This window comes from Ambystoma mexicanum, chromosome 14, assembly GCF_040938575.1.
Source record: "Ambystoma mexicanum isolate Mex_15411 chromosome 14, UKY_AmexF1_1, whole genome shotgun sequence".
Lineage (NCBI taxonomy): Eukaryota > Metazoa > Chordata > Amphibia > Caudata > Ambystomatidae > Ambystoma > Ambystoma mexicanum.
The window spans coordinates 392,086,638-392,992,236 of record NC_090940.1 but is presented as its reverse complement, the minus strand read 5'-3'; the positions used below and the strand labels follow the sequence as shown (position 1 = coordinate 392,992,236).

The following is a 905,599-nucleotide window of genomic DNA, read 5'->3' as shown; positions in this document are numbered from 1 at the left end:
GGACCACTCTGGTTATCCTTTAACATTAACATAAAGAGTTTGCAGCATTTATTAACCATTCTGTTGAAAGTATTTTCGAAATGGTCAATGACTTTTAAACTTTGGGTATGACGCCCTTACAATACTTGGGAGGCAACCACGTCCTTACAACAATTGTTACCTAGTTGTTACATGTTTAACATTACACAATCACCCCTGACATCGTGTTACCAACATTATAAACACAACCCCTTATAGGAACTTTTCAAAATTAATTTCACATGTGATGTCATCAGTGATGTCATCAATAACATTTGTGATGTCATCTTTGATGTCCTGGGTGTTCGTCTTAGCAGTGCACGGTGGTGGCACGAGTTATGGTTGCTTAGCTTACCATTACTGGCAAATTTCTGAGGTTTTTCGGTTTTACCTGTAACCACAACGTCCCCTTAACTAAGTTTTTTCATTGTGTATATATCCGACGAAGCCCAGGTTGGGGTGAAACGCGCTATTGTGAGTTTATACACAGGTGTACTCTCGGCTGTCCACAGATCTAAAGAATAAAGGACGGTTTACTATGGAGAAAGCACAGAAGTGTGGCATACTTTTTGGAGTGAAAGATGGAGGAGTGCCGCTGCGAACTGCTATCTTGCAGTTCGTTTTTTGTTATATATTTAGATGATACATTACTCACCGTAATCGTATTTCTGATGCTTGTATCTGCTTAGATTCACATGCTGTGCACAGGCCGACATCTAGTGGAAGCTGCAGAGTATTACAGTTGTTTTCGAAACTCAAAAAGGGATGTCTACAGGGCGTGCCAGTAATACTATCCCTAGTGTGACGTCTACTCTACCCATGATCCCTCACGCGTCGAGGTCCCTCAGATTATTTTTTCTGACATGAGGTAGCATGAGGTGTAGCGTGAGTGCAGTTGTATCGAAGCAGATACGTATTAGACAAGCTCATAAGCATTCATGCACCTTCTCTCCGAGGGGAGGAAGGGTGGGTCGCATGTGAATCTAAGCAGATAAAAGCATCAGAAATATGATTACGGTGAGTAATGTATCCCTTCTGAGGCTTGTGGAATCTGCTTAGTTCACATGCTGTGCATAGATTAGCAAGCAGTGGAAGAAGGAGGTGTGTTGTGAGAAGGTTCATGGGCGAATAAGTGTCTTAGAACCGCTCGACCCACCTGTGCATCTGTCTTGGAATGGGTGTCAATGCTGTAGTGCTGAGTGAAAGTATGAACAGAGCTCCATGTAGCTGCCTTGCAAATACTAAGGGAACATTTGCAATGAATGCCAGAGTGGCCCCAGTACCTCTCGTGGAGTGGGCCCTGGGTGTAAAAGGCAGAGTTTTATCTGATAGGGAATAACACAGTTGGATACATCGGACTATCCACCTCAAGATAGCGTTCTTAGAGATGCGATCCCCTTCTCTGCCTGGCGCTATGGAGACAAACAATTGATCTGTTTTTCTTAGCGGTCTGCTCTTGTCTACCTAGTAGAAGACGGCTCTTCTCACATCCAGTGTGTGGAGTTTTACCTCAGCAGAGCTCTTGGGCTCCTGGAAGAAAGCCGGTAGCTCAATTGACTGGTTTACATGAAATTAATTTAGGTGAGAACCTTAGGAGAGTATGTAAAACCAGCTTGTCCTTATGTATAATAAAGAAAGGATCCTGCACTGACAATGCTTGGATTTCGCTAACCCTTCTTATGCAAGAGATAGCCACTAAGAAGGCAGTTTTATAAATCAGGTGTTTGAGACTAAACTTGTGCATAGGCTCGAAAGGGGATCCCATGAGCTTAGCGAGTACCACATTGAGGTCCCAACCTGGTGATGGGTTAGAAATTGAAGGGTGGAGTCTCTTTACCCCTTCCATAAATGCTTTGATGACTGGTACTTTCCACCATGAGACCTTATTATGGGAAGTGGTGTAGGATGAAAAGGCTGCCATGTGGACTTTTAGGGAGTTGAACACTAACCCTGCATCTAGCAAGTGGAGCATATAGGTTAGAATGTTAGATGGAGTACATTCTGTGGGTTGATCTGCTTAGTCTGGCACCAAACTACGAATCTTCTCCATTTGTCAAAGTAACAGTGCCTAGTGCAAAACAAGGGGGGAGGAGGGGTGTCTGGGAATCTCTCTACCAGCATGAACACAGCCCAATGACTTGTTCTTGGGTGAGTAACGTGGACCCCTTGCTCACTGTTCTTAGAGAGGCGCAGCTTCACCTCACTGATGATGCCCAACAAGGCTGAAACATGTGTATGGGGTTGCTGTTGGTACTCTTGTTCAGAGGAGAATTGCCTAGTATTTCAGTGCTGGACGGCTGCCCCTGGGCAGGACAAAGACTGATATGCAGGGACATTTCTTCTCTGTGAAAGGGACAGTAAGCTAAAGACTTTCTAGAGTCTCTCCCAGGGGTTCCTCCCCAAGAACAGGTCATTGGGCTGTGTTCGTGCTGGTAGAGAGATTCCCAGACCCCCCCCTTGTTTAACAGTGCCTAGTGTTTGGTTTTCTGGATTCTTTCTGGATATCCATGCATCTTTGCGGCAGATTGAGATGCCTGAACTCTAGGACCTCAGGAGCCATGCTGCTAAGTTCATTGAGTGTGGTTGTGGGTGACTGTTAGTCCCCCGTGCTGGGTGAGTAGGTTGTACTGGCACTGGAGTTGGATGGGATCGCACATCGCCAGTTTGCGCAGATGTGGATACCATAGTTGTCTTGCCCACATAGGAGCAACTAGGATAAGTGTCATCGGTTCTTTGTGTAACTTGTTCACCACTTTCCTCATGAGAGGAGTTGGGGGGAAAAGTGTAAGCAAATTTCACTGACCAGCTCATCCATAGGGTGTTCCCCTTGGAGCCTGGCTGGGGAACCTGGACGTGAAGTCTGGGCATTGACGGTTTTCACTTGTGGCGAATAAGTCTATAGTTAGGAAAGCCCATTGAGAGAAGAGGTGTTCTACGACTCCTTCGTGTAGACGTCACTTATGTTCCTCTGGTAGGGGATCTATGCTCAATGAGTCTGCTAGAGCGTTGAGTTCCCCTGGAACATGTTGTGATGATAGGAACATGTTCCATTTGAGTGCCCATATCCAGATCTTTTGTGCAAGTTTGGACAGATTTGGAGAACGTGTACCCCCCTGCTTGTTGACATTAAACATTGCTGTAGTGCTGTCTGTTAGGATCTGCACAGACACGTTTGTTAAATGGGGTTCGAATGCCTAACGGGCTTTGAATACTGCCAGAAGTTCCAGCACATTGATGTGGTTCTGAGCTGCAGTGTGAGACCACAGACCCTGATCTGTGTGGTGAAGGTAGTGAGCCCCCCACCCTGCCAGTGAGGCGTCCGTTGTGACCACTGCCTGTACTTCTGGGTCATAGAAAGGTTTCCTTTTCGTTAGGTTTTCTCTTGTCCACCAGCGAAGATTTACTACAAGTGTTGGCGAAACGACCACTAGATCATCCCACTGACCACTTGCCTGAGACTACTGTTTCGCCAACCACTCCTGTATGGGACGCAAGCGCTGGCGCGCGCGAGGACCCAAGTAAATGCAAGATGCCATCATGCCCATTAAACCCATAGCTTTGCACACCCTTATCTGGCGGCCAGCCTGATAATGTGGTATTTGCAGTAACACATTTTTTACTCTTTCCTCTGAAGGAAAGACCAATCCTTTCTCTGTGTTTAAGACAGCTCCTAAGAACTGTTTTGAAGTGCTTGGCACTAGGCTTGATTTTTTCTCGCTGATGGAGAAGCCCAATTGAAAGAGGATGCTGATTGTTCTTTGAATGTTTTGTCTGCAAATTCGGAGGGACTCCCCTGTAATGAGCCAGTCGTCCAGGTAAGGGTACACTGGGATTGCCTCCCTGCGTAGGTGAGCTGCCACCACCACCACCACCTTTGTGAATATCCTTGGAGCAGAAGCTATTCTGAAGGGAAGCACATTGAATTGGTAGTGCTTGTTCGCTATCTTGAACGCAAGAATCTTCTGTGCTCTGGGAACATTGAAATATGAAAATCGGCATCTTTCATATCCAGTGTTGCCATGTAATCCCCTTTTTTAGTAGCGGGATTACCTCTTGTAGCGTCGTCATGCAGAACTTTTGTGGCTTGACATTTGTTTGCAGGGCGTAAATCTAATACAGTGCGCATTGTTAGATATTTCTTTGGCACAAGGAAAGTAAGTTGAATAAATGCCCTTGTTTACCTGGTTGGGCAGGACCACTTCTATGGCGTCCTTTGATAGAAGTGTAGATATCTCTTCTAGAAGGATCCGCTGATGTTCTTCTGAGTGCATTTTCTGTCGTGGGGGGTGGTTGTGAGGACGTTGAAGTAGTTCTATCCAGAAATCCGTCCCCCTACTGGGGAAGCATGGGAGGGCACCTGGAGCGGAATACCACTAGCTCTGAGGTGGAGTGCCACTGCCACCTCGAGCTGGGCCTCTGCCCCGACCACGACCTCTGCGTTGTCCTCTGGGGTAGCTTTGGAAGGCTTGTCCTTGATTACCTCCCCAGGAGGAGTCTTGGCCCCGATTGTAGCTGGATCCTCTTTGGTCCAGAAAACGGCGAAAATTACTGTTACCTCTCTGACCAGTAGGCTGGTTAGTGAGTTGACCTAAAGATTTTAGAGTGTCATACTCATCCTTTGCCGCTTTAAGCGCATCTTCCACGGCCTTACCGAAGAGCACGTTAGGTTCCACTTGCATATTTATTAGAGTGGCCTGTGTTTCTGGCCTAAAGCCTGACTGGCGCAGCCATGCATGCCTTTTTATAACCGTCCCCTCCGCAATGGCGCTTCTGGCATTGTCCGCCCCATCGAAATTTGATTTAAGGAGACAGGTAGATATAGCACTTCCATCTGCTGCTACTTGAGCTAGTTGTGATCTGAGCGGCTCTGGGACAGATGAAAGTAAAGCAGAAATCTCTTCCCACTTATGGCAATAATAACTAGCCAAGGGTTGCATTGTTGGCTATCCTGGTTTGATAGGCCACAGATGAGGCAACCTTTCTGCCCATGGCATAGATCTTTTTGCTTTCTTTATCAGGTGGAGCCTCGAAGGAATAAAGGGGTGTGCCTGCTATCTTTCTAGTTGTGGCGACAACTAAGGAGTCTGGTTTTAGTTGGCCTCTAATAAATAAAGGGTCTGAGGGTGCAGGCCTGAATAATTTCTCCACGCACAGGTTAACGGCCCGTGTGAGATTGGGTGCTTCCAAGGATGGCTGTATCCTGCGTTGCACTTAGTAGCAGGATAAACTGACCCACTTTCTTTTTGTCCCCTAGGATTTGTTCTGCAAAGTCTCTATCCTCCTGTACCTCTTGTGTGTCAATTTAGAAGTATTCCGCCGCTTTGGCTAACTCTTCATTGAGGAGGGGTTGATTATCCACATGGGAATCGAGAACTGGAGTGTCTTGATTAAGAGGGGAAATCTATGGAGTACATGTTAGCCTCTTGGTCTGCGTCATCCCCATAATAAGGTTCATCTGTATATACTTCATTAAGTTGAGGGTCAGATGCCTCCACAAAGGAGATATCTTCCTGGTCTTCTTGGTCTAATTCAGGGTCATATAAATCTATAACCGTACTTTGTAAGGGAACATTAGAGCAAGACCTCTTAGAAGGGGGTTGAGTAGGTAAGGCAGAGGCTTGAGAGCCAGAAGGGGCTGAGATGGGAGGAGTGGAGTGGAAACTCTGAAAGTAATCTGGGTTAATCTCGTAAAAATTGGCCATAAAAGGTCATTCTTCGCATTACTCTATCAATATCTAGGGAAGACCATTCCTTGGAACTTGGGAACACCATAGATTGAGGGGTAAGACCCAAGTCCTCATTAGTGGGAGTTATTACTTTAGGCCTAGAATCCTTAGGTTTTTCCTATGGGCTTGGATAATATAGGCTTTCCCTTCTGTGGTATTTTCTCCCAAGGAGGACTCTTGTCCCTATGAGGGGTCTTAGAGGTCTTTTTGTGATGTTTTCCCACACCCTGGGACCCATAGGAGTGTTTTACAGACTTCTTGGGGTCTGCCGATTTATCTGAGGTAGAGCGTCGAATTTCGGATGTGGGAGCCGAGGCGTCGTCCGAGGACGATCGACCTCCGGAAGGAGTTTTTCGAGTGACACCCTTGTTGTCCTTTGACGGTTGAACCCTGTCGTGTGGCGATCTTGACCGAGATTGCCCAGAGTACCGGGACTTGGTGGACCTTTCTCTGGGTGTCGAACGTTGTCGAGTATTCGACTCATGTGTCGTATCTCGACTAGGGCTTATGGTGCTTGGTGGTGTGTGCTTTTGTAGCGCTGCCGCCTGCGGGTGTAGTCCCCACAACATGGCCGCCGGCCTGTCCTACAGGGTTGAGGGTCTGTGCTAGAGTAGCTGAAGCTACACCGTCGCCCTCGCAGTCCAAAAGTACGGCGTTGGTGCCATCACTAAAGGTACCCTCTACCTCCATGTCCTCGAGTTGCCTGGCATAGTGGGCCCAGCGGTTCGTGGAACGTCCTTTAACGTCATCAGATTGAAAAGCCTGCACGCTCGACAAGAAGTTTCGAGGTAGTCTCTTGGAAGACACAAATTATAAACTGTTTGTCTAACGAGGGAATTTACGGTTACACTTTGGGCAAAACGGCTTATTTTCCATAATTATAGGTTATGGTTATGGCAGCAGGGCGAACAAGGTGTAGGAAGGGGAGAATATGCATTCTAAAATGGCCTCCCCCCTCTCTCGCTACTGTCTGGGCCGAGGCCTGGGGTGGCCTTTAAAAACCGAACGGTCTGTCGCGGTGGTCTCCGACGGGTAGACTTTGTCTTCATCGGCGTGGTGTTTCAGGAGGTCGGTAAAGGATAGAAATAAATAATATTGTTAATTGTGAAAAGTCAATGGCTTAGCACCGAAAGGAACTCCGCTACACGCGTCCATCTAGCATGGTGGAAAAAAACTATCTGAGGGACCTCGACGCATGAAGGATTATGGGTACAGTGGGCGTCACACTAGGGATTGTATTACTGGCACACCCTGTCGACTTTTGAAAACAACAACTTAATACTACGCAGCTTCCACTAGATGTCGGCCTATGCACAGCATATCTAAGCAGATTCCATAAGCCTCAAATATATATACACACAAATTATAGTGCAGCGGTCACCGCACTATAGTTAATGCCAGTATCAAGTTCCATAGGAAACCCAAAAATGTAAGTGCTAATAAGCTTTGACTCGCATGACAGATTTGGCTGAAAGTTTGGGAAAACAATTGTACTCAGGGGCCACCCAAGACTGGACATTCTGGGAATGATCTATTCAAAAATAAAAAAGTTATTAAGAAAGAAATAAATAAAGCTGTTTCGGCCTAATCCCCATTCCTTTTCCCATAGAGAAAACGTAAAAATTTTGCCCAAGCGCAGAGCCAAAACCGCTGCACAGAATTGGATCAGGTATGAAACAACTTGGGCACGAAGCAATGACTTGAGTTCGGGGGCGGGGGTTAAAATATTTAACAGAGAAGGGTGGCCCTTCTCCCAAAATGATAGATATATCTGCCATGGTGCTTTGCAGCAGACAGGTGTTTCAAAAATGAAAAAGCCGCCATCATTTTTTTGCCCCAGATGTGAGAGATATTCATGAATATTGGGGGTAATTATCAAGGTTATCCGAAAATAAAAAGTTGAAAAAATGCCACTTGGAGGAGGAAAAAGGAGGACATAATGTGAAGTTGGGGAGCTGGGGGAGGGGGGGTTGCTGGGGACCAAGTTCAGAGCCCACATTTTTCATATAGTCGAGGTTATTCCTTTCATATTGAGGTTATTTTGAAAGCTGTCACATGTAAAATAACTGCAAATATATGTGAAATATTCAGGGTTATTTGTAGTTCATTGCTGAAATAACCGCAGTTATGGGAAAAAACGTTACCATAAAAAGTAAGTTCCAACAATTAGATGAATGCAAAAAAAAATTGACTTTTACAGTGAGGTGTGGGGTAACGTATTGGGGCAACCTGTCAAGGGGTGCAATATGGCCCTGGCCAGTGTGCATGAAAACCGCGCTCACTGGCAAGGGCCAAAGGCCCTGCCTGCATAGTGGCCCCGAAAGACATGTAGAGGGTTGCAAATGTACACAACAAAACTCTTGAAATTCAGCAGATGTGGGAAGTCATGGCCAGCATAACTCGCCGTGTTCCCGTTGCAAAGCCCATGAGTACATACATACTATAAGAGAAGGATTCACAATGACATGCAAAATGGAATTATGGGGAACAAGGCATTATGGGGAACATCAATGGAAGTGTACCGAGTTAAGCTGGCTGTTCATGACGTCCCACATATGCTGAATTTCAAGGGTTTTGTTGCGTTAAATATGCGGTTTTCAGTGAGAAAAAAATACACACACACACACACACACACACACACACACACACGGTTAGTGGTGGCATGTAGGGTCACATATTATGGTGTCATCTGGGGCTTGCAGAGCCTTTATAGGATTTAAATCCATCAAACTGATTCTCATATTTTCAAATACTAAACCTTTTTGACTCTTAGCTCCCAGGATCTCACTCTGCTTTATAACTGGCATTTCCACTACCCTTGTGCACAATTTTATGTATCTTACCCATATTACAGAATTGCCGTTCAATCCTTGGAGCCTCCTTACATTAATGATGGTAATTCGCTTTTGGCCGCCTACCCGCATCCTTAGTAGGTCCTTTAAAGCCAGTGTTTCCTTTCTTGCCACTCTGATTGCTGGTACCCACAAATGTGATTGCATTTCCTCAATCCTCGCAGTCTTAAACCGTAAAGGTGCGTGAAGAGTGCGCAAGGAATTCATCTCGAGTAGGAGCAGCTGCTAACTCAGCACATGCCATGGCACAGGAATGGCTGGAACTGGGATGACTCCAATGAGCAAGAGGGCCAACAGCAACTCCAGGTAAGTGTTTCTATCTCCCTTGGGGGCATCAGTGAGGTGCAGCCAAGGTGCAATTGCCAATCAGTTATACCTCAATGAGGACGCCCAAGCAAGAACAAACATCTGGGTTGCAATTGGTACTCTTGCCAGGCGTCCTGACACTTCAGGCCTGATGAGACAGATACATATGATGATGAGACAGATATATATGGATGTTCTCTTTTAGTTATGTGTGAAACGGTCAGTAACCTGACCTTGTCACGAGGGAATAGAAACACGTCTCAGCCTGGGGCTGAAGGTCCACCGGGAAGAGCCAGAGCCAATCATACCCCAGTGGAGGATTGTGGCACTTGAGGGCCCCAAATCTCGCCCTCTTCCCAAGTGCCTGCTTATATATGTTTAGTACATACCTGTATTACCCTATACACCTCTGGAATTTTTTCTAGAGCAACAGATGAGGCAGTAACAGTGCAGAGAAACCACTGGTATCCCTGCAACCCATCAGTGCCACACAAATCCTGCCTACAGAGATCTGAGCCACAAGAACACCAGCAAGAGAAGAACCAGAGATGTTACGCAGCGTTTCCATGGTGCTGCATACCATTCCCCAGCGTCGGTGGGTGAAGCCGCAAATCTACAGCAGCCAACCTAGTCCACCAAGGACTTCTAATAGAGTGGCAACCGCTCAAAAAGACGTTAATTACCTTGGAGGAAGCCACGCCAAGGCCCCATAACATGAACTTAGACCCTTTGCATTGCTGCCTCACAGCTGTCACGCGCAGAGATAAGGTGTAGTGCTTAACCTGCCATTTCTAACTTCTACTGTAACACCTCCTGGGTGGGGGAACGCAGGACCAGATTGGCCACAGCCAGTAATAGAATGGGAGGGGGAGATCAGATGGGTAACAAGGAAACAGGAAGGTGTGGGTTTCTCGGGGGAAGTCAGAGGAGGGCGGCAGACCAAGAGACTAGCAGGAGGAAAGGCAGTGGACTGAAGTGGGGAGGTTAATTGAGGAAAAGGTCAGATGGTTAGTTGGTGAGAGTAAGTGGTACTATATGGCAAGTGTGAGCGCAAGGTAGGGGAGTGAGCGTAAGTAGGGAGCATGTGGACATGGTTTGCAAGAGTAAAAGGAGGGCGAGTAAGTAGGAGGTGGAGTGTAGTAGCAGTAATGTGGAGGAGGGAGTAGTAACAGCGAAAGGTAAAGTTGAGTAGAAGGAGTGAGGGACATCAGAAAGACAGAGGAGAAAGACATAAGGTGAAAAGTGGCTGGAGGTGAATGCAGAAGAAGAGAGGAGAGAATAGCATTCAGAGACTGGGAAAGCAACATCAGAACATGAGAGTACGAAGACGTCCGAGTTGGGTAGTTTCTCTGGAAGGCACAATCCCAAAACCTCTGGTAGTAACGAGCAACAGAAAGAGAGGAAGCTTGGATAGAGAAGGCAATTGCCTTTAGGTTCTCAATGTCGGCAAGCTAGAGACTAGAAGACTTCCACCCTCACTGCCCCAAGCATATGTTCCAATAAGCTGTCCCAACAGAGCAGTTCCACAGGAAAGAACTCCAATATCATTCCTGCCTGATCTGAAGAGAAACCTTGGTAAACATGCATCTTCAAATGTGTATATATTACTTTGTGCAACGAAATATAGATTATAAAAATAGTCTTTTTAGAACGCAAACATTTGTATTCAGTTAAAAAGTACCCTCATTTGGGAAGGGGGATTTCTTTTTTACTTCCTAAAAATAAATCTCACTGCTTCAAAAAAGACAGTCAAAAACTCCCACTTCAACATCAGATATGAAGACCTGTTTGCAGCACATAGAATACGTGGATTTCTCACATTTGTTGGCCTTTTCTAAACACATATCCAAAACTGTATCCCATCACTCATCAGCGTCTCTGCGGGGGCATACACTTGCAGTATACTGGTGCTCGCTTGGTCGATAGGCCCCAATGCAAGTGAACCATCACTGCCCACTGGAAGGGGCCTTCCTTAAGAGGCAAATGCAAACCTAACTCTTTTCAAAGGACAGAACATTTCTCAACTAGATTTGTATGAACACTTTGGTAGAATCAAAATCATGCTACTAGACCTGTTTCACCTGGGATTGTGAATGACTTTTTAAATACCCAGGCAAGGTGGGGACACTACTAGGGCTGCCGCACTGTGGGCAATCTAATGGAAAAGCCTGCTGTAGGGAGCTCCGAACCATACAGATCCCAGAAGCATACTGCTGGCACATGGAGCAGTGACATGTAGCTACAAAGCGAGTCTATGGGAGGCTCCTCGGTGTTGAAAATGCAGAGCCTTATCATGGGTGTAGCTGACTATTTGCAAAAGGTTTAACCCCCCCCAAGGCCAAAGTGCATTAAAAGTTCAGTAGTTGGTGGCTGTAGTCCCAAGAAGAGTGGATTGCCTATGCCTTTGGTCAAGTCCCTGCCTAATTTTATGGGAAGACCACTATAGCCACCTGGAGAGTTGGAAGCGGGTGAAGACACGAATGTGGCTAGTTTGTTGCAATTCCATGGAGCTTAGAGTTGGAGTCTGCTTAGTGCAGGCATGTATAAAGAGCGATGTCTAGTTCAACAGCTACCGGTGGATGGCACTAAATTAACACTTGTGGGAGACACAAGAAGCCACACTTAGGCTGAAGGGCAAACAGGTGAAGATAATATTGAATCCCAACCATGGAAAAGATATCTTCAGTGACTTTCACAATTCGCATTGTGAAATTACGCATCCTGGAGTTGCACATATTAAATGTCCTCCTTCAATTAAAAACAGTACATCGGCTAGAGTGACCTACTTTTCAATGTCAAGCAGTAGCCTTGAAGATCTAAAGGTGGCGAGTGCCTGGTTTTATCTTGGGGAAAGGTCAGAAAAAGACGCTTAGCACTCTTTTGGATCATCTACAGGCCATGGAGGAGCTTCTGAACCTCCAAGAAGCTCCGACTTGTCCATTTATTGCCTCGAGTGAAACCTCCTACATTTTGCAAACAGCTCAAAGGTCACAGGGATCCTGTATTAAACTGGTTAACCACTCACTTGATAAAGAGGCTTGACCCCCCCCCCCCCCACTTGAGTGGATTGCCCTTCCACCAATGTTACTAGTGGGTCAATAGCCATTACACATTGAATTCTGAAATCTATTATTGTATTAAAAGCTACTATGTAGTTTGATACATATCTTGGGTTGTAAACTTTTATATAGCAATTGCAAAGTACTATTTAAGTAGTATCTAAGTACATAATGGTATAAGGAGATGCACCCAATTTAAAAGAACAACTTCATGAATCAATATTTGTAGTGGACCCAATATTTGTTCACTTTCCCCTAAAATGGTCCTAATGTACCTTTTCACAGATTTCCAATAACACCGAGTAAATGCCACATAGGTATGGTGGTAGGGCTGGGCACCAGTTGGCTGTGGGAATTTTTGAATTTAGAAGCACTTATAAAAGCTCGCACAACAAACCAAATCGTAACCTGGTGCAGATGGAACAAAACAATAGAGCTCAGAAGGCCAGGAGGACCAACTGGGTAAAATGATACCATACAGACAAAAAGTAATCCAAAATCGCAAGTTTATTTAAAGAGATAAGTTTTGAGACCTGCTCTGAAAGTCATCAAGGAGTTAGCTTGTCATATATAAAATGGGAGACTATTCCACAATCTGGGTCCAGTCACTGAAAAACACTGATCTCCTCTAGACCTGTACTTCATCCTAGGAATTACAAGGAGGAGTTGGTCCTCCGACTTAAGGGTACGAGTGGGTTGGTATCGTTTCAATTTGTTTATTAAATATACTGGTGCCATATCATGCAGGCATCTATAAACCAGGCAACCAGTCTTTTTTTTTTAATAACATATTTTATTAGTTTTATTACATACAACTGCTGGTCCTTACCGGGCCAGTTCACATTAACAATAACGTTAACGTTCGATGGAATTTGTGCCCATACAGATGACATACATTACATAGCTTATCTTGCATTGAGTTCTCCACTGCAGAGTTCGTGTCTCCCCACCTATGATATCGAGGCATCAAGGTATGAGTTTATACCACGTCTTCCCATTGTTGCCAGATCTTGTCCACCTTTTCGGGGCAACCCCTGGCTCTATATACTCTTCTTTCGATGGCTGTGCAAATTTGTACATCCGTGATCCATTGGCCGACTTGTGGTGGTTCTGGTGCACCCCACAGTTGGGCTATATTCCTCTAGATTATTGCCGTTGCAGTCCTGAACCATAGTTTTTCATATCTTGACAAGTCTATTTCACTGTCTGCTCCTAATAGCAGTAGTTTAGGGTCTCTGGGGATTGTCTGTTGTAGGACCATCGTAAGGGTGTCGCAGCATTGCTGCCAGTATTGTCTGATGTTTGGGCATTCCCATAATATGTGAAAGAAGGTCCCCTCCTCTCCATGACAGCGCAGGCAGTTGGGTTCTGTTATCTTGCCCCAACGATATAGGGCTGCCCTCGGATAATATATCCTATGGAGTATTTTAAGTTGGACCAGCCGTAATCTAGTTGATATGGCGGTTTCTCGGGGGTACATTAGGATCGGGACCCAATCTTCCGGCATGATTTCCCCCACTTCGTTTTCCCATTTCGACTTGAGCCTAGTCAATTCTGGTGTGGCAGAGGAGGTGATAACATTGTACATTACTGTAGTGACTTTTGCCTGAATGTGGTCTGTGACTATGTTTCGTTCTAGTGGGGTACTCTCTGGCATGTTTGAAAGGACAGGGAGATGCTGTTGTAGTGCGTGTTGGAGCTGTGTGTGGTGGTATTGTTCCGTCTCTGGAAGGTTAGAGGACAGGATCAAATCCTCACAGGATCTGATAGCACCATTTACTATGATATCATCGACCTTCCTTGTACCACATCTCACCCAGTTGGGCCATTCCGGCAGTTTGGCCACCTCGGGAAGGTTCCTGTTGTGCCATAGTGGTTGTATCCGTGTGACCCTGTCCTCCCAATCTATGAAAGCATGCGACTCCCTCCAAATACGGGGCGTCTGTGTTGCCATTTTTCTGGAGCCTATTCTGGGTGTTGTAGCATATAGCTCTAGAGGGGGTGAGGCCCGTATGTGCGGCAGCGTAGCCTCTGCATGCATTACGTCATTTATTACTGACATTTGGCAGGCCCAGTAGTATGACTGCAGTCTCGGCAGGCCAATGGCGCCTTCCCATATCGACGTTTGCAGTGTTTGAAGAGATATTCTTGAACGACCACCTCCCCACAGAAGTTTTCTGAGTGTGCAGTCTATTTTTTGGAACGTTTTCCCCGGTATGTGCAGTGGGGCGTTTTGAAGTATATAGAGGTAGCGAGGGAGTGTTAGCATTTTAAACAGTGCAGCTCGACCCAATAGGGTCAGTGGCAGGGACATCCAATGCTGCACGTCCCTAGCAAAACGGTCTGTGATAGGTTGTAAGTTATTGGGCATGTAATCATTGAGGTTTCTTGTAATCCTAACACCCAGGTATTGGAAGTGGTCGAGGGCGATTTTGTATGGACAGGGTTCTTGGGTCTCCTTACCTAGTTGGTTTAGTGCGAATAATGTGGATTTGGACCAATTCACTTTCAGGCCACTAAAAGCTTCATATTTTTGGAGTAATCGTGTCACTACCTCACATGTCACCCTGGGGTCTCGCATATATATCAGTAGGTCGTCTGCGTATGTGATACTTTGTCTTCCCAATCTGCCCCCCCCCCCCGGGATGCCTTTCCATGTGGGTGTGTCTCTTAGGAGCTGAGCCAATGGTTCCATAGCAAGAGCAAAGAGAAGGGCTGATGGGGGGCAGCCTTGCCGCGTCCACCCACCCAGATCGAAGGGTCGAGACGTCCAGCCATTCACTCTGACCTCGGTCAGTGGTGCATTGTATAATAGTTGAACCCAGGATAGAAATTGCTCTCGGAACCCCATTTTACGCATAATCTCCCGGAGTGCCTCCCAGTGGACGGAGTCGAATGCCTTTTCAAAATCTATTGCTAGGACCCCCAGGGGCATGTTCAGGGTCTAGGCACGTTCAATTGCCAAGTGTATTCTCCAAATGATCATTCTTGTAGATCTACCAGGCATGAAGCCACATTGATCTGGGTGAATCAAAGATGGTATGACTTGCTGTAGGCGTATAGCTAATAGTTTGGCCAGTACCTTCGTTTCACTGTTGATAAGGGAGATCGGTCTGTATGAGCTACATTTATCTGGGGGTTTGTTTGCTTTGGGTATCACTATTATCGTAGCCTTTCTTAGATCCGCTGGCAGGCGTCCAGTGGTATGGGCCTGCTGATACATTTTGAGCAGGTGGGGGGCTAGCTCGTTACCTCCTATCTTTGTCCAGGTTTCTATGGGAAAGCCATTCAGTCCGGGTGTTTTACCGGATTGGAGCTGCATCATGGCTGTTATAATCTCGTCTTCCGTGATCTCTTTTTCTAGGGTAGCAGCTTGTTCGGCGTTTAGGGATGGGAGGGAGATGTCCTTCAGCATAGAGGTTTACAGGGGAGACACAGGTGCCTTATATAATTCTTCGGAATATCTTGCAAATTCCTCAGCTATCTCCGTATCCGTCAGTCATGGTTCCGATTGTTGGGATGTGATCGTTCTCACGTGGTTATGCCCCTCGTCTCTTCGCTCGAGCCAGGCAAGCATTTTCCCCGCCTTGTCACCCGTTTCATAGACTCCGGCTTTCTTTGCTGCATGTGCCTGTCTTGCGTTATCCAGAGCGATATTTTGCAGCTTTTTCTGAGCCAGTATCAGGGCTCTGTTCGTGTCAGGGCGGCTCTGGGTGAGGTGTAGTTCTTCAGCCCATTTTACATTTGCCTCTGCCTCCCTCATTGATTCCAGATGTTTTCTCTTTTGTGCTGTGGACCAGGAAATGATGTCTCCTCATATCACTGTTTTGTAGGCTTCCCATAATATGGTGGGACAATCTACCGACCCCTCATTTAATTCAAAATATGTTTTACTAGCATTTTGTAGGTGCTCTATCAGCTCAGGGGAGCCCAAATGATAGTTATTCAGTCTCCATATCGGTGGGGGAGTTGGTTTGCATGTCGTAATTGACACGAGCGGGGGGAGTGATCTGAGATGCCTCTTGGAAGGTATTCTGCTCGTATTGCTGTGTGTATTATTGCTGCTCGTACAAAGAAATAATCTAGGCGCGATAATGATGCATGTACCCCGGAGTGGTAGGAGTATTGCTGTACTTCAGGATGCAAATCTCGCCACACGTCTCTGATACCAAATGCTTCCACAAATGTGGCTAGGTTGGTTCGGCGGGTAGGGTCTCTGTTGCGTAGGTGTGTATGATCTTGTGTGCTACTCATGACGTCGTTAAAGTCACCCCCAAGGACCAGAACATCAGAGGTGTCGTTGGCCAGCAAGGGCGTTATATCCTCTATTAACATGGATTGTAGTGCCGGCGGGGCGTAAACCGCGAGTAGGGATATTGTTTTATTCCAGAGCGTGCCAGTGGTGTACGTAAATCTGCCAGCATTGTCCTGTATCGTTTTTGTGAGGGTGAGTGGCAGTTTTTTGTGTACCAGTATCAGTACCCCTCTGGCTCCCATCGTAAAGCCAACCTGTGTTGCAGTGCGATAATTGGAGCGATTGAAGAGTGCGATGGTTGTACCCGTTAGGTGAGTCTCTGTTAGGAAGGCTATGTCTGGACCATGCCTATTCAGGAACTGCCGAACTAGTCGTCTTTTCAGGCTGTTTCCTAGATCATTTATGCTCCAGGTGAGAAGCTTTAGGGCTCGGGTCTTGCCGTCTTGCAAAGTTACGTCAGCACTCGTGATTCTGGATGACATTGGAGCTTCCTGTGGTGGAGGGATTGCCTTCGCTTATCCTGTGGCAGGGAGCAGTGACCAGTGTTTGTCCAGGTTCTGCATTTTGTATGCATCGACATTCCGTTGAGCTTTTCCATCTTCTAAACATGTATCCAACTCCCCCCTCCCCATACTTCTTCCCCAACTGAAGCATCTGTCGTCCCTTTGTAACTTGACAACTAATTAACACAAAACTGGTTAAATCCTGTGTGGTCGCTTCCCTGTCAAAAAAAGGGGCGGGGGGGAGAGGAGGCTCTGGTTTGGCCGCCAGCCAATGTGTACTTTGTCATTCATGTTTCCGTTTGGAGCGGAGGCTCCGTTACATTTTAGCCTTCAGCGGGTGTGTTGTTACTGGTTGCTACTCGTTATTCGTTGCCTTGTGGCGGCATTTCTTCAGGTTGTTGCGTGGGTCTGTTGTCCGGTGGTCTCTCTGGATGTTGACTATTACGGCCGCCCCCTGTCTTCTTTTTTGAACTCCAATCACCTGCTATGTGCCTCTCCGCCCAGCTCCATGCTTCTTTCGGGTCTGTAAAATGCACTGTGGTTCTGCTATGGAATATTTTGAGCTGGGCAGGAAAGATTAATCCATATTTCGTTCCCAGTGTTTGTAATCGTTTTTTATGTGGGTCAAAACATTGGCGTGCTTTTTGCACCTCCCTGGTGAAGTCAGGGAAGAAAGCGATCTTAGATCCATTGTAGGTGATATTCACTTACAGCATCCCTATCCCTGTAATTCAGAAATATTGCGATGACTGTGCGTGTTGGCGCCCCCGGCATGACTTTGCCAGTCGGGATACGATGAGCCGGTTCAATGGAGAAGAATTTGGAAAAGGATTTCGCATCATATATGTCCGTGAGCCACTCTTCGAGGAAAAGCTCCATGCTTGCCCCCTCCGTCTTCTCAGGGAGGCCGAGTATACGGACATTATTGCGCCTGGATCTCCCTTCACTCATCTACTCTTGCTTCCAGGGTTTTGATGTGGTCTGGAATGCCGGACATGTGTCTGTTGACCCACCTTATACTGTCCTCAACCTCCGATATGCATGCCTCAGCTTCTCCGGTGTGCAAGGTCAATTTCTGGAGGTCGTGTCTCAGTAGGGACACGTCAGCACCAATACTGTCCATTTTCTTCTCCATTGACATTCTGGAGCTGGCAATGGCACACATCACGTCCCTGAGGGAGATGTTGTCCTCCATGTTGTCAGGATCCATTGATGCCGGTTGCTCCGGTGAGCGGGGCATTGATGTTGTTACGTATTGTTCTATTCTACTTTGCGTGGAGGTTTTTCTTGGTTTGTCTTTCCCCATATTGCTCCGGCGTCGTAGCGATAGGGAGGTTTCCTCCGTTTCAGGGGGGGTGCTCTCGCAGCACCGGAGCGCCAGTGCGGCTCAGAGTCTTGGGTCCTCGGTCTGACGGAGGGTGGTGCCGTGGAGTCACAGAGGGTGGGGTCTCATTTTGCTCTTAACCCTGTCGATATGAGTCTTTATAGTGCACAGGACTTTATATGCAGCTGTATTCTTTAGTTTTGAGCTTTGTCATGTAAGTTTCAGCCACTTACGTTGCTATGCCCTGCTTGTTTTCTCCCCAGTGCACTTAGTATCTGCAGTATAGGTTGTTGGCTATTTGTTGCAACAGGGCTCTCTGGGACTCCCAGTTGTCGAGCTGCTCACAAGCGATATATTTACCAGGGTATAGGGCGTGGACACATACACCAGGAAGTGGGGGTGATATCTTTTATTGCAGTTGGTTACACCCCGTGTGAATTTTATAAGGCGAGATCAGCTGCTGTGTGTATTGCCTCACTGTTCAATACTCTTGGATATCCGCTCGGTGTTCATGCGGTTTGTGCGGTGCCACGTGGGTTTGATCTTCTGGTCTTCGTGGTTTGCTCGGATGTAGCACCACTTGCGTTTACTACGATGGGTGGATGGTCTTGTTATGAGTATTTCCCCCCTCTAATGAAGTCTTAATATTGCATTTTCAAGGTTCGTTTCCATTTGGCCCTGTTAACGTTATTGTCTCTTTTTGTGCGTCATGCGGTTAGGGTCAGGCGGAGTGTCTATGTGCCTGTGCCGTTGTGGAGCTTTAATGTCAAAATCGTGTCGGGAAGGCTCGATTAATATTACGTTAAGGCAGGGGCATCTGGGGCCCACGGGGTCTCCGTGGTTTCGATGGTGCAGTGGCTTCTCCCATTTCCCTCCTCTCCCCCCTCTTACCGCTGGTCTCGATGGCGCCTCCACACCGCTCCAATATATAGTACTGTCACGTTGGGGGGGAGCTGGCAGGCGCTCTACGTGGAGCGGAGCGCCCGCGCCCGTTTCACAGGTCTTGTCGGTTGTCTGCGGGATCTTTTTGTCTCCTCGTTCAATTTTGCTACAGCGCGCGGGGATGGGCGCAGGCTGTCCACACAGGGCAGGGCGCGGCACACACAGTAGGGCCCGGGGCTGCAGAAATCACCCGCGCGCCCCCGGCGTCTCAGGTCACGTTCGCTCCCCGCTACCGTATGATGGCAGGGGGCAGAGTCACTCCTCCACACGGTGCACAAGGGGGGGTGGAAGTACCCGATGCTGCCTCGTGTCACAGGTGCGTTGATCCGCCACCGGGATGGGCGGGGTGGACCAGCTCTGCTCGCCCGCAGTCACTCTCCGTAACTGCCAGGTGGGGGCAAGGGCACGCTGCACTCCTCGCCCTTCCGATGTCATCGCCGCCGAGGACAGTCTCCTTTCTGTGCGGGCCGGGCCCCTCAGTTAGTCACTGCGCTCACCGCCTATTCCATATGCGCGGCGGCCATTTTAGGGGTTCTTTTCGCGGCCTGTCGTCTCAGTTTTCGATCACCGTAACTTCGGGAAAACACACCGGTTGTGGTCCGATGTGTTGCGATTTATTGCAGCAGTACTTAGCACTTCGCTGAGGCGTATTTAGATATCTCCAAAGTAGTTTTCACAGCAGGATGGGCACAGGATTAGGCTGGTGGCCCGGGAGCGAAGAGGAATCACGTCTTCATTGCACGCCCGTCGGCCACGCCCCCCAGGCAACCAGTCTTAAATGTAATCCAATCTTCGACCGTCAGCCAATGTAGTGATCGGCGGAGACCAGATATAGGAGTATTTTTAGATACACCAAACACCAGTCTGACTCCGGCATTTTGTGCTTTCTGGAGACGATGGATTTGATTACTCTGTGCTCCTGCCAGAAGTCCATTACAATAATCAAGGTTTGAATTGACCAGTGCCCCCACCACTACTGCACGATCTGCTTTAGGCGAATAGGGTAGAGCTTGGCACAAAAGGCGGATAATCTAGAATACGAACTGCACCTTGGCTGAGACCTGGGCATTACATCCCAGGTCACTCTGCCAAATGCAGCCTAGATTCTTTACCTTGGTGGAATATTTAAGGCTGGCTCCCAAAAACTGAGGACAAGAGGGACATGTTCCTCCTTCAAGAAGATATTTAAGCTCAAACAAAATCACCTCTTTTTTTTGGGTTCAATTGTGGGACTCTAACGTAGCTCCTGCTCTAGCTGCCAAGATAACCTGACCTTCTAAGCTAGTAAGAGACAACTAGTTCTAAACTCCCAGAAGTTTAAAGTGGCCCTGTTGTGAATCATTTTATTTCAAAACACTGAAATAATTACCAGTAACACCTATGGGAACACAGGCAGACTTGTACATATTTTAAATAGTTCAGAAAACAAGCCTCTGTTTACTCCCGGAGGTAGCCGTCTTTTCCACTGCCTCCGATCGGACCACAGCCCATGTTACAAAAGACCAGAAAAATAGTTGAATGATCACTGCAGGGCACTTTCTACAATTCAATAGGCAAAGCCTGCTATTACAAAATATCAATAATGGACTTGACTGAAGGAAAAAATGTTCAACCCTGAAGTGCAATTTTACAATTCTGAAACTGATAACTTGGAATTACACTTTGGACTTCCACCCATCTTTCTTTTCTTTCTCTTCTAGTTTCTATCATATTTGCTCTTCTTCACTTACATGGTGCTTTTCTCAATCCTTTCTTTCCTTGACTTTCATGCTCTATAATTCTTCCCTTTATTCCAACTATCAATTCCTCCTCCTTTTTCCTTCCTGCTCTCCGGCCATCTTTCTTTCCTCTCACTTTAACATGATTGGACCTATACTTTCTTTCATTCCCCATCTCTATCACTCTTTTGGTTGCTTTTCGTCTTGCTCCTTTCTTTGCTTCTTTTTACCCTTCTATCATTCCTTGTTGTTTCCTTTTTATTTCTTTTCAATCCCCTTCTTCCAACTGATACACTAGCTCCAACACATTAAACTTTCTTCCAGTTCATGTCACCCTTGCAACTGTATAGTGAATGATGGAATTAAAAATGGTATCACTATAGACTGAAATATTTAAAAAAGAAAATTAAAAAAAAAGATGACCAACCTCACTAGTATCACTGAATTTCAGGATCAGAGTAAACATGTATCAGTCCTTCTCGTGAATGATAGCAAAGTATTGTATGGGTACAGGAGTAAGGCTCAGACACAAAAGTGACATTGTTTTGGTTTTAAACTTTTATTCATAAAAATAAAGGGGTTGGAGAAAGGCCTTTTCCATCCTTTAAACTAAGAGGGGTTTCCCTGCCTCAAAGAAACCAAGGAAAACTGTCAGAATGTCCAAACTGAAAAGTGTTTGTTACTTTCCAGTTCCAAACCCCTACTTCTAACACCATTAACTAATGACTAACGTGTAAGGACTCCAAAGTAAACTAATAGTGACAGTTCTTGCCGCATAAATTATCGAACTCTCAATTGATCAAAGGAAAACAAGTTTTCTGTTTCTTAAACAATATTCCAGTGATCAGGGTTTCCACTGGCTAAAAGCTGGTTGCTATAAGGAACTTATCTTCTCCTTTTCAGTAATGGACAATATTTTCTAGCCGTAGGTTTACAGACCCTTTTATTCTCAGGCCTTCATATGGGCAAGGGTCCCAGACTCGCAAAGCTGTATCACAAAACATTGATTGACAAAACATATACTTCCTTCTGGACAGTCTCTGTTTCCCATACCCTCTTTATTTGGTCTTCATTTGGGTGCGTGTCCCAGACTCAAGGCTGCAATACCAGGTCTTGGTTTACTCTCCTGCCAAGTACTTGGGTCCTTTTCAAATGCTTTAGGAGTCCCAGACCCTCTTGTGGTTTTCAGAATTGATCTCCTACATGGGTTCAGATCTCAGACTCGCAATGTGGCAATAGCACGACTTGGTTTCCTCTCCTGCCAAGTACGTGTGCCATTTTCAAATGTCTTAATGCTTTTGAGGGTCCCAGACCATCTTGTGTTTTTGGAATTGGTCTCATATGGATGCGGGTCCCAGACTCGCAATACATGTTCACCACGGCTTGCTTCACTCTCCTGCCAAGTCAGTGGTTCACTTTCACTTCCTTCAGTTACTTTCTAGGTCCCACACCCTCTCATTCTGAGATTCTAATGGGGGCGCATTTCCCAGACTTGCACGCTGCTTTCAGGGTCCCCCAACCCTTCTCAAATGCTTTCCACACTTCTCCCCTGGCTTCCCCAGACATGCAGCCCTTCTCGGTATGTCCGTGCACCGTTTTCTTGGTTTGCGTCTTGCGAGGAACGGTGCCCTCCTGTGAAGTTCTGGCAGCTCGTGGGGACTTCGCTTAGTAGTTTGTGGCTTTGTTGCCTTTGGCGTCCTTCTCGCAGCGGCTCAGCTCCGTGTTGCAGCTGTTCAGTTCAGGGGGGGACAACAACCGAAGGTGGATTCAGATACTTGTTTGCACCGTGCATTCTTTCTGAACTACCAGCGGTGTACCTCATTCTTCTGTGCACAGCAAGGCATACATTCGTATTCAAAAATTGATTAGCAGAGCTTGCCAATTAAAGTGTTCTTGATTAGAAAACAAACCCATTTGATTAGCAATGTTGGATGAATACTTTTAATGGCACCAGAAGTTATTTGTACCAAAGACACAAAATGAGCAACAATGCAGCATTTTTGTGTACCGCTGAAGACATTCGTGAGATGAGTCAGGCCTTGCAAATTCTTTCAAATTCTGTTAGACCTGCAGGTCGAGTAACTTAATTTACCTACTTGATGACCTAATAGAAATGAACTTGACTGATGGCAACAGATGACAAAAAATGTAAATGCACTTTCTGTAAAAAGGTGCATGTCACCACAGACTCACTTTCTTTGGCACACTGCTGCCACCCAGAGGCCATGCACAGTGAAACCTTTATTTGACATTTACTACAAACAAAGAAAATGTTAAATATAGTTTCAAACATTCCCTGCAAATGATACCCTTTCAAAAAATCTACTCGACTATGCGAGTGGGCGAGTAGACTTTGCACATCCTGGATGAGTGTCTGTAAAATGTAAAAGGTTAGCTGCATGAATGGACACAAAAGATATTGTAAAAACAGGCTCTGAAAACAGCATGGCTAGCTGTCTCCTGGCAGGTGCCAATTTATAATGCAATCATAATCATAGAGCAAAGCGAGTTCTGGAATGCATGGTATTGCAGTAGATCTGTAGATGTACAGGCTGAATGGGACTATTAATCACTACTTTGTGTAAACATATAATTCGCTTTGTGTATTCATTATGTAAGAGGAAATAAAGTAAGAGACTATGCAGATTGGATGGTGAAGCAGAATATTGTACTTTGCAGTGTCTCACTTTCGGGATAGCTGGTATAAAGCAACAGTGTGATAAGATAGAATGTCAAGAAGTATGGGATCAGCTCAAGGGTTGTGCACTAGTTGCACACATATTTTCAACCAGCAGGTCACTGAACTAGGTTTGCCATAAAAACCATTTGGCTGTGTGATCATGTACATTTTCCAAAGTGTTCAATATACAAAATGAAGTATAGTTGACACCATGAGATTTAGATACACTAACCTAAACTTTACTGTAAACCATGGACGAAATGCAGTGTTTTACAGTAGCAATACTGTAATTATGCATTATGCAACAGATGAACAAGTTACTCTCTTACCTGGTAACGTTCTTCGATGGGATGGTCCGACGACGTATTCCATATCTTTGACAGTAATCACCGCAGCACAGCTGCAGTGATTACTGTCAATGATATGTAATACGTCGGAGGACCCAATCCCCTCGAATACATTTTTAGGAATGGAATTGCGTGACCGTCTTCCTACTGGTCTTTGCCAGACAGGACATAGTTAGCTTAATAAAAGTATCCTCACAATTTACTTCTGGTTTGCAATTATTTGAAAAAGAAAGACAAATCTTGTGTAGCAATCTCACATAGGCCTCTGGCACTTAAAGTGGAGGCAGTGATCCATGTAGGATTTTGGCATGAGAGTATTTTACTCCCAAATTTTAGAATTAGAGAGTAAATGCAATTTCAAGAGAGTAAAAATGTGTTTCCTCCTTCGCAAGAGAGTAAAAAGGTGTCTAACAACTATCCAATTTGTGTGTAGAATTAAACCTGTTTGAAAAATATTAGTGACAAAGAACTTGTGGATGTGTTACTACCCAGCTTCATCAAACTTGGAAACTAAAACTGTGTTAAGAACTACTATAGATGCCAGCTAGTTACATCATAAATCTAGTCCCTCACTCAACCAGCATCGCTTATCTGCCTCTCAGGCCTAGTGTTGCTGTATGGCACTACCTGCATAACAGCCACGTTTTAGCTCAATTTCTCCTTCCCTTATCTAATCCATTTCACTCGTCTCACTTTCTGATGTTCTGCCTCTCACCCTTAAGTGTTGATATGCCACGTGTTGAGGTATGTTGCCCCGTCACTCTGCCGCTTCCATCTCTGCATTCTATTATTACTGGTTGCCTCCTACATTGTGCTGTATCAGTTGATATAACTCCTTTTCTTCTCTCATGCCATTACGCTGGCTATATCTGTTTTTTATTCTTAATTTTTTCTGTTGTGGTTGCTACTCCTTTTGATGATCTTTCTTGCACTGCACCCCTTATGTTATTGACCTGCCTTGCTCTAGTCTAGATTTTCTATTTCCAGCTCTCCCAGTCTGCTGTTGATCCGTGTTTTCATTATTTTACTGTCTCCACATGTCTCTATATGTCTCTTTTGCTCTGCTTCCATCCCTCACATCTATTGTGTGCGTGTCTTATTTACCGGATTCCCCTTTCACTTTCTTTTTATTTGCTCTTATGTACCTCATTGGTGTCTCTTCCTGTTGCTCGAGTTCCTGTTTTGGATTTTCTAATACGTTATCTGTTTTTTCGGCCTGCCCTCCCTCTCCCCACTTTGTTCTCCTGTATTGCTTAGGTTCCAAGTTGCTCTTCCTCTCCTTTTTGTCTTTGGCACCGATACATATTCAAAAAGCTGAAAATGCCTTTTCCATTTACAAATCGAGTGCAGCTTTAATATTGAGTGCTCTTTTTTAGATGTGTGCAAACCTTCCTTTGGCCATTACGCTGCAAATATAGAGTTAGAGGTTTGTCTCACCAGATGCACTTGTTTGAATGCAAATGTTTTACCAGCACGGTTTGCCATTACAAGTATAAGAGCCCAGATGAGATGTGCGTGGTCTGGGTCATTACAAGTATAGCAGCCCTGATGAAATGGGCGTGTTCTCAATCACTGAATATTTAGTAGTCCTTTTTATAAGTTGGAAGCTAAATCAGCTGTTATAATTGAATATTACCTGTATCTTAAACAAATACCTCTGATGCAGACACATTAACTCCCTATCAACAAGATTTGAACTAATAGGCTACATTATAATCTCTGCAGCAGGGTTATTGACCCACTGAGCTACCTTTCCCAACAGGCTGTTGACTCAGAAAGGCACATAGGGTTAGGGTAATGGCGGTTCCATGTGAGGCTTGCCGGACATAACTGGCTTGTCAAAAGCCCTCCACTTGTTTGGACTATCCTGCATGAGTACGGCGATTCATAATGAGACTTTGAAACGTGCTAGATATTTGGCAGTGGAACTCCGTAATAGGACATGCAAGACTGAGGAGGAGGGATTGAAGTATATGACAGCAGTGCCATCTTCTCACACTGCCTGCCAGTGTGCCTCACACCAGCCCAGGAGTGGTGGGAAGGATCTATGTGAAAATACCGTGTTTTTTTCTGCGAAGTCGAAATTCTTGCATGTAAAACATTTTCTGTATTTTTAATGTGGGTGAGACCCCCCTAGAGATCCCCCTCACATCCCTCCCACTTTATCAAATACCCTGACCCCAACCCCCTCCACCTCAATGTTGCTCATGGAAGGTTTTCTAACTTGCAATAATGGGATTCAGTATTTTATAGTGATACAGGTGGGAAGAGCTCACTGTTCTTGCTCAGAATATGCCAATGCATGTACATGCTTTGTCATTCCAGCAGCTCTTTTAAGAAATGCAGATACTATCCCAAAATATAGCACTCCTGCTAAGAAATGTGGGCCTGATGCAATAAGCCCTGCTGTGAATAATTGGCATTGTCCATGATATATGTATAGCAGCTCCACTGATAAATTAGGCTACTTTGCCTGAATATATAGCAGTACTGTTGAGGGGTACGGTACAATCTGTGCCACTGAAAATATATACAGCACTGCTTCTACCTGCATCCATTAAATCAATTCGCGGTCGGTGGGTGGTCAGAAAAGGAGTTGCAGTAAAGTTCAGACCACATGCTCAGCTATCCCTTGCTCTCTAAAACAAACTACGTACAGTGCCCTTTCCTGCATGTGCATGTGCATGCAAGTGAACACAAGCAATCTTAAGACTAAGAAAACACATCTTCATATAGAAAACTCAAAAACTTTTCCTTCTCACAAATTTAAAAAAACTGCTTGCTGGGAGACTCTCCTGAAACTTCAAGACATCAAGAACCCCAAGCCATTAAATGCAATTCATGTACTTCTGTGATGAAATGAAAATAAAGTATGAATTGCCCATGCTGCTGAAACTGCGCTGTCTCTATTAAAGCGGATTAAAACAGAGGAAAATGAAGCAAAAATGCTGGACTAGTTTAAGACAATTTTCATTTTACACAATACTACATGTGTCCTAAAGCAATGTGAAATGCATGTTCATGATTCTAAATGCTTACACTGTAACCTACAAAATGCAGGCAGTTGAGCAAAGTGAGCAAAACCCAATTCCCTTCTACATTACTCAAAAAGTATTATCTTGATAGAATTATTAACAGAGGAGAGTGTTGAAAAAATAAACAGACCGGGACTCATACCAGTTGCTTCTTTTAATGAACTGTGTGGATTGCTAAAATGAAGAGTGGATTTGCAAGCTGCTGTTGGCCAGGCGGTCACCACTGAGCTCCATGATTTATGGTGGTGCCACTATAAATAGACTGTGTACGCAAGGAAGTATTAAAAGGGCCATATTGACAAGATTTTTGTGCGTAAAAAGGCCTCATACACACCTTATCTGGAGGGCTGAATGGAGGAGCAGATTACTGCTGCTCTCTCTGCCTCCACTAGCACTTTTAAACTTGCACAGAGAAAAGAGGGTGGGGAGAGAGTCCTGCGGGCAAGAGATGAATGCAGGGTGACCTGTGCTTTCATTGACCAGGGTAGCATAAATAGCTAGTTTTGCTGCACAAGTTTTAATTTAATTAGAAAACCTACAGAATTGCATAGCAAATTGCTATGCGATACAGCTTATTTTATGCCTTGCGCAGCATCTCTCCTTCTCTACCGGGCTTGCTGGTGTGATTCTTGCATCTGCTCGTTGGCTGCCAGATGTTCTCGACTCTCCTCCTCGCAGGGTAGCTATCTGTGTATCCCAACTGACAGGGATTTGAACTCCTGCGCTTCCCTGTTGGTTTGTTCTGGACAAATATTGCAGAAGACGAGACCATTCACTCAGATTCTCTGGAATGATCTGCATCCTCCTGGGCATCTTCCTCGTCACAGTACTTGTATACTCTTTATATGGAAAACCAATAATGTCCCCTGGTATTCTAGTCAGACCGGAGGTATTAAGTTGACTAACTACAACAAAGGATGTTGGCCCTACCTGAAGATAGGAAAGAGGGTTGGTCTTTGGTAGAGAGGGGGTAGGGTTTGAGATAAAGCAGCACTATACCACATTCTCTGGGAAGGGCTGTCCCTAGTCCCATAAGGGACTTCCACTCCCATGTGATCTTCGCCCTGTGTACCAACCCCAGAGGGACTATTGCACTGTGGACGCACCACACTGGCCGAATGGGAAATGTCTCCCCCAGGGGAGAAGGGACGACATCCTCAGATTCGTCACAGTATTCACACTCTCTCAAACTACAACAAGATGAAGACTGGATGAATTACATCTGAAGAAAGCCTAATATTTTCATATTTGTTTTCACACTTTTCATTCAGCCTTAGCGAATGGACATATGTTCTCCCTAACTGTTTGTGGTACAGCAGTTTCTTCCCTAAACCAGCATATACTACCAACCACACTCAACACAAACCTAGATTGAAAACCTCACTGTGGGAAGTTAGAAAATAACCTCCAAATGCCCAAACTACATACATAAGATGCAAATCAAGTGATGTAATACCAGAACACTTCATTGAAAGCCGTTATCTCCAACAAATATATCACAGAATAAATCGCTATCAGGCTCACAAGATGATGTAATGGTGAGCATTCATATACCGCACCACTAACTAAATCTTCTTTGGTGCTTATAACAGAGAAAGAAAAGCAAGGACAAATCGCAAAAAAGATGGACAGAACAACTGATGAGAAAGAATTTTGTTACAGTTTGAACTCTTGACTTATGGAATAGATGCTTCAGCAGTAATAATTCTAGCCATTGTGTCATTCCAAGATGGCAGAGCACAAAGATTTGCTGCAAGGCACAGGAAGAGCTGACAGGCAATTGCTCTGATCTCGTTCTTCAATAACAGTGGTCATCATTTATTGAAAAATAAAACTGGCAAAAAGTTGTGTTCCACTTGACAGATCTTCTAATGCACTATGGACTAAAAACTGCACAGGTGACCACAAATGGGAGAAAGTCGACTGCAGTAAAGCTTTGTTTATCATTTTAAAAATAAAAAAGCGGGAAAGACTACAAGGAAACAGAATGAAGAGAAAATGGGATTGTGTAAAAAATAGAAAGACGGAATAGAGGAAAGAAAAATGAAATGAAGAGTAAAAAAGATGGAATGAAGGGGAAATATGGAAGGAATTGAGGAAACAAACAGAAGATATGAAGAAAAGATAAAGTGAAAAAAAGAAATGAAGAAAGGGAAAGGTGGAATAAAGGAAAGTGATGGAAAGAAAAGGAAAGTAAAAGGAAAATTATGGAAAAATAAAAGAAGAAAACATTGAAGCGAAGGAAAGAATAATAGAGGGAAAGTGATTAATGGAAACAAAGAAGGAAAGGATAATCAGAAATACATACAGGATAGAAATAAATGAAGAAAAGGAAAATAATGCCAGAAAGGGGGAACATGGGAAGCAAGGAAAAACACAGAATAAACATAAGTAAGGCAACGTAGAAAAGAGAAGTAAACAAATGAAAGAAAAAGAAGGAAAGAGGAAAATATATATAAAAAAGCAAGAAGAATGAAAAATGGAAGCAAGAGAAAATTAAAAGTAAGAAGTAGAACAGAATAGGACATTTAGAAAAGTAAGAACAATGAAAAATAATGCTAGAAAGGAAACAGGAACGTAAAGAGAACAGAAGACATGCAGAAAGCTTATGCATAGCTGTACTTGTGAACTATTCAATTTCAGCAGGGATCAGTCAAGTTTAATATTGATACTTTATAACTTGGCCAAGATCCCATCCAGGAAGTGGAAAAGATGCCTGACTCAGGAGCCACCAGAAGGGCTAATTTTGTGAGTTATTCAACATTTTTTCCTAGCGTGGTAGCTTTCTCCAGAGTCCATCCAATTCCACTAGTAACTACTAGTTCTGAAATATTCATGACTGCACCCCTTTAAACGGAGACGAGCGATTGAAAGTGCTGGCCATTAGTTTCTATTAAGCTACTGCCTGTAGCCTAGACGTGCCCGTAAGCTTGACACCAAGCTGCTTATGACTACCCAGGACAACTAGGATCTAACAAATAATATACCTATGTGTCTTTACTTCTGTGCATTTGGGAATTTGAATTAAAAAGTGTGGAAACGTTTGAAAGACCAAGCATAATTGAGCACTTTAACCCGAGGGGGCAGGCCGATCCTGCCAGTAACGATCTGATGCCCAAGTTAAGGGCCCGAGCGAAGCACCCGTGTAGCCCATAATCGGGTGTGATGGGTGAGTTAAGCTTTGTTAAAAAATGTACAACAAAATTAATATTACCTTGTGGTGGGACGCTGCACGCTGAAGTGCGTTTTCTATGTTCATGACCATTACTTCGTCAAGAAGGAAACTATGCTGCACAGCCTCTGCTGCAAGAGAAGATTTCCATTTATGACATTTTAAAACACACCCATAGCACTAACGTGTGATGGGTGTAGGAATAGAGGAGTAGGGAAGGTGGCGCAATCCAGCAGCACTCGGGCTGCTCGGAACACAAGCTTAGACCAGCGACTACAGCTTGCGTTGCAAGTTTTACAATTGGCCAGTGCCAGCTTCCAGGTTGCTAATGTGTCATATGTAATTAACAAAACGTTTTTATTTGTTATCAGATGTGGATGGTGGGTTTGTGGCACGCGCAATATTAACTCCTTGTGCTCCAGGGCTATCTCCTGCTCACTTCTGTGTGCCTGATTGCATGAGCTTGCTCATGCAATCTTAATTTAAGTCCCTTTTAGATGGCAAGTGGAGGGAGGCACAAAGGAGGAAAGGTATGGGTGGCACCTGCAAAGAAAGTTTTATTTTATACACAAAGCTATTAGCAATTATCAACTACTGTACAGCATGAGAGTAGAACTAAATGTTATAACTTTCATACGCACACTGCCAGATGAATTCACTCTAGGCACTTGGGCTTCACTGCTGGTGAGGTTTTTAGGGTAGTGAAACCTAAATTCTCCAACACAAGTACCTCAGTCTGTCAGTCTTCCCCCCAACCTGAACAGGTGGACAAAAAGGGTGCTGTGATGAGACCATGCCAACAATAGAAGAGTTGAAGCCATCCTATTCACCCACCTGCCTTTCAGCCAGTTCACCAAATCCATACCGCACCACAGTTTCGAAAGGCCGGAGGAAAATCAGGAGTGAGGATGAGCCATAATCGGACATTCAAATGCAACACACATGGACGACCAGGACTCAGCTGCCATAGCTAGCATTTACGCGGCCATACAGACGTGGATGGCAGCAAATGTCTCAATGGAGAAAAAACAGAGATCCTCTTGGTAGGCACCAAAGACACACTCAAACTCGACCCCCAGTACAGGACCTTCAATATTGACAATACACCCATCACTGTAGCATCATCAGTCATAACTCTAGGCATTTTCTTTGACTCCTCCTCTTCTATGACGCGCCATGTCAGTGCCATTGCATTCTCGGCAGCCCTCACCACAAAAATCATTCACGCGGTCAAACCGTACCCGTCAACCATAAAATTGCCTCGCAATAGCTAGGGCTACAGTTGGTGCCAAACTCAACTACTGTAATGCCCTCCTCCAAAAACCTCCATAGGCAACAAGTCACGCAAAACATCTCCCCCAGAGCTGCATTGATGAAAGGGAAGACATCTCAGGCGAGAAGAGACGTGCACCGGCTGCTAGTCAAAGAGCACATTCTATTTAAAACCATGGCTTTTACACACAAGTGCCTAGCTCGCACTGCCCCTCCCTACCTATCTGAAAAGATTACCCTCATCACATCTGCCGGACCCATCAGAACGCACTACAACAAACAGATCCACGTCCCCTCCTCCAAAAGAGCTAAAGCAAAGCAGGTGGCTCCAGCTTCCTACATCCATCAACCAAAAACTGGAATGCCCTGCCCACAGCACTCAGAAATGAAGTATCATACACAGTCTTCAGTAAAGCACTTAAAACTAAACTAAACTAAAACGAAACTCTAACTAATGTAATGCTAAACGGCTCGCTAATAAATAACCACGGACCCATCATGTGATCTTGTTCCACTGTAACCAAGGAACATGTAATTTTGCCTGTTATTTTTTTCATTATTGTTTGCTTTGCTTTTACCCTGTACACACCTCGAACTAAGTTAGCCTACTGTAACAGTGCCACAATGCCCGAGGGCCGTTTGTGTGCTATATAAATTTAAATAAATAAACAAGCATCCTGAGAACTGCCAAGTCTTGCTAAATGCTTTGTGGCGCTTTTAAAATCTAAAAATCTAGACAGACCCCCTACAGATCATTCTATAATAAATCTGATTCCGGAGGGTGTATGGGTAACATTCATAGAGGAAAAAATGATATACTGCAATGACATGGTTAGACCTGTGCCTTATAACATCTGGCCCTAAATGCTTGAAGGGGAGACTGCTGTCTCCAAGGCAAGCCAAGGGCTGCTATAACAATTATTGGTGCAGCTGAGCACCTTCCTCTCTTTCTTGTGGTGTAGCTACATTGGCGCATTGATGCGCAGCAGAGGCACTTGGGAGTCATGACGGATTTTGCATACCGAGCGGTGACGCATCCTGTGAACCTTTGCCTACTTCTTGAATCATCTACAACCCCGCCCGGCAGCACATCACGGCAGAGAAGAGACTGTTGGGGCTGTTGGGGCTAGATGGCTGGCTGGCTGGCTGGCAGAGGACGACAGCTTTTGCCCGCTGTGAACCTTTTATGGTTACATCCGGTGGAGGATTTGTGAATTCACAGGTCTTGGAAGCGGGGGGAGGGAGCACGGATAGTGGAGCCAGCAGAAAGCTCTGGTTTAGCATGATTGGTGGGATTTTCTGATTGCCTCTACTCGGCTTGTGGGGCTGGGTTAGAAAAGTCTTTTTTACCAGAACTTCTGGTACTGGTTAGAGGTTCCAGGCATTGCTTCCGGGCAGTTACCGCTTTCAATGGTCTGTGGCCAAAAGAGACAAGCATGAAAGCACGTTACCTTGTGTTCTGGCAATGCGGCAGTAGTCTTTGTGCACTTTCCAGAAATGGTATACTTGCTGCTATTATTAATACAGCCTTATAGACTCGCAGAGGGCCATAAATTGGTGAAGAGTCATTAACCCAAGCAATAAGGACCCCTCCCGAGGTCTATAAAAGGGAGTAAAGTAAATCAATTAGACGCGGTTTTATGTTGTAGTATTTAAATAAAATGAGTTAAGCATTTTAATTGCAACGTGGTTAAACAGGTGCAGGTTTAATGTAAAAGTAAACGGTTTCTCAATAACGTTCAAGCATTTGTCAATGTTTTAGTTTTCTCTTGTATGCGTTAAGTAACCATAAAAAAGGTCCTCCCAGCGAGGAAGGGTCTTGCAGAAATAAATGTTGCCTGGAAATTGCATTGCTGTTTCCCGGCCTGCTTCTGAAGTCAGAATGCTCGGAATGCAGTGAATACAAGTAGTTATTGACTGCACCAGGCAGTAAGCTTCTTTGGAAGCAAGTATACAAATAGTTAGTTCCATTCTCTGCCAAAAGAGGTTGTCGGTGAGAAGAATAGAGTTAGAGCAGCGTGCACAGCGTCAAGGTCAAGATGAGTGAGAGAAGAAGGCAATGCTCTCCCCACTTGTGACCAAATACGAATGGCGAGGGAGTAAGATTTCTTGTACGCACGCGCACTCTGAATAGAATAGTCCTGCATGACCTGCGGAGAATCTGCCTGGACATTAAAAGCGGACATATTGACGGCCCTAGGGCCCGAGTTCCTCAACGCAAGCATTTGGCATTAGGAATTCGGAGAACGCAGATTGAACTGCCGTGTAGGAGGAGGTTTAATAAAGTACAAAAAGGTTTGTGTCAAACAGGAAATTAGAGAAATCAGCCTGGAATGCCAGCAGACGCGTGGGGTGGAATGTAAGTACTAAATCATTTTTGATGGATATTTAAGAGAAGTATCCAAGGTCTGTGAAAGAAAGACAGGTTGAATGTTCTCCCACAATACACAGAGGCCCTGCGTTCCCCCCTTGTCTCCACGCGCGGACTCTACACGTCTCGTTTACAGTTTTCGGCTTGTCAATCTTTATTCAGAGGAGTATCACACATGAACGCCTCCTCCCTGGTGTCTGGGGACATAGCTTTCCACGGCTTTTACCAGCAACGTGTAATATTTGGCCAACTTCTGAAGTGGGCCACCCGCTTTCTACATCTTTTCACAACATCGCGTTACACCTTAGAGTGTGTGGAACTGCGTTGTACATCATTATCTCAAAGTTCCGAGGCATGATTATGGACTTGGCATAAGATCTCAGACCCTTGGAAATGAAGGCAACTCCTCATGGGTAGTACAGTGTTTGGTAGTGCATACAATTCACATGGAGATTGGGAGAATAACGGTTGCTTCAGTTTAGGGGCAAAAAGTCGTCAGGCTGGAGACTTTAAAAAAAAGGCATTAATGGTACACCCTCCAGGCTATCAAACACTTTCCCCCAAATAGTGTAGAACTGGAGGTAATAATATATAATTATACCCTCCTAGAATATTTGGGGAAAGAATTTTGGTAACCAAAAAAAAGTCACCAGAACCTGACGACTTTTTCACAGCGACTTTATTACATGGATCCCAATTTACTTGGGGTGAAGGCCAGGGTCGGATTGGGGCATACAATTGAACTGGGCACCAATGAAAAAGTGGCTCACAGTAGCAAATAGCAATTCATTCCTTTTTTGAGTTGTTTTGGTCGCATGTGTTGCAAATTCTGAATTTTTAAGGATATAGGTACAATAACTGCTCAAAACTACTAGCCTCATAGTGGTGAACCTAATTGAAGTGGGCCACTCTGGCAAAAAAACGGGCCCCGTTTGACCCACAAAACTGGCCCACTCTAGCAAGTTGGGCATGCAATTCAGGCATTTCTCTATAGGCCAGTCCAACCCTGGTGAAGGCCGCATGTTAATGATTACTGGTGATGGGCCAAAGAGTATGCTCGCATGCACCCAAAATAACACCCCACTTCCATCATTGAACTAGCTCTCAAACCAATTCTTTTGCTGCGAGCATCTTTTTATATTTTTCCATCCTTTTCCTTACTCTTGCACTTACTAGAACAGTATCATTCTTTCGCAGTTTGCAATTCCAGAAACCGATCGCAAGAGAACGTACACCCAGTTGCATACCTGCACCAAGGTTGCACCACAGATCATGCTTTTGCATGCATTTGCAATGTGGAAGCAACCCACCCGCAGGATTATTAGGGGCTTTACATTTTCTGGAAAAAGCATGAACAATATTATCCTAATTAAGGAGCTGGAGATGTGCTATTAGACTTGTACGGATACAGGAATTTGTCAAACTCAATTGGGTGGCTATAAACATCTGTCAGGCGCAAGTTAACAGGACCACTGCCTTCACTATACTAATAGTGAACCATTTTGAAACTATAACTTTGCTTCAAAAAACATGGTTATAAGGCAGCCAGATAGAGGTTAACAAAACTAGAAACTAAGAGCAGCAAGGTTGAGAGAAAACACTCAGGCCCTCAATGAACATCCCAAATAGACTGAAAAGCATCATGGCTGAAAGTGCTCATCTCAAAACGTCATGGTCTCATGCTCAGTTCATCATTCTGAATGAATGAATTAATCAATGTGGTCTCTTTTGCCAGCTTGTAATTGAATGGATTTCTGGTATTAAAGGAGAGTTCCGGGACTTTTTTTTTATTGTCCCTACGGTTCGGCCATGTGTTTTTAAGCATAACTCGGTAGATCGTAGAAAACTTTCCTATGGACCTTACCCGACTTTTCGTCCATTAACGCACTCGAAATCAGCCGCCATTTTCTGATAATCCTATCATTTCCCCCCATCGCCCTGGCTCACCTGCTTTTGCGGCACTAAATCAAATCCCCCGCCCCTGAGTCTGACATCAGCAGACGCGTACCGCCCATTTCCCAACGCCAAAGCACGTTTCGTGTCAACAATCGCTGCGCCTCAGCTAATGAAGTGTCGCCATGGAAATGGCAGGACGCCTCTTTCCTCAATAAGTATAAACACACCGTTTCACAACACACAGTAGCAGATTTTCGATTCCATTACTCTCGCTGTGTTACTTTGAGTATTCTGTGACTCGTTTCTGTGCGCCGCTTCTAGGCCTGTACCATCTCTGTAAATTATTTTACTTTCTTTACCACACAATGGCTACAATAATGCCGTATATGTACGAGCCCGAGTACACCGAGGACGAACTACTGGAAAGGCAAGCACGCGAAAACGATGGGGATTCGGACGGCAGTTGGGAGGACCAGTCAACGGATGAAGAGCCTGGACCATGTCGCATGGACGGCGTCTCCACCTGGTGCACGTGCAATCGGTGCGAGCTAATGCCAACTGAGGAGGAGAACTGCTGCTGCCGTGAAAATTCCGGGTGCTTGGCCTACATTTCGGAAGGCGAGCCAAGTCCGCAATGCATCACCGAGCTGCCAGAGTTCAGGGAAGCCTGCCTCTCACGGACCGTGTTGAGGATGATGATAGTGCTTATGCACGAACTTCGCGGCACTGTTCGTCCGCGTAATCCGAGTAACGAGTAAGTATACTCTGGTTGTGATGTCAGTGATGCCACTACTATTTCATGGTCGTCTCCCACATATAAAATTACATCTACATATCATTCGAATGCATGTAAATTGGTTCCATATTGTGCATTTTCTAGATAGAATTTTTTTCAAAGCAGAATGACATTTTTTACCTGAATCGACAGTGATAAGAAAGTTTTGTCATTTTAATACAGTTTGCATCTTTCATTTTCACAGGTGGTACAGGCTGGTGGCCTATCGTTGCTTCACTTGGTGGCTTCACGGGAGGCTCGGACACCGCGTTCGGAGAGTAATACCTGCCTGTGCGGTACTTGCCATTAGACAACATTTCCCCAGCGACAGTGGACAATACCGCGGATTTTCCCTGGATGTGCTGCAACCGGAACTTTACAATGTGTAATGTTTATTATTTATGTTCTATTGAAATTAAGATCTAAAATAAAACCCAACATATATTTTAACAATGGTTGTTTTGATTTTTTTAATGAATCTAGTGTGTCTCCATTGAATAGTCTTCCTGTGCCTTGTCTTGTCACACCACATGTCTACGGCCAGCATCCTCCCTCACGCTGGCCGCCCACCTTCAATCCACATAACCGTTGAACCCATATGCAGCAGACATACATATGTTATTTTGCGGGTTGGCATCAAGCCTCCCGGCCTTGCCTCCTCCCCCAAAAATACTTACCACACCACTTTGTTCAAGCGTTGGCAATAAAAGGAAGGCCGTTGGATTTTATTGATACAAAACATGGTTATAGGTAAATAATCAATATGGTTGATCATGATAAATCATCCTTTTGGTCACCGGGTACAGAGATGACCCCCTCTGGGCCGTGCCGCCTTGCCACCACAGGCCAGCCTGCTGCTGACTAACTGCCTAGGCATCCAGGGTCTCCAGGGTGAACTGCACCCATATATTCTCCTGGGAGGCTGAGGTGTTTATAAACTCACCCCCCTGCCTTCCATGTACTAGATCCTTCACCCTGCCTCTTACATGCAGTGAGATGGCCTCTCCTTGGTGAGGCCCTGCGGCAAACGAGTCTTGTCTGCACGACCAGCGCCCTAATCCACACCCCCCCCCGCCCTATCAAAGGCAGTTCGCACCGGGGTACTTGTGCTGGCAAGTGGAGCTGTCAGGGAGCGATAAAGGCCAAGAGGTGCCAAACACCATGTACACTTCAAAGTGGTCTATAGAGCATGGGTTGTTGTTCCCATGTCTACCTCCAGACCCCGTGTCTCCTGCCAAGCATCCCCCCTCACGCTGGACGGCCCCCTGCAATCCACATAAGTGTGTCTCCATTCACGAGTCTTCCTGTGTCTTGTCTGCACGACCACCGCCCCAATCCACCCCCGCCCTATCAAAGGCAGTTCGCACCGGGGTACTTGTGCTGGCAAGTGGAGCTGTCAGGGAGCGATAAAGGCCAAGAGGTGCCAAACGCCATGTACACTTCAAAGTGGTCTATAGAGCATGGGTTGTTGTTCCCATGTCTACCTCCAGACCCCGTGTCTCCTGTCAAGCATCCCCCCTCACGCTGGACGGCCCCCTGCAAACCGCATAATGCCACGACATATACACGTCATTCATTCACAAACACACCCCTGTTTCGAATTCTTTATAACCCACTTCATATTTCTAATGTGAACTTCTTTGCGCTTTGCTAGTCAACCCGTGAAGGTGCTGGTTATCTGCTCTTCGTCTCTGTGAACTTCCGTGACCACTTCGAGGAAACTCGTCAGTTTGCAACCTCTGAACTGCTCCCTGTTCTACGACAAGAAACTACTCTGATCCCTGCATCTAACTGTTTGTTCGTCAAGGTAAGGCCATGTACCATAATCATTTTGCGTCCAATTTCTTTTCGTTCAAGACAGTACATGCAAGGAACTAGTCACATGTTCTGAGTTTACATTGGTATTCATAGAGAATTGTTGATCTTTACTTTTCAGAACTTTCCACAATGCCTGCCTGTTCCATTGGCGGTTGCCCTTCGAAGACCCATAATAAATCTGAAGGTACTATAATGCATGTTTTCCCTAAGACAATAGATCAGATAAGAGAATGGGTCCGATATTGCGGATATCCACCGTCTGAGCTTGAAAGTAGAGTCCTAGAAGTCTTTGCGGACAAGAGGGGTGATCGATACCGCATCTGCAGCAGGCACTTTAGCTCAGACATGTACTCCACATCATTGCTAATAAAGAAGAACACACCGCGAGCGAGGCGAAAATTGCTCTTAACCGCTATTCCCACTCTATTCGTCCACATCCCTTCACTGGTGAGTCAAGTTTACGTATTTATCTCTCGGCCTTGCGGTAGTGTGTAGCATTAGCTAACAATAATTTCCCCATTTATGTATCCACTCAATATGAAGGCGGAAGATTCTCCATCCGTGTCGTTATTGCAGTCATCAGCCACTTCAAGCGCCTATCGGGTAATCTTACTTGGCTATTCTGCCACTGACTTGTTTTAGGCATGTAAATCAATAGTTTTAATTTATCGTGTAATTATTTTACCTAATGGTACACCCTTGTACTCGTCCTCTAGTCTTCGTTTTCAGTTATAATTATTGTTATCCAAAATAATGCAAGTACTGTCTTTCAGGGAGATGCTGAGGAGTCCAACGTATTGACGACAACCGTTGATGTCACTCAGATGCTCGAGGTACGTTTCCGGACAGTTCCATCAATGGAGATCATCAGATCTTGCATTCTTGTAGCGTGATTGTTACACACAATGTTTCTTTCGTTTTTAGCCATTGATATGTCCTTCTGTCGTCGCCCTCCTATGTGTCTTCTTTTTTCAATATTGTGTTCATTACTAATGAAAGTCCTATGTCTCAGGGAGTCGATGGAGCATTAGTCCAAGAAGAAGGGGGAGCATGCAGTTACGGGTCTGCGCAACAGCTTGCAGAAGTGTGCACCGCAGTTACATCGTCCCTTGATGTTCTTATGCATTTCGAGGTATGGATACTGACAGTTCGATCAAGCGAAATCATATGACGTGATTACATCCGCTATACTTCCTTCTTTATTAACGCAAGTACTATGTTTCAGGGAGATGACGGAGCTTCTTCTACAAGAACATCACCCCTAGTAGTTGATGCAGATCTCTGGGTGGTGACACTTCCAACGATCGAGCAAATCGAATCATATTTACATATCCATTATTTATTTTAGACAACTGATCATTTGTGCAGGTCTATTTAGATGAGCCGTTGACGCCTGCACAAAGTTTATGTTCTTTTTAACAAAATAGAAAACCATACTAATGCAATTACTGTGTTTCAGGGAGTTACTGAAGCATCATCTTCAATAATATCATCAATGGAAGTCTATGAGGAGCCCGAGGTATGGATCTTGACAGTTCCATCTAACTAGATCAACAATGCGTGAATAATTGTCATTTGAATGTTCTACACAAAGCGTTCATTCGTGTTTTGCTATTGAGATGTACGTGGGTATTGGTCCCCAAGTACATTTTGTGTTTTCGATATTATTATACATACTAATGAAAGTTCTATGTTTCAGGGAGTCGATGGAGCGTCAGTGCGTGATGGATGTGCTTATCATGAAAATATAGTCGTTGCAGCGCAAGAGGAAGTGGAGACATGCACACACGAGTCGGAGCAACAGCGTCCTGATGTTGAAGTTCGAGGCAAGAAAGTTTCAAAGAGAAGAAAGCAAAAGAAGGTTAGTGTCCTGGTCACTATAATATGTTGTTTTTCACTGTTATTAGTTCAATACTGTAAGTTGTGTTTAAACTGAACATCCCTTTTCCAATCTGTCCTCTAGTTGCGAGTGGGTGTACGAACTAGATCTACACAGACAGTGAAGCGAACGAGAGATGTTGCTTGTCAAACCTTTTGGCAGGGACTTGAGACTGGAGATGCATCGTGCCAATGGGAAGAATATCAAGTGATTGACAACGGAGCTATACCACCACCAGCCATTGATAGTGAATGTCCTCCTGGTAGTTCGGATGCAGTCGGAGATCAATTCACAGAGTCCACACCCGCAAAAACTAAGACCGCGAGAAAGTTGAAGAAATTGTTTTATTCACCCATCGCCGGAGAAGGAACAGAAGATGCAATGGAAGAGAATGAAGTGGACGACAATGAAACACCATCAATATCACTGAACATAGCGGAAGACGATATCAGAGATTCTACCTTTCATGTGAGTGACATGTCCTCAACGTTACAGGCCGAACCAGCTGGGATGCAGAGTGACAGTATAAGGAAAGAGGCCAAATTCATTGTATTCGATAGTTGTTTGATTGATATTATTATTCGGATGAAATGTGGGCATTCGGTCGGTGGGGAAGTATGTGGGGAGCCATTGATTAATGTGACTCGTGCAATTCGAGGCACTAACCTTAAAATACATGCCACCTGTACAAAATATCATCCTTTCTCATGGTCTGCACAACCCATGCTGGGGCAACTGCCAGCAGGCAATCTACTTTGTGCAGCGGCTGCACTTTTTAGTGGTTCAAGTTTCAAAAAGTTAGAGTCTTTCTTTCAGTTCGTGGGAATCCATTTCATTGCGAAAACTCAGTTCTACAAATACCAAACCGATTATCTATTTCCAGCCATTAGCGAAGCTTGGAGAATGGAAAAAATGTCTATTGATCGTACATTCGCGGGCAAACGGTTCAGGCTAGCCGGTGATGGACAGTGCGACAGCCCAGGATTTTCAGCCAAGTACTGCACCTACCACTTTCAGGACATGGAAAGTAAGAAAATTGTGAGTTCGGTGGTCGTGCAGGTGTCACAAAGTACATCCTCAGTGGCCATGGAGAAAGTTGGCTTTGTAGCATCATTGCAAGAACTACAATCGCGGGGAATGGTGATCGACCTGATAGCCACGGACAGACACGTTTCAATTGCCAAGACAATGAGAGAAGAGTACAAAAATATAAATCACCAATTTGACGTTTGGCATCTTGCAAAAACAATCAATAAAAAAATGTCGGCTGCAGGTAAAAAAAAAAGATATGCAAGGTATTTCACAGTGGTCCAAGTCAATCAGCAATCATCTTTGGTGGAGCTCAAAAACATGTGGAGGGTCGTTGGAAATTCTACTGGAAAAATGGCGGTCAGTAATGCTACACTGTACCAACGTTCACCGTTGGAACACAAACCAACATTTCCACAATTGTGAACATGGCCATATGTCCACAGAGGAGGCACGGAAGAAGAAGTGGTCGATTCCTTCATCACCCACTCACAAAGCCATTGAAAAGATTGTATTTAATAAAACTATAACAAGAGATTTGAGGGGACTCACGGAATTCTGCCACACAGGAGATTTGGAGGTGTTCCACAATATGTGCCTAAAGTACAGGCCAAAACGATTGCATTTTGGCATGGAGGGCATGATAAATCGGACTCTTCTAGCGGTCTTGGCACATAACCATAATGTTGGCCGTCAACAAAGTAGGACGACCGGAACTTTAGGGACGCTTCGCTACAATAAGGCCTTCACTAAAAGAAGTAAACAATGGGTGATCAAACCAGTGTTTGAGGATATGCAATATGAGTTTATTGAGAGACTTATTGTGGATGTCATAGATAGGCACATACATGGAGTTGTGAACGAACCTGTGCAGGGGACAACTGCATTGCCACCCAACATTGCCTCTGTTCCGTGTCCACCTAAAGAAGAGCTCATTGACAAATACACATCACGGTTTAAATGATTGTAATTTGATTGTCTGTTCTCTCGAGTCTCCTCATGTTGCAGGCCCATTGAATATGTGTATCTATGTAATGTGTAAATAAAAGTGATTGCTCAGTGTACATGCAATGTGTCTCTCCACCCTTGCCCCTCCCTTCACCGTGCAGTAGTGCGAACCACCCGGATGTGACACCTGTGACTTTGCTCTCGAGTCTCCTCATGTCGCAGGCCCATTGAATATGTGTAGCTATGTATTGTGTAAATAAAAGTGATTGCTCAGTGTACATGCAATGTGTCTATCCAACCTTGTTCATTTGCGCATTAAATTAAACCAAACAGTAATATAAATCATTTTTCAAAAAATATAGAATGTCTCCGTATTTATGGTTCTCTGGGGCTGCAAAGCACGCATACAAAATGCAAAGATGGAGTGTAAATTTCAAGTCCTGTGAGATGGCCTTACACTGAATGTAGCTAACTAGGAATGTGTGCTCGTTCAAAGTGAAGGTCAGCTGCTTTGATTTTTTGCTCGGGTGCCGGAATGGCCCACGACTCAGTATAAGGTTCTATTGTTATTTGACCTTGACAGGCCGGGACCATCCCGAAAGACTTCTTTTTGGGGGTGTGGTGCAATAACGTAAGAAACGATAATGAATAAAATTTCAGAAACGATAGCCATTTAATGTTCGTTCATTACAAGAAATAACGTCGGCATAGAAGGAGTGGTATTTCGGGTCTGCCCTACGCACAGACACAATGGAAAATGCAAATATAATGTAAGTAACTCTTTAGATGAGTTTATACCGCAATTTAATTACTATACAGTAACTTTAAAGACGGGTTAAGTTGTACTTGTTCGTTCAATGTGGCATATTGTTTTGTACCGCGCACTATCTTGAGGAGAACAATCTCCTTTTACGGAATCACCTCAAAACCTTACTCTTTGCTTCTGCTTTCTCTCTCCCTCTTCCCTGCTACAACTGGTCCACTGTCAGCGACCTCAGTCCTGGGCTCTTCCACTCTCCACCTGCACTGCCTCCCTGTCAACCCCTGCACTGGGGGACTGTCCCAGTATCCTACAGCCCCCCCTTCCCAGCACTTGTTCTGCACTTACCTTGCACTCGCCACCAGCTGGCCCTATGTATTTATTATTTTATGCTACTTACCTTGTACTCCACTTCCCCCCTCCCCTTCCCCTTACCCCTGCACTTGCGCGATCTGAATGACACCTGGCCTAGTAGGATCGTTGTCTGTCTTCTCCTTGTTCCCCCCCCCTCCCTGCCTCGCCACCCCTTGAAACACTTGTGTATAGGCGCGTTGCAAATGCCATATTATATCATATCAGTGACGAAGTGGTCCACTGGCGCTCAGGCGGCTGTGAAAAAGGCGGAGGAGAGGCGGTGGGTTACTGGAAATCACGTATAATACCCAGTTGCACTGTCCTAGCTATGAAATAATTTCCCGACCTAATATATAAAATGAATAATTTTAATAAAGATCTGATGGTGAGACTAATTTCATTTTTTCTGTTTTTAAAACAGGTACATCACTAATTATTGTGTGTGTCACGAGTACCAGACACCGGCGGATGGGTTTTTTAACCGCCAGTTGCTTCTCCGCGTGAACAACGTTACCACCCTGACCATTTTATGGGACGATCGCCAAGTACAAGTATGCCCTTACGCGGTACTAACGGCTAGATGCAACATACATACCGTTGTGGTGGCCTAGTGCCTCGTTGTTGGAACAGCCATGCGATTATCAGTGAGACCGAAGAGCTTATTTTATCGTAAACCAACACCCTGTGTACTGCACACGAACATTGCTTGCCTCAAGACGAACTATTTTGGATCGAGAGCAAAGAAAAATGCAAATCGCTGAATATTCTCTAAAAATTTGATGTCCAATAAATGTACTTTGCCAAATGTACAATCTTGCAGTTTGCTTTTAAACCACAGTTTCATATTCCGAATTGTGGCGCTGTATTGTGAGATGATCTAAGACCCTGTGTACAGCAAAGAAACATCGCGTGCCTCAAAACGAACTTTTTGGAACGTGAGCAAATAAAAATGAAAATCGCTGAATATTCTCTAAACATTTGATGTCAAATAAATGTACTTTACCAAATTTACAATCTTGAGGTTTGATTTAAAAGTACAGTTTCATATTCCGAATTGTGGCGCGCTGTGTTGTGAGCTGATCTGTGTTGATTTCCGGGTTCTGTGTGGAGTCGCGTAGAAGACGCCTGGGCGCGTTTGCCTACGCAGCACAGTCACGTCATGGATAGAGGCGGGGAATATGAATGTTTTGATAAAGTCTGTTTCAGGGGCGGGGGATTTGATTTAGTGCCGCAAAAGCAGGTGAGCCAGGGCGATGGGGGGAAATGATAGGATTATCAGAAAATGGCGGCTGATTTCGAGTGCGTTAATGGACGAAAAGTCGGGTAAGGTCCATAGGAAAGTTTTCTACGATCTACCGAGTTATGCTTAAAAACACATGGCCGAACCGTAGGGACAATAAAAAAAAAGTCCCGGAACTCTCCTTTAAGTTATTGCTCAAACTGGAAGACATAAGGTGTGACGCATCTCATTTCTGTGCACAAAAAGGTATAATTTCTAAATTAGGACTATGCACAGAAATAAAATTGCAACGGTTTTGGGATTATACGTTACAAAAAATGTAACAGAACTTCAAAACAAAACAACAAAAATATGAGAAATTGATCACACATGGAAACTATCAAATCGATTTCACCTTTTGCTTGGACCTTTTGCCTATGCACTATGCAGAATTTCAATGATTGTGCTCTGAAAAATTGAAATTGAATATAATATAATGGGATGTTGTTTGGATGACAATGTCGCATTGGATGGAATTTAAAAGGCAGACCATCCAGGGAAATGAATCTCATGAGTTTCCATAATCTCCATAAAGAGGGTCAGGCTTTCCTGCTTAGATTACATCTCACTGGTTCTCGACTACCTCTCAAGAGTCCTAACCCACTATGAAGAAAGTACGCCACTATAACGACAAGCCAATGCGCTCTGAAACAACCACAATGGCGCAGTGTAAAAGCATAACAACACACAAAGACCTGTTAAATCGTGCCTGCATAAAGTACTTAACAACACTTCCATTTCAAATCAGACTAAAATGTACAGTTTTTAATTTAAACCATCCAAAATGTTTCACAATTCATTACAACTAGCCACGTGACCGCCATCGACCTCGATTCATAAATGTGCACCACTTGCAAACCTGACACATTCGATAAGCATCAGGTTTATTACTATGTTGCACACACTCAAATCAAGCTGAACTATCTTGGGACTTACTTGACCTAATGCTCAAAGCATTGGGCAAAAAAAGTGCTTCAATGGCCAGCAGACTCTCAGATCAGGCACTATGCTAAATAAAATGTCAACGGACACGCCTTAAAAGTAAGTTCTCTAAGCAGGTCAATACATACCTTAAACGTTGGCCAATCTGCCATTTACCCCCAAAAATAAAAAGTGTTTGTTACACTTTACAGATGAGTTATCACACAGGTAGACAGGACCACGAGAATTCTGCCAGATCATTCTATTAGCAGCCAGGGGAATGACACCAGTCAATCCTTAGACTGGGAACGCGGCCCACACCGGCAGTAGAATCCCTTCGAGCCTCCTACGGCACTTCCCCGGTGCCAACATTTCTTTTAGGCTATGCTGCGACAGGGACGTCATTTCACCCAACTGCCAGGGGTAGCGGAAGTGACATCACACGACCTTTGACCCCCTGATGACATCACAGGAAGTGATGTCATGTGACCCCACCCTGAAGTGATTTCGCGGGAAGCGATGGAACATGACCGTTCACCCTTTGACAAAAGAGGAAGTGGCATCACATAGCATTGTACACTACGAAAAATATGGTTACGATATCACTATAATGTGATGTACATATTATACAAGAATGGATCGCCATATGTATCGTTAAGATCAGTGTGTATAGGCCCATATTACCAAATGACTGTGAATGCAAGCATGCGTCCATGAACAACTGATAATGATGTGTTATTATATAGCACTTACGCTTAAGCACTTTACATAGAAGAAATATACACCCAATATCTTCCAACCTGTGTTGGTACCCATTTATCGACCTCAGAAGGATGAAAGGCTGAGTTGAGGCGTTTACGAACAGACTAAATCAGTGACTCACCCCCTGAAGTGTGCCTGAACTAAACCTTTGAGTCTAGCAATTATTGTATAGAGTTCCAGAAAGACACATTTTTTGGCATTCCTATTCTTTCTCATTTAGGGTCAGTGCTGAAAGTGTTAGACTTGTGGCACTCCTGTTCTTATTTTTCTTCTTTATTTAAGGGTCTGAACAAGAAATCTAGCCACTCCAGAATTAAAGAGCCACATACATGGTGCTGGCCACAGCCCAGGAGCTTGCATTACAAAAAAAAAAATTATATATTTTTTTCTTTTTTTTAGAAGTCACAAGGGAGACCACAGAGGTCGCACTTGCGACCTCTGGCGACCACCAAATGACGTCAGCTGCGATCTCGTTCGCCCCTCCATTTCCACCACTCCTCCCACCTCCAATACTTGAACCAACCCCTCCACTTCCCGAGTTATGGTCACACGCCACTCAGTGCCATCGCTGCCCTATCGGGCTACCATCAACAATGAAGGTAGTCAAGACATTTTCAATGTTGTTTGGTGGCCATCTTGCTTTTGTTCTTAAAGGCAAAATGCAATCGAGTTATCGCTCTAGTCATGCATTAGAGTCCCTTAAAATAAAAAGTGTGTATGTATGTATATATATATATATATATATACACATATACATATACATACATATATATATATATATATGTATATGCATATACACACACCCCAGAGGAGCCAGAGATGCTAATTGATCTGTGTATCTGGTAGGGGGTGTTTGGGCAGGAACTGCCTAAATCCTTCCATCTGACCCACCATCGCTCGGGCTAGCAGGCTTGACCTACATTATTGAAAGATGAATAACCACACATCCCTAACTCTATAGTCGATAATATGGAAAGAGGGTGTACTGTGAGTGCTTTTTATGGACCATTGCATGATTTTTGAAGATCAATTGGAAGAGTTCAACTTGAAACCAGAACCTTTACATGTCCATTAAACCTTGCCGGGCTACTGGTGTTCTCCCTCCCAAAACTGGGCCCTCGGTCATAACCAAGTAATGGAACTGGCCTATCAGATATGCACAACAACGCGTGGACTGTGGTCTTGGCTGCTGCCTTATGGATAAAGCAGAAATGTGAATAAGTAGAGCCCTTAAAAATATGCATCCTTGATCAGCGCGCTCACGTAGAAGCTAGCCAGAATACAGAAAAGGTGGGAATCTCCTCCAAGAAGCATGTGTGTTTTGACAAATCTTCGACTGTTGTAGCTAGATGAGGTGACATCCACCCGTTAAGGGATACATCGGCTATCCTTGGATCAGAGAACAAGCCACTGTATTTGTTTCTAAAAACTATCGGGATTTTGTGATCCAAAGACGTAAGCAGGGTCCCAGACATGCACCATTTAGGGTATTCTATAAACCCTTACGGATGCCATACTTAACTGTTTGACTCTGAGGAAGACAGGACAGTAAAGAAATAAACTGGAAAGAAGAAAACCTGTTGGTCTTGTGCTGTTTGCAAGATGAATAGTCTCAAAAGGCAATTGCTAAGCAAATGATTTATGGAAAACTAGAAAAAGCCATAGGTGCACCTAATGTAGTGTCACAGGGAAGAAGACATATTTCCATCTGGAAAATGACTATTTTTATTTCTTCACTTTACAGTATAATTTTTACTCCATGCAAATATATTGTTTGGGAATGTGCCAGCGTGTTGAATGATTAAGACACGAATGCTGGGTGAAACTTTTTTTTGTTCGCCAGGAATGGTGGTTATTCACAATTTCTTTTGATTTAAAAAAAAAAAAAAATATATATATATATATATATATATATATATATATATATATATCACACACACACTTCTGTTCATAACAGAGTTATCAAGGAATGATGTATAATGTTTATTTTAGGATGTCAGCGGCGATCACGCTGGGAATGGTAAGAACCTTTACGAAGAGGACCTCTAGGCGCTCCCAACGCCATCTTCAATGCCGCTTTCCAGGCCGAACGCCGCCTCCCATAATTACTTCAGCCCGTTCCCGGCCATCCATACTGCACTCCCTCATCCCAGCCAACCCTCCCCTGTTTGGAGCCTGCAGCTGGATCCTGTGACCTGCACTAGAAACCATACCCTCCCAGGACAGCCGGCAAAAGGCTCAGGTAAAGGGCACCTTCATTGGGCACCGCTAGCCCGGTTTGCCTGTTTGCCCTGTGTGCCCCAGGCCTGCCAGGTCTCGCTCTCACACTCTGCAGCTACAACCAGGTAGGAGACAAGGCCATTGCTGTACTGCTAAGTTTTGAATCCCACCGTTTTACTTATGTACATTGTGCCCCCACAGGGCTAGTATGCAGGATGTGCACTGTTGAATCTCTCGCTACTGTTTTACTCTGTGTGACGGATCAGAAAAAGGATGCAGACTCTTTGTAGACATTTCTAACTGCTTTATTAAATAATAGTCAGAAAGGACAAGTTATCCCCATTACTATGGGGTGTTCCCTCCCTAAAGGATAACTAAGGTGCCTATCAGTCGTCTTTTCCTCAATGTCCAACGACAATCTGTCTACCATCCACCGTCCAACCTACAGCTTTCTGACCCTATCGCATTCATAACAAAACAAAGGCAGGAGAATGACTGCCACTTGCCACTCTTTTCTGGCATCATACGTCCCAAAAGTTATTTCCGTATTTTAGACAACTGTCATTCCTCATTTGGTACAACTTGACTTTCTTCAACTTATTTTTGGATTTTTCTCTCAGATATATCACAGTCTTTCACTTTAGATATTTCATGTGCTTTCCCTTCTCTCCAGAATCGATTTATCTTCTATATATGTTTCCCTTCTTTTGGACTTCCCGTTTCTCGCTCTCCCTTATTTAATGTTATTATTTTTATTGGATTTCTTTCAGTATCATTCCTCTCCCTCTTTGGGAACATTATAATTTCATTTGCAGTATTATTAAAGTTCACTTTTAGAAACGATACTAGTTTTCAACTCTTTCACTAACCTTCATGTTTTTCGTACTTGTTTCTTCACCAGCTTAATATAATAACTCTTCCTACTTATCGGCACTGAGATTAGTCACTTGTCTTCTATGACACTGCTCATTGTTGTCCCTGTGCCTCCCTGGTCCCCCATTACCTTGCCTTGTCCTTGTGAACAGTCCTGGGACTCTTACTGGATTGGCGTCCGGTGGACTCCTTTCCTGCTCTTGTGGACTGGCTCTGTGGCATGTCTTGGCCATGGTCCTCGCAGAGATTCTGCTTGTCACGGTTTCCTAATAGGGAGCCGTGCTGATTGCAGCGGTCTCCCTTGTGCGATCTCGGCATCATTGCGGGGGCCAATTAACCCCCCCCCCCACTTCGCTTCGGGTCACACCACCACCTCTATCTGCTTCTCCGGTACAATGCTCTTTCAGCCTCTCCTCGGATGCCTCCCATCAAGGTTCAGATTTCGCAGGCTCTGCGTCCTGCAATGGTTCTGCCCCTTCTTAGGCGTAGGGCAGTATGGAACCTCCCCTTCTTGAAGAGGTACATCCCTCTCTCGCTCTCACTCTTACACTTTAAGCGCTTTGAAACACATTGTGTATAGGCGCTATATAAGCAAACTATCATATCAAACTATCATATCACTTCTCCACATAATGATTGTTCTTTTATCCATCCACTCATTCCAGCGGATTGGCCTCTTTTCCTTAAAGAGATGTTTTAAAAAAATGTTTTAAGAAGAACTGCATCCTTCAGCATCTTCTTTTGCCAGTCTTGGTTTTCAACTAGATTAGGTAGTCCCATGTATGCCATTGCATTGATGGGTGAAGGGAGTTCCTCACAGGAACGGAGTCCTTGCCCCCAAAAGGGGAGTTTTTCCCCATGAGGTCCCACTTGCCTCGACCCCTAGGCAGGGTGTTGCAGATCAGGCTCTTCTCCCTAGCCTCAAACTGGGGTGCCCCCCCCCCTTGGGAAGAAGGGACGAATTCCTTTGGTTCGTCACATCTATCAGATTGCATTTTGGTCCCATACAGACTGTGTTGGGTTTGTATTTTGATTCTCGCTGCTGTTTTCTTCCACTACACTGCATTATTCTCCAAATGGGATTTTGTGTTTGGTTTGCATTCCTGAAATCTCAATGCTGTTTTCTTCCACTACACTGCATTTTGCTCTCACTACACTGCATTTTTTCACTACACTACAATTTGCTACCACAGGGCTTGTGTGATGGGTTTACATTTTGATTCCTGCTGCGGTTTTCTTCCACTTCACTGCACTCTGTTCTTGCTGCGATTGCATTTTTAAAATCTCTCTGCCGTTTTACTCCACCACACTGCATTTCATTCCTACAGAGATTTTATTAAATGGGTCTCCACCTTTGAATCTTCTCCGACAGGGCCTCCTTGGACGGGCTAGCATAACTAAATTACCTTACTGCAGTGACCAACCGCATCACATTTCTATGCTTTCCTGGGGTGGGTTTATTTCAACCTTGCACCCTCCCACAGCTGCCACACCTATATCATCGGGGTGTGCTCCACAGCTGGATTGGGGTGTGGGTCTGAATACTTGGCTTCTGTCGTTGCTCTGCTGTAGCAGACCTGCACCGCCCCCTCTTAGGTCCAGAGTGTGGGCCTCTCACTGGGAGTAACAGCTCCAAAGTTAGAGGCGTATTGTGGCGCACCAGAAACCCCTCTGCTCCCTTGTACATGCAGCCCCAACCCATACATGCCACCTGACCCTTCTCCTCCTAGCACCCACAAGAGGAAACAACCCCTCCCCCCAGCCTAGATCCACCTCATCATGCATTACCCATTCGAGCATCCCCTAGCCTTGCCCAGGCTACCCTCCCAGAACCCTTCCCTCCAGCAAACAATTCCCTCTCTGCACCACTCCACTAACACCCCCTTGAGCACTCCAATCTCGCACATCACACCACCCTGACCAAACACGTGCAGTCCTTGCCTCAACCCCCCTGCTCTGCTGCCCCTTCAACTCTCACACACACACCACCTGCTCCCCCCAAAACTCTAATGAACATACACTGTGCCACCCAGGAATTCTCTATGCAACACATCTCCCTCATCTCACTTCCAGACCCAATTCACCCTCCCACATATACACCCTCCCAACGCAATCAAATCACTCCTCAACCTGCTAAATTCTTCGCCTGGCACTCAAACCAGACACCATTCCACTAGCTCCTCTAGAAGAAAGTTCCCAGACTCCCTCACCTGCCCCAGAAGGCTGTCACCAGACCTCCCCTCCCAACTGTAAACATGACTGTAAACCACATTCAAAGCCCTACATACTGTGACAAATGCTTGGATGTCATCCCTTCTCCCCTAGGGGAGCCCCTTCCCATGAGGCCAGGGAGGTAAGGCCGCTACCAGATAGTCCCTCTGGGGGTGGCACTCAGCAGGTGGGTCTCATGGGGAGGGATTGCCCCTTTGGGACTGGCGACGACTATATACAGGGAGAATGCCCCTATGGGACTGGGGACGACTTTATACAGGGAGAATGCCGTAAGTCCATGCTGCACCACAAACTCACTCGTCCTCCTACCCTATACAGGGTACACTAGTTCCCCACACTTCTATGTATTTGTGTTGGGACACTGAATGAGCATAAAAAACGAGGAGGAACTCGAAAGAGTGTTCGACCCTCCCTGGAGGAACCAGGATCGTGAGAGCAGGAAAGAAGAGGGACTCGAAGACAGTGCCTGGGACGCTTAGTGACCTGCTGTGAAACTCACTCACAGTTCGCTGAGGTTGGACGGTACAGAAGGCTAAGCGAGCCAACCTCCAGGCGATGAAGACCACTGGACGACGCGTTCAGAGGAAGACGCGCTGCCAGCGAGGAACAGAGTGCTGCGGAGCTGCCGCAGTATACTGTATGGCAAATGAAGATCACACAAACCGGACCAGAGGCACGACAAAGCCGCACACCATCCAGAGAGTGTAGGAAAAACCCTTGCAGGTACCTTTAATGCTGGGGCACCTGATGGGGCTTTGCAAGGGTGCAAGAAATCCAAAAGTCGGGTCCGGGACCCACACCCATTTCAGAAGAGCATCACAAATCCTCTTCTTAGGCACAGTACCTGGCAGAGGGGTGAGCCAGGCCGGCCAGACCAACCAGAAAGAACTACGAGTCTAGGACCCGCACCAAGTTGAGAAGAGCATTACAGATCCTTTTCTTCAGTGCAGCCTTGCAGGAAAGTGAACCAGGTATTCCATAGGAAAATCAGCAGAATCTTAGGGATCTGCAACCTGCTCTTACAGACCCATTGGCGTAACAGGGGCCCCCGCAACCCCCACGGTGCGGGGGGCCCCGCCAGCACATGTCCTGGGAGGGGCCCCCACTTGCAAAAAAATATATATATTTTTTCTTTTTGAATTCACTCTGCATTTATAAAGAAATTATTTCTGTAATAGAAATAATTTCTTTATGAAGTCAGAGTGACTTCAAAAAGAAATGATGGGCCTCATTACGGGTTTGGCGGCACCCATGCCATTGCTATCAGCAGGTTGCCGCCAGACCCGTACTGATTTACCGGCGCCCGACTTCCCGGTAACACCGGGGGATTACAACCCCGGCGGTCTGGGAAGTCAGGCGCCGGCAAATGATAAGTCCCCATTTCCATAAAGTCCTATCGGACTCTATGGGAATGGGGACCATAGAAGCACCGGCACCGTTGATAACGGTGCCAGAGCTTCCGTGAAAACTATGCGGGTGGGTGCCGTTCTGCCCGGCAGGTCTGACCTGCCGGGCAGGATGGCAACCGCCCGCAAAGCTGTAATATGCCGGCCCGGAAACAACAGTGCCAGTGAGCTTACCAGCACCGTTGTTTACAGTCCGGCATAGTTGTAATGAGAACCAATTTCTTTTTTAAGTGTTAGGGCTCCCCTCAACCCCATGATGTGTGCGTGTGTGAGTGTATGTTGAAAGAGTTCACACTTAAATGCATAGGTGGCTGCCTGTGCGAGTGTATGGTGAAAGGGTGCACACTTTAATATACGGGTGGCTGCCTGGGTGTGCCTGTAAGGTGAAAGTGTGCACACTTAAATGTATAGGTGGCTGCCTTTGTGAGTGTATGGTGAAAGGGTGCACACTTAAATGTATGGGTGGGTGCCTGTGTGTGTGCCTGTATGGTGAAAGGGTGCACACGTAATTTTATGGGTGGCTGCCTGGGTGTGCCTGTATGGTGAAAGGGTGCACACTTAAATGTATGGATGTCTGGGTGTGCGTGTGTGTATATGGTGAATGGTGTGTGTGCTTGCGTTCAGGGGCGCAACAAAACCTGCATTTCAGGGGCTAACCCTTCAAATGTTGGGAAGGGTGCCAACTTCATGGGCGGTGGGAGAGGGGCAAACTTATTTGTTTGGGTCATCTAATTTCTTTATGCATTTTTTTGAGACTATTCTAGTGCAGCTTCAATGTTACAAGCAGTTAACTCTCTCCTTTAAGGTTTAAAGCACCCACTTATGGACTGCTGTGAGAATGAGTGGTCTCCTGTTCCCTCGCTACCCTTCCAATCACTCCCCTGGCATGCAAGTATTAAACCCACATCACGATTTCAATTGCCTAAAAAATTTGGCATTTGAATGCAGATACTAACAGTGAATTGCTTTATGTTAGTAATTGGTGGGTTCTTGTTAACAGAGAAACCCAGGTGTCGTTTAACATCTGTGTCCTTTTCTGTCTGGCAACTGCTCTGAAGGTCAGCCAGGTCTGGTCAACATAGCCCAACATTTCAGGGGGGGGGGGGGTGCTGAATTCCAGTCAACTTAATGGTGTTGCACCAATACTTGTGTTTAATGCCTGGATTACTTATTGTAATCTTCATTACTCCTAGCCCTATTCTTCCTCGCCCCAGTGTGTATGAGACAGTACTTGTGTATAAGGCACTCTGCCTCATACACACGTACTGTGATGAGGTAGAGGTACATGGAAGTAATGCTTGATTTAGCTACATGTAATCTTCATTACTCCTAGTCCCACTCTTCCTCATCCCAGTACTTACCTATGAGGCAAGGAGCCTCAACCGTAAGTTCTGGGGCAAGGAAAAGGGACGTGGAGGTAATTCTGGGCCAAGGAGCTGATTTTGGAGGTTGGGGTGGGAAGGAGAGGGAATGTGTGGGGGGCAGGATTATACCACAAATTATAATGGCTGCCATGTACAGGCAAAGCAAGCATGATATGTGGTATTAGTGGCTAGAGAGGCATTTTGGTGCAGCCAGTCTAGTCATTCCTCAGTTTGGTATGACTTTTTTTTAATGGGGCATTTATGATAAAGCAGTCCTGCTAAGTGAATTACCTGGCTAGACTGCCATTTGGGTGCTGCCAGTCTGCCGTTTCTTACTGTAGCATTGTATATTTTTCTGGGCTTCTGTGATCAAATGATATGATATAAGTCATTTATAACGCACCTGCACACAAGTGTTTCTAGGCACGACAAGACAAGGGATGGAAGATAGAGGGAGGACAAGACAAACAATCTTACTAGGCCTTGCGTCATTCAGATTGTGCAAGTGTGATAACGATAAGCGCAAGGGGAAAGGGACGGGGGAAGTGCAAGGGAGAGGGGAGGGGGAAAAACAGGGCAGCAATGCTCTGAGTAAGTGCTGTCAGGGCAGCACAGCTCTGGGTAGTGCAAGGAGAACAAGGGACTGTAGGGTTACAGTTACAGCCCCCAAGTGCATGGTAGGACCAGAGGCAGTGCAAGGGTGACTGATCAAGAAAGAGTCTCGACTCAGTGAGACTCTGAGGGTAGCCAAGCAACCAGTCGGTACAGCAGACAGGTAGGTCAGGTAGGCCAGCAGGGGAGGGAGAGAGAGAAAGCAGAGGAAAAGAGGAAAGTTTTGAGCTGCTTCCAGAACTTCAGGTGGTCTACTAAAGCTTGAGAGGGGCAGGGAGGCTATTACAAAGGGAGGCACCTGTAGAGGAGAGAGATCTACCCCCACTCTCTTCCTGGAGAAGTGTCTGACCCTTAGCGAGTTGTAGGTAGCTGACCGAAGGGCTTGAGAAGGAAGATATTTTGGAAGAGAGCGTTGGATGTAGGGCGGGCCCCGGGCCCAGAAAGCCTCGTGGACAATGCAAAGGGTCTTGAACTTGATACTTGCAGCAACTGGGAGCCAGTGGAGAGATTTCAGGGCTGGAGAGATATGATCCCTGTGCTTGAGGCCAAGGATAAGTCTTGCAGTCTGAGAAGGAGCCAGATGGAGATGCAGACCTGAGCGTTTGTTAGAACTCTTGAGGAACCTTGTCCTTACCGTGGTCTTGGTGGGGGGACAGAGGGGGGAGGGGAATGGGGAGTTGGGTGTTTATTTCTTCCTGTCATTTATGATATGCTTTTCAGTCACGACAGATGATGTTTCTGTTTTTTGTGATACGGAAAATAATAAATATATTGCAACAAAAAAAGTCTTGCAGTCCTTTTCTGGATTAGTTGCAGGGGCTGGATAGTAGAGGAAGGCAGATTGAGAAAGAGGCTGTTGCAGTAATCCAGCCTAGAGAGAACCTGGGCTCTGCAGACAGTGAGCTTCTGGGGGAAAGTCAGAAAGGGAAGAGTCCCTTTGAGGAGGAGCAGCTGGTAGTGGGACTTCTTGGCAACGTCTGAGATGTGAGGAGAGAAAGAGAGTGGAGTCAAAGATGACACCATTGTAGTTTGCCTCACAGGAAGGTGAAGGAAGAGGGCCCAAGGCGGCCGGCCAGAGTGAGAGAGGGAAAGCAGGGGCAGGAGTCCAAATGAGAAGGATTTCCATCTTACTGACATTAAGGCAGAGATAGTTGGAGGCACACCAATCCTGAATCACGGATAGACAGTCGGGAATGAGCGAGAGATGAGAGGGGTCAGAGGTGAGCCTGAAGGAAAGCGGAGTGTCATCCGCATAACACTGAAAGTTAGAGGAGAATGTAGAGATCAGGTGGGTCAAAGGGGCCACATAGAGGTTGAAAAACGAGAGTGAGAGGATGGAGCGGGGAGAAAGGGACCAAGTTGGACCTGGTTCTCACAAGACCTCCAGCCCATTGTACACTTGTCTCCACGCTACAAGCTTATTGTGCATAATAAAACCAACAGAGCCAGTGGCAATGCCATCCTGTAGAAATCCCACCTCTCTATTTCACACTCTGAGCAACAAGCCCCCAACTCAAGACTGCAAATCCCTCCTGGTAACATTTCTGTGTTTATTTGTATTTATTAGGTTTATATAGCGCTTTACACCAACGCGCTTTACAAGAAACAACAAGAATACAATAGAATAAAATGGAAGCATTATTGTACAACATGAGACAAACCATCAAAAGCAATATATAGAACAGTGTTCAGAAGAATGTAAACAGAAACTGAACTGGGGAAGAGTAAGAGGGAATCAAGGTTAAGAGGAAGGGAAATGCAGAAGATGAGCTTTCAAGGAAGAACGGAAGGAGATGTAAGAGGAAATGGAGCGGATAGAGAGAGTTATAGTGTTCCAGTGTAGAGAGGAAAGTGGAGTGGAAAGGAACAGAAACGAGAACGGGCACACCTCATCACACTCACAGCTTCCTGATCATATACAGACCCCCGGGCTATAACAGATGACTTGCACAATCCCTTAGCGACTCCTTAGCAGCCATCTTGTTCTCTCCCCCCCTCCTCACAATACTGGGGGATTTCAGTAGCTGGTTTGATACACACATGACACCCCGACACAATCCCTTCTGGACAACCTGGAAACCCTACATCTAAAACAGCAAGTATCAGGCCCTACCAACTCTGCAGGTCATAACCTTGACACAATCTTCAGATCTCCAGACTGCATCACTGCACTGTCACCTCGCCTACTAATCTGGACGGACCACTCAGCCATCCTCTTCACTCTCTCGACTGTAAACGCCCCCTCCTCACCAGCAGCCCAGGTCCTCCTTCCTACTCTCCTCTCTGGAAGAAAGTCAAAGTAACTCCTGACCTAGCAGACTCCCTACTTACCTCCTTGACACCTTACCACTCTAGCAGGGTCAAATCACCATCCGCCACTTAAATCTTTGGCTCTCAGAAGCACTCTGACAACTTACCCCAGTTAGATCCTGCTCTCCCCCAAATGATTAACCTCACCTCTCAAAATGCTGAAATCCCAGAACCACAGCCTAGAACGCAGATGGTGTGCAGACTCTTCACCACCTAACAGAATAGCCTACACCCACCAGCTCAAAGCTTACCGGGCAATACGCAAGGCTAAATAATCCTATTACTGGAATACAATCAACAACGCTCCAAACCCTTCTAGGGAACTTCACAAGCTTAGCTTCAAATTCTGTCCCAGCATGCACCACCTCCGCCCCCACTGAAACTCTCTGCGACTCCCTCTTAGACCATTTCCACAACACTGCCCTAGACTGGAACTATCCCCAGTAAAATAGCGTGCCCTGCCCCTCCCCGGCGACCGCAACCTGGACTAAGACTTACCTTCAAGCCTCCCGCTCTTCTCTTCCTTTTCTACTCTATGACAACCTGAATTATTTAACAGCCACCATTCAGGATCCCATGGAGGCCCCTGCCCCCCTTCTCTACTAAAAGAAATCCTATCCTCAACCTCTGTCAGCGACATCACAGGATCTATTGCTAACACAGCACTCACTTCCAACACGTTCCAAGCAGAATTTAAGACCTCGTTCATCAAGCCCCTGCTCAAAAAGTCACCCGACCCACTTGTGGTGGCCAACTACAGACACATCTCAAACAACAGATTCATAGCTAAACCAATCGAGCTAACAGTCTACTCTCAACTATCCCATTTCACGGAATCCATCCAACTCCTCGACCCGGCACAATCTGGCTTCAGATCCCTAAAAGGAAATGAATCATACGTTGTCATCTTGGATGAAAGACACTGGGACCAATTCTGAGATGTTGTCACTTCCCCCGGGCGGAAGCCCCTTCCCATGAGGCCAGGGAGGTGAGGCCGCTACTTGATAGCCCCTTATGGGGTGGTACTCAGCAGGGGGATCTCATTGAGAGAGACTCCCCGTCTGGGAATCAGGGCGAACATCTTGGAAAAATGTGGTATTCCAACCCCACAACCACCTCCCATACATGCCACCTCCAGGTTACACACCTTCATGTATGTCTGTAAGACAGAGCTACACAACTACTGAGATGAGGAAGAGTAGGGATGACTCGACAAGAGCTTCCTTATTAAGTACTGGGATGAGGAGAAGGAGGAAGTGCGAAGGGCGTGCTAGTTCTAGTTGTAGTTGCCCATTCATTAAACAAAGCAAAGAAGGAGGTTGCCAGACCCTCCCAGGAGGATCCGTGAGTCTGAAGAACATCTAGCATGGAACAGAGAAGCTGCTGCTGACTGGGATGCATGTGAAGGAGCCGAGGCATCCCTATACGGTCTGCCGAGCCTGGGCAGACCAAGTAACTGCAAGAGCGGATGTCCTGGTGAAAGCAGTAACTGGACCGCACGGTCGTGGCAAAACGTGGAACCCGCCCAGAGAGAAGAGTTGTGGAGCCGCTGCAGACACCACAGAAGCAGCACAAGGGCACAAGATGCCAAACAAGACATCAGGGAAGCATGTGACCGATGGAAAAGAACCAAGAGAGTCCCAGAAGGTACACGGGCTGTCAGAACAGAGAAAAGGGGTAAGAGAAACCTCAATCCCAGGGTCTGGGACCCAGATATACCCAAGAGAATATCATAAGCAATTGGCCATATGATAGTACGTGGCAGGAGAGTGAACCAGGTATATCAGGAACAAAATACATAAGAGAAAACAGAGTTACGGACCTGCAATTGAGGAGGTGATCCTCACTAGCCATCTTCTTCGTAGTCATTCCCCCTGGTGAGAGATTTACAAACAGAATTGTGCAGTCCAGGAGGAGGGAGACATTCTCCTGTACCAAGAACATTGGTACAACTTTAGTTTAGTTATAAGTGTAAGGGGCAGAGATGGGGACATTGGATACAGGCCGGTGTACTCTTTAGTTGCAACGACATCCAGACAGACCCATTAGCACTTTTAGTTGAGGCAGGGAGACCCCCTCAGATATAGGGAGAGCTAGGTTTTCTCTTTATAAAAGTCTATAGCAATCACTATGCCACCTGTGTCAGTCTCCTTCTGCACCCTTACAACACACTGGCTCAGAAGGTTGTGCCGCACTAATTCTACTTGACCCCTCTGCAGCCTTCAACACCTTCCCACCCTCATGGAGAGACTCCACTCTCTTGGCATAAGGGATGCAGCCATGAGATGGATAACATCCTTCCTCTCCGACAGATCCCAAATAATTCATATGCTTCCTTTCTTCTCGACCCCCTCCCCAGACCCTATTACGAGTACCACAGGGCGCCTCTCTCCCCGGACTACTATTTAACCTCTACTTGAGCCCCCGCCCAGACTCATATGATTTTACGGCCTATCTTGCTAGAACTACGCACAGGGGAGGACTGGCAACATTTGGCCTGGAGGCAAGTTTACTTTTCTGGCCCACAGTGTAGAGACCCCAACTTCCAGAACAAGTAATCTCAATACCAACCTCTCCCCCTGACACCTGACACCCGAAGACTGTCCCACCACCGCTCGCAAATGCTTGCGCCACCAGATGAGGAGTGGGCATTCCAGTCTTGGCTCCCTCTCTGACCTCGGCTCCTCAGTCTGGGAGAACGCCAGCCTTCAGGCTTTGTTTCACCACTGGCTCACCCTCCTTGCTGCCACTGGCTCCATGGGCTAGCATGGCTTCGCCCCTTCAGGACATCAATGATGAAGATGCTTGCCTCTGCGTAGTGGATCTCTCTTCTGCGTGGGTGTTTCCTCTCTTATAAATGTCACATGAATATAAACAGAATGGTGTCCTCCTTTGGCGATCATGGTGTTTAGGCTGTGCTCAGCATTGCCTGTAGCCAACACATGTAAAGAAGTATCTTTGCAAAATATAGTAGTTGCAGGAGATATTAAAATCTTTTCCACATCCATTTATGCAGATATGGTGGTTTGCACTGGGAGTTCTACTATGGAATGGCTGTCCTTGTCCCCAAGAGGGGAGTCACCCTAAGTAAAGTCCCCCTTCCCCAGACCCCTAGAGAGGGTGTTGCTTAGCAGGCTCACCTCTCTAGCCTCACAGGTGGCGACACCCTTCTGTGGAGAAGGGATGAATTGTCCAGATTCGTCACAGGAGATGCCAAAGTAAGTCACACCAGCTCTTTGGTTATGCCAATGTGTGCTTTTTAATTGCCTTGTCTCTGTTTACACAGCTCCTGGCTTGAGAGGGAGGGGAGAGGTTAGTGAACACTTAACGAGGCAGCCCTGGCTGCTTTGAAGCAGGCCATCGGGCGAATACCTGAACTGATTAATAGCCAGTCTGCCCCTGTGGGTATGTATGCTCTTTGCAATGCGGGGTACATTGGAGAAATGCAAGATGAAGGTGGGAAAGAGCAGGCCCCCACGGGGGTAAAATTGGCTCCACACACTCAGAACTCATTAATTAACCCATTAATTAACCCAGTATTTTATCATCATGTTACCAGATCACTGTGGATGTTCTTGGGATGGCAGAACTATTTTTCTTAATGTAGAAACTAAGTAAATGAGATCAATTCATGTTCCTAGGTTACCAGTAGAAGAAATCAGGGCAGCCAGGTACAGATAGATCTTTTTAATTTAGCATAGTTGTATTCCAGTTTGCACACAGGAGGAGGCTTGGTATTGGCATATGTGTTTTTCAAAGAGGAGGGACTCTTATTTCAATGACATTTCAAGAACATTTATCTATAGGAGAATTTTGGAGACTGGCATTCTCATCCTCCCGTTAATAGGAGAGGGAGGGGGGCATCAGAACGACAATGGTACTTTCACACTCACTGGATAGAGGTGACATCCCCAAGCTTACTAGCAAATTATTTACCATTGAATAAAAAAGCAGTAAACCAGTAAAAAAAAAGTAGCTCTACATGATGTATTACGACAAAGAACTAGAGACAGCTAGATGGTAGGAATGGAAGTTATATTCTCCAAAGGGCAGTAGGTCCATCAGGGTGCAAACTTTGCACTTGCCACTAGCTTTGTATGGCTGGCTAGTAGCTTGGAACTTGAATTTCTGCCCCTTGGGTCCATCTACTTCATGCTATTAGTTATTTTTATACTGGACACGTCACCAGTGTAGAAGTTTAAAAGCAACGCATGTGTCCATAAAGAGGTGAAATGTGACACCAGCCAGAAAGGCAGACAGACCGTGATCTTTGGGTTGAAAAGCTAACTGGGCCAAGGGGAGCAGGAAAGGGGAAGCGTGAGAAAAAGTCAGGGAGAACAAAATCAACCAGATTCAACTTATAACATGTAGGGAAATCTAGAGATATGGGTGAGTGATAGTGATCGATGGGATGTAGGTATAGTGTTTGGTGTTTTGACCAAAGACTATTTAATCAAGAGAAGAGATGATAGCATCCCTTATTGGAAAGAAGAACTTGCAGGGAACCAATTACTAATGTGGCAGCAATATTATGTTGTCATGCTGTGGATGTGCAATGGTCTTGAGATGTGTTCAAATGTGCCTGGGAGTTGTGGGGGCTACTAAAGAGATCAACATATTGGATTCCCACTAGACCACTGCAGGGTCCGTAGAAGTGTCAAAACCATGAATGGTCTCTGTACAGAATGAGTGTTGGAGGACACGAAAGGGGTGTTTGACAAAATCTCCCCCACCCAGAGACACTCCATATTCGCTTTGAAAGGAGACTAGAGAATGAGTATCGTCTTTGTATGAAGTGAATTGAATTGGTTAAATAAGCCAATGGAAAGCAGAATGACAGATTTAAATTGGAGTGAAGGTTGTAAAATCGTTTATGACCGGCTAGCTAGGCCAAGGGAGGCATTCATATTATGGACAACACTATAGGAGGATAACTGTCCATTATAAGGTCTTTATGTGGTGACCGTTTGGCACTTAATGTACAGGCTCTGAGGCCTTCCTGCACTTCCTACGTTTGTTCAGCCGATGCAAAACACCACAGGAGAACACATACTCTCTGGCCTACTCTCAAGGCCATATTCTGTAGCCAAGAAAGCGGACATGAACAGACTCTTAAATGAGTGTGGGTTTTGATCTGCAGCTCCTCTAGGAGCAAGGCCCCAGACCGTGCTGCCTGCAAGGAGCTTTTACAGGGGTGGTAGTAGTGGTGCGGGAAGTTGGATTCCTTTTGGGCTGTGCCCGAGCTCCTCTGGGAGGTAATCTGTACAATCCAGCCTTCTCTACACTTCTCAGCCTAGGGCTACAGTTACCTTGTCCTGGTTGTTAGCGGGCAGCAGGGGAGTATTAGGTTCAGATGGATTGTGCTTGCCAGTTTACACTTGCAGTCTACTTTATCTGTTGTGGCCATTTTCATGAGGTGAGAGACACTTAATTGTTTTATTTATTTGGGTGTTTGTGGAATGTTAGATGTCACTTTCTAGATGATTCACAGCTTTCGACAGCCGTACATAAAGTGACACGCCATTGCTGTAAAATGGCATAACACAAAATATCATAATAACTTAATATAACAAAACTGCCATTATGTCCAACACACAAAGGCTGATAAACATACAAAACAAAATAAGTGAGCTAGACTCTCTTATAAATTAAAAATGGCCATCAGTAACACAATTGAAATTTGGAAGGCAGCATTCAAATTAATTGCAAGCATGGGAATAAGTGAAAGTCCAGTAGAAGAGTTTGTGGGGGGGGGTTAGAGAGTAATGCAGGACATCCCCATTAAGGCAGAAGGAAATGCAAGGTTGCAGAAGAAGGACTGACACACAGTTGGCATATTTTGGGTAAAAGACTTAGGTAGAAAAGCAACAGCAACCCCATCTTTCCCTATTCCTAAAAGGGGGATCCCTGCTTCGACTAAAGATCTATGGTGACTGTCATGTTATCTGTCAAAGTAAAAGTGTCCACCATCCCGTGTCAAGAAAACCCTACTTCTGACTCTATAACCTAAATAATAACGTAGTACTGTTCTGCTACCAGGTGAATGTCTCCATTCTCCTGTGTTATGGTTCAAGTCTCCATAATTTGTTTTCTTGGTGAGCCAGGATAATACCTCCCTTCTCCTGAGTCTCAAACAGCCTGGGGGAATCACCCCCCACACCCCCCCCCCCCCAAGGTCACAAAGTTTCAAAACAATATCCAACAATGTTCCCTTTTCGGTGGGCCAGTCTCTTTTCACCTGGTGTTTGGTCCTAGTCTCAAAAAAGACCTGGGAGAAAGATTCCCTTTCCCAGTCCTGTTGGACCTTATTCCTGGTCCACGTTACCAGGAGAATTACTCTGGTATTTGCCAAAACAATCTCTTACAACCAGATGTAATGACTCCCCTCCTGGTCTTCTCCTCATGTTTTCACACTTGCAACACCCAGCGACGTGCTACGACCCCAACAGAGGTAAGGGGAAGCACAGGAGACCTGGAGAGAACGGGGAGAGTACTGCATGCCGGCCAGACCAATTGCCCCACAGTCTCTCTGCCGACACTGGGCAGAGGAGACATACCAGAGTAGTGGGTGCCAAGAGCCACACTACAGTGGCAGGAATCGCCCTACGGAACAGCAGGCACAGGTTGTAGCCCCCCCCCCGCCACAGCATAAGAAAAACCGTAGAGGGGGATGTGGCACTTGTCTCCTCTGCCCAGTGTCAGCACAGAGTCTGTGGGGCAATTGGTCTGGCTGGCATGCGGTACTCTCCCACGTCCTCTCTCTGGGACGGTCTTCCCACTGATAGCCTCGGCTTGCTTGCCCTTTGGTTGCTTCCGTGCATGGGGCCGCTCCTTTGTGCCCAAAAAGACTCGACCATCCGCCAGCGTCTTCCGGACTCCCTCGCAGACCCGTTCAAAGCTCCTGCCTCCTGCACACTCGACGGGTGCAGCCTATTGGGGCTGAATTCGACACAGGAGACAATCCCTTCTCTATTTGTATACTTTGCGAACGTTTGTAACAATCAGATTCCTTTGTTGATTTCCCCTGGGTAATCCTTGGAACTTCACAGGGCCTCCTAGTCTCAGTACCGACATGGTTAGTACTCCATTTCTTCTTCGTTTCAGTGCTGACGATTGCCTTAAGAGGTTCTGTACAGCAATAGACAGCCTTAGAGGCAAAGTAAAGATTGGAACCAGCCAAAGGGGCTAAAGGAGGTAGCGGTGTGATGTGACTTGGTACGGTACCCCGTAGGTAGTCATCCTCCTCCTTAAGGGGCGGAGAGGAGTCCCTCCCCATGAGATCCTCCCTCATTATAACACCCCCAGGGGAACTATCGGGTAGCGGCCTCAGCTCCCTGGCCTCGGGAAGAAGTGACCGCATGTAGTGAATCATCACAGAAGGTATATATTAAAAAGCAGTGTTTCATGTTAACATTTCAGGCCAAGATGCATTCCTACACAAGAGACAGGAGTGGGGTAAAGAAGTACATACATACACATTTGAAATGGGAAAAAAATACTTAAAATGGAAAATGGTGCCCAGTAACAAAAAATGACATTTTAAGGAAGAATACAAAGAAAGCAAAAGGACGGAAAGGAGTTGACGTCTAACAGGTATGCTTGGCGTGGAGAGGTGGAGGAAGGTCTACATTAATAAGAATATGTTAACTTTTCTGTAAAATGTACATGGGCAAAAAAAATACATCTTAAAAGAGCATTGCATAGTCGCAACACACACACTCGGACTGCACATTTTTATGGCATGCTCATCTGCAGGTGGGCTGGGAACGTGAGAATCATTGACCAGCTCAAGTGAAGAGGAAATAACCTTTGACGCCTCTGCTCTATTTCACCCCAAGGCAAATGGCTATTGCCTTTTGGGATCACTGACTGTTCCTCTTTAAATCAAGCATTAAAGTTCAGGGCATTCTCATGATATGCTGACATTACAAAGAACCAGTGTACACCAACGCAGTCAATCTCCCTGGGTTTAATCAGCCATCCACCTTTACTTGAGATGTATAGAAATCCATAACTCTAAACCTTGGCCATTTCCATTGTCAGCTGAACTCCCCACAGATCAACTGTGAAAACTCCCAGGCCTGCAGAAGAAAGCTTAAAATCGTATCAAAACGAAAAACGTCCTCAAACATCATGCTTTGGGCAAGGCCTAGTTCACTTCACTGCTAAGCCTGGAATGGTGACACTACAGCAAAGCCAGCAGGGCACTGCCAGTGGTCTTACTTTGCAGGGACTGTGCCTCTAGCTTGGGGGTACATAGAACACGGCCCATGCCAAGCTGGCAGGTGAACTGTGCCCAAGGTTTAGGTGAAGGCCAGGCCCTTAGCACACACAGCAACAGTAGGCCTGGCTGCAGCATGTACTGGCCATTTTCTAAAGCCAGGCCCGCGTGGAATAGGTCTAGCATGGCCTCAGACAAGCTCTACCATAGTGGGCGTAATATTGGCACTCTCTAGCCATTCAGCTCGGGGAATGGCAGTTTGTCTTGCCCAAAGGTAGCACAGGGGTGTTGCTAGGTTTGGAAAAGATCTGGGGCTACACTAATGTCGGGATTGTCGGGACTCGGGGCTAGCAAGTCTTTTGGTTTTAGACCCAGATATTCTATCCGGGGCCACAACCAAAAGCCCCGGGGCTATAGCCCTCTAAGCCCCCCCGCCCCCCTAGCAAGAAGCCCTAAATGCAGTGCTGCCAGGCTGTGGCGTGCTGGGACGTACTGGGTGCAGCGGCATGAAATGCATGGCCTGTGACTACACCCTTCAGGCAGCACACCCGTGGGAACGGATTTTGGAAGCAGTAAACTTGAAGCATGGCCCTTGACAATATCTAGGGCACAGCAATCCGCACTGGAGTGCCAACTGGGTATGGTCCGTGGCCAGGCCATGCAGGCACGGACTCTGTAGGGCACACTGGTTAGAAATTGGTGCTTCGGGGATAAGTGAACTTTAAATGGGTTTCTTGGAATCCTAGGAATTTTTTGCCACATTTGCATTGAAGCAGAATGCAAAAATGTGCACACCTCGGACCACGGCGCACCAATCAGAAAAGAACATTTAGGAAGAAAAATAGGCTGTTTTACTGCTCTGCGAGAAGGAATCTTTTTCTGCACTTGCTTTTCATCTGCACTTTCTGCCAGGGTAGGATAAAACAAACTATTGCCAAAATGTAGAACTATGTATAGGACACAGATGTGCGTGTTCTTTCCGTAATGTGCCCAGAGAGATCTAAAGAGTGAAAGTCTCCGCATTTCTAATATCTTCTGCAAGCATCTTCTAACACTTCCTTTCTTTCAAATTCTCAGAGAGAAGCAGCCAAAGGAGGTCTGATAAACATACTCCAAATAACTGTAGGAATAAGTGATGTTTGGTGCTGGTGTTCCGTAGGGTATAATCAGAGTTTGTGTGTAATGACAGGCTTTATTACACCAAAGGCACAGAGAGAGGTTTCCCGTAAATGGAAGAAAATAAAAGTGTCATGAGATCATCTTCCTGCCGAGACAACCCAGAGTTGCTGCATTCCTTGCCTTATTAAAGCCCTTCGCAAAGCCTCCCTCTGGCCGCTCCTCCAGTCATTCGCCCCCCCCCTCCCCTCGGCAGGACTATGAGCTTGACCTTGTAGTTACTTTTGCCAGTGAACCTGCTCAAAGGTATTCTAGTACGGTCTCCGATTTACTTAGCCCTGACTTCGATACCAGTTAGACATTTTCTTTCTGTGATATCCAAGTGAGAGGACAAAAAGAAGAGCACCACAGGGTTAGAAATTGCTGGGATCCATTTAGCTCCTGCTGGTAGCCTTGGGGAGCCTGGTTAGCTTTACACCAACAGATGCCAGGAGATATGTCTGACTGCCAGGCCAATGTGTGCTATGCCTAAATCCTTTATACAGATTCCAGACATACAGAGTAAATACCATAAATGACATATGGAGGATATTGAAAGCATTAGTCATCATTATATCCTTGGAGATCCACCGCCAATACGAACATCCGATTACCCCCCAAAAAATCCTCCAATTTCGAAAAGAAGCTAGAAATCCATTAAGAGTGTAAGTAAATGCGAGACTGGAAGCCACAAAACCATCGTCACTCTAGACTCCACCAGCATAGAGGAAATAACAGACAATTCAAAAATGGATCACAAAAACACTGGATGGCATTGCAAAAGAACCACCATTCACCCCCTCACTAAAGAAAACAAAGGCAAGATGGTTCACACCCCACCTCAGAGCAATGAAAAAACTAACAGAAAACTGGAGCAAAAATAGAGGAATAGCTATGACCAGTGGAAGTAAAATGCATACCAAGGACCAGGGGTGTTACTAGGCCTGGAACAGATCAGGGGCTAAGCTAATGTCGGGACTGTTGGAGCTCGGGGCTAGCTAGCATTTTGGTTGTAGCACCTGAGCTTCTATCCGGGGCTACAACCAAAAGAGCTGGGGCTATAGCCCTCCGCACTAGCAACACCTCTGCCAAGGACAGATTAGACTATGCAAAGCCGAAATACTCAAAGCAATACAGGCATCTACAGCGAACGGATCACAAACTCAAGTAACACCCATAAACAAGTTAAGAAACCCAGCAGTGTGCAACAACCCAATCACAAAATCTATGCAATGACCTTTCAGACCCCTTCAAAAATAAAATTACAAACATCCAGCACATCATTGAGAGCAAGCCAACGGCACAATCGACCACCTCAACTAGCCAACACTGGAACTATATACCAGATAAACCACCTACCGCTGATCGACAGACAAATTGAACAGCCTTGTGAGTAAAAGCAACAGAGCCAGTCCTCCATCAGACCCCTGCCCACCAGGTGCCTACAACACTATACTCACCGAGAAAACACCTGCACAATATTACTTCAACCACTCACTAGCAACAGACACCATGCCACAAGCCTTCAAATCGGCATACATCAAGCCACACCGAGACCTAACCAACTACTGACCAATCTCAAACATCCCATACCCGGCAAAACTACTAGAAAGCTACGTCTACAAACACATCCTAGAACATGTAGAAAACAATTGGATACTAGATCAGGCACAAGTAGGCTTCGGACCCATGAGTGAAACAGAAACTGCATTAATATCTATATGGGATGTTCTAAAGATCAACACAGACTCCAACGTCAACTCAGCACTAATACTACTCGATCCATCAGCAACCTTCACCACGGTCAACCAGAAACACTCATCAAAAGACTCAAAGGTATTGGAAGTGGCAACACAGCTCTCCTCTGGCACAGCAACAATTTGGATAGCACCATTCAAGTCAGGACCTTGCAAAACATCATGTGGACTCCCACAGGGCTCAAAGCTATCACCACTACCCTTCAACATTTACATGATCCCACGATTCACCTCATAAAAAAACATGGCCTCAACTGCGCAGATGACACTCAACTCTACAAAATCAACGCCAGCGAAGAACAAAACCCAAAACTCAGCAACTTCCTCACTGAATTAAACCAGCGGATGAGCACCAACAAATTAAACCCAGACAAAACAGAGATCATGTTTGCACCCAAAAACCTGTTGAATAACCACCACATCCCATGGCCCACCGAGCTGGGAAACCAGCCAGAACCATCCAAAGTGGTCAAAAATCTCAGAATCCTAATGGACAACAAACTCACACTAGAGCAACAAATAACAGTAGTTTCAAAAGATTTTTCTACCTAAACACAATCAAGGGGATACTTACCTGCTTCACCTTCCCACACAGAACACTCATTGTCATCTTTCTCGTCATGTCAAGAATAGACTATGCCAACAGCACCCATCTCTGAATGCCAGAATACCTTTTGAGCAAACTACAACAAATAAAAAACACAGTAGCAAGACTTCTCAGACTCACAGAGAGCACATCACGTTAGTGCTGGCAACACTACATTGGCTAAGAGTCAAAAAACTATTCTTCTTTTCGGAACTGAAGCCACCAACAGCACATCAAAGCTCTCTTGCACCTTTTCCTCTCAATCACATTAACTAACCCATCCCAACCCCCATCCTTTTCAGATCTGCCTGGGCCCCTTAGACCCTGAAAATGGCAGCAGTGCACAGTATAAATCACAACAACATATAAAAGGCTAAACATTAATGTCTGCATCTCATGTGGAAGTTGGCTTTGCAGCGGGTTATGTACTAGCTCCCGGGTCCGTTGAGGTAGCTCCTGCCTACTAGACAATGCCCAGTACCCATAAGCCTGTTTCAACGGCTTCTTAGCAAATCTTAATTTGGATCCCTATGCCATAGTGTCCAGTGGCAGGAGATCACAGTGGTTGACTGCAGAATGGGCTTGCATCATGGCTGGCATGATCCCACATGATCTGAATGACACAAGGCCTAGTAAGATCGTTTGTCTTGTCCACCCTCCCTTGTCTTGTCGGGCCTGGAAACACTTGTGTACAGGCATGATATAAATGCCTTATCATATTATATATTGCAAGGGCCAACATTCTTCTAGCTATTGTCCAGCTTCACCCAGTTCACTAAATAGCTTGCACGACTACTTTTCAAGCAGAGTGTGACCCAATCAAACAACGCTCCTGACAAGCTTTCCAGCCCTCTTATGCCAAACTTTTTTTGCATCCGTTTTTGTTTTTCAGTCCCAGTGGTGGACTGGCCTATAGGGAACTCTGGATATTTCCCGGTGGCCTCTGCACCCTGGGCCTCTTTTGTGTGGTATTTTCAAAAGGTTCACATAGGAAAAGCATTGGGCTTGCTGAAAACGTGTCACATGGAGCCACTTTGAAAATTATTTGCAGGTCCTCCTTTGGTCCCCAGTTATTATTTCCAAGGCCTCTTTTAGTTCCCAGTCCACCCCTGTTCAATCCCATACCATAGCGTTTGTAACCCGGTATGGTAGAGAGACAGATCAATAACACAAGGACAGGGTAACTCATAGTTCTCATTAGGTTTAATTTCAGTCTCTGATCTACTCCTTTTCTCTGTTCGCAAGGTTGGCAATCTAGTGTCTTAATGCCGTTGAAAGGCTTTCAAATTTGTGTCCTTTCACTCTTCTCAGTGCCACTCTCAGTCTCTAGGTGTTTCCTCAAACTTCTCAGGAGGTCGTTCAAGCACCAGCTTCCCACGCGGCAGCCAGGAATTGAGCGTCAAAAGCAGTGATCATCAGTGCTGAGGAACAGCAGCTCGATGCAGGCTCATCCAGCTCCAGGCAATAACTTAATCTACTACAGCAACCCTGTGCTTATACTACTCCTCATGAAGCCCAATTGAGGGGGAGCTTCTCAACTTTATTTCAAATTCCATTGTATGGGAGTTGTAGGTCTGCCTCTTTTCCCATCCTGCTCTCATCAGCCACGTGATCGGAGAAAGTCAGTTTATAGAAAGAGTCGGACATTTTGGATGTGGTTAGTTACTGTATGTTTGGTGAAGACATATGAAGGAGCAGTTACTTTATGGGGCCAACAGAATGCATAAACATACATTTTGAAGTAGCCCCGTTTCATTTTATGGGATTCTAGGCGATTTAATCTAAAATGTTTTGAAAGAGCTTGGACACAGCCACAAACTGCTTTTTTGATAAAGTGCTGAGTTGCTACTCAGTCAATTCAATTGCCCGTGGTGGAGAATGACCATGTCACAGGCACTGGAGTCAATGCAAATGTTTAACTAAATTACCTTTAAGACAAGTCCAATTCTAATGAGGGGTTTGCAGAAACTTTTTAACCAAACGGTCTCCCAAATGGTCCTCTGGTAACACTATCTTTTGGGTCCTGCGTTTTCCAGCTATATATGCCGCAATTAGAAAATCACTTCCTGACACGTGTGTTCCATCCTACCTCTATAGGGCAAGACATCCTTCCGTTTTTCTACCTTTTAAACAAGGCACACTTGATGCTCATTTGTATATACCTGCTATGGTTTGGCCCACAAATGTAAATTCATTTAGTTACTCAATTGTGTACAAATCTATGGAAACGTTCAGTTACCCTTAGCCTTTTTAACTTCTGAAATTATATTCATAGTACTTATAAGATTATTTGTAAATAAATCGTAATTTTAAAGCATCCAAATCACAAATGAAATGTAACAAATTGGTGATTTACACACTTGTGTATGAGCTTGTGTATTCAAACACTTGTGTATGAGCGCGATCTAAGTAAAATATCATAACTAAGTTGACTTAGTGGCCTGCCTTTTCGTGTTTTGAGCATAGGATTGGAAGGTCCTGCTGAAAGTCTCCTGTACTCCATGTTTGGTCTGGCCAGTGTTCATCTTTCAGACGACAAAGCTAATGAGATAGACCAGCACAGCGAGTTGGTTAAAATAAGGATGTCAGAAAAAGGAAATGTTGAAATTTAAAAGAAAACCTATAGTACTAGCCGTTTCACAACACCTCATCCTCATAGGGAAATCCCTCTACTCTCCAGGTTGCTCATTTCTAGTTTGATGGACCTCGGAACTCCTCCTAGTCTGTGCCTCACCTTTTTTCCCCTTTTTTGGGGGCTGAGGGGTGGTGTTAACTGAGGTCTTTCCAGTTGGGATTGTCCATGTATCAGTTATCTATCAAAGACTTTGCTACCTAAAATTTCAAAACCACATTTCCCATGTACCAGCAACACACTGCCTCTTGCTGCCTGGCTCTCTTTGGGTTTGACAGCAGCTAACCACACTCTTGCTCTTCATTCTCGAGTTCACCATTCATTTCGGAGAGACAGAACCGCAACTCCTAGTGCAATTGGACTGGCAGCCCACCACTCGACATCTTTAGGGATAACTTTATTAGGAAGTGATAGAATCACAATTCCCAACAGGTATATCGAATGGCAGTGCACCACAGAGTCTTTTATAGTCCTCTTAGGTCATCGGGACGATAGCTCAGCTGCAACGTGCTCGCCTTGAAAGCAAGACGACACGGAGCAACACAGGTTCGATCCCCGGGTCTGCGCTTAGAAAACTGGGTATTAAGCACGTTATAAATAACCCTTCATATCACCATGCACTATCCTATTATCTTGGTTCTCTTCCTTGATGCAGTTTGACATTATTCGAGGAGTGACAGAACCACACCAAGGGACACCTCTTGGTCGAAGCAGCTCATGCTCTTTTTTAGACTTTAATTGGATCGTCAGGAGTATCATATGCAAGTAAAGGGCAAGTTGGCAGAAAAAGTCACGATCCACAGCGCTTGTAACTATCAATTAAACAAAAAGCATCAAGGCTGCAGGTATCTGGTTAGTGTGGATATACTGCCAGTATAATTCCACTGAGGTAAATACAAAGACAACATGTGCAAGTCCCAGTTTCGCTGCGCCAAGAATAGCAAATGAGAGTAAGAAGTCCAAGTCATTTATTTGAGGAACAGCCTTTGAAGTGCAAAGGATTGATTCAAGAAACAGCCTAACACGTGTGTTTCGAAACCGAGTATCATATGCAGTTTACTCTTTTTTTTTTACTCATGTTTAAGGAATACCATCAGTTGGAGAGGGAGAACCAGAATTCCTATTATACGCTTCTTTTGATCTCTTCCTTTGTGGCAGTTTTTTAACCCATTTTATTTTTTTTTTACATTTTATTGAGCATTTGTTAGGCGCTTATACAACTGAATTGTGTTTCAAAGCGCCACACCATGGCTGGTGAGATCAGATCATTAATGTGCTTGTGTTCTGCCCTTCTTGCAAACTACGTTTGGGGCTTCCCCTCTGTTCGAGTTCACGAGGCTTATGGATGGGTTTCTTCCTTTTGCAATGCTTTCCACCAATGGCTTTTTACTCCCTGATCTCAGGCTCCAGCAGCTCAACTGTTCCCTTCCCTCTGCGAGTCTTCCCAGCAGTGGCTATCCACAGAGGCTGCCACTTTGCACCCATGACTCAGATCAGCCACACGCTTCTCCAAGAGGATTCTCACCAATGGCTCCTCACTAAGATGATTCCTCTGCTTTTGGGCTCCAGCGGCACAGCTGCGTGCCCTTCAATCTGCAAAGCCTTTTGTCACCTGCTGCCAAAATCCTTTCTGCAGACCGGTTTGCACTTCCTGCTGCTCGACAGTTCTTCACTTCATCTTTACAAGTCGCTTCTGGAACATCCGTGGAGCCGCTCCAGCCACCGATGACTGGGGGAAAAATAAGACATCTGGTGGCCAAAGTGCCCATTGTGGTCAAGTCAATTTGTCACACCAAAATAAGATAGAAGACCATACTAGCTACATTTGTAAATCAAATGCACTACTTTAAAAACAGTGGCTTGTAGGCTGACAGTGCTGATGAATGGTGAGTAGTGTGTATGTTGGGGAAATTGATCCATGAGCTGAAAAAGTTGCTCCTCTTTAGCATTGGCTTCAGTAGTTTGTCATTTTGCAGAGCTATAGACCATTTACTAGTATTATAAAGCAATCAGACGCAGAAGGAAGGATGCAAGGCAGAGCGGGTGGAGGAGATCCTGGAGCAAGCAGTTACATCTGGATCCCCACAGTGCATTGTACAAGCACAAGGGTAAAACTATTAACCTGTGGAGCAACGGGAGTAGCCACCAGGGGAGTTAAACTCCCAGCAATGTGTGTGCTTGGAACTTCACAGTCTGAGAACCTTACAGGGCAAAGACATCTTGGTCAGAATTATGCAAGCAGGAACACAGTGGAAGTTGAGGATGCAAAGGATATAATTCTCAAAGGGAATCCATAGACTCCTGTTGATGACTGGAAACAGCTGAAATGACTAACGGGCATACCCATAGTGTTTTGCTCTATGGCTCTGAACTGAGATAAGCCTCTGGGGATGGCAACTGCGTGGCACTGTGGAGTGAGGGCATTTAACCGAATGGCCTATTTTACTCTCACATAGCATGGTAAAGGGGTGCTTTTCCATGCATTATTTTCGTGTTCAAATCTTTTTATTGAAATTTCAAGACCACCATTCAACAAATATTACCTCAGATGTTGCACACAACTATGAAGTTACAAACGCACTTATATCACAGCTCTTCAAATTAACTTATTATTTTATTATTTTTTGATTTGTAGAGCACACTACAGGCCACAGGCATCGAGGCGCTATTAGTAAATTTACGAAGGCTTGCTTGAGGGTTACAGGAAGCGGCCCATGAATAGATGCTTAAAGACAGTTTGATAGGTTACAGTTGCTCATAGATTACATTACATAGTAGAGTGAATGCGAAACTTCAAAACTGCAACTGCCTCCTTACCCCGTCCCACCCTCCCCCCCACACTCTTCCCCAACCCTCCCATGCCCACCCAAAGTACCATCCACAGCCCATCATCCTCTTTCCTTTCAGCTACTACCTTATCTTCTTTATTCGCTGTGTTTTACTAGCTTTCCCAATACCACGTGTTCAATAGTGCCAATGCCCAGAGCCACAGAGGACAGGGGCCTTCTTTCGTAGCCTTGACATATTGCAGAGATCCTTCCCACTTCGTAAAGAAAGGTGCCACTTTGTTATGTAGTGCATATGTCACATTCTCACAGAAAAGGAGCCGCCACATGCCACCTAGCCAGCCCTCAATAGACAGGGAGCGGGCGGACTTCCAGCGTGCTGCAGTAGCGTTTCTAGCCACTATTGACATCAACCTGAGAAGCGACATCGATTGAGTTAAGCAACCCTCCCCATGCACCTGCTGTGGTGCCCACCATCCCAGCAGGCGGACCTCCAGAGTACGGTCAATCAACAAGCCTCTGCTCTGCCTCATATACCCAACATCACTTCCCAATAAGACTGTAGCTTGGGGCAGCTCCACCAAATGTTTAAGTATGTGCCTGCCGCTCCACACCCTCTCCGCCATAGCCCAGATCTGCTTTTTCCCCCACGCGGGCCTCTCTTTCAGGAGAATACCCCCTTGCCAGCATCTTGTAACTTTGTTCTGCATATTGAGTGCTAACTGTCACCTTGGAGATTCCTCTCCATATATCTGCCCACTGTTTCCCATCCAGGTTCCTGTCTAGGTCTCTGTGCCTCCCTTTTAAATAGGTTGGGTGTCCCTCATGCGCATGAGCATTGTGGCAGTTATACAACAACTGCGGGATCAGTCCTGCCGAGCCACCCGAAGAGAAAACCAGCTTTTCAAATGAGGTTAATGGTCTCGTGGCACTTACCCCATTACCCACCTGAAGGACCCAGTGTCGAAGCTGTAGATACGTAAAGTGCCCCCCTTCACTTACTCCAAATGTGTCTTTACTGGCTGCAAAGAATCTGATTAATATTATGGTGGAATGGAGTTGCCAGACCCGGGAATGTTGTTAGTCCCGGCCTTTTCACAGCATCGTACCAGACTCCGAGCGTAGTGGCAGTGGACGGATGCTCGTACATACAAATAGGGCGACCATAGCAGGGAATCCATAGCATATATCTGAGCGGCTTCACGACTACTTGCTCCTCTGTCTCCAGATCTACTTCGAGTTCGGATCAACCCAGTCTCGCAATGCTCTCAACTGACAGACTGGTAATATGAAGTTGGGGTAAGGCCAGCCCACCTCGGTCTCTGAGCCTATATAACATTGCAGAAGCTACCCTGGCCAGGCGATTCCTCCACACAAATTTGCTAAGCTCCACCTGCAGGTTCTGTAGCGCTTGTTTGGGAAGCATCACCAGGAGGACTCAAGTACACTAGGTTTGGCAAGATGTTCATCTTTATCGCTGCCACTTTGCCCAATAGCAATAACTCCTGCGCACCCAGTACTTCGGGATAATTAGCATTGTATAATTCGTCCACATGAGCTGTAATCCAAAAGCCCAAATAGTTGATGCTCTTCTTCGCCCACTTAAAAGGGGAGATACCCTGCAGGTATCACACTCTGTCCTGCCCCAAAGACAAGTTCAAAGCTTTGCACTTGTACAGGTTCATTTCAAACCCAGATACTGCAATGTATTCTTCGAGGAAATCCAGCATTGAGGAGCCAACACTCTGGTTCAGACAAAGCCTAAACAATATCATATGCGTATAACTCTATTTTGTGATCGATCCCTTCATAGCCGATGCCCTTAACAACCTCCCTGGCCCTCACTCGCTCGGCCAGAGACTCAGACAACGCAAAGAGGAGAGACGAAAAGGGACAACCCTGCCTCGTCGCCCTTCTTAAGCAAAACCCCTGCGATAGCTGTCCATTCACCGACACACTCTCCCAGAAGGTGTTCCATACAGGGCAAATACCCCCCCTACGAAGCTCTCACCCAGATCAAACTTGCCCAACAATTCCCTTAAATAGCCTCACTCCATGCTGTCAAATGCCTTTTTCACATCTAAGGTCTAAGGCTACTAACATGGCTTTCTCCTGTGTGCAATATCGATCTGGTCTATCACCCGCATTGTATTATCCGCCACCTGCCTCTCCACGACAAATCCAGACTGATCTGCTGTTACCAATTCTGGAAATATTTGGTCCAAGCGTTCTGCTCGAACTTAAGCTTCTTATCAATGTTTAGCACCACAATGGGGGTTTACGAAGAGTAAAGACTCGGGCCCTTACCCTATTTAGGGATCACAGACACCCACACCTCCTCCATCTAGTTTGGGACCCTGCCCTCCCTCCAGATCACGTTTAGTAACAAGTGAAGCAGACCCAGAAGCGTGCTCGCACAACTCTTATAAATTGCTTTTAAGACCTCTCCCTTAATTATGTTCTTTCCTAACCCTTGCCTTTGAGTTTGTCGTATTCGGCAGATCACACTTCTTCAAAACAGCGCCTATCAACTCCTGAGATGGGCAATCAGATGGGTACAAATCCCTTTGGAATTGATCAAATGCCCATCGTTTCTCCAGTTCTGTTTGGGCAGTGCCCCCATCAGGTGCATGCAAGTCTCTTATTTGCTCTGGCCTTAAGCTTCTAGGCTAGCAAATTGCCTGCCCTATTTCCATGCTCGTAGTGTCACTGCATATTCTTCATCTGAGTGTACTCTACTCCGTTCCCCTCTATTGCATTGATCTGACCTCTTGTTGCCTGGAGTTTCCTATAGTCTTTCCATGAGCCGGAGGCCCGATACTGCCCCTCCAGCTCTTTCAGTGAGACAGCAGGTTCTCAAGCTCCACTCCCCACGATCTACGCAGCCCAGCACCTTTTGAGATTATTACCCCTCTTATGCAGGCATTGAATGCCTCCGACTGTATCCCTTCACTAGTCTCCCCTTAGGCATTCTCTTTAAAGTAACACTCAATGCTCTCACCAATCTCCCTCCGACATACTGGGTCATGCAGCAGGGACGGGTTCAGCCTCGAGTAGCTGGGCCTGTGTTCTCTGGGATGTAGATCCCATGTGATATACACTGGGGCATGGGCCAAATGCGTGATCATACTCATCTCTGCAGATTCTACACTTGAAAGAATCCCAGCTCCCACCAAGATATAATCAAGTTTAGAATACACAGTGTACGTGGGAATAGAAGGAGACGTCCAACACCCCGGGATTAGTATGCCACCAGACGTCAACCAACCCAGTTTCCTGCAGCCCCCTTAACAGAGCCCATGCATTTTTTTAAACCACCATAATATTGATGCGAAAGTGCTTTAATGCACCAATCACAAGGCCGATACCTACACCACAATGATCTCCTCTAATGAGGGTCAAAATATAATAATACATTATTTGTATAGCGCTTTTATCCAAAGTGCTCTACATAGAACCTATATACAAACATTATTATTACCCATTCGAAATTGGTACACACTTTATCGGCCATGAAAGGATGTAAGGCAGAGTCGACCTTGCTGGGATTTGAACCTGCGGATGGCAGATCAAATTCAGATCACAGCAACGAGCACTGAACCAGCTGAGCTATCTTACCAGCGTATGGGGTTGTCGCATCCATGAGTGCAGTTATCTTCAGCCGATAGAACAACACAAAATAACACTGCCTTATAATACCATGCCATTTATCCCAGTACCTAGAAAAAAATCAAGCATGTCATTTAATGTGCATGTCCATAGTGCTTTGCACGGAGACCCTGAACTGGAGAAATTCCGGAGATCCCTACTGGGTAGTTGTGCAGTATGCTGCTTATTAACGGTTTTGCACTCTACAACTTCAGAGAAAGTTTGCATCTGGAAAGCATTCATTATGGCATAAGGAAGAAGAGACTTAGTCCCACGATTCTGTACTGACTGGTATGACCAAAAGAGTTCTTCATACCGATAGAGTAAACTTTCAGTATGGCTGTTCCTTCTAAGAACTTATTAGAATATATATATATTTTATACCAAAGGAGAATGATATTCCAGGATCCTTGTTAAGTTATGCAACGATTGCAAAGAACACAAGAACACAAAGTAGAGTTCAATGCTTTATTGGAAAGATTTGTCAGATTGTCTGTAAATCTGTTTGGGTTTGTCACAAGAGCCATCCTCCTGCTGAGCCATCATTTGCTCACTGAACAATTTCTTAAATATCTCTGGGGTCTTGGACTTCAGCCTCCAGCATTCAACCCGTCTTCGTGAATGTATTTGAAAACTTTCACATGAAATCTCAACATATACTATATACAGATAGGTTCTTTGTGTGCTTTGGTAGCTGTCTTCTTTGGATCCAGCATGCATTATACTTCTTTTTTATGATGTCTCCCAGTACGGTCCACAAACTCTTCCTACTGGTTCCAACAGTCAGCATTTCTCCAAATACGTTTTAGCAAAATTTTTCCCACGTTCCAACAGGCAGCAGGTTTCCTCACATTCCCTTTCTCACGGGCATTGGGAACTGCTCCTCCAAGTTCCAGCTTTCACCTTTTAGGGCACTTTCCCACCACACTCCAAATGTCTTTCATTCTCTTTCCAGCTATCAGCATTTCTGCCCCCCTCCACAACCACGCCGTCTTCAGTGGCACTAGCCTTGAAGGCTTCCCTTCAGCTCTGTGGCCCCCTTGAGATCTCCTGTTTACCTGCAAGTGTCCGGGAACCTCTCGGGGCCCAGGGTTATGGTGCTCATGGTATCTCCATTCTACACCCCTTACCCTGGCCTTCCTCTCCTGACATGGAGTTCCCACAGGTAACCTGGTCTGTCCGTTGACCGAGCTTACCTTCTCTGCCCCGCACTGTTGGCCTTTTGCAAAGAGCTGCTCTGTGTCTGGCTTGGCTCGCTGTTGCAAATTGGGTCTGTATCCAACATACACTGACTCATCACCTCCAGATAGTTCCTCTGGGATTCGCCACAATTTCCCCACCAATTTTTTCACTCTACAGCTCGGTCGGGATTCCTTCTTTGCTCTTCAACTCAGCGCACTCCATAGGGCACAACACATTTGGTCATGGAGGAAATGCTGTTGGTCCCTCCAGTGGTTCATTTTTTCTGGCGGGCTGTGGGATGTATTAACCCATGTATGCTCTGCCCTGCGGCATCACTGTGTTCTGGTGTTGCCAGAATTATCAAAATGGCCGCAAAATCCCTGTGCACGCCAAAACCTATGGAAATCGCGCTTTACAACACGAAAAGATGGCTGCCAAATCTACCATGCATGTTGTCAGTGTGGAACGGAGATCTCATTCCTGAAACCTGTCACTGGGCTGCCCAACAAGTAAAATAAAGCCTGCATGAAAAGCAGTGCTTTGCTGAAAGAAATCCAAAACCTTGTTGTAAATCTTTTTTTTCTTGGTTTCTAAAACTGCAGAATGCCGGTACAAAACACCATTAAACATCCAATATTCTTGCTGGGTGTTACAAGTCACTTAGTTCAAGAAATCATTATGAACAGACAATGTCCTGAAAAGCTGAATTTGTCATCAAAACATTCACAGCAAAATGTGCCTGCTTGTGAAATCTGTCAAAATCTGGGTGGAGTACCCTTGGCCGCCTGTACGACAGCTGTCAGTAGATTACATCATAAGGATTTAAACTTTTACAACTGAAATCTAATGTCTGAAAACTAAGTGACCTGTTATTGAGTGTAACCTAGGTTGTAACTATTTAAATCCAGTGGTTTAGAAGCTGGAATAAGTGTTCTAGCTGCTTATTTTGAAATTGCAAGTTTGTTTTAAATCAAGAAAAAAAATTTAACAAAATGACATTGAATTTAGGCCTGCCTAAAGCAATTTAACCGGTCCAACAGCTTCCCCCACAGAGGCCAGGCATCTCCCTTTTGCTCACTCCACCAGGAAATCACACCTATGTGACGATTAGATTAGGGGAGGAGAATTTGGTCTGCCAGGGGAAGAAGACAATGGACTTCCTCCAGTCAAAGGAATGCTAATTGAGAAGGAGGCAGAGACAAACCACCATTTGGGGCTGGACATTCACAAAGAAACATTTTGTTAAATACATATAACTTACAACTGAAAATTGTTTAAATTACAAAAAATATTTTTTTTATTTGTGTATCTAAATTCTGACTGTACATTTTAAGAGGCAGCAAAACCGTGTGACATGTTCTAGAAGGAAACAGCGGAAAAGGTGGTTTTACACCAAATATACTTGTGCCAGAAGAATGAAACTTTATACCCTTATGCCCATGTTCAACACGCATATTTGTACAAATTTTCGGATAAACTGGACATTGTGTACCGGACAAAAGGGGTGAAATTCTGTCAAAAGCAGACACAAGATCCCACAGCGACGAGACTTGGAGGAGTATCTGCTGCACAAAATATATGATTTATATATGTTATTGTTCTAAAGATTGCACACATGTAAATATGTATTGTACCAAAAGTAGATTTTATGTTCAAAGGGACAAGGGGAGGATTCTCTGACTCAAACTCACACCATCATGATGACACTCTGTTTTCTCCTCCAATCAAGGGAGAGAAGAGATGCCAGCCAATCGCCTGCCTAAGAGGCACGCTTAGTAAACCAGCACACACCCCCTTTATTATAAGCATAAATAGAGACAGCTGAGGTCTTAGAAACACACACAGATTCACCCACTAACCGATTGCTGGCGGAGCACCCTGCTAGAGAACCATCCATTTTCGTTGCTCCAGACTCCAGAAACTTGGCAAGCAGAAAGGCCCATTCCATTAGTTGAACCATTTTCAACTAGGCCTTGAATTTCCAGAACCAGAAAGAGTCCCAGAGACCTAAGGGGAACCAAAGAAACAGCAGGGCTGTGCTGTAACTACTTGCCTGCTAAATAATTATCTTCAGAACCAAGAAGGGCAGATTAAACCCAATCCTGTGCCGTGCTGTGCCGATCCTGTCCAGTCCTGTTGTGGGGTGACCAGAGCGCCTGGCTGATTGCAGACCCTGTCCAGTCCAATGTGCCCAGCAGTCTGTCCCAGAACCAGAATCCCTGACGGTTCCGTTTGAAACATATAGTGAGTATCTATAGAATAGAACTGGGTCACTAGCATATGTACTATCCATAGTCTACCCCTATCTAAATTGATCCTATTTTGTCTTTAGAACCTGATATTGTTAGGAGTACTGTCTTTTTTGCGTTCAGTCTCTCATTTGTATTTAATTTCATAAATCATTAGGGTTGTGAACAAATAATTTGAATCTCAGAAAGAAATTGATTATGTTATGTTACTTTGCATTTATATAGCGCCTTATATACCATTGGTATGGTCTGAAGGCGCTGGTAGGTTGAACGCCCTTGGGAACCGGAGTTCAAGTCGTTAGAAAGAGTAGAGAGAGTCAAAAGGTGCGTGTGAGCACCGGATGTGTGTGCAGCTGGTGTGGCATTCGTGTAATAGCTGCTTCTTAGCGGTAGGTGTGGTGGTTGAGAGATCAGGAGTATGTGTTCGTTCTGGCAGGATTTATCCAGACCGAAAGTGGTTGCGTTAGGCCTGAGGAGAACGCCTGGCTGGGGGTTGGAGGGGGTGTAACCAGCAGTGTTTACTTAGAGTGATGGGGAGTATGCGGCAGATGTTGGTATCAGAACCGTTATACCGAATGGTGTCATAGTATCTGTGTTCTAGTTGAATGGTGGTGTAAAGAAAAGAGTAAGCGTGGTGATGTGATATGATGGGTTACATGCTCTTTCAAACGTTCCATGCACTCCAAACCATTCCATGTAAGTCACACAATTCTATGCACTCCAGTCCGCTCCACGCACTCCAATCCGTTTCATGCATTCAAATCGGTTCCATTTACTCCGATCCGTTCCGTGTAGTCTAAGTTGTTTTATGCACTTCATCCACATATTTCACCCGCACCATCTACATACTTCACACGTTCCATCCACATACGTCGCTCGTTCCATCCACATACGTCACCCATTCCATCCACATACGTCACCCATTCCATCCACTCTACGCATTCAGCGGCTCTGCTCACCCATCACGCTCCCCGCTCCCATCCGCTCTATGCACTCGTTCTTTCCACGCATTCAGCTGCTATATGCACTCATCAGCTCTACGAAGTCATTTGCTCAAACAAAGTCGTTTGCTCATACGCAGTCATCCGCTCTATACACTCATCGGCTCTATACACTCATCCGGTCCAGCGTTCTACACACTCTTCTGCACTCATCCGCTCTACACCCTCGTCCGCTCTACACTCATACGTTCTGCACATTCATCTGCTCTATGCACTCCCACGTTCTACACACTCCTCTGCACCTAGACACTTGTCCGCTCTACACACTCGTCTGCTCTACACACTCGTCCGCTCAGCGCATTCATCCGTTCCACATGCTTCATCCATTCTAACAATTTCATCCACTCCATTTACTTTGTTCATTCGTCATGCATTACATCCATTTCATTAATTTAAATCTCGTTACTGTTTTCATACGATTTATTTTTATTATCCACTTCACTGCTTTGATCTACTTTACTTGTTCTATTCCGTTTGTCCTTTTAGTTTATATTATCAGTTATTAGATGTTGATTTCGCGCATCTAGCAGTTTGTTGGATTGGTGTCATTGAGATGCTGTTATTCTTTTTGGGTTAGTTTGCGTATGGGTTGGTTTTAGGGGAAGGGCCAGGTTTTCAGTAGTTTGCGGAAAGACATTAGATCTTCAGTTAGGCGGATGTGGAGTTGGAGTGCGTTCCACAGCGTGCGGGCCAAGGCTGAGAATGATGATCCGCCTAACCTGACTGAGTTTGTCTTGGGTATGACTAGGAGGCCGGCTGAACTTGATCTTGGAGTACGTGGAGCAGTGGTCGAAGTGAGCGGGAGCGGTGCTCCTCTACTTTTTTTAATGACGTTTTACCGTTCCTATACTTTTATTTTAAATAGAAACCGTTCAGGAAGGGTTTCGTTTTAAAATAAATGAAAGTATAGGAAGAAGTTGAAACTTGCACTCTCACTGCAACGCACTGAACGATTCCTTAAGCAGCAGGTGCATGTGTTTGGGGGTTTGTATTGTGTCTGGGACGCGGTGTGGCAATGGGGTTTGTGGGGAGCGGGGGCAGGCCAGCAGGTAACATAGTTCCACTACTACTTTTTGTACACTTCGACCACTGACGTGGAGAGTGATAGGGTTTTAGCTTGTCTTGAAGATATTGAGGCCTGGTTTTATGCAATGTTCGATGGGAGATGCATAAGGTTTTGAAAGTCACCCTTCGGGCCACTGGAAGCCAGTGCAGAGTCTTAAGGGCTGGGGAGATGTGGTCTCTTGGGCCGAGCTCAAGTAGCAGTTTGGCTGCAGCGTGTTGTGCCCTTTGAAGTTTATTCAGTTGGTAAGGGTGGACTCCGAGGTAGAGGGGGTTTGCGTAGTCCAGTCTTGATATAACAATTGATTGGACCGCGGAGAGTCTGTTGGGAAAGGAGAGATATGGAAAGATACGCCTAAGGGTTTTAAAGGTGGTAGTGGCAGGACTTTGAGATGTTGTTGACTTGGCGTGAGAGTGTTAGGTCAGAGTCAAGGGTGCATCCAAGGTTTCTCACTGAGTTAGAGGGGGCCATGAGTTGCCCATGGCGGATGGCCAGGGTACTGTGTGTGGGGAAGAAGTTTGGAGTTGCCACATACCATGATTTCAGTTGTGGAGGGGTTTAACAAGAGGTGGCTTTGGGTCATCAGGAGCTTTATGTCAAGGAGGCAGGAGGCGAGGTCTGGGCGGCAGTTGGTTTTGAGTTCAGGAGTTTTAGAATTAGTTGAGTGTCATCAGCGTAGTTGTAACACAGGATGTTGTGTGAACGAATTATTGGTGGGAGGGTGATCAAGTAGATATTGAACAGGAGGGCAGATAGGCATGCTCCTTGTGGGACTCCCGTGTCGACTGGTTGGGCTTGGGAGGAATAGGTGGAGAGTATTGTCACCTATCTTTGAGGAATGAAGCTATCCATTTAAGAGCGGATCCACGAATTCCTAGGGAGTGGAGGAGGTCAAAGAGGATTGAGTGATTGATTGTGTCGAAGGCGGCGGATAGGTTAAGAAGAATTAAGTCTGCCGTCATTTTAAGGTCATCCCAGATTGAGGTTAGGGTGGTTTCAGTTCCGTGACGGGCTCTGAAACCTGATTGTGCGGGGTCTAGGAGATTGTTGGCTTCGACAAAGGCATTTAGTTGGGATTAGGCGGTTCGGTCAAGGAGTTTGGCAAGGAACCTGGTGTTTGGGATGGGGCGGTGGTTTTTGGGCTCGAGAGGGTCAAGGGAAGGTTTTTTTATTAGAGGTTTGACATGAACCATTTTGAATGCGTCGGGAAAGATACCAGAGGAAAGGGAGTCATTTATGATGGATCTTGCATGTTCTCCTGCGCAGGTGGAAGCGAACATTTCTTTGAGGGTTGTGGCCGGGCAAGGGTCTAGCGGAGAGCTGGATAGTTTGCGGGCAGATAGAAGTTTGAGAAATTGGTCTGGTGATATTGGACTAACTGCTTAGTATGTTTCTTCACGATCTTGAGCACCGGGCAAAACATCTATTATGGAGTACTATTGTGCAAATTCTTCAGAGAGAAATAGCACAAACACTTGCCACCCTCTATCCCACACAGTGAACCTGCAGCTAAACTGCAACATCCACACATGTCCCTACAAAATCCAACTACGTGAACCGACTTGCTTCCAGTCTTCTACACTGTGAGCAAGGGGCCAAATGATTTTTCAGCTTCTTTTTCGTCTGAAGTGATATGTTGGCAAATATGTCGACTATGAAAATCCAACCAAGGGGCCTGTATTCAGCGTCATGGTCAAATTCAACCATTATAGGACTCCACAAAGAAATCCCCAACAGTGCTGTAACTTCTTACAGACCAATCAGTCTAATATATCTAGATTGTACATGGTTTAGACACATCTTATTGACATAACTAAATACGTGTATTGGGGACAAGGCAATCCTGAACCACATTGTGGTTTTAGACCAGGGCCTTCTACGGTTGACCAGATTTTCATATCATCACACCCAACAAGAAGGACTTTGCCAAGACCATGGGCCTCATTACGAGTCTGCAGGTCCGAAAAGGGTGCCGATAGGTTGCTACCGGCACCCTTTCCAGACCGGCAGACTACAACTCTGCCTGCAGGAGCAGATGCACCCAGCAGGTAGCAGATGCGCCCAGCAGATCTGACCTGCCGGGCTCATCGGCCCCAGTAGGCAGAGATGTCACAGAAGCACTGGCACCGTTACTAATGGCGCTGGTGCTTCCGAGTCCCAATTCCTGGAGTCCTATCGGACTCCATGGGAATGGGGGCTAACAGTTTTCGCCGCTTGATAGCCTGGGCTGCCGGGACTTGTAATGTCCCGGTGGCACCGGGATCTCAGGCGGCAGAAACAGTGTTAAAAGTCCGGCCGCAACCCGGCAGACTTGGAATGAGGCCCCATCTCTTTTTTATGTTACTTATCTAGAATTTTCATCTGGCTTTGCCCTTATGGTAAGAGAAAGGCTATGGATTAAATTGGCAAAGATGGGTATTGACAAAACTATGTTAGATGTGATCAGGGCATTACACCTTAAAAATTCTCTTCCAAGTTCGTTTTGGATTCAATGGCCAACTTACTAAGAAGGTCCCGACAGCCCGAGTACAGTAATGACATGGCAACCAGTAACATTCCTTTTATCAATGGAAAGCCAGTCCTTATGCTTTTACAGGCGGGTGACTCAGTTTTACTTGCTCAGACACTGGTTTGACCTCAGAGCCTAATTGATAACAGGGTCAGGGTACTGCGAGAAAAATCACTTCATTTTAAACTAAGCAAAATCTAAAGTTAAGGTGTTCAACATCCAGTGCAGTAGGAAACCTGAGAAATGGTTTTAAAATTGAGGGTGAAATGTTTGAGTTAGTTAGTTTCACTTACCTGGGGGAACATGTAGGCAAATCCATCAGATTTGGCAACGATGGATTTGGCTACGAAAAAAGCAGCAGTGGGTGTGAGAGCAATTGCAAAGCTTTTGAGAAAACCCAATGATACCTTTGGGCCTGAAGTGGAGATGGTTTTTCAGGGGACTATGGTGGTGCAGTGGCATTTGGAGCTGAGGAATGGGGTTTAGATAAAAATGCTCTAGAGCGGGAGTAGGGGAAAGGATGTTTTGGAAACGGCTTGTACACCTACAGAAAGGGTTTCCGAATGCTGCCCTGCATGACAATCTGGGAGTCTTTTCACAACAGGCGAGGGTGATCAATTCTTCTGCTTGGTATGCAATTAAAAGGGCAACATTATGATCTAGGGAGACAATTGATTTAGCCTGACAGGGGCATCTTTTCTCAATGTATACAGACGCTGAGTGTAGGTCGTATTTTGGAGCCTAACGTTTATGCAGCTCATTCTTACAGGTCCCATTTAGTTAAGCTTAAAAAATAGTCAAAGGGAGAGACGGAGAGCTACCAGCCAGGGCAACCTGACACGCTTTGCACATTTGGGCTAGGTGGAGGTTTACGCAGGTGATACTGACCAACAACCCTCTTTAAAAGCTCCGACCAATCCAAAATGAGTAGCCTTTTGCAATGGCTAGATAGAGATGACAATCTAGCGCTGAGATGGAGCTGATTATCTAATTTAATATGTAGATTCTGCAGATGAATTTACATCATTTCTTTTTTGTCTGTCCGGCATACGAACATCAAGATTGGTACTGTAAGGATGCAGAAGGAGGAGACCGACACAGGTGGCAAAGGGTTTCCCTGCCTCCACTAAAATACTAAGGGTTGTATCAGAATGTCAAGTAATAGTCTACCTTCCTGTGTCAAAACCTACTTCTATCCCTTCTACTTGACACTAAACTAAAGATAAAGTCGGCCTTCTTGGTCCAGAAGAATGACTCCCTTCTTCTGGACTGGGGATCGTGGTTCACCTCCTGGTGATGAAAGTTCTTTATGCAAAAAAAAAACAAAGGTTCCAATGACTCCTTTGGTTGGTTCTTCAACAATAGAAAAGAAAGTCTCTTACACTAGCTTTCCAATTCACAGTCCCAGGGGGAATAACTCCCTTCCCCTGGTTTTCCACACACTGGGTTTAACAGCTCACCTCGGCCAAGGTGATGAATCCCTCCCGTCTGGCCCACAAATCAGAGAGAACCCCCTCCCCCTAACCTCCCCTAGGTTTCACAGGGCCAGGTTGAATGTCTACCTTTCCCTGGTCTATCTCAGTCTTTTGTTTTACAGTTCACAATGTCTGGGGAGCGAGGGGGGCAATACCTCCGTTCCCCTGGCCCTTCTCAGACTACTTGCAATGCCAGTGGGAATGACTCCTTTCCCCTGGCCGTTCTTAGGCTTTAGTACACCGTTTACAATACCAGGGGGAATGCCTCCCTGTCCCGTGAGCTTTCTCAGGCTTTCTGGTGCAGGTCCCAGACCCAGGTTTGACTCTCTAGTTTTGGCAGATCTGGTTCACTACCCTGCCAGACGCTCTCGGATGCCCTTCTTTATTGGGTGCCGGTCCCAGACCCATGTTTCCTCTTCTCTGGGTTCTGGCAAACCTGGTTCACTACTCTGCCAGGCACCACCACAAAGAAGATGGCTTATGGGGCCGCTTGAAATTTGGTTCGTCACCCACCCTTCGGGAATCACACTAACCATCCCAGCCACCCAGAGCTCTGCAGGGTGCTTACCAGCGTCCTCCCATTGTTTGTGGACTTCTCAGCCTCAATCGAGTTGCTCTCGGTTTCTCCAAGAGCTGCAGCCGCTCGGCCGTGTTCCCCTGTTCCTGGGCTGTTTGTCTCCAGCTAACAGCGCATACTAGCTCCCTCGGTCAGCTGGTTGCCTGTGGCTTCTCCTTTGCCGGTCCGTCCACAGTGGACCCGTCAGGGACACCTCTGTCGGGGGGTAAGCGTCCCGGTCTCCACTTTCCTGGCTTCTCGGAGATGTCCACCTTTGAATCTCCCGTTCCTTCAGGAAGGGTCCAACTATGCATCGAGTCCTTCTTCCCTGTTTATCTTACATTGGCTCTCAGCTTGCTCACATGGACTAGAGCACTTACTTTGGTTCCACTGGGCGCTCTTCATTGCTCCGCACCTCTTCTTCATTCCAGTACTGAACTTGAGGTCTTCCACTGAGTCAACTGGTTGCTTCTTCGCCTAATTACTTAAGGGATACTCTCAGTGATTGGGGGATAAGCGTCCTTTGAGGAGTTCACACTCTTCCTCGTCCCAGCACCTGCTGTACTGACAGTTGGGCATAAACACCTAGGGAAAGTGTTGGTCAGAGAGGAGTAAGAAGGTGTGTTAGGGTTAGATGGGTTATGGGGATACCATGTTCTCCCCAGGTCGTCACTAATCCCATAGGGGGTTTCCCTCCCATGAGATTCACCCTCCCCCCCGCACCTCCCCTGCTGAGTAACACTGCCAGGGGGACTATCGGATAGCGGCCTCACCTCCCTGGCCTGAGGGAAAGGGGCTCCCCTAGGGGAGAAAATATGACATCTGGGGATTTGTCACAATATGCATAATTCATCTTTTGTGGAAGGAAGGCCCTTTAGATCATTTTAAGGCTGCAATGTCTTATCTCTTGAGCAATTTCGATGAGAATATTACTAGGTCAACAACACTTTATTTATGGTGCTTGGAGATTGAGAACCACTAGGAGTTCAGGATGTTGTGCTTTTATGGATTTTGGTTCCTGCGAGTGATGGTTTTACATAGTATTTAACTCCTCTAGATTCATAATGGGCTATTAGGACTGCTATACATATTGCTCCTTTTATTCAAGGTTATTGATTTTACATTCTGTGTGGACATGTTGCACTGAAATGTTATCCTTTATGTACGTATTATGTATCCGATGTTGTATTGGATTGTTAGTTGCACAAATAACATAAAAGGTTAACATGAGCCAATGTACTAATACATTCTCCAAGACTTCATAAATTAGTAAGAGAAGCATTGGCATTTTGCCTGCATCGAGCATGAAGCAAGACGTTTTAGGTGGTTTCAAATGGGACTTCCTGAAGCTTCATGTAAAGGGCACATTGGGATCAAATGTTCTCAGGTCAATTTAAAACACCATTGCACTGGAAGTTTCAAGATCTTGTTTGGTTAGCCTCAATCTCCGCTACTCATGGGGCCAGGGCAAGCTTGCCAAAGTGGGTTATTCTGAAAAGCTTGCCCTCACTTTCTCATTCATAAGCTGTTGACAAATGCAGCTTGAGGACTGGGCCGAGTACAAGACAGAAACACATGGGCCCTCATTACGACCCTGGCGGAGAACCATGGTGCAATTTGCACCATGGTCCATGGCGCTAAGCTGCCAATTCCGCCATGGTGGTTGGCGGACTTACCGCCCCATCCCGACCTTGGCGGGGCGGTAAGTCCCCAATCCCCATTTTGCCCTTCCCCATTCCCATTCCTGCCCCATAGGGCATAATGGGAGTGGGGAAGGCGTTAATTACGCCACCGTAAATTACGGTGGCGTAATTAACAAGTCCCGTAGCGCCATGGATTTTTCCGCCTGCAAAAAGCAGGCGTAAAATATCACCATGGCGCTACGGGAACTCGTAGTCAGGCGGAAAGGTACGCCATGCTCTACGCCGGCGTAAATCCCTTTCCGCCAGGGTCCTAATGAGGCCCATGGTATTTAAAGCCGTGGGTGTATTCTGGTCACAGAACTGCTGAGATGTCCATGAAATCTTCCATCTACCTTCTTAACAGTTGGAACAAATGTGCCTCAATGACTCCATCCGAGGCCTCACAATCTACCATCGACAAATTGGAACCATTGAAAACATGGTACTTTCTTCAGGGATGCAACTTCAGATAATAATGTGATTGCACTAGGTTTGCTTACTTACGCCCTCTATGCCTACTATAATCCACCACAAATTCTTCACTACGGAATTAGCAATGATGTCTTGCAGGTGTCGGCATGCTTGTTTGCTTGATGCGCATTTCATTTGGGGTTCTTTGAAAAAGCCTCAGAGCTGGCAGGAAAAGGCATTGGTTGGATACTGCTGTAGTACAACAGCGCTTAAGAACTACTATACCCAATTGCCAAGTTCTGTGCTCGCTCAAAGTGGGAATGCCCTGATAGTTTGGGTACTAGACTGTTTTTTTTTTCATTGTAGCATATGATTAGCTCAATTACTGTGTAGCTCAATTGGGCTCATGTATAGAGACCACTGACTTCCAGGGATCTTCTGGTGTAAAAGATGGGATATTGTGATATTGACCTTGAGTCCTGGGCAGCTTCTTTTTGCTAAGCTGTGAGGCCAAAAAGATACATTTCAAAAGGGGGGGGTGTGGTTACAGCTCTGAGTTAGCTACTTTTGCACTCTAGTCGAATGAGGTAGTTGTGCCCTTGCATCCCAAGGCAAATACAAGCTCTTGTTCAAGATTTCCATGAACTGAAGACAATTTTATCAGCCTCTTGAACTGCCATCCCAGCTCAGAAGGCAAATTGCCTCCAACTCTGGCCATCAGAGATAGTTCAACTTGGCCCATGCCATCACCTTTTTAAAAAATGAGACTATTTTTTCATCCGATCAAAATGTGGAGCCTGATTATTTCATTGTCAATTGCAAGGTAAATGCACAATATAAATTGTCCACCAAAGAAGATAAGGTTAAGCTTGAGAATGGACGTGACCAACCTCCCTGTGAGGTGTGGGGAAGGTGACAGAGACATTACACCTTAAGTGGGTCTTTGAGAGCTCATAGTTATGGGAGGCTAATCGATGTTCGTGTTTTTGTCATGGGATCCGATCCTCATTCAAAATGCTTTTCGATCATTTGACACAGAAAGTGCTGTGCAATTGTAACATTGAGAGGGAAACCTTCCCCAATTTTAATGGCAGAACTATGGTGTAATGATTGATTCCAGGTCAGAGAGAGGACTGACATGTTGAAAACTCTCCACCTGTTTGTAGGATTAAGAAATAATCCGCTTGGGGCTGTCCACCAGTTGACAAACAAGTCAGTTACGCACGCCATTTGGAAATAGCAATACCATGTATACCATGTATGTCTGCATTTCGCACTCCTGAATTTCAATTAAATGAAGAGTGGTTTTAAAAGTTCCAGAGGAAATATTCTGTGGCTCCCTAAGAGGACAGCCCCGTGCAACACTGGTGCTGTAACAGATCTAATTTACAGAACAAAGTTCTCGGCTGTTTGTGGTTAAATGCTGGATATGTATCCAAAAAAATAATGCAATCAAGTGGCATTCACTACTATTGCAGTTAGACGAACGCAGTGAGGCGCACAGATACAAATTGTCACTAGACTGCAAAAATAAGGCAACCAACTATGGCATGCAAGGAAATAAGGGGGGGTGCAGGATGTGGGACAGAGGTTTTTCCCATTAATTCCCTCTCCTGATATCTGTAACCTAAATGGACCACTTCTCCTTGGGTCAGTAGATGGCACACGTTTACTATGAGTTGGGAATGTGAGCCTATTTTCCAGACAAGAGGAGCCACATCTTATTGCTGAAAATTCCATGAAGTATTGCCCTCATGAGAACATCTTTCTGCAAGTCTGATTCATCAACAAAGTTATTTTAAAAATAGTCCATTATAACTGACTGGCATTCGCTAGGTGCTGCATTTTAGAGGCTTACTTTTAACCTTCCACCAAATCTGCAGTGCTGAATAGCCAAGTACCTTAAGGTCACAGTAATTCACGACTAGAGGGGTAGTTTTTTCCTTGCAAGGTTGAGGTACAGGGAGAGAGGATGAACAGTCAATGCAAGTAAAAAGAAGCAGAAACCGCGTCTCCGTCCACGGCACTAGCCGAGGATTCCACAGCATGCAGCCACACCTAGGGGGCATGGATAAAAGAGCTGCGATAAAGCATTGAGAGGAATCAATGAGGGGCACTGAGAGGGGCATGAAGGGCCAAGCAGTGCAAGATGCTGCATGAGCAAAGTTTAGAGAGAGAGAGAGAGATGGACGGGATCTCCACTTCTTGCCTTTTCAGAAACGTGTCATTTTCAAAGTGGGAACCCTGGACGACCCACAAATGTGTTCACAGTGTTGTTCCCACCCATCTCATTGCGATTAACTAACAAAAAGCCGATCACATGCCAGAATTACAGGCGGACAAACAACCTCGTTAGATCTTTTATGGTCAAAGCCGCCAAGTTCCAGAATGCTCTACCGGCCACGTTAACAGCTGAACCTAATCTCTGAAATTTCAGGAAATCCCTAAAGACCTTACTTTTTAAGGAATTTTCTTGGCTCCTACATAACCTGTTCATCTGTGTGCCGTTCGTTGTGTATGTAATGGTGTGTAAATGTTCCTGCACCCCGATGCCTGCAGGCTTTCGGAGCATTACAAATAAATAAAAATGGTGGGGAGAGTAATATACTTGGCTCACTCATTCAGGGGAATGTAAAGCCACATTTACACTGAAAATGAGGTGAGGTAGTCATTAAATACGATGGGTAGTAATTGGCAATTTAATCTAAAGATCTAAAGCTGACTGAGAGGAGTTGTTAATTTGATGATAGCCTAAAGGGTGATGGAAGAGTACGAAAGCCATGAGGCTTCTAAGGAATTTCTGGTGACAAAAGCCAAATAGCGGTCAAGGATTAGGAAAGGGAATACTTAAGAAAGCTTCTGGAAACCTCAAAGAATGGCTGAGAAAGAAAAAAAAAAGTACATAGAGAAGCCCCGTTGCATGCCTTCTGCGGACATGCCCAAGAAAAAAAGCCTGTAAATTTACAACTACAGGACTAAATAAATCACCCCCAAGGAAGAAACCATCCAGGTGTCAAAGGAAAGCTAAGAGGCCAGAAGAACAAGTTCCAACAATCATAGTAGAAAAAAAGCAATGACCCAAAAACCCAAGAGAAAGGCACTGGCAGGTTATAATCAGGAAACTTGATGCATCTGTCGCTACCAAGAACTCCACAATAACCAGAAGAGGTGAATCCCCAGGAATACTCATGCCAGGCTATGATGAATCCTCTGGACCAAGGTTAATTTGAGAGACTCAAAGACTAACAGAAACCTGGTCACACTGGGATAAATAAGAGATGTTTTTACCTTTTTAATGACCAGACGATTTTCAAAAATTGGAAGACCCAAGAAAGGAGCAGGTCAAGACTATGACATCACATCGGCCGCAGCCACAAAGAGATCCCCATATGACTAACCAAACCACCTTCAGAGAGCAAGTTGAGGTTAACACTTCATTTCTCATCAATCAAGAGTGCAGCCAGGGTCCACTATTGCCTCCATCTCAGGTGCTTTCCAAAAATGAAGATAGATTAGATTGCTTTTGAAAGAACAATGATGGCAATTACTCAGCTGGTGTCCAATTGTCCCCATAGAGGTGTTAGTTTGTAAAACGACGATCGAGGTTAACCAATTAACATGTGCCCCATAGGTAGGCCTATACAGGAATAAGAATTCCTCGCCACTGCCAGAAGAGTATGGAGCACTCCCTACAGCTCCCTGGCTCTCCCCAGGGGAACCAGACACAAAGGAAGGCCCTGTCCATCATTGGAGGGACCCTAAACAGGGCAATACGAAGAAAAAAATGCAAAAGGCTTTCAAAGTAATACAAACAACTGAACCCATAATAACGGCACCCAGTGATTTCAGTGCAGAATATTAAGCACACACGTTTCAGTACTTAAAGATCACTGCAAAGAAAAACGCCTAAAATAGAAACATACCAATTACAAAGGAACATAGAGTATGTGTGGAAAAGGGGACAATGCTTTATTTTGGTGGCTGGGTTGGGGTCGCACTGGAGAGTAAAGTTTGAGGGCGGATCCTACCCCCATTTTGCTGCAACACTCACTTAAAAATGGTGAATAATTACAATGAAACATTTTGCACTGAAATACTGAGTGGTAAAAACCTGTGAAATCCTAATAGCATGAAATGAAGAAAAAAAACAACCGTCACAAAATCAAAAAGCAACAGCAAAATAATAAAATATAAACTGTATATTTTGACTTGTTAGCCAACTGCTTGTCGAATGGACTTCTGGAAAGCTGCCAGCGGGTTTCAGAGTCATGGATGCACACGGCTAGTCCTGCTCCTCATGGTTTTGTGGTTTTAAGAGCCTCGCATTTGCGTGGCTTTTAGGGTCCTCATAATGTGGGCTAGGTTAACAGTTACAAGATGGCTGCCAAGGTTTATCCTCTTTCCTTGCCGCTATTCCGATGGCTGGGATCAAGGCGTGCACACGCTTCCTTTCTGTTGAGCAATTACCTGGCTACATAAAGGGAAGCCGGCCAGGGGCGCCTTTCGTTATATGGCCGCCAGTGCTGGAAACGGAAATCGTTTACTGGGTGTTCCGATCAAAACGCAGGAGAAGCGTTTCATTTCCGATATTGTTGCAAGCAAAGTTTAAACCGTGTACTTTTAAACAAAACAACGGTTGCTACTTATTTGATTATTGTGTGCAGCTTACTATCCTAACTGTTAGGCTGCGATGTCCCGGAGCGCCCCGCACGTGGGGCTGGCTCCGACACAGTAGGCAGCACGGCCCGTGGCGCAGCGCCAGCTGGAGTGCGAACAAACACACACCACATGCTTCGTTGGCTTCGCCCGGAACTGCCTCCCGATGCCGGGGGCGGGGCTTTTATTTGACGGACCTACGTCACCGCGTAGCGGGACGTAGGGCGACTATAACATTCCTCCTTCATTTTAAATAAGCTTAACATAGATATAACCAATTTAACAAGAAAAACTCACTTCTACCACAGCCCCCTTTTCACACTGCACCAGCTCCCCCTTGTACAGGATACCTGGCAACCGTATACCAATTACCATACATAGTCATTTAGCCTCGCAGGCGGCCTCGTGGCAGTTCTCAGACCATACCGCTTCCCTTGGGGACTGTCCCCGCTCGGCTCAGGGATCTGCTCACCTTCACTGTGCATGTCCCCAATGTCCGGCGTGCTCGCTGATCGCCAGCTGCGGTTCCCTGCGGCTTCCTCCTCGGGGCCCTGCATAGGCTCCTCGACGATCTGTTGTTGGTTGTTGTCGTCTTGGGGGCACTCGCCATCCGTCCATAGATTGTATGGCACAGTCTTGAACCAGGAGGCATTCCTTGTCACTTTCCGGCGTCCCCGTGTCACAGTTATCATGGTCCCCCGCCGGTTGCTGACAGTCCATGGCAGTTCCTCGTACCTGGTGTCCAGCTTGGACTTTGTGGGGTTTCGTAGCATGATGACTTGGTCACCCACTTGATGATCTGACTGCCTTGCCCCTCTTTTGTCGCTCATGTGAGCATTCGCACTTTTCCTCCTTTCCATGCGTGGATCGTCAACCTCGTCAGGGGTCCTGTTTGGATGATGGGGAATCGAAGATCTGATGATTGTTCCAAACATGAGGTCAGCTGGCGGTATGCCCGTTGTGCTGTGTGGGGTGACCCGATAGTTCCGAAGGAACCGGTATAAGTCAACTTTCCATGGGCTAGCATTTGCCCTTGATATTCTTAACACCTTGTTGATGGTCCTCATGAAACGCTCGACGTCCCCATTGGCCTGGGGCCACCTTGGCATTAATATGTGATATTTTATGTTCAGTTCCTGTAGATATTGTCTGAACTCTACCCCTGTGAACGGGGGTCCATTGTCACTCTTGATAGCTGTGGGCAGGCCATGGGTTGCAAACATCTTTTCTATCGCCGGGATGACCACTTCCGCCGCTGTGGATTCCAGTATCTCGACTTCTGGATAGCGTGAATGATCATCGATTGCCACCAGCAGATGTAGGCCCTCTCTGATTTTGCAAAAATCAATGCTTATCGCTTCCCACCGTGCACGGCTGCGCTCGACCGACAGGATTGGTTCTGGTGGGGCCCCCGTTATTTGGCAGGGCAAGCATGTGCTTACTAGGACTTCGACACGATCATCGATGTGAGGGAACCATACCCTGTGTCTGACCCGGGCCTTTGTTCTTGCCAGTCCTTGGTGTCCTTCATGTGCTAGGGCGACTATCCTGTCCTGCAGTTTTGGGGGTATGATGAAGCGATCTCCCCTTAGCAACAGTCCTCCTTCGGTGATTGAGAGATCCTGTCGGACTGCGAACATGCCGGACAGGAGTGCCTTTGCCTCCTCTGTTCTGTTGCGGGTGTGCTTCAGGAACTCCTTCCAATCTCCTGACATGATCGCATCTTTCACCAAGTCACAGCAGGGATCTTTCTGCGTTTCTATCGCAATGTCCTCAATGTTTACAGCCTTGGACCTCATGCACGAATCACTTGGCATATGTGTTCCTCCGTTTCTTCAGCGACCAGGACTTCCTGCTGAGTGGCTGGCCGGGGGTGCCTCGAGAGGAAGTCCGCGGGGTTGCCACTACCCGGCTGATAAACGAGTTCGAAGTCGTATTGCTGGAGGTGGAGCAGCCACTTGGTGATTCTAGCTGGTGGGTGCGCCGATGACCCGATGAAAATGGGTAGCAAGGGTTTATGGTCAGTGATCGCAGTGAATCTACGCCCATACAGGTATATGTGGAAATGTCGACACCCCCATAACACGGCAATGGCCTCCTTCTCTATGTGGGAGTATCTTTGTTCTGTTACCGTGAGTGCCCTGGATGCGTATGCAATGGGTCTTTTTTCGCCCTCCTTTGTGACCTGCATCAGGATTGCTCAGAGTACTACTGGGTCCGTGTTGTAGTAAGCCATCTTAGTTTCAATCGACAGGGACTCTTTGATGCTCTCAAAAGCTTCCTGGCATTTCTGACCCCAGTCCCACCTGGTGCTGATCTTGGTTAGTTCACGTAATGGTTCAGATAGGGTGGCCAGGTTTCGAATGAACCTACCACAGTAGGTGGCCATGCCCAAGAAACTGCGTACTTCGGTGGGATTCACCGGCGGACTGGCAGCTTGGATGTCCGCTACCTTTTGGGGATCAGGTGAGATACCTGTACAGTCAAATTTGTATAAAAAAAAAGTGATTTCCGACTTCAGGAACTCGCACTTCTCTCGATGAATTGTGAGTCCGGCATCTTCCAGCCTGCCCAAAAGGGTCTTTAGTCTCTTGACGTGTTCCTTGGTGTCCGGTGTGTGTATCAGGATGTCATCGCTCACATTCAACACCCCTGGTATGCCTCTGATGACTTCCTAGATGGTCTGTTGAAAAACCTCCGCGGCCGATGAGATGCCAAAACTCAGGCGCTTATACCTCCGCAAACCCAGGTGCGTTGAGAATGTTGTGATATAGCGCGAGTCTCTGTGGAGCTTGAGTTGGTGGTACCCCGCCTTTAGGTCCACCTTCGAGAACACACATGACCCTGTAAGATCGGTGATGATTTCATCAATTGTTGGTGTGATGTGTCGTTCCCTTTTAATGGCCACATTGGGCAGGCGCATGTCAATGCAGATCCGGACTTTTCCGGGTTGTTTGGGCTTCCTGGTGACCACCATCGGGGAAACCCACGGTGTGGGTCCTGTGACCTCTTCTATGATGCCGGCAGCTTCTAGTGCCTTCAGCTCTTTCTCCACCTGTTCCCTCATGTGGAATGGTGTTCTCCGGTGTCTCACCGCTCGTGGTTGTACAGATTGATCAATGTGCAGTTTGACGGTTTTGCCCTTGAGACAGCCTATCCCCTTCAGTAGCTTGGGGTGTTGCATGAGAATGTCTTCAACTTCGGTTGCACTGTCAACCTGGCAGATGAATTTGACCACCCCCAGGTCTTCGGCTGCGTCTCCGCTCAGTAGGCTTTCGAGTCCTGCCTTTACGACATATTTCTTTGACCACACCTTATTTTTGCCATGTCCTAGGGTTGTGCGGAACCTCCCTATGACTGGCAAAGGTCTCTGGCTGCCGTATGCAAACAGACGGGTGTCTGTATTTTTGAGTTCAGGCGGTGGGCTTAAGGTTTGGAAGACACTGGATGGCATGATATTCACCGAGGCTCCAGTGTCGATGGTCATCAGGACGTTCTGGTCTTGGATGGTGACTACGCATTTTCGTCGCCTGACAGTTCTTGACGGTGGTTCCGGACCTTGGTTTAGTGTTGACACTAGGTATACCATCCGGCCCTTTTCCTCGTTTTCTCTGCCTACCGTTTGCCGTATGGCTGAGAGATCATCTCCTTCTTCTTCTGTCGAGGAGTTAACTGCTGCGACTCTCCTTGCGCTGGCTTGCTTCTTTTTCTTCAACGACCCCTTTTGCTGAGATCCTTGCAGAGGCTGTAACGGCATGTTCGCTGATCTGCACACTTTCGGGGGTGTTCCTTCCTGCCGCAAGCTCCGCACGTGGTGCCCTGTGCTGGACAGTTTCGTCTACTGTGTCTTTGGCCACCACACCACCCCCATTCCGTGGGCCCAGGGAGTCGAGGTTGCCACCTGTTCTGAGTGTGGCCGCCGCCAGCCTCGACTTTTGTGAATTGTCTGTCGGAGATCTGGGCGACCATTGCTGTGGAGAGAGAGATGGCTGTAGTTTCTGTAATTTAGCTTCCATGTTGGCGGCCCTGTAGTGGGCAAGCTCTCTCTGTCGACCCAGTTCCAGGATGCGTTGTAGAGGTATGCCTTTCTCGCTGAGTACTAGCCGCCTCAGCTTCTCCGAATGGATGCCATTTATGATCCGTCTCCTAATCTCCCTCTCAGTGTTCGTGAACTCACAAGACATGGCCATTTTCCTCAGTCGCGTGTGGTAGGCGTCCAACGTTTCATCGATGGCCTGGACGGTCGTGCAAAAGATAAAAGTCTCATACTCTGGATTCAGTTGTGGGAGAAAATGGGCCGTTAAGGCGTCCTTTGCGCTCAGGTATGCGCCTTGACCATCATCAATGTTCAGGGAGTTGAAGATGCGCAATACCTCGTCGCCCACGCTGAGAAGTAGATGAACTTTCATTTTTCTGGATGACGTGATGTCCTTGCACTCCATAGCCATCTCGAATTTTTGTAGCCATAACTGCCATCTGGGTCCACTGGATGAGGGGTCAGTGAACGGGTCGAAAGGTTGTATCAGCGTTGACGAGTTGCCCTGTGTGCGGGGTGGTGGCGACGCCATCGACAGATTTGCCGTGATTCTGGATGGCGTGGAGGGCCCAGGGGTTGATGTCCCAGCCGCCATGGCGTCACGTGCCTTTGACGCTTTATTTGTGCAGTCTTCGTGACCAGATGTTGTCCTGCCTCGTGGGCTTACATGTGCCTTGCTGTGGGAAACGTTTTCTGGTGGTAGATGTGCCCTCAGGCTCTTTCACAACGTCCGATGGGCTCCTTGTGGTACGTGCGCCAGGGAGAAAAAAATATCGACCCGGATGATAAAGGGCGAGAAAAACTTTTTTTTGGGGGTGGGGGTCACGTGGTCGCTGTGCCCCCCACCTAGTGTCCAAAAATTTGTTTGGGATGTCCGTGGGGCATCCGCGTGCTAGGCTCTCCTGAGCGCGTGATGACTCGAACACCTCCTCGTCACCATTGTTATGCTGCAATGTCCCGGAGCGCCCCGCACGTGGGGCTGGCTCCGACACAGTAGGCCGCACGGCCCGTGGCGCAGCGCCAGCTGGAGCGCGAACAAACACACACCACACGCTTCGTTGGCTTCGCCCGGAACTGCCTCCCGATGCCGGGGGTGGGGCTTTTATTTGACGGCCCTACGTCACCGCGTAGCAAGTCAATAACAGAGAAAATCTTGAAAACGTTTAAGTGGGGCAAACACACGGAAATACTGGAGGGTGCAAATAGATTTCCCACATGCAGCAAGACCATTTTTTGCAGGATTTCAGATCCGGGAAAATCCGGTCCAATGACCAGCACTGCACCATGGTTGATTGAATGATGGTGTCTTCCAGGAACTCTGCTGGTGAGATGTATGTGGTGAGTGCCTCTCCAAAAACTGCTGCCAACAGGATTTTTGGGGGATAATGCTTTTCTCTTGCCCGTGTTCCACTTTGCTTATCTCTTTGTACTACATAGAGGTAGGTTGCCTACTGGCTTGAGGAAGGATTGTGATGCACCCTGATTCAGTCATTGCAGACAGGTGTGCATTTTGTGGGTTTGAAGAAAATCTGATTTTTTTTGCTTATTTGTCAAATAAACCTCAGGACCATATAACTGCACACTAAGAATTTTTGGGGAAAGTAGGTAAGTAACGGATTAACCAGTTGAGAGTAATTGAGAAGATGCTGGATTGAAAACACCTGAATTATCCAAAATGTGTGAATTTTCACTAAATGTGATGGTGCCTTTGTGCAGCGATAGAAGTGTACCAAAAAAGTTGTGGAACTGTGACTCTGGCGAGGGGCAGAGTAGGAAGGAAGGGAGCAACGTGCAACACATTTATCAAGGGTTGCAGCCATGTTGGTTGACAGCCAATCGAGTTTAAATAGATTTCAGTTTAGCTGCAATCGATAACCGGTGGTCAAGTGGGGAAGTGTGCTTTAACTACACAAACAACAGTTCCGGGATGGTGAAAATGGTTGCAAAAAGTAGTGGAGCTTTTAACAGTAAAAAATAAAAGTAGTGGGACACCGCTCCCGACCGTTCCCACTCACTTCGACCACTGCCTGTGTGCGACCTCGAAGTGAAAAGCTTCTTTTGTTTTACTTGTTCGACATTTTGGGATACGTTGAACAAAGCTGCTTTTTCAGCATTCTTTTACCCTTATCAACTCACACAAATTGTACGTCTTCGTGGTCCACACTAGAGGCGTTACATTTCACCCCAATGGTTGTACTTTTATTTGACTTGGCACTGGCCTAGTAAATTACATTTACCCGAATTAAAATAGGGATCTGCCCTCGTGCCACTGGTGGATCAACCTCTTTCGAGCATTCCTGCTCTGATACAAGAGAGTATGGCGAGAAGGGTATGCAAGTGCATTGGTGGTAAAGAGGGGAATGTGGGGGAGGGAGTGAAGCAGGTGGCAGAGAGGGTAAGCAGAGAGCGAGGGAGCAGCAGGGTTGCAGTGGGACAGCAGGCTAGTGGAAGGAGGCCCTGGCAGCGGGCTTGGAACGCAAGCTTTCCCTGGTATGTCAATCGCATTGGCTGGCTCAATCTTTTGAGTCAATACAGGGAGGGGGCAATTCCTAATGGCTTTTTCTTGCACAAAGTAAGGAATGCGGTAGCGCATCCACTTTATTTGTGCTAGGAAAATGTGTCCTCTATTCTCAAAGGGCCTCTGCCAAGGCAAGGGCAGGCCTTACCCGCACGCCAGGCTTTCTGTGGTTGATGGAAATGGGTCTCTCCTCTGCTCAAGACACCTTGTCCATGGATGGAACCAACACCTAGCAAGGGGTTGGAGCCAAAGGGCGAAGCCTGACCATAGGAAATGTCAGGGAAGGGAAGAAAGTCTCTACTGATAATAGAGTCTGGTAGCAATCAGGCAGTAGAGAAAGCTCAAGCAGGTAGGGGATGACTGAATATCAGGCAGAAGTTGCAGGCAGACCAAGGGTGGTATAGATTTATTCCAAAATGTTCCAGACTGAAGAACAATGGGAAGAAGGTTTTGAGGCATAGCAGACTGGAGAGAAGACAAGTAGACAGACTGGTAAGGAGATATAAGGAAGAGCAAAAATGAGAGGGCAAGAAGCAGGAAACTGCATCTGGACTCGCGACTAGAAGATACACAGGAGCACCGATATAACGCCACTATTGCACTGCAGCATTTGAGTAAGAAAGCACTGCATTTCCTGTGAAGACAGGCCATCAAAACGGTTCTTTGCCATATTGTAATGGGCACACCAGTGCAGCGTCAACAATCACCCAATCTGCTAAAAGTGCGCTTGTTTGCTCTGCCCAATGCTGCCAGTTACCTGGATTGCTACCAAAGTTTCCAACAACAAAATCCTAAACATTTCTGATGCCCTTAGCGCCTCACCAAATGCACAACCATACAAAGCAGAGTGTAAGGAGACGGGAGTGTGCATTTGAATGCACATCCCGGATTCAGCTTAGAAATTAGCACATTCCAAACATTTGCAAGGGTGTGTGCAATGCTGGACATCAGTTGTCATGGATTTTTTTCTTAAGTGGAACAGCAGCCATATGAAAATATCGTTTTCGTAATCCCCACTGTAGGACTAGCATCCATGTGGGTGTCAGGAGGCTGTTACGATATGATTGGTTATTTATAACGCGCTTAATACCCAGAGGTTCTCTGGATCGAACCTGTGTCGCTCCATGTTGCCGCTGAGCTATCCTCGCGGGACTGCTATGCATTAGTGTCAATACCCGCAATGTTCAATTTTTTCTCAATTAGCATTGACTTTGATTATTGTATATTATCTAACGTACTTTGAAAAAGGGAACACAATGGCAACAAAATCGCAGCCCACTGCCAAACCTCGGACAGTCAAAGTAAATAAAGACTGGGTTACAGGATGTAATGTACAACATGTTTCGTTTGAGCGTCTCCATTGCAGACATTTTTTTGCACGTTCTATAGCCACTCAAATTAAAATCTGCGACGCCCACTCTTTCTTATGACAGACACCTCTATACACGATTTACTTGGGAATATGAACTGTAAACCGTTTAAGCAGGTGGTACAGTCAGCTCCGGGCCTTGTCGGTCCCCTTAACAGCCGGCAGGGGGCAGCACTGGGCTTTTCGCAGAGCACAGATTCCAAGGTTAGCGTGTATTCACTCACAGTCCTAACACATTCCAAACATCTAATTGCACATAACTCGTGCCATTTGTGTTAAAATGGCACGGCGAACGTCATGAAATGCAGGAGTTGGCACAAAGCTTGGCGATTTGCATTTTTAGAGCGCCTGTTCGGGTACTGCGGTCTCAAAAGCCTAGATTGGCACGCTGGATGCTCTATTGGTAGGCTGAAGAGAAACTTTAAAACATTTAAATTAATCCAGTGTTCTATTGCGAAGGGATCGAGCGACCATTCCAAGTAATTTTTCGGATTACACGGTTAAATACTCTGCGAAGTTCTCATCGCCGGCAGAAAGCGTGTCCCCTTGCCCCCTGGAGCTTCCGGCCCGAACGCACAGACAGCAGGAGCCGTGCTCCAAGCGCTTCCCACGGACCTCCCAAAGCGCCGACTAGAAACGCCCCCCTCTCTCGGATGACGTCCTCGAAGCTTTCCTCCGGGTTTCAGAATCACACATCACTCCCAGGGTGGAGCAGGGCCGGGGCTTCCGGCCACAGAGGAAAGAGCGGGGAGTTCTGGCAACGGCGGCACCCCTCGAGCTGTGAAATGGAGGCCGCGCAGGCTTCAGGCTGCTGGTGGAAGGTTCGTGTTTAGCTTGGCCACAGCTGGCGGGGCTCTTCCCTACCGCCTGAAGCACTTAGAAAGACAAATATTGGAAGGGCTCAGAAAACAAGCGGCACAGCTGGAGAAAACACGTCTGTAATTATCCTGAATCTACAGTATGCTTTCAATCCAGACTATTTACACGCCAACCGTGAAGAAACCCGAAGGGGGGCAAAGGACTCTATTTAATCACTTCAATAGGGTGCTGTTGCTAAAACAGCATGGGTCAGCCTTTGAAAGGCTGTCCGTGCAGTTTTAGCATCAGTGCCCTGTTTAAAGGAAATGCGCCCGCTCTCGTGCTTCCAAGAGTGGGTCGCATTTCTTTTCAATAAGGTGCTCTCGCCCAACAGGCAAGCTCAGGAGGGGCAGGTCCTTGAAAGACTCCACCGGGTTGGTGTCACAGGGCCAATGTGGCACCCTGGGGTGACCATCTAGGTTGCCCGAGCCTTAAGCCGGCCCGAGGGTATGCCTCGTTTGCCTCCACTTTGGTAGTATGGGTCAAGTGCTGACTATTCGCTTCGGATGTCTGGATCAGCAGCAGAAGTGGCTAAGAGAGCAATGGGGTAAGTGCCAAAATAAAAGGAATGTCCAAGTAATGCACTATAAAAAGAACCATAATTGTTAAAAACACAAACTCAGTATATACATGCTGAATACATTTGATAGGTAGACAAGTAAACTGGGAATTGCACTCAATTAGCACCCTTGGCGGGAGCCAGCAAGTCAGGAGGCTTGAAACACATGCTGAATCTCCCGATGTTAGCCTACGTTCCAAGCCATCCAATTGCCACCTTGCCCGCTATCTTCATCCCACCCCCTCACCCCACTTACCTCATGGCTCCGTACAGAGACCTGCCTTCTTTGAACAGTCTTTTCGTTCCTTGAATAGGATGATGGGAGGTGACCCATTCACGGAACGAAAAATACTTTCAACTAGGCTAGTCCCTGCCCATGGGACAGGTGTTACTGGCACTAAGCACCCGTCCCAAGGGCTGGGATGGGTGGTAATGACCCTGGGCCCTCGTTAAAAGCCCTTTCTTAGCTCAGGCCATTAACTCGCGCCGTTACTGTGATGTCATGTGCTTGCTCAATATAGGAGCAGCAGCTCTACGCCTTTTCAACGCAATCCCAAATAACAGCGATGCAAATAACTACAACGCTGCCAAAAATGCACTTACAAACAACTTCAAACCTGACCTCAACCCAGACTATGAACAATTCCACTTCTGTATGGCCAGACAGCGTGAGAGTGAGACAGTGGATACCTTCCATGCTCGCCTACGAGAGATCGTAGTCGGCTGCGAGTTCCCCGACAAGGAATTGGCCATCCACCTCCAGATAATCAATGGAATCTCATCAGAAAAACTGAGGAGGGCCATCCTATCAGAGAAAAACATGACACCGTCCCGCATCCTTAAAATAGGGCGTCTTCGAGAATGGCCAGGCAACCAGGGGTGGTTATCGAAGCCGCAATCCAACAATTTCATACGTGCCTAACCTCTGGATTTTCCCCAGAGACTCAGGAATTTTAGCCATTTCTCCGGGTTTCCGGGAAAGACCCTGGAATCTCAGGAATTTTGATGGGGGAAAGCTTTCACCGATTGCTTTTTTTGTTTTGTTATGTTTGCAGGACTTCACCGCCACAGACTCCATGCCTGAGTGTGGCTTTATCTCTGCAGAAATGTAACGCATCCAGCACATTGGCAAAAAGAATGCAGGTGAAGCAAAATAAGGCGCATTTTATTTTGCTTCACCTTTCATTCTTTTTTGCTGACTTTCAATGCAAACGCGTGTTTCTTTTGCTTCCGTTCATTTTGCCCAGGTTAGGGTGGTCTCAGCCCCATTGAACCACAGTCATCAGGTTTGCAGGCTGGACAACTCACCACTGCACTACATAACCTGATGAAATACAACTAGGGTGAAAAGTCCAATTTCGGTACTGCGAAATTCAGGGACAACCTTTGTATTGGTTCTCAGAGTTTACATGTGCACGTGTTGATTTTATGGAAGGCGAATGCCTTTCGTCCTATGCAATTTGGGTGGTTGTGAAAAGGCAATTTAATGAAATACGCATACTTCAATTTGAACTGCAAATCACATCACATTACGACAGAGTTTACCTTTTTGACATGTGGGCGGAGTTGTGTGACTGGGCGGGGCATAAATCTCAGGAATTTAGATTTTCAAATGTAGGCAGGTATGAAAGACTTCCACTAGACAACCCCAGGAAAATCAGAAGAGATTGCAGCCGTATCAAGACGCCAAAACACCAGGAAACGGGGAGAGAGAGGAGCGAACCCCCCCAAGCCCCACATGCCTCAAGGAAGAGAGAACACATGCAAGTGGTGTGGTGGTCCATGGCACAGAGGAGAAACATGCCCCGCATGGGGTGGGGGGTAGACCTGTCGCAAGTGCAATCGCCTACATTACGCAGCTGTCTGCCTACACCCACCAAGCAGGGGTGACCGTGAACAACCACCACGGAGGCCGCAAGAACACCCAAGGAAATTCGCTCCTCGAGAAACCTCTCACCAACCAAGCAGAAAAGGGAAGGCGAGAGCTGTAGACCGGACACAAGTGACAGCGAAGAAAGTGAGGACAGCGCATCCCCCAACAGACAAGACAAAGAAAGGCGAAGGAAGCACAGCAAGAGAATACACAGGGTAACCTAATCTCAGCAGTAGAACCCAAAAGGTACAAACAGCGGAAAAGACCATTGTGCATAGTCACTTGGGACGGAAAACCCCTAAAAGTAGTCATTGACACAGGCGCAACAGTCACCATCATGCCAGTGACAGCGTTTAACAAACTCCACCCAAGGCCGAGGCTCCAAGACAGAAGAGTCGGACTATATGCATACGGCTGTAAGAAACCACTGCCTGTACAGGGGTCATTCAGATCAGACTTTTCACACAACAACACCACGTGCCGAGCCCGCTTCTACGTTGTCGACGCTGGCTGTGAAACACTTTTAAGCTGCAAAACAGCAGAAAAACTACAACTTATACAATTTGCGTTCAGCATCCAACATTCAGAAATCAATGACCTAATAGAGAAGCACCAAAAAGTGTTCCAGGGCATCGGCTGCCTGAAGGGAAGATCCAACAAACTACATATTGACCCGACCATCTAACCAAAAGGCGGTAAGCCATTGCCGAGTGCCATTCCACATGAGGGAAGCCATAGAACAAGAACTCGACAAACTGGAAGAAGCAGGCATAATAGAGAAGACATCAGGGCCCACCCTCTGGTTGTCCCCCATGGTGGTAACGCAAAAGCCCAAACAACCCAATGCAGTATGAATCTGCATCAATATGCGGCTCCCTAATGCAGCCATCGGAAGAGAACGCCACATCACGCCGACCATAGACAAACTCATCGTCGACCTGACAGGAGGGACGATATTCAGCAAGCTAGACCTCGGGTCGGGATACCACCAACTCAAACTGGCGAAGCAGTCGAGGTACATCACCACCTTCTCCTCCCACCTCCGATTGAGGAGATACAAGCGTCTAACTTCGGAATATCGTCGGCTGCTGAAGTGTTTCAGCACGAAATCCGGAAGGTCCTCAATGGACTAGAAGGAACAACCAACATCAGTGATGAAATCCTTGTGTATGCAACAAACGACAAGGAGCATCACAAGTGCCTAGCAGCAGTTTTAGACAGACTGGAAGAGGCAGAGCTAACCCTGAATGCAGAGAAATGCGAGTTCTGAAAAGAAGAACTCTATTTCTTCGGATGCATCTTCAATGCGAAGGGAGTCTCGCCAGACCCGGCAAAAGTAAATGACATTAAAAGCACCAAAGCCCCGCAATCTGCCACAGAAGTAAGGAGTTTCATGGGAATGGCAACGTACTGCACAAGATTCATCCCAGACCTTGCCACCATAGTGAGCCCCCTCCACGAACTAACAGAAAAGGACCAGAAGTGGGAGTGGTCATCCACCCAACAACAAGCCTTCCACCTAATCAAAGACTCGCTGTCCGGCTACACAACCATGGCATTCTTCGACATTGAGAGACACACCGAACTCTTAGTCGACGCCAGCCCTGTTGGCTTAGGAGTGCAGCTCACCCAAATCGACAAGGAAAGCAATGTACACCCCATTGCTTTTGCAAGCCGTGCACTGACCAAAACGGAACAAAATTACTTACACATTGAGAAAGAAGCCCTCTCAATCCTGTGGGGATGCAGACATTTCAAGGTCTATATACTGGGAAAACGTGCAAAGGTATTCTCAGACCATAAGCCCTTCATCACGATATTCAAAGGCTCAGCACCACACCCCCCAGCATGCATCGAAAAGTGGATGCTGCAATTCCAGCCCTACAACAAATAAGTAGAGTACTGAGCAGGGGCGGACAACCCAGCCAACTACCTGTCCCGCCAGTGACCAGGAGGAACGACACATCACAGAGAAAAACGAACACGTGTGTCACATAGTCGCCTGCGGCCGACAAAGAGCCATTACCCTACGAGAAGTAGCCAATGAGACCGTGGCAGACACCATCCTGACCCACACCACTCTGGCCAGCCAATCTGGAAACTGGAAGAACTTCCTATCCTCCATGGCGCAGCGCACGAAATCCACCCAAGAGAAGTTGCAAGCACTCTTCGGGATCCGCCACAAACTTACCATTTCCCCCGAAGGAGTGATACTTAAGGGGCACCGAATCATACTCCCCACTACACTGGAAGAAAGTGCTCTCAAACTAGCCCACAGCGGGCACCAGGGAATTGTAAAACTACGCATACCTAAAGTCCTGGATGTGGATGCCCCACATGCAACAGCGAGTGATGGATCGCGTAGAGTCCTGCTTAGCATGCCAAACCACCAGGAGAGCTGAAAACCCAGAACCCATCATCAGCGCACCAAGGAGCAACCAACGGTGGGAAGCAGTTAGCATAGACTACTGCACCATCGCTGTAGAGGGCTACCTACTAGTCCTAGTAGACGAATTCAGCCGATACCCGGAGGTTGAGCACGTGACGTCCACCAACGCGGAGACAATGACTCTGGCCCTAGGAAAAATATTCGCAATACACGGCATCCCATCCAAAATCAAAAGTGACAATGGACCACCTTTCACCAGCCAAGAACTACGCCAATTTTTACAAGCCCTCAACATTCGACACAAAAGGATCACCCCAGGATGGCCGCAAGCAAACAGCGACACCGAACGATTCATGCGATCGCTCAACAAAGTTATCTGAATCGCAAAAGAACGAGGCCACTCCTGGCTGAAGGCAGTATATCTAAGGACACAGTGCCAGACCCTGCACTCATCGACAGGGATCAGCCCAGCCGGCCTTATATTCGGAGTACTGATACAAGCTGAACTCCACATCCACCCGAACTGGGTGGCACCTGACCCAGATGTGCCTGCCATAGAGGCAAGATGCGTCAAACGGAACGAACAAGAGAGTCACACTTGCCTTGCAAGCCACCGTAAACTGCAGCCGGGGGACACGGTAGTGGTCAAGAACCGGGCTCCGCAAAAAAGAAATGTCTCTAAACTTCAAATTCCGACCCTGGAGAGTTAGTTCAGTGAACCACAGCATGATCACAGCCATGAGAGGAAACAAGACAGTCACCAGGAACATATTGAACTTCCAGAAAGTCGCAGCGGCACTATGGAAAGAGGGCCCAAAGACCCCACGGAGAGAAACTGGATCACCCACTCAGCAAAGCGACCCCGAGCTGCACAGAGCACAGGACACGCCTCAAGAGGCAAGGACACCGGCTCCATGTGAGGATGAACCCAGGCCTGAAAGCCTCCCATCGGAAGAAACAGAGAGGTGTCATCCTCGGTACAGCCTGCGAGAAAAACCTCGACCTTCATCCCGCCTACCAGGGTACATCGTACAAGGAGTCTACCATTGATCGAGCCTGCATGATGCAACCTCCTGAGAGACTAGAATATACTAATCCCGTTTAAGAGGTTATTGATTATGACTGAGAAAAGGATTCCAAGTTTGGGAGGAATGTGATGTCACATGCCAGGGAAAAGCCCGGTCACGTGTCACGGGGCGGGATCAGGGAAATAAAGGAACCACCGGAACTGATGTGTGGGCACCAGTCCAGGTTTAAGCAGCCAACAGTGTGGTCGTCTTGTTCTTGCCGCGCTGCGCAGCATGATCAGGCATAATCAGGCCCCATCATCTTGCCGGCCCTCCGCCATGACGGAGCGCCCAACACAACAGTTACCACCAGTTCCAGCCCTTGGAACGAGTCCTTAACGCACATTAAAGGATACCAAAACTATGCAGATGTAGGAGAAGGGGAAACAAAACAAAAAGGTTGACTTTAAAATGCTTGCAAATACCTCAATCAGGTAGCAAAAGGGTTCCATGTGAAAATAGTGGATCCGCGTAATGCCCAATGTTAAAGAAAGCACTATTCTTTTTATCCCACTGTGACTTTACTGACTTATGTCTTCCAGAGCTGGTAAAATATCAACAAATTCTGGTCCTAGAATATGTGGGCCAGCGAGGTAGATGCATGTCCTGGTCAAATGGTGCTTAAGGTAGGCAAGCTTCAGATTTCTTCCAGCTGCGCTCTCTCCATCCCTCAAACTATTGAGAAAAGAAACGCTCTCTCCTTCACCCACAACAGCCTTAAAAAGGGGGCATTTATGCTGTAAAGAGGAAGTGTGATGGGCGAGCATCCCTTATATAGTTAAAGCCTAGCAGACGAGTGGTGCATTTTCAAGCCCTATGATGGCCTAGGAACCAGGTATTAAAGTGCCAACCCTCTTCTAGTGTAGTCCCCAGGGGCCTGCATCTCTGGGAAGTCTCCTGTAAGGAAGAACCGGATACACAGGAAAATCCAGGGTGTAAAATGGGATTCTGCCAGTCGGAGCAACCCGGCTGCCTTGGCTCCACACCATAACCTCTCCTGCAGACAAAAGGGTTACCTGTAATTTCCTTCCCCTGCAAGCTCGGCCGCATGGAGTGCTGGCCTCTATGGTCTGTGTACGGTGCGTCCCAATTCCTTGAAATCTGCCTGTCCCAGCTGGTCACAGAAAGAAGAACAAAGCGTTTTTTCCTCGGGCGTGGTTTAAGTCGCAGGCTATTTCCCCAGCAAACGCCGCTAATATGGGAACAGCAATAGGAGGGTGATACAATGGCTGTCAATACGAAATTAGCAAAATGAGTACGAGCACTCCCGATAACTCACTTTCTCTGCACACCCCTTTGCTGCTTTTCGTGAAGTGCTGATTAAACTTTATTTCAATCCAGGTTTGTATTGCTCATTTGCATTTACAGATTGTATACTGCTTTTGACCCACACAACAGAGGGCGACACCGCCCTTTTAACCCACATCCCCACAGCTGACACCTCAACATTTCCTTTTCCAAAAGATCCATCTATTTTTTTAAACGCTCAGTGATTTTGTATCTCCGAATATTCTGGACAGAGAAACATGTGCGATGAATATTCAGCAATAAAAGTCACTGGGCACCCACCCCAGCATCCAATTAGTAGAATACCAGCAACAAATGGAAGTGCCAATGGAGGTTACCATGCAGGTTTCAGAAACTGAAGTTATGTAAAGCACAGCCACTTCTCTGCAAACGTTATGTTTAATTGACTATGAATAAACAACATGCTCTCAAACCTATCCTTTCACAGGAGTAAAGTTGGAGAGGACAACAGAGCACATCCCTGAGGCTATTTAAATGGGTATGACATGAAACGTGGGTTCAAGTTTTTCCCTTTGTATATTTGAAAAGGTAAAAGTGAAATTGGCCAGAATTGCTTCTGTGAAATCACACAGCTAAATCCTTTGAGGGAAAGCGGATTCATAATGACACGGGTCTATCCACCCATGTCGAGGCTGCCAGTGCACTGCCAGCAGGCACGAAAGACAAGAAACCATGCCAAAAGGATTTCTACCTTTGAAACTGCTTTGTTCTAACGAGCCCCATTCTGCGACAGCACAGTGCTCAGCATAACAGTCACCTAAATGAACATACGTTCTCCAAATGGAAGCTTTGGCGCCGATAGGTGCAGGAGTGCCAAATGTCTATTATTTCAGGGTTCTCTGAAGGCCCGTTGGTGGTGTACAGAAAGTGCACAGATGCAGTTTCTGCATCCCATGTGCACACGTCCCTGCCGTACGCACTTTCCTGTTCGGCAAGTATGACCCAAGAATTGCTAGCATGTTAAATAAACAGTGCACAGCTGGAAATGTATGTAGGTGTCTTTATGTGGATGTAAGCGATTCCGTTGCGTAACCTATGTGCTGCCCCGCCCCCCTCCCCCCCTCCCCCGTAGAAATAACGAACAGCATTTTTTTTTACGGCAAGGAGTGCTTTATGAAAGTGAGGCTGTTTAGCAGACGCAACTTTCTTGCAGAACCCATTCCCTTGATCTCCTAAATTTGAACAAAACCCCTAGAGTTCTTCTAGCAGATTGAAATCGGTCACAGCAGCAAACTGGCACACACGCAGGCAGCCCCGCCAAGTCATCAATGCAAAGGAAATGCAAACAGGTGACAGTCACACTTGGTGGCATTCAGGAAAAAAGCGATATTCTTTGGTTTCCAGCCAACAACATAAGAAGGCAGGCTCCACAATGTGCACTTACCATGGACCAGCGACAATGAACTCTTAGGTGAGTAAGACATAGTGTGCTGTGTGCAAGTGTTTTGCAAGGTTTACCTTTGAGATGGCATACTATTGTGGCATGATGAAAAGTTGTGACAAACATTCTGCGCTTGCAGGGGACATCAAGAGCAGGAAACTGATCATATAGCAGAGAATGAAATACACCTGTTCATGAGCAGGATCTATAAGCGGCACCTGGTTAATAGACGTAACCCGCTAGGCAGGGAATACTCCTGGCCAAAATCCCAGTACACAGAGCTCTAGGTCTCGATCAGACAAGTGCTGCCACCTGGGATGCCACCCTGCGGACCTGCTTCACTGAAAGGATGCCAACCAGCCAGTGGAGATTCACCATGGATTGCATGTGTGTGACCCGATGACCCTCACCGGGATCAATACATGGCCAGTCACAGGCTTTCCTTTAACACACTAAAGCATTCAAGGAGTACTCATTGAAAACTCCCACCAAAAATGTGTTTAAAAGGAAAGCCTGGCAGCGGAGAGGGCCGCTTTGGTCCTACCACACCCACAAGGCAGACATGAAGGAGAAGAGACCCAAATGCTATTAATAAGAATAATTTAGCATTTATATAGCGCTACAAACCCTCAGGCATCTGAGCGCTGCGTATCATTACCCACGGTGTGTGGTGCTCATTTATCGACCTCAGAAGGATGAAAGGCTGAGTTTGGCCCTGCCGGGATTCGAACCTGCGTAGGCAGGCTACTCTACTCTACTCGCTGTGCTATCGGACCGGCATACTGATAACGAGACAGAGTTTTGCTGGGTTCAGTTGGTCATTCCAGAGAAAGGTCAGTAAGGCAATCCGGAGAGAAGGATGTACGTTAAAAGAACGTAGACGAAAGGCTCAAATTGCAAAATACTTAGGCACACTCTGCTGTATTTTGCAATCCATTCTTTTATTTTTGTCACCCGCATTGTTTCTTGTATGCGAGGGACCAGCCCCCAAACCCAAAAATACCAAAGTAGGAGTGTGGGGGACACCCCTGCAACCCCACTGACGTACCTCAGTATTTTCGGATTCGGTAGTTTATACCTATGCCGAATACGGCAAAACCGTATCTATGACCCTCTAGATATGATCTTTTCGGTCGATATCGGAGAGAACACTTAAATCATTATTCATCTTAATACTGGCAGGTCTTCGGTTCGGCCCACCTGCAGGAAATACCCCCAAAAATGCATCCATCAGGCCAGAAAAAGAGCCACTAACATTCCCAGAGAGGTGCTTTTCAGATCCTGGAATAAGGAGAACAGTGATGACAGGTCGATATATGTGTCCACCTATTCCAGTCTGTCAATCAAGATAAAGAAATGCACTGGAAATCATTGGCATCTCTTACAGAAAGGTCCCTCGTCTTCACCCCCGCCAGTTTCTGCTTTAAAAAAAGTCATAATATAAAAAGTATGGTAGTGAAAATTGATGCGTCTAAGACATTTGGAAACAGACCACCCACTTTACCAGAAATTTGAGGGCTGCCAAAACCCTCAGGGCACACACCATGTGGCAATTGCAGCTCATATAATTTTACTAAGTGCACCAATGGTGTGGATATTGGCATGGAACGTCCATGGGAGCAGCGTATATTCACTAACTGCAACTCTAAAATAGTCATTTACTGTATAGAATGACACTGTAAAAATAAATCTACATAGGCAGGACTACATGAAAAATAAAAACGAGAATTACGGAGCATTGGAGCTGCATTCAGCTGGGTAATGTGAATGCCCCTTTGGAAACTCATGTTGCTGAAGCTCAACATACAGAACATGATCTTTTTTGTACCAGGTTAATGCCAGGGCTCTAAGCCTATAGACATCCTGACAGGATGGGAACAGAAACTAATGTTTATGACCAACAGACATGAGACTGGACTAAATGAAGAGATCAACTGGCTGGTTTAAACCTTTAATCCATTGCACGATATAGATGAGAGAGTGTAGTCATCCTTACAGGATTGCTCTCATTCCAAGTACCCATACGTCAACATACTGATTGATGTGCTAGTGAGTCATGAATATACTCGGGTACATGGTGGGGTTTATAATTATTCAGTTAAAAATCTTCGGTTGTTTGTGTAATATCCCTATCTATCACACACCATTGGAGGTTCTCCAAATGGGGGTAGGTTGGTTTACTAGATACGGGAGATTAGTCAGTTCTAAATGTAAAGTCATTAATGAACGATAAAACAAGCGTTGTTCATAGTTACTTCAATATGGCATTGGAAGTGTCCGACACTGAAATCAAATAATTGTGTTTACCAGCGAAAGAATACCATTTCACGTGACTGCATGCTATACCTCAATATATGCTGTGTCATGTGGTCAGAGGCAGGAAAGCTAGCCTTCTGGATTTTCATTTTGGTGCAGGAATAGTACACCAAGTAGGTGAGTCAGCCCTGATGAGCGATAATTCACTCAATATTTACAATAACATAAACAACGCATTAAAAAAAGGGGGTGGAGTGTTCTAGAGGTCAGTGAGGAAGATCCAATGATGGGAAAAACATACCTTACACAGGGGGGTTTGGATATTCACCCGGCATCTTAATTACAGCCAGAGACGCTCTAGGAATTGCATCGCGCTAGCATAGCAGAGCGGGTGTAATATCTATTCTAACACCCATAGATCATTTGCGAGACTCAGAAATTCTAAATGAATCAGAAGGGGTAATACATTGGAAGGCGCTGGGTTAGTATTTATAAACGTAAGCAGTTGACCTTAGATACTATCCATTTCCCATGTATCAGTTTCCAGATGGGGGTGAGGTAATCAACCATCAAGAACCCGGACTCGGCTGAAGTACATGGATTAGTCTTTCTCCTGTACTGACCTTCGAATCTATACTAAAGTGGAGCATCAAAATGATGGTCTAATATATATTTGGCGAGAATAACAAGGTTAGTAACATGGGGCGCTTGGCTCGGTAGGTACGGTTTTCCATCCACTGAACAATATATTGGAATTTAGTATTTTTGGTTCATTCACAGGTCATCACCTATTTTCATAATCAAGGATCAGGTCTGCAGAAGTACCCGTCTAGAAGAGCGTTTTTGGAGGTAATTACATACATTTATAGTTGTTTTGTGACTAAGAAAGATAGGGTTGACATTCACTTCCAGGTAGTAAAGAGGTTATATTAATTATAGATTAAAGAAAAAAGAGACTTGTTGCATATGATAAAAGAAAACATTCCCATTAAATGGAGTAGTTGATTGGAATTAAATTTCACCCTGATGAATGTTCTGAGTAATGAAGAACAGAAACATGTTGGGGTCCAGGGACAGTATGATGAAACAAAAACATTGGGGGAGATGTCCTTAAATGATTGGTTTAGGAGTTTTTTGTTTAGGCACTAAGTCACTGGGTGTGGTGAAGGAGCTTCATGATCAGCTGTTAAAAACGTTGCATTAGTTGTATATAAATATGTGGTATGTCTTTTTGGAAGTTAATGATTCATGTCGAATACATTTCCTATATGGTTATATACAAACCATTTTTTCACATTACATAGATTGTATACTAATAAAATAAAAACCTTATATCTAATCATATGCTAAAGGGATTTGTTCCATTTGAACACGGAAGCCAGGAAGTTTTGAACGAGCCCACTGCTAGGGGATTTTTGCGTAGTTTGTCATTTAGTTTGGTCAAATGTACATATTATCTTGTTTTTTAAATTAATTTGTAGCTGTGGATCAAAGGTCGTTCTACATTTTAATGTGTGCGTTGTCATGTTTGCAATGTCGAGCATAGTAATGCAATCATTTATTTTGCAATATATTGAACTCCTCTTTTTTTAAACGTACATTCCTATTGCTAGGCATGGACCCTACCAGAAATACCTGCGATTAGCAGGATTCGCCCCCCCTCCTCGCTCCCTGCCTCCAAACCTATGAAGTTTCCCACATACCTCTCAAGCGAACCATTAACTAAATGACCTAGATTTCTCTTGCACATATATTTCCTAAACACTTATGCCAATTTACTTTCAAAAATCAATCAGCTGTTTCGATTCCATGGGTCTTCTTAAGAAGGTTATTTTTGAAGTGCTAACCAAATACTGCCGTTTAAAAGTTCATGCTGCATACATGAATCTACTTAAGACCACACAAGACAAGGGCAACAGGGAAAACCTCACCACAAGCTAAATGCCAAAAGCCACAAACTTCCTTGGCTGCAGAGCAACTGAAAAAGGCGTCTAAGAAATATAAAATGCCATCAGCATGTAGTGTGTTAAGCCTGGCAACAACGAAAACATCTTATGTTAAATGAAATCCATTGCCTTCAGTTTGTTTGGATTTCTTCTCCATTGTGTGAGCACCAGGGCTTGATGGGTCATTGGTACAGTCGCTGCGTGGCCATTAGAAATGCAGAAAGCCATAAAGGGGCTTTGTTCCTCTGCCACCCCCGCTGCTGAGCAGCCTGGACGGGCCTTCTAAACTAAATGGATGCAGTATCCTCCTGAAGAGCAAACCGAGTGCATGTGGTACTGTGGCCCACAGCTGCATGCATACCAGAAAATGCCACAGCATCCTCCGATGCGCAGCGGTGCTCCGTGGAATTCACACCCTGCTGGGAGTGGGACCAGGCCTACAGGCAAGCGGCATAGCAGCTACTTTCACTCGCTGAAGCAAGCAATTAGGGTGTAAAACTACTCCAAACATGAATTAGAATACAGACAAACAAGCGAGGAGTGTGCCCCTTACTTCCACCCACAAAGCTCCGTTGATATTTAATTTTTATTGAATATTTATAAGGCACACTATACAGCAAAAGGTGTTTCCAGGTGCCACAAAGCAAACAGGGAAGGGCGGGGGTGGGCTAGGGGAGAAACAACAATAGGGATCCTACTCTGCCCTGCGACATTCGGATCGTGTTAAGTGCAGTAACAAGAACTGAAGTGTGGGATTGCAGGGGGAGATAAGTGATGGACAGGTGAGGGTGAATAATATGCAGGTGGTGGGGGTAACAAGGAAGCGCCCGGGGCTAGGCAAGTGCTGGGGAGAGCCCAGAGGCGGGCAAGTGCCTGGGGCAGACCACCGTGTGAGTGTCAGGATGGGGGGTGGACCAGACTCGGAAAGGGGCCCGGAAGGGCAGTGCTGGTTTTGGCGGGTTTTGGTATGGACTGGTCAGGGAGGGCCTGGTGCACTGTGCGACTCAAAGGTGACCAGCCTGACAGTCGCAGCGTCAGAGGGGGCCTTAGCAAGGGATGGGGGGAGGGAAGGAAGTAGAGAAGCGCAGAGTCTTGAGAAGCTTCTGGAATTTAAGGAGGTCCGGCTCAAGTCAGAGAGGGTCAGGGAGGCCATTCCGGAGAGAGGCACCTGCTGAAGAGAGAGAGATCTATCCCCACTCTCTGCTTGGAAAAACATCTGATCTGCAGAGAGTTGGAGCTAGAAGACCAAAGGGCTCTAGCAGGGAGCTATTTACGGAGAGAGCGACGGATGTCGTGGGTCACAGGCCCCAGAAGACCTTGTGGATGATGCAGAGGTTCTTGAATTTGATCCTTGCAGCAACTGGGAGCCAATGGAGAGATTTAAGGGCTGGGGAGATGCGGTCCCTGGGCTTGGGCCAATGATAAGTCTTGCAGCCCTATTCTGGGTTAGTTTAAGAGGGCAGAGGGAGGAAAGAGGAAGGTTAAGGAAGAGGCTGTTTCAGGACCAGAGCTCTGGAGACATCTGGAGGAAGGGGAGAACGCCTTCGAGGAGGTGAAGCTGAAAGTGGGCCTTCTTGGCAAGGTCTGTGATGTGAGGGGAGAAGGAGCGAGAGAAGTCCAAGATGACACCAAGGACTTTACCCTGACAAGATGGTGAAGGGAGGGGACCCAAGGAGGGTGGCCAGAGAGCAGGATGGAAGCAGGGAGTCCCAATGAGAAGGATCTCAGTCTTATTGGCATAAAGGCAGAGATCACTAGTGATCTGCTCTGACCAGTGGTATGAGGAGGCCAGCACCATAGGAAGGAACGTTAATATAATTGATGTCTGATCTGAAAGGGAACTTAAAAGCAAAAATGCATTTTAAAAATGGATTCCTGTTCAAATAAAAAAATATTTACACGCCTAAAAATATCTCAATTACGAATGGAAATTCGTTTTTCAGATCCACAAAGATTTTTTTACGACCAACCACAAAAATCTCATTCATAGCCTTGAGTACAACCAATATTGATTCAACCACACCTAATAATCAAGCATTTGCAATGACACCGGTTTTGGCTTTTGTGTAGGCACGGGAAAGGCATTTGCCGGGCACTGCCGTAGTGATATTAGCTGGCCATTGATACCAACAGGTACATGTACCTGGGCATATAATATCAGTGCATGGCAAATGCCCAATACTTATACACAAGCCAAAACTGTTGGCTTTGCCTTTGCTAGTTTTTAACAGGACCTCAGTAAAGGCCATGCATAATGCTTATAAATCAAGTGGCTGAAAGCAGATCTGGTTAAAAAAATGATTATACAAGTAGCGCCTTCACAACTCAAATTAAGTCATTAAGTCTCAGAAGATTGCTTTGGAAAAACTGGGAGGTACTTGAGCACAAACTTTGATGAAAAGGCTTGATAAAGCTAGCTCAAACAGATCTCAGGATGTGTATTGGGTTGGGAGGGTCATGAAGTGGGTGGCATTGGCCACAGGGATTAGCAGGGCCATGAGCAGTCAATGGGTGGGTAAATAACCAAACCGCACATTCAAGCTTTGTGTACCTCCTCATATGCCAATTCTCCCTAACTGTACTTGAATGCAATAGTTTCGGCTTATAGACAGCAGTGCAGGCACCACCTTATAGCCAAAACGAACGACTACGGGGGAGGGTGTTGTGTTTAGGCATGGACGACAGGAATCCAAGATTTCATGAGCAAGAGCTCAAAGATACTCCTGGGTATCAGGCTTCAGCCAGTAAAACGGAGCTACCAATAGGCTTCGAGGAGCTGGTGCATAGCCCGCTGCAAATCACTTGCACATGAGATGCAAAATCATTTTTTCTGCTTTAGCAAAACCCATTGTGCTTTATATGCCCAAATGCCCGTTTATGTATATGATGAAATGGAGTGAATGTCACCTGGGGATGTCTGTATGGCACCAGTTGGCAGAATTGCTCCCAGTAGCTCTGGGCTTCATGCTCACCAGGCTCTCCTAGACAAGAAGAGTGAAATAGCTCCAACCCTGGACAGAGCTTCCATCATAAATGTTACCCATCAGGGTAGCACCGGCTTGCTTAACATGGCAACACTTTTACTCAACGGTACTGCTTTTGCTGAGCTCCGATTGCACCAGTGATGGCATACCCGTTCCACTTCATCCAGATACCCCGGGCAGACTGGGGGGTGGGGGAGGGGACTCCAGACACTCCAGGTAGACTGAGGGGGACTCCAAACATATTACTGGGTCTTTTCACAGCCTCACCGGCCACTACTGTAATGCAAGCAAGTTGAAAATAAGCAGAAAAAATAAATAACCCTGGTTCAGGGCAGCTGGAACCCTACAATGTATATGATTTTATGGGACTGGGCTTGATGCCATGCATCACTTCCATTTACATGGTCTCCAGGAGGGAGATGGATCTGAAATAGAAACAATAGGGTTACCTTAGTGGGGAGAGATGGAAAATGCAAGGGGCCTTTGCGGCTATGCGGGCAGACCGCAACTACCTGGGTACTCTGTGAGCAGCACTACAGATAAGCGGTGTATCGGCCACTTTTACTTCCTAGAAAATGGCAAATACTCCCAAAAAATAAAATAGGAAAAAGACATGTAAAATCTTGCACCCCCGCTTTCACCCTCTCAGCTCCATGAATATGTTTGGACCAGTAGTGCAGATAGTACCCTAGGGAGAAACTACTTCTTCCAATCTAGGGAGAAACTTTCTTCCAATCAGGCCGTTAAAATAGTAAACATGTATCTTTTAATTTGCATAAATAGCTAGGTGCAAAGAAAGGAATATTATGAAAACATTTGCGTTTTACAGTTAAACCTAGGTTTGCTCTCTTATAAAATACTCTCATTGGGAATTGGACTTACATTTTAACTCCCTAAAAAAATCGATTTGCTCCCAACATTAAAAAATGGTGAGTACAATACTGCCACTTCCAAATCTTATCTGGCGCACTGTCTGAGAGGGTCTGAACGTAGGTGGCCTGTGCCCACAGCATAGAGGCATGTGTGCCCCTGGGGTGGGGTGCATCGAGGGAACCATCCAGGAGGAGGGGGGAGAACTTTCCATGTTGGCTTTGATGATGAAGTTGCAGTAATCCATTCATGGAACAAGCCAAGACTCTGCGGCTCGGAACTGTTGGGAGCCATTTAGCTTCTGCTTGCATTCTAGAGAAACCGGGTGACTGGACTCCAAATAATACATGGAGCCATGTATGACCCTCAGGGGGCAGCTGGTGCCATATAAGTATGAATGTGGCATGATCTCATGGTTTGAGGATTTGTAAAAGGAACATGAGGAAACCTCTAGAAGACATTTAAGGCATATTGGGCCATAGCTAATGCTTACAACATAGGTGCTTATTTCACAAGCAAGTAACCACAAGTAACTAAGTTTCTCCAGGAAAGAGGCCAAGGGACTGGAAACTAACTCTGACTTATTCTGTTTTCAGTATTCAGTCAGTTACCTACCAGTAACCTCTTGTGGATCAGCCCAATAGTTTGCCTCTTGCGTAGAAGCTACATTGGCTGCACCCTACATATAGCTCCTGGTCATAAAGTATTTATTTAGATTCATGAAACATGCCAAATGGTGAGATACGAGTGGCTGATCTAGACCGAGGTATGAATTTATGGCAGGAGTCTGCAACCTGCGGCTGTCCAGGCATTTTCTAGTATGACTCCCATCACTCATCATCATTAAACCAGATGAATGGAGCTGATGGGAGTTGTAGTCTGAACTATAAGGAGAACCCAGACTCTGAGAATAGCCCAGATATGTACTTGTTCGCCTCTGACACGAGGCCTGCCTGCACATTGCCAGTTTGAATCCCACCCTTGCCAACTCAGCCCTTCATCCTTCTGAGGTTGTTACATTGAATATTATTAAATTGGATAGTAGAAATAGGTACTATCACAGTGCTTAGAAGTGCGAGTATTCCTAAATGAAGCACTATATAAATACTTGCTATTATAATAAACTCTAGTTTCCTTCCTCAAGGAGGCATGCTGTGATCTTCGGCAGAAGAAATGGGAGTTATTTGAAACAAAGGATTGCTATTATCCTCGTTCACCCCACAGTAAAAAGCTACAGCGATATTGGTGATTGGCCCTAGTTACACCTACACAACGGGCCACATGCAAAAGAGTCAAAAACCTTACATACCGTTTTAAAAATCATACTTAAGAAATGACTAATGCTTGGGAGAAGAATAACTAATGCCCTTAATCCACCAGCCCTTCATCAGGATAAGAAAAACAGAAGGTGTGCGGGGTCCACTGCTTATCCATTACCAGGTTAATCAAAGCATCGCTAGCATCATCTGGAAGCATGGGAGGACCCCTCATTTTTTGGGCATTTTTCCTGCAATTATCACAGATAACCTGTAATCATTGTGGGGATTATATGCCTTCTCCCCGCTTTTCTTGAATGTTCTAAATTCGGTCCCTGGGAGGTCTGATCGAGATTTCAGGTTTGGGCCCTCAAATGCAGGCACTCGGCGGCCAGTTGCTCATCAACCTGGACACAACCTCGGGGGACGATGCTAGTGTAGGGGGTGGCTCGGCTCAGTCATTAAATAGAGGACACGTGGCTTTGCATGAATGCAGGCATGCCAGAGATCCTCCTCACCAGCTTCCAGGCCCTGGCGCCCTCTCTGCGCTTGCCCAGTGTACTTGGCCACCTCCCTACCCCACACCCCACTGCTTTCTAATATTGCCATGCTCTTTTATTCCAGCACAAAACAATGCTGCCGTGAAAAGTGCTCACTTCCAGCTTAGCCTCATTGCCAAGTTGTGTTCCATGCTCAGGCCACCCAACAGGAATCTACTGGCCAGCGTCTGGTCCTTTATCGGCTATCGCTGCTATCGCTTGTGTAGTAGGACCACCAACAAGCTGCTGGACACAGGTCAGATGGTTCAAAATCGCGACGATAAAATGATCCAGAGCCTTTGTAGGTGTGGCCACGTGCCATCTTGCAGATCCAAACTTGGCTGGATAACCATCCATAAACAGGCAATACTCTGTCACTTTCCTACAAAAGACCCTCATGGCTTCCAGTCCCCACTCAGAATCCCACAGAAAGTTGGTACCACTGCCAGTCACAAGAAATTCATCTGGAGAAAAATGCCTCAAGTCTGGGGAGTGACTGTATGGAACTGCGTTGCCAGTATCAATACTTTTTGTATCCACCCAGTCATTATTTGTTTCTCATCAAGTGTTGTTTGCTTGATCATGGCTAAAAGTGTTTTTTTCCATCCGGGTCTCTGAATATTGTATGAATTGTTATTCATGCCTGTTAAATACAATTCACCCTTACGATACTTGATGGATATTGTGCACTCATTTTTAAAAAAAAAAAGTTAAACGAAGGGCCCGAAACCAGTTTGATTTCCCCTTCGCCATACTCTTGCCCAACTTTTGTTCTATGATATGGATGTTCACGGCTGGATTTAAGGGACACCCCCATGCATATTGCCTTTAAAACATTATAGTAACAAGCAGCTGACCCATAAAGAACTGTAATAGACTTGCACTAACGTCTGCATTCACCCAAACAAATGAATTCTGTCACTTGCCACTGAGCAGAGACCTTTCACAAAGAATCTCCCACACTCGGTTTTCTTCTCGGATTCCAGGGGCGGTTTTGTTCCACCATATTTGGCTTCACTACAGGAAATGCGCTCTTGAACTCTGAAGTGCAGCGATAAAGTTCAGAGTTGAAGAATCGACTTCCGGTGTTCAAGCCGAATACATCAAAGCAGAAAGCCGAGTGAGAGGGATTCATTGTGTATGAAATGGCAGGATATCGCTTTAAATTCAAACCTCTCCTTGAGCGCCCTCATCTTTTGAAAGAAGAAATTACAGACAGGCCGCCAATTGATAACACACTCCAGAGAGGTTCCTAACATTAAATGAGAGATCCACACCTGCAGAACATGCAACACGTTGGTGGGTTAATAAGAAATGTGTGAAAGTAGAAGGCAGCCGAGGCATAGACAGGGTAAGGCCCAAGCGGGCAAGCCCCACCCAAAATCTGTAAATGCCCACTCGGTAGCGCTGTGTGGGCATTTATAGGTGTTAATGTCACTGCGTGTGGACCCAACTACATTAGCTTCAGGCCTCACTTGTTAAACAATCCTGGCTACGCCTCTGGAAGGCAGACAATTAAGGTGAGGAAAGTGAACATCAAAATAAAAGCAGAAGTGTGTTTTTCCATATTCCAGTGCTGGCCACTAAGCGAGGTTTAGTTCCAAATATTAGAAATGATCCCCTAACTGCAATCACCCCAAACCTCCAAAACTAAAAATGAAAGACTAGGCATCCTAGGCCCGAACCCCTAAAAAACAAAACTCACATTTCTCAAATTCGATTAAAAATATATATATGAACTCGCCGATGTTTTAAATGTGTTTAAAAACTAGGCACATCTACATTGCATCATAAGTGCATGAAGAAATAAATACATTGGCTTGCGTTACACAGCTGTAAATATCACTGTCTTGATCAATGGAGTACACTAATGCCCTAAAAACGGAGCATGGAAAAGGGTCTCCCGGGGACAGGAAGTCATCCCGGGCATCCGTGAAAAAAGTGTCCCACAATCAGTACTTTTCGCAACAGATTGAGTATTGCACAACGGGGAATTTTTGGTAAAATGCATTGCACGCAGGGCATGTTGATGCCTGTTTAGTAACATTGGTTGAGAATAGGTCTGTAACTTGTCAAACTAGCCCACTTTGGCCCCAAACAATTGGCACACAGGCCAGCCCCGGCCTGTAAATAAGCAGGACAGTCATTTGCTGAGCGAGCGGGTAAAGATATCATGGCGTAAGGTGAGCTACATAGGGGATGCCATTTTGTGGAGCAAGGGAAGGGCCCAGGTAGCAGTGAGAACAGGACTTGCCATCGACGAACCTCGTGGCAGAGGAGAAGGGACCCGAGGCACTGAGGGCGAGGCCTTGAACCGAAGAAGAGCAAGGGAAGTGGAAACGTCGGAGGGTTTACAAGGCCTGACAGAGAGAGATGCTGGGAGTAGGAAAAAGCAGTAAAGGCACCGAGTGCTGATCATGTGAAATGCCACCGGACTGTTGTGTCGCCCCTTTAACTGGGGGCATGTTGCCCCATTAAGAATGAGAGTCATGACTGTCATTACCAGTGTTAATAAAAGGGGCCTCTGCGTGCACATGGGGACACTGCAGCAGAGACCCAGGAAGTGGCAACTCGTGTCCGAGTTTTCATTGTGTGACTAACAGCCTGTGTTCCAGCCTCGGCCTGTGTGCCCACAGAACAGAAGCTGCGGTCTGCTGGGTGTCGCCCATCACTGGTATATGGTCTGGTGCTCCAGACCCTGAACAGTGTCCCCTACGGTCCACTCTGCTGCGTGCTCGCAGCCGGACTGACTAACCAGGGGAGCCTGGTAACTGTGTCCCGAACCAGTGACCTGGAAGCAGGACACCACACTGACCAACCATTTCACAACTAAGATAAACTGAGTGAGGGCCCGATTCTGAGCTCTATGACACTTGTCTTATTTGTACCATATTCTTTATTATATAAACACAGACACAAAATAGGATTTAAATATACGATTCCATTAAGGAATAACCGTTTTGTTATTTTACATGGAGCTCAAACAGGCCCAAGTGAAACAGAAAAAAAAGTATAGGTCTAAAAAGGAAACATTTTTATTATTTTTCAAACGTTGGCAGGGCAGGCTTCATTCTCAGGGTCTGCTGCCAAGCAGTTAAGCGCCATAGAGTAAATATGTTGTAACCTAGAGTGATTTTACTAAATATGGTCAGCACTTTTATGTTAACAGAGTGTGATTTCTGCAGGGAGTGAACTTGGTCATTTATTTCGACAGGAAGGTATGGATAATGAATGAAGCACATGATGTGCCAGCGTGAGAGGTATGAAGAGGAATGTGCCTAACTACAGGGAGCCCATGAACCCGTCGTAGGGCACGAGCTGCCTAAAGATACTGGGGGACAGAAAAGACGGTCTGGATTCCGCCACCCAGGAAAATCCGCGAGTACCCACGACTTCAAAGTATTGCAAATTGGTCCGATGTTAGAGTGAAATTCTAAACTGCTCTGGTGAACAGAAGCGTAGGAGGCCACCCTTGTTAGTATAACAGGGAACACTTCTGGGAAGATAGCCAGACCAAGTCATGGTAGCTTGCAGAGCAGTCAAGGCGAAGCCACAGGAGGAGTGGGGGTGATCAGTCACAAAGTACAATTTCTAAGGAGCTGCCAAAGTTGGAGACAGGACTCTGAAGGGTGAAACCAGTTGTTCCAAGAGTCAGGGGAGAATCTGCTGCAATGAACAAAACTATTCCTATCAGAGGACTTTAGGAAGCAGAGACTACCCAAGCCACACTGAGGACCAAAAGGGATCCTACGTGCATCAAATACAATAGATGAACAAGAGGCCACCGGTAAGTGGAATCAGTACTCACCGCCCTTAGCTCGGTGAGGGTCCAAACTTGGTAGAGCTGGACTGGGTCACCAGAGGTTTGAATTTCCACCATTGATCCGACTTCAAAGTGCCCAGGCGCTACTGGTGCAGATGCTGGTCCGCTTTACAACAGGAGCTGTAGCTCTCGTCTCAGTTCAAGAACAAAGAAAACACCATTGCAGCTGGTCTCAGGGCACAAGAAGTAACGTGGGAAAACAGCAGTTAGTGACCGTCAATGATGCACAGTGATGCAGGGGCACCCAACTCTTGCAATCTGACACACTCTTCTCTCTCGTGGCTCAAAGCAGCTGGGACGACGACATTTGCTGAAAAGATGATTTGCACTGCAAGCTAGGATTCCCCCAAAGATGCAACAGCGCTCCTGCATGGGTGCCAAGGTTCAAGCTGGAGAGTCTAGTGCATGGCCCAGAACACTTCTGATCGAGCTCTTTTGCAGGGCAAACGGGATGCGTCGAGAGTGATTGGTGCCACCACGCCAAAGGTTTGAAGCACCTTCACAGGTCTTTGGAGATAGAGCACCAATCAGGGCTCTACCGGGACAACAGCGGGCTCCAGGTGCCAACCTGCTTCTGCATGGTTCCTGGGAGTCCTTGGCACTGCTCAGCTCTTCTGGATACTTGGCTCTATCTGCAGGTCGATTCAGATTGGTTGCTGATCTGCAGGTCTGCATTCACGACCCCTCCTCATATCCACAAGTCTGGTGAGCGTTTGCACCCAACCAGCCAATGAGGAGATCTGCCCCACCCATGCACGCCAGCTGTGGTCCAATCAGGGACCAATGTGGCCCTCATGCACACCAGACATCCTGACACCAGTAATGTGGATTGGGACCAGACTGTCCCAGTCCACTTCCTCGGTAGCCACACACGTGACCTGCACTGCAGTAGCCCGTGAAAGAAACGGCTTTCGTGGGCAAGTGCATGCCCAAATAAGGAATTCCCATGTCACAAAGGCCAGGGGGAAGGCCAATGGACAAAATGGCCAAAGGAGTAGACAAAAGACATTGTGGCAGTCATGAGCCAAATGCAGTAAGCGTGGCATGGCTCCATAAATTATAAAATTGAACGAAAAACCTTTTGCAGCCACCAGTCCACTCTTCGGCACATAGTTCAGTCACCAAAAATCCTTAGTGATGACTAGGGCCCAAAAACACAAGGACCCCCTTGCGTGGTACAGAAATGCACTTTACGCAATGATAAAATGTAACCATAAGTGGCAACAAAGTCAAAAGTCTAATAGAAACAAAGTTTCTCATTACTGACAGCCCGAAGAACGTGAGCGAAATCCCAGTGGAGTGGCAGCTGAAGGCTGTGCTACACTGGCAAAACGCAGGTCAGGATGCTGAAACAAAAGCAAAATGTTTTGGGGGGGTCCACAACTATAGAGGTAAATTAGTCGTAAGAGTTCTGTTCCCTAATATCTGACAATGCTCTGAGGTCAGTAGCCTGCTTAGGGAGGGGTAATAGCCACTCCCCTTCTTAGTTTGGGCATTTTCTTAAGGGACTTGCTCACCTTCACAGATGGCTCTCTTTTGCCTCCCCACAATCTAGATGTCGGCACTCGGGGGGGGGGGGGAGGGGGAAGGGTCTCGGGTGGTTGGTGTGAAAAACCCAATGGATTTTCATTGTACAGAACCTCGCGAAGCAGGGTAGGGGCACGCGATGATGAAATACGGTATCCCTTTCCCTTTCCCACCTCTTCTGCATCCTATTATACAGGAGTTACTTAATTCCCAACCCCCCCCTTCCCCAATTTTTCCATCAAACACTTAGACGAGGAGGAGAGAGAGATAGGGAGGATGAAGATTACCAACAGGGAATCACAGACACAGAAAACAGACTCTCCCCTTTCTACAACAGACTGTCCCATCAATGAGGCCAGGCTAAATCAGGCCTCCTAACTACTCATGCCCAACTTCAATTGACTCTCCCAGGCAGCATAAAAAGGTGGAACAGGAAAGCACACTTCGAGCGAGTTGGGGATGCTGGAAGATGCCGGGAAGCAGGAGAAAGATCTAGGGAGCTGCAGAGACCCTCCTCCTGGAGGAGGAGGAAACCACCCAAACACTGGCCCTGTAACTTAAAGGAGACTGCAGTTTGGAGGAGGGAACTATACCTCCAGAAGACCAGGGGCAGCTCGGGTTTCCTATCAGCTCCCACAGCAAAACTCCTCCCCTGGGCCAGGCAGGCGAACCCAGGTCTCTGCGAGGCAGGTGGAGAGACCCTGACCTCCGATTAACATCCCCTTTCAGCTCCTGCAGCACCCAACGCCAGAAAATGCTATTTCGGGGAGCGAAATTAGCAGAGTGCATTCTGGGACTAGAAGTCCCAAGACCTTTATTTGTGAATTTTGAAAGGAGGCTTGAGCCCGGCTGAGGGAAGTCTTTATTGTGAACCTTGAGAGCTTGAAAGGAGGTGAACCAAACCTGACCGAAAACCTTGCCCAACCAAGCAGTGTCAGAAAAGCACAGCCGATGAGTCGGAGAGACCGATACCAAACCAGCTTGTGTTTAGAACCAACATTTCAAGCGGCAAATTTGTATAAAGAGAACAGTGTGTGAGGCATTTATGAATACGCAATGTGAATATAATTGGAACCAAAGGAGTAATTGAACTTTACATTTGAACTTGGGGGGCCAACAAAAGATACCATGGAAAGTGGTCCGGAGCAACAAGGGCGCTCATTCGAAAGTCTCCAGGTATCCAACTCATTCTGACTGTGAGAAAAAAGAATATTGAAATTGAAGTGGTCATGCAACAGGTCAAGCTAATCCCTGTGCACATTCGAAAGACTTCGATTAAGGTACATCAAAATTGGTCAGAGCCTGGCTGAGGGCATCTAATTGGCTGAAAGAAAGGGATCTGAGCCCAGCAGAGGGGGATCTGGGGTGAAACACGAGTCACCTGAGAAAGAATCCTCTAAACATTGGTTTAAAAAGGGATCTGAGACTAGAAGCGAGGGATCGTATTTGGAACTTAAGAAAAAGATCTGAACGCGGCTGAGGGAGATCCAGGGTGAACAGCCAACTTGAATACATGTTAAAGAAGAAGAACGTTTGCGTGTTGTTTTTGCACAGTAGGCCCTTTTGAGTCAGGAGGCTTGCAAGAAGTAAAAAGGCTGCGACCCAGAAGGTCGTGAACTGTGAAGATTGAACTGTATCCTCATGCCGCAGAAGCCAGAGAATGCGATTTGCCCGAGTGAACCGCCTTGCCCTGTGCTGGAAACATGGGGAAAGGAGGCCAATGACACAATCAACATGACATATTTTGTGAACACTTCTTTCTTTTTCATGAACTTCTTCACCCCACACTATTTGTAAATTAGTAGTAAGGATTAGCAATAGATGTTTTTAGGATAGGCCGTTTCATGTTGTCAAGACTCCACTAGGACTGCCTTCTTTATTATTGGATGGTCATAGCTTGCTCCCATCTGTAGATTTAGGTTTAGATAGGCATTTATCACACCCTTGCAAAAGTTCAATAAACACCCTTGAACTGTGTTCACTTGTGTCTGTCTTACTATTGCCACCACGGGTTCCTTACAGTGGGGACACACAGACCATACACAGTGTTCTTGCCTGCATTACAGCCACATGATTGGCTGAGCGTTCTTCCCCAGGTGCAAATACAGATTATACTTCGCCACTGGGACCCTGCAATATGCTGTTTTTAATACAAAAGACTAGGTTTCCCCAGGTGCCATGCCACAGTGTGTTGTCTTCACCCTCACAAGCCATCGTCTTCACCCTCACAAGCCAGGTGTGGGTGGAGGATACCAAATACCTGCGACTGTCAGGTACTAGCATTTCAGAATACCCAAGTAAGTGGATCAGTGGTGTAAAAGGACTCTGTTTCAGTCAGTCCACTGTTGGTCATTTTAGCAGTGTTTCTATTTTGGCCAGCGCACACTTTCCAGTTTCTAGAACCTCGTTGCTAGATTTCCTAAATTGCTGAACCTCAAATGTGTCTGTTTAAGTTTGTGCTCCTATTGGGAGTGAGGGAGGGGGCGGGAGGGGGTCCGCTCTGGTTTTGTTCTCGAGCTTGCTGTCTTTTAAAGCACACTAGATCGTTTCGGCCCCAACTGCTGCCTTATAGCCCTCCTTCGACCTGTCCTGTTCTACAGTGAACTCATGTTTCCCAATCCTTTAGAGTGTTTGTTGATCTAGTTTCCTTCCCTTCTTCCATCGGTGGAGGGGTTTGATGTTGGTTACTGATTTTCCCTGTTCCTTTCCTTCTGTGGGTGGGGAGAGGGGTTTTGGCTGGATTTTTCGCTGCTGCCTTTCCTTGACTCCCTTGTGGGATTTGCGCCTAGCTTCATCCTGCTTCCCTTTCCTTGATTTCCTGCTGATTAATTGTTGTGTGTGGCTTCATTTGCTTTCCAGGATTTAGATGAATGCCTAGGGTTTCCTCGGTCCCTTCCGCGCTACCACTACTTCCTTCAAGGGTATTAAATATCCTTTTTTGTAGTTCATCCTTGCGGGGGTCCGGTTAGTGCATCAGGGTTTATGGGCATCAGTAACATCCCATGTGCTGTTTCTTGTCCTCATGCCATCCCTAAACTCTCGTTTAATGCCATCAAAGAGGTCAGCTCATAGGCCCTGAATTTGCTAGTCTAATTTATGGACTTGGCGCAAACAGTGACTGACAACTTTGGGTGAGGAAGTTACCAAGCATTCATGAAATCATGAAGAACTGGGTGCTTACCCCACATACCTTTGTATTATTATTATTGTTATTATAGGATATGTTGCACACAGTGGGTAGACTGTGTCCTGGATCCTGATGTTCTGCTTCGGTTTTAACTACCGGGGTGATCTTGGGCACATTACCCCTTGCCAATACCCACTGCCCGGTGTCGTCCATAGACATGCAGAGTCATATTACAAAAGTAATAATTCTCCACCCAGACGAGCAACGTAATTACCCCACTCATAAATAATGCTTGCACCTAGCAAACCCCAGAGCAGTGGGCAGAAGGGAGATTGCAAGGGGATTCTAGTATGGCAATCACCAGGATTCCCAGTGTGCCCCAGACTGGGGGAAGGTGAGGAGGGGCTCCAACTATTATGAATCCCTATACTATTTAGGGCGTCAGCCGTCAGGACGTCACAATGGCACCCCTCTAAAGCACTGCTCAAATGAATGACTGCCTGAGGTAGAGCTTCAGCCATACATCTTTTTTTTATAGTGCTTCCCAAAAAATGAACAGAAATATAAAACATTCTTGCATACCTCTCTATAAAATCAATAAACAAAACAGTGACAAAGGGTGTATCTTATCTTGGTGGGGCAAAATAAACAAAAGCGAATATGGACATTCTTCAAAGTAACGGAACTGAACAGGAAGAGCACTTCAGTGAACAGCAAAAACCTATACGGTTCTACATCTTTCCAATGCATCCAGCCAAGATGGCTTCCAAATTTGCCAAGTGGCACAGAGAACTTCTTGCTCATTTTCTTCCTTACTCATCCATAAATGTTGCCTCTTTATCCAAAGGAGGATAAGCCAAGATCTAGAAGGAGAAACAAGGGGTAGAAAGGATGCACATAAGGGCTTGACTTGAAGTGCCATGTGTTTTTCAGTGATGTTTCTGTTCGCGCAGAAGAGCAATGTGATCTTTCGGGATGCTGATGCTTCCCAACAGATGTAGTTTTGAGGTTATCCCAATCCTCTCCCAAGCAAGAGGAGTAAACCAAATCCAGTTCCCTTCCTGTCTAGCCTGGATTGTGGGGGCAGGGGGAGGGCATGGGGAGTAGAAAAGCACCGTTTTGCCCCATCTATACCATCACAATTTCAAGAATGGATAAGAACAACAACAACATGGTAGAGACATCATCATAGTAGGCGTGCCATATTTGTGACTGGGGGTGCGACAAACTGGGCGCGATGTTGCAATTTAATACATATCCAGTGTAGTTAATTGTGAATGGGATATTTTACCTTAGTGTTACTTTTAGTTTAAATGATTACATATTAGATTTGCACACCTCTACTAAGATAAAATGCTAAAACCGCCAAATTAAATATAAACGCGATTCGGAATGTGCTAGGGCGTGCACAGAAGCGGGCAGCGAGGAGTTTCTTAAATGCATTTGCGTGATGTCGTGAAGAATTTATTAAACATGCATGCACACAGAGGAACATACTAAGGACATTTATAAATCTGTAAGTAGTGAGCTTTTGTAAATTAATTTAGACCAAAAGTTTGCGCCGTGAATTTCAGATGGCTGGGAAAATGTAGTTATGCAGGATTGAAGTTTAAAGGAGGAACATTGGTTTACAGAGTAGAGGGTCAGCCGTCGAACAGGACACAATGTTTATGGCTTGTTAGTTCCGCAGGAGGCAGTTGTAATCTCCTTAAGTGCTTTGAAGTTTGCAGAGGGACCCAGCCATTTGTTCTGACCAGTAATAAATATGGGGTGAAGTAGCACCAGAGGCTAAAGTGATCGATACCTAGAAGTTTCAATTGTATTGTTTCATTGGAGCCAGTAAGCCCCGGCAGATGAGCAGCAATCGTCAATTCAAAGAGAACCAGTTTACTCAGCCTCCTTCATAACGTTTGAAGTATCTATGCGAACCATGTGCAATTATGTTTAAGGTTAAAGGGCTCAGGCCAGTTGTTAGTAGTAATGAATGTTAGCACACAAATGTTTACTGTTTGATGATGCCACAACCCATTACGGACAAATCCCAAGAAGGGGGTGTGCTATGGATAGGATCTGGAGATGGTAGTTAAGATAACAAGTGGCCAATGAGAAGAATTGGAGAAAGATGGGATTTCTTTGTAGAGCTTTTGTCCAATCACATATGGGGGGAGTGGGGGGATGGATTGTAATTAAATAGACGAAAGTGTTTAACTGTTGCACAAATGTATATAATGTGTCAACTTATGTTGTTCAGCGAGACTTGTGTTAGTTTGGCTCAATAGAGTCCTCTCGCTGCTTCCCGGATGATTGTACAATAAACTTGCTTTACGTACAAACATGTACTTGTTCATTAAGTGGAGGGCCCGCTTTGAGTTGAGGGGCATAGCGGCCTGCCCCTACACCATCCAGTTCATCGCTATTCACTTAGCATTGTGCATGTACACAAATTACTAGAAATAGAGCCCATAAAAAACAAAGATTGGCAAAGACAATTAGTTTGGCTTTTTTGAAGGCAATGGATAAGCCTTTTCATGCATTACCGTGATGGTACTACCTAGCCATAAGAGGCCAACAGCTAGAAAATTGTGCAAGTTCGTGAGCATGCAAGGACAGTGCCTGGCAGAAGCCTATTTAATGTCTAGACAAGAGCCACAACTGTTGGCTTTGCCAATGTGTGTGCTTAACGGGAATTCAGAGCAAGAAACTGATGCAAGGACATAGATTTGGCTAAAAAAATCAAGTGGCGAAAGGCACACTTGGTTAAGTCATGGTCATCAGACCAGGAGCTCATTTACAGCTGCAATTAAGCCACTACCTTTCAGAAGACTGCTTAGATATAACGTCAGCCCCAAAAAGTCCATGTTATATAGCTAGCGCACATAGATCCCAATAAGGTGTGTATTCGGCAGGGAAGGGACAGTACTATGTGGGAATTGCCTTATGGTATACCAAGGTCATGGGTGGGTAAACAAATACAACCAAAACCCATTGGTTGTGTGTCCTTCCTCACATCTAATCTCCCACCTTACTGAACTCATTTGTCAATAGTTTTGGTTCTGCAAGTGGTTTTCAATTACCACCCAACAGCCAAAATTAAATATAGGGTTCCTCCTTTGCCCATGTCTTTCACAAGTATAATGGCCAAAGCATGAATACCACTGCACTGGAATGTCTTGATGTCTTGGAGTGTTCAGAGCTTTTGTATAGTGCAGTGTTCCATGTAGTCTTTGTATCCTTCCGATGAATTGAGTACCACTCTCTGGGACGATAATGTCTTCCATTATTTGAGCACTCCGAGACCTATGGGTGTCTAGGGCTACATGAGAAATACATTATTATTATTAACCGAGGAATACTTAAGCTCATTATAAACCCTATGGGAGCCAACAGATTGCTAGACACAAAAAGTGAGCAAGAAAAATATTAATATAGTAAAAGAAGTCTGAATAGAGCCCTGGTGCGCACCATGCACAGGGCGCTTCTCAAGTACAGACTGCCCATCTGGTTACACCACATATCCAGCATATGGTGCCCTCAGGGGTGGGGGGTCCATGAACGGCCCACAGTCCCTAGGCACAGCAGCTCCTCTAGGTGAGAGGGAGCAAGGTCTGTATTGGTACAGGTGGCAGCAGGTGCAATTTAACTTCAAATCCCTTGGCACAAATGTCACTTTCTTATGGGTCAGGGCCATCAGTTCACCTCCAAGCAATGTAGAATTGACCCAAGGTAGAGACCAACCACACTATGCAGCAGAGTAGTGTTGTCATTAGCAATTGCTGCAAGCTTTGCATAACTTCAAGCGCGACGGATATCCAGGAGGCGAAAGGAGCATTTGCAAACCAAACGTTTTTCGTAAAATGGCAGATGGGATACAAGGGTCAAGAGTACCCTTTGGGGCAGGACAATGCTTGCCACTTACCTCCGAACCCAAAAGGACTGGACACATAGGGGTAAAAAAACAAAATACAGACAAAGAACCGTATACTAAATGATTGAAGACTTGCATTGTAAGTGCAGAGCTAAACACTTCAATATGGTTGAAGGAGTGGGATCTGAGCGCACCCTGTAGCCAGCCATAACTTTAGCTTGCAAGCCCCCCCCAAGTTGTATCAGGCACTTGGAGGTGGGGGGAAATCTACGGGTATAGAGGTGGGAGGATAAAACGCAATCGCATTTCTGTGCCCACACATGTCTTTGAATTGGCCCCTTTGTATTCTATGGCCTGAGCTGGACTGGATACATTAGCAGAAGGGGCTTAGCTCCGAGGTCCAACAGGATTCAACACCCGAGCACGCGTTTCCAGTGGGCTTCTTTACTAGATTGGCAAGAAGAGTTTAATAAGGACTCGAGGACAGGCCATCAAGGGGCTGCCGTTCTTTCATCGGCCGCAGGAGGCCAGGATCTTTTGGAAGAGCCAGTATAAGGGGAAGAAAGAAAGTCATGTGCCCTCGGGAGGATTGGCCTGGGATGAGACTGTGTTGGATAGGAAGAGCATTGAGAGAGTGCAAGTTAACTTGAAAAGTGTAAAACATATGAATGACTTCCAAAGGTTTTTTGTGAGCAAAAGCAGCCTCCGCAATCCTAGTGGCTACTAGAGGCCTTATCCCGTTTAATTGTGCGTTTGTAGAACCTGGATTGTTTCTGGTTTAGAAACTTTAGCTTCTGGAAAACCACGTCAGTGCCATTTTCCATGCATGCCAGCGTTGACCTTTTACTTTTGCCCGGTGTGGATTTAACCACAGTGCATGCGGTTACTTAAAGGATAAAGTAGAAGTCATTCTTTTTGAGGGGCTATTTGCGGGAGGGCATGGGAATCCATTGGTGGCCACTGGCCAGTAGCCCGTTCGGATCCGCAAGGCAAGCAGAGCTGTAGCACTCAGCCTTTTGAGTACTGGTTGGGTGGAAAACTACAATGGTTTTTTGGCGGTTGAAAGCCCATTGAAATACATGGATGGGTTAGGGGGTTCGGCGGCCGAATGGACATATTACATGGCGGGAGACACCCACTAAAAGCGTGCGAGTTGAGAGGTCAGGCTGAGCTCTACGGAACTTGTCCTGAGGCTTCCATTAAGGCCCGTGTCTCTCGAAGACACTTATTTATTGGGGGAGTGGAGGGTGAAGGCTAAGAAGTCTGGTCAGTGATCCAATTAAAAGAACTCCCTGGTCAGTGGCTAATGCCCCACTTCACACGAGCCGCCTGGCACGCCAGACAATCAGCAGTATTGAGCCACTCAGCTGGCATGCCTTTGGCTGGGTAAATGGGCACGACCTGGCATTAATCTCTTGAACTTAACATGTCAAGGTCCAAAGTATGAATGCTAGTATTTCCTTTTACAAGCATGTTAAGGTTTGAAGTATTAAATAATATGTTAAGCTCTCCGAGGGCCCAATTACTGCTTTATCTGGTACCCGTGCTGTCCCCGCATGAAGTAGGCCATTTGCTATGCCCTTATCTTCCGTTTAAAAAAAAACCAGCAACAGCCAGAATAGGGAAGTTAGTCGCATATTTGAGCACGCGCCATTGTCAACAAAGCAGACTTAAAAATAGCAGGTGACATCAGAGCGCAATATTTGATCAACTGAGCCAGGTTGGTCTTCTCGACGTTGCACTTGTGAAATTACACACACGGGTTTTTAGATGTGGCACCGAGGGGAGGGGCGGCCGTAACATTGAACTCTGCCATGCGAAAAGTGGGTGCCTTCCCAGAACTTGCTGCTCCACTCGCCCACCTCTTCTTTTGTGGCGTATGCCTCACACCAGGGTTCAGACAGCCTGTGCAGCCACTGCTGCTTCTTGTGGGGTGGAGGCGTGTACTCCACACCAGAGCACATAATAAATGCTCTCCTTTCACAGGGGATGCCGCAGCACCCTCCTCACAGAGGGCCGCGGCCATGGGTGGGAGATCACTGGCAGGGCTCCCTCACCATCTTTTCCCCCATCCTGACGGGGGTGGATGTAGCATTCACTCTTTAAGTGGGGGTTCCATCTCCTTGTCCGCGGCCGCCCGCTCCTATTTTTCTGCATGGCGGCGGATGCCAGCAGACACTCGCTGCCACCTGGCACACGGGATCTAGCCTTTACTGTGACCAAGCCCTTGCTTCTTTCCCTGGCGGGGGCACTTCTCCACCAGAAGACGTGGTAGTGCGCGGCAATGGTTGCCGTAGCTTCCTTTCCCTTGCAGCAATGGCCCTCCTCATTCTTTACCCCAGGGGTGCAGCTCCCTTCCTCCACCTTCTTAGATAAAGAGAAAGAAAGAAAACAAACCTAGAAACCGCAGGCACAGGGAGCCCCGCAGGGGATCTACTCCTCGTCGTCAATGTGGTAGAGGGGCCTGCTCTGGGCATCCAACCGGCCCCAGGGTGCTATGGGACATCAGCACCATTGAGGCCCAGCGCCTCTGGGGGTTGTGGCCTGCTATGGATATCAGCAGGCCCCATGGTCCTATGGGACATCAGAACCATCTGGAGTGGGGGCAGGGCAAGCCAAGCCCCTGACCATGCAGACCTCTGCCACCGTACTGGCACCAGGGTCCCACTGCAGCATGACCTGCAGGCCCGTGCTCACACAGTGTGGGCCTGCAGGCCTAATGAATGAGAGACGGACTCAGTCGTTCCTATTTGGGAGTCTGCAGCCGTTCTGGTGCACGTGTCTGCAGAGGCTCCTTTTATTAGCTTGGGCCATGACAGTCATGGCCCATGTTAAAGAGAAATACACAGGGGAGGGACACATTCCCTTAAAGGGGCAACACATTTGGGAGAGTCACACACGTAACATTGCCTCAAAGCAAGAGATTGCCAGAGGTGGAAGTGTACTATTTAAACAATAGAACCCGAGCGTCGGGCATGCCCCCGACCCGAGGATTCTATTGCTACTAGTACCCTGGCCTGCAAAAATTGCGTGACAAAAAAAAAAAAAAAAAGAAAATGGCCACCACCATGGAAAGGGAAAACGGGAGTCCGTTTTCCCTTTCCATGGTGGCCATCGGGAGCGGACACGCTGGGAAAGTTTTCCCAGCGCGTCTGCTCCTGAAAAAGGATCAAAAAGAAGGTAAGTGGGTTTGGGAGGGCGGGAGTGGGCCGGGGGAAAGAGGGAAAAAAAAAGAAAAGAAAGAAAAGTTTAAAAAAAAGTTTAAAAAAAAAAAAAAAACGTACCTGCGTCCCCGGCAGGGGCACGAGGGAAGCCCCCAGCCGTGTGGAGGCACGGAGCGGGATGGCCCCGCTCTGAGTCTCCTCACAGCTGGAGGCTTCCCTCGTCCTCCGCCGGGGACGCAGGACCAAGAAGGTAAGTTGGGGGGGTGTGTGGGAGGGAGGGAAGGGAATTAAAAAATAAATAAATACTTACCCGAGTCCCCGGCGGGGGGCAAAGGCAGCCTCTCAGCCGCGGGGAGGCTCGGAGCGGGGATGGCCCCGCTTCGAGCCTCCTCGTTGGCTGAGGGGTTGCCACGCCCCCCGCCGTGGACAAAGGCTGTGGAATCCCGACTGAGGGATTCCCGGCCGGGTAGGGACCTGGCGAGAGCCAATCAGAATGCTTGTTGCATTCAGATTGTCTCTCGCCGGGTTACTAATAATGATTGGTACACCGTACCACATTTTTTATTTAAATACATACAGTTAGTTCACAGGATCCTAAAACGAGTCCTGGATGAGTTTTATTTCTCTCATTCTGAGACAAACTGCATCCGCTCGGCTCTGCGGCTAGGGCAGTGAATCGAAGAAAGGTAACTGCCACCTTCTTCCCACATGGGAGGCCCGAGGGCATAAGCTGGGAGGTGGGATTGTGTGGGACCTTCCGGGGCAGCATCTTGTACGTGCTCGCCCCATTAGCATGCGGCACGGTCACCAATACAATGGTGACCCAGACAGCCGGTTGCCCGCCACGGAAGAGAGGTGGCAGGGGCAGGTGACGACAGGCAGTCCCTGCCCCCGACACCCACATCAAAGGCCCTGCTCCTACCCGGATGGGAGGGCCAGCTGATGCTTCAAAGGGAAAGGGGGCTGCCTGCCCTCAGGCCAATTCTTGCCTATATCTGGAGGAGGGCAGGCAGCCCCATGTCTTCATTTCACTGGCACAGCAGCACGGCAGGAGCACTGCCTCTGCCGCCGCCCTGCGACAGACGGGCAACAGTAAGTTAAAAAAAAAAAAAAAACTCCCTCCCACCCATTAGACACACTACCAACTTGTAAATAGTGGACAACAGGACAGGCACCAATGAGAAACTTAAAACTAACAGTTTAAAGGAGCTGGCAACAATCATAGGCATTAGTGCAAAAGAACGCTTGAAGAACCAAGTTACCACAGTCCTTACTGTTCAAGTATAAAAATGGTAGGCATCCATTAGCACTGACGCTGCTGTTGGCCACTTCAAAGAAAGTAAGTATAATAGCCCTCACGGGATATAATTAAATAAACTACAGGAGCAGGTTGCCCAACTCAAGGGGAGTTGTAGATAGCCGAAGCCCAGCACTCCACCTACAGGGAGGGGAAAAACACGAAATTGGCATAAAAGGCAAACGGTTGTGCGAAGCCGATAAAATGTTAAGATCAGGTAGGGACCTAGCTAAGAAACATAGGTTCACAGGAACATGCAAAGAAAAAAGTTATCATGTACCTCAAAGGAACCAAGCAAATAGACAAACCACTTGGGCAGAGTGCCTAACTTGATGTAGAGTTGTATGTATGCTGAGCCCACTAGATGCCCATCTAGTTTTTATCAAAATAACCAAACCACCTGGGCAGGTTGACAAACTCGAAGCAAAAGTGGAAGGAAGTCGAAGAGCAGTATAATGCCCCACTGGAGTCGGGTAAATATCCAAACCTAAGGGGAAGGTTACCAAACTTTAGGTAAAGTCTGAGGTAAGCAGAAGCCCAGTTATCCACCAGCAAGAGGTAAAGCATAAAACAGCAAGAAGGCTAACGCCTCACACAGCCCTCAAAAAGGGTCAAACAATAATAATATACAAATTCAAAGGTCTAGAATCAAGATAAACACGTTCAAGGGAACGAGAATTCAATATTAAAACTCAGGCTCAAAGACCCCACCCCCGAAGAAAAACAATGCAATAACAACGCATTGGGGGTTTCAAACACAAGTGGATCATGAGCGAAGCATAAGTCGAAAGGCTAAAACACTTTCAAATAAGGTGTCAAATTATACCAAAAAACAAATGCAAAGGCCACAAATGGCTTTCAACCCGCAAGGTAAAGTGAACTCAGTTATCAAAACCATGGCTCATAGAACCCACCCCCGAGGAAAATCAATCCAATATAAGCGCTTAGGGGGTTTCAAAACACAAGTGGATCATGAGCAGGGAAAATTCCTAGTAAGTCTCGAAAGAACCCACCCCGTTGAAAAACAATCCAATAATAGCGCATGGGGGTTTCAAAACACAAGTGGCTTGTGGGATGTATTTACCCATGCATCCGAGCCCTACCTCAAAACTGTGCAGTACTGACATGGAAAACATCATGATGGCCAGAGCTTCCCAGAAAATGCACAGGAAAATCCCATTTCGCCTATATTGTGAGCTCAGAGAGGCAATGCTGATTGCCAAAAGCAAACCCATAACTGTTGGGAATTCATTTTTCTTGAATGTCAAATATGGCAAAATCATGGGCACAGAATTACTTTACTGCAGAAACACACCAATGCCATCTCCTGAACATGGACAATATACTCCATGTAATATCACTTGCTGAAATGAATCAATCTAAAAAAAATCCCAAGGATGGATGCAGTAACCACAAAATCCTGAGGGTGGCGCTAGCGGTCTAAACTCTGACAGGAGAGCTGTCTTGCAAAACTGTCTAGTGCAAAGAAAGGGGTCTTATTCCATTAAAAGTTCAAAGGGGTTGCCTGTCCTGAGAACTCTTGACACTTCAGAACTCAACACAAGAAGCCAGGAAATCACAGGGTTCTGTTAATTAAATGCAAAGTGGCTCCCTGGCCTCCTGATCTCAGCTTCCCAGAGACCACACAATGGCCCCTCTCCTCTGAAAGGAATATGTTGATTTTTACTGTTTCCCGTCAACAAAGGCCAGCCTGCCCAGAGGATACATGTGACTGACCCACCCAAGTCTTGGAGGCGGACTCCAACACTCCGAGAACGGACTTGAAAGCAAAATATATATTTTACAAAAACACTGATAACTCTTTGTAATCAAATGACAGAAATGTATAACTTTAAGAGCCTTAATTTAAAAAATGTACCTTCAATTCAAGCCCAAACTCCAATTTGTGTGACGTTCTGGGGCAAAACCCTGCTAATTGTTAATATTACAGACACTGTGTTTAAGTTAGACAAATGAAAATTTACTGGAGTATGTATGGACAGGCCGTGTACATGTGTACAAATCTGGAGAAAAATCTGATGTTGCAAAACCACTAAAAAGGTGCAAATATTGCCATTTCTGAATGCAAGCCCCCAGGAAGAGCAAAGTTTGAACAGGGGATACCTCCTGTGATATGTGAGGGGTGCATGTAATTTTAAACAAATGTGTACCTGTGCAAATATGTCTTTTTTATCAAATATAGATTGTGTGCGATTTGACAGGGGAGTGTCCTCTCTGCAAGCCATAAAATGACATCACTCTGACACAACTTAGCTCCCCCAATCAAGTGAGAAATGAAAGCTTGACCAATTAGGAGCTGAGAGAGAGGCTGGCTCAGTGATGCTGCATACACACCCACTTTCAAAACACATAAAAGCAGAGAGTCAGGACAGATAGGGACCTTCAAATCCATTTGCTGCGGGACGCTCTGCTGGAAAATCCATACTTTACCTCCATCAATCTCTAGAGAAAGCTGTGCAGAAGGATCCAGACTTCAAATCTATCAATATCCAGAACCAGAAACCCAGACCAGACCAGCAGAGCAGAGCTGACCCAGATCACTGTGAAGTGCAGAGACCAGAGTCCAGTCTAAAACCTGACCAGATCCGTGATGAGGCCCATTTAATTCAAGAATATAGTGTGAGTACCTAGTAGAACTGTGCAGAACCAATCTCTTAGTTAAAATAATACAATTCAATCCTATTTTAATCTAAGTAGAACTGTCTCCTTACTGTCACCTGTCATTTGTAAAGCTGTCACTTGTCATTTTCTAGTTGCAAGCTGCACTTGTCTTTTTGAACTTTAAAATTTCAAATCTGAAAAACGACCTTTATTTAATCGCTCATATCTCCGTGACCGTTTGTCCTAGAGACTTGCAGTAACTTTCCTCAGAAAGCTTAGAATCGTGGCTTTCCTACGAACCTAGAACCGCATTCCTACCCCCTATAGTTTTGCCGCAATCGCGTAAAACGCACGCGCGAATTTTACCGCGATTTGCAAATTCCTCCACGTGTAAAAATCTGCAGCTGCTTGCCTTCCATTTGCCAGAAATTCGTTTAACCTGCTAATTATCCCTGAATCATTGCAAGAGTGAGCCTGGACTAATAATAACTAGATACCACTCACCCTGAACCGCTAGAGGGAATTAAAAGCATTTTAACATATTTTCACTCCATTGCCAGTACATATCAAAGCATTTTGCCTGTGTTGTAAACTTCTGTAGTCTAAGTTGCTGGGGTGAACTGAATCACATTTGATTGCATTTCTGAGAACTGTGTGCTCTTCATTCCATTTCCTTGCATTGCATAAAAGGGGGGGGTAAATTGTCCAAGAAAGTGATTACATTGTCTTTTGCTGAAATCCTATCAAGTGATTTTTTGTACTGCATTTCATTCAACATTGCATCCATTTGAACTCTATAAAGCATTCTCTATCACATTATTCTTCTGTCCCGATTTACCAGTGTGCTACCTTATCCATTTCATGTCAACTCCTTAGTGATTATAAAGAAGTGTGCTAGTGCCAGATTCTCCGTTGTTAATCTTTATCATATCAGATTAAGTGTGATATTCAATTATTAATTATTAAAAAGTGTGATAGATATATATTGCTTTACTTCTCAAATAAACCTTTTAACTTGCAAAACAGAACTACTTCTTGGCTCAGTGGGGTCAGGGTTATTCAAAGAGAGGGGTGTTATATAGGGGTAGTCATCCAGAACGCATGAACTGGACATAAAGATATCAATAAGGGTTTTCATTCAGTATTATAGACTAGGCGTTGACTTAGCTGTAGTGTTGAATTGAATCCTCTTACAAATTGGGGGCTCGTAGCCAGGATTCTGGGTTAGAATACCACTTGTGCAGCTTAATACAGTGTGCCAACTGACGGGATACATACATCCAGTCGGATCACCACGCTGCATCACGCTGTGAAGCATTCCTCAAAAGGGACACTCCAAGAAAAGTTCTGTTCTGCAAAAATAAAATACTAACTTCTGTAAGTCAGGACAGAGACCAATCTCTAGAATGACGACCTTAGTAGACATGAAAATAGCCAGAGAGCACTTCTTACATAAACTATTTGTGAGAGGTGAATGGGCTGAGCAGGGCCAGGATGCCTGGTTGCAAGCCATCACGCGACAGGTCACTGAAACAGGGTCAGACTTATGGAGAGATCAGGGTCCATTACATGTGGCCCTGAGTGAACTATATATGGCCTCTAAGGCCAAAGATGAACACGACAAGATTGTTAGGATAGCGGCATACCTGTACCTATATGTGGGAGACATACAGAATAAATGTGCTGAAAGCCAAAATCTGGCAAATAGGCAACAGATGGCGTTAGAGAAGGTCCAATCTGACCTGGTCTCTTCTGAGCAGAGGCTGCAGGGGAGCCAGGAGTCAGAAAATGATAGTAGGCAGTATATCATTAAAATAAAAGAGGATATGGACATCCTGCAACAGGAAAAGGCAGAACAGGATACCAGATTTCTGGCCTTGCAGAAGGAGTACCAAGAAGGTTTGGACTCCCTACTGCAGAGCCAGAAAAAGCTGGAGCAACAGCTAGGCTTCAATAGGGCATGTGCTGAGCAGGTAGTCACCCTGCAAGGCCACCTAGATAGAGTGAAGGCAGAGAACTACAAACTAATTCTGAAAGACCTGGATACCCAGGCAGAGTTTGATCAGGAGCGCCAAAAAGCTGGTGCCTTTCAACGGCAGAGGGACGACCTGGCAGCACAGATGCAGGCTCTCAGTCAGGAAAGAGACACTTTAGGCCAGGAAGTCTGCCACTTAAAAAAGGAAATTGAAGAAAATCACCTGGCCCTCCAGGGGCTGGGTGACCTCCAAAAAGAAAACCAGAACTTGGTAGAGCACACCAGAAGGGTGGAAGAGGCTCTGGCAAGAAAGGAGCAGGCCAGTAGGGATGGTACTCAGGAGGTAAACCTCCTGCAGCAAAGACTGGCCCAGTTCTCCAGGACCAACCAGGAAGCACAGAGGGAAAATGAGGCTCTCTGTCAACACAATGATAGGCTCGAACAACAGGTAGCGATGCAGGAGAGACTGATAGAGTCTAGTAAGGCCTTGACTGAGGAACTGAAAGCACAAATGCAGGCTCTTGCATTGCAACAGGGAGCAGGGGCGGATGGAGACCAGGTTCGCTGGGAAAGGGAAACTCCTGAGCATAACCTCAGGAGCCCTAGTACCAGAGGCCTTTATATCTCTCAGTCCCTGGACTCTGCCACCCCCATGTCCCCTGGCGCACATGAGCACAGGGCCACAGGGATGGCAGATTACTATCCAGCCAGAAGCATGGGGCTCATAGGCCAGTACCACCCAGGAATGGAGGGGCGGGCATCCGGGTATGGGCACCCAAGCACAGTGCAATTTGATGGGGAACCCCAGGAGAGTAGGCCCATTAAGGGCATTCTGAAAACCTCTGCCCAGTTAGGTCAGTGGGGGGGGTACCCAGCAAATCCTGGCAGCAAGGAGGGATCTGAGGACTCCTCTGAGCACCACAGGAAACAGGAGACCAGGTCCCCACATTCTGCCAGCCATTCCCAGGCTCGCAGAATCCGGGAAAACCTGGAAGAACAGACAGGAACCTCTGGGAGCAGTGCCTCTGAGTCAGAGGATGAATGGACAAGGGTTACCCGAACCAAAAAGGCCAATAAGGCAAAAAGGGCCTTGCTTAAGGACCCCTTAAAGCAGATTAAGGCGATCAGGAGCGTCATCACGCCTTACCATAAGAACGCTAAGTATTCTGTTTGGGAGCACTTAGAGTTGTTTGAGCAAATGATGGAGACTTTCCATTTGAAGGACAGCCAAAGCTGTATTCAATATGTAAAGTGGACCTTCTCCCCGGAATACTCCAGTTTCTTTGCGGGGCTGGAGGACCAAAATCATTTAAGATGGTCCACCTATAAGGCGGCCATCTTGAAACATTTTTCCATTCATAGAAATCCTCAAGAGGCTCGCAAGGCAGCCTACAATTTACAATGTGGGGAGGATCAGGCCCCACAAGAATTTGTGCAGGAACTGAAACGTGCTTTTGCGCAGACCACCAGAAGGGTGCGCACAGACAGTAGAGAATTCATTAATACATTTTTTCATGCCTTGCCCAAATACATAATGACCCAGCTCGTGAGGGATTTTCACGAGAAAAGATCTTTAGACTGGGTCATTGAACAGGCTACCCGGATATATGAGGTGCAGAAACCGGTAGATAGCAAAAGTAATGCCCAGAAAAACCCCAAAGCCAACAGCACCCCTGCTGCTGTCAAGGTGGCAGAGGTAAAGGTCACCCCCGTTTTGGATTTAGAGATGGGGGGGCCTAAAAACCTACCTGCACCTAATAATGCTAGGCCCAGGAGGTCCTCGGGTCAGTCACAGACAGGGAGCCAAGGAGGCAGACCCACAAATGGGGTCCCTCGCTCTCCTGATTATGTAAGTCCCCGTTACAAGGGAAATCGACCCATCCTGGGTTATGTGTGGACTCCCCCAGCCCAAGGGGGGGGATCCAACCGAGCACCGAACCCAGGGAACTTCCCTCCAAACTTCCCACAGGAGGGCAGAAATTTACCAAACCCTGGGCAGAACTTTTTCCCCAGGTATCCACCCAACTTTCAGCCCCAAAACCATCCATCCTTCTTTCCCCAATTCCCGGAGCCCAGACCACTGAATCCGGGAGAGGGGAGGCCAAGGGTGGAGGGGTATCCAAATCTTCCCAACCAGGGGTACTACCAAAGAAGGGATAGCTACCCTTCCCGGGATCAGCCCAGGGGAGAAAACAGGGCCGCGTATCAGCCTGAGCGGGTTTCCCAGTTAGAGCGCCAGGTTCAAAACATGGTGCGGGATCTGGGTCACATACTGAGGGCTCAGCAGAACCCTCAGATCGGCATGCCAGCGCAGAACGCACCCAACTCTGGACCTGGTGCTCCAGAACAATGACGGGGGCAGCACCCCGATAACTCACCGGTTCCCAGGGAGGAGGCACAAGGGGAAGGGGGGTGTAAAGCCTTGGAGGAAGCTTCCTTCCTCACTTGTAAACAGCCCCTGGAAACCCAGGAACCGGAAACAAAATCTCTTGCCCCTGAAAGTCTGCCTCCTAAGGAGCAGAGGGGGGGTAGGAGAAACAAAAGACCCAAACAGACTCAGTTTGAGGAGGAAGTACAGATCTTCCAATTTGAGGGAGAGGGATCCTCAGAGGATCCTGGGAAAAGGATCTTCTCCTTCAGAGAGGGGGGAACTCCTCCCAAAGAAAAATGGGTCCCTAGGGATGCAAATCCAGACTGGGGAGATGTGGAGACTGAGCTACCCTCGCCCACCATCTCATCCCAGAACCAACAGCAAGAAAATCCCCTGGTTCAAACCCATCCTGGGGACTGCCTCCAAAAAGGGGGGGGCGGCCCAGAACCGGAACCAGGGGAACCCACAATGGCTCTGATCTCCAGTTGCCAAATTTTTCTTTCAGATTCCCAAGGCTCTCCACAGAATTCTGCCCAAATTTCTTCTCTTGCGATGTCCAAAACCAGAAAGTTAGCCCACCAGTTGTCCAAAAATGTGCATTATCTGTGCCCCCTTGAGGAGAAGGAGGGAAGATACTATGCCCCGGTACAAGTACAGGGGCAGGGTACAATCTCGGCACTGGTGGACACTGGATCTCAAGCTACCCTTCTGTCCAGAAGGGCCTTTGACGAACTGAATGCAGGAAGGGGAGAGAATTACCAAATTCCTCTCACCTCTCTTCCTGGACAACTGCAGAACTTTGACGGGAAGGAAATTCCCGTCGAGGGGACGGCAGACTTGGACATTAAGATCGGGCGACACAAGGTGAAACACCCAGTCATAGTTGTGACCCCAGAGGGCACCCCTTGTTTACTAGGGAATGACCTCCTGAGAAGGTTGTCACCCCTAATAGATTGCGTAAACTAGGTCCTCTGGACCCAGACAAGCCGACCAATAAAATTAAAACAGTGTCAACCATGTTAGTTTAAACGGCACCTGCCACATGGTTGAACAAAAATCTGACCAAGTAGAGTTTCACTTCCAGAACAACCAAATTCCAGACGTGACAGTAATAGCAGTAGGACAACAGACTGGTGATGGGGGGTCCTCTCTATTTCTGAAAATCAACCTTCCTTCCAGTTTAAGGTGGTATTCCACACTGGAAGGAAACACCCTGAAATTCTATACTAATCCACAATCTGAAACTCCCACTCCTATAGTCCAGAAAGATGTGAAATCAGCTCAGAGCTTGGCTGATATTCAGCAAATTGGAGAGCAGTTGTTCATCCCTGTTCAGTTAAATGATGGGAAGGACTCTGTTCTCGCTCGAGTGTGCGTGAACAATGGTAAGAGCTTCATCAGCGAAGCCATGTTTCGCCAACTCCCAAAAGATCCAGCCATTCCCACATTCAAACTGATAGACAAATGGGAAATGGACCTGGAAGTACCTAATTCCAAACATCTCCTGCCAAGCAGGTGTATGCTCAAAATCTCCATTGGCAACAAGAGCATAGTCCACAATTGTTGGGTCGTGCGAGACGTCCCTGCCGCCTTTTACTTAGGCAGTGACATTCTCAATCGCTTTGCCATTAGTTTGGACCTAATAAACTTCAAAGCTTAGTCCCGATTAGCGGATAATCCCATGGGCTTTGATGATCCAGAAAAAGCATTTAGGTTAGCTCAATTGCTACCTTATGCAGTTGAAATTCAGATCAAAGGGGAAGTCACCATCCCAGAAAGGACCCGACAATTCTCCCTGGAAGTGAAAGCTAAAAGAGGACAACATTTGAAAAACCCTGATGCTTACATACATCTAAACGCTTCTCTCCAAAAGCAAGAGTTGGGGGTAAACCCAACACCATTAGTCAACACAGAACATGACACCATTCTAATAGAGGTGGATAACAGCGACTTAAAGAGTATTACTCTAGCCGCAGGCACCATTATTGGAATGGCGGTTGATGACCGACATTTTTCCATCGACTTAGTAAATGAACTGTTAGGACCAATCCCCAAGGACTGTTCTGACAGTGACAGTGAGGACAATACAACACCAGACAGGATTTTTACCCGGCATGGGGGGAACTTCCTGGTGTACACTTCCTGCCCCTATGGTAAGAAAGATGTGACTTGTGACTTCAGGAGGGATGAGGTGATTTTTCAGGTCCATGAGGGCTGCCTTTCCCACCTGAAGCCTCCGGTCCAAATCAGCACTCTGACCAGGGACTTCTCCACCCAGCTGGAGGAGGCCGCTGAAATAGCTAAACCAGAAGTCTTTCCAGGCTTCAGGCAGATGGTGGAAGAGAGAGTCAACCTAGCTGATGCCTGTGTGACCCTGGAACAAAAGCAAAAGTTGAAACAAGTTTTCTTGGATTTCCAAGATCTCTTTGCGGTAGACTCATATGACTGTGGTCACACCGACATCCACACAACAACAATCCCCAAGGACCCTGGCATGACTCCTGTGTTTGTGAAGCAATATCGCTTGCCTCTCGCATCAATGGAGTCCCTTACTGAAATAATTAAGAACCTTGAGTCCCGGGGAATAATCCGTCCAGTCCACAGCACCTTCAATAATCCGGTGCTGGGAATATTGAAGCCAAACGGCCAGTGGAGACTCTGCGCCGACCTCAGGGAGCTCAACAAACGGGTCCATACTTCCCGATGGCCTCTTCCCTACATTGACCAAGGGCTGGCCCAGATTCAGGGGTCACAGGTATTCACTGCAATAGACCTGACCAATGGATACTGGACTGTGCCTGTCAGCAGGGAGGACCAATACAAACTGGCTTTTACCTTTGGGGGCCAGCAGTACACATGGACCCGGACTCCCTTCGGATACCTTAACTCCGGCAATGAATTCAACATTTTCCTACATAAGGCCATGCCCGACCTGGGTGCGAGGGGTAACCTGGCTTATGTAGATGATGTCCTCATCAAAGGTTCATCTGTGGAGGAACACATAGCGCAGATCCGTTATGTTCTGACCCAGTTGAGGGCCGGCGGAGCAAAACTTTCCTTTCAGAAAGCACAGTGGTGTAGAACCCGTGTTAATTTCTTGGGGCATGAGATTACTCCTCAGGGTCTCTGACCCCAGGAAAAGAAAGTGGAAGCACTTCAAAAACTGAAAGACCCCACAACTCTGCGGGAACTAAGGAGCCTCCTTGGACTGACTAATTACAGCAGAAAGTTCATTGAGGGCTACGCAGAGATCACCAGACCCCTGATTCATCTCCTGAAAGGGGGGGGGGGGGTCAAGTGGGAATGGGGTCCAGAACAAGCCGAGGCAGTAAAACAACTCAAAAGAAGCCTCTCACAAGCGCCTTGCCTAGCTTACCCTGTCAGAAATAAGGAGTTCTTCCTAGAGACGGGGTTCTCTAATACGTGCTTGACGGCAGTATTATACCAAAAGCATGACAAGGTCAATAAAGTAATCTCCTATGCGAGCAAAACTTTATCCTCTGTGGAGGAAAAATTCAACGATTGTGAGAAGGCACTCCTGGCGACGGTGTGGGCATTGAAGAATTACCGCCAGTTTATCCAGGGGGAACACATCATAGTGGAGACTCCACACCAGCCTCTGCAATATCTCCAAAGTGACAGAATCCGGGCCGGAAATGTGAGTAATTCCCGAATTACTTCCTGGATTCTGTCAATGCAAGGCTTTCCTGTGGAGGTCAGATATGGCCAAAACAAGAAGAGTCCCCTCGCGCAAGGTCTGGCTGACTTGCATGATTGTGCCAGAGAAAACTGTCTCGAGGACGAAAGTCTAAAAATAAAGGACAACACGGAGGCATACCTTAATTCCCCACACAAAGTCTTTGAAGAGGACAAGTGTGAGGGAATGCCCACTGTCTATGTGGATGGATGCTCTTACCATGTTGACAACGACGGGGAGAAAGAACTGGTGGCTGGCGTAGGGAATGCATGGGTGAATGAGTCCCCAGAACCCTCCGCTGGATACAAAATTGGTCCCCGAAGTAGTCAGGTGGCAGAATTGATGGCTTTGCATCAGGCCATCCTCACTGCTGTCCAGCATCAACTCCACGAACTGGTCATAATCACAGATTCGGATTATGTACGGAACGGGTTCGTGGAGCACCTGGTTAATTGGAAAACCAGAGGCATGTTATGTGCTAACAACAAACCCTTGAAACATGGGAAGTTGATCCAAAACATTGATGATCTGGTCACATCGAATGGAATGACCATCTATTGGAAAAAGATCAAGGGTCATTCCAAAGTAGAGGGACCAGACAAAACTGGAAACGACTTAGCTGATCAGCTGGCCAAAACCGGGGCCATCCAAGGGGATCTAATTGAGATTGAGTCCCTGTTGGGGAAATCCAGGTCACTGCTATCACTAGGTCCCAGACAAATGCTCACAACGACCTCTCAATTGCACAATGGAGTAAGGAGACCCCTGATGCTGATTTGATTACTGCTCAGAAGGGGGATCCAATAATTGGTCAATTTTACCAGCACCTTGAGGACCCTGAGAACTTTCCCCTGACGGATACCGATTACATTGGGAAAGAGGACCTAAGAGTGTTGATGAAATGTCCAAAAATGTTCCGGATCCAAGACGGTTAGTTGGTAAGGAAATCCAAAGCTGGCCACGATCAGTGGGTGGTTCCTACCTCATTCCGAAGCCTGATGTTAAGTCACGCCCATGATGCGGCCACCGCCGGTCATAGGGGGTTTCACACAACATTGGAAATCTTAAGAGAGGTTGCATACTGGCCACACATGGGGCAGGACCTCGACCAGTACTTGAAGGGGTGTCTTGTGTGTGCACAATTTCAGCCATCATCCCTCACGCACCGTGCGCCTCTCCAAAAGAGGGGGATGACACTGCCATGGTCAGATTTACAAATTGACTTTGTAGGCCTTGTGATTCGCTCCGCTAGGGGGAATAAGTACATGTTGACTGTGACATGCTTGTTTACCAAGTGGGTGGAATGTCTCCCAGCCCCAAATTGCAAGGCAGAAACTGCAGCTGCCTTGATGATTAACCACATCTTTTCCCGTTTTGGTCTACCTCAAAGGATCGAGTCAGACAGAGGTAGCCACTTCACCAGTGAAGTAATGACAAAGATGTGGGAGATACTGGGGGTCAAGAGAAAGCTGCATATTGCTTATAGACCAGCTTCTTCTGGGGCAGTAGAGAGATATAACCGGACAATTGTGAGCATATTAAAGAAGTTTGTGGCAGATTCTGGGCCAAGTTGGGATATCCGATTACCTCTGGTCCTAATGGCCATCAGATCTACCCCTTCATCTGCAACCAAAATGTCACCATTTGAGTTGATGACTGGGCGCAAGATGGTGCTTCCGCAGCATTTGCTCTACAGGACCCAAGAGCAGACACTGATAAATGCCTCCACTACTCATGAGTATGTGGAGAATTTAAGGAAACACCTTCAACATGCTTTTGCTTATGCTCAGCGGAATCTAGAAAGATCGGCTGATAGCATGAAGACCCACTATGACCTGAAGACTTCCAGGAAGGAATATCAGGTGGGGGACCGGGTCTATCTATACAACTTCCAAAGAAACCATGCAAAACAGCGCAAATTTTTGCCTACATGGAAGGGACCCTTTGAGATCATCGACAAGATCTCCCCTGTGGCCTACAAGATCCGCATCCCCAAAGGCGGTTTGGCAGAGGGGGAAGACAAGTGGGTCCACATAAACCAGTTGAAATGTTGCCATCCCAGGCACACTCTGCAACTGGAGGAATCCTCTGGAATCCTAGCGGGTACTGTCTCAGACTAATTCAGTTCCAACCATAAAACATACCACATCTAGTCTCTAAAATATTGTGATTTGCATGAAACTGTCTCTTAGTTATACTGTTTCTTTTTCAAAATAAGAATGTAATGTTTCGTTATGATGAAATGCATATGCTGCCCCACTATCTCAACAGTGGTGGAAAAATGTCTATGAATAGGTATTGCCGCTCTTCCTTTGTCGTCCTAGGAGAAAGAAAACCTGGAGACGGGACAAGGAGGACGATCCGGAGACTGGGAGGATGACGCAAGGGGGCCCAGTGTACCGCCCAATACTCCCATCAGGACCGGCGAGGAGAACCGATCGATCAGTACCGGATGGAGGAAAAGATGCTGAACTGTGCCATCTATTGGAAGAAGATGAGGAAACATCCCAGGTCTTGCGAGTCCCATCAGTGAAACTGAATGGCCATCGCAAGAGGGGGGCTTGTGGGATGTATTTACCCATGCATCCGAGCCCTACCTCAAAACTGTGCAGTACTGACATGGAAAACATCATGATGGCCAGAGCTTCCCAGAAAATGCACAGGAAAATCCCATTTCGCCTATATTGTGAGCTCAGAGAGGCAATGCTGATTGCCAAAAGCAAACCCATAACTGTTGGGAATTCATTTTTCTTGAATGTCAAATATGGCAAAATCATGGGCACAGAATTACTTTACTGCAGAAACACACCAATGCCATCTCCTGAACATGGACAATATACTCCATGTAATATCACTTGCTGAAATGAATCAATCTAAAAAAAATCCCAAGGATGGATGCAGTAACCACAAAATCCTGAGGGTGGCGCTAGCGGTCTAAACTCTGACAGGAGAGCGGTCTTGCAAAACTGTCTAGTGCAAAGAAAGGGGTCTTATTCCATTAAAAGTTCAAAGGGGTTGCCTGTCCTGAGAACTCTTGACACTTCAGAACTCAACACAAGAAGCCAGGAAATCACAGGGTTCTGTTAATTAAATGCAAAGTGGCTCCCTGGCCTCCTGATCTCAGCTTCCCAGAGACCACACAATGGCCCCTCTCCTCTGAAAGGAATATGTTGATTTTTACTGTTTCCTGTCAACAAAGGCCTGCCTGCCCAGAGGATACATGTGACTGACCCACCCAAGTCTTGGAGGCGGACTCCAACACTCTGAGAACTGACTTGAAAGCAAAATATATATTTTACAAAAACACTGATAACTCTTTGTAATCAAATGACAGAAATGTATAACTTTAAGAGCCTTAATTTAAAAAATGTACCTTCAATTCAAGCCCAAACTCCAATTTGTGTGATGTTCTGGGGCAAAACCCTGCTAATTGTTAATATTACAGACACTGTGTTTAAGTTAGACAAATGAAAATTTACTGGAGTATGTATGGACAGGCCGTGTACATGTGTACAAATCTGGAGAAAAATCTGATGTTGCAAAACCACTAAAAAGGTGCAAATATTGCCATTTCTGAATGCAAGCCCCCAGGAAGAGCAAAGTTTGAACAGGGGATACCTCCTGTGATATGTGAGGGGTGCATGTAATTTTAAACAAATGTGTACCTGTGCAAATATGTCTTTTTTATCAAATTTAGATTGTGTGCGATTTGACAGGGGAGTGTCCTCTCTGCAAGCCATAAAATGACATCACTCTGACACAACTTAGCTCCCCCAATCAAGTGAGAAATGAAAGCTTGACCAATTAGAAGCTGAGAGAGAGGCTGGCTCAGTGATGCTGCATACACACCCACTTTCAAAACACATAAAAGCAGAGAGTCAGGACAGGTAGGGACCTTCAAATCCATTTGCTGCGGGACGCTCTGCTGGAAAATCCATACTTTACCTCCATCAATCTCTAGAGAAAGCGGTGCAGAAGGATCCAGACTTCAAATCTTTCAATATCCAGAACCAGAAACCCAGACCAGACCAGCAGAGCAGAGCTGACCCAGATCACTGTGAAGTGCAGAGACCAGAGTCCAGTCTAAAACCTGACCAGATCCGTGATGAGGCCCATTTAATTCAAGAATATAGTGTGAGTACCTAGTAGAACTGTGCAGAACCAATCTCTTAGTTAAAATAATACAATTCAATCCTATTTTAATCTAAGTAGAACTGTCTCCTAACTGTCACCTGTCATTTGTAAAGCTGTCACTTGTCATTTTCTAGTTGCAAGCTGCACTTGTCTTTTTGAACTTTAAAATTTCAAATCTGAAAAAACGACCTTTATTTAATCGCTCATATCTCCGTGACCGTTTGTCCTAGAGACTTGCAGTAACTTTCCTCAGAAAGCTTAGAATCGTGGCTTTCCTACGAACCTAGAACCGCATTCCTACCCCCTATAGTTTTGCCGCAATCGCTTAAAACGCACGCGCGAATTTTACCGCGATTTGCAAATTCCTCCACGTGTAAAAATCTGCAGCTGCTTGCCTTCCATTTGCCAGAAATTCGTTTAACCTGCTAATTATCCCTGAATCATTGCAAGAGTGAGCCTGGACTAATATTAACTAGATACCACTCACCCTGAACCGCTAGAGGGAATTAAAAGCATTTTAACATATTTTCACTCCATTGCCAGCACATATCAAAGCATTTTGCCTGTGTTGTAAACTTCTGTAGTCTAAGTTGCTGGGGTGAACTGAATCACATTTGATTGCATTTCTGAGAACTGTGTGCTCTTCATTCCATTTCCTTGCATTGCATAAAAGGGGAGGGGGGGTAAATTGTCCAAGAAAGTGATTACATTGTCTTTTGCTGAAATCCTATCAAGTGATTTTTTGTACTGCATTTCATTCAACATTGCATCCATTTGAACTCTATAAAGCATTCTCTATCACATTATTCTTCTGTCCCTATTTACCAGTGTGCTACCTTATCCATTTCGTGTCAACTCCTTAGTGATTATAAAGAAGTGTGCTAGTGCCAGATTCTCCGTTGTTAATCTTTATCATATCAGATTAAGTGTGATATTCAATTATTAAAAAGTGTGATAGATATATATTGCTTTACTTCTCAAATAAACCTTTTAACTTGCAAAACAGAACTACTTCTTGGCTCAGTGGGGTCAGGGTTATTCAAAGAGAGGGGTGTTATATAGGGGTAGTCATCCAGAACGCATGAAAACTGGACATAAAGATATATCAATAAGTGTTTTCATTCAGTATTATAGACTAGGCGTTGACTTAGCTGTAGTGTTGAATTGAATCCTCTTACAGGATCATGAGCAGGGAAAATTCCTAGTAAGGCTCGAAAGAACCCACCCCGTTGAAAAACAATCCAATAATAGCGCATGGGGTTTTCAAACACAAGTGGATCATGAGCAAAGTAAAACACCAATTTAACACCAAATTGGGATACACAAAGGCTAAAACGCCTTAAAAAAATAGTCAAATAATATACAAATGCAATGGCTCAAAGAACCCACCCCAAGGAGAAACAATGCAATAACAAAGCATAGGGGGTTTCAAACACAAGTGGATCATGAGCCAAGAGAACGGAAATACTTCACCCTGTGTGAGCATGGAAGGGCACAAGCCCCAAACCCAGGGCAGGTTGGCTGCAGGTGGAAACACAAGAACCCACCGCTGAGGAATCAAGTTGGCTGCAGGTGGAAACACAAGAAATCTTTAAGATTGCAACACTTTGCATTCTTTTACATGTTGTCCTGCATTTATGACGAGGACAATCGAAACTAAGTACTGTACAGGAATGCAAAATGATGCGGGCTAAACCATTTCACCGCAGATCATTGTGGACCTGGCAGGGGACAACCTGGAAGCTGAGTATTTGTATTCATTTGAAGAACAGGATGTCAATTTAGATCAGGAAAGACTTCCAATGCCACATTAAGAGATGGCTGAGTAAGGTGCCTCTACAATAGTACGAAGATGAGATCAAGTGGTGAGCCAGTGTATGAGGGTGTGAACAAAGTGGGAAATAAACCAGAGACAAAACAAAAAACAAGGGCAGAAAACTTAAACGATTCATAGTGTTTTTTTTTTTTAAATGAGACCGTGAGAAAAGTGTGCAGTGGTTTATCCGTGTAATAGACGTTATTGGGGGGTTACAGTTCCGTTCTTAGTGGTGACGTAACATTCGAGGTAACCCCCAATCCATTTAATCGATTTAACTTTTCAGGGATGTAGGTTAATTCCCCATTCCCAAACTACTTGTTGAAATTATGATCATGCCTACTCACAGACCAGTCATTTGGAGTACTTACCGTAATACTACAAACATCTTGGTTGATAGTTGGGATTAGAAGTTAACGGGGAGCACAAATGCAACATGGAGTATTCTGACAGGCCGGTTGGGATGGGCTTGGGTCATTGGCATACCAAGATCAAGAGAGTGTGACTGACCCAACCCAATGAATACGGACTGCAAAAGGCACCAGAATGGCTTTTGAATACTCAAGTGAGATTTGCTAATGTGATGAGGGGGAGACTTTAAAGGCGGGGGGCGTGGTACCTTTACTTGTTGGCCGCTAGTGCTGCTCCTGCCATTGAAGTGATCATTATATGCAGGTGCACTTGCAGTGCTAATGCAGCAACTTTGCTCTTTTGTAGGTGGGAATGTAGAAGGCAGGTGTTGGAGGGTGCTATGAGCAATTTACTGCTCATAGCAGGTATTTCTAGTGGATTTGTCACGACTGTGCCACTGGCGCATTAATTGGCACCAATCGTGGACTATTTAAGACTGAATCAGCATAATCCTCCCTGGTCAATACCCATTTATTTGATAAGTTTGTCTTTCCTTTCCATTGGAAAGACTTTAGTACTTCCTTATTTAATTTCACAGACTACATATCCTTTAATGCACTTTGTGGCAGTTTTTATTCCCTGGCTATTCCTATGCAGTAGTCATAGAACTACAATCCCCAGAGCCTCGGAGATCAGTGCTGCTTTCACTTTCGCTTTCACGTTCTCAGGACCAGAAAGGGAGGAGGCAGATTACTTTCAGGCGTGATGCTTCAGGTGCTGCCAATGAGCTGGTTTCATCATAGGGCAGATTAGGTATTTAAGCAGCTGCCCAATGGAGCACAGGGCACTTGCATGGAGTTCGCGGTCAGCCCCTCATGCTTTGATCCTTCGATTTCTGCTGTCTCCTGTTGCTGCGGATTCTAGAACCTGCTCCTAATGCAGTGTCCTGTGTTCCTTGCAGCCCGATACTCTGCCTGCACTCCCCTGCCTTCTGCCCTGCTCCCATGCTTGCAGTCCTCTGTTCCATATCTGCAGCACCTTGCTCTCTCAAAATATAAGCTTGAGACAGAGCTAGAAATACAGGTTATGCCCACTAGAGTTTGCAAGTAGAGGGGGACCAGTCACATCTAAAAAATTACAACACTTTCTTTAATATTAGATCAATAAATATAGTTAAAAACATAATTAAATCATATAGTCCACAATGACAAACAATACTTCACAGAAAACATAGGAATGCGTGTTAAGCTATTGATGCTAAATAATACATATTCAGAAAAAAACCAGTGTACACCTTGGGAAACCTAGTGTGTAACAAAATCCATTTGGGTCAGTGTAACATATTGTTAAAACTCTGTTAATGATCCAGAGAGTTGTCTCAACATATTTCTGTTCACAAAACACAAATAACGAACATTCATCAGGAGAATACAATTACAACGAAAAACCTAGTTCCTATAGATTCACTGAATGAGTCTGGGCCAGTTTCATGTAACCTTAAACTGGTGCTTGTGAGGGCTCACAACTTCTATAAATCAGTTGGAGTAGGTTGAAGAATCAGTCCTGCCAATAAGAGTAGAGGCAGGTCGTCAGCGGGCTAGGATTACAGCCTTTAACCACAGTCCGCCGTTTATGGAGTGGCGATATTAGACTAGCAAGGTATAGCCCATCACAAAAGGTCATATGTCCTTAGATGGGTGCGCCCCTTAGATGATGAGTAGAACTCGTATTGAGTCAAGTTGATTCCTTTGTTCAGAGTTTGGCTACTGTGTTTCTCAGCAGGCAATCTCTGCCCCTTTCCTTTGTCGCGTTTCAGTACTGTACTTTGTGCCACATTTTTAACAGTGTGTTGATTCCTTGGTTCCTGTTTCAGGAGGCAGTCACTGTGCAGTTCCTTATGGACCCATACAGGCTTCAGTCTTTCAAGTACCTTATCCTTGTTTGTGCCTTAGAGTCCTGACACAGACACACTCCTGCTGCTCAGAGTGGGGTCCTGTAATAGTAACCAGCTCAGAAGGCTAGAGTTTTCCCTAACCCTGTGGGGAACACTTCCCCCATTCTGTGTACACCCCAATTGGGAACCTAATGTTTTTGTCTTACTTGTACTCCCTGTCCCTTTTCTGTCCACTGCCTTTGTTGCCCGTCTGTAGTTATTGCCTTTCTTGTCTGCACGATTTCTCACACTCCTGTCTCTTGCACACTTTTCTCCCCTGGGGCTTGCAGGCATGTCTCTGCCCTGAAGCCCCTGACAGGATTCAATGCAGCATTCAAACTGGTGATTATAATATATTTACAGAAGCGCACAGGAACGTGAATCCTGACACATACAACTAGTGCATCTCAATGGCAATGGGCACTCAGCAAAAAAGTTGCAATGAAGGAATAAAAGCCAAGATACAACACAAGTCATACAAGCAAAATATAACAGAGCATTTGAAAGGTGGAACTATAAAAAGAACAACAAAGAAGAAATTATGAGATGTATCAATGTGACCACCTTGAACTTGCAGCAAGACTTACTTCTTTTCTTTTAATTTTTTTTTTATTTAAACAGCACTGACAAAAAGGTGAAAAATCAAGTTACCATGTTTTCAAGAACAAATAGGAAGATTAGGATATACAAAGTATAGTGGTATGGCTGGTTAGGTGCTGGGATAGAAGCAATTATTGAGGCTTCTGCAGAAGGAGAGGATGGAAGGTGCAGCACTAACGTGGGCTTCCAAGCTTTGGCTCACCATTGGGAGGAGGCCTAGTTGTGTGTCCAAGTTAGCTAGCAGAATGGAATGTGTAGGAGATTCTGGTTGGCTTGTTTGGCGTTTGTGTGGGTGATTGGTTTCAGGCTGTTGGGAAGGTAGGATGGGGTTTGGAGGTGGATAGCCTTGAAGGAGACGCAGAATCCATTAAAAGTGAGTCTATGGGGCATTGGTAGTTGATGGAGCCGGGAGAGCGCTGGGGTGATGTGCGAGTGTTTGGGCAGATGTAGAATGAATCGTGTTGCCGTGTGCTGCATGGTTTGCTGGGGGGTTGCAAGAAACTTTAGAGAACCCAATGAGGAAAGTGTTTTCAGAGCCCAGCTGGGAGAGAACTAGTGCCCAGAGTGCTTTATGGGAGTTGTCATGGGGAAGAATGAATGGGTTACCTTGCATAGGAGGTGTAACTATGGGTTACATGTTTTCGTGACTGTGATTATGTGTTGTGTGAAGGCTAGGGGGGCGTCAATGGAGATCACCAATGGAACCGCAACCATTGCTATAACAAAGTTACACAGCGGGGGGGGGCAAGGCGGCTGAGGTTGTTTCTGTGTGCCCATGGCATTGCAAGTGCCAACTCACTGGCAACCCTGGTGAAAGATACTGGCAGCCCTGGTGAAAGATGGGGTAACACTGTGAAACAGATACAACCAAAAGAGAACGTGGACTGGGAATTACTCCTGAAGCAGTGGAGAAGCTGAATGGGAATCTATGACCGGTCTCTCTAGAGTCAATGACTGGGACAAAGGTACCTAAATCAGGGGGTTAAAGAGTTAAAGATACCGAACAGAGAACTGCACTGACATCAGGAAAAGAATAAGCAAAACAAGTTTAGATAGCCAAGCTATCTCCCACTCTGGAACTAACACTAATGAAGTGGGAGTCAACACTAAAAACGTTGGCACCGACACAGACACCTGAAACTACACTAGAAGCAGACTGATCTGTCATGGAGCATGGTTATTCACAATAGCCAAGTGAAAAGAGACAGGAGTCAACACATGGAGATTGGCTAGTCAGGGAACAGAATGGGGCCCCAATACCTACAAACTGGAAACATGAAAGCGGTGCAGCCTGGGAGACTGCACAGCACAGGAATCAGCACGACACATAATCAGCAAGGATTCCACCTGTGAACACGCTGCTTGCAGGTCGATGATTGAAGCTGGGAAGGGAGTGTGCATGCCAGAGTTCAGCCTGGGAAACAGCGACTTTGCAAATCAGGACTCAGGCTGGAAAGGAGTGCAGCTGGCTCCCCTAATCTGGAACCAGGTGGAACAAGCCAGCCCAAGGCTCGTGATCGGGTGCTCACAGGTGAAAACAACAGGCAGATGACACAGCTGCAAGCACTTGGGGCTGCAAAATCTGAAACGGATTATGGACTGGAGTTTGGTTATGCATTTATTTTGATTATTGAGGCCTGTTGTGATGACTCAATAGACTGAATGCAGAATCAAAACACAGCCCTTGCGTATGGAGATGTTCCAAGATTTCAAAAAGGCAAAGACCGCCATTCTGGCTCTACAAGAGGTGGAACTGGTTTACCCAATGGATTGGATTACGGATTTCAAACTGGAGATGTATGGATTGGTGCCACTACAAGTGATCAGTTAATGAGCAAAACCAGCTGGTGTCTGAACCCCCACAGGCCCTTCGGAGCAAACCCTGCTAGTAACATGATAGGATCATGTCCGTTTTAGTCCCAGCATGCCACTTTTGCTGTCCCACCGCTTCCCTTAACACCTGTTTTTGTACCGGCCTGTTACTTTCCATCTTGGGAAAGCAGCCAATTGTGGGGCAGTCCTGTCATCCACACCGGTTTACATAGCTCTCACTCACACGCTTTTGGCGGGTGTCACCCGCCTTGTAAACAGCTGACTCACTCGCCAAGCCTCCTGCACGCCCATTCATTTCAATGGGCCTCTCACCCGCCAAAAATAAAATCGGGTGTTTTCACCCACCTTTACAACACAAATGGTTGAGAGCTATGGATTTATAGAGTTTGTCCTACTGAGTACAAACGTAGTTGAGGGAATTATCTGTTTCCAGAAACCCCTGACAATTTAAACCTCCTTCTATTCGGCCTCCGAACGAAAGGGGGGGGGGGGGGTGACGACGCTTCCATTGCCTCGCGGAAGGTTTCACTCACCTCAAAATATCCCTGGGCCCAGCCTTCTAATCCCCTCTGATCAGCAGTAAACTAGTCTCTTGGAAGACTGCTCGGGCAGGCATTTTTGCGGGCACGACATGGCGCCCCAGCTTCCAACAGACACCGCCGGAGCCCGCGTATTTCCAAGGCCCCGCTCTCAGGGGGCGCGCGCGTGTAACTTCCTGCTCTCAGGGCCAGACGCACTTGGCCCACTTTTCTCACACAAGCGTTACAATTCCTTGTGAATCGATGCCACCTCTCTCCGAGGGAAAGGCGTTATCCTCTTACAGGTCATAAGCCCCGGAGCTCCACCCCCAGCACACCCGAGGCAGTCAGTCAGACTATGCCCAGGTTGGGGATTTCCAGAACGGGCAGTGCCCAGAACAGAAAAGGCCTCGTCAAATAATTCGCCAGAGTCACCTGGGAAACAACCTTGCAATTTCCCAAGTCACTTATAAAGTTGAGTATTTAAGAATTTCGAGCCGGAGGGTAACGCTGTCACGTGTCTACAGGTTTAATGACTGTTTTTCTCCCTGGGGCTTTTAATCCTAATAATGTGCCTCTTTCGTGTGCATGTCGAACAAGTCGGCGGTTAATCGGCGCCCTCGATACTAACACATACGTTTTATTAAACTATTTATTGCCAAACAGCCTGTTGTCCTATACCTTCAGGTTTCGAGTAAGGAGAGCAAAGCACAGCTCCCTGCTCACTGCTGCAAGGTCAGATAAGCTCGTCTCCCACCGACTCGCCGTCAGCCGGAGAGGCGCCCACAGGCAGTTAGAGGCGGCCCGGGGAACGTGGCAGTGGAGGCCTCATCCAGCTATTACAGGCCAATGTTGACATGGAAACTTAGAGACACAAACGGCATGCATTTTTTTCCTTTTGTTACTGAAACGGAGGTCACCGATAGAACTCGCCGTTTTTTGTCATGTCATTAAGCGGTTCCTTTTCAAATTATAAGACTAAAGGTGTTCGAAATATGTGTTACAACAGCTTTTTGTTAGCCCCCCTGAAACAATATCCGTGACTAGGGGCGGGCAGCTCACGTATTCTTTGAACAATCCATTTAACATCCCACATTTGAGATTAGTGGCGACAACCCTTAGTCTCCCAAACTGGAAATAATAGCATCCTTCCCTCCATTTGTAGGTTCCTTGCATTTTGATTCGCTAAAAAGATGCACATTCTGCATTTATCTTCGTTTGCAACTGGCTGCCCAGAATGCCAATTTAATGGAGAGTCCCACATGTTGGAGGCTTGACAGAATAGTGCTGGTAAGACTCTACTTTTTAGTTTTAAGTATCTGCCGGGTTTTTTGTTAGTACTTTACTATTTACTGTGTAATGGTGTAACATGTTTTCTTGTCCTTTAGTTTTGGTAATACGTTAATTGGGGCATTTGGGGATTCAATAGAAATGAAAGCCAGAGGCCTAGACCGGGTAGGGCCTGAACAGGCAAGGCCCAACCAAAATCTGTACATGCCCACTCTGCAGTGCTGCACTGTCACTGCAATGGGCCCAACTATATTAGTTTCAGGCCCAACTTGTTAGACAATCCTGGCTCCACCTCTGATGAAAGTCAAACCCGATTGCCTTTTTTCTGCGGGCCCATTGACATAACTAGTCTGCAGTTTTAACGTCGATTAAAAACTGAAGAGAGGTTGCTGTTAATCAGGCCCTTCTATTTTCCCCATACAAACCCCTCCTTTTGGTCAGACACAAGACCGCAGTGGTGGCCAGAAGGGGACACTGGAGTGTCACCTCCTACCCTTGTCTGGGATTCCTGGTAGGAAGCACAGAGCCATTCCTAAGGTGGTTCACCATCTCCAGGTGTGCCTACTTGAGACTGTACCAAATCAAGAGATACGGGTGGTCGTGGCCACCATTAGTCACCTCCTCCCGTACGCCTTTACAGGATTATCTATTCTGTGCCTTTTAGTCTTCTGGGGCTTTGGGGTGGTGAAGGGAACTGATGCAGGGATCGAAGGCTGAGGGGGTTGGGGGGGATAGCAGGGTTACAAATTGAAGGGAGCGAGGAACTATTTAGGTTCTGCTTGTAGCCCCCAAAAGCCTGGCTAGCTTGACACCAACAGCTACCAGGAGCTACTTTTGGCTCCCCACACCAACTGATGCCAAACACACCCATGTGAATTTAACTCTGCATTTGAATACTATAAAAAGAACATCAGGACGGATTTATAGGACACTTAAAGCATAGGAGGTCATAAATGATCAACAAAATGATAGGTTTCCATCTTATGTGGCAGTCAGGTTTGTGTAACGCTATGTACTAGCTCCTTTTCCCAAGTGGTAACTCCTGCACCCTGATTACTGCTGTTTAACAAGGAGCTGCTTATCCAATCTTAATTTCATGCCCTGAGCTAGTGATACAGCAATGAGGTTTAAACTCTCTACTCTTCTTGTGAAGGCTTCTTGCTGATCAGTGTTACTGAGGTTGTCCCTCCTGCCCTGCTTTTACACTTGGTGCTTTGGTTTCCGATATGCGCATCCAGCAAAAATGAGTAAAGTCAAAGGCCTCATCACGAGTTGGGCGGTATCCCGGCTGGAATACCGCCCAACTTTAATTGCGTTAGCGCCACCGGGTCCGGCGCTATTCGCTCCGGATCACAGGTTGGGCGTGTTATGCTTGATTTATGCTGGATTCAAAATGGCGCGGGTGTGCAATGCATTCTGGGAGCGCTCAGAGCCATGTTGGATATTTACTTCACACCGCAGTGAAAGGCTGCACACATTTTGCTGAAGTGTTAGATTCACAGTGCTGAGATAAACATGCTTTTCCAAACCTGGTATGCGGTCAAGGCCATTTCTGCTGGGAAAGCTAACGTTGTTATGGCTTGCTACTGTTCTCCGTGGGACGTGTTTTTAGAGCAGGGAGGCCCTGCGTTCCTTGAGGGGAGCTCTCGATTGACCCAGCTGGCAACCGACGGCTGTTCCTCAACTGTGTCAGATGCAAGTTGCCCACGTCGTGTAGCCGATGAGTTCTTCCTCCTGATGGAACCCTCTGGCTCCAGAAATAGACAGCCAGAGCGATCAATCAGAGGAAAGAAAGGATGCCAGATGACACCCAGACGACCCAGGTGAAGACACGTGCCGCAGGAGTTGTTATCGGTGAAGCCAGGGTGGTACGAGTGGCCGAGGACAGGCGTTGGATCTGTAAGTGGGGGGTTAACACAACACAGAAAGTATAACCAACCGCCCTTCTGACCAGACCCGCGCACAACAGTTAAAGAATTCAATACGTGTTGGTCAAATTCTAACAACAACCCCCTTCTCATGCAAGACTATGGCTTACCGTGTTTTTATCCTGATCAACGCCGGAGAGTGTCAGGTGGAAAAAGGAAGGGAAGCAAATCCGAAGTCCACAATCCAGAATCCAAAAGGAGCCCAACCACCTATCCCACCGGCACGAGGACGCCTAATACACACTTGGCAGTTTTGAGTTAGTGTACGTAGCAAGGAAATCCAAGTTTCAAGTTTGAACAATCCACAAAGTTCGAAAAGTTCCAAAGTTCCACAATCCAAAAGTTCAAAAAGTTCCAAAGTTCAACAATCCCAAAATTACCCAGACGCAATCCAGGTGAGTGAGGATCCAGAAGACAAACGAAGAGTAACCAAAACAAATGGGCTAAGGCAAAGATGTCAGTGAGCAGTCCGAGGTCGAAGCACGATACAGGCAGCATACAAGAACAAGGCAGTCCAGAATCAAAGCCAGGTAACGGTCCGGGTCGAGGAAACGAGGCAATCAGGAACACAGGAGGGAAAGGAGAGGAGGAGGGGTACTGCAACAGAGGTTCAAGGGAACAGGATACAATGCTCAAGGTACAAAGCACCACCAATTCTCAATCAGAAGCACCGATACGAAGTGAAGGCGGTGCCTAAGAAGGAAAGGTCACATGACAGTGTTCCGCGGCTTCCGACGTCGGCCGTAGGAAACAGAAAGAGGACGCCAGCGTTGCCATGCCAACTTCCAGGCACCTGGTTGCAGCGTCCTTAAAGGGCTATGCAGCCGTTTCTTAGCACTGCTTGCACGCCTGTACATGACAGTATCCTCCCTCAAAGGGGGTCTCACCCCCCGAGCAGACCAGAAACGAGACAAAAGGGCCGGAGCATGGATGTTCACCGCAGGTTCCCACGTACGGTCTTCGGGTCCATAACCCTTCCAATCGACCAGATAGAGACGCCTGCCCCTTCGAACTTTGGTATCCAAGATCGCACCCACCTCGAATTCATCAAAACCGTGCACCTTAATCGGCCGAGGACAAGCAGGTAGCCTGGTAGATGGGTGGCATGGTTTCACCAGAGAGACATGGAATACCGGATGTACCTTCCATTTAGTAGGAAGGACCAATCGGACGGCAGCAGGGTTAATAACCTGCAGAATGCTGTAGGGACCCAAAAACCGAGGTAACAAGGCTCGTCGACCAGGCAAGCGTAGATTCTTTGTGGACAGCCAGACCTTCATCCCCGGTCGGTAGCTAGGAGCTGGGGAGCGATGTGCATCTGCAGAAGACTTAGTACGTGACTGGGCCTGTAGTAACTGGTTCTTGACCATAGCGTGGGTATCTGATAGATTCCTAAGACAACCAGAGGCAGCCGGATTGTGTAACGGCCAATCAGCAATACTGGGCAAAGAACGGGGGTGTTGGCCATACAAGGCAAAGAATGGAGATACACCAGTCGCCGTGTGCAGAGAGTTGTTGTAGGCGAACTCCGCCAGTGGTAGAACGGAAACCCACGTATCTTGGCGTTGGAGGGTAAGACATCGGAGATACTACTCCATAGAGGCATTCAGCCTCTCAGTTTGCCCATCAGTTTGTGGATGGTATGCACTGGAGTACCTGCCGTCTATACCCAGCGTCGTTGTCAACGCTCTCCAAAAGCGAGAAGTGAACTGTGGTCCCCGGTCAGTAACGAGAATGGAGGGCAGACCAAACCTTCGGTAGACGTTCTTCAAGAACAACTCTGCCAAAACAGGAGCAGAAGGAATCCCCTGGCAGGGTACAAACAAGGCTGATTTTGTGAAGTAGTCCACGACCACCCATATAGTGTCGTAGCCGTCGACTACTGGAAGCTCTACTACGAAGTCCATAGAAACCATAAGCCAAGGTCTATCTAGTATAGGCATGGGTTGTAGTAGGCCCACAGGTTTGCCCGGTTGATGTTTGCACTGCGCACAAGTGGCACAAGAGACAATGTATTCCCTAACGTCGTGTGACATGGAGGGCCACCAGCACCACCTTCTCAAAAGGTCGATAGTTTTCCCAGTACCTGGATGTGCAGCTACCGCTGAATCGTGACACCATTGTATGGCTATGTGTCTTGTGTCGGAGTCAGGTACATATATTTTACCCTTTTTATAAGGCAATGAATGGATGATCTCCAATCCCAGGCTAGCAATCTCGGAGGGAGTGTTTCTCACCCACTCTTGGATCCTTGTCTTCAGAGAGGGACGCAAGGTACACCCACACACCACTTGATTAGGTTATAGAAGGGTGCCCTTGAGCTCAGATGGTTCAGGAACTCCATGGATACGGGAGAGAGCATCCGCCTTCGAGTTCAGAGACCCAGGACGATAGGTAATCGTGAAGTTGAACATGGCAAAAAATTCAATGCACCTGGCATGGCGTGCCGTGGTACACTTCACTGATTGCAGCGCCAAGAGATTTCGGTGATCAGTAAACACTTGAACTGGTTCGGAAGACCCCAAAAGATGATGTCTCCATACCATAAAGGCGTCCCTCACTGCTAACAATTCCCGTTCTGTGATCGTATAGTTCCTCTCATAAGAGGTGAGTTTTCTGGAGTGATACGCAACAGGATGTAATCCAGTGGACTCTGGACAAAATTGGGACAGGATGGCTCCCAGTGCAACATCTGATGCATCTGCTTCTACAATGAAAGGCAAAGACGGATCCGGATGTTGAAGGACGGGAGCAGTGGTAAAAGCAGACTTTAAGGTCTCAAAAGCCTGTTGAGCGTCCTCGTTCCATTTAAACAAGCTTTTGGTGCTGGTTAGTTTGGTAAGTGGAGAGGCAATGGCTGAGAAGTCTTGGATAAACCGCTGATAGAAATTTGCAAAACCTAGAAAGGATTGCAGGGCCTTCAAAGTACTAGGACACGGCCACTCCAATATCGCGGTAACCTTAGACTGGCTCATCTGCACTCCCCGGCTAGTAATATCATAGCCTAGGAACTCCACCTCAGTTTCATGAAACTTGCATTTGTCCAACTTGGCATACAAGTGGTTCTCCCTTAAACGTTGCAAAACGTTAGAGACATGGACGACGTGAGTGTCAACTGAAGGAGAGTAGATCAAGATGTCGTCTAGATAAACAACTACATATTGGTCTAGCATGTCATGAAATACCTCGTTGATAAAGTATTGGAAGGTCGCTGGAGCGTTACACAGGCCAAAGGGCATAACGCAGTATTCAAAGAGGCCATATTTGGTTTTGAAGGCAGTCTTCCACTCGTCGCCTTCGCGAATCCGTACGAGATTGTAGGCCCCCCTCAAATCCAGTTTAGTGAACACCTTAGCTGCACCCAATTGGTCCAATAAGACTGAAATCAGAGGTATCGGATATTGATTCCTGATCGTGACGGCATTCAATGCACGGTAATCGATGCAGGGACGGAGGTCCCCCTCCTTCTTAGGGACAAAGAACATGGGGGAGGCAGCAGGTGAACGGGAAGGACGAATAAAGCCAGTACTCAAGGATTTGTCAATATATTCCTTCAAAATCACGTCCTCCTTAGGGGTCAGTGAATATATCCACCCAGACGGAATCTTGGCTCCAGGAATCAGTTCAATGGGGCAATCATAGGGCCTGTGTGGCGGAAGTACCTCTGCCCTACGTGCGTCGAATACGTCCTGATATTCCCTGTACACCATAGGAAGGACAGTGTTGACTACTGCCCCCACAGTACGGGTAGTTTCAGCGAGAGCATGACTTGGACTGGTGGTCTCTGAACTGATAGTTAGGCACTTATTTTCACAGTATTCCGAGAGAAAACATACCTCCCCAGAATGCCAATCCACAGAGGGATTATGCAATTTTAACCATGGTAAGCCAAGAATGAATTTGAACTGTGGTGCCGCAATTAGGTCAAAATATATGCTCTCTTGATGACCGCAGTCTGTGATCATGGTGAGATCAGTGGTCCGCTCCGTCACTAACCCAGAGACCAAGGAAGAGCCATCCACTGAATTCACCACTTCAGGACATGTCTTATGCACAACCGGCAGACCCTAATCCCAGGCATAAGCGGCATCCACGTAGTTCCCCGTGGCTCCTGAGTCCAAGACCATCATCACGGCCCATTTCTCGGAACCGGGGAACGACAGGGAAACAGACAGACAATAAGGACTGTAAACTGTGGGATCTATCGAAGAACCACCCGGCAGCTGGACCCCTTCAGTCACCGGGTTTTGGCGTTTCCCTGTTTCTTAGTGGGTTTTTTGGTACATTCTCGGAGTAAGTGATCTGATCCTCCGCAGTAGAAACATAAGCCGTTCTTCTTCCGGTGTTCCCTAACTTCTGCCGACAAAGGAGTTCTAAGTGCCCCGATCTGCATGGGTTCTGTGGACCCAGCGGCAGGTAAAGGAACGGAGAGAGCAACAGGAGGAGCCGTTCTCTTTTCACCCCACCGTGCTGCTTGTCGGGAATCGATTTGGAGAACCAAATCCAATAATTCCGAAAAAGCTGTAGGGATTACCAGGACGGTGGCCAGTGTATCTTTTAGGGAGTCGGATAGCCCCTTATAGAAGAGAGAGGCCTTCATTTCTTCGGGCCAACCGGTTTCCGCCACCAGCTGATTGAACTTGGCTAGATAAGACAAGAGAGGCGAACTGCCTTGTTGGAGACCGAGCAGTTCCAAATCAGTAGCTTGTGTGGCGTAACGTGTGTCGAACACACGACTCATAGCCTCAATTAGGGCATCACAATTGTAAAGAAGATGGCTGCCATCTTCCAACAACGGATTGGCCCAAGCAGCCGCGGTACCCCCTAAATGGGATAACAGAAACGCCGCCTTGGTAGTGGAATCCGGAAAAGAGGCAGGACGGCAAAGAAAATGCAGTCTACATTGGTTCAAAAAGGTCCTATAGGTCTTGGGGTCTCCATTGAACCGTTCTGGCGGAGCCAAAGGGAACTGGGCAGTCATATAAACTGGTCCAGAACCCTGTTGGGGAGGACCAGCACCTGCCCCAGAGACACTAGCCAAAGGAGGCGCAACTGCCCCAAGGGGTTGAAACCCTGCAACTCATCAATGCGTCGCTGCATGGCTGAATGAGCCGCAGTCATGTCATTGCGTAAGTCGCCCACCAATTGTAAAATATTGGTCAACGTCTCATTGGCATCCATATTATGGCTTCTGATTATGTCAGATGCAAGTTGCCCACGTCGTGTAGCCGATGAGTTCTTCCTCTTGATGGAACCCTCTGGCTCCAGAAATAGACAGCCAGAGCGAACAATCAGAGGAAAGAAAGGATGCCAGATGACACCCAGACGACCCAGGTGAATACACGTGCCGCAGGAGTTGTTATCGGTGAAGCCAGGATGGTACGAGTGGCCGAGGACAGGCGTTGGATCCGTAAGTGGGGGGTTAACACAACACAGAAAGTATAACCAACCACCCTTCTGACCAGACCCGCGCACAACAGTTAAAGAATTCAATACGTGTTGGTCAAATTCTAATAACAACTGCCCTTCTCATGCGAGACTATGGCTTACCGTGTTTTTATCCTGATCAACGCCGGGGAGTGTCAGGTGAAAAAAGGAAGGGAAGCAAATCCGAAGTCCACAATCCAGAATCCAAGAGAAGCCCAACCACCTATCCCGCCGGCACGAGGACGCCTAATACACACTTGGCAGTTTTGAGTTAGTGTACGTAGCAAGAAAATCCAAGTTTCAAGTTTGAACAATCCACAAAGTTCGAAAAGTTCCAAAGTTCCACAATCCAAAAATTCGAAAAGTTCCAAAGTTCAACAATCCCAAAATTACCCAAACGCAATCCAGGTGAGTGAGGATCCAGAAGACAAACGAAGAGTAACCAAAACAAATGGGCTAAGGCAAAGATGTCCGTGAGCAGTCCGAGGTCGAAGCACGATACAGGCAGCATACAAGAACAAGGCAGAATCAAAGCCAGGTAACGGTCCGGGTCGAGGAAACGAGGCAATCAGGAACACAGGAGGGAAAGGAGAGGAGGAGGGGTACTGCAACAGAGGTTCAAGGGAACAGGATACAATGCTCAAGGTACGAAGCGCCACCAATTCTCAATCAGAAGCACCGATACGAAGTGAAGGCGGTGCCTAAGAAGGAAAGGTCACATGTTAGCGTTCCGCGGCTTCCGACGTCGACCGTAGAAAACAGAAAGAGGATGCCAGCGTTGCCATGCCAACTTCCAGGCACCTGGTTGCAGCGTCCTTAAAGGGCTATGCAGCCGTTTCTTAGCACTGCTTGCACGCCTGTACATGACAAACTGCGCAGGTGCAATTTCCAGAATGTTTGAGAATTAACTCCCCATTGTCGAGTGTGTATACATGCGGAAACCTGGAGGGGGTCAGGTGAGACTCCAGCCAGAGAAGGATGCTCCGTCTGGCCTTCCTGTGAGCTGTGGTACTCTCGGCCTGGCTGTCCCCGGGGTCTTCCAGTCGCTTCTGGACGAGATGAGGAATTCTATTACGCTCACAGTGATGTATTTCTTTTTGACTTCTTTACTTCTTCTGTGATTTATGTCCTTATTATTTTTATGAGTTATTTCTATGTACTTGTAAGCTTTGAATAAATAGCCGTGAAGAGCTGATTATCTTCTAAGAGTGCGTGGCTGTGAGTTATTGCGTCTGTCTGTTTATGGGTTGAAGTATTTGCTCTATAATTGCATTGGTGATTTATGGTTGTTCGTGCACTTTTTGAGGGAGAGCAATACATTTTTGGCGTCACGAACAGGATTGCTCGTGATGAATTGTTCCGAGTGTCCAAGATTCTGTTGAAACGTAGATAGGATTTGGTTGTTGTGTAAGTGAAGTTTTTGAATAGTGAAGTTTTTTTTCCTCCTTGTTTAACTGTTTGAGTGCCTGTGGGAGTGATTGCAGTCTGGAGAAGAAAATATATAGGTTCAATGAGGTTTTGCTTTGCTTGCGATAATGAATAGTTTGTTCAAGAAGAAGAACGTTACCGCGGGCGGTGACTGTTCTGATGTTGTTATTCCAGGTTGGACTAAGGGTCCGTATGATAAGTTGGCTCAAGCGTGGGCATGTGGTGCCGGTTTAAGTGAAACTTGGGATCAAGGATTGGGGGATGCCGATCCGACTGATGTAATTGCATGCTTGCAACAAGTTCCAGTAGAACGTGGTAAAGAATGTGCGGCATTAGGTAGGTGAGGTTGGGTTCTTTTGCATGCTTAAAGGAAAATACATCAGATGAAAATGGACATAAAAAGGAGGTTTTGCAATTAGAGAGAGAGCTAGCTGCAGAACGGCAGACTGCGTTAATGCAGCAGATTCAAATGAAATTGTTTAAAGATAAGGCCGACACAGATCAGGCGGTGGCCGAGAGGGCAGCAGTCAGAGTCGCTCGATATAAGTATAGGAAGAGACGGGGAGGGGTCAACAAAAGAAAGGTGGCAACTGTAATCGCTACCGCTGGAGTAGACTGGGATCCGGACAAACGGGATGGTGATATTTTTGATTCGACTAGTCTAGAAAGTAGTTCTGCAGAGGAGTCTGACCCCAAACCAGAGGCGAAACAGAAAACAGTGGCGGCGAAGCCTGTTAGAAGGCGGCGAGCCGGACCACACCCGCAGAATCCTGGTGGTGGTATGGTGGATTTAAGCACTTTTGAAGATTACACACAACAGGAGGTTGGGGAAATGATTACCCGTTTGAGGCAAAACTCAGGGGAAGCTTTATTGACATGGATGGTGAGATTGCTGGACGGGGGTGCTGCAGGGTTGTTGGTAGATTCTACTGATTCACCGCGTTTTTTACCCCTGTCAATTGACACCAATGTACAGGAGGTCTTAAGAGCAGGACCGCCCCCTGACGCAAATGGTCAAGATACGAGACACAAGCATGTAACCGTAAATACCCTATTACCACAGACTGGCTTAGTGAAGAAACAAAGTGGTATACGTTGAGAGAAGCAATTCAAAAAGTCAGAGAGCATGCTATGAAAGAGGCGATTCACATAGATGCTCCTGATCACATGGGAGCCGTGCAGCTCTCAGTTTCAACTCGAAACATGGGGATTAGAAATGCGCCACCCGCATACAAAAGTGTCATTATGACTTTGCTCGTAGGCATGACGGGCAAGGATACTGATGAGGTAGCAGATGCCATTCGGCAACTTGCAGATTTGGGAGAGTGGGATAAGAGCGATAACAAGCCATGGGGGAAGAGAGGGGCATAGTGAGAGAAGAACCGAAGGCAGGCGGCAAGATAGCAGAGACTCCCGAGTGTCCCGAAAAGACATGTTTTTGGCGTTACTAAAAGATGGTGTGCTACATGAAGAAATTGATGGCAATGAAACCAGAGTAATGTATGAATTATACAAAAAACGAGGACTTGCAGCAAAAGAGCGCTATAAACAGGTTAAGAAGCAAGTAGTCACCACGCCACAGGGGTATACCTCACCTTCTGCTACCCCTGCGGAAGAACAAGACGAAAGGTCTATGGGGACACCTTCCCAGTACCAGCCAACATACACTGATTTGAGAAAGGTGGTGAGTGCGATGCTAGAGGCGGAGTCGAGTCACACTCATTCGAAGTTTGACTAGGGCTTCGGCCAAGCTCCGGCAGTGTCTGCCCGCATAAAAGTGGATAGGCGGCCTCATGTTGATGTTAAGATTTTTTGGACGCCAGGAAACATACAAGGGGTGCGAGCATTGATAGACACCGGGGTTGAGGCCTCTTTGATTCATGGTAATCCGACACGATTTAAAGGCAAACAGTTTACTATTACAGGTTTAGGGGGAAAGGAGACCCCTGCAGTGCAAGCGCGAGTGGAGATGCAAATAGGCAATTTAAAGAGGCAGAAATACCAAGTGTTGATTGTCCCGATACCCGAGTATATAATTGGCTTTGACATTTTGGAAGGGCTAACCTTGGGACTTGGCGGTAAAACATACCAGTTTGGGGTGAGTGCATTAATTTGTACCCCCATTACTGTAGGCAAATTGAAGATGCCCCCAGTGCAAGTGCCAGTTGCAACCAAGCGGGAAGCCATGAAACAATACCGCATTCCTGGGGGGCACAAGGAAATCTCAGACACTATTAAAGAGTACGTGGAGGCGGGTGTATTACGCCCTATTACCACCTCATGGAACAATCCGCTCTGGCCTATTAAAAAGGGAGATGGGTCGTGGAGGATGACGGTGGATTACAGGGAGTTGAGTTAGTGCCCGCAGTCCCAGATGCTATTACATTGAATGAAAATGTCCAAAAGTTTGAGGGGACTTGGTATGCAGTGATCGATTTAGCTAATGCATTTTTCTCTGTGCCAATTGCTGATGAGTGTCAAGAACAGTTTGCATTTACGTGGGGTGGACGTCAGTACACTTTCACGAGACTACACATGGGGTACATGCACAGTCTGACTATCTGTCACCGGCTGGTGGCAGAGCACTTAGACAAGAAACCATGCAAACCTGACATACAAATCTCTCATTACATTGATGATATTTTGATCCAAGGCAAGGATGAGCACAGTGTGCAAAGTCAGCTAGATGTCCTTATGGAAGAATTGAAAAAGGAGATTAATCCGAGTAAAATTCAAGGTCCAGCTGAAACAGTAATATTTCTAGGGATTCAGTGGCATCATGGGCATCGAGAAATGGTGCCAAAAGCTCGACAGAAAATACTTGAATTCACCACTCCAACGAACAAAAAGCAAGCTCAACAGTGTATAGGACTGTTTGGGTTTTGGAGACAGCACATTCCGCATTTAGGGCAGATATTGGCCCCCCTCTACAAGGTGACACGAAAGAAATATGAGTTTCAGTGGGGGGAAGAGCAGCAGAGAGCCTTTGAGATGGCGAAAGACACCGTGCAGCAGGTGCTTGATTTATGGCCCTTGAAGGAAGGCGAAGTGGAATTAAATGTGTCTGTGCAAGACAATTATGCTAACTGGAGTGTGTGGCAGAAACAAGACAGGAAACGTGTGCCATTAGGGTTTTGGAGTCGTAAGTTGCCCGATGCTGGTAACTCCTATACTCCATTTGAGAAGCAATTGCTGGCATGTTATTGGGCTCTTGGTGATACTGAGCAGATGACGGTGGGTCACGATGTATTTATGCGACCTGAAATACCAATCATGCAGTGGGTACTGAGCTCTCCTAAAACGCATCGTATAGGACATGCTCAAGAAGCCAGCATAATTAAGTGGAAATGGTATATTCAAGACAGAGCCAAATCAGGAAAGGGTGGAGTGGCAAAATTACACGAGCAAGTAGCCAACATACCGCCCTCAGATTACATACCACCGGAGGTACCTGAAAAACATGAGTCTCCCGTGAAATGGGGAGTCCCTTACAGTGATTTGACCGTGGAGCAAACAGAGCATGCTTGGTTCACGGATGGTTCAGCTCGATACGTGGGAACTGAGCGGTACTGGAAAGCAGTGTCGTAAATCCCAAAACAAAAAAGATGTTGACAACGACAGGGAAAGGGAAGAGCAGTCAGTTCGCAGAACTTTACGCAGTTTACCAAGTGTTAAAACAAGAGACCCCTGGTCAATGTCATGTGTACACAGATTCATGGTCAATGGCGAATGGATTGGCAGTGTGGTTGCCGACTTGGCAAAAGAATGGATGGAAGATTCATTCAAAAGAGTTGTGGGGAAAAGAACTGTGGAAAGATATTGCAGAGATGTTGTTACAAAGTGAAGTCACTGTATATCATGTGGACGCGCATTGTGCCACAGATTCATTAGAATGTTGATTTAATTCTGTTGCAGACGAACACACCAAGATTGCGACAATGGATGCAGAGGCTCGGGAAGACGATATGGAGGGTTTGGCCAAATGGGCCCATCAGAAAAGTGGGCACCTTGGAGAAAAGGCTACTATCAGGTGGGCACAAGCTCAAGGCATCAGTCCTCCCTTAGAAATAGTGAAAACAATATTTTTGCAATGTCCTGTGTGCCAACAGCAATTGCATAGACCTATACCTCAGATTGTTTGAGGCACATTGAAAAGAGGAAAATTACCAGGTCAAATTTGGCAGATTGATTATATCGGTCCTATGCCAAATAGCAGAGGTTGTCAGTATGCATGCACTATTGTGGATACCCACTCGGGATATTTGATGGTTTTGCCGTGCAAACGTGCAAGCCAATTGAGCACCATCAGGTTGTTAGATCAGATCATATTACATTATGGAGTGCCTTTGCAGATTCGAAGTGACAATGGGTCACATTTCAAAGGCAAACTAATACAAGAATTTTGTCAGGAAAAGAGCATTGAGAGGATTTACCACATCCCCTACCATTCAGCTGTGGCAGGGATAATTGAACGAATGAATGGATTACTGAAAGAACAGTTGCGCAAATCTGGAGACGGCAGTTTGGCAGGCTGGCGTGATCGTGTGTTTGATGCGGTGCAAGTGTTAAACAATAGGCCTGTGTATGAACATGAAACTCCTTTGATGCGATTAATGACTCCTACTTTACAGGTTCAACCCAATTCAGTCAGAGAAACATTGTTATACTGGGAAGTCACTCCAGGTTCTTTAGCTCCCTATCGAGCAACTCCAGAGTCAGCAGGGGTAGACTTGCATTCCAATGAAGAAATCAGATTAGATCCAAGAGGAATAGTTGTAATTGAAACGGGAATTGGAGTACAGATTCCCCCAGAGCATATGGGATGGATTGCCCCTAGACCTAGCCTAGCATTAAAGGGAGTTCAAGTATTGGGAGGGGTAATTGATGCTGATTACCAAGACGAGATTAAAGTCATCCTAATGAATAGTGGGGATCAATTGTTATCAATCCACAAGGGTGATCGAGTGGCCCAATTGATAGTCATTCCCATTAAATTGTCCATGATTAAGAAAGGGGAGCCTCCTACAGTATTAACTACCCGTGGGGATCGCGGTTTTGGCTCTTCAGACAGTATGGTACCGGGTGCAAAGGTGTGGGTGGAAAAGCCATGTGGCCCACCAGTGCCAGCAGATGTCATTGCATCAGTCAAAGATCAAGTGGTTTTAGTAATGGAGCCTGGTAGGAAGAAATGGCAATATGTACCCGCAGACAAATGTTACCTCAGAGAGTGATGTGCAACACTGATATCTCTTTTCTGGGTTTGCTTTGTAGATCCTGGGTCTGGTTGGTGTAACTGTGGCACTAAATGGACTCCATTTGGGCGAATTAAGCGATCTTCTGTTACCAGCGACAAATGTCACATCTGTGCCAGTGATCAAGGGGATACTGATAGTGATGAATAATGTTGTCCCCAAGCAGCCCTATGCCAGTGCCGAAAAGCCCGCCAGACCGAAGACATGGATCCATGAAATGCGACAAAACACATCAGGAGCAAGTGAAAACAACCTTGATGCCAGCCGTGCAGGAGACCTTTGTAGGAAGGAGGAAGCACTCTCCTATGATCACCCAAGAAGAGAATATGTGGATATATCTGGCACAGCAAGTACTGAACATATCACACTTTTGTCTTACTGATGTGCCCAATGCTAAAGCGGTTTTAAAGCATATCTTCAGAGTCACACATAATGATTCTTTAGTTCAAGACTCCGACATTAGACAATCTTTTTCAGTTTATGAATATTGTCGGTTCTGCCAAGAGACTGACAAGAACTGGAGAAATTTGACACGTGTGATTACGTACAACATAACCCAAGGTGATGTGTGTTATATTATGACGTGCAAGGCACAAGAAATTGGTAAATGCCGACAAATAGAGCTGACCAATCAGTACAATCACACTACATTCGAGAGGAGACTATGTTCACGAATGTCACGCAAATGCACCAGTGTAAATAACACTATGTCTTGCAATCATACAGTGATAACTGCTAGTCATTTGAATCATGTGAAACTTCCAACAGGAGGGCTCTTTTCATGTGGTAACATTACATATACTTATATTCCAGCTAACATTTCTGGAGGTCCATGTGCTTTAACTCGATTAGGACTAATGAGGTTTCCTTTACACCCAGCGATAACTCGAGGTAAAAGGTCAACTTTTGAATCTGTAGGGCTATCTCCTGACTGTGATTCACATGTACATTTGCTATCAGAAGCTGAGGTTCTAGCATTAACCCTTTCATTAGTGGGTGTTTGGGGTTTAGCTGCTGGAGGTTACAAATCTTTGATGAAATTAGCGTCTTTAGTAGTTAAAAGCCTTAATCATACTTCGCAGGCTTTAGAAGAATTACTCCTTGATAGTCAAGTTATTAGAAAAGCAACTTTGCAGAACAGATCTGCTGTTGATTACCTATTGCTGAAACATAATTTAGGGTGTAATGCCTTTGAAGGTATGTGTTGTTTCAATTTAAGTGACCACTCACGATCTATTGAAAGTCATATTCGAGGTTTGAGGGATCTCATTTCTCAAGTGTCTCAAGATCGTAACAGAAACTGGTGGGATTGGTTATTTTCATGGATACCTGATATTGGGGGTACACTACGTTACATTTTTGCTTGCATTTTTATTAAACTGTCTATTATACTTGCTTGTTGTTGTTGCATTCAATGTATTCCCAATTTAGTTTTAACATTTCGTAGGTTTCAGAGACCGGTTCCTGTGCCACCTGGCTACGGAAGATAAATATCCGAAGGGTGGAATTGTTATGCTTGATTTATGCTCGATTCAAAATGGCGCGGGTGAGCAATGCATTCTGGGAGCGCTCTGAGCCATGTTGGATATTTACTTCACACCGCAGTGAAAGGCTGCACACATTTTGCTGAAGTGTTAGATTCACAGTGCTGAGACAAACATGCTTTTCCAAACCTGGTATGCGGTCAAGGCCATTTCTGCTGGGAAAGCCAACGTTGTTATGGCTTGCTACTGTTCTCCGTGGAATGTGTTTTTAGAGCAGGGAGGCCCTGCGTTCCTTGAGGGGAGCTCTCGATTGACCCAGCTGGCAACCGACGGCTGTTCCTCAACTGCGCAGGTGCAATTTCCAGAATGTTCGAGAATTAACTCCCCATTGTCGAGTGTGTATACATGCGGAAACCTGGAGGGGGTCAGGTGAGACTTCAGCCAGAGAAGGACGCTCCGTCTGGCCTTCCTGTGAGCTTTGGTACTCTTGGCCTGGCTGTCCCCGGGGTCTTCCAGCCGCTTCTGGACGAGATGAGGAATTCTATTACGCTCACAGTGATGTATTTCTTTTTGACTTCTTTACTTCTTCTGTGATTTATGTCCTTATTATTTATATGAGTTATTTCTATGTACTTGTAAGCTTTGAATAAATAGCCGTAAAGGGCTGAATATCTTCTAAGAGTGCGTGGCTGTGAGTTATTGCGTCTGTCTGTTTATGGGTTGAAGTATTTGCTCTATAATTGCATTGGTGATTTATGGTTGTTCCGTGCACTTTTTGGGGGAGAGCAATACAGGGCGTCAACAGTAAATCCTGATTCCCCTAGGGTATTTTCAGCACAGATACCATGCGCTAATACAGCCAGCGGTAATTGCGCTAAAAGGAATTTTCACCTCCAGAAAAAAGCTGGAGGTGGCCCAGCCCATTTAGAACCCAACTTGTGATGCAGTGGTATTAGCGTCACCACCACAATGAAGGGCTATCACCAAACTCGTGATAAAACCCAGAGACACCCTTATGGGAGGGTAAAAAAGGCACATGCATTGATGCAAAAAACAAACAGAAAATCTTTCCCCATTTTATAAAAATCATAAATAACAGTCCAGGATATTATATAGTGTGCTGGTCAGGCTAGTAACCTGCCATCTAGCCGTTGATAACAAGCACATTCCTTATTGATCAATTAATCATGTAGTGCTACCAATTTTCACTATAGTGCATCTCGGGAGGATAGCCTAGGGGCAACGTGCTCGCCTTAGAAGCAAGACGACATGGAGCAACACAGGTTCGATCCCCGGGTCCACGCTTAGAAACCTCTGAGTATTAAGCGCGTTATAAATAACCTATCACATCACACAGTTTTTGTGTTTACTATAGTAGCATTTTATAGTTCTTAATTGGATTTTAATTATGTTACTTGCCCATTTGTATTTTTTCACAATTCTATTTTGCACATTGAATTAGAGAGAGTTTGACACTTGAATTTTAGATCAGAATCTTTGCAATTGCCTTAGACTTTGGGACCTTTTTTTTGTTGTTGTTTCTCCAAGGAAATTTGTATTGTGTTTGTAAAAAAAAAAATGTTCTGTACCATGTATGATCTCAAACTCGTTTGTAAAGGTTTTCTAATAAACCAAATTCAAATAAAAAAATACCCCCAAAAAAAAAAATCAAACATTTTCACATTTTTGTGGACAATATTGATCACTTTCAAAACCGAAGTTGAATTGAAATGCATGAGTGCCACTGTGATTCAGAAGGTAGCTCCGTCTTTGTTCACATATCAGATGTGTAAGGAAGGCATGGTATCAACAGTAAAACAGACAGAAGTGACCACAGTTCAAGGATGTTTATTGAACTTCAATTGGGTATGAAAAACGCATATCTAATCCAAAATCTAAAGATCGGAGCAAGCTAAGACCATCAAAAAATAATAACGCAGTCCTAGTGGCGTCTTGTCAAAATAAAAGGGCCTATACGAATAAACCTATTGCCAATCCTTACCTCTAAATACAAATAGTGTGGGAAACTATGTTATACAAATGAAAAGTGTTCAAGAAATTATATGTCGGGATATTGAAGCCGTTGGCTTCCCTGCCCCACCTTATCAGCACGGGATAAGGCGGCACACTCAAGCTTAGCACAGTCTCTGGCTTCTATAGCATGAGGGTGCAGTTCAAAACTTCAACATCACGGCCTTCTGTGCAAAAGTCTCTTTGTCGTTCAAAGTCTTTTCTTTCAGAGGGCCTGATGCAACAAGCAAATAATAAAGTTCCTTTCCTTCCAGGATTCTCCTACGCACACTTTTCTCAGGTGATTTACTGTTCACCTTGGACCCCCTCCACCAGGCTCAGATTCACTTTAACACAAAGTTTGTATTTTCACATATACACAATTTTTGTAGGATTTCCAAGTCTCCAATTTCTCGGGTGATTAATGGTTCACCCCGGATCCCGCTCTGCCGGGCTCAGATCCGTTCTAACACAACATCTTCAAACAGTCTCCCTCTGCCTGGCTCGGACATACCCTCCTTGTGATCTCCTTCAGTTTCGCCGTCTTTTTCCTCGTGTTAAACTGCCATCTTGGAACTGCTGTTTCCTTGTGTGCTTTGCCTCGCTCAGAGTGTGCTCTCGTACGCCGCCCCTTATCCGTGTGGGGAAGTGTAATGGAAATCAGGTGTGCATGTGGTCAGTAATTGCCTGGCCCTGCCTGAACAGTGTATTAGTATACGGCTCAGGTGTTAGTCCATTTTCTCTCATAGCGGGCTGTCTGTGAGAAAGTGTTGTTTGTTTTGTGAAAGGAGGGGGGGGTTGAGTTCCTAAGTATCCTACCTGGTAGGATGGGGTAAAGGTGTTTGGGATACTGTGTCTCACCATCCGGTGGCCCACTCCCCCGAAAACCCGTCACCCATGTGATCCTCTTAAACTGGTCCACCCCCGAGAACTGGATCCAAAAGCGATGGCCATGTCCTGGCCACCTGGATGACAGATCCCAGGAGACTAGTGGGTGAGACGCCTTCTGGTTTCTCACAGATCACAATACCACATTCTGGCAAATCCTGCTCCGACTTTCCTATGTCTGAGGTTGATAATCTTGCATGTACATATACTTTGTTTTGTAACGCAGTAGGTGTCGGCTTCCACAGAGTACCTGCACTAGATCGCACTAGCTAGGAAAAAGAATATAGCATCAGCTTTGAATACTTCAAAAACTCTGTTCCACCTGAAGAGGGTTGTAAAAGCTGTGTGCAAACCCCAGTCAAGGGCATAAAATGTTAGTCAGGAGAGGGGATTAGGTAGCCAAATTCCAGACTGGAACCAAAAGTGTTAAGGGTCATATTTCGGGTCATATTTCGGCTTTACCACAAGCCAATACATTTATCCTGGACAAATCATGTTTTTTTTCCTCCATTTTATAGTACAGTGTTGTCTTCTATGAACATTTTTCTTTTGCCCTCCCACACAATCTGGGCAAATGGTTTAGGCCATTGCCTGATCTTTCCTTTTATGTAGGATATTTGACTGCGAGAGGTCATATCCAGAAAAGAGCCGACTCAATCTGAAAGGATTGTGGCAAGCTTATTTTTAGGTCTGCTTAATTGTCAGAAAAACGGTTTGCTTTTTTGGTACAATTTGAAATGTTCTTCTGCACATTGTGAATAACAATCCACAAGTCTGTCTGTTGGGTGTATTCAAACGCTTTAAAATACAATGCAATGGAAAAACCCATATGAGATTTTATAGGCTTGCATCAATAAGCATTCTGTTACTTGTATACTTCCCTTGTTGATGGAGCAATGTAAGCTAAACCCATTCACCTTTAACATAACATGCACCTATAAAGTCGTATTTTGAAATGTTGGTTTATTATGTGATTTGTGTACTTTCCAAGTCCGGTCTACAAAACAGTTTTTTTTTTCGTTCATGAAAGTTAAGCATTCACAAATATTTGCACTTTTCTACATGACAAGAACTGTAACACAGTTTGGTCAAGTGCAGAAATTGCACACCGAGCTCAAATCCCAGCTTCACCTCTTAATTAAAAGTGAGTGATCCTGGGCAACTGAATGAACACGTCACATTTGCCACTACCCAAATATTTCAAAATGCTCAGCCCCCAACAGCAATTTAGTTCTCAGGGTACTCTTTAAAAAAAAATGGATTTAACGATTTATGGTCTTGCTTCATATATAACAATAGTGACCATTGATATATCGCACAAAAAAAGTTGCTGGTTTGTTACAGCAATAGCACTTGAAAACCCTGGCCCTCGTCTGATCTCAGTCCAAGTCCTGATATGTGCAACTTCCTTGTAGCTTCATATCTGTATCCACCGTCTATGCTATGGTACATGTACCGTTCTCGTTTCTTCCCATTCTGTTACTTGTATAAGTCCCTTGTTGATTGAGCAATGCAAGCTAAACTCATTCAGCTTTAACGTAACACACTTTTGTATTCTGTGAGGCTGCCCATGATGGAGTATATTTTCCTTTTTCCTTCAACTACTGATGTGTGCGCTGCATTCATACTACAGTGGGTATATCTTTCCCATGACTGTTACTTGAACACAATCACACTGGTCGTGAACTGCTAATGTTGCCCTGGAAATGCCCACTTGTTGATTATTCTGATTCCAATAAGGATGAAGAAGGCAAGGTGGTTTAAGGCTGTGCACTTGCTTATTGAATTACTTGAGATTCTGGATCGCTTAAGTCCTTTAGTTCGAGAGGGGTGCTGGTCCCCAACATTCCTCAACATGGACCTTTGTAAAGATGGTGCAACACTCTTCTTCTGTCAATTAGCACATATGACTGTGGAATTCTTCAGGACATCTAGGTAGATTTCAGGGTGGCAAAGGCGACTTGTGTGTAAACGATTCATTACTGGGGTGTGGGGTGATCTGGGCTCATGGTAGCCCAACTGGGCAGAAAGCCTAGGGTCCGACCCCTCTGTTGTCCACTGGGGGTTGCGTGAAGGTGACCTGTGTTGGTCCCTGCTACTACTCATGCGCTCAATTGATTGTACGCTGGATGGTATGTGTGCCCATATGGTAGCTGCATGCAGTGTGCTGGGTGAGGTCAACGCCAGGCTGCCAATACGTGTCCCAATTTATTGTAAATAGTATTGCCATATGTTGTGTTTCCAATAAAGGCAAACAAGGCCTTTTCCTTTACCTTGCTCGTTTTCTGTCGAGACAATACTGGCTTCTTGGCAGGTGCCGACAGGGCCAGCCTCAGTAGCAGCGCCATGGCAAATTGGCACCTGCCTACCCGGGAAGGGGCAGGAGCACCACATTTTTTTCTGACTCCCCGCTCGGACGCCTGACAGGGAGTTAATCACTGGAATAGGACGCTAATACATGAGCGCCCTATTCCAATGAAAACCACCTTGCTCCCGCGTGGGAGCGGCGAGGTAATCATCTGAATAGGGTGCTGACCAATTGGTGTTAAATGCGCGCCACCGCCACAGGCACATATAATAACAAAAGGACGCCTGACGAGCTTCTCCCACTATGCCAGCTCGCGGGAGCCCTTGAAAGATTCCCCCGTGCTGGCGTGGCAGGGGGCTAATGGCAGCCTGGGTGGGCAGACGTCCAGGCACGCTCAACCCTAAGGCCGGCCATGGGTGCAGAAGCCTACCGGGAAATCTCCAGAGTTCCCAATAGGCCAGTCCACCTCTGCTTCTTGCATCACACCTATGGCTCAGGCAGGCAGCGCCACCCCCATCATTCACAAAATGTCCTTCTACAAAGTCAAGCGATGCTACCGAACAGCCTTCCAATAAAAAACAAATGCAGAGATTTCTCCTGCAAAAAAAGTGGCTAACACCCCTTGAAGCAGCCTGTGCCGAGACGGCTCACAATAAAAGGGGAGCTTGTAATCCACCACCTCTCACCTCGAAACTGTAGAAGCCCATGACCCTTTCTCTACTTTAGGAAAAGGTAACAATTTATAAAGCATCCAAATGCAGACAGAGCTCATTGTTATCCAGACAAAGATGAAAGCCTTAAGGGAGCCTGGCCAGATTCCAGCGCCGGAAATCTCACACCCTTGACTGCACAGCGGCCTTTTCCATTATCAGAACCTGGAGATGTAATTACAGGTCGAACCGCAGAGCATGCGTTTATCTCTACTGACAAAGCATGCTATGTGGAGATAGACTATGGTAACCTACAATTTACTGCTCCGCATGCCTGCAATTGCCTAAGAGGAAGGAGGAAAAGACCACTGGCATAGACAGCACAGATTGCTCTACAACCATGTATCTACTCATGGAATGGAGGCAAGCCATCAGCTCAACCCGCAGCATCCATCACTACCTGTCGCGAGATTGGGTGGACGAGTGCACGCGAGAGGTGGCCAATTGAAACACTCAATACTCTGGATCACCAAGAAGGCTACGGGTAGGCCAGTGTGACATTTAACATAAACGTGGACTGCAGTTAGGGACAGTAATTGCATGGAATAAAAGATCAAACTCATGTAGGTCAACACACCAGTCCCCGATGCGTTTTCTTTTCATACTGTATTTTTCGTTGCAATTAAACACTCTGAATATGCTGAATCAGTTACTGACTGACAAAAAGGACTACTAAATACGTATGGATTAACGCAATTACAGAAGGTGGGTCTGCATTTATTGACATTATCGAATGTAAGACAGATTGGTCAGAAAGCTATGAGCAATTGGTTATACAATTAAAAATTAGAGCCAGATGCTGGGATTTTTATATTACAGGGCCTGCGGTAGCGGCCGTGTAGTTATGGTTAAGTTGCTCAACCCATAGGAAGAGCACTTTTAGGGTGGTTTATAACTTTGCCCCCCCCCTGGAGAAATCCTCATGAACCTTTGCAAAAAATAAGTATATGGCCCCGTCAGATTGATTCAGCGAAGTTTGGTGAGGTTTCATCCGGGGGGGGGGGTGAGAGGGGGCAAAGTTATTGGGGGGGCTCAAAACATGTGGTTTTTCCCATAGAGACAATGGAAAAAAATGTGCTTGCGCCTACAGATCCAACTGCTGGACAGATTTTCACCAAATTTGCGGCAGGAGTGACAGATTGGCCCCAAAAGCGTGCTTATGTACATTTGATGGAAATCCGTCCAGTCGTTTTTTTTTTTTAAACACAAAAAGTAGGTCCAAAAAAATGTGTGATATCTGGATGTGGTCCACAGACTCACTTCCCTGTTCGGTCTGCGGATGGGCCTCCGATTGGCCCAGAGGGCAGCATGGGATCCACGGACATCGACGCGCCCGCTGACTGGATGGTGAAAAGCGTGGTGCATCATATTTTGGGGACACGCCCACCATGTTGAATCACAGTACGGCGCTCGTTGTTCGTGAACATTGCAGTAAAAACATTAAAAAACACAACATTGCACTTGCCAAACCAATGAGACAATCTCTGGGGAGGTGAGGGGTGATAGGATGGAATGGGATATGGCCATAAGAAGCCATAAAACAGGTGTTTTTCATCTCTGAATTCCACAAACAGTCCGGATATTCGGGGACATCCATGCCTATTTCTGAATTACAGGGTTGGTGAAAAGCAGTTTTTGGATGGGTTAAATTTTTGGCGCCACTCAATGAAACTGCATGAAATTCTGCAATATCATTCTAGACCTGACCCCGAATGGTTCTGCAAAGTATAATGCTGTTTTTCCAAAAGGGAGCAAAAGTAGAGGGGGTCCCAAAATATTTGAAAGGCTTTTACATTTGGTGCCATTTGACGAATCTGCACAAACGTTTCCAAAAAGATCTTAGACCCAGATTTAAATGGATTTGCAAAGTTTGGAGGGATCTTGTCACAAGGTGTCAACGTTAGAGGTGGGGGGCTCAACATTTTTAGATGGCTTATAACTTTGTTGCCATTTGATGAATGTACACACGTTTGCAGAAAAATTATAGACCGAACCTTGAATGCGTGTGCAAAGTCTGAATGGATTTTGTCAAATGGGGGTTAAGTTATATGACTATTTTATGTACGTACATTTTGACACTTAAAAAAAAAAACATGGATGGATTTGCAGCAAACTTGTGGAAGGAATATTAGCAAGGACCCGAAAGCATGGTTTTGCAATTGTGTCACTGTTTTATTTTTTGAAAAGTGTCATAATGTAGGTACAAATAAATTGTGATATATCTTTGAGGTAAAGGCTGTGGCCATGGTCAGTGGCCAGATTGTCTGGGCCATGGCAGCCAGACCCGCACAATCTGGCTACTCACCATGACCACGAGGGACTTGCAATGGGATTAAAGTGGGCATGGCCACCAGGGACCAGCTGTGTGGTAACGTTTTTCGAAATCGGTATAGGTTTGAATGGGAAAAACATTTCTGCTTCTGGCTACAGCCTGTAAGTGCTGGACAGGATTGCAGCAAACATTCACGAGGAGCATCAGCAAGGACCTCCGGGCATGGTTTTGCAAATATGCCCTGTTTTTTATTAAGGGTCAAAATGTAAGTACAAAAAATTGTAAATTGTGATATAACTTTGGTTCCTGGGCAACAGGCCTAGCCCTGAGCAAGGACAAATGTGTACTCCGATTTGCTTATTGAGGTATGCGGCATGGCCGAAGCCCAAGCCCCATGGATTGTGAGCACTGTCCATTGGTTAAATTATGAGGGTATAGTGAACACTGAAATGGAGGGTAGGTGCAGTGGATAACGGGTGGTTTGGAGGGGCTGGGGTCATGGTCAAGCCTCTTGCCCAAGGCAATTCAAGCATGATTTACATGCCCAGCATGCGCTGCTGATAACGACTCACATAAGTATGCGTTGCAGAAAATATGTTTGTTAAAGGAGGTTTACAGTTCTTTCATACATGTTAAAAGAGGAATTGTTAATAACTTACTCACAGTGATGTAACATAATGAAACATTTTCACTCATAAAAACCTATGAAATTCACAGAAAAAACGTTGTTAAAAAGGGAAGTTTTGGTTAAGTTGCACTAACAAGACCACATGAAATTTTTAAAGAGACGTTATGGTTACAAGTAAAACTGAAATTCACCAGTTATGGTAAGCTAAGCAACTACCTCTGTGCACACCCAGGACAAAGATGACAATCCCAATGACATCACATATGAAATTCATTTTGATAAAAAGTCTATAAAGGGGTTGTGTCAGGGGTGATCGGGAGACCCATTATGTGCTACTTTATTAAAGAATGTACTCCTCTAAACAAAACATGATATTGGAGTGTTGTTGTTAATACAGGAACATAATTATACATCCACATCGGCAATGGCTGCAGCATGCAACATGGAAGCAAAATATTTTTTATCTGGTAATTTTGAATAGTAAAATAACCTTATGAGAGCTTTGAGAAATGATGAACACGGAATAAATAGCTAATAATGCAAGATTTACTACATACTTATGTTACTATAAACAATACATATGAAGACCCACAATGCATACATATCTGAGGCACATACAGGGAAACTTCAGTAAGGAGGAAAGAAACACTACCATCAAAACAGCACAGTGACATTAGACTTAATGATGAAGTACAAAAATGAATTGTGTGCTTGAGGCTTGGTTATTTTTCTCCATGTATGTGCACCATGAACTGAGGCCAAATGCTAAGGAAAGTGCCTTTACAACATACAAGGTTAATATCTACATATGTAAGACCTTTTGTTTTTTAAAATGGTCTCCATCATTGAACAAAACCATGTGGCCTAGATATGTCGGTGAACAAAAAGAAGTGGCCCAGATATTATGTAATTGGTGATGTCATCAATGACATTTGTGATGTCATCTTTGATGTCCTGGGTGTTAGTCTTAGCAGTGCAGAGTGGTGGCGCGAGTTATGGTTGCTTAGCTTACACCATAACTGGCGAATTTCAAGGGTTTTTCGGTTTTGCTTATTGCCATAATATCTCTAACATTTTTTAATCAAATTTTATGGGTTTTTGTTAGTGCAACTTAACCATAATGTCCCTTTAACAAAGTTTTTTCAGTGAAAATATATACTTTTTATTTCTTCGAGAAATTGCTCTTACCAGAAAAATTCAACGCAGGAGTTGGTAGCCAGGACATATGTAGCAAGCAAGATGCAGCCATATCTATTCATTTTTCCTAGCTCAACCATCATGCAATTATTTATGAAACTGAGCTTTAATCAGTTGCCATGCTTAGCCTTGCTTGGCCATGGGATGAGCCGACCTCTGGAAGACATAACGTAGGTTATGTGGTGACAGGGGACAATATGTATCGGCGAGACCCCGCTACTCTGTCTGGGGCTTGCGGTGGGGATAGGATGCGCCACCTAGGAAGATTTGTACACTGCCCCTCATTCCTGGACACATGAGGGTTTCTGGATATGATGTCTTGTTGGCAGCAAGTATCATTGGTGGTGGCACTAATGAAAGTTTGGATGATTATAGAAACATCCAGTCTAAAGAAAGATCACGTTAGGAGTGTGAGACATGGTAGAAATTCTGCAACTTCATTTTAAATAAGATATAGTAGACAAAGGGCCTCATTACGACCCAGGCGGTAAGTTACCGCCTGGGTCGTACCTTTACCACCATGGCGTAAACTACGTTTACGCCATGGTGGTTGGCGGACTTACCGCCCCATTCCGAGGTTGGCGGGGCGGTAAGTCCCCAATCCCCATTTACCCTTCCCCATTCCCATTTTTGCCCCATAGGGCATAATGGGAGTGGGGAAGGCGTTAATTACGCCACCGTAAATTACGGTGGCGTAATTAACATCAAGGTCCCTTAGCGCCATGGATTTTAACACCTGCTAAAAGCAGGTGTTTAACCTCCATGGCGCTAAGGGACCTCGGAATCAGGGGGTAAGGGTCGGCGCTGTTTACGCCGCCGTAAACCCCTTACCGCCTGAGTCGTAATGAGGCCCAAAGTATAACATCGTTTAGCAACTAGAGATGAGCAAGAAGGGATCTAATAATTTTACTGATTTTAATATGGCAAAGTTGCATAGATAAATAATGTTATGAATTTAGGAACTGATCTAAAGGGATATGTAAGGAGTGATACATTGTATGTGATTTGATGTGTGTTAAGTTTACATTTTAAACTATTTTCACACTTTGATAATGTTCTATCTGATCATTATTGCATTGTTGTAACGAATATACTATTTTGTAAAAAATCAATAAAATGTTATGAAAAAAAAATTAAAAAAGGAACTACTGCTCTGCAGTAGTGGCTAACGCGCTTCCTCATCCCTCATCCCTAACTACTAATAAAACGGCAGTGCTCGCAATAATAAAGGTAAAACGGGCACAGGCCAACACGTATGGTCCTACGCCGATTAGGGCAGTCTATACTGCGGCACCAAAATAAAAGAATGTCCAAACAAGGTTCTATACAAATAAAACCATTAATCAAAACGAACAGAATGAACACTAATAAAAAATACTACTGGCCCACCACTGTAAGGGAAAACACAGAGAAAGCAGACTTTAAAATGGCTATGTAGAGGGCGGTGCTTGGGCAAACATTTCAGCAGCAAAACATCAAAGCTATTGGATATTCTTTCCAAAAAGGTAGCAAAGAGGGCTCAAAAGCCATTAGGATCCTTCAAGGAGGGACAGAGCCACTTCTAATACATATAGTTCTTGTCTTTCGGGGCTCAACTACGTTGGGCCAGGCTTTTTTGCTTCAAACCAGGCGTCTGGGCGCTTGGGATACAGAGCCGGGTCAAGTCGGGAAACAACAGTGACTTGGTCCACCGATGCAGTGCTGGTCAGCAGCCACAACTGTTTGTGGGTCAAAGACAGTGGGAATGGTAGGCAATGTCAGGTGGGTGGTCCTAGAAGAGTCGCTGGCCTAGGCTGCGGATAAACAAGGATTTGCCTTCAGCAGCAAGCAAGCTTTAATGGCTCAACTAGGCATTGGATTACTGCAGCACCGACAGTTTAGAGCTTAAAGAAGCTGGTAACCCGGCAGGAGGCGTGCATTAGGGGAGGCTAGAAGACTCAGCGGGTCTCAGATGCAGAGAAAGCAGATCTTTGGCGACAAGTAAATCTTAGAAACGAGGAGGTGGGTGAGCGTTCAGTTCAAAAAGCACATCAGAGGTTCCCTCGCCGGAGCTTAGATGGTGTCAAAGATACCCAAACCGGCACTGAGGCAGTTCAGATATGTAGGCGAAACCAGGGGTCGTGTCCTAAATTATTTGGGGGCTGTGGCACCCAGTTCATGGATTTAGGGGCAAGGCAAGTCCTTTCTTCAGCCTTTAAAGAGCACTTGCAGGGTGCAGTCCCCTCCAGTGAGTAGGCCCCTTGGTACCATGGGGTCAGGTTTAGTAGGCCTTGTCCAGCCAGCTGGTCATCCCAAATAGGCCATTGGGATGGTTGGGGAAAAGAGCTTTCCTCTTCCCTGGAGCTCCTGGTCTCCACCCCTCCAACAGAGGACTTTGGAGTAAACTGTACTCCCAACCAGGTTCCTTCAAGCAGCGTTCAGAGATGAACTAACGGGAGGGTCTCCTCCTCCTTACATGGGCAAAACGTCACAGCAGATGGGTCCACAGCAAGCCTGTTAAGGGCGCAGTCCTGGCTGTTGAAAAGAGTGTCTTTGCCTTCTGACGTCATACTCAGAGTGCCTTACCTGCAGGAAGTTGGGAGGGTGAAAGGAAGTTTTGGAGCACTAGCAAAATCAAAAGAGATCTCTCTCTTTGGCTAAACAAACTCCCCCTTCCTCTGTCTGCCCACATCAAACTTGTAATCTGCACTCTGGTGTAATGTGGCATTAGCCTTTGAAGCACCAGTTCCTAGATCACAGAGAGGCTTCCTGGGTTGTAACAAACGTGTTTGTTTTGGGTACACCTAGGCCAGCCATCTGGATAGCACCAGGCCCTGTCAGGAATGAGTCACCTTCTACCAAGCTAACGATAAAATGGCATCCAATGCTTGTGGCTGTGTACTTGTTTAATCACAGTAGCCACCATCTCAAAACCTGACATGGTTTTTAACAACTGCCACCAGACTTCGGAGATACACAATGATGACCTTTTGAACCAGAGGTGCATACAGTTAACAAGTCACTCTTGCTAGTATTAACTTTGGGTTTCAGCAGCAATTGCTTTTCAGGAATGCACATTGGACCTTTAAACCAGCCCTTCTGCCTCTACAGGGCAGCTGCTGGGGGTGTCAGGAGACTGTCACAGCAAGGTACGTAGTTGCATAATGCTTTCTGGCATGGAGCCTTATGAAAGTTTGGTTTGATAGCAGATTCCCTTTTGGAAAAAGAATTACCCACATCATTTTCTAATTAGAAATTTTAAAAAACCTAGCGCTGTCCTGCCCTAAACAGATGACATACTATCGAGCATCAACAAATATATTTTGAAACTAAACGATTTCCCTTTTCAAAATACTGACTCCCTCCAATACTCCCCACCCACTTTAATATCAATATTAATCGGTGAAGACCATTCACGACCATCATTAATAATATGTCTATAACATGTTACTTTACAACAGTTAAATTAAAATACAGTAATCCATGAAGCAATTCAAAGTCATACATAACCTCAAGGTCTCAGAGGGTTATCATGAGAGGGATAGAGTGCATTATGAATAGCTAAGTTCCATTCTGTAACACCGTCCACTCCCGCATTATGCCGATGCTGCAAGGTTTGCATTAAAGCAGCTTTCTTTGCCATTAGCCATTTCTGAAAATCAACTATCAGCATTTCAAAATGAGGGCCTTTTGCTTTCCTGCCCACCACTATCAATAGCCTGTACGACAATACTAGTGCCAAACCCACCAATCTGTTCAATTGCTTAATAAATGCCCTACTTGCATACACTCCAAACATGCACATCCATGGACCTGTTATCCACCTCACTCCCAGGTCTTTACTTTTCTGTAGTAAACAGTTGCAGACATAATGTACATCAGGACAATATCAGAACATGTATAAAATGCCAGCATTTTGACATGTACTCCAGAAACAATAAGTATGTGTAGAAGGGAAAATCCTAGTAGGTCGTTCAGCAGTTAATTATTTCACCTGAAGAATACAATATTGTGTCAGTCTGAATCACGCATTTCTGGACAATTTGTGGGTACATCAGTACCTGGTTTCAATGTGAATCTGAATATCACTCCCATATCCACTGCCCACTCAGACCCACATTTAAGGTCAGATGCGTACAATGGGTGTAATACCTTGTGGTGTATGTATGCTAGACACCAAGTTGGTCCCATCTCCAAGTTCATATATTTGACACAATAAGTACCCGATTCAGGTCCCTGGGTAAGGATACACACTCCTTCCTAGCTCTCTAGTCATACTAGTGCAAGCCAGAAACTAGCCCCAGAATATTATACCAGGTCTGGAGATGAGTCAATGAGATTAGTAGTCCAATTCTGAACTCCCCCCTGTGTCAACAATCCTCTGTTATCCCCATGCAGAGTGAATAACTCATTCACTCTCCTAAAATGCAGCGGGATTTTAGGGGAGTACAGTGTTTTAATATTCAACTTCTTAATAGTTCAGTGCCATGTAGTAGTGTGGCCTAACGCTAGCACCACTATCACCTGCCTATCCGTAGGTTTTATCCATGGAACATCCGTTAGTACATATGGTTTAAAGTAAATAGACAAGAGTCAATGCTCCAGAGTCTCCTCGTCTGCCCACCACATATTTCGTTGTGAAGCCAGGAAATGCGATTCATAATCAGGCAGGCACTTGTAATCGACTCAGACCATAGGGTTTCGGTAGAGTTTTCAAAGCTATTCTTTGGTATATTATAAGACCCAAAGTCTAACTGGAGTTTTCCCAGATTTTGGTATCGCTATAAACACTTCTCAGCAAAATACCCTGCTCCCAGATATGTTATACAATGTGGAGGCTTCTAAAGTGCTTCTAAAGTGCTGTGCCGCCACAAGTGGCCTCCTATTGCTAGCTAGCTAGCTAGCTAAAAGGACCGACCAATTACAACCAACAGTGAGATGCTAAGAGTCAAAGAGTTTGGGGGAAAAAAAATTGAGCCTCCTTATGAATTTCAAGTAGACAGGTGTACACTTGTGTGGTCATCAAGAGAGTCCTAGAGGCGGAGGGAGCTAGCTTGAGAACGCGTCATCCATTTGCAGTCTGCAACATGTAGGCTCCGCCATTAGAAGTGCGGATGATGATCGCTGTGTTTGATGGGGACGGGAAGGGGGTGTATATTGACTCAGCTTATGAAGAATGAAGGGGCATGACAGCCACAAATATGCTCAATAAGCAACACAAATAATCAATTCAAGCAGACACCGAGAGCCAGTGTAAAGCTTCAATAGGTTCCCATCGACTAGCACCTAACAGCACATGCTGCCGCATTCTCAGGATGCTGAATTGTGCCCAAATACTCCATTGGCATAATCACTTCTGGATATAGCTAAATCAAGAACAAACACGATGTTGTGTTGCTGCTCCAAGAGTGAGAATATAGGTTTTACTGTTCTAAGGTGCCAGAATTCGGCATGCAGGACTGCTCTTATCGAAGGCATGGAGAGTAATTCATAATTAAAACCAACCATAGATTCTTAACCAGTTGTGAAGGTAGAGGGAAGTTACCTAATTCGGTGGGCCAAAAGGAGGCGTTCCAAAGATTGGGACGAGACCCCACAATGAACATTTCAGACGTTGATGAGTTTAATGTTAAAACGATTGTTATTCAGCCTTTTATTAATGGACAGTAAGGGCGTTGAGTGAAAGGCTGTGGGGCACTAGGGTTGGATAGAAGCAATACGACCCTCCGAAAGGGCATCATAGTATTTAGCGAATGCATTTACGTTGACAAACTAGTGTTACTTTTTTTATTTCTAAATGCAATTTATGTTTGAAATAGGTGAGCAACAACTGAACAAAATAGTGGTTCAGAAACAGTGAAATTGCAGCTGGCAGTATTTCACATGCCATGCAATGGTACACATAGGCCCACTGACACGCAGAACCAGTGGCTCTTACCAGTGCTTAATTTGTAAAAAAAAAATAAGTACCAGGTCTCAAATTATTTCACTGCACTCCTGTGATGGTCAGTACGGATGGGCAGTTCCCCACTACTGCTGCCACCACCCATAGCTGCTCCCCAAAGTGTCGACATATTAGGGGTTCCACCACAGCTCACACCTGCTCATGTGGTTCATGGATGCACGGACTATCACCACTTCATAATTATAGTGAGTCTGAGACAAGAAGTGCCAGGGCACAGAAATAAATGCCAGGGCTGACCTCTAGCGCACAACCCCACAAATTTAAGCACCGGCTGTTACCTGAAGCACAGATGTTGACGGGCTGCAGACAACCGCAGTAGCAAATCAATAGCTTGGTTTCTGGTACTGCGTCGTCCCCATGCAGGACAGTCTCATTCTGTCCCAGTAAGCCCCAATCCACTATACTTTTGTATTTCTTTTTTGTATTTTATTTGTCTTTTATTAAGCGCCTTACGCCAAAGCGCTGAACATAAAAATGAGAAACAGTACAATAAAAAGTGAATAGGTAATTAGGTCCATGAAACGATCACTCAGGAATGAGGAAGTAGAAGAGATTTTAAAGAACCACAGAAGAGAGAGTAGACAGAGATAGAACAAAGAGAAAGTAGAAGAGTATTCCAGTGAAGGGGGGCAACAAGTTCAAAAGATCGAAAACCAGACTGAGCACAGGGAGGACAAGGAGCTAATAGTCGGAACTGAGAAGAAGACCAAAGAGAGCGAGAGGGAATGTAAAAAGATATTAGTGAACCAAGGTATCTAGGGGCAAGACCATGGAGGTACTTGAAAACAAGACAGAGAAAATGTTATTTAATTTCAGAATGAAAGGACAGCCAGTCGAGTGCTGCAAGAGAGGAAGATATAGAATCCTGGTAAGTGAGAAGACACAGTAGACGAATAGAAGAATTAAATACTGATCTAAGAGGAGCAAGACAATAATTGGAGAGCCCAAAAAGAGCAGTAGAACAGAAGCAAAGTTAGGAAAAGATTAAAGAGGCGATTAAGAGTTTAGATGCTTGAAATGTGAGAAACGGGTGAGCCTTACGGATGTTGTGAAGATGAAAAAGACAAGAGCAAGAGCTTAGAGAAATGCAATGAGAAAAGGAGAGATTTGAGTAAAAGTAGAGCCCAAGATTACGAGCCGTAGTTGAGATTGGGAGCTTAGAAGGAGGAAAAGATAAGAAAGAAGGTGGAAGATGGGGAGGAAGAGTGTGAGCAGGAAAAAACAGTACTTCAGTCTTCCCAACATTAAGAAATAGAAAGTGGGAAGACATCAAAGATTTAATAGCAACTAAGCAAGCCGAAAGAGTGTGATGAATTTCAGGAGAGAAAAAGAAGAAACGGATAGAAAAATGTCAGTGTCATCAGCATAAAAGCAATGAGATAAGCCAAAAGAGGAAATAATGGCCGAGAGATACGATATGTACAAAGAGAAGAGAAAGTGGCCCAAGACCGACACTTTAGGGGCAAGCGAGAGGGACGTAGAGGACTTGCCCGCCAAGGAGACCGAAAACGTTTGATTAGACAAATAGGATTGAAAGCAAGACAAAACAGAACCTGTAAGACCGAAAGAAGAAAGTGACGCCAGAAGTAAAGAGTGATCCACAGTGTCGAAAGCAGCCAATAGATCTAGAAGAATAAGAAAAGAGGAGTGCTTAGAATAGCGAGCAGAGGGAAGAGAATTTAGTACAGTAAAGAGCAGTTTCTGTAGAATGAAAGGAACCAAAACCAGATTGAAAACGAGGAAGAAGAGGAGAATTAGAAACAAATGAAGAAATCTGGTGTAGACAAGGCATTCTAACAGTTTAGAGAGGTATGGTAAGAGCGAAATAGGATGAAAGTTGGAAACAGTCAAAGGATCGGCGGTGGGTTTCTTTAGGATGGGGATAATATCTGGTGATGGTTCAGTACAAGCTCATTGGACATCGTTATGAATATGGCGGTATCCTGGTGGATTCTTAACACCAAACTGTATCAGCATTACCACTTGGTCTGGTGGAACTACCACTGCATTACAAGTGGTGGTGTTAGCCCACATTTACCACCAGCAGTAATTCTGCTGAAGTTGCAGTTATTTTGGCAGTAAGGTAGCAGAATTACCTCCAGCATTTTGCAGTGCGGTATTGCGGCAGTAATGCAGTGGTAACTGTTACCACTGCATTACCACAGTTTTTGGCCACACCGCCCAACTCACAATGAGGCCCATAGTACCGTATCAGCAGGTTTCAAGAGGGCAGAGAGATCGGCAGCAGGTGGTGAGCAGCGATGTGTGGCAAATTTGAGGGAAAATTAGAAGGTGTCAGACCATCCAAGGAGCACTGTCAATCAGGCCTTTACTCCTTCGGGGCAAAAAAGCAGACTCGTCCCTTTTCCCATCTAAGTATAATCACGTGCGGGTAAAACCAAAGCACGAGATGTTCTGCCACACGCAACGGTGGATATCATCTTGGTATAGTCAGCCGGATTGTGGCAAAACGTCAAAAAGAGTGTGGTTTCTTTTTTTTTTGTTTTAAACTGCCCTTTAATCCATCTCCCTATGAGAAAGAAGGTTCGAAATTTGAAGCTCACTGGTCCAGCAAGGCTCGAGGATGTCTTCATGCAACAGACACTGACTTCGGTGAATGGAATTCTTGGGGGCTATGCAATGGGTTGGCACTACATGGGTCGATTAGGTAAAACGCGTGCTTGGGCACATGCAGAATCAGCTTCGTTGGGGCCTCATAGAAGAGGCTGTCCCTTGCTCATCCTGAGACAACCAGGACGGACGAGAATCCCTTTATGATACGATAGGTTATTTATAACGCGCTTAATACCCAGAGGTTTCGAAGCACAGACCCAGGGACTGAACCTGTGTTGCTCCGTATCGTCTTGCTTCCAAGGCGAGCGCGTTGCCCCTGAGCTATCCTCTCGAGACTTGTGTTAAGATACCACAGCAAGCTGGTTCTCTGGCTTAGATGCACCCATTCCAATCTACAACTTCTGGAGTGATGTCTCAATAACCCTCAGCTGTGGCACCGACTCACCATAGCAAACCCAAGAGCTCACCGTGCTCTACAAGGGAGATCCATGCAAATCCACCAACCCTCACGGAGAACCCGCGCAGTGGAGCTGAAAATAGAAGGAACTTTGCAGCAGTGATCATGACCACAACCATTTCTGAAATGAAAAAGAGGTCCTGGCCCACAAAGTGCTAACTCAGATGAGTTGCAAGGTTGGCATCTCAAATTTGCATACATGTTTTTGCATATATGCGATGACCGGAGCGTGCTACATCCCAGCATTGGAGCAGACTGGGATAATATTCTTCACTGCCTAGGATATAGCAGACCCTTAACCGCTTTCTAATGCCATATAGAGAGTGTCTATTTACAAGCCCTACAGCACAGCAACTTTATCTTTCCATATATTGGGACTTTCAACTTCCATTGCCCCTTAACCCAGGTCCAATAATAAGTGCGGTGGGAGGAAGAGGGATATGTCTGGGAAAAGGTCCGGATCAGATTAGCATATTAAGAAAACTCCAAATGGAATCCACAGAATGGCAGTCTCCTCTCAGTAACTTTCTCCAAAGTGGTATTGGGATTCAAGAGATTATGTGTGGTATTCTGGGCAAAGTGGATGTGTGTTACTCCCAGGAGGCATGCTTCCCCGTTAGAAAAGAAATACCCGTCTATTACCCTCTTATTGAAGGACCAAAAGGAAAGAAAATGATTTCACTGCACGAGGGTAGGAAGAATAAAAAGGACGAAACGGAGTCCAAGAAAGATCGGCCAGGGAATCGGGAGCACAAAACTGGGGCCTGGGAGGAATTTCACAACATCAATAGTAGCTGGCAGGAGGGGAAGGAAAGCACCAAACATCTGAGCCCTCCCCGAAGGTCGTACATTGCAAATGTGGGAGTGTGGGATTCCAGCAAGTGAGAAGAAGGCGCATACACACCCCTTTGCAGGGGGGGCCTGTGCAGGAATGGGCGGGTCCTCAGACACCCTACACTACCTCCAGCCCTGGATAAGGAAGTAGATGTCTATCAAGCGAGGGCTGGAACTCGAGGGGGCTCAGGGGAGAAGGATGAAAATGTACAGTTGCAGAACATACCTGGCCATGTATGGGCAAAAGGTGGATTCTGTAGAAGGAGGACAAGAGGAGGAAGAATCAGGAGGCGACCAACCAGAGAGGAGCAAGGAACGAAAGAGGAATGCATTGGGCACGCTGGGAAGCAGAGAGGCTGCCAGTGCAGCCAAGGCCTGAACTGGAATGCATCTTGCCACTGAAGCAAAGAGGCCATCAGGGGCCAGCATGGAGCAAAGGGAACGTGCAACGACTGGCCTCAAGGGAAGCCAGACTCTGCACGGCAGCTAAACAGTGCTGGCTGGAGAAGAACTGAGAAAGCAGAGCATAAAAGACATGGCACAAGGAATCTGCTATGCGGAAGCCCAGGAGGGAACTCAAATGCACAAGCAGCGATGGACAAGCCAGAGGTTTCTCAAGAGAGTCACGTGATGATCAACACCTCCTGCTGTGGAGCGGGTTGCTGAGAGTGAAGATGTGCACGTGGGGGTGGGCTCAATCTGGGGGAAAGGAAGAAGACCGAGTTAGGGAACAGAAGGAGTATACAAAAAGTGCTGGTCAGCATTTAGCAGCGTATTGCACTAGAAATTTGAGAAGCAAATAATAAACTATCAGAAAACATGGACATGGAAATGAGTGCAATGGAGATTGGAAGCAAGGTGTATACATTTAGCTGGGAAACTGTGCTCAACAGTAGATTTTGTTCAGGCTTCCTACCTTCAGCCCACGATTTGCATCTTTCACAGGCGAGGTAAACAACTTCACTCTTTTTCTGAACACTGAAATGAGGGCAGGTTTTTCTGCCTGGCCCGGATCTTGGAGCACTTATTTAAAGACTCGAAGTTCTAGTAGATATCCCTACACATATCCAGTCCGTCACTTAAAATGTGAGTATCTTTTCTCCCCGCCTCTGGGGAACCAAAAGACAATTCTTCTTGCTTGATCTCATTCTTTGTTTACCACTGGCTGAATACATAAGGAACCACTTAGCCTTTACCAGTAGTAAAATCCTGTTTTTCCATGTATTCTTCTTTGCTTTACTTTGTGCGTCACTGGGACTCCCCAAACTCCTGTGGCTATGTGATAGGTTTGATAGCTCTCAATACAAACCCTTGCTATACATTTCTTGGCTTCCCCATCCTCGATACAATCACACATATTCCTTTAACTCCCTGCTCCAGAAGACGTGTGCCCATATAAATCTCTCACTTTCTGATACGGCCCATGGCTTCCCCACTCTTCATAGATGTTGCACTGGTCTCGTTCAGCCTCTTTACATGGGGCTGCATGCTTGTTCCATGCTTTTAGGCTTTCACGCTCCCAGTGCTTTCTCCAGCATTTGTATGGAATTTTGCAACATACTCATTCCAGATTACCTGGGTTTTCTGCTCACTTCGGTTTCCTAGTGTTTCGTACCAGGAATGGTTCTGGCAGTCTCTGACCCCACAGCTTGTTGCCTTCACTGGCGTTCTCACAAGGGGAGCATTTCCATTCCCGTTTGTTCTCGTCCCACTTGGACCAGCACTCTCCTTGTGGCTCCTGCAGGCTCGGGCTACATGCTGGTTTCTGGTTTTGGCAATGGTTGCTGGGCGCCTGGTCCACCATTAAGCTTTCGTGGTTGCGCCACCAGAAATGATGGTTTGCTTTCCACCTGGACTCCTTTCTTGCTTGGAGCCTCCCTCTTGATCAGAGTACTCACTTTGCAGCTAGCGGGCTATGCTGCGGTTACGCTACCCCTGACTTTGCGGTTAGACGTAGCCCGCCCCCCAGGATGCGTTTCCCCCAGGCTCATCTCCAAGTACCGTGCATTCTTCTCTGTACGTAGAAGTTGCACACGGCTTTCCCAGTCTCTTTACATTCACAATTCTTATTCTGTACACGTACATGATCAAGGCCAGAAAAGGTGTGTCATTCCTCCTCTTCGGCATCCCTCGGATAACAATCACCATTACTTGAAACTAATAGGTTGGAAGGAGACTTGCTGGTACTTAATTCTTCCTTTATGGCGGTCCTCAGATAACCGTCAGCATTCATCGCAAGCAAATACGGTGGAAGGAGGCTTGCTAGTATTTGTAGTAGAAATCTGAGAACACTCCATTCTGTACAGCCCCATGTATGTGGCCATGGTAGTCCTTTCAGGGAGGTCCTTTTTGTACTGGAATGGTTTGTACTTGAGGGGAACCACTCATACCTCCTAGGGAGGATGTTACGGAGCAGGCCAACCTCCCTAGCCTCACATGGGGGGTCTCCCCTCTGGGGGGGGAAAGGGCGAATTGTCCAGATTCATTAAACTTCCTTCATGCAGATCATCAAGGCCTCAGATGAAGTTTGGTTTCAAGTTCCGGAAGCCAAGTCATCAAAATGATCAAGACAGATGGAAGCCTCCCCCAAAGTAGAGCTACCGAGATCGAGCACAGTCTGCATCGGAGATACCCTAAAAGGAGACAGAAACACCAGAGGAGAGCAAGGACAGCAGAGATACGACAGAAAAAAAGAAACCTGCAACAGCAAATTCATCGAAGACCCCATTGTTCAACAAAAGTCACTGAAAAAAAGGATCACTGCCTTCAAAGAGGGGGATCTGCTTGGGAAAGCCATACCAAAAGACCTAGGATAGAGGAAAGTCATCGAAAATATAACTGGGCACCCAAAGAATCTGCTGTCACATTAGTAAAGGAACTGGGCAGAGAAGCCTGGCCCCTGATGACCTCATTTGCTGCCATGTTATTATGCAAATCTCTGCAATGGCCGGACTCACAAAAACCGGCCTCTGTCACATAGAATTAAACTAGTGCATGCACTAAGTGTTTGAAGGCATGCGGCTCAGCTCGTTTGCAGACTAATGAGTCTGCTTTCTCAAAGAAACAATAACTTTTTGAGAGAGAGTGTGGGGGGGGTGTCCTGCTCAAAAGAAATTCCGCCGGCTTCTCTGAAAATGTACCACCATTACAAAAACAGATGTGTGCTGCTATAAATAAAATAACTTTGACATAAATAAGGCTTTGCCTGCATTTCATGCTTTCCCAAGCACACTGTGCAACCCCAATCATATCTTGTGTTGCTGCAGCCATGCTTTTGCAAGTGATGGCACCCAGCAGTCTTATCGCGTGTTGCAACATCCTGTAGATATGCGGATAAAGAAATGCAGATACTGTGAATACTTCACTTCGAGATTTGTGAATTCGGCCTTCTCTCATTTGCCCCTCTCCACTAGGCGACTCAGTCTTACAACTCCACTCTGTGATGGAAGTCCCCTGCGGGGCACTGGGGACCTCAGGACAGAGGGCCCTCAGAGGGCAGGGTGCCACCCCAAGCCAGTAGATGTCGGGCCTGGAGGCACTATGAGGAGGATGCCTGGTCCCGTTTAATTTGTCCTCATCATATGGCAGAGGTCAATCGCATCAGCTCAGCACAGGCCAGCATGGAGGGCCTGGCCTTCTCCCACAGCACAAGTCCAAGGGAGGTTAGCTTCAGGCTCCCCCAAACCACTGTTGAGACCTGCAGGGTCTGTAGGTGTATGTATCCCCCACACCCCGCCGGGAGAACCTAAAGTTCCTTCTCAACAAACCCAAAGTTTCAAAATGGAAGTAGACAGTCTTCCCTCTTAAGTACTGAGGGCGAGTATGTTCGTCCTATATGCATAGACATGCATAATATCCCAGCAATTAAGGGACAAAACCTCTCTTCAACCGACAGCAACGAGTGATTTGCTACAGTTACGGCTTCACTCAGTATAAGCACGGGTCATTGCACAAGGTTATGGTATGGTATTGTATTGTTTAATTATATACCGCCTATAGACAGGCAAGTGTTGCAAAGCGCTCAAGGAGTGTGGGAACACAGGGGAAAAACAGTCACTCAGAACCCTTGAAAATTTGAGACGATAAGTCTGCACAGAGCAAGAGCATAAAATATATTTAACAGTATGGGATATAGCAAATATGCCTGACGGCGATTCTGCAAATTTAACAGTACAATTAGGGGTGAAGACAGGGGAGAAACAGACAGACGATCTTCAGGCGTGGCGAGTACGGATCATGCAAGTGCACAGAGGTTCACAGGAGGGGGAGAATCAAGTGAACCCTGTCGGTTGTGCAGAGAGAGCCACTCTTGGGTTAATTTCTCAGTGCATTGAGTGTCGGTGGGGTGTAGGGCCCTGAGGCAAGTAAGAGAGAGGACTGGCAGGGGCACTAGGGACCAGTGAGACTCTGAGGTACACCAGGCGGCCAGTCAGCAAGCTGTAAGGGTTAGGAGGGAGAGATGGAAAGGACAGAGAATTGGGGTAGCAGGGTAGCGGGAGAGAGAAGGAGGAGGAAAAGAGGAAGGTCTTGAGGAGTTTCCGGAATTTCAGGAGATCCGGCTCGAGACATAGGGTGGCAGGGAGGCACCTGCTGAGTATTAGGATCTCCCAACAAATCTCTGCTTGGAGAACCGGCTCACTCGCAAAAGGTTGGAGGAAGATGAGCGGAGGGCTCGTGAGGGACAGTATTTAGGCAGTAAGCGTTGAAAGTAGGAGGGTCCCTGGCCCCAGAACGGCTTGTGAGCAATGCAAAGGCTCTTGAATATGATCCTTGCTGCCACAGGGAGCCAGTGAAGGGATTTCAGCGCCAGAGAGATGCGGTCCCTGTGCTCGAGGCCAAGAATACGTCTCGCGGTTCTGTTCTGGATGAGTTGCAGAGGGCGCAGTGCATAAGAAGGGTGGTTGAGGAAGAGGCTGTTACAGTAGTCCAGCTTGGAGAGAACCAGGGCTCTGGAGACAGTGAGCCTCTGGGGGAAAAGTGAGAAAAGGTACCTCCGAGTACCTTTTGTAGCTGATAATTAGACTTTTTAAAGATATCTAAAATGTGAGAGGAGAAGGAGAGAGTGGAATCAAAGATGACCCCAAGGTTTCTTGCTTCGCAGGTGGGTGCAGGTGCAGGGCCAAGGGAGGCCAGCCAGAGTGAAAGTGGGAAAGCAGGAGCAGGGGTCCCAATGCAAATGATCCCCGTCTTAGTGGTGTTGAGGCAGAGGTCATTTGCAGCACACCATGAATGAATAGCAGACAGACCGTCAGATATGAGTGAGGAGGAGGAGGCGACTGAGGGTAGCTTGAAAGATAGTTGCCTGTCATCCGCAAAGCACTGGGAGTTAGAGGTGAAGGTGGCAATCACTGTGCCAGCGCAGCCATATAGACGTTGAAGAACCAGGGGGATAGGTTGGATTCCTGGGGAACGCCACAGGTTGAGAGAGTTATAGTCGGGTGAAAGGCTCAGAGTTCAACCTGGGATGGGTGGTCGGAGAGGAAGGAGGTTAACCACCCCAGAGCATGACCTGCGATTCCCAGGGTGTCACGGAGACATGCGATCAGGATGTTGTGGTTAACCGTGTCCAAGGCAGAGGAGTGGTCAAGGAGAATGAGGACAGAGGGAGAGTTAGAATCAAGATTTGAGAGCAGGTCTTTACATGGTATTCAGAAGAGCAGTTTCAGTGCCTCTGGATGATCTAAAGCCAGATTGAGGGTCATGGAAGCAACCAATAAATTCAGTGTGTAGAGTCATCTGAGAGAGAGCCAGTTTCTCCAGGAGTTTGCCCAGGAAGGGAGTGATGGAGATAGGGTGGTAGTTTGCCAGAACGGAGGGGTCGTCAGATGTTGTATTTAGCAGAGGATGCACAAGGGAGTGCTTCGGTGCAGTTGGGAAAACTCCATTGGAGAAGGAGAGATTGCAGAGATCAGCCAAGGCTGGGGCGAGGCAGTCAATATTGTCTTTAATGGTTTTTGAGGGGTTGGGATCCATCTGTTTAGATGTAGCCTTCATAGATTGAACCCATCTGGTAACCTCATCTGATGCCACAGGTGAGAGAGAATAGAGGGTAAGTGGAGGGGGGCCAAGGGAGGATCCGGTGTTGGTGTATGCTGTGTTGTGGAAGAGATGGTGGAAATGATGTCTTGGGTTTTTGTGGTGAAGTGTGCAGCCAGGAACGAGCAAGTAGCAGGACTTGCACTGAAATCCGCAGTTCCATGGAGTATAATGTTGGCAGTTCTTGAATTCCCAAATGCAGAAGATTCTGTGTCGGAATCAAAGTTTGCAAAACTATAGTTCTCTGGCAAGAGTTTCCCATGCCCAGGATGCATTGTTTGCGTTTCCAGGGTCTTACACTGCTAGATGAACGACTAAGAGCTCAGAAGGCCCAGTGTGTTTCCAGATTCTTATGCACACACTGGAAAGGCTAAAGCCTTCAGCTCAGCATACGTAGCACCAGGGAGGGTCAACCGAGAAAAACTAACAATTCAAGATGCCAGATAGGCCATATATAAGCTTGATCCAGCCCCTTGAGTCTAAAGCAGTCATGGGTGCACTCGGGGAGAATACAAATGGCAGCCCTCATCAGATTACAAGACACAGGTGCAAACCTGCACTGAAAGTCCCACCTAAAGGCAAGAGTCACTTGTTGTGTGTTGTAGGAGGAGGAAGCCCATGTTTGGGGATAATGGGTGAGGGCTGAAGAGCTGTGGAAAGAGCAGAGGTCAGAGAGTCAGAGGGGAGAGGGCAGTGGAGAGCAGAACGAGTTGGTGAGCACCAAGAAGTTCAAGGAGGAGGTGGCGACAGAGGGTAAGAGTGGACCAAAGGAGGCTGTTGTCAGTTAAGAAGGTGAAGGAGGTGGTGGTAAGTACATAGACATGGTCAGAAGGAGGTGGTGAGAATTAAGGGAGACACAGAATTGATGTTAACGTCAGGACAAGGGTGATTGCAGGAGGAGGTGGTGAAACAAAGGGGAACGAGGAGGTGCTAACACATAAGAAGGTTGAAGTGACACAGAGGAGGGAACATCAATGTGAGAGTGACATAGAGGAAGTGAGTGGAAGGAACCTCCCAAGGGGAAGGTGATAAGGAGTTTGGAAGTGTAACAGCAGCAGGAGAAAAGGATATCCCAGAAAAGGCAACATTGGAGGCAGTGGCTTAGAAGTAATAACGACATGCACAGAGGCCAGAGCGGGCTGAGTGGAGTGGGTGGGCAGGGGGTATTACCCTAAGAGGTGGAAACTTAGACAAGAACATCAGATGGCAAGGATGACACCCAGTTGTGATGAAAGGACTTCTGTTCTGCAGGTGTACAAGGACGAATGGTGGCTAAACCCCCTACTCAGCCCCCACACTTCGATACACCAACAGTGATCCTAATCATAGAGGTAAAACAGGCACACCTAGGAGATACACCAACTTTGCCTTTTGTGGTAAAGCGGGCTGATGGAAAGCCATACTCTCCGAAGGGGTGTGAATGTGAGACACTAGCAACCAAAACAGTGATTGAACAACAGTTCAAAAATAAAGAATGTTCAATCAAGGTTGTATAAAAATATATACTTCAATTAAACAAATCAATAATACAACCAACTATTAAAAACACCATTAAAAACCCAACCCTGCAAAAGAAAACCAAAGATGCAGAACAGAAATGTTTAAGCACTCTGAATTTTTTGTCAGGGAGGAAAACAGGCAAGAAATGAAACAATGTTGTACAAAATGATAGGTCTTGATGGAAAAGGGATGCAACCAGTCTCTAGGACCCCAAAAGGCGGGCCAGATCACACGAAAGTAGCAGATTTCAATATTGGGTGGTTTGATGGTCTTCAAGCATGCTTTCAAGGTGCAATAAATGTGAGTCAAAGCAGGTTCAAATATGGCATGGCATAATGGTAGAAGGGGCAAGCTGGCATCGAGCTGGTTCGTCAGATGTCATACCCAGAGTACCTTGTTCCGCAGAAGTAGAGAAGTGGAGAAAAGCTCACAGAAAAAGATCCCTTAAACCCATTTATGCTCCCAGACTGGCTGCCCCTTTCCAAGCCTGCAGCTTCAATGGATCTCTGGTGTGCAGTGTCCTAGTGTGAGGCAGGCCTTTGTCATGGAGTTTGCTCTTTGAAGCCAGGTTTTCAGGGTGTCAAAATCTGGGAGATCTGAAGCCTGACAATTGGAGGGGGGGGGGCTGGGGCGAGTTACATTTGCTCGCAGAGTCAGAGGAATGATGTGATATGGCATTTATAACGCGCCTTTACACAAGTGTTTCTAGGTGTGACAAATGCATCCTGCCCTTTTGTCTAATTCACTGGAATGCAGACAGGCAAGTACCTGAAATCCACATAGTGTCCTATAGAAGTTTGAGTTCACTGGGATGACACTGGTATGCTGCATCAGATATAGCTTTAAGAATGATGTGAACTACCAATCACCTACTAAAAATCAAGGTATGGTGTATATTCCAGATTGTACAGCCACCAGGTTCATCGTTTATCATAATTATCATTGTTTGGGAACAGAGGTGCATACTAAAATGCTATGACTTTGCTATCACAGCAGCTGTTAAACAGGGCACCTGTGACCTCTGAATCTCCACTGTGCCACTGAGGAAAGGGAGATGCATACTGATGCAGCAGGGCACAGGCGTACATTATGCTTTTAGCATCGAGTTTAATGAAAGGGGGGGGGTCTGCATCAGCATCATTGTATTATTTAATAAAAATAAAAAGCCAGGGCTTTTACACCCTTGGCAATTTGCAATTCCTCATACCAGTAGAAATAAAATCAATACTAAATAGCTACGCAAGTGTGTTTTGGAAGCTAGAAGGAGGAATGAGATTATTATGAGATCAGAGAGTTGTGGCAAGAGAAACCAGAATGAAGCCTAGACCAAGCCATTCAAGCAGTACTCTTTTGTAGCCGTCTCTGCTTGCTACAGCCACTGACCCATCCACTTGTGAGTCGTGGGGTAGGGAACCCCGAAAAGTCTGTATTTAGTTCAGACCAAGAAGAAGGGTTTGGGTCACACTAAAGCCCACAAATCCAGGCAGGGGCTAGTGAGGAAACCCTTTTAAAAATCCACAAACGGGGACACTCTTGACAGTATTGCTCCATTTAAACTTCGGATCAGTAAACCCAAAAAGCATTTGAACTCATGGTTTACACCCCACCTAAAAAACCTAAGACTACAGAAGAGAAAATGCGAAACAGCTTGGAACGGACATCCGACCGCTGAAAATAAAACTAACCTAATTAACATCTCCTCGCAATACAAAAGAGACATCATCCTGGCCAAACAAGAAACCTATAATAATAGGATCTCCCAATCCAACTCCAGCATGTAGGAGCTATTCTCCATCCTAAAGGAATTGGAAACTCCTATCACAGTACAGGATGACTCCATCAAAGACAAAACTTGGTGCACAGACATACAACTGGCACTAACCAACAAAGTATCCAACCTCCAAACAAAAATTGCCCTAAAGAAAGCCTCTCTGCCAACTCAACCTCTGATAGTCAAAATTCCCTCATCCAACAACCCAGAATCCACCCAATTCCGTTTCTCCAAGGTCTCAGTAATTGAGGTAGAGAAGACCATTTTGACCCTCAAACCTTCTAATTGCAAAGGCGACCAATGCCCCGCACAACTGATCAAGGATGCGGCTAGGGATTTAGCCCCCTTTATCACAAAACTTATCAATGCCTCCTTTACTACGGGCACCATCCCCCGCAATCTAAAGGAATCTTGGGTACTCCCCCTCCTAAAAAAGCAAACATTGGACCCCAACATTCCTACTAACTACAGGCCCATCACCACGGTTCCCTTCCTACTAAAAATATTAGACAAGGTAGCATACACCCAAATCCAGAACTTCCTTGAGATGAACCATCTCCTCGGCACCCGCCAATCCGGTTTCCGTCCGCAACACGGCACAGAGACTGCCCTTATCGACCTAAAAACCCAAATAGATTCACTCAGAGACGAGGGAAAACTAGCTCTCCTCCTCCTTCTAGACCTCTCAGCCGCCTTTGATCTGGTGGACCATAAAGTCCTATGTAATCACTTGGACTCGGCTGCCCACTTCTCAGAGGAGGCTATAGTCTGGATTCAATCATTTCTTAGTGACAGGACCATGAGGGTGTTCTCCCCCGCAGCGGCAGCAGACCCTATCCCAATCACTTGCGGAGTGCCCCAGGGATCCTGCGTCTCGCCGACACTCTATAACATCTTCACCAAGCCACTCTTTGACGATCTTGATAATCTGGGTATCACCTACACTAACTATGCAGATGATACTCAGATTCTCTTACCACTTACTGGGGATTACGTCGAAGATCTGGCTCTGGTGAATAGAGTCTACAGCATCGTTCAGGCATGGATGGCCAACCATGGCCTATGCTTGAACGATGACAAAACAGAGCTCATCATCCTGGGCACGGTAGCCCGTATCTCCAAACTTAACCAAAACTACTCCGCCTTCATCATCGATGGCAACACTATCAAGGTCGCCAGAGAAGTAAAAACCCTAGGTTTTTACCTTGATGCGACACTATCTTTCACCAAACAGGTGAACTCACTGTCATCATCCACTGCCTATACATGCAAGTTAATACGAGCTGGGAAACCATTCCTTTCAGAGGACAGCTGTCTTATTCTAGCTAGAGCCCTCATTTTATCGAAACTAGATTATTGCAACGCCCTCTACATAGGGACTACCAAACAAATCATCCACAGAATCCAAGTGCTCCAAAACAATGCACTTAGAGCGGCCCTAAGTATCCCCAGAAGTGCACACATTTCAGAAATAAGACGAAAACACAAATGGCTTTCCACCCAAGAAAAAATCAACCTTAAATCTGCGTCCCTTATCCACAAATGCCTAAACAACAAAGCTCCCCGATACCTCTCAGAACGCTTCAACAGGAAAAATCCAACGAGACTCACAAGGACAGCCAGCCCCAACTGCCTCCTAGTGCCCAGATTCAAACTAGCCACCATTGGAGGTTCCAGCTTCCCAGTTAAGGCAGCACAGTTATGGAATTCCCTACCCCTTGCACTCAGATCTGACCAAACCTTCAATAACTTTAGAAAGAACACCATAAAATGGCTTATTGAGAATGCGACATAGCGTATGTCACTTTATACGTAACGTCTTCTTATAATGTTTGTACTAACCTGCTCTTACTGTTTGATCGCCATAGATTTGACTGTTTAGCTACGCCTTATCTGCACTTGCACTTGCCCTACCCTGCAGATTCGAAATGTCCACTATGCCTGTAACCTGTAACGTTAACTAATCTGTAACCTGTAAACGTTAACTAAGCTGTAAACCTCCTTGTTCTCTTGCGCCCTGCTACCCTAGGGTCTGGTGCGCACAATAAATAAATAAACAAACAAACAAACAAACACTTGCTTCCAGGACCGGGAAGGTCCAAGTACCGGCATCCTACAAAAAAGACATTGGACACAGAAAGGGTCTTAGAGGTGGAAAGAACCCAGTTCCAATTTGTAAAGAACAATCCTGGCTACTGTTTGTTTCGGGGAAATGCCATTTTTGGTCGAGTTGCCCGTTCTTTTAAAATAGCCCAATAAAATGAGTGGCTAAAGCATAGGTGTTTGGCACCGGTTTTTAGTCGCATATGGAACCCTGTGACAAGTTTACTCCAATTACAAATGCATCTCAAAATATGTTCTCTGCTCGTTGGACTGTTCTTCAATGTTTCGCCCTTAGCTCGCCCACCTTTCCCGTAACCCTGCACGGTTTCCTGTCCTCTTCCTGCTGGCCTTTCTTAAACTTAGTAACTTCGAAGCTTCTAAACTTCTAAGAAATCAGTCTCCTTCCTGCCGAGGTGGGTTTAGTAAAATAATGGCTATTTTCTAGTAAGTGAAGTGGAAATGTTTTGACTGATTAAAGACCCCAAGATTTCTTGCTCAGAAGGACATTTTAGGTGATTTGATGAGTTTAGTCAAAGTTCAACACGATGGGCTCGCCCAAAATTTACAGCTACTTAATTCACATGTGTGCCTAAACAACACACAAACACACACCTTTAGCAGGTTTATAAAAAGTTGTAGAGATTAACCAAAGGCTCAAATAACATATTTAACATACCGGAAAGGAAAGTATATTTAGAACTCTGACACATTATGGAAAATTGTGTTGAAATTATAACAAATTCTCCGAGACTTGTGCACAAACCCATAAAGAGTGCATATGCATAATGGCGGTTAGCATCCGTTTAATGGGTTTGCACCAATTACTAAGTTTGGAACGCCTGCATCAATGCGCTGCATAGCTGCACACTGGGCAGGAACGCCCAGGCATTCACCACACTAAGGGCCTGATTCACAGCAGCGTTTTATAATGGCGCAATCCTATAGGAAAATGCTCTGTGAATCAGGCCCACAGTCTCGGGCCATACAGGAATATTCAAGGCCTGAGCCCTTGTTAACTGCACTTGCTTTGCTCTGGCCTGAACTCTGGCTTCTGTGCTTTACCATTTGCTGTTCCTCACAGCTTCTGCATTTAGTAAACTCCCAGATCCCAGCATCTGAATTGGGAGGATAGCTCAGTGACAATGTGCTCACATTGGAAGCAAGACCACACGGAGCACGACAAGTTTGATCCCTGGGTCCACGCTTAGATACCTCTGGGTATTATATAAAAAACCTATCATATCTCTAGGCTTCATGGGGTCTGCAGCCTGTGGTTCTACAGATGTTTTTTGGCTACATCTGCCATAAGAGATGCATCTCCCCAGCCCTAAAATCTCTCCATTGGCTCCCGGTTGCTGCAAGGATCAAATTCAAATCCCTCTGCATCATCCATAAGGATGTCTGGGGCCAGGGACCACGCTATCTATGATATGCTCTCACCAAATACTCTCCCTCTAGGTCCGGTCTTCCAGCTCCAACTCTGTGTATCAAGCACTTTTCTAAGCAGCGAGCTGGAGGCTGTTCCCTTTCCTCAGCTGGCTCCCTCCTCTCAAATAGCCTCCCCTCCATCTCCATCTTGAGCCAGATCGCCTCAAATTTCAGAAGCGCCTTAAGACGTTCCTCTTCACCTCCTCCTTCCCCTCCCATGCTAAATCCCTCAGTCACCGAGATTGGTGGCATTGGCCCTTATGTGTCCTCCTGGGTCATAGGCAAAGAATTCTTTTACCGCTTAAAGACCCACAAGTTGGCCAAAACTGAAGCCCAAAGAAAATAAATTTAGCCAACCCTATGGACAGAGGATCAGTTTAGACATACCTATCCGTACAGGGAACCAAGGGAATCTAACTAGAAAGGAACTTCCCACACACTTGGGGGCAGCTACAGTTTGAGTTTCCCCCTAGTTTTGTTGTGTGTTTTTTTTCTTCCCGTATTTGTCATTTGACTGTGTTTAGAAGCACACTTGTTGTAATTTTAACCCTTGTTTGCCAAGTTGCTCTAATGTTTTGAAACAATTCATTTATGTTTTTTCTATCACTTCACACAATGAATCATGAAATTGAATGATCTTTGTTATGCGTATCTATGTATTATACCTTGAAGAAATCAATACAGAGTTTTTAGAAAATGTACAAATGTTTTGGACTAAATTACTTTTCCGAAAGAGTACTTTATCTATGATTTTGAATCTTTCAATGACTATAGGTCAACACAGGACTGTTGTTTTCACCCTCCAACCAGCTCAATTTCACTAAGACGAGGACAAATGTTAGTGAATTGAGACAATTTATAGCACTCTTGAAAAGAAATCATCGTTTGCTTGCTCCCCCAGAATTTACTTTAAATTAGACTGAATCAAGAGGGTAGGGTACACTTATGGTTTATGGATTCCTCCTGGCTCATAGCCATTTTACCAATCACCTGCACCCCCCCACCCCCGCCCCACTGCACTTGCCCTTAGGCACCCACTGGTCTGTGTTCCCTCACAGGACTGCATTTTGTATCGGCAGATGACCATTCTTCTATGCGACCCCTGCCAAGCACTTTACCAGTACCCGGTAACTCGCCCCATGGCACTTCGTCTCCCCCTCCCCTCAGGGAATCTCCTCAGCACTTACTCCCCACACCTCTTTCTCTCTGCACTTGCACAATTCAAAGGCTTCACACGGTCCAGTACGACCACCTTTATCCTATTCATTATTGTATTCTACTGCCCTAGTCCCATTGTTCCCTCCCTTTGCCCTGTGGGCACTTTGGAACACAATGTCTTGCTGTATAAGCACCTTACAAATGCACAATAAAATAAATAACCCCTCACAATTGACTACGATAGCTGAGGCTGATGGGAGCTACAGCTTGGGGTGATACCTAGCTCTCAGGTGTGCTACTACAATCACAGCCAGGTCTCACGATAAGTGGGGTGCCTGCCTAATTTATTCCCTAAATATCAGGCCCATAATCCAAACAAACAAAAATCTGGACTAACACAGCACACCGATCAGACCCTTTATGCCTATGCCACTTGCACTGCTCTGTAAAGTGTTAAGACAAGAAGCATGAGCGGCGTCTTCTCTCTGCTATAGTGGTTCCAACGGAGGACGGCCTACACAACAGAAATGCTTTGTTTTATTCACAAACATCCTAGATAATCTATCTAATCTAACAACATAATAAAAGGCCAGATGTATGTGTGTCCCTGTACGTTTGTCTGATGCAGGCATAGATTTGCACGTTGTCACTGCTAGAGGGAGCAGTTGCCTTACGATATATAGGGGTCCTACTGTGTTAATGAAAACCTGCACTTTGGCTCGTGTACACGGGCCTCTACACTATTATATTAATAAAAGATGAAGGATGTATGTGAAAGCTTCAGCCCCTACGCACAGACACCTCGTGGGACTCGGAAAGGATGGGAAGCAGGAGGGGGATCTCGAGCAGAGCACGTGGCAAGGAACAGAAGATACCTATATTGCTGGGCACGGAGAGGAGACACGCTATGCACAGGAAGGAGGAAAAACAACGGGCCCCAAGGAAAGATGGAGAAGGGGAAACCCGGAGTGGGCTCCAAGGAAAGGCACAGGGCAACAGATGGTAAAGCAGAGCACGAGGCATGGAGAGGAAGAGGGATAGCAGCACGAGACCTAGAAATGCAGGTGTGGTGGGGGTGAAGGGGGGAAAAAAAAAAAATCAAATGGCAGTACACGGACACTAGTCACAGGACTGCCACCTAAGCCCCCCCCCCCCGCCCCCATCCCCACCAAGCACTGTCCGCACACAGCACCCTCTGGATAGCTGCAATAGGCCGGGAGTCAGACAGGACGACACACGCAGGCCAGGCTGCACACTGGCCACATCCTACTAGATCTGTGTAGGTTATGCCATAGGAAACTCTTAACTGTTTAAAAACATGACAGGAATGAGAATGGCAGTTACTCCCTCAAAGTTTTTCTCCCATTCCCAAAATAAGGAGTTAAATATGCTCACTTCAAACTGTAGCCCGGACTGCATCCTTCAGTTTTGTCAAATACAGAGATGAAGCATCGCCCAATTGTGCATGCTCTGTTACTATATACCTATGGAGCACCCCTTGCGTTACAGGGAATCGAGAAATAGGTTCACTTCCACTACAGGTGTAAAAGCCACAGGGCTGCTCCAGTCAACATCAAGCAGAGCACTGACACACACATCACCCCAGTACCTCAACTTATCCATATTGGTCAACTTTTTGAGTTACCAAAGAGGGTGAAAAAACAAGAGACTGTTTTAACGGGCAAGAGCTCCATTGGCACCTATGAACATGCAAGGGGAGTGGCGGGTGAGTGAACTGACACTATGGTACGTGTCATCCACCAAAAGGGGCTGAGTTGACAGATATGTTATCACTGTATTGAACGAAGCCTGCATTTGGCTATTCCCCTTGTGACCATGTTCTCTATGTAACCCCAAGATGCATGGTGACATGCATCAGTCTCTAGGATGACCCAGAGTTCCCCAGCACAAAGCTTTATGCACTGTTGCTTCTATTCAATCCTCCTCAAACAGAACTACTTCTCACCCCCAACCTTCTCTCCCTGACCTTCCAACACACAGCATCACCAGGGTTCTCTACCCGTCGTGCATCTTGCTTTGTGATGCCTGTGCAACTCCAACAAATGATCATGTAACCAACCACCTTGATCAATTTCCCTGTACGGTTTACTTACTCTTCATGAACTAAATGCAAGGCCTTCACATGGCTGCCACTATAAATAACCCTTGTCCCTGATTTGAAGCCAAAAAAGCAAGGGTACAACAGCAAGATGCATGCATGCATGCATGTATGTACGTACGTTTCGTGTATATCACTTATCCCCATCATCTGGCTTCTTTAATTGTCATAGGGGAAGAAATGCAAGTGGAGATGGGAAACATAAGTGAGGGCAGAGAAGGAAGCAAAGTAGGTGTTGATGGAAAAGAAAATGTCGGAACTTAGAGCACAGTAGGGTTTGAAATTAAGATTCAGTGAGCAGGAGCTAAGGCCAGCTCCTGTGTGTCAGGTACCACCCAGTAGGCAGGATCTACCACCGGGGAACCAGGAACGAGAAAACGGGGCACTGCAAATACAGCTTCCACGTGAGATGCACACTTTAACTTTTTACCCATTATGTATGATCCATTATATTTGTATGTGTCCTAGATGATGTGATGAATTCTGCAGATCCCTCACTAAACCCCTGCCTAAAGACAACTCCAAGGTGGCAAGGCAGACCTGACCTTGGGGGTGGTGTTCTGCGCAGGGGTCAAGTCCTAAAGATGAGGGACTCATTAGCACACAAATTGAATGTGGTGTCACCAGAAATTAGCATATCAAGGTGCCCTCTGAAAGAAATGGGGGGACGCTGCCCACCCGTGTGAACCCTCGACTTGAGCCCTGGTTCTGCGGGAGGATTGCCTGGGAGTTGAAAAGTCTCAGGGAAGGCGGAGGAATCCATAGGGCGAGACACAGTATTTATCTTCCTCTAGGGAAGATATTTGTTTGTTTATTCATTTATAATGCGCGCCTAACCCAGAGGCAACAGGGCGCAGCAGTACAGAATATGCAAGGCTTAGGTTACAAGGTGACATAATTGAACAGCAGAGATGTATATACATGGCAGTGGAAGGTCAAATCAATAGATACACATGAGAACACATACATAATAGACAAAAGGGTACATGTGTATGTACAGGGAGTCATGTGTGCACTAGTGTGGAGCTAACTGTCCAGCGATTTCAGCCAATTTATATAGTTAGTTCTGAATTCAAGGTAGGGCTGATCTTCTCTTATAGGATGTGGCAGGGAGTTCCAAAGTTGTGCCGCTCTAACTGGGAAACTTCTACCCCCGGCCTTAAACAACTTAAATCTCGGTATGATAGGGCTATTGATATTAACTGTTCTCGATGGTCTGGTGGAAATTCTCCTCTGGAATCTGTCCGTGAGATAACCAGGGGCTGCGTTGTTCTGAGCTTTGTGAGTAAGGGATGCAACTTTAAATTAATTTTATTTCGGGTAGAGAGCCAATTTTTTTGGCGCCTTATCATGGATATGTGAGATCTTTTAGACACGCCTAGAGCCGCTCTCAAGGCATTCATTTGAAGGATTTTAATCCTATGGATGGTGGATTTGTTGGCACCGATGTATAAAGCATTACAATAATCTAGCCTAGATAGAATAAGGCTCTGGCCATATATAATATATATATATATATATATATATATATATATATTACAAATACCAAATTTATATAATCGTATGTTGCCACATTAACCCAGCTGTTCCACATGTTGAACCCCTTAAAATGGGTGAAATCAACCAGAAATCCTGTGCTGTAAAAAGGAATAAAACCTCTTCTCAAACGCAGTGAGCTAGAAACCTCCCCAACTCAAAATGGGGTAATGAAAGGAGGTTAGTGAATAATAACGTGTGGGTATAATTTCAGCCACAGAATGACAAACTAAAAGGCCAAACTAGGCCTCACATGCATGATTTAAGCTGACCGAGTAAAAAGACCCATTGGAACATGCAGGCCAGCCCAAACCCATAATAGATAACTGAGACCCAGGGAATGCGAAAAGTGGGCCTCACTGAACATTGCCCAAATGGAAAAGCACCCAGGTGAAGGAAAGTGCGCCTTAGAACTGTAATACTGCTGAACGTGCCCAATGTATTCCTGAAAGGCGTGTTTCTGCAGATGCTGACTTCATGTATAATGGGAAAAGGCACATGCTGACTAAGAAAGACAAACAGCAGCATGTTACATTGTAATCTATGCAATACAAGACTGTGATCCAGAAATCTAAGTGAAATTGTGGATATCAAAAAGCAAAGCCAACCAACATATTTCATTTGAAACAAATAAAACACTTACTTTCCAACACACAAACTGCCATTATTTACATGGGAAGGCCTACTTGATTTTAAAATGGACACTGGTTTACCATATTAAATAATGGCCTATGTGTGGACAATTCAGAAGGAACACTTATGTCTTTTTAACCGTCAGATTAAAGAAATATATTTACACATGCACAGAAGGCCCAGATGTGATGTAAAATGTTACATGTAAAATACATTGCTTGCGATTTAAACAGACATTTTCAGAATTGTGCATGTGGCTTTGCCTTGCAGCTTCCCCCTCAACTGTTAGATGGACTGTGTTATATGCTTATGAACCCCGGAGACCTGCTCCATTTTCCTCTAAATGCAAAGAAATACAGCATTTTCAGATGGGTCTGTATTTCCTGATCTGCCCCGACATCTTGGACTGTTATGGCTCCAATATAAACTGGCTCTCCGCTTCAAACAGAGAATTCTAATGGAACTTCAATAACTGTTACATAAACAGCCGAAATGGATAAGCAGATATGTGACTTTAGAGAAACGAAACTGCCTAGGCTGTGCAACTAAAGACTTTTAATGTATTGCTATGGAATAACATGGGACTCACTTTCCTTAATAAATAGAGAATCAGGCATTGAGCTCATCTTGGACACCTATTAAAGAACACAAAAAGCCTGTCCGTTCCATGTATACTTCCTGTGATGTGTGGAATTTGAGTGATAGGGTGATTGTGGTATTTCTATAAATGACCGAAATGTGAAATTTGGTGGTGATGGAAAGCAAAATTCATGTGTTCTGTGATGTTTGATGTTCATAACTATTTGGGTGTATGAATAAACTGCAACATTGATAGCTCACTCTAGGAAGGTTGTGCCATAATCATAGTTGTGTCCCCAGATCCGGAAACCGCTGAATCCATATATAAATATATTTTATGGTGGTGATCTGTAAATTGAAGAAAGTTGTCATGTTGCGACTTTTAGAGAGATATAAATGCAACTTTAAATGTCATTTTTAAAATATTAAAATATGTATTTCTCTCCTCCCCTATGTATCCATAATCCAGACCTCCAAAACTCCTCACCCTATCGGCTGACAGAGGCTTGGCTGTGGGAGGGAGAGGAAAATAACTGTCCAATCCAATCCAATGTGTGGAAATATTCATAATGAGGATGGTGTTAGAGGTCCTATATATATGGTTAATGTCCTATGAAGCTGGGACAGAAAGACAAACCCAGAGAGAGAAAGAGGGGAAAATACAAAGAAGGAGAAAAGAGGCGTAGACAGATACTTGGACTCTTGCTGAAGACTTTTGCTTGGATAGCTGTGAGCCCTATCTGTGGGAGACAGCCTACAAACCTGACTGGGCCCTGCTAAGAATAGCTGAGCTGTCCATACCTGTGGTGTGAGCTGACTCCTACCTGTTCCCAAAAGAGGTTCCTAAAACCTGGCTAGCCTCCTGAACTAATAACAGATCTCCCATGCAAGTAGACATATCCCAATGCTATTAGATGTGTGAGGGAACTACCCATCTTAATAGTTTCCCTTAATTGTGGGTGTGGAAAAACTGTGCACATCCTTAGCCCATTTGATTACAAATAATTCAGTTAATTCCACTATAGAAAGATCACAGAGTGATTCTTGTTAAAATTCAAAATTAACAAATCTCATTCCCAGTGTACGTTAAAGGACTGTAGCCTACAAAGTAATTGGGTAACTTTAGTTTTCCATTCAACCCCAGACTTCCTTGAAAGAAAGGGGTCTCTTTGCCTGTAAACGAAATTGTCTACTGTTATCCCTTTCTCTGTGAACAAAGGGGTCCCCTGGCCCAAAACAAAACTCCCAACACCCTGCATTCCTTTTGAAAGTGAATTGACCCAAAACAAATGTTCCCATTTATTCCAATTCCCCCCAAACCTTGCGTTTCATTTGAATGGGCTGTGTTCCCAAACATATTTTCCCCATTGATTCCATTTCCCAAACCCTGCCTTTCAAATAAAAAGCAAATGAAATTCCCAAGATATTCCCAGTCCATAAAACTTGCCTTCGAACCAAGGGGTGTCACATGTAACTGATGCCCGGGTGGGCTGCTGAGAAAAAAGAGCATTTTCAGTGAAGACTTTTGCAGAGGGAAGCAGATGTAGCAAGGGAAGTGTGCCTTCTTTAGAGGTTTCAGGTGGCTGGGTTGCACCTGACCCTCTCCGGAGTGGAGGAAGCTCAATTTCTGAGTCGCGCAAGCAGAGATGGCCATTTGTCAGATTGTGGCGAGCCACAACGGAAGAAGAACTGCGAAGACTAAGCGGAGCATGAGCGAACAACTTACCCGGTGAGTTCACAGCTTTCAAGTGACTCTAGAGTGCTCAGATGTTGTCTGCGTGTTCACGGCAGGCAGTTTCACTCGCGTGTGAGAAAAGCAGAAATCATAATTTTGAACAATGAAATATTTAAAAACACAGAAAGTTACACTTATTGAATCAAGGTGACAATGCAAGCAAGCGTGCGAGTTGGTGGAAGGCCCAGAAACACTGTGGGGAAGGTTTAGTAGAAAAAAAATCCTACAAGCAGAACCCAAGCCAAGAGTTTATAAAAACAAAAAATCAGCAATACCAATACACGTATTGCTCAAAGCGTGAGGGGAATATTGGGAAACCCAAGGGTTGTAAGACTTGCTGCTTAGGTGTTATGAAATACAGATCAACAGATGACAAACGTGTATTGCCAAAGCCAAGACAGAAGCAGAGTAAAACCATATCTTGGTCACTATTTGGTTGTTGGTGTAGAGGGGAAAGAAAGGTGGCAAATAAGCTGCCCTTCTTGAAAAGAGTATCCTGAGGAGGAGGAGCATGGTTGTCAAGGAGTCCTAAAGAGCACTAATGTGAGTCCTTGTTTTCCCGGAATTGGTTTAAACTTTGATGCCAACAAAACTCTGTGAAGTTGTTGTTGTTGTTCTAAGTTAAAGTCACCAGTAAAGCACATTTTATTCTTTTGAGAAGAATTGAGTGGGGAGGAGAGTACACCCCATATGGCAAGTTGTTGCTGTAGAAGGCCTGGTATAGGAGTCAACCAGGTAGTGGTTGATAAAAGTGCTGAACTGTGGTTCTAACAATGACAACTCATTAATTGTGGCATTGAGAGAACAATTGGGTAAACTGTTGGGATGCATGTTCAGACCACCACCCCTCCCGAATGATCATATTGCGGAAAATATATTAAACTTGGAGAATGTGCAGAGGATGGTGTATGTGGGAAGGGAGATTACATGGGTGGAGGTTGTTGATGAGACACATGTACTTTAGAAGCTTATAAACCGTTGTGTTGCAATAATGTTATTTAGAATGCATTGCATGTGCGCGACATTCATAACATAAACTAGGGCTATATTTAAGGGAAGGCCTGAATCCTCGCAGGCGGTGTCGGAGACACAGAACAACAAGGCCTCATCTGTTGCTCGATTTTCACATTTCATGAAAGATATCTTAAAAAATGAGGAGATATCGATAGAAAGGTTGATAAATCGCCCACAAGAAGCCGAACGGAAAATTATGCGAAATTACTGGATTAAAACTATGAGAGAAAAGTCAAAATATCTTGAAAACCTCACACGCGAAATGGATGTTAGAGCTTTAAACCAACTACCCATGTATATGAGGATCTTTCCGGATATCTTGATCAGGAATTCCTTTATGAAACTTCGCTTGAATACTTTACCAACAAGATCCAGAAAAATGATAATGAAACAACGTCTGTTGTCTCAACAGTTTTGTAGATTTTGTAAGAATTTAGGAAGCATTGAAACCCTTCACCATTTTATCATGGAATGCCCCGACCTTCAACAAGAGAGAACCTTTTGTAGGAATTATTTCAAAATTGATGACAAAGGGCACAATGCCGAATCAAGATGGACACAGATCTAGCTAGGCCATCAGAAGAACTTGATATACATCATCATCCAGTTTTGGAATAAGGTAATGAGAAAAGTCAGGTCTCTTGAATGAAAAATAAGATAATTATTAACTATGAACAAAACAAGATAATGAATGAGTAATGTATAAAATGAAAAGTTTCAATTGTAAACTATACCATTTTAATTAAAAAAAGATAAAAAAAAGAAAAATTCTATTGCCAGGCGCGGAATGGAAAATGCACATACACCCACATATAAGTGTATGAAGTTAGCGCCTTGAACAATTAGGTAGGAATGTCAGAAGTTGAATGGGAGACGGGCTGCAGCCCAGCACGAAGGCCATACTCATCGGAGCCGGGGCAGAGGTTTCGATTTGCCAAAACAGGAACTGAGATTTAGGGCACTAGCGCCCCCCAGTAGAATGGTCATTCGATTCCAACTACCAGATGTACGGGAATAGTGCTCTTATATCCTTCTTGAATTGGATGGATTAGTGGGCCATCAGGTCTGTTTTCCGGGAGGAGTAACTGGTCTAGGGCGGAGTAGAGCAAAACAAGGTACGTGATTTGTACCAGGGAGAGCAAAAGGTGATGCCAAGTTATAAGATTACGACGGGGAGGCATGATGGGGCGCCTGTGTGTCTGGCATGAGAAAAGAGTTGCCTTGTTCATAAGAACCAGACTGACCTCGAAGTTATCTGCTGAGTTCATGTTGATGACGAAGTGCACATCATGCAGTTAAAAGTGTAGATAGGATGTTGCCTTTTTAAGTTTATCCAATTACCTTGCAGTGCGCTAAGGTGAAGCATTCGTCACCCACGTGGGGAAAAAATTGTGAAGACGACATCACCAATCGGCAAAGGGGCAGTATGTAACCATTAGCATGTATATAGGTGGCAGCCAATGAGGGTGGGTGATTAACAATGTATATTGAATGCATCATGAGTGACCATGTTTTTGCTTATAATGCAGACTCCATGTTGACAAGGCAGAGAAAGCTCTGTGGCAGTATAATACCAGTGCCGCCAATTTTCTTTTGTATATAAAATAAAGCTCGTTACACTTGTGTATAGGCGCCCTACGAATAAAATATATATCTTCTCAAAAAGGAAGCACTTGCTTTTTTCCCCTATCGGGTTTTTTTATATGTCTGGTTGTTTGGAGTTACCCTACAAGACCTGTTGTGGAGGAGTTACATTTCATCAGAAATCAAAGTTTGTGGCAAAACATCCTGACAAAGACAATTGTTGTTTGTTTGAAGAAGACAAAGGTGAAACATGTTTTTGCTCCAGGAGGGGTTTGAACATACCATTTCTTTTGGTGCATTAGAACAAAAGGAACTGTGTTGGAACTTTGTGGAAAACTAGGATTTCCTCATTTCTTTTTGAACTGTGGAGTAAAACCTTGCTCAGATCTGCAGAAGGGAATTCACCCGGGTTATGAGAAGAGACAGTGATCATATTGTGAAATTGATTGTATGTTATATATATATATGTTGAATTGAACTGCCATGCATTTCCTTGTTACTTTATTGAATGTGGAAGCGTGAGGGACAGATATCCATTCGTTATATTGTTTCTTTACGTTTATTTAAGGCAGGGAAATCCTCGCCAGGTTAGGGATAGTGAGGTGTTTATCCAACCTTTTTATTTAAGAAAATGGCTAATTTTGAAAACTCTTTACAAAGTTGTCCGGCTCACATTTCTGACCCCTCACAATGTGTCCTAATTCTTCTTTAGATAGATTCTCAAACACTCAAAAGGTAATGTTTGTAAGGCACCAGTTGGCCTGGGGAGCCAAAAACAGCTCCTGATAACTTATGGTTTTAAGCTAAATGGCTTGCAGCAATTTCAAACCCTGTCCAGTGAGACACGGACTACAGTTCTCTTCTTTACCCCCCCACACCCTTCAATCAGCAGTGTCGGCAGACAGGTCCTCGCTCTTCTCTCGGTCTCTGATTGACAAGATGCATTTACCTAGGGGCCCAGAGCTTTAGTGAGTGGAAATAAGAGCCATGGGCCCTACCAAATGCACATTCTGTAAATAACTTAGGCTGGCAGGGCTTCTAGGAAGGCAAAGATCAGTGGCAGATGGTCCACAGTGGGTTGCTTGGTACTGCCCCTCTCCATTCCGTGACCCTCTGGATCATGCAAAACTCTTTCATTTGAATTATGCAACACGTATCTTTCAGTCACTTCATAATGCAAAGGGAGTTTGTTGTGAATTCCATTTGCAAGAGTGTTCACCTAATCGATTCTTCATAAATGCAAAGACTGGTGCGTCCCATCCCCTTGCGCAATCCTGTGCATGGGCCCGAGCTGGGCCTATTGCAGTCCAGCCCAAACAGGACACATGCACAGCACCGTACAGTGTGTCAGACAGACCCGAGCATCAGTGTTGGCGATGTTATGGTCTGCATTGTGTTGAAGGCCTCTAACAATTGCAGCCACAAAAAAGGTCTCTTCACACCTACCTCTACCTGACTGACTGAAGCTTGCAGTGGGTGTAGAATGCAGAACATCTCCCAGCCTGAATTCAAAGCAGGGAAAGGGAAGGTGTGAAGTGATGCCCCATGCCCCTCATCCCTGCGTGCTGCCACCAAGAGGAGCCAATGCAGGTAGGAGGGAGAGGGAAGAGAGAGACAGAGAGAGGGAAGAGAGAGAGAGAAGAGAGAGGGAAGAGAGAGAGAGAGAGAGAGAGACGGACGGAGAGAGGGAGAGAGGGAGAGAGGGAGAGAGATCCCATCAACTTTTCACAAGGCAAGATCGTGGAGGTGTGAATACGAGAGCATGAAAATGTATTCTTAAAGTAGCAAAATTACAGCATGAACTTTCTTTAAAGTGGCATGGCGAAATATTGGCCAACTGCAGCGTCACAATGTTTTCACAGTGGGATGATTAGGACAAGTTTGACATCTGCATAAAGGTGGAGTAACAAAACACGACAAACAGCACCACATGACATGAACATCACAACCAAATATATAAGGTGACATTTTAGAGGTCCAAACAGAAGTCACCATCAGCAAAATACACTGATGAGGAATGACGCCTCATCTCTCTGCAGAAAGGCAACACTTCCCCCACACCTTCCCCTGTTGTATTTCAACTAGCTGCTTACAGGCGAGCCAGTACCTTCCTGACTCCAAGACACCTCCTATGGGAACAATGCACAGCTTGTGCATATGGCCTTACAGCCCCCATCTCTGGAAGAAGGTATTTTGCATCCCTGCTTTTGGCCAGAGTCCTCATTTTAGTTCTTGTGCAGAAATATCCAATGAGCTCTAGCAGAGACCAGTGCCTAGCAAAGGGAACGGAGATCCAGCAAATTCGAGATTGCCGAGTTGCTAGAATACCCATACTCCCACCAAGCTGATTCCTTGCACTATCGGCATGCTTTTCTTCACCTTCCTGCAGCCACAGCACCCCCGTTAGCTATAGTACTGTTGCACACTAGATGAGGAGAACGTGTGGGGGAAATCAGGGGTATTCATTTGTGGCCTATGGCCACGTGGGTTGTGTGAGAGGGGAGTGTGCCTGTTGGAGACATTGTGGTGGATTTATTGGAGAAATTACCAGGATTCCGTACTCGGCCCCAATCACTGTATGTTTCCCTTATGGGCATGTGTCCCAGCAACCCCACTTAGCAAGATAAACTGGGGTTTGAGAATGTGCTAAGCCTTCCTACCGGCATATTAAGAAAAGCGAAATAGGTACAGGGGGGTTACACATGTTAGGCAACCCTTTTGCTGAACCAAATTTGGATACCTCCCATTATCCTAGCACTTTAGCTTACAGTCTCCAAACTGCTCCAAGGCAATATGTACCGATATTGGCGAGAGAAAGAGAGAAACAAGAAAGGAGAAAAGGGAGAGACACCACTTCACCCAACGTACATCAACAGCTCCTGCCCATACGTCCTAGCATCATTGGCATATTAGGCTTTCTATCCAGACAGAAATATATCAATTCTCTTGACACAAAATACCTAGAAACAAAGCCACATGCAGAGCTCATGGTAATTCTGGCCTGCACACAGCACAAAACAGCAAAGCTATCTTGCATCCCCCCCTCCCCCGCCACTAACTTAACCTTCTGCTCCCTTTCAGACCCACCAGAGCACCTGAAGTCTAAGCAAATTGCAGCAGAGCATGGTATAAATCGCACGAATATAGAATACCATGTTGCCATATATGGAGCACAGGCAGCAAGAACATGTGGGCAATGCGGGCCTACATTGTAGATACAACGTTTTTTCTGGACACGGCCAACATGAGTGTTAAAAAATACCCATGATCACTGTTGGTACCCTGGAACCCATTGTGGGTTTTTTTACATTCCCCTATTGAGCCAATTGTAAATTGTATGCCTTTTTTACCCATAGTTTTCTGAAAACCTTTCTATAAAATCCATCATTTCAACCCATTATCTAAAAAAAAAAAAAGTCTAGGGTAGAATGGTCTCTGCCCCCAGCCCTGCCCCCCAAAACCCTCCTCTAAGGCCAACACTGGCTCACTGCTCTCGCTCAGGCCAATGTGTGGAAAACATGTCCCTCCACTCAAATATTCACCACTGATGATAATAAAAAGGCCATCCATGTTCAAGGGAGGGGACCATTCCTGGGGTGACATGGAAAAGACTTCAGAAATGTACTACCACGGGTGTCTAGCTTCCTAGGCCAGACCCTCACCTGGGATGAGCGGGGGGCGGGAAGGAGCTGCTCTTGGGATGACTGCTGCACCATAGAGGTTCCATTGGAGACGCGGCTGGGGTCACTTTTGGGATCATAAGGGGAACGTGGAAGGCGCGGTTAGCAGAACTTTACCTGTTTCGTACCAGGAACAGATCCTGCCTGTACAAGGGAAGAGCAGCAAATAATGGTACTGAGATTGGACATTGTAACTGGAGGGCAGGATGACAGGTAGAGGAAAAGGGGGGGTTGCCTGGCTTTGGCATAAAAGAAACCTGAATATACACAGATTTAGAGGCTTAGAATGAACAATGTCAAATTACACTAACTGTACTTTCTTTGGCTGTATGTGGTGCAAGGTGGGGATGGGTCAAGAAAAGACCCAATTGTCTTTTGTTGGCAATCTTCATTGGCTTGTTTGGGGATTTTATAATAAAAATGAGGATTTGAATAAATAAAATGAACATATCTTCTTTTAGCCATGTGCAGTTTATTCAGCCTAAAAGATTCAGCGCAGGAAATCGAAAATTACAATTGTGGGACATAGAACTACATGAATTTTAAAGGACTGTAAGATTTCATTTGCCTAAAGTAGCCTTATGAATCCTGAGACTAATCAAGTTTACCATTCAATACATTGACCGGTGTGGATGTACTTGGAGCACTTGAATTAGAAATTTGAAATGACATTCCTGAATCTGGTGATGAACATTGTAATTGAAAACGTCTGCGAAACAGAACGGGATACACTTTGTGCCTTTGCGTTGCAAGCATGGCCTAGCCCAGAAAGTTAGAATCAGATACACGAAGAGCACCAAGGTTTATGGCCCAGTTTGAACCGGTTAGAAAATGGATTACGTACAATGGTTAGCCAGATGGCTTTTTTTATTTATATTAGCTGAATTTGATCAACCTTTCAAAGTTTTTATACATGGAAAAACGAAGAACAGATGGCTTTTAGAGCACACCAAAATGCTCCTCCATTGTATGCAAAGGAGATGTTTAAACAAGATACACATCACAACCGCACTAAAAATACATTGGCTACAAATAAAACAACAAATGAAATTCAAATCAATGTGCATCACAGAGCAATAAACAACCAAGGCGCTGAATTCCTGAGGGATAAATTATGCATACATCAGCCAACAAGCCCGCTCAGATCAAGCAACGACATCCCCCTGGAACCAAAACACTACAACAAAAGAAAACTTGGAGGATCCTCTTTCTCTCACCGGGAAAACTTGGAATGACTTACCAAAGGATATACGGAAGACAAGAAACAAACTAATATTCAGGAAACTGCTCAAATCCTGGCTCTTCAATGCGTAACCAGAAGACCACCCACAAGAACACACACACACCGCTAAAACAACGATGAATGTAGAAACCAATCCCGGTTCCCAACAAGCAATCAAATACAAACAGAGTCTAAGGAACGCACTCCACAACATACCATATGACATAATGAGAGACACCCACAAGAGGAGGACAGTGAAGACTGAATACATACTTGGTTACGAACACAGCTGGTTAGAGTTGTGGAAATTGACAAGCAACTATGAATGGTGGCAGGTGCCAAGTTTGGACGTGGTTGTGGATGTTGGCCCGCACCGCATCTCGGTTGGATGGTGGATGTTTGGCAGGTGCCACGCTTGGATGGAGTTGCAAGGGTTGGCAGGCGACACACTTGGAGTTGTGAATAGTGGTATATGCAGCATTGGATGGAGTGGTGAATGTTATTGGATGCCACACTGGGATGGAGTTGTGGCTGCTGGACTGTGTCGCATATGGACGGATTTGCAAATATCAGCAAGTGCATTATATGCATTGTGATGCCTGGCCCTCTCCCCCATCCGGCAAGAGTCTGGATACGGCTTCCGTCTGTCCGTCTTATGGTGGAGCCTGGACCTCTCTCCCACTGTGCAAGACTCTCGTATCTGGGGATAGCCTCCATCTTTGAATACTGTATGGTGAAACATTGTTTATTGTGAAGTCCAGACCTCTTCACGACTTTGCGGGACACTCTAATCTAGGTATGGTATACGCACCTGTCAATTGTATACTAAAACAGAGCTTACTGTGGGACCAGGGCCTCTCCCATCCATGAACGATTCCCGAAATCAAGGCATTTAGGCATACTGTGAAGATTAGTTGCAAATCATATAACCCACTAACCAAAAAGCTCAAACTTTCTGCATACTTAACTCACTCAAGAACTCACACAATCACCTCTCGCACTGCAAACCACATGCACTTCACCACACTGCAACACATAAGCCACACCAACAGCACATGATGTATACCGAGCTGAAGCTGCCAACAGAACACCACCCCTCTCACTATCCTACTCCCTTCTCCACCTTACTAACTCATCCTGCATTTTTGTTTGCAGATCCGCCAGAGCACCTGGGGACCAACTCCATTGGTGATGGTGCGTGGTACAAATACCTTTAACATTTAAGACAACACATTCACTTAAAGCAATCCCTCATTAACACAAGGCTTCATTTTCAAAGACAATCTGTAACCCAGTTCATCCCCTATCAATGTCAAAGATGCATTAGCTATAAGAGGTCAACAGAAGAGGTAAATGGCATTCAGATTAACTGCGCACACACACACATGCTGTGGATTATTCAACGTAAAAGGTAACAAAATATGTATACAAAGTGAATTCTACTTTGAATAAGAGGTGACACGGAAAGGGAATATTTAGGCAAAGTGTCATTTCTGCCCTCTTGAGAACTGCTCCAATAGGACACCAAAGAAATAAATGCATTTAAAAGGAGACGAATAATTAACATGTGTAAAAACAAAGATCAGAGGTACATCGAAATGAAAGCTCCGATTGATTTGACATTTAGACAGTTTGTAGATCAGAGTAGTACCTGCCAGATTATGTAAAAAATAAATTGGGGGTAGTCATGTTTAAATTACCCGAAAATGGTGAAAAACATGCTAAATCATCAAAAATTATCAGAATCTAATTCCACATTTCTAAATGTTCATCCCGACTTGACAGAATCTGAAAATATGTTTTTATCAATATAGCAAATATGGGTCAAACGATATAAGAATAATGACTGCCATGATTAGTACAGAATCCCTCCCACCTTTGTAGTCAAGTGGTTGGAAACCACACCTCTGACAAACCAGGTGTGGTATTAGATGGAAATAAAATGGGATACCCATAGGAAGGAGATGGAATATGTATTTGGTTGACGACTAAGAAAGGGAACGAACTGGAGATTGGAGAAAAAAAAGGCTGATTTACCTAGAGGGAAGAGTTGTCCATTGATAAAAGGTAGCCAGAGCAGTCTCTAAATGGATGACCAGTCTAAGCAGGGGAATTGAATTCCAAATAAACCACCTGAATTGAGGGTTTGCTGATGAAGTGATGCCTGTCTGACTGGGTCCCTTGCTGGCTTTCCCAAGATCAGAAGTGCACCTTAAAAGGTAAATTAAAAAAAATCCCTACAAAGTCCCTAAATTCCCCAACTTGATCAGAGTGAAAGGACTGCAAGAAGGTACAATTCGAAAACAGGGACACAGATGCCAATATCTGGATATTCTGTGTTCCTTATTCAGATCCAATAAAACGTGAGATATGGTTTCTTTCAGGCCTATTCCACTTTACGGAGAAAAACAAAATCGAAATATGAAAGCATTTTGGCTGCCACTTTAAAGTGGGATAGCTTTTTGTAAAGCTTTAGTATTATTTGTGAATATAGTTAGTGGTTTAAACCTTTGCAGACATTTATAAAAAAAAAAAAGAAACAGTGGTCCTGTCAGGTGGAACTAACCTTGAATTAATACATTAATGCTAGACAGTCCTCCATAACGGGCACAGAGAAAAAGCTCAATCAGACCCAAATCTTAAGAAACATTTGAAAAAATACACAGTTTTATTTTATAAGTGAATAGATAAAAGGCATATTAAATATATTGTGGATCATAATGCATATCTGGTCTTACTCAATATAAATACAGTACATACAAATTATAGTGCTACATTTGTAATAGCCCATAATGCACACTCTGTCTATCCAGTATGAATGAAAAGCATACAACAAACACACCTGGTTAGAGTTTGCAGAATCATGATGGGTCATTGTCCCGTGCCAAGTACCACCGCCTGGGTTGGCATTGTGCATTTAATGAAGCCGGGGAAAGCCAGAGCATAGACTGGAAGTTTGCATCAGAGAATGCATGCTGAAAGGATTCATTCTATTAATTGAGAACTGTGCGAAGTACACATCCGCTGCATTCCCTTGCCATGAATGCATAGGCAGAATCGGGTGCAATGTGGGAGGGAAGAGCGTCTCTAACTCAATATCTGTTACTGGAGAATAGTACCTCTCCAGCCCAGAAGTCTAAAGAAACTGAAAGTATTACAAACAGGCCATTTTAAAACTGTGCAGGCATCTGGATAGAAAGGGATGCCTCCATATTTAAAGAAAGCCACTCTCTGTCACACACATAAAGAAGCAAAGCCATGTTTACTGAAATTCACATACACACGACTATGGAGAACTGCACTCAGACATTCCTAAAATGTAGGATACATGTGGACTCGGAACAGAACATATAGATTCCCAAGATTTTGAACTATGAATTCAATCTTACATGAGCCAATGCAAACAAGTCACCTTTTGCATACACATGGTAATCCTATGCGAGGCCTTCAGCGTCTATTTGTCAAGTGGCCTCTGCATAGCTAATACATTCACTGTTGCATGCCTGTAAAAGGGTGGGGGGTGGTGGAGTAGAAATCTATGATTGCCTTTTTATTTCTTTAACTTTCTCCGGTACCAGATCTTGATGCTGGAGCAAATCAAATGTTTAACCATATTTGCATTATGTAAAGTGTGCTAGTAAGAAAATAGTGATGTTGACAAAAAACGCTGAGCAGAAATGTTAGAATGCCTAGTGTCTTTTAGATCATGATATTTGGTGGAAACTTTGTGTTTGAAAGGGAAGGCCTTTGTGGACTTGTGATAGCAAGATTGAAATAGGCAGGCAAATTGATCATTGTTTTGTATACTGAAGTGATCTCCAGGGTAATACTGGAGAACGACTTGGTTTAAGTTGCTTTTTTTTTTAAAAAAAAGACATTACAATTTTTCACTACCTCGCGGTCTGTTCTTTGGCCCAGAAGCATGGAGATGAGAGTATATAAATGGGAGCAGGAGCCTGGTATGTCACATCTGCGTGAGCCAATATTAAAATACATTAAATTACTCAACGGGCTAAAAAGGATCTAGTGGGAAAGCTGCTTGCCTGAATGACTGATATTTCTCAAACACACGAATATATGTACTTTTCAAGAAAACTGCTATATTGAATCATTGAATCTTTTTGGGAGTCTCCGTAACCAATACAGCTTTGGAAAGAGTATCACATTTCAACGAGGTCCACAGCAACGGACAAACTGATTGACTTCAGCGCAGCAAAGTCCCAAATTAACCTTTTTCTTGCAATTTTTGACTCCCAAACACCAGGGATATAGATGTATTCTTTTGTGATGTCCAGCAGCATAGACGTCATCAAGAGCGCAGCACCAGGTTAAATGCTTTAGCATATTCACCCTTTGTATCAGTATTTCTGAAAGATGTTCATCAATCAAAAGACATGCTACCCTCTCTCCCATTGATTAGGGTTTGTCACACAAAAAAAGTCAAACACTTTCCCTAACCTAACATTGCTGCCAGGCAGACCACACCCCTCTTCTTCAATGAATCCCAGTGAAGTAGCATACGGAGTCAATGTGCATTGCGGAGATCTGCCGCTTTGCAGTCGCTTCTCAACTGAGGAGCCAGCCATGGTAGTCAAAATGGGCTGAGCTTGACTAGCGAAAAAACTGAAACAAGCGTTGGCAATGCAACAGTTTTGGTTTTTATGTAGACATTGGAAAGGCATTTGCCAGGCATTGCCTTTATGGTACCAGCTGGGCAATAATTTTAGCAGCTGGAAAATGGTCCCATGACATGCAAATTCCTATCTAATACCTATATACACAAGCTGAAACTGTTGGCTTTGCCAAGGCTTAACATGACCTTAGTGAAGGAAATGCATATTGCTTATAAATCAAGTCACCAAAGGCAGACTTGGTTAAAACATTTTTATTACACCAGTAGCGTGTTTACTGCACCAATGAAACCAGCTTTCAGAATACTGTTTTGAAAAAAATCTGTCAGGTCCTTTGAGTGCAGAGTTTGATTTTAAGGCTTGGTAAAGGTAGCTCAAAGAGATCCCAGGAGGGTGTGAGAGATCCCAGGAGGGTGTGTTTTGGATGGGAGGGTCGGTAAGTGGGTAGGAATGGCTATAGGGATTAGCATGGCCATGAGCAGTCCATGGGCGGGAAAATAACCAAACAAAGCCTAGAAGCATTATGTCTCTCCTCATATGCCATCTCTCCCTGGCTGTACTCCAATGCTTTCGTTTCGGCTTATAGGTGGCACTAAAACGCCTTCTTTTAGCCAAAACTAAATGTGCTCAACCCCATTGGAAGTTTTTGATGATCCAAACCTGAACAATCCAAACTTACATTTAGTAATATCTTTAGTAGATTCCTACAAGAAGGATGGAGCTCAAAAGTGAAACGCTCCAGGAATTTGACTTTGGAAGTAATGGACCAGGATGAACCTGGTTCAAGAGCCTTTGTGCAAAGGCTCGGCCCAGCATTCCGCAACCCCATCACCACTGGCTGCCCGGCCAGTCTATAGGAGCAGAAAAAATAAATAAATACATGTCTTTTTAAAGAGAGTGTCGCTCACACACACTGCCATCATCAGACCAATCTTCCAGAGCCAAAGATGCCAAGGCCCCCCATCACGTCATGTGTGACACCTTTAAGCAGCTCTAGCAGTTCAGCTAACAGCATTTTGCATCCTGTACTTGAAGCTTTGTTCCTCGCGCCCTATCAAGAATGATGGGCCTGCAAGTCCATGTATGTATAGTGCTACTCTTAAAAAAAAAAAAAACACAGGAGATCTGACTAAAGGCATCATTCGGCAAACAGGTCAAATACTCTGCCAAGCATTGAAACGAATTTAAAATAAGCGCTTTCCCTGGTATCAACAACAAGCATTGGCAATGCCAACAGTTTGGGCCTTTGTGTAGGCAAGAGAAAGATACTTGCCCGGCACTGCCGTAGTGGCATTAACTGGCCATTGATGGTAGCAGGTGCAAAATGGTGCGGGCACATGGGCATCTAATAGCAGTGCCTGGCAAATGCCTGATACTTACACACACGCCAAAACGGTTGGCTTTGCCAATACTTGTTTTTAACGACTTCAGTGAAGGACAAGCATAGTGCTTATAAATCAATTGCCTGAAGACAGACATGGATTAGACATTTTTATTATTCCAGTAGCATGTGTATAGCTCCAATTAAGTCATTAACTATAAGAAAACTGCATTGAAAACACAGTTGCAGACACTTCGAGGGCAAAGTTGATGGTAAGGCTTGATTAAAGCGAGCTCAAAGAGTTCCCATGAGGAGGCGTTTTGTGCTGGGGGGAATGCCCAGGATTAGCATGGCCGTGGACAGTCAATGGGTGGGCAAACAACACTTAAAATATTTGTGGTGGTCCTATATCCTCTCTCCCTATCTGTACTCTTGCCACCTCATAACTCAAACTAAACAGAATGTCACGGCATCCATCGCCGGTTGGAAGCAGAGGAAAGTGAGAGTGGAGACCCACAGACTGTTTTGAAAGGTGAGTGGAGTTGCTTAACTTTCATTGGTAGCAGTCGCCCGCAGAACACACATTGGCAAATATACACAGAGCACTCTTGAGTCACCAGTGTCTCGGGCTATGCAGAACAGTGAACACAGCGTGCGCGGTACCTCGGGGTGGCGCTGTTGGAAGAATCAAGATGAAAATTCAGCAATGCACCTGTCATCGTGCAGGAATGCAGAATTCGGCTTCCAACCCGCTGAGGTAGCTGCCGGGTTCATGGGGAGAGCAGGCAGCGGAGCGGGCTTCCAGGAGGTCGAAGCACTTCACAGCCTGGCCACTTCCAATAAAACATCTGCTTCCTGGAGCCAGCTGCGTAAACCACCCCGTGCTGGTTAAGGGATGGGAAGGTGTTGACTGTGCTAACAACACTTCCAAATGACCCCAAAACCACAAGTGCACTGCGTAATTGGAGATGTTTTAGTAGCCCCGTATAACATGGCTGCAGTTCATCCAAGCTTGTTTTCCCCGTGCATTCTGGGTCTGGTGGTTTGGTTCCCCTATTATAATGCGGGACATGTCCCAGAATTCGAAAACAAACTGTGCTGCATAGTCAATTCACATGTGGAGAAACTGTGTGAAATCAGTACTCAAATCAGCCGTCAGACGACAGCAAATGCAACATTTCGGAAAATAAAACGTCCAACTTTTGCCACACTCTAGCATTTCCAACCCCCCTCCACCATTATCAATAGCAGGTTTGCAGAATTAGGTTAAGGTACCTTCAAACATTTGGGTGAGCTGTCAGACCCCCCCAGGGAGCGATGAGATGTCACGCGGAATTATAAACAGCTGCAGGCGTGCATGCTCCGATCCCAGGGTATAGGAGATGAGCGGCTTCTCATGTGCCTGTGGGACGTCCAGAGGAAGTTGGGCTACACGAGGAAAGTTAAAAATATCCCACTCGCCGCCTCCCGCCTTCACCAAGTTCCGCTTGGCAGGACTCGGATGAGTCCCAGGAAGCCGCCCGGACGGAAGAACCTGATGCAGCACTGAAGCCCGGAGGAAGAGTCCTTTGAACGGCTTCTGCAGCAGCGCGGGAGTGGGGCTAGCTCAGCCCTGCTCTGGCAACACTCTGGGGTGGGGAGGAGGAGGAGGAGGAGGGCGGACCTCAGGCACCCGGCGGGCGGGGAAGACGATCCCAGCCAGAAAAAGCCTCTCGGAGATGGCACTACAGACGGAACCAAAATGGCCCTCCGAGCAGGGCAACATTAAAAGTAAACATTTCGAGTAAATCTGTGGTTGCGTTGCACATGGAGAGGATAATGATTAACACAGCGAGAAGTTCCGAGAGTGCTGTGGCACACGCAGCGACAAGGCGGGGACCCAGAAGCCTACAAACAGTGCTTGGCAATGTAGCTATTTTAGACCATCGTACAGTTAAGGAAGAGTGGGGCGGGGTGCTTGCCGATATGCCTGTTAACTCAGTGATAATGTACCTACCACTGTTAATGTCTAGGAAACGCAGGTCGCCGTCAGCTTTGGCGGTCATGTTTAAAACGGGCCGTATTTGAAAGCTACATCAGATGTGGACTCGTGGTGTTTACTGCATGTGGTATTCCTGTAGTAAATACCCTATGGCAGGAGGTAACATGTCTCCTGAAAATACATACCTTTTTTTTTTTTACCTCCACCTAAAGTTAAATATGTGAGAACCCCCCCCCAGATCTCAAAACCGTGTTTTCCTTATATGAAGGGGTGATCGAGCCCCTCACTGCACATATGAAAAAAAGATGAAGGCAGTAGGGGGTCCCCTTCTGTGTGTGAAAAAGTTGGCACCTCAAATGCCGATGTTCGTGCCCCCTTTCCCATAGAACTAACAGTTTTCAAGTTTAGTGCGTGAGAAATCCATCCAGTCAGGATTTTTGGTGTGGAATTCTGGGGTTGGACGTATTGCCTTCTTCATTTAAATCTAGTACTACAAAAAACCACAACTCGGACATAAAACCGTGCAGGATCGCTTTGTCAATTGTCCTACATGAAATGTGGAAACGTCAGAGGTGTGAGTGCACAGACGGGCCATTTTCTGACATTATTGCACGCAACTGCGCTTCATCCATTACCATCCCACGAATTGGAATGATATTTATTTTTGGGTGTTGGGAGGGGTACTAAAGGTGACATGCAGATTTTCAGAAATATTGCATGCAGTATTTTTGAAAATCTGCATGCATTACTAAATAGCACGTGGGCATGCGCGAGAAGGCCATATAGTGCTGCGGTTGCATGGACTTCTGGGATTAGTAGTTTTCCTGAATTTCAAATGGTAAAAAAATACAAGTCCCAGATTTTTATGGGGAAAAAACAGGAGCTCTGTGTAAAATTATAATCCTGCAGGATTTAAAATGGCTGAATGTCCTAGAGGGCCATTACTGGGGCACGGTACTGGGACTAGGCCCTTCCTGCTCGGTACAGTTTTTGTGCCTAAAGTTGGGTCTCATTTCTCTGAGAGGTATGGCACTACGAGCGAGAGGCATATTCTATCTGAAAACGCACTCCGCTCCCTCGTGTAAACTGCTGGGGTTGGCCGGTGTCAATTATGATTCTGAGAGACACCCGCAGGGGTACAATTTTAAACAACTAATTGAATCCCTCTTTGAGGAAATTGGATGGTCTTATGATGACAGGAAGCGCATGACCTTTATCCACTTAAAAACATCTTTTGAACAAAAACTGAACAGATGGGATTGGAGCTTGAACTCTATTCACCTGGTCAAGCTAAGTGGATACAAGGCTGTGTCACATGTTATCCACAGATTTTGAAAGCCCCAGCCTTATCTGGTGCTATGCCCGGCACCAGAGGTGAGACAATTCATCTTAAGGCTACAGATAAATCAACTCTCGGTCCTGGCAATCACTGGCTCTCGCTTGAAGGTGCCGCGTGAGTCCAGGTGTTGCCGAATATATCAATCCGTAGGGGTGTTGGAATCAACTAGACATGTCCTAACTCTTGCCCCAAATTAGTGTACATTTGGGAAATGGGACCACATCCACAAATCAATAACCGAGGTAGCCTTTTGGGATCTATGTTTAAATTCCGAATCTTTGGGTCTCCAACCTGCACTCTTTCAAGTGTGGTCCCATGTTAAAACTTTGCTTCCGGACTAAACACGTATGGATAGTGGCTATGGCCTGTTACCTGACTTGAGATTATGGAGAGGGTACCAAATTGGGTACTCAAAGTGGAACCACCTTCTCACTTCCCTATGCACACTTGATTTGCTTCTATATACTTTGGCGAATATGTGCCCAGCAATGGTGACTGGCTTGAGATCTGCCCCTGGCACTTCTCAATAAAATGCCGTTGACATCTGCCCTGTGGACCCAAATTGGATAGTCTATGTAAAGATACATGTTTGCTTGTGTTCGCGCTACAAACTGATGTTTGCATCATTATTATTATTACTCCTATTTTGGATTTGATTGATTTTACTTATATTGATCATGATTTGCTAATTTATTGTCTAATTGTCTATCTTTGCTAGACTGATTTTATCATTGTATGCACATTTGTATTTTTTCGGTTTTTATCTTTGTACAGAGTGCTATTGTCACATACGAATATGAACTTGTGTAAAATCCTAATTTAGGATTGTATCACAATAAAGTGAAATATATATAATCCTGCAGTAACCCCGAGATTGCCACATTTGTTAAAAGCAATTACTGCATGTGGTGATCGATTCCTCTCAACTTGTATGCTTTGGGCGGGTGTCACAGTCCATGGGCTCACTTGGATCTTACCTGCCCATAGTCATAAATTGGCTGTCACCCGTCGAATACAAAATCCTGCTTGGTGACTTAATAGGTCTAGCGGTCTGGGTAATCAAGGGCCAGAATTCTCAAAAGTAATAATGTGGCCCACATTGTTGGCTGCTTAGTTGCCAACCTGATTAGCTTTCAAGATACACTCCGAATCACACAAGGCAAGCAAAGGAAGTGTCCTGTCCCACCTATAGGGAATTTAGGTGGGCTCTCCACACCCCATTACCAATAAAAAAAGATGTCCAAGTAATGGAGGCAAAGGGTGCATTTCACAGCACAGTTACTCAAAGATTGTACGTAAAAAGCATAGGATTTTCAGGCTGGGGTGAATGGGTAGACACAAGATATTCCCATATTTCAGAGGTCAGTTGGCCACAGAAGAGCGCTTTGCTGCACCGCCAAATAATGTCTGAGCTCTTCAGAAAAAGTGGATGATCAGCAGGCAATGCTCAGATTACTTACCAGTAATCTTCATTACTCCTAGCCCTTCTCTTGCTCATCCCACCTCCACACAGGAACTCTCGGACTACTTCTAATTTCCTCAGGCCCCACCACCACCACTTCCCACCCTTGGGCATAACGGCTCGCCTTCCCCAAGACCCAACAGTTCTTTACACTGCCCAATAGGCCCATTCAACACGGGGAAGGGTGAGGCGGGAAAATTATACTGGGCCGAGGAAGAGAAGGACTAGGAGTAATGAAGATTGCCGGTAAGTAATCTGAGCATGACCTCCACGTCCACTCCCAGCACTTTTCAATGGGGCGTACCAACTACAGAGAGCGTGGGCTGAGCACAAAGAAAAACACCAAAAGGCAAATGGAAAAATGCAAGCCGACCAACACCAATTTATTGAAATACACATATCCAGACAGCAGAAACAAGGTATTTCACAAGAGCGCCACACTCAACACACCCGCCCCAAAGGCCCCCGCCTTCCGGTGGTGAAGATTCAAACGATAGTGGGTAATGAAAGTGTTTGGATCAGACTAGGTGGCGGCGCAGCAAATGTCCTGGATAGGAACAAAGCAGGCCTCAGCCCAGGGCGCAGCCACCCCCCTCGTGGACCTGCACTGTACACCAGATGGAAGGGGAGACCCCACAGATGAGTAAGCCAAAGCGATAGCATCCCAGAGCCCACAGCTGATGGTGGACACAGACGTCTTCCGCACTGCGACCTGCCCCCCAAAGGTAACAAAGAGACTAGGGGTGAAAAGAAAAGCCCTAGTGTGTTCCAAATAGAGCAGAACCGCTGTCCGCACATCTAGAGCGGCCCAACGAACCCCCCGAGGAGGAGGAGGGAGAGGGGGGAAAAAGGAAGGAAGAACAATCTCCTGGGCAAGATGAAACTTAGAAACAACATTAGGAAGAAAGGAAGGGTGGCACTTAAGAAACAACGCATTGGGGGAGGGAGCCTCACAGGAGAGGGCACACAGGTACCCCAACCGCCGCGCCGAAGTGGTAGCCACCAGGAAAACCACTTTCAACATGAGGACCGGAAGGGAAACCTCAGACAAAGGCTCAAAGGGAGAAAACAGCAGAGCCCGAGGGACTAGCGAGAGATCCCAGAAACGAGGACAAACCGAGCAAGAGAAAAACTCTCGAGCAGGCAACCCACCAAGGAGTGACCACCCACAGCCGGACCCCCAAATGCACAAATCACAGCCCACTAAGCCCTCAGGGTGGAGACAACCAGACCCAAGTTAAACTCATCTTGAAGAAACTGTAGCACAGGAGTCCCAGAACCCAAGTTGGAAGAACCACCTTGACTCAGACACCAGGACATGGCATGCCCCCAGTGCCTCTCATTGGCCCTCAAGTTAGAAGGACGCCAGTCCTGCTGAATGTGAGAAACCACTTGTCGGAGAGCCCCCCAAAAACTAGGCGCGCCCTTACAGTTTCCAAGCCCCCAGACCAAGTTCTTGGGACCCTTTACCCCTAAGATCCAGATTCCCAGCGAGAGGCAACATGGGGGCGAGGGCCAAGTCCAGGAGAAGGGGAATTCGGCACCTGCGAGGCCAAAGCAGAGCAAAAAAGATCACCACCGTCTGAGAGTCCTGGATGCGTAGCAACACCTTCTGAATGAGAGGGAGGGGTGGAAAGGCATACAGGAGCCCCGGCGGCCACTGGGAGGTCAGAGCATCCACACCCCATCGGAGGGGAAACGGGAAAAAAAACGGGGGACCTTCGCAGACAGAGGAGAGGCAAAAAATCCACCCAAGGAGTCCGCAGAATCCTGCAGACCCTCCGGAAGACCACCTCATGCAGCACCCACTTCTCCAAGGGGAACACACGGCTGAGTTCATCCACCAGCACACTGTCCGGCCCCTGATGTGACAAGCAGAGAGCAAAAGAAGACGGGACTCCGTCCAAGTGTAGAGGAGAAGAGCAAGAGACCCCAAAGACCAAGACAGGGAGCTCCACTGGCAGTAGATACATGCCACCGTAACAGTATTGTCAGAGCGCAGGAGAACAGCCTAACTCACCAAGACCAGGCGAAAGGACTTCAGAGCCTTGAAGGCCGCTAAGAGCTCCCTCCAGTTGGAGGTTCTGGCCACGTCCCCCTGGTACCACTTCTCCTGCAGCTCCCGACCTGGGGCCACCGCCTGTTAGGAAAGATTTCCATCATGTGTAATTTCCCCTTCAGTTGTAAACCCACCACCGTTTTGCTTTTACTTTATTACGGATAAACTGACATGCCCTTAAACGCAGTCAGTACTGGGAGACTTTGTTTCCCTTAGTCCTTTTCAATGTTGCAACTTTTCTGCAACATGTAACAAGTGTACAATGTACCTTACAGTACAGTGCACTTGGGTCTAATAGTCATTTACAAAGGCCTTAGATACTCTCGAAGGATTTTTTAGGAGATGTGCAGATGTGTTTTGGACTGGGCTGGTGGCAAAGAATCTTTTCTTATATTTTTAACCCTTTCCTGCCAAGTAAAATGCATTAACTGCGTTTGGCACGAACAGGTGGCCTGGCTCCAAAACGTCCAGGCCACGCCACGCGGTTCTTTGTGGTGTCCTTTGACATCTTGCCCCTTCACCTTCCCCATGTCGAGCCGACCTGCGTCAGTCCTTATTTGGGCATGCATTCTCCCGCGAAACACCAAGCTTTTGCATGCCTTGGGTGTGTGCCTCCTGGATGTGGGCTGGGGTGTCTGTCCACAATACACATCCTGGGTGCCAGAGAGTCTGGACTGCTGTGAATGCTTGGGACCGCTGTGGTCCGTGATTGGTTCACATATGGTATGACTGAATTTGAGCAGAAATCTCCCATTGGGTCCTCTTCGTTTTGGCGCAAAGGAGATTCTAGATAAGAGAAGGGCCCACACAGTCATACCATGTCGATCTCTGGAGTTCTCACTGAACGAAGGAAAGGATCCAAGTATCCTGAAATCAAAAAGTTGAGGAACTGCTGGTGACCCGCTGGAAGGTTTGGCACCCTGAGCCCGCTGTTGTCCCGCTGGACCCTTCTGCATCTGGTCTCCTAGAAGGTCTGTGAAGACACTTCGGCCCATTGGAATAGTGGGACCAGCTATTCTTGGCACCTTCATCAAAACCTGCAAGTAAGCCTTCAAGTAAGCCAGGTACCTGCTCACCCTGCCACCCTCCCGCACTGCCTCCGGGCCACCCCTTGCACTGGGGTCTGTATCTGTACCCTTACAGCACCCCCCTTTTTCTTCCTGCACTTATCAGACCTACCCTGTCTGCTACCTTAAACCTAGCACTTGCAAATTGCTGACTTCACTAAAACTGTTTGTTGCCTGTATTATTTATTTATTGTTATTTATCTGTTTCTGCTCTGGACTTTCCACTTCTCCCCCCTTCCATGCACTTCTCCCCTCCCCCTCTCCCATGCACTTGCACATTCTCAATGTCACTGGGCCTAGTAAGATCGATGTTTTGTTCATCCCTGTCCCCCTCCCTTGCCTTGTTGTGCTCTGAAACACTTGTGTACGAGCACGATAGAAATAAAATATCAATTCTCGGAAATGTCCCTGGGCCAACCAGTGGACTGAGCAGCTTGCACAGCAGTTTTGCCCTGCTACCGCTGCCGTTTTGAGGAGGCCCTTGAAACGTGGTGTGTCGCTAGCTCTGTGTTCACGGCACACTCACATCGAATTTCGTACACTTGGCATTCCCAGGTCTGGAGTAAAGTGATTGCACCCGAACCAGAGTATACGTGGTTATCGTGTTGCCCAGCCATGGTGACAAACTTTGCACGTGCACAGATTTTGTGCCCCTCTTACCCCTGAAGCCTGATGCAGTGAAACTGGCTTATCCATCCACGAGGAGCGGAGAAATCGCCACTGTCCCGTTTGGGAATCATCACTGTACCTTGCTGCTGAAAGCCACAGAGCGGCCTAATTGCTGCACTTGATCCTGCAACCGAAGTGGACTCGGCTGCCAAAATTTGGTCTGGAGAGCGCCGGGGGGTCGTGAGTAATTACAACCCTAACCAGTGGCCCCTAGCGCCTCCATCCATTTTTACACACAAGTGGCCCCTGAGGGCCCCTCTCCTTTCCTTTCCTTTCCACTGCTAGTGCAAACTAGCAAACTTTTCCCAACTCTTGTAATCGACTCTGCCCTCAAGTGGAGGCCCTCCTCGAATAGTGGGAATTCTTCATCGCCTCACCCACCTTCCTGAGCTGTTACAGACCCTTGAAGAGACCCCATTCTGCCCATTCCAGCGTGTGCCAGCATTGCAAGTACATTTGAACATTAGGCTCCACTCTTCTTGGGGATTAGGCTGCCTCTCAGTAAGGGTTGTGTTGAATGCAGAAAGGACTAAAGATTATTTGCACTGCCTGTTTCGTTCCCCTTTTGGTGTATGGACCCATTTCGTGCATTAACCCTTTAGACCCCATTAGTCTTGTATATATGTATTTAGATAGGATTGTGTTGGCTTAAACGTATTACTGTGATTTGTGTGTTGAACCTCAAAGGCCTTGAAATAAATGTATTTGTATTTTTAATATATATACACCTGACTAGGAGTGATTTGTAAGTGTCCTTTACTCTGTGTGCTCATTGAGGTCTTTCAGTCACCCTCACCCCTCCTGAGACCTAGTCTTGACCGCTGCCAAGCTACCTTGATTGGTCTGGCATGTCCAGAAGGGTACCTTGGTCCAAGAAACTAGGCTGGCCTTCTGAACCTCTGCCCACTAGGTCAGAGTTCAGAAATCCATCTTAACACCGCCCCCCCATCTACCAGGCTAGTGTCTGTGGTACGAATGATTGGAGAGGGCGGACAAAGCGGGAACCCCACCAACAGATTGGGCAGGAGCACCCACCAACAAAGCTGGCCCCCGACGGAAGGACCCACAGCGATCGGAGTCTCAAAGGCCAGAGACGACTCCTTCCAGAACCAGAGGATATGGAGCAATAGGGGACTTAGGTGAAGTCTTGCCCAGGGAACAAGGAAAACACACGCCGCCATGTACCCCTGAGCCTGAAGAAAGTCCCTGGCCGGTGCCGACTCCAGAGCCAGAAGATGCACCAGGCAGTCCTGCAGCCTCTGAGCTCTGACAAGCGGGAAGAAGAACACGCCCCCCAGCAGTCCAAAGTTTTGTAGTATTCATAATGTGTCAACAACCGCAATCATGCCTGTACCCTGTAACCAAGTTATTGCAAGTAACAGCGCCGTAATGCCCCTGGGCTGCTTGCGCGCTATATAAATATAAATAAAGAAATAAATAAAACCTGGCCCCAATGAACCGAAGATCCTTGCGAGAGCTGCAGATGAGACTTTGTCCGGTTTATGAGAAACCCCAGCGAGGTCAGCAGAGCACAAGTAGACTCCAGGTGTCGCAGCAGAAGAACACTCAACCGAGCCTTCAGGAGCCAGTCGTCGAGGTATGGGAATACCTGAATACCCCGGAGGTTCAGAGCTGCGACAACAAGCCCTAGAACCTTGCTGAAGACCCTGGGAGCTGACTTCAGACCGAAGGGAAAGGTCCAGAACTGGAAATGATCCTTGCCCACCGCCCAAGATCCCGGAGCACCTGTAGCATAGCCATCCTCTTAATAGGGCACCTGGGCAGGGGCGTCAGGATCAGACCAGACTTAACAGGAGGGGAGACTAATTCCAACTTGTACCCCCATCTCACCAGAAGATTGACCCAGGCATCCCCCCGAGAGCCGAGACCATTGCTTCCAAAAGAACGTCACGCGTCCCATGACAGGCCTAGCGTTGGGACATCTGGCGAGGGGGGAGACCGGACCCAAGCGCCACTTCCACCCAGGCACATGCCCAGCCAGGCCCCTAGGGCAGGGGTGAGCCCGCTGGGGAAAGGGCTGCCGGCCCAGCAGAAACCCTGCAAGCAGGGGCAGACTTCATACACAGCTGTCCAGCATGTTTGTCCGCCTTGAAGACCTTATGGACCTTCTCCTCTAGGGAATCCCCAAACAGCATCTGTGCTTCAAAGGGAATCTTCATGGCAGTAGATTTCTGTCGGGCGTCTGTCTTCCAATCCCTTGTAAGAACGTGCTGACTACCCCCCACGATGGAACCCATGCACATGGCAGCAGCCTTCACACCATCATACGCCAAGTCGGACAAAAACTCCACCTGAGACTTGACGGTCTGTAGAAGGGGTGCAGGATCCGAGCCCTCCCCTGCCACCTGCAGGGCGGACTTCAAACTCCCAAGGGCAGCTTCTTCCATGTACAAGGCCAAATAAGCCCCACCATAAGTCTTCCTGGGGAACTCACTGGTTGTTGCACACGTGTCAGCTCGCACTGCTGCCACAGTGTCTTCTGCTTCCTCTGCCTCCTCCCATGATGGCTGGGAAAGGAGTTTTCCTTGCTCCAGGAACACTCCGGTACTTGCCTGCCAGTGGAGCACAACTTACAATGAGCAGTGCCTATCTCTCCTGGGGGGCAGCTTTTTATAACAATTATAATGCTTCCTGCCACGTCACCTCTGCATTCAAGGCCATCACAGTTGGAGACCCTCTCGGGACCGTCATCTGCTCTGTAGATAGCGGCGGTTCCGGCGTCTCCAAATTCCTTCTTCCTCTGCTGCCTTTGCAACGTGGAGTCAATGCAATCACTCCAATTTATACTTCTGAGGGCTTGCACCTGGGGAGGGTCTTATGTATTCATATTTCCCACTCAAGTGTGGGTCATTAGACCCACTAGACTGCACCTTGCAGTTTAGTGCCTCTGAGTCCCTCTTCCTTGTCCCAGTACTTTTTCACCGTGGGGCTTGAAGTCCCCAATGTTCAGATTACTTCTTTTGTTCTTAATATTTTCCTCAACCTTACTTACTTTAGTTATTTCATTAATTATACCTTCAAAAGGAGTTTTAAAAGGGCTCAATGGTTGGTTTGCATTTAAAGGAGCGTTCGTTTCATCAGAAATTATGTTATTAATGTTCTGATATCCACCTCAATTATTCTTCTGTTGCTTACAATATTTTTCAATATCATAAATGTGGGCAACTTTGTGAAGGGAAGTCTTACCCTTGATAAAATATTGATTCAGCTTCCTATGTTGATAATGCCAGTTTTCTCAACCAACAAGATGGATAGCTTTGGGAAAGGAAACCTCACTCTGACAACAAGCCATTACATATTCTGGCGATACTGAAATATCTCCCGCTGAGGAAGACAGATGCTATGTCTCTCCCAATGGAGTACGTCTATTCCGTTGGGGCCCTTCTCCTCCCAGGTGATCCTCTCGGCTGATACCTCCCCCAGGCTCAGGATCAGGTAGCGGCTGCCTTCCCCTGGCCAACTGCAAGGAGTCTTTATGTAGGGTCTTTGTGAGGACTCTGTCGGATTCATCACATAGCCTTCCCCTAAAGACCTTACCTCCCGGTCCAGGTTCTTTTCCCCCCTTCTAAACCACCAGTCTTCCCCACATTCAGAGAAGGTTCAGGTGTTTCCCAATTCCACACTGGCCCTACTGAGAATTTCTCTTCTTGCATCCAAGACTTTCAGGGAGAATAAGAGGAATACAAAGGTCTACTTGCATTCTTTTTAATGTTCCAAAATTTGCAAAGTCTGTTCCAATAATAATGTCCTGGGAGCTATGGCAGCATTTATCCAAGTCAATTAAAAAGAAAAGGGAGGAAAGAAGGGTAGATATCATACAGATAAATGATCAAAAATGTCTAATCTAATATTTCCAAATTGCTGCAAGTCGCTGGCTTCAGCACATGTATGTTAAAAAAAACAATTGGTCGGTACATATTAGATACAACACATGAGGTACATGGAAAAAGGCAGAAAAGACAAAATGACAAATTGTGGAGAGGTTAGGGGATAGAACATAAAAAGTAAGTTGCATAAATGCCCTAAGCTGTTCAATAGGGCTCTCAACAAGATACTCCTTTTGAATCACAATCTAAACTATGGATACCGGAATATAGTCAACCACAGAGGTCCGGTCTCATGTGGTAACCATCAATGGTTTCCAATTGGTACAGCGTAAATCGAAATCCAGTCATATGCAGTAGATTATATCATATGAAGTCTATGTGAGACAATATCAAAACATTCCATTTGTTGTCTTCCATTCATAACGATATCAAGCTCAAAGTCTCCTAGTTTCAACTAAAGCCGTGGTTGGGTTAGTTTTCTTCAGGAAGGGGTTTCTTGTATGTATAACAAATGAGAGGAAGTGCATGTAAGGAGCCAGATTGTAAGATAACAGCAGTGCTGAAAGAGTAGGTAAAACACAATTAGAAGAGTAAACCACATAAGGCACTTACTTCATGGACTCTGAAGCTATGTGCAGGGAAAATCTGTAGGAGTCAGGAGATCACCCACATGGCCCTGGGAACAACAAATGGCTGAAAAACACTGGTAGTGGTTACAGATTGGCATAGATAGATTCACTTTGCTTGGTGTCAGAGGGAGGGATAAACATACTCGCACTCCAAGAGGACTAAATGATCCTAAAGATTTAAGCCTGGAGAGTCCAATGGCTCATATGCTGCAGACTAGGTGGATCCGGTGGTTCAGGAGCAGGAAAGGACGGTCAAGCCGAAGGCAGGAGACAAAAAGGAAAACGGGAAACACATGGTAAGTGTCCAGGGGTTAAATGCACGGCAACAAAATGCCTCAGCAGCGGAAAACTCTGCTTGGGGTCCAGTTGCCACGATGTAAAATTAAGCGCAAGACAAAATGGTGAACAGGGACAGTACCTGGCAGTTCAGTGGTGTCTGGATAAGGCTGCAGGCGCAATGTGCATGCGCGATGAAGCCTTTCCTTAAAGAAACACGCTGTTACTTTTTCCATGACAACGTCTCACGGACGTAGTCTTGGGTTATGTGGTTGCCTGGGCGAGGACCAATTAGCGTGACAGGTGGTGGGACACACCTTTTGGAGCTGTTGGGCGGGTTCCTGAAAAGCCCCACACAGTAGGGAAGTAACCATGGAGATGGATGTAAACACCAGTGGGTGTAAGCATGAGAGGCAAGGAAAAAACCTCTCCTGGAACCAAACCGTAGGTGCCGTGTCCCTGACAATGCCTCGTGAAAATGGTCACGTGGTACGTGGTCGCGCGGGCGAGGCTCAATGACAATGGAAGAAAATGAGACACCCCTAGTGGTGCCGGAGGTGGGTTCCTAACACGCCCACTAAAGTAAGGAAAGTAACCATGAGGCTGGCCACACACAACAACAGGTAAGAAATTGAATCGAACGGGCTGGAACCATTCAAGGACATGGGAGCCGCTGCCTAAGCGGGTGTCCAAGGTGACGAGGAGGCACACATTTGGAAAGGCACTACTGGGTCCTAAGAGCAATAAACTCGTAGGATTAGAGTATCCCCAATGGCTGCCATTCATCTTGGAGGTTGAGACCTCAGTTGAACGAATCCAATTTATAAAGTCAGAATTGTTCCTTTTTGGACAGCATGTGTTTGATTTGTCTGGTGTTGGTTCCATTGATTTTATCCACCACCTACCAATTTATCTCATCCTCACTGTGGTTCATGGACACAAAATGTTCGACCAAGGGTGCAGTCATTGTCTTGATTCTAATTTTGGAACGTGTTCAATGATTCTTACTTTGACCTGCCTTGTGGTTTTTCCTATTTTTGTCTTCTTACATGGACATTGAATCACATACACTACACGTTTGCTTTTACAAGTGCTCTGAACATTAAAAAAATAATCTTTGTTGTTGACTTTGAAATCTATAGTCTTCATGGTAAATTTGCAAAACCGTGCAACTACCACATGGGTAGTGTTCCTTGATGGGGGTAGTCACATGAATGATCTCAAATTAGTGGGACGTTGGATGGAACAATTGTCCGCTGATACTAGATATTGTTTCAAGTTTTTTCCTTTTTTAAATGCAAAAAGGGGGGTTCCCAATCAGGGAAGTTTATTTGGAGGATGTGTCTATTTTAGAGAATACGTTTCTTTAAGGCATTGCTGTGTGGATTAAAAATGGTCACACATACAGTATTGTTTTTTTTTTTTTATTGTTCAATGTTTCATCCAAGAGAATGGGTCTGTCAGCAAATCTTGCCCTCTTTCTGCACTCTTTGAGAGTGTGTCTGGGGTAACTCCTGTTAAGGAATCTCTTAAGTACAATGTCAGATTCTTTCTTGAAATCCTGTGTAATGGTGCAATTTCTAAAGACTCAAAGGAATTGTCCCTGAGGGCCTGGGGAAGGAACATCTGATGGTGTAGTATGGTGTTACGGTCAGTAGGTTTTCTGTATAAACACGTCCCCGAGATGCCATCAATCTCTTTAATAGTAAGGTCTAAAAAGGGGATATGTTTGTTGTCTTTGCATATTGTAAATCTCAGGTTGGGGTTGAGACTGTTGATCCATTTATGGAACATGTCCATTTTTGCTTCTCTGTTGTCCCATACTATGAGGATATTGTCAATATATCTTTTGTATAGGACCAATGCCGCCTGAAGGGGATTGTTGGGTGTCAGAATAAACAATTTCTCAAATTTAGCTACATATAGGTTAGCCAATTTGGGGCAAAGGAGGCTCCTATGGCTGTTCCTTTGTACTGGGCAAGAAATGGACTATTGAAATGATAAACGTTTTGTTTAAGGGCTACTTTGAGCATGTCTAAAATGAAGTCTGTAGGAATTATATGCGGTTCAATTAATTCATTCAATTAGTCTTTGACCACTCATTTGGCCCCACCTTGTGGGATGTTGTAGTATAAGGATACCACATCTAAGGTCACCAAAATAAAATGGTTGGGTTCAAAGGGTAATCCCTCAATTAGATTGATGACATCTGTGGTGTCAGACAGGAACGCAGGAGTGGCTGCTGCCAATGGTTTGAGAAAATGATCTATACATTTCCCTATGGGCTCTAGTACAGTTCCACACAATAATAGAATGGGCCTGCCTGGAGGTTTTGCCACATCTTTGTGTATTTTGGGCAAAATGTAAAACAATGATGTCCTTTGGTTGTTCGGAGTAAGGAATTCAAACTATTTTTGGGTAATAAAACCTGATTCTTTTCCCGATAGCACAATTTTTGAGATCCGGGCGAGAATATTTGAGGTAGGATCACCTTGTAGGAGCTTATACGTGTCCATTGCAAGTAGAATTCTGTATGCCTCCTGTTCATAGAAGTCGCTGTCCATGATCATTATTCCACCTCCTTTATCAGTGCTTTTTATCGCAATATTGCTATCGTTCATGAGGTTTTGAAGGATTTGTTTCTTTCTCAATCCAAAGTTAAAGTCTCCCAGACCAATAGTATCCTTGAAGATGGCCTCAAACCCTTTCAGGATGACTTTTTCAAATGTGATGGTTTCTGTTGAGACCATGTTGTTGGTAGGACTAAAGGTGGATTTGGGTCACAATGGTGTGTTGGACGTATCTGAATCCAAATCAATTTGACCTTCAAAAAAATCATGGAGTCAATTTTGCGGAAGAAATGCCTTAGTTCAATCTCACATCTTGGAGCCTGTGGACATGGGTACAATGGATAAACCTAGTTGTAAATCGGCTTCTTCATCTTTTGTCAAGACCCTTTTGGAAATGTTGAAGACTGAGGAGTTTTTATCTCCAATGCACTCTGTTCCTGGTTTCCATCCCGTGGAGTTGTTGGGGCAGTGGTATGACTATTGGGGATGGTGGTCCCATGTCTGCTTGTGGGGGTTTAAGGAAGATGTCTTGGAATTCCCCCCTCTTCTTTGCCTTCATTGACCTCTCCCTGAAAAAGGACACCCAAAATGTCTACACCTTTCCATGCTCCTATCCCAGTATTGGTTTTGATCCCTGTCAAAGATGAATCTGAGAAGGTAACCAATTTTCTATGGTTGCCCCCTCTTTGATCTCTCTGGCCTGGAGTGGACATCCACGGAGGCAGGCCGATATAGTCTGCCTATAGGTAGACATATACTTTCTGTATATCGAAGTTCAACAAGTCCTTTTTGAGTGTATCTATTTTGCTATTGGTCAATGCTTTGACAAATTCATCCTGTTGCTTTTGTATGGCTTCTAGCTTATCTTTCGCGTTTTGGATTGTGCCGTCATTGAGGAAGGTCAGTTCTGCTTTATTTTGTCACTCGCATTCAGTGCTTTGTTGATTGTCAAGACTATCCAATCACGACTACACTTCATCGAAATATGTGTTGAATCGAATGATCAAATATATCGAAATCATCAACCAAGAATAAACACCTTCATTCTTTACTTGTAATCCCACTGGGATGATGTCACCTCTGAGATATTCTTTCAGTAAATGGCTGTGCATTACTGTCGGAAGTATTTCTTTTTGAGTTTGAGTACGGAGTCACTATTGATTTTGGTGCAATCAGAGTTGTCTGAGAGTTCTATGTCAAAGAATGAAGGATCGCTGATCGCCTCAGCAAGTTGTTCATTAGTGTAAGACAGCACATCCATAGTGGCGTGTGTGTGGGAAAGAATCACATAGACACCTGGGGTCAAAGTGAAATTGTGGTCCAAAGGATAAAAAGGAGTTGATCACTTCCCCTACTTAGCCCAAATGGCTGCACTAATAATTGGACCACAAAAGGTAAGTAGGCACTTAAACCCTGATATCCTGGGCCAAATACATATCAATAAAAAGGGGGTGGTGAAAGCAGGGCAGATATCATACAGATAAATGATCACAAAAGTCTAATTTAATCATTTCAAATTGCTGCAACTCGCTGGCTTCAACACATGTATGTTAAAGAAACTATTGGTCAGTACATATTGGATACAACACATGAGGTATATGGAAAAAGGCAGAAAAGTAAAAATGACAAATTGTGGAGGGGTTAGGGGATAGAACAAAGCCTTTTTGTTTTTGTTTTTTCTTTTACCAAACTGTGTCAACTGGTGCATTATTTCGTATGTATTTTGATGTTTCTTCATTGTTCCTTTTTGTTTATTTTTATATTTTTTGTAATTATTGTTGTATATGATAAAAACCAATAAAAGCAAATTAAAAAAATAAATAAATAAAGTAAGTCATATAAATGCCCTAAGCTGTTCAATGGGGTTCTAACCAAGATACTCCTATTGAATCACAATCTAAACTGTGGATACTGGAATATAGTCAACCACAGAGGTCCGGTCTCATGTGATAACCATCACTGGTTTCCAATTGGTACAGCGTAAACAGAAATATAGTCATGTGTAGTAGATCCAATCATATGAAGTCTAATAGGTGAGACAATATCAAAACATTCGATTTTTATTTTTTGTCTTCCATTCAAAATGATCTCAAGCGCAACGTGTCCTACGTTCAACTAAAGCCCTGGTTGTATTAGTTTTCTTCAGGAATGGGTCTCTTGTATCTATAACAAATGAGAGGAAGTGTGTGTAAGGTGCCAGATTGTAAGATAACAGGAGTGCTGAAAGAGTAGGTAAAATACAATTAGATGAGTAAACCACATAAGGCACTTACTTCATGGACTCTGAAGCTATGTGCAGGGGAAATCTGTATGAGTCAGGAGGTCACCCACATGGCCCTGGGAAGAACAAATGGCCAAAAAACACTGGTAGTGGTTATAGATTGGCATAGATAGGTTCACTTTGCTTGGTGTCAGAGGGAGGGATAAATGTACTCACACGGCAAGACGACTAAATGGTCCTAAGGGTAGATGCCAGGAGATTCCAATGGTGCATAGGCTGCAGTCTAGGTGGAGTTGGTAATTCAAGAGCAGGAAAGGACAGTCAAGCTGAAGGCAGGAGAGGAAAAGGAAAACAGGAAACACATGGTAAGTGTCCAGCTGTTAAAGGCGTGGCAACAAATTGCCTCTGCAGTGAAAAGCTCTGCTTGGGGGCCGTTTGCTGTGTTGTAACAATAAGCGCAAGCCGAAATGGTGAGCGGGGGACAGTACCTGGCAGTTCAGTGGTGTCTGGATAAAGCTGCAGGCGCAATGTGCATGCACGATCAAGCATTTACTTAAAGAAACGCTGGTACTGTTTCCATGACAATGTCTCGCGGACGTTATCATAGGGTATGTTGTTGCCTAGGTGAGGATCAATCAGCATGATGGGTAGTGGGTTACACCCGTTGAAGTGTTCGGGGTGAGTTCCTGAAAGACATCGCGCAGTAGGGAAGTAACCGTGGAGATGGCCGTAAACACCATTGGGTGTACGTATGAGAGGCCAGGAAAAGACGTCTACTGGAACCAAACCGCAAGGGCTGTGTCCCTGACAGTACCTCATGAAAATGGTCACGTGGTACGTGGTCACCTCGGCGATGCCCAATGACAATGGAGGAAAACAGGACATCCCCAGTGGTGCCAGAGGTGGGTTTCTTAACATGCCTATTAAAGTATGGAAAGCAACCAAGCGGAATTGCCACAAACACCAATGGGTAAAAAAGTGGATCGAAACGGCCGGAACCATCCAAGTGCGTGGGAGCCGATGCCTAATAAGGGCGTCCAAGGTGATGAGGAGGCACACATTTGGCACGGCACTACGAGGTCCTAAGAGCAATACACTGGTAGGATGAGAGTATCCCCAATGGTTGCCATTCATCTTGGAGGTTGAAACCTGAGCGGAACAAATCCAATTTATAAAGCCAGAATTGTTCATTTTTGGACCGCTTGTGTTCGATTTCTATGATGTTGGTTGCATTGATTTTATCCACCACCCACCAATTTATCTCATCCTGACTGTGGTTCATGGATACAAAATGTTAGACCAAGGGTGCAGTCACTGTCTTGGTTCAAATTTTGGAACAGTGTTCAATGATTCTTACTTTGACCTCCCTCATGGTTTTTCCTACATTTGTGTTCTTACATGCACATTGAATCACATACACTATGTTGTTGCTTTTACAAGTGCTGAGAACATTCAAAAAACAATCTTAGTTGTTGACTTTGAAGTCTATAGTCTTCATGATCAATTTTCAAATCGTGCAACTACCTGATGGGTAGTGTCCCATGACAGGGGGTAGCCCCATGAATGATCTCAAATTAATGGGATGTTGCATTGAACAATTGTCCACTGATACTAGATATTGTTTCAACTGTATTCCTTTTTTAAATGCAAGAAGGGGGGGGATTCCCAGTCAGGGAAGCAGATTTGTAGGATGTGGCAATTTTTTGAGAATGTTTCTTTACGGCATTACTGTGTGGATTAAAAGGGGTCACGCATACAGTCCTGGGTTTTTGTTCTTTTTTATTGTTCGCTGTTTTAACCAGGAGAATGATTCCGTCATTAAATCTCACCCTCTTTCTGTACTGTTTGAGAGTGTGTCTGGGGGTAACCCCTGTCAATGTATGTCTTAAGTACAATGTTAGATTCTTTTTAAAAATCCTTTGTAAGGGTGCAATTTCTATGGACTCGAAGGAATTGTCCAATGGGGATATTGTCCCTAAGGGCCTGGGGATGTAAACTCTGATGGTGTAGTATGGTGTTACGGTCAGTAGGTTTTCTGTATAAAATCGTCCCCAAGATGCAATCGATCTCTTTAATGCTAAGGTCTAAAAAGGGGATATGTTTGTTGTCTTTGTATTTGGTAAATCTCAGGTTGGGGTTCGGACTGTTGATTCGTGTGTGGAACATGTCGATGTTTGCTTCTCAGTTGTCCCATACTATGAGGATATCATCAATATATATTTTGTATAGGACCAATGCCACCTGAAAGGGATTGTTGGGTGTCAGAAGAAACAATTCCTCAAAAGTAGCAATAAATTGTTAGTCAAGTTGGGGGCAAAGAAGGCTCCCATGGCTGTACCGTTGATCTGGGCAGAAAATTGGCTATTAAAATGAAAACAGTTTTGATTAAGGGCTACTTCGAGCATGTCTAAGATGAAGTTTGTAGGAATCATGTGCAGTTCAATTTGTTCATTCAAATAGTCTTTGACCACTTGTATGACCTCACCTTGTGGGATGTTGGAGTATAATGATTCCACATCTAAAGTCACCAAACGGAAATGGTTGGGTTCAAAGGGTAATCCCTCAATTAGATTGATGACATCTGTGGTGGTGGACAGGAACGCTGGAGTGGCTGCTGCCAATGGTTTGAGAAAATTATCTATTCATTTTCTTATGGGCTCTAGTACCGTGCCACACAACAATAAAATGGGCCTGCTTGGAGGTTTTGCCACATCTTTGTGTATTTTGGGCAAAATGTAAAACAATGGTGTCCTCGTGTTGCTGGGAGTAAGGAATTCAATTTTTTTTTCAGTAAGAAAACCTGCTTGTTTTCCTCATAGCACAATTTCTGAGATCCGGGCTAGAATATTTGAGGTATGATCACCTTGTAGGAGCTTATATGTGTCAGTTGCAAGTAGAATTCTGTATGCCTTCTGTTCATAGAAGTCGCTGTCCATGATCACTATTCCACCTCCTTTATCAGCGCTTTTTATCGCAATATTGCTGTCGTTCATGAGGTCTTGAAGGCTATGTTTCTTTCTCGATCCAAAGTTAAAGACTCCCGGATCGGTATTTTCCTTGAAGATGGCATCAAACACTTTCAGGATGACTTTTTCAAATGTGATGGTTTCCTTTGAGACCATGTTGTTGGTAGGACTAAGGGTGGATTTGGGTCAGAATGGTGTGTTGGACGTGTCTGAATCCAAATCAATTTGCCCTTCAAACAAACAATGGAGTCTAATTTTGCTGAGGAATTGCCTTAGTTCAATCTCACAGTTCATCTTGGAGCCAGTGGACATGGGTACAAAGGATAAACCTAGTTGTAAAACAGTTTCTTCATCTTTCAAGGCCCTTTTAGAAATGTTGAAGACTGAGGAGTTTGTTTTTATCTCCTGGTTTCCATCCCGTGGAGTTGTTGAGGCAGTGGCATGACTATTGGGGGTTGCGCTCCCATGTCTACTTGTGGGGGCATAAGGAAGAAGTGCTGGAATTCCCTGCCTCTTCTTGACCTCCATTGGCCTCTCCCTAAAAGGGGACACCTAAAATGTCTACGCCTTTGCACGTCTGAACCTGAAGATGAATCTGAGAAGGTCACCCTTGTTTTTACAGTTGCACCCTCTTTGACTTCTCTGGTCTGGAGTGGACATCCACTGAGGTGGGCCCATATAGTCTGCCTGTAGGTAGACATATGCTTTCTGTATATTGAAGTTCGACAAGTCCTTTTTGAGTGTATCCATTATCCAAGTAGCTTTTCCTTGAATCCCAATGGTGACACAGGGTCTATGATAAACTTCTTCCTCCTCATGTACACATGTAACACTTATCAGATGGATCTTTTTATAGCTTTTAAGAGTAATTAAGTTAGGTCATATAGTTATCTGTTTACTTCCTGAATCAATTAAAGCCTTAACTTGGATTCCAATTGACTAAATCTGTATCATGTGTCTTAAAGCTTTAATTTCCAAGAAACAAATTATTTGTTTTCTGCTTCCCCTCTCTATACCTCTTCTTCTTCCCGTGCATCTCCTATCATACCCAATCTCTATAGGATTCTCTTTCTTGTTGGAGGCACAATGGTGGGCTAAATGACCTGCCTATCCACATGACAAACACAATACAGTTGTTGATTTTTGACCTCAGGTTTCTTTAATTTTGAATTCACCCTTTCCTTTGGAGAGAATAGTTTTCCTATCTCCGCCTGTATTTTATTCAGTTATTACCGTCATTCTTGGTCTTAGTTGCCACATGAGGAGAATGATGGGTACTTTTAGATTCTCTCCTTATCACTTCACCTTTTTGCAAATTTTTCACGTGACCATTAGCTTCCATAACATTTTGAGCGGTCTCAATGACCAAGACTAAATTAGGTTTGTTTACTTGTAATACAGCTCTTTGTAAATGAGAGGGGAACGAATCAATACATTGTTTTATGGTTTGAATTTCCAGAACTTCTGCACAAAAAAAATTCCTAACCATCAATAAAACATGTTTTGAATTCAAGCAGATAATTCTACAGGGGTTTCTTCAGGATGCAATTTAATGTTCTTACGTTTCTGTTTATAGAAGTTTTCTGTTTGACCTACTTTTTCAATAGCCCTTCTTTGATTTCAGAAAAGGGTGTTATTCCTTCTGGATTTAGAAGATGATATAAATTCTGAAGTCCTCCTTTTAGTAGAGTAGCCAAATAATATGTGTTTAGTTTAGGGCTCCGGTTTAATTGATGAGGCCCAACAAGGCTGAAACACGTGTATGGGGTTGCTGTTGGTACTCTTGTTCAAAGGATGTTTGCTTGGCATTTCGGTGCTGGACTGCCCTTGTCGGCGGGAAAAAGACTGATATGCAAATGGTTATTCCTCCTTTGTGAAAAGTACACTGAGCTAAAAGTGATTGCTGCGGACTCTCAAAGTGGGAAAAAAAACACAGAACAGGTTATCATGCCATGTTCTTTCTAGCGAGGGGCGCCTGCTACCTTTTTTGTATAATTGATGGGCTAACCACTCAAAATTTTGAAAAACATATTCTAGGTCCTCCCACTCCTTATAGGGTTGTAATACTCCCTGTGATATTATTGGTCTTTGGGAGGTAGCACATATTCTATCCAACCCCTCCTTAAACCTTGCCTCGGCCTGTATTTGGTGTTCTGCCAATTTAACTAGTAGGTCATCTAGCGTAGTCATTGTGACTTCTTCTGAAGAGGTCTCAGACCTTTTACGTGAGATTTAACTGTTATTCTCCTGGAGAGGTTTGAAATGCTTCACTTTCTTCTTATTCAGATAAGGAATCTATGTCTATTGGTTCATTTGCTTCTGCCAACTCGGTGGAGACTCATCTGATTTCGGGGAGTTTGGGTTTAATATTTGAAAAGGAAGATGAAGATCCGGTCCTAGTTGTGAGTATCAGAGTCATTCTACTTTATGAATTTAAACTATAATCTAATATTGTTTTTAGGTCTGATAATGGTTTTTGGTGAAATATGTACCTCTGGTACTTGCTTTGGCCTCCCGGAACGGAAGCGAAAGGTCACCCATATCTGGTACAGTTAGGTGTCCACATTTGGAAGAGAACCTGTATGATCATGGGATGGGAAGATCCGATTTCTCCACAGATCCCCATTGCGGGGACTATGGAGGGTAGGACATGGGCAGCACAATGGTACGGACCAAATGGGAACCCTGCGGTATTGCCACATTGGGGGACCTACGTGCGGAAAAAGGGCTACTGACATTTGCTTAGTTACAAGAGATATCTGTTATGCTCACCTGGCTCCCACAGAGGCGTCGATCGGAACTGGACAGCTGCGGTCTCCACCAATGTGACGTGTAGGGCCGAGATGACGGACTGGACTGGCCCACCTAGATTCGTTTGCTTGGCCCGTAGGAATATTCTTCTGCAAATGGAGAAAGGGAATTAACCACCCGTGGAGCTGAGCGTAAATCCCCCCACCCCCGCTGTTCTCCCCACAGATCACCTTTGATGTCCCCTCTTATAGTCTCACCTGATGGTTTGAAAAGATGAGCTCTCCTTCCTGCATTGAGCGCAGGGACGCGTTGATAAACAGTTGCTTCACTGGCACGAAGGAATTGGTGAGTTCCAGAACAATATTGACTCCGAGATTCCCGCAAGACGCCGTAAGTTTAAAGTTCGTAAGAGTTCAAATGCCTGACTTTCATTCTTGTCCGATTCCTTGCAGGTTGCAGCTTGACCCTAATGAAGAGTTCCTCGTGGCAACCATTAGTATTGTGGTAAGGATTTGTATTTTCCAACACAGTTCGATAAAATAATGTCAATATGTAACCTGTTGCTTTCTCCCTTATTCAGGCGCTGAGAGAAAGTATGAAGTCTCGGGGAATAATACCTCCGGCGGTAAAATCAGGTAAGTCTATTGTGGTGAGGAGGGTTCCCCTTGTTAGTCCCTTTGTTTCACCTTGCTGTCCTTTTGTTTCCCCTTAGGGGCCGGGGTTCGGCGAAGATGCAGTGGAAGCTGCGCCGACCCGTGAAGAGGAATAGTACCCCCGGTGGTAAAATCAGGTAAGTCTATGGGGGGGTAACTAATATTCCTCTGTGTATTCCCCTGGCTCACCTTGCTGTTCTTGTCTTCTCCTTAGGTGCTGGAGTGCGGTGGGAACATGCAGGAGGATGCGGTGGAATGTGAAGATGCTGCGAAGGCCGGTGAGTTCAGCGCAGCGCTGCAGCAGGCGAGGCGACGCGCATAAATAGCTTCTTTCTTCCAGCTCGAAGGCGCGATGGATCGGGAATTCAGGTAAGAATCAAAGGTATTGCTCTTGTTGTAACCTTTTCTCCTTCTTTCTCCCTTTTTCTACGAGCTCCAAACTCGAGGTGGGCGTGGCAGAAGGCTGGATGCAGACTTGCAGGCACGATGAGCGTTTCGCTGCTGGATGCAGAATAACGCGAAGCGTGTGCTGCTTTCGGGCGTGGTTTAAATAGCCTCCAAAGTAGTCCCAGGTAAGTATTCCTCCACAGCCCCGCCCGAGTAAAAAATAGTCCCTAAGTAAAGTAGTCCCTTCCAAGCCTCTTTTGGCTTGGAGCTCTTGCAGCATGGTCTGCATCAGGTAAGTTTGCAGAATGGTCTGCATCAGGTAAGTTTTAATCTATGAGCCTGGTGCCTATGGCACCAGGACTGACTCTCCATATGAGCCTGGAGCCATAGGTGCCAGGACTGGACCCAAATAGCCCCTAGCAGGGGTTGTTGGGCTTGCTTGGGATAACTTGATGCCTGCTTCCGGGGTTGCTGGACTTGGTCTGGGTCCCCGGGGGTAAGCATTATGACAGCACTCCCCCCCCCAAGGCCCCTCCTAAAGTCGTTCTTCCCTGTGGTTTCGGTTTGTCTGGGAAATTTCGGTGGAATTTTTTCACCAATCGGGGTGCATGAACATGGTCACTAGGTTCCCATGACCTTTCCCGTGGTCCGTAACCTTTCCAGTCGATTAAATAAAAGAGTTTTGACTTTATCAGCTTGGAGTCCAGGATGTTCTTAACTTCAAATTCGGGTTCTCCATCTACAGGGATAGGGTCTGGTGGCTTGGTTAGTCTTGTCCCTGGTTTCACTGGCTTCAAAAGTGACACATGAAAGACGGGGTGAATTTGCATATTAGCAGGTAAGTCCAACTTGACAGCCACCGGGTTGATAATGGCCTTAATAGAGTAAGGTCCCAAATATCTGGGGTTAAAGGTCCGTGTTCCCTTTAGAGGTATATGTTTTGTGGCTAACCATACTTGGTCCCCTATCTGGTATTGTGGAGTATGACTTCTATGCCGATCAGCATCTTTCTTGTATTTTTCTTTCGCCTGTTTTAAATGTGTAGTTGCTTCCTTAAAGGCTTGTGTAATCATAGCGTGCAAATGGTCCACTGCGGGCATTTCTGAGTCTTGGGGTGAGTCAAGGTCTGAGGTTCGAGGATGGTGCCCATATAAGGTATAAAAGGGGCTTTGTCCAGTTCCAGAGTGTACTGAATTATTGTATGCATATTTGGCCATCCAAAGAATGTCTTTCCAATTACTCTCAGTCTGATGTAACATACAACGCAGGTATTGTTCAAGAGTCCGGTTGGTCCTCTCCGTTTGACCATCGGTCTGGGGGTGGTGACTGGTCGATAACCTCACATCAATTTGCGCCAATTGACAGCATTTTTTCCAAAAATGTGAAACGAATTGACTGCCCCGGTCAGAGACCAATATGGACAGAAATCCGTGTATACGAACAATGTTTTTGAGGAACTCCTTGGCCAGAATTGAAGCTGAAGGTAATCCCTTTAAAGGAATAAAGTGGGCCATCTTGGAAAAAAGATCCACAATAACTAGAATGGTGTTAAATCCATTGCATGGGGGTAGATCAGTAATAAAGTCTAACGATAAGGTATGCCATGGTATAGGCGGAATGTCTAAAGGTTGTAAGAGTCCAGCTGGTTTTTTCTTTTGACTTTTGTTTTGGGCACAAATGCCACAAGACATCACAAATGATTTAATATCCTTTCGCCAGGTGGGCCACCAGAATTGTCTTTTAATTTTAGCTTCAGTTTTTGCAATACCTAGGTGCCCCTCCATTAGGGTATCATGATAACGGGAAATGACTAGCTCTTGTAGTTCCTTGTGTGGCAGAAATAGCCGCCCTTGGTAATAAGGCAGATCATTGGTGACAGAGTAGACCAGGCCTTTTTTTACCGAGTCCTGCAGGGCTGTAGGATCAAATAGTTGCTGGATCTTTACCTGAATGTCTTCTAGTGTCTGTAGAGTAGTCATGCCAAGAATTCTTTGTTCGGAAATGATCGGTACTGGTTCTGGGTTCACTTCTGCCTCTCCCATCCCTATTCGGGATAAGGCGTCTGCTTTACCATTCTTACAACCTGGTCGATAGGTTATTACGAAATCGAACTTGCCAAAGAACAATGCCCATCGGAGTTCACGTGATGATTGGGCCTTGGCTGTCTTTAAATACTGTAAGTTCCGGTGATCGGTGATCACAGTAATGGTATGCCTGGCACCGAGAAGATAGTGCCGCCAAGCCTTGAAGGCGGATTTAATGGCTAATAACTCCTTGTCGGTAACCGCATAGTTCAACTCGGGTGCCGAGAACATTCTGGACCAAAATGCTACTGGATGAAGCTGGCCAGTTTCAGGGTCCTTTTGAGACAGGACAGCATCAAGACTGGATGCATCAGTTTCCACTATGTATGGAGGTTCAGGGCGCGGGTGCTTTAATACAGATGCAGACGTGAATTTCGCTTTCAGCTCTTGGAAGGCATTTTCAGCTTCTTCAGTCCACATAAAGCATTTATCTTTTCGTAAGAGTGCTGTGATGGGATGTACAACATGTGAAAAATCCGGGATGAATCTGCGGTAGAAATTGGCAAAGCCGAGCATGCTTTGTACTCCTTTAACTGAACTTGGTGATGGCCACTTAGGGATTGCATCCACCTTTCGTGAGTCCATTCGGACTCCCTTTGGGGTCAGGATAAACCCAAGGAATTCAACTTCTGTGGCATGAAAAATGCATTTTTCCAGTTTTGCATATAGTTTGTGCTGGTGCAATTTCTCAAGGACTGCTCGGACGTGCTTCACATGGTCAGATTCTGAAGAGGAGTATACTAGAATATCATCGATATATACAACAACACAAACGTCAATGAGTTCACGAAGGACATTGTTCATGAAGTACTGGAAGGCTGCTGGTGCATTGCACAACCCGAAAGGCATCACCTGGTATTCGAATAACCCATACATAGTGCGGAAAGCAGTCTTCCATTTGTCGCCTTCTTTTACACGTACCAGATGATATGCCCCCGGAAATCTAATTTAGTGTATATACAAGCGTCCTTCACTTGGTCTAGTAGTTCAGGGATAAGAGGCAATGGGTATCGGTTCTTAACAGTTATCTGGTTCAATGCGCGGTAGTCTATGCACGTTCTGAGGTCACCTTCCTTTTTGGTCACGAAGAACAAAGCTGAAGATGCAGGGGAATTGGATGTGCGAATAAAGCCATTGGCAAGGTACTGGTCTAAGTATTGTCGTAGGTGAAGGTTCTCAGGTTCCGTAAGGGCATAGATCCTGCTACAAGGGGGTTGTGCACCAGGTATGAGATCGATTTGACAATCGTACGATCTGTGAGGAGGTAAGGTGTTTGCCTGTTCTTTTTGGAAGACATCCTGGAATTCTTGGTATTCTGGAGGTAGTTGCATGACTGCTGTGGTTACTGTGGCCAGGCCTGCGTTCTGATTTTTCTTTGGGTAACAGGTTTGTGCACAATCCGGGAAGGTTATTCTCTTCTCTCGCCAATCAATACAAGGATTATGTGTTTCCAACCAAGGTATCCCCAGTATTATTTGGAACTGTGGGGCTTTGATTAGATCAAACACAATAGTCTCTCGATGCCCATCCTGACCGAATAGTGTCATCTCTGCGGTGGAATGAGTTACAGGCCCAGAGGCAAATTCAGTTCCATCGACTGTGGTGATGACATCTGAGGTGGTTTTTCAGCAGAGAGGTAGATTCATCCTGGAAGCCAATTCATAGTCCACATGGTTTCCTATGGCCCTGCTATCAATGTATGCCCTTACTGTGTGCATACGCGATGGCTGCCCTGGATCTACGAGGACCATTGGTATGATGAAATGCGAGGTCTGAGTATCCTTCTTCAAGCTCGGCAAGCGGACCTCTATGCTTGTCGGGCGTGGTCGTTTCCCGAATCTGACTCCATATGGCTTTTATCAACAGCTCCTACCACCTTATTGGGTGGTTTTACAGGGCAATCCCGTAGAAAATGCCCAGAAGTTCCACAATATAGACACAATTGCATTTGCCGTCTCCTTTCTCTTTCCTTCTGGGTTAAGGATCCTTTAACCCCTCCGATTTGCATGTGTTCTCAAGCATCTGCTCCTTTGGGGTTAGCGTGGGTTTTGACCAACACCCGATTCTCAAACTTGGCTCGATCAGCCTTTCTGTTCTGAAGTCTGTGATCTAACTGGACCACTAAGTCTATATATTCAGCGCAGTCTTGAGGTGGGTTCACGACTTGAGCCAAGACATCCTTGAGTTCTCCTCGAAGCCCTCGATGAAATACTGTGATTCGTTTTACCTCAGGCCATCCAGTTTCCACTATCAACCTATTAAAGGTTGCGATGTAGGATAGAAGGTCCTGGTTACCCTATCGTAGGGACAAAAGTTCGTTATCCAGGGCCTGCCCTTGGGAGTGCTGGGCAAATAGTCTTTCCATGCTCGTTTGAAAGCCCTGAAAATCCCGAAGAACTGGGTCATCCTGAGTAACTAGTGGAATTGACCAATCAGCTGCACTGCCGCTGAGATATGACAATACAAAAATACAAAGGCTACCTTGGCTTGATCGTTTGGGAAGGCTCCAGGTCTGCATAAAAAGTGCAAGCGGCATTGGTTCATAAACACGGCGAACCTTTTGGGATCTCCGGCAAAGCGTTCGGGTGGAGCTAATGGAATATTTCTTGGTAGGTTTATTTGCACAGGGTTACTCAATAACACAGGAGCTGGATTTCCCCCGGAACCAGGTAGGGGTGCTTGTCCAGCCTGGCTTTGCAATAGTTGCCTAGCAAGGTCATCAGTTTGCTCCTTTGACAAAATCAGTTCTCTCCTAAGAGAATTGGTTTCTTGATGGGCGGAATGCACTTCAGCCCTCAGTTCCCCTAGTAATTGGGCCAATTGGTCAGTCTCTGAGGTATCCATAACACCCGGGTGGGAATTTGTGGGTAGGCTTCGTGTTCTGTTACGCTCACCTGGCTCCCACAGAGGCGTCGATCGGAACTGGACAGCTGCGGTCTCCACCAATGTGACGCGTAGAGCCAAGATGACGGACTGGACTGGCCCACCTAGCTTCGTTTGCTTGGCCCGTAGGAATATTCTTCTGCAAATAGAGAAAGGGAATTAACCACCAGTGGAGTTGAGCGTAAATCCCCCCACCCCTGCTGTTCTCCCCACAGATCACCTTTGATGTCCCCTCTTATAGTCCCACCTGATGGTTTGAAAAGATGAGCTCTCCTTCCTGCATTGAGCGCAGGGGCGCGTTGATAAACAGTTGCTTCACTGGCTCGAAGGAATTGGTGAGTTCCAGAACAATATTGACTCCGAGATTCCCGGCAAGACGCCGTAAGTATAAAGTTCGTAAGAGTTCAAATGCCTGACTTTCACTCTTGTCCGATTCCTTGCAGGTTGCAGCTTGACCCTAATGAAGAGTTCCTCGTGGCAACCAATAGTATTCTGGTAAGGATTTGTATTTTCCAACACAGTTCGATAAAATAATGTCAATATGTAACCTGTTGCTTTCTCCCTTATTCAGGCGCTGAGAGAAAGTATGAAGTCTCGGGGAATAATACCTCCGGCGGTAAAATCAGGTAAGTCTATTGTGGTGAGGAGGGTTCCCCTTGTTAGTCCCTTTGTTTCACCTTGCTGTCCTTTTGTTTCCCCTTAGGGGCCGGGGTACGGCGAAGATGCAGTGGAAGCTGCGCCGACCGTGAAGAGGAATAGTACCCCGGTGGTAAAATCAGGTAAGTCTGTGGGGGGGTAACTAATATTCCTCTGTGTATTCCCCTGGCTCACCTTGCTGTTCTTGTCTTCTCCTTAGGTGCCGGAGTGCGGCGGGAACATGCAGGAGGATGAGGTGGAATGTGAAGATGCTGCGAAGGCCGGTGAGTTCAGCGCGGTGCTGCAGCAGGCGAGGCGACGCTCATAAATAGCTTGTTTCTTCCAGCTCGAAGGCGCGATGGATCGGGAATTCAGGTAAGGATCAAAGGTATTGCTCTTGTTCTAACCTTTTCTCCTTCTTTTTCCCTTTTTCTAGGAGCTCCAAACTCGAGGCGGGCGTGGCAGAAGACTGGATGCAGACTTGCAGGCACGGTGAGCGTTACGCTGCTGGATGCAGAATAACGCGAAGCTTGTGCTGCTCTTCTGGCGTGGTTTAAAGAGCCTCCAAAGTAGTCCCAGGTAAGTATTCCTCCCCAGCCCCGCCAGAGTAAAAAATAGTCCCTAAGTAAAGTAGTCCCTTCCAAGCCTCTTTTGGCTTGGAGCTCTTGCAGCATGGTCTGCATCAGGTAAGTTTTAATCTATGAGCCTGGCGCCTATGGCGCCACGACTGACTCTTCATATGAGCCTGGCGCCATAGGCGCCAGGACTGGATCCAAATAGCCCCTAGCAGGGGTTGTTGGGCTTGCTTGCGATAACTTGATGCCTGCTTCGGGGTTGCTGGACATGGTCTGGGTCCCCGGGGGTAGGCATCATGACAATATCAGGCATACACGTAGGGCAATTTCTGTTACATGGGGCAGTGCTTGGAGTGGTTGCTAGGAGGTGGCCCTGTATCACTGATGAGGAGATAGAATGCAAGGACGCTGAGAGCCTGCTCAGTACCGCGGAGGGCGGACGTGAAATCTCCATAATTTATTAAGTATTACTTGGGAGCAACTCGAGGGACGATCTAAAGTGTAAGGGGAGGTGGGAAGCTGAACTGGGTAAAGGTTTTGAAGAAAAGTATGGGATGCCATAACTATATACCATAAGAAGGTCTCCAGAAACGCTAAACTGCAATTGATACAATTCTATATTACAAACAGAGCATACCTTACGCATGTGGCAATTTCAAAATTTAGAGATGCAAGTATACAAGAATGCCCAAAATGCAGGGAAGTGGAGACTGGGATGACCCGCATGTTCTGGGGGTGCTGGGTTATACAGACGTTCTGGGAGCAGGAAGCCCATAAGGCTGTCCAATGCAACGCAAGTCTGGACATACAAGCCCCTGAGGCATGCATACTAGGCAGGAACAAGAGGAGCTTGAAGAACAAACCATTGAATAAACTTAAAGATTTAAATGTACATACTGGCCAAACGTTGTACAGTGATGAAGTGGAGAGATGCTAAAGGGCCGAGCATGGCTCGCTGGTGGGTGGACTTGAAGAAATGGGTGGCGGCCGAAACTGGGGTGTGGGAGAATGCACAACGGGAACAAAAATTGGACATTAGCACAGACATACAGCAGTGGATTGCCTTGACCGTGATTTTGTTCAGCTCGGACACATTGGAGGTTGCTGCATCAGAGGATGCAGGTCCAACAAATGGCGAACTATGGACTCAATGTAGAGCACTAGAAAGCGTACACACAAGGTGTAAGGGGAGTTGGGAAGTTCTGGGGAAGTGATATTGGATAACTTTGAAATAATACATATGAAACATTGTTGTGACGTGTTGGTTATTGAAAATAAAAAAAGAAATTAAAAAAATGAAAGAAAAAAAAAAAGATAATGGTTTTTGGTGGTGTGAGAAACCTGAGGGTATCCTCACTCCTACTCCCCCTGGATCCTCTGTTCAGGTGCCAGAGAAAGGCTATCACTCTTGGATCCTGACCCTGGGGGTGGAGAAGCGATGGAGGATCACCTGAGTAGCGGGTCCTTGGGGATTGATAGTGGGGTACCCACAGGAGAGACATGGTATCCCCTTTTCAAACTGATTGTGAACCTAACCCTTCCCGGTCCTTAAAGGCACTTGTGGGCCCTTTCCCTCTCCTCCCCTTTACAATCAAAGTTCAGAACATGACTTTGGTACTGGGACAAAGAAGAGGATAAAAAACAATTCTGGTACTGGCATGCGGAAGATGGACTTTGAGTACCAACGGTACCGTAATCAAAGATGGAAAGAAAATGACCTGCCCCTGTGTAAGGCTGGGTGGGATAGATATCTCCCTCATGTGCAGATCAAGGAGAGCAAGGAAGGAGAGAGAAATCCAGGGAACATGCCAAGAAGCCGTACAAAGAGGTACGTGATAGGGCAGGAGACCTGATCCATGCAGTGGGGCGCGAACGCTGAGGCGAGTGGCTGTCCCGAGAGGCTGCCATAGGTCTGAGACAGAGACCTGCGTGTGGAGAAGCCCTGAAGGCTAGCGAGTGCAAGAGATGGCTTGGGAGCGAAGAAAGCTCCCCTTTTCACTGGTGCCGACGAGCGGCGAAGGAAACTACATCCCAACAAGGAAGATTGGGAGAAAGAAAACCAGAGAGAGAGTGATTGAGGGATAAGCGACGTGCAGAGGTGGAGAGCCCAACATACCCAGTGAGTGCATTGTGTGTTTATGGCCCTGTAGTGTTCCCTCCTCGACTGCGCATGAAAGCAAGTTGGTCTGCAGCTCATGACTGGTCGCGTGTGAACAAAATTGTATCGAAAAGCATTTTTTAATTTTTCCGCTCTGCTACAAAATACAAAACAATACTCGCAAGCCTTGCAGAGTGTTGCAAACAATAAAGCATTCAAGAATAAACAAGGAACGTTATAAGAATGTATGGGAAATAAATCCCTTAAGGAAAGAACATATAACAGGAGAAAACAAGCATTGGCTAAAGCAAGTATGTACATTGTCAAAAGACCCACAGGGATCCCCAAGACAAAGCCCTAGGAAATATATGAAAGTGCAACATGCAAGATAAGGGCACAAGTGTGAGAGGGTGCAACAGAACGATGGGGAAGACATAGTGTTGGAATTGAAATGATATTATGCCTCCTATCGCAGTATTTGAATGTGTGTTGGCCTACGCCAAGTTGTCTAAAATATCATGTAAATAGACTCCGCGGCAAGGTCTTGACCTTAACGAAGAAATTGTGTAAGTCGCCATCTTGGATTTAGCCGCCATTTTAGGTTCTCTTGTAATGTGGAAGTCACCCTGAACATCAAAATGGAGGCTGAATGACATTCTGAGTGAGACTTTGGCCGTTGTGACCTCCGCACACATGAATAAGTAATATGCCTGCAGGCCACTTGTCGGGGTCGCGAACTGAGACCTTGTCCTATCCCTGACCTATGTGTAAATGAACAACTGTATCAGCGGAACTGATCAAAATGCATACATTATGGGATTGACCTGGCAAGGAACCCTAGGCCTGGTCCCAAGAATGGTTAACCCACGAGGGGGTTGGCCAGGGCTGAATTAAGAATATAAAAGCCCAAGTATTCCAATGTACGGTCTCTCTACTAATGCATCGAACCTTCGTTGAAGTTCCTTATGTTACTCTGAGAGCCGAATAGCTATCCGTTTGTCAATTGACATTTTGGTAATTGTTGTAGCTTTTAAATAAAGCACTTTGTATGTCCTTTGTAACCTGTGTTGGTGTGTTTCCTTTGGGCTTCCCAGCCTCATATCAATTTCTTTGTTTTCACAGTTGGCGCCAGAATAGGGACCCTCAAGATTGATGCCGGATCATTGAAGGTTGACGCAGACTATCGAACCGGGATTGGACGGTGTGATTCTGCGGGCCCGACCGAACAAGACGCGATACCTCGGCAGCACTGCACGATCCGATCCTTGGACGATAGTCGCGTGGTCTGACATGGCATCTTGACGAGGGTCCATTTTTGAGGCAGGCAGATTTGTCGAAACCGCCAAACACAAGGTAAAATTCGTTAGGTAAGTTCTTTGATAAACCGTACGGTCCTCCTTAGGTTTGGTCAGGTGCAGTCGTGACCCGGCTCTTAATTTAACCCTGACAATTTGAATTTGGTGTATTGTATCTGCAGACACAATTATTGACCAGGTAACACCAATTTTTTGTGAAATGCCTGGGAAATTGTCTAGCTGCTTTAGGGCTCTGTTCCGCAGCGATCGACAATCTTTGGAATTTAGCCGCCCGGCACCACGGAGGGGTCGCCGGCATGTACTATGTACTGTAAGTATGGCATTGGTAGTATAGCATTTAATGATATTTGGCACAGACATACCAGACATGCCTCCGAATTTCAGTGGCCAATCAACGGTAGTTTTGAGATCCCCCGTATTGAATACTTAGAATCAGTCTTGCTAAAAAAGAAGGCTAGACCTGCAGCCTTTGATGTTTTACAGAATTGGAAAAAAGAAGCGTTACAGCAGCTTAAAAGTAGGGACAAACATGCATACCGTCATAAAACAAACGCCGAAAAAGCGTTGTTATATGATAAAGAAAAACATTCGAAATCAGTTTAAAATATGGATAGGGCTTTTTCACTTGGAATCCAGAAAATTTACCCCTCTAAAGATTTCCATGTTTCCGAAGAATTTATTGAGAAATTGTTAAACGAACGCAGGCCTGGTGCCTCTGCGCCACCTCCGTATGTTCCTATTTTGGGAGCTCTGCCCATTCCTGCTGTTGCTCCTGCTGTTATTCCTGTTCCCCCTGTACAACCTATTGTTCCTAGTCCTCTAGTTGTTGTTCCTCCACCTATCGCACCGCCCCTTCCTTCTGCACCTATAGTTGCACCTTTATTAAATTTACCTGCACCTCCGCTTCCGAGTGGTCCCGTATTGACTGAAGTTGATCCAGGTGCAGGATCAAAGATCGTCACTCGTAATACTGTTTCTGCAGGTAAGAAACAGGAATTGTTTGCATGGGCTAAGCATTGTATGGAGAAAGGTGATCAAGTTAATGTTTTTTCCACATTATCTAATTTCAATAGTTTTCCCGAGAAAAATGTTTTTATCGAAGGTTTGGGGACTCATTTATGTGTGATGTGGGGTAGATTACAAAATTCGGATCTTCCACAAGGAGTGAGATATCTGAATGCTTTGGCACTTTCGAGGGACACAGAGCAGAAAGTATATGGGCATGTTGAAAATTGTTTGAGTATAGGAAAGACTTTGAAAAGTCACGAGATGAGGATGATGAAGACGATAGAATATATGTACAGAAACGGTTCCTTCCGTGTCGTAGATCGGCACCTGAGGAAATACGAATTTGTACCAAAGATGCGATTCGATGGATCTCGGATTCATCGATTCCGCCAGATGAAGTATAGTCAGTATACAGTAGAAATGCAAAGAAAGGTAATTCAGGTAATGGTACAGTACCTGCAAGAAGAATGTGTAAGAAAGAAGGTTAGTTGCCCCATAGAATTATTGGGGATTTGTAAAAGGGCTTTTTCGCCCGACACTTCTTCAGCTGCCTTAGCGCTCGACCTGGCTCTGTTGCTTAGTAAGCGGCCGGAAGTACCTATATCTCAGTTGCCTATGAGAGAGGTTCCTCCGACCTTCGTCCCAAAAGTTGAGATCCCTGCCGACGCTGGGACTGGTGCCCCCGCTGTGGATATCCCTGCACATTATGTATCACAATTCGTTCACGTCCCGTTTTCACGACAGGAAGTGAACACTATTAGACAATCAGTTCCCGATATCAGGAAAAACCCAACGGGGTTTTACAAAGAAATAGAGTCCGTCTTGCAGTCCTCTGTGTTCACCTTGAGTGATATTGACTTTCTATTTCCTGTACTCCTACCAGTAGATGTATGGAAACAGGTTCGGACAGTAGATGATGTGCCAGGGTTGGGAGATACGTGGGCTAATATGATTAGGATTGATGGGGAAAGACCAGCTGGTGAGAAACCACCACAGGTAATACTTACTTTGCCTGATAGAATTGTCGCAAAATTAAAAACTATAATTCCAGAGAAAAGAATTATTTGGGACAAGTTTACAGCCTGTGTTCAAGGAAAAACTGAAGGCGCCACCGAATTCTTTAACAGATTCGAGCAGGTATTTTCTGACTTCAGTGGACAGGATTTGGGTACAGAGTCTGGGAAAAGGTTGTTTGTGGACAAATTTGTACGTGGATTGTTGCCTGACATCCAGTCACAGATTATGTCCTCTGAGAGCGCTTGGCAGGCAAAATCTCAATCTGAGGTTTTGCACATGGCTCAGTATTATGAGAACCGTGTTAATAATGAGAAGGACAAAATTGAAAAGGGGAAAGGAGATTTGAAAACCAAAGTATTATTACAGCAAATTGTTAGAAACCCCAGAGGAGGCACGACAGACCAGAGGTCAGTATGCCCCAAAAGGAAATGCTCCTTTGGGTCTTGTGAATATTAATCAATGTGCTTATTGCCGCCAGGAAGGTCATTGGCGAGCACAGTGCCCCGTCCTTCGACAAAGGTCAAACAGTGCATTTGGGAGTATGGGTAGACGACCTAGGGGCCGCCCTGGAGCAGGGGGCCCTGATAGAGGTCAGTTTTTACAAGATCGTCAGCAACCTTTTTCACGGGAAAATCAGACCTCGAGTGTGGACTCGAGGAACATATTTGATCACCCTTCTGCTGCCTACCTTTCACCTTTCTGAAGAGCTTCCTTCTGAAGATACTCTATTTCATTAGGACGGCCCGAAGCAGGGTTTGGAACCTTCACCTATTCCCGTTAATCAGAAAGGCCCCTACGTTGAATTATTAGTAGGGAATAGGAAACACCAGTTTTTGATAGACACTGGAGCACAGAAGTGCTCCATTGATCATTCTCGGGTTCCAAACATTCCACTGTCAGGGTAAACCAATGTTTCTGTAGGGTTTTCTGGTATACCAATTGTCTGTCCGGTTTCTTCACCGGTGTCTGTTTCTTTGGGTCCCTTTACGGACCATTGCCCTTTTCTTCTCACTTCGAACTGTGGAGAGAATTTGCTGGGGTTGAATTTGTTAAAAAAATTGAACGCAGTAATTCATTGTTCTTCTGATGGAGTACGGCTGACGGTTTCACCACAGCAACTTCCTAATTCTCAGTTTCTGATTCGACCTTTACCTCCTGAGTTTAGCATTGTCCCGGAATGTTTATGGGCGGTTGACGACAATGATGTCGGGGTATTACAGATTGAGCCCGTTAAAATAGTTTTGAAACATGGAGTGAAACTACCACGCATTCCGCAGTATAAAATATCAATTGAGGGCGAGCGTGCTTTGAAATGCATTGTCTCTGATTTTGTGCATCGCGGGGTGATCAAGGAGATTACAGGTAGTCTGTGTAACAGTCCGATCTTGCCTGTATATAAGAAAGGCGACAATGCAATTCCATACCGGTTCATAATTGATCTTTGTGCTATTAACAGAGTTGTCGCCCCACAATTTCCAATTGTGCCTGATGTGACGACGATATTGACAATGATCCCTGCTACGGCTACGCACTTCAGCGTTGTGGATTTAAAAAACACTTTCTTTAGCATTCCTATACATAAGGAAAGTAGATATCTGTTTGCGTTCACCTTGGGGGGACGCTCATTTACATTTACCAGGGCACCTCAAGGGTATACTGAAAGTCCAAGCATTTATAGTAGAGCTTTGAAAGAGCAGCTCGACACCCTTGAATTGCCACCTACTTGTACACTGCTTCAATATGTCGATGATTTGCTTTTGGCTGCAGACTCTGAGAGTGCTTGTAAAGAAGGCACTGTACTGTTGCTTGTTCATTTAGCTAAAAATGGTCATAAAGCTTCGCTCAAAAAATGTCAATATTGTTGTCAGGAGGTCGCCTATTTAGGCTACCTCCTGTCAAAGGAGGGGAGAAGATTGACACCTGAAAGAATAAAACACATTTCTGGCATGTCTGTTCCAAATACACAGAAGGAAGTCAGAGCCTTAATCGGTATGGCTTCTTACTGTAGGTTGTGGATCCCGAACTTTTCGCTAGTGATAAAACCGATGTTGGCTTTGACGAAGAAGGGCATTTCTCTGCCACTGCCATGGAAATCGGAACATCAACGATCATTTGAGCTTCTCAAAACTGCGTTATGCTCTGCACCGGTTCTGGGTACTCCAAATTATGACAAGGCCTTTGTGTTGTTTGTACATGAATGTGATGGATGTGCTTTGGCTGTGTTAACACAGGAACACGGAGGGAAGAATAGGCCGTGCGGCTACTACTCCTCCGCCCTTGATCCTGTCGCATGCGCTTTGCCAAGATGTTTGCGAGCTGTCGCTGCTGCTGCCGCGTCTGTAAAACAGAGTGAGGGAATGGTCCTAGGCCATGATTTGATTTTGATGGTATCTCACTCTGTAGATATCCTATTGAATAAAACCCAAACGCAACACCTTACCTCTGCGCGGTTTACAAGGTATGAATTAATTCTGTTTGCCCCTCACATCCAAATTAAGAGGTATTGTGTTCTTAATCCGGCTGAACTCTTACCTTTCCCGCAAAACACTGTTTGCGGTGACGAAGAATTACATGACTGCCTGTATACCACTGAACAAGAAACGAAGGGCAGGATAGATCTCATAGATACTCCTTTGGATAATGCAGAAGGGGAGCTGTTTTGTGATGGCTCCTGCTTCAAATTTTCAAATGGTACATCTACAGCTGCTTATGCAGTTACTACATTGAGTAAAGTTGTTGAAACTAAGAGAATTTCACATAACTCCGCGCAGGCCGCAGAGATTATAGCGTTGACCCGAGCTTGTGAACTCTCCCAAGGGCGTATAGTAAATATATATACTGATAGCCAGTACGCATTTGGGGTGGCTCACAACTTTGGAAGGCTCTGGTCGGAAAGAGGGTTCCTGACCTCACATGGGACCAAGATCTAGCATGGCCCCTTGATAGTGCAATTACTCTCGGCACTCTCACTCCCTAAACAGTTAGCGATCATGAAATGTGCAGCACATCGTAAGGTCATAGATGATGTGGGCAAAGGGAACGCTTTTGCGGACCTGATAGCCAGACAAACGGCCACAGACCTTAGCACGGACATGTATGCTTTGAGGGAAATGAGAGATGCTTATATAATGGATGAAGGTATTGGGTCTGTGCGAGATATTTAAACTGATGCCACAGTAGAAGAATCTAAAAGGTGGGCTGAAGGAATGGGGAAACTGGATGATGATGGGTTTTGGGTGGATACATCTGAAGGAAAATGGTTGCTCCCTGACTCATATGTATTGGCAATGGTTACAATGGCACACGGTCCTACACATGTGTGTGCCCAGCAGATCACGAAAATGTTAGAACAAGTTTGGGTGAATAGCAAGATTCTGGAGACTGCAAAAAGACATGTCCGAAATTGCATGATCTGCTTACAGCACAATGTGGGTAAGGGGACAGTAACTCCAAGGGGAAGCTTTGGGCCCCCTTCGAGGTCATTCACTTTGATTTTATTGAGATGGAGCGATGTAACAATCTGAAATATGTTCTTGTAATTATTTGTGCCTTCAGTAAATGGGTCGAGGCTTTCCCTGTTAAAGATGCTACCGCCATGACCACTGCAAAGATTATGGTAAAAAAACTCTTTCCTCGATTTGGGCTCCCTAGGGTAATTTGGTCGGATAATGGTCCTCATTTTGTTGCAGCAGTAATTTTGCAGATATGCACAGCCTTACGTATTGAGAAACGATTTCACTCAGCTAGACATCCTCAAAGTGCTGGGTTGGTGGAAAGACACAATGGTATCTTAAAGAATAAGCGTGCGAAAACATGTGCCGATACCAAGCTGAAATGGCCAGATGCCTTACCTATTGTATTAATAGCTATGCGTACCACACCTCAAACTAAGACTGGGCTTTCTCCATTTGAGGTAGTGATGGGGAGACCTGCTAACATTTGGGGTCTCCCAAAACCTAAAGCCCTGAGAGAGGTGGAAAATGTATCGCTTGTAGACTACTGTAACCAGTTAACTAAAAACTTGTATTTCATTTATCACCAGGTGCACTCAGCTTTACCTGTACGGTTCACGGGCCCAGGACACGATATACAGCCTGGAAGTTGGGTCCTAGTGAAGGCCTACGAGAGGTCTTCCTGTCTCGCGCCTCGCTGGCGGGGACCCTACCAGGTGTTGTTGGTCACCCGGACAGCAGTGCGGGTGGCGGGGAAGAAACACTGGATCCACGTGACGCATGTCAAGAAACTTCCTCACCCGACGCCACACGTTACAGAAGAAGCAGAACCCCTTGCTGATGCTACAGTCTCTGATCTTGGAGTAGCAAACAGCGCTGTGAGTGCGTCGGAGAATTTCTCTGAGCCCGAGGAGCTTGGGGGACAGTCCATTTCGTCTGTGCACTCTCTTGAAAAATCACTTCCGGAAAATACTGTTTCAAGCTCTGCGACTTCCGTCGCCTCCGATACGTCGCTTCCCTCAGGAAGTGACGACACTTTATTTTCGGACCAGACAATCTTGGGTACCACCAGGTACAACCTTCGACGAAGAAAATAGAACTACGGCACGGGTTTTTCGTGCATCTGGAAAAGGGAAGTGATTGGAAGTTTTCTTTTGTATAAGAAAGTTTCTGTTGAACAAAAGGGATTCTGCTGGCTAGGGTTGGGAAGGACTAAGAAATCGCGCGACCGTAGCGTCGCCAGCAACGAACATTGGGGTCGTCGATTGAGGAACTACAATGCCTGCCACCTCCACTGCTGCTCCCCGCACTGGACTTGTGAATAAGGGGGGGACCAACTTGGACAATGAACAATGCGCCTGGGCCCCGAAAAACGTACTGCTGTGTTTTGATAATGATAATTGTTATTTTTGCAACTACTGCTGTAGGACTTTGGTACTTTGAAGAAATCTATCCTCTGAAACCTTTACTACCGACCGAGATTGTACCAACTGCTTTGACTCCCTCTGTACACCTTCACACTCAGTCCCCTAGAGACTCCCAACATAGACAAAAGTATCATAATAACACTCTAATGATAGTAATGCATGCAACGCATGCCATTTTTAATAAGAGAAATTGTTGGATTTGTACTCATTTACCGCAACATGGGAACAAGGGACTGGGATGGTATATTCATCCTTTACCTTTAACTACTGCTTGCTATGCCTCTCTTAGAGCATTATTCTTTGGCCGTTGGAATGATAGCATCTCAGGGAACTTTGATGGAACTAATTTGAATGATTTCGAGAAACATGAACTAACTCCCCTGGGATGCTCGCTTTTTGCAAATAGAAGTAAACCCAATGTCGCTTCTATTAGGCCGTCTGATAAATTATCTCTTCCTTTTCAAACTCTAATTTCCTTTAAAATGGCTCCGATAGGCAATAAGGACGCCGTACCTCCTTCTTACTCTATAAATCATAGCCCTGACTCGGTCCCCTTTTGTGTACAAAGAAATGGCACTCGGCCAATGGGAGATTTTGAAGGTTGTAAGAACATTGTAAATTTGACTGGAGAAAACAGGCCACTGTATGTAGGGGGGCCTGTTTATTTTGTTTGTGGTAGTTTAGCATTTCCCTGGTTGCCCAAGGATTGGCAGGGGACCTGTTATTTAGGAATACTGTTACCCGGGGTATTTATAGCTAGTACATTGGAGGTTTCTAAGGCTCGCCCATGGCGGGACAAGAACGGAGATACCCCTGGGCAAGTATTGGGAGATATAGCGAAATCAGTTGTGCCCTTCTGGGGACAAATAACAAACTCTGAGAACATTAGGGGATTAGCAAGGGTACTGGAGAGAACGATCAACCGGACCACGGACATACTTTACAATATGACCTTAGAACAAAAAGCAATAAGATTGGTAGCACTCCAAAATCGGATGGCATTAGATGTCATTCTGGCAGAACGAGGTGGAGTATGCAAATTAGTGGGGTCCGCTTGCTGTGTTTTCGTACCAGATTCCTCACCGACAATTTTTAAAGCAATACAGAACTTGCATACTCTTAGTGCTGAAGTACATATCCCTGTAGGAGATTGGAATCTTAGCACCTGGTTCTGGGATTCTTTATGATCTTGGGGTTGGAAGGTGCTTTCTGTTATTCTAGTTATTTTGGGGATCCTGCTATTCCTTTGCAGTGAGCACAATAGGGCATAGAATATATGCCCCAGATACAGCATCTAAAGAGTTTGTATTACAAGAGGTTCTGAAGAACGACCTAATGGCTATAGATATTACAGACAATGATTCGGGATGTATGGATGACAACACATGGAGTTGTTTGCAAAAGTATTAGAAATGATATTAGCACTGGCATAGGGCAAAAGGAGGGTCTGTTGAAATTGAAATGATATTATGCCTCCTATCGCAGTATTTGAATGTGTGTTGGCCTACGCCAAGTTGTCTAAAATATCATGTAAATAGACTCCGCGGCAAGGTCTTGACCTTAACGAAGAAATTGTGTAAGTCGCCATCTTGGATTTAGCCCTCATTTTAGGTTCTCTTGTAATGTGGAAGTCACCCTGAACATCAAAATGGAGGCAAATTACATTCTGAGTGAGATTTTGGCCGTTGTGACCTCCGCACACATGAATAAGTAATATGCCTGTAGGCCACTTGTCAGGGTCGCGAACTGAGACCTTGTCCTATCCCTGACCTATGTGTAAATGAACAACTGTATCAGCGGAACTGATCAAAATGCATACATTATGGGATTGACCTGGCAAGGAACCCTAGGCCTGGTCCCAAGAATGGTTAACCTGCGAGGGGGTTGGCCAGGGCTGAATAAAGAATATAAAAGCCCAAGTATTCCAATGTACGGTCTCTCTACTAATGCATCGAACCTTCGTTGAAGTTCGTTACGTTACTCACAGCCGAATAGCTATCCGTTTGTCAATTGACTTTTTGGTAATTGTTGTAGCTTTTAAATAAAGCACTTTGTATGTCCTTTGTAAACTGTGTTGGTGTGTTTCCTTTGGGCTTCCCAGCCTCATATCAATTTATTTGTTTTCACAATAGGACCACCTCAAAGAAAATGTAATTAATGGAAACAGTGTGGCAAGGCCAAAGACTGGCATAGGACATGGGACATCTAATGGCAAGGTCAAGAGACTAACCAGGAGAGTGTGAACATACATATAAAGCCAAGAGGACAACACAAGGAGCTAAGTGAATGTGAATCTGTACACAGGGGCACCAACAGAAGTACCTGTGTGTGCTGAAGAACCTAGGGCTCCTGGTTGCACAACATGTGATGTGTGCACTGTGTGGTCTGGCAACTGCACCTAGATTAGGAAGCCCTGAAGGAGTGTAAAGTTGACCTGAAATTGTGGTGAACCTTGAAGATGGAAATTAAGTATATGTTGATACATTTGAATCTTTCGGAAGGGAACCCTAAGACTTGGTGAGCTATAATACTGTTTTGAGGACAGAGCCCTCAAGACTCTTTTGTGTGGAATGGTGTTGCCTTGAACTTGGGGGAAGGGAACCCCAAGGAATTGTGGAACTGTTTGAACTTGAGAAATGGCAATATTGAGACTTATGCTGAACTTTCTTGAACTTGGGGAAGGGGAGCTGAAAAGGAAGCTAAGAGCTGGAAGAAGCTCATAACTTTATGTTGATCACCATTTCTTTCATTATTGACATCACTACACATTGTTTAGCTTTATTTGTGAGGGCAAGGATATGTTTTGGACGCAGACAGACTTTTAAGATCAACTCTTTGACTCAGACTTTCCTTAATTTTGTTCAAGTAGTGTTAAACCCACCTTATTATAGTGCAATTTAGGCCTTCTAGCTTCCTGATGTTTCATTTAATAAACCAGGACTAAAAGCTCCTAACAGTATTATAACTACATCTGTGGTAATGTGTACTTCAAACAGTTTGGTAAAGTCTTCTGAATTTCAACAACATCAGAACTGACGACTTCTTCTGGGAAGACATGATACACATTGGTGCTGTTAGTTCTACTCTTGTGATTGCCACATGCAATGCAGGTTATACTCCTGTCCTCCTGAATACCTTCTATCAGGAGGGCTTCTTTCCTGCCACTCTTGTTTTCCCACTCTTACATCAACCAAATGCTGATAATGGTTCTCTATCACACTTGCTTTTCTTTGGCTTAGACAGTGCTTGTTGAGATCTTTTCCAACTATTGCCTCTTTCTCACTCTGACAATATGGGTTATGCTTAGCCTGCTTCAGAATTGACTTCCCTTGGCTTTGGCAATGATGGTTCTTGTTAAATTGCTTTAGTATTGCCCTCTCCTGACTTTGGGAATAATGGTTCTTGTTAACTTATTTTAGTATTGCCCTCTGTTGGCTTTGGTAATGTATTTAACCTTTATAAGTACAAATATAACCTTCCTGTCTGTTCACAAAGCTCTTATTCTGCCACTTTAACTTGTATACTTCAGTTTGGCATTCAAAACTACTATTATCAGCACCCAGATGCCCCTGGGTTCGGCACGCTTTATAAATGTATAAATAAATAAATAATTGAGGCCAGCAGGTGATTACGGACCGTACCAGGGTTACCTAATAATGGTGAACTTACCAGTTTCTGCATACGCATCTGTTTGCTCCGCTGCCACAGTGTCTTCTGCTTCCTCCACCTCCACCTGCAAGGTAAACTGCTTCGCTTCACTTCCCGCCCACACCAAACAGGAAAGGAGCGTTCCTTGCTCCAGGAACACTCTGGTGCTCACCTGCCACTGGAGCACAACTTACAATGAGGAGAGCCTCTCTCTCCTGGGGTACAGCTTTTCATAACAACGCTTCCCACTGTACAACCTCTACATTCAAGGCCATCACAGTTGGAGACAAACTCTGTAAGGTCATCCGCTCTGTAGATAGCGGCAGCTCTGGTGGCTCAGTTTTCCTTCTTCCTCTGCTGCCACTGCAACGTGGAGTCTCTGCAATCACTCCACCTTCTACTTCTGATGACCTGCACATGAGGGGGACTTCTATATTCAAACGACTCGCTCAGGTGTGGGTCATTTGAACCACTAGACTGCTCTTTGCCACTTAGGGCTTCTGAGTCCCTCTTCCTCGTCCCAATACTTTGGGCATTGTGGGACTTGAGTCCCCAATGTTCAGATTACTATTTTGTTCTTAATATTTTTCTCAACCTTACTCACTTCACTCTTTTCATTAATTACACCTTCAAAGGGAGTTTTAAAAGAGCCCAATGGTTGGTTCAAATTTAAAGGAGAGGTTGTTTTATCAGAAATTGTTATTAATGTTCTGATGTCACATCTATTATTCTTCTGTTGATTACAAGATTTTTCACTATCATAAATGTGAGCAAATTTGTGAAGGGTAGACAACAAGCCATTACATATTCTGGTAATACTGAAATATGTCCCTCTGAGGAAAACAAATACTGCGTGTCTTCCAATGGAGTCCTTCTATTCCCCTAGGGCCCTTCTCCTCGCAGGTGATCCTCTCTGCTGAGACCAGCCCCAGGGTCATGATCAGGTAGAGGCTGCCTTCCCCATGCCACCTGGGAGGAGTCTTTATGTAGGGTCTTTGTGAGGACTCTGCAGGATTCATAATACATCACATCAACTCTGTCATAAAAACCTGTTACCTACACTTACACTTTCTCCGATGCATCTTCCCCTGCCTGACCTTCCTACACAGAATCTCAGCGATCGTGGCTATCACCCTCCCACACACAGACTATGCTTACACCCTATACTTGGAGGGCCGCTGCATCACAACTCAGAAAACTCCAACAGTTACAAAACACTGTAGCAAGGTTCCTTCTTGCTCTAGGCCCTAGAGAACACATCACACCTGCCCTCTGTGTCCTTCACTGGCTGCCGACCAGGTGTTGATCCACCTTAAAGGCAATTTGCATCACCCACAAAGCACTGCACAACACAGGACCAGAATATTTGCAACACAATCTCACACCCAACAGGCCCACCAGAAACCTGAGATCAGGCACAGCTCTCCTTGTCATCCCAGTCGCAAAATCAACCAGAATAAGGGGATTTTATTTCTCTGTCCAAGCTCCCACTATCTGGAACTCTATACGATTTAGCATTCATCGCATAGAGGATCACCTTGCTTTCTCAAAGGCTCTCAAACCCTGACTCTTCCCTTCTGCATCCTGACTGACCTAGTCCACCTCCTGGGTGAACGACCACCCCTGACAGGAAGGTGGGGCTGCCCAATGAGTCACCTGAGGAGACAAGAAGGTGGTACCTCGCCTGCGTGGATTCACTGGTACGTATAGCACTCCATCACAATGGAACATAGTGGCATCCCTACTGCGGCACAGCCACCCACCCGCATACATTAGCAATAATCACTACTCAAATTCTGAACACAGATCACCACTGCCATTAGAATGCAGCGGAGTCCCACAAAATAATGTGGTCCAGCTATGCACATAATCAGTCTCCTTGACTTGCCTACTCTCCTGACAGTCTATCACAGCACCCATCCACTATCCAGATTTCCATGGGTCGCTATCAGGGTCTTAGCAACCCCCAACCAACGTAGTGCTGCCTAGACACACACACACACATTCTAGAATGCCCCTTCAAATATCACATCTTGGACCTCGTTCCTCCAAGGGCGTTCCCCCCACAGAGCCTTGATGCCATACAAATGGCAGTAGCTGCTATACAAATATATAACATAACATATCATGACACCAAGAAGGTTAGTCAAGTCTTGGAATTGATCTTACAGGTTTATTTATCAAGCTATGAGGGGCTCAGACATATCCTCTTAAATATTTTTATAGAAATGAAAGACTGACCTTCCCCACATAACAGAAATTATAGCAATACATGAAGCAGTAGAAGGGATGGACCCTTTATACAGGATACAAAAATCCAAAGAGTGTCAGGACATTTTCTAATAATCATCCTTTCCCAACAACGTGATATTTACCTCAACGTTATTGAACTTGATATAATTATTCTGGGGATTGTTTTTCCTGATATACTGTGGTGAAGCAGAAGGTGGTCTCTTACAAATATGGGTCATGTTTAAGAGTTTTATTAAAATAAAAAGGATCAAAATGCCTAACTTGCCCTATTTCTGGGAGGGAAGTTCCCTACCTAACAGAACAAAAGCCAAGGATGGATGTTCGTCCAAAATTAAAGGTCTCTAGTCTTAATCCTATCCAACTAACTGGCCCTGCCACTTTAGAAAACTTCTAACGAGAGCCAGGGCACGGCCTTTAGGGAAGGCTTCTGCTGGGTCCAACATAGGGATTTTATGGTTTGTTCAAAGAAAGTTCTTCAAAGTTCTGTTAACACAACAGGATATCTTTCCCAGTCGGTGTATCAAGTTACGGGTTTCACTCTCCCCTTATAGCAAAGAAGTTCTCTTTTTGTGAAGATTCCCCTTCCCCTAGGATTTCTTGAAAACAAAAATACTTCTTGCTTTACCTCCTTCAAGGCATTGGAACTCCCTGTTAGTCTTGTAATCCTCAGACAGGTTGTTTTTCTTTCACACAAGGTTTTTTACACAGGGCGGCTGTCCACCCTTTTTTTTGTCTGAGTTCAAAATAACTTCTGTGGCTTTTTTGGCATCAATTTAAAGTGTTTATATTTCTTTCTTTCATATGATATTTGTACATTTGGGTTTCTAAGGCTCCCGTAACATAGATAGTTTCCCATCTGTTATTCACAGTATAATTACTTTTTCTAAGATCCCCTTTTTATAAGATTTTTCAATTTTCAGGTTTCTCAGTTTCCCGTAACCTTGATAGCTTTGCCATTGATTTCTCATAATGGTCTTGTTATTCTCAATCCCTGTTTCATAGGGTATTTGCGCATTCGGGTTTCTCCGGGTCCTGTAACCTTGATAGCTTTCCCAGCTTGTACTCGCAATATGCGTACCTTGCAACAATAGGCTATCTGTTGGGTTTCTCAGGCTGCCGGAACCTCGTCGACTGTCATAGCTTTAACTCAATGGGCCTCCTTACGAGTCCGGCGTTAACCGAGGCGGTAAAACCGCCTGGTTAACGCTGGACTCGTATTACCATTCCGCCTCTGTGATTCCCGGAATTACCGGGGCATTACAACCCCGGATTTCCGGGAATCACGGAGGCGGAATGGTGTAAATCCCCATTCCCATTGAGTCCTATGGGACTCGATGGAAATGGGGCTCATGGGCACACCGGCAGCATCTCGTAATGCTGCCGGTGTTTCCTCGTCCGCCTGCATGCGGGAGGTGTTAATCCCGCCAGGTCAGACCTGGCAGGAACATCACCTCCCGCCTGCAGGGGTCGGACTCAGGCGGTCCGTAAACAACGGTGGCGGCGTGTTTACCGCCACCGTTATTTCCGGACCGCCTGGGTCGTAATGAGGCCCAATGTCTCTGTTGGGTTTCTCAAACTCCCTTAACCTCGCCGTCTCTCCCCTTTGCTACTTGGCTTGGTAGCTCCGGTCTGACATATGAGGAGCTCCCTCAGGCAGTCTGGTCTCGGCGTCTTTTACAGGCCCACCAGAGGGTCTTCGTGCTCGAGCCACCAGATGAGACGGTTGTGTTTTCGTCTCTGCCTCTCCTCCGACCTAGGCTTCTCGGTTAGGTAGAAAGCCAACCCTCCTGCTTTCATCTAGTGCTTTTCTCACCATCCTTGCTGCCACAGGGTCCATGGCCCTGCGTGGCTCCGGCCATCCAGGATTTCCATTCTGTAGAGACTCGCCTCTGTGTAACAGTTCTCCTCCCTCGGTAGGAGTCTCTTCGCCTCACAATCTGTCCTCTTCTTATACAGGTCACAAGGATAAATGGAACAGTGTCCTTCTTCGTTGACGGTGGCGTTCAGGGGAGATCCAGCATTACCTGATGGTAAAAAGATAGAAGTGTCACTGTTTGGTGGTTTCAAAACAGGAGTATTCAAAACAGAAGTAACAACAGTCTTTCCAAGTATCATATATGCAGACAATGTATGCTGGACAGCCTCGCATATATTTTATAATAATTGTTACCATTACAACAAAATGTAAATTATTTTATTTCTTGAATGTTATTGACCTGTCAAAATGATGACCAATTATAAGAGAAATGCTAATTTAATGAATTGATGATTAAATATTTAACATATTCAGCCTCATTACAACTCAGGCGTTAAGGGTTAACGCTGTCGTTAACCCTTAACGCCTGATTCCGATTTTAACGGCTGCTTTTAGCAGCCGTTAAAATCCATGGCGCTAAACCGCCTTGGTGCTAATTACGCCACCGTAATTTACGGTGGCGTAATTAGCGCCTTCCCCACTCCCATTATGCCCTATGGGGCCAAAATGGGAATGGGGAAGGGTAAAATGGGAAATGGGGATTTACCGCCCCACTCACCTTGGAATAGGGCGGTAAATCCGCCATCCACCATGGTGTAAACATAGTTTACACCATGGTGGTAAAGTTGGCGTACTTACCGCCTGGGTCGTAATGACCCCCATTGAGAGTTAAAGAAGTGTTGTGAAAAGGTGATTCTCGCTAAGATTGCTGGAGACTGTGAAGACATCATGAAGAAGGACACAGACAACAGATTCAAACCTTAAAATTAACATTTTTATTAACTTAAATGTCAGGATGGAAAAGGCGTAACTTGCCTTATACTAAGGTAGGATTCCCCTACCTAAAGAAAACTAAGGAACCTCTGAGTCAAGAAGAATCTGTGTCCAAAACCTATACTTGTCCTCACAAATAATTCTACACAAAGTGTAGGGATACCAGCAGCCAAAAGAAAACAGTGTTTAACCCCCAAAACATAAAAAAAAATACGAATTTTAGATTTTTGAAGAGCCTTAGATCTAGTCACCCTGAGTTTCCCAGGGTCATCCAGACGTGGACCCCTTGCTCACTGTGCTCAGAGAGGCACAGCTCCATCTCACTGATGATGCCCAACAAGGCTGAAACACGTGTATGGGGTTGCTGTTGGTACTCTTGTTCAGAAGGGAATTGCCATAGCATTTCGGTGCTGGACTGCCCATGTGGGCGGGACAAAGACTGATATGCAAATGGATATTTCCCATCTGTGAAAGGTATAGTGAGCTAGAGTGTGGCAGCCGACTCTAGAGTGGGGACCATCCCAAAGAACAGGCCATTTTTGCCTTGTTCATTCTCATAGAGGGGCGCCCATGACTAATTTTTGATTTTTAACCCCCAAAGTTCTATGCTACTTCCAGCTCGCAGCTTCTGTTCAACCCTCTTCCCCAAGCGTCAACATGGTTATATAACAAAGTCTCAAAATTATCCTTTGAAAACCATGGAAAAAAGGAAATAGTTTGAATTATGACCTGGGGTTTTCTTCCCTGAGCTTAAAGCTGCTCGCCAACAAAAGCATTGGGGTTCCCTTCAGCCAGTTCAAAATACTTTGCACTGTCAGCACTGGGGCTCCCTTCCCCAAGTTCAGAGTAGTTCACAATGTAAGCACTGAGGTTCCCTTCCCCAAGTTCAGAGTAGTTCACAATGTAAGCACTGAGGTTCCCTTCCCCAAGTTCAGAATAGTTCACGGTGTAAGTTATGGGGTTCTCTTCCCCAAGTTCAGGAGACTTCACATTTAAGCACTGGGGTTCCCTTCAAGTTCACAGCAGTTCACAATGTAAGCTCTGGGGTTCCCTTCCCCAAGTTCAGAATAGTTCACAGTGTACGTACTGGTGTTCCTTTCCCCAAGTTCAGGAGAGTTCACAATGTAAGCACATTCCCTTCGCCAAGTTCAGAATAATTCACAATGGAATGACTGTTTGCCTGTAGTACTTCAATTATAGTTGCAGTTGGTTTTATCCTCTTCACTGTGTTCAATGGGGTTCCCCTCCCCATCTTTTTTTCACTCTGATATTTAGGGAAAAGCCATCTACTTTGTTTTGATTCAATTTGAAGTTTAAGGAGGTTAAGTATTTTATAAAGTTGAGCCATGAAGATTTTCACCATTGAAATGTTTGTTTTCCCAGAGCGGAACCATGCAACACTGCTTCTCCTCTTTCTTTAAAATGCATGGTCCCTTTAACAGTTTATATAATGGTTAATTTCAATGAGCAGTTCAAATGAAGATTTTCGAGAACGTGTTCTGTTCTATTCAGATCCACGCAACCACTCTGCTACAATATATTTGTTCACAATTACTGGAGAATGGTTCACAGTGCTTGCGGTTAGTTTCACACCGCGTTTCCTGACTTCTAAAACTCACTGGCTTCCTCTCAAGGCTTTCGGCATACCGTGCTGAACTTGCTTCGATTTGGTTGTCTCCAGGGTTCTTTCCTCTGCCCGCAAGACATTCCTGCGCCACGGGAGAAAGAGCACTCTGCTTCTTTATTAGAAGGCCGGCCATCCAGCATGCCCTTTTCCAATGCCATGCATTTGCGGCAGAGAACTCCTGTTTTCGCACCATCCCGGTTCAGATCGCTAGCTCTTGCCACCTCTGGTATTCTGACTCTTGTTACACTGCAGCTCTGCATCCAACGGCTCCCAGCAGTGTCTCGCCTTTCTCTCCCTCTCTCTGCTCTTTTGGTTTCACAGCTTTTATACACATGTGGTTTGTGAATGAGCTGCAGGTGTGAGCCCTCTCTTTCAATTGCCAGACTGTAGTTAGGCAATAATAATAGTGAGACGTGCCTGATCTTGATAATGGTATTCCTTTTAGGCTCTCTTCCTCATCTCAGCACCAGAGTGGTGTAGTTGCATGCTAGTGTGTATGACTCCTAGTTGCCTCTTCCTCGTCTCAGTACACACTTGATTGAGACAAAATAAGGGAAGCTGGTTTACAATATCCCATAAAGGTTGGAGAATGACTGGGTGGGCTGTCATTAGGAAAAGGGGGTTATCATGTCTTGCCCAAGGGCCCGCCACTCCCAGTCCCCAAGGACCCTCCACGCAGGTGATCCTCCCTCTCTTGTCCACCCCGAGGGACAGGATCCAAAGGCACATGGCCTCCCCCAGCCCACCTGCACAGAGGTTTCGAGGAGAATAGAAGTGAGAATACCCCCAGGTTTCTCATAGGACACAGTGATTTATTTCACTGTGAATTCTAAGTTAATACCCATACATTGTTGAGGCTCGAGAACAGGTCCATTGCCCCATGCACCAGAAATACTTGATTTATTTTGTATACATTTAGATATAACAATGAGTGCACCTGATACAACTGGTTCACCCTTGCCACGTTGGTCATCATGTTTAAGAGCCTCATCTCCATTACTGCAGGGTAGTCCAGTTTCAACCCCATTCCAGTCCACTATGTTGTCAAGTAAAGTGTGTACGAAATTGGCTTTAGATAAGTCTTCCTCATCACGCTCCTCTTATCAAGTCTGGATCAGTATTGAGTTGTTGCTACTAAGGGGACTGGTCTACCATGGGAGTAGGCAGGGTCACCAGCGATACAATTGAAGTGCCTGGAGTCCACAAAATTGCAGGTGCTTTTGGGGACATGAAGTCTTTCATTGCATCTGAAGGCCTCTACTTAACGAAGGTGCGTTAAAGAATTGCTTCTGGAGATACTCTCAGTATGTCTAGGGTAAGCGTGCCAAGGGCTCAAGAGAAATAAATACCCATCCCTGGCCTCAGACGTTAAGGCATCTCTCACACTGCAGTGCAAGGCCTCAGAAAAGAGAATCCTGCCAGGAAGGAGATCAGAGGTAGGCATCACCAACAATACTAGAGGCAGATGCCTGACTAGAATGTGTGTGAAATAGAAATCAGGCTCTTCCAAAATGGCTGAGTGGAATCAGGGAGCTCAAATCGAAGATCATCTGCTCAAAGTTGCAGAGGGTAATATGTTCCAGGATTGATGCATACATAACTATTGGAAAATCATCCAAAAACAATGGTCAAGGAACTGATATAAATCAAGTGGCTGAAAGTACACTTGGCAAAGACATTTTTATTACACCAGTAGCTGTTTAAATCTATTAACTCCATGCAGATTGCTTAGAAATAAAACTGGCAGGCCAAAGCATGGTGTTATTGCTTGATAGAGTACCTCAATGAGATTCCGAGATCCCAAGAAGGTGTGTTGTGGATGGAGGGGCAGGTAGTTGGTGGGAATGACCATAGGCATTAGCATGGCCATGCGCAGTGAATATTGGTGGGCAAATAACCAAACAACAACCACAAGCTATGTGTGCCCCCTCATACACCATTTCCCTTCTGACTGTACTCCAATGAAATAGTTTCAGCTTATAGATGGCGCTAAAGCAACACTTAATAGCCAACACTAAAACATCAATGAGGAAGGTACTAAGGGAAGAAAAAGGTCCCAAACACAAACATTCAAATCAATTTGAAAGTAGAAGTGTCAGAACAAACTGCAACTCTGCTAGAAGACTCTGACCAGTCTACATGGAGAGAGAGAAAGAACTAAAGCACACAAGGTGAGGAGTGTTTGAGGGGGGTTGTTTATGCAGACAGGCACAGCGGTTTCTGCACATTGGCTTCAATTTTACTTACACTATGTGAGAAATGCTGTTCACTTGGTACCAAGGGTATGGAAATGCATGAGTCGTGGGTGTCAGGGCATGCAGGTAAAAAACATAATTTCTCTTTTGCAGCAGTGTGTAGCTTTGTGTTCCTTGTGCCAGTGGGGAATATCTCACGAGAAGCTCCTGAAGTCTGCCTTCGCTGGCTGCACCTCGAACTGGTGGCAGAGTCAGCACAAGTTAATTAAACGCAGCCTTGTGTAGCTGTGTGTTCCCGGTGACAGACGTCAGGGCTAAACCAAACCCTGCAGTGATGAGTTTCAATATCACACTCCTATCCTGATAAATTAAGAATGAATTTGAGAAGCCATGTTAAAGTTGGCAAGACTGACTTAGAAGCAGGAGAAAACTCCCTCCCCCAGTTGGGAACGGAACAATTAAGAACAAAACATGACTTTGTGCCAAATCGCAGATCAAGTCTGATATTAACTCTAATGCAGCTGCCAGACCTACCTTGGAGGACCCCTTTGTGGGAAAAAACAGTTTGGATTTTACACTGAATGCTCCACCATGCAAAGCAAAATAGGGGAATTCTTCCAACATAACAACGTGGGAAAGACTGATGTTCTGGCTTTAATTCCAGATCAAACACCTAGGGAGCAGAAGGTGAAAATGACGATCCGTGGAGACCAGTTCACTGAGAAAATGGAGATGAGACCAGGGTGCCTTATATAGACACTTTGTTGAATTCTCTGTCCAACACCGGGACCTTTTTTCGATAACCCTATGGAAGATCAGATACAGATTGAACGGGATCAAACGTACTATTCAAATTTGACGGACTACTCAAACCCCCACAGATACGAAATGGCTGCCCTGGCCCTTGAGCACTAAATGATGTCCTAACCTTCCTGGTGAAAGTCTATGACATACTCAAGGAGGAAACTAGGAAAAATTCAGAGCAATTGACCACCCTTGTTACAATTGTGTGGTTGGTACAGAGACAGGAGGAAATAAAGTCCCTTCCCAAAAATGAAGGCTGGCTCTGGAAATCAGACTGAAAAATGTATTTCCAGGAACTCTCTCAGCACACATTTTAAAAACAACTCTGAACAGAAGGCTTGTGAGGGTCCACAATGCCCTTTGGGAGCGTAGCCTCGATGACCATTCGTTAGCAACTCCTCTGGACTTGCCCCAACACGGGAAGAATATCCACCGCATTCTAGCCCAAGTAGCAGAGGGAAAAGTGAATCCCTGTGGGCGGTTGTGATGGGGGCTAATTCCTCCCTCTTTGACACGGCCCCGGACACGGCAACTATTGAAGAATTCTTACAGTTGGGGGGAGATAAAGGAAGACTGTGGCTTGGTGATTACGATTGATGATTCCGCAGGTACCCCATCACCCAGATAGGTGAAAGGCCCAAGAAAAAGAAGGCTAAAAAACAAAACTGGCAAATGACCCCGAAGCAGGATCCGGCAGTTAGGAAACCAAAAAATCAAAGATCCTAGAAAATAAACGGCAGCAGCGCGAGGAGTTTTGGCAAGTCCTTAATGATCTCTCAGGAAAACCATTCCCCTAAAGGAAAAGCCCTACCTAAAGAGGTTTTGAAAATGGCTCTGATTTTCTGTAAGCAAGGCCTGGCGAGAATGACCATTCTCCAGACAGAAAGGGCTTCGCAATATTCATTAAATGACATTGAAGGAAGAGGGTTCTATTATATTATATTATAAGTAATCCATCCCCTGGGGGTCCGTCTTCGCAACTAGCCAACTGTGTGAGTCCACTCCACCTAGACTTAGTCGGAAGGCTGTCGCAAGAAACACCCGGGACGCTAAAAAAAGATCCATTGCCACCCTTAAAGGCATACTCTAGTAAAACATTTTATTGTCCATGTTTTTTTAAGGCTAAGTGGCTCGATTTTAGAAAACTTTCCTATGGACCTTACCCGAGTTTTCGTCCATTAAACGCACGCGAAAACAAGCACCTGGGAGCCGCCATTTTCTGATAATCCTATCTTTTCCCCGATCGCCCTGGCGGACCTGCTTTTGCGGCACTAAATCAATTCCCCCGCCCCTGAGCCTGACATTATCAAAACATTCATATTCCCCGCCTCTCCCTGTGTCGTTACTGTGCTGCGTAGGCAAACGTGCCCAGTCGTCTTCTGCGCGACTCCACACAGAACCCGGAAACCAACACAGATCAACTCACAACACAGCGCGCCACAATTCGGAATATGAAACTGTACTTTACAATGAAACAGCAACACGGTACATTTGGTAAAGTACATTTATTTGGCATCAAATGTTTAGAGAATATTCATATGAACTCCGGAAGACATTTATTTTCTTTTATCTGTATCCACAATAACTGTTCCGTTTCATCTTGGGTCATGCGCTGTTCCATTATGGCACACAGGGTGTTCATTTTCGTAAAAAGAATCACTTTGGAAGCACGGTGAACCACAAGGCTGTTCCATCAACTAGGCACTAGTCCAGCCTAAAGGTTGGTATGTTGCTTCTAGCCACTAGTACAGCGTAAGGGCATGTGGGCCCTTGGCGATCGTCCCATAATATGGTGATCGTGCTCCAGTTGTTGACACGAAGCTGCAGGTGTCTGCTGAAGAATCCGTCCGCCGGTGTCTCAAACAGGTGGCAGTTGCAGAACGGGATCAAATACCTGTTAAGAAAACAAATAAATGATAATTAGTCTCACTAGCCGAACTTCATTAATATTACTGATTTCATTCATTACGGCCGATCAGAAACTATTTGCTTGCAAGGGTAGTTCAATGGAGTATGTTCTTCTCTAACATAAATGCGAAAAGTAACGAGATAAATCTAGGGCAACACACAATGATAAACGACACTCTACATGCATGAGGAATGATATGATATATGATATGCCATTTCTAAAGCGCGTATACTCAAGGGTATAGTGATACTGAGTGTCAAGTGTATACTGATCGCGCATGGGGATGGGCTGTACAAGGATAGTTGAATACAAATTAAATAATAGGGCCAGCTGGTGGCAAGTGCAAGGTAAATGCCGGGACAAGGGGCTGAAGGATACAGAGACAGTCCCGTAGTGCAGGGAAAAGTGGCTGGGCCAAGGAGCGAGATCGGTGACACCAGTGAACCTGCATGCCCATGTGCCCACTACGAACAGTTTTAACATCTTTTGCAGTCTTCATTCATTCATTTATTCATGCATCCATTCACTAAATCTTCATTCCGGTATAAAAGCGTGTAAAGATTTACTTACATTATATTTGAAATTTCCATTGTGTCTCTTCGTAATGCAGTCTGTAAAACGGACCGTGCTCTTGACAATGATTTTTCGTATACTGACCTAAAACTGAAAGTCGGTCTAGTTTCTGAATTTTCTGCCTTATCGTCTCTTACGTTATTGCGCATTCCCTTCAAATGTAGTTCTTTCGGCATGGTCCCTGTCTCAAGGTCAAAAAACAATAGACCCTTATACTTCCAGTGCGACTTGTGGGCCTCATCTGCGCACTGTCCTTCGCATTCTTTATTTGCAACATCACGTAGTATAGGCATCTGTGAGAACTTCAAGTTTAGAATCCGTCTATGTAGTGCGCCTCAATGTGCAAATGCGAACTGGCTTCTCTCCCAAATGCCACGGCCTGCTTGGCTGGCGCGTTCTAAGTGCCCCAATTTTGTCCCCGTTGTCTGCGAGCTTTGCAGCCCAAATTGAGACATTTAATTTTTGGCGGAAGGTCAGGGAAAGCATAAAGTACCACAGGAGTTGAGTTAAAAGTGAGATTTATTGTTTGTTTGTTTTATTTTTTGCAATACGCAAGCCTCCCCTCCGTTAACAGTGCGCAGCATTTACATTTACATGAGATGAGACATGAGAAAAATATATACATACACATATGTGAGGTGAATAGAGAGAATTCAAAGATGACACCCAGCTCCTTCGCCACCCATGATGGTGAAGTTGGGGGTTAGGTTTACTGGTACACTGTACAATAACATTTATTTACAAAAATACAATCCTATTGCAATTATTTAAACCGCGATTTGTACTTTACAATCAGCTGTGCATCGGGTGGGCATGGCACAGTCGCAATGTTTGGTGGCAATGGATCACTGCTCTGTACAGAAACGTCCAAAATTCCATATCTGTGCTTCTCTAACACAGCAACAATAAGGCCTTTCACAAAGTCGAACTGCATTTCATCATAGACTGGTTTGATCACCCATTGCTTACTTCGTTTTGAAAACACCTTGGTGTAGCGAGGCATCCTTACTTTGCCCCTAGTCCTAGATTGTTCACGTCCGACATTGCTGTTATGGGCCAAGACGGCTAGTAGAGTGCGATGTTTCATGCCCCGAAAGCTAAAAAGCAAGCGCTTTGGCCTGTACTTTAGGCACATATTGTGGAACACCTCCAAATCTCCTGTGTGACAGAATTCTGTCAGTCCTCTCAAATCTCTTGATAGAGTTTTGTCGAAAAAAAATCTTCTCAATGGCTTTGTGTGTCGGTGATGATGGAATCAACCACTTCTTCTTCCGTGCCTCCTCTGGGGACAAAGGGCCATGTTCACATTGGTGGAAATGTTCATTTGCTGTCCAGCGGTGAACGTTGGTACAGTGGTGCATCAGTGACCACCATTTTCCTAGTAGTATTTCCAGTGACCCCTCGCAAGTTTTTGAGCTCCACCAAAGATGGTTGGTGATAGAATGTGACCACTGCAAAATACTTTCAAAACCTTTTTTTTTTCCTGCAGCCGAGATTTTCTTATTGATAGATTTAGCAAGATGCCATACGTCAAATTGATGTTTAATATGTGGGAACTGCTCTCTCATTGTCTTGGCAATTGAAACGTGTCTATCCGTGGCTATGAGCTCGATGTCCATCCCCCTCGATTGTAGATCTTGCACTGATTTTATAAATCCTAGTTTCTCCATGGCCACTGAGGATGTACATTGTGTTACCTGCACGACCACCAAACTCACAATTTTCTTACTATCCATGTCCTGAAAGTGGTAGGTGCAGTACTTGGCAGAAAACCCAGGACTATCGCACTGTCCATCGCCGGCTAGCCTGAATCGTTTGCCTTCGAATGTACTTGCTAGAGACAATTGTTCAATTCTCCAAGCATCACTAATGGCCGGAAACAGATAATCATGTTGGTATGTGTAGTACAGCGCACTAGAAATGAAATGGAGTCCCACAAACTGAAAGAAAGCCTCTAACTTTCTAAAACTGGAGCCACTAAAAAGTGATGCAGCTGCACACAGTAGATTGCCTGCTGGCAGTTTCCCCAGCATCGGTTGTGCAGACCATGAGAACCTATGATTTAATCTACAGGCGGCATTTATTTTGACGTTAGTGCCTTTCATTTTACGAGTCACATTAATCAATGGCTTCCCACATACTTTCCCTCTAACGAAATGCACACATTTCAGCATACTTATAATTTCCATCAAGCAACTGTCGAATACAATGTATTTGCTCTCTTTCATTAGACTGTCATCCTGCGTCAACGTTGTTTCAGCTGTTGACGCTGTGGAGATGTCAACACATTGGAAAGTATTATCGCTGCTATCAAGTATTGTTGCATCTATGGATGCTGCGGCTGGTTCATTCTCTCTCATTTCAACATCTGCTAATTCAACATTGATGGGAGAACACAACAATGTCGACATGTTTTTTGGTGGCAATTCTTTGGCTGGTGTAGATTGTGTAAATTGATCTGCAACTACTTCAGAGCTATCTCCAATACATTCAATAACATCTTCTTGTAGTGGTCCGGTCGCACAGTAGCTATGGTCCAATGCAACTTTGCTGTAGTCTCCAATCAGAGCTAATTCATGTTCTGGCCATTGGACATGAGCATCTCGAGCCTGAACACGCCTCGCCTCAATTAATAGTTCCTCCATAGGGTACATGGTCTGGCAAGCCACATCTCTCATTCGCTTCACTGTCTGTGTGTGTATAGTTCTGACGCCCACGGGTAACTGGAGGAGAGATTGGAACAGGGATGTTCAGTTTAAACACAAGATGGAGTGTAGTAGAATTGACTAGAAAAAAACATAAAATAGTCCCCATCACAAAACATTTTTTAAAGTTATTAACTGTTTGTAACTAACCTTTTTTTGTTTTTTTTCTTTGCAACTTTTTTGACTCGACCTTCAACATCTGCACGCTGTAGCTCCGATTCGTTTCCGCATGTCCTCCCTTCCTCTTGCGCTGCAACGAGTATATTTTCTGTATCCGCATAGACAGCAAGGAATGAGGCTCCATCGTTTCCCTGAAACATAGTACTTTCATTACTATGTATCAAAATATTGTTAGCATAAAACACGTGAGGACGAACACACAGGTACATCTCAATAGCCAAATACGATTTAAACATTGTGTGCAACAATCAAACGACAAGTATTCGACCAGTGATGATCTATTTCGATGGAACTGTCAGTATCCATACCTCCGGCTCTGCATGGACAGCCATGAATGGTTGTATTGGAGAGGAGGCATCCGCATCTCCCTGAAACACAATACTTGCATTAGTACGCTTTTCAATATTGGAAACATAACACACACTTGGGGTCGAACGCACAGGTACATATAAAGAGATAACCGCGAAAGATGCATTGTCCAAAAGAATCAAGGAAAATCCAAATATGATCACATTTCATCGACTTATTTCAACGATTCCTTTACATCTGCATCATCTAAATGAGATGTTGTGATTGGGGTGGAAGCTCCGTCGTCTCCCTGAAACACAGCACTTGGATTAGTATGGTTTTCAATATTGGAAACATAACACACACTTGGGGTCGAACGCACAGGTACATATAAAGAGATAACCGCGAAAGATGCATTGTCCAAAAGAATCAAGGAAAATCCAAATATGATCACTTTTCATCGACTTATTTCAACGATCCCTTTACATCTGCATCATCTCAATGAGATGTTGTGATTGGGGTGGAAGCTCCGTTGTCTCCCTGAAACACAGCACTTGGATTAGTATGGTTTTCAATATTGGAAACATAACACACACTTGGGGTCGAACGCACAGGTACATATAAATAGATAACCGTGAAAGATGCATTGTCCAAAAGAATCAAGGAAAATCCAAATATGATCACATTTCATCGACTTATTTCAACGATCCCTTTACATCTGCATCATCTCAATGAGATGTTGTGATTGGGGTGGAAGCTCCGTCGTCTCCCTGAAACACAGCACTTGCGTTTATAGGGAAGAAAGTATAGCAAATGGAATCACGTTATATGATCACGCATGATGGAGCTGTCAGTATCCATACCTCGTGCTGCTGAAGAATATCTATGGATGTTGCAAATGTAGTGCGCACTTCCGAAAGCTGTTGCGCCGATTCGTATACTTGAATGTCAGGCTCTGCAACAAGTGTAGGGGTTGACGCTCCATCGACTGCCTGAAACATAGTACTTGCATTAGTGAGGATTACTATTGTGAAAACATAACATACACCTGGGGTCGACAGCACAGGTACATATCAACGGCTAACCACGAATGAAACATTGTGTAGAACAATCAAACGACAAGAATTCCAGCTCTGATGATGACGCTCGATGGAGCGGTCAGTATCCATACCTTCTGCTGGTGAGGAACATCTAGAAACGTTGTAGATGTGGCGGACGCTTCAGCATCTCCCTGAAAGACAGTACTTGCATTAGTATGGATAACACTAATTATAACTGAAAACAAACACCAGTGGACGATAACTAAGGTGTATATCAATTGGAAAGCAGTAACCAAACATTCGGTAAAATAATTACACGATAGAATAAAACTATTACTTGACATGCATAAAACAAGTATGTAGCGGATTAGCCTAATAAGATTACCTGATACGCGCTAGAAGTGGTTGATAACTGCGACCACGTCAAGGATGTAGACTGTTCTTGCTTCAGATTCAAGGGATAGTCAAGAAGTTGTAAAGGTCAATTAATGATTGATAATGAAATGCCAATATTAAAAATAGCCATGTAAGCCGACAGAATACTTGAAAAATGCTCAATACAGCACAGTTCCCTGTCCCCATATATATATACATTGCGTTTGTGGGTTATGAAATCGAAAAAGAATATATTGATAAATGTCATTATTCAAAAAACTATACACTCATATCAATATCGAAATTATTACAAGGGATAGAACACCTACAATATCAATTAATCCATTTGGCTACCTACACACTACCGCAAGGCCTAAAGCTAAATCCGGACACTTGACTCACCGGTGGCGGAATGTGGACGAATAGAGTGGGAATAGCGTTTTCGAGCAATTTCCGTGTCGTTCGCCGTTTATTCTTCTTTGTTACCCAAGATGTTGTGTACATGTCCAAGGAAAAGTGCCGGCTGCAGATGCGGTATCGATCGCCCCTCTTGTCCTCTAAGACTTGTTGGACTCTACTCTCCAGCTCATCCAGTGGATATCCGCAATGTCTGACCCATTCTCTTATTCGATCGACAGTTTTCGGGAATACATGCATTGTAGTTCCTTCAGATTTCGCATGGGTCTTCGAAGGGCAACCGCTAATCGAACAGGCAGGCATTGTTGATAAATCTGAAAAGTAAATATCGACATTATTATACAATGTTCAAGAATAAAGATTTGATACAAAAGTAAATGAATCATACAATGATCAATGCAAGGTTTGTTTTGGTCGCAGGAACTGTACCAGTTCATTATGTGCAGCTTAGTATTTGCATAAATTGCAGAAATGTATAAATGATGAGACTAAAATCTGAACATGTGACTCATCCCTTGGATGTTCTGTATTGCACGAGAAGGAAACATGCTTACATCATAGACTGGATCCCCTAAGGATGCAATTCGATGACAATAGACACAGATGAAAATAAATGGATCTATTGATAGCGTAGCAATGGAAACTATAGTCAATAGCAATGAGACCAATGAACATAGCACTATTGTGTACTCTACTCGCAAATAGATAGAAATTTAAAAATCTGCGAAATATGACTAGGATACATGGCCTTACCTTGACCAACAAACAGTCGGATTCAGCAAGCAGAGCAGTATGTTGCAGGAGAATAGGTGGGTGGCCACAGGTAACACACTGATGGGTTTGCTCTAAGCGGTCACAGAAGTTCACGGATAGCACGACGACGACCAGATTAGCGTAGATCTCGGTGGTTGCCAGGTAAAACGTTCAGGAGTTGACTTGCAAAGCACAAAGATGTTCTCATGAGACATATCAAGTGGTTTATAAAGTATTTGGAACAGGGGTGTGTTTGTGAATGAATGACGTATGTATGTCGTGGTTTTAGGGGGGCGGCCTGCTTGAAGGGGAGGCCTGGCTGGAGACACGGGTTCTGAGGAGGCCATGTAAGCGATGGCCCCTGGGCATGGGATACCTTTTGAAGTGTACATGCTGTTTGGCATCTTGGCTGTTTGCGCCCGTCACAGCCCCCCATGCCAGCGCTCATCCCCGGGTGCGAACCGCCTTTGATAAAGGGGGTGGGATGGATGGGACTGGGGCGTGCAGATAAGGCACAGGAAGACTGCTGAATGGAGACACACTTATGTGGATTGCAGGGGGGCGGCCTGCTTCAAGGGGAGGCCTGGCTGGAGACACGGGGTCTGAGGAGGCCATGTGACCGATGGCCCCTTGGCGTGGGACACCTTTTGAAGTGTACATGTTGTTTGGCACCTTGGCCTTTCGCGCCCCGGACAGCCCCCCCCCCATGCCAGCGAGCATCCACCGGCGCGAACCGCCTTTATATCAATATACAGTATATCGCCTTTATATGAATGATAGTATATCGTTGCTTATCAATAACAAATGCCACATACCGCAGATTCTTGTGAGCCCAGACCCACACTTCAACCAGTGTATTATAGTGGCCAAGACCCGAAGGTGTGTATAATCCAATGGTAATTGATAGTATAGATATATGTGATTCATTTAAAAAATCGAGACAAACGTGGTTAAAATAAATGTGGTGTTTTATTTTGTATCTTATTTTCATGACACAAAAATACAAGACTTTAAAGATTATACAGGTCAGGTTGCAGCACAGCGAGAGAAAATCCCCTGTACTGACCGCTGTCACTCGGGAACGTTTCTCTAATGGCACGAACGGCACAGGCGGGTATCACTCTTCGAACGCGGTGTCCAAGCCTCCCGTGAAGCCACCATGTATAGGAACGATAGGCCACCAGCCTGTACCACCTGTGAAAAGGAATGAAACAAACTGTTTTTAAATGACCCAGAGAGAGGAATGGAATCGAAAATCGGCTGCTGTGTGTTGTTAAACGGTCTGTTTATACTTATTGAGGAAAGAGGCGTCCTGCCATTTCCATGGCGACACGTCATTAGCTGAAGCGCAGCGAATGTTGACACGAGACGTGCTTTGGCATTGGGAAATGGGCGGTACGAGTCTGCTGATGACAGGCTCAGGGGCGGGGGAATTGATTTAGTGCCGCAAAAGCAGGTCCGCCAGGGCGATCGGGGAAAAGATAGGATTATCAGAAAATGGCGGCTCCCAGGTGCTTGTTTTCGCGTGCGTTTAATGGACGAAAACTCGGGTAAGGTCCATAGGAAAGTTTTCTAAAATCGAGCCACTTAGCCTTAAAAAAACATGGCCGACCCATAGGGACAATAACATTTTTTACTAGAGTATGCCTTTAAGCAAGACCACAATGGAACTTGTAAAGGGTGGAATGGAACAAGGGGGGGGGGTTGGAGGACTCTATGGTTTCACTAACTGGAGGTAGGGGGGGAAGAGTACGCAAGAAATCCTGTACTGTGGGGCTCTATAATGGTATCGGCCATTAACCTGGAAAATACCTGCATGGGTGGTAACAGTAAACTGTTGGAGTTTGATTCCCTACAGAAGCCTTCCATGAGCAGTTTGGCCAATTTAATAGCATCCTTCCCAAGTGATCAAGACAATGTGGGAATAAGCACCTCCTGTAGGGTCCAGGAGGTTTGCTCCACCTGTGAGGGGACCAGGGCTGATAACTTGGACCCCCTGTACTGAAACCTCAAGGCAACAGGGGGGGGGGTCTTACCTCAGACAGGAGAGCAACGGGGTCCCGAACTCCAGGAAAAATGACCCAGAACTAATAGATCCGAAGTCTTGGTGCTTGTACATGATATTCCTAGTCTTGAAAAGATGGTCCCTAATGACACTCATAGAATCGAGTTTAGCAATTTAGAAAGGTGGGCTGTTGTGTGTCTAACTGTGAACTCCTGGTTAGTTAAAGAGGGCATTCATTCCGCAATCAATCAAATCCACCAGAGAGGCTTTGACGTGCACAATAGGGCATCTCTGCCTGGGCTCTCCTTGCGGAAGGCCACTTGCAGTCCTCAGAGGTATTAACATTTCCAATCAAATGATCTAGGCAGCTCTAACGGGGGAGACCCTCTGGGTGAAGCAGGGAGGGGGAGCCCCTAAATGACCCGGCAATAAGAAACAGTGAGTGGCGTTGGCTTCTCCAGCCCCAGGAATACCTGACGGGTCCTCAAGAGCTCAGGTCTGATTTTTAGCATCTGCTCTTGGAACACCCGGGGGTTCCAGCACTTGCTCAACCCTGAAGAAAGTTGTAATTCCTTAAGAGGATACGGCCTGGTGATCCTGCAAGAGATGTTTTTCAATAGAAAGGTTTTATGGATGCTACTTAACCCTCCAAAAACTAGCTGTACTGGTGCCAGTTGGACGTCCCAAGAGTGGCCTCTTGATAGGATTTCAAAAAGAGCTACTCGTCTCTCTGTTAACACTAGATGATACACCTTATGACGTATTAACGGTGCATGCTTTTATGAAGGTAGAAGAAGAGTATAATAAATGTATATTGCAGTTATGCTGATAGGCCTTTAAAGATCCCAAAGGAACATATTGACGTGATCGTGATGGAATGGAGGGAAAAACAGCCATTAGTCTTGATAATAATTACAGGTGATTTTAACACAAACTGCCTGGACCCCAGATCTTACTCAGAATATCAATAAGGCTAAAACAAAAATATCCCTCAGGACTATAAAGGGAAAACATGGTGGGACTTCTTTGAACGGTGGAACATGACAGTGCTTCGTCTTGGGAGGATCGCTCAGGGGCAGCACACTCACCTTAGAAGCAATGACGACACAGAGCAACACAGGTTCGATCCCCAGGTCCGTGCTTAGAAACCTCTGGGTATTAAGTGCGTTTTAAATAACCTATCAAATCCTAGAGCCACACAAGGAGGGGGCCATAGGCATATGTGGTTCAGTGAAAATAAGGCTACTATGATTGATTTTGTTTTCCTCTGGGAGGAACTTGTCACTAAAGAATACAAATACGCAACATCCAACCGTTTTCCGAGTGACCACTGTTGGTGTTGTTATCAATGCCCAGGCAAGCTCCTTCCTCTTTAAATCTGTAAAGAAAATGTGCGGTGTAACTGTCATGCTGGGTAAAAACAAAGTCATTTGAGCGGAGAACGATACAAGGAAATTCAACAACGGAGTAGAGGGCTAAATCCAGGACGATAGGAGAGCCATACAGGATGGTAGGGATCTAGTAAAATTTTTTCAAGCTTCCATAGAAAACTCTCTATGGCCGAGGAACAACATAACTGACTATAAAAGGTTAGACTACAACTCCACTATCCAACAATGCAAAAGAGACTATAGAAGTGGATTAAAAAAGCTCATAAGAGCAGGTAGGTTTGGCTCTCAGTACGAAGTGGCATGGAAAAAATTGAAACAGGCATATAAAAACAAAATTAAATCCTTGCAAGCTGTGTCCTCCCAAAAAGAAAGTGAAAGCATGATCTCTACTATATCCTGTTTCATTTTTCTTTCTTTATTACTTTTATGGGACTTCGTTTTGGTCCTCAGTTTTTCCTTACATACAATGACAAAAAAACTTCAAAACTCGACGGACATCTTGAAGGAAAACATAACATAAAACTGTTCCTCGGTTTTTAGAAAATCAGTTGGAGCAGAATAAAACTCCTACTATATATAGTGCACACAAAGCAGAATATTAAAGGTTAAATGTTTCCTACGTGCATACAACATAAAAAGATCAATGGAGCATCACAAACATGTATTGGTGTATGATGTAATCTGTTTGTCCAGGCTGGAATTTTGTTCGAACCTGTGTTCCTAATTTTAGTCTGGGGCCCAAATAAATAGTGGGTCAGAGTGACCGGACCTTTATACTTCGCAACTGGTGTGGGTCACCTGACCAAATCTTGGTCAACGTCACTTATAATTAGTGTAAAGTGAGGACAGAGAGTGGTTGTCTTTGTCTTGGACGTTTCGGCAGTTCATGATTTAGTCCGCCTTCATCTGGACCTTAAGACTGTGTGACTCCTAGAATGGGAAAATCAAACATTATGGTTACTGTTTGCACAGAGGTGGGGGTGCTGAGAAAACATAAAACATATTGTACACATGTGGAGGGAAGGAGGAGTATCCCAAAAGAGGACTGACCTGGAGAGAAAAATAAGCTTTTGTCCACTGGTTGGTCAGAGGTGTGTTATACTTGTGGCATCGTTCAGGGGAGGAGGCATCTACTGCATTAGAGACGGCTGCAATGCACGGTGCATAGTGTGTGAGAAAGCCTGTGCAGGCTTAATGGTATGATTCACACAAACCAGTTGAAGAGAAGAATGGTGAATATATGTGCCGTTAGTATTTAAGGAGATGCAGGATAAGTGATGTCCTGGAGTGGGGGCTCAAGTGTTGAATGGGTTTGTATTTTTTGTATTTTATTTATTTGTATAGCGCACAAGGCCCAAAGGCAACCAGGCGCATTATTTAGTTACAGGCAAGTTACATGCAGACACAATATTTATCTTAAGGTATACAAGATATACATAGTTACAGATACAGTATTTACGAAAAACTATACAAAGTATACATAATACATAAGTTAAATGACGGTGTGTAGTTTACAAAGGCTTGAGCAATAGGTAAAGTCAAGCTAAGAAGCAAAGGCAGGCTAAAATGCTGGGATGAATGTTCCAATCAGGTCATGCCTAGTCAAGGGTGGACAGCCAGGCTTTGGCTATACGCTTGAAGGCAGGGAACGAAGGTTCAGCTCTGAGTAGGTTGGGTAGAGTGTTCCACAGTTTAGCTACAAGGACTGGGAAACTACGGCCTCCAGATTTTTGGAGGTTGAAGCGAGGGATAACAAGGCAATTGGCGTGTGCGCTTCTAAGAGTTCTTGCAGCTGACTGAGTTGTGAACCTGTTAGAGAGGTAACTAGGAGCTTGGTTCGCGATACTTTTGTGTGTAAGTGTCAGCGCTTTAAGGGAGATTCTTTGGGTAACTGAAAAACAGCTGAGGTTTCGTCTGTGTTCTGAGATGTGTGAAGTCCTAGGGATGTTAAGGGCCGCTCTAATAGCATTATTTTGGGTAATTTGGAGTTTTCTAATATTGCATTGGTTGGTGCCTGGATAGAGGGCATTGCAATAGTCAATTTTAGATGGGACCAAGGTCCTTGCTAGGTTGGTGCAGTTGGCTGGTGACAAAAAGGGGCGGCAGGCTGTGATGAGCTTGCATGTGTAGGATGCTGTTGAGACGACTGCATTGTTTTGTCTAGTTAAGGAGAGTGTGGAATCAAGGTACATACCTAGAGTCTTAGTGTCCTTGGGCACTTTGATGGAGTTACCATCGATAGTGAAGGACTTGAATGAGGGGTCAAGATTACTGAGTTTATTGGGCGAGCCTAGGATGAGGAGCTCAGTTTTCTCGTCGTTTAAACATAGTTTGTGCTGCGCCATCCAGGCTTGGTTGAGTTGGTAAATGGTGTTAATAGCTAGGGAATCAGTTTTGTAGTTGCCTGTAATGGGAATAAGTATTTGGGTGTCGTCAGCGTAATTAGTGTAAGTGACGCCGATGCGGTCCAATATGTCAAATAGAGGTTTTGTGAAGACATTGTAAAGTGTCGGGGACACACATGATCCTTGGTTGGGGGAGACCACATGTGACAGGGGACGGTTCTGCAGTGGCGGAAGGGGAGAAGACCCTCATGGATCTGTTATCCAGGAAGGAGGTAATCCAGGCTGTGGCTTTCTCAGAGAAGTTGGCTGCAGTTTTGAGGTGGTGGCAGAGAATTTGATGATTGACTAGGTCGAATGCTGCGGAGAGGTCTAATAAGAGTAGGAGCGCCAGTTTTCCATTGTCTTTTAGATCTTCTATTTGCGTTTTTAGGTCTAACAAGGCAGTTTCAGTACCGTGGCGAGGGCGAAAGTCCGATTGCCTTAGACCCAGGATGTTGGTCTAAGGTAATCTTGGATCTGCAGATATGCCACTCGATCAAGAATTTATAAATGAAATGGCATGATGGGCCTGTAATTGGTAGGAATATTAGCGTCCAAGGTAGGTTTTTTCAGAAGAGGAATAACCCAGGCATCCTTAAGGTTATCCGGGACGATCCCCGTCCTGAAGGAGGAGTTAATAAGTGTGGTGATGAAGGGTGCCAAGTTGTGAGAGGCCTCCTTGATAATGGTGGCGGGGCAGGCGTCTCCATGACAATTAGAGGGCTTAAGGGTGTTGATGATGCGTTCAACTTCAGAGGTGGAGAGGGGGACAAAGACATAGACCCACAAGTCAGAGTAATAAAGCATGCATGGCCATGTGTGAGAATCAAAATCACTTTCGAACATAGAATTGAAAGGGTAGCATATGTGAAAGTCCAAATCAGTTGTTCAACAGTACCTGGAAAGTATCATGTGTCCTGGTACCAATCGGGCCGCCAATCAGAGTCTGGGACCGTCTGCGAGGAGTAGGGAAAAGGGCATCCAGTGTTTGGGGAGATTGTTGAGCTTGGCAGGGCTGTGCTATGTGGGTGGCATGGTCCGCTGTTGGCTTGTGCTAGTTTCTGCAAGAGATTGATAATGTGATCTAGTATGGCTGCCAGCGGTATTTCAGTGGGGTCTGCTGGCGAGATCAATAGAGTTATATGTAGGGGGGGGCAGGAGGGGTTGTGTCTTACCTGAGTCGCAGTTTGCGTGAGTTTTCAGTTTGCCTGCGGTGACACGCCAAAGTCATCCGTGTCTACGAGGGACTGCAAGTACTCAACACTGAAGCGTTGCCATGGTAGCTATTTCAAACATAGCACACGTACTGCGATTCCCTCCAGTTTCATGTTATCTGCAGGGACTCCTGGTCTTCGGAAAAGGACCTCTTTGCGGGCACACTCTCTGCTCTCTCCGGCACAGTATTACTGGTGAGTACTTTGTGGAGACATGTGCTCGCAGCCATGCGCTGGTAGCCCGTCCTCCTCTCTGTCAAGTGTGTAAGTATGGAGATCTCACGGTGCCTATAAAAAGGAAGCCGTCCACCACAGAAATCATATGCCGAGTCCAAACTTTGGACCTGGAGTCTAAAATATAGGTTCCTTCATCAGGGTCTGGTGCATTTTGGATGTGAAAGTTTGCCTTTCTCTGAGGGGGTAGCATGTGTCAAGCTGCTGTAGCCTCTGTCGCAGTTTATGCTATAAAATGTTTATGGCCATTGCAGGTGAGCTTTTTCATTTCTTAATTTTTTTTCAGGATCACCTGCGTCTAGGTCACCTCAAGGAGGAAAAAAAAAGATCAAGCGGTTGACTTTGAGTGTGCACTCACTCTATAAGCAACTTGGTGTGCAACATATTAACACACATGGGCCTTTATTACAAGTTTGCCGGTCTCCTGCCAATAATTCTGGTGGGATACCACCAAACTGCCCCTACCCTTACCAGCGCCTGTTATCCCGATATTAGCAGGATTGTCTAAGTGCCGGCAACGGCAGTAAATCCCCATTCCGGGGAGTCCCATAGGAATCCATGGAGGGGATTTCTGGAATTACTGCCACCGGTAATGCTGGCAATTCCTGCATTTATTTGCTAGTAGGGGCCTTATTTACCTCTAGCTCCAGGCTGGATGTTAATCAGTGCCCCACCGGCAAACTTGTGTTTTGCCGGTCCAGTAAAATTGCTGGTGCCGGAATTAGCAGCAATTTTACTGCCATTTTTTTCAGCCTGTCAAAACTATAAGGACCCCCATGGTCTTAGGGAGACATAGGAGCTTAGGAAGAGTGTTTTCTAAAAACATAACTACGAGTAGGAATATAGTGCACAGAATATTGCATGCAAATATTCAGCACCAATGCCGTAGAAAGCCTGGTGAACCATACACATGGATTTAAACATAATCCTAGCCTCCACCGGGAGCCAATTGAGTTGTCTCAGTAGAGGGGACATATGTGTACCAAATGATGGGTGAAGAACCGAGCTTGCTGCTGCATTTTGAAGAAGTTGCAGCCGCCAGAGCAAGTACAGGGGCTGACCTATATAGAGTGAGTTGCAATAATCAACTCCACTTAAAATCAGGGCAGCAACCACAGGTGTACGGCAAGCAGTAGGAATGAATTGCCTACTGCCCACATCGACCTCTGTAAGCAGTCTTTTTGGACCATAAGATCAGCGACACAGACGCTGTCAAACGATTCATTACATGGCAAGTTAGTGTATTGGAATTTCTGTCCTGTGAATGCATGAGTGGTGGGGCTGCACCAAAGTGGACCAAATGTGCAAAGCGTCAGGGAGCCAGAAAATCTTCATCATGTGTCTGAATTTCTCTGCAATGTCCTGCAAAAACCAAACAATCACTTAAGTTTCAATAGGTAATGGTTGCTGCACACTGTTCCTGAAAGCAGTGTTCTTCAAACTGTGGTGCTGGTTCAATTGGGGGAACCGGACGGATGTTCAGGTGGGCGCAAGGCTCTTTAAAAAGGGGTTACAGTGACTGCTTTAATAGAAAATATAAACAGTTCTAGATTGTGGAGGGCCTAGAAACAATATTTGTACCCCAGGGAAAGGGGACGGGGGGGGCCTAAAAGTTAGAATTTATTTATTTATTTGTGTTTGTATAGCGCACTTACAGCCCAGAGCCATCGAGGCGCTGTTACAAGAATTTTTGGACGAAATTTTGATTAAGCAGTATACCAAGTGGTCTCTTAGTTACAGGAACATTAGTCATAGCATGATTACATATAGAGCAGGTGCATACATAGGTTTTACAGCGCTGAGATGCTTGCATCAGTAATCATCTACACCAGAAATGAATACAAAAAGCTTAGTTTTGATTGCTTTGCAGAATGCTTGGTGGGACTCAATCAATCTAAGGTGAGAAGGAAGGGCATTCCAATGTGAAGCAGCCATAGTGGGAAAGCTCGAACCCCCAGCACGGACCCTTCGTGTCTTAGGGGTAAGAATCATGTTGAAGTAATCCTTTCTCAGAGGTCTAGTGGCAGTGTGTTTGGAGATTCTTTGGACAAGGTACAGAGGTGCAAGATCATGAAGGCATTTGTGTGTGAGGGAAAGGGTTTTAAAGATGATCCTTTCTTTGACCGGGAGCCAATGGGCCTGTCTTCTGACCTCAGAGATGTGGGCTTTCCTTGAAGTTCTTGTGGCTGCCCTGAGGGTGTTTTTCTGAACCAGTTGGAGTTAAGCCAGATTTTTGTCAGAGGTCCCTACGAGGAGGGCGTTATAATAGTCAAGCCGTGACCCAATTATTGCCCTGGCAAGGGTAAGGCAGTTCTGACGGGATAGGAAGGATCTGGCTGCGTTGAGAACTTTAGAATAATAGGCAGACGAGGATGCAATGGCATTAACCTGTCTGTCCATGGTCAAATCTGAGTCTAGGTAGACTTCAAGTGTCTTGACATTATAGGATACTTTGATAGGAATGTTATCAATGGTGAAGGACGTGTATTGCTGATCAAGGTTGTCCAGGGTGATGGGTGAGCCGATAAGCAAAAGTTCAGTTTTATCACTGTTGAGGCATAGCCAATTGTCCGCCATCCAAGATTGGATGGTGGAGTAGATAGTGGTGAGAGTGTTCATATCTGCCTCGTAATTGCCAGCGAGTGGAATAAGCACCTGTGTCATCCGCATAATTTGTCTACGAAATGCACAAGGAATCAAGGATGCTGGACAGTGGCCTCATGAAGAGGTTGAAGAGGTTGTAGAGCGTGGGCGCAATGCATGAGCCTTGTGGCACTCCACATTTGATGAGGCTCGGGGTGGCGGATGCTGCGTCGGAGAAGACTTTCATGGCCCTCTCTTGGAGAAAAGATGTGATCCAGGCACATGCTTTAGGGGAGAAGTTGGCCATAGTTGCTAGATGGCGGCATTGGGTGCAATGATCCACCAGGTCGAATGCTGCAGATAAATCGAGGAGCAGAAGGAGCACAGGTTTGCCTGTGTCTCTGAGATCTACCATTTTATTTTTTAAGTCTAGGAGAGCTGTTTCGGTGCCATGCCGTGGGCGGAAACCAGACTGCCGCAGGCCAAGGAGACAGTTATCCTCGAGGAATTTTTGGACCTGCAAGTAAGTTGCTTTGTCCAAGATTTTTAGTATAAATGGGACAGTGGTGATGGGCCTATAGTTCCCTGGGACCGTAGGGTCAAGGGACGTTTTTTTAAGGAGTGGGCGTACCCAGGCTTCCTTAAGTTCAGTAGGCATGTGTCCTGTTTGGAAGGATGAGTTAATGAAGGCGGTTAGAAAAGGGGCCAGGATGTGTGCAGAGTCTTTGATGAGTTGGATAGGACATGCATCCCCCTTACAATTTGAGGGTTTGATGGATTTGAGCAAAGCAATAACTTCCAGTTCAGACATATCTTTAAATTCAAAAGGTAAGGAGGATTTAGATTTAGTGGCATCAGGTGAGCTACTATGCAGTTTGGCTATAAGTAGGTTAAGTGCCTTTTGATGGCCCTGGATTTTAGTTTGTAGGGTATTGAGTTTGTCTAACATAACAGACTGAATGCTGTTACATCAATTTTCGTTTTTGAGGAGGGTAGGCGGAGGAGTGGATGGTTTTTCCAGCGCTCTAAAGATGGAGAACATTTCTTTGGACCCTGATTTCGCATTATTAATCCTTGAATTGAAAGAGTCAGCTTTGTCCTGGGTAATATTAGCTTTGTAGGTTTTGTTAATGGCCTTAAAGGCACCTCTGGTGACTTCGGAGGGGTTGGCTTTCCATGCAGAGAGGGCAAGCCTTTTCTTAGATCATTGGGCGGGCACCTCTTTAGAGAACCAGGCGTTAGAATGTTTGACTCTTTTAGCTTTCTTGAGTGCGAGTGGGGCGATGGCATCCACAGCTTGGGTGACAGTGAGTCTAAAGGTGAAGGCTAGTATTTCTGGGTTTTTGGAGAATGGTGCCTGGAGGGCGGGCACCGCTAGAAAGGGTGCAATATTTTCGGCCGTTAACTGACATGAGCTTCTCACAAAGGCTGCTGGATATGGGGTAGTGAGTGTGTGGGTTCCTTTTTAGTAGCGAGTTTGAATTGAATATAGTGGTGGCCTGACCAAGGGATAGGAGAATCGGCGGTGATTTGGATAGCACAGTTGTGGTGACTAATCCAATCCAGTGTGCGTCCTTTGATATGGGTAGGATCAGAGATAGATTGCGAAAAACCCAAGGTGGATAGGGCTTTGTTAAGAGTTTTGGTGCGGGGAGCCTTAGGGTCGTTGAGGCCTAGGTTCAGATCGCCCAGGAGCACTTCTTGGGATGTCTTCTTAATGTTATCAGATAGGGAGAGGATGAGGGTGTCCTGGAAATCTGTAATGGGACCCGGCAGTCGGTAAAAAATGTGGAAAGTAATGGTACAGTTGTGGGAGGGGTTGATTTTGAGTGGGAGGTAGTCGCAGTTGTGGCCAAGTTGTCCTTCAACTTCTCTAATGGCGATGGTTTCCCTGGCAATAAGGGCTACTCCCCCCTCCTCTCTGGTGAGTACGGTCTCTTTCTGAAGATCGTATAGCCTCTTGGTATGGCGAGTGAGAGTGCTGGGCCCGAGCTTTCATTGAGCCAAGTTTCTGTGATTATCAAGAGGTCGAGTTGATCCTTGATGATGAGGTCATGGATGTCGAGGGCATGAGCAGGTACTGAGCGTACATTGACCAGAGCACAACTAAGAGTAGCAGTCACTAAGGGTGTGGAGGCAGGTAGTGGCATGGGCACGGCAAGTGGAGTAGGGGTGCTAGGCTTGTTCGGGTCCAGACAGTCTAGGGATGGCAGGGATGTGGCAGCTGGCACAGTAGGCATAGTGCTTTAGTAGTACAGGCAGTGGTGGCAAAGGCACGGCAACTGGCGCAGCAGGCATAGAACATAATGCATTGGTGGTACAAGCAAGTGGTGGCAAAGGCACGGCAACTGGCGCAGCAGGCATAGAAAATAATGCATTGGTGGTACAGGCAAGTGGTTGGTACATTGCATTGGTGGTACAGGCAAAGGCAAGGCAACTGGCGAAGCAGGCATAGAACATAATGCTTTGGTTGTACAGGCAAGTGGTGGCATGGCCATGGCAACTGGCACAAGCATAGAAGGCAAGGACAAGTCCGTGGGGGGAGTCGAATGCATTGGCACATAAGAGGTTGCAGGTGTAAGCACAGTCCATGTTCTAGGGGCTTGGGTATGCGTGCTTGCTGCGAGCGATGCAGGCAGGGCTAAACAGGAGCTAGAGCTTGGAGTCCGTTCATGGCTGTGCGCTCGTCCTGGTGGTGTGGACTGCACGACGGCAGACGCTGAGATGCAGGGTGAGACTGCTACTGTGTTAAGCGTAGTAACGGCACCTGTGGCGGTCACAGATTGTGGTTGAGGAATGATGGGGCAGTGTGAGAAGGGTTAGGACCTCGCACCAACCCTCATATTGCGGTCGCTGGCGCTGGGACAGTAGGATGGAGGTGTAGAGGGGCGGGTACGTGCCCGGAGTCGTGTGTTCCTTTCATGAATGGTGGGGAAGCGCGGGGTGAGGGAGTTGTGGCCTCTGCATTGAGACAGTTTGTAGGACGTGCTACTTTCAAGGGGGCTTATGGTCTTACCTTGAGTATGACGGCAGGCGGCCTTGCATGTCGTCGAGCAGCGGAGAGCTGCATAGAGGGAGAAAGGCCTTTTCCCACGGCCTTCTCCCTGCGGCTTTGCCTGCGGGTCTCCTCCTCCTCCATTTAAGGCAGGAGGGGAGGAGCTGGCAGGGTGTAGTGCCCAATGGGGATCCACTGCAGGTCCGATGATTTTTGCGGGCATGTTCCCGCTCTGGGCAATGTTTATTACGGTTGCCTGGGCAACCAGCACGGCCTTCTCGCGGTTCTGTGCAATTTCAATTTCGGAAGGCAGCAATGTGGATTGGGGCGGCGGCGGCCGTCTGGGGCTGTCTCCTGAAGACCGGGCGGCGCAAACTTGCTGCTGGAGTGTGTTCCCTAGCAGCGGAGCTGAATGCCACTGCCTTCCATATAATAATGTCCCCTCAAAAATATCGCCATGCAAAAATAATTGCTGAAAAATTGCAGTTTTTTGTGGGGACATTATTACATGGAACATGCGGGGAACAGCCCCGCAACCCCCAAACCCTTTTTTATTTTTCATGGGGAGTGGGGGACACCCCCAAAACCCCCGCTGCCCCTATCCCTATATGTATGGTCAGCTATATAATGTTGCCACAACCTTTTCCCGGCGACATTATATACGGCGACCATACATAGGGATATTATTACCCGATACCCTTCAAGGAACATATGTACACTTGTGTTGGGACTCTCCCCAGGCGATCTCCTTTTTTACTAACAAGTTGATTTTTATTTAAATGGTGATATATGTAAAACGTTGGAGGGATTAACCCTTTAAAACCCTATTAATGAGCCACCATACGGTACATTGGTAAAGCTGCCAGTGCCACGCACATGTATTCTAAACAGCAGCATGCAATGCGTGCCTTTAGTTCCCCCACGCTGCAGGCTTGTAACCCTGCTGCAGGGGCGTGCGTTTCTGAATCAAGCACACACTTTCTAATGCACTACATATTTCGCGCGCCTGTCACCATTGTCGCGGCCCAGTCACTGATCAACCACTGGCTGCGCCTATCAGTTTCTATGAAATGGTTCACACCTGGACACATCCCATGTGACCAGATAAGTACAAAGGTGCTCGGGCGCGGCCACCTGTGCAGGACGACCCCAGCCCCGGCTTCAGTTTAACAAAGCACTGCCATGCGCTGCATTAAGTGAATGCATTTCAGTGGCAGCGAATCAAGCCTCAGACTGCACTGGTTTCTAGTTTGCCACATTGCACCCAGGGCTGGAAAGACATTTAATGTCTAGGTGATGCAGTCCCCCTCGCCTCTTTTAGTCGGACTTGCCCTGTCGTCCTTTATTTGGTGCCATTAGTTCCCCTTCTTTGCGTACATTACAAATTGGAAGCCCCAGTGGGGACAGGGTTGCCTTTTTTTCAGACACGCATTGGTGATCTGGTGAAGTAGGCAATACATAAACTTGATAACCTCATGAAGTCATGGGCCATGTTTAGCTTCATTCTGGCTTCTTCAATGGAAGGAAAGACTACAGCTCCAAGAACGCGTCGTTTGATAAATAAAAACCAGGGGCCTGGAAACTGTTGATGCTGGATTCTTAGATCAATGTGGCCACTCTCTAGACGCGATCTCCATTTTGAGGCAAACTGAAACTTGAGAAATGGCCGCCGGCTAAAGCTGGCTTAATCATACAAAGAGTGCTGCGGCTTGTACAAGGCAAGCAAGCGTGCAGAGCGCCCGTGCTGAGTAAAGGAAGGGCGCGCTGTCCCATGACGACCTCTGCCGCTCCTTAATCCGCCTCTAAACTCGTCCGCATCAGCTGAGCCATTAGCTGCGCGAGAAATAGCCGCAGCATCTCGTTAGCATCAAGGCACGGCATGGGAGGAAGGCCGCTGGAGCGTAACGAACGGGCAGTGAAATTCACAACGGAAGCAGCGTTCTCCCCACAACAAACGGACTGTCAAGAGAAGTCCAAAGCGGCCACTAAGGTGTTTTGGCTAAATGGTTATAATTAAAATGATAATTGTTCTTTTATAACGCGCTTAATGCGCGACCCAGAGCGGGATTAAAAACTGTGCTGCTATCCATTGTCTTGCTTCCAAGACCAACGAGTTACCCTTGAGCTAGGGTGACTACTGCAGTGGTGTCCATAGGGTGGGGCCAGGCGGGGCATGGGCCCCTCCTCTGAAATTCTGTGCCCCCCTCCCTGGGCTACTCTCTCTGCAGTGCTGGCAGTTTAACTTTGGACCTGCACTGGCTCACAGAGCCATGGAAGTAGAGGTGTAATGCAATAAGCATTGGGATGTGGTTAGGGGGGCAAGCAATGAAGGGACAAAAGGTGCTCTGATCACCTTCCTGATGGTGACCAGTGGCAGCGCCCGCTTGCCCCGTTGGACAAAGAGGTTTCAAAGGGAAACCGCTGACAGGCTAAAGGGGCTCTCCACTCCCACGGAGGAGTATGGGGGTGGGTAGGCTGCGTAGGGATGCCGGCCAGTCTGAGGTTGGCCAAAAGTTTTAACACCTAGAAGCCAAACCGGCCTGGCCTGGGGTGATTTCTAGCGAATAAAAGGCAGCTTTCTGCCAGAGGGCAGGAACAGGTTTTCAGCTGTGCCCCTAACGGCGGCAAGCTGATCGGAGCTCAAGTTCTTCTTGCCCACCCTCCTCTCCCATGCTCAAAAGAAAAACAAATGTGTTAAAAAGAGTAACTAGAAAAAGGTGTTTGGAAATTAAAGGAATGGTTTGGTCAGAAATATTATTGTCCCTATGGTTCGGCCATGTGGTTTTAACCATAATTCGATCGATCGTACAAACATTTCCTATGCACCTTACCCGAGTTTTCGTCTGTTGAACACAAGCAAAATCAGGCAGCAGGGCGCGGCCATCTTGTGATAATCTTATCACTTGCCGCATCGCCCTGGGTGACCTGCTTTTGCGGCAGTAAATCATATCCCCCGCCCTTCAGCCTGACATCACCAAATCATTTATATTCCCCGCCTCTCTCTGTGACGTTGCTGGGCAGCGTGGCCAAACGCGCCCTGTCGTCACCTACGCGACTAGACGCGGTACTCGGAAAACAACACACATCATCTCACAGCGTAGCGCATCACAATTAGGAATATGAAACTGTACTTTAAGAGGAGACAACAAGACTGTACAATTGGTAAAGTACATTTATTTCACATTAAATGTTTCGATAACAATCAGCGTGTGACCTAATCAATTAAAATAGAACTTTTTTTCTTTGCTCTCGTTTAATAAATCTGCAAATGTTTATCGTGAGTCACACGCTGTTCCTTTTGGGTACAAAGGGTGTTCGTTTTGGGTAATCGAAGCACTTCGGCCACACAGTGAATTGCAAGGCTGGTGCTTCAATTTGGCACTGGAGCACCGTAAAGGTTGTTATGTTGCTCCTAGCCGCCGGTACCGCGTGCGGACAGATTGGACCTTGTCTGTCGTCCCAAAATACGGTCAAGTAGATCCAGCGATTGACATGTAGCTGCAGCTGGCGGTTGAAGAAGCCATCGGTCGGGGTCTGGAATAGATGACAATCGCAGAACGGCACGATGTACCTGTTTGCAAAAGATAAAAATCGAAAAGCGTCTCAGCAGCCGATCTTCATTACAATTATTCATTTCCTTTATTAGCGCAGAGGTGACACAATGTGAACCGAGAGAATACAACGTGAAATATCAAAGTACTCTGCTATTTGCTTCCGCGGATAGTGCGAATGAGAATGTTGAGCACTAACCGTAATGCTTAACTGTGGCAAGAATTTGAGGTGCAAAAACAATGTAATGATTTCATAGCGTAGAGCCAGGGAGAAACGAGTGGTGGTCTACATGCGCCTCGATGCTGGCTTGCCCCTGTTGCCAGAGGTGTGGCCAGGATTGTCTAACAAGTGGGGCCTGAAGCTAATGTAGTTGGGCCCACCACAGTGACATTAACATCTGTAAATTCCTACACAGTGCTGCTGAGTGAACATCTAGAAATTTTGCGTGGGCCTTGCCCCTCAGGCCCTACCCTGTCTACACCTCTGCCTGTTGCCCGGTAGATAGAAGTACTAGCACTTCATTGCAATATGCCAAACAGAACAAACAAGTACAATGTCACCCATCAGTAACAGTCAGCTATTCATATTTCGATTAGTTCTGGTATGAAATCGTCTAAAGAGAAACTTGCATTATATTCGCAATTTCCATTCTCTAGGCGTAATGCAGACCGTGATGCAGAATCCTCCGTTCATGTCAACGTTTTCTCAAAACGTGAACTTATATGTAACTAGGTGCAGTTTCGGAATTGGCAACCTTATCATATCATACGTTATTACACCCCCCTTCAAATCAATCCCTTTCGGAATGGTCCCTGCCTCTCAAGGTAAAAAAACAATAGAACCTTATACTGTGCGAGGGACGCGTGGGGCCTCACAGCTCCCAAGCCGAAATTCAAAGCTGGTGACCTTCACTCAAAAGGAACGTACATTCTTGCTTTGCAACATCCCGTGTCAACGCATCCATGAGAAAATGAATTTGGAAACACGGGCTCAGGAATAGGGGTCCACTCGCTGTTTGTGGCGCTTCTCAGCTGTAGGTGAAATTTGCCAATAGGGCCACCTCTGCTTATCGCATGGCCTCCTACCCCATGGCATGTTTTCACAGTCAGTACTTCTTGTCTTGCGTGCCTAGAATGTTTTGTGGCCTAGGTCTAATCCCTTTTGTAGGTCCAGCAGTTATTCAGCTTTTTGCGGAACTTTATTGCAAGTCAACTGCCCAAACCCAAATATTCTTACACATTGTTCATTAACACGAAAAATGAAAGTCCCACAGTATCTCAACTAAACTGTGAAATGTGAAAGCAAATCGTAATAATTGTAATATATTTTTAAGAAAAGGACTGAGAGGATAGATTTCAAAAGACAAAATGCATACTTTATTTATACAGATTATAGAAACATTTTATGCAAAAATAAAAACAGATGGTCATCATTTGAACCGGGATTTGAACGATTTAACAAGCTCTGCTTTGGGTGGACATGGGATGCTGGCAATGTTTTGTGGCAATGTATGTGTGCTCTGAACAGATTTGTGCGCGATTCCATGACTATGCATCTCGACGACATTAACAATGAGATCTTTCACAAAATCGAATTCCATTTCATCATATACTGGCTTGACCACCAATTTTTTGCTTCTTTTTGTAAAGGCCATATTGTAGCGAAGCATCCCTAAGCTTCCAGCTGTCCTAGATTGTTCACGGCCCACATTCTCGTTATGCGCTAATGCCGCTAGTAAAGTCCTACATTTCATCCCCTGGATGCCAAAATGCAATCTCTTTGGCCTGTACTTTAGGCACATATTGTGGAACACCTCCAAATCTCCTGTGTGACAGAATTCTGTGAGTCCCTTCAGATCTCTTGATAGAGTTTTATCAAACACAATCTTCTCAAGGGATTTGTGTGGAGCTGAAGATGTTATCAACCACTTCTTCTTCCGTGCCTGCTCTGGGGACAAAGGGCCATGTTCACATTGGTGGAAATGTTGGTTTTCTGTCCAGTGGTGAACGTTGGAACAGTGGTGCATCAGGGAGAGCCATTTTTCCAGTAGAATTTCCACAGACCCATCACATGTTTTGGAGCTCCACCAATGATGGTTGCTGAAAGACTGGGACCATTGCGAAATACTTTCAAAACCTTTTTTTCCCCTGCAGCCGAGATTTATTTATTTATTAATTTGGCAACATGCCATACATCAAACTAATGTTTAATATTTGGATACTGCTCTCTCATTGTCTTGGCTATTGAAACATGTCTGTCTGTGGCTATGAGTTCGATTTGCATTCCCCTAGATTGTAGATCGTCCAGTGATTTTATAAAACCAAGTTTCTCCATGGCCACTGAGTATTTACATTGGGATACTTGCACAACCACCGAACTCACAATTTTCTTACTTTCCATGTCCTGAAGATGGTAGGTGCAGTACTTAGCAGAAAATCCGGGGCTGTCACACTGTCCATCGCCGGCTAGCCTGAACTGTTTGTCAGGGAATTTACTTTCAATAGCCAATTGTTCAATTTTCCAAGCATCACTGATGGCAGGGAATAGATAATCACGTTGGTATTTGTAGTATTGCGTTTTGGAAATGAAATGGAGTCCCACAAACTGAAAGAAACTGGATAATTTTGTGAAACTAGAGCCACTGAAAAGTAAAGCTGATGCACACAGTAGATTGCCAGCTGGCAGTTTCCCCAGCATCGCCAGCATCGGTTGAGCGGACCATGAAAATGCTTTGTGACTTTTCACCGGTGGCATGTATTTTCAGGTTACTGCCTTGTGTTAGACGAGTCAAACTCACCAATGGCTTTCCACATACTTCCCCTCCCACTGAATGCACACATTTCACCATCTTTATAATCTCCATCAAGCTGCTGTCGAATACTATGTATTTGGCCTCTTTTATAATACTGTCATCAGGCAACATTGTTGTTTTGGACTGAACCCTGGTGGACATCAGCAATACAGGACATATTATAGTCGATATCTTTATCTGTTTCGTCGGTCAATAGTCTTGATGCTTCAGTTTCTGTCATTTCAACATCTGTTACTTGACGATGGATAGGAGAAAACATCACAGTACACTGTTTTTTGGGAGGCGTTTTTTTGGCGGGTGTCGATTGTGTCAAGTGCTCATCGAGTAATGTAAAACTATCTTCTATAAATTCAATTGCACCTTCCTCTGGCGGAGCGGGCGCATTGTAGCAATTGTCCAAGAACACTTTGCTGGAATCGCCGGTCTTATTAAATTTATTTTCTGGACATTGGATATAGGCATCTCGAGTGTGAACACGACGCGCCTTAATGAATAGTTCCTCCATGGTGAAAACAGTTTGGCAAGCAGAATCTGTCATTTGTATCGCTGTCTGTGTCTGCATAGTCTGTACTCGATTCGGCAACTACAGGACAGATAGGAAAAGGGATGTTCAGTGTAAATCCAACATATAGTGTTGTACAAATGACATTAAAAAAAGCATATAATGAAGGCCTTGGCACAAAACTTTTGCCAACAATAGAAAGTGTTTATAACTAACCTTATTTTTATTTCTTTTCTTTGAAACCTTCTTTCCTCTAACATCAGCAAACTGGTGGACCGACTCTGATACACGTTCCTCCGGTTCAATATACAGATCTTGTATACACCCCTACAAAAAATAGCATCCATTTAAAATAAGTCATTGGCATTACACATCTAATTAGACCGACTTTCTTTTATTCGATGGTACTGTCAGTGCGCATACCTCTGGCTCCGGAGCAACTGTATGGTCTGGTTCCGGAACACCCACAATGGATAATGTAATTGTAGAGGACGCTGCAGCATCTCCCTGGAACACAGTACTTGCATTAGTAAGGTCGAAAAGATTAGAAATGGGACAAAGACGACAAAGGTACATATCAACAGTAAAGTGGCAAAGAAACATTGTGCAATGCAATGATACATTGCGAAAATATGATCAGATTACATCGTCCTATTGAGCTATGATGACCCATACACCTGACACCGGATCTACTACGAGGGGTGTTCGGATTGTAGTGGACGCTTCACCATCTCCCTGAAACACAGTACTTTCATTAGTGATTTCGAAAAGATTGGAAACGGGACACACAATTTTGAAAGACCACATAGGTACTTATCAACAGTAAAGTGGTAAAAAAAACATTGTGTAATGCAATTATACGTCGCAAAAATATGATCACATTATCTAGAATTCCGTACATAAAACCAGTCTGGAACAGAATAGCTAGGTAAGATTACCTGATACGCGCTTGAAGTGGTTGATGACTCCAGGCAAGACATGGATGTTGAATCTTGTTCCTTCATATTCGGTGGATAGTCATGGAGTGGTAAAGGGAAAGTATTATTCGATTTAGAAATTCCAACATTACAAAATGGCATGTAAGGAGACTGAATAAGAGATAATGACACTTATTGAAACGCATAATATAGCATAGTTATCCATCCCCATAAATCATTTTTCTAAGTGGGTTCTACAAAACAAGGACTGATGTTTAGCAAAAAAAGTCATTATTTCAACAGCTATTCAATCACATAAATATTGAAAGTACTATAAGTGGCATTTACACTGAAAATACGTAAAGCGTAAAGCTAAATCCGGAAGCGTGACTCACCTGTGGCGGCATTTTCATGAGTAAAGTCGGAATAGCGTTTGGGAGCAATTTCCGAGTTGTTGTCGGTTGATTCCTCTTGGTGTACAAGGATGTGTCATACATATCCAGTGAGAAGTGCAAGCTGCAGATGCGGTATCGATGACCCCTCTTGTCCTCCAAGACTTGGTTGACTCTACTTTCAAGGTCTTCCAGTGGATATTTTTATTTTTTTTATTTTTACATTTATAAAGCGCTCACACAGCCCGCAGGCATCGAGGCGCTGTTACAGGAATTGTTAGCTTTTTTTTTTCTTAGTTGTGTAATTGTGTTTTTTCTTTGTCTTAGTTACGTATTTATAACGCGCTTAAACACTCAGAGGTTTCTAAGCGCGGACCCGGGGATCGAACCTGTTGTTGCTTTGTGTCGTCTTGCTTCCAAGACGCGCACGCTGCCGCTGTGCTATCCTCCCGGGACATATCTGCAACGTCTGACCCATTCTCTTATTCGATCAACAGTCTTAGGGAATACATGCATTGTAATGCCTTCGGATTTGTCCTGGGTCTTCGAAGGGCAACCGAAAATAGAACATGCAGGCATTGTTGTAAATTCTGCAAAATAAAGGTCAACATTATTAGAAAATTATTTTGCATAAGCAGGTGCGAAAGAATGAATTGGACCATACATTGTTCGATGCATCCTTTCTTTTGGGCACCACAGCAAAACCAGTGCAGCGTGTGCGGTTGTATTATAGGATAAATTTCACAAACGATTCATTGATGTGTTGAAAATCAGAACATGTTACTCGTCCCATGAATGTTCTATCATGCACGAAAATGAAACATGTTTATACTATAGGCACGGTCCGCGAAGGATGCAATACGATGCCAATTGACAATGATAAAAATGTATATACCGATAACATAACAAAAGAAACTCAAGTCAATAGCAATGATACAAATTAACATAGCACTACAGAGTTAGATACTTCCGAATAGATATAAATTTACAAATGAAGGAGATATGATTAGGATACATGTCCTTACCTTGACCAACAAACAGTTATATTCAGCAAGCAGAGTAATTAGTGGTAGGAGAACAGGGAGATGTTCACAGGTAGCACACTGACGAGTTCACTCGAAGCGGTCACAGAGTAGCACGTTCACAAGTTTACTTGCAGTGCTCAAGGATGTTCTCATGGTAAATATCCAGTGGTTTATAAAGAATAACAAAAAGGGGTGTGTTTGTGAATGAATGACGTGTATATGTCGTGGCATTATGTACATTGCAGGGGCGCGGTCTGCTTCGGGGGAGGCCTGCCTGGAGACACGGCGTCTGAGGAGGCCATGTGAGCAATGGCCCCTGGGCGTGGGATACCTTTTGAAGTGTACATGTTGTTTGGCACCTTGGCCATTTGCGCCCCTGACAGCCCCCCATGGCAGCGCACATCCGCTGGTGCAATCTGCCTTTGATAGTGGGGGGTGGGATGGATGGGCTGGGAGACGTGCAGACAAGGCACCGGAACACTGCTGAATGGAGACACACTTATGTGGATTGCAGGGGCGCGGTCTGCTTCAGGGGAGGCCTGCCTAGAGACACGGGGTCTGAGGAGGCCATGTGAGCAATGGCCCCTGAGTGTGGGATACCTTTTTAAGTGTACATGTTGTTTGTCACCTTGGCCGTTTGCGCCCCTGACAGCCCCCCATGGCAGCGCACACCCACTGGTGCGAACTGCCTTTGATAGTGGGGGGTGGGATGGATGGGCCGGGAGGTGTGCAGACAAGGCACCGGAACACTGCTGAATGGAGACACACTTATGTGGATTGCAGGGGCGTGGTCTGCTTCGGGGGAGGCCTGCCTGGAGACACAGGGTCTGAGGAGGCCATGTGAGCAATGGCCCCTGGGTGTGGGATACCTTTTGAAGTATACATGTTGTTTGGAACCTTGGCCGTTTGCGCCCCTGACAGCCCCCATGGCAGCGCACATCCACTGGTGCGAACTACCTTTGATAGTGGGGGGTGGGAAGGCTGGGCCGGGAGGCGTGCAGACAAGGCACCGGAACACTACTGAATGGAAACACACTTGATTCACTTAAAAACTGAAACAACCATTGATAAAAAATATGTTGTGTTTTATTTGGTTTCTTATTTTGATGGCACAAAAATACTACACATTGTAAAGGTCTGGTTGCAGCTCAGCGAGGGAAAATCCCCTGTACTGACCAATGTCACTGGGGAAGGTTTGTCTAATGGCGCCAACGACACAGGCGGGTATTACTCGTCGAACACGGTGTCCAAGCCTCCCATGTAGCCACCATGTGTACGAACGATAGGCCACCAGCCGGTACCACCTATGAAAGAGATAGATACAATCTGTTTTTAAATGCCCAAGATAAGTGTATTAAACCTTGGTTGTCAATGACAATTCTTGTATGCAATGGCATTTTTGCCAGGACAAATGCTAACTTGACACTGCACAATATTGAACGACTTTTATGCGACTATTACTAGAGAATTGCAAGACTAAACGGATATGACAACGATATCTTGAAGTTACGAGAATATAGGGGACAACTGTGAAATAGCAGTGGCCTAACTGACATCACAACCAGAATCACTTACTCGTTACTTGGATTACGAGGGCGAACTGTTGCGCGAAGTTCGTGCATAAGTACCATCAAAATCCTCAACACGGACCGTGTGAGACAGACTGCCGTGAAGTCTGGCAGCTCGGTAACACATTGCGGCTGTGGAACGTCTTGCGATATGTAGGACAAGCATCCAGAGTTTTCTCGGCAGCAGCAGTTCTCCACCTCGGTTGGCATTAGCGCGCACCGATTGCAGGTACACCAGGTGGAAACGCTGTCTATGCGACTAGGCCCAGGCTCTTCATCTGTTGAAACGTCTGCCCAACTGTTGTCCAAAACCCCATCGTCTACAGAGCTTGCTCTTTCCAGTAATTCCTCCTCGGAATACTCGGGCTCGTACAGGTAGGGCATTATTGTTGCCATTGTGTGGTAAAGAAATGAAAATAATTTATAGCGGTCGTACTGGTATCTGTTCACACGGGCTACAAGCAACAAAGGTAGCTGACCAGAGCACAGAAACGAAGAATACTCAAAGAAATACAGTGAGAGGAATGGAAAAGAAAATCTGCTGTTGTGTGTTGTGAAACGCTCTGTTTATACTTGTCGAGGAAAGAGGCTTCCTGCCGTTTCCATGGCGACACGTCATTAAATGAGGCGGAGAGAATGTTGACACGAGACGTGCTTTGGCGTTGTGAAATGGGCGGTAGGCATCTATTAATGTCAGGCTCAGGGGCGGCGGATATGATTTAGTGCCGCAAACGCAGGTCACCCAGGGCGATGCGGCAAGTGATAGGATTATCACAAAATGGCTGCACCCTGCTGCCTGATTTTGCTTGTGTTCAACAGACAAAAACTTGGGTAAGGTGCATAGGAAATGTTTGTACGATTGATCGAATTATGATTTAAAGCACATGGCTGACCCATGGGGACAATAATATTTTTTGACCAAACCATTCCTTTAAGAAATCTCCACAAACCTCCAAAGTGAGGGACAAGTGCTAAAATATTCGGATATCAATGAAGAGAAGAAGAAGAATTGATAAGACATCCGGCAAGCCTAATAAAAACGGCGAGGGGATTATGGCAAAAACAAATGGTACAAAGCAAAGGTCAGGCCATTGGGCATAGGTGGAGCAGAAGATACAAACTATAAGAGCAAAGTCGCAGGCTCAAAGGGACCCATAAAAGGTATCCCAGTCCAGGGCAGAGGAAGCCCTCCGTGGGTAAGAATGGAGCACCACCCAGAAATGAAAGAGTGGACAAAGCGCACGCAGACCCGGTCCCGCTTACTGATCACTAAGGGGACCTGGGCCAAATAGCCTGGTGTTTGAATGGCTGAAGGGAAGTGGGGGTTTCCTCCCCTCGTGTTCGCGTGGTGTCCAAAAGCACCTGTTGGGTCCATTTTTAAAAAATGTGTTTATTTATAATTCAACACACAGGAGAGCTTATACATTCACATTGCTTATAGCTTCTCAGAACATATAAGGCACAAAATCCCCTCCTCCCGCCCCATGTGTTCCTCAGTGGGCATTGTTCTCGGGCCACATTCGGCCTGGTCCGGCGGCGGTGCCGGATCGTCCATAGAATGAAGGGCTCTAGCAATCGGGCGTGGTTTTATATGTCAGGGCCGGATAGTTCTGATCATAGTCCAGCACCAGTGCCCAAGTGTCCATAAATCGGTGAAGCAACCCCGCTTTAGCTGCGTTATCCTTCTCGGCTATCAGAATGTTCCAGAGTTTGACCCAGCAGAGGGTCATCAAGGGCCCTTCCGTGGATTTCCAAGTGCGGGCCACCGTGATTTTGGCTGCCAGCAAAAATTGGAATACTAGTGTTGCTCTCCTCCCTGTTCTCCGGTATGAGTCTGGCAGCGGGATCCCTAGCAGGACATGCTCGGGCATTAGCGGAATGGTCACCTGGATGACATCTTTTATAGTGGCTAGGCAGTGGGTCCAGAACTCCTTTACTCCCAGGCAGGTCCACCGCATATGGAAGTAGGATCCTGGGAGGCCACAGAGATGCCTGCAGTGAGGGTCCAGGGCCTGTTGGAAGTGATGGAGGCGCAGGGGGGGGTGGTAATTTCAGCGCAGAAGCAGTTTGTGGGTGTACTCCCAGTTGGTGATGCAGCGGGATGCTCTGCGTGTTCTGGTCCAGATGTCCACCCACGTGTGATCTTCTATAGCGTGCCCAAGGTCCATTTTCCATTGAGACATATAGGAGGGCTTGGAACGAAAAGGGTCATCTTGTAGCAGTTTATAGAGGGCTGATATCTTTCCCTGGGCTGGCAGGTCATTCACTGTTAGCTCTAGTGGAGTAAGGGGTCTTGTGGCCGCCGCTCGTGTCTGGGGGCGGGAGCACCAGTGTCTGAGTTGGGTGTAGGTGTATCGATCTGTCTCCGCTAGCTGGAATGTCATTTTACAGCGTTCAAAGGTTAGGGGGGAATCCCCTTCAAAGAGTTGCCCCAGCGTTTCAAGGCCTCCTGCGACCCAGTTCCTAAAGTTACTTGGATGAGCTCTGGGGGAAAAGGCTGGGTTGAGGAAGATTGGAGAGAGTGCACTCAGGTCTCCTGGAACACCACAATGTCTGCGGGCCCACTCCCAAGCCTTTGTCGATTGTTTCGTGGCAGTCAGTACTCCCGGCCAGCTCCGGCGTAAGGCAGTGGGGAGAAACGGGAGGAAGCGGAGGGGGAGATGGAGGCACGATTGTTCAATCTACACCCATTTCGGCCGCCCTGTGGCGAGCCCCCATGCTTGGAGGTGGGCCAGCTGCACTGCCATTTGGTATTTACGGAGGTCAGGCACCCCTAGTCCACCTAGTCTCGTGCTGGCCATCATCGATCTTCGCGGGATACGTGCTTTTTTCCCCTTCCAGATGAAGTCAAAGGCGCAGGCATAAAGAAAGCGAGGGAGAAGGTTCATTTTGCCTGTCGTGATGCGGCCTAGCAGGGAGATTTCCTGCGACTGCCAGCGGGTCAGGTCCTTTTCCAGTTCCTCAAAGAGTGGCGGAAAGTTAGCCTGATAGACTTTCGTTGGGTGAGCGAGGATCTGGACCCCCAGGTATGGGATCGATTGGGTGCTCCATTGAAACGGGCCTCGCTCCTCTAAGGCCTCTCGTTCAGCTGGGGTCAGGCCCACTTCAAACGCCGCTGACTTTTGGAAGTTAATGGCGAATCCCGATGCCCTCCCGAAGTCGTGGATTTCAGTCAGGGCAGTCCTCATGGACCCTTCGATGTTTGTGATGGTTAACAGAATGTCGTCTGCGTAGAGGGCAACTTTATGTTGCGCGGAGCCGATCTACTGATCCGGGGGTTTCTGCGAACTCCTGGGCTAGCGGCTCCATGGCCAGAGCAAAGAGCAGCGGGGATAATGGGCATCCCTGTCTCGTCCTGCATGTGAGAGGGATTGGGTCTGATAGGCGGTCGTTGACTCGCAGCCTGGTCTTAGGGGCCTGGTAGTTCACAAGTATCATCTTCCCAAAGGTCGGGCCAAAGCTGAAAGCCTCTAGAGTGAGGAGCAGGTAAGACCAGTCCACCTTGTCAAAAGCTTTGGTTGCATCTAGCGCCAGAAGGGCCAGTTGTTGGGAGTCCCGATTGGCGATCTCTATTAAGTCCAGTGCCCTGCGGATGTTGTCTTGTGTCGACCTGTGATTTATAAACCCCGTCTGATCCGGGTCTATGATGCTCGGAAGGATAGGTGCCAGGCGATTGGCCAAGATCTTAGAGTATATATTGGCATCCAAATTCAACAGAGAGATGGGTGTATACAAACTGTTTTCTTGGGGATCCTTTCCAGGCTTGAGGATGAGGACTGTGATGGATTCCTGCATCGTTGGGGTGACCGTTCCAGTGGCCGCGAATGAATTGAAGAGGCGGGCCAGAGGGGCCACAAGTTGGGGCCGGAAGAGTTTGTAGAAGCGGGTGGAGAATCCATCCGGGCCTGGGGCTCTAGATTTTAAGCTTTTAATGGCTGCCACCACTTCCTCGGTTGTAATAGGTGCTTCAAGTTCTTCCCTGGCCATCAGAGTCAGATGCGGGAGAGACGCCTCTTGGATGTACAAGCGCTGCTCGTCCGGGTCCCTCGGGCTGCCATCATTATTTTTGACTGGTGTGCGACCACCAGGCGTAGTTTCTCGTGGTCCGCCTAGTGGATCGCCCCCTGCGGGTCGCAAAAGCCCAGGATGGTGTTTCTGCTCTTCTCCTTGGCCAGCTTGTTAACCAGCAGTTTGTTAACCTTATTGTTATGGACATAATACCATTGCTTGGTTCTAGTTAGTAGGTCCGCTGTGGCGTCGGCGTAGTGCGCTTCAAGCCTCTTCCTTGCCATTTGTAAGACCCTGTAAGATTTCGGGGCACAGCCCTTTCTTTTGTGGGTGTCTTCAACTTCACGGCCTTCGGCTTCAAGGACAGCACGGGTCACTTACTTTCTTTTGTGGAATGCGGCACCTTGGGCGTTCAGTTCCCCTCTGAGCACTGCTATCATGGCGTCCCAGGTGTTGGCCGGGGAAGTGACCTCATCACGGTTCTCCGCAAAGAAGTTTTTTATTGTTCTGGCGATTGAATCTCTCACTGCCATGTCCCCCAGAATGGGGTCATATAGGCTCCACTGGTGGCGAGGAGGGGAGTCCGGGTCATGGGACCGCAGGGTTAGTGTGACTGGAGCGTGGTCCAAGAGGTTCTGGGGGCCAATCGCCACATCGTCTGTGAAGGTCAGGATATGGGGGGAGGTCAGGAGCAGGTCAATCCTGGAGAAGGTGCGATGCACGTATGAGTAGAAGGTGAAATCTTTCTCTTCCGGGGACAATACCCTCCAGGAGTCCACAATGTTCAGCGTGCGGAACAGGTGAAGCAGGCCTGTGGCCAACTTCAGATCTCTAGGGGAGTCTTCTAGGTCTTGGTAGAAGCCTTCTTGGTGTTCGTTCGGAGTGTAGGCCGAGATGAGGGTATAAAGTTGACCAAGGACGGTGCATTTGATTGCGATAAAGCGACCATCCTGACATCGTAGCGAGTCCAGGATCTGGGGCTTCAGGTCTTTTGCGAATAGGATACCGGTGCCTCCTTTTTTGGTTCTGTTCGAAGCAAAGAATTGTAGTGGGAAGAGTCTGTTTCGCAGGCGGGAAAAGTCAGCTGGGATTAAGTGTGTTTCTTTCAGTAAAGCGATCGGGGTCCCATAGATTTGTAGCCTTTGCAGAATGGATTTTCTCTTCGGGGGGGAAGTTCAGGCCCCTAACGTTCAGGGTGGTGGACTTAAGTTTTAGATGCGGGGGCTGGCTCAAAGAATTTGCTTGCTGTGGGGGGGGAGGATTGTGGGGGGATTAAGTCACCCATGGCTGTGAGAGCATGGCTATTTCAGGTTCTCCTGTGGTTGAGGGTTTTAAAAATAGTCTCCAACGGGAGATATGAGCATTCATCAACGGCCTCCAAAGGGAGGTCCAAACTGCGACCCAGGGGGGCCGATTTTGAACTATCGGCGCGTCCTCTGGCCGCCCAGGCTGTTGTCCGACAGAATAACCAACATGGTTGAAAGTCTCTCCAAGGGTAAAGTGGTGGCATCCGCCTTGGAAGAGGGTATGGACCGCATGGGGTCCGCGGCAAGCTCAAAAGATTTAGGTGGTTCCAGTGCTATGGATCCTGCACTGGCGTCCTCGCTTGTCATTTGGGTTAGCTGTTTTTCTGCACTCTTGACCAGGGAGCCCGTTTCGGCTTTGGGGAGGTTGTATACGGAGCCGGGCTTGTTCGGCCAGGGAAGGATGGGTCTGAGAGCCCTGGGGAGTCTGGACGGAGAATTGATGCTGCATCGTCGAGGTGGCTGATGGTGCGGGGGTGCCTTTGTAGGAGAATTGTAGTGCCGTGGGAAAGAGCCACCGGTAGCAGATCTGCTGGTCTCGGAGGAAGAGCGAGAGTGGCCGGTTAGTGCGGAGAGGTCCTGGAAGATCTGTAGTGGGGTGCCCTGGAAGGAGAGATCGCTCCTTGAAGCTCCTATCGCTGCGATGGCCTCCTTGGTGGTGTAAAAGTGAACCCTTGTAATTATGTCCGGGCTTGTTCGGCCAGGGAAGGATGGGTCTGAGAGCCCTGGGGAGTCTGGACGGAGAATTGATGCTGCATCGTCGAGGTGGCTGATGGTGCGGGGGTGCCTTTGTACGAGAATTGTAGTGCCGTGGGAAAGAGCCACCGGTAGCAGATCTGCTGGTCTCGGAGGAAGGGCGAGAGTGGCCGGTTAGTGCGGAGAGGTCCTGGAAGATCTGTAGTGGGGTGCCCTGGAAGGAGAGACCGCTCCTTGAAGCTCCTATCGCTGCGATGGCCTCCTTGGCGGTGTAAAAGTGAACCCTTGTAATTATGTCCGGAGGGGGGTCTGTGTCTATACCCCAGCGAGGGCGCAGTCTGTGGGTTCGAACCAGTAGGAGCTGGGCCTCATCCAAATCCGGTAGGAGAGACTGGAAAAAGGTGCTGACGTATTCAGGGAGCTCCTTGTCAGATTGAAGAGGGCACCCCTCGGATGCGCAGGTTATTGCGGCCAGGTCGGTTTTACATGTCTTCCTGTTTGTATTCGAGAATTTCGGTTCTCTCCATTAATGAATGGACGGCGCGTTGTATCTCCGTTAGCGAGTTGGAGTGATCCGTGGTCAAGTCCTCGACCTCCCCCACCCTCTTTGCTCGATGCTACGGACCCTTTGCTCTGTTTGCTCTAGCTTGGCGGTGAGTTCTGTCATACAGGTTCTGAATTCTGATTTAATGTCGGACATGAAGGCCTGGAGGTCCTTTTTGGTTGCGAGCGTCCCTTTGTCGTCGGACGCCTTCTGGGGTGTAAGTTTAGGGGGGTCTGTTTTCTTTTCCTTCTCCGAGGCCTGCAACATGGTAGAAATGTCAGCCATTTTGGAGGGCTTCAGTGCTTTAGTAATGGCTCCGGGGTGAGGGGGCGCCTTCCGGGGGCTCAGCCCAGTGTCCACGTCCTGCGGGATCTGAAGAGGCGGCGGTCGGGAAGGTGTGGGGATGGATTGGGCCGGGGCGCCCCAGGAGGTTGTATAGGTGGGCAGTGCTTCTAGGCCCTCAGGGGGTGGTGTGGTTTGCCGTGGTGGAACAGTCTTGCATGGTAGGGTGGCTACGGGCTTCTGAGTCGCCCTCTGCAGTAGGGGACCATGGTGAAGAGGTGGGCAGGGGTACCCCAGGAAGCCGAGGGAGGCGCCACACTCTGTATTGGGGGCCAACAATTGGGAGATTCAGGGGCCCTCGCAGGGAGGGGGGCCAGCATGGTTCAGCAGGCTCCCGGGGGGGCTGTTGCAGCGGGCACCAGAGCAGCTAGGGGGAAGGCTGGTGGCGGGTAGGGCCGGGGCAGGAGGCAGGGGGCCTCTGCGCCAACGGGGGAGGAAGAAGAGGGATCCCCAAAGCGCTCCAGGCAGGAGTAGGCGGGGCCCGCCCCTTATGTTGGGGGGCAACTGGGCTCACCTGAGTGGTGTGTGACCCCCTTTCAAGAGCCAGGGACCACGCTGTAGCTGGTAGGCGGAGGCCCCCCTTCCAGGAGGGTGCTCAGCGGTTGTCGGGTTGCTGCCCCAGGTATCCGTGGGCAGGTGCGCTGCTGGCGAGGCACGTTGGGGCTCTGGTCACGGTCTATTGACGAGCTTCAGGCAAGGGAGAAGGGGGGGGAAGCGTCTGCCGCGGGATCCTACGGGCTGGGAGGCCTCAGTGCATCAAGAGCCTGGAGATGCCTGGTCACGGTGGCGGGTGGGGGCGCTGGTAGGGAGAGGCCCGTTCAGGGTTTCCCGGGCTCATGGGAACGGGGCCAGCTAGGAGCGCGGGCAGCCCCCATCCGGATGCGAGGTGAAGCTGGCGGACAGGCGGCAGCAGGTGCCGTCAATGCACTCCTAGTACAGGCCTCAGAGGATCCGGTCCCCAAAGTCTGCTGCGCGCCGGATGCGGGTTCGGCACAGCGGCTGCCATCTTGGGTTGTGGCACGGGCTGCCGGAGGAACATTCCTTCACTGTGTTAGATGTGATCCTGGGAGCGTTAAGCTCCCAGGTTGCGGCCGGTGGTGCGGGGGATGTTCCGCTGCAGCATCTCAGCAAAAGGTTGCGTCTGCCATACCAGGAACCATGTGGATTTCAATCGTAGTCGCGGACCCATGCAGTCCCATGCAACCCATGTAGTCGCTGGCGCTCCATGCCACGCCCCTCTTGGGTCCATTTTTTAATTTAGTCATATATGAATGTATTAGTGGTTTCCTGTCTTAGGTATCTCAAATGTTTATCCCGGGCCGAGCCCCCTGCTTCGCTGAGGGAAGAAGAGGGCCCGGTGAACAAATCGGCTGTCCTCCTTTCCCCAGCCATCATTGAGTTTTGCTTAGCCTGTATTATTTCTTCTGGCCTGAAAAGGACACACTGCCCTCTAGACATCAGAATGACTCAATTTTAGGGTGACCAGACGTCCCGGGGTTTTCCTGGGACAGTCCCAGGAAATCGCCCTCCGTCCCACGGTCCTGGTAGTTTTTTAATTTTATAAACCCCGTCCTGGGACTGTAAGGGTGGGTGGCTAAGGTCCTGGTTTTTGCAGGGACCCGATTTTGAAATCCCGAAATCAGGCCTGGCACGACTCTTCCTGCGCATGAATGGGGGCGTGAATGCTTTTCACGCCCCCATTTCCTCCCCCTTCCGCTCCTATGCCGCTCTCCACCAATGAGAGGAGTGTGCCTGTGAGCAGCTCCCCCGCGCAACAGGTGTTATTTGTGTTTACTTAAGTCCTACTTCCATGTCTATGGCCTGTCCTGTTTTTTTAATCTGGTCTCCCTTCTCCACCTCTGTAGAAGACGCTGCTTTAAAGGATCATATTGTGTCGCTGTTTGACCGCTGTTATAGCGTGCACACTAAAACCCACTATGCTCCTCTAGTTCACATGTCCGCTCTGGATATTCTCAGTGCTCTTGCTACATTTGCACTATAAAATGTCCACACAAAGACATTGCTGAGAAAGGAACCCACAGCCCCAATTGCGATCTGTACAGACCTTCCAGAAAAGCACCTGCAGCCAGATGCGAGATGCACAAAAAGGCATTGCGAACCGTGGGTATTAATAGCACACTTGAGAAAGGCCACCTACAGCAGATGCGATCGGGACACAATATGGACATTGTATCATTTCAAAGTGACTAAAATGGCAACATGTGAACAAATTTCACATGAAGGACCCGAAACCACGAGTGAATCTAACTGGTGCTGTGTGTTTGCTTTTAGAACAAAAATGTCTCTTTGCATTTCTTAACACAGAAACATTAAGATCGTCTTGTCCAAAAAATTGTCTCTTAAATGGGCCATCACTGGTAAATCGCTCCCACTTGAAATGCTCTTTCAGTTGAAAGTAAGTGATAAGCAGTCATTAAGGGCTCCGTCTCAATTCGCCCAACAGCGTCTGCCTATAGGCGGGGGTATTTGTCTTTAGAGAGTCATGGGTAGGGCTGGGCGATATATTGCGTTTTGGAGATATATCGATATATATTTTCAAAACCGATATCGGATGAGACAACATCATTAACATCAAGATTTGTACATATACACAACAGAATTGCTTGCTGTATAAATGCATGATTTTAACCTCACCCGGGCCACTTTGGACTACTTTGCCCGCATCAATTTGGGAAAACCATACGCATTATTTATTTTATTTTTTAGATTTGTAAAGCGCAGTAGCAGCCCAGAGGCATCGAGGTGCTGTTGCATGAAAGTGTCATAGTTACAAGAAAAATGCTTTGCTCATGGTTAGAGTGGCGTATAACTTTACAGTGTACATGTAGGATACATGGGGAGGTTACAGGCTACAGTATCATACAATCAAGGTGATAGTTACACCATAGGAATAGTGGCATACAGCACAAACGAAAGCTATGCAGCAGGCGAGGGCCCCTTAAAAAAAACAGCATCGCTTTTATAACTTTCCGGTACACTAGGTGTGAATTTATGCTTCTGAAGTGGGGTGGTAGGGAGTTCCAGTGGGTCGTGGCCATGACAGGGAAGCTGAATCCTCCTGCACAAACCCTCAGTGTCTTGGGAGTAGTGATTCGGTTGGTGTAGGTGGTTCTGGTGGGTCTGCCTGTGATAGGTTTGGTGATTCTCTGTGGTAGGTACAGGGGGGCAGTGTTGTGGATACATTTGTGCGTGAGGGCGAGAGTTTTAAAGATGATGCGCTCTTTGATGGGAAGCCAGGGAACTTGTTGAGATGTGATCCCTTTTGGAGATGCCAGTGGCGGCCCTGAGGGCATTTTTTTGTACGGTCTGGAGCTTATTGATATTTTTTGTGGAGGTGCCTGCTAGGCGGACGTTACAATAATCAAGCCTAGACCCGATAATGGCTCTGGCTATGGTGAGGCAGTTCTGCTCGGAGAGGAAAGGTCTTGCTGCGTTGAGTAACTTAGAGTGGTAGGCTGCAGCGGACGCTATGGCGTTGACCTGTCTGGTCATTGAGAGGTTAGAGTCTATGTAGACTCCCAAGGTTTTGACTGCTTGGAAGACAGGGATTTCAGTGTTGATCGTGAAGGCGCTATACTGTTTGTTGAGCTTCTTTAGAGCTACGGGGATCCAATTAGCAGTAATTCGGTTTTCTCACCGTAAAGGCACAACCAGTTTTCAGCCATCCATGTTTGGATAGTGGAGTACATGGAATTGAGGGTTACCGTGTCAGACTCATAGTTGCCGGTGAGGGGGATGAGGACCCGAGTGTCATCAGCATAGTTGGTATAAGTGATGCCTAGCGCATCAAGGATGTTGAATAGTGGTCTCGTGAACAGGTTGTGAAGGGTGGTGATATGCAAGAGCACTGTGGGACTCCACATTTGATGAGGGCTTGGGTGGGCACAGGCTTGGCCAGAGAAGACTTTCATAACTCTTTCTTGGAGAAAGGAGGTGATACAGGCTGTGGCCTTGGGGAGAAGTTGGCAGCGCAGGAGAGATGGTGGCAGAGGGTTTTAAGTTAAAGGTCGCTGACAGGTCAAGGAGTAGGAGAAGGGATGGTTTGCCTGCGTCTCTGAGATCATCCATTTGAATTTTGAGGTCTAATAGTGCGGTTTCCGTGCCGTGGCCTGGACGGAAGCCAGACTACCGGAGACTGAGAAGGTTGTTAGCCTCAAGGAATTTTTGTACTTGCTGTTAGGCTGCTTTGTCGAGGATTTGTAAGAGAAAATGGACTGTGGTGATAGGTCTGTAGTTCCCTGAGATGGTTGGGTAGAACGCAGGTTTTTTAGGAGAGGGCGTACCCATGCTTCCTTGAGGCAGGTTGGGACATGGCCCATGGCAAATGAGGCGTTGATAAAAGCTGTAAGGAAAGGGGCAAGGGTGGAGGCACACTCTTTAAGGAGCTGGGCAGGGCATGCACCCCCTTTCCAATTTGAGAGTTTGATGGACTTAAGGAGGGAAACGACTTCCTGTTCATTGCTTTAAAGGCAAAGGAAGAGGAGTCACAGGAGCTGTTGATGTGGAGGTTAGCTATTTGGTGTTTGAGGGCCTGCTGGTGGGAGAGGAATTTACTTTGAAGGGTGTTTAGCTTGTCTAGCATGGCGAATTGGATGCTGTTGCACCAGTCTTTGTCTTAAAGATGGCGAAGATCTCCTTAGTATTTGATTTGGCGTTGGCTATCCCACTGTTGAAGGAGGAGACTTGAGCTTTAGTTATGGCTGATTTTTATTCTCTGGAGATATTTTGGAATGCTAGTTTGGATGAGCCGCTCGGTTGACTTTCCAGGAGGAGAGGGCTGCCCTTTTCCTCGAGCGTAGCGCAAGGAGCTTTGAGGAGAACCAGGCTTTGGTGTGCTTGGTACGCTTGGCTTTCCTTTGGATGAGGGGGGCAATCGTGTCTACCGCTTGGGTGATGATGGTGTTGAAGGTAGATGCAAGAGTTTCCAGGTCTCTGGAAAAAGGGGGTCTGAGGGCAGGCACCGAGAGGAAGGGGGTGAGCCTTCCTTTGGTGAGCTGACGGGAGCTCCCAGAGAGGGCGGGGGAGGAGAGTCTCTTGCTTGGGGGTCCTGTTGGTGGTGTTAAGATCAAAGAGGATGGCATGGTGGTCTGACCAGAGAATGGGTGGTGATATTGAGATGGCAGTTGTGGTGGGCAACCCAGTCAAGGGTGTGTCCTTTGATGTGGGTGGCTCTGTGTTGGCCTGTTTGAAGCCTCGGCATGGGCGTAGGACATGGGGGGAACAGGGGGGACAAATCGCCCCCCACAATTTTAAGTGGGGGGATGTAATGTCATTTATCCCCCCCAGAATATGTGTTTGGTGTGTCGTGCAGGGATCTGTTTTTGAAGTGGGGGGAGGGGCTGCTTACTATGTAAGCTGCCTTCTTCCCCTGGCCCACAAAGCATGGGGGCAATACCCTGAGGGCAGATGGGTGATCATCTGCCCCCAGGGAAGGGGGGCAAACAAAACAAAAATTATATATTTTTTAAAACGTAGTTTTGGGTGGGTGTGTGCGGGTGGGACCACTAGCCACCAGGGATTTTTGCAAGGGGGGTGGCACTCTCCCCCCCACCCTAAGTGGATGGGGGGCACCTTATATAGCCCTCCCTGGGGGTAGAATTCTGCCCCTAGGAAGGGGTACATGAGATGCCCTCCATCCATTTGGGGTGGGGGGAGAGGCCACTGCAAATATTGGCAGATCCACCCCTCCCAAGCCTTGGGCAGTACGTTTTGACCCCCCCTGGGGGCAGATGGCCACACATATGTGCCCATCTGCCCCTATGGAAGGGCAAAACAAAAATATATATATTATAACTTGGGTCGGGAGGGGGGCCCACTAGACCACCAGGATTTTTTGTGTTTGAAAGGGGGACGGCCCTCCCCCCCCACCCTAAGTGTATGAGGGGGCACCTTATGTAGCCCTGCCTGGTGGCAGATTTCTGCTCCTAGGAACGAGTACATGAGATGCCCCCATCCATTTGGGGTGAGGCCACTGCAAATATTGGCAGAGCCACCCCGCCCCCCAAGCCTGGGCTAGTATGTTTTGCCACCCCCCTGGGGGCAGATGGTCACACACATGTGCCATCTGCCCCTAGGGAAGGGCAAAACAAAAATATATATATTATAACTTGTTTTGGGTGGGGGGGCCACTAGGATGTTTTGTGCTTGAAAGGGGGGTGGCGCTCTCCCCTCACCCTAAGTGGATGGGGGCACCTTATGTAGCCTTCCCTGGGGGCAGATTTCTGCCCCTAGGAAGGGGTACATGAGATGCCCCCATCCATTTGGGGTGGGTGGGAGGCCACTGCAAATATTGGCAGAGCCACCCCCCAAGCCTGGGGCAGTACGTTTTGCCCCCCCGGGGGGCAGATGGCCACACACATGTGCCCATCTGCCCCTAGGAAAGGGGCAAAACAAATTATGACTTGTTTTGGGTGGGTGTGGAGGGCCATTGAACCACCATGGATGTTTTTAGTGGAAAGGGGGTGGCCCTCTCCTCCCCACCCCAAATGGATGGGGGACATCTCATGTAGCCCTCCCTGGGGGCAGATTGCTAGCACAATCTTCCCCTAGGAAAGAGGCAAAACAAAAACAAAAATAAAACAAATGATAACTTGTTTTGGGTGGGTGTGGGGGTCACTAAACCACAATGGATGTTTTTAGTGGAAAGGGGGGGTGCCCACTGGTATCTTCTTTTCGGAAATGCATGGAGTTCTCTGTTTTCCTTGGTGGCTTCGACACCCTAGGCCCAAATCTGTAGGTTGTCCACATGAGCAAAATCTGCTTTGCCGAAAGGCTTGCGGTTATCAGTGGGTTAGCCTTTTCCCTTTGCGCCGAGGTAGGTGCATCCACACATGTGAGGTACCGTTTTCATCGGGACACCTGTGGGAATGCTGGAAGGTAGGACATCTGTTGTTGGCGTTGTGTTTCGGTGGGTGGGCAGAGGGAAATGTCTCTGCAATTTGGTAGAAAAAAACACAATTTTGTTTTTTCCACCAAATTTCAGACTTTGTCAGGGATTGTGGGCCATAAATTATAGGGCGATTCGCGCATGTCAGACCTCTGTGGATTCCCACGGGTGTCTTCTTTTCGGAAATGCATGGGGTTCCCTGTCTTCCTTCGTGGCTTCGACACCCTAGCCCCAAATCTGTAGGTTGTCCACATGAGCAAAATTCCTGAAAATCTGCTGTGCAAAAAGACTTGGGGTTACCAGTGTTTTAGGCTTTTCCCTTTGCACCCAGGTAGGTGCACCCACACATGTGAGGTACCGTTTTCATCGGGAAACCTGTGGGAACGCGGGAAGGTAGGCCATGTGATGTTGGCTGCTTGTTTCGGTGGGTGACCAGAGTGAAATGTTCGGAAATTGTGTTTTTTTCCTGTCATTTTCCTGATTTCCCTCCAAACTATGGAATCTTTCCCTACATAGTTGTTGCCTGATCTGTGTAAATCACCCCTTCCTAAACTTGGAATATTGTATACTTTTCAGAAATGTATGCCTTTCTGGCTTTCCTACCGTTTTCTTCCATTCTGTCCACGCATGTCCTATTGGACAAAAAAACACCAAAATCGCCTACCTCTCAGAAAACGGCTGATTAGCATATAAAAATATGTTATTTTGGTTTCCACTCAATCTGTTCTTGAAAGCCTGGAAAATGGTGCATCCGGCACAGCAAACCATTTGTTCCTAGCTCTTACATGGAAAACACCACAGGCTCTATGTACAACATTTTATTGGCATTTTCTGAAAAAACACCAAATGTTCTGCTTTTTGGTTATTTTATCTCACCCCCCTACAGCAAACTAGGATTCCTGGGTGGCGTTACGACCGCCTACATGTAGAAAAAAAGGGGCCAACTTTGGCCGAGTTATCTCATGCAACCAAGAAGTTACAAGGGATTGAATGGCGACATACCGAAAATACCAAAATCACCAAAAAAGGCCTTGGCACTGGGGGGAAATACCCATGGCAGTTAAGGGGTTAAGACAGTAAAGCCCCAGAGGAGATATCATTTGTAAGGTAGCTCAGTTAGTTAATTCTCCAAATGCAGATTGCGCACAGGAATATATAACACCTGTGTTCAGCACCTGGCTTAATCTTCCGGTGGGATAATAGGCAGAGTGAATGCATTCAGCTTCCGATGCAACACAGCATTTTCCAGGTCAACTGGTTCAGAAAAAGTGGTGGAAAACACTATTACTGTCGCTTTTTCTAATTGGCCAGATTTTCATGCATTTTCTGGGTGGAGTTCGGGAGCCGAGTGGACACACCATGACCCCCTGTATTTCCCGCTCCACCAGACAAATGCGGCCTTACTGCCAGCATGGATTCTCATGCTGGAAAAAGGAAAGGGATTCCTCTGGGATCTGCTTGGAAATGAAACCTGGTAAAAGCGGGTGGAGTCCAGAGGAAGCCATTGTCAATTCCGCCAGCAATCGCTAATTGCGTGAGGTATTTACACTCTTCCAAAGTGGAAAAGCAATGTGATTTCACCTGCCTTTTACGCTAAACTCTTCCATTTTGTGGTGGAAAAGTAAAAATGTGCGCCAATGGAAGTGGTCCACTCCATGCAGTTTACTTTGCTCCTTGATGCTTGGGGGTTTTGCGTGATGCTACACATGTGATTAATAAATAAATATATTTAACATGACCCCAGATAAATGCCAATTTCGTGATCAGAATGAGTGAGCATGGCATGTCGCTGGTAAGAGGTGTCCTGTGCTTCTTGAGTGTGTTGGCAAATGCCCTTAATTGCCATCTCGCGTTAAGCAGGTGCTGAAACCCATCAGTGTGGATTGCACAATAATAAGCCGACAGAGGTATTTCTAATGGCCAATTTTGTTCTTTGGGTGACATTGTCAAAGTGGGAGAATGTTGCCCAGCACGTGCCACTTTCTCTGCGGAGTGAATGAAAAACCTACAAGGGCACTGTGCCCTGCTCTTTCTGTGTGTGTCTTCCCCACAGGACGACAGATGCCGACTCAGACATGGGTAAGTCTCAGGTGGCAAGCCTGCACCCTAGTTGATGTGGCAAAGGATTCCAGACTTCTGAGGCTGATAACATTGGTAGCATTGAGTTACATGCCACCTGACAGGTATGTGTGATAAAGTTGCAAAGCAGAGCTGTTAGTGGACTAAAGCAGGAGGCAATGTCTGCCCACCCTCAAAGGGTACGTACAACCAAATGTAATAGGCCCCTCCCCCCATCATGGCTGTAGGGGCCAGGCTCCAAAACGGGGCAAGAATGCCCTCCAATCATCCATGCCCACGAGTAGGGGACCCCTCATGCTCCAGGAACCCTGTTGAGCAACCCCTGTGCTTTCCAGGTGATACTAACGTTAATTAAAGCCAGAAGTCTAAAAGGTAATCGCTTAATTGCAGCTGGAAATTAGCTCCTGGCGTGATCAAAATGTCTTAACCAAGTGTGACATCATCCCCTTCCTTTATAAGCAATATGTGTGCTCTCGCGTTTCTTCATCCACTGAATTACTGTTAGAAACAAAGGCAAGAGTTGTGTCTGTTGTGTAGGCATTAAGAAGACAGTTGCCAGCCTCTGGCATAATATGCCCATGTTCTTCCAATATTGGCTAGCTGTTGCCCTCTTATGTCCAGGTAGAACCATCATGGCAGAGACTGGCAAATGCCTTTCCCCTGCAGACAGAAAAGTGGAAATAAGAGGCCAATTCAAGACACGGAACAAATAGAAGTTAAGACAGACTGCAGCTGCCTTTACTGTCTTTGGGAGAATATGTTGAGTGTTCAAGCAAGGAGGTATGTATTAAGCAAGCAAGCAGTGAGACAAGGGAGAGGCAAAGAAAGGCCAGAGGGGCTCTTTGAATAATGTAACAGGGCAGAGGACCCATGCTCTGCCGTCCTAGTAACATATGAGAGAATCAAATAGATCAGGCTTTGCAGCAAATGTTAAACGAGAAAGGAACAGAGTCCAGCTCTGCATTCAGAATAACAAACGCAAAGAAAGGCTAGGCTCTGAAGCCAGCATGAGATGGAATAAGAGGGACCAGACTCATCGTGAGAGGCTGGCCCGGCCCTCACAGGGGTGCAAGAGGGGCAGCCCACATAGCGGGCTGCCCCTCTGGCCACCCCCTGGGTCCACATACCCCCCACCTACAAGGCATCGCCCGGGTCCGACACATCCGGCCACGGACCTGGGAAGTGCTTATAAGGGGGTGGGTTTGCGATCGCTCATCCTCCTTGTTTGCTGTACCCCCCCGCCCCCCCCAGAGGACAGTCAAAGCAGCAACATCACACACCTGGTCCCTCTACTCCCATAACAGGGCTTACTCAGAGGTACAAACAAGATTTCCTCTTTCTTTGAAACCCCCATCTTTCCATTCGAAGAGACACACACGTCTCCTAGCCCCACACAAAAAAAGTAGCAACTTGCAGTTGGTAGAAAAGGCTTCAACTCCTTTATTTGGCAGGAGTCCACTTACAGGTGATCTGCCTCTTAACGAGCTGGCGTCCTAGCTGTGGCCCACTGGAAGTAATTGTTATTTCCTCTCTCTTACCATGAGATCATAGTCAGATGAAAAATCCAGAAATGCAACATACAAAGACATGTTCTTTGCTGCTGCATCCTTTAATTTTCTTGTTTTCTTTTCTTCTTTTCTCTTGTTTTATACAGAGATATTTGTAATTTAATACGTACTGCTATTTTAATTCTAATTTTGTGAAAAGTCGAGTTCTTTGACTAAAACACAATAAATAAATAAATAAATAAATAAATAAATAAATAAATAAAGCAAAGTCCCCAAGATGTCCCCTGTCCCCCCCTAGATTTTCTGTGTCTCCTATGCCCCTGAGCCTAAGGTGGATAATGCTTTAATCGAGCGTGGCTGCTTGGGAGTCGTTGGGGTCATTAAGGTCAAGATTGAGGTCTCCTAGCTGGATGGCTTTTGTGGATTTATTTTAGATTATCGGACAGGGTGTGTGTGAGGGCATCTTGGAAGTCTGTGACAGGCCCTGGAGGTTGGTAGATGATGTGGAGAGCAATAGTACAGTTAGGGGAAGGGTTGACCTTGAGGAGAAGGTAGTCACTATTATTCCCAAGTTCCCTATCCACTTTCCTGATTGGTATGGTCTCTTTAGCTATGAGAAAAACCCCTCCTCCTTTCTGGAGGGGGCGGTCTTGCCTGAAAAGAGTGCAACCATGAGGGATAGCTAGGGCAAGAGCAGGGCAGGATGCTTCGTGGAGCCAGTTTTAGCTGATTATTTGTAGATCAAGGTTGCCACTGATGATTAGGTCGTGAACGTGCAGAGAATGGGCCGGGAGTGAACGAGCATTGATAAGGGCGCAGCTGAGAGGAGGAGCAGCGGGTTTGCCGGGCTTAGAGAGGGGTGGGGAGTGGGTCAAGGGAGGGGGGCTGGCATCAGATTCAACAGAGGGTAGTGTTGTAGGTGCACGCATGGCAGGGACATGGGCTATCGCAGGTACACGCGTGGCAATATCCATAGTAGGTGGGAGCGAGGATGCATCCCGTGCAGAATCATGGGAGAAGGCAGACAAATCAGTTGGTGGGCACATGGGTGCATACAGTGCATTCAGTGCAGAGTCGTGGGCCAGGGCAAATGGGTATTAGCTAGCACAGGCGAGGCAAGGCTGCAGTAACAGTAGGTGGTATAGTAGGTCCATACAGTGCGCAATCCTGGGAAATAGGCACAGCCAGGGCATTAGTAACAGTAGGTGGAGGCATAGGTGAATACAGTGCGCGATCATGGGTAATGGCAAGCACAGGCAAGGCATTAGTAACAGTATGTGGTAGCATAGGTCCATACAGTGCGCGATCATGGGTAATGGCAAGCACAGGCAAGGAATTAGTAACAGTAGGTGGAGGCATAGGTGAATATAGTGCGCGATCATGGGTAACAGGCAAGGCATTAGTAACAGTATGTGTAGCATAGTTCCATACAGTGCGCGATCATGGGTAATGGCAAGCACAGGCAAGGCATTAGTAACAGTATATGGTAGCATAGGTCCATACAGTGCGCGATCATGGGTAAAGGCAAGCACAGGCAAGGAATTAGTAACAGTAGGTGGAGGCATAGGTGAATATAGTGTGCGATCATGGGTAACAGGCAAGGCATTAGTAACAGTATGTGTAGCATAGTTCCATACAGTGCACGATCATGGGTAATGGCAAGCACAGGCAAGGAATTAGTAACAGTAGGTGGAGGCATAGGTGAATATAGTGCGCGATCATGGGTAACAGGCAAGGCATTAGTAACAGTATGTGTAGCATAGTTCGATACAGTGCGCGATCATGGGTAATGGCAAGCACAGGCAAGGCATTAGTAACAGTAGGTGGAGGCAGAGGTGAATATAGTGCGCGATCATGGGTAATGGCAAGCACAGGCAAGGCATTAGTAACAGTATGTGGTAGAATAGGTCCATACAGTGCGTGATCATGGGTAATGGCAAGCACAGGCAAGGAATTAGTAACAGTAGATGGAGGCATAGGTGAATATAGTGCGCGATCATGGGAAACAGGCAAGGCATTAGTAACAGTATGTGTAGCATAGTTCCATACAGTGCGCAATCATGGGTAATGGCAAGCACAGGCAAGGCATTAGTAACAGTAGGTGGAGGCATAGGTGAATATAGTGCGCGATCATGGGTAATGGCAAGCACAGGCAAGGCATTAGTAACAGTATGTGGTAGAATAGGTCCATACAGTGCGCGATCATGGGTAATGGCAAGCACAGGCAAGGAATTAGTAACAGTAGATGGAGGCATAGGTGAATATAGTGCGCGATCATGGGAAACAGGCAAGGCATTAGTAACAGTATGTGTAGCATAGTTCCATACAGTGCGCAATCATGGGTAATGGCAAGCACAGGCAAGGCATTAGTAACAGTAGGTGGAGGCATAGGTGAATATAGTGCGCGATCATGGGTAATGGCAAGCACAGGCAAGGCATTAGTAACAGTATGTGGTAGCATAGGTCCATACAGTGTGCGATCATGGGCAATGGCAAGCACAGGCAAGGCATTAGGTGGAGGCATGGGTGAATATAGTGCGCGATCATGGGTAATGGCAAGCACAGGCAAGGCATTAGTAACAGTAGGTGGAGGCATAGGTGAATATAGTGTACAGTCATGGGAAATAGCAGGCCTGGGAATGGCAGTATTAACAGTAGGTGGTGGCATAGGTGCATACAGTGCACAATATTGGGTAATGGCAGGCACAGGCAAGGCATTGCCCTCTTTTAGGTGGCCCCTCTACTTTTGTCTGTGGGACCCCCTCCGTGCCCCCCCCCCTAAATTTGATTCCTGAAGATGCCACTGGTGACCAGACATCCTGGAATTTGGAGCTCTGACCCCCTGAGCTATCCTCCCGACCATGTTATGAAATGTCCTGCTACTAAGCTGTGGTAAATGCGGTCATGGGGCCAATAATGGCTGGCTCTGCCTGCTGCTAGATGTCCAGAAGCGCATTGTTTGAATATTGGTGCCACATTAAACGAGCATTTGTAATGCCAACAGTTGGGACTTTTGTGTAGTCATGGGAAATCCTTTTGCCAGGCACTGCCGTAATGGTATTAACGGGCCATCAATAGCAGCATCTGCCAAATGGTGCAAGTACTTGGGCACATAATAACAGTGCCTTGCAAATGCCTAATACTTATACACAAGATAACATTTGGCTATGACAATGTTTATTTTTAACAGGACTTTAATTAAAGACACACATAGTGCTTATACATCGAGTGGCTGAAGGCAGACCTGCTTAAGACATTGTTATTACACCAGTAGTGTGTGTACAACTCCAACTACGCCCTTAAATCTCAGGAGACTGCTTTGAAAAAACACTGGCAGGTATTTCGGACACAACGTTTGAAGATTCAGCTTGATAAAGTTAGTTCAAATCGATCCCAAGAGGATGTGCTCTGGACGGGAAGGGAAAGGACGTGGGTGGAAACGGCCATAGGGATTAGCACAGTCATGCACAGTCAAGTGGGGCAAGCAGGGGAGGACATGGGTGGGTGGGAGGAAGCAGGCGCGAGTGTAGTGGGTTGTGGGAGTAGTGGAGAGCGTTTGTGGGAGCAGGGGTGAGTGCGTTTGGGAGCGGGGTAGTGCATAAGTAGGGGAGAGCGTGGATATGTGAGACCAGGGGGAGAGCATAGGTTGCAGGTAAGAATATGGATGGGTTGGAGCAGGTAGTGGAGAGAGTGTGGGTGGGTGAGTGTTAGCAGTGGAGAGCGTGGGTGGGCAGGACAAGGGAAGAGAGTGGTTTAGCAGGGGACAGCATGCGTTGGTGGGGACAACGTGGATCGCGTGGGTAGTGGGTTGGAGCAGAAGACCACATGGGTTGCAAAGGACAGTATAGGTGGGCTGGAGCAGGGGACAGCATGGGTGGGAGTCTGATGGGAACAGAGGAGAGCGGTATTGGGTGGCAGCAGGCAATGGCATTCGTGGGTGGATGTAGGGGTGAGTGTGGGCTGCAGGTGTGCGTATCGGTGGGTGTGCGCAGGGAGAGAGTGGGTGGGTGGGGCAGGGAATAACATAGTTGTGTGGGAGAGAGTGGGTGGGTGTAGGAGAGAGTGTGGGTAGGGTGATGGGTGGGAAAAGGTGACAGCATGGGTGAGTGTGTGGGACCAGAAGCGAGCCAGGGTGTCTGGGGGGAGCAGGAGAGAGCTAGGATTGGTGGATGGAATCAGAGTAAAGCCAGTCAGGGAGCAGGAGGCAGCTAGCAGGAGAGGGCTAGGGTGGATGGATGGGAGCCTGTGACAGCCATGATGGTTTGGTCAGAGTGGGGAGCACTAGGGTGGGTGGGGGAGCAGTGGAAAGCCAAGGTGGGTGAGTGGGAGCATGGGGGAGCTAGGATGTGTGGCAGCAGAGGAGAACTTGGGTGTGTGGGTGCGCGCGCGCGCGTGTGTGTGTGTGTGTGTGTGAGCAAGCAGGAGTGAGTGGGTCGGAGGGGGCGGCAGAGAGGTAGCATTACAGAGGATAGCTCAGGGTGCAGAGGAGAGCTGGGGTGGGTGGTTGGGCAGTTGATAGGTAGCAAAGGAGAGATGTGGTGAGTGGGTGGGAGGGAGCCGGGGAGAACTGAGGAGAGTGGGTCAGAAAGCAGCAAATATAACATGGGTGTGTGTAATCAGTAGTTTCATTGGGCGAGTGGGGGTTAAGGCGGGGCCTGAGGTCGTGTGGGTGGGAATAGGCAATTATGGGTAGCAATAAGGAGAGGTAATGGTGGGCAGAGGTGCAATCAGGTGACTGCGAAGCGCTGTGTGAAATCAATGGATTGGAATTAGGTCCATAAGGGTCGGGTGCGTGAGGGTGAGGTCCGGGTATTGCTGTGGTTGAAGTCAGGTGGATGGGGGTGTTTGGGGTTATGATAAGATGAGCAGATATGAAAGATGGAGAGTGGGAATAAGGGAGAATGTGAGTGTCGGGAGTTAGGGTGGGTGGGAGTGAGGGTGGGTGGTTGGTAGGGTAGGTGACAGGGAAGGTGGTGGATTGGGTGAGAGAGTGGTTGGGTGGCTGAGAGGGATGGTGGGTGGATAGGTGTGTGGGTAGGGAGAGGGCGATTGGTTGTGTGGGTTCGTTAGAGGGAGGTTTGTTGGGTGGGAGAAGGATGGTGGCAGGGTGAGAGGAAGGGTTGTAGGGTGAGAGGGTGGTTGGATAAGGTAAGGGTGGTTGGATGGGTGAGTTAGAGTGTGGGTAGGAGAGGGGTGTTGAAAGGTGGGTCAAAGGGAGGGTGTTGCACATTGTGGATGAGAGGGTGGGTGGTAGAGTAGGTGTGTGGGTGAGAGGGGTGGCGGTATGAATGGGTAGGTGAGAGGGAGGGTGGTAGGGTGGGTGAGTGAGAGGGAAGATAGTAGGGTGGTTATGTGAGGGGGTGATGGTTTGGGTGGGTGAGATAGAGGGTGGTAGTGTGGTTGGGTGAACAGGAGGGTGGTTGTTTTGGAGGGAGAGTGGCACAAAGAAGGTGGGAGAGTAGGTGAGTGGGTGGTAGGTTGAGAAGGCAAGCAGGAAGGTGATAACTTGGATGGGTTGGAGGGAGAGTGGTAGGGTGGATGGGTGAGGGAGTGTGTGGTGAATAGGTGAAGGAGTGAAGGAGTGGGTGGTAGGTGGGGTGGGGCAGGGCAAGGATATTGGGCGGGAGGGTGGTGAGGTAGGTGGGTGATAGGGAGGTTGGTAGGGCCGGCAGGTGGGGGAGATGGAGGGTGGTAGAGTTGGTGGGGGAGAGGGAGGATGGTAGTGTAGGTTTGTTAAATAGTGGGTGGTAGGGTGAGTGTGTGAGAAGGAGGGTGGAGTGTGACAGTGCAAGTTAGTGTGGAATAGTAATCGGAATGGTGGTAGACTGTGTGATGGGGTAATATGGTGAATGGGTAGGTGAGAGGATGGTAGTGTGGGTGGGTGAGATGAAGGGTGGTATGATGAAATTTGCAGCTTCTCCAGTCCATAACACCTGTGGCAAGTCAGAAGAAGAATGCAGAAACTCTATGGACATGGTTGACACATTTTTATTAATGCCTAGCTTTCCCTATCACTAGTCTCTTGTGACTTCATGGATTGGCCTTTGTAATTCTTCAAAGGGACTACTGACTTTTCTCAGTTCCTTGGAAATCACTTTTGGTGATCTTTTGTAGAACCTTTATCCAGGTTACTGATTTCACTGTGTTCTTGGCTTGTATCAGTCATCCGACAGCCTTCCTCTCCTAGATGATTATTATTCATTTCATTCTGGCCCATTTGGTTTGGCACATATTTCAATTGGTTAGTTACTCTGAACCCTGCTGCATAAGGTTCTTTCTCTTTACTATTCTGTATTTCATATAGATAATGCTGATTGCTTTACCCTTTTCTCAGGGTATTATCATCCACTCTTCCTTTCTCTACAAGCTTAGATTATTAGAATGTGTTTCTTTTGTGTCACAGTCTTTAAACTTCATTAACTTCTTTTCTAACTTAGTCTCCTCACTCCTACTGGGACGAGTTACTTGCATAGTATAATGATCCCAATGGGTCCTCCTGTGACTCTCGTTCTCCCTGTTATCTTCACGTATGCTGGAGAACGTCCTCGGGAGTCTCGCACCTCGGGAGCCCTGTGCCTGTCGTCAGCATTCACTGCTTCAGGTTTCCTTCTCCACATACGTTCTCTGTCTTTCGGGGATGGGCTGGATACTGCACTGTAAGGTTTGTCCGATAGTCTCTGCAAGGTTTTGGGGTTCGGCTGTCCACCACAGCCACCTCTCTACAGTGTCCTGCACCTTTTGGTTGCTTGCCCTTGGGATTAACCATAGCGTTGGGGATTCCTTCTGCAGCAGCAAGCGAGTTTGACGTTTGCGGGCCTGATGGCCTGTACACTTCTCTCTCTCTCTAGTTATGTAGCTTGGCATCCTCTTGTGTCTGTGTGGCTTTCTCTCTCTCCAGATCTCTCTCCTTGCATGTTACGTAGTTCAGGCTCTTCCCGTGCCTATGTGTGGTTGTCTCTCGCTTCCGTTCTCTCTCTTGTCAGGTGTTGCTGAGTCAGCATTCTTCAATGTATTCATCCCAGTGGAATTGACGTTTTGATATAAAGGACATGTTCCTCTTATTGATAATAATGACGTCTATGGCGTGTTTCTTCGTCCTAGTCTTGATCATTAGTAATCTTTAGTATTGTAGGGCATCCTACATACGCCATGGTATGCATAGCTGTAGGGAATTCCTCACAGGAACAGGATTCCTTGTCCCCAAAGGGGGAGTCTCTCAAGGTGAAGTCCTGCTTGTCTCAAACCCTAGTCCGGATGTTGCGGAGCAGGCTCAGCTCCCTAGCCTCACAGGGGAGGGGCTCCCCCTTGAGGAGAAGGGACGAATTCCCTTGATTCATCACACACCTCAGACCTCAGCAGATGTGATGGGGTGGGTGGGTAGGTGTAAGCAAGGAACACTTCTCGACTGGAACTCAAATAGCATCAAATGTGATATCACCTCATTTTTTCCACTCTCTATTCTGGCAGTCTACAAGCAGAGAGATATGAGTTCACATTTTTTTAACCAAATAAATGCATCCAGAAAACACAGTGGATTCTGCCTGAATCCTAGTGCTAACAAATTCCTGAATACATTTGTATAAATAGAAAACAGAGAATCTAATGTTTAGGTGGTTAAGACTTTTGACCTCTTTGCATGATTATAATGCACCAAACTATGGTACTCAATTTCAAAGAAGATAAGATATAGATAATGCTTGTAGGTGGGTGGGTGAGCAGCGAGATTTGGTAGGGAGGGCGGTTGATTGGAAGGTATGGTGGTTGAGTAGGTGAGTGGGTGGCAGGTTGGGTGGGCGAACAAAAGGGTGGATGGATGATAAGGAGGATGGTTGGGTGCATGGGTGAGAAGGAGGGTGGTATCACGCTGATGGAAAGCAAGGGTGCTAGGGTTGGTCGGTAAGAGGGTGGGTGAAATGGTAGATGGGTGGAGAGAGGGAGGGTGGTAGATTGGGTGAGCTGGTAGGGTGGGTGGGTGAGAGGTGGATGGTAGACTGGGTGGGTGAGAGCAAGGTGGTAGGGTGGGTGGACAAAAGGGTGGGTGGTAGGGTGGGTCTGCAAGGCAGAGTGGCAGTTTGGAAGAGTGAGAGGGAAGGTGGTAGGCTAGAGAGAGGATGGTAAGGTGGGTCAGTAGGTGAGGGGTGGTAGTTTGGGCAGGCGAGATGTGTGGTAGTGTGGGTGGGTGGTGGGATGGGTGGGTGAAGGGGTTGGTTTTCAGGGAAAGTGATGGGAGGTAGGGTTGTAGAGTAGGTGCGTGGATGATAGGTTGGGTGGGGAAGCAGGTGCATGGTAGTGTATGATGGGTGAGAGGGAGGGTGGATGGGTGAGGGAGAGTGTAGGGAGAATAGGCGGGTGTGTGGCATGGTTCTAGGGTGGGTGGGTGAGGAAGAGGAATGTTGGTAGGGTGGATAAGTTGGGGGAGACGGAGGGTGGGTTTACAGGGGAAAGGGAGGACCATATGGTAAGAGGGTGGGGGAGAGAGAGGAAGGTAGTTTGGATGAATGGATGGCTGGCAGGGTGGGGGAGAGGGAGGATGGTAGGGTAGGTTTGTGATATGGAGGGTGGTTGTGTGAGTGAGTTTGAGGGAGGGTGTAAGTGCGGAGTGGTAAGAGGGAGGGTGGTAGGGTGGGTGGGAGTGGGGGTGCTAGGAGGAATGAGTATGTGTCGGTGAGATGGAGGGCGATAGTGTGGATGGACTAGACATGGATCGAGTCAAGCCAAAGATTTGACGCTTCCTCCAAGAGCCAAAGGCCGGGCCGAGCCAGTGAAATCTCAGCAGTTTAAACATGCAACATAAGCATTTTAAAATAGAAATCAAAAGGAGCCAAGCAGCACATTGATACAGAACGTTTGTATTAATTTCCTAAATGATATGCGACAGGACTCCCTCTTCTCCCTATGTGAATTGGTCAACTTTGGACGGTCTGGGGGACTGAAACATCTGCATGTAGTGCCAGGTGAAATGAAGGTCAGAATTTGAGTTAAAATGTAAACAGTTTCTTAAATATCATGTCACAAATGAAATGAATTAACACAGGTTTTAAGATTCTCAAATAGGTGAGTGCTATTCAGTTATTGCACAAATGAAACTGATGTTGCATTCATTTAATAACAAAATGCTATTCAAAAAGTGGCTAGCTATTGAAAGCCCCCAAACAGCACCAAAAGCGCCGCACGATCTGGAAAAGAAACTGGAATATCATCAAAAGTAGTAACTTAAAAGAACAACTGGAATCCTCAAAATCATCAACCGCAAGCCTGGACAAAACCGACCTAGACGAAAAAGCAGACCTAATTCAGGAAAGGATTGCCAAAACTATAGATAGCATCTCCCCTGGAAAACCCTTCATCCTTTCACAAAAGAAAGCAGTGGCAAGATGGTGCACACCCCACCTCAGTAGAATAAATAAATAAAAAAAACCTGAACTTGAATGGGGGAAAAACTACAACCATGCAAAAAGAATAAATTATCAAAAACAAATCAGAGAATGCAAAAAGGAAATTCTCAAAGCCAAAAAGAAATGCTACGGCAGCCGAATCACAATAGCTGCCAACACTCAAAAAGAACTATTCAACAGGGGAGTTGCTAGGTCTGGAAAAAGACCCGGGGCTAAGCTGCTGTCGGAACTGTTGGGACTGGGGGCTAGCTGGTCTTTTGGCTGTAGCTCCTGAGATTCTATCCGGGGCTACAACCAAAAGATCAGGGGCTATAGCCCCCTTAGCCCCCCCTAGCAATGCCCCTGCTATTCAACATCATAAATGAGATGAGAAACCCACCTGGATGCAACAACACACAAGTACCTTCACAAAAACTATGCAACAACCTTGCAGACCACTCCAAAAATAAAATCACTGACATACATTGGATCATACAAAGCAGACAAATTAACCAAACCGTGCACCATGCCCCACTTACCCTGGAACCACAGGTCAACCTGCAAAGCTTTACACAAATATCACATGAGAGATTCAGCAAGCTGCTGAAACTTAGCAATAAAGCAGGCTCCCCAATAGACCCATGCCCACCGGACATCTATATATCAATCCTGACATAAGTCACGCCATTGGAATGCCACAGAAACCTCTTCAACCAAACGTTCTCAGTGCGGAGAGTACCGCTGTCTTTCAAATCTGCGTTCATCAAACCACCCCTCAAGGATTCTACGGGGGCAGTGTGGAAGACCTTGCAAACTACAGACGGATGTCAAACATTCCCTATCCGGCGAACTGCTAGAACCTATGTCTATGAACAAACACTGGAACACATAGAAATACACCAACTATTGGACCAGGCACAAGTCGGCTTCAGACCTATGAGAGGGACAGAGACGGCACTTCACTCTATCAGGCATGACCTAAAGACCAAAGCAGATTCCAACACAAACTCGGCACTGATACTACTTGACCTCTCTGCAGTGTTCGACACAGTCAGCTAAAACATCCTTATCAAGAGACTGGAAGAAATAGGGATCACTGATACAGCACTGCTCTGGATGAACTCATTTCTATCTGAAAGAACAGAAACAGTATGGATAAAACAATTAAAATCTGCGCCGCAGAAGCCCACCTGTGGGGCACCACAAGGATCCTCCCTTTCCCGACTCCTCTTCAACATCTACTTGACTCCACTAATCAACCTCATAAAAAGGCATAGCCTCACCTGCTAGACTACGCAGATGACACCCAAATCATCTACAAAATTGAATATGTATGAGAGGAGAACACAACGCTCAAACTCAAACCGGGCAAGACATAAATCATGATTATGTCCAGAAACCAGGAAAGCAACCAATATATCCCATTCCCATGGAGGGCCCTATCAGAGGCTAACGAGAGAGATGGTAGCATCCTAGGTTGAACCACAGACAGAGGGCATAAGAGTTGAATGGCAAAGAGTGGCGACCAAACAGATAAACCACAGGCCCCAGGTAGCTCAAAAGCACAGAGAAGAGGCCCCCCGCTCAAGGAGCCCCAGGGAGGCGATGGCAGTTGTACACCAGGATGTGCCAGGGGCCAAAGTGGTGCAGACATCCATTAGTCTGAACAGGGGATGGGGGTGGAGTCATCACCCCTAAATAGCCGTGCAGACAACCCACAACCCGGCACAGACCATAGGAGGGAGACCCCCCAGCACACCACAATACGCGCATTGGCAGGGACGCGTACCACAGGTAGCCAAAGCAGAGGAGGTACGATAGAGCGCCATCACTATTCAACCCACTAAACAACTCATCCCTCTGCCTACACCTCTGAAACTCTAAACAAAGCACAACCATACCTATATTGCACAACAAACCACACACACTTCACTACACCGCGACAGCAAAACCAACCACACATATCCTCACATACAGCACATGACAACTACAGACTGAAAAATCACACCTACGCTCATCTAACGGTGTAAACCGAAATGAAGCTGATAACAGCACATCACAGCTCTCTTGCGCTTTTTACTGCAGAATCCTACTATCTTACAGTACCCTCTTGCTTTTCAGATCCGTCAGAGCGTCAGGAGACCACTCCGGTGGTGACAGTGTGCAGTATAAATATCCTTTAACATAACATAACATAACATTAAAAAAAAATAAGTGGAGTTTTTCAGCTGTGAAATGTATGAACTTACATAAATGAAGTCATTAAAGGAAAGAAGTTACATTGTGAGTGCCTGGCTCCATTGCCCCGAACAAACCAGCACATTTAGCAGAATGGCTGCAATCACTCAATTATTGATAATGGCACAGCTAGTTATGAGAGGCAAGGGAACTTTGGAATTTGCGGAGTAATGACATGTTTGAAGGATGCAAACAAAATTGAATTACATAGAAACGTGTCGATCTCATCACTGCCCCTCCCCCTTATACAAATAGGCCACTGCTGTAATGAAAAGCTTAAAACTAAAATAAATGAGTGGAACGTCCCCGATTCCACACATGTTTGTACATACAGGGTCTTTTTTACAAAGCGTTTTTCAGTGGGATTTTCAGGCCAACAGTGTTTATTCCCTTCCAAGGCAGAACAGCATGGTGCTTCGTCTCGTGCCCTAGCGCTGCATTTTAAGAGCCACACTCCAGCTACTTTCTAAAGTTGAAAGGACAACTGGGGAGGTGTGCCTGGCAACCTGGCCTACTAAGGCGTTTGCCCACCAACTCCACAGGGTAATTCTGTCCACTCTGATCCGTTTCCAAGCTTATCCTAACATTCCCGTTGGGATTAGTTAGAGGCTGACCGGCCCCCGCAGGGGGCGCTAGAGGGACAGCCTACATAGTGGGCTGTCCCCTCTGGCCGCCCCCTTCCGGTTGCTGGTCATGCCTCTCCTCTTCCTCCCCCCCTTCAGCGAGGCGGAAGAGACGTCCCCGGGGACCTGGCTTCCGGCCGGGTCTCCCGGGGACACTTATAAGGGCGGAAGCTGCTGGCCATCATTCTTTTGGCCAGCAGCTCCCGCCGTGCAAGGATAAGGAATTTCCAGGAGAGATCGATTGGTAAGTATAGGGGGGAAGGGGCCCACTCGCTGGCCGCCGCGTCAGCTTGAGAGGGCCTCAAAGCAATCGTACGGGGGAGCATGTATACATCCTTGGCCGCCTGGCCGTTTGTTTGTTTTATGCATGCGGAGGTTGAGTAGTGGCCGCCGTGCCCGTGTAACGTGTAACGTGTGCATTGTTTTAATGCAAGTGGGGGCCGCCGTGCTCTTGTGTCTATGAATTGTGCGTGGTTATTAATCATTTGGGGCCGCCGTGCCCAGATGTATATATAAGTGCGTGTGATAAAGGTGTTGGGCCCGCCGTGCCTATGGGTATAGGAGTGGGTTCGTTTTCAATAAATTGGGGCCGACGTGACATTGTGTGGCCGCTGTGCCTGTGTCTGTAACGTGCGCATTGTTTTAATTCAAGTGCTCTGGTGTTTATCAAGTTGGGGCCGCCGTGCCCAGATTTATATAAAAGTGTGTTGTGCTAAAGATTTTGGGCCTGCCGTGCCCGTGTCCATAACATGTGCATTGTTTAAAATCAGGTGGGGGCCGCCATGCTCTTGAGTTATAAATTGTGCGTTGCTATTAAGTTCGGGGCCGCCGTGCCCAGGTTTATATAAATTTGCATTGTGCTGAAGATGTTGGGCCCGCGGGCCTATGTGTATTTCAGTTGCGTCGTTTTAATTGAGTTGGGGCCGACGTGACATTAATTGTATGGTCTTTCGTTACGGCCCCTTATTTGTATTCCCCGCGTGTGACGGCAAAGTCATCCTGGGTGTAGAGGGATGCATGGCCGCCGCACCGGGGTTCTTGTTGTTTAAATTGCTTAACGTGCCTTTCAACCACCCGAGCTCGATAAAAGAGCACCACTTCACCGGGGGTTATATTAGCGGCCCACAGATAATACTACATACCATTATTATGTCGTGTATGCGGCCGCGAGTGCCGCGTGTTGGAGGGGACTATGAACGGGCGCTTTCTACATCGAGTGGAGTCGCTTAGGCGTTCTCGATGCGGCCTCGCAATGTCTAGTGCTTTTGGGGCTCGAGTGCGCTTAGCGCAGCCCCCAGTGGCTCAAGCAGTAAGTGCTTGGTACTGGCATGCTGGAGACCTGAGTTCTAAACCAGTGTGCGGCATGTCCTGGGCCGCCGGGCCGTTTGTTTATTTTTTCATTATGCACGCGGATGCTGAGTTGTGGCCGCCGTGCCCGTGTCCATAAGATGTGCATTGTTTTAAATCAGGTGGGGGCCGCCGTGCTCTTGTGTTATAAATTGTTTTTCACAATTTTCCAAACAACGCGGAGGGTTGGGGGGGGAGGCCTTTAATCAAGCCCGTAGCACGGAGGCCCGGGCAAATACCAGCCCGGGATGACCCCCCCCACTCCCCCGCCCGCCTGTTTAGTGAAGGGGGGACCTTGGTTTACGCTTATTACTGATATTGTCTCCCAATGTTGTGTGGACGATTTTGCAATTTATGCGCATTTCTGGGGCCAGTACATTCCTTTATGACCCTCATGCGCCTTTTTGATATAAAATTAATGATTTTTTAATGGTGTGGTTCAATTGAGCAGCGGCTAAGAGGAATTTAGTGATATTCACCACAAAGAAAAAGAAGTGGGGTAAGGTATAGGTCAGGAGTCTGCAAATGTGTGAACATTAGTCTTGGCAGGTGCATTAGTCAGCACCCGCAACCTGGGATGCAGTAAAGTCGGGTAGTAACGTGAATTTTCATCCCATTAGGATGTCGTCGGTGGAGGACTCACAAGATCTATTCCACTCGATTGAGGAAGTGCCCAACACCCGGGGTCAAGTGAGGAAGAGGACGAAGGGGCCATCTGGGCGCTGTTCCAAGAGAGGATGCGCAGTGAGGGGAAGGGTTGGGCTATGAAAGTGTTAGCCAAAAAACAACCAGAGCCACCCAAACAATTTGTGGTGGACGCCCAGATCTGTCCACCCCCCGTGGTAGATACTCCCCCACCGAGCGCAACCGCACTAAAACCTTTACCTGCCAAGAGAAAACACCAGCAAAAGGGTAAGAAAGCGGCTGAAATGTTGCAGGTGGCGCCCACGGTACAAATAGTCAGCGCGGGGGCGCAGGTTGGGCCAGGCGCCACAGCTTTGCCATCTGTAACATCTGCAGGTGTAGCGAGTGTGAGCGAAACGTAATTGTGTCCCATTGCACCCCCCCATGTTACAGGTTTCAGTTGAAAAAACAGGTGTGTCGCCACCAGTCGGGGGTGCAGTAGGTAATGAAAGGTTTGTGTTGATTTTGGAAGAATTATTATTGTTGCTCAGGGGCAATGGGGCTCCTGCGGCTACTGTGGCTACCCTACCGGTAGCTAGGAGTGTGTGGGAGGGGACCGGTGCGAGCACCACTGATATCAACTTGCCCAGTATACCCGTCCCCCCTGCCCCTTCGACGGGCACGGCCCCCACCATCAGCACCCCCATCGCCTCACTCGCATCACCTTTAGCGCCTTTAGGAGCGGAACAGCCGGTGACGGTTTCCCCTCTGTTATCAGGCAGGTCATCCTTAGCCTGGCATATACCCCAGGACGTTAGAGAGCAAATATGGGCCAGGAAGAATATTGACATATTCAGCCTTTTGGCAATAGAAGACGCTGGTCCCAATGTCACGCTAAGCACTGAAGAGAACAATAAGAGGCATCGTAAGTATCATCCGGAAGAGAACATAGCCAACTGGGAGAAGGCATTTGATATAATGTCAGTTTTGGTGATGGAAAAGAACCCCGAGCAGGGGCCAGGTTTGATCAAGTACAGGGAATCAATTGTAGAAGAAGCTAGGCTGTATGGTTCTACAGGATGGATTGATTATGACAGACAGTTTAGGCATATGATGGAACACTGCCCCTCAATGTCATGGGACCAGAAAATGATGGACGGCTGGGTCACTTTTATGGGGGGTAAGCCTAGGAAGAGTATTGTCTGGAATGATATTTACAAAAGCGGGAAGAAGAACGGGTACGGTAAGCAAAACAATGGTGGTAAGGGGCAACCCTTTCACAATACCCCCCAGGGACGGTGGGCCAAGAGTCGGGAACCACAGGATCTGGTACCTCGAATGGACCACAAGAGGAGAAGAAGGGAGCGAATAGGGCATGCCGGTTTTTTAACAAGGGCAGCGGTAACTGGGATCCCAAGTGTAAGTTCAGCCACGAGTGCGGGAAATGCGCGGGGAACCATCCCTTGGTCAGATGTTTCAAGCGGGAGGGTGGCTTCGAGGGTAGGGGCCAGAGAAAAGGACAGAAAGGTTCACATACTCACTCCCCCCCCCCCCGGCAACAAGCATGGCTACACGGAATTTGGATTTATTTAGGAAGGGTCCCTCTCCAGTGAATTTGCAGGTGTTAGTGGACCATCTAAGCCATTATCCCAGAGAGCGGGAGAGGGATTTGTTATTTCGGGGTTTCACAGAAGGATTTGTTATTCCTTACGAGGGTCCCCTCACCTGCCGTTTTGCTAGGAACTTACCTTCGGCGAGGGATCTGCCTGAGGAAGTTGATAAGAAATTGAAAAAAGAACTAGAACTAGGCATGATTGCTGGACCATTTGATGCCACCCCTCTCCCCAACTTCATTGTGTCACCTCTGGGCATAGTTCCCAAAAAGGAGAAGGGCAAGTACAGGCTCATCCACCACCTTTCTTACCCGAAAGGCGAGTCAGTGAACGACTGGTTGAGCCCTGAAGTATGCTCTGTTCACTACGCATCTTTTGATCAGGCTATGCCGGTGGTGGCCAATATGGGAAGAGGGGCTTTGATGGCTAAAGTGGATATTGAGTCTGCATTCCGCTTATTACCTGTGAATCCAGCCAGCTTCCATTTGCTGGGTTTACAGTGGAAGGAGGGTTTCTATGTAGACAAATGTATGCCTATGGGATGCTCAGTGTCCTGTTCCTTTTTCGAAACATTCAGCACGTTCCTTGAATGGGCGGCACGCAGAAGGGAGCAGCGGGGGGCAATGGTTCACTACCTAGACGACTTTCTATTCTCTGGCAAGGAACGGTCAGAGGACTGTGCAATAGCAATGTCTGTGTTTCAACAATTGATGGGAGAGTTGGGTGTTCCCTTAGCCCCTGAAAAAACAGAGGGCCCTTGCAGGGTTCTGATATTTCTTGGCATTGAGATAGACAAGGTCAGGGGCACTTGTAGGTTGCCCGAGGATAAAGTGAAAGGTTTGAAGGAAGAAATATCGAGTAATTTGTCAAAAGACAGGACCACTCTTGAGAAAATGCAGTAACTTCTTGGGAAACTGAATTTTGCGGCCAAGATAATCACGGCAGGCAGGGTTTTTGCTCGTAGGCTGGCAAGGGCGACGGCAGGTGTGGTTCAGAAGCAACACCATATTAGATTAAGCACTGGCCTCAAAGAAGACTTAAGGATGTGGTTCAGATTCTTAGACAGCTTTAACGGGGTACAAATCTGCCGAACTCCTTGGGAAACCAACACCGAACTACAGTTGTTTTCAGACGCTGCGGGAAGTGAAGGTTTCGGCGTAATCCTGAGGCCAGAGTGGTGTGCTCAGAAGTGGCCACAGCAGTGGCACAAAAAAGGGAGAACAGAGAACATAATGGTATTGGAAATGTTCCCCATTGTGGTTGCACTGTTGTTATGGCCTACGGGTTTTGGCCAATAAGAGGGTTCGTTTTTGGTCCGACAACAATGCGGTAGTGCAAGCCATTATCTTACAGTCCGCATCATGTCCTGCAATGTTGAGCTTGCTCAGGAAACTAGTGGAAGTATGTCTGTATCACAACATTGAATTTAGGGCCCGACATGTGCCGGGAACTGCCAATATTGCTGCTGACGCTCTTTCTCGCTTTCAGTGGTCCAAGTTCCGGAAGGCCCACCCAGAGGGCAGACTGGAGGGAGCGCAGTTCAAAAAGGAATGGTGGCAGCTGGTGGTGTGGACAGGGTGCTCGCCGAGTTGAGTGAGCGCTCACTCACGCCCGGAGTAAGATGTAGATACCAGCAAGGTTATGGTAAGTTTAAGAACGTGATCTCTCATCTACAAGGTGAGAAAATGACTGCGGAGGAACAGGTGCGCGCCTTTGTGGTCTGGGGACACACGGAGGGCATGTCAAAGAGTTGGGCAGCATCACATTTAGCAGCAGTTGCATTCCACTTCAAATTGGAAGGGAAGGGCGATCCCACAAAAGGGTTTTTGGTGCGTTCTGCATTGAAAGGCTGGCCCGTTCGGAGCCAAGGTCTAAGGATGTGCGAAAACCTATTGACTTCGAACTATTGGGGAAATTGTTGGCCACGTTACCTAGCATATGCTTCAGCGAATACGAAGGGGCGCTATTCAGGTTGGCATTCGCATGGGCCTTTTTTGGGGCATTTAGGATTAGTGAGCTAGTTGCTGCGTCTAAAAATGACACATCTGGGAGGGCCATTGCTTTGGGTGATGTATCTCTGTTTCACAAGGAAACAGGAGAAGGGGTCAGTATATTATTGAAGAAAAGCAAAACGGACCAGCAAGGGAAAGGTTATAACATAGTATTACACGCGGCACCCCTTTCTGAATGTTGCCCGGTACTCCTTTTTAAGCTCTTTGTACAGTTACGGGCCACAAGTGCCGGCCCCCTGCTGATTCACGCTGACACTTCCCCCCTTTCTGTATTCCAATTCCACAAAGTGTTGGCAATGGCATTGAAGGCTGTGGGCATCCAGGAGGAAGGCTGGTCCACGCATAGTTTTAGGATAGGTGCAGCCACCACAGCGTTTCAACAAGGCATGTCCCCGCGGGCGATCACGAAAGTGGGGAGGTGGGAGTCTGGCCGTTATCGACTTTATGCCCGCCCCCAACACAGTGCATGCCTAGGACAAGACTAGATAGCAAGGGCACTGAGGGGACGGGGCAGGGAATCGGGTCGGTGTGGTTACAGGCAAGTCAGAAACTGATGGAATGTTTTGTTTTCCCCATAGATGATGCGGTGTGGCTGATCGGCCATTCATTTGTGACACGGGCGGAAAAAAGGGCTAGGCAATGGACGATAGGACAAAACTTGGGATTCAAGAGTACCGAATGTGTGTGGTTCGGCACTCCTGGGATGAGGTGGCATTCCTTGCTGCCGGCCATTCACTGGCGATTACAGTGGAGGCGTGCACCAAGGTGGTTAGTGATTCATTTGGGGGGCAACGATCTGGCTAAATTGGGCCGCGGTTGCCTGCTGGCCCAAATTCAGGTGACTTTGCGCATTACAGCACATGAGTTACCAGGCACAGAAATACTCTGGTCAGAGATGGTGCAAAGGCGGTGTGGAGAGACGCCATCTCCCTGCCTGGCATGGAAAAGTCCAGGAAGCGCCTCAACAAAAGTGTGGCAAAATTCACAAAGGCAGAGGGACTGGGGTTCATAGGGCATTGCTGCCTAAGCTTCTTGCCTTCTCATTTTGATGCAAATGGGGTACACTTATCTGACAAGGGCAACAATGTTTTCCTGACAGCTATATTGGGCGAGCTAAGGAGGTCTGGCTGCAGGTGAACTAATGGTGTGCATGGAATGCTAGGAGAGAAGTAAGGGCCTACGGTTTGGGGGCATCGATGGCAGCGGGAGCCTCCATCAAAGCATGGTGGAGTATCGGGGCGGTCCTAGCCGATGAGGGACTTCACGCTGCAGCTGCAGCGGCTCGGTATTGGCCGGGCTCGAGCCGATCCCTCGACGGGCACTGACTCCCTTCCTTAGGGCGATAGGCCAACAATCTCCTGGTCAGTGCCCGAGTGTCCCACTGGTGTACCAGTGTAGCTGGAAGTAAACAGCGGTTTTGTCAGTTTGGCCAGTGGCTAAAGAGGTGACAGGGTTCACCTGTATCTGACTGTTTTGTAATGTGGCTGGGACCGTCCCAAGTTTTCTTGCTCCTAATAAACCTGTGACCCTGTGTTTTCCAAACTTTAAAAAATTGTCTTGGTATTTATTTCATTGTGTGATGTTACAGACCAAAGGAGGTGGGGGTGTCCAATGGGGATCTCCCCGCTAAGAGGCTGACCGGCCCCCGCATAGCGGGCTGTCCCCTCTGGCCGCCCCCTTCCGGTTGCTGGTCATGCCTCTCCTCTTCCTCCCCCCCTTCAGCGAGGCGGAAGAGGCGTCCCCGGGGACCTGGCTTCCGGCCGGGTCTCCCGGGGACACTTATAAGGGCGGAAGCTGCTGGCCATCATTCTTTTGGCCAGCAGCTCCCGCCGTGCAAGGATAACCCACCCACCCACGCCAAAATGGAATCATGGGGCTCACATGTGGAAAGTTGGCACGAAATTAGGTATTCGGTTAATTTGTACAGATCAGTTATGAGAGTAGAACCAGGATGATGCGGTCGCATCATAAGTGTGACTTTAGTGTGCACATAGAAAAAGTTAGTGAAGATAAAATAATGTGTTGTTTGATTTGTGTTTAATTTTATTGTTTTTGTTACAGGTGGAGTATCGGGGCGGTCCTAGCCGATGAGGGACTTCACGCTGCAGCTGCAGCGGCTCGGGATTGGCTGGGCTCGAGCCGATCCCTCGACGGGCACTGACTCCCTTCCTTAGGGCGATAGGCCAACAATCTCCTGGTCAGTGCCCGAGTGTCCCACTGGTGTACCAGTGTAGCTGGAATTAACCAGCAGTTTTGTCAGTTAGGCCAGTGGCTAAAGAGGTGACAGGGTTTACCTGTATCTGATTGTTTTGTAATGTGGCTGGGACCATCCCAAGTTGTCTTGCTCCTAATAAACCTGTGACCCTGTGTTTTCCAAACTTTAAAAAATTGTCTTGGTATTTATTTCATTGTGTGATGTTACAGACCAAAGGAGGTGGGGGTGTCCAATGGGGATCTCCCTGCTATGGCTGTGTGCTTACCTGAACCGTGTGAAGTTCGTCTTTTATGGAACTTATTCCTGTCGTCTCGTCGTTGTCTTCCTGTTTTGTGTGCGCCCTTAAGCCTCAGGGTCAATGGTGCGCATTATAAGCATATACAGCCTAAGATCAAACAACTGCCCTCTGTTAACTACCCCCGCCTGCAGGTTATCACAGGTGAAAACTGGAGCATTTTGCTCAGCGGCACCCATTTATTGGAACTGTCTGCCCATCATGCTCAGAGAGGAAACCTCTAGCAGAGTAGTTAGAAAGGGCTTGAAAACACACCTGTTTAACTAAATGCCTCCCCCGATTCCTGGATCCCCCTAATCTCTACCTGGTATCACTGGCTCTTGGCTATATGTTGTCTCCTGTCAGCTCCCTTATGCCCCCGCGTCAGTGGCTGCGCTATATAAATGATAAATAAACAAATACAATATTAAAGTAAAGGCTTCACCCCGCCAGGGCCAGAGAAAGGAACTAACAAGCCCCAGGCACCAACATGAAACAATAGTCAAAAGAATATTCCCAAGGTTTTTAAGGAATCTGCATGTATCGGGAAAACAGCGTTTGTTTGTAATGCACTCACGGTGTAACTTCATTTCATTCTTGGACACAGTTTCTCATAAACAAAATGGTGAAAATGTCTGTGATTGTTGAACATGTTTGCTCGTCTTTGGATGACGATTACATTGTTAAAGTAATACTGCCATTAAGTTGTGACACTATTTGAACATTTCTGTGTGGAACCTTCAGGGCCGGCCTTTAGCGGTAGCAGCACCCTGGGCGAATTGGCGTCCCCCCCTCGCTGCGCGCCCCTGGTCAACGTGGGGGAAGGGGGGCAGGTGCAGATCTTTTAATTTTTTCTATCTCTCCCCGCTCCGGCGCCTGGCAGTTAATCACTGGAATAGGGCGCTCGTGTGCCCTATTCCAATGAGTGCCCTATTCCAATGAGAACCTCCTCACTCCTGCGTTGGAGTGGGGAGGTATTAATCTCAATAGGGTGCTGATGCATGCCTTTGAAAGACTCCCCCGAGCTGGCGTGGTGGGGGACTAATGACGACCTCGGTGGGCATAGCGCCCCAGGCGGTCATCCGGCCCGTCCTGTCCTAAGGCCGGCCCCCCTGGGAACCTTGTATGTTAAACGCGGTTGGCCCCGCCCCTTTGAATACCCACATCAGCTTTCCGTACACAACTATGGGAGGAAACCTCCCAAAGGCTGCAGTGGTACACTAGCGGTGTAAATCGAGTGCATACTCGTTTTCTATACATTACCAAAAGGATTTGCTCTGCAGTCAGAAGGAAGACTACCTCACCAGAAAGATTGAACACCCAGTGGAAGGAACAGTGAATCTGGTTCTCACGGGTCTTGAAGAAAGGCCACTGCGCTCCTCATGGCACAAACACATCCAGTAAAAGTGTTTGCACTTTGCAGAGCTGCTTACACACTAGCCTGGCACACACAGGACTGGATGAGTGGGGATGCCTTTTATATTTACCCAGTCCCACCAGCAGATGCTCCACTGTTAGAATAAGAAAGGGGGAACTACCAAACCCAGCGGAGGTCTGGACGGGGTACACATAGGGCACATCTCTCCAATTACCCCACCCAGGCATAACTACGCCGAACACCACCTTTATTTATTTGCTTTCAGTGGTTTTATGTGGCACTGTACGTGCCAGAGAGTGGTAGTCAGGTCTGATTCTCACCAGTACCAAGTTAAATTACAATCTCATTACATACATTGAGTCATAGACATGTTTTCATGAGATTATGTAGTTCAATCTGTGGGAGAGAGTGGAGGAAGTAAGATTGAAATGGATGAGTCAGGCATAAGGAATCACATTGGGTGCCCACGATATAAGGCTAGCCTGTAGAGTCTAGCTGCTATGTTGACTCAAAAAGCATGAGGATAACCGCAAGAAATGTAAATGTATAATGCACTAAATGACGAAGGTCCCATCTCTCCATGCCTATGAACGAATGTATGTAATGAGATTGTGATCTCACTTGATACTGATGAGAATCAGACCCCAACTCCGCTGATACATTTGTAAAGACAGATATGTGTGCAGGCAGTGACATGCAAACAAGGTTCAGATGTAATGGGATACACATCTCAAATGAATTGTTAACATGTTGAATGATTAGCAAATTAAACAGGGATACAATACTTAGCCTAGAGAAAACCAAAGGATTGGCGAAACATTTGTCACATGCGACAAATGGTAGTTGTAGGCTAATCCATCAGGTTGTTGGAAGTGAATGGGTTACGTTCATATGGTTGCATGTAGACAACTGAACATGACCAAGTGTTTAGATTAAACTCAATTGAACCAGTAAGTCTTCATCACACTTGTTATGGGCAATTTATTGATACTGAGCACACGACTGTGGGGAGATAAACCTGCTCATTGCAATTTCTCAATTGACTGGTAGGGTGTTGCAGCCCTCTCCCCACCCGATGCAGAGAGTATAGCCTAGCATATACAAATACATCTAAATGGAGGTAGGGTTGGCGCTGTGACACTCAACCACAACTCCAAGCGACAAAGAATTGCTGGTGTTTGGGGGAAAGTCTGATTCCTGCCACACCTGCCACTATTGCACTGCAGAATTATTCATGACTATTGCCACTTACTACCACAGGAAGCACCACCCTGCTCTCTACATTGCCACCTCTCTACTGATGGCAATTCTCTCGGGCTCCTCATTGACAGGAGGCAAACATGCCTCACTTCCTGCACCTCCCCATACTGCCTCCTTGTATGCTTGGTGTGGCCCACACTAATATTTAGCAGCACAGCCCCACTCCCATTTGAGTACTTCGGCGCCATGGTTACCATGGCTACCAATACAGCAGATGTTGCCTTCTGAGTTTCCAAGCTAAGAGCAGACGAGCTGGGCCCTCAAACATATACACCTCCTCAACTCATTTACATAGGTTCTCCTGTCACAGCCGGGGGATGAAAACACAACTCTGGGCCAGTCACACGTCTTTACTATTGTGGCAAAAACTGGATTAGGGCCGTGAAACAGTTAAACAATCGAAAAACAAAAAGACGGTCCTCACGTGGCTCTTAAGGACCACTGTTCCCGGTCCTTCACTCTCTTTCTAGAGCAGGGGTTCAGCGTGTAGGATTCCAACAGTCACTTAGACAGTCTCAGATTTTACGGCGTCCTACACGTTTCTCTCTCTTGGTCTCTCAGATGCATCAGAATGTCGCGTTCGTTCTCCTGGACTTTCCATGCGCCCCTCCCTCCCACAGATACCCTTGGGGCGTGTGGTAGTCACCAGAACAGTGGCTACCCAGGGTACTGCTGCATTTACGTCCTGTGGGTAGCTGTTTTTCGAACCCAGCCCTTGACAAACATTCCTCACCTTTACTCTCTACTGGCATCTTATCTCTGGCCCTTCCAGCCCTCAGGCTGTAGGAATAAGCTGCCTCTCATGGTCCTAGGGATCCGGGTTCTGGACCTTAATGGACCGCCAGTTCCACCAGTTCTGAAGCATCTGCTTGGCCCAATTCCTTAAACAGCCATCCTTCCTTCCCTCATCCTCTCTCCTCTCTTACACACCAAATCTTCTGCATGTTCATCTTCCGCTCTCTTTCCCTCTCCCTGCACGTCCTTTCCCTTCTCTCTCTGCTGCGTTCCAGCTCCTCAGACTTTCCTCCTAGTGTTATTCCTCCTGTTTTTGCACTCTTTAGAGGTGTTTTCTTCCTCCTCCTCTCTTTGCTTAATCCTCAGACAGACGTTTCTCTTCCTCTCCTCTCTCCAAATGTTCCTTTCTCTGATCTTCTTTTTCCTCACCCCTCTGAGTTGTCTCCTGCGCCTCTCTTCTGCCCCCCTCCCACCTCTCGTTCTTCTTCTCCTCCCAACCCTCACATGGCACCAACCTCTTCCTCCTCTCCTCTGTATTCTTCTCTCGCCTCTGTCTGTGTGCCAAAAGTCACCAAACTAGAACACTCCGCTCTGGCTGGGACCTCCTTTTATACTGAGAGTGGTAACCTCAATGGCAGCTAAGCGACCATGTGGAGTGAGGCTTCTGGTTGGCAGGGACATGTAAAGACATGGGACAGCATACAGGAAGACCTTCCGTCATGACGTATGACTCCACGACAGTGCCATCGAACAATGCTGAACCTAGGTTACCAGGCTTGTGTGAGTCTCTGCATTGCTGATCTAACACAGGTTTTTTGGATCATGTGTGAATCAAGATTGCACACCTGTCCCTCACAGGCACCTGGCAATGGTCCAAGATTGTCCATGGTTCACCAAGCCCACTAACATGGGCTCGCAAGTCCTATTTGCATAGTTCCGGATGTCTTCCCTTTCTAGCTGCATGCTGGGAATTGAGAACTATGTAGGGGGGGCTATGTCTGGCTGATTACGCGGAACACATGAGGCTAGGGGTCAGAAGACGGGCCTGGCGTAAGGGCCAACCCCTGAACCAGATTCAAACAGCTAAAACCTGGCAGGAACCACTAGCGGGGAGAAGAGTACCCTTTCCTCACTTAGAACCCAGGGAGTCTAAAACTATTGTCCACATCATTTCACAAACCCCACATACCAGTTCACAACACAGCTCCCAAAATGCAACGTTCTCACAATCCCAAAACCTCGACCAGAATCTCTATAGGTTACAGGTTTTCCCAAAACAAATGTACATCCTAGCCCCACTCACTACTAAACCACTGGTGACTATCACTCCCAAAATACATCTGTTTACCATGAACAAAACCTAAACTGCATTTGAAATAATGAACAGAACAGCAGAGAAAATCGACAGGGACGATGGAGAACTGAGAAGAACCTTAAAGTCGTTGCTAGGATCTTCCCAGGGACCTTAGGAAACCCCAAGTCAGACCCCTTCTTAGGAGAGGGTGGATTCCTGGTAGCTGGTGTGGGATTATGCACAGCATGTGTTTATCCAACCACATGACTCCTAACCGATAACCCAGCCTTCAGAATCCTTCCCTCAACGAGAGATTCTTGAGATGAGACCGCGCTCTAACCTTTTCCATTAGAAATGATTTATTCACCACAGTAAAAACGAAGTTTACAAGAGGCATAGACATTTTCTGACTACTGAAGGGTCTAAAGTTACAACCTACAAGGAGATACGCCCTGACCCCAGCAACCCCCTAGAAGCATCATTAAAGCTACAGGGCTTACTAGAAAAGTTCCATGAATGGGGAGAGGAAGGGGGCAAGAAAAAAGCATCCATACCAAACACTAACTGGGAAGCCGAGATAGCTGCCCCATTTCTTGAAACCGTTGCTCCTCCATGCTTATCTGTACAACTGACCAATCAGGATAAGGACCAGTCCCCTTTCTCCCACTTGCTGACAGCTAGGCATAGCCCACTCATAAAAGGGAGCAGGAGCTTCCAATGTTTGCCTTGATAAAAGCACGGGGGACTGCCTGGAGAGAATGGAAGGAGAGAGGTGGAGAGCTGTTAAAGCCTGGGAGGGGGAATGCTGACCAGAAGGGCCCAACAGTTCCTCTCAAGTCCTTGAGGGGAATTGAAAAGCCAGAGTCAAAGGTTTTCCACTAGCGTCCTCTAAGAATGGACTGAGGCCAGTGGCAGAAGCGCATGAGAATATTGGCTGCCTGAAAAGGACCTTAAAATCATTCATTTAATTAGCACATCCTGACAATGCTTTATACAGAAGTACTTTTTCAGTTTATTTTTTTTTATTTAAAAAAAAGATTACTGGTAAAATAACAATAACCTTTAATAAAATATAAAATAAATCCAAATTCCAACCGTTTAAAGTAACATATTATCAATACACAATTTCTTCAGATTAATTAAAACTCTATCCATTCACCAACACAGTTTCAAAGGTTCAAAAAGTTTATAAAGTTCAAAACCGCTATCACAATATCCCACAGAGTATCGGGATCAATAGCTTGTAGACACTTCCGAGGTTTCATAAAGGCCTGTCCCCTTTTCCCGGAAAGGGAGGCACAGCCAGTCATCAGATGTTTTTCTCTCTGGGTCCTCACTTGGCAAAACCTACAATATAGCAGAACAGTATACTCAAGGCCATAACGAAATAAGATTTCCTTGGTATGCAAAATATTCATGTGAAATCTAGGAACTGGTTCCGAGCACCCCTCCCAGGATATATTGCTAGATATGGTGCCAAAATGCCCTGTCTCTTATGATCTTTACGGAGGTGCTCCATAGAGGGATATCTATGAAATCCTCAACTGTTAGGGCCCAATACCTGTCAAACAACAATTTCTTGGCCCTGCACAGATTACCGACCAGCTCCTGAAGAGAGCTACCCATTTCTAGTAAAAGATGGCCAGAGTAGTCCGCCAACTCTATCAAGATCTTTGAGCTTTTGGTCTGGAGGATCATTTTGAGATCAGAGTTCAATGAGACTCCCTCTGAGACAGTCATCTTTCTATATTGAGCCAGAAGTTTCCACTGGGCTCTGGCCAAAACTGAGGTCAGCCCCAATTCATACATGACCATAGCTGCAGGGAGTGAGGGCGGCAACCGGAGGACACCCCTCCAAATATAGGACTCCAAGACAGGAAGATGGCTAAGGACCGATAGTTCATACACTTCGGTACCATATAGTATTTTGGGAACTATTTTTGACTGATAAACACGAATATAGACCTGGAGTGAGAATTTCCCAAATTTCGACTCAATTCTTAGTAGTTGGTTCACCAGATTCACTGTTTTCGTTTGAAGCCATTTCTGAGTTGTCAAGCCCGATTTGTTCTGATTGATCAGGAATCCTAAGTAAAGGAGGGCATCCACCCTCTGCATCCTCTCTCCTCGCACATCCCAATGGAAAGTAGACCTTTTCCTTATGAGAAAATTGAATTACTTTGGTCTGGGTGGGATTGATTGTCATTGAGTCAGCATCCACAAACTCAAGGAAGCCATCCAATAAGTGTTGCAAGGATATTGGTGTACTGTTGAATATCAAGGAATCATCAGCGTATGCTTGCCACAGGGGGCAGAGATGTTATAGTTTAGCAGTGGCCATAGCTCGGGGTTGCAAAGAAGAAGCTATGTCCGCCATGTAGAGATTGTAAAGGCATGGTGCAAGTACACACCCCTGGTGGATGCCTGTGGCCGACTAATGAGCTGTGATAAAGGTCCCTGCTGATCTGAGTACACCTGGATCATTGAGTTGTTATGCAGGCCAATCAGTAGTCTCAATCAGTAGTCTTAACAGACCATCGGGAATGCTCCACGACATGCAGTTTTCACGAGAGTAGCGAGCAATTAACTCTGTCAAACGCTGCCGTCAGGTAAATCGAGGCTACATTGAATTGATTGCCACCCTTACACCAGGCCAGATGTTGTATGCATTTTAGAAGTATGCCATTGAGAGTGGTTCCCATCCCTTTACGGAATCCTGTCTGCCATTTACTAAGAATTCCCTTACTCGTAGCCCATCGCTCACGATGCTCAAGCAAAAGTGATGCAAATACCTTAGAGTCTACATCTAACAATGCTATTGGGCGATAATTACAAGCAAGAGCTTTTGCGCCCTTTTTATATATGGAAATTACTAATGCCTGACTCCATGTTGGTGGAAATCTTTCCGTCCTTACTATGTCTATGAATACTGTTGTTAATACTTCTGACCAGAGTTTTAAGTTGGATTTAAATAGGAAATTCGAAAGCTTGTTGGGGCCCAGGGCCAGGGAAATACTTAATCCCTGAATGAAGGACTTCTGGGTTGATTTCTATTTCCCCTGGCCCTCTCCAGGAGGTGTACACCAGGACAAAATCCTTGGTGGAGGATTCCACCGGTGCATATAGTGCTTCGAAGTGGGTGACCCAGTCTGGTTCGGGGACAGCATTAACAAATCTTCCCGTCTGCAGTTCCATTTGCCCATTAATTAGAGCCCAAAAGGATTTATATTTTTTTATTGACTAGAGCAGCCAACATTGATTTTGCATCTAGTTGTATTGTTAAAGCTCTCAAGACTCGCCGCCAGTTTTTATGAGACTGCCACACTCTTTTCTCAGAAGCGATCTTCTCACTTGGAATATGTTGGGATCACACTTAATCTCCCGTACTTGGGCTCTAAGTTCTTTCCTCCGAGTGACAAGAGCTGTATGTATGCATGTTGGTGGATACTGGGAACATTGCCTAATTTAACTGAACACAAAGTGGCAGCATTAATTGTCTCTTTAATAAAGCAGTTGAAACTACCCGATGCAAGGAGGTCATACCTGTCCTCCGAGTATTTTTTTTGTCAAAATCTTTTTTATTGAAACATCAAAACATTGAATTCATTAATAAATCAAGTCAGTGGCAATTTAGGTTGATTAAAACAAGGCATCGGTCAGCCGCTCCACTGGCGCCTGTCCTTAGAATCACTTACTCAATTCATAAAGTTCATAATGATCAACGTTTGCCACTGTTCATTCATCTTCAATTAGTTCATAGCAATGCATAAACATTTCATTTTCACATCTTTATGATTCTTGTCAATAAATGTGTATCATAGGTATCCTTTGGGGAATGATATTACAGCTTTGTGTTCCGTAGCGTGCTTGGTTAAAGAAAAGGAGAGGAGAAGAGAAAAGAAAAAAAAACCCACAATATTCATTTAAGTCACCACCTTCACCGGAGTCACCGTTAGAGGCGGATCGGTTCCGTTAAGATTACTCCCTTCCTCGGGTCCATCATTAGTTCCAGGTATTGTCCTCAGTATCCCTCAGGATCCCCCTTCTCTTGCCCACAAACCTGTAGGTCTACCCATTGTCCCTGGCATGTTCAGGGTTGAAGGAAGAATTTAACCAGTTTGGGTTGGAAGAACATGTGTTCCTTTTCCTCCACATGGTCCAAGAATGGGCCCCAGAAGCTCTGAAATTTGCCTATTCTGTTTTCCATAGCAGCCGTTAGTTTCTCTATTCCCAGAATATCCCAGACTGTGACCCACCAATGTGCGATATGGGGACCCTCCCGCTCTTTCCAGAATCGAGCGCGCGTGAGGCGTGCCGCCATTAATAATTGTGTGATTAGTCGCGCTCTGGGACCAGATTGTGGGTAGGATACCATTATTAGTGGGTCCAAGGGGAGAAGAGTGCCACAGATATCCTTAATTTTGGACCTGATCTCTAGCCAGAAGGATTGAATGATCGGACAATGCCACCACATGTGCCCCAGATCTCCCTTAGCCCCGTAGCCATGACAGCAATCATCAGGGTAATCTACATTCATTGCATGCAGTCTCTGCGGCGTGAAGTACCATCAATAACATATCTTAAGTGCGCACACCCTAATAGTTGTGCATCTAGAGGACCTATGCGCTCTATCCCAGATTCTCCGCCATCATTCTGGAGCTATCTCTCTCCCTAGCTCCCTCTCCCACGCCACCATGTAAGACAGTTTTTCTTCCTCCGGGACATTCTCTAGCAGGCGATAGCAGGTTGCCACTTTGTGTAAGCGTTGTCCCTCTGTGACTGTTATTTCTAGGCCCGTGGGATATCTGGTGGCCACCTTTTTAACAGTCGGGTTGATGACCCAATGTCTGAGTTGCATGTATCTGAATCTCTCCATTTCTGGGAGGTTGAATTTTTCTTTGCACTGGGTGAAAGTTAGGGGGTCATTATCGGTATATAACTCCTGTAGTCTTAGGGTCCCCGCTCCCGACCAGTTAAGGTATGATCTAGTTTGGAGCCCTGGGGTGAACAGTGGGTTCTGCGTAATCGGGGTTAGAGGGCCTAATCCCGGGGTGATTCCTCTTAGAGTTGTCTGCCTGTCCCAGCATCGGAGCGTGGAGCTCGTAGTTGGGAGGAGGGGCTTCCGAGAACCCCGTGTTTCCCATGACAAAAAGGGGAGGTGGGAGAGAGGCGCCCCGGCAAATGTCTGTTCAATGTCTACCCATTTGGGGGGATCTACTTGGGATGCCCAACTCAGGATGGGAGCAATTTGCACTGCTCTATAATATCTTAAGATCGAGGGGAGCCCCAGGCCTCCCAATTGCCTACTTCTGGTGAGGATCCTGCGCTGCATTCTGGGTGTTTTACGCTGCCAAATAAATCTACCTATTTCTTTCTGCAAGTTGTGTAGCTCCCGTTCAGGGATATGAACTGTGAGTGCCTGAAATGTGTAAAGCAATCGGGGTAGTAAAGTAATTTTAATGGCTATTACAAGCCCCAACTAAGATATCTCCTGCGGGGCCCATTTTAGCAGCGAATCCTTCGCATCTTTTATCAGGGGATGGATATTGGCTCTCGCTAGTCTCACATATATTGGGGTTAGCTGCACCCCAAGGTATGTTATTTTGGAGTTTTCCCAACTAAGTGAAAAGGTGTTCTGTAGGACGCTTAGTGCCTCTGGTGTTTCAGAGAGATTCAGACCTTTTGACTTGGCCATATTTATTGTGAAGACCGCTATCTGCGCAAACCTTCCCAACAGTTCCATGAGCGGAGGGACCGAGGTCTGGGCCTAATTCAGGAAACAAAGCACATCGTCCGCATATAGCGCTACTTTGGGGTTTTGGCCTCCCAGCTCGAACCCTTGAATTTCAGGATGAAGACGGATGTGTTGGGCTAAAGGTTCCATGGCTAAAGCGAAAACCAAAGGCGATAGGGGGCACTCCTGCCTCGTTCCTTTGCCAAGCCTGTAAGAGGATTCAATTCAGCACTACAGCCAAGTTAACGCCTAGTCTAGAATACTGAATGAAAACCCTTATGGATATATCTTTAGGTCCAGTTCATGCGTTCTGGATGACTACCCTTGTATAACACCCCTCTCTTGGAATCCCCCTGACCCCACTGAGCCAAGAAGTAGTTCTGTTTTGCAAGTTTAAAAGGTTTATTTGATAATTGAAAATATATATATCTCACACTTTATAATAAATTAATACTTGAATAGCACACTTAATCTGATATGATAAAGATCAACAACGGAGAATCTGGCACTCGCACACTTCTTATAATCACTAATGAGTTGACATGAAATGGATAAGGTAGCACACTGGTAAATAGGAACAAAAGTATAATGTGGTAGAGGATGCTTTATGTAAGCTCAGGTGGATGCAATATTCAATGAATGCAGTACAGAAAATACGCAATATGATTTCAACCAAACAATGTAATCACTTTTCTCTGGCTATTCACTCCCCCCCTCTTTATGCAATGCAAGGAAATGGGAGGAACGCACACAGTTCTCAAAGATGCAATCGATGTAATCAGTCCACCCCAGCAAGCTTAGACAACAGAAAACAGATAGGAGTTTTGAAAACACAGGCCCAAATTGCTTTGATATGTGCTGGCAATGAATGAGAAATATGCTGGAAACGCTTTTAATTCCCTTTCAGAGGTTCAGGGTGAGTGGTATCTAGTTAATATTAGTCCAGGCTCACACTAGCAATGATGCAGGGATAGTTAGCAGGTCAAACGAATTTCTGGCAAATGGAAAGCAAACAGCAGCAGTTTTTACATGTGAAGAAATTGCAAATCGCGGTAAAATTCGCGGATGCGTGTTCCGCGATTGCGGTAAAACTATAAGGGGTAGGAATGCGGTTCTTTGTGCGATTCAAAGCTACGATTCTAAGCTATCAGAGGAAAGTTACTGCAAGTCTCTAGCCCAAACAGTCGCGGAGATATGAGCGATTTAATAAAGGTCGTTTTTGGGTTTGCAAATTTCAAAAGCTCAAAATGACAAGTGCAGCTTGCAACTAGAAATGACAGGTGACAGCTAGGAGGCAGTTCTACTTAGGTTAAATAGATTGAATTAGATGAATTTAAACTAAGAGATTGGTTTGGTACAGTTTGGCGGTACTCACAAGAGATTTTAAACAGGAAAGCGACTTGGTCACGGACTTCAGTCTGGTCAGGTCTCTCTGGGTACAGCACTGCTTTCTCTCTGGTCTGGTCTCTGCTAGGCACAGCACTGCATTCTCTCTGGTCTGGTCTCTGCTAGGCACAGCACTGCTTTCTCTCTGCTCTGGATAGATTGAAGTCTCTAGTTTGGCTTTCTGGAGGTTGATGAATTTGAAGTCTGGATCTTTGGATGTTGTAGTGTCCGGCAGAGTGCGTTGCAGCAAATGGAATTGAAGGTCTCTATGTGTCCTGACTCTCTGCTTTTATCTGTTTCTGAGAGTGGGTGTGTGTTTTTGCATCACTAGACTTGCCCCTCTCACTCGTCATTGGTCAGGCTTCCATTCCTCCGCTGATTGGCGAACTGAACTGTGAGTCAGAGGGATGTCATTTTATGATCTCTTGAAACAACCTTCCTTATCATCTGTGCACCCAAATCTATATATGATCAAAATACATACTTCAGAGTTACACAGTTGTTTGAAATTACATATACATGGTGTGGCTGAATTTAGCCATGTCTCTGTCCAAATCTGCTCATTCTAGGAGCTTGCATTCAGGGAGGGTACATAATTGACTTTTTAACTGCTTTTTCAATTTCTGACATGGACCCAACTTTACATACATGTGTGCAGGGGGTAGGGACATTAACTGATGAAGTTTCAGATTTTTAACATGCACACATTTAGAGTAATATCCACTTTTCCGCTAAAACCCCCCTGAACATACCACCGGTTCCTACCACGTCTTAAACTGTGGGCAGAAAAATCACAAGAATTATGGTATCATTTATAAAATTTTCACATGTCCGCACTATGAATTATCCCCCTTTTTATAAAACCATATCCTTGCTGCAGGGGTGTGTCTTTTCAGGTCACATGGTACAGAAACCAGTCTTTCCAGTTTCTGCCAAGCCAGCTTGCTTCTCACAGGCAGTGCCCCTCCCAGCTTCTCCAGGAGGAAGCCACTTTTTACGACGTCTGTAATAAAAACCTTTGCCTGAGTGGAGAGGGCTTTGTTCACTCTCTGGCAGAGCACAGGAAATTCAATTATCAGATAGATGGCATATCCTTAGTGTGGGCAGCAAAAGGAACATTGGCCTGGGAACATAGTTGTGACTCAAGTTTCACTCCTGATGGGATCCGTTGCTAGGCAAAATCAAGTTCCTTAAGCCAGACCTTCAGCTAACTTTTTGTTGCTTTTAAAATAACTTGTAATTTTACACATGCAGCTAGAATGCTGATTCTAAGTGCAAAACTATGACATTTCAACAGTTACAAAGGCATGTGACACCAAACATAGGTCACTCATTTAATCTAAACATTTTCGATTTTAGTGTCTTTAAATCCAGTGCAACTTAAACTGCTGCAATCCACAGCTCAGCCAGTCTTGTTATAAACCTTGTCTTATGATCTTCATTTCCCAGATTCTGTAGGCACACAAAACTCCATTCTGCCAATGTCTGCTGGTGTTCAGTAAATATTTTGCACATGTTGCAAGGTTTCAAATAGGCATTTTGGCTTGCCTTCAGAAACACACAGAGTGGTTTTAAAACGCCGGCTTTTGGATAGTGGTGAGTACTGGTACTGCACCCATTTTTGGGATTTAAGAAATGAATTCCCCACACTTCTAGGTTGCATTTGGCAATCAGCATTGCCATTCCCAATGGTTTCAGACTACTGTGCGGGTAGTCCAATGGTGGTTTTAAAGCGCTTTGAAGCTAACCGGCGCTACTGTTTTTCCTTTGGCAACCCATTTCCCTCATGGCAACCCGGCCTTTCATTCTCGCACTGGTGGGTGGCAAGTGAGGCAACCATTTTAATGTGCGCGCAAACTGCGCAGCTTTCCTGGATTTCGGCGCACATGTGGGTTTTCCGCCATCTTGAATTTCCTAAGCCCACAGCACCAAATGTTGTAGCAGGATAGCTTAAACGTGGGTCAGGACCCCCAACAAGTCCCCCCCACGCGACTGTACTTGAATTTGAGACGATGGGGAGTCGCGTGCACAAGGGTTTTGACCCATGCACCGGTCTGTCCGCATAATCTTCTTCCTCTTCGGTAGATGGCACAGTTCAGCATCTTCTTCTCCATCCGGTACTGATCGATGGGTTCTCCTCGCCGGTCCTGATGGGAAGATTGGGCGGTACCCCGGGCCCGTTGCGTCTCTGCTCCCGGTCTCCGGATCGTCCTCCTTGGTCATCCTTCATGGTTTCATCTCTCCTAGGATGATAAAGCAAAAGCGGCAATATCTACTCATAGACGATTTTTTTCCACCACTGTTGAGATAGTGGGGCAGCATATGCATTTCATCATAACAAAACATTACATTCTTATTTTGAAAAAAAAACAGTATCACTAGAGACAGTTTCATGTAAATCACAATATTTTAGAGACTAGATGTGGTATGTTTTATGATTGGAACTGAATTAGTCTGATACAGTACCCGCTAGGATTCCAGAGGATTCCTCCAGTTGTTGCAGAGTGTGCCTGGGATGGCAACATTTCAACTGGTTTATGTGGACCCACTTGTCTTCCCCCTCTGCCGAACCGCCTCTGGGGATGCGGATTTTGTAGGCCACAGGGGAAATCTTATCGACGATCTCAAAGGGTCCCTTCCATGTAGGCAAAAATTTGCGCTGCTTGGCCTGGTTCCTTTGGAAGTTGTATAAATAGACCCGGTCTCCCACCTGATATTCCTTCCTGGAAGTTTTCAGGTCATAATGGGTCTTCATGCTATCAGCCGATCTTTCTAGATTCCGCTGAGCATAAGCAAAAGCATGTTGGAGGTGTTTCCTTAAATTCTCTACATACTCATGAGTAGTGGAGGCATTTATCAGTGTCTGCTCTTGGGTCCTGTAGAGCAAATGCTGCGGAAGCACCATCTTGCGCCCAGTCATCAACTCAAATGGTGACATTTTGGTTGCAGATGAAGGGGTAGATCTGATGGCCATTAGGACCAGAGGTAATCGGATATCCCAACTTGGCCCAGAATCTGCCACAAACTTCTTTAATATGCTCACAATTGTCCGGTTATATCTCTCTACTGCCCCAGAAGAAGCTGGCCGGTAAGCAATATGCAGCTTTCTCTTGACCCCCAGTATCTCCCACATCTTTGTCATTACTTCACTGGTGAAGTGGCTACCTCTGTCTGACTCAATCCTTTGAGGTAGGCCAAAACGGGAAAAGATGTGGTTAATCATCAAGGCAGCTGCAGTTTCTGCCTTGCAATTTGGGGCTGGGAGACATTCCACCCACTTGGTAAACAAGCATGTCACAGTCAACATGTACTTATTCCCCCTAGCCGAGCGAATCACAGGGCCTACAAAGTCGATTTGTAAATCTGACCATGGCAGTGTCATTCCCCTCTTTTGTAGAGGCGCACGGTGTGTGAGGGATGTCGGCTGAAATTGTGCACACACAAGACACCCCTTCAAATATTGGTTGAGGTCCTGGCCCATGTGTGGCCAGTACGCAACCTCTCTTAAGATTTCCAATGTTGTGTGAAACCCCCTATGACCGGCGGTGGCCGCATCATGGGCGTGACTTAACATCAGGCTTCGGAATGAGGTAGGAACCACCCACTGATCATGGCCAGCTTTGGATTTCCTTACCAACAAACCGTCTTGGATCCGGAACATTTTTGGACATTTCATCAACACTCTTAGGTCCTCTTTCCCAATGTAATCGGTATCCGTCAGGGGAAAGTTCTCAGGGTCCTCAAGGTGCTGGTAAAATTTACCAATTATTGGATCCCCCTTCTGAGCAGTAATCAAATCAGCATCAGGGGTCTCCTTACTCCATTGTGCAATTGAAAGGTCGTTGTGAGCATTTGTCTGTGACCTAGTGATGGCAGTGACCTGGATTTCCCCCAACAGGGACTCAATCTCAATTAGATCCCCTTGGATGGCCCCGGTTTTGGCCAGCTGATCAGCTAAGTCATTTCCAGTTTTGTCTGGTCCCTCTACTTTGGAATGACCCTTGATCTTTTTCCAATAGATGGTCATCTCATTCGAGGTGACCAGATCATCAATGTTTTGGATCAACTTCCCATGTTTCAAGGGTTTGTTGTTAGCACATAACATGCCTCTGGTTTTCCAATTAACCAGGTGCTCCACGAACCCGTTCCGTACATAATCCGAATCTGTGATTATGACCAGTTTGTGGAGTTGATGCTGGACAGCAGTGAGGATGGCCTGATGCACAGCCATCAATTCTGCCACCTGACTACTTCGGGGACCAATTTTGTATCCAGCGGAGGGTTCTGGGGACTCATTCACCCATGCATTCCCTACGCCGGCCACCAGTTCTTTCTCCCCGTTGTTGTCAACATGGTAAGAGCATCCATCCACATACACAGTGGGCATTCCCTCACACTTGTCTTCTTCAAAGACTTTGTGGGGGGAATTAAGGTATGCCTCCATGTTGTCCTTTATTTTTAGACTTTCGTCCTCGAGACAGTTTTCTCTGGCACAATCATGCAAGTCAGCCAGACCTTGCGCGAGGGGACTCTTCTTGTTTTGGCCATATCGGACCTCCACAGGAAAGCCTTGCATTGACAGAATCCAGGAGGTAATTCGGGAATTACTCACATTTCCGGCCCGGATTCTGTCACTTTGGAGATATTGCAGAGGCTGGTGTGGAGTCTCCACTATGATGTGTTCCCCCTGGATAAACGGGCGGTAATTCTTCAATGCCCACACCGTTGCCAGGAGTGCCTTCTCACAATCGTTGAATTTTTCCTCCACAGAGGATAAAGTTTTGCTTGCATAGGAGATAACTTTATTGACCTTGTCATGCTTTTGATATAATACTGCCGTCAAGCACGTATTAGAGAACCCCGTCTCCAGGAAGAACTCCTTGTTTCTGACAGGGTAAGCTAGGCAAGGTGCTTGTGAGAGGCTTCTTTTGAGTTGTTTTACTGCCTCGGCTTGTTCTGGACCCCATTCCCACTTGACCCCCCCCCCCTTCAGGAGATGAATCAGGGGTCTGGTGATCTCTGCGTAGCCCTCAATGAACTTTCTGCTGTAATTAGTCAGTCCAAGGAGGCTCCTTAGTTCCCGCAGAGTTGTGGGGTCTTTCAGTTTCTGAAGTGCTTCTACTTTCTTTTCCTGGGGACAGAGACCCTGAGGAGTAATCTCATGCCCCAAGAAATTAACACGGGTTCTACACCACTGTGCTTTCTGAAAGGAAAGTTTTGCTCCGGCGGCCCTCAACTGTGTCAGAACATAACGGATCTCCGCTATGTGTTCCTCAACAGTTGAGCTTTTGATGAGGACGTCATCTACATAAGCCAGGTTACCCCTTGCACCCAGGTCGGGCATGGCCTTATGTAGGAAAATATTGAACTCATTACCGGAGTTAAGGTATCCGAAGGGAGTCCGGGTCCAGGTGTACTGCTGGCCCCCAAAGGTAAAAGCCAGTTTGTATTGGTCCTCCCTACTGACAGGCACGGTCCAGTATCCATTGGTCAGGTCTATTGCAGTGAATACCTGTGACCCCTGAATCTGGGCCAGCCCTTGGTCAATGTAGGGAAGAGGCCATCGGGAAGTATGGACCCGTTTGTTGAGCTCCCTGAGGTCGGCGCAGAGTCTCCACTGGCCGTTTGGCTTCAATATTCCCAGCACCGGATTATTGAAGGTGCTGTGGACTGGACGGATTATTCCCCGGGACTCAAGGTTCTTAATTATTTCAGTAAGGGACTCCATTGATGCGAGAGGCAAGCGATATTGCTTCACAAACACAGGAGTCATACCAGGGTCCGTGGGGATTGTTGTTGTGTGGATGTCAGTGCGACCACAGTCATATGAGTCTACCGCAAAGAGATCTTGGAAATCCAAGAAAACTTGTTTCAACTTTTGCTTTTGTTCCAGAGTCACACAGGCATCAGCTAGGTTGACTCTCTCTTCCACCATCTGCCTGAAGCCTGGAAAGACTTCTGGTTTGGCTATCTCCGCGGCCTCCTCCAGCTGGGTGGAGAAGTCCCTGGTCAGAGTGCTGATTTGGACCGGAGGCTTCAGGTGGGAAAGGCAGCCCTCATGGACTTGGAAAATCACCTCATCCCTCCTGAAGTCACACGTCACATCTTCCTTACCATAGGGGCAGGAAGTGTACACCAGGAAGTTCCCCCCATGCCGGGTGAAAATCCTGTCTGGTGTTGTATTGTCCTCACTGTCACTGTCAACACAGTCCTTGGGGATTGGTCCTAACAGTTCATTTACAAGATCAATGGAGAAATGTCGGTCATCAACCGCCATTCCAATAATGGTGCCTGCGGCTAGAGTAATACTCTTTAAGTCGCTGTTATCCACCTCTATTAGAATGGTGTCATGTTCTATGTTGACTAATGGAGTTGGGTTTACCCCCAACCCTTGCTGTTGGAGAGAAGCATTTAGATGTATGTAAGCATCAGGGTTTTTCAACTCTTGTCCCCTTTTAACTTTCACTTCCAGGGAGAATTGTCGGGTCCTTTCTGGGATGGTGACTTCCTCTTTAACCTGAATTTCAACTGCATAAGGTAGCAATTGAGCTGACCTAAATGCTTTTTCTGGATCATCAAAGCCCATGGGATTATCCGCTAATCGGGACCAAGCTTTGAAGTTTATTAGGTCCAAACTAATGGCAAAGCGATTGAGAATGTAACTGCCTAAGTAAAAGGCGGCAGGGACGTCTCGCACGACCCAACAATTGTGGACTATGCTCTTGTTGCCAATGGAGATTTTGAGCATACACCTGCTTGGCAGGAGATGTTTTGAATTGGGTGCTTCCAGGTCCATTTCCCATTTGTCTATCAGTTTGAAGGTGGGAATGGCTGGATCTTTTGGGAGTTGGCGGAACATGGCTTCGCTGATGAAGCTCTTACCGTTGTTCACACACACTCGAGCGAGAACAGAGTCCTTCCCATCATTTAACTGAACTGGGATGAACAACTGCTCTCCAATTTGCTGAATCTCAGCCAGGCTCTGAGCTGATTCCACATCTTTCTGGACTATAGGAGTGGGAGTTTCTGATTGTGGATTAGTATAGAATTTCAGAGTGTTTCCTTCCAGCGTGGAATACCACTTTAGACTGGAAGGAAGGTTGATTTTCAGAAATAGAGAGGACCCCCCATCACCAGTCTGTTGTCCTACTGCTATTACTGTCACGTCTGGAATTTGGTTGTTCTGGAAGTGAAATTCTACTTGGTCAGATTTTTGTTCAACCATGTGGCATGTGCCGTTTAAACTAACATGGTTGACACTCTGTTTTAATTTTATTGGTCGGCTAGTCTGAGTCCAGAGGACCTTGTTTACGCAATCTATTAGGGGTGACAACCTTCTCAGGAGGTCATTCCCTAGTAAACAAGGGGTGCCCTCTGGGGTCACCACTATGACCGGGTGTTTCAACTTATGTCGCCCGATCTTAATGTCCAAGTCTGCAGTCCCCTCAACGGGAATTTCCTTCCCGTCAAAGTTCTGCAGTTGTCCAGGAAGAGAGGTGAGAGGAATTTGGTAATTCTCTCCCCTTCCTGCATTCAGTTCGTCAAAGGCCCTTCTGGACAGAAGGGTAGCTTGAGATCCAGTGTCCACCAGTGCCGAGATTGTACCCTGCCCCTGTACTTGTACCGGGGCATAATATCTTCCCTCCTTCTCCTCAAGGGGGCACAGATAATGTACATTTTTGGACAACTGGTGGGCTAACTTTCTGGTTTTGGACATCGCTAGCGAAGGGATTTGGGCAGAATCTTGTGGAGAGCCTTGGGAATCTGAAAGAAAAATTTTGCAACTGGAGATCAGAGCCATTGTGGGTTCCCCTGGCTCCGTTTCTGGGCCGCCCCCCCCTTTTTGGAGGCAGTCCCCAGGATGGGTTTGAACCAGGGGATTTTCTTGCTGTTGGTTCTGGGATGAGATGGTGGGCGGCGGTAGCTCAGTCTCCACATCGCCCCAGTCAGGATTTGCATCCCTAGGGACCCATTTTTCTTTGGGAGGAGTTCCCCCCTCTCTGAAGGAGAAGATCCTTTTCCCAGGATCCTCTGAGGATCCCTCTCCCTCAAATTGGAAGATCTGTACCTCCTCCTCAAACTGAGTCTGTTTGGGTCTTTTGTTTCTCCTACCCCCCCTCTGCTCCTTAGGAGGCAGACTTTCAGGGGCAAGAGATTTTGTTTCCGGTTCCTGGGTTTCCAGGGGCTGTTTACAAGTGAGGAAGGAAGCTTCCTCCAAGGCTTTGCAGCCCCCTTCCCCTTGTGCCTCCTCCCTGGGAACCGGTGAGTTATCGGGGTGCTGCCCCCGTCATTGTTCTGGAGCTCCAGGTCCAGAGTTGGGTGCGTTCTGCGCCGGCATGCTGATCTGAGGGTTCTGCTGCGCCCTCAGTATATGACCCATATCCCGCGCCATGTTTTGAACCTGGCGCTCTAACTGGGACACCCGCTCTGGCTGATACGGGGCCCTGTTTTCTCCCCTGGGCTGATCCCGGGAAGGGTAGCTATCCCTCCTTTGGTAATACCCCGGGTTGGGAAGATTTGGGTACCCCTCCACCCTTGGCCTCCCCTCTCCCGGATTCAGTGGTCTGGGCTCAGGGAATTGAGGAAAGAAGGATGGATGATTTTGGGGTTGGAAGTCGGGTGGATATCTGGGGAAAAAGTTCTGCCCAGGGTTTGGTAAATTTCTGCCCTCCTGTGGGAAGTTTGGAGGGAAGTTCCCTGGGTTAGGTGCTTGGCTGGATCCCCCCCCTGGGGCTGGAGGAGTCCACACATAACCCAGGATGGGTCTGTTACCTTTGTAGCGAGGACTTACATAGTCAGGAGAGCGAGGGACCCCATTTGTGGGGCTGCCTCCCTGGCTCCCTGTCTGTGACTGGCCCGAGGACCTTCTGGGCCTAGCATTATTAGGTGCAGGTAGGTTTTTAGGCCCCCCCATCTCCAAATCCAAAACGGGGGTGACCTTTACCTCTGCCACCTTGGCAGCAGCAGGGGTGCTGTTGGCTTTGCGGTTTTTCTGGGCATTGCTTTTATTTTCTATGGGCTTCTGCACCTCATAGATGCGGGTAGCCTGTTCAATGACCCAGTCTAAAGATCTTTTCTCGTGAAAATCCCTCACGAGCTGGGTCATGATATATTTGGGCAAGGCATGGAAAAACGTGTTGATAAATTCACGGCTATCCGTGCGCACCCTTCTTGTGGTCTGTGCAAAAGCCCGCTTTAACTCCTGCACAAATTCTTGTGGGGCCTGATCCTCCCCACATTGCAAATTGTAGGCTGCCTTGCGAGCCTCTTGAGGATTTCTGTGAACAGAAAAATGTTTCAGGATGGCCGCCTTATAGGTGGACCATCTTAAATGATTTTGGTCCTCCAGCCCCGCAAAGAAACTGGAGTATTCCGGGGAGAAGGTCCACTTTACATATTGAATGCAGCTTTGGCTGTCCTTCAAATGGAAAGTCTCCATCATTTGTTCAAATAACTCTAAGTGCTCCCAAACAGAATACTTAGCGTTCTTATGGTAAGGCGTGATGACGCTCCTGATCGCCTTAATCTGCTTTAAGGGGTCCTTGAGCAAGGCCCTTTTTGCCTTATTGGCCTTTTTGGTTCGGGTAACCCTTGTCCATTCTTCCTCGGACTCAGAGGCACTGCTCCCAGAGGTTCCCGTCTGTTCTTCCAGGTTTTCCCGGATTCTGCGAGCCTGGGAATGGCTGGCAGAATGTGGGGACCTGGTCTCCTGTGTCCTGCGCAGTTCAGAGGAGTCTTCAGATTCCTCCTTGCTGCCAGGATTTGATGGGTACCCCCTCCACTGACCTAACTGGGCAGAGGTTTTCAGGATGCCCTTAATGGGCCTACTCTCCTGGGGTTCCCCATTGAACTGTACTGTACTTGGGTGCCCATACCCGGATGCCCACCCCTCCATTCCTGAGTGGTACTGGCCTATGAGCCCCATACTCTTAGCTGGATAGTAATCTGCCATCCCTGTGGCCCTGTGCTCATGTGCGCCAGGGGACATGGGGGTGGTAGAGTCCAGGGACTGGGGGAGATGAAGGCCCCTGGTGTTAGGGCTCCTGCGGTTATGGTCAGGAGTCTCTCTTTCCCAGCGGACCTCATCTCTATCCGCCCCTTCTCCCTGTTGCAATGCAAGAGCCTGCATTTGTGCTTTCAGTTCCTCTGTTAAGGCCTTACTCGACTCTATCAGTCTCTCCTGCATCGCTACCTGCTGTTGGAGCCTATCATTGTGCTGGCAGAGAGCTTCATTTTCCCTCTGTGTTTCCTGATTGGTCCTAGAGCACTGGGCCAGTCTTTGCTGCAGGAGGGTTCCCTCCTGAGCTGTGTCCCTATTGGCCTGCTCCTTTCTTGCTAGAGCATCCTCCACCCTCCTGGTGTGCTCTAACAAGTTCTGGTTTTCTTTTTGGAGGTCGCCCAGCCCCTGGAGGGCCAGGTGATTTTCTTCCATTTTCCTTTTTAAATGGCAGACTTCCTGGCCTAAGGCGTCTCTTTCCTGACTAAGAGCCTGCATTTGTGCCGCCAGGTCGTCCCTTTGCCTTTGGAAGGCACCAGCATTCTGGCGCTCCTGATCAAATTCTGCCTGGGTATCCAGGTCTTTCAGAATTAGTTTGTTGCTCTCTGCCTTCACTCTATCTAGGTGGCCTTGCAGGGTGACTACCTGCTCAGCACATGCCCTATTGAAGTCTAGCTGTTGCTCCAACTTTTTCTGGCTTTGCAGTAGGGAGTCCAAACCTTCTTGGTGTTCCTTCTGCAAGGCCAGAAATCTGGTATCCTGTTCTGACTTTTCCTTTTGCAGCACATCCATATCCTCCTTTATTTTAGTAATGTACAGTCTGCTGTCATTTTCTGACTCCTGGCTCCTCTGCAGCATCTGCTCAGAAGAGGCCAGGTCAGATTGGACCTTCTCTAACACCATCTGTTGCCTATTTGCCAGATTTTGGCTTCCAGCACATCTATCCTGTATGTCTCCCATATATAGGTACAGGTATGCTGCTATCCTGGCAATCTTATTGTGTTCCTCTTTGGCTTTAGGAGCCATATATAGTTCACTCAGGGCCACATGTAATGGACCCTGATCTCTCCATAGGTCTGACCCTGTTTCCGTGACCTGTTGCATGATGGCCTGCAACCAGACTGTTTGGTCCTGGTGAGTCCACTCACCTCTCACAAATAACTTATGTAAGAAGTGCTCTCTGGCTATTTTCATATCTACCAAGGTCGTCATTCTAGAGATTGGTCTCTGTCCTGACTTACAGAAGTTAGTATTTTAGTTTTGCAGAACAGAACTTTTCTTGGAGTGTCCCTTTTGAGGAATGCTTCACAGCGTAATGCAGCGTGGTGATCCGACTGGATGTATGTATCCCGTCAGTTAGCACACTGTATTAAGCTGCACAAGTGGTAAATCTAACTCAACGTCTCGGCTCGAGCCCCCAATTTGTAAGAGGATTCAATTCAGCACTACAGCCAAGTTAACGCCTAGTCTAGAATACTGAATGAAAACCCTTATGGATATATCTTTAGGTCCAGTTCATGCGTTCTGGATGACTACCCTTGTATAACACCCCTCTCTTGGAATCCCCCTGACCCCACTGAGCCAAGAAGTAGTTCTGTTTTGCAAGTTTAAAAGGTTTATTTGATAATTGAAAATATATATATCTCACACTTTATAATAAATTAATACTTGAATAGCACACTTAATCTGATATGATAAAGATCAACAACGGAGAATCTGGCACTCGCACACTTCTTATAATCACTAATGAGTTGACATGAAATGGATAAGGTAGCACACTGGTAAATAGGAACAAAAGTATAATGTGGTAGAGGATGCTTTATGTAAGCTCAGGTGGATGCAATATTCAATGAATGCAGTACAGAAAATACGCAATATGATTTCAACCAAACAATGTAATCACTTTTCTCTGGCTATTCACTCCCCCCCTCTTTATGCAATGCAAGGAAATGGGAGGAACGCACACAGTTCTCAAAGATGCAATCGATGTAATCAGTCCACCCCAGCAAGCTTAGACAACAGAAAACAGATAGGAGTTTTGAAAACACAGGCCCAAATTGCTTTGATATGTGCTGGCAATGAATGAGAAATATGCTGGAAACGCTTTTAATTCCCTTTCAGAGGTTCAGGGTGAGTGGTATCTAGTTAATATTAGTCCAGGCTCACACTAGCAATGATGCAGGGATAGTTAGCAGGTCAAACGAATTTCTGGCAAATGGAAAGCAAACAGCAGCAGTTTTTACATGTGAAGAAATTGCAAATCGCGGTAAAATTCGCGGATGCGTGTTCCGCGATTGCGGTAAAACTATAAGGGGTAGGAATGCGGTTCTTTGTGCGATTCAAAGCTACGATTCTAAGCTATCAGAGGAAAGTTACTGCAAGACTCTAGCCCAAACAGTCGCGGAGATATGAGCGATTTAATAAAGGTCGTTTTTGGGTTTGCAAATTTCAAAAGCTCAAAATGACAAGTGCAGCTTGCAACTAGAAATGACAGGTGACAGCTAGGAGGCAGTTCTACTTAGGTTAAATAGATTGAATTAGATGAATTTAAACTAAGAGATTGGTTTGGTACAGTTTGGCGGTACTCACAAGAGATTTTAAACAGGAAAGCGACTTGGTCACGGACTTCAGTCTGGTCAGGTCTCTCTGGGTACAGCACTGCTTTCTCTCTGGTCTGGTCTCTGCTAGGCACAGCACTGCTTTCTCTCTGGTCTGGTCTCTGCTAGGCACAGCACTGCTTTCTCTCTGCTCTGGATAGATTGAAGTCTCTAGTTTGGCTTTCTGGAGGTTGATGAATTTGAAGTCTGGATCTTTGGATGTTGTAGTGTCCGGCAGAGTGCGTTGCAGCAAATGGAATTGAAGGTCTCTATGTGTCCTGACTCTCTGCTTTTATCTGTTTCTGAGAGTGGGTGTGTGTTTTTGCATCACTAGACTTGCCCCTCTCACTCGTCATTGGTCAGGCTTCCATTCCTCCGCTGATTGGCGAACTGAACTGTGAGTCAGAGGGATGTCATTTTATGATCTCTTGAAACAACCTCCCTTATCATCTGTGCACCCAAATCTATATATGATCAAAATACATACTTCAGAGTTACACAGTTGTTTGAAATTACATATACATGGTGTGGCTGAATTTAGCCATGTCTCTGTCCAAATCTGCTCATTCTAGGAGCTTGCATTCAGGGAGGGTACATAATTGACTTTTTAACTGCTTTTTCAATTTCTGACATGGACCCAACTTTACATACATGTGTGCAGGGGGTAGGGACATTAACTGATGAAGTTTCAGATTTTTAACATGCACACATTTAGAGTAATATCCACTTTTCCGCTAAAACCCCCCTGAACATACCACCGGTTCCTACCACGTCTTAAACTGTGGGCAGAAAAATCACAAGAATTATGGTATCATTTATAGAATTTTCACATGTCCGCACTATGAATTATCCCCCTTTTTATAAAACCATATCCTTGCTGCAGGGGTGTGTCTTTTCAGGTCACATGGTACAGAAACCAGTCTTTCCAGTTTCTGCCAAGCCAGCTTGCTTCTCACAGGCAGTGCCCCTCCCAGCTTCTCCAGGAGGAAGCCACTTTTTATGACGTCTGTAATAAAAACCTTTGCCTGAGTGGAGAGGGCTTTGTTCACTCTCTGGCAGAGCACAGGAAATTCAATTATCAGATAGATGGCATATCCTTAGTGTGGGCAGCAAAAGGAACATTGGCCTGGGAACATAGTTGTGACTCAAGTTTCACTCCTGATGGGATCCGTTGCTAGGCAAAATCAAGTTCCTTAAGCCAGACCTTCAGCTAACTTTTTGTTGCTTTTAAAATAACTTGTAATTTTACACATGCAGCTAGAATGCTGATTCTAAGTGCAAAACTATGACATTTCAACAGTTACAAAGGCATGTGACACCAAACATAGGTCACTCATTTAATCTAAACATTTTCGATTTTAGTGTCTTTAAATCCAGTGCAACTTAAACTGCTGCAATCCACAGCTCAGCCAGTCTTGTTATAAACCTTGTCTTATGATCTTCATTTCCCAGATTCTGTAGGCACACAAAACTCCATTCTGCCAATGTCTGCTGGTGTTCAGTAAATATTTTGCACATGTTGCAAGGTTTCAAATAGGCATTTTGGCTTGCCTTCAGAAACACACAGAGTGGTTTTAAAACGCCGGCTTTTGGATAGTGGTGAGTACTGGTACTGCACCCATTTTTGGGATTTAAGAAATGAATTCCCCACACTTCTAGGTTGCATTTGGCAATCAGCATTGCCATTCCCAATGGTTTCAGACTACTGTGCGGGTAGTCCAATGGTGGTTTTAAAGCGCTTTGAAGCTAACCGGCGCTACTGTTTTTCCTTTGGCAACCCATTTCCCTCATGGCAACCCGGCCTTTCATTCTCGCACTGGTGGGTGGCAAGTGAGGCAACCATTTTAATGTGCGCGCAAACTGCGCAGCTTTCCTGGATTTCGGCGCACATGTGGGTTTTCCGCCATCTTGAATTTCCTAAGCCCACAGCACCAAATGTTGTAGCAGGATAGCTTAAACGTGGGTCAGGACCCCCAACAAGCCGTATCTGTGGTGTCCATTGGGCATTGACTCGTATTCGAGTAGAGGGGATCTGGAAGTTGGCCAAGACTAATTTGGAGAAAAGTGGGCTGAAACCAAAACCCTTCAATACCAGGCGCAGGTAGTCCCATGACATGCTGTTGAAGGCCCGGTGGGCGTCTAGGGAGAGCAAAGAAAGGGGGCCTTGTATAGAGGGGGCTATGGCTATTAAATCTATTGCTCTCCAGATATTATATCCTCCGAGGATTTATCAGCTAAGGAGACAGCTGCATAGTTATTGACCCGCCTTGCCCGATTAAAGGTCCACACAATTTGATACCCTGTGTATTAGAGGCTAGAGTGATTCTGGGTATTTTTGCCACCAAATTGTTAGGACCTATCAGGATATCAAAGTGTGCTATGAGCTTTTCATGGTCACTTGCACTCGATCCCTCTATGGTGAACTGAATACAATGATCATGTGTCCACTTATCCAAATAGACATAGTCCAATGTAGACTTGGAAGTTCCATTGAACCAGGTGGAGCAAGGGGGCATGTCCCCTCTGACTGTTCCATTGGCAATCAGCAACCCCAGGCCTAAAAGGTGTTCATTCCACAGCTGTCCATACATTAGTTTATGTCCAGCCGTTGGAATGGGAACCCCCAGACTCGGCACTTCTTGCCCATGCAGGCAATCTGAATTTAGATCGCTGCCCAAGAGAATATGACTGCTAGGCTCATGGTTGTACCAATTCAGTATGAAAGATGATATTAGGTCTAGTGCCTCGATAAGCTGGCACAAACCCTGATGCCTATAGATGTTTACGAGGAGAATGTTGAGGTCCGTCTGGCTGCCCACTCTAATGGGAGTCGCCATTGCTCCAAAGAAGATTGTTGAGTTACATATCATTGATATGTGTGGATCTGATTTTATCATTGTCATAGTCCTCCAAACGGGCGCCCGCTCTCCCCTTGACATGCGGGTTAAGCTAGCGTCAAATAGCCATCAAACGAGGGTTGAGATTTTAGCCACGTTTCCTGAAGAATAATAAGGCTGGGTTGCCTAAATAGTCCAGATAGATCGTTGCTGTTAAACAAATGGTAATTATCTCTGGAGTTGAAGGATTGAGGCGAGGGCTATTATGATCCTCTGGTAGGCTCACCTGGGGCCTCTGCCCAGAAGTCTAGGACAAAGCCATGCCCTGGAGCCAAGACCAATCTTCACTTTCTTTGGAGGAAAGAATTGTCCTCTTTCGCATCAAAATCCACTCCTCCCTGAACTCACAACTCCCTTTCTGGAGTGATTGTTTACTCTGGAACAGTGGCATCTTATTGGAAGCGTCACTTCCCTTCCCAAAGATTTGGTCGCTACATGGCGTTAGATCAAAACCCATTCGGCAAAGTGAATCTTTTTCGTTCAGGAGAATATCCATCACTATCTTCAAGTTTAAAGTCATCAGAACTCGATCTAGACACTGTCGAACAAATAAAAAAACCCTTGAGTTGATGCTGGATAACGAAGGACTTTTTCTTAACAGGTGCAAAATGTTAGTCCTATTCATTGTAATCTGGCACGTATCTGGCATCACACTTTCAATTAGAAGGTTGTAAGATTGTTCTTTCTCTTTCATAATTGGGGGAAAGACTGATTATGAAATTTAGAGTCCAGAATAGCTGGGTGCAAAGGGTAGGGACGTGTTGTCTTCTTTGTTGTAATGCGTTTTACACAGAGCCAGATGTAGTTGCAGATCGAGAGGGCAGCGACCCCCAAATCGATTGATTCGTAGCAACCTGTCGAAGCTGGAATCCTGAGTTGTCAGATGGAGCCGTCTGTCTTTTGGCAGAAGCAGTAGGATTTGTGACTTGTACAATGGGGCACTCACACTCAATGCCAGTTCACCAATGCATAATGCTTGCTGGTGGTTCTGCGTTTTTTGCTGTACGGTCCCACTCCCATTCTATTGGGATGATACGTTCCCTAGTTGCTCTATGATCAGGGCTATTGTGGTTGCTACATGACTTGCTCCCTGTTGAATCTTTGGATCCCTGCTAACTGTTGCTGAATCCATGTGAACAAAGTTATTTAGATGTGGCCACAGCAGCATTATTGGCTTGGAGCATAGCTGTCTGCACCATTGGCTGGGAAAGTAATGTGCACATGAATTGGTTGCTTTTTTACTGTCCTCTGGGTAATATATTTAGACTTCTTCTATTGAAGGCTCAATTTTTTGTTATAACGGGGAGGATGGTTCTTTGCTCCCTTTATGGGTTCCATGGGCAGGGTTCCCATTAATATGATTGAGTCTTCTTCCCCAGATAGTACTGTTATCGGGGGGAGTGGGGCACTGTTTCCTCCAGCTGGGGCTCATCAACACTGCATAGACCAGGCATGGGTTGTCGCGTGGAAGGCACCGCTCCCTCCACAGGCATGTTCATTTTCCCATCCAACCCTTGCATCCCTAGGTTCTTATCGATCACAGTTACCTGGCACATGGGTGCATGGTTCTTGATTTGACATGGTGGCAATGGCTTTGTGGCACCCTGTAGGGGTGGTGCTAAAGTAGATATCTCATATTTTGTTCTTTGGCCCCCCCTTAAGATAAGACTACCATATTGGGGTTCACCTGCTTTCGACCTCCCTGTTTGTGTGGAATTTTGGCCGGACAGGAATTCTTTTGCTGCCAGATGTAGCTTTACATGCTCACATTTAAATAGAATAGATTCCAAAAATGCTGTGTTCGACTTGGTTTCTCTTTGCAGTCCCTCATATAGAGAAACCAAGATAGAAAGAACTTGGTTTATTTCTGTCAGGCATCCCTCTCGATCTTCTTTTGCACCATCCTCCATTTTACGCATTACTGTGGAAAGCCTTCTAGGGGAAAGGGGATTCGGCGAGGGGACCTGTGATGATTCAAAAAAGTCAGTTCCTGAAAGGTGGTGATAGTTTGGGTGATAAGCTCAAGTCCAAGGGTGTGTCATCCATTTGCATATTTAGAGAGTCAAATTCAGAAGAGCAGTGGTGAGGCATGTCAGGGTCACCTGCCTACATGCTGCTGCCCTCCTTGTCGTCACCCAAGGACCACCTCACCCCCTGCCAAGGGTACAATCAGTATTCCTGAGTAGACCCCCGTCTCTCTGATTGGCGTGTGGAAGGAGGTGATTAATTTGGGCCCCCAGCCTCTGGGGTTCACCCTGACGATGAACAGGAGTCGTGGGATTGCAGCGCTGATGGGCGCTGCCCAGAGACAATTTTTGAAGCGCAGGCCATGCAGTGAGTGTGGGTGACCCAACGTGGTAGACGGAGTTACCCAGAAGAATGAACAGGAGGGGGGCAGGCCCTGGATCCAACAGAGGCCACGGCCCCAGTCAGCCAAGGCTGACACCACCATGGACAGCACCACAGGTACTCTAAAGGGAGTGACTGACTGCAGCATTCACCCCATTGTAAAATAATGTTTATACGTTTAACTTTGCCTTTCATATGTATAGTATGTCATTCTTGTCTTGATGTTTATTAATGTATATATTTAAATAAATCATATATGTTAAGTAGTGTAGTGTAAATAATGTACAAGTAATATAAATGTTAAGTAGGGGAGAGTAGAGTGGGAAATTAATTAGGGGGAACGTTAATTAAGAATGTTAAGTAGGTATAGGATGTTTAAAATATATAAGGGGCAGAGGAGAGGTATAAAATCCACTCTGTTGTCTGACTCCATTAGTAAGGTAAGAACTCAGGGTGCAGCAATTTTATTTACATGTGTAGTTCCCCTCCCTATCCAGTGGGTCTAGGGGGTGTGGGTGGTGGTTTCCATGGGGACAGTGTCTGCTTGAAGAAGGGAAAAGTACATCGTTCCATGGACCAGGGCTGGAAAACAGAGCCTACGTTGGTATGCCTTCAAGGCACATAAGTATTGTCTATAATGGACCTCTTGACCAGACACTACGAGCTAAAACATGGCCCACGCTCTTGATAAATCATCACATACTGCTCCCATGTGGTTTTTCACCAGTACAAACACCTGAGTGTTGGTGAATCATTGCCAGCAGAATGAAGAAGAACTGAATACTTCTAAAGGGGTGGGGGCGGCAGTTTTTTTTTCAGTGCCAGCAATCACAATCTTTTCTATGCTGACGTGGTTAAGGCTATCATAAATTGTTGATTGCAGTGTTTCAGCATCTCATATATGCTGCTCATGTGGTAAATATGAATGAGTTACTTTGGGTATGTATTATCCTGCATTGTGATTTCAGCCGAACACCCAAAATTTCAACATGAAGAAGTCTCAAATTAAACAAACTCAATACTTTGGAAAGGGGAGGTCTTATATTGGGCATGCGGTTGTCAAGATAACCACCGGGAATAACAGAAAGGTGTGACACTTTAAAGTATAACAAAATATCCCTTCTAGTCAGGATCCAAACAAAAGGAACAATAATGCACTAGGGCTCTATTTGGGACTCTCCAAGGTGAAGCACCTTGATCTGCAGGCTCTCCACCGAGTCTCTGCCACACTAAAAGGTTCACCGAAGTGTAGACTTTCTTGGAGAGGTCCTGAATCTCCTGATGCTGTGAGCAGATATCAGTGGGATTGCTACCCAATTCCAGGGTTGGGTCCAGATGCCAAGTCCTAGTCTTTCTTTTGGTGGGGATGTTCAGTCTTTTCCTGCTCTGCTCCAGCAATGGTGGGCTCCTTAAGGAGCATGATTTCTGATACAGGAGGGAGTGGTTTACATGCCCAGACCCATGAACTGTCTCAGTTCTAACCTCCTCACTGACCCACTTCACATTTGTACCACCTCCCATTTCAGATCAGCTCCTCTTCCCTAACCACACCCTTGCCTCTCATGAGTCCCTTCCTTCTCCCTGACTCTACTTGTCCCTCCGGTCTTCCTACTTAACTGCAAACTTCCAAAAATCTCCATCCCCTCTCCAATCATTACTACCATCCTTCTCACCCTTTTGGTCACTTCCACCCTCCTTTTTATTCCCTTGTTCCTCACTCTGGTGTTCCACTGTACTTTAACTTCCTTCTAACTTCCTTCTTCTCTGCCCCCAACCATCTTTCAATCAACTCCTATTCAAACTAATGTTTCTGAGCCTCCTTTCCAAATACCTCTTCTACCTTCTCATTTTTTACCACCTCCTCCTCCTCATACTTCTCTGCAGCCACCTTCAACTCCTTCCTCTGCCCAACGACCTTGAACATATCACCCTTCTCCTCAGCTCTGCCGCCTTCTTTAATATCTTCCTCTTCCTTTCCCAGTGCTTCCTTAAATTCACCCCTGCTCTCAATTTCTCTTCCTTTCACTCCCTAATACTTTACCACCTCCTTGAGTCCCACCTCCTCTCTAGATACCTCTTCCAGCCTTTAAGTCTTAATGACCCCTTTTTCTGCCTCGTCCAGTTTCTCAAACTCTTTAACTCCACCCCCGTTCTTGTCTCCTTCTACCCCCTATGAACAACCTGTCAAGCTACTTCTTTATGTTCCTCAACACCACCAACAATTACTGTACCTCAACTCTAGACCTTCCTTCCTCTTCCAACAAACGTCATCCTATACACTTCCAAACTCCTCCAACAATTCCTGCACCTTTTGCCTGGATCTACCAACTCTTCCAACAAGATCCCTACTACCTACTCTGATGACCTCCCACCTTTCAACCCCAAATCTCTGTGTTCCAAATTCAATAAGTCTCCTCTCCTAGCTCTTTTTATTTTAATCTTTCTTCAGCACTTTGGTGAAATCACTATTCATATTCAATAAAATACAAATCTAGCAATACTTTGCCCTGCTCACCTTCAATTAATGCTTTGCTCACCAAACCTCATCTACCCCTCGTCCTCCTTAGCATCTCCACTCCTTTCACTGCTCCTCCAGCCCCCTGCACTGGGACCCAGGCAAGGTTCCCCAGCTCTCTTTTCATGCAATCGTCTCTCCTCATCAGCTCTCCACCAATTGAAAGTGCTGTAAGCTTCTTTTAAACAGTAGTAATTCCTCCCCTGAACTAGCATCCAGGGCAGGGTTCTGTTCTGATAGGCTGGTTGTAATTCCTTACTGTGCCTGCTTGAGAATGGGTCCCGCAAGGATGGAGGCTATAAGACACGGGGTGGCCATTTTGGCTTCCACTGCCGTATCCGACTGCCCCCTGGTTTGCCTGCTGATTCTACAGGGATTGTGGCCTTTGATGCCAATGCTCAAAACAGAGGTGGAAATGCACAGTTTTTTCAGCATCATCAATGATGGCAACCCTTTCATTCAAGACCATGCCAAATGCACACAGTTTCTCCATGGTCTTACTAAAAGCTTTTGCTTGCAGGGCCAGGACCGAGGAAGGCCAAAGGTCCCTTGAGCATAATAAGAAATGCCTTCACAGAAATGTCTGAGCTGGTACTAAACAATCCAGGTCAAAGCATGCAATGATTTGTTGATGACAACCCTGTTTGACCTTTTTACAGTCTGAGGTGAAATGCCAACATCAACACTTGTTGAACTATCATGCCCACTGAGCAGGGAGATTCTAAGAAGGACGAGGTATCCCGGGCCATATTGTGGGCTGTTGCCTCTGCGTTGAAATCCCCTGCTTGGCAGGAGGCACCAACAGTGCATTGGTCTTAGGTACCTGGCACCCCCCCATGTGATCCAGGATCGTTTCTCTGGAAGAGATGTAGGAGGGAATCCCCTGAGACTTCGCACTGTAGCCCCCTCACTTAGCAGGGGACTGTCACAAGACTACACCTCCCGCAATCCCACTCTACCCAAATTACAGCGATGTACTATACTATCCTGTAACTAGAAAACCTTTAGAGAAATGACTAGAGAATATAAGGAACACGCCCTTTACCAACAGGGAATTTACATAGGCCTCCTTAAATCTGAAGCAACCAAATGTAAAGACCAGAATGCGGCAAAAGCACTTCTTCAGGCTTCTTTTAGCATCATAATGCTGTGGGGGCTCTGGCGACCCATTGTAGATTCTGCAGACTGCCAGACAGAGAAAGTAAAGATTTTCCAGCCCTTTTCCAGCCCTTCGAGATATTTCAATCATAGGCCAGATATGTACACCACTGGGTTACTGAACTTTACTGCCAACAAATGAGAAGTTTTCCTTTGAATCCCCAAAACCCCAGGAAGACATTTGCAAATCCCCAGGAGATTTTTTCACGAATGCACTAACCCATTCAACTTACTGCTAGGAACTGCACTGCAACTTGCAAATAGACAGCAAAACCCTCCAGATTGGCCACCCCACACACCCCATGCCCGTTGTCTCAGTAGACACTCCCACGTGGAACTCAGTAGAAACTAGCCAATCACAGCTCGGCTCGCCTAGAAAATCCAGGTGTATCCCATTTGCCAGACGGCCCGCCTATTGGAGCAGCCAAGAGACGATTAAAAGACCACAGCCACAATCATAGTGTGAGTTGTTAGAGCAGAGGCAGTAGGTAATTCGGAAAGAAGGGAGGAGTGGTAAAAGAGGATGGACGAGACAGAAGGAGCAAAATGTAGTGGACAAGAAAGTGTATTGGAGGAGGTTGGGAAACATCAGAAGGAGGACGTTGGAGATTTATTAGAGGAGGAGGAAAAACATCAGAAGTAGGAGGAGGTTGGGGATTTGCTGGAAGAAGGTGGGAAGGGATTTGAGAAAGTTGGGAGAGATCAGGAAGTCGAGGTTGGAGAGCTACTGGAGAAGGTTGGAGAGTTATTGGAAGTGGTGAAGGAAGATCAACAGTGAGGAGGAGCAGTAGGAAGAAAAGGAGGAGATGACGACAAGGGGGCATGCAGATATGATACAGCCAGAGAGGAAGAGGAACCCAGGAGAGGGCTCTAGGTTAAGATAGAGACCCATTCTGAAGGGGTGGATCAATCCCGGGGAGTTAGGGAGGAGCACAATGCGGCGGTGAAGGTAGCCCTCATCCTGATCAAAATCTAGGCAGGTCAAAGGTTTCCCAGATCAAGTGACTCCAAGCTTGATATCCCTATCTGAAGAGCCCAGAGTTACTCACCGGCAATGGAAGAGCTCTCTAAAGAGTGTATGCAGGACACTAGTGACCTAGCATTCCAGACTGATCAGGCTGACAGCTTGCAAGCACTCCATCCTGGGTGGGGGAGGAGGGGCTGATGGGACTTCGACCAGGGACAGAGAGCCTTTATACAGAAGACGTGCTCTTCAGTGTAAAAGTTGGAATTTGTGTGTATTTCAAATAAATTATATGTAATGCAGAAGGCACAGCAAAACAAAAGAGGTGATGGCTGGAAGGTTTAGAATGAAGCTTAACCTCTGGAAGCGCGCTGGGCAACTCTTCAGAGCATCATTCTTCGCCTGTCTAGCCATTACAGAAAGGGGAAAGACAATATGCAAATCAGGCGTGATCCTACCTCAAAAGGGGCAGTCCGGCCTGAACGGTCCAAACAGGTTTATAAACTAAAGAGACGATTGGGAACATGGTGACGCCTATTCTCAAATGACACAGTCAGTTTATGTCAATATGGAGTCCTTTAGCAAATGATAACCCTGAAGGCAGTTGATCTTGTAGTATATTGTAGTATACATCTAATATGTCATCTGAATTTTTGGAATCTGCCCAATGAAAAAAAAAAGATGCCCCAAAAATGTGTAGGTTCTTCTGAGAAATCTAGGATTGTACTCCTCTGTGGCCCAACAAGCCCATTGACATGCAGGTCTACAACTACTCTGTTATGAAATAATATCTCAGTTACTATAAAGCTACTTTTAAAACACTTGCAGTGTGGAACTGCTTGCCCCACTAGATAAAATAACATTTTGGCTCTGGTGTACTCTTCCATAAAGTCGAACCTTTTTCGTCCCTGCCCAGAAATTCAGAATAGTTGTCCAAGCAGTGGCCATCTCCCACCTGGATGGTGGCAATACCCTATTCGAAGGAGTGCCAGTTGCCTCCATTCACCCATCTGAAATCCGTCCAGCTTGCTGCCGCACCCCATTCTGGAAGATAGAATTAACTTTAAGGTGGCTTGCTTGATTTGTCAAGAGCCTGAAGGGTCTTGCCCCCCCTTATCTGGGGGAAAAATGTAGTCAGTACCAGCCAACTAGGATGTTACGTTCAGGGGGTCAACTGTTGTTGACAATCCCGTTCTCTTGTTGTGTCTCAAGGGGAGATAGAAGGTTTTCTGTCTACGGCCCAAAACTGTGAAACAGCCTCCCTAGAGTATTCAGAACACTTGAATCCATTTATCAGCTTCGGAGAGCTCTTAAAACCTTTCTCCTCAAATAAAGGTAAGGTAGAGGATTTTAGAGGCTTGGCATCGGTACATCTGCTTGGTCAACTGTCTGTTGGTTTTGTTTCTGTTTCTCCTGCACAACATTTGTGCCTTTATATGATTCAGTTCGTTCTGCGCGCATTTACAAATGTTTCAAATCAAATCACAGGACCAAGAAAACTCAACATCAGCCCCATCCTTAAAGAGCTGCAATGACTACCCCTTGCAGCATGCATCACGTTAAAGACAGCAGGCATCATCTACAATGCAGTCACAACCAAAATACCACTCTACTTGTGCAAGAAACTCACCATCTCTGGAGGCAAAAGCACCACCATGAACCGCAACATTGCTAGGTTGATAACCAATGCAAGAGGGGAATAAAGCAGGAAACAATCCACTTCCTGCTATACAGCCTGTCTCTGTAAAAAGTTGCCAACACAGATAAGACTGTCCCCCACCAGCCTTCACTTCAGGAAGGACCTGAACACACTCCTCTTCAAAGAACATCTCATCAATTTGTGATTGTTCCACTGAACCGTCATTCTCTCATTTTGGAGCTCCCACTCCTGCTTCCTCCTAGTCATCACAACTCCCCTGCAAACAAGTGTGATGAATCCTATGGATCCCTCACTAAACACCTGCCTAAAGTCTCCTCCCAGGTGGCCAGGGAAAGGCAGACGCTTACTGACCCCAACCTTGGGGGTGGCGTACTGAGGGAGGATCACGTGGGAGGAGACAAGGCCCAGGATGGTGAGGAGATCCCGTGGGATGAGACAAGGTATTTGTCCTTTAAAAGGGAGAACCTTTTAAAGTTGGCAAAACAGGTGAAGGCTTATTATCATTATGATGTATCTGAACCACATATAAGATCTGTGGCTCTGGGTAAAAGTTGCATAAACCCTGCACAAGCCTTAACAACAGAAAGACCATTCAAGATACTTCAGGATAAACATCCTCCTTACCCCCAAAAGTGTAATGTAACGGAATTTAGAAATAGTGCTTTAAATAAATTAACTTCCTTTGTAACAATGAATTCTAATGGTTAATCCTGGAATGTTTCAAAAAAGGTAGCTGGCGCTCCTCTCCAGAAAGAACATGGCATGATAACCTGTTCTGAGGTGAGAGTTTGCAGCACACGCTTTTTGCTCACTGTGCCTTTCACAGATGGGAAAAAACCATTTGCATATCAGTCTTTGTCCCGCCCACATGGGCAGTCCAGCACCGAAATGCTATGGCAATTCCTCTCTGAACAAGAGTACCAAAAGCAACCCCATACACGTGTTTCAGCCTTGTTGGGCCTCATCAGTGAGGTGAAGCTTTGCCTCCCTATGCACAGTGAGCAGGGAGTCCACGTCTGGTTGCCCCCAGGTAACTCAGGGTGACCAACCCCAAGTTTCTTACAAATATTTCAAAAACGGTAGCTGGCACTCCTCTCCAGAAAGAACATGGCATGATAATCTGTTCTGAGGTGAGAGTTTGCAGCACACGCTTTTTGCTCACTGTGCCTTTCACAGATGGGAAATATCCATTTGCATACCAGTCTTTATCCTGCCCACATGGGCAGTCCAGCACCGAAATGCTATGGCAATTCCTCTCTGAAAAAGAGTACCAAAAGCAACCCCATACACGTGTTTCAGCCTTGTTGGGCCTCATCAGTGAGGTGAAGCTTTGCCTCTCTGAGCACAGTGAGCAGGGAGTCCACGTCTCGTTTCCCCCAGGTAACTCAGGGTGACCAACCCCAAGTTCCTTACAAATATTTCAAAAAAGGTAGCTGGCGCTCCTCTCCAGAAAGAACATGGCATGATAACCTGTTCTGAGGTGAGAGTTTGCAGCACACGCTTTTTGCTCACTGTGCCTTTCACAGATGGGAAATATCCATTTGCATATCAGTCTTTGTCCCGCCCACATGGGCAGTCCAGCACTGAAATGCTATGGCAATTCCTCTCTTAATAAGAGTACCAAAAGCAACCCCATACACGTGTTTCAGCGTTGTTGGACCTCATCAGTGAGGTGAAGCTTTGCCTCTCTGAGCAATCCTGGAATGGCCTTAAGGGCAATACATCTACCCTTAAACCCAAAAAGTTGCTGAAAATAACTAACTTTTTTGTTGAGGACTACAATTCCTATAATCCCATAAGTACTGGGATGAGGAAGAGGACTGAAGGTCATGCTGTAGTAGTAGTCAAGCAGCTAAGCCTTATAGCCCACACTTGAGGGGAGCTGAGAGACTTAAAAGGCCCCCTCAGGTGCAGGCATTTGAAAGGAACTGGAATTGTGGCTGGAGTGTATGCAGTAGTAGCAGAGGCTGAAGGGAAAAGGCAGAGTGTTGGCAATCCAGGCAGAAGAGGGAGAACCGAGGTGGGAGAACCAAAGGGACGCTGGGACTCTGATGCATCAGATGCCACATGCTTATCCTGTGAGGGTCCCGTTCTCCAATCTGTGGTGTGCAGACGCTGCACAGCGGAAGGCATGCCGGAAGACTGCCTTTCCCCATGTGAGCCTAATTGCAGTGATTGTGCAGCAAAAAGCGTGTTGGAGACTGTGGCGAGGAGCTGTTGCAAAGCCATGGGCCTCAGGAGCAAGAGGTGCTCCTTAATTGAGTGGCCAGACCAAAGACACCTTCAGCAAGGAAGCGTGTGGGTCCCAAGTGAATCCTGAAATTATAGAAGTTGTGCAACAGGTGGAGAAAGGAATACAGAAGCCGGTGAGTTAAACCTGGCGTTCTGATTCCTTCTGCCAGCACTGCCGTCAATAGTGTCCACCTTAATAATCACTTGCGTAAGAGTAGAAGTGATGCAAAGTTGTTAGTTGAGTCTTTAACAATGGGACTCTTGAAAAGTAGCACTCATGTGTGATCTGTATTTTCTCTTTCACTCAAGTGAAGAGCAACCGCTATGAAAAGCAATTGTTAAAGTTAAAATCTTTGTAAAATACTTGAAGAAGTGGTTGTGTGTGCCTGATTACGCTTCTCAGAGGAAGAGTGACCTATGAATCATTATTCAGGCAGACACTTGCTACCAAAGAGAAGTCAAGTGTTTAAACATTGTATTTGAAGTTAGAGAGAGCAAGCATTGCCCAAAACAAGAGTGAACCAGGTATTCCCCAATTGAGACTGAGACCAGCCTTTGCCAAAGCCAGAGAACAGTTTACACAGTACTGTGAGCCTAAAAGAATGTTACCATTACCTAAGATACAAGTGTGCAAGCATTACCTGAAGTCAAGAGAGTAGCCCAAAGATTCTGGGTAATTATTTTGGCTAACTGTAGGCAGAGGGAGAAAGGCATGGTTGGAGAAGGGAAACTTGCTGCTTATAAATATTCTTTGAAGTTGATATTTATTTTAATTTATGACATTTATATAATGCCCAAACCCTGGGATATCACTGCATTTGTTACAGAGAAGAAAGGTTACAACGATTGTCAAATATCATTCATATTTGTCCAAGAGCCACATTTTTACACTTTTTTTAATGCATCATACGATGGTTCATTTCCGATAACCACAGGGAGGGCGTTCCTGAGGAAAGGTGCAGTGACCACAAAACTAGAGCCTCCAGCCCTTTTGCTTCTAAAGCGGGGTGTGGCCAAGGAGATACAGGAACTGGATTTAAGCACTCGACTTGGAAGTTTCTTGGAGAATGTGTCGTTGAGGTAGGTAGGTGCCTCTTTATAGATGCACTTGTGAGAAAGAGATAGGGTTTTAAATGTGAGTTGTGCTTTAATTGGCAGCCAGTTGACTCCACTCTGATGGCAGAGATATTGTCCGAACGCTTTAGCCCAAGTGCAGCTCGGAGTGCTTTATTCTGCAGTAACTGTAGTTTGGCTAAGTTAGAGGCTGAGGTGCCCATCAGAAGAACATTAAAATAATCCAATTTGGAGAGGATGAATGCACATGCGAGCATGAGGCAATTGTTGGGAGCCAAGAATTGTCTGCTCAGAGATATGAGCCATGAGGTGTAAGCCGAGGCGCAGGACAGAGCATTTATGTGTTGGTTCATAGTTAGTTCCGCTTCTAGATTGACTCCCAGGGTTTTTACGTGTTTAAGGATAAGGATGGTGGTACCATCGATGCAGAGGGAGGCAAAGGAGGGGTCCAGGTTTTTTAGGCAGTGTGGGGAGGCCAAATTGTGTGTGGCTATTCAATTTTGTATGGTGTTGTAAATGGAATTGATTGTGTTGGTGTCCTGCATGAAGTTACCTGTGATAGGGATGAGTATTTGGGTATCATCTACAGAATTGGTGTAGAGGACACCCAAAGAGTCTTGAAGGTCGAGGAGAGGTTTAGTATATGTATTGTATAGAGTGGGTGAGATGCAGGATCTCTGTGGTATTCCTAGTGGGATGGAGATGGAATCAGCAGCAGCCTTCCCAATGAAGACTCTAGTGGGCTGGTCACTGAGGAAAGAGTGTTTCCAAGCAGTGGTGTCCGGGGAGAAGTGGAAATGTTGGCTTGAGTGCTGACAGAGAGTGCTTTGGTCGACTAAATGAAAGGCAGTAGATAGGTCTAGTAATAGAAGAATGCCTAAATTGCCTGAGCCCCTTATGGTATCCATTTGTTTTATTAGATCCAGGAGTGCTGTTTCTGTACTATGTTTAGGGCGGAAGCCTGATAGCCTCCTTCCAAGCAGATGATTGAGCTCTAGGAATTGTTGGACTTGTGGATAGGCAGCTCAGTCTAGTGTCTTGAGGAGAAAGGGGACCGTGGTGATGGGACAGCATTTGGTAGGAATGGGTGGGGCAAGGGATGTTTATTTTTAGGAGATGGATGATCCATGCTGAATTGGGAAGGAAAGAAGCATTGACAAAATCTGTGATAATAGGTGATAGACTGGGAGCACAGAGTTTCACTATATGGGCCGGACAGCAATCACCTTTACAATTTGTAGGTTTTAATGTGAGGATGGTGGCAAGCACTTCCTATTGTGTGACTTATTAAACTTGAATGGGGCAATAGCAGTGGGGTGGGCCTCCATGGGGAGGTTGAGTGGGGTGGGTGTTTTAGTGGCAAGACTGTCTTTCTTGGCACTAATTTTCACGTGCAGGGGAGTGATTTTGCGTGCTAGGGTGTCTTGTATGGCAGTACACCAGGTTTTGTCTGCGAGGGTGGGAGTTGAGATGGGACTGGGACTCTCAAGCTCTCTCAGGATGGAGAAGAGTTCTTTAGTGTTGGAGCCTGTGTTGTTAGTCCGGTCATTAAACGAGTTTGCTTTGATGACGATGACTGCACACTTGTAGTTTGTGAGGCAGTGGCAAGGGTACTGCAATTGCTAGGAGAGGGCTTCTTTTTACAAAGATGTTGAAGGGCAGGGGTGCTGTTGAGCAGCACGAAGATGAGGACATAACCCTTGTTGCTCCGCTGAGGTCGCTATATATCCTGAATAAAACATGCTGTATTCGGCTGCTGGTTGCTGAAAATGTCAGTAAATATGTGCTCTGAAGATTTCCTCTGTGGGATGAGCACCCTGACGGTGAAAAAAAAGCAACTTGACTGCGAAATTAGCCCGGAGCGAAAGACATCCAGTGCCAGGCACCTTCTTGTTTAGTTAACCATGAAGAGACAAACTGCATGCTCCGCCACACAAGGAACCCCCATTGGAATATTGGAGGGACAGCGTTGCAAGCACCACAACAGGGGCAGACTGCCCATTCCATGCATTGGAGCCCTTCGGCGTCGTCTGCGGTAGTACATCATATCCCGACGGGAAAGAATCATCCAAGATACCGCGAGGGATGACCCCCACCATGTTGGTGATCTGATCACAGTGGGACTTGACCCTCGAGGGACCCAGGGACGTGCAGCTCACAGGTGAGGAGCAGCACGGAGCGGTGAGAAAAGACATTAGAGAGGCGATTCTTCACTTACAAGGCTAACGGTGATAGAAATAAGTCTGGAAAGATAGCCGGACCAGAGGGAGAACCGCAGACAAGAAACTGGCGAGACCGCTATCAGGACTGAATGAGGAAATAACAGCCATGCGGGCCATGGTGTTGATCACGGCGGGCCTTGATGCATAAGAGCAAGGGAAGTAACACCATCCATCACACGGAAGGCTCCCAGATAATACGGCCAACAGACTATTATGTATAGCGGATGTAGCAGCAACAAGGGAAACATGCTCCCAATCAAAAGAGGCCAGACTGGGAATGAACAAGTACCCTCACTCGGCGAGACACTCGTGAAGCAGGCGCACAAGTGGAAGAAACCATTTGAAGCATTACCGGCAGGATCACATGGGTAACATAATGTGCACACATTTTGAGACCTGAGATACACGTGAAGGACCCCCAAAAGTGGGAAAGCAGGTTGGAGGGCACCCCCCAGAAGGCCAAGGTAGGAAAGCAATACTGTGACGAGACCTGGGGTGACCCACAGCTATCAAGGGAGGCCCAAAGACATAAGAACTACTATAAAGCATGAGATACACCTTGTGGAATAGATAGGCGCAAGAAGAAACAGCAAGGACCACTTGAAGCACTTGAGAGTATATAGTGTGCAAACAGCTAAACGCTAAGGGGGTATGAGTGCAGATCGGTGGAACCCCAGGATCAGTGAAGCAAACTGAGGTGCAGTCCCCAGAACGTCAAATGGGGAGCGAAAGAAGGCTGCGAGACCAGGAGTGACCCACAGCTGTCGAGGGGGGTCCACAGAAAGAAGGACAATTATACAACCCACGGCGCACACTAAGGAACAGACGTGTGCACAAAGGAAGAAACAGTAAGGCAGAGGACCAAGACGCTGCCATACCGGGGAGGCACAAAAAGAAGAACTGGGCAAGGCACCGGTCAAGAGGGTAGGGGATACATCTACAGGAATCAGCCAGACGCCCTCTCACAAAATGGTGAAAGCCCAACAGAAGATGGAAACGTACATTGGCGCCAAAACCAAAATAATCAAGCAGGCCCAGGACCAACAAGAGGGAGACCCAAGCACACCGACTGAGACGGGTGGTGTGACTTTGGAGAACCTCATGATGGCTATTCAAGAGACGCGGAAGTCACTGGAAACCAGGATCCAAGAATTAGGGGTAGACGTATCACTGGTACAAGCGGACCTGGGAAAGGTGAATGAAAGAGTGGTGTTGGAAGAGCAGCGGATAAGTGACCGGGAGGATATGGTAGAAACCATGCACAACAAAATTCTGGTCCTCGTGGGGGCAACAAGGACCCTCGAAGGCAGAGCAGAGGACGCTGAAGGATGCTCAAGAAGATGCAGCATACGATTGGTGGGGTTGCTGGAACGGATGGAGGGGAACAGCACAGAACTCTTAGGTTTTTATTTTTTATTTATTTATAGTGTAATTGGTTAATTAAAACCTTAAACACTTATACAAATATGATGTCATTTAAACAGATACACCTTAAAAACATTTAAACATATAGGTATATATAAACTGTAGTCTAAGTCAGTTGATCAAATTATGTGACAAAGTGCAAATGCTCAATTTCATTTTACATAATCCACACATAAATATATAATCTATAATCTAATCCTGAAGTACCTAAAGTCCTAAAATAGAGGCATTGGGGACACTTTATAAAAACATTATAAAAGCATTATAAAAGCATAGGGGCATTACAACATTATCCTTATCATAGATTTCCAGCAAAGATTAGGTTGTGCAACTGATCAATTTCAATTTAGGCCTCTAAGCTTCCAAACTCATTAGGTGAGCCAGAGTATGATTACTCAAGAAGCTGTAACATTCTCCCATTTCTTAACAATCTCTTTCTAAATATAGAAAGCCGCACCTACATACATCAAAGAAGAGGCCATATAAATACTAGACCAAAACTGATCAGTTGCTATCATCCTTAGATCACTAGCCAATTCTTTGTATCCCCTATACTATAGCTACGTTAATTTGTTACAATTTGTAAGTAGGTGTCTGATAGTTTCCACCTCATCTTTACACATCCTGCATATCCTTTTCTCCCTTGGAATTCCTGTCCCTCCTTCTACATACTCCAAGCATGGGAGTTGGTTAAATCTTAATAACATAATAAATCTAGACAATTCCATATTAGCAACTTTAAGGATGTAGCTGCTAGGTATAGAGGCTTCCAATCTTTGTAGACAGTATTCTGTAAATCGCTTCTTGTTACCCAGGGAGTCTAAGTTATTGCACATATCCCACCGTGTGGCTTTCTTTTTCAAAATTTTTATGCTAAGTTCTGGCTTAATCATTTCGCCAGGGAGTGTAACATTTATGTCCTTTAAAAAGCTAGTGACAGTATGTAACAAGTCTTTCATAAAACAATTATTATTATTATTCTTAATCATACTGCTGCCCACCAATTTTAATAAACCATCTTCCTTTAGGGATAGCATTCTTATATAAAGCTTGCAACAATTTAGCTTCCATAGTGTAGTGAGAGAGGAAAGACCTAGTTCACATCTTATAGCGGCCATAGGAGTAGCTGTAGGGAGTCTCAATGCTGGTTTCCACAATTTGCCTTCTATTTTTTCCAAATCCACCAAGAATCTAGAAGGCAAAGATTCTAGGGCATACAACGCGCCCGGTATAATGCAGCTTTTATAGATTTCCAATAGGCCTTCCACTGAATAACCACCTTTAGTGGAAATGTATGATCTAACCACATTCCATTTCCTGGAGAGCCTATCCGCTATCATCTTATGATAGTAGTTGGTAGAGGGTTTTTTGCATATTGGCATGCCCAAGTATGGGTAAGCCTCTACAATTTCGATGGTTTGTGTATCAATTTTCCATTGATATTTAGTTTGCCTACACTTTAGTTTTCCCAACATTTATCTTAAGATTGTTTTCAGTCGCATACCCTTGTAGTTCATCCAACAGCCTCTGCAGGCCAATCGGCGTCCTGTCCATCAGCACAGTGACATCTCCATAAGACAGCCAGCAAATTTGACAACCCTCAATTTTTGGTGGAAAATTTCTTACATCATCGAATCTCTCTCCCATATCTGCTACATATAAATTATATAACTCCGGAGAGGTGGCACATCCCTGTTTAAGTCCCAGGTTAGTGGATATAGGAGAGGACCGGATAATACCCTTGTTCTAAAAGATGGTAACGGAAGTATATCTATACATTTCCCGTAAAAGATGTAATACTAGCAGATTCATATTCCATTTAGCTAGTTTGCTCCATAGTCTATCCCTATTCACACAATCATATGCTCTGGAAAAGTCTATAAAACAAGCATACAGTTTAGATTCTTTATTTTAGTTAGTTTCTCCTAGAATGCAATTTAAGGCTATCATGTTATCCAAGGTGCTAAAGCCTGCTCTAAAGCCAGTTTGGTAAGGAGATAGGAGCTTATTATCTTTAATCCAACCATTGATAATAGACAATAATAACGAGCAGAAGATTTTACAGCTGGAATCCGTCATAGCTAATAATCAATAATTATTGCAACAGTTTCTATTCCCCTTTTTATATATAGGGATAAAGAGGGCTTCTCTCCAGCTATCTGGGATTTCGCCGCTTTTCCAGATTTGGGTAAACAGGAGCAACAATATCTTGACCCATTTCAAAGGATTTCTCTTAATCACAATATTAGCTCATTTATCCGGGCCAGGAGCCCTTGATGCTTTCATCTTCTTAATAATGACCAATATATTATGTAAATTGAACGGAAAGATTCTGTCCTCCCTAGATGACCCCATTTCATGTCTAATATTAGGTACATTTTTGACAAAATATAGGGCTTTGATATGCTTGACCCATAGGTCCAAAGATATGGTGTTAACAAATAATCAGTTTCCTCAGTGAGATATTGTCTATATAGATACCAAAACCTTTTCAAATCTTGGGTGCGACATAAGGACAAGATCATATTCCAATTAGCATTTTGTAAACAGCTTTTGTGCGACCTAATCCAATTTTTATATTTTGTACGCAGATTTCTAACAGACAATGTTTTTTCTGTATTCTGAATGTCCATGTCTTTTTAATTTTGTAAATGACCTTCCTCAATAACATTTTCTTTTCTTGGATATGACACTCATAAAGGTTCTTATGTTTCTTTAATTTGTTTCTCTTAAATTGGGTCAGTATGATCCTGTTTGTTTTCATCACCAAATTTAAGAGATCACCAATCACCTTAAGGCCATTTAAAGTGATCTCCTGGCCCAATATAGGTAAATAATCAAACAGCTCATCGAATCTATTTAGCTTCTTTTCTGTCCAACAAATACGATTAGAGGCTCCATTTGTACAGTCAGGTTTTCGCCTGCCATAGCCTTGCTGTCCCTCTTGCCTCTAAAAAGGCATTTTTAACACCCTGTGATCACTTAACAGGGAGGGGACATGTTCAAACCTTATTACTTTATTTTTCAATCTTTGGTCTATAAACATATAATCTGGTCTATAGCTCACACCTCCATTGCTCCAAGTATCATAGTCCAAATTAGAGGGTTCAACAAACTGTAAATACCAGTACTGGAGTAAATTCAGCCAGGCAATACCATTCTTAATTTGAGGCATAACTTTAAAGCCCAAATTCCCAATAATGGTAGGGGGTATAGCCTCGTGTATACCACATTTTTCTGTCCAATCCATCATTTTTTTCAGGGCCATATCACAATAACTATTTAGATCACCCACCAACATAAATGCCTCTCAGCCGAATTCACCTTCCAATCGTTAATTGTCTGTCTAATAACATTTCCTATGCTTTCAAAATCCTCCCCTCCAGGCCTAGCGTAAACATTTATTATAAGTAGGTCTTTCCCTGCAATGATTTTTTTAATAATCGCACACAATACCCAGGGCGAGGGAGCCAGCAGCTCATATATTTGAATATTATAAGTGGATTGTACCCCAATGCAAAAACCCCCCATTGGTCTCCCCCTATCTGCCGCTAATGCTGGTTTCATTATAATGTTGTAGCCATCCATCACTATGGTACCAAGAACCCAAGTTTCTTGCATAGTGAATATATCACTGCTCTTTAAAAAGAGGATACTTTCTTTCTGTAGGATAGAGCGGTAACCTCTGCTATTCCATGAAATTACTGTAATTGTAGATTCCTCTGCTCAATTTCCCAAGCTATAATTTTCATCGGGAATCCAAAAGGCAGGTTTAGAGGATTTGCCTAAATTGGTAGTTGTTGTAGTATTATATTCCCTTGGACAAGGTTCAGTATTGCTGGGACTTCTGATTTATTACATAGTATAATTTCATATTCGTCATTCCAGATCTCTCCTGCATATACTCTAAGTAATTCAACAATAACAGCTGTGCCAAATTGAACAAATGCCCAGTTTTTCCAGCTGCCTACCTTTGGTAGGAATACTCTTTCTATATCCGATGATTTTATACTATGAAACTGTGGTATACTCCCAAAACGTTCCAGCAACCATTTTCTATTTAAATAGGGGCTATCCTCTGTAGGCTTTTTCTCAATAATTTTTATACTTTTGCCCCTGTTTTTTTGACAATAATTGTTTATCCCATCTCATTTCCTCATATAATTGCTCCTTGCTCCTTCTATTTCCACTCATGGCCAATCTTTCCATTTCCTTATCATATATCTCCCTATCTCGAGGTTTCAATCCCCCTCTTTCTGAGTTTACCTATATATCTAGAAATCTCACTGTCGGTTCCTTTTTCTCAGTGTAAAGATTAGTATCGTCAGAGTCACAATTTTCTTCAATACCTATGATATTAGCCTTTGGTTGAGGATCTACTATTTCCTCGCTAGTAGGCATATTATTCTTGCCATTAAGCCAATTACTCAATATTTTAGGCTTAGATGGTTTTTTATTAACAATGCTAACTATAGGCGTTCTCTTTTAATTTAATTCAAACCTATTTGCGATCTCTATACATTCTATATCATTAAGAGTGGTTTCTGCAAGTGCCAGCCTATTCTTTCTGATAGAATCTTTCTTTCTAGCTTTAGCCGGTTTACCGTGTTTATTTTTGGCACTCTTCTTATAATTTCTTTTCCGATGCAGTATACGTCTATGTCCTTGAGACTGTTCAGCAAACATCTCCATAGCTAGTTCCTCCCCTCTCCCACTTGATGGCAGCTCCTCTATATCGGTGTTGACTGTGATGTCCACTGCAATATGGTTCTGGTCAACCTTTTCCTCATTTACCAATTGGCAGAGTTCACTCAGATCACCCCCAATTTCATCATTAGAGCCTTTTTGATCACATATATTATTTTGTTTCAGCCTCTCAGCAGGGGTCACAGTAAGCAGTTCTTTCGTATTTTCAGTAACCATCTTTACTAGGTCTTTCATAATTTGTTGTTCATTTATCAGCCTGGTGCAAATACCTAAAATAATGTCTACTGTGACAATTAATTAATCAATTTTTCCATTCATTGTAATAAAATGATTACCCTCCATTAATTCAGAATCATTCCAGGCATCATGTATCTCATCCTCCGGTAAAGAATCAATATCCTCGTGTGCTATTTTTTCTAAATCAGGAGTCATGGATAGATTGGTGCCAATAATGTAGTTCATACTGCTGGTCACTTCTATGCTTCTTTTAAGTTGGGAGGGTAGAGAGTCTACTTGGATACCCATGGACTGACATCTGAAATCCTGGCACATATTCAGTAAGAAGTTATTATCAATCATAGAACTGTTACCAGGCATAGGAATGATATTTCCCCTGGGGAAGTCTATGGCAGAGTCGACTTTTGTACTTTTCTGTACTAAAGAGAACACTATAGGAGGCTGAGATTTAGAGTTTTCAATGTCACCCTTCTTCCAAGCATTTTTATTAGATCTCAGTTTTGGGGCCATCTTCGAAGAGCGAGATAGCTAAGAGTCATTCATATAAAGTAGTATATAATATATCACTTTTCTAATATAAAAGGCAACAGGTAAGGTAGACTCAGAATTACAAGATAAAAAGTTCCTGGTAAAACAACAGTAATCAGCTACAAAATACATCTAAAATAACCAAAACAATGCAATATTAAATAAGAGCCTCTATACCCAAAAAATAAAAATCGCCGTAGTTCAGGTCCTTTATGGGTCAGAGGGAGGCAGAGGAATCCTCGCAGCCCTCCACCTTATCCACTGAATATTTAATCAAAATTGTAACCACAACATAACCCAGAGCATAAGAGAAGAAGTTCTGATACTGTTTATAGCTGTGTAAATTAGAGGAAAGTTAGCAGGGTGAGGAACGCCCAATAGCTTGGGGAGCCGCCAGAGTCCGTCTCTCCACCCCACCCTGTCTAATAACACTTTTAGAGTAAGCTGATATTATGCTATGATTAAATAGCTTAAGACCGGATAGCCGCCAAGATAAGTTAAATTAAAATATCAAACTCGCCCACTTTTAGGTATATAATCAAATACCTAGTTGGTTTCCATCAGCCAGTGGGAGGGCATGTACGCCAGCTGAGGGGAGCTTCTCAGATGCAACGCTCACGCACCAGCGCAACAGCTCAACAGTTGGATCGCGCCCTTTACCCCTCGTTGGCTTAACACCACAAGGGTAATGGCCCGGCACCTTTATTTTCAAAGTGGAATAATAGAGCAGCAGGTTTCTGAGCTGCAAATGCGGCGTCCAGGAACTCCAGTCAGTATTAAAGTTAACAGCAAGCCTCAAGAGCCTGGCACCTTTATTTTCAAAGTGGAAGTGGGCGGGGCCAAGTGCTGTCACATTGTGGCTCTGCAGAATAATAGAGCAGCAGGTTTCTGAGCTGCAAATGCGGCGTTCAGGAACTCCAGTCAGTATCAAAGTTAACCTTAGTGGAAAAATAGTACTGGAAAAACTGCAGCCCCACGCCTCTCTGAAAATTGTTTATGGTAGAGAGGGCACACAGGGTGCCCAGTCGCCCCTCCCCCAAATCCAGGGGCCCACCTACGGGCATAATTGCTAAACCGCTTAACTTCAGGGACCGAAATGCGATCCTGCAAGATGCTCGAAAATCGGGGAATATACAGGTAGAGAGTGCACGGATCCTGATATTCCCGGACTTTACCCAAGAGGTACAGAGACAGAGGCGGTCCTTTGACTCGGTGAAAAGGAAACTCCGGGAACAGGGCCTACGATACATGACGTTCTTTACGGCCAAACTGAAGGTGCTGACAGATAACCAGTCACATTTCTTCCTCACACCCGCTGAAGCCTGGACCTGGATGGAATCCAAGTATGGTCAGACAGCCAGCTCAGAAACGCAGAATGACAGAGAAGAATAAAAATGATAAGGAGTCAATTAACAGAAACACAAACTCACTGATGCACGGGACACATTCTCGCCTAGATTACTTATTCACGAACGCAGAGGGCGCACATAGATTTTCTCAGACGGAATACATAGGGAAGTGATCTCTGACCAATCCCCACTAGTCACGGTACTGCAGAAGGTATGTCGCGGCCCAGCGATACCAACCTGGAAATTAGGAGTTGAGTAGCTCAAAGACAGAGCCTTTAACACAACCAGTCTCCTTTCAGAGGAATAACGAAGGATGAGTAAACAAGGTGGGTGTTCTATGGGAAGCCCTTAAGGCTACAGTGCGAGGGCCGTGTATATCAAAAGTGGTGGGGATTAGGAATACTCTGTCTTGGAAGCTGAAAGATTCGGAGGGTGCAATTAGGAGTCTGGAGATCGACTTGGGGAAGGGGGAAAAGGTGGTGCAGGACCTAGCAGAGGCCATCAAGACCCAAACCATACACCAGTAAGCCCTAGCCAAATTTTACAGGGACCGTTATACCAAAAGGGTACATGGTGAGGGGGATAAAGTGGGTCGGCTACTAGCGTGGTTGATCCGTAAAGAGCATCGGAGAGGAGCAATCACACAAATCAATGACAACGCGGGATTCAGATTAGCCCCACAGCAACAGATTAACAGGGTTTTTCAGGAATATTACACATCACTGTACTCGAGCGAGGGAACATTCTCAGAAGAGGAGGCTTCAGACCTACTAGAAATACCTTGCTGACCCAAATTGACAGCACCTCAGAGGGAAATGCTGGAAGCACCCATAGAGATCGAGGAAATCTAATGGGCACTAAAAACAATGCAGAAAGGGAGGTCCCTGGGGACAGACGGTCTTCCGGTAGAGTACTACCTAGAATACGCTGATATATTGCTTCCAGTGTTAGAGAGTCTATAGTGATGCCTTCACTCGGGGGATTCTTCCTGAATCGATGAGGGAAGCACTGATTACAGTTATTCTATTTCAAAAAAGACCCAACTCACTGTTGATCATATAGACCCATATCACTCTTTCTTCTCTCCTCCTCTTCTCAACTCTTCCTACTGGGTGATCTCAACATTCATCTCGACTCACCTGATTCCTCAGGAGCCTTTCGCAAACTTCACGGCTCTCTCTCTCTCTTTCCATCTTAAAAGACACACACACATGTGCCTGCACTACTTTGCGCCAATGATAGTTGAAAGAAAAAGTTCTTATTCCAATCAGTTGTTTTTGTCCATTTTTATTCTTATTCTGTTTGAAAATCAGAAGTTTTAGCCCTATTGGATGACACGTGTTTCGGTGTTCATGTTCTGCCTTTTTCAAATCCGGGTTATTTTCAAAAGCAAATACAAACATACAAAACACCAAAAATAAATTACAGACCTTCTGTTCTTTTAAAAGTTCACCTTAACACAAAAATCCCGTGACTTTTTTGTGCTTAAAATCAACATTTTTGATAGTACAATGCCATTATATGAGACACAGTTCGTGAACAACCCCAATCTCATTTCATGCATCTTGCATGATCCTTTATATCTCTGGATATATATTTTGACTTATAAGTTGACACGTGAGGGGAGTGTGTGTGGTGGGGTGAAAAGGGAAGGTTAAATTACGGATGCGGATTGGGGAGGAGAGTATGTTTCCTTATTTAATAAGTAATTACAAATTATAAGTCATGGGTACGTCTTACCCTTTTTAAGATTCATTTGTCCTGTAAGGTTTAGCCAAGTCCTGGGTTCAATCCCACCTACATGAAAAAAGGACATATTTGTATTTGTTTTATTTTATCTTTTCATTACTGCTTTGCGGTTTTAAATTAAATCGCATTACGAAAATATAATCCATTCAATTCAGTATTTTCCACGAGTCTGTAATGTTTTACCATTTTGCCATTTGCTTTCCTAGCTTAATTCAAAAAAGACTTACACAGAAAACGTATATGCACGAGTCTGTAGTGTTTTATCAATTTCCCATTCACTTTCATGCTTAATTCAAAACGGCAAAATCATTAGTTTCTAAAGATGTAAAACCGAGCCCTGATGGCAATTATTTACTTTAAATCCTTTTAGTCCCACGCATCGCGTGTGTCACTATCAGAAACCCTGGTTATGAATGCAGCACGGAATTAAGCGTGTCTGCAGCCAAAGGTGGGCTTCCCACCTAAATCCAGGGCTTACCTGAAAATTATGGAGTTCCTGCCTCAAGCGTCGCGGTCGTTTCTCTCTCGAGGGTCCCTGAGTGAAGGCTCTGCCCTTATTTCCCCGTTTGTCCATCTTCAGTTTTCACACCCTAACGGTGGCGGCCATGTTTTGGGATGTAAAATACACACTTGCTAGGTTACAGATTGTCTTGTGTCCCATAGTACTGTGTTGACTCGTTTTTACTAAATCGAATTTGACCACGATTTCTTTATCATTGGTCTTTAAAAGGACGGTAGGCACAACGTGTCTTGATATTCTATGAATAACACACCGTATTTGGTTGACAAAATGATTATTTGGTTCATTAGCATTCTGGTGCAAACTTCATTCCGTCGCATTGGATTATGGGTAATGTTTTTGTTGCTAAACGTCACTTTTGGGGCATTTAGTTTTTATACTTTGACAATTAAATTGTCCAATTTAAAATGCATTTTAAGTTTATCACCAAAGTTATTTTCCTGGGTGTAATTTTATTTTGTTTTAAGGTGAGATACTGGTATTATCTATCAGGACATGGTTGGTCTCTACATGGATTGGTTTCTGCCACGGGCTTTATATGTCCTTACTGACTCCATGCTGAAGCGAAAAAAGGAGGGGAGGGGGTGTAGTCCCTTTCCTTGCGGTACTAATCCGTATAACATGACTCCTACATGTATAATTTCAAACAAAAGGCATTTGGCAAGATAACACTTCAATTCTTAAACTTGTACAAGTATATTGGTTGCCCAGGTACTTTCACACTGCATCATGTGTACATTATGTTCCCACTCATTGTTATTTTAAAGAAAGTGTATCATTTCATTATCTGAATTCAAACCATACTCTACAGTTTGAAAATGGCAAATAAGTCTGGCTTCCTCTTGTCTTAGGCGTAGTTCCTGGTTCCCTCCACGTTTGCCCAACTCGATTTTCTTCAATCCCACAAATTTAATGTCTTTTTTGTTGTGTAGTTGGTGGCGGTTCTGCCAGTGCTGCGCCAATGGGAGGTTTTTATCCTGACTCCCAATTGTGGAAAAATGCTCTCTGATTCGTGTTCTGAGCTCCCGGATGGTGCTTCCAATGTAGATAAGATTACAGACACATAGTATTGCGTATATGACGTATTTAGATCTGCAATTGATCTGTTCGTTGATCCGGGTTTTTACCCCATCTTGATTTGAAAAAACATTAGTGTCATTTATTGCATACTGGCACATTGTGCAAAAACCACATTTCCTGAAACCAGACCCTGGTTGAGGTAACCAGGTCTGTGGTCTTATTTCCTCCTGCTCTGGCAGCATTGACGGACTTAAGATCATTTTCAGGGTTTTGGCTCTTCTGTAAACAATCGTTGGGTATTCTTGAATGTATTCTTTAACATGTGGGTCTAATTTCAATAGATACCAATTTCATTTTAGTACTCTTTTAATCTCCTTGTTATTTGCACAGTACATCGTAATAAATTGAATCTTGTTTTCTGGTTGTATTTGATTCGTTCTTTGTTTCAAGGTAGATTCTCTTGTCATTTTCTGTGCTTTCTGCCTTGCCTTGGTAATTGCTTTCTGAGGGTACCCTCTAGCTGAAAAACGTTCTGTCAGTAGATTGCATTCCTTGTCGAAAATTGCTGGTTCTGTACAGTTTCTTTTTGCCCGTATAAATTCCCCTTTGGGAATATTCAAAATAACTGGTTGATGATGACAACTGGTTGCAAACAATGTTGAATTGACTTCTGTCTCTTTTCTGTATGTTTTGGTATATAGTTGATTGTTCAGGACATAAATGGTCAAATCCAAAAAGTTTATTTCCGACTGGCTGCTTTGTCCAGTGAACTCTAGCCCATATTGGTTGAGATTGACTTGTTGTTATAGCAAATTTAGTTCTTCTGATGTTCCGTTCCAGACAATGAATACATTATCAATGTATCTTGACCATTTAATCATGTTCTCTTTGAAACCTTGCAGCTGATAAATGTACAAATCCTCGAACATTCCCATCACGAGGTTCGCTAATGCTGGTGCATATTTAACACCCATCGCAACCCCACGGGCTTGACAATAGAATTGGTTATCAAAAATGAAAATATTATTTTCCAAAGTTGCCAAAAGCATCCCTTTCAGCATGCAAACATAGTTAAAATGGGAAGCAGACTGATTCTTGAATGTATAGTCAATTGCATCTAGTGATACTTGATGTCCAATTGATGTATAAAGTGCTTTTACATCCCAGGTGGCTAACAGATAGGTATGCTGCCAGTCTATTCCTTCCAGTAATTTAATGACAGCAGTTGTGTCTTTTAGGTAAGCTTTAATTTTGACTACTTCTGGTCTTATTGCATTGTCATTGTACTCTGCCATTGGTTCTGTTGCCCATCCTATGCCACTTAGGATGGGCCTGCCTTCCGGAATTGTGTCGAAGGTTTTATGTACTTTTGGAAGAAAATATATAGTTGGAATTATTGGTTTGGTTACACTAAGGTGAGACTTCTCTTCATCTGTGATTAAACCTTGTTGGTGCCAGGCATCAATTGCACTTTTTAGATCCTGTATCACTCTTGTTGTTGGGTTAGTTGGTAATTTTTGATAGCAATTTGGTGTCTCCAGATGGTTTCTGGCCATCTTGATGTAGTCTTCTCTATTCATTACTATGATATTACCTCCTTTGTCTGCCTCGTTGATAACTAGATTTTTATTTACTTGTAAATTCCGTATAGCTGTTACTTCCTTTTGAGTGAGATTGTTAAAAGAACCTTTTCCTTTTGGTTGGGGTTTTTTTCTCAGGTGATATAGATCATGTGTCACTGCTTTATAAAAGGCATCCACCATTTTGTCCGGTGATAATTGTGGTGTAAATTTCGATTTTGGCTTGAGTTCTTTACTGGTTAAGCTGGCCGGTTGTATGTCCAATTCTTGTATTGTTTGATGCATTGGGTAATCACCTTGTTTCTGTAGAGACCTGATTAAATGCACATTGCTTAATTCTTCAATTGTAATATCACTTTTGATCACATCTCCTGATTTTGTTTTCCTTTTGTCTACTTGCGTTGCAAAAAACTTCTTTAACTTTAATTTTCGCACAAATTTGAAAAGGTCTACATGTATGTCTATTGGTTCGAAGAGGGTTGTAGGGGCAAATGATAATCCTTTGTTGAGTAGGCTTATTTCATCTTTGCTTAACGGTTGACTCGATATGTTCATCACTAAGTCTTTCATTTCAGTTTCCTTGCTGCTTCCCGTGATGCTGCTCTGGTTAGGCGCCGGTAAGCGTCTAGCCCGTCTGGGTTTTCTGCATCCTCCTGTTCCTCTCCTGCCTCTACTTCGACTGTTTTTTGTGATGTGTCCGGTATCTTGTTGCTCTGAAAACGGACTTGTTTTGTCGGGACATTCCTATTTCCTTTTTTGAAACGTCTAATTTGGTTCAGGAAGCCCTGTCCTTTGGGGTTACTTGTCCCCTGTGCTGCATATGTACTTCCCTCCGGTTCTTCCTCTGCCTCTGAGCTTGCTGATGAGGTATTGGGAGTACTCTCTCTAGACACTTGTTTGGTAATTTTATTATATTTCTCTTGAAACGTGTACACTCTGTCATCTTGGTAATCTCTTTCATCACAGTAACATTTTCCGTAATTTTATGTCATCTTGGTAATCCTTAAGAATTTAGTACATTTTCAAAACATTTTTTTCCTTTGTTACATCTAGAGCTTTGGCTTCTTTGATTTCTTTTTTGATATTCTTTATCTGTTCTGTCACTCTTTTGTGTTCTCTTTGGGCATGTTCAATTAGCATTCCTAGTAATTGTCTTGAGCACTGATTAAGGCTTGTTTCCCAATTATCCGCTAGATCTTTGTCATCCTCTTTATTAAAATCTGGAAAAATCAGAATGCGAAGTCCTCTTGGGATCTGGTCTTTGGATAAGTAGTTCTTTAGAGAGATTATTTCCCAATATTTGTCGATTTCCTTACGAGCGGCTCTCTATAATTTCACAAATTTGTATCGTAAATCTTCTCTTTTAGGGGTACTTGAGCTGAAAGCGTGCGTGTTGTTACCTCTTGGTGAAAACAGGTTATTGGCTTCTTCCTCCCTGTTTTCCAAATATTCCGCCATTTTTAGGGGAATTTTATTAGTGTTTATTTGTTTATTTTAATCTTAATCAAAAATAGTCTGCGCGGTACTAGATATCAGAAAGAACTAGTCTTGAGTTGTGAGGAACTTTTCTGTATCGATATCTTGCATTTGGACTTTCTTCAGAAAACGTGTGTGTGTCTTTCAAGTTTACAAACAGAGTAGAGGAACTCAATGTCTCCGTATCAGCCTACACTCATGCGACAAACAGCTACATAAGGAAAAAAAGAGATAAAAGAACAAATATTTAAGTGATAACTACAAGCAAGACTTGTACAAATGAGGTCGCGAAAGTACAAATGCAAGATATCGATACAGAAAAGTTCCTCACAACTCAAGGCTCTTTCCATCTTACCCTCCGGGCCAATGCACATCGCTGGCCACATCTTGGATGCTCTCATCTCAACTGACATTCCTCTATCTATCCCTCTCACTACGTCTCCGTCCTGGACTGATCACTCTCTTCTCAATTGAAGCTCTCTTCTCCTCTTGCATCGGTAAGCCAGGCACTGCCCCCTGTCTACAAGGTCATCCGACCCATGAAAAGGGTGCCAGTAGCTGCCTTTGCCTCTACCTACTCTGCTCCTTCTACTCCTGCGGCTGATTCCCACAATGACACAGCCCTCTCTAACTTAAAAAAAAATGTATTAGTTTTACTGATGCATAACATGAAACATATCTCTACACTACCACACACAGCGTCTACAGTAGTGCCATCCTAACGCATAATCAGTTCCCACACTACCAACCCCTCTAGCCCCCCCCTTCCCAACTCCCTCCCTCGCCCTTTCCTGTAGTGCCATTGTTCTCATTTCTCAGTATCCTTTGCATGATTGGAACACCACTTTTCTTCAATGGAAAATCATTCACCTTCCCTTCGTTCGCAACTGCCATAGTGAACAAGGTTTGCACCAAGACTTCCCATTCCATGACTCCTGTTGTGGTCTCCCCCCTACAACCCCATACCGCCCCCTCCATGCCGCAGATTCAGCCCATGCCCACTTCTCCAAATCCCGCCACCATTCCTTTACATCTGAGCCCTTGGGGGATTTCCATGTGATCCTGAGTTTGGCTAGGATATACCGTAAATCCTTAATTTTACTGATATGATCTGCTCTTTTGGGATCCGGAAAGTGACCTAGCAGGCATGCCCTTGGGGAAATAATAACTAGTTGCAACTCTCCTCTATACAGTCTGGCCGCCACTTCCTGCCAGTATTGCCCCACCACCGGACATGCCCAGAACATATGTAGTATCTCTGCATCTGCCACCTTGCACATGGGTATCTAAACGTGGACGTTTTCCATTGCAGAGCAAGGACTGGCATCTCCCTTTGTTCTAACCTGTGTAATCCTGCTATCAGGAACAGGGCTGACCTGTCTGTACTGATTGTGATCCCTGAAGGTTTCTCAAACAACGCCAAGACCTCTAATAGCAGCTATACATTGTCCTCTGGGTTCTGAATGTATAGCAATGCATCATCTGCGTACAATGATATCAGATGTCTGGTCAAGTCTATCTCCACACCTGCCCCTATATATTCTGCCCTAAGTCACTGTGCTATCGGTTCCATGGACAGGATGTAAAGCTCATGTTTTAAATGATGGGTAGGGTGGCTCTACTGAAGATGGTAGTACTGCCTAGACTGCACTTCTTCGTAAATGTCCTGGGGCTCGCTACTACCTGACGGAACTAGTATGGATCATTAAGCCCAGAGGTGATCCATACTAGTTCCTTCAGGTAGTAGCGAGCCCCGATGGGCTGCAGCATTAGTGTATCCGGAGTTAGATTGTCTGCAAGCCAGTCCACCACAAATTGCAACTGCCCCGCTATGTAGTATAATTCAAAATGTGGGGTCCTGATTACCCCTTCCTCATGTGGCATGTGTAGTGTCGATAACGCAATCCTGTTCCTGTCGTTTGACCACAAAAACCCTCTACACATGCTGTCCAATATCTTAAAAAATGTTTTGGGTATGTAGAATAGGACATTTACAAAGAAGTGCAGCAGTCTAGGCAGTACCTCCATCTTCAGCAGAGCTGCCCTACCCATCATTGAATGGGGCAGCTTAGCTCAGAACTTCATTGAGCTTTTGATGCCCCCTTAGACGTTCAACGTATTATGTGCATGTTCTTTTGCTGGATCATGGTATACATTGACCCTCAGGTATCTAACCGTGGACGTTTTCCATTGCAGAGCAAGGACTGGCAGCTGCCTTTGTTCTAACCTGTGTAATACTGCTATCGGGAACAGGGCTGACTTGTCTGTACTGATTGTGATCCCTGGCAGTTTCTCAAACAACGCCAAGGCCTCTAATAGCAGCTCTAGATTGTCCTTGGGTTCTGAATGCATATCAACGTATCATCTGTGTAAAATGATATCGGATGTCTGGTCCTGTCTATCTCCACGCTTGCCCCTATATATTCTGCCCTAAATCACTTTGCTATCGGTTCCATGGACAGGATGTAAAACAACAGGGATAGTGGGCAGCCTTGTCCTGTTCCTTTTTCCAATTCCCATGCCTCTGAAATGCATCTGCCCATTTTCCCTCGTGCCATCGGTCTTGTGTACACCAGTTGAACCCACTTAATATATGTCTTCCCAAAGCCAAACCTACGCAGAGTTGCATAAAGCCAGTCCCATCTTACTGAATCGAATGCCTTCAACGTGTCTAGCGTGGCTATGGCGCATGGGGTCTCCCAGGATGCTGTGCTGGCTATCACATGGTGTAACCTCCTCAGATTCCATGTCATGCTACGGCCTGGCACATAGCCAGTTTGGTCTGAGTGTACCAGGGTATGTATCACCTTTTTCAATTTATTTGCAAGTATGAACGTCAGTATCTTGTCCTGGTTGAGCATAGAGAGGGGCCTATAGGACCCACACTCCATTGCGTTTTATGGGGCTTGAGGAGTGGTTTAATAATGGATTCCCTCAAACTGAGGGGAAGGACGACTGCCTCATAAGAATCTGTGAAAGTGCTGAGCAAGTGTGGGGCCAGCTCCTGAGCATATTCCTTATAGAATTCACTGGGCAGTCCGTCCAATCCAGGAGTCTTTCCTGTCGGCAATGCTGTGATTGTGCTTTGTATGTCTTCCAGGGTGATAGGTTCCTCGAGGCTGTCTCTCGCTTCCTGACTTAGCCTGGGTAATACCATTTCTCCTAACACTCACTCTAAATAAGCCCTTGATGTCGGAGGCCCTTCCTCGTAGTGATTTTTATAAAATACTTGAAAAGTCTCGTTAACCCCGGTTTGGGTGTGACACACGTCCTCCTGTCTTGTACATATTGAGTGGATAGGGTCCTGTTTCTCCGCTTTTTTATATAGCCATGCTAGCAGATGGCCGGGTTTACCCCCTCTTTGTGTTGCCTCTCAATGTATTTTGCATAGCTATGCCTAGCCAGCCTCTCCCAACAGTCCATACATGTCTGTTTCAGCTCCATAATCCCTGCGTTCTCCCCTGATAACTTCTCCTGGGACTGCTCCAATTTCCTCAGTGGTTCCTCCGCAGAGGACAATTCTCTGTCTATGGTTGCTTGGACTCTGCATGACCCCGCAATAGCAGCCCCCCCTGATTCCTACCATTAGCGCTTCCCAAAAGGTTCCTGCTCTAGGTACACTCCCTACATTATATGAGACATAGTCTGTGATACTGTCCTTTATGCAGTCTCGGAATGGGGGATCTTTCAGGGATTCACTTCCAAGTCTCCACGTAGGAATTGCAGTTCTTGGGGGTACATATTGCCACTGTAGGCTGAGCGGGACGTGCTCAGACAGGACCCTTCCCTTATTTTGTGCCAGCGTGATGAGGTGTGCCAACTCTCGTCCCACAAAAAAGTAATATATTTGGGTGTGCACTGTGTGCAGTGGTGAGTAGTGCGAGTAGTGTCTAATATCCAGGTAGAGTACTCTCCATATATCCACTAAGGCAAATGAGTCTAGGAGCGTCTGTAATGTTCTGGCCGGCGGAGCCGGTTTAATGTATTTGGCATCAGATGTATCTAAGAACGGGTTTAACGTGCAATTAAATTGCTCCCCCACATGATGTTACCATCCCTATAAGGGCCCAGCCGGTGGCATTGTGACCGGAAGAACGTGACAACGTTCTGGTTGTGGGCATACGTATTGACCAGGCAGATGTCCACATGTTCGAGGAGTCCCTGCACTAACAGTATCCTGCCCTCGTTATCAGTTTTTATATGAGTGACCTCAAAAGGTACCGTGGGTACAATCCATATCAGGACGCCATGGGCGTAAGCTGAATACAGAGAACCAAATACCCGCCCTCTCCATTTATTTGCTAGCATTGTTTGTTTTTCGGCTGTAAGGTAAGTTTCCTGCAGCATGGCAATATCCACTTTGCACCTCCCTAGGTATTACTACATTCTTTTTCTCTTAACATAAGCGTTCAATCCCCTTACATTCTGGGTAATTACATGTACAGTTCCAGCCATAAGCTCATGTCTCTTTCCAACAGACCACCTGCATCTGCATTCAACCCAGCAGATGCTTTTTCCTGCTCCTTATGCGGTGATCCAGTCAAAATTACAGTGCTACCGCTTTTCTTTATCATGCATGCAGGCAAGACACCATTGTGTTTAACTTCCCCAACTAAAAACAACAGTCCAGCATCCTTGTCCTTGCTCGTGCATATCCGCTTCTCGCATAAACCCCCAGTGGGCATACTGGGAGCTGATGCACAGTGGGTGGGCACAAAAACAAGTGTTCCTAATAAGTGAAACTCGGAGGTCGTGGCAGCTTCAGCCATAGGTCTGATCTTCCCGTGTGACAGCGATGACCATTAGTAACCCGCCATTTAGTTAAGGCTTAGATTCGTCTTATCTCCTCTAAGAAAGAAATATCCTCTGCACAGGAACCCTTTAGTCCATATGCTTATTGGACTCATGAGCCGGTGTGTCAACCAGCGGATTTGTGAAACCAGTCAACAGATTTGTGTGCCCAACTAGCCTCCAGAATTGCATGCTTTACTTGTGTCTCACATGAGCATCGGCTCTGTCCCCTTCGCAGCGGCTTATCTTTTCCTTCTCCATCCATGTCTGCGACTTCTCCGGTCGGTCGAAAAACAGGGCCCTGTTCTTATGTATGACTTTGAGGTGAGCTGGATAGATCAGCATGTATTTCAGTTCTGCCGACCGGAGCCTAGCTTTAGCCACTAAGATTTGTGTTTGGTTCTTCTACACCTCGAAGGTATAATCCGGGTAGACTTCTAGTTCGGCCAAAGCTCTCTTCAGTATCCCTCCCTGTCTGGAGTATGCTAATATTTTTTCCCTGTCCTTATAGTTTAGGACCTTTGCGATTATCGGTGTTGGGGGCGCCCCAGGAGGGGGGCGCCTGGTCAGCGCTCTATTTGCCCTCTCGATTGTAAAGCCCTGCGTAAGGTTCCCGGGCCCAATTTCCTAAAGTAACATGTTCTCGATGTAGGTCGTAGGGTCCGAGCCTTCTTCTACTTCTGGTAGGCCTACTATGCAGATATTGTTTCTGCAGGCCCGACCCTCTGTTTCTATAACTCTGTTTTCCAGCAGGTTGACCTTCTGCTGCAAGACATAGACATTAGCATGTGTCTCCTGGATCTCGCCCGTATTCTCCTTCACCTGGGATTCAAGAGTAGAAGTGTGCTCTGCCAGACTGCGCACATCTTGGCGCAGCAGTCCAACGTCTATTTGTACTGCTGCAATATTTGTCCCCAGTGAGGCCTTTAAATCTGCTATGGCTTGCAGCACTTGGTTGTGTAGGTCCATGGCTTCACCCCCTTTTTCCTGTGCAGGGTCCATGTTTCCCCCCAGGGCCTGTTGTACAGCCCTAGCGTAGCTATCCAGTGTCGGTTGGCCTGCTTTTGTTTTGGCCATTTTGGGAGGCATTCAGTCCACCTGTGTCGAGCCGCAATTGTTATTCACCCAGGGCCCTGCTTTAAGAGACCCAGGCCCAATTTCTAGTAGTCGTAGTTGCGGCTGCCAGATTGCGCAAGCTTCAGGCGGGTGTTCTTCCTGCTCGTGCAGTTACCCATATCAGGGAGAAGGGGGAGGCTGTTAGCGTTGCCCGCTCTCCTCTGTTTTCCACCCCCTTTTGTTCTTTGGTCACCGTTCCCGAGCGAACATGCCCTATGTCAAGTCCCTTCTCCTGGGGCCTCCCAGTTATGGCTTTAGACTTGACAAGCCTACAGTCGTGTATCTTCTGCTCCTTTTGGAGCCCCAGGACCCAGGGGCACTTCCCCGAAGTCACCACTCAGCCCGGCTTTGCTTCCTTCAAATCGCTGATGTCCTGGTCTTCTGTCGGGCGCCAGGTGCATCGGGGGAGGGGGCTGTATGTAGCCAAGCCTTACCGGCTCCTTGTTGTGCCACAGGACCAGGGGATGTAGCCTCTGACTATCACCGCCCACCCAGGCTCACCCATGTGTGCTCCCGCTGCTCCCCCTCCATCCCTGAGTATCAATCTGCCTGTGGGGAGCCGTGTGCATCACTTGCCTTCCTCACAACTTGATGTCGGGCCCCGTCAGCTTTCTCTGTGCTCCTCGACGGGGGCCGGCAGTCACGTCCCTCTCTGCGGCTCCTCGTAACTGGCCTCATCAGTTCTGGCGCGCACCTCTTCCTCTACTTACACTCTTCTACGATGCTTGCAGCGACGCTGTCCCTCACCGCCTCACCTCCTCTTCGCTTGACTCATCCGAACCTCCTCTGCTTTCCGAGCTTCGCTCACCCAGCAGTCACTGTCCTCAGACTGCAGTCGGTATCTTGTATTTGGGTGCCATCATCAGCCGTCTCTTTCATGCCTTGCGCTTGATGGCTGGCCTGGGCTCCGCTCTTCCTCGTTCAGCTGTACACTCCAGATGGTTTCTGCTACTGGCCCTCTTTTTTCCGGGTGCTGTTATGATAGTTAATCTAGCTTTTCAGTCAGATTCCGTGGAATCAGGCGGGAGCAGTCATCGCAGTCGACCTACCTCATGGCTGCAAGCCACGCCTCCCCACAGCCCTCTCTAACTTTAACCTCTCTGTTTCCAACACTCTTGATATTCTTGCCGCTGTCATGAGGGTTTGACTGGAGCCTACCAAAAAGTGCAACTCTTGGTATGATTCCAAACTGGCTGCCCTTAAACGCAAGTGCCGGGCAGCCGAATGGAAATGGGATTCCTCAGGCACACCCTCTGACAAACTGCCCTGCCGCCACCTTCAAAGGCAGTATAGATTCTGCATCCGCTCCAAGAAAAGAGTCTTTAATCAAGCCTGCATCTCCATGGCATTAATTACCACGGCCAAACTTTTCAAAGTCTGCAAGGAACTTGCCAACCCTACCGCAGCCTCCTCCATCATTGCACCCAATCAGGCCCTTTGCCAGCCCTGGCTGCACACTTCACCTCAAAAACACAGGATATCCTATCCTCTCTCTCTTCCTCACCACCTCATGCACCAACATCTCTTGTACCGCCCTTGGCCTCCTCCATCCCTCTCCTTCTTCTCCCTTCTCTCTCCCCTGTCACACCTGAGGAGGTCACTAGACAAGTCTGATCTATGAAAGCCTCCTCCAGACAGGTGGACCCCTGCCCCTCCAAAACCATCAAGGACAACATTGACTCTCTTGCCCCAGCCTTGGCTGACCTCTGCAACCTCTCCTTCACCACTGGAGTTTTCCCCACTGCTCTTAAGCACTCGTTTCTGCACCCTCTGCTCTAAAAAGCTTCTGCTGACCCTTCCATTCCGGCAAACTATCGACCGATCTCTATCACTCCTTTCCAGGGCAAACTCCTGCAGAATTTGGCTAATTCTCAGCGTACCCTCCACACTGAATCGGTTGGTTGCTTCCATGACCACCAGCCTGGCTTTATAGCAGCCAGAGGCTCAGAAACTGTTTTTCTGAACACCTGTGAAGATCTGCTCTCAATTCTTGATTCTAACTCTCCCTCTGTCCTCATTGTACTCAACCTCTCCTCTGCCTTCGATACAGAGAACCACACCACAACACCCTGATCACAATTCTCCATGATAGCCTGGTCATCACTGATCAGGCCCTGGCGTGGTTAACCTCCTTTCTCTCCGACCGCCCATCCCAGGTGGAATTGGGGTCCTTCCCCTCCCCTATCTCTCTCTATGTGCGGTGTCCCGCAGGGATCTAACCTATCCCCCAGGGTTTTCAATGTCTACATGGCCCCTTTGGCCCACATGAGCTCTGCCTTCACCTCCAACTTTCAGTGTTACGCGGATGACACTCAGCTCTCCTTGAGGCTACCCATGGTCTCCTCCTCTTCCTCACTCATACCTGGCTGTCTGTCTGCAATTCAGTTGTGGTGTACTGCAAAGAACCTCTGCCTCAATACCAGCAAGACAGAGATTGTCCTCATTGGGACCCCTGCTCCCGCCTTCCCTCTTTATCCCTGGCTGGCCTCTCTTGGCCCTGTGCCTCCGCATACCAACGAGGCAAATAATCTGGGTGTCATCTTCGACTCCACTCTCTACTTCTCGTCTCACATCACAGACATCTCTAAAAAGTCTCACTACCAACTGCACCTTCTCAGAGGTATTCTACTTTTCTCACCTTCCCCCAGAGACTCACCGTCTCCAGAGCCCCGGTCCTCTCTAGGCTGGATTACTGCAACAGCCTTTTTCTCAACCTTCCCTCTTTTACCCTCCGTCCTCTTCAACTCATCCAAAATAGAACCGCACGACTTATCCTTGGACTCAAACCTAGGGACTGCATCTCTTCAGCGCTGAAATCCCTTCTCTGGCTCTCTGTGGCTGCAAGGATGAAGTTCAAGACCCTTTGCATTGTCCACAAGGCTTTATTGGGCCTGGGCCCACTCTATCTGCAAAGCTCTCTTCCTAAATACTCACCTTCGCTCGTCTTCCTCCAACTCTCTGCAGGTGAGCCACTTCTCCAAGCAGAGAGTTGGGGGCGATCTCTATCCACTGTAGGTGCCTCCCTCTGGAACAGCCTCCCTGCCTCTCTCTGTCTTGAGCCGGATTTCCTTAAATTCCGGAAATTCCTCAAGACCTTCCTCTTCGCCTACCTACTCCTTCCCTTTCCCTCTCCCCTTCTAACCACCTTTTTCTGCTCTCTCGTTCTGTCCCCTCTACTTCTGCTCAGTTTCGCTGACTGGTTGCATGATGTACCTTCAGCGCCTCAAAGGTCCCAAGCTCTCCTCGCCAGTCTCCTGCACTTGCCCCGGGCCTTGCACTTGCCTTTCACTACTGCACTTTGGTTATGACCCATGAGAGTGGTATCCTTCTGTACTTAAACTATGTTCTGATGGGACTGGGCGCACTTGGTCCCAATTACCCCCCCACTCCTCCACACCCCACGCAATTCCTTTTCTGTTCACCTGCATAATCTGAATGTACCATGCCTAGTAAGATCGTTTGTCCTGTCTTCCGTATGTCTTCCCCTCCCTTGCATGGTTGCGCTTTAAAACACTTATGTGTGTATAAGAGCATAATAAATAAATAATCAATCAATCAATCAAGAAATCGATGTAATAGAAAAGTTTGAATAACCAAGCTTGTAGGGTTGCCATGGGGCCAGATAACAGGCAAGGCTACGCTGATGAATGAGCACAGTCAAAAGTCCTAACAATTAAGGATAATGGCGGGCCAGGCGGAAGTGAGTGGGTCTGCCTATCAGGTTCTCTGATGTTCTTAGTGCCGCTCCAGCTCTTTGTTTGAATGGCAAGCGCAGTGGAACTGTGCCAACATAGGTTGGGAGGGTGTCCCAAAGCACCACCGCACAACAGAGGAAGGTTTCGTCACTGTTTTTTTTCTTCAACATTCTTTTGTTTCGAGTTTCTCAAGCTTACGGCTCGTGGAATGACGCTGCCCACCAGAGAGGATTTTTCCCGGCTGCATAAGGCGATGTTTGAGTTGCCACTCCTTGTCTGTGATGGAGGCTGGTCATATCAGCTCTGGCACCTGAGTATTGCCCATATATGTGTAATGGTCTTTGTGGCTGCGACATCGTCCAACTATGAATGCGACAGAAGGTCTACTGGGCTCCCATGTAAGGCTACCTGTAGACTTGCCTAGGTGGCCTGCAGCATTTCACAACTTCATGGCTCTGAGGAGACCATGCTCGCCAAACATGAATTGCAATGATTAACCATCACAAAAAGTACTCACTTCAAATAACTGGGGCTACTATATAAGCTACTTCAAGGAAAGCCCCCCCCAGATATCATAGTATTTATTGTTCGCTTGGTAGGTACCTATACGTCAAGTAAATACTGATTCAAAGTGCCCACAGGGCAACAGGCAGGGGACAAGGGATGAGAAACAATTAAAATACATACAAATATATATATATATATTAAATACAGTGGGGATGATGACAAACCTAGTATGCCTTGTGAGTTCAGAATGTGCAAGTGAAGAAGGGAGAGGCAATGGGATAAGTGCTGGGTGCTCATGGGTTAGCAACAGGTGAATTGCAATGTAAGGTAAGTGCGAGCCTCCAAGGGTGTAGGGTGAGCCGAGGCAAGTGCTGAGGATACACAGAAGCTGGGGGCGATTGGTATGGGAGATCAGGGCCCCGAGGATGCATAAGGGCCCGGAACACCAAACAAGCAACTGTGAAATTAGCAGAGGACAGAGGGAGGGAAAGAGGTAAAGAAGAAGGTCTTGAAGATCTTCTGGAATTTAAGAAGGTCCTGCTCAAGACAAAGAAGGAGGGGGAGGCTGTTCGAAAGAAGGGAGCCAGCTGAGGAAAGGGATCGGCTTCCTGCACTCTGTTTAGCGAAAGGCGTTACACACAAGGAGTTGGTGCCAGTGGAGTGCAGAGGTCTAGAGGGGGAATATTTAGTAAGAGAGAGTTGCAGATAGCATGGTTCCCGGCCCCTGGCATCCTTGTGGATGATACAGAGGCATTTGTATTTAATCCGTGAAGTAACCGGGAGCCAGTGAAGACTTTTTAGGGCAGGAGAGATGCGGTCCCTGGGCTTGAGGCCAAGGATAAGTCTTGCTGCCCTATTCTGTATTAGCTGGGATGTTAATGTTAACGTTAAAGGATATTTGTGCCGCCCACTATCACCACCAGAGTGGTCCCCTGGCGCTCTGACGGCTCTTAAAACAGGGAAGGGGGGTGAGTTAGTGGGAATAAGCTGGAAAAGTGCAAGAGAGCAGTGATGTGCTGTTGGCAGTCTCAACCCGGTTAACACAGTTGGCTGGACTTGGGGTGTTTTCCGGTCGGTAGCCGTTGTGTACTGTTGTGCGAGTCTGTGTGTGGTTTGTTTTATTGTTGCTGTTTAGTGAAGTTTGTGCAGATTGTTGCATTTATAGGCTTGTTGTTGTGTTTGGTGAGAGTTTGAGAGTATGCAGAGGGTTGAAGTTGTTAGTGGATTGGTTAATTGGCATAGCTAACATTCACGTTTCTAACTAAGTGTGGAACATGCTAACATTCACATTTCTATGTAAGCGTGGCACATGCTAACATTCACATTTCTATCTAGGTTGGGCACATGCCGACATAGTCACAGTTCAATTCAGGTGTGGCATCTGCCACCATCTTTAATCCTATCTAGATGCGGCTCTGGCTAATGTTCACAATTCCAACTGAGTGTGGCACATGCTATCATGCCCCATATCATCTAAGTGTGGCCTATGCTGATATTCACCATCCTATCTAGGTGTGACGCATGCTAATGTCTAAGATCCCATCTAGGTGTGGGACATGCTAACATTCAAAATGTGGAAATGGTAATATTCCTAATGCAGTCTATATGTGGCAATGGCTAGTATTCGCTATTCTATCTAGATGTGGCACTGGCTTCCGTTCCTTATCCTGTCTAGATGTGACGCAGGCTAACATTCACTATTCTATTTAAGTGTGGCACTTGCTATCATTCACAATTCTGTCTGGGTCTGCTGCTAGCTAATGTTTACAATTCTATCTAAATGTGGTACTTGCTAACATGCACAATTCTATCTAGAAGCGATGCTGGCTACTGTTCACGATTACATCTAGGGAGGGTATTTGCTAACATGCACAATTCTATCTAAATGTTGTACTGGTTAACAATCACAATTCTATCTAGATGCGACACGGGCTAATGTTCATAATTCTAGCTAAATGTGGTATTTGCTAACATGCACAATTCTGTCTAGAACCGACGCAGGCTAATGTTCACAAATTCTTCTTAATGTGGAATTGGTAGCATTCACAATTCTGGCTGGGTCCAGCGCAGGCAAATTTCCACAATTCTGTCTAAATGTGGTACTTGCTAACATGCCCAATCCTATCTAAATGTGGTACCAGCTAACATTCACAATTCTATCTAGATGCGACACGGGCTAATTTCCACAATTTTATCTGAATATGGTACTTGCTAACATGCCCAATCCTATCTAAGTGTGGTACTTGCTAACATTCACAATTCTATCTAGATGCGACACGGGCTAATTTCCACAATTGTATCTAAATGTGGTACTTGCTAACATGCCCATTCCTATCTAAATCTGGTACTAGCTAACATTCACAATTCTATCTAGATGCGACATGGGCTAATTTCCACAATTGTATCTAAATGTGGTACTTGCTGACATGCACAATTCTATCTAGAAGCGACGCAGGCTAATGTTGACAATTCTACCTAATGTGGTATTTGCTATCATTTGCAATTCTGTCTGGGTCCAGCGCAGGCGATTGTTCACAATTGTAACTAAATGTGGTATTTGCTAACATGCACAATTCTATCTAGAAGCGACGCAGGCTAATGTTCACGATTACATCTAGGCGTGGCGCATGCTGACATATACAATTCCATTAAGTGTGGCATATGCTAGCATTCACAGTTCAGAGGTAGGTTAATGTAGAGTGGCAGGGCTTTCTGGAGTAGAGTAATTGCTCTACTCTCCACCCATGCCACACTTACTTTAGTGGTTGGTGATGGTTGACGGCTGGCCACTGGCTTCCCCGGCGGACACCTGCTGACACTTTCTGGAGCCGCCTCTGTGGGAGCCGCCCTTCGCCTTGGGCCATTAGCCGCAGGGCTGCCGGGCAGAGGGCTGCCCTGAGAAGGTAATTTATGGCCGTAGAGCTCTCCAATTTGGGTGTTAGGGGGCTCGGCACCGGGGAAGGGAAATGCCCAATCAGGGACGGTGGGCGGGTTGGGAGGCGGGAGGGAAGCACACGGAAAATGGGGGTTGTGGCCAAGACGTGCTGCAAAGGTGGCCTGGGGGCTCAGGGAGCAGCCAAATGGGGAAGATGGAGGACCATGAGGGTCTCACCATTGGCCTGGCTCACCTGTGGTCCAGAGAAAATGAACAGCCCGGTGGAGGAGCAGGTCGCTGCACCGAGCAGACCTGTGCAGAATTGCCCAATCAGGGACGGTGGACGGGTTGGGAGGCGGGAGGGAAGCACAGGCAGGAAATGGGGGTCAGGGCCGAGACACGCTGCAAAGGTGGCCTGGGGGCTCAGGGAGTGGCCAAACGGGGAAGATGGAGGACCATGAGGGTCTCACCATGGGCCTGTCTCACCTGTGGTCCGGAGAAAATGAATCCAGATTAGGGCATCCTTAACAAGGATTTCTCCACAGATGTGCCAACCAGATGCCCAGGGTCCCAGAGGGCGTGTAAATGGCAGAGGTACTCTGTTCAAATGCCACATTACATAACACCCCCTAGCCAAAATGAAGTGGGTCAAGATTCGTCCTGGAAGTCTGTCCCACTTAATCTCAGTCACCTAGAAGAATTCCTGAAAAGCTCAGACAGCAACCTGAGAATCTAAATTTTCACCATTGCATAGCATGTGGGGGTGGCATACACGCTCCAAAGGCTACTGGACTGGACTGGGCCCTCAATGCTATCGGAATAGCGCAGGGGTGGCATGCTGAGTCTACCATCCCATCAGAGCGCTCTGAAGTGTTAGAACAGAGCACAAGCACAACAAATAAAAACCTTAGTCAAGGATTTTGATCAAGATAGTTGTTGGAATCGTTAGGTGTGACTTTACTGAATTTTTGAAAGCACAATATGTGCAAATGTTTCCAATGGGTGTTAAACAATGATCCTTGAATCACTAATACAAATGCTAATACAAATTATACAAACGCACCATGGACTGGTCCTGCAGAGTCAGGATGTACAGTAAATGTGTATATTGAATAGGACAACTACTATTTCCAATAGGAACTCTGTTATCGGAGTGCCTGTGTTAAATGTTTGGCTTGCAGAAGGGCCAATTCAAAGGAAGCCGACCAAGGCCCTGGCGCCAACGCAAGAGACAGGAAAAGGGCCTCCTTCCTGGCAAGAGCACACACCAGCGGAAGCGCCCAGGTACCTCTGCAGACAGAGACTTAACGACTGAAAAATGACCGTCTGCAGACATCCGCACCCGTTGTAGTAAGCCGTGCCTTGCCCCACCACGACAGCTGGAAGCTCACAGGCGCTGTGTCGTGGAATGCAGTCTAGTCTTCTTTCATCTCGGATCAGCTGTTTGCATCAGGTGTCATGCTGTTCGAGGATGGCACGCGGAACATACCCACAAGCATGACGATTCCTTTGCATAGAGCTGTTTTAAAAGAAACGACTCAAATAAGCAGTACCTAGAGCAGGGCTGACCACGCCTGGCCCCTTGTGACCCCCAACCGCACCATGTTTCCTGGATAAGAAGTGTGTATAAGTAGTGAGTATGTAAATACCTCCCATTTATTTACTGTATTGAAATACGGAGTGTGGACATCTTGAAAATAAAGATGGGGGTGAGAATGCCCCCCAAAGCCGGGGCCATCCTGCCAGCATTCCAAACGGCGCTCTGATCATTGCTGTGGTGAATAACAGCAGCTATCCATGCCGCTGGTGCACAGACAGTACTGTGTTTCTTTTGTGAGGGTCCCCCTACACCAGTGGCATTCAAACTTTCTTTATACGAGCCCCCCTTTAGTAGAAATAGTGTTGCCCCCCACCCAGGTGCTATATCTGCTCATATTTACTATTGAAAGCAGTCACCATACTCACTTTTTGAAAAGTCTTGCGCACACTGGCCCCCCCTAGGGTGGCCAGACCCACAGTTTGGAGACCACTGCCCTACACGCTTGTATGTCCGCCACATCTCTCTTCCATCACTGCAACCCGAGATCCCCTCCATTTACCCCCAGCCCCGACTGGTCCACCTTTGCTTGTTGTCATCCCGCTACACCTTCCACCGCATCATCTCTTCATGCACAGTGTCCATGTAGCTTTTCTCCCCCTGCAGCATTCTGCATGCGGACCCATTACAGAAGACAATGGGGGATATTACGAGTTTGGCTGTATATGTTAAAAGTGGCGGTGATGGAATTACCACCACATTTACTGTTCCGCTGAATTATGAGTCAGTGGTAATACCGTCAATGGTAATTCTGACGACTATACAGTCGGTGGAATTTCCACTGAGAACACAAAAGTTGTATTACCGTTTTATGACAAGTTTGGACATGGCTGTAATATCTCCAAAATGCGGCGGTAATACTGCTGAAAACACAGTGCAGTTACCTGCACTTTTCAGGTGGAGGTACATGTAGTCAGGTGCTACAAATGAAGCCACAGGTACACCCAATCCACAAGCCACATAATGCACACACGTTCCCCAAACACACTTTCTAACACCATGCTGCCACTAGCCATTGCGACCTGGGATATGGAGCTGGTCACACTGCGCATGGACCTAAAGAGGCAGGAAAATCAGCCCAGGGCACAGGTTGCAGAGAGGAGGAGGAGGAGGAGGAGGCGATGCTATGGAAGGCGAGCGCCCATACCCAGGGTCAGGCTCTCACCCTGGACCCTTACAGACATCCAGCTGGTAACCCTGTACAAGCTCAACAGGGAGACCACAGGTGAGCTGCTCACCATAATCCCAGGAGACATTGAGAGCAGGATTAATTTCAGGACAGCTTTGCCCCCACTGCTAAAGCTAGTGTCCGTCCTGCAATTCCTGGGAACTGACACCTTTCAGCAGTCTGTGGCCATGCTGCACGGCATGACACAGCCAACATTTTCAATCATGCTTGGGGAGGTGCTGGAAGCCCTCCTGTGCCATGTGTCATGGTATATCTCTCTGCCCACTGCGCCAGCACAGGAGCATGCCATGAAGGCATGGTTTTATGCTGTGGCACACATGCCAAACCTCACTACAGCCCTGGACTGCACCCGTGTCATTGGTGGTCCCCCAGGCACATGAAGTGGTGTACCGCAACAGGAGGAAGTACTACTACTCACTGAACGTCCAGGTGACCTGCGATCCAGACCTCTACATCACACACTGATGTGTCCACTTCCCTGGTTCCACCCACAATGCCATGGTCCTATGCAATATTACACTACTTGGATACATTGAGAGGCACAGAGCACAACGGACATGGATAGTGGGGGAGTATAAGTGCCATCACACAATGTCAATGTGCTGCACTACAGAAAAGCATAGTGAGGGGGGGCTGCATGGGCACAACAGCAAAATGCATGCCCTGACAAGGCCATGTACATGCAGAACCTGCCCTTTCACTACACACATGACAGCCTACAACCCACAGGACTTGGACATGATGGACAATGAAGTATGACTATGCATATTGGCACAACAGCCTACCAACACACACACATACAGGTACCACAATGCAACATGATACATCCCAAATCATTGAACAACAAAGTGCAACACAGCACCAAAGAACAGTAACATTGGCAGTTGTTCAGCCAAGTACTTCGGTACATGACGCCATCATGGAAGAGACGCAGACAACCTGAAAAGGTCAGCAAAATTGTGCTGTCTGCGCCATGCTGCACAATATGTGCCTCAGGAGGATAGTCCCTTTACCTCCTGATGTGGATATGCCACCCCCTGAGGAGGGAGATACACTGCCTGTGGCTGAAGCAGTTGCACGTAGTGACCGGGATGAGGTCTGAGCTGGACGAATGGTCCGTCAGGAACTCATGGACAATTTATTCTGGGAACATTTCTTTCACATACCATGCACCACTGTATATGGTGTCACATTAAGGATTAAACACACATACCCAAAAAAGTAATGTCCTGGCATTGCTTTAGGTGAACTCATGTTTAATGTGAAACTGTGCAGACACCCAGCACACCGTCCTCCCTTCCCCCTCCCCACAACACCATCCCCAACACCACCCCAACACACCCTTCCCCTCCCCACAACACCATCCACAACAACCCCCTACCTTCCCGTTCCCCACAACATCATCTCCAAAACACCCTCCCCTGTACCTATTATATACAAATGAACAGTCACTTGCGTGACCTCTTGCCGTCACTAGTGTCCCCCAGCACCTTCCCAGTCAGATTGCACATAGAGCGGTGCCTTGGGGTACTAGGCAGTGATCCCTCTGGGGGGGGGTGACAGAGGTGGATGGACTGTATTCAGGCCCTAGGCTATGTTGCATTGCCAGGAGCATGCTGGCCTGCAATGCCTCTACAAAGGTTGAGATGCCGTGTGTCATCTCCGTCATCCTCTGCCAATAACAGTTAGGGTGGCAGATGTTGTGACTGACTGCCGTTGGCCTAGCTCCATGTCCCTCACTATCCTCCATGAGTCTTCCTGTATGCAGTCACGGATGGCCTGTAGATGTTGGACCTGTGACTCTGCAAGGGTTTCTAAGCACACCTGGCGTTGCTCTATGTCATTAAGCCTCCTCCATATGGCTTCCTGTGATGATGGGCTGAGGGCTATGCGAAGGGCTGGGGCTGAAACAGGGTCACCCTCTGACTCCTGGCCATGCTGACCAAGATGCTGGGTGTGCCACTCAGGGGTTGTGGGGGTATCAAGTGCGAGGTGGGTGGGTGGCTGCGTGCTCAGTGTCCTCTGTGTGCCTGCAAGCATGTGGCTTCCACTCTCACATCCCCAATGGCTGGCTGTTGGGGGGCAGTTGCAGGTTCCGTGGGTGCAGTACCTGCAGCAGTCTCATCAGATGATGTGCCAGCGCTGGCATGTGTGGCGCTGCTGGGCCCTGGTGTTGTGATCTTGTCCTTTCTCTTACCCTTCCCATCGCTGGCCAGTGCTGGGTTGGTGTCTGTTGGCATTACCGCGAATGCCCGGCCATGTGATGTGGATGTGCCTGCATCCTCATCCTGATACATCACCTGTGAACCTGTTGGGTGAACAATGACATGCTGTTACTCAACATACATATTTGTACTTGGGCTTGCTAGTCACACATGCTGCATGGTTGAGGGACATCCTACACATGTGGTGTGAGGGATATGGTTGATTGCAGGACCGTGCATGTGGCCACTACAAGGTGGGGGTATTGTCTGCTGAGGGTGTACTACCCATTGGCATATGTTTGCAACTTTCCCTGTCCATTGGGCCCATCTGTACTGAGGGACACATGCTTGGGATGTTCAATTGGGCAGTGTAATGTCAGGACAAGGTGGGGGGCATTCACACTCACTGGATCCAATTTGGCTGTTGGCCCGGCCTCTGCAATCCCAACTCCCTCAATATCTTCCAAGTGGAGGATGGAACTCGCTTTCTCCTCCCACTGGGTCAGGACTATGGGGTCCATTCTGCCACCTAGCATATTGCATATTGTTTAATTACTTCTCCCACTTGAGGCCAGCAGAACTGCACGATCCACGGAGAACAAACAAAGAAAATCATGGCCGTGGCCTTATTCTTCGAGTCCCGAGGACCGTTGCTATAGAAACAACAAAGCTGGCCGCCGCATTGAAGCTAATCAGCTGATTGGCTGCTGCTAGCTTTTCCTCGCGCTGCCCGCACCGGAGGCGGAAGCTGGCCCTGATCTCAGAAGGCATGAATCAAAAAGCCCTATCCCGAGCCATTTTCCATCAGAGGAGCTCAGAGCAACGAGGTATAGGGCAGGAGCCCTCTTCTCCACCACAGAACCTCGCCGGAGAAACACAACCCACCAGGAGCAGCCCTGAGGGGAAAGGAGCCTCGGCTGCTGCGACCATGTAACCCCCATGCTGCCGCTGTATCATATTATTTAATTACTTCTCCCACTTGAGGCCAGCAAAACTGCACGATCCGCGGAGAACAAACGGAGAAACACATGGCCGTGGCCTTATTCTTCGAGTCCCGAGGATCGTTGCTATACAAACAACAAAGATGGCCACCGCATTGAAGCTAATCAGTTGATTGGATGCTGCTAGCTTTTCCTTGCGCTGCCCACACCGGAGGCGGCAGTCGGCCCTGATCTCAGAAGGCCCGAATCAAAAGGCTGTGTCCCGAGCCTGTTGGAGCCGGGAGGGCTGGAGGGCTACTCAATAACTCTGCTTTCCATCGCAAACTTTGCTGCTCTTCCACCGCAGTACCACAAAATCATTGCCCTACTCCCGAGTGCTACTACATTCAGCACATGGTAAGTCTGCTTTACTGTGAGCCGTCTGAGAGAAGCACTGACTCCATGATCTTCTGCATGAATATATGGTGAGTTACTTTTAAAAGCTCATAATCTTCAATCCACACCATACGGGATCACTGCAGCCGCTGCTGCTCGCTATGATCAGCTGTTTCCCCTCCCAAGATGGCCGGCGCAACGTCTCGTTTCTAGGCAACAACTGCCTATTTGAAATCATCACTTCCGCTGGCAGGCGGACAAGGCAGTGATAAGGCTCTGTTAGCCTCTGTTCGCGTCTGGCCGCGAGGCCAAGGCCCCATCACCAACACCCTTGCCATCTGCTACCCTGGCAAGCTTCTTCTCCTATGCTCGACATGTAGGAAAGTGCTCTTTAAAGCTGCCGCATTGATGCACATGAGGAAACACCATTGAAAAGATGGCCGCCCTGCCTCCTCATCACATCGGAATGTCCCAGCCTGTCCTGAGCCGTCTGGACCGTCGGCCAGACGCGCTGCCTGAACAGCACCTCTCTAAGAGCTTGGTAAACACTGCAAATCCAAATACCTTGATTGACGCCCCAGTTATCCCCAATTTCACCCATTATGACCCTAAGAGTCTGTGGCGCTATGCCTTCCCCCAAACCACTGACTCACTTGAGACTCTCTGCATGCCCCTCATTGTACTGCATGTGATATGCCCAGTGTTCTAGCCTGATAGAATGCCTATTGTTGTTATTGCCCGCAAACTGCTTGCTGCACCAAATCACTTCGTGTCCACCCAACAACGATCTACACCCACTAGGAAGTGCACACACGCCTTACCGTTACCTATATATATAATTGCCTACATCTAGCATCGTAGCCTATATCATGGAAACTGTACCCAGTTATACTATGAAGTGAGCCAACCCACATTTTTGAAATTGTACTTATTGTACCCCAGTGCACACGGTGATCTTTGAATTCAGGTGAACCCCTACTGCTGAAATAGCACCTACCTGTTTGCACATTGCATTTTTAGCCTATACTGTGATTTTTGAATTCAGTTGAACCCCCCACTGTTGAAATAGCACCTACCCGTTTGCACATTGCATTTTTAGCCTATACTGTGATTTTTGAATTCATTTGAACCCCCTACTGTTGAAATAGCACCTACCCGTTTGCACATTGCATTTTTAGCCTATACTGTGATTTTTGAATTTTGGTGAACCCCCCACTGCTGTAATTGCACCTACCTGTTTGCACATTGCATTTTTAGCATATACTGTGATTTTTGAATTGAAGTGACCCCCCCACTGCTGTAATTGCACCTACCTGTTTGCACATTGCATTTTTAGCCTATACTTTGATTTTTGAATGCTGGTGAACCCCTACTGTTGAAATTGTACCTACCTGTTTGCACATTGCATTTTTAGCCTATACTGTGATTTTGTAATTTAGGTGACCCCCACTGCTGTAATTGCACCTACCTGTTTGCACATTGCATTTTTAGCCTATACTGTGATTTTGAATCCAGGTGAACCCTTACTGCTTAAATTGCACCTACCTGTTTGCACATTGCATGTTTAGCTTATATTGTGATCTTTGAATTCAGGTGTTGAAACTAGACACCTGCACACTGCATCTCTAGCCTATACTGTGACTCTGTAATCTAGGTGAACCCCACTTTCAAAACTACACTAACCATCTGCACATCGCTCTTTTTAGCCTATATAGTGACACTCAAACCTAGACATTGCCCCTCAGTGACACCCTACGCCAACTGTAACTAACTGATAGCGTTAGCGAAGCACTCACTGCTTACAAATACCCTGCCTACCATGAGTAAAAACATAAATACACAGACCTTCCTACTCACGATTGGTCTCCTCACAATCATGGCCTCTGCTACCTCTAGCACATGCCCACCCATAGACAGAAACATGAGACTTAGGGCAAGACTACCCTGCATTTATGAACCTAAAAGAAATAATATAAACAATACCACTGGACTCCTCTATACCCATGACTACCTGGATAAGTGAGCACAGGCAACTAAAACAGACACCCCAAACTCTGTGCCTGCCCACTCTTACATAAAGAAGCACCCGAGTCAAAATAGATACACAATCAAACCCTCAAACAATCCTAATTCTAAGAGTACTTTGACGTTAACTGGGTCGCTCATTAACGCCAGATCCATGGTAGCCCATGCCACCGAAATTGCAGACATCCTAAGCAACGGTAGTCTGGACCTACTTGCCATAACAGAGACCTGGCTCCATTAGGCAGCAGGACCTACCCTGATGTTAGCTGTACCTGACAGCCACCAGATCCTCAGAGTAGATAGACCCAATGCCAAAGGCGGCGGCTTAGCCATCATCTCCAAAACTACCTTGCCATTAGGCTTGCCACCTCACCTCCTTGCTCATCCTGTGAAATACTCACAGCTAAACTGTCATTATCCAATAACCGCACACTGACCATCCACTTGATTTACAGGCCCCCAGAACCATTAGGAACTTTCGAAGATGACCTTACTAGTCTCATAGCGAATAATACTCAAAACCACTCCCAAACCTTGCTGTTGGGCGATTTCAACATTGGCCTCAATGACCGAGACAACAAACATGCCCACTCAATAACAGCCCTGCTTAACGACCAAGGGCTCACCCAAAAAGTCCTCTGCCCTACCCACGTCAAAGGTAGAACACTCAACTGGGTATCCAATCTCAACTGTAACATTGCCATCACCGACATCTTCCCACAACCTTGGACGGACCACTATTTAATAAACTTTACCGCCACACTTGATCTCCTCAGCCCTAAATCCATCAGTATGATAGCACCCCTCCCTACCAGAAGTAAAAAAGATATTACTGCCGAAAAACTCATCCCTCTCCTCCTGCCTGCTATTAATGGCCTGGAGAATAACACTGATCCAGACACTTTAGTGGACACCTTCAACAAAGCTATGACCACTGTACTAGACACCATCGCACCAACCAAACTGCGCAAAGGCAAGCAGGAAGTGCACATGAATGCCTGGTTCACACCCCAACTCAAGGACCTAAGAAAGCAGAAAAGAAAGCAGAAAAGAAAGCTTCAAGCTATCTGGTGCAACTCGCCTACCGACAACAATAAAGTTAAATTAGCCCAACTATCCAAACTCTATAAGAAAGAAATTATTAACACAAAAAGAAAATCTATTTGCCGACAGAATCACAAAAGCCAAATCAAACACTAAGGAATTCTTCTCCATCCTCCGGGAAATGGAATCCCTACAACCAGTAGACACTGTCCCCAAGGACAAGATATGGTGTACTAAAATACAAAACGCCCTATCAAATACACCATCCAACTTCAAATAACGAAAAAATAGGACTCTCTGCCCCTCTCTGATCAACAAACACCATTGCCCAATGAGCCCAATAATATCCCACCCTTCAGCTTCAAAACCATCTCAATCATTGATACTGAAAAGGTAATTCTCTCCCTGAAACCCTCCAACTGCAAGGGCGACAGCTGGCCAGCGCAAATAATAAAGGATGCAGTGAGGGATTTAGCCCCTTTTATCTCGAAGCTCATAAACTCTTCCTTCAAATCAAGCACAGTACCTACTAACCTGAAAGAATCTTGGGTCCTCCCACTACTTAAAAAACAAACCCTCGACCCATCCATCCCAACTAACTACAGACCCATCACCACTGTGTCATTCCTACTCAAAATTATTGACAGAGTAGCCTACTTACAAATTCAAGACTACCTGGAAGCCAACCACCTGCTAGGCTCTCGGCAATCGGGATTCCGCCCCCTCCATGGTACCGAAACAGCCTTGCTAGAATTTAAGACAAAAGTCGAGGAGTTAAAGGATAGTGGAACAACAGCTTTTCTACTTCTACTGGATTTGTCAGCAGCCTTTGACTTCGTGGATCACGCAGTCTTATTCAGCCACCTCAGGCTCGCTGCCAACTTCAGATGGGAAGCTATAGCCTGGGTCCAATCCTTTCTAGCCAACCGGACTATGAGAGTTTTATCTACCTCAACCTGCGCTGATCCTATCCAAATAACATGCAGAGTCCCACAGGGATCATGTGTCTCACCCACCATGTATAACATTTTCACCAGGCCACTGTTTGACAAGTTGGACAGACTGGGCATCACCTGCACTAATTATGCAGATGACACCCAGATCCTCATACCCCTTTCGGGCAACTATGAAGCGGACTTGGCTTTGGTGAACAAGATAAACATCCTCATTCAGGCATGGATGGCAACCCACGGCCTCTGCCTGAATGACGATAAAACTGAGATTCTGCTCCTTGGATCTGACTCTAACCTCAAAAAACTAACCCCAAACTATGCATCCTTTAACATTGACAACAATATCATTAAGACTATGCCTGAGGTAAAAACCCTAGGATTCTATCTAGACTCTTCTCTCACCCTTAAGAAGCAAGTCAACTCCCTCTCCTCCACAACAGCTTACACTTGCAAATTAATCCGAGCTGCCAGACCATTCCTCTCCAGTGCCAGCTGTATCACCCTGGCCAATGCGCTTATCATGTCTAGACTAGACTATTGCAATGCCCTGTACTCGGGAGCCAACAAGTATGTCACAGACAAACTTCAAAGATTGAAAAATAATGTCTTAAGAGCAGCGCTGAACATACCATATAGAGAGCACATCTCTAAATTCCGGAAAGAGGCCCATTGGCTAAAAATAAAGGATAGAATCCTCCTCAAAACTATCTCGATCACTTCCAAATGCCTAAACAATCTAGCACCTCCTTACTTATCGGAAAAAATCTCCAGGAGATCTACAACCCGACCCATGAGATCTGCCAATACATTCATGCTCGAAATCCCTAGATTTAAACTGACCATGGCTGGAGGAACTAGCTTCCCTGTCAAAGCTGCGCAATCATGGAATACACTCCCAATTGACCTCAGACGTCCCCTAGCCTACGCCATATTTAGAATCAATGCTCTCAAATGGCTTCGCACCAACGACCCATAACCACCTCTCCCCCTATTGCCACTATACCCTCTTGACACTTCCCCGACAACCACTGCACTTAACATCACTACTGCAACTTATACACCGGACATGCTTGTCCATAGCTGTAGGCGTTCCCTAAATAAACGCAATGTTAAGCCTGATCCTTGTCATGTATCTGATCAGATATACCATCTATGCTCCTCGAATGGCAAATGTCTGTACTGTATTCTATACTGTATTATACATTGTATTCACATGTATGCACCAGCCTGTGACAGGCACTGTAACTAAGCTACGAGACTTCTTGTACTGCTGCGCCCAGCTGCCCAAGGGCTTGGTGCGCATTATCAAATTAATAAACAAACAAACAAACCTCCTGTAGGCAATGAATCCTGCCGATGTCTGGACAGGAAGAGGCGACCCTGGCCTTGCAGTCATTCCACCTCTTCCTGCAGTCATCTCCACCCTCTGGAACTGCCCCAAACTGTCACCTTCTCGCAGAATTCCCCCCTGTTGGCGGCATTACTCTGCACTGAGGTTTTGCGGTGGCAGGAGCCATAAAAATCCTCTGCATGGGTCACCACCTCATCAACGAGGACCTGCAGCTCCGCCTCGCTGAATTTTTGTTTTTGGAACCTGTGATCAGGCACCTTCCCCTTTGCTTTCTCCTGTCACATCTTTTCCCTCTCCTGTGTGTTTCGGATGGCAACAGGAAATGGGAGATTGAGAGTGGATTGTACTTCTAAAGATGGCTGCCACCATGCTTCCCGTTCCGGCGATGATGCTATTTCTGTCAGTGGGATTACCGGAAATAGTGCAGACTGTATTGCAGTAACAGTAATTCTGCCGAATATGGCAGCCAATTCTGCCGAATATGGACAGAATTACCATCTTGGACCCGGTTTTTAAAATATTTACTTTAGTGGACATTTGTATGGTGCCTATACACACCTGTTTCCAGTTGCCACAAGACAGGATGGGATGGGGGGGTCATGGGAATCACAAAAGATGGCGGGGTCATGGGAATCACCCTGCCAGTCCAACCGCCTAACCATCCCACCCTATAAACTGCAACGAGGTGGGGGCACCAGCTTCCCCGCCATTGCCACCGAAAACTGGAACAATCTCCCACACAAACTGTGAACAGAACCCTCACATGGGGTCTTCCGCAAGCAACTGAAAACCTTCCTGTTCCCTAAAGACACCTAACCTAGGACCCCTACCCCACTATCCTCTCTACCGCACCGCCTGCAATGCTACCATCCTCATACCGCTGCAGCTGTATCTGACATGTACATATCCCTGCACCTGCAGCACTAATATATACCTGTTTCCCCTACATGTCTCCCTATACCTGTACCTCCCTGTATCTGTCTCATGTAACCAGCGCTCTAATGCCTCGCGGTTTGGCACGCTATACAAATGTTAACTAAATAAATATATATTTTAAAACCGGTTATATTGGCTTTGTGACAATCCTACCGTGCATGTGCATGACAAGATGGTAAGTGCAAGGGGGGAGGGGCTAGAGGGAGAAGTGTAGGAGTTGGGTGCCCCCAAGGGTGGGTGCGGGCAAGTGCTGGGCAGACCAAGGCAGCAAGTGCCAGGGGAAAATGGGGGAAGGGAGAATGAGTGCAGTGGACAAGGAAAACCAAGTTGGACTGTTCTGGGAAAGGGATCCTGAGGGCAAGTGCTGGCAAACGATGCAAGAGGAATTTTCAGCAGTAATTCCGCTGGGCAGAATAACCGTTAACGTCAATGGTGTGTGTGTGCGCCTGTGAAGGATTCCAATCGGCGTCACACACCGGACCAGGACACTTGGTCTCAGCCTAGGATGTAGCGCTTAATGAGAATACTTTTTCTTTATTTTCTACGATTTCGAATTGAGCTTATACCCAACCCGTCTCACACCCCCTTTTACAAATACCCCGGGTCACAATGGACCATGAACCAGGCCGGTGAGTGGTAATATAATATTTATTTATTTTAATTTCAAAGGAAATCACACAATTTTTATATTGGGCAGTAATCACCAATGAGGTGATAATTACAATGAAAACCACTGAAATACACTTGGGTACCCTTCTACAAGAACATATCCAAAGCACACATGAATAGGAGCACTTTTTCTATTCAGGTAGATAGCACCCGAGTTAAGGTTTTCCCCTGCAATGTTCCCTCAAACCCCAATTAATGGGGGTGACAGAGGTGGATGGACTGTATCCAGGCCCCAGGCTATGTTGCATTGCCAGGAGCATGCTGGCCTGCAATACCTCTGCAAAGGTTGAGATGCCCCGTGTCATCTCCTTATCCTCTGCCAACAACAGTTAGGGTGGCAGATGTTGTGACTGACTACCGTTGGGCCCGCTCCATGGCCCTCACTATTCTCCATGAGTCTACCTGTACGCAGTCACGGATGGCCTGTAGATGTTGGACCTGTGACTAAACGCACCTGGCGTTGCTCTGTGTCATTAAGCCTCCTCCATATGGCTTCCTGCGATGAATGGATGATGGGCTGAGGACTATGCGGACGGCTGGGGCAAAACAGGGTGACCCATATGACTGGCCATAGCAGTCACCCTCTGACTCCTGGCCATGCTGACAAAGATGCTGGGTGTGCGAGTCAGGTGATGTGGGGGTATCAAGTGCCAGGTGGGTGGGCGGGTGCGTGCTCAGTGTTCTCTGTGTGCCTGCAAGCATGTGGCTTCCCCTCTCACATTCCCAGTGGCTGGTTGTTGGGGGGCAGTTGCAGGTTCTGTGGGTGCAGTACCTGCAGCAGTCTCATCAGATGATGTGCCAGCGCTAGCTTGTGTGGCGCTGCTGGGCCCTGGTGTTGTGATCTTGTCCTTTCTCTTACCATTCCCATCGCTGGCCAGTGCTGGGGTGGTGGCTGTTGGCATTACCGCGGATGCCCGGCCATGTGATGTGGATGTGCCTGCATCCTCATCCTGAAACATCACCTGTGAACATGTTGGGCGAACAATGACATGCTGTTACTCAACATACATATTTGTACTTGGGCTTGCTAGTCACACATGCTGCATGGTTGAGGGACATCCTACACATGTGGTTTGAGGGTTTGGTTGATTGCAGGACCGTGCATGTGGCAACTACAAGATGGGGGTAGTGTCTGCTGAGGGTGTACTACTCATTGTCATGTGTTTGCAACTTTCCCTGTCCATTGGGCCCATCTGTACTGAGGGACACATGCTTGGGATGTTCAATTGGGCTGTGCAATGTCAGGGCAAGGGGTGGGGGGGGACATTCACTCTCACCGGATCCAACTTGGCTGCTGGCCCCAGCCTCTGCAATCCCAACTCCCTCAATATCTTCCAAGTGGAGGATGGAACTCGCTTTCTCCTCCCACTGGGTGAGGACTAGGGGGTCCATTCCGCCACCTCCTGTGGGCAATGATTCCTGCCGATGTCTGGACAGGAAGATGCAACCCTGGCCTTGTGGTCATTCCACCTCTTCCTGCAGTCATCGCCACCCTCTGGAACTGCCCCACGCTGTCACCTTCTCGCAGATTTCACCCCCGATGGCTGCATTACTCTGCACTGAGGTTTTGCGGTGGCAGGAGCCATAAAGATCCTCTGCATGGGCCACCACCTCGTCAACGAGGACCTGCAACTCCGCCTCGCTGAATTTTTGTTTTTGGAGCCTGTGATCAGGCACCTTCCCCTTTGCTTTCTCCTGTCACATTTTTTCCCTCTCCTGTGTGTTTCAGATGGCAACAGCAAATGGGAGATTGAGAGTCGATTGTGCTTTTAAAGATGGCTGCCACCGTGCTTCCCGTTCCGGTGATGATGCTGTTTCTGTCAGTGGGATTACCGTTGGTGGAAATAGTGCAGACTGTATTGCAGTAACGGTAATTCTTCCGAATATGGACAGAATTACCATCTTGGACCCGGTTTTTAAAATATTTACTTTATTGGACATTTGTATGGTGCCTATACACATCTGTTTCCAGGCGTCACAAGACAAGATGGGGCAAGGGGGGTGAGGGGTTTATGGGAAACACAAAAGATGGGGGGGTCATGGGAATCACCCTGCCAGTCCAACCGCCTAACCATCCCACCCTACAGACTGAAACGAGTTGGGGGCGCCAGCTTCCCCGCCATTGCTACCGAACACTGGAACAATCTACCACACAAACTGCGAACAGAACCCTCACATGGGGTCTTCCGCAAGCAACTATAAACCTTACTGTTCCCGTTTAGGACCTTTTATTACTTATTTCCCTTTTTCAGCCTTTCCTACTTTCATTTTGCTTACCTGCTTTCCTTCTTGACTGTTCTAACCCATTTCGCTTTCTTACCTTCTTTCTTGTCCCTTCTTCCCTGCTCCGCTTACCTTCTTCCCTCGTCACTTCTCTTCCTGGATCCCCTATCGCCGTTACCTCACAGTCCATCTTTGGGAATCCGCTGCCTTCCTTGGTCGCAATCCGCTGCCTTCCTTGGTCCACATCTGTTGCCTTCCTTGGTCCAACGGCTTCTTCAGTACCAAGGAGCTGGTCTTGCATTGGAAACAAGCATAGTAATCTGCATACTGATCCCGCATAAGACTCTTCAGGGTTTTTTGTGCCTTTTAAGGCTTTTTCCCTGGATTTGGGGCGAGCTCCCTTGGGTCCACCTGACGGTTATAGATCACAGTCGAGGTGGCCTCAGGTGGAGAGCATCCTTTTCACTACGAAAGAAAGAAGGGGAAAAAGCCAGAGAAGATTGAAGAGGATCCTAAACTTCGCAAGAAGGGAAGGAGGAGAGATAGAGAACCAACCAAGACTCACACACCGGAAACTTCAGGTGAGGAAACACAGGGGGAGGTACTTGCAGACTTTGACAAATACTGCGATTTGTCCAGTGAAAAAAGGAAAAGGGGGTCTTGGAGACTAATTCAAGATTTATGCCAGATAAACCAGATTGTAGAGGCCAAGTTCCCTCTAGTTCCTAATCCGGCTACAATCATTTGTAATATACCTGTTGAGGCACGATATTTCACTGTGATTGATTTGAAAATTGTGTTTTTCTCAATCCCTTTGCACAAAGACTCGCAGGATCTGATGTCATTTACGTTCAGACAAACTTGTCTGAAAAGCACTCATTTACCACAAGGGTATTGTGAGTCTCCATCGATTTTCAATAGAGTCTTACAGATGGACTTGAGCAATATTAATTTAAAAAGCGTTGTGTTGCAATACATATCTGACATTTTCGTTTGCAGCACTTCAGAGGAGAGTGCACACACAATTCCGTTCAGCTGATGATTACACTTGCTGACAAAGGATATAAAATTGACAAAGAGAAGTTACAGTATTGTCAACATGAAGTGTTGTATATAGGCCAATTGATTTTACATGAAGGAAAGAAAGTTATTCCTGAAAGAGCTGGCTCTATTTTAAAAACAGTAAAGCCACAGATAATAAAACACATGCAGAGGTTTCTGGCATTATGGAACTACATCAGAGCATGGGTCTTTGACTATAGCTCATATATGAGGCCTTTATTACAGGCTTTAAAGAATGCACAGGGAACGCAAGAGAAAATCATGTGGATTGAGGAAATGGAAGAAGGGTTTGACGAATTGAAAAAAGCTATTTGCACAGCTCCAGTTTTAGGGATTGCTAATTATGCTGAGGAATTCTTTTTATTCTCACATACAGATGGTACTGTTGGGGTACAAGCCCCTTGCATATTACAGTTGGATTTTAGACCCAGTAATTAGGGGTCATTTTCCGTGCGAACAATCTTCAGCAGACGCGTTCGCCATAGAGAAGGATGCATGCATAGTGATGGGATGCTCCATGATGTTATTTGTTGAGCATGCATCGTTTGCTATTTTAGAGAAACCAAAAGGCACTTTGACATCTCAAAGGGCTTCTGCCTATGAGGTAGTCATATCGAATCCAGCGATTAAAATAGTCTGATGCAAGATAGTGAATCCTGCCATGTTCGTAGCCGAGCCAATGACAGACGGAGAGCCTGTACACGATTGTGTGAATTATGAAGAGTTCTATGATGAAATCCTTACGATAAAAGAGAATGCTTTAGCAGGGGGAGAGATTGTTTTCATTGATGGTTCTTCAAGGATCGATCCGAATGATGGGGAGAGATATACAGGTGCCGCTGTGGTGAAGCACACGGCTGATGGGGAATTCCAGGTGTGTATAAGTACTCGATTGCCATCTCATTATTCAGCTCAGGCTGCAGAATTATTGGCGTTGATACTCACGCTCGAGAATCATGCAGACCAGGATGTAACAGTGTACAGTGTCTCTGCCTAAGTGTTCTAACTTGATGGGTCCGACTTGATGGTCGTGCAGTTATGAAATGCCTCCGTCCCCAAGTACCGCTCGAGCAGAATATAAACACTGCCCGAGCAATCTTTGAGGCCACAGGAAGGAGTGTTGTCGTCAGCCTGGTATTGAGAACGCCGGAAGGACCCCTGAGCGCTATAAGGCAAAAGGTTATAATCAGGAATACACTCTATAATGGCAATGGGCAATTGATAGGAAGAGTTAAACAAGATGCAGTGACACCAGCTTACCTAATAGAGATGGAATGTAGGTAGAAAACCTACGCAGGGAAATCCACGGCAAGCTGGAATGGTGTAATAGGCACTCCTTCCCAGTACCTCGTGGAGTGTGGCAAGATCTGTAGCAAGGCTTGAAGCAATCCGAAGGTTGCAAAACAGAAGGGCAATCCAAGAGTAAGTCCAGAGTATACCAGGGGTCGGAGGTCCAGAAAATCAGAGAGCACGCCAATATCCAAGGGTAATCCAATAGCAAATCCGAAAAGAGTTCCAAGGTCGAAGCAAACAAGAGCAAGGGTAATGCGTGACAGTCCTCCGTAGAAGTTGAAGTAGCTGTGAAGCAAAGAGTCTTGTTTGCCGGCCTCTTTTGAAGGGGCGAGCGGTATCACGTGACGTATCACGTGACTGCTCGCGTACGTTGCATGGAGCGCAACGTGGCCAGTGATTGGAGCCGCCGGCACTTCCTGGTATTCTGACGTTGCCGGCTGTGCAAGAGGCGCCATGGCAGACGCCAACGCGGAAAAGGACGAAACGAGGCAGATCCGCCCAACATGGTATTCCGCCTGCCGTGTTTTCCCTGCTGGTGGTGTGAACGGGAAATACTACGGCGAGAGGCGCCTGAGGAGGAGAGATGTGAAGAGGGAAAGGACGTGTGAGAGGGCGTGACAGAGCCCCCCCTCAAAGGCCCACGACCGCGTGGGCTGGAAGGATGCTCTCGATGAAACTTGGCCACCAGGCGAGAAGCGTGAACATCTCGAGCAGCAACCCAGGAGCGATCTTCAGGGCCATAACCCCGCCAATCCACCAGATACTGCAGCCCACCCCTGTGTATACGGGAACCCAGTATTCCCTGGACCTCAAAAACATCAGGAGAAGAGACAGAGACCGGAGCAGGAGGGGCAACTAATCGGGTAGGACCAGGGCAGGGCTTAAGCAGGGAGACATGGAAAACTGGGTGGATTCGCCAAGCAGGAGGTACCGCCAGACGCATAGCCACCGGATTCAGAACCTTGGCCACCTTGTAAGGACCCACAAAGCGAGGGAGAAGCTTGCGACAACCAGGAATGTGTAAATGCCGAGTGGAGAGCCAAACCCTGTCCCCCACCTTGTATGCAGGAGCCACTGCCCTCTTCCTGTCAGCTGTGGATTTCATGGAAGATTGGGCCTCACGCAAATGGATCAAAGTCTGGGCATGTACTGACACTAAATCCCTAGCGCAGGCCGAGGCAGCGGGGGTATCAGAAGAGGAGTGATCTGGCAGAGGAAGAGTACGAGGATGTTGGCCATAGAGAGCGAAGAATGGTGAAAAACCAGTAGCAGAATGCAAAGAGTTGTTATAAGCAAATTCGGCAAGATGCAATAAATTAAGCCAAGTGTCCTGATATTGTAACGTTAGGCAACGTAGGTATTGCTCCAATGACTGGTTAACCCTCTCAGTCTGCCCGTCACTCTCTGGATGGTAAGCAGAGGAATAATGAGCATCAATTCCCAACAGAGAGGTGAGGGCCCGCCAGAAACAAGAGGTGAACTGTGTGCCTCGATCGGACACCAAAACATGAGGCAGGCCAAAGAGACAGAAGACAGACTTAAAGAAGTGCCTGGCCAAAACCGGGGCTGAGGGTGCTCCCTTACATGGTACAAAACGAGCCATTTTGGTATAGGAGTCGACAACAACCCATATAGTATCGAAACCCTGTGTGCGTGGCAAATCAGTAATTAAGTCCATTGAGACCGTGTGCCAGGGACGTGGAGGAACCGGGAGAGGAAGAAGAAGACCCAAAGGCCGGCCCCTACGTGACTTGCCCTGAGCACAGACTGGACAGGTATTGACATAATTCTGTACGTCTCGTTTCATAGCCGGCCACCAACACCATCGTTTGAGTAATTCTAGGGTACGATGCTGCCCGGGGTGACCATTAATGGCAGCATCATGAGACCATTCCAACGCCAAATTCCTGGTTTCACTCGTGGGAAGAAAAAGCTTCCCATGTACAAAGGGCAGCCCATCCTGCATAACGGGATCCCATTCTGCTAGTGACTGTGGATATCGGGAGACCCATTGTCGTATGGTGGACTGCAATGAAGGTGATGGTGTGCAAACACAAACTACGTGAGACTCACTCAACAGGGTTTCAGGGAAGGATGGTAGAACTTCCCCCCCAGGAGAACGAGACAGGGCGTCTGCTTTCCCATGCCCTACACCAGGTCTATGTTTGACCACGAAGTCGAACGCGGCAAAGAAAAGGTGCCAACGTACTTGTCGACTATTGGTACATTTCAAGGAGGCAAGGTCTTGGAGATTCTTATGGTCTGAGAACACCACCGTCTGGTGTTTTGCACCTAGAAGGTGATGTCTCCAGGTCTGTAAAGCGTCCTTAATGGCCAATAGTTCTTTTTCTGTGACTGTGTAGTGTAATTCACTTGTTGTGAACTTGCGAGAGTGAAATGCTACCGGATGTAGCCGACCAGTGGCAGGACATGGCTGGGACAGTACAGCTCCAAGTGCATAAGAGGATGCGTCTGCCTCAAGGACAAACGGGAGTTCAGGGTCAGGGTGTTGTAACACCGGAGCAGTAGTGAACATAGTTTTCAGAGAATCGAAAGCATTTTGTTGTTTTTCGGACCAGACATAGGGAACTGAAGGACTAGTGAGCGCAGTGAGCGGTGCTACAATAGAAGAAAACCCAGCTATGAACCGTCGGTAAAAGTTGGCAAAACCCAAAAACGACTGTAATTGCTTGAGTGTGGTCGGAATCGGCCAATCGTTTATTGCCCGGACTTTGGACTGATTCATGGAGAGGCCTCCAGGAGAGATATGGAACCCCAAGAACTCAACCTGGCTGGTATGGAAAATACACTTTTCAGGTTTAGCAAATAGTGCATTGGCTTGCAGACGTAACAACACTTCCTTGACATGTTTGATGTGTTCATCGAGAGAGGAAGAGAAGACCAATATGTCATCTAAATACACTACTACGTATGTGTTCAGGATATCGCCAAATATGTCATCCATGAAGCGCTGGAACGTAGCAGGAGCATTACAGAGACCAAACGGCATAACTGCATACTCAAACAGCCCTTGTCGTGAGCAGAAAGCCGTCTTCCATTCGTCTCCCTCTCGTATGCGTATGAGGTTGTATGCACCCCGTAGATCCAATTTGGTGTAAATTGTGGCATGAGTAAGTTTGTCCAACAACGGGGTAATAAGGGGAATAGGATAGCGTTTTTTTACCGTGATGGCATTCAAACGCCTGTAATCAATGCAGGGACGGAGATCCCCTTCCTTCTTTGGCACAAAGAAGATGGGACTTGCAGCTGGAGAGGTTGATGGGCGAATATGACCTAGACGCAGAGCCTGCTGTATGTAATCCTGAAGGACTCGCTCCTCTGTTTGGGTTAAGGAGTATATCCGCCCCTTTGGGATAGAGACGTCTGGGATTAAATCAATGGGGCAGTCGTAAGATCGATGTGGAGGAAGGCCTTCTGCAGAGCCTTTGTCAAACACTGCCCGAAATTCATAATACTCAGGAGGTATGTTATTTGTGACCGCCCCTATCATGTGTGAGTCTGGGGAATCGGACCTGTCTTCTATGTCTAATGAAGCGACTATCCCTAGGATGTCTGCGGGACTGGAAACCTGAGGTGCCTCAAGCAGGCAGTAGTATTGACATGTTTCGGATTCAAAGAGTACCTGACCTGTACCCCAGTTAATCAAAGGATTATGCCTCTTTAGCCAAGGAATGCCCAGGATAACACCAAACTGAGGCGTAGCTATGAGGTCAAAAGACATGGTCTCTCTGTGGACTTCCTGTATGACTAATTCCAGAGGGGCTGTCTGGTGTAAGATCGGTCCAGAGGTTAATGACGTCCCATCTACTGCATGAACTGGTTCGGGGTGTTTCTTTTGGACCAGAGGTAAGTTTAGAGCATTGGCTAGCGCTATGTCTATAAAGCAACCAGTAGCACCAGAGTCGATCACTATTTGTATTGCATGGGAAACTCCTGCAGCTAGGTTTAAGGAAGCTTGCACCACCACAGGTCGAACGGGACCAAAAGCAAGATCAGAGGTATTAGGTATAGGACTCGCCCCAACCCCTGATCTCAAGGGCGAGTCTTCGGAAAACCCGGAGCTTTGTTTCTTGGTCGACGGGGACACTCCTTTACAAAGTGCCCATTGAGTCCGCAGTAGTAGCAAGCGTTGTCTGCCCTCCTGCGCTCCCGTTCGGCATGTGTGATAGGACTGCGTACCCCGCCGATCTGCATGGGTTCAGGTAAGGTGCTAGATGAGGTTGAAGGTGAGCTCTGGGATATCCCTGCTTCCCCCTTACGTTCTGCCCGTCTGGAGTCGATTTGCAAGGTTAAATCTACCAGATCAAGATAAAGTGTGGGAAGGGAGGGCACTACAGACAAAGCATCCTTCATGGAACCACACAGTCCCCGATAATAGATCACTGCCTTCTTATTCTCTGGCCATGAAGTCTCGGTGGCGAGTTGATTAAACTTGGTAATATACTCAATGAGAGTAGATCGACCTTGAGTGAGATCCAAGAGCTCCATGTCTCTGGATTGGGCTTTATATCTAGTGTCAAAAACCTTAGCCATTTCTTGAGTCAATAATTCGAAATCGTACAGAGCGGGATGATTGCTCTCCAAAAACGGATTGGCCCATGTGGCTGCTACACCTGACAAATGGGAGAGTAGAAAAGCCGCTTTAGAGACTGGGTCAGAGAAAGCTTGAGGTCGGCATAAGAAATGTAGTTTGCACTGATTTATAAAAGTGCGATATTTCAACGGATCTCCCTGGTACCTCTCAGGGGCTGCTAGGGGAAATGGAGTCTGAACCACCACAGACGGGACTGGCAGAGTAAGTGGAGTGATGGGGGTGTTATGAGATGAGGCAGCATCGCCGAACTCAGCGTCAGCAGGTAAGGGATGTCGGGTGCTTTGCATGGCATCAAGACGATGGTTCAGTGCAGTGGTGGCAGAGGCTAAATCAGTGCGGAGGGCAGTGGTAGCAACTGCCATATCTGTCCTAAGCGATGTCACTGCTTGCATTAAAGCAGTCACAGGGTCCCCGGCTGAAACATCCATAACTAGACGACCATAAGGCTTCACAGTCTGTTCTAACTTGATGGGTCCGACTTGATGGTCGTGCAGTTATGAAATGCCTCCGTCCCCAAGTACCGCTCGAGCAGAATATAAACACTGCCCGAGCAATCTTTGAGGCCACAGGAAGGAGTGTTGTCGTCAGCCTGGTATTGAAAACGCCGGAAGGACCCCTGAGCGCTATAAGGCAAAAGGTTATAATCAGGAATACACTCTATAATGGCAATGGGCAATTGATAGGAAGAGTTAAACAAGATGCAGTGACACCAGCTTACCTAATAGAGATGGAATGTAGGTAGAAAACCTACGCAGGGAAATCCACGGCAAGCTGGAATGGTGTAATAGGCACTCCTTCCCAGTACCTCGTGGAGTGTGGCAAGATCTGTAGCAAGGCTTGAAGCAATCCGAAGGTTGCAAAACAGAAGGGCAATCCAAGAGTAAGTCCAGAGTATACCAGGGGTCGGAGGTCCAGAAAATCAGAGAGCACGCCAATATCCAAGGGTAATCCAATAGCAAATCCGAAAAGAGTTCCAAGGTCGAAGCAAACAAGAGCAAGGGTAATGCGTGACAGTCCTCCGTAGAAGTTGAAGTAGCTGTGAAGCAAAGAGTCTTGTTTGCCGGCCTCTTTTGAAGGGGCGAGCGGTATCACGTGACGTATCACGTGACTGCTCGCGTACGTTGCATGGAGCGCAACGTGGCCAGTGATTGGAGCCGCCGGCACTTCCTGGTATTCTGACGTTGCCGGCTGTGCAAGAGGCGCCATGGCAGACGCCAACGCGGAAAAGGACGAAACGAGGCAGATCCGCCCAACATGGTATTCCGCCTGCCGTGTTTTCCCTGCTGGTGGTGTGAACGGGAAATACTACGGCGAGAGGCGCCTGAGGAGGAGAGATGTGAAGAGGGAAAGGACGTGTGAGAGGGCGTGACACTAAGTGACATTAATGGTGCATGCAGGATTAGCATGTTGGAAAAGGAGGGACTACCTCTGAGCGGATGGCAAGCCAGTGCAGCACGCCGCCTTATTGGACAGGCTCATTAAGGCACTACAACTCCCAGTAGGCATTGCAGTCGTTATATGCGCAGCTCATACTAAAAAGGGCAGATTTTATCTCACGTGGAAATCAAGCAGCAGATGATGAAGCCAAGCACATAGCAATTGCAGATAAAATAATGATGAATAGCGAGACGCCTGATGTAAATGAAAAAAATTGTTGTTATAATGACTGTACCTGAAAGTTACAATAACCTGTCAAAGACACAGCTAGTAGAGGTCCAGGGGGAAGCACCTCAAGATGGGAAGAATTTATGGACACAAAGAGGGTGTTCTTTAAACCCCTCTGAAGCATTGTGGCGACAAGATAGCACTGGTAAACCGGTGATGTCTGTAGCCTTATTAAGGGTGGCGCTGAAACAGCTACACTACCCTGCGCACACAACTCGGGAGAATCTTGCTGCAACTATTGCTGAGGATTGGTTTGTACCAAATCTGTTAGAGCATGTTGCATTCTATGTAGTGAATTGTATAGTGTGTCAAAACTTCATGGCTGGGCATACACTGCGCACAGTTAGGGGAGTTATTCCGAGACCTCATGACCCTTTTCAGCATTTGCATATCGACTATGTCGACATGTTGCAAGTATATAATGGATATAGATACATGATTGTAGTAGTGTGTCCATTTTCAAGAAGGATTGTACACACCCAGACTCTACCTGTGCAGCAAAACTCTTAGCGCGGGAAGTCTTTCCTAGATGGGGAATATGTGAAGTAATGAGGTCAGTTAATGGTCCTCATTTTGTGAATCAGATATTTGAACAGATAAGCTTGTTGCTTGGTCTAAAGCACAAGCTTTCTTTGGCTTATCATCCACAAGGAAATGGGATTTGTGAATGGCTCAACCGTTTGCTTAAAGAAAGAATAACCAAGTTGAAGCTTACCTTGAAGAAAGAGTGGTTGCATTGCCTACCACTGGCATTATATGCATTAAGGAACCAACCGGGTCCTGACCACTATCTCACCCCCCATGAGATAGGGACAGGGAGGCGGATGAGGACACCCCTCACGCCTCCATCCAGAGTTAGAAGTGATGCTCAGCCAACTGCAAAAGTGTTAGGAATGGAGCTACGTGATTATTTGAATTGTATGACTTCAAGTATCTCTGTCATTTCAGGTCAGCTACAGCGACAAGCGTTTGGAGCAGTATGGAACACAGAAGGAGATGCTTCAACAGACAAATCTAAAGAACTTCGTGTTCCCCAACTTCTCCCTGGAGATTCAGTCCTAATGCGCAATCACACAAGGAAGAAGTGGGACGAACCCTGCTTTAACGGTCCTTTCATTGTGGAAGACGTCACGCCATCAGCTGTCAAAGTGCAGGGCAGCGTGCTTGGATTTTCCTAGGCAACATCAAGATTTATGCTGGAGAAACCCCTCTGCCCCCACCCCTACCGGAAGCAAGCACAAGCATCGGGGAAGAACCACAGCACGTGCAGACGAGATCTATGATGAGGACGAAGGATGCAGAAGCTGTCAAGTGAAAGACAAAGAGTTCATTGGACTGTGGCTTGTTTTCAAAATACTCTGTGCAGTCATTGCAGGGTTAAGGAAATAGCTTGGTTCTTAAGCCACAGGAGCTCGTTAACTTTGGACTGAGGCATGTTTAAGCCTTGATAAGAAGAAAAATATGCCAAATTCTGTGTTCATTTTCGACAATTGGAAGAAGTTGCAGTACCCTGATTCATTTCACACTGAGTTTCTGTTTGGATTTGCCCATGGTGTTACCCAATGACAACCTTTCAAGGATCATATTTGAAGTTTTTCTCTTTATTCTGCACTCTTATCCGGCTATCGTTGGGGGAACTTCTAGTGTTTGTATTTTCCTGCAAGATCCTAAGAATGGTCCCATTGTAAGGAGACTACTCGCAGCAATCATCGAGCAAGTTGTGCAGCTTCCAGAGTATAGTGGGGATAGTGCAAATGCCCCTATCAGTGGATAATGCACACATACTGGTTGGCCTTATTTTCTACTACCTGATTGAAGAATGTCCACAGCTATTTAATAGACATACAGATGTCAGGTCATTCTTAAGGGATCCGAGAAATAATGCAGCACTGAATAAGATCTTGAGGGACATCATAACTCAAGTGAACGCATATTCCGAGCAAACTCTGAGGTCAGAGTAAAACTTTCCTTCAAGGGACAGATTGAGAGGTTGCTGTTGAAGAAAGACTTTTGTTTCATGCTGAAAGAAATTCATCATCTCATGTGGTCTGAAGCAGATTCGAGGCATGGACTGGGAATTAGTATATGTAGTTGAACTTATCTAGACAGTTGAAGCAGATGACAACATTCTAAAAGGAGACTTTCTGGAGAAAACGTCTTGAGTACATTTGGTGAAATCGTTTTCTTTCTTCATGCTGAGGAGACAGTTGCATTTCACCTAATAAAGGCTGATACAAGGAGATTGTTGAGGGTCTTGTTCTTATCATTTAGTAAACAGACAGTTGATCAAGGACAAGGTGCAGAGTCAAGTCAACGGTTTCCAGAAGCAGTACATGATGTTGCAGTATTAAAGTTTGTTTTTTCCTTCCTTAGGCAATAAAATGGGTATTGTTAGTAGTAGCATGGTTATGCCGGATGCTGAGAGACACCCACAGTTTTTCACAAAGCAGATGCTGTAAGATTTCGTACCTATGCATAATTTACCTTTGCATTTTGTTCATAATTGTGCTGCTTTCACTCTCAGTATGCACATCGTACAAGATATACATGGAGCTAAGACTCCTGAATCTTCCTGAGCAGAAGGAAGGTATAATCGTGGCAACTACTAGGCAATCAAGACCCTACGTAGTCATTCCTGTTCCAAAGAAAGATGATAAATAAATTGCCTGAGTCTGAGACAAATGTCACTAACAGTCATTCACGTGCAAGAAGTGTTGTAGAAATTCTTTTTGGACATCAGAAACAGGCTTTGCAAGAGAGACAGAGAAAATGGTTGCTAGAAGGTGAGCCTCCATATGTAATGCATGCAAACACACTGGTCCTCTGATAAATGACCTCAGGTTAGATCCTAAAAGAAAGTCACACATTTAGATTTTGCAAGACATTTACATGCCTAAAAGGTATGGTGAGAGAATGAATCCTGCTCAACTTTTTCCTACTCAGGTAGCACAGATGAATGTATCCAGACCACTAGTCAATGTTCCTATGATTGATCCTATGAGGAAGAGTTATGCTGACGTACTTCATGAAATGATCATAGAAGGTCACAAGAGAAGAATGAGGCCTAAGAGAAGTACCAAGGAGGATGATTTCGAGCTGACTGATTACCTGGACAGCAGAGCACATTTGGGAAAAAAACATATGGTACCAACATACAAAGGAAGTAGGAAGAAGAGTACCAACATACAAAGGAAGTAGGAAGAAGAACCTCAAAGGAATGATGCTTTGTGTGTGCACTCCTGCATTACCGTATCGGGAAATCCAAGCTTTTTTCTAGCTATTGAAATTGATGTCCAGGCAGCACATTGCCTGTCGCAGGTAGCACTTTGCTGAACAAGAGACCAGTTCATGGGCCGAGATGCCTATCTCAAATGGGCTACTGAATGGGCAGACCCAGATGAAGATGATTATGTGCAAGATACAAAGACAAGAGACAGAGAACATACCAAGAATCATGTGATCAGATATGAGAAGCCTGATTGGTCTCATCTCCCTTCTTGTAGACCGTGACCAAAACCGATTGTCTCCAACTATCCGAAATATCTCCAGTTGTGATGATATTTAGATAGAGACAACATAGGGTATTGGCCCAAAATGTCGGGTTGGCTTTAACAACGGCATTGGCGATACCATCTGGTCCAGGGGCTCTAGAATTCTTCAAACTCCTGATTCTATAGAGAATATTGTCAATGTCAAAGTCCAATAATCCTTCCAGTTTAGGTCAAAAGAGCAGAATAATGCTACAGTAAGTATATTTTGTTTTTTATTGCGGCTGCACAGCAAGATTCCGGGATGACATTATCCTCCAATGGTGTGAAGCTGACTGTATAAGATCTAACCATAGCCCAAAACCTCTTATTATCATTAGTGTGTAATAGGTTAAAGAGAAGTATCCAGGATAGTCACTAGGGGGCGCCCTGATGGTTGGTCCCTGATTGTGTGTCTCTCCCGTAGCAGACCAAAAAAGTGGAGGGAGCCTCCAATTTTCACCTCCCCCCATGGTGTAATCAAGCCCGCAGCATGGAAGACCTGAAGACCCCCCGACCTGGAGGGCGAAACAAAGGAGCGAATCCCTTCATTACTCGATGAGCAGGGCCATGGAGAGGTGCCAGCCGAAATCGAAAGTGCTCTGTCCCACCTGGGACATAGAGCGAAGCAACAGCGTGAGGCCGCCCAGCCCGCGTGAGGTCTGCAGAGCAGAAGAAACAAGCTGACAGGTGACAAAGAGGTGGGTAAACTCCCCCCCCAGCCCTGGCACTGCTCAAAGCTCTGAGCCCACATATGCGCATTTAAGGAAATACTCAGGACGCTGGATTTTGCCAGGACACTGCCGGAGTGCCCAAATGTTGACCAGAGCCGCACCCCCGAGGGTGAGGAATTGGGAAGATCTCTGCCGGGGGTGCACACTGGCCCCACAGATCTTTCCAGAATCGTGAGGAGTGTGGGTCTGCAACACACACACTCGCCCTCCTCTCCTGGCAGAGTCATCTGGTGAAGGGTGGAGGCTCTGTGGCGTAGGAGCACTCAGCCACACGGAGGGCACCGCAAGAAGGGAAGGAGGCCCAGGGAGCGTGAGGAGTTTTTTGGTGGCACCCAGGAACCTGCCAGGTTCAAGAAGGCTTCTGGGGCCGGAGAAGCAACAGGGAGGTGTGGGCCCCCTACCCAGGGCAGTTTGCCTGCCTCCCCACCTGGACATACAATAGTGTGGGCCTGGGTCACCCTGGCCTTGGTACTATACCCTGGATGGCAAAGTGCCACAGTAGGCTTGTGGGGCCAAAGCAGCAACGGGGAGGTGTGGGGCCCCTACACAGGGGTGTGTACCCACCTCCCCATCTGGACAAGCAGTAGTGGGGGCCTGGGTCAGTCTGGCCTTGGTAGCATACCCCGGATGGCAAAATAGTGGCCTTGGTGTCACGGCCCATGGGGTGAGGTTGCAGCTCATCCAAGATAAAGTGGTACTTGGGGGATTGCCCTGGCTGACAAGCTACACAGGAGACCAGAGACGAGTCTCACACATGGACACAGAGTCTGCCTGCGTCCTGGCAGCCCCTACTATACAAGAAGGTAGATCTACCAGTTAACTTCAGCAGGGTCACGACTCAAGCTCGAGTACACAGGCTGAAGAGAGAGGTGGCACATGGACGCAAGATTGAAATTAGCCAACTTTGAATACTCCCCAGAACCGACGGAGGAGGAATAGCCACATGGGACACCATATCTTTGGTGTAGGAGGAATATGCTGCCACCAAAAAAGATGTAGCGGCACTAATGGTGGAGATTAGGAACATGAGAGCGGACATTGGGGCTAGGGTCGATAAAATTACTCAAAGGATCGACAAAATAAAGGAAAGACTGGAGGAGGTAGAGCATAACCAGTCCTCCCTTGATACTTTGGAGACCCAGATGGATGTGCGTCTCTCGCAGGTGGAGAGGAGAGAGGAGGAGATTATGCTTAAAATGGATGACCTTGAAAATCACAAAAGGCGCAACAATCTCAGAATCCTTGGGATTCCAGACAAAGAGGGAGAGAAGGACTTGAGAAGAACCCTGTATGAAATTACGAAACTCATCTTTCACAATGACACGATTGATCAAGCAAAGATTGATCGGATCCATAGGGCCGGGGGCGTGGCTGAGGCCCCAGGACTGTCCTTGCCTGCTTCCACAATTTACAGCGACAAACTCAAGATCCTGGAGAGAGCAAGGAAAAGGGGCCCAGTGTTGTACAAGATGATGAAGGTTATGGTTTATCAGGACTTGCCCCCTGTAGCTCTCACCAAAAGAAGGCTTTGCTCACCCCCTCACTAAGTGGTTACATGAGAAAGGGGTCAGATACAGGTTGGAGTTCCTGTTCTCCATCACTTCTGAAATGGTTGGGCACAAATACAGGCTTGTCATGGAGGAGGACATTCACAGGGTCACCAGGGAGCACACGGGAGAAGCTGAGGCCCCACACACCTCAAAGGAAAAGGCAGCAGTAGGGCTCCTAGGTGGCAAGAGGTGAGCTCCCGAACAGGGATACCGTGATGGCTACAGTGGAGATGGAACAAACATAGATCCTGTATACGTAATAACAACAAAACTTTCGGCTGTGGCAAGACACTGGCATGACAAAAAACATAACTTGGCACAGATTCGATTTGCTATCCTTGAAATAGTGGAAAAGAGAGATCCACACGAAAATTTCCAGAAAACAATGGATCAACGAGAAACATTTTGGACTGACCGTTTGAGTTCCCTGATACCCAAGGGAATGAACGAGGAGATTAATTTCATGTGTTTTTTGTAAACAAGAAGTCCTGATTTTGTATAAACACCCACAGAAGCCACCATATTTGATAACCAAGTCTGGATCCCAATCATTGATGCATGAGACTGACAGATTTTGACACTTGGAGCAGGATTTATTTCTAGCTGTACAAGCATTGCGTGTTTGATTGTTTAAAACATTGTTTGGGTGAATGTTTTCTGCTTGTATCTTTAGATGAACGACTTTTATATGATTTATTATTCAAATTTTTGTTTAGGTGAACAATCTTTGGTTGCACTTATGCTACACATCTGAATATTTACACTTGTGCCTTTTAGATTTAAACCAACTGCTTTTAGCTCACAATTTATGTACCCGTAATTGGTTTACATAGATACAATACATAATAAGCAAATGGCTGTTAGCTTTGTGTACAATCAGCAAGAATTTGTTTGTAGACACCAAAGAGGTAAACAGTATATAGATTAAGTAGGAATAGCGCAATTCATGAATTACTTAACACACGGATCCCACAAACTTATTTAAATGCACTCAGATTTAGATGAACAGACAGTGCATATAGGTTTAGACATAGCTACTCCACAACAAGTGTTAATCACATGAGAAAGGCTTTGACAGCTCGGCTACCCACACATAGTGGAACAGAGGTTGTCATGGAGACATCCCCGCCCCAGGGCTAACACCCGGGGGTGGGGTGCGAGGCGTACGTGCTCCAGCAATCCTGTTGGACCACGGCACCTCACTACCGTCTCCATGACATAGCTACTCCGAAAGAAGTGTTAACCACACGAGATTGGCTTCCACAGCTCGGCTACCCCCACATAGTGGAACAGAGGTTGTCATGGAGGCATCCCCGCCCGAGGGTTAACACCCGGGGGTGGGGCGCGAGGCGTACATGCTCCTGATATCCTGTTGGACCATGGCACCTTGCTACCGTCTCCATAACAACCTTTAAATAGAACTCAGAAACATGCGCGAGCACGTCTCTCCACAGAAGGCAGCACTACGCTGGAACTCAAGGTAAGCATCGGCGAATACTCGCCGTTTGATCTATAAGAAATATGAGAATGGCTGCCTAATCGCCTGTTTCTCTAACAGAGACACGATTGACATATGCGTTTTGCTACGCATCCGAAACACAAGTGGCTGTTAAGCCATGAGCGTCGCAGCACGAAATATAGGAACATAAGCTCCTAGGGCTTGTAATACATTACAGAGATAGCGCATTCAAAGCAATCAGGTAGGACATGTTTCTGTCCTTGATAACCCATGCATATAGAGTTCATAACGCTGAAACTAAATGGCAATTTCTGTTTTTCATTTATTTTTTCTGGCGCAACAATTGAATATTCGTGGGACAAACCTAATGGTATGTGCGAATTTGTGAATGTATTGTATATATACCACGTGATGTATTCAAATTGACAAATATATTACAATGTTAAGATTGATGATGTAATCAAGTGCCCATGTACAGCCCTGATGAAGGTTCTTACCGAAATGCATTGGCAGAATGTATATTGATGGCAAAACATGATCGCCCAACACAGTATACTGAAAATGAATATTACTGCAAAAACGGGAATGTAAATAAAACATTCCTGGCCAAAACTACATGGATATAATTGAAGTTTTGATTAAACTAAAATATTGGAGAGAGAATTACACTTCTGGAAATTTGCAGCCCTAATTAGGGGCCAACTGAGATGCGCCAGTTATAATAAGGCAAAGTTGCCTTATTTCTTTTTGTGGTTTATCGAGGTCCTTGTGTTATAGGACCAGTTTTGAACTGGCAGCTCCAGGTTAAAATTATATAAAACTGACTGAGAGATCTGTACACTTAATTAAAGCGAGTAAATATTGTGGTGCCCACCACTCCGGTATTTCTACAGTGGAGATAAGACAACGGGACGACCAATTAAGGGTGGGCACTTTGAATGTGAAAGGAATGAGCTCACCCACGAAAAGATCACTGGTCGCAAGGGAATTTCCAGAGGTCGGAATTAGACATCCTGTTCCTACAGGAGACCAGATTTACTAAGGGTGAAGAAAGAAGGATCCCAAGTTGATTAGTCAGCCGTGAATACTTGTGGTTCAGGTCTTCTAAGGAAAGCAGGGGTGGGTATTCTTGTGAGTAAGGCACTCAAGATGGAACTGATCAAGGTCTGGTCTGATGTGGAGAGGAGGGCTCTGCTGTTCTTGGGCACAATCAGGAAGGTGCGCTTCACGTTTGCCAGGTCTATGTCCCAAACCAGGGACAGTTAAGATTTCTGAAAGATACACTTGCAAAAATATTGTTAGAAAGCACAGGGCTTCTTATCACAGGAGGTGACTTTAATATGTGGGCGGATATTGAGTTAGACAGACATGGGTGGAATGACAGGAAATGGGACCTGCCAAGACTAGGTTATCGGGAGTTCCAGGAGTCATTGGAGGGGTATGGGTTGAGAGACACATGGCGCCACTCCCACCTACGGGGAAGAGGTTATACCTTTTATTCTCCCCCACATGGAACCTGCACCAGAACGGATTATATCAATATTTCTAAAGACCTATGGGAAGAAGCACAGGGTTCGGCGATTATTCCGATTTCCTGGTCCGTCCATGATATGGTGACAGTAGACTTACCCTGCATAGGCCTGAACCTCAAAGGTGCGGAATGGGTATTGGCCAATTGGACCATTTCTTTTTTACCGTATGGCCCATTTCACTGAATTTGGGCTGTCCGAAATGATCGTACAACCAAACATTCGGTGAAATGGGCCATACCATTCCATTATAGCGAACAAGGGGAACAGGGGTTGCGGGGGTGTCCCCTGCCTCCAGTACATTGGAAGCGGGGGACTTAAAAAAAATAATAACCCCCCCAAAAAAACAGAATAAGGAACCCTTCGGCATCAGTTCCAACCTGCTTTGCAGAACAGAACTGACGCCGACAGTGAAAGGTAAGTGGGGGGAGGGAGGTGGGGATGTATTGGGGGTGGGAGGTGGGGATGTATTGGGGGGAAGCAGGAAAGGGGGGTGGATTGGTATGATTTGCCCATGGCAAAATTGGGTTCGTAGTGAAATTGACTACGGTCAAATCCGCTGCAAACAATTATGCCACGGTCAAATCATACCAATCCGTGACATGGAGGTGTAACGAATCCCTGTGGAAGAACCCTGTATTCCATTTGGAAATAGGCAAGGAAAATGTGTAATACTTTAAAATAAATCACACAGTTGAGGTAGAGAAAAGAATTGTGTGGGAAGCAGGGAAGGCTACCTGGAGAAGGATCCTGATCAGAGAAGGGGCGAGGAAGACGAGGGAATGGTCACAAGTTGAAAGTAGGCTGAGGGAAGAGATAATTAATTGGACAAAAGGGCACACAAGCTGTCAGAGAAGAGAGAGGAATGCATACTGGAGGAAATGGGAAAAGGGTAGAGCTGCGTTTTGTGGAGGAGGGGAAAATAACTTGCAACCTACAATTTCTGAAACAGAACTTTTATGAGAAAGGGGATAAAGTAGACGCACTCTTGGTGGCTAGATTAAGGGGGCAGCAGGCAGAAAGATGGGTCACAGAAATCAAAGGTGTGGAACCGTCGGTGGAAGGAATTTCAGAGGCCTTTGTAGTCTTCTATGAAAAACTGTGCGATTCAGAGGTGGAACCCAAGGCAGGCGACATAGACATATATCTAGCTGGTATCCAACTGCCCAAATTCTCTGTGGCAGAGACTAGTGTACTGGAGGCCCCCATAATGGAAGAAGAAATTAAGAACGCAGTGGCGAGACTACCACTGGGAAAGACCACGGGTGAGAATGCGTTCTCTGCATGGTTTTATAAGTCATATCGACCTGGGAGGATAGCTTAGGGGCAATGTGCTCGCCTTCGAAGCAAGACGACACGGAGCAACACAGGTTCGATCCCCGGGTCCGCGCCTAGAAACCTCTAGGTATTAAGCGCGTTATAAATGACCTATCATATCATATCTCTCCGCTTTACTCAAATTCATGACGGACCTGTTTAACGATATACTCAACACCGGACCAGCCACGCAGTCCTTCGGGAGGGCGCTTATCACAGTGATACATAAGAAGGGTAGGGATCCCCGAGTGTATGCAGCCTATCGCCTGATCTCCCTACTTAACGTAGACACTAAGATATATACCTGAGTGCTAGTGACTAGATTAGAAGGGTACACTTGCTGGGGCTGATCCACCCAGCTTCCTGAACTTCTGGGATCCTGAAATATGTCTCCTTCTTGAGCCCTTAGTCTGCCAATGCCCTTCATCTGCCACCTTGAGGTGTGCAGGGTCTCAGCGTCTCCTGTCAGCTCCCTGGTGACCCTTTCGCGATTTTCGAGCTCATCCATTTTAAGCATAATCTCCTCCTCTCTCCTCTCCATCTGCGAGAGAAGCACATCCATCTGGGTCTCCAAAGTATCAAGGGAGGACTGGTTATGCTCTACCTCCTCCAGTCTTTCCTCCATTTTGTCGATCCGTTGAGTAATTTTATGACCAAGTGGGCTTCATTAAGGGTCACCAGGGAGCGTACACTATGAGGAAAACCTTACACCTCATACATGCAGCCCAAAGGATAGTTGGGGACCCAAACCTCCTGTCAGTGGATGTAGAGAAAGCATTTGATAGGGTGGAGTGGTTGTGAAGTTTGGAATAGGAGAAAGGCTTCCCAGAGGCATAATGGCAGTCTATGGAGCCCTAACTAAAAGCGTGTGTTATGGTTAATGGTGGGTACTTGCGCTGGTTCAAACTGGGAAGGCGAACTAGGCAGGGTTTCCCCCTCTCCCTGACATTACTCACAGTCTTGATAGAACCTCTCGCCCAGAAGATCAGAGCTAACCCAGGTGTGGTGGCATTCTCAGTAGAGGGTGGACAAAGTCGCATTGTATGCAGACGACATGCTTCTACACATAAGGGATCCCCTGAACACGATACCGGCAGCGATTCAATTCATCGAGCAGTATGGCTCCATGGTGGGACTAAAAATCAATAGATTCAAATCGGTTCTTTTCACCCAAGACAGGAAAATTGATGGGGAAATAGAGAGGTTTACATCACAAGGGGTGCAGGTTAGCCTGGACACACTGAAATACCTGGGCATAAATGTCACTGGGGATATTGAAAACGTATTTGAGGCGAACTCCACCTCCCTCCCCCGATGGCTAAACTACAGGAAGAATTGTTAAAATTGCAAAAGCTAACGATATCTTGGCTGGGCCGCCTCAATGTACTGAAAATGATGGTCCTCCCGAGGATCCTCTATGTCTTTCAAATGCTCCCCATCCAGATCCCAGATTCATTCTTTTGAGAGATAAAGGACTCCCTTCTGAGGTTCCTGTGGCAGGGGAAAAAGGTGAGGATTCCTAGTGCTGTAGTGGTAATACCCAAGGAGAAAGGGGGAGTGGGCCGCCCAGACATGAAGCTCTACTACAAAGCACCTCAAGTAGAGGGCTATGTGCCAATGAACGACACACACGCCCAGTAACTCCATACCAAGAGTTCTGTGGAGCTCTGCTCAATACGAAAAAATATTATCGTAATGACACACACTCCCGACAGCTCCGATAGTTCAATAAAAAAAGAGGAAAGGATCAACCGTGTAGGTTATGGATAATAGCAAGTCGGCATTAATTGTTTAGCAGGAAATACTCACCTGCGGCACTTCTGATGAATGGCTTATGACTCCTCTGGCCCCCGGACTCCTCACACAAAACACCTAACACACACTGCTGCCGCACACTGTGCTGCGCTGCGCGCAGGTCCATTAAATATATACAGAAGACCTTCATCCTTGATGAAAAGCCAGAGATCGAGATAAGACTGCAGATTGGAAAGTTCAAAAATCCACAGGAAAAAGGAAAATTGCTTCTGACGCTGTCACACACCTAACACACACTGCTGCCGCACACACTGCTTTCCAGCACTTCTCCTATATGTAAACTGCAGATTCGGCTGTGACACTAAGCATGTTAAAAACAAAATATCTTTTGCTGTGATTGTTATTAGAGGCTTTGCAATGCTGGTTTCTTATCCAGTCTTGGAGGTGCAATCAGTACATGTATGTGACTGTGACCAGAAAAGTTGCCGGTTCGGGCCTACCTTGTGGTAGCAGAGATGTACGTGACAAAGGTAATAAGGGGAAGCTAGTGAACTGTTTATTATCTAAAAATATCACCTTGATTTGTGGCATTTCTGCAGTGGTCACCCTCCCTTTCCTAAAACCAGGAGAGGTTTTTTTTTAACTCATACAAACTCTCAGGATGAGAGACAGTGGGCCTAATTCCAGGACAGTGTGGGCAAAACCGGGATGTCTGGTCATCCTACTCTCAGTTGGGCAGCTGCAGAAGGGCCGTTCTGTCCCAGCGCATACGCGTGCTGTGTAGGGTGGGGCTCAGCCTCAGTGGTCCGTGGGCAATGATATGCAGTCTTCTTTGTCCGCCATCAATAGATCACAGGCAGAAGACTGTTAACTGAGTTTGGTAGCCTCTGTCTGGTTGGATAGCACATGAGTCAAGCCAGAGGGGGGGCTAAGGGGGCTATAGCCCCTGGTCTTTTGGTTGTAGCCCCGGATAGAATCTCTGGAGCTACAGCCAAAAGGCTAGCTAGCCCCGAGTCCTGACAGTTCCGACATCAGTGTAGCCCCGGCTCTTTTCCAGACCTAGCAACACCCCTGAGTCAAGCACTTCTGCACTTCAGAAGTTCGAAACCTCGAATGGCCAACTCAGCCGTCACCATTTTGAGGTTGATAAATTGAGTACCATTAAATTGAGTAATAGTAACTTCTTTTATTCCAACGCTTAGAAGCAAGAGGGATATGGCATGGAGTGCTATATAAAAGTAGTATTATTCTTATTTATATATAACACATAAAATGAGCCTGTGGGCATGGTAGCGCAAGACAAAACTAACAAAGCCATGAAAACACAGGGAAATATAACAAAATAGCAATCAGTCCGTGTTCATGGCAATCAATTAAACATACGAGATTCTAGTTCTTGTTTAAATTTCATAAGACAATGACATCATCCATCTCAGTTGCAGGGGTAAATAATTCCAACTTGTCGAGCAGCATAAGTGAAGGAGCCCTGAGCCACAATCTTCTCTCTCCCGTCAAAAACCTCCTAGAATATCAGCAATTACAGTCTAAGTGGACTCTGGGTGTGCATTAGGCAGAACCACATAACAATCACAATACAAGCCACATGATTGTGACTATAAAGCAGCTATTTTGACTGCTGAATACAGAACACATTGTCCGCCAAGCGCACGCGCGACTGGGAAAGTCAACTGTGCTCCTCACAAACACAGAGCGATTGTTTGGACAGCTTCATTGAATGTCCAGCGCTCAGCAAATATTGCGCCACTGTTCTTCCCCTCCCATGGCGAAGGCGCAGTACTCTCCCTGTCTGCAGAGGACCATATTTCTACACGAACTATCACACTCAATTCAGTCTTCCGAACAAGTGGTGGGTCCACCTCAGACAAAACAAATACAATGGGGAAGGCAGTTTCGCCAAGACATCTCACTTGTGGCCCACGGTGGCACGTGCGTGGTTTGAATAAAAAGCAATAGCCACACTAGCATGTGCTTCTGCCAGGCACCGTGCTCCACTTCTCTAGTCCTGCAAGCATTGCTTGAGCGGCTCCAGGTGTCTGTAGTGAAGCCCTGTGGCATATCATGAGGCAGCAGAACCAACACTGGATGTCCCCTAGTTCAAGCCTGGCTGAAGATGTGTGTGGGCCATTTCAATATGATGGTTGGGCCCCCCTTTCCCCCTTATTAGAGAGGAAAGAATTCTGAGGCACCCATGGGGGGCATGCATTATAATGGAGATAAAGATAAGGTTAATAGCTGCCAATTATCCCAAGATGACGAGCCAGCAGGGTGATGAAGCACAGAATGTCAGCTGAATAGCTATGAATCCTTCTAAGTGGCTGGCATGGAGGAATCTGTGTTAAAAGGCAGCAAGGTGATAACACTTCTGCTATCTTCAATGGAAGTGACAGCTCGACGAGCACCAGCAAACACAGCTTGTAAGGTGAGCGATGTAAAGTGCAAACTGTAAGCCCCAGAACGTAAGTAATATACAAAGGAATATATTGTCGTGTTATTAGACTGCTGACTGGAAACATGGGGGCAGTTGCTGGGGCCCCTGCTGAGTATCAAGGCCCCTTTCATTGGAAAAGTTTGAAAGGCTCCAACGCCGTCCCTAGTCCCCATGGTGGCGGCTGCACTGGATATCCCCATGTAGGGCTGGAAGGCTCATGCTGTCCTACCCATGCGGCGGTGGTGCATGCAGCGTGTCCTAGCTTTAAATATCTCATAACACACTAAGAAAACACACAGCGTATGCATTTATTTTAAAAACTGTGCTACTGTCAGTCCTTGAAAGTATTGCACTCCAAAGGTCAAGCTGACATGAGGCCCACATGAAAAGACCAGCATCTCTGGGTAAGGAGCTGCTAATATATGGAGAATTGTAAATCCAGCTGGCATGTGCAAGGCAAACTAGAATAACATTTTGTTACATATATAATATGCCCCAATATGGTTTAAAGATCTTTTATGTTCCCAGTGCTCTCTGAGAGATACCTTTTTACCTTTTTCTGAATTGCATTTTGGTATTTGTAGTCTTCCAGTCAAGATGGGGGGAATAATGGCACAATTGTACACTTTTTGTCTAACTTAGTTCTATAACAATGTATATATTTGAGTGACACTATTGTATGTGTACTTTTCAAGGTATCTTTATAAGGCAGAGTGGTATCCAGTTAAAAAGTCAAAAACATTTGGTCGAATGCAAAAATGTTGAAAAAAAAATGTCGAAAAAAATGTCGAATGTGTTTTTTTTTATTTGTATGTTTTTTGGGGTTTAGCTAGTAGAAATAAATTGCACATACAAGAAAAAATGTGGGGTTGGAGGGGAACCCCCCCATTAAAAAAACAAAAAAACATTCACATTTTTTTTTCAACATTTATTTTCTCGACGTTTTTGCATTCGACATATTCACTATAAACCAAGCAGAGTATTGTTGAAAGGCAGACATGGGGGCGAGGAGTGGAAACGATGAGAGGGCAGGTAAGCCATGAGTATTTTCTCAGGATGTGGCAAGAGAGTTTGCAACCCTGGACACTGGTGCAGTTATTTTCTCCTGATTGTGGCTGCTTTTCAGGGCACCAGTAAAGGACACAAGTGGGTGGACAGTGTAACTTTTTTTAGAGGTTGGATGCTACACCTTGCTTTTTTTTAAGTTGGCAAGCTGGCTCAAGTGTTTGGCTACCAGGATTTTACTCAGGTTGTCATTTTCCCAGTGCAGACCCTTACCCACAAGACCACCAGCCCTTGTCTCATATTGGGATGTTGTTTTCCAGGGAATATTTCACTACAGATTGCTGGCTTTTAAAAGGTGAGCACCTTTTATACTTTGCCAGAATATTTATTGGAACATTTTCTCTCTCAAGTTATTTTTCTGGTGTTCATCACTTATTTTAAAAGTGCAATGTTATTTTATCTTGCGCACTTTCTTCTAAGGGTAATGTCACTCGAACTACATTTGTATATTTCACTTTAAGATAGAGGTACACTTACTGTGCATATATTCATGGATGCCAGCCTTTGATTTTCGCTATGGGGCAAAAGTATCTGGGCAGCTGATCATTTTCTTCCCTTTTCTGCACTACTTAAATGCAGTTAGTTGGGGTTCTGCGATGTGTCACAACAGTAACCAAGAGACCGGCCATAAAACAAGGGGCTTGTAGCATGCTACTTAACCAAAGTGTGTGATCCTTGGCAAATAATGGAATATCAGTGCCATTGCCTAAATAAAATTGTGAGTTCTCAAAGCCTGCCATCTTATATACATATAAATTCCACTGTCAAAACAGGTCAAAAGCAGTCTGTGATTGGTTGCAAGTGTTTTAAAACATAGACTGGGCACGGCGAAAGGGCGTGCCCACTGGCCAGGGCTAGTGGTCTGGTTGTGTTTTAAAATGGACAATGGGCACGGGCGAAGGCCGTGGGCACTGGTGCGGAAAAAATCTGGGGAATAACAAAACCCTTGAAATTGAATGAAAAAACATTGTTATTGATCAGTTAAGGTAAGAAGCTTATTGCAACATAACCTGAAATTCAACGCATTCGGGAACTCAGGACCGGCTTAAATCAGCACATCAGTAACGTATTTCATTGAATATATATATATATATACTGTGTGTGGGCGTGCGTCCATGTGTGTGTATGTGTGCGTGTCTTTTGGTTGTCCATAGATGTATACATGTGTCAGTCTGTGTGTGTGTTGAATGGACATGCTGCCTGTGTGGTTTACTGTTGGATGTCCTGTCCGTCTCTATCTATTTAGTGGATTAATGTTCCCTCTGTAATTACCTGTCTCTGAATCATAGTGGGGGTGGCCCCTACAAAGGCCCCTTGTGATGGGAAACGAATAAGTGACACCATTAAGTTCAGTAAAAATAGGCCACAATTTGTTCCATAAGTGAAACTACAAGTGACCCCACCACTGCCTGGTTCCCTGTGAACCAGGCTCCAACCATTGCTTCTGGGTAGCCCTTTGCCATTCCTGGGCATCAGCATTCAGGGACATGCATCAGTTCCGGATTCAAATACTTCCAGGGTATTTGTCTTCCCAGGCATTTACATCCGGGTGAGGTTTCACGTCACTTCCTGGCTACTGAGGACAATCTCTTGACTCCATACTCTGTATACCCTGTATGGTGCCTAACCAACTAAAATTTACATTGGCATGACACAGAGGAAGGCAAAACAACGGATTAGTGAACATCGGAGCTGCATTAAAAATAAGGTTTTCTAGCACCCCTTGTTCCTCACTTTTTGACTATGGAACATGCCAGCGACACATTGAAATGGACCATCTTGTGGCAACAAAATAGAACAAATGACAGAGCAGGAGATGCGAAGAAATTGTTCTTTAGAGAACAATGGCTTATATTTCTTACTAAAGCATCAGAAACAGGTTTAAATGATATGATTACTTGGAATAGCTTCTCAGGAAGTCAAGAGAGCCATTTGAAGACTTAGTGGTCACTTTTATGTGACTAGCAAGAAGCCCGCTCTTGATCTTTCGCGAGCCTAATTTAATATGTTGTGTTATATGCTACCATTTTACAACACCGTCCATTACATCCATCACACAGATATCTTAATAGCCAATAGCAGACCATTCATATTCAGCCTTTGTGATATCTGAGCTGGAAGTTCATGTCAATTAGAAAGGCTGACAATTGAAATGAAATCAAACGACTTTCCCTTGTAAGAGGTCGTCTGTTCACAGCAAGGGAGTAATGTTCCACTCAAGAATTTTATGCAAGAATATGTAGGCAGTTTTAGTATACAACGCCACAGATGGCGTCAGCGCCAAGCTCCTAGGCAAAGGGATGGATTACATACCTCGACTCTCCGCGTCTTCATTTGTTTACATTTAGGCATGCGAGGCATGTACATCACGGCTTCGTGCGCCGGTGACCCAAGGTGGACAAGTGTACGTACGCCCAGTACAGATGAGGCCACGCCCATTGGTTTAATGAACGTAAGGCGTAAGCACACGTCATCACGTAGGATGCAGATCACGCGAACCCCATAACCTGGTATTTTACGAGATTCGCATTCCGTTTCAGGCAGCACACAGCGCGTTGGAGTCAGCCCGTCCACTTCGATCCGAGTTGATACAGTATCAGCAGAAGGAAGCAACGGCGTGTTCCTGAGGTTGCAGAGCACCCATTTCGGTGAGTTAGCTTTTGGATGCACTAGGGTCCGGGGACTAGATAGACACAGAAGCCCTAGTGGCTCTTTGCTCTCCTACTCATTGTACACTCCTCCTTCTCTTCCACAGTGGAAGTTGCTAACAGTTCTGTTCTACCAGATGGCAACACAGACCTGAGTCAAGATATCATCTAGCACAAGGATATCTGAATCAAAGTACCACACAGGTAAATAGAACTTATGACCTGTTTTTACATACGAGATAGGAAGCTTTTAACCTTCAGGGTGTTTCTGTAAGCATAGCAACATAATTGCTAGTTCCTGCACCCCTAATATGATTAAGGTCCCTTCCAGCCATCATATATACTTTTGTTGAGAACTGAAGCATGTATATTTATACATCCATTATAAGACAGCATGTAACAAACTTTGGATGAAGGAATAAGTTCACGCTAGACTATAGTATAGCCGTGATTATACTCAGCACCAGGCAAATGAACGACATGAGACCGTTCCGTAACTCATGCTACAGAGACGTTATTAGACGGCCGAACAGACCAGACTGATATTTGTATGTCATTAACTCTTTCTCTTTAGTTCCATTTGTCTTTCTCTTTTTCTCTAATTGTAGAGTGGTTATTGTCTATTGAAAAGACTCGATACCAAATTGATTCCTGTGCCCAAAGGGAGAATTTATACCTTTGCTGACACGTTAAGCCCATTGTGAGGAATATAACACACTGCTAGGGTAGCAGGTAGCATTGAACTTAGAATCAATACTAATGGCCTGTTTTTCATGTTTTTTTCTCCTCCTCTCTTCCCTCATTTCTGGTTCATCGTTTCCGGTGGTCCCCCCTAAGGTTTGATGGTGGGACTCCAAACAGCCACACTTCACATGGCGTGAAGAATAAGAATATAAGCCTAGTCTGGAACAGGCTAAAGTTAATGTTTGAGGCTGTTTTCTGTTTTTTATACAGTTGTTTGTTGTTGGTTCCCCTGAAGAAGTCTACAGACGATTGCTAGAATTAGTTGTTGTGAGATAGACGAAACAAGTTGGCTTATACACACTGAAAAATAAACAGTGTTGAGAATTGTTATTAGGTTGAAACTTAAGTCCCCTCTAGGCAGAATAAGGGAGACTGTAAAGGACAGATTCTTCTGGTGAGGAACCCTCAAAATAGAGGATGTGTCTTTTGCTGCCCAACCAATTGTATAGCACTTTATTAGCGAATTTGCACATTAACATTGCACTGTGAAATGAATTGGTGATAACACTACACTATTGGTTTTAGTTTTGTATAGGAAGGGTGAGGTTTTATGAATATTTTATGTATGTGTTTTTTTACTTACTTTGAATCATTTTTACGATGAATTTTAGAATATGCAAGATGTTAATATTGTAAAATTGTGCCTCGGAAAGTGGTGTGTTTGTAATATTCGTATATATCAATTTTCACAATATATGTGTGTCCGTTGAGACAAAATAAACAAAACATAGTCTAAAGAAATTTTATGACTCAGGACCTATTTGGTACATGGCCCCAGTTAGGTAAATGATGGACTGAAGAAGAGAGGTAGGAAGACTGTGCTGTTCTTTAGTTTTGGATTGTCCATAGGCAGATCGAGGGCTGAAACGAGCGGTCTATAAATTAGCCCGATCAAGTCTCTCTATTGTTTGATGTGGTGCCCAACCCACGCCACTCTGCAGTTGCTGAAGAGTCCTTCTGTTCTTATGGGTGAGAACTCTCATCACGCCACACCAGCCTCCATGGCCAAAGGACATTAATTGCAGCTGCCAGCCACTACATAGTTCCTCTTCAGCTAGGACTGGCATGTAACTCTGACAATCTGAAGAAAAAAAAATATATGTAACATCATACATGTCCTGTCATAACCTGTCCTCAACTATCCTATCCTATCTTTGCCTTTTCACCCTTTCTTTCGGTCTGGGTGGCTTGTTGAACCCTTCCCTGCCGCCAATGCAAAAAGAGACCTTGCTGGGGGCGGCAGGGAATTTGAAACCATGCATGCTGGAAGTTGCCCACTATGCTAGCTGCACTTCTATGTTCCCCCCACTGGAGTTCGGGTGCAACCTCTTATTAGGGCTAGTCGCTTCCAAGGCCACTTATGGGGGATACTAATAATTGACACCAAAGATGAGTTGAGTAAAAACAGGCCAGAGTTTGCATTCCCGGGCATTTACATGCAGGTGAGGTTTCATGTCACTTTTGGGCAAAAATGTGTCAGGGTTAAAACCCACCTCCGGCAGTCCTTACTATTGGAAAGAATCTGTTGACTGCCATGGCCTGTGTGGAGCGCAGCCCAAGGCACTCTACATTTTTTGAGGAGTCCAACTGTACTTATGAGTGGGCTCGCCCATCACACCACACCAGACTCTGTGGCCAAAGGTTAGTCATCACGGTTACTAGTCGCGGCATTGTTCCTCCTCAGATAGGATCCCCCTGTGACTTCCCCATGCGTGTTTTTTCCCCTAGACTTCCTACCGGGACCCACAATGCCCTACTATTAAGGGCTTTATCCTGCCTTCCTATTCTTTGGCAACCTTGTGCCTGCCTCAGTAGTCTGGCGCCAACAGCAGCAAATTGCCATTCCCTCGGCCGATACATGCAGCGTGTTCCTTTTCAAATCTTGGGGCTTATATACTCACCTCAAAGAACCGGAAGGACAGGAGGACCCGCAGGAGGACCCGCACAGGGGACCAGGGAAGAACCAAAAAAGCAACAGAAAAAAGAATACTGAACTGAGAGACAGGATGAAACACTCCAAGCAAATGCAGAACCCCTACTACACACCAGTGTAACTTCCTGGTACCTCAGACCCACTGAAGTTTTCTCTCTTGCAAAGCAAGAAAAAGGAAAAATTAAATAATCTTATGCATATATTTGCAAGCCTGTGAAACATTGACGTGTGTCATAAACCAGAAATATACACACTGAATTGTAAAGTGTAAAGTGTAATTACGAAATTGACACACAACACAGAGTAAAGAATGTGCCTTGACAAAGCCCAAGAAAGGGCGAAAGAGCAGCACGTGCAAAGAAATGTTGGCACAAATGTTTTTTGTAAATAAACAACCCATTTCGCAGTAACATGAATGCTCTATATAAGAAATAACACACCTATCACCAGAAAAAGTCACAATTTATGTCACGAATAATTACACTAAGTGTAACAACTTGAGTGATACTGATATTTGTGGAACAAAATGGGACAAACACTAAGTGAATTAAGTTATGTTGATGATATGAATGAAAAATATATGAAATAAACTGTCTAACCTGTATAAAAAAACACTAACAAGTGTGTACCTCACAAATTATTATATATTTTGGAAACCTGTGGGGACACTTGAAATCCAAGCGCAAAGGCTCACATAGGAAAAGTACCCCATCCCTCTTAACAAACAGATCGACAGGTGAATATCGGTCCCTACTGAGCCATGAAGCCACTGACCCCCAACTAAATGTGGACAGGTCAGTTACGAATAACACTGAATAAACTAAACTAAAATTACGGGGAGAGTGCACAGACTGACACTATTCACCCAAACAAGAAACCTTATATACTCACCCCCCAACTCTTTCGTAACCTTGTGCCATTCTCCATGCTTCAAAGGTCTACGTAAGCATTGTCATTCCTTGGGCAGAGATACCAGTACATGCCACTCCTTGAACTTCTACCCGCTATTGGTAATCCACCTCACTCCAACTGGCATCCTTCATGATCCGGCACTACCCTAACCCCCATCCCCAACCTCCGAAAACCCTCTGGGGAATCTTTAGTCAATATTATCTTAGTGCACTCAGTTAGTGCACACTATCACAAATACTTGGTCCTAGTATTTTGTACATTGCACAAGTGGAGTGGTAGGCGGGAGGTTCGGGGGGGTATTGCTGTAATGTCAATTGTCCCTAAATGTATCATCAGGGTTGGGACCTCCTACAAATCTTTTCATGGGGAGCAAGGGGCCAGATCATTAGTGTCATGGACACCCCAGCGTCCATCTAACCACCTAACAGTAAGCCATCTGTCCTGCAAGTGTCCATGAGCTGTCACATATGCCATACAAGGGGCATGGTCACATATTACATGACACTTTCCAAATACACACAGACTAGTGGAGTTCTAATGGTCAACATGTAGGTGCATGTCTTTTTGGTGGATACAGCGTAACCACCATTTCCAATACCTTGTACATTTGTGTACATTTTCGATGTGCATCTCGAAACATACAACGTATTATTTCTTCTGTGCATATGCATACACTGTGAGCACCTTGCAGCATAAGGAATACAGTGCAAAACAATACGTTGTACTGTGCCTTCATGCATCGGTATACCCGTATGCAGTAGACAACGTACTTCACAGAGAAGGTACAATAAACACTCAGGAAAACATGACTCCGCCGCAGATGTTAAAACACCACTATTCAACAAGTCAATGCCTCAAGTTTGGCAAATCCAAGTTTGCATGTTTGTTAAACTTTCACAACCTCTTAAAGTTTACTTATGCCAAATCAGAACAAAATAAAAGAGGACAATTTTAAGGTTCCCGTGGCCAAACATTCCTGTTACTAATGGGCATCTCCATTCAATGTAACTTACAAAATTAGCTTTAATCAAATTCTTTGAAACTACTGCATGGATTATTAAGAAATTCAGGATAATTGATAGGCTACATTAAGACCAATTTCATCAAATGGTTCTAAAGTTAAAGGAAAAGCATTTTCACACTTTTCTATGTAACCTTAAGAACAGAGTCGTAAGCATGTCTATGATAGGATAGTACAAGATAGGACTGCTAGGACTGGATAGGTTAGCATTACCCATATCTTTCTCAATTCCTTTTGACCCTAATTATGATAAACTCAAAACCAATGTTGTGTTTTTGCCCTGGAAAAATAAACACACCAAGAAATAGCCTAACCTGTTTGAAACTGAAATTTAAGACAGGTTTTGATTTACATTGTCCAGAGTTAATCTGGAATCAATGACAGCGCTGTGTCTATGAATGAAAGATAGACACGCTGCATAGCCACAGTTGCATGATATTGCTGGTTCTATGTTATTAGATTGGCAGGATTTTATGGTGATTTTTTTTAATATTTGGGGGGCCGAACCCCCAAACTCTCCTTCCCTATTTTGTAGTCCCTATAACCCACACACCCCTACCCCTTATATGTCCTTACCCACCCTCCCACCCCCTATATTTTTCTATAGTTTTCGGCCGGAAATGTATGGCAAAAAACTCTGCAAAAAAAATCCTGGCGATGTCATAAAGTCTTACCGATATTGCTATGTTCATGCACTTTGATGATCTGGGGCACACAGTGCTTGCTACAACAACTTGGAGCAGATTGATTTTGATCTGGCGCCAAGTCCTTTTGTTTTCAAAAATACATCCTTCAGGCAGCAAGTATGCCTTTCACAGAAGTGATCACTCCAGACCTATGCAGCCTGCAGATTTTTACATCCCTTCCATCCGTTTATCTTAGTCTGTCCTCTAAAACCGGTGGCGGTCGCTGCCATACATGGCTAACCCCCTCTGGCATTCCTTTTTCCTCCTATCCCTGCTCCACTCTGATATCAGCGGCTGTCTCTAGTGTATGCGGCCTGTCTGTTCTAGACCCTCTTCTGGGCCGACTTCTATAATTCGAGCAGAAAGCCACTGGAATATGCAGTCCACCTCTGAAGTCTCCTTCCACCCTATAAGACCATGTATAGTGTGTGTGTTTGTGCACAAGATGAGGGACACAGCATGTGTGTGGCTCCATTTGACTTCCTCTTTTCTATCTGGCCTACGAGCTGCATTAGGGCAGCCCCGTCTGTTTAAGGGCATTCTTCTATCTGTAACGCTCACCTTGTATCCACAGGGATGCCCCTCGACTGGCCCGGAATACTTCTGGGACTCTGCACCTTCTCTGGAGTTCGTGCTGCCAGGGATCAGTTCTAGAAGACAGGAGGTGGAATTTAGCTGCTATTCTTTCCCTCGCGACCCACCTCCCGGTGTTCCCCTTGCGGTTCCCCTTGGGGCTTCTGTCACCTTGATTTCTGTGAAGATGCGCTCTCCGTCCTGCTGTGCTGGGCAGGGGCGCTTTGTCAGAGGCACCGTTCCGCTGAGTTACTTCACTGGCGAGGGCCTGGAGTCCAGACCGGCTGCGACTCCCCCTTTCTGGTAAGACTTTTGTATTAAGAATAATGTCTGTATTGGTTGATGCACTAAATAACCTTCTCCGCTTAACTTGCAGATGCTGTTGGGCAGCGAGCGGATACTGGAGGCAGAGTTCGAAAAGGTAAGGATGGATGCGCAATATGCGGCGCTGAGAGCGTCCTTAAATTGGCTAATCTGTGCTGTTGTTTCTTGCAGGTCGTGGAAGAATCCGGAAAGATGGGATCAACCGGAACCCAAAGCCGATGGACGATGTTCGGGTGGCGATGGCCTTCCAGATGGGCTGGGTAAGTAAGCTTACTTGATGTCTCTTTAAACCCCTTCTTTCCAGGGATGTTGCTGGAGGAAGATGATGATGACTGGAAGACTTCGGTTGGATGGAAGCTGAAGCTAGGCAGGTAATGAGGACTGTGGTTCTATGTCTTCTCTCGCCCGTGCAGGCCAGGATGCTGAGCAGGACCCGGTGAACGTAATGCTGCTAGAGCAGAATAAGGCGAAGCAGGTGCCTCGAGTCGGGCGTGATTTAAATATCCAGCAGGTATCCCAGGTGCCTTCGGGGTGGGCCCCGCCCTGGATGCTAGACTGCTAGTTGTAGTTCCCTATTGGTACTTGTGGGGGCAGCCATGTTTGTCCATTGCCCATTGAAAACCGCCCCTGAAATGTGAGTCTGATGCCAACGGCGCCAGGACTGACTCCAAGGGACCCAAGAGGGGCAAAATAGGACTTTTCACGGTCCCATTAACATACAGTGGTGATAAGGTCGTGACAGCACTCCCCCCTAAGGCCCCTCTCAAGGTGGTGCTTCTGTCTGGCCCTGGCTTAGAGGGATACTCTCGATGGAAACGCTGAAGCAGGCGTGGAGCATGAATGTACTCGCTGGGCTCCCATGTCCTGTCCTGTGGTCCATACCCTTTCCAGTCCACTAGATAGTAGTGTTTCGTTCTCACATACTTGGAGTCCAGGATGTCCTTTACTTCGTATTCGGGTTCTCCATGAACGATGACAGGCCCTGATGGAGTGGTTATTCGAGTTCCCAGCTTGACTTCAGAAGAGATATGTGGAACACTGGGTGTATTTGCATGTGGGCTGGCAGTGTCAGCTTTACAGCTGCTGGATTAATTATGGATTCCACAGGGTATGGTCCTAGGAACCGTGGGCGAAATGTTCAAGTCCCTTTTAAAGGTATATGCTTAGAGGCTAGCCACACCATACTTCCTACTTGGTAGTCAGGGGCCTTGGTGCGATGTTCGTCCGCATACCTTTTCTGGCGTGTCTGTCATGATGCCTACCCCAGGCATCCGGACCAAGCCCATCAGCCCCGGGAGCAGGCATCTAGACATTTAGTAAAACCTCAGCAGCCCCGTCCAGGGGCTATCTGGGCTCAGTCCTGGCGCCTTAGGCGCCAGGCTCATAGTAGAAATCAGTCCTGGCCCCTAAGGCGCCAGGCTCATAGTCATTACTTACCTCAGGCAGACCATGCTGCAAATGACTCCAATCCAACATGAAGCCTGAAAGGGACTATTTTACTACAGGGACTATTTTTTACTCGGGTGTGGTTCTAGGGACTTCTTACCTGGGACTACTTTTGAGGCTATTTAAACCACGCCCGACCAGCAACACACGCTTCGCGTTATTCTGCATCCAGCAGCGTAACGCTCACCGTGCCTGCAAGTCAGCTTCCAGACCTCTGCCACGCCCGTCCTGAATCCGGAGCTCCTAGAGAGGAAGGAAAGTAGAGGCAAGGTTAGAAAACAAACTTTATTCCAGTTTCTCACCTGATTCCAGAACCATCACGTCTCAGCACCTGGAAAGGACATTCTTTCTACACGCGTCGCATCGCCAGCTGCAGCGCCGTGCCATACTCACCAGTCCTCACAGCACCTTTCGATTCGGCGCTGCCTCCATCATTTCTTCGCCGGGCTCCGGCATCTGGGGACAAAAGAAATAACCAGGTGAGCCGAGAGAGCCAACAAATACAATCTCTCTTACCACCATAGACTTACCTGATTTACCACTGGAGGCATTATTCTTTAGCTCTTCACATCTTCAAACGCCGCATCTGAAAACGGAGAGAAAACAACACGTTAAATACATGCATCATTTACCGGACAGCATCGGGTAATACAGACTCTTACCTGAACGCCATCCACCGCCACGAGACCATCTTTTCTCGAATTACACTGCGAGATAAGAAAGGAATGGGACAGGAGAGAACATCGGACATATTGAACTCTATGAACTCTATACTTACTGGTCTTCGCCAGGAACCCCAGAGTCAACTCTTGTCCGGAACTCCCCAACGCCTTTTAACCAGTGAAGCAACTGGTGTCTACGCACCCCTGCAATCCACGCAGGATGGAGAGCTCATCTTTCAAGAATATAAGGTGAGAGTACTGGAAGGGGATTTCGGAGGTGATTAGTGGGGAGAGCAGGGAGGTGCCATCACTAGATCCACGGGTGGCTAAATTCCTCTCTGCACTTGCAGGAGAATCCTTCTACGGGTCAAGCTGACGAGATTAGGAGAGCCAGTCCAGTCTGTCATCTCTGCACTACGCATCACGTTGGTGGAGGCCGCAGCAGTCCGGGTCCGACCGACGCCCCTGTGGGAGCCAGGTGAGCGTAACAGAACGCAAAGCCAATCTACAAACACCTACCCGGGCGCCATGGAAACCTCAGAAACGGACCAACTAGGCCAATTGTTAGGGGAATTTAGGGCTGAAGTGCACTCTGCGCGCCAGGAAACTAATGCCCTCAGGAGGGAACTGATCATGTCAAAAGAGCGCACTGATGATCTTGCTAGACAACTGCTGCAAAACCAAGCTGGGCAAACACCGCTACCTGGACTCTGGGGGAATCCAACTCCTGTTTCATTGAGCAATCCTGTGCAAGTGGTCCTACCAGGGAGCATTCCTTTAGCTCCACCCGAACGTTTTACTGGGGACCCGAAAATGTTTGCTGTGTTCATGAACCAATGCCGCTTGCACTTTCTATGCAGACCTGGAGCTTTCCCAAATGATCAAGCTAAAGTAGCCTTTGTACTATCATACCTTAGTGGTAGCGCAGCGGATTGGTCAATTCCACTAGTCAACTAGGATGACCCTCTTCTTCGGGATTTTCAGGGTTTTCAATTGAGCATGGAAAAACTATTTACCAGACATTCACAAGGACATGCCCTGGATAACGAACTTTTATCCCTACGACAAGGTAATCAGGATCTGCTAACCTATATTGCAACCTTCAATAGGTTAGTAGTGGAAACCGGGTGGCCAGAAGAAAAACAAGTCACATTATTTCATCTTGGACTTCGGGGTGAACTCAAAGATGTTTTGGCCCAAGTTGTGAACCCACCTCAGGATTGCGTAGAATATATAGACTTAGTGGTCCAGTTAGACCACCGACTTCAGAATAGAAAGGCTGATCGAGCTAAGTTCGAGAAGCGGGTATTGGTTAAAACTAATGTTAACCCCAAAGGAATAGATGCATCATAACCTATGCAGATCAGGGGATTAAGGGACCTCTAACTCAAAAGGAAAGAGAAAGGAGACGGCAGATGCAATTGTGTCTGTACTGTGGGTCCTCAGGACATTTTCTACAGGATTGCCCTATAAAACCATCCAAGAGAGTAGTTGGAGTTGCTGTTAAAAATCAAACTGAGCCTGAGTCGGGAAACGGCCACGCCCGACAAGCGTAGGGGTCCGCTTGCCGAGCTTGAAGGCCACGCAGACCTCGCACCTAATCATACCAATGGTCCTTATTGATTCAAGGCAGCTATCAGGTATACACGCAGTAAGGGCATACATCGATAGCGGGGCCATAGGAAACTATATGGACCACAAATTGGCTTCTAGGATGAATCTACCTCTCTGCAAAAAGACCACTTCGTATGTCATCACCACAGTCGACGGAACTGAAATTGCTTCTGGGCCTGTAACTCATTCAACTACAGAGATGACTTTGCTGGGTCAAGATGGGCATCGAGAGACTATTGTGTTTGATTTAATCAAAGCCCCGCAGTTCCAAATAATACAGGGGATACCTTGGTTGGAAACACATAATCCTTGTATTGATTGGCGAGAGAAGAGAATAACCTTCCCGGATTGTGTGCACACCTGTTACCCGGAAAAATCCTTGAACACAGGCCTGGCCACAGTCATTAATCCAGTCGTGCAGTTACCTCAGGAATACCTAGAATTCCAGGACGTTTTCCAAAAAGAACAGGCAAACACCTTACCACCTCACAGATCATACGATTTTCAAATCGACCTCATACCCGGTGCGTAACCTCCATGGAGTAGGATCTATGCCCTTACAGAACCCGAAAACCTACACCTACGACAATACTTGGATCAATACCTCGCTAACGGCTTCATTCGTCCATCCAAGTCCCCTGCATCCTCAGCTTTATTCTTCGTACCTAAAAAGGAAGGTGACCTCAGAACGTGTATAGACTACCGTGCATTAAATCAGATTACGGTGAAGAACCGATACCCATTGCCTCTGATCCCCGAATTACTAGAACAAGTAAAGGATGCTTGCATCTACACTAAATTAGATCTCCGAGGGGCATATCATCTGGTACGTGTAAAAAAAGGGGGACGAATGGGAGACTGCCTTTTGTACCAAGTACGGATTATTCGAATATCAGGTGATGCCCTTCGGGTTGTGCAATGCACCAGCAGCCTTCCAGTATTTTATGAACGATGTCCTTCGTGAACTCATTGACGTCTGTGTTGTCGTATACATCGACGACATTCTAGTATACTCCTCCTCGGAATCAGACCATGTTAAGCACGTTCGCGCAGTCCTCGAGAAACTACGTCAGCACAAGTTATATGCAAAATTGGAAAAATGTGTTTTTCATGCTACAGAAGTTGAATTCCTTGGATTTATCCTGACTCCAAAAGGAGTCCGAATGGACTCTCGAAAGGTGGATGCCATTCTTAAATGGCCATCATCCAGTTCAGTTAAAGGGGTACAAAGCATGCTTGGATTTGCTCATTTCTACCGCAGATTTATTCCTGACTTCTCACATGTTGTACACCCCATCACAGCACTTTTGCGAAAAAACAAACGCTTCTTGTGGACAGAGGAGGCTGAAAAGGCCTTCCAAGAGCTGAAATTGAAATTCACGTCGGCACCTGTCTTGAAGCATCCACGCCCCGAGCTCCCATATGTAGTCGAAACCGATGCATCCAGTTTAGCCATGGGAGCTGTCCTGTCCCAGAAGGATCCTGAAACCGGTCAACTTCATCCAGTAGCATTTTGGTCCAGGAAGTTTTCAGCCCCCGAGTTAAACTATGCGGTTACTGATAAAGAGTTGTTAGCCATCAAATCCGCCTTCAAGGCTTGGCGGCATTATCTTCTCGGTGCAAGGCACACCATTACTGTAATCACCGATCACAGGAACCTGCAGTATTTAAATACAGCCAAGGCCCAATCATCGCGTCAACTTCGATGGGCATTATTTCTTGCCGAATTCGATTTCGTGATCACTTATCGACCAGGATGCAAGAATGGTAAGGCAGATGCCTTGTCCCGAATAGGGATGGGAGAAGCATATTCGAACCCAGAACCGGTGCCTATAATTCCAGAACAAAGAATTCTTGGTATAACTACTCTACAGACTTTAGAAGATATTCATTTAAAAATCCAACAACCTTTCGATTCAGCAGCCCTGCAAGATTGGGTGAAAAAGGGCCATGATTATTCAGTCATCAATGACTTACCTTCCTATCAAGGGCGTCTATTTCTACCACTCAAGGAACTACAAGAACTAGTCATCTCCAATTACCATGATGTTCTGATGGAAGGACACCCAGGTATTGCAAAGACTGAAGCTAAAATTAAAAGACAATTCTGGTGGCTCACCTGGTGAAAAGACATAAAATCATTTGTGCTGTCTTGTGGTATCTGCGCCCAAAACAAAAGTCAAAAGAAAAAACCAGCCGGTCTTTTACAACCTTTGGATATTCCACCTGCACCCTGGCACACTTTGCCTTTAGACTTTATTACAGATCTACCTCTGTGTAATGAGTTTAACACCATTCTGGTTATTGTTGATCTTTTTTCCAAGATGGCCCACTTCATTCCTTTAAAGGGATTACCTTCCGCTTCAATTTTGGCCAAAGAATTTCTTAAAAGCATGGTTCGAATACATGGATTTCATTCCGTATTGGTCTCTGACCGAGGTAATGAATTAATTTTGCAATTTTGGAAGAAATGTTGCCAATTGGCGCAAATCGACGTGAGGTTATCAACTAGTCACCATCCCCAGACAGATGGTCAAACGGAGAGGACCAACCAGACTCTTGAACAATACCTACGTTGCATGCTACACCAGACCGAAAACAATAGGAAGGACATTTTATGGATTGCTGAATACGCATACCATGTATGGACATCATCCTCGAACCTCAGAACTCGATTCACCCCAGCACTTGGAAATGCCGGCAGTGACCCATCTGCGCTCTACTATTACACAGGCCTTTAAGGAGGCAACTGAACATTTGAAACAAGCAAAAGAGAAATACAAGAAAAATGCTGATCAACATAGAAGTGACACTCCCCAATACCAGATTGGAGATCAAGTTTGGCTGGCTACGAAACACATACCTCTAAGAGGAACTCGAACTTTTAATCCTAGATATTTGGGACCTTACACCATTAAGGCCATTATCAAATTAGAACTACCCTCTAATATGCAGATCCATCCTGTCTTTCATGTTTCACTTCTAAAACCAGTTCAACCCGGAACAAGATTAACCAAACCACCGGACCCCATCCTGATAGATGGAGAACCTGAATTCAAGGTAAAAAATATCCTGGACTCTAAGATGGTTAAATCAAAACTTTTTTTATTTAATTGAGTGGAAAGGTTACGGACCACAAGAAAGGTCATGGGAGCCCAGTGACCGCATTCATGCACCTCTGTTGGTGAAAATATTCCATCGGAACTTCAAACCAGGGTCCAGGGGAAGAACAACTTTAGGAGGGGCCTTGGGAGGGAGTGCTGTCATGATGCCTACCCCCAGGCATCCGTACCAAGCCCATCAGCCCCGGGAGCAGGCATCTAGACATTTAGTAAAACCTCAGCAGCCCCGGCTAGGGGCTATCTGGGTTCAGTCCTGGCGCCTTAGGCGCCAGGCTCATAGTAGAAATCAGTCCTGGCGCCTAAGGCGCCAGGCTCATAGTCATTACTTACCTCAGGCAGACCATGCTGCAAATGACTCCAATCCAACATGAAGCCTGAAAGGGACTATTTTACTACAGGGACTATTTTTTACTCAGGTGTGGTTCTAGGGACTTCTTACCTGGGACTACTTTTGAGGCTGTTTAAACCACGCCCGACCAGCAACACACGCTTCGCGTTATTCTGCATCCAGCAGCGTAATGCTCACCGTGCCTGCAAGTCAGCTTCCAGACCTCTGCCACGCCCGTCCTGAATCCGGAGCTCCTAGAGAGGAAGGAAAGTAGAGGCAAGGTTATAAAACAAACTTTATTCCAGTTTCTCACCTGATTCCGGAACCATCACGTCTCTGCACCTGGAAAGGACATTCTTTCTACACGCGTCGCATCGCCAGCTGTAGCACCGCGCCATACTCACCAGTCCTCACAGCACCTTTCGATCCGGCGCTGCCTCCATCATTTCTTCACCGGCTCCGGCATCTGGGGACAAAAGAAATAACCAGGTGAGCCGAGAGAGCCAACAAATACAATGGCCCTCATTACAAGTCAGGCGGTGGACCATGGTGCTATTAGCACCATGGTCCATGCCGGATTCCGCCATGGTGGATGGCGGAATTACCGCCTCATTCCAAGGTGAGTGGGGCGGTAATGCCCCATTCACCATTTGCCCTTCCCCATTCCCATTTTTGCCCCATAGGGCATAATGGGGATGGGGAAGGCGCTAATTACGGCACCGTAAATTACGGTGCCGTAATTAGCACCAAGGTCGCTTAGCGCCTTGGACTTTAACGCCTGCAAAAAGCAGGCGTTAAAGTGTGAATCAGGCGTTAAGGGTTTAACGGCGCCAACGCTCTTTATGGCGCCGTTAACCCCTTAACGCCTGACTTGTAATGAGGGCCAATCTCTCTTACCACCATAGACTTACCTGATTTACCACCGGAGGCATTATTCTTTAACTCTTCACATCTTCAAACGCCGCATCTGAAAACAGAGAGAAAACAACATGTTAAATACATGCATCATTTACCGGACAGCATCGGGTAATACAGACTCTTACCTGAACGCCATCCACTGCCACGAGACCATCTTTTCTCGAACTCCACTGCAAGATAAGAAAGGAATGGGACAAGAGTGAACATCGGACATATTGAACTCTATGAACTCTATACTTACTGGTCTTTGCCAGGAACCTCAGAGTCAACTCTCGTCTGGAACTCCCCAACGCCTTTTAACCAGTGAAGCAGGTGGTGTCTACGCACCCCTGCAATCCACGCAGGATGGAGAGCTCATCTTTCAAGAATATAAGGTGAGAGTACTGGAAGGGGATTTCGGAGGTGATTAGTGGGGAGAGCAGGGAGGTGCCATCACTAGATCCACGGGTGGCTAAATTCCTCTCTCCACTTCCAGGAGAATCCTTCTACGGGTCAAGCTGACGAGATTAGGAGGGCCAGTCCAGTCTGTCATCTCTGCACTACGCATCACGTTGTTGGAGGCCGCAGCAGTCCAGGTCCGACCGAAGCCCCTGTGGGAGCCAGGTGAGCGTAACAGCATCTTAGCTTGTTGCAGGTGTTCTTGAGCTCTTGTGAAGGCCTGTGAGATGGTCGGGTGAAGGGTCTTGACGGCCGGCATTTCTAGGGTTGTTGGGACGTCTAGCTCAGAAGTGCGTGGATGTCTTCCATACACCGTAAAGAACGGCTTTTGTCCAGTACTGCTATGCAGAGAGTTATTATAGGCGTACTCGGTGATCCATAGAAGGTCTTTCCAATCCCCTTCCAACTGGTGGGGCATGCAGCACAAGTACTGCTCGAGAGTCTGATTTGTTCTCTCCGTTTGACCATCAGTTTGGGGGTGGTGACTAGTGGACAGTCAGATATCTATTTGGGCCAAAGAGCAACATTGCCTCCAGAAATTGGATACAAATTGGGTCCCCCGGTCCGATATTAAGGGCCTCATTACACGGAAGGCGGTGAGCCATGGCACTATTAGCGCCATGGCTCATGCCGGTAAAATACCGGCACCGCCTTGGCGGAAAGGGGATTTACCGCCCCATTCCAAGGTTGGAGGGGCGGTAAATCCCCCTTCCCCATTTCCATTTCTGCCCCATAGGGCTCTATGGGAATGGGGAAGGCGCTAATTACGGCACCGCAATTTTACGGTGCCGTAATTAGCTCCGAGGTCCCTTAGCGGGTTGGTTTTTAACGCCTGCAAAAAGCAGGCGTTAAAGCACCAACCCGCTAAGGGACCTCGTAGTAAGGCGGTAATGGTTAACGGTCACCGTTACCATTAACGGTGGCCGTTAACCATTACCGCCTTCCGTGTAATGAGGCCCTAAGACTGAAGGGAATCCATGCAGGCACACTACATGTTCAAGGAAAGTTCTGGCGAGACTGGATGCATTAGGCAGACCCTTGAACGGGAAGAAGTGAGCCATTTTGCAAAACAGGTCCACGATTACCAGGATGGTGTTGTAACCTTGACATGGAGGGGGGTTGGTAATAAAGTCTAATGATAGTGTGTGCCATGGGGCCGGCGGAATGTCCAAAGGTTGTAGGAGCCCGGCTAGTTTTTTCTTGGAGGACTTGTTCTGGGCACAGATACCGCAAGAAGAAATAAACTCAATTAAATCTTTACGCCATGTTGGCCACCATTAGCTTCTTTTCACCTTCGCCAAGGTCTTTGCAATTCCCGGGTGGCCTTCAATGAGGGAGTCATGGTACTCTGAGATGACCTGTTCTTGCAGCTCTTTCACCGGCACGAAAAGCCGGTTCCTGTAATACGGCAATTGGTTCTTAACACAGTAGTGCTCCCCTCTGGAACCCCATTCTCGTAGTTGCTCCTGGGTTAAAACTTGCCGGACTTCATATAGGAGCTCGTCCTGAGTCATGGGGGTTGTGACACCTAGGGTTCTGTCCCCCGGAATGATGGCCACAGGATCCGCAGGTATGTGAGCCACCTCATTGGTATCCATGCGGGAGAGGGCGTCCGCCTTGCCATTTTTAACCCCTGGTCGGTACATGATCACAAAGTCATACTCCGCAAAAAAAGGGGCCCAGCGCAGCTGCCGAGATGATTGAGCCTTTGCATCCTTTAGATATTGGAGATTTCGGTGGTCTGTTATCACGGTGACGGTGTGTCTGGCTCCCAACAGGTAGTGTCGCCAGGCCTTGAAGGTGGCCTTAATGGGCAGTAACTCTTTGTCTGTGATGGCGTAATTGAGCTCCGGTGGCGAGAACTTCCGTGACCAAAAGGCCACTGGATGTAGTTGGCCGGTTTGTGCGTCCCTTTGTGACAAAACTGCACCCATTGCCAAACTAGATGCATCTGTTTCCACAACATAAGGGAGGTCTGGGCATGGGTGTCGCAAGATTGGAGCAGTGGTAAACCTCATCTTGAGTTCCTGGAAGGCTTTCTCAGCTTCCTCTGTCCAACGAAATGTCTTGTTGCATTTCCTCAACAATGAAGTAATCGGGTGCACTATTTGGGAGAACCCGGGAATAAAACGGCAGTAGAAGTTCGCAAAGCCCAACATACTCTGGACCCCCTTGATTGAATTCGGCACTGGCCAGTTGAGGACGGCGTCGACCTTGTGAGCGTCCATTCGTATGCCCTTAGGTGAAAGGACGAAGCCTAGTAATTCTACTTCCGTAACATGGAACAAACACTTTTCCAGCTTGGCGTAGAGGTGGTGTTCTCGGAGCTTGGTCAGGACTGCCCGTACATGCCTAACGTGTTCTTGGTCGGATGTTGAATACACCAGGATGTCATCGATGTATACTAGAGTGCAGACATCAATGAGTTCTCTAAGAAAATCGTTCATGAAGTATTGGAATGCCGCTGGGGCGTTACATAGGCCAAACGGCATCACTTGATATTCATATAGGCCGTACTTTGTACGGAATGCCGTTTTCCACTCGTCCCCTTCTTTAATGCGCACTAGGTGGAAGGCATCTCTAAGATCCAACTTGGTATAAATCTGGGCTTCCTTGACCTGGTCTAATAACTCCAGGATCATCGGCAGAGGGTAACGGTTTTTGATGGTGATTTGGTTTAATGCACGGTAGTCAATACACATACTCAAATCACCATCCTTCTTCGGTACGAAGAATAACGGAGCCACGGCCGAGGACTTGGATGGCTGGATGAAACCGTTGACCAGGTGATGTTTCTGGTAAGTCTTCAGGTGTTGGTTTTCAGGTTCAGTGAGTGCGTAAATGCGCCCACATGGAATCCGGGCTCCGGGTAGCAGATCGATCTGACAATCGTAGGGCCTGTGGGGTGGTAACGTATTTGCTTGCTCCTTTTAGAAAACATCTTGGAAGTCCTGGTAGTGCATTGGCAGAGAAGCGACCCCTCCAAGGACACTTACCATTTCCCCATTACCAGGTGAGCTTGCACATTTCCCCTTCCGTCCTTTTGGGTAGAAAGTGTGTGTGCAGCCGGGGGCGAAAACCAATTCGCGAGCACGCCAGTTGATCCGTGGGTTATGTGCGACTAGCCATGGCATTCCCAAGATCAGCCGGAACTGCAGTGCCTTGATCAGATCGAAGGTGATGATTTTGCGGTGACCATCTTCGCACAGGAGGGTGAGTTCACTAGTGCATTCTGACACAGGACCCGAGGCGATCTCGGTGCCATCAACTGTGGTTACAGTCTCAGCTGTTGGCTTAGGGCAGAGAGCTAGCCCCATCTTTGCTGCAAGGTCCTGACCTATGTAATTTCCCACAGCTCCGCTATCAATATAGGTTTCCAGAGAGTGCATTTTAGATGGCTGCTGGTGGGTGATTAAGATCACAGGTAGAGCAAAATGGGAGGTCTGTAGTAGAATTTCCTCACTCGACAATTGGACCCCTACAATTGCCGGGCTTGGCAGTTTTCCGACTCCTCACCGGAGGTTTCCTTATCTGTAGCTCCAACGGTTCTTCTTGGCGGCTTGACAGGACATTCCTTTAGGAAGTGGCCGGCTTTTCCACAATACAGGCACAACTGCAGCTCCCTCCTCTTTTCTCGTTCGGCTTTTGTCAAAGGAGGCCTGACTCCTCCTATCTGCATGGGTTCAATGGCTCCTTCGGATCCCCGGAGGCTTGATCTTTGGGTTGTACGAATAAGGGACGCAAATCCAGCTTACTACGGTCATTTTTCCTATCTTGCAGACGCCGATCCAACTGCAAAACCAAGCTGATGAACTCAGCGCAATCCCGGGGTGGGTCCACCACTTGGGCCAAAACGTCTTTTAATTTCCCTCGCAGACCCCGGTGGAACAAGGTAGTCTGTTTGTCCTCTGGCCAATCTGCCTCGACCGCCAGTCTATTGAAAGTGGCGATGTACGCCAGCAGGTCCTGGCTCCCTTGACGAATGGACAAGAGTTCATTATCTAAAGCCTGTCCATGGTGGCGTCGAGCGAAGAGTTTTTCCAGCTCCTGCTGAAACCCACCAAAGTCCTGTAACAGGGGATCATCCCGGCTGATAAACGGCACAGACCAATCTTCTGCACTTCCACTCAGGTAGGATAACACGAAGGCCACACGTGATTGGTCAGTGGGAAATGCCACAGGCCTGCACAAAAAATGGAGGCGACACTGGTTCATGAAGGTCGCATATCATCAGGGGTCCCCCGAGAATCGCTCCGGAGGAGCTAGTGGTACTGTTCCAGGTAGGTTGATCTGGACCAGATTGCTTGCTGGAGTTGGTGTTGAAGGGCCGATTCCAGGCAATGGGGCTTGACCGGCTTGTGATTGAAGGAGCTGCCTGCCAAGGTCATTGGTTCTTTCTTTGGCCACAATTATTTCTCTCTGCAAGGCGTTAGTTTCTTGCTGCGCTGAGTGGACCTCTGTGCACACCTGCACCAACAATTGGGCCAACTGGTCTGTTTCCGAAGTTTCCATACCAGGCGCCCGGGTGGATTATTAAGTTTTTGGGCTTTGCGTTCTGTAACACTCACCTTGTATCCACAGGGACACCCCTCGACTGGCCCGGAATGCTTCTGGAACTCCGCACCTTCTCTGGGGTTCGTGCTGCCAGGGATCAGTTCTAGAAGACAGGAGGTGGAATTTAGCTTCTATTCTTTCCCTCGCGACCCACCTCCCGTTGTTCCCCTTGCGGTTCCCCTTGGGGCTTCTCTCACCTTGATTTCTGTGAAGATGCACTCTCCGTCCTGCCGTGCTGGGCAGGGGCGTGTTGTCAGTGGCACCGTTCCGCCAAGTTACTTCACTGGCGAGGGCCTGGAGTCCAGACCGGCTGCGACTCCACCTTTCTGGTAAGTCTTTTGTATTAAGAATAATGTCTGTATTGGTTGATGCACCAAATAACCTTCTCTGCTTATCCTGCAGATGCTGTTGGGCAGCGAGCGGATACTGGAGGCAGAGTTCAAAATGGTAAGGATGGATGTGCAATATGCGGCGCTGAGAGCGTCCTTAAGTTGGCTAATCTGTGTTGTTGTTTCTTGCAGATCGTGGAAGAATCTGGAAAGATGGGATCAACCATAACCCAAAGCCGATGCACGATGTTTGGGTGGCGATGGCCTTCCAGATGGGCTGGGTAAGTAAGCTTACTTGATGTCTCTTTCACTCCCTTCTTTCCAGGGATGTTGCTGGAGGAAGATGATGATGACTGGAAGACTTCGGTTGGATGGAAGCTGAAGCTAGGCAGGTAATGATGACTGTGGTTCTTTATCTTCTCTCGCCCGTGCAGGCCAGGATGCTGAGCAGGACACGGTGAACGTCACGCTGCTAGAGCAGAATAACGCAAAGCACGTGCCTCGAGTCGGGCGTGGTTTAAATACCCAGCAGGTATCCCAGGTGCCTTCGGCGCCCTGGATGCTAGACTGCTAGTTGCAGTTCCCCATTGGTCCTTGTGGGGGCAGCCATGTATGTCCATTGCCCATTGAAAACCGCCCCTGACATGTGAGTCCGATGCTAACGGCGCCAGGACTGACTCCAAGGGACCCGAGAGGGGCAAAATAGGACTTGTCGGGTCCCGTTAACATACAGTGGTGATAAGGTTGTGACACTATCTCTGCATCATCTGCTTTGCTTCTATATTTCTTTTTGCCTTGTCCCTTTAGGCTTCCATTCCATCTACAGACCCTGTGAGCCTGGGATCCTGGTCAATGCTCCTGTAGGTGGGTCTGCCTGCCCGAACCACCCCATTCGGTAGGTTCTGTGACAAGGCTGTCTATGGAACCAGGGATCAAGGTAGCAGGGGTTTTATCAGCCCCAAATAACATTCTTAATGCTCTCTCTTTTGTTCCTGCTGCCCCACTAGCACATTGGCCACTCCATTGGCCACTCAGGTGTTTCGCTCTGCATCAGGGTCTTCCAACCAGTTGACTGGTTGACTTTGTTGCTTTCTGCTCAACAGACATTCCTGTCGCAGTTTCCGGCCCTTGGGTAGACTACACCTCTGTGTGCTTCGGGTAGGTGTGTTCGTGCCCGGGGGTCTGGATGCTGTAGCATCGACTTCTGTGTGAAGCTTGGTGAGTCAGTTCCTCCCAGTGAGGTGAAGCCCCTCTGAGGAAGTTAGGTTGTGTATAGATGTCCTCTTTGATACGGTGTGAGGTTACAAATATAGTAAGCCTTGCCCATGCACAACTTTAAAGGCCATAATGAGCAGTTTGATGATGTGGGATCAAGAGTACACTAGAGATAGAGTACCTTTCAACGCTTTCATTAACTTCATTAACTCAGGATAGGGTGGGTAAAGGCTGTGGGAGAAGATAGTAGGCATGGGCTATGTCATGTGAAACTCGTTTGTTGGATATATCATATAGTCAAAGTGTAGAAATTAATGATGGCGATTCTGGTCATCATTTGGCTGGCACTTGCTCGAAGGATCAGGTCAAGTAAAGAATGTGTAAGGGGCATCTGCATCGACAACAGCTTCTGAATGATAATAATAATTAATTACAATGGCAGCACTTGATGTGACACGATGGACTCTTGATAAGCTTAGTGTTTTTATTCATCCCTGTCATGTGCCTGATCCCGACGCTGCTGGGCACTGGTTCTAGATGGACGCCTCAGTATGGACTTCGACCTGACCTTTCAAGCTGATCCAGAATCACTAGACAGTGCTGGCACTGTAATAGAGTCAAACCTTCCCCTCCCCTCACATGTGGTGTAGACACAGGGACCGACTCCCAACAATACAGTGCGGGTTCCTGGAGTAACGTGGTGCTGGGACAGTGACAAGCGCTGTACCGGGAAGCTGAGTTGCTGCCAAGGCAGTGAAATGACGGCCAGCAGATAGTCAGGGCCGGGATGGAAGACAGGGAGCATAACTAGGCGGAAGCAAGCCAGACAGGCACAGCAAGGAGGCAAGCTAGAGAGTCAGGTAAGCACAAGTCAGAGGCAGGCAGGAACTAAACAGGCACAGACGCGAGGCAGGCATGGGAGCAAAGCAAGCACAGGCAGGAGGAAGGCAGGGGTGTAGCTAGGTTTGCAAAAGCTCCGGGGCTACGCTAATGTTGGGACCGTCGGGACTCGGGGCTAGCTAGCCTTTTGGTTGTAGCCCCTGAGCTTCTATCCAGGGCTACAACCAAAAGACCCAGGGCTATAACTCCCCTAGACCCCTCTTAGCGACGCCTCTGACAAGAATCACTAAGCCCCTGAGGGGCAGGAGGAGGAACAGAAAAGCAGATGGTCTGGAGAGGAGGAACGAAGAAGAAACAATGCTGGGGTACAAGGCCAGGGGCAGGAAACACACAGAGGGTGTTAAGACGCACTGTGTTAACTTTAATGTTAAAAAAATGTGGGCTTTTCATTTGTTAACAAACAGTGGACCAAGAAAGCCTTCCTTGGTACTGGGTGGAACCATTCAGTGTGTATCACACTGCCACAACCAGTAGACAAAATTGCAATCTGCCATTTAAAATAGTTCTGAAATGTTTGTTCATATACACATCCAATTCGTTACAAGACCACAAACAGTTAAATTATTTCCAATGCATTTATGATCGTATTGATTTTTCACCAGGAAACCATCTGTGTCTTGGATGCATAAGATAAGTTTTTTAAAAAAGTGGCCATCTAAGCCCCACCTCACTCTGTTTGATGTCAATTCTGAAAAAAGCTTTTGTTTATTGTCACATGATTTGTATTATTTCAATTAATAAAACACAGTTTTAATTGTTTACTTTTTATGGTTAATTGTTTTTGTGATTAATTCCTTTAATTATTAGTAGTTGGCCGCTATGAGATGTATATTTATGTGTTTTGCTTGGTGGTTAATTATACTTATCTGTATTTTCCCTAAATTGTCTATTTATATTTAAATGATCTTAAGTATTTTCCTCTTAAGTGCTGAGGACGAGTATGCGTGTCTTATTTGCATAGACATGCAGAATAGTTCAGCAGTTAAAGGGTTACATTTCAATTATACCATGTATGATTTCTGATGGATTGGGTTTGGTGGAGAGTTACATCTTTTGCATGTATGTCAGCTACTCTCTGTCCCTTTGTATGTTCACAGAATATGAGAGTCAGCCTTTTTTCGATGTTCAGCTTCTGAACTGGACTGTGGATGAATTATATTTCTGGAAGGATCTGGGGTAACTTTCATTTTAGGTCACATGGATTTAACCTATAAAGATGGAGGTCTGATCTGTGTCAAGTGGTTGCCGGATGTTTCGGGTAGAGAAAAGGGTAGCTCTGTTGTTTGTCTTGCAAGACAATGCTATGTTGTTATGTTAAGTTGCCTTATTCCGCAAACCTTTGCCATTGGCATAGTCTCCAGGTGCTCACGTTGCACTGTAAGAAAGAGGGGTTGGGGGAGGTTAATGAGGACAGAGGGACAGGATAGGGGTTGTACTCTTCTGTTGATGCTTGTAGTACCAGGAGAAACTGGTGTCTATGCGTGTCAGCTTTCTAAATGAGTTTGATTGTGGGCACTGGCTCATTGTATCCGGAAGGGTAGGGCCCAGTGTCTGCGATTGTTTGTTTTTTGCAAGTGTTTGTTATGTTGGATGTGTGTTTTGTGTGTTTGGTGTGTAGTTTTGCTGGGCCTTGGGTGTGTGCGGTACTTGGGAGGTATGCTGGATGGGAACAGGAGCTGGGGTGGTTAGTGCATTTGCCACTGACAATTCTTCTGAGTGTAATGCGTCAGCTAGCCCTCACAAACGCTTCTAAGTGCTGTATATTGGTTAACCCTCACAAACTTTCCAAGTGCGATGCATTGGCCACCCTCCAAGATTCTTCTAAGTGCAGTACGTTAGCTGACCTTCACAGTTCTTTCAAGTGCACATTGGTTAACCCTTACAATTAATATATTTGTTAGCCGTTGCAATATTTCTAAGTGTGATGTCCTAGCTACCCTCGAAGATTCTTCTAAGTGCAATAGTTTGGCAAGCCTTCACAATTCTTTTAAGTGTAGTACATAGACTAACCTTCATAATTCTTGAAAGTGCAATACATTGGCTAACCTTCACAATTCACCTAAGTGTAATTCCTGGGCTATTCCTCACAATTCTTATAAGTGCAATCAAGAGGTTACTGACTTTGCTGCTATCCAAGAATGTTTTTGAGAGCATGGTTCCTCAGACAATGGCAACAGGGTAACAACACAATAGGATGTCCTCTTCAACTTTACTATGGGCCTCATTACACGGATGGCGGAGAACCATGGCGCTTTTAGCACCATGGTTCATGCCGGTAAAATACCGGCACCGCCTTGGCGGAAAGGGGAATTACCGCCCTATTCCAAGGTTGGCAGGGCAGTAATTCCCCCTTCCACCATTGCCCTTCCCCATTCCCATTTTTGGCCCATAGGGCTCAATGGGAATGGGGAAGGCGCTAATTACGGTACCGCAAATTGCGGTACCGTAATTAGCTCCCTGGGTCCCTTTGCGGGTTGGTTTTTAACACCTGCAAAAAGCAGGCGTTGAATCCCCCAACCCGCAAAGGGACCTCGTAGTAAGGCGGTAAGGATTTACCGGTACCGGTATTTTACCGGTACCGGTAAATCCTTACCGCCATCCGTGTAATGAGGCCCTATGTTTTTAATTATTAAGTCCCTTCTCCTCAGCCGCTGTGTGCACTGTGACTCTGATCCAAACTACCAAAATCAATAATGTGTAAACACTAATCCAACAGACTTCTAAGGTCAGCAAGTTCTAACATACTCACCTTGAGGCCTTTCAAGAAGTAGAGGCTTCATTGGATGACTTTGGAGTCTTCAGGAGCTGTTTTATGGAATGATCTGCTGATCTCCCTCGGAGGAATTGAAAGCAAAAAAGGCATTTCAAGGAGAGTTTCAAGACCTGCTGGTTTGATTGCTAAACCCGCATTGCATCCGATTCTTCAGCTTAATATGGGATTGGAATGCTCCTCATCCACAAGTCCACCCTTGTGGCTCCATCTGACTTTGCACTTGAAACATGGGAAACTTCCTATTTGTATTGCTGTTTTGCATTTGCATTTGTCTGCCTGTACTATTGTTTTCTTTATCATGCACTGTACCAGCACTTGTCGGTTCCCGCATCCACTTCAGCACTTACCTGATCTCGAATGTTGCAAGGCTGTAAATAATCAGTTCCCCCTGGACTCCGGCTTTTCAACTCACCCTTCCTTTAATATTGTGGGTGCTATAAAGTGACTATATTTGTAGATTATGCCATATAAATTGCCAGTAAATAAATGTGCTCAGGAAGTGGATATCTTCACGTAAAAGGGGGGACAAACTGGACACGTATGCTATTCATTCCCTCCTTTCACTCTCATAGTGAGGATTGCGATGAATTCTGCAGAGTCAGCACTGAACCCTAGCCTAAATGATCCTCCCACGTGGCCAGGGAAAGGCAGCTGCAACCTGATCTCCTAACCCTAGTGGTGGCATCACGAGGGAGGATCACATGGTAGCAGTTGGCTATCAGGGTAAAGTGGGGACTCCTCTGGGAGAGACACGCTGTTCCTCTTCTTATGAGGATGAGGACCCTATAATTCCCAAATGTTTAATGGCATGCTGTTACTGCACAAGTCCCTCCCTTGAGATAACCCAGAGGACATTTTATGAAAAGTCACCTAAACGGAATAATCTTTGTAACTTGGGAATTCCAGAGTCAGATGTGACATCCTCTGATTATCATGATTCTATCTTAGGTAGAAGTACTAACCCAAATGTCAAAGCACATATCATTCACATAAAATCTCCTAGCTCTGACATCCTTCAGTTCACAAATCAATCAAAACTAAATAATTATGGAAAACCTAAAACCATTATAGACATCCTATGATCCACAATGCCTATGGTACTTGAGGAAGCGGAGCAAACAATTAATGACGAGTAGTGGTGCCACTGAGAAGACTATGCGGTTTAGTTGTTTCAATTCACATCCCTAAAGCGGGATATTTAAATGTCTGAATGATCCACATGTGAAAGAAGGAATAGCAGAAGCAGTCAGGAGAGAAGCTGTAGCAGTTGGAGCTGAAGCAACAGAGGAAGTTCCAGCAGAAGCCGACACAGGACAGAGAAGGCGTGTGATTTTGCAGAGTACGTTCAGCAGGAAGCAGTGTCAAGGGAGGCAGGGGGGGGCAGCTGTTTGGGAGACGTGTTCTCGATCAACGTGAGTGACTCAGGTATGCTGAAGGACACGGAGACCAGACGGAGCCTATGGGGCTCCTGAGAAGGACTTTGCAGAGAGCGGCTGTCACAGGAGGGCTGTCAGCGATATTGCCGGACTGCAGAGTGTTTGACGCAGCATCCAGGAGTGACGCTGAGATGCCAAACGAAACCTGTGAGTTGGACCTAAGAGAGAGGTAAACCCGGGGCACTCTGAGCAGAAAAATGTACAATAAAAGACACTTTTGAATACAGAACAAGTAGAATAAAAGGGTAAAACTGGCACAAATGTCCTTTCATGAGATATCGGCTTGGGGAAACCGGTAGCCCACATTGCCAAGAGCCAAGAAACTATAAAGGTGAGACAAGAAGGCAAAACGGGTACAATTCTCCTTTCATATGAGACCAGTTGGGGGAAATCTGTAACTCGCATTGCCAACAACCAAGAGACTATACAGACAGGCAAATATTGTGTAATCCTCCTCACATTGGATAATGGTGTGGAGAAACTTGGAACAAATATTGCCACTAAAAGAAGAGACCATTCATAGATGTAAGAGTTTTTCTTCCGGCAGGTGAGTAAACCAGAAAAGGGATCAGTTGTGGTTAGTCCTGGCAGGCGAGTGCACCAGGGAAGGAACAGTTGTTTTGACGAAATTTGGCTGTGGTAAAAATGTGTTTTTAAAAGAAACTATTAACTTTATCATCCTGACAAACTGATGTATAACAAAATACATTTGTGGTGCTATCCTGACAGAAGTATTTCACCAGAAGATGAATTGTATTTGTGGAAGAAACAGTTGGTTTGGTTTTTGAACAAGTGTTTTGTGAAAGAGACATTTACTTTTACCAAGTTGAAGGACGTACTGAATGGAAAAGACATTTCTCATTGAACGAATAGAACTATGTTGAGCCAGAACCTTTTCAAAGGTCTTCGTGAATTGATCCAGGGGAAGGGAGCCAAACCCTGGTCACAAGGAATATTTTGTGAGAATGATAAGTTTGAACTTTTGCACAGTTTTGTTGAACTGAAACCAGATACATTTACTTTACACACTTTAACTGTATAAACTTGTGTATGAGCGCAATAGAAATAAAATATCAATATCAATATATGTTGGTGTGAGGGTCAGATACATTTGGATACAAGGTCATTTTTCTTGTTTGAGTTTTGTAGGGTGGAACATTCTCTTTAGGATAGGGACAAATAGGCGTTTATCTCACCCCTCTTTACTTTTAATAAATATGGCAAACATTGAAACCACTACAACTTTGTGACCGTCTCTCATTTCTGACCCCTCACAGGATTCAGTAACTTTTTAGGTTAGCTTTTTGGGTCAGGCAAACAGCTGGTTGATCTCATGTGTGGTCTAGGTCATTTCCCTACAATTCAAAAGGGCCAAGATCTTCAAAGGTGTTGCAATGGGATAATAAACTAAAATGAGCAAATGAGTGTTCAGTGTGAGTTGTTTACAACAATTATTTCATTGTTCCAATGCCAGATAATGAAAGGAAGCCCAAAACCATGTGGTTATCCCACTGCACGGTCAAGAATAAGGCAATGGAATAATGAAATAATTGGGATATTTATAAGTACATGAAGATTGAATGTGCTGAATACAGATAAATAAGCTTTGTAATGAAAATAAGGAATTACAAGCAGTACAAAAACAGGAAGGTTCATTATAAAATTCAAATGAATGGATATGCATAAAGGAAATTGAAGGACATACCGAAGAGCCCTGAAGAAGCTCACATAAGGTCCACATATAGGATAGTGGACTAAGAGTGAAACACCTGTAGGCATTTATTGAAATGGAATTTTGGAGAAATATAACCAAGAAAATGAATATTGTCTTTGGATGAACAATTTCTGAGCTACTATGTATAGGTAATAAGATTTGCAACATTGAACATATGCACTAAATGAATTACAATGAATTTTGAATACAATACATTTTATAGCCAGCGCATAGCTGGGTAAATCGTGTTTTTGATAGACAGGTAGAGTATCTGAATTTACCACATGCAGCTAATGTCTATTATCTTTGGTAAATATTTATAGCATCTAGTCATTAAAAGCACAACCTGGATCATAGTAAACTCCTGTACATACTTAATCACCTTCCCAGGGCCGTCACAAGGGAGAGTACCAGAGGGCTAAACGCCCAGGGCCTCGCAGGGTGGGGGGGGGTTCGCAGGGTGAGGCAGATGCACTGCCTACCTGCCTCTCCATTTTGGCAGTCAGGTTTAACAAGAACATATTTACATCCTTCTCTGTGTGCAGGTCATAGCTGGCACCATCAGGCAAGTGCCCATTAGCACATCAATCCTCCAGCAGCAAGGTGCTGGCAGATTACAAAAGGAGCGTATTATAGGCAGCTCCCATCGTGACCTGCGTTCTGCACATTGAAATCCCAGCTCTATTACCGGAAGTCAACTTCTCTTTGAAAAATCGTTTTGTAAATCAAGCCCTATGCTGTTTCAAGTACTTGATGTCCGTGGCGCATGCACAGAAGTAGATTCACTTTTGTATTTTTTTTAACAAAGACTTAAACAAGTCACGGTAATGTATTTCTCTCTAATAAGGTTATGGCAACTACGTTTGCATCTCATCAATTTAATCTGTAATGCATTCTTGTTCACTGCATTACATCCATTGTGTGCAATCACCAAAGCACAACCTATGCTGCATTTGTATCTTTCTTTGGCATATACTGATCACATGTAATAACAATGATCACATACAATAACCAAAGTTGAAAAGCATTTTGATAGGTTTGAGCGCCAACATGTTTAAGAAGATAGCCCAGCGAGTTAGGCACTTGCTGCAGAGAACTCCAACCAAAAGGCTGTCAGGACTATACTGCACTGATAATCCTTAATAAGGGTGAAACCAGGCATGTAGTTGTCCTGGCAGCCTAGCAAATGTCTGTCTTGGGTTGATTAAGCTATGTATAAAGTAGCACTGCCCTCATAGACAAAGACAATTTCCTGGAGAAAAAGGTTTGCATTTGAGCTCATTTGCAAACCCACAATGCCTTGCTGTTGTGGCTCAGAACTGGAGGTGCACTTCCAGCAATGGCTACTAGGTGGCATTGTGGAATGTTTCACTTGGCTCAAATGAACTTTCCTACTTTCACATTTCAGGTGAAAGTTTTTTTTCAAACCTTTTTAAACCCACCATAACTTTCCTGGTGTTGTGTGTGTGTGTGTGTGTGTGTGTGTATATATAGGATACATTACTGACCGTAATCGTATTTCTGATGCTTGTATCTGCTTAGAGTCACATGCTGTGCATAGGCCGACATCTAGTGCATGCTGCGGAGTATTATAATTTGTTTTTCAAAACTTGAAAATGGGCGTCGACACAGGGCGTGCCAGTAATACTATCCCTAGTGTGACGTCCCCTGTACCCATGATCCCTCACGCGTCTAGGACCCTCAGATTGTGTTTTTTTCTGATATGAGGTAGCATGAGGAGTAGTGTGAGTACAGATAGTCCAAGCAGATAGAAGGTAGAAAGGTAAGACTACAAGCATCCATGCGCCTTCTCTCAGAGGGGTGGAAGGGAGGGTCGCATGTGAATCTAAGCAGATACAAGCATCAGAAATACGATTACGGTGAGTAATGTATCCCTTCGGAGGCTTGTGGAATCTGCTTAGATCACATGCTGTGCATAGATTAGCGAGAAGTACCTGAAGAAGGAGGTGGGATGTGAGAAGGCTCATGAGCAAATAAATGTCTTAGAACCGCTTGTCCCACTTGTGTATCTGTCTTGGAATGAGTGTCAATGCAGTAGTGCTGAGTAAAAGTGTGAATAGAGCTCCAAGTAGCTGCTTTGCAAATGGAGTCAAGGGGTACATTTGCAATAAAAGCCAGGGTGGCCCCAATGCCTCTTGTGGAGTGGGCCCTAGGCGTGAAAGGCAGAGTCTTTTCAGAAAGTGAGTAACACAGTTGGATACAGTTAACAATCCACTTAGAGATGGCACCTTTAGAGACGCGATCCCCCTCTCTGCCTGTGGCTACGGAGACAAACAGCTGATCTGTTTTCCTTAGCGGTCTGGTCTTGTTTACCTAGTAGAGGACCGCCCTACGCACATCTAGTGTGTGTAGTTTCACCTCAGCCGAGCTTTTGGGGACTTGGAAGAAAGCCGGAAGCTCGATGGACTGGTTTACATGGAATTTAGAAATAAACTTAGGTGAGAACCTACGGTGTGTACGTAAAACCAGTTTATCTTTATGGACAGTAAAGAAGGGATCTTGCACTGACAGAGCCTGAATTTCACTGACCCTTCTTATAGAGGTAATAGCTACGAAGAAGGCAGTTTTATAAGTCAGGTGTTTGAGACTGCTCTTATGCATGGGCTCGCATGGGGGGCCCATGAGCTTAGATAGCACCACATTAAGGTCCCATCCTGGAGGTGGGTTAGAAATAGGAGGGTGAAGTCTCTTTACTCCTTCCATGAAGGCCTTAACTACTGGTACTTTCCACCACAACACCTTGTTATGGGAAGTGGTGTATGCTGACAGGGCTGCCAGGTGTACCTTCAGTGAGTTAAAAACCAGTCCCGCATCCAGCAGGTGGAGCATGTAAGTAACAATAGTGGAAGGAGTGCAATCAACTGGGTTGACTTGCTTACTCTGGCACCAGATTACGAATCTCTTCCATTTGTCAAAGTAGCAGTGCCTCGTGTTGGGCTTCCTAGCCTCTTTTAGGATGTCCATACACCTCTGTGGTAAATTGAGATGTCCAAACTCTATGACCTCAGGAGCCATGCAGCCAGGTTCATTGAGTTGGGTTGAGGGTGCACTGTTTGACCTTGGTGCTGGGACAATAGGTTGTACCAGCTCGGAAGTCTGATGGGTTCGCACACCGCCAGTCTGCGTAAGTGTGGGAACCACGGTTGTCTCGCCCACATGGGAGCAACCAGGACGAGCGTCATCGATTCTCTGTTCATCTTGTTGACCACCTTCCTGATTAGAGGAGTTGGTGGAAAAGCGTACGCAAACATCCCTCACCAGTTCATCCACAGGGCGTTCCCCTGGGAGTCTGGTTGGGGGAACCTGGATGCGAATCCTGTGCATTGTCTGTTTTCGCTTGTGGCGAATAGGTCTATAGTGGGGAAACCCCACTGAGAGAAGATATCTTCTACGACTTCTCTGTGTAGACACCACTCGTGTTCCTCTGGGAGGGGGTCTCTGCTCAGAGCATCCGCTAGGGAATTGAGATCCCCTGGAACATGTTGCGATGACAGGAAGATGTTCCGTCTGAGTGCCCATATCCAGATTTTCTGGGAAAGCTTGGACAGATTTGGCGAGCGAGTCCCTTCTTGTTTGTTCAGGTAGAACATGGCTGTAGTGCTGTCCGTCCGGATTTGCACTGATAGGTTTAAAAGGTAGGGTTCGAAAGCTTGAAGCGCTCTGAATACTGCCAGAAGCTCTAGCAGGTTGATGTGATTCTTGGCCACTGCGTGAGACCAGAGACCCTGAGCTGTGTGGTGGAGATGGTGAGCTCCCCACCCCGTCAGGCATGCATCGGTTGTGACTACCGCGTGTATCTCGGGATCGTAAAAGGGTTTCCCCTTGGACAGATTCTCTCTTGTCCACCAGTGAAGGCTTTGTACCAGTGTTGGCGAAACGACCACTAGATCGTCCCACTGACCACTTGCCTGAGACCACTGTTTCGCCAACCATTCCTGCATGTGACGCATGCACAGGAGCGCGTGGGGGACCAGGTAAATACATGACGCCATCATGCCCAGCAAACGCATTGCTTTGCGTACCGTTATCTGGCGACCGGACTGGTATTGCGGAATTTGCAGCAGTATATTCCGAATTCTTTCCTCTGAAGGAAAGGTCAACCCCTCTTGAGTGTCTAGGATAGCTCCTAAGAATTGTTTGGATGTGCTTGGAACTAGACTTGACTTTTTCTCGTTTATTGAGAAGCCCAATTCGAAGAGGAGGTCGATAGTCCTTTGAATGTTTGTTCTGCAAATTACTGGGGTTTCCCCCGTGATGAGCCAGTCATCCAGGTAAGGTACACCGGGATTGCCTCCCTGCGTAGCTGTGCTGCTGCCACCGCCAGTACCTTGGTGAATACCCTTGGGGCCGAAGCTATCCCGAAGGGCAGTACCTTGAACTGGTAGTGCCGACTGTCCACCTTGAAGCGCAAGTATTTTCTGTGCGCTGGGAACATGGAAATATGAAAATAGGCATCTTTCATGTCCAATGTTGCCATGTAATCCCCCTTTTTTAGGAGGGGGATTACCTCTTGGAGAGTTGGCATGCGAAACTTTTGGGGCTTGACATACTTGTTGGCAGGCCGTAAGTCCAATACTGGGCGCATTGTCAAATCTTTTTTTGGCACAAGGAAGTAAGTTGAATAAATACCCTTGTTTACCTGGTGTCCCAGGACGAGTTCTATCGCGTCCTTTGCTAGCAGATTGACGATCTCTTCTAGGAGGATCTTCTGGTGTTCCAAAGAATGTATTTTCTGTCATGGAGGATGGTCTCGGGGATGCTCTAGTAGTTCTATACAGTACCCCGCAGATACTGTTGACAGCACCCATCTGTCTGATGGGATCCCTTCCCAAGCTTGGGTGAAGTTGGAAATGCGTCCCCCTACTGGGGTTGCGTGAGAAGGGACCCTGAACGGAGCGTCACTGTTTCGGTGGAGGCGTGCCGCCTCCTTTATTGGGGCTGCCTCTACCTCTACCACGTCCTCTCTTATTACCCCTGCCGTAACCCTGGGTAGACTGCTGGTTATTATTGTTCCACTGTGTACCCTGCCCCTGGGAATAGTTAGAACCTCTCTGGGAATTTTGGCCGCGTGGGCGACGAAAATTGCCATTCCCTCTCTGATTCGGGGGTTTAGTGGTTAGCTGGCCTAGGGATTTGAGTGTTTCATACTCGTCCTTAGCATTCTTTACTGTGTCCTCGACCGCCTTACCAAACAACAGATCCGGCTCCACCGGTTTGTCCAATAATGACGCTTGTGTTTCAGCCTTGAAACCAGACTGGCGTAGCCAAGCGTGTCTCTTAATAACAGTTCCTTCTGCTATTAATCTGCCGGCGTTATCCGCGGCATCAAAGGTTGCCTTTAAAATGCAACCGGACACGGCTCTTCCCTCCGCTGAAACTCGTGCCAATTGGCTCTTTAAGGGTTCTGGTGCGGAGTCTATGAGTGCCGCGACCTCTTCCCACTGATGGCAGTTGTAGCTGGCCAACAGGGTGGTGGAGTTGGCAATCCTTGCCTGGTAGGCGGAAGTGGATGCCACTTTCCTGCCTAACCCGTACAGTCTTTTGCTCTCCTTGTCGGGAGGAGCCTCGGACGATGATAAGGGTGTTCCAGCCCTCTTACGGGTGTTAGTAACAACCAGGGAGTCCGGCTTCAGATGCCCCCTTATATATAGTGGGTCTGATTGGGCCGCCTTGAAAAGTTTTTCAATCCTAGGGTTCACTGCTCTGGTAAGGTTAGGATTGAGGAGTGACGGGTCTATTCTTCTTTAAATAGATTTTAGGATAGGGATGGCCTGAGCAACAGGCCTCCTCTCCCCCACTAATTCTTCTGCGAAGTCTCTTTCCTCCTGGGCACCCTGGGTGTCAATGTGGAAATGTTCGGCTGCTCGAGACAGCACTTCATTCAGGAGTGGCTGGTTGTTGACAGGGGAGTCGGTAACCGGGGCCTCTCTTTCTACTGGGGAGTCTACCCTGTAGGGGTCTTCCTCCTCCTCATCTTGATCCTCATCATCCCCATAGTAGCCTGTCCCAGTTTGTTCCTCCACCATGCCCAAATCTGGATCCTAAACAAAGGATGTCTCTCCCTGGTAATGAGAGTAGGGCTGGATGTAGAAGGGGTCTGAAGACCCTGTTGGTGTCTCAAAGTGGGACCTTGTACTTGGAGGTATAGGATCCTTGGAGCCAGAGGGTGCTGACCCGTCGGGAGTATAAGCAAGAAAGTGCTCTGGGTTTTTTGCATAAAAATCTGCCAAAGATGACATTCTTGACATTACCCTATCTATGTCAACTGTGGGATGTATTTACCCATGCATCCGAGCCCTACCTCAAAACTGTGCAGTATTGACATGGAAAACATCATGATGGCCAGAGCTTCCCAGAAAATGCACAGGGAAATGCATGAAGAATAGGCTGCCACTCATTTTTGCCGATGTTATGGGCACAGAAGGACGCTGCCTAAAACCACCATTGGACTACCCACATAGTAGTCTGAAACCATTGGGAGTGGCAATGCCGATTGCCAAAAGCAAACCCATAACTGTTGGGAATTCATTTTCTTAAATCCCAAAAAGGGGTGCAGTACCAGTACTCACCACTATCAGAAAGCCGGCGTTTTAAAACCACCAGATTTTATTACTTTTTGTAGAAAACTGAATAAATGAACCCAAGGCAAGCCAAAGAAAGACTTACTGAGAGGTGGATCCAATGTAAAGTTATATTCTGAAGTGACTTGAAGGTTTATAACAAGACTGGCTGAGCTGTGGATTTCAGCAGTTTAAGTAAATTTGGACTGAAAGACACTAAAAAAATCTAAATGTTTAAATTGACTGAGTGACCTACTTCTGAGTGTCACATAGGTTGCAATTGTTTAAATGTCATTGTTTTAAACTTAGAATCAGCATTCTAGCTGCATATGTAAAAATTGTATTGACTTAAACTGGGTAACAAAAAGTGACATTTTATCTGAAACCTGGCTTAAGGAACTGGATTCTGCCCACCAGCCACCCCCATCAGGAGTGAAACTTGAGTCACAGCTGTGTTCCCAGGCCTATCTGCCTTTTGCTGGCCACACTAAGGATATGTCATCTCTCTGATAATTGAATTAAGGGGAGCCCCCACAGAATACAGAAGCTCTGAACAAAGCCCTGTCCTGACCCAGGCAGATGGTTTATTGCAGATGTCGAAAAAGTAGCTTCCTCCTGAAGCAAAGGGGAGGGGCACTGCCTGTGAGAGCAAGCTGGCTTGGCAGAACTGGAAAAACCAGAAATTCAACCTTGTGCTGGAGGAAAACCACACCCCTTTGGGGCCAGAACATAACTCTAAAAAGATGAATAACTCATAGTACGGACATGTGAAAATTTTATAAATGATACCATAATTCTTGTGATTTTTCTGCCCACATTTTAAGAGGTTTTTAGAACCGCTGGTATGTTCAGGGGAGTTTTAGCGGAAAAGAGGATATTACTCAAAATGTGTGCATGTGAAAAATCTGACACTTCATCAACTAATGTCCATACTCCTTGCGCACATGTGTGTAAATTTGGGGTAATGTCCGGTATTGCAAACCAGTTAAAAAGTGCAAAATATTGCCATTTCTGAATGCAAGCTCCCAGGAAGAGCAGAGTTTGAACAGGGTATACCTCCTGTGATATGTGATGGGTGCATGTAATTTCAAACCACTGTGTAGCTATGAAATATGTATTTGGTTCAAATCTAGATTTATGTGCAAGTTGACAGGAGGAGTGGACTTTCTGCAGGCTGTAAAATGACATCACTCTGACACAACTTAGCTCCCCCAATCAGGGGAGAAATGAAAGCTTGGCCAATGATAAGTGGAGAGGGGCTGGCTAGTGATGCTGCTCACACACACCCATTTTAAAAACACATAAAAGCAGAGAGACAGGACAGATAGGGACCTTCAAATCCATTTGCAGCTGGAAGCTCTGCCGGGAAAATCCATACTTTACCTCCCTCAACCTTCAGAGAGCAGACATAGAGACTTCAAATCTATCAAATCTTCAGAATCCAGAGAGAGAGCTGATCCAGACCACTGTTAGCAGAACCAGAGAGAGCTGACCCAGATCACTGTGAAGTGCAGAGACCAGAGTCCAGTCTAAAACCTGACCAGATCCGTGGCGAGGTATATTTCTAAATATATTGTGAGTACATAGTAGACTGTGCAGAACCAATCTCTTAGTTAAAATAATATAATTCAATCCTATTTTAATCTAAGTAGAACTGTCTCCTAACTGTCAACTGTCATTTGTAAAGCTGTCACTTGTCATTTTCTAGTTGCAAGCTGCACTTGTCTTTTTGAACTTTAAAATTTCAATCTGAAAAACGACCTTTATTTAATCGCTCATATCTCCGCGACCGTTTGTGCTAGAGACTTGCAGTAACTTTCATCTGGAAGCTGAGATCCTAGGCTTTCCTAGGACCCCAAAACGATATTGCTAGCCTTTGTAGTTCCTCTGTAATCGCGCCAGACGCATTCGCGAATTTTGCCACGATTTGAAAATTTCTCCACTTGCAAAAAGATAGCTGCTTTTGCTTTCCTCTGAAAAAAATCGTTTGCCTCATAAAAACTATCCCTGCATCACTGCTAGAGTGAGCCTGGACTAATATTAACTTGATTTCACTCACCCTGAACCTCCTAGAGGGAATTAAAAGCATTTTAGCATATTTTTTTTCTACATTGCCAGCACATTTAAAAGCATTTGGGCCTGTGTTTTCAACTTCTGTAGTCTAAGTTGCTGGGTGAACTGAATTACGTTTGAATTGCATTTCTGAGAATTGCGTGCCTTCCTTCCATTTCCTTGCATTGCATAAAAGGGGGGGTGAATTGTCCAAGAAAGTGATTACATTGTCTTTTGCTGAAATCCTATCAAGTTATTTTCTGTACTGCATTTCATTCCACATTGCATCCATTTGAAACCATAAAAGTATTGTTGCTACCTTATCCATTTCATGTCAACTCCTTAGTGATTATAAAGAAGTGTGCTAGTGCCAGATTCTCCGTTGTTAATCTTTAGCATATCAGATTAAGTGTGATATTCAATTATTAATTATTAAAAAGTGTGATAGATATATATTGCTTTACTTCTCAAATAAACCTTTTAACTTGCAAAACAGAACTACTTCTTGGCTCAGTAGGGTCAGGGGGATTCTGAGAGAGGGGTGTTATATAGGGGTAGTCATCCAGAACGCATGAACTGGACATAAAGATATATCAATAAGGGTTTTCATTCAGTATTCTAGACTAGGCGTTGACTTGGCTGTAGTGCTGAATTGAATCCTCTTACAAATTGGGGGCTCGTGCCGGACGTTTGGGTTAGATCTACCATTTGTGCAGATTAATACAGCGTGCCAGCTGACCAGATACACATATCCGGTCGGATCACCACGCTGTGTTACGCTGTAAAGCACTCCTCATAGGAACGCTCTAAGAAAAAGGTCTGTTTTGCAAAAATAAAATACAAATTTCTGTAAGTCAGGACAGAGACCAATCTCTAGAATGACGACCTTAGTAGACATGAAAATAGCCAGAGAGCACCTCTTACATAAACTATTTGTGAGAGGTGAATGGACTGAACAGGGCCAGGATGCCTGGTTGCAGGCCATCACGCGGCAGGTCACTGAAACAGGGTCAGACCTATGGAGAGATCAGGGTCCATTACATGTGGCCCTGAGTGAACTATATATGGCTCCTAAAGCCAAAGATGAACACAATAAGATTGCCAGGATAGCAGCATACCTGTACCTATATATGGGAGACATGCAGGATAAATGCACTGAAAGCCAAGATCTGGCAAATAGGCAACAGATGGCAGTAGAGAAGGCCCGATCTGACTGGCCTCTTCTGAGCAGAGGCTGCAGAGGAGCCAGGAGTCAGAAAATGATAGTAGGCAATATATCATTAAAATAAAAGAGGATATGGGCATCCTACAACAGGAAAAGACAGACCAGGATACCAGATTTCTGGCCCTGCAGAAGGAGCACCAAGACAGTTTGGACTCCTTACTGCAGAACCAGAAAAAGTTGGAGCAACAGATCAATTTCAACAGGGCATGCGCGGAGCAGGTAGTCACCCTGCAAAGCCAGCTAGATAGAGAGAAAGAGGAGAGCAATAAACTGATTCTGAAAGACCTGGATACCCAGGCAGAGTTTGATGAGGAGCGCCAAAAAGCTGGTGCCTTTCAACGACAGAGGGACGACCTGGCAGCACAGATGCAGGCTCTCAGTCAGGAAAGAGACACTTTAGGCCAGGAAGTCTGCCACTTAAAAAAGGAAATTGAAGAAAATCACCTGGCCCTCCAGGGGCTGGGTGACCTCCAAAAAGAAAACCAGAACTTGGTAGAGCACACCAGAAGGGTGGAAGATGCTCTGGCAAGAAAGGAGCAGGCCAGTAGGGATGGGACTCAGGAGGTAAACCTCCTGCAGCAAAGACTGGCCCAGTTCTCCAGGACCAACCAGGAAGCACAGAGGGAAAATGAGGCCCTCTGTCAACACAATGATAGGCTCCAACAACAGGTAGCGATGCAGGAGAGACTGATAGAGTCTAGTAAGGCCTTGACTGAGGAACTGAAAGCACAAATGCAGGCTCTTGCATTGCAACAGGGAGCAGGGGCGGATAGAGATGAGGTCCGCTGGGAAAGAGAGACTCCTGACCATAACCTCAGGAGCCCTAACACCAGGGGCCTTCATCTCTCCCAGTCCCTGGACTCTACCACCCCCATGTCCCCTGGCGCACATGAGCACAGGGCCACAGGGATGGCAGATTACTATCCAGCTAAAAGTATGGGGCTCATAGGCCAGTACCACTCAGGAATGGAGGGGTGGGCATCCGGGTATGGGCACCCAAGTACAGTACAGTTCAGTGGGGAACCCCAGGAGAGTAGGCCCCTTAAGGGCATCCTGAAAACCTCTGCCCAGTTAGGTCAGTGGGGGGGGGTACCCAGCAAATCCTGGCAGCAAGGAGGGATCTGAGGACTCCTCTGAGCACCACAGGAAACAGGAGACCAGGTCCCCACATTCTGCCAGCCATTCCCAGGCTCGCAGAATCCGGGAAAACCTGGAAGAACAGACAGGAACCTCTGGGAGCAGTGCCTCTGAGTCAGAGGATGAATGGACAAGGGTTACCCGAACCAAAAAGGCCAATAAGGCAAAAAGGGCCTTGCTTAAGGACCCCTTAAAGCAGATTAAGGCGATCAGGAGCGTCATCACGCCTTACCATAAGAACGCTAAGTATTCTGTTTGGGAGCACTTAGAGTTGTTTGAGCAAATGATGGAGACTTTCCATTTGAAGGACAGCCAAAGCTGTATTCAATATGTAAAGTGGACCTTCTCCCCGGAATACTCCAGTTTCTTTGCGGGGCTGGAGGACCAAAATCATTTAAGATGGTCCACCTATAAGGCGGCCATCTTGAAACATTTTTCCATTCATAGAAATCCTCAAGAGGCTCGCAAGGCAGCCTACAATTTGCAATGTGGGGAGGATCAGGCCCCACAAGAATTTGTGCAAGAACTGAAACGTGCTTTTGCGCAGACCACCAGAAGGGTGCGCACAGACAGTAGAGAATTCATTAATACATTTTTTCATGCCTTGCCCAAATACATAATGACACAGCTCGTGAGGGATTTTCACGAGAAAAGATCTTTAGACTGGGTCATTGAACAGGCTACCCGGATCTATGAGGTGCAGAAACCGGTAGATAGCAAAAGTAATGCCCAGAAAAACCCCAAAGCCAACAGCACCCCTGCTGCTGCCAAGGTGGCAGAGGTAAAGGTCACCCCCGTTTTGGATTTGGAGATGGGGGGGCCTAAAAACCTACCTGCACCTAATAATGCTAGGCCCAGAAGGTCCTCGGGCCAGTCACAGACAGGGAGCCAGGGAGGCAGCCCCACAAATGGGGTCCCTCGCTCTCCTGATTATGTAAGTCCCCGTTACAAGGGAAATCGACCCATCCTGGGTTATGTGTGGACTCCTCCAGCCCAAGGGGGGGGATCCAGCCAAGCACCTAACCCAGGGAACTTCCCTCCTAACTTCCCACAGGAGGGCAGAAATTCTCCAAATCCTGGGCAGAACTTTTTCCCCAGGTATCCACCCAACTTTCAGCCCCAAAATCCTCCATCCTTCTTTCCCCAATTCCCTGAGCCCAGACAACCTAATCCGGGAGAGGGGAGGCCAAGGGTGGAGGGGTACCCAAATCTTCCCAACCCGGGGTACTACCAGAGAAGGGATAGCTACCCTTCCCGGGATCAGCCCAGGGGAGAAAACAGGGCCCCGTATCAGCCTGAGCGGGTTTCCCAGTTAGAGCGCCAGGTTCAAAACATGGTGCGGGATCTGGGTCACATACTGAGGGCTCAGCAGAACCCTCAGATCGGCATGCCGGCGCAAAACGCACCCAACTCTGGACCTGGTGCTCCAGAACAATGACGGGGGCAGCACCCCGATAACTCACCGGTTCCCAGGGAGGAGGCACAAGGGGAAGGGGGGTGTAAAGCCTTGGAGGAAGCTTCCTTCCTCACTTGTAAACAGCCCCTGGAAACCCAGGAACCGGAAACAAAATCTCTTGCCCCTGAAAGTCTGCCTCCTAAGGAGCAGAGGGGGGGTAGGAGAAACAAAAGACCCAAACAGACTCAGTTTGAGGAGGAGGTACAGATCTTCCAATTTGAGGGAGAGGGATCCTCAGAGGATCCTGGGAAAAGGATCTTCTCCTTCAGAGAGGGGGGAACTCCTCCCAAAGAAAAATGGGTCCCTAGGGATGCAAATCCAGACTGGGGAGATGTGGAGACTGAGCTACCGCCGCCCACCATCTCATCCCAGAACCAACAGCAAGAAAATCCCCTGGTTCAAACCCATCCTGGTGACTGCCTCCAAAAAGGGGGGGGCGGCCCGGAACCGGAGCCAGGGGAACCCACAATGGCTCTGATCTCCAGTTGCCAAATTTTTCTTTCAGATTCCCAAGGCTCTACACAGAATTCTGCCCAAATCTCTTCGCTAGCGATGTCCAAAACCAGAAAGTTAGCCCACCAGTTGTCCAAAAATGTGCATTATCTGTGCCCCCTTGAGGAGAAGGAGGGAAGATACTATGCCCCGGTACAAGTACAGGGGCAGGGTACAATTTTGGCACTGGTGGACACTGGATCTCAAGCTACCCTTCTGTCCAGAAGGGCCTTTGACGAACTGAATGCAGGAAGGGGAGAGAATTACCAATTCCCTCTCACCTCACTTCCTGGACAACTCCAGAACTTTGACGGGAAGGAAATTCCCGTCGAGGGGACGGCAGTTTTGGACATTAAAATTGGGCGACACAAGTTGAAACACCCGGTCATAGTTGTGACCCCAGAGGGCACCCCTTGTTTACTAGGGAATGACCTCCTGAGAAGGTTGTCACCCCTAATAGATTGCGTAAACAAGGTCCTCTGGACCCAGACTAGCCGACCAATAAAATTAAAACAGAGTGTCAACCATGTTAGTTTAAACGGCACCTGCCACATGGTTGAACAAAAATCTGACCAAGTAGAATTTCACTTCCAGAATAGCCAAATTCCAGACGTGACAGTAATAGCAGTAGGACAACAGACTGGTGATGGAGGGTCCTCTCTATTTCTGAAAATCAACCTTCCTTCCAGTCTAAAGTTGTACTCCACGCTGGAAGGAAACACCCTGAAATTCTATACTAATCCACAATCAGAAACTCCCACTCCTATAGTCCAGAAAGATGTGAAATCGGCTCAGAGCCTGGCTGATATTAAGCAAATTGGAGAGCAGTTGTTCATCCCTGTTCAGTTAAATGAGGGGAAGGACTCTGTTCTCGCTCGAGTGTGTGTGAACAACGGTAAGAGCTTCATCAGCGAAGCCATGTTCCGCCAACTCCCAAAAGATCCAGCCATTCCCACCTTCAAATTGATAGACAAATGGGAAATGGACCTGGAAGCACCTAATTCCAAACATCTCCTGCCAAGCAGGTGTATGTTCAAAATCTCCATTGGCAACAAGAGCATAGTCCATAATTGTTGGGTCGTGCGAGACGTCACTGCCGCCTTTTACTTAGGCAGTGACATTCTCAATCGCTTTGCCAGTAGTTTGGACCTAATAAACTTCAAAGCTTGGTCCCGATTAGCGGATAATCCCATGGGCTTTGATGATCCAGAAAAAGCATTTAGGTCAGCTCAATTGCTACCTTATGCAGTTGAAATTCAGATTAAGGAGGAAGTCACCATACCAGAAAGGACTCGACAATTCTCCCTGGAAGTGAAAGCTAAAAGAGGACAACATTTGAAAAACCCTGATGCTTACATACATCTAAATGCTTCTCTCCAACAGCAAGGGTTGGGGGTAAACCCAACTCCATTAGTCAACATAGAACATGACACCATTCTAATAGAGGTGGATAACAGCGACTTAAAGAGTATTACTCTAGCCGCAGGCACCATTATTGGAATGGCGGTTGATGACCGACATTTTTCCATTGACTTAGTAAATGAACTGTTAGGGCCAATCCCCAAGGACTGCTTTGACAGTGACAGTGAGGACAATACAACACCAGACAGGATTTTTACCCGGCATGGGGGAAACTTCCTGGTGTACACTTCCTGCCCCTATGGTAAGGAAGATGTGACTTGTGACTTCAGGAGGGATGAGGTGATTTTCCAGGTCCATGAGGGCTGCCTTTCCCACCTGAAGCCTCCAGTCCAAATCAGCACTCTGACCAGGGACTTCTCCACCCAGCTGGAGGAGGCCGCGGAGATAGCCAAACCAGAAGTCTTTCCAGGCTTCAGGCAGATGGTGGAAGAGAGAGTCAACCTAGCTGACGCCTGTGTGACTCTGGAACAAAAGCAAAAGTTGAAACAAGTTTTCTTGGATTTCCAAGATCTCTTTGCGGTAGACTCATATGACTGTGGCCGCACCGACATCCACATAAACACAATCCCCACGGACCCTGGCATGACTCCTGTGTTTGTGAAGCAATATCGCTTGCCTCTCGCATCAATGGAGTCCCTTACTGAAATAATTAAGAACCTTGAGTCCAGGGGAATAATCCGTCCAGTCCACAGCACCTTCAATAATCCGGTGCTGGGAATATTGAAGCCAAACGGCCAGTGGAGACTCTGTGCTGACCTCAGGGAGCTCAACAAACGGGTCCATACTTCCCGATGGCCTCTGCCCTACATTGACCAAGGGCTGGCCCAGATTCAGGGGTCACAGGTATTCACTGCAATAGACCTGACCAATGGATACTGGACTGTGCCTGTCAGTAGGGAGGACCAATACAAACTGGCTTTTACCTTTGGGGGCCAGCAGTACACATGGACCCGGACTCCCTTCGGATACCTTAACTCCGGTAATGAGTTCAATATTTTCCTACATAAGGCCATGCCAGACCTGGGTGCGAGGGGTAACCTGGCTTATGTAGATGATGTCCTCATCAAAAGTTCATCTGTGGAGGAACACATAGCGGAGATCCGTTATGTTCTGACGCAGTTGAGGGCCGCCGGAGCAAAACTTTCCTTTCAGAAAGCACAGTGGTGTAGAACCCGTGTTAATTTCTTGGGGCATGAGATTACTGTTCAGGGCCTCTGTCCCCAGGAAAAGAAAGTGGAAGCACTTCAGAAATTGAAAGACCCCACAACTCTGCGGGAACTAAGGAGCCTCCTTGGACTGACCAATTACAGCAGAAAGTTCATTGAGGGCTACGCAGAGATCACCAGACCCCTGGTTCATCTCCTGAAGGGGGGGGTCAAGTGGGAATGGGGTCCAGAACAAGCCGAGGAAGTAAGACAACTCAAAAGAAGCCTCTCACAAGCGCCCTGCCTAGCTTACCCTGTCAGAAACAAGGAGTTCTTCCTGGAGACGGGGTTCTCTAATACGTGCTTGACGGCAGTATTATACCAAAAGCATGACAAGGTCAATAAAGTAATCTCCTATGCGAGCAAAACTTTATCCTCTGTGGAGGAAAAATTCAACGATTGTGAGAAGGCACTCCTGGCAACGGTGTGGGCATTGAAGAATTACCGCCCGTTTATCCAGGGGGAACACATCATAGTGGAGACTCCACACCAGCCTCTGCAATATCTCCAAAGTGACAGAATCCGGGCCGGAAATGTGAGTAATTCCCGAATTACTTCCTGGATTCTGTCAATGCAAGGCTTTCCTGTGGAGGTCAGATATGGCCAAAACAAGAAGAGTCCCCTCGCGCAAGGTCTGGCTGACTTGCATGATTGTGCCAGAGAAAACTGTCTCAAGGACGAAAGTCTAAAAATAAAGGACAACACGGAGGCATACCTTAATTCCCCACACAAAGTCTTTGAAGAGGACAAGTGTGAGGGAATGCCCACTGTCTATGTGGATGGATGCTCTTACCATGTTGACAACAACGGGGAGAAAGAACTGGTGGCCGGCGTAGGGAATGCATGGGTGAATGAGTCCCCAGAACCCTCCGCTGGATACAAAATTGGTCCCCGAAGTAGTCAGGTGGCAGAATTGATGGCTGTGCATCAGGCCATCCTCACTGCTGTCCAGCATCAACTCCACGAACTGGTCATAATCACAGATTCGGATTATGTACGGAACGGGTTCGTGGAGCACCTGGTTAATTGGAAAACCAGAGGCATGTTATGTGCTAACAACAAACCCTTGAAACATGGGAAGTTGATCCAAAACATTGATGATCTGGTCACCTCGAATGAGATGACCATCTATTGGAAAAAGATCAAGGGTCATTCCAAAGTAGAGGGACCAGACAAAACTGGAAATGACTTAGCTGATCAGCTGGCCAAAACCGGGGCCATCCAAGGGGATCTAATTGAGATTGAGTCCCTGTTGGGGGAAATCCAGGTCACTGCTATCACTAGGTCCCAGACAAATGCTCACAATGACCTTTCAATTGCACAATGGAGTAAGGAGACCCCTGATGCTGATTTGATTACAGCTCAGAAGGGGGATCCAATTATTGGTAAGTTTTACCAACACGTTGAGGACCCTGAGAACTTTCCCCTGACGGATACCGATTACATTGGGAAAGAGGACCTAAGAGTGTTGATGAAATGTCCAAAAAATGTTCCGGATCCAAGACGGTTTGTTGGTAAGGAAATCCAAAGCTGGCCACGATCAGTGGGTGGTTCCTACCTCATTCCGAAGCCTGATGTTAAGTCACGCCCATGATGCGGCCACCGCCGGTCATAGGGGGTTTCACACAACATTGGAAATCTTAAGAGAGGTTGCATACTGGCCACACATGGGGCAGGACCTCGACCAATACTTGAAGGGGTGTCTTGTGTGTGCACAATTTCAGCCATCATCCCTCACGCACCGTCCGCCTCTCCAAAAGCGGGGGATGACACTGCCATGGTCAGATTTACAAATCGACTTTGTAGGCCCCGTGATTCGCTCTGCTAGGGGGAATAAGTACATGTTGACTGGGACCTGCTTGTTTACCAAGTGGGTGGAATGTCTCCCAGCCCCAAATTGCAAGGCAGAAACTGCAGCTGCCCTGATGATTAACCACATCTTTTCCCGTTTCGGTCTACCTCAAAGGATTGAGTCAGACAGAGGTAGCCACTTCACCAGTGAAGTGATGACAAAGATGTGGGAGATACTGGGGGTCAAAAGGAAGTTGCATATTGCTTACAGGCCAGCTTCTTCTGGAGCAGTGGAACGCTACAACCGGACAATTGTGAGCATCTTAAAAAAGTTTGTGGCAGATTCTGGGCCAAGTTGGGATATCCGATTACCTCTGGTCCTAATGGCCATCAGATCTACCCCTTCATCTGCAACCAAAATGTCACCATTTGAGTTGATGACTGGGCGCAAGATGGTGCTTCCGCAGCATTTGCTCTACAGGACCCAAGAGCAGACACTGATAAATGCCTCCACAACTCATGAGTATGTGGAGAATTTAAGGAAACACCTTCAACATGCTTTTGCTTATGCTCAGCGGAATCTAGAAAGATCAGCTGATAGCATGAAGACCCATTATGACCTGAAGACTTCCAGGAAGGAATATCAGGTGGGGGACCGGGTCTATCTATACAACTTCCAAAGAAACCAGGCAAAACAGCGGAAATTCTTGCCTACATGGAAGGGACCCTTTGAGATCATCGACAAGATCTCCCCTGTGGCCTACAAAATCCACATCCCCAAAGGTCCTTTGGCAGCGGGGGAAGACAAGTGGGTCCACATAAACCAGTTGAAATGTTGCCATCCCAGGCACACTCTGCAACAACTGGAGGAATCCTCTGGAATCCTAGCGGGTACTGTCTCAGACTAATTCAGTTCCAATCATAAAACATACCACATCTAGTCTCTAACATATTGTGATTTGCATGAAACTGTCTCTTAGTTATACTGTTTTTTTTTTTTCAAAATAAGAATGTAATGTTTCGTTATGATGAAATGCATATGCTGCCCCACTATCTCAACAGTGGTGGAAAAATGTCTATGAATAGGTATTGCCGCTCTTCCTTTGTCGTCCTAGGAGAAAGAAAACCTGGAGACGGGCCAAGGACGACGATCCGGAGACCGGGAGCAGAGACGCAACGGGCCCAGTGTACCGCCCAATATTCCCATCAGGACCGGCGAGGAGAACCGATCGATCCGACCGGATGGAGGAAAAGATGCTGAACTGTGCCATCTATTGGAAGAAGATGAGGAAACATCCCAGGTCTTGCGAGTCCCATCAGTGAAACCGAATGGCCATCGCAAGAGGGGGGCTTGTGGGATGTATTTACCCATGCATCCGAGCCCTACCTCAAAACTGTGCAGTATTGATATGGAAAACATCATGATGGCCAGAGCTTCCCAGAAAATGCACAGGGAAATGCATGAAGAATAGGCTGCCACTCATTTTTGCCGATGTTATGGGCACAGAAGGACGCTGCCTAAAACCACCATTGGACTACCCACATAGTAGTCTGAAACCATTGGGAGTGGCAATGCTGATTGCCAAAAGCAAACCCATAACTGTTGGGAATTCATTTTCTTAAATCCCAAAAAGGGGTGCAGTACCAGTACTCACCACTATCAGAAAGCCGGCGTTTTAAAACCACCAGATTTTATTACTTTTTGTAGAAAACTGAATAAATGAACCCAAGGCAAGCCAAAGAAAGACTTACTGAGAGGTGGATCCAATGTAAAGTTATATTCTGAAGTGACTTGAAGGTTTATAACAAGACTGGCTGAGCTGTGGATTTCAGCAGTTTAAGTAAATTTGGACTGAAAGACACTAAAAAAATCTAAATGTTTAAATTGACTGAGTGACCTACTTCTGAGTGTCACATAGGTTGCAATTGTTTAAATGTCATAGTTTTAAACTTAGAATCAGCATTCTAGCTGCATATGTAAAAATTGTATTGACTTAAACTGGGTAACAAAAAGTGACATTTTATCTAAAACCTGGCTTAAGGAACTGGATTCTGCCCACCAGCCACCCCCATCAGGAGTGAAACTTGAGTCACAGCTGTGTTCCCAGGCCTATCTGCCTTTTGCTGGCCACACTAAGGATATGCCATCTCTCTGATAATTGAATTAAGGGGAGCCCCCACAGAATACAGGAGCTCTGAACAAAGCCCTGTCCTGACCCAGGCAGATGGTTTACTGCAGATGTCGTAAAAGTAGCTTCCTCCTGAAGCAAAGGGGAGGGGCACTGCCTGTGAGAGCAAGCTGGCTTGGCAGAACTGGAAAAACCAGAAATTCAACCTTGTGCTGGAGGAAAACCACACCCCTTTGGGGCCAGAACATAACTCTAAAAAGATGAATAACTCATAGTACGGACATGTGAAAATTTTATAAATGATACCATAATTCTTGTGATTTTTCTGCCCACATTTTAAGAGGTTTTTAGAACCGCTGGTATGTTCAGGGGAGTTTTAGCGGAAAAGAGGATATTACTCAAAATGTGTGCATGTGAAAAATCTGACACTTCATCAACTAATGTCCATACTCCTTGCGCACATGTGTGTAAATTTGGGGTAATGTCCGGTATTGCAAACCAGTTAAAAAGTGCAAAATATTGCCATTTCTGAATGCAAGCTCCCAGGAAGAGCAGAGTTTGAACAGGGTATACCTCCTGTGATATGTGATGGGTGCATGTAATTTCAAACCACTGTGTAGCTATGAAATATGTATTTGGTTCAAATCTAGATTTGTGTGCAAGTTGACAGGAGGAGTGGACTTTCTGCAGGCTGTAAAATGACATCACTCTGACACAACTTAGCTCCCCCAATCAGGGGAGAAATGAAAGCTTGGCCAATGATAAGTGGAGAGGGGCTGGCTAGTGATGCTGCTCACACACACCCATTTTAAAAACACATAAAAGCAGAGAGACAGGACAGATAGGGACCTTCAAATCCATTTGCAGCTGGAAGCTCTGCCGGGAAAATCCATACTTTACCTCCCTCAACCTTCAGAGAGCAGACATAGAGACTTCAAATCTATCAAATCTTCAGAATCCAGAGAGAGAGCTGATCCAGACCACTGTTAGCAGAACCAGAGAGAGCTGACCCAGATCACTGTGAAGTGCAGAGACCAGAGTCCAGTCTAAAACCTGACCAGATCCGTGGCGAGGTATATTTCTAAATATATTGTGAGTACATAGTAGACTGTGCAGAACCAATCTCTTAGTTAAAATAATATAATTCAATCCTATTTTAATCTAAGTAGAACTGTCTCCTAACTGTCAACTGTCATTTGTAAAGCTGTCACTTGTCATTTTCTAGTTGCAAGCTGCACTTGTCTTTTTGAACTTTAAAATTTCAATCTGAAAAACGACCTTTATTTAATCGCTCATATCTCCGCGACCGTTTGTGCTAGAGACTTGCAGTAACTTTCATCTGGAAGCTGAGATCCTAGGCTTTCCTAGGACCCCAAAACGATATTTGCTAGCCCTTGTAGTTCCTCTGTAATCGCGCCAGACGCATTCGCGAATTTTGCCACGATTTGAAAATTTCTCCACTTGCAAAAAGATAGCTGCTTTTGCTTTCCTCTGAAAAAAATCGTTTGCCTCATAAAAACTATCCCTGCATCACTGCTAGAGTGAGCCTGGACTAATATTAACTTGATTTCACTCACCCTGAACCTCCTAGAGGGAATTAAAAGCATTTTAGCATATTTTTTTTCTACATTGCCAGCACATTTAAAAGCATTTGGGCCTGTGTTTTCAACTTCTGTAGTCTAAGTTGCTGGGTGAACTGAATTACGTTTGAATTGCATTTCTGAGAATTGCGTGCCTTCCTTCCATTTCCTTGCATTGCATAAAAGGGGGGGTGAATTGTCCAAGAAAGTGATTACATTGTCTTTTGCTGAAATCCTATCAAGTTATTTTCTGTACTGCATTTCATTCCACATTGCATCCATTTGAAACCATAAAAGTATTGTTGCTACCTTATCCATTTCATGTCAACTCCTTAGTGATTATAAAGAAGTGTGCTAGTGCCAGATTCTCCGTTGTTAATCTTTAGCATATCAGATTAAGTGTGATATTCAATTATTAATTATTAAAAAGTGTGATAGATATATATTGCTTTACTTCTCAAATAAACCTTTTAACTTGCAAAACAGAACTACTTCTTGGCTCAGTAGGGTCAGGGGGATTCTGAGAGAGGGGTGTTATATAGGGGTAGTCATCCAGAACGCATGAACTGGACATAAAGATATATCAATAAGGGTTTTCATTCAGTATTCTAGACTAGGCGTTGACTTGGCTGTAGTGCTGAATTGAATCCTCTTACACAACACTGGTCCATTCTCTGGAACTGGGAATTACCCTTTCTGGGAGTTTTTCAAATTTATCCTGACTAGACTTGGTAGCCTGTGCAGGGGTTTTGGTGTTATCAGAAGACCTGGAATTGTCTTTCTGTTTTTGAGGAGTGGAGTGTTCTACGGGCTTGGAAGTGGGTAGAGACTGCTTCCTTTGCTGTTTCCCTCCCTCCCCGTGACTGGAGGAGTGTTTCCCGTGTGTTTTAGGGCCCTCTGAGCTTTTCGACGCCTGGCGTCGAGGTTCGGGGGTCTTGATCCTATCTTTCGAGCGTGGAGGTAGGGGTTCGGGATCTGTAGTAATTCGGTCTGTGGGCGCCGACTCTTGGAGTGCGGCCTGAGGGTGGAAGTCGGCTTCGTCTTCCGACGATCGAGCTTCCGTGACCTTAGGGAGCGAGGCACTCTTGGCAATAGTGGATGTTTGCCTGGTGTCGTGTGGCGATCTAGATCGAGAGCGCCCAGAGGACGCCGATTCGGACCATTCTCTACATGCCTCTTTCCGAAAACTCGACGTGCGCGTCGAGTCTCGGTTTGGACTTTATGTGCTTTGTGAAAGTATCATGGGAAGCGCTCGTGTCGCTGGGGGTGTTCCCCATAGCCGGCCTGCCGGTCGACCTTCCGAGGTCGGGGACTTGCGCTTGGCTGTCTTTCGACGCCATAAAGCCCTCCCCGTCCGAAAGTACGGCGTCGCTGCCATCGCTGAAGGCGCCCTCCGCTGCCATGGCATCTTGACGCCTGGCGTGGTGGGCCCAACGCTTGATTGAACGGTCCTTAAGTGTTTTAGGCTTAAACCTACTACAGGCTCTGCAATTTGCCTCGGGGTGGTCCCTCGGCAAGCAGAGGTTGCACGTGTCGTGACTGTCGACCCAAGGTTTTTTTGCAATTGCACTTGGGGCAGAATTGGAAAGGGGTACCCTCCATACGCACCTTGTGGCAGCGGGCTGATGAATGTAGGAATATATAAGTGTATCTATATATTTCAAGAGTGTAGAGTATGACCACCCCCCACTCTCCCTACTTGCAGGGCCGAGGCCAGCGGCCCAGGCCCGGGCCGAGATGGAAGCCTCAAGGCCCAAATCCGTTGTGCAGTCGACGGTCGAAATCCTCTCCGATCCGGCGTCGAGTGTAGAAATTCGGTATCTCGACGTTGGGGTGGAGAAAGGGGTAAAATTATCAATATTTTGCAAAATTATGGCTTAGGCCAGGAACTCCGCAAAATGCTTCTGACCAGTATGGTGGAAAAAAACAATCTGAGGGTCCTAGACGCGTGAGTGGGCATGGGTACAGGGGACGTCACACTAGGGATAGTATTACTGGAACGCCCTGTGTCGACGCCCTTTTCCAAGTTTCGAAAAACAAACTGTAATACTCCGCAGCTTCCACTAGATGTCGGCCTATGCACAGCATGTGATCTAAGCAGATTCCACAAGCCTCAGAAATATATATATATTCTGTGAAGAAGCGCTATGTAAAGCGCGAAACGCGTCAAACCAGGACATATGCCACTGGTGTCCTGCCTCTGTTGCTTGTTGTTTTTTAAAAACGTTTTACTTGTTAATAAACTTGTCAATTGAGCTCAGGTTTTTTCTTTGCTGTGGGGCTTTCTGGTGTTTTTCACTGCTTGGAGTACAGGTTTGCCACTTCGGCGGCTCCTCTTTTCTGTGTGTATATATACAGCAACCAGAATTCCCTGAGGCCATCATTGGTATTAACCATTAACACCTGAACAGACTGCCTCCCTGATGATTGCAAGAGGCAAGAAAGCGCTAGGAGGAGAAGATCTACTGGACTGTGGAAAGGTACACCTAGCTGGGAACCAGAGTGCGCCCCTCACCTCCTTTCTGTCAAATGTTTTTGGGAGTCCCGGGCTCCAGAGGTGGCGGGACCGGGGTGACATATGCCCCTACTAAGGAGAGCCACACTGTTGGTTTTCCCCCCTCCCTCAATTGGGGATTTACACTGTGTAATTGGAGGGTGAGTTGGTTCCTGGCTACTTGAATTGACTACAGCAACCAGAATTTCCTGAGGCCATCATTGGTATTAACCATTAACACCTGAACAGACTGCCTCCCTGATGATTGCAAGAGGCAAGAAAGCGCTAGGAGGAGAAGATCTACTGGACTGTGGAAAAGTACACCTAGCTGGGAACCAGAGTGCACCCTTCACCCCCTTTCTGTGAAATGTTTTAGGGAGTCCCGGGCTCCAGAGGTGGCGGCACCGGGGTGACATATGCCCCTACTAAGGAGAGCTACACTGTTGGTTTTCCCCCCTCCCCCCAATTGGGGATTTACACTGTGTAATTGGAGGGTGAGTTGGTTCCTGGCTACTTGAATTGACTACAGCAACCAGAATTCCCTGAGGCCATCATTGGTATTAACCATTAACACCTGAACAGACTGCCTCTCAGATGATTGCAAGAGGCAAGAAAAGCGCTCGGAGGAGAAGATCTACTGGACTATGGAAAGGTACACCTAGCTGGGAACCAGAGTGCGCCCCTCACCCCCTTTCTGTCATATATATATATATATATATATATATATATATATATATATATATATATATTCTGTGAACAAGCGCTATGTAAAGCGCGAAACACGTCAAACCAGGACATATCCCACTGGTGTCCTGCCTCTGTTGCTTGTTGTTTTTTTAAAAACTTTTTACTTGTTAATAAACTTGTCAATTGACCTCAGGTTTTTTCTTTGCTGTGGGGTTTTCTGCCGTTTTTCACTGCTTGGAGTGCAGGTTTGACACCTCGGCGGCTCCTCTTTTCTGTGTGTGTATATATATATATATATATATATATATATATATATATATATTACACGGCCCGTGGTACCGGGCGAGTAGTTATGGTTAAGTTGTTTATCTCATAGGAAAACCACTTTTTGGCCGGCTTATAACTTCACTAGGGAAGTTGGTTGAGGTTTCCTGGAGGGGGGCAAAGTTATAGGGGGGTGTCAACATTTGTTTCAGGTGTTTGGGTTCTGCCAATTGGGTCCTTTACTGTACTATGATGTATTGGTTATCAATATATAATACAGTTGGGGATGTAGGGGCAATGTTTGCAAGAGTTTGTGGTTTGCTTGGAAGTAAAATAATAGTATGTACTCGTAAGTGCGTAGGGGTGCTGGAAGTTGTGCTATGTTTGTGGGTATTACTAAGTGGCTACATGTTTGCATGCATGTATTGCAGTATTATGTTTTGGGGTTTGGTAGGGGTGTCAGTGCCTCTGTGATGTTTGCGGATTGTGTTAAGTGGCAAGATGTTCACATGCATGGCTGCATTGCATTGTAGTGGGTGTTGCCAAGACCTAACCTCTTGGTGCATGGTGACAGGGCAGACCCTGCCGGACACAGCGATCACGGTAAGCAAGCCGTAACAGAAGCACCGGCATCCGTGTTCCCCATTCCCATTGCGTCCTATCGGACTCAGTGGGAATGGGGAATTACAGAATTACTGGCACCTGACTTTCCGGCTGCCGTGGTCGGAATACCCCGGTGTTACCAGGAGGTCAGGCACCGGTAAAGTTCACAAGTCCGGCGGCTACCTGCTGGTTTTACCGGCACGGTTACCGCTGGACTTGTGATGAAGCCCAAAGTAACTGGAAATGCCTTAAAACTTACTATGATGGAGGAGCATTTCCAAAGGGTATATGATTCGTCAAACATAGGAATTGTTGCCCAATCAGTGTTTTCAGAGAATGATGTGATCATTGGACATTATGAATCCAGTTTCTTGGCAAGTGGTTTTTACTACTACAGCTCTGATAGTTATGAGCCAAACCACTAACAGCCCTACTCCTATTGTAGAGTGTGCATCTACCTAAGCGCTTTGCCTCAGCTTTTTCACTGCCAGAATTCTCTAGAGCCATAATTATTGAGAAGGACCTTTCCCTGTTAATGTGATTCTCAATAGCAGAAAACAATTTCGAAATGAGAAGAAAGGCCTCTGGAAAAAATCTAAATATATGCCGCCAGCTAAGCTTAATGGGCGCAATTCCTCCTTAAAATGGTTACGACAGTTACCAGCGGTTGATGGTATAATAGACCTTAAGACTCAGGGAACCCTTGATAGGGTGTCAAATCTTGAAATTGGATCTTCAAGGCAAATGCAAGACCCATGTTTGACGTCAGTGATATGTGAGAGTGAACAAAATATTGCATCCTACAATGATGAGTGATGAATCGATTTATGGGCACAGACCTATGTTTTGATCCCCCTTTATGGAAGACAGGGCCAAGATATTACTGACAGTAATTTCTTTGCCAGATTCTTGGCAACTATCTTCAGTGTCTACCTTATAGCATAGGGGGTTCCAACAAACTCAACAAAATAAAATTACCTCCTTTCTCTAATCCACAAAAAAACGAACCCTGTAACGGTGGTGACAAATCAAACTTCTCAGAATGAGGGTAATGAAGGTCAATGCCCACTTAGTATTTCCATTCACACTGTTATGCCAGATAGTTGGGTATCCACAGTAACAGATAAATCAATCAGAAGCAAACTCACCTCTCGGAATAGGGACACGTTTCATTCCAATGAGTTGATGCATGCTATTCCTGAATGCTATACTTCAAAGATTGTGGGGTGGTGTGAGAAACCAGAGGGTATCTCGCCCGCTAGTCCCCGCAGATCTCTCTCTCAAGTGGCCAGGGCACAGCCATCACCTTCAGATCCAGACCCTGGTGAGTGTACCAGTGCGGGAGGATCACTTGGGTGAGGGGTCTTCAGGGAGTGGTGGTGAGATAGCTGGCGGTGAGACGCATAATCCCCCCTTTTTTGTTCATCTACCCCATTCTATTTTTTAGGATTTTCCGAAGTTCCAACTGCCCCCTTTCTACACAAACACTGTGCCAAGGAAGAGAGTGACTGAGAGTAACCAGACTTAAATCCCTCACATTGTGCTGGACATGTCCCGTTAATCGGGTCAGGCAAAGGTATGCACTTGCCCTAAGTGCATACACCTGACACAAATTAGCTCTCATCGCACAAATAAAAGCCAACACCTAAAGATGCACTCTGAATGAGACGGAACACTAGAACAAGCAGAAATTCCGGGACGAAGGCACACCTACTGGAGCAGAGCAACAAACCAAGGGACGAAACTAGCATGCCGGAAACCCCAAGGCTTCCCTGTTGGAGGTTGGTGCCTTTGAGAGGCCGTGAAAGACTTGTGGAGAAGGTCAGATCCCACAAGTGAACATTGCATTGTGTTTCAAGGTAAAGAAGCCAGCGTCCCTCCCAGGTGAACGGCAGAGTTGGGGAGGCGAGGTCAAGCCTGAGGTAATAACCTTGACTCGAAAATCGGAAAACATCAAATGAGAAAGAAGCGCACACAGCTGGTGAGTTGGCAAGCGACCTGAGAGACCGGTGTGTGTTAAAGTGAATGAAGTAGCAACATCATATCACAAGGGAAGGCTGCACGCATGTGGATGAAACGCAGAAAAAGGCAGACCCGTGAATGAATTTTAAAGTGAAATACAGCTGCAAGATAAGCAATACTGTCACGAACCTGGGTTATTGGCGTCTATGGAGAAGGTGGAGACTTGTCCGCCATTGAATGTGCCATTACGTTCCCTTGGAAACGCCTTTCCGCTGTCTAGTTTCTTTCCAACATGGCTGCCGCCGAGTGTCATTTATTCACTCCGCACTCAGCTTTTCGGCGCGTTGCAACTTCCTGGATTTTCTCCTTATTGCCTGCGCTGCGTGTGATTTCGCATTGCGGCGATTTGCACATCCTTCTATTTTCAATCTGCTTTCTCTTGTTCCCTCTTTCCTTCTATACCGAACTTCACTCCTTGCCTGCTATTATTGCTCAAACCTTACCTAGCTTGCGCTGCGCCTGGCGCTCCTCGCTCTGGCGTATTTCCTCTCAGTTGCTCCGGGCCTCTGTGGTTCCCCTTTCCACAGTGGTGGTTTCCCTAACTTCCAATCTAGGGATTCTCTTATTCCAGCGCAGTGTTATTTCATCGGATCTTGTTTACAGTCCTTCCTCCTTCTCCGGCACTACATCGGTTCCTTGCAGACCGACGTCATACCATCCGCGTCCTTCCTACCTTTGGGTTTTTTTTCCGCCAGAGGCTTTTTCCCCTACAACGTTTTTTCCGGCTACTTCGGAAGAGAAGTCACTGGACTACCAAGACTTGGGTCACAGTGGCTTCCTCTCGAGGTAGACCATACCTTCATAAGAAAAAAAAAGGAGAAACTCTTAAGAGGAAGAAGGAAAGGATTGGAATCTTCACAAATTTTCTCAGGTGAGGAGGAGGAGAATATATTGTTATCCTCAGATGAGGAGGAGGACATAACAGATCAATCTGATAGCTTGCAACGCCAGACTGAAACTATGGCCACTCCACAACAAATCCACGAGTTGGTGGCAGCAGTTCAAGCCTTAAACTTGAAGCACAAACACTAAAGACAGAAAATGCATCCCTACAGCAAAGGGTCGCTGCCAGAGAACAACAGACCTCTGATCTCCCCCCTATGGCACTTGTATCAGGGAAGTTTGATGGATCCGCTAAGAAAGTAAAAGAATTCTTAGAGGCCTGTAACATCCATTTCGCCTTTAGAACAAGTGCTTTCTCTTCTGACCATGCCAAAGTAGGGTTTATGATCAATCACATGACCGGAAACGCTCTGGCTTGGGCCACCCCATTGGTATCCCAAGCTGCTTTCAAGACTCTTCTACAGCAGACTTTCCAAAGAACTGAAAGCGCCTTTGTAGCAAGCGAAGACCTTGTCTGGAGATGTCTGCCAAGGTGGCTCTGAGTTGCTTTCGTATATAACAACCTTTAAGCAGTTGGCTACAGAAGCAGGTTGGCAGGAACATGCCCAGTAAACGATCTTTCGTAGGGGATTAAGAGAAGATTTAAAAGACGAGCTTGCTTGGATCCCTCGCCCCGCCACTTTTGCAGAACTTCTTACTGCAGTGCTTCGTATTGATTTTCGGATGACGGAGAGAAGGAATGAAAAAAAGAAGAATCGTGGCACCCTGCCTTACACAGAACCTAGCCCTTTACCCTCCTTATCTGCTTCACACCCTGTCAGAGACAAACCTATGCAATAGGAACAACGCGGGCTCCGTTGACTCCGGAAGAGAGAAAACGAAGACGAGAAGGAAGTCTCTGCATGTAATGTGGTGCTTCTACCCATCTTTTGAGAGACTGTCCAGATGTACCCCCCAGAAAGGCGGGAAACGAACGCCCTTGATAGTTGATGGGACGAGCTATCGAGGGGCGTCCTTCAGTCCATATATCACAATTTCGGTCACCTCCGCTAATAAGTCTGATGATTCTCACCTCATGGTTATCACGGTCAAGCTCCATTTCAGTGGTAAGGTAGTTGAGACCCAAGCCATACGTGACTGTGGGGCAGCCGGGAACTTTGTAGACACCCTTTGGGCTGATAAGGTGGGAATAAAGCGTATCGCCAAGAAAGAAGATCAAAAGGTCGAAAGGGTGGATGGAACACCTTTGTGTTCGGGACTCATTACTCATACCACGGAAGAAGTAGAAGTCCAAATCCAACAGCATTCTGAACGGATGACGTTTGACATCATTCGTGCCGCTCACTTCCCTGTTATTCTGGGCATCGGATGGCTTCGAAGACATAACCCCACCATAGACTGGACCAACAACCTATTGAGTTTCCACTCTAGTTATTGTAGAAAGGAATGTCTACCAGAACCCAGATTCGAAACTGTCAAGACAGTCAGTTCTGCAGAAACCAGTGCCATCCACTGTATACCCAACTACCTGACTGAGCTTGCAGATGTATTCGAAGAGAGGATCATAAGGAACACGTCAAGGAAGTTCTACGTAGACTACAGTCCCATCATCTCCTGGCCAAACCTGAAAAGTGTTATTTTTTCCAATCTACTATCTCTTATTTGGGATTCATTCTGTCTGACCAACGGGTTACCATGGATCCAAAGAAAGTAGAAGCCATCCTAGAGTGGCCGACTCCCACCTCAGTCAAGGACATCCAGAGTTTTTTTGGATTGGCAAATTTCTATCGAAAGTTTATACTTGAATTCTCTCAGATAGTGTTACCAAATACCTCCTTGCTAAAAAAATCTTCCTCTCCATTTCTTTGGACTAAAGACGCTGAAGAAAGCCTTTCCCAGCTCAGGCAAAGATTCTGCTCTGCACCCATATTGAGACAGCCTGACCAACTTCAACCCTTTATAATGAAATGGATGCTTCTGCATCTGCTGTAGGAGCAGTACTTATTCAATCCTACAAAGGTATTGAACATCCAATTGCATACTATTCAAAGCCTCTAAACCCCAGTCAGAAAAACTATGCGGTAATCGAACGGGAGCAATTAGCTATGAAACTAGCCTGCCTCGAATGGAGGCATTTGCTGCAAGGAGGTCTTCATCCCTTCCAAATACGCACCGACCATAGGAACCTACAAGTGCTAAGACAACTGGAATGTTACAATACCCGTCAGGCCAGATGGGATAATTTTTTTGCCCAATTCCATTTCAACATCACTTACATCCCGGTGTCCCAAAATCAGATAGCTGACGCCTTGGTCTCGCTGTATCGACCAGGATACATGTTCCACTCAGAAAAAGGAACTTATGTTTTCCCATACAAGGATCATCTCCACGGTCTCCTCTTTCTTGCAGCAAGTCCGGGAAGCCTCGCTTGGACTGGAAGAACCCCTAGTATTTCAAAGGAAATGTCCCACCTTAAAGAAAGAAGGACTCTATCTGGTACAGGGGAAGCTGTATTTACCCACTCCTGAGCTCAGACGAGAGGCTCTTACTTGGTGTCACGACTCCAAGGTCGCCAGGCATCGGGGTTTAAGAGGTACTCTAGATCTACTTAAGCGTTCCTTCTATTGGCCAAACATGACTACAGAGCCACTCAAACATATCCAAACTTGTATAGTCTGTCTCCGGAGCAAGCAGCAAACTCAGAAGCCCTTGGGACTCCTTCAAACGAGTCTAGTACCTCCGGGGCGCTGGACTCACATATCAACAGACTTCATTGTGGATCTGCCCGTCTCTCAAAGCTGTTCCTGCATAATGGTAACAGTGGACTCCTTCACCAAGTTAGCCCATTTTTCTCCCCTGGCCAGAGTTCCATCAGCCTCTGTAATGGCGGACGTTTTTCTGAAGGATATTTTTAGATTGCATGGTCTTCCTCAGAAGATAGTATCCGATCGAGGTAGCCAATATACCTCCCAGTTCTGGAAGACCTTATGTGACAGACTAGGTGTCCAAAGAGCACTATCTTCTGGGTTTCATCCTCAGGCTAATGGTCAGACTGAGAGACTCAATGGGACACTGGAGCAATATCTCCGTTGCTTTATCAACCAACAACAGGACAATTGGGTTTCTTTGCTTCCCACGGCAGAGTTTGCATATAACACCTCTGCACACTCTGGCCTGGGGATAAGCCCTTTCTATTGTACCTATGGTATACATCCTATATCCATATCCCCTTCATTCTCAGTAGGGTCTAACATTCCCTCCATTGAAACCACTCTTAATCAAATTCAGGAGGCTCACAATACGGCTAGAAAGAGCCTGCAAGCGGCCTGTGATCATTACAAAGGCCAAGCCGATAAGCGCCGAAGATAGGTTCCAGAATGGGATGTTGGGTCAAAGGTCATGCTGTCCATGAAGTTCCTACCTCGCTGGGTACATCCTTCCAAATTGTCTCCCCGATACATAGGTCCTTACAAAATACTTTCTAAGATTAATCCAGTGGCTTTTCGTCTTAGACTCCGTCAGAGTCTACGACGCGTACATCCTGTATTTCATACCTGCCTCTTGCGACCTTGTTTACCAGACACAAATACCCGGGTGACTTTCCGGTTGGAACCACCTCCAAATTCCTCCCTGGAAGAATACGAGGTATCCAGGATTTGGGATTCTAGATACCATAGAGGTCGTTTGGAGTATTTGGTACACTGGAAAGGGTACCCGGATTCAGAAGATTCTTGGGAACCCTGGTCACACATCCAAGCCCCTCTTTGTTTGAGAAAGTTTCACAGACTCCACCCTGGCAAGCCGGGAGGACGAAGCCTTCGGAGGAGGCATACTGTCACGAACCTGGGTTATTGGCGTCTATGGAGAGGGTGGAGACTTGCCCGCCATTGAATGTGTCGTTACGTTCCCTTGAGACGGCCTAGTTTCTTTCCAACATGGCCGCCGCCGAGTGTCATTTATTCATTCCGCACTCAGCATTTCGGCACGTTGCAACTTCCTGGATTTTCTCCTTGTTGCCTGCGCTCTGTGTGATTTCCCTTTGCAGCGATCCACACATCCATCTATTTTCAATCTGCTTTCTCTTGTTCCCTCTTTCCTTCTCTACCGAACTTCACTCCTTGCCTGCTATTATTGCTCAACCCTTACCTACCTTGTGCTGAGCCTGGCGCTCCTGGCTCCGGCGTATTTCTTCTCAGTTGCTCCGGGCCGCTGTGGTTCCCCTTTCCACAGTGGTAGTTTCCCTACCTTCCAATCTAGGGATTCTCTTATTCCGGTGCAATGTTATTTCATCGGATCTTGTTTACAGTCCTTCCTCCTTCTCCGGCAATACATCCGCTCCTTGCAGACCGACGTCACACCATCCGCGTACTTCCTACCTTCGGGGTTTTTTTCCGCCAGAGGCTTTTTCCCCTACAACGTTTTTTCCGGCTACTTCGGAAGAGAAGTCACTGGACTACCAAGACTTGGGTCACAGTGGCTTCCTCTCGAGGTAGACCATAGCTTCATAAGAAAAGAAAGAAGGGGAAACTCTTAAAAGGAAGAAGGAAAGGATTGGAGTCTTCACAAATTTCCTCAGGTGAAGAGGAGGGGGAGGAGAAGATATTGTTATCCTCAGATGAGGAGGAGGACATAACTGATCAATCTGATAAATACTAAGTAACAGAGTGGTCCGGTGAAAGGAAGTAGCCCATTCGAAAGTCTCTGTGAAAGGTGTATTGTTTGAAACTAAAGGATGAACAAACAGCAAGGGTGAAAGTAAATAGTGAACGTTGATTCAAAGTGGTCCTGTGATCAGGAAAGCCAAACACATTCTAAAGACTTTGACATCCGAATGTGGTCTGAGCTCGATTGCGGGACCCGATATATATATGAAGCTTGGGGAAGGGAGCCCCCTTGCAACTTTGTGTGTGAACTGTATCATGAGAGGTATGAGCCCAGCAGAGGGGGACCTATGAGAACTGTGTGGTGAAAGGTCTGAGCCCGGCAGAGCGGCACCTTTGTGAACGTTTTGGTTGAAACATCTTGAAAGCCAGAGAAAGGACCTGTAAACGTGGAAGGCCAGGCACGCCTCGATCCACAGGTGTGAACTGTTACTGTGTTGGAAGCTGAGCCAGAGTGTGTCATCCTGCCTACAAGGATCGTCTTACTTTATGAGGCCTAACGTGGGGAGGAGAGCTGGTTCAGCCACATTATCATTTGAACACTGACTTTTCCTTTTGCATACATTTTCTCCTTTTTACACTTTATGTACAAGCGATAGGGCATGCATTAGGTTTCTGTTAATATAGGCCATTTTGATTTGACGGACTCCACTAGGACTGTTTTGTTTAATGTTTGATTGTCGAGACTACTCCCATCTTAGTTAAAGGGCAGAAAAGGAGTTTTTACAACCCAACATTATCAATAAAGGTTTTACAAATTGTATCCAGTGGGTCAGTGTCAATACTTGTGATACCTTACCTTCCCTACAGGTGGGAAACTAACACACAAATGAATGGCTTGACACAGGTAAAAAGGACCAAACTGTTGCATATTTTCCAAAAGATTCCCTCTTTGAGGTCCTTTCAATTCTGAAGACATAGACACGATAACATTGCTAATACTAAATAACAACCGTATGGCATGCTATTTTCACTCTGAGATAGTTTCCAACTTGGTATGTGAGCAGCGGGCACATTTTCAAACATTAAGGTATGATTTATATTTAATTAAATCACTGGATGGGGCTAAGTCTTTTATAGCAATACATCTACAAGGGGTGAACGTGATGGAAGAAGATTCTAATTCAATTAACACGGTAGTGTGAGAAGCCTGAGGGTGTCTCACATGCTAGTCCCTAGGGATGTGTCAAACAGGTGGCCAGGACACGGCCATCGCTATTGGATCCAGTTCCTGGGGCTGGACCAGTTTGGGAGGATCACCTGGATGAGGGGTCTTTGGGGAGTGGAAGTGGGACACCAAAGAGTGAGACACAGTATCCCCTTTCAAGTAACACCTTTTCTCCATCCTACCAGGTAGGATACCTGGAAGCCCAGCCCCCCTCCCCTTTGCTAACAACAACACTTTCCCACGGACAGTTAATCGGGAGCGAAAATGTACTAACACTAACACTAAAATACTTATTTATTGTGTCTATAGGTTAAATATTCTGAGTGATATACCACTCATATCACACCCTTCTCAAAATACCCCCCAGGTCACAGTGGACCAGGAATCAGGCTGGTTGGTAAATGTACTATTTATTTATTTATGAAAATTCAAATCAAACACTCATTAATATATATGGGGCAGCAATCACCAATGTGGTGACAAAACAATTCAGAAAGTAAGCAAAGCAATTGAATTCACTTATAGCAATACAGAATAGAAAACACATGAAAAAGAACAGTTTGGGCTTGTGAAAAGATAGCGATTAGGTTAATATTTCCCCCTGCAAAGTTCTCAATTCAGAAATGAGCAATTCTACACAGATGTAAGTAAGTAGCAGGTATGCAGGAATGTAGAGTAGAACAGAATACAGTGTTTGAATATAATCTTCCCTCCCCAAACAAGAGAGAACAGCGTTTTTGGGAAATTGACACTTTTTAAAATGACGGTTGAAAATGGCTTAGAAAAACAATGAAAAGTGTGCAAAAATCCTTACATTGATGTAAATTCCTATGAGAGCAACACTGAACAGATTCTAACCAATATGAGCTACAAGATGAGCAACAGAACACACTTTAAATGAGAATGGAAGTTAAGAAACACTTTGAATGGGAAACAATGCGTGTAAAACTTTGCAAAAATGCAAATTTGCGCCTAAATTTCGCTATGCGATGTTTATTAAAAACGGGTCAAATACACTGTTATGCAGTTTTGGTTGTGGATGTAGCTACAGGTCATAGATTTAAGTGAGAGTTGAAATTAAGTCTCTAGCTATAAAATTGAAGAAGTTATGTAAGTTTAATGAGAGGCGTTTTTGAAAAATAGAACAGAGAAAAGCAGAAATTCGGTTTTAAAATGACAGATTGGTTTTATTTAAACTATATTAATGAATAAGAAAAAGAGAATGCCACCCGTGAATCTCCACAGTTACGCAAGGCCGATTGTAACCCTTCATGTGGTGGATACTCTGTTTTTCAGGATGGGAATTACTTTATTTAACCAAATCACTAATGGCTTATGGTCTAGTAAAACAAATGAGAAAAATCAGCGCTAACACTCGCGATTACAAACAGGGTTGCAAAAATGGTTCTGACAATATTGGAGGTTCTTAAATTAACTTCTGGTGGAATTGGATCAGCTGGGCGGTTCTGGTCAATGGGGCTGCACCTCAGGCTGGATTGGATTGGATTGGCCCTTCTGGTCACTGGACACTGTAGATTAGCGGGATGGCGAGTTTCAGCAGGCAAGCATGAATGGTAGCAAGCCAAACTGGATCAGAATTATTTCCCTAAAGTTCTTTATATTCAGTCCGCACTATCTCTCCTATCGTCTCCGGGGAGGCGAACATATAATCTAACCGTGTGTACAAATTATGTGAGGCCGAGTAGTGCGAGTAATGTCTATCATATGGGTGGTGTAGCCTCCACATGTCTTCTAGCTTAAGGACTCTCAACAGGGTCTTCAAGGTTTTGGCTGCTTGGGTGGGTTTGTCTAATTTCCCGTCTGACCTGTCAACCCTGGGATCCAGCATACAGTTAAAGTTGCCTCCCCATATGGCCGCACCACCCAGGTTCATGGCTTATTTTAATATATAAGGTCTTAAAGTAGGCCACAGTATCTTGGTTCGGGGTATATGTGTTAATAAGGCACACTTCTCTGTTTTCTATCAGTCCCCGTACCGCTACCATCCTCCCATCCGACTCTCCCGCAGATTGTAATAACTGAAAGGGGACATGCAGTGCTACCCAGGTGATTACCCCTCTGGCATATGCCGAATACGTTGCCCCCACGGTGGTTCCCTTCCATTTCTTCCTTATCACCTCTTCTTTTTCCTTCTTTAGATGGGTTTCTTGTAGTAAAGCGATATCTATTTTCTGCCTCCTCAAGTACATTATGATCTTATTTCTCTTCAGGTAGCTGTTGAGCCCCCTAACATTCCAGGTAACTATCTTAAGGTCTCCCATCTTTCATCCATACCCCGTCCCGCCACTGTCCCCCCTTGTCGCCTGTATCTTGCGCAGCGGCACATGGAATACATGGAGTCTCTTGATATGACATGTGCATTTGACTGTGTTATACAATCTATTCTGTGGACAAAAATGTTTAACTATAATATTCTATCTAAATTGGTTCAGCTGTTGGCTTTACTGCACAAGAATACTTCCCTAAAAATGTATTTTACTCAGGAAGGTTCTTTTTATAGATCCATTTCATTTACGTTTGGTTTAAAGCAAGGATGCATTTTGGCGCCTACACCTTTTAACCTATATGTTAGTGACATCAATAAGTTGTGTCAGGCTTGTAACATCTCGCCTATGAGGCTATGCCACCTAAGGTTATATTGGTTAGCCTACATTGGTTAGCCTTTGCTGATGATTTTCATATTTTGGAGTAGAACGGCCTTGGGTTTTCAAAATAAACTAAATTAGTTTTTACAATATGCTTCTATTAACAATGTACAGGCTAATGGAGCCAAATCAAAAGTTGTTATATTTTCCAGTACTACTAAACCAAAAACCAATGGCTGGGTTTTGGGATCGGAAAGAGTAGATTGGATACCCACTTTAAGATATTGGGGTTATAACCTTTCCAACACTTCCTCTATCTTAATATGGAGGGCTACTTTGAAAGCCAAACTCTGCCCTCTCCCTTCACATATGAAACGTTTCTTCTTTAAAGTGTGTAAGTCTCGATTCTCCCAATTTTAAGATATTATCTAATGAAGATTGAGTCCGTTTTGTTATATGGTCTAGACATGTCTCTTGTTGACCTTGGCAATTATTTGAATGTTGACCAAGGCCATCTGTGGAAATAAGGTGTTTGGCCCATCTCTTACCATACCAAATTGAATAGCTCATCACAAGATGAGCTTAATATCTCTACAGTCCCGTTACTCGTGGAGACAGTTAATGAACCATGCTAAGTTCATACAGCCACCTGAAAATCCACTTTATTGCCACCTGAGTAGAATTACAAAGGATGCAACTATTCAATTGATTAATTTGTTCAAACTTAAGATGCAGGGTCTTCTAAATGAGATAGGTCCATCTGAGGAACAATTACTCAATCGTCCTGTTGGTGTAAAATCTAAGCTCTTTAGACATGATTGAATGTTGACAATTGATTCAATCAAAACATATTCCTTATATACAGAATATGCACAATTTCTACGGAAAAGAGAACATTGAATTTAATATGTTTTCCGTGTAATAAAGTGTGTGCATTGTATATGCGTTTTAGATTGAATCCGTTGTCTACTAGAGAACGGACGAAACATTGGAATTCTTCTAAGGCACTAGGCAGGTTGACCAATTGCCTTTTTTGCACTGTGACAGACTTGTTAGAAACTTTGCGGAATTGTGTTACTGTCTGCTCCCATTTCCGCTTGTCCAGAATGATGTTTTTTAAAGGTCTTGACTGTTCAGACTTTTAATTTTTGATCAATTTGTTGTGGTCTATCTTGATATGGGGTGAAAATGTTTCATTAATTATTGCACTTAATCACTTTTTTTTTTTTTTTAAACTGTCTTTATTTGCATTTTACAACATACAATAAACATTACGCAACAGCAAACTAACGAAGAAACCCCCTCAACTAAATGCCACAGAGAAACAAAACCCCCCTGTGGCCCACCCCACCCCACCGCCCTCTACCCAAGCATATTGTTAGCAAATTACTTTAGCACCAAGGGAAGGAAAACCATTTAAATAAGAGCAGATACAGACAGAAATTTAACCAAGTTACAGTACCACCGTCCTTAAATTGTGACCATAACATTTCACAGACCGTGTAGACTGGGGCACCCCCCCATTGACTACATGTCCGAGCCCGCTTCCAAATCATCCTCCCTAGCCATATAGCTCCTGAAAGGGCCCCAATAGTCCTTAGGTTTGCTGGTAGGCAGAAGTGTTAGATTGTACTGAGTCTCTCTGTGTTCACAGCAAGCCATAAGGTTTAGCCAGTGCTGGAACGAGGGCGGCGCTGGGGCTCCCCACTTCTGTGCCAGTAGCGACCTTACCACAACCGAAGCCATGCCCACAAGACGCCTCTGGCAAACGGAACCAAAATCCATCAGCGCCAACAACCAGCATTCAGGGGTAAGAGGAATAGAAATGTCGATCATACTCTACATAGCTTCTGCTATAATCGACCAAAGAGCGTAAACCAGGGGGCACCACCACACCACGAGAAGGAAGTCAGCAAGGGTTTGACATCTCCTCTTACAATCCGGGGTCTGAAGAGGAAACATCTTGTGTATTTTTAGGGGGGAAAGATATGTTTGATGTAAAAATGTAAAGTGTATCAAACGAAATCTACAGTTGACAGAGATGGCCCTGGTCTGAGCACAAATCTGTTTCCACTGCCCTTCAAACAACACTTCCCCCAGGGCGTCCTCCCACCTACCCCTATAGCAAGTACGAGATGAAGGCCGAGCAGCCTGGGCCATACCGTACAGGGTTGAGATTAGCTTCTTAGTGGATGCTGGCTCAGTGGTGTATGAACTGAGAGGGGAAGGGGGCGGGGCGTTTGGAAACTCACTCCACCTGGCTCTCAGCAACTCCCTCAACCGAAAATATGAAAGCTGTGTTATAGTGTTCCAAGGGCCCCTTGCCGGGAGATCCTCCCAGGGCACAAATTTACTGTCCGGTGCGACATCACCCAAAGTATGAATCTGAAGGTTAGAGAAGTGTTGTATGAACACCGCCTCGAGTGTGAGCGGAATGCCCCGAACGTGGTATATGGCCATCGCAGGAGCTTACCACTGGGACAAAACGACCCACTCTGCGAGCCGATGCCAGGCTCTGATAGTGAAGTCAGTAGGTTGGATTTCAGTTCTGGGACATCTCTCCCGTGGGGCCCATAGGAGACCTCTAAGATCCTCAGGATACGCAATGGCCTTCTCCAAACGAGAATGTGGTAGATCAACCGAGGGGGACCACCACCACGCAGCGTACTGCGCCTGAGCTATCAGAAAATATAAATAAAGATCCGGCACGTCCATTCCCCCCTGGGAATAGGGTCGGCACATAGTTTCCAGGGAGACGTGAGGATGTTTCTCACAGCCCATAGCAGTTTAGTCATCATGGTCTTCACACGTCGCCAAAAAGATACAGGAGGCCAAATCGGTACATTATTGAACACATATAACAACTTGGGCAAGACCACCATCTTAGACAGTGAAATGCGAGCGGCCTGAGAAAGGGGGAGGCAGACCCACGTGTCCACTCTGTGCTCCAAGAGTTTTAAGGCTGCAAGATAATTCTCCTTGTAAAGCCTAACGGGGGGATGTGGACACACGGATACCCAGATAATGAATACCTAGTGGACGCCACGCAAAAGAGTCCCCAACGTCTATAGGGGAAACGCCGGGGGTAAGTGGAAGCACCTCAGATTTTGCCCAATTGATACAATGACCAGATAAAGCCCCAAACTCCAAGATCTCCTCTACCACGGGATTCAGATTAATTCACAGGTTTTTTATGTAGATTAACATGTCATCCGCGTACAGGGAAACAATAGACTTACGGGACAAAAGTGAAACCCCCCTATGGGCATGATAGTCCCTAAGAGCACAGACTACTGGCTCTATGGCTAGAGCAAATAGGATAGGGGAAAAGGGACAGCCCTGCCTATTGCCCCTTCGATGGAAAGATGGGCGCAGACTGGATGCCGTTAGTATATACCAGGGCCCTTGGGGCTGTGTACAACAAGCGGATCCATTGTAAGAACGTGGAACCCATCCCAGCCCTCCTGTGGACCTCGAAAAGAAAGGGCCACTCGACCGAATCAAATTCCTTTTCTGCATCGAGTGCTGCCACTGCTATAGGCACCTCAGGGTTAACGTTGTGCATCAAAGTGAACAGTCTACGTAGGTTGTTCCGTGTAGATCGGCCAGGTATTAAACCCGCCTGCTCCGGAAGAACCAAGGCTGGCATAAGAGGTAGAAGCCCATCTGCTAACAGTTTAGCAATAATCTTGTTATCCGTATTTACCAACGACCGTGGCCTATACGATGCACAATGTCTGGAATCCTTATCTGGTTTAAGCAGGACAGTCACCAAAGCTGTCCTAGTGGTCTCGGCGAGAACTCCAGATGAAGCAGATGCTTCAAACATATTATGCAAATGAGGGATTATTAAAGAAGGCAATGCCTTATACAGCTCGGCAGTGATGCCATCTATTCACGGGGCTTTACCATTAGGAAGAGATTGGATAACTTAAAGCAATTCTTCATCCGTGGGAGATTCGTTCAGCAGTGCCCCCACTGCTCGGTCTAGCCACCCCAGTGCTACCCTGTCTAAGTATCGAGTGATGTCATCATGAGACGCCCTAGTGTTAGAAGTATACAGCGTATTATAGTACCCCCGAAATGTTTCATTAATCTTACCACTATCCCTAGTGGACTCACCCTCTGTAGTTACGATTTCCACTATAGATTGTAGATGACGTTCCTGCCGAATAGACCACGCAAGCATTTTTCTAGGACGATCCCCCTCCACAAACCTGGAGGCTATAATCGGATCTCCCAAAAATCTGTCCTCGTCGGCTAATAGAAGACGTAAGTGAGTTGTGGAAGGTGAGAGGGCACCAGTCTCTGTCCCTTTCACATGTGCCTGGTTGAAATTGCAAAGTAGTACCTTTGCTTGCCCAATAGCTATGGTACAACATGCTGGCCAGTGTTTTTACTCTTGACATGCAGGGTGGCTGAGAATAGGATTCCTTGCGAGAGAAACTCAATTGTACAGCTCATCAGCGTGAGAAACGGCGGCAAACAGAAAACCAGCAGAACATCAGTGAATACAGACTGGCTATCAAGCTGCTCCTTCAACAAACTCTGAAATTGACTTTGTTTATAGAGCGCCACTATTGCGGACCGCCGGTTGACCCTCGTTCAGAAAGGGTGTGGCGTTTAATGGCTGCTTCATGGGTTTTCTTTCTGTAATCTGTCCCCTGGGGAGAGCAAGGCAGAGATTGTCCCAGGGAATCAGCTGAGGCAGAGAACCAATGGAAGGGAGAGGTGAAAGAGAGTAAAAGAGGGTAAGAAGGAGAAGAGAATGTCAGCTGTACAGGTGAGGTCAAGGGAGAAGGCGGCGACCGAGAGACCAGGTAAAGGAAGAACGATGGAGCGGAGCATGGTGTAGAATTACAGGGAGCATATGCAAGGTAAGGTATTGGTTAGTGGGAGAAAGTGGTACTTGGGTGTGAGGGTGCATGTATGATGAGTGACTAGGGTTAAGTGCAAGAGTAGGGGGAGCAAGCAAGAGTGAGTGAGAAAGCATGAATGACAGAGCAAAAGAAGGGTGACTGTGTGTGAAGCAGGAGTGGAGTGTAGGGTATTGTGGGAGAGTAGAGAGAAGGAGAGAACAGTAGAGAGTAGTGGAAAGAGAGTGAAGTGGAGATTAATGGGAGGAGAGTTGTGAGTAGTGGTAGGGGGTAAAAACTAGAGTGTGGAGAGTAGAGAGTATTGGGAAGAGAATAGAGTGGACAATAGTGGAGGTCAGCAGAGTGTAACAGTAGACGGAATACCATCTGAGTGACGGGCAGAGGATGAGAAAGAGGAAAACGGGAGAAATAGAAGGGAAGAAAGTGCGAGAAAGGGAAAGGAACAAAAGAACTTCAGGGTGAGAGTACAAGAGCATGGTATAGAAAGATAGAGTGATACCTGGCTGATTGGAAGGCACCACTTATTGAGATCATTCTTCTTGTGGGACCCAGATGAGGATCCACCGGAGGGAGCAAGAGAGATAAGGCATTCACTTTAGGCATTCACCACTAACTAGTCAGATCTTATTCAGTGAAGGTTACTGATCTCTAGTGACCATCTTGTGATTTAGGGAGGTCTGGCTACGGTGTAGGGAGGCCCAAAGAAAACGAGAGAGATGGACGTCCATTAGTGGAATACTATTAAAATATTTAATAAAAACCCTTGAACCCTCTTCAAGAGTTGGTGTGTTCTTGAGGCCATCTGTGACAACTTCAAAGCATTATGTACTGATGTGGCTTTCGTTCTTGAAACACACTTGATGACAATGAAGCAAAACAGAGGAGATGGATTGGGCAGATGTTCCATGCTACATATTCCTGCAGGAAACAGGTATCTCCATTTTAGTGGCTGAACTCATTCCCCTGCAACCCAAAAAGGTTCTCGAAGATGTGGACTGTCACTTTGTACTCATTATGGGCATTCTATGGAGAGTAAGTGTATTCGTTCTTAATGTATATGGCCCGACCCCTGAATCTATGGCCTTCTTTGTTAAGCTAATAGAGAAATGTACCTCATACATTCAACTTCCCCCACTTTAACTTGGGGAGGAGGGGAGGAATGAAGTTGTCAACTTCATGGTTGACCTGGCGGTGGTTAGACCTCCTTCCCAATACCTCTGGGGAATACCTCCATGCTGCAAGGGTCTTACATGGTCTTTTGGGTAGACTAAATTATACTTTTGTAGGAAGGGCAAAACACAGTGATAGGAGAGATTTCACTTTTTTCCTCCAGTACTCATAACATCTATTTCCACCTGAGCCTCTGGAGGATGAGCATAAAGTCACATGGTTCCCCACTGTGCTAGGGGCTTTAACACGTGCACAAGCAGACTTGAGCATAACATGTTGAGAGTACATACAAGTGTTTCATCAAGTGGGCAAAAAAAGAACTATTTTGTAAGTAAGATCAGAGAGGCTGACAATCAACTCACACTAGATAATCAACATCTTTGCAGAAGTCACCAATCCAGAAGCTATTAGGATGGCCCCCAAGGTGTCTAAACAATATGAGGACCGTTTTGTTTCTTTGAGGCTAAAACTGATAAAATGAAAGAATCTATGCTCAGTTAATGTAAAAAGCCGCTGCCCCCAGACATTCAGCCCTCTCCTGCAGTCAGACTTAACAACCTTCAACCTCATGGCAACAGAAGAGATCCTGAACTGGGCCTTAAAGATGAAAGTATCTTATATATGTAGTGACCCATGACCAGCAGCCTACATGTAAAGGTTCAACCCAATGCTTGTGATGAACATCACTGGTTTGAACAACACATTGGTAACAATGGATATAGTCCCCGGCCCCCTCAAACATGCCATCATTACTCCCCTATTTAAGAAACCAAGTGCTACCCCAAAGATTCTAGAAAACCTCTGGCCAAGTTCCAACCTCAATTTCTCTAACAAAATCATGAAAAGAGACTTAACCAGAAAAAAATGATAAAGCACATGGAACTTAACTGCTTATTGGATAACCACCAATCAAGGTCCAGACCCGTCAGGGGAACAGAAATTGAATTGGCTGACATCTGTGAAGAACTCTTCACCACTCTCGATAAGCATGAGACTGGTTGTCTTGAATTCAGCCACCCATAATACTGTTAAGCATAGGGTCTTCATTGATAGACTGAGAGACTTCAAGGGGGAACATGCACAGCCATAGACTGGATCAAGCCCTCCCTTGACAACCAAATCCAAAAAGTCTGGATGGGCCCAACCATATAATAATCACATTAGATATACTGTGGTGCACCTCAGGCATCGTCTTTCTTCCCTCTTCTATTCAGTATTGACACGCTCCTGGTGGCACCGACCCTCACAGTAACAGATTTGTAGGAAAATGTATGTAGATAACATACAAATTATCTTCGAACTGACTAACGCAGAGGGTCTGAAGAACTCCATGGCATGTTGCCTAGGTCACATATACCACTGGATGAAAGTGTTGCCTTTCTCTGTACAAGACAAAGATGCTCCTTCACAGAAAGACTTTGGCCAATTCATTACAACTCGAATGGTCTAGAAGTCTGTGGTCACCCACGGCCATGGCACTGCATAGCCAAGAGTCTGGGGGAAGTTTCCAATGCAAACCTATCATTTGCTCCTCTGATCAATGCTGTGGTAAATAGTATGAAAGTATGGTTGTGCACTCTTTGGAAAGCCCTTTTCTTCAAGCATAATATGGAGTGTACTTACCAGAGCCCTGGTGAAGGCCGCTTCAACTTTTACCTCTTGATATACAGGTCCTCGAAAGAAACTCCTTGACAGAGTACAGAGACTCCAGAACTAGTCTGTCAGACACTGCCTAGACGCGAGGAAACAGGACCAAATAAAGCCAGCCCTCAAAATATTTCATTCAATGCCGATGGTTCAGTGAATCAAATTCAAAACGATCTACTTCATTTCAGAAAGCATACTAGGGTAAGGGCCCAGGATACTGCCTGAAAACAACCCATCACCATATTCAATCAAGATTGCTACACTCATCCAGCTCAAACTAGCACCAGCATCAGTCTTTCCAATACCTCAAATACCGAGCCATGTCATTGGGTGTTCTGGGCACTCTCTTAAACCTGACCTGAGAACAGACGCTAATCACATGCTTTTTAGAAAACTACTGAAGTACAAGGTCTATGATTGACCTCTGTATATTACAGGCAACCAAGGACGAATGTCGGATAGAGGAGCCCTTGTCTCAGACTGGACTTTAGCTTTTCTTGTTTATTCAAGGCATTGTTATTCTTGTTTATTCAAGGCATTGTTATTTCTGTTGCTATTTCTTCCTATCTACTTTTCCTTCTTTTCTTTAGTGCTTTGAAGTAAAACTATATGGGAAGTAGTGAAATAGAAATTACAACCAATAAATAAGTCTTGGCATGGGTTCTTTGAGGAAGGTGACAACACTTTGAGGCTTCTTGCATACTCCCTGAAATGTTGTCAACAAAAGAATATATTTCCGAAATTATATGTGTACGGCAAACACATTTACATACATCAAGATTTTCAATGACCAGTTTATCTCTTTTGACAAACATTTTATTGTAATATTATGTTATCTTATGTTATGTTATCTTATATTTGTATAGAGCCTCCTGCCATATGTATTTGCGTTGAAGCACTGTCGAAAGCATGGCACTTCGACAGACCATGGTCTGAAAATACGATAAAGAGGAGCAATGCAATGCAATGCATGTAGTTTAGGCACTGTACGGAAAGCAGAAATGTCTAGTGTGGAGGCTTTCAAAGACGAAAAGTGGAGCGGCAATGACTTTATTGAAGATCATAGAGACTATGTGACATCTGGATTGAATTATTGTGGCAGGACTCAGCTGTAAAGCTATGGGTGCATCGCTAATAGAGGAAAGTAGCAGGAATGTCAAGTGTATGACCCCCTAGTGCAACTGTTTACAGTTGAGGACTCTTATATTGTCTACATGCAATGTACATGCATACTGATGAGCCTATCAGACAGCTGGACTGAATTTTCTGTGGGACTCAGATGTTTGCTATGGGACGCAGTGCTACATTCAGTGTATGTGCACAGTGAATGATATGACGTCACATGAAATAGATACTGAGCTGATCTCTTACCATGGCCCAGCAGCACTTTTGCAGCACACCTTACCATCGTTCTGCTTCAAGCTCCCATTTTGATCTCCCATCGCTGAGCACCCAATACTCAGAGGCATGGAAGTCATCCCGCCACACCAGTCAAGTCACTCCACTGTTCTCATGGAAGTCGACACCTGCGCCAGACAAAGCCGTAGGCACCGGAGCCTGATGTAGCACTCTGGCACCTCCCATATCGTCTTGTTGAGCGTCTGCCAGTAGTAGCCTGCTTTCCCCAACATCTTGAACAGCAACATCGGTGCTGGTCCCCACTGCACTGAGCAGAGCTCTCAGGTGCTGCCACGCATCTAAGCTTCTCATCCACCTCTATTCACAGGGAAGAGCCCAAGATCTGATAGACTACAGCATTTTTGGCCTGGTTTACAGCTGATGTTGCAGAATGCAATAGGGCTAAGGAGGAGAACTAAGCTGTGGCTCGATTAGTGCTTAGTGCTTAGTGCAATAGGGCTAAAGAGGAGAGCTAAGGAGTGCTAGGCCTATGGTGCACATCTTTGAGGGGTGTGTCTGTGTAGTGTAAGGTGGTAGGAGATCTCAGAAAGGAATTGGTTAGTCGGAGGAAGAGGGGAGTGGGCCTTACAAGGCAAAACAACCTACAACTCTGTACTTCTAGCCCGGCCATTTATAGACATGCCCCAGTTCTCTCGCTCCCAATATCACTCTTCTCTTTCACGCTCTCCATCTCTCTCTCTCTCTCTCTCTCTACCTCTGTCTCTGTCTCAATAGATACATTATACCCCACAAAGAACAAAGCAACCATCTGCGAGTTGGCATATGAGGGAAAGCGGCAGTGTGAAAACTGGGACATTACCATGAGCTATCTACTAAGAGTTATTGGAGCAAGAACTTTAGATTCAAAGGTAGGGCTGCTTGAAATTTGAGGACTGCAGTCACCCATGTCACCTTCTTTAGTATGTTGGTTAGCAAACAGAGATGTCGGGCATTGGACAGGGCAGGGGCGAGACTCTCTGCTCATTTCTCCCAGTGGTCTACCATGCTGCCATTGGCTAAGGCAGAGGCTAGAATCCCTGCTTGTTTCGCCCAGAGGTCTACCCTGCTGTCTCCCACAAGACCCCAACTCTTCTCACACAGTCCAAAATGATGCCCCCACCAACACCCTCCCACCAACAACCACAAATCACCACGTTTTTTTTGATGCAACAGGCCTTCGGAGTGATGCTGCAACCCTGTCAGAGGGTTCTTCATGATGAAACAAGGAGCAGAAAAGATGGAAGTTGGAGTGGGGATTCCTATAAAAACAACTGTGCACCACCTTGGCCTAAAAACGGGAACAAGTGTGTGACAGTTACAGGATGGTGAAGTGGCAGTGGCCGACAGGGTTGATGCGGGGGGTTCATGGACTTTCCAATAAAACTGAAATCTCGAGTTTACAGTTTCCCTTGCCCCATTCTAGGTAAGGGGTGTCAGTGGGGTTTCTTATGACACTGCTAAAGGAGGGAACCAGGGCAAAAACAGCCATGCTATATTGATCCAGATTTTAAGGGGTGTCCCTCCAAGAGTAGGAAGGGGCTGTCAGGAATTAACATATGCACAAGGAGTGAGCTGTTCCCCATAGGTGTTCTCCTGGAGCCAGGGAAGGTACCGCCTCTCTCATTAACAGCTATTTACACTACAGAAAGGAGGAAGGGAAATATAGGCATTTGGACTGCCCCTCTGAGGTACATAGTGTGTTGACTGACTTGTGCTCTTGCATTTATAACCTTCACACAACTTGGTAAGATATCTAAGGAAGAATGTCTGCGAAGGTAGCACAAGTAGCCCACACTCGCTCCGAAACTGTGTGTGCCCTCTGTGACCACAAAAGCAATGGTGCATAGTCTTCCCTCAGTCTCATGCTAAACCACCTGAGAAATGTAATCAGAGGATGTGAAACTCAAAGAAGAAGCTTTTAGGTCCCTGAGAAGGGAGCAAAATGGCATCTGTGTGGGTAGAATCAGTCATTTTATATGTGCCTGGGCTACTCTGCAAACTGTCTATGGTAGTAGAATGCTGCCTATAGGAGTTCCTTTAGTATACCCTGCCCAGTGTATAGACCGATATACACATATACACATGCAACACAAAAAAGAAGCCTGTAGGTACCTGAAAAGTGAGAAAAAAGGCATCTGTTGGGGTAGGATCAGCCATTTCGTAGCCTGGGCTACTGTGAAAGCTGGGTCTAGGGTGGAAGAATGCTGCCTGTAATATCTCCTTTAGTCTATGATGCCCAGTCTATAGACCTATATACAAACACATATATATATATGCTTATATATATATTTATATTACTTATGTAAAATTAGCCACATTATATGCTAAAGGAATGACCAAGTAAGGATGTGGAATATGTGTATCATGTTTGTAATATTGACTATATGATGGCGAATAGGGTTCTTCAATTGCATATCACATGGGTTATTTTAACTAGCACCTGTGTGAGGGCCAGTTGTTGTGATCAAGCGGTAAGAATACCGCAAAACGCGTAAACGCTGCTGAGTTCGGGCCATACAATATGGGAGAGCTACATTCTGTTTGGCTTTCACTGCTTGCTGTGATGTTGCACATCATCGTTTGAATAAAGAAAATATTGCACTAATGGTTTCCGGAGGATTTGTTTCCATGTTGAGGAGTGCTCCTCATTGACTGTTCAAGAATCAGTTCAACAAACATATATTTATATGTACTGTGGCGAGCCAGAAGAAGGACTCGGACCACCGACTGACATTTTAGTAGGATCTTCATTTAAAAGTAAAAAAGACCTCCTAACTTGACTTATTTCTATGAGGGAAGTTCCCTATCTAAAACTAAAACTAATGGTGCTCGTCAAAGAAAACAGTCCTTGGTTCAAAATCCTATCCAACTATTCTGGCCCTACTACTTAGGAAAACTGAACTAAAAAGAGAGGCTGGAGCAATGACCTCTTTCTCCAGCTTGTGCCTGGCCCAATCACTTGGGTGCTCTGCAGATGGTTACCAGTTTGTTATCATACAAAAGCCAAGTTCACAGCTGTGTTGTAGACTTTGTTAGTCCAAATAAAAGTTCCTCCTTGTGGTTCCCTCTTCCTCGGAAAAACAAGAGTTTTTCTCAAGACCTCTGCAGGGTCCCTTTTACCACAGTTCTCTTTATAATGGTTTTTATGCCTCTGAGATGCCCCAAAGTCCCACAGCGTTCTAATAGACTTGCGTTCTCTCAATTCAGGTACTTCAGACAGGGTGCATGCCCACTCAGGATTTCTCAGGCTCCTGCAACCTCTTCGTTTTTCAAAACCTTGGCACACAATGTTTGTATATCTTTCACTCTGGTTCTGCTTGCCCACTCGAGTTTCTCAGGCTCCCGTAACCTTCCTTGCTCTACCAGCCTGGATTTAAAGTATTCGTGCCTCTTTCGTTCTGAGGCACAAGGGGTGGTTTCCTGCTCAGGTTTCTCAGGTTCCCGTAACTTTGCCGGCTCTCCCAGCCTGAATTTGCAATATTCGTAGCTCTTAACGGAAATCTCTCCATGGGAGCGTTCACCTCCCTGTTGCTGCTGTGCACCACATTTAACGTCCTTCATGTGTAGTGCTCTGGAATTTGGGCTCTCCCCATCCAGCTGGTCTCAGCGCTGGTTACTGGGCTTCGAGCCCACCACAGCCTGTCCATGGTCACACCATCCGAAGACACTGATGCTTCTCCATTACCGCCTCCTTCCCTAACCTAGACTTTACAGACGGTGAAAACACCAACCTTATGGCCTCTGGCTAGCATTGGCTTCGCTCCCCATGCTCCAGCGGGCTCTGCCGCCCAGCGCGGCTTCGCCCCTTCATGACGTCGCCCCAAGAGGGCTCGCCTCTGCATAGGGATCACACACACCCCTATGCAGGAGTTTCCTTCTCTCCATTCACTGTTCCTCTCCTGTTTAAGCCCTTAAGGGCTAAGGAAGAGTATGCCAGGGACATCATTTAGGGGTTGCCAGAGGTGGCAAGAGCGACTACAGCTGATTGGCCAGTGACCTCTGTCAATCTCTTGCGACCTCTGGCCTTTTGTCCAATCAGAGGAGGTGGTGTGGCCACAGCCATGATCATGCCATGCTGCGTGCTTGTGGTCCTCTATTTTGCATGTGGTTTCTTGCAAGAAGATGCATGGTCCTCCTGTGTCCAGAAGGCCCGGGGCTGGTGTGTGCAGCGTGTGCTGCTGGGTGGGTTGCTGCTGAGACGTGTGTGTGTGGTGGGACGGTGGTGCCCTTGTGGCCGTGGTGCTGCCGCAGCCTCAGGCCCAGGCTGAGGTCGGGTGCAGGTGTGTGTGCTTACTGCTTCGTGCCCTGAAATTCGCCTGCAGCGGCCGCAGTGCTGCCACAGGCCCTGGCCTGTGGCCTGGCCCACCGCTGGCAGTTCCAAGCCAGTCACGAAGTCAGCCGCAGGGCGGGCGCTCGCCTGTGGCCGTGGCAGGCCCAGGTTGACCTCACCTGTGTACTTCAACTGAGCCAGTTCAGTTGAACTCGCCTGCGGCTGACTAACTTTACTGCACACCTCCCCGGCTGAACAATTTTGTATTCTCACCCGACCCGTTCCAACTGTGCCACAGTACCTGTGCGCACTCAGGCATGCCGTGCCGCGTTTGCGCCGTACTTTGCCCATGCACCCAGAATACTGTATGGTCACCGGGAGAGGATACGGTAATTCTAAAGTGGTTTGTGCAATTCACGGTGCAACCCCTCTTTTCTGCAACAAGTAACAAGCACGTACTCTGTTGGAGACTATCCCTCTCTCCCACCCCATGCCCTCCGTGAACGTGTTTGTGCCCCCACCCACCCCCATGACTGTGTTTGTTGCCACCCACCCCAATGACCGTGTTCGTGCCCCCCAACCCCGTGACTGTGTTTGTTGACCCCCACCCGCCCCACGCCCTCCGTGAACATGTTTGTGCCCCACACCCACCCCATGAACGTTTTTGTGCCCCCACCCACCCCATGACCGTGTTTGTGCCCTTCACCGGCCCCTATGACTGTTTGTTGCCCCCCACCCCATGCCCTCAGTGACATTGTTTGGGCCACACACCCACCGCCATGACTGTGTTTGTGCCCCCCACCCACCCACATGCGCCCGTGACTGTGATATGTTTGTCAACATTCCAATCAGATTAAAAACAACGATAATTACCATTTTGTTAGAGATATGTTGAAGTTAAGAACTGTAATCTGCTAATGGAGGAAAGATTGGAGTCTACATGTGCTCTATGAACGATAACAATAGTGAGGCATGTGTTAGGGTGCTTGCATGCAATACAAAAGGATGATGTGGCGTTAGTAGGAATTCTGGTTATGTAGACATATGCCAACGAGATGATATGATAGGTTATTTATAACGCGCTTAATACCCAGAGGTTTCTAAGCGCAGATCCGGGGATCGGACCTGTGTTGCTTCACGCTGTCTTGCTCCAAAGGCGAGCAATATTGCCCCTGAGCTATCCTCCCAAGATGAGAGACACTACTCTGCCTGCCAAATTTGTTCAATATGTTGCTAGCATGGATTGCGTAGCCTGCCGGTTGTAGACGGTCATCAAAGTGGTGTAATTGTCCATAAACCATGTTTCAGTTAGCCACAAGAAGTCAATATCAGGCTCTTCCAACGAGTCATGAATGTTTGTTTGCTGAGTCTGCCTTTAGGGTGCAAATATTGAAAAGGGATCTGGGTTGGATGTGTTCTTAGGGAGCGATGGTGATTATGAGAGAGTGATTAGAATTTAAGAGCGCAAGTGTGCAAGCAAATTCAGTGGGTTGTGTATAATGGTTCTGGGTTCCGAAAGGCATGGGCGGAAGTGGGTTGCCTACGAGACTCATATTGTTGGTAGAAGACTATTAAAGAGTTGGTGATGTAGCTGGAGTACCATGCTAATGTGACTGGTGGGCAGCTTAGAGAAAGAGAGTAGAACATAGTCAAGGCAAGGAGATTCCTGTGGCTCACTTGGTTAAGATAGTTAATTTTTTTATACATGTTTATCACCAGTTTCATGCAAGGTGGCAAATCATGATAGACATATTACTTTGACATCTCGCAGAAGGTAGGCATTCCTTTCACATGGAGAAGGATGAGAAACATTTTTAAATGATTTGCCAGCCTCAGTCTTACACGCTGAGCAGGCAGGAGAGCTGTGCCCTTCAAAGGCAGTGGTCTACAGCAATAAGAGAGGGAAAGTCATTTCCAAAATGGTGGACAGGCCAAATAAAGTCTTCATCTGACCTCTCAAGCTTAGCACATGCTCTGGTGAGCAAATTAGTGACAGCCTATCACAGCCCTGTCACCAATTCCAGGTCACAGGTGCAGACATTGCATGGAATCCAAAGCTTAGGCCCTGCAGGGCTATTTTAACCCAGACCTTCAGCCAGGATGGGTGTTTGGAGTAGGAGCTTGAGACCATAAAATGAAGACACTCAGGAGTTTGTTTGGAGAAGGTTGGAGGACAAAGCAAGATCCAGGAGACTAGAGGAGACATCCAGGAAGTGGGCAATACTGAGAACTGGGAGCTAGAGGAGAGACCCAGAGTGCTATACCATGGAGTCAAGAGAACTAGAGAGAAGATGCAAGGAACAGCAGTGTGGTGACCAAAGATGGTGACATTATGAAGAAAGGTGGTGACACGAGGGGACAGGTGTTGGGGTTGGGAGAAAGAAAGGAGCCCGAGGAGTTAAGAAGGGAGGGACCTAAGACAAAACCTTTGAGTTCGAGAGTAGATATATTTACAGTGTTGACCAAAGGAGCAGAGAAGGTACCAAGAATTGTGAAGTAAGTTAAAGAGGTCTAGGAATCCATGAGCGTGAAAGTAACAGAGGTTGGGGCACTTTGAAGATGATCAGGTAGCAGTATTTGCCAATGCACTAATCAAACCCATTTTAAACTTAGCTCTGGGTTCTGAAGGTGATGCAAATCGGAGACGTCTGGTTGTTTTGTGCAGGAGTAATGAAGCCCATGAAAGAATACATGTTCTCTGGTGAAATATTCTCCCTCTCCCCTTTTATTCTGTCTTTCCCCTATACCCATAACCGCCTATCCGCCCCTATCCCCACCGAATGTGATTTCGCTCTGTAGTCCTGTTGAAATAACAGGGCGGATCCACATAAAGAGGGAATTTGGGATCATGCATTTCCCGTGGCAACATGGACCTTAACACTGCTACACATGATGATCCATTCTTGTATGAAATGTCACAATACAGTGATATCGTAACCATATTTTTCTTAGTGTACTGAGGGATCCTGGTTTATAATAACACTTCCTGTGATGTCACGTGGGGGCAAGGTCAAATGAAATCACTTCCTGTGATGTCACCAGTGGGAGCGTGGCATTGTGATATCACTTCCGCTATCCCTGGCATTTTGGTGAAATGACATCCCTGGTGTATGCTTGTCCTTTTTGCAAAGACTTGATTGAAGTTCAGCAGTTAAAGGGTTAAGCATGTCATGACAAACAACAAAGGTGTCTGTCCTCCTTTTGTGTCTTTGCCGTTCAGATGAAATCTAGCATTGCCACAAGACAACAGGATGGAAGGATTAACACGGGTTGGAGCAGTCAAAGCAGGAATGAAAGTAGGCTGTACAAGTCCCATCTAGGCTGACTATGTATTCCGGTCTAGAGGTCTTTAATGGACTAGGAGTCCTTGTCCCTGAGAGGGGTCACCCCAGTGAGGTCCCTCTTACCCAAACCGCTAAGGAGGGTCTTGCGGAGCGGGCTCTCCTCCCTAGCCTCACAAGGGGTGGCTCCCATGTGGGGAGAAGGGACAAATTGGCCAGATTCGTCACAGTACAGACACGTACACACTCACACACATAAACATATACATAAAATTAAACACACATACACACAAACACGCACCACCCAAGTGGCCTAAAAGTGCCTAGGCTTTGTGCCTTATGGTACAGCATCCGGGGGCTGAAAGACATTACAAATAAAGTACTGAGACACCCTCAGATCTCTCACAGTGCATCAGAATCCACACCTAGAGCATGTAATGGAATATCCATACTATGGCCCGCTAAGCGCTCTCACAATATACCTCTCCCACACTTACATCATGTACTAGTATGCTCCTACTGTATTGAGACACCTGCAGAGGCATTGCAGTATATCTTTATCCACACATATAATATATATTTGTATACACACACAATAGAAAGACTCCCTCAGACCTCTCGCAATGCATCTCAATGCACATTTACAGCATGTAATAGTACACCGATGATGAGACACCCTCAAGACTATTGTCATGCACCTCTATCCACAACTACAGCACATAATAGTATACCCATACTTAGGCACACTCAAAGCTCGCACAATGCACCTCTGCCACACTTACTTCATGTATAGATATGCCCATACTCTAATGTAAGTGGTCTTGTATAGTACTATTCTGCCACTATTAGTGGTTTCGCCGTGCATGGCTCTGCACAAAAAAGGATGTGAGGGGGCGATTAGTGGGACAGTGGAAGATGCAAAGCCTGTGGTGTTGATGGGTGTAGGTCAGGAGTATTGGGCTCCTGTGTGCAATCAGCTTTTTTGTGCGTTTTCTGGTTGAACTTGGGAGTATGTTATCCATATGAAAGAGCCCAAGATTTGATGGACTACAGCACTTTGGTCCGGTTACCCGCTGATTGTGAAGAGTGTGATTGGACTAAAGAAAAGAGCTCAGTTAGTCATGGTTCGTTAGTGTTGATGTGCTTTTGGTTAGGCATCTGGCAGTCATCTGTGTGGGCTTTGTCTTTGTAGAGTAAGGTGCTAAGAGATATAAGCAGCGAGTCAGTTAGTCGGGGGAAGTGGGGAGTAAGCCTTACAAGACACAACAACCTACAACCTTGCACTCCTACCCCTGACCATTAGAAGACAGGTCCCATATGTATACCTCACAATGCCACCTGTCAATCCCCTCTCTCGCTCTCTCTGTATCTATGTCATATAGATACATTGGGCCTCATTACAACTGTGCCCGTCTGGAAACAACAGTGCCGGTAAGCCTAACGGCACTGTGGTTTCCGGACCGGCACAGTACAACTCTGCAGGCGGGTGCTGTCCTGCCCGCCAGGGTCAGACCTGCCGGGCGGGACGGCACCCGCTGCAGGGTTCTCACGGAAGCACCGGCACTGTTGTTAACGGTGCCAGTGCTCCTGTGTCCCCATTTCCATGGAGTCCTAGAGGACTCCATGGGAATGGGGACTAATAAAATTACGGAATAGCCCGGTGGCACCGGGCAGTCAGGCACTGGTAATTTCTTCCGGGTCAGTCGGCAATCCGTCGGTTTTACCGGCTGGATTACAGCTATACCCGTAATGAGGCCCTTTGTATACCATGAGGAATAAAACAACCATCTGCGAGTTGACAGATGAGGGAAAGGGTCAGTCTAGAAGCTACAGCCATTACAAAGCGCTTCCTGCTAAGGGTTATAGGAGGCAAGAACCTTTGTTTCAGAGGAAGGGCTGATTGAAATCTGAGGGCCTCAGTCATCCATTTTACATTCATTAGTGTTGTTTGGCAGGCTGAGTGATGCCTTAAACCTCACTTTGATATGATCAGGTGCTGTGCACAGTGGCCTGCAGGGACTTTTGCCAATTGATGCTGGGCAAGCCCTTTGTCAGGCGTTTGTCAGCCATTGGTCAGGGCAGGGGCCAGAATCCCTGCTCCTTTCACGCAAAGCTTTACCCTGCTGCTTCCCACAAGCCCCAAACTAAGGTCCAAAATGACCAAAATGAAAACGTAACCCCACCATCCCCAACATCCACAACTCACCAGGTTTTGATGCATCACCAGGACTTTGGTATCAGAGTGATACTACAACCTTGCAGGGGGTTCTTTACGACGAAACATGGAGCAGAAAAGATAGAAGTTGGAGCATGAATTCCTTAAAATGTGCAGCACCTTGGCCTAAGGGGAGGGGTGGTTGCAGTGAAGCGGCTGCAGGATGGTGAAGAGCAGTGACAGAAAGGAGTCTGGGTGGGGGGATAGGATTTAATTTTAAATAACAATGCAATCTCTATTTTGCAGTTACTCTGGCCCCTCGCTAGGTAAGGGCCTCAGGGGGATGTGAGAAATTGTTGAGGACATTTCAGTGCATTCCAGTTATTGATGAAGCAAATTACAAAGTAACATTATTATTATTATTAACATCTCATTTCTAGTTAATGCCCCCAAAAGTGGTGTGGAGAATTGGCATTCCGTCCAGAAAGGACCTAGGGATAAATGACCCCCAGCCTCAAAGCTAGTGCATAAGAGAAGTGTTTTGTTGGGGTGGCCTGGATAGCTACTACAGACCACATTCCCAATGGAGTTCCTTTTCTTCAGTACGTGGTGGCTGTGAATCTGACCAGCAGGCGCTTTCCTGGGGGTCGTATTTTATTGCTAGACATGCCTGCAGGAAGCACCTTGGATTTTGCCATCAAGGTCTCTGGCAAAATATCATGCCACTGCTTAGGATATCACATGTGACCAAAGCCCTTTTTGAAATCAGTGTCATTTTATGTGGCCATATTATGCCCCCTTGTACAACCTGATGAGTGTTACTTTAGCCATTGTTACACTTAAAAATGATCACATCGTCTCTCGTGTATCTAGCACCAGTATTTTAGCACTGGCAGCATTCACACCACCAGCTGTTTTGAGATGTGTACACAATCCACCACCTGGCTGCATTGCATCATAACCCTTGGAACACAGGCTGACCCCTCAACTCCTGCACTCCCACTTTGGGATGCACCGATGGGATACACTCTGTTTCCTATGCGTCACCCCTAGCCTGATCTGTGGGAAAATGCAAGAGAAATAAATACTAACCAGGACCTCTCTTAATCCCAGTGACGGATAAAGCCCTGCAGTCATCACATTCACATCTTCCCTTTACTCAGCCTGAAACTTTAACTATTTCAAAAAGGGGCTAAAGGCTATGCAGGAATACATGACCCACACAGGAACATAATTCATCCCTTGGATATGTAATGGTATGGTGAATGCAGTGAGGAACACTGCCAAAAATCCCCCACCAAATGAACAGTGCCAATACTGCTTTCGGATTCTTTTATTATAACTGGGATATTGCACTGGCTGTCTTTGTGTCGCTTATACTGTTCCTTCGAGGCTTCAGAGAGCGTTCTATGGAGTGGTAGAAGATCCTTCGAATACACACAGAGTATATTCTTCGAAGCACAAAATATTCCCCCCAATATGGTGCGCTCGGTTCAATAGAATTCATCAATGGACAATACAAGTATAGGTATACTGGATAGACTGGTTTATTCAATCCGTGAAAAAGCGTCCTCTCCCATGTGTTCCACATCCGCCCTAGCCCAAACTTGTACATAACGATGTGGAAAAACTGGAAAGTCCCAGCATAATAGATGGTGGACTGGGACATCTGATTATCTGCCAGTATTCTGCGGCCTCATGCTGTGCATGAGGACAGCTGGGGGCTGCAGTGTTAAAAGGGACAGTGGCCCCAAAATGGGCCCACATGGGCTGTATTGCCCTTGATTCGTATGTAAAGTGAATCACTGTATATTATAGTGATCAATGACTGTTACACTCTTCACATTAAAGAGTATTTTTGAAAGCGCACTGCAAATTATTTTTGGGCTGGAGGTCCACCTGCTGATGATCAGTAAAGCCAAATTATGGGTAAACTGTATGACACACAATTTAGACCGCAGCACCTATTGGATCCTTACTATGGTGAAGGGTCTGGTCTCCAGTAGCCATAAAGATGATGGACTGTAAGGCGATGTTTGCCGTCAGAATTTACAATGTGTAAATGCAGAAGCAGTTGAATCAGGACCGGGCCTTTCTGATCATCAGCAGGTGGACCTCCGGCCCACAAATAATTTGCAGTAAGCTTTCAAAAATACTCTTTAATGTGAGGAGTGTAATAGTCAATGGTCGCTATAATATACAGTGATTCACTTTACGTACGAATCAAGGGCAATACAGCCCATCTGGGCCCATTTTGGGGCCACTGTCACTTTTAACACTGCCGCACCCTGCAGTCCTAATGCACAGCATGAGAACGCAGAATACTGGCAGATAATCAGATGTCCCAGTCCACCATCTATCACGTTGGGACTTTCCAGTTTGTCCACATCGTTATGGGCAAGTTTGGGCTAGGGCGGGTCTGGGACACATGGGAGGGGAAGTGACGTGGGAAAGGGAAAAGGGACAGTTAGAAATAAACAGGAGTTGAGACCGGGACGCTGAATCCGTGTGGGCCTCCTTATTTCAGCACGGCACAGCTACGGAGCGGCTCAGCCGTCCCGCCCAGAGCAGCAAGCTCAGTATAACACTAGCGACCAAGGTGGCAGACCAAGCGTGTTCCTGCTGAAGCTTTTCTTCTTCCACGCGGCATGAAAGTGGGTGGCAAGGCCCGCCACCACTGCGCGCATACATCTGGGCCCTGCAGTGTTGATACTGCACCTATACTGAGACCGAGGAACACAGCGTTTCTCACGGCATACTCCCACCTGGGCCCCAGTGGTAAGCTTCTCTGACTGAAACGGCTCTCACAGCTCCCCCTGGTGGCCGCGCAAGTTACAGCCGTGCAATGCAGAAAGTGGGGTGTGTCCCACCCACACACGCTACCAGCAGGGACAGGATAACACACACGTGCTACCAACTAATCAAGGCAAATGTTGGAAGAAGACATCCCCAGCACAGTGCCTGCAAGGCTCTCAGAAGCATTTGCACGTGGCCAGAGAGACACTACCCCATGGCAACTACCCCAGGCATTCGATCATAGGGACACAGGCAATCTGGGACCCCGGTGGGTCAGATGGATGAATGATTTCAAAGTATATGTGGGGGCTATGCGTCATATGGATGAGTAAAGGAAAAAGAACATCCTTACGTTGGCAGTGGGAGCGGCTGTGAAAGACATCCTCTATGAGCTGGTTGATACAGAAAAGGCAACATACCAGGAAATCCGAGAGACGCCTGACACCTATTTCGCCCCACACACCAATGTAGACTATGCGAGACATATCTTTCACACAACCATACAGGAGAACGGAGAAACCATGCACAATTATGTTATGAGACTTCGCATCCGCATGAAGCACTGTGCTTTTCACCGGTACTCAACGACGAGGCCCTACGCTCCCAGTTTATCGTGGGGTGCAAATCCGCTGATTTAAAATGGAAACCACTCTAGAAACAGAGCACCCTTGACGAAATACTAGCGAAGGCTGGCACCGACTCGGCAGTCACTCAACAGGTGGTGGGTCTAGGATGGGTGAAGATATCATCAGACGCCAAAGATCAGGAGAACATTAGGAAATTGACATCAGCCCAGCATGACAAACCTACACACTCGGCAAAGTCGTGCTACTGGTGCGGCTATGAGCTGCCCCATAAAGGCACATTCCTAACCATCGACCAGAAGTGCGCAGCATGCAGGGGTGATGACCATTTTATGGCAGACTGCAGAAATGCTCCTACACCAACTGTCCCGACAACCTCACTGAGGAACAGCAGACGCCACCCCGCTCACCGGCAAGAAGACAGGAGAGCGAGTCATGAGCGTAGAAGGTATTGCCCTGCAGAGACTGAGAATAACCGCCAATCCTCCAGAAGATCACTCCGGTCCCCTCACAGGAGAACCTCTCCCAGCCCCCGGAGGAGTGTTTGCTACGTAGAGATACGATCACAATCAGGGAGTGATTCTTCCTCTTCACACGATAGCCAAAGGAGGAAAGGATACATATGGGCACTGGTGAACGAGATAGTAAAAGAACATAGCCCCATCCTTACACTCCAAGTACAGAACACGCCGACAGAATTCCTCACTGACACGGGCGCAACCGTCAATGTCCTGAGCGAAGAGGCCTAAAATCGCCTGCCTCACCGGCCAAAACTGCGGCCGGCTCAAGTCAACATTTTTCACCACGGCTCCAACACACCTCTCTTGGGCAAAGGAACTTTTACCATGGTCTGCGCACACAAATCGCACACGACCCGAATACAACTTCATGTCCTCTCCACAGAAGCCAACAGCGGTTGCATCCTGAGTTTCAGGATGGCTATTGACATGGGACTTGTCCACATCCTATATAAAATGATGGCCCACAAATACATGGCCCTCGAAGGCGATGTCACAAAAACGTACTCAAACCTCTTCAAAGGCTTGGGCAACCTGTGCGACTGCAAAGTGAGACTCCACATTGATCCTGAGGTCAAGCCAGTTGCCCAATACTACAGGGGCATCCTGATAAACATACAAAAGCAGGTGGAAGAAGAATTGCAACATCTGTTAGATCTCCACATCATCGAGCCAGTGGTGGGACCCATGCCATGGGTCTCCCCGATTGTACCAGTACCCAAGAAATCATCTGTGGTCATCTGACGGTTACTTTCATTTGCGCCACCCTAACATGGTCATACAGCGAGAGCGACACCAGGGTCCAAGAATAACGGACATGATCCACCTCCTCAATGGTGCAACTGTATTCTCGAAGCTCAACCTCAACAAGGGCTACCATCAGCTGGAACTAGCACGGGAGTCCCGGTACATCACCACGTTTGTAACCCACATTGGGCTTTTCCTTTATAAACGCCTAAACTTCGGCATATCCTCGGCGGCGGAAGACGCTACAACAAGAATCAGTAAACGATCCAGTACTGGCCCTCCTTGCCCAGTTTATCAGCCAAGGCAAACTGAAGCATGCAAGAGAATGAACGAAACACCTAGAAGAATCGTTGCAGGGGGATGTAAAGGCAAAACTGCTAGTCCAAGAGAAACTCACTATTACAGAAGACCAAATAATCATGAAGGGCTGTCGAATCATCCTGTCCCAGTCACTGCACCAATAAGTGGTTGACCTGGCCCACGAAGGACACAGAGGCAACTGCTCGACAAAAAAAACTGCCGAGACAGAAAATCTGGTTTCCACGGCTGGACAAACAAGTGGAAGACACCTTAAAGAACTGCGCAATTTGCAGCACCAGAAGCACCAGCACCCCACCCAAACACTCTACAGATATCACCACTACCTGGGGGTGTATGGGAGGAACTGGCTGTCAACTTCTTTGGACCCCTACGGAACGGCACATATGCCGTAGTGGTGGTTGGCGAATACTCGAGATACCCAGAAGTACAGATTATACCATCCATGGCAGCAACAGCGGTCATCCCTGCTCTGGACCGCATCCTCACGGCCTACGGCATCCCTCAAACAATAAAATCGGGCAACAGCCCACCGTTCACCAGCCTGCACTTTGCAAATTTCGCACAATACATGGGTTTCAAACACCGGAAAATTACAACTCTCTGGCATGGCTGAATGCTTCATGGGTAATCTCAAGAGAACACTGCAGGGGCGCATCTGTCCCACTGACCTTTTGAACAAATGCTGGACCAGCTCCTCCGTGATTACCGCTAAACCCCCCACAACACCACCGGCAAATGCCTGGCCAACTACCTGTTTGGTCGGAGATTGCGGACATGGCTGCCGTAAAGACCGCTGGAGGGCAACACCACACTGGAGGATGACGAAGTGAGGGCGAGATACGCCGAAGAAAAACAAAAAATGAAGAATGCGGGCAATGAGAAGGGAGGTCCCAGAGAACACAATTTCAAAGACACTGACAGAGTGCTGGTACATCAGACCCAAAGACGGAAAGAAGACTCCTGCTTTGCACCCAGCCCCGTCACAGTCACCAAAGTTAAAGGCACCATGGTCACGGCGGTGGATGCAGACGGGCAGACAATCACAAGGAATGTGTCACACTTCAAAGAATGTGGGGGGGGGAGTGGCGCCCTGGGAAGACTCAGAGGAGGAATAGGAGGGATGTGACGACCAAGGGACGTGGACTGAATCTGAGGACCCTTACTGGGGAGATGAGGAGGTGTCCGGCGGAGAGATCACAGATGAAGATGGTGAGTGGCTCACAGAAAGACCTCCCTGATTCAGCCCAGAACTGCAAAGGGAAAGCCGCCCCATCCAGGCAAAGACCAGACCCATACGACTCATTGAGGAGATGGTTTAGCACCCGACTCCATATTTAAAAAGGGGGAAGGTTGTCATGTTGGGACTTTCCAGTTTGTCTACATTGCTATGTGGAAGTTTGGGCTAGGGCAGGACACATGGGGAGGGGAAGTGACGTGGGAAAGGGAAAAGGGGCAGTTAGAAATAAACAGGAGTTGAGACCAGATGCTGCATACGTGTGGGCCTCCTTATTTCAGTGCAGCGCAGCTACGGAGCAGCTCAGCCGTAACTTTGAAGAAGAATTAACCATATTAACCTTAACGCATCTTGGCAACACCGCAATGCAGAATCAAACGATTACACTATGCTTGTGTGCCTCCTAATGGAGGAACATGCGGCAACGAATAGTGTTCGCATTGCACGCATGAACAATGTCAACATAGCGCGATGATGTCACAGTGTTGTGACATCATCACACGAACGTGCAGTTCACGCTCACTGCATTTATATGCTTTTCAAGATGGTGGCGGCATCGGCAAATGCGGAATGCAGCCGGCATCTTGAAATAAACTTGCTCACTACGATTGAAGGTAAGGAATGGGACAATACAATCACCACCAGATAGAAAACATTTATGATATGTCTCTGCAAGTATTACATGACTCGATGTATAACATTTTCTCCAGGTGGTACCATGAAATAATTAATCTACCAAGCCAGAAAGAAAACGTTTAACCTCTTCTGTAGGTATGGAATGGGGTGAATCGTGAGCACCATTGCATGAAGTATAAATATAATACACTTTCAGGCTGTACACAACCTGGATCTGCACTATTTTCTTTCAGGTGGTCCTTTGAAAGAAAAGACTCTTTACCTCCTCATATCAAGGAAGCATCTGAATGGAACACACTGAAAGGTGCGGTTCTTCATGCTATGTTTGGACACTTCCTCACCTAAACAGTAGGATTTAAGTACCAATTACACTCATGGACACTATGGGGGTCATTATGACCTTGGCGGTAAGGGGTTAACGGCGCCAGTAATGGTGCCGGAGCCGTCAGCCCTTACCGCCCCATTATGAGTCTGCTTGCGGGACCTGCAAAGGGCAACGGGTAAAACCAGGTGCCCTTAGCGGGTCCCGCTAGCAGACCAGGGAGCTATTAACGGGCCCGTTGTTAGCTCCTGCCCCATTCCCATTGTTCCCTATGGGGGCTCGAATGGGAATGGGGATGTACAGGGTCCGTGTTCCTTGAATGAGGAATTACTGGGTCCTCCAAGGTTGGAATGGCCCGGTAATTCCTCATTCAAGGAACCCGGACCCGGTACCCGGTAAGGGGGTAACCATGCTGCAAATTGCAGCATGTTACCTCCAAGGTCGTAATGACCCCCTATGAGTTTAATGATAGCACCTTAACTACTTTTCCCAATAGGTGGTGAATTTCACTTATACAAGGCATGGGTGATTGATGTCTTAGATATTAAGAATCAAAGGGCCTCATTACACGGTAGGAGGTAACCATGCCGCTATAAGCGGCATGGCTACTCCCTTACCGCATAACGTGTCCAGGTAGGCGGTATGGGGACTTACCGGGTCATTCCGACCCTGGAGGACCCGGTAAGTCCCCATGCCAAATACCATTCCCCATTCCCATTCGAGCCCCTATAGGGCTCAATGGGAATGGGGAAGGAGCTAATAACGGTACCGCAATTTGCGGTACCGTTATTAGCACTGAAGTTCCTTAGCGGGTCCCGTCCTTAACACCTGGTCAGACCAGGCGTTAAGGACGGGACCCGCTGAGGGACCTCGTAGTAGGGCGCTAAGGGATTATCGGCACCGGTGCCCTTACCAGTGCCGGTAACCCCTTACTGCCTACCGTGTAATGAGGCCCAAAGATGCACAGAATGTGATGTAAATCAGGATACAGACACAATTGTGTAAAGACACTGATTAGCCACAGGTAATACATATCCGTGCTTACTTTGGGCCTCATTACACGGTAGGCAGTGAGCCATGGGGCTATTAGCGCCATGGCTCATGCCGGTAAAATACCGGCACCGCCTTGGTGGAAAGGGGATTTACCGCCCCATTCCAAGGTTGGAGGGGCGGTAAATCCCCCTTCCACCATTGCCCTTCCCCATTCCCATTTCTGCCCCATAGGGCTCTATGGGAATGGGGAAGGCGCTAATTACGGCACCGCAATTTTGCGGTGCCGTAATTAGCTCCGAGGTCCCTTAGCGGGTTGGATTTTAACGCCTGCAAAAAGCAGGCGTTAAATCCCCCAACCCGCAAAGGGACCTCGTAGTAAGGCGGTAAGGATTTACCGGTACCGGTATTTTACCGGTACCGGTAAATCCTTACCGCCATCCGTGTAATGAGGCCCTTTGACTTTAATATTCTCCACAGATGTAGATTATCCACAATGGGAGGATGGTGAGAATCCCACTTATCTTACATGTTGCTCTTGTAGGCCAGTTCAATTCTGGAAACCATTCCCAGAGACGGCTGCAAATGTAATCCTGTGATTACCACAGGGTACAGAAATGGAGAGCTATATCTGGTTGCTTCTTGATTTGAATTGAATAAGTGTTAGGCTCACACTTAGGGATTTGAGCACTAACAACAGAGGGTGGAATCTCACAATTAACTTTCATTGAATGTGCACATTTCGTGTGGCCCGGTGTGTCTCCCTCCCCCCCCCCCCCCCCCCATCAGAGACGCCATGTCACTTCATGCCTCACTGGAGTGCTCCTAGGTGAGGGTCACTCACGCTTTCGCACAGGACAGATGTATTACATATTTGGTATGGAATGGATGTTTGTCATTTCTCTTTCTCCTCCATATGCTCTCGAACAGGTGGAATGCCATGACCCAAACATTGGGTCACTGACTATCAAGAGCTGTCTCAAGAATATATGAATAGGATGATGTCATAGACGAGCAATCCCATGTCTAGCCTAGATGAAGCCTCTACGGCGAAACATTGGCACATGCACCAATGGGTAGTGTAGGCACACTTTGCTTTGTGGAAAGGGAATACGCATAGACAGATTGAATAGTCTAATAAGAATACCTACGTTAGTGTGTTTTTGATGAATACATTGAACTGAGCGCACAGGTTCACTGCAATTCATCAATAGTGAATACGTTTTCACGGATTGAAGAAACCAGTCTAGCCAGTATACTTATACTTTTATTGTCCATTGAGGAATTCTGTTGAACTGAGCGCACCATATTGGGGGGAATTGTTTGTGCTGGTTGTCCCCCTAGGGCTGGTTCAGGTGTAAAAGCCCTTTCTCCCTCATGAGTTGCTGACAGTTCGCTACTATTCTCCACTAGTTTGAATTAACAAAGTATATACTCATGTGCAACACTTAAGCTGCTAGGGTGGCGCTTCACAACTCCAACACTGTTCTTTAGTCCTTTTTCTTATATTCTTCAGAGATTTTCCGGGTTCATATTGTTAAACGGAATGCCTTTTTTTTAAACGCTTTCAGACATTAAGGTAATTCATGTTCTATTTTATTAGGATTATGTACTGTAAATAAAATGAATCTTTTTTTACAGAAGTGTACTTAATGCACTATAATACAAACGTTTTAAATCAAGGTAAACACAGGCGTCTATATGGCAAGATAGCCCGTAGCAGCACACTGCATACATTTCCATTGACTAAAGCGTATCTTTTTGTCATGGTGTGTCCCAAATACATCTCTCTCTTCTGCCACAAAAGAATGCTTATATCGAATGGAGGAAATAAACTCGCTGTGTCGCAGTACAAAAAGACGAGTTCGGTGTTCGGGTAGCGGCACCTCAGCTCTCTAGCAACAGGACTTTGGAACATGTCCTCATTGGAAATGCAAACAAACTACAACCCAATCAGTTTCAAGGAAAACCTCAGCTGTTGGCTGAAACAGAGGTTGCCGCTTCCCCCATATCACCTCCCACTTAACTTGCTCCACTTTCTACCAATCAAATGAACTCCACTTCCCCCCGTATCATCGGCCCTGTGACTTATTGATATTCTGCCTATATATCTTCACCTAGCCGTATGCTTAGGACGGATCTGCTCATTTAATGATAAGTCATTTATAGTGCTGTACAAAGAACATATTTACATACAATTTTCACCCAACAGAATTTGGTGTTCATTTATGGACAAAAGGCTGAGTTAGCCGTATCAGATTCGAATCTGCAGATCACACACAGCTGGCAGCAGTGATTGCTCAACCCACTGAGCTATCTCACTGACTACATAACCGGCTGTATCTGGAATTCTATTTTTTTCTAATGCAAGCATGTTTACCAGAAGTTTGTAATGGCCTCCGCTTTCTGCCCAAGCTGGTTTAAGTCACTGACCATGAACTTGATTCCAAAACTACAAAACATGTATTGCTACTAACACCATGTGCTAATACCCTTATAGACCTCGGGAGGGTCATTATCAACTTCGCTTTAGGCCATAACTTGGTGGCAGGTCCTTATCCCGCAATAACGACCTCTGCCCTCAGTATATAAGACTATCGTATTAAAGCATACAGATAATGACAACCATCCAATCTTTGAAAGAAAATGAATCTGCACCAGGCACCAGATCTTGAAGAAAAGATTCTGGAGTCCACTAATAACAGACATCATTTTAATTGGTCATCTAATCAATTAATATCACACAATATGATAGCATCAATAGCCCAGGCTGCCATCCAAACATGCCTTAACCCCCTCCATGTCCCATGGATTAGGTGCAAGGCTTTTGGCAAAGTAATGCAGATTACTCAAAGCAACATGGTCAAAACCTCATCCATTTGTCAGGAGGTTGTAACAAGAGAAGCTGGTCGAACAATATAAGTGAAGAATACAAAAATTACCTTCGGGGCACGCACAATGATACGGCTAGACCCCAAATGCTAAAACAATCAAGGGTTAATGATAAGCAAGCGTTGAAACATGGAAGGGTGATTTAGTACATCAGACTTGGGAAGAGATGCGGCTGATTGCCATGGGAACCTGCAAAACCTTTGGAGAATTGTCAATACACGGAGTGGCCGTCAACCAACTCACTGGGCGAGTTACTTTTCTGAACTCTATGACATCCAATCTGGTGAAAATAAAGGTTTGGGGCTTGTACGTGTATGTACTGAAGCTCCCGATCAACCTCATGGCCCTGAAGGACTCAACACACCTGAATCAAATAGTGTAGTGCCCGGTGGACGATAATTGTTGAATACATTAATATCCAGATACAGAAACTGTGGCTGCTTTGACCAACCAGCAAACCCATAAAAGCCCAGGGCCTAACTGGGCCCGTTATAGGTTTAAGCTTTTCTGAAATTTTGGAGAACGCTATTGGCTGCAGTTTTTAGTCTTTTTGGTCCTCTGCGCTATTGCCGTTGCATCTGGAAAACAGGCTATGATCTTCCGGATTTATAACAAGCTGTGGCAAAGCCAATAGTCCCAGCATTTTTGTTTATAAGTGTGAGTAGGTGAGTGGATGAACAAGTACTGCATGGGTGGGTGGATGCATAGGCGTAATTTTAGGGTGGGACAAGGGTGTTTGTCCCCCCCCAACTTTTGTGGCACACCATTGTGTCACACTCATTTGGCACGTGCCACTTTCATTTAAATTCCATGTGCCCCCCAATATTTTCAGAAAAGTTACTCCACTGGGTGGATGGAAGAGTGGACAAATATTCTTGGATGGATCACTGGGTGAAAATGGTTGTATGGGTAGATGGATGAATGGGTGATCTTATTTGGCTGGGTGGATGGATACGTGGGGTTCATGGGTGTCCTATTTGTGGTCTGAATGCCATGAGTGTAAAGACAGACACACAAAACAGCGTTACGCGTGTGCCAACCCCGGCAGCCTCCAGACCACAAACGGGGGACTTGGTAAGTCTCGAGAAAGGAGACGCAGTGGCATGATGGCGGGAAAGGAGGGTTGGAGAGGGGGAGGGACACATCACAGTGTGAACTTGGGTAGAGAAGGGGGGGAACCCCAAGAAGTCATGCTGCCAGAATAAACCTGGCAGTTGGCGGCCTTCCGCAACACTATGCTTCTGACAGAGCTATTTAGACATAGAACCGGGTGGCTGAGTGCGTGAGTAAGCAAGAGAGATGGATGAGTGGGTGAACATAGTTATAAGGTATGTGAATCGATTCATATGATTGGCTAGCTGGATATATAGACGGATGAGTGGATGAAGAAGCTATCACTGGATGGATGAGTGGGTAAATGGATGGATGACTGGCTGGATGGCGAGTCAGTGAATATAATTGGATGAGCAGATGAATGAGTGGGCTCATAAGGGTAGACGGATGAGTGGATGAATAAGCGGTTGAATATGGGTGGATGACTGGGTGAATATGGTTGGATGGATGAGTGGATGAATATGCTTGCATGAGGGATGGATCAGTGGGTGATGGTTGAATTAGTGGCTGAATGCAGTCGGTCAGTTTCATTCAAACAGTCACTTTAGGGTCGCCACTTTCCCCTTGAATGAACTTCATGAGAAAAAACAGTTTTGGCATAATGATAAAGTTCACCAAACCGAAAGTAGCCCCCCTAACGTGGACTAACGTGGATAATTGTTTGATTGGATTTTTATATCAATAACACGTGCCAGTAATGACTGAAACCGAGAACCTTTTGTTCTTATACGACAGGCTGCGTGATTAAACTCTATAGGAGTGATTGGTTAGAAACAACTACATGAAACTGTTATTGACCCCCTCTTCAGACAATGAATGTTGTGCTATTGATCCAGTCATGTGCCTTGCTCGTTCCCCGAGCACTAGGAGTGAAGTATAACTGAGCTGCACTAGTTCAATTAAATATATTTGAGAACTGCATCCTTTCTGTACTTGAAATATTGAATGGAACAGTGTGAAGGCAACATGAAGTGGACACAGACAACAGGTTAATGTTTTGTTCTCAAATGCTATATTCATTTAAAATGTAGGTTGGAGTAAGCCATAACTTGCCCCATGCTAAGGTGGGATTTCCCTACCTGATGAAAACGTAGGATAGTCAGTGTCAGGAAGTCCAAATTAAAAGTCTGTATGTGTTCAAAACCTACACTTGCCCTCACAACTAACTGTATACAATGTGTATGGATATCAGCATCAAAATGAATAGTGTTCAAAATAAATTTCAGAGCCTCTTCTAGCTCTTGGCTTGTGATCAGCTTTCCCTTCCCCAAGTTCAAAACAGTTCTCACGGTATTGGGGTTTCCGTCCCCAAGAGGTCAAATCTTCCAGCTTTTGAAATAAACAAAACAGATCCTTAGCACAATTCCCAGCTCTCTGGATATCACTAATTCACATAGGCAGTTCTTTTTCTTTACTTCAAAATCATATAACAGGCTGTTGTCAAACCTAGGCTTTATGGATACTTTCATTGGCTTCTCCACACACGGCACTCACTCTAGACCAGTGGTCTTCAAACTTTTTGACCCCGAGCCCCCCCTAAGAAAAAGTTCTCCGGCCCAGGCCCCCCCTATAAACATGGACTCCAAAATTGTACTCAGTTGTGAACGGTTATCGCGCGCTGGAGTAGAATGGTGCCCCTAACGAAGGAGTGAATGCCAAACACCACGTTGTTTCAAAATCATTGCTTGCAATGATTCAAATCAGATTAGAGGACAAATATTTGTGAACAAAGCATTCCGATTTTGCTACAATACAGAGGACTCAACTAAAAATAGTGTTGGATATTTATTTCACAAAAACGAAAACACCCAATATTGCTGTCCTGTAGTAACATTTGCTTTGCAAGTGCTGTAACAATTTGTTTCTCAAGTACAAAAACGTACTGTCAATGCTGTCACTTGCAAGTTGGGCAGTGGCATACTGGAGAACTAGTGTGAAGGGTGGGCCTGCCTTTCACCAGCCAGCCTGTCAATATTGGGTTCAATTTTTCCAATAGCCAACTGCAGGCTTTCTTCCACCTCCAGCTTTGACCGATATTTTGTCTTTAGGGCTGCAAGTGCAGAGAACCCAATTTCGTACAGGTATGAGGTGCTGAAAGGTAACAGTACATTGACTGCACATTTCGATAAAGTTGGAAACTCTGCAGACACATGTTGCCAAAATGCACCCAAAGACAATTTTCTCAATTGGCTCTCTAGTAGGCGGTCACTTTGGAACTCCATTAGTTCCTCCTGGAGTTGTATTGGGAGATGGGCACCTACGTCAGCTAGGAAAGGCTGAACCACCCAGTCATTCATGTTGCAATTGTCGTCAGGAAAGTACTTTTCGAGACTGGTTCTGAGAGCATTTAAATGGTTTCCAATTACTTCAGAAACACATGAAAGATCATACTCTGTCTCCTCAAGAGCATCTTCTAATAATGGGAACGCATCGGCTATGCCAATATCAACCCTCCTCCTCCAAAGCTCCAGCTTCTTCTTGAATGCCGATATTTTTGCATTCATGGCAAATTATGTGGTTTCTGTGCCTTGCAGGGAGAGGTTTAGAAAATTTAGCTTTTCAAAGATGTCGCCAAGGTAAGCCAACACTATAAGCCAGCGTGGATCACACAAAGGCTCTGCTTTTGTCTGGTCTAACTCCAGGAGAAAGTGTCTCACTTCGTTTCTGAGTTCATAGATGAGATTTAAAACCTTTCCCCTGGATAGCCACCTGACCTCTGTGTGAAACTGCAAAGCATCATGGTCAGCTCCCATTTCTGCATATAAGGTGGCAAACAGACGGGCTCTTGTGGGGTGCATCTTGATAAAATGTACGATCTTTACAACAGAAGTCAAAACCTTTGTCAGTTCATGCCCCATATCGCGCACAGCCAAAGCTTCTCGGTGTATCATGCAGTGTGTCCACACAATATGTGGAGCTACTGCCAATACTTTTGCTTTTAGCCCAGCTCTAGCACCACACATTGAAGGAGCACCATCCGTGCAAATACCAACACACGCCTCCCACTTTAGGTAGTTGGAACTTAGGAAGTTGTTTAAAATTTCAAAGAGTTCAGGTGCAGTTGCTCTGCCCTTAATCTGCTTACACAACAAGAAGTCCTTCAACATCTCCTTTCCGTGGCAGTACCTCACATAGGCAATCAAGTGAGCTTCTTTTGATATGTCAGTGGCCTCATCCAACTGTAGGGCGAACTGGCTGTCTTTCAAGCGCGATATCAATTCTGTACTGATATCAGAGGACAGATCAGCAATACGGCGGCAAATTGTTGTGTCTGACATAGGGATACTTTTGCATTTCTCTGCTGCACTTTCACCAAGCATTACCCGGTTGACAGCGAGAATGGTTGGGAGAATCACTTTCTCAGCATCTGTAAAAGGTTTCTTGTTTTTGCCAAGAAAGTACGCAATATGGTAAGAATCTTTCAAAGCATTTGCAGGTACAGATGCCACACTTTTAACAGTCTCCTTTTGCATTTTTCATGCCTTGCAGCTGCCGTACAAAGAAATCCCTGGTCTTTTTTGCTAAATCGCATGTTTGGTTTCCAAATGCCGCCTTAATTTTGTTGGCTTCAGACTGTCATTTGCTAATGTAGCACCACAAATCAACACATTGCGGCTTCACTTCCCCAGCGACTGTGATGCATGTGAACCCAAAGTCCAAATAAGAGTGATCATATTTCCGTGTTTTTGCATTTCTTTTGTCTGTTCCCTCCTCTCCTTCCGCTTTACGTTTCAGATCCCTACCATCTTTGGGCACTAGAAAACGATCCATCGAGAAAAGGAGCCTGAACCTGTCGAAACATTGCAAACGGTTTAAAAAAAGTAAAACTGCACCCCCAAAAAAGCGTAAACATGGCAAACACAACATTCAAAGAGTTAAACTGAGCCATGTGAAAAGGTTGGGGTTGGTGCGAAACACCCCATGCAAAAAAGGGTCAGAAATATGGGGTGGGGAAAAAAGGACAGGCGATTTTTAAAAAGCAAACATTCAGCAAAAAACAGGCTGAAAAGTTTGGTAGTGGGGGAGGGAAGCCCCACAAAAAAATGGGTTAGAAACACTCGTTGGATTAAAATACATTGGTACAAACCTCAGAAGAATTACTATTCAGATCATGCAGGCCTAGCTCTAATTTTCTTTTGCAGTCTGGCCCCGGACTAGGTTGCAGGTGCAACCTTGCACAGGGTGGATATAAAACATCAGCATATTTACGCATCCAATGGCACACAGGGAAAATAAATCCTTACCTGCGTGACTGGGGCAAGTGCTTCACTGGGATTTTCTTGCCGGAACACAGGTGGTTTGGTTGATCGACTGACGCTTGGAGCAATGCTGCTGCAATGAAAACAGAACAGTTAGTCAAGGTTACATGGAGCAATACTGCTGCAATGAAAACAGAACAGTTAGTCAAGGTTACATGGAGCAATGCTGCTGCAATGAAAACAGAACAGTTACACAAGGATATATGGGTCTTCCTGAGACTTCAAATTAGGATTAGATGAGCAGGGGCTAAACCCAGCTCTTGGGTAAAATGCATCAGAGATAGGTACAGCCCCAGAAATAGATAAGTTTGAAATCCCTGATTCAAATACATGACCCGCATGGCGCTGCCACCCCTGTCCCCCAGACGCCCTTCCTACCTACTCTCAAATGGCACTGGCACCTACCAGGGAAATACGAAGATCGGACGACGGGCAGGAAAGATCCGTCAAAGTATGGGAAGGCGAAGGTCCTCTGGCGCAAGTGCTGCAGGTCTGGGGGGAGGAGAGAAGGTGTTAGAGCAGAGGTGGGGAGGCATCACTGTTAAAGACAGGCTTTTAACATGCAAACACAACACCGGCAGATCTGAGGAGTGACTAGTAAACATTGTGTATAGCGTAGGCTCGTGCCATCGACATATTAAAAATTAAATGGCTGTCACATACAACACGTAACCGAGGCAGAGGCAAGGGTAACACAGGCAGAGGCGAGGTTAATACAGGCAGAGGCGAGAGCAGAGCAGTTTCAGTCCCCCACTTGCCTCCATGGGCGTAATTTTAGAGGGGACAGGGGTGTTTGTCCCCCCCACCCCAACTTTCATGTCACACCATTTTATCCCCATTCATTTAGCTGGGGAAACATTTCAGCAGATGTCATGTCCCCCCCAATATTTTCAGCAAAGGTACTCCACTGCTTGCCTCCTCTTCTCCATGGGGCATGGGGTGGGGGAGTGAAGCTGCAAAAAATGAGTTGTCCAAATTGCACACCACTTGTTAAGAAAAAAAGAAAGTATTGCTTAAGGTGGTAAAGACATTTTAGAAGTATAAAAGTGCAGGGGAGAAGACAACAACCCTGGCACAAAAATTGTAAATACAAAAAAGTCACAAGAAATGGTCTCCAAGAATAAAAGATATTCCCGTGCCCTGCACACTAGGATACTTCTTCAGAGTAAATTCTCGAAAGAGGTAAGGATCATTAGAGCAGAGCGGTAATGATCATCACAATATGATAAATTTGAATGAAATATATCATACATTTTGTAAGGATTTTTAGGTAAATAATCAACTTCTTAGCGCTTCAAATGATTTGTAGATGGGCTTCAAGAAGAAACAGAATTTATTCTGCTTTTCCCGCTCAAAGCGTTGCCTTCATCAACAGCATTACTATTCAATTTTTCAGAATCCCAAAACCTGCTCGCCTCCTCTCCCCATGCCCCCTAATGTGGGGGGTTGCAGAGGGGAGAGGGGTGCAGGGGGGACCGGTGCTGAATTAATAACGCAGCTCCTTCATGGCAGATTGCTGTCTGCCATGGGGGAGCTGCGTTATTAATACAGCACCGGCAGAGCAGTTTTGGTCCCCCGCTCGCCTCCTCTCCTCCATGCCCCCTAATGTGGGGGGTTGCAGAGGGAGAGGGGCGCCTGGGGGACCGGTGCTGCATTAATAACGCGGCTACCCCCATGGCAGATTGCTGGGCTCCAGCAATCTGCCATGGGGGAGGCCGCATTGTAAAAAACGCCGGCAGGGTAGTTTCAGTCCCCTGCTCCCCTCTCCTCCTCCGTGCCCCATGGAGGAGAGGAGGCGAGCGGGGGACCAAAACTGCTCTGCCGGTGCTGTATTAATAACGCAGCTCCCCCATGGCAGACAGCAATCTGCCATGAAGGAGCTGCGTTATTAATACAGCACCAGCAGAGCAGTTTTGGTCCCTCGCTCGCCTCCTCTCCTCCATGCCCCCTAATGTGGGGGGTTGCAGAGGGAGAGGGGCGCCTGGGGGACCGGTGCTGCATTAATAACGCGGCTCCCCCCATCGAAGATTGCTGGGCTCCAGCAATCTGCCATGGGGAGCCGCGTTGTAAAAAAACACTGGCAGGGCAGTTTCAGTCCCCTGCTCGCCTCTTCTCCTCCATGCCCCATGGAGGAGAGGAGGCGAGCAGGGGACCGAAACTGCTCTGCCGCTGCTGTATTAATAATGCAGCTCCCCCATGGCAGATTTCTGGGATCCAGCAATCTGCCATGGGGGAGCTGCGTTATTAATACAGCACCGGCAGAGCAGTTTTGGTCCCCCGCTCCCTTCCTCTCCTCCATGCCCCCTAATGTGGGGGACGCAGGAGGAGAGAGGCGAAGGGGGGACTGGTACTGTATTAATAACGCGGCTCCCCCATGGCAGATTGCCACGGGGGAGCCGTGTTGTAAATAAAGGGTCACTTACCTCTCACAGGCGGCGGCAGCAGGAGCAAGGAACACAGGACACCACAACGCAGCCTGGACGCGCGATCCAAATTCAGGAAAGCGCGCGTCCAGGCTGCGTTTATTTCCTGTTTCATGGCCACGCCCCCAGCACATCCCACTGGCTGAGCATGTGCATGGGAGCCAGTGGCTCCCCATTGCACATGCTCAGTTCAGTGCAGGAAATAAATAAATAAATAAATAAATTTAAAAAAAAGTGTTACTCTTCTTCTGCGCCAGGCATCACGCGCCCCCCCAGGCATGGTGGTGCGCCCCCCAAGGGGGGCGCGCCCCACAGATTGAAGACCTCTGCTCTAGACACAGTTGTCAGACCACACAGTCAAGAGAGGGCAGAGAGGGAGAAAGGAGGGAGGGGGAAGTGCCAAGGAAGGGGAGTGGTGGGAAGAGAGCAAAGTAATCAAAAGAAACAACAATAACAGTTACGAACACAGCTTCAGGGACCTTGGTCCAAAAGACCGTCGAATTTAACATGGGATGACTTCATGACACAGGGTGTTCTTAACAGAGTCATAATTTCCCTTTCGGTGGGTCTCACACAGCCTCAGCGGCTACAGGGTCGCCCTTGGCCTTTAGCCATCCTCTTCCCATCTTCTCCATATTTTCCCTGCCTTTTGGGGGCACCCTCTTGCTTTATACACCCGGTGCTCCATTACCACACATATGTCCACGTCCGTGACCCACTGGTCATAGCTGGGTGTGCGCTCCGAGCCCCACAGTTGTGCAATGTTCCGCCTAAGGACTGCAAACGCGGTTGACCACAGCAGTTTCTCATAGCGAGATAAGTCAGTTTCCCCGGAGACCCCCAGGAGCAATTGTTTCGGGCACCTCTGTATCGCCTTTCCCAGAACGTTAGACAGTTTATCGCAGCATTTCTGCCAGAGCAATTGAATATTACTACATTCCCACAAGATATGAAAGAAGGTACCTTCCTCTCGCTTGCAGCGTAGGCACCTTTTGTCCGCGGTCCTGCCCCATCGGAAGAGTGCTACTCTCGGGTAGTAAGTGCGATGCAGGATCTTCAACTGGACGAGTCGGAGTCTCGAAGAGATGGTGGTTTCACACGGGTACATCAGGGATTCCGTACAGTCTTCCGGGAGGAGTGGGCCCACGCCTCTTTCCCATTTTGATTTCAGGCTGGATAGTTCTGATGTTGCGAAGGAAGTTATTACAGTGTACATGGTGGAGGTGACCTTCCGCTCTACCCGATCCAGACTATGTTTCGTTCAAGCGGAGAGCTTTCGGGCAGGTCTTGTATGGTCCATCGGTGGGTCGTCCAGGCGTGATTTAGCTGCATGTGGTGGAACCTTTCTGTGTCCGGCAGGGAGAACCTCTCTTGCATTATCTCGAATGTTGCCAGGTTGTCTTCCTGTACCACATCTCCAACGGTAGTGATTCCACGCTGGGTCCACTCGGGCCATTTCGGCAGTTTTCGTACTTCGGGAAGGTTGCAATTGTTCCACAACGGTTGGGCCAATGTTATTTTCCCGCCCACCCCAAGAACCGAAGCGCTTCCTTCCAAATTCTAGTTATGTAGGATGCTATGTCAGATTTCGGAGGGCGGTCCAAGTCTCTGTAGAGGTGCTCTATTGGCTTATTTGTAGTGTTACAGTGGAGGCCCTTGATGTGCGGGGGGCTCCCGTCACCGTGAAGCATGTCGTTTACCACCTCCATCTGGCTGGCCCAGTAGTATGATTGCATCCTGGGCAGCCCGATCCCCCCCTCCCAGACGGACCTCTGAAGGGTGGCAAGAGCAATTCTCGGGTGGCCTCCTTTCCAGAGCAGTTTCCGGAGGGTGCATTCGATTTTGTGGAAGTCCCGTTGGTCGATATACAATGGCACATTTTGCAGGATGTATAGACATTTAGGGAGGGCGATCATTTTAAACAATGCTGCCCTACCCATCAGTGTCAGTGACAAGGAGATCCAATGGCGGGTGTCGTCCGAAAAGTTTGCCACCAAGGGGGAAAGGTTCAGGGCAGTATATTCAGTAAGGTGCATTGTGATGTGTATCCCCAGGTATTTGAACTGTTCCTTCTCGATCTGGTAGGGGCCGGTCGCCAGACTCACCAATGGGGTATTCCCTATAGGGAAGAGGATGGACTTGGACCAGTTCACGCGTAGTCCACAGAATGCCTCATATTGGCCCAACAGTTGGACGACTCTGGGGCAGGAGGTGTTTGGGTCCTTCAGGTAGATGAGTAGGTCATCCACGTAGAGGGATATTCTGTCTTCCCAGGTATCGGACCACCGGAAACCTTCCCAGGTTAAGTCGTTTCGCAGCAGGATCACCAGGGGTTCGATCGCAATAGCAAAGATCATGGCCGATAGTGGGCAGCCCTGCCTTGTACCCCTTCCCAGACCAAACAGTTCTGATCACCAACCGTTGACCCTGGTCCTAGCAACCGGGGATTCGTATAGCAGCCTCACCCAACTCATGAAGTTCTCGCCGAAGCCCATGCGGCGCATTATGGTACAGCAGCCTCCCATCTCACCGAATTGAAGGCCTTTTCAAAGTCAATTGCTAACAGGGCCAGTGGCCCCTGTATGCTGTCGGCTCTTTCCAAAGCCGCGAATAATCTGCAGAGGTTCATGTGAGTTGATCTTTGTGGCATGAAACCGCACTGGTCCGGGTGAATCAAGGAGGGAATTACCTCTTGTAGGCGGTCCGCTAGAAGCTTCGCCAGTATTTTAGTCTCAGAGTTGATGAGTGAGATGGGCCTGTACGAGCTACATCTTTCCAGAGGCTTGTCCGGCTTTGGGATCACTACTATCGTTGCTTCTCGGAGATCTGGAGGGAGAATGCCCTTTTCACGTGCATGGAGGTACATTTGCAGGAGCTGGGGGGCTATCACGTTGGTACCCACCCTTCGCCATAGCTCTACCGGGAAGCCGTTTGGACCAGGAGTCTTACCGGTCTGGAGGCCAGAAATGGCAGCTAGGATCTCATACTCAGTGATCTCCCGCTCCAGTCATTGCCGCTGCGCCTCATTCAGGGTAGGGGTTTCAATTCGGTCCATAATCGTAGCCTCCATCGGGGTTGCGGAATCACTGTATAGCTCTGCGTAATATTCCGCGAAGCCCTGGGTTATTTCCCGGTCCGTCACCCTTGCGTTCGATCCGTCCGCTTCGAGTCTCCGGACATGGCTGTGTCCCTGCTCCTTCCCTTCCAGCCATGCCAGCATCTTGCCGGCCTTGTCACCCGTTTCATAGATCCTTGCTCTCATTGCAGTGTGCGCTTGGCGCGTATTGTCCATCGCTATGCTTTGCAATCTTTTTTGTGCTAGTAGCAACGTCCGGTTAGAGGCCGGCATATTTTCGTTTACGTGCCTCTCCTCTGCCTGCTTAACCTGGAGCTCCGCTTCAAGAATCTTGCTCATGTGCAGCCTCCTTTTGGCCGCCGGCCATGATATTAGTTCGCCCCTTAGCACCGTTTTATAGGCTTCCCATAGCATTTCAGGGTTCGTTGCCGTCTGTGTGTTTAATTCAAAGTATGTGTTGGTGGTCTCCTGTAGTTTGTCTACCAGCTCAGGATCTCCCAGACAGTAAGTGTTCAGGCGCCAACATGGCGGTGGGAGCCTCTGGGACGTTATGAGTAGCATTTATAGCAGAGAGTGATCAGAGATGCCTCTAGGCAGCATGTATATTTCCTGTGCCCTATATAGGTCAGTTGCGGGAGTGAAGAAATAGTCCAATCTGGAGAGCGAGGCATGGGCCCCCGAGTGGAAAGAGTACGCTCTAGCGTCTGGGTGAAGTTCCCTCCACACATCGCACAGGCCGAGTGCGTTGGCGAATGTAGCAAACCTAGTGGGGACTTTGGGGTTCCTATTTCGTATGTGCGATCTGTCCAGGGTAACATTCATGACTTCATTGAAGTCACCACCTAGTATCAGGCAGTCGGAGGTATCATTAGCGATTAACGGGGTAATGTCAGTGAGCAGTGATTCTAGAAGGGTCGGTGGTGCATAGATAGATATCAGTGCAATGGATTGCCGCCATAGGTCACCCGTCACATATATGTATCTGCCGCCTGTATCATGGGTCACCGTGTAGAGGTGGAGGGGCAGGTTTTTGTGTATCACGATCATGACGTCTCTTGAGCCCTTCGTGAAGCCTGAGTGAAATATCATCTTATAGTTTGTACGCCTAAATAGGGTGCATTCTGTACCTGCAAGGTGTGTTTCGGACAGGAACACTATGTCAGCCCCCCGTCTATTCAAAAATTGGCGCACCAGGCGGCGCTTTATTGCATTGCCCAAGCCATTGACGTTCCACGACATGAGCCTCAGTGTTCTGAGAGTATCGACATTATTATGATACTCTGCCATGTGAGTATGTGTTGGTGGCTGCCCTAATTGTCACCGGCAGCGTTGTGCGCTTGTTGGGAATATGCCCGTGGTGTACTGACAACCTTTCTGGCCATGTTCCTCTATTGGTTCGACATGTCCCCGATGAAGCTTTGCTTAACAAACCGAAAACCCCCCACCCCATGCTCCTCCCAACTAGAAGCATTGGTCGCCCAAACAAAGAATCTGTGCTGTCAACTGGACACCTAACATGCACTGAACTTAATAACAAATAAAAGTGGCCTTCCCCTAAGAGGAACCCGGGGGGAAGGTAATACTCCTCTAAAGGTGGTCCCGGAGGGAGCCCATGTGTGTGCTACGCCTGGAATTTATTTCACTCTCCTTCTATTGTAGGGCTTGGGGCATACCGCGGCCGCTACAGGTGGATCTATGCTGCCTATTATTGTGTGTTTGTGTGCGCTGTGGGAAGATTTGTGATCTGATTTGAGTACCTCAGTGTGGTCACAGGATTTGTCAGCCAGGGTAAGGGGTTATCATCCCCCCTAGGTCTTCTGGTGGGTCCTGCGGTGGTGGTCGGCGGGGTTCTCGCCGTTGGTTTGGTGGAAGTCTTCGATTTCTTCCCCTATTTTCGCAGGGGGCGGACCAATCTCCCTCTATGTTTTGCTCGGCCCAGCGCCAGGCCTCCTTAGGATCACTAAAATGGACTGTTGTGCCCTTGTGATAAATCTGAGCTGTGCAGGGAAAAGCAGGCCGTATTTCGCGCCCATCGTGTTTAGCTGCCTTTTCAGGGAGTCGAAAGATTGCCTTGCCCTTTGCACTTCCCTCGTGTAATCCGGGAAAAAGGCGATTTTAGAGCCGTTGAACATGACCGCCCCATTGGCGCGCGCATGTTGCAGCAGGGCGTCGCGGTCTCTGTAATTTAAGAATCTTGCTATTACAGTTCGTGGAGGGGCACCAGGCGGTGGTCTGCCTGTGGGCTCCCTATGTGCCCTCTCTATGGAAAAGAACTTGGAAAAGGCATCGGGCTCGTACAGGTCAGAGAGCCATTGTTCTAGAAAGAGTTCCATGCAGGCGCCCTCTGCCTTTTCGGCTATACCCAGGTTGCGCACATTGTTGCGTCTGGACCTGCGCTCTCCCTCTTCAATTCTGTCTTCAAGCACCTTCAATTTGGACATTGTGTTATGGAGCTTCTGTTGCACGGTGTTCATTCTGTCCTCTGTGTTGGAAATGTGCTGCTCCACCTCCCCGGCACGTGCCGTCAGTTTTTGGAGGTCGTGCCTGAGGAGGGAAACATCCATGCTAATTCCGTCCATTTTCTGCTCCATGGACGTGCGGGAGTCGGTAATGGCGGCCATGATGTCTTTAAGCGATATTCCTTGGTCCGTCTCCATGTCGTCTGATAATTGCGGGTGGTGTTCAGTGGGCTGGGGTGGAGGGATGGTGTACTGGTCCATTTTTCTTTGGGCATGAAGCTTCCTTGGCCTGTCTTTCCCCATGGCACCCAGACCACCTTGTACGCTGTATGGGCCGATGTGGGCGCCCGTCCATCCAGCTTTTGCCTGAGCACCACGCTACCGGGTGTGCCTCTTCTCTCTTTTACCTTGTTGGCAAATCGTACCCTCTGTTGCTGTTGTGCCCCAGGGATATGCCCTCACTCCAGGGCCGGCGCAACCGCCAGTTACCCAGCAGCAGCACGCTTCCCGGGGCAAGGCGTGTCCCTCGTTCTCGCACTGGCGCGTATGCTACTGGGGCAGCGGCACCCGCAGGGGCGGAGAGGCGGAAGGGCCTGTTTCTCCGGGCCTCCCCGCTCCCTTATTATCGGAGGGCAGGGCTCACACGGGTGCACGATCCTCTCTCCCCCTGCAGGCCTTCTTGACTTCCCGGCCACTGATGGTGCTCCGGTCGGGCCCCGGAGGGGCGGGAGCCAGCACGGGGGGCCTAGGCGCACTTTTCGGCAGGCTCTCCCGCTGCTCTCTTGTCTGTGCTGTCCTGCAAGAGCGTGTCCGCCGAACGGGGCCTCCCCGGGACTCCGCTGGGCCTGCACCTTTCTTCCGCTGTGATCGACCAGTTCGTTGCAGTTTGGACACCATCTCAGCGCGGCCTCGCTGAGTACGCACAGGACGTTCAGCTGCGTGCGCCTGTGGCCATTGTGAAGACGGGCTGGTGGTTGTCGCCACAAAACTTCACATGGTCGTCTCCGGGGAATCCGACCGCGGTTCTCTTCGATCTTCGCTCCGGGTGTGCCCAAGTATGTTCGCTGTCACATCGGAGTATTTCCAGCTCTTTTTACCCCCGAAAAGAGGCTTTTTTATAACAGGATGTTAGTGCGGCCGCGGGAGCCGAGCAGGCGCACGTCTACTGCATCCTGCGGTTAGCCACGCCCCGCCTTATTATAGCTTTGAGTTCATTCGGTATTCAAAGGTACCTATTTGCACATTTAAAATTACTTGAAATGATTTTCAGTTTGTTCAGTATTCAAAGCCACTTGCTTCAGCATTCAAAGTACTTGTAATGACTTTCAGTTTGCTCGTTTTTCAAAGGGTACTTGTTCGGGCATTCAAAAAGTACTTAGAACCACTTTCAGTTCGTTCGGTATCCAAACAACAATGTTCAGTGCCTCACCGCCTGCAAACCCTGTGCTTCCTATTCACTCACCGGTCGGAGCTTACAGTATTATGAGGTCTCTACCGCTCGGGTTCTCGCCTGATCGAGCAAGACCGCGCTCCACCCCCAGCAGCTCTTCATGGCGTTGATCCACAGCAATGCTCTGCCTGCAGCCCAGGACTTCTGTGACCACTTTGTTCGGTCACGCCGGATTTCCACATGCCATCTGCTACCGGCCTCCTGCTTTCATTAGCATTGCTTTCTGGTGCATAAACTTTGCATTGGCAACCGGGTCTCGAGCGCTTCACTTGCCACTCCACTGCTTGGGAGTTGCTTCCCCAGCTGCTGCCTCTGCCTCCTCGGCTCACACTCCACAGCAGACTCCATTTCCAAACAGAGTTTGGGTTTAAAGTGTTCACCACCATAATGATCCCAGGAAAGACTAGACCGCTCATCATCAGAACGGTAGTTCAGCTTTATATGTGTTGTCCTACTCCTCATCCCAGTACACAGCTGATGCGGATAAATGTTTGTTTTAACAAAAGGATGCTGACACGTGTCTGCATTAATAAAAGGGGCCTGATATGTGTTTGTCTTAATCAAATGAAGATTTGTCTTCCTAGTTGGTCTCTTCCTCATCCCAGTGTTGAGGTGATGTTTCTAAAGGGGCCATTTTGAAGGGAGGAAAAGGGAAAGTGTTGACAGTAGCCTACAAAGGCTTGAGGGTTCAAGGGTTCAAAGGGAAAAGGGAAAATGGGATACCATCTCTCACCCAAGGACGTCCTCTCCTCACTCCCCAAGTTCCCGCCACCCAGATTATCCTCCCTTGCATATCCACCCCCAGGGTCAGGATCCAAAAGCAATGGCCTTTCCCTGGCCACCTGAGAGGAGTATCCAGGGGGAAAAGAAGTGAGGATGCCCTCAGGTTCCTCACAACAAAAGACCACAGCTGTTCTGACTTGCATTGGCATGTGCGACTATGACTTCTTTTGGTTGAAAATTACAGAAGTAGCAGTGCAAGAGCTGCGGCTCATAATTGATTGGCATTTGAAAATGGACTGTTTTCCAATAATGTTAACAGAGTACCTTACAATCTCCGGTTCCCTTTGCAGCTATTGGCAGTGAGCACTATTTCCAGGGCCACACAATTTGTAATGACAACCTGGAATGCATATGTTACAATAATTTGAATTTGTTTACTGAATATTTTTATAAACACACTTTAAAAAGAAGCACATATGTAATATAAAGTATCCTCGAAACTGAAGTTGTGGCAGAACTTGCCTTGGGAAGAACACATTTAGAACACTGCAAGATCGCTGCCATAGTATGTGGTCGTCAATGAGGAGTATGGAGAGCAAAAACTAAAGACAGACTGTATTCAATGAATGTGACCTTAGTGCCTTGTCTTCCATTCTCCATCCCGACGAACAAGCAATATCCTGATCTCAGCCACAAACGATTCTTCCCAGGCATAGTATATTGCAAGTGTCACTGTGTGGTGGGCAGGAAAGGGCCCTATAATGTAAAAAAAAAAGCACATTTAATAAATCTCTTCCCAACTTAAACAGTGCCACGTGCTCTTACAAAATGGCCCCTCTAATTGGGATGCACTGGCTATGCACAATGGAGCAGCCCACTGCAACCAGGGCACCAGCCTATTATGCATCTTCATGAGCTCTAGTGAGCAAAGGTTGACCTAGCCAGACCTAAAAAACTAGAAATGTCTTGCCCAGAATCTTACCATCCCATCTCAGCAAGCTCTATGGTAAGTTGATAGTTGAATCCTGAACTGGTTATTGACAATAAATATCAAGACCGATATACAGCACAGTTTCCGGGAGCATTTGGCGACTATTTCACAGTGTGCAAACTTCTGGCTAGTGCTTTCTCATATATGTAAGTCCACGGAGGCTTTACCATCTAGCTTTCATGGACCTGTCCACTGCTTTTGACTGTGTGGGTACAACTAGTCTGTGGGCAACCCTTTTAGATATGGGACTTTCTAAGGGTTCATCGCCGTCCAGATAGAATAGCACCATGATAAGCGGGAAAGGTAAAGTATGGATATGAAGGTGAATTAACACCCTCCTTTCATTTTAAAAAGGGGGGGTGATCAAAAGATGCATACTGGCTCCTTTACTTTTCACCCTCTACAGAAATTCCTTGGTATTAACTTTGGAAATTGAAACTCTTGATATCCCATGATTAAGGCTTTCCAACAAGCTTGTATGGTCCTTTAGTAGGAGAACATTAATGTAATGTATAAACAGGCGAATAGAGCCATTTTGTAATGTTCAGCAAAGCTAGGAAGGCAAATTATTGGGCTAATCACTGGGATTTATAACACTCAATAGATTATCGTAGCATCCTACAGGACGCAGTATGGGGGATGGTCTCACCCGATATGTTAAATGTTTCTGGGAACAACTTCCTGAAGCATTTGCTGGGGGTACTCCATTGTGCGCCATCATATATAATAGTGAACTGTGTTGTAATGTGTCTTACAAGCTGAGTGGATGACATCACTGCTGAATGGAATCTAGTGATGTCAGTGTGAGAGGAGTGTTGGTGTGTGGGGGTTCTATGCTTGGCAGTTGGAGTTATGCTGACTTGGAAAGGACATGCCAATGTTTTGTTCCTGGCTTTGAACTACAATAAATCTACTTAACAACTTACCTGCTGGCTCGGGTGTCCATCAGCTTCCAAGTTATTACAAACTGGAGTACGCTTTATTTCGGACATTGTAGCTAACCTCCTTGAATGTTGCACTTCAATTAGTGTCCCAGAAGTATTGGACCAAAACTAAAGCTATATTAACTGATGGGTAACAAAGTAAGATCATTAAACAGGTCGATTGGATCCAATAGGTTAAAGGTCACTTAAAGTGCTTAAAATTGACAGCATAGTTTACTGATCAGAATTCTATACTGTTAAATGCTAATACACAAGTACCTAAGAGCCTGTGCTAACTATTTAGTTTGATCCTCAAAGAAAAGGCACCTGGCAAAAATGTTTGTGAAAGCTTTATCTACCTTCAGTGCCAACCAGATGGTTTTATCCTTTCAATATACACAGAATTAAACAGGCAGTGTTAGCGATCAGATGTAGGATAGGGTTCCTCTGATTAGACATTCTCACAGCAGATGGATGACGACAATCATCATGAAATTATATCCTTGTCCGATAATCATTCAGTTAAGACAATCATGCATTTCTTGTTTTATTGCTCATTTTTATTGCTCACTTAAAGCTAATACCAGCATACCATTGCTGGAAGAGTATATTTTCCAACAAAGTAACCTTGTGTCTTTTTATCGGATATTCATACCTGTTTTGCTTTGGACACATGCTTACAAGTGGTATTGGCTTTAAAAGCAAAGTGCCATGTTTCTCCCACAAACATTGAATTGCAAAACCCTAAACTCACTTCTGCAGGACCTTAAATGGGTGCTTGTTGTCAACATGGCTTCCAAGAGTGCAAACCCTTGCAAAACAGATTAAAGGAAAAAATAGCCGTGGTATGGTCTAGGCAAGTTTGGACCTCCAGGCACCAGCTCAACATCTTTTTTAACGTACGTGATGATACACTGGAACACATCTTTTGAGATGCTGAGTCACCAAACACTCTTGCTCCACCATGGCATAACCTAAATGGCAGCCATGTCTCCTATACCTAAAGCAGAGGCCTGCTCTTGGCCAATGAATGAGGCTTGCTTGTGAGCCTGCATGGACACAGACGTGTATGAAGGGTTACAGACTTGAAGTCAGGCTCAGACTGGCCTATAGGGCAATAGGCCGAGGGCCGAACCAAAAACGCAAAATGCTGGTTTGGGTCCGTTTTCTTGGTCAAAGTGGTCCACTTTTTTGGGCCAATGTGGGCCAGTTTGATGAGTTACTTCACAGTGTTGCTGATAAATATTCTTTAAAATGTACAATTTGCAACACATTTTATTTTTAAAAAACTCCCCCTTGTGTACTACTCCAACACAAAAGGACTGAAGAGACATTTGCAACTGTGGGCCAATACAGTTGGGGAAGCTAAATGGGTTTCACATTTCAGCAACCTATATAAACTTCCAACGTCATCAAAGAATGAACCTTCGACATGCACAAAGTGTTATTGGGGGATACCGGACGGCACAGAAACATTTTTGTCCAAAATTAAGAAATTGTCAAACTCAAGAGCTCCTGGCCCTGATGGTATATCTGATCTGGAACTGAAGAAATATCCAGAAGCCTGGGCACAACTCATGAGTGAAATCTTTAAGAGATGAAACAAAGCAAGAGAAATACCAGCCTCATGGAGAAAAGTTACAGTAGTTCCATTTTTCAAAAGAGGTGCAAGAGACGATCCGGGTCAATATCGTCCGATTGCTTTACTGGACGTAATCGGCAAGGTTTTCGGGTCTCTTGCCCTGGATTTCTCAGAACTGGTTAAAAGCCGCCGATTTGGCCGATCCATTCCAATCAGGATTTACAAAAAACATGGGGACCACAACAAACCTCCTTCTGGTGAGCGCCATAAAAGCAAGAACCCTCCAGGGTGGCCCCACAGTGTACTTAGCACTAATAGTTCTTGTGCAAGCGTTTGATCAGGTTAGTAGAGAAAGGCTGTAGAAGAAACTTGAAAACAACAATTGCCCAGAGGCAATAACTGGGCCAATCTGAGCATTGTATCAAGATGCTACAATCTGAGTAAGATTGAACAAAGTGGGGGACCTATCAGATGAGATAAAAATGGCTAGGGGCGTGAAGCAGGGGTGCCAGTTGGCCCCTGCTTTGTACAACGCTTATATAGCTGATTATGTGGACTCTGAGAAAGAGTTGAGAATTTTTCCACCTACAGTAGAAGTGAAGGTCTCCAGAATTCTCTACGCCGATGATATCATCCTCCTTGATTTAACGCTGGTGGGTCTTCAAAGGCAGATAAACAATCTGGCAGAATACCTGGAAATTAACAACTTAGAAATTAACAAAACAAAGACTAAGATCTTGGTTTTGGGAAAAAAGAAAAAACAAGGCGAGAAGTACAGATGGACTGTAAATGGTACCGCCTTAGAAAAAGTAGAGGTCTTCAAATACCTGGGAGTGACGTTAAGCAGCACAGCTTTGGAACAACCTATGCAAGAGGCACTCTTTGCAAAAATACAAACTTTAACATCGCAAGCAAAAGCTATCGACAATAAATACGGTCGATACTCCCTGATCCCAGTGATCGACTTCTACAAGTCTAAAGTAACAGCAAGCATAATATATGGGTTGGACGCAATGCCACAGCTGCCACGACTTATCTGGGCCAAAATAGAGAGCTATGTCTGGAGGAACATCCTCGGTCTGTCGAAAACCACACCCATGACGCTGATTAGAAGAGAATTGTGTCTTTCATCTCTATCGGCAACGGTGGCGCGAAACACATTGATGCTCTACAGGAAAGCCATCATAGAGCCGAAATCAAGGGTAATGCACATCATTAACGCAGAAATGGAGAGCGGAAAGAACATCGTCATGTCTAAATGGGCAGCAAAAAACAAGCAAATGCTGGTAGACTTTAACACCACAGCTGAAGAACTATCTACAAATCCCAATAAAGTTAATAAAAGATTAATAGAAATGGACTGGATTGCGACCTTGGACCTGGCAGAACAGTATAAAACAACAACAGATATTCCAACCATCCCAGCGAAAGTCAACACAGTGAGAAACTATTTGGCTAAATTTCCACACAAAAAACTGGTCAGATTGTTCCTGAGGTTTAGACTAAACCAAATTTTGACAAATTAAGTAAAAGCAAGAAGGAACCAAGCAGCTACAAATAACTACCAGTTTTGCAGAGAAAATGAAATGAAAGAAACCTCTCGCCATTTGCTACTAGCCTGCCCAGGGACTAACCTGCAGAGAGCACAACATCTGACTAAAATCTTGGCAAGCAAGGCATCTTACGATGCAGAGACATGGTGGAATGCCCTGGTAGGTGGGGCGAATACACGATGGGCAACGGGGGTAGCTCTATTCTTTAGATCCTTGAATATCGAACAGTTCGATGAACACTTGGAATGAGAAAAACAAGAACAATGGCTGAAGGATTACATGAAACTGTTTCCAAGATTTTGTAAAAATTGTAATACAATTAAACAAATAAATAAAAATAAAAAAAAAATAAAAATAAAACTGTGGCCCACTTTTTGATTGGTGCCCGAGACAATTTTATGGCTCAGTCCAACCCTGCTTGAAATGTGATGGAAACAGGAGCAAGTGGAATGGCAGAGCGGGTGTCCTCATTTCAAGGTGGCTGCTGTGCATCCTCTTCCTGGTTTTGTTCATGTTAGAGTTTGAGCAGGCTCATGTGTGGGCCGGATGCCCAACTAACCACCCGTTCTGGGTGGAATTAGGTGGTGCTTCAGAGTAACGAAAGAGAGTATACCAGGAAGGCGTGTGGCCCCTTAAGAGGTAGGCGGCCGCAGCAGAGGACATACTGTAGGTTTCCACAGAAATCAAATCCCTGCATGAAAGAATAGAAACTTCTGTACTGCCCCAATCGACTGGAAACACCCTCTAAAACAAAGCAGAAGAAGTACTAATTCCCACCAGGAATATTCCCAGTCCAGAACACTGGAGTCAGAGTGGAGTCTTGAGGTATAGATGCTCCTCAGAGAAAAAAGAAACACTGTTCCACCAGATGCGCCGCGTGAAAGGTCAGAACTTGTGGAATCACTAGATGCCACTGAGGCGAAAGCTAAAGCACTCTGCTCCAGGGCTGCAAAACAAATTTTAAAAAATTAAGAAGTCGAACAGCAGGTGGCCGCCATGCAAAAGAAAGTGCACAGGTCTGTCAGACCGACCCCAAAGAGATCTATTCCTGAGATTCAAAGTGAACCAACTTGAAACAAAAGAAATTCTTAAACAAAGGAAAACAAGTGGTGTAAATGACATAAAATGTAGACTATGCCAAACACTGATGAAAATTTAAAACATCTAGTGCTTTATTGCCCCGCCCTTCGTGACATGAGACTAAACCTGTTTGGAGCTGAAATCGAAAAAAGATTGACTTGGGATGGTGAACAATGGTGGGCCGCAATATTCGAAGGTGCAAACAACAAAATAACCTTCCCCCTCATAAACTTCCTGAAAATTATATTGGTAGAACTTCAGAAGTAGATCGTGTTAACTGATCATACCAGTACATTCTGATCCTGGGACGGAGACGACATTGAGATAGAGAACTCAAAAATCAATCAAGAACTGCCAATAGAACTTGATTCCACTCATTCAAAAGAGCGGAAGGAGAGCATGATGCTTGTTAAAAGCATAACATTTGAAATCTTCCATGAAGTGTTTCTTGTGTTTTAGTCTTATGTTTTGGCATTGCATATGGTCCTCTTTTTTTAAAGTTTGTAACAAACTGAATAAAAATAATTTAAAAAAAAGTAATAAAAAAAAAAAACAAGTCTGCCAAACCTCAGCAGAAGTTTACAGACATTTCCAGAGTCTTCCACTAGCTCTAATGAAAGAGCAGTTTCAAAGGATGGAATTATTCAGAAAGTGACTAAGGTATGAGTCATGGGTCTACTGCTAGCAAGCTGGGCTGGACTTCATGGAACTTTTCCTAGTGGGAAACAGGATTCCCACTACCCAGGCAGTCGCGCGTCCAGTCTCTTTTGACTGGGGTGGCCCAAGTGTGGCACTGACTCAGGCAGGGGTGGCATGAAGTATGATCGCACACACACACAATGATCATAGTTTAGGATAATGGGGTGGCCCCTAGGGTGGCCAATCAGATTGCAAGTGTAGCACGTGCCACCCCAGGCCACTCCCTGGACACGCCACTGTTCCCAGGATTTCCAGCATCATTACCAAGGTTTTTATGCCTCGTGAGTGGGGGAGTAACCCAGGACCAAAAGGAGCGAGCATAGTGCTGACTAGCCGAAGGGTTTAGGTGGAAAGGATTCAAATGTGAAGGATGCCACATGGAAAAACAAGCATTGGCTAAGCCAACATTTTTGGCATTTGTGTAGGCAAGGGATAGGCCGCCCTCATCCATCTCCTATCTGACAACCTCAAAAAACATTCGAAAGCCATTCTCCTTGGGGACCTCAACTTAGGCCTCCAGGATAAAAAGGACCCAGCAGCCAAATCCTTTGACTTAGCCCTAACAACACTAGGCTATAAGAACACCATCTTTAGCCCAACGCACACTCAGGGCAGAACACTCGACTGGATTGCTCAGCACAACTGCCCACTCATCATCACTGGAAACACTCCCACCCCATGGTCTGACCACCATATCATCACATTTAGCATCCTCACCACCAGCTCCTCTACCCCGCCACCCCAACCCCTACCACTTTGCCTCACAAGAAGCTCCCGCCAGCTCACTAAGGAAAGACTACTGCCCTTCCTACAAGGCCCAGCTTTCAGACCACCTTTCTCCGCAGACCCAGAAACTCTTGCATCAACCTACGATGCTGCCATTAAAGCAGCTATCAACTCCATTGCCCCACTAAAACCCCGTAAATACAAACCCACCACCCACTCTAACTCCTGGTTCACCCCAGACTTACTCGCACTCCGAAACGAGAAAAAGGCAGCACTTACTCAGTGGCAAACGTCCCACACTGACAAAGACAAGCTGATCTTTAAAGCCTGCTCCACCGAGTACAAAAAAGCTATCACCCGGGCAAAATCCAAATCCTTTGAATCCAGAATTTCGGAAGCCCAATCCAGCACAAAAGAAATCTTTGCAATTTTTAGGGAGCTAGAGACTCCTACTCCCACCCCCCAGAACTTCACCAAAGACAAAGCCTGGTGCGATGAAATTCAAACGGCAATGCTAACTAAACTGAGCCGCCTCCAAAGCAAAATACTAGCTACCAAACAAGCCCTGCCCAATACTCATATCCCTGTCCCACCACCAGCCCAAGACCCTCCCCAACCCTTCTCCTTCAAACCCATACAGGAAAAGGACATCATTAACATAATGAAGAACATCAAAGCATCCAACTGTAAAGGTGATGCCTGCCCAGCCACTCTCATCAAGGACTGCACTGAAGCACTTGCTCCCTTCCTGACAGCATTTGTTAATGCCTCCTTCTCAACAGGGAAAGTCCCCACCTCCCTCAAGGAAGCATGGGTCCGCCCCCTCCTAAAAAAACCTACTCTCGATCCCACCTCCCCCAACAATTATAGACCCATCACCACTGTCCCTTTCCTCCTCAAAATACTCGACAAAGCAGCCTATCTGCAGGTTCAGCACTACATCGAAGAAAACAAACTCCTGGGACTCCGCCAATCTGGCTTCCGCCCTAGACATGGGACTGAAACCGCCCTACTTGACCTGAAAAACCAAATGGACGATGCCAGAGACATGGGCAAATCAGCTCTTCTCCTACTCCTTGACTTATCTGCAGCGTTCGACCTCGTAGATCATGACGTCCTTTGCCATCATCTCTCCTTCACTGCCAAGTTCTCCCCTGACGCCACAGCATGGATCAAATCCTTCCTACAAGACAGAACCATGCAAGTATTCTCTGACCTAGCCTCTGCCTCACCCACTACCATACTCTTTGGCGTGCCCCAAGGCTCATGCCTCTCCCCCACACTCTACAACATCTTCACACGACCCCTCTTCCTCATCCTCGACGCTATGGGTATATCCTACACTAACTACGCGGACGATACCCAGATCCTCCTTACCCTCACAGGCAACTACGATACCGACTCCATGACCCTTAACAACCTCTACAACACCATCCAAGCCTGGATGGCAGACAATGGACTATGCCTCAACTCTGACAAGACAGAACTCCTACTGGTAGGTTCCCCCGAAACGCTAAAAAAACTTGACTCCCAATTCAGTCACTTCACCATCGACACCATCAAAATACCTGTTTCAGACTCAGTCAAAACTCTTGGAGTCTATCTAGACTCTAACCTCTCCATGGACAGACAAGTCAACGCCATTGCCTCCTCAGCCGCATATCATGCTAAACTGATCAACGCAGTCAGGCCTTTCCTCTCCAAAGAGAACTGCACAAACATAGCCAGAGCCATCACCGGCTCCAGGCTAGACTACTGCAACATACTCTTCCTAGGAACCTCAAAAAAAAACCTGGAGAGGCTACAAGTCATCCAGAATAGTGCTCTCCGAGCAGCCCAAGGTATTGCCAAAAGGGACCACATCTCGGAAGCCAGAAAACTAGCCCACTGGCTCCCAATAAAGGAAAGAATAATTTTCAAAGCGCTCACACTGACACACAAATGCATCCATCTCACTGCCCCCGATTACCTCTCACAAAGAATCCACTCCGTCGCCTCTACAAGACCAACAAGATCACCCTACACCAACATGCTCTCTGTGCCATTAGTAAAAAGATCCAGAGCAGGGGGATCCAGCTTCCCCTATCTCACACCCACTCACTGGAATGCCCTACCTCCCACCATCCGCGGTGAGCCCTCCCTCCTAGCCTTCCGCAAAGCACTGAAAACCACCCTCTTCTCATAAGGTCCCTCGCAGCTGCATAATACCAACCATATGACCCACTGCCTAATTTGTATTGACCAACCGCATAAGCTGTAATGATAACCTTGCTTGTTCCTATCTGTATTACGCCTCTTACTGATACCATGCCTGTGACTAAGCTCTTGCAAGTAACAGCGCCTCAATGCCCCTGGGCTGCTTGCACGCTATACAAATTTAAATAAATAAATAAATAAAATAAATAGGCGTTTGCCACGCACCTCATATGATGGCAGTGCCTGTCAAATGCTTATCTAAATGCCTACACACAAGCCAGTACTGTTGGCTTTGCTAGTGATTGTTTTTGCCAGGACTATTGTGCAAGAAACAGATGTGAGGCCACACATTGGGCCTCATTAAAAGTTTGGAGGTAGCCATGGCTGTAATCCAGGCAGGCTACCTCCCAACTTGTGAAAAAATCCGGCACCCACGAATGGGCAATTACCGGGGTATTCCGGCCCCGCCGGACCCTATAATTGCACTTTCTCGGGAGCCGGAATCGGGTGATCCTCATTTGAGCCCGATAGGGCTCAATGGGAATAGGGATGCCTGTAGCACTGGCACCAATCATTATGGTGCCTGTGCTACAGGCATGCTGTGTTCACGGGTGACTTTCATTCCGCCAGGTCAGACCTGGCGGAATGAAAGGCACCCGCTCTTAAGATGGATTTCTGAACTCAGACCTGGAGGGGCAGAGGTTCAGACGGCCAGCCTAGTTTCTTGGAACAGGGTAGCCTCTGGACAAGCCAGACCAATCAGGGTAGCGATGGCGGCAGTCAAGACTAGGTCTCAAGAGGGGCGAGGGTGACTGAAAGACCGCAATGAGCACAAAAAGCCAGGACACTTACAAATTACTCCAGACAGGTGTTATTAAAAATATAGACACATTTATTACAAGACCTTTGTAACATCGACCATAGCAAAGAATCACAATAATACTAAAGTAAACCAACATATCACAATCAATACAATATATATACAAGACCGAGGGGACTAAGGAGTTAGGAGCACGTAATATGTGGACCACCGAGATGGGGAGGAAAACAGGCACTGCAAGTAATCATCAGACCCAGTTCAACATCCGAAATGCACCTAACTAGGAGGAAGTCCGAGCCCTACGAAGAGAGGAGCCTTATGCTCAAAAGTACCTGGATGCGCTGGTGCCAATGGACAAAAGAGGGCCTCTTCAAGGATATCAGGCAGTTCAGGAAGGTGAATGAAGCGATGCAGAACAAGTCCCCACTACTCAAGCAAGGCCTCCACTTGTGGGCAGAGGCAGGGTGAGAGTGTGGGATAGAGTCGCTATATCACAACAGCGGTAGAAAAGAAACGGGCTCCTGCACGAGGGGCCACCGGTTGGGGTATCGACTACTCACCAGTCCCTGACGCAGGCAGACCCAGACTTCTCCAGTTCAGTTCACGTTGCTGGCAGGTTCAGCTGCGATGATCAGGACGTCTCGACACCGTGTAGATTCTGCATAGCAGGATGCAGGGTCGAGGGTGTCCCAAATGCAGCGGACGTGCACGGGTTGTTACCACAGCAGGGCAACATGGTAACTGTTTACTCTAGTCCGGGCACACTAGTCTAACTTCAGACCTGGGAATGCCAAGTGTACGAAATTCGGTGTGAGGGTGCCGTGGACGCAGAGCAAGCAGTAGACCAAGTTTCGAGGGCTTCCCTGAAACGGCGGCAGTGACAGAGCAAAGCATCCTGCGTAAGCTGGTCAGCCCACTGGTTGGCCCAGGGACACTTCCGAAGAGGCTTACTTGAAGGGTTTGATGAAGGTGCCGGGAATAGTTGATCCCACTATTCAAATGGGTCGAAGCGCCTTCGCAGACCTTCTAGGACGATCAGATGCAGAGGGGTAGGACGACAGCAGTTCAGGGTGCCAAACCTTCAGCGGGTCCCCAGCGGTTCCTCGACTCAGCTTCTTGTTGCAGGATACTTGGCTGCTTATCCCTTGTTCGGTGTGAACTCAGGCGATCGACATGGTAGTGGTGTTTTCAGCCTCCTCTTATGCAAAGTTCCCTTCGCGCCAAAATGGAGTGGGCCCAATGGGAGATCTGCTCACAAACACTCACACCATACGTGGACCTAACACGGACCACTGTGGTCCCAGGCATTCAGGACACTCCAGACTCTCTGGCACCCAGGATGTGTGTTGGGAACAGACATCCCAGCCCACATCCTGGAGGCACACACAATGCATGCAGAAACCCGCAAAAGCTTTGGGGTTTTGCGGGAAAGTGCATGACCAAATAAGGACTGACCCGGGTCGGCTCGACCTGGGGAAGGTGATGGGGCAAGACGGTCAGCGGACAGGACAAAGAACCTCGTGGCATGGCCATTTTGGAGCCAGGCCACTCATGTGTGCCAAACGCGGTAAGCGCGGATAACATGGCGAAAAAGGGTTCAAACCACAAGAGAAACGATAGCTGCCATAAGTCCTGTCCGTGACACACTTGCACCGTTCATAATAAGTCCAGCGAGAGTTTCTAGGGCCTTTGGAATGACTAGAGACCCAAGAGCGGGGTAAAGTAAGTTACAGTGCACTCTTGTTTCATGTTGCACAAAAGCTGCAACATGAGAAAAGGACTAAGGGAAACAAAGTCTCCCCGTACTGACTCTCTTAAGGGCATGTCAGTTTCCCCATAAGAATTGAGCGAAAGCCCAGAGGAATGCAGCGGAAGGTTGCGTTTCTCTGACAAAGTCTAGATCAGGGTGTAAAACAGCAGCAAAAAGTTTGGGGGTTGCCACATGGAGGGAAAATTACAGACAATATGACATTTTTCCTAACACTCGCCCCTCCCAGATGAAGGACAGGGGGAACTAATCCACCCCTGGATGAGTTTCTTGTTCAGGTCGGTTAAACATTCTGGACAACCCATCAGCATTGCTATGTTGGACACATGGCCTATGCTCAATAGTGAAGTCAAAGCCTTGTAGACTTATAGACCACCTAAGCAACTTTGGATTCTCTCCCTTCATGTTCATCAGCCACTTTAAGGGCTTATGGTCAGTTTGCACAGCGAAGTGGGTCCCATAGAGGTAGGGCCTCAGCTTCCGTTTGGCCCACACAACAGAGAAACATTCTTTCTCTACTGTGGACCATCTGAGCTCTATGTCCTTAAGATGGCGACTAGTGAAACCAATAGGGTGTTCCTTACCCTTGTCATCTACTTGTGATAGTACAGCTCTTATCCCAGTGTCAGAGGCATCTGTCTGCACAATAAAATGTCTTTGGTAATCAGGGGTCCTGAGGACAGGGGCCTGGCACAAGGAGTCTTTTAAGCCATTGAACGCCTTCTCACACTCTTCAGTCCAAGTTACCTTCTTGGGTTTCTTCAGAGTGGTGAGAGCAGTCAGAGGGGCAGCTATGGTGCCATAGTCTGCCATGAAATTTCGGTAATACCCCGTGAGTCCTAAGAAGGCTCTCACTTGGGTCTGTGTAGTGGGGGTAGGCCAGTCTTGTACTGCTTGTACTTTACTGGGTAGGGGTTGTATCCTCCCTCCACCTACTTCATGTCCAAGGTAAACCACTGAGCCTTGTCCAATCTGGCATTTACTGGCCTTTATGGTCAAGTAGGCTTTCTGAAGAGCCTGTAACACAATCCAAAGGTGTTTCACATGGTCTTCCCAGGTGGATCTGAAAACTGCTATATCATCCAGATATGCAAGACAGAATTCATCCAACCCATTCAACACATGATTGACAAGCCTCTGGAAAGTGGCAGGTGCATTCTTCAACCCAAAAGGCATTACCCTGAACTGGTAAAGACCTTCTGGAGTTGAGAACGCTGTCTTCTCCTTGGCATGTTCTGTGAGGGCTATTTGCCAATAGCCTGCAGTGAGGTCAAACGTGCTGAGGTACTTGGAGGCACCCAAGGTATCCACCAGCTCATCTGTTTGAGGCAAGAGGTGTGCATCTGTCTTGGTGACAGCATTCAGAGCCCTGTAATCCATGCAGAACCTCAATTCAGAAGTACCTGCTTTTGGAACCAAAACCACAGGGCTGGACCAAGGACTACTGGAGGGTTCAATCACCCCAAGATCTAACATTTTGTTGACCTCCATCTTAATGTAAGACCGTACTTTGTCTGACATCCTGTATCCCCTACCTTTGGTAGGTACACTGTCTCCTGTGTCTATGTTATGTTTGCACTAAGGTGTCAAACCAGGGGACTGTGAAAACGGGGGGGAAAATTGCCTAAGCAAACTCTTCACCTCAGCCTGCTGATCAGAAGTCAGGTGAGGGGCCACTCGGACACCCTCAAAGGAGCTATCTGAAGGACTGCTTTGAAACAGGTCAGGGAGAGGTTCAGACTCCTCTTCCTCAACATCGGAAGCCAATAGCAGTGCTGCGATTTCAACTCTTGGGATGAAAGCCTTCAGCCTATTTACGTGGAACACTTTTGGAGCCTGTCCAGGCCTTCCAAGGTCCACTAAATAGTGGACCTCACCCAGGGGCTCCACCACTGTGTAAGGGCCCGACCACTTATCCTGTAAAGCTCTAGGCCTTATGGGATTCATGATCAGGACTTGCTGACTAGGTGTGAAGTTGATGAGGGAAGCTTTCTGGTCATACCAATGTTTCACCAGGGCTTGTCCTGCCTTCAACGTATCACTAGCCGGACCCATCAGGAGTACCATCCTTTTTCTGAGCCCTAACACATAGTCTACTATGTTGGTAGTGATAGGGGGACTGAGCATCTCCCATCCCTCCTTGACTATAGCTAAGGGTCCCCGCACAGGGTGACCAAACAGAAGATCGAAGGGTCTGAAGCCAACACCCTCCTGTGGTACCACTCTGTAGGCAAACAGTAAGCATGGTAAAAGAAGATCCCATTTTCTTCTCTGAGGCTCTTCCAGAGCCCAAGCATACTTTTTAAGGTCCTGTTAAACCGTTCCACCAGACCATTGGTCTGGGGGTGGTATGCGGAATAAAATTTGTAGGTGACCCCACATTCTTTCCACATAGCCTGCATATACTTCGACATAACGTTGCTGCCTCTGTCAGACACAACTTTTTTAGGGAAACCAACCCTAGTAAAGATGCTGAGTAAAGCTTTTGCGACTGACTTGGCAGTCACAGTTTTCAATGGGATGGCCTCAGGATATCTGGTGGCATGGTCGACCAATACCAGGATAAACCTATTGCCTGAGGATGTTTGGGGGTCAAGGGGACCAACTATGTCAATCCCTACCCTCTCGAATTGTACTCCCACAACTGGGAGTGGTACCAATGTAGCTTGGATTGTTGAACCACTCTTACCAGATAACTGGCAGGAGGCACAACTCCTGCAGTGACTTTCTACTTGCACCTCAATCTTGGGCCACTAGAAGTGCATGGATAACCTTTGCTTGGTCCTTTTAATACCAAGGTGACCAGCAAGGGGTACTTCATGCACCAGCTCCAGGAGGAAGGGTCTTACAGCAAGGGGAACCACCAACATCCTATGGTCTCCTTCTGTAGACTCTGTGGTCTCACTATACAGGAGTCCACCTTCCCAATAAATCCGATGCTTCCTAGGAGGTTCACCCTCAAGCTGGGAGCAGGCCTGTCTCCTTAGGCCTTCCAGAGATGGGCACTCACATTGGCCTTTACTGAATTCTTCCCTGTCAGGACCACCTTCTACTAACAAATCGTTTAGTTCAGGATGGTCATTGGGGTCAAATACTTCTGGCATCACCACCTCCTCGTCAGGTCCGGGTGATTGACCAACTACCTCCACCGCAGTGGTAGGCGAGTTAGGGTGAATATTTTCTTTCCCTCTTTGGTTTTCTGACTCCTTTAGCCTTGGGTTTCCCCTTTGGCTGGGGCAGGGCATTGGTCTTGGCCAATGCTGCCCTCGTTTGAGACCTTGTGCAGGGTCTGTCAGCAGTATCTCCCACAAGCCCTAAAGCTCTGAGATCATTGCCCAACAAGACCTTTCCTGGGACACTCCTCTGAATGCTCACTGGAATCCTGACTGCTCTACCATTAATAGTAAGATTTACAGGTATTACTGGGAACATGAGAGGTGGGCCGTCAGCCAACTTAGTGGGCATCAGAGTAGCTCTGGCAACTTCCTCTGGGTCTACCAAGGTAGAATCCACTACAGTTCGACTGCACCCACTACCACTAAGAGCTGGAGTATCTACTCCATTGATCAGCACACTGGGCCTCATTCCGAGTACGGCGCTAACCAATGGCGCTATTAACGCCTTGGTTGACGCCATACCCGGACCGGCAGCGCCTTGGTGGATGGCGGAATTACCGCCCCATTCCAAGGTTGGCGGGGCGGTAATTCCCCATTCACCAAGGCTCTTCCCCATTCCCAAATGAGCCCCCTTAGGGCTCAATGGGAATGGGGAAGATGCAAATAACGGTGACCGTTCATTACGGTCACCGTTATTGGCTTGGAGGCCCCTTTGCGCCCTCGACTTTAACACCTGCTCAAAGCAGGCGTTAAGGGCGAGGGCGCTAAGGGAACTCAGAGTATGGCGGTAAGGGATCACCGCCACCGGTCTCGTTACCGGTGGCCGCTATCCCTTACCGCCATACTCGGAATGAGGCCCACTGTCTTTAAAGTAGTGCTTGGTGTTATCTGGAATCCTAGAATAAGCCTCTGCAACTTTAGGCTCCCAGGAACCCAGGGAAACTAAAACTACCTCAGCTTCTATCCCACTGTGGAAGGAGTCTGAGGAGAAGGATGCTCCAGTAATCTCTTCTTCCTCGTAGGAGGAAAAGGCCATATTAGCAGAGTGGACCCAGAAAGGTTTTGACCTTACATCTGAGATCCCCCTTCACGTGGTCAGTTGCTCCACAAGCAAAACAAGATCCATTGGGTCTGTTTACATAGGGAGGCTTATTATAACCAGAGTTCTGTTTCGCAGGCTGACCTCCGCTACCCTGTGAGTTCTCTTGTGTTTTACCCTTATTTTTCTTTTTGTGGCCCTTTTGGGAAGACGATTTATCAGTTTCCCCACCCTCCTTATCTTTGGCCTTTTTTCCCTTCCTCCTGCTTACCAGGATGATTCTTGTCCTTATGAGACACTCGATGTGACACCCATAAATCTGCTGCAATGGCAGGTTTTTTAGGATCTATCTCCTTTGAATCTGCCAAATGCTGCTTAAGCTCAGGGGAAGAAGATGTAAAAATATGTTTCAGCATGACAAGACTTCTCATACCTTCAAAGGTAGAAACCTTATAACCTTCGACCCAGCCAGTCAAGTTTTTTAAGGATTTAGTTACATAAGATACCCAAGTACCACCTTCTTTTTTCTTATACTCTCTGAATCTTTTTAAGTATTGGGCAGGAGTCTTTCCAAACTTTAAAATGAGAGTCTGCTTCAACATTGCAAAATCTGCTCTCTCAGCTTTCGACATTTCCATAGTGGCACTGCAGCCAGAATGGGGAATTATGCTAAGAAACCAGGCAATTTTATTAGCATTGTCAACTTGTTGAACTTCACATGCATACTCAAATGTATTCAGCCAGTCCATAATGTCATTCTTTTCCTCATACACACTGAGCAGATCTTTTGGAAACCTTGGATCAGAGGAGGCCCCAGACCCATGTCCAGGACCCTTGGATCCATTGACAACTTGAAGCTTGGCCAGTTCCAACTGGTGATCCCTGTCTTTCTGTTTTTCTGCCTGTTCGATTTTTAGTTTGGCCATATTGAAATCAAGCTCCTTCTGCCTAAACAGCAGCTCTTACTTCTTGAATTCAAGTATGGCCTCCCCATCAGCACTGGCAGAGGAAACATTGGACATTTCATCCTCCGTGTCCTCATGGTCGCTGTGTACCAGTGCAGCGGCAGATCTTTCAGTTCTACCAGTGAGAGCAGCCCCACCTCCTTCTGCAGTGTCCTCTGAAGCTATAGCGCTAAGCTGAGCTTTTTGCCACGCCATGATTCTTTGGATCATTTCCATTTTGGTGCCTTGAAAGGAGACACCTCTCTCAGCACACATCTTTTTCAGTGTTTCGGATTTAGAAGCATTTAAAGTTAACAAGGAACTTGTTTCCATACTGTTAGGTAGGACTATGGCCTTTAAAAAGTTATACTACGATAATTCACTATGTGTCCTGGTAGGAATAACTTGAAATGTCTTCGCTCGTGCGCAACACTGAATACCTTCAGTCGTATCCCACCGCTGTACACCAATTTGTTAAGATCGATTTCTGAACTCGGACCTGGAGGGGCAGAGGTTCAGACGGCCAGCCTAGTTTCTTGGAACAGGGTAACCTCTGGACAAGCCAGACCAATCAGGGTAGAGATGGCGGCAGTCAAGACTAAGTCTCAAGAGGGTTGAGGATGACTGAAAGACCGCATGAGCACACAAAGCCAGGACACTTACAAATTACTCCAGACAGGTGTTATATTAAAAATATAGACACATTTATTACAAGGCCTTTGTAACATCGACCATAGCAAAGAATCGCAATAATACTAAAGAAAACCAACACATCACAATCAATACAATATATCTACAAGACTTAGGGGACTAAGGAGTTAGGAGCACGTGTAAGTGACTTCAATCCAGCAATCCAACTAAGTCAATGCTTAGGATGGGATGCCCAATGGAAGCCCTTATTTTTATATTTTTATGTCAAAGTTCTTTAAATCTGGATGATGAACCCTTATATAATGCCCCTCTCTTTGAATCCCCCTGACCTCATTGAGCCAAAAAGTAGGTTTGTTTTGCAAATTAAAAGATTCATTTGAAGAATTAAACAATATATATATCACACTTTACGAACCAAATAATATCTGAATAGCACACTTATGAATATGGACGGTAATCAACAATGGGTAATATTACAAAGTTGACACTCTCTTTAATCACTTAGGAGTATGGGATGGAAGATACTGTAGCAGAGAATACTTTATGTAATTCAAGGAAATGCAATAAGGGGAAAGAATGCAAAACAGAAATAAACCTTGATATGATTTCAATCAAAAGATAATATGGTCACTTTTTCCCCAGTGACTACTCACTCCCTCCCTATGCAATATGAAGCGATGGAAATGAGGGCACACAGGTTTCAGGAATACAATCAAGAATGCAGTTCAATCACAGTTCCCCCAGCAAGCTTAGAGAAACAGGTATGATTTTAAAACAGGCAAAAATACTTTTAAATGTGATTGCAGTGAAAGTGAAAATAGGCTAAATTGATTTTAATTCACTAAAAGAGATTCAGGATGAGTGATAGTTACTTGAGATTGGTTCAGGTCAACACTAGCAATGATTCATGAATGATTATAACATTGAAAACGAATTTCAGCAATTGAGAACAAGGAGCAGCTATTTTGACAGAAAATGAAATTGAGCCAAATTGCAATTCACAGCAATTTTTCTGCGTGCGTAAATCGCAATTACGGAAAAACTATAATGGAATATCATCTTGGGTTTGTTGGAAAGCTTAGGATCTTAGCTTTAAAATGACAGTTAAATTTCGCTTCTAGGACGTGCAGTTCGAAAGTTACAGAGGTTTTTGTGAAGGTAGATTTTGCAGAAATAAAGTCAAGATTTCAGAAATGACAGATGCGTTTTACAGATTTGAAATCAACAGGATGGACACAAGATTCTATAATGCAGTTCTGGACAGGTTAAAATGGTTGGAAGAGGATTACTTTAAACTAAGAGATTGGTTATGGACAGTTCTAGACTAGATACTCACTCCTAGCTTTGGAATGGAATGGGCCTCGTCAAAAATCTGGTCAAGGAGTTTGACTTCACTCTCGCCACCGGATAGGTCTCAAGCACTCTGGGTTCTGCTCTCAGCACTGCACGGCGGTCTGGGTCTCTTGAACTGGAGCTGATGGGTCTGTATACAGCACTGCTCTCTCTGGGTCTGGATCTGGGTTCTAGCACAGGCTGTTGAATGGTTTGGTTAGGCCCCTTGGAAGTTTTGGGGTTAGAATCAGGTTGCAAAAGATTCTGAAGGCCTGCTGAGAAGGGTTCACCTTGTGAATTCGGCCTCTCTGCTTCAAGGTTCTAGAGTTTGGGGTCTATAGTTCTGGTCTCTGGATCTAGATCTAGAGTCTGGAGTCTCTGTCTGGATATTGTCTGGATCTTGTCTGGCAAAGTGCTTCGCAGGAATCGGTGAGTAGTGGAAAAAAGAGTGTTTTATCTGGGTCTCAGCAGTTCCTATTTATGTGTTTCCAAAGTGGGTGGGTAGGCTGATTCTCTATGCCCAACCCCCTAAGGATTTGATAAGTTAGAGGATTCTCTGTCTTTTGACTGGAGAAAGGAGCAGCGTGTCATGAGGTGTCATCATGATGCTATCATTTACCCCCTAGGGAAGAAACTCCCCTTTGCTTTTACTTAGAAAATCAATTTTTCATAACAAACATATTTCCAAGGTGCACAACTTGTTCATAATACATACACACATCACAGATTAATTAAGGCATGTCTCTGTTCAAGTCCCATGTTCCTACGAGCTTTAGTTCCGAAATGACAACTTATTTGCCCTTTTGGTGAGTTTCCCAATATTGGTTCTGCACCAAATTTGAAACATGCATGCATCTCCTCTCTGGGCATATTACTGTAAATTCTTAGGTTCATAGCAACAACACTGCAGCTGTGATATTAATAATTCCAGGATTTGGTCTCAGAACATCACACAGCGTCCAGCTTAGTCTTAAATTGTGGGTGAATTTTTCATTTTAAGAATCCCAGAGTTTCATATGTTTGTCAGCTTGGGAAAATTTGTTATACGCAATTTTATAAAACATATATTTTCTGTCAATTCAATTCACATCTCAGTCTGGTCCGCCCCCAGAGCTGGCTGACTCAGAGGGTCACATGTCCTTCTTCCTGGCAGAGCAGTTGTTGACCAGTCACACCCAAATTAGCATTTTCTATTCAGTTGAAAGACTCTATTGTCTCTTTCCTCCTTCCAGCAGAGGAATCTCCTCCCTTTTGATTAACATGTCCATGCAACATCCTCTCCTGTTGGTGGGAAGGCCCAAGTGTCAAGGGTTCTCATGGACAGAAGGCCTCTTGAAGTTTTAACTGCATCACGTTACTTTCTGATCAATTGTACATACTTCTTGTGAAAAATAATATAATATTTATAAACTTAAAATAAGCAACATATCTTAAATCAAGTCTTTTTCCACATTAAATCAATGTGTGGCACTCTATATGGCATTTTGATGGAATTCTCTTCTTTGGCATATTTAACTTCTAAAACACAGCTCTCCTGTCAGAATTATGAATCGCCAGCACCTGACAGAGGCGAGTAACGGTGCTACACCCATTTTGACAGCTGTCTTTCCATCAAATATCTTTAAAATAGGGGATTTTAGTGTGAGAACATATGATTCTTGCTGACATTGTATTGATGTGGATTCTTGCTGTAGAGTAATGTGGAACACCCAACAAAGAGGTTGGATCTTTTAGGTGCTTTGTGAGCCATGATTTTAGCACATTTTTGACAATCAAGAAAACGGATTCCCAACAGCTCTGTGTTTCTTTTGGCAATCAGCATTGCTATTTCCAAGTGGTTTCAGGCTACTTGGTGGATAGCTCAATGGTGGTTTTGGCTAGTGATCTCCTGTGCTCACTAAGATAGGCAAAAGTGGATGGCTGTCACAGATTTCCCCTTTTCGCACCTGTTTTCGCTGCTTGCTGGAATCCTTGGGAGGAGTTTTCTTCTTTACGGTTCGGGTTTTGTACAACCCCGCTCGGCCGTCTTCGGCTTCAAATGTTCGTTCAGCTTCTATGTCCGGGATCAATAGGAAACTTCCAGGAAGTCCAGGATACGAAGAAGTGTACTCGGAGGCGGGTACACGGAGTCCAGGAAGAAAGCAGGATAAGAAGGAAGGAGAATAGTAGGAGAAAGCAGAGGGTCCGGAAACCAGAAAACAACAGAGTTCCGTGAAGGCGAACTACGGAGCACACGTCTAGCCACAGCAATCAGTAGCATTGAGACGCGCGGGGCCTGGCTACTTTATAGGACGTGCTGCATCAGACGTAAAGGCTGGGAGGCAGCGTTTGGTGCTTAACGGCCATGTTGGAAGTACCACAGAGTGTAAGCCCCGATGTGTCAAGGACCAGGAGGTCCAGAAGGGGCGTGTCCGAAGGTTCATAACAGCATGCCTCCTCCGAAAACCCATCCTGCCGGGTTTGCCCGGGTGTATGAGATGGAACCTTCTGAGTGACCTGGGGGTATTTAGGTTTGAGATTGGTTCCCAAGTGCATTCACTGGGAGGGTATCCTTTCCATTCTACCAAGCACTGGAGCTGACCACGATTATATCTAGAGTCACATATTCTGGACAATTCATATTACAGTTTGTCATTGACAAGTACAGGATTGGGTCTGAGGTTAGTCCGGGAGGTCTGGATGTATGGTTTCATCAGAGATGTATGGAAAACTGGGTGAATTTTCTTCAAGGAATCTGGTAATTTGAGTCGAAAGGCCACTGGGTTAATGATTTATTTTATGGGAAAGGGCCAATAATATCGGGGAGCCAGTTTATTTGGTCGTAGATGTCGGGGCAGTACTCTTGAGGATAGCCATACCTTATCTCCTACTGCGTAGGAGGGGCCTGGTCTTCTTTTGGAATCCGCATAATGCTTGGTATGAGTCTGAGCCCTTTCTAACTGCTCTTTGGCTTCTCTTTGTACATTGATGAGTGTTTCAATCCAGGAATCAATGGTAGGAGCAGGTGTAGGATGGGGGAGGACGGAAGGTGGCGCTGAAGGGTAAAAACCTTGACTGCAGAAAAAAGGGCTGGTCTTGAGAGCCGAGTGATCTGAATTATTATAGGAGAATTCAGCCAGAGGTTGTAGAAGTGACCAATCGTCCTGGACCTTGGTAGTGAAACAACAGAGATATTGTTCCAGGGTTTGATTCACACGTTCGGTAGCCCCATTAGTCTGTGGTTGATATCCTGAAGAGAGGGGACGTTGTATTCCCAGTATTCGGCAAAGGTGTTTCCAAAATTGAGATATGTATTGAGGTCCTCTGTCTGATATGATCTTGGGAGTCCATGGAGTCTAAATATGTGTTCCAGAAACATTCCAGCAAGTTCTGAGGAAGAAGGGAGTTTATGTAATGGTGTAAAATGAGCCATATGAGTGAATAAATCTATGGTGACCATGATAGGGTTGTATCCCCTGGAAGATGGTAGTTCCATAATGAAGTCCGTAGCAATAATTTCCCAGGGCCTTGTTGGTAGTGTGGGCTGAAGTAGGAGGCCCGCCGGTCTCTTATTGTCATGTTTGTTTTGACTGCAGACTGCACAGGCTTGAATTTACAGTCGTACGTCAGTTTTAATTCTCGGCCACCAAAATTGTCTTTGTAGAAGATGGAGGGTGTTTGTGATGCCACGATGTCCGGAGTGAAGGGTATCATGACAGAGGTTTGATATCCTTTGCTGTAGTTTCTGTGTGGGGATGACTAAACGTTTATCCTTGAAAAGATATCCATCCTTAGGTCTGAGATTCCATCGGTTCTTTCCTGAAAATTCTTTCCATAGTTCAGAGGACTGTGTTTGTATCCGAACATTGTCCAGGCGGCTGTTTGCTTGAGCCATGAATATCATGTGTGGGAACATTTTAGGGAATGACCGGTCTTCAAGGGGTTCGTAGTCGGGATGTCGAGATAAGGCGTCAGCAATTATATTCTGTGTTCCAGGGACATGATGAATTTGGAACTGGTATTGGGCAAAGAAGAAAGCCCAACGGGCTTGTCGGCTATTCCTACATTCCAGGGCCTGTAATACTTGAAGATTTCGATGGTCCGTGTGGACCTGGACAGGATGTTTTGCTCCTAGAAGTAAATGACGCCACTCTGTGAAGGCTTGGCGGATGGCTAGCAGTTCTTTTTCTAAAACAGAGTAATGGGTTTCACTGGGAGTTAATGTCTGTGAAAGATAAGCAATACGATGTTCCAGGCTATCGTTGAATTCATGTTTTAGAACTGCTCCAATGGCGTAGTTAGAGGCATCTGTCTCCACTAGGAAGGGTCGGTTGATATCAGGTTGAGCCAGGATGGGAGCTTGTGTAAACTCTGTTTGTAACCGTTGGAATGCCTCCTCTTGGGCTGTTGTCCAACAAAAGGGAGCGTCTTTTTTCAACAAGGCTATGATCGGTTGGACTATCTCGGAAAAGGAAGGTATGAATTTCCGATAGAAGTTAGCTAACCCCAGGAAGGATTGAATCTGTTTCACAGTGGTCGGAATTGGCGAAGATAGTATGGCCCTTACCTTGGATTGATCCATTCCAAAACCTTCTGGGCTAAGGACAAATCCTAGATAGTGAACAGTAGAGACCTGAAAAAGGCACTTCTCGGGTTTTGCTAGGAGCTTGTGTTCACGTAGCCGTTGTAACACTGCCTTAGCATGTTCTTCATGCTTAAGATGGTACTTAGAGAATATCAAGATATTGTCCAGATACACAATGACGAAGAGGAATAGCATGTCTGAAAACACCCGATCCATGAAACGTTGGAAGACCGCTGGGGCATTTGCAAGTCCGAAGGGCATGACCAAGTACTCAAAATGACCAAAAGGTGTTCTTAAGGCTGTCTTCCATTCGCCTCCTTCTCTAATACAGATCAGATGGTAGGCACCTCTGAGATCCAACTTAGTGAAGATTACGGCTCCTCTTACTGCTTCCAAGATATCTGAGATCAAGGGCAATGGATAGCGATCCTTAAGGGTGCACTGATTTAAACCTTGATAATCAAGACAAGGCCTGAGCTCATTGGTTTCCTTTTTTGGAACAAAAAACTGTGAGGATCCGGCTGGGGATTTGGATGGTCGTATGGTGCCATTTTCAAGGTTAGTATCTAGGTACTCACGGAGGGCCTTTTTTCAGGTTCAGATAAGATGAACATCCTTCCAAAGGGAATCACAGCTGAAGTTTCTGTATCAATAGCACAGTCTTCTGGTCTATGAGGAGGTAAGGCTTGAACAATAGCAGAAGAGAACACATCGGAGTATCCCTGATAGATTTTAGGAACCTGGATGATATTTGAGACTGTGAGCAGGCCTTGATGATCTGCTGAAACTCCTTCCGATGGTGTCGGAGGGGGATCCAGGAGAAAGCAATGAGACATGCAATGTTCGGAACCCAGGAACAAGGATCCTGCTGCCCAATTGATGTATGGGTTGTGTCTTTGTAGCCAGGGCATTCCCAAAACCATTGGGTAATGGGCGGACTTAATGATGTCAAACTATATCTTCTCTCGATGGTGGTTTATTCCAAGCTCAATTTCCTTGGTTTGAAGGGTTATGGGTCCTGAAGAAAGGGGTCTTCCATCAATTGCTTCTACAGGCTGCATGATATTCCGGGATTTGTATGGAATATGGTGTCTAAAGACCCAATCTTGATCTATGAATATTCCCATGGCTCCACAGTCCACCAGTGCCAGAATGGGGTAGGTTTCCTTCTTGGATGGCGATAGAAAGGCCTGTAAAATTACCTGATTGCTTTGTCCAGGAGAGTTCAAGGATGGAATAGATGTGGAGCAAACATCTCTCTCCCGAAACTGTGCTCCATCTAGGATCGGGAGCTGGCATTTCCCGAATGCCGAGGAGGGGCTATAGGACTCTCTCTCACTAAATGTTTGTCCGAGGCGCAATACATGCATAAGCCTGTATGGATCCTTCGCATCCTTTCTTGGGGGGATATGGGTCCACGGAAGGCCCCTAGTTGCATGGGTTCGGGTTCGTTACTAGGGACAGGAACACACTCGGTCTTCGAGGAGGTCTGTATGGGGTTCTTCTGGAAGGGTAACTTGGTCTTGTTTTTCTCTGCTTTCCTTTCCTGGATGCGGAAGTCAATCTGCAGAGCGAGATCCATAAGGGCTTGGAATTAACTTGGGCGAGCCACTCTGGCTAGTTCATCCTTCATTTAGCCCTCTTCGAAAGAGAGTGAAGCAGGCTTCTGAGGACCAATCTGCTTCTTTAGCCAATTTCTTAAATCATGTTACATATGTGAGCATGTCCTGGGAGCCCTGTTGGAAATCGAGTAGACGTTCCTGAGCAGTATAGACCTGTTCTGGGCGGTCAAACAAGGTCTTAAGGGCTTGAATGAACCCGTCATAATCATCCAGGAGGGCATCTCCGGCATTAACTAAAGGTGTGGCCCAGGTTAATGCATTCCCGGAAAGGTGCGAGATAATAAAGCCCACCTTAGCCCTGGGGGTAGAAAAATAATAAGGCTTAAAGGTAAAGTGGACAAAACAGGAATCAAGGAATAAACAAAGGTTTTTTGTAGAGGCATCGTATTTGTCTACAATGCCGCCCAATAGTACACTTTCCTTCGTGGCAGAGTCGCTGGATAAGACTAATTGCTTTAATGCAGCATTTTCTGCATTTAGGTTTTGTACTTCGGTCGTTAATTCTTGCATGCCGCGCATAAGATCTTGAATGGCCGCCTCCATGTCTGTATTGACTTTAATTAGGTGGCATCTCAATCTGTCACAGGTTTCCCCTTTTCTCACATGTTTTCGCTGCTTGCTGGAATCCTTGCGAGGAGTTTTCTTCTTTACGGTTCGGGTTTTGTACAACCCCGCTCGGCTGTCTTCGGCTTCCAGCGTTCGTTCAGCTTCTATGTCGGGATCAATAGGAAACTTCCAGGAAGTCCAGGATAGGAAGAAGTGTACTTGGAGGCGGGTACACAGAGTCTGGGAAGAAAGCAGGATAAGAGGGAAGGAGAATAGTGGGAGAAAGCAGAGGGTCCGGGAACCAGGAAACAACAGAGTTCCGTGAAGGCGAACTAAGGAGCACACGTCTAGCCACAGCAATCAGATCGGTTCTCCTCGCCAGTCCTGATGGGAGTATTGAGCGATACCCCGGGCCCCTCGGATCTTTGCTGCCGGTCCCCGGGTCGTCCTCCTTGGTCAGTCTCCATATTTTCTCTCTCCTAGGATGACAAAGCAAAAAGGCAACAACATATTCATAGACATTTCCCCACCACTATTAATGTAGTGGGGCAGGCATATACATTTTGTAAATCAGGAGACATTTGCATTCTTATTATTGTTTTTTCTAGACTATGTGTGGAATGGTTTTAGAGTTGGAATTTTATTGATCTGGAGTGGCCCCCTCTGGGGTTCCAGAGGACTCCTCCAGTTGCTGCAGAGTGTGCCTGAGATGGCAACACTTTAGCTGATTAATATGGACCCACTTATCTTCCCCCTCTGCCAAACTACCTTTGGGGATGCAGATCTTGTAGGCGACTGGTGAGATCTTGTCTACAATTTCAAAAGGTCCCTTCCAGGTAGGCAGAAATTTTCGCTGGTTGGCCTGATTACTTTGGAAATTGTATAGATAGACCCGGTCTCCTACATTGTATTCTTTCCTGGTAGTCGTCAAGTCATAGTGGGTCTTCATGCTATCGGCTGATCTTTCTAGATTTCGCTGAGCATAGACAAAAGCATGTTGAAGGTGTTTTCTTACATTTTCAACATACTCATGAGTTGTGGAGGCAGTGATCAATGTCTGCTCTTGGGTCCTGTAAAGCAGATGCTGGGGAAGCACTATCCTGTGTCCAGTCATCAACTGAAACAGTGACATTTTAGTTGCAGATGAAGGGGTAGATCTGATGGCCATTAGGACAAGAGGTAATCGGATATCCCAACTTGGCCCAGAATCTGCCACAAACCTTTTTAAGATGCTCACAATGGTCTTGTTGTAACGTTCTACTGCTCCACTAGAGGCTAGCCGGTAAGCAATATGTAGCTGTCATAAAATACCAAAGTATTGACTGAAAAGGATACGGTACTCAAAAGGATACAGATGGTAGGGTCTTCCGGATCCCTGTTCACACGATTTGATAGTTGTGAAGTCAAGTTTAGACCTTCCAAATGATACAACTCTCTGACTGATAAAACAGGCAGAGAGATGGATCACTGGAAAGGGCGTGGGTAAGGTATAGGAAGTCAGCCTAGAACAAAATAAAGTATCATAAGAAACTGCCCCAAATTGACTATGATAGAACAGTATTTGACATTAATGCACACACTGACCTTATGTCTAGGGCAGAAGAATCCAGCAGAAGTCTATTGAGGAAAATCCAGAAGTAGAACAAACGACAAGGAAGGGAAGATTAGTAAGGGAGACTTATCCCGAACGGAACGAGGCTCACGCTAGATACCGGGTTGATGCACAACAGGATAGCGTCCAAAGTACTGTTCACTGTCACCTTCCAATAATCCTTGAAAAGCTTCCTTCCCACGTAGAGAAAAGTATAGAAATGAATCAATCCCCCTGTTAATATCACAGGTGCAGGAGTTGGAAATAGCGCCCTTTATGGTATAAACAAAGTGCACGCGGTTCTGAACAGCCGCGAAGAAAATAGTGTGCGCGTGTGGAATTACACGCGAATAGGATTCACGCAGTCTTGAAGCCGCGCTTGAAGACAACGTGTGCGTGTGGAATTACACGCGAACAGAATTCACGCAGTCCAGGCCAATCGCGCTTGAAGATAGCGTGCGCTTGTGGATTTGCACGCGAACAGGATTCACGCAGCCCAGGCCAGCAGCGCTTGAAGACAACGTGTGCGTGTGGATTTACACGCGAACAGGATTCACGCAGTCCAGGCCAGCCGTGTTTGAAGATAGCGTGCGCTTGTGGATATGCACGCGAACAGGATTCACGCTGCCCAGGCCAGCAGCGCTTGAAGACAACGTGTGCGTGTGGAGTTACACGCGAACAGGATTCACGCAGTCCAGGCCAGCCGTGCTTGAAGATAGCGTGCGCTTGTGGATTTGCACGCGGACAGGATTCATGCAGCCCAGGCCAGCAGCGCTTGAAGACAACGTGTGCGTGTGTATTTACATGCGAACAGGATTCACGCAGTCCAGGCCAGCCGCGCTTGAAGATAGCGTGCGCTTGTGCACGCGAACAGGATTCACGCAGCCCAGGCCAGCCGCGTTTGAAGACAACGTGCGCGTGTGGATTTACACGCGAACAGGATTCACGCAGTCCAGGCCAGCCTCGCTTGAAGATAGCGTGCGCTTGTGGATTTGCACGCGAACAAACAGCTCCAGGAATCAGCGTGTGGCGGAAAACACGCTATAGAAGGCCCAAGAAGCAGCTGAGGAAAACTGCAAGGACGCAGATCGGAGGTTCAGCTACACAACGCCAAATGATTCGATCAGAAGCAGCGAGTGAAGTTTCCACGCTGCTTATATACGTAATGCCGTAGTTCACGTGACGAAGCAGAATACACCTGAAGTTAGCGACGTGAAAAGTGCAGACGTCGTTTTCCCGGCAACGTATCGAACAACCGCCATTTGGAATAGAACGGTCTAGCTGTTCTATGAGCGTAAGAGGTAGAACCACATCCAGCATGCATGACAGTGCCATCCCCCAAAGGAGCAACCTCTCCCCTTCTCGTGTGAAAATGCTTCAATAAAGCAGGAGCATGTATATTGGAAAGAGGTTCCCAGGACCTATCTTCGGGACCATAGCCCTTCCAATCCACCAGATAAAACGGCCTACCGTAACGTAGTCTCATATCCAGTATGTCCTGTACCTCGTATTCATCGAACCCCTCACAGAAATAGCAACAGGCCGTACAGGCAATCTGGTAGCTTCAGAACACGGCTTAATGAGCGACACGTGGAATACGGGATGCACTCGCCATCGTGTTGGTAAAGCCAGACGGACAGCAGCCGGATTAATTACTTGGAGTACTGCATACGGACCAATGTATTTAGGCAATAATTTCTTTTTGCCTGGTATCCTCAAGTTCTTAGTGGACAACCATACTTTCATACCAGCCTTGTAGACAGGTGCGGGTACTCTATGAGCATCGGCATAGAACTTGTCGCGTCTTTTAGCTTGCTCCAATTGCTGCTTCACTTTCCTCTGTAGATTCTTCAGATCACGAAAAGTATGGCCTGCGGCAGGAGTATCCAAAGACAAACTGGAATCCAAAGGTATTGATCGGGGGTGTTGTCCATAAAGAGCATAGAAAAGTGAAGTGCCTATGGCACTATGATAGGAGTTGTTATAGGCGAATTCTGCTGCCGGCAGGACCTTGAGCCAATCTGATTGAAACTGCAGACACAAACACTGCAGATATTGTTCCATAGTGCTATTGACTCTTTCGGTCTGTCCATCAGTTTGAGGGTGATAAGCACTGGACATTCTTTCATCAATCAGTAATGCTGAAGTTAGTGCTCTCCAAAAGCGTGACGCAAACTGTGAGCCCCTGTCCGTAATGATTACTGACGGTAGACCAAAGAAACGGAATATATGTTGAATGAATAGGTCAGCCAGAACAGCAGCGGTTGGTAAACCAATACAGGGAATATAAAGAGCCAATTTAGTGAAGTAATCCACTACAACCCATATGGTATCGTACTCCTGGTTTTGTGGGAGTTCTACCACAAAGTCCATAGATATCATGTCCCATGGTTTGTTAGGGACAGGTAGGGACTGGAGTAAGCCCACTGGTTTACCAGGAGTGTTTTTGCATTGGATGCATACAGAACAAGTTGATACATGATTTATGACATCTTTTGTCATGGATGGCCACCAGCACCATCTTTTGAGCAGCTCTAGTGTTTTCTTACGTCCAGGATGGGCTGCGATCAAGGAATCATGATTCCACTTGAGGGCCTTATTCCGCGTCGAAGACGTTGGTAAGTAGAGCACTCCTTGTGTGAAAGGTAAACCGTTATGTACGTCCAGATTCATATCCTGGATAACTTGTGGATGATTTTTCACCCACTCTTGTACTTCGGTTTTTAAGGATGGTTGAACAGAACAACTACATATTACATGATCTGCCAACAACTGATTTTGCACTTGTGCTTCTTCCTTCGCCTCCTCACCAATACGAGACAACGCGTCCGACTTAACGTGTTCTCTGGCAGGACGATATGTGACCTGGAAATCGTATTGGGCAAAAAAGACATGCCATCTGGCCTGTCGAGCCGTAAGGCATTTCATAGATTTGAATGCTTGAAGATTTCTATGGTCAGAGTACACCAACACCTGATGTTTGGCCCCAAGAAGATGATGTCGCCATTCTCGGAAAGCATCCTTGATAGCCAGCAATTCCCGCTCAGTGACGGTGTAATTTCGTTCATATGGGGTAAGTTTGCGAGAGAAGAAAGCCACTGGGTGCTCCTCCTTGGTTTCTGTGCAAACTTGTGAGAGTACCGCTCCAGTAGCGACACTGGATGCATCCGCTTCAACAATAAACTGGCGATCTGGATCTGGATGTTGAAGCACGGGTGCAGTGGTAAATGCTTCCTTTAACATTTCGAATGATGCTTGGGCATTCTGGTTCCAACAGAAAGGAACTTTGGAACTAGTTAAAGCCGTCAAAGGAGCTACTGTTTTGGAGAAGGAACGAATAAATCTGCGATAAAAATTCGCAAAGCCTAGGAAAGACTGTAATGACTTGACATTGTGTGGAATAGGCCAATTCAATATGGCCTTCACTTTGGAACGACTCATTCGAGCACCTAGATTGGTAATGTCGTAACCCAGGAATTCCACTTCCTGTGAATGAAAGACGCATTTCTCGGCTTTCACAAAAAGAAGGTTCTCCCTGAGTCTTTGTAAGACTGTAGAAACGTGTTTGACATGTTCCGAAAAAGATGATGAATAGATCAGAATATCATCCAAATAAATCACCACGAACTGGTCCATTATATCCCTGAATATATCGTTCATGAAGAACTGAAAAGTAGCGGGAGCGTTGCACAGACCAAAAGGCATCACCAAATATTCGTAAAGACCATACCGTGTCTTGAAAGCGGTCTTCCATTCATCGCCCTCACGAATGCGAACTAGATTGTATGCTCCTCGCAAGTCCAATTTGGTGAAGTACCTGGAAGTACCTAATTGATCCAATAGAACGTTTATCAGCGGTAAAGGATATTGATTTTTTATGGTGATGTCGTTAAGTGCCCTGTAATCAATGCAAGGCCTTAGATCTCCCTCTTTCTTCGGAACAAAGAATAGAGGAGACGCAGCAGGTGATTGCGATGGCCGTATGAATCCCATCGCTAAAGCTTTGTCGATGTATTCTTTCAACACAACGTCTTCTTTTGGAGTCAGTGAATATAAACGACCTGTAGGAATTTTAGCTCCAGGAATCAATTCAATCGGACAGTCATACTGTCGATGTGGAGGCAATTGTTCTGCCTGGCCTTTATCAAAGACATCAGCGTACTCAGCGTATTCGCATGGTATGGTAGTATCGCTTTGATGTACCACACTAATAATTGAAACTCCCCCCATAGAGGCCAATATATGTTGATTGTTTGACACCTCCTGACTGGTAAAGCAATGTTCATTGCAATAAATTGAAGGATACTGGAGCAATCCCGAAACCCAGTCAATGGCGGGATTATGAAGGGTTAACCAGGCAAGACCAAGTATGATTTCGTACTGCGGAGCAGCTATGACATCGAAGACGATTTCTTCCGAATGATTATTCGATAATGTCATCTGAACAGGTACCGTCTCCTGGGTTACCATACCAGAAGTCAAAACAGATCCGTCCACGGTATTAACCGTTTTAGGTTTGTTCTTGTTTACAAGGGGTATGGAACAATTCTTGGCATATGTGATTTCTATGTAATTGTTGGTGGCTCCGGAATCAACCATGGCCTTGGAAACCAATTCTCGGTCATCACAATGTAACGTCACCTCAACAGCTATGGGTGCGTGATTAGGAATGGTACTGGAGTCCGATGAAACACTCGACACAGGGACTCCTGCTACTGTCAAGTTTTGGCGTTTCCCGAACGCTTGATGGGTTTCTTAGGACATGTCGCTAATAAATGCTCGGATGAACCGCAATACATACATAAATGGTTCTTTCTTCAGTTCTCTTTTTCTGCATTGGACAACCGGCCTCTCACGGCGCCAATCTGCATTGGTTCAGGGTCGTTCGAGGGGACTGCCGGTGCCTCTGAACGAACCGAGGCTTGTAAGAAGGGTTTTTTCTCTCCTTTCCGAGCATTTCTTCGGGCATCGATTTGTAGAACCAAATCGAGCAACTCTGTGAATCCCGTAGGAACCACCGGAACCGTAGATAAGGCATCTTTCAGTTCTTCTGAAAGACCCTTGTAGAAAACAGCCGTTTTCTTGCCTTCAGGCCATTGAGTTTCGGCTGTTAGTTGATTGAATCGGGCAATGTAAGGCAAAAGAGGTTGACTGCCTTGTTGTAGATTAAGTAACTCCAGATCCATGGCTTGAGTAGCATAACGCATGTCAAAGACTTTACTCATAGCAGCCAAGAGATCGTCACAGTCGTATAACAAAGGGCTATTTGTTTCCAACAAAGGGTTAGCCCAAGCAGCAGCTGTACCCCCTAAATGGGAAAGCAGGAATGCTGCTTTTCTGGTTAGGTCAGGAAATGATGTAGGACGACAAAGAAAATGGAGTCGGCACTGATTAACGAAGGTTCTATAGGTTTTGGGATCACCAGTGAACCATTCCGGGGGTGCCCAAGGGAAACTGAGTGGGCATAACCACATTAATAGTTTCCTGTGGGGGTGTCATAGTCCCAGATCCAGATGCAGTGGCCATTGGAACCTGTGCTCCCTGAGGACTAGCGTGCATGACGTCTTGCATAACGTCCATACGGTGCCGTAACATGTCCTGTGCCGTAACCATTTCATTTCTCAAATCGCTGATCAACTGAGTCAAAACAGCTAAAGGATCCGTACCCTCCATGGCTTCTGATTCTGTCATAAAATACCAAAGTATTGACTGAAAAGGATATGGTACTCAAAAGGATACAGATGATAGGGTCTTCCGGATCCCTGTTCACACGATTTGATAGTTGTGAAGTCAAGTTTAGACCTTCCAAATGATACAACTCTCTGACTGATAAAACAGGCAGAGAGATGGATCACTGGAAAGGGCGTGGGTAAGGTATAGGAAGTCAGCCTAGAACAAAATAAAGTATCATAAGAAACTGCCCCAAAATGACTATGATAGAACAGTATTTGACATTAATGCACACACTGACCTTATGTCTAGGGCAGAAGAATCCAGCAGAAGTCTATTGAGGAAAATCCAGAAGTAGAACAAACGACAAGGAAGGGAAGATTAGTAAGGGAGACTTATCCCGAACGGAACGAGGCTCACGCTAGATACCGGGTTGATGCACCACAGGATAGCGTCCAAAGTACTGTTCACTGTCACCTTCCAATAATCCTTGAAAAGCGTCCTTCCCACGCAGAGAAAAGTATAGAAATGAATCAATCCCCCTGTTAATATCACAGGTGCAGAAGTTGGAAATAGCGCCCTTTTATGGTATAAACAAAGTACACGCGGTTCTGAACAGCCGCAAAGAAAATAGTGTGCGCATGTGGAATTACACGCGAATAGGATTCACACAGTCTTGAAGCCGCGCTTGAAGACAACGTGTGCGTGTGGAATTACACGCGAACAGGATTCACGCAGTCCAGGCCAGCCGCACTTGAAGATAGCGTGCGCTTGTGGATTTGCACGCGAACATGATTCACGCAGCCCAGGCCAGCAGCGCTTGAAGACAACGTGTGCGTGTGGATTTACACGCAAACAGGATTCACGCAGTCCAGGCCAGCCGCGTTTGAAGATAGCGTGCGCTTGTGGATATGCACGCGAACAGGATTCACGCAGCCCAGGCCAGCAGCGCTTGAAGACAACATGTGCGTGTGGATTTACATGCGAACAGGATTCACACAGTCCAGGCCAGCCGCGCTTGAAGATTGCGTGCGCTTGTGCACGCGAACAGGATTCACGCAGCCCAGGCCAGCCGCGTTTCAAGACAATGTGCGCGTGTGGATTTACACGCGAACAGGATTCACGCAGTCCAGGCCAGCCGCGCTTAAAGATAGTGTGCGCTTGTGGATTTGCACGCGAACAAACAGCTCCAGGAATAGGCGTGTGGCGGAAAACACGCTATAGAAGGCCCAAGAAGCAGCTGTGGAAAACTGCAAGGACGCAGATCGGAGGTTCAGCTACACAACACCAAATGATTCGATCAGAAGCAGCGAGTGAAGTTTCCACGCTGCTTATATACGTAATGCCGTAGTTCACGTGACGAAGCAGAATACACGTGAAGTTAGCGACGTGAAAAGTGCAGACGTCGCTTTCCCGGCAACGTATCCAACAACCACCATTTGGAATAGAACGGTCTAGCTGTTCTATGAGCGTAAGAGGTAGAACCACGTCCAGCATGCATGACAGTAGCTTCCTTTTAACCCCAAGTATCTCCCACATCTTTGTCATTACTTTGTTGGTGAAATGGCTATCTCTGTCTGACTCAATCCTTTGGGGTAGTCTAAAACACGAAAAGATGTGATTGATCATCAGGGCAGCTGCTGTTTCTGCCTTGCAGTTTGGGGCCAGGAGACATTCCACCCATTTAGTAAATAAGCATGTCACAGTCAACATTACTTATTCCCCCTAGAGGAGCGAATCACAAGCCCAATAAAGTCGACTTATAAATCTGACCATGGCAGTGTCATCCCCCTCTTTTGGAGAGGTGCACAGTGTGTGAGGGATTTTGGCTGAAATTGTGCACACACAAGACACCCCTTCAAGTATTGGTCGAAGTCCTGCCCCAGGTGTGGCCAGTATGCAACCTCTCTTAAGATTTCAAGTGTTGTATGAAACCCCCTATGACCGGCTGTGGCACCATCATGGGCGTGACTTAACATCAGGCTTCGGAATGAGGTAGGAACCACCCACTGATCATGGCCAGCTTGGGATTTCCTTACCAACAAACTGTCTTGGATTCAGAACATTTTTGGGCATTTCATCAACACTCTGAGGTCCTCTTTCCCAATGTAATCGGTATCCGTCAGGGGAAAGTTCTCAGGGTCCTCAATGTGTTGATAAAACTTACCATTTATTGGATCCCCTTTTTGAGCCATAATCAAATCAGCATCCGGGGTCTACTTACACTATTGTGCAGTTGAGAGATCATTGTGAGCATTTGTCTGGGACCTAGTGATAGCAGTGACCTGGATTTCCCCCAACAGGGACTCAACCTCAATTAGATCCCCTTGGATGGCCCCAGTTTTGGCCAGCTGATCAGCTAAGCCATTTCCAGTTTTGTCTGGTCCCTCTACTTTGGAATGACCCTTGATCTTTTTCCAGTAGATGGTCATCCCATTCGAGGTGACCAGATCATCAATATTTTGGATTAACTTCCCATGTTTCAAGGGTTTGTTGTTAGCACATAGCATGCCTCTGGTTTTTCAGTTAACCAGGTGCTCCACAAACCCGTTCCGTACATAATCCGAATCTGCGATTATGACCAGTTCGTGGAGTTGATGTTGGACAGCAGTGAGGATGGCTTGATGCACAGCCATCAACTCTGCCACCTGACTACTTCGGGGACCAATCTTGTACCCAGCGGAGGGGTCTGGGGACTCATTCACCCATGCATTCCCTACGCCGGCCACAAGTTCTTTTTCCCCGTTGTTGTCAACATGGTAAGAGCATCCATCCACATAGACAGTGGGCATTCCCTCACACTTGTCTTCTTCAAAGACTTTGTGTGGGGAATTGAGGTATGCCTCCATGTTGTCCTTGAGTTTTAGACTTTCGACCTCGAGACACTTTTCTCTGGCACAATCATGCAAGTCAGCCAGACCTTGCGCGAGGGGACTCTTCTTGTTTTGGCCATATCTGACTTCCAAAGGAAAGCCTTGCATTGACAGAATCCAGGAAGTTATTCGGAAATTACTCACATTTCCGGCCCGGATTCTGTCACTTTGGAGATATTGCAAAGGCAGGTGTGGAGACTCCACTATGATGTGTTCCCCCTAGATAAACGGGCGGTAATTCTTCAATGCCCACACCGTTGCCAGGAGTGCCTTCTCACAGTCGCTGAATTTTTCCTCTACAGAGGATAAAGTTTTACTCGCATAGGAGATTACTTTATTGACCTTGTCATGCTTTTGATATAATACTGCAGTCAAGCATGTATTAGAGAACCCTGTCTCCAAGAAAAACTCCTTGTTTCTGACAGGGTAGGCTATGCAAGGCGCTTGTGAGAGGCTTCTTTTGAGCTGTCTTACTGCTTCGGATTGTTCTGGACCCCATTCCCACTTGACCCCCCCCTTCAAGAGATGAATCAGGGGTCTGGTGATCTCTGCTTAGCCCTCAATGAACTTTCTGTTGTAATTAGTCAGTCCAAGGAGGCTCCTTAGTTCCCGCAGAGTTGTGGGGTCTTTCAGTTTCTGGAGTGCTTCCACTTTCTTTTCCTGGGGACAGAGACCCTGAGGAGTAATCTCATGCCCCAAGAAATTAACACAGGTTCTACACCATTGTGCTTTCTGAAAGGAAAGTTTTGCTCCGGCGGCCCTCAACTGTGTCAGAACATAACGGATCTCCGCTATGTGTTCAACAGTTGATCTTTTGATGAGGACATCATCTACATAAGCCAGGTAACCCCTCGCACCTAGGTCAGGCATGGCCTTGTGTAGGAAAATGTTGAATTCATTGCCGGAGTTGATGTATCCGAAGGGAGTCCGGGTCCATGTGTACTGCTGGCCTCCAAAGGTAAAAGCCAGCTTGTATTGGTCCTCCCTACTGACAGGCACAGTCCAGTATCCATTGGTCAGGTCTATTGCAGTGAATACCTGTGACCCCTGGATCTGGGCCAGCCCTTGGTCAATGTAGGGAGGAGGCCATCAGGAAGTATGGACCCGTTTGTTGAGCTCCCTAAGGTCGGTGCAGAGTCTCCACTGGCTGTTTGGCTTCAAAATCCCCAGCACCAGATTATTGAAGGTGCTGTGGACTGGACGGATTATCCCGCTGGACTCAAGGTTCTTAATTATTTCAGTAAGGGAATCCATGGAAGTGAGAGGCATGCGATATTGCTTCACAAACACTGGAGTGATGCCAGGGTCCGTGGGAATTGTTGTTGTGTGGATGTTGATGCGACCACAGTCATATGAGTCCACCGCAAAGAGATCTTGAAAATCCAAGAAAAGTTTTTTCAACTTTTGCTTCTGCTCCAGGGTAACACAGGCATCAGCTAGGTTGACTCTCTCCTCAACCATCTGCCTGAAGCCTGGAAAGACTTCTGGTTTCGCTATCTAAGCGGCCTCCTCCAGCTGGGTGGAGAAGTCCCTGGTCAGAGTGCTGATTTGGACTGTGGGCTTCAGGTGGGAAAGGCAGCCCTCATGGACCTGGAAAATCAACTCATCCCTCCTGAAGTCACAAGTCACATCTTCCTTACCATAAGGGCAGGAAGTGTACACCAGGAAGTTCCCCCCATGCCGGGTAAAGATCCTGTCTGGTGTTGTGTTGTCCTCACTGTCACTGCCAAAACAGTGCTTGGGGATTGGTCCTAACAGTTCATTACATAGATCAATGGAAAAATGTCGGTCATCAACCGCCATTCCAATAATGGTGCCTGCGGCTAGAGTGATACTCTTTAAGTCGCTCTTATCCACCTCTATTGGAATGGTGTCATGTTCTATATTGACTAATGGTGTTGGGTTTACCCCCAACCCTTGCTGTTGGAGAGGAGCATTTAGATGAATATAAGCATCGGGGTTTTTCAATTTCTGTCCTCTTTTAACTTTCACTTCCAGGGAGAATTGTCGGGTCCTTTCTGGGATGGTGACTTTCTCTCCAATCTGAATTTCAACTGTATAAGGTAGCAATTTAGCTGACCTAAATGCTTTCTCTTGGTCATTAAAGCCCATGGGATTATCCGCTAATCGGGACCAAGCTTTGAAGTTTATTAGGTCCAAACTAATGGCAAAGCGATTGAGAATGTCACGGCCTAAGTAAAAGGCGGCAGTGACGTCTCGCACAACCCAACAATTATGAACTATGCTCTTATTGCTAATAAAGATTTTGAACATACACTTGCTTGGCAGCAGATGTTTGGAATTGGGTGCTTCCATGTCCATTTCCCATTTGTCTATCAGTTTGAATGTGGGAATGACTGGATCTTTTGGGAGTTGGCGGAACATGGCTTTGCTGATTAAGCTCTTACCGTTGTTCACACACACTCAGGCGAGAACAGAGTCCTTCTCTTCATTTAACTGAACAGGGATGAACAACTGCTCTCCAATTTGCTGAATATCAGCCAGGCTCTGAGCTGATTTCACATCTTTCTGGACTATAGGAGTGGGAATGTCTGATTGTGGATTGGTAAAGAATTTCAGAGTGTTTCCTTCCAGTGTGGAATACCACCTTAAACTGGAAGGAAGGTTGATTTTCAGAAATAGATAGGACCCCCCATCACCAGTTTGTTGTCCTACTGCTATTACTGTCACGTCTGGAATTTGGTTGTTCTGGAAGTGAAATTCTATTTGGTCAGATTTTTGTTCAACCCTGTGGCATGTGCCGTTTAGACTAACATGGTTGACACTCTTTCAATTTTATGGGTCGGCTAGTCTGGGTTCCAGAGGACCTTGTTTACGCAATCTATTAGGGGTGACATCCTTCTCAGGAGGTCATTCCCTAGTAAACAAGGGGCGCCCTCTGGGGTCACTACTATGACCGGTGTTTCACCTTGTGTCGCCCAATTTTAATGTCCAAATCCGCAGTGCCCTCGATGGAATCTCCTTCCCGTCAAAGTTCTGAAGTTGTCCAGGAAGAGAGGTGAGAGGAATTTGGTATTTCTCCCCCCTTCCTGAATTTAGTTCATCAAAGGCCTTTCTGGGCAGAAGGGTAGCTTGGGATCCAGTGTCCACCAGTGCCAAAATTGTCCCCTGCCCCTGTACTTGTACCGGGGCATAGCATCTTCCCTCCTTCTCCGCAAGGGGGCACAGATAATGCACATTTTTGGACAACTGGTGGGCTAATTTTCTGGTTTTGGACATGGAGAGAGAAGTGATTTGGGCAGAAGTCTGTGGAGAGTCTTGGGAATCTGAAAGAAAAAGTTGGCAACTGGAGATAGGAGAAGTTTTAGGTTCCCCTGGTTCCGGTTCTGGGCCGCCCCCCCCTTTTTGGAGGCAGTCACCAGGATGGGTTTGAACCAGGGGATTTTGATGTTGTTGGTTCTGGGATGGGATGATGGGCGGCGCTAGCTCAGTCCCCACATCTACCCAGTCTTGATTTGAATCCCCTGGGACCCATTTTTCTTTAGGAGGAGTTCCCCCATCTCTGAAGGAGAACATCCTTTCCCCAGGATCCTCTGAGGATCCCTCTCCCTCAAATTGCAAGATCTGTATCTCCTCCACAAAATGGGTCTCTTTGGGTCCTTTGTTTCTCCCACCTCCTCTCTGCTCCTTGGGTGGCAGACTTTCAGGGGTAGGAGATTTTGTTTCTGGTTCCTGGGTTTCCAGGGGCTGTTTACAAAAGTGGGGAAGGAAGCTTCCTCCAAGGCTTTACACCTCCCACCCCTTGTGCCTCCTCCCTGGGAACTGGTGAGTTGTCGGGGTGCTGCCCCCGTCATTGTTCTGGAGCACCAGGTCCAGGGTTTGGGGCATTCTGTGCCGACATGCTCATATGAGGGTTCTGCTGAGCCCTCAGCATGCGACCCAGATCCTGTGCCATGTTTTGGACCTGGCGCTCGAGCTGTGAAACCCGCTCAGGCTGATACAGGGTTCTGTTTTCTCCCCTGGGCTGATCCTGGGAAGGGTAGCTATCCCTTCTCTGGTAGTACCCCGGGTTGGGAAGATTTGTTTACCCCTCCACCCTTGGCCTCCCCTCTCCCGGATTAGGTGGTCTGGGCTCAGGGAAGTGGGAAAGAAGGATGGATGGTTTTGGGGTTGGACATTTTGTGGATACCTGGGGAAAAAGTTCTGCCCAGGATTTGGTGAATTTCTGCCCTGCTTGGGGAAGTTAGGAGGGAAGTTCCCTGGGTTAGGTGCTTGGTTGGATCCCCCCCCTTGGGCTGGAGGAGTCCACACATAACCCAGGATTGAGCAGGGACTTACATAGTCAGGGGAGTGAGGGACCCCATTTGTGGGACTACCGCCTTCGCTCCCTGTCTGTGCCTGGCCCGAGGGCCTTCTGGGCTTAGAATTATTCTGTACAGGCAGGTTTTTAGGCCCCCCATCTCCAAATCTAAAATGGGGCAACCTTTACCTCTGCCACCTTAGCAGCGGCAAGGGTGCCGGACGGTTTGGGGCTTTTCGGAACATTAGTTTCATTTTCTATGGGCTTCTGCACCTCATAGATTTGGGTGGCCTGTTCAATGACCCAGTCTAGTGACCTTTTCTCATGAAAATCTCTCACTAGCTGGGTCATGGCGTATTTGGGTAGCGCATGGAAAAACATGTTAACAAATTCTTTGCTATCCGTGCAAACCCTTTTGGTAGTCTGTGCAAAAGCGCGCTTCAACTCCTGACACATTCTTGTAGGGTCTGATCCTCCACACATTGTAAATTGAAGGCTGCCTTGCGAGCCGCTTGGGCATTTCTATTAACAGAAAAGTGCTTTAAGATGGCCGCCCTATATGTGGACCATCTTGAATGATTTTGATCCTCCAGCCCTGCAAAGAAACTGGAGTATTCTGGGGAGAATGTCCATTTTACGTACTGCATGCAGCAACTGCTGTCTTTCAAATGGAAAGTCTCCATCATTTGCTCAAAGAGCTCTAAGTGTTCCCACACAGAATACTTGGGGTTCTTGTGATAAAGCGTGATGACACTCCTTATTGCCTTAATCTGTTTTAAGGGGTCCTTAAGCAAGGCCCTTTTTGTCTTATTGGCCTTCTTGGTTCGGGTAACCCTAGTCCATTCATCCTCTGACTCAGAGGCACTGCTCCCAGAGGTGCCCGTCTGATCTCCCAGGCTTTCCCGGATTCTGTGAGCCTGGGAATGGCTGTAAGAATGTGGAGACCTGGTCTCCTGTGTCCTGGGGTGCTCAGAGGAGCCTTCTGATTCCTCCTTGCTCCCAGGATTTGAGGGGTACCCCCCACTGACCTAACTGGGCAGAGGTTTTCAGGATGCCCTTAGTGGGCATACCCTCCCGGGGTTCCCCACTAAACTTCACTGTACTTGTGTGCCCATACCCAGATGCCCGCCCATCCATTCCTGGGAGGTACTGGCCTATGAGCCCCATACTTGTGGCTGGATAGTAATCTGCCATCCCCGTGGCCCTGGGCTAATGTGCACCGGGGACATGGGGTTGGCAGAGTCCAGGGTCTGGGAGAGGTGAAGGCCTCTGGTACTAGGGCTCCTGAGGCTATGCTCAGGTGTTTCCCTTTCCCAGCGAACCTCATCTCTATCAGCCCCTGCTCCCTGTTGCCATGCAAGAGCCTGTGCTTTCAGTTCCTCAATCAAGGCCTTACTAAACTCTATCAGTCTCTCCTGCATGGCTACCTGTTGCTGGAGCCTATCACTGTGCTGATAGAGAGCCTAATGTTCCCTCTGTGCTTCCTGGTTGGTCCTGGAGTACTGGGCCAGTCTTTGCTGCAGGAGGGTTACCTCCTGAGTCCCGTCCCTACTGGCCTGCTCTTTTCTTGCCAGAGCATCTTCCACCCTCCTGGTGTGCTCTAACAAGTTTTGATGCACTTTTTGGAGATCACCCAGTCCCTGGAGGACCAGGTGATTTTCTTCCAGCTTCAATTTTATGTTACAGACTTCCTGACCTAAGGTATCCCTTTCCTCAGTAAGAGCCTGCCTCTGTGCCGCCAGGTCGTCCCTCTGCCTTTGAAGGGCGCCAGCTTTCTGGCACTCTTCCTCAAATTCTGCCTGGGTGTCCAGGTCTTTCAGAAATAATGTGTTTCTCTCTGCCTTCTCTCTATCTAGGTGGCTTTGCAGGGTGACTACCTGCTCTGCGCATGCCCTATTGAATTTAGCTGTTGCTCCAGCTTTTTCTGGCACTGCAGTAGGGAGTCCAAACCTTCTTGATACTCCTTCTGCAAGGCCAGAATTCTGGTATCCTGGTCTGCCCTTTCCTGTTGCAGGATACCCATGTCCTCTTTGATTTTAATGATATAGTGCCTACTTTCGTTTTCTGACTCCTGGCTCCTCTGCAGCCTCTGCTCAGAAGAGTCCAGGTCAGATTGGGTCTTCTCTAATGCCATCAGTTGCCTACTTGCCAGATCTTGGCCTTCAGCACATTTGTCCTGTATGGCTCCCATATATAAATATAAATATGCCGCTATCCTGACAATCTTGTGCTCATCCTTGGACTTCGGACCATATATAGTTCACTCAGGGCCACGTGTAGGGGACCTTGATCTTTCCAGATATCTAACCCAGTTGCAGTGACCTGTTGTGTGATTGGCTGCCACCACACATTCTGGTCCTGCTCAGTCCACACACCTCTCACAAATAACTTATGTAAGAGGTGCTCTCTAGCTATCTTGATATCTACCAATGTCACCATTCTGGAAACTGATTTCCTTCCTGACTTACAGAAATTTATTTTATTTTGCAAAACAGACCATTTCCTTAGAGCGTTCCCTTTTGAGGGGTGCTTTTACAGTGTAACACAGCGTAGTAGCCCAACAGGATTTATGTATCCTGTCAGTTAGCACACTGTATTAAGATGCACAAGTGGTAGACCTAATCCAGAATACCCGGCTACTGAGCCCCCATCTGTAAGTGACTTCAATCCAACAATCAAACTAAGTCAATGCTTAGGATGGGATGCCCAATGGAAGCCCTTATTTATATCTTTTTATGTCAAAGTTCTTTAAATCTGGATGATGAACCCTTATATAACGCCCCTCTCTTTGAATCCCCCTGACCTCACTGAGCCAAGAAGTAGGTTTGTTTTGCAAATTAAAAGATTTATTTGAAGAATTAAACAATATATATATCACACTTTATGAACTAAATAATATCTGAATAGCACACTTATGAATATGGACGGTAATCAACAATGGGTAATATTACAAAATTGACATTCTCTGTAATCACTTAGGAGTATGAAGATGGAGGATACTGTAGCAGAGAATACTTTATGTAATTCAAGGAAATGCAATAAGGGGAAAGAATGCAACACAGAAATAAACCTTGATATGATTTCAATCAAAAGATAATATGGTCACTTTTTCCCCTGTGACTACTCACTCCCCCCCCTATGCAATATGAAGAGATGGAAATGAGGGCACGCAGGTTTCAGGAATACAATAAAGAATGCAGTTAAATCCCAGTTCCCCCAGCAAGCTTAGAGAAACAGGTATGATTTTAAAACAGGCACAAATACTTTTGAGAACAAGGAGCAGCTTTTTTGACAGAAAATGAAATTGAGCCAAATTGCAATTTGCGGCAATTTTTCAGCGTGCGTAAATTGCTATTACAGAAAAACTATAATGAATTGGGTTTGTTGGAAAGCTTAGGATCTTAGCTTTAATATGGCAGTTACATTTCGCTTCTAGGAGGTGCGGTTTGAAAGTTACAGAGGTTTTTGTGAAGGTAGATTTTGCAGAAATAAAGTCAAGATTTCAGAAATGACAGATGTGCTTTACAGATTTGAAATCAACAGGATGGATACAAGATTCTATAATGCAGTTCTGGACAGGTTAAAATGGTTGGAAGAGGATTACTTTAAACTAAGAGATTGGTTATGGATAGTTCTAGACTAGATACTCACTCCTAGCTTTGGAATGGAATGGGCCTCGTCAAAGATCTGGTCAAGGGGTTTGACTTCACTCTCGTCACCGGATAGGTCTCAGGCACTCTGGGTTCTGCTCTCAGCATTGCACGGCGGTCTGGGTCGCTTGAACTGGATCTGACGGGTCTGGATACAGCACTGCTCTCTCTGGGTCTGGATCTGGGTTCTAGCACAGGGTTCTAAGCTAGAAGCAAACAGCGCAGCCCGGCTGTTGAATGGTTTGGTTAGGTCACGTGGAAGTTTAGGGGTTAGAATCAGGTTGATTCTGAAGACCTGCTGAGAAGGGTTCAGCTTGTGAATTCGGCCTCTCTGCTTCAGTTTGGTTTCTAGAGTTCTGGTCTCTGGGTCTAGCTCTGGAGTCTGGAGTCTCTGTCTGGATATAGTCTGGATCTGGTCTGGCAAAGTGCTTCGCAGGAATCAGTGAGTAGTGGAAAAAAGAGTGTTTTATCTGGGTCTCAGCAGTGTCTCATGTGTTTCCAAAGTGGGTGGGTAGGCTGATTCTCTATGCCCAACCCCCTAAGAATTTGATAAGTTAGAGGATTCTCTGTCTTTTGACTGGAGAAAGGATCAGCGTGTCATGAGGTGTCATCATGATGCTATCATTTACCCCCTAGGGAAGAAACTCCCCTTTGCTTTTACTTAGAAAATCAATTTTTCATAACAAACATATTTCCAAGGTGCACAACTTGTTCATAATACATACACACATCACAGATTAATTAAGGCATGTCTCTGTTCAAGTCCCATGTTCCTATGAGCTTAAGTTCCGAAATGACAACTTATTTGCGCTTTTGGTGAGTTTCCCAATATTGGTTCTGCACCATATTTGATACATGCATGCAGCTCCTCTCTGGGCATATTACTGTAAATTCTTAGGTTCATAGCAACAACACTGCAGCTTTGATATTAATAATTCCGGGGTTTGGTCTCAGAACATCACACAGCGTCCAGCTTAGTCTTAAATTGTGGGTGAATTTTTCATTTTAAGAATCCCAGAGTTTCATATTTTTGCCAGCTTGGTAAAATTTGTTATACGCAATTTTATAAAACATATATTTGCTGTCAATTCAATTCACATCTCAGTCTGGTCCGCCCCCAGAGCTGGCTGACTCAGAGGGTCACATGTCCTTCTTCCTGGCAGAGCAGTTGTTGACCAGTCACACCCAAATTAGCATTTTCTATTCAGTTGAAAGACTCTATTGTCTCTTTCCTCTTGCCAGCAGAGGAATCTCCTCCCTTTTGATTAACATGTCCATGCAACATCCTCTCCTGTTGGTGGGAAGGCCCAAGTGTGAAGGGTTCTCATCGACAGAAGGCCTCTTGAAGTTTTAAATGCATCAAGTTACTTTCTATCAATTGTACATACTTCCTTGTGAAAAAAATATAACATTTATAAACTTAAAATAAGCAACATATCTTAAATCAAGTCTTTTTCCACATTAAATCAATGTGTGGCACTCTATATGTCATTTTGATGGAATTCTCTTCTTTGGCATATTTAACTTCTGAAACACAGCTCTCCTGTCAGAATTATAAATCGCCAGCACCTGACAGAGGCGAGTAACGGTACTGCACCCATTTTGACAGCTGTCTTTCCATCAAATATCTTTAAAATAGGGGATTTTGCTCTGAGAGCATATGATTCTTGCTGACATTGTATTGATGTGGATTCTTGCTGTAGAGTAATGTGGAACACCCAACAAAGAGGTTGGATCTTATAGGTGCTTTGTGAGCCATGATTTTAGCACATTTTTGACAATCAGGAAAACGGATTCCCAACAGCTCTGCGTGTCTTTTGGCAATCAGCATTTCTATTTCCAAGTGGTTTCAGGCTACTTGGTGGATAGCTCAATGGTGGTTTTGGCCAGTGATCTCCTGTGCTCACTAAGATAGGCAAAAGTGGATGGCAGCCTATGTTTCAGATTTTTACTGCACATTTTTGGATGATTTTGAGCAAGCAGCATGCTTTCCAATGGCCATTCTGATGTTTCTGCTGCCAGCAATGCCTAGTGATGTTGCAGGGCTTGAATGCGTGGGTTAAGAGATCCCACACACGTAATATGTAGACCACCTAGATGGGGAGGAAAACAGGCAGTGCAAGTAATCATTAGACCCAGTTCCACATCCGCAATGCACCTAACTAGGAGGAAGTCCGAGTCCTATGAAGAGATGAGCCTTATGCTCAAAAGTACCTGCACACGCTGATGCCAATGGACAAAAGAGGGCCTCTTCAAGCATATCAGGCATTTCAGGAAGGTGAATGAAGCGATGCAGAACAAGTCCCCACTACTCAAGCAAGGCCTCCACTTGTGGGCAGAGGCAGGGTGAGAGTGTGGGATAGAGTCGCTATATCGCAACAGCGGTAGAAAAGAAATGGGCTCCTGCACGAGGGGCCACCGGTTGGCGTATAGACTACTCACCGGTCCCCGACGCAGGCAGACCCAGACTTCTCCAGTTCAGTTCATGTTGCTGGCAGGTTCAGCTGCGATGATCAGGACGTCTCGACACCATGTAGATTCTGCGTAGCAGGATGCAGGGTCGAGGGTGTCCCAAATGCAGCGGACATGCACGGGTTGTTACCATAGCAGGGCAACACGGTAACCGCGTTTACTCTGGTCCGGTCATCTCACTTCAGACCTAGGAATGCCAGGTGTACGAAATTCGGTGTGAGGGTGCCGTGGACGCAGAGCAAGCAGTAGACCAAGTTTCGAGGGCTTCCCCAAAACGGCAGAGGTGACAGAGCAAAGCGTCCTGGGTAAACTGCTCAGCCCACTGGTTGGCCCAGGGACACTTCCGAAGAGGCTTACTTGCAGGGTTTGAGGAAGGTGCCGGGAATAGTTGATCCCACTATTCGAATGGGTCGAAGCGCCTTCTCAGACCTTCTAGGATGATCAGATGCAGAGGGGTCTCGCAGGACGTCAGCAGCTCAGGGTGCCAAACCTTCAGCAGGTCCCCAGCGGTTCCTCGACTCAGCTTCTTGTTGCAGGATACTTGGCTCCTTATCCCTTGTTCGGTGTGAACTCAGGAGATCGACATGGTAGTGGTGTTTTCAGCCTCCTCTTATCCAAAGTTCCCTTTGCGCCAAAATGGAGCGGACCCAATGGGAGATCTGCTCACAAACACTCACACCATACGTGGACCTAACACTGACCACTGTGGTTCCAGGCATTCAGGACACTCCAGACTCTCTGGCACCCAGGATGTGTATTGGGAACAGACATCCCAGCCCACATCCTGGAGGCACACACAAGGCATGCAGAAGCCCGCAAAAGCTTTGGGGTTTTGCGGGAAAGTGCATGACCAAATAAGGACTGACCCGGGCCGGCTCGACCTGGGGAAGGTGAAGGGGCAAGACGGTCAGCGGACAGGACAAAGAACCTCGTGGCATGGCCATTTTGGAGCCAGGCCACTCATTTGTGCCAAACACGGTAAGCGCGGATAACATGGTGAAAAAGGGTTCAAAACACAAGAGAAACGATAGCTGCCGCCAGTCCTGTCCGTGACACACTTGCACCGTTCATAATAAGTCCAGCGAGAGTTTCTAGGGCTTTTGGAATGACTAGAGACCCAAGAGCACGGTAAAGTAAGTTACAGTGCACTCTTGTTTCATGTTGCACAAAAGCTGCAACATGAGAAAAAGACTAAGGGAAACAAACTCTCCCCATACTGACTCTCTTAAGGGCATGTCAGTATCCCCATAAGAATTCAGCGAAAGCCCAGAGGAGTGCGGCGGAAGGCTGTGCTTCTCTGGCAAAGTCTAGATCAGGGTGTAAAACAGCAGCAAAAAGTTTGGGGGTTGCCACATGGAGGGAAAATTACATACAATATGAAATCTTTCCTAACACCCGCAAGCACAATGGCTAATCGCCCACACTAACGTGAGATGAGGGTTTAGATTCTATTAAAGACAAGGAGGCAAGTATTATGCATTACAATATTTACTCTGAAACCACAGCAGCAAAGAAAAAACTTTTACAAACAAAAAAAGTTGTAAAGAACAGAACTAAATAGAGTTCAATGTCAATGTAAGGGAGCTCCCCAATCCATCATAGAGGACAGGTCATGCCCTGCAGGAGACCAAAGAGCAGGGACCCTTCCTTATATATGTCCATTACTCTAAACCCAACTCCTCTTTCTGTAGCTGTCTTGAACCAGACGTCCACTGTACAGATCAGATGATAAACGATTATGACAAATCCAGTGAAGCTCTCGTACCATGCACTCCACATCTTGTAACTGTGATCCACACTCCTGATCAGAACCTCAACCCGTAGCTGTAAGAACAACAAGCAAGAAGGGTGGGTGGATGGGAAGAACAACAAACCAAAGAATGTTCTCTCTTGAAATACATGTGTATATGCATGTTATAACTGCCATATCATATCATATCAAGGGTGGGTGGGTGGGATAATACTCGCCTCCTTGTCTTTAATAGAATCTAAACCCCCATCTCACGTTAGTGTGGGGGATTAGCCATTCTATGACAAGACAGGAGGCTCATATTATGCAAGTTTGAAGACCTTGCATCCCATTAGTACAACATGATCAATACAATAGTGACTATATAATACAAATAATAGGAGAAGAAATGTTTTTAAATGTTTTCATTTGATCAATCAGCTGACCTCAAGAGTATTGCCCAAAGCTAGGCTGGCCGAATAACTGTTTTATAAGGCATTGCCAAACACACTGCAAAAAAAACAACTGGAAGATGTGCCAACTCCAGCGTTCCTTACAGGCCACCGAAACCAACTGGTTAAAAAGAGAGGGGAAAAACACTGAACACAGTTTTCCTATACTAATAGGTTAGGAAAAAACCCATCGGAGTAATAAACTCCCCTGTTGTCCAATCAAACATTTAAAACACTTAAATTCATACCATCTTTGGGAACCTAGATAGCAAACAAAAGAAGATAAACACTTAGCTCTCCTGGAGATAAAGAAAAATACCCCTTAGGGGGTGAAAGCTTTGTAGGTTCCATCCCATGCGTTAAAGGAAGATATTGCATTAGAAACAGGACATGTCACATAACTACACTGGGGAACCAAGTGGGAAAGACAAATCCTCATAAAAGGTAAAATGGGAGTAAAAGGTCATTTTATTAATTTGTAATAGGAGAACCTACCCTGAGCATAGCTGAAGCAATAGACTTAACACACAATTGTCCACAGACATATGTGTATACTAAGAAAGGTATGTCTTCTGGAGGCAGAAGCAGAATGGAAGAGAGGGGTCCCACCTGAAAAGTTAAACCTGCCAAACCGCCAAGACGGAGACCAACAGATCTCCCGAGCTCTTGAAGGACTCTGCTACCCTGACAAAAGGAAGATATTTACAACCCCTGACCCTTAAGAGACCGAACTTGGTAAGGAGAAAAAATGTATCTTACTTCCAATCGCTACCATTATAGTGATATCTGAACCCCTTTGTAGATGTGCCAGGTGCTTGGACCTTGTTCCCTCCTCCATGGTTGATAAATCCCCTAGAGGATCATAAACTAAACAAAGGAGGACCACTAAATTCCATAGTCTTAGCAAAGACTCTAAACTGCAAAGAACTGATCACTAAACAGTTAAAATGAAGTTTCTCACCAGAAGAAGACTAACCTCTACCTTACCCAATCTGAAGAACCTTGAAGCCCCCAGCACCCTGTGCTGGCACCTTATTGCAAAACAATCTCCCGTGAAAACCCAAAAGGTCTACCTGCCATGCAGGTGACTAGGAGAAACAAGTCAATAACTAAATATATATCCCAGCCTTCTGGAGATGGCACTGACAGACACCTTCTGAGATAGATAACGTAGAGACATTGGAACGCCTTGTGATAGAGGGCCGTAATAACTTGGATGGAAGATGAGTAGCACTCCCAGACCATTCTATCCCACCAAGGGATATTGTGCCTTCCCAAAGGAGGAGAAAACCTCCCCCACTTATCTAAGGAAAAACCTTGCAACCCAGAAGAAGGCTACCCTGAGGACCACACTAAAGCCCCTCTTTACACCCTTAAAATAAATACACTCTTACACTTCTAACCAACACCCTGACAGTGGAAGGGGGCTCCGCTTAACTTAGTGAAATACCAGGAAGTAGTGCAAAGGAAAGTAAACTGACGGGAGGGAAATGCTCAGTGCGAGTCTGCACTGGTCATGAGCCAGTACTCCTGTAAAAGGAAAAACGGAAACCATCAGTTGTTACTCCAAGAGGTGTAATATTATGATGCCATCTCCCTCATGGATGGCGGGAAGGGGAATGAGGGGGAAAAAGACTTTGGGATAATTATCATGCCCCGTAAATGAAAGGCTGTGAAAGAATACTGGGACCACTGTCCCTCCAAACACTGCGGTCTGAGTCTCTGTATGCATGTGAGGCTGACTGGCCACTATGGGGATCTGGGGAAGGAAACAATTAAGCACAATTCCCACAGCAAAATAGCCCTTATATAGTGCTACGAACCCTCAGGTATACTAGTGTTGCTCATCACTACTACCAACGGTGTGTGGTGTGAGGTGTTCACTTATCGGTGTCAGCAGGATGAAAGACTGATTTAGACCCTCCCAAATTAGAAACTTGCATCAGTAGGCTCAGCACAGATCTGAAAGCCAGCACTCTATTTGCTGCACTGTAGAAAAACATATATATATAAAGAAAGAAAGAGGCTAAACAACTCTCTTGAAGTTACAGATGCCTGCTTGTACTCCTCGAGCAGAGGAGAAATTGTAACATACTGCTAGACGGATAACTGAAAACAGGCCAAGCCTTGGGAGGAAAACCATGGGGCAGGCGCCAGAAAGATATTATTTGGTGACTCGTCCCTCTGATACCAACAAGTGTTTCCAAACACTCCATCCAATTAGAACATGGTTGCCCAACTTGCCTTGCAACAAAACTGAACAGATACCCCCGAGCTGACCTTGTCTCCACCAGTAGTCTAAATAGTATAATGAATGTCATAATGGGACAAATAGTAAGGGAAACACGTCACCCACTAAAGAAAGCATCAAGTCCTGCAGACCTCAATAGGGGCATAACGCCTCATTTTTTCTTCCTCATGTCGAGAGACAATTCTGAAGCTTAATCAGCACGGGTATTGGGTGGAGCAATTGTTATTGGGGAAAGCAAAACCTAAGGAAAGGACTGAGTTGTCCTGAAACTAACTAAGGTAAAAGGTGACAGAATTTTAACTAAAAGACGAAGGTTAACACCGGAGTGATGGCTAGAGAGGAAGGTACAACCTCCCACATGGGTCTGTTTACAACTACCTCCACACACTCTTTTCTTTAAAGTACTTAATAAATAAATAAAATAATATAAAATATAAAATATCCAAGGAAGAGGGGTTATGCCCTCACAGGGGTCCAAACCCCGGCCCTTATAGAAACTGATACCTACTGAGCTATTCGGGCTTCTGACAATTCTGAAAACGCAAATGTGTTCCAGGCATCACTTAAACATATTGTTTAGCAAAAGAGTACACTGAGCAAGTGCACCTCAACCGCTCACCCTAGCAGGGTGTGGAACCAGCAGTATACGAGGGGTTCACCTTGCAGAAGAACTGAGACAAAGCCTGCCACCGAGCAGGTGACAGCACACCTACAGGGAGGATAATGACAACTGCCACTTGCAGCACCTAAACAAAACAAAGCTGCCGACTTTAAGGGAGGAATACACTGAGCAAGTGTACCTCCAACTGCTCGCCTGAGCAGGGCGTGACAACCAGCAGTACACGAGGGGGTAACCTCGCATTAGAACTCAGGCAGAACCTGAAACCGAGCAGGTTATGGCACACAAACAGTTAAAATAATCCCAATGCCATATGCAGCACACAAACAAAGTTGCCGACTTTAAGCAAGGAATACACTGAGCAAGTGTACCTCAAACTGCTCACCCTAGCAGGGTGTGGAACCAGCAGTATATGAGGGGTCACCTTGCAGAAGAACACAGGCAAACCCTGCCACCGAGCAGGTGACGGCACCCTTACAGGGAGGATAATGACGTCTGCCACAAGCAGCACCTAAACAAAACTGCCAAGTTTAAGGGAGGAATACACTGAGCAAGTGTACCTCAAACTGCTCACCCCAGCAGGGTGTGGTAACCATCAGTACACGAGGGGTTAACCTCGCATTAGAACTCAGGCAGATCCTGAAACCGAACAGGTTATGGCACCTACAGTGAAGGCAAATCACCTATGCCGCGCTTAAATAAATAAATAAAACAGCAGATTGGCAGCGTATGAGGCTCTTCAGTAGGCAAACTAGTGTCAATATAGTTGAAGATATAAATTTAAAAACAAAATAAAAAGTCAAGTTTTTAAATATATATATATATATATATAAATACATATATATACATGTAAATACATATACGCATCCATATGTGTACACTGCCAATGGCGCAAAGCAAACCCAGGTCCCTCTGCATGGTAAACCTGCAGCCTCCTTATGGCGCCATCTCGCTTATGTGCAGAAACAGAAGCCTTCCTTATACTTCCCCACAATTAAGGGCCAATTTAAAGCAAAAACAATATACCCATATACATATAAATAAAGAAAAAACATCGAACCCCCAACCTTTCAGGTACAAGTCACAAAGCTTACTGGTTGTGTCACTGACAAAATACGTACCAAGAAATGAAAACAAATGAAATGAAATGGGGCCACGCACTGGGACTGAAGCATAAGCTTCTCATGGACCAGACCTAGTATTCCACAGTGTCTCCTAACACAAGGAGGCTTCCTGAAAAAACAAAGGCCTGTGAGCACCTTTTCTGAAGCAGTAGCTTCCTATGAGACCAGTGCGCACCACAGGCCCAGCCTTCAGCACCTGGAATTCCCAGGACAGTAATTAATCTAAGAGGCCTGCACGTGCCTGGAGAGAAGCAGAAGCTTCATTAGCCCAGCTTGTGCGGGCTAAATAAACACTCAAAAGGAAACATTATCAAAACAGGCTTAATAGCCAGAGGCATACCAGCGCGAGCACTACATTGTGAAAAGAAAATACATTAGCAAAAGTAACGGCCGCACACGGCCTTTCCAGATACAATGACAAAACCATAAATATTCCTCACATGATAGAGGAACCCAATAAAAATTAAGAAATACATTATATTTACTCATTTTTAAGGCCTAATGTACTAACAAGGCCCACTACTGACTAACATGCAAGACACAACGAAAAGTAGTGGCTTAGCTGTGGTGTCAGCAGCAAAGAAAGAGGAGTTGGGTTTAGAGTAATGGACATATATAAGGAAGGGTCCCTGCTCATTGGTCTCCTGCAGGGCATGACCTGTCCTCCATGATTGTTTGGGGAGCTCCCTTATATTGACATTGAACTCTATTTAGTTCTGTTCTTTACAACTTTTTTGTTTGTAAAAGTTTTTTTTTGTTGCTGCTGTGATTTGAGAGTAAAGATTGTAATGCATAATATGAGCCTCCTGTCTTGTCATAGAATTCAGAGTATGCCGGTCCGGATACAACGGAACCGGCAATCTTTCCGGTACCGTTGTATCCAGACCGGCAAACTCGTAATGAGGCCCTGTTGTCTTTAAATCAATTAGCTGAGCGCACACTTGGTTAAAAACATTTGTATTGCACCACACGCTCCTTTACAGCTGCAATTAAGCTATTAACTCTCAGTAGACTGCTTAGAAGTTACACTTGCAGCCCCTATACAGCACAAAGTTTGATGTTGCTGTGTGACAAAGCTAGTTTAAAAGCGATCTCAGGAGGGTGTGTTTTCAGCATGGATGGGCAGGTATTGTGTGGGAATGGCCCCATGAATAAGGATGGTCAGGGGTGGTCACTGAGAGGGTCAAAATCCAAACATCCATAAGCTATGTTTCCCTCCTTATACCCTATCTCCTTCCGAACTGTACTTAAATGCAGAGATTGTGCCTTATTGGTGGCAGGAACACACCACTTAATAGCCAAAACTAAAAATATGCATAGAGGGGAAAACCGACTGTCAAGCTTCCTAGGATCAGCCCAGAGGCCACTAAAAAGAAAAGTGAAACCTAGAATCTCCTCAAGCCTGGTGCAGCTGCTCTGAGGGTATTCTAATGCTCCCTGCATCTGCCTGCACATCCTAGGGTGCCATCCCTTTCTCTACTTAGACAGGTGACCTTGGCTAAGTCATTCCTAATGCAACCAGAAAGAGCTGCTCTATGACTTCACTTTGCAATGATCTGGTGAAGTAAATGTGTTGCTCCCTCCCACACCTCACCCACAGTTCCAGTGGAGAGGCCAGGATAAAAGAGAAGTCCAGCCTATATGCAATGATCACCGCAGATGCTGTGTGATGGTGGGGCCGTAATAGTGGTCAGCCCTTGGGCTTACTTTTATTTATTCTTCCTGGTCCCTCTAGGGAAGCACTGTAGTGTTAGTGGAGTTGGACTCTGAACTGACTTACAATGACACCAATTACTTATATTATTTATAGCATTCTAACAGCAGAGAGGTCGATAGTAATATTGTAGGTGTATGTAATTAACTGGATTGTTTAACTTGTGAAATTAAAACGACATAATCAATAAATAAAAATACGGTACTTTGAACAACACTTTTAAACAAGTTTTTCAAAATGGCGTTTTCACTCAATTCTATATAACGGAGCAGGTAGCCTAAAAATACCAATGCGCAGAATGGCCAATTGCATTTATCGAAGTTCTATAGACGTACAGAAAACTTTAGGTTTTGGGGAGGTCTGATTAACGTACGTCACGCACGGCCCGATCTCAGCGTCCGGGTCAACGCTCAATTATTATGTTTACGTAAAACGCTTTACCTCAGCGCGAATGTACAACCAACGGCAGGCCAGTTCCCGGGACTTGCGTGGACACCTCTCCCAGTATTCCCGCCGTCGCGCAGCTGCTTCCTATTTCATAAACTTGGCCCTCACGTTTTATGAGCGCAGGTCACTTCTTCCAAAACACGAGCTCGCACCTGGCAGCAGTACCAGGTCTTTGGACTATACCTCACAGATTCCCGGAAATCTGCCTCATGACGATTGCGAAATTACTCTTGAAGCAGCATCCATCTCCACTGACAAGCGACCCGCTGAATACAAAACACACACACGCAGACACGTCTCAAAGTCTCTTTCCTCGACATTCTGAGGGCTAACCCTCAGTGTTGAAACCAAGACCCCTAAAGCAGCAGTTTGACAAAAAGCCCGGTATCCCAGCATCCCCTGGGCCTTCCAATGCCAGGGGGCTTCTGAGATGCCGTGTTCGGCTGATGGGCCAGTGTTAACAAAGAAAACAAATATTGCACTGAGGTCCGCGAGACGTGGAACCTGTCAGACGTGTCTTTTCCAGGCGCGTGTGCAGGGGACCGTCATTATTTTACTCACAGATCAATGAAAGTGGGGGCTTGCTTTGTAACTGGCGCTGAATCTCGTGGTTGCGGCCAACCTTCCACCTGCCCCATGCGCCACACCTGAATGGGTCTACGGCCGCACAGGTCCGCCCAAAAGTACCTTCACATGCAGCCTCACTCTTCTAGGGCATTGTGAAAATGTGCAGAAAATACTTCAATTCCCTTTTTTGACTGTTGTGCCGCATCATTGTGAAAGAGCTGGGGATCTCCTAATGTTATTCCTCCATGTCTAATATACCTCAAGCACTCGCCCCGGCAAAATGTGGCTATAGTTTTGTTCAATTTTTTTTTGGCTATTTTTATTGCCTTGTTGGAAAGGGCCCTCACCAATGCCTTCTGTGCAACATCTCAGACATAAAAATGTCTGGGGCCCTCCAACCTTGCGATATCCCCTTCTATGTTTCCTCCCTAATCTGTCCAAATCGTTTCCTCCCAGATGTACAACTAAGCATTCATTAGATTCCCTGAAACTGACTAGGCCAGCCATCACGATTGTCTTGCCAGAGCATGCCAGGCACTCGCCACCATGCCATTATTATCTTTGTAAAAAATCACTCCTGTTGGGTGTCCTCCAGCCATCTTCATGTCCTTGACACAAAGGAATGCCCTGCAATCCAGGCGGACACGAAAGAGCTGCTGTCAACTTCCCCCCAAAAAATGATATATTAGATTAGGTCCTGTTTTATGTACCTTATGTAGCATACAAACCTCCAGCCCCCAATCTCTTTCGTTTTTTTGTGGGCCACGCCCCCCGCATCCAAGCTGATGTTGCCACCCCTATGCAAAAAGAGAGGGTGCCAAATTCCACTGGATCCCACCCTGCCATTGTGATGGCTTTTTCATGACTGCCTGAAATTGGAATCTGCTGAGGGTTCACCCATCCTTGTGGATCAGAATTTGTCCTTCCACTGATGGGCAGACCTTGAAAAAAAAACCCTTTGATGCATGTTGGACAGCTTTTATTGTCATCTATGCAGTACAATTGGACGAGCCTACCGTTATTTATTTATTTTCATTTATACATTTATATTGCACTGAAGCCCACAGGCATTAGGGGGCATACATTTACACAAGGAAATAACATACTGGAGATAGGACGGCTAGATGCTTTGTTATGTTATTCTTGGGAGGATAGCTCAGGGGCAACTTGCTCGCTTTGGAAGCAAGACGACACAGAGCACCACTGGTTCGATCCACAGTTCCACGCTTAGAAACCTCTGGGTATTACGTGCTTTATAAATAACCTATCATATCATATCATATTCTTCGGGAAGCTGTAGTAGCTATTTAAAACAGGGCTGTTTTAAGGGCCTTCCGGAAAGCCAGATAGTTCCCCTTTAATCTGTTGGTATTGGGTAGTCCTTTCCATGCTTGGCCTGCCATTACTGGGAAAGATCTCCCCATCCCATTAGTGTGTTTGAACGCTGGGCAGACAATCTGGCCCCTAGATTCTGATCTCAATGATCGGCCCAGTATGTACGGCAGGATCAGATCTTTCAAATAGACTGGGGATTTCCCGTGGATGCTTCGATGGACCAAAGTCATGGCTTTGAACGTAATGCATTAGTTAATTAACAGCCAATGTAGGGCTCTTCTGTCTGACATTATATGCTCCCTTCTAGTTCTCTTCCGATGATTCTCACTGCCCTGTTCTGGATAATCTGACATCTTGCAATGCAGCCCTTGTTTGCTCCTAGCATTAACGCATTTCCTTAATCCAACCTGGATAGGATAATGGCCCTAGGAATAGTGGTGTTGTTCTGTTCATTCACAAACGGTCTGATTTGACTGAGCAGACACAAGTAATATTGGCAACTTTTGTTTAAGCTGGAGACATGGGACTCTGCGTTAAGTGACGCTGTCAAGGTAATGCCCAAGGTCTTCACCTTTCCTTGGACCTTGACAGTGGAGTCTCTGATCTGAAAGGTTTCGTATTCGTGACATAATTTAGCTCGTGCCTGCCGTGAGCCAAAGATCAGCAACTCTTGTTTTGTTCCCATTCAGACACATCTACGCCTCTTTGTTGTTGTGCATTGTCTCAAGGTTATGGGCATCTGTCTTCTAGTTACCACTCCGTTCCATCAACAGCTGAGTATCATCAGCGTAGTTCGTGAAGAACACTCCCGTGCCTTCGAGGACTGTGCAAAGTAGCCCAAGATAGAGATTAAAAAGTAGCGGAGACAAACTGCCCCCCTGTGGTACTCCACAATCAATAGATGCCAATGCCGAAAAGGCATTTCCCCAATGAATTTTCGATCTTCTGTTGATAAGAAAGGATAGTACCTATCTGGTTGCCTTTAAGAAAAATCTGCCCACATGCTCCAAAGACCAGAGAAGTTGTTCATGGTCTAACAGGTCAAAGGCTGCAGAAAGGTCTAGTAGCACCAACATGCCCGACCTGCCCTTGTCCATGATACTGAGCATATGGGTCTGGAGGTCGACCATAGCTGTTTGAGTGCTATGGGCCGGCCTAAAGCCAGATTGTGGCCTATGCAGGATGTTATTAGCTTCCACGTATCCTTGCAACTTCAGTGTAGCGGTTTTATCTAGGATCTTCAATAGGAACTTGCAGTTAGAAATTGGTCGCAAATTGCAGGGTTCCCTGTGGCCCAAGCCTGGCTTTTTGACCATTAGAGTAACAGTAACAATTTTGATAGATTCTGGGATGTGACAGTCACGAAAGCATGCACTTACCAGACGTGTAAGGAAATGTGTAAAAAATATCTCAATGTTCTAAGATAGGGGGTAGGATATTCTCTGCACAGGACGTTGGTCTCATGGTGGATAAAAGGGACCTCATGACCGTGTTGTAATGATTGAACATTCAGATATTTCTGCCTCCCTCTGCTCTTGCTGGTTAATCCAGGGATTTTAACAGGAGTGCAATGGGAAATGCGTGGTCTTGATTGTTTCTCTTGCCTTCAAGATATTGGCTTTGAAGGCCCCCTGTACTTTTCGGCAGTCACCCTGGAAGGTTGGGCCAAGGGCGATAATGCCTTAGGATTTTCTTAAGATCTCAGAATTTCAAATAGCTTGCGCATTGACTTTGATGCTCTGGCAATTTGCTCATTATAGAAGGATTTCTTGGATTCTATGATGTTTTGTTTATACCGTAAGTCTGCTTCCTTACACTTGTTCTTGTTCTCAGTGTTTTGCCTTTTTACCCATCTAAGTTCTAACTTCCTCTTCTCTCTTTTTAAGCTAGTCAGTAGTGGGGTGAACCATTTCTGATGCTTTGAATTTGCCCTGACCAGTTTCCACCTCGCAGGAGCTGCCTGCTCTACCAGTTCTTGAACTGATGTATTATACACAGAGACCAAAGTTTCGCAGGAATCAGCATCTGTTGTTTGTGTCATTATCTCATTCACGCACTGAGCTAACTCTGCAATGAAGATTTTGTTGAAGTTTCTATTCAGGATCCTCTTGTGCTCATTCCTGGCTTTGGGCATTGGCCCCTGGGGTGTTATGGAGAAGTCCACCTTTCTCTTGCTGGCCTATTTTGGATTTCTTTAATAAAAGTGATAATCTTGTCTTACCCATGTGGACATCTACTATGGCTAGCCCATCCTCTGTTGTACTTCTGGCTATACGTTCGCTAACTCTAAACACCCCAAAGTATGCCAGCGCAAATGTTGCTTGTAAAAACTTTTTCTCAGAGCTAGTGTTACATATGCCATCCAATGTACCCAGCACTATTCAATGTTTTTTTAAAATTCAAAGGGCGCCTCATGTCTCTTTTGTTACCTTCAAACCTAGCCCACCCATTCAGGGCATATTATATTAGTTCGCTGTGTTGGATCCGCACACCCTGTTAATTTTTTCAAAATATGCTACTGCTGAAAGGTGCTATACCAGCCAAGATTTCTTCTAAGGGTGTTGAAACCCCATTCCAAAAATCTATGCACATCTTTTCCTTTATTTAGTGTTATCGCTTTAAATGTAATGATGCACTTTCTGTATTGCCGGGTTGTTTTTGAGGTTAAAGTGTTGTTGGCCTGCTCCATTAACACCCCTTTTGGTGCCCCATGCAAATTAAAACTAGCTGCATGTGGCCACGCCCCCCTTACGTCTCACGCTACAAATTGAATCCTGGCACGCACCAGCGCCCACGCACCATGAGCGAGTACGGACAAGTACTGTCAGCTGATCTGCTGCCGACTCTGTCAAGATTGTCTGCTACCTTCAGCTACTGTCTACAGCCTGGAAAAATCCTTTGGGTACATCTGATGCCTCCTCTACTTTAAGATAAACTTAAACTACTTAAGGCTTTTATTGAGGACTTTTAATAATAGCGTTACACACTAAAAAACAAATAAACTCTCTTGTATCCTTGTAGTGACGACCCCCTTATGTTTCACGCTACAAAATTGAATCCTGGCGCGCATTAGCGTGCGCTCACCATGAGCAAGTACGGACGAGTACTGTCAGCTGTCCGCTGACCGCTGTACTTCTATGCCGTGTTAATCCACACTTTTTATTCATAGTGCGTGGAGGTATTTCTCTGTATCCAGGTGAGAGAATTAATAACGCTTTCCATCTTGTAGTTCACCACAACTAAAATATCCATTCTCGAGTGTTGGCGGAAGCCCACCGTCTATGTAGCACACCCTTCAAGTCACCAAAAATGATCGCTCGTATGTGGGACCTGTTATAATCTCTCTCAGCAATTGTACGGTGTATTTTGCCCGAGCGCTCTGTCAGTCCTAATTCAGTTGACTCCTTCATCCAATGTTGATTCAAATTAACTAGAAAGGAGAGCTTTGCACATACTAATTTTGCCCCTGAATTGTTATTTGGTTGATTGAAGGTGCGTACACCTAAAGCTGTAGCATCTAACGATTACACCACCCTGTGGTATCTTGAAGGGTTTGTTTGACTTAGCTTATCAAGGATCCCTTTGTTCGCTGTTTCGCCTGTGTGCCCTTGCTATAACGCCCTTTTTACCTACGCGAGGCGGTTTTTGCTGGCCCTTGATTTTGCTCCTCTTTGGGCAATCTCTGTCATAGTGCGACTTAATAAAAAGTGGGGGGCGGGGGAAAATATAAAATATTATTAAAAAAACAAAAAGAATTAACCAACTTTCCCGACTAAGTTTCTCATCTGCCTTCAGGCATATTTTGTTTCAAAATGATGCAGCTTTCAACTGGCATGCCGCTGTGCCACTCTTTTCGCATGCCATTAAATTTACGGCCTGGGTTTCACCTTTCCTCTATGGTGGATGGCCCTCATAGGCCTTCTGCCCCAAGATTCCCATTAACCACTAATCAAGGAGCATCCAATGCGCATTTTACCGTGCCTATTAAAGAAATTACTCAAGTCCATTTTCTTTCGGATCACACCATGCACGAATATGCATCGGAACAAATAGCTAATCAAGAGGAAGTTAGTGTCCTTGATGAAAATGGTGCTCCTATGCACTCAAACGAGGCTTATCTAGGTTCATCTCAATCTATCATTCCTCCCACTCCTTATGCCCTCTATTCCCAAGTCTTGAGAGGGCCTGTTGCCCCGGTTGAACCAGTTGACTTGGGCAATAAATTTGAACTTCAACCGTTAAAACTGGCCCCTATTCTGCCACGGCCTGTAGCACAATCAACTCAATTACCTCCTTCCAACATTCCTCTTACTATTGAGGACTTTGCCTCGAGGCGTATGGTTTCTAGACTATCCATATCACCAGATTTGTATCCTACTGAACGTCCCAACGATATAATCTCCCCACCTGGCTCAAATGTATTGGTTGCTCTTTCTTTTGCTAAACCGATCCCTCGTCTGTCATTTGGCTTTCCCTCAGTTTCCAACCCTACTTTGGAGACGGCTCTTATGGCAATCAATACATCCATTTATACGCTTACAGAGCTTTTTGAAACCCTTGAAACTAGAGCCTCTGCTTAAGAAATCATGCTGTTAACTCTCACCAACAAGTTGGACTGGTTGATCCTAAATTTACCTAATATGTTGAAAAATGCACTGCCTTGCTCGTCTCCAGGTGTTCGGCCCAGGAGCATCCAGTCTCTATGCCTGCGTTGCGCCATCTATTGAGCTAATGCCGTCCCCAATGATCAAAGAAGCGATAGTCCCTCCTGAAGTCGTCTCTGATAACAATTTGCAATCACCTAATGATCAACGGAATGATGTTGATTTGCCTGCTCAATCCAATACAGAGGTACCACTCTATGATGTTTTCTGCCAACCTTCTCAGAACATGCGCAGAAGATGAAAACGGAATAGGAAGAGGACTTTTGTTTGGGTTTCAGCTTTAAACTCTTCAACCGAACAGTCCAAAAAGAAAAAAGAGAAAAACATGCCTATTCTGAAAAAAAATAAGACAACAAAACCCAAAACCTAAGCCTTTGTGGCTAACCTTTCTGTCTCTGAACCTCAGCAGGATCCTCCTCATCTTCCTGACTCGGAAAGGTCTGCTAAGTCATTCCTATTGACTTATGCCCTCTTTCTCCTGGGTTGGCTCGATTTGAAGGTAAGACACTGGAAGTTCCAACGTCCAATCCTGTGATTGTGAATATACCATCTGTCGATTATGGTACTGTGGAAGATACTATTTCTCAACAACAAATGATGAACTATTCAGTTTATTCACATAATAATGTATCTATGCAGGATATCATTTACCAACGTTTGCATGAAAACATCTCAGCCCCTTCTGCCCTAAGTCCCACGTTTTGTGTGAATTTAAATTATGATAGTTCATCTTTCAGAACCCTTGAACAAAAGTAAAATGGCTTTATCAAACGATTACCTTTTGTCAATTCCCCCTCTCCCAAGCCTGCTGAATGCGATATGAGTGAATCGTCACACTCTAAATCATCCTCTATAGACTCTAGTGAACCAATTCATGAATGTACTCCGCTTCCTGTAGAGGATGTCCGTAGTCCTCTGAACAACTTGCAGGACGAGACCTTGAGAATTACCATGATAGACAGAATTCACTCCGACCCTTTCCCAAGTAGAGCCACCCTACTGGTGGTCTTTCAGCTTATTCCAGCCTTATGACATATAAACTCTAATGATAACCATAGGGTATCTTATCCAAAACCAGCTTACCAGGACATAGTTGACATTGTGGTACCTTCATTAATAATTAAAAATGATGTCTGGCAGCAGAGACATATTCTACTTGAGAAAGGCTTATCTCTTGAAACTGTTGTTCCACTGATTCCAGTGCAAAGTATTAAAAATAAAACTTCCCAGTCCCAGTTGTGCTTGAACAGTGATCCAAGCAGTAACATTAAGTCTGATACACACCCATGTTGCAACTGCAAGTCAGCGCCCCCTGAATCCTGTTCAAACCTTACCCTCAAAGTGGGCATGGTTATCTCGCGCTGGTGACAAGAATGTCATAAACCATTAGCTAACTTCCATGTTGGCTCTCCATGAATGTTCCATGGCTTCTTGGAATACCCGTGGGTTTTCTCATTTATTGGCATTAAAACCGAAGTTACTGAATCAGTATGACCTAGTCCTACTTCAGGAAACCTGGATGATGTCTCCCCCGGTGGGGCCTGATCATCATGTCACCCTGGTTCCGGCTTCTAAAGCTGCCAGGGGTAGACCGGCAGCTGGTCTAGGAATCGCTGTATGTATTGATGCTCAATTATCCATCAAGCCGTTTCCATCCCCTGACCATGGCATTAAACCTGTGATTATACGGACTGCTAATAAAAATCACCCTTTTTTCCAATGATGACGTTATTAAACATATATTGGAATCTGTTATCGCCAATAGAACCGCAGTTTATTAACAAAATTGAGAAGATATTGGATCAAACTCTGTTAAATCCTAATAATTCAATGACCATCATTGATGGTGATTTCAACATGAATTTAATCACAAATTATATTCCTGGCTCTAACTCCAGGTCAGATAAATGGTTAACCCTGATGGAAGTAAGACAATTCTCTTCCTGAATGGGACTTCTAAGAATGATTCCTCGCCTCGCGTGACCTGGTCAAGAGGTATTCTCCACTCTATCCTCAAATACTTATTTATTTCGAATAATGCTAACAAGCTTATTCGCGCATTTGAAGTAATTCCTACTCAAGCTAGTGATCACAATCTGCTTGAAGTACGCTGGTCGCCTTACCCTATTGAATCAGCGTCATACTTCAAAGGGGTATTTAAGACAAATATTGTGCAGAACCTTATTAAGTGGAATTTGAAATTAATTTCGTCCTTACATCAGAAAGTTGTGGACATGGCTCAAAATAAAGAAACAAATGCTCAGACATTTTATAACGATTACATTCAGATCATCTCGCAATCAACTAGCGTGGGTAACAAGCCAATTTTTAACTACAAACATAGATGGAATCCATTCATCCATAACCTTAAAAAAGATTTACGAAGGGCATTAAGAACATTGCCAAAAATGTGAATAATACAGTTAAAACCTCTTTGAAAACTACATACAGAAATAAAATTAAACAGATTGTATTTATACAAAAGCTGTCATGAACCACTGATTCCGGCCCTTCTGGACTTTGTGGTCCATGATGCACCGCAACATCAGGTCAGTGATTCTTCCAACATGGCCGACGGCCCAGAAACGCTGCGCTCTAGTGTTTACACGCAACGGTCTGCTTCCTAGAAAATGGGCACGCCCCCGCGGATCTGCTCGTCTCAATGCAACTGCTTAGAGTTGTTAGGCATGTGTATCGAGTCCTTGACCGTGCTATTTCCAGTTCCTTACCCCTTTTTTCTCCTTCCTGGAAGCCCCTTCCTAATTCCTGCCTTGCATCTGCTAGCTTTATCACCTTTATCCCGGATCCTGTCTCGTACTCGGTGCCGCGGTCTTCCCGGCACTCTCTGAGCATAGGATGCCTGCCCCCTCTCCTTCCTGGATTCTGTCCAGGAAGGTGCTCCCAAAAGGAACAAAAACAAGGAAAAATAGGTGAGAAAGAAAGAAGGGTGTGACAGATTGAGATGCCAAAAAACTGATATTGAAGTAGACATGGAAGCCGCAGACCAAGACCTCATGAGAGGGATGCAAGAATTAACCACAGAGGTTCAAAATCTCAAGGCCGAAAATGCAGCATTAAAACAGCTTGTCTTGTCCCGGTATTCCACATTCAAAGAAAGCACCCTGGTAGGGGGTATAGTGGACAAATATGATGGCTCTTCCAAGTCCCTGCGTTCCTTCCTTGACTCCTGCCTGGTGCAGTTCACGTTCAAACCCTACTATTTTTCCACACCTCGGGCTAAGGTAGGGTTTATAATATCTCACCTCACGGGCAATGCCTTAACTTGGGCGACTCCCCTAGTCAATTCAGGAGACCCACTCTTGGATGATTACGATGGATTTATCGAGGCCTTTAAGGCCCTGTTTGATCGACCAGAACTTGTCTACAGTGCACAAGAAAGACTTCTCGAATTCCAGCAAGGAAGTCAGGATATGCTTACTTACGTGACTCGTTTCAAAAAGCTAGCTAAAGAAGCCGATTGGTCTCAAGAAGCTAGTTTTACCCTAGTCCAAAGAGGATTGAATGACGAAGTCAAGGATGAGTTAGCCAGTGTAGCCCGTCCAAGTTCCTTCCAGGCCTTAATGGACCTTTAATTACAGATTGACTTCAGAATCCAGGAGAGAAAGGCAGAGAAAAGAAAATCAAAGACAACATTCCCAAAGACAACCGTAGAATATCCTTGCCTCAAGGAAGCTCCCACTCCACGTTCCTCAGATCCTGAACCTATGCAGTTGGGTGCCTTCCGAGGACCAATTTCTCCACAAGAAAGGATCAGTAGGATCAATACTGGACTTTGTATGTATTGTGCCTCTGATAAACATCTTGTGAGAGAATTCCCAATAGCACCACCCTGGCGTTCGGGAAATGCCAGCTCCCGATCGTAAGTGGAGCGCAGCTTCGGGAGAGAGATGCCTACTCTGCATTCCATTCCTTCCTTGAATACTCCAGGACAAAACACCTTAGTTATTCTCCAGACAATCTTGTCACCTGCTGAGAAAGAATCATTCCCTATCCTGGCCCTACTGGACTGCGGTGCCATGGGTGTTTTCATAGACCATGACTGGGCTGCGAGTCACAATATTCCTCGAGAACCCAAAGAAATAATACAACCTGTCGAAGGAATTGACGGGAGACCATTATCTTCCCGGCCCATTACTCACCAAACCAAAGAACTACTACTTTTGATAAACAACCACCAGGAAAAGCTCAGTTTTGATATCATAAATTCCGCTCACTACCTCATGGTTTTAGGCATGCCCTGGCTTCAGAAACATAACCCATACATCAACTGGGCAGCCAGATCCCTATTTCTAGGTTCTGAATTCTGCCTGTCCCATTGTTTGTCTCAAGACTCATTGCAAAACCCTCCTGTGAACTCCCGGAATCTCAAACAATCGCCCTTATGTGTATCCAACATTTCCCAAGTACCTGAGATTTAGCAACCATATTTGGATGTGTTTTCAACAGCCATTGTTCAAGCTCTTCCACTCCACAGACCTGAGGATTGTGCCATTGACACAGATGCTTCAGCAGTGATCCCATTTGGCAGAATGTTCATATTATCCGAACCCGAAAAAAGGACACTACGAGAATACCTGGATACCAACCTGGCAAAAGGGACTATTCGTCCTTCGAAATCTCCAGCCGATGCTTCTCTATTCTTCGTTCCAAAGAAAGACACCAAAGAACTTCGACCCTGTTTGGAATACCATGGTCTCAACCAATGTACTCTAAAGGATCGTTATCCTGTACAACTTATTTCTGAAATCCTGGAGGCAGTACGGGGTACTGTCATCTTCACTAAACTCGATCTTCGGGGTGCTTATCACCTCATTTGGATAAAGGAAGGCAACGAATGGAAGACGGCCTTCAGAACCCCTTTTGGCCATTTTGAATATCTAGCAATGCCTTTCGGTCTCGCCAACGCCCCTGCGGTCTTTCAACGGTTTATGGATAGAGTCTTCTCAGATATGCTGTTCCTTTTCGTCATTGTGTACCTGGACAATATACTGATTTATTCCAACGACCCCCAGATCCATCAGGAACATGTAAATGCAGTTTTACAACGTCTATGAGAACACAAACTCCCGGTCAAACCAGAGAAATGTCTCTTCCATGTCCAGACCGTTCATTATCTTGGATTTGTGCTGAGCTCCAAAGGAATCGGAATGGATCCTGCCAATGTCGACTCCATACTCTCTTGGCCAGCACCTACTACTGTAAAACAGATTCAATCCTTCCTGGGACTTGCACATTTCTACAGAAAATGTATCCCTATGTTTTCTGACATAGTGCATCCCATAGTAGCACTCCTAAAGAAGGACACACCGTTTAAATGGTCTACTGCTCAAGAGGCGGTCTTTCAGGAGATGAAACAAAGTATTACTCAAGGGCCTATCTTGGCCCAACCCTAGACAAATCGTCCCTTTCTGGTGGAAACAGATGCATCAGACTATGCCATTGGTGCAGACTTAAAACAAGAATTCGAAGACATGGTGGAACATCGTATTGCCTACCTATCCCGCACATTGACTCCCAGCAAGAGCCACTACTCTGTCCTTTAGAAGGAGTCATTGGCCATCCGACTAGCCTTTACCGACTGGCGCCATCTACTCTTGGGTGCTAAACATCTAGTACAAGTACGGACAGATCATCGAAAATTTGCAAGTCCTACAGTCCCTGGAATGCAGAAACAGTCATCACGCCCGTTGGGCCTTCTTTTTTGCCCAGTACCAATTCCATATTCACCACTTTCCTGGAACTAATAACATTATAGCAGATGCCTTATCCAGGCGTCCTGACTACGAGCCTGTCGAAGCTCGTGCCTTCCGAAGATGTTTCCAAACACTGTGTTTGTGGCACAGGCGAATTCCCTCCTGGAAAACGTCTGAGCCGAAACACCCTCTTCCGATCTCTGGAAGGATTACATCAGGACTAATCAATGAACCTAGTTACAAAAGATGGTTATTTCTTCAAGGACAAATGATTGGCAATACCCACACAAAAACTGAGAGACAAGATCATGAGTCTATGTCATGATACCTTCCATTCGGGACATCGTGGCATCATTACCACTCTCCGCCTCATTCAGAGACAATTCTGGTGGCTGAAGATGATTGCTGATGTAAGAACTTACATCCAAACCTGCGCAGTGTGCAGTCAAAACAAACATGATAACAGAAGACCTGCAGGGCTCCTACATCAACCCGCATTACCAACACGCCCTTGGGAAACTATCTCCACAGACTTCATCGTGGAATTGCCCCCATCCAGAGGATATTCAACCATAATGGTTACCATCAATCTGTTTACCCATATGGCTCACTTCACACCTTTGTTCAAACTACCATCCTCACTTGAATTGGCTGGGATATTCCTAAAACATATATTCTGACTTCATGAATTACCTTCCAAGATCATCTCCGACCAAGGACCACAGTATATATCCCAGTTCTGGAAACAACTATGCCAAATACTAGGCATCCAGCGTGCATTATCTTCAGGATATCATCCTCAGACTAATGGAGCAACGGAACGTGTAAATCAGACCCTGGAACAGTACCTCCGCTGTTTTGCAACCAAGGTCCAGGATGATTGGTCAAATTTGGTTCCTGGAGCTGAATTCGCTTACAACAATTCAGATCATTCGGCTATCAAGACAAGCCCATTCTTCTGCAGTCAAAGATTTCACATTTCAGTTCTGCCATCTGTCCTACCACATCCTACCCCGGTTCCCTCAGTTGATTCCTGGATTGAAACACTAGTAAACATACATAGGGACGCGAAAGAGCACCTGGAGAAAGCCAGGATAGAAGTCAAGAAATATACAGTTGCGAACCGGAGACCTAGCCCTTCATATGAAATCGGGGATAAAGTTTGGTTATCCTCAAAACTTCTCCCTCGACATCTACAGCCTACTAAACTGGCTCCCAAGTATTATGGACCTTTCTCCATTAAGGAAATCATTAATCCAGTGGCCTTTCGACTTCAACTTCCAGAATCCTGTATGAGAATACATCCGGTCTTCCACACTTCCTTATTGAAACCGTATGCACGGTCCACCAGAACTACTCCTAGACCTAGCCCTGTGCTTGTCAATGACCAGATTGAATTCGAGGTCTCCAGGATATGTGATTCTAGATACAGATGGGATCAGCTCCAATATTTGGTGGAATGGAAAGGATACCCCCCCAGCGAACGCACCTGGGAACCTGTCTCAAATATGAATGCCCCACGTCTAGTACAAAGGTTCCATCAAATCCATCCAGGCAAACCCATTGGTGCTGGGTTTAGGAGGAGGCATGCTGTCATGAACCACTGATTCCGGCCCTTCTGGACTTTGTGGTCCATGATGCACCACAACATCAGGTCGGTGATTCTTCCAACATGGCCGATGGCCCAGAAACGCTGTGCTCTAGTGTTTACACACAACACTCTGCTTCCTAGAAAACGGGCACACCCCCACAGCTCTGCGCATCTCAACACAACTGCTTAGAGTTGTTAGGCGTGTGTATCGAGTCCTTGACCATGATATTTCCAGTTCCTTACCCCTTTTGTCTCTTTTATGGAACACCCTCCTGATTTGTGCCTTGCTTCTGCTAGCTTTATCACCTTTTATCCCAGATCCTGTCTCGTGCTTGGTGCTGCGGTCTTCCTGGCACTCTCTGAGCATAGGACGCCTGCCTCCTCTCCTTCCTGGATTCCGTCGCTGAACATTCCTGGATACTGAACGCTATCCTGATTAAGGCAGTCGGCTATCCTCACACTGGAATCCGAAGATTTGCTTCCCTACCTGTACAAGTCTCGATCAGTGAGGAAGAAGGAAGGTGCTCCCAAAAGGACCACAATCAAGGAAAAACAGGTGAGAAAGAAAGAAGGGTGTTACAAAAACAAAAGGACGCAGAATCAATGCTCAAAGCTTTACTCTCGAAGTCTTTTAGAGAGATATGGCGAACTATAAACTCTGTCTCTGGAAATGCCAGCTGTCTACACAACTAAATGGCATTGACGAGCCAGCTTGGAGGTCTCACTATCAAAAATTACTTTTTAAAAAAGATATTATTCCTCAAGTTATAGATTGTGAAATATCTGATCTAGCTAAATTCAAGTTTGATTCCATAGACATTCTAATAATAATCAAAACACCTAGCACGTCTAGAGCACCAGAGCCTGATATGCTTACGAATTGTATAATTAAAGCACACCCGGAGGCATGGGCTGAAGTATTAAACACTATATTTCAAAATATTACCAAGACTAAGATTATCCTGCCCTCCTGGCACCCAGCTATTATAATGCCAAATTTTAAACAAGGAGATAGAGCTAATCCTTTTAATTATCGCCCAATTACGCTTTTAGATTCCCCAGGCAAGATTTTAGCAAAGCTTTTAATACGTGATTTTACCAAATGGCTCATTGAGGAAGATTTAATGGATATACACCAATCCGGGTTTGTTTCAGGTACTGGCACAGCGCTAAATCTTATAATAATTTCAGCCATTAAAGCGTAAGCAATTAAGAATAAACATCCAGTATACGTGGAGCTAGTGGATTTCAAACAAGCTTTTGACTCTGTATCGAGACACATTTTATGGAATAAACTCTTAAAATGTAATTGCCCGTCGTACATTATTTATTTAATTTATCAATTTTATTCCAATACAACAATTAAAATAAAACTCTCAACTTGCCTTTTGTCTGAATCTATTGAGACAAATATAGGCCTGAAACAAGTTGTCCCTTTGCTTCCATCTTATTTCATTTTTATATTAGTGATTTTTATAAGGCTTTGAAGACCGTCCGCTGGTTCTCACCGCGGTTAGGTACTTATCATGTTCCATATTTACTACATGCTGACGATCTGGTCCTCTTTGACAACACTCTGATTGGTCTCCAGAGAAAGCTCACAGCACTGACAGTGTTCGCATGAAGATAATAATCTAGAGATAAATACTAAGAAATCTAATATCCTAGTATTTAATCATTTCAACAAAAAAGATAAATACAGATTTACCTGGAAACTTGGCAAAAAATCTCTAGCGCAAATAAACTATTATAAATACTTAGGAGTTAATATGAACGTTCATCTGCTAGAGAGACCGTACAAAGAGGAACTCATATAGAGAATGAGAATGTTGGCAATTCAAGCAAAGGCCTTAAAGCGAAAATACGGGAGATTTTCATTACTGCCTGCCCGTATGTTTTATCTTCAAAAAGCCATTCCTGTTATAACCTATAGCAGCCAAACAAAAATTATGGACAAGGCAGTCAGATGGGACATTTTAGAAGGCATATTCTGGAAAACTGTTTTACCAGTTCCCGCAAGTACCCCAATCTCCCTCATTCGGTATGAAATGGGCCTAGTCTCTCTTCAAGTAACAGTCTCTTGGTCAATGATAGCACTTTATAGGAAAGCTCATTTATCTACAAACTCATCAAAAAACCTATTTCCGGTAGTAAAAAATCTACTAGTGAGTGTGGTCCACAGTCCATTAATGAAATGGAAAAATCAAAGTGAAGAAATTCTTCAGGAGGATGACATCTCCATGGAACTTCTAATGCAATTCCCTGATAAAGCAACATTGAAGCTACATAGGAAAGACTGGATTGTTACAGGTGAAAGATGCTTCTGCTACCACGTTTATAAAGCAGGTTCTTTTCTAATTAAAGCACTAAACAAGGTACCCTTGTACATCCAAATCTCCCCTGATCGGATATATGCCGACATATTTTTACGCTTTCTATTCAATCTATTACGAACAAAATCTAAAATTGCACTATACTCCAAAGAATCTGGCCAGTCCACTTCATGTAGATTTTGTAAATTACCTCATAAACAAGAGACTACTGCTCATCTAATCACTGAATGTGAAGTTCTAGTTGAACTGAGGAAAAGTTATTTTTTGAAGTACTTTAAAGAGAGAGCTATGTTAACTATGGTGTGGCTATTATGGAACAGAAGGATAGGGGTGGCCCGTTGGCAAAGAGGTGAGAATGGGAGACAATGGGCGAAGTACTGGGAAGGGATAGTTTGCGAATGCCCCATCCAGCTAATTAAGGAGTAAGGAAGAGGAAGAAGACCAAGCATACAGATGTAACACATGCAGTGCCATTTAAGGTTGGAGGTTAAAGATGTATTTTAAAAAGGGGAGTTGTGGATCTCTGGGAATTGCTGCACAAGGAGTGGAGGGCTTAAGAAGGGGCCAAAAGAGGGGGGCGGGGTGGAAGGCGAGAGCCAGAGTCTGGGGAACATAAGGTAAAGTGGATCTCTGGGGTTATACATACAAGTGTTAAGTTGGGAAATACCAGAGAAGATTGGGGCACTAGTTAAAGACATGGATGTCCTCAGGAAGTATTTATGCATTTCAAGGAATTGGGGAGGGGTGCGGACAATGAAGATGCCTTAGAAAGGTTAGGGGAGGGGAAGAATGTGATAAGAAGAATAGATGGATACATGGGACTACAGGGGAGGGTGCATAAGGGCTTGGCCATGTCCTTACATATGGCAAGGTTTTTTTTACTCTGACGTTTCTGGCCTCTTTCATGGCCATTTTGCCCAAAAAGGGTGGTGGTGGGGCAGTTGACAGGGGTAAGGAGTTAATACAGGATGTTGGAGTATAATGAAGTATTTGCTTCTGGAGCAAAGGCAAGTTCTGATGAAAGTGCAGTAGGTGCGCGGGATGGCAACTTGTCACGCATTGTGTGTGGCTGGGGATCAGAAGGGGCAAGGGCCTGGAAAGGAAGTAGGAGTAGGGGCCAGTTAAAGTGGGGACCAGGCTTGAATGGTTAAAGGGTTACCCCGAATAAGGGATAGTTTAAGGTAGGGGGAGGAGAGGGGGACGAGCTTAAGGGGGGGATTCGGGTTGGGCTAAGTGCGGTCCTAAGGTAAGAAGGTGTGCAGGGAGAAGTTAGGGTATCTAAGGAGTGGCGTCAAACAATGAAGTGGTACGTGGTAGAAGAGGACACGTTGGGGAGACATGATTAAAGATGTGATTATCTTGAGGTTGCAATGTGTCACAGTTGGCAAAGGGATAATATTATGTATTTATTGCAGCAACAGTGCAGCATTAAACAGTAGCAGGAGAATTACATGGTTGGCTGGGATAGAAGAGGGCAATATGTGAAAGGAATTAGGGGAAACAGATTTTTAGTGCAGTTACAATTCTAATACAGAGGGAGGGAGCCCCAGCATTTGGAGGAATGGAATGGGACAAGCAATTAAGCAATATGCCCCGAGCGGCAGGCGCATTACTGACTCAGGTAAAGCCTCGGGGCCTATAGTTAACGAAGGCCTCGGGGCATTACCTGTGTCGGTAATGCCCCCGCCACGAGGGCCATATAGCTATTAGTACCCCGGCTCGCAAGATCTGCATGACAGGGGCACTAAAAGCATTTTTTTGTCCCAAAACGCTGCAGCGTTTCGGGACAGAAAAAAGAAGAAAAAAAACGACCAAAAAAATGACTGCTGGGAAAGGGAAAACGGTGTCCATTTTCGCTTTCCATGGCAGCCATCGAGAGCGGATGCGCTGGGAACAGAAGCAATCCCAGCGCGTCTGCTCCCGGAACAAAACAAAGAAGGTAAGTGGGGTTGGGAGTAAGGAAAGGAGGGAACATTTTTTTTTTCAAAACAACGTACCTGAGTACCAGGCAGGGGACGATGAATGCCTCCAGCCGTGTGGAGCGGGGATGCCCTGCTTCGAGCCTCCTCATTGGCTGAGGGGCTGCCACGTCCCCCGCCATGTAAAAGGTGGCTGGAATCCCAGCCAAGAATCAAAGGATTCTGGGTTGGGTAAAGCCCCGGCGAGGGCCAATCAGAATGCTTGTTTCATTCTGATTGCGCCCTTGCCAGGTACTAATTAAGGATTAATTTACATATTTACGTTTACAAATTACATAGGTGTTGGGGATTTCAGGTTATTGGATGTGAGGGCTATCAGAGGGGGAAGGAGCTGTTGATGGAAGAGATAAGTTTGGCGAACAAGGGTTTGGACATAATGGTTAGAAGGGGAAAATTAGCTAAAGGAAGCGGGGGTGGTTTACGTTGAAATGGGGGCTGGCAGAATTTGTTACTGTCAAGGAAGAGGGGGGTGGACAGGAGCGTGACAGCCATTTGGCAGGACCAGATTGTAGTAATAGAGAAAGGGGATGGTAAAAGTGGAACAGCCTCAGGGAATGTTTTCAAAGGTGTTCGTGGGGAAGAAAGGACAGTTTTTGGTTACACTCCTTTACAATAGGAGAGGTACTCCACGAAAGGAGTTTTAGGTATAAAGGAGCAGGAGAATTATAGTTTGGGGCAGGGAAGTTAGGTTAAGTATAGGGAATATCAGAGAGACAGGCTGAGAGGAGTAGTAGAGGTGGCATTTGAAGTGGGTAGGGGTATGTAATAATATGTTTCTCATGATTTGTTTCTTTCTGCAGATGTGGTACAGTAGAAGAACGGTATTACCCAATTTGATTGTTTCGAATTGATCGTATGGAACATCTAGCCGAATGTGACCAGTACCATTCGATCGATTCGAAACAATAAAATTGGGTAATCACTACCAAACATGGGGAGTGGGGTGTCTCGCTCCCCATGTTCGGTAGTGATGGCTTTTGGGGGTAGCAGGGTTGTCACCCGCTTCCGGAGGTTTAGAGGCAGGGGGCAGGAAAAAAAGAAGAAAGGCGGACCCTGCAACATCAGATCTGACCCACGTAGGAGGGACGGAACTGATCCCGCAGGGTCAGAAGAAAAGCGGACATCAAAAAGGTAAGTAGGGGATGAGGGGGGATGTATTGGGGTCGTGGGGGGTTAATGTTTTGCCAAATTTGGCTGTGGCAAAATTGTCTTCGTGGGAAAATTGACCATGGTCAATTGGGCCATGAAGAATTCTGCCAAAAGCCAAATTGAATACACCCTTGAAGAACGACAAAACGGTGATACGGATATACAAATATTTTCTGTAAAGTGGCTGCCACACAGACAAGTGTGGAGGAAGGTTTTTAGTACACAGGGGGAGGAAGCCAGGAAGATGTTTCGGGAAGGTGAAGAATGGGGCGTTATGGGAGGGTTAAACAGTTACTGATGGGGGTAAGGTGAGGGAAGAGGGACATGCGCGCCAGAGCATTTGTAAAGTAGTTGGGGAAAAATAACCCAGGTAAGGTTTCTGGGATGGCTCTCTTGGAGCAAATGAACAACTTGGTCAGCTAAGAAGGGGTCTGGCCAGAGGTACGGGTACATTGGAGCGAGGGGCTGCCATGAAGAATGTAGGGGGGCATACGGTCAAAAGGGATAGCGTTTAATGGTAAAGAAAGGATTTCATGGAACAAATGTTGATGGTCGGTAGAGTGTGGCATACCGGAGAAATACATTTTCAATGGAAGGTGTGAAGAAGGAAACTTGTCAAGGAAGACGTTGATATGCAGCTTGGGTGGGGGGACGAGTACGAGAGGATAGAACAGCAAGAACTTGGTGGGAAAGTGCAAAGGAAGGGGGGGTTCTTCTGTGTGCTTGGGACACAGTCAGTTAAAGGATGGTTGGTGGAAGCCGAAGGGTTATTTTTGGCGGTAAATGGTATTGTTAGCTCTGTTAAGATAAGACAGGCCAGCCCGGATTTGCAAGAAATGGGAAGAGGAGTGAAGAAGGATGGGTGTTGGCTCGGGGAGAGGAGAGGACATGAATAAAGATGGGAAAGATGGTGGTGAGTTGAAGGGGAAAGGAATATTGAAGGGAGGGATTAGCATGGTATGGGGGTTAATATTAGATGTGTGAATGGTTTTGGTTAGTCTGCAAGGCCAAGGAGCCAGGTTAGTGATGTTAGTAAGCGGTGGCCTGTCACATTAAAGCAACCTTTTCCACTTAAAGTGAGTCTGGGAATTTTTATGCAGTTTAACCGAAAGGGAGCTGATCGCATCTTGTGAGAAAGCTGCCTGCCAGGGGGGTGGGCAGCTCAGTAGCGTGTGAATTGGTTACCTGCACGTGGGGATGCATATGGGGGAGGGAGAGGGCTGCAAGGAGTTCATGCCATATTTACAGAACAAAAGGACGGTGAGAAAATCACCTGCCTCTCAAGCAGAGCCTGAAACGTCTTTAAACAGAGAGATTGCGTCTAGTTACAGCTGAATTGCAAAACGGAAAATGTCTGTTTCAAAAGACGCACATTTTAAAACTGTTTTCTTCCCATGTTCCTTTTGCTTTAAGGGGAATCTCATGTACAATATACCTAAATGGGTTACTGCAATAATTTGGGCGTGAGGCAGAAATTATTTGGTAATTTCCTTGCCGGGTTAGTTGGGGCACATGGTGAAGATATGTCATAAGTCTCAATCGTTTATCCTGGTCGGGGACTTATCAATGCATCTGCCCCGTGCAGCAGAATGACGTCAGGCATGGAGTTAGGAGGCATTGGTGTTAAGATGGAGGGCAGCAGAGGAAACGGATGACAGAGAAGGGGGGTGAAGAGGTCGACCGCTGGCATGCACCCACCACCCTATAGTCGATGGGCAGTGTGATGTCCCGCTTCCGGATCACCGGAGCGGGACACAGTTGCTGGGATCACCCAGAAACGAGGACAGGCTGCCTATACCTTCTCAACTCCCCAAACTCTTCTGCACCCCCTTACTCTTGCACCTCCCTCTACCCTGTCTAAGGCTGGGATGACTGGAACCTTTACCCCCCACTCTTCCTGACTACAAACCCGCTACCCATCACTGACCGCCCTGCGGCTCCCCCGCGCCAGCTCCCACCCCTAATGGGAATGGTAGGGCTTGACTGCATATACCAGAGTAGAGAGGTGCACAACTATTACTATAACTAAAGGCAGTGGTCAGAGAACTCAAAACGTTTTCACATAAATAAATGATTTTTCAGGTGCAGACGGGTGAAGTCCCTTGACCGTACAGGACACAATAAAGACAAAAAAAGACAAGCCTGTTGTTGCAAAGCGGTGATCCCGAGTGCATTCCTGTGGGACTAATCCCTGGGATATCTACATGTAGTGTCTCACACACAAATGCGGACAGAGTAGCCACTCATTCCATAAGTCACTCACTTGATTCGAAAAATATTTAGTGTAGCAAAAACCTTACTACATCAAAAAAGTAAATTCATAAGAAGGGGAACCAATTAATAACTGTGTTTTCAAATCTCACACACCGATTCCATTAATAGAAATTAAGCACATGGTTACAAACAAAAGCAAACGGATTACATTTGTGTTCAGTTTTACAGATTAAGGTAAAAAATAAATCTTTCATCTACTGATGAATGAACAGTCCTAATACAATTTAGAACAAATCACTTCAAAACATCAAGCAGTTTAAACATGGAGTGTCCAATAAAAATGTTCACATTTGCGGGTGAGACACTACATTTATATATTCCAGGGAATAGTCCCACAGGAGTGCACTTGGGTTCACCGCTTGGCAACAACGGGATTGTCTTTTTTGAGTCTGCATATTTTATATTTATTTATTTATTTTATTTATACCGCGCACAAGACAAAGCCCGGAGACATAGGGGCGCCAACAATACAATACAACCCAAAGATGAATCAGAAGAGCAAGTGGAGATCAGGGGGAAGCAGAAAATCTAGGATGGTCAGAAGTTTGCTCAAATAAGTACGTTTTCAACCTACTTTTAAAAAGCTGAAGACTAATGCAGGCTCTGAGATCCAGTGGAAGGGCGTTCCACATCCATGGGGCACCATGAGGAAAGGATTTGTGCTCTACATAGGAAAGATGAGATCTTGGCGTTTCTAGAAAACAAGTGTTGTTAGATCCCTGTACTCTGCACGCTTGCCCTGAAATACAATTGTGCGTAATGCACATCACGCAATGGGCAATACGGCTGCGAATGGGAAGCCAAAGTAATGCTCTCCTATCCACCGTGACGTGTTCTCTCCATTGCAGACCTGCTACAATGCGCACTGCATTGTGCTGAATCGCCTGCAACTGGGTCACGTCTTGTTTGGAGATTCCTAGCAGTAGACTAGAGCAGTAGTCATATACATATAGACATATCCCATCATTCCCCTTAGTAAATGAATGATGTATATATGTACACGATACTGCAGTCAAAGATTTCACATTTCAGTTCTGCCATCTGTCCTACCACATCCTACCCCGGTTCCCTCAGTTGATTCCTGGATTGAAACACTAGTAAACATACATAGGGACGCGAAAGAGCACCTGGAGAAAGCCAGGATAGAAGTCAAGAAATATACAGTTGCGAACCGGAGACCTAGCCCTTCATATGAAATCGGGGATAAAGTTTGGTTATCCTCAAAACTTCTCCCTCGACATCTACAGCCTACTAAACTGGCTCCCAAGTATTATGGACCTTTCTCCATTAAGGAAATCATTAATCCAGTGGCCTTTCGACTTCAACTTCCAGAATCCTGTATGAGAATACATCCGGTCTTCCACACTTCCTTATTGAAACCGTATGCACGGTCCACCAGAACTACTCCTAGACCTAGCCCTGTGCTTGTCAATGACCAGATTGAATTCGAGGTCTCCAGGATATGTGATTCTAGATACAGATGGGATCAGCTCCAATATTTGGTGGAATGGAAAGGATACCCCCCCAGCGAACGCACCTGGGAACCTGTCTCAAATATGAATGCCCCACGTCTAGTACAAAGGTTCCATCAAATCCATCCAGGCAAACCCATTGGTGCTGGGTTTAGGAGGAGGCATGCTGTCATGAACCACTGATTCCGGCCCTTCTGGACTTTGTGGTCCATGATGCACCACAACATCAGGTCGGTGATTCTTCCAACATGGCCGATGGCCCAGAAACGCTGTGCTCTAGTGTTTACACACAACACTCTGCTTCCTAGAAAACGGGCACACCCCCACAGCTCTGCGCATCTCAACACAACTGCTTAGAGTTGTTAGGCGTGTGTATCGAGTCCTTGACCATGATATTTCCAGTTCCTTACCCCTTTTGTCTCTTTTATGGAACACCCTCCTGATTTGTGCCTTGCTTCTGCTAGCTTTATCACCTTTTATCCCAGATCCTGTCTCGTGCTTGGTGCTGCGGTCTTCCTGGCACTCTCTGAGCATAGGACGCCTGCCTCCTCTCCTTCCTGGATTCCGTCGCTGAACATTCCTGGATACTGAACGCTATCCTGATTAAGGCAGTCGGCTATCCTCACACTGGAATCCGAAGATTTGCTTCCCTACCTGTACAAGTCTCGATCAGTGAGGAAGAAGGAAGGTGCTCCCAAAAGGACCACAATCAAGGAAAAACAGGTGAGAAAGAAAGAAGGGTGTTACAAAAACAAAAGGACGCAGAATCAATGCTCAAAGCTTTACTCTCGAAGTCTTTTAGAGAGATATGGCGAACTATAAACTCTGTCTCTGGAAATGCCAGCTGTCTACACAACTAAATGGCATTGACGAGCCAGCTTGGAGGTCTCACTATCAAAAATTACTTTTTAAAAAAGATATTATTCCTCAAGTTATAGATTGTGAAATATCTGATCTAGCTAAATTCAAGTTTGATTCCATAGACATTCTAATAATAATCAAAACACCTAGCACGTCTAGAGCACCAGAGCCTGATATGCTTACGAATTGTATAATTAAAGCACACCCGGAGGCATGGGCTGAAGTATTAAACACTATATTTCAAAATATTACCAAGACTAAGATTATCCTGCCCTCCTGGCACCCAGCTATTATAATGCCAAATTTTAAACAAGGAGATAGAGCTAATCCTTTTAATTATCGCCCAATTACGCTTTTAGATTCCCCAGGCAAGATTTTAGCAAAGCTTTTAATACGTGATTTTACCAAATGGCTCATTGAGGAAGATTTAATGGATATACACCAATCCGGGTTTGTTTCAGGTACTGGCACAGCGCTAAATCTTATAATAATTTCAGCCATTAAAGCGTAAGCAATTAAGAATAAACATCCAGTATACGTGGAGCTAGTGGATTTCAAACAAGCTTTTGACTCTGTATCGAGACACATTTTATGGAATAAACTCTTAAAATGTAATTGCCCGTCGTACATTATTTATTTAATTTATCAATTTTATTCCAATACAACAATTAAAATAAAACTCTCAACTTGCCTTTTGTCTGAATCTATTGAGACAAATATAGGCCTGAAACAAGTTGTCCCTTTGCTTCCATCTTATTTCATTTTTATATTAGTGATTTTTATAAGGCTTTGAAGACCGTCCGCTGGTTCTCACCGCGGTTAGGTACTTATCATGTTCCATATTTACTACATGCTGACGATCTGGTCCTCTTTGACAACACTCTGATTGGTCTCCAGAGAAAGCTCACAGCACTGACAGTGTTCGCATGAAGATAATAATCTAGAGATAAATACTAAGAAATCTAATATCCTAGTATTTAATCATTTCAACAAAAAAGATAAATACAGATTTACCTGGAAACTTGGCAAAAAATCTCTAGCGCAAATAAACTATTATAAATACTTAGGAGTTAATATGAACGTTCATCTGCTAGAGAGACCGTACAAAGAGGAACTCATATAGAGAATGAGAATGTTGGCAATTCAAGCAAAGGCCTTAAAGCGAAAATACGGGAGATTTTCATTACTGCCTGCCCGTATGTTTTATCTTCAAAAAGCCATTCCTGTTATAACCTATAGCAGCCAAACAAAAATTATGGACAAGGCAGTCAGATGGGACATTTTAGAAGGCATATTCTGGAAAACTGTTTTACCAGTTCCCGCAAGTACCCCAATCTCCCTCATTCGGTATGAAATGGGCCTAGTCTCTCTTCAAGTAACAGTCTCTTGGTCAATGATAGCACTTTATAGGAAAGCTCATTTATCTACAAACTCATCAAAAAACCTATTTCCGGTAGTAAAAAATCTACTAGTGAGTGTGGTCCACAGTCCATTAATGAAATGGAAAAATCAAAGTGAAGAAATTCTTCAGGAGGATGACATCTCCATGGAACTTCTAATGCAATTCCCTGATAAAGCAACATTGAAGCTACATAGGAAAGACTGGATTGTTACAGGTGAAAGATGCTTCTGCTACCACGTTTATAAAGCAGGTTCTTTTCTAATTAAAGCACTAAACAAGGTACCCTTGTACATCCAAATCTCCCCTGATCGGATATATGCCGACATATTTTTACGCTTTCTATTCAATCTATTACGAACAAAATCTAAAATTGCACTATACTCCAAAGAATCTGGCCAGTCCACTTCATGTAGATTTTGTAAATTACCTCATAAACAAGAGACTACTGCTCATCTAATCACTGAATGTGAAGTTCTAGTTGAACTGAGGAAAAGTTATTTTTTGAAGTACTTTAAAGAGAGAGCTATGTTAACTATGGTGTGGCTATTATGGAACAGAAGGATAGGGGTGGCCCGTTGGCAAAGAGGTGAGAATGGGAGACAATGGGCGAAGTACTGGGAAGGGATAGTTTGCGAATGCCCCATCCAGCTAATTAAGGAGTAAGGAAGAGGAAGAAGACCAAGCATACAGATGTAACACATGCAGTGCCATTTAAGGTTGGAGGTTAAAGATGTATTTTAAAAAGGGGAGTTGTGGATCTCTGGGAATTGCTGCACAAGGAGTGGAGGGCTTAAGAAGGGGCCAAAAGAGGGGGGCGGGGTGGAAGGCGAGAGCCAGAGTCTGGGGAACATAAGGTAAAGTGGATCTCTGGGGTTATACATACAAGTGTTAAGTTGGGAAATACCAGAGAAGATTGGGGCACTAGTTAAAGACATGGATGTCCTCAGGAAGTATTTATGCATTTCAAGGAATTGGGGAGGGGTGCGGACAATGAAGATGCCTTAGAAAGGTTAGGGGAGGGGAAGAATGTGATAAGAAGAATAGATGGATACATGGGACTACAGGGGAGGGTGCATAAGGGCTTGGCCATGTCCTTACATATGGCAAGGTTTTTTTTACTCTGACGTTTCTGGCCTCTTTCATGGCCATTTTGCCCAAAAAGGGTGGTGGTGGGGCAGTTGACAGGGGTAAGGAGTTAATACAGGATGTTGGAGTATAATGAAGTATTTGCTTCTGGAGCAAAGGCAAGTTCTGATGAAAGTGCAGTAGGTGCGCGGGATGGCAACTTGTCACGCATTGTGTGTGGCTGGGGATCAGAAGGGGCAAGGGCCTGGAAAGGAAGTAGGAGTAGGGGCCAGTTAAAGTGGGGACCAGGCTTGAATGGTTAAAGGGTTACCCCGAATAAGGGATAGTTTAAGGTAGGGGGAGGAGAGGGGGACGAGCTTAAGGGGGGGATTCGGGTTGGGCTAAGTGCGGTCCTAAGGTAAGAAGGTGTGCAGGGAGAAGTTAGGGTATCTAAGGAGTGGCGTCAAACAATGAAGTGGTACGTGGTAGAAGAGGACACGTTGGGGAGACATGATTAAAGATGTGATTATCTTGAGGTTGCAATGTGTCACAGTTGGCAAAGGGATAATATTATGTATTTATTGCAGCAACAGTGCAGCATTAAACAGTAGCAGGAGAATTACATGGTTGGCTGGGATAGAAGAGGGCAATATGTGAAAGGAATTAGGGGAAACAGATTTTTAGTGCAGTTACAATTCTAATACAGAGGGAGGGAGCCCCAGCATTTGGAGGAATGGAATGGGACAAGCAATTAAGCAATATGCCCCGAGCGGCAGGCGCATTACTGACTCAGGTAAAGCCTCGGGGCCTATAGTTAACGAAGGCCTCGGGGCATTACCTGTGTCGGTAATGCCCCCGCCACGAGGGCCATATAGCTATTAGTACCCCGGCTCGCAAGATCTGCATGACAGGGGCACTAAAAGCATTTTTTTGTCCCAAAACGCTGCAGCGTTTCGGGACAGAAAAAAGAAGAAAAAAAAACGACCAAAAAAATGACTGCTGGGAAAGGGAAAACGGTGTCCATTTTCGCTTTCCATGGCAGCCATCGAGAGCGGATGCGCTGGGAACAGAAGCAATCCCAGCGCGTCTGCTCCCGGAACAAAACAAAGAAGGTAAGTGGGGTTGGGAGTAAGGAAAGGAGGGAACATTTTTTTTTTCAAAACAACGTACCTGAGTACCAGGCAGGGGACGATGAATGCCTCCAGCCGTGTGGAGCGGGGATGCCCTGCTTCGAGCCTCCTCATTGGCTGAGGGGCTGCCACGTCCCCCGCCATGTAAAAGGTGGCTGGAATCCCAGCCAAGAATCAAAGGATTCTGGGTTGGGTAAAGCCCCGGCGAGGGCCAATCAGAATGCTTGTTTCATTCTGATTGCGCCCTTGCCAGGTACTAATTAAGGATTAATTTACATATTTACGTTTACAAATTACATAGGTGTTGGGGATTTCAGGTTATTGGATGTGAGGGCTATCAGAGGGGGAAGGAGCTGTTGATGGAAGAGATAAGTTTGGCGAACAAGGGTTTGGACATAATGGTTAGAAGGGGAAAATTAGCTAAAGGAAGCGGGGGTGGTTTACGTTGAAATGGGGGCTGGCAGAATTTGTTACTGTCAAGGAAGAGGGGGGTGGACAGGAGCGTGACAGCCATTTGGCAGGACCAGATTGTAGTAATAGAGAAAGGGGATGGTAAAAGTGGAACAGCCTCAGGGAATGTTTTCAAAGGTGTTCGTGGGGAAGAAAGGACAGTTTTTGGTTACACTCCTTTACAATAGGAGAGGTACTCCACGAAAGGAGTTTTAGGTATAAAGGAGCAGGAGAATTATAGTTTGGGGCAGGGAAGTTAGGTTAAGTATAGGGAATATCAGAGAGACAGGCTGAGAGGAGTAGTAGAGGTGGCATTTGAAGTGGGTAGGGGTATGTAATAATATGTTTCTCATGATTTGTTTCTTTCTGCAGATGTGGTACAGTAGAAGAACGGTATTACCCAATTTGATTGTTTCGAATTGATCGTATGGAACATCTAGCCGAATGTGACCAGTACCATTCGATCGATTCGAAACAATAAAATTGGGTAATCACTACCAAACATGGGGAGTGGGGTGTCTCGCTCCCCATGTTCGGTAGTGATGGCTTTTGGGGGTAGCAGGGTTGTCACCCGCTTCCGGAGGTTTAGAGGCAGGGGGCAGGAAAAAAAGAAGAAAAGCGGACCCTGCAACATCAGATCTGACCCACGTAGGAGGGACGGAACTGATCCCGCAGGGTCAGAAGAAAAGCGGACATCAAAAAGGTAAGTAGGGGATGAGGGGGGATGTATTGGGGTCGTGGGGGGTTAATGTTTTGCCAAATTTGGCTGTGGCAAAATTGTCTTCGTGGGAAAATTGACCATGGTCAATTGGGCCATGAAGAATTCTGCCAAAAGCCAAATTGAATACACCCTTGAAGAACGACAAAACGGTGATACGGATATACAAATATTTTCTGTAAAGTGGCTGCCACACAGACAAGTGTGGAGGAAGGTTTTTAGTACACAGGGGGAGGAAGCCAGGAAGATGTTTCGGGAAGGTGAAGAATGGGGCGTTATGGGAGGGTTAAACAGTTACTGATGGGGGTAAGGTGAGGGAAGAGGGACATGCGCGCCAGAGCATTTGTAAAGTAGTTGGGGAAAAATAACCCAGGTAAGGTTTCTGGGATGGCTCTCTTGGAGCAAATGAACAACTTGGTCAGCTAAGAAGGGGTCTGGCCAGAGGTACGGGTACATTGGAGCGAGGGGCTGCCATGAAGAATGTAGGGGGGCATACGGTCAAAAGGGATAGCGTTTAATGGTAAAGAAAGGATTTCATGGAACAAATGTTGATGGTCGGTAGAGTGTGGCATACCGGAGAAATACATTTTCAATGGAAGGTGTGAAGAAGGAAACTTGTCAAGGAAGACGTTGATATGCAGCTTGGGTGGGGGGACGAGTACGAGAGGATAGAACAGCAAGAACTTGGTGGGAAAGTGCAAAGGAAGGGGGGGTTCTTCTGTGTGCTTGGGACACAGTCAGTTAAAGGATGGTTGGTGGAAGCCGAAGGGTTATTTTTGGCGGTAAATGGTATTGTTAGCTCTGTTAAGATAAGACAGGCCAGCCCGGATTTGCAAGAAATGGGAAGAGGAGTGAAGAAGGATGGGTGTTGGCTCGGGGAGAGGAGAGGACATGAATAAAGATGGGAAAGATGGTGGTGAGTTGAAGGGGAAAGGAATATTGAAGGGAGGGATTAGCATGGTATGGGGGTTAATATTAGATGTGTGAATGGTTTTGGTTAGTCTGCAAGGCCAAGGAGCCAGGTTAGTGATGTTAGTAAGCGGTGGCCTGTCACATTAAAGCAACCTTTTCCACTTAAAGTGAGTCTGGGAATTTTTATGCAGTTTAACCGAAAGGGAGCTGATCGCATCTTGTGAGAAAGCTGCCTGCCAGGGGGGTGGGCAGCTCAGTAGCGTGTGAATTGGTTACCTGCACGTGGGGATGCATATGGGGGAGGGAGAGGGCTGCAAGGAGTTCATGCCATATTTACAGAACAAAAGGACGGTGAGAAAATCACCTGCCTCTCAAGCAGAGCCTGAAACGTCTTTAAACAGAGAGATTGCGTCTAGTTACAGCTGAATTGCAAAACGGAAAATGTCTGTTTCAAAAGACGCACATTTTAAAACTGTTTTCTTCCCATGTTCCTTTTGCTTTAAGGGGAATCTCATGTACAATATACCTAAATGGGTTACTGCAATAATTTGGGCGTGAGGCAGAAATTATTTGGTAATTTCCTTGCCGGGTTAGTTGGGGCACATGGTGAAGATATGTCATAAGTCTCAATCGTTTATCCTGGTCGGGGACTTATCAATGCATCTGCCCCGTGCAGCAGAATGACGTCAGGCATGGAGTTAGGAGGCATTGGTGTTAAGATGGAGGGCAGCAGAGGAAACGGATGACAGAGAAGGGGGGTGAAGAGGTCGACCGCTGGCATGCACCCACCACCCTATAGTCGATGGGCAGTGTGATGTCCCGCTTCCGGATCACCGGAGCGGGACACAGTTGCTGGGATCACCCAGAAACGAGGACAGGCTGCCTATACCTTCTCAACTCCCCAAACTCTTCTGCACCCCCTTACTCTTGCACCTCCCTCTACCCTGTCTAAGGCTGGGATGACTGGAACCTTTACCCCCCACTCTTCCTGACTACAAACCCGCTACCCATCACTGACCGCCCTGCGGCTCCCCCGCGCCAGCTCCCACCCCTAATGGGAATGGTAGGGCTTGACTGCATATACCAGAGTAGAGAGGTGCACAACTATTACTATAACTAAAGGCAGTGGTCAGAGAACTCAAAACGTTTTCACATAAATAAATGATTTTTCAGGTGCAGACGGGTGAAGTCCCTTGACCGTACAGGACACAATAAAGACAAAAAAAGACAAGCCTGTTGTTGCAAAGCGGTGATCCCGAGTGCATTCCTGTGGGACTAATCCCTGGGATATCTACATGTAGTGTCTCACACACAAATGCGGACAGAGTAGCCACTCATTCCATAAGTCACTCACTTGATTCGAAAAATATTTAGTGTAGCAAAAACCTTACTACATCAAAAAAGTAAATTCATAAGAAGGGGAACCAATTAATAACTGTGTTTTCAAATCTCACACACCGATTCCATTAATAGAAATTAAGCACATGGTTACAAACAAAAGCAAACGGATTACATTTGTGTTCAGTTTTACAGATTAAGGTAAAAAATAAATCTTTCATCTACTGATGAATGAACAGTCCTAATACAATTTAGAACAAATCACTTCAAAACATCAAGCAGTTTAAACATGGAGTGTCCAATAAAAATGTTCACATTTGCGGGTGAGACACTACATTTATATATTCCAGGGAATAGTCCCACAGGAGTGCACTTGGGTTCACCGCTTGGCAACAACGGGATTGTCTTTTTTGAGTCTGCATATTTTATATTTATTTATTTATTTTATTTATACCGTGCACAAGACAAAGCCCGGAGACATAGGGGCGCCAACAATACAATACAACCCAAAGATGAATCAGAAGAGCAAGTGGAGATCAGGGGGAAGCAGAAAATCTAGGATGGTCAGAAGTTTGCTCAAATAAGTACGTTTTCAACCTACTTTTAAAAAGCTGAAGACTAATGCAGGCTCTGAGATCCAGTGGAAGGGCGTTCCACATCCATGGGGCACCATGAGGAAAGGATTTGTGCTCTACATAGGAAAGATGAGATCTTGGCGTTTCTAGAAAACAAGTGTTGTTAGATCCCTGTACTCTGCACGCTTGCCCTGAAATACAATTGTGCGTAATGCACATCACGCAATGGGCAATACGGCTGCGAATGGGAAGCCAAAGTAATGCTCTCCTATCCACCGTGACGTGTTCTCTCCATTGCAGACCTGCTACAATGCGCACTGCATTGTGCTGAATCGCCTGCAACCGGGTCACGTCTTGTTTGGAGATTCCTAGCAGTAGACTAGAGCAGTAGTCATATACATATAGACATATCCCATCATTCCCCTTAGTAAATGAATGATGTATATATGTACACGATAGAGCCATATATAAATACATATATATTTAATGTATTTATTTATTTTAAACTATATATTTATTTTATTATTTATTTTGTGCATAAACCCTGCTAGCCAACGTTCTGACATCTATCTCTCTATTCCCCTGCCCCACGACAAGCCTCGGCAGGTGTCTGCCCTGCCACCTGCTGGACAGAGAATGGAACCATCCCCCCACCACGCACCAATAGGGCCTGAGGACAAAAAGTCCTCTATAGGGTAAGGAGGATCTCGATGAACTGGTGTGGCAGCCCCCTTTCCTCTCCACAAGCACTGCAAGCAGAACTCCAAAGTGCCCCCCGTCGTCTCATCTGCCGCAGTGCCTCCTGGTCTGGTGCCAGCATCCCTAGTGGACCGCTCATCCTTCCTGCAGGCTGCCGTGCTCCGAACCGAGCTCCTGCAGTCCTGTCACAGCCCCTCCTACCCAGCCTAGGGCCTCCGTAACGAAGCCTCCATGACGCCAAACCAGCGAAGGTTCGGCAACACGTAAGGCATCAAACCGCCAACTGTCCTTGAACCTTTGCCGGCCTTCTATAAATAGAGTGATGGGCACTCTGTTCCCTAATGTGGCTCTATGGACACCTGTGCAGCATCCTAATATACCCAAGGGGGGATACGTTCTGCCCCTACTCTGCTGATAGATCCCACAGCAAGCGTTTTGCTTGTGTAAATCCCCTCTAGCACCGTGCGTGCACAGGAGACTACAGGCCTGCCCTGTAGGCTACAAGTCAAGTGGGGGACTTACAGAGAGTTCAGGGTTGCTATATTATAGACTAGGGCTAATGGGGGACATATGGGAGCCCGAGCAGAGCCCTGGTTCAGAAGACGTTTTTGCAGTTTGCCCACTTAAAAGTACTTCTGTAAATGCTTAGGGTCCTCGACCTTCTGCTCTAGTCACATATCCAAGGGTTTTATCACCTCATGTATTTTCTCAATGTCCCTTTATCACTCCAGGCATTATGGGTCACCCTGCTGATTACAACTAGCAAGAGTTGACCACAACCAGAGACTCCACCACCCAATGGGCGACATTGTACGTGGACTACTAGCATCCGAACAAGGCTGCCATAGAGTCAGTCTACATCAGCTTGTCTTTCACCCAGACTGCCTAGTTTGCCCCTTTCCCTTCCAATATGTACCCAGCATGAGGTGACCACACATCCTGGTTTTGCCGGGACTGTCCCAGGATTCGGTGCTCCGCCCCGTCCCCGTACGTTCTTCGGTGGATGCACTGCAGTCAGTAATCACCACGATCTTTTCAACGCCCGTTTTACAAATAGATCCATTCATTTATTTGCTGTACATTAAATAAATAATATCATTGGCGTTTTACTTTAACATCTATAGCCAACCCCCAGAGGTGGGCATGAACCACCAACCACCACTTAGCGCCCATGGCATAACCTATTGCATCACAGGCACTGCTTGGAGAAACTGTTCTCCAAACAGGCCTGGATTATCAATCTGAGCAAAAGCGACTTTCTATGTAGTGTCTCCAAAGTCACAGCTACATCCAGTAAATCGCAGGAAATGTGCACAGTGAATGCCTGGAATTCCCCTTCCCCTCCTCCTTTTTCCCTCTACTGGAGTATAATCCTAGCTGTCAGTCTCTGTCAAAAGGCAGTCCTACCTTTATGTTGTTGGCCTGTGCCGGTTTTTTATTTTGAAAATCTGGTCACCCTAACACAGCAGCCAATTGGGAGAAGGGTAGACACCAGCCAATTAAAACATTAAAAGGTTGATAGAAGGGAAGTGATGTGCAAAATACCAGCGACCTGAAGAAAGTCCCAAAGAACAGTGCCATGGAGTGGAAATGCACGAGATGGGTATTATGAAAAGAAAACAGGCTTAGTTCGTCAACAAGTTCCTGCTTCTATTACATGGAAATGCACGCATTCATCATGGCACTGCAAAAGTTGAATCCTTTCTACCAATTCCTGGAAAACTGGATCACCAGTTTGCTTCCTGGTTTTTTTGGAGCGCTGTCTGTTACTGTAAATAGAAACCAGTTAGCCTCCTAGTACAAAAGGTCCCTTTCTGTGGCACGAGCAGACAATAGTGTTTGGCTGCTTCTCAACGTTTACTTTCTGAAGCAGAGAAGTTATTTCTTTGAAGACACTGCTCTCCTTAGAAGGAAGATAACTTTCTCCTATAACCTAGCCCAGTGGAAAACAGTGCTGCGAATAACACAAAGAGTTCCTTTGGGATGAATCATAGGAGTAAGTGTACTTCATTTTGTCCAAATCTTGTTTCGTTGTCTTCTCAATTTTGAGAGAGTCCCTGGTATGTGGCGATATTCCATTTAATGCTGTGCATGTTTCAATACACATATTTTCCAGTCAATCAGCCGACACAGTTATTGTGACAAAATGACTACTGCTCTGAAGGAGTACAAGGATGAGTGGTGGCTAAACTGCCTTCTCAGCCCCACACTACTACAAACCAACAGTGATCACAATCATAAAGGTAAAACAGGCAAAGCCACAAGATACACCTAATTCATCTTTTGTGGTAATATGGGCAGAGGGAATGCTATATATATATATTCTTTGAAGGGGTGTGAATGTGAGACAGTAGCAACCCAGACAGTAAAAAAACAAACGATACAAAATAAAAAATGGTCTATTCATAATTCTATAAATATATACATACTTTAATTGTACCGATCAGTCCTAGAACTAATTGTTAAAACCCTATAACAACCCACTCCAGTAAGAGAAGACTGAAAATGCAGAAAAAACATGTGAAGGCACTCTGGATACATTAGCAGGATGGAACAAGGCAAGAATTGTAATAATGTTACTCAAAAGCATATGTTGTTTAGGAAAAGGGTGCAACAAGAGCCTCAACCAGTCTCTAGGCCACTGAAATGGACAAAGGAAACAGGAGATCTTGATAGTACCTGATTCCAGATCTTAGGCAGCTCGACAGGGTTGAACCACGCTGCAGGAATGCAATGCTTGTTGGCTGAACCACGCTTGAAGGCAGTGAATCATGTTGATCCTGAGTCAGCATCGAGTTGGGTTTTAGCAGTATTCTGTGTGGTTCACAAGCAGCACTGGGCGATGCAGGTTGATGGATCAAAAGGAGAGGTTTGAGAAGTGTGGTTCGAAATGATGAGTATCGCTGGTTCGGACCAATGAGTGGTGCGATGCTCCAGCAGTTTGAGGCAGGCTGCGATGTGAAGTCTTGGCAGTTCATTGACGTGGGCATTTGAAGTCATCTGAACTGTGTGCTGGTGCTCAAGCTTGTCAGGTGGTAAGGCTCTGTTGAGGTAATGCAGCGTTGAGCCGGATCGATGAGGCAGCAACAGCGGTTCCATGCCGAGTGCCAAAGGCATCACTGTGAGTCTTAGTGGTTCGAAAGCATCAAACACAGTTCAAATGTCATTCAAAGATATTCGAGTGATGAGAAAAGGCGTCCTGCCTGCTTTGGCCCTCTAGATCCAGTGAATCCTACTGTATGGGGGCTCTAGGGTAAAGTGTGCCCTTTTCAGTCTCTGCTCTCCCATACTAGGGGGTTTGGCTAGTGGACTGGAAGGCCTTGGTCCCCAGCAAAGTCGCCCCTAATGTACCATGTGGATGGCTAGGGAGAAGTGCCTTCCTCTGCCTTGGAACACCTGTCTTTACCTCTGGCAGAGGGCTTTGGAAAAGACTGCTCTCCCAACAGGGCCCAAACAAATTATTCCCGATGTCCATGAAGGTCCAAATGTGAACCAAAGAAGGAGTCGGAGACCCTCTCTTTTATAGGTAATAGGCCACAGGGTATTCGATGAAAGAAATCCTGCTTTATGGGGTCCATTCTCTCCTCTTGAGACAAGTAACCGTTGCTTCCTGATGTCATACCCAGAGTGCCTTGTTCCACAGGAAATGGAGGAGACAGATGGGAAAGACCCACAGTAAAGTAAGATGGAGGAACCCTTCCTTAATATTACTTGTGCTCTCTGACTGTCCTAACTCCGCCCCTTGCTCTTGTTGGCAGCCACAAAGGCTCTTTGCAGTGCCACCGTCTACTGTGAGGCAGGGTTTTGATATGTAATTTCCTCTTTGAAGCCAAGCTCTCCAGGGATCTCATGTTGGGAGCTCGTGGGCCTGACAGGGAGGAGTTATTGGTTATTCCCTGAGAATCAATAGAGGCAGGCATCCTGTCTTTTTTCTCATTCAATGAACTGCAGACAGCCAGGCTGCCTGGAATCCACATAGCCTCTCATAGCTGGTCTGAGCTCACAGGGTTCACACATGAATGCTACAAATCAGATCTGACTTTATTAATTATGTGTACTACCGGCTATCATACCAAAAACGAGCCATGGTTTATATTGCAAGGTTATCCTGCCACCAGGCGATAGTTTAGCATCATTATTATGGTTTCAGAACAAAGGCACAGACATAAATGCAACCTCTCCACTGCAGTGACTTTGCTGTCAAGCATCTGTCAAGCAGGGTACCTGTGCCCACTGAACCTGCTATGTACCACTGGAGAGTCGGAGCTGCAGATCAGGATACTGATGTGGCAGGCCACAGGTGTACACTTTTCATTTTGGCGTGGAGATTTCTGAAAGAGGGGGAGGTTTAATTGGCAGACCACCCTTTCCGAGATGGAATTATCTGCATCATTTATTATTTAATTTTAAAACAGTGAGGGCTTTTACACCTTACCAGATGGCAATTGCTCACAGTCATCATGCATTTCTTTGTAGTCTGATGGCAAAGGCAAGTTGCTCTGCAGTGTATAATGCAGGTTGTCACATCAGCTGTTTCCCCACAGAGACAAAGTCAATTTTAGAAGCTCAATAGTGGTCTTTTTTGCCTACGAAAACTAATCCATTTATCTGATAGCAAATGGCTGTCGTTCTGCATGATTTGTTTGCAGGTTTTAGAAAAGATGAGTTTTCAAGGAATTGCAGAAGGGGAAATTTATTTGATATATACCTTAAAGCTTTTGTTAAATGCATGTACTACTGCGAATAAATCTCATTTCAGAACTGCATGGTGCCACTCAATCCCCTCATTAGGGACTGCAAGGCAATACATCAATTACTCCACTCTGTTATCTGGTTGCATGCCGGCACTGTTGCTGGGTCTGGGGCTGCCTGGTCCCTCAAGGACTACGAGGCTCGCACTCCGATATTCAGTCTTCTTTTGATTTCCATCCCCCAGTCACTTGGAGAAGCAGTCCCTTCTCTCTGCCTTGCTGCATGGGGAGGGGGATTGATTTCTTTTGAGCTTTTAGCTCGAGTTTGCCTAGATGCTGGTGGACACACACCGTGAGGCTTTGCCCCGGGTGGCTTTTGCTACGCTTCTGTTATTTTACTGTTCATTTGGCTTCTTTTAGGCATGGCCACTGTCCTTTGCCACGGCGTGTGACAGGACACTGCATACTTTCCACACACGCTATGTTTTTTAGCAGTTTTATTATTTAAATTATTATTGATTTTTCCTTTTATTCTTTTCCTTGTATACTAGCACTATTGCTGGGTCTGAGGCTGCCTGGTCTCTCAAGGACTCTGAGGCACGCACACGAATCTTCAGTCCTCTTTTGATTTCCATCCCCCAGTCACTTGGAGAAGCAGTCCCTTCTCTCTGCCTAGCTGCAGGCGGACGGGTATTGGCTAAGGTTATACCATGTGTCTATATAGAAATCTAGAGCACTGTCGGCGCAGCAGTGGAGTGGAGTGGGACAGAGGCCATCGCGCCAAATTTGCGCCATATTTAAGCCTATCTGTGCCCGTCCGGGCTGCGGACGGGCTGGGCGGTTTGTCCTCTGCTGTACGGGTACGTTATCCAAGACAGACCTTGGTGAGCGTAGCGCCAGTGCAGACGGTATTTCCCACAAACTTTAATGAAATAATGCTACCAGTTGTAAAGCATGCTTTTAAGGCTTTTTTATTAAACACACGTTCCTTAGTGGCACATGCTGTTTCGACCTTTGAGTTTACGTGATCATTCTCCGGAGGTGCTGTGTCTCACAGAGATATGGCTGACTGACAGTTCGGTGCCTACCTGTACTGAGGCATTTCTGGATGGTTACAATATACTTCATCTTGAGCAAACTGCTCTTCACCAGAAGTTGCAATTATCTTTGCTTGTACGTTGGTTTGCATAATTGGTTAGTACTCGGCGAGGGTCAATCAGAATGTAACAAACAATCTGATTGGCCCTCGCCGGTGAATTACCCGACCGGGAATCCCTCGCCTGCGATTTCTTTCCTTTGTCCCTGGTGAGGGGCGTGGCAGCCACTCAGCCAATGAGGAGATTTGAAACGGGGCAATCTTCGCTCCGAGCCTCCACACGGGTCGAGGCTGCCATCCTCCCCCACCAGGGATTCAGGTAAGTGTTTTCTTTCTCCCCCCCCTGCAAACAATCCCTTCCCCACCCTCCCAACCCACTTACCTTCTTTTTTCTCCTTTTTTGGGAGCAAACGCGCTGGGAATACTTCTGTCCCCAGCATGTCCGCTTCCGATGGCCACCATGTTAAGGGAAAACGGACTCCGTTTTCCCTTCCTCAGCAGCCATTTTTTAAAACTTCTTTTCTTTGTCTGTTCCGAAACGCAGAAAACCAATGCTTTAGTACCCTGGTCTTGGCTCGGGCCTATAAGTATGGGCCCCAGAGCATTACCTGACTCTGGGCTTATTGCTTAATTATTATCCGGGGTCTTACTCTGCTTTTTAAATTCCTTTTCTAGATTTGGTGGCCTTGTGTCAAGTTAGGTTGCCTTACCTAGTAATGTTAGGTGATTTTAACATCAGATGTAACGCTCCACTGGTCCCTATATTGGACCTGTTTTTTTTAATTATCTTTGGTCTTCAGCACGTTGTACTTGAAGCCACCCATATTTTGGGTGGCATTCTTCGTCTTATTTTTTCTGCTGAATACACTATTTCTGTGGCTGCAGTTAGGCAAGTGCTTTGGTCTGATCACTGTCTAATTCCTTTTGAAGTGCACTGTCCATGTCTTGCTGCTACTACTACTACTACTCCTGTGACTGTTTTGAAATGTAACTGACGTACCGCTGTTCTCCCTCTTATGGCCTCCTTGATTAATATGGAGTGTCAGAGTACCACACTGCTGGACTTATCTTTTATATCTAAGACCTTGCAGGATGCCACCGATTTGGTGGCTCCCTCTAAAGCCACCCGCCTGAAAAAACATCCATCTGCACCCTGGTTTTCGGATGAACTCAGAGCAGCTGGCTTGAAGCAAAGGCAAGCAGAATGTAAGTGGCATTTGGCTTTATTGTCAACTTACTCGTGAGTATCACGCATCCATTCAGATTGCTAAGCAATCCTTTTTACATCAAAAGTGGAATCTGCACTCAATCAATCTAACGATTTCTTTTCCTTTTCCTCGTCCTCGTGTTTTACACCCACTGTGACGCCTATTCAACATCTTTGCAATTCATTATCTGAGTTCTTTTTAAGAAAGATTACTGATATTCGCAACTGTATTGCATCTAGCGCCCCAAGTCCTGCCAGTACTATTGAAACTGACTTTGCCATCTCAGATTCTTTACCTTGGTCTCACTTCCCTGATTTTTCCATGGAAGAGGTGTCTAGGGTGGCAAGTCTATTGAAGTCAGCAGCCCCTTCTGAACCTGTGCCACTAAAAGTATTGAAGGAGATGCTGCCTTCTATCACTCCTTGGCTCAGGGCAGCAGTTAACCGCTCCTGCCAATTGGGCATTCTTCCCAAAAACCTAAAGCAGGCAATGGTTATCACGCTTCGTGGGAAGCCATCACTTGATGCTTTGGCTAGCTATCACCCTATTTCTCTTCTCCCATTTTTTATGAAGTGGTAAGTATCTTCAGTAGCTCCACTTCTTCCCTCTTTTCTAGAGTCTTTGTTCTTCTTTGACGCCTTCCAATCGGGCCCCCGTCCTGGGCGTGGAACAGAGAGTGTCCTGGTGTCAGATGTTGATGATCTCGCCATGCTGGTTGATCAGGGTGGATTGGGAGCACTGATATTGTTAGATCTGTCAGCAGCGTTTGATGCGGCCGATCACTCCATTCTTGTGTCCTGCATGGCCTCTCTGGTCCCGCCCTAGAGTAGTTTTCATCTTTTTTATCTGACACGGGTGAATCACTCTCTTCCCCCATTTTTTACGTCCTCTTTTTCACTTTCGTGCTGTGCTCCACAGGGCTCCGTCTTGTTCCCAATGTTATTTAACATCTATATTCAGGCATTCATTCATCTCATCCGCTCCCACGGCTTTCGGTGCTACTGCTATGGCGACGACACCCAGATCCTGGTACATTTAGATCTTGACCGGACTGTGATGTCCTCTTCACTGTGTGAGTGCCTGCTGGCCGTGAGGGGCTAGATGGGCAGCAATTGGCTGAAACTCAATGGGGACAAGACGGAGATCCTGGCGGTGGGTTCTTCTCCTGACCTTTCTCTCTGGTCCCCCCCTTTCTGGCCCACTGCCCTTGGTGTTTTGCCTATTCCAGTGACAGTGGTTAAGAATGTAGGGGTTCATCTTACTTTGTCCCTTTCTAAGAGTGCTCAGGTGAATTCAGTTTGCAAAACAGGTCACTTCCTGCTACGTATTCTTCGTGGGATATTACCCTATTTGCCTATTCATCTAAGCCCTGAAGTTGTTGCTGCGGCCGTCGTTAGTTGAATCGACTACTGTAATGCTTTGTTTTTGCCTCAGCTGCTTGGCCTGATCAACTGGTTGCAGCGTTTACAAAACCTGGCTGCTAGGGTGGCTACCTCTACCCCCTACATGTCCCATATGAGCCTGGTGCTTCGTGCCCTCCACTGGCTTCCAGTGGCAAAAAGGATTGAATTTAAGTCCTTGTGCTTGGTGCATAAAGCATACCATCATCAAGGTGCTGACTATTTGCAAGATACATTTCAGCCGTATGTGCCAGGTCGGGGTCTCCGGTCGCGCAATCCATATTTGGTGGTCGTCCCGAAATTTCATCGTCTGAGAACTGGGGGCCGTGCTCTTTCTGTCTCAGTGGCCAAACTGTGGAACAGTCTGACCACCTTTCTAAAACGGGATGAGAACCTCTTGCACTTCTGCCGTCTTCTTAAAACTTGGCTATTCTAGGCCTTCCTATGGCTCCAGACTGCTGTGTTCCTCTTTGCGCCATGATGCGTTATAAATATTGTGAACATAACGTAACACATTCAGATTGCCTCTTGTGAATCCCACAGATTTATGCTCACGAACAGTATACAAAATGTTGGAGGGTGGCATGGATGTCATTTGGGGGTAGTCGGTAGCAGCTGCTGCCCGGGGTCCTCTTTGTTACCCCCTGGTTAAATAGCCACCATTAGTGTTAGTTAGAAATGTGTTGCTCTCCTGGTCATCCACCTCAATGTCGTTAAAACAGAGAAGGATCTAAAATCTGTTTTAGGGAGCAACGCATGAATCGCTTGAAATGCTAAATGTCGCAACATGCAGTGTTATTTAAAATGTGTAATTTTCAATAAAGCTCAAATTTTCAAACGTCTTGAATGTGGAGCAAAATACATCTTTCGGACTCATTTTTAGACATGGAATTGTTGTTGTTTTAACATGATTTAGGGGCAATCTTTATTTTCCCAGAGTAATTTAGCGTAATACTAAAATGAAAGGATTTTGACATTCGTGTATGGAATTAGAAAACTGCTTTTTAAGTTGTTGCTTCCTAGCACTTGTTGTGCATCATGGATGCTATCACACCTGGCGCGGGACAAATGAAGGTGTCTGGCTTTCATTCCCATTGAATATCAATGCAATAGCTTATATTTTCCAGAAAAAGATTTTTAAAGAGTGCAAAATTGCAAATATTCAATAACAATATTTAAACTTGAAGAACCAGGCTTGCATAAAGCAGTGCTTTAAGGAAAGGTTTAGTTTCCCACACCAGTAGTTGGGCAGGCCAGATATTTCAGTGCCTGCCTTAGAGATGTGTGCACAGTCTGGAGTCACACAACAGAACCTCAAGCTTATTATACCCAGGGTGACAAACTGAATATCATTCAAATATGTATCAATCCCACCTACTATTTCAGCACTTAGAAATGAACGACCTCTATTATCCAGAATTATATCAAATGTTGCATTACATTTAGCAAAATCGAAGGTCTGTAACATATGTTACTATTGTGGCATCATGAATGCGAGAGGAACTATGCGCACAGGCCTAATGGAGCCCCTGATATTGAGGCACAGCCTCTTAAGAGAAGAGGGGCACACATTTCAGGTCAGACTGTATCTATGCAAAGGGTGCCCACTTGATGTCAAGATGACCTGTCTATCCTGTGCTGCAAGTACAACACCGGGCTTTACCATGCAGCACTTGCAGTGTGGCAAAGGACTGCGCTGAGGGGAAAGGTGTGTGTCTCTGTTTACATTAGGGGGTGGTCGGAAAGTGGGTGGGTAGGGGCATTTGGTGACGGGCGAAGAAGGGATGGGTCAGGCGTGGAAGTGGAGGAAGTGGACTCGAGGAGGGAGACTCTGGTAAGTGTGGTGCGGCGGTTGGGGGTACGGGATTAAAGGACGGGTGGAACCACCACTGTGTGGGTGCTAGAAGCAGGGGTTGAGGGGGAGGTAGTGGACCCCACTTCGAAGAGGTGTGTTGGGGCGGGACTGCAGGGAAGGAGCTTAGATGTGTTTACTGCCTGGGAAAGACCTGCACAGCAAATGCAGCCTACTGAAGACATCGCACCAATATCAAAGCCTGAATGTGGGGGGCTGAACCTTGTATCTGAAACCATATAACAGCACTGTGAGGCTATCAATGATATACGACGTGTGGCTATAACTACCATATGATGACATTACTTATCCAAATGGGGTTAGATTAGCATATGGAGGCAGTGACCCTCATCTATGATGGTTCTTCTGGGCATGTAGTTGGCATATCATAAGTGCACCCATGGCATATCAAGGCAGGACCTTAGTCAATAAAAGGCTAGTAACCACAATAACTTTTGTTCTACTTTAGAAACATTATTTTTATTCATGTCTGCTTATTGTCAGTTTCTTACATTAGTGATGCCACTTCCTATGATATCATCAAGGTCAAATGTCATGTGGCAAAACTTCCTGTGATGCAATTGATGTCACAGTGAATGTGATGTTACTTCCTGAGATCTTATCGGGTGAGTGATGTCACTTCCGTTACCCATGAAATGTTGAAACCATGTTCCTGGTTGGGTGTGTGGGCAATGTGGGCACAGTGTGTTAAAATGTGTAGACCTAAGTTATTGTTCTGTACGTTTCTCATAACCATTTTTGTAACATCAGTGAGGTGTCTTTCTTGCTTAGCATTTGGTGCAAAACAGGCATGTGATGTACATAACTTTTGCCAAGATACAGTTAGAGTGGATTGGTTTGGAAGGGTGTGGCACCAGTATGCGTGCCGGTATCTTATCATGTTCTCAGAACAGTGACACAGACACAAGGTTATGATTCAGGACTATGATTACCCTCTTGCTGTATGGCAACACCAAAGTAGAAGATGTGACCGTGATGTAACGCAATAAGAAATGGATAAGTATGATCCTGTCTCCAAGTGTAAGGATGTAACTTGAGGGATGGGCCCAATCTCTCTCCACCTGTGAATCCACAAAAAAGGACCCCTCCTCTCTTACTGCAAAGGGGGTCCTTCATAGAAATGGTCATGCTAGCCAAGTTCTAGGAAACAAACACACCAGACCAGGAGGCCGGAATGGAGCAACATGTTCCAAAGTTCCTCCAGTGTTCCAAGTTCCTCTCCACAAAAGATGAAGGGGCAAATTAAAAGGTTCCCTTCTCAAGGAACATACCATTGTACCTACCAGTGTTGCACTGGTGGGGGTCATCTGGTCCTTCAAACTTTAGCTTGAGGCTTAGATTTTCTCCAGCCGCAGCCCCATGGTTCTCAGGCAGCAAAGTGTTTCAAGGTCCTCCTGCTCATTGCCTCTAAAGGGGTTTCTGTGGGGCACGCCCCTTGCAGGCTGGCAACCACTTCCTACCAAGTTGCCACTTCTGAGTAAATCGGTGCATTCTGATGGGGTTCAGTGGCGAAGCATGTTCCTGCTCTCACCTTTTGCCCCCCTGCTCCTTTCTGGATTTCACTTTGGCCATTTCTGCCCTGCCTACTTCTGGGCTTTCCTTGCCTCCCAGAGCAGCCGTCCCCACTCTCTCCTATACCCATTTATATACCTTCCCTTGGGAGAACGTGGTCTTCTGGAACCTTCCTGTCTTCTTTATCTAAGTGGCAGGTCTCTCCTGCTTCATCTTCTCTGCGATGGTGTATGCCTAACCCTCACTCTCTAGGCTTTCAACCTCTTCCAGACTCTTTTGGTGGGAACTCTCCTTCAACACCAAACTCTCTTCTAACCTCCTGTCCTCTTCTTGCTCTTCCTCACAACAATCCTCTCCTCTTCCAAGGTCGTTTCTCTTCTTTTCCCAGAGGGTATCCTCCATACCTATCTCAACAATAATCTCTGCCTTGTATCTCTTCCTTTGTTGTCTCCTTCTGTCTCCTCTTCCACAATATCTCTCTCCTCATTTTCCAAGAGGTTTCTGCCTTCTTTCTTCCATACACCAATGTTCAGTGCTGCTTCCTTTCTAATGTTCTTTCCTTCCTGTACTACCAGCCTCGCTTCCTCTTCCCAAATGATAAGCCTCATTTCCCTGTGACCGGTGGTATCCCTCTGTTGCTGCTCTCAACTACACACGCTCTGCACTTGATTCCAATGCCCACTTCTGCTCCAATTCAGTACTTTTCTTCTCAAACAGATCTTTTCCTTTCTTCCTAAAGTCGCAGCTCGTACAACTCTACTAAACACAACTCTCCACATCCTTCTCTCACCAGACCGGGCACCAGTTCATCCATCCAAGGCTCCACGTTTGGCTTCTCCGTCCTGCAAGTCTCCACAGATGGGGTATTGCAGGGTCTGATCTGCTTCCATTTCTCCCAGGGACTGGCAATCGCCGCCTTGCCTGGCATCTTTTTAATGGCCTGTCTCTCCTCCCCTTGTGTGTTGCTTCAAAGTATTGCTTGCACCTGTGCTCCAGGGGCGGGACTGTCTCTTGATTGGGCCATGTGCTCAATGACATATGGTCTGCCAGGGGGCCAGCCGAAAGTCATATGTAAGCTCACAGCCATTTTGAATTCACGTGTGGCACTTACACAAAGAGAAACAGTCACCTGCCTGCATATACTATTGATGCTTTGTTTGGGGATATAGGTGTTTGAAAGGGGATTCCAGACGGTTTATTTCCTTGTTTTATTTGTGTTTGTAGTTTTTTTGTTTCCCCATGACCCAAAGGTGTCAGTGAATCCCGAATGTGAACACCCAGACTGATGAGCAAAACCACACTTGCCAGAAAAAAGGCATTTCTGGCTCTGCAGGCATTCGGGTGACTGGGAACTCCAAAAGGGCCCCTGGTGCTCACAATATAATGCCCTCATTACAATAGGACTGGACCTTATCACAAAGGATATTGCAGTAGGTTTCACTGCTCATGGTTGCTAAAGGCAAGTGGTCTCTAAACACCATAGAGGCCCCAAAGGGTTTATATCCAGACTCACTTGGGGGTGTGTGGGGGGGATAGAGAGAGAGAGAGAGAGAGAGAGATAGACAGAGAGAGAGATATAGACAGAGAGAGAGAGAGAGATAGACAGAGAGATATAGACAGAGAGAGAGAGAGAGAGAGAGAGAGATACTAATAGTAGTAGTAGTATTCAAATATGATACAAATGCAACAATCAGTTCCCCAAGTGGCATCCCTCCTACGTTCAGAATACATCTGCGCCTCACTATACGTTGCCATTTTTAGGTAGGCGTCCTTCCCTGAATTCCAGAATGGCAGCCTTGTTACCTCTCAGTTGAAGCACATCAGGTTTGGCAGTACTCTCTTTCTGTGAGTTTGATTTCATGTGTTAGTGCGTGTGGAACAACATTTATTTCTTGCAGTTACCCCAGGCATGAAAGTACTCATAAATCACTCAAAGCGCAATCGCGTATCGTGGTGATGGGGTGTAGTAAACATCTGCGTAGGTCCTTCATCTGCAAAATCGACAAGGTCCAAAAACAACCTGATGAGATTACACTGATTTTGTCAATTTCAAATGTGGCTTCTTCCTATTCTCTAGTCAAAACATGTCAAATGACGTGACGTGGCCGATCAAACACATTGCTGGTAAAACAATGGTAGGATGCAAAGTTACTCCTGTATGGGTTTTGTAGATCATAGATACATGTTTCCTCAAGTTCATTGAAATATATGTGAGATACATTTTGGGAAGAAGTAGCCCCCTTATTGCCAGGCCTAGACTTTGCCACAAATTGGGTCCATTGATCATTTCACCATCCTTTCGGAGATAGCACAGCTCTTAAGGCCACCTACCTGCTATCTCAAAATTCCCACAAGTCTCCCCAACCAGCTTCAGACTATTCTTTCAGACTCAATGACCAATCACGGGCAAATCACTTCTGGCACACTACCCAATCACTGCATCTTGTCTGGGCCCATACAAAAAGCATACTTCAATTGGAAGATTTATCGCAAGTACCTGCCCAGTTGCCAGATCCTGGCTCAGCCCCTGGCACATAGCCATTCTCAGCACAGATGGTGAAGGAATTCGACCATCCGCACGGGAATGTGCGCTCGCCTGGACTTTTTACATTTTTTTGTAAGAAATAGAATGAGGGGAGATCAAACTCAGAAAATGGGTGGGGCTAATCCACACACATTTTCCTATGCTCGCCACACAACAAACACATAGTCAAGTGTACTCCAGGGACACACAGCCTACAGGTGTAGTCCTCCCTGTCACATTTAGCTGGTATGTGACAGCCTCAGATACATCAAAGCATCTCAGGAAGGAGGAAGGCAACACCTTCCTACTGCCATGGCAAGCCTAAATAATATCAACTAAATATCAAAAGCTCCATGGATCCGCCCTGTTTGATTGCCTAAGTTCTGTGTGGTGGCAGCGCATACTGATGAGAGTTAAACGAAAGCAGTTCTGTGAAGATGCCTGGTCAAAGAAATAACACAAGGGACAGGAACTAACACCTCTTTGATATGCAAGGTGTCAACTTGATGCTAGCTCCCACCCATCTGTATGAAGGCCAGTAGGCAACCCCTGCAGAGAACCCCCTTTCAGAGGGAAGAAGTATGTGATTAGATGGAGGCAGAAAGTCTGTTCTCGCCACAAACTTCAAGGGAGACCTGCGCTTTGCTCAAGAGTCACAGAGAGCTCAATTAACCAGAGAGACACTTTGATTCACAACAGACAGGAAGATGGGTGGGACTTAGTAATATATGTTGTCAAAATGTACCTTTCCTGTTGCAAAGCACTCTGGTTATGACGTCACGCATAACAGAAGATTGTTGGTGGACACCCAGGATTAGTTAATTAAGGTAGGCTTAGCCTGCATCAATCACTGGGGCCCATTTGGTTTTAAAAAAGGGGGTTGAGTCCCTCTTTTGGAAGATCATCTGACGACTTCAAAAGGAGTAAGAAGGACTCATTTGGACCCTTACTGAAAGTAAAGTCTGCCTTACAGCTTCCACCAGTGAAGGAAGGCGAGGATTTCCAAGAGGGAAGCAAGATCCCTCCCCTAAACATCTCCCAGGGAACAGAGAAAGGTACATGCTATGTTCTGCCAGCAAGCTCTCCAGGTGGGAAGTGCCAGAGAGTCTCTGAACAAAGGACAAGGCCTTTTCCTGCAAACACTTTCCTCAGCTATGGGGCATCCACCTTGAAAGGCGACACATGCCCAGCGAAGAAGCAAGGAGGAGTCCCACATCAAGCATCAACCATCATCCATCTTTTAAGGACATTTTCGAGGCAGTCGAGCCCTTGAACTGCGACCGGCTGCACCACTGACTGTTGTCACGCTGTAGTCACTAAAGCCGTCTGAGATGCCTCGACCAGCGTTCCAGATTCGCCAACCAGCAAAGAGGCAACGATTTTTGACCCCGGTGCCGCCGTCCATCCAGCCTCGCTTGCTGAACTGCCTGCCACCTGATAACCGCAGCTGTCTCCTGTCTAGAAATCTGTTTCAGGAGCTGCAAAGCGTTCTGGAACCGACTCAACGCTTTCGAGCATCAAGATCCTCTCAAGCACCAGGCACATTGTCTGTCCTCTGTGTCCTTTACAGGGTGGGCTGTATTTGGAGTGTGCTAGAACTGCCTGTTGTAATAATAATAAAGTAGATATTTGTATACAACCTTGACTGGACTGTCCTTTTATAATTGGGTAATCATTTTTGCTGTGTTGCAACTAACCAACGATCCCTGACCTGGCGGAGATAAGCCTGCCGTTCCGTACACGTTACCAAAATTGGACAAGAAGGTTTATAATTTACTTGTGTTTCCAATCTGTTCAGATCCCTTCTGGTGTACTAGATGTGTGGGGCTGATTGATGGTTTAGAAACCGATATTCATCCCTGGACCACTGGTGCCCCAGAAGTTGATTTGTCACAGTAATAGCGCTTAAAACCAGAGTTAGGCATAATTTTGTTACAAGTACTTCTTTCACAACACTTCTGTGACCTCTCACCGCCACTGAAACACCCCGCTGTTAACCCTAACACATACTTTACTTCTACATCACCCAACAATGCATGTCCACCATAATCCTCACTAATATCCATTAGTCAATAAGTCATTGGAACCACACGCCTCTTATCTGTGGCTCATCTGCATACTTGCCAACATGATTCATTCCAGTGTGTAGGTGCGTATCCATCCTCGATTATTCTTTGTATTCTAGGACTTGTAGTTCCACTTTCCCTATAATAAAGGGCGGACTACAATTCCTAGAATGGAAAAAACAGGACTGGATAAGCACCTGAACATTGGAATGGGTCATGTTGGCAACTATGCATCTGCTAGCACAGCAGAGTGCTCAGTAACAGAGATATATACTACCCCTCAACCTTTTTTCATACAAATACCAAATTTCGACTACTGCAGCTCGACAAACATTCATTTGCGTGCTCCGAAGCAAGAGCCCCCTCTCCTGCATGCAGTGCATTCAATAAGATACAATAAACTGAACACCCGGTGCGTCTATTTCGCTGCAAAAAAACACTGCACTTGATAAAAATGCTGTCTGAGCTGACACCACCAGACTTTGGAAATGAGCAAATATTGATGCCACTCTGATCCCGAGATAAAGAACCAAGGCACCCGACTGGGTGTATTGTCTTCTACGCTTTGGAACATGAAATAGAAACTCTTTTTTTCCCCACATTTTTCCATGTAATGTGGTACTTTACATTTTCCTTCCCAAACATAGTATTACCCAGGAAACGCTTCTTAAAATAGCTGCTTTTCTTTTCCAACAGAGCAATTTTCTCAAGCCTATTTTCATCTCAAGAAATAGGACCATTATCCAATTAGAACCACTGAAGGCTAAAACGGAGAGTGCGCAGCTATTTATAACAGCGCTTGAAGTTAAAATACCCGGGTCATACGTCTGAGGTTACAAAAACTCGCAAGTACGGAGTTGCTTGAAAGCCTGAGCCATGAACTCGCTGCACTCAAAAAAAGCACTTTCAGGAACAAACATTTCCACAAAATTCAGAAAAGAATGTTTATCTCCATAATATTTCCTACTTCTGAAGAAGACTACAAACTGATGGTGAAATAGCTGGAAAAACCTGCTGGACAGAAGTGCCAGGCTCGCGAGGACCAACTCAACTTTCCATAGTTCTGAGATCGTTAAAATGATTACCCCAGAAACTGTTAAGAATACAATCTGTAATTAAAAGACGCGTTGGTATTAAGAGTAGAATTTAGGCCACAAAACAGAGGACCCTATTATACCTCTCTTTTCTTGTTTATCTGTATTTTAGCAGCAAGATCAACTACGTAGGGGTGCCGCTGAGCAGCCATCAAGATGGCCGCCAACTTTCGGGCATGTCTAAGAGATCACAATGCTTACAAAAATGTCCTGACACGACTCGTTGCAACCATACTCTGTCGCCTGTTTGCCTGATTCATCACCACAATGGTGTGTTCGGCCATTGCGGACGGCCTGTATTCATTTCAATATTTGATGCGATCCTGGCTCCAGTGGAGTAGACTTCAGAGTGGGACGCTTAACCCATGGACAGATTGCAGACCTACGGGCGGGATGACACAGGAGGCCTCCCAAGGTGTTGTCCTGCCTGCGCTGGTGATATACTGTGGGCCTCTTGTAGCAGTCCACTGAGATGAGGCAAGCGGTGTGGTGGCTATTGGTCAGTCTCACGACATCTCCTGCGCTATTCAGCCACACCCGCAGGCCTGATTCGCTACAGATGTACAGTCCCTCTGTACCCATTTGGAGGATTCTGGTCACGTGGCCCGCCAAGGTTGGGGCATCTGCTGCGGCTGTGGTGTGCAGATGGGGATTGGCCTTAGCATCTGCCAGCTTCAGGTTTACCTTCAGTTTACGTGGTGCCATTTCCCTGATCCCTGGTCTGCGTGAGTCTTGCTGCAGCTACTCTAGTGCCAGATAGTTGGAGGCCTAGCGTAGCTTGCACATTTCCCAGGCCACCGCTGCTGACTCATCTTCACCCTCTGCAGCAGGCTCAGTATGATTACACTTTGCGCCGCGTGCTTATTGCACTTTGTGCCTCTTTCTTGCCAGCCTGCCTTCGTTATGGCACCTTGGCACTATGACTTACGGTACTACTGAAGGAACATTACCCTAATCTCTCCTACAAAGTCTCCATATTTATGTGTAGAGTAGAAATATGGTAGTTGCCCTGGGTCCTACTTGGAAGTGGTGCCATAGGCTGCTGGATGCCCTTTGGAGATGTTAACTCTTTCAGGGCTTCATTTTGGGGCTAACCATCTTTGTTTGTGGTTTGACCTCAGTGCTTCACGCCTCGTTTCCTGCTTATATACATAAGCATGTGTGCTTCTAATACTCTCCTGCTACTGATGATGATTGTATTCTGTCCTTCTTCACACTTAGATGCCCAATGTTTACGTCATGACCATGAGTGCTAGAAAGCAAGGCCTCATAGATACATTTAATAACACACTGGCAAAGTGCGCCTCAGCAAATGGATGGATGGGAGGCAGCCACTCTATGTGAGCAAACCGCCCCTTGCATTGCGTGTGAACTTCAGCAAGTTATACGTGAGATTCATGAATGCTTCCCTCCATCACTACAAAAATGGACAATCTCATGGCCAGAGTAGGCTCCCTCAAGAATAATTTGGACAAGGAGAGTGGAAGGATAGCAGAGGCTGTAACTAGAAGAGCATGGTTGAAGACAAGGTTTCATAGCTCACTTCCCCTGTGAACATGCTGCTGAAGGGTCACCAAACATGTGTGTGATGACTTGGAGTGCAGATCACTCCACAATAACATGTATATACTTGGAATCCCGGAAATGCTATTAAAGGCAAAACAGAGCTGTTTGCGGAAGATCTTCTGAACTAAATCCTGGATAACCCTTTAATTTCAGTTTGGACTATTAGGTGGCACTGTGCCACCTACAAGCCACAACTATTGCATTAGAGTACAGATAGGGAGAAATGGCATATGCGGAGAAACACACAGCTTGTAGGTGCTGTTTGGTTATTTGCCCACCCAATGACTGCCCATGGCATGCTAATTCCAATGCCCATTTCCACCCAGTTCCTGCCCCTCCCCGTCCAACACACCTCCTCATGGTAACTCTTTGAGCTCGCTCTAATCAAGTTTTACCATCAAACTTTGCCCTCAAAGTGCCTGCCATTGTTTTTTAAAAGCAGTCTTCTCAGAGCAAATGACTTGTTTGGAGCTGTAAGCATGGTCGGACTGGGAAACAAATACGCCTGTGCAGCCAAAAAATAAGTGTCCCACAACAAAACAAAATGTGGCATCCACGTCTGTAAATTCCAGTGATTTATGACTTTTGGCAGCACACAGTCTGGAAAGATGCTGGAAGGGCATATCCAATTCAATCTCAACTTCTTTATTTGTAAAGCGCGCCTTGCCCTCGGGCATCTGGGCGCATATTTTGTGGTTACAGCAGGCATATAAATGGGCAGCATTGTACATCATATAAGGAACGTATAGTCTCTATTTACAATAATTTACAATATTTACAGACACGTCATATGCTGGGTGGCTAAGTTGGCAGTGCAGACATGGGACAGGAAGCAGTGCTAGTTGTCACTGTTCTGGAGCCACAGTTTAGTATTGCGTTTGAAGGCATAAGGGGAGGGTTCGGACCGGAGTGTGGGAGGCAGAGTGTTCCAAAGTTTGGTTGCTAGAACAGGGAGGCTACAGCCGCCCGCTTTCTGTCGCTTACATTTAGGGAGGGTCAGGCAGTTGGCTTGTGCAGATCTCTGCGGTCGAGTGGAGGTGCGAGGTGCAAATCGATTGGAGAGATATGTTGCAGCCTGGTTGGAGAGGCACTTGTGGGTAAGTGTCAAGGTTTTGAGGGAGATTCTTTGGGTTACTGAGAGCCAGCCCATGTTGCGTCTATTGACTGTGATGAAGTTGTTTCTAGGGATGTTGAGGGCTGCTCTGATGGCATTGTTCTGAGTGACCTGCAGCTTGTTTCGGTTCCTTTGGCTAGTACCCAGGTAGAGCGCGTTGCAGTAGTCGATCTTGGACATGATATGGGTTCTGGCTAGGATGATGCAATTGGCCATGGAGAGGAATGGGCAACACACAGTGATCAATTTGCATGTATATGCAGAGGCAGATGTGACTGAGTTGGTTTGTCTGGAGAGGGACAGAGTGGAGTCAAGGTAGATCCCAAGGGTTTTGGTGTCTTTACAGACCTTGATGATGTTGCCATCAATGGTAAAGGACTTGAAAGCAGGATCCAGTCTGCTGAGGTGGTAGTGTTGGCCGAGGATGAGGAGCTCCGTCTTATCGTCGTTAAGACATAGCTCATGTTGAGCCATCCAGGTTTGTATGACCAGGTAGACGTCATTCAGTGATTTAGTGTCAGCCAAGTAGTCTCCAGTGATAGGGATGAGTATCAGGGTGTCATTGGCATAATCATCGGCATAATCCACGCAGATTTGTGGTTATTACATTCAATGCTTACAAAGAGTGAACATTGTGGAAAGCAAGGGTTTAAAAATGATTGATCTGCCGGCATAAAGATTGCTACAGGACCTGCAGCAATCCACCTAAATGTTCTGCTCCCTTCTTTTTCACCCTATGCTGCAATTGCACAGCTATTGAGAATACCGTTAGCAATGTGATACATACGGAGACCACACACTGAAAGTATACATATTACAGCAGGGTTTAATGTCATCAACCTGTAGTTAATATTGTGTATACCCATGAAAATGTTGCCCTCCAAAAGAGATTAACAGATGAAAAAATAAGTGATCAATTCATGCAAATCAACCTACCAACTTCAAAATGAATGCCCCCCAAAGAGATCAATGTTTTGTTGTTCAAGAGAACACTGAGTATTTCTAAAACACATACACAGTAATCATAATATGATGAATCTGATGATGTCATCACTCCTTTCCCTTGGATAGCCTCTCCCCATGTGGCCAGGGGATGGCAGCTGCTACCTGATCATGACCGTGGGGGTGGCTACTTGAGGGAGGATCACATGGGGGGGAAATGTCCCTCAAGGGGATGACATGACATCATCAGGTGAGACATGGTATCCCCCTTTCCCTTTTAGGGATATTTCCTCCATTCCTCATGCCCTAATGGCATACTGGCATCATCCCCTTCAACAACTTGACAACTCTACTGACAGTACTCCTCAATATCAGATAGTGAATAGAATAACAAAACCTGAGACGATGTAGAGGCAAGGAACAATGATGATTACTCCTAATGAAAACCAACACCAGCAGTCTAGTAGCTTGAAGAATCTGATTGGCTCGACATGGTTTAAAACCATGCCAAGAAGAGAAGTATGGAGTTTGTCGTCTTCTTACCCAGCTGTGGTGAGGACAGCCGAGCAGAGGGACTGGGCGTACAGTGGCTGCCAGCGTCACAGCAAACTCACCACTTCCGGCATGTGTCGGAACAGCCAGAAGAAGCAGACAGTCTTGCCAAGTCATGGAAGGCCGGGAAACGTCTTGCAGAGAAGCTCCGGGTCAAAGCACTGCCACCAGGACGCCGAGAAGAGAAGAAGCTGCCAAAGGGAGCCAGAGGCGTGGTGGGCGGCTGACGAGTGAACAAAGTGTTCTGCAGACTCGACAACAAGCCGCAGACCGACATGGGAGATACGAGGGACTCCAAAGCCACTGCTGAGAACCAGAGTGACAGGGCTGCTGCGGTGCTTTGGTGGGTTTACTGCGTACCAAAGGAAACACAGTGCCAGAGCTGGGGAACCCTGAGCAGAGTAATAAGGCCCCTGGGACATTTGATTGCAAGATAAGAAGTCCACGAGAAAGGGTCTGAGATCCGTAACCACATTGGAAAATACATGTGGGGGAAACAATGTGGCAGAAAGGATGTAAGTGAAGTGAATATTAAAAGACCTGGCAGGAGAGTATAACAGGAAAAGCCAAGTGAGTGAAGTGGCCTACAGTGAATGTGGAATGGAACCTGGCAGGAGAGTATACAAGGTATTTCATGTGTTAGAGAATCCCAAGGAAGACCTATGCCCTACGGATTCTGAATTGCATTGAATGTGGATATGAGAAAACCTGGCAAGAGTATACCAGGTGTCCTGAGAGTCCGGGACCTGCACCCAAATTGTATCAAGGAACTATATGAAAGAACCTGACAGGGGAGTATACGAGGTGTTGTTGTTTTTGAGTAAGGGAATCCCAAGGAAGATTCCGGGCCTTAGGATTTATGGATCACGTTTAATGTGAAAAGGACATGGGGAAGGGAGACATTTACCCAGAAATAAAATGCAACATCAAGAGGGGAGCAGATACCCTCTTGAGCTACAAAGAACTAGGTTAATCTTTTGAACTTTTGTTTTGGTGGAGAGAATTCTGGGGACGGGAGTCATTCCCTGGAACTGTGGACATTATTCATTTGGAACTTTTGTTGGACATTTACATACTTTTCAAGTCAGACACATTAACCTTAGCACCTTAGAGTTACTGTTAGAGTGTGAGGGCTAAGATAGGATTTCAGACCCGAGACATTTTTGCATTGGACATCTTGACGCACAACAGGCCCTTAGTTTTGGTCGAGGAAGGGAAATACCGCCTAGATTAAGGACAGCAAGGCATTTTCCAACCCCTTTATTATGTAATAAAGGTTTATGACAAACACCATGAGTCTTCTGTGTCCGCGTCGCATTCCTGGCTCCTCTCAATAATTACACTTCAAAGTAAAAAAATGATACATTAGGCCTGCTGTCAGCAAAACACATTTCCTAATAAAATGATGGTTTTCATGGTATTTATATGCCACCTTGTGTGTCCTACTGGATTCAGGGCATTTTAAATGCAGGTCCCGAAGAACAAATGTTGCGTATGCATTCAATCAAACCTGCAGTAATCTATAGAGGTTGCCTAGAAATGTCCATGCGCTAAAATAAATAGATTGGTTTTCATTTTCCATGTGCATCAGACTCCACTACTTAACATGTTTTGTGGCCTTATTCTAACCTAACTGTGAAGGGTGCAGTGAGCTAAAAAGTGGTTATAGACCCTGCAGAGTGGCCGAAATTCCATAGAACAGGGTATTTGAACTAACTCCTTTGTAACTTATTCTAAACTACCAGATAAATGTTTCATGGTAGTGCCACCCTGGCCGTATTGCATTGTATGGGCAGTGGATTGACAATCTCAACCTATTTTTTTATAGAAAAGTTGTATTTCACCATATTTATATTATTTGGTAGAGTTAATCCTAGAGTGCAAGGGTCTGAATGCAATGCAGAGATGCCAGAAGAAAAGGCTTGCAACTTTTATTCTGGCATCTCTACATTACATTCAGACTCAAGCACTCTAGGATTAACTGCTAACAAATAATATAGATATGTGGTGGAATAGAACTCTTATGCTTTTTATTCCTGCGGTTTATTCTTTTTTTAAATTCTGGGCAACTGATTTGTTAAAGGAATGTGCAGGTTATAGTCTCTACTGACTCATGCCCAGAAAGACCTCTGCCCCATGCAACATATGCCCTCTGTGATGTCAAATCTGGTGAGATTAGTGCTTTTAAATGTTGGCTTGTGTACCTGGTGTCAAAACCTGCAAAACAATCAGACTCCACATAAGAGCTATTAATTTCCTTTCAATACAGAGCGTAGGTCTGGTCAACAGATTCTTGGGTCTCTAACACACCTCACTGTGTGCAAACCAGTAAAGGAAACCCTTCTTAGGCGCTAAAAAGCATTCACGTGTGCATTCGCGTAGACCTTAACTACACTATGGGCCCGATTCGGAGCGCAATGTAAAATAAGAAGACTGTCATTCCTTGACGGAAAGACACTTTTCTCATTGCTCTAGGTATAGAATATGGACGTACATGGCAGCATGCCCCATTACACTTGGGAGATGCTAGTACAGTCCTGGTTTTAACCTTACATTCTGGGACTCGTAATCCTGTGTTTACAATGAAGAAATCCAGAACTCCAAATCTCAGAATGCAAAGTTAAAACAAGAACTGGATCAGCATCTCCCGCACGGAATGGCATATGTTGGCATGTATGTATAGAGCAAATAAGAAAAGTGTTGTTCCCCAATGCAACAACACTTTGCTAATTTTGCATGGCGCTCAGTTTGAGGCTCCAAGTGTAACATACAGTCCTTTCCTCGGAAAGTAGAATACATCCCCAAGTTTTACTATCAGATTAAACCCCTGCTCTGGTCTGCATCGCACCAAGATAATTACTCCTATCTGATTAAAAAAACATGGTTTGCACTCAGGTTGAAGGAACGTTTTCCATTCCTTTTACCAGCCCGACCAACGTCTTTCTGTCACTTGAACGGCAACACAATAAACCTACTAATCTTCAGACTTTTTGTTTTTCACGTGGCTTTTTTTGGTCAGTGCAAATTGGACTTTTTCCAAGATAATAGTACCACTTACGAATACTGCATGCCCGAACCTGCCAATGAAGCAGCTTCTTCTGTGCTACCATCTGACCTCCCGCTCCTTAGTGCCAGGCTGATTATTAGCTGAGTAAGTTTGGCTCACCCTCCCGGACCTTTCATTACCCCCCCCCCCCCGTGGCTTGGAGCGTAGGCATAGAGACTCTGATGTCTCGCCCTGCTCCTGAGCCCATACAGGCTCAACCAGTGCTTTAGATTTTTTATTTTAGATCTGCTGGGCTGGCCTTGGCGTTGCACGTACGAGGCAACGTATGTGTGCAATGCCTTTGATCTATCATCTATGGACGTTGTTCCACTTCCGTAGTGCCTGGCTAGTGCATGGATATTAATAAGCTGCACGGAGTGAGAACTCGAGTGAGAAGCAGTCTGTGCAGTCTGTGCAGTATGTGCAGTCCGTGCATTCCCGGGCCACAAGTCACGAGCTACTGCATTTAAACCCTTTTTGGCTGTACAACACCAACATAGCAGTGTCAGCCCCCATTGGTGCCCCCCCCCCTTCCCTGACATGTGAGGATGACATACCTTGGGAACCAAAACCTGAGCTGTTAGTAATAATAGTCAGACAATAGTTTACATTTTGGAAACCCAGATCACATTTTATTGGAGCATACACCACAGGGGGCTGTCCCAGCCCTAAGGCATCATGGTTCACGACCATCTATACCAAAAACCTAACCCCAAAAAAGTGGGGCAAAACATCTGAATGTTCTGGTGTCCCCTTGCGGCCCAATGCTATCTCTACGTCCATTAAGTACGGGTCACAAGCTAATTGAAAGTTGCCGTGCTAAATCACAAGAATAGCACATAGTATTCTAATTGCTCACATCTGCGTACTCTCTCGACGTTTCGAGGGGCTGAATAAATCCTGTATTTCTCTCGTATTTGAAATATCTTGAGTCAAATTTTGTGGCCAGTGTATGTTTTCACAGGACATCTGATAGAATAGCAGTTAATGCTGCTGGCATGTCTACTCCCCCGCTCCCCCGCTCTCCTGTTATGCAGAGGAGTCTCAATTTGTGACTCGTCCTTGGACTTATAGCGTCCTGGCAGCAGAGGTTCTATATTGCTCAGGACTTTGGGACAACGTTACTGTCAAAACTAACAACTTCCCCTTTCTTTATGCCCAACTCCTCCTCACCTGAGTCTCCGGTGGATCCCGTAGAAGTCGACCAATCCTGTCTTCTTCGATACCTTTTCGATTCCGTCTTCTCCTTGGTCTTTTTTAGACGTAAATAAGGACGTGACTCCTCGGAGGCCACCCTGACCGGATGGGAACCAAGTCCGGTGATTCCCCAGGAGCCAGTCCCCAAAACTTCAGGGAAAAAGCCGTTTGGCAAAAAACCCTGTGTAGCAGGAGTATCCGATCTATTGTTTGTGAATTCCGCTGTGGCGAAAATGTCTTTAAAGGTGGATATATTCTGAAGACTTTGAGGCAGTTATGTAGTATGGAGAAACTACAAGTTCCAGCAGGCACCCCAGGAGACAGGCAACCTTTTGAAGAGTACTGATACCCAGAAGACGCCGTAGAAGGCAGACGTTGTCTGGGAAAACCGCAAGATCCTAACGGCACCGCAGAAGGTAGAAGATGCGTAGGTCCAGCGGCTCCGTGGAGGCTGCGGTAACCGGGGCTTCGGCACAGAACTATATTTATAGCAGAGAAAGAGAACAGCGGAAACAGAAGAACTGGAAGCAGACAGATATTCAGACAGGCGAGAAGGGAGCAGGAAATGTGAAGGTAGGAACAGACAACCGAAGAAAAATAGAAAAGAAACTCCTGTGAACTTACCAGAGTAAACCGCTGTTGAGTATACACCTGAGAGGGGTAACACCACGAGTGAAAGCAGAAGGGTAGAAAAAGGGTAAGGCCAGGATAAGGAGGTAAGGTCTTTCTGTAAAACAGAGTAGTACGAGCAAGTGGCAATGAACAAAGTTAGAATACAACGATGATACAACGCACCGTTGTTACTGTGCGTGATTCGTATATACGATCCGGCCGCCATCTTGGTGGGAGGCTAGACCGTTAATTAGACATAGAAGGCAACCATGCTAGGTGTATCTCCACCTATACCATAACTTCCATGGCTGGCGCATAACAGTATGCCCCCTTTTATGCCGGAACCCTCCCGGCTTACCGGGAAACAATCTGTGGAACTTCTTGATTAGTTCTGGGGCATGTAAATGTGATCTTGGTTCCCAAGTTCTATCGGAATTTGGGTAACCCTTCCAATGGACCAGATATTGCAATGTTCCCTGTTTGTAACGTGAATCCATCAATCTGGCTACCTCATACTCTTCAGGAATCAGAGACGTCTTGATGTCCTTCTTCCTAGTTCTTCTGTGAAAAGGATCCTCAATATGTTCTTTCAACAAGGAAGTGTGGAATACTGGTTGTATTCTACTGAAACGAGCAGGTAGCTTTAGTTTGTATGCCACAGGATTGATCTTAGTCTCTATCCGAAAAGGACCTATATATCTTGGGGTGAATTTGCCTAGCCTCGCCCACCTGGGTAAGTACCTGGTGGATAGCCAGACTAACGACCCTGGACCCCATTGAGGGACTGGTCTTCTTTTCTTGTCCGCGTACTTCTTGGAGTTTTTTCTGCTCTCTTCCAAGGTATGTAGAGCAGAGGTATGTAATTGTTGGATCTCAGCCAAGGCTTTATCCACAGAAGGTGCCTTGGTATCGATAAATCCGATCTTGGGGAAGGAGTGAGGATGATAGCCGTAAGTACACAAAAATGGACTCATACCGATAGAGGTGTGATAAGTATTGTTGTAAACAAACTCTGCCATGGGGATCAAGGAATTCCAATCGTCCTGTTCCTTATTACAGAAACAACGGAGGTACTCTTCAAGAGTGGCATTGAGTCTCTCCGTCTGTCAATTTGACTGCGGGTGATAACCCGACGACATGGCTCTATGAATTCCTAGCTCCTTACAAAGTATGGACCAAAACTTTGAAGTGAACTGTACGCCCCTGTAGGAAATGATCACTCGAGGTAGTCCATGTAGTCTTACTATATCTCTAAGAAACACCGAGGCAGTTTCTGCTGCCGAGGGTACTCCTTTCAGAGAAGAGAAATGGGCTTGTTTGGAAAACGAATCAATCGTTACCATTACTGCTGTTCTTCCCTGAGAAGAAGGTAGGTCCACAATAAAATCCATAGAGATGTTTTCCCAGGGGCGAGTGGGAAGCTCGGGTTGTTGTAGTAAACCGATGGGTTTCTGCCTAGATACCTTTGCACTGGCACAAACTGAACAAGACCGGACATATGACTTGACGTCAGAATTCACCGAAGGCCACCAAAAACTTCGAGTAAGTAGCTCATGTGTGGCCTTTTGTCCTCTATGTCCAGCCAGAGGAAGATCATGACATAAACTGAGTGCTTGTTGTTGAAGCTCTGGAGAAGGTAGAAAAAGAGCTGACTTGTAGAACCATAACCCTTTTATCTCTTGTAGATCCGTGGAAGTAGGTGTCTGTTTAGTGCATGTTTTATATCCCTCCTGTACCTTTTGGAGATAAAGATTGATCATGGCTATGAATCGTTGTTTGGGTAACAACTTCTCTACATTGACCAACGCCGTCCTTTCCTGTCCGGATTCAGGCCAGCTTCTGGAAAGAGCATCAGCCACTCCGTTCAATGTACCTGGTATGTAAGTAATCTGGAAATCAAAAGTCGAAAAGTAATAGGCCCAGCGAGCATGACGTGAGTTATGACATTCCATCTGCTGAAGAACCTTTAGATTTCTATGGTCGGTACGTATGAGGAATGGATTGGTTGCTCCTTGTAAGAGGTTTCTCCACTCTTCACAAGCCATTCTCATGGCCAACAACTCTCGCTCGAGCACAGAATAATTTCGCTCACTGATGGTAAGCGTTCGTGAATAGTAGGCGATAGGGTGTTCCTGTCCTTCCTTGTCTTCCTGTAAGAGTACCGCTCCCAGAGCGCCACCAGAGGCATCAGTCTCAACTATGAAAGGCTTCGACTGATCGGGTTGTATCAGAACAGGTGCTGTGGTAAACAGTTCCTTTAGTGTGGCAAATGCCTTCTGGACAGCAGGATTCCAGGAAAAACGAACACCCTTCTTAAGGAGTGAGGTAAGGGGTAACACTATCTCAGAGAAATGTGGTATAAAGCGGCGATAGAAATTCGCCAGACCGAGAAAGCGTTGAACCTCCTTGACCGATGATAGACCAGGCCATCTGAGAATGGCCTTAACCTTATCTGGATCCATCCGTATACCTGTAGATGAGATTATGAATCCAAGATAAGGTATCTCTGTAACCTCAAATGAACACTTCTCAGGTTTGGCGAACAGATCGTTCTCTCTTAGCCTGCGAAAAACCTCTTTAACCTGGGTACGGTGTTCATGTAGTGAGCTGGAGAATACCAGGATATCATCCAGATAAACTACAACAGATATGTTCAGCATGTCTGAAAATACCCGATCCATGAATCTCTGGAACACCGCTGGGGCATTAACAAGACCAAAAGGCATTACGCAATACTCGAACAACCCCAACGGTGTTCGAAAGGCGGTCTTCCATTCATCGCCATGACGTATCCTTAGCAAATGATAGGCTCCTCGTAAGTCAATCTTAGTGAAGATTTGTGAGTCCTTAACAGCCTCTAGGTTATCCCTGATGAGGGGCACAGGGTATCTGTCCCGAACAGTAATACTGTTCAATCCACGATAATCGATACAGGGACGGAGCTCTTTGGTACCCTTCTTAGCTACAAAAAACAAAGATGCACCGCCTGATGACTTTGACCGTCTTATCAATCCGTTGCTGAGGTTGGATTCGAGATATTCCTTAAGTGCAGTCCGTTCCAGTTGGGACAATGGATACATTCTTCCAAAGGGCAAGGGTACGTCTTCCTTCAGTTCGATGCTGCAGTCCTCAGGGCGATGAGGTGGGAGGAGTTTAGGCAGGACGTCTTCAAATACATCTTCGTATTCCTTGTATTGCATCGGAATAGCTGAAATCGTCAACTGAGGTTGAACTACCAAGTTGGCGGATTGTACCTCTGGGTACGGAACCTTGATACAGTCTTTGCTGCAGAATTCGGAATCGAAACTCAGTCGGTTGGTACTCCAGTTGATGCACGGGTTGTGAAGTCTCAACCAAGGTATTCCCAGTATGAGAGGAAAGTGTGCTGCTCGAATCACATCGAAAGTAATCTCTTCGTGATGGTTACCCATAGATACTCGCATGGGTAGCGTTTCCATGGTGATAGGTCCAGAGGATAAAGGACAGCCATCAACTCCCTCTACTGGTATTGCCTTCTTCTTGGGTTGGAGGATGATCATATTGTTCTTAGCCCAGGTAATGTCAATAAAGTTGCCTGCTGCTCCGCAGTCCAACATGGCTAGAACCGAAATACAACTTCCAGTTGTTATGGTTAGTGATACTTGGAAAATCATTAGACTGTTGTTCTCTACTCCTTTCCCAGATCCTGTGGGGTTGCAAGGACTTGTGCTACTCTCCCCGTTACCTCCCTTGCAGAGGGACGAGGCAGAGCGTTTCCCGAACGTCGGGAAGGAGTCTCGGTACAATCCTTCAATTGATGTTTGGGAGAACCACAGTACATACATAAGTTCAGTTCTCGCCTGCGTCTTCTTTCGTCTGATGTCAAAGGTCCACGAGTAGCACCTATCTGCATTGGTTCCTCGGTGGAGGATCTTTCCCTTGAAATTGAAGGAGGGTTAGAGTTCAGCTGGCCTCCTCGTGCTCTCTTCCTCTCATGGCGTCTCTCATTAATTCTGTATTCGATCCGTAGAACCAAGGTTACTAGTTCCGCAAAAGTATCTGGTCTGGCTACTCGAGCTAATTCATCCTTTATCTCATCTTGGAGACCTCTACGGAATAATGTCTGCTGAGCCGTTTCCGGCCATCCAGCCAAGGTAGCCAACCCTTGGAATTGAGATACATAGGATTGTACATCTTGATTCCCTTGTCTAACATCCAACAGTGCCTCATACGTTGAGTACTGGACCTCTGGTCTTTCAAAACGTGTCTGTAAATTGCGAACAAATAAGGCATAGTCGTTCACTGACGGATCGTCAGCCGTCACCAAAGGTGTTGCCCATTTTAAGGCATTGCCTGTCAGGTTGGAAATTAAGAACCCTACCCGGGCTCTTCCGGACTCGAACGTTCTTCTTCTAAAAGAAAAGTACACAAAGCAAGAATCCAGGAAATCCTTTAAACTCTTTGGGTTTCCGCGTACTTGGGCATGGAAAAAGGCATTGCCGGTAATTCACCTCTTCCTTCATCCCTGATTGCGGCTTGGTTACGCAATGTTTGGTTTTCAGCCTGGAGTGCTTGCATATCGACTCGTAGGTTTTGGATGGCATTACACATCTCCTGTATCTGTTCTGGAGTAGCCATCTGGGTACTTTCTTGGCGTTGTATACTGTCAAAACTAACAACTTCCCCTTTCTTTATGCCCAACTCCTCCTCACCTGAGTCTCCGGTGGATCCCGTAGAAGTCGACCAATCCTGTCTTCTTCGATACCTTTTCGATTCCGTCTTCTCCTTGGTCTTTTTTTGACGTAAATAAGGACGTGACTCCTCGGAGGCCACCCTGACCGGATGGGAACCAAGTCCGGTGATTCCCCAGGAGCCAGTCCCCAAAACTTCAGGGAAAAAGCCATTTGGCAAAAAACCCTGTGTAGCAGGAGTATCCGATCTATTGTTTGTGAATTCCGCTGTGGCGAAAAGGTCTTTAAAGGTGGATATATTCTGAAGACTTTGAGACAGTTATGTAGTATGGAGAAACTACAAGTTCCAGCAGGCACCACAGGAGACAGGCAACCTTTTGAAGAGTACTGATACCCAGAAGACGCCGTAGAAGGCAGACGTTGTCTGGGAAAACCGCAAGATCCTAACGGCACCGCAGAAGGTAGAAGATGCGTAGATCCAGCGGCTCCGTGGAGGCTGCGGTAACCGGGGCTTCGGCACAGAACTATATTTATAGCAGAGAAAGAGAACAGCGGAAACAGAAGAACTGGAAGCAGACAGATATTCAGACAGGCGAGAAGGGAGCAGGAAATGTGAAGGTAGGAACAGACAACCGAAGAAAAATAGAAAAGAAACTCCTGTGAACTTACCAGAGTAAACCGCTGTTGAGTATTCTCCTGAGAGGGGTAACTCAACGAGTGAAAGCAGAAGGGTAGAAAAAGGGTAAGGCCAGGATAAGGAGGTAAGGTCTTTCTGTAAAACAGAGTAGTACGAGCAAGTGGCAATGAACAAAGTTAGAATACAACGATGATACAACGCACCGTTGTTACTGTGCGTGATTCGTATATACGCTCCGGCCGCCATCTTGGTGGGAGGCTAGACCGTTAATTAGACATAGAAGGCAACCATGCTAGGTGTATCTCCACCTATACCATAACTTCCATGGCTGGCGCATAACAGTTACCTTCTCTGTTGAATAAAGTACAGTTTTGCCTAGAGCCTGGAATTGGATCAATCACCAGCACGCCAGCCTGGGGACTGCGGGTGAATAGCCTTTGGCCCAAGTGCTGAGCCCTTGGCTCTAGGCCCTAAGTATGTTTACGTTTAAGACTGCAGGTACAAATCAGAGACGTAATAACACTACACCTTCAACATTTTAATTCTGAACACAAAAATGTCAAAAATGTATAATCTTCGGTGTGCCCTACAGGATACTGGCATATCAGTCTCACCCTCGAATCATGATCCAGTTTCAAGCCGTACAAGCAAGCCGGTCAAGAATGGCACATTCAAGCGCTATAAATCGAGGGCGGCGTTTTAATTCCACCTCAAAGTGTCTACCCAATAGATTTTCAACGCCCCACAGGTTCGGGGCTCCCAGGTGCTTTAGCACATGTAAGACCTCAAGTTGGAGACTCTACCCCACTAAGTCATCCCATAGGTGACCTGCTCCCAGCCAATTTGAACTACACCTTAACTACGACCACGTTAAAGAAAACTATTGGGAGAATGTTCCAATTAAGACCAGTAGATTTGATGGAATCGGAAGAGGGAATTCATACTGAGGATCTTGCAATTCCCCTACAGTCCGGGGAACATTTGGAAAAGGCTTCAAATAATATTGATTTGCTCAATGAAGAACTTTTGGAATTGGAAAATTGAGCTTTAATTGAATCATCATATGAAATTAATCCTTTATCAATGACGTGGGGAAATGATCCCAGTTCAAAAATCTTGCATGTGAAATCGCTGGGGAAAGCAAGAAGTCCTGTGGTTAAAATAAATCCACTAGAAGTGATGAAGTCAAATGAACTTGCTGCCCCAACTATAATGGTTCTTAACTTTGAATTAAGTTCATTGGTAAAAGTATTAAAAAATTTGAAACTTGAAGTACAGCAGCAATCGGGCCCTCTATTGGAAATTACTAAAGAACTGGAAATGCGTGAAATTACCATGGTTGCCATAAGAACAGCCTTCAATGAGTCTGTGATTGAGATGCTGGGTGAACTGCGCTCAACATCCATAGCCCGATCTTCCAAATTAGATAATTTGACGGAACAGTGGGTAGGGACCAAGGAAGAAATGAGGTCCCTATCTGAGAAAATTGACTGTCTGTCCCATCTACCACCTGAGGTTATTCTCTTGCCTCCAAAGAATATAAATCCGGTTGATGAGATGAATGACACCCCCCTCTCAGCTTCCGTAATGGAGGAGTTTCTCCGCTTAGCACAAGTGGCTGAGACAGAACAACTTTGTAATAGTCCTGAAGAGGTGGTGGAAATTAACATCTCTTCAGCTCCAGATTTAGTGGTGCAGCCCCGTAAAAAGAAATCTAATGGGAAAACCAAAAAGCGGAAGAAAAAGACGAACAAGGGTCTAACGGAATCCTTAGTCTTAGTAGAAAATAAACCTATGAAAACAAAACAGAAGAATCGCACGTCAGATACCAATCGTTTAATTAAAAATCTGAAAGGGAAGCCCTTGTCGGTTGCTGCCGCAGATATCCCCAAAGTGGCAAACCTTAGAAAAGGAAAAAAGGTTAAAAACTCTAAAAACCCAGAAACAACCAGAGGAAGTGACTCTTGAGGAGTGAACGAAAGTGACTATTGCTGTGGCTAGTCAAACCAATCCAATTGATTCTGCAAGAAGAATAGCCCCATATCATCCTGGAACCTGTCCTAAAATCCAAACATATGAAACCAATGTTGAAACTTGCGCCGATCTTCCTGAAATCATGTCCAAAATCTAGTTTAAAAAACCTGAACTCTTCAGACCTGGTTGATGCAGGCCAAATTAGACGAGTGTTATTTCAATCAATCCAACTGGTGGGAAATGACCAACAGTCCGTTGCGAATCTGGGAATCATGCACACACCCGAACAGAGCTTGGGGGCCGTAAATAGTTCCCGGGTCAGTGGGTTCTGGCTGCTATGCATGTCCTAAGACAAAAGCAACGGAGATCGGCAGCAAGGTCTCAACAGAACTGTGCAGGATTTGGGGCTGAACATCTATTTGTCAAGAAAAATTCCAAATGAGATCAGAAAACCACCTCTGAATCGTTGAACTATCTTAATGGAAATGAAGTCCTCTCTCCCTCTTCAGTACTTTTCTGTTGGTATCTAAATCATGTCCTCAGAGACAAGAGCTACGATTGCTGAAAATCCCTGATTCTGGGTTGATCGCTGCACTGCTTGGCTCTGTTGGAATTGCCCCCCTTCCCACGAATAAGTGGGATATGGTTCCGGAGATCATCTCTCAAGTGTTTCTTAAAATGGGCATCCACCAATAGAGACTCTAGTAGGCAAACAGCTAAATCTACTCTCCTGGAATTCTAGGGGCTTCTCATCTTTTATCTCAGACTCTAGAAGACTTCTGACTTTCCAAACTTCAGATCTGATTCTTCTCCAGGAAACGTGCTTGACCTCTACCCTGGGCATTGATGGGTTTACTACATTCCAACAGTTAGCTCTCCATTTGGGAGGGGGTAGACCGGTGGGTGGTCTCCTCATTGTCTGCAAAAATGATGTCTTTAGCTTCTCAGTACTGCCCTCTAAAGAGAAACAGGGTATCTTGATAGTCAGAGTGGGAAAATGGGTGGCAAGGTAGATCTGTGTTGGATAGTCGTTAATCTGTACTGGAATCCGCTGGCCTCCAATTTACTTATGTTCCTGCAGGACTTGTCTGACCGTTCAGTTGAGTTTTCATCTCTCTTTCCCTCTGATGAAATTATAATAGTGGAAGATTTGAACTCCCAATGTGTATCAACCAAAGATAAGATCTCGGGTAAAATCAAATTTGGTACAAAGAATGGTAAAGCCTGCCTAAATTTTATGAGGGAATGGGATCTTTGGATGCTCAATGGAAATGTGGTGGAGGACCTCCTGAGGGCCCTGACTTGGCACAGGGGAATATCTTTCTCTACATTAGATTATTTGTTTGTAACGAGGAGCATTTTTGATAGATGTCTTAAATTGGAAATTGCGGAGGGGAACAGAGATGACCATGATATGCTGATAGTTACACTTGCCCGGGAAGCTGTAAATACTCAACCTGGCCGTTTTAGTGATTTGTCCATAAACTCTGCTGGTAAACGTTTGAGGAAATTTGACAGGTGGGGCTCGACTCTAATTGACATTTGAATGAATGAGTCAAATAGCTGTCTGGTTGTCAGCTTTCACAATGTTGTGAACCGGCCAGGTTTTTGACTTTTCTATGGGATTTAAGTCCTCAAATTAACTCTGCCCCCAAAAAAAGGTGGCACATAAGCACTCATATGATCCCTGAATTCAAGAACAAAAGAGGCTTAAACGCCAACCTAGAACCAGATTAAAGGGATGTTTTGACAAAAAAGCTCCTTTAAGAACATTTTAGGACCCTGTATAATACGTATAGGAACTGGATGCGCTCACATAGGCACCTAATATACCAACAAGATGGTGAAAAGACGCTAAGTGCCTTATTCCTAAGAAATTCCAGAAACTTTTGGGCTTCAGTGGGCTCCTTGAACAATCAATCTTCTGATAACCAAGAAACCATACTACAGAAACAGGTATGGATCAAACACTTCTCTGAGGTATATGGATCATCAGACACTCTGGTCCCCAAGACAGAGGTGATGTTTGGTGGTCCCTATAATTCTCCTGTGAGAAGATTGAAAATCTCATTAAAAAACCATCTATTTCAAGAGCGGCTGGTCCCAGTGGTTTGAGCAACTCCATTTTGAAAATAAATCCGGTCCTCTGGGCAAGGGTGCTAAAATGCCTCTTTGATAACATCCTGTTGTCCAAAGAATTACCAGACTCTTGGAGATCATCTGTTGTAATCCCTATATATAAAAAAGGGGAACGCCTAGCAGCTTCTGATTATCGCCCCATCTCGCTATTAGACGCAGATAGTAAAATCTTTGTTGGCTTTATTTTGGATGAGATGAGAGCTGGGCCAAACTGAAAGGTATTATACCTAAAAATCAAACTGCGTTCAGAAGGGGTCCCTCAACATCCCTTAATGGGTTGGTCCTAAGCTGTATAAGGGCGCAAACCCTTATGAAGGGCGGTTCCCCCTTTTGGAGCATGGATATACCTGTCACAGGCGTTCGACATCATCAGCGGAAATCTTCTCTGGAAAAAGTTGAACGCTTGGGGGGTCTCGTCAAACCTCCTTTCCATCTTAATCGAATTCCATCATAACTCATCTATGCGAGTTAGGCTATCTAGATCGGGTGCATTATCGGACATAATTAAGATTGAACGAGGAGTCCATCAGGGGTTTCTGATTGCCCCCTTTCTCTTTATTCTCTTTATGTCCGACTTGAGTTCATGGTTGCAAGATAAAGGACCAATTACTCCAAAAATTGTAGACACTAAAATAAACTGGTTGGCATATGCCGATGATGTAGTGGTCTTAGACCACTCACCAGTTGGGCTGCAACGTTTACTCTCAGCATTGGAGGATTACGCTAATTGTAACAAACTAAAAATGAACCCAAATAAATCTAGGGTCCTTGTTTTCAAGCATCCAATGAAGGTCCTTAAATCTTATCATTGGGATCTGGAGAAGCGTCTAATTGACATAGTGTCTGAAATTACATACTTGGGGGCGGTCATTGAAGCCTTCCCGACTATGGGCCATCTTCTTGCAACCATTGATCTTAAGGTGCTTAATATGGGGTCATAAATTAAAAGAATCCATTTAAAATTCTACACATTTTCTATTGAACCCCTGGTGAGGTTCTCTATAGGTAAAGTGGTTCCGATCGTGCTGTTTGGCCTAGATTCTAATCCCATATCTGTCAATATAGATTGGGATACATTTGAGGCCAAATTTTGAAAAAGAACATTGAACTTGCCAAACTGTGTACCCATTGTAAGTCTAAGGTTTGAACTGGGACTGACCTCTCTTAGGGCCATCGTGGAGTGGAAATGGGTATTTATGCTTTATATCCGCCTAAGTGGTCACTATATGAGCATGTTGCTCTCTCAGAATGTTCAATGTAACTCCTTATCTAAAACCCAATGAAAGTTAAATTCTGCATGCAACAAATGGACTGGCTACAGACAATTGACAAAATGAGGCTTGCAAAGATTTCTGCATCATATACACGAACAGATAAACCAAGATTATTTTTGCCCCAATACCTAAGAAAGTCACCTGATCCAGCGATCAGATTAGCCTTTCTAAGATTTAGACTAAATCTATTTTCCACGTTGGAAATCCTGTCAATAAGAAAGAGAGAGAAGTTTCCAACTGCTATCTCTGAAAAATGCAATGAAAAAAATCCAGTCGCTCTTTCATTTATCATCAAAATGCTCAGGCACTTGGGCATTAAGAGTGGTAAGATTTCAGAAATGTGTCCATGATGTAAGGTCGCTGAATTCGGATATTTTTTGGGATAGACTATCATCAGGCAATGAGACTTTTTTGACTTTTGAAGTTGTTGCCATCTTAAAAGTTCTGGATTTGGGGGGGCCAGGAACTAACCCTGGATAGCAAAACGGTGACTCAGATCTATCCATGTATATTTATTCTGTTTGTTTTGTTAAGATTGTTAGGGGGGGGGTCCTTCACTCCTTTTTTATCTTTTATTTAATTTTTCTTGTGTTTCGGTTACGAATTTTATGAAATTTCTATGGTATAAGTGTTAAAAGTCATTAATTGTTTCTTACTTTTTATTCTTTATGTGGCTGTAACACTATAATTAAAAAAAATAGTTTAATGGAGCATTCTTAGTTATATACAGTTCATGCAGCTTCCAAACACCGGCTCTTATGTTGTCAAATACTATCGGCCCACACCATTGTGTAGTCTCATCTGGGCAAGGGCCGAATGCCTGATCCCCCAATCCGACCTTGGCTGAAAACCCGCTACAGGTGTAATACAAATGTCTTAACCACGTCTACATTCAGCAACTCGATTTATAAGCACTTTGTGGGTCCTTCACTGAAGTCCTCTTAAAAACAAGCTTTGGAAAAGCCAACAGTTTTGGCTCGTGTATACAAATTAGGGCATTTAGCAGGCACTGCTATTAGATGCCCAGGTACTCACACCATTTTGTACCTGCTACCATCAATGGCCAGTTAATACCACTATGGCAGTGCCTGGCAATGGCCTTTCCCATGCCTACACAAAAGCCCAAACTGTTGGCATTGCCAATGCTAGGTTAACCAGAGTTCACTCTTGAGAGATCACATTGCGCCTTAATTCCCAAATTCATTTCTGGCGTTTGTCTGCATCATATTATAGCGCATCTGCTGATATACATGGACGGACACGTGGGTTTGAAATGTGTGAGGGAGCAGAGGGAGCTGGGCTTTGCATGTAGCAAAGTGCTTATTTATCTGGACTTTTCTACGTCCCTCCATTCTGCTCGTAAGTCCTTTCTAACTGCCAAACAATTGCTGAGAAAGAGAAATCCTCTATGCCATGCAAAGCAGTGCATTCACTATGATGCCTTTCGCAAAGCAATCAAAACCCTTCTATTTGGCTGAACCTGCTAGCTACATCAGAGTGTATAGTAATGTTTGGCTTGTAGCACTGCCACCCCTTTTGTAACTAAGGCAGCTGTAAGTGATCTATGTTGTTACCCATGTAACCTGTAACACTGCTACGTCTCATGTGACCAAATCATGTGCAAAGTAATTTAAATTGGTACCCTTGTAACTTAGTCACCCTCTTGTAACAGCGCCTCGATGCGCTTGGGTTCCTAGTGCGCTTCATAAATGCAAAAAATAAATAAATAAAATGGCTACCTCCTTTTCTTAAATTCACCGCCGGACCCCATTTCTTTCAAGGACTATAATGCTCTGTTGCTCAGACCTCAACCTGAGTGCCACTCTCCTCATCTTGCCTCTTCCCCGGTCTCCAACACCACTACTCCGCACCATATATTGTGTGACAAAGGCAATCATTTTGCCTTGTCCAAAGTGAACGGGAACCCCTCTCATACGTGTGGGCTACTTCTTATTTGAGACAGTGCCCACTTGTGGTGGATGTCATTGCCCACCCTAGTACACTGCTAGTCGTGCTGAACACTGGGCGATGAGGAGCCTTTTCCTAATGGCGTTTCATGAGAGGTCTCAATGTATCTGCCAATGCAACTTGCGGTACATTTGTATGCTATTCCACTTCCGCGCCAAACGAGCTCATCAGCGGATCAACAGGGATCGACGGCATCTTACTTGAGGTTGCATTAGATTTCCTCTGGATCCTTCTTCCATTTCCAGCAAGTCATCCGTGCAACAAGCATGTGGTTTGCGTTAATGGGAAAATAAGAGCAGCAGGTTATATGAATCATAGTTGGATATTATGAGGCCTAAGTTGTTGCACTCTTTGTATATAAAATCAAGGTTCAGCACCCTACCATTGGCTGCAATATGAAATTCATGGAATGTTAATGAAACCAATAAATGCCCGTACTGTCTGGATTGGGTTAACTCTCTGGTTGTATACGAATTGATCATTTTACAACTGCTCGAATGACAATTGACCTTTTCACAATTGACTGAATTGTGAAGGTCAATTGTACCACAACCCCCCACAACCCCCCACCCAACGCCAAAACCCCCAAAACGCATATATATACATATATATATATATATATATATATATATATATATATATATATATATATATATATATTACCAAACCGATATATATATATATATATATATATTCAGTCAATTGTGATAAGGTCAATTGTGACCCTTTATATTCGGTCAATTGTTCGTTCGAACAATTGTAAACGAACAATTTGGGTAATACCAACTCTCTCGAGTGCTTTCTCCTAGCCTGCTGCCTGTATATCTCATACAGAAGGACGTACCTGAAACCAAGATCTCCAGAGATTGGTATTAGATCATCCAGAGAAGCTTTGCTGCTCTGCAGAAGGGCCGATGATGCTCCAAATGTCTTTGCTGTAGCGAGATATGTTTTTAGAGCATGGTTGAAAAGATCTGTGTAGTTAACACTCCTTCCATGAGGGAAAGTTCTCTCTCCCCGTCTAAAACGGAACTTCATGTGATTGTAGATAATTTTGGTTGTTTAACAGTAAAATTGGGCACGCCAAATCTAATTTTTCCATGATTTTAATTAGCAATATGCGATACACTTGCACCTTTAGAGTGAATGATATTGGACTTTTATATTGTGCTTTTGTGATATTTATTAATGTATAATGATTTGCATATGTTTTTGCATGGTGTTGAGTTATACCTAGCTTTATGGCGTTCTGACGAAATAAAGTATTTGACTGACTGTTTGCGTCATCAGCATCCTTTCTTGATGATATACTGTTAGGAAGCTGGGCAGGTTGTTAGGAAAGATTTCTTAATTATGGGTAATTTTCCTTCCATGTGGCAACCCCTAAACTTTTTGCTGTTGTTTTTCACCTTGTTCTCGACTTTGCCAGAGAAGTGCAGCCTTCTGCCGCACTCCTCTGGGCTTTCGCTCCATTCTTACGGGGAAACTGACATGCCCTTAAGACAGTCAGTACCGGGAAACGCTGTTTTCCGTAGTTTCTTATCATGTTGCGGCTTTCGTGCAACATTACACAAGAGGGCACTGTAAGCTAAATTACTGCTCTCTTGGGTCTCTAGCCTTCTACAGGCCCTAGATACTCTTTTAGGATTGTAACTGATCGGTGCAAGTGATTCACGGACGGGAATGGTGGCAGCGATCGTTTCTTGTGTTTTGAGCTCCTTTTGGCGTTTTAAGCGCGTTTCTCGTGCTTAGCCCAAAATGGTGGCCTGGCTCCCAAAATGACCAGACCACGAGGCTCCTTTGTCCTGTCCGCTGACCGTCTTGCTCCCTTCACCTTCCCCAGGTCGAGCCGACCCGGGGCCTTCCTTATTTGGGCATGTACTTTCCCACGAAACACGGATGCTTTCGCGGGCTTCTACAGGCCTTGTGTGTGCCTCCAGGATGTGGGCTGGGATGTCTGGTCCCAATACACATCCTGGGTGCCAGAGAGTCTAGGGTGGTGTGAATGCCTGGGACCACCATGGTCCGTGATAGGTCCACGTATGGTGTGAGTGTTGATGAGCGGATCTCCCATTGGGTCCCCTCCGTTTTGGCGCGAAGGGAACCGTGGATAAGAGGGGGCTGGAAACACCACTACCATGTCGATCTCCTGAGTTCTCACGAACGAAGGAATACAGGAGCCAAGTATCCTGCAACCAAGAGGCTGAACCGAGGAATCGCTGGTGACCCGCTGAAGGACTGCTCCTCTGCACTGCTGTCGCCTTGTGAAACCCTTTTTACCTTTGATCGAACCAGAAGGCCTGTACTGGTACTTCGACCCTTGGAATAGCGGGAACAGCTATTCTCGGCATCTTCACCATCTCCTGCTAGTAAGCCTTCGGAAGCGTCTCTGGGCCATCCAGCAGACTGACCAGCCTACACAGGAGTCTTGCTCTGTAACCACCACCAGGTTGTGTAGTATTTCGAGTCCTTGTCACTCTCACACGATTCGTACACTTGGCGTTCCCAGGTCTGAAGTGAGTAGTGTACATTTGACTGAGATACACACGGCCGCTCCGTTGCCCTGCTGTGGTAACAAACTGTGCGGGTTCACTTCGTTTGGGACATCTTCAACTCAACTCTGCTGCTGCAGAATCAACACGACGACGAGACGTCCCCTGCTCTCCTGAACCTGCCAGCGACTGAAACTGACGCGGAGAAGCCTGGGTCTGCTTGCATCGGGGACCGGTGAGTAGCATAGCTAGGAACTGGTCGCCCTCCTGCAGGAGCCCATAGCTTTTCCCCGCTGTGTCAAAACAGCACGCCTTTCCGTACTTGCGCTCTGCTTCTGCCCACAGTGGAGGCTGCGCTTGAGTCGCGGAACTGTTCTTCTTCATTTGTGCACTAAACTGAACTGCCTGATTCCCTCGAAGAGACTCCCCTTTTTGCCCGTTGGCACCAGCGTGTGCAGGTACTTTTGAGCACAAGGCTCCACTCTTCGTAGGGCTCGGACTTCCTTTTAGTTAGGTGCCTCTGAAGGCGGACTGGGTCTAAGCATTATTTCGCACTGCCTGTTTTCCTTCCCTTTTAGGTGGACTACACATTTCGTGCATCTAACGCTTGAGACTTGTTTGTATTTGTATATATACTGTATTGGTATGGTATGTGTTGGTTTACTAGAGTTGTATTGTGATTTCTCGCTACGGTCATTGTTTTAAAGGCCTTGGAATAAATGTGTATATATTTTTAATATAACACCTGTTTGGAGTAGTTTGTAAGTGTCCTTGCTTTGTGTGCTCATTGCGGGCTTTCAGTCACCCTCACCCCTCCTGAGACCTAGGGCCTCATTAGGACCCAGGCGGTAAGGGGTTTACGGCGGCGTAAACAGCGCCGACCCTTACCGCCTGATTCCAAGGTCCCTTAGCGCCATGGAGGTCTTAACACCTGCTTTTAGCGCTAATCCATGGCGCTAAGGGACCTTGTTGTTAATTACGCCACCGTAATTTACGGTGGCGTAATTAACGCCTTCCCCACTCCCATTATGCCCTATAGTGCAATAATGGGAATGGGGAAGGGTAAATGGGTTAATGGGGACTTACCGCCCCACTCATCTCGGAATGGGGCGGTAATTACCGCCATGGTGGTAAAGGTACGACCCAGGCGGTAATTTACCGCCTGGGTCGTAATGAGGTCCCGCGATCGCTACCCTGATTGAGCTGGCTTGTCCAGAGGTTACCCTGTTCCAAGTAATTAGGTTGGCCTTCTGAACTTCTGCGCCACCAGGACAGAGTTCAGAAATCCGTCTTAACACAGGTCCCCTCCCATTCAACAGCCCTGCTACTCAACTGGGGTGGGAGGCACCGCACACAAGGACAGTGCGAGGTGGCAACTGTACCCCCAACGGTGACCTTGTGGCACAGTGAGGAAAGGTCCACGGCTCCCCGCAATAGTCCGGTGGACGCTTGGCATCCGGCCACAGTGTGCCTGACCTCTGGTTTACGGTTTTGCCTGACCTTTGCTGGAAGTCAGCGGACGGCAATAGAGGTCGGTGAGCACTTGAGGAAAGCCTTACTAAAGGGCGGCATCACTCACCAACAAAACATTTCCAACCTATTGCAGTCATTTATCGGAAGCCTATACTTCTGCTTTCAGGCCACAATGACCAAAGGACGTCTTCAGTGGTTTTCTGGATATGAATCACACCATTTATTTTAGTAAATTCCACAGACTCCTATTTCAAGCACACAACTTTTTGCTTCGGTTCCGTGCCCCTCTGAATTGCTTTGTGTTTGAATATTTCATCCTTTCTAGTCCCTTTTCCTATGTTTCCCCTATCTGGGGCTTCCCTCTTCCGTCTTGTCGAGGAATGGGCGCAGTCAGAGCATAGAGCAGATGTGTTCCCTCTCACCCTATCTTAAAATCTTTTCAGCTTCCAGTGTGAGACCTGTATTGCTCCTGATGCCAGAAGCCCATTCCTATTCAAATATGCCCCCCAACCCAACCCATGTACAAAGATCCATTTTGTTCCTTTATGGAGAAGGTATAGTACAACTTTAAAACAGTCAACTCCTACTGTCTCCAAATTCCCAGATTCTGCCTAAAAAAAACTGGTGGAAATAGCTTCCCGGTAAAAGCAGCTCAGCAATGGATCGCTTTACCAGTCGAGCTAAGAAGAGACCAATCCTACAACAGCTTTTGGCATAACACCCGTAACTGGCTACGGCACAACAACCATTAACCATAGCCATTCATGCTCTCTCCCCATTATCTCTGTCCTAGGTAGTAATCATACAGCAACGTTCTTACCCATGCATATGTACATACCTGTAAATTTACAAATTGCAACTATTACTGTAACCACCCACGCTCATGTACATACCTGTAATTATGTAATTATGTAAATTGCAACCTTTACATGCACCTGTATTTACCTATCTATGCAAATGTAACCAAGCCTAAGTCATCTTGCTATGTTGTGGGCCCAGCTACCTATGGGTTTGGGCGCCCTATAAATAATAAACAAACAAACAACTTTAAAATCGTGAAAAGCGTCTCTGAAAAAAAAGCTCTTCTCAAGAAAGGGACACACTTTGCCTTGGATGACAGCAGCACCACTGCGTTCATCAAGATATAAAACAGACATTGTCCAGTTATCGTCAACCATTTGATCCTCAGAAGCACAGCTCACCCAGGGCAGATGCTAGTGCATACAGACTAGGGACAGTCCTTCAGAAATACAAAGACTTGGAGTTTATTATAGCCTTCGCCTCTAAATCTCTCTTGACTTGGAAGCAAAGTGATCAATCAGAGAGAGAGAGAGAGAGAGAGATGTTGGCTTGTGCGTGGGCCAAAGAACAATTTTTATTCATGTACTTGGGGTTCATTGTTCCAGCCTCTGTACTGACAACAAACCCCTTGTCCATATCATCACCGCTGGAGGCTCCAAGAAATCACCCCTGGATACCCCAAGAAAGCCACAACTCGCCTGTCCAGGTTGGTCAAAAAACTCTCAGAGTTCTCCCTCGACATTAAACAAGTCTCAGGATGTACAAATATGCAAGTGGATTATCTATCGCATCCCGCCTGACCAAATATTCCCCCATCCAACGGGAGCATGGATGAGTGTGTCGTAGAATGTTTCTACGATGCTACCGAAGTAACCCTTTGAGCAACCTCTAAAAGTCTCAGGGCGCTAAATCTGAAAAGACTCTCGGTCCACAAGACTTCATCATCTATAGGAGGGAATGCTGTCTGTCAAGAAACCAGCTATCCCCCATGAACAGCAGTGAATGGAGATGAAGGATGTGGGAAATGGTGCATGTCTACGTTACAGGGCCATTGATGGACTTGCTGCAATTCAGAAATACGCCTTGATGCTCACAAATTATTCATTTTAATGGGTAGAAATAGCCTACCTACGAGAAATAACAACAGTATCAACCTTAAAAATGTTAGAGATTTTATTCGAAGAGAGCAGGTTCCTAAATACATTCTGTCTGACAACAGGGTCCAATGTTCACCCAATGCATTGCCTTTTACTTGAAAAGGTATGGTATTACACATTGACAGTCGTCCATCTATCATCCAAGAGTAAATAGTCAGGTAGAAAGAAGCAACAGGTTTCTTAAAGAATGCATAAGGAGGGTTATATGCATCTCAACTGAATGAAGTCAGTGAAATCATGCAAGACACAGTAGCCACTGTGACGAATCCTTGGATGTTGTCCCTTCTGCCATGGGGGAGAACTCTTCTCCTGTTGCCAGGGCGGTGCAGTCACAGTCCATTAATCCCCTCGGGGTGGTGCGCCGTGGGAGGATCACAGGGGGAGGGAAACCCCGCATATGGTGAAGGATGACACCCTAGGAGAGATGCAGTACATTTCTACCACTGTCCTAGCTCCCTCATCCTCTTATCCGGTCCAGAGTCCTACAATCCCCCATACTTCTATATACACAAGCAAAGTAAAGGTTTGTCCTCCCCTTTATAGCACTGAGATGAAAATGATCAGTCATGACATCATAGGAATATGTACTGAGACGAAGAAGATGCACATAGTGCCGAAGAGCACCACGCGAAACCGCAGTGAGCAGACCAGCCTATTCAATCAAGCCGAGCCCGGCCATAAAATAAAAAGGAAAGAAGGCCTTCTGACAAAGAGCAGTACTCCCTGGAGGAGCCACGAGAAAATGCACTGTGTCTGCTGTCCATGGAGAGAAAGCCGGATGCCCAGGAAGAAGCTGAAAGCTTCAGAGCCGTCCTGAGTTGCAGGAAGGGACGAAAGGCTGGCGGACGCAGGAGGCAGGCAGTCCAGAGGCTTTGGAAGTGCTGCTGCTTCCCAAAGAACGGGTGGTGCTGCGGACCCGCCAAGGACCAAACTAAACCTTCCCAAGCACCTTGAGTCCTGCGGCTGACAAAGGAAGCCAGGAGAAGGCGGATGTCTGCGCAGACCGAGGAAGCAGATACGCAAATGGGCAGGAAGATGCTGGGAAGCTGAGAAAGTGGTGGTGAGTGGAAAAGGGGAGAAATACCCTGAACCTCGGGTCTGGGACCCTGAGAGTAAGGAGAAGTTTTTGCAAGAGGAAAAGGGGGAGAAATACCCCAAACCTAGTGTCTGGGACCCTGAGAGTAAGAAGAAGTTATTGCAAGTGGAAAAGGGGGAGAGCTACCCTGAACCTAGCGTCTGGGACCCTGAGAGTAAGAAGATGTGGTGGCAAGCGAAGCAGGGTAGGGTAAGAAATACCCTGAGTTGAGGGTCTGGGACCTTGAAAGTAACATTGAAGGAACTTTCACATCTATGGTTATATATGGTAGTGCTTGGCAGGAGAGTAAACCAAACCTACCAAGGAAGAGCAGTGCCGAAGACAGGTGAGTCTGTGACTCGCACCCATAAGAGAAATACATCAGTTACTCATCTTCATAGTCACAGTACCTGGGAGGAAGGTGTATCAGGTTGTCTGTGTAATAGGTAGTACTTGACAGGAGAGTACAGCAAGTCTACCCAGAAGGAGAATTGTTGAAGCCAAGCGAGTCTGGGACTCGCACCCACATAAGAAGAACAGTTGTTACTCCTCCTTTTAGTCACAGTACCGGGGAGAAGAGTGATCCCGGTTGGCTGTGCAAAAAGGAAGAGAAACTTCGGAAAGGGAGACTGTGAACATTGTGACAAAGCTAAGAGAAGAGGAGACATTCTCTTAGCTCTTCAAGGAAGTGGAAAAGGAACTAAGGGAAAGAAGTAATTCCCCCAGGAACTTGTAATCTCTGTGGGAAGTCAAGAGAAGGGAGACCTTCTCAGAAGCCCTGTGGAACCTTTTTTTGTTTTTGCACCGTTTGGAACTTTGTGTTTGGAACTTTGAAAAGAAAAATAAAGAAGCTGCTGAGAAGAGAACCCCTTTGCACTTCATGTTGAGTCGTTAGTGTGAGGGCTACAGTTATGATTTTGACACAACAGTGAATTTATCTTTATTTTGACATCCTTATGTTGAGGCAGGGAAACCCCTCGTCGCGTTAGGGCTAGTAAGTAAAACATACAAAAACAAACACATTTTCTTTTCTTTTTTAAACATACTTCTCCAGTAAAGTGCCAGCACTCTGTCTTCTTGGCCAGCTTCAGTCCTGCAGCACAGCGCATGCTCCAGACAGCAAGCAGGAAGCTGACTGCGCTTCCTGGTTCCTGTCTGTTGCAGTCACACAAGCCAGCCGTAAAGCGTCATGGCCACGCTCTGCGATGCCTGACTGACAGCGGGTCCTGCACCACCCAGCCCAGCAGTGCACCCTGGCAGTGGCTGCTGACTTTCAGTCAGGCCAGCCAGGGTGACTGAGGGACTGAGCCGCACAGGGTCCGAACATGCCGGCCACTTCTCCTGTAATGGGACAGCGCAATGTGAGCCTGGCTGGGCGCCCCCTAACCAAGCTCACGTTGCACCCTGTCACATTACACCAGTGACATCGCATCCACGATGCAGCACCCAGGGCCCTGACTGCCGGGCACACCGGGCACCAGGGTGTAGCCAAAGAGGCCAACTGCCCCCTTTGCCCCTTTCACCCGCCAAGGGCTCCACCACTGAATGCCAATGCGTAAATGGCAGGCAGCATTTACTCAATGTTCATAGCAAGGACAAAAGGGTGGCGTAAAGGCAAATATGCCACCATTTTACATTTGCCTTTTTCACTTCGACAGGCACATTTTGAAAATTACGTGGAGGGACTTGTTTACCCCAAAGTTTAAACATTACAGATCCCCTCAGTGTAAATTTACACAAACTTCACAAATGAGCCCCAAAGTGTTCAACAACACATTTACTATAGGAAAAGGAGAAAATGCAACAAGTCGTAAAGCACAACACAGGATACTATAATGTTGCATTGACATACATTTCTGATGTTTGGGCTGCAGCTCCAACAAGGCTTCAACCCGAGTTGCAGAGAAAATGTGGAGGGGGCTTGTAAAATTATACAGGAAATCGAAGTAATAACAGCACCGTTGGAAAATGTGCATACAAAAACAGCAGAGAATGTAATTCTGATATTCTCCTTACCAAAGAACTGAGATCGTGTAGTTCAGATTCCTGGAATCAATGTACACCAGACGAAGAAAGGATGACAGACATACAAGATTTGCTTGAATGGGTGTCCGTTCACACAGTGAAAGGCAAGGGTTCTGCAACCTGCGGCTCGCAAGATGTTTTGGTCTCTGACTCCCATGATCCCTCAACATTGACTGCTCTGGTTAGGACTTACAGTAGTGGCAGTCCAAGGGCACAATAGTAATAATCACAATGGGCCTCATTCCGACCCAGGCGGTAAGTTACCGCCTGGGTCGTACCTTTACCACCATGGCGTAAACTTCGTTTACGCCATGGTGGTTGGCGGACTTACCGCCCCATTCCGAGGTTGGCGGGGCGGTAAGTCCCCAATCCCCATTTACCCTTCCCCATTCCCATTTTTGCCCCATAGGGCATAATGGGAGTGGGGAAGGCGTTAATTACGCCACCGTAAATTACGGTGGCGTAATTAACAACAAGGTCCCTTAGCGCCATGGATTTTAACACCTGCTAAAAGCAGGTGTTAAATCCTCCATGGCGCTAAGGGACCTCGGAATCAGGCGGTAAGGGTCGGCGCTGTTTACGCTGCCGTAAACCCCTTACCGCCTGGGTCGGAATGAGGCCCATTTGTTATTTATATAGTGCTTTACATAGAACTTCTTTTTATATACAATTACTATTACCCAATCTAGATACGTAGTCATTTTATCGACCTCTGAATGATGAAAGGCTGAGTCGATGTTGCCGGATTCGATTCTGTGACCTGCAGATTACACACAGATCGTAGCAGCAAGCCCTCAGCCCGCTGAGCTATCTTACCCGGCAAATAGGCCTTTTATATGAGGCACTCTGCTCGCGGCAAAGCGTGAGCAGCGCTCCGTCTGCTCTTTGTACTACCCTGTGCTTATCTTGGATGAGCAGCTCCCCACCCCTTTCTCTTGCACCTTTCACTTTCGATCCGTGAGGGCCCTTCACCAAGGAATGGGGGTCGCTGAGCGTGAGGGGAGGCATGAACCCAGACAGGCACACATGCCTATATGATAAAGGTATTTTACAGCAGCTTAGAAATCTGTCAATTACTCCTGCTAATAGTGGTCCCGCCAAAGTGGTTGCACCGTTTCAACTGTTGTACGTCTTTTTTCACAGGTCACGTTCCTGATTTCCACATTACTCGTGCATTGTTCCCCGTGATCGGTGCTATTTTAAATGGGGTGTTACCCAGTGGTCGAAGTGAGCGGGAGCGGTGCTCCTCTACTTTTTAAAATTACATTTTACTGTTCCTATACTTTAAAAAGAAACCGTTCCAGAATGGTTACGTTTTAAAATAAAAGTGTAGTAAGAAGTTGAAACGTGCACTTTCAGTGCACTGCACTGAACGTTCCCTTAAACAGCAGGTGCATGTGTTTGGGGGTTTGTATTGTGCGCGGAAGGGGTGTGGTGATGGGGTTTGTGGTGAGTGGGTCCAGGCCAGCAGGGAAAATAGTTCCGCTACTTCTTTTCGTACACTTCGGCCACTGGTGTTACCAAACCGCCTATCTAACCCACCCCCAAAACCTCACCCAGCCACCCACCACCCGCCAATGCTTTTTGGCCAAACACACAACATATAGACCAAAGCTACCAAGGGGAAAAATACACAAATAGGAGCAAACGAGGAAAGTGACCTCATTAAAAACACGGCAAATGGTTTCAGCAGCCCAGAGCTCCATAGGCCGAAAGCCACATGGCGGCATCATCAGCCTGATCACTCACACAGGTTCTCCAAGCGAGTCACCCCAGCACCCCAGGCAAACACAGACTCCCCACAGTGGGGTACCCCTCCCACAGGGGGATCCAGCGATGGGCTTTGCAGCCTGCCTGTGGTGCTCAGGTGGTGAGCAAATGGACAGAAGCATAGTCTGCTCCCTCAAAAAATACCTTACAACATTTAACCCGAACAGCACTACCTGTCTCTCCAGACCCTCAGACAAGACCCCAAACAGGGGAGTGGAGGTCTTACAGACACAATGCTTCTTTCAAACCCCAGTATCAGTTCCTCCAGAGCAATAGCTCAGCAAGTGAAGCCATGGCCTCAGGGATCTGTGGGAAACCTGCCCTCACCGTTTGGAACCCAGCAAGGGTCCCCTGGCCCCTTAATCATCCCAGGCCGATACCTAGAGCGACATTAAAGTAGCTGATAATGGGCCTCATTACACGGTAGGCTGTTAGCGCCATGGTTGCCACCGGTATTTTACCGTGTCCGCCTTGGTGGATGGCGGAATTACTGCCCTACTCCAAGGTGAGCGGGGGCGGTAATTCCCCATTCACCAAGGCCCTTCCCCATTCCCATTTTTGCCCCCATAGGGCATAATGGGAATGGGGAAGGCGCTAATTACGGTACTGCAAATTGCGGTACCGTAATTAGCACCGAGTTCCCTTTGCGGCACCCTACTTAAACGGCTGGTAAAACCAGCCGTTAAGGTCGGGTCCCGCAACGGGAACTCGTAGTAAGGCGGTAAGGGTTTACCGGTACCGGTGCCCTTACCGGTACCGGTAAACCCTTACCGCCTCACGCGTAATGAGGCCCAATGTCACTTAGTATTGAAGCGCTTGTGAGGGAGAGGAATCTGGCATGAAGAGTAGGGGTGGACTGGCAACCAAAAGAGACCCTGGAAATAATGTTCAACGTGGCCCCATATTACACATTTTCAGCAAACCCAACCCTTTCCCTAGAAGAACATTTGGAAATAATATAGACTACCACACAAAGGAGGCCCAGGGTGTCGAGGCCTACTGGGGAATCTCCAGAGTTCCCTATAGGCCAATCCAGCCATGATGAAGAGCTATCGACGACATGACATAGTTATTCAATTGGCTGGCTTTTAGGAGGGTTCAACACTCCCTTGTTTGAACCTAGGCTGTCCTTGCTCACATTTGTCTACTATGCGGACACTACTGACGTCTGCAAGCATTGTACCAACTGGCCTACTCTTTCCACTTCAGTAATGGCCCTCGGTCTCTCGTGATACTATTTCTGCTTTTGCAATGAGCTTTGCATACACATTTAATAACAGATCATGCGTTTAATAGAGCTTCATTTTTCTGCACATATTTTGAATTGCCCAAAGTGCTCCCTTAAGCTATTGCATGGACTGAACAGCCATTAATCCTGCTCCAGAACTCTAGCTAACCCTCCGGAAAGTGCTTTGCCCTTTGCTGGTTGGCCAATGCCAGTTTTGCGTAACCACTTACTACCCACTGACCCGAAAACAGCCGATGTGCTCCACCCGGTGTGCCTTGCTCATTAATAACGGATGGTATCTGACCACACTACCTGACCCTCAAGCTGGGTACAGAGGAGTCTCTGCCAGACCTGTACCGTGCACCCTGAACTGTGCATCACTGCGCCTAAGATCAAGTGGCACCAACACTGAATGTGCCCACTATTTTGCCTTTCATGCGAGGAATGACCAATCAAGAGAGCCTTACTTTTACATACTTCAAATAATTGGAGTACTGTCGAAGGTAAGTTAATGCCACTTGGATACAGCGTAGTTGGGAACATTGATTTGAGGCATAGAAGGATATCATTCATTTTATGAAACCTATTGAGAGCTCTATGCATTTCTCATTGCCAATAATTGTTTAGGTCTAGATGATTTTGGGTGGGTTGGGGGAATTGAATGGGGCCCTTTTTTCGGTGCTATGTATGCTCGATTAGTTTCAGGGAGCGTATTGGTCAACACTGGTTCACAATTTCTATGTTCCCAATCCGATATAAAAACTGCAATCCAGATACACCTGGGTACTTTTCTTGTTTTGGACATTATTTTCATTTTCATTTCAGCTTTATTTCCATACAATGTTTTTTTTTGTTTATTTGTTCATGGTTTGTCATAAACCTTTACAAAATATACACAAAATGGAAAGATTAAAACACAAAAAGAAAAATGAACCATTCAAATTTCACACAATCACAGCATATAGACAATGAAACAGATATCCAAAAACAGAGAATGTCTAACTTAAATCACATACTGTTTTTAAAAAGGAAATTACACGAATCAACAACGTCAGTGAATATCCATTTGTAGTTCTATACCATATATAATTAGGATCATTGCTAAAACTATTGTCAAATAAGTTTGCAAAATATTCAGTTCTTTGTTTGACCAAATCAGGACATTTCAGCATAATATGTTCTAGAGTCTCGTCTGTTTCACACACCTTACAGAAATGACACCATTTCTTTCTCTCCAACGGATTCCTTATATTTAAAATACAATTGGTATGCATGACATTAAGTCTAAATCTCATATAGGAGTTTCTAAAACTCCTAGATGGGTATTTTGTCAAGTAGAATTCCATAGCCGGAAAAAGTTTCCAAAAAGAATGGACTTGATTGTACAATTTGGAACACTTTACTCTTTGTCAGAGACCAATCCATGCCCCTTATAATCTGTTTGCATTTGATGGGTTTGTTCATAACAGTACATTTAGCAATACCAATTTCTTCTAGCATCAGCTCAATTTCATTGTTTAGAGCAACCATAAAGGGGCAAGACACATCAGCCCCTGCTTCCGCATAAAAGTTGGTGACTCCCAATAATTGGCATTTTCTCCATATTATAAGCCTTTTAGTTGCGACTAACGAGTGGAGGGATTGTAAACCCAATTCGTATCTCAATACTTCGATGGGGATACAATTTGGTAAAAAGAACAAAAGCCCCCTCCAAACAATACCTTCCAATGTTTTCAGAAAATCATCAACATCAACTGAAAAGATTTCTAGGCCATGAGTGATCCGCGGGACCACTTTACTTAGATAAAATTCTCTCATTGGTTTCATCGTAAAACCTCCATATTTTCTTTCCAGCATTCACATCTGTTTTAAAGCCACTTCTGCTTTTGATTTAAGTTGGTTTTTAAACAGTGTGACCGATTCAGTGTCCATACAATGTATCATAAAAGCCAACATACAGATAAAAACATCAGTACATATAGATAAACACATCCATGCATTCACAGCAGTCAATACCCTGCCCAAAGTCATAACTACTACAGTTGGTAAAATACATATTCAAAAGTCAAGTGTATACAATTGATAAAACCAACCAGGATGCACAAAAGTGGAGGAGTGCATAAAATAGAAATCATAATATATAGCTTATAATGTGCCATTCGTTTGCAAAGCGATCTCCTAAAAATCAGAATTCATTGAATAAAATTACAGGTGGGGTCCAGCTGAATGAACCCAAAAGTATTATTATAGTTAGGGGACGTGATTACTCACTTTTGTTCTACTACGCCAGGCCCTTAGCAAAAACCACCCGGTAGTATGATATGATAGGTTATTTATAACACGCTTAATACCCAGAGGTTTTTAAGCACGACCCGAGGATCAAACCTGTGTTGCTCCCTGTCGTCATGCTTCCAAGGCAAGCACATTGCCGCTGAGTTATCCTGCTGAGACGGGAGTAAACGTGACAAGCGGGTCCTTGCCTGCCAAGAAAAGATTGCTAGCCTCAGCAATGATTGCAACCTGCTTCTGCAAGAAAAGAAGCTTTAGTGGCCTCTTCCTAAAATGAAAGTACAAGGGGCAGAAGAACAGGAAATGTACAACGTTTTCCCTGACTTCGGGGCAGAATGGGCAATAAGGATTGGAATTAATGTTCCACTTCGACTTCACTGCAGCCAAGGTTGAGTCGTTTCATCATGTCTGACAGTGCAAGGTATTTAATGAACTCCCTCTGTTCTTGCAGCTCTTGCTGATGCGAGTGTTCTACTTGGCAGTGGGACAGAAGCCCTGGGCCACTTTGTCCTGGAAACCATGTGAGCTTGATAAAGTCTGCAAGATTTTCCATGGGAAAGCAGGACAGCATTGGGCGAGAAACAGTACGGAAAGAGCAGGTCATGCCTGCTTTTCACAGGCCTCAAAGAAACCAGTCTCCTGGGACGAATCCCGCCTCTGTACTGTAGAGACGATAACGTTTCTGGTGGTGGCACTCCCAGTTTAAAGTTGTACCCATACTCATCCCCATTTTTATTAATCACCCCCTTTCCTTGTTTCCTTTAAAAATTATATATATATTATTTATTTATAGCAAATTATGCGTCCAATACATGTGAACATCAAAATCAATAATCAAGAGTCAAATTTCCGGAGCATGTTAAATTCAACATTACTACAGTAATTCAACAATATGATTTACCAAAACCATTATGATAACATTTTGAAATCACAATACAGTAAAATCAGTTATATGCAAACATTTCCTTGTTTTCAACATTTATTTGAAACACCCCTTATTGCCGAAATCAAAACAATTACAACACTCCGATGCATGAAAATGTCCTTCCTGCACAAGACAACCAAACATCTCTGCACTGCCCAACTTGTCTTCACATCACAGGATTGTTTCACACAAGCATCTTCTGAATGAAATATGCAAGTTTGCATGCATTACACTGTTTCAAACGTATGTGATGAAGGCATTTACGGTGGAGAATGCACAGAATGAGGGGCTTTTAAATGCTAATGGCGCTTTCCCAGTGAAATGTGACTTGTCAGGGAAAGGGCCATTAGCACTCTTTTGGGGAATGACCTGCGGCCTGTTAAGCACAGCTGTGGCTTTTAACATCACTGTACTTCAAAGCCCTGGCTAGTGCCAACCTGCAGTATCCCCCGAAAAAACAACCTTTTGTTCATTTTTCAAGGAGGCAGACATCTGTGTTTACACTTTAGAAAAACACCCCTTTTCATGTTTTTGGGCACGACGATGCATACAACAGAGCAAGTTAAGTCCCACCACGGGGATACGTTTAAAGTCCTACGAATGATACTCTTAATTGTATTTGTAATGCAAACTATAGCGCACATTTACTAGCAAACGCCACACCTAAAACTAGATGTACCTGCTTAAATTTAATTTCACCTAAACCGATGAGTGAAGGTGCTTCAACTGTGCCTCACAATGTAAACTGCTTCAACAAAGACTTTCTTTCATATTGTGGAATAATTCACTATTTGGAATGGGGTCAATTTTATGAAGGTTCCTGTTGAGAACTACTTCCGGTATTACATTCAGTCATAATAAGAGCTTTAAAACGGTCTTACTGAGCAATGTCCATTACCGAAACCTCAAATAACAATATAAATTATTTTCAAATGGATGTTTATAATTCCAAAATGTAAAATCTGGTACACTTCTATTGCACTTTTTCGAAAAAAAAAAACCTAAAAGGACAAATAACACAAGTGAGGGTTCCTGGCTGATTTGCCTAACATCAAAGAGCATTTTGGGAGCATAAGAATGACCACGCACAGACATTCTAATAGAAATCATTAAATATATATGTATATTTATATATTTAGAGAGACCGAGAGAGAGAAAGAGAGATAGATATATCGAGATAGATACAGATATATAGAGGGAGATTACGTTGATGAGGCTGCATGAAGCTGGGGAGTTAGTACTGTGGGTCTCAGGAAGTGCAGATCTGAAAATTGCACCTTATGAACTTATGGAGCAACACTTACTTTGTCTCAACTATCTACCTGTGCCCTTTTCAATATGGTCTTCCATCCAACTTGCTGGATCAGGGCTGTGCCCGTCCAACATCTACACAGCCATAGCCACGCAGCCCTCCTGAACTCACATATAGGAGCAGGCATTGATCTGCATGTCTTCAATACAGCTTTCATCAGAGCTATTCTCAAAAAACCTTCAGTTGATGCAAGCAATCTGGCAAGCTGCCGACCAATCTCCAACACAAATTTCATTGCAAAATTCCACCAGAAGTTCATTGACCAACAAATTAAGAAAAATGATGAATCCAACACCTCCTTCATGATTCACTACACAGATTCAGACAAGGGAGGTGAATGGAATCAATACTCCTCTATCCGGGACACCCTGAAAAACTCCTCCTACTGTATATCTTTGCCACATTCAACACTATCAGCAATGAAATTATGATAACAAGACTTGTAGACATTGGATTAAAAATATATTCATTGCAATTAATCACCTCATCGTCACTGACTAGAAATAAAATATACAAATGGATGCTTTTAAGTCACATCTCCACATCCTTACCCGTGGAGTACCCAAGGATCCAGCTAGTCTGAACTCCTCTCAAATATCAACATGAGCCCCCTCTTCGAAAGCATTAAAAACTCAGAGATGACATCTCTCAGCCACACAGAAGAAACCTAAATGATCTACAAACATACAAATAGCAGGTTCCATGTCATTTTCGCAGACAGTAATTACTTCAAGGTAATTTACTTTAAAGTAATTACTTTGAAATTGTACTTCGATTATTATTATTTTTAATTGGGGGCTCACCCATGTCCCCTTTTTACACCTTAACCCACAAACACCTAATTTATTTGAAGTAATTACTGTCGTTGAAACCACAGTATATGAAATAGCAATGCATCAAATATACTGGATCCTAGCACATGCCTTCCGCATGTGAAGTCATGGATGACGATAAATAGACTGGCCCTTATCCTGCCTGAAACTGAACCAATGGTTTTCTGGCCTAGGTTCGCTTTTCTACTCAGTAGGAAAAGTTGAGTGATTCAGACCTTTTTATAGGGAATGAACCCCATGTACATGAACCTCAAGGGCAGGTGCAAAGAATGGCATGCAAATGAAACCTGAAAACCAAGACTAGGCCGAGACAGGACTCTGTCTATTGTGATAAATTCGAGGAATCCATCACTTCTGAGGCTAGGGAGGTGAGCCCGCTAAGCAAAACCCTCCCTAAGAGTCTGGGAAAGCAGGACCTCACTTGGAGTGACCCGCTCCAGAGGAAAAGGTCTCCCATTCCCATGGAGAACTCCCTATGCATCAGATATTATCTGCCTACACGCGAGTCAGCAATACTGAAACATATCTCAATGTGCTTGGCTCAATGTAATGATGTACTTTACACCTGTTTGACAACCTGTGGTGAATGATACCCTTTCTCTCATTACAGGGGTGGGAACAAAGGGCCAACGAGCCTTGAGTGGAGGAGGAGAAACCACACGCAGAGGTGAGGCTCCGATGTGAGTACGTCGGCAAGGGGCACAGGCGGGCTGCACAGTGGCGCCGGCTGTGTCACAGAGGAAGATGAACGCCGAAAGGAAAGAGGCGAACGGCAAAGGGAGAAGCTATCGTCCCAATACAGAGGCACACTGGGGCTGAGAAGCCAAGGCCAAACAAAGCAAAACTTACTGAGAGGCACGACCACGCTGAGGACATGGTGGGCCCGTTCAACGTGCACAAATGCCAAAACCAGGGGCCGAGGGAGGAGAGAGTCCTCTGCTCCGAATGAGAGGGCAGAAGGACGAGAGAATGCCATAATTAGCGGAGTCCAAAACTCGCTCATATCCAGTCCGGAAGACCAGCAGGCTGGGAGGAGCACCGATTCTGCCGAAGAGACACACCCTCGCTAGAGCAGACCCTGCAACGAGGAAGGTATGTGGGTTGCCCAGGTCGAGGCAGAACAGAGAGAGGAGAAAGCAAATGTGGAAGAAGGAAGGATTGTCCTAACCCTGTACCACATTCGTAGAGGCCCAAACAGAAAGACTGAACAAACTAACTCGGGGAACTCGGGGAAAGATACTCTTACTGAGTCGAAACCAAGTTCTGGTATTCGGAACGCCACGAGAAGTACGGAGGCAACGGAGCGGGAGTGCGAACGTTTGAATTACTGGGCATTAAAGAACTTATTGAAGCTTATTGAAACACCTATTGAAACATCCATTGAGATCAGCAGAAATATTTTGTGTGTTACCGTTTTTACCAATAAAGTGCTTGGGACATGCAGCGTCTCTTCCACCGACACAAGTGATAATGGTAACATTGATCCCCGGGTGATCAGTGATATTTATCCAGCTGGGAGAATTGAAAAAGAAGTGATTCATGCCATCGCAACTCGAGACACTATTGACAGTTTTGCCATGGCCAAGAGCACTTTGTTTGACCTCTAGGGGAGAACTACAAAATCCCCAGGAGGAGTGGGAGATGGTCATTAGCCACTAGTGCAACACCAACAAGGTGGCAGAACTAACAAGGGGCAAAGTACATTAGGTTCAACGATCGCAAACGCCAGGCTCAACAATCTGGCATCTGTCGATTGGGCCATCAAGGCTATTGAACCAATAGAATCTATGAGCACTCATTGTGGATCTGACTCTAACACCGTTGACCTGAAGCACCAAAGCGCCACACTGTCTCTGCATGCAATTGAGATATTTATTAAACAGCATTTGTTTTATAAAGGAATCAACGCGAAAAGTCACAAGGGTTGCCCTATGGAAACAACGAGGGGGTGCCCAAGTGATTTAGGGCGTGGGCGGGGAAATAGCTGACTTCGTTTTGTTAGAAACTACAGAACAGCTGGAGACATCTTCTACGACAGAGCCCATGCCACCTGTACACACCCCACAAAAAGGGCCAACTGTATATTCTACAATAAGTCCATCGCTAGAATGCCTGGCAGTTGTTAAGCGGGGAGAACGAGGATGTGCAATTAAAGACCTGCCGAAAACTGGAAATTTGGCTTTAGCAGCCTCATTGACAGAAGAAATTGATAGGATTTCGGAAATAATGAAGGTGGAGCTTGGCTCCAGGTGCTCTCATAACAATGGTGCGCTCTTGTGTGATGAGGGGGAGCTTGGTGTTGCGCCACATGAGGCCCCTCTACAATTTGGTCAAAGGGAACTGGCCGCTATGGAGGATGAATTTGATGTGGCACCTCAACAATTGCAAAAGGACAGAAGTATAGGACCAATGTTAAGGAATTAGCCTTTTGAGATTGCCCGAAGATTAAACAATGAGCCACAAAGAAGTCTGAACTGTAACGCTTGCCTAGGTAGAGCCAAGAGTGTGAGATCATCCTCGGACAGGTCGACAAGTTCTGAGTTCTCCGCCGGTTGTACTCCGTCATGCATAAGAAGGAAGCCAAGACCGAGGCACCTTGCTATGACAGCAGATCCCCTGGTGGCAGACCATTCAAGGTGGGGTATTGATACTAGTACCATGTCAGCATTGAATAATACATTGGCCCCCTTCCTTAAACTGTATTTTTTACTTATTTTAATTGTTTTTTATAATGCGCCTAATACCGTACCTGAGTTCGGTTTCTAAGCGCGGACCCAGAATTCAAACCTCTGTTGCTCTGCATGGTTTTGCTTCCAAGAGGAGCGCGTTGTCCCTGTGCTATCCTCCATTCATAATATGTATCACTGAATGAGAATTTGAAGGATAACTCCACGCTATTGGCTATACTTCACACTAAGTTGATTTTCATAGAAGGTTTTATCTCAGCGGTGCAGGGGGACCTGGACAAAAATGGAGAACAGACCTTGCACATGTTCCAAAGAATGCTCGATCCAATAATCAATGTGGGTAATGACCGGAAAGAACTTACATTGCGCTCTGATATGAGAAACACAGCTGAGTATACTTTTCCTTAAATCTCGAAGGAGTGTGAAAACAAAAGTAAGTCAATGGAAGTTGAGCAGAAGGTACAGCAACATGAAAATAAGGATAATAGAAGTATAGAGGAAATCAGGGGGGCTTTTGGGGAACCAGCACTTGTACTGACTGACATAGATATTGATGTACTCCAAGAACTTCCTTTTTGTACTGTATCCATCCATGATTGACTCTGCTATCAACACATCTATAGCTAGAGATGATGCCATCTTGAGAAAAGAAAAACGGAAACAAGGGCAGAAACAAATACAACAGCAAATAAGCAAATAAAAATACCCAAAAAAGTGGGTTCTGGTAAAAAGTTTTATCAAACGACTCCAGGAAGTTTCTAAGAAATGTGATTTTTCCATCAAGCCGTGCAAAGTGACGAGTATAGGGTTAGGTGTCACTTCCACCCTCTCCCTCACTCTAGCCACTATCTACAGGCACCCTGGACCTACGCCCCTTTTTTTCTCTGAATGGACTGACCTCTGTACCTCTCTCCTGACCTCCTCCCCAAACTTCTCTTTCTGGGGACTTTTATATTCACCTGACTCCCAGGATGCTGCCACTGTATCTTTCCACAACCTCTGTGACTCTTTCCCTCAAAATTCTCTTCTCTGGCCCGACCCACTCGGCTGGTCACACCTTGGATACTCTTATCTCTGTAGATATCACTCTCTCCAACCCTCTATCTACTCCTCTCTCCTGGTCGGATCACTCTCTCCTCTCCTCCCATTTGAATCTCCCTTGCCCCCTGGCATTGCCTCATCCCGCACTGCCAGTATCCTTCATTCGACCGATGAAGCATGTTTCAGTTGCTACATTTTCTGCTACCTTTATTCCTCCCCCCACTCCTGCTCTCGATTCTCACATTGACTCAACATCTGCTAACCCCCATCTCTCAATCTCCAACATTCTGGAAATCCTTGCCCCTGTCATGAGGATCTGCATGAAGCCTGCCTTCAAGTGCAATTCTTGGTATGACTCTGAGTTGGCCGCTCTGAAATGCACGTGCAGAGTTGCTGAATGGAAGTGGCAGGCCTCAGGCACACCCTCTGACAAACTGGCCTGTCACCTGCTCCAAAGGCAATATCAAGTCTCTATCCGCTCCAAGAAAAGGGCCCATGTCCAAGCCTGCATTTCTGGGACCACCGATAACACGGCTGAGTTCGCCAGTACTATTGCAGTCTCCTCTTCTTCTCTTCCCTCACAGGCCCTCTGCCCTGCAATGGCCTGCCACAACACCTTCACAACTCAGGACACCCTGTCCTCTCTATCCTCTACTCCCATCCCACCCCCCTCCTCTCCTGCCTATCTTGGCCTCCCTCCTCCCCTTCCCCATTCTCCTCTCCTCTCCCACTGCATAGTATGAGGTCTCTAGAGTAGTCCACTCTATGAATGTCTCCTTCAAACAGGTGCTCCACTGCTCATCCAGAACTATAAAGGACACCATCTCCGCTCTTACCCCTGACCTGGCTGACTTCTATAACCATTCCTTCGCCACTGGATCTTTCCCTCAACCCCTCAGCACTCCAGTGTGCACCCTCTCCTAACAAAGCAGTCTGCCGACCCTTTCTGCCCTGCAAACTATCGCCCTATCTCCATCACCCCTTTCTTGGGCAAACTCCTGGGGAAGTTGGTCATCCCCAACCGACCCTTCACACTGAATCTGTTGGCTGCCTCCATGACCACCCGTCTGGCTTCAGAGCAGCCAGAGGCATGAAAACTGCTCCATGGAACACCCGTGAATACCTGCTCTCTAATCTTGACTCTAACTCTCCCTCTGTCCTGATCCTCCACGATCATTCCTCTGCCTTAGACACGGTCAATCACGCCATCCTCATAAATTGACTGATACCCTTGGTATTGCGGACGAGGCCCTGGCCTGGCTGACCTCCTCCCTTTCTAACCGTCCACCCCAAGTGCAAATGGGCACTTTCCTCTCATCCACATAACTCTCTACCTGCAGCATTCCTCAGGGCTCTATCCTATCACTGTGGCTCCTAAACAGTTACCTTAACCCTCTGGCCCACCTGATCTCCACCTTCTCTCCTCACTTCCAGTGCTATGCTGATGACACACAGCTCTCCTTTAAGCTTCCCTCAGCTACCTCCTCTTCTTCTTTCATTCCCGACTGCCTGAGAGCTAGTCAGGCATAGTGTGCTACAAATGATCTCTGCCTTAATGCCAATAAGACTGAATTCCTTCTCATTGGGATGCCTGCTCCCCGTTTCCCTCCCACTCTCTGGCCGCCCTCTTTGGGCCACCTTGTGATGCTGGAAATGCATTGGAGGGACAGGGCCTCCGTAATCCTTGTCCTTTACTGCTTTTTATCATGTGTTCTGTCGTGTTTTCCGTGCAGGAGTTCATGTGGGACTCCTGGCGGTGCAGCTCTCTCTTTTGGTTTGGTGTACAGACCCATGGGATACCCTTATGACACCCATGGATGGGGGTACAACCCTGTGCCCCTAGTGTGTGTTTTTGGGCACCTGTGTGTGGCCCACAGAGCAGGGTATGGGCTGGTGGCAGCTCCATCTGAATTTGACATGCGCTCTGAGTATCCTCCATTTTGGGATACCCAGGCCCTGTCATTGGAATCAGTTGATTCCTGATAGGAAACAAGATGGCCCCTGTGGCCTCTTGCTTTCTATTGCCTGTTACCTTGTTTTCCCAAAGTCCTGGGAAGCCCTGACTCTGTCCCTTCCCCCTGACCGGCTGTTGGGTGAAAGTTCCATATATGGTGTTGTTGTGAAGTCCAGGCCAGACTGGCTGGAGCCTTCCCAATGACTGTATGTTGTGGGTATGCCTGTGGGTCGGACTTGGGTGAATGGAGTGTGTGATGAATACGCATTCTGTGTTGTGGGTGTCTAGTATCTGGTGTTTGACACAATGACTGAGACAGCCCTGCCCGAAATTGGTATGAATGCAGTGTGGAGTGTTGAATGGCTGGGTACTTGTCCCAATACACATAACTTGTTGTGAGCTCTGGAGAGGAGTGAATGGCCTGAATGCACTATGCAGCTGATTGGATGCCTGCCTGCATGAATGCCCTTCTGACCGATTGGTTGCCTGAGTGTGACCCAGCAGAATGAATGGGAGATCAACTAGTATATCTGGGGGCCTCTCACTGCTAGGAAACGTGTTCAGAAGCTGAAGAGAAACTGGAGTTGAAACTGAAGCTTAACCTTGAAGCCCTGCTGGAAGAGAAGAATTGCTGTTGCTCTCCTTCATCAATCTGAAAGCTGCTGTGTCTCCAAGGACTGACCCAGAGAGGACCTGCTAAGGCACCCTCTTCCGGAGCTACGAGGGACCATTGTGCACCAGCTGATCTTTGCCAAAGCTCCCTGGTAGACAGACCGATGACAGGCTGCCGACCAGGGACGGGGACTGCAGCGGAATCCCAAAGAGAAGCGCCCAGACTGTTGTCCGCCACTGTCGATGACCGCAGTCGCTGACCGGAGCCGGAGTGCTCCCGTTTGCCTAAGAACTTAATTTCAGCCAAGGACGCTCTCATCTGCATCGCCTCCTGCTTTATCCCGCTGGAGAAGGTCCGACCGTCGACGCGCCGAGGAGCATCTGCTGGTGGGTTTCCCGCTACCTAAAGACCACAGAGACGCCCACGACTCGACGCCCTTGCTGGGCCACAGTTCTTCCACATCTCTTTGCGGGCCAGAACTACCGTCCCAGGACGCCTCTTCCTTTCAGGACGCCAACGCTCCGTCGTCGACGAGCACTGCTAGGAACGAAGCTGCCACTTCACCGCCGTAGTTCACCCTGTTCTCCGTCAGACGTTCGACGACCCGTGACTCCTGCCTTAAAGGGAGGGCACTCAAGAAGGGCCGTCGATTTCCCGTCGATGAACGCTACAATTCCAGGTACATTCAGGCTGTAGAACTATTGTAGAGGGAAATAAGACTCATAGAACAATATAGGGACTGGGCTTGTGATACATCTTTACTTTACAGGTTGCCCAGGTGGGGGGATCTCCACACATAATTGTGCCTAGTTGGTAGAGGCCAGTATTCTGCCAATTGTTCAACCATCTTGCTTTCCTTCCTCTCTCTACTGCTGGTTTCCTCTTTATTGATCTGTGTGACATTTTGACAGTATAGTTGATGCACGTTAATGGGATCTGATAATTATTGTGGTACCACTTTAGAACTGTAAATATTTACCATTGTTGATTTTTTGAGAACAAGTGAGTTATTGTGATAGTGTACATAACCTTGAATATTAATTATATAAAGACTGTGTTTTACCTAATACAGTGTGTGGACATTCCTTTGTGGGGGCTTGGGGACTACACTGTACTTAAGAACCAGCCTGCATCACCTCCTGAGAAGCTAGGCCTTGATTGCTCAACTACGTTACCAATAATAGAGAATCGTGGCTGGGGTCCTCTGTGCCTCTCCTCTACCATATAGAGAGCAGGAGTACAGACACCCCCTCCAGTCTTTACACCCCTCCCCTAACCCATCTGTGAGGCAAAATACCTGGGGGTCCTCTTCGACTGCTCTCTCTCCTTCTCCCCTCACATCACAGACCTTGACAAGAAGTCCAACTTTCTGCTCCACCTCCTCAGAGGCATTTTCCCTCTCCTCACTTTTCCCCAGAAGCTCAATGTCTCAGGAGCTCTGGTTCTCTCTAGGCTGGACTACTGCAACAGCCTCTTTCTCAATCATTCTCCTTTACTCTCTTCGCCCTCTTCAACGAATCTAGAATAGGTCCACAAGTCTTACTCTTGGCCTCAAGGCAAGGGACTGCATCTCTCCTGCCCTAAAATCTCTCCACTGTCTCCTGGTTGCTGTTAGGATCAAATTCACGACCCTCTGCATCATCCATAAGGCTTATTGGGGCCTGGGACGCTGCTACATCCAACTGTCTCTTCCTAAATACCTCCCTGTCAGAGTCCTTCAGTCCTCTAGCTCCAATTCTCTGCTAATCAGACGCTCCACCAAGCAGAGAGTCAGGTAGATCTCTTTCTTCAGCAGGAGCCTCCCTCTGGAATGGCCTCCCTGCCCCTCTCAGACTTGATCCGGATCTCCTGAAGTTCTGGAAACTTCTCAAGACTTTCCTCCTCCTTCCCTCTCAATCTCCCCTGCTAATCTGTCGCCCAGCCGCTGCCACTGGTGTCTGGACCCTTATTTGCATTTCCCTGGGTCAGGCCCTCCTCCTCTAGTCTACCACAGTACCCTTACCAGCACTTGTCCTCGGGCCCCCTTCCCCGGCCAGCCTGTATTGCGTCTGCCTGCTCCATCCACTATCTTCCCTTACCCCCACTCCCTCTGGCACTTTACCTTCCTGGGCCACCTTCAGCACTTGCCTAGCCCTGGGCCTCCTTCCTTTCCTTCCTCCCTGATTGTCCCTTCCCAGCTGCACTTACTCACACTGCATTTGCACGATCCGAAAGTCCCAAGAACTAGTAGGACTGTTCCTCAATGTTATTGTTTTCTCCTCTGTTCCCCCACCCCATCGTCTTGTGGCGCCTTGAAACACTTGTGTATAGGTGCCATACAAACGTCCAATAAATAAATAAAATAAATAAATAGAGGGAATGCAGCTAAAATGGCTCAGGGTGTTGAGAGTCTAGCACAGCTGACTGAGCAGGGTGTCCTAAACCCTAACACCAGGAATGACAACGCGCCAGATGAGTCGCAGACTGCCTCGATGAAGATGTTAATTAATTTATCAACCTATTCAATCGAAGCAGAAACATCAATAGCCTAGCAAGAACCCAAGCAAAATAATGTGCCGCAAGAACCGGCTCAACAGATGAGGTTGTCGAATAAATGAGTTAATCGGCTGGGTGATAGAGCATCAGTGGATGCAACATATACATTCGATCCAGTATTTCAAACTTTGGAACAAAAGCAACCTGCCGCAACAGAGAAGCAGAGTGGGCAAAAGGAGAAAAAAACAACCAGGGTCAGATTTGAAGAAGTGTCAAATGATCATCAAAGACTTAGGCCTAAGTTGTCTAACACCTAAAGCTACTGTATTTGGCTCGAAAGACTCTTGGACAGAGATGATGCCTTGGTGCTGAATCATGGAAATGTCCTGGGACTCTTTTATCATGTACCCAAATTAAGATCAATATTTTCAAGGGATATTGACATAGTGGAATTCCCAAATGACAACCATCTAGATAGGGTGCTACTCCATTTGTCCTCTAACTTGCTCAAAGAAATTATCTTAGACGAGGCTCTGGGTCTCCTAACACTGGGTTTTGACCTAGGGGAGGTAACCATGGATATAAATCAGGTACTGGACAGAATGGAGGGTAACAACGAGCAGAGCTACAAGCGGGATACCCTTTTGGGGAGCTCCCAGTAAAGATAGTGCTACCCTAGCTTCACCAACAGGGGTTTGGGTCCTCCCTTATATATTAAAAAGTAATGTACATCTAATTCAAGACAGCCCTTCACAATAACATTGGGCAGGTATGAAGGCATGCAAAGTAAGGTGGTGTGTACGAGTGAATAACATTGAGACTTAGATGGAGAAGAGTCATGGGCATGGCTATCACAGGCCTTGGTCTTAAATAAAAGGAAAGATTAACTGGAGGCCTTACTGGAACAAGAGAAACTGAGCCTAGCCTCTTGAAATAGTGGAGGCTTTAAACATCTTTTTGCTACGGGCGAACTGTCTTTGGAGTCCCATGCCGTATTATATTTTCAGGAAACCGGATTATGTGTGTTTCCGGCACTCGACGGATATGCAGTTTCCTGAATCCCGCTATAAAAGGGTTGAAGGGCCGGCCACATTCGGGTTTACTGATGGCATTGAAGAGTTGGTTAGTAATGGAGGTAGTTTCGATCCATCACCCAAACACCCGAAACCTTTTATTCAGATGTTGGGGATTCGGAAAGAATGCCAAGGACTCCATTGAGGGTACGTGATTTGTAATACGTAATCTATACTGATCAAGAATTTATGGAAACGTTTGTGGACACTTTAGATGAATGCTGTGAACCATTGTGTGATCCAAAAATGGTAATCTGTGGGGATCTAAATATGTCATGGTTGACGGATAAAAATGAGTTAAGGGGGAGAATGAGTCTACAACTAATTCAGCTGATAAGAGGAGAGCTCTGTTGCTGGGAAAAGTGGGCCATCAAAATTTGCATATGCGAAATGGGCAAGTGGAAGGGGATATCCCTGGGTGCCCAACTTGGAAGCGAGGCGCCCAGATTGAAATAATTGATTACATATTCGTAAGTAGCAATTTCACCCACCTTCCAATCAGCAGACTTACCCAACAAGCACCTTATACTCCCATTCACTTCAATGGGCTCCCATCCTCCGACCCCCCCAAAATAAGGTTAATGTTAATGTTAAAGGATATTTGTACCGCGCACTATCACCACCGGAGTGGTCCCCTGGCGCTCTGGCGGCTCTGAAAAAGGGAGGGGGGGTGAGTTAGTAGGAATGAGCTGGAAAAGTGCAAGATAGCAGTGATGTGCTGTTGGCAGCCTCAGCCCGGTGGGTCAGTTGGCTGGGCTTGGGGTGTAGTCGTTGTGTGCTGTTGTGCAAGTCTATGTGTGGTTTGTTTTGTTGTTGCAGTGTAGTGAAGTTTGTGCCGTTTGCTGCGTTTAAGGCTTGTGGTTGTGTTTGGTTCGAGTTTGAGAGGTGTATGCAGAGGAGTGGAATTGTTGGTGGGTTGGTTATTGGTTCATGATTGCACGCTTGGTTCAGGCTTGGCAGGAGAGCCTTATATCAATCATTGAATTACATTTCTATCTAGATGCGACGCAGACTAGGTTAAGGATTCCATCTACGTGCGGCGTATGCTAACATTCACAATTCTATCTAGATGTGGTGCATGCTAAACTTAGGAATTCCCTCTATGTGTGCACATGCTAACATTGGCAATTCTGTTTAGATGCGACGCAGGCTACATTGAGGATTCCATCTAAGTGCAGCATATGTTAACATTCACGATTCTATCTAGATGCAACGCAGGCTACGTTGAGGATTCCATCCAAGAGCGGCATATGTCAACATTCACAACTCCATCCAGATGTGACGTGTTTCCACCCGCCTTGTCGACACAAAAGGTTGGGAGCAATGACTGAGATGTATCTGTTATGAGTGAGTTAAGAGGCTCGGTGCCTTTAAGAAAAGAAGCACGCGCTAGGGTGGGAGGAGGGCGGAAGGGGAGGGACGGGAAAAGGGAAGTTTGGGGAGTTACTTGGAGTTTGGGAAGGAATAAAGAAGGTTGATAATGTACACGGCTCCGAATCTTGTTTATCGAGAGTGTGCATGAACGGATGAGGTGGACCCCTGCTAACAGTTATCACGTGCTGTATTTAAACACCAAGACACACTTTTGCTTGGTATGTGGGTTATACAGTAATTATTATTTGTTCACCATGAACCTACATTGTTGCTCTTCCTTCAGTAAATGAAAACCCTATTTTACGGCCAATAATTGCTGGGTTACAAATAAGCATCGAAATAAGATACCAGGTGCATTGCTGAGTTCCACTATTAAATTCACCGACTACAGACCAGCTTCCTTTTACCGGGCGACGCAATACTATTAAAAGACAAGAGAAGGCATCAGCAACAGAGGCTGCTATCAGCCGGACCCATAAAAAGTCAACACGCCTGCACAGTGTCACGCCGCCGCACGATTGCATTAGACGCACGCCCCCTTGTTGACAGCTGTTCAAATAAAAAGCTACATGGTGTTTACTCTGCACATTTCACGCGGGTGCTTCTTTCTTTCGCGGGGCGAGGGAGGGGGGGAATAAACCATCAACCGGAACCATGAAAAGAAACTGCTTGTTGGCTCGGGATGTGGGCACAGTATACACTATCTCCAAGGGAAGCGGCGCGTTAATGTAGTTCCGTTTGTCACCAGTTCTTCTTTCTGGCCTTGCTGCTCTGGATGATTAAGGAAACAGACCAACATCTTCACTGAATAAAGGAAGACATTAAGCATATAGTGATTTTGCGTTTGTAACAAAACACACCTAACTAACATTTGGCATTTTGAAATGTGCTTAACAATGCTGCTTAAAAGGTTCAAAAGGCATGTGCCGCTCATTCTAATAAGCCCAATGATTAATCAGTGTCTATTTCTGAAATTAGCACCTTGTGTTCCCAAGCCCCACAAAACAGTTAAATAAATGAAGAATCTTCCTCTGCAAGAGTTTCCTTTCAATCAGGAGGCGCCATCAGGGCATCAGCAATGGGATTCTCTACCTTTAGTCAATTAAGAATAAATAAACTGATTTGTGGTGTGATTTTTCCTTTTCCTTGCGGTCGGAAGCGGTTGGGAGCAGTGCTCCTCTACTTTTCTAAATAACATTTTACTGTTCTTATACTTTTATTTTAAAAAGAAACCATTCTGAAATCACCCGATTTTGTTTTTGGCGGGTGAGACGCCCATTGGAATGAATGGGCGTGCAGGAGTCTTGGCGGGTGAGTCAGCCCTTTACAAGGCGGGTGACACCCGCCAAAAGCGTGTTAGTTGAGAGCTATGGTGTAGGAAGACTTTGAAACTTGCACTTCAGTACATCCAAGTGCCGCCACCCGCTAGAGTGTTTCACCTTCTCAACATTACGACTCACGAGGGACACCCACATTGCAACGAGAACATACCAAAACTCGTCAGAAGTGTTACAAGAGACGCCCGGCGGCACCCCACACACGAAAGAGGTATGCTGCCACCCCGTAGTGGGTACACAACGCCTCTCCTGCCTACAATTCGTCCACAACTGCCTCATTTTGCTGGAAACACACACAAAGTTTCCTGGACGAGGAACTCTGCAGTCACATCCCTTGGGCCTACACACGAGGAACTACCTTTTGAATTGCAAGGCCCCACCTCGCCAGCCAGACTTCACCACTGACTGCCACCATTTAAAACACCCCACAAGCTTTACAGGGCGCACAATCATCATCTGCACTACTAATAGTAAGTGAGAGCGTGCAACAATCCCCACAAGTCAGAAAATTAAGGAGTCAACAGCTCCTCAAGACCAGCATCTAGCTCTTCCACACGCAACCCAGTGACCAGAGAGGATGGGGGGGTATGAATCCCCAGTCAATGTGATTAATGAGGAGACATACAAGTCTCTCGAGAACAAGAAACCATTGCATCCTGCAGACATTACCATGTATATACGGCACATATGGCATAAACAAACCACTGGAATGCAAAGGAATGTTCAAGGCTACCTGCACATACAAGGACAAGAGGACAAAGGCCACATTATCAATGATCATAGGTGAAGTTCCAGGAGGCAGCATCCTCAGCTTCAGGTCTGCAATACAGATGGGACTGGTGCACGTAATGTACCATATCATGTCAGCCTATACGACAAGTCAAAAGGATATGATGGTAAAGATGTTCCTGACAGTATTCAAAGGTCTAGGGAAGTTAAAAGGGAAGCAAATCAAGCTGCATATCAACACAAACATCAAACCGGTAGCACATTACCCTGGAATACCACCAAATATCCAGAAACAAGTGGAGGATGAAATACAGTCACTCTTAAATCAGAACATCATAGAACATGCAAAGGGAACCACACAGTGGGTATCGCCCATAGTCCCTGTTCCCAAAAAGGAAAACAACAAAAGCATCTGCATCTGCATCTGCGTGGACATGAGAGCACGAAACATCGCAATAGAAAGAGAAAGACACATGCATGTTCCCAAGAATGACTGATATGATGCATCTGTTACATGGTGCAAATGTATTCTCCAAATTCGATTTTATACCAGGGATACCACCAACTTGAGTTGCGCCTGCACTCTGGCTACTTAACTACTTTCTCCACACACTTAGGGCTGTTTCGCTACAAGTGCTTCAGCTTTGGGGTATCTTCCGCTGCCGAGATTTTTCAAAATGAAATTCATCAAATAATTAAACATATCCCTCAATGCCTCAACTACAGCGGTGATATTTTAATTTTCGGTGCAACTCAGGAAGCCCACGATGATACACTGCGCAAAGTGTGCATGGTGCTAGAAGAAGCTAATCTGAATCTAAACGCAGACAAGTGCGAGCTAAGCAAAACAACGCTGAAATTCTTTGACCACATCTTTTCGCACGACGGTTTGAAACCTGACCGAGACAAAGTGCAAGCCCTGGTGGAAGCACCCATGCCGGCATCAACAGCTGTTAGATCATTCCTGGTTATGGTGAGTTATTGTAACAGGTACATACAGGATTTCTCCTCTGTAAGCACACCCCTCTGCTTACTCACCGGCAAAGGACAAGATTTTGTATGGTCCACGAACTGCGAAGATGCGTTCCAAGAGATAAAAAGGCACATTTCATCTGCCTCATGCATGGCTTATGATGATCCGGAACTAGGCACAGAGCTAACAATAGGCGCAAGCCCTGTCGGCCCAGGGGTTTTTTCACACAAATAAAGCCAGACTGTCACACTCACCTGTGTCTCTGCAGGAGCGATGGACGTGCCTCCCTTGACCCCGAGTCTTCACTTCCACTGTTTCACCCAGAGGAATACCTTGATCTTTAGTAGGGTGTGCACTCCATCCTGCATTCGCAGGGGTGCGATTCACTCATGTTATTGGTGCCAATGTCTGTAGGCTGAGTTCAGATGCCAAACACTGTTTTATGCCTTCAAAGCGAGGCCGAGTGTTCAAGGCGCCTGTTTCTTCACTTGCTAGAAAGTCCTCCCCACAAGCGAACGTTGCGCAGAGAATGTTGAGTGTCCAAAATTGTCCGTATTGTCTTTGTTTGCCGGTATTTTTGTGGGTGAGTAGCGCTGCGTGTAGAAGATAGCTGCTGGTAGGTTTGCGCAGCGCCTTCAATTTGAGCGCGCCTGGTAATGTCTCTCCCTTTCCCTTGCAGGAGAAATTATGTGGTATTAGCGCCTCGAGTCCGTGTTTAGTGCTACGGGAGACTTGGTGGTTGGGTAAGTATACACGGAGGCTTTTGGTAGGTATGCACCGCAAGCACAGTGAAATAAGTGTCCGCGTTATTAGGGCAACACAATGAATAATGTCTCTTCTTTCTTTTGCAGGGGTTTGTGCGCTCGTGCAACTGACCTAGATTGCAGCGTTGCGGGAAGATTCGGTGAGTATGCGCAGCATTATTGATGTGCGCGTGTTAACGCAGTTCTTCTTTGTTCTTACAGCTGCCGGCGTAGAAGTCCCCACTTGTCTGGAGATAGCTGCGGCGAGGAGTAAGAACGGAGGTTCTTCTGGAGCAGGTAAGCTGAAGCAGAATGATCCAGAGCACGGCAAGTGTGTTGCTGATACAGCTCACAGTAGAATCTTGGGTGTGGCTTATATAGCCAGCCACACCCCTAACACTAGAGAGCTCATGAATCATCATGCACTTCCGGTTTGGCAACAGGAAGTGGTAACCAGGAAGTTACTACAAACACTAGGAAGGAATTAAAGGAGGGATTTACTAAGGGTTCCTTGTGTGCCTATGCCAGGCCTGCCAAGCCTTCACCCAGCTTGCCCCAACTACCTGCCTTATACCCATGACACAAACACCCTGCCCTCATCTGCACGTCACATTGTGGCCTATGCAAGCTGTAGCCTATCATCGTCTGAGTGTGCATACTCGCAACCAGAGAAGGAAAGCCTTGCGGTAGTGTGGTCGTGCGATCACTACCACCTGTTCCTCCATGGACAACCTTTTACTATCATTACTGACCACCAGGCTCTCACGACCATCTACGGCAAACCTACAGCCAAAATGCCACCTTGCATCACGCAATGGGGACTCTGTTTGCAAGAATACTCATTCAACATAGTTCATCGACCAGGAAAGGACAGCAACCCAGCTGATTTCCTGTGCAGGTATCCACTGCCAACCAAAGAAAAAAGCCAATCCATTAAAGCCAACCAATACCTCAATTACACTGTGAGACACGCATTGCCCAAGTCCCTCATCATACCACAAATACTTGAGGGCATGCACCAAGACGATCTTCTTATGACCATAAAAGAATGCATAACGTCAGGACAGTGGCACCAAGGAAGCAGAAGTAGGTTTTCCACCTAACAAAACAAATGCTGTCAGTGTCACCTGAAGGGTTACTGCTGAAAGAAAATTTGATCATCATCCCTGAAAACCTTTAAGGCCGAGTAATTGCCATGACACACACGGACACAGTGGAATTGTATCCACCAAAAGACAGCTCAGAACAAAAGTGTGGTTCCCACTCATGGACAGCAAGGTGGAACAGAACTTGGGGAAATGAGTCGCCTTCTAAGCAGTTTTCTCCTGCACGTTCCCTGAACCACTCAAAATGACAATGATGCCACAAGTCTGGAACGAATAGCAGTCAACATGTTCGGACCCCTCTCCAATGGAAAAAAACATCCTAGTCATCATGGATGAAATTTCCAGATTCCCTGGAAATACACTTAATACATTCCACAGCAGCGCATTCGGTCATCCCAGCCCTGGACAAGACTTTCGCAGATTATGGAATTCCCACCATTGTGAAATCCGACAATGGACCCCCATTCAGTGGACATAATTTTGCAATGTTTGCGGAGCACCTAGGATTCCAACACCACAAAATAGCACCTCTCTGGCATCAGGCAAATGGCACAGTGGAGAGATTCATGGCCAACCTGAAGCGTACTGTCAAATCTGCTCAATAACAAGAGGATCATTCATGCAGGCCCTTTGCACGCTCCTCAGGGACTACCGCAACACCCCACACACAGCTCCACTGGCGTGTGTCCCTCAGAATTGATGTTTGGTCGCAACATAAGACCCACCCTTCCACACAACCCCAGCCAGGAGGTGACGGTGAACATTGAGGCCAATGCAAGAGCAAAGGATGCAGAAAGTAAAGACAAAATGAAAGAATATGCCGACAGCCGAAGGAGAGCAAAGGACAAGGATCTTCACGTGGGAGACCAAGTTCTGGTACGCCAGACTTAAGGGTCCAAAGAGACACCAGCATTCAGCCCCAAACCTATGACAATAACATACATCAGAGGATCCATGGTGACTGCACAAGTCCCACCGGTACCGTCATAGGAAGCTCCTCATTCTTCAGACAGGTTGAGAGCGACCTGGCGCAGCGGAGTGAACATGCAACCAGTTCAAATGACTCCTAGGACGAGGCCTCTGAGTTCATGAATGGGGACGTAGACACAGACGACAGTGACGCGGGACAGAAAAGCGGTACCCCTTCAATGCGAATCCCATCCAAAAGAACCATTTGCAGGCCCGCAAGATGGATTGAGCAAATGGGTTAACATGCAAACTTTCTTTTTTTTTTTTTTTTTTTCCAACTCTTTATTTCTCATTTTCAACAATATTCAACAAGCAGTATCATCATCATAAGTCATTGAACTGCAAAATATACAATAGCAGGAAGCAATACAGCAGAATTTCATACCATAACCCCATATCCCACCATATCAAAATGTAAAATTAACTTAAAACCAAACCAGATATATCAAACAAATAACAGACAAACAAGACTACACAAAACAACCACATAAACAACACAATTCCCCCCCCCTATATGTAAAGTACCTGAAAGTAAACCATTTCACTCCACTCTATAATTCAACCTAGCATTATCCATAAAGGTCATTAAAACTCTCCCACATTTCATCATAAAGTTCTGCCTTGTTTTGTTTACTAAACATAGTTTTTTCAAATCTTGATAAAGCTCTAACATCCAAAATCCACTCCTCCACTGTCGGCTTTTTTCGTGTCTTCCAGACCTTCAACACTTGTTTAACCGCCACCAACAAAACTTTACGCACCCCGCACAATATCATCACAACATGCAAACTTTCTGTTAAGCAAGGGGGAGATGTAATGCCTATGTTTATGTCTATGGGAACAAGCAGTCAGCTTGTCCCAATTCTCTATCTAGATCGGGTCTCAGCCTGTCACGTGGTGTAGGCGGGGTTACCGCCAACTTGGCAGTTAGAAGCCAGCATTAAAAGAAGTTACATCTTCAGCATCTGTCTCCGTGTTTTATTTGACCTGCGACATAATTGTATAATTGCCGACATTCTCTTCGAACGTCAGAAGTTAACATTCTCTTAAACAGCACGCGCATGTCTTTGAGGGTTTGTATTGTCCGGGGGAGGGGCATGGCGATGGGGTTTGTGGCAATTTAAGTGCCTCACCAGGCCTGGCTGTTTTCCAGCTGGACCCAGGGGGCACGCACTTTTTCCCCCATCAGCGGGGGAGGTAAGCCCAGCGGAAGGGGGGGGGAGAGGGGCGGCCCTCTATGCCAGATGCCCCTCTAGCGCCCCCACATGGGCTAGTGCATCTGTTCAGCAGGGCTGATGCTAGGAGAGGGTAATTCTAAGCAGCTTCCATCATCGGGGGTTATCAGGTAAATTACAGCAATAAGACATCACGTTTCACCCGTGATAACAGTGTGTGTGTCTGCAAAATGGTACTCGAGCAGCAGTATAAGCCTTGTGCCATTCCTGATCCTAGAGCAATCCTCATAAACACAGACACACTCGGGTCTAGTGTAACACAAAAAGCAGGTGCATAAAGCATGAATAGAGCTTTCATCTATGCTTTTTATGTATCGCCAGGCCTTTATTGATTTGGGAGGCGGAGTGTGGGCACAGAGTGGAATTACTGCTTCCGCGACCAGCAGCTGCTTCCCCTGCATGACTGCCAGCATCTGATTTTGAAGCTGGCAACAATGCATTGGATTCCTCTGCAATCAGCGTGCCTTTTAAACCTTCTACAAACAGACGGATTCCATAGGAATTCATTGTCAATGCTGCCTGCACTATTTGCACTGCGAAGTGCAAAAAGGAGTAAAGGTAGTTTTGCCCATTTTTACTCCCCCTTTTTCCCTTTTTAGTGCAAATGACAAACAATGCATCAAGGGGGCCTTTTGCATGCAAGTGCCAATGTAACAGGTAAGTGTAATGTGACGTCATTTCTGAAGTCGTTTTGTAACAAAACCTGCTTGTAATTGTTTGAAATGTGAGGGCTATGAGATGAAATGCTTGTATGCAATGTACACGGTTTTAAGAACATGTCCTTCATTGCATTGATCCACACGGAGGGGGCTCAACCTTCCCCTCTAGACCTCTCCCTTCCAGCGAATCACTATTCCCTGCATCACAAAGGCCTTCTTTGCCGGCCCTCCCTAACTGCCCCAGACCGCAAACTCAAATAAATGCAAACGATTTTCAAAGAAGAAATGCGCACGATACAATAATGAGGGATCTATTAAATAACCTCAGATGGTTAAAGCTGAGACTCAGACTCCGTGGGATTCAATTTAAAAAAGATACATTTTTTGTACAAATAGAATGAATAGAGAGAATAAATCTGTATGTTGAAAACAAACGTCATCACATCTTACTGAAACACCATGCTCATTTACATGTTTTGCCTAAATTGCACAGAGGGCACAGCTTTTGTTTGCACATGAGTGCAGATGGGTCCCCTCCATGCACTTTTATAAATCACATTGAAAAAAGTAGGTGCAAAAAGCAGGTGAAAAGTCGCCGCCACGCCTCCTTTTTGCACAGGATTGGGGGAGGGGTGCCAATCGTATTTTTGTTCCGTGCTCACTCTCTGCCTTACAAATGAATGAATATGTACAGTAAAAAGCATGTGTAAACTTTTCATCCATGCATTTTATACAGTTTTTCTCTTTACTCCGCATACAACATGGCCACCATATGTTTTATATTGTTTAGTTTGCACCTTAATGAAAAACGGAATTCGCATAAATTGATTTTCTATTTGTATAATTACATTTTATGTATATAATTTAGCAAGTGCCACATTAAATGCAATTGTGAATGTTAGCAAGTGCCACACCTAGATGGAAATACGAAGATTAGCAAGTGCCACGCTTAAACAGAATTGTGAACATTATCCCGCGCTGCACCTGGATAGGATTGTGAATGTTAGCAAGTGCCACACTTAGAACAGTCAATGTTAGCAAGTGCCACATTTAGATAGAATTGTGAACATTAGCCTGCGTTGCATCGAGATAGGATTGTGAAGGTTAGCAAGTGCCACACATAGATAGGATTGTCAATGTTAGCAAGTGCCACACTTAGAACAGTGAATGTTAGCAAGTGCCACATTTAGATAGAATTGTGAACATTAGCCTGCGTTGCATCGAGATAGGATTGTGAAGGTTAGCAAGTGCCACACTTAGAACAGTGAATGTTAGCAAGTGCCACATTCAGATAGAATTGTGAACATTAGCCTGCGTTGCATCGAGATAGAATTGGGAATGTTAGCAAGTGCCACAACTAGATGGAATTACGAAGATTAGCAAGTGCCACGCTTAAACAGAATTGTGAACATTATCCCGCGCTGCACCTGGATAGGATTGCGAAGGTTAGCAAGTGCCACAAGTAGATACATTGCGAAGATCACCAAGTGCCACGCTTAGGGAGAACTGTGAAAGTTAACATGTTCAATGCCATATAACCCACTAACCAAAAAAGCTCAAACTTCCTGCATACCTAACTCACTCCAAAAATGCACACAACCATCTCACGCACAACAAACCGCACGCACTTCACCACACCGCAACAACATATAAACCGCACCAACAGCACACGAGGACTGACAACGATCCGCACCTAGCCTCAGCACCCAGGGGTACACCGAGTTGAAGCTGCCAACAGAACACCACTCCTCTCACTATCCTACTCCGGTTCACCTTACTAAGCCATCCCACCTTCTCGTTTACAGATCCGCCAGAGCGCCTGGGGACCAATTCCGTTGGTGACGGTGCACTATATAAATACCTTTAACATAACATGACATAACATAATCTATGCAGTGATTTTTATTCTATTGTAATCTACGAATTTTAATATGAAGATATTGTATTGTCTTCATCTGTTTATATTCTGTATGTTTTCCTATGAGATGATTGTTGAATAAAGCATCAACCACCACATTAGTTTAATCAATGTGTAGAACTGCACAACAAGGCTAGTCATTTGGGAGCCTCCTCTCAACCCTACAGGCTTAGGGAAGGTATTCCTCCATGAAAGCAGGCGCTGAAAGGGGAGCTGAGTAGGACTTGTGCAGGACTGGTGATTCAGAGCGGTGAGGGAAGAGGAGTGCTGTGAAACACCAGCAAATACTGGCTGTGGGCCCTGTGCCAGCCATATAATGGAGCACAAGTGGCGGCATCTACCCTGGCACCCAGCGGGACTGTTGTTATCTCCTTACCACCCTTAAGACAGAGCCCCCAGTTTCAGGCCAGCTGCAGCCTGTAAGTGTACTGTGACATGTGACCCGGTTGGTAACTAAACTCAGAGCACTCCATTCAATAAAATAAAATAAAAAAAACATTAGACATAGTGCCAAATAATTTTGAATCAAGTCATCAGGATCAGTTCTAGATACAATGACACCAGCACATTGAGCATGCTTAACCATTCTAAAAGACTTATTCAAAATCTAGTCTATTGTAGGCATGCGTCCGCAAGGCCCGCCAGAACCTATCACGTAATGTACCCATTTGAGTCATTGCCTTAAAGTCTGTTCTGAGGCGCTTCCTGGGATTTTAGGCGTCACACGTATTGAGAAGCACCCATAGGAAAAAGGTTAAAGCAATCCAACATGTACTCCAGACCACACTCAAAGGGAACAATGTGTCAGCATTTAGTGCTTGCAGCACACACTCCTAAGTATTCCTTAGGAGTCTGGTCATTCAGTGAGATCATTGAATCCATGGTAGGCACATAATTCCCAATAATTGCTCAATAGATTGCAGGGCAGAAACCCTTCTTTGGGAACATATTTCAATGCAGTAACAGAACGAACATTATCATTATATTTTTCAAATTATGTCATTATTTCGTACAAATGAAAGGCAATCAATGAACAATAAAACACAAATAATAAATAATTACTCTCATTTGAATGTATATTATCAAAATCAAAAATCACAGTAAAGCAGGTAAAAGAACAAAAAGAGCATTTTTCAATATTGAGACTATGTCAATCATTGCAACAAATCTTACAAAACACGGTTATATTGCAAATCGAGATTGACTTGCAGTAAGATTGATAACAGTCCATGGGAAATAAGTTAGATTACAGGGGAAATCCATAATTCTTGAGGTCTGTGGTGTACAGTTGGGAAGTCATGAGTCCGCATATTGAATGAAAGGGTTTCAAGTTCTAAGATATGTTGTTAGGGAGAATTCTCTGTTTAGGCTGAATTTCCTAACCTAGTGAGTCCCCCAGCAGCTTTGCTGGATTTCTGGAGTTTGTTTTTTTCCATCCTGCCAAGAGTGAGACTCTTTTCTCCCACTCTTGGACATGTAGGTGTGTAATTCCTTTGAAATGTCAATGTGTTCGATGGGCTATGGGGTCTTTTACTCCATAGGGTCTCATATGTTTTTCTACGTGTGTTACACCGCACCCTACGTGCCGTAACACGGGGGCGTCCTAGCGGATCCCCCACCATAGACTCCATACCCGGGGACTGACTACTGTCTCCCCGGGCATGTAAAGTCACCATTGGCTTTACTAGACCTAAATTTACTAACAGAACTAGTACAAACCATCTTATTGTGGACGTACTAGTAGAGGTAATGCGATTACTCCTGGATCTGTTACTCGAGGGGGCACTGTCCCGTCCCCCCTCGTCGAGTTTTGGCTGTTGGCAGTGGAAACTACTTGTTATGTTCAACCCCGAGCATAACACTATGGGATTCGTCCCATTGTTGGAGATTGATACTTTTCCTCATTAATCTCTGACGCATCACCGATCTACTTATCTTAAATAGGTTTATCGAGTGGTATTTTCTGCCAGAACTCGGTTTGTAAAATGGCGTCTGTGTTCGTCTCTGTGACTCCTAAACCAAAGGTCGAGCCCTTTGTTCCACTTTTGGCGGGCTCTGTACAGAGACCCTCCAAAGTGGTGCCATTCTGTCTGGGTTACCACAGGGGTGTGGGAGGGGGTTTAGGCACCCTGGACCGAGTTGCCTTGCCAACTTCGGTCGCACTCTGGAGTGATTGGCCCAGGTGGTGAGCCTTCCCGCTCACCACTAAGCATTTGTTGATTGACAGCTAGGCTGAATGAATGGGGGTTTTCTGCATAAAAGCAGGGCTTTTGGGACTGGATCTTCAGAAGTCGCCACAGGACCTAAGAATCCGACGAGGGTAACGCTGAGCCGACCTGCACGACGACACCTCCGGTGGGGCCCTGCGGAACCGACTCACCACTTCCCGACGACAGAGGAGATTTCCCTGCCGGAGAGTCTCTTCCCCTGACTGGTGGGAACAACCAGTCCGCTTTGCTTTTTATTTGCCTCAGGACGCAGTGGTCGAATTGCCCGTGCAGAGCACCTCGGCAACCGGATAGCCACTACCCCTGAACCACGACCAAAAGGTGGTGCCTTGTGACGGAGCACTCCGCGGCTGGTCTCTTCCCTGGTGGTGCACCGGACTTCATTTTCTTCGACGACAAGATCATCTCTACTCTTGGCAAAGACCTGACGTGCATCCACCACCAGGAACAACTGCCCCCGCCGGAGCTGCCCTCCACAACAAGGTACCGTGTCCGCCTGGCTTCCCTTTCGATCGGTTCGAGTGAGGTGTCTTAATCCTCTCCGTTCCGTTGGGTCGCCTCCAAGCTTTTCTCATTCGTTGTTCTGAACTGCTTCAATCCACCGATAACAATTTGCAATACAGACTTGAATGCATCTCCACTAGAGACTTTTTGGGACATCGTGCCTTGCCTCTCTCCAAATGGGCCTGGCCTCTGAACTTTACGATCTATTGTGATTCTTGCTTTCCTGCTTTGCATTTTATCTGCTTGGATCGAACTGTGTTGATTTCGTAACCTGCCTATCTTTTTCTCTCCCGTCCTAACTAACATTCGAGTGTCATCTGGGTTGAGGTATACACCTCTGTCCGAAAATAAGTGGTACCAGTAGAACCTAGAGTTGTCGATATTGTTAGGGGGATTGATCGTCTACTTCGTAGAGTAATTGTGTTTGATTTGTTTGCCGTGATTTGCCTTAGTGTTTTTCATAGACGTTTTGTTATAAATAAATACATTAATATCTTTACACTAAGCCTCGTTGCGTGTTTGCTTGTCTTGCTGAGAAGAATTGCCCTATTGTGTATACTCCACATACTGCTCAACTTTTCTTGAGAGAAGTCTGACTGCTCAGCCACAGCTACCACGTGAATCTGTGTGGTGCAGACTGCTACCAAGTGGGTTCACCGCCAATGCCTGTAGTCCTAAATCTTTTGCAGTGGTCCCAGAGGGAACTGCACAGGTTTCCGCCTAACAGTGGTGTACAGCGGTGGGATTTGTATCAAGTATACAGTTTAGAGTGCTTTTCGACACTGTAGGATAACTAACCACAAAACTTTGCACAAAAAGCAACTTTCAAAAACATGTCTACGATGGAAACTTACAGTCAAGAGTCCTTGTCAAGTGAAAATACTGAGAGTCTGTGAGCTCTCTGTAGGCAAGAGAATCTTCCTGTAAGGGTCAAGAAGTTAGAACTAATCGAGAGATTTCTGGCGCACCAAAGTCTGGGTACTGGTTCAGAGGAACCAATCTCTCCAGCAACTGTAGATGACAGTAATGGTGTTGATCTGAATCGTGATTCTGATGATAGCGATGAAGAGGCTGACGAGGACGGAGAGGCTAACGAAACTGTCTCCCCTGCTCCTCTACCTGCCTTACCAGCTGTGCCTACTGGGCCCATACCAGGTCCCACAAGTAACCCTGCTTATTTTGAACTTGAAAAAATGAAGCTCGAACTAGAATATAAACGGTTCTTGGCTCAATCTGAACGAAACCAAGAGCTCGAGTTCAGACGGATGAATGCCCAGGCTGAGCAGAAGCAAGCTGAGTTAAGACTCAGAGAAATAGAACTTAATCACGAGTTAGAGATGAAAAAGTTGTCTATGGAAAATGCTTCTCTCTCCTCTGGTTCCTCTGGGAGCTCCAGTCCCAAAAGACCCCAGATGCCGAAGGAATTAGTGGGTATGTATGAACCGGGATTGGATGTGTTGGATTGGTTGAAACTGTTTGAATACAATCATGGGCTCCAGGACATCACAGGGAATGTGTTGCTCCCCTGGTTGTTCTCTAGGCTCCCTCCTGTTGCGACTGATGTGGTAATGGAGTTGGGGGAGGCGGATAAGACGGATTACGAAAGTGTGACACTAGCTTTAATAGCTAGATTTGGGAAGACCCCTTCCCAGTATCTTAAGAGGTTTAGAACCCTCAAAAAGCATGATGGTACCCCTTGGGCTACCTTGGTGAGTGAAGGGTTGAAAAACTTAGAGGGATGGATTAAGGGTTACAAAGTGAACACTTATGAGGGTATGAGAAATCTTTTTATTTTGGAGTCTATTTATGATGCCTGTTCTCCTGAGCTCAGACAGCACTTGGCTGATTCGAAGGAATTGGATTCCAGGGAGCTAGCTAAGGCTGCTGACTTGTGGGTTGCCAACAGGGCTACTCATAAGGATTCTGGGGCAACTCAGAAAAAGGATGAGGGAAAACAGCCTAAAAAAGACTCAAAAGAGAATTCAAATAACTTCCATTCCAAAGAGGGCTCCAAACAAAACCAGAAGGGTAAGCCACCGGGAAAACCACAGCAGAATAGTGTGTCTTCTGGTGCCAAACCGGAAGGAGGTCAGAACAAGCCATCATTCCAGAAAGCATTCGGTAAATGCTTTGTTTGTGGCTTGACTGATCACGTGAAAGGAGATCCCAGATGTAAGGGTAAACCTTCAGGGGTCCAGCTTGTCTCCTTAGCCTTCGCTCCAGAGGAGGAAGTCCAAATGGCAAGTGGAAACTTTCTACTGCTAGCTGACGAACCCATTGGAGTCTCAGCCAGCGTTTCTTTAGTATCTCTGGGGTTGTGGGAACAACAGAATGTAGACGTCTATAATTCTATCCCCAATAATACTAAAGAGTATTTGTAAGGACAGTGTCCAGGTGAATGGTCTGGAGACTCCTGCCATTAGGGACACTGGGGCCAGCAGGTGGTGGATAAATCGTTTTTTCAGGCCGAGGATGTTGCTAAGGCACCCAAACGCCTCACCAAGTTAGCTGGAGGGCCTGTGCAGATGCTTCCCCAATTATCAGTTCTCATCCAGTGTAACGACATGACTGTGAAGATACCTGTCAGCATACAGAGTGAGGTACCAGGATGCGTACTGTTGGGTAACGATTTGAAAACTCTCAGAGTTGTATCGCATACTCCCAGACCTCCTAGTAAACGGTTACAGGAGCTAACCAGACCCACAAGAGAGAGGACCATGCGCGGAACTCTCCAGGAGATGATGAAGAAAGATATCACTCCTGCTCCATTGGAATTGTCGGCCTCTGTCTCCAAGAAATCAGAAGCGAAAGGGAAACCTAAGACTTCTATCCCGAAACCAGCAGCCAGCATTCCAGTGCAGCCAACACAGACTTCCCCGCGTTTGTCCAAAGTTACACCCGTAACTCCACCTCCAGCCGAGGCTGAGAGGGAGGTACAACCCTGTGTGGTAGAATTAGACTCTGAGGAAGAGCTAATGGAAGGCCAGGAACTCATTGGAGATCTGGATCCTGTTGACCATCCTGAGCTGCAGTCTTTACTGGCAGAAGGTGGACCCAACAGGGCAGACTTCAGTAAGGGACAGAGAGAATGTCCAACTCTGGAAGGTCTTCGCCACCAGGCAGAAGCTCAGGCTGAATGGCAAGAGCCTGGGAAATACAGGTTGCACTGGGAAGATGGCCTCTTCTACAGTGAACCGACCGAGTCTGCACCTGGAGTCTACAAACGACTTGTAGTACCCCAAGAGAACAGACCACAGTTCTTGCAGTTAGCCCACGAGATTCCTTTGGCTGGTCACTTGAGTTTCAAGAAGACTAAGGAAAGGCTCTCGCTCTACTTCTCTTGGCCAAAGATGGGGGTCGAAGTAGAAAAACACTGCAGGAGCTGCCACACCTGCCAGATCTCTGGTAAGTTTGGATCCAAGAATGTGGCACCGTTAGTGCCTCTCCCAGTTGTGGGAGTCCCATTTGAGAGAGAAGGGATTGACATCGTTGGTCCCCTTGATCCTCCAACCTCCTCAGGCAACAGGTTTATACTTGTTGTAGTAGACCATGCTACTAGGTATCCTGAGGCAATTCCTATGAGGACTGTTACAGCTCTGGCTGTGGCTAAGGCCCTCCTTGGTATTTTTACTAGGGTCGGGTTTCCTAAGGAAGTAATCTCTGACAGGGGGTCAAACTGTATGTCCCACTACATGAAAGCCATGTGGAAAACCTGTGGAGTTACTTACAAGTTCTGAACAGCTTACCACCCACAAACCAATGGGTTGGTAGAACGGTTCAACCGAACCATGAAGAGCATGATAGGTGCTTTAGAGGAACCCCTTAAGCGTAAGTGGGACCTTCTACTGCCATGCCTTCTCTTTGCTTATAGAGAAGTCCCTCAGGAGGGAGTAAGTTACTCTCCCTTCGAACTACTCTATGGTCATCCCGTCAGAGGTCCATTGGCCCTGATTAAGGAGGGGTTGGAGAGTGCTCCTTCCCCCAAGCCAGTCAGAGTGACTGACTACGTGATAGGTCTCCGGAGGAGAATGTCGCACATGATGACGGAAGCAAGCGATAACTTGAAAGCTGGACAAGCATTGGTCAAGCACTGGCACGATCAAAAGGCTAACATGGTTGAGTTTGCTCAAGACCAGCTCGTTCTCGTTATGATCCCAACAAGGCAGAGGGCCTTGCAAGATAAGTGGATGGGACCCTTCCGAGTAGTGGGTAAACTCGGAGAGGTTAACTATCTGGTGGACTTGGGCAATCCCAAGGAGGCTCCGACAGTCTTTCACACCAACCGACTTAAAGCGTATGTCTTGCGACCTGATGTAGGAGCTTTGCTTCTAGCGTCATCCGAGGAAGAAGAAGAGAGTGAAGCTCTTCCGGATCTCCTCAGAGGCTTACCTTTAGATGAAAAAATTGAAGGAGTGAATCTCTCCTCCAATCTGACACCCGAGCAACAAGAAGAGTGCAAATCTATGTTGAATCAGTTTGCCTCCCTGTTCTCGCTTTCACCAGGCTTGACCCCTTCGGGCCAGCACGACATACTCACTGGTGACTGTCTGCCAGTCAAAAGCAGAGGATACCGCATGTCAGAAAACGTGCGAACCCACATCAAAGGTGAGGTTAGCAAGATGCTCGATCTCGGGATAATAGAGCCCTCTACTAGTCCATGGTCTAGCCCAGTTGTGTTAGTACCAAAGGGCGGATCTAAAGAGCTTACATTCTGCGTGGACTATAGAGCTCTTAATGCAGTCACCAAGACTGATGCCCACCCTTTGCCAAGAACAGATGAGTTGGTGGATAAACCTGGCGCCGCCAAGTTCCTCAGCACATTTGACTTGACGTCAGGCTATTGGCAAATAGCCCTGACAGACCATGCCAAGGAGAAAACTGCATTTTCTACCCCCGTTGGCTTATACCAGTTTAAGGTAATGCCTTTCGGACTGAAGAATGTACCTGCTACGTTTCAACGGATGGTAAACCAGGTTCTAAATGGGATGGAGGACTTCTGCATGGCATACTTGGATGACATCGCAGTGTTCAGCAATTCCTGGGAAGAACATGTAACCCACCTGAGAGATGTTTTGCAGGTTCTTGGATGAGCCAATCTGACCATAAAGGCAAGCAAATGCCAAATTGGACAGAGTAAGGTAGTCTATCTTGGGCATGAGGTAGGCGGTGGAGAAATAAGGCCTTTGCTCAGTAAAATTGAAGCTGTGCAAAATTGGACAACACCGACTACTCAAACCCAGGTGAGAGCCTTCCTAGGCCTCACTGGGTATTACAGGAATTTCACAGAGAACTATGGGACCATAGCTTCTCCATTGAATGTCATCTCCTCGCCCAAATTTCCTAAAAAGGTTAAATGTAACGAGGAGTGCAATCAGGCTTTTGAAAACCTGAAAAAGGCTCTTTGCCAAGCCCCAGTACTCAGAGCTCCTGATTACCGCCAACACTTCATTGTGCAGACAGATGCTTCAAATGTAGGAATAGGTGCCGTACTCAGTCAACTGGATGGGAAAGGTAGGGAGCACCCGTTTGCTTCATCAGCCGCAAGCTGAAGGATCCTGAAACAAGGTGGGCAACAATCGAAAGAGAGTGCTTTGCTATCGTGTGGGCTCTGAAGAAGTTTAGGCCGTACTTGTATGGTTCTACTTTCGTCATTCAGACTGACCACCAACCCTTGAGATGGTTAATGCAAATGAAAGGGGAAAACCCAAAACTACTGAGATGGTCGATCTGCCTGCAAGGGTTTGATTTCACCATTGAGCACAGGTCAGGATGTCACCACCAAAATGCTGATGGTCTCTCTAGGATGTATGTCATCGACTAGAGGTATGAGATTCATCCAGGAGTGGATTAAATCCTCCTGTCCCTTAGTCTGGGAGGGCGAGTGTTAGGGAGAATTCTCTGTTTAGGCTGAATTTCCTAACCTAGTGAGTCCCCCAGCAGCTTTGCTGGATTTCTGGAGTTTGTTTTTTTCCATCCTGCCAAGAGTGAGACTCTTTTCTCCCACTCTTGGACATGTAGGTGTGTAATTCCTTTGAAATGTCAATGTGTTCGATGGGCTATGGGGTCTTTTACTCCATAGGGTCTCATATGTTTTTCTACGTGTGTTACACCGCACCCTATGTGCCGTAACACGGGGGCGTCCTAGCGGATCCCCCACCATAGACTCCATACCCGGGGACTGACTACTGTCTCCCGGGGCATATAAAGTCACCATTGGCTTTACTAGACCTAAATTTACTAACAGAACTAGTACAAACCATCTTATTGTGGACGTACTAGTAGGGGTAATGCGATTACCCCTGGATCTGTTACTCGAGGGGGCACTGTCCCGTCCACCCTCGTCGAGTTTTGGCTGGTGGCAGTGGAAACTACTTGTTATGTTCGACCCCGAGCATAACCCTATGGGATTCGTCCCATTGTTGGAGATTGATACTTTTCCTCATTAATCTCTGACGTACCACCGATCTACTTATCTTAAATAGGTTTGAGTGGTATTTTCTGCCAGAACTCGGTTTGTAAAATGGCGTTTGTGTTCGTCTCTGTGACTCCTAAACCAAAGGTCGAGCCCTTTGTTCCACTTTTGGCGGGCTCTGTACAGAGACCCTCCAAAGTGGTGCCATTCTGTCTGGGTTACCACAAGGGTGTGGGAGGGGATTTAGGCACCCTGGACCGAGTTGCTTTGCCAACTCCGGTCGCACTCTGGAGTGATTGGCCCAGGTGGTGAGCCTTCCGCTCACCACTTAGCATGTGTTGATTGACAGCTAGGCTGAATGCATGGGGGTTTTCTGCATAAAAGCAGGGCTTATGGGACTGGATCTTCAGAAGTCGCCACAGGACCTAAGAATCAGACGAGGGTAACGCTGAGCCGACCTGCACGACGACACCTCCGCTGGAGCCCTGCGGAACCGACTCACCACTTCCCGACGACAGAGGAGATCTCCCTGCCGGAGAGTCTCTTCCCCTGACTGGTGGGAACAACCAGTCCCCTTTGCTTTTTATTCGCCTCAGGACGCAGTGGTCGAATTGCCCGTGCAGAGCACCTCGGCAACCGGATAGCCACTACCCCTGAACCGCGACCAAAAGGTGGTGCCTTGTGACGGAGCACTCCGCGGCTGGTCTCTTCCCTTGTGGTGCACCGGACTTCATTTTCTTCGACGACGAGATCATCTCTACTCTTGGCAAAGACCCGACGTGCATCCACCACCAGGAACAACTGCCCCCGCCGGAGATGCCCTCCACAACAAGGTACCGTGTCCGCCTGGCTTCCCTTTCGATCGGTTCGAGTGAGGTGTCTTAATTCTCTCCGTTCCGTTGGGTCGCTTCCAAGCTTTTCTCATTCGTTGTTCTGAACTGGTTCAATCCACCGATAACAATTTGCAATACAGACTTGAATGCATCTCCACTAGAGACTTTTTGGGACATCGTGCCTTGCCTCTCTCCGAGTGGGCCTGGCCTCTGAACTTACGATCTATTGTGATTCTTGCCTTCCTGCTTTGCATTTTATCCTCTTGGATCGAACTGTGTTGATTTCGTAACCTGCCTATCTTTTTCTCTCCCGTCCTAACTAATATTCGAGTGTCATCTGGGTTGAGGTATACACCTCTGTCTGAAAATAAGTGGTACCAGTAGAACCTAGAGTTGTCGATATTGTTAGGGGGATTGATCGTCTACTTCGTAGAGTAATTGTGTTTGATTTGTTTGCCGTGATTTGCCTTAGTGTTTTCATAGACGTTTTGTTATAAATAAATACCTTAATATCTTTACACTAAGCCTCGTTGCGTGTTTGCTTGTCTTGCTGTGAAGAATTGCCCTATTGTGTATACTCCACATACTGCTCAACTTTTCTTGAGAGAAGTCTGACTGCTCAGCCACAGCTACCACGTGAATCTGTGTGGTGCAGACTGCTACCAAGTGGGTTCACCGCCAACGCCTGTAGTCCTAAATCTTTTGCAGTGGTCCCAGAGGGAACTGCACAGGTTTCCGCCTAACATATGTATGTATCGCATTTGACGTGGAGGTTACGAAGGTGAACCAGTGCAGAGAGCATCCCTCTTGGGTGTCTGGGGATTTTTTAGAATTCTAAAACTGGGCGATACTGAAGCAGGCTGCAACCAGAGCTTAATTAGTGAGGGGGCTTGCCCTGGCAGATTTCTTATTTCTGAGCCCTGCTGCTTATTTCTGATCCCAGCTTGATTATACTGTGGCGTTTTAGCAACTTTATGAAGAGAAGCACCTGTCATGAGTGCCAACATGTACAAGCTCTTTCTGCAGTCTTCGGCAGGCACGTTCATTAGTTCAGTAACGCTTTTACCTGAATTTGTCCATCAATTTACCAAAGGAGGAAAGTATGTTTGCTCTTTTTTTCCTCTGGATGATGTTGCACTTGCCACCGATTGGATCAGACCAAACTGTTCCTGGTGAGTATGTTATGTCGACTAGCATTTGTAAATCGCACAGTGCATCCAGCACCCTCAATGAACCAGTCGGAGTTGCAGCTTTAACCCCAAATATGTTGACACCATATGATATGATAGGTTATTTATAACGCACTTAATACCCAGAGGTTTCTAAGCGCGGACACAGGGATCAAACCTGTGTTGCTCTGTGTCGTCTTGCTTCCAAGGTGAGCTGGTTGCCCCTGAGCTATCCTCCCGAGACAACCATGGGTGTTGACAATAGTGGGGGGGGAGCTGCTCCCCTCCCCATGTGCCACAGACGTGCTTGAACATATTTATGGCCTGGCACTTATTTTCTTACAAATTAAGCACGAGCTGCCATCATTTAATGCACAAGCAATTTAGAACTTAACCTAACTGATATTACCCATCAGAGATCTCACTACCGAGAAGAATGACTAAGGGATTATATGGCAAGTCTATGCCTGTGATTGATTTAATGTGCGATAGACTTTCCTTCTGAAATGTGGGCGTTTGTAGCGCTTCCTTCCCTCTTCATGGCCAAGCTTCCCATAAGGATTTAGCATGACCATTTTACTTATCCAAGCATTGGCTGGCCCACTGGGCTTTATGAGCACAGGTGTGTTTTAGTCACTTTTACAGGTTTTAGTCCCAATGTGGATCAAGGCTCTAACCAGCCATTCCACCATCTTTGATGTTTCAATGAGGCTTGGGTGCAGGAACACACCTGCCGGGCCCGTGATCGGACCTGAATGGACCAGTGTCTCTTCTACAATGTGATGTTCTCTCTCTGCAGTATCGTAGAACAGGTTTTTGATTAACTCAGCTTCTGAGTGTCATCAAAATAAGTCCAGGTTTACAGGGCCCTTGGACTTCATTACAGCCTTCTGGGTGTGATTTCCCAAAGGGGCGGTACCTGACACATAAGACATAGGAAATGTGATAGTCCCCCTGCGCTATATCCCCAGTATTGCCAAGCATTTGTTCTGTTGATGTTCTTTCCTTTAAGAGGAGTCCTGTTCTCTTCTTGGAGGTCAAGCCACTCTGAGCTGCCATCAATTGGGGATCCAAGTCCAGCGCTTAAAACCACCGAGATTATGTTCGGCCTTCTTGTTCGTGCGCCTTTTCAGCAGTTCTGCTTCGTGCCCTCAGTCTGCCTGATTTTGTTTGCAGGGACATGTTTCACCAACAGCCCCAGCTTTACTCTTGAAACCGCAACCATGCATCTCTCTCTCTCTCTTTCTCTCTGTCTCTCTCTTTCTAAGTCTCTACTTTGTGCAGAAGAAGACAAGCTATTTTCTTCACCATGTAGACTCCCTACTCAGTCACAAGTCGTGTGAATGAGAAAGCATGTCAGAAAAGCAATGTAAAACACAATCCTAGTCCTCTCAAAACCTCATTTAAACACCCTTTCAGCCGAAGTCAACTTGTCGTATGGCCAAGAAAATGACACTGCACAGGACACCATGTCTATCCCTTTGGAACTGTAGAAATAAACATTCCTTTTCACTTATCACATTTATTATTTGATCACATTTATTATTTAATTCAAACAATTCTCGTAACACCGTAAGATCCCGGCAGGATAGCTCAGAAGCAACACGTTTTTCTTGGAAGCAAGACAACGCAGAGCAACACAGGTATTAATAAACTCATCACAGAATATTAGTTTACCACCAAGCGACAGGGTTATTAGACCCACCACTCTTGCCAATTATAATTGTTACTTTCATGTTATTTCAATGCACATGTTTATGGAATCGGGATTTCTTATTTCTGTCGGAATGGGTTAGTTGGATGCATACTCCTTTACTCCATTCACCAGGAATGGAAGAGCACAGGCAGTGTACCCAGGGTGGGATACCACAGCCCAGGGGTTTTAAGTGGGCTGGGGCTAGCTGAGGCTCATCCCCGGCAGTCTCCTAAAACTTCCATCGAGCCAGGGCTCCCTCCGCTAGGCAAGGCAATGCAATCCAATGTCTTTTTTAGTCTCCTAAAACTTCCATCGAGCCAGGGCTCCCTCCGCTAGGCAAGGCAATGCAATCCAATGTCTTTTTTAATCTATTTTTGTATTTCCCACTTCACTGCCGATATTCGAATCTAAGCTGTGCGCCTGACAGGCCAATGTCATATCCACTATGCTACTTGGTAGGTGCCAGACTGTCTTTGATTCATTCAATAGACTACTTGACACATATAACCCATTACGGGCTTCATGTGGCAAGCAGTCTATTGAATAAAACAAAAGCAACCCAGCACCTACTAAATAGCACAGTGTTGTGCTATGTCGTAGGTGCTGGATTTCTTTTGTTTCATTTACTAGACTGCTTGCCACATAAAGTCCCGTTAAGTGCTTTACGTGACAAGAAGTCTATTGAATGAATCAAAATAATTCCCCCACTTACCGAATAGTACAGTATTCTGTGACACTAGCTGGTCACCATTAGGTTTCCGGTTTGAATCCCCAGCACAGGGGAAAACAACATACATTATCTTTTCTTGCTTTTGGGAGTGGTGGGTGATTACATTTAACATGCATTAAATGACCACCTTTAATGTGTCATTAGTGTGTCAATGTACCCCACAGCATGCAGTTTCATGCAGTCTCCATACAAGGCTGCATAAAAGTGCATGCGGTGGGCACACATTAGTGGTCCTTTACATGTATTTCTTTCAGCTCCTTCCACTGCGGGCATGACATACACAGAACACTTCAGACCACATCCACCATTTAGACCAGACTCCCTTATTATAGCCCCCCTCGATTTCTCACCCCACTATGCCCCAGCACCCTCCTGTTTGACACTCGGTCAGTCCATCAATGACACAGCAAACCTACCGAGGTGCTGAGTCCTCCCCTGTAGTTATAAAACGCGACATTATTTCTTTCACAAATTGTTTAGCAATTATAACATCAGTCACACGAATTTCCAAAAGCAAGCTTAGTTGCACATATTTTGAATACATGTGAGCTTTCATTTTAGTGCAGAGCCAAGGCAGATGAGCTATAACCAGCGTATTTCAGACCAGGAGGCCCATCATCAGGGCAGCATCTGAAAATAGTTCAAATGTAATTTCAAAAGTTGAAGTGTCAAAAATACAAAGAGAAAAAACACATACCTGTTTTCAATATAATATAGCAAAATGAACTCTATGAAAGTAGACCCAAACTGGCATTACCAATCCCTAAAACATACTTTTTTCTTGTGTATACATAAATCATAAAAAAAGTACCTGCCCTTATTCACAAGAGGATTCGCTCGTGCTGAATGATGCATGACAGGCGTCTTGGGGCTGTTCATCCGGTTTCGCTTGTGCAACAACGTCATCACGTATTCCGGTGTGGTGATGTCATCATGTAAGACGCTCACACTAGAGCTGCCAGGCCACGAATACTTTGCTACATGTCTTTAGCGCAGGAGTTCTTGTTTCCCTTATTCCCTACACTAACTGTGCTCATGGTGCTGTCTTGCATTGAACTCTCGTATGGTTTTCGGGAACTTGCTGAGTTTAATGCCATTTATTTTTCAATTTTTAATCTACTATGTTTTGATGACTCCCAATCATTATTTTTTAATTTTTTTATTTGTATTTTAATCATTTAGATTTTTACAAAAAAGTAGCAGAAGAAAAATAAAAGTGAAAAAAAGTAGCCTTTAGTTCTCGAGTCTTTAGTCTTTCAGGACTTAAAAGAGTAAGAGTTGAAAGACAGACTAGGCCATAAAGCTTTAAGCACAACGCATTCTGTTCTAAGGCAAACCACCATCGTGCTTCAGTCGACCACCTATTCTTTTGGTGTCGGAAAAGATTTTTGAATATGTTGTAAGATGTTATATGATGCCAACAACCACGATGTCTTTTCTCCCGTCATCATTGTTGACCAGCAGAGGTCTTTGTCACGTAACACAAAGTCCGAAAATAAGTGCCTCAAGTAGAGTGCTCTGATCCTCAAAGTACCTGGGCAAGAGAGAAGTAAATGTCGGATAGACTCCACCACTTCCGGTAAACCACAGAATCTACACCCTTGGTTATGGCCAGCCGCCGTATTAAGAGAATTTCATTAGTATGTAACAGGCTCAGTCTCGCTCTCAATAACAGATTCCTAGCCTGCTTTGAAGGAAACTGCTTTATGAATGGTTGTAACTCGTTCAATTTTCTAGGATTCTGGGGAAGATGACTCGTCAATTTGTTAGAAGCAGCTTTTTCTCCAGTCTTAATCCAGTCTAGCTCTTTTACTTTGTTCAAAACCTTCACTGGGTTGTTTATAAGTAACTCTTCATCTAAAGCAACCTCGTGTAGAGTTTCTAGGTTCCGTTGTGACCACCTGTTTAGCATCTTACAGCTTAAGTCTTTCGTTTCTTGTAAGATCAAATTGTAAAGTGAAGGTTTTTCTGCCAGTTGACATTTGAGATAAAGTATCAAAGAGTTACATCTGACTGAAGCCGCGAGGGAAAGTAAGCTTAGTTCTTTCCTAATACAGTCTATTGAGGCACAGTTTGGAAGACCTAGGATTTTCCGCCAAAAGCTTGCCTCCAGAATACATCATAAAGATGTTGGGATTTTAGGCATTGCTTCTGCGCCATAAGTTAATGTTGGAACAACCTTCATCTTGTAAAAATTTATCACAGGAATTAGAGAAAATCGGCCAAATTTCCTGTCAATTGCACAGCCTTGAGCCGTTAGTTTTTTGTTTTTTGTTTCAGAAATGTATGATTGCCTGTCTCGTTCTTTGAGTTGTCCAAGATCACTCCCAGGTATCTGAACTCAACAACGTTGTCGATCCATCTTCCGTCTAAGACTAGTTTTGTTTTTTCCTTTTTTTTGTACCTTTAGACACAGTCATAAGCTTAGTTTTGTTTTCATTGATCCCCAAGTTGTTTTTTTCCATATATGCCTGCAGATTACTGAGCTGACGTTGCAGCCCTATTGGTGTGTAGTCAAGGAGTATCACGTCGTCTGCATACAAAAGTCTACTTATTTTGGTTTTTCCCATTTTAGGAGGGAAGCTTCGAAAATCCGCTTCTGGGTTTTTGATGTCACCTAGGAATGCAAGAAACCGAGCCGCGGCCAATGGGCATCCCTGTTTAACCCCCCTTTGCGTCTGTATTTGGGCAGAGAGAAGGCCTTGTTGGTCTAGACGCACTCATGTAAGTGCCCGAGTACAAAGCTTTAATGGGAGCCAATAGTGAGGGAGGGCAATTCCAGGCTGGTAGTTTCTCCCAAAGGAGTGATCTGTCGACACGGTCAAACGCTTGGGTGAGGTTCACAAAGACAATAAATATCTGGGTTCCCCCTCTATAACTTTATGCTTCAAGATGTTTATTGTCAAGATGTTGGCTGATGTTCCAAAATTTTTCTTGAACCCCGTCTGCAGTTAGTCTTCACATGGCGCCGTCTTTGCCCAAACTTTATATTCGTTTAAAAGGAGAGACCCAAACACCTTTCCAATGCAGTGCAGCAGGACGATGGGGCGGTAATTTGCCGAATCGCTCTTTTTCCCTTTTTTATGAATTGGCACCACCGTCGCGGACTTCCACGATGGTGGGACTGATTTTAGTTCAGCACATCTTCGAAATATTTCACGCAAAAGAGCTGCCCATTCTTCTGGATGTGCCTTGACGTCCATGTTGGTGATACCGTCAGGCCCGGGCGCTCTAGATTTCTTAAGAGACTTGATCTGCAGAGTTATTTCTTCACAATCGTCCAAGAGGGCCCAGTCTGTTGTATCTACGCTCTTGTTCGCAATCAAGTTGGTTGTTGGTGGTGAGAACAAAGTTTTGAAAAAGTTCACCCATGATGCTTCACCTAAGGTGTTAAGTATGGATAGTTCTTCTCTTGGGCCGGTTGAATTAAGAAGAGACCAAAATTCTCGACTTTTGTTTCCCCGTATGGCTATTTGGATAGACTCTGCGTCTTGCTGATATAGTGTCAACCAATGATGTTTAAGCCATGATTTGTATCTCCGGGTGGCCTCTATCACTGACTCATTTGTCTTTATGGGGCCAAGAGATTTGGCTCTCCTCTTCACTTTTCTTAACTCTTTTCTTTTTTCAACCAAAATTTTGTCAAACACGTGCTTTCTGGGACCAACGCTGTTTTTATTACCCCTTTTCTTTTTGTAGATCTCAAGCAGTGGTAGATAGTCGATCTGGCTTGCAGTTGTGAGGTGGTCCTGAGCTTGATATTTGAGCTTTAGGTCTTTTATTGCTGCCACCAACATTTTTAGCCCGAAGCCTTGAGTGTTTGCCTCCAAGTAAGCGATAGAATTCATGTTCGTGTTTTGTTTTGTTTGCCAAATAATGCACAACAAGTTGTGGTCACTCGCAGAGGTTCGAACCACCTCAAACGCCATAATTGTTTGTGCTAGGTGGCCTGAAACAAAGATGTAGTCAATCTTTGCTTTAGATACTCCTCGTTCCCATGTTGGCAAAGTGTTGTCGTTGGGTAGCACCTCACTCATGTTGTGCAGCTCGCGTGATGTCATACATTTTACCCAAGCTTTTACTCTTTGATCTGACACAAAGGTATAGTAACATGCATGCTCTTTAAGTTTTTCCTGGTGACAAGAGGCATTAATGTCACCACAAATCATTAAATGTGATATGATATGATATGGCATTTGTAACACGCCTATACACAAGGGATTCAAGGCGCGACGAGGCGGGGGGGAACAAAGGGAGACAGACAACGATCCTACTAGGCCAGGTGTCATTCAGATCGCGCAAGTGCAAGGGTAGGGGGACTGGGAAAAGTGCAGGGGAAGGGGAGAGTGGAAGTGCAGTACATGGTTAGTAGAATACAAGATAAAAAATAGGGCCAGCTGGTGGCAAGTGCAAGGAAAGTGCTGTACATGGTTAATAGAATACGAGATAAATAATAGGGCCAGCTGGTGGCAAATGCAAAGGTAAGTGCCGGGAGAAGGGGCTGTAGGATACAGAGACAGTCCCGTAGTGCATGTAGGCAGTGCAAGGAAGAGTGGCTGGGCCAGGACATGAGATCGGTGAATGGCCCAGTTGCAGATTCAGTGCAGGTTCAGTGATTTTAGCAGGGGAGAGAGGGAGAGAAAGCGGAGGCAAAGAGGAAGGTTTTGAGGTGCTTCCGGAACCGGAGATGGTTCTCCTCAAGTTTCAGGGAGGCAGGAAGGCTGTTCCAGAGGGAGGCCCAGAAGCCAGATGTACTGCTGTTGCCTCATCGATTGCTTGTTCGATCATCCCAAGAAAATTACTGGAGTAAATTAAAGTTGGATTCCAGTAAATGTTCATGATCACTATTGTTTGCTTTGCCTCCTTCGTTTTGTTGACTTCTAGGTTTGTTCACTCTGCTTTAATCATTAGCAAAAATTGATTACACATCAGTACTTCTGCAGAGGACATACCACAACTGTGGCGTATGGCCATCAGAATACCTGAAGCGGGCCCACCCAACGGACCCTTTTTTGCAGGAGCAAGGAAAACTTCATAGCCGTCGAGAGATGGAAGTTCGGTCAGCGAAGTCTCTTGCAGACAGAGAACATCATATTCCACCAACTTTATATCACTAGGCGATGCCAGATGGCCGTGACCCCTTGTGTTGCAAGAGCATAGCTTTAATTCCCTTGTTGGTTTCTTTAAGTTTATATGAAGATGGCTGCCATGCTCAGAGGTCAGGGGTTGCTATCTTTTCTGTGTTTTGATAAAGCTTTCGGTAACCAGGCCCACAAACTCTGAATCGAAGATTTTTTAGTAATGGACTCGCCCGTGTCTGGTTTCCCTGCTCTTGTTGGAGTGTTTGTTCTTGCGATTTCGTACTGGACCGGAGAAGGAATTTGTTTTAAATTCGTAGCCGTGTTGCCCCTGTTTCTGTTTTCGACCAGTGAGCTCTGGATACTCTGCCCTTTTGATCCGAGCTTTAAGTGCTCCACTGCGCGACGATCTTTTAAATTAACATGAGGGCTCTTGTCGTAATTTGTTCTTCGGGAGTCGACCTTAGGGTCCCTACTTCTTTCCTGATGGTGCTTCTTTTTTTCTTCCGTTTGTCGCCTTTGTCGTGTGCCAAACTTGCAAGGGGATAATTTTATCCCTGACCTTAAGGGGACCTTTCTAGTTGACTCCATAAGGTCGTAGCCCATTTTCAACAGTCTATTAGTGTCTTCTTTTAGTTTTCGTTTGACAGTTGAAGAAGCGATATACAGATGGGCAAAAGCCTTCCCCTGTTTGTGGCTCGGGTCCACAATAAGTAAGTCATCCGATCTTATACCTTGTAATGACGGAATGTAACTAAACAAGGCTAGTACTGAACTTCGATTTAAGGTGAACTCATCTTCATTGCCCTCAATCTGTTCCAATTTTAGGATCCATCTAGTGGCATCCTTTTTCTTGGGAGCTTTGTTGTACTTCTCTGTTCTTGAAATGTAGTGAGGTTTTGGAGGCCCGGAAGTGTCCTTCCAGTGCTCTGGTGGCGTTCTGTGTAACTTACTGCATTTTCTATTTTCTCTGTGTGGTGTAGAAGGTTTTACATAGCTCTTACGATGTTACGACAAGTGTCTCCCGTCTTTTCTATGGGTATCATGTACTCTCCAGACCTTTACTATGTCGGCCAGGTCTGCACGGTTTTCATGCCTACTGTTACCATTCCCACTCAACACTCAATCTCTTTTTCTTATGTCTTTACCACCATTTTCTCTTTCATCAGATTGTCTCTTTTTCTGGGTTGGAGAAGTAGGCCTTCTTGGAATGCTCTTCGACTACTCCCTCACCTTTTCAACCCTCTCCTCTGGGGGCGTTTCGTCAATAGAGTATATACTCATGTTCATCAAGGCGTCACCCTCTAGGAATTCATCTATTGTTTTCGGCGATTTTTCAACGACTATGGCTGAAGCAGCCATTGCGGTTTCAGATGGTACCTCTAACGACACACTTCTAAAAGCCTTCCTTGTCGTTTGTGATCTTTCTTTAGGCAACCTTTTGCTGGACTTGTTTAGAATGAACACTGGTTCCAGTATTTGCGAAGTTTTTCTCGTTACAGGCTTTTCTTCATCAGATTTTTTTTATCACATTTTTTTTCCATTTGTTGTAAGTTTTTAACTCCCCCCACCCTTTGAGAGACTGTAGTTCGGGGCCGTTTTCTGCTGTTTACAGGCAATTCTCCACTCTCCACAGGGCTGACCGCCACAGGGTCTGCCGCAACAGCGAGCCTAGGCTCCGAATGCACCAGAGCCCGAACGCTCACAGTGTATCCTGGGGTTGGAGCCAAACCTTCCTCTGGTCTCGCTCGCGGGGGCCAGGCTCTCGCCGACGGTGATCTCAATGGCAGAGGAGCTCCTTCGCCCCCGGTCCCTCGTGTATCAACCCAGCTCCCCCCAAGCTCCCCACAAGCTCGATACCTCGATCCAAGTCCTCAAGCACCTCCCGGCCCAACGCGGCCTCACCCGACTCTCCCCACAGTGCCCCCCCTCCGGGGACCGATGGGGGAGGACGGGAGGGTGGCAAGCCAGAGCCAGGGGCGATCGACCCATCGCTGCCCACGCGACACCCGGACTCCTCCTCCATCTCCACAGCAGCCAGAGCCTTGTCGCAGGGTCTCCCCACTTCAGGGGTGGGTGCCCCCAGGTCAGTAATGGCGTTTAGCACTGGAGGGCTTAAGACCGGCATAAGTTCTGTGTTCATGTTTGTAGCCTTAATTTTACCTTCTGATTTTCAACAAAATGCTGGGCCATTTGACTGGTGAGTTGAGTCTTCTGCCCTTGTTTTCTCCATTAGTGCACGTAGCCAGGCGCTGCGCAGACGTCGGCCATCTTCCTCGTCTGGAAAAGGGGGAGAGGGGGAAGAGTGCATAGTCGCCCTGTCTGCCCGTCCTGCCAGGACTGCAGCACTGTCACTCTCCATCACTCCGCGGCCGCTCCGTGGATCCAAACAGTCTATGTACTGTGAGTCCACCCACCAGTACTGTGAAGGTAGAAAGACTCCAAAAACAGCAGGAAGAAAGGTGTAACGGAGTGCAGTCCTCTCAAGCAGGTGCAGGACTGTCACTCTCCGTCACTCCGCAATAATTAATTATTTTATTATTTAAAATATTTTTAAAAATTGTTTTTTCATTTAAGGCAAGAAAATCACCTTGTAGGGCATATAAACTACACAGATTGAAGGGGGTGCAGCTAGTGATCTTATTCCAACAGGAATATGAACAATCTAGCCCCAAAGGTGAATAGGAAGCGTGTTATACTTTACTTTATGAACTTATATTGCACAAACCATGGACCTGTAGGCTTGAGGTCGCAACAACACTAAAAACCAAAAACAAAACCGTATCCTAAACACCATGGAACCAAGTAGAGATCACAACAAGCGATCAAGCAAATAGAAAGGTTTTAAGTTTCTTTTTAAATATTTCAGTGGAACTTATATTCCTGAGTTCCAGGGGCAGGCTAATCCATGCTCTAGGAGCTGCATTATAGAATGCACCCTTTCTGGCTTTGATAGTGCTACATCTAGGGATTGTCAACTGGTCTGTATTACTGGACCTTGGAGTTCTTGTATAACTATTTTCCTTGCGTAGGACTTGAAGATAAGCAGGCATCTTACCCTGTCGACATTTCTGTACAATTACCAATAGGCGAAACAGCAACCTCGATTCCATAGCCTCAGAAACATGGTCTCTCCAGGAAATTCCCAACATCACGCACACTGCACTGTTCTGTATTACCTGCAGCCGGCTAATCTTCGCTTTGTTGATACCATACAGTAAACTACTGCAATAATCCATTTTGGCACCCACAATGGCCCTTGCAATGGTCTCAGCGATTGCCAGAGAAATATATGGGCGTAGATCGGCGAGAAGCTTGATATAATAAGCTGAGGAAGACACCAGGCTACCCACATGAGCCTTCATATTAAAGTGTTGATCAAGAAAGACGCCCAGCGTCTTAACCTTCTTTTGGGTCATTATTCTTGTATCCTGAATGAGAAAACTGTCATATGCTGGACCCAATTTCCTGATCAGGTTAGGGGAGCCAACACCCAGTAGCTCTGTCTTCTCTCTGTTCAGTGCAAGAGCCTTCTCTACCATCCAGCCCTCAATAAGGGAATATATGTTATTCACCTGCTCTTCATCAACATCATGTGTGCCAGTAATTGGAATGACACACTGCGTATCGTCAGCGTAATTCATAAATGTCACCCCACTTTGCTTTAAAAGTGCAAAGAAGGGCACCGTAAAATATTGCAAAGACAGGGTGAAATACATGATCCCTGAGGGATGCCAAATTTCAGGGTCATAGGCAAAGCCTCTGCCTCCTCACAGAAGACTCTACAGTCCCGTTTGCTCAAAAACGAGTAGACCCATTGAGACGCTGCATTCGAGAAATATGTCTCTCAACCTGGTGACCATAATAGAATGATCCAAGGCCGCTGATAAATCCAACAGCATCAAAATAGAAGCAGCTCCATTATCCACGCTTTCCATCAGTCTGGCTTTAGGTTCAAGCAGCGCATTTTCTGTCCCAAATCCCGGCCTGAACCCAGATTGATGGTGTTATGCTTGATTTATACTTGGTTCAAAATGGCGCGGGCGCGCAATGCATTCTGGGAGCGCTCGGAGCCATGTTGGATATTTACTTCACTCCGCAGTGAAAGGCTGCACACATTTTGCTGAAGTGTTAGATTCACAGTGCTGAGACAGACATGCTTTTTCAAACTTGGTATGCAGTCAAGGCCATTTCTGCTGGGAAAGCTAATGTTGTTATGGCTTGCTACTTTTCTCCGTGGAGCGTGTTTTTAAAGCAGGGAGGCCCTGCGATCCTTGGGGGGAGCTCTCGATTGAACCAACTGGCAACCGACGGCTGTTCCTCAACTGCACAGGTGCAATTCCAGAAGGTTCGAGAATTAACTCCCCTTTGTGGAGTTCCTATATATGCGGAAACCCGGAGGGGGGTAGGTGAGACTTCAGCCAGAGAAGGACGCTCCGTCTGGCCTTCCTGTGCGCTGTGGCAGTCTCGGCCGGCTGTCCCCGGGGTCTTCCAGCCGCTTCTGGACGAGATGAGGAGTTATATAACGCTCACGGTGATGTATTTCTTTTTGAATTCTTTACTTCTCCTGTGATCTATGTCCATATTAGTTTTATGAGTTATTTCTATGTACTTGTAATCTTTGAATAAATAGCCGTAAAGAGCTGATTATCTTCTAAAGAGTGCATGGCTGTGAATTATTGTGTCTGTCTGTTTATGGGTTGAAGTATTTGCTCTATAATTGCATTGGTGATTTACGGTTGTTCCATGCACTTTTCAGGGGAGAGCAATACAGATGGTTATTGAAAATGTGGTTATTATTAAGGTGTGCCGAGATTTGGACATACGCCACCCAATCCAGAATTTTCAGCAGGAACAGTGTATTTGTAATTGGTCTGTAGTTCAGGGGCATGTGCTAAAATAGGCTTGGCTTTTTAAGAATGGGAGTAATCCACACCTTTTTTAATGCCTGAGGCATTAAGTTAAGTTCCCTCGAAAGGAGGCATTAACAAAATTACAAATGGCATTCAGCATAATAAGAGAGCAGGCTTTAATAATGATAACCGAGCAAGGATGACCTTTGCATTTAGTCATTTTTAGCAGAGGTCAAAGTGGGTGGGAGCGGTCGGTAGCGTTGCTCCTATACTTTTTATTTTTCAGTTTCACTGTTCCTATACTTTTATTAAAAAAAGAAACCGTTCGGGAACGGTTTAGTTTTAAAATAAAAGTGTAGGAAGAGGTTGAAGCTTGCACACTTCAGTGCACTGCACTGAACATTCCCTTAAATAACAGGTATGTTTGTTTGGGGGTTTGGACTGTGTGTGCGAGGGGGCGCAGCGATGCGGCTTGTGGAGAGTGGGGCAGACCAGCAAGGAACATAGCTCCAATACTTCTTTTTGTACACTTCGACCACTGGTTTTTAGCTGATCCACAATAACAGAAAATTCTTGAACTGATATATCAGTAAAGCTAAATTGTGAAATAAGAGGGCATCAAACATGATCCAGATTGGCTTCATCTGCTGATACCTTAATTGGACTCCCTTTTTTGGAGGCAAATTCTGCCATAATTTTGCACAGTTTACCCTGCATAGCGTCCTGGATAGCTGAACACCAGCCAGCATCCTTAACAATAAGGCCAGAGTCCTGTTTATGAGGTGTTTCTTGCTCCTTAAGAATTTAAAAACACTCCTTCACATCTAATTTAGCCGACTGGATTCTTCTATTAAAGGTATTTCTTTTTGCCTCAACGATAGCTGACTTATACACTCTAGCAGTTCCTTTATAGGCTGCCACGATCAATGGGGAGGTATTAGATTTCCACTCATAGAAAAACTTTAAATTGGATGCTTTAAGTATCTTGAGTTCTGGGGAAAACCAGGAGTTACTATTTCATACTTATTTACATTTTTTTTTTTTTAAAGGAGCCATTGTATTGGAGATATTATCAAAAGTAAATAAAAAGACATACAACATCTCTTCAGCTGACTCTAAGTTGAATGAGTTAACAAGGACTGGACCCAACAATGGTTCAATACGCTCCCTTGTAAGGTTCTTCAGATTTCTTCCTAGTAACACTTGCGAATGTACTCCCTTCCGTTTCACAGGGAATTCCGAATGTACACGAACTGCACAAAATAATGCCCAGACAAGGGCAGGCCGAGACTAAAAAGTCTTTGGTAACCATGTTAAGTGTAGAGACCCAATCATCAAGGGTGTGCACTTTACAATGAGTGGGGAGCATGAACCTTCTGTTCGAAACCTATGTTAGAGAGTGCTGTCTCCAGCTCCAAGGCTGAGTTATCAGCATCCTGCCCTAGCTAAACATCTTAATTACCCAGCATTAAAAAGCTCATCTTAGGTTTCAAAAAAGTATGTTATTAGATAAAATATTAGAAAAATCAACTGCGGATACAGGAGGTCTACATAACAGGAGAACGTTTATAGTAGATTCTGCATTGAGTCCTATTTTAACTACTAAGGATTCGGTCCCTTGCACAGGTTGACCCTTAACTTGCCACACAGTAAGGTTAGATCTGAAAATAAACACAACCCCCCCTCCCCGCCACCAATCCTATCATGTAATAACATTCTATAGCCCCCTGGAATAGCTAGACTCAGATAAGGGCCAGTAGCATCGAGACCCCCAAGTCTCAGTGATAGCACAAATATGAACAACCTTCTCGCCAATGTAAGTGGCTATTTCCACTACAAGTTTAACCAGGGAACTGGTGTTCAAGAGCATTATCTTGAGGTCTGGGACTGGAGTAATCTTACCTTTAGGGGGGGATTTACCAGATCCCACCTCCTGACGAAGACTACGTTTCTCCTGGGTGGCAGACAACTCACAAAGTGAGAATGCCCTCACTAGGCCCAGTTCTAAACGGTCGTGAAGTATATCTAAATTAGAAGTACCTTCCATGTTATTAAAGCTATCCGGATGATCACTGGCTCATCCTTTGATAAGATGGGAAAAGAGGAGTAGGTCAGGCCAACGGAGTTGCCAGATATCTGAGGCGGTCAACTACAGCTTCCTGCAAAATATCACACATTAATGTGGCAATGTCGCCATCCAAAGGGAAACATAGCTTACTACCCACCGTAGGACTTACCAATGTTTGAGAGCCCGACGCCTGCTTGCAATTATCAAATGTAGTTTTGGCTGCTGCAATGGCAGCTAGGACTTCTGCAATGCCCATGAAGTACAGAGGTGAATAACACCAGAGCTTCCTGTCTTCCGGTCCTTCACGGACCGCTTGACGCGTTGCTCTCGCTCCTGGAATGCAAATAAATACGGTGCAAGAACTACCAGCCGGTCTGGGGATTGTAGTTCTGTGGAGCTAAGTACCATGTGTCACGCCTGCTTCAACACCAGAAAGCAGGATGTAGACCGTGGCTGTACAAGCAAATAATGCACCAGAGGAAAGGTAAAAGAATACAAACACACTAAAATCTATTTGTAAGTAAAAGCAAAGACGATTGATTGAGAGCAGTATTACAATATTTAAAACACATATAGGGCAGAATAAGCAAATATAAAAGAGACTATTTACATATTTTCTATAAATAACTTCTATGAGGGATGCATCCTTTTTCTGATAGAGCACTTGGCAAATGTTTGCACTTTAGATGTTATCTGTATATCATATGAATATATTTTCGAGATTTACATCTCTGAGATTGTTGAACTTGTCAATGTTTTTAAACATGGTATTTGTTATATTTCATTTTTGTTCAATTGCTGTTTTATAATAAATGATGCATTTGAAAATTAGAGTTCAGATGATTGATGTATGAAGATATTCGTGCTTTTTGACTTATTTATTTGTTGTTCGCTTGTTAAGCGCTTATACAGCAATTACATACTGTTTCAAAGCGCCCACAGGGCAAAGGGAGTGGAACAAAATAAAACAACATATTAAAAAACAGTGGAGGGGTAAAAGGAAAAAGGACAAGCCTACTATGCCTTGTGAGTATTCAGAACATGCAAGTGCAGCAAGGGAGAGGGCAGAGGGGGTAGGTGCTTGAGTGTCCATGCTTGTGGGTGAGCAACAGATGAAGTGATATGATATGATATGGAATTTATAACATGCATGTACACAAGTGTTGGGCACAACATGTGCATGGTGAATGGTATGGTGAGTACTACATGGCCTGGAGCTGTGTTGGGTGTCCGTGCGAGCCTCCGGGGTGAATATCTGTAAATGTTTTTAGTTACTCCTTCGTATTTACCCCCTTATATTGTTGTCTTTTTCCAGGCCATGGGAGACACACATGTGGGAATGACCTGGGATGTCCCTAGTTTTTTCCAGACTATATAAGAAACTGCAGAAGTCTCAGGGAGTAATTCGTTTCTGTGATTTACAGCTTACAAAAATATTTTTCAAAATGGCGGCAGAACGATGTTTAGCTGTCAATGATGATTAAGTATCAAACAGTAAAAATGGACCCTTGGATAGGGGATGACAACATATTCATTTATCGTTTTTATAAATATCATCAAATTATTCATTACGTTCTTTTCAATCTTTTTTATTATTAAAATTCACCACTTTGGTGTAAAATATTTCAAACCATAAAACACAATTTATGCTTCTTTAAGATCCACAAAAAACATTCATCCCTACATTCCATTCAATCACTTTTTCATACAATCAATCCCACCAATACAAAAAAAGATTAGGTTATTTTGTGTTGGTGTGATTGATTGTATGAGAAAGTGATTGAATGGAATGTAGGGATGAATGTTAGCCCGAAGGACCCGGGATATTATCGGGCAATCCCCTTTATTTTTGAAAGTGATGATTAAGTGCAAGAACTGATGGGCACTTAATTGCTTTTAGGTGAAGAAACAAGCAGTACTATAGGCAGTATAGAAGATCAATTGTATGAAATGGCACACATAAGAAAAAGACTCATTTTGACAGAATTGCAGGGGGCACTAATGTTAGAGTATTTAAAAGGAAAATAGCTGCTCCAAACACTAGTGGTCAATAATGAATTGAGACTTTTCTTATATAATAAAGGATTTAAAAATCAAACAGAGCTATATAGCCAATACACGTGGGAGGGATTGGCTAGTTCTTATTATTGATACAATAAAATTGGTAGCCCAGGAAATGTAAATGGATGTCGGGAAAATAGAGGATGACATTAAAAAAGTGATTCCTTTAGATTAGTTCAAGCAAAGGCTTTAACAACTAAATAAAGACATGGCTGAATTCATGATTTCTACCATGCATGAATGCCTTATGTTTATAAATATAAATCTGGAACAAGAAGAAAAAAAGGCCTTAACAATGGATTAGGTTTTGTTCTTGTAAAACACCACCCTTTTCATTTTAGTATTGACTTTTACCACTTTAAGATACACCTTAGATAATTCTTTAAGGAGCAAACTATGGAATATTCTCAAAATATGTTGGGCCTCAAGAACCCTTTCAGTTTCTATCCACCTACTCCCACATTTCCTCCAAAATCTTTATTGTTTGAAAGGAAGGTACTGCAAAATGTTCAAAATGAGTGTCATGCACACATGCCACCCACTCCAATATGAGCAAGAAAGAGACAAATAATTTGCAAACACTGTGAAAAAATCCAGATATAATTATAAGAAAGGCAGAAAAAGAGAAGGCATTTTAACAATGAACCGTATAGCAAGCATGGAAGAATGTAGCAGACAACTTACAGACAAACATATTTATAAGAAACTAAATTCAGAACCTACTCAACTATTAACATAAAAGATATGAAATAAAGTAAGGAAGGCTTGTAATAATGGATGGTTGAGTAAACATGAAACAAAATGAAAGCATATTTACAAGACACAGAGAGTGTGGACAAACCCTTTGAAGGCTACAGATTCAATCCATCTGCAAACATTTGACTATGCATGGGTATTGATTTCCTCTATACCTGGGTATCTCAAAAAGCTACATTGGTGGTGATTAAAGAGATTTCATACCAAAGAACGGATGGGCATCCAGTACCCAACTCCTTCCTCTTGTGGTAAACAGAGGTGGCCTTCATAAAGAATTGTTTTAAATGTATGGGATAGTTTTAACATTTCTGACATTTCAGATAAAAGGGCTGAAACACGTGTAGACAACAAGACAACTAGAATTTCAAGCTGTCTCTTTGCTTCTCTCTGGTGCCCAATGAATAATACATAGACACTGTTCTCTTCTATTAGTTCTTTACTTAAAGTAAATAGAAAAAACTAAACTAGAAGTTCAATTGCCCTATTTTTTATAAGGGAGATGTGCTAAAAATAATTGAATCACATCGTATAGACACAATCAGCATTTTATATGTACTATTTTTTATATGACTGTATACGTATTGTTAATGTACACACAAAGGGGTACATTCACACTGCGCAAATGTCACAATGTTAATACTGCGAGGATCGCAAGTAGTTTATTGTATAGCAAATCAGCTTGTTATTGTCAGCCTAACTAGTGTTTTGAGCTACGTGCTCTTCTTATGAGGCTGAACTACAAAGACATATACAGACAAAATTAATACAGTACGTAATTGTACAAGCACACACCAGTGTCACATCCAGTGACAACCAAAGTTAGGTACCAAGATGTTATCACGATTTCAAAACAAAAGAGATTTTTAAAACACATTGGATTTGTGCCATCCATGAGTGTGTGACATATAAATAAACCCATGTACAATGATGTCACAGATATTAAGGAAAACAAGTTGTATACCAATTGAATTCACAGACAAACAGAGAGAGAAAAAGAGCAATGAGAACACGGAATTAGGCATTGGGCATAATGGTCCCGTGCTCTATGTCACATCTAATGTATTTGAATAAAAATATGTGAATTGTATAATCTATCTTGAATGCTCCTCAAAATTGCGTATCTGTCTTAGAGGGAAGAAGCAGGCACAATGATGATATGCTACTGAGAGGCATATATGGTTACATATTGATACTAAACTATGCCTTACACTCGAACTGGCAATTATACCATTTTCTTACTGGTTATTTTTGTGGGTGGCACCACTTGATCCCCAATTTATTGTCTACAATCAATATACACTACAAGGAAATATTTGTAAGAACAGGTTACTCATGAATTCCTTTGTAAACCAAAAATACTGCAATTGTAAGATTTACCTCTATATATGCCTCGCGGAGGCGGAGTGGACGGAACTGTGGACAACATACGTGTTCCCAAAGAAGGAATGAGTTCATCCATTTCATGGGTTCAAACGGACCAATTGTACCGGAAAGCAAAAAACAAAGAATCGTCTGAATTTGATTCTTCAATATACACTTGAAATTCGATTCTCATACGGTATAATATTACAAACTTACATTATGGGCATTGGAGAAGTTAATTTCCTAGCCTTAACAATTTATCACCAAAAGGTCACTCTACAAGAAAAACCGTATCACATACCAACTGACAAGAATGCCCTTTGACATTATTATAGCCATTCTGAAAAACACGCAATATAATAATCTTCCATTTGGGAAATGTATACCATTAAAGAGAAACAGAAGTATATGTGAAGCATATGAGGCAGAAGCCAAAAATCGTCTACAAAACTGGAAGATAGAGGTTATCCATCCTTCATTGTGAGGAGGTGAAAAAAGCAATGTAACAGTAATCCGGAGGCACTTATAGAAAGGCCATCCAAGAGTAAAATAGGAAATGCATTGAGTGATATGATATGATAGGTTATTTATAACAAGCGCAGACCCGAGGATCAAACCTGTGGTGCTCTGTGTCGTCTTGCTTCCAAAGTGAGCACGTTGGCCCTGAGGTATCCTCCTAAGTGGTATGTGTAACACCTTTACCAATGTATCCTTTAAAATTAAGACCATTTTAAAAAGAACTGGAGGAGGTTCCAAAAATGATTAATCATCTGGAAGAACTCATATTTGCCTTTAAAAAGAGTAAATCAATCCAAAAGATCATGAATAAGATCCAAACACATGAGCCGTTCTATAAACACTGGAAGGGTACGATCATACTTGCTTTGTTGAAGGGGTTATCGAGGCCTTTTCCCGCTCTTTGACTTTAATAGTACTTTAATACGTTTCTCTCTTATAAATGGCTATAAACGTTATTGTATTTGCGATAACTTAGTTAACATGTTCATTATAACATCAGTAGTTTATAATGATGAGGGGTCTGCAGGTCTTTTAAGAACAACAAAGTGAGTCATGGACGCCACACGATCGGTATGTGATGATGTAATCATGTAACTTTAGCACTCAAGTGATGCATCATGGCAGCCATTTTACAATTTTATTTTGGAGCCTTCCTCTGCTTCCGTTCTGTACACCTCCGGCGGTCGTTATGTGGAAAAGCAGAGGTCGGGCAATTTCAATGCCAAGTCATTGGTGCTGGCTTATTAAGATAAGGGAGTTCTCCATGCAATTACAAACCAGAATTAATAATTATAGCACCGAATTTGAAAAGGATAAGCTTATGCACTTAGTGATCCACGCATACAACTGTTTTATCACACACAGACATATTTCTCAAATATAAACAGCTGTGATCATTCTTGCGCTCCAAAAATGCTATTTGATTACATGCAAAGCTGATAGGAACCATTGTTAATGATATCTTCCCCTTTCTCATAGGGATATTTTGGAAGAATACAGTCGGAGTGTACTAGACGCCTTCTTGGAATGACAACTTTCTATCAGAAAAGACTTGATATGGTTATTTTAGATTTTAATAATGTGCTCTGCTTAGTATGACAAGAGTAACACCTTTTTATGACTATACCATATAACGGAAGTGATCATTAAAAATGAAAATTGTAAACATTTTAAAAGAGCCACTTACAGTGTTAGAACAATTAAATCATGTCGCTTTTTATGTAGCTTCTTTTACCGAGAGATACAGGGGCTCATTTTCGAGTTTCCCATAATGACAGAGCACAGACATGTTACGTTTCCTAATTTGCACAGCGGAGTGCAAAAGGGCAATGCAAAAAGGTGACATGCATGCTTGTACGGCACCCTTTTGCACTCCACCGCGCAAAAGCAGTAAACACTGCCTGCCATGTACGATGGTAGGCAGCATTTACAATGAATTCCCAGGGAGTCGGCCTGCTTTTTGCTGGTGCAAATAAACAGTGGACTCCATTAGAATCCCAAGCATTTGCGCCGCAAGAAAATCCATGCCACGCAAGTGCTTGAGTATTTTTATGGTGGTGTGGAAGGTGGCGGCAGAAATATAATTTACGTTCGGCCCCTCCTCTCTGCCATACAAATGAATTCAAATATGGACTATCATCTATGAAATGCGTAAACGCCTTAGGCAGGGCTTTTATGTATTTCATTTATGGTACTCCAGGAGCAAAATGAGCTCCTCACTATTTTGTCCCTCAAAATGTCTTTACTTAATTGCGTAATGCTCAGATTAAAACCAATTGTCATGTCCCGTTTTCGCAAATGGTCGTTTTGGTGTCGATGGAAGAGAGCATGCTCTTTGTTTCCTGGCTCTCCCAATATGGCCGCTTCTGTGCCATGAAACGCTCTAGTGTTTCGGGAGGAGGCGAGTCGGCCGGAGAACGCTACAACCATGGCATCTGACAGTGATGGGAGAAACGCTCAAGTACAGGGAAGACCAGAGCCATGGCACGTTGCTATCTTTCAGCTGTATGCTCAACTCAGTCCTGTTGCTCCTTTCTCTTTTGCTCCGCCTCGCTTCTGGTTGCCAAGCCTCCCACTCCATGAATGAGGTAAACTTACTTCTACTTCAAGAATACTGAGTCAGCTCGCACTTGCAGCCTTAGTCCTTATCACTGTTCTTGTTTTGCCTGCAGCGTTTAGTCCAGTCCTTCACTCACCTACAGCTGTTCTCTTCTGCCCATGAAGACTGCACCTCGCAGAGGAGCCTGTGACACCACCTGCAGAGCTACACAGGACCGCAGGGTTTACACCCCATGAGGGTTTCCCAGGAGTTTCTGTGACCCTTTAATTACACTTGGGGTGAACAGAGACAGTTGTGGGGTTCTTATAAGCATTGCAGCTGATTGCATTTGAACATGTTAGTCAATTGTACAGTCACGGATTTGGTTACCATACTATCTGATAAAGTTAACACCAATTACCTATTTCTCCTGTGGGCACAGAGTCAATGTTACATTTTTCGTCCTCGTCAATGATTAGATGATGGAACTGCTGAACCCGTGCACGTGTTACATTATGCAAATACAATAATCATTAACAAAAAAACAGAAAGCAACAAATGCAGTTGTAGACTCTGCAGCCTGGACCTCTGGTCCCTTACAAAGTCTTTTAGAAATCCTGCACCCAGTGCCCCTCCTGATATGATAGGTTCTTTATTAGGTTCTTTATTACGCGCTTAAGAGAAGTTTTTAAGTGCGGACCCAGGGATCGAGCCTGTGTCGCTCTGTGCCTCTGTGTCGTCTTGCTTCCAAGGCAAGCACGTTGCCCCTTGAGCTATGCTCCCAGTATATGGCCAATCCACCCTGAATGCAATGGATAGAATCCTTGCACTCCTGTCCTGCAAAGCCTAGCTGAGTCCCCTTACCCCCCCCTACATGGGCAATGAGCCCTCAATGAGATGCAACATTGCTGCTGGACACACACAATGGCAATGTATATATTTTTTTAATCAAAATGTATGTGGTTAGCCTCTTACACCTTACATTTATACATTAGTGTGTTAGTTCTTTAAATTGCTCTTTACTCATAGGTTAAAAGTTTTTCTTTCCTGTCCTTGTTTGCATCTGTACAGGTATTTCCGTTAGGCATTCATTATGTCATTGATGTCTAACCGGAATTGTATGATGGTCATTACCAGTTTTCTAATATTCCCCAACAAGATTTGTGACCATTGTTCACTTTCATTTAGCTGTGCTGTAGATTTGAGGTACATCTTGCAAGACAAGAGGTTCTTCTGCGTCAAAGCTGGGCATTGCATTATTATGTGATAGATGCTTTCGATTATGGCTGTGTTTTTGCATAATCTGCAGAACTGTTCAGATCCTTGTGTGCGGTTTCTTTTTCCCATGATTTCTTGAGTTGGAAGTATGTTTAATCGCAGTCTCAGAAAAGTGTCACAAATCTTGTGGTCTGGGAATAAGTTAAGGTAGTGAGGAAGCTGGTTTAAGGCTCTTACATCACCTTCACACGGTAAATCAAGCTTGTATTGGCTTTTAAGATGTGTCTTTGTCCAGTCGGTTCTTGCTGGGTGTATTTTGGCTTTTTGGGATCTCTGGAAAAGCATTTCCAAGGATATGTCTCTCTCAATTCTCTTAGTATCTATGATGTTTTTCCATATTATTAGGGCAGTCCTGTTAGTCGTTTGTTGTTTTGTCTGAAGTATATCTAACGCTGGTATCAGATCGTCGTTATTCAGTTTCCTGAAGAGATGAGGTTGCTTCCATGTTATGATAGACTGTAACGATTATAGGGCCATCTCATGTCTGATATGCGGCATGGGCATAGATGGTGGTAAGGATAACACCTTTCTCCAAAAATATCCCTCCAGTTTTTGCTAGATTTGAGGATCAATATTAATAATAGTTTTGCCACCATAGGTCAGGATTGTTGCCACCTTCTGCCTGTAGAATGATATCACTGGTTTAAGAGAGAATTTGCCAAATGTCTTGTGGAGGAAGAGCGCTTGTTGTGCCAAGGAGTGGGCTTTGGATTTAAGGTGTTCTGCCCAGTTCTGCTCTACTTGAGATTGGTTGATCCATACCCCAAGATATTTGATGGTTTGGACTTGGTCGATTTTTTGTTTTTGAAGAAAGAATGAATGTTGGTTCTTTCTCTTGCCATGTTCCCGAGTTAATGTCATGATTTTGGTTTTATTGGCGTTTATTTCAACTTGATTCTGCGTCATATAGTTTTGCAAGTTGTTAAGTGTGATTTGTAAACCTCTAGGAGTTTTTGACAGAATCACAATATCTTCAGCATACATCATGCACAAGAGGATAGTTCTGTTCAGTTTTGGGGGATTCATAGATGGTATATATACAGCCAGGGAGCACCTTTGCTTGAGACCATGCCATTCGTATCTGTATGTGTCATGCGCCGCCTCACCTGGCGCATTTGGCCACACAGACGAGTGTATTCCCGTTAGCACTTTCCCTTTCTTCCGGGTGCGGGTATGTGTCTAGTCTTTCTTTGTTTACTTCTGCTCTTAAGCCCCGCCTTTCCGGGCTGACACTGCGTTGCAACTCACTGCTCTCCTCGTGAGTCTGACGCTGTGTTGCTTTCCTCTTACCTTCCGTTTTTTCTTGCCTTCCGTTCCTTCTGTGGTTTCCCTTGTTTTCTCCCTCCGGCCCCCCTGGCGCCGCTTTCCGTCCTTTTCTCTGTTTCTCTTTTCTCCCGGTTTTCTACCGTTCACACGGCCCTTGTTTCCTGTTTGCGGGGACTTCGGCTGCTTTCTGTCCGGAGCCTTTTCCCCTTTTGGCTTCCACTTTGGGTCTCCCCATTTGGTTTAGCCATTCCTTTGGACATTTGCAAGTTTCCACGATCAGCCTTCTCTCCTGGTTCATACTTACTTCTGCTGCTGCTGCATTCTGGGAGTCATAGTCCTTCACCGCCAATCCACAGCAAATTCCTTACCTGCCATCTTCAAGAGGTTTTTTTTGCCGGCTGGCTTTTTTTCCTCGTGTTGGACTTCGTCGGAAGGGGGCCCCTCCTGCTTGCCATCACAGAAAAGGCAGCAGAGTGGCTTCCGACCGAGGGAGACCCTTTCTCTTCGATCGAAGGTCTAGGAGCAAGAAGAAGAAAGAAGGACAAAGACCGGACAACACCGTTACCTCAGGTGAAAAGGAGGAGGAGGAAGGGGATATTGATTCCTGTTGTGGCTCAGAGCATAGCACTGACTCAACTCCTGAGACCAGTTCCGAGCATTTTGAGTGATTGCAACGCCCACGAAACATCATCATGGCTACTGCCGAACAGATGCAGGAGGTTGTGACTGCCCTACATAGCCTTACCCAGGAGGTGCAGACTCTGAAAAATGAAAATGCTGATCTTCGACAATCTATGGCTACTCGTGAATTACTACGTACTGAATTACCTCCATTACCACTCACATCTGGTAAATTTGATGGATCCCCCCGGAGATACAAAGACTTTATGGAAGCCTGTGTAATTCACTTTACCTTTCGCCCTCAAACCTATGTGTCCGACAAGGCTCGTATAGGTTTTCTAATATCGAACCTAACGGGCAACGCTCTGGCATGGGCAGCACCACTAGTAACCAGTGGTAGCCCGTTACTCCAGGATTATGGTGCCTTCACCGCCCTATTCAAAACTACCTTCGAAAGACAGGAGACAGCTCAGGTAGCCGGTGAGGAAATGCTGGATATCCGACAGGGTACGGCAGATCTACTGTCCTACATCTCGTTGTTTAAACGAACGGCTGCAGAGACTGGATGGCCGGATATGGCGCAATACACTATTTTCCGCAGGGGCCTCAGGGAAGAACTCAAGGATGAGTTGGCCCGGTCCCCAAGGCCAGCTACTCTTTCCGATTTGATCTCCACAGTTCTCCAGATTGATTTTCGACTAAGTGAACGACAAGGTGAACGGCGCAAGAATCGTGGTCTGCTTTTTCGGCTAGAATCTCCTACCCCTATTTCCTCCTCACCTTCCACAGTACCTGACGAAGCAATGCAGATTGGAACCATGAGAAGTCCTTTGACTGCAGAAGAAAGAAAGAAGAGAAAGGACAACAACCTTTGTATGTATTGTGGTTCCGACAAACACATACTACGAGATTGCCCTCTTGTTCCTCCACGGCGCCAGGGAAATGAGAAACGTCGGAACTAGAAGGGGCAAGGCTCCGAGGTGTACCAACAAGTCCCTACGTAACATTATCAGTTACTTCTACCTTACCGTCCGATGACAACCGGCTTATGGTTATGGGAATACAGCTATTATCCAACAAAGAAAGGCTAGAGGTGTTAGCTCTAGTGGATTGTGGAGCGGCTGGTTGTTTCTTGGACATATCCTGGGCCAAACGGATGGGTATAGAAACACAAGAAAAGGAAGAGAACCAAAAGGTGGAGGGTGTGGATGGAAAGCCATTATGTTCTGGCCTCATCACCCATTCAACCATCCCGATCATTATGACAGTTACCCATCACGAAGAAACCATCCAATTCGATCTCATCAAGGCTGCACATTTTCCAGTCATACTGGGAATCACGTGGTTACGCAGACACAATCCGGTAATAGACTGGATGAAGAACCAAATGGCATTTTGTTCTGACTATTGTTGCCAGACCTGTCTACAGAAAAGGCACTATACCAAAGTTGACACAACTACTGCGGACCCTGTGGTCAGGACGGCTTCCGAGATTCTCCCCATTCCTGTATACCTGGAAGATCTCAAAGAAGTTTTCAACAGTGAAGGTCCACAAGCTCTTCCTCCTCACCGGCCAGAAGATTGTTCTATTGATCTTATCCCTGACGCTCTAGTTCCTTTCGGAAGAATGTTCTCCCTCTCTCTTAAGGAAAAGGAAGTCTTGCGGTCATACCTCGATGAAAACCTTGAAAACGGCTTGATACAACCTTCCCGTTCTCCTGCTGGAGCCTCGCTATTTTTTGTCCCTAAAAAAGATACCCATGAACTTCGTCCCTGCATAGACTTTCGCGGTCTCAACAGTGTTACCATACGGGACCGCCACCCTATGCCACTGATAAAGGATGTACTAGAAGCGGTACAAGGCGCATTCGTCTTTTCTAAACTGGATCTCCGAAGAGCATAGAGTCCGTGCTGGAGACGAATGGAAGACTGCGTTCCGTACTCCTTACAGACTTTTTGAATACCGGGTCATGCCTTTTGGTTTGGTGAACGCCCCTGCAGCATTCCAAAGATTCATGGACCGCATATTTTCAGACCTTCTTTTTCTCAATGCCATTATATATCTGGATGACATTTTAGTATTGTCCGCCACCGAGACAGAACACAAGACCCATCTTGGACAAGTGATCCAAAGATTGCAAGAACATAATCTGTTAGTTAATCCACACAAATGCATCTTTCAAGCCTCCGTAGTTCCTTACTTGGGCTTTCTCTTGTCCCATGAGGGAGTCCAAATGGACCCCAGAAAGGTTACCGCTATCCTGGAATGGCCAGTTCCCACCTAGTGAAAGAAGTGCAGAGATTCTTGGGTCTAAGCAATTTCTACCGAAAGTTTATTTCAGGGTTTTCAAGGACGGTTCTACCCATTACCTCTCTTCTCAAGAAAGACGTTCATCCATTTATGTGGACGGAACAAGCCAATCAAGCCTTCGTCCAGTTAAAATCAGCCTTTTGCTCGGCTCCCATTCTTCAACAGCCCGACCAGACCATACCTTTCATTGTGGAGACTGATGCATCAGCGGCAGCTTTAGGCGCTGTTCTTTTGCAAGAACATAATGGCTTGGAACACCCGGTGGCCTATCTATCCAAGACACTGACACCCAGCCAAAGGAACTATTCTGTTCTTGAAAAGGAACTATTATCCATCAAGATGGCATGTGAAGAATGGCGTCACCTACTCCAAGGCTCAATTTGTCCATTCACTATAAGAACGGATCACAAAAATTTAAAAGTCCTGCAACAGATGGAGTGTGTCAACTCCAGACAAGCCAGGTGGGCACATTATTTTTCCCAATTTGACTTGATCATTACGTACTTGCCTGGAACCAGGAATATCATGGCAGATGCTCTCTCACGAATACCTATTGCAGGTAATCTTCCATATAACATGCCAGAATACATGTTCTCCCCCAAACAAGTGGTTTGTGCAGTCTCGTCGTTTCTTCAAAGGGTTAGGCAAAATATCGCTTCCTGTGCCTCTTTGCCTCCCAATGTCACCAGCAGAGATGGTTTGGTGTTTCAGAAACAAAGATTGTACTTGCCTGACTCGTCTACCAGGCTACAGGCTTTGAGATGGTGCCATGATAATCCGGTGGCTGGAAACCGGGGTGTCTCTGGAACCATCGATCTACTCCAACAACATTTTTGGTGGCCCGGTATGCCTAAGGAGGTCCAGAGTTATGTACAGTCTTGCCCCATCTGCAGCAGATCTAAATATGATACCAGGAGACCGATCGGTCTGTTACAACACGATCCCATTTCCGAAAGACCTTGGAACACAATAGCAACAGACTTTATAGTCGAATTACCACCTTCAGAAGGGTGTACATGTATCATGGTTACAGTCGATACTTTCACCAAAATGGCACATTTCACCCCACTTCCCGGTTTACCCACTGCATCCGAGATGGCTACCGTCTTCATCCGTGATATCTTCCGTCTGCATGGACTTCCGGCCAAGATAATATCGGACCGGGGAAGTCAGTACACCTCACATTTCTGGAAGACACTTTGCAACAAATTGGGAGTACAAAGAGCGTTATCTTCAGGTTTCCACCCCCAGACTAACGGCCAAACTGAGAGAACTAATGCCACGTTAGAACAATACCTCCGATGCTACATCAATTCCCAGCAGGACAATTGGGTGGCATTGCTACCATTGGCAGAATTCTCATACAACAACAGCAGTCATATTGCCACCTCTCTTAGCCCTTTTTTCTGTTCTTATGGGATTCACCCCCAAGCTATTAATCCTGACAATTTACAAGCCACTGCCATTCCTTCTGTGGACGATTTACTCGCCAAAATCGCTGATGCGCACAAGACAGCCTATCAAAGTCTTGTTAACGCTCGTCGCCGATACTGCGACCAAACCAACCCCCATCGACTCAAGTCTCCCTTATGGCAGGAAGGAACCAAGGTATGGCTCTCTACAAGGTACTTACCCCACTGGCTGAAGCGATCTAAGCTATCTCCCCGATATCTGGGTCCTTTTTCAATCTCCAAACGGATTAACCCTGTTGCCTACAGATTACACTTACCTGATCACATGATACATATTCACCCGGTATTCCATTCCTCTTTACTCAAGGAATGTAGGACGGATCCCTTCGCTCGGACTATTCCGACCATCACGCCTTCCAAAGACGCCAACCCTGAAGAATATGAAGTGGCCTCCGTGCAAGATTCCAGATATAAAAGGGGCAGGTTGGAATATCTCATTCATTGGAAGGGTTTCCCTCATTCAGAGGACTCCTGGGAACCGGCATCACATGTCCATGCCCCTGTTTTGGTCCGAAAATTCCATCGATCCCACCCTGGCAAGCCGGGCGGTATCTCTTCGGGAGGGGGGCATACTGTCATGCGCCGCCTCACCTGGCGCATTTGGCCACACAGACGAGTGTATTCCCGTTAGCACTTTCCCTTTCTTCCGGGTGCGGGTATGGGTCTAGTCTTTCTTTGTTTACGTCTGCTCTTAAGCCCCGCCTTTCCGGGCTGACACTGCGTTGCAACTCACTGCTTTCCTCGTGAGTCTGACGCTGTGTTGCTTTCCTCTTACCTTCTGTTTTTCCTTGCCTTCCGTTCCTTCTGTGGTTTCCCTTGTTTTCTCCCTCCGGCCCCCCTGGCACCGCTTTCCGTCCTTTTCTCTGGTTTCTCTTTTCTCCCGGTTTTCTACTGTTCACACGGCCCTTGTTTTCCGCTTGCGGGGACTTCGGCTGCTTTCTGTCCAGAGCCTTTTCCCCTTTTGGCTTCCACTTTGGGTCTCCCCATTTGGTTTAGCCATTCCTCTGGACATTTGCAAGTTTCCACGATCAGCCTTCTCTCCTGGTTCATACTTACTTCTGCTGCTGCTGCATTCTGGGAGTCATAGTCCTTCACCGCCAATCCACAGCGAATTCCTTACCTGCCATCTTCAAGAGGTTTTTTTTGCCATCTGGCTTTTTTTCCTCGTGTTGGACTTCGTCGGAAGGGGGCCCCTCCTGCTTGCCATCACAGAAAGGCAGCAGAGTGGCTTCCGACCGAGGGAGACCCTTTCTCTTCGATTGAAGGTCTAGGAGCAAGAAGAAGAAAGAAGGACAAAGACCGGACAACACCGTTACCTCAGGTGAGGAGGAGGAGGAGGAAGGGGATATTGATTCCTGTTGTGGCTTAGTGTCAGATACGGAGGCTTCCTCCCCCAACTCCTCACCTGTTTCTTCCGGAATGGGTTCTGTAAGAGTAGCCTCTGATCTCTTCTGATCCCTCTTCCTTGTGGGAGTCTTGTCCTTTGGTGCTCGGGCCTTTTTATCGTACAGATAGGGTCTGTCCCCTCCGGAGGCCACCTTGGCAGAGATAATCCCTGACCGCGGGGATCCCCAGGGGGCCAGTCCTAGATTCAGGGAAAAAGCACTAAGGCAGAAAAAACCCTGTTCCCAATTGGGTTCTGCTGGGCGGCAATTAGAACTCCTCTCTTCCAATTATGAAAGTTCCATTTGCAGCAGGCAAGGAAGTCCGTTAGACTTGAGAACAAACTCCCCCGCTGATGAATGCTCAGTGTATCCAGGAGAAGTGGAATAATAGAACAGGAGATATAAGAAAGCTACTAGAACCAGTGGTTAAGACTAAACAGAATAACAGAGAAAGTATTAGATAGGATAAGTAGGTAAAGAATGAAAGAACCCATACAAAGCAGACCGCGAAGACGAACCATTAGGAAGAAGGAAGAAGTATTGAAAGAAACCCACTCACCAGTTTAGAAATGCTCCTTAAGGTCCCAGTGAGCAAGGCTAGCTCGCAAAAACAGAGTGACGGCGCCGGTAGCAATATACCCCCGGTACCTACAAGAAATGAAAAGACCAAAAGTGCTCAAAGAATAAAGGCAAGAGTAAGTAAGCACGGCACGGCCCAAAGCAAGCCGATACCGCGTATAGTGCAGTAGAATTTGGGCTGAGGAATACAGAAGGGAATCACACAGTAGGCGAAAGTAGGAAGCCGGAACGGATGAATTTCACGAGAGAATCTCCACACGAACCGAGCGCTGGTAAACAGATACAACGCGTCGGTTTGTGGGAGGAGTCAGCCTATAAAGGGTCGGCGGCCATCTTGGGTGAGGACTGGAGCGTGATCGATCGGCGGCCATCTTGGGTGAGATCGGCGGCCATCTTGGGTGAGGACTGGAGCGTGATCGATCGGCGGCCATCTTGGGTGAGGACTGGAGCGTGATCAAAGCTTCCAGCGCTTCCACAGCCTCCAATTCCTGACAGTATACCCCCTCTTTCTCGGGGCGCCCCCGGGTTTGCCCGGATGGAGTTGATGGAACTTCTGCACCAGACGCGGGGCGTGTAAATGACCCACAGGTTCCCACGTCCTCTCTGCTACTGGATAGTTCTTCCAATGGACCAGATAGTACAACCGCCCTTTGCGGTACTTAGAATCCACCAGATGAGACACCTCGTATTCTTCAGGTGTTGGTTTCACACGGGCTCGTGTACGGATTACAGGTCTCTTGAAAGGATCCTCCTTATGTTCTTTGAGAAGGGAGACATGAAAGACAGGATGTATCCTTCTGAGGTATTCTGGCATCCTGAGTTTATAAGCAACTGGATTGATTTGTTGTATGATGGAAAATGGCCCAAGGAAACGAGAGGAGAACTTCCCCCTATGAACCCACTTGGGTAGGAATCTGGTGGATAACCAGACTAATTGTCCCACCTTCCAGCTGGGATGGGCTCTCCGACCTTTGTCGGCCCATCTCTTTTGTGAAAGTTGACTTGCTTGGTGTGCCTCCTTAGCGAGTTTGTGAGCTTCATGCAAGTCCTGTAGAATCGTATCCAGAGTTGGAATCTTGGTTGAAGGCGGACTGAGCCCGGGCAGGTGTTGAGGATGGTAGCCATAGGTACAATAGAAAGGACTCATCTGGATCGAGGTGTGAAGTGAGTTGTTGTAGGCGAATTCCGCTTGCGGGAGAAAGCGATACCATTCTTCCTGCTGGGGACTACAAAAACACCTGAGATACTGCTCTAGATTGGCATTGAGTCTCTCAGTTTGGCCGTTGCTTTGAGGATGGTATCCTGAGGAAAGAGCCTTATGAATCCCGAGAACCTGGCAGAGGGAAGACCAAAATTTTGAGGTAAATTGTGGTCCTCTGTCCGAAACTATGGTCTTAGGTAGACCATGTAGACGGACTATGTCTTGGAGAAATGTTGCAGCCATCTCTGAGGCCGAAGGCACTTGCTTGAAGGCGGAGAAATGTGCCAGCTTGCTAAAGGAATCGACCGTCACCATGATCGTGGTCATTCCGTATGAAGGAGGCAGATCCACAATAAAGTCAGTGGATAAGTGTTCCCATGGGCGATCCGGTAAGGAGTGTTGGTGTAATAACCCCAGAGGTTTTCCTGTTTGGTGTTTATTGGAAGCACATATTGAACAAGTAGAGACATACTGACCTACGTCCCTTCGTAGGGTAGGCCACCAGAATCCTCTCCGGACCAAATCAAAAGTCTTCCTAATACCAGAATGCCCTGTCAGGGGGGTGTCATGACACCAAGAAAGTATCTGTTCTTGCAGCTTCTTTGTGGGGATATAGAGGGCTCCTTCATGATAAAACAACCCGTCCTTTTCCTGTTTAGTAGATAGCGGAAATTCCGCACACGTCTGATAATGAGGGATTAGATCTTGAAGAAACGAAACCGTAGAAGCCAACACAGTGAGATGTGGTAAAACCAGTTCATGTCCTATATAGGATCCGGATGGATCTCCTAGGCTTCTAGATAAGGCGTCTGCCTTCTTGTTTTCTGTGCCTGGTATGTAAGTCATCAGGAAGTCGTATTGTAGGAAAAAATACGCCCATCTGGCATGTCTGGCGTTGGAACATTCCAATTGTTGTAAGACCCGTAGGTTGCGGTGGTCAGTTCGAATAGTGAAAGGATGTGTGGCTCCTTGCAGGAGGTGTCTCCATTCTTGGCAGGCCAGCTTTATTGCCAAAAGTTCCTTTTCGATAACCGAGTAGTTTCGCTCACTACTAGTTAAAGTCTTGGAATAGTATGCGATCGGATGTTCATAGCTGTCTTCTGCCTCTTGAAGTAATACTGCCCCTACTGCCCCCGTAGAAGCATCAGTTTCCAGAATAAAGGGCTTAGTCTGATCTGGTTGAACCAAGATGGGTGCTGTAGAAAAGCAATCCTTTAAAAAGTCGAATGCTTTTCGAGGTTCACCGTCAAAAGTGAATCTAACACCCTTCTTCAACAAGGAGGTCAGAGGGAGTACTTTTTTGGAATAATTGGGAATGAACCTCCTATAAAAATTTGCCAATCCTAGAAACCCTTGCAGTTCCTTGATGTTGGTAGGATCTTTCCAGTTTCTTATGGCCTTTACCTTATTAGCATCCATTTCAACGCCTTCCTTGGACAATACGAAACCCAAGTAGGACACCCTCTTGGATTCGAATGAACACTTCTCTGGTTTTACTAGCAGATAGTGAGACTGCAAACGTTGTAAAACTAGTCGGACCAATGATCTGTGCTCAGACAAGGACTTGGAGTAGATCAGGATGTCGTCCAGGTACACCACTACCGACACAAACAGCATGTCAGCGAAAACCTTGTCCATGTACCTTTGGAAGACGGCTGGTGCGTTTACTAGGCCAAAGGGCATCACACAATATTCATAGAGCCCGAATGGGGTGCGAAAAGCCGTCTTCCACTCGTCTCCTTGTCTGATTCGCAAGAGGTGATAGGCGCCTCTCAGGTCAAGCTTCGTGAAGTACTCAGCCCCTTGTACAGCCTCCAAGACGTCCCGAATCAAGGGCATGGGATATCTATCCCGGACAGTGACCTTGTTGAGACCCCTGTAGTCTATACAAGGACGAAGTTCTGTCGAGTCCTTTTTTGGAATGAAGAAAAGGGAGGCCCCACATGAAGATTTGGATTCTTGAATGAGTCCGTTCTGCAAATTTGCATCTAGATACTCTCTTAACGCCTTCCTTTCCGGTAGTGACAAAGGGTACATTCTTCCGAACGGTACTACTGCTTCCGGTATTAGATCGATACAGCAATCCTCTGTTCTATGGGGTGGTAGTTGTCTAGGAATTATGTCCATGAATACCTCTGAAAAGTCCTGGTAATGTAAGGGTACTGAGGCCACTGTGACTGGCTTCTGGATACTTCTCCTGCGGTCTATGGTGTGGGGAGCGTTACACAAGGTCATACAGTGATTATCACAGAACTTAGAATTGAAAGAAACTCGGTTTGCAGTCCAATCTATGTGAGGGTTGTGTCTTCTTAACCAAGGAATCCCTAATACCAATGGAAAATGAGCAGCTCGGATCTGATCAAACACCAGGAACTCTTCATGTTGACCTAACCTCACCCTTAATGGAACAGTTTCCAATGTGATGGGTCCGGAAGACAAGGGTCTACCATCAACCCCTTCTACCGGAATCGGGGTGATCTTGGTTTTGGCGGGTACCAAGTGCTCTGTAGCCCACTTGGAGTCGATGAAGTTTCCCGCTGCTCCACAATCCAACATGGCGAACACCTCTGTGGGAGCTTCTTCTGTTAACCATAGGTCCACTCTGAACACCATTAAACTGTTATCTTCCGGGGTATTCACTGCTCTTGTGTAGCTGCAAGGGTGCTTGTTACCTCCCCCGAGACTTCCCTTGCTATAGATCGGGGGCGGAAGTTTCCCTGTCGACGAGGAGGGACTTCAGTGCATTCTCTCAACAAATGTGTCGAAGAGCCACAGTACATGCATAGACCTGCCTCTCTCCTCCTTCTTCTTTCTTCTGGCGTCAGAGGACCACGGGCAGCTCCAATCTGCATAGGCTCATCTGTAGCAGGGTTGGCTCTAGGTGGAGGAGTAGGGTTAGGTTGTGAGAAGCTTCGGTTTCTTCTTCTCTCAGATCTTCTTTCTTGCAGACGAGATTCAATCTGAAGGGACAATGTCACTAGCTCCTGAAAAGATGCAGGACGGGCTACTCTGGCTAGTTCATCTTTGATCTCGTCCTGGAGACCTCTTCTGTAGATGGTTTGCTGGGCGGAATCAGGCCAATCTGCCTTGGCTGCTAGCCTCTGGAAGCGAGTTAGATAGGTTTGGACGTCTGTATTTCCTTGTTTGATGTCTAGGATTGCTTCCAAGGATGAATAGAATATTTCTGGCCTATCAAACATTTCACTGAAAAGTTCCGTAAAACGGTCATAATCACTCAGAAGGGGATCGTTTCGGGTAACAATGGGTGTAGCCCATGAAAGAGCATTTCCGGTAAGATTGGCTATAATGAACCCAACCTTTGATCTGGCTGTCTCAAAGGCGTGAGGTCGGAAGGCGAAATACACCCTGCAAGCGTCAAGGAATTCCTTCAGATCTCCTGGATGTCCATTGTATTTGCCAAAGGAAAAGGGCATCGTAGGCAGGTCCCCGCGATCATCCCGATGAGCACCACTTGCTGTCGGAGGGCTACGTTCTCTGTTCGCAGGGCCTGCACCTCCATAGTAAGGTTCTGCAGAGCAGCCACCAACTCCTGATACTGCTCGAGCGACGCCATGAAGGATCTTGGGCGTTGTATTCTGTCAGATACCGAGGCTTCCTCCCCCAACTCCTCACCTGTTTCTTCCGGAATGGGTTCTGTAAGAGTAGCCTCTGATCTCTTCTGATCCCTCTTCCTTGTGGGAGTCTTGTCCTTTGGTGCTCGGGCCTTTTTATCGTACAGATAGGGTCTGTCCCCTCCGGAGGCCACCTTGGCAGAGATAATCCCTGACCGCGGGGATCCCCAGGGGGCCAGTCCTAGATTCAGGGAAAAAGCACTAAGGCAGAAAAAACCCTGTTCCCAATTGGGTTCTGCTGGGCGGCAATTAGAACTCCTCTCTTCCAATTATGAAAGTTCCATTTGCAGCAGGCAAGGAAGTCCGTTAGACTTGAGAACAAACTCCCCCGCTGATGAATGCTCAGTGTATCCAGGAGAAGTGGAATAATAGAACAGGAGATATAAGAAAGCTACTAGAACCAGTGGTTAAGACTAAACAGAATAACAGAGAAAGTATTAGAAAGGATAAGTAGGTAAAGAATGAAAGAACCCATACAAAGCAGACCGCGAAGACGAACCATTAGGAAGAAGGAAGAAGTATTGAAAGAAACCCACTCACCAGTTTAGAAATGCTCCTTAAGGTCCCAGTGAGCAAGGCTAGCTCGCAAAAACAGAGTGACGGCGCCGGTAGCAATATACCCCCGGTACCTACAAGAAATGAAAAGACCAAAAGTGCTCAAAGAATAAAGGCAAGAGTAAGTAAGCACGGCACGGCCCAAAGCAAGCCGATACCGCGTATAGTGCAGTAGAATTTGGGCTGAGGAATACAGAAGGGAATCACACAGTAGGCGAAAGTAGGAAGCCGGAACGGATGAATTTCACGAGAGAATCTCCACACGAACCGAGCGCTGGTAAACAGATACAACGCGTCGGTTTGTGGGAGGAGTCAGCCTATAAAGGGTCGGCGGCCATCTTGGGTGAGGACTGGAGCGTGATCGATCGGCGGCCATCTTGGGTGAGATCGGCGGCCATCTTGGGTGAGGACTGGAGCGTGATCGATTGGCGGCCATCTTGGGTGAGGACTGGAGCGTGATCAAAGCTTCCAGCGCTTCCACAGCCTCCAATTCCTGACACTTAGAGCATAGCACTGACTCAACTCCTGAGACCAGTTCCGAGCATTTTGAGAGTATGTTGGTGTTAGAGTAGAGGGGCTTTATTGGCTCTAGTACTTCGCTTGGGCAGTCCCACTTTGAGAGTTGGTCCTATAGGATGTATCTGTTTATCCTGTCGAACGCGAGATGATGGTCAACGAAAGCTGCGTAGATTTGAGTTTTGCTTTTTATTGCTTCTTGCTTCATCAAATTCAAAAGGAGTAGGTTGATGTTTGTGCCTACCTGTTTCACAAGCCAGTTTGCCTGATAGCTTGTCTTTTTGTTTTGATGGCCCAGTTGTTAAGCTTTGTTAGAAGCATGTTGGCAAAGATTTTCCCTAGAGGATCGAACAGGGCAATTGGCCTATAATTTCCTGGTTCTTTGGTGGATCCCTGCTTGAAAATCAGTATTAATATCGCAAGTTGCCATGTTCTTGGTACCTGATTTGTGTGGTCTATGAGTTCTAAAATTTTCCCGCAGAATGTTGCCGAGATTTGAGGATTTCTTTTAATGATGACATGTGAGAGGCCGTCTGGGCCTGGAGCTCGTGAGACATTCAGTTTCTGAATTGCATTTATTATATCGGTGAAGTCCCATTTGAATGTCCATTTTGCCTGAGAATTCGGCTTAACCCCATTCTTTCACGCATGGTCTTTCTTTGTATAGTTCTTCGAAATAAGAGGGCCATTTGGATTCTTGAACGTCTGATGTCATCGAATCATTGCGAGGGGCCTGAGGGTTGAGCAAATTCCAAAGATTCCTGCAGTTATGGGATTTCATCACACTCAGCATGGTTTCTGCATCATGTTGGTCGAGGGTCATTTTAGTTGTTTTTGTCTTGTTCTTATGCTTGTGTTTTAATGATTTCATCTTTAAATATTTGTCTGGAGATGGATCTTTCATTATTTGCTTCAGTTTCCTTCTTAGCTCTTTTTTTCCCCTCAGCAATGAGGTTATTGTATTTATAGGCATGCTGGTGTTTCTGTGCGTGTATACCGGACAATTGTTCCCTGAATTTGCAAAGAATCCATTCGTAATTAATCTTTCCTAGATCTTCCATCTGTGCTCTCTGAAATATTTTGGGAAGTTGTGTTATTTTCACCCGGTTCATTCCGGTATTGACTTCCATCTGGGGTAGGTTTATTCTGGCAGGGGGTGTCGCTGTCATCGGACCATGATCTTATCAACACAAAGTGATCACTGTCGTGCAAAGGGAAGTTTATATTTCGCTGCACATGCTTTTTCTTGCCTTCTGTACTATAGATGTAGTCAATAATTGCTGTTGCGTTACTGCGGCCCCATGTCAGGGTTGGATTTTTCCTTTCGGGGTCACAAGTATCTAGGCGAGTCATATTTCTGTATGTAATTTCTTTAGACCATCTCAAAGCACGTCACACAATGTATATCTGTATTACCATGCTGGTCCCCACTCCAAGGATGCCTCTGTCATGGCTACTCTCTTTCTACTTTTTTCCAAACAGAACTTTATTACCATTTTTTCAATATATCAAATGGCAACATTCTGATCCATTATTTAAACAAAACATGGCTTTCACAATCTGCTGTCCTTACATTCAACAGATAGTCTATCACCAAAACAAAGTACATATTCCTTTACCCTGATCCAGTTGGTGTCTTGTTAGAATATTGCCCTTAAGCGGCCCCGTTTCTCAAAAAATTAACTCTGGCTATCGAACAGCCCTGTATCAAAAATGTACATCCAAAATATATCCTAATTTAACTGTCCTAACTAATCCCCCAAATGCAGTGACCTTGTTCCCTCACCCCACACCAGATCCAGTTCAACCAAAATTCCCAAACTAAATACAGTGACTCTTTATTTTAGTGTCTCGGTGTTCTTCCGGGTGCAAACCCCCTCATCGTGTTTTACAATAATTTGTGAGTATTTTAATTTTATATGAGTCGGTTTCTCCATATTATAAATATCTCCTGTTGGAAATCTCCAGGTTTTCCATGCTCTCACCAAATTCACCCTGGCCACTAAGATAGCAATAGGCACCATTGAATCTAAACTTCTAAATGTTACTTCCTTGTTGTCTGGACCAAATAGCATCAAAAACAGATCCAGCTTTCTTTCAAAACCACCTAGAGCAATACAAATGAACATATTTACATGACCACAACATGTGCCAATAGGGGCCTATCTTAGTGCACCTCTCCAACGCAGTGGGCTATTATCAGGGTACATCCGGGACAACCTCAGTGGGGGATATTGCCAATGGTGCAGCATTTTAAGTGTGTGCTGCTTATATTGAGAGGAGATAGATGCCTTTGAAACTAAGTTGAGGGCGGAAAGCAGCCTGTAGGATTAGCATAATGTGTAATCTTTACACTCTTTCGGTACGACCATGAAGAAGAATTTTAGGAAAGAAGGTGGAGCCTTACTTTCAGGCAAGAGCCCATTATATGGCTTCATCAAAAGTACTCATGAAAAGTGGCAGTAAATCCTGCCTCTCTAAGTGCCTTGCCCACCTTCAACCCTTGGATAGCGGCTTGCACTTCCTGCAATGTAATCATACGATACAAATGCTCTGCCTGGACAGCAATGGAATCACTACCTCGTGGAAATACTGGAACATTGTCTCTGCTCTCTCATTCAAGTCCTTGTTTTATAATGTTTGAGAGTGCTTAGCATAATAATGTGCCACTTCAACAGTTTGGTCCCACGCTACTCCTTCCACACACTTAACTCCCCTCGCCTTCCTATCTGTCTTTTTGAGCTCTCATTTTGTTCACCAGAAGAATCCTGGCCCTATCACCATTCACATAATATTTGTGCTGCACCAACTTCATGCCCTGATAGACTTTATCCAACCCTATCTTGTGCAGTTTGTGCCTTTTATGTTGGATCTCCTGAGCGGATTCCTTATTCTTTCCTCTTTGAGACTTCACCTCCTCCTCCTGAGCGGATTCCTTATTCTTTCCTCTTTGAGACTTCACCTCCTCCTCATGCTTTTGGATATATCATTTCAATTTCTCCACCAATAGGGTGTGTTTCTTCTTTTTCTGGGATTCTTCCACTGTTTAAAGCCCTCCTATGTTAGGCTTCATTGCTTCCCACTTCCCACACCACATTCCATTGCCAATGTATGGGAGGAAAGGTCTTTAGGGCCCCCCTCCCCTCCATTCCTCACCAACGTGCAGCCTATGACTCGCCCGGCAGCTACCTATGCACCTTGGCCGGGATGCGAGATGGTTGCGGGTCGACACATGGGGCTGCACGGCTCATCCTGTAGTATGATACAGACTCCATTTTGAGACACACATAGACTCCATTTTGGAAATAACACATTTAGGCCTCACTGGCACAAGCAGTCTGCAGGGCTGCAGCTCTCTCCTCCTGACCGCACACAGTGAGCCCAGCGCTTTCCTCCCCCTCCACCCCTTCGTGGCTCTGCTGCAGGCCTGTTCTCACAGGAGACTAGGCACGAACAAGTTACATTACAAACACTGTGGGCCTCATTACGAGTATGGAGGTAGCCATGGTGCTATTAGCGCCATGGCTGCCTCCATACCGGGCTCCAGTACCGAGTTCTGTGAATGAGAAAGTACTGGGTAATTCCTACCTTGGAGGACCCGGTAATTCCTCATGCACAGAACCATTCCCCATTCCCATTTGAGCCCCCAGAGGGCTCAAATGGGAATGGGGATGGAGCTAATAACAGGCCCGTTGGTAACGGGCCCGTTATTAGCTCCTTGGTCCCATCGCCGGACCCGTAAAGGACGTCTGATTTTACCAGATGTCTGTTCCGGGTCCTGCTAGGGGACCTCATAATCAGGCAGCCTGTAATGAACGGTGTCGGTCCGGAACCAGCACCGTTCATTACGGGACCACCAGCCTCGTAATGAGGCCTTGTACATTTCACCTTCCGCAGTCCATCATTGACCTGCAGATGACTGGGCTGAAACTGGGGTCTGAGAAAAACAAGCTGCTTCCATAAAACTTGACCTGTCCTCTCGCAGACCTCCACATTTATGATATGCTGTGGATAACCCCCAACCCTGTTCCCTGTTTTGAAGTGCCAGACACGTATGCTAAGCCTGTGTTCCACCCTGTTTCACCCATACAGCTAAGCCATCTGAAGGGACGATAAATTTGCTTCAAGCCCATGAGATTGATAGTACATATTAAAATAAGATGGCCCTCACCCATCGCAGATCACACACAAAGTTATGAAATGTATGTTTGAGCCTTTCATTACTAATCAAGGATTCCTGTTGCTGTGCAATACATAAAGCAATGTATGATATCCATATATACTCTATGATTTCCTAAAAATGTACAAGTTTACAAATAGACAATTAAGTGTTGCAATATGTATGGTTTTTAATGTAATGAGTGCTGACTGTATAATAGAGTGTCCTTTGAAGAGTTACTCAAGTTATATTATAAGCAGAACGTTGCAAACTCTTCCCTGTACCAATGCACACATGTAGTGATTTAGGTTTCCATGTTGGCTTTGCAGAATGAGTAGAATGCTGAGTGAGTGACATGGAATCTTGCTGGTGAGAATGTTGTTGTATGGTCGAGAGTTCTGAGTGAGAGAGTTGGTGAGATGTAGCCTGCCTGGGAGGATGCCGGTGCATGTTTACCTGGAGCTCTGATGAACTTGACATAAGAAACATAAAAGATGTACTGGAAACTCATTAAAGGAACAACTGGAACATCAAGAGATGTCAGAGTCAGCATTGGGAACCCAGAACTTTACATTGGCGACGAGGATGCTGGCTGTGCTGGGGGGACAGCACTGAGGATGGCACATGCACCGCCCCCCAACCCAAGAAGAAGACCCTCCCAGGTAGGGCGAGCACGTATTGGCTTTAGGCGCAGTAGTCCCAGCGCTGGGGCCGCTGGCGCAGGATGTAGTGATCTGCGCCATGCAAGAGCCATCTGGGTTCGCCTCTCTAACCGGAAGTTGGACAGTTTAAACTCAGAGGGCCAAGAGACTGGCAGTGCAACAGTGGCTGGGCTGAGGGCCCATTGACTGTCTTGAAGGGGTTTGGGAACCCAAAGCTGCGACATGGAGGGCTGGAAGCCCATGGCAGTTGCAAATGAAGAGGCCTGGAGTCTGAGCTACGCCTGGAAAACTGGGAAGCCATGTTGCGCAGTTGATGGGCTTGGAGCCCATGGCAGCAGCAATAGGAGAGGCTTGGAGCCTAAGCGGCGCCTGGGGATTGAAGAATCCGGAGGTCATGTTGTGCAGCTGAGGGGCTTGGAGCCCTGGGCAGCAGCAATAGGAGAGGCTTGGAGCCTAAACTGCACCTGGGGATTGAAGAATACGGAGGTCATGCTGTGCAACCGAGGGGTTTAGAGCCAAAGATAGCACCATTGGGAGAGGCTTTGAGCCTGAGCTGCGCCTAGGAGTGACTGGGGGGCCACTGCTCTCTGGCAGAGGGTCTAGGTGCACACAATGAGAACTGTGTTTCTATCAAAAATCAAAAGTGACTTTGGTGGAGTTTAGAGCCCATTGCAAATTGGAGCCGTGTCCCCTAAGGTACTTTTTCCTATGGATGGAGATGGCAGGAGAAGGGACATGGCTGCAGAATTATTTTGCAGGAGAAGGAACATGGCTACAGAATTACTTTTGGTTATATGGGTGCATTAGATAGCATGCAGCAGAGTTTAAGTTAACATGTTGTGTTATAATTGTCATGTGAGGCCTGTGATAGTGGTGATATTTTGACACTATAATTGCAACATGAGCATTTATGAGAGAATGTACACTGGATGGGAGAGTGTGGTGTCGTGGCCTTTGTTTAGAGACATATATTTGATGTGAGCAATGTTAGTTTTTTGAAGCAGTTGTGTTTAACGCATGTTCTTTCCACAGATGGACTTTTCAATGCAATAGGCAAGGTGGACTGATATGGTTATAGTACATGGCACGGAAAATGTGATTAATGGAACATGCTTACTAATTTTTCCTTTGCAGGTGGGACTATAAGTTTGATGAGAGCTAAGAAGCTTAGTTAGAGCTTTAAGATTTGTTAGAGTTTTTGCAGAAATGTTATTAATTTTAAGCAGTGTTAGCTTGTTGCAGTGTGGTGATCTGCATGTGGGAGTCTTTGTGGTGTGCTAGAGATTTAGCATTTTGGTGATTTTTGTAGTTGTGCGCTTGGTGGGCTAGTGCATGGTGTGTTCTAAGTGGTTCTTCGCAAGCAGTGGTGTTGGTTTTGTTTGTTTTAAGCAACACAGGTAACGGATAAGGGGTGGCAATATCGCACTGTTTGTGCTGTTTGGATGTTGTTTCACTCGGATGTTTGGAACGCCCAACCTGGTTCTTTGAGTGTGAGGTTCACATCATAGTGGGGTGTATCTATTTGGCTGTGAAGTTATGGGTTGCTGAGTGTAACAAGAGTACTGTTGTTCTGGTGAAAGTGATGCATTTATTTATATATTTTTATATTGTGTGACGATGTTCTCTGCTTGCCCTATATTGGTTGAATACATTTTTACCTTTTAACTTCACCCGCACTTGGTCGTGGTCTCATTCCCATCTGGGGTCTGTCCATTATTGACTCTCACTGGGGAGATTTAAATGCTTTGTTGGGGGACGGTCACGTTCACCATCTACTTACATATACAAGTGAAAATGTGTTTGTTTGTGACTGGATTCATGGCGAAGCGTTGTTCCTTATACAATTCCACATGTTTCACCAATCTGCACCACATTTTGCATAGTTGCCTGTTAGGACCCTCTGGACATTCCTGGCTAGAAGTCATATGGACACCCCACCCCTTTCCCCGGATTTCAGCAAAAGTCAACATTTGTTTGTGGGCTTGTGATTTGGCGAAGCGCTGTTCCCTATATAATTCCACACCGTTTCACCAATCTGCACCACATTTTTCATAGTTATCTGTTAGGACCCTCCGGACATTACTGCCTACATGACATTTGGATGCCCCACCCCTTTCTCTGGATTTCAGCACCTTCACACATTAGACGGTTGCCTGATTCGCAAAACATCAATGTGGTCGTAGAAGGACCGGTCCCGACATGCAGAACAAAACTTGAGGTCCAGACCCTAGGATGCACGGTTTCCAAGATATTTGCACTGTAATGCACTGCAACGAACTTCACCAAGCCAAGGTGAGGCGACAGGTGGGGAGAGAGCACAGAAAGTCCCAGTATACAGCAGCACACCAACTCACGCCTCCCCCAATGTCTGCTCCGGGGTATGTCAACCACCCACATGTCCCCATTCTCAGTGCAGTTTACTCCAGGGTGCAAAGCACATCAAGCGATAAGCAAATCGGAACAGTGACCTTCAGGATCAGTGTTATCATGCCTTTCGGAGAACGGGAACTTCTGCTAGTTTATATATAAAAAAAGGATTAATTCCCTCACCCAAAAAAAAATTATCTTTTGAAAGTCTATCATTACACTGCGATCTATTCCTACACCCCAGTCAAGTTTCCTATTGTACCTCCACCACCACCATATCATGGCCCGACTATGCCACTACTACTGTATGTAAGGCTTCCAATATATATTCCCACCCCTTCTCCACGAGCAAATAGTCTATCCTTGCATAGGATTTAATGGGGTTAGAAAAGAACGTAAACCCACCAACTCCCTGATTCACCTCCCTTTTGGCATTACACCAAGGCTACTGCTCCAAACACTTATCAATCTCCATAATTTCTTTATCTTTGTATCTCCCCTCCTTCGCCGTCCCCAATATCCAATCCAACTGCGGTCTCTAATCATATTATAATCCCCACCTATAATCATTGCGCCTTCTACCCACTGAGTAAGCATTTTAAAGTATCTATGCATGAACTTCAACAGTTGTGTATTGGGCATATAAAAAGTTATTTATGGCAGAATGTCCTAGTTAATTTGCCTTTTATCATCAACAAACTTCCTTCATTGTCTCTTTTAATCTGCACATTATCTAGATCTGTATCTGTCCCCAAAAGAATTCCCACCCCTGTGTATTTAAAATTTGCAAAAGAACAAAAAGTTAGTTCTGTGCCCTTCCCATCTCATATGATGTATTTCCTGCAAAAACAAAATTAAAAGCTTATTTTTATGTACGTCTGTTCAAAATAACGATCTCTCTGTGGGAGAGTGCAAGATCTTCATATTAAAGTAAAGCTGCCACCCTCACTGTCCAATTAACTTTGTCTAGGCTTTCTCTTATGGAGGAATCAGCAGCTCCATTTCTTCAATGTAAAAGTCTTTCTTTTGACACAATCATCATAGTGCATTGCTTTGGTCTGGAGTCCACCCTCTTGTCACTTTGTATAAACCCCATCCCCCTACTACTGTAACCCCTAACTTTGATGGATTGCCATTTGGTGATGGTGTGAAAGCCCCAGCCTTTTTGATGTTTCATTAAATAATAAAATGATGCATGTAACTATGTCTCTGAAAGGGGATTTTGCTAATCAGACACCTTTTCATAAATCTAAATGTGAAAAGCATAGTAGATACGTATTTTCTTTCTCTACCAGTCTCCTGACAACTATGGCACCTGCTATTTAGTTGCACAGGGCAGGTTCACATGTATCATGTGCATTCCTGATAGCTGCTATGACCCAAAGTCATTGTAGACGGATTCTGCAATTAAATGTCTGCATCTCTGATTCAAAATATAATAATTGTTGCTTTATATATATGGTGGCAGGGCAAACTATATGAAAAGCTATATCTTTCTTTGGGATAGTGATTGACAAGAGCACACTCTGGTCTAACCATAGGGCAGCCTTGATGCAGCATATCCTCATGGCTATTATTGGAGCCGAAGGCTGGGATAGGATTCCCTTGGTTAAAGTATATCAATAGTTTCTTGTCTCAGTCTAATATGATCCCTCATTGTTCCCACCCGTTAATTCGCTAAGGTCCAAACGTGCCTCTACTCTAAAGAAAACCTTTGCAGAAAGAGTTACAGAATGTTGTGAAGCTAAGGCATTGCTGTTTCCTGCAAATAGGAGGTTGTTTCTGATTAGTTCAGTGGATATGATCCAGCCATATCTAAGTTTTGGTGACCACTTACGTGATCGCTGGGCAATTACTAGGGCCTGCTTTAACCTGCTGCCACTGGGATTAGTTACTGTAGATGTGAAGGGTTACATGGACATCCCTAGTGTGGTTACCAATCAGAAGATATACTACACTTTGTAATGTTCTACCCCCACTATTCCTCTATTAGACAACAATTTTAGCAGTTTTAAGAAAGATACATTTTGGGCAATTTCGTGCAGCCCTATTTCTTCTTTTGAAGGCAGAGAGCCCTTATGTAGCTTGGGCACTGTTTCATTTCTAAATCCTGCTATGAAAATTAGAAAATGTAATAAAGATTTTATACTAGAGATTTAAGCAGCTAATTGTTATGATCTCCTAGGAATAGGTTTTTGGGGGATTTGATCTGTATTGAAGGATTTAGTATGTGTTTTGAATGTTATGTATTTGACTTCTTGCACTTTGATTATGATTGTATTGTTGTTTGCGCACTGTTTGCACTTTTTGCACACATTATTGGTCTTCTACTAGTTTTATATACTTGGAGCACATTTATTTGATCTTTTTTTGTATTTGGTATTAACTTTTATGGCATATGTTGACCAAATAAAATTTAAAAAAGAGCACACAATCACTTAAGCCACACCAATTTGATATAATAAACATTTTAACCATGTGAGCCCAGAACAGCTTTGTGAAGGCAAGGTGCATTGAGGGCAGCCTGGCTGTCTGCAAAGCTCCCAGGAGGATGTTCCCCGTTGATCCATTGGAGGAAGGGTAACGGCTCCTATCAGGAAAAGGAGCGCTCACCAGGAGATCTCATGGGAAACCTGATTTCAAAGGGACAGTCGCATAACAAAGTCCAGCCTCACACAAGGGGGTTGCATTACAAAGGCACTTTGAAGTGCAAGCATGGGAAGGCAGTGGAGTGAGGCTGGCCAGAGAGAATGAAATGGAAGTGAGAAACGGTTTCAACCTTCTTGCTTTTCTATGGGAGTGTCTTTCCTTCTTGTCCCCTCCATTTCCTGCAGAACAACACACTCTGGATATTATGAAGATGGCAAGGATCACTTTTTTCAGCAACAGTGATTGGACCCCTTACAGTAGGCTTGCGTCTGTCCATTCCCATTTGACCTTTTACCTTTTTAAAAGGAGAGGTCTCCCTCTCCTCTGAGTCATTTCTGAAACATCAAGAGAAGAAGAATGATACATTGTTGGACCTCTGTTGGGAGAGCAGTTCATTCAATCGTTTTCTGAGGTGAAGACAAAAGGACAGCTCTATCCACTTACCATCCAACAGGGAACAATGTTAGTGTCTGCTGTTGGACCAAGGCCTCACTGCTGGCTGCACTGGAACCACAGCCTTTTTCACTGGAGGTGAAGGATCCCCTGTAGGTGCCAGCCATTCTCTCTAGAGGGGGAGTGCAACCAATGGAGAACCTGGATTGGGCCTCCCAGCAACCCATAAGTCAAGGAACCACTCTGGGCCCTAAATTCCACATTGAACCACTTGTGAACTACAACGACCTGGACATTGCCTGCCTGCCCCAAGCTTCTACTTGCCACATGCCATTGTTGCTTGGGCTGCACCCTGTATTGGACCCAGTTGACCAGCATCCAAACCCAGCGCAGAAACACTGCCTCAGGAAGCTTCTGGAAGTCTGGCTATCTGTCGTTTAGCTCCCAAAGACATGACTACGGTACTGTGGAGCGGCACTCTCCGCCTGGTCTACTTTTGGGGACATAGTGACTTTTAAGCCCTTCTCTGCCTATTTCCCACAAGACATTTTAAACACTACCATTGTTGCAATTGTTTGCCTGATCACCCCTGCTCCAGTACCACGAGTGCAATTCAGAAACATTTCTGCATGTTCTGTGTTGTCTCCACAGGGGTGGGTTTTTGTTAGTGTTTTTAGTTAGTTAATTTCATTTTTCATTGTGTATTTAAAGTATATACACTTTTATTTAACCTTTCTGGATATTCTTTTATTTTGGAGTCTTTGTACTATTGTTATTTGGGCTGCTACTGTGATCACTTAATACCCCTTGTGAGAGTATAGGCAGCCCGCGTAGTAGGTGTATACACCAGGGAGTGTCTGGTTCACTATTATGATTCGGATCACTGCTGGTTTAGTAGTAGTTGGGGGGCCTAATAGGCGGATTAGTCACTACTCATCCCTGTACTCCTGCAAAACAGTAGTAATATTGTCGCACTAACAAACAAAAGTAACATGAAACCCAATTTCGCTGTTGGCTTACGAGTCGATATGCCTAGATGGATCCAGGTCGCCTGGGAATAGCCCCCATCCATGCTAATATCTTTATGTATTTAAACCAACTATGTCTTGTTGAACGATGCACGGAATTCATGCATGGTTAAGGGGTAAAGATATATTGTTGACATTTGTGATATATGATATGGCACTGAGGAGTCACTGAAAGAATTCCATGGTTACATGAACAGCCTAAATCCAAGGGTTCAATTTACTATGAATATAGCATACCCTACTTTGCATTTTCTGGACCTAAATGTTCTTTATTCTTATGACTTGTAACGGTTCATAGTTAACATCTATTACATGGCAACAGATAGGAACACCTGGAACAGTACACTTAGGCAGACAGTTTGCATTCGCGGAGGGTCAAAAACCATCTTCCCAATAGTACATTTTTCAGACTATTTTTTTAAATTTTTTTTATTTATTTATTTGTTTATAATTCATAGAAATGAATTTTTACAAACGGTTGAGGACAGCAGCAACCCCAAGTCAGACTATTGAAGATCATCTCAGATGAGGACAATCTGGCCAGACAACTAGACGTCATGTCTACTCGGTTTAAGGGATGATGTTACAACCTACACATGCATTGAACCAGCAAAACTGAAAGCTATATCTATAGACCAGTGGTCTGCAAACGCTTTTGCCCTGGCTCCCCTTGAGCAAAATGTGGACAGGCTGGGCCACCCCAAAAATGCCAAATGGACAGTAAATACAAATGGCTATGAACTATTGTGTGCCGTCACTGCACCGTACTCCCAGCATAGTCCCTGGGCTCCCCCACCTGCTCCCATCACAGTCTCTGGGCTCTCTGATCCCACTCCTACTCAGTCCCAGGGCTTTCCTCACCCCACCACTATCCCATGGCTCCCGCCCCTTTCTGCTTCCAACACAGTCCCTGGGCTCCACCACCCCGTTCCCAAGCACAGTCCCAGGACCAGTGGAGATTGGTGATATTTTTAAGTGGAGGGCCATTAATATTTCCCCCAGATATGTCATAGGGGCCGAGCATTGCGAGGGTGCCCAAACCAATCAAAGAAGGTCCGGGGGGTTGCCCCCATGCTGACATTTTTGGAAATAATGGGTTAAAATGTAGCATTTTGGAGCATACTTCTTTAAGATAATTGGGTAAAAAGCCAAACAGTTTGCAATTGGTGCTGGGGGCTGAGGGGGCAGGCATGGTATTTTGTTACTGGAAATCTATGATAGATGTCAAGTAAAAAGATACCATCCCTGTCCCCTGGGCCCCACAGTGTCTAACACACACACACACAATCAATGTGATTGTGTGTATGTGAGGCGCAGAGGGGCTCAGTAGGAAGGCATGGTATTTTTTTAACTGGACATCTATGATAGATGTGCAATAAAAAAAGCTAGCATTTGTGGTCCCTCCGCCCCACAGCGCCTAAAACACTCACACAATCAACGTGATTATGTGTGTATGCAAGGCGCTGGGGGGGCCCAGGGAGAAAGCATGGTATTTTTGACTGGACATCTATGATAGATGTCCAGTAGAAAAATACCATCCCTGTCCCCTGGGGTCCACAGCGCATCAGAAGGAGAGTTGATTTTGGCAGGTGGGTAGGGGGATTGTGTAACAAAGACATTTTTAAAATGCCTTTGTTGTACAACACTCCTTCCCCGCCTGCCCCCACCACTTGCCAAAATCAAACTCAATGGACGAACACAAACACACACACAGTCACACAGCAAGCACTCTATCATTCACACGAGCACCCATCACCATACACTCACTCATAACACCAGCATACACGCATCCATACACATATTTAAATAAAAATAAATGAACATAAAATTACCTTTTGCCCGGTCCTGAAGTTTCCTCCCCAGAGCTCCAGTTCCTGCATCATGAACAGGAATCGGGAAGCAAGAGGTATGTTATGATAATATTTAAAAGTATAAAACAAAAATCTATGCACATGTATATTTAATTGATGCGTGTTCTACGGCACCCTACTAAAGTAAAGGTGCTTTACTGTCTTCTCTATGATTTGTTGTAGCCTACTGGCGCTTCTGAAGAAGGTCAAGAGACCGAAATGCATAAAGCACATATTGACCTCTTCATGGCTCGCTGTAATTAAGGGGATTGAGTTGTTCGCATTTTATATGTTTTGACACGTTGGAAATGTAGATCAATCCAGTCATTTTCGGCAGCTGTATTCATGAATTTAAATGTAATGATTATATCATTTTTTCTTACAAATGCTACAATATTTTGTGCAGTTGAGCACTGGTAGTCTCTCCCAACATAATGAGAGCTTGATACTGACAATAGCCACTCCCCCCGCCCAAAAAAGAACATCTCAATAATCGCACATTCCCCAGACATCCCCACTAAGTTAAAAACTCAAGAAACTCCTCTCGCCAAATCCAGTCCCCGCAGATTATACATCCATCTTAGATCCTATATGGACAATATTTATTTTTCTTTATGTTCTCTTTGGAGACACATTTGTCACCATTGTAAATGTTTGCATGCCAAACATGTTCTTCCTCGCCACTCCCCCGCAAATGCATGTAAAACTTCTCTTGTTTTGCCTTGAACCCCAGAATGCCTCTTCTGTCACATTTGCTGTGTAGGTCTCGTAGGAACGTGGGAATTTTCTCCCCATCTGCCACCCTACATAGCCTCCATGTTCGAATGAGAGGGAAAAAGGAAAGCCCCACCTGTATCAGATCTCCTTCATCATCCACAAGGAAGTGAGCGTCTTACACAGCATGCCGTCTAGTTTGACAGCTGATAGGCTTTGAAATGTTCTTACTTTAGCTCCATCATAAGCTTTTTCTTTGCTTTTTCCAGAATGCCCATTTTATCTCTGAAATAGTGGCACTTCGCCACCACCAACCTGGGATCCCCAGAGGACCATCTTGTCTATTCAATCTGCCAACTTCTGCACCATACAAGGCATTTAGGTTGTTTTTCACCACTTTCTCAAGCTCTCATTTTACTTTTAACCATAAAGGTGAACAGCATGCATCCCCTTCCAATCCTTTCAAGATATCTGTGTTTTTTTTCTCTTGTTGCGCTGCTGTCAGCAACAGCTGGGGTGGCTCTTGCAAACATCTGATGATAATGTGATTCTCGCTTAGAGAGAGAGCCACAAACACAGAGTGAGCCAGAGAGTAGGAGAGGAAGTGTGCAGCGAGTGCAGAGAAAGAGAGAGAGACACTGGGCCTCAGTACAAGATCGGCTGTAACCTACGGTGCGACCAGCGGGTTGCCACTGAACCTGTAACACTGAATCCAGCAGCTGACATCCCGGTGCCGCCGTGACATTACAAGTCCCAGTGGCGCATGAAGTCAGGCACCGGATTTTCTAAGTCCCCATTCCCATAGAGTCCCATAGGACTCCCTGGGAGTGGGGAGATGGAAGCACCAGCACCGTTGCTAAGGGTGCTGGTGCTTCTGTGATGAATCTGCCTATCGGGCTGCTGCGCCCGGCAGGGTCAGACCTGCCGGATGCAGCGGCTCCGGCAGGGACACTCGTAGAGTTGGCGGTCCGGAAACATGGTTGCTGGTAAGCTTATCAACACCCTTGTTTCTGGACCGCCACACTCATAACGAGGCCCATAGAGTGAGGGGGAGAGAAAGCTGTAGGTTGGCTTATGATACGCTGGGTTCAGCTAGTAACATTATAAAAGGGGAAAATAGACAACAGTGAACAGCTTTCCTTGAACAAGATTAGCAATTTTTATTATTGTTGAATTGTTGATGTGTTTACATTTTAATCAACTGCACACAAAGTCCGACCGAAGATAAATAAAAAATAAAGTTTACAAAACCAAAGCGTTGTAAATAGATGACTAGCGTTTATGGATATTATGTTCTTAATAAACAGATCACGAGTAAGGACTTGGAAATCAAGGAAAATCAATGTAAAGTGGGTCATTTCTTTTGTTTCATCCCCTTCTCCTAAACCACACCTGTCTTTGCACAGCTCTAATGAGACAGCTTTCTATGCCATGCATGGCCCTGGTCTAGACCCTGGCACCTGTACCTTAGACGCTTCTGCATGGGGGTGCATTAGGAAGGCGTTGGCACGTGTTTACTATCACTGTCACCTCCTCGGTTTGCACGTTTGTGAAAGTGCCATGAATGGAGGTTGTTCGCTCTGCAAAATTGTGGTAAAAGCGGGAGAGCTGGGCCTGAAACGGAATAGTGGATTTCATCTCCCTCCCTTGTAAGACCACCTCACAGGAGTGATTGGGCGGCACAACTATTTCAACGTTCCTCAGGTGGGTTACGGTTTTGACCTGACTAACGCCCTCACTCCATTCCAGTATTTCCTCTGGTGAAAAACTTACCGACGTCCCCGAGAATGTGGGGATTCGACTTGTGAGCAGTGTGGGCACGTCCCATTTGGTTGGGCGGTCAATCGCCCAGTTTTGCTCGATGGTGGTGGTTCGGCTAATAGTGACCACTTTTTTCATGGCCTGACACACATTGTTGAGAACTTTGGCCGTGGCTAGTGTTTGAATGCCGGCGGATTCATAAGCCGCTTGGTGTAAATAGTATCCAATATTGGATATCTTCTGGGTGTGATAATTGGTGTAGAGTGATAGGACCTCGTAGCAATCATAGCGGTACTCGTAGCCATTGTAGGGCAATAAAAGGACTTTCTCCTGTGGAATGACCTTACCCAAACCATAATCATTCTTTCCTACAAAAATGGCAGTACCTGAGCATCTGCCAATAGAATTTTCTGGAAAGCTTCCATAAGAACCCTTTAGCCACTGTAACAATTCAAAGTCATCCTTGTTTGTCAAAATGTAAAAATGTGGGGTGTAATATTCCCGGCCACCAGATGAATAAAAACAGAAAGCACCCCTAGAGGCGGTATAATATCCAGTAGAGCATGCTGACTCAGCACAGATGTAATCAACCCGCTTGGCATAAGTATTCTGGATCGCCACTGCACCAGTGGGAAGGGATCCAGTCCACAGCTCCCATTTCAGGTTCTGGTAATCATTGAAGATCAGTTGACGGGCGCTCCATGGAGCTTCCGCCTTTTCCACCAGCTCTGCCTTGCGCTCTTCCTTATGCTCCTGAGGGTCGACATTATGACGGCTAGAGTCCGCGGCCTGATCTGCAAGCTTCACAGTCTCTTCATGGACAGATGCCGCTAGGAAATGAGAAAAGACATGGAAATGTTAGACAACGTTGACATCAATGTCTTCATTCGATCATCTAAGCTTGAGATCACACATGATCATCCTTCCAATATCTGCATCCACTTCAGACTCTTAGAACACAGATAAAAGGACAGACACACAGATCCTTCAACCTGCAAAGAATCTCCATTGAGTCCAACAGCGTCCTTTTCCTCTTTCACTTAAATCTGATTGGAGTTCCTCAGTACGGTTCCCCTCAGCACATATTGGCCCTCATTACGACCCAGGCGGTAAGTTACCGCCTGGGCCGTGACTTTACCACCATGGCGTAAACTACGTTTACGCCATGGTGGTTGGCGGACTTACCGCCCCATTCCGACCTTGGCGGGGCGGTAAGTCCCCAATCCCCATTTACCCTTCCCCATTCCCATTTTTGCCCCATAGGGCATAATGGGAGTGGGGAAGGCGTTAATTACGCCACCGTAAATTACGGTGGCGTAATTAACTCCATGGTCCCTTAGCGCCATGGATTTTAACATCTGCTAAAAGCAGGTGTTAAATCCGCCATGGCGCTAAGGGACCTCGTACTCAGGCGGTAAGGGTCGGCGCTGTTTACGCTGCCGTAAACCCCTTACCGCCTGGGTCGTAATGAGGCCCATTGTGCCCTAATTCAGTGCCCAGAGAGAACATCAGCCCATCAGTGCAAAGGCCCCACCGCACCACCATATTCTATTCACTCTGCCCTCTGTTCACACTGGCACACTGGGTATCATAGCAGTGACCTTGGAGGTGAAGTGGTGTCCAGATTCCCCTTCTCCCTGCAAGCCCAGCACACCCTCTTGCTGACCGATGCATCTGCTGCTTTGCTGTAGCCACCTGCTGGCACCGGGTTCTTGTGACGCAGCCATGTGCAGAGGTGAACGCTTTCGCCTGACTGCAGGATGGCAGCAGACTCTTTTAAAAGAATAATGAAAAGGAGGGTATTATGCAGAACCAAGCATGGGGGTGGGGCACCTGGTACAGTTAATTGGACAATATGGAACAAAAAATAAAGGAGCATGATTTTAGAAGAACGGGGAGTAATTTAATTAGGAGGAAATTGAGCAATCACAATAATCAGCCACGCTACAAAAAGGGCAAAATTACCTGCAGGGAGTGTTATAAACTAGGCTACCCATATGATGTTAGACATAGCCAAGAAGGAGGGCCTAAGAGAGAGAGCCATACCCTGGAGTGGACCAGGGAAAGTAAGATGAGTGAGAAAACTAGGAGCCCATTGACAGCTACCATGGCCATAGAGAACACATCCAGAGAACACAAAGGCCTGCTGAGGGCTACATCTCAGACCTGGGCAGAGGCTAGAAACTGGGGCGAAGAGAATGCCAAAGCCTGCTGAACACCAGGCCCTGGCATTGACAGGACCCACTGAAGGAAGAGACTAGACCCAAAACCCACTGAGGTATATAAGGTAAACTCTGGTGAGGCCAGAACCCAAAGTGGTGAGAAACCTGTGAGTCTTCGGAAGGGCTGGATATAATGTAGCTGGAGAACGTGCCCTCGAAGGACCGGAACTAAAAGGTTTCTTTAAAGCTACACCTCAGACCCTGGCCGAGGCCAAACACAGAGAAAGGCTTCTTCACAAATGCCGGGAGGGGACAGAACACTGATGAAGACGATATAAGAGCTTATCTCAGTTTAGTTAGTTTAGTTAGTTTAGTTTAGTTTCTTTATTTATGCCTCACGCCGAACCCTGAGGTAACTGGGCGTCGGAGACTTAGAGGAGGTTACATCAGAATATAGACATACAAGATAATAACAGTAAGTGCAATTGACCGGGTTACATGGTGGTCGAAAGGCAGACAAAGGATAAGAATACATTTATTAGTGTGTCGGACAGTGATGGAGTTCTTGTTGGCAAGCCAGGACTTCGCTTTTGCTCTGAAGGTCTAAAAGGAAGGTTCTGCTCTGAGGTTCAGTGGTATAGCATTCCATTGTTTGGCGGCTTGGACCGGGAAGCTAGAGCAGCCTGATTTTTGTAGGGAGAATTTGGGGATGGATAGGTAGTGAGAGTACAGCGTTCTGGTTGGTCTGGTCGAGGTGTGTTTGTTGAACTTGTCTGCCAAGTATTTTGGGGCATCATTAGATAAGCATTAGTGGACGATGAAGAGGGATCTAAGGGTGATTCTGTCTCGTACAGGGAGCCAATGGGCATCTTCTATGAAGCTGGAGTTGTGTGAGTGCCGCGGAATACTCAGAGTCGTTCTGAGGGCATTATTCTGTAGCACCTGTAGTTTGTTCCAGTTGTGTTCTGAGATGCCAAGAAAGAGAGTGTTGCAGTAGTCAATTTTTGAGAGCACTAGCTCTCTGGCTAGTGTGATACAACTGGAAGGTGAGAGGAAGGGTTTGCAAGCATTGATGAGCTTATTTGTATAAGCTGTGGAGGAGGCTGTGGCGTTCACCTGTTTTTTGAGCGAGAGTGTGGAATCTAGATAGACCCCTATAGTTTTAATTTCTTTGGCCACAGTGATTAGGTTACCGTCTATGTTGATAGAAGCGTAACTGGGTGCATTTGTTTAGCTGTGATTGGGAGCCGACGAGAAGGAGCTCAGTTTTCTAGTCGTTCAGGCATGAGCCATGTTCTGCCATCCAGGCTTGGATCTACAGGTAGAGGTTGTTGATCTGTATCGAGTCCTCTTCATAGCAACCTGTTAGGGTGTTGAGAACCTGGGTATCGTCAGCATAATTTGTGTATGTGATACCCAGGTTATCAGGGGGGTCGAACAGTAGCTTTGTGAAGATATTGTATAAGGTCGGCGAGATGCACGAACCTTCAGGGACGCCACAGAGGATGAGGATGGGGTGGGTTGAGGCCCCTGTGAGAATACCCGGGTGATTCGGTCGGCTAGGAAGGATTGGACCCAGGCAGTCGCCTGGCTAGAGAAAGCAGCTGAATTCATCAGATGTTCTGTGAGGATCTGATGGTCGACGAGGTCAAAGGCTGGCGAGAGGTCGAGCAGCAGTAGAATGGCTAGATTGCCCTTATCCTTTGCCTCATCCATCTGGATTTTTCTGTTCAGTGCCTTGGTCTGAAGCCAGATTGTCTAAGGTCCAGAAGGTTGTTCTCTTCCAGATGCTTCTGGATTTGCAGGTAGGCCACTCTGTCTAAAATCTTTAGGATGTAAGGGACGGTGGTAATTGGCCTGTAGTTAGTTGGGTTGTTGGGGTCTATGTTAGGTTTTTTTTGAAGGGGCATGACCCAGGCCTCCTTGAGGCTGCTAGGGACTAAGCTCATTTTGAAGGAGGCGTTGATCCCAGGAAGGTGAAATATGGTCATAGAAATACATCCTGACACAATCCCTAAGCAAAAGGTGAGTCCAGCAAAGAAGCGTCAGTGTGCTAGCCTCTAAGACCATGAGTAGAGCCAAATACCAGCAGCTCTAAGGAATGCATGTCTGTGAGACCATGAATGAAGCCTAGAAGTGGCTGGATGCTCATCCTGAGACTGCGGGATGAAGAAGGCCTCATTGCGCTCAACCCCGGAGGCTGTGTAGGAATAAGCAAGTGAGAGGGAAGTCCACATTTCCAGGAACACTCTCCGCGTCTCGTGGAGCTGCCCCATCCTGACACCTGTCCTATTGCTAGTCCTTAACTATATAGATCCGATAGGTGCTACCCTCGCGACCCTTGCTGTGCATAATACATATCTGACGAGTCGTACTGTCGGCCCCTTTGTCAAAGGAACAGCGGCTAACTCCATGTTGCTGCCCGTAACCCCTTTAGAGTACTTAGCAGCTGCTTTGTGTTTGCCAATCTGAATTTTGATATCTTTCTAGATAGTGGAGGTGGCTGTTTGCGCCTTTTATTAATTGTTACTTCAATCTCGAGTTCTTGTTAACCCCTTAATTGCTGGCCTATTATGTATTTCTATGCAAATAGGACGAGAATACTCGAGCATACTCGTCCCCAGCATTTAATTAAAGGTTGTTCCAAAGTAAGGTACAATGACCCCTCATCCGGGGCAGTGGGGACTGGGGTTACAGTGGAGGGGCGTGGGGTGCATTGACGTGCATGAGCAAGGCTAGCAACTGGACCCAAGCACATGGAGAGGGGGATGCGGGGCCTGTTCTGCAAGATATGTATATATACAAACGGATGGACAAGATGCATTTAACAAGCACATGCGTGGGTGTGATTGGTTGAAAGCCATTGGATGTACAGGCATGAAATAATCCAATCCACAGATCAGGTCACCATGGTTTACAGGAGCATTTTGCCAGAGCGAATCACGCCAATCAGAACACTGCGCTGCCAATGGAAACCCTAGATGCACGATAGACAAATATATGTGTGTACGCAACACTGACACAGTGTGTAACAGTGTGCCACCTCTACACTGAGAACACTGATATTCCTCAATAATATGCCAGCTGTGTCAAGAAACCTGGTTTAATGCACATCCTTATTCCTGATTCCATTAGGAATAATAATTAACTAAATACAATTAAGGCTACCAGAAAATAAGGCGCTGTCAGAATAGCTCTCGGTGCGTTGCTATCACATGACAGCTTGCTACATGTGTCCAATTGTCGGTCAATGTGCCAGTCTCTCAATGTAAACACTGTGCGGCCAATTCACCCGTACTCCGCCTGTTTGAAATGCCCTCGCCTGTCCAATGTAATCAACATTAAGCCATTTGCAAGAGCACAAAGCATACCTGTGCTGTGGCAGCCACACACATCATATGATGGCACCTGCATTGGCCAAGGGAAATTAGAATGTTTCTCTAAACGAAGCAATGCCCAGTGTGGGCCCATTCAAACACATTATCAAACAAACTCACATCTGCATTACCCTCAGTAATGCCCTATGTCACGCCCCATTGCCCGAAAATGATCCTTGCACTCACACTGCTCCACAACTTCTCCACGTAATGTTACTTTGCCCCATACATTCCCCATGCAACTCACACTGCCCTATTATTTGCCCCACACAACAATCCCTTCAACCAGTACTGTTGTCTGTGCCAGTCACATTGCCTCTCGAATTGCCCCATTTTGCTCGTATTGCCCCCGGTACCGCCTCGTGCCAGGTGCCTTGTTTTCCCTGACTGTTCAATGCTTCTCATACTGTCCCAAGATCTGCACTAAGCCACAACCTGTTGCCCATTGAATTGCCCCATGGCGCTAACATTGCCCCTAGGATTCTCCATGCCCCATTTTGCTCGTATTGCCCCCGGTACCGCCTCGTGCCAGGTGCCTTGTTTTCCCTGACTGTCCAATGCTTCTCATACTGTCCCAAGATCTGTACTAAGCCACAACCTGTTGCCCATTGAATTGCCCCATGGCGCTAACATTGCCCCTAGGATTCTCCATGCCTCATCTTTCTCAGAGTTACAGCGTCTTACTCTGATTTGCCCTAGAACTCCCACATGCCAAATACCACTGCCCCATGACACATGCCATCGCTCCCCGAATTTACCAAGGCACTCCCATTGCCCCAATAACTGCGGCAGCCCACATTATGGGCATTTTGGACTGTGAAATTGTCAATGCCACTGACATTCCTGCAAGCGCTGCACCATGTCTCATCCCATTCTCCCGGGAATGTCCCGATGGTATACACAGATTCCCTTATGTCTCTGGGCAAGCTTTGTATCATGATTCCTATCCGCGGGCACAGCTGCACCCACGGGCACAGACTGGCTGCTCCTCTGTGGTCACTGTGCCAGCTGTGCAGCTGCTCAATTCAGGGACTTTCAAGCTGGGTATCAGGAGAGCTTTGCTGCAGCCCCTGCCAGCCCCCTCATAATGAGTGTGAGTCATGCACCGCCCACCACTCATCATGGACAGGCCATCACTTGGCCATGGCTGTCGGATGTCATTCCTTTGCTGCCTTCCAGGAAGACCAAGGGCCAATCATTTCATGTGTCACAGTTGTAATGGCAAGGCTCATTACCCTACATGAAATGTCAGTCAGTTGACAATTTGGTGGCATGCAATTGTTTAGTGCACACCCTTTTCATCAGTTTTTTTTCAAAGTTGCTGACATTGAATTTCACTAGAATGACTTCTGACAGAGACCGGTTGACCTTCAGAGATGTCCGCTCTTCTGTCTTATGCTAAAGCTGGACTTTGCAAAAGCAGGGAATGTGCCCACATACTAGGCCATCGCTTAAGCAGGAAGCCATCCCAGAGTGGCTGAATGACATGCACCTTGATGGATTCACACCTCAGTGTATCCCATGCGCCAGATCACTGGGGGGTCAATATTGAAAGCAATCTCTCCTTCTGGCAACATATCAAGGAAAAATCCCAAGCAGCGTGGTATTAACTAGCCCTGCTCCGGAAGATGCAAACCTCCCTCTTCCCTGAGGATTTCAGAGCTGCTGTCCATGCCTTGGCAACCTCACACCTCAGTGGAGGGAACACACTCCTCACTGGTGTCCCAGTCCCACACTTAGCCACCCTTAGGGCTGTCCAAGACTCGGCTGCACACGTCTCTGCTGAGCTATGAAATGTGACCACATCTCTCCCATCATAAGAGGGCTACACTGGCGACCCATCGCAGCCAGGATACTCTTCACAACTGCCTGCATCACATAGAAGCCAAATACTGCCCAAGCACCAGATGACCCCACAAAACCTGCGGGCACAGGTGGGATGGGCTCCCCTAGGAGCAAGACGATTGCTAGGCTTAACATTAAACTGCCATTTAAAGAAAAAACTAGGAAACATTCCTCTTGCCGCTCGTCAACCAACTGGAACACCAGCCCGATCACAATCAGGACCAGACCAATGTTCCTGCAGTGCAGGAACTACCTCAAGACCTGCTCTTCAGGGAATACCCGTGGATCACTTAGGACCTGCTACTCCGAGGTATATACCACCCCTGTAGTATGGTTCCAAAAAATAACCTTTTTTTGCAGGGACATTATTACATTGAACATGCAGAGGATTCCCCCGCAGCCCCTGCTCCCCTTGATCCCATATATATGGTCACCATATATAATGTCGCCACAACCTTTTCCCAGCGACATTATGTATGGCGACCATAATATGGGGAACATATTACTGGACACCTGTAGCATGGGCTATTGAAGTTACTAGAACATGTAACCTCCTCTTCCACTGACCTCTGTTAACCCCAAAGAGCTTGTGCAGTGCTCCGGTTCTTCTCAGCTAGGTTTGCTCTATATAAACCCAAGCGTAAAATACTAAGCACAGGGGGTCGCAGCGAACTCTCAGAAGGGACCTTCTATTCCTGGACTGATGGCCCTGGGAAGTCTGTTTGCTGTTACCTGGTACTGCATTAGATGCTTTCTCCTGGCTTTCCTTCGGGTCATTGGATGGAACTGCTGCGGAGTCTGCATATTGCGCCCCGTGGAGCAGGAACACCAGGAAGGACACTGCAAGTATCTTCATCTGAAAAGAGAAGCAGCAAACATGCATGTATTATGAATCGCTTCAGCAACATGCCACAGATAAAGCAGTGTCCAAGGAAAAGCATGGAGAAAGGGACCACGGTGTGTGTGCTAACATTACCCGGCTACTATGCACGTCTATGCAAAAAAGGATGAGCACAATCGTCCTTGGCACTTAAGGGGTTAAATACCAACTGCCTGCTGGAATCAGTGTGGATATAATGGGCCAGGGCCATAAAGAACTAGGGATACTCTCTGCTTGTTGTAAAGTCTGATGTGTGATGGAAAGGCAGACAAAGTAGCTGGAAGCAACCGGTGTTGCTGGACCATGTAATTGAAGTTCATCTTCATTGTGACCCCCAAGCACCCGAAATGCTTCAAAATGGCGGAGGCGAGAGCATCCGTGTAGCAGTGCCACACACCTCACAACACACGCTGCTGCCCTGAGAGGGGAGCAGAGCGGAGCAAAGGCCCTCTAACAACAACAATTGACCTTTCAGGAATGTGGAGCTTTCATACACACAAGCTCAGAGCTGCGAGGGGCTGACTGGGCGCAAGTAGCTTCAAAGAGCACCCCGTGAATGGAGTATGATGAGAACATGTTGAGTTATATCCGGAAGAGGTACAGACTGCAGCAGGAAATCTGCAAGCGAAAAGACACATTTAGATAAATGGGTCAGATGCAGGTAGAACATGGACTGGTCAGTGGACAGAGGTGGCTCGTTCATAATGAGTGACCCACCAGTACTCTCACCCATCATGGAGGAGCCGTGCCAGCCCAGTGCTTGTTGCAGCTGAGGGGGCAAACCTTGGCTGGCTTAACCCGTCAAAGGGAAGCAATGTTTCCTTTGATAGTTTAGTTTCCCAGTGTGCATGTCGAATGAACCGTGCAAGCCTTGGTGTTTTGCTTCTCCAGCCTTGCATAGCACATTGGGTATGCAGGCTGCGTTACTGCACATTTGAATGTGCAAGGGGTGGACCTGCATCTCCCCGCACATTCAAACAGGCAGGAGGCTGTCAATGGAGCACTCTGGCTACTTCGCACATGTGCAGGAACCAGGAAGCACTCTTTTTTTTCCTGGTTCTTATTTCTGCGATAAGGGAGATGGAGGGCTTTCCTGGAGGAGGTGGATTGGAGCACAGTCTGCACCGGGGCTGCATGTACGATGCATTTTTTATTAATTATGTAATCTGTGTGTGAATGAGTGAGTGTATGATATATGGTGTATATGTAAATGAGTAGTGAGTGATGCATGTGAATTAGTGAAATAATGTTGTGTTAATGTGTTGGTGCATGTGTTTGTGCTGACCGGGGAGCTAGTTTTGGCAGGTGGGGGGTGAACGAGCTGTGTAGCATGAGGCAACAATGGCATTTTATATCAGCATCTATCATGCATGCCCAGTTTAAAATGGAGTTGATAAAGCAAGGATGATATGTGTTATTACTTGGCTAGACTGCCATTTTGGTACAGTCTGTTTAGCCATTTCATATTGTGGCATGGCATTTTTTTTACTGGGAATCTATGATATAGCAAGCATGAGATGTGTTAATATTAAGCTAGACTGGCATTCATTTTGGGGCAGCCAGTCAAACTATTTCTTGCTGTGGCACAGCATTTTTTTACTGGGCATCAAGGGTAAAGCAAACATGACAAGTGTTATGTGTCTAAACTGGCTTATACTGTGCAGTCAATTTGGATATGTTTTCTTATTGTGGCATGGCATTTTTAAAGGCAAAGCCAACAGTATATTGATTTTACGTGGGATGCTGCCATTGGCAGAGCCAGAGTGGACTAGTTTTACTATAGTATCATTCCGGCATTATGCGCAAAGCAAACATGAGTATGTTTTAAATGGAATACCGGCGTATATTGGAATAGCCATCATGGAAATGTAGGGGCGCAGGCAGGGTCAAAAAGTTTTTTAACCTGCAGTTATTGTGGTCAAAGGCATCATAAAAATGTGTTGGGAAATGCTCCTGTACAATATTGGTGCTTTGCATCTATTATTTATTTATTTTATTTATTTTTTGCATCTGTTGGATTTTTGGGTGGGAGTTACCCTATGAAAATAATTTGAAACTGACTGGCTTTTTACCTAATTTTTCAGAAAAAGGTGTGCCATATAGTGAGCCCTTTCAATCTATTATTCAAAAAGTTGCTGGAGGAAAACCTTCCCCCACAACTTTCCTGGGCTTGTTTGGGGTCGGTCCTATGCTCGGTCACTCTGGCATATTTGTGGGTAATATTCATAGCCCTCCTATTAGCATTTTCACCACCTGCCAATCACAATGGAGAGAGGAAGGGTTCAGTTTTTCAGGCAGATTGAGGGGAACTCCAGTTGGTGACACCAGGTGGCAGTGTTTCCACACGTTGAGAATAGGAGACACCGGAAGTGATTTGCACAGAATACACCCAGTGCATTTCTAGAGACACGTTCTCTAGCATTTGCCCTGAGCTAAAAACGGAGCCAATGCAGTTACTCCCAGTTATGCTGTTTAGATCACGCAGAATAGAGCGAACATGTTTTTTCCCCCAATGTGCAAAATATAAACACTTTGCAAGGGGGAAATATGGAGACGGTTTTTTGTACTGTCCTTGCTTCGAAAAAGAAAAAGAAATGGGACAGTCACAAAGACGTTCTGATGGGTAACTCTGGCGTACTCTTGTCTTGCTAGGAGTTACTCTAATGGCATGGGACAGAATCAGAGAAAAGCTTACTATTAGTAACTGGGACTTACTTCTGGCTTACGAGGAGTACATGGTATATGATGGGTCTGACTCACAGAGCGGTTCCAGCAGTTCTGCACTATATAAGTGTATATAGGTGTGTGTATTTATAGACTGGTTTTTGGTAGCACAGTCTCCAAGTAGTGCATGTACATTCTCCTGAATTCACGAGGACTCCTTGCCTTTTCTTAGTGAGTAGCTGTAATGGATATTAGACCACAGGTGGGTAGCAGATATCAAGGATGTCACCTATGGGGAACATGCTCTGTCATGATCAGACCTCTTGTTTCATGTGTGTAAAGAGACTTATCGCTACTTGTGCACATATGGATTGCACGCGCTCTTGAAATGCACACGTATTCCCTCTTTATCTGATGCTTCCCTGGGAAGGGAATCCCTCAATCTTGTTTTTTAATTGTTCTCCACAAATATGTCTATTGAGGAAAGAGGCAATTTGGACTTCCTACTTATGAAAACAGTGGTGGTGGGGGGGGGACCCTCCTAACTCACAGGTAATCAACACACAGTTCACTGCATTTATAGTTTGTCATCAGGCTTTGGGATTTTGCAAACGTTTCGAAAGAAACGTTGCGCGCTTATTTTATCCAATAAAGGAAGGAGTTTTAGGAGAGGAGGGGCCTGGGGCAGGCAGACATAGTGTCTTTTGTGCTGTCCCAGCTGGAAGAGTAAACTGCCAGCACGAGGAACACTGAAGGCCGTGCAGATCCCTCTCCCTGGGCCTGTCCTCTAAAACCTGCACCTCTAACACCTGTGCGGCTGCAGCGCCCTGTGCACAGCCTGCACAGCACCGCCCCTCGCATCATGGATCGGGGAACCCTCCTTTCGGGGCACATGTCCTCATTCTGCATGAGGAGCAAGCAAGTGAGCCGGCACCTTTGCAGGACGCAGCCCCTTGCAAGCCACAGCCCCTGTCCCCTCTCCGGTTGCTGCCGCCCTATCAAGGACTGCGAGTCCGATGCTTTGCTGGACGTGAGGTGTGGAACCTGATCACAACCTTACATTATATTTCTCCTTGTACAAGGTTTTTAGTAGCATGCGTCATTCAGTAAAACAGAGCGCAGGCCTGCCTCATGCTGCAATGTCCGGTGTCTTATCTACAGGTCACAGAGACCAGTCACCATTAAGACAGATTTGTATTTTAAGATAAGGAAGCACCTGTTGTAGAGATCTGTTGTAACCCGGAAGCCACAGGTTTAAATCCCAGTAATATAACTCGGCTGTTTAATGCACCTGCTGCAGCACTCTATGCAGCTCTAAAAACAGTACAAACCCAGAGCAAACGTGAAGCAAGAACAGCAGTGTGGCAAGTGATGTTTACCGATTGTTCCTTTCCATCTGCTGTCACCTTTCTATTCCATCCTCTCCCCTCTTCACCCCCCCCCCCATCACCTTAGATCCACTCTTTCTTGCCACCACTCCTATTCAGTACACGCACCCCCATTGTGTCTGGGCCTGGCTAGAGGGGCATTAAGGATGGCCAGCCCTTATTCAATCTCTGCTTCAGGGCACTCAAACAACGCCTCCCTGAACACTGTGGCTACCCCCAGCAGGCCGCAAAGGAGAAAGGCATGGGACCTGGCATCTTCTAATGAAAGACAGCCCCCCTCCCCTCCCCCTACACCCCCAGAGTACTGCAGCATCCAGTGGGACAGTCTATAAGTCCTGCCACTTGGGAATTCTGCATACATCAACCCTGCATGTTTCTGTGTACATCGTTCTGAGGTGTTTACGACCCTCCTAAGCTTCGGATACCTGACATCTGGATATTTCTATTATTATTAAAGAAATACAGACTAGTTGTTTTTCTTTTTCTTGGCCGTTTTGAATTGGCCTCATTTATTTCTTTTATAACATTTTCATAGGAGGGACTTAATAGCCTCAGAACGGTGCACCCAGACACATGCAGGATTGATGTATGTAGAATTCCTAAGTAGCAGGATACTTCTTGTTATAGTGATACCTTTTCACCCATAGTCCTCCCACTATTGGGCCACTCTTCTGTTCAAAATATAAGTCAAAGAATGTCATTTTAAAGCACAAAAATGTATTTTTTGCTGCATTTTTGTAAGCACGTTTTTCATGGAGATAAGTGTGAGAGGTTGTGCTAGTATATAGGAGAGAGCCAGGGTGCAACAGCAATCGGAGATGTAACCAATATCCGTACGGTGAAACACATATTTGCAAACAACATTTGTAACTTTTAATGGTGAATATGAAGGGTCACTGTTATTATATATGGAGCAACACTAGTCTATTAAACCATGACTGAGTCTTTTCTGGAATGACATACACGGCAAACTGAATCACACCTAGGGACGCCTAACTGTGTCAGGTAAGGTACAGTGAGATTGAATGATTTGCCCAGGATCACACACTTTGTTATGTGGTGAAGCTGGAATTTGAGACTAGTCGGAAATGTAGGTACTTGACCAAGTCGCATGCTAGCTCACGTTGGTACAAAGATATGTTAATGTTTGGGTTTGAAATACAAACAATACTTCATTTAGTACAGATAACTTTAAAAGTGCACAAGTCACACGATAAACCAACTTGACAAAGTATAAATCACTGTAGAAACATGCTGATCAAAAAGTGCATGGAGAGTAGTGCTGTTTCGCATCCTAAATTGCAAGCAGTGGACCACTTCTGTTTACACTTTCAGGCAAAGGGTCGTTTGTTGCTATTTTAATTCTTTCTGCCACGCAGTGGAATAGTAAATAGCGAAAACCAGCCTTCATTCTTCCCATGACTGGAAAAGTGTAAATGCCTCTCACAGTTACAGACTGTGGGAGGCATCGCAATGTATTCCTTTGCAATCTGCCTGCTCTTTCCAGGTGTAAGAGTAAGGCAGGTCTATTGGTTTTCTGCCGCCATAGCAATGCATGGAGGCAGAAAATGAAGGGGGTTTGGCGGGGGAACCTGGAGGAAAAGGTAAACCTGTTGAGTCTGAACTTCACCCGCCAAACCATAAAATCCTGCAGGCCTTGAGAGTGGCAGTAAACGATTTTACTGCCAGTTTTCCAACTATACATGACTTGCAAACTGGCCCCCCTATGATTGTGGCTTTATTTTCCCCACCGTGAATGGAAGCCTACAAGTCCCAGCATGCAAATTAAAAAGAAACTACAGAAAAGTCTTCCAGAGACACAAAGTGAAATGCAATGCATGACAAGGTAATTGTTTCACACAGCTTGCAGCTTGTTGTGTACTACCATAATGTCTAATCACCCAACAATCACACTTAAAACGCTTCTTAAAAGCTTGTCTCATTATAAGAAAAGAAGTGGCAGAGCAATGGCCACTGCCAGTTGCCTAATCCCATTCCAAATCACGTCCCATTGTAAATAGTCCACAGGTGAGACATGTTAAAAGGAAAAGCCCTCCCAGGGAGGCAGAGCAAGGGCCGCCTTCAGGGCATTTGGCCCTTATCCGACTTGTAAATCCGCCTCTGGCGTAGAGTTCGCTTTGGCCAATTTATGGGGGGGGGTTTTCCATCTTTCTATGCTCTGCTCCTTTAGACCCCCCACAACAGAATCCCATGTTTTCACCAACTACTGTAAGGTGTTTCCAACTTGTTGGCACATCTTGACACTTTTAAGGCATTGGAATTGAGGAAGTAGTCTATGAAAAATTAAAAGAATTTCGTCCCCGTCCTGAAAATCAAACGTCTGCACCCATGGCTCCAATCCCACTTACTAAGTGTCAAAATTGGCATTCAATTAATTTGCATCATTTGTGTGCAGGTGGGCATAGTACAGATACTGTGGCCCGTATTCCTAGTTGTATAGCACTCTGAAGTAGAGTGGTAGTCTTGTCGGAGTGGCGCTTCATACAAATTCCATAGAAGAAAAATACAAATGATATTGTGTGTCTGTGTGCCCCCCTGCCCCTCCGTGAGTGTCTGTGTGCCCCCCTGCCCCTCCGTGAGTGTCTGTGTGACCCCCCGCCCCGCCTTGAGTGTCTGTGTGCCCCCCTCCTTGAGTGTCTGTGTGCCCCCCCACCCCTCCTTGAGGGTCTGTGTGCCCCCCCGCCATGAGTGCCTGTGTGCCCCCCCTCCTTGAGTGTCTGTGTGCCCCCCCACCCCTCCTTGAGGGTCTGTGTGACCCCCCGCCCCGCCTTGAGTGTCTATGTGCCCCCCCTCCTTGAGTGTCTGTGTGCCCCCCGCCCCGCCATGAGTGCCTGTGTGCCCCCCCGCCCCGCCGTAGTGTCTGTCTGTGCGCCTCCCCCCCCTCCTTGAGTGTCTGTGTGCCCTCACCCTGCTTGCTCCCCCCCTATTTTGCGCTGCATTTCACCCCCCTTCCTTTCCCCCTCCTCACTTCCATCCTCTCCCACTTCCTTCTTACTCCCCCCTTCTATTTTTTCCCTCCTCTCAGTCTTCCCCCTCTTAGCACTTACTCCTATCATCTGTTCCGTGACTCTTGATAGCAGCTTGTCTGTCCCCCTCCTCCCCCCCTTGTTCTCTCCCTCCCCCTCCCCTGCTTTTCAAATTTGTCACCGACATCTTTGCTCAGTAGCGTGCCTTGTTCTCCCTCCCCCCTCCGTCCCCTTGCCCCCCCTCCCACCCCGCCTCTTGTTACCACCTGCACTGCGTAAATTGTCGTCAGACATAGTAATGTTACTGCTTGCTTTGTTCTCCTTCTTTTCCACTACCTCTTGCCTTACTTGTTTCTATGCACTTGCACTATCAGAAATGTCGACAGGCCTATTATGATAGTTATTTTCACATTCTGTATTGTTTCAAGGACTTTTGCGGAATGTAACTGTATTTTTCCTTTGTCCCCTCCCTCCTTGAAGCGCTTTGAAAAACATTGTGTATAGGCGCTATATAAATAAACTATCATATCATATCATACCAGCGTATACGCCACTGTAGATATGTCTTATCAGGGTGTTATCTAGATTGCTGCAGAATCACTTTATGTGCTACAATTCACAGGTTATAAACCAGGCAAGTCAGACTCAGCCTCCCATCCTTCTACGGTTGCTAAAATGCCACCATTGACTGAGGCAATAATTAAGCCATATCCAGCCATTCCGCAGACCGGAACGGGTGGTCCTGGTGCCGTTACCACCTGTTCTAGCCAGTGGCTCGGGTGGCCATGGCTATTAACACCCTGTGTTTGCATTCCAGAAACCTGGGGCGCTATTTTTTAAGATGGCCACCATGGATCAGGAAGATGGAGCTCTGTGCAGAGACCCTCTTCTATTTCCATGGTGGCAACAAAGGGCACGGAGGGCAGGAGCAGAGGCGGGCGCTACAGTCGCTGAAGTAAAAAGGTGATTGAAGCTGGAAGGGACGTGATATTGCAGATGAAGGGAAGGTGGAGGGTAAGATGGCGGGGCGGGGGAAGCGGCCATCAGGTTGTTTGGAACGTGGGCTTTAATCGGTAGATTCAGCCTGCGATCCAAGCAACCTGATTGGTTACGTCCCCCTTCCCCGGGTGCAAATAATGCCTATAGTCAGTTATTACGCTTTAGTTGTGATGTGACAATGCCTGCCCTGCTGCCTGAGCCAGCATAGAGCAGAACTCCAGCCATTAATGACTGCAGAACTTGACAAGTCATGACAAGCTTTTCAAATTCTTTTGTTATAAAATAGCTTTCTGTGACACTTCGTAACCTTGCTTGATAAGGAATTGTTGATGGCATTATGTTTCTTTTGTGCACTGCTGGAGTAAAACACACGGGAGCAAGAATCTGTCTGCATGGTTTATCTATTTTAAAGCACAAAACGTTTTCGACGCATTTTCCTGAACTGATTCAGCTGCTTTTCTGCAACACATTAGAGGCTGTATATTCGTTTTTTTGAAATAATAAATCGAGTATGCATTGAATATATGAATCAACAACTGGAAGATCTCTTGCATTAGATTAAGCAAGAGACACAGTGGGTGACCGTGTATTACAAGGAACAAAGCACCCCTTAGCGTAGGTAAAAAGGATATTGCAAGTCAGGGCCAAGGTCTGTGGCCTTATAAATGAACTCAGAGTTCAGTCCCGCTCCTCTACTTGGCGGGGAACTCCTCAGGAGCTTGCAAGATCCTGATAATGTCCAGTAGGGGGTTATTCACCCCCCATGTAACACAAGCACAAAGAGACAGTTCAGCTAGAAGGTGGGCGCTAGCAAGGGAGGCGGAGGTGGTGGTAAAGGTTGTGCCAATAATGTGCCCTCCCGCCCTGCGGCTCATCTTGGAGAGGGTCGAGGAGGGAGGAGCTCTGATGAATTCTGATGGATCCTTGATGGTCCATTCTTTATAATATGCAGATGTCTAAAGGTTGATTATTTACAGCCCTGAAAACATCTGGAAATGATGTGAAGATGATCACAGCCTGGGCTGCTTTCAGCGGAATCTCTCCTAACTGGACCATGCTTGGTGATTAGGGGCAAAGTGAAAGGAAGTGACAGCCTCTGCCAAGCACCCCCGCGGACAGCCCATATCAATTGACTGGAACTTCCCATCCTGCACAAAGCAGCCATTCCTCAAATCCTGGAATTCGTTTTCTTTCAGGATAAATGACGTGGACGGTGTTTCCTATTACACAAGTGAAGCATTTCACCAGGTAGGTCCTTCAAAAGGGGTATGAGGAGTAGCACACGCAAAGAGCTACACATGAGTAGAGGGGTGCCCCAGGCGATGGAGTGTTAAGCTTTACAGTGGCATACACTGGGGAGGACTGGGAACCAAAAGAGGCCCTGGAAATAATGTTCAAAGTGGGCCCATATTACAAATTTTGAGCAAGTGGTTAACCATGCAAAAGAGGCCTAGGGTGCAGAGGCCTACCAGGAAACCACCAGAGCCTGTAAGGCAGTACACCCCGGGCATAAACGTGCTGCGGTGCCATGATAAACCAGAAGACCACAAGCCTAGAGGCTGGCAAAGGTCCCCATACACCAGAGCTGGCATTAAGGGGCCACAGCACACGCCATCCTGGGCGCATTTTCCTTCTATCATTGTATTCTTTTAACCTTTGATGATGAAGGAGAACCATCATTAATGGATGGACGGATTCCAAATGAATTGCGTCTTTGAGTGCCTGTAAGACATTCTCAGCATCCTGATTTCCATTGGAAAACATAGAGTCCCATTTACTTATTTATTTATTTATTTATTTATTTTAAAGCGCCTAATACCGTACTTGAGTTTCGTTTCTAGAGATTCAAACCTCTGTTGCTCTGCTTGGTCTTGCTTCCAAGACAAGCCCGTTGCCAGAGGCGTAGCTAGGATTGTCTTACAAGTGGTGTCTGAAGCTAATTTAGTTGTGCCCACCGCAGTGACATCAATATCTGTAAATGCCCACACAGTCTTGCTGGGTGGGCATTTACAGATTTTGGATGGGCCTTGCCCGCTCAGGCCCTACCCTGTCTACGCCTTTGCCCATTGCCCCTGCGCTATCCTCCATCACTCAGAAGTGACTGAAACCCCCTGATCATGGAATATGATCCAGTATTTTCTTAGCCCACAGTAACCAATAATGGAAGCCCATGTAGATGTCCGGCTAGCCCTGTGCACCCAGCCTGTACAGTCCCAGGGTCTTCATTCATAAATGAGTGCCCAGAGACCCTGACAGGAATGCACAGCTGAACATTGCATGGGCACTGACGGGTGATGTGCACATGGCAAGCAGAAGCATGTGTGTAGAAGGTCAGGTGCAACCAGGGGTGTTGCCAGGTCTGGAAAAGATCTGGGGCTACGCTAATGTCGGGGCTGTCAGGACTCAGGGCTAGCTAGCCTTTTGGTTGTAGCCCCTGAGCTTCTATTCGGGGCTACAAATTAAAGACCCGGGGATATGGTGCCCCCATGACCTTCTAGTGACGCCTTTGGGTGCAACGCTGCAAAGCCAGAGGAGTAATTAGGCCTTCCTGCCCTGGGGATCTGCTGCCAGGCCTGGCTCTTCTGTCCCACCCCCACCAGATCCATGGCCCTGCAGAGCAGCTCACACCCCTGTCCAGGGTCTTCAGTAGCCGGGGGAGATTTCCTATCTTCGCTTGGGCCTCGGGCAGGCGGTCAGTGGGCATCCAACGTGGCACACTTCTGGGCTGCTCCCCCCGTACTGCAGAACCACTCCAGAACCCCGATTTATACAGCTCTTGCCAATGATTAACTCTTGTTTGACGCCCCCTAAGACCAAAGGGAGTTTGATATCATGCAAATTAAAAGATAACTATGATGGCAGGAAGGCCCAGAGCCACGAGGGGCTAATAAACAGCAATGATATCCCGAGATATGGCTCCCTGCCAGAAGGAAGCATCATTTAAGAAATCTTATTTCCTGGTGACATGATGGAGGGCAAAGGTTTGTGGTGCCCTCCTCGCCCGTGTCAGTGCTGCATCAGCAGGTCACAGGTAGATAGGAGCACTTCCTTATGAACCCCTCAAAGAGGCCGAGCGCCCCAGTCCCCAGAGCCTAATCTTGAATACACAATGCAAAGTGAATTGCTGCACACATTAAGAACTGCACCACACTTGATAAGTGAAAAGGGTTTCTTAATCAGTGTTATATGTCACAATCCGAAACAGACAGTGCCCTCTCAGATAACACGTGTTTCAACACAACAGTGTCCTTTTCAAATCAGGGCAAATGTAGGCTGTGCATTGTACATTAATTAAAAGCAACATACATATTTTCAGACAATGCAAGAAGTCATTGTAGAGAGAAAGTAAATATATATGTATAAGTATATAAGTATACAATCACAAACATGAGGGAGAGGATTGGAGGGGCGGATAGTTCAGGAATTTGTTAGAGAAGAAAAAAGTAAAAAACACATGATCAATACATGCATTCCTGTAAGGAGAGACTGGTTAAAATTGTATTCTGCATATACTCAGGGCGTGGCATTTTGGCTTAGTCAAACCGTACCTAGCTTTCATGTTGTCTGGTATTGGTTCAAATCCAATAGGCAAAAGATTCAAGGGTTGGATCCCTCCTGGTGAGTAAGTTATTATCAACAATCGTGTGTCAGGAGTATAGATAGTAAATAAGTATATAAAGGGCAACCTGAACGTTATTGCTCAAGGTGCACTATGAATGTATATTTTAAGGTATTTTGATCGTGAATACCTAATTGTGAAAAAGTCAGTACAAATCGTTCATTTGGTGGTCAACACGAAGTATATATGTGCTCAAATTCCTTTAGAAACACAAGAAGATGTGCTCTACTGATCGTGCTGTTATGCAAATAGTGTTTCCTTAACAATTGTTCAAATCATATATATTGCGTTTTAAAAGTAGCAAGCTAATTATTTGTATCTTATTGTGCTCAATTATCTCTGATGTCCCAAAACACTCAATAGTAATACAATCCTCGGTGCCCTTCGGTGCTCTGCTTTCACATATTCACATTTTCTCACATGGGTGCCTAAAAAGTCCATTACTCACTGGATGCTTACTGCGATCTACTCGGATGCGCTAGAAATAACAGTCTGTCACTCTAAGGGCTTACCTGCAAATACTTCGCTCAGTTTCCTCGCGTCGGCATTCACGCGGGGTCTCGCTACATTTAGTTTATTAATGGTTGCCATAGTAGCATGAGTCTTGCTACTATGTCTGAAGCTCCTGACACTAGTGAGCCCCATGTTTTGGGATACTGATACGTATGTTGACATGAAGTGAATGGGGTTGATCCCAATTTTGACCCATATTCTAAATTGTAACATTATCTGTAATTTAAGTTTCTTTAAAGCCTAATTGAGTGAGAAGTACTTGATAAGTAGTTTGTTGTGAAACACATATATGTATTGTTCATGAGATACGTAAAAAAAAATCGCAAATAAATTACGTGAAAATAAAAAAGTTTTGTTTGTTTTTTTTCCTTATTCGGGGAAGCAAGACCACACAAATCATAATCGGCCTGGTAATTTGTTATAACGCCCGATAATAAATTGGGTACTCCTATGGATAATAGAGGTCATATTTAATCCATAGTCATGTCGGAATTTCTGAAATTCTGAAAGTGTTAACGGAACGTTTTTTGTAGTCATGGCTTAAAGAACGCAAATTTATTTATTTAGCTGGGTGATACTAATGAGAACCTTTTTGGCAATTGGCGGTCATATCCATTCTAAAAATTATTTTTTTAAATGAATATTCGGGAAATCTCTAAAATTATTAAGTACATTCCCATTCGTTTGGGAACTCATGTGTCTCTGAAGTCAAATAAAGAAATGAGGTTAACTCACAAGTCAGTGGTGTATTCAAAGATGGAATAAATCTGGAAAAGTTTTATGGAAGGACAAATAGCCTTAAACATAATAGAAACTGCTACAATATCTATGAAGCAGCTATAGTGGGTGTATCTAATGGTATCCTTACTGGTCCTATATTGTAGTTGTCTATGAAATGATATCACAGGAAATGAATTAACGCATTGTCCTTATTCAAACCAGACTCTGTTGCGCAAAATTTGCAAATTAGTCGTGCTTCAGCTTGGCGAAGGAGAGCTTCTTTGTTCCCTCCCCTATCGCCCAATGCTACTTTCTTAAGTCCAATAAACTTGAGGTTTTTCTTATCTTCCAATTGGGGTTCCGTTTGCCAGTGGTGTGCCATTAGCAAAAGTACGTCTTGACTCCCAATGCCAGAGAAATGTTCCCGTATTCTGGTTCTTAGCTCTCTTATAGTGCTTCCAATGTATATGCGATGACATGTGCAGATAATAGCATAGACAGTAAATTTACTTCGACAATTGTTGGTGTCAGTAATTGTAAATGTGATTCCACGGGAATCAGTAAAATTTAGTGTGTTGTGGTTTGCAAATTTGCACATACCACAGGTTCCACATTTTCTGAAGCATTTCGGCATAGGTGGAAGCCAAGATTCCGTAACCTGTGTTTTGATCTTGGGGAGTAGCGATGGACTGAGCGAGTTCTTCAAAGTTCTGTTTTTTTAAAATATTAGCCTGGGTTCTTCATCAATGAATGTATGCAAATGTTGGTCTAATTTTAGTAGATGCCAATTTTATGACAGTATTTTCTTGATTTCGTAGTTGTTTTGACTGAATGTGGTGATGTATCTCACTGTATCTTGGTCAGGTGATCGTTGTGATTGTTCGGGGCTAAGTGTCCTTGTTTGAGCAATTTGCATTCTTGGTCAAAATCGGCATTGCCAGCACAGTTTCTCCTGGCTCGAACAAATTCTCCTCTGGGTATATTTTCAATGACTGACTTAAGGTGAAAACTCGTTGCAAATAAAGTTGAATTGGTTTCTGTTTGATTGCAGTAAGTTTTTGTCACAAGGTTTTCCCCTGTGGCATAGATGATGAGATCAAAGAAATCTATGGTGTTGTTGCTGGAAGGTCCCTTAAGAGAGATCCCTTGATCATTGTTGTTTAGACGGTAATTTCCAAGATTGTATTACTATTGAGTGTTTTGGGACATCAGAGATAATTGAGCACAATAAGATACAAATAATTAGCTTGCTACTTTTATAACGCAATACATATGATTTGAACAATTGTTAAGGAGACACTATTTGCATAACAGCATGATCAGTAGAGCACATCTTCTTGTGTTTCTAAAGGAATTTGAGCACATATATACTTCGTGTTGACCACCAAATGGACGATTTGTACCGACATTTTCACAATTAGGTATTCACGATCAAAATACCTTAAAATATAAATTCATAGTGCACCTTGAGCAATAACGTTCAGGTTGCCCTTTATATACTTATTTACTATCTATACTCCTGACACACATTTGTTGATAATAACTTACTCAACAGGAGGGATCCAACCCTTGAACCTTTTGCTCATTGTATTCTTAACCTTTAAGATCATACTAGTGGTAGCTCTAACAGCCCTTAGAGTGAGCGAGTTGCAGGCACTTTCATCCAAGCCACCCTTTACCATATTCCCAAAAGGTTAGTGTTGTGTTAAGGGTAAAACCCTCCTTACCAAAGGTAGTTTCAGACTTTCATTTAAGTCAGAAGTTTGTTCTGCCTTCCTTCTATCCTCCACCTCATCCTGGTAAGGAATAGGAAAGGCTTCATAGGCCGGACCTTAGGAGAGCGTTACGTTTTTACATCTCCAGAATATCAAATTTGAGAGTGGACGACCAACTTTTTATAGGATGCACAGGACACAAATTAGGCCAGGCTGTTTCCAAACAGACCTTGTCTAGATGGATCATTATTACCATATCTGAATGCTACAGACTAGCAGGCAAAGACCCTCCTGAAGGTTTGCAAGCTCATTCCACTTAGGGCATGGCTACATCTAGAGCCCTTCAAAGGGGTGTTACTATTAGGAATATATATGATACTGCAACATGGTCATCAATACACATGTTTACAAAGCATCACTCTCTGGATGCGTCCCATGCTCTAGACGTTGCCTTTGGTAAGGTAGGCAGTACTTTACTCTGTCCTGGAAAATCCTTAATATATGTTATGTTAAAGGAAATTTGTACCGCGCACTATCACCACCGGAGTTGTATCCTGGCACTCTGGTGGCTCTGAAAAAGGGAATGGGGTTGGGGGGGTGAGTAAGTGGGAATAAGCTGGAAAAGTGCGAGTGATGTGCTGTTGGCGGCCTCAGACTGGTAACTCTGATGGCTGGGCTTAGGGTGTTTTTCGATCGGTAGTTTTCATGTGCTGTTGTGCGAGTCGGTGTGGTTTGTTTTGTTGTTGCAGTGAAGTTTGTGCGGATTGTTGTGTTGTAGGCTTGTGGATGTGTTTGGTTAGAGTTTGAGAGGTATATGCAGAGGGGTGAAGTTGTTAGTGGATTGGTTAATTGGCATTGCTGTCTGGAGGCAAGGTGCTAAACCTCCGTATTTTCTCCAGGTGGGCTGCGCAAGCATCTCTGTGTCTCCATCCAGATCTGGGACCATTCAACACTCAGACCCTTTCACACATGACATCCAGTCACATTCATAACCATGCCCAAGTTCGGCCCCGGTCACCTACGTGATACCTGTCATCCTTTCCTTTGTGTTTCCCGTTCCATTGTTTCGTTTTTTCAATTTGAATCTGTGATGTTGAAGAGCCAGATTTAGTAATTTTCTGAATTGTAGGTGGTCTTTGGTGTTATTTCTTTCGGGATGTTATTCCAGGTTTTTGCGGCTAACTGGGAGAAGGAGGAGCTCCCATTTTCGTAAGGTATGGTGTTTGTTCCAGGAGGATCTGAGGAGTCTTGTTGGCTTGTAGATTGTTATTTTCTTTTGTAGGAATTCAGCTCCTTGTGGAACCTTGCCCTGTGTGTTATGCACATTGTTTTGAAGGTGATGCGTTGTTTGACTGGGAGCCAATGCAGTGTTTTTAGTGCTGGAGTGATGTGGTCTCTTCTGGATAGTTTGAGGAGCAGTCTGGCTTCCGTATTTTGGATTTGTTGTAGTTTCTTGAGGAGGTATTCTGGCATCCCGAGATAGAGGCTGTTTGCATAGTCGATTCTTGACTTGATGAGGGCAACGATTGTGAGTTTGGTGGGTGGAGGAGAGGAAGGTAAGATTCTTCTTGTCATGTGAAGGAGGAAGAAGCATTTCTTGATTATTGCATTTATTTGTGGTTCTCAGGTTAGGGTGTTTTCCATCAGGACTCCCAGATTATTTACTACCTTAGATGGTGTTAGTGCAGTTCCCATTTCCGTTGGCCAAGGAATATAGGTGTTCTCTTGGTTTTTGGATATAATCATGATTTCTCTTTCCTGGGTTGATTTTCAAGTTGTTGGCGTTCATCCAGTTAGACTTCTTTTGGGCACTCGATTAGGGTTGAGTGATCGGCTTGCGTGTTTTCGATTTTGTAGTTGATTTGAGTGTCATCTGCGTAGTTGTAGCATGTAATTTTGAACTTTTTAAAGATTCTGATTACTGGAGTCTGGTAGATGTTGAAGTACACTGGTGATAGTGAGGACCCTTGTGGTACTCCAGTCGTACTGCAGTTGTTAACTCGTGGGGTGGATTTGAAGGGTTTTATCTATACGGTTTCTGTTCTGTCTGTCAGGAATGATTTAATCCAGAGTAGTGCCATGTCGTAATGCCTATGTCTTCTAGTCTTTCGGTTAGGGTGTCATGGCTAACTGTGTCGAAGGCTGAGGAGAGGTCGAGCAGAATCGAGGCTGAGGTTGTTTCGGTGTCCGTGTTTGTTTTTAGGTCGTCCCAGAGGGATAGTAGTGCTGTTTCTGTTTCTCTTGCGGGTCTGAAACCGACTTGTGCTTGGTCTAGCAGGTGGTGTTTTTCTACGTGTTCTTGGGTTAATTTGTATACATAGGTTTCAAGGAGTTTTGCTGGGTAGGGAATGTTTGAAAAAAGCCTGTAGTTGGTGAGGTCTTCTAGGTCGCCACTTGTGTTTATTAAAAGTGGTTTGATATATGCTGATTTGAAGGTCCTTGATACAATTCCTGTTGTAGTGAGAGATTTAGGATTCTGTGGTATTCTGATGGTGTTCCTTGTGCAAGGATTTATTTGTAGATGTCTGGGGGGGGCAGGGATCCATGGGTGATCCTGCTTTCATGCTGTGTTTTACCAGCAAGACGAATGACTCTGCTGATATTTCAGGAAAGTTATGGAGTTTGTGCTGTTGCTCTGTGTTGGGTCCGGTTGGTTGAATGTTATGGTTGGTCTGTTTTGTATGATTTGTCGGATGTGGATTTTGTTTGTGAAGTGGTCGGCTAAGTCGTTGCAAAGTTTCCCTGAGGGGCTTGGGGTGTTGTCGCAGCCTGGTGGGTTTCTCATTTCTTTAATGATGTTAAACATTTCTTTTTGTGTTGGTGGCATTGGTGATTCTGTCATAATGCCTTCTCTTCGCGTTTTGTATTTCCTTCTTGTATGTGAAGATTTGTTTCTGGCACAGTATTTTCTTGTCTAGGTTGTATTCTTTCCTCCATTCCAGATCCATCTTCTTGTTTTCATTTTTCACGGTGCTTAGTAGTGGGGTGACCCCATTGCCCTTTTTTTTGATGGGGTGAGTGGTTTTTCTGGGGCGATGTTTTGAATTGTATCAGCAATCCATTTGTGAAGTAGCTCCGCTTTCCCGTCTAGGTCAGCCAGCTCTAGTTCTGTAATTGAGGGTTTGGTAATCTCCAGTTGTTCGAATAGGTTGCTTGCTTTGAGGGTTTTCCAGTTTTTTTTTGTTTTTTGTGGTGGTTGTGAGTTTGGGGGGCTGGATGCAGACTTGAGTTGGTAGTTTGATCACGAAGGCGATGATGAGATGGTAGCTCCACAGTATTTGGATCGGTGGGCATAGTTTTTCCTTGGTGAAGATTGCATCGAGGGTGTGTCTTGCAGAGTGTGCTGCCCCTTTGCAAAGCTGTTGTAGTTTCATGGTTGTAAGTTGTCCAATCAGTGAGTTTTTTTGTCATGATCTCTGCTTCCAAAAGGTCAGGGTTTTCCCAACTCCCTTGGAAGCAGATCCATAACCTAGGTTCCGAGGGCCAACCAGTCCCAATTGGGACCTTTTGGACCCAGTCCTGGCGCCAGTGGCACCAGGCTCATAAATGTGCCCAGTCCCAGCGCTGGAAGCGCCGGGCTCATAATGCTTGGGTGGACTTACCTGCAGCAGACCATGCTGCTTACTTGCCTGCCAGCTGAGCCTCTGATCCTCTTCTGTTTGGAACTACTTTTCCTGTTGGGTGGGGCAGAAGCCACTCCCTAGATTCAGAACACTGGAACTCTTCTGGAAAGCAGGAACTCTTTTCTTTCCTAGGCGTGGCTGTGGAAGGAGACACCTAAGCACTACAGGAGGCTATTTAAACCACACCCGGTGGATGAATCTTGCTTTGCGTTATTCTGCATCCTCTGCAGCAGAACGCTCATCGTGTCTTCTGCATCGGATCCTGGGCCTAAGGAAAAAGGCTTACCATCCTGAATCCAGTCTTCAGCAACACCTATAAAGACAAGAAAGAACAGGTTAGCATTCCGGCATCTGAAAGACAAAGGCTTACCTAATCTTCGTGCGCTCCGGAGGTCTTCACACTGCATTCCGGCATCTGAAAGACAAAAGCTTACCGACTCTTCGCACGCTCCGGAGGCCTTCGGCGCTGCATCCTGCATCTGAAAGACAAAACAAGGTGCGTTTAAAGACATTGGGGAACTTTAATACTCACGTGCCATTACTCCTTTCCACATCAACCCCAGTGGGTATTCCGGCACCCTGCAGCCGCTCCGAACTCGTACCTGCAAAATAAAAGACAGTTAGAGCGCATCGTGAAGCAGGCAACAAGCGCTTACTTACGTGCTTCCAGGCGCTTCTATTCATCATACGGACTCCATCTTCAACTCACTTCAGCCCGTCATCCGCCATCGCCGGAACCTGCAAAACAAGAGACATCATTGCTAAAGACTTTAAAGACAATAGAATTACTCGAAACTTACCGTTCGTGCAGTAAACGACGGACAGCAGTCCTCTGAAGTCAAGAGGCCTGCGCTACCGATCCAGTGAAGAAACTGGTTACAGCACCCTGCCCCGAGGCAGATGGAGAGCTCGGCATTCACTTACCTAAGGTGAGAGCGTTAACCTTTGGGGGTCTACAGGAGAGCAAAAAAGGGAAGAGATAGGGACACCCCAATAACCCCAGTTCATTAATCCCATATTTTCTGTCTGCAGACATCTTACTCTTGAAGTCAGGCATACAGTGCACAGAGGTCCAGCCCAAAGAGCCAACCGGGTGCTACACATCACCTTTGAAGATACGGTAGTCGCCCAGTCAAGACCGGCGCCTCTGCGAGAATCAGGTGAGCGTTACATTTTTGGAGTTGGCCTGACTTTCTTCAAACCAGATGTTGAAGTCCCCCAGGATAATTAGATGTTCGTGCTTGATGGCTATGTTGGTGATGGCTTCTATGAAGTTATCGACAAAGGTTGCATCGTATGTAGGTGGTCTGTACACCAGGATGAAAGTGATGTTGGTTTTTGGCCTCATTCATGGGTGTATGACCATGGTTTCGCAGTTGATGTTGAGCGGTTCGTCTGTTTTTATTTTCAGGTGTCCTTTGAATGCTATTGTGACACCTCCTTTTTTAATTTTTTCTGTTTACTTGAAGGCACTTGCAGTCGGTTGGGAGACAGCTTTGGAGTGTGATTTTGTAGTTGTCGTCCAGCCATGTTTCTGTGATGAATAGGATGTCAATGCCGTTTTCATAGAGAAGGTCAAAGATATGAGTGTTTTGACTTGGATCTTGCGTTTATTAGGTTGCAGTGGAGTTTGTAGGTGTTGTTTGGTTTGAGCTTTATTGTTGTACATTCTACACCCACCTCCTATCATTACTGCTTTGGGAGTCTGTCAAAGATGAGGAATAAGTTTGAGGACACAATCCATTCAAAGAGCAAGTTGGTTACCCCTGGTAACGTTCTTACGACTGGATGTGTTAGGCAGAATTGCAGGTAGTAACCTCTGGGAACACCACACACAATTAGGACTACAGGTGTAATCAAAAACCAACCTTTGGTGTAAGTACGTACCACACACTTTTGGTCGCGAGCTGAGCAGCCAGGCTTATCTCAAGAGGGAATGTGAGCAGTAGAAGTTACACAGAAGTATCACAATCACAGTGGTTCAAGTAGACACTTACACTCAAGGTTTCTTGGTATAAAATACTTATACATTTATTTACAGTCATTTAGAAAATGGTCACTAGTAGAAATCAACTCAATATTAAACACCAATATACTACAGCACAAAACTCTTAAATTGTAGGGACAGTTTGAGCTCCCCTGAAAAAGTAGCCAAATGGCACTTTAATACTTTTAAATAGGAATACAAAGGCAGAGGTTTGTACAAGGGGTAAGAAAACACTTCTTTCAGATAATGCAAAGGTTCAATGTACCAGGAAGGTCAGTTCAATTCAATAGTCCATGCCAAAGTCAATAGTCTAGTGTTCTTGGATAGGACAGCACAGTTCTGGTACACATGGAGAAGTCTTTGTAAAAGTTTTTAGAAGTAGTTTAGATGAAAGTGAAGGATATTTCTTGATGCTACTGGTGAGTAACCCCCCCCTCCTGGTGTCTATCCGATGTCCTTTTTGTGCATGTTTTGTGGTTTCGGGCCCTGATCTCCCTTTGCGCAGGCCTGCTTCCCTCTACGCTTCCTGGTTGTGCTAGTCCCGCCCTCCCCCTTCGTGAATGGCCCATTACTGTGGTTCCCCTGCCTAGGCATCCCGCTCCGTGCCCTTTGCCCCATTGCCCTTAAGATGCTACTGGTGAGAAACCCCCCCATCCTGGTGTCTACCCGACGTCCTTTTTGTGCATGTTTTGTGGTTTCTGGCCCTGATCTCCCTTCGCGCAGGTCCTCTTCCCTCCCGCTTCCTGGTTGTGCTTGTCCCGCCCTCCCACTCCGTGATTGGCCCATTACTGTGTTTCCTGTGCCTGGGCATCCCGCTCTGCGCCAATTGCCCCATTTGCCCTGCAGATGCTACTGGTGAGTAACCCCCCCCCAACCTGGTGTTTATCCGACATCCGTTTTGTGCATGTTTTGTGGTTTCTGGCCCAATCTCCCCTCGTGCAGGCCCGCTTCCCTCACAGCTTCCTGGTTGTGCTAGTCCAACCCTCTCCCTCCGTGATTGGCCCATTACTGTGTTTCCCCTGCCTAGGCTTCCCGCTCTGCGCCCATTGCCCATTTGCCCTGCATATGCTACTGGTGAGTAACCCCCCTCCTGGTGTCTATCCAACGTCCTTTTTGTGCATGTTTTGTGGTATCTTGCCCCGATCCCCCCTCGCGCAGGCCCGCTTCCCTCCCCGCTTCCTGGTTGTGCTAGTCCCGCCCTGCTCCTCTGTGATTGGCCCATTACTGTGTTTCCCGTGCCTAGGCATCCCGCTCTGCGCCCATTGCCCCATTTGCCCTGCAGATGCTACTGGTGAGTAACCCCCCCTCCTGGTGTCTATCTGACGTCCTTTATGTGCATGTTTTGTGGTTTCTGGCCCTGATCTCCCTTTGCGCAGGCCTGCTTCCCTCCACAGTTCCTGGTTGTGCTAGTCCCGCCCTCCCCCTCCGTGATTGGCCCATTACTGTGATTCCCCTGCCTAGGCGTCCCGCTCCGCGCCCATTGCACATTTGCCCTGCAGATGCTACTGGTGAGTAACCCCCCTCCTGGTGTCTATCCAACGTCCTTTTTGTGCATGTTTTGTGGTGTCTTGCCCCGATCCCCCCTCGCGCAGGCCCGCTTCCCTCCCCGCTTCCTGGTTGTGCTAGTCCCGCCCTGCTCCTCTGTGATTGGCCCATTAATGTGTTTCCCGTGCCTAGGCATCCCGCTCTGCGCCCATTGCCCCATTTGCCCTGCAGATGCTACTGGTGAGTAACCCCCCCACCTGGTGTCTATCCGACATCCTTTTTGTGCATGTTTTGTGGTTTCTGGCCCGATCTCCCCTCGTGCAGGACTGTTTCCCTCCCCGCTTCCTGGTTGTCCTAGTCCCACCCTCCCCCTCTGTGATTGGCCCATTATGGTGTTTCCTCTGCCTAGGCGTCCCGCTCCGCGCCCATTGCCCATTTGCCCTGCAGATGCTACTGGTGAGTAACCCCCCTCTATCCGACGTCCTTTTTGTGCATGATTTGTGGTTTCTGGCCCTGATCTCCATTTGCGCAGGCCTGCTTCCCTCCACGCTTCCTGGTTGTGCTAGTGCCGTCCTCCCTCTCCGTGATTGGCCCATTACTGTGTTTCCCCTGCCTAGGCGTCCCGCTCCGCGCCCATTGCCCATTTGCCCTGCAGATGCTACTGGTGAGTAACCCCCCTCCTGGTGTCTTTCCAACGTCCTTTTTGTGCATTTTTTGTGGTTTCTTGCCCCGATCTCCCCTCGCGCAGGCCTGCTTCCCTCCCCGCTTCCTGGTTGTGCTAGTCCCGCCCTGATCCTCTGTGATTGACCCATTACTGTGTTTCCCGTGCCTAGGCATCACGCTCTGCGCCCATTGCCCCATTTTCCCTGCAGATGCTACTGGTGAGTAACCCCCTCCTGGTGTCTATCCAACATTCTTTTTGTGCATGTTTTGTGGTTCCTGGCCCCGATCTCCCCTTGCACAGTCCGGCTTCCCTCCCCGTTTCCTGGTTGTGCTAGTCCCGCCCTCCCACTCTGTGGTTGGCCCATTACTGTGTTTCCCCTGCCTAGGCATACCGCTCCACGCCCATTGCCCCATTTGCCCTGCAGATGCTACTGGTGATTAACCCCCCTCCTGGTGTCTATCCGACGTCCTTTTTGTCCATGTTTTGTGGTTTCTGGCCCTGATCTCCCCTTGCGCAGGCCGGCTTCCCTCCCCGCTTCCTGGTTCTACTAGTCCCACCCTCCTCCTCCGTGATTGGCCCACCACTCGAGTTACCAGGCCATTACAGACCCTTCTGTAGCAAGCCTGGTGAGTGTTTGTGACCTTGTGGGACCCTCTGGGCCTCCAATTTTTGGACTCGGCATTTCCATCGGAGCACGGTGAGTGTTGCCCCTTGTCTGCTGCCCTCTTGAATATTCTGCAGGCCCTGAGGCCCTTTCCAAGCCTGACTCCAGCCTGCGCCCTCTTCCTGTTTCCCCTTCCCTGATGCCTCCCAACACGCCCGCCCCTGCTCACCTTGGTCCTCTCGGCCTTCATCACCGGTCCTCCCAGGGCTGCCTCTGCCCATGCAGCCCACAAGGCTAAGGGCGGCTCCAACAGAGGCGGCTCCAAGAAGTGTCAGCAGGTGTCCGCAGGGGAAGCAAAGGAAGCCAGCAGTGAACAGACCCCAACAAAACTGTAAGTGTGGCATGGGTGGGGTGTAGAGCAATTACTCTACTCCAGAAAGCTCTTGCCACTCTACCTTACCTCTCCATAACATAGACTGCCGTAGTCTTACAACATGGACACTTAGAGAGATTAGTGACCACCAGCCCATATCCAATCGTGGCTGGACTGTAAATGTTGCAATGCATCACGCACTAACATACTAGCCAATGGTAACTAGTGCTACACCTATAGAGAACGGTCAAGATTAGCCTGGATGACCTTTTAGACATGTGTAATAATGCTAGCATGTGCCACCCTTAGATTGAATTCTTAACCTTAGCTTGCGTCACATCTAGATAGAGATGTGAATGTTAGCATGTGCCACACTTAGATTGAATTCTTAGCCTTAGCTTGGGTCACATCTAGATAGAAATGTGAATTTTAGCATGTGCCACCGTAGATTGAATTCTTAACCTTAGCTTGCGTCAAATCTAGATAGAGATGTGAATGTTAGCATGTGCCACACTTCAGTTGAATTCTTAACCTTAGCTTGCGTCGCATCTAGATATAAATGTGAATATTAGCATGTGCCACCCTTAGATTGAATTCTTAACCTTAGCTTGTGTCACATCTAGATAGAGATGTGAATGTTAGCCTATGCCACACTTAGATTGAATTCTTAGCCTTAGCTGCGTCACATCTAGATAGAAATGTCAATATTAGCATGTGCCACCCTTAGATCAAATTCTTAACCTTAGCTTGTGTCAAATCTAGATAGAGATGTGAATGTTAGCATGTGCCACACTTCAATTGAATTCTTAACCTTAGCTTGCGTCAAATCTATATAGAGATGTGAATGTTAGCATGTGCCACACTTCAATTGAATTCTTAACCTTAGCTTGCGTCACATCGAGAGAGAAATGTGAATATTAGCATGTGCCACCCTTAGATTGAATTCTTAGCCTTAGCTTGCGTCACATCTAGATAGAGATGTGAATGTTAGCCTATGCCACACTTAGATTGAATTCTTGTCCTTAGCTTGCGTCACATCTAGATAGAAATGTGAATATTAGCATGTGCCACCCTTAGATTGAATTCTTAACCTTAGCTTGTGTCAAATCTAGATAGTGATGTGAATGTTAGCATGTGCCACACTTCAGTTGAATTCTTAACCTTAGCTTGCGTCACATCTAGATAGAAATGTGAATGTTAGCATGTGCCACCCTTAGATTGAATTCTTAACCTTAGCTTGCGTCAAATCTAGATAGAGATGTGAATGTTAGCATGTGCCACACTTCAATTGAATTCTTAACCTTAGCTTGCGTCAAATCTATATAGAGATGTGAATGTTAGCATGTGCCACACTTCAATTGAATTCTTAACCTTAGCTTGCGTCACATCGAGAGAGAAATGTGAATATTAGCATGTGCCACACTTAGATTGAATTCTTAGCCTTAGCTTGCGTCACATCTAGATAGAGATGTGAATGTTAGCCTATGCCACACTTAGATTGAATTCTTGTCCTTAGCTTGCGTCACATCTAGATAGAAATGTGAATATTAGCATGTGCCACCCTTAGATTGAATTCTTAACCTTAGCTTGTGTCAAATCTAGATAGTGATGTGAATGTTAGCATGTACCACACTTCAGTTGAATTCTTAACCTTAGCTTGCGTCACATCTAGATAGAAATGTGAATGTTAGCATGTGCCACCCTTAGATTGAATTCTTAACCTTAGCTTGCGTCAAATCTAGATAGTGATGTGAATGTTAGCATGTGCCACACTTCAATTGAATTCTTAACCTTAGCCTGCGTCGCATCTGGACAAAAAGTGAATGTTAGAACACTTAAATGAAACTGTGAATGATGACAAGTGCAACACTAGAATGGAATCGTGATCACTAGCCAGCCTCACATCTAGACAAAATATTGAAAATTAGCAAGCGCCACACTCTGATGTAATAATGAATGACAGCAGGCATCACACCTAGACACAATTACAAGGACAGCAATGTCAACTAACCAATCCACTAACAATTTCATCCCTCTGCATACACCTCTCAAACTCTAACCAAACACAACCACAATCCTAAAACGCAGCAAACTGCACAAACTTCACTACACTGCAACAAAAAAACAAAAACAAAAAAAAGCGCATAGACTTGCACAACAGGCAGCACATGACGACTATCAACCTGATAACACTACAAGCCCAGCCAACGGACCCACCTGGCTGAGGCTGCCAACAGCACATCACTGCTATCTTGCACTTTTCCAGCCCATTCCCACTAACTCACCCACCTCTCTCTTCCAGAGCCGCCAGAGCGCCAGGGGACCACTACGGTGGTGATAGTGTGTGGTACAAATATCCTTTAACATTAACATTAACATTGAGTGTGCCCTAATAGCGTTACTGTGTAAAAGTTGAATCTAGAAGGTATTCCCAACATCACTGACTATGCCCTAATAGCGTCACTATGTTAAAGTTGAACTTAGAAAGTGTGCTTAATAGCGTAACTGTAGAAGGTATTCCAACATCATTGAGTGTGCCCTAATAGCGTCACTGTGTTCAAGTTGAACTTAGAAAGTGTGCCCTAATAGTGTAACTGTAGAAAGTATTCCAACATCATTGAGTGTGCCCTAATAGCATCACTGTGTTCAAGTTGAACTTAGAAAGTGTGCCCTAATAGCGTAAATGTAGAAGGTATTCCAACATCATTGAGTGTGCCCTAATAGCGTCAATGGCCCTCATTACAACCTTGGCGGAGGACCATGGTGCTATTAGCACCATGGTCCATGTCGCTAAGGTTGCAATTCCGCCATGGTGGATGGCGGAATTACCGCCCCATTCCAAGGTGAGTGGGGCAGTAATTCCCCATTCACCAATGGCCCCTTCCCCATTCCCATTTTTGCCCCATAGGGCATAATGGGAATGGGGAAAGGCGATAATTACGGCACCGTAAAATTACGGTGCCGTAATTATCGCCAAGGTCCCTTTGTGGCATGGCTTTTAACGGCTGCAAAAAGCAGCCATTAAAAGCCATCCCGCAAAGGGAACCTTGTAATCAGGCGTTAAGGGTCGGCGCCGGTCGGAATGAGGGCCAATGTGTTAAAGTTGAACTTAGAAAGTGTGCCCTAATAGAGTCACTGTGTTAAAGTTGAACGTAGAAAGTGTGCCCTAATAGGGTCACTGTGTTAAAGTTGAACTTAGAAAGTGTGCCTAATAGCGTAACTGTAGAAGGTATTCCAACATCATTCAGTGTGCCCTAATAGTGTCACTGTGTTCAAGTTGAACTTAGAAAGTGTGCTCTAATAGCGTAACTGTATAAGGTATTCCAACATCATTGAGTGTGCCCTAATAGCGCCACTGTGTTAAAGTTGAACTTAGAAAGTGTGCAATAATAGCGTAAATGTATAAGGTATTCCAACAACATTGAGTGTGCCCTAATAGCCTCAATGTGTTAAAGTTGAACTTAGAAAGTGTGCCCTAATAGCGTCACTGTGTTAAAGTTGAACTTAGAAAGTGTGCCCTAATAGCGTCACTGTGTTAAAGTTGAATTTAGAAAGTGTGCCCTAATAGCGTCACTGTGTTAAAGTTGAACTTAGAAAATGTGCCCTAATAGTGTCACAGTATTAAAGTTGAACTTAGAAAATGTGCCCTAATAGCATCACTGTGTTAAAGTTGAACTTAGAAAATGTGCCCTAATAGCGTCACTGTATTAGAGTTCAATTTAGAAGGTATTCCCACCATTCACTGAGTGTACCTGGTCACATACACTCTACTGATTACCACAATATCACACTACTACGCTTACTCTCTCCTATACACCACCATGCAACTAGAACACAGCAGTACTACGATACATTCGGTAAAGCTGTTCTCATACTAACATGGCTCATAAAAACTACCCATCATCCTAATAAAACACTGCTAGCTAGCACATACCGGCTAGTTTAGGCGTCTCCTCAGGCCTAACGCAGCCAAACCTCAGTCTGGATGTCCACCCCCCAGACTGAACACATTCAACTGATGTTCTCAGCACCACACTTACCGCTAAGAAGCAGCTATCGTGCAACAACCACACCAGCTGTACACATACCTGGTGCGCCCACGCACTTTACGACTCTCACTCTCTCAATTGACTTGAACTGTGGTTCCCGAGGGCGTTCAACCTACCAGCGCCTTGAGATCATACCAATGGTACATAAGGCGCTATACAAATGCAAAATAACAGAACATAACAATACCAGACAACATGAAAGCTAGGTAAGGTTTGACTTGAGCCAAAATGCCACGCCTTGAGTATATGTAGAATACAATTTTAAACAGTCTCTCCTTACATGAATGCGTGTATTGATCATGTGTTTTTTACTTGTTTCTTCTCTAACAAATTCCTGAACTATCCGCCCCTCCAATCCTCTCCCTCATGTTTGTGATTGTATACTTATATACTTATACATATATATTTACTTTCTCTCTAAAATGACTTCTTGCATTGTTTGAAAATATTTCTGTTGCTTTTAATGAATGTATAATGCACAGCCTAAATTTGCCCTGATTTGAAAAGGACACTGTTGTGTTGAAACACGTGTTATCTGAGAGGGCACTGTCTGTTTCGGATTGTGACTCATAACACTGAATAAGAAACCCTTTTCACTTATCAAGTGTGGCGCAGTTCTTAATGTGTGCAGCAATTCACTTTACATTGCTTATTGAAGAGGTTGGGGTCATTGCCTCTTCTTTTGCTACACTCTTCTGCGACACCAGTTTACGAATTCAAGGAAGAACCAGGCGCACGGTTGTATGTACAGTTGGTTAAACAAAACCTCATTTTTTCTCCATAATCTTGAATACAGCAGACGAGCCTACTCTGTCCAGCACACAGGGGAGAGAGGATTCAGTCAGCCAAGTATATGTGTGATCCTATGTGTTTAAGATTGTACACGTTCGAACCAGGGGAAGAGCTCCTAGGGGAATCGCTGGCCTGTGACATGTGACCGGCCTTCCCATTCCAGGTTTGACATGTGACCGGCCTCCACATCCCAGGCTTGACATGTGACCGGCCTTCCCATCCCAGGCTTGACTCACTGAAGGGTCGACTCGGCCCTTTCCACGTCCACATTGAGTCTGATTAGATTGCGTAATTAGGACATCTATTGCTAGAACACCTAGAAGCAGAAGAGTCCAGTACTAGACGCTACATAAACAATCAGTAGGTTTTGGCTGTCATATGTCAAGTGCAGTCTGAAATGCCCAATAATGCCATCATGTGCCTGGCATAACCACAGTAAAGTCTAATCTGCATGTTGAGCTGATGCCTTTTTAAAAAAGATATTTATTTCTTTTAGTTGTTTATTACAACTTTTTCAAATATTTGCACCATTAGAAAATCAAGGAAGCAAACATTACATCATAAAATTTCTACATCTGGCATTAAGAATCACATAATTAGAAATGTAAAATTGAATACTAACATGTTACAATGAAAAACAAGGTTACATAAAATACATCATATATGATATAAGTCCAATAATGAAAATATCAATTCATCACAGTGATTAAATAAAATGCAATTATCCACGCCAAAATGCATCATCATGTATTTTCAGAGCCAGCAAATTCCGTGAGCATCAGCACCCCCTGCACCCCAATAATGCACATAAACACGTGCAACACGTGGGGAGTCGAGCAGGAAATCCTTGACTAAGTTTTGAGTAAAAGAAATCTGCTTTTCTGAAGAAGCCTAATGTGGAATGTTGGTCCCACTGTCTACACTGCACCATATGAAGACCAGGGGCAAACAAGGAAACGGGGGGGGGGAGGGGAGGAGAGAAGCCACAACAAGCATTGATTGACAAAGCCAAAAGTTGCAGGCATTTTCCGGGCACTGCCATAATGGCATGGCCATAAGATGGCAACAACTGGCAAATGGTGTGAGTACCTGGGCATTTGATAGCATCGCCTGGAACATGCCTGTCTGATGCCCACACAAGATCCATCATTATTGGCTTTGCCAATGCTTGTCTTTAACGGGAATTCAGTGGAAGGAACACATGCAAGCACACACATTATAGCACCCAAAAGGTAGCCCAATAAAGCCAAAAATCAGGCTACATGCACAGGATTCTCCCCCTACATATTGAACATGTATGTAGACCAACTGTGGTGCTATGATTCAAGCCAATCAAACTCTCCAAATCCACCTCTCCCATGCACAACACCCAAGTAAAGGTATGACCTTCATGTGCACACCAATCTCCTGAGGAGATGCATTAAGCCACTAAAGGCGCATGCTACTAAGAATGAGGACAAGCAAACTACTGGTGCCGCGGCAGAGTGCAACGTGCCAGGTCTGAAAAGACAGAACTGAATCGAGGTTGGCTAGTTTGCAGCTTTGATGGTCACTCACCAAATATTTCCACTACAATATCATGGGGGTTGGCACTGCGCCAACATAAATGTACCTACATATTTAAAACCCCGAAATTAGAAAAAAAACAGAGGTATCTATACATATGTCGCGTGACGTCTAGAACCAGTCCTGCCTTTTTCCCAGCAGTGCTTTACATGCTGGGACTAGGCACACACATATTAGGGCAACAAAAATACAAGTACCAGAATGCAAAGGTGTTTTAATTACAAAAACCATTCGAGGCAGAGCTCCGTTCATTCAGTTGATATGTTGTACAAACAGCAATATTATTCATGGAAGATTCCAAAAACACACTCCTTGCAATGCCATTTGATACCGCATATAGGAGCCCCCTCACTCCATCCAACATGTTTCGCCAGCCTTCCTGTGCTTCATCAAGGATAGTCCATTACCACGAATGTGAATATTTATGTAATATCACAAAAGTCCCTTTTGAGTCTCTAGACATTAAAATGGGTCAGTCATCCTGTAATGGAGAAATATTGCAGGTAAAAATGCACAACGGATACATTTCAAGCATAATGGTCCAGAACATGTCAAATAAAACATAAGAACATGGCATATTAAATCCATGAGTCCAAACAAAGTTAGAGGGCATGCCTTGGAAATTATGAGTACATTTTGCAAATACTCTGTCAATACTTCATGCTGAAATGGTGAATGGAGGATAGAACAGGGGCAACGTGCTGGTCTCGCAGAGCAACAGAGGTTCGTATCCCGGATCAGCGCTTAAAACCCGATCTCAGGTACGGTATTAAGTGTGTTATAAAAAACCAATCAAATAAATACATCATGGATGCATCACTCACTAGCGTATTCAGGTAGGCATGAGTAATACATATGTTGTGTTAAAGGATTTTTACACCAGACACTAGCACCACCTGGTGGTCGCTTGGCGCTCTGGCGGATCTGTAAAGCAAGAGAGTGGTGGATATATTCAATGGATCCTTTTGCAGTATTTAAAGCCCATTCAGCATGCTCTTGCAGCACCACAGGAAAAAGAGCAATCCCGTTGATGGATTGAAGGAAGACCCGTCATCTGGTCTCCTTCTCTCGCCTCGGCTCTGAGCACTGAGCCTTTGTTCCCACTTCACAATCACCAGGACACTCAGCTGCCTAGGTCTTCAGTGTACTTCTCTGGTTGCAGAACAGCTCACCACAGCTCCCATGAGCTTCTCGTCTCTCTCTCACCTTTGTAAAGGAGGAGCCAAGTACCCCTAGCTCAATCACCTCACCTATATTGCCTACATGTTGGGAGGCTGGATAGGAAAGTCGTGCGGTACCAGTGAAAATACCGATACCTAGGAGAATCGTGGAGGCAAGGTTCCCATTGAGAAAACCGTCCCTGCATACAGGAAAATATGATGGCCGTTTGAATGAAATCCCGGAAGAAGCAGGACAAAGAATGGTCTAGACGAATGGTGACGTCACACAGAGCTGAGCTGACGGACATAGAAGAGATGCAGAGACTAGAGGATGCAGATATTCTATAAGGCATCAGGAAAGTATCAAGGATATGTGACATCTTGGGATCAAGGAGTAGAAGCTTATGCCATAAAATGGCTGAAGATATCAAGTCAGTTTACACGTGTACAGATGCAAAAGAAACGCAAGCAGACAAAGTATTTTTGAGGTTAGCTTTATGGTAATATTAAAGCACATTTGTACCGTGCATTATCACCACCGGAGTGGTCCCCTGGCACACTGGTGGCTCTGAAAGAGGAAGGGAGGGTCAGTTAGTGGGAGGAAGCAGGTAAAGTGCAAGAGAGCAGTGATGTGCTGTTGACGGCCTCAGCCTGGTGGGTCCGTTGGCTGGGCCTGGGTGTTTCGAGCCGGTAGTCGTCGTGTACTGTTGTGGAGGTCTATGTGTGTTTTTGTTTTGTTGTTGCAGTGTAGTGAAGTTTGTACGGTTTGTTGTGCTGTAGGTTTGTGGTTGTGTTTGGTTTGGAGTTTGAGAGGTGTGTGCAGAGGTGGAAATTGTTAGTAGAATTGGTTAGTTGGCATCTCTATCCTGAATTGAGGTGCTGGGCTTGCAAAGTCTCTCTTGATGCTCCTCTGTCCTGATCTGGGCCCATCTTGCACTAAGGTCCCTTTCACACCTGGCCCCCACCTCAACTAGCTTCCATCACAACCCCTCCTGTCCTCCTTACCTGCTCTTGTGGTCAGTGCACCTGCCAATGTTCACCACTCAGCTAGTGTGGGATTGCCAGTGTCTCTGCAATCCAATTGCTATTTTGGTACATGGTAGCAATTGAGGTGGAGTGAGGAGGGTCAATACGTTGCGGCATGCGCCAATTTATACATATATTCATAAAGAGTAAAGGATGAATGTTTCCACGAATTGTCATAGCAGTGTTGGACTAAAAAAGAAAGGCCTCTTCTCAGTGTGTCGCAGTTAGAAAACACATTAATTAAAAGTGAACCTCAAAAAGGTGACACTGGATGAACCATGAAGTCAAGCCAAGAAGCCATGGTCTTATCAGGCTGCAGTGAGCTGACATTGGATACAAAATCGTGTGAAAGAACAAGCTATTGTTCAGAGGTCATGAACAAACAAGGACGACGCCAGAGGTTTATTAACAAATAGCATTTTAAAGACAGTGAAAGCTTGATTTTATGGTCTTCAGTCACGTGGAAGGATGAAGTTGGACGAGCAAGATGTTCACACCTACGCATGAGGGCAGAGCATGCCTTCACTGCACTGATTCTCCACAGTAGAGAACAAATTCAAGGCCGAGCTTCAAATACTAATTGACTACGCTGACCACTGAGGTGATGATAGATTGATATGCTAATTGGTGGGAAGCTGGAGTTAAGACAAGCTCACCAGCACCTGGAAGTCCAATGTGCGTGCTGCTAGATGTAGGTGGAAAAGTACTGACGAAGGTTGGAGTGCCAACCACTTGTAGGGGACCACGTAATTAAGGGTCCTATAGTTTGTGTAGCCAATAAAATGTTGTGTACTTAGTGACGTTCATAGTGCCCCTTTTGAGGGGAGGGCTTAGTTGCCTCACCTGATCTTAAGAAACCTATCACTTTTCCTCAACATCCCATACCAGTATAGAACTTAGACTTAGAGGTTCACTAAGAGCCTATCACAGTTGCTATGAGCTTTTTGTAGTTTGCCACGTAGGATGACGTTGGTAATGACGTAAGTCAACATCAATGATGACGAGTTTTTGATATATAATCTCAGTTTTTTATAAAAATCTTTGAGTAAGAGGATCGAGTGAATTCATTGATGTTCGTTGTGCTCCCTGTTTTAGACAATTGAAAATAAAACAGTTATCCTTTTTACCAACTAACTGAGTCATTTTTGATTATTGATGTTTGAGTAAATTCTGCATTCCCATCTATCTCCTTGGTAATTGCTACTCATCTTAAAGGGCTGAGGTTATTCAGTTCACCTTCCTGTCCACACCCCTTTTATACACCTGCCTTATATAAAAGGGTTGCAGGTGTGAGTCCTTTCTCTTCATTGCCTGACCATAGTTAGGCTGATTAGTAAGACATGCCTGGTCTTAACAACGGTATTCCCCTGAGGCCCTCTCCCTCACCTCAGGACCAAAGTAGTGTAGCTGCGTGTTGGTGTGCATAACTCCTAGTTATCTCTTCCTCTTCCCAGTACTGTCAAATGTCACGTGTGGAAAAATGAGGGGCGCTGCCTTATAATGGCCCATAATGGTTGGGGGAGGGTAAGGTTTGTCATCAATAGAAAAATGGGGTACCATGTCCCAGCCAAGGATTCCCCACTCCCAATCCTCGAGGACTCTCCACCCAGGTGATCCTCGCTCGCTTCTCCACCCCCAGGGTCAGGATCCAAAGGTGTGGGTCTTTCTTTGGCCATCTTCGCATAGGATCCAAGGTGAGTAGGAGTGAGACAACCCACAGGTTTCTCATATACCCTTCCCCAATGCAGGTTGGAGCAAGATGTAAATCCGGCAAAGGGACTTCACAAAACCTTGCCCTCTATCCTTCCGGGATCCCACTGTGGAACAACTAAATTGACAGTCTAAGACACCCCGCATATCTTCTGGGTTTGTTCCTAAGTTACTGATTTTCTTTTCAAACTTGGGAAGTTCTAGTTTTGTTAGATGAGGAGGTTCACCTTTTTAATTTGAGCTACCCGTGAAACCCATTGATCGAACTGGGGTACATGAGATATACTTTCCCTCAAAAATGGCGATCAGGATTTGAGTCTGGGTACTATGTACACAGGTTTTATTTTCCTTTCTAACTTGTTTCCATCCCTGAGGGAGTCATTCTGTTCTAATAGCACTTTCCTTGCTTTCTGTATCCAACTATGCCCAACATTTCTTTTCTCTAGGGTGATGGGGACATCATATGAGGTTTTTCCGCAAGTATACAAAAAGGTATAAGAATTCCTTTGATTTCTACACTCTTCCTTCTTTCCTTCAATGAGGTTGGGTTCTTTAGCCGACCGAAGATTAGGAGAGTCAAATATAATCAATGGACAACACCTTGCAACATGTCCATAACCTTTACAACAGTAACACTTTGATAGTGTGAGAAACATGACAGTGTCTCCCTGACTAGTCGCCGGGCATTTGTCATCTAGGTGGCCAGGATACGGCCATCGCTATTGGTTCTAGTTCCTGGGGGTGGACCAGTGAGGGAGGATCACCTGGGTGGGGGGTCCTCGGGGAGTGGAAGTAGACACCGACGGGTGAGGCGCGGTATCCTCCTTCTTATAGCACCTTTTCCCCATCCTACCCCTTCGTATATACAAACACTCTACCCCCTCCTTTTCCAACTCTAACACTTTCCAACAATACGAAAGACGACGGTCAAACACCAGAGCCGTTTACCTGACGTGTCTCAACACAAGGGCCAGGCAAAGACAGGCAATTGACCAGAATCACACACACCTGACAGCCCTTTCCTTTCCCCACAGGGATAAAAGGTAGAGCACGAGAGCACCATACGAGCAAGGCAGACTGCACAATGAGACAGCTCTCCAGGCATGGCAGTTCAATGGATGAGAAAGGTGGTGCAAACCGAGAGGGTGACAAGGAGAGAAGAGACCTTGCCCTTTTTCTGACCAAGGCCTGTAGGACCTTTTGCAGAAGGAATATCCTAAGTGTGCTGCAGCAGATGTCAACGGTACACGAAGCATGCCTACGTTGATAAGCAGGACAGAAGGAGAAGCCTGCTACCATGGTACCGGCCTTGACTCCCAATACAAAGAAAGCCAAACGGTTCATCATAGCTGGTGAGTCGAGGGGAGGACTGATAAAGAAACCAAACTGTGTTGAACAAAAGTAGCAAATGGCTGATTGCGGAATGTACAAAGGACTGTTGATGCAAAAGGGGAAAGCCAGCTGCAGATGAGCCAAGCACCACGTGGGTGTTCAAGCGAGAATCTCTGGGCATTTACCCGATTGTTGAAACTACTATTACCAGAAGGCCTTGGGAAAGGCGAGAAGAGGGTCAAAGTGGGCACACGGGGGTCTAGTAAAATCCTCTGTACAGTCGAAGGTCTTTGACCCGCAGATGATCATGAATAAGGCAAGTGAATCCCACATCATAAGAAACTAGAAGGAACTGTGACATTGGCAAGAGTGAACCCGAAGGAGGGATGCCGATGGAAAGGGGCAAAGTCTAAGGTCCCAAAGAACAGTCTGTTGACAAGAGTGAACCCGGCAGAGGGCTGTCCACCTTGAACTGTTTAAAAAGACATTAAGATTCATGAATACCAAGTAGGCGGATTCAAGGGTGGAAAAGCATCACCCAACATATAAGCAGAAAGGAACTTTTGATGTTATTTTGAATGCATCAGGTCCTCGAAGGCAAGAGATGTTTTACATAGCAAGAGACCTGGCCATCGAAGATCCTGACAGCTGAAATTGGAACTGTCGTCTCGTGCTGGTTAAGCTCGAGCGTGTGCTTTGCTCCAGAGCCCCGCCTTGCCCCGTGCTCAAAACTTGGGGAAAGGAGACCACGACTTCCACATCCTGATTTATTATTTGTAAACACCTTTTCATTTCTTGTGAGCCCTATCCCACACTCTTTCGTATTTAGCATAAGGATTGACAATAGGTTTTTCTTAGTATAGGCCTATTGATTTGAGAAGACGCCACTAGGCCTGCCTTATGTTTGATTTGATGGCTGTAGCTTGCTCCCATCTTAGATTACATTTTAGACTAGGTGTTTTTCCACCTTACCTATACAGTTTAATAAACACCCCTGAACTGTGATCAATTGTGTCTGTCTATACTCGATACCATGCCTTCTTTAAAATGGGGATCAAGAGATGGATTAATCACTTTCTCTGCTGTTTTCCCTGGGCTCTTGAGTCCTATTGTCTCTTTCCCTAAGGTTTTTGTTATCTGTGGAAGATGGATATCGAGTAACCCTGCTGAGCAATATAGGGCATTAGATGATAACTTCTTGGGGTTCTCTGAGGTTTCTTCAGAAGTGCTCCCGAAAATTACATTATTTCCCAATTTTCCCCTGGTTTCCCAAGTTGTCTGGCAGGGTGGCTGATGGCAATAACCTTTCTTACCTATGGGTCCACGATCTTTCTGTTTCTAAAGAATCAACAACAAATCTCTGAGTCCTCTCCTTACCGAAGATCTTCTCCCGATAATATCTTTCTAACGTTGGATCGGAGGAGGGGTCCCATAGGATTTCATACCTTAACATTCCTACCACTTGGCCTCGTTGGATATCAATGGGGACATTATATATATTCAAAAGGACACACTTTAATTCCTCTCCCCAAGAAAGTATGGGCTGTATTCTAAATCATATTCCTATGGGGTGTAGTATATAGATGCCCATGCCTTGAGGGAACTGAAGCTGTAAAACCAAAGAGATTATTGTTTTGTTCCTTTCTGGCACTCAACAGGCATGGGGACAAAAAATATATAATCATTTCCTTCTATGGACTTCCTGGTGGGGAGGATGGCCTGTGAGGTCAACGCTTGAAAGATTACTCCCACGAGATTAGATGCCTGTTTGTCACAGACCTCATACTTCGTCACAGGAAAACATGTAAGCCCACCCCGGTTTCTTGGGATGCTGTTCTATTGGTGAAACAAGTAGATGGTATATACTGGCTATTCAAAGTTTAGACACTGTTTCTTTTGACTTTGACATCACTACACATTTGTTTGTTCTTGTTGTGAGGGCAAGAACAGGTTTTGGACACAGTAGGACTATTACGTTGAATTCTTTGACTAAGACTTTCCTTAGTTTCATTCAGGTAGGGAAATCCCACCTTAGCATAGGTCAAGTTAGGCCTTCAACCATCCTGGCATTTGATTTAATAAATAGTTATGGTTTTGACTTTAAGTCTGTTGTCTGTGTCTTGCTTCATGATGCCTTCAGATAGGCGGTGCAGTATTTTGACAAAACATGATATCCCAGACCTAAAACACAAAGTAGAAGTTATTCGTGCCACTAAGCTGGTGAAATCTATGAGGAAGCAGGAAAGACCACCCACCCATTGTATACCCAGTAATCTCATTTAATGGACTTAAAAGGGAGCTAGAAAAGTGTGATTTTCACAGACCTGTCAAACATAAACTGTTCCGCGTAAATATTCTTCCTCCAGAATTCCACATAACAGCTTGCTGCATCTTCTTTGCTCTTTGCTTGGGGACAGAGGACTGTGACAATGTTTGTGAAAGCATGTTCAGTTGACAGGGAGTGTGACAAATAATTAATTATATGTGTGTTTAAATAAGGATATACGTATGTTTTATCACAATATTAGGTATGTTATATCACTCTCAACCATAAGGTAAGGTATCACAAAAGCATACATTTCACAAAACAGATTGAAATTGAAAACCCAGTGCAGCCGAATTCACACATCGAAAAGTTGCATTTTCTCTAGTTTGCAGTTTTAAATGCCAAAACGTTTTCTTTTAAAATAAAATGGGTGAAAAACACTGAGTCGGAATGTGGATTTTGGGCAGGGTGAAGGATGCACTGCACAGGGACAATACAGAAGTGAAAGGGGGCTATAGCTAAAGAATTGAGAGAGACTTGGAAGGTAGACTGAGGTTCATTTATTAGGAAAATAGAGCAGTTCAAAAGAGAAAATCGGTTTTAAAAATGAAAGGCAAAGTTTACTTACTAAATTATTTAGACTATATTGTTAAACAAAGCCACGGTACGTTCAAAGATTGATTCGCAAAATCAACCTTTTCCCACCTGGTTCTGATCTATGTGGGAATTTATTTAGATTACTCCAAATATCACTAATGAGTTACAAAATGAGGTGAATGAAAGAATTCTGCTGACACTAGGAAACAAAAACAGGGTGCAAAGAAAATTGGAACAGTCTATGAAAGTTATCATGGTTTGGATTGGGTTGCTTAGAGAATGGCACAAAGACAAAAGTCAAGATGGAGTAGACTATGTGTTATGGGATGGGGATACTCACAGTCCGCTCTTAATTTTGGGATTAGGAACAGTCAACCGGGTTCTGGACTCCAGGGCTCGGGTGACCAGGTAGCGGCAGACTCTCCTAGCAGAAGAAAAGCTGGGCCTGATAATCAGGATAGCAGGATGGCAGAGTTGCGGTGGGCATGCAGTTAGTGGGCAAAAAGCCAGGCTGGTCTAAGGATGCTTCCCAAAAGAATACCACAGCTTTTCCCTTTGGTTATTGGGATTTTTAGTGGGATTTCTGGATTGAGGCTTTGCTGGTAAGGTCAGCAATGCCTTGCCCTTGCAGTGGAATCTGGAATCAGCTATTCTTTGGCTTTGCAGTGGCATCTGGAATCAGCTATGCTTTGGCTTTTCAGTGGGATCTGGAATCTGGCAAGATGAATGTGGAAGATCAGGAACGGAGGCGCAGGAAATTCAGGAAAGAGCCTGTCCGGAGTTCTGTCAGCCACCCTTTTTATAGAGCATGGTGACATCATAGAATTATATGGTAGGGTAGGCTTAGCTAAGCACACCTCTAAACAGCTGGATTGGTCAGGGGTTATCGTCACCACCTTCCTCTCAGCTGGTTGGGTTTCAAGGGCATGATGCTAGATTTATGATGTGCGTTTTACCATGTCCAGAATGTCCCACATTTACTTTAGCTAAAATCCAGTTTTGCCATAAATGGCACATTTGTACAGTTGGGACATCGTAACAAATTACATAAACAGGTTACATATTTAATTTTTTTCTGCAGCACGTGCCACTCCAACTCTCCGGTTTATGACATATTGTTTCGCCCTTCTAATCATGTTTTAGTCATTTTTAGTGTGAAATATTTGGCCTACAATTCTATAAATGTATACATTTGTATGGATTATCATTAGGCATATCAGTATTGATTTTCACATTGCATCAGGTACACTTTCCATGGAATACCCAATTCTCTGCCATTTCTGTTCCCAAGGTAGCAAATAAGGCTACATTGTCTTAAATTAAAACCCACAAAATTACATTAAAACTGTGAACCTTTTACATTCCTGCAAATTTCTGTTGCAAAAATAACTGTCTTTACAAGTTTCTCAATAAAATAGTCTTTTGAAACAAATGGGCATCCTTTGTCCTTCACTTGAACCATTTTTTTCTCTTCAGCTACCACCAACTGTCAATTCAGCCCACTGTGGGTAGGGGTTTTCCCTTGTTTGATTGAAGGTTTATGGCTGCTTCCACTTCACAGGTTAGTGGCCCAAAAGTTCCATTGTAAGAGGCCTCAGCCCAGACAAAAGTCTGCCAAAGTAGCAGCACTTGTATGTTCTAGCATCTACTGTGAGGGGCCTTCTGTTGCTGGCAACCCCCAAGCATTGATATTTGCTATTTTGTAGCCCCAAAAGTAAAGCATTTCCTGTGTAGCTGAAGTAAAGCTTATTTTGATTTCTTCAGAGCTGAACAACAGCCTGTCATTCAGGGGTACTGCTCTTGTCTGTTGGAGCACAATGTGAATGTGGATAAGCATGGCAGGGTCTCATTAATAAATGTAGTGTGATGAGGACTCAGAGGAAAAGAACATCAGAGCGGCATCATTTTTAAATGTAAATATTTCCATTTTTCAAAGGGAAACTTTGACTTGCAGCAAAGCAGCACTGCTTTTTCACACCCCTTCTTTTGTACATGTAAGCACACAGTGGCAGGCTTTCTCAGTGTGCCCCATTGTTCCATCCTGCCCGATATGTGCTTGGCAAGATGGTGCAGTCATCTGTTTGTAGTTGCAAAACACAGTTCTGCCGTGAGGCAGTGGTGCTCAGAGGAGCCAGCACAGCCATTTTGCTGCTTCTGCTGAAATGCAGCTTGGTTCTTGAAGGGAGTACAGCTGAGTGGGTAAATATATCCCACAAGGTGGGCTGGTCTATATTGGATGACGTGGAGTCGACCCATCACCCATTCTAGTTGAGCCAAGTCAGCCCAGTGAAATCACTAAGCACTCTCACAGCTGCAGCAAACAGCTGCAGAAGGGCTCCTGGGTTGGCTTTCACTGTCAAAAGGAAATGTGATTCAACCTTTGACAGTTTGTGTACCCTAGTGCAATTGGCCATGAAAGGGCGGGCGTTTTGCTTCCCCGGCCTTACATGGTCCATTGGGGATACAGGTGGGGGCACTGCAGCTCTGAATGAGTGCAGGGGGGCCCTGAGCTTCCCATTAAATTGGCCTATGTTTTAGAGCCGGGAGGGCTCTGGCTCCTCTTAGCATGTGCAGAAACCAACACGCTCTCATTGCTTCTTGGTTCCTGTTCATGCTGCCCAGGAGCCAGGAAGACAGAGCACTGTCATGAGAGCTTGAAGCCAAGCATTTTCTGACTGGAGTTGCATGTAAGGAGAAATAATTACACCTTTATTCCACTTCCAATACCAGGACACGCCTTTTGGTTTAGCAAATTCACTGGCCATCTTCCAGAGGTCTATGGACCATTTCTTTGCTGACCTACTTCTTCATTAAGTGATAGTCTACTTAAGTGACATCCTAATTATTTTTAAGGGACCCAAGGTGCACTACTATCATGTTTATGAGTTCTATAGAGATTACAAGATCATCAGTTATGAACTAAGCATGAACAATTTCTTTTTGTTCTGTCATCAGTATCAATTCTCAATATATTCTGTCAGACACAAGAGTCTCCATGGACCCAAGGAAGATCCAACCTCTAACGTAGTGGAAGGCCCCCAGATCCGTAAAAGAGATTCAACGGTTCCTAGGTTTTGCATATTTTTATCGCAAATTCATTCTTGTACTTTTGACTTGTATACTGACGAAAGATACTCGCTTTCGCTGGACTGAAGAGATAGAGAAAGCCTTAAAACATTTCAAAAGCTGATTCACCCATGACCCCTCTTCTTAAGCAGCCCATCCCAAAAACCTTCTATCTTAAAACACAATGAGAGCGGTTCTTAAACAAGAATGGAATCTAGTGGAACATCCCATTGCATTTTTTTTTTCAAAAATCTTGTCGGAATCCGAAAGAAATGACTTGTTTCTAGAAAAGAAACCATTGGCCATCACGATTGCATGCCAAGAATGGCGTCATCTCTTGTTAGGGGCCAGATGGCCTACCAAAATGTGCACAGATCATAGAAATCTGCAGCTATTACAAAGCTTTGACTGCCAGAACAGCCGGCAGCTCGATAGGCTCATTTTGTTTCTCAAGGTGACTTCAGGATGACATACTTCCCTGGCACGCACAATGTGGGCTCATGCACCATCCAGAATTAATACATCAGAACCGGATGTTCGACTCTTTAAGGGTAGGATGAGTCCAAGAGTGGCATTTGTTATGGTAGTAGATACTTTTCAACAATGCATACAAAGGGAGTCTAGGAGTTTACCACCAGCAGAAGATACAGCGGAGAAGTGGACACTAACCCACAAAGAAGGATTATATTTTTTCCAGCAACATCCACAGACCGACTTGAGAGAAGAAATAATTTCCCTTACGCATGATACAGCCGTGGCTGGAAAGTGAGGCATCCCTTCCACCATAGAACTAACCCACAGGTATTTTGGTGCCCAAAGATGCGTCAAGAGATACAGGAGTTCGTTTTGGCCTATTCCACATGTGTGCAAAACAAGAATACTAGGACTTATCCTTTAGGGGAATTAACTCAAACCAGGCTACCTGGCCGACCATGACAAAGCAGTCCAACTGATTTGATCGTTGAACTGCCCACTCTAATGAGTGCATCATAATAACCATTGATTCCTATTCCAATATGGGTCATTTTCCCCCTTGAAGAAAATGCCCTCTGCATCTATAATGAGTCAAGTCTTTATACAGGATATCTTTCATCTACATGGTGCACCGAGTCAATCATCTCAGATCGAGGACCTCAATATACCTCCAAATTCTGGAATGTCTTTGGCATGTCTTTGGGAATCGACATAGAGCTCTCCTCAGGTTACCATCCCGAAAAGAATGGATAAAGGGGCAAAGTAAATCAGGCCCTTGAACAGTCCCTCAGTATCTTCACTAATGCCAGCCAGCATAAGTGGACAACGCTCCTTCCTGTGGCAGAGTTTTCTTACAACAATACTCTACACCCTTCCATCAAGATAAGTAATTTTTTGTTCGAATGGATATCATCTGAGATGGGTACCGTCAATACCTTGGAAGTTTGGGTGTCCCCTTGGCAGACAAAGCCCTCCAGAAATTACATAACATACATCATCGAGCCCAACAAGCTTTGCAGGAGGCACAAGAAGATACAAAGAGCTACACTGGTCAAAAAAGAAGAGAGGCACTGAACTATCAGCAAGACGACCTAGTATGGTTGTCCTCCATATACCTGCCTAAGCATCTTATACATTCTCAATACTCTCCCAGGTATTTTGGGCCATTTGAAGTCACCAAACGGATCAATCCTGTAGCCTACAAACCTTTGTTGCCCCCTTGATGGCACCAGATACATCTGTTTTTTCATGTGTCCTTATTGAAACCCCATCATGGTACTACACGCAAGTCCCCAACAGTTCATCATCCTCCACCAATCATCCCAAGCAACCAAGCTGAATTAGAAGTCCAGGACATTTGTGACTGACGGTTCTATTGTGGAGTATCACAGTATCTGGTGGATAGGAAGGGCTATCCTGTCTGTGACAGATCCTGGGAACCAGCATGGTATGCCAATGCCCTGCGACTGGTTTGCAGGTTACGCCAGAGAGTCCCTTGGAAACCGGGAGGAACGACCCCTGGAAGGGGGCATGATACATGATATCATCATAGGCCAAGTCACTGCCCACTGCATACTTACCTCTCGGTATGGAGATGATGGAAGGTAAACAAGCCCATCGCAAGATGATGCTGGTATCGACATGGACAGCAAGCACCTATCCCGATATGGCAATAACGGATGCTACGCTCCCATGTGATCACACAAATGATGCTTCCATGTCATCATGGCAACATTGCACCCATGGTCCGAGTACCGGTGGGAACATAGCGACTACAAAACTGAAAATCGCAATGTAAGTGATGCGTCACAACTCTCCCTGGTACGTTGGACATGCTGCCTAACTTGCTCTACCCCATTCCTTTTACCTATCCCAGTCCTGCTTATCTTCTGCTCCCATTTTCCTGGTCCCCATTTGGCTCTCTACTGTTCTCCTCTCTTATTGCCTTTGAACCTCCTGTCCTGTGCTCCCTAGCCTGCAGTCCTCATTGGGCTGAAGACAGGGTTGGTCAGCACTGGTGACTCCTCGCAATTGAATTGTTGTTCACATACATCTGGAGGTCCCCCCAGCCCGTTCCATGGAAGGGTTTTCTGCTTTGGATCAAATCTTCTGGCGTAACCTCCAATCTTCTGTTTTCATTCGGAAGGCAAGGTGGCTGCGCGTGTAGACCGGTCCTTTCTCTACATAGAGTAGCCTCATGGAACCCTCAGGTAAGGCCCGTCACTGAGAATTTGTTGGTTTGTGCTACCTCACTACGTTTGATCACTTCTGCATTTTCATGGGAAATATTTACAACCCACCAATTTGAAAAGTCACCAGTCGCCACTACTAAAGTGTGTGTGGCGTGAGAGAGAGCGAGGGAAAATGTTGGTGTAATGGCACTCCAACAAGTACGCAGGACATTTCCTGGCCGGAACACTACACCCGTGCTGTTGTAAACCTTTAGGTTGGCCAAATACTCCCTCGATAGCAGGCAAACAAGGGGTTGATTTCTCTTAAGGCCCACCTTAAAATATACCCATTTCAAAACAATTGCAACACGATTATTGCCAGAGCCAACATTTTTAGCTGTTGTCAAGAGATTCGCCAGGCACTACCATCTGGAACTTCTTGGCTATAAGATGGCAACAGCTGGACAATGGTGTGATTATCAAGGCATACGATAATAGGGCATGGAAAATTCCTACCTAATATCTATGCACAAGCTAAAATGTTTGCTTTGTCAATGTTTGTTTTTATCAGTAGTTTGGTGCAAGGAACAGATAATAAATGAATTGGCTGAAGGCATAATGGATAAGACGTTTTTACTACATGATATCACAATAACAGAAGCCATTAATTTTCACCAGACAGCTTAGAAATAAAACTACAGGCCAAGATTTAAAGTTACTACTGGAAAGAGGTAGCTCGAAGACATCCCAGTAGGATATGCTTTTGGTTGGGAGGGGCAGGTATTGGCAATACGGATTAGAACAGCCATGTACAGTCAATGGGTTGGTAAATAACCAAGCAAACCCCACAAGCTGTGTCCCCTCTCACATGCCATCTCGCCCCTAATAGAAGAGTGTTAGTTTATAGGTGGCGCTTTAGTGCCACCTCATAGGCAAAATTAAAATGTTTTTGCGCATATACAAGATGTATTAAAAAAAAATGAAGCCACACTCTTTGTAAATGTGTAATCACAACTTCTTTTCATATATCAATATATTTTACCCCAGAAGAGGAAAGAAATCTCGCCAGCGACCTGCCAGCTAACTTCTGTGTGCGCACTTTTGCGATGTTGCTGTTCTCTTTTTCATTTTCTATATGTTTAGTATGTCACACAGTGCTCCTTAGCAGTTCCAAGGCCGCAGCTTACTTTTTCTAAAATAAAGTAATGGGGAAAGAGTGGGCAAGGAGGGAAGGAAGAATGGTGTTTGCAGGGCAACGTCTACCATCATGTGCACTGGGAGGGGAAAGGGGATGTAGTGTTTAGGGAGGTGGTAACAAAAAAACGCAAGGTTTGTAGGGAATGCCTATGTTCCAGAGGTACTTAGGCCACGATAAACATGTCAACAAAAGGGTGTACCTCTGGCTATTTCTCAAAGGAAAAGGTGTGATTCACTGAGTAGACCCATCAATTTGGACTATTTTCAGTCATGCTATCGGGTCTCTTGAGATGGAGATCCACAAAAATGGGTCTACGCGTCCCTACCACTTATCCTAATAAGACCGGGTTTCTGAAGATAAAGAATTCATAGAATAGAAAGGAAGAATTCAAATCAAAATGTAATAATAGTCATTACAATATCATAAAATCAACAATCCTGAGTTTTTTGTAAATGGTTATGACACTTAATGCAAAATAAGAATAATAGTAGTTAAATCCCCATGTAGACCTGGAACCTTGTACCTGGGTGTGCACTGATAGATCAGAGAAGTCACATTTGCTTGGTATATGACAAAACATAAAGTGCTCAAGAAGCTTGTGTAAAAAGACAAGGACAAGAAATGAAAGGTTCAAATTCGTTGTACATATTCTTTTTTCTGGGACTATTATTCTCCAATGGGGTCTTTTATTCTGCTTACTTTTATTTCAAGAGACTAATGTCGATCTAGGAAGCCTGTGTCCTTATTTTTACAACTTTTCCTGAGGTGTAATGCAAAATTAAGTGAGAGAGAATGGTAAGAATAAGAGATGGTTGACGTTGTTCCTTTACGTCAACGTTTATTCATTCGTTTTATTCTTAACCCATATTAGTAGAACTGGAATTATTAGGGTCAGTCTTCTACCCTAAATGGAAACAATGTTCAGTAAACAGGTATTATCAGGGTCTTTTTTCAAAGCCAACGTAGACATTTCTAACTTTGAAAGATCTTGGTATGGAAACAAGTGTAGTTAAATGAAATGTTTAGGAGCTATCAACTCCAGGTCAAGTTGTTCCCTGTATGCATCACCTTTCGGCGGTCTATGGAGGCTTGATTGCCGCCTTCATCAGGGCTCCGTGTTGGGGACTCTACCGGTGCTCAATCCCAATTCTTGAGTCCGAACAGCATATGGAGAGACACATGCAGCTGTATTAATCACGTAGCGGGAAGTAGTCACAAATGTGAATTCTCTGATCTACCAGTGCACAGCCAAGTACAAGGTTCCAGCTCTACCTGGGGATTTAACTACTATTATTATTATTTTGGATTAAGTGTCATAACCATTTTCAAAAAACTCAAGATTGTTGATTTTATGATATTCTAATGACTATTATTAAATTGTGATTTGAAATCTTCTTTTCTATTCTATGAATTCTTTATTTTCTTCTTTATTTTCAGAAACCCTGTCTTTAGGATTAGTGGTAGGGACTCGTAGACCCATATTTGTGGATCTCCAACTCAAGAGACCCAATGGAATGACTGATATCCCTTTTGTTGGCGTGTTTAGGGGGGGTAACAATAATCGCTAAAATATCTTAGTAGCTATTCAAGAGATGTACGGAAACCCATATGTGAGCAACTGGAACCAGTACAAGCCCTTTGCAAATTGCCAAGTCGAATTTATACCAGGGCCTCAAACCTTCAGGTGAAATATAGGTGACAGCAGAGGCTAATAATAAGCATGGTGGGATATCTCATTTCAGGAGATATATAAAACATATGTGACAGTAACAAATTCCAACAAGTGTTTACAAAGCCAGCAGTTTTTGCTCTTGTGTAGGCATGGAGTAGGTTTACCAGGCACCACCCTGGTGGCTCTTACCGGCCATAAGATGGCAACAGGTGGAAAATGATGTGGGCACTTGATAGCAGTGCCTCGTAAATGCCTGTCTCATGCATGTTGGCTTTGTCAGTGCTTGTTTTAAGAGAACTCCAATGCAAGGACCAGATATATATCAAGTAGCTAAAGACACACTTGGTTAAGACATTGTTATTATACCAGTAGCCCTTTTAGAGCTGGAGTTGAACCACAAACTCTCAGCAGACTGCTCTGAAATAACACTGGCAGCCCAAGGTCTCATGTTACTGCTTGACAGAGCTAGCTCAACAAGATCCTATGAGGATCTGTGTTGGTCAGAGAGGCGAAGGTATTGGGTGAAAATGGCTAACGGGCTTAGCATGGCCATGGCAAGTCAATGGGTAGTTAAATAACCAAACAAAGGCCACAAGCTGTGTGTCCCTCCTCACCGCTTCTCGGACAAGGCTAGGCCCGTAAAACCACTATGGCGGTGATGGGTGCAGTATAAATACTGAATAACACAACAGTCATCTGCCTCCCCGTTGTGCTCCAATGCAATCATTTTGGTTAGTAGGTGGGGCTTAAGCGCCTCCTAATAGCTCAAACTAAAAAGTGATATTATTACTATAATGATTATTATTGGGTCTTCAGCGATTGATAGATGCATTTGCCAACTACGCCTCTTCTAATTCTTTGAAAATCAATTCTGGGAAAACACAAGTAATGCAGTGTATCAGAAAAAAAGTTGACCAATTTTCGATGGCGAATTACCCCGGATACATTAGGAAGGGTCGACAGTTTTGTGTACCTTGCCTTTCCCATCACATCTAAGCCTCATAAATCGCACTTAAAAGACTGGATGACGTGTAGGGCTGAAGCTTTAACTAATCAAATGTGTAAAATCGAGGCAAAGTATGGAATGTTTCCACTCATTCCCCTCTTAAAACTTTACAAGGGTAAAATTGTGTCCAATGTCTTCTATTGTGGGTCTTGGAGTATCTGCCAAAGTTGGAAGGCTTAATCTGGCGTAGGGCCCTGAGCGTCCCGAGCTCGCTTCCCTTAGTAATGATTAGATATGAGCTTGGGATCAGCTCTCTTGTTAGCAGGGCTCACTGGACTTCATTTCTGACTTGAATGAGGACTAATCGCTGAAGACCTTCGAGATTTTACGTAATAACTTCCTGAGGTCGATTGATCAGACTGATAGCGATCTTACGGGTAACCCTGGAAAAGTTAAACATTTGTTGTATGAACGGGACTGGATCAGTACGACTAAAGGACCTAAAGGACTCCATAGATATGAGTCCCTTAGACACGAGTCTGGAGCATGAAAAACGTGGAGCCTTGGCCTCTTATTTATCTATTTATCTGAACAGATTTGAACGTGGGTCGTTTCTAAGGTTTAGGTGGAACTTATTCCACACAAAACACTTCTTTAGTGAGATATGGCACAATTACAGGGGGGAAGGTGAACTGTAGATTCTGTGGTGACTTAAGCAAGACTGAGACTCTAAAACATGTATTGGTCTATTGTCTATTGTCCGGCACTTTCTGTCAAACGTTCAACTTTTTAAAAGAAATGTTTTATACCGTAATATGTCTGAAGATAATAAAGTTTTTGGGGCCAATTGTCTTGCTGGTAACTCTACATCGATTGTATTAGCTGTAGTAAGTTTTATGAAATGTTTAAAATTGGAAGAAATTAAGAGTTTTTAGCTGTTTGTTAGCTTGATATGTATCAATTTGCATGATTTTTTAAGAGTGTGTTTTTATTCAGGTGCTTTATTCTGTGAAACGGTTTCACTGTTTTTCTTTTTTATTTCTTATCATGAATTCTTGTAATCATAAACTGTTGTTATTTTCCTTTTTGCGTGTTTCCATTTTATGTTTGCATTGTTAAATAGGATAACATTTTTAAAGATTATTTATTAACTGAAAGACACTTAAACAATGTTTTTAAAACTGCTAAAATGATTCGTATTATCATTATTATCCTTATTATTATTATTATTAATAATAATAATAACATGTGATGGGGAAAGTCAAAAGCCCACTGCATCTCTATAACAGGATAAGGTCACACACTTCCAATATGCTGTGGGGACATGCGAGTCATGTAGTGCTGCAATATCACTTGTTCTAATCTTGCACGTGTGTGCAGAGTCCAGGATCTGCTAAAGGCTACTTGGGAATTTTAGTACCTACTGGCAAATAGCTGCAACAATTGGGCCCCTCATCACTTGCTCCCGGGTTCACCTACCCACTTACTCAACCATCACTCACTTGATTTGTTCACCACCTGCCATCCACTCACTCTCACTAATCAGCTGCCTTACCTACTCACCTACTCACTCACTCACTCACTCACTCACTCACTCACAACTCAAACTATCACGAGAAGGATTGCCATTCAGGGCGATCCGGAGTGACATTGGCGAAATCATAACTGAGTATAAACACATGATTTGAAGCAGTGGAACCAACATGCTACGCTCGTTTCTGTTACCATTTGCCAGACCAGACCGAGTTGAATGAAAGAGTACATTTCCTTCCTATGTGTGAAATGGCACGGAGGTGCTGCAAAGTTTCATAAGAAAGTGAAAGCCACAAAGTGCCACTGTCTCCCATGGGTGCGGAGTGCTACTGTCACCTTCCACGGCTGCAAAAATGGGCGGAGCAGTCTTTCCCTCTGATTTCTCCTGCAGCACTTTCCTCCTCGCTGGCCTTCATGTTCTCATGGAACCCGGGGTTCCCTGTTTGGGGGCGCAACCTGTGAGGTCCACCCCTGTTTGGGGGCGCAACCTGTGAGGTCCAATAGGAGGCGGGTTATGGAGTTAAAGCTCTCCAGGGTTTCTTTGCACGCCCACTGCTCTCTCTGCTCCCTTCAAAGCGCTGTTGCGTGATCTGTGTAATGCGCTATATATAGCGCCTCCAGCTGCCCCATCTATGTGGACAGGTACCAATGTGAGGAAATAAATACAGTGACTAAAGCATCAGTACATTTCTGATCCAAACATCAAGCAAGGAACCTCTCACACGTAACATATATTGCGCAAATGCGTTATTGCATTCACTGTTTGGTTATTAAGCCTGCATGGGTTACTAGCATATTATAGACCCCTCCATCATACGTGCGCTTCGCCTGGCATTGGGTTCTGTGGAGAAGTCCATTCTGTTTTCAGCACGCAAAAACATTCTTCCCGCCCGAATGGAATGCTGCGTCACGCCTCAGTGGGCGATGTACCCTCCAGTCAGCAGAGCAACCACGTGCACCAGGGCCTCTGTGTGAGGCTAAGGTGAACTGGCCCAAATGATCACAGGGAGGGTACGCATGGTAGGGATGTGCATTAATTCGCTCGCTCTTTCTTACCCTCCATCCTCCCTGTCCCTCTTCTCTTTCTGGGATGGCCTGCCGCCACCACAGTCACTCAGCTGTGCGCATAGCTGGACTGCTACCATTTATAAAAGTCTTCAGTTCAGTCATTTGCCACCTGTCTCCTGTGGCTGCCAACGATCGCCCAGAGGCTCTGCCAAGACTGAGCCCCTCACAGCCTCTTTCTAGTGGTGGTCTCCTAACAGGGAAGATCATTGGGTGTAAAAGGGTAGTGTCAGGACCCCTTAATGCCTAGCAAACATGGGCCCCACAACACTCCGTGAAGGTAAAAGCTCCTGTCAATGGTTGTGCATAGCCCCTTGCCTAAAAACCCTAGGAATATTCTGATGTGTTCTCTCTCCCGCCAGAAATAACCTCTTGCACACAAATTTCTTTCTCTTAATACCTTTAACTCTCTCTTCCTAAATATCTTCCTTCTAGAGCTCTTTGCTCATCCACCTCCAGCTCTCTCAGGGTCAGTCGCTTCTCCAAGCAACGAGTTGGTGGTAGATCTCTTTCTTCGGCTGGGGCTTCCCTCTGGAACAGCCTCCCTGCATCCCTGAAACTTGAAGAGAACCATCTCCGGTTCCAGAAGCACCTCAAGACCTTCCTCTTTGCTTCTGCCTTTTCTCCTCCTCTCCACTGCTGACCTCCTTGCTGAAACTGAAGCTGCACTGGTTACCTGACCACCATCTGATCTTGGGCCCAGGTCCCTCCCCCCACCCCCCAGTCACAGACACACCTGCACTGCCTGCCTGGCAACTCCCGCACTTGGGGACTGTTTCTTTATCCCTACAGTCCCACTACCAGCACTTGACACTTGATGTCTGCACTTACCTTTGCACTTGCCACCTGCTGGCTGTTACCTTTACTTATTGTTATTATTCTATTCCCATGTACTGCGCTGTCACTTCCCCCTTCCTCGCGCAGTTTCCCCCTTCCCCGTCCCATGCACTTGTGCGATCTGAATGACACCTGGCCTAGTAGGATCGTTGTCTGTCCTCCCTTTGTTCCCCCTCATTGCCTCATCACGCTTTGAAACACTTGTGTATAGGTGTGTTATAACTGCCATATCATATCATATCATTAAAGGACATCCCTCTGCTGGGCTGGACCCCCACACAGAGCTTCTGAAACCCTCATATCTACACCACCAGCTTGCTTTCTGAAAGGCCACCATCCTCACGTGGCTGTTAACGGGAACACCATAATTAACCCTTTTCAAGGTAGAACACATATGGTTATCACACTTTTCTCTGGGATTGCAAGAAATCCTGAACCGCCTTTTTTTCAGGTACAGACTCTTGAAGTGGATTGCAAATGTTAAACATATAGAGCTGGACCTCATTGGAAGGCCTTGTAATTTTCACGCAAGGGACTGCAAACGTCTGCACTTCTTTACGTGCTGTCCCATCCATGCTATTTTTATTGTTTGCACTATGCAGTTACAAAAATCACACAAATCCACGTGGACCCAGGTTTCCATGCATGTTTGCACATCATTTTGCAAACAACTGTAAATGTCTCCCTGACAGAGTCATTGCTAGGAGGGGCTGGGGTTGGCTGGGGGTGCTATAGGTCCTGGTCTTTTGGTTGTAGCCCCGGATAGAAGCTCAGGGGCTACAACCAAAAGGCTAGCTAGCCCCGGGTCCCGACAATCCCAACATTAGCATAGCCCCAGATCTTTTCCAGACCTAGCAACACGCCTCCCGCCATGTATGTGCATGGCAGAAGGTCTTTGCGCGGTTTCCTATGGAATCTGCCAGCTTTGAACAACAGGTGCAAATAACTGGCAGGGACCAAATGAATTGAATGCATTTCTGCCAGCATAAAAATCAGATGCTGGCAGGAATGCATTTGGATATCTATGGCGGAGCAGATGGGGGTGACAGGATCAAAACTTACAACCCAGGCTAGAGAGGGACACTTTAACAAGTATAGAAGGGTAGCTATATTTACTTTGGTTCATCTTGGTTTCACAATAAACCCTTAGTAAACCGCAAGGTGGTTTCTCCGCCTCTGGTTATCCCCTGTGTGCTGTGTAAGAGGTGGTGTAAGAGTGGGATTGTCAGCGTAGACTGGGGGGCCACCCGTTATGAGGACAATATAAGAGGGGGTTACAATAGAGGGACTCTCACACCTCAAGTCGATAAATTGTGCGAAAGGGATAGGAGGAGATACGACATTGCAGCAAAACATTGAGAAGGTGGTTGAGGAGCCAGGGAAAGGCAGGGCCTGGAGGTAAGGGCACACAAAGTCTACTTAGTACACATTCATGGCAAGGAGGCGGCTCAGGGGGTGGAGACCTTCCCTATGTAAGCAGGGCCATTTTAAGCACTTTTGGGGCACTGGGCATGGACATCTTTGCCCCCCCCTCCACCAAACCAAAGGAATTAAGGGATCAAGAATACTGGTCGCACCCCTCACGCGTCGCGCTCACAACCTATTGGTTGATATGCTGTCTCGCAGCATAATAAACACGTTTACTCCCTTTAATTCCCCTTGCCCTCTTCATTCTTGCTCTAATCTGAATGATAAACAAGTAGCATTTGAAGACTAACATTAGCAGTCTACAAAGGTGTTACTGTTCTAGTACAAACAGGATACTTTTTTTTATCAATAACATCCGGGAAGGTAGATGGAGTATTAATGCAGGACTGTATGTAAAAGGTACATGTAACCCATAATAGACAGATAACTCACATTAGCTGCCTCAGAGAATGCAAAAGTGCTCATGCATGGATAGAGACCACCAATTGGAAGGAAGGAGAACACTACAATTTCCGTAGCATGGATAGTGGAGGCCGATCAGAAGCTACCAGGAAGCTGTCTTTATCCAGGCAGACTGAGATTAGAAGTGGGATATGGCTTTCAAATAGTGTTGCCATTAGATATCAAAGGAGCAAATGCCGGTGGTGTGTGATATATATGCCGGAGGTCTGTGATATAAATATGCTCACTATTAACACAGTGAAACCATGAATAAGGCTTTTATGAAGATCATACCATGAGAAGGAAATCACTCGGAAGGGCTGACCATTTTGAAAGGTTTAGGGACTGGCAATATTGAGAGGTCCGGCAATACAAGATTAAATTAAATGCCCAAGATCACACATTGGTTAAGGGGTGAAGGGGTGAAGTTGGGATTTGTGCCAACTGAAATTTCTGCATTTGAACACTTTCTTTTCCAGTTCTTACCATGAACTAAAACAATCTCATTTTATTTAAAAAAACGGACTTGGAAAGTACACAAATCATATTACCAAACATGAATATTTTTAAACAGAATATTGCAGAAGGGTGTTATGCAAAATGGGAATGGTTCTAGCTTCATTCTCACCATCATCAAGGGAAGTATATAAGTACCAGCATACCAATTGATGGGATTTAACACATTTAATCTGGGTTTGTCTTTTGGATTTCAAAGCTTTAAATACTTCAAAAACAATGGCTTGTGACATTTTCATCTATAAATGTGCATAAAAACCTTTGACTTTTACCAAAAAGCAAACCATTTTTTTGTGTCAAACAAGCAGACCTTAAAATATGCTTGGCTTAGGCCTGCAACAAATGGTCCACTCTCTTCTGTCTACCATTTCTTCCACCCAAATGGCCTACATAAGAAGGAAGATCAAGTAATGGGCTAAACAATACCAGCAGTATGCAAGAAGGCAAACCTCACAGAAGACAGCACAGTAATGTAAGATATATTAGATGATTTGACCAGGATCACTGTATTGTCTGCTGCAAATCCAGGATACAAACATGAACGCTGTCATTCCATAGTCTTGAATTTGGATACTTATTCACCTCTTGGACTAACAGTTTATACGATCAACCTGTTATCCACTACAGGTCCATCACTCCTGAGGAGCCTCCTGGGATAATACAAGAGAGTATAAAGAAAGATGGGAAGATCCATTATTCCCTTCCCTTATTCATCTATCTCCTGCCCTTCTCCTGTACACTCCTGCACTGGCTCAGTGGATTAGGCATCCAAGGTTCCAATTTCGGCTCATGCAATACCTTGGTCATTTCTCCGATAACATGCAAGAATATCCTATTATCTCACACAGTTTTCCCTCAGAACCTGTGCACTGGCTGGCTATGGACATAGTCACTCCTAGTGAAGAAGAGTAGTAGATCCAACTCCGACGGCAATCTCCCTAGGGAGCATCCTTGGTGCCCAAAGAAGAAGCTGATCATCGAGGTCACAGAAGAATCAGATGAGAAGTCCCCCTCCGACCAAAGAAAGGAATTGGCACAACCCTCCTCATCTGGGAATGGGGTGCCAGTGAAACCTACCTGACCAGCATCCCTGGAAAAAATCTTACAGAAGTTGGCTGAGGGACAGTTGCCAGTTCTTGAGAATTTATATCAGCCAAACCAAAGTCCTTTTGCACCTGTCTCACTGCCACTGGTGTTTGTGGATGCTAACAAATGAGAAACCCTCTCTAAGAACTTTAAATGGAAACTGGAGGCAGCCAGAGGTGGAAGACCTTCTGGCCCCGATATATGCCACCCCTGGGGTGCACTTCAGTAAGGAAGAGGAGGGATTAAGCTCTAATGAGCTGCAGGTGGGGAAAGGAGGAGCAGCAGAGCAGGAGGTGGGAGAATCAAGAGTGGGTGAGGATCCTGAAGAAAGGGTCGAGAGAGACAGAGACTTAGAAAAGTCAAGTGTTGTGAGAGTGATGGGCAGAGGTACAAGCTCCTGGAGGAACATGGAGGAGGTGTTGGAGGATCAAAATTGGCACTGAAACGTCACTCTTCTCGGAGCCGTGCTGTCAATCATCAGCAACCATTGCACACTGCACCCGCACAGTTTCCTCGTCAGATTAAGGCCTCGACCTAAGTACGGCACCATGTTTTACAAGAGCATCACAGTTGAGTTCCTCCAGGCGAAGACTCTCCTCCCTCCACTGACAAAAAACATGTTGTTCGGGACTGAAGACGTGAGCAGACATGCCCACTCCTACTCCAGCAGAAGGATGAAAATAACACAAAAATGGTCATTAAAATGGCTATCCCAATTATTATTATATTAATGATACCATTTGTGATGTCAAGTCTGTTGGCCTGAGCAGAGTATGATGAGGGCACAAGTTATGTTTACGTAGCTTACCGTACCTGCCAAACTTCTACCTCTTTCAGATGTTGCGCCACAACCATAACATGCATCAACTGAAGTTTGTACACTGAATTGGCATGTTTTCTGTCATCCAGGTGGCCAGGACATGGCCATCGCTATTGGATCCAGTTCCTAGGGGTGGACCAGTGAGGAAGGATCACCTGGATGGGGGTTCCTCTGGGAGAGGGAGTGGGACACCAACAGGTGAGATGTGGTATACCCCTTCTTTCAACACTTTTCGCCCATCCTACCACATAGGACATTCAAAAACACTGCCCCCCCATTTTCCGACATGAACGCTTTCGCACAACATGCAAGAGAATGGACTAACGCCAGAGCCATTTACCTGACATGTCCCAATACAAGGGTCAAGCAAAGTCAGGCAATTGACCAGAATCAAATACACCTGATGGCACTTTCCCTTCCCCACAGGGATAAAAGGTGGAGCAAGAGAGCACAGTAAGAGCAAGGCAGACCGCAAAACAAGAGAGCTAATCCAGGAGCCGTGCAGAGACCGCTGTATCCGGACAGACCAGACCAGAGATCCAGAGTGACCCAGACCGCTGTGAGCAGAACCAGAGAGCTGACCCAGATCACTGTGAAGTGCCGAGACCAGAACCGGAGTCCAGTCCAAAACCTGACCAGATCCGTGGCGAGGCCTATTTCAAATTTATATTGTGAGTACCTAGCAGAACTGTGCAGAACCAATCTCTTAGTTAAAATAATCTAATCCAAACTATTTTAACCTAAGTAGAACAGCCTCCTAGAAATCGTGTCATCTGTCATTTGTAAAGCTGCACAACTGTCACCTGTCAATTCTGAAGCTGCAAGCTGTCACCTGTCATTTTGAGTTTACTTTAAATCCGAAAAACTACCTTTATTTAATCGTCCGTATCTCTGGAACCGTTTGGGATAGGAACAAAATTTAACTTCCCTCTGAAAGCTTAGGATCTCGGCTTTCCAACGAACCCAAAACCGACTTGCCACTCCTTATACTTTTGCCGTAATCGCGATTCACACACTCACAAATTTTACCGCGATTTGCGATTTGGTTAAAAATCCAGCCACGTGTAACCATCAGCAGTCATTTCTTTCCTTGCTAAAAATTCGTTTGCCTCTTAATCACCATCTCTGAATCATTGCTAAAGTGAGCCTGAACTCATCCCAAGTATCTCTCACTCACACTGAACCTCCTAAAGGGAATTAAAAGCATTTTCAGCATATTTCTCACTTCATTGCCACCACATTCAAAGCACTTGGGCCTGTGTTTTAAAACTCATACCGGTTTTCTTTAAGCTTGCTGGGGTGGGAATTGAATTTCGTATTGTATTTGATTGCTTTCCTGAGAACTGTGTGTGTTACTTCCATCTCCTTCCATTTCTTACATTGCATAGGGGAGGGGGGTGAATTGCCAAAGAAAAAGTGATTATCTTATCTTTTGCTAAAATCATATCAAGTATTTCTGTACTGCATTTTATTCCTCATTGCTTTTGCCTTGAAATCATAAAAGTATTTTTGCTACTTTATCCATCCTATACTAACTCCTCATTGATTATAAAGAAGTGTGCTAGTGTCAGATTACCCATTGTTGATTAACATTATATTTATAAGGGCGATATCGATTATTAATTTATTATAAAAGCGTGGTATCTATATTTTGTTTTATTTCTCAAATAAACCTTTTAAACTTGCAAAACAGAACTACTTCTTGGCTCAGTGGGGTCAGGGGGATTCTTAGAGAGGGGTGTTATATAGGGGTAGTCAATCCAGAACTCATGAACTGGACATAAAGATATATCAATAAGGGTTTCCATTCAGTATCCCAGACTAGGCATTGACTTAGCTGTAGTGTTGAATTGAATCCTCTTACAAATTTGGGGCTCGTAGCCGGGGATTCCGGATTAGATCTATCACTTGTGCAGATTAATACAGTGTGCTAACTGACAAGATACATACATCCGGTCGGATCACACGCTGTGCTACGCTGTAAAGCACTCCTCAAAAGGACGCTCTAAGGGAAAGGTCTGTTTTGCAAAAATAAAATACAAACTTCTGTAACTCAGGAAGGAACTCAAATTCCAGAATGACGACCTTGGTAGATATGAAAATAGCCAGAGAGCACTTCTTACATAAGCTATTTGTGAGAGGTGAGTGGACTCATCAGCACCACACGGTCTGGTTGAGGCAATCGCACCCCAGATCACTGAAACAGGGTCAGATATATGGAGAGACCAGGGTCCCTTACATGTGGCCCTGAGTGAACTATATATGGCCCCTGAGGCCAAGGATGAGCACAACAAGATTGCCAGGGTAGCGGCATATTTATATTTACATATGGGAGCCATGCAGGACAAATGTGCTGAAGGCCAAGATCTGGCAACTGCTGGCATTACAGAAGGCCCAATCTGATCTAGACTCTTCTGAGCAGAGGCTGCACAGAAGCCAGGAGTCCGAAAATTAGAGTAGACAGTAGATCATTAAAATAAAGAAGGATATGGATATCCTGCAACAGGAAAAGACGGACCAGGATACCAGAATTCTGGCTTTGCAGAAGGAGCACCAAGACAGTCTGGACTCCTTACTGCAGAGCCAGAAAAAGCTGGAGCAACAGATCAATTTCAACAGGGCATGCACAGAGCAGGTAGCCACCCTGCAAATCCAACTAGACTGAGAGAAAGAGGAAAGCAATAAATTGATTTTGAAAGACCTGGATACCCAGGCAGAGTTTGATGAAGAACACCAGAAAGCTGGTGCCTTCCAAAGGCAAAGGGACAACCTGGCGGCACAGATGCAGACTCTTAGTCAGGAAAGGGATACCTTAGGCCAGGAAGTCTGCCACTTAAAAAGCAAAATGGAAGAAAATCACCTGGCCCTCCAGGGACTGGTGACCTCCAAAAAGAACACCAGAACTTGTTAGAGCACACCAGGAGGGTGGAGGATGCTCTGGCAAGAAAGGAGCAGGCCAATAGGGACACAGCTCAGGAGGGAACCCTCCTGCAGCAGAGACTGGCCCAGTACTCCAGGACCAATCAGAAGGCACAGCGAGAAAATGAGGCTCTCTGTCAGCACAACGATAGGCTCCAGCAACAGGTAGCCATGCAGGAGAGACTGATAGAGTCTAGTAAGGCCTTAACTGAGGAACTGAAAGCGCAGGCTCTTGCATTGCAACAGGAAGCAGGGGCGGACAGAGATGAGGTTCGCTGGGAAAGAGAAACTCCTGAGCATAACCTCAGGAGCCCTAGTACCAGAGGCCTTCATCTCTCCCAGTCCCTGGACTCTGCCACCCCCATGTCCCCTCGCGCACATGAGCCCAGGGCCACGGGGATGGCAGATTACTATCCAGCTAGAAGTATGGGGCTCATAGGCCAGTACCTCGCAGGAATGGATGGGCGGGCATCCGGGTATGGGCACCCAAGCACAGTGCAATTTAGTGGGGAACCCCAGGAGAGTAGGCCCATTAAGGGCATCCTGAAAACCTCTGCCCAGTTAGGTCAGTGGGGGGGTACCCATCAAATCCTGGCAGCAAGGAGGGGTCTGAAGACTCCTCTGAGCATTACAGGACACAGGAGACCAGGTCCCCAAATTCTGCCAGCCATTCCCAGGCTCGCAGAATCTGGGAAAACCTGGAAGATCAGACAGGAACCTCTGGGAGCAGTGCCTCTGAGCCAGAGGATGAATGGTCCAGGGTTACCCGGACCAAAAAGGCCAATAAGGCAAAAAAGGGCCTTGCTTAAGGACCCATTGAAGCAAATAAAGGCAATAAGGAGTGTTATCACGCCTTATCATAAGAACGCCAAGGATTCTGTTTGGGAGCACTTAGAGCTGTTTGAGCAAATGATGGAGACTTTTCATTTGAAGGACAGCCAAAGCTGTATTCAATATGTAAAGTGGACCTTCTCACCAGAGTACTCCAGTTTCTTTGCGGGGCTGGAAGACCAAAATCATTCAAGGTGGTCCACATACAGGGCAGCCATCTTGAAACATTTTTCTGTGCACAGAAATCCCCAAGAGGCTCGCAAGGCAGCCTACAATTTGCAATGTGGGGAGGATCAGGCCCCACAAGAGTTTGTGCAAGAATTAAAGCGTGCTTTTGCGCAGACCACCAGAAGGGTGCGCACAGACAGCAAAGAGTTTGTCAATACATTTTTCCATGCTTTCCCTAAATATATAATGACCCAGCTCGTGAGAGATTTTCATGAAAAAAGATCTTTAGACTGGGTCATTGAACAGGCTATCCGGATCTATGAGGTGCAGAAGCCTATCGAAAATAAAAATAACGTGCCGAAAAACCCCAAAACCAACAGCACCCCTGCTGCTGCCAAGGTGGCAGAGGTTAGGTTGCCCTCTTTTAGATTTGGAGATGGGGGGGCCTAAAAACCTGCCTGCACCAAATAATTCACAGCCCAGAAGGCCCTCGGGCCAGTCACAGACAGGGAGTCGAGGAGGTAGTCCCACAAATGGGGTCCCCCGCTCCCCTGACTATGTAAGTCCCCGCTATAAGGGAAACCGACCAATCCTGGGTTATGTGTGGACTCCTCCAGCCCAAGGGGGGGGATCCGGTCAAGCACCTAACCCAGGGAACTTCCCTCCCAACTTCCCACAGGAGGGCAGAAATTCTCCAAATCCTGGGCAGAACTTTTTCCCCAGGTATCCACCCAATTTCCAGCCCCAAAATCATCCATCTTCTTTCCCCAATTCCCTGAGCCCAGACAACCTAATCCGGGAGAGGGAAGGCCAAGGGTGGAGGGGTACCAAAATCTTCCCAACCAAGGGTACTACCAGAGAAGGGATAGCTACCCTTCCCGGGATCAGCCCAGGGGAGAAAATAGAGCCCCGTATCAGCCTGAGCGGGTTTCACAACTTGAGCGCCAGGTCCAAAATATGGCACGAGATCTGGGTCACATACTGAGGGCTCAACAGAACCCTCAGATGAGCATGTCACCGCAGAATGCCCCAAACTCGGGACCTGGTGCTCCAGAACAATGACGGGGGCAGCACCCTGATAACCCACCGGTTCCCAGGGAGGAGGCACAAGGGGAAGAGGGGTGTAAAGCCTTGGAGGAAGCTTCCTTCCCAACTTGTAAACAGCCCCTGGAAAACCAGGAACCGGAAACAAAATCTCCTGCCCCTGAAAGCCTGCCTCCCAAGGAGCAGAGGGGGGTAGGAGAAACAAAGGACCCAAACAGACCCACTTTGTGGAGGAGGTACAGGTCTTCCAATTTGAGGGAGAGGGATCCTCGGAAGATCCTGGGAAAAGGATCTTCTCCTTCAGAGATGGGGAACTCCTCCCAAAGAAAAATGGGTCCCAAGGGATTCCAATCCAGACTGGGGAGATATGGAGACTGAGCTACCGCCGCCCATCATCTCATCCCAGAACCCACAATACCGAAATCCCCTGGTTCAAACCCATCCTGGTGACTGCCTCCAAAAAGGGGGGGCGGCCCAGAACCAGAACCAGGGGAACCCACAATGGCTCTGATCTCCAGTTGCCAACTTTTTCTTTCGGATTCCCAAGGCTCTCCACAGAATTCTGCCCAAATCTCTTCGCTAGCAATGTCCAAAACCAGAAAGTTAGCCCACCAGTTGTCAAAAAATGTGCATTATCTGTGCCCCCTTGAGGAGAAGGAGGGAAGATACTATGCCCCGGTACAAGTACAGGGGCAGGGTACAATTTTGGCACTGGTGGACACTGGATCCCAAACTACCCTTCTGTCCAAAAGGGCCTTTGAGGAACTAAATGCAGGAAGGGGGGAGAATTACCGAATTCCTCTCACCTCTCTTCCTGGACAACTGCAGAACTTTGACAGGAAGGACATTCCCGTTGAGGGGACTGCAGACTTGGACATTAAAATTGGGTGACACAAGGTGAAACACCCGGTCATAGTAGTGACTCCAGAGGGCACCCCTTGTTTACTAGGGAATGACCTCCTGAGAAGGTTGTCACCCCTAATAGATTGCGTAAACAAGATCCTCTGGACCCAGACTAGCCGACCAATAAAATTAAAACAGAGTGTCAACCATGTTAGTTTAAATGGCACCTGCCACATGGTTGAACAAAAATCTGACCAAGTAGAATTTCACTTCCAGAACAACCAAATTCCAGACGTGACAGTAATATCAGTAGGACAACAGACTGGTGATGCGGGGGTCCTCTCTATTTCTGAAAATCAACCTTCCTTCCAGTTTAAGGTGGCATTCCACACTGGAAGGAAACACCCTGAAATTCTTTACTAATCCACAATCAGAAACTCCCACTCCTATAGTCCAGAAAGATGTGAAATCAGCTCAGAGCCTGGCTGATATTCAGCAAATTGGAGAGCAGTTGTTCATCCCTGTTCAGTTAAATGATCGGAAGGACTCTGTTCTTGCTCGAGTGTGTGTGTACAACGGTAAGAGCTTCATCAGCGAAGCCATGTTCCGCCAACTCCCAAAAGATCCAGCCATTCCCACATTCAAACTGATAGACAAATGGGAAATGGACCTGGAAGCACCTAATTCCAAACATCTCCTGCCAAGCAGGTGTATGCTCAAAATCTCCATTGGCAACAAGAGCATAGTCCATACTTGTTGGGTCGTGCGAGACGTCACTGCCGCCTTTTACTTAGGCAGTGACATTCTCAATCGCTTTGCCATTAGTTTGGACCTAATAAACTTCCAAGCTTGGTCCCGATTAGCGGATAATCCCATGGGCTTTGATGATCCAGAAAAAGCATTTAGGTCAGCTCAATTGTTACCAATGCAGTTGAAATTCAGATTAAAGAGGAAGTCACCATCCCAGAAAGGACCTGACAATTCTCCCTGGAAGTGAAAGTTAAAAGAGGACAACATCTGAAAAACCCTGATGCTTACATACATCTAAATGCTTCTCTCCAACAGCAAGGGTTGGGGGTAAACCCAACTCCATTAGTCAACATAGAACATGACACCATTCCAATAGAGGTGGATAACAGCGACTTAAAGAGTATTACTCTAGCCGCAGGCACCATTATTGGAATGGCGGTTGATGACCGACATTTCTCCATTGATCTAGGAAATGAACTGTTAGGACCAATCCCCAAGGACTGTTTTGACAGTGACAGTGATGACAAAACAACACCAGACAGGATCTTCACCCGGCATGGGGGGAACTTCCTGGTGTACACTTCTTGCCCTTACGGTAAGGAGGATGTGACTTGTGACTTCAGGAGGGATGAGGTGATTTTCCAGGTCCATGAGGGCTGCCTTTCCCACCTGAAGCCTCCAGTCCAAATCAGCAGTCTGACCAGGGACTTCTCCACCCAGCTGGAGGAGGCCGCTGAGATAGCCAAACCAGAAGTCTTTCCAGGCTTCAGGCAGATGGTGGAAGAGAGAGTCAACCTAGCTGATGCCTGTGTGACTCTGGAACAGAAGCAAAAGTTGAAACAAGTTTTCTTGGATTTCCAAGATCTCTTTGCGGTAGACTCATATGACTGTGGTCGCACCGACATCCACACCACAACAATTCCCACGGACCCTGGAATGACTCCAGTGTTTGTGAAGCAATATCGATTGCCTCTCGCATCTATGGAGTCCCTTACTGAAATAATTAAGAACCTAGAGTCCCAGGGAATAATCCGTCCAGTCCACAGCACTTTCAATAATCCGGTGCTGGGAATATTGAAGCCAAACGGCCAGTGGAGACTCTGCGCCGACCTTAGGGAGCTCAACAAACGGGTCCATACTTCCCGATGGCCTCTGCCCTACATTGACCAAGGGTTGGCCCAGATTCAGGGGTCACAGGTATTCACAGCAATAGACCTGACCAATGGATACTGGACTGTGCCTGTCAGTAGGGAGGACCAATACAAACTGGCTTTTACCTTTGGGGGCCAGCAGTACACATGGACCCGGACTCCCTTCGGATACCTCAACTCCGGCAATGAATTCAACATTTTCCTACATAAGGCCATGCCCGACCTGGGTGCGAGGGGTAACCTGGCTTATGTAGATGATGTCCTCATCAAAAGTTAATCTGTGGAAGAACACATAGCGGAGACCCGTTATGTTCTGACGCAGTTGAGGGTCGCCGGAGCAAAACTTTCCTTCCAGAAAGCACAGTGGTGTAGAACCCGTGTTAATTTCTTGGGGCATGAGATTACTCCTCAGGGTCTCTGTCCCCAGGAAAAGAAAGTGGAAGCACTTCAGAAACTGAAAGACCCCACAACTCTGCAGGAACTAAGGAGCCTCCTTGGACTGACTAATTACAGCAGAAAGTTCACTGAGGGCTACGCAGAGATCACTAGACGCCTGATTCATCTCCTGAAGGGGGGGTCAAGTGGGAATGGGGTCCAGAACAATCTGAGGCGGTAAGACAACTCAAAAGAAGCCTCTCACAAGCGCCTTGCCTAGCTTACCCTGTCAGAAACAAGGAGTTCTTCCTGGAGACGGGGTTCTCTAATACGTGCTTGACGGCAGTATTATAGCAAAAGCATGACAAGGTCAATAAAGTAATCTCCTATGCGAGCAAAACTTTATCCTCTGTGGAGGAAAAATTCAACGATTGTGAGAAGGCACTCCTGGCAACGGTGTGGGCATTGAAGAATTACCGCCCGTTTATCCAGGGGGAACACATCATAGTGGAGACTCCACACCAGCCTCTGCAATATCTCCAAAGTGACAGAATCCGGGCCGGAAATGTGAGTAATTCCCGAATTACTTCCTGGATTCTGTCAATGCACGGCTTTCCTGTGGAGGTCAGATATGGCCAAAACAAGAAGAGTCCCCTCGCGCAAGGTCTGGCTGACTTGCATGATTGTGCAGAGAAAACTGTCTCGAGGACGAAAGTCTAAAAATCAAGGACAACATGGAGGCATACCTTAATCCCCCACACAAAGTCTTTGAAGAAGACAAGTGTGAGGGAATGCCCACTGTCTATGTGGATGGATGCTCTTACCATGTTGACAACGACGGGGAGAAAGAACTGGTGGCTCGCGTAGGGAATGCATGGGTGAAGGAGTTCCCAGAACCCTCCGCTGGATACAAAATTGGTCCCCGAAATAGTCAGGTGGCAGAATTGATGGCTGTGCATCAGGCCATCCTCACTGCTGTCCAGCATCAACTCCACGAACTGATCATAATCATAGATTCGGATTATGTATGGAACGGGTTCGTGGAGCACCTGGTCAACTGGAAAACCAGAGGCATGTTATGCGCTAATAACAAACCCCTGAAACATGGGAAGTTAATCCAAAACATTGATGATCTGGTCACCTCGAATGGGATGACCATCTACTGGAAGAAGATCAAGGGTCATTCCAAAGTAGAGGGACCAGACAAAACTGGAAATGACTTAGCTGATCAGCTGGCCAAAACCGGGGCCATCCAAGGGGATCTAATCGAAATAGAGTCCCTGTTGGGGGAAATCCAGGTCACTGCTATCACTAGGTCCCAGACAAATGCTCACAATGATCTTTCAACTGCACAATGGAGTAAGGAGACCCCTGATGCTGATTTAATTACAGCTCAGAAGGGGGATCCAATTATTGGTAAGTTTTACCAACACCTTGAGGACCCTGAGAACTTTCCCCTGACGGATACCGAGTACATTGGGAAAGAGGACCTAAGAGTGTTGATGAAATGTCCAAAAATGTTCCGAATTCAAGACGGTTTGCTGGTAAGGAAATCCAAAGCTGGCCACGATCAGTGGGTGGTTCCTACCTCATTCCGAAGCATGATGTTAAGTCACGCCCATGATGCGGCCACCGCCGGTCATAGGGGGTTTCACACAACACTGGAAATCTTAAGAGAGGTTGCATACTGGCCACACATGGGGCAGGACCTCGACCAATACTTGAAGGGGTGTCTTATGTGTGCACAATTTCAGCCATCATCCCTCACACATCGTGCACCGCTTCAAAAGAGGGGGATGACACTGCCATGGTCAGATTTGCAAATCGACTTTGTAGGCCCTGTAATTCGCTCGTCTAGAGGAAACAAGTACATGTTAACCGTTACATGCTTGTTTACCAAGTGGGTGGAATGTCTCCCAGCCCCAAACTGCAAGGCAGAAACAGCAGCTGCCCTGATGATTAACCACATCTTTTCCCGTTTTGGTCTACCTCAAAGGATTGAGTCAGACAGGGGTAGCCACTTCACCAGTGAAGTAATGACAAAGATGTGGGAGATACTGGGGGTTAAAAGGAAGCTACATATTGCTTACCGGCCAGCTTCTTCTGGAGCAGTGGCGAGATCTAACCGAACCATTGTGAGCATCCTAAAAAAGTTTGTGGCAGATTCTGGGCCAAGTTGGGATATCCGATTACCTCTGGTCCTAATGGCCATCAGATCTACCCCTTCATCTGCAACCAAAATGTCACCATTTGAGTTGATGACTGGATGCAAGATGGTGCTTCCCCAGCATTTGCTCTACAGGACTCAAGAGCAAACACTGATAAATGCCTCCACAACTCATGAGTCATGCTTTTGCCTATGCTCAGCGGAATCTAGAAAGATCAGCCGAGAGCCTGAAGACCCACTATGATTTAAAAACTACCCGAAAGGAATATAACATGGGTGATCGGGTCTATCTATCCAATTTCCAAAGGAACCAAGCCAAACAGCGAAAATTTTTGCCTACATGGAAGGGACCGTTTGAAATTATAGACAAAATCTCCCCTGTGGCCTACAAGATCTGCATCCCCAAAGGCGGTTTGGCAGAGGGGGAAGACAAGTGGGTCCATATAAATCAGCTAAAGTGTTGCCATCCCAGGCACACTCTGCAACAACTGGAGCAGTCCTCTGCAATACCAGAGGGGGCCGCTCCAGAGTAAGTCAGTTCACACTCTAAAATATTCCACATATCAAAAATATAGTAACGTAATGCAGATGTGCCCTGTTATATATTGTTTTTAAAATCAGACTGCAAAATGCATTTGGAAGTATAAAATGTATATGTCTGCCACACCATTAGTAGTGATGGAAAAATGTCTACGAATAGGTATTGCCGCTTTTCCTTTGTCATCCTAGGAGAAAGAAAACCTGGAGACTGGCCAAGGAGGACGATCCGGAGACCGGGAGCAGAGACCCAAGGGGCCCAGGGTACCGCACAATCCTCCCATCAGGACCAGCAAGGAGAACTGATTGATCGACTGGAGGGAGGAAAAGATGCTGAACTGTGCCACCTACAGGATTGGAAGAAGATAATGGGGACATACCAGCGCAAGGGCTCAAAACCTCCTTTGCACCCGACTTCCCCTCGACTTGAATCAAAGCGCAGTCGGGCGGGGGGGATTTGTCATGGGTTTTGACCCATGTTGAATCAATAGACTGGGTAGATGTGGGGATGAGCTGTCGCCGCCCATTATTCTATCCCAGAACAAACTAAATCAATAGACTGGGTGGATGTGGGGATGAGCTATCGCCTCCCACATTCACGCCAGAATAGGAGAACTGCGCAGTTGGCACGAGACCACTCCAAAGATACAACCTTCTTGTGGGGAATTCATTTTCTTAATCCCAAAAATGGTTGCATTACCAGTACTCACCACTATCAGAAAGCCGGCGTTTTAAAACCACCAGACTTTTGTGTAAAACTGAACAAATGAAACAAAACCAGACCAAGGAAAGACTTGCTAAGAGGTGGATACAATGTAAAACTATATTCTGAAATGACTTGAAGGAAGTAATTATTTAATGTATATGTAAAAATTGTCAGTTTGATTTGAATGTAGAAAACTGGGAACAAAAAGTGACATTTAGCTGAAACCTGGCTTAATGAAACTGAATTCTGCCTGACAACTACCCCCGACAGGAGTTGATACTGGATCAACAGCTGTGTTCCCAGGCCTGGCTGCATCCTGAGGTCACATGGCCCTGTTGATTAGATTAGGGGTGGAGCAGCTGGGGACTACAGGGAGTTGAACAAAGGCCTGTCCTGGACTCAGGCAAATGTTATATTGGGGGGTCGTAAAGTGGCTTGGGGGAAGTGGATAAACCAGTTATTTCACCCTGTGATGTGGGAAGCCACACCCCTTTTTGACCAGGGCATAATTTTAAAAAGATAGATAACTCAAAGTGCAGACTTGTCAGAATTATATAAGTAATATCATTATTTTTGTGATTTTTCTGTGAACATTTTGAGATGCGTTAGGACCCTGTGGTGTATTCTGGGGGGTTGCTAGCTTAAAATAGGGTCTCACTCCAAATGTCTGCATGTTAAAAATCTGACACTTCATCAATTAATGTCCATACTCCTTGCGCACATGTGTGTAAATTTGGGTAAATGTCCGATATTGCAAAACCAGCTAAAAAGTGCAAAATGTTGTCATTTTTGAATGCAAGCCCCCAGGAAGATCAGAGGCGGACAAGCATGGACCATAAGGAATATATAATGTGCACATGTAATTTCAACAAATTGTATATCTGGGAAGGATGTATTTGAATCAAATATAGATTTGTGGGCAAACTGACAAGGGGAGGTTCCTCTGACCATAAAACCTACAGCATCACTCTGACTCACATTTCCTTCCCCCAATCATGGGAGAGGGGAGAATTGGGCCAATGACAAGTAGAGAGGGGCAGGCTTAGCTAGGCCCAGGCACACACCCATTTTCAAAACACATAAAAAGAGACTGCTAGGGCAGGTAGAGACATTCAAATCCAGTTGCTGCGGAGCGTTTTGCCGGACCACACAACATCCAGAAGATACCAGTTCCAGACTGACTCCAGCTACATACTCCAGAACCTAGAACTTATACTTTAGAACCTAAATCAGAGGCCTAAAACCACAAGCTGAGTTCTCTGCAGCAGGCCTCTAATCATTGCAAGCTACTCACAGCCGGGCGAGCTGCTTGAATCCCTTGCCAAGAACTTTTGCCAGGACCAGTGCAGAGATCCAGGAGCCGTGCAGAGACCGCTGTATCCGGACAGACCAGACCAGAGATCCAGAGTGACCCAGACCGCTGTGAGCAGAACCAGAGAGCTGACCCAGATCACTGTGAAGTGCCGAGACCAGAACCGGAGTCCAGTCCAAAACCTGACCAGATCTGTGGCGAGGCCTATTTCAAATTTATATTGTGAGTACCTAGCAGAACTGTGCAGAACCAATCTCTTAGTTAAAATAATCTAATCCAAACTATTTTAACCTAAGTAGAACAGCCTCCTAGAAATCATGTCATCTGTCATTTGTAAAGCTGCACAACTGTCACCTGTCAATTCTGAAGCTGCAAGCTGTCACCTGTCATTTTGAGTTTACTTTAAATCCGAAAAACTACCTTTATTTAATCGTCCGTATCTCTGGAACTGTTTGGGATCAGAACGAAATTTCCTCTGAAAGCTTAGGATCTCGGCTTTCCAACGAACCCAAAACCGATTTGCCTCTCCTTATACTTTTGCCGTAATCGCAAATCACGCACTCGCGAATTTTACCGCGATTTGCGATTTGGTTAAAAATCCAGCCACGTGTAACCATCAGCAGTCATTTCGTTCCTTGCTAAAAATTCGTTTGCCTCTTAATCACCATCTCTGAATCATTGCTAAAGTGAGCCTGAACTCATCCCAAGTATCTCTCACTCACCCTGAACCTCCTAAAGGGAATTGAACGCATTTTCAGCATATTTCTCACTTCATTGCCACCACATTCAAAGCACTTGGGCCTGTGTTTTAAAACTCATACCGGTTTTCTCTAAGCTTGCTGGGGTGGGAATTGAATTTCGTATTGTATTTGATTGCATTCCTGAGAACTGTGTGTGTTACTTCCATCTCCTTCCATTTATTACATTGCATAGGGGAGGGGGGTGGATTGCCAGAGAAAAAGTGATTATCTTATCTTTTGCTAAATCATATCAAGTATTTCTGTACTGCATTTTATTCCTCATTGCTTTTCCCTTGAAATCATAAAAGTATTTTTGCTACTTTATCCATCCTATACTAACTCCTCATTGAATATAAAGAAGTGTGCTAGTGTCAGATTACCCATTGTTGATTAACATTATATTTATAAGGGCAATATCGATTATTAATTTATTATAAAAGCGTGGTATCTATGTTTTGTTTTATTTCTCAAATAAACCTTTTAAACTTGCAAAACAGAACTACTTCTTGGCTCAGTGGGGTCAGGGGGATTCTAAGACAGGGGTGTTATATAGGGATAGTCATCCAGAACTCATGAACTGGACATAAAGATATATCAATAAGGGTTTCCATTCAGTATCCCAGACTAGGCATTGACTTAGCTGTAGTGTTGAATTGAATCCTCTTACAGTATGCTGAAAGTGCAGTAGTGCTGAGCATAGTGCAGAGGCCCAGAGGCAAGTGCAAAGACTGGCGGGGGAGCCTTGGACCTGTGAGGCTCTGGAAGTGAGCCAGGTGACCAGTCAGCAAAAGCTGAACAGAGTTAGGGGAGATATGGAGGATTGAGGCAGAGAGAAAGAGAGGAGGGTAATAGGGGAGAGGGAGAGAGAAAGAGGAAGAAAAGAGGACGGTCTTGAGGAGTTTCCAGAACTTGAGGAACTCTGACTCAAGGCAGATAGAGGCAGGGAGGCTGTTCCAGAGGGAGTCACCTGCAGAGGATAAAGATCTACCCCCAAATCTCTGCTTGGAAAAATGGCTCATCTTGCAAAGAGTTGGAGGAGGACGAGCGGAGGGCTCTAGAAGAAGAGTATTTAGGAAGAGAGTGTTGTAGATAGTGTTGGCCCTGACCCCAGGAAGCCTTGTGGTTGATGCAGAGGGTCTTGACCTTGATTCTAGCTGCCACAGGGAGCCAGTGGAGGGATTTCAGCACTGGAGAGATGCATTTCCTGGTCTTGAGGCCAATGATAAGTCTTGCAGTTCTGTTTTGGATGAGTTGTAGTGGACGGAGAGTGGAAGTAGGAAGATTGAGAAAGAGGCTGTTGCAGTAGTCCAGCCTAGAGAGAACCAGGGCTTTGGAGACGGTGAGCCTTGGCGGGAAGGTGAAAAAAGGTAGAATACCCCTGAGGAGGTGCAGCTGGTAGTGGGACTCTTTGGAGATGTCGGAGATGTGAGAAGAGAAGGAGAGAGTGGAGTCGAAAATGAACCCCTGATTTCTTGTCTCACTAGCAGGTGGGGGTGCAGGGCCAAGGGAGGCCAGCCAGTGAGAAATTGGGAAAACAAGGGCAGGGGTCCCAATGAGAACAATCTCTGTCTTACTGGCGTTGAGGCAGAGATTGTTAGCAGCACACAAGAATGAACTGCGGACAGACAGTCAGAAATGAGCGAGGAAGAGAAAGAGGCCGGGGGTAGCCTGAAGGAGAGCTGCATGTCATCCGCATAACATTGAAAGTTAGAGGTGAAGGAAGAGATCATGTGGGCCAGAGGGGCCATGAAGACATTAAAAAACCAAGGGGATAGGTTAGATCCCTGGTGGACGCCACAAGTAGAGAGAGTGATAGAGGAGAGAAAGGACCCAACTGTCACCTGAGAAGGACAGTTAGAGAGAAAGGAGGCAAGCCACACCAGTGCCAGATCTGAGACATGAGACCAGGATGTTGTGGTTTACTGTGTTGAAGGCAGAAGAGAGATCGAACATAATGAGGATAGAAGGAGAGTTAGAGTCAAGATTTGACCATATAATTATTTGGACAGATTACAGATAGTGTTTACCCAACATTCCAGAATAATAAAGCTATACAATACTGCTGAAGAAGCAGTGATAAATGCCTTTGTTTCTGAGTTTTAACTTAGCTCCAACAACAGGTCAAAATGATTTTCCCGGTTGACAGACAAAACTCCTATCAGAACCCAAGACGGTGGTGAATGTGACGAATTTAGTGAGACCACCACTAAAACCCTTGTATGGGCCTCCTCTCATGTGGCATGGGGAAGGCAGCCGCTACCTGATCCTGACCCTGGGGGTGGTATTATGTGACAGGATCAGGTGGGAAAAGACACATATCAGGGGGAATTGGTGACCTCCTTAGCTCAAGGTTCCCCTATTCTCCCTAAAGTATTTATGGTATATTGTAAAGTAGAGAAAACCAATGTAACTCCTATGCAACCCATTATGGACTTCAAGAGTCAGAATGCCTGTGGTACTGGGACGAGCAAGAAGGACCAAGATTATGTGAGGATCAGAGGTGCTATTGAACAGAATGTGCGGTCTAGTTGTTGAAGAGCCAGGAACCTAAGCTGGACATTTAAACTCAAGAATGAGCTACAGCTGGAGAGAGACGCAGAAGGAGTAGTAGAGGCAAAAGCAGTCTGGAGTTCTGTGATTGCAGCAGAAGCAGAAGGAAGAGCAGCAGCTGAGGTAGACACAGGAGGAGAAGGCATTTGGTATTGCAGCAGGAAGCTGCATCGTGGATGTCAACAGGAAGAGAAGCCCAGCTGTACGGCAGACGTGCTCCCAACCCGACGTGAGTTGCTTCGATGTGCAGGAGGATGCAGAGAACCAACTGAGATGGCAGAGCTCTGGAGAAGAGCTGTGCAGACGTCTGAAGTTACGTGGGAGCTGGTAACGGAGTGGACAGAATGCATAAGGTTCACTGCAGCAGTAGAAAGTGAAGCAGAGATGTCAAAGGAGACTGTTGAGTTGGCCTGAAGTTAAAGGTGATCATGAGGCGCTCCCAGGAGGACATATGGCAGTTACCAATAATTGTGAATATCGAACAAATAAAGTAAAGCTACGACAAGGGTGAAAATTCCCTCTTATGGAATAACAACATGGGGAAACCTGTAACCCACATTGCCAAGAGTCAAGAGACGATAAAAAGAAGCAGCCATTGTTCAGCCCTACTCACATAGTATACTGGTGTGGAGAACCTCGGAACAAATATTGCCACTAAGACCAAGTATAGGTGTAGGGGTTTTTCGTCTTGGCAGGCGAGTAAACCAGGAAAGAGGAAGATAGTTTGTTTGTTTATTATTTGTAGCGCACGCCAGACCCGAGGGTAACCGGGCGCATTGTTCAAGAATACTTTAAGCTTTACAGGTTACACATGTTTACAGATAGCAATTACTCGCATATAATAGTTACATAATACAGGACAGTGAGGAAAATATACATTGTACACGATATGTACAGTTGGAAAGTGGAGAGTATATACAGTTGCATCCAGATGTATGCAGAGTTCGTCTTGTTGGTCAATAGTTATGTAGGCATAGGGATGGTTTATAGGTAATTTTCTTTGATCCATTTGATACAGTTAGATCTGAAGTGAGAGTAGGATTGGGAGGATCTTAGGCCGGGCGGGAGGGAGTTCCAAAGCTGGGCAGCTTTGACCGGGAAGCTATTTCCTCCGGCCGTACTTAGTTTAAATGGGGATATCACTAACTGGTTGGCGAATGCTTCTCTGGTAGGCCAAGAGGAGGTTTTCCTATTAAATCTTGCAGTTAGATATTTGGGCGCTAGATCGTTAATGCTTTTGAATGTTAAGGAGGCTGTTTTGAGTTTGATTTTGTCCGTTGTGGAGAGCCAGTTGGATTGTCTTCTAGCCTCTGATATATGCTCTCTTCTTGGAATTCCTAGGGCAGCTCGGAGAGCATTATTCTGTAGTGTTTGAATCTTTTGCAACGTATGTTGGTTGGCCCCTATGTATAGTGCGTTGCAATAGTCCAGTTTCGATAGCACTAATACTCGAGCAAGGGTGAGGCAGTTGGCGGTGGATAAGTATGGTTTTGCAGCTCTGATCAGCTTGCATGTATATGCGGTGCTGGATGCCATTCCACTCACTTGTTTGGTTAGGGAGAGGCAGGAATCAAGGTAAAACCCTTATGTTTTTACCTCTTTTGCTACCTTGATAGTGTTCCCATCTATGACGAAGGAAGAGTATTCATCTTTTAATCTTTTGATATTTTGTGTGTTCCCCAATATGATGAGTTCCGTTTTGTCATCATTTGAAGAAGTGTGATTGTGGCAAAAAGGTGTGGTAGAAAGAACTTGTTAACTCTATTATCATACTGATAAACTGTTGCATCACTAAAGGTAGTTGCTGCGCTATCCTGACAAAAGTATTCCAGTGGAAGAATAAGTGTGGTATGCTGGTAATTGCTTTGCATCCTGAGGAACACAATTACTTTGGTTTATGAAATTATGTTTTGCGAGAGAGCCATTTGTCTTTCCAGGAAGGATACTGGGGAGGACAACCAGTGCTTTGATTGTGAACAAGTGTTTGTGAAAGAGACATTTACTTTACCAAGTGGAAGGACGTACTGGAGGGAAAAGACATTTTGGGCCTCATTACGACTTTGGCGGTAGCCGCCAAAATCGTGTCCGGGTTCCCAGAATGGGGAATTACCGGGCCATTCCGAGTTTGGAGGGCCCGGTAATTCCTCCCTCCAGGAACCCGGGCCCGGACCTTCCCCATTCCCATTTCAGGGCTGAATGGGAATGGGGGAGGGAGCAAACAACGGGCCGATTACGGGACCCGGTAAGGACGCCTGGTTTGACCAGGCATTACTTACTGGGTCCCGCGAGGGGAGCTTGTAATGAGGCGGAACGGGTTTAACAGGTCCGCCTCCTTTTGAGGAACCCGTTACGCTTCACTTGTAATGAGGCCCTTTGTGTTGAACTGAACAGAACTATGTTGAATCAGAACTTTTCCAGGGATATTCCTGAACTGATCCAGGGGAAGGGAGCCCAACCTTGGTCACAAGGAGTACTTTCTAAAACCTATAAGCATGAACCTTTACACTGTTTTGTTTAACTGGAGAGAGTCGAATATTTCTTGTATACTGTTGTTTTATGTATTAGTGTGAGGGTCAGAGACTTTTTGGACACTAGGTCATTTTTCTTTAGTTTTAGTTCACTAGGTAGGGACATCCTTGTTAGGATAGGGAAATAAAGGTGTTTATCTCACCCTTTTTCGTTTTAATGAATGGCAAACATTATGAAAACTATACCTTTGTGTCCATCACGCATTTCTGAACCCTCAAACAAATCAGTGGGTCGCTTATCAGGAAAAAGAAAAAAGACAACATTGAGTTCATGCTCATGGCCTTACAATTACAAAACCTCCTACGCCAGGCCCTGCAAGAGGACAAAGGAGCTTAAAAGAGAAGGACAATAGGAAGGCTTCAAGGAAGGGCGAGAAATGCCCTACAGGATGGAAATCAGGGCCAATTCCTTTTCCCACGGACTGTAATATTGCAAGCAGGAAGAACATGTGTCCATATGGGGCCCAGCAAAATGTTCCCCCCCTCCTCTGGAGCAAGGTAGATTCTGAAATCTCAATGCACCTCAGTGCATTCCAAAGAAGATAATACCCTCAGCCCCAGACGAATATAAAAAATTAGTCATGGGCGCTCCTCTATGAGAACGAACACAGCACAAATGGCCTGTTCTTTGGGAAGTTAGCCACTCGAGAGTCCGCAGCCACACTTTAGCTCACTGTACCTTTCACAGATGGGAAATATCCATTTGCATATCAGTCTTTGTCCCGCCTACATGGGCAGTCCAGCACCGAAATGCTATGGCAATTCTCTTCTGAACAAGAGTACCAACAGCAACCCCATACACGTGTTTCAGCCTTGTTGGGCATCATCAGTGAGGTGGAGCTGTGCCTCTCTGAGCACAGTGAGCAAGGGGTCCACGTCTGGATGACCCTAGAAAACTTAGGGTGACTAAACCTAAGTCCCTTCAAAAAATCAAAAATTAGTCATGGGCGCTCCTCTATGAGAACAAACACAGCACAAATGGCCTGTTCTTTGGGAAGTTAGCCACTCTAGAGTCTGCAGCCACACTTTAGCTCACTGTACCTTTCACAGATGGGAAATATCCATTTGCATATCAGTCTTTGTCCCGCCCACATGGGCAGTCCAGCACAGAAATTATATGGCAATTCTCTTCTGAACAAGAGTACCAACAGCAACCCCATACACGTGTTTCAGCCTTGTTGGGCATCATCAGTGAGGTGGAGCTGTGCCTCACTGAGCACAGTAACCAAGGGGTCCACGTCTGGATGACCCTAGAAAACTTAGGGTGACTAAACCTAAGTCCCTTCAAAAAATCAAAAATTAGTCATGGGCGCTCTTCTATGAGAACGAAGGCGTCGAGACCTGAAAGGATGACCTTGCCCTTTCCAACTCTGATCCGCAAAGCCTCATGAAAGGAATCCTAGGGGAAGGAAGAGCCCACTTTCTGAAGAGAACGTTTGGTGAAACAAGGCAAGAGTGAACCTGATAGAGAGATGCCGAAACAAAGCTAGGGGAAGGGAACCCCGCTTTCTGATGAAACTGTGAATACTGTGAAACAAGGCAAGTGTGAACCTGATGGAGGTATGCCGAACGAAAGCTAGGAGAAGGGAACCCCGCTTTCTGATGAGATGATTAAACCATAAACTATGTTAAGGATGGCTATGTGAACCCGACGGAGGGAGCCAAAGGGAAAACTAAGACAAGTAAATCCTGTATCGTGATAAAGCAAAGTGAACTGTGAAATTAGGAAATGTGAACCCGGCAGAGATATGCCTGCGAGTTGGGGTGAAGGGTAATGCACCCGTGAACATTGTGTTGACAAGAGCCAACCCGGTCGAGGGTTGGCCGCAGTGGGAAATTGTTTGAAAGGACATTAAAGGCTCTTGAATATTGTAAACTGCATTGTGTGAAAGGCTGTAGTGAACCCGACGGAGGGAGGTCCACATTGCAAGAATGATCCGAGCCAAAGTGCAAAATTACAGAAGGAACTTTTGTTTGTTTGTTGTTTTGCTCCAGCAGGCCTTCTAAGGCAAGAGATTTTGTAGTAAAGAGACTTGGCCCCTGAAGGTCCTGGTATTGTTGAATTTGAATCGTAAACCTTGTGCTGGATAGGCCCAAGAGTGTGCTGTGTTCAGAGGTCCTGCCTTTTCCTGTGCCAAAAAACGCGGGGAGGGGAGACTCAGCCATACCATACTGACTAATCATTTTGAGCAGGGGAGTTGCTAGGTCTGGAAAAGACCCGGGGCTAAGCTGATGTCAGAACTGTTGGGACTGGGGGCTAGCTAGTCCTTTGGCTGTAGCTCCTGAGATTATATCCGGGGCTACAAACAAAAGATCAGGGGCTACAGCCCCCTTAGCCCCCCCCTAGCAACGCCCCTGATTTTGAGAACACTTCTTTCTTTTCTGGTGAACATTATCCCACACTCTTTTGTAAACTTTGTGGTAAGGATTGGCAATATTTCTTTTTTGGCAAGATGCCACTATGACTGCATTATTATTATTTGATGGTCGTAGCTTGCTCCCATGTTAGATTTAAGTTTAGATTAGGCGTTTTTCCAACCTACCTACATGCATAAAAACCTATGAAATTCAGTGACAAAACTTTGTTAAAGGGACGTTATGGTTCAGTTGCAAATTGATGATGTCATTTTTTATGTTATCTTTGATGTCCAGGATGTTAGTGTTAGCAGTGTATGGCGGTGGCGCCAGTTATAGTTGCTTAGCTTATCATAACTGGTGAATTTCTTGGGTTATTCGATTTTACTTGCGACTATAATGTCCCTTTAACAAACTTTTTTCATTGCATTTGCTAACTTTCTTTTAGTGCAACTGAACCATAATGTCCCTTTAACAACATTTTGTCACTGAATTTAATAGGTTTTTATTAGTGCATCTTAATGATAAGGTCCCTTTAACAAAGTTTTTTCTGTGAATTTCATAGGTTTTTGTGAGTGAAAATGTTTCATGATGTTACATCTCTGTATGTAAGACATTAATAATTCCTCTTTTAACATATATGAAAGAACTATAAACCTCCTTTAACAAACATATTTCTTGCAATGCACACTGATGTGTGTCGTAATTAGCAGCCCATGATGGGGATGCAAGTCATGGTTGAATTATCTAGGGCATGATGCTCGACCATGACCACAACCCCACAAAACCACACCTGTTATTCCGTGCACCTACCCTGCATTCTAGTTCAGTGTCCACTATACACTCATAATGTGACTAATGGCCAGTGCTCATGGCTTGCAGCCATGGCCAGTTTCCACAATCCATGGAGCATGGGCTTTGGCCATGCCACGCGCCCCAATAAGCAAATCACAGTAGACATTTGTCCTTGCTGAAGGCCAGGCCCACTGCCCAAGCACAAAGTTATATCATTATTTGTTGTACTTACATTTTGACACTTTGAAAAAAATAAAAGAGAGGACATTTTTGAAATACCATGCTTTGAGGTCCTTGTTGGTGCTCCTCGCGCTTGTTTGCTGCAATCCCGTCCAGCACTTCGGGCTGTAGCCATGAGCAGAATTATTTTTCCCATTCAAACCTATCCCAATTTTGAAAAGCTTTACCACATAGCCGGTTCCTGGTGGCCATGCCCACTTTAACCCCATTGCGGTCCCTCGTTGTCCTGGCCAGTAGCCAGATTGTCTTGGTCCTGACCCAGACAATCTGGTCACTGGCTATGGCCACAGGCAATACCTCAGTCACCAAAGGTATATCACTATTTTTTGTACCTATATTATGGCACTTAAAAAAAAAACACAGAGACATTTGCGAAACCATGCTTTCGGGTCCTTGCAAATGCTCCTTGCACAAGTTTGCTGCAAACCCATCCATGTTTATTTTTTGAAAAGTGTCAAAATGTGCGTACAAAAAATAGTCATATACCATAGCCCGCACTTGACAAAATCCATTTAAACTTTGCACAAACATTCAAGGTTGGGTCTCTAAACTTTGTGTAAACCTTTGTGCAGATTTGTCAAATGACACCAACATTATAAGCCATCTAAAAATGTTGAGACCCCCCTATAACGGTGACCCCCCCTTGACAAAATTCCACCAAACTTTGAAAAAACATTCAACCTTGGGTCTAAAATCCTTTTGCAAACTTTTCTGCAGATTTGTCAAATGGCACCAAATGTATAAGCCTTTCAGATATTTTAGGACCCTCCCTCTTATTTTGGCCCCTCTTGGCGGACCAGCACCAAACTTTACAAAACCCTTTGGGGTCAGGTCTAAAATGACATTGCAACATTTCATGCAGTATCATTGATTGCCACCAAATTTATAAGCCATCCAAAAACTGCTTTTCGCCAACCCTATAACGCAGAAATATGCATTGATGCCCCCAAACATCTGAGATGTTTGCGGACTTCGGGGAAGGAAATCGCCAGTTTTTTGGCTTTCTATGGCCATATCCCATCCCATCCTCATCACCCCTCACCGCCCCAGAGATGTTTAAATTAGTTTTAGAATTGTAATATTGTGTTTTTTAATATGTTTTTCCAGTGAAGGTTTGCAGACTACGGGTGCAGTCCGTGAATGCAACATGCATAAGTTTCAAAAGTTTTGACACACCTCACATTTTTTATTGACCAATTAGTGGGCCCATACGCTGTCCAGGCACATCATGCTGCTCTCTGATTGGTCTGGAGGCGTCCGCGGACTCCGAATCAGGAAATAGGTCTGCGGACTGGACCCAGATATCAATCATTTTTTTAATCTACTTTTTGGTCATTTTTTAAAAACTACTGGACGAATTTACACCAAATTTGCAAAAGCACGCATTCGGGACCAAACCGCTACCCCTCGCACAAGTTTGGTGAAATTCCATCCAGCAGTTTGGGCTGTAGGCGCAAGAAAAACATTTTTCCATTGTGTCTATGAGGATTTCAAAAAGGTTGGGACCCCTCTATAACTTTGCCCCCCCTTGTTGAAACCGCACCAAACATTGCATAATCATTTGGAGGTGGCCATATATCTTTTTTGCAAAGTTTGGTGAGGATTCGTCAAATTGCACCAAAGTTATAAGCCGCCCAAAAAGGGCTCTTCCTATGAGTTTAGTATCTTAACCATAACTACACGGTTGGTACTGCAGTCTTTGTATTATAACCCGAAAGGAAAAGGATAAAGTATCATAGTGGCTAAAATTGTTGAGAGCTAAATAATAATGTTACAGAACAAAACAAATATATTCCAACATGTCCTCCTTTTGCAGAGACCTACTATGAAATCTCCACAGTTCCCTATAGGCCAGTCCACCCCTGCCCCTATCAACCTTACTTGATCTGTAATTTGTTTATTCAGACATTGGAGCTGAGGATGCTGCCCTTAATTCTACACAGAAGCTGGATGATGGCTCAAAGGTTTTTATTCAAACAAAAAAGTAATTTTGGTTCTTGGTTTCGTAATTAGGGTGCAGGGGGCCTCCATCTCTCTCTCTCTCTCTCTCTCTCTCTCTCTCTCTCTCTCTCTCTCTCTCTCATCTCCTGGGACTCCCTCCACCATAACCCAGGCTTCCCTAATCCCCAAGACTATGTTCACTAATGATTGGTAACCCCTACTATCTAAACAAAACTGATTGGCTAGTGGTAAAATCCTTGTCTGTCTTACACCCTATAGTATTTACTAAGGGTTCCCTAGCCTGACACCCGTTCCAGATTGTTCAACAAGAATGATGGTTTTATTGTGGCGGTTACAGTCACCCAGTTCTGTTCTTTCACTCACTTGCTCCATTTCACTCCTCTCACTGATCTTACTAGTCCTCTCTCATCCCTCCCCTACTTATTTCCAATTCCATCTCTCCCCTCTTTATGTCCTTCTCCCCCTATGTCTCTCTCTCCTGTCCCTCCTAAATTCCACACTCGCACCCTCTTTGATCCTCTGCTCTCACCTCTTCTCACTCAGAACTCTTCCCATCCTCACAGTCACCCCTCCTTCTATCCTCCCTTCTTACCCCCTTCCTTACTTAGATATGTGGTGTTCTGTGACCATCCCAGGCTATGGTGCCCCCGCTCACCTTCATGATACAATCACTCCCACTGTTCTCACCACTCACTTCTCTCCTGCACCCTTCTCCTTGTACTCCTCTCCTACATCCCTCTCTACTATCCTTACTCCCTCCCAGGACCTACTCCCTCTCACTCTACATTGCACCCTCACTCTCCTTCTTCTATCTCCCACTCTCCCCCACTACTACCCTCACTTTCACAAACACCCTCTCAGTCACTGCTTCACACTTTCCAAAATGGTACCACAATCCCTCACAACAAATACCTCACCTGCACTCTGCTCCAACTCTGCTACCAACTCTTCAGCACCTTGCTCTTCAGTCCACCCTCCCTCTGGTCTCTCAGTCCACCTTCACACCTCTTGACTTCACTCATACTGTGCTCTTCCTGATTCAAATTCCCTCCTCTAACTCACCTGACTATGTGGGCCAATATGTGCCTGTCTTTTTGTCTAGTGACCTTTCACTGAATGCAGTTCCCCAACAGCCCGGTTCTCTGAACAGCGGTCTGTCGGGCAACAACGCATTCCAACCTACTTACAGCGCATCCAGGATGTGGGGCTGGTGGCAGAGGTGTGAACATGAGGTAAGGAGGTGGTTTGGTGAGGGATGGGGGTATGTGAATATATGTATGTGTGTGTGGGGGGGTGTATTGTACGGAACTTATGGTGGCAACAGTAAAGAGAGACACAAGTGATCACAGTTCAAGGGTGTTTATTGAACTTTATGGGTAGGTTGTAAAATGCCTAATAGGAAGTTTTATTTTGTATTGTCTGTATTATCTAATCTTATGATTATTATATACTGTTTCCACTCTTCACAACGCTGTGACACATCAATGGTATGCCAATGGTTTGTACACATTCTGTTTAAATCTTATTGTTTCAATTGTTTATTGTCGTGGTGGCAAATAGATTTTGTCAATTTATCCTACATTACATTAAAAAAAAATTCCAACAGTTTCATTTAGGCCTAAAATCATCCTATCGTGGCATCCCACAATTAATTAATTCCTAAATTGTCAATCAATGTACACTTGAAAATTTCATCCAGATATTTAACTAAAGCAAATGATAATTTAAAATGTTCACCCGAGCATAGAAGTTTCCACCAATCCTCTGCATTTAGCGATGCCATCTCTGATATAAAATTATGAAGCAATTTTTGTTGAATTTCTCAACGCTGGCCAGAAAAGAGTTAAATGTTGCAACATCTCTGTTGCGTTATTACACAATCTGTAATCATCATTTATGAGCCCCCTTGGGTACGTGAATTTAGAATTTCCTTTGTATGAAACACGTTCATCCAAAATATCATGAATAAATCACGATGATACAGGCTAGGAAATGTAACCAATTATTTTGGTAATACATTCAGGGGTTTGGTTTCTTTATTTAGATGCAAAAAGAACTTGTGCTCTTTTTTCTTGGTTTCCGTCTCAATCTAATCTCTAAGCCAGAGCCTTCTTTTTAAAGCATTAGGGTTGGTCTTTAACATTTGTTCTGTTACACCCAGTTCCGTTATTATATCTTTACACCGGTTAACTCACTGTTTCAATACCCAGTCATAATTATCTCCTTTCCTTTCTCGCAAACATGCAAATTGAGGAGGGCTTTCATCCGCAATGAGTTTACGCTACATGGAAAGTGATTTCTAAAGAACCATGGCGTTGATTGAAAGAAGGCCCAGCTCATATCTCATTGCTGTTGGTGGAACGGAATTTGGTAGACGTATTATCCTTCTCCAAAAGGTACCCTCTAAGGTAGCCCACATTTCCCATTAGAGGCACAATGAAGCCTCCGCCCCATAGGACAATATTGGTACCACTTTCAGTTTATAACATTTTAAAACTGCAATTAATGAGAATTTTTCACATTTTTTGTGTATAACTACGCCTTGAGCTGCCAAGCTTTTTCCATTTGCTTTTAGCTCGGTGACCCATGGAATGTCAATTGCACTTGAATTTATATACATTCCTAAACGCCTTGTTGTTTCCACTGGTCTAACAATTTCCGCTCCTAATAGCCACTGAAAAGAGCTTTTCTTTCTCCCCTTTAGGTTCTGCACATCAGAATTACGATTTTAGCCACATTTATCTTTAACCCATTAAGTTCTACATAGTCCTGCAAATGTTTCAGTTTGCGCTGTAGTTCAATGGGTGTTTGGTCAAGGATCACCAAATCCTCCGCATACATCATCTATCCCACTGGATTACCATTTTTCTGGGAGGAAAAGTGTCATTTGAATCCATAACATCCCTAAACTCTGAAATGAACAGATTGAACAAAACAGGGGCCAAAGGACACCCCTGCTTTAATCCATTATATGTAGGAATCCTTTCAGACAAGAGACCTGTGCGGTTCAACCTGACCTGAATTGATGTTTCCGTATGTAATGCTTTAATTGCAAAAAGAAGATCACCCGAGCAGTTCCAGGTTTAATGTTTCTTCCATAGGAAATCTCTATGCTATCCAAGGCTTGCGCACGGTCTATAAGGGCTAAATACATTTTGGTTCCTTCTCTCATAGATCTGGTCTTCAATAGGTTGATCAAAAATAAATGTAAGTTACAGCCAACCTCTTTTACAGACCCTGTTTGCCGACAGTCATAGTTCTCAGACAACGTCACCCACTCCTTCAGTCGCATCAATACCAAAAACACAAAGATGTTTCCCAAAATGTCCAGAAGGGCAATAGGACAATCGTTTTTGGGATCTGCCCTATTGCCCTGACTTAAAATTGGGACCACTATGGCTGATTTCCATGATGTGGGGACTTCTTTTTCCTTCATGATTTGGTCAAACAGAATCATACAAACGTCTGCCCAATCGTCTGGAGCCAACTTCAACACACTGTTAGTCAGTCCATCTGTGCGGGAGCCTAAGAACTGCTAACTTTCCTAATCAATATTAGTATGTCCTCTTTATCAAATGAGATTTTGCACCCTTGAAGTTTGGGAAAGACATGCCAGATCCATTCGTTTCTGGAACCGCTAACAGGCTCCCAAAATGCTGAACCCACTTTTCGTCCGATATCACATTACACTGCAAGGCCAACTGAGAATTTGCCATACTATTTAAGGCCTACCACAAATTCCTAGTGTTGTAAGTCGAAATTATTCTAAGCATCTTCTCCGTATCATGCTGGAGCATGATAGTCTTACGTGAGATCAGCCAGTTCTTGTAACATTGTGTGCACTTTCAACACCATTCAGCTCTTTTCAGCCCTGGTAAAAGGCACATTTTCCTCATGTCCTCGCGTTACATTCTCTTTTGGATAATGATCTCTTTGTAATATGTGTTTTGAATTAAAATGTACTTTCCCCCAATCTGACTTCAATTCAGTGATTTCAGAAAGTACAGGCATATAATGAATTCCAATTGACTGTTTGCTTATGGCGGTCGAATATCTTTTGGTCAATAAAGACACTTCTGGCGGGTTCAAACACAGCCGGTTGCCACCCAAGACAACCGCCACCTTCACCACCCGCCATTCCTTATTCAACTTTGTAGGGAGGAACTGTGTCAATTTCAGTAATTCATGATCAAAGTTATGCATGGAGATTACCTCAAAAGATCTTACTAAGTGAGTGGTATTTAGGTATACATAAATGTAGTCAAGGGTAGAACTCGGCTTTCCTCTATGCCAGGTTGGAACACCCGGTATATCCCTTGATGTATGTCCATTTAGCATTTGGAAATTTCTCTTGTCTAAATCCCTCAACCATGGGCGGTCTGGCTTTTTTTCATGAACTCGCTCTGTTAACCACCCTTCATTCCCCTAGAGTTACTGCTAAACTATTAATGTTCAAATCGCGACAGGGGATACTCATTGGGTCTGACATTCAGATATTGAAGTCATTGATCAAGGATGTAACGCAATCAACAAAGCATACTGACTCCCATGCCACAGGATTCCAATATAAATTATCAATCACTAGCACACGGTTCATAGCCGGGTTTCTTTTCTCAAATTAGGTTATCAGTATTTGTATGTACGGGTCGGGGTTGTGCTCTTCTATCACTCTCAAACCAATCCCGTTCCTTATAATTGTTAAAAGGCCAGTTTAGGGCCTTCCCTTTAAGCCTTTTTAGCAGGATTACAGTAAAGGATAAATCCATCCAAAATAGGGGTATTACTGAGTCATGTTTCCTGAAGACACAAGATATAAAATTTCTCCAAATCAAAATTCACATTATTGAATAAGTGAACAAAACCTCTTGTATTCCAGGAACCTATGGTCACACCACCCTCGGGTTCCGGCTATTGGCATTACCATCTTTTATGGAGTGTTAATTCCTCCATCATCCAACCCCCAGAATCATCCTTCCCCAAATTTGATTTGGAATGCTGCTCTTCAGTTATCTTTCTTTGTGCCCCACAATAGGTCTGTGATCCTCTACCCGTGGCCTGTGGGCCTGGCAAGCGACTACATTGCTGGGAGCGTGGCCATGCCCCGGGCCACTCCGGACACGTCAAAGTCATGACTGGGCTTGTCCTGTGGCCAGGCACTGTGGCATCTTTACCTCATTATGAGTCCATGGACCACTGACTACTTAACCTCCTGTTCCTGCGCTTAGGTGCTCTCTGCAAACTCCTGCAAATGGCGCTATCAAGGCTTAGGGCAGGAAAGCAGAATGAACCCCAAGTGTTTCTGCTCAAATTGCCCATTCCCATTGCCCTGCTTGCAGGAATTTGCTGCAGCAATGCTGCGGCCATTTGCAGTCCAGGATTCACTTTGCCTGTTCAGCACATTGCCCACATTATTCAAACCAGTCTTCTTTTATGACATGTTAACTGGCATTCTATGAGGGGCTGGCAGGACCTCAAAAGCACAATCTCCTGAACCTTTTGGGTCTTCGTAAAGATGGGCTGGGGAGCAGCACTAGCTACAGGACTATTCAAGCAAAATAGGCTATGAGTGGTCTGGGGAACCTGGGGGATCCTCCATTTACCTTCTCCAGGTCTTCTTCACAAAGCGGGTGGTGGTCCCAGGCCCCATGACGTCCCCGGTCCCATCATCTAGCCTGAAGCAGGAGACTTCTTCACAGCTGTCACTACAGAAAATATGTGGATTGCTGCAGCAGATGTTTAAGGACCCAACATTAAACATTCAGTGGTCGCTCATGATGGCGCAAACGCAATCATTTATGTTCTGCCAGGACTTGTTAATTTTGCAATGCAGTGCCTCTTACCCAGTACTGGCATGCCACAATAGTGAAATAACCTATACAGCAGAAAGGAAATAGGGAAAACAAAGACTGCAGATCTGCCCTCATGTCCCACATGAACTTGGCACCCTAGCAGTACTCCAAAAAGTTGTCGCCAACATGGTTAACAAGGTCATTTGGCCCACCATCACACTGGAATCACGAGACTGCAGATACAGCATGCCATTACCCCATTTACTGCTGTAGGGTTCTTGCCAACTGATTTGCAGGGGCCAAGTTGTTCCTCCAAGTAAAGCCTCGCCTGCCAACATAGCACTGTAGCCAGTGTAATCACAGTCCACGATACCAATAATCCACCGCTTGTGCAACACAGACATTTAACACACTATATATAGATGCACTTTTCTGAAAAATCTTTTGTGGAACAAAAATATAACAGACCAAACATTGTTGGCAAAAAACACCCTGCGACACCAGGAAACAACAACAATCCAGAATGATAGCCAAGATCACACTCAGAAACAACACACACAATGTACAAAATGTGTTGTCAAACACTAATGCGCTTCACGGTTGTATAGCAAGGCGACAAGAGGATGTATGTTTTGCTTTCACACCAAATACAAAGTTACACACTGTGAGAAACCTGAAGGTGTCTCCCTTTCTAGTCCCCAGGGATCTGTCATACAGGTGGCCAGGACACGGCCATCGCTTTTGGATCCAGTTCCTCGTCATGGACCATTGAGGGATGGATGGGGGGGTCCTTGGGTAGTGGAAGTGGGACACCTACGGGTGGGACGCAGTATCCACATTCCTTAAACACCTTTTCCATATCCTACCATGTAGATTTCCAAAACACTGACCCCCCTTTCCGACACGAACACTTTCGCACAACACGAAAGACAACGCACTAGCACCCGAGCCATTTACCTGACATGTCCCAATACAAGGGTCAGGCAATTGACCAGAATCACACACAGCTGACGGCCCTTTCCTTTCCCCACATGGATAAATGGTGGAGCACAAGAGCACCCTACGGGCAAGGCAGACAGCGCAACATGAAAGCCAATTCTGTCCGACAGTTCAAGAGAAGGCGAAAGATGGCGAGAGTCGAGAGGAGACCAGGGGGAGAAGTGACCTTGCCCTTGTCGAAGGAGACCCGTAAAGCCTCAAGAGAAGGAATTGTGAGGCCAGGAACAATAGCCTGCGTGTGTTGCACCAGATGTCAACGGTACCCGGGTGCCTCCTTTGCTGACAGCCAAGCCGGGAGAGACGTATGACCCCATGGTACTGGCCTTGACTCCACAGACAAAAAAGCAAAGCTGCTCATCACAATCGGTGAGTCGAGGGGAGAACCGATAAAGAAACCAAACTGGGTTGAACAAAAGCAGCAAAAGGCTCATTGAACGTTAAATGGACAAAGAACTGTAATATGAGGAAAGAGGAAAGCCAGCCAAAAGGAAACAAACACCTTGTGGGTGTTCACTTGAGAAACGCTAGGCGATTACCCTGTTGTTGAACTACAGTAACCAGAAGGCCTTAAGAAAAGGTGAAAGGGGGTCAAACTGGTCATACAGGGGTCTAGTCAAATCCTCCGTACCGTCTAAAGTCTTTGACCGGCAGATGAATGGAAAACTAAGGGAAGTAAATTCTGCATGGCATGAAAAGCATACAAATTGTTTAAAGTTGGCCAGAGGAACCAGGAAGAGGGAGGTCGACCAGCAGGGGTGAACCCTGGAGATTTGTATAAAAGGACATTAAGATTCATGAAGGCGAGAGACATTGTAAAGCAAGGAGAAGAGAACTATCCAGCTTGTCATTTGGGGTCTGAGTCTGGCCAAGTAAGATCCAGGGGTGAAAAGTCTTCACCCGAAGTTCATTGAGAAAGAGACTGTTTATTTGATTAGTTGAAAATGATTGTGAGGGGTCTGCGCCCAGAATAGGTGTACCAGGGGTGAAGTCATCATCCATAGCCATACGTGAAACAGAACTTTTGTGTTTGTTTGTTGAAGCCATCAGGCCCATTAAGGCAAGAGACTTTTGTGAGGGAAAGACTTTAAAGCCATCAGGGACCCTCATAGCTGCAGCGGAACAGTCGGCTCGTGCTTGCAAAGCCTGAGTGTGTTTTGCACAGGAAATCCACATTGTCCCGTGCCGAAAACGTGGGGAAAGGAGACCCCAGGCAATCACATCATGACTTATTATTTAAGAACACTTCTTTCTTTATTGAAACCCTATCCCACACTTCTTTTGTATTTCGTGTAAGGATTGGCAATAGGTTTTTCTTAGTATATGCCCTTTTATTTTGACACAACGCCACTAGGACTGCCTTATTTTTATTTGATGGTTTAGCTCAGGCGTTATTCAACCCTGAATTAATAGTTCAATAAACACCCTTAAACTGTGATCACTTGTGTCTGTCTTTACTGTTGCCACCATCAGTTCCTTACAACACACACACACACAGCATCTGAGATTCTCCCTTTTTATTTCACAAGATGTTGGCCAAAAAGTTACTGGCGTTGGAATGTTCTGATTGATTAGGCAGTGGCACAGATAAATCAAAGGCATGTGAATTAAAGGATGAAAACCATAGAAAATTATTTACGTTGCAATCTCAGACTTCTGCCGTCTTCCTTCCTCTCCACCATACAAATGCTTTTCATGCCGGCGCAAATGCTGGAGATCCCTATGGGGTCCGCCGGCTTTATGCACCAGCATCAAGCAGGCTGACCCCATAGGGATCCATTGGTAAGCAGTGTTCACAATTTAAATGAAACCCTGCCCTTGTGAGCGCCTTTGGCCATGCAAACATGACAGGCAGCGTTTACTCACTTTGCACAGCGGAGTGTAAAAGTGCAGGGCAAAAGGCAACGTACACATGTTTACACTGCCTTTTGCCCTGCACTGTGCAAATGGTGAAAATATGGTGGTGGGGAGCTGCCTACGAGTATGCCGCCGTCAAATTACAATTTTTTTAAGATGAGCTCCTCTGTATTCTTCAATGAGAGAAAAGCAATCTTCCATACATTATACACAACTCTTACAAGCATACACATTGCAGGTTCATATCACACAAACAACACACACGCACTCTCTCTCTCTCTCTTTGGGCACTTAAATAAATAACTGACTTCCAATCTTTTTTTGTGCACAATCTATTTCAATGTAGTTTAACCATTTTAATGTGCGCCACTAGAATGTCATCTATACAAGGTGCCCTTTGAACACGACCCGCTCCTTTGCCAATTCTAGACACATTTTAAAGGACTTTGTTTTTTCTGGAAAGTGCTGATGCGAAGCAAAAGTTAATTTAAGTTAGAACAATTTTCCATATAATACAAAATGACCCTGTCATCGAGGAAATGAACTCGCCCGAGATTAAATAAGAGTTGAAGGTGTTATCCCATTCTTTCACTTTGCTTCCAGAAGATCCAATCGCCATTAGTTCTAATGGCCTGAGAATCTTGGCAAAGTATCCAGGGCAATAAAACACTGATAAACATGGGAGTTACTGGAACCCTGACCATTCCACAAGATAACGAAGTGCAGTTCAAAACATATTATAACCTCTTTTAATGCAGAGGACGTGCAATACTCGTTACTGCTGCCTATTTGATTGGATAATTCACTGCGACTTGTATCGTACAGAATATTTGAGCACAGGGTAAATAAATATACGGTTAAAGTTCTCACATAAACGGCTGGCCTGTGCAACCTTTAGCATCTAAACTTGACTACACAGCAAATAAGCCAGCAAATAAGTGGCTCAAAAGATACCTCTAAGCTGGGAAGTCATTCCACCAAAATGCCTGGGGCGGCGGAAGTGACATCACACGACCCTTGACATTTGATGACATCACAGGAAGTGATGTCATTTGACATCACAGGAAGCGATGGAACACGACCTTTCACCCCTTGACAAATCCGGAAGTGGCATCACATAGCATTGTTCCGAAAAACACTATGAAAAATATATATGGGTACCATATCACTGTAATTTGACATACATTTCATACAAGAATGGATCACCATATGCATCATTAATATCAGTGTCTATAGGCCCATATTACCAAATTACTGTGAATGCAAGCAGACGTCCAAGGCCAACTGATAATGATGTGTTATAACATAGCACTTACGCTTAAGCGCTTTATAAAGAACAAATATACATCCAATATCTCCCAACCTGTGTTTTTTACTCATTTATCAACCTCAGAAGGATGAAAGGCTGAGTTGGCCTTGCAGGGATTCGAATCTGCAGATCACACATACATCGGAGCATCGAGCGATCAACCCACTGAGCTATTTTACCGGCTATAGCTATTTTACCGGCTATCGTAAAATGGGCAATTACATGTGTCCTCAAAGTCAGAAAGCAAATTGCACTCTGTAGTGGATATCATTAAACTGGTAACATGAGATTTAAAAGCAGGCCAGGTCATCTGCAGGTCTGATGCAAAGTTGGCCACATGTCAAGCCTGCATGTATGTACTTTTCAGGCTTCATAGGTTGACAAAATACATACCATTGGAAGTTGCATTAACTGTGCATTAAAGAATTTAGATTAGCATGGCGAATGCAGTGCACTCACACGGCATCCCGTACTCTGGGCACTTTTTACCTTATACATGCAAACATACTGTACAGCATGCCAGGGAGATAAGAAAGATAGACACATTACAACAACGCATTAATTGTGGCACAATGAAATCAAGGCCCACGTAATGTGCTATGGTCAAACATTTCCACACTGTACACAAGCTTTGGGCACAAGGATTTTGTCAAGTGACTGAGCGAGGACACTAGGATGGAATGGCTTGTGATGACTGTAAAAGAGACAACGGCAGAAAAAAACATGCTCTAAATGCAACTTGCGAAAAGCAAAATACATAGTCCGACATGGATGATTATGCTACTCTAAATGCTTTTTGGACGGTTTTGTATGTACTGTGAATTTGAGGTGTTTAAGAACAGACTAAATCAGTGACTCACCCCCGAATTGTGCCTGAAATAAACCTTTAACGAGTCTAGCAAATATTGAATAAAATTCCAGAAAGCCATTGTTATTCATATTCTTTCTTATTTAGGGTCACTGCTCAAAGTGTTACACTTATGGAACCCCCTGTTTTGTTAAAGAGGCCAGAAAAAGAAAGCCAGCCACTCCAGAAACAGAGAGCCACATGGTACTGGGCACAGCCCAGGGGCATCCATAAAAAATAAAAAAATTAAAAAATAAAAATATATATATATATATATCATTTTAAATGTTTATTTAGGCCTAGCAAGGGCAACCACAGGGGTAGCAAGGGAGACCTCAGGGATTGCAGGTGCGACCCCTCGTGACCCCCAAATGACGTCCCTTCTCGTAAGCGTGTCTCTTCTTTCATTACTACTTGCTTAGGTTTATCATATTATTGTCACAAAAGAAGTTTGCGGTGGTGCGCAAAAGCTGCCACAAAATCCCTGGTTGTGATGCATTTTATTGGAGAAAACGAAGACAATCACATGCCCTCTCCTCGTGTCCAAGTGTCCCCTTTAACAGGCCATGCTTCTGAGGGTACCCATATTATTGGACCCTACTTCTCACAGCTAGGTTTGTGCTGTATAAAACCCAACACACCATGCAAGAGCTTTCGAAGACCCTTAGGCGTCGATATAAGAAGATGAGAGCACAATGCAAAAACCAAGACTGCAGCAACGGGGAATCTTTATTTTGCATAAAAAACAAACGTGCATCATGTACCCTCCTTGATCAGGGGAGGATCTACAGCATATAAAAGCTATGCAAAATATGCAGTCTCAACATAACGAGTCTTACATCAATAGCAATGCATATATACAATAAGCTTAGATAGTTTGAAGGAACCTGGCATTATTTGCAGTTTGAGAAGGAGGTGGAGAAGGAGGGACTGGAATGCACCATGGAGTGGGAGGTCCACCCACCCCAACTGCTAAGTCTGGCAAAGCTGCGACTTCTCCCCCTGTGCTCCCAATACACAGCGTCCCATAGGGGGCGGAAGTTCTCCAAGCTGGAGCTATAGGAGGCTCCTGCAAAATCTAGTCCACAGAGTGAGCTTAATGTCCGCTACAACTTTTGAAATACAAATTGCATAGGAGAATCATGAGGGTCAATTTGGAGTCAACATACTCGTAGCCGTTGACTTCTTCTCACCCACACCCACCCAGGGAGTGCCTTTTTTTCCCAACCTACACCCACATTTGCAGTGCCTGCTTTCTACTCACTCAAACCCACGCAGGTCCCACTGGCTTCTTTGGCACCACAGACATGAACCGCCATTCACCTTTGATGCCCGCATTGCGCATACTCCCTGCTCTCACTCTGTGTCTCTGAGGAATAAGACTGTTGTTCGCCTATTGCCTCTTACGCATTGAAAACCATTTGAGCATCAGTTATTAAGAAATGTAGGTGCTAGGGCACACACACTGTCACTTTGTTGTCAATGTCATCTTGTATTGTGAACATGATCTACCTATAGCTTTGTTTAGAACAAACCAAAGGGTTTTTAAGTGAATGTAAAGTTTGATTCATTAATCAATATAGAAAGAATAGCTCAGGTCCGGATTCTAGGCTAATCCCACGCTCTAGTTAATTTATTAAACTAATTTCAATTTTGATTTTCTATCAGTATATTGTGCAAACGATTACTTAAAACATATGAACAGTCACCAAGAATAATTCCTACCTGGTAGGGATGCAATGTATACTTGCATAACAAGCTCTTGCTGAACAAATATATATTTGATGACTTTTGAAGTAATCTTTACAAACACACAATTTCATTTTCATAAACTCATTCCACAATAATTCTGTGTGCTCCACTATCCAAAGGATACATAGTGTCCTTTGTTTACAATTCTTAATTCAATACAAGAGAGAACATTATTCCTATCTTAATGTACATGTTGTGAGTGGTCAGAAATATGAGGCGGACACAGTTGTGAAGATTTTTCAAAAGATGCAATTTTATTAACTCAAAAGTTTGGATAAACACCTCAGCATCCCTAACCTGCAAGGATTTCCCTGCCTAACATAAACTAAAGGAAACACTCATACAGCAACTCAATAAGGTAATATATGGCAGTTCAAATAAAACAAATATATCAGTTAAGCTCACAAACTGATTATAGTCTCTCCTTATAATCTGGGTGAATTCCCCTTCCCAGATTCAAGCAGGATTCTATTCAACAGTTCCAAAAGGATAAGGAAATCTTGTCTTTTCATGTCTTTTGGTTCCAACTTGAGAACAAAAAGTTCCAACTTGAATTCAACCAACAGTCCACAAATGTTCTACAAGAGCTCAAAACTATTTTCTTTTCATCATCAAGGTTTTCCTCTTTCCACTTGTAACAAAAGAGCTCAAAACAACTTTTTCTCATCAACATGGTTTTCCTCTTTCCACTTGTGACAAAAAGAGCTCAAAATAACTTCTGATAAATAAAGAATACTTCCATAGTTCATTAGCATCAACAAAAAGGTCTTTGTCAGAATATTTCTGCAACAGTTCAGAAAACACTTGTTTTGACAATATTAGATAATTCTGCAGAGGTTCACACAACACTTGCTTTATCAAAATTGTTTTGTCAGGATGTTTCTGTAACAGTTCACAAAAACATCTTAGTGGTTCTGCTACTTCTTCTTCAAGATCTTTAACTTTTAATGACTTGGACCTAGTACACCCACCTGCCGTGCCTACTACTACAAGGTTCTCTGCCCTGGTGCACTCTCCTGCCAGGACATAACAAACTACTAAGTACAAGTACTTCTGTGGTAAAGGTTATCTTCCTACAAGTTAGCAATATCTTTTGCTCCATAACCTCAAGTTTAAGTATTTCTTCTGGGAAAACAAGAAAAACATTGGTGCTGTTTGTTGCACACTTGTTATTGCCACACGCAATTCAGGATATGCTCCACTCCTCCTGAATACCTTCTATCAGAAGGGCAGCCCAACTGCCAATTTTGTTTCCCTAATTCTGTATTAACCAAATGGCGGAGTCGGGAAGCAGAGTAAGTCTGCATCAGTCCATATTGTGTTTTGGTCCAGAGGAGCTGCAGCGACATGCTTTTCTCCTTTCTCCTCTCCTGTGACTTTGTGTATTGTGGCTTTAAGTTTTGAGCCTTGGGTGTGTCTACAAAAGAGGAAGTACCGTGTGGAGCGTGGTACGGAGTCGGGAATCAGAGTCAGTCTGCGTCAGCCCACATTGTGTTTTTGTCCAGAGGAGCTGCAGCGACATGCTTTTCTCCTTTCTCCTCTCCTGTGACTTTGTGTACTGTGGCTTTAAGTTTTGAGCCTTGGGTGTGTCCACAAAAGATGAAGTACCGCACGGAGCGTGGCGCGGAGTCAGGAAGCAAAGTTAGTCTACGGCAGTCCACATTGTGTTTTTGTCCAGAGGAGCTGCAGAGACATGCTTTTCTCCTTTCTCCTCTCCTGTGACTTTGTTTACTGTGGCTTTAAGTTTTTAGCCTTGGGTGTGTCTACAAAAGAGGAAGTACAGCGCGGAGCGTGGCGCAGAGTTGGGAAGCAGAGTCAGTCTGCGTCAGTCCACGTCGGACTGTCGCAGGTCTGCAGGAGAAATGACCGCAAATACGGGTCATGCAGGTCCTGTTACAAGGCGCAAAACCTTACAACAGCGTCGCATGCAAAACCCATGGACTGCTCTGGAGGCTACCACAGCTCCAAAATCTTTGAAGGTAAGCGTTTCGCCGCTGGCAACAACAATATCAGACACATTAGATCCATTGCTTGTCCCTGTGCCTGGCCTCGCGGCTGCTCTTGCGATCGCCGCTGTGGCCGTTGGCATGGCCCCCCTGCCGGTGGAGATGGCCATGGTTCTCTGTGGCCTTGTAATCACCCGGATCAGGAAGCAGAGGCTGGTTTGTTCATTGATGTTGATGTTGATGTTGATGTCGCGGCAGATCCCGTTGTGGTGTCAACTCAGAACGCTGATGTTTTTCAATATACTGGACTACTAACGTTAAATGACCTGCCCCCTGCACCTCATAGAACGACACCATTAATCAATGCAGCACAAATGGGCTCAAACTTTAATTCTTATGAAACTGCAGATGTATTCTTTTCACCATTTGACTTCACCGACGCTGAGTTAATGGAAGCATCCCAGTTTGAAGAGACAAATCAGATCCAGCACAAACCTATAGTTCTTGTT

General features: G+C 45.9%; 1 protein-coding gene and 1 long non-coding RNA gene across 2 annotated transcripts; both read right to left on the bottom strand.

Annotated features, from left to right (window-relative positions):
• Positions 1-278,334: 278,334 nt before the first annotated feature.
• LOC138527303 (uncharacterized) lies at positions 278,335-766,418 on the bottom strand. Its single transcript, XR_011283878.1, has 4 exons — positions 766,300-766,418; positions 566,180-566,266; positions 565,760-565,847; positions 278,335-280,429 (listed from the first exon to the last, which is right to left on the bottom strand). It is a non-coding gene; the product is annotated as an uncharacterized lncRNA (long non-coding RNA).
• Positions 766,419-802,971: 36,553 nt separating this feature from the next.
• LOC138527201 (natterin-3-like) lies at positions 802,972-904,666 on the bottom strand. The gene is made up of 3 exons (XM_069638313.1): positions 904,580-904,666; positions 811,382-811,505; positions 802,972-804,095 (listed from the first exon to the last, which is right to left on the bottom strand). Exons 1-3 carry the CDS (start codon positions 904,664-904,666, stop codon positions 802,972-802,974), a joined length of 1,335 nt encoding a protein of 444 aa, XP_069494414.1.
• Positions 904,667-905,599: the final 933 nt, after the last annotated feature.

Bases quoted from the DNA above. Each gene is read 5' to 3' on its own strand.
- LOC138527201 (XM_069638313.1), bottom strand. From the start codon at position 904,666: ATGTCGCTGCAGCTCCTCTGGACAAAAACACAATGTGGGCTGACGCAG. The intron at 811,506-904,579 runs GTACTTCCTCTT...TTCTCTTTTCAG, and splicing joins TCCGTACCACGCTCCACACG to ATGAAGATACTTGCAGTGTC. The intron at 804,096-811,381 runs GTAACAGCAAAC...CTCATTTCCTAG, and splicing joins AGCATCTAATGCAGTACCAG to CGGCATCTGTCCATGAAGAG.